At 42.1% G+C, this 1108284-nt stretch overlaps 18 protein-coding genes, 5 long non-coding RNA genes, 1 other non-coding gene and 15 pseudogenes across 92 annotated transcripts, besides 44 other annotated features; 18 read left to right on the plus strand and 21 right to left on the minus strand.

Annotated features, from left to right (window-relative positions):
* Nucleotides 4458-5657: an enhancer, noted in NCBI's record as "MED14-independent group 3 enhancer chrX:69330633-69331832 (GRCh37/hg19 assembly coordinates)". NCBI's record gives its function as "activates an origin of replication core promoter dependent on BRD2, BRD4, P300/CBP and CDK7 cofactors, and independent of MED14, by STARR-seq in HCT116 cells {active_cell/tissue: HCT116}" and the evidence as "EXISTENCE:reporter gene assay evidence [ECO:0000049][PMID:35650434]".
* On the minus strand, nucleotides 14028-15149 carry MTCYBP31 (MT-CYB pseudogene 31; annotated as a pseudogene).
* MTND6P31 (MT-ND6 pseudogene 31) lies at nucleotides 18090-18589 on the plus strand (annotated as a pseudogene).
* On the plus strand, nucleotides 19020-21046 carry MTND5P39 (MT-ND5 pseudogene 39; annotated as a pseudogene).
* MTND4P31 (MT-ND4 pseudogene 31) lies at nucleotides 21294-22771 on the minus strand (annotated as a pseudogene).
* IGBP1 (immunoglobulin binding protein 1) lies at nucleotides 27122-59999 on the plus strand. Of its 6 annotated transcripts, none has more exons than NM_001551.3 (7): nucleotides 27122-27215; nucleotides 27398-27810; nucleotides 28198-28491; nucleotides 40308-40503; nucleotides 42436-42515; nucleotides 43885-43997; nucleotides 59508-59999. In NM_001551.3, exons 2-7 carry the CDS (start codon nucleotides 27623-27625, stop codon nucleotides 59654-59656), a joined length of 1020 nt encoding a protein of 339 aa, NP_001542.1. In that variant the 5' UTR covers nucleotides 27122-27215; nucleotides 27398-27622; the 3' UTR covers nucleotides 59657-59999. The 6 variants fall into 6 exon arrangements, 4 of the variants coding, with proteins under 4 accessions (NP_001542.1, NP_001357121.1, NP_001357122.1 ...); NM_001370192.1 differs by having other exon boundaries at nucleotides 27573-27810; NM_001370193.1 differs by having other exon boundaries at nucleotides 27623-27810.
* Nucleotides 27541-28000: an enhancer, noted in NCBI's record as "active region_29728". NCBI's record gives its function as "activates an Ori minimal core promoter by ATAC-STARR-seq in GM12878 lymphoblastoid cells {active_cell/tissue: GM12878}" and the evidence as "EXISTENCE:reporter gene assay evidence [ECO:0000049][PMID:35858748]".
* LOC107985683 (uncharacterized) lies at nucleotides 47307-56037 on the minus strand. Its single transcript, XR_001755877.2, has 2 exons — nucleotides 49615-56037; nucleotides 47307-47545 (listed from the first exon to the last, which is right to left on the minus strand). It is a non-coding gene; the product is annotated as an uncharacterized LOC107985683 (long non-coding RNA).
* Nucleotides 70721-70780: an enhancer, noted in NCBI's record as "active region_29729". NCBI's record gives its function as "activates an Ori minimal core promoter by ATAC-STARR-seq in GM12878 lymphoblastoid cells {active_cell/tissue: GM12878}" and the evidence as "EXISTENCE:reporter gene assay evidence [ECO:0000049][PMID:35858748]".
* Nucleotides 70801-70850: an enhancer, noted in NCBI's record as "active region_29730". NCBI's record gives its function as "activates an Ori minimal core promoter by ATAC-STARR-seq in GM12878 lymphoblastoid cells {active_cell/tissue: GM12878}" and the evidence as "EXISTENCE:reporter gene assay evidence [ECO:0000049][PMID:35858748]".
* DGAT2L6 (diacylglycerol O-acyltransferase 2 like 6) lies at nucleotides 71158-99379 on the plus strand. Its single transcript, NM_198512.3, has 7 exons — nucleotides 71158-71342; nucleotides 92946-93056; nucleotides 93487-93557; nucleotides 93930-94134; nucleotides 95565-95739; nucleotides 97980-98191; nucleotides 98627-99379. Exons 1-7 carry the CDS (start codon nucleotides 71258-71260, stop codon nucleotides 98779-98781), a joined length of 1014 nt encoding a protein of 337 aa, NP_940914.1. The 5' UTR covers nucleotides 71158-71257; the 3' UTR covers nucleotides 98782-99379.
* On the minus strand, nucleotides 115681-115989 carry RN7SL581P (RNA, 7SL, cytoplasmic 581, pseudogene; annotated as a pseudogene).
* Nucleotides 128330-134334, plus strand: AWAT1 (acyl-CoA wax alcohol acyltransferase 1). The gene is made up of 7 exons (NM_001013579.3): nucleotides 128330-128446; nucleotides 129391-129498; nucleotides 129744-129814; nucleotides 130719-130923; nucleotides 131887-132058; nucleotides 133410-133609; nucleotides 133811-134334. The coding sequence occupies exons 1-7, from the start codon at nucleotides 128371-128373 to the stop codon at nucleotides 133963-133965; spliced, it is 987 nt and encodes a 328-aa protein (NP_001013597.1). The 5' UTR covers nucleotides 128330-128370; the 3' UTR covers nucleotides 133966-134334.
* Nucleotides 146717-146837, plus strand: RNA5SP507 (RNA, 5S ribosomal pseudogene 507; annotated as a pseudogene).
* Nucleotides 146862-148061: an enhancer, noted in NCBI's record as "CDK7 strongly-dependent group 2 enhancer chrX:69473037-69474236 (GRCh37/hg19 assembly coordinates)". NCBI's record gives its function as "activates an origin of replication core promoter dependent on BRD2, BRD4, P300/CBP, MED14 and CDK7 cofactors, with strong dependence on CDK7, by STARR-seq in HCT116 cells {active_cell/tissue: HCT116}" and the evidence as "EXISTENCE:reporter gene assay evidence [ECO:0000049][PMID:35650434]".
* Nucleotides 151841-153879, minus strand: P2RY4 (pyrimidinergic receptor P2Y4). The gene has a single exon (NM_002565.4). The coding sequence runs from the start codon at nucleotides 153297-153299 to the stop codon at nucleotides 152202-152204; it is 1098 nt and encodes a 365-aa protein (NP_002556.1). The 5' UTR covers nucleotides 153300-153879; the 3' UTR covers nucleotides 151841-152201.
* Nucleotides 156674-156968: an enhancer, noted in NCBI's record as "tiled region #5483; HepG2 Activating non-DNase unmatched - State 13:Ctcf". NCBI's record gives its function as "activates a minimal TATA promoter and a strong SV40 promoter by Sharpr-MPRA in HepG2 cells {active_cell/tissue: HepG2}" and the evidence as "EXISTENCE:reporter gene assay evidence [ECO:0000049][PMID:27701403]".
* ARR3 (arrestin 3) lies at nucleotides 162009-175558 on the plus strand. 2 transcript variants are annotated; one of them, NM_004312.3, is made up of 17 exons: nucleotides 162009-162047; nucleotides 163031-163068; nucleotides 163337-163367; nucleotides 163518-163578; nucleotides 163775-163819; nucleotides 169757-169956; nucleotides 170108-170167; nucleotides 170344-170411; nucleotides 171069-171204; nucleotides 171391-171475; nucleotides 171741-171813; nucleotides 172179-172316; nucleotides 173870-173953; nucleotides 174234-174257; nucleotides 174441-174493; nucleotides 174774-174783; nucleotides 175351-175515. In NM_004312.3, the coding sequence occupies exons 2-17, from the start codon at nucleotides 163061-163063 to the stop codon at nucleotides 175439-175441; spliced, it is 1167 nt and encodes a 388-aa protein (NP_004303.2). In that variant the 5' UTR covers nucleotides 162009-162047; nucleotides 163031-163060; the 3' UTR covers nucleotides 175442-175515. The 2 variants fall into 2 exon arrangements, with proteins under 2 accessions (NP_004303.2, XP_047298061.1); XM_047442105.1 differs by lacking the exon at nucleotides 162009-162047 and having other exon boundaries at nucleotides 163061-163068; nucleotides 163751-163819; nucleotides 175351-175558.
* On the plus strand, nucleotides 175847-178677 carry RAB41 (RAB41, member RAS oncogene family). 3 transcript variants are annotated; one of them, NM_001363807.1, is made up of 8 exons: nucleotides 175847-176016; nucleotides 176208-176266; nucleotides 176477-176530; nucleotides 176943-177048; nucleotides 177188-177299; nucleotides 177625-177718; nucleotides 177941-178004; nucleotides 178263-178677. In NM_001363807.1, the coding sequence occupies exons 1-8, from the start codon at nucleotides 175893-175895 to the stop codon at nucleotides 178316-178318; spliced, it is 669 nt and encodes a 222-aa protein (NP_001350736.1). In that variant the 5' UTR covers nucleotides 175847-175892; the 3' UTR covers nucleotides 178319-178677. The 3 variants fall into 3 exon arrangements, with proteins under 3 accessions (NP_001350736.1, NP_001027898.2, XP_011529250.1); NM_001032726.3 differs by having other exon boundaries at nucleotides 176211-176266; XM_011530948.4 differs by having other exon boundaries at nucleotides 177941-178677.
* PDZD11 (PDZ domain containing 11) lies at nucleotides 180270-183602 on the minus strand. 7 transcript variants are annotated; one of them, NM_001370174.1, is made up of 8 exons: nucleotides 183535-183602; nucleotides 183197-183268; nucleotides 182930-183029; nucleotides 182105-182188; nucleotides 181792-181848; nucleotides 181407-181505; nucleotides 180951-181011; nucleotides 180270-180791 (listed from the first exon to the last, which is right to left on the minus strand). In NM_001370174.1, the coding sequence occupies exons 3-8, from the start codon at nucleotides 183014-183016 to the stop codon at nucleotides 180757-180759; spliced, it is 423 nt and encodes a 140-aa protein (NP_001357103.1). In that variant the 5' UTR covers nucleotides 183017-183029; nucleotides 183197-183268; nucleotides 183535-183602; the 3' UTR covers nucleotides 180270-180756. The 7 variants fall into 7 exon arrangements, with proteins under 7 accessions (NP_001357103.1, NP_001357104.1, NP_001357106.1 ...); NM_001370175.1 differs by having other exon boundaries at nucleotides 183197-183296; NM_001370177.1 differs by having other exon boundaries at nucleotides 183197-183296; nucleotides 183504-183535.
* Nucleotides 183580-183759: a silencer, noted in NCBI's record as "silent region_20889". NCBI's record gives its function as "represses an Ori minimal core promoter by ATAC-STARR-seq in GM12878 lymphoblastoid cells {active_cell/tissue: GM12878}" and the evidence as "EXISTENCE:reporter gene assay evidence [ECO:0000049][PMID:35858748]".
* KIF4A (kinesin family member 4A) lies at nucleotides 183779-314561 on the plus strand. The gene is made up of 31 exons (NM_012310.5): nucleotides 183779-183825; nucleotides 184113-184253; nucleotides 184366-184480; nucleotides 190673-190863; nucleotides 192788-192877; nucleotides 195575-195741; nucleotides 195979-196073; nucleotides 223080-223196; nucleotides 223832-224007; nucleotides 227303-227364; nucleotides 235474-235606; nucleotides 237378-237436; nucleotides 237552-237657; nucleotides 246275-246331; nucleotides 247297-247482; nucleotides 267826-267929; nucleotides 268879-269023; nucleotides 269775-269885; nucleotides 280293-280376; nucleotides 280859-280972; nucleotides 289346-289501; nucleotides 289624-289724; nucleotides 296241-296370; nucleotides 297539-297709; nucleotides 298390-298497; nucleotides 299503-299580; nucleotides 299934-300029; nucleotides 300568-300750; nucleotides 311563-311679; nucleotides 313336-313458; nucleotides 313737-314561. Exons 2-31 carry the CDS (start codon nucleotides 184134-184136, stop codon nucleotides 313938-313940), a joined length of 3699 nt encoding a protein of 1232 aa, NP_036442.3. The 5' UTR covers nucleotides 183779-183825; nucleotides 184113-184133; the 3' UTR covers nucleotides 313941-314561.
* On the minus strand, nucleotides 255099-256049 carry TRAPPC2LP1 (TRAPPC2L pseudogene 1; annotated as a pseudogene).
* Nucleotides 289957-290050, plus strand: RNY4P23 (RNY4 pseudogene 23; annotated as a pseudogene).
* Nucleotides 296252-296474: a silencer, noted in NCBI's record as "fragment chrX:69622427-69622649 (GRCh37/hg19 assembly coordinates)". NCBI's record gives its function as "represses an EF-1alpha promoter that drives an FKBP-Casp9 reporter gene in an ReSE screen in K562 erythroleukemia cells {active_cell/tissue: K562}" and the evidence as "EXISTENCE:reporter gene assay evidence [ECO:0000049][PMID:32094911]".
* Nucleotides 315955-316943: an enhancer, noted in NCBI's record as "H3K27ac-H3K4me1 hESC enhancer chrX:69642130-69643118 (GRCh37/hg19 assembly coordinates)". NCBI's record gives its function as "activates a minimal SCP1, AML or CMV promoter by ChIP-STARR-seq in primed H9 embryonic stem cells {active_cell/tissue: H9 hESC(primed)}" and the evidence as "EXISTENCE:reporter gene assay evidence [ECO:0000049][PMID:30033119]".
* Nucleotides 316944-317932: an enhancer, noted in NCBI's record as "H3K27ac-H3K4me1 hESC enhancer chrX:69643119-69644107 (GRCh37/hg19 assembly coordinates)". NCBI's record gives its function as "activates a minimal SCP1, AML or CMV promoter by ChIP-STARR-seq in primed H9 embryonic stem cells {active_cell/tissue: H9 hESC(primed)}" and the evidence as "EXISTENCE:reporter gene assay evidence [ECO:0000049][PMID:30033119]".
* GDPD2 (glycerophosphodiester phosphodiesterase domain containing 2) lies at nucleotides 316989-327056 on the plus strand. 5 transcript variants are annotated; one of them, NM_001171192.2, is made up of 17 exons: nucleotides 316989-317057; nucleotides 318651-318764; nucleotides 319029-319132; nucleotides 319438-319531; nucleotides 319727-319786; nucleotides 320046-320144; nucleotides 320323-320416; nucleotides 320541-320686; nucleotides 320812-320894; nucleotides 320988-321138; nucleotides 323168-323389; nucleotides 323590-323738; nucleotides 324649-324801; nucleotides 325982-326129; nucleotides 326254-326336; nucleotides 326587-326615; nucleotides 326709-327056. In NM_001171192.2, the coding sequence occupies exons 2-17, from the start codon at nucleotides 318660-318662 to the stop codon at nucleotides 326759-326761; spliced, it is 1773 nt and encodes a 590-aa protein (NP_001164663.1). In that variant the 5' UTR covers nucleotides 316989-317057; nucleotides 318651-318659; the 3' UTR covers nucleotides 326762-327056. The 5 variants fall into 5 exon arrangements, with proteins under 5 accessions (NP_001164663.1, NP_060181.2, NP_001164664.1 ...); NM_017711.4 differs by lacking the exon at nucleotides 324649-324801; NM_001171193.2 differs by lacking the exons at nucleotides 318651-318764; nucleotides 324649-324801.
* LOC105373244 (uncharacterized) lies at nucleotides 321036-328968 on the minus strand. The gene is made up of 3 exons (NR_171576.1): nucleotides 328354-328968; nucleotides 327530-327923; nucleotides 321036-321587 (listed from the first exon to the last, which is right to left on the minus strand). It is a non-coding gene; the product is annotated as an uncharacterized LOC105373244 (long non-coding RNA).
* Nucleotides 327917-328026: an enhancer, noted in NCBI's record as "active region_29731". NCBI's record gives its function as "activates an Ori minimal core promoter by ATAC-STARR-seq in GM12878 lymphoblastoid cells {active_cell/tissue: GM12878}" and the evidence as "EXISTENCE:reporter gene assay evidence [ECO:0000049][PMID:35858748]".
* Nucleotides 328177-328426: a silencer, noted in NCBI's record as "silent region_20890". NCBI's record gives its function as "represses an Ori minimal core promoter by ATAC-STARR-seq in GM12878 lymphoblastoid cells {active_cell/tissue: GM12878}" and the evidence as "EXISTENCE:reporter gene assay evidence [ECO:0000049][PMID:35858748]".
* Nucleotides 328887-328986: an enhancer, noted in NCBI's record as "active region_29732". NCBI's record gives its function as "activates an Ori minimal core promoter by ATAC-STARR-seq in GM12878 lymphoblastoid cells {active_cell/tissue: GM12878}" and the evidence as "EXISTENCE:reporter gene assay evidence [ECO:0000049][PMID:35858748]".
* Nucleotides 329007-329086: an enhancer, noted in NCBI's record as "active region_29733". NCBI's record gives its function as "activates an Ori minimal core promoter by ATAC-STARR-seq in GM12878 lymphoblastoid cells {active_cell/tissue: GM12878}" and the evidence as "EXISTENCE:reporter gene assay evidence [ECO:0000049][PMID:35858748]".
* Nucleotides 329074-329574: an enhancer, noted in NCBI's record as "H3K4me1 hESC enhancer chrX:69655249-69655749 (GRCh37/hg19 assembly coordinates)". NCBI's record gives its function as "activates a minimal SCP1, AML or CMV promoter by ChIP-STARR-seq in primed H9 embryonic stem cells {active_cell/tissue: H9 hESC(primed)}" and the evidence as "EXISTENCE:reporter gene assay evidence [ECO:0000049][PMID:30033119]".
* Nucleotides 338028-338814: an enhancer, noted in NCBI's record as "H3K4me1 hESC enhancer chrX:69664203-69664989 (GRCh37/hg19 assembly coordinates)". NCBI's record gives its function as "activates a minimal SCP1, AML or CMV promoter by ChIP-STARR-seq in naive and primed H9 embryonic stem cells {active_cell/tissue: H9 hESC(naive and primed)}" and the evidence as "EXISTENCE:reporter gene assay evidence [ECO:0000049][PMID:30033119]".
* On the plus strand, nucleotides 338510-399165 carry DLG3 (discs large MAGUK scaffold protein 3). 18 transcript variants are annotated; one of them, XM_006724625.3, is made up of 20 exons: nucleotides 338510-339233; nucleotides 342588-342638; nucleotides 343034-343158; nucleotides 343365-343534; nucleotides 343844-343980; nucleotides 344314-344458; nucleotides 345542-345701; nucleotides 347312-347468; nucleotides 347889-347991; nucleotides 372825-372939; nucleotides 385782-385958; nucleotides 386196-386271; nucleotides 387051-387150; nucleotides 390855-390896; nucleotides 392195-392245; nucleotides 392851-392952; nucleotides 393552-393724; nucleotides 394146-394255; nucleotides 394573-394664; nucleotides 395838-399165. In XM_006724625.3, exons 1-20 carry the CDS (start codon nucleotides 338877-338879, stop codon nucleotides 395942-395944), a joined length of 2550 nt encoding a protein of 849 aa, XP_006724688.1. In that variant the 5' UTR covers nucleotides 338510-338876; the 3' UTR covers nucleotides 395945-399165. The 18 variants fall into 18 exon arrangements, with proteins under 18 accessions (XP_006724688.1, XP_006724689.1, XP_011529185.1 ...); XM_006724626.3 differs by lacking the exon at nucleotides 387051-387150 and adding an exon at nucleotides 389083-389128; XM_011530883.2 differs by lacking the exon at nucleotides 390855-390896.
* Nucleotides 344554-344697, plus strand: RNU4-81P (RNA, U4 small nuclear 81, pseudogene; annotated as a pseudogene).
* Nucleotides 346135-346224: a silencer, noted in NCBI's record as "silent region_20891". NCBI's record gives its function as "represses an Ori minimal core promoter by ATAC-STARR-seq in GM12878 lymphoblastoid cells {active_cell/tissue: GM12878}" and the evidence as "EXISTENCE:reporter gene assay evidence [ECO:0000049][PMID:35858748]".
* On the minus strand, nucleotides 346631-349669 carry DLG3-AS1 (DLG3 antisense RNA 1). Of its 2 annotated transcripts, none has more exons than NR_109801.1 (2): nucleotides 349620-349669; nucleotides 346631-346981 (listed from the first exon to the last, which is right to left on the minus strand). It is a non-coding gene; the product is annotated as a DLG3 antisense RNA 1 (long non-coding RNA). The 2 variants fall into 2 exon arrangements; NR_046586.1 differs by lacking the exon at nucleotides 349620-349669 and adding an exon at nucleotides 349419-349501.
* Nucleotides 348453-348879: a silencer, noted in NCBI's record as "fragment chrX:69674628-69675054 (GRCh37/hg19 assembly coordinates)". NCBI's record gives its function as "represses an EF-1alpha promoter that drives an FKBP-Casp9 reporter gene in an ReSE screen in K562 erythroleukemia cells {active_cell/tissue: K562}" and the evidence as "EXISTENCE:reporter gene assay evidence [ECO:0000049][PMID:32094911]".
* Nucleotides 348617-348846: a silencer, noted in NCBI's record as "silent region_20892". NCBI's record gives its function as "represses an Ori minimal core promoter by ATAC-STARR-seq in GM12878 lymphoblastoid cells {active_cell/tissue: GM12878}" and the evidence as "EXISTENCE:reporter gene assay evidence [ECO:0000049][PMID:35858748]".
* Nucleotides 369125-369244: a silencer, noted in NCBI's record as "silent region_20893". NCBI's record gives its function as "represses an Ori minimal core promoter by ATAC-STARR-seq in GM12878 lymphoblastoid cells {active_cell/tissue: GM12878}" and the evidence as "EXISTENCE:reporter gene assay evidence [ECO:0000049][PMID:35858748]".
* Nucleotides 370770-371668: an enhancer, noted in NCBI's record as "NANOG-H3K27ac hESC enhancer chrX:69696945-69697843 (GRCh37/hg19 assembly coordinates)". NCBI's record gives its function as "activates a minimal SCP1, AML or CMV promoter by ChIP-STARR-seq in primed H9 embryonic stem cells {active_cell/tissue: H9 hESC(primed)}" and the evidence as "EXISTENCE:reporter gene assay evidence [ECO:0000049][PMID:30033119]".
* Nucleotides 373727-374228: an enhancer, noted in NCBI's record as "NANOG hESC enhancer chrX:69699902-69700403 (GRCh37/hg19 assembly coordinates)". NCBI's record gives its function as "activates a minimal SCP1, AML or CMV promoter by ChIP-STARR-seq in naive H9 embryonic stem cells {active_cell/tissue: H9 hESC(naive)}" and the evidence as "EXISTENCE:reporter gene assay evidence [ECO:0000049][PMID:30033119]".
* Nucleotides 401971-402533: an enhancer, noted in NCBI's record as "NANOG hESC enhancer chrX:69728146-69728708 (GRCh37/hg19 assembly coordinates)". NCBI's record gives its function as "activates a minimal SCP1, AML or CMV promoter by ChIP-STARR-seq in naive H9 embryonic stem cells {active_cell/tissue: H9 hESC(naive)}" and the evidence as "EXISTENCE:reporter gene assay evidence [ECO:0000049][PMID:30033119]".
* On the minus strand, nucleotides 404902-802386 carry TEX11 (testis expressed 11). Of its 7 annotated transcripts, none has more exons than XM_017029649.1 (31): nucleotides 802329-802386; nucleotides 801428-801485; nucleotides 773663-773784; nucleotides 766898-766982; nucleotides 754532-754611; nucleotides 746923-747003; nucleotides 746709-746828; nucleotides 727188-727268; nucleotides 700380-700465; nucleotides 637840-637894; nucleotides 634376-634471; nucleotides 618937-619018; nucleotides 616293-616371; nucleotides 576349-576500; nucleotides 572479-572564; nucleotides 564052-564189; nucleotides 545125-545227; nucleotides 523286-523410; nucleotides 518514-518599; nucleotides 517625-517681; nucleotides 504178-504218; nucleotides 502766-502852; nucleotides 500634-500704; nucleotides 499076-499192; nucleotides 485426-485498; nucleotides 448326-448475; nucleotides 446981-447089; nucleotides 445801-445921; nucleotides 423510-423674; nucleotides 421796-421867; nucleotides 404902-404998 (listed from the first exon to the last, which is right to left on the minus strand). In XM_017029649.1, the coding sequence occupies exons 2-31, from the start codon at nucleotides 801462-801464 to the stop codon at nucleotides 404972-404974; spliced, it is 2784 nt and encodes a 927-aa protein (XP_016885138.1). In that variant the 5' UTR covers nucleotides 801465-801485; nucleotides 802329-802386; the 3' UTR covers nucleotides 404902-404971. The 7 variants fall into 7 exon arrangements, with proteins under 7 accessions (XP_016885138.1, XP_016885139.1, XP_016885140.1 ...); XM_011530994.2 differs by lacking the exon at nucleotides 404902-404998 and adding an exon at nucleotides 419384-419785; NM_001003811.2 differs by lacking the exons at nucleotides 404902-404998; nucleotides 421796-421867 and adding exons at nucleotides 422615-422862; nucleotides 791140-791261.
* Nucleotides 694832-695011, minus strand: LOC112268306 (small integral membrane protein 30-like; annotated as a pseudogene).
* SNORD3E (small nucleolar RNA, C/D box 3E) lies at nucleotides 739756-739970 on the minus strand. The gene has a single exon (NR_145758.1). It is a non-coding gene; the product is annotated as a small nucleolar RNA, C/D box 3E (small nucleolar RNA).
* On the plus strand, nucleotides 750817-751453 carry WASHC3P1 (WASHC3 pseudogene 1; annotated as a pseudogene).
* On the minus strand, nucleotides 819254-824771 carry SLC7A3 (solute carrier family 7 member 3). Of its 3 annotated transcripts, none has more exons than NM_001048164.3 (12): nucleotides 824652-824771; nucleotides 823303-823673; nucleotides 822519-822677; nucleotides 822131-822308; nucleotides 821820-821932; nucleotides 821473-821695; nucleotides 821159-821298; nucleotides 820957-821059; nucleotides 820550-820716; nucleotides 820202-820368; nucleotides 819745-819853; nucleotides 819254-819618 (listed from the first exon to the last, which is right to left on the minus strand). In NM_001048164.3, exons 2-12 carry the CDS (start codon nucleotides 823670-823672, stop codon nucleotides 819488-819490), a joined length of 1860 nt encoding a protein of 619 aa, NP_001041629.1. In that variant the 5' UTR covers nucleotide 823673; nucleotides 824652-824771; the 3' UTR covers nucleotides 819254-819487. The 3 variants fall into 3 exon arrangements, with proteins under 3 accessions (NP_001041629.1, NP_116192.4, XP_047298554.1); NM_032803.6 differs by having other exon boundaries at nucleotides 823303-823697; XM_047442598.1 differs by having other exon boundaries at nucleotides 823303-824771.
* Nucleotides 824014-824515: an enhancer, noted in NCBI's record as "H3K27ac-H3K4me1 hESC enhancer chrX:70150189-70150690 (GRCh37/hg19 assembly coordinates)". NCBI's record gives its function as "activates a minimal SCP1, AML or CMV promoter by ChIP-STARR-seq in naive H9 embryonic stem cells {active_cell/tissue: H9 hESC(naive)}" and the evidence as "EXISTENCE:reporter gene assay evidence [ECO:0000049][PMID:30033119]".
* Nucleotides 856611-857017, plus strand: RPS23P8 (ribosomal protein S23 pseudogene 8; annotated as a pseudogene).
* Nucleotides 910006-910645, minus strand: NUTF2P7 (nuclear transport factor 2 pseudogene 7; annotated as a pseudogene).
* Nucleotides 913951-914108, minus strand: RNU1-56P (RNA, U1 small nuclear 56, pseudogene; annotated as a pseudogene).
* SOCS5P4 (suppressor of cytokine signaling 5 pseudogene 4) lies at nucleotides 936689-939156 on the minus strand (annotated as a pseudogene).
* Nucleotides 947325-947374: an enhancer, noted in NCBI's record as "active region_29734". NCBI's record gives its function as "activates an Ori minimal core promoter by ATAC-STARR-seq in GM12878 lymphoblastoid cells {active_cell/tissue: GM12878}" and the evidence as "EXISTENCE:reporter gene assay evidence [ECO:0000049][PMID:35858748]".
* Nucleotides 947395-947454: an enhancer, noted in NCBI's record as "active region_29735". NCBI's record gives its function as "activates an Ori minimal core promoter by ATAC-STARR-seq in GM12878 lymphoblastoid cells {active_cell/tissue: GM12878}" and the evidence as "EXISTENCE:reporter gene assay evidence [ECO:0000049][PMID:35858748]".
* On the minus strand, nucleotides 952922-967101 carry SNX12 (sorting nexin 12). Of its 6 annotated transcripts, none has more exons than NM_001256185.2 (5): nucleotides 966952-967101; nucleotides 961817-961997; nucleotides 956529-956624; nucleotides 955518-955642; nucleotides 952922-954793 (listed from the first exon to the last, which is right to left on the minus strand). In NM_001256185.2, the coding sequence occupies exons 2-5, from the start codon at nucleotides 961979-961981 to the stop codon at nucleotides 954691-954693; spliced, it is 489 nt and encodes a 162-aa protein (NP_001243114.1). In that variant the 5' UTR covers nucleotides 961982-961997; nucleotides 966952-967101; the 3' UTR covers nucleotides 952922-954690. The 6 variants fall into 6 exon arrangements, with proteins under 6 accessions (NP_001243114.1, XP_047297994.1, NP_001243117.1 ...); XM_047442038.1 differs by lacking the exons at nucleotides 961817-961997; nucleotides 966952-967101 and adding exons at nucleotides 958260-958386; nucleotides 960681-960742; NM_001256188.2 differs by lacking the exon at nucleotides 966952-967101 and having other exon boundaries at nucleotides 961829-962009.
* Nucleotides 961972-962165: a silencer, noted in NCBI's record as "fragment chrX:70288147-70288340 (GRCh37/hg19 assembly coordinates)". NCBI's record gives its function as "represses an EF-1alpha promoter that drives an FKBP-Casp9 reporter gene in an ReSE screen in K562 erythroleukemia cells {active_cell/tissue: K562}" and the evidence as "EXISTENCE:reporter gene assay evidence [ECO:0000049][PMID:32094911]".
* Nucleotides 961972-962224: a biological region, named in NCBI's record as "ReSE screen-validated silencer GRCh37_chrX:70288147-70288340".
* Nucleotides 962005-962224: a silencer, noted in NCBI's record as "silent region_20894". NCBI's record gives its function as "represses an Ori minimal core promoter by ATAC-STARR-seq in GM12878 lymphoblastoid cells {active_cell/tissue: GM12878}" and the evidence as "EXISTENCE:reporter gene assay evidence [ECO:0000049][PMID:35858748]".
* On the plus strand, nucleotides 989526-997207 carry FOXO4 (forkhead box O4). 2 transcript variants are annotated; one of them, NM_001170931.2, is made up of 4 exons: nucleotides 989526-990374; nucleotides 990540-990656; nucleotides 994359-995415; nucleotides 995752-997207. In NM_001170931.2, exons 1-4 carry the CDS (start codon nucleotides 990204-990206, stop codon nucleotides 995757-995759), a joined length of 1353 nt encoding a protein of 450 aa, NP_001164402.1. In that variant the 5' UTR covers nucleotides 989526-990203; the 3' UTR covers nucleotides 995760-997207. The 2 variants fall into 2 exon arrangements, with proteins under 2 accessions (NP_001164402.1, NP_005929.2); NM_005938.4 differs by having other exon boundaries at nucleotides 989526-990656.
* Nucleotides 991994-992288: an enhancer, noted in NCBI's record as "tiled region #4327; K562 Activating DNase matched - State 5:Enh". NCBI's record gives its function as "activates a minimal TATA promoter and a strong SV40 promoter by Sharpr-MPRA in K562 cells {active_cell/tissue: K562}" and the evidence as "EXISTENCE:reporter gene assay evidence [ECO:0000049][PMID:27701403]".
* Nucleotides 994097-994707: an enhancer, noted in NCBI's record as "H3K4me1 hESC enhancer chrX:70320272-70320882 (GRCh37/hg19 assembly coordinates)". NCBI's record gives its function as "activates a minimal SCP1, AML or CMV promoter by ChIP-STARR-seq in primed H9 embryonic stem cells {active_cell/tissue: H9 hESC(primed)}" and the evidence as "EXISTENCE:reporter gene assay evidence [ECO:0000049][PMID:30033119]".
* Nucleotides 994994-995043: an enhancer, noted in NCBI's record as "active region_29736". NCBI's record gives its function as "activates an Ori minimal core promoter by ATAC-STARR-seq in GM12878 lymphoblastoid cells {active_cell/tissue: GM12878}" and the evidence as "EXISTENCE:reporter gene assay evidence [ECO:0000049][PMID:35858748]".
* Nucleotides 997564-1000415, minus strand: CXorf65 (chromosome X open reading frame 65). Of its 3 annotated transcripts, none has more exons than NR_033212.2 (6): nucleotides 1000207-1000415; nucleotides 1000034-1000101; nucleotides 999675-999812; nucleotides 998444-998512; nucleotides 997973-998079; nucleotides 997564-997787 (listed from the first exon to the last, which is right to left on the minus strand). NR_033212.2 is itself a non-coding variant. In NM_001025265.3 (6 exons), the coding sequence occupies exons 1-6, from the start codon at nucleotides 1000229-1000231 to the stop codon at nucleotides 997662-997664; spliced, it is 552 nt and encodes a 183-aa protein (NP_001020436.1). In that variant the 5' UTR covers nucleotides 1000232-1000415; the 3' UTR covers nucleotides 997564-997661. The 3 variants fall into 3 exon arrangements, 2 of the variants coding, with proteins under 2 accessions (NP_001020436.1, XP_005262301.1); NM_001025265.3 differs by having other exon boundaries at nucleotides 1000015-1000101; XM_005262244.5 differs by lacking the exon at nucleotides 998444-998512 and having other exon boundaries at nucleotides 1000015-1000101.
* Nucleotides 1001079-1005252, minus strand: IL2RG (interleukin 2 receptor subunit gamma). Of its 2 annotated transcripts, NM_000206.3 has the most exons (8): nucleotides 1005100-1005252; nucleotides 1004572-1004725; nucleotides 1004179-1004363; nucleotides 1003831-1003970; nucleotides 1002903-1003065; nucleotides 1002274-1002370; nucleotides 1001952-1002021; nucleotides 1001079-1001596 (listed from the first exon to the last, which is right to left on the minus strand). In NM_000206.3, the coding sequence occupies exons 1-8, from the start codon at nucleotides 1005212-1005214 to the stop codon at nucleotides 1001411-1001413; spliced, it is 1110 nt and encodes a 369-aa protein (NP_000197.1). In that variant the 5' UTR covers nucleotides 1005215-1005252; the 3' UTR covers nucleotides 1001079-1001410. The 2 variants fall into 2 exon arrangements, with proteins under 2 accessions (NP_000197.1, NP_001425799.1); NM_001438870.1 differs by lacking the exon at nucleotides 1002274-1002370.
* Nucleotides 1004713-1005912: an enhancer, noted in NCBI's record as "MED14-independent group 3 enhancer chrX:70330888-70332087 (GRCh37/hg19 assembly coordinates)". NCBI's record gives its function as "activates an origin of replication core promoter dependent on BRD2, BRD4, P300/CBP and CDK7 cofactors, and independent of MED14, by STARR-seq in HCT116 cells {active_cell/tissue: HCT116}" and the evidence as "EXISTENCE:reporter gene assay evidence [ECO:0000049][PMID:35650434]".
* Nucleotides 1005015-1005404: an enhancer, noted in NCBI's record as "active region_29737". NCBI's record gives its function as "activates an Ori minimal core promoter by ATAC-STARR-seq in GM12878 lymphoblastoid cells {active_cell/tissue: GM12878}" and the evidence as "EXISTENCE:reporter gene assay evidence [ECO:0000049][PMID:35858748]".
* MED12 (mediator complex subunit 12) lies at nucleotides 1012271-1036125 on the plus strand. 7 transcript variants are annotated; one of them, XM_047442703.1, is made up of 45 exons: nucleotides 1012271-1012528; nucleotides 1013048-1013152; nucleotides 1013361-1013552; nucleotides 1013689-1013845; nucleotides 1014646-1014827; nucleotides 1015002-1015112; nucleotides 1015237-1015491; nucleotides 1015875-1016021; nucleotides 1016183-1016282; nucleotides 1016413-1016549; nucleotides 1016770-1016901; nucleotides 1017269-1017395; nucleotides 1017834-1018063; nucleotides 1018439-1018519; nucleotides 1018651-1018821; nucleotides 1019026-1019170; nucleotides 1019338-1019388; nucleotides 1019711-1019829; nucleotides 1020016-1020159; nucleotides 1020644-1020807; nucleotides 1021011-1021142; nucleotides 1021568-1021795; nucleotides 1021971-1022115; nucleotides 1022273-1022393; nucleotides 1022789-1022890; nucleotides 1022991-1023104; nucleotides 1023355-1023530; nucleotides 1023710-1023889; nucleotides 1025225-1025296; nucleotides 1025748-1025881; nucleotides 1026052-1026213; nucleotides 1026520-1026631; nucleotides 1026798-1026887; nucleotides 1028032-1028141; nucleotides 1028388-1028523; nucleotides 1028767-1028928; nucleotides 1029956-1030330; nucleotides 1030554-1030704; nucleotides 1030862-1031067; nucleotides 1031233-1031310; nucleotides 1031401-1031455; nucleotides 1031531-1031618; nucleotides 1034310-1035045; nucleotides 1035558-1035639; nucleotides 1035850-1036125. In XM_047442703.1, exons 1-43 carry the CDS (start codon nucleotides 1012430-1012432, stop codon nucleotides 1034641-1034643), a joined length of 6312 nt encoding a protein of 2103 aa, XP_047298659.1. In that variant the 5' UTR covers nucleotides 1012271-1012429; the 3' UTR covers nucleotides 1034644-1035045; nucleotides 1035558-1035639; nucleotides 1035850-1036125. The 7 variants fall into 7 exon arrangements, with proteins under 7 accessions (XP_047298659.1, NP_005111.2, XP_047298660.1 ...); NM_005120.3 differs by having other exon boundaries at nucleotides 1030862-1031058; nucleotides 1031401-1031618; nucleotides 1034310-1034532; nucleotides 1034905-1035045; XM_047442704.1 differs by having other exon boundaries at nucleotides 1030862-1031058.
* Nucleotides 1016225-1017424: an enhancer, noted in NCBI's record as "BRD4-independent group 4 enhancer chrX:70342400-70343599 (GRCh37/hg19 assembly coordinates)". NCBI's record gives its function as "activates an origin of replication core promoter dependent on BRD2, P300/CBP, MED14 and CDK7 cofactors, and independent of BRD4, by STARR-seq in HCT116 cells {active_cell/tissue: HCT116}" and the evidence as "EXISTENCE:reporter gene assay evidence [ECO:0000049][PMID:35650434]".
* Nucleotides 1036221-1045995, minus strand: LOC124905197 (uncharacterized). The gene is made up of 4 exons (XR_007068262.1): nucleotides 1045106-1045995; nucleotides 1044859-1044981; nucleotides 1043958-1044050; nucleotides 1036221-1037302 (listed from the first exon to the last, which is right to left on the minus strand). It is a non-coding gene; the product is annotated as an uncharacterized LOC124905197 (long non-coding RNA).
* On the plus strand, nucleotides 1038516-1068982 carry NLGN3 (neuroligin 3). 10 transcript variants are annotated; one of them, NM_001438296.1, is made up of 9 exons: nucleotides 1038516-1038639; nucleotides 1041225-1041302; nucleotides 1041738-1041881; nucleotides 1042521-1042580; nucleotides 1047152-1047211; nucleotides 1048889-1049038; nucleotides 1057818-1058003; nucleotides 1060686-1061475; nucleotides 1062929-1064876. In NM_001438296.1, the coding sequence occupies exons 3-9, from the start codon at nucleotides 1041776-1041778 to the stop codon at nucleotides 1063770-1063772; spliced, it is 2196 nt and encodes a 731-aa protein (NP_001425225.1). In that variant the 5' UTR covers nucleotides 1038516-1038639; nucleotides 1041225-1041302; nucleotides 1041738-1041775; the 3' UTR covers nucleotides 1063773-1064876. The 10 variants fall into 10 exon arrangements, with proteins under 10 accessions (NP_001425225.1, XP_016885086.1, NP_851820.1 ...); XM_006724662.5 differs by lacking the exon at nucleotides 1038516-1038639 and adding an exon at nucleotides 1039842-1040222; XM_017029597.3 differs by lacking the exon at nucleotides 1062929-1064876 and adding an exon at nucleotides 1065329-1068982 and having other exon boundaries at nucleotides 1041225-1041881.
* Nucleotides 1039332-1039587: a silencer, noted in NCBI's record as "fragment chrX:70365507-70365762 (GRCh37/hg19 assembly coordinates)". NCBI's record gives its function as "represses an EF-1alpha promoter that drives an FKBP-Casp9 reporter gene in an ReSE screen in HepG2 liver carcinoma cells {active_cell/tissue: HepG2}" and the evidence as "EXISTENCE:reporter gene assay evidence [ECO:0000049][PMID:32094911]".
* Nucleotides 1041162-1041708: an enhancer, noted in NCBI's record as "H3K4me1 hESC enhancer chrX:70367337-70367883 (GRCh37/hg19 assembly coordinates)". NCBI's record gives its function as "activates a minimal SCP1, AML or CMV promoter by ChIP-STARR-seq in naive H9 embryonic stem cells {active_cell/tissue: H9 hESC(naive)}" and the evidence as "EXISTENCE:reporter gene assay evidence [ECO:0000049][PMID:30033119]".
* Nucleotides 1041709-1042255: an enhancer, noted in NCBI's record as "H3K4me1 hESC enhancer chrX:70367884-70368430 (GRCh37/hg19 assembly coordinates)". NCBI's record gives its function as "activates a minimal SCP1, AML or CMV promoter by ChIP-STARR-seq in naive H9 embryonic stem cells {active_cell/tissue: H9 hESC(naive)}" and the evidence as "EXISTENCE:reporter gene assay evidence [ECO:0000049][PMID:30033119]".
* Nucleotides 1046858-1047357: an enhancer, noted in NCBI's record as "H3K4me1 hESC enhancer chrX:70373033-70373532 (GRCh37/hg19 assembly coordinates)". NCBI's record gives its function as "activates a minimal SCP1, AML or CMV promoter by ChIP-STARR-seq in primed H9 embryonic stem cells {active_cell/tissue: H9 hESC(primed)}" and the evidence as "EXISTENCE:reporter gene assay evidence [ECO:0000049][PMID:30033119]".
* Nucleotides 1075608-1075657: an enhancer, noted in NCBI's record as "active region_29738". NCBI's record gives its function as "activates an Ori minimal core promoter by ATAC-STARR-seq in GM12878 lymphoblastoid cells {active_cell/tissue: GM12878}" and the evidence as "EXISTENCE:reporter gene assay evidence [ECO:0000049][PMID:35858748]".
* Nucleotides 1075714-1076008: an enhancer, noted in NCBI's record as "tiled region #11812; HepG2 Activating non-DNase unmatched - State 1:Tss, and K562 Activating DNase matched - State 1:Tss". NCBI's record gives its function as "activates a minimal TATA promoter and a strong SV40 promoter by Sharpr-MPRA in HepG2 and K562 cells {active_cell/tissue: HepG2 | K562}" and the evidence as "EXISTENCE:reporter gene assay evidence [ECO:0000049][PMID:27701403]".
* Nucleotides 1076058-1076147: an enhancer, noted in NCBI's record as "active region_29739". NCBI's record gives its function as "activates an Ori minimal core promoter by ATAC-STARR-seq in GM12878 lymphoblastoid cells {active_cell/tissue: GM12878}" and the evidence as "EXISTENCE:reporter gene assay evidence [ECO:0000049][PMID:35858748]".
* LOC107985688 (uncharacterized) lies at nucleotides 1077057-1091868 on the minus strand. Its single transcript, XR_001755878.2, has 2 exons — nucleotides 1091584-1091868; nucleotides 1077057-1077692 (listed from the first exon to the last, which is right to left on the minus strand). It is a non-coding gene; the product is annotated as an uncharacterized LOC107985688 (long non-coding RNA).
* Nucleotides 1089735-1089864: an enhancer, noted in NCBI's record as "active region_29740". NCBI's record gives its function as "activates an Ori minimal core promoter by ATAC-STARR-seq in GM12878 lymphoblastoid cells {active_cell/tissue: GM12878}" and the evidence as "EXISTENCE:reporter gene assay evidence [ECO:0000049][PMID:35858748]".
* Nucleotides 1092011-1092190: an enhancer, noted in NCBI's record as "active region_29741". NCBI's record gives its function as "activates an Ori minimal core promoter by ATAC-STARR-seq in GM12878 lymphoblastoid cells {active_cell/tissue: GM12878}" and the evidence as "EXISTENCE:reporter gene assay evidence [ECO:0000049][PMID:35858748]".

The raw sequence follows: 1108284 nt of genomic DNA on the forward strand, positions 1-1108284 counted from the left end.
GCTAGGCTCTCCTCCTGGATGTTTCTGTCAGTCATACCCTCCAGGTATCACGATAACAGCATTTGCTTCATTACATTGAATTCATGCGTTTGTTTGTCTCTGTCCTCACCTAGCTGTTAGAGCCTCAGGAGCAATGACTATGCATATTTATATCCCAGCAGTTAGCACAGTGCCTGGCACTCCAAAGGTCCTCAATAAATATTTAATTAACATAAATGCCTTTCTCTTACTTATCAAGTCTGCACTCTCCTGGCAGACTGTACATCCTCCATAATATGAGCCAGCCTACTGATTCAATCTTTCTTCCATTTACTTTCTAGCACATATGTGTTACATTTTCATTTCTTTTATTCTTCACTAGGTCTATAATTCACCCCTCTTCTGTAGTAGAGTGTGGTGGTTAAAAGCATGGGCTCTGGAATCAGATCTGGATCCAACAGAGTTGGGTTCAAATCTCAGCTGAATGTAACACTATTGGGCCAGTTACTTTAACCTCTATGAGCCACAATTTCCTCATCTGTAAAACAAGATGCTGTGGTTTGAATGTTCCTTCCAAAGCTCATGTTGAAATTTAATGGCCAATGTAACAGTATTGGAAGATGTGGCATTTAAGAGGTGAACAGATGAATGCTGTTTTCATGGGGGTGGGTTAGTCATTGAGGGAGTGGGCTCCTGAGAAAAGGATGAGTTCAGCCCAATTTCCTCTGTCTTCTGCACACACTCACCATGTGATGCTTTCCTACATGGGATGAGGCCCTTACCAGGTGCCAGCAGCATGCTCTTGGACTTCCCTGCTTCCAGAACAATGAGCCAAATAAATCTTTTCTTTATAAATTACCCATTGGTAGTATTCTGTTATAGCAGCAAAAAAAAAAAAAAAAAAAAAGGACCAAGAAACTGCGGTATAACAGCACCTATTTCTTATGGCACTTCACTTGTGAGGTTTTTTTTATTTTTCTATTTGTTTATTTATTTATTTATTTTTTTTTTTGAGATGGAGTCTGGCTCTTGTCACCCAGGCTGGAGTGCAATGGCGCAATCTTGGCTCACTGCAACCTCCACCTCCCAGGTTGGAGCGATTCTCCTGCCTGAGCCTCTCAAGTAGCTGGGATTACAGGCACCTGCCACCACGCCCGGCTAATTTTTTTTTGTATTTTCAGTAGAGACGGGGTTTCACCATGTTGGCCAGGCTGGTCTTGAACTCCTGACCTCAGGTGATCCGCTCACCTTGGCCTCCCAAAGTGCTGGGATTACAGGTGTGAGCCACCTCACCTGGCCACTTGTAAGGATTAATTAAGAAAATGCATGTGGAGGGAGTGAAAGATGGCTTCCCTCCACTCTTCCAGGTTCTGTAGGTGGCCTATGAATTAAATGGACATAAGACAGATTAACAGTAGAAGAAACATTAATTACATACATATGCACAGGAATCCCACAAACTATGAGACTTCAAGAAGGGTCAGATGATTGAAGCTTATCCTGAGCTATAGGAAGGAATAAGGGCTTGAGGTTTCTAGGGAGTGGTGGCAACACAAGTTAGGGGAGGGTAAGGGAAGGAAATGTTTGGTGAATAAATGTTGTTTTGTTAGGCAGACAAAAAGTCTCTCAGCTAATAAAAGTCATTCCAGAGCAGCCCTCAGAAAAATAGGTGATAGTCGGCCTGGGTGTGGTGTCAACCTCCAGTCTCCTGTGATCGTGGTTGAACCCTCCCTGGGTTTCATGACAATTAAGTTCCTTTTGGAGGAGCCAGCTTTAGGCAGATAAGGGGAGCTCAGAGACAGCCTCTGCCTGTATCCACTGTTCCCCAAGTGCCCTCAGTTCAAATAATCAGTATACCAAAGCAACATATTTTGAGGTGGCATTTCCTGAACTCCTCCATTTCCCCTGTCTGAAACTTCCCTGGAAGTTTCACACACTAACAGCTGAGTTAATGGCTGAGAGAAAAATTGAGTTAGTAGCTGAGTGGTAAGAGACCTGAGAACAGGTCAGTCCACCTAAACAGTTGTGTCTCATTTCAGGAGGTTTGTTGCAGGTGAGTTCCCATCAAAGTTAGGCCTCTAGATGATGCAAACAGGTATTTAATAAGAGACATTTCTATGGAAACAAAAGAAATACAAAGGTTAATGTTTGAAGCAGTCTATAAAGTAGTTTTTTCTTTTCTTTCTTCTTTTTTTTTTTTTTTTTTTTTGAGACAGGGTCTCACTCTGTCGCCCAGGCTGGAGTGCAGTGGTGAGATCTCAGCTCACTGCAACCTCCGCCTCCTGGGTTCAAGCGATTCTCATGCCTCAGCCTCCCAAGTAGCTGGGATTACAGGCGCCTGCCACCACACCTGGCTAATTTTTTTGTTTTTTTTGTTTTTATTTTTAGTAGAGATGGGGTTTCACCATTTTGGCCAGGCTGGTTTCGAACTCCTGACCTCAATTGACCTGCCCGCCTCCGCCTCCCAAAGTGCTAGGATTACAGGCATGAGCCACTGCACCCAGCCTCTATAAAGTAGTTTCTGAGTCTGGAGGGCAACCAGTTGAGAAGATTTCTAGATATTAAACTTCAAGCATTTTCAGTTGGAGTAGGGGCAGGCAGTGGCAATATGACCTATTTTCCTGGTTTGCAGTTGGCATCAAGTGTTACAGTGAACTTTCCGAGTAGTCCATACATCAACAGGCACAATGCTTATCCATGTGTAAGTTGTGGTGATTTCTCTGACATTTATATCAAGTCATACAGCTTCAGCTTTCAGGGCTTCAGGAAAGGGCAGTTTTAATTTCAGAAATTACAAGTCATCAGGGTAGGAGAAAAATTGGAAATATTAGTTTGCAGAGTCATAGCCAGACACTGGAGAAACTAGAAGAATTTAAAATGTAGTCTAGTTTACAGGTAAATAATAAATCCTCAAAAAGAATGAACTAAGATCTAATAATGGGTGCACTGTAATTTTCTTTTGAAACATAATTTTTCTCTCTACAGTCACCCCCATTTCTACCAAAGATAATCACAGTAAGACCAATTTATTTACAAAATAACTTATTTTCATAAAATTTGGCCTGATTATTTACATAAGTGCTTCAAGAATGGTGATTGAATTAGCCAGGCATGGTGGTACGTGCCTGTAGTCCCAGCTACTCAGGAGGCTGGGGTGGGAGAATCATTGAACCCGGGAGGCGGAGGTTGCAGTGAGCCAAGATCGCGCCACTGCACTCCAGCCTGGGTGACAGTGAGAACCTGTCTCAAAAAAAAAAAAAAAAAAAAAAAAAAACAGTAATTGATCTTACAGTCTCTTTTAAGTCTGGAACTTTTAATAAGGAATTACAGATTGGACTTTTGGAAGCCTCTTGAGGCTATAAAGCCAAACTGAAGACTCATCATCAAACTTTGCCTGTAATATTTGTAGATTTGTATGAATTCCTCTCTTCTCAAGGTCCCCAAAATATTTTGAGGTTCCTGGGCTTGCCAGGAAATAACCTACCTGTAAGGCAGCAAGATGAATTGTGTGTTCAAGATACCAGGCCAGTTTTTTTCCCCAAGGGCTTTATTGGTTCTATAAAGTCAACCTTAGTTCCCTAAAGTTATCTAGTCATATCAGAAAATATGACATTTCCATCAAGCCTTGATAATATAACCAGTGTCTCCAATTGTGTCCTATTACAAAGAAAACAGACTCTTATTGAACTTATGCAAATAATTATACTGCCATAAAAAATAAGAATATTCAAAAATAGTTTCCAAATTCTGGAAGGATCAGGTATGGAGAAAAAGGTAAATGTTGCAATTCTATTTACAAAAGTATAATTTGCCAAATTTTGTAAGTTATAGATAGCTTAAAAATGTTTAAGTTTCTTTAAATTCAGTAAACAAAATATAAAAAGAATCAGCAATTTTTTTTTTTCTTGAGACAGAGTCTTGCTCTGTCACCCGGCTAGAGTGCCGTGGCGCAATCTCAGCTCACTGCAACCTCCGCCTCCCCAGGTTCAAGTGGTTCTCCTGCCTCAACCTCCCCAGTAGCTGGAATTACAGGCACCCGCCACCACGCCCAGCTAATTTTTGTATTTTTAGTAGAGATGGGGTTTCACCATGCTGGCCAGGCTGGTCTCAAACTCCTGACTTCAGGTGATCCACCTGCCTCGGCCTCCCAAAGTGCTGGGATTACAGGCGTGAGCCACCACATCCAGCCAAGACTCAGCAATGTTTTAAACAAAAAGTCATTTTAAAAAATTTAATCTTTTTGTCAGTTCAGTTCCATGTAATTAATTCTCATTCTGCTTGATGTTAAGTTACTAGTTTCATGAGCCCATCAGTTTCTTCGTTACAGTTCTGGAAATTCTTACCCAGTCCAATGGTATGATCGTAAAGTTATCATAAACCTGTATCCCAGAGTACAGAGTACTGTATCATTCATTTAACAAGAGTCATAATTAAGACTTCAAAGGCAAATAAAGAATAGCCTTAGCTCTTATAATAGATAGGACTCTGTTTTCTTTTAAGTAGTCAAAGACCTGATAAAAGACAACATGAAGCACAGGAAATTATTTTGATAAGTAACAAAAATCTTTTCATTTAGGCAGATCACTCAAAAGGTAAAAACAAATCTTTCACTGTCTCTCATCACTACTATAAGAAAATCTTGTCATTTTAAAGGAGAAGACCAATTCTAGTTTTGCCATCAGTGTACTTTTGATATTAAGGCTCATTTTTAAAACGCTTATAACAAATTCATTAAATTTTAGTCAGTTTGACCACACAAGATTCTCCCTCACTTACTCTCTCTCTTCCCAATTTTACATCCATTAAATTTTTGTCCATCTTTTCTTCATTTGTTCTGAAACAATCTTTAAATAACCTCCCAACTGAACAAAATTATCTTTCTGTAGAAAGTAGAAAAGTTCGTCTTCAAAGCTTATCTTGGTTTAAAAATAAAATAATAGACACTAGGAATAATAGCTTCTTACTCTAAAGCCTCCTATCAACTATCAGTTCTTATACTTTAGCCCCGTTAGCTGCTTTGGCTTACCCGGGCATGTCTGGACAGGCCCAGGCAAGTCTTAGCTTATAGCTTACAGCCCTTCCTCATTTGGAAATGTTATTGCTTCCTTAAACCTTTCATAAGCAACTTCCTCTCCTTCTTTGTTCCCCCTTGCACTTACCTATTTAGGAAAGATTTAGGCTATCAGCAAATCGGGTATCAGTTTAAGACTGTGAGGTCCAGCTCCAGCCAATGGATGCAGGACACAGCAGTAAGGACAACCCAAATGTGTAAGGGATAAATATGTCTTCTTTTCCTTTGTTCAAGTGTGCTATCACCATTGTTCCATCTGTGAGAGGCACCCTTTCTGCAGAAAGTAAAAATGGCCTTGCTGAGAGAATTAAATTTATGTTCAAGTGCTATTTCTTTGCAGCACCAGGGAACAAGCATTTCTAACGCTTTCCCTCAACAACAAAAAAACACATTCACATACCGTAGATCATCTTTCTTTGTACATTTTGTATACAATGTTCTCTTATTTCTAGTAGTTTTGATTACATGTTAGGATTTTAAGTCTTAGTAACCGATATAGTTTGACCCTGTCCCCACCCAAATCTCATCTGGAACTGTAATCCCCATGGTGTCAGGGGAGGGACCTGTAATCCCCATGTGTCCAGGGAGGGAAGTGATTGGATTATGGGGGCAGTTTCCCCTATGCTGTTCTTGTGATAGTGAGTGAATTCTCACAAGATCTGATTTTTTTTGTTTTGTTTTGAGTCTTGCTCTGTCACCCAGGCTGGAGTGCAGTGGCTCAATCTAGGCTCACTGCAACCTCCACCTCCCAGGCTCAAGTGATTCTCCTGCTTCCAACTCCCAAGGTGCTGGGATTACAGGCACATACCACCATGCCTGGCTAATTTTTGTATTTTTTTAGTGTTGACAGGGTTTCGCCATGTTGGCCGGGCTGGTCTCGAACTCCTGGTCTCAAGTGATCTGCCCACCTTGGCCTCCCAAAGTGCTGGAATTACAGGCGTGAGCCACTGCATCCAGCCTCGAGATCTGATGGCTTTTAGAGTGGCAGTTTTTCCTGCACTCTCACTTCTTCCTTCTGCCACCTTATGAAGAAGGTGCCTCATTGTAAGTTTCCTGAGGACTCCCCGGCCATGTGGAATTGTTGAGTCAATTAAATCTCTTTCCTTTATAAATTGCCCAGCCTCAGGGAAGTTCTTTAGAGCAGTGTGAAAACAGACTAATACAGTAACCCTAATTCCTAGTGTAAACCTAGGAAGTAAGCAATGTTGAACTGTCATGTACTAGCACTTTATTAATACACATTTCATAATTTTTGCAAACATGTTTTCTGCTAGAACAATTTTTCATTGTGGAACAGGACATACTTACTAACAGATCCAAAATATATTTTGTACTTCTATAGAATTCAAGAAGCCGAAAGTAAATAAACTTATGTTCAGAAATTAATGTTTTAGTATTTTATCTTATTTGGAAATGATCTGGATGTTCAGTGAATAGCCACCATTCAATTTAACTTAGCAAAACTCTGTAGGTAGGAGTTACCAAAGAGATTTGGGAAACTTTTTAAGTAAACATATAATAAAACATAATTATTGTTTAAGTTTATTTATAAATTTTATTTACATCTTATTTAATTTACTCATTCTTAACAATCATGTTTGGATTACTCATGAAAATTTCATGAGACATTAGACAAAACTAGCCATCAACTCAAGTTATTTCACTATTAACTTTTTCTTTTTTTGTTTTTGAGACAGAGTCTCACTCTGTAGCCCAGGCTGGAGTGCAGTGGTGCAATCTTGGCTCACTGCAACCTCCACCTCCTGGGTTCAAGCAATTCTCCTGCCTCAGCCTCCCTGGTAGCTGGGATTACAGGTGTGCGCCACCACACTCAGCTAATTTTTGTATTTTAGTAGAGACGGGGTTTCACCATGTTGGCCAGGCTGATCTCAAACTCCTGACCTCAAGCAATCCACCAGCCTCAGCCTCCCAAAGTGCTGGGATTACAGGCATGAGCCACTGTGCCTGGGCACTATTAACTATTTTTACAGCATATGCATGTCAGGCAGTCATCACCAAAGCAAATTACATGGGTGTTTTTTTAATTTGTTTGTTGGTTTGTTTCTTGTTGACAGCTCAGAAGATGCAGCTGTTTTCATTAAACCAACAGTAACAAGCTAGTCTTATTTACCAAAGATTTACCCAAGTCACATAAACTTGAAAAATATTTGAGTTAGTTATCATATTTCTAGCAGTTTTAGTTTTTCATTTATATAAGCACTCATTTACCTCTAAGCCAATTTGGTTTTTGGTTTGTTTGAGACATGGTTTTGCTCTCTCAGCTAGGCTGGATGTACTGCAGTGGTGCGATCACAGCTCACTGCAGCCTCATCTGCCAAGCTCAAGCGACTCTCCCACCTCAGCCTCCCAAGCAGCTGGCACTTGCAGACACACACGACCATGCCCTGTTAATTTTTTTTTTAAGTAGACACAAGGTCTCACTATGTTGCACAGGCTGGTCTTGAATTCTAGAGCTCAAACAATCCTCACATCTCAGCCTCCCAAAAGAGTTGGGATTACAGGCATGGGCCACCATTCCCAACCAATGTCTACAGCCAATTTGAATAGAACTCCTTTAAGAGATTTTATACCATGGGCCTGGTGCGATGGCTCATGCCTGTAATCTCAGCACTTTGGGAGGTTGAGGTGGGCAGATCACTTGAGCTTAGGAGTTCAAGACCAGCCTGGCCAACATGGCGAAACCCAGTCTCTACTAAAAGTACAAAAATTAGCCAGGACTGGTGGCAGGCCCCTGTAACCCCAGCACCTTGGGAGACCAAGGCGGGTGGATCACCTGAGGTCAGGAGTTTGAGACCAGCCTGGCCAACATGGCAAAACCCTATCTCTACTAAAAATACAAAAGTTAGCCGAGCGTGGTGGCATGCACCTGTAATCCCAGCTACTCTGGAGGCTGGGGCAGGAGAATCGCTTGAACCTGGGAGGCGGAGGTTGCAGTGAGCCGAGGTCACACCACTGCACTCCAGCCTGGGTGATAGAGCAAGACTCCATCTCAAACAAAAAATTAAGAGATTTTTATATCATGTAGACATAACATGCAAACATGCTTGTATACACACATCCATAAGCATACATAGACATACAAACAAACACAAATAAAGATCTTATGGCATTTTACTTTAAAAGTTTTAGTCATGAGGCAGTAAAATATAGTAATATAAACTCACTGGTTTATCCCCTCATATATTTTTATGTAAATTGTGTTTCTGACCCCCAAAATTAGAACAAATTAAGGTTACCTGCTCACATGGCTGAAGCTTTTTTTTTTTTTTTTTTTTTTTTAAGATGGAGTTTCACTCTGTCACCCATGCTGGAGTGCAATGATGCAATCTCGGCTCACTGCAACCTCTGCCTCCTCGGTTCAAGGGATTCTTCTGCCTCAGCCTCCCAAGTAGCTGGGATTACAGGCACCCACCACCACGCCCAGCTAATTTTTGTAGTTTTTAGTAGAGATGGGGTTTCCCATGTTGGCCAGGTTGGTCTCCAACTCCTGACCTCAGATAATCCGCCCGCCTCAGCCTCCCAAAGTGCTGGGATTACAGACATGAGCCACAGCACCCAGCCAGCTAAAGCTTTTTACTGTTAATAGAAAAGACTTTTAAGATTTTTTTTCAGGCCAGGCACGGTGGTGCACACCTGTAATCCCAGCACTTTGGGAAACCGAGGCAGGTGGATCACCTGAGGTCAGGAGTTTGAGACCAGCCTAACATGGTGAAACCCTGTCTCTAACAAATACAAAACAAATAGCCAGGCGTGGTGGCACATGCCTGTAATCCGAGCTACCTGGGAGGCTGAGACAGGAGACTCGCTTGTACCTGGGAGGTGGAGGTTGCAGTGAGCCGAGATCGTGCCATTGCACTCCAGCCTGGGCAACAACTCCGTCTCAAAAAAAAAAAACAAAAACAAAAAAAAAAAGATTTTTCAGGTTTTTGTTGTTGTTGTTGTTTGTTTATTGCTGAGAATCATCTTCCTAAAGTTTGCATTTCAAAAGGGATAGTTCTTGGATAAGACAGAGTAGAAAATTACATCTCAAAGGCACAGAGAAAGAATGTAAGTTTTCACCAAGAAGGAGGGGGCATATTTGCCTATTAGAGGTCTAGTTTAGTTACTTTTTACAGTTTTCTTTCCTTTTCTTAAATGTAGAACTGTTCTGTTTCCAATGTTCTAATTTTTTAAAGTATCTGCAGACATCTTGAGATGAATAGGTGAAGTTTGGAGATTGATAATAAGGATAGGTGGGCTTTGAATTGCTTCTAGAGGCACATTCATGTTTTTGTAAGGACTCAATTTGTAAGACAAGGACAGTTGTTTTTAATTCCCCCCAAAATTAGGTTGCAGGCTGAATTATATCAAGGGGTTGACCAATCCATCTAATTACATTATCTATAATTTGCTCCTTTATATCAGGGAGATTTCCAACTAAGATGGAAATTAAAAGATTCCTCTGTTCTAGATTTACAGCTGTTCATCTTTGGAATGTTTTAATAATCTGTTTTCTTTCTTTCTGAGTATATAGTTCCATTTTAGCTCAAGAGAGAAGGCCAGAAAAAAAAAAGTTCCTCTTATGCTCTGGATATATATAAACCAATGTTCTAAACCAAAGGTATACCTAATAGATCACTCAAACCAAAACTAATAAGCCTCTTTTGGCTTTAACCATGGACATATGAGGCATCTCCAGAGAGGGAGCAAGAAGATGCAGCCCTTCCAAGACACAAAGCCACTCCCAAAGACAGCCAGAAGAAAACCTTAAGACGATGATCCTGAGAGCCGGCAACAGTAGGTACATTAGCCTCAAATGGGGCACAACCCACATTCCTGTCCAGCCATATTTTGGGGTGCTCCCAACCTTTTGGTTGGCTGCCTGTACATGCAAGCCTGATAACCCATGTGCCCCTAATAAGCAGAAAGTTAAACCAAGTTCTCAAGACACAAAAATGAGACAAACAGGAAAACAATAGCTGTTCACGAGAGAGAAAGGATCACTAACAAATGGGTACTCCAAAACCAAAAGTCATAATTCAAAGCAATTCTTACAAATGTTTCTCTCCTTAGCTAAAGGAATGTAATGAGGAAATGGAGCCAGATTTGAAGGAGGGGAGTTTTAAATTAGGACCATGAGATCCAAAAGATATTTTGAAGGGTGAGGGACAGGGAATTGGGGAAGTATAAGAGGGCAGAGAAGTAAAATTTACAATGAGTTAAAAGGATTTTAACTTTGTTCTAATCTGATTTCTGCTTTTTGATCTTGCTAAGGGTGTCTCTAAAGTTAGCTGTTATACCTCTTTATGTCCTTTTTTCAATTTGACCTTCTCATAGGTACCAATAAATAGTTGTTTAGAACAGCCCTCTGAAAATACATTTTTTTAATATAGCCAATTCATTTATCCTAAAAGTGACTCAACCAATAACTCTTTTCACAGAAACATGTAGAGTTAAACCAAAAGTTATTCTAACTCTCCAGATTTAGAATATGTGACCTGAGAGACCAAAATAGATTCCCTTTTATCAACTAAGATGTACCCTAAGGTTAAGAAAATAAAACTTACCTGTATTAGTCTGTTCTCGCATTGCTATAAAGAACTACCTGAGACTGGGTAATTTATAAAGACGTTTAATTGGCTCACGATTCTGCTGGCAGTACAGGAAACATGATGCTGGTATCAGTCTGGCTTCTGGTGAGGCCTCAGGAAACTTACTATCATGTCAGAAGGCAAAGGGGTAGCAGGCATGTCACATGGTGAAAGCAAGAGCAAGAAAGCGAGGGGGAGGTGCCACACACTTTTAAATGTTCAGATCTCACTTGCTATCATGAGGAAAATACCAAGGGGGATGATGTTAAACTATTCATGAGAAATTCACCCCCATAATCCAATCACCTCCCTCCAGTCCCCACCTCCAGCAATGGGGATTACATTTCTTTATTTTATTTATTTTTATTATTTTATTTTATTTATTTATTTATTTATTTTTTGAGATGGAGTGTTGCTCTGTTGCCCAGGCTGGAGTGCAGTGGCACAATCTCGGCTCACCGCAACCTCTGCCTCCGAGGTTCAAGCAATTCTCCTGCCTCAGTCTTCCAAGTGGCTGGGATTACAGGCACCTGCCAACACATCCGGCTAATTTTTGTATTTTTAGTAGAGACGGGGTCTCACCATGTTGGCCAGGCTGGTCTAGAACTCCTGACATCAAGTGATCCACCTGCCTCGGCCTCCCAAAGTGATGGGGTTACAGGCGTGAGCCACCACCCCCGGCTGGGATTACATTTCAATATTAGATTTGGGTGGGGACACACATCCAAACTATATCACCCACAGAATGTGGGATGCCTCCAGTCACAAACCTCCTGGTCTGTAACACTAGGCAAGTGATATTGGGATGGGAATTTCCAAGCACTAACCAAGCAATGAAGATTAAAACAACAAAAGCCCCTTATGGACTGGGACTGCTTATTGTGACAGACTCCCCTGAAAGCTGACATGGCCAGTCAAAGAAAATGCTGCTTGCCACTTCTTGTCTCAGGTTCCAACCTGTTTGACTGGCTGCCTGATGCAAGCCCATACTTGAGCCCCACTCCAGCAGATGGCAGATATCAGAGAGAGTGTTCTCTGGTCAGAAAGCCAAGCTCTCAGGACATAAAACAAGATGAAAGGAGAACCTCATCAGTTTATTTGTCTCTGGGACCCACACCAAAGTTTGTCTAAACTGACACCACTTTGGTGAGAACCTTAAACTCACCAATCTGTGAGGCCAGCTTGAACAACAGGTTTATAAGGGCCTGTGCCCATGTTCTGCCCTATGATTCTACTCCTCATGACACATGACATGAAAGACAAAATAAATGAAAAACAAAGACCATATCTGGGAAGAAAGGGATCAGAAAACAAGAATATTCATAATCCCCTCCCCCAAATACTAGAATCCATATGCAGGAACTACTTCAGTGGCCAGGCACAGTGGCACATATCTGTAATCCCAGCACTTTAAGAGGCTGAGGTGGGCAGATCACTTGATGCCAGGAGTTTGAGACCAGCCTGACCAACAAGGCAAAACCCCATCTCTATTAAAAATACAAAAATTGGCAGGATGTGGTGGTGCACACCTGTAATCTCAGCTACTGGGGAGGCTGAGGCATGAGAATTGCTTGAACCCAGGAGGCGGAGGTTGTAGTGAGTCAAGATCATGCCACTGCACTCCAGCCTAGGTGACAGAGGGAGACTCTTATCAAAAAAATAAAAAGAAAGAAAGAACTAGTTCCTACACATTTCTTCTGCTAATCCAAATTTAGAAAGGGTAAGACAAAGGGACTCTTAACACTCTTGCTTCAACCAGACTCTGAAGGAAGAGACCTGAAAACCTGCTGTGGTCAGAAATCTTACCTGTGGCTAGCATTTTCGTCAGGGGTCTCAGGATCCTATAGTTTCAGCATTTGTGGAGTGAGCTGGTCCCTGCCAGTGAGGCCCTGGGTTGGGTGCCAACTATAGGGGAGCAAAAATAGGCTTTCCTCCACCCTTCTAGGTTCCTTGGCTGGGCTATGAATTAAATGGATATAAGACAGATTAACTGGATTTTGAAAACCTATTTCATTACATACATATGTATGGGAATCCCACAAATTATGAGACTTGTAGAAGGGTCAGATTATTGTGTTATAGGACCAACAGGTTTGTATGCCCACTGTGCAGTAACATACCAATACACTGAAACAGAAGGGTTTGCAGCAGAGAAAGAGTCTAGTGATTGCATGGCACCAAGTGAGGAGATGGGAGGAGACCCTCAAATCAATCCTCTCAAGGAGTTCTGGGCTGGGGTTTCTAAGGGGATCATGGAGGGTGAGGGGGCTGGAAAATTGGGGCCATTGATTGCTTGGGGTAAGGGGGATGAAATAATCAGGATGTGTAAACTGCATTCTTTGGTGAGTCAGCTTCTTGTGGGGTTCTTCACCCCAGCTGATGTTAGTAGTTTCACTGGCATACAGGACCTGAAAGAATATCTCAAATGGAAAACTTAATACTTTATAATGTTCAAGTTGTGCACTGTATTATCATTATGTTCATCAAGCATGAGTGAATTAGCACCTTATGGTTATAAATGTTGACTCATAATATTCAATTTAATCCAGCTACAATTGACTTGGCTGGGTTCAGGCTCCCACCGTGCTGGATCATAGCATCCCCAAATTTTAAAAATACCAAATGCATGACAGTGCTCCCATGAGTGATCATGAGGTGATTAGTTATTGTTCCATTGAGATGTCTTATTTAAGGGGAACAAGCTGGCAATCTTAGTGTCCATGGCCCTGAAGAACCAGATGCCAGGTTTAATTTCAGTATAAGTCACACCTAAGTGTTATGGGCCTGGAGCAAGGAAGGTAGAACTTCCCGAGTGGGTTTCTAATTTCTCAAAGCTTGGTAGTTTAAGAAGGTGAATTGGAGGTGATAAGCGTGTTAACAAGGAATTATTTGACTTGGATGTGCTATGTACCATAAATGACTGAACGTCTTATGTAATATTAAGGATTTGCTGTACTGGACAATGGGCGTGTATGCAAATCTGTCCTTGTGGTATGTTCAATAAATGTATGATAGGTTATTATGGCATTATTGTTCTTGCTGGATATTCATGGAAGTAGGAATTTAATGTATGATAATACATCAATGTACAATGTATGATTAAGCATATATGATACTGGTACATTAATTCTTGGGGTCGAGCAGGAATGCACAATGTACATAGTTGTACTATTAATTTTTGTGGATTCTTCAATACTGACATAGCAGTTAAAATAAAATTACTGTACTCCCAAGTAGAGAAATCAGGGGATAGTTAAGGTACAACTTAAGCTTTGGGTGCTAGTGGTGAAGCAGGAAGCTTCCTCCTTGAAATTGTCCTGGGGAGGAGGGCCCTCCATTTTTGGTTTACAAGACCAAAGTAATTTAATTATACTACAAGGACTTCTTCATTTGGGTAACTTGTTTTCTATTAGACTAGTGAGTGACATGAAAACAAGGATGAGGGAAAAATATGCAATAGATGCTGCTTAGCCGATGATGATGAAGGGGTGTTGGACAGCTTGGCCTCTGATTCATGTAAGCTTAAGAAGGTCTGCTACTAAAACTCAGCATAAGCATTGACTTAATGGTTGAAATATCATGCTTCGCTGCTTGGATATGTGAAGTATTGGAAAAATAGTTAGGATACGAATGAAGAGGACAAAGGCCAGTACCCCTCTTACTTTGTTAGGGACAGAATGTAGAATTGTGTAGGCAAACAAAAAGTATCACTCTGGTTTATTGTAGGATGGTGTATTGAGGGTATTTGCCAGAGTCTAGTTGGTCAGGTGAGAATAAATAGGTCAGATGAGAATAAAGTAGTAATAGAAGAAAGGGGATCAGGCTTAAGATGTCTTTGTATAGTAGGGGTGAAATGGAATTTTGTTAGAATCTGATGAAACTCCTGACAGATTGTTAGATGCTGTCTTGTGGAGAAATAAAAGGTGGACAGCTACTAGGGCTACAATAACAAAGGGTAAGATGAAGTGAAGGCGAAGAATCGTGTGAGGGTGGCCTTGTCAACTGAAAAGCCCCGACAAATTCACTGCACAAGGTCAGTGCCAGTATATGGAATAACGGATACGAGGTTGTGATTTCTGTTGTACCTTAGAAGTTTATCTATCCTCATAGCAGGACATAACCTATAAATGCTGTACTATTATGGCAAATAATAAACTAATACCAATGTTTCAGGTTTCTAGGCAAGTATAAGACCCGTAATATAAGCCTCATCCTACATGTAAGAAGAAGAAGATGAAGAATATTGATGCTCCATTGGCATGTAGATATTGGATAAATCAGCCATAATTTACATCTCAACAGATGTGGGTGATGGAGGAGAATGCAGCTATTATATCTGGTATATAGTGTATGGCTAGGAACAGTCCTGTAATAATTTGTAGGGCCAGGCAGTCACCTAGAAGAGAGCCAAAATTTCATCATGCAGAAATGTTTGGTAGTGCTAATAGGTCAATAAATGAGTGATTAATAATTTTTATTAAGCAGTGGGTTTTTTGGATGTTGGTCACTAGAGTTCTTATAGTCGAAGTACTGTATTAGGGCTCTCTAGAGGGACAGAGCTAATGGAATATATATATATATATTTCATTATATATACTCCCTTTATATATATATATATATATTTATATGAGAGTTTATTAAGTATGAACTCACACGATCACAATGTCCCACAATAGGCTGTCTGCAGGCTGAGGAGCAAGGAGAGCCAGTCCAAGTTCCAAAACTGATGATCTTGGAGTCCAATGTTTGAGAGCAGGAAGCGTCCAGCATGGGAGAAAGATGTAGGCTGGGAGGCTAGGCCAGTCTCTCCTTTCACATTTTTCTGCCTGCTTGTATTCTAGATGCACTGGCAGCTGATTAGATGGTGCCCACCCAGATTAAGGGTGGGTCTGCTTTTCCCAGCCTGCGGACTCAAATGTTAATCTCCTTTGGTAGCACTCTCACAGGCACACCCAGGATCAATACTTTGTTTCCTTCAATCCAATCAAGTTGACGCTCACTATTAAGCATCACAAGTACAACGATGATTTTTCATGTCATTGGTCATGGCTAAATTCCATGTGAAAATTATGACATCGACTGTGTAGGAGTTAAAGAGGAGCTGGGCATGGTGGCTCAAGCCTGTAATCCCAGCACTTTGGGGGGCCAAGGCGGGTGGATCCTGAGATCAGGAGATCAAGACCAGCCTGGCCAACATGGCAAAACCCCATCTCTACTAAAAATACAAAAATTAGCCGGGGCGGGGGGGTGGTGGCGGATGCTTGTAATCCCAGCTACTCAGGAGGCTGAGGTCGGAAAATTGTTTGAACCTAGGAGGTGGAGGTTGCGGTGAGCCAAGATTGCACCATTGCACTCCAGCCTGGGCAACAAGGGTGAAACTCCATCTCAAAAAAAAAAAAAAAAAAAAAAAAGAACGGAAGAGCTCTCCCTCTCCCTCTCCCTCTCCGTCTCCCTCTCCCTCTCCCTTCCCCTCCCCCTCCCCCCTCCCGTCTCTGTCTCCCTTTGCACGGTCTCCCTCTGATGCCGAGCGGAGGCTGGATTGTACTGCCGCCATCTCGACTCACTGCAACCTCCCTGCCTGATTCTCCTGCCTCAGCCTGCAGAGTGCCTGGGATTGCAGGCAGGCGCCGCCACGCCTGACTGGTTTCCGTATTTTTTGGTGGAGACGGGGTTTCGCTGTGTTGGCCGGGCTGGTCTCCAGCTCTTGACTGCGAGTGATCTGCCAGCCTCGGCCTCCCGAGGTGCCGGGATTGCAGACGGAGTCTCGCTCACTCAGTGCTCAGTGTTGCCCAGGCTGGAGTGCAGTGGCCTGATCTCGGCTCGCTACAACCTCCACCTCCCAGCTGCCTGCCTTGGCCTCCCAAAGTGTCCAGATTGCAGCCTCTGCCTGGCCGCCACCCCGTCTAGGAAGTGAGGAGCGTCTCTGCCTGGCCGCCCATCATCTGGGATGTGAGGAGCCCCTCTGCCCGGCTGCCCAGTCTGGGAAGTGAGGAGCGCCTCTTCCCGGCCGTCATCCCATCTAGGAAGTGAGGAGCATCTCTGCCCGGCCGCCCATCGTCTGGGATGTGGGGAGCGCCTCTGCCCCGCCACCGTCTGAGATGTGAAGAGCGCCTCTGCCTGGCCGCGACCCCATCTGGGAACTGAGGAGTGTCTCTGCCCCGCTGCCACCCCGTCTGGGAGGTGAGGAGCGTCTCTGACCGGCTGCCCAGTCTGAGAAGTGAGGAGCCCCTCCGCCTGGCAGTCACCCCATCTGGGAAGTGAGGAGCGTCTCCGCCTGGCAGCCGCCCCGTCCGGGAAGTGGGGGGCAGCCCCCGCCCGGCCGCCACCCCGTCTGGGAGGTGGGGGGCGCCTCTGCCCGGCCGCCCCGTCTGGGAAGTGAGGAGCCCCTCTGCCCGGCCGCCACCCCGTCTGGGAGGTGTACCCAACAGCTCATTGAGAACGGGCCATGATGATGATGGCGGTTTTGTCGAATAGAAAAGGGGGAAATGTGGGGAAAAGAAAGAGAGATCAGATTGTTACTGTGTCTGTGTAGAAAGAAGTAGACATAGGAGACTCCATTTTGTTCTGTACTAAGAAAAATTCTTCTGCCTTGGGATGCTCTTAATCCATAACCTTACCCCCAACCCCGTGCTCTCTGAAACATGTGCTGTGTCCACTAAGGGTTAAATGGATTAAGGGCAGTGCAATATGTGCTTTGTTAAACAGATGCTAGAAGGTAGCATACTCGTTAAGAGTCATCACCACTCCCTAATCTCAAGTACCCAGGGACACAAACACTGCGGAAGGCGGCAGGGCCCTCTGCCTAGGAAAACCAGAGACCTTTGTTCACATGTTTATCTGCTGACCTTCCCTCCACTATTGTCCTATGACCCTGCCAAATCCCCCTCTCCAAGAAACACCCAAGAATGATCAATAAATACTAAAAAAATTAAAAAAAAAAAAGAACGGAAGAAAGAGGAGACAAACACGAAACGCTGCTTGCAGTTAAAGACAGGTTTACTTTAGATAAAACCTGAGAGGCGCTCCTGGCTGATTTTGGTCAGGAGCGCTTTCTCTTATGGACTAAGAGTATATATTGGTTTTAGGGTGAGGGGGCTTATCACAAGCTTGGAATGTTTCTGTGTGGAGAGAAGTTTCTGGCAGAGTTGGAATGTCTCTGGGAGGAGGCAAGACAAAGATGTCTTGGGGCAGACATCTTTCCTGCCAGAGGGGGCTTATCTCGAGGCTGGCATCTTCCTGGCTGGAGGGGTGTTTATCTCAGGGCTAGCATGTCTCTGGTCGAGCAGGAGTTTGGAATGTTTCTGGTTGGAGATGCTATTTGTGGTTTATGGTCATGCTGACCTTAGCCATTAGGCTGATGCCCTTTGGATTTAGGCGGTTTTTTACTAAGGTGAACTTTAGAATGAGGGGCTCATCCAAGATGGCAATGTTCCTGCTCTGTCAGACTGTATTTTTATTAAGTGCAATTTTTGTTGTGGGCTTTGTGGGTTCTTCTTCAAAGCCTTCACCTATTTATGGAGGTTTAGGGTTGATCATTAGTCGACGAGTAGGTTGTGGTATTGTGTTAAATTTTGGTGGTGCTTTTCTGGGGTTAATCTTTTTTTTAATTTACTTGGGGTGAATGATAGTGGTTTTGGAATGTACTACAGCAATGGCTACTGAGGAGTACTCTGAAGCTTGGGGCTCAAGTGTTGTTATGGGGTGCCCTGTTGTTAGGGTTATTGTTAGAATTATTTATGGTTATGTGAATAGTGCATTATGATGAGGTAGAAATTATTACTGATTATTAAAATATGGAAAATTGGGTGATTTTTAAGGGTGAGGAAGTAGGGCTTTGTGAAGATTCTGTAGGTATTGCTGCATTGTACAGTTATGGTAGTTGATTAATGGTGGTTTCCGGTTTATCTTTGTCAGCATTTTTATTGTGATTGAGATTACTTGGGGAAACAGGGTTATATGATTAAGAATAAGATTAGAAATATTGGGATAAGAAAGGAGAGAAAATAGAGTTTGGTTAGGCCTTTTTGGCTGGATACAGTGATCGAGGCTAGTTTTTAGAGCTGGGCTATATTTTTTGGTGTTGCTTTTTCTTTTCTTTTTTTTTTTTCTTTTGTTCTTCAGACGGAGTTTCACTCTTGTCGCCCAGGCTGGAGTGCAATGGTGTGATCTTGGCTCACCGCAACCTCTGCCTCAGCCTCCTGAGTAGCTGGGATTACAGACATGTGCCACCATGCTTGGCTAATTTTGTATTTTTAGTAGAGATGGGGTTTCTCCATGTTGGTCAGGCTAGTCTCGAACTCCCGACCTCAGGTGATCCACCTGCCTCGGCCTCCCAAAGTGTTGGGATTACAGGCGTGAGCCACCACACCTGACGAAGATTAAGTTCTATTGCTACTGAAAATCCTAGAATAGTTATGCCAAGGGCTGTAAGTTTTAGGAAGAGGGGCATAGTTATTTGGGGAATAGGTATAGGAGTAATATTGCTGGAGATGAAAAATCCAGCAAAAATACTACCAATTGCTAGGCATTTAATTTAGTTTATTAGAAGGGGGTTACTTTTTGTTTTTTGTTTGTTTGTTTGCTTTTGAGATGCAGTCTTGCTCTGTCACCCAGGCTGGAGTGCAGTGGCGCGATCTTGGTTCACTGCAACCACTGCCTCTTGGGTTCAAGCGATTTTGCTGTCTCAGCCTCCCAAGTAGCTGTGATTACAGGCGAGTGCCACCACGCCCAGCTGATTTTTTGTATTTTTAGTAGAGGTGGGCTTTCACCATGTTGGCCAGGCTGGTCTCGAACTCCTGGCCTCAAGTGATCTGCCCACGTCAGCCTCCCAGAGTGCTGAGATTACAGGTGTGAGCCACTGCGCCTGGCCTGAGTTATTTTTGTTGATGACAGCTAAGGTTGTAAAGCAAGGCTGTCCTAGCAGTGTGAAGAAAATAACTCGGGTACTGTATACAGCCTTTAGGGAGGTGGTGATGAGTGTAATTAAGAGGGCTCAGCCATTGGTATATGATGTGCTTGTGGTTTCAATGATGAGATCGTTGGAGTAGAAGCCTGTAAGGCATGGTATACCTGCGAGGCTGCCAATGATAAGTGAGGAGGAAGTGAAGATGTCTTGTTCATTATTTAGATTATGAATAATAGATCCAGAGCATATACACTATGGCTTTAAGAAAGTGTGAGTATAGATATGAAGAAATGCTAGGTGAAGTTGATTAATGCCAGTTGTAACTACTGAGACCTAGTTGACTCGAGGTAGAAAATGCTACAATTTTTTTGATATCATTTTGTGTTAGAGCTCAGATCGCTGTGAATAAAGTGGTGATGGCACCTAAGCATAGTGTAAGTGCCTGAATGATTATATTATTTTGTATTAAGGGGTAAAAGCAAATTAGTAGGCAGATACCTGCTACTACTATTATGCTAGAATGAAGGAGGGCAGAGATGGAAGTTGGGCCTTCCATGGCTGATGGAAGTCATGGATGAAGTCCAAATGGAACTGATTTGCCAGTTGCTGCTACTAGGAGCCCAATTAGTAGGAGGATATTGGGGTTGGGGTTAAGAATAAATATCTGTTGAAATTCTCATGTATTAGAGAATGATAGGAACCATGCTATTGCTAAGATGAAGCCAATGTCTCCAATGCGATTATGTAGAATTGCTTATAGGGCTGCTGTGTTAGCATCTGTTCAGCCACATCATCAGCTGATTAGTAGTAAAGATACGATACCTGCTCCCTCTCATCCAATGAAAAGTTGGTAGTGACTAGAATTAGTATGGTGATGAGAAATGTGAGTAAATATTTGAAGAATGATTGATATTAGGGCCTGAGTGTATATATAATATTTATTTATTTATTTATTTATTTATTTATTTTTATTTATTTTGAGATGGAGTCTCACTCTGTTGCCCAGGCTGGAGTGCAGTGGCATGATATTGACTCACTGCAACCTCCACCTCCTGGGTTCAAGTGATTCCCCTGCCTCAGCCTCCTGAGTAGCTGGGACTACAGGTACACACCACCACGCCTGGCTAATTTTTGTATTTTCAGCATGTTGGCCAGGCTGGTCTCAAACTCCTGACGTCAGGTGATCCACCCACCTCAGCTTCCCAAAGTGCTGGGATTATAGGCGTGAGCCACTGTGCCAAGCCATCATATTTAAATTCTATAACCAACCATGTGATGAAGAGTGCTACCGGTATAAATACTATTGAAAAATAATCTAGTTTAAAGCTAAGTGAGAGTTTTAGGGTTTGGGTGGTCTTTCAGTGTCATTTTGAGATGATGGTTTCCTGAAGTGGGTAAATAAATGTAGTAGTTGGAATGAGACTGGTAATGAAGTGCTCATGTGATGGAGGTTTTTATGTAGGTGAGGTAGGAGTTACTTTTGTAAATATTAGTTGAAGTAATAATAATTGGAAAAGTTAAGGTAAAGGAGGAGAATATATGTATTACTTTTATTTGGAGTTGCACCAATCTTTTTGGCTCCTAAGGCCAATGAATAGCTTCTATCCTTTAAAAGCTGAGCCTTATTGTTAGATATGGGGACATGAATTAGCAGTTCTTGCATGCTTTCTTGGTAAATAAGAAGTTGGAGGCTTCTATTATTAGACTCACAATCTAATGTTTTGGTTCAACTGTATTTACAATATATGAAGCCCAAAATCATTTTGGGGTTCAGTGACAGGAAGAGGAGAGGTAAAAGATGTATGGACATTAAGGTGTTTTCTCATGTAAAGGAAGGTTTAATGCTATTAACGTAATAGGTAAATATCCCTCATTGTGTTATAATTAATATATATATAGTGAATAGAGGGCTGTGATTAACATGTTAAGTCCTATTAACACATACTGAAGTTACATCAGGAGAATGAAGCTATAGTTACAAAAAATTCTCCAATTTGGTTGATGGTTGTGGGGAGAGGGAGATTAGTAAGACTAGCTAAAAGCCATCACACACCTATTAGGGGAGTGTTTGGAGACCTCAGTGCTGCTTGGCCCACTGGAGACCTCTGTGGCTGGCAATGCCCCTGGCTGGGCCTCACTCAGCCCTGGGCTTGCCACAGGAGGCACCCTGCTCACTCGGCCCAGTGGGCTGCACTTGGCTTGTGCTCCGGCCTGGATCCCCCACTCACTGTGGGATCCATGCTCAGCCCTCAGCTGGGCCAAGTGTGCCACGACCTGCTTCCACCTTGGGCTTAGGCGTCTGGATGAAGGGACTGTGGTGGTGCCTGAACAGGGATGCCAGTGACCTCGAAGCCGCAAAGGGGGTGTTGCAGCATGCTAACAGCTCTTTCAGTCCCACTGTCCACAGCCTGACAAAGGAGGGCATGTGGCGCTCAGCGGCTCCCTCTCCTGCTTGCTCAGCAAGCCAGAGGCGAGTGCTACAGTTACAGTTCTGTTCGCACACACCACTCAGGGGGTCCCAAGTTCTTCTCCCACATCCAAGAAGAATGAGGTTATGCTGACAGACAGTGGGTGAGCAAGGCAAACTGAGTGATGAAACAGCTCTCAGTGGAGAGGGGGACCCAAGTTGGGCAGCCCTTTTACCCAAAGTCAGGTAGGCTCCCCACAACCTGCAGGCGGGTAGTCCCAAAGTGTGAATGAGTCTGGGGCTTTTATGGACTCAGAATGGGGAAGTGTGTGCTGATTAGTTTGAGTGTGCAAAAAAAAGGCTAAAAAAAAGACACCACTCAAAGATGGGCACAACGGTGTAAAAAACTAATTAGGGAAGGGTAGGTATATGTAAAATAGGTGAAGGGTGGGGATCAATCAGAGGAAAGCACGCCAAACAGGAAGAGAGGTTCTCAATCCGGTCTGTGGATTTATTCGAGACTTGTAGCTTGGTTTTCAGACTTTAAACTGTCTTTGGTTTGAAGGTCAGGTTTCACAGGGGACCCGCCCCTGTCTGCCTAGGGATTTGTCTGCCTCCTGCTGCTATCATCAGGCTAATAGTATTGTTCAACTATGGATTCGTTCATAATTTGAGTTTGCAAGGCAAAACAGTATAGATGATGTGAGTCCATGGGCAATTATTAGGACAACTGCACCCATAAAACTTCAGGGTATTTGGATGAGGATGGCTACAGTAAAAAGTGCCATGTGGCTGCTTACAGAAGAATAGGCAATGAGATATAGAACAGTTAAGGGGAACTATAATCTTGTAACAGGGTCTACATGATTTTGAAGCAGTAGGCAGCAAACAACTATGAGGAATCAGGTCAGAGGGCAAGCTGACCTCATGAATTCAGCATGAAGCTGAATTTGCTGCGAGTTTGGTTTATTTTTTTTCTCTCCCTCCCTTCTTCCCTGATTAATTTTATGAAGTTTATAGGGATTGTTTCAATTGAAGCTTACACAGCATCCTGAACTACAGAAAGGAATAGGGGCTTGGGGCTTCCTGGGGGCTGGTGGCAACACAAGAGTTATGGGAGAGCAAGGGAAGGAAATGTGTGGTAACAGAGGTTGTCTTGTTATGCAGATAAAAAGTCTTTCAGGTAATAAAACTTCTCTCAAAGCAGCTCTCAGAAGAATAGGTGATTGTCTGGGTGTGGTGTCAGCCTCCGATCTCCTCTCCTGTGATCCAAGTTAATCTTCCCTGGTTGGTAAGATTCCTAGAGAGGGGATTCATGACAATTACATTCCTTTTGGAGGAGCCAGCTTTAGGCAGATAAGGGGAGCTCAGAGACAGCCTCTGCCTGTATCCACTGTTCCCCAAGTGCCCTTGGTTCAAATAATCAGCATACCAAAGTGGCATATTTTGGGATGGCATCTCCTGAACTCCTTCACATGTAAAGTACTTAGCATAGTCACTTGGCAGGATGTGAGCGCTCAGAGAAGGTTAGGTATTATTATGATACAAAGTTATTCATTTAACATTGAGTCTCTCCTACCTACTGGGTGGCAGGTTCTGTGCTAGAGTGAACAAAGATGAGTAAGACACTCTCCCTGGCCTTAAAGAGCTCTCAGTTTAGTGAGAGACAGGTGTGGATAAAGATAACCACAGTACAGTACTATCACAGGGGGATGAATCAAATGCTATAAGAGCTAAGAAGGAGGTAGCCTCGCCTACAGGGGAAAATCAGGAAGTGCTTCCCAGAGCAAGTGATCTTTGAGCCAAGTTATGAGTAATGAATAGAAATTTGCCAGGCACAGACAAGGAAGATGACATTCCAGGCAGAAGGTACCACCTATGTGAATGCATGAAGGCCTAAGAGAACATGATAGGTTTGGAGAACTAGGAGAGTTTGCTAAAGATTCAGCTTAGGATCCACGAAGGAACAAAATGAAAAGGATGTCAGCAGGCAGATTAGAAAGGATCTTAAAGTCATGTTATTGAGTTTGACCTTTAACAGAATGCCCCTCCGGGCCAAAGTTATTCTCTCCATTCCTCTAACACCTTGAACACACCTTTATCAAAATATTTATCAAATTAACATTTGATTATTTGTTTACCTGTCTCTTCCGTGGAACTATGGACCCCTTAAGAGCTTAAACCTCGGGTAGTGTTCGAATTCTCAATGCCTAGCATTCAGGTAGCACACAGCATGTATGGAAAGAGCAAAGGAAGGAATTTCTCCAAGGTCCCACAGCTATTCAGTAGCAGAGTTGGGCTAAAGGGATCCTCCCACCTCAGCCTCCCAAAGTGTTGGGATTACAGGCGGGAGCCACTGCACCTGGCCAGATTAATGCTTTTTATATTGTGTTACTTAGAGCCCTTGAGTCCCTCACCTGGAGTGCCACTCACTGAGCAGGTTGAGGAAGATGGGCCAGTGGCTGAGTTGGCAGGCTTCTTTGTATCCTCTTCAAATACATCAGTCCTTTTAGAAATTACAGGCTCTCTAAAACTTGTTTTGGAAAAAGAATTATGCTACTACAAAAAGTTTAAGTACCGTTATACTTTCATGATTGTTAAGTGCCCTAAACTAGGATTTTAAAAAGTCTCCCATGCACAACAGGAGTTTAATATGATAAAGTGTTTACACACAAAACACAGCAAACGACTCGTTTTTATTATTCCTTTTTTTCTTTCTTTTTTGTGAGACAGAGTCTCGCTCTGTCGCCCAGGCTGGAGTGCAGTGGTGTGATCTCGGCTCGCTGCAGCCTCTGCCTCCCGGCTCACTGCCTCAGCCTCCGGAGTAGCTGGGGTTACAGGCCCGCGCCACCATGCCCAGCTAATTTTTGTATGTTTAGTAGAGACAGGGTTTCACCATGTTGGCCAGGCTGGTCTTGAACTCCTGACCTCAGGTGAGCTGCCCACCTCGGCCTCCCAAAGTGCTGGGATCACAGGCATGAGCCACCACGCCCGGCCATTATTCCTTTTTTTCTAACCACTTTTTAATCTTGGTATTCTTTCAGAATAAGATGAAATGCAATGCTTAAAATGACAACTCTAATATATAACAGGCACTCTGAAAGTAATTGGCATCTCCCATAAAGACCGTCATTTTGGCTGGGCACACTGAATCACGTCTGTAATCCCAACACTTTGGGACGGTGAAGCGGGTGGATCACTTGACCTCAGGAGTTTGAGATCAGCCTGGGCAACATGGCGAAACCCCGCCTCTACAAAAAAATACAAAAATTAGCCAGGAGTGGTGACTTGCACCTGTAGTCCCAGCTAATTGGGGGGCTTGAGGGTAGAGGATCACTTGAGTCCAGGAGGCGGAGTTTGCAGTGAGCTAAGATCGTGCCAATGCATTCCAGCACTCCAGCCTGGGTGGCAGAGTGAGACCCTGTCTCAAAAAAAAAAAAAAAAAAAGACTAATTTTGAAAGCCATAAAAAATGACTTACAAAGTTTAAGACCAAATTAAGACTGTGCACATTTTTTTCCTCTTAAGTAACAGTAAAGACATGTTTTAATCCAAGCAAATGCAGAGAAGCAAATTATCTTTACTCTCACAATTACTACATTTCTAAGTCTCCTCCACAAGTACTATCTTTTTCTTTATATTCCCTGCCAAGCCTGACCCTGAAAGGTCAGTTTACTAGAGGTGCCAGATAAACCAAATAGGTAATTCGCCAAAGCCTCACTTCCTTCTTAGTTTATAAAGCAGGGGTTGCAAGGGAAGGTTTATTAGAATCACCTGGGAAGCTTTTTCAACCTACATGTGTGCCACAGCCTCCTCTCCCTCTTAGGAAGCACTGTTCTAGTTTGGGGCTTCAATCTGTCCCACATTAAAGGTCTTCATCTTTCTAAATCCTACCCAACTGAAGGTTAATGGAGTAGAAACAATTGAACGCAGAAGTCACTGACTTTGTCACAAACTGGCTGGACAAGTCCCTTAACCTTTCTGGTCTCAAGTTTTTCCTCCGATTTTGGGGGTTCCCTTTAAACTTTGACATTCTTCTATGTGACCGCATGTCATGTCTAAGAAGCCTTCTGAACTACTCCTAGCATGGGATGACTTGCCCTTTCTTGCTTTTCCAACAGCCTGTGCAATACAACATATCACCTATTTTATACTGTCCTATATTGCCCTCTAGTTGTTTTTTAATGAAGCTTTTTTTCTTCTCAACGATATGTAGTTTAAAATACTAGTTTAAAAGTTTATTTTCAGGGGTAGACAGTGTGCCTGCTACTTAAATCTCCTAGGACAATTCAGGCTGCGTCCTAAGGTAATCAGTATGTATTTATATTGCTTTGTTCAAAACAATGACGTCCCTTCTTTGAAGTCCTGAAATTATGTTTTCCATCAGTTCTGTCCAGTAGAAATATAATGGGAGCTACAAATATAGTTTTAAATTATCTGGCAGGCACATTTACAAAGTGAAAAGAAAGAAGTACAATTAATTCTAATAATATATTTAATCCAACATATCCAAAAGACTATCATTTCAACATGTAGTCCATGTAAAAAGTATTTACATTTTTCATTCTTTTTTTTTTAAATGTCTTTGAAATCTGGGGTGTTTTTTACACTTGCAGCACATCTCGATTCAAAATAGCCACTTTCAAGTGCTTAGTAACCACATGTAGCTAGTAACTACCTACTGAACAATGCTGTTCTGCATAAGTTGGCTGCTTTCCAAACTGATCACTTTTTTTTTTTATTCAGATAATGACTGATACTGAGTACTCAGGCTAGCCAGAGTGGTGCAAAGATGAGTCAAATTCATTCTGATAAGAGAGATTTGTAAGTCACTAGCAATTATACAGCGTGGTAGGTGCCATGATAGAGATGCATAGGAGAAACCCAGACTTGGCGGCTGAAGGGCACAGGGTGGAAGGCGGTAGAGAGACAAGGAAGGTTGCACAGAAATAACATTTGATGTAGGAACTAAGTGCACGAAGGGAAGCCGGCTGTGCGGTGACCGGAGTTGCAGGTTGCCAATCTTGCTGAGGGGGGCTCCACCGGACGCCGGCCTACGGGTCGTAGGCGTGTGTGGGGTGAAGGGGGAAGAGGACGGGAGAGGATTGGCTGGGAGGAACCCGGAGCTCCATCTGGTGGGTGGACGGAAACCGCAGGGGGGCGCTACTTGCACTTCGCGCTCAAGCGACCGGATCTTCAAACCGTGGGAGTGGTGCGGCGGCTAGAGTCCCTGGACTCCTCAACCTAGGGAGCTACTCGCGAGGTAAGGGGCGCGCCAGACTGGCTCCTAAAACGCACTCGCTCGTCCGCACTCCTCGCGCTCCGAATTCAGCCTCGCCTCACCCGGGCTTCAGAGCCCACAGAACTTCTCAGCCCCGTGTCGGCGACGAGGAGCTCATGGTAAAACAGCGCCTAGGGTTTTGCTTGTTTGTTTGCTTTTAACAGATGCCTACGACTTGTAACGGGCTGCCTGGTAAAATGAGTCTATGGAAACGGTTGCCAGGGCCGGCTAACAGCGGCTCCCGGAAGTCCTTTGATGCTTTGTTAACAGTGAAGCTACTGGACCAATGAGGTGCTTCTTCCGGTTTTGTCCGCGCTCGCCTAATTCTTCTTTATCAAGGTTGCCTTTGACCCCGGAAAAGAGATCTTCCGGGTTCCTCTCTCCCCAAGATGGCTGCTGAGGACGAGTTACAGCTGCCGCGGCTCCCCGAGCTGTTCGAAACTGGTAGACAGTTACTGGACGAAGTAGAAGTGGCGACTGAACCCGCCGGTTCCCGGATAGTCCAGGAGAAGGTGTTCAAGGGCTTGGACCTCCTTGAGAAGGCTGCCGAAATGTTATCGCAGCTCGACTTGTTCAGGTATGGGGGAAGATAGTAATAATGGCTGAGAACGAAGGTAATAATGGTTACCAAGGGTGGAGCCATTGCGCCTGAGTGGAGGGGACCTTTAGTGGTGAGAACGTTTCGTTCCTACTTACCACTGCGATCTTGTGTACATTGTTTACATTCCCCACCTCTCTTCCCAGATGGTTGATATCTTACGACTCTGCTTCCTAGCGTCTGCTGATTGCATAGGCATTGGGTGTGAGCCCTCAGCCACTTTCATTGAGTGAAACTGGCCGCTGTTCCCCGTGCCTCCTCCCTCTGGTCCACTCCCAGCCCAGCCTCCCACTCCGTCCCCCAGAAAGCAAGGGCCACAATTTGAATGCCTAGTCAGGCTTCACTGCCTCCTTTTTGCTCTTCCAGCCGAAATGAAGATTTGGAAGAGATTGCTTCCACCGACCTGAAGTACCTTTTGGTGCCAGCGTTTCAAGGAGCCCTCACCATGAAACAAGTCAACCCCAGCAAGCGTCTAGATCATTTGCAGCGGGCTCGAGAACACTTTATAAACTACTTAACTCAGTGCCATTGCTATCATGTGGCAGAGTTTGAGCTGCCCAAAACCATGAACAACTCTGCTGAAAATCACACTGCCAATTCCTCCATGGCTTATCCTAGTCTCGTTGCTATGGCATCTCAAAGACAGGCTAAAATACAGAGGTGGGTCAATAGCTATAATATGAGGCCTGCCCAATGGCGGTGCTTTTCAGGGGCATGCTTTCTTGGCGGGTGGTGGGGGGCCAGAATGGTATGTGTCACTTTCTTGGTTCTTATTGAGCATAGGCCCTAGGGAGAGCAAACTTTCCTGAGTTTTTCCAAGAAGCCTCTGCTTTTGTTGAGATGATTATACCTACTTATCAGACCCTTACTACCTTATGGTTGGCAACAGCAGCAATGTAGTTTAGCAGAGTGTCTCCCAACCTTTTCCACATCACATCATAGCAATGTTCATATGGTACAGTGGGGTAGATGTCTCTGAAAGGCAAAGCTAGGCCATTTTATGGTCCACTGATTGAGGAGCTCTGTTCAGACTACTGGAGTAGATGTGTAACATCCTGAACTGATCTTAGTCCTGGCACAGCTTCATTGTGTGACCTTGGAAAAGTTGCTTACTTTCTTAGGTTTTTTTTGTTGTTGTTGTTTGTTTTTTAAACAACATTTAATGGGTGGTCATGATGTCTAGGAACTATGCTAGGCACTGGGGATACAAACTGTATAGGTATTTGTGTGAGTATGAGTGGTCCCTGCCTTGGAGGAGCATACAATCTGGTGAGGAAAACGGGCATAGAAACAGAATATCAATATAAACTGATGTTGTGGAGGGATGCACAAGGTACTATGAGAGCAGACAGGAAGGGCACCTAACCAAAGGGAGCAGGAGAGAGGAGAAAGCTCCCTGGAAGAGGTGACTCCTGTGCTGAGTTCTTTAAGGGTAAATAGGAATATCCAGGGGAAGAGGAGAGGAGGGCATTAGCCGGCAGAGTATGTAAAGCCTTAGTAAAGCCACAGAGGCATTAAAGAAACAGTGGTGGGTGGAGATGTGTAGACCAAAAACAGCAGCTATGAGCAATTAGGTGATGGTAGAACACAAAGAGGGTGGTGGTAAGGGGGAAGGAATGATACTGAAGAATGTTGTAGGGTCCACATCAAGGAGAGCCTGGGATGTGAGGAACGTGAAGAGAAACTTGTTGCTGAGAACTTGGTAAGGTGTTTGAATCCCAGCTCGACGACTGTGATTAATCACTGTGATTTGTGGTAAGTTATTTAATCTTTCAGTACCTTAATTTCCCCAGCTGCAAAATTCAGATAATAATAGGTTCTTCCTCATAAAGTAGTTTATGAGGATTAAAAGAGAAATATATATAAAGCAGTTAGCCCAATGTTTGACACAGTAAACACTCAAAGTCAACTATTATTATTTGTGGCTAAGAGTATGGGTCATAGAGTCAGAGACCTGGGTTTGAGATCCAGCTTTACTTATAATCTGTTGGACTTTGGGGAAGTTATTTAACCTAACTGAGCCTCAGCTTTCCTCATATGTGAAATCTAAGTAATAATGGTACAGATGGTCCCCGATTTGCGATGGCTTGTCTTAGAATTTTTTAACTTTATATTGGTGCAGAAGCAATACACAGTCAGGGGAACATCAATAAATTACATGAGTTATTCAACACTTTATTATAAAATAGGCCTTGTGTTAGATGATTTTGCCCAACTGTAGGCTAATATAAGTGTTCTGAGCATGTTGAAGGTAAACTAGGCTAAGCTATGATGTTCAATAAGGTGTATTAAATGCGTTTTCAACTTACCATATTTTCCATTTATGATGGATTTATTGAGATGCAGCCCTATTGTAAGTTGAGATGCATGTGTACCTATCTCAGGGTTAATAAGCACAAATGGGAAAAATCACATAAAACAGCACAATATCTGGCATGTGGTGAGTATTCTGTAAATGTCAGCTGCTATTAGGTAGGACACGCCAAAGAGCTTACTCTGGTTGGTGACTGAGATCCACTGAAGAGTTCTGTTTCTTTTTTCTTTATTATTATTATTATTATTATTATTATTATACAGAGTTTCACCCTTGTCACCCAGGCTGGAGTGCAATGGTGTGATCTTGGCTCGCTGCAACCTCCACCTCCTGGGTTCAAGCAATTCTGCCTCAGCCTCTCAAGTAGCTGGGATTACAGGCACCTGCCACCACGCCCGGCTAGTTTTTGTATTTTTAGTAGAGATGGGGTTTTGCCGTGCTGGCCAGGCTGGTCTCGAACTCCTGATCTCAGGTGATCTACCCACCTCGGGCTCCCAAAGTGCTGGGATTACAGGTGTGAGCCGCTGTGCCCTGGCTGTTTCTTTTCAAATAGTAGCATGATCACATTTGCATTTTAGCTAGTACACTGTACCAGCAGTTAGGAAACAGTGAGGGAAAAGATTAGACCCAGTTAAGTCACAAAGGTGACTAGGGTTTACTATTGCAATGGTAGAGGGATGGGGGAGTACATTTAGGAGGGTTGAATCTACAGGAAACCTGGTGATCAATTGGTTGTGGGAGGTGAGATAGAAGGAAGCAGCAAGGAAAGATGTCCATGTTTCTGATTTAGGTGGATGGCTGTGAAATTTATTGAGAAGGGGAAAGAGGAAGAAGAGAAGATCGGGGAAGGGGAGAGTATGAATTTAGTATAGAAACATGTTGAGGTTAAGGTGCCTAGGAGATAAGTAGAGGTGTCTGTTAGTCTGAAGCTCAGAGGAGAGGCTTGGTCTAGAGAGCTGAAGATGATTCATTTATTCAGAAATATTTATTAATTGCTTCCTGTGGGGCTGTTCTAGGTGTTAGAGAACCAGATGAAGTCAGTGCTGCTATGGAGCTTTTATTCTGGTGGTAGAGACAAACAGTAAGCTAGTAAATAATGTAATTTCCGCTGGTAAGGACCATGAGGAATAATAAAGTTAGGGGATAGTGAGTGACTGAGGATATGGGCTAGACTGATACGAAATGGAATTTAACATCCTGTCCTTTGTAAGAAGTTGAGGGCGGCCTGTCAGCAGATAATAGGTAGTTTAAACAGTGAGTTTGGTATCCAAATAATTATACAAAAAAAAAAAAAAAAAAAAACTGCAAGAGAAAGATGAGGGAGTGGTCACATCTGGTTGGAGGGATGAAGAAAAGGTTTCAGAACATAATGGCATTTGACACCAGGCGCGGTGGCTTATGCCTGTAATCCCAACACTTCGGGAGGCTGAGGCAGGTGGATCCCTTGAGGTCAGGAGTTCAAGACCAGCCTGGTCAACATGGCAAAACGCCATCTCTGCAAAAAAAAAAAAAAAAATTATCCGGGGGTGGTGATGCACTCCTGTAATCCCAGGTACTCGGGAGGCTGAGGCAGCAGAATCGCCTGAGCCCGGGAGTCGGAGGCTGCAGTGAGCCGAGACTGCGCCATTGCACTCCAGCCTCAGTAATGGAATGAGACTGTGTCTCAAAAAAAAAGAACATAAATGGTATTTGAGATGAGTCTTAAAGGATGGTTAAAAATAGAAATTAGGCTGAGTGCGGTGGCTCATGCCTGTAATCCCAACTCTTTGGGAGGCCAAGGCGGGAGGATTACTTGAGCCCAGGAGTTCAAGACCAGCCTAGGCAACAAAGTAAGACTCTGTCTGTACCAAAAAATAAAAATAAAAAACTAGCCAGGTATGGTGGCACAGGCCTGTAGTCCCAGCTACTCCAGAGGCTGAGCTGAGCTGGGAGGATCACTTGTTGAGGCTGCAGTGAGCTGTGATCGCACCATTGTATTCCAGCCTAGGTGACAGAGCGAGACCCTGTCTCAAAAAAAAAAAAAAAAAAAAGATTTTTCTGAATGTAAAAGTCATAGTGCTCATTGTAGAAAGTTTGCAAAACAGAAGAATATTTTTTAAATAAAAAATAAGCCTCAATCCTAGCACTCATAGATGATCATTGTTAACTTTCTGATGTGTTTCCTTTCAGTTACATAGTTATTTAAGCTAATAAATTTGGAATGCTGTAACTATAGCTTTTTATCCTGTTTTTTTAACCTAACATTATACCATGAGCATTTCCTCGTGTCTTTTGAAACCATGATATTGAATGTTCCATGCTCTAGTTGTACCATAATTATTTAATCTGTTATTGTCAAATATTTAGACACTGGTTTTTTGCTATTCTGAGTAATGCCATAAACAAACATCTTTAAATGTATCTGTCACTGTTTCCTTAGGGTAGATTTCTAGAGCCGGTGACTGGGTCAAAGTGTTTGAATATTTTGAGGCTCTTGATATGTGGTAAAAGTGTTGCTTTCTACAATAACAGAGTTTCAGAATATGTTCCACTGCATTTGTCTTGGGTGTTAATACTTAGAAAATCCAATTGGGTGGCCGGGTGCGGTGGCTCACTTTGGGAGCCTGAGGCAGGTGGATCACCTGAGGTCAGGAGTTCGAGACCAGCCTGGCCAACATGGCGAAACCCCATCTCTACTAAAAATACAAAAATTAGCCAGGCATGGTGGCGGGTGCCTGTAATCTCAGGTACTTGGGAGGCTGAGGCAGGAGAATTGCTGGAACCCAGGAGGTGGAGGTTGCAGTGAGCCGAGATCGCACCATTGCACTCCAGCCTGGGCTGGCAACAGCGAGACTCCGTCTCAAAAAAAAAAAAAAAAAGAAAAGAAAAGAAAAAAGAAAATCCAATTGGGCAAACAGAAAGTATCTATTGTTTTGATTTGCATTTCTTTGGCCTGCCGCTTTGAACGTTTTTCTTAAATGCCTGACAGATATCAACACTTAACTTTATACTAATGTCTCCCACATTCGTATTACTAGCCCAGACCCCTCCTGACCTTCAGACCCATACTTGCAACACCCTTCCTTCATGGGTGTTTCACAGACATGTCATACCTTGAACCCTTGGCTTTTTAACCCCCAAATGTGCCTCCTCACCCATCTCAGTAAGTGTACCACCATTGACTTAGGTTTTTAAACCAGAAACCTAGGATTTAGCTTCAATTCCTCACTTTTTCTGAATTTTCACATCCAGTCCATCAGCAAAGGCCTTTCCATTCCAGCTACAAAAGGTATCTTCTATCCTTCTATTTCTCTCCATCTCCACTATCATACCTCAGTCTAGGCTACCAGCATTTCTCAGCTGAGATAGACAAATCAGCTCCAAGGCCTTGTGTGATCTGCTGCCTGCCTCTTTTCAGTCTCACCATGTATCATTCTCCCCTCGTTCACTAGACTTCAGCCACAATGACCGTCTTTCAGTTCTTTGAATAGACCCAGCTCTGTCCCTCTATAGAATGTCTGTGTGTGCAGTTCTCTTTGCATGGAATGCTCGTCATATGGCTAATTCTTCATCCTCTAGGTCTCAGCTTAAATGTCACTCCTCAGGCCTTTCCAGATCAGTCTCTTTAAGTAGTTAACAACTATTATTCTCTCTTTGCTTCATGTTTGTTTCCTTCTTGGCACTTGTGTGCAGTCATTTCATGTGTCTTTCTGAGTTTTGTCTCTCTCCCCTACTACAGTATATACTCTATGAGGGCACAAGCCATTTCTTGTTCACTATGTTATGCCTGCCATAGAGCTTGGCATATAGAAGTTCCTCAAGCAATGCTTATTATTGACAAGCAGGAGAAACAAGATGAACAAAAGCCCAAAGCCAGGGTATATTTAGGTATGTTCAAAGACTACATAATAGTCTGGTTTGGCAGAAGCTAAGAGGAGTATGGTTGCAGCTCTGCATGAAGAAGTGATGTGTATATAAAATACTGAAAAAGAAGAGAGGCAGAGGGAGAAATACAAGTTAGCATGTTATAATAGTACTTTAAATAGGAAGAAGTGATAAAAAATGAAGTTATAGCTATCAGAGATACTACTTTTGCAAGAATAGTTTACATGGTTAGAAAACAAATTACTCAGATCCTTATTTACTTTCCAGAAGTCCCCCAACCCATGCCTTTAGATACTGAGGCCATCTTACATAAAACAGCTGAATGGTATGTCCTCTGTCTCAAAACCTGTTTCTTCATGTATGTCCTCTATTTCCCATATTTGAGGAGTATGAGTCTGCTTGAGTAACAGCACCTCCATCCTTTTGAGAGAAATAGAGAAGTGGACGCTGGGTAAGTAATGAGTCTAGTTTTGGATTTACTGAATTTAGGTCCTAAAGTGACAACTGGATAGTCATTTCCATAGACACATTTACTTGAAATGTGCAAGTAAAATTTATGAGACTGTTTTGTGACTGATGTGAAAAATTTAGGAGGCCTGTGCTTTCGTTGGTGTAGATGAGTTTGCCAAGGAAAAACATGTAGACAGAAAAAAAGTCAAGGATAAAACTTTGGGGCAAGTTAAGGGAGAAGGAAGAGGAAGGAAAGAGCAATCAGAAACTCAGTAAGGTGGCTGGGTGCGGTCTCTCACACCTGTAATCCCAGCACTTTGGGAGACTGAGGTGGGTAGATCACAAGGTCAGGAGTTCAAGACCAGCCTGGCCAAGGTGGCGAAACCCCGTCTGTACTAAAAATACAAAAAAATTTAGCTGGGCCTGGTGGTAGGCACCTGTAATCCCAGCTACTCGGGAGGCTGTGGCAGGAGAATCGCTTGAACCCGGGAGGTGGAGGTTGCCATGAGCCAAGATTGCGCCACTGCACTCTAGCCTGGGCGACAGAGCAAGACCCTGTTGCAAAAAAAAAAAAGAAACTCAGTAAGGTACAGGTACTTAAAGGAGCCTGGAAAAGAGAAAACAAATGTTATGTCCTCCTTGAAGCCTTTCCCTAATTATCTTCCCTCCCAGATACCATGGCATTTAGTTCATGTTACTTATCACAGTATAACTATCTGTCAGTCTCTAGACTTGAAACTCCTCAAGGTCAGAGACCTTGACTGATTGTATCTCAGTATACTAATTATGTCGTTGTATATAATTGCATCCCCTTGGTGCTTAACCCAGTAATTGGATCATAGTGGGTACTTGGAGGTGTCTTTGGGAGAGACAGAGTGGTCATAAAAAAGATGGAAGCAAAATGCTGTAGCGGAAAAAGCCTAGACTTAGGATTCAGACCTGGGGTAACTAATCCAATTTCTACCACTTAATAGATGTGGCATCATTTAGCAACCCCCCACCAGCCTCAATTTCTTTATCAGCTAACAGTGTATTGCTGCTCACAAAGCACTCTGATGTGTGTTTTTCCATTTGATCCTTTTAACAACCCCATGAAATAGACATTCTTATCCCCATTTTAGAGATTAAAAAAAAGGGGGGGGGCTCTGAGAATTGAATTGCCCAAAGTTACATAGCTAGTAAGTGGCTAGGTTAGGATTTAAACCCAGGTCTTCAAATTCCCAGTTCTAGTATCATTCCCACTGTAGCACAGAAAAGAGAAGAGTAGGCCAGGTGTGGTGGCTCATTCCTGCAATCCCAGCACTTTGGGAGGACAAGGCGGGCAGATTGTTTGAGTCTAGAAGTTCGAGACCAGCCTGGGCAATATGGTGAAACCCTGTCTCTACAAGAAATACAAAAATTAGCTGGGTGGTGGTGCACACCTGTAGTCCCAGCCACTCAGGAGGCTGAGGTTGGAGGATGGCTTGAGTCTGAGAGGTTGAGGCTGCAGTGAGCTGTGATCACACCACTGTACTCAAGCCTGGGTGACAGAGTAGAGACCCTGTCTCAAAAATAAAGAGAAGAGTGATCATTTGAAAGGGTAGAAAAATGAGTTGAGGGAAAGTGTTTCTAAGACAGGGGAAAGGCACCAGTAGAGTGAAAAACTAGCTGCTAATGACCAGGAGGATGATCAATAAATAGAGTGAGGCCCGGAAGAATGTGTGGGGGGTACTAGATTGATAACAAAAGTGGAGTGGTAAAGACATTACCTTTGGTTGGGCACAGTGGCTTGTGCCTTTAATCGCAGCACTTTGGGAGGCTGAGGCAGGAGGGTCATTTGAGGCAGGAGTTCAAGATCAGCCTGGGCAACGTAGTGAGACCCCCGTCTCTACAAAAAAATTAAAAATTAGCTGGGCATGGTGATGTGTGCCTGTAGTCTTAGCTACTCGGGAGGCTGAGGTGAGAGGATCACTTGAGCCCAGGAGCTAGAGGCCAAAGTGAGCTGTCATCACACCACTGCACTCCAGCCTGCGCAACGAAGTGAGACCAAAACAAAAAAAACACAAAGATATTACCTTGGAAATGGCTTGGTAGAGACAGAATCAGCTCCTTAAAGACAACAGTAAAAGAGGAAGAGTGAAGTTATCGAGTTGTTTTTTTTTTTTTTTTTTTTTTGTGAGACAGAGTTTCACTCTTGTTGCCCAGGCTGGAGTGCCGTGGCGCGACCTCGGCTCACTGCAAGCTCCGCCTCCCGGGTTCAAGCCATTCTCCTGCCTCAGCCTCCGAGTAGCTGGGACTACAGGCGCCCACCACCAAACCCGGCTAATTTTTTGTACTTTCAGTAGAGGTGGGGTTTCACCGTGTTAGCCAGGATGGTCTCGATCTCCTGACCTTGTGATCCACCCACCTCAGCCTCCCAAAGTGCTGGGATTACAGGCGTGAGCCACTGCGCCCGGCCGAGATGGAGTTTTTCCTTGTTAGGCCGGTCTCGAACTCCCGACCTCAGGCAATCCGCCTGCCTCGGCCTCCCAAAGTGCTGGGATTACAGGCGTGAGCCACCATTCCCGGCCAGTTACAGAGATTTTATGGTGAAGAGGGAAATTGAATTCTACATTGGCTGGCCATCTGGTGAGTGTGATGGTGATAATAGTCTTCACAAAAGATGAACGAAAGGATGGCTGAGCAAGGGTGACCACTCAGCCAAAGTTTGACAATAGTGATTTGTAGTTGACCCATTTGATACAAGTTTCTAATTCCTTAACTCTCTTCAACAGCTTGGGAACAGAGAAAGGAAATGGAAGTTGCCCAGGGTCAGAAGGGTTACAAGGATAGGGGATTCTAGGGTAACAGGGAGTATTTCCATGTAATGGCCCACCATGGAGAATCCATAACAGTGATGAAGGTCTAAGACAGTAGTTTTCCATATGTTCCTTGGAGCCCTAAAATTTCACTGCAATGCCTGGGGGTTGGGGGGGCGGGTGTTGACAGCCCTCCTGATTTAACCAAGGTAAATTTTACTTGTTTATTAATTATGGGAGTTCCGTGGCATCTCTCATTAGAAGAAAAGGTTCTTTTACTAAAACAGTTTTAAAAACACTGGCCCAAATGAACAAGTGTTGAGTTAGAAGTTTAAAAGATGATGAGCAGGCTGGGCGCGGTGGCTCACGCCTGGAACGCACTTTGAGAGGCTAAGGCAGGCAGATCATCTGACGTCAGGAGTTCAAGACCAGCCTGGCCAACATGGCAAAACCCCATCTCTACTAAAAATACAAAAATTAGCTGGGTGTGGTGGTGCACACCTATAATCCCAGCTACTTGGGAGGCTGAGGCAGGAGAATCACTTGAACCCAGGAGGTGGAGGTTGCAGTGAGCTGAAATTGTGCGGCTGCACTCCAGCCTGGGTGACAGAACAAGACTCTATCTCAAAAACAAACAAACAAACAAAGATGATGAGCAAAGTCATAGAAGCTAGGAAGTAGAAGAAAAGGAAGGAGCAGAGTGCAGTAGTTAGGCCTTAAGCATGCAGAGAATGGGAAAAGAAACAAAAGAACCTTATTCAGAGGACTACTAGACTAACCCTGAATTTACCCTGAATTATATCACCCTAAGGTCCTCGTATGTTATTTTTTTCCCGTGACTTAGGTACATCCAGGAAAGAGGGTTGGGGATAGGAGTGAGATTGGAGTTAAACATTCTCAAGTAATATCTCTGATAGCATTCATGAACTAGGAATTGTAGTTCTTTGTAGTGTTTTACTCAAAAAGCTTCTTAGGATGATGATGTGTCAGTTATTCGTAACATTATAGTAAATGTCCACTTGTTAGGTAAAAGGAACAGAAGAGCCTAAACATTTTTATAATAGCCTTTTCAGAACAGTGGTTCTTGACTTTTTTTTTTTTTTTTTTTTTTTTTTTTGAGATGGAGTCTCACTCTGTTGCCAGGCTGGAATGCAGTGGCACGATCTCGGCTCACTGCAACCTCTCACTCCCTGGTTCAAGCGATTTTCCTGCCTCAGCCTCCTGAGTAGCTGGAATTACAGGCGCCTGCCACCACATCCAGCTAATTTTTGTATTTTTAGTAGAGATGGGGTTTCACCATGTTGGCCAGGGTGGTCTTGATCTCCTGACCTCATGATGCACCCACCTCAGCCTCCCAAAGTCCTGGGATTACAGGGCTGAGCCACTGTGCCCGGCCGGTTCTTGACTTTTCATGGGTCATGGACCCCTTGCCCCTTTGACAATTTGATAAAATCTATAAAAATTTCTCAGCCAAAAAAAAAAAGAAGAAAGAAAAAGAAAGCATACAGGTAGAGTTCTGTATAAAATTTGTGGGAGTTCAAGGACCACCCCCACCACACTGAACTCTCTGTGGACTTCAGCTTAAGACCCCCTGATTTGGGTGAAGACCTACTGAGGAACATCTGATTCTGGAGAGTCTAAAGTGGGATTTCAAGCAGAGATATTTCAAGATACGTCTCTTGGAAATCTTGATGTTTTTCCTTGACTTCTCTCTTTCCTTCAGGCTCTTACATCCAATAAATCAACAAATCCTATCTATTTTATATTTTAAATATACCCACATCCCACTATCTCCATCACTACCTTCCTATTTCAGGTCACCATCTCTCACTTGGATTGTGGCAGTATCCTCTTAGTTGCTTTCCCTGCTTATATCCTTGCCTCATAGCCCCCACAGCCCATACTCCACACAACAGCCAGAGTGGCCCATATTTTTAAAAGTGTTTTTATGTCACTCTATTCATGTCATGTATTCAAAAGCCTCCAGTGGCTTTCCCATTCAAAATACCATGATATTTGATATTTGGTTATTGTGACCTACCAGGTTCTACACATTATGGCCCTGGCTATGTCTGACCTCATTTTCTATCACTCTTTTTTATCTCAGCCATACTGGCCACCTTGTTATTTCTCAGCCATGTCAGGCCAGGCACGCTCCCACCTCACAGCCCTCGTATTTGCTTTTATTCCTTAGCATACTCTTCTAGATATTGGCTTAGTTATTTTCCTGAAGTCTTTGTTCACTGTCATCTCTTCAGAGAGTTCTCTTCTGACTACCTTGTATATAATAGCACCGCTACTTTTCCACCATCACTGTATGCATTTGACCTTACTTTTTGCTCTTTCATAGCACTTATCACGACCTAACTCATCTATTTCTTTTTGTCTACTCCCACTGGAATGAATGCTTCATGAGACCAAGGACTTTTATATGCTGCTGTGTCTCCAGCACTGAGAATGGTGCCTGTCACACAATAGGTACTCAGTAGACATTTGTCAGATGACATACTAGAATGCATCCTGAAAAAGAAAGGCAGCCAGGGTGGTTATGAGTCTTCAGATGATAAAAGGATGAGCCAGAAGAGCTGCGAAAGTTTTGCCCAGAAGAAAAAAAGAGTTGATCATTTTTTAGGCTGTTTCACAAGGCATTCCTGCATCAGTGGCAGGTAAATGACCCCTAAGATTCTATGATTTTTTTGAAGGTGTAGTTCCCAAAATGGAAGCATCACAGGAAGCACTGTGTTGCGATACTAAGCACCCACCCTAGTAAAGGCCAGTATAATCAAATGACTAAGGTACTCATCTTCCCTAAAGGACTTGCTGAGATCCGGTTACTTCTGTATTTTTCTGGCTTCAGAAGGTACTCCTCAGCCCCTGCTGGGCCCTAACTTGTCATCTGAGGGAACTGCCTGGTGGCTAATTCTGGGGTATAGAATCTATATCCCTGCCAAGGTGGAAATTGGTATGCTTACTACCCTATCATTTGCAAAGGTAAAATCTTATTGAGGCCTTCTTTTGAAGGAATACCTCTTCATTTGTAAGTTCATGGGTAATGCTTTTCTGTGGAACAGATACAAGCAGAAGAAGGAGTTGGAGCATAGGTTGTCTGCAATGAAATCTGCTGTGGAAAGTGGTCAAGCAGATGATGAGCGTGTTCGTGAATATTATCTTCTTCACCTTCAGAGGTGGATTGATATCAGCTTAGAAGAGATTGAGAGCATTGACCAGGAAATAAAGATCCTGAGAGAAAGAGACTCTTCAAGAGAGGTAAGCCTGGCCAGAGAAATCTACTGCCAGAGATTTGAGTATTCTACAGGAGATCAAATTAAGATCCTTTTAAGTCTCCATAAAATCACTGTTTTTATCAAGATGAGTATAGAAAGGCCGAAGGGTCACTAAGGTAGCTTTCTCTTTAATTTAATGTGTTCCCCAGTGCTTTTTAATCTGTAACACACTTGTAGTCATTTGTAATTTTGTGGTATACCATGGGGGACAGAAATGTCTCTGAAATAAAAATTGGTTTTGGTTGTGGAAAGCTGTGGCTGCTGAGGGAAGGCATAGGGAGTTAAACCTTTAAAATCTGTGCTAACTGGCCACCACGGTGGCTCATGCCTGTAATCCCAGCACTTTGGAATGCCGAGGCGGGTAGATCACTTGAGGCCCGGAGTTTGAGACCAGCCTGGCCAACATGGCGAAACCCCCTCTACTAAAAATAGCCGGGTGTGGTGGTGCGCGTCTGTGATCCCAGCTACTCGGGAGGCTGAGGCAGGAGAATTGCTTGAACCTGGGAGGCAGAGGTTGCAGTGAGCTGAGATCATGCCACTGCACTCCAGCCTGGGTGACAGAATGAGACTCCATCTCAAAAAAAAAAATTGTGCTGACTATAATGAAGGGGAAGAGAGGAAGAGGATGGGAATGGAGAAGAAAGGTAGAACTGGAGGAGAGGGAGAAAAGAGTAGGAAGAGTGAAATAAAAGACCAGGGGGATATGCTTAGGTTGGAGGAGGAATTAGAATTTAACCTTGCCACAATGATGCACTGTCACACCTTTAGATTACCCACGTAGGAGACACAGCAAGGGCATTTCCATGCACAGAATGTCCAGTAAACTGGTAAAGAAACCTGGTGTAACAGCTTTGGCTATCTTTGAACATCATAACCCTGTTTTGGAGCTGCTGCTTCAAAAGAATAGGCTCTGCTGCCACTTGTTCTTTGGTTCAGGACACAACATGAATTGGGTTGAATTTATCAGCAAGTCACAGGCATTTATTTAAGTCCTCAGAGAAACCTCTTCCTAATTTGATTTGTACTAATTAGCCCAGGAGCTCTTGCCTCAGGATAACATCAACCTAGTTCTTCATGTTAAGAGATCAAAGAATGAACAATTAATATTCTAAGGTTATAAGGCCCCTTGAGCATGTCTAGATGAGTGCTTTTCAAGCATTTTGAGGCTGGACTTTTCTGGGTCCTGCCCTGTCCCTTTCTTTGTGTGTGAGTTTTTTGTTTTTTCTTGTTCATTTGTTTGTTTGTTGTAATCGTTGTGTTGTTGTTGTTTTAATGTGCTTTCATGTGGTATTGGAATTGGTTCTGAAAGTGATCGAGCTAGAACTAAGTGAGCACCTTTTCTTTAACCATCCTTTGTTTCAGCATGCCCCTAGAAAGCCAAGGTTCCTTGAAACTTTTCTATATACGTCTATATGGAAACTACTAACCAATCCTTCTCCCTTTCCTTTGGGAACATTGACTTCTAAAGCACCGTAGAAGTTCTTGACAATTAAGTGCATAAGTACATTGGAAGAGGTTTTAGAAGGGTCGTAGTGATTCAACTTTTTAACTGAAGGCCAGGCTGAAGAAAGGGGCTTCAAGTTCAGCTCAAGGGATTTAGATGGAACATGGAAGAGGGCTTTGGAATCTCCTTCTTTGGACAGGGTATTTTAAAGCCGAGTAATTTTTTACTTCTAGTGACATGATTCCTGGGAGAACTTTCTCTTTCTTTCTTTTTTGCAAGGTACTCAGGCCCCCTCAGGAGAGCTAAGGAATCTCTACCGTTAGTGTTCTGCTGCTATATCTTAGAGACTGATAAATAGAAAGTGAGTGAATTTTGAATCCAGAGCTTTTCAAGCACCTGAAGACTTAAGAGCCCGTATGGTATGTTGGGTAAAATGGCAAATTCACCTCTCATAATTAATTTCCTTCTTAGGCATCAACTTCTAACTCATCTCGCCAGGAGAGGCCTCCAGTGAAACCCTTCATTCTCACTCGGAACATGGCTCAAGCCAAGTAGGTAGTACTAGAAAGTTTGCTTTGCAGCCCTCTGCTTTTATGGTTCAATGTGGCAATTCATTAGTGACCCACAGACTGAGTGGTGTTGAAAAGTCATGATCTTGGGTGGGCGAGGTGGCTCGTGCCTGTAATCCCAGCACTTTGGGAGGCTGAGGTGGGTGGATCACCTGAGGTCGGGAGTTCGAGACCAGCCTGACCAACATGGAGAAACCCTGTCTCTACTAAAAATACAAAATTAGCCGGACATGATGGCACATGCCTGTAATCCCGGCTACTGGGGAGGCTGAGGCAGGAGAATCACTTGAACCTGGGAGGGGGAGGTTGTGGTGAGCCGAGATCGCGCCATTGCACTCCAGCCTGGGCAACAAGAGCGAGACTCCGTCTCAAAAAAAAAAAAAAAAAGTCATGATCTCACTTACGGAAGTTGTTCTTTTATCTAAGGGATATTATCTTTCCTGAAACTTTCTCCATGTCTGTGTTCCTCAGACACTTCCTTCACAAACTCAAGCTTAAAAATAGGCACACATGGGCCAGGCGTGGTGGCTCACGCCTGTAATCCCAGCCCTTTGGGAGGTCGAGGCAGGTGGATCACCTGAGGTCAGGAGTTCGAGACCAGCCTGACCAACATGGCAAAACCCCGTCTCTACTAAAAGTAGGAAAATAAGCCAGGCGTATTGGCAGGCACCTGTAATCCCAGCTACTCGGGAGGCTGAGGCAGGAGAATTGCATGAACCCAGGAGGTGGAGGTTACAATGAGCTGAGATCACCCCACTACCCTCCAGCCTGGTCGACAGAGCAAGACTCCATCTCAAAAAAAAAAAAAAAAAGCACACATGTAAACAAGCAAATAAAACAAAAAAGGAAAATAATTGAATGGAGAATTGTATACTTTAAAGTTTTTTTTTATTATTACATTATTGGCACTCTTCCTGCCTTCAGCTACGATTCTCAAAAGGACATATTTGCCTCCCTATGATTTAATTCTGAGTTCTTGAGATATGTTTCCCTAGGGTGGCGGGAGTCTCCTTGTTTTCTGTACCTTTCAGAGTCACCAACTATAAATACCCATTCCACGGTGTCTTCACTGCTTTGTGGAGCATTGCCCTCTGGGATTGCTTAATGGGAGATGATCCTGGGCTATTTATCTTCTCATGAAAGCTCTTGACTTTAATGCCCCTTTCTGGATGCCCCTTTTTACATATCCTCCCATGAGTTTGTACAACTCCTCAGAAGTTGACTGGGTAGGGAACAAGGCTGAAACGGACACAGACTTTGTTGTTAGAGAGACTTTTTGTAGTACTGGGTTTTTTTTGTTATTTTTGTTTTTTTGTTTTTTTGTTTTCTAAATGCAGCGTAATTTTTGCAGAGTATTTGGAGCTGGTTATCCAAGTCTGCCAACTATGACGGTGAGTGACTGGTATGAGCAACATCGGAAATATGGAGCATTACCGGATCAGGGAATAGCCAAGGCAGCACCAGGTATGACGGGGTAGGAGGGAAATAGTTGTACCACTGGTCTTTTACTCCCTGGCAATTAAGTTCTTACCAAGTATAGTTGCCCTTTAGGAACAGAAATAGTGGGGACAAAGATTCTGAGTAATAGAAAGATTCTAGACAGTACTATGTTTATTATTAAATAGCAAATGGTTATGGGAGGATGGGGTCAGTGATAGCATAGTTTGTAAATCTCTCCAAATGTCATGACATAAAAACAGAGCAGCTGTGTAGAAAACTCAATCTATGGATAGCAGTTCCGCATCTGGTAATGGCAGAGTAGGTTGTATCAGGCCAGCCCCTCATACAGGATAACAATTACAAACTGAACAAAATATTTTAAAAACCAACTACCTGAAGGTACTGGCAAGTCACCAAAAGCAGGTGTAAGCTGAAGGGCAGTCAACACTTAGAAGGAGGAAATGATACTTGGAATTCATTGAGGGCAGGGACTTTGACTTACTGTACCTTTAGTGCCCAACTTGGTAATTGGATCATAGTGGGTACTTGGAATTGTCTTTGGAAGGGGAAGATGAAGAGGGTGGCCACCAAAAAGGTGGAAGCAATAGGGTATAACCGAAAAAGTATGGACAGACCTGGGTGAACAGTCCAACTCCTGTCACTTTTTTTTTTTTTTTTTGAGACGAAGTCTCGCTCTTGCCCTCCAGGCTGGAGTGCAATGGCGCGATCTTGGCTCACTGCAACCTATGCCTCCCGGGTTCAAGCAGTTCTCCTGCCTCAGCCTCCCGAGTAGCTGGGAATACAGGCGCCTGCCACCACGCCTGGCTAATTTTTGTATTTTTAGTAGAGATGGGGTTTCACCATGTTGGCCAGGCTGGTCTCGAACTCCTGACCTCAGGTGATCGGCCCACCTCGGCCTCCCAAAGTGCTGGGATTACAGGCGTGAACCACCGCGCCTGGCCCTCCTATCACTTAATAGATGGAATATCTTAGTCCCTCTGAGCTTCAGTTTCCTTATCTCATATATTATCCCATTTGATCCTTTTCAAAAAGGAAAAATAGAGACAGGGTCTCACTGTGTTTTCCAAGCTGGTCTCAAACTCCTGGGCTCAAGCAATCCTTCTGCCTCAGCCTCCCAAAGCATTGGGATTACAGGCATCAGCCACCGCGCTCAGCTTCATTTGATCCTCTTAACAACTTCATGAAGCAGACATTCTTATTCTCATTTCAAGATGAGAAAGTGCTCTGGGACAAATAGGTGAAAACAAAAAGAAAAAAAATAAAAATAAATAAGATGCGCTAGGCACAGTGGCTCACACCTGTAGTCCCAGCACTTTGGGAGGCCGAGGCAGGCGGATTGCTTGAGCTCAGGAATTCGAGACCAGCCTGAGCAATATGGCGAAACCCCGTCGCTACCAAAAATACAAAAACCAGCCGAGCGTAGTGGTATGCACCTGTAGTCCCATCTTCTCGGGAGGCTGAGGTGGTAGGATCATGTGAGCCTGGGAGGCAGAAGTTGTAGTGAGCCAAGATCACGCCACTGCACTCCAGCCTGGGTGACAGAGTGAGACCCTGTCTCAAATAAATAAATAAAATGAGGAAGTAGTCACTGGGAGCTGACTTAAAGTGGCCTGGCTAGGATTTAAAATCAGACCTTCAAATTCCCAGGTTCAGTTCTGTTTCTACTATAGCACCAAAAAGAGAAGAGTGGTAATTTGAAAGGATTAGCTTTTCACCTGTGGGCAGACTGCAGTTACTATGATGTAACTGCATGTAACTTGGATAGGAACTTGCAGTCTTACTGTTTGAGGAATGAGAGAACTGAGATCAGGGTGAATAGCAACTGAAAAATGAAGGAGGTTATCCCAGAAAAGAGAGAACCACAGAGAAGATGCCCTGATTCTGTATATAAACCCTACTGAAATCTCTGGCTGACTATGCATGCACAGAATGGACTCTTAAGCACCTCAACTAAGGCTAAAATAACTGAATGGAGAATTCAGCTGTTGCCCAATGCAAGGGAGATAGAATTTGGTATTTTGGTTTTAGACGAGTTAATTGCCTGCTAAAATGAAAAATCAGTACTCTTTAGAGGAATGAAACAGAATTCGGAATCTCTACAATATATCATTTGTCACGTTTAGAATTCAATCCTAAGCTATTAGACATGAAAAAAAACAAACAGGAAAATGTGACTCATAACTCAAAAGAAAAGGCAATCAATGGATACCAACCCCAAGATAACTCAGATGTTGGAATTAGCAGACAGGGACTTTAAAGCAGCTATTATTTTTATCCTCAAGGGCAGAGAGCAAAATATGTTTGTAATTAATGAAAAGATAAGAAATCTCAGCAGAGAAATAGAAACTATACACACAAATTCTGGAATGGAAAAATACAATATCTGAAAATGTAAAGTCACTGGATGAGCTTAATACCAGATTGTTGCTGACAGAAGAGCCTGTCGGTTAACTTGAAGATCAATAGAAATTATCCAATTTGAAAAAAAAGATTGGATAAAAGTAAGCAGTATCTCAGTGGCCTGCGGAATTATGTACAAAGGTCTCATGTATGCGCAATTGGAATGCCAGTACCAGAGGAGAAAGAAGGGAACAGAAAAACTTGAAGAAATGATGACTAAAGATTTCCCAAGATTCAGAAATGTCAGCAAACCCCAACAGTTTAAATACAAACAAAATCACACATAGGCACATTATAGTCAAACTGCAGAACACCAGAGAGAAAGAGGAAATTTTGAAATCATCCAAAGATAAAGTACACATTACACATAGGAGAACAAGGATATACATTATTGCTGAATTTCCATTAAAAACTGTGGGCGCCAGAGATGGTGGAACAGCTTCAAAGTGGTGGGGGGAGGAACCTGTCAACGTATAATTTTATACCCAGTGAAAAATATCCATAAAATGAAGATGAAATTAAGACATTTTCAGATAAATGAGAGCTAAAAGAATTCTTCACCAGAAAATTGGCATTAGAGAAATGCTGAAGGAAATTCCTCAGGCTGAGGGGAATGGTATCAGATAGAAATGTAAATACTCAAGTAGTGAAGAGCAGCAGAAATGGTAATTATGTGGGTAAATACAAAGGACTGTCTTCCTCAACCCAGTTTTTAAAAACTATACGTAGCTTCTCAAAGCAAAAATTACAATATTGACTTGTGAGGTTTATAATGTATTAGGTGTAATATATGTGACAGCCATCGCAAAAAGGACAGGGTAAATGGAACTATTTTGTTTGTGAGATTCTCCTGTTTTATGTGAACCGATACATGTCTATTGCTGTATAACAAATTACTCTAAAACTTAGCAATTTAAAATAATCAGCATTTATTGTATCATAGTTTCTGAGGGTGAGGAATTCAGAAGCAACTGGGTGGTCCTAGCTCAGAAACATTCATGAGGTTGCAGTCAAGCTGTCAGCTGGGGCTGCAGTCTTCTGGAAGCTTGGATGGGACTAGATAATTCACTGCCAAGCTCATCGATGTAGCTGAGGACAGGAGGCTCACATAGGGTTGCTCACAACAGCTTCCGCTCCCCAAAGTGAATGATCTGAGAATGACCAAAATCAAAAGGCTCAATATCTTTTATAACCTAATGTTGGAATATGACTTCTGCCCTATTCTATTAGTCATATAGACCAACCCTGATAGAGTATGAGAGGAGACTCCATAAAAGCATGAATACCAAGAGGCTGGGATTGTTGTGCACCATCCTTGAGGCCCCCCATCACATAATTTTTTTTTTTTTTTTTTTTGAGACGGAGTCTTGCTCTGTCGCCCAGGCTGGAGGGCAGTGGCGCGATCTCGGCTCACTGCAAGCTCCGCCTCCCGGGTTCACGCCATTCACGCCATTCTCCTGCCCCAGCCTCCTGAGTAGCTGGGACTACAGGCGCCCGCCATCACACCCGGCTAATTTTTTTTTTTTGTATTTTTAGTAGAGATGAGGTTTCATTGTGTTAGCCAGGATAGTCTCGATCTCCTGACCTTGTGATCCGCCCGCCTCGGCCTCCCAAAGTGCTGGGATTACAGGTGTGAGCCACTGCGCCTGGCCCCCATCACATAATTTTAACTCTTAAGTAGGCTGGGAAGTTAAAGATGAACATTGTATTTCCTAGAGCAGCCACTTAAAAAATAATTTATCAAGAGAATGAGAAAACAAGCCACAACCTGGGAGAAGATACTTGCAAAAGACTTATCTGATGAAGGACTTTGTATATTTTACCCAAAATATACAAAGAACTCTTAAAACCCAACAATAAGAAAAGGAGCAGTTTTAGGCCAGGTGTGGTGGCTCACACCGGTAATCCCAATACTTTGGGAGGCCAAAGTGGGAGGATCCCTTGAGCCGAGGAGTTCAAGATCAGCTTGAGCAACATGGTAAGACCCCTCTCCACAAAAAAAAAAAAAAAAAAAAAAGTTTTAAAAAACTAGCCAAGTGTGATGGTTCGTGCCTGTAGTCCCAGATACTCAGGAGGCTGAGGTGGGAGGATTGCTTGAGCCTGTGAGGTCGAGGCTGCAGTGAGCTATTATCGTGCCCCTGCACTCCAGCCTGCGTGATAGAGCAAGACCGTGTCTCAAAAAAAAAAGGGAGCAGCCTGATTAAGAAGTGGGCCAAAAACCTTAACAGATAACCTCACCAAAGAAAGTATACAGATGACAGATAAGCATGTGACAAGATACTCTACATCATGTCATTAGGGCAATGCAAATTAAACAACACTGAGATACCACTATACACCTGATAGAATGGCCAAATCCAGAGCACCTCAAATGTAAATAGAATAAACCTTCGAATTAGAAGTCAGGGATCGATTATCAGGTCTAGCTGCATGCTGTCTATAAAAGATACATTTTAAATACAAAGACACAGATTGGTTACAAATAAAAAGAAGAAAAGATATATAGGTGGCTCACGCCTGTAATCCCAACACTTTGGGAGGCCAAGGCAGGCGGATCATGAGGTCAGGAGTTCAAGACCAGCATGACCAACATGGTGAAACCCCATCTATACTAAAAATAGAAAAATTAGCCGGGTGTGGTGGCACACGCCTGTAATCCCAGCTACTCAGGAGGCTGAGGCAGGAGAATCGCTTGAACCCAGGAGGCTGAGGTTGCAGTGAGCCGAGACCACACCACTGCACTCCAGCCTGGGTGACAGAGTGAGACTCTGTCTCAAAAAAAAAAAAAAAAAAAAAGATATATAGGTTGAGCATCCTAAATCTGAAAATGAAAAACCTGAAATGCTCCAAAATCCGAAACTTCTTAAGGCTAATGTGATGCTTAAAGGAAATGCTCACTGAAGCATTTTGGATTTTCAGATTTGGGATGCTCAACCAGATATGATGCAGATATTCCAAAATAAAAAACAAATCTGAAATACTTCTGGTCCCATGCATTTCAGATAAGGGATACTCAACCTCTACCATGCTAACAGTAAGCATAAGAAAGCTGCAGTAGCTATAGTAATATCAGATAAAGTAGATTTCAAGACAAAAAGGTATTATCAGAGATTTTAAAAGGGCATTTCCTACTGATAAAGTGGCAATTTATCAGGGAGACATAGCAGTCATAAATGCATTTGTGCCTAATAATTTTCAAATTATTTACTTGAATACTTACAGGCTACTGTAGGGTTATTCATTGGCCCAATTTCAATATTGTTGTGTCTCAAGGAACAGAGAGGCCTGGAGCAGGGTTGGGACAGCCAGTCAGTGGAGCAGTCAGAACATAACACATTTACCCATTAAGTTCTCTGTCTTCTGTGGGCATGGTTTGTGGTGCCCCAGAACAATTACACTGGTAATACCAAAGACCACAGATCACCATAACAAATGAAATAATGAAAAAGTTTGAGAAACTGAGAATTACCAAAATGTGGCACAGTGACACAAAGTGAGCAAATGCTCTTAGAAAAAGGGCACCAATAGACTTGCTCGCTGCAGGGTTGCCACAAACCTTCAATTTGTTAAAAAAAAAAAAAAAAAAAAAAGTCTCTGCAAAGCACAATAGAGTGAAGCACAATAAAACGAGGTATGCCTTCACCTTCTTTTCAGATACCCATGGAACATTCACCAAGGTAGATCATATACTGGTCCATGAAATAAGTCTCAATAAATTTTCAAAAATTGAAATCACACTGAATATGTCCTCAGACCACAATGGAATTAAATTAGAAATCAATAATGTACCTAGAAAATTCTCAAATATTTGAAAATTAAACAGTACACTTCTAAATAACCTATAGGTCTAAGAAGAAATTAGAAAGAAAATTAGAAAATACTTCTAACTGGGAATAAGTTCAAGAGATCTGTTATACAGCATGGTGACTATCGTTAATGGCTGGGTGCGGTGGCTCACGCCTGTAATCCTAGCACTTTGGGAGGCCGAGGCGGGTGGATCACCTGAGGTTGGGAGTTCAAGACTAACCTGGCCAACATGGTGAAACCTCGTCTCTAATAAAAATAGAAAAATTAGCCGGGCGTGGTGGCGGGCGCCTGTAATCCCAGCTATTCGGGAGGCCGAGGCAGGAGAATCGGTTGAGTCTGGGAGGCAGAGGTTGCAGTGAGTCAAGATCACACCATTGCACTCCAGCCTGGGCAACAGAGCAAAACTCCATCTCAAAAAAAATGAAAATAAAATACAGAGTAGATGTTAAGTGTTCTTACTGCAAAAATAACAATGTGTAAGGTACTGCATCTTTTAATTAGCTAGATTTAGCTATCCCATAATATATACTTCAAAACATACTGTACACAATAAATATGTTTGCCCATTTAAAAATAAATAAAAGAGAATACTTTGAACAGAATTACAGTGAAAGTACAGCATCAGAATTTATGGGATACAACTCGAGCAATGCTGAGATGGAAATGTGTGTAACTTTCAACACTTATGTTAGAAAAAAGGAAGATAAAATCAATTACCTAAGGTTTTACCTTAACAAGGGTGGGGGTGGGGGCATAGGGAACAAAGAAAGCCCAAAGTAAATAGATGAAAGGAAATAAAGGCAGGGAAACTAGGGGTGGTCATGGTTCTGGTAGTAATGCACAAAAATTGGACACGTGTATACTCCCATGACCTGGCAGTTTCACTACTCGGTATATACCTAAGAGGAGTGAGACCATATGTCCACAAAAGACCTGTACAAGATTGAACATAGCAGCATTATTTGTAATAGTCCACACTGAATACACACCACTCAAATGCCCATAAATAATAGAATGAAGAATAAATTTTGGTATATTCACACAATGGAAAACTATGTAGCAATAAGGTTAAACTATAGTTTGTTTGCTATAAGTGACAAATATAGCTGAATCGTGTGAAAAAAGCCAGACGCAAAAGAGTATATACTGTATGATTCCATTCATACAAACTTCAACAAACAGGTGATACTTGTGTGTGCTGGTTGAAAGCTAGTAAGTGTTCACCCTTAGTTGGGGATCATGAATGGAACTGGACCTACAGGGTCTTCTGAGGAGTTAGAAATATTTTGTATCTTCATCTGGGTACTGATTACATGGATGTGTTCAATATGTGAGAGGTCACTGAGCTATACAAATGTTAGTATACTTTTCTACACGTATGTTGCACTTCAGTGAATGTGAAAAAACCCATGGACAATATTTATAATGAAAATAGGTGGCAGTGTATCCCCATGAACCTCACAATAAAAACAGGTAAGGGCAAATTACCCATAGCCACAAGATCCAGCAGTTATTGGCATCTGTGCAGGAGAAAACCAGAGTTGACAGGCCATCTGAAAAACTTGACAAACAGAATTCCAAAACAGTGTATTCCCTAGAAAGAATGGCAGTCCAATTTAAGAACTGCAGTTGAAACTGGGAGGGATGAGTATGAGGGTCCAATAGTCAGAAGGTCTGAAAGCGATAGAGTAGTCTAGTCCTTAGTGAACTCTTGAAGTTGATCCACCGGTCTCCCTTCCAGGACAGGGACTCACACTGAGGAGAAATTGCTGAGAGTAGAATTGAAATTAAGCAGGACAGGAATAGAAAAAGAAAGAAAAGGTCCAGATGAAATTAGGAGAGAGGACCAGAACCAGGAACTCCAATCAAGCAAGTAATCATATTTCTTTAATTCACATGAAAACAGCAGAAAGGGAGCCCTTATGAAGTTAGAAAAGCTACTCTGAACCATGCTTCTTTCTACAAGTTTAGGAAAACATTTCACGTAAAAATGAACAACAGATTGTGGTGATGGTTGCACAACTCTGAATATAAAACACTGAACTGTTGGCTCACACCTGTAATCCCAGCACTTTGGGAGGCGGATCACAAGGTCAGGAGTTTGAGACCAGCCTGGCCAAGATGGTGAAACCCCGTCTCTACTAAAAATACAAAAAAAAAAGAAAAATTAGCCGGGCATGGTGGTACGTGCCTGTAGTCCCAGCTACTTGGGAGGCTGAGGCAGGAGAATTGGCTTGAACCTGGGAGGCAGAGGTTGCAGTGAGTCGAGATCGTGCCACTGCACTCCAGCCTGGCAACAGAGTGAGACTTTGTCTCAAAAAATAAAAAAACAAAAAGAAACACTGAAATGTATACTTTTAAGTGGGTAGATTTTATGGATTGTGAAATACAGCACAAAGCTGAGAAAAAGGGAACAGAAAATTATCAAAGTCAAACCCTACACAAAGTTATTAGAAGAGAAAAACACTACAGAAAGACACGCTCAAAAAAACAGAACAAATCTGAAACATGGTATCCAAAAAAGAGTTGGAAGATATTCAGAAAATAACATAGGACATGGAAGGACAATATAAAGCAGGATTAGAAAAACTCAGAAATATGACAGCTTGGGGAACATGAATCATTTCAGAAATATAGGCTAAAGTAGAAGGAAACAAGAATGAGTGAACACAACAGAAAATGCCTTACTATGGTAAAAGGAAGGAAAATTTTAAAACGAAAAAAGATAAACAGGGTTTGAGGAAAAGTGACATATACTAAAGATAGTAAAGAAGACCTGGCATATAGATAATAGGATTATCTGAAGAAGAAAGCCAAAGCAAGGAAAAAGAATAAATGCTAAAAGTTAATATTAAGGAAAGTTTCTTGGGATTAAAAAAGTTGCGCGGGGGGAATCTCTTGGTGTTGGGTGTGACGCGACCCACAGGCAGCCACAGCAGTGCTGTGTTCCAAGGCACGGGTGCTCAGGGTGGCTGTGGAGCTTGGTCCTGGGTCCAGTGTCTTCTTGAACTGCTGCGGGACCTGTGACATGGGTGCAGGTTCAGTCTCAGGCACAGGTGGATGCTGCTCTCCCACCAAGGCAAGGACTATGACTCTGAGGCACTTCTCAGTAGCTCGGGCCCAGGGGCAGGGACGTAGCTGTGATTCCTAACCTGGGGGTCAGGGCATAGTACTGGCATGGCTCTGGGGAGGGAGGGGTGTTCCAGACGCTCAGACCCCAGGGAGCAGGGCACAGTGGCAATTCAGGCACCAGGAAAGAAGATGCTGTATAGTGGTGACTCTGGACCCTGGAAGCTCTATGAGGCCGGGTGCAGTGGCAACACAGCCCCAGGAATGGTAGGGCATAGCTGTGGCTTGGGCTCCAGGGGGTGGGATGCAGTGCAATGTTGGCTTTGCTCCCCAGGAAGGTGGGACACCTCAGTGGCTCAGACCCCGGAGGGCTGGTCCAGATCCAGGGAGGTGGGGGTGCTATTGCCGTTTGGCCCAGAGAGCAGTGTGTACAGATTAGCCAAGGCTGTGTTTCCCTGGGGGGTCCAGGGACCTGGTGCCATGCAGGCTAAGGCACCAGGGTCCCAGCTGCCCCCCTGGGCCAAAGCTCCAGTTCCCTGGGGCTGAGACACTGCACCAAAGAGGCACAACTGCTGCCCGGCACCAGGCCCAGCTTCTCCATGGGGCCTAAGCTCCTGGTCCTGGAGGGCTCGAGCGCCACGGTCACTTGATAGGAAAAATCACACCATGTTCCTGGGAAAGGACCCAGAATGACCAACAAGACATAGTCTAATAAAATTTCCGAACTTTAAAGAAAAAAAAGCCACAGACATCTCAGTAAAAATAGTAAGTGATTTATAAAGGAAAGCAACTTAGGTTACCCTCAGATTTTTTGAGATCTATACTTTATGCCAGAAGAAAGAAGAAAATGGAATAGCAGGTATTTAAGAAACTCAGAGGGAAAAAAATGTGAGCCAAGGAACATTATACCTGGTAAAACTGACTTTCAAGTATAAAGAGTACAGATATTTATCAACATGCAGGAATTCAAGAAATATTGTTCCACCATCCCATGAATTTGCTAGAGAATGAGCTTCAGACAGCCAAAGTGTTGAGAGACATTGAAATAAGGACAGGTAGCAAGCGTTAAATGTACAGTTACTTGTAGAATTAAGATGAAATGAGGATTAAAAGGGAGATAGAGTATGTAATGCCTATGTGCCCAGATAATGTAGATAACTTTTTAAAAATGGAGAAATGGGGAAATCATGCAAAATTTTAACAGTTCTCAGTAATTATATTGGTGGAGTGTCAAAGTTAGTGTTATTATTCCAAGACTATGTATAATGTGAGATAATATAAATGAGCAGTTATTAGATAATCTAATTCTATCATCCTCTGTCTTTGAGAACTAGGACTTTTAATGTGAAAGAATACAGATGTAATTCCAAAGAATTTAGATTTTTTTTAAACCCTGTAGTACTCCATATGAACTCATGAGAAATTTTATTTAAAACTAAACACACACACACACCCACCCCTGCTTTTGCTCTATTCACTGAAAAGGCTTAGAAACAAGGACCAGCCCAGTAGCAATGAGTATACCTAGTAACTCCAATTGTGATACAGAAATATTCTTCCCAATATTCTTTCTTTTAAGAAATCAGGGTGTCTTAGAGAAATAACTGACTACAATTCTGGGGCAGGAAATATACAAATAAGCTTGGAACATCTTGTCATAAAAGATAGGGAAGGAGCTTTCAAAGACTACTGGGGTCATATCGAGCCAATTTAAAGATGTTTCCACTGGCCAATTCGGTTTCACAGAGGATAATTGACAGTAGCAACAAGTCCATCCAACACCCAAATCTTGGTTTCTAATACCATCCTCTAATAAATGAACCAGGGCTCCTTGGAGAAATAGCTGATTCTAGGGCTGAGGCAGGGAATATACAAGATGAACCTGGAGCATCTCGTAGTCAGATGATAGTCAACGTATGATGGGGTTATATCCTGGTAAAGCCATTCTAAGTTGAAAATATTGTTAAGTTGATAATGCATTTGCTATACCCAACCTACCCAACATCACAGCTTAGCCTAACCTACCTTCGACCTGCTCAGAACACTTACGTTAGTCCACAGTTGGGCAAAATCATCTAACACAAAGCCTATTTTATACTAAAATATTGAATATCTCAAAATATGAGGTATGGCTTTTACTGTATGCATGTCACTTTCACACCATCATAAACTTGAAAAATCTTAACTCAGGGCTCTCTGTACTAGAAAACAAGAGCTCAAAAAACTGTTGGGGTGTTAAAGGAACACAAGAGCCAGCTGCACCCTCACAGCCCAAAACTGGGAGAACTTGGGCAGGAAAGTAAATTTAACAGTATTGGATTATCACACTAGGAATAAAATGAATACACACAAGTCCATTGTGATAGAAATAAGTGGTTGAATAAGTAAATAAATGAGGGAGAAGAGATAAATCTCCCCTACAGAAAAATTTCAATTAATTTTATGTAGATACTCCTGCTTCAAGGAGGTGTAGCATGACTGTGTACCCCGAAAGTGTGGGCTGTGCTTAGTGACTTGCTTCCAGAGACTGCAATGTGGAAGGAGACAGGAGAAGTAACTTTAGTTGGAAACCTACAAATACCACTTTGGTCAGGTCATCGAGGTTATTATCAGTGTGAAGTCAGGTTGATAGCATATATAGTATTGTCCTCCAAAACCCATAACCCTAGTCTAATTCTGTAAAAAATAGGCAACCCAAACTGAGGGACATTCTACAAAATACCTGACAAGTACTCTTCAAAACTGTCCAGGTCATCAGAATGAAGGAAAGTCTGAGAAAGAGTTACATCCTAGAGGAGACTAAAGAAACAGACAACAAAATGTACTGTGGTGACCTGGATAGGATCCTGGAACGGAAAAGGGACATTAGGTAAAACCTAAGGACATTTGAGTAATGTATGCACTTTAGTTGTTAATAATATATTAGTATTGGTTCATTAGTTGTATCACAGAAACTGTATTAATGTAAGAGGTTGATGATAAGAAACTGGGTGTGGTTATGTAGGAACTCAGTACTATTTTCTCAATTTTTCTGTAAATTGAAAACTTCTAAAATTAAGAAGTTGATTTAAATAGTTTTTTAAAACAATAATTGTGGGCCGGGCGCGGTGGCTCACGCCTGTAATTCCAGCACTTTGGGAGGCTTAGGTGGGTGGATCACTTGAGGTCAGAAGTTCAAGACCAGCCTGGCCAATGTGATAAAACCCCATCTCTACTAAAAATGCAAAAAGTAGCCAGGCGTGGTGGCACATGCCTGTAATGCCAGCCACTCGGGAGGATGAGACAGGAGAATCGCTTGAGCCCAGGAGGCGGAGGTTGCAGTGAGCCAAGATCACACCACTGCACTCCAGCCTGGGTGACAGAGCAAGACTCCTTTGTCTCAAAAATAATAATAATAGTTGCAACTGGCTGAAACTCACCAGATATGTTTAAATCTCTAAGTTCATAATTATATATATATATTTTTATTTTTTTAGAGGTGGGTCTCACACTCTGAGCCCAGGCCAGGCTCAAGCAATCCTCCTGCCTCAGCCTCTCGAGTGAGTAGGACTACAGCCATGCACTACCATGCCTGGCAGATTTTAAAAGTTTTTTTCTTTTTTATAATTTTTTGAGCCAATATAAGTGTCATAAATATTTTTTTTGTAGACACAGGGTCTCGCCATCTTGCCCAGGATGATCTCGAACTCCTGGGTTCAAGCAGTCCTCCCACCTCAGCCTCTCAAAGTGCTGTGATTACAGGTGTGAGCCATCGTGCCCAGCCCATAATTATATTATAAAACAAGACCAAATTATTCAACCTCAGAGGCTAATAAGGGAACCCAATATCTTGAGAAATGGTAAATAAAGGGAAAGAGTCAAGTATTTTATCTTTTCTACTAGGTAACCAAATAGTAGTTGATGAGGGGAAGGCTCTCTTTGTAAAAGTATTCCAGTTAATTTTAAAAAGTTAAAATTAAGGGTATCACCTTTTTGAAACCCCCCAATAAATGAATGGGTCTCGGCATTGAGCATCAACAGCTCCTAACATTACAACGAGACAGAGATATTTACATGCCTCCTGATGAAGGAATGCAGCACCACCTATAATTATAATTCATGCTGAAGGGATCAAACTTGAGTCAAATCAAGCCTCTGTATTCAGCTGCCAATCTGCAGAAAATAAAGGAGGACATGTTAGACTGCATCATGAGTATGCAATCAGCAAAATCCAGTCTTTGGGAAACAAACTCTACAGGTCATATGCCCCAACTTCTTCAACAGATAACTTGAAAGAAAGGGGTGGAGGGGGAACCCATAGATTTAAAAAGATATCAAAACATTTTTAAATAGGCAAGGCTAACCTCAAAAATACGATGCTAGGCCAGGCGCAGTGGCTCACACCTGTAATCCCAGCACTTTGGGAGGCCGAGGCAGGCAGATCACTTGAGGTCAGGAGTTCGAGACCAGCGTGGCCAATGTGGTGAAACCCCATGTCTACTAAAAATACAAAAATTAGCTGAGTGTGGTGGCAGGCACCTTTAATCCCAGCTACTCGGGAGACTGAGGCAGGAGAATTACTTGAACCCGGGAGGTGGAGGTTGCAGTGAGCCAAGATCGCACCACTGCTCTCCAGCCTGGGAGACAGAGCAAGACTGTCTCAACAACAACAACAAAAAAAGGTGATGATGCTAAGTGAAAGAAGTCAGCCGCAAAAGATCACAGATTACATGATTTTGATTTCATGTGTATGAAATGTCCAGAATAGGCACATCTATGGAGACAGAAAGTTGATTCATGGTTCTAGGAGCTGGGGGCAGGGAGGGAAGGAATGGGAATTAACTGTAAATGGGCACAAGGGATCTTTTGGGGTTATAGAATTTTTTAAATTGGATTGTGGTGATAGTTGCACAACTCTGTACTAAAAAATACATTGAGTAAAAAAATGAATGTACAAATGGACAATTACAGTGTCTAGTGGTATGCACTTGGGTGATAAAGCTGTGATGAACTCTAGGAAGTTATTACTATAAAAAGCAGTATAGAGGTTACTTTTGCAGGGGAGGAGAGTTGATTTGTATAATGTACACAGAGAGGCTTTTAGGGTGGATACAGGAGATCTGTTTCTTGACCTGAGTGGAGGCTATAAGGCCTCCTTACAAAAATTTGTTTTATATGTACTTGTGTGGTTTCCACCATGTTTTATTTTATAGTAAAGGGTTTAAAAGAAAAGAACGAGGCAAGGTGGCTCACGCCTGTAACCCCAGCACTTTGGGAGGGCCGAGACCAGCCTGGGCAACATAGGGGAAGACCTTGTCTCCACAAAAAATGTAAAAATTAGCCAAGTGTGGTGGTTCATGCCTGTGGTTCCAGCTACTCGGGAGGCTGAGGCAGGAGGATGACTTGAGCCCAGGAGTTCGAGGCTACAGTTAGCCATGATCACACCACTGTACTCCAGCCTAGGCAACAGAGAGAAACCCTATCTCAGAAAAAAAGACTCCTGAGCTGTTAGAAGAGATCAGATCCCCACACATTTCATTCATAGTAATGAGACTATTTCTCATGAGCAAAGTCAGAGTAGCCAGGAAAATGCTGCTTTACCTCACAAAGGAAAAAAAATGCAAAAGAGATGCAGCAGTTGGTTTAATTTCTTTTGGGTGTACACTGCATGATAAATGCCATTTGGACCTCAGAGCCTATTTCAAGCACTGCAAAATAATACGTAGGCATTCTTTTCTGGTAGGTCCAACTGCCCTGTGATTTTCAATTTTATGCACAAAAACTTATGTATGACTATAGTAAAGGAAATGGATGGAGGAGGAAACGTCAACTGCAATCCCACCCCCCTGGCAACTCACAAATCACAAATTCATAAATATTTTTTCTTTCCTGTTTTTGGATTGCAGGGGTTGTTTGATGGTGGTGGTAATGTTTTTGTTTAGGGGCTTGGGGGGGGTGGGTGTTGGCCATTTTTGCAAGAATTCTCTTCCAAAATAGAATTCATTCTGAGGGGCACCTTTTATGATTTTTGCCTTCTTGTGGAAACCACTTAGAGCATCCTTTCGTACTATTTTTTAACATGCGATATATTAGGTAATGCAAGTTCTCTCCCCGCTTCCGCCGGGCTCAGGGTAGGCAGCTGGCTGTATTCCTGTTCTCATTGCATGTGGTTGTGCTCAGAGTGGAACTGAGGCCCCTGACGTTACTTATTAACATTCCCTCAATTTCTCACCTCCCTTTCTAATTTTTCCACTTTAGAGGAATTCAGAAAAGCAGCTCAGCAACAGGAAGAACAAGAAGAAAAGGAGGAAGAGGATGATGAACAAACACTCCACAGAGCCCGGGAGTGGGATGACTGGAAGGACACCCATCCTAGGGGCTATGGGAACCGACAGAACATGGGCTGATCTTCCCACAACACCACAGGACTGCAGGGTGCACAACTCCCCTGCCAAGGAAAACCATGCAGTCCTCCCCTCCCTGGTCTCCTGCTTCAGCTCTGTACAACGAGGGCAAAGATGCTAAATCTTGCTTTGCATTCAGTAAAGTGTCAAGTGATTAAGTGTGTATTTGTACCCTAGATGATATGAACCAGCAGTCTTGTTTTGGCATCATCCTCATCATGTTGTATTCCAGCTTCTTAAGTGGAAGGAAAAGAGTGCTGAGAAATGGCTCTGTATAATCTATGGCTATCCGAATTCTCTGAAAAAATAATAAAAGTCCCCTCTATTATATGAGCCTGTACAGAAATATGGCTATCAGCTGCTTTTTTTTTGCCGGGGGAGTGGGGACATTTAGCTGTGGGTCTCTGGGCTTATGGGGAGATGCCCTTTGATGTGGGCAGTGAATTGGTCCAGCATCAGATCTGCCCAGGCATTCTCCTTCCTACTGGGCATATGATATGAAGCCATATAAGTAGCACCCTGCACCATGAAGCAATCCAGCACTCTACAAGGGGAGATCATAAAAACCAGAGCTTTCCCTGGTACACAGCACTATTCTCAGAAACTATAGCTGTAAGGTGAATGGACCGCAAAGGGATGTAGTCTACTTCCCAGTCCTATCTACCTCGTCCTAGCTTGGCCAGAAGAAATGAGAGATAGAGGAGGCACTCTTAAAAGTCATCCTTGTGTATGTATCTGAGGCCAGAGCCTTTACTCTCATGCGTTTACCATATATCCCTTAGGGTGAAGAGTAGCCTCAGGCCATAGCCTTTTTTTTTTTTTTTTTTTTTTTTTTGAGACGAGTGTCATTCTGTTGCTGGAATGCAATGGCGTGATCTCAGCTTACTACAACTTCCACCTCCCTGGTTCAAGCAATTATCCTGCCTCAGCCTCACAAGTAGCTGGGATTACAGGCGCCCGTCACCACACCCAGCTAATTTTTGTATTTTTAGTAGAGACGGGGTTTTACCATGTTGGTCAGGCTGGTCTCGAACTCCTGACCTCGTGAGCCACCCACCTCGGCCTCGAAAGTGCTGGGATTACAGGCGTGAGTCACCGCACCCAGCCATCCTAACTCTTCAATTGGCCCTTCTTGCCTATGCTGTGAGATACTTGGCACAATCCAAACTAATGGCCTGGGTAAATGTGCTGTGGTGGTCGTTTGGCTGCTTAGTGAGGTGCCTGCAGTCACGCAGATAATGGGTGTGGAGGAGGGGGACAGTACAGATGACACTGCAGGGTACCTACTTTCTGGGGAACAGAGAAGACAGTGTCCTCAGCTCTTGCGTTGGCATCCTATAAAAGCAGCCATGTGTTGAAACAAATGATATGCACAGAAAGCATACTTCTGTGGCTTTGTTACACGGGTTTTCTTTCAAGAGGAAGATGACTCAGCCCTCCCAGCTTCTGCAGTCTAGCTTAGGAGAGGTGTTTGAAAAGGAGACTCAGTTCCCTCTTGTTTATAGGGTGGTTAGTGGAGGGCTGTCAGGTGATGAGGGGGAGGTTGTGTTTCGTGGGAGATGACAGAAGACTACCAATAATCTATTTGTATACTGCTTAATGAGGAGTCATCTCACCCTCACAACATAAGCTCCTGAAACTGGGAGAGCACAGATTAAATCCCCCAAGGATTTGGAAAGCAACATTTTCCGCTCTCTTCCAGTGGCTGCCAGCCTGCCTCTAGCAATGGCCTATTTCCTGTTTTTGAAACTCCACCCTGAGTTTATTCCCAAATGGGCCAGGTTGGAGTTACCTCTTGGTCCAAGTCCGTTGAAGATTGGGCCTTCCAGGAGGCCCAGCTCAGTTAAACAGCTTCACACATCCTGATATCTAACAGGCAAACCAGACAAGGTGGGTTTGAATTCTGGCTTTAAAAATTGCAGGCTGACAGAAAGACAAACTTCGCATGTTCTCGCTTATTTGTGGGAACTAACAAAACAATTGGACTCATGGAGATAGATAGAGTAGAAGATTTACCAGAGACTGGGAAGGGTACTGGGGTGGGGATGGGGATGGTTAATGGATACAAAAAAATATAATGAATAAGACCCACTATTTGACAGCACAACAGGGCGACTATAGTCAATAATAATTTAATCGTACATTTAAAAATAAAAGTGTATAATTTGTAACAAAGGAGAAATGTTTAAGGGGATAGATACCCCATTTTTCATGATGTGATTGTTATGCATTGCATGCCTATATCAAAACATCTCAGGTACCCCATAAATATATACACCTATGCACCCCCAAAACTAAAAAATAAGAAAATCAAAAATTGCAGGCTGTGTGACGTGACCTTGGGCAATAAGACTCTGAGCTGCCTTTTCTTCGGTGTATGTAGATAAGCTGTCTCCTGGGGCTGTGAGGATTAAATGAATAATGGCACCTATTATCTGTAAACTCAGGCAACTGAAGAGTAAGTGCTTTCTGTTAGCTTAGTGACTGCAGTCTGTCCACTGAGAAGGGAAAGGAAATGGACAGATATTGGGCCCCTGGTATGTGCCAGGCACTTTCCCACACTATTAATACAATGACCCTGCGAAACTTGATTTCTTCAAGTTCACACTAGTAAGATGTTATGCTGCTGTCATTTTCCATGTGCTTCCCAATTGCTTGTGCTTTTAGCTGTGTCTTAAAGCTGCTTCAAAGAGGAGCAGCTTTAGAAATCCAAACTAAAACAACCATGTCTACATCAGTGGAGCTCTAGAAATTCCTTCTTAGCTGACTCACCAAAGCAAAGGTTATGCCAGCTCCCCCGCCACTGCCCCCTCAGCTGGGGGATAAGAAGACGGAGGTGGTGAGCAAGCTCATCTTCCTCCATTTTCCTCCCCAGTTCTGTCTGCCTGAAGGCCGGAGAAACCAAAAAAGCACCACCTTCTCTACTCCCACCAGAGGCGAGTTCTTTCAGGGTCCTAGAGTGAGCTGGGTTTGCTGGATTCCCGGAAGCAAAGACTCTTAAAGTTCTCAATGATAGTACTGCTTCATAGTTTGCAAAACACTTTCACATATGCTGCTTATTTCATTCTCACAACCTGTCAAGCAAGATCTGATATCTTCACACAGCTAAGAAGTAGAGCACGCAAACAGATCAGCTTAGCCAAAGTATTTGCTCTCTGCGGCCCTCACGTGGAGGCCAATTAGATTTGGAAGAGGAGAATGCTAGGCACTATTTCCTTTAATGCCGTTACACACTGATTTGTCCTTTCCACTCTTGTTCCTCTCAACACCCCTGTGAGAAAGGGCAAGGGGAGAAATGAGCTGACTTCAAACCCAAGAAGTTGGAGTTAGAGTCCTGAGTCAAAGTCTCAATTCTGGGGGCTCTGCCACTCCCAAGCTGGGTGGCCCCAGGCAAAGTCTTCTGTAAAACCGCCTCTCTGTGTCACCCAAACCCCAGAAAGTCCTCCTCCGCTGACCCTGCGCCTGCAGTTTGCTCATTAGCACAACAGGAGCATAGCCACCTGTCTCTGTTGGGCACGCTACAGCAATAGGGTATTGTTGTCACTGTCTCCTTGCAAAACAGCTGTCCCCAAAACCTGTGCATCATTTCCTCACAGATTCCTTTTAACCCACTCATCAAAGGTGCAAGTCAACAGGGCACGGTTCGTTTCTGTCCATCACAAGGAGGCGTGGGTTCTAGTCCCAGCTCTGTCACTGTCTTAGCCCCTCTGAGATGGCAGCCAATATCTGCCCTACTTACCTCACAGGCCAGGGTGGGGAGCAAATGAAATCATATAGGCAAAAGCACTTTGAACAGTTATAAGACACGACACAAGAGTGACGAGTAAGAGCAGCAGGCTGTTGGTAAGCTGGAGGGACGGAGGAGGGGATGCTTTTTTTTTTTAATTTTGGTAATAGAGAAGGGGTCTCCCTGTGTTGCCCAGGCTGGTGTCAAACTCCTGGGTTCAAGCGATCCTCCTGCCTCAGTCTCTCAAGTAGCTGAGATTACAGGTGTGAACCACCATACCCTGCTGATTTTTGTATTTTTTGTAGAGATGGGGTTTCACCATGTTGCCCAGGCTGGTCTCGAACTCTTGGGCTCAAGTGATCCTCCTGCTTGGCCTCCCAAAGTGCTGGGATTACAGGCATGAGCCACCGTGCCCGGCCTTTTTTTTTTTTTTAAATTCAGCAGTTCACGACTTAAACCCTTGCTCCTCCGATGCTTTCTCAATCAGTCTTCTAGATCTCACCACCAGCCAAGAGGTTTGTGACATGCTTTTCTTCATGTGCTGAAATGACCAGCAAAAAAAAAGAACTATGCACAGTGAAAACTGGGAACCAGTTTTTACATATCTGCCTGCCAGGCCACCTTTGACAAATGTATGTGAAAAGATGATGGGCAAAGTCTTAGATTTCAGTGTCTTGTTCCAACTGGCAACAAATCCCTCAAAGAGAGTAGAAGTGAGCAATGTCTTAGGCTGGCCTAGTCCAGTGTGGTAGCAGGAATAAAAATTATGGCTACTGTGTATTAAGCACCTACTATATACTAGGAGCTTTACATACAGTATTTCTAATCCTCACAACACCCAAGGGAGATACTATTATAGTCTCAGTCTGTCGATGAGGAAATTGAGGTTTAGAGAAGAGATTTCCCAAAGATCACTAAGCTCTAAGTGGTTGAGCTGGGCCTGGATTCCAGGTTGGCCTGAGGACATATGAAGGTAGGAAATACATCCTGGTGGTACACTGCTCTGGGGATAACCCCTTCCCTTTCTCTGTCCAAGTTTTGAGCAAAAATTCCTGCTGGCCCCTTCAGGGACAGTCTGAGACCTGCTCACTAGGGGCAAACCCCACTCAGAAATCTACCCCTCCTGGGGCCCTCGCATCACTCAACCCGCAGTGGAACATTTCTGCCCCCAATGCCAAGCCCACCTACTTTCCCTTTCCCTGTCCAGCCTTACTTAGCTGGTCTTTGTTCAAGTAAATCTTTTATTTTTATTTTTATTTTTTTTAGAGACAGAATCTTGCTCTCTTTCTTAGGCTGGAGTGCAATGGTGCAATCACAGCTCACTGTAACCGCGAACTCTGCTCTCTTTAACCTGAATGCCATCAACTCATTTTTAAAAATAGAGACAGCCTTACTATGTTGCGCAGGCTGGAGTGCAGTGGCTATTCACAGGCACAATCTTTGCACACTGCAGCCTTGAACTCCTGGGCTCAAGCGATCCTCCTGCTTCAGCCTACTGGTAGCTAGGATAATAGATACATGTCCACACCCAGCTATTTTTTCTATGTTTTACTTTGTAGAGATGGGGTCTTGCTATGTTGCCTAGGCTTCAGGTAAACCTTTTAAATATTTTCTCCCAGATGCTCATTCAGGGGTTCCTACATGTTTTCTAAGCCAGTCACAGCATCTCTTCATCTACCAGGCCTTTCAGGACAACTAAGACCAGACCCAGGCCATGCATGCATGGGGTTTGGGAGACAGGGGCTGGGAGGAAGGGTTTCTGCCTGAACTCTGAGGCGCTTCAACACTCAGGAACAGATACAGCCTCTGCTACCCTGGTGCCCTTGGCCCTGGCTCAGAGGTGTTAAGAGATTTGCAGAAATAAACAGCTTTATTTCATCTGTCTTCCCCTTTCCTTGTCTAACTTCTCCATTCCACCTCCGGCTTCCCTGTCCACAAATATACTGGCGGCTATCACTAGCCCTGGCTGTTTCACTGAGCTCCCAGACCTGTATCCTGCCATCTGCTATACAGCTACCCTTGATGAATAAACTGAACTCAAACTCCCCAGTCTTACAATGAACTCATCACATTCCCCACCCCTCTCTCTCCATCAGAGCTTCTTAATGTCCCCATCACCTACTTAGTGCTCATCCTCAGAAGCTCACCATTGTTTCTGGCTTTTCCTCCTGACAAAGCAAGCATTCAAATGTCTGCTGAATGAATTACTGAATGAATGAGTCCCATCATGAATCACACTTCATCAGGCAGATTCACAAGAATCCAGCCCCTTTCTTTTCATATTCAAACAACTTTACATAAAAGAAAACTTTGAATGCCTTCACCTTAAAGCAGCAATCATTTCTGTCTCAGGCTGATGGATCAGTTCCATCTATCACTGAAGAGACCAGTTTTTTTGGGGTTTTTTTTTTTTGTTTTTTTTTAATCAAGTGCATTCAATGTGGAGGTCTGCTTTATATTCTGCTTTTAAAACTTAGCATGTAATACTACAGTCTGCCTTATAATAATTTTAATAATGTTTAATGACTGCAGATTAGTCTATAATGTTGCTATATAATCGCTTACTTAGCCAGCCCCAGATTTTGAACATTTGGAATGATTCCAGGTTTTTACTGTTAGTTTCTTTATTCATTAACAAAGCAAATTACCTTATTTGCTTGTGTATGCAAAAAGAGGTCCCTAGAGGGGGAGGAGTATTGGGTTGTTAGAGGCCAGGAGTGGGAAGGACACTTTTCACTGAGCACGCATAGTTCCTTCTGAATTCTGAGTCATGTCAATATACCAGCTATTCAAAATGTACATGCCAAAAGCTTACTGTACACCAAGCATTGCGCCAGAAGCTGGCTGTAGAGTTGGGGTCTATACTCTCAACCCAACTCCTTGATATGTGCTCTCCCAAAAGTATGTATAATGTGCCTTGGAAACCCAGAGGAGAGAGCAGGGAATGACATTTTCACTGAATCTTGAAGGGTGGGTAGGAGCCAGTCAGGTTGATAGGATGCTGCTATGGGCAAAGGCTCAGAATAGGAAAGGACACTTCCGGTTTGGGGAACTAGGCTGTATCTGGTGTGGTGTGAAAGTGATGGGAAATGAGACTTTCAAGGAGGGTGGAAACCAGTGTTTCCCTTTCTAGGGCTCTGGGTCCAGGTCCTGGGGTCTGAATTGGATCCCAGAGGCAATGGAGCCTTTGGAGTGTTTGAAACAAGGCAGAGAGACAGTAAGAGCTGTGTTTGACAGCAGCCCCTCTAACTGCAGAATGGAGACCAAAGGAAGGGAGGCAAGCAGGCAACAACCTGCTGTAGTCCAGGAGACAGTGACAAGGGCCCAAACTAGGGGGACCGACTGTTCCAGTTTGCCCAAGATTATACCAGTTTTAGCCCTGGAAGTCCAGCATCCTGGGAAACTCCTCATCCCAGGCAAACTGGGAGGGTTGGCCACCCCTCCCCCAAGACCCTGAACCAGGACACTGGAGGCCGCTGTTCCCTGGGGCCTTGCCTGCCATGAGAAGTGATCCAGTCACTACTGCTTCCAGGGGATTTTAAACGTCCCCTGTTCTGCCCTACCCTCCATCTCCACAGGCCCCTCGTCCCACCACCACTCCTGGGTCTACTTTCACTGGATTCTAGACCTAGAATCCAGTGAAACATAAATCTCTTTACGTATCTAGGCCTCCAGATACGTAAAGAGATTTGTGAGGAAATCAGCTCCACTTATCGCTTTCCAGCCTTCTCTTCTTCTACTCCCCTCCACCAACCTGAGACTCCTATCAAACTAAACCACCCCGTGTGCCAAAGCAAACCTCTGGTCTTTTGTGTATGCTGGGCCACTGTAGGAAATGTCATCCTCCCCACTTCTCAACCTGTTAGAGCACATTGCAAATACTCCCTCCCCACAGCTGAATAGGAGCGCTAGTGAACAGCTCCTGGATGGCAGACACTGCACGAGAAGCTTTTCAAACACTGCCACTACATCTCACAGCAAAGAAATAGGATGCATCCTTTTTACCAGATGAAGAAACCAAGACTCAAAGAGAGGAAGTGTCTGGTCCAAGGTCACACAGCTGCTAGTGTTCGTCTCTGTCTCCTTTGGAATTCTCTGATGGCCCCAATCCTTGTATTGATGACATATGCACTTCTTTCATTCCCTGTCCGTGCCCCCTGCCCCATAACCCAACACACATGCAATTGTAAACCTAGAACAATACCAGACTTAGAGTAAGTAGGGCCTCAAGAAAAATTTGGTGAATGAAGGGATTAGGTACACTCCTTCTAGAATACCTAGCCTGGTGCTTGGCATTAAATAGGTTCTCCATTGTTGTTGTTTAAGACAGGGTCTTGCTCTGTCATCCAGGCTGGAGTGCAGTGGTACATTCTTGGCTCACTGCAGTCTCGACCTTCTGGGCTCTAGAGATTCTTCCACCTCAGCCTCCAAAGTGAGTAGCTGGGACTACAGGTCTGCACCACCATGCTCAGCTAATTTTTGTATTTTTAGTAGACACAGGGTTTCACCATGTTGGCCAGGCTGGTCTCAAACTCCTGGACTCAAGTGATGCGCCCACCTCAGCCTCCCAAAGTGCTGGGATTACAGGCGTGAGCCACCATGCCTGGGCCTAATGTTTTCAATTGAGCTGAAATTGTAATACCTAACCATATAAGGGTATGACAGAGGGAGAAGATCAGAAGAAAACAAATTATGGCAAAACCTCAGCTATCCAAAGCTGTCTGGAAATGAGTCATTCCAAAGGCTGAGGGTGAACCTTTGAATCAGAGCTACCCTTTCTGAATCAGAGCTTTGAATCAGAGCTACCCCTTCACTTCCACCACCCTTTCTGAGCTCTCTGGTCCCGGTCCCCTTGATCTGTTTCCTTCCACTTTTCTCCTTTCTTTGTTTTTCTGTTGCTCCTTTGAAGTTTCTTTGGGGTCCAGCTTATCACAGCCCCGTTTGATGAGCTCACGGCCGTCTCTTGGACTGCCCGTCCAGGCCTCTCTCGCCTGATCCATTTCTCCTCACTGCAGCAGGCCCTCTTCCACAGACCCCTCCCTCACCTCCCAGGGCAGGCAGGTGCTTCTCTCGTCTGTGCAACCCACAGCACCCCATGCAGGTGTCTGCTTTTACACCTACTTCCAACACTGGACTGTGAGTTTCTTGAGGGTGGGAATCACGTCAACCTTCAATGTCTACAAATGAAATTGGCAGGCCCTTTGTGCTCCTTGGCAACCCTTCCTTCTTTATTGCTTACTCTGAGGCTGCCAAGCTTCTGCTTGTTGGTTGATGAATTGTAACTGGGAAATCACGAGTGCTGGATGTTCAGGGTTTATCTGCTAGCCTAATTATCTTCTTCTTGCTCTTTCTTTGTTCACTGATGTTTATGTTATACTTGTCCATTTGGCTCAAGAGAGCTCCAGCTGGGCCAGCGTGCTCTGTCTTTGGGAGCAAAGGGTGGCCAATCTGGGTCAGTCTATCTTGCCTGAGGCATCAAGAGACCTGGTCTCCCTCACAGGTTCAACAGACATTTACTTGAGTGCCTGCTCTGCACCAGACCCTGACCCAGATGTTAGGGAGACAGAGGTAGAAAACTGTCTGGCCCTGTCTGCCTCTGGTTCCTGCATCACCTTGAGCCCTTTCCAGATCTCCTCCATTCACCCATCTGAAAGTGGAGGGGAGCGGAGACCTGATCTGTAAGGGGCGTTGGAGCTCTTGATACTGTGGATCTCGTCTGGCCTGGGCACTCTAAGCCCCTCCATATCTCTGCTTTCCCTGAGCAGAGCCAAGCCTGCCTCTCTTACCTCCCTCCCTCCTCCCGTGCAAATTCTGAGCAGATACGCTCTGATACATCTCACCTTCTATGTGGTCAAGCAGCCCCAAGAAGCAGCTGGAGAACCCCAGCTAGCCCAAGGGGAAGAAAAGAAAGAGGAGGAAGAGGAAGGTGTCGCATGTCAGATGACCATCTAGTGCACACGGGGGAGTGAAAGCACACCCTGACATACCAGAAAAGTTCCCCAAGCTCAGCTCTGAAGAGTCACATTGGTCAGTCTAATGCGGGAAGCCCAAAGCAGAGTGGGGGTGGGGAGATGACAGAGTTCCAACAATCTCCCTGGAAAAGGGACCAATGCCCCCTTGCACTTATAGAACCCTTGATACCATTTTTGTATCTCATTTTCCCAGCAACCCCTTCAGTTATGTTTAACAGATGTTTTTGACTACCTTCTATATTCAAGGCCTTCTGCTGGGAGTACTGGGCTTTTCCTGTAGGACACATTGCAACTTCAAGTGTACAGACATTTTATCTTAATTTTATTTTATTATTTATTTATTTACTTATTTTGTAGAGATGGCATCTCGTTATGTTACCCAGGCCGGTCTGGAGCTTCTGGGCTCAAGTAACCCTCCCGCTTCAGCCTCCCAAAGTGCCAGGATTACAGGCATGAGCCACCGCACCCAGCCTAACATTTTTGTGATTTTTTTTTTGTTTTAATGTCTGTCTCCTCCACTAGACTGTAGACTCAAAGAAGGCAAGAATCATGTCTGTCTTCTTCCCTACTGAATCCTCAGCACCTAAACACAGTGCCTGGCAAACAGCAGTCACTCAATAGATAGTGACAGAAAAAATATATCCAACATGGTGAAACTCTCTCACTACTAAAAATACAAAAACTAGCTGGACGTGGTGGCGCACGCCAGTAGTCCCAGCTACGCAGGAGGATGAGGCAGGAGAATCACTTGAACCCAGAAGGCAGAGGTTGCAGTGATCCGAGATCACGCCACTGCACTCCAGCCTGGGCGACACAGTGAGACTCTGTCTGGAAAAAAAAAAACAAACGAAACAAACAAACAGAAAAAAAACGGTCTGAGACCTGGGAACAGTCTTCAGTTTTCCAAAGGCTATTACACAGAAGCAAGCCTCAGCCTGAAACATATGTTACTTGTTCAATATGTGTTACTTGAACTCAGTGAGTAGTAATGACAGGAAACGGTGCCAGGCTGTGTGCTAAGCACTTTATATTCATTCACTTATCTAATCCTCAGAACTACTCTAAGAAGTAGGTACTATTATAGTCCCACTTTTACAGATGGAGAAACTGGGGCATAGAGGTTCACCACCTTGTAAGTGACAGAGCTGAGATGTGAACCCCAGCTATCTGGCTCTAAAGTCTATGCCCCTAACCTATATTACATTCTAGCAATGAATGCTCAAACTGAGCTCTAGAGAGATGTAACATTTTCCAAAGGTGTCACAGGAAGAGCATGGCAGAGCTGGGACTGGGAGCCAGGTCTTCCTTCTGTGCAATGTTTCTCCCGCTCTATGATAAGGTATCTGGCCACTGAGGCAGGTCCCTTGGGACTAGAGGCACAAAGAGGGATCTGAAGAGTCTATTAACAGATATCCGGTGCAGAAAAACAGCCCCAGTGGGCTAGGTGACTCAGCAGAAGACAAGAGGAGACAAAGGGTAACCACTAGGGCAGGAACAAGTGTGGCTGCCAAGTCCCTTTTCTTAAGCAGGGAAAGGTAGTGGGGTGCTTTTCGGAGGTCCTATTTGAGGCCCAAGATACTCTCTTCCTGCGCTGATTTATCAAGAGTGCCCCTCCCCCACAGCTAGAGCCGCCCCAGGGCCATTTCTGCTTCATTACAATTGGGCACACGTGGAGAAAGGATACTACTGGGGAGATCAATTATATTGCCTGATCTGCAACCTGATGTGTGGGTAGGAAGTTGGGGCGGGGCAGTGGAGGAAAAGTTTGGTCAAGCCTGACAAAACCCCAGCAGCTAATCTTACTCCACAGTAAGAGATTATAGCAAAGCATCTATAATCAACTCAGCTTAAGAAGTTTTGACCTTCTGGTTAGGCTTCTTGCCACAACAGAACAGCACCATAACCATGGCTTTCTTCTCCCGACTGAATCTCCAGGAGGGCCTCCAAACCTTCTTTGTTTTGCAATGGATCCCAGTCTATATATTTTTAGGTGAGTGAACCCCAAGGGCTGGAGAGCACATGGGGAACAAACCAAAAGAGTGGCCAATCTCCAGATGAGGAGGGTTCCAAAGAGATCATCTGGGTGATCTCCACCCTCTGGGAAGGATCTGGCTGGCACAAAGGCCAGGAGTGAGGCTGCAGCTGTTCTGGTTTAAAGATTACTCCAGGCCAGGCACGGTGGCTCAGGCCTATAATCCCAGCACTTTGGGAGGCCGAGGCAGGTGGATCACCTGAGGTCAGGAGTTTGAGACCAGCCTGGCCAACATTGTGAAATCTCGTCTCTACTGAAAAAAAAAAAAATACAAAAATTAGCCAGGCATGGTGGCATGCACTGGTAATCCCAGCTACTTGGGAGGCTGAGACAGGAGAATCACTTGAACCCGGGAGGTGGAGCTTGCAGTGAGCCAAGATCGTGCCACTGCACTCCAGCCTGGGTGACAGAGCAAGACTCCGTCTCAAGATGAAAAAAAAAAAAAAATCACTCCAGTCTTCTCAGGAGCTGTCCCCTATGAACTAGCTGAAAAGAGTCATATTCAGGGACAGGGCAGAAGTGGTGGTGGCTTACAGAGTTGGTGTTACTAGGTAGGTGTAGGGTGATTTTCTAGTCTATGGTTATGGTGAGACAATTCTGGAAAATCTGAGGGCTGCCTGAGTGACATCTCAGACAGAATTTTGAGAAAGAGCCAGTTGTTCTGTGGACTCACAGCACAGAAGTCAACAATGTTGGGCCTCTCCCACCCAAGGCTCTTCTGAGGCAGCTTTTTTTTGTTGTTGTTGAGATGAAGTTTCACTCTTGTCGCCCAGGCTGGAGTGCAAACGGCAAACGGGCTGACAGCTCCAAGATTTTCCCTGCCAGAAACCAGGGATTTGGGGGTGGTCAATTACAGGTGCAAGCTTGAAAACTGGATGAGGAGAAATAATGTCATCCTGAAGGATGAGACAGGTAGGAGACAGCTGGTTCCAACCCATGGGAGGCTATATGACCCTTAGAGCAGAGGCTCTCAACCAGGGTCCTATAGACCAAAAATTCAGGGTGGATGGGGGTTACTTTGAATTGGGATGAATAAAACTGCCTCTTTCTTTCCACTAACCTCTAACTGAAATGTAGTATTTCCTTCAATGATGAATGTAGGCAATAAACCACGAAGTGTTAGGAGTACCTGTGAGTGTCAGTAACAGACATCACAGAGATTTGCATTTCATATTATAGTTGTTGCAGGCATCTCGAAATTTCATTTATGTTCACGACTACTTCAAAATTCCAGTAGTTATTGGCACTGCTGTTAGATCTGGTTATTTAATGCATACATCAAGAAGCACATATGTTACTATATTATATTGTGGGTAATATTTTGATAACTGAATTTTAATATAATGGGTTTCCTTTGTAAATCTGCGTATTTTATTTTGTGCATTTAAACATATTATTCAGAGAAAGGGTCCATGGCTTCACCAGACTGCCAGAGGGGTCCACAGCCTTCTCAAAATGCAGACTTATTAAGCCTTATTAAAATCAAAACATGCTAAGCCCATTGATGGCTTGACTTTAGCTATATCGAGAGAAGAAAGTCATTTTGTTAGTAAACTTAGTTGTTTCTAGACTTTCATAGTTTCCTTTTGTTTTCCTTTGCATTTCCCCTAACTTCCTCAAAAAGACCCCTTTGATAAGTTCTGACCCTCAGCCAGGAAAGTGAGGAGCACAGGAATGTCCTAAGAGACTTGCTATTGGGGTGGCAGCAACCGTGTCAAATCCGGGTCCCAGAAAGAGTGGGCAGAGATGGGGCAGAGAGAGCAGGGGAAAGAGGTCAAGAGAGGATGAGCTATGTGAGCGGGTCCTTTTAGGTGTAGGGCCTGTCCCACCCAAGAATGCTCTTCTGAGGCAGCTTTTTTTTTTTTTTTTTTTTTTGAGATGGAGTTTCACTCTTGTCGCCCAGGCTGGAGTGCAATGGCAGGATCTTGGCTCACTGCTACCTCCGCCTCCCGAGTTCAAGCGATTCTCCTGCTTCAGCTTCCCGAGTAGCCGGGACTACAGGTGTGTGCCACCACGCACAGCTAATTTTTGTATTTTTAGTAGAGACGGGGTATCGCCATGTTAGCCAAGCTGTTCTCAAACTGCTGACCTCAGGTGATCCGCCGACCTAGGCCTCCCAAAGTGCTGGCTGGGATTACCGGCATGAGCCACCGCGCCGGGCCGAGGCAGTGTTTCTAATTAAAATGTACTCATTTTTCTGCCAGAAAATGATACTTTCTCATATATATTTTTCTCTATTTCATTTCCCCTCTCAAAGGACACTGTGTCCTGCTGGGTATAGGGTAGAGAGTGTATCAGACAACTGGATATGTGAGGGACCAAGAAGGTGAGGATTAGCCTCCAAGTAATGCCCCTTTACCCCCAAATCTCAACGGTTTCTAGTTGTCCCAGAAGAGCTGGAGGAGTGGAGTGGGGATGATACCTATGGGTCTTCAGTGGAAACACATAAGAATAAATGGGGCCAGGTGCGGTGGCTCACGCCTGTAATCCCAGCACTTTGGGAGGCCGAGGCGGGTGGATCACAAGATCAAGAGATCGAGACCATCTTGGCCAACATGATGAAACCCCATCTCTACTAAAAATAGAAAAATTAGCTGTGTGTGGTGGCGCGTGCCTGTAGTCCTAGCTACTCGGGAGGCTGAGGAAGGAGAATCACTTGAACCCGAGAGGCAGAGGTTGCAGTGAGCCAAGATTGCGCCACTGCACTCCAGCCTGGTGACAGAGCAAGACTCTGTCTCAAACAAAAAAAGTAAAAAATAAAAAATAAAAATAAAAATAAAGAATAAACGGGATTTTTTTTCACCTTCATTTTTAAAAGTTATTTTTATTGTGGTACAATACCTAGAACATAAAATTTACCGTTTTAACCATTTCTAAGTATGCTCTAAGTACATGTCATTAAGTACATTCACAATGCATGGCCACCATCCATCTCCAGAATTTTATCTTCCCAAACTGAAACTCTGTATCCATTACACAATAACTCCCTAATTCCCCCTCCCTCCAGCCCCTGGCAACCACCATTCTGCTTTCTGTCTCTATGAATTTGCCTATTCTAGGTACCTCATATAATTGGAATTATTATTCCAGTGTTTGTCCTTTCATGATTGGCTTATTTTACTTAGTATAATGGCTTTAAGGCTCACCATGTGGTATCATGGGTCAGAATTTATTTCCTTTGAAAGGCTGAGTTATACGGTGCCTTGTGTGGATATGCCACATATTGTTTTCCATTCATCTATTGATGGACATTTAGGTTGCCTTGACGTTTTGGCTATTGTGAGTAATGTTGCTATGAACATAGATGTACAAACATCTCTTTGAGACTCTGCTTTCAATGCTTTTGATATATACCCAGAAATGGAATTCCTGGATCACACAGTAATTCTGTTTTTATTTTTATTTTTTGGAATTGCCATCCTGTTTTCCTCAATGGCTGCACAATTTCACATTCCCACCAACAGTGCACAAGAGTTTCAATTTCTCCACATCCTCACCTATACTTCTTATTTTCTGTTTTTTAAATAATAGCCATCCCAATGGGTGTGAGATGATCTCATTGTGGTTTTGCTTTACATTTCCCTGATGATCAGTAATGTTGAGCATCTTTTCATGTGCCTGTTGGCCATTTGATTTGACTTCTTTTAGACTGATTAGCTTTACCATTCCATTTGTCTTTCTCTTCTAGTTTAGGTGCTATACATCTTGTTTCTGTTCTTTTAGTGATTATGCTAGAAATTACAACACAAATCCTGGGTCTTGAAGGTTACCAAGGTAGCTTCAGTGTCCAACAGGGCGTGATGCCCACAGAGGTGCCTAAGACATTCAAATATGTTCAATCCAACAGTTATAGATTAAATACTAATGATATGATCTTGGGCTGTCCTTGCTGTGAGATCCTTGCAGCCTCCTTACTATCTAGTAACAGAGATAAACCAATCATTCATTCAATCATTGTCCGCATTTTATGTGCCAGTGCTGGACATATACACAGATCACTATAATGTAAGACAGACTGTGGTGAGTGAAAGAGCCATGACAAAGTGATATTAGGGTATCGGAATAAGAAATTATTACATAAGTTGAACAGATCAGGGGAGACAGGAAAGGGAATCACCGTGGAATGGCAAACAGGACATGAGTTCTGGAGTTCATCAGACTTAGATGGCAATTAGCTATGTGACTCCAAGCAAGTACTGCAATCCCTCTAAGTCTCAGTATCCCCATCCTCTCAGTCTGGTCCATGGGAAATGCTCCTACAGAAATGTCTGCCTTCCTCCCTTCCTTCCTCCTCTTCTTTCTCGCCTATCTTTCCTTCCTCCTTTTCTTTCTCACCTTCTTTCCTTCCTTCCTTCTATCTTGCTCAGAGCCTCCCTCAGTGCTTCCCCTCCTTCCCAAATGATGTTCAGAATCATAGCTGATTACTGAGCATTACTGGAAGTAATGGGGAGGAAATAGAGAAAATGGAGGAAAGGCAGAGGGACAAGAAGGAAGGAGGAAGCAAGAAGAGAGGAACGAGAAAATGGCTTGGAGGAGATTTGGAACACAAATATTCATGTCCTTAAAATTAGGCTGTGGCTCTGACAGCCCCTCTGAGAGCCAGCTTTCATTCAGAGGATGGCTTTCCCTCATCTCTTCCGGGCTTGTATCACCATCCCCCTAAACTATCTCAATATCCTTTTTCCTGATCGTCTAACCTCTGATCTCCACCCTCTCCAATCTATTCCAGTGCTTACTTCTGGAGGTCTTTCAAAAGCATCTTTTTTTTTTTTTTTTTTTTTTTTTTTTGAGACGGAGTCTTACTCTGTTGCCCAGGCTGGAGTGCAGTGGGGCAATCTCGGCTCACTGCAACCTCTGCCTCCCGGGTTCAAGCAATTCACCTGCCTCAGCCTCCTGAGTAGCTGGGATTACAGGTGTGTGCCACCACACCCAGCTAATTTTTTGTTTGTTTGTTTTTGTTTTGAGGCAGAGTCTCGCTCTGTCGCCCAGGCTGGAGTGCAGTGGCGCGATCTCGGCTCACTGCAAGCTCCGCCTCCCGGGCTCACGCCATTCTCCTGCCTCAGCCTCCCGAGTAGCTGGGACTACAGGTGCCCGCCACGATGCCCGGCTAAGTTTTTTGTATTTTTTTAGTACAGATGGGGTTTCACCGTGTTAGCCAGGATGGTCTCGATCTCCTGACCTTGTGATCCGCCTGCCTCGGCCTCCCAAAGTGCTGGGATTACAGGCGTGAGCCACCGCGCCCGACCATTTCTTTTGTATTTTTAGTAGAGACAGGGTTTTGCCACGTTGGCCAGGCTGGTCTCGAACTCCTGACCTCAGGTGATCTGCCCTCCTCAGCCTCCCAAAGTGCTGGGATTACAGGCGTGAGCCACCGCCTCAAAAGCATATTTGATTACATCCCTCTCCTGCTCAAAAATAGTCAGTGGTTTCCCATTGCCTAAGTGATGATGTATAAAGGTATCAGACTGGGCATTCAAAGCCCTCCTCCATTCTCTGGTGTTAACCCCTTGCCAGCTCGTCCTCCTACTCTTCCCTACGTGATTGCCTTGCGTTCCAGGCAATCTATTCACTAAACAAACAGGAAATGTACTCTCCCACTCCTTCACCTCTGCTCCCACTACTCCCACTACTCCTGCCAGTGGAAAGATGGCATGATAGCTCTTCCTGGACTATCCAGGGACAGCGCCTCCTTTTAGATATTACTCAAGTCATATCTTCTCTGTAACATTTTCCAGACAACCCAAGACTATATCGCCTCTGAAAGTCTAGAGCATTTTGTAAGAATGGCTGGGTAGCAGCCATTATATCTTTGGTGCCCTCTACCCAATAAGCTCCATGAGAACAGGAGCCCTTTCTTATCATTATTATATTTCATGCAAGACCAAGCTTGACACTAACTTGAAGGTCTTCCAGATTTCTTCTTCCTCAGCAGAAATCTTTAAATTCACTCTTATTCTTTTTTCTCTCCCTTGGACATCCTTTTTGGGTGTGTGGGCCTGCCCTCTTTCTCTGGTTTCTGGTACTGTAAAAAATAGAACAGGTTGGGTGCAGTGGCTCATGCCTGTAATCCAAATATTTTTGGAGGCCGAGGTGGGAGGATCGCTCGAGCCTGGGAGTTTGAGACCAGCTTGGGCAACACAGTGAGACTCCATCTCTACAGAAAAAAAAAAAAATCAAAAAATTAGCCAGGCATGGTGGTGCATGCCTGTGGTCCTAGCTATTGTGCAGGCTGAAATGGGGGGCTCCTTTGAGCCTAAGAGGTAAAGGTTAGAGTGAGTTGTGATCACGCTATTGCACTCTAGCCTGGGTGACAGAGTGAGATCCTGTCTCAAAATAAATAAATAAAAATAGAACATAGTCTTCAGACCAGTTCTGTCACTTACTTGCTATGAGACCTTATGCAAGTGAGTCTCTGTTATTTTCTATGTGACCTTGAGCAAGTAAGTCATTCACCCTGTACCATAACAGAAACAGCATAGTACCTGCCTCTCAAGACTGTTCCAGAGATCTTTGAGGTGAGAAAATCCTCAATACATGTTAATTTTCTTCCTTTTAACTACCGAAATTGACTACTTGGAGCCCAACCACCACACCTGATAAGATACTACCAACCTTGTCAATCTTGCCACTTGATCAAGAGAGGAGTGACAACCACTCCTCTGAGGCAGACACCTTAGACACTGACTTTATTACATCTTCAGGAAGAATAATGATAACTAAAGCAGATACAGGCTTTTTCTTTTTCTTATTTTCTTTCTTTTTTTTTGGAGACAGAGTCTTGCTCTGTCTCCCAGGCTGAGGCTGGAGTGCAGTGGTATGATCATAACTCACTGCAGCCTCGAACTCCTGGGTTCAAGCGATCCTCTTGCCTCAGCTTCCCGAGTATCTGGGACTACAAGTGTGCACCACCATGCTTGGTTAATTTTTAAATTTTTTTGTAGAGACGAGGTCTCACTATGTTGCCTGGGTTGGTCTCGAACTCCTGGACTCCAGGGATCCTCCTGCCCTGGCCTCCCAAAATGCTGGCATTACAGGAGTGAGCCACCATGCCTGGCCTAGACTTTGATGCATTCCCAGCATTCCCACATACCCCATCACGGCATCTTTCATTAATCCCCTTCCATCACCCCAGCATCAACTCAGCTGCGTTGGGCTGAAAAATTCTACCTCCTTGGTGACTTTCAAATTGGTATGTGAAATAGTAGCCTATTTCAGGTTCCCATTGGCTTTCATCTGAATGCCAAAACTCTTAGCTGATCTCTTTGCCTATAGTTTCTCTTGCTCTCACAGTTATTCCAGATTATCTTCCTGAAACAGACACGATCATGCTACTCTTCTGCTCTCTGCTTACTAACCTTTACTGGCTATTCATTTCCTTCAGCATCAGGCCTAATCTCTCCAGTTTCCTTCCCAGCTTCATCTCCTGTACCACGGCTTCCTTAGGCTGCCTGTGTTTTTGCAGGTAATGATGTTACTCCCAGGCCTTGGACTCTCCCATCTCCTGGACTTTGTTCAGGCTCTTCTTTGTGCATGGAGGACCCTTCCTCTACCAATCCATCTGACAAAAATCCTACCTTTCCTCCAAAATTCAACTTTGAACCTTATCTTTCACAAGAAACCCAGAGCTTCTCCAAGACAGGAATTTTGTTTTCCACACGTATTAATGTGAGTTAATACACATGAGGTACTTAAAATAGTTATTGGCACATAATGAATGCTATCTACTTTTTTTCCTACAGCTTGGAGTAAAGATACATGATCTCTCTGATTCTTAGTTTCTTCATCTGTAAAACGAGATAATAAAATTATCCACCTATGAGGACTGCAAGAACATTAAATGAGATAATATACATTAAGTGCTGAACAGAGTGCTGTTTCACAACAAATGGTCAATACATGGTATCAAGGACCATGCTTGCATTATTTTCATCATTTCCATATTTACTCCTTTCACCCTCCCCTTTCCAGTTCCCAACCCTGTCCCCATGGCTTTTAACATAGAGATTTCATATGAGGTAGGCTCATCAATGTTTACTGAATTATTAAATTACCTGTCACTCCTACAAGTTCTTATATTTATAGTTTATTTGGATCCAACAAGTAATCACAAAGCCACAGAAATTCCTCTTTGACAAACTACTTTTGTTTTTTTTTTGTTTTGTTTTTTTGTTTTTTTTTTTTAAATTTCTGAAGGCATTGAGCCAACTGACTAGATTAGGCAAGCATTGCCAACATTCAGATTTAGGTCATTGCCCCGAAACATGAAACATAATGTTTTCACCCATAAGAATTATAGGTTTTCACCTTACACTGGAAATAACTCGTTGCCTATATCCTTACACACACATGCACACCTTATAACTTCAGATAGCCTTTCCTTGTTTGGAATACGGTTTCTCTTCCTATTAACTTTCACCTGCAACTTGGAGAATTGTGAAATTGAACTTCTTCCTTTACTATAATTCAATGTAATGAACATTTATCATAAGCTATCTCTCTGTGTTTGGCACTGTGCTAAAGGCCAAACTTACTGTCTGATAGGGAGAGAGACAGACATATGAGGTACTAATTACACCATCAAACAAAATGAACCAGAACCAGAAAGAAGCACGAGTAATGTCTTGGGAGTGTGCAGAAGAGGGAGTCCTCAATTCTGACCGGGAGATGAGCAAAGATATCACAAGGAAGTGTCATTTGAGCTAAACCATAAAGCCTGAGAGAATTTTGATAAGCAGAAAGTTGGAAAGAGAGTAATAAAAATAAGGGAACAGTATCATCAAAGGCACAGAAATGTGAATTACATGGTGAGTTGAGGGAATGGGAAGTAGACAAAGGTGGTCGGGCCCGTTTCCCATACTTTAGCCATTTGTGTCCCATCTTCTGGCTCTTTCCACAGCTGTGTACCACCTATGCTATTATTACTTAACATACTTTTCCTTCAAATTAAGTCATCTCTGTAGCCTAAATTAATGTATTTTAACAGGAAATTTTATATCGCTACCATGAATTTGCTTTTATTCTCTATGCATTAAAATAACTTTTTATCCATACACCACCTTGGATCATCTAATGTCCCTACAGGGCATGGGAACACTAGGCTACGAAACACTTTGAGAAATACTAGGCTGCAGCATAAGGAATGTGAGTACGGCTACTGAGAGATGAGGCTAGGAAGACACGTGGGGCTAGGCCAGTGAGGGCCTTGAATACCAAGCCAATGTGTTCAGACTTTATTCTGTCAGCAGTTGGAAAATATTGATGGTTTTGGAGGAAGCAAACAACATTATGTGATTGTGCTTTTTAAAAATTTCTGGCAGAGGTGTGGGAAATGGATTGGAGGGGAAGAAACCCATAGCTGAAGGGCAGACAAAAGGCTGCAGTCCAGACTAGAAAAAAATCAAGTCCTGGACCATAGCAGTAGCAATGGGGACAGAGGCAGGAAGACGGATAGGAGAAGTTTTTTGTTTGTTTGTTTGTTTGTTTGTTTGTTTGTTTGGAAAGGGAAAGAAGTCAAAGATGGCCTAAAAATATTGAACCTATGACATTTATCTTGAGGCCTGAAAGATGAATAGGAACTAGCCAGACACAGAGCTGAAGAGAGAGTTTTCCAGGCAAAGGGGACCGCAGGCAGAGAAGCCCTGAAGCTAGAGAGCACTTGAAGGAGCTGAAAAAAATAGCATGGTGGAATGCAAAGAACAAGGTGGTGGCCAGAGACTAGATCACCAAGATCTCCTAACCCTTCTAAGCCAGGGTTAGGAGACTGGACTTGATCCTAAGGGCCACAGGAAACCATATTTATTGTTGAATTGTTAAATTACCATATACTCCCACAGGTTCTTATATTTATAGTTAACTTAGATACAGTAAGTAATCATAAAGCCACAGATATGCCTCTTTGATAAACCAGCCATGTCCTTGGCTACATGCTATAGATTGATAGAGACAGACTTGCATTTAATGCACTGGCTGCATCATGGCTCAAATGGAAGCAGGCAGCCTATTTAGAAGACACTGGTAGTCATCCAGGTGAGAGATAATGGTGGCTTTGACCAAGTGGTAGCATGGAGGTGGGAAATAGAATAATTTGAAAGATATCTGGAAGGCAGAACTGGCAAGAATTGGTAAATGACTAAAGGGAAGTAACAGCTAGAGCTTAGTGGTTAAGGGTACAGTCTCTGGGGTAAGACAATCTTGGTTTTCAGCCCTGGCCACTCACCTGCTAGCTGTCTAATCTTGGAACAATGTAATCACTCTGAACCTCAGGTCCTCATCCACAAAATGATAATGATTACTGTTCTCATGGGGTCTTTATGAAGATTAAATAAACTATGCCATGTGAAACAGTTTTACATGATAAGTGTACAATAGATATTGGCTATTAATCTATGGGCTAAGTGAGCAAGTGAGAGGAATCAGAGATGATTTGAAGAAAGGACCCACTTAGGTCATATTGGTACCATTTTTAACTTAAGCTAGTAATCATTAGCAATTTGAGGCTGTACAGGTTTAACTTTTTTTAAAGTCAGGATCAGGGATAAAGAGTGACATTATGTAATGATAAATGGGCTGATTCACCAAGAAAACAACTATCCTAAATGTGCATGCATCAAATGATAGAACTGCAAAATATATGATGCAAAAACTGATGGTGCTGAAAAGAAAAATAGACAAATTAGCAATTATATTTGGAGACCTCCTTGACAACTACAATCAATCAAAACTCACCTAACATGAAATAAATAACCCATCACTATAATCTTAATTTTAGAAGGTTAGAAACCTTCCAAAAAGAGATTTTCAGACCCAGATGGTTTCAACAGCAAATTCTACAAACATTTTACAGAAAAAATATCACGAATTCTATGCAATCTCTGCAAGAAAGCTTAAGAGAAAGGAACATTTCCCAACTCATTTACGAGGCCACATCCTGATACCAAAATCAGACAAAGATAGTACAAAAAAGGAAAAGAAAACTACAGACTAAGATCCCTCATATATATAAATGAAAAAAGCAACAAAATATTAACAAATTGAATCCAGCAATACATTACAAAGAGTAATGCACCATGACCAAGTGGCCTTTATCCAGGAAGGCAAGTGTAAATATTTGAAAATAAATCAATGTAAACTACCATACTAACCATCTAAGCATGAAAAAACCCCATGTAATCATATCAATTGACAAACTTCAACATGTAATCATGATAAAATCTCTCAGCAAACTAGGAATAGAAGGGAACTTCCTCAACCTGATAAAGGGCATCTACAAAAAAAAAAAAAAAAAAACCCTACAGTTAACATCACACTTGATCATGAAAGATGAAATGCTTTCTCCCTAAGATTAGAAACAAAGCAAGGATGTCCACTCTCACCACTTGTATTCAACGGTATGCTAAAAGCCCTAGCAAATGCAATATGGCAAAAAGAAAAAAAGAAATAAATGCATACAGATCGGAAAAAAAGAGAAATAAAACTGTCCTTACTTGTAGATGACATGATAGTATGTATGGAAAATCCCAAGGACTCTACTTTAAATAAAACAAAAACCTCCAAGCACTAACAAATGAGATTAGCCAGTCACAGGATACAAGATCATGCATAAAAATTAATCACATTTCTATATACTAGCAGAGAAGAATTGAAAATAGAAATTTTAAAAAAAATACCATTTAAATACCTTCAAAAATAAAATGTTTGGGAATAAATCTAGTAAACCATACAGGATTCATAGGCTAAAAACTGTAAAATGCTGATGAATAAAATAAAAGATCTAAATAATTAGAGACATACCATGTTCACAGATTGGAAGATTCAACACAGTAAAGATGCCAATTCTCCCCAGATTGATCTATAAGTATAATGCAATTCAAGTAAAAATCACAGTCAGGCTATATTAGGTAATAGTTTCGCATAAATATTAAATTTCCCAAATTTGGTAATAGCATTGTGGGTGCTATAAGGGAAGAGAATATCGTTTTTCTTGCAAAATACACGCTAAAAACTATTTAGAAGCAAAAGGTTGTAATCTCTGTGATGTATTCTCAAATACAAACATATATGTATATACTTACATTTTTACATTTAAAGATAAATCAAACGTAAAATGTTGACAATGGGTAGATGTAGATGAAGATTAAACAAGACTTTATTAAAATAATCTTGTTTTTTCAAAATAAAAAGTTTAATTAAAAAACCTCCATCAAGAGTTTTTGTAGCAATAAACAAGCTGATTCAAAAATTTATATAGAAAAACAAAGAAACTACAAATAATTAAAACAATTTTGAGAACGAATAAAGTTAAAGGAATTATACCATCTGATTTTGAGACTTAGTATAAGACTAGAGCAATCAAGACAGTGATGTATTTGTGAAGGAATAGATATATTGATCCACAGAACAGAAAAGAGTCAAGAAATAAACACATGAATATGGTCAATTGATTTTTGACAAAGATGAAAAAGCAATTCCATGGAGGATGAATAAGTCTTTTCAAGGAACGGTGTAGGAAAATTTGATGTCCATATGTGGCAAAATGAATCTTGACCCAAACTTCAGGCTCTATAAAAATTAACTCAAGTATGACATCAACAAGATGGTGAATGGGAAGTCCATCACATCTCTCCAGAGCAACAAGAATCTGGCAGCCATCCATGGACCAAAGTACCTTTGTGGGAATTTTGGACCCAGGTAGGATGTTGCAAAACTCTAGTAGAGTCCAACACCAAGGAAGGCTGTTTTGAGAGGGCAGGCCCACACCCAGGCTTGTTGACTGTGGTGAAGGTTACAGACCTGGAAATAGCCTCATCCCCCTGTAAACTCAGCTACAATGCCATTTGGTCATGATTCTGCCACCAAAATCATCTTCCAAGGCATCCAGGAGGAGTCACAACCATCTGTGCCTCAAGTTACAGGACTGCCAATCTTGGTCCCAGCAGTATACCCTGAAGCAGCCTTATAACTCAGCTCTGGTCACACTCTGCTGTGGTATGGGAGCAATTATGCCTTCCCAGGGGCTTGCTGGGAGTCATGCCTGTCTGTGCCATAGGAAGCAAGCTTGCTAACCTTGGTATCACAGCAGATCCTGAAACAGCCCTGTAACTTGGGTCCAGCTCCATTCAACTGTACAGGGCAGTCCTGTCCACCCAGGAACCTGGCAGGAGGCACACCTGTCCATGCCCATGGAGGCAGGCCCGCAGGCCTCAGTCTTGGCTATAGACCTTGAGGCAGTTCTATGACTTGGTTCTAGCCCTTCTCAGCCACAGTCCCGGGCCTGTCCTGCCTGCCCAGGGACCCACCCAGTGACCTAGCAGAAGCCCCCCCATAAACCTGCTGAAATCACTCTATAAAGACTGATTTGCTCCTTCAAATGCACAGAAACCAGTGAAAGGCTATACAAATAACAAATAATCCAGCAAACATGACATCATGGAAGAAAACTAGTATAATTCCAGTAACAGCCCAAATAAATGGAGATCTATTAAAGGCTTGAAGAAGAATTCAAGATAATCATCCTGAAGTGCAGTGAGTTGTAAGAGAACACAGACAACTGAACAAAATCAGAAAAACAACACATAAATGAGATGAGAAGTTTAATAAAGAAATAAAAACCACAAAAAGGACCCAAACAGAAATCCTGGAGCTGATGTATACAATGACAGAACTGAAAACTAAAAGAAAGAGTTTCAATAGCAGACTTGATCATGCAGAAGAAAGAAATGGGTAACACAAAGATAGGTAATTTGAAATTAGCCAATTAGAGAAACAAAAAAAGAAAAAAAATGAAAATGAGTGAAGAAAGCATAAGGAACCTATGGGACACAATAAGCAAATGAATCTACTAATTATGGGTGTCCCATAATTTAGGAGAAGAAAAAGAGAGAGAAAGAAACAGAAAGATTATTTCAAGAAATAATGGTTGGAAACTTCACAAATCCTAGGAAAGAAATGGACATCAAGATTCATGAAGCTCAGAGGATCCCAAGCAAGATCAACTCAAAGAAGAATATCCTGAAGCACATTATAATCAAATTGTCAAAAGTCAAAGACAACAGAGAATATTGAAAGCATTAAGAGAAAAGAGTCTCACCACATACAAGGGAACCTCATCAGCAAACTTCTCAGCAGAAATCTTGCAGGCCAGGAGGGAGTGGGATGATACATTCAAAGTGCTAAAAGATGAAAAAACTGCCAATGAAGAATACTATAACCAGCAAAGTGGTCATTCATAAATGAAGGAACAATAAAGACATTCTCAAAGCCAGGCATGGTGGCTCATGTCTGTAATCCCAGCATGTTGGGAGGCTGAGGTGGGAGGATTGCTTGAGGCCAGTTTGAGACCAGCTGGGGCAACATAGTGAGACTCTGTCTCTACAAAAATAAAAATAATAAAATTACCCAGGCATGGTGATGTCCAGCTACTTGGACTTCCAGCTACTTGGGAAGCTAAGGCAAGAAGATCGCTTGAGCCCAGGAGTTCAAACTTCAGTGAGCTATGAGCATGCCACTGCACTTCAGCATAGGTGACAAAATGAGACCCCATCTCTAACAACAAGAAAAAAAGACATTTCCAGACAAATAAAAGATAAAGGATTTCATCACGACTAGACCTACCTTACAAGAAATGCTAAAGAAAGGTGTTTAAGTTGAAATGAAAGGATACTAAATAACAACATTAAAACATATAAAAATATGAAACTCACTGGTAAAGGTAAATATATCATCAAATCCAAAATACTCAGAATACTGCAATGGTAGTGTGTAAATCACTTTTAACTTTATATCTTTTTATATCATGTATCCATTAACAAATTATTGTAGCTGTAGTTATTTTTAGTACTTTCGTCACTTATGTTAGAGTTAAAAGTGGAAATCAAAAAGTATCTTGAGGCAAATGAAAATGGAAACACATCATACCAAAACTTATAGAATGCAGCAAAAACAGTTCTAAGGGGAAAGTTTATCATGATAAATACCTACATAAAGAAAAAAGGAATGTCACAAATCAATAACCTAACTTTACATCCCATGAAACTAGAAAAAAAAGAATAAAATAACCCTAAGATAAACAAAAGTAACAAACCCTTAGCTAAACTAACCAAGGAAAAAAGAGACACAATATCAAATAAATAAAATCAGAAATAAAAGAGAAGACATTACACCTGATGACACAGAAATATAAAGGTCATAAAAGACTACCATGAACAATCATATGCCAACAAATTGGATAACCTAGAAGAAATGCATATGTTTCTAGACACATACAACCTACCAAGAATAAATTATGAAGGAAGAAAATCTAAACAGATCAATGACAAATGAAATTTAATCGATAATCAAAAACCTCCTAACAAAGAAAAGCCCAGGACCAGACAGCTTCCTAGGTGGTCAGTAGTTCAAGACCAGCTCGGCCAACATGGTGAGTTTGAGACCAGCCTGGCCAACATGCTGAAAATACAAAAATTAGCCAGGCATGGTGGCGTGCTCCTGTAGTCCCAGCTACTCGGGAGGCTGAGGCACGAGAATTGCTTGAACCAGGGAGCAGTGAGCCGAGATCGCGCCATTGCACTCCAGCCTGGGCAACAGAGTGAAAGTGTGTGTCAAAAGAAAAAAAAAAAAAAGGATTAATGTCAATCCTTCTCCAACTCTTCCAGAAAACTGAAAAGGCAGGAGCACTTCCAAACTCCTTTTACAATGCAAGCACTACCCTGATACCAAAGCTAGGCAAGGATAGTCCCAGAAAAGAACATTACAGGCCCATATCCCTGATGAACATAGATGCAAAAAATCCTCAACAAAATACTAGCAAACCAAATTCAACAGCACATTAAAAGGAGCGTACACCACGATCAAGTGGGATTTATCCCTGGGATGCAGGGGTGGTTCAACATGCATATGTCAATAAATGTAATATACCACATTAAGAGAAGAAGAATAAAAATCATAAGATCATCTCAATAGGTGCAGAAAAAGCATTTGACAAAATTTAACATCTTTCCATGATAAAAACTCTCAGCAAATTAGACATAGAAGGAATGGATCTCAACATAATAAAGGCCATATATGAAAAGTCCACAGCTAACATCATACACAATGGTGAAAAGCTGAAAGCTTTTCCTCTAAGATTAGAAACAAGGCAAGGGTGCTCATTCTGCCATTTCTATTCAACACAGTACTGGATGTCCTACCAAGAGCAATTACACAAGAAAAAGAAATAAAAGGCATCTAAATTGGAAAGAAAAAAGTTAAATTGTCTCTGTTAGCAGATGACATAATCTTATATAGAAAACCCTAAAGCCTCCACCAAAAAATTGTTAGAACTAATAGATGAATTCAGTAAAGTGTCAGGATATAAAATGAACATACAAAAATCAGTTGCATTTCTATACACTGACAATAAACTATCCAAAAAAGAAATGAAGGAAAACAATTCAATTTACAATATCACTAAAAGGAATAAAATACTTAGGAATAAATTTAACCTAGGAGGTGAGAGATCTGTATACCAAAAACTGTAAGACATTGAAAAAAATCGAAGAAGCCACAAATAAGTTGAAAGATATCCTGTGTTCATGGACTGGAAAAATTAACATTATTAACATGTCTATACTACTCAAAGTGAGCTATAGATCCAATACAATCCCTATGAAAATTCCAATGACATTTTTAAAAGAAACATAAAAAAATCCTAAAATTTGTATGAGACAACAAAAGACCCTGAATAGCCAAAGTAATCTTGAGAAAGAAAAACAAAGCTAGAGGCATCACACTTCCTGATTTCAAACTATATTACAAAGCCATAGTAATCAAAACACTATGGTACTGACATAAAAACAGACACAGAAACCAATGAAATAAGATAGATAGCCCAGAAATAATCCCATGCATTTATAGTCAACTAATCTTTGAAATGGGTCCCAAGAATACACAATGGGAAAAGGATAGTTTCTTCAATAAATGGTGTTGAACTAGACATCCTCATGCAAAATAATGAAACTAGACTCTTACCTTATGACATACACAAACATTAACTCAAAATGGATTAAAGACTTAAATGTAAGACCTGAAATCACTAAACTCCTAAAAGAAAATATAGGGAAAAAGCTCCTTGACATTGGCCTTGACAATGATTTTTTGGATATGACAACAAAAGCACAGGCAACAAAAGCAAAAATAAACAAGCAGGAGTACCTCAAACTAAAAATCTTCTGCCTAGCCAAGGAAACAATCAACAAAATGAAAAGGCAACCCACAGAATGGAAGAAAATATTTGCAAACCATATCTCTTATAAGGGGTTAATCTCTAAAATATATAAAGAACTCATACCACTCAATAGAAAAAAATAAAATAACATAAACTTTTTAATAGGCAAAGGACTTGAATAGACATTTTTCCAAAGAAAACATACAAATAGCCAAAGGGTATATGAAAAGGGGCTCAACATTATTAGTCATCAGGGAGCTGCAAATCAAAACCACAGTGAGATATCACCTTACACCTGTTAGGATAGCTATTATCAAAAAGACAAATGGTAAGTTTTGGTGAGGATATAGATAAAAGGGAATCTTTGTACACTGTTGGTAGGTATGTAAATTGTTACAACCAGTATGGAAAATAGTGGGGAGTTTCCAACAGTAATGAAATTAGTGTCTTGAAGAAATATCTGCACCCCCATGTTCACTGCAGTATTATTAGTAATAGCCAAGACGTGGGATCGACCTAAGTGTCCACTGGCAGATGAATGAATAAAGAAAGTGTCACACACACACACACACACACACGAATATTATTCAGCCATAAAAAGGAGATCCTGCCATTTGCAATAACATGGATGAACCAGGAGGATACTATGCTAAGTGAAATAAGCTAGACACAGAAAGAAAAATACCATATGATCTCATTAGAGCTGGATGTGGTGTCACATGTTTGTAATCCTAGCTACTCAGGAGGCTGAGGTGGGAGCATCACTTCAGCTCAGGAATTTGAGACCAGCTTGGGCAGCACAGAGAGAACCTGTCTCTAAATATATATATTTGTAAATAAATGTAAATTAAATTCATAGAAGCAGAGAATAGAATGGTGGCTGCCAGGAGCTGGGGCAGAGGGAAAATAAGGAAAAATTTGTCAAAGGGCACAAAATTTCAGTTACAAAAAGAATAATTTCTGGGAATCTAAAGTATAGCAGCATTAATAATACTGTATTATATGCTTGAAATTTGCTGAGTGGATCTTAAGTATCCTCACCTCTAGCCACAAACACACACAAAGGGTAACTATGTATGGTGGTGAATGTATTGATTAATTTGATTGTTGTAATCATCACACAATGTATACCTGTCTCAAATCATCACATTGTGCACATTGAATATACACCATTTTTATTTGTAAATTATACCTCCATAAAACTGGTAAAAATGAACTTGAAGTGTATTGTAGATCTAAATGTAAAAAAAGAAAACTGTAAAATGTTTAGTAGAAAACACAGGGGAGGTCAGGGGCAGTGGCTCACACCTGTAATCCCAGCACTTTGGGAGGCTAAGGCAGGAGGACCACTTGAGACCTGGAGTTTGAAACTAGCCAGGGCAACATAGCAAGACCCTGTCTCTACAAAAAAATACAAAATAAATTGGCTGGGTGTGGTGGCATGCTCCTGTAGTCCCAGCCACTCTGGAGGCTGAAGTGGGGGGATCGCTTGAGCCCAGGAAGCGGAGGTTGCAGTGAGTTGAGCCGAGATCACGCCATGGAACGCCAGTCTGGGTGACAGAACCAGATCCTGTCTCAAAAAAAAAAAAAAAAGAAAGAAAAAAGAAAAAAAAAGAAAAAAGAAAGAAAGAAAAGAAAAGAAAATATAGGGGAAAAATCTTCATGACATGAGGTTAGACAAAGAGTTCTTTCAGTTTGACACCAAAAGCACAATCTATAAAAGAAAAAAAATTAATAAGTTGGGCTTCATCAATATTAAAAGCTTTTGCTGTAAAAAGGACCCTGTTAACAAGAATGAAAAGATAGACACAGATTAGGAGAAAATGTTTGCAAATCACATATCAGACAAAAAAACTTATATCCAAAATGCATAAAGAACTACCGAAAGTCAACAGTAAGAAAACAACCCAATTGAAAAATGGGCAAAAGATTTGAATGGACACTTCACCAAAGAGGATATACAGAAAGCAGACAAGCACATGAAAAGCTGTTACGCATCACTAGCTATTGGAGAAATGCAAGTTAAAATTATGATGAGCTACCAATGCGCATATATTAGTTTTTTTTTCTTCTTTTTTTTTCTTTTCTTTTCCCCCAGTGCACATATATTAGAATGGCTTGGCCATCTTCACTACAAACTAAATTAGGAGCCTACCTATGTGAACTTCCTCTTTGATAACCCTCTCCAAGACGCCTCACTTGAACGTGACAAGAGAAATTGGAACCATCTTCTGGTGTCAAGGCCATAATACCTAAGGGAGTGTCACACATACATAAATGCTTGTTCTTCATCATTCCTTCTTCAGATACCCTTGCTTTATGTCACGGAACTCTTTTTACATGAGACTTAGCTCTTCCACATTTGGCTTCTATTTCTCCTATATCTTTAAATTCCACTTTTGTTACCGTGCACGACACTGATGACACTCGGGCTGGGTCTGGAAGCCTTGCTCTGAAAAAAACGTTCCTCGTCTCCTGCCGGGTCATATCTGCAGTTCCAATAGGTTCCACAAGGGGGATGGTGTTACCCAGGTAAGGGCTCTTAGACCGCCTTTAGGACTGGTGGATGAATGAATCAGATAAAAGGCACACAACTAATCCGTCTATGCTTTTAAAATAACATCACATTTAAATAACACTATACATGCTGACTAAATAGTAATTATCAAGTTTACTACTGAAAAGAGAAAACATTTGCTTATTTCGTTTTCAATTGGTCTACAGATATTTGTTGAACACCTACTGTGTGCCAAGCTCTCTTCTAAATACTGGGGAAACAAACAAAATTTATTTGAAACAAAATATAAAAGAAATGATACACTTAGGCTAACTTTAATTAGTGATTATTCTTATTTAACTTTATCTGAATTTCCTTCTGAAGCTTAACTGGCAAATTTACTCTCCTCTTTGATGAAGGGCATAGATAGCAAGGCTTTTTCTCCATGGCAGGCTTCCCATAAAACTCCTCCCACCACGCTTTCCTGTCTAATTTGAATGCTTACAACAACTATCTCGACCAGTGCTTATGAGGGCAATTCAGCCTATTACAAAGGTTTCTTCTACTCCATAACATGACTTTTTAAAGCACTGTCCACTCAGCCTTTTTCCTGCTATTTTCATTTATGTCCAAAATGCAAGAGACAAAGAACTGGTAGGTAACTCCCGAGTTTCTTCTTCCCTGAAACTTTTATCTGCTATGACATGGTACCTGGTCAAAGAAGTCATTCCCTTAGCTAAGTCTTTTTTTATTCACCATATGTATACTTAGCCCCTCTTTCTCATGAATGCAGATTTTTTAAATGGAATTCATTCGCACTGCTGTAACATGTATCGTGTTTGCAGTTACAGCCTGCTATGGCCATTTGCTAACACAGACTTCCCCTTCTGAACCTTTGTGATACTTTTGAATGGAACAAAATGAACACAGTAAAGTGTTTTTTGTTGTTGTTGTTTTGTTTTTTGTTTTTTTGGTTTTTTAGAGATACTGTCTTGCTTTGTTGCCCAGGCTGGTCTCAAACTCCTAGGTTCAAGCTGTCCTCTCACTTTGGCCTCCCAAATTGCTAAGATTATAGGAGTGAGCCACCGCACCTGGCCTAGTAGGGCAGTTTTGTTGTTGTTGTTGTTGTTTGTTTTGTTTTGTTTTGTTTTTTCAAGACGGAGTCTTGCTCTGTTGCCCAGGCTGGAGTGCAATGGCACGATCTCAGCTCACTGCAACCTCCACCTCCTGGGTTCAAGCGATTCTCCTGCCTCCACCTCCCGAGTAGCACTCCAATCATGTGCCACCATGCCCGGCTAATTTTTTGTATCTTTAGTAGAGATGGGGTTTCACCGTGTTAGCCAGGATGGTCTCGATCTCCTGACCTCGTGATCTGCCTGCCTCGGCCTCCCAAAGTGGAGTGGTTTTTAATCCGTGTTTACTTTTCAGCATCAAACAGCCTGTACACTGCGGGTAACCTCCCTGCTGGAATATGCAGACTTATCAGTTCAGCACAGGAAAGAGGGTCAAGCTTTTAGAAAGAATTTCCAGAGGTCCCAGAATGGGGATTCAGCTACCAGCCCAATGTGCTCTTCTTCCCATTCACCAAGCCGTGCTGTCCTTTGACCTCAACTTCATGGTTCTGCTCTTTCTTCAATTGAGAGTTTGGCCATCAAGGAGACCCAGATCCAGGGGCTTCAGAGGCCTGCCTAGACCACAGCAGAGACAAATGGAGGGCGAGGGGTTGGGGAAGAGGGGAGAAGGAGAGAAGAGTCCCACATCAGCCTAGCCCTGCTCCTGTAGTGTAGAGCAGAGGCCGGGGTTATGAGAAGTATACTAAAACTTGAAGGGAACTGAAAGGCTTGAACCCTTTGTGTCTCCCCAGGAGCTATTCCCATTCTCCTTATACCCTACTTTCTGTTATTCAGTAAGTTCTGGCCCTTGGCTGTGCTCTCCTTAGCCTGGCTCACCTATGATTGGAACACCCACAGTCAAGGTAAGAGACAGGGGCACAATGGTGGTCCTGTTTGGGCCAAGAATGGAAGGACAGGGAGAGGGAGGTGGAGGGAGAGGGGGAGAACCAAGGGTAGGGGAGAGGGGAAGGAAGGGGAGGGAGAAGGGAGAGCAAAGCTCAGCAGGGACAGAGGTCTCTACCAGGTAGCTCAGGAAGAATTATGAGGTTGAGGTCTCTGGGCAGGTGCCCCCAGCTTCAGACTATTTTCCTGTCACCTTTCTGGTCGGCTCTAGAGGAGCAGGGGCTTCCTATGTCTTGGGGATTGGATTCAGGGACAGTACTTACAGTTCTGAGGTGTCAGAAGGAGGCCCCTCACGTGACCTGAGGACTGCAGGCAGAACTCTCCTCCTCTGGGAGAGGTAGAGGGACTGCAATGCCCTGTGTACTCTTCCCTTCCCTTCTGTACCCACAGGTGGCAGGCGTTCAGCTTGGGTACGAAACTGGACCCTATGGAAGTATTTCCGAAATTACTTCCCAGTAAAGGTGACCACTCTTCCTCGGGGTGCCCTCAGTCCCTGTTGCCCAGACCCTTGCTCCCTACTCAGCTCCATGTTTTCAGAGGCTTTGGTGGTCAGCAGCGAAGGTCAAGGCCCCGAGTCATAATGCAAAGCAAGGGCCCAAGATGGATGGGCAGGTGGGGAAACAGGTGGATGGCAGCCTTTCCTTCACTGGCAAACCCAGGTCAGCCTCTCTGACCATCGTGAGCCCTGGCAATCCTATGACAATGATGACAACCTAGTGAACAGGGATTTGGGGCTCCCAGAGGGAAACATAGGCTACCTGCTGGGATTTTAGTCCACACGTGGTTTCTTCCTTCTTTGTAGCCAATGCTCTGACTCAATTTCCCTCTAACAGCTGGTGAAGACTCATGATCTTTCTCCCAAACACAACTACATCATTGCCAATCACCCCCATGGCATTCTCTCTTTTGGTGTCTTCATCAACTTTGCCACTGAGGCCACTGGCATTGCTCGGATTTTCCCATCCATCACTCCCTTTGTAGGGACCTTAGAAAGGATATTTTGGATCCCAATTGTGCGAGAATATGTGATGTCAATGGGTGAGTATAAGAAATAATTAATTCTATTTTTTTACCTACTTCAAAGGTGCAACCCCAATAAGTCCTGACAATCACTACCTGCTTGAAGAGTACATGATAGAAAATAAGTCCAGGACACCCTGGGCCCGTAACAGGAGTATGTGGCTAAGCATTAGTTTCTGTCCAAGATCTAGGGAGCAGGGTTTGATTGGGCAGCAGGGGAAATTATAGGCATTCATAGGAGTCACCAGGACTTTTTTCAGAGGGAGAACCAGAAGGCTGGAATTCAGGACCAATGCCAAAGTGCAAATCGAGGATGAAAGCCAAGAATTAAACACAAATCCAGGGAAAAGCAGGTGTGAATGGGATAGCTCAGGCGAACTTCACCAGGCTCTCTCTAGGATGTCAGCTGGCCTCTTTGGGCCGGTCATTTGTACACCATGGTGTCTTAAAAACATTTTGAAGTCTATCATACTAGCTAAAACCCTCCTGGTCCATGACTTTTATCTCCCTGGAACCCCTTCACACTTGCATAAAATACTAAGGGATAAAGGATAGGAGTTCATCAGAGTATCCAGAACAACTTCCCCATGCTCAGCTTCAAGTCAGGGCACTGTGACAAATGTCTCTCTCTCTGGACAAATAGTCATCCTTCTGGACACCAGAAAACAACTGAAGCCAAACATCCAAAGGTAAGATACATTTCTGTGGAGGGGCCAGGTGGGACCACTAGAGTCCCAGAGGATGCTTCTACTCTGCTCTGAGGTTAGCATGGCCCTGGAGCAGGAATACTTCTCAATGGCTAGAGTCTGGAGGCAATTTCTGCCATCACAGTAGACAATAGAAGGTGAGCGCAGGGCAAAGATGGGAGACAGAAGTGAGAAAGGCTAGATGATTGTTGTTAAACAACAGGGTGTCATTCACATTCCATTATTCATCTACGTTTCAGTTTGGCTTGGTCAGGCTCAGGGGTCTGCCTACTCTCCAGAAACCCCAGCCATTGGCTTCCCTTTGGCAGGTTACTCTTAGGGAGGAAGCAGGTTGGTGGTGGCTAGTCTCGATTACCCCTGGAGGAGAGAACTCTGGAGGATCTCCAGTGTTGTCAGGCTGGGCAGAGTGGAAGATGGCTGTGCTTCATGGGTAGAGAGGGATGAGGTGGGCTTAGATACTATTGATCTGAAATGCAGTAGGCTATGGATGGTAGGAGGCAGAGGAGCTCAGTATAGACCCAACTGCAGAAGCACAGACCCCCAAGGCAAACAGCTGACCCTAAGGACCAATCTTAGGCTAGGGCAGTCATAACCCGGGACACGAAGGTCAGAGACAGAAAGGTGGAAACAGCAATAGTCAGAAAACAGAAGAACTGTCTCCAAAAGGAAGAGCCTGGGAAAACCCCTTACCCCATCCTCAGGAATGAAGTTTTTCTACCACTTGACTCTTTGGTTTCACAGGTGTGTGCCCTGTGAGTAGCTCAGCCTTGAAGTACTTGCTGACCCAGAAAGGCTCAGGCAATGCCGTGGTTATTGTGGTGGGTGGAGCTGCTGAAGCTCTCTTGTGCCGACCAGGAGCCTCCACTCTCTTCCTCAAGCAGCGTAAAGGTTTTGTGAAGATGGCACTGCAAACAGGGTGGGTTCCAAGGTTCTAGTGCTCTGTTGTCAGGGTGCCATAGGCCCTCTGTAGCCCTCTCCAGAATGGTGCCCTCCCTGGGCACCTGTTAGAGGGCCCCCATCTTCACTCTAATTCCTTCTGTCTACCCCCTCACATTGTGCCTTAGGGATGTTTGGGCCTCCAGATACATTTCAGTGGGCACTTTTCTTACTTGAAGTTGGAGAAAGAACAGCAGAAGAAAACCTTTTACTTTCTGCCCATTGGCCTGGTAGGCTGGAGGTCTGGGAAAGCGGGGCTTCACTCTATATCAACCTGTTAACTGAGAGGCCCTAAGAATCTACCAACTGCAAGGGAGGCACTAGCTTTGATACCGTGAGGATCAAAAAGATAAGACATGACCCCAAAGAGCATACAATCTGGTTTGAGAAATAGACCTTATTCATTCAGCAGTTACGGAACACCCACTGTATATCAGGCATAGTACTAGGCATTTAGGATATAAAAGTAAATAAGACCTGGTCCTTGCAAACTCACAGTCCAATATGGAAGAAGACAGACCCATGCACATATAATTACCAAATACCTGCAGAATCCAACCACTTACTACCTAGGCTACCACCCCTTGGTTTACTACCACCATCTCTCCCCTTGGTTGATTACAACACTTCTAACTGCTCTTCCTGTATCTATTCCCACCTCCCCCACCCCAAGAGTCTATTCCCAGCTTCAGCCAGGATGATCCTGTTAAACATGAGTCAGATCATGTCACTTCTCAAAATAATCCAATGGCTCCCATGTCACTCAGAGTAAAAGCCAAAGTCTTTATAGGGGCTTGCAAGACGCGGAATAATCTGGTCTATAGCTGCCTCTCTGTCCTCATCACTCACTTCTCTTCCCACTCTCTCACTCCATCATAGCTATACCGGCCTCTTTGCGGTCCCTCAAGCAGGCCACCCGCTCCTGCTTTAGAGTCTTTGCTTTAGCGGTTCCCTTGGAACACTATTCCTCCAAATGACTGCTTGGCTCATTCCTTTATCTCCTTCAAGTCTTTGCTCAAATGTCTCTTCTCAATACAGTTATCTGACCATCTTGCTCTATTTTTTGCCGGTTACACTTATCTTCTTATAGCTCATCCATTTTATTTATTTGTTTACCAACTATTTTCAATGTTTATTGTCTGTCTTCCTCCCAGAAAAAGTAAACTCCACGAACACAGAATTTTTAAAAATCCATTGTATTCACTGATGCATCTCCAGGGCCTAAAACAGTGCTGGCACATAGAAAGAGCTTAATATTTGTTAAATAAATGGAACACTACAATGGAAATGTGTACAAAGTGCCACGTGAGCACCAATTTATGGAAAGATCTTGACCCAGAATAGAGGTTTCATAGGTGGGTAACATCTGAACTGTGAATTGAAATATTGGTAGGAGTTGCCAGGCAGACCAAAAGGGAGAAAGAACTCAGGCATTCAGTGAGGACCTATGGCATGTCAAGTGCTATGCCAGGGCCTAGGGATTCAAAGATGAATATGACCCAGTTCTTGCCTTTGATTGGCTTGCTGTCTACTGGGGGAGTCAGGCAAGTAAGGAGATGACTATAATACACGGTTGGGGCAGCGTTAGTGTAGAAGAGAGGTAAGCACTAGATGAGGGGTACCTAATCCGCGTTGGGGGAAATGAAGTGGTCAAACAAAGTTGCTTTAAGGGGATGAGATTGGGACTGAGTGCAAAATTGAATGAGCCACATAAAGACAGAGGGAAGAAGGAAGATACTTCCGACAGAGGGAGCAGAATGTACAAAGACACAGAGATGAGAGAGTATGAGGCACACTTAATATGGCTAAGCAGATTGCAAGGAAAGAGTGGGGAAAGGGAAAGCTAGCCAAGGAGGGAAGGCTAGAGCAAAAAGGCCGTAAGGAAGCAGCATGGTGCAAACTGAGGAGCTCTGGAAGAGTTTGAGAGGAGTGGCATGTCCAGATATGCAGTTTACGAAGAACACTCTGCATGCTGGATGCAATGAAGACAGAGCTTTTGAGATTAGTTTCTCCCTATAACAGGACAAGGCAGAGCAGCAGCTCCCTTCAGAGTTCAGTTGGGAGAGTGAGGCATGGCAGGAATGGGACATGAAGATGGAGATGTTTGGGTGCTTGGGTTCTTGTCCTATAATGGGGAGGTTGGAGAGGTTTCCCACCTTGGAGAGGATTTTTCCGGGGATCTTCCTCAGAGAGCTCACACTCCTGCCCCTCTCTTTGCAGGGCATACCTTGTCCCTTCATATTCCTTTGGTGAGAACGAAGTTTTCAATCAGGAGACCTTCCCTGAGGGCACGTGGTTAAGGTTGTTCCAAAAAACCTTCCAGGACACATTCAAAAAAATCCTGGGACTAAATTTCTGTACCTTCCATGGCCGGGGCTTCACTCGCGGATCCTGGGGCTTCCTGCCTTTCAATCGGCCCATTACCACTGTTGGTGAGCTTTCCCTTATCTCCGGATGACCTGTTTCTTCATTCACTTCCCACCCACTTTAAATCATCCATCAAGTCCAGGGGGACCCAACTCACATCTGGGATGGGCAATGGGTGTGGTTAAGAGCAGGGTGGGTAGGACAACTAAACAGATAAGAGTTGTGGCCATTCATGGATGTGACATCAGCATCTGCTACAAGAGCATCACCATTCGCACACATTCTGTCACCACTCTCCTGAGCTTGCTTGCATTCTCTTGAGCATGGGTTTGATTAGATGATCAGAGAACAGGGGCCAGGATGAGACTGGAGCAAAGGGAAAGAAAGAAAGAAGGGGAGGAAAGCCAGATACTGAGTTTCAGTACATGGCTCCCAGTGAGGGATGAGTAGTTTGAGTTGAGGGGGGAACTCTGATGTTTGTCTCTTTTCTTTTTTCATAGTTGGGGAACCCCTTCCAATTCCCAGGATTAAGAGGCCAAACCAGAAGACAGTAGACAAGTATCACGCACTCTACATCAGTGCCCTGCGCAAGCTCTTTGACCAACACAAAGTTGAATATGGCCTCCCTGAGACCCAAGAGCTGACAATTACATAACAGGAGCCACATTCCCCATTGATCAACCCCCAAAGCCATGAGGGATCCAAGTAGAGCCACAGAAAAAGAAGAATTCCAGGAGAGGGAAAGATCGTAAGGATGAGAGAGGAGACCATCCAAGCCAGAAATTATTTAATAAATCAGAGTTCTAGCAATAGAGTCCTCTCCCAAGTGGCTGAGGCAGGCTTAGGGGAAAGAACCAGAGGGGCAGGGGAGGACTGGGGAGGGCTGGCTAGCCAGAGGAGTTGGCTGTATCACCCCTGGTTATTTTAGGGCAACAACCCAGTTGGGGAGTCTTATGAATCATTCCAGCCAACTCTCTGATCACAAAGAATACTGTGCCCCTTTCTCCTAAACCTTAGTTCACCATCACTACGTAGGTTTAGACTTAGAAGCTTTATTTGGAACAGGGATAGTTTGTTTCCTCTTGGTCCTTTCCTTACAACTTGGGAACTGCCACAAGGTAAACCAGGGACCTGAACTGTAGCTGCCTGGTCCAAGCAGACAGGATTCCGTCAGTTGTGATAGAGTTCTAGATTGGCAATGCAGTTACATTGTTTCTTCTTTGAAAATAAAGTTCTAGACATATAAAACAGGATACCACTATTTCCTGATTATTCTGTGGTTCGCTATTGGGCTTCCCTCAAACCTAAGATTTTCCCTTCTGGCCAGAAAGCTGCTCTATGGAGAGCCCTTTTCCTCTTCTTTATTTACCCTTCATACTTCCCCGGACAGAAAAGGTGGGGGAATGGAACCATAGCTGCTGCAAAGTGTAAGAGACAGGAGCAGAAACATGGGAACTGGCACAGGTACCCGCTGTGTAGCCCACCTCTCCTGATCCCACATAACCATCCTATGTCAGAAGGGAGGGAGCCACAAGACCATGCACCAACTGTAAGTTTGCTTGATGTCAAGTCCCTTCTATGTTCCAGGGACCATGACATTGCTTTCATAACCATTGTCTCTCAATACTAAACATAAGCCCAGTGAGATTGAGATTGTCATCACCTCCATTTCACAGTAGCTAAAGCTCCTAGAGGGTTAGTAGCTTGCCCAAAGCCACACAACTTTGGATAGAACTAGCATTCAAACCAGAGTTCTCTCCAATGCACCACTCTATGTCCCCATTCCTCATTTTCTGGAGACCCACTTTTCAGCTTCATTTTCCTAAATGAGGCCCCATGGCACTCCACCAAAATTAGTTCATAAGTGTGGGCAAAAATGGCATGGATTCTACTCACAGTGGTCCTATATTAGGCCTCAGGGAAAATAATTGATTAATTTAAAAAACCTTTCTATATCAATAGAATGGAATTGAGAACACAGAGGGTCAATTGATTTTCACCTAGGGTGCCAAGACAATTCAATGTGGGAAAGAATAGTCTTCAACAAACAATACTGAAACAACTGGACATCCACATGCAGAAAAATAAAGTTGGACCTTACCTCATATCATATACAAAAATTAACTCAAATGGATCAAAGACCTAAAGTGAAAGTCAAAACTATTAAACTCATGGAAGAAAACATAGGTGTAAAGCTTCATAATCTTGGATTAGGCAATGGCTTCTTATATATGACATCAAAAGCACAAACAACAAAATAAAAAATTGATAAGTTGGGCTCCATTATAATTAAACACTTTTGTGCTTCAAAGGACACCATTAAGAAAGTGAAAAGACAACCCACAGAATGGGAGAAAATACCTACAAATCATGTATCTCATAAGAGTCTAGGAGCCAGAATAGATAAATAATTCTTATAACTCAACAACTGAAAGGCAATTCAATTTTAAAAATAAGCAAAAGATTTAAATAGACATTTCTCCAAAGAAGCTATACAAATGAAAAAGTAAGGGTCAGGTGCAATGGCTAACGCCTGTAATCCCAGCACTTTGGGAGGCCCAGGAGGGAGGATTGCTCGAGCCCAAGAATTCGAGACCAGCCTGGGCAACATAGTGAGACCCCATCTCTATAAAAAATTTAAAAATTAGCCAGGTGTGGTGGTGCATGCCTGTGTTCCCAGCTACCAGGAGACTGAGGTGGGAGGATTGCTAGAGCCCAGGAGTTCAAGGCTGCAGTGAGCTACAATCGTCACGTCACTGCACTCAAGCATGGGTGACAGGGTGAGACCCTGTCTCTAATAAAAAAGAAAAAGTGCTCAAAATCATTAATCATTAGGAAAATGCAAATCAAAACCACCATGATACCATTTTACACCCACTAGGATGACTATAATAAAACAAGATAGACAATAATAAGTATTAGTTAGGATATGGAGAAACGGAATTCTTGGGCATTGCTGATGGTAAAATGGTAGAGCCACTTTGGAAAACAGTTTGACAGTTCTCAAAGAGTTAAGTGTAGAGTTACCATATGACCCAGCAATTCTACTTTTAGTTATATAACCCCCAAATTTAAAACATGGTCACACAAAAACTTGTACATAGATGATCACAGCAGAATTACTCCTAATAGCAAAACAGTGCAAACAATCCAAAGGTCTAGCAACTGATGAATGGATAAATGTATTGGGGTCTATCCATACAACGGAATACTATTTGGCAATAAAAAATGCAGTGATGATACATGCTACAAAACAGATGAACCTTGAAAACATTATGGTAAGTGAAAGAAGCCAGGTCATATATTGCATGATTCCATTTCTATGAAATTTCTATGAAATGTCCAGAATGAGCAAATATAGAGATAGAGAGAAAGAAAGAGAGAAGAGAAAGAGAAAATAAATTAGTTGTTACCAGGGATTGTGAAGGAAGAAAGGAAAGGAGAATGACATCTAATGGGTGGGGGTTTCTTTCGGGGGTGATGAAAATGTTCTGGAATTAGATAATGGTGGCGGTTGCACAACCTTGCAAATATGCTAAAACCACTAAATTGGACACTTTAAAATGGTGAATTTTATGGTATGTGAATTCTATCTCAGTGAAAGAGCAATGTTTAAGAAAACTTAGCCTTTTAGTTTAAGAGAAAAAAGTGTGAGCTATTTTAAAGTAAAAAAAATCACAATAAAAAATTTTAAATGCTTTCTATTTTAAAATGATTGTAGATTTACAGGTAGTTGCAAAATTAGAGTCCCTTGAACCCTTTATCCAACTTTCCACAATGGTGACATCATATGTAACTGTAGTACAATATCAAAACAGGAAATTGACACTGGTACAATACTGCTAAAACTTATTCAGTTTTCACTGTTTTTACACTCACATATGTGTGTTTGTGTGTGTGTGCATGTGTGTCTACGCAATTTGATCCCATAAATAGATTCATGTAACTCCCATGACCATCATGATATAGAACTGTTTTATTAGCACAGAGGAACTTCCTCATATTACCCCTGTATAACCACACGCCCCCACCTTTGTCCCTATCCCTGGCAATCACTGATCTACTTTCCATCTCTACAGCTTTGTCATTTCAAGGATTATACAAATGGAATCACAGTATGTAATATTCTGAGATTGTCTTTTTTCACTAAGCATAATGCCCTTAAAGATCTAAGTTATAATGTATCCATAGTTCATTCCTTTGTGTTGGCTTGGCAGTACTCTATGGTCTGCACATACCAGAGTTTGTTTAACCACTCACCCATTCAAAGACATCTGGATTGTTTCCAGTTGTTTGGCTATTACAAGTAAAGCTGCTGAAAACATCTAAAACTTACACCCTTCCCAATATATAAGAAAAGAAATGTCAAATCAATAAAATATCAAGAAGAGCTGTGATTTAAAATCAAAATACAATATTTTGAATTTTGATTCCATGAACACATAATAAGCCAGGCACAATTTTGGCAAAAATATTGTCTCTCTTATGAACATACAAAAGTAGGTGGAGTGAGATATCAAAGAAAGACATTTCATTCTGAGCAAAATGTATTTTCGGTGTAACAACTACAGTAAGAGAACTGGTTGCTGTAACCAGTCCCAGGATTGGGACAGAGGGTATCTGCAGGTTCCAGCACAAAAGCATTGAAGTTTCTGGCAAAGTTAACTGAAATCTTGAAAATGAAAGGTACTAATTGCAAACAAGTGTCTAATACCAATGGAACAAGACTTTTTTTTTTTATAATCTAATGCTGTCACAACTCCACACTACTGAGAAATACAAATCAAGGTCTGACTATAAAGCAGAGATGGTTGAATTGTTAGATTCTCAAAAGAATTCAGCCATAAAATGTGATTGAAATAGGAGAGCAAGGGATCATTGTAACAGTTGCTATAGAAATTACCTTGTTCCAAATATTTACCATGTGTCATTACACACCTCATTGACATCAAAAACTTTCCAGAGGTGGCAGGATTATATAATACACCTGTATTATAAAATACACCTGGAGGGTCCTGAGAGTAATAAAGAATCCCTGTGTTTACTTGAGGAATATTGAGCAGAAAAATATGACATCTTCATTCCAAACTTGGAGGACTTGTATTTCTTTTTTTTTTTTTTTTTTTTACTTGAGATTTAAAACACAGACCATATGATATGGTTTGGCTGTGTCTCCACCCAAATCTTTTCTTGAATTTTAGTTACCGTAACCCCCACGTGTTGTGGGAGAGACCCAGTGGGAGGTAATTTAATCATGGAGGCAATTACCCTCATGCTGTTCTCGTGATAGTGAGTGAGTTCTCACGAGATATAAGGGGCTTTTCCCCCTTTTTGCTAGGCAATTCTTTCTCCTGCCACCATGTGGAGAAGGATGTATTTGCTTCCCCTTCTGCCATACTTCTAAGTTTCCTGAGGCCTCCCAGCCATGCTGAACTGTAAGTCAATTAAACCTCTTTCCTTTATAAATTACCCAGTCTCACGTATGTCTTTATTAGCAGCATGAGAACGGACTAATACAGCAAATTGGCACCACAGAGAGTGGGGTGCTGCTGTAAAGATACCCAAAAATGTGGAAGTGATTTTGGAACTGGGTAATAGGCAGAGGTTGGAACAGTTTGGAGGTCTTAGAAGAAGACAGGAAAAGGTGGGAAAGTTTGGAACTTCCTAGAGACATAGAGAGCTCAGAAGACAGGAAGATGTGGGGAGGTTTGGAACTTCCTAGACACTTATTGAATAGCTTTGACCAAAATGCTGAGTGATATGGACAATGAAGTCCAGGCTGAGGTGGTCTCAGATGGAGATGAGGAACTTGTTGGGAGCTGTAGTAAAGGTGATTCTTGCTATGCTTTAGCAAAGAGACTGGTGGCATTTTGCCTCTGCCCCAGAGATCTGAGGAACTTTGAACTTGAGAGAGATGATTTGGGGTATCTGGCAGAAGAAATTTCTTTTTTTTTTTTTATTATTATTATACTTTAAGTTTTAGGGTACATGTCCACAACGTGCAGGTTTGTTACATATGTATACATGTGCCATGTTGGTGTGCTGCACCCATTAACTCATCATTTAGCATTAGGTGTATCTCCTACTGCTATCCCTCCCCACTCCCCCCACGTCACAACAGTCCCCAGAGTGTGATGTTCCCCTTCCTGTGTCCATGTGTTCTCATTGTTCAGTTCCCACCTATGAGTGAGAACATGCAGTGTTTGGTTTTTGTCCTTGTGATAGTTTGCTGAGAATGATGGTTTCCAGCTTCATCCATGTCCCTACAAAGGACATGAACTCATCATTTTTTATGGCTGCATAGTATTCCATGGTGTATATGTGCCACATTTCCTTAATCCAGTCTATCATTGTTGGACATTTGGGTTGGTTCCAAGTCTTTGCTATTGTGAATAGTGCCGCAATAAACATACGTGTGCATGTGTCTTTATAGCAGCATGATTTATAATCCTTTGGGTATATACCCAGTAATGGGATGGCTGGGTCAAATGGTATTTCTAGTTCTAGATCCCTGAGGAATTGCCACACTGACTTCCACAATGGTTGAACTAGTTTCCAGTCCCACCAACAGTGTAAAAGTGTTCCTATTTCTCCACATCCTCTCCAGCACCTGTTGTTTCCTGACTTTTTAATGATTGCCATTCTAACTGGTGTGAGATGTTATCTCATTGTGGTTTTGATTTGCATTTCTCTGATGGCCAGTGATGATCAGCATTTTTTCATGTGTCTTTTGGCTGCATAAATGTCTTCTTTTGAGAAATGTCTGTTCATATCCTTCGCCCACTTTTTGATGGGGTTGTTTGTTTTTTCTTGTAAATTTGTTTGAGCTCATTGTAGATTCTGGATATTAGCCCTTTGTCAGATGAGTAGGTTGCGAAAATTTTCTCCCATTCTGTAGGTTGCCTGTTCACTCTGATGGTGGTTTCTTTTGCTGTGCAGAAGCTCTTTAGTTTAATTAGATCCCATTTGTCAGTTTTGGCTTTTGTGGCCATTGCTTTTGGTGTTTTAGACATGAAGTCCTTGCCCATGCCTATGCCCTGAATTGTATTGCCTGGGTTTTCTTCTAGGGTTTTTATGGTTTTAGGTCTAACATGTAAGTCTTTAATCCATCTTGAATTAATTTTTGTATAAGGTGTAAGGAAGGGATCCAGTTTCAGCTTTCTCCACATGGCTAGCCAGTTTTCCCAGCACCATTTATTAAATAGGGAATCCTTTCCCCATTGCTTGTTTTTGTCAGGTTTGTCAAAGATCAGATAGTTGTAGATATGCGGCATTATTTCTGAGGGCTCTGTTCTGTTCCATTGGTCTATATCGGTTTTGGTACCAGTACCATGCTGTTTTGGTTACTGTAGCCTTGTAGTATAGTTTAAAGTCAGGTAGTGTGATGCCTCCAGCTTTGTTCTTTTGGCTTAGGATTGACTTGGCGATGCGGGCTCTTTTTTGGTTCCATATGAACTTTAAAGTAGTTTTTTCCAATTCTGTGAAGAAAGTCATTGGTAGCTTGATGGGGATGGCATTGAATCTGTAAGTTACCTTGGGCAGTATGGCCATTTTCACGATATTGATTCTTCCTACCCATGAGCATGGAATGTTCTTCCATTTGTTTGTATCCTCTTTTATTTCATTGAGCAGTGGTTTGTAGTTCTCCTTGAAGAGGTCCTTCACATCCCTTGTGAGATGGATTCCTGGGTATTTTATTCTCTTTGAATCCATTGTGAATGGGAGTTCACTCATGATTTGGCTCTCTGTTTGTCTGTTATTGGTGTATAAGAATGCTTGTGAATTTTGCACATTGATTTTGTATCCTGAGACTTTGCTGAAGTTGCTTATCAGCTTAAGGAGATTTGGGGCTGAGACAATGGGGTTTTCTAGATATACAATCATGTCATCTGCAAACAGGGACAATTTGACTTCCTCTTTTCCTAATTGAATGCCCTTTATTTCCTTCTCCTGCCTGATTGCCCTGGCCAGAACTTCCAACACTATGTTGAATAGGAGTGGTGAGAGAGGGCATCCCTGTCTTGTGCCAGTTTTCAAAGGGAATGCTTCCAGTTTTTGCCCATTCAGTATGATATTGGCTGTGGGTTTGTCATAGATAGCTCTTGTTATTTTGAGATACGTCCCATCAATACCTAATTTATTGAGAGTTTTTAGCATGAAGGGTTGTTGAATTTTGTCAAAGGCCTTTTCTGCATCTGTTGAGATAATCATGTGGTTTTTGTCTTTGGTTCTGTTTATATGCTGGATTACGTTCATTGATTTTCATATGTTGAAGCAGCCTTGCATCCCAAGGATGAAGCCCACTTGATCATGGTGGATAAGCTTTTTGATGTGTTGCTGGATTCAGTGTGCCAGTATTTTATTGAGGATTTTTGCATCAATGTTCATCAAGGATATTGGTCTAAAATTCTCTTTTTTTGTTGTGTCTCTGCCAGGCTTTGGTATCAGGATGATGCTGGCCTCACAAAATGAGTTAGGGAGGATTCCCTCTTTTTCTATTGATTGGAATAGTTTCAGAAGGAATGGTACCAGCTCCTCCTTGTACCTCTGGTAGAATTTGGCTGTGAATCCGTCTGGTCCTGAACTTTTTTTGGTTGTTAAGCTATTAATTATTGCCTCAATTTCAGATGTTGTTATTGGACTATTCAGAGATTCAACTTCTTCCTGGTTTAGTCTTGGGAGAGTGTATGTGTCGAGGAATTTATCCATTTCTTCTATATTTTCTAGTTTATTTGCGTAGAGGTGTTTATAGTATTCTCTGATGGTAGTTTGTATTTCTGTGGGATTGGTGGTGATATCCCCTTTTCCATTTTTTATTGCGTTTATTTGATTCTTCTCTCTTTTATTCATTAATCTTGCTAGCAGTCTATCAATTTTGTTGATCTTTTCAAAAAACCAGCTCCTGGATTCATTGATTTTTTGAAGGGTTTTTTTGTGTCTCTATTTCCTTCAGTTCTGCTCTGATTTTAGTTATTTCTTGCCTTCTGCTAGCTTTTGAATGTTTGCTCTTGCTTCTCTAGTTATTTTAATTGTAATGTTAGGGTGTCAATTTTAGATCTTTCCTGCTTTCTCTTGTGGGCATTTAGTGCTATAAATTTCCCTCTACACACTGTTTTGAATGTGTCCCATAGATTGTGGTATGTTGTGTCTTTGTTCTCATTGGTTTCAAAGAACATTGTTATTTCTGCCTTCATTTCATTATGTACCCAGCAGTCATTCAGGAGCAGGTTGTTCAGTTTCCATGTAGTTGAGCGGTTTTGAGTGAGTTTCTTAATCCTGAGTTCTAGTTTGATTGCACTGTGGTCTGAGAGACAGTTGGTTATAATTTCTGTTCTTTTACATTTGCTGAGGAGTGCTTTACTTCCAAGTATGTGGTCAATTTTGGAATAGGTGTGGTGTGGTGCTGAAAAGAATGTATATTCTGTTGATTTGTGGTGGAGAGTTCTATAGATGTCTATTAGGTCTGCTTGGTGCAGAGCTGATTTCAGTTCCTGGATATCCTTGTTAACCTTCTGTCTCGTTGATCTGTCTAATGTTGACAGTGGGGTGTTAAAGTCTCCCATTATTATTGTGTGGGAGTCTAAGTCTCTTTGTAGGTCACTCAGGACTTGCTTTATGAATCTGGGTGCTCCTGTATTGGGTGCATATATATTTAGGATAGTTAGCTCTTCTTGTTGAATTGATCCCTTTACCATTATGTAATGGCCTTCTTTGTCTCTTTTGATCTTTGTTGGTTTAAAGTCTGTTTGATCAGAGACTAGGATTGCAACCCCTGCCTTTTTTTGTTTTCCATTTTCTTGGTAGATCTTCCTCCATCCCTTTATTTTGAGCCTGTGTGTGTCTCTGCACGTGAGATGGGTTTCCTGAATACAGCACACTGATGGGTCTTGACTCTTTATCCAATTTGCCAGTCTGTGCCTTTTAATTGGAGCATTTAGCCCATTTAAATTTAAGGTTAATATTGTTATGTATGAATTTGATCCTGTCATTATGATGTTAGCTGGTTATTTTGCTCATTAGTTGATGCAGTTTCTTCCTAGCCTTGTCTTTGCAATTTGGTATGTTTTTGCAGTGGCTGGTCCCAGTTGTTCCTTTCCATGTTTAGTGCTTCCTTCAGGAGCTCTTTTAGGGCAGGCCTGGTGGTGACAAAATCTCTCAGCATTTGCTTGTCTGTGAAGTATTTTATTTCTCCTTCACTTATGAAGCTTAGTTTGGCTGGATATGAAATTCTGGGTTGAAAATTCTTTTCTTTAGGAATGTTGAATATTGGCCCCCACTCTCTTCTGGCTTGTAGACTTTCTGCCAAGAGATCAGCTGTTAGTCTGATGGGCTTCCTTTGTGGGTAACCTGATCTTTCTCTCTGGCTGCCCTTAACATTTTTTCCTTCATTTCAACTTTGGTGAATCTGACAATTATGTGTCTTGGAGTTGCTCTTCTCGAGGAGTATATTTGTGGCATTTTCTGTATTTCCTGAATTTGAATGTTGGCCTGCCTTGCTAGAATGGGGAAGTTCTCCTGCATAATATCCTGCAGAGTGTTTTCCAACTTGGTTCCATTCTCCCCATCACTTTCAGGTACACCAATTAGATGTAGATTTGGTCTTTTCACATAGTCCCATATTTCTTGGAGGCTTTGTTCATTTCCTTTTATTCTTTTTCCTCTAAACTTCTCTTCACGCTTCATTTCATTCATTTCATCTTCCATCGCTGATACCCTTTCTTCCAGTTGATCGCATCGGTTACTGAGGCTTGTGCATTCGTCATGTACTTCCCGTGCCGTGGTTTTCAGCTCCATCAGGTCCTTTAAAGACTTCTCTGCATTGGTTATTCTAGTTATCCATTTGTCTAATTTTTTTTCAAAGTTTTTAACTTCTTTGCCATTCGTTCGAACTTCCTCCTTTAGCTCGGAGTAGTTTGATCTTCTGAAGCCTTCCTCTCTCAACTCATCAAAGTCATTCTCCATCCAGCTTTGTTCCATTGCTGGTGAGGAACTGCGTTCCTTTGGAGGAGGAGAGGCGCTCTGATTTTTAGAGTTTCCAGTTTTTCTGCTCTGTTTTTTCCCCATCTTTGTGGTTTTATCTACCTTTGCTCTTTGATGATGGTGACTTACAGATGGGTTTTTGGTGTGGATGTCCTTTCTGTTTGTTAGTTTTCCTTCTAACAGTCAGGACCCTCAGCTGCAGGTCTGTTGGAGTTTACTGGAGGTCCACTCCAGACCCTGTTTGCCTGGGTATCAGCAGCGGTGGCTGCATAACAGCAGATATTGGTGAACCGCAAATGCTGCTGCCTGATCGTTCCTCTGGAAGTTTTGTCTCAGGAGTACCCGGCCGTGTGAGGTGTCAGTCTGCCCCTACTGGGGGGTGCCTCCCAGTTAGGCTACTCGGGAGTCAGCGACTCACTTGAGGAGGCAGTCTGCCCATTCTCAGATATCCAGCTGCGTGCTGGGAGAACCACTACTCTCTTCAAAGCTGTCAGACAGGGACATTTAAGTCTGCAGAGGTTATTGCGGTCTTTTGTTTGTCTGTGCCCTGCCCCCAGAGGTGGAGCCTACAGAGGCAGGCAGGCCTCCTTGAGCTGTGGTGGGCTCCACCCAGTTTGAGCTTCCTGGCCGTTTTGTTTACCTACTCAAGCCTGAGCAATGGTGGGCACCCCTCCCCCAGCCTCACTGCTGCCTTGCAGTTTGATCTCAGACTGCTGTGCTAGCAATGAGCGAGGCTCCGTGGGTGTAGGACCCTCTGAGCCATGTGTGGGATATAATCTCCTGGTGTGCCGTTTGTTAAGCCCGTTGGAAGAGCGCAGTATTAGGGTGGGAGTGACCCGATTTTCCAGGTGCCATCTGTCACCCCTTTCTTTGACTAGGAAAGGGAATTCCCTGACGCCTTGTGCTTCCCAGGTGAGGTGATGCCTCGCCCTGCTTCAGCTCATGCATGGTGCACTGCACCCACTGTCCTGCACCCACTGTCTGGCACTCCCCAGTGAGATGAACCCAGTACCTCAGTTGGAAATGCAGAAATCACCCGTCTTCTGTGTCGCTCATGCTGGGAGCTGTAGACTGGAGCTGTTCCTTTTCAGCCATCTTGGCTCCACCCGGCAGAAGAAATTTCTAAGTGGCAAAGTGTTCAAGAGGGAACAGAGCATAAAGGTTTGAAAAATTTGCAGGATGACAATGAGACTGAAAAGAAAAACCCATTTTCTGAGGAGATATTCAAGCCGGCTGCAGAAATTTGCATAAGTAACAGAGAGCCAAATATTAATCACCAAGACAATGGGAAAAATGTCTCCAGGGCATGTCAGAAACCTTAGCGGCAGCCCCTCCCATCATAGGCCTGGAGGCCTAGGAGGAAAAGGTGGTTTAGTGGGCTGGGCTCAGGGCCCCACTGCTGTGTGCAGTCTAAGAACTTGGTGCCTGGTGTCCCAGCTGCTCCAGTTATGGCTAAAAGGGGCCAAGGTACAGCTGAGGCTGTGCTTCAGAGGGTGCAAGCTCCAAGCTTTGGAAGCTTCCACGTGGTGTTGGGCCTGTGGGTACACAGAAGTCAAGAATCAAGGTTTGGGAACCTCCACCTAGATTGCAGAGGATGTACGAAAATGCCTGCATGTCCAGGCAGAAGTTTGCTGAAGGGACAGGGCCCTCATGGAGAACCTCAGCTAGGGCAGTGCAGAAGAGAAATGTGGGGTTGAAGCCCCAACACAGAATCCTCACTGGAGCATTGCCTAGTGGAGCTGTGAGAAGAGGGCCACCATCCTCCAGCCCACAGAATGGTAGATCCATCCACAGCTTGCACCATGTACCTGGAAAATCCACAGACATTCAATGCCAGCCTGTGAAAGAAGCCAGGAGGAGAGCTGTACCTTGCAAAGCCACAGGCGCAGGGCTCTCCAAGACCATGGGAGCCCACCTCCCAAGTCAGTGTGACCTGGATGTGAGACATGGAGTCAAAAGAGATCATTTTGGAACTTTAAGGTTTAATGACTGCCTAATAGGATTTAGGACTTGCATGGAGTTGGTAGCCCCTTTGTTTTGTCCAATTTCTCCCATTTGGAACAGGTATATTCACCCAATGCCTGTACCCCATTGTATCTAGGAAGTAACTAACTTGCTTTTGATTTTACAGGCTCATAGGCAGAAGAGACTTGCCTTGTCTCAGATGGGACTTTGGACTTAGACTTTTGAGTTAATGCTGGAATTAGTTAAGACTTTGTAACAGCCGGGTGCAGTGGCTCACCCCTGTAATCCCAGCACTTTGGGAGGCCAAGGCAGGTGGATCATCTGAGGTCAGGAGTTTGAGACCAGCCTGGCTAACATGCTGAAACCCCATGTCTACTAAAACCACAAAAATTAGCCAATTGTGGTAGCGGATGCCTGTAATCCCAGCTACTCAGGAGGCTGAGGCATGAGAATCACTTGAACTCGGGAGACAGAGGTTGCAGTGAGCCGAAATCACACCATTGCACTCCAGCCTGGGTGACAAGTGAGACTCTGTCTCAAAAAAAAAAAAAGACTTTGGGGGACTGTTGGAAGGGCATGGTTGTGTTTTGAAATGTGAGGACATGAGATTTGGGAGGGGCCAGGAGCAGAATGATGGTTTGGCTGTGTTCTTACCCAAATCTCATCTTGAATTATAATTCCCATAATCCCCATGTGTCGTGGAAGGGACGTAGTGAGAGGTTTTTGTTTTGTTTTGTTTTGTTTTGTTTTGTTTTTTTGAGACAGAGTCCTGCTCAGTCTCCCAGGTTGGAGTGCAGTGGTGCAATCTCGGCTCACTGCAACCTCTGCCTCCCGGGCTCAAGCCATTCTCCTGACTCAGCCTCCTGAGTAGCTGGGATTACAGGCACCCACCACCATGCCAGGCTAATTTTTGTATTTTTAGTAAAGACAGGGTTTCTCCATGTTGGCCAGGCTGGCCTTGAACTCCTGACCTCAGGTGATCCACCTGCCTAGGCCTCCCAAAGTGCTAGGATTACAGGCATGAACCACTGTCCCTGGCTGAGAGGTAATTTAATCATGGGGGTGGTTACCCTCACGCTGTTCTTGTGATAGTGAGTGAGTTCTCATGAGATCTGATGATTTTATAAGGGCTTTTCCCCTCTTCACTCATTATTCTCCTTCCTGCTGCCATGTCAAGAAGGATGTGTTTGCTTCCTCTTCCACCATGATTGTAAGTTTCCTGAGGCTTCCCAAGCCATGCTGAACTGTGAGTCAATTAAACCTCTTTCCTTTATAAACTACCCAGTCTCAGGTATGGCTTTATTAGCAGCATGAGAACAGACTAATAGACTAATACACTATATAATTCATTCTTTTAAAGTGTACAAATTCAGTAGTTTTTCATGTTCTTCACAATGGATGTCTATTTTAAGGCATCTGAGATAGTCCAGTCTCTGAGAAAAAATAATCCTCCAAGAGAAGCATTTCTTTTTTTTTAGGCTAGTCAATCCAAAAGAAGCATTTATGATGTAGCATTTCTATTGAGTGTTTGGTTTTACATAGTTAACACGAGTTTTTAAAATAATATATTTGGATTTTCTTTTCATTTATTTTCATGATCAATTTTGGCATTTTTACAGTGTGAGATGAGTCTTTAGGAACAAAATTACAATGTATTATTATATTGTGCCAATAGGATTTGAGTTTACCTTATGATAGCCTAATGTCTGAACTTGGCCCAGGAACAACTAAGCTATAAGTTATTTGCAAACAATATGGTTGTTTACTTTAAAAACTCAAGAGAAGAAGCTGAGAAATTGTTAGAATTCATAAGAGAGTTCAGCTAAATACAAGATAATATACACAAAAATAAACTTTTCCTATATACCAATAACAACCAGACTAGAAAACACAATGGGAGAAAGAGCTACAAACATTAATGAGATACATAAAGGAATGTGGGAATAAACAGAGATTTACCACGTTCCTGGATGAGACAATTCAATGTTGTGAAGCTATTATTTCCAAATTAAACTGAATGTTTAATGTACATAAAATACTAACAGGGTTTTGTCTGAAATGTAAGAAATTTATTCTAAAATTCATCTGAAAGAATAAACAGTTGAAATAACATATATATATATACATGTCTGTGTGTACACACACACACACACACACACACACACAGAATACAGGATAAAGGAAGCCTCACAAATAAACAAGGAAGAGGTGGATTGTTCAATAAATGGTGCTACAGGGGAAGTAAGCTATTATTTGGAGGAAAGAGTTAAAATGTCATGCCGTATACCTAAGTGTATTGTAATTAGATTAAAGAGTTTCATTTAAATCATCAAACCATAAAAATAACAGAATAAACTGAAGGGACTCTCAGAAGATGGGCTCAGGATTTAGAGTCCCTCTGCTTGCAGTTCCTTTGTGGTCTATTCCCTTAAGAGAAAACAGTGGGGCCCTCCTCAGAGCCTACAAATGTTTTTCCTTGGCCCTGGTGCTTTCTAGGCAGAAGCAAGACTCCAACCCAATGGCACAACACTACCTCATGTGCAGCAAAATCAGTGGTCAAGGTCCCTTAGCATTTGTTGAGCTGAAAAGAAATGAATGGGGCCTCTGCTCAGGCATCCCTCAGGTGCCTCAGGCCCAAGCTCACTTCTATTCTGTCGCTGCATAACAAGAAAGTACCAAGAGGGACAAGGGAGAGGTTGGATGTAATGTAGATAGGGGAACAATTCCTTGTTGAGGGAAGTAAACAGACCTTCAGACTCACTGCTGCTGCCAGGTCCACAACTGTCACAGGGAACTCACTCTTTTCAGGCCTCCACAACATAAACCACCACAGTCTCAAGGCACGATGTCTGAGGAAGAATTAAAAACATTGAGAGCCTACATGCTGGCTCCCAAGACCTGGTGGCGCTTTTTCTCAACAACCAGTTTTCCTGTTTTCCCCAGTAACTGGAAGAAAACAGAGCTTAGGGATGGCCTTGGACAGGGAACTGGTGAATCAGAAAACACAGCAGTCATGCTGATAGCTAGAGGAGGGCTCCACCCGCTTTACAAACCAACTGCCTGGAGGTGAGCCAGGTAACACAGCCCCAAAGCATCTGTGCAAACAAGTCCTCCCTGAAGACAAGCAGAGTCTGGGAGATGCCTCACTCTTTATCTCCGAGATCTGTCACACCATATGACATATACAGGTCATTATAGCACATGGTGTTTGTAGAGGATTAGCAGTTCAGCAAATGTGTCAACCTGACAAATCACTCAGTGCTTTCAAGTGATCACTACCCTGTTCTTTGGTTATTTTAACAAATGCTTATGGAGTTCCTACTATGTGGCAACCACTGTTCTATTAGGTTGGTGCAACCTAATAGAACTACTTTTGCACTAAGGCTGGGTGCAGTGGCTCATGCCTGTACCAGCGCTTTGGGAGGCCGAGGTGGGCAGATCACGAGGTCAGGAGTTCAAGACCAGCCTGGCCAATATGGTGAAAACCTGTCTCTACTAAAAATACAAAAATTAGCCAGGCATGGTGGCACATGCCTGTAGCCCCAGCTACTCGGGAGGCTGAGGCAGAAGAATCGCTTGAACCTGGGAGGCGGAGGTTGCAGTGAGCTGAGATCACACCACTGCACTCCAGCCTGGGTGACAGAGTGAGACTCTGTCTCAAAAAAAAAAAAAAAAAAAAAAAGGAAAAAAAAAAGAATTACTTTTGTGCCAACCTACCAGATGTTGGGATTGCAGCACTGAATAAAACAAAGACTCTGCCCTCAGAGAGTTTGTATTCTAGTTTAGGGAGGCAGACAATCAATCAAGTAAGCAAGCCACACCATTAGGTAGTGATAAGTACCGTGAAGAAAAATCAAGGGCTCAGTGGGAGTCCTATTTCAGCTGGGGTACTGACAGAGACCCTTCCTGGAAATGTGTTATTTGGATAGAGATCTGAATGAAGTGAGGCAACCAGCTGCCACTGGGGGAAGAACAGTCCAAGCAAAGGGATGAGTAAGGACAAAAATACTGAGAAGGAATCTACTTGGCATGTTTAGGGAACAGCAAGATGGCCTGGTAACTGGCTGAGGTGAAATGAACAGGGGGAGAATGGAAGATGAGGTGAGAGAGGTGACAGGGACTAGATCAAGTAGGACCTCAGGGATCAAGGTGTTGACTTTGGATATTTTTTCTAAGTGAGAGGAGGAATTGTTGGAGGAGTTAAAATGTTTTATTATGAAAGTTTCTAAACAGATACAAAAGTAGAGAGAATAGTATAATGAACCTCCATAAATTCATCACCTAGATTCAACAATTATCAAGATAATACCACTTCCTTCATCTATTTCAAATTTTCTATTTTTGCTGAAGTATTTTAAAGCAAATTTCACCCTTACATATGTCACATCTGAAAAATATGAATATTTTCTTACATAAAAATAAAGCCATTATCACAACTAACAAAATTAATTCTTTGGTATCATCTAATGCTCAGTCCATAGTCAAATTTCCCTCATTGCCTTAAAAATATTTTTTCCAGTTGGTTTATGATGTCCCATAAATTATTTTCATCTAAAGCAGTCCTTCATCTCCTGTCCCTCACTTTTTTCATACCACGGACTTATTTTTAAGAAAAGGGGTCTCATTATGTTGCCCAGGATGGAGTGCAGTGGTTATTAATAGGCACGATCCCACCACTGATCAGCACTGGAGTTGTGACCTGCTCTATTTCCAACCTGGCTCAGTTCACCCCTCCTTAAGCAATCTGGTGGTCCCCGCTGCTCCCGAGAGGTCACCATATCAATGCCAAACTTGTGCCAAACTTAGTGCAGATACCCCACTGGCATAGCACACTCCAGCCCAGAGCTCCTGGGCTCAAGCAATCTTCCTGCCTCAGCGTTCCAAGTAGCTGGGACTACAGGTACGTGTCTCCAAGCCCGGATCCACTGACTTCTTAAAGAAACTAGATTACTGTCCTGTAAAAAGTCCTGGATTCTGGATTTCTCTGTTTGCTTCCCTGTGGTATCTTTTAATTTGTTCCTTTATTCCATTTCCTGTAAACTGAAAGTTAGTCCAAGGCTTGTTTAGATTCAGGATTAACTTTAGAGGTAAGAATAAGTATAGGTAGGTCCTTTATATATATGAAGTATACTAATACTTCATAAGTATAGGTTGCCCCACTTTTAGTGATTCTAAGATTGATCAGAAGTGCAGGTGGTGACAGCGTGATCTTTTCATTGTGACATTCTATATCCACCTTTCACCTCATGGTTTTAGCAGCCAATGATCATCATTGACTGACACTATTATTTCATCAGAGGTTGTACAATAATGTTTTTCTATTTCTGTCATTCCCTCCACACTTATTAGCTGATATGATACAGTATATTCAGAGACATCTCACTTCCATCTCCACCCCCTCTAACCTGTCCTTTCCCTCTCCCTACAGATAACCATTTTTGTTAATTTGGGGTTTGTTTTCCTTGTAGAGTACTTTTTGCAATAAAAGCATTTCTGTATATATGTATTTGTACATATATATAAACATGTTTTATATATGTACAAATACATATTATATATAATATATAATAATGTATATAATATATAAAAATATATATATTTTGTTCCCCTCATCTAGCCCAAAAGGTAGTATTACTATATATGCTGCTCTGTATCTTGCTTTTTTCACTAAAATATATTCTGGAAATCACTCCACATCAGTGTCTAGAGATTGTCGTCATCATTGGAAGGGCTTTGAGCAGGGAATGGCAAAATCTGGCCTACAGTTTAGAAGCCTTCCTCTAGCTGTCTGGTAGAAAATAGAATGTAATGGGGCAAATGCCAAAGCAGGGAGGTCATTAAGAGGCTATTACAATGGTCTAGGGAGACCTGGTGATGAACCAGCGTGGATAATGCAAGTAAGGCCAACACCCCAGGGATGGAGGGGCCCGGGCCCCTAACAACTTCATTGAGCAGAACTGCCACAGTAACGCAGATACCTTGTGGTGACTGAGAGAAAGAAAGACATAGATCTTTAACTTATTTAAGCCATATTTTATTTTGGATCTCTGTTACATGCACTGAACCTACATCCCAACTAACAGAAATCATTCTAGTTCTAACATGTTCTTATTGTTACAACTGAGAGTCAAGAAAACTGGCTTCTTGTCTTGACTGGGTTGGTCATGCCACCTTGGGCGAAGAAGAGATGTGTGGGTATTCCAGGTAGAGGGAACAACATGGGAGAGCTTTCAGAGACTGTGAAATTTGGCCTTTATCTCATAAGCAATAGTACCTGAAAGTGACAAATGCAAAGGGAAATTTCAAAAGATTAAATGGGTAGTGAAGGGAAGAGAAACCAGGGACCAAGAGACCAGAATAGAAATCCAGCCCTACTCCTTGCTACTGCCCAATAGGCAGTCATTGATGACTCAAGATAACTTATGTCCTCAAAGACTTGCCATGGCTAACCCTACCACTACCTCTCTGACCCCACTTCCTACTCCTTTCTCTACTTGTTACTCACCACACTGGCCCACTTGCTGCCCCTTGAACAAGTTAAGCATGCTCCTGCCTCAAGGACTTTGTACCTGCTATTCTGTCTGTCTACGGTGACTTTTCCCCTAGAGCCACATGCCTTCCCTTGCCAACCTATCTAAAATTGCAACCCATTCCCCAGCCCCCTTACTCTGATTTTTTCATTTTGCAGAATGTAGCACAGCTTGGTATTATATTATATTATATTATATATATGTTTGCTGTTGTCTTCTCTCCCTAGAATGTAAGCATCGTGAGGACAGAGACTTTGTCTAGTTCACTTCTGTAACCCCAGCACTTAGAACACTGCATGAAACATAGCACACAATAAATATTTGTTGAACAAATGAATGAGATATAAAATGGATTTCACTTAAGTCCTTTTACTTGTACTTTTCTTCAAGGAATCTTAGCTAGAGAAAATGTGAGGTAGCAGTGGTTGGCAGAGGAGGGCTAGGATGGAAGGCTCGGCCCTGAGACTAAAAACATCAGGGAAGGAGCTTGAAGAGGAGCCAAGAGGCTTAGCCCAGCCCCATTTACAGACTGAGAATCACTCCGGTCAATATTTGTGGAAACTCTTTTCTGTAACTATCTAAACCTGCTGTTTTTGCAGCCCTTTCTCTTCCCTAAAGTTATGAATAAATTTTTAAGAAAAATAGACTTAAAATTTAGGAAGAAAATTCATAGGAAAATATCTTTAAAACCTCAGATGGGGAAGAATTGATTAAACAACACGCAAAAAGTATAAACCTCAAGGGAAAGGATTGATAAATTCAACCAAGTTAAAATTAAGAACTTGAAAAAAAATCTCTAAAAAAGGGAAAAGGGCTGGGCAAAGTAGCTCACGCCTTTAATGCCAACACTTTTGGAGGCTGAGGTGAGTGGATTGCTAGAGTCCAGGAATTTGAGACCAGCCTGGCCAACATGGTGAAACCCCATCTCCACAAAAAATACAAAAATTAGCTGGGCATTGTGGTGTGCATCTGTAGTCCCAGCTACTTGATAGGCTGAGGCACAAGAATTCCTTGAACTCAGGAGGTGGAGGTTGCAGTGAGCTGAAATCGCACCACTGCACTCTAGCCTGGGTGACAGAGTGAGACTCTCTCTCAAATAAATAAATAAATAAATAAATAAAAAGTGAAAAGACAATCTACCAACTAGGAAAAGGAGAATTCATTCAACAAATATTATTGAGCACCTACTATGTGCCAGGCATTGTCAACAGCCCTTCAGATACATCAGTGAACAGATCAAAGCATATTGTTTAGACTTAGGGAGATAATCACCAGAATTAATACCAAAATGAGTTAAAATTATTTTCCCTTAGGAAGTGGAGACAGGGTTAGATAACTGTTCCTTTTCATCATAAACCCTCTGTACTATTTTATTTTTTATCACTTGAATTTATTACTTTGTTAGAAATTTAAAAGAGAAAACATTGTAACAAAATAAAAGTTACTTTATAAATTTTCTTTAAATCCCTACTCTCAGAGGAGCATTTTATTTAAAACTATGCCTTTGTTCTCACTTATAAGTGGGAGCCATATGATGAGAACGCATGGACACAAACAGATACTGGGGCCTACTTGTGGGTGGAAGAAGGGAGGAGGGAGAGGATCAGAAAAAATAACGAATGGGTGCTAGGTTTAGTACCTGGGTGATGAAATAATCTGTACAACGAACCCCTGTGACATGAGTTTACCTATAAAACAAACCTGCACATGTACTCCGGAGCCTAAAATAAAAGCTTTTTTTAAAATAGCTATGTCTTGATTACCAGGCACCATTCTAAGTACTTTACACATATTAAATCAATTAATCATCATCATAACTTATGAATTAGGTACTCCACAGATGAGAACAAAGAAGCTCAAAGGGGTTAAGGAAACTGAGGCACAGAGAGGTTAAATTGTGCGAGATCTTTTACAGTTAGTAAAAAGTGGAGCTGGGATTTGAATCCACGTAGTCTGGCTCTGGAGGCTATGTCCTCCATACCCCACCACACATTGGTATGTTGACAGTTCCAGCACCTAACTGACAAAGGATTAATATGTGGAATATATCAAGAGCTCCTGCAAATCAATAAGAGGAAAACAACCAATAGAAAAATCAATAACAACATAGACAAGAATTTTCCAGAAGAAATATTGCTCATAAACATATGAACTGATACACCCAAACTCATTAGTAATTAAGGAAATGCACATTAAAACCACAGCAATGTAGCATCTCACACTAAACTGATTGGCAAAAATTTTAAAGTTAGTTAAAGCCAAGTGTTAGAGAAGATATGGAGCAATGTGAACTCTCACACTCTGGCAAAGGCATATACTGATACAATCACTTTGGAAAACAATCTAGTATGCTCTAGTACAATTGAATACACACAGACCATATGACCCAGCAGTTCCACTCTTAGTTATAGATCCTAGAGAAACTTTTGCACATGAGCACCAGAAGACATAAAATAGAATGTTCTAGAAGCAATGTACATAATAGCAAAAACCAATATAAATGTCCATCAATAAGAACATGGATGAATGAACTGTGGTACATCCATATTCATACAATGGAATACAAAAAGCAGAGCTGCGTATGTCAACAAAGATGAGTATCAAAATCATAGTGTTGAGTGAAAACAATCAAGTAACAGAAGAATACTGTGTGTGTGTGTGTGTGTGTGTGTGTGTGTGTGTGTGTAATGTTTCTATGTCAAAAGCAGACAAACCTAAATGTTTTATTGTTTAAGGAGACATACATATGTGATGGAACTGTAAATAAAATCAAGGGAATAATAGACAAACACATCAGTTACTCATGGTAGGGGAGGGCACGGGGGAATGAGAACAGGGACAGGCACACAGGGGCCTTAGAAACTACTGGTAGCATCTATTTCTTAAGTCAGATGCATATATGTATGTATGTGTGTCTTGTTTTTCTGAACCATTTCAAATTTAAAAACAACCATAACCGTGCTGTCCACATAAAACATGTATACATGTATACATGTACATATGCATATATGTACAGAGAGATAAATATGCACAATATTAATTGTTGAATTTGAGAGGTAGATGATATACAGTTGTTTATTATACTATTCTTTCAACCTTCCTGTATGTTTGAAGTTTTTTCTAAAAATAGTTGGAGAAACTAAATTTGAAGGCCTTTAGAAGGAACACGCCCTCTCTGGGTCAACATACTCCCCACCATTCCTTGTTACAACTCTCAGCCTGGTTCCCTCATCTCTATATCTCTGATCCCTAGAGACATTTGAGTTTGCAACCTCTGGCTCAGCTTGTAGGTCTTGACTCCTTCTAGGTCTCCCTGCCTCCTCTATGTAACAGGTCACAGCTTTGGGGCATAAAAGATGTTTTTCTCATTCCCAGAGGTTGAATAAACCATACACTAAGTTTAGTTTAGTTTTGAGAACATATTAAGGACAATAAAAGTTTATGTAATTCCCCACTACCCTGCAGTGAAGGGTATCCCTCTCTGCCCGCAGCCCCAGCAGCTACAGTAACTTTGGCAAGCATGCCATCTCTTAGAAGATAAAGACGAAGCCTTGGAAACATCAAGCCACACCAGCTACTTCTCCCAGAAGATAAGATGAAAAATTTTATGATTCTTTTTTTTTTTTTCAGATGGCGTTTCGCTCTTGTTGCCCAGGCTGGAGTGCAATGGCGTGATCTCAGCTCACTGCAACCTCCGCCTCCGGGTTCAAGTGATTCTCCTGCCTCAGCCTCCCGAGTAGCTGGAATTACAGGCGCCCACCACCATGTCCAGCTAATTTTTTGTATTTTTAGTAGAGATGGGGTTTCACCATGTTGGCCAGGCTGGTCTTGAACTCCTGACCTCAAGTAATCCACCTGCCTCGGCCTCCCAAAGTGCTAAGATTACAGGTGCGAGCCACCACGCCCAGCCCAGTTTTATGATCTTGATGTCCCTTGTAGTCTCTCTGACACCAAAGGTGAAAAGAGTGGGAAACTAAGATCTTCCAGAAACATCGAGGGGCCAATGGGGTTAACTACTTATGAAGGATATAATGTATGAGATGAATGGCTGTTACCCAGTGGGCACAGGCAGCCATTCCTGGACTTGAGAATGAATGAGAAAGAGTCCCTGGTGGGTGCCTAGGCCCCGGAGAGTTTGCAGCCAATAAACCATTGCCCTTCAGACTGATGGGTTCTCAGTCCCTCACAGTTCAGTCATGTTGGAGAAACGGAAGCAGCTTGCCAGATAGCATTTGCCTAGCCACATTCTGTGATATGAGAGATTCTTTGCACACCATGGTTTTCACTCCTGCAGCTATCACACTGCATTAAATCCTCGATCTTTGCTGCCCCTACCTTGGCTAGTTATACACACACACACACACACACACACACACACACACACACACACCCTACAGCATGAATTCATCCAATTGTTTTGCACAAAAACATGTTTAAAATGAAAAGGCAGAAAGCCAGAGGCAGGTAGGGTAACTTGGGTATAAGCTGAGGTTAGCCAGTGACACTGCATGACAGCTTGGCCCAGCATGTCAAAGCAGGTGTGACAATGGCAAGACTCCTGTCTGATTGTTCTAATCATCCAGACAGAGAGACCAAGATCACTTGCCCTTTTGATATCCACTAACCTTTGACCTAGGACTAGGCCTGGGTGGTTTCCACTGGCTTTGCCGCTTTTTGGAGTGGCCTTCCCTCTTGGTTTATTTTTGCCTTGACCTCCCTACTTGCTGACCTTCCAGATCTTAGAACATCAAGTTGTGTCTTGATACCTAGATCCTCATATGACCAAACATTGGCTTAGGAGAATGTTGACACCTCTTCATCCTCCGTGACCTATTTTAGCTATTTGCTGCCCACATCCTATTATGACAGAACTCACTTGAGAGTTTGAATCTGCTCTGATGAATGCTTACAGGCCAGGGACTGAAGATAAGGGAAAGAAGAATTCTATTACCAAAGCTGTAGCATCAAGAAGATACCTTCAGCTCTCAGAGAAGAAAGCGAAGACCAAGGCCAGATAACTAGCGGCTAACTTGTGATCCAGGGGCAAGACAGTACTTTACATGTGTAGTGCTCGAGAGGGAAATTCCAACTGGAAAAACCTGGATCAATAAAGGTAGGTAGGTAGGTAGGTAGATAGATAGATAGATACACAGATACATAGATACATAGATACATGGATACATAGATAGAAAAGAAGGACATTCATAAAACAATGAAAGTATGTCATTCGCCAAGGATTACGATTACTACAATTTCTTGATGTCACATTAAGAAAACAAAAACAAAAGGAAAGGATCATGTCCTTACTAACAACCAGTTCTCCACATTCCCAGGTTTTCTTTTAGCTATTACTTTTTTAAAAATATGTCATTCAGGAAGGGTGGCCAGGACCACCCAGATACCAAGAAAATCCCTGGATGCCCCAGACATTCTGGCCTAGGAAATTGTAAAACACTAATCATTAGTTCAGGTGAGCTGACTGAATTTTTCTCAAAAGGAAAACAAAACAATAGAAAAGCCTAGAAGCCAAGACACTGATGAAACAACAGATTTCTTACCTAGTTTGTCCTGGGTACAGGCTGACCTCAGTGATGGGACTTACAAGTCCCATTTTTCCAGGCTTCACCTCAGCCCTGGACTTAGCTTGCATTTATTTAAACATTTCCTCAATTTAACTGAGGTGAATCCAAACAACAGCCCTGCCAGGTCTAGTAGGATACTGTGGGCCTTCATGAAACCTGCTGTCTTGGACAATTTTGTGTTGCCATAACAGAATACTACAGACTGGGTAATTCACAAAGAAAATAAATTTATTTCTTCTAGTTCTGGGGTCTGAGATGTCCAAACTTAAGGGGCCTGCGTCTGGTGAGGGTCTTCTTACTGAGTCATTCCATGGTAGAAGGCAGAAGAGCAAGAGCGAGAGCAAGAAAGCGCCAAACTCGCTTTTATAATGAATCCCCTCTTGTGATAAAGAACCTACTCCCATGATAACTAGCCCCTTCCTGTGATAATGACATTAATTATCCCTTAAAGGCCCACCTCTTAACAGCATTGTATTTGGAATTAAGTTTCTAACACATGAACTTTGGGGGACACATTCAGACCATAGCTATGCTTCCTGAGTTGTTTGGAGAAGAAAATCAAGCCCTTTGTTCAGACATGGTCATCTCCTTGGAGAGAGAGGCTGATTCTGCTAACCTGGCTACCTGGTCCCTGGAACCTACCCAGGTTGATGGAAGCTTAAGAATGCATTTCACAGGCCGGGCGTGGTGGCTCATGCCTGTAATCCCAGCACTTTGGGAGGCCAAGACGGGTGGATCAGTTGAGGTCAGGAGTTCAAGACCAGCCTAGCCAACATGGTGCAACCCCGTCTCTACTAAAAATACAAAAATTAGCCAGGTGTGGCGGCACACACCTGTGATCCCAGCTACTCAGGAGGCTGAGTCAGGAGAATCACTTGAACCCAGGAGGCAGAGGTTGCAGTGAGCCGAGATCATGCCATTGCACTCCAGCCTGGGGCACAAGAGCGAGACTCTGTCTCAAAAAAAAAAAAAGAAAAAAGAATGCATTTCACTTTCTGTACCACTAACTCCTAGGAAGTGCTGGGGGAGAGGACACAGCATTGCCATTGAGAAGGCTCCAAGTATAGGAGGGTTTCTGATCAGTGACATTTCACCTACCATTAAAAGAGCTAAAGATCTGACCAGAGTGTGAAAGAGACATGTCTAAAAATAAGTGCTTCCTCCATAATAGGAGATTGGTTAAATGAATTATAGCATATCCATACAATGAAATGCTATGTATAATGTTACAGAAGAAGATTGACATGAAAAATGTCCACGATATACTTTTGGGTGAAAAAGCAGGTTACAAAATGGGACATAGAATATAATCCCATTTTGGTTAATATATATAGTAACTAACATGTATCGAGCTTTTAATATGATCATATATATGAGCAAGGCACTGATCAAAATGCTTCACATGAATTATTCTAACTTCTTGACAACTCTGTGATGTGGGTATTATAAGTATCTTTTTACTTATGAGGAAACGGAGGCACTAAGAGATTAAATCATCTGCCATAGTTCACTTAAGTGGCAGAGCTGAGACATAGACTTAGATATGTTGGACTCAAGAGCCCGAACTCTTAACAGGGACTCTATACCTATGCTTATATTTGTATAGACAAAAAGTCAAGAAAGATAGATACCAGGATGTTAACAGTTAACAGTGGTCATTTCTGGGTAGTGAGATTATGAATGACTTTTGTTCCCTTTATACTTTTCTGAGTGCTCTGAAAATTTTATGATTTACATGGATTATTTTCATAATCAGAAAAAAAAGGAAATAAATTTCCGTTTTGGAAAAAAGCAAGAAAGCCATTGTTTCCAACCTGGAGGTGCAAACCTCTGAGGAGTGGAGGAGTAACTTAATTATTACAAGGACTCCAGAAACCTCTACCTGACCCGAGCATTGTTTAGAATGAATAAATAATATGCTTACAGCACACTTTTCTTTCAAATGCATATAAATACTGTCATGATGTATATACATAGTGGCTTTAGTTTGTTACGTATTATCATGTGGAGATCCATGGCATTGTAAACGTTAAAGTACTAAGGCAATGGTTGGGATCTAGTGCTAAAAAGAAAAATATATATACAGGTCAACTCTCTTAGCTTGAAGGTCTTCTCAACAACTTACTTACTTTTTTTTCCAAGGGAGGCAGGAGGAAATAGAGGAGAAAAACTGAGAATTCACATATTATTAAAAGTTAACCCAGGAGGCTTGCTTCCTGGAGAAGACAATTTACAAGGATGAGAGAGTATGAAGAGGGAGTTGGTGTAGGCCCAGGATATTCTATTCTGGAAAGACAGAGTGCTAATCTCCCCCATATTATCAGGGGCGAGTTTCCAACCTCAACCACAGGATGTCAACACATCGATAGGGCAGTGGTGCCGTAAGACCTGAGTGCTAACATTTGCTCTAGAGCCAGGCTGGTTTCCAGTAAACAGGAAGACCTGGAGTGGGAGGGCAAAGTAGGCAGAACTTTTTCTTTTGCCAAAGTGCCTCAAAGGTGAGCGTCTGCCTTCCTTTCTCTCATTCTTTCTTCTCCCCTTTTGTAATGTGTTCCTTGTCTTGTTTCTGTATGGCCTCTCATCCCCCACTCAAGTCCCCGGGACATATGCCCCCATAGGACTCTAGTGATCTCATTACCCGTAAGAAATCATCCAATCATAGACCCCAAACTAAGATCCTCACTTACTGATCCTTCTCTTAACGCCGAGGCCCTAGGGCTTTCAGGCATTAGGAGCAGATATACTGACAAATAAGATATGGTCCCAATCTCTTTAGAAGCATGTAAACTTCAGGTGGAAAAAGCAAAAAACAAAACCAAAAACCACACACACACAACCACGTTTGCTTTAATGGGCATAAAGTTACAACAAGAGTTCAAGAGAGAAATGAGGGCTTTGCTTCCCCCCTCCCACGTTGGCCTGTATTTGAGACTCACCTAGGAATCACACTCCACACCCCAACCCTGCTCACAGAAGCTTGGAAGACTGGCTTACTCCAAAGAAAAACAGTCTTCACTAAGTCAGTGGCATGGGAAAAAAAGGAGGGGAGGAAGGGAGATTGTTCTATATTAAAAGAAAATTAAGATCTTGACAAAGGGATCAAATCTGAATCACTATAGTCTTTGAATCCAGCTATCAATCTGCAAGAAATACAGAGGAACATGCTGAAGCACCCTAAGTAAGTATGAGATAAGCAAAATCCAAACTGTGGGAAATTCTACAGGTCAAATGCTGTGGGTTCTTCAATAGCTAAAGCATAAGGAAAGGAAAGGGATGGAGGGGGAACCGACTTAAACTCTTCAAAAGCACCAAAGTCATGGAAGTCACGGAAAGACCGAGAAACTAACCCAATCTGAGTATGTGGTTAAAAAATAATAATAAAATAAAATAAAAACAGAGACACTGTCAAAGGAGGAGGAGACAAAGGAGAGATGATGATTAAATGCAATGTGAGATTCCAATGGGATCCTGGGACAGAAAATGGACATTTGTGGAAAAAAATTGATACAATACAAATAAAACCTGGTGTTTAGTAAATATAAATGCACCAATATTGGTTTCTTAGTTGTGATAAATATACCATTGTTTTATAAGATGTTAACATAAAGGGGAAGCTACACGAAGGGTGTAGGGAACTCTCTGTACTATCTTTGCAACTCTCTCATAAATCTAAAAGTATTCCAAATTAAAAAGTAAAAATGGCCAGGTATGATGGCTCATGCTTGTAATCCCAGCACTTTGGGATGCTGAGGTGGGAGGATTTCTTGAGCTCATGAGTTCAAGACCAGCCTGGGCAACATGGTGACACCCCATCTCTACAAAAAATAAAAAATTAGCCAGGCGTGATGGTGCGCACCTGTGGTCCCAACTACTCAGGAGGCTGAGGCTGGAGGATCACTTAAGCCTGGGAGATTGAGGCTGCAGTGAGCTGTGTTTGCGCCACTACACTCCAGCCTGGGTGGCAGAGTAAGATCCTGCCTCAAAAAAGAAAAAAAACCATAAAAAAGAGAGAGAGAAAACTTCAAGGACATATCAATATTTAAAATGGGGAAGACTAAACCATAGTCATTAGGGAAGTACACTTAGGTAAGAAAACCACAGAAATGCAAGGAAAAGATGACTCTAAATGTCAAAGATAATGGTTACTTTGGGAGGAGGAAGTGGATTGTGATTGAAATGGGGCACATGGAGAGCATCCTGGGGTGGAGAGAAAAGTTCATCTTCTTCATCAAGTGGTGGTTACAAGATGTTTGTCTTATAATAATTCATTAACCCATACATTTGTTTTAAGTGGCTCTCTGTATCTGGGTTCTATTTTATAATGACAGACAGAGAGCAAGAGACTGAGACATAAGACACATAACATCCAAATATAACCAGTGGACCTTGTTTGGATTCTGATTCAAATTGGCCAACTATAGAAAGACATTTGAATATGGACTGGATGTTAGATATTATTAAGGAATTATTAAATTTGTTAAGGGTAATATGGAAGAAAACATCTGTATTTTTTGTAGATGCATAGTGATGTATTTAGGGGTGAAATGACACACTATCTTAGAATTGCTTTAAAATACTCCAAGAAAAAAAAAAGGTGGGGAGATAAATGAAACAAGTATGGAAAAATATTAATAGTTGTTGAAGATGAACATGAAGATAAAAATTTGTTGCATCTTCTAGCTTTTTGTGTGTTTGGAAATTTTTATAATTAAAGTTAAAGGTGGGGCAGCCCCAAAGCAGGCTGCTTCAGGGCAACAAAAGCCAAATCCCAGGTGCTCCCCACATCACAAATCCCCAGAACTCCCTTCCCAGCAGTCATCTCCCAAAGGTCACAAATCCCTATAGTTTCTGAGTAGCCTGTGAGGGGGTTTCACCTTCTCTAGGTCCCTGTGTCACTCTGACTACATGGCAGTCATTCTCACCTTTCTCCATCTTGATGTCCTAATAATCCTAGGAAAGAGAGTCAAAGGGCAAATGAGCTGGACCAGACCTGACGGGGCAGTCCTTGTACTTCAGAGCCTGCCCCTGCGGTGGGTGGGGGGGCAGGGAAGGACAAGAGGGAAGAGGGCAGGTGCAAACTCCTCATAGTTATATGCATTCACTATTAAGTGAACTTCCAGAGGCTGGTGGCACCTTTGGTTGGAACACTGTTCTGAGATCTTTGCCTCCCTCAGGCTCCCGAGAATCATGGCTCATTCCAAGCAGCCTAGTCACTTCCAGAGTCTGATGCTTCTGCAGTGGCCTTTGAGCTACCTTGCCATCTGTGAGTATTGACCCAAGAGTGCATAGCAAGAAGCCAGAGTCAGAAGCCAGGGCCAGATCTAGGGTGACTTTTAGGGCCATGTGAAGTCTCATTTTGAGCCTTTCCATCATCTAAGATTGTACTAGAGAGTAAAACCAAGGAGTCTTGAGTTCCATGAGTGCCCTGGAGAAGAATGAGATAGAGCCCCAGGAGACAGTGAGAATATGTAGTGGGAGGGGGCGGGGGGTGGAACAGGGTCATGATGGATATGAGTAGATCTAGTTAATTTCAGCCACTTCCTAATCCTTACTATCTAGAGAGGAAAAGTGAGGCCCAGGGAATGCTCCCTTATGATCATGGGGAATAGGACAGAGGAAACATTAGCATCCCAGACTTAAAGAAGTATAGCCTGTGTCTGAACCATAGAGTTGTCTATTCTGGGAGTGGGGTGGTGGTAGCATGCGGGAAGACAGTGTCATTGGAAAGAATGGTGAATGGGCAAGAGGACAAGCATAGTGGATAGGAAATACTAGAAGGATGCAGATGCTGGATGGGCAGCGTGTAGGAAGATATAGATAGTATAGGGGTGAGGGAGAGTGGGCTAGTGGCTTAACGAGGGATGACGGATAGGGAGGGAGACAGGAGACAAGAGGAAAAAGATGGTGACCAAATGGGGGCAGGAGGAAAAAAAACTGGTGGGAAGTAGAGAGCAGGAGTACAGAGGTAGTGGCTGTACAGGGAAGCAGGTGGACAGGGATGACAGACAGGCAGAGAAATAGGGCTTCTGTATGGTAAATGATAGAGGAAAAGTTTGAAGGACAAGTAGACATGGATGATGAACAGGACCTGGATTGTGTTGAGGGCCAGGACCAGAGGCTTAGGTAATGTGGAGAGCTGGTGATGGGACTGGGCATGGTCAAGTTCTGCTGGCAGCACAAATTTGGTCTAACCTGGTCCCTCATCAGTTTGGATCTTGCAGCCATTGTTCGTCTACCTGCTGTTTACATCCTTGTGGCCGCTACCAGTGCTTTACTTTGCCTGGTTGTTCCTGGACTGGAAGACCCCAGAGCGAGGTAAGACTCACAGACCTAGAAAGAAGAATGTTCCATCATAACCTGCAGCCAGAGAGTCCCACTCGCCATACCACAGGCCCCTCATCCAAGTTCTCAGAGCCACAGGAGCTCGGCCAAACAGGACCATCCTAGGGTCTCCTCCTTTCCCACCTCTCTAGCAGAGCCATGCTAGGGAATCCCTGAGTCCGTGGAATGTATGGGATGGCACACACTGACATCATCCCCTACTTCTTCTTTTGCCTCAGGTGGCAGGCGTTCGGCCTGGGTAAGGAACTGGTGTGTCTGGACCCACATCAGGGACTATTTCCCCATTACGGTAAGTATCTCTTCCCCAGTGTCCTCAGAGTTCCCAAAATACTGGGTAGGCATTTATACCACATGACTAGAGTTGTCCATAAGGAAGATAAGTATCCCAGGGAAGTCTCAGTCTATGCTAGATATACTTCAAGATTCAACATTTCTACTGAGCACTCCATACTCAGCTAGGAAACTTTGGACACCCTTGGCATCACCTGCCAGCTGACACAGTCAGAAGGCAAGCACAGTTCAGATCAGTTTAATAAGCATGGATTGAAAATCTACTCTGAACCACGTTAGCAGTACAGAGAAATGAATAGGATGCAATTCTCTGCCATCGAGGAGCTCACATCTAATGGGGAGGACATTAGTATAAAGTATATTATTTGTTTGGCACAAGGTACAGAAGTAGTTCAGATGCGGGATAAGGAAAGGCTTCACAGACATGGTGATATCTTAGCAGGGTTTTCCAAGTTCCATACAAGTTATTTAGGCAGGCACTGGAAGGGGATTGGCAGGAAACAATGCCAGGAAGAGGTTCCAGAAATGTACTGTTATGCTGATCCTCAGGGCACTCTTTGGAGTATACAACAAACACCACCCCGACTTTTAGAGCCAAGCTTCCTGATCTTTTTCACAAAAGTGCTCATAGACAATGATAATTTGCACAAAGCACACTGACATAGATGGCTGAGGCTACTTCTAGCCACAGGCAGGAGATCTGGCAGTTCTAGCTGTCCCAGATCCTACCTTGTTGTCCAATGGCCACAGAGACCAATATCTCAGCCCTCCTGAAACCCATTCAGGAAATCTGTTGGAAAGCTCTGCTTTAGAGAGCACCCTGATCCCTGAAGTATCACCACCCTTGTTTCTGCCATGTAATCTCATTCCACCACCTCTGGCATTTCTCTCCATGGCTGCAGATCCTGAAGACAAAGGACCTATCACCTGAGCACAACTACCTCATGGGGGTTCACCCCCATGGCCTCCTGACCTTTGGCGCCTTCTGCAACTTCTGCACTGAGGCCACAGGCTTCTCGAAGACCTTCCCAGGCATCACTCCTCACTTGGCCACGCTGTCCTGGTTCTTCAAGATCCCCTTTGTTAGGGAGTACCTCATGGCCAAAGGTGCTTCTGACCATACTTACTGGAGCTTCTGGTCCATGTTTCTGCTTGGAAATGCACCCTTTTAAATTCCATCCCCTCCTCCCCCCACCCGCCCCCATGTCATTATGGCATAGTAGTCAAAAGCATATGTTCTAGAGCTAAGCTGCCTGGCATTGAACCCTCCTAGCTCTACCACTTGTGTGGTCTTGAGCAAACTAGCCTCAGTTTCCTCATCCATAAAGTGGTACAGATGAAAATAGTCTGACATCAGTTGTGGGATGATGACTAAAAGTGAGATGATGCAAGTAAAGAATTCGACACTGGCCAGGTGCAGTGACTCACGCCTGTAATCCCAGCACTTTGGGAGGCTGAGGTGGGTGGATCACCTGAGGTCAGGAGTTCGAGACCAGCCTAGCCAACATGGGAAAACCCCATCTCTACTTAAAATACGAAAATTAGCTGGGCATGGTGGTGGGCACCTGTAATCCCACCTACTCAGGAGGCTGAGGCAGGAGAATCGTTTGAACCCAGGAGGTGCAGGTTGCAGTGAGCCGAGATCACAGCATTGAACTCCAGCCTGGGTGACAGAGAGAAACTCTGTCTCAAAAAAAAAAAAAAAAAAAAAAAAAGAATTCGACACAATGCCTGCCACAGAGTATATCCTCAATAAATAATAGCTGTTGCTCTTAATGAAAAAAAAAAAAAAGGTACCATTATACATGGGATTCAGGAAGTCCTTCTGGTTATCCCACTGAAAACCTTCCTACCGGTTTTGGCTCAGTGCCTCCTGCAAAGTGAAGATATTGCCTCATTGTGAGCTATTCTGTTTGTCAACAGCCTTTTCTTCTCCACACTCTTTAGTCCCATCTCATTGCTCCTCTCCTCCTTGGAACTATGAGAACAAGCCAGTGAAGAGCAGAGAAGAGTGTTCCCTCTTAGCAATTTTCTCCTCTCCTGATCATTTTGCTCCTTGATTCTCTTTAGGTGTGTGCTCTGTGAGCCAGCCAGCCATCAACTATCTGCTGAGCCATGGCACTGGCAACCTCGTGGGCATTGTAGTGGGAGGTGTGGGTGAGGCCCTGCAAAGTGTGCCCAACACCACCACCCTCATCCTCCAGAAGCGCAAGGGGTTCGTGCGCACAGCCCTCCAGCATGGGTAGGTGTTCCCCACAGAGGGGCAGTGCATGGTGTTCTCTGAGCAGCATGACCCTGTCGGTGAGGCCAGGATGAATCAGATGTGAATTTTGCCCTCAAGGAACATACTACCAAGTAAGAAAAATGGGTCATCCAGTCCTTCTGAGCTAGCTCAACTAGTTTCTAAGAGGCCAAACCATAAACCCAGGTTCAATATCAAGGGGATTGGGCTAAGGCTGCCCTGGCATATAGATGATGCCCACATTATCTCTATCAATGCTGGTATCTACATCTGTCTGCTAATGGTAAGTGCATGGGGCAGTACAGTATAATGAGTGTGTGTGCAGGATTGGGAGTCAGGAGCCTGATTTAAAATCCTGGCTCCATGACTGTGCACTCTGGGACAGGTTCCTTAACCATTCTGAGCCTTGGTGTTTTTCATCTTAATGATGTGGCTAAGAACTGTACCTACTCCATAGGGTGACTGTGGGCTTTAAATGAATTTATCCCCACAAAACACTTACCATGTCCCTGGCACACTGTAAGAGATCAATAAATGTTAGTATTTGTGATTTAGGGGTCCAGAGCTGGAGCTGTAGAGTGCCCCATTGGGTCAGCAGGCCAGCTCTCTGGACACAGGGACAATTGTCGTATTGCAGACCTAGAGAAGAGGGCAGTATTTCTTCCAAGGACCTTGCCTGAAGGGCCTGTTCACCAGTTGGAAGAATCATGTAGGGAAGAGAGCTCTGAGCTGGGAGTCCTGGGTTCTAGTCCAGATCCTGCCACTCACTCACTGCCTGAGTGGCCATCCCTTTCTGAACCTGTACTTCTGCATCCCCCACTGTGCCCTCCACGGCCTTTGCTGTGAGGAACCAGTAAGGTAACATATGTCAAAGTGCTGAGAGATTGTTATTAGCAAGTCACAAAGATTTGTATAAGAGAGATTTACTTTTCTTTCCCTCACGGAATTTGAGCCTGACTGTCTACCCAGGGCACTGTTCAGGGTGGAATCTCATGGTCTGTGGAAGGGAAACAACTTTTCTCTGCTCTAATCCCATAACCCAAGGACAGAATACCTTATGCATCCCCTCTTGGGGATCTCTGCTCAACTTCTCTTGCTTCCCTGACGCTCCCCGCCCCCTGGCTATATCGTGCCCTTGTAATCCTGGCCCAGAGAGAGCAATCTCACTGGCCTTGAAAATTTCATGACAAGAGACATTAAATAGGGAAACCCTGTTTAGTGCAAGAAAAAATGCTTTATGTCACCAGGATTTCATCAAAATAGATGAGGGCCTGGCAAGCAAACAAATGTTCTTCCAGGGTGGGTCTCATCCTAGCTTGTGTTTAGAAAATAAATTGGAGTTTTCCTACAGGGCTCATCTGGTCCCCACCTTCACTTTTGGGGAAACTGAGGTGTATGATCAGGTGCTGTTCCATAAGGATAGCAGGATGTACAAGTTCCAGAGCTGCTTCCGCCGTATCTTTGGTTTCTACTGTTGTGTCTTCTATGGACAAAGCTTCTGTCAAGGCTCCACTGGGCTCCTGCCATACTCCAGGCCTATTGTCACTGTGGGTGAGTGCCACTCTCAGCCCCAGTGCCACCTCAGGTTTCTCAACCTCAACCTCAGCCTGGCCCCACCAAAGAAGAGGGCAGCAGAGGGGAAGGTGGGAGCTGATCTGGGATGCGAGAGTCAGGCCCAAGGTAGGAGAGGGAGGTTAAAGGAAGAGGAGGTCCTAACACTTTCCTCTTCTCTTTTCCGATCTCTCTTGGCAGTTGGGGAGCCTCTGCCACTGCCCCAAATTGAAAAGCCAAGCCAGGAGATGGTGGACAAATACCATGCACTTTATATGGATGCTCTGCACAAACTGTTCGACCAGCATAAGACCCACTATGGCTGCTCAGAGACCCAAAAGCTGTTTTTCCTGTGAATGAAGGTACTGCATGCCCAGGAGCACAGGAGTGCCTGCCTTGAAGAAGAGACTCATCTGCCACTAACCAAAGACAGGCAGGAGATGAGGGAGGTTATATGTGGTAGGGGAGGGCATGAGGAATTCCTTCTTTGCCTTCTTGCCACAGGGTCCTTACAGGAATTCTTTCTGAAGAGCTGCACACAGTCATTCCTCAAAGGAGGGCATCCTAGTGCCCCTCATGCTGGGGCCTGATGCCTGGTCATCATTTGAGTCCTCTGGGACACATTAGCAGTCACTGCATATTCCCCCAGCCCCTGGGCAACTATCTACTTTCTGTCTCTGTGGATTTGCCAATTCTGAACATTTTATATAAATGGAATAATACAATATGTGGTCTTTTGTGGCTGGCTTCTTAGCATAATATTTCCAAGGTCTATCCATGCTGTAGCACGTGTTAGTGTTCATTCCTCCTTATGGCTGGACAACACTCCAGTGTGTATAGGTATACCACATTTGTTTATCCATTCACCACTTGATGGACATTTGGGTCATTTCCACTTTTTAGCTATTATGAACAGTACTGCTATAAATACTCATGTATGTACAAGTTTTTGTGTGGTCATCTGCCATCCCCAGATATAAAGGCTTATCTTATGCCCACACCACTGACAAGCATGCCTTTAGGATAGATAAAAGGTACTCAGGATCATTTTTTAGTTGGCATGGGCATTTCCCATAAGTCACCTTGTCATAATGATCCTCTGACTTCATAGTCCCAGGGCACTTGCAACCATCCTCATAGCCTACTGTGGGGAATACACTTGATATCTATGTTTTAAAAGCCTTACTAAATTCTGTTTAAAAGTTTTTCTTGCCGGGCGCAGTGGCTCACGCCTGTAATCCCAACACTTTGGGAGGCCAAGGCAGGTGGATTGCCTGAGATCACGAGTTAAAGATCAGCCCGACCCCGTCTCTACTAAAAATACAAAAATCAGCCAGGCGTGGTGGCACACGCCTGTAGTCTCAGCTACTCGGGAGGCTGAGGCAGTAGAATTGCTTAAACCCAAGAGGTGGAGGTTGCAGTGAGCCAAGAGGGCACCACTACACTCCAGCCTGGGAGACAGAGTGAGACTCTATCTCAAAAAAAAAAATTAAATTAAATAAATAAATAAAAGTTTTTCTTAAAGTTGTATTCTGAGAATCTTAAAAGAGTAAATAAAAACACAGATATCTCTTCCTTCACGAGGCAGCCAATAAGAGACACTTAAAAACACAGCAAATGACCAAAAGTTAAAAGACCATTGAGACTACTAGCTTTTTTTTTCCTTTGCTTAACCTTTAAATATTGGGTCCCATCCTGTTCTCTCACATTCTACTGTTTCAGGTCTGAGACATCTATTTCTAACCCATATTTTCCTCATAAGCAAACAGTGCGATATATCCAATTTACTAATCTCCAACAAGCACCTCAACCTCAACATACCCAATACCAGTTGAGTCATCTTCCTTCTCCCAACTTCATAACTTATCACCAAGTTGTATCAATTTTGCCACCTTCATATTAATCCAACCTGTCCCCTTCTCCCCTTCTACAGTCACAATCTAGTCAAGGCCCTCAACATTCCAAGACTATATCCACTCCCTCTAGAAAAGTCCTCTTTAATCAACCCACCCATCATGCTATTTCCAGGGCAATCTTGCTAAAACTTATATCTGACTTTTCATTCCCCTGCTTAAATCCTTTACTGTTCCTACAATACCTCCACTCTGGGTACCAATAATGTTCCTTAGATGTTAATGAATATTGCACAGAAAAAAATAATTCTGTGGGGGTGCGGTGGCTCATGCCTATAATCCCAGCATTCTGGGAGGCCGAGGCGAGTGGATCACCTAAGGTCAGGAGTTCGAGACCAGCCTAGCCAAAATGGTGAAACCCCATCTCTATTAAAATTACAAAAATTATCCGGGTGTGGTGGCACATGCCTGTAGTCCCAGCTACTCAGTAGGCTGAGGCAGGATAATCACTTGAACCTGGGAGGCAGAGGTTGCAGTGAGCTGAGATCGTGCTCATCTCTTAAGCCTACATCAAATCTCACCTTCCCAGTGAAGCCTTCACCAGACCGAATGAGTTACTCCTTCCTTCATTCTTCCATAGCCTTTTGATAGGGATTGATTTGTGATAAGGCTGAAAAGTACAGAGCTGAATAATACAATAAATAACGTAGACTAGGCTTTCAAATGGTAAGGACTTAGTGAGCAAGTCAGGGAATTACATTTTCTTTACAAGTGTACATGAATCATTCACAACCATTATTTATGTATTTGAAAATAAAAATACTTTTAACTAAGATGTAAAAGGCAGAAATTCTACCTACTATAATCACAGGATACAACACAGCAAACTTAGAAATAAATAATTAAGATAGAATTAGAGTCCACAGCTGAATTGGAATAAAAAATATTCTCCTGACAACTGGCTCAGAAAATAAATTTAGAGACAATAATAGAATATGTTGGAAGGAACAAATGAAATGTAAATATCACACATAAAAATGTATGCAAATAGAAGATCATCCTGGAGCATCTTCAAGTGTCAGAAAGCAAAGAAGTGCTCAGAAAACAAAAGAATAATGGTGTGTCAAGGGGACACAGGAGCAACCTGAAAAAGCTCTCAATGGCCAAAGCTGAAACAATTTGAGCAATAAGACAAATAACATAAGTAACATAGTGTTGAATTATAATCTGAAGTATAAATTATGTATACATGATTCCATATTGATATAAATGAATGAGTAAACAAATAAATAGTGGCAAAGGGACAAATCTTCTTTACAGAAGAATTACAAATAATGTATGTAGATACTTCCCCTCAGGAGGTAGAACTTAATCCCCTCCCCACCCTCAAGTGTGGGCTAGATTTAGCAATTCAATTCCAAAGAACAGAGTGTGGGAAGTGAAAAGCATTACTTTTAATGGCAAAACTGCAATCACTTTTGCCCCAACCTAATAGTACTTTACAGCAGAGAAACCAGGCAAACACTACCTTAACCCAGCAATCAAGGTTAACATTGAAACCACCTTTGCAAAATTATGACTGAGACAGTGAAAGAGATCTAACTTAACCGACTCCATCTTGCTTCTAACCTCCAAGTTGTCCTTGTTCATTCCTGGGTGTAGGCTGAACTAACTTTGGGAGAAACTTAGTTTATAGTTTAAACAAAGATGGTAACAGTCCTTTCCCAAGGCAAACCTCCTTCTTGCGTGGGGACTAGATTGCCTTTGTAGGACTAACATTAGCCACAAGATTAGAAATTATGGTTTAGGAGTCATGCAGCTGGAGGCTACAAGATTCTGACCCTCTCTAAACTGCTCCTAACATCAGTGCTTGAGATATTTTGCAGAACCTGTACTTGATGGATCAGCTGGCACCACCCAGATCAATATACTGGCTCATCTGATCCTGTGGCTCCCACACAGGAACTGACTCAGTGCAAGAGGACAGTTTCGACTCCCTGTGATTTCATCTCTGACCAATCAGCATTCCTGGCTCATTGGCTTCCCTCCACCTACCAAGTTATCCTTAAAAACTCTGCTCCCCAGTCGGGTGCGGTGGCTCATGCCTGTAATCCCAACACTTTGGGAGGCTGAGGCGGGTGGATCATGAGGTCAGGAGTTCAAGACCAGCCTAGCAAATATGGTGAAACCCCGTCTCTACTAAAAATACAAAAATTAGCTAGGCGTGGTGGCAGGCGCCTGTAATCCCAGCTACTCCGGAGACTGAGGCAGGAGAATCACTTGAACCTGGGAGGCAGAGGTTGCAGTGAGCTGAGATAGCGCCACTGCACTCCAGCCTGGGTGACAGAGTGAGACTCCATCTCAAAACAAAAACAAAAACAAAACAAATGAAACTCTGCTCCCTGAATGCTTGGGGAGACTGATTTGAGTAATAATAAAACTCTGGCCTCCCGCACAGCTGGCTCTGTGTGAATTACTCTTTCTCTATTGCAATTCTCCTGTCTTGATGAATTCGCTCTGTCTAGGCAGCGGGCAAGGTGAGCCCCTTGGGCGGTTACAACATCACAAGTGATAAATCATGTTGATATCTTGTGAGAAGAAGGGTATTTCACTTCTGTGCTATTCTCCAGTCCCAAGAACCTAGTCTAATTATGACAAAAATATCAAAGAAGCCCAAATTGAGGAATATTTCACTAAATACCTGACTAGGACTTCAAAGTCATTAAAGTCATGAAAACAAGGAAAGACATATTGTTCACAGACCAAAGGAGACTAAGGAGACGTGATGATTAAATGCAACGTGCTATCCTGAATTGCATCTTGGAACAGAAAAAAACAGTATCAGTGGAAAAACTGGTGAAATTTGAATAAAGTCTGGAGTTTAATTAATAGTAATGTACCAATGTCAATGTCTCAGTTATGAAAAATGTGCCATGGTTATATAAGATGTTAACATTAGGGGAAATTGAATGAGAGGTATTTGGGAACTCTGTGCATCATCTTTGCAGTTTTTCTGTAAGTGTAAAATTAATCCAAAATAAATAATTTATTTTAAAAATGTGTGGGTTTCTGCCAGATTGGTACTGAAAGAAAACCTAATCGCTTTTAAATGTTTTTACTAATAAGAAAAGAAATTAATTATATTCCTACACGAAAAGCTTTAAAAGTTACAGGAGAGTTAACCAATTAATTAGAACATATATAAGATAAAACCCAGGGGTGTGTGTGGGTGTAATAAATCCTAGGCAGAGTCACCGAATTTGGCCAAAGTACTCTGTATTACTTGGCTTGGGCTGCTATGATAAAATACCACAGACTGGACGGCTTACACAACTAAAATTTATTTTCTCACAGTTCTGGAGGCTGGAAAAGTCCAAGATTAAGGTGCCAGCAAGTTTGGTTCCTGGTAAGGGCGCTTTTCCTGGCTCATAGATGGCCACCCTTCTTGCTTTTAGGTCTTCATATGGTCTTTCCTCGGTGAATGCACTTGGTGAGAGAGAGTGAGAGGGAGCTCTCTGGTGTCTCTTTCTGTAAGGACACTAATCCTATCAGATCAGAGCTCCATCTTTATGACCTAATTTAACCTCAATTACTTCCTTAAAGGCCTCATCTCCAAATACTGCCATACTTGGGGGTTAGGATATTAACATATGAATTATGGGGTGGAGAACACAAATACTCAGTACATAACATACTCCATGTTGTATAAGGGGGACATAAGAAGATCACTTTCATACCATAGGTAATATTCCAGCCAGGTGCAATGGCTCACACCTGTAATCCCAACACTTTGAGAGGCTGAGATGGGAGGATTGCTTGAGCCCAGGAGTTTGAGACCAGCCAGGGCAACATAATGAGACCTTATCTCTACAAAAATTAGCCCGACATAGTGGTGCACGCCTGTGGTCCCAGCTACTTGGGAGGATGAGGTGGGAGGATTGCTTGAGTTTGAGGCTGCAGTGAGCTGTGATCACGCCTCGGCACTCCAGCCTGAGAGACAGAGCGAGACCTTGCCTAAAAAAAATTAAATTATATCTCAATTCTAATCTTTATAGAATTGTTTGATGTACTAGTCTTAACAACACTAGAAATAACTTCTAGGAACTATATTTAATTTTTAATTAACTAATTCCATTTGGGCCATGAATTGTGCTCTTCCATTGACTTCATCTGAAAGTAAACATTTATTTAACATGGAAAATGTACAAAACAGTGAGCACAAGAACAATCATGCTGCTCACAATGCTGACACATTATGGTTCCTTCGCTGTAAGGTCAAATTTCTTAAAAATTGCTACCAAAAATTTTAAGTTGTAATAATATTTATTTTTAATAAAGTTTCAGATTTATTCTTATATACCAGAGATTCATGCTAAAATAGATAGTGATATTCAACTTCATCCTGAGCTTCAGTTGAATATTGACTTTAAAACTTGGTCATACAGGCTAGTATCAAAAAGTCAAAAAATAACAGATGCTGGCAAGGTTGCAGAGAAAAGGGAACACTTATACACTGTGGGAATGGAAATTAGTTCAGCCACTGTGGAAAACAGTTTGGAGATTTCTCAAAGGACTTAAAGCAGAACTACCATTTTACTCAGCAATCCCATTACTGGGTATATACTCACAGGAATAGAAATTATTCTACCAAAAAGACAAATGCATGTGTATATTCATCACAGCACTACTCACAATAGAAAAGACATGGAATTGACCTAGATGCCCTTCAATGGTGGATTGGATAAAGAAAATGTGGTACATATACACCATTGAGTATATGCAGCCATTAAAAAGAATAAAATCATATCCTTTGCAGCAACATGCATGGAGCTGGAAGCCATTATCCTAAGCGAATCAACATAGGAACAGAACAACAACTACTGCGTGTTCTTACTTCTAAGTGGGAGCTAAACATTAAGTACACATGGACACAAAGAAGGGAACAACAGACACCAGGGCCTACTTGAGAGTGGAGGGTGGGAGGAGGAGGGTGAGGATCAAAAAACTACCTATCAGGTACTATGCTTACTACCTGCTGATGAAATAATCTGTACACCGAACCCCAGTGACACATAATTTACCTATGTAACAACCTGCGCATGTACCCCTGAACTTAAAATAAAAATTAGAAGGAAAAAACTTGGCCATTCAGCATTTGGCCAAAATAAGTTTACAATGCCCCTTGTATTTGTGCATAAGAAAAGATCTGGAGGGATATACACCAAGGTATGAATAGTGACTCTCTAATCTTCTTTATGGTGGACTTTATTTAAGACACTGGTCGCAGTGGCTCATGCCTGTAATCCCAGCACTTTCGGAAGCCAAGGTGGGAGGACTGCTTGAGTCCAAAAGTTCAAGACCAGCCTGGGCGACAAAACGAGACCTCATCTCTACAGAAGAAAAATTAGCAAGGTGTGGTGGCAAGCCCCAATTGTCCTAGCTACTCGAGAGGCTGAGGTGGGAGGATCAACTGAGCCCGGGAGGTTGAGGCTGCAGTATGCCATGATCATGCCACTGTGCTCCAGCCTGGGTGACAGAGTGAGACACTGTCTCAAAAAAAAAAAAAAAAAGAAAGAAAAGCTACTATAAACATCTTTATATGGCCATATATTTGTCTTGGGTAAATACCTGGAAATATAATTCCTGCGTCACAGGATAGGTATATGTTTACTTATATAAGAAACTAACAGACTCTTTCCAAAAGTGTTTGTACCATTTTACACTCCCATCAACAATGTAGGAAATTTTTTGGATGTTTCACACTCTCACCAACATTTGGCATTATCAATTCTTTTAGTTTTAGCTGTTCTGGAGAGTGTGTAATAGTATCCCATGGTGGTTTTAATGTTCAGTTCTTTGATGACTAATAATGTTGATCATTTTTTTCACCATGCTTGGCCACTAATAAATATATCTTCTTTTTTGAAGTATCTGTTTATATCTTTTGCCTATTTTGTGGGGCTCTTTGTGTTCTCATTATTGAGTGTTAGCAGGAATTCTTTATACATCTTAGATACCAGTACTTTATCACTTTATCAGATAGATGTTTTGCAAATATTTTCTCCCAGTCAGTGGTTTGTCTATTTATGTGATAAATTTATGTGATAATGGTCTCTCTCTCTCTTTTTTTTTTGGAGATGGAGTCTCACTCTGTTGCTCAGGCTGGAAGTGCGGTGGCACGATCTTGGCTCACTGCAACCTCCACCCCTGGGTTCAAGCAATCCTGCCTCAGCCTCCTGAAGAGCTGGGACTACAGGATCCCACCACCACACACAGCTAAGTTTTGTATTTTTAGTAGAGACGGGGTTTTGCCATGTTGGCCAGACTGGTCTCAAACTCCTGCCCTCAAGTGATCCACCTGCCTCGGCCTCCCAAAGTGCTGGGATTACAGGCATGAGCCACCGCGCCCAGCCGGTAATGGTCTCTTTTGATGAGCAAAGTTTTGTTTGTGCTTTCATAGACTTTATTGTTTGGAATAGTGTTAGATTTACTGAAAATTGAGATAGTGCAGTTTCCCTATTGTTAACATCTCACACTAGTACGGTATAGTTGTTACAATTAATGAACCAACATTGATATGTTATTATTAACTACACTTTATTCATATTTCCTTAGTTTTTACCTAATGTCCTTTTACTGTTCCAGGATCCCATCCAGCATACCCTATTACATTAAGGTATTATATGTTTGGCTCCCCTTAGCTTTGATGGTTTTTCAGATTTTCCTTGTTTTTAATGACCTTGATGCTTTTGAGGCATGCTGGTCAAGTACATTGTAGGATGTCCTGCTATTGAAATTTGTCTGATGTTTTTTATCATGATGAGACTGAAGTTATGGGTTTCAGGGAAGAAGACCACAGAGGTAAAGTACCATTTTTCATTACCTTATAACTAAGACACATAGTATCAACAAGACTTATTACAGTTGTTGACCTTGATCACCTGGCTGAGGTAGTATTTGTCAAGTTTCTCCACTGTAAAGTTACTCTTTTTCCCCTTTTCCACTCTGTGAGAAGTCTCAATAGTTCACCCTTAAGGAGTGGGGAATTATGCTCCCTATCCTTGAGGATGAAGCAGCTGCATGAATTATTTGAAATTTTTCTGGTCGGCGCAGTGGCTCAAACCTGTAATCCCAGCACTTTGGGAGGCCAAGCCAGGCGGATCACCTGATTTCAGGAGTTTGAGATCAGCCTGGCCAACATGGTGAAACCCCGTGTTCTACTAAAAATACAAAAATTAGCCGGGTGTAGTGGCGGGTGCATGTAATCCCAGTTACTTGGGAGGCTGAGGCAGGAGAATTGCTTGAACCCGGGAGGCAGAGGTTGTCTTGAGCTGACATCGCGCCATTGCACTCCAGCCTGGGTGACAGAGCAAGACTCCATCTCAAAAAAAAAAAAAAAAAAAAAATCCTCATTGGAGATTTGTTTCTAGCAATTTTTACAAATTTTTGATAAAGCCTAATTTATCAAATTATTTCATATGGTTATTGTTTTCTGGGTTCTAATAAATCTTTGCATGCCCCACAGAGTTCTTGCTTGTCTGTATTTTAGGATCCTTGTGTAGTGATAATGCATTGTGTTTGTAATAATGTAAGGCAAGTTTTAATTTTTTTTTTGTTTTTTTTTTTGAGTTGGAGTCTCACTTCGTTGCCAGGCTGGAGTGTAGTGGCACGATCTCGGCTCACTGCAACCTCCGCCTCTCGGGTTCAAGCAATTCTCCTCCCTCAGCCTCCCGAGGGACTACAGGCACGTGCCACCATGCCCAGCTAATTTTTATATTCTTAGTAGAGACGGGGTTTTACCATGTTGGCCAGGATGGTCTCGATCTCTTGACCTCTGCCTGCCTCAGCCTCCCAAAATGCTGGGATTACAGGCGTGAGCCATCGTGCCCGGCCAAGTTTTAAAAATTTAATAAAAATCCATAGCTTTTCAGATGTGGGATTATTGCTCCTACATTTTTGGAATTTTATTCCTAATTCATTTTTAGACAGTTGTGCCAGACCTGATGTTTTGGCAATGCCTTAATAAATTAAAAATAAAAACCCAAATTTTGAAAAACAAAGATATTTTAAAATGCATAGAAGTTTTCCAAAACCATCTCTGGTGCACCAAAATTAACCAATATTTAAAGAATTGCTTTTGAATCAACTGTTGACAGTTCAGTTTTTCTGCTGTCTTCTCACCTGACAGGCTGGTCCTTTCCTACTTGGGGCTAGATCTTCCTTGATAACGTAGGGCCCTGACAGGTCTTCCTGGACACCTCAGATAATTCACTCATTCACTCACTTCATTCAGCAATACTTATTGACCACCTATTATGTTCTAGGCACTGGGGAAGACAGAGAAATAAGTCAGACGCCTACGTCCTTAAGAACTCGATCTATTGGATGACTGCTCAAATTCAGTTGATGGTTATTAATGCTGATTTACTATACATTAAGCATTCTCACATGCAGACTGTATAAAACTTTGCATGTGAAATGGAAGCGACAATGTCAGGCTACAATAGTATGTACACAATGAGTACAAGACAATTTGGAGGAATTTCAATTGTTGAATTCAAGATTTATTAGGTTCTTGGTTTTCCGAGAAGTTAAGTTTGTAAAAGATGTGATAAAGGATTGCATACTGTTAATCTTACTTTTGTTACAGAACTTTCTCAGAAAGGAGTTTAGTTGTATTACAGAAAGTTATCATGGGAAAATCAGTTTTTAAGTCAGAAGAAAAAAAACAAGCAGTATGTAACAGACCCTGCTAGTATCCTACCCAATACCTATTATTATCCCTGTCTTCTTTACTCAGAAAACTCCCTGTCCATTTGGGGCAGCAATATACTCAGCTTCCCATACACATAGCTGGGGGTGGCCACATGACCTAGCTCTAACTAGTGAGGTGTAAGCAGAAGTCTACTGGGTGGTGTTTCTGGAAAGGCTATTGTTTTCCTGATAAAGAAAAAGGGCTTAGTTTACGGGATTCTTTAGCCTCTTGCTATATACCTTTACTCCTTTCCTCCCATGTAGAACACAGACAATGTGCTTGGAAATTGAGCAGCCATTTTATAACCACAAAGATTAAAAACATACATTAAAGAGATGGTAAAGCAGGAAGCTGTAAGCATTTTCTTGAGCATCTGTACCTACCCTGTATTGCCGACATGGGGATTTTTTTGATAAAACAAACAAACACACACAAGAAACACATACCTTGTTGAGCCCTCACCATGGGTTTCTGTTACACACAGTCAAATGCATTCCTAATTGATGGACTACCTCAAAAGGGAAAGGTTTCCAGGGAAAGTATTTTACTTATTATTAGGAGAGGGGAAAACTTTTCCATCAAATTTGAAAAGCTGTGCGATTTCCTGGAAAATGTAGAAAAGCATTTTTTACATTTCTACATATGAAAAAAGAAAAGAACTTTTTTGGTCTGTATCTGCCCATGGTGGAGAGAAGAAATCTAGGAGTGCAGGAGACATAAGCTAACTCCTACCCTCTGACTAGGTGGTTTCCAGATAGTAGGTTTCCCTTACTAGAACGGTGGTCCTAAAATGTATCTTGGCATAGGAGGTCCTTGAGCTGTGCCTTGCAGGAAAAAAATGGTTCCTTGGTCCATAAGTCTGGTAGGTATTGTACATAGAACCCCCTCCTCTTAGAAATTCACAGTGGATATTATGATGTTAAGGGCTCCAGATAAATCCTGTAGTAAAGAAACCTGCTTAACAATATTAAACCCAGCCCCTTCAAAACTTAGTAGCACCTGGAAAATGTATTTGAGAAAATTTCATTAGAGAAATAAAGACAAAAACGTTTAAAAAAAATCAAACCAGCTTAAATCCTCAAAGAACCACAACAGCAGCTACCCTCTGGAAAGGGATCTAGCAATATTTAGAGTGGGTAAAAAAAATGTTTTATTCACACTGCAGATAGAGGGCTATTGATTTAGTGAAGGGAATGAGATTTACAAAGAGCAGTAAGTTAAACATCAGTGAGAAGTAACACAAATTGGGCAGGTGCCATCGGCGTGGTGATCCCTGAGAGGGTATCAGTTGATTCTTCTCTTAAGTTTTCCCAGTACATTTCTTTTCTTTCATTTTTTTGAGTTGGAGTCTTGCTCTGTCACCTAGGCTGGAGTGCAGTGACACGATCTTGGCTCACTGCAACCTCCACTTCCCAGGTTCAAGCGATTCTCCTGCCTCAGCCTCCCGAGTAGCTGGGATTACAGGCATGTACCACCATTCCCGGCTAATTTTTGTATTTTTAGTAGAGACAAGGTTTCACCATGTTGGCCAGGCTGGTCTCAAACTCCTGACCTCAGGTGATCCACTTGCCTCAGCCTCCCAAAGTGCTGGGATTACAGGCGTGAGTCACCGCGCCTGGCCCCAGTACATTTACTTCCTTCTTTCCATCAGTAGATCCAAAAACAGGACTAGGACCCCAAACTGTGGTACAAAATAAACAATAATAACCAATCTGCTTCAAGAAAGATTTCATCTTCCTCTCTCTCTGGAAGAGTTCTTACATTTTAATAATTTATACTTTGACCCAAGAAGGGATAATTTTTCTTCCCATCTTGTGACCCAAATACATAAGCTCTGGTAATCAAACCTATACCAAGGTACCCTCATAGACATACTCACTCTTTGGTTCCACTCAGATATTTCTGCTCTTCCTTTTGATGAGAAGCCACATCTCATCTCATATAGGAAATATCAGCTCTGTAGTTATGGCAAGTAACCCATTAAATGGGTTATTCTGAAAACTTTGGAAAGAGGTGTGGTCAACAGGAAACTTTGGAAAGAGGTGTGGTCACCAACTAATGCATGTAAAAAGTTCTTGATTACAAAAGCTATTTAAAATTGGCCTCTTTAGTCAATGCCACTGGCTATTATCTATTGTATGCATAAACCCAGTTTGGCAGAGAATCAAGTATTTTTTATTGAGTGTTTCTGAGAATCACATCCTCCTTGAATTCTCTTAGGCATTTGACACTGTTGATTGCTTTCTTAATCGTTCTCTTTTTTTATTCAAAGGTTTTTTGTTTTTTAAATAACTATCCTAAATCCCTGTTTCTGAAACTCTCTTCTCCCTCGATGCAATGCCAGAGTCCCAAACTGTTTCCTCCCAATCCATCACTATGGCCATCCCTCGGTGATCAGTTCTTAGCCCTCTGCTTCTCACACTCGAAGGTTTATTCTTTGTCATGATCTTAACTATCACATCTAAGCAGCAGATTCAAATATTGAGTTCTGGTTCCATGATCTATGGCCATACCACCATGAACGTGCCCGATCTCATCTGATTTCCGAAGCTAAGCAGGGTCGGGCCTGATTAGTACTTGAATGGGAGCTCTTATTCCACGTCCAGCTATGCTAAAGTTGAAAACCATTGAAAGGAAGTTCCTGCCCACAGGAATTGTAAGTGATGTTTCGTCATCCATTACTCCATTGACTCTTTGCAACAGCTTTGTCAAATGGGTATTCTTATCCCAATTTATCAACGAGGAAATTGAAGTTCAGAGAGATCAAGTAACTTGTCGAGATCATGCAGCTAGTGAGTATCAGATCAAGGATTCAAAGTCAAGTCCAGTTATCTGATGAAAATTGTTTGTTCTCTCTACTACTCCTTATCACTTCCTTTACCAAAAGCTGGCTTTCATCACATCAATGAAGGAGAGCAGACTCCTGAGTGAAGCATTTCACTTAACCAGCTGGGGATTGTTGGATGAAGGAATAGAAAACGTAAGCAAAGTGAAAGCTCAGAATGTGTCACCTTCCCCTCCTCCCTACATCCAGGTTAGCCTTACAGGCAGGCCAAGTAGTGAGTAGCCCACAGAGTGGAATGTGAAAGATGCTGGTTATGTCTACTTCCCCTCAAAACATCTTTCCAATGCCCTCCCACCACCATTGTTCCTAAAGTCCCCTTGGCCTTTAATTCCTTGGGGTTCCTGTGGCCTCTCAAAGTGGAAATATACCCAGAAGAAGAAACAAAAAACTGAATTACTAACGTATAATCATTCAGAAAATATTTATTAAGCACCAGAATCTGAAGAGGTACTTAAAGCTTCACCAGAATCTGAAGAGGTACTTAAAGCTGAGATAATTGTCTTCTTTTTACAGATGATGAAATTGTGGTTCAGAGAGTCTGAGTGACTCATCCAAGATGACACACCTGAGCCCCATTTTCTGAATCAGAGCTCAGACTTGGGTCTTCTGATTTTCTGTTCTATGCTCTTTCCTTTCTATCGCAGTAACTCAAGGGGTTTATAGGTGGGAACTCAAGACAAACATACATGAATAGTTAAATAACAATTCAAGATAACAGTAGAAGTAATGTTAAAAGACAATAAAAGTGCCCAATGACTGATAGAGACAATAATTACTCTAGGAGTGACCTGGAAGGTCACTGTGGGTAAGAGTCAGCAGAGAAGGCCTCAAACAGGAAGTAGGACTTAAGCCTGGCCTTGGAAACTGAATAGAAAAAGGGCAGCCCAAGAAGAAAGGGAGGGCATTCCAGTGTGGGGGACAGGAAGAATAAAGACGGAGGTGAGAAAATCCAAGTCTTGTTTGGAAAGAGAATGAAAAGACCAATTTAGCTAGAGAAGAGAGACTTTTACTGGGGAATAATGGAAAGTAAGATTCAAAGACCCTCTTGAACTTCTGACAAAAGGATTTTGACTTGTCTTGTGGACAATAGTGAACCATGAAAAAATTTTGAGTAAGACAGTGAAACTCTGAAAGCAGTGTGTGGGTAGACTAATCTGGCAATATGCATTGTAGAGGATGCCTTTCGATGGGAAGAGACTGGAGATAAGGAAGACTAGTTAGGAGCCTATGACAGTCAGGGATAAGGTGACAAAAGCCAGTATTAAAATGGTGGTGCTGAGACTAAAAGGAAGGCCAATTGTAATTGGCAAGATGAAGAAAGAAATGTCAGAACCTGTGAAATAGGGAGAGACAAGAGTTGAACTTGCCTGAGAGTTTTCAAGCCTAGCTGACTTGAAGAAAGAAGACGCCATGAACAGAAATTAGCAAGACAGGTAGAAAAACTGGTTCAGGGAGTTTTGCTTTTGACATCTTGGGGTGGAAGTAACAATGGAAGGTCCAAGTGAAACTGTCTAGTAGGCAATTGAAGATGTAGAGGTGGAGGTTGGGAGAAGGGAAGGCCTAGAATTGAGTTGGCTTGGTATAATGGTATATAATGGAGCCCTGGGAGTCAGGAGACCTGGGACTTTGCCTCTTCTCTGCCACTAACTTACTGAGTCACGGGCAAGCCACCTCTCTGGGCCTGTTTCCTTCACCGTAAAGTGAGGGGGTGCACAGACCCTATATGATCTCTGAGGTACTCTCAAGGACTATGAGTCACCTGCATGTATGTTTTCTCCATGGCAAAATCAATAGTCAGATGAACAAAGGGCATTAAATAATCCCCAAATGCTATGACTCTGTGACCGATCTCAGGAATGCTGTTTACTTAAGGAGCAAAAGAGAAGTCAGCAAAGGAGATAGAAAGTAATCAGAGAGATAAAAGCATGAGGAGAGAAATTCTAAAGCAAGAGGATAAAATAAGGAACTAAAATTAAAAGTATCACAATAAATAAGATAAATATTTACATCAAATAATGACAAAGGGATAGCATGTATATTAAGAATACATTTAGATATATAAGAATACCACTAGGGTGCCAATTAAAGAAAGATGCAAAGAGTAAACATATGGGAAAGAGTTCAATCACATGAGTAATCAAAGAAATGAAAAAAATATCAAAATAATGTTTAATCATCTAAAGAGATTTCTTCTAAAGTCCAATGCTAGCGCTGCAAGGGAACTGGAACAACTCATACGTCATTGTGGTGTTGAAAATTTTTGCAGTCCTTTTGGCAGTCACAATCCATAAAAACATTCATGCTCTTTGGTCTGGTAATCCCACTCCTGGGAATTTGTCCTAGAGACAGAATTACAAAGAAGAAAAAAAGCCATACACATTAAGATGTTCAAAGCACAGAAAAATTGAAATATATCTAAATATTCAATAATAGGGGAATAGTCAAATAAAATGTAATCTACTGACAGGTGTAATTTTATGAGGCAACTGAAATAATAGATATGAAAGACTATAGCAACCAGGGAGAATATTTACAATAAAAGGTTTCTAGGCCAGGCGTGGTAGCTCATGCCTGTAATCCCAGCACTTTGGGAGGCTGAGGTGGGCGGATCACTTGAGGTCAGAAGTTCGAGACCAGCCTGGCCAACATGATGCAACCCTGTCTCTACTAAACATACAAAAATTAGCCAGGCGTGGTGATGTGTGCCTATAATCCCAGCTACTTGGGAGGCTGAGGCAGGAGAATCACTTGAACCTGGGAAGTGAAGGTTGCAGTGAGCCGAGAATTGTGCCACTGCACTACAGCCTGGGCGACAGAGCAACTCCGTCTCAAAAAAAAAGAAAAAAGAAAAGACAAACGGCAGCAGGGTTAAGGTGTCAGTGATAATGCTTTGGTTTTTTTGTTGTTGTTGTTTGTTTTTAAGATGGGATAAAATGGGTGATGGAAGAGACTTGAAATAATGAAGAGAGGTAAACAAAGGAATAAGAAAGGGGACCACCTCTTATTCTGGAACTTCAGGGAAGAAAGGGAGAAAGACAGGGCAAATATAGAGTAGTTATCGTGAATGATAACTGGAAGTTGAAGCGTTAGAGCTTCTCAGTTTCGCAGGAGGCAAGGTAACTCTCTTAAGAGATCACAAGAAGGAGATGAATTTGGGGACTTGTGGAGGTGAAAAAGACAGGAAACAGCTGCTGTGGAATGTTCACTAGGAACACACCAGGCTAAGAGGAATGAGAGCTTAGGCAAAGTTCCAGGATGTGAAGTCTTAGTGGGTCAAGCCAGCCTTGTTCTCTGGCTTCATCTGCAATTTCCTCCAGTCCTAGAAGAAAGGAGATTGGCCTAAGGTGAAAGTCAAGGTGTTTAAAGCTAAAGTGCAAGGGAAGACAGCCCTAAAGTAACAGACCAGAAAGTTCATCTCGATTAAGCATATGGGAGTTAAATAGACTGAGGAAATGGAGGAGGCTGAGTCAGTTGGGATGGAAAGAGCAGCTTTACTGGGTGGGGACAGCAGGTTAGGGGAGGTGATGGGCAAAGAGGCCATGGTCATAGGAATAAAAGGAAGAGAGTGCAGATGAGGAACAGTGTACGCAACAGTGGCTGTGAGACTGGGAGAACTAGTAAGAAGAGGAGAAAAAAGCCGGTTCATTTACTCCTAATGGCAGGAGTCCTGCATAGCAAGAAGGTCCTGGATATCTAGGGAGAAAGTGGGAGCCTTTCAAAAAACAAAAAGGGAAATTCAGGGGAACTGAAGTCATTTTTTTTTCCTTCAGTCCAGCCCCAGCCCTACTCTACAGAGAGAGACGCTTAGAAGCCAATAAGAGTTAGTATCATTAGATAAGTAAGAGATCAGAGACAGGTTAGCAAGGGTGGGAAAAAAAGAAAGGCAAGGCTGGGGTCTGACTCAGGAGACCAACAGGCTGGAAGGTGATTTCAGAGGGAGAAGGCCTGTAAGTGTGAGCCCACCCTTCTCAAGAATGCCTGCCAAGAAATTCTTACTTCCCAAGGCTTAGGGGTTAGCTTCTCAATTTCCAATGCACCCCCCTCCCCTCTGCAACTTGATCCAATAAGCCTGTAAGTGCTAAGATGGCACTGGAAGAGAGAAGCAATGAATGGGTGGGAAACTTTAAAAAGAACCTTCCCAGTCCTAGTGCTCCACCCTGGCCTCAAAGTCCTGAAGCCTGATCTGAAAGAGCTGGTGACAGATTTATCATTTATTTGGGGCAGGACCTAGAGAAAGTGGAGAGATCAGTGAAACACTAGCTCTGGGCGTCAATTCTTGTCACCACCTTCCTCTGCACAAATCTGCTCTACTCCTCAATGCTAGAACTTACAGCCATAGACGTGAGAGCTCCACCCCCTCAGTCTGAGCCATCCACTTGTCCTTTTGTTAAGTACAGGAGAGCTGTCATATACATGTTCTCAGCAAACATCATAAAGAAGGTCCAGTCCCATTCCTGTCCCAAAGGCTGTTATCAGCTAAGGTCCCCACCCTATCACAGGACTTTAATTCATGCTGCACACCAGTTCAACAGTGTCAGGCCCCCAGCTACATGCGGGGACCCTGGCATGCAGGCTCCCTGGGATCACACCCTATTCCAGCATCTTGGTAAGCAAGACTATGCTGTCTTTGAGAGAGAACCAGGAAGTCAGTGTGGGTGCTACATATGGCACATCCTCGGCATCTGTGATATGGAAGTTGCCTCCACTTCCTGATTCTGGTTATCACCATCAGATACGTCAGGCCAATCCTGAGATGACTCTGCCTGATCCACCCCTTCAGCTGAATGCTCTGGTCTGGGTAGAGAAACACATGCTATAGGAGGCTGTGGGGGAAATGGGACAGGGAAAGAGGACTGGGGAAGATTTTCAGGAAGATTGTAGGACCAATGGCCCCAGGAAGGAACAGAAACAACGAGAAAGGAGTAGAAGATTGGCATTGGCTAAAAAGAGTCGGCAACTGAAGGGGTTATGAGAGATGAGGTCACCCATGATATCCCTGCCTCCCTGCAACCCTCAGGGTGAGGGCTTCTCTCCAGAGCCTGGAAAAGAGGAAGAAGCACCTTACCAGGTATCACTATTGGGTTCCCTCACCTCTGCCCTGCACTCATCCCCTTTTCTCTCACTTCCCGGCTTCCCGTGTTACAATCTATCTGCCCTAGGAGTAGAGCAGCTACTGTCCTGGGGGGTGGCCGCCCACCTGCAGCTGCTATCCTCAGGCAGGGACACTAGTGCCAGGGAAGAGGCAGCCGTGCGGGGCTGGGGCTTGCCACCACCACAGAGCTGACGGAGCTGACGTCGATATTTGTCCCCAGTGAGCAAGTAGAGCACAGGATCCAGGCAGCTGTTGGCACTGGCCAGGGGCCGAGTCACTTTATAGACCACGTTGACAATGTTCAGTACTCGGCAGTCAGCTTCCAACAGCCTGGCCAGGTAGTAAATGGTGCGGGTGATGTGGAAAGGCACGAAGCAGACAGCAAAGACAGTCAGCACCACAGCTATGGTGCGGAGAGAGCGGAGGCGAGAAGACGACTGTGCAGAGCCTGGCAAGGGCTGATACAGGCGACGAGCCATGAGTCCATAGCAAACAAGAGTGACCAGGCAGGGCACGCCAAAGAGCAGCCCCATGACCGCCGAGCTGAAGTGCACATAGTGGTCAAACTCTTCAGGCCGAGTGGTGTCATGGCACAGGACGGTGGTCCCTTTGTTGCTGGTTGTGACAAAGAACAGGTTGGGCACGAGGCAGCCGGCTACGACCAACCAAACTGCCAGGCAGAGAAGGCCTGCGAGGCGAGGGCGGCCCCAGCGTAGTGCCCGAAGTGGGTGGCAGATGCCCAGGTAGCGGTGCACGCTGATGCAGGTGAGGAAAAGGACACTGCAGTAGAGGTTCCAATAGAAAAGAAAGCGGACGAACTTGCAGATCTCAGTGCCAAAGGGCCAGTGGTTGTGGGCTGCATAATAGTAGATGAGGGTGGGCAGCGACAGCACATACAAGGTGTCTGACAATGCCAGGTGGAACATGTAGGTGGCCGTTGCATCCCAGGGTCGGAGGCGGAAGATGAAGAGCCATAGGGTTGGGGCGTTAAGGCCCAAGCCCAGCACAAAGACAACTGCATAGCTCACAGGCAGCAGGATGAACTTGAAATCCTCATCAAACCAACAGTCCAGCTCCACCTCACTGCTGCCAGGACCTGGGCTGAGGCCTAGGGATCTCAACAGGGAGGACTCTGTACTGGCCATGGCCCCCCTGGAGATGGGAAGGGGAGAAGTGAGGGTGGCAGGATTTCCCTGCCCACCCCCATCCCTGAGCTGGAGCAAAAAAAGTAGAGCAGGGAGAGCAGTGGTTGAAGCACTAGGGAGAGCTGACAGAAGCGCATCTGGGTGCACTCAGGCTAGCCTGGCCCCTACCCAAGCTCCCTTGGTCCAGCTTGGGAAGTGGTGGGCAGCAGGCAGTGCTGGGGCTCAGGCAGGCAGCCCGTGTATTTGGGTTGTACTCACTCTGCAGCTCACTCTGTCCCTAAGAGCCTGGCTGGCTGAAGAGGGTGGAGGCCTCCCAGCACTATCCAAAGTGGGAAGATACCCAGACCCAAAGTGTCTTCTGACTCGTCATCACAGCTATATCCCTGGAAGAGGAGTGTCTCTCCCCACAGTGCCTTCGCCTCTCCTAGTGCCCTGGTCACAGTGTCTCCAGATGACATTTACCTATGACACCTTCCCCACTGCCTGCCTACAGCCCAGGAGCCCCATTGCCACCCTTGCCCAAGAACGTTGGCACATCTCCTACCTGGTCCCCTTGAAGCTGAGCTCAGCTGACTCTGTCACCCTTCCCCTTGGCAGCCAGAGGGCATATCCAAGGAGGTGGAGTTGGAGGTGGGGCCTGTCCCTCCTCCCACCTGGGAGATTAAAAGAGTTAGAAAGGCCCTTTACGATGACCTAGTCCAACCCACTCATTGTACAGATTGGGAAACTGGGGCCCAGCGAGATTACTATTTAACAGCTTTGAAATGACTGCAGGAGGGAGAACACGAGGAAACATCCAAGTTTACTGATGAAGAGCCAGGTCCCTGGAGATAGATTACAGGGGGATCATACAAGCCTGTGTAAGTGAGCAGAAACATGGGAAACGAATTTTCACATGGGCAAGTGCAAGACAACACATTGAAAGATTTTAGAAAATCTAAACTACTGATATTTAATATAAATCTCATATGCATATAATTACAAAGAATGCTTATATAGCACTTACTATGTGACAGGCATTTTTCTAAGTGCTTTATACTTATTAATGACCCCATAGGCTCTCTATGAGCTAGATACTATTATTGTCTCTGCTTTGCTGATGAAAAAATGAAGGCACAGAAAGTTTAGGTGTCTTGCTAGTTAGTGGTAGAGTCAAGATTTGAACCAAGACAGGCCTGCCTTTGGATCAGGCTCTAGCATCCATAACTTAATTGCTATGCTTAAGTTGCCTCTCTAAGCCACTGGCTATGATCCAGGAAAGAATCAACAAATATTTATGGCAGACAGAGGCAGGCAGATCGCTGGAGCTCAGGAGTTCAAGACAAGCCTGGACAACGTGGCAAAACCCTGTCTCTACAAAAAATTAGTCGGGCGTGGTGGCATGCACCTGATGTCCCAGCTACATGGGGGGCTGAGGCAGGAGGAGTGCTTGAACCTGGGATGTTGAGGCTGCAGTGAGCTGTGATCGCGCCACTGCACTCCAATCTGGGTGACAAAGTGAGACCCTGTCTCAAATATAAATAATTTTTTTAAAACCACGAATATTTACTGAGAGCCTACTTTTGCCTGGTCCAGTTCTAGTTACTGGTAGTTCCTTAGGAGTGGACAAAATAGATAAAAACTCCCACCCTAATGGTGCTTACATACTACTGGGGGATAATAAAATTAATAAGTAAAATATGTAGATTGTGATCATCATTATGGAGAAAAATTAAAGAGGGAAGGAAAAGGGTAATAAAGAGGGAAGGAAAAGGGTAATAGAGAGGGTTGTTGTTTTAAATATTAGGAATGAAACCAGGCACAGTGGCTCACACCTGTAATCCCAGTGCTTTGGGAGTCGGAGATAGGAGGATCACTTGAGCCCAGCAGTTTGAGGTTGCAGTGAACTATGGTCAGACCTCTGCACTCCAGCCTGAATGACAAAGCAAGACCCTGTCTATAAGTAAATAAATAAATATTAAGGGTGACTTTTGAATAAAGGCCAGGTGTTGTGAGAAGGGGAAAAGTAAAAAATGAGGTCAGAGAGTTTGGCAGGGACCAGATCATGAAGGTCCTTGGAGGCCATTGTAAAGGACTCTTTGGTGAACGGGAAGGCACTTAGGGTTTAGAGAAGAGAGGTGTCATCTGACTTACATTTTAGAAGGCTCACTGGCCAGCTCTATATTGAGAATAGACTGCAGGGCTGGAGGTACAGGGGGAAGACCAGTCAAGAGGCTATTGCTGATAGAGATGATGGTAGCTTGGATCACAGTGGTGGAGATGATGAGAAGTGGTCAAATTCTGGATAGACTTTTTTAAGTAGGGACAGCAAGATTTACTGATGTGGGGTATAAGAGAAAGAAGAGTCAAAAATTACTCCAAAATGTCCGGCCTGAGCAACTGGAAGAATAGAGTTACTGTTGACAGAGACAGGAGTGGGTTTAGGGGAAAGATTGGGAGTTCACTTTTCAGCCTGTAAATTTTGAGATGCCTATTATACATGTAAGAGGGGATGGCCAGGAGACAGTTCATGCCTCCTTAAGGATACCAGCCAATACATTTCCCATACAGACTCTACCCCTTTCTATACAGTACCCCTCGTCTCTCTTGATCACTCCCAGAGACTTGGTCTGAATATAGTGGAGAAGGTGCAGAGAGCAAGCCTAGATGTTTGAGAGCCTGGTGTAGGGAATTGCCAGCAGCTCAGGATCTGGGGCTCCTGAAGCCAACTAAGCCTCCGTAAGTATATCTTAGGCACTAGAGGCAAACCCGGTCTGGAGGACTCTGAGGATGAGGTAAGCAGTGCCTTTGGGGAGGGGTGAGCAGGCTGGAGCAGAATCCACTCTGCATGGAGCTGAGAAGCAATGGGGACTCTGAACTTACTTGATCCTCAGGTCCTGAGAATGTCACCCAGCTGGATCCTGGGAGTGAGAGGAGGAGGCGGACTTCTAGAATCTAGAATCTAGATCTCTCGGAAAGCCCAGAAACCTGGATGGGGAAACTGAAGATCCTTGCCCTGTGGCAGAGTAAAGGGTGGAATAAAAGGTAGCAGTGGAGGACACAGTCATAACCTGAGTCCTGGACAGCTGACTACTGTGACATTACATAAGAGGCCCAAGTTTTTGAAGCCAGACGGGCTGGTGTTTAAATCCTTGCTCTTCCACTTATTAGTTATGTGAGCCTGGGCGCCTCTTTGTAACTTCCATTCTTCACCAGTGAAATGGGAATAATAATAATACCAATCTTTTAGGGTTTCCTGAATATTGAATTGGTTAACAGGTGTGGAGCACTTTGTGAACCATAAAATGCTGCAAGTTTAGAAGGTGTTTTTTGTTACTGCTTTGCTCCCAGGAATGAACCTGGCCTCTGCAGAGGTGGACAAGCGTGTTTTGAAGTTTGGTGTACACCCAAGGAGAAGCACTACACTAGAGAAGCCCCAGCCTGAGCCAGCTTCCTGCTCCTACTGCTTCAGGCTGGTTTACCTCTGCTACATTTCTCCTGACTTAGCTCTGCTACGTTTCTGCATGTCCCGACACAGCTGCAGCTGCTGCTGCTGCCACCACTGCCGCCCAGTGGCTATTTCAGGAAAAGACCTCTCCCAACCCTCCCCAACCGGCACACCTGCCTGGCTTTTACTGTCCTCACCCAGGGCCAAGAGGAACGGAATGCAGCAGATCAGCCTCACTCTCTTCTGTGAAACTCTTCTTTACTTTGGTTCCTGTGACTTTGCTTTACTCCGGTTCTCCTCTTCCTCTGGATGTTCCTTCTGGCCCCTTCCCTGGCTCTTTTTTCCCCTACTTCCCCAACATGTGAGCCTTCCCCCAAAGATCCTCTCCTCTCCTCTCTCCTCTCCTCTCCTCTCCTCTCTCTCCCTCTCCACCATCTCTCTCCCCCTACCCCCACCCTCTCTTCCCCTTCTCTCTTGGAACATCCACTCTCATGATTTCAACTATGACTCAGAGGTTATCAAAAATTGTAATGGCCAAGAGACTCCAGCATACAGATCTCTCTCTAATCAAAATGCATCTCTCCTTCTCTCACACTCTTATCACATTTGATTTCTACAGAGATGGCACATACCACAGGCAGCCTAGAATTATACTCATTTGTGTTTTTGGCCATCTCCTCCTGATCCTCCCACCCCCATACCAGAACCAGAGCTCCTTGAGAACATGTACCTCATTTTACCTCTGTCTTTCCCATAGCCTTCCAGGTAAAGTTATTATAACATATGTTCTAGATATTTCCTTTCAAATTATATTCTCTGCTGTCCCCCAAAAAATGCCTTCCAATTCAGAGTTAAGAAAACAAGTACCTTCCACATAGTACATGTTCAATAATAGTTGTTGAGTGAATGAATGACTTAATTATAATTTGTTGAACTGAATGGTTCCCACATCTATAATCTAAGCCCTATATATGTTGTTTGCTATAGGACACACACACTTGGGTATCTCATTGATGTCTGGAATTTAGTATGCAGGAAAAGTTTACTATTTTTTCCCTGACAGAGATAAATAAGATGTACAAATACCATTATTGCTGACACCCTTCCATTGCCCTACTCCTCCAGTTTGTTCCAGTCCTCTCCCTCCTGGCCCTTCACATCTAATATTCGTAATTGTCTTGATGACAGTTTCTTTGCAAGGTTTGCTGTTTCCTTGGGGCTTTAAGAAGGAAAGGGGGAAGAGGCATGATTTCTAATCTCTTTATCTGAGTTAGGAGGAAAGGAACGAAGGAAGGGAGAGAAGGAGGGAAGGAGGGAGGGAGGGGAGAAAGGAGGAATAAAGGTAGGAAGGGAGGGAGAGGGAAGAAAATGAGGGAGGGAAGGTAAGTGATATAGTGGAAAAAATGCAGGCTTGGAGTCAGACAGACCTAGGGTTGAACTCTGGCTCCATCGCCTGCCGGCTATGACTATGGATAAGTCTTTCTGAACCTCCATTTCCTCATATGTAGAATGAGGATGCTAGCACCTAGCTTGTTGTGAGAAGACAATGAAGCAATGCATGTAAGGAACCCAGCAGAGTGCCCTCATTGTCGTTATTGAGAATTAAAGTATACGTGTATTTGGAAGGTGTGAGGTCCACTCCAATTGGCTGAATTTTCTTTATGAAGTGAACAAATGGAATTACCTGCTGAGAGTAAGTGGAACACGAAAGTCACTCAATCTCAATGGAAAGGAGTAGTGATCTGAAGCCCTGGATGTCTAAACTTACTAATAAAATCATTGGGAAGTGACTGGCTTCACATAGTTGTACACAAGTTAACTTTGTCCATATGTATTCTCTGTAGTGTGCCCTTTTTGTCTTTCTACATGTCCAACTTTATCTCCAGCAAGGCTGTTAACAACCTTAGAGTGGAGACCAGGACTAGTTTGTTCAGCACCTAGGACAGCACAGGAAATCTGTTTCTGCGATTTAATCCATCTATCTCCGTTCCGTCCTCCCCCACTGAGCTAATGCCTCATCCACATCCCACTTGAATCTTTTGCTATGTTTTCAGTTGCAATAACAGAAAATCCCAACTTAGATGACTGTTTTTAAAAAAGGAAATATATTATCTTGCATATAAGTTCAGTAGTGGGTGGCTTTGGAGCTGATTAATTCAGCAGTTCAACAATGTCATTAAAAAATCCTGATTCTTTCCATCTTTCTGATTTGCAAACCTCAGCATGTTATTTAGCAACTTTCATGGTCACAAGGTGGCTATTGCCGGTCAGGCATTGTTTCCAGACATGGCAATATTCAATGGTAAAAGAGGAAGGCCTCTTCCTGTATGCTTATTTTTATCATTCAAGAAAACTTTCCCAGAATCTCTCCAGCATACCTCCTCTCACATCACAGTGGCCTGAATTTCACCATGCCTATAACTAGGCTGATCACTGGCAAGGGGGATAAAACGACCATGACTGGCATAGAGGAGCACAGACTCATGCGGAGGAGGATGAATTACCTTAAAAATGGGGATTCTTTCCACAAGGAGGAAGAGGGAGATGACTATTGAGTTGGTAAGCAATTCTGTCTGCTACAACCTTTTACTGAATAACCCACTCCTTCCTCATGCAGACATCTGATCATCATTTTCTAACTGGAAGGTCTGGTTGGGGATATCATCCGGGTGTACAGAATGAGGGTGGGTAAGGACCTAAAAATATTTCTTCCACCCATGTATTATAGGGGCCAGAAACTCCATTAGCTATGCATTCCTTTGCCTACTTACTGTTGCATCCTTGTAAAATGCAAGTATTCCAGGTCAAAGCAAAACTGGTGACAGTTCTCTTTGGGAAGCTACTAACTGGAAAGAGGCACAAAGAAATTTTCTGGGGGGATGGAAATGTTCTATATCTTAACCTGGGTGGTCGTTATATGCGCGTTTACGCAGGTGTATTAGTTTCCTATGGATGCTGTAATAAATTACCACAGACTTGGTGACTTAAAACAATGCACAGTTCTTCTCTTACAGTTCTGGAGGTCAGAAGTCCAAAATCAGTTTCAATGGACCAAAATCAAGGTTTCAGCAGGGCCATGCCTGAGCAGGAACAGCCATCTTGCAGCCATGAGAGACTTTAGGGGAGAATCGATTTCTTTGTCTTTTCCAGTTTCTAGAGCTGTATTCCTTGCATTCCTTAGCTCATGGCCCCTTCCTCCGTCTTCAAAGCCAGCAGCCTAACATCTTGCTTCAGGCCTCATATTTCCTCCTATCTCAGAGTCAAAACTCTCTCTGCCCCTCTCTCATAAAGAGACTGGTGATTACATTAGGGCCCACCTGGATAATCCAGAATGATCTCCCTATTTCAACATCCTTAATTTATTCACATCTGCAAAGTCTCTTTTTCATATAAGGTAATGTTCATCGGTTCCCAGGATTAAGACCTGACATCTTTGGGGGCATAATTCAGCTTGCCACAGTAGGTAAAAATTCATTGAGCTGCAGTTAAGATTTGTGAATTTTACCTCAGTCAAGAAATGCACAAACTTCTGGAAAAGAGTAATGATTTACATTCCATCATAATAATGAATTAAAGACCTAGCAGATCTACTCTTTTCCTACCGAGAGGCCCATGGATCTGAGTAGAAAGAGAAGATAAGCGGGATTGAGTACCTAAAAGGGAGGTAGGAGCCTCGAGTGTGGGTCTAAAGACAAAAACAGGCTGACCACTAGTCATTCTAGAGATCTGGGAAAGGTTTCCTGAATGATGAAAATAAGCATACAAGAAGAGAGGCCTTCCTTTCCTGCCATTGAATATTGCCATGTCTGGCATGAAAAGTAGATTCATTCTGACTTTTCGCCTTCCTCGCAGACACCAACCTTGGCATGTATACAAATCTTTCCTGTATGTCCAGCATCAGTTCCTATCCCACTGTGGTACCTGCAGAATCTGGGCTTCTTGCACTATCTGAAAGCCCCTGAGAAGGAGAGAGTTATAGTAACTAAACAACCAGGCCCTGAGATGCATATTGGCTAGGAATGGCAGGGGCTGACACTGTGAACTGTGCAAAGAGAATATGGGACAGCTGTCCAGGGCCCTCAGTGAGGGGCAGGAGTTAGGGAAGGCCCTGCCCAGCCCTCTGAGCCATAGCCATAGCCATCCTCTGAGGAATGGACACCCCATTGTGGGGGTTGGGGTTGAGGGCTGTGTCTATAGATAACTACTAATGTCCAGACTGCTGTAAGGGGAGGTGAAGGAGGTCAGAGTCCTGAAACCCCAGAGCTTATAGATTCTGTCTCTACATTTTCTATGCCCGTGAAGCCTGAGCCTAGGCCCTGTGGGAAGGACAGTCAAGAAAGGAAGATTACTTTGTTGTTGCTGTTGTGGGGGTCCTGGCAGCTGAAGAGACAGAAATATCTCTAATTCCATGAGCGGTCATACGAGGCAAGAGAAGCTGCTTAGAGCATGGACTTAGTTAGTTTCAGGGATTGGACAGAGTCAAGAGCTGGGGTGAGGAGGTTTACCCTCGGTAGGGGTGACACAGATGTCAACCGCCTATTCCCTCCACATGCATGTCCTGCCAGAAGAACCTGTCCCTGGGCTGGGAATCTTATATTACCTTCCTCTCCAATGAGAAGAGAAGTTCAAGGCTCACAGACATGTGCATACACAGCTCAATGCACTCAGATCCCCCTCCACCACTCCTGCCCCCACTACCTACAGGAGATTGACTCCTGCTGTGCACATAAGCTGGGATAATCAGGGTTTCTAAACATCAGCTTCAAAAGTCCAATGTCCCAAAGTGGTGGGGGGCTGGGGACGAGGTACTCTTTCCCATACCCTTGGCTTTTGTGTGGCCTGGAGCCGCTGATATAGAGATTGGAGTGGGACACGAGGTATTCCTTTCAAAAACACAAAGGCCTATACTTTGAGCCCTCCCATTTCAATCCCCCACCATGCTTCACCTTTAAGACCTCCAACTCCACTTTGATCCCAGTTCTCAGGTTCAAGGCCTCACAAGGCCAAAATCCTGAAGTTACCCTTCTCAAACTCCCTTGCCTTTAACATCATCAGAATCAACCTCCTACCCCCACTCTGTCCCAGCAGCAATAGCCTGCTAATCTTTTAGCCACTAATCTTTTAGGCACTAATCTGCTTTCCAAACTCTTGGCACCTGAACTATTTATAGCAGTGTTTTATGCCCCCCCACCAAGAACCCTATTCTTTTCCCATGACCCCCACCAATCAAAACACTCAGAGGACTGTGGGTATAAGAGGCTGGGGAGGCAGGCATAGCAACCAGAGCTGGAGACTGATGTGAACTTCATCTCTCTCCCCAGGTAATATTCCAAAGCCCTCTACTTCTAGCCCATACTAAGCCCTATATCCCTTGCTCTTAGCATCCCTCTTAATATATCAGGCAGCAGTTGAGGGACACCCTTCCTGACATAGCCTATAGACATTCAGGCCTAGAGACCCTCCAAAGACCTCTGGAAGCTCCCCTAAGCTCACCCCCTGGGCCAGGCTCAGTAAGCATCAAAGGAAAGCACTAGAGAGACATCTCCCTCTCTCTAAGGATTCCCATCCAAAGGCCTAGCCCCTGGGGACCTGGATGGGGATAAGGATGGGAAAATCTAGGAAAGGCAATGAGAGGGATGAGTTGGTTCAAGGAGGACTTTCAACCTCCATAGAGACTTCTGTCACCAAAAACTGAGAGCATGAAGGCACCAACCCCTTCTCTCTCACACTTTTCTCCCTTCTTTGTTGAGAGTCAAGGGCATCATGAGGTGAACTCAGGTTCAGGATCCATTGCAGGAGCAGAAGGAGACAGAATCCATTGATTTGTCCATTCATTCATTCATTCATTCATTCATTCATGTATCCAACAAACATGTCTTGGCACCTAGTGTGTGCCAGGGGATGTCTAGCCTCATACAGACCAAGAAACACATTTTTCTCACACTTTTCTGGATGGAAGCCTCTGTCCAGCCTCTTTCCAGAGAAGTTCCTTCTCTCTCAGGGTTCTCAAGAGTTCCCCAGCCATTCTAGGAAGTTTGGCCCTTTCTGGAGAATACATAGTATGGTTAGTCAATGATTTGTACAAAATAGGAAGGTTTTTTTCCCCTCTTGCCCAAGATGGGCAAGAATATGGCTGAAGAAGTACCCTTGGCAGAAGGGAGAATAGGAGGTACTTGATGTGGGTGAGGTGTCTGTCTAAGGAGGAAAGGTTACATCACACTAGGTGTATATGGATGGTATGCTGGAGTGGGGTGAGAAGAATAGAAATGAAATGATTGAGCCTTTCTTCTTTCCCTTTTCCCAGAAAAGGCTCAACATCAACTATATAGCCAACATGTCCAAGTAAGAATTCCTTCTAATCCTCTGAACCTGTGAATTGCTCCCTACCCCAATCCAAGTATTTCCCTTTGGGGTAGGGGGATTTCCAATTTCTCCCTAACTTGTGTCCTTGGATTCTACCCCAATTATCCCTACCTTTGCCCCATCCTATGCTCCTGGAGCCTCTTCTCCTAATCCTAAGAATATTTCTTTTTCTCCCCAATTCCCTTATTTCCTCTTCCCTGCACTTCCAATCCCCCTCTCCATCCTCTTTCTGGTTTTCTCCTCATAGGGTGTTTAAGAAGACCAGCTCCAATGGGAAGGTGAGAGAACCTGGCCCAGCTGGGCAAATGAGAGGGCAAAAGGGATAGGTGGGTACATCCTTCAAGGTCTCAGGGGTCTGGGTTGGGGGTTTCAGGGGAATCCATTCAAAAATGATTGTGAGAATAACATGGGAAGTTGTTCCACAACAGCTCTCCATCTACCTGGGGAAACGGGACTTCGTGGACCATGTGGACACGGTGGAACCCATTGGTCAGTGAGTCCAAAAAAGGGAAGCCTGGGGAAAGAGGAATGGAAACTAGGGAGTAAAAGAAAGTCCAGGAAAGACCGTGCAGAAAAGGAGGCAAATTAAAGGGAAGAATAGGAAGAACCATTTCAGGGATCATCCTCTGTTTCATAGTCTGAGAGTTTTTCCTGACCAAAGTGCTGTCTGTCCTTCTCTCCACAGACGGTGTTGTCCTGGTTGATCCTGAGTACTTAAAATGTCGAAAGTGTAAGTGGAAATCCTTGTTGGTCTTTGTATGTTTCAGACAGGTAACCCGATGAGTGGATTGCACCAGAGTACAACAAAACCAGAAAGTGGCAGGAACTGCGAATGCCTTCTCTGGTGGAGGCTGACAACTGGGAATTCCAGCCCAGTGTGGCCAAATTTTCTAATTGTTAATGAGGAGCTGTAAACGAAGCTCAAAATAAGACTTTTAGAGGCCCAAAGTGTGAAAAGATTATGGTGCCCCCTTACCCAAATAATATTCAAAGTAAATATCTAAAGCATAAATTAAATTTTATTTTTCAAAATTACACAAAACTTACACTTGTGCTGAAATTAAAATAGCTTCTTTCAGAATTTCAGATTTTCTCTATTATTACTGGTGGTGCCCCTGCTTGGCTATTGATCTGGATCTTAGACTGCCTATAGAATGATCCAGTAAGTCAGAAATCCATATTTTAAGGCAAATTTCCTGATTTTCAAATGTCAGCAACTCACTAAAAGACTTTAGAAGCCTGGATAGATTATAAACTTTTTTTTTTTTTCTGTTGGCTAGATGTGACTTTCAGGCTGTCATTTTGTAACCTCTGGTATACGTCTTTCCATCTCCTTTTTTTGTGTAGGGAAACTGGCTGACCTTTTATTCAAGAAAAAAAAATCCCAAACAAAGAAACAAAACAACAACCATAGGAAGTAACACTAAGAAACATTACTCTGGCAGCAGTATTACAGATCAAGATTATGCTGATTTTTTTTTTTTGCTGCTTTTTTTCCTTTTAATTCTCACTATGGATTAACCCCACTGTGATCCAACTAGACTGAAAATTGGGTTTGATTTGAAAAAGGCTCTGAATGGGTTGATGAATACTAGTTCAGATGTAACTGTTAGATATTGGAGAATAAAGTAGCCTAAATCTCTCAGATTAAGCAGTGTAAATAAGCAATCAAATCGGTTTTAAGTATCAGAGGAACTTTGGGATAGACTCATAAATTAACCAACTTATTTAAGGTTCCCAAGTATTCTATATTTCTAAAACCTAAATCATTTTTTCACATTTCTACAAAATCTTCACAAGCTATGGAAAGAAATCTTTAGTTAAAAATATATGTTGTTCCAGGAAGAGATGCATTTTTCCTTTTATTCTAATCTTCTTTTATGTCCCCTTAGTAGAGTTTTATATTACTTTTCATTTAAGTTGTGCATATTTCTTGTTTATTCTTAGTTTTTCAATATGGTTTGTTACCTCTGTGAAGATTGTCTTGTTTGCATCATATTTTCTAATGTGTTTTTCTATCAAGGTACATTTGTGGATGTAAAATATGCTTACCCTATACTGTGGAGTGATAAAGGCCAGTGATAGGGCAGTATATGTGGTGGTGTGAACGAATTGTTGTTTAACAAAAATCTATCTGGAATCTCTCTCTGTATTATTTCTTACAACTGCATGTGACTCTACAATGATCTCAAAATACAAAGTTTAACTTCAAAAAGGCAATGAGAGAAAAGTAAAAAATACCTAAGGTGGCCTTGTGTTCAATTATAGCAACAGACAAAGTTGAGAAGCACACATAACAGGTATTAACAGTAGTTATCTGTGGAACATGATATATTATGGTGGAGCTTTGATTTGTCTTTTTGTTTGTATTTTCTGATGTTCAGACAATTAACATATATTTTGTAGAATAAACACAACTATACATTAATAACTTTAAAATAGATACTGACTTTAAAAGAAAATAAAAACAAGCTATTTCCTAGCATGCAAAAAAAAGGACGATTCTAAACTGCTAGAGAGCCAATTAGAGCTTCAGTTGGGGGTAGGAGTTGCGTGATGCAGTTGATGTCTTAGTCTGCTGCCTTCCCAACACAGGAACAGAAAGCGATTCCAAGAACAAGTCATCTGATTAACGTCCTTACCTCAGGTGCTACTAGATCCCCTTCTGCCTCGCCCATCCTGACCTTTTTTTCTGTCTCATTCCTCATCTTTTTCATTTCTTCTCTCACCCTGCCTCCTACCAGCCACCTCTTTTCCTCTCCTTTTTACTTTCTGTCTTTTTCCTTTCCTTTGTGCCTTATTTTCCTTTCTTTCTCTCTCCTTTCTCTCACTATAATTGGCCATAATTGAGAACCAAGGTGAATCTATTTGCTGTATCTTTGAAAATTATTAGGTTTGTCTCCATTGTAGAAAAATTAGAAAACATAGATGAAGGAGAGACTGTGTAACCTTACCATCTTTAATCACTAATCTTTTGATCTTATTTATTCATATTTTCTGTGCAAACATATCTATATTTTCACTAAAAATGCTATACTAAAAATAATATTTTACATTTTTTAAACCTATGTCAATATACACAAATCTATAACTTTTTAAGTTGCCTAGTACTATATCATATGGGGATACCACAACGCCCTGTAATGCACATCCTTTTCATACTTGTTCAATTATTTCTTTCTAAGTGCCTAGAAGAGGAATTAATGGCCAAAAGGCATTCACACATTTTTAAAGCTTTCTATACCTATTGTCAAATTGCCCTCTAAAATGCTTATACCAATTAAATCTCACTCCTGCAGTGCATGAGTCTTCTCATATTGCCCCAGTCCTTATAAACACTGATATTATCAATACTTTCAGGCTTTGCTATATCTTTTGAATATAGGTTCATTTTTCTCATTCTCAATTTTAAAAGCAAATAATCTGGTGTTTGATGTTTTGAGTTCTTAAAAATACTAAAATAAGTTGCTTTCTACTCAAGTGCTGCTGTTGGTAGTTTTTATTTTTTCTTTGGGTCAGAGCCCCTGATAGAAATAAGGTTATCCATTCCTGTTCTACATCTTTCCTTGCCTCAACCTCTGTCACCCTGTACTTGGACAGGTATCCCTCTCTACTCCATTCTATATTCCATTAGCGCATTTCAGATGATTTCTATCCGCCTCTCACTTGATTTCTTTCAAATCTTAGATACCTGTTACAAAGTATGAGTTCAATTATAACTCTTCCATTTCTGTCAATATCATCATCATCACCATCATCATCCACATCTATAATTATTTTGAAGTTTCCGAAAGGATTCCTTTTTTTTTTTTTTTTTTTTTTTTTGAGATGGAGACTTGCTCTGTCGCCCAGGCTGGAGTGCAGTGGTGCGATGTCAGCTCACAGCAACCTCCACCTCCTGGGTTCAAGCGATTCTCCTGCCTCAGCCTCCTGAGTAGCTAGGATTACAGGTGCCCACCACCACGCCCGGTTAATTTTTGTGTTTTTAGTAAAGACAGGGTTTCACCATGTGGGCCAGGCTGGACTCGAACTCCTGACCTCAGCCTATCCACCCGCCTGGGCCTCCCAAAGTGCTGGGATTACAGGCGTGAGCCACTGTGCCCGGCCTCCAAAGGGATTTCGAATACATCAGCTCCTCACAACTGTCCTATGAGTTAAGTTGAGCACCTATGAGCCTGAGCTTTGGAGTCAGACAGGCCTGGGTTGAAATCCTGAACCATTGCTTAATAGCTCTGAGCTCACTTTCTTTGCCTCTAAAGTGGAGATAATAATACTTCAGAGGGTTGTTTTGAGGTCTAAATGGCATATGTAGGGTTACTAGAGCAGTCCTATTATTGACAGGTGTAATAACTGAGACCCAGAGAAATCAAGGGATTTGTGCAAGTCCTATTCAAGTCCAGGTATTCTGACCCTAAATATTATTGTTTCTCTTTTTCATGATAAAATATTTATCAAGGCATACAGAATTATATAATGAATACCCTGTACTCATCACCAAGCTTTAAAAAGAATTACAGAAACAAACTAAAGCCTCCTGTGTGTCCTTCCCTGATCCAGTTTGCCTCCCTCCCTCCCTACTTAACCCTTCTCCTCTTTCTCTCCTCCCTCCCCAGATAACGACTACCCTGAATTTGGTGTTTATTATTCTCTTGATGGCTCCATACTTCTACTCCATATTTATGTGTCTATGATCAACTTTGATATTGTCCTACATGCTTTTAAACTTTATATAACCGGTAACATACTGTACCTATCATTCTGCAGCTAGATTTTTTGTTCAGTAGCTTTTTTTTTTTTTTTTTTCTGAGACAGAGACTCACTCTGTCACCCCCACTGGAGGGCAGTGGTGCAATCTCAGCTCACTGCAACCTCCGCCTCCCGAGTTCAAGCGATTCTCCTGCCTCAGCCTCCTGAGTAGCTGGAATTACAGGTGTATGCCACCATGCCCAGCTAATTTTTGTATTTTAGTAGAGACGGGTTATCACCATGTTGGCCAGGCTGGTCTCGAACTCCTGTCCTCAAGCGATCTGTCCACCTAGGCCTCCCAAAGAGCTGGGATTACAGGCGTGAGCTACCACGCCCAGCCTTGTTCAATAGCTTTTGAGATTTAACCTTGTTGGCACAGGTCTTAGTCTGTTTGTGCTGCCACAGCAAAATACCTGAGACTAGGTAATTTATAAAGAACAGATATTTATTTTCTCACAATTCTGAAAGCTGGGAAGTCTAAGATCAAGGCTCTAGCAGGTTCTGTTGTCTGATGACGGCTGCTCTCTGCTTCCAAGATGGTGCCTTATTGCTGCATCCTCCAGAGGGGAGAAACATTGTGTCCTCACATGGTGGAAGGTGGAAGGGCAAAAGGTCTCCTTTATAAGGGTCTTAATCCCATTCATAAAGGAATTCATGAACAAAGAAGCCCCATGATCTAATCACCTCTTAATGGCCATCTTAATACCATCACAATGACCATCAAGTTTCAACTCCTGAGTTATGGAGAGGCCACATACAAACCATAGGGCATTCTTTGAAGTTCTAGCTCATTTATTTTAACCTTGGTTTAGTATTCCATTATGTGAATATACCACAAATTTTTTATCCATTCTCCTGTTGATAGATTTTTAGATTATCTCCAGTTTTATGTTCTGACAAACGTTGATGCGACGGCCATTATCATATGTATCTCTCCTGAACAAAAGCTCCTTTAAAGTCAACTTATTAGCTCATACTCTACGAGCAGATTTAATTTTACTGGATAATCCCAAATAGTCTTCCAAATTGGTTGCATTAATACTCCCACCAGCAGTATGTAAGAACTCCTTTTGCTCCACATCTTCATCAACACGTAGTGTTGTCACATTTAAAATTTTTTGACAATCTCATGGGTGTGAAATCTTATCTCGTTGTGGTTTTAATTTGCATTTATCTGATTACTCACGAGACTAAACATGTTTTCATATGTTATTGGCCATTCCTTCACACACTTTGCACACTTCTGCAAGGGCCTATTCACATTCTTTGCACAGTTTTATACTGGCATTATTGTTGATGTGTGGGAGTCCTTATATATTTTGGACTCTAAACTTCAGTGTGTTATATGTGTTGCAAAGATTTTCTCCCAGGCTTTCCATTTTTTTCTTTGTTTATAAAGACTTTGAATATAAAGAAGACTTTATAAAGACTTTTAACATAAATTTTACTGCAGTCAAATGTATTAAGAATCTTTTCATTTGTGCCCATAGCCTTCAATCTTTTTTTTTTTTTTTTTTTTTTTTTTTTGAGACAGAGTCTTGCTCTGTTGCCCAGGCTGGAGGGCAGTGACACGATCTCGGCTCACTGCAAGCTCTGCCTCCTGGGTTCACGCCATTCTCCTGCCTCAGCCTCCCAAGTAGCTGGGACTACAGGCGCCCACTACCACCAAGCCAGGCTAATACTTTGTATTTTTTTTTTAGTAGAGATGGGGTTTCACTGTGTTAGCCAGGGTGGTTTCTATCTCCTGACCTCGTGATCCACCCACCTCGGCCTCCCAAAGTGCTGGGATTACAGGCGTGAGCCACCGCGCCCAGCCAGCCTTCGATCATATTACATCACCTCTCTGTGTCTTCTTGACCCAGTTAAGATTCCCCTTCCCACTCAGGCCTGACAGACCACTCTCTTCCTCCTATGCCTGCAGTGTTTGTCATGTTGACATGTGCCTTTCGCTATGGCCGTGATGACTTGGAAGTGATTGGTCTGACGTTCCGAAAAGATCTGTATGTGCAGACCCTGCAAGTGGTCCCAGCTGAATCCAGCAGCCCTCAGGGGCCCCTCACAGTCCTACAGGAGCGACTACTGCACAAGCTAGGGGACAATGCCTACCCCTTTACCCTGCAGGTACTGACCCCAAGCCCTGGGCAGGCAAGGTCTCCAGGGAAGATTAAGAGAGGAAGCTCAAGAAGGACAACAAGGGAGAGGGTTCCCCATTTCTTTTGTATTTGTTTGTATTCTTTTCTACTTCTTTTCTGATCTCCTTTTTGTCCCCTAGATGGTGACCAACCTGCCCTGTTCTGTGACACTGCAGCCAGGTCCTGAAGATGCAGGAAAGGTGAGGACTGGGTTCTAAGAAAGAGGGATAGGTAGTGCCAGGGAAGAGGAACAGTGGGACAGTCAAGACTGGAGAAATGGACAGCTAAGGAAAGAGGTCAGGCATTTTCTTATAGGCCCATGAGGAAGGGAGGACAGCACTGGAAATGAGCTCTCTTTGCCCTTGTCCCTTTACAGCCCTGTGGGATTGACTTTGAAGTGAAGAGTTTCTGTGCTGAAAACCCAGAGGAGACAGTCTCCAAGAGGTATTCTTTGGTTGTCCCCAAAAATCCCTGCCTCCAGCCTCTGCCAGGAAACAGATCCTGCTCTCATGACAGAAATAGCCCCACTTCTAACCTCCACAGCCTCATCGCCACCAGTGACACCCGGTTCTGAGTCCCCTCTGACTTACCTTCTTTGATCTAGGGCAGGGGTCAGCAAACTTTTCTGTAATGGGCCAAAAAAAGAAATATTTGGCTTTTTGAGCCCTATAGTCTCCGTTGCAACTACTCAACTCTGCCGTTGTAGTGCAATCGCAGCCACAGATAGTATAGAAATGAATGAGTGTGGCTGTGTGTCCAATAGAACTTTACTTATGGACACTGAAATTTGAATTTCATGTAATGTCCACATGTCACAAAATAGCATTGTTCTTTGATTTATTTCAACCATTTACAAATGTAATATAACCATTCTCAGCTTGTGGGCCATAGGAAAACAGGCATCAGGCCAGATTTGGCCAGTGGGCCATAGTTTAATAACCTTTGGTCTACATGCTTACATTAAGGGACTAGAGGAGTTCTCTGAGGGAGGCCTTCCCCTGCTCCCATTCTTAAGCAACAATTGGACTATGGGGGTGGCATGGGAGAGGTCTGTGGGTCTGAAAGGAGGACGCTCTGGCTAATCTCTTGGTCTCTGCTCAGAGACTATGTGCGGCTGGTTGTCCGGAAAGTACAATTTGCACCACCGGAGGCAGGCCCTGGCCCCTCAGCCCAGACCATCCGCCGCTTCCTTCTGTCAGCTCAGCCCCTACAACTCCAGGCCTGGATGGACAGGGAGGTTTGTGACCCCCACTTTTTGCCTCCCACCCCAGAACCCCTCTGATGCCCTTTCTTCACTGATTTCCTACTTGGGCAGGCAGAGATGGGAGCCAGGGTGGCAATAGCGCTAAGGAAGCAGGGGTTCTAGGTCTCCATCTGCGTATTCGTCCTCCAGCCTTGACATGGGTCCCCGCTCCTGCTTTAGGTTCACTACCACGGAGAACCCATCTCTGTCAATGTTTCTATCAACAACTGCACCAACAAGGTCATCAAAAAAATCAAGATTTCAGGTGAGTTTCTTTTCCCATCCCTGTGCACCTGGTCCCAAAGCCACAGGTCTTTTCCCAAAATTCTATCTCACTTACCTGTCTGCATTCATCTAGGCTTTCCCTCTAACATGGGCTTGTCAAAATGCATATCTTGTTTTGTCAATGAGCATGTCTCACTGCATCATGTATAGTGTGCCTATGTATAAGGTCACATCTAAGGACACTGAGCTGGGGTCTCAAGGATGACTGACTGATTATAATCATGTGCTTTTCCTGGCTTGTTCAGTTGACCAGATCACAGATGTTGTCCTGTATTCACTAGACAAGTACACCAAGACTGTGTTCATTCAGGAATTCACGTGAGCTGGTGCTGGGGCTAGGACCAGAGAGCCAAGGGGTGGGGTGGTGGGAAGAGGTCCAGGAGGCAGTTGAGGGGGTAGAGTGGGGGAGAAGAGTGGTGGAAGATTCCAGGGAGGGATTCCCAGGAGAACTAGATGGAGGGGATGCAACTTACCCCCAGGAGTCCCATCACGATGCTGAGCGAGGGCAGGGGCATAAGGATTTCCCACCAGAACTAATTTCTCCCAGTCTTCAGTTAAACATGTTACCTCTCTTGGATACTCCAGTAGGTTCTTGTATAATCTTGTACAAGATACTCTTGGGAGTAAAAGTATGCTTAGTCAGCAAGCCCAGCCTAAATTCTTCTCTTGTTCTTCTTTTGTAGGGAGACTGTAGCTGCTAATTCCAGCTTCTCCCAGAGCTTTGCAGTAACCCCAATCCTGGCTGCCAGCTGCCAGAAACGGGGCCTGGCACTGGATGGCAAACTTAAGCATGAAGATACCAACCTGGCCTCTAGCACAATGTAAGCTCAAATATAACTCTCAGCCTCCATTTCCTACCCCTCAACCATTCCACATGCTACATTTACAGCTCTGAGGTTTCATGTTCAGTAAAGCCTACCTGTTTTTTAAAGTGTCTCTAGGGCAGTGTTCAGAGACTCCTCCAGGCCTAAAGGCCTGCAGCAAGCTCAATAATGCCTGTGGGACCAACGGCAGGCTTAGGTCAGCGGCAGAAAAAAAGGAAAACATGGAGAGGAAAACAATCCTTATGTTGTATAAGATTTCACAGTTCACAAAGGTCCGACATATGTACTATGCTATCTTTGTGAGAATCCCACTAAAGTAGCCTGGACAGGTGTTCTTATTCCCTTTTACACTTAAGGACCCTGAGGCTCAGAGAGAAGAAGGAACTCACTTAAAGTGGCATAGCTGATAAGTGGTAGATGTAGACAGGATTATATCACATGTCATCTGGCTCTGAATACTGTGATCTCTACAGAAGCTACTCTCTAGAAAAAATAAAGATGGAGTAGAAGACTAGGAGATGAGAAATGGAGGAAAAGGAGGACAAAAAAGGAAAATGATGCAACAGGAATTAATAGAATTCTAGGAAGTCATTCACTTGGTCCTGTGCCTTCGGAGGCCCTAGTGTTAGATGTGTCTTCCACCAAAAACCACCTGCCACCATCTGTCAAGTGTAATCCCTCCATCTCTCCATACGTCTTTTCAATCAAGTAGCTATAGACTGTTATTGCTAGAAATACCCTTAGAAATCATCCAAACTGCATTATTTTATATGTAAGAGATCAGCAGCCCAGAGCAATGAAGAGATTTTCTCAAGCTCATGCAGCTTTCGCTGTCTTATTTTTCAATCAGTGGGTTTTTTACTGAACCCCTATTACATGCTCTTTCCTATGCTAAGCAATGTGGAGAATATAAAGAAGTTTAAGACAGTCTCTGCCTTCAGTCAATTTATGGCCTAGATGAGGAACGAAGAGAGATGCAAATACAACCCAACAGTTAAATGTTAGTACACGTGGTTCAGAGTAAATCGCAACAAAGTTAAAAGAAGCCAGGAGAGCTGGTGAGGGCTTCCTGGAGGAGGTAGAATGAGCTAGATCTTGAAGAATGTGAAGGATCTGGATACCAACAGAGGAAAAAAAGGAGCACTGTAGACTAGGGACACAGCATGGGCAAAGGCTAGAAGGTGGGAATCCACATGGCATGTTCTGATCACGGAGAGAAGATGGGTCTGCTTAGGTTGTATCCCAGGAGTTAGGGGAGAAAAGGTTAGAGAGGCTAGATAGGGCAAGGTTGTTAGGGGTCTTGAAAGTCAGGCAGAGTAGTTGTTATATTCAAAAGGTAGGCTCTTGAGCAGAGAGTGACATGGTAAAAGTGAATGTCAGGAAGAGAAATGTGGTCTCAACGGGTAGGAAAGGTTAGAGCCTGGGAGATATTCTGGGATAAGACTAAACATAATAGGGTGTGGTGATAGGAATGCATGAGAAGAAACTGGGGACAGAATGAATTACTCTTCATGCCCCAAACACCCTAAAACGAATACTACAACCTCCAGTATTAGACCGGGAATGGACAAAGAGCTGCTGGGGATCCTGGTGTCCTACAAAGTCAGAGTCAACCTGATGGTGTCCTGTGGTGGGTAAGTGAGGGTTCTGGGTCTGTCTGGGCAGGGGCTGAAGAGTCAAGGGCTTTTCGCCTCTGTTTTTCTCCCAGTTAGATTGACCCAATCAAACCATTCCCCACCCTTTCTCCCAGACCAGGTTCCCAAACCTGTGAGCTCAGTGAGCAAGTCACTTTCCCTTCCAGAAACCCATTCTGTGGCTGGCTCATTAGGTCTTATGATCCCTCATCCCCTTGTGAAACTAGGTTGCCCCTTCTCTATTTCCCGCTGCTAATTTTGGGTGTCATTCTACCCACAGCATCCTAGGAGACCTGACAGCCAGGTGAGAGACTGTGGGGTGGGGGAACTTGGGCAAGAAGAGGAGGACAAGGGGATAAGGAGAGCAAAATAATGATTGATTCTGGAGGGTCTGAGGGCATCCAAAGACTGGAAAACTAAGGGAGGGAGGTTCAGGGATTGGGCTTGTAGAGAGAGGAGATGTAACTCCACCTTGGGATCCTTGCAGCGATGTTGGTGTGGAGCTACCCTTGGTCCTGATCCATCCGAAGCCATCTCATGGTGAGTGACCAGGTGGAACTCACAGGGACGGCTGTCCTGAGGGCTGGGGTCCAAACCATTCTGATCTCATGAATTGGAGACTAGCAGTTTGCCTGGGGATGGAATAGCAATAGGTAGGCTGGGTGTCTAGGTATTCAGGGGAAGTGTGTGTGTCGTGTGTGCTGGAGCAAAGGATTGGGAAGTTGGGGGGGGGGGAAGTAAAGATACTTCTTCAGGGAACCGAAGAGCCTCTAATCAGCTTCAGCTCCATTTTTTCCCTCCGTCTCCATGCTTGCTACAGAGGCCGCTAGGTAATGGAATACAAGATTGGGAAGCCCCATTCCCCTCTTCCCATTTCCACCCTCCATGTTATGACGATAGAAATGTGAAAATGCTTCCTTGGGGTGCTTTCAATACATGTGCAGTGGAAACATATGGCTTAGCTTCGTGTCACAGTTCGGTGCTTTTCATATGCCCTCCTTTCCCTTTCTGCATCCCCCCGCCCTCCACCTTCTGCTCTTGTTGGAATCATCCTTCCCCCTCATCCCCTTCCCATTTTTCTTTTTCCTTTTCCCCCACCCGCTCGCCCTTACTTCTTTCGTCTTTCATTCTTTGATACCTTCCCTCCTTCCCATCCCTCATCCTTATGTCCCTTTCAGTGCTCCTGGGGGACTTTTGTGCTGGGAAATTTGGGCGGGAATGAAAGGAAACAAGCCAGAGTGGCTGATGGAAAAGTGGGGACACCAAGAGGGGGCCGAGGAGCCTACCTGGGAAGCAGGGAGGGGATCACTTTTCTGGGATCAGGAAAAAAGAGTGGACACGGAGGACACCCAGAAAGGGGTTCCTAACCTTCCATTCTCTTCTGCTGCTTCTGCAAGCTCTGAGGACATAGTCATCGAGGAGTTTACGCGGAAAGGCGAGGAGGAGAGCCAGAAGGCTGTGGAGGCTGAGGGAGATGAGGGGAGCTGAGCACCTCGCTCTGGTGCCCGTCTGTGTGGGAGCCCCCACTGTAACACTCTAATAAATCAGTTTGTTCAGATGTGCCTAGCGATCTCTTGCCTATTTCCTCTTCCTGGAGGGTCACGGAACTACTGAGAACAATCTTCCCCACCTCCACCCCTTTGCTGTGATTACACTACACTTAGCCCGTGCTTTTCCCCATACGCTGACCCCAACTTCCCTCTGACACGGTCAGTGGCCATCCCTCTCTCCACCCCATGACCCCACTCGAGTGGTCATAGGATTGCGCTGAACACCAGGCGCAGTGCAAGCTGCCAGGAGGGGGCCGAGGGGGCGTGGCCATGCCCAGGCCTGGGTGTGAAGCCAATGGCCGTCAGCCGACGTCAGTAGAGCATGGCGTGAAGTCCGGCGGCTCAGGCTGAGCGTTGGAAGCCATTTTGGCTGCAACCTACCTGAAGCGATGTCTGCCTTTGGTCACGACGAGGCCTGGATGGAGGCCGGAGGCTTTGGTCTGGAGGCTGCCGAAAGAACGGAATACCAGTCTCTGTGCAAATCTAAACTCTTATTCCTGGGAGAGCAGAGCGGTGTGGGTCTGGGTTGGGCTTTGGGGACATGGAGGTGTAATTGGTATGAAATGGGGTGGGGCATTCTCTGGGGAACCGAGTTCCTCCTCGTTGGGAAAGATTGGAGTTGGAGGAGGAGGGAGGGCTCATAGAAACTTTGAGGGGAGAAAGGGCACTGAGGGCGACGATTGGCCTGCTTATCTCCCTCACAGTAGGGAAGACATCCATCATCAGCCGCTTCATGTACAACAGCTTCGGCTGCGCCTGCCAGGTAAGACCACCACCGAGTCATATGGTACATTTTTGCCACTCTTCTTGGCGGACTCACCTGGAGATTCTCCTCCTCAAAGTTATGTATTGTAAGCATTGGGAAGTGGAGCCAGGACAACTTCTTGAAGGGTCATTCTCCACTTTGGGTTCTAAGACTGCCTCATATTGGGAATAGAGGGAATGCTGGAGTGTATCTGATTTTCTTTTGCAGGCAACTGTTGGAATTGACTTCTTGTCTAAGACCATGTACTTGGAGGACCAAATAGTGAGTGTTAACTCTCATACCACTAACCCTACACTTCAACCCCTTAGGCCTATTCATCACAGTTGGGTAGCACCATCAAAAAAAACTGAAGCCTCTTCAAATTACCAAGCCCTATGATGTTTCTTGTTCTGTCTGCCTTCATCTAATCTCCAACTGTAACATAAAGTCCAAGAGACCTTGAATCCTTAAATCTGCTGTGCTGTAGGGTCTTCCTGAATCAAAACAGTATATTGAAATTGGTTGGACCTGTCCTAGGACTATAGGCCATTTGGTCTGAGGCTATAGCAGCCACTTCTCAGGGATCCAGTCTACCTGACCTTTTGTATTCTGCCTTTATTAGGTTTGAGCTTTTTAAAAAGGCTAGTTTCTTGTCTACCTTTCCCCCATCTTCTTCCTAAACATTTTTATGCAGGTTCAGCTGCAGCTATGGGACACAGCTGGCCAGGAGCGCTTTCACAGCCTAATTCCTAGCTACATTCGTGATTCAACTATTGCAGTGGTTGTCTATGACATTACAAGTGGGTGTTATGCAATGTTTTATTTGAAAAGGGGATTATAAAGGGATTGATAGGGAGATTGACAAAATTAGCAGAGAGGAAGTGTTCTCTCCAAATCTCTCCTAAATGTTTCAACGCTCTGGAACATATTCTCTTGCAGACATCAATTCTTTTAAGGAGACAGATAAGTGGGTAGAACACGTGCGAGCAGAAAGAGGTGACGATGTTGTCATCATGTTGTTGGGTAACAAGATTGATTTGGATAACAAAAGGTAAAGTATAACTACAACTTCTTCTGGCATACCTAAAATTCAGTCTCTATGGGGAGGGTCAACTGTCCTCTATTTACTTGGGGAGGAGTTACCTTAGTCCCCTCTGCCCCCTACCAGCACTGCAGGATGGGAAGGACAGGGGGGCGTCCCATCAGGGCACAAGGATATGTTGGGGGTATAGGAGAGAGTCCCCACCCTGTAGTCAGAAGGGTCATGGGTTTAAGGCTTCTAGGGTTCCTGGCCCTAGGTAAGCATCATTACACCTCAGAAGAGTCTATCCATATCCAATAACTCTGGCCCTTTTCATCATTTCTGATTCGTCCAGACAAGTCACTGCAGAACAGGGTGAAGAAAAATCCAGAAACCTCAATGTGATGTTTATTGAGACCAGTGCCAAAACCGGTTACAACGTGAAAAAGGTAATACTTGTTTCTTTCTATGATACTTTAATTGTGCTCTGTCTGTAGCTACTACTACTGTTTACTCTTTTGGATAAGCTTGGCTTATCTTTTGTGGGATAGGGGTCAAGGTTCATCTCCCCATCATGTATCTCAAAGGCCCTGAATTATCCTAGCCTCTGAACCTGACCTTTTTTTTTTCCCCTTTTTTTTTTTTTGGTCCCCATTCACACACACACACAGCTGTTCCGGCGTGTGGCTTCTGCCCTTCTTTCCACAAGGACTTCACCTCCACCAAAAGAGGGGAGTATCCTTTTTCCTAGCTTTGCTGGGGTAGGGAGTATACAAGTAGAGAAGGTAAGTTTCCTTGCTGAGTTGATGCCTGAGTGGTACCTAAGGGGAAAATGGGACTAACTTTAGCCCAAAGTAGTTCCTTCGTTTGCCTTTAGGTGAGAGGGATTGTAAGATCAGAATTCCTCTTCTACATCTCCTAGAAGCTGACCTTGGGTGTTAAGATTTGACTCCAGTCACCTCACTGTATTAGCTTCCTTGACACACACTTCAGCGGTTGAAATCGAACTGGAATCCTTCGAGGAGTCAGGCAACAGAAGCTATTGTTGACAGCTTAGGCTTTCTCTGCCTCATTTGATGGATTTCTTACATTTGGGCTTGCCATACCAGTTCTCCTCCCCACCTCGTTTTATGATACATGGCCACTTACTCTCTTCCAATTCCTAGGCTTGGGGTAAAAACAGAACCCCTGAAAGTGCTATCATTTTTTCCTGACCGCATCTCACAGCTACTGGGTGGAAGCTTCTTGCAGCACCTGGGAATTCTACCTTACCTTCTCCGACAGCTAAAAGACATCTGTAGAGAATACAGTTCTACAGCAGCTGACATACTTCAAAGGCCAATACAATTCATTCTCCACTGTTTGTTGTTGTTTACCTACACCCTCAATAAATGGTTCTTTAACCTAAGGCTGTTATTGCTTGTGCTTTCTCCACACTATACCTATATTTCCACAATGCAATTATCTCATGTTGGTGCCCTAACATAGAACCAATCCAAGTATTTCAAACAAGAACCAATTTAAGGCAGGAGGGTTTTTGCCTCTTAGGCCCATGGCACCTGGCTGGGACTTTTTACCATGTTTTTCATACTTCTTAGATACAATGTTTTAAGACCTGTTAACCACAGGAAGAGTCTTGGACCTCAACATTCAGCCAAGTCACCCAACATGCCTTTATGGAAGTAACCAAGCTACTATTTTCTTTCTTTCGTGGCCAATGCGGGGCATGGGGTCAGCAAATAGGAGGATAGAACAGGATTTCCCAGGAAGCATAGGGACAGCTACATTAATTCTACCTCCAGCTCTGCTCTCAAGGGATGTTGCCACCTAACAATAGCAGTGAGGCTCTAGAAGAGGTATGTCAGTAGAGCTAGGGTGGGATATATAGGAAGAACCAGACCTTCCTCATACAGTATAGTACTACTATTTAGAACAATGTTTCCTACATTTGAAGACTTATTTACTTATTTCCTTTGCTTCTTTAAAAATCCAGATTTCCAGATTCCACCTCAGACTAACAGAATCATTGTCCAGTAGAAGGGCCTATAAATACATATTTAAGCTCCCCAGGATTCTTTCAAGGCAAATTTTGGGACTTCATCATAGGGGTACATCACCCCACACCACACTAGAAAACTCTTTTTTTTCTTTGAGACAGTCTCACTCTGTCACCCAGCCTGGAGTGCAGCGGCGCCATCTTGGCTTACTGCAACCTCCACCTCCAGGGTTCAAATGATCCTCCTGCCTCAGCCTCCCGAGTAGCTGGGACTACAGGTAGTGTCCCACCACACCTGTCTCATTTTTGTATTTTTAGTAGAGATGGGGTTGCACCTTTTTGGCCAGGCTGCTCTCGAACTCCTGGCCTCAAGCTATCCATCTGCCTTGGCCTCCCAAAGTGGTGAGATTACAGGCATGAGCCACCGCGCCCAGCCTCACACTAGAAAACTTTCAATTCCAAATGGGTATTTTAAACATGCCAGTGGCGATGGCATAGGCATGACTAGGAATCTTGTAATGGTGGATTGGTAACTAAAGATCTAGGAACATGGCAGAATGTTATTTGGGGCTGGGGTGAAGAAAAGGGAGAAGTCAGCAGTTAGCACTACTCAACTTACAAGTTGGAAACTGTGAACCAATTTCTTACTGCTGCCTCAGAAAAGAAATGCATCTAAGCCCCTTCCTTAGTTTATGTTCCAGATCAAAGAATGTGGGAAAGGAGAAGAGAGAATTATATTACTACTGTCCCCTGCAGAGAAATGCTCAAAGCTCCTAGGGGAACGGGCAGTTTCTTTCAGTGCCCCTCACTCTATGCCATTTCTTAGTTATACTGTGGTTAAAGTTCCTTGGCCTTGCTAATGTTCTGGTCAGACATCACAGGTAGTTGCGAGGAAGGTATAGTATTGCTCTGTTCCTTCCAGTGGCTCCTCTCTTTGGAAGAGCTTTTTCTTCCCTCGATAGCATTTTACATCCAATCGGTAACATTCAAAAGTCACACCAATATTTCTTCAGCATTGTGTTTTACTTTTTGGGAGAGAGGCTAGGAGGAGGAAGGGGTGAAAACAGCGTCTCACTGGAGTCTCAAAAGTGTATGAATCTTCTGGTAGTGCAAGGATGGGATAAGATGGCCAGGGAAGTCAGATGGAAAATCCCCAAGATTCTTTTTGCTACTGATTTCTATAATTAAAATATGACATATGTAAGGGACTAGTGCATGATATTCAATAAATGTCAGTTGTCTTTCCTAACTAGGTTCCTCACAGGCTAGGTTATGCCTAGATATCATCATCCTCCTTTCAGGGAATGAAGCTCACCTAGAAAACTAGGGAACTAAAAGTGCAATATGGTTTGGGTAATGCAGTTGGTTAGCTGTCTCCCCATCCTCCCAACTCACTATTCCAGGGAGGGGCTGAAAACAGAAGTGGCTCCCCTGAAGTCTAGTTAGCATGTCATGACAGAGTCCACATGAAGGGCTGTGGGCTGCAACTTTCTAGTGCACAGTCCTCTCTTTTTGGCGATGATAATCTGAAGGAAAGAAGAAGAAAAGGAGGAACAGAGCAGGTTATCTTCACGCTTGAGCTCCTGATTCCCTATCCCCAACTTGTAGGGCCTCTAGTCATCAGTATTTAAAGAGTTCTTACTTAGGGCCCTGTCAGGAAAGTGAAAAAAGAAAGTGGCACTTACTGTAGGGAAAGAAGCGCACACGCATGCTGATTTCACGAGCTGTCTTCAGGATCTCAACAGCCTGGAAGGAACACAGCAGCTTGTACAAATGAAGAGATATGACCCAAGACAGAATCATAATAGGGGGAAAGGGATTTGCCACTCCAACCTGTGTGTCACTAATAGCTGCTTCCCTCCTGTACTTTCCCAGGAGAGGTGCTTACTTTCTCTCTCTCTTTTTGTTTGTTTGTTTGTTTGTTTTGAGACAGGGTCTTGCTGCGTTGCCTGGGCTGGTCTTAAATTCCTGGGCTCAAGTGATCCTCCCGCCTCAGCCTCCTAAGTAGCTGGGATTACAGGCGTGTACCACAGTGCCCAGCAAAATGCTTTCTTATTAAGTTACAGATTAGGCTACTCCTGTCCAATCTGTCCTATTTGAGATGGCTTCTTGCAGCACCACAGCCCAAGTACTGTGCTCACCTTGCTGTGCTCAATATCTTGGAAATCCACATCATTCACAGCTAGAACTTGGTCCCCTTCCTGCAGTCCTGCTCTATGTGCATCAGAGTCAGGAATCACCTGTTGGTAAAGAGAGAATACATGTGATTGGGATGCGATAATTTCAGAAGACTGTCAGTGAAATTCGGTGCTATTCAAATGTATGGTGCTATTGTTTTTCTGTGACAATGTATGCAGACAGATGGCCTGCCAAATGAAAAGTTTTAAGTGGGAAAGGGGGTGTCTCCATTATACCCCTTCTATGAATCCAGAGTCATCCTCTCAGCCCTTGGGACATTAGGGTTCTGCAATCTGTTAATTTAACAAAGGGAAGTAACGATCCATATTGCCTACTGGGCATAAATACCTTGGAGATGAAGATGCCTAGCTGGGAGGCCTTTCCTCCTCGGATGTTAAATCCCAACTGTAAGACAAGAGCACAGAATGGGGGCTCAATGGAGACCACAAACACAAGAACAACTAGTAGCATCATCGTACAATAGCTCAGCTTGTGTGTCCCTGAGAGGAAAGTCAGAAGTTGCAGAAGTGTTATCTCAGCTTTTCTGTCCACAAGAAGGAAAGTTTCCTCACATCTGCACCTGCTTTCCAATCCATCCCCCCAACACTGCCAATTTGTGGTATGGATGAATCTAGCCTGAAATAAGGTTTCATAAGTTCACCTGAGCTCCAGGAGGCTTCTTCAGTGTGATGGTTCGGGGCAGAAACTGGGTCAACTCATTGTTGTAGTCCGGGTGGTGTACCCTCTGCAAGACACAGCAACCCCAGAAATTTTACCAGTCTTACTTCACACCTACCTTCATCTGAAACACTAATGAATTACCCTGAAGTCAGGAAAAGGAAAGGTCATAGACTTAATTTAAGTAGAACAGATAACACAGACTAAATGAGTAGATGGATAGCACTGGGGCAGCCCAGTAGCTCCCCATTTCTTCACCTTTTTTTTTTTTTTTTGAGATGGAGTTTTGCTCTTGTTGCCCAGGCTGGAGTGCAATGGCTCAATCTCAGCTCACCGCAACCTCTGCCTCCCAGGTTCAAGCAATTCTCCCGCCTCAGCCTCCCTAGTAGCTGGGATTACAGGCATGTGCCACCACGCCCGGCTAATTTTGTATTTTTAGTAGAGACGCGGTTTCTCCATGTTGGTCAGGCTGGTCTCGAACTCCCAACCTCAGGTGATCCGCCTGTTTCGGCCTCCCAAAGTGCTGGGATTACAGGCATGAGCCACCGCGCTGAACCTCTTAACAGTATGGAAATGAAGGCTCCAAATTTCCAGAATTAACCGGTGTGAACAGACCCTAGCAGGAGGCTTCCATAAAGAAGTTCCCAATGGGTCCTGTTGCTCAGAATCCAGCTTCTGGGTCCTCTGGCTACAAGTGCTAAGATTCACTCTCCGTTTCGCCTTCTAACCCTGCTATCCTACCTTTCATGCATCATCTCATGCCCACGGGGAAAAAAATCTCCTACTCAGGAATACAGATGGTTCCCACCTCATGAGGAGGAATCCATGCTGGAGGATTCTCATAGGCAGGCAAGAAAACCACCGGGTAGTCATCATAAGGAATCCGGCTGTCCATCTCGGGCAAGGCCCTGGAAGAGTGAATCAGAACAGACAAAAAGTGGTTCAAAAGGGAGAGCAGCCCAGCAAGTTTCAGACAGCAGCTCCAACCCATTCCAAGGCAGTCAGTCTACAGGCCCAGCCCATATCTAGGTGTTAAGGTTGGAGGAGAGAAGGAAGACAGAAGAAAACTCTTAACTTAGCTAAACATCTTCTGGATGCCAAGCAACCTGTCAGGTACTCTAGAAAGAGGACCTCATTTTTCACAATCCTGCAAAACAGATGTTACCGTCTCAAACCTGGAGAAGAGGAAATCAGGGTCGAGTCTAAAAAGATCTACTTTCGAAGCCCAAGGGAGTGTTAACTATCCGCAGGGACTCGGGGCAAGGCACCGCCCCACATTTCCTAGATGTGATTAGTAATGGTAGGGTCCTTAGATCGACCCTTCCTTCACCTGACCAGCCACCTCCCACGTCCCCGCCCCACATTCTGCCTGAGACCCGCACTCTCAGCCGCATAAACGCCGCACCACCTCACCAGTGGGCAGTCCACAGCGACCTCAGACTCCGCTCACTGACAATTCAGTCTGGGAACCGGAAGCGGATGCTCCGCAGGGTCGAAAAGAGGCCGGGCCAGGGTGCAACGAGCTGACCCTCCCCTTCCCACCGCGCCGGCCTGCGCGCGCCGACGTGCGCGCTCCGCCCTCGGGCAGTCCGCACTGCAATTGGTTGGCGTCTCCGGGACGGATTTGAAACTTGGCGGTTAAAGCTCCGGCTGGGACAGGGCGGCGGGAGGCCCAGGGAGAACGGGGAAGGGACATTTAGTTTGGTGAGTTACGGGGGCACACCTTAGCTCAGAACCTGTTTTTACCCAGTACCCTAGGGCTTTGGTTCTTTGTCGCCGTCCCCGTTGGAGTTTTTTCTTTGCCTTTCAGAAGCCCGTGCACTCTCTTTAGAGTGCAGGGCTGACGGGCGGTCCAGCCCTGGCCAAGTCATGGAGCGTGAATCTCCCAAGTCAGTGTTCCCGCTGAGGAGGGTCGGAACCGGGGAGGACGCCCTCCCACCCCTGCTGACCTACTAACATTCATCAGCGAGCCTTCTTTTTCCCCCTCGCAGAGACGGTGCTGAGATAGGATCATGAAGGAAGAGGTGAAGGGAATTCCCGTAAGAGTGGCGCTGCGTTGTCGCCCTCTGGTCCCCAAAGAGATTAGCGAGGGCTGCCAGATGTGCCTTTCCTTCGTGCCCGGAGAGCCTCAGGTGCGTAGCAGAGTCCAGAGCCTGTGTCTGAACAGCTGGGGCCAAATGGTAACGAGGGGTGTGGTCTTGCCTTTCATTTTTAACCTTACGCCTTGTCCCGTGCCTTCTCTAGGTGGTGGTTGGTACAGATAAATCCTTCACCTACGATTTTGTATTTGATCCCTCTACTGAACAGGAAGAAGTCTTCAATACAGCAGTAGCGCCACTCATAAAAGGTGTATTTAAAGGTAAGGCGATTTGATTCCTCGAACGTAACATATATATTCCTTGAGCATATACTATGTGCCAAGCACTGTGCTTGGGCACTGCAAATACAGGAATCGATGAATCATGATTCCTGCCTTCAAGAAGCCCTTAGCCTAATAACATTTGTCAACGTCTCTGTACCCTTGAAGCTAGTTTTATTCTGTATTTGCTTTATGTGGTTCTGTTCATCTTTGACTTGTATATGTTTGTTTATCCTGGAACTTCATTAGATTATAAACTCTGTGGTGGTTGCTGATGGTGATAAGTGTGCCAACCTACTTGAGGCCCAGGCACTGCAAAGCTTGTTGAGGGATTCAGGTGATAAATAATATAGCTTCGAGGCCCTGAAGGAGTTCAAAGTCCAGGGGATAGGAATGGAGATAGATGACTACATAAATAATTTTGAATATATAAAAATTTTTAAATTTTTTGTACCTATCTTTTAGAAGAAAAATTTTTCAAGTTAAAAATATACAACAGAGTCAGTCCTATGGAAGTAGTAGCTCTGCTCTCATACAAAGTGGTATGAAAAACAAAAGGATGGCTCTAACTCTGCTTGGGGAATTTGGGGTGAATTTCACAGAGTGGGAAAACTTTGAGATGGGTCTTGAATAATGAGTATACTTCTTTTAGGTGGAGAAGGGGAGTGCCTAAAGCCTCTGAATACTATCACCAGTTAATAATCTTTACTGGGGAAGCTAAGTCTTTAATGCTGTTGAGGACCATAGCAGGGTTCTAAAGAAGGGAGCAGTGCCTGAGAGATGTCTAATTATTATTCTAATACAGTGGTTATTCAAGATTCAAAACAGAGGTTCGTTTAAAAGAAGTAGAATCATGGCATGCTAGTGCCTTAAAGTTGAAAGAGACATTTGTATATCATCTAGTTTGTTTTTCATCCAAAGAAAAATGCGTTCTAACAATATCTGTTAGGTGAACTGCCAGTGTCTAAAATTTTTTTGACAGGGAACTCACTGACTCACAGGTAGTCCAGTTGAGATTTGGGTTTTGGACAAGTCTAATTATGTTATAAAGATCTTTATAATGAGATGAAATTTGCTTCCTGGTAATTTCTACCCAGTGATGTTAGTTCATTCCTTTAGAAGCCTTCTTCTAGGCAACAGCTATTCACATATTTTTTCACGTTTTTTTGTTTAATGATATGGCTCAAGGAACACTGAAATTTTTGTTTCAAAATTTTAAGATATTAATGCAATAATTTCAAACGTATAGAATGTTGCAAGAACAGCATAAAAAACATTTTTTCCCTGAACCATTTGAGATGAATCATTGGCCTGATAACCCCCCATACTTTAGTGTATATTTCCTACAAAAAAGGACTTTCTTCTAAGTTACCACAATACAACCATCAAAACAATAAAATTTGCACTGCTACATTACTACCATCTATTCCTGAAACCCCATTCAAGTTTCACCAATTGTCCCAGTAAATATTTTATGGCAAAAAGATCTAGTTCAAAATCACGTTTTATTTAGTTTTGCTGTCTCTTTAGTCTCCATTCTAAAACAGTTCTTTAGTCTTTTTTTGACTTTTATGAGTTTGACACTTTGAAGATTACAGGCCAGTTATTTTGTAAACCTTTTCTCAATATTGTTTTGTCTGGCATTTACTTATGATTAGATTCAGGTTGTGTATCTTTTAGCAGGAATATCACAGAAGTGGTGCTGTTTTCTTCTCACTGAAGCCTATTGGGCAGCACATGATTTTGATTTATTCTATTACTACTGATGTTCATTTTGATCATTTGATTAAGGTGTTAATCTGCTGGGCTTCTCCACTATAATCTTTTTCCTTTTTACATACAGTATTTGGAAAACCGTTAAGTGTTTCTACCTAATTCTCTTCAATTATCCCCGCCTTTCCTTTAGCCATTCCTGAAACAATATGCTTTTCAGACCCTGCACTATCTGGTCAGATTCCTCAGGCTATACCTCCACAGCTTAGTAAGAGCACCACAGTTCTACTTTTACATTCTTAACTTGGGAAACTGATAGAATTAAATTATGTTCTTTAAAGGCAACATAAAGTAGAAAGTGATTCCAATATACATGTGTTTGCTTAACATTACCCTTGGTTGCAAAAACAAAGTCAATATTTTTTATAGTCAGCTCAACAGCACCCTCTTGTACTCTGAACTCCTGGTACCACAGAGCCCTAAGTATTTTGTAAAAACTACTAAAACCTCATTTCCCAAGTTATTGCTATCTGCACATATCTGTGGTATTGCAGAAAATTATGGAATGTTATTCTCTTGCCCCATAGTCATGCCAGCTGATACCAGCGGTCTATTACAGTGAAAATCTCAATTTAGCATCTTCTTATGATCCTTCATTTAGACCAACAAGTTTTTTCAAAACTTCAAAGTTTTCATTTAGATTAAAACGTTGTTTCAAAGTTTAAAGGGTTTTTTCCTTCAGACTGCAAAATTATCTTGGTAAATAGCAGATAACAGCTTTGACATAAATATGATGATCATTTAACAGAGAAAGCTTGCTTTGTGTTCCTTGACAACATGTCTGCCACACTAATAAGGAACAGACTTCCCTAAGGTCATTATTTTTTTCACCTTGAAGTAAATTTGCATTTGTAGTTCCTTTTAGGTGCCATGCTTATAGTTTTAGAAGCTACTACTGTACAATTAAGTAGCAAGTTATAATTATGCATCAGTTAACGACAGGGATACCTTCTGAGAAGTGCATTATTAGGCGGTTTTGTCATTGTATGAACATGGTGGAGTGCATGTATACAAACCTAGATAGTATAGCCTCCTATACACCTGAGCCTACTGCTCCTAGGCTACAAACCTGCAAAGCATGTTACTGTACTGAATACTGTAGGCGGTTGTAACATCATGGAAAATATTTGTGATCTAAGTATAGAAAAGGTGAGGTAAAAATACAGTATGAAAGGTAAAAACTGATACACCCGTATAGGGCAATTACCGTGAATGGAGCTTGCAGGACTGGAAGTTGCTCTGAGTGAGTCAGTGATGAGTGGTGAGTGAATGTAAGGGCCTAAAACATTATTGTATACTACTGTAGACTTTATAAACACTGGATACTTAGCTTACACTAAATTTATTAAACTTTGTGTCTTTCTTCAATCATAAATTAACCTTCGCTTATTATACGTTTTTTACTTTATAAACTTTAATTTTTTAAATCTTTTTGACTTTTTTGTAATAATACTTAGCTTAAAACACAAATACATTGCACAGCGGAATAAACATTTTCACTCTGCATCTTTATTCTGTAAGCTTTTTTCTTTTTAAAAAAATATATTTTTTTACTTTTTAAACTTTTTGTTAAAAACTAAGACACAAACATACACATTAGCCTAGGCCCACCCAGGGCCAGGATCTTCAATATCACTGTCTTCCACCTCCACGTCTTGTCCTACTGGAAAGTCTTCAGGGACAATAACATCCATAGAGCTGTCATCTCCTATGACAACAATACTTTCTTCTGGAATACCTCCTGAAGGACCTGCCTGAGGCTGTTTTACAGTTAACTTTATTTATCATAAGTAGAAGGAGTATACTCTTAAAAATGATAAAAAGTATGGTATAGTATACTAAACACATAAACTAGTAACAATCATTTATTATTATGAAGCGTTACATACTGTACATAGTTGGATGTGCTGTACTTTTATATGACTAGCAGTGAAGTAGGTTTCTTTACCCCAGCATCAACACAAACATGTAACATGTTGCACTGCAATATTATAATGGCTAAGTCAATAAGCAACAGGAATTTTTCACCATCGTGTATACATTCCACATGATTGAAATGCTATTATATGGCACACGACTGTAACAATTGAAGTTAAAGTAAGAATAACCTGTCTATTGTCTAATTGTTTCTTTATAAAATCTTGCTACAGTTGTTTATCTTCCTCTAGCTTCAATCCAAACTTTGAATTTACGGGATAAAACGAAAATGCCCGCTGGGCATGGTCGCTCAAGCCTGTAATCTCAGCACTTTGGGAGGCTGAGGTGGGCAGATCATTTGATGTCAGGAGTTCGAAACCAGCCTGGCCAATATGGCGAAACTCGTCTCTACCAAAAAATACAAAAAAATTAGCTGGGCATAGTGGCGCGTGCCTGTAGTCCTAGCTACCCTGGAGGCTCAGGTGGGAGGATCGCTTGGGCCTGGGAGGCGAAGCCGTGATAGCACACACTGTGCTGCAGCCTGGGTGACAGAGTGAGACCTTGTCTCAAAAAACCGGGGAGGGGGAGTGCTGAGTAACTAGTAATCTGGATTATCTGACAAGAGAAAATATAAAAACTAATCTACAAAATAAACATTTTTACCAGAACTAAGCCCAAACAGAAATATACTTTTTTTTGAAACCGAATCTCCCTCAGTGGCCCAGGCTGAAGTGCAGTGGTGCGATCTCGGTTCACTGTAACCTCCGCCTCCTGGGTTCAAGCAATTCTCCTGCCTCAGCCTCCCGAGTAGCTGGGACCACAGGCGCCCACCATCACACCCAGCTAATTTTTGTGTTTTTAGTACAGATAGGGTTTTGCCATGTTGGCCGGGCTGGTTTCAAACTCTGACCTCAAGCGATCTGCCCGCCTCGGCCTCCCAAAGTGCTCGATTGCAGGCGTGAGCCACCACGCCTGGCCAATAAACTCAAACAGAAATATATTTTATGGGTCTTTCTGCAAACAGTACTGATAACATAAGTGATAACGAAAAACACAGCCTCTGTTCAATAATGCCTTCTATTTAATAATTTAAAAAATACAAACGGGGGAAAAGAAAACACAAAAAATTTACCATCCTATGGCTTGGTGTGGTGGCTCACGCCTGTAATACCAGCACTTTGGGAGGCCAAGATGGGCGGATCACAAGGTCAGGAGATCAAGACCATCCTGGCTAACACGGTGAAACCCCGTCTCTACTAAAAATTCAAAAAATTAGCTGGGCGTGGTGGCACGCGTCTGTAATCCCAGCTACTCGGGAGACTGAGGCAGGAGAATCGCTTGAACCCGGGAGGTGGAGGTTGTAGTTAGCCGAGATCGCGCCACTGCACTCCAGCCTGGGCGGCAGAGCGAGACTCCATCTCAAAAAAAAAAAAAAATTTACCATCCTATTTCTCAGAGATAAACATCAAAATAATTAATAATTTATATACTTTTGATCTTTTCCTATCCATACACTCATATTTAACAATTATTTTTAAGCTGCTTTTTTCAGTTAACTATATTGTGAACATCTTTGAATAAATGATGCTTTTTTTTTTTTTTTTTTTTGAGACAGGGTCTGCTCTGTCACCTAGGCTGGAGTGCAGTGGCTTGATCAAGGCTCACTGTAACCTCTGCCTCCCAGGCTCAGGTGATTCTCCTGCCTCAGCCTCCAAAGTAGCTGGGATTATAGGCACCTGCCACCATGCCCTGTTAATTTTTGTATTTTTAGTAGAGACAGGGTTTCACCATGTTGCCCAGTCTAATGTTAAACTCCTGAGCTAAAGCAATCTGCCTGCCTCGGCTTCCCAAAGTGCTGGGATTACAGGTATGAGTCACGGAACCTGGCTCATTAATGGATGATTCTTTATCAATTCTCAATAAAAGCAAAGGCATATATCACATTGAATTATGCTTAAATGATGATATTTCTGTAAGCAGCCTGATAATATGGTTCAAATGCATTCTGAGAGTTCAGATATGAAGTAGATGCTTTCATTGACTGTAAAAAGCAATGTTGTTTCCTTTTCAGATAAATACTGTTAATCAAGAAAATACATGCCAGAATCCTTTCTTTTTCTTTAATTTAATTTCTGTAATTTAAAATTGCTTAAGGTAGGAAGACAGAATTTTCAAGCTCCAATGGCTTTTGACAGTGGCTTGGCCACCTTCATTTAGTCAGTCATATCTTTTAAGTGTTTGATTTCTTAGCTTCTAAGGGCTATCACTACGGGGACACATTTTAGGGTTGGGTTTTGTTTTGTTTTTGTTTGTTTTTTGCTTATTTTGAGTAGTGCAAGGTCATGGTACCCACAGAACTTTTCTTTGTGTCTGCCATTCTTAAGAGACTGTATTAAGAGAGCAATCTCAGTTTTATTACAAATAATTGCTGAAGGAAATGGAGTATATTGATTAGATGAAAATGTTTAAACACCACTATGCATGTGACGTCTATTTTGTCAGGATATAATGCAACGGTCCTGGCCTATGGGCAGACTGGCTCTGGAAAAACCTATTCAATGGGAGGTGCATATACTGCAGAGCAAGAGAATGAACCAACAGTTGGGGTTATTCCTAGGGTAATACAACTGCTCTTCAAAGAAATTGATAAAAAGAGTGACTTTGAATTTACTCTGAAAGTGTCTTACTTAGAGGTAAGCAATTTATGTTTAATTATTCTGAATTCGAAATTGTCTTTGGGTCGAAAAATAAATCCAAATCAGGTTTTTCCTGACATGACTCAAATTAGTAAGTTGCATTTTAATTAATTGATAGAGAAAACTTACTGACTCAGTTGGATCCGGCTCCCACCCAGTTCTTTCCTTGGTGTTAGAATAGTCTGTTTAATTTGATTGTTGGAGGAATTGACATTGCCATATAAAAGGTGATAGGAATTCTTTAATTCCAGTTTGGCCTCTGTTACTGATTACCTGTATAGTCTGCAGAAGAGTGTTTGATTTCCCTTTACTGTTTAAGACTTAAATGATAATGCTGTTGCCTCATGAAGAATGTTAAAAACCAGCTGAAATATTGAGCTGTATAAGCGGTGATAGAGTGTGTTTATTAAACAGATATTTACTGAGAACCTACCATGTGCCAGGCCCAATTCTAGGCACTTGGGTATATGAGGTACTTGGTATATATCAGTGAACAAAACAAAAATTCTAGCCCTTATGGGAGTTTGTGTTCTAGTGTATATTAGTATAGTTGTAGACTGGCCAATTGTATCTAACTTCATAACATCAAAAACACATCTTTAGGGAACTGATGGCTTCTGGGAAGCTAGCTACTTGATTCCATAGCAGTGATGTCTTATCCTTTAGGGGGTAATAATTAAACTTATATAATTTAAGCATGTGAACACTTAATCCTGAAGTTCAATCTCAGCATGCTAACAGGTAAAGAGATGTAGAACTGGAAGACAGGGGATTACATCATTAAGATTAGCCTTCTTGGCCAGGCCCGGTGGTTCACGCCTGTAATCCCAGCACTTTGGGAGGCCAGGGCGGGAGGATCACTTCAACCCAGGGGTCCGAGACCAGCCTGGGCAACATAGTGAGACCTTGTCTCTACAAAAACTTTAAAGATTAGCCAGGTGAGGTGGTGCATGCCTGCAGTCCCAGCTGCTCAGGAGGCTGAGGTAGGGTGGAAGGATTGCTTGAGCCCCAGAGTGAGACCTTAAAGGCAATTTTTAATTCTATTTATTTATTTCTTTTGAGAAAGAGTCCCACTCTCTCACAGGCTGGAGTGCAGTGGCAAAATCATAGCTCACTGCAGCCTCCAGCTCCTGCTCAAGCGATCCTCCCACCCCACCTCAGCCTTCCAAGCAGCTGGGACTACAAGCGTGTGCCACTTCGCCTGGCTAATTTTTAAATTTTTGTAGAGACAGGGTCTCACTATGTTGCCCAGGCTGGTGACAGACCCCTGGGCTCAAGTGATCCTCCCATTTTGGCTTCCCAAAGTGCTGGGATTATAGGCGTGAGTGACTGTGCTCAGCTAGATTAGCCTTCTTGAGTCTCTTGATTAACCTAGTTGTGGCCAACATAATTGAATATCAAAATAACTCCAGATCCTGGTATGTTAAATAATAGCAATAGCAGTAATAGCAAACACATGTAGTGCTTAGATGTGCTAAACACTGTTCTAAGTACTTAAAATTCTGTTTCATATTGAAATATTAGCTGCCACTTCTTCCTTTTCCATCCACCCCCATCTATGTACCTGTTATTCACATTTTAACAAAATGGGTGAATGTAATGCTATTATGATGCCATCAAAGAACTGAATTTGCGTGGTCATGTAACTTTTCATGTGTCTGCTGTTCCTAAGAGACTGTCTTAAGAGAGCAATCTCAATTTTGCTACAAGTGATATGTGAATTCATTCTTATAAAACATCAAGTGATTACCTATAGGGTTATGGTCCTTTTCTTAATTCTACAAGTAATACATGTTCATTATGAACAAATGTTTAAATATAGAAAGTCACAAATAATTTTAAAAATTACCTATGATCTCACCACCCAGAGATTACCACTGTTAACATCTTGTTTTTGCCACTTTATTTTCAACAATATCAGATTTACAATGAAGAAATTTTGGATCTTCTATGCCCATCTCGTGAGAAAGCTCAAATAAATATACGAGAGGATCCTAAGGAAGGCATAAAGGTGTGTTTGTCTCTCATTTGATGTTATTAAAAAAATTTGGCAATTATAATACTAAAGTTCACATCCCTTTTATCTGCCACTGTGGTTTTAAATGACTACTATCATCTCAGTCAGGTTTTCTGTGGTCCTAAGTCCCTTTGTTAATCTAAAATTTCTAGGTGGGAGCTCTTGTGGGGAAGCAAGGAAAGACGCATGTTCAGTTTTATCACCTTCCTGTTACCTAGAGGAATGCCAATATCAATTAAATATTATTTACAGAGTTCTAAGGCTGAGCAGTCCAGTATGTTAGCCACTAGCCACAAGTGGCTATTTAAATTTAAATGAATTAAAATTGAATAAAATTTTAAAAATTCATTTCCTCAGGCACACTAGCCACGTATGAAGTGCTCGATAGCTACATATGGCTAGTGGTAACCATGTTTGAGAGCACAGATAGATACAGAACATATCCATGTATTTTCTTCTGGGTCATTGTTAGCCAGCTACTAATGCATGGATATGATTGAACATATCTATATCCAATAGAAAATTCTGTTGGACAGCACTGTAATAGACATTTTGCTGGGCTTTGGGATGATATTTTTAAAATTGAAAAGTTAAACTATATATAATTTTTAAAACATGTAAGTATCATAGGAAGAAGAGATAGCTTATTTGAGAATCTTCTGTCAGATGGTATAGATGCAAGATGAGGAGCTAGAACTGAACAGAAAATGTGAGGCAAAATTGAGAGTTTCCTATGTGGGAGTGAGCCAAATCCAGAAGCCAGTGTTGAAAACAGGCAGAGCTTGAGTATTCAGGAGTGGGAAAATCAGAGGCTGGAGGTAGATGAGGCTAGGTAGTACTCTGGAAAACTTGGAATAATATCTTACTCCTGTTCTCCTTCCCTTCTTCTCTTGCACAAAGAAAAACAGAGAAAGTTGAAGATTTGGGGTACCAGTGAGGGACAGGTGCCTGTGCTCCTGATTTTTTTTTCTGGGTCATTAAGTTGTTAGCCAGCTACTAATGCAAAGTTTAAAGGATCAGCCCTGATAAGCTTGGAATATGCAAAGATGATTTGGATAGTGAGGATAAGAAACCTGGACAAAATACATGCTATTGTACTGAGCCAGCACTTGACCCTGTTTCAAGATCTTTTATATACCCCATGTTAAGGCAGGAATTAAGTCCTAAGAGTTGTTTGAGGTGAGATTTGCAATACAGAGAAGTATGAGTTCCTGACACAAATTGGTAAGGAAGAGTTTGTAAACACTCTTCAGATGGGATGGATAGGCTTTAAGTAAGTAGAGAAAATAAGGATATTCTTATGGTAAGGAATAGCTTTAGCAGGAAAGCAGAAAATATACACCTGAGGGTAATAAGACTACACAAGTCTGTCTGGATTAGAGGATTTGGGCTGGGAAGTAACAGGAGATATGTTAGGACCAGATTATGAAGCCGGGCTAAAGAGCTTAGTTTCTATCCCTGTGAACCATATAAACTATGTAAAACTTCTGAGTGAGGGATTACTGTGGCTACTTTTACCAAGTTTTTATCTTATGTGTGTATCTCTCCAACTCTGTTACAAGTGATATGTGAATTCATTCTTATAAGGAATTCACCCTAACCTGGAGGTCAGGGGAGTACTTTGAAATCTCTTTGTATCTTCGTTATCTAGCACAGGGCTTAGTAGGTTGGTGACATTTTAGGAAAACCAAACAGAAATGGATTGAAAAGGAGAAAGACTGGGATGAGAAAGACCAGTTGGGGAAACTGTTGCTTATTTTTTAGGTGTGAAGTAATATGGGCCTGAACTAGGCAAGTAGATGTGTAAAGGAAAAGGAAGTGATGGATTCAAAAGGAGAATGACTAGTAGTTGGTGATAGATATTATATGGAGGAGTGGGAGAAGTTGAAGGTGATGTGAGTTTTTGAGAATATGAGACAAGATTAATAGAAATGGAGAAGTATTATAGTAGAGAGAATTAGTGTTTGTGGGAGGAAGATGAATTTGGTTTATAATTGACTGATTTCAAAGTGTAAGTGGTAAGGTAGATCATTAGAAATAAAAGACTAGAAATTAGGGCCACAGAAGTAAGTTTGGGAGCTATGAAGTAATAAAATTATAGCATATTGGAGCTAGAAAAGACTTCATAAGCATCTAGTCCAATCACCTCAGAGGCTCCAAGAGATTCAACTTGTATAAGTTCTCCAAGGTAAATACAGTACTAAGCCTGGGGTCCTGTTTTCCTGGCTTCCTAATCCAGTGGAAACTGTACCATGCTATTTCCTCTAGTGAAAATGAGGTTAAAAATGAATCAGAGGTACAGAGAGGAGCATGGGGTCAGATAGGGGTGAAAGTAACAAAGAGAAATGCCATCGCTGTTTGTGTTGTACTTGCTCTCCTTGGGACCAGAATTAACTTCACTTGGGGTTTCTTGGAAGGCACGTAGCCATTGCTACCCTAAAATCTTGAGATCTTTTCTAGCTCCAGTATTAGCTGGCACGCTTGTTTCTGAAGTTCCTAAGGAAGATTGGAGACCTTAGTTTCCAGCTATCTTCACAGAGTTGCCAGTTAAAGCAGTTCTTATCACCATGACTGTTCTATTTGAGGTTCTACTAGACTATCAAGGCATTTTTTTAAACCACCAATCCCTATATTTCTGACCAAGCATTTGAAGTATAAATCATAAGGGAATTTTCTCTTTCTTGCAATTAGATTGTGGGACTCACTGAGAAGACTGTTTTGGTTGCCTTGGATACTGTTTCCTGTTTGGAACAGGGCAACAACTCTAGGACTGTGGCCTCCACGGCTATGAACTCCCAGTCGTCCCGATCTCATGCCATCTTTACAATCTCCTTAGAGCAAAGAAAGAAAAGTGACAAGTAAGTTACAATTTAAAGAGTCAAGATTTTTAGTATTAGTTCTATTAAGGTTAAACATTAGACTGCTTCTTCAATTGATTTGACAAATCATCAGACATCAGTATTGTGAGCACGAGTGACTAATGGAGCCATTTTGACTGACTTGAAAGAAAATGAGAGCTGACAGGTCAGCTTTGATATTCAGTTACTCTCAAGCTTGTGTACCATTCTCACTGTGTCTTCCTTTCATTATCACAGGAATAGCAGCTTTCGCTCCAAGCTGCATCTTGTAGACCTCGCTGGATCAGAAAGACAGAAGAAAACCAAGGCTGAAGGGGATCGTCTAAAAGAGGGTAAGAGAGTAATTAAGGTCACAGTTGTAGATTAAAAACTTCTAGTACTCTTGTTGGTATTGTTGGTGTTTTCGACTGGGATTTGAGATCACATTCTAACAGTAGCTACGATTCAGATTTGAGGCTGAGTTCAGAAATAGCGAAAAATTGTTTCTTTCCCTTGCTCTCATTCTCTAATTCAGGTATGAGATTTGGATCTGGCCTTTGGTTTGATTTCATCTGGTCCAGGCAAGTTTTAGTTTTAGTTTTGTTTTGTTTTGTTTTACCCCAACTATTTATAATTAAAATCAGTATCCTGATTCTGTCATTTTAAGTATTCACCATCCCTTCCAGATGTTGTCACATATAAACCTCAGCCCAATTTCCATGCCTTCATTCAAGTTGTTGAATTTGAAAAGTGATGAAATTCCTAAGGCTAGAAGAACCCTGTGATGTAGGCTATTAGAAACCTTCTTCTAACATTATAGTGACCTGGTAATCTGCATGCCTTGGTAATGATCTTGAAGTGATTATTAATCTCTCTAACAAAAATTAACATCCAGCTCTATATCTCAATTTTGTTCTTAAGGATATCATAAAATAGTTCATCAGATGCCTTGCTAAATCCAGATACACCATATCTACTGTATTTCTCATAGCTACCAGCTTAGTAACAATACAAAAAAGAAATAAGGGATTTTAGCCTAAAGTGCTTTTTCTTGGTGAATTCAAGGTTGGCTTCTAGTGCTTATTCTTCTGTTTTCTAGGTTCTTGCATGCTGTCCCTCTAATAATCCACTCTAGACTTATATCAAACCCACTGTTTGGTAATTTATGGAATTAACTTTTATCCCTGTTTTGAAAATTGAAATTGCATCTGCCCAGTCTTCTAGAATGTCTTTCTCTGTGATTCGTCAAAGATCATTGACATAGCTTCAGCAGTCTCGTTTGAAATTACTCTATGTTCCCTTAGCTATAATTCATCTGGTCCAAGATATTTGAACTCTTATTAAAGCAGTTGGGTTTACACTTACTACCTCTTTACTCATATTGGGCTTCATTTCTCTCTTGGGAACTGAGAAGGCAGAAGGAAAAATATTAATTGAGGAATTTTATTTCTGTCATTTATCATTATTATACTGTTGGCACTGAGTGCAGACCTGTTTCTTCCTCATTCAGCTTTTTGTTCTGAGTGTCATTCAAAGTACCCTTTTTGTTCTATGTTTGCACTTGAGATTTAGCTTTCCTAAGACTATTTTTAAAGGCTGTAATGCTTTCTTTATCTTCTTTTAGGTGTTCAGTTCCAAGTTGTTTTATTTAACAGCTTTATTGAGATATAATTTACGTACTATAACATTACCTATTTAAACTGTACATATCAGTGGATTTTAGTATATTCACAGAGTTGTACAATCATCATCATAATCTAATTTTAGAACATTTTATCATCCCAAGGAGAAGCCCCATATTCATTAGCAGTCACTCCCCATTCCCACCCCTTTCCCTGGCCCTAGGCAACCACTTAACTTACATTTCTTTTTTTTTATTTTTTTATTTTATTTTATTATTATTATTATTATACTTTAAGTTTTAGGGTACATGTGCACAATGTGCAGGTTAGTTACATATGTATACATGTGCCATGCTGGTGTGCTGCACCCATTAACTCGTCATTTAGCATTAGGTATATCTCCTAATGCTATCCCTCCCCCCTCCCCCCACCCCACAACAGTCCGCAGAGTGTGATGTTCCCCTTCCTGTGTCCATGTGTTCTCATTGTGCAATTCCCACCTATGAGTGAGAACATGTGGTGTTTGGTTTTTTGTCCTTGCGATAGTTTACTGAGAATGATGATTTCCAATTTCATCCATGTCCCTACAAAGGACATGAACTCATCATTTTTTATGGCTGCATAGTATTCCATGGTGTACATGTGCCACATTTTCTTAATCCAGTCTATCATTGTTGGACATTTGGGTTGGTTCCAAGTCTTTGCTATTGTGAATAGTGCTGCAATAAACATATGTGTGCATGTGTCTTTATAGCAGCATGATTTATAGTCCTTTGGGTATATACCCAGTAATGGGATGGCTGGGTCAAATGGTATTTCTAGTTTTCGATCCCTGAGGAATCGCCACACTGACTTCCACAATGGTTGAACTAGTTTACATTTCATATAAATGTAATCATACAATATATTGTCTTTTGTGACTGGCTTAGCCTAAGATTTTCAAGGTTCATCCATGTTGCATCATATATCAGTACTTCATTCCTTTTTTTTTTTTTTTTTTTTTTTGAGAGAGAGAGAGTCTCACTCTGTTGCCCAGGCTGGAGTGCAGTGGCATGATCTTGGCTCACTGCAACCTCCACCTTCCAGGTTCAGGCAGTTCTACTGCCTCAGCCTCCCATAGCTGGGGTTACAAGCATGTGCCACCATGCCTGGCTAATTTTTGTATTTTTTAGTAGAGATGGGGTTTCATTCACCATGTTGGCCAGGCTGGTCTTGAACTCCTGACCTCAAGTGATCCACCCACCTTGGCCTCCCAAAGTGCTGGGATTACAGGTGTGAGCCACCATACCCGGCCTCATTTCTTTCTATTGCTGAACAATATTCCATTGTATGGATATGCCACATTTTGGTTGTTCATTCATCAGTCATATCCAATTTTCTCTGTTATGAACTTCTGTGTGTAAATTTTCACGTGGACAAAGGTTTTCATTTATCTTGGGTATATACCTAGGAATGGAATTGCTAGGTCATATGGTAACTCTGTTTAACTTTTTTTTTAAAAGAATAAAAGATATAATTATATAATTAACATACCATAACACTCACCCTTTTAAAGTATACATTTCACTGATTTTTAGTATGTTCACAAGGAGTTGTATAACCATCACCGCAATAAATTTTAGAATATTTTCATCACCTCAAAAAGAAATCCATACCCATTAGCATTCACTCCTTATTTCCCCTCAATATATGTTCCTCACCTCTCATCCTAGGCAATAACCAATCCTCTGTCTCTGCAGATTTGCCTATTCTGGGCATTTCATATAAATGGAATTATACAATATGTGGTCTTTTGTGACTGGCTTCTTTCACATAGCATAATGTCAAAGTTCATCTATATTGTAGCATGTATCAGTACTGAATTCTGTTTTATTGCCAAACAATCTTCCATTGTATGGAAATACCATGTTTTTATTTATCCATTCATCCCTTGATGGACATTTGGGTTGTTTTCATTTTGGGTTATTATGAATAATGCTGCTATGAACATTTGTGTATGTTTTTCTGTAGACAAGTTTTCATTTCTCTTGAGTGTATACCTATGAGTGGAATTGCTGGATCATATGGTCACTCCATGTTTAACCTTTTGAAGAACTACCATCACACTGTTTTTCAAAGCAACGACATCATTTTTTGTTCTCACCAGCAATATATAAGGGTTCCAGTATCTCCACATTTTCACTTGTTACTTATTTATTTTTCAAACTCCTGGGTGCCATCAGATTTGCTTGTTATTATGCCTTTTTAATTATAGCTATCCTAGTGGGTACGAAGTGGTATCTCATTGTGGTTTTTATTTATATTTCACTGATGGCTAATGATGTTGAACATCATTTCATGTTATATAACTTTTGGAAGAATGTCCTTTCATATCACATTTAGGCTTTGACCCATTTTGAGTTAATTTTTGCATATGATGTGAAGAGTGGTCCAGTTTCTTTTGCATCTGTATATGAGTTATCCCAGCATCGTTTGTTGAAAAGACTATCCTTTCCCCCATTGAATTGTCTTGGCATACTTGTCAAGAAGCAACTGGTCTCTATTCCTTTGATCTATATGCCTTACGCCTTATGTCTTCATTACTGTAGCTTTGTGGTAAGTTTTGAAATTGGGAAGTGTGAGTCCTCCAACTTCGTTCTTGTTCAAGATTGTATTGGCTATTCTGGGCCCCTTTCATTTCCATATGAACATTAGGTTCAACTTGTCAATTTCTGCAAAAAAGCCAGCTGGGATTTTATAGAGATTTCGCTGAATCTGTAGACCCACTTGGGAAGTATTGCCATCTTAACAATATTAAGTCTTTCAATGTATGAACATCAGATGTCTTTCTTTTTCTTTTTCAAATTTTTTCAAATTTTTTATTTTTATCTTTATTTTATTTTATTTTTTGAGACAATCTCACTCTGTTGCCCAGGCTGGAGTGCAGTGGTGTGATCTCGGCTCACTGCAACCTCTGCTTCCCAGGTTCAAGCTATTCTCCTGCCTTAGCCTCCCAAGTAAGTAGCTGAGACTACAGACACATGCCAGCACACCTGGCTGATTTTTGTATTTTTAGTAGAGACGGGACTTCACCATGTTGGCCAGGCTGGTCTCAAACTCCTAACCTCAAGTGATCCACCCGCCTTGGCCTTCCAAAGTGCTGGGATTACAGGCATGAGCCACCGTGCCCGGCCTCTTTTTTTTTTTTTTAGAGACAAGATCTTGCTCTGTTTCCCAGGTTGGAAAGCAATGGCTGCAGCCTAAACCTCCCAGGCTCAAGCAATCTTCCTACCTCAGCCTCCCAAGTAGCTGGGACTATAGGCATGTACCACCACTCTTGGTTGATTTTTAATTTTTTTTTGTAGAGACGGGTCTCACTTTCTTGCCCAGGCTGGTCTTGAATGCCTGGCCTCAAGTGATCTTCCTGCCTTTACCTCCCAAAGTGCTGGTTTATAGGCATGAGCGACTGTGCTTGGAGTATCTTTCTTTTTATTTAATTCTTTTTTAATATTTTTTGATAATTTTTTTTTAATTTTCAGAGTATAAGTTTTACACTTCTTTTGTTAAATTTATTCCTAAGTATTTTATCCTTTCCAATGCTATTGTAAATGCAATTGTTTTCTTAATTTCATTTTCAATTTGTTTATTGAGTTTTGTAGATCTTGTATCTGCAAACTTGCAGAACTTATTAGTTCTAATAGCTTTTTAAATAGATGCTTTAGGATTTCTGTGTACAAGATCATGTCACCTGTGAATAGAGATACTTTTACTTCTTTCTTTCTAGTCTGGATGCCTTTACTTCTTTTTCTTGCCTGCTTGTCCTGACTAGAAGCGCCAGTATAATGGTGAATAAAAGTGGTGAGAATGAATGTTGTTATTTTGTTCCTGATCTTAAGGGAAAAGCATTCAGTCTTTGTTCTTCATAGGTGCCCTACCAGGTTGAGGAAGTTCCCTTGTACACCTAGTTTGTTAAGTGTTTTTATCATGAATGGGTATTTGTCAAATGCTTTTTTGTCATCTATTGATGTGATCACATGATCACATTATTTTTGTTCTTTAGTCTATTGATATGGTATACTGCATTAATTGATTTTTGAATGTTAAACCAACCTTGTATTCCTAGGATAAATCTCACTTGTTTTTGTTTGTTTAGTGACTTTCCTGGACTGATTCTGTAAACTGGATTCCCTGTAGTTTGCCATCACAGAAGTGTCTTCTCTGTTAATTTAGTGGTTACTTGATGACTGGTCTCAGTTACTTAAATGCCTTGAACCTATACATCTTCCACCATTTGCCAAGAGTTTTGTGTCTGTGTTTGGGCATATGCCTTCAACACTCAGGCACTTTTACAACTCTGCCTTAGCCTTCACTGCTTAAACAGAGTCTCAAAGTCAGCCAGAGATGCAAAATTTATGGCTTTTTAGGTCTTTCCTGAGCATGTAGACAGCCCTATACATTCAGACAACTTTCTAGACCTTCAGAAATATATCTGAACTTTTTAATCCCCACTCCCTCCCGTGGATACCTCATTTCCCAGACCTTTTAAGCTCTTAGCTAGGCTTTTGTTTAACCATGATTATTAAGTTTGGTGTTTATCTTTACCAGATGTTTTTCTGTGCATATGTGTATGTGTGCATATAGTAATATAGTTTTTATATACCTTTAAATATTTTGGCATTGCCTAATTTATTTATTTCCTTTTAACTATACAAGTAATACATGAATAGATTCTCATATAAAAATACAAACAATACAGATGAAGATAAAATCTACCTTGATTTACCACCCAGTCCTAATCCAGAGGTGAACACTTTCATCTGACTGGTGGGTATCATTCAAGATTTTTTCACGTACACATATATTTTTTATTGGTGTTGCTGTGTTTTTAAAGATAAATGTCATCATGCTACACATATTGTTTTTCAACTTGCTTTTATCTCTTCGTGATACAACTTAGATTTTTTGTTTTGTTTTGTTTTAAGAGATGGAGTCTTGCTCTGTCATCCAGGCTGGAGTACAGTGGCACGATCTCGGCTCACTGCAACCTCCGCCTCCTGGGTTCAAGTAATTCTCCTGCCTCAGCCTCCTAAGTAGGTGGGACTACAGGCACATGCTGCCATGCATGACTAATTTTTTGTATTTTAGTAGAGATGGGGTTTCACCTTGTTGCCCAGGCTGGTCTCGAACTCCTGAGCTCAAGCAATCTGCCTGCCTCGGCCTCCCAAAGTGCTAGGATTACAGGCGTGAGCCACCACGCCAGGCCTGAGATCTTTTTTGTATCCCGTGTATATAAGTCTACTTCATTTAAAAAACTGTTACATAGGATTCCACGGTATACAGTCTACCTTGTTTATTCCTATTTTGGTTGACATTTCAGTTTTCCAATTTCTGGCTATTGGAAATTGATGCCTCACTAGATAGCCTTGTACATGATAAACATGTGAGAGTATTCTCTGTTATGTACCTGAAAGAGGAATTGCTAGATTGAAGGGTATACACGTTTGAGTAAATACTATTAAATATTGCACACCAAAATGTCTGCCTCTTTATCCACTCTACCTACAAAATATGATGATGTTTCTCTATACTACTGACAATATTGGATATTATTGACCTTTTTAGTCTTGCCTCTCTTGAATATTGCATGTTATTGGCTATTTCTCTTTCCATTTCTATGAATTGCCTGTTCATACCATTTGCTTATTTTTTCTTCTTTCATGTTGTATTTTTCTTATTGATTTATAGGAGTTGTTTATATATTCTGGATATTAAGCCTTAGTTACATATATTGCATATGTTTTCCTCAGTCTCATTTTTTAACTTTATTGATCTTTTTCATTTGTGCCTTGTGTGTGTTTTTCTTCTTACATATTTTTTCTATTTTTGAATATGTAAAATTGGCTACTTAAGGAGCAATAGCTTTTTTTCTTTTTCAGCCTTATTGAGGTATAATAGACAAAAAAAATTGTAAATGTTTAAAGTAGACAGTGCGATACTTTGATATATGCATAAATTGTGAAATGATTACCACAGTCAAGCTAATTAGCATATCAATCACCTCATGTAGTTATATTTTTCAATATGTTATTTCTTGAAGTAAAATTTATATACAATTGGCCTGGCACAGTGACTCATGCCTGTAATCCCAACACTTGGGGAGGTCGAGAAGGGCAGATCACTTGAGGCCAGGAGTTTGAGACCAGTCTGGCCAACATGGCAAACCCTGTGTCTACTAACATTCCAAAAATTAGCCAAGCGTGGTGGCGCACGCCTGTAGTCCCAGCTACTCTGGTGGCTGAGGCACGAGATTTGCTTGAACCTGCAAGGTGGAGGTTGCAGTGAGCCAAGATCACGCCACTGCACTCCAGGCTGGGTGACAGAGTGAGACTCTTTCTCAAAAGCAAACAAAAAAAATTTATATACAGTAAAATGCGCATACCTTAAATGCTTAGTTTGTTGAGTTTTGCTAGTTATATACATTCATATATCTACCACCAAAAATATCATATAAAACAATTCCATCTTTCCAGAAACTTCCCTTGTGCCCCTTTCCAGTCAATCCATCCTTCCCCCATTCCACTTCCAGCAACCACTTTCTGACTTCTGTCACCATAGATTAATTTTGCATGTTCTTAGACTTCATTACAGTGGGATCTCAAAATGGTTGTGTGTGTGTGTGTGTGTGTGTGTGTGTGTGTGTGTGCCTGGATTCTTTTGCTCAACATAGTGTTTTTTGAGATTTGTTCATGTTCTTGCTTTGATTAGTGATTTTCCTTTGTATTGCTGAGTAGTATTCAATTCTATGATTATACCACTATTTGTTTTTCTATTCTCGTATTGTTGAGAATTTAGGTTATCTCAAATTTTTAGCTATTATGAATAAAGCTACCCTGAACATTTGTATACAGGTCTTTTTGTGAACATATGTTTCCATTTCACTTGGATAAATACCTAGGAATAGAAGAGGGCAAGCGTATGTTTAACTTTATGAGAAAGTGCCTAACAGTTCTCTAACATGGTTTGTATCATTTTACACCCCAGCAGTGTATGAGAGTTCCAGTTTTTTACGTTTTTTTGTATGCTCTGGTACAGTTGATATAACATGGAAATTATCTCTGAAGGTTTCTTGAAGATTTGATTTTCTATATCTTGAGCCAATTCTGGTCATTTATATTTTCTTAGAAAATTGTTCATTTTGGCCAGTCACAGAGGCTCACACCTATAATCTCAGCATTTTGGGAGGCCTAGGTAGGAGGATCGCTTGAGCCCGGGAGTTGGAGACCAGCCTGAGCAATATAGTAAGATCACTGTCTCTACAAAAAATAAAAAATTAGCCAGGCATGGTGGCACATGCCTGTAGTCCTGGCTACTCGGGGGACTGAGGTGGAGGATCGATTGAGCCCTGAAGACCAAGGCTGTAGTGAGCCAAGATCGCACCACAGCACTCCAGCCTGGGTGACAGAGTGAGACCCTGTCCTAAAAAAAAAAAAGAAGAAGAAGAAGAAAAAGAAAGAAAATTATTCATTTTTTCTGATTGCCGAATTTATTAATATAATATTGCAAATAGATTTACTTTATAGTTTTAATCTCCTCTTTATCTGTAGTTATGTCTCACTTTCATTTCAATTGTTTATATATCTTCTGTTTTTTCTATCACATTTGACAGATTAACTCTACCTTTTTCCAATTTTTACTATTACTCTATTACTGAGTTCTTCCTAAGTTGTTTTATTTTGTTTTATGTTCTTTTTATTGCTTCTTGAGTTGAAAGCTGAGTTTACTTCTTTTCTTCTCCTTTTTAAAAAAGCTTTTCAAGCATATACAGAAGAGGTCAGGATGGTATAATGAATGCCTCCCCCAATATACCTGTCATGAAGTTTCAGCAATGACTAATTTATGACCAGTCTTGTTTTGTCTATATAATACCCACTTTCTCCCTCTGATATTATTTGAAACAAATCACGGACATATTGTTTTATTTTTTTCAGTTTGTATCTGTAGAAATTAAGAACTCTTAAAATATAATCACCTAGGTCAGGTTCAGTGACTCATGCCTGTAATTTCAGCACTTTGGGAGGTCAAAGCAGGAAGATTGCTTGAGACCAGGAATTTGACAGCAGCCTGAGCAACATAGCGAGACCCCACCATCTCTACAAAAATAAAAAATAAAATAGCCAGGTGTGGTGGCATATACCTGTAGTCCTAGCTGAGGCAGGAGGATGGCTGGAGCCCAGGAGTTTGAGACTGTGGTGAGCTGTGATTGAGCCACTGCACTCCAGCCTAGGCCATAGAGTGGGACCGTCTCTAAAAAAAAAAAAAGAAAAAAAAATATATATATACACCTAAAAATTAAATTAACAATAATACTAATGCCTTAAAATTACATATCTAGTCAGTGTTCAAATTTTTAATTGTCTTATAGATTTTATTTATTTGGATCAGGATACAAACAAGGTCCACACATTGTTATTGCTCAATAGGCCTTTTAAATGTCTTTTTTTTTTTTTTTTTTTTTTAAGACGGAGTGTCACTCTGTTGCCCAGGCTGGAGTGCAGTGGCATGATCTTGGCTAACTGCAGCCTCTGCCTCCCAGATTCAAGTGATTTTCCTGCCTCAGCCTCCCAAGTAGCTGGGATTACAGGCACACGCCACCACGTCCAGCTAATTTTTGCATTTTTAGTAGAGATGGGGTTTCACCATGTTGGCCAGGCTGATCTTGAACTCCTGATCTCAGGTGATTTGACCACCTCAACCTCCCAAAGTGCTGGGATTACAGGCATGAGCCACTGCACCCAGCCAAGGCCTAAATGTCCTTTAATCTCTAGGTACCTCCTCCATCTTTCTTTACCCCTCAAGTCCCTGGAATTTGTTTATTGAAGAAATCAAGTTGTCTTGTAGAATTTCCCATAGTGTGAATTTTGCCAATTGCATGCCTATATAGTTTCACATGTTTCACTTTTATTCTCTATTTCCTATAAATTGGTAATTCGATCTAGAGGCTTAATCACATTCAAGATCAATTTTTTTCTTTTATTTGCACATACATAACTATGTCTCATTTATTTTCAGTTGTTCTTATCTAAAAAGATATATTTAAAGCTATACATCTCCTCTAACTACCACTTCAATCTAATCTTATAATTTTGAGAAATAGTACTCTTATTGTTCATGTCTAAATAGGATATTTACTCTTTCATTTTCTCTCAAACCTAAAAGTTATTTAGAAGGTGCTTCTGTCTTTCCTTTTATTGTCAATTTCTAATGTATTGCATTATGTTCAACAAATGTATGTGATTTGTGTTTTTTGAAATTTGGCCTATACTTATTTGGTCTTTATTAATATTCTGTTTATATTTTTAAAAAGTGTATTTTCTCTTGGGTGTATAGTTCTATATATACCTATTAGATGAGCTTGTTACTTGTATTATTCAGATCCTCATGTTCTTTTTTTTTACTTAATATGTTATTTTCTCACAGTATGACCAAGAATTTGTCCATTTCTCCTTGTATTTCTTAGTTTATACATTTTATACTTTGGAGCTATGTTGCCAACTGCATAAAATGTCATGACATACGTCTTCTTAGAGGATTATATCTATTTTGTCTAATTAGTATTTCTTCACCTACTTTCTCTTTGTTAGCCCTTACCTGGTATGTTTTCCATCCCTATCTTACAGAAACTTTGTAGCTTGACTTCATTAATTAATTTATCCATTCATTTATACCCAATCTGATGGTCTCTCTTTTTAATTTTTTTTTCTTTTATTAAACTGCTTAGGGATGATGTTCTCTTTTAACAGGTAGTTTTACCCTCTGTATTCGTGTGTGTGTTTGGACTTATTTCTGTCATATCACTGACTATTAGTCTATGGTCCTACTCCTGCTCCTGTACCACAACCAGATACCTTGACCATTGTCCCAGGGCTTCCTTCTGTTTTCCGAATCCACTACCTTCAAGTCTGTAGTACTCCTGCAGTTGCTGCCAACTTTTTATATCAGTTCTCTCCTGCATATTTTTTCTTATGTTGGTCTGATTCATCTGCTTTCAGTCTCTCAAGGATTTTGTGGTTTCTGATCCACCAGTGATGGATTCACAGGAAGTTGGTGGCTTTCCCACTTGGCAGCCTATTCAAAGACTTTTAGGGGCTCTAAAGGAATTTTACTCAATTGCATTAGAGGGTTTTACATACACATTCTGGGTTGCCCATCTTAGCTTCAGAGCTTCAATTTCCTCATTTGTAAAATAGGATTTGAATATATTCTCCAATAGAGTTGTGGGAATTAAGTGAACTCATATTCGTAAAACATTTAATGCAATTCTTAGTAAATAGTAGTCTCTTCATAATTACCAATTCCATCATCTGTGTTTTTACTTGCTCTGAGTGTGGCTAATGAGGAATATAGGGGCTCTACTGATATTTATATACAATCTCAGCTGAACTAAGATCCCTATGAGCTTGCTAAGGTGCTTGTCAACATTTGAGGTAGATTTCGAGGGTGGAAGAAACTTTTAGGGATATGGCTTATACCTGTGGAATTAACTTTTCTTTGGCTACCAAACTGCCATTGTCAAAGGCAAGTCCTCCACTGTTAGAGGGAATCATTTTCTACTTATCAAGAACTAAGAAAGTTGCTAAACCCTCTGGAATATTTTCAGAAGGTGGATATGGCCCGGCAGAATATTGTTACATGTTGCATTACTGTGGATTGGGGGAAAGGAGATGTACCCAAGTGTCAGATTTGACTCGTGAGGCAAAGAAGTTTATGACAGAATCATAGTTGAGTCCTACATCAAGTGGCAGATGCCAAGAGTTGAAGGGAAGCTAGTGAGAAAACAGGAGATAGGTATATAGGAAGCAGACAGCAGATGGAAAGATTTTGGACATGTCAGATTTGGAGTACATATTAGAAAAATCCAGGAAGAAATCAGAAAGTCAGGACAAGAGCTTAGAAGCAACATCTGGGCTAGAGATAAATATTTGGAATCCATGGGTAGGAGAGTTGTGCAGAGAAAGACTGGACAATCAAAGAGCCACTAGTAAATATTAAATAATATTAGTAAATACTAAATATGAGCGAGGGGCACTCATATTTAAGGGCCAAGGGTAAATGAGTCAATAAGAGAAGCTGAAGAGACACTGGAGGATCATAGTATCTAGATAACCAAGGGTTTTTATAAACAAAAAGGACTGTCACCTGTGTCATATGCTTCAGTGTGATTACTGAGAAGAGGTAAATAGATTTGTCCGTTGAGGTTTTGGGTGATCTTTGTCAGAGCAGTGTCGGTCGAGTGGTAAGGAATTAGGACAGGTTGTATCAAACTAAGGGGTGAATTTAGCCACCATTCTAAATGTGGTGTTTATCCTTTCCATTAATTTCTTTATTCTTATATCCTTTAATGATATGTAGTGACATTTTGCATGTTTCTAAACTTAATGTAAGGGGTTTCATGGTATATGTGTCTTCTGAAACTGATTTTTTCCCTCAACATTATGTTCTTGAGATCAATTCATCTTGATAATATAGCTCTGTTCTAACAGGTTTTGTTAACTAGAGGCTTGAGTTTTCTTGGTATCAAATTGTATCAGTAAGAAGAAAGTTACCTCTGCCAATATTTATTCCTTTATTTAATTCTCTTATGTTTCTTAGCAATGAGAAAAATGTCAGCAGATATACCCTGGACTAGTAAAGTTGCTTTCCTCAGGGGAATCTAGTTTCTGATTTAAATCAGAATGGTTTTAATGTTTTATTATTTGGAATGATAATTGCTATTGGTGTTGGTAAATGGTATTTAATTCTCTTAGTTCTAAAGTCTTTTTTAAGTGCAAATTGTCTGTTTCATTCAGCAACTCTATTCATTAAAGTCCTGTTCTAAGTGTTCTGCATGTTCTTTTTGGCTTCTGGGTCCCTTTAGGTGTATTGTTATTTTCCTTGGTCTGCTCTCTGGGACTGAAGTCTAATGCTGGAGTATCTGAAGTCATAGCAGCCCAGTGAGTGGGAAAAGCACAGTGGTTTCTGCCCATGAGCTAGCAGGCGTATTGCCAGTCAGCTTGTCAAACCCATGAGGAGGCATCAGGAGGAGGCCTCTCTGTACTCTTGTTTCCTTGTGCTTTCTTAGTCTCAAGGTAGAGAGGACCCAACCCATCTCATTGTTTTCTTAGCATTTTCAGATGGGGAAACCTGGCACACTCACATAAGCAGTATTGACTTTCCCCCTAGGAGTTCAGAGTGGTATGGGCGAAGCCTTTGCCACAGACCATGTTTCCATCCTTGCACTTTGGCTCTGCTACACCACACTCTTAGCCCAGGGCTTTTCTCTGTTCCAGAGATGAAAAATTCTACATCACCCCTTACTCTCAGGTCTCAGACCCATCCTGCAACCTACTTTTTTGGCTGGCCCCAGCACCTACTTGGCTTAAGAACAGTCAATGAATCAGGTTTGGGAATAGAGGCGATTTGGAATATTTTCAACTTACTATCTTCCCAAAATTCATGTACCTTTTAAAAATAGATGCTACCAAACTCCCATGAAGGAATGATGAGATTATTCATTTTCCTAAATTCTCTACTAAGTATTATTACCAATTTGATAAGTGAAAAATGGCATGTCACTTTCATTTCTGTAGTTATTAGTGAAGTTGAACATACTTTTATATTTATAGGCCATTTATATTCCTGATTAAATTACCTATTCAAAGTATTTCTCTTTAGTCAGTGTGAGTGCTGTACATTTTCTGTTAAGTTTATCCCTACTTTTTGTTGTGATTTTGAATATAAAACATATTTAGGCCACTGCCAGATAGATTATAAATAGATTACAGATGGATAATAGGTAGATTATTCAATTGAAGTATAATATACATATTACACATAAATATATATTACATATACATATTATGCATATATGTATATTGCATATACATATATGTGTATTACATACATATTATGTAATATAATGATATCAAGTCATCATTATACAGTTCAACGAATGTTCACAATATGAAATACATACATGTAAATAGCACCCAGGTGAAGAAACAATATTCTAAGCATCCCAGAAGTGTCACTTGTGCTCTCTTCTAGTCACTGTCTTCCCCAAAGAGTAACCACTGTCCAGACTTTTAGTCCTAGATTAGTTTTGTAGTATGGACTCCTTCATGTCTGACTTCTTTCACTCAATGTAAGATCTCCAGAGAAAATACAAGATGCCTAGATAAATTTGAATTTCAGATAAATGACATCATTTTGTATGGAATATACCTATATTAGAAATGATTCATCATCTATCTGAAATTCAGATTTAACTGGATGTTCTATATTTTTTTTCTTTTACCAAATCTGATAACCCTAACTCAACATTATGCTTGTGAGGTTCATCCATAGTATTGCATGTAGTTGTAGTTTGTTTATTTTTCATTACAATATAGTATTCCACTGATGAATGTACCACAATTTATCCTCTTTACTGTTGGATGGGCATTTGGGTAATTTCCAGTTTGGAGTTGCTTTGAATAATGCTATGAATATTCTTGTACAGGTATTTTGGTGAATATACGTACCTAAATTCCTTTAATCCTGAATCCTCCTGTAACTACTGTCCTATCTCCTTCCCTTTAGACTCAAGCTTCTCAAAAAAGCTTACACTGCTTAGCAATACATGTGATTAACTCTTAGTTTCACTTCTTTGGTGAGACATAGCATACATACAGAACATTGCATAAGTTATGTCATGTATCTAGTTTAATAAATGATTATAAAGTAAGCATCTATATAACTACCACTCAGGTTGAAAACAAAACACTTCCAGCACCCATGCATACCCCTCCGAGATCATGATCCCCTTCCTTCTCTCTCCAGGTATCCATTCTTCTGACTTTTGTGATGTCAATTCCCTTGCCTTTTTTTTTTTTTTTTTTTGAGACAGGGTCTCGCTCTGTTGCCCAGGCTGAGTGCAGTGGCACAATCACAGCTCACTACAGCCTCAACCTCCTGGACTCAAGCAATCCTCCCTCCTTAGCCTCCTGAGTAGCTGGGACCACAGGCACATGCCACAATTCCCAGCTAATTTTTAATTTTTTCTAGAGTTGGGATCTCCCTATGTTGCCCAGGTTGGTCTTTAATTCCTGGGCTCAAGCAGTCCTCCTGCCTTAGCCTCCCAAAGTGTTGGAATTACAGGCGTAAGCCACCACACCTGGCCCCCCTTGCTTGCTTGCTTTTCTTTTCTTTCTTTCTTTCTTTTTTTTTTTTTTGAGATGGAGTCTCACTCCATTGCCCAGGCTGGAGTGCAGTGGCGTGATGTTGGGTCACTGCAACCTCTGCCTCCTGGGTTCAAGTGATTCTCCTGCCTCAGCCTCCCAAGTAGCTGGGTTTACAGGCATGTGCCACCACACCCAGCTAATTTTTCTATTTTTAGTAGCGATGGGGTTTCACCATGTTGACCAGGCTGGTCTTGAACTCCTGACCTCAGGTGATCTGCCTGCCTCGGCCTCCCAAAGTGCAGGGATTACCGGCATACACCACCATGCCCGGCCTCCCCTTGCTTTCTTGATAGCAATGCCACCTGTGTATATATCTCTAAATAGCATAATATAGTTTTGTCTACTTTTAAGCTTTATGTAAGTGGAATTATACTGTTTATAATCTGTTGTGCCTTCATTCTTCCATTTAAAATGATATTTGAGAGATTCATCTACTACATTACATACAGCTGTAGTTCATTTCTTTTCATTTTTGTATAGTAATCTATCATTTGTCTGTACCACTATTCTTTCTACTTTTGATGGATATTCCATTTTTTTCCAGTTTTTGGCTATTGTCAACAACGCCCATATGAACCTTCTTGTTTGTGTATCCCAATGCATATGTATAAGAATTTTCTAGGATATGTACCTAGAAGTAGTATCACTGGGTTATAGAGTACATATATACCAAACTATCTTTCAAAGTTTGTTTCAATGTATGAGAGTCCTAATTGCTCTATATCCACTGTTTTGTGAGAATTTTAAATTTTTGCCAATATAGTAGATGTGGAGTGATACTTTATTATGGTTTTAAGTTTCATTTCCTCAATTACTAATGGGGTTGATCACCTTTTCATATGTTTATCGACCATGTGTATTTTCAGTTAAATGCCTGTTCACGTCTTGCTCATTTTTCTATTAAATGTCTTTTTCCTACTGATTAAAAGTAATTCTTAATATACTATAGATTCTAGTTATTGGTCAGTTATATTTATTGCAAATCTCCCCACCCTGTGTGTTTTGCACATATCTTCTCCCTCCTCTCTGGCTTGTGTTTTTACTTTCTTTTTAATTTTGTGTCTTAAGAAATCCTTTAGGCCGGGTGTGGTGGCTCGCGCCTGTAATCCCAGCACTTTGGGAGGGCGAAGCAGGCGGATCACAAGGTCAGGAGATGGAGACCCTCCTGGCCAACACGGTGAAACCCCGTCTCTACTAAAAATACAAAAATTAGTCTGGCGTGGTGGCGGGCGCCTGTAGTCCCAGCTACTCGGGAGGCTGAGGCAGGAGAATCACTTGAACCCGGGAGGCAGAGGTTGCATTGAGCCGGGATTGCACCACTGCATTCCAGCCTGGGCAACAGGGCGGGACTCCGTCTCAAAAAAAAGAAAGAAAGAAAGAAATCCTTTAGTACCTCAAGATCTTAACGATATTTTTTCTATATTATCTAATAAAGGCTTTACAGTTTTGCCTTTCACACTTAAGCCTTTAATCCACCTAGAACTGTTTTTTTTATACATGATATGATGCAGGGTCCAGTTTTGTTTTTCCATATAAATACCCATTTGTCCTAGTACTGCTTATTAAAAAGTCCGTTCTTTCCCTACTGATAAGCAGTGCCATTTCTTTCATATATTAAGTGCCCAAATATCCCTTAGTCTGTTTCTGAGTATTCTATTAAATCAAAATTAAATCTGAGTGTTTTTCCCTGTAGAAGTCTTATACATCTTTTGTACTATTCTTACGTAACTTGTATTTTGACAGTATTGCAAGTGATATTTTTAAAACTTTTTATTGAAGTATAATGTGGAAATAGAAAAGTAGACCTACCATAAATGTATAGCTTGCTGCATTTTCACTAACTGAACAAACCCATGTAACCAACATAAATAGAATCTTTAAAAATTATATTTTCTAACTTTGTTTTTTGTGTGTGGAAAATAAAATGTGTTCTTTAATATTGATTTTGTATCCTGCAACCTCATTCACTCTCTCAGCAGTCTGTCTTTACCCACCTTGCCAAAACCACTATGTAAGAGATATCCAGGGATATCTTAATTACCAGAACTAATTTTTTTTCAGTGCCCATCTTACCCAACCTCTCTGTGGCATTAACACTTGAAAATACTCTTTTTGAAACTCTTAATTTGGCTTGTAAAGCCTCACTGTCCTAGTTCTTTTCCTAGCTCAAACTGTTACTTTTCAATCACTTTTGCTTTTTCTTCTTGCTGATCCATTAATCTAATTGCACCCAGCATGATCTCCCCAATTAGGAATGAGTACCCATTACCTGCTGTTAGTTCTTCCTTAGCACCATGGTAGAGATGCACCCACTTCCAGTCTGTTCCTGCCACCTCTACAAAGTCCATGCCCTCACCTGCACATCTGAACTGTAGCCTTCTAACTTTTTGACTCCTAGAAGGCATTCTATTCTAAATACCATAGCTAGGTTAATCTTAAAATACCCTTTGATCAAAGGGATACATGTACCGCTATGTTTATTGCAGCATTATTCACAATAGCAAAAATTTGGAATCAACCTAAGTGTTCAACAGATGAATGGATAAAGAAAATGTGGCATATATACACAGTGGAATACTATTGGGCCATAAAAAAGAATGAAATCCTGTCATTTGCAGCAACATAGATGGATATGGAGGCCATTATGTTAAGTGAAATAAGCCAGGCACAAAAAGACAAATATTGCATATTCTCATTCATATGTGGGAGCTAAAAACAAGGGTATAATGGACATAGAGAGTAGAATGATAGTTACCAGAGGCCAAGAAGGGTGTGGGAGTGGAGGCCGAGGGGAAGAAGAGAGAGGTTGATTAATGGGTATAAACATACAGTTAGATGGAATAAGTTCTAATGTTTGATAGCAGAGTAGGGTGATGAGTGAACAGCATTGTACTATACATTTCAAAATAACTAGAAGGGAGGAATTGAAATGTTCCCAACACATAGAAATTATAAGTGCTCAAGGTGATGGATGCCCTAAATACCCTGACTTGATCATTACAATTTCTATGCATGTAACAAAATATCACCTATATCCATAAATATGTACAAATATTGTGTATCAATAAAAATACATAAATAAATGAATTACATATGTAGCTTTAAAAATACCACCTTTTACATGGCATCTCACGTAAATAGAACTTTGAAGTAGCTGCTTACAAGATGAAGTCTAAAAAACATAGCCAAATCTTCCAGACCCTTTATACCCTGGTCCCAAGCCTACCTCCTCGACCATCTTTCACAGCTTCCCTACCCACACTCCATGCCAGCTGTCAGGTCCCCACAACATGCCCAGCTAATTCTGGTCTTTGCACACTTTCATCACAGCCATCTCCTCTTCTCCCAGAATGTAGTGTGTGCCCCCCAACACACAATCAAACCATCTACAACATAGCCACGTTTTAAGACTCAACTTAAGTGTTGGGGTTTTCGACATTGCCTTTTTTAATCATGTTATCTTCTAATGTATTTTTTTCTCCTCTGAGATTTCTCTAGTACCACAGGACTACATTGTCATTTTCTGGTGCCTCTGTATTTCTAGCTTCATCTCCCACCATTTTCCCACAAACTACAAGGTTCCAGCCATAGCAGTCTACTCATTGTTTTTCCAAACAGTTCTGTTGTTTCAGATCTCTGTGCCATTACTCCTGTGTGTTTTCTGCTGGATTTTCTCCCCACTGCCTCAGAAACATGGTTCTGTCAAGTACTCCTGCTCCTCCTGTTTTAACTTCTCCCTCTCAACTGACTTTCTGCCCTCAGCATAGAAGCATACTAATATTTCCCCAACTTAAAATAAACAAAATATTTCATCCTCCTCTTACTACTGCTCTCCTCCCTTTTCCTTTCATTCTACATTTTTGTCACCCCTCCATCCTCCTCCCATTGAAACTATCCCTTTTGAAGTCAACTCATGACCTGAACAACTGAATCCATTAGGCTCTTTTCAGTCCTCCACTGACTTGGTAATTCTGCAGGTCTGACATCCTGCCCCTTCTTCTGGACAATCTCATTCCTCTTGACTCTGTGATGCTACCCTCTCCTGATTTTCCTCTCACTTTTCTGAAGACTCTTTCACAGGCTTCTCCTCTTCCACTCACCCCTATCTGAAACATAACCCAGGCTTTGTCCTGGGATATTTTCTTTCTCTTCCCACTGTTCATGCCCATCACCCTGTCACCCTCCCCCCCCAAAGTGGTTTCACCCACTTAGATGCTTATAATTCCTACCTGTATGCTGCCAATCCTAAACCTCTATCTCGAGCCCCTATCTCATAAGTCATATTTAAGTATGTAAATATAGTTGACTGTGGGGAGTCTTATGGATGTCCCACATGTATCTCCCATTCCACATGTCCAAAACTGAGCCCCTCATTCCTCCCTGTTGCTGTTTTTTTTAATTTATTTTATTTATTTATTTATTTTTGAGACAGAGTCTCACTCTGTCGCCCAGGCTGAAGTGCAGTGGCGCAATCTCGGCTCATTGCAAGCTCTGCCTCCCGGGTTCACACCATTCTCCTGCCTCAGCCTCCTGAGTACCTGGGACTACAGGCGCCCACCACCACGCCCGGCTAATTTTTTGTATTTTTAGTAGAGATGGGGTTTCACCGTGTTAGCCAGGATGATCTCGATCTCCTGACCTCGTGATCCACCCACCTCGGCCTCCCAAAGTGCTGGGATTACAGGCGTGAGCCACCGTGACTGGCTCCCTGTTGCTTTAAATGGGTCCCTCCATCACCGGCAGTGAATAATATCAATATCCACCCAGTCACCCAAGACAGAAACCAGGGCATTGTTCTATGCTCTTTTTTTTTTTTTTTTAATCTGGCTCCTTTCCCCAATCTCATTAGTCACTGAGACCTGTCAGTCCTAACTTTTCATCTTTTACTTCACTCTCTTTTCTCTAACCCTACTACCACTATCTTATGTCAGGCCCTCATCATTTTTTTGATTATAGCAAGAACTGGTCTCCCTGTCTTCAGTTAGGTACCCTTTCAAGCCATTAACCAATCAGCAGCCAGAGTATTCTTCCTAAACTGTTTCTCGCTGCTAAGAGCTCTTCCAGAGCTCCTCAGTTTGCACCATGCTGCCTCCTTAAGGCCTTTTTGCTCTAGCCATCCCTCCCTGGCTAGCTTTTCCTCTCCCCACTCTTTCCTTGCAATCTGCTTAGCCATACTGAGTGTGCCTCGTACTCTCTCATCTATGTGTCTTTCTGCATTCTGTTCTCTCTGCGAAATTGCCTTCCCTCTATCTTCATGTGGCTCATTCAAATTTGCGCTCAGTCCCAACTTCATCCCCTTAAAGAAACTTTGTTTGACCATCTCACTTCCCCCAAAGCGGATTAGGTACCCCTCATCTAGTGCTTACCTGTCTTCCACACTAACACTGCCCCAGCCGTGTATTACAGTCATTTCCTTAACTACCTGACTCCCCCAGTAGACAGCAAGCCAATCAAAGGCAAGAACTGGGTCATATTCCTCTTTGAATCCCTAGGCCCCAGCATAGCACCTGACATGCCATAGGTCCTCACTGAATGCCTGAGTTCTTTCTCCCTTTTGGTCTGCCTGGCAACTCCTACTAATATTTCAATTCACAATTCATATGTTACCCACCTATGAAACCTCTGCTCTTGGTCAAGATCTTTCCATAAATTCATGCTCACATAGTGGGTTTTCTCTAACATTTATTGATAAAAATTTTCAAAGTTACTTCAAGTTGAAAGATTTTACAATACCCCTATACCTATAGTAAAATTAACATTTTACTATATTTGCTTTATCACAAATCTGTCCATCTATCCATTTGTCAGTCTATATCCATTTTAAAAACACATTTTTAAGTAAATTGCACAAATTAATATACTTCCTCCTAACTACTTCAGCTTACATATCATTAACTGGCATTTAATATTTATTTATTTATTTATTTATTTATTTATTTATTTATTTGAGACCGAGTCTTGCTTTGTCGCCCAGGCTGGAGTGCAGTGGCGCAATCTTGACTCACTGCAACCTCCACCTACCGGGTTCAGGCGATTCTCCTGCCTCCCAAGTAGCTGGGACTTCAGATGTGCACCATCACGCCTGGCTAATTTTTGTATTTTTAGTAGAGACAGGGTCTCACCATGTTGACCAGGCTGGTTTTGAACTCCTGACCTCAGGTGATCTGCCTCGGCCTCCCAGAGTCCTGGGATTACAGGCATGAGCCACCATACCCGACCAATATTTATATTCTTAATATAAGATGTACAATGAAAAGCACAAATTTTAAGTGTGTATTAGCTGGGTTTTGACAAATGCATTTACCCAAAAGCCTGTAACCCAAAGCCTCATCAAGATAAAGTTACCTCTTTGTCATAGTGTTCTTTCTTTTCTTGTAATTATTTAATTATCTGTTTCCCCCATTAGACTTTGAGTTCCTTAAAAGCAGAGACCATTTCTTATTTTCCTGCTACCTGTGCCCCGCACTGTGCCTTAACACAATAGGTATTCTATAACTGTTGTCTGGCTAGAAGAATAAATATGTACTTTATTCCTGGAATATTAGTATGCGACTTTATACATTCTCTTCTCTCACCTTTCACATCCAGAAGTTAGCTTAGTCATGTCATGTTTATGCCTTAAGTACTTCTGACTTCTACATCCTTCATTCCTTTTCCACTGCTGCAGTTCTCAGAGATCTGTCATCTGAACCATTAAAATAACCTTCTAAATGGTTTCTTTCTTTTTTTCAAAGTTTTAAACTTTTTATTTGCACATTTTAAAAATTATGCATTCTAGTAAATAAAATCATTTGAAAAAAAAAAGAATGGTAAAGGGTTTTTTAAACACCAATTTTTTACTCCCAAGTCCACCTTCCAAATGAGTAACAAAGTAATACTTATATTTATTTTTCTTGAGACAGGGTCTCACTCTGTCGCCTAGGCTGGAGTGCAGTGGTGTGATCACGGCTCACTGCAGCCTCAACCTCCTGGGCTGAAGCCATCCTCGCACCTCAGCCTCCCGAGTAACTGGAACTGCGAGTGTATGCCACTGTCCCCAGCAAATTTTTGTATTTTCTGTAGAGACAGGGTTTTGCAGTGTTGCCCAGGCTGGTCGTGAACTCCTGGACAAAGTAATACTTATAAAATCCGAAGTTGGTCATGTTTCCATCCTCTTTAAAACCTTTTATTTGTTTCCCATTGTCTACAACAGATTTTAATCTGCCTTCTTTTAAAAGCATAGGAGCTTTTTAAAAAATAAAACCTTACAACAAATTCTAACATTTGAAATAGATTTAAAAACATTTTAAATTCATGTAAATTTATAAGTTCAAATGTATAACATTAAGTCAATATTAAAGCCATAAGAATATTATAGGTATGTTTATGAGCACAATTTCTTTGTTTTTTTCTTAAGACAAAATCTCACTGTCACCCAAGCTGGAGTGCAGTGGCACAATCTTGGCTCACTGCAGCCTTGACCTCCCAGGTTCAAGTGATTCTCCCACCCCAGCTTCCTGAGTAGCTGGGACTACAGGTGCACACCACCACGCCCAGCTAATTTTTGTATTTTAGGTAGAGGTAGGATTTTGCCACGTTGCCCACACTGGTCTAGAACTCCTGGGCTCAAGCAATCCACCCGCTTCGGCCCCCCAAAGTGCTGGCATTACAGACATGAGCCACCATGCCTGGCCATTATTATTCTTTTTTTTAATTTCAATAGTTTCAGGGTATAGGTGGTTTTTGGTTACATAGATAAGTTCTTTAGTGGTGATTTCTGAGATTGTAGTGTGCCCGTCACCTGAGGAGTGTATACTGTACCCAATATGTAGTCTTTTTTCCCTCACCCCCATCAAACCTCCCCCTGGCCTGAGTCCCCAAAGTCCATTATGTCATTCTTATGGCTCTGTGTCCTTGTAGATTATCCAAGTTTTTCTACTCCATTAATAATAACTTAAATATAGATAGCCCTTTACAAATCACATTTGATTTTTATCCCAGTCCCATTAGGTAAGATCGGTATTTTCCCTGTTTTATGGATAAAAGAAAGTTTCAGTGGCTAGTTCAATATTATACACATTGGTGAATGGCAGAGGCAGAATTTTAACTAAGATTCTCTCTCTCCTAATGAAGTGCCTTTCCTACTCTATCCCCTATCGCTGGTTGCCTCTATATGTTTTGTGATCCATTTCAGTAACAATCATTCCCTTTCTCTTTGACCAGGCAGACCATCTATCATACCATACTTCTGTTTTTCACCCTAATTTACTCAGCCATTCTACCTGCTTTAGGCCCATACATATTTTCTTCACACGTAGAGCAGGGTTTCCCAGCTGTGGCACCGTTAATATTTTGGATCAAATAATTGTTTACGGGGAAGGAGGCTGTCCTATGCATTGTAGGATGTTTTACAACATCTTTGGCCTTTACCCGATGAATGCCAGTGGCACACATACCCCACTCCTAAGTTGTGACAACCAGAATGTCTCCAGATATTGCCAAATGTCCCCTATGAAGCAGAATTGCCCCTAGTTGAGAACCACTGCATATAGATCTACATTTCTCTCCTACCTCATTTTTCTTTTTTCTTACAAATATGCTTTTATATTCCAGCTGTAAAACCCATTGTAATGTGCCTCCATGATAGCTGTGAAGTTATATTTCTCTTTTAAAGTTAAAATCTCTCCTTTATTATTTATTTGTTGCCATAGTGAACAAACACCCAAAGGTATTGAGTAGCATTTTTGACTCTCCTTACTTGATCTGTTCTCATTCTTACAGAGAAAACTACTTCATTTTTCTTCATAGCTGTCCTTAATCAGAACTTTTAAGTCTCTGCAAATATGTTCTTCCCCATCTTTGTGATATATATTCCATCTTTGGGAATCATTTATCATTTTAATGTCTTAACAGGAAATCAAATCCTGTTTTGTGGTGATTTATTTCAAGAGAAACATTCATGTCTCTTATCTCCTTTCTATTCTTGAGCCCCAACTCTCATTTGAAGAAGAAGAAAAAAAATGCCCACTTTATCCTTAAGTCTATGGTTCTTGCTTGGATCATTGCCATAGATTCTTCTCAGGGTTTGTCTGGAATTTTGTTTTGCTCCTATATGAAACTATAGATGGAAGTTTTGCTCAGCAGCTTTGAAAAACCTCAGCAGTCTCTCCTTTACATCTAGTTGAGATATGGGCCAATAAAATAGCACAATGTTTTGTTTGGCTAAAAAGAGAAGGAAAAGACAGGAATGGACTAACATAGGATTTAGTACAGGTATTAGCAGGCAGGTTTGATAAATCTCAGCAGGCTTTCCTTCATATCCTAGAGAGGATAAGCAGTACCCATTCCAGTTGGTAATAAGAGGAAAACAAAGGGATAATTGAGAAAATTATTTTTGTTTTAGATTAGGGAGATTTGAGCGTGGGTGTAGGCTGAAAAGAAGGAAATAGTGAAGGAAAAAAATAAGTGGAAGATCTAAGAGAGAGGGAGAAGCTAAAGGATCAGGGTCCCAGAGGAAATGGAAGGAATAGAAACAGAGGCAGAAGGCAGGACCTTGAAAACAAAGGCAGCTATTTCCTCTGAAACAAGGGGAAGGATGAAGGAATAAGTAATAGCAAAAGAATGAATGTGAGGTGAGGAGAGGGGAGGTTGGGGAGCCCTTGTGGATAACTTTCATCTCTATAAAGTATTTGGTGAAATCATCTACCAATAGAAAGTGAAGATAGGTTTATATTCTTAAAAATGATGAGTCTGTATAATAGCTGCCATGGTGAATTAGATTAGTTAGATTAGAAGGTTAGTAAAGTAGGAATGAGGAAGAAAAGATGATCAATTGACCAAGGGTTCAGCTAAGGTTAGGTAGCATGTTTATAGTGGATCTCATCTGTTTGGTTATGCTGTTTCTTCAGTATTGTAGCCTACAAATAAACATACACGCACACAGTTGGTTTAACCTATGGTTGAGAATTGACATGGTGAGAATGGTAGAAGATCATATGTCCAGTGAGTTCTTAGGAAAACGTAATTGAAATTTTCAACCATAGGGTTCAGAGTAAGAGTTGAAGGTCCAGAAGAGGCTGATCTACTGACAGTATTAGAAAGTGTCAGTAAATTGGTAGTCCAAAAAAAGGGTGAAGAACAGGATCCAAAGAAATGGAAGGATAGTAGGATGCAGTCAGGAATTTCGAGTTCAGGATCTCATAAATATAATTGTTTCATGTTCAAAAGATGGCTATATAAAAGGTAGAGTAGAGCTAACAATAATGATACCATTTGTGCTGCTATAACAAAATACCTTAGACTGGGTAATTTAGAAACAATATAAATTTATTTCTTACAGTTCTGGAGACTGAGAAGTCCAGGGTCATGGTGCCAGTAGAATCAATGACTGGTGAGGACAGACATCCTGGCAGCCTCACATGGCAGATGGGGAAAAGGGATAAACGGTGTGTCCCCACATGGCAGAAGGGGCAGAAGGGCAAAAGCAACTAGCTAATTCTCTCCAGTCCTCTTATCAGGCACCAATCCCATCCATGAAGGTAGACATTTCATGGCCTAATGATCTCCTAAACGTCCCACCTCCTAATACTATTGCATTGGGGGCTAAGTTTCAAACGTGAATTTTGGAGGAGACGCAAACATTTAAACTATAGCATGATTTATTTATCATTTAACTTTGCTTCATATATAGTATCTTAATTAATTCCCTACCACAACCCAATAAGGTAGGTAGATTTGCCTCATTTTATAAAGGAACTTAACCCAAGATCATATAACTAGTCAGTGACAGAGCCAGGATTGTAAGCTGTCTATTTTAACACCAACTATGCACTTAACCATTATACTATATAGCTTTTCCACAGTAAGCCTAATAATGGGAAGTTAATTGCTTCAGCAGAACTTCAGAGGTTATTACAGTGTTTAAGAAGTAAACCTCAGAATTAACCAAAGTGGAAAATAATCTTTATCTTTTTTAAAGCTACAGTAGGAAAGGTATTTCACTATGGTATAATGAAAAGAGCATAGGACTTGACTAAAATCTTGAGATAGAATCTCAGGCCTACCATTTACTAGCTGTTTGACCTTAGGCAGGTCATTTAACCTCTGAGCTTCTTTCTTTATCTGTAAAATGAGAATGATAATAAAAATAATGATGATGATATGGTAAAAAAAAACCTGTTCATCCAATTTCACAGCATTAATTTAAAGATTATCATAATGGATATAAAAAGTAAATAACTATACAGATGGTTGTCATGGTGATAGTTATTTATCTATCTGCTTTGTTTCCATGGGAAAGGGCAAGAAGTGCCAGTGGACTCAATCATACATATCCAACATTTGGACCTTTGTCCTTTACTTAAAGAGGCACTCCAAAAAGTGAACAAGATTAAGAAGTTTTCTCAAGATTGATGACTCGATATTTTTATGGGGTCTTTATTTCTTTTCTCTTTCTCAGAAGAAACATAGGTATATGTTGGATGCATTACCAAGCAATTTAAATTTCATTTCCTGCTATTAGGTATTAATATTAACCGAGGCCTCCTATGCTTGGGAAATGTAATCAGTGCTCTTGGAGATGACAAAAAGGGTGGCTTTGTGCCCTACAGAGATTCCAAGTTGACTCGACTGCTTCAAGGTAAGCCCAAAGTGCCTCCAAAAATAAGAGAGTAACTCAAAATGATAGTGCTGAGACAGCAAAGATGAAATAGGTAAAAAGCCAGCTATTTGGACTATGACATACACAGTTGTCTAATTGATAAATACGAGAGAGTGCTGTTGGCAAGCAGGTTTCTAAGATAATGGAAAAATATCTTCATATATGACATTGAGAGCCAAGAAATCTGTAGTGCACCAACTGTACTTTGTACTTTACACCTGAAAGTGAATTTGGTTACTGTTTCTTTAATTATTAGTGCGGCTAAGCAGAATTCCCTGGAGAGTTAAAATCCACCTAGAGGGGGCATCCTAAGAATGTTTAATTCCACTAGTGGCTCCTAACTTACTTAGGCCAGGCCCCAGTTGTTTTAACCTGATTAACTGCTGAAATCACAATCCCTTTTGAGAAAGGGGACACATGCAATAGGATTTAAATGTATATTACATCAGAAATCTTAGATATGTATACATTTCCTATTATTTCAATATAAAAAACACTAAGAACTTTTTCTTATAGCTCTGAATTTTAAGTCACCAACCCGAATGGACGGCTTTGCTTATATCCTACTTGTTTGATTTCATTTCCTTTCGTTATTCTTTATTGTTCTTTTTCAGATTCTCTAGGAGGTAATAGCCATACTCTTATGATAGCCTGTGTGAGTCCTGCTGACTCCAATCTAGAGGAAACATTAAATACCCTTCGCTATGCTGACAGAGCAAGAAAAATCAAGAACAAACCTATTGTTAATATTGATCCCCAGACAGCTGAACTTAATCATCTAAAGCAACAGGTATAAGGGACTTAAAGTTTGATGGGAAAAATTACAAGTATGTGAGTGGAATGATAGAGCTTCTGTTTTCAGTTTCTTCTTTATCAGAAGTTTAGAGATGTTGGTTAGGCATTATGTTTGTTCGGGGACCTCTTAAAATAACTCCTATTAACGTGTTTGCTGTCCATTTAAGATTGGGGGTAGCATTGGAAAGTTCACTGATGAAGAAGTGAGCAGTGAGAGATGAGATGAGAGGTGTAGACAGGGGCTAAATTCTGAAGTTCCTTATATGACTTGTTAAAGAATTTGGAATTCAACCTGAAAGCTATGAAGAGCCATTGAAGAGTTTTAAGTAGGAGGGTGATATGATAAAATGTGTGTTTTGGCGAGATCATTCTAGCAGGTATAGAGAAAATAGATTAGAAGTGGGCATGACTAGAAGAAGGAAAATAAATCACTGCACAAAACAAAGAGAGTTCTAGAGAGAAGAAACATAGGTAGCAAAGTACAGTTGATTCTCGAACAATAGGAGTTTGGTCCAACAAAACACAGATCAAAAATACAGTATTTGCAGGATGAGAAACCCATGTGTAGACTTTTTATACATGTGGATTCTGCAGGGCTGACCGCAGGACTGGACTATGCATCTACATTTTTGTATACGCACAGGGTCCTGGAACCAATCCCCTGCATATACATAGGAACAGCTGTATAGTGGCCAGGAGCACTGACACTGCAATTAGCCCACCCATGTTCAAATCTTAGCTCTATAACTCACTGGCTATGTACCTTGGGCAAGTTCTCTGTGCCTTGGTATCCCTATCTGTACAGTAGAAATAATAATAATACCTTCTTCTTAGGGTTTTTGTGAGGGTTAAATGAGTTAATACATGTAAAGCACTTAGAACAGTACTTGGCTTATAGCAAGTGTTGGAAGGGTCTGAGATAGGACAGAAGTATAGTGCATTTGAAGAACTCAAAGAATGCCAGTGTGGCTAGAGTGTAGAAAGCAAGGAAAGAGTACAGGCTTACCTTAGGGATGTTGCAGGCTTGGTTCCAGACCACCACAGTAAAGCAAATATCGCAATAAAGTGAGTCACACAATTTTTTTTGTTTTCCAGTGCATAGAAAGTTATATTTACACTATACTGTAGTATATTAAATGTGCAATACCATTATGTCTTAAAACAATGTACATACCTTAATTTAAAAATACTTTATTGCTAAAAAAAAATGTTGACACAGAGACATGAAATGAGCATATGATGTTGGAAAAATGGTGCCAATAGCCTTGCTTAATGCAGGGTTGCCACAGATCTTCAATTTGTAAAAAAAAAACCACAGTATCTGTGAGGTGCAGTAAAGTGAAGCACAATAAACTGAGATGTGCCTGTATTCCAGGATGAGGCTAGAGGGAAAGCAGAGGACTGATCCAGGACTCATGGACAATATTAAAAAGGATTTTAAGCCAGGTAGTAACTTGATAATTTACATTTTTAAACAATGGCCTGGCTGCTGTATAGAAATGGATTATAGTAGAGCAAGAGTAGATTCATGGAGACCATTTAAGAAGGTACTGCAGTAGTCTAAGCGAGAGATAATGATGGCTTGGACTTAGAGTGCTGGCAGTGGTGATAGAAAGAAGTAACCAATGAATTAGATAAAGGAATGACACCCAGATTTCTGGCATGTGGAACTGGATATTCACTGACCTGGGTTACACTGGAAAAGGACCAGGTTTGAGGATACCAGACAACTAAGTGGAAATATCAGGTAGATAGTTGAATATAAAAGTATAAAGTTCAGAAAGATCTGTGCTTGAGGTAAATTTGGAAGTCACCAGTTTCAGGTAATAGAAACCAGAGGCAGAGATGAGACATTCAGAAGAGAATATAAGGAGAATGTAAGTAAGAAAACTCCTACTGAGCTTTGGGGGACTTTACCATTTAAAGGACAAGTGGAGCAAAGATGAACCAAGAAAGAGACTTAGAAGATCAGTTAGAAGAATAGAAGGAAAAGCAGGAAAATGTGTCTTGTAAGCCAAATGCTACCAGTCAGTCAGTCAAGTAAAATGAAGACTGGAAAATGCTCACTGGATTTGGTGACATGCAGCTCGTTTGTAACTTGGGCAAGTTATTTCATTGGAACAATGTAGGCAGTCATATTGGAGTAAGTTGAGGAGCAACCGAGTGGCGAGCGAAAGGAAATGGAGGCAATTGGTGTATTATTCTCTCAAACTTTGTGAAAAAAGAGAAAAATAGGGCAAGAGAGATAGGAAGTGGGGTTGGGGAGGATGCTTTTGTTTTTAAGATGGGAGAGACTTGAACATATTTTAATCTGAATAGGAAGGATCTTATAGAAAGGGAGAAATTGAAAATATAGAAGAGAGAAGGGATAACAGTGTAAGATTCATAAGATGGCAAGAAGAGTGGGAATCCAAAGCACATGCAAGGAGACCAGTCTTGGGAGGCAGAACAGCTCCCCTTGTGTCATAGGAGGGAATGGGAGAGGATGCTTACACTTGCGCTCTGGTTTAAGATCCATCTCCATGAAGCCTCCCTTTGACTATTTAGGTTTTTGTTAATTTGCTTATTCTGTCTTGTATTATTTCCTACTATTTTAGACTTCAGGCTTATCTTTCTTAAGTAGATTGTAAACTTGAGAGTAGGGGTCATATTTTATTTTTATATGTCCGTACGTTGTCTAGCCCAGTGCTGAGACTGATTTTCAAAAATAGGTACTCAAGGCCAGGAGCAGTGGCTTACATGTGTAAGCCCCGCACTTTGGGAGGACGAGGTAGGTGGATCAATTGAGGTCAGCAATTCAAGACCAGGCTGGCCAACATGGTGAAACCCTGTCTCTACAAAAAATACAAAAATTAGCTGGGTGTGTTGGCGGGCGCCTGTAGTCCCAGCTACTTGGGAGGCTGAGGCAGGAGAATCACTTGAACCTGGGAGGCAGAAGTGCCACTGCACTCCACCCTGGGCGACAGAGCAAGACTCTGTCTCCAAAAAAAAAAAAAAGAAAAGAAAAGAAAAAAGAAAAATAGGTGCTCAGTAAAAACTCATTAAGATGTAGATAAAATGGACAACTCATCTTCTACTTAATAGTTGTTCATGTAATGCTGATTTTCCTGTTATCATTGGATCATCAACTATGTATGATGCCTTTGGTAGTATCTAAGGTATGCTATCTGCCTTAGATTTCATAGACATTTAGTAAAATTACTTTATTGCTAATTGTGGTAATTTTACTGCCAAGGGTTAAGTAGCATTTGGTTGGTGACTAGCTGATTATTTTTCTTTGCTTCTCCCAGGTACAACAGCTACAAGTCTTGTTGCTACAGGCCCATGGAGGTACCCTGCCTGGATCTATAACGTAAGAGTCATAGATTAATTTGAATTGTGTATTCTAATAGAGGCTATTTTTCCTAATAATAGTTTTTCCCTGGTTTCTGCTAGCACTTGGTGTCACGGTAAGGATCTTACCAATTTTGCTGACTATTTAGGACTTAGTTATGTTTGAAGCAGCCTAATGTAACAGAAAGAGCATGGGTTCTGGCCTCAGAAATTTATTAATTGGAATTCTATTGTGAGGAAGAGCTGTCTCTTCTTCTCCATTTGTTTATTTGACATTTAGTTATATTTGTATAGATTCATGGATATTTATTTTATTCTATGGTTTAACATCCAGTACTATTATTTGTTTTATTGCTCAAATTGTTCCTGCTTTGTCCATTAGGAGCTCCTTCAGGTTGGCTCTTCTCAAGTTTTTGATCATTTCTACAAGAGGTTCCAAACTCATCTTGTATTTTCCCTACCCCAGTTCTGGAATCAACCATGTCTCCAAGGAACCCTAGTTCCTTTCTTTTTTTGTTGATGGAAAATTGTGTTTAGAAGCCAAGATTTGGGTACTAGCGCCAGCTGTGTTTATTGTTACCAGAGTTTTACTGCTTCTAAGCACTCTGAGCAGGTAGAGCTCAGAAATATCTACCTGTGTAGTAACGTACACATACACTTTCATCTATATTTTTGTATATATCTATCTGCATATATATTACAAACCATGAGTTTATACTGACACCTCTGATACCATTCCAATGTGACAGGGTTCATTTTGGCTTTCCCCCTTTCCTTATTTGTAACTTCTTTCTCCAACAGTAAGAAACCCAGCTCTCATCTGCAATCTATTTATTTACTTGCTCAGTTCTACTATACACATAAAGTAGTTTCAGAATTGTTAGCCTATATCCCTGTGGGAAACACTTTCTATGAAATAGATTACAGCATTTATGTACAGTTCTTTTTATCTTTAGGCATAGAGTATCTAAGCAAGATAATGTTTCCCACAGTTACTGTTTGTATTCCCTTTTAGGCACTCTCCCCCTAAATCTTAGTTACTTTTGTTTGTTTATATTTTAGGTATGTGAAACATAATGGATCTAAGAGTCAGAGTTACACAAAAAGATATACTCAGAGCAGAGAAATGCAAATTAAAACCCCAATGAGATATCACCTCATGCCCATTAGGATGGCTACTGTTAAATAAATAAATAGATAAATAACTGAAAATAAAAGGTGTTGGCAAGGATGTGAAGATATAGAGAAATTGGAACCCTTGTACACTGTTGGTGAGATTGTAAAATGATGTAACTACTGTGGAAAACAGCATGGAGGTTCCTAAAAAAATTAAAACTAGACTTACCATATGATCCAGCAATCCCACTTCTGTTTATATATCCAAAATAATTAAAGCAAGGTCTCAAAGAGATGTCTTCACGACCATGTTCATAGTGGCACTATTCACTATAGTTAAGAGGTAGAATAACCCAAATGTCTATCAACGTATGACCTGATAAACAAAATGTGGTATATACATGCAACAGAATATCATTCAGCCTTAAAAAGGAAGGTAATCCTGTCACTTGCTACAACATGGGTGGACATTGAAGATATGCTAAGTGAACTAAGCCAGTCACAAAAAGACAAATACTGTATGATTCCACTTATGTGAGGTATCTAATGTAGTCAAATTCATAGAAACAAAGTAGAATGGTGGTTGCCGGGGACTGGGGGATAGGTGGGAAAGGGAAGTTGTTTAATGGGTATAGAATTTTAGTTTTGCAAAATGAAAACATTCTGGAGATCTGTTTCACAGCAAGCAATGTGAATATACTTAACACTAGTGAACAACACACTTAAAGGTGATTAAGATGGTAAGTTTTATGTTTATATGTTTCCCATGATTTTCCAATTTGTATTTGTATAAATTTATGGGATATAAGTACAATTTTATTATATGGATGTGTTGTGTAGTGGTGAAGTCTGGGCTTTTAGTATATCCATCACCTGAATAATGTACATTGTAACAACTTAGAAAGTTAAATACTGGATGTTCTCACTTACAAGTGGGAGCCAAATAATGTGTTCACATGGACCTAGAGTGTGGAACAATTGACATTGGCAACTAGGAAGCATAGGAAGTTTGAGGGGAGTGGGTGGTGAGAAACTACTTAATGCATACATGTACCACAATTTTTTTCAAAAAGGAAAAAGGATATACTCAGTGAGGTAAATGTCATTCCCTCTCCATCCCTGCAACTCTGTTCCCATTCCTATTTCCCACCCTTATTTCTACCTCTTTTCTACCATTATTCTCGCTACGCCTGTATTTAACCCATCTCTTTAGTTTCTGGTTTAGCCTTCTTGTATTTCTTTTGTACAAATGAACAGATACCTGTGTATTTTATTATATCACCTTTTTTTCTCATATGAATGGTTGGGTACTGTATGTAATGATTGTATACTCTTTGTAGCTTTGCTTTGTTCAGTATTTCCTGGAAATCATTTCTTACCAGTTCAGAGAAGTCTTCCGCATTCTTTTTTGCAGGTGCATAGTACTTTTATTGTGGACATGTGCCATACATATCAATTCACCCCCCTTCCTATGTATGCACATTTAAGTTGTTTCCAATGTTTTGCAATTAAAAACATGCTGCAGTGAATAACCTGTGTGTATATATTTTTGTATTGTCAGAGGTTTATCTTAAGGGTAAATTTCTAGAAGTGGGATTGCTGGGACAAAAGGTAAGTACATTTCTACCTTTATAAGGTATTGCCATATTTGCCTCCAGAAGAGATGTACCAGTTTGCATTCCTACCAGCAGTGTATGAGAAAGCCTGTTTCCCCACAGCCTCACTAATGGAATGTATTGTCATACTTTTTCAATTTTTGGCAGTCTGATAGGTGAGAAATGCTATCTCAGTGTTGTTTTACTTTGTATTTCTCGTATTATGGGTGAATTTGAGCATTTTTTCATATGTTTAAGGGCCACTTTTATCCCTTTTGCTGGTGAATTGTCCATGTCTTTTCTCATTTTTCTATTGGGTTTTTTGGTCCTTTGGCCTCTTTTTAAAAATAAATTGTGGTAAAATATACATAACATAAAATTTACCATTTTAATTATTTTAAGTGTACAATTCAATGGCTTTAAATTCATTCACAATGTTGTGCAGCCATCACCACCATCCACCTCCAAAATTTTTTTCATCTTGCAGAACTGAAACTCTATACCCACTAAACAATAACTCCTCATTTCCTCTCTCCTCAGTCCCTGGCAACCACTATTCTGCTTTCAGTATGAATTTGACTACTCTAGGTACCTCATATGAATGGAATCATACAGTATTTGTCTTTTCATGACTGACTTGTTTCATTTAGCATAATGTCTTCAAGGTTCATCCATGTTGTAGCATGTGTCACAATTTCCTTTGATTTTAAGATTGAATAATATTTCATTGTATTTTGTGTATCCATTCATCCATTGATGGACACTTGGACTGCTTCCATCTTTTGGCTATTGTGAATGATGCTGCTATAAGCATGGGTGTACAGCTAGGTGTGGTGGTGCATGCCGAAGTCCCAGCAACTCAGTAGGATGAGGCAGGAGGATTGCTTGAACCTAGGAGTTCAAGGCTGTAGTGTGCTAAAATAGCACCTGTGAATAGCCACTGCGCTTCAGCCTGTGCAACATAGTAATATTCCGTCTCTTTAAAAACAAACAAACAAAAAAACATGGGCCAGGCGTGGTGGCTCATGCCTGTAATCCTAGCACTTTGGGAAGCAAAGGTGGGCAGATTGCTTGAGCCCAGGAGTTTAAGACTAGCCTGGGCAACATGGCGAAACCCTGTCTCTACAAAAAATACAAAATTAGCTAGGTATGATGGTGTGCACCTGTAGTCCCAGCTACTTGGGAGGCTGAGTTGGGAGGATCACCTGAGCCCAGGGAAGTTGAGGCTACAGTGAGCTATGATCATACCACGCACTCTAGTCTAGGCAACAGAGTGAGACCCTGTCTCAAAACAAACAAACAAACAAAAAACACACACAAAACAAGCAACAACAACAAAAAAACTATGGATGTACAAATGTCTGATCATATCCCTGCTTTCAATTCATTTGGGTATATACCTAGAAGTAAATAGCTAGATCATATGGTAGTTCTGTTTTTAATTTTTAAATCAAACCACCATACTGTTTTCCATAGTGGCTGTACCATTTTACATCTCCACCAGCCATGCACAAAAGTTCCAGTTTTTCCACACCCTCACCAATGTATTTTTTTTATAATAGCAACCCTAAGTTTGGCCCTTATTTTTGACAATTCTTTATATATTCGTGATATTAGCCCTTTGTCTGTGGTGTGTGTTACAGATAATTTCTCTGAATTTATCAGTTGTCTTTTACTTTGTTTATGATTTTTTTGTCATATAAAATGTTATGATTTTTATGTAGTAAAGCTTATTAATTTTTTTATTGCCTCTGGATTTTTTCAGCAGCTTTATTGAGCTAAAATTTACGTACCATAAAATTCAGTCATTTTATGTGTACCATTCAATGATTTTTAGTAAATTTACAGAGTTGTACAACTATCACCACAATTCAGGTTTAGAACATGTCCATCACCCCAAAAAGTTTCCTCATGCCCATTTGCCATCACTCTCATTCCCACTCCCAGACCAAGGCAACCACTAATCTCTTTTCTGCCTTTATAGATTTGCCTATTATAGACATTTCGTATACATGGAATCATAGAGGATGTAGTCTTTTTTTGTCTGGCTTCTTTCACTTATGTTTTGTGGTTCATCCATGTTATAGCACGTGTTAGCACTTCCCTTTCTTGCGTAATAGTACTCCATTGTCTAGATAGGCCGTATTTGTCCATCCATTTACCAGTTGATGGAGGTTTGGGTTGTTTCCACTTTTTGGCTTTCATAAATACTGCTGCTGCAAACATTCACTTGCAAGTTTTTATATGGACATGGGTTTTCATGGGGTAAATGCCTGGGTATAGAATTGGTGGGTCATATGTTTAACTTTTTACGAAACTGCCAAACTGTTTTCCAAAGTGGCTATATCATTTACATTCTCCCCATGCCTCTGGATTCATAGTTAGAAAGCCTTTCTCCACACCAGGGTTAAAAGAGGAATTCAGCCGGGCGCGGTGGCTCATGCCTGTAACCCCAGCACTTTGGGAGGCCGAGGTGGGCGGATCACAAGGTCAGGAGATCAAGACAATCCTGCCTAACACGGTGAAACCTCGTCTCTACTAAAAATAGAAAAAATTAGCTGGGTGTGGTGGCGGGCATCTGTAGTCCCAGCTACTTGGGAGGCTGAGGCAGGAGAATGGCATGAACCTGGGAGGCGGAGCTTGCAGCGAGCCAAGACCACGCCACTGCACTCCAGCCTGGGTGACAGAGCGAGACTCCATCTCAAAAAAAAAAAAAAAAAGAAAAAGAGGAATTCACCCATGTTTTCTTCTAGTAATAATGTCGTTTTATGTTTTACATTTCATTTTGGCATTTGGTATTTATTCTTATGTATGATGTGAGCATACTTTCAATATTTTTGTTTTCAATTATTCATTTTTTTCTGATTATAAAAGTGACTAATTGCTTCTAGTAGAACATTTAGAGAAGTATAGAGAATAAAACTTAAAGTTGCTATAATTTCACCACCCAGAGATGACTACCTCTTTCTTCCTAATTTTCCCCCTTTAGATAATTTAGTCTGGGTTTCCTGATTACATTTTATTCTCACTATACTCATTTAGAAGCAATTGACCCATCTTCCTTTCCTTTCAGTTTAGCACAAAAAGTTCCAGACTTCTGATTGTCTAGAATGTGCTAAAGGAAATAGTTTCAGCTGCAAAAGTAATAGATTCTAAGAAACAGTTGATGAATCAAACAATTAAACTTAATTGTTCAATATTTTACAGAGAAATAAAGATGCTCCTTTTCACAAGAATGTATATTTATATTTTTAGAGACATTTTATAAGGCTTGTTAACAAAAAGTACATTTTACATATATGAATGTTTTCACTTTTTGTCCTTAGATTATTTTCTTTTGTTTTTTAACATGTCATTGAAGCTTTTGTATTTATTTTCTGTGAGTGTCGGTCAATTTGCACATGCTCAGTTTACTTGAATTCCTAGCCTTGGCAATTAAATAGCATGTGAAAACATTGGTTTTCTGTTATATTTTCTTTTTCAGTCTGATTTTTGCCTGGCCCTAGTCCTGTTTTTGCTTTACTTTTAAAGATTTTACCCATTACGTGGCTGTCCTATATCACGTGGTCCTATAATATATCTATAATCTTGCCAAGAACTCTTTTTTTTCCTTATTACTGTGAGAGCTTTTATATCCAGTATTCTCTGCATTCATATAGTACCTATCTCTGTAGTCAGCATGGTAGTTAAGAGCATGGACTCTGAAACTAGACTGCTGAGCTCAAATTTCAGCTTCACATTACCTACTAGCTGTGTGGCTATAGGTTATTTAACTTCTTTGTGCCTCAGTTTCCCTAGTTATAAAATGAGGATAACAGTAGAACTTACCTCATAGGGGCTATTGGGAGAACTTAAAAAATTTAATGTATGTAAAGTATTTAGAATAGAGCCTAGCCCATAATGCTATAGAAGAGTTAACTATTATTAATTATAGTGGTATTTAAATATTCAAGCATTTGCCTCAAATTACAATGAAGAACCTACTTCTATGTGCTAAATTTTCCTTGGAAAAATCAACAGTTAAACTTAAATATGATTTTCCCATTTAGAGAAATCCTGGAAATTTTTTAGGGAAATAAAAAACTATCGAGTTAAAAGTATCATTACTTTGAAGCTTGTCAGCTTACATGAATGACACATGGAAGTTTTCAGTTTAATAAAGAAATAACGAAATAACACTTAAATTTACTAATAGTTTTTTTTATAATCTGCATTTTAATTGAACATTCCTTCATAAGAGTCTTAGTAAATGCTCAACAGTGTAATATGAGACCTTATTGTGTGGCCTTCCTATTAACTTTTGATAAAGTGCCTTCTAAGATCTTCTATAAAAATTGATGGAGGTCTTAAGATGGGTGAGAGGGCATCTACTCTATTCCTGAAGTCCTTTTCTATCCTTTATTGAGATTGAGAACAGCTGTTCCCTGTCCTTTATTTTTCTCTTTTTCATAGCCTTGACAACTATTCATTTTTCCCCTCAGTCTTCTTCAGATCAAATCTTCATATTTCTTCTGATCTTTTTTTAACCAGTCCTGTTTTCCAGTCTTTTGAACATTTCATCCCAGTGGATTAAAACAAAAAACAGCCCTACTTCGTATTGGTCTGCTTTACTAGTCTGGAACTGATATCAAGTGATATGTATACATTCCAAAGTTTCTTACCTATATGTATTCCTTCAAGCTATTTCTGACCCTCCCTTTTCCTCGTATTTGAAATGGACACCATTGTTGTCATGACTCACTCTAAGTAATTTAAAATTAATAGACAAATGAACAAGAGGCTATGGGTCATAAGTTCCAAGCAAAGCAAGCATTTAGAAGGGAGCACTTATTTATAAAGAATTGTGAAATGTTTTCTGAGTGGCCGCTGGTCATCATTTCAACTTTTTGACTTCTCAAATGCTGTTTCCCTAAACTTTACAATAAATGGGAAATATATTTATGTTGATTAGGTTGAATTTTGACCCTGAGCAGTGTCACTTCTACCTCCCCCATACCTCTCCCTTCTCTACTTCCCTAATCTTTAATTAGGGATTGAGGGTGGGAAGAAAAGGGACAGAACATGTATTTTAGCTCCAGTTAGCTATAACTTCATACCTACAGGACACAAACAGAAAAGATCCTAGCCAAGAGCCAAGATAGAGGTTAGTCATTCCTGTTGCAACCGTATCTGGCTCTGAATTATTACCTTTCTCCAAACCACTGAAGTACTTCAGAGATGTGTTTATTGTACATCCAATATTCTACCTGACTAGGAGGATAGATTGGGTTGGACACACTTTTCCCAGACTTTTGTGGTATAATTTTGACCTAATCCCCCTACCTATCCAAAAGGCCTATGGGATATATTTTTATCCACCTTTGATATAGGTATTATCAATCAGATATTTTTCTAATATGTTATTTACTTTGTTTTAGTGTGGAACCATCAGAGAATCTACAATCCCTGATGGAGAAGAATCAGTCCCTGGTAGAGGAGAATGAAAAATTAAGTCGTGGTCTGAGCGAGGCAGCTGGTCAGACAGCCCAGATGTTGGAGAGGATCATTTTGGTAAGCCCCCAAGAATAAACTACTAGCAATCTGAACATTTACTAGCTTTAGTTTCCAGAATATTTAACATGTATCTCATTATGAGAGACAGGTTATATTGAAAGAAATGTATTTGTATTACCATATCCTCCAGGGAGCCCCTCTGGGGTAAATATGTGGGCTTATAATCAAACATACAGAAAAGTTAAAAGAATTGTACAGTGAACACCTATGTATCTACCACAAAGAATCTACATAAATCCCATTTTAAAATAGATTCATTTAAAAATACCAGAAAGTAAAGAACCAAGTACCTCTGTCACCTTAAATCCTGCCTAATCTTTATCCATAATACCAAGTAACCATTCCTTCTCCAAGATTTTAGTTATTTTCCATCTCTCTTCCCCTAATGTTGTCACATTTCATATCCCATACTAACAGCTGCCATGGTGAGATACAACAGCTTGGAAATTAATTTTAATTCATTTTCCATGTGATTGATTTCCAAATAGTGGATCACTATATAACTGATTACACGAGTTCTGACTCCTACTACCTGCTTGTCTGTCAGTAACCTCCTGGATCAGTGCATGCTGACTCTATCACTAAGGTTTTTCTACTAGTCTAAATACAACTCAATCTTTGATAGCACGACTGTTGCCAGAAGCAAAAATAAGTTTCCACCAAAATATAATTGAACCTCTGTAATGTATACACCTTCATGCATCAGTGTGCTCTCTAGTCAAGGAAAGATAAGCTGCTTAAAGATTTCTTTCAAGTGGGCTAAATCCTACGTCCATTGTATTGTCCATTACTAACGGAGGGTGAAAATGGGATATAGGGGATTTTTATATACAGTTTTCTGTCTCCAGTGCTGTATTTATGCTTTGAAGTAACTCTAGAAGCTGTGTTTCACATGTATGTGAATGAGGCTGTTGTAACAGAAACTACTTCTTATTCTATCCACATACTCATCCGACCTTTATAAGGTTGTTACAGTGTCTGCCTGATAGGCTTATTGTTTGATATCCTGTCAGAACTTCATAACAAGCACAACATTTTTGTCCTATATAAACGATTCTTTCCAGATCTGTTATAGTATCCAGCATGTTACAGATACTGTGATTGAAATAAAACTGAAAATATCAATCACCCTTCCCAAAACGTAAGCTGCCTTCTGCTGTTTCTTCTTTCTCTACCATCATTCTTGTGCCGTACCCTTTTTCTTGCTGTCTTTTGCTAAAACTAGCCTACCATATCAAATAGTATAACTTAAAAAAAAAATCTCAGCTCAAATTTAGTGTGAGGCCCTTTTATGTTTTAAATGCCCTTATGCTGGGGCTAGGGAACAGCGTAGTGTAGGAGGCAGTTTAAAGTAAGTGGGGTTTTTTGTTTGTTTGTTTTTTGTCTTTTTTTTGTTTGTTTTTTTTGTTTGTTTGTTTTGCAAACAGCAGGGACTAACATGCCAGGAAATATTGCTTTTTCCCCTCAGTTGCAAAGTTCTCTATGGAATTAAGGCTTCACACTCCACCCCATAGTCTGAGTTTCATGGCAAGCATAAAACCTAGCTGCTCGGATGCTATTTTTAGTAGCTCATGTTGACTGAAGGGCTAATTTCCATGACTCTTTTAAAAAACACATTTTTCACTGAATAACCAAAGCCCACTAAATCCTCTGTTACAGCAAAGGAGACAGCCTCTCTACCTAGCTTTTAATTCATAGGAGTAGGAGAGCATAATTATGTGAGGCTGTCAGGCACCGCCACTGATGATCTCCTGGGTCTTTGTTGCAGACAGAGCAAGCGAATGAAAAAATGAACGCCAAGCTAGAAGAGCTCAGGCAGCATGCGGCGTAAGTTGCCCACCAGATATTTGTTAGCAACCTATAGCATCTTAGTATATAATCGTGGAGCCTCTGGCCTTTGTCATATGAATAACCCTTGGGTTCTTTTTGTTTGAATTTTCAGCTGCAAACTGGATCTTCAAAAGCTAGTGGAGACTTTGGAAGACCAGGAATTGAAAGAAAATGTAGAGATAATTTGTAACCTGCAGCAATTGATTACCCAGTTATCGGTAAGCCAAGTAGGGGCAGTGTAAATAGGCATATCACTTTCATTTGTTTCTCTTGACACATACAAGCCTTTCTAGCTCTGTGCCTTTTGCTGAAACAACTAGATTGTGAGCCGCTTTTGGACAGAGGTCGTGGATCATTTGATATGATCTGAATATTGAGTTTGTTAAAACACTCATAGGTTACATATACAATGCACATTAGTATTTCAGTATTCTAATCAAATAACAGAAGCAACAACATAGCAGTGCAAAATTGCCTAGGTAGCAAGAGCAGCAGTCATTGATTTGCTGTCCTCACAGTGTAGGCTAACTTAAAAAGAGGACTTGTACCATACCCCAATTTTAAATAAGCTAAATTCTGACAGATAGCTTAAGGCAACCAGGGAATACCATAAGCCTCTTTTATAACCAATAATAAGTAAGTTTGAATGATTGTTCTACCATAAGTTCCCATTTTTGTTTATTTTTAGAACCATTATAGTAGTGGCAGGTGTGTTTTGGGGGTGGGGTGGTTATTTGTTGTTTTTCCCAGAAGAAAAATTTTCACAATCCCACTATCCCTAAAAATCTATTTTTGTTTTGGTGTTCCATCTCTTAGTCCTTAGGCATATATGCTTTTAAAAAAAACATTGAAATCGTACTATAACATACTATGTTAAGTGGTAATGGTTGGTTTTGTTCTGTCTACACTCTGTTGTTTATTATTCTGAAACAGTGATGTGTATGCAGATGCCTGGTGGTAATTCCTAGCTCTTGGGCAGAGATTTTAATTTTACCAGAACCATGAGACTGTAGTCCCTGGTCTTGCCCAGTGTTTTCTAGAGTTGTCAATAGTGTGTCACAAAATTATCCACACATAGATTTATTCTTGAAGAGAATATTAAAAAAATGCCATGCAATATTGTCAGGACTTGTTATGATGGCCAGCTCTAAGAAATTAAATGAGTAAACTCCCCAAAGACTATTAGGCAGTGTTTTAGAATAAGGAGTACTGTAAAGCTATCATGAGCAGTCCAAGATGACAGCTCATTTATCCAACAAACAGGGTACAGTAATTGAGAGCCTGGGCTCTAGAGCCACACAGACCCTGGTTTGAAGCCAGTTCTGCCACTTCCTAGCTATGTAATCTTACTAAGTGCTGTATTACTATCAAAAGGAAAGAATTTAAGTGATTCAAATAGGGGTTAAAAGCATTATTCATCTGGGCGCAGTAGCTCTTGCCTGTAATCCCAGCACTTTGGGAGGCCAAGGTGGGCGGATCACCTGAGGTCTGGAGTTCAAAACTAGCCTGGCCAAAATGGTGAAACCCTGTTTCTACTGAAAATACAAAAATTAGCCAGGTGTAGTGGCATGCACCTGTAGTCCCAGGTACTTGGGAGGCTGAGGCAGGAGAACTGCTTGAACCCAGGAGATGGAGGTTGCAGTGAGCCGAGATTGTGCCACTGCACTCCAGCCTGGATGACAGAGCGAGACTTCATCTCAAAAAAAAAAAAAAAAGAAGAAGAAGAAGCATTATTTAGCTGATGCACTCAGGGTACACTTGAACTCCAGGTAACTTCCCAAGTAAAGCAAGATTGGAGCTTTATAGAGTAAAGAGAAGAAAGGGTTGTATGTCCGTGTGGTTTAGCTCAGGTAACAGTTTTTAATGTTAATTGATGTGAAACTTTTGGTTGGAGATTGTTTCATTTTTTTATACCTCTTCCTCAGGAATATACTGATGCAATCCTATCCGGATAACTGTTATTATATTTTGAGAGTTGTTCTTACAAGCCTTGTAGTTTCTCAGTTGGTCAAGGTTCACAGGTGGGAGAGGTGGCAAAATAGGGATAACGGGGAAAGGAGGCGAGGGTTGAAGGCAAGGAAAATTGGGAATCCTCTCTCGTGTGCTTTCTTTTATATCAGCAATGTAAGCAAAGTGCAGTGGGATCATAAAACAAAGGATGATTAACTGTTAGTCCAGAAAATTCAGGAAGGCATCATAGAAGAAACTGGGTCCTAAAAATGAACAGGAGTTTGCCATGCAGACAAAAGGGAAGGGACAGGCCAACTCTGGGCACACTGCTTACGAGTTAGCCCTGCTCCACAAGGAAAAATTTAAGAGCTTTTATATAAAATAAATAAGGTTTTTTAAAAAGGGACTAGACTATATATAGAGGAAAAGATATAGATAAAAGCAAAGAGGTATGAAAGTTTAAAAAATGGTAAGAACTTCAATGTGGCTGAAGTATAGAGTACTTGTTAGACAACGGCTATCACAAGGTTAAATTTCACAATTATAATGCCACTCAAATGCAACTGAAACATCTGATACATGAAAACCTTGTGTGAGCTGCCTCAGAATTAAGATAATCTAGGCTGCAGAAGCCCACTGGGGCCAAAACTTACAAGCTCAGAAATAGTGACCCAGGGTACCCACCATTGTTCATGGCCATCACACCAATCTTAGAGGATTAATACCACCTCATTTCTGGGGCTTCGAGTCACATAGAAAAGATGAAGGAAACCCGTGGAACCAAATTAATAAAATAAAGCATCCTCAGTGAGAATCTGGCAATATGACTGGTGCCTGGTGTGCCTGTAGAGGGAGTTGCTAGTGGTGGCTGGCTCAGAGGAACTCCGTAGAATCGCTGTGTCTGCCACTTAAATGTACTTGGCACACACAGTAGGAGGGTGCTAAAGATTGCCACAAACTGATAAAGTTCCTGGCTTCCATCCACTGTCACAGTTAGGCAGAGTAAGCCCTTTTATCCAGGAGTCCTGCTGGACTCCTGAATCAGAGTTCTCCACATCTATTGTTCGGAGACCCTCCCAGCTATATATTTTTTTGGAAATACACAACAATGTATCCCATGGCTTTTATTAAGACTCACTACAGTGAAAGCAAAATGTTTCAAAAGTAAGTGCTTGTGCCCTTCATTCTGGATTAAAACTATTTTTATTTTAAGTGACTAGTGAACACCCCCTTTTCCATTATAAAGGCAACCATTGTTCCTAGATATTCTTCCTGGGGCTTTAAGCGCTAAACTGTACCATTTCTTCCTTTAAAATATAATTCAAGCAAACCTCCTTGTGCAGTTACCTGTGAGGAAATTCAAGCAGTCCTTTCAGTTCCTACAAAATCAAATGATCTTTTTTGTTTATATCCCCTCCTCCAAGACCAGTTCCATAAAAAGCATTTTGCATGCCCAGTAACGGTACCGCCTACAAACACAAACTTCATCTTGGAGGATATTGCTGGTTAATGTAGCACAGTGTACCCTTGTTCCCCTAACCATCACCTTTATGAAATCACGTTTTATTTTTAAGAGGTTCTTGGTTATAGTCTTAGAATCGGGGGAAAGAGGGCTGTGAGACTGAAATAAATCTTATTGTCATATATTTACATTTAGGATTATAGAGGCAGAATTCTGCCATGTTCATGCAGAACATGTCACCATAGCCCTAAGCTTAAACCTTAGTATTGTAAAATTTCACTGGGCCAAAAGCCAAAGATAAACCCAGAGTAACAACATATCTTCTTCAAGGATTAACCCATCTACTTTTGATCCTAACTCTGGAAGGTACTAGAGAAAGTCTCCAAAGGCCAGTGTTTTAGGCCCTAATAATCTAGGACAGGCCTCTGATTAGTCCTTATACTGAAAATTGAAACATGGGAGGGAGGAAAGGGTAACCATTATAGATTTTTTTTAATCCTTTTTAAGAATGATTTAGGGCCGGGCGCGGTGGCTCACGCCTGTAATCCCAGCACTTTGGGAGGCCGAGGCGGGCGGATCACGAGGTCAGGAGATCGAGACCATCCTGGCTAACAAGGTGAAACCCCGTCTCTACTAAAAATACAAAAAATTAGCCGGGCGTGGTAGCGGGCGCCTGTAGTCCCAGCTACTCGGGAGGCTGAGGCAGGAGAATGGCGTGAACCCGGGAGGCGGAGCTTGCAGTGAGCCGAGATCGCGCCACTGCACTCCAGCCTGGGCGACAGAGCGAGACTCCGTCTCAAAAAAAAAAAAAGAATGATTTAGTATGTCCTGCACTTGGAGAATCACCAGTACTACAAATCATCATGAGAAAGGATGTGGGAATACTGAAGCTTCCTTTAAATTCTCTTTGAGCCTCACTGGTTGGGAGTTTCTGAGCAGAATAAGGGAAATGCTTCATAAATAGCACTTATTAAGGATCTCTTCAGGCCAGGCGCAGTGGCTTACGCCTGTAATCCAAACTCTTTGAGAGACCGAGGCAGGTGGAACCCTGGAGCCCAAGAGCTTGAGATCAGCCTAGGCAACACAGTGAGACCTTGTCTCTACAAAAAAATAAAATAAAATGAGACCATCCTTCATGACATAGTGAGACCCTGTCTACAAAAAAGTTTTTTGTTTTTTTGTTTTTTTTAGTATTTATTGATCATTCTTGGGTGTTTCTCAGAGAGGGGGATGTGGCAGGGTCATAGGATAATAGTGGAGAGAAGGTTGGCAGATAAACACGTGAACAAAGGTCTCTGGCTTTCCTAGGCAGAGGTCCCTGCAGCCTTCTGCAGTGTTTGTGTCCCTGGGTACTTGAGATTAGGGAGTGATGATGACTCTTAACGAGCATGCTGCCTTCAAGCATCTGTTTAACAAAGCACATCTTGCACCGCCCTTAATCCATTTAACCCTGAGTTGACACAGCACATGTTTCAGAGAGCACGGGGTTGGGGGTAAGGTTATAGATTAACAGCATCCCAAGGCAGAAGAATTTTTCTTAGTACAGAACAAAATGGAGTCTCCTATGTCTACTTCTTTCTACACAGACACAGTAACAATCTGATCTCTCTTTCTTTTCCCCACATTTCCCCCTCTTCTTTTCGACAAAACTGCCATTGTCATCATGGCCCGTTCTCAATGGTCGCTGTCTCTTCAGAGCTGTTGGGTACACCTCCCAGACGGGGCGGCCGGGCAGAGGCGCTCCTCACTTCCCAGATGGGGCAGCTGGGCAGAGGTGCTCCTCACCTCCCAGATGGGGCGGCCGGGCAGAGGCACTCCTCACCTCCCAGACGGGGCGGCCGGGCAGAGACGCTCCTCACCTCCCAGACGGGGTGGCCGGGCAGAGGCGCTCCTCACCTCCCAGAGGGGGCGGCCGGGCAGAGGCGCTCCTCACCTCCCAGACGGGGCGGCCAGGCAGAGGCACTTCTCACATCCCAGACGATGGGCGGCCGGGCAGAGGCACTCCTCACTTCCCAGAGGGGGCGGCCGGGCAGAGGCGCTCCTCACTTCCTAGACGGGGTGGCGGCCGGGCAGAGGCACTCCTCACATCCCAGACAATGGGCGGCTGGGTAGAGGCGCTCCTCACCTCCCAGACAGGGTGGCCGGGCAGAGGTGCTCCTCACTTCCCAGATGGGGCGGCCGGGCAGAGGCGCTCCTCACCTCCCAGACAGGGTGGCCGGGCAGAGACACTCCCTACTTCCCAGATGGGGCGGCCGGGCAGAGGCGCTCCCCACTTCCCTGACGGGGCGGCCGGGCAGAGACGCTCCTCTCTTCCCAGACGGGGCGGCTGCCGGGCAGAGGCGCTCCTCACTACTCAGACCGGGCAGCCGGGCAGAGGCACTCCTCAGTTCCCAGACGGGGCGGCCGGGCAGAGATGCTCCTCACATCCCAGACGGGGTGGTGGCCGGGCAGAGGCGCTCCTCACTTCCCAGACGGGGTGGCGGCTGGGCAGAGGCACTCCTCACTTCCTAGTCGGGGTGGCGGCCGGGCAGAGACGCTCCTCACCTCCCAGACGGGGTGGCGGCCAGGCAGAGGCGCTCCTCAGTTCCCAGACGGGGCGGCCGGGCAGAGATGCTCCTCACATCCCAGACGGGGTGGTGGCTGGGCAGAGGCGCTCCTCACTTCCCAGACGGGGTGGCAGCCGGGCAGAGGCACTCCTCACTTCCTAGACGGGGTGGCGGCCGGGCAGAGACGCTCCTCACCTCCCAGACGGGGTGGCGGCCGGGCAGAGGCGCTCCTCAGTTCCCAGACGGGGCGGCCGGGCAGAGGCGCTCCTCACTTCCCAGACGGGGCAGCCGGGCAGAGGGGCTCCTCACATCCCAGACAATGGGCGGCCAGGCGGAGACGCTCCTCACTTCCTAGATGGGGTGGCGGCCGGGCAGAGGCTGTAATCTTAGCACTTTCAGAGGCCAAGGCAGGTGGCTGGGAGGTGGAGGTTGTAGCGAGCCGAGATCACGCCACTGCACTCCAGCCTGGGCAACATTGAGCATTGAGTGAGCGAGACTCCGTCTGCAATCCCAGCACCTCGGGAGGCCGAGGCGGGCAGATCACTCGAGGTCAAGAGCTGGAGACCAGCCTGGTCAACACGGCGAAACCCCGTCTCCACCAAAAATACAAAAACCAGTCAGGCTTGGCGGCGGGTGCCTGCATTCCCAGGCACTCGGCAGGCCGAGGCAGGAGAATCACGGGAGCCGGAGGCAGGGAGGTTGCAGCGAGCTGAGATCAGGGCAGTACAGTCCAGCCTCGGCAACAGAGGGAGACGGGAGAGGGAGAGGGAGAGGGAAAGGGAGAGAGGGGGAGGGGGAGGGGGAGAGGGAGAGGGAGCTGGGTGTGGTGGTGCACACTTGTAGTCCCAGCTAGTCAGGAGGCTGAGGTGGGAAGATCATTTGAGCCCAGGAGGTGGAGGTTGCAGTGAGCTGAGATGGCAGCACCGCATTCCAGCCTGAGTGAAAGAGCGAGACTCTGTCTCAAAAAAGAGCGAGGGGAGAGGGGTCTCTTCACTTCTCACATTAAAGGTACTAAAAGTTAAGTTTCAACAACTATGTAATGTTTCATAAGGGTGATATAGAGACTCCATGTACTAACCCTAAATTCTTAGCTGTTGAGCTAATAGCTTTTTCACCTATGACCTCCTTAAGTACATGACTTCCTGGAAATAATTCTTTTTTCCCAGGGCTTTGAAGAATCACTTACACAGAAGTGGTAATCCATATCTTACAATACCAAATAAAGCCTAAATTCCAGTGGTGAGAACAGAGCTTGCTAATATGATAGCCTATAAACAAATTAGTCCTATTAAGTAGTTTAGTTTTCCCTTCTAGGTGGCATTTGTTTGAATGCCCCAAAAAATAATTTGCCAAAGAATTAGTGCTTACCCTTTTCCTCCTAGTTACCTGGAGTAGCACCATATCATCTGTTCTTTTTTTCCCTTTTTTCTTTTTTTCTATTTTTAGATTTAGGGGGTACAAGTGCAGTTTTGTTACATAGATATATCGGGTAGTACCGAAGACTGGATTTTTACTGTAGCCGTCACCTAAATACTGTACTTCGTACCCAATAAGTAATTTCTCATCCCTCACCATCCCCCAACCCTTTCACTCTTCCAAGTCTCCAATGTCTGTTATTCCACTATGCCCATGTGTACACATTATTTAGTTCCCACTTATAAGTAAGGACATGCAGTATTTGACTTTCTGAGTTATTTCACTTAAGATAATGGCCTCTAGTTTCATTCAAGTTGCTGCAAGAGACATGATTCCATTCTTCTTATGGTTGAGTAGTGTTCCATGGTGTGACTATTACTATTCCAGTAGTAGTCCATGGTGTATCAATGGATGATCAGATAAAGAAAATGTGGTATGGTATACACACACCACATACACACTTAGATTGATTCCATATCTTTATGATCAGTTCTTATTTACATGAGGGACAGAGGCTGCAGTACCTTTATCTGACTTCAAGAGCACACTTTTCTGGGAGTACCCATCTAAGGCATTTATTTCTTTCTGTTTTTTGTTTTTGTTTTTGTTTTTGTTTTTTGATTTTTGTTTTTTCTTCAAGATGGAGTCTTGCTCTGTCTCCCAGGCTGGAGTGCAGTGGCACAATCTTGGCTCACTGCAACCTCCGCCCCCCAGGTTTAAGCAATTCTCCTGCCTCAGCCTCCAGAGTAGCTGTGATTACAGGTGCTCGCCACCACGCCCGGCTAATTTTTTTTGTATTTTTAGTAGAGACGGGGTTTCATCATGTTGGCCAGGCTGATCTCGAACTCCTGACCTCTTGACCTGCCTGCCTTGGCCTCCCAAAGCGCTGGGATTACAGGCATAAGCCACCGTGCCTGGCTAGGCATTTATTTCTTTATAGAGGAAGATCCTGCTACCTTGACTGACTATAAAAATAAAAAATAACCATTCTATTTACTTTTCTGATGCATTGCCATTATTTGATATGTCTGTTCGTAGAATGGTATGTCCCCATAAGAACTGGCTAGGCTTGTACATTAATAGAGGTATACTAAGCGGTAGATGCATAAAAAGAAAGGGTAGAGTCCATAAAATGGGTTAAACTTTGGCCTTTTGGAATGGCTAAATGTTTCACTCTGGCCCAAATGTCTCTGGCAGGGCAGGAGAAGTGCAAGAAATATGTCAGTTGCCACATGACCTTATTTTTTATAAGAGCTACACAATTGTCCTTTATGAAGAAGAAAGACTCTTGAGAGATGGGAAATGGAAACGTGACTATTGGGGTTTCTGTAACTATAAAATGGGTCCAATATCTTAAACAGTCTCTGTATACACTTAAAAAAAATTAAATAACCAATATAAAATCCACCAGTAAGCTTTACTTCAGACTCTTTCCCTAAACCAAAACATTTGTTACTGCAGGATGAAACTGTTGCTTGCATGGCTGCAGCCATTGATACTGCGGTGGAGCAAGAAGCCGTAAGTAATTGGCCCCTTTGTGTAGAACCAGGAGCTCTAACTGCCGTTTCCTATAATTTATCACTCAACTGAAAAAGAGAACCTGTGATTGTTACCATCCTCCATAGAATGCCTGTTAAATCCAGAAATCTTTAGTGTAAATCTCAGCTTCATAAAATCCCTACCTTGGATAGGCTCTACCACTAATAGTATAACTGGTAATGGGGGGCAGGACTTCTCAAGAATGTAATGTTCCATATTTGCAACCCAGCTGACTGATTTCTTGTTAGAGGCTAGTATTCTGCATCAACCGTCCAGCAAGTTAAAAATGAGGAGAGGAAAAAATGAGGAAATTATGGCAAAGTCAAAAAAGCATTAGAGGAGAAACAGAAGAGAATTTTTTCTATGGATGAGATATTAGGGGCTAAAAGAACCAAGGAAAATAATTTAAGTGTTCAGATCACAAGGATAGATAAAATGTGTTAGATGTTGACTAAAGGTTATAAAGACAAAATGAAAGGCTGGATGATGGATTGCTTGAGACAGGCTTTTCTCCCTAAAATGAATCTATGTCAGTAGTTTTCACATTCTGAAAGAAGGAAAATACTAGGTCAGGTACTAGAGGTCAGCTGTGTGAGAACAAATGAACCCTTTTCTCAATTTCCAGGACCTTCTCTCCTGTAAGAACCCCTTGGAATGAGGTAAAAGTAAGAAATGCCATCCAGATCAATAAAGGAAAGAGCAAAGAAAGTTAGTTGATACTAAAAGAGTCCATTAAAGTATATAAGAAATAAGGTGCTTGAGAGAGCAGGGAACTAGGCTAGCTATTTATTTCAGATACTTAAAACAAATGTATGCAGAGCCACTGTTGTAAAGGAACAGAGATATTGTTAATGGAGAAGTGCCTGTGAGACTTGATGAAATAGTGCCTAAGGAACTCCATTTGCTTGTTTCTCTTATAAATCATTATCCTGATTTTTTTCCAGCAAGTAGAAACCAGTCCAGAGACGAGCAGGTCTTCTGACGCTTTTACCACTCAGCATGCTCTCCGTCAAGCGCAGATGTCTAAGGAGCTGGTTGAGTTGAATAAAGCGCTTGCACTGAAAGAGGCCCTGGCTAGGAAGATGACTCAGAATGACAGCCAACTGCAGCCCATTCAGTACCAATACCAGGTAAACTATTTCCTAGGGCAGTATTTGTTCATGTCTACAGTCTCTTAAACTGAATGGGAAGAAAACAACAAGCATATAATTTTTGATGATGAAAAGACAACAAAATGTATATAGTATAATGGGAGTTGTACTGTTGGTTTAAAAAGAGGATACATTCAGGACAGGGAGCATGTAATTTTGTTCCATTTAATCTAATGCCTTACCTTATGCCACAGGTATTTAATAAATAGTTTGATAACATTATAATAAATGTGGTCCCTACTTATAGAGAAATTATATTCTAATAACTATGCTTGGATTCTGAGAAAAAACACATCTTTTGGTAAATAGTCTGGGTTATAGTATGAATTATGAAGACACTAGTGGATGTCACATGACTTGACAAATGGCTAAACTTTTTTCTGATGATAGTTCTAAGTGGCCTTTGCCAATTAATAGTCAGGTCTTTACTTAAAGGCAAATCCTTGGCTTTCAGGTTACCCACAAGAAATGGCCCTTGCTCCAGACTTATTTTCCCTTGCAGACCAGTGTTTCTCACTGTTTGTAATTACAGACAAAGGGATATTAGGATGGGTGGTAGGGGGAAGAATGGGTTGTTTTCCTGTCCAGCTATATCCTACTACTCCCAAGGTATTATGTGTTTATATTGAGGAACAGCTCTAGTATCCATGCTTTCTTATTCCCCCATGGCAACTGTTCATATGACATACTTTATTTCCAATCTACAACCATTAAAAACACTTTATTACTTTACACTGTACAGTTGTTCTCACATCTGAAATAAGACACAGGGGCAGGGAGAGCTTTTGGATTGGACTGCAGTTGTCCTAGCACCCTATCTATCCTGGGAAGTAGCCTTTTGAAGACAGAAGTGGGGAGGAGAGAACAGTGGACAAGAGAGGTGGACAGTTGGCCCAAGGATGCCCTTGGTCCCTTCCCTCCTGAGGGCCTTTTCCAGGGGATCCCCCAGGGCCCACGACTGCAGGACCTTCACCAGGAAACCAGGCTGAATGGGAAGAGGGTTCACAGTATTGGCGGGGGCTGGGAAGTGGGGCCAGGATGAGGAGGAAGGACAGCTTCTGGCTTTCTTCCCAGCTGCTGGGGGTTGGAGCTGTTTTTTGGCACTGTCTACAAGGTCTTCCTGGGGTTGGGAGGAGGAGGAACTGGGGGTTTAAGATTCTTTCCTTGTGGAGTTAGGATTCTTTCCATTTGAAGAGGGGCCATCTGGTCTATGGTGAGGTTCCCAAGGCATAAACAGTCAGGGTCTTCTGCCTCCTGCCTCCCCAGGACTTCCACCCCTGCCTGGCTGGCATCATCTAGACAGCCTTTTGTAAAACCAAGACAAGTGAGAGAGGTGAGCAGAGCTGGAACCAAGCCAGGAGCAGGGAAAGAAAAAAATGTATGCTTTCTCCAGGCCCTCCAATTTATCTTCCTCTTCCAAGAGGAGAGACTATAGGGTTGGTTTTTGTTGGTGGTGGTTCCCAATCTCAGAAGTCCAGATGAGGCTAGTGTTTTCTACCTGTTCTTGGTCTAGACAGCCCCAGTCCCTCCCCAGGCTACACTAATGGCTGGCCTAGATCAGTAGTTGGCAGATTCTCATGCATGTCAGAATCATCCGGAAGGCTCCTTAAAACCCCAGCTTGCAGGGCCCCATTCCATAAGCTCTAATTCAGTGGGTCTTGGGCGGGGCCAATAATTTGCACTTCTATCAAGTTCCCAGGTGATATTCCTGCTGCTGGAATGCAATACGAGAACCACTGGCCTAGAATGGTGCCCACAGTCACATCCTCAGCAACCTGGTGTCTCCTGGGCAGTACTAAGGAGCTGGGCCACAGCTGGCAAAGCCCAGCCTTAGGGGTACCAACATCACCTGGGAAGCTGCTGGGAATGGTCTTGGGGTGAGCGCCCGGTGCAGAGAAGTAAACTAAGGCACAGAGTTCAGCGGCAGAGCTGGGAGAGGAGCAGGATACCAGGGCCCAGTAGAGAACGGATGGGGCTGCAGGACCCTACAACAAGTACTCATGCTTTTTTTAAATTGCCAGCTCTCATACGTTTTCAGAGTAAAGACAAAAAAAGTGTTTCTGCTAATTAATTTTCACCACTTTTTCCCCCTAGGTTAGAGGTTGCTTCCAAAATAATAACTGAGTTGCCAATAGAGATTTTTTTCCCTTTTGTTATCATGGTCTTTTTTAACTTTTAAAAACTTAGTTTTTTGTAATGCCAGCACTTTGGGAGGCTGCAGTGGGCAGATCACTTGAGCCCAGGAGTTTGAGACCAGCCTGGGCAACATGGCGAAACCCTGGCTCCACAAAAAATACAAAAATTAGCCGGGCCTGGTGGTGTGAGCCTGTAGTCCCAGCTACTTGGGAGGCTGAGGTGGGAGGATCACCTGAGCACAGGGAGGTGGAGGCTGCAGTGAGCTGAGATCACACCACTGCAATCCAGCCTGAGTGACAGAGTGAGACCATCCCAACAAAAAAAACTTTGGCTGGGCATGGTGCTCACACCTGTAATCCTAGCACTTTGGGAGGCCAAGGCAGGTGGATCACTTGAGGCCAGAAGTTCGAGACCAGCCTGGTCAACATGGTGAAACCCTGTCTCTACTAAAAATACAAAAATTAGCTGCATGCCTTTAATCCCAGCTACTTGGGAGGCCGAGGCGGGAGAATCGCTTGAACCCGGGAGGTGGAGGTTGCAGTGAGTCGAGATTGCACCACTGCACTCTAGCCTGGGTGACAGAGTGAGACCCTGTCTCAAAAAAACAAACAAACAAAAAACTTAATTTTTATCTATGTCAAACAAATGCATATATATCATTTTTTAAAGTCAAATACTATAATACTTAGAAAAATCAAAGCAGTCCTCTATTCCTATTCTGACATTTACCTCCATATTTCTAGATAAGAATTGGCAGTATAATTATGTTACATTTTTTAGATAAATATCTATTGACCTCCCATGATGGAAGACAAGAACGTAGCTCTCTTATCCCACCACCTGTGCACACTGCCTCACCTTCTTCTTTCAAAATGGTTATATCACCCTTTTTGTTTAAATGAGTATTTAGTGTTTAAATTTTTCTGATTACATAAATATGTTTAAAATTGAGCCATATAGTATGATTGCATTTCCTTTCTTGTATAGCTCTTTGTATTTGCTAGAGATAATAATCTCATTTTTTCCATTTACTTAGTTTTCGATATACCTGTCAATAATTTTATCTCCAAACTTCTTGACAAAACTGTAAAACTCATCCCAGCACTTTGGGAGCCCGAGGCGGGCGGATCACGAGGTCAGGAGATAGAGACCATCCTGGCTAACACGGTGAAACCCCGTCTCTACTAAAAATACAAAAAATTAGCCGAGCATGGTGGCGGGCGCCTGTAGTCCCAGCTACTGGGGAGGCTGAGGCAGGAGAATGGCGTGAACCCAGGAGGCGGAGCTTGCAGTGAGCCGAGATCACGCCACTGCACTCCAGCCTGGGCGACAGAGCAAGACTCCATCTCAAAAACAAACAAACAAACAAAAAAACTATAAAACTCTTCATTGTGGTCAGACATACCAGATAATTTATCAATCCATTTCTTTCCTGAAAACAACCGTTCTGGAATCTTCTGTCCTGGTTTGCTTTCTCTAGGGCTGTTGCCCACTCACCAGTTTGGGACCATCATCCTGGGGATTTGCTTCACTTCTTTCTCATCTGTGTTGACATGGATTTCATGTCTTCCTCCTCTTTAGTATACCCCTTTGCTTTGGTGGAGTAAAACCCCAATAGCTTTCTGAGAATGTATACATGAAAGGGAAATACTTTAAAGCTTTGCATGTCTGAAAATTGCTTTTTAAAAATTCTTTTACTTGTTAGTTTGGCTGGGTTTACAATTCTATAGAAATGTTTTCTTCATTATTTTGAAGGCCTTGCTCCATTGTCTTCTGTTTCCAGTATTGCTGTTGAGAAGTCTATTATAATTTTGGATTATTTGTTATAGACCTATTTTTTTTTACTTTGGAAACTTTCAGGATCTTTTCATTGTCCCCAGGTGTTACTTAATTTCACAATGATGGACCTTGGTATGGTTTCCTGTTGTTTTTTTGTTGTTGTTGTTATTATTGTTGTTTTTATAGAGACAGGGTCTTGCTCTGTTACCCAGGCTGGAGTGCAGTGGTGCCATCACAGCTCACTGCAGCCTCAACTTCCTGGGCTCAGGTGGTCCTCCTGCCTCAGCATCCCAAGTTGCTGGGACTACAGGCATGTGCCACCATGCCTGGCTAATTTTTTATTTTTTGTAGAGATGGGGTCTCACTATGTTGCTGAGGCTGGTCTCAAATTCCTGGTCTGTAGTGATCCTCCCAGCCTCCCAGTCCTAAAGTGCTGGGATTACAGGTATGTACCACCACACCCAGCCTTCTTTTCTCGTTTATTGTGCTTGGTGCTCGACTGGTCCTTTCAATCTAGAAATTTGTACTCCTTTCTGGGCGGTTTTTTTCCTATCATTTCTTTGATAATGCTATCTCTACATTTTCTCTGTTTTCTCTTTCTTGCACTTCTCTTAGTCAGATATTGGACCTCTTAGATTTAGTTTCTGCTTTTCTGATCTCTTTCTTCCTATTTTCTATTTCTTTGTCTTTTTATTCCACTCTGAGAGATTTCCCTTCATTCTTAGTGAATTATTTCATTTGGCTATTAATTTCCAAGGTCTCCTTTTGATCCTGTAATTGTTCCTTCTTATAGCCTTTTATTCTTTTTGTGTGGATGCATAGCCCATCTCTAAGAATAGGAATTAAATTTTATCAAGGTTTTCTTCTTCTCCCTGCCTTGCCTTTGTTTCCTCCAGATTTCCTTTCTCTACTGTGTTTGTTTTGGTCTGTCTTTCAGGTAAGATACTTTCCTACAATTTCTAGTGAGCCATGGCTATCCATTCATATTTAAGAGGGAGGCACTAAAAGCCAATAGCAAGTTGTATGTGCATGGATTTCTCTTAGGCTAGTCAATTTCCAATAAAGAAATCTTTTATTCTTTTGCCTAGAGTTGTATGGGCCTAGTGGTGGTATGCCATCATTCTAGTAACCCAGACAAAATAAGGGAGTTGAAGTCTCTCCAATCATAGACAGACTTTTATTTAATCCCTGTCAGCAGTATGGTACTGCATCCCTGCTATTAGCTGTGTCCAACCTGTTAGGTTCGGCCTCTCCAGAAAGGAAGCCTCTGCTCTACTCTGTGGCTCTGTGGTACATATTGGCATGCTTCTTCTTGATGTTTGTCCTGTAGGAGTTATATTTTAGCTTTTTCCACTCTGGATGTCAGTTACTGCTTATCCAGCTGTTTTCTTCTTCCAAAAGTTTGTTGATATCTCTCAACTGCTTTCCTTGTCTCTTTTCATTCTCGTTGATTTATACCTCCTTTTTTGTTCATTTTCATGTGATTTCAGGAGGGAGTAAGTTAAATATGTAGCTCAATTGTCCATGTTAATAGGACATACAATGCAGCCTCTTTAAGGTCAAATGTATTTTGGCTTTTCCAGGATAAACAAAGGATTACTGGTAAGGCTGAGAAGTGATTCCTCCTTTCTTGTACTCTTGCCTAGAAACATGGGGATATGTGTTCCCCCACTGTATTTCTTTCTTTCTTTCTTTCTCTCTCTCTCTCTCTCTTTCTTTCTTTCTTTCTTTAACCGGAGAGGGGTATATTTATTTTCTCACATTTTAAAAAAAAAAAAAAAGCTGAACATAAGTAGTCTGGGGCACGTACAGCAGCAAAGGCCCAGGATCCTTCCTGCTTTCTGCTTCCTTGGCCTTAGGGTGTGAATCTTTTCCTCATGCTCTCAAGACAGCTGTCTGAGCACCAGCCATCACATCCACATTCCAGGCAGGAAGAAGGCAAAGGTGAAGGGTACTGCACATGTCAGCTGAGCTCCCTTTACAGGTTCTTTCCTGCAAGTCTCTCCCGACATCATCCACTTGCATGCTACAACTGCCCACCCTGGGTTGTGAGGGAGGGTAGGACATGGCTTTTGCCTGCCCGCTTGTCAGAATTGGGCAGAAGCACTGGGATTCTGTTAGTAGGGAGGAAGGAGAATAGATGCTGGGTTAACGATTTGCAGTCCCCGCCACAGCCAGGACTTAGGCAGGGGTGATTCCCACTAAAAGCCAAAGGTTTCATGCCTGGCTGCAGGGGAGAGGTGCTTGGGCTGGGGTCCTGCCTTGTCTTAACAAATACGAGGCTCTTGTTAAATATTTAACCCTGTGAGGGTGGCTTGTGGCCCACGTGCACCCGAATCAGCTGCCTGGCATGCCTCAGCCCACTCCAGGGCTTCCAATTCACCCTGGGGCAGGGGAGGCCTGGGGCACGCGGTTTTCACACACACACTCCTAGCTGATTTCTTTTTCTTCTGTAATTTATAAAATTAACACTGCACTTATTGGAAGACATGAAAATCCAAAGATGGGTAGAGAAAAAGTTCACCTCCCTGTGCCTTGCCCCTGACTAACCCACGTTAACAGTCTTACCTGCTCCCAGGGGATTCTGGGATCATGGAAGGTCCTTGAGAAACTCTCTAGTCCTAGACAAGTGCTGGGGGGTGGGAGGATAGGCTGGGGAGAGAAGGGGGCTCCTCAGCAGGCCGAGCCTTGGTTGCTCAACCCTGCTGGTACTGACTACACATGGAGCGAGGAATGTGCTGAGGGCTCAGCCACGTGGGTGGTCCTTGTGGCCTCTGCCACTGCCCTGGGTAGTCGTCACTCAGCCACGTCAACAAGCGACATTGGGGAGGCAGGCCTGGGCCGCCTGAACCGTCACCTCAGTCCTGGTTGACACCTCAGGCCTGGTCATTATCTGAACTTTGGCTGCAGGGCTTCTGGGCAGAAAGGGCAGATCCAACTGGCTCGTCCTAGCCATGTGCTCCCGGAGCAGCCTGCCCAGGGATCTGGAGAGCAGCAGCCAGATCCTAACCTACTCTGCACCAACAGGCAGGAAAGGGCACCTTGAGTCTGCCACTGTAGGGTTTCAGAAGCAGGCTGACCTGAGGCTTTCCAAATTTCACGAGGGCTCCTTCTAAGGCCTGGGCTGTGTCCAGATGTTGGACCACATGCAAAGAATGGAGGCCGAGTCCAGAAAGAGGAGGGCCCTCCCCCATGGGAATGTGCACGTTGGAAGGGCTCCCCATTTGCCCCTAGATCCTAGGCTGGATGTGGGCTCAGGAGGCTAACCCCTATGGACCAGCCCACCCGTTCAGCCAATGGGCAGCCACAGCAAGGGCAGAGGGAGCAGCAGAGGCAGCCCACGTGGTCACAGGTCCCGTGGGCTCCAGAGCTCTCAGCTCCAGGCACCCCTGCCTGCCCCGCTTCGAGCCTATTGGGGGCAGACTTCCTGCTGTGTCTGGTCACTAACCTCTGCCCACACCACTAAAGGACTGTAGCTGAATTCTCCTTAGTTAAATCCTCTGCTAACACAAAAGGAAAAAGCCAAATCTCATCTCACAAGAGCTTTATTTGAGGTGCAGCATGCATGGGGCCTTGCCCCAAATGCCATGGGCATCACATTCAGGAAGAGGCAGACATCCCCACAACAGTCACATGCTGAAGCTTCCGTCTGCAATGTCTGGTGGCAGAGTTCTCACTCAGCAGACCTGTATCATTATATACATCACCATGTTATCAAAGTCCCTGGACTGGATATTGTCCCCGGGTTACAGAAGGGGTTGCACATCACATCTATGTAGGAGTTGTGCAGCTTCCAGAACATCCTGTGAATTTCATTGTCTCGAAGAGCTGTGTTGGAGGAATTCACCACCATGACAAACTTCACCTTGGAGATGGTAGTGTAGCCCTGTCTGCATAGCTGGTTAGGGAATGCACTTGTAAGACAAGGACTGCTGGGACAGCAGGTAAAGAACCTGCCAGCTGAGGGCCCTCTGTGTGCCCTCAGTTTGGAGAAGCCTGGCAACCTTGAATCACAGGAAGTGCCCAGGCTGGGCTGGTCCTGCAGTGACCATACTGGGTGCATGCCTACATACTTCACTGGGATGACTGGTGTTTACTGGAGAAGCAAAGGGCAGGCAGCTAAGCTTTACCCAATTCTGGCTCCGGAAGCTGAGCCATTCAGACTCTGAGTCTCTGTGTGCACCTGGGATGCCTCACCCTCTTTGTGAATCAATGCCTGGTCCAGAAAGTTAACTGCAAAACCAGAGACTTCATGAATAAGGCGGACCTCCTCTGTAGAGGCCATGTTTTGTAAAATAGTGGCTACTGGTAAATGTCACCATGGACAAGCTACATTACTGCTCTTGGAACGTCTTTGAACTCCATGGTCTCAAGTGATTTGTCCAAAGGGACTGGTCGAGAGTCTCTAGTGACTTATGAGGCAAGACCTTGTAGTCCTCTGTGGGGTAGAGCAGGTCCAGATAGACCTCTCTCTGGTTGACCAAGGCCTTCCCCATTGAGGAGATCTTCTCATCCACCACATCCAGAGATGTGTGCACCATGTACTGGAAACTCAGCTCTTTCTCCGTGGGGGTGCTGCGGATGTAGAGAGGGTAATTCTCCTTGGTGATCACCGGGATGCATATCACCATCTTGGGAGGACCAGTGCTGGGTGCCCCGCCCATTGTATTCCTAACTCTACAAAGGGGTGCTAGTAAGGAGCTATAGCTATAGTAAGAGATCTAGTCTTTTTCCCCATGGCATCTAGTCCTTTTCCCCATGGTATCAAATATGCTTGATTAACTTAAGAAGAAATAAATTTTTTTTGAGACAGAGTCTTGCTCTGTCACCCAGGCTGGAGTGTAGTGGCGCAATCTCTGCACACTGCAACCTCCACCTCTTGAGTTCAAGCAATTCTCCTGCCTCAGCCTCCTGAGTAGCTGGGATTACAGGCCTGTGCCACCATGCCTGGCTAATTTTTGTATTTTTAGTAGAGACAGGGTTTCACCATGTTGGCCAGGCTGGTCTTGAACTCCTGACCTTAGGTTATCTGCCCGCCTCGGCCTCCCAAAGTGCTGGCATTACAGGCATGAGCCACTGCACAAGGCCTGAAATAAATTCTTAATATAATCAATATGTTTTAATCACATGTGAATCACCATCTTTTTTTTTCTCTAAGAAATAAAAGCAGTTTTTAATTCAATTATTTATTTATCTAGAGACAAAGTCTCACTCTCTCGCCCAGGCTGGAGTGCAGTGGCATGATCATAGCTCACTACAGCCTTGACTTCCTGGGTTCAAGGGATCCTCCCACCTCAGCCTCCTGAGTAGCATGGTATTTTTCCTATCACCTGTAAAGAATTGCCAAAGAAAAATAGGGGGAGGGATAGGTTCTGATTAATGAAGATTACCATGAGTTGTAGTAAACCAGGACTCAAATTTTTGAATAATTCCCCCTTGTGGAGTTGGTAAGACAATTAGGGACTAAATGTGGTGTATATAATGAATAGAAACTATTTTTCTTTTTTTTTTTAATTATACTGTAAGTTTTAGGGTACAGGTGCACAACATGCAGCTTTGTTACATATGTATACATGTGCCATGTTGGTGTGCTGCACCCATTAACTCGTCATTTAACATTAGGTATATCTCCTAATGCTATCCCTCCCCCGTCCCCTGACCCCACAACAGGCCCCGGTGTGTGATGTTCCCCTTCCTGTGTCCATGTGTTCTCATTGTTCAATTCCCACCTATGAGTGAGAATATGCAGTGTTTGGTTTTTTGTCCTTGCAATAGTTTGCTGAGAATGATGGTTTCCAGCTTCATCCATGTCCCTACAAAGGACATGAACTCATCATTTTTTATGGCTACATAGTCCATGCTGTATATGTGCCACATTTTCTTAATCCAGTCTATCATTGTTGGACATTTGGGTTGGTTCCAAGTCTTTGCTATTGTGAACAGTGCTGCAATAGACATACGTGTTCATGTGTCTTTATAGCAACATAATTTATAATCCTTTGGGTATATACCCAGTAATGGGATGGCTGGGTCAAATGGTATTTCTAGTTCTAGATCCCTGAGGAATCGCCACACTGACTTCCACAATGGTTGAACTAGTTTCCAGTCCCACCAACAGTGTAAAAGTGTCCCTATTTCTCCACATCCTCTCCAGTACCTATTGTTTCCTGACTTTAATGATCACCATTCTAACTGGTGTGAGATGGTATCTCATTGTGGTTTTGATTTGCATTTCTCTGATGGCCAGTGATGATGAGCATTTTCTCATGTGTCTTGTGGCTGCATAAATGTCTTCTTTTGAGAAATGTCTGTTCATATCCTTTGACCACTTGTTGATGGGGTTGTTTGTTTTTTTCTTGTAAATTTGTTTGAGTTCATTGTAGATTCTGGATATTAGCCCTTTGTCAGATGAGTAGGTTGCGAAAATTTTCTGCCATTCTGTAGGTTGCCTCTTCACTCTGATGGTAATTTCTTTTGCTGTGCAGAAGCTCCTTAGTTTAATTAGATCCCATTTGTCAATTTTGTCTTTTGTTGCCATTGCTTTTCGTGTTTTAGACATGAAGTCTTTGCCCATGCCTGTGTCCTGAATGGTATTGCCTAGGTTTTCTTCTAGGGTTTTTATGGTTTTAGGTCTAACATGTAAGTCTTTAATCCATCTTGAATTAATTTTTGTATAAGGTGTAAGGAAGGGATCCAGTTTCAGCTTTCTACATATGGCTAGCCAGTTTTCCCAGCACCATTTATTAAATAGGGAATCCTTTCCCCATTGCTTGTTTTTGTCAGGTTTGTCAAAGATCAGATAGTTGTAGATATGCGGCATTATTTCTGAGGGCTCTGTTCTGTTCCATTGATCTATATCTCTGTTTTGGTACCAGTACCATGCTGTTTTGGTTGCTGTAGCCTTGTAGTATAGTTTGAAATCAGGTAGCATGATACCTCCAACTTTGTTCTTTTGGCTGAGGATTGACTTGGCAATGCAGGCTCTTTTTTTGTTTCCATATGAACTTTAAAGTAGTTTTTTCCAATTCTATGAAGAAAGTCATTGGTAGCTTGATGGGGATGGCATTGAATCTATAAATAACCTTGGGCAGTATGGCCATTTTCACAATATTGATTCTTCCTACCCATGAGCATGGAATGTTCTTCCATTTGTTTGTATCCCCTTTTATTTCGTTGAGCAGTGGTTTGTAGTTCTCCTTGAAGAGGTCCTTCACATCCCTTGTAAGTTGGATTCCTAGGTATTTTATTCTCTTTGAAGCCATTGTGAATGGGAGTTCACTCATGATTTGGCTCTCTGTTTGTCTGTTATTGGTGTATAAGAATGCTTGTGATTTTTGCACATTGATTTTGTATCCTGAGACTTTGCTGAAGTTGCTTATCAGCTTAAGGAGATTATGTGCTGAGACGATGGAGTTTTCTAGATATACAATCATGTCATCTGCAAACAGGGACAATTTGACTTTCTCTTTTCCTAATTGAATACTCTTCATTTCCTTCTCCTGTCTGATTTCCCTGGCCAGAACTTCCAACACTATGTTGAATAGGAGTGGTGAGAGAGGGCATCCCTGTCTTGTGCCAGTTTTCAAAGGGAATGCTTCCAGTTTTTGCCCATTCAGTATGATATTGGCTGTGGGTTTGTCATAGATAGTTCTTATTATTTTGAGATACGTCCCATCAATACCTAATTTAATGAGAGTTTTTAGCATGAAGGGTTATTGAATTTTGTCAAAGGCCTTTTCTGCATCTACTGAGATAATCATGTGGTTTTTGTCATTGGTTCTGTTTATATGCTGGATTACGTTTATTGATTTTCGTATGTTGAACCAGCCTTGCATCCCAGGGATGAAGCCCACTTGATCATGGCGGATAAGCTTTTTGATGTGCTGCTGGATTCGGTTTGCCAGTATTTTATTGAGGATTTTTGCATCGATGTTCATCAGGGATATTGGTCTAAAATTCTCTTTTTTTGTTGTGTCTCTGTCAGGCTTTGGTATCAGGATGATGCTGGCCTCATAAAATGAGATAGGGAGGATTCCCTCTTTTTCTATTGATTGGAATAGTTTCAGAAGCAGCGGTACCAGCTCCTCCTTCTACCTCTGGTAGAATTCGGCTGTGAATCCATCTGGTCCTGGACTTTTTTTGGTTGGTAAGCTATTAATTATTGTCACAATTTCAGATCCTGTTACTGGTCTATTCAGAGATTCAACTTCTTCCTGGTTTAGTCTTGGGAGGGTGTATGTGTCGAGGAGTTTATCCATTTCTTCTAGATTTTCTAGTTTATTTGCATAGAGGTGTTTATAGTATTCTCTGATGGTAGTTTGTATTTCTGTGGGATCGGCGGTGATATCTCCTTTATCATTTTTTATTGCGTCCAGTCTATTTGATTCTTCTCTCTTTTCTTCTTTATTAGTCTTGCTAGCGGTCTATGAATTTTGTTGATCTTTTCAAAAAACCAGCTCCTGGATTCATTGATTTTTTTGAAGGGTTTTTTGTGTCTCTATTTCCTTCATTTCTGCTCTGATCTTAGTTATTTCTTACCTTCTGCTAGCTTTTGAATGTGTTTGCTCTTGCTTCTCTAGTTCTTTTAATTTTGATGTTGGGGTGCCAATTTTAGATCTTTCCTGCTTTCTCTTGTGGGCATTTAGTGCTATAAATTTCCCTCTACACACTGCTTTGAATGTGTCCCAGAAATTCTGGTATGTTGTGTCTTTGTTCTCATTGGTTTCAAAGAACATCTTTATTTCTGCCTTCATTTTGTTATGTACCCAGTAGTCAGTCATTCAGGAGCAGGTTGTTCAGTTTCCATGTAGTTGAGCAGTTTTGAGTTTCTTAATCCTGAGTTCTAATTTGATTGCACTGTGGTCTGAGAGACAGTTTGTTATAATTTCTGTTCTTTTACATTTGCTGAGGAGTGCTTTACTTCCAACTATGTGGTCAGTTTTGGAATAGGTGTGGTGTGGTGCTGAAAAGAATGTATATTCTGTTGATTTGGGATGGAGAGTTCTGTAGATGTCTATTAGGTCCGCTTGGTGCAGAGCTGAGTTCAATTCCTGGATATCCTTGTTAATTTTCTGTCTCATTGATCTGTCTAATGTTGACAGTGAGGTGTTAAAGTCTCCCATTATTATTGTGTGGGAGTCTAAGTCTCTTTGTAGGTCTCTAAGGACTTACTTTATGAATCTGGGTGCTCCTGTATTGGGTGCATATATATTTAGGATAGTTAGCTCTTCTTGTTGAATTGATCCCTTTACCATTATTTAATGGCCTTCCTTGTCTCTTTTGATCTTTGTTGGTTTAAAGTCTGTTTTATCCAAGACTAGGATTCCAACCCTTGCCTTTTTTTGTTTTCCATTTGCTTGGTAGATCTTCCTCCATCCCTTTATTTTGAGCCTATGTGTGTCTCTGCACGTGAGATGGGTTTCCTGAGTACAGCACACTGATGGGTCTTGACTCTTTATCCAGTTTGCCAGTCTGTGTCTTTTAATTGGAGCATTTAGCCCGTTAACATTTAAGGTTAATATTGTTATGTGTGAATTTGATCCTGTCATTATGATGTTAGCTGGTTATTTTGCTCGTTAGTTGATGCAGTTTCTTCCTAGCCTCGATGGTCTTTACAATTTGGTATGTTTTTGCAGTGGCTGGTCCCAGTTGTTCCTTTCCATGTTTAGTGCTTCCTTCAGGAGCTCTTTTAGGGCAGGCCTGGTGGTGACAAAATCTCTCAGCATTTGCTTGTCTGCGAAGGATTTTATTTCTTCTTCACTTATGAAGCTTAGTTTGACTGGATATGAAATTCTGGGTTGAAAATTCTTTTCTTTAAGAATGTTGAATATTGGCCCCCACTCTCTTCTGGCTTGTAGAATTTCTGCCAAGAGATCAGCTGTTAGTCTGATGGGCTTCCCTTTGTGGGTAACCCGACCTTTCTCTCTGGCTGCCCTTAACATTTTTTCCTTCATTTCAACTTTGGTGAATCTGACCATTATTTGTCTTGGAGTTGCTTTTCTCGAGGAGTATCTTTGTGGCGTTCTCTGTATTTCCTGAATCTGAATGCTGGCCTGCCTTGCTAGATTGGGGAAGTTCTCCTGGATAATATCCTACAGAGTGTTTTCCAACTTGGTTCCATTCTCCCCGTCACTTTCAGGTACACCAATCAGACATAGATTTGGTCTTTTCACATAGTCCCATATTTCTTGGAGGCTTTGTTCATTTCTTTTTATTCTTTTTTCTCTATACTTATCTTCTCGCTTCATTTCATTCATTTGATCTTCCATCACTCATACCTTTTCTTCAAGTTGATCACGTCGGCTACTGAGGCTTGTGCATTCGTCACGTAGTTCTCGTGCTGTGGTTTTCAGCTCCATCAGGTCCTTGAAGGACTTCTCTGCATTGGTTATTCTAGTTAGCCATTTGTCTAATCTTTTTTCAAGGTTTTTAACTTCTTTGTCATGGGTTCGAACTTCCTCCTTTAGCTCGGAGTAGTTTGATCGTCTGAAGCCTTCTCTCATCTTGTCAAAGTCATTCTCCGTCCAGCTTTGCTCCATTGCTGGTGAGGAGCTGCGTTCCTTTGGAGGAGGAGAGCTGCTCTGATTGTTAGAATTTTCAGTTTTTCTGCTCTGTTTTTTCCCCACCTTTGTGGTTTTTATCTACCTTTGGTCTTTGATGATGGTGACCTACAGATGGGGTTTTGGTGTGGATGTCTTTTCTGTTTGTTAGTTTTCCTTGTAACAGTCAAGACCCTTAGCTGCAGGTATGTTGGAGTTTGCTGGAGGTCCACTCCAGACCCTGTTTGCCTGGGTATCAGCAGCGGAGGCTGCAGATCAGGGGATATTGGTGGACACCAAATGTCGCTGCCTGATCGTTCCTCTGGAAATTTTGTCTCAGAGGAGCACCCGGCCGTGTGAGGTGTCAGTCTGCCCCTCCTGGGGGGTGCCTCCCAGTTAGGCTACTCAGGGGTCAGGGACCCACTTGAGGAGGCAGTCTTTTCGTTCTCAGATCTTCAGCTGTGTGCTGGGAGAACCACTAGTCTCTTCAAAGTTGTCAGACAGGGACATTTAAGTCTGCAGGGGTTTCTGCTGCCTTTTGTTTGGCTATGCCCTGCCCCCAGAGGTGGAGTCTACAGAGGCAGGCAGGTGTCCTTGAGCTGCGGTGGGCTCCACCCAGTTCGAGCTTCCCAGCCTCTTTGTTTACCTACTCAAGCCTAGGCAATGGTGGGCGCCCCTCCCACAGCCTCATTGCTGCCTTGCAGTTTGATCTCAGACTGCTGTGCTAGCAATAAGCGAAGCTCCATGGGTGTAGGACCCTCTGAGCCAGGTGTGGGATACAATCTTCTGGTGTGCCATTTGCTAAGACCTTTGGAAAAGCGCAGTATTAGGGTCGGAGTGACCCGATTTTCCAGGTGCCGTCTGTCACCCCTTTCCTTGGCTAGGAAGGGGAATTCTGTGACCCCTTCCGCTTCCTGGGTGAGGCGATGCCTCGCCCTGCTTCGGCTCACGCTTGGTGCGCTGCACACACTGTCCTGCACCCACTCTCTGACAATCCCCAGTGAGACGAACCTGGTACCTCAGTTGGAAATGCAGAAATCATTTGTCTTCTGCATTGCTCACGCTGGGAGCTGTAGACTGGAGCTGTTCCTATTCAGCCATCTTGGCTCCACCCCCTAGAAACTATTTTTCATCTATCAGATTGGTAACAGTTTTTAGGTGTAGCAATATCAAATGTTGACAAGGGTGCAAGCAAAGTACTCTCATACATAGCTGGTAAGAGTGGAATAGCCCCTTTGGATGACAATTTGGCAGTATCTATAAAAAAAGAAAATGTATATCCTCATGACTCTGTAATTCCCACTTCTTTCTACCCTAGTAAAACCTTGCACATGTGCACAGAAATCATGTAGCAGAATATTTCATTATGGAAAAAAAATGAGGCAGATCTGTATATGCTGATATAAATAAATCTCCATGACTAATTAAGTTAAAAATGGCAAGTTACAGAATAACATATATATATATAAAATTCTATGTTTAACACATTTTATTTGGTATAAACACACACGTGTGTGTGTGTATATACTATATACTTACATCAATTATATATTCTAGTAATGGATATTATGTGATATGTAATATATAATACATTTGTTTAATATATAATCATGCACCAAATAATGACATTTCAGTCAGTGACAGACCATGGATACAATGATAGTCCCATAAGATTGTAATACTGTATTTTTACTGTACCATTATGTTTAGATACAAAATACCATTATGTTATAATTGCCCACAGTATTCAGTACAGTCATATGATGTACAGTCACATGATATACAGTTTTATAGCCTAGGAGCAATAGGCTATACCATATAGCCTGGGTGTATAGTAGGCTATACTATATAGATTTGTATAAGTGCACACTATCATGTTCACACAATGATGAAATTGCTTAACAATGCGTTTCTCAGAATGTATTCCTGTTATTAAGTGACATATGACTGTAAATGTCTAGATATGTAATATTTGACTATGTAAATGTCTGCAAAAAATGGAAGGTATGCATCAAGCTGATAACAGTGCTTACTTCTGGAGGGGGACTGGAATTTTGGCAGGGTTGAGGCAGTCAAGGAGACTTGACCTTTACAAGTATTATCTATTTTTTTATATAAATATATTTATATGTTACTTCTATAAGTAAAAATATAGAATATATTTTTCTATAAGTATAGATAAATATAGAATATATGTAATATAGAATATATGATATACTATATATAGAATATATGTAATATAGAATATATCATATATATTCTGTATGTATAGAATATAGAATAAATGTAGAATATATCAAATAAAGAATATATGAATATACACATACATACATACACACCCATGTTATTAGTGGTTTTAAATATGCAGGGTAGTTTGGGCGTGGTGGCTCATGCCTATAATCCCAATACTTTGGGAGGCCAAGGGAGGTGGATCACTTAAGCTCAGGAGTTCGAGACCAGCCTGGCCAACATGGTGAAACCCTGTCTCTACTAAAAATACAAAAATTAGCCAAGTGTGGTGGCAGGTGCCTGTAATCTCAGCTACTTGGGAGACTGGGGCACAAGAATCTTTTGAACCTGGGAGACAGAGGTTGCAGTAAGCCGAGATCACACCACTGCACTCCAGCCTATGTGACAGAGCAAGACTCTGTCTCAAAAAAAAAAAAAAAAAAGCAAGGTAACTATAAAGATTGATTTTCATTGGTTATACTGAAGTGACTGAGTACATTGCTTGGAAAACAGCTCTAGGCTATTTAGAAAGCTTCTCTGATATAGCCCCACCTAATCTGCCTCTGCTTATTCGTGTCAGTCTAATACTGGTCTAGGGCGTGCATATAATCTTCTTGGCTGCCAACTACTCATCCAGTCAGTTTTCGCCAATCTTTTTTGGTTATGAGAATAGGATGGAATTTGGGTTTTCCACTGTCAAACTTCAGTTTCTAGACTTCGTTTTCTTTTTTTTTTTTTCCATTTAACCCTGAGTGGACACAGCACATGTTTCAGAGAGCACAGGGTTGGGGGTAAGGTCACAGATCAACAGGATAAGAATTTTTCTTAGTACAGAACAAAATGAAAAGTCTCCCATGTCTACCTCTTTCTACACAGACACGGCAACCATCCGATTTCTCAATCTTTTCCCCACCTTTCCCCCCGCTCTATTCCACAAAACCGCCATTGTCATCATGGCCCGTTCTCAGTGAGCTGTTGGGTATACCTCCCAGACGGGGTGGTGGCCGGGCAGAAGGGCTCCTCACTTCCCAGTAGGGGCGGCCGGGCAGAGGCGCCCCTTACCTCCCGGACGGGGCAGCTGGCCGGGCGGGGGGCTGACCCCCCCACCTCCCTCCCGGATGGGGCGGCTGGCCAGGTGGGGGGCTGACCCCCCTACCTCCCTCCCGGACGGGACGGCTGGCCGGGCGGGGCCTGACCCCCCCACCTCCCTCCCGGACGGGGCGGCTGCTGGGCGGAGACGCTCCTCACTTCCCAGACGGGGTGGCTGCCAGGTGGAGGGGCTCCTCACTTCTCAGATGGGGCGGCTGCCGGGCGGAGGGGCTCCTCACTTCTCAGATGGGGCGGCTGCCGGGTGGAGGGGCTCCTCACTTCTCAGACGGGGCGGTTGCCAGGCGGAGGGTCTCCTCACTTCTCAGACGGGGTGGCCGGGCAGAGACGCTCCTCACCTCCCAGACGGGGTCACGGCCGGGTAGAGGCGCTCCTCACATCCCAGATGGGGCGGCAGGGCAGAGGCGCTCCCCACATCTCAGACGATGGGCGGCCAGGCAGAGACGCTCCTCACTTCCTAGATGGGATGGCGGCCGGGAAGAGGCGCTCCTCACTTCCTAGATGGGATGGCGGCCGGCAGAGACGCTCCTCACTTTCCAGACTGGGCAGCCAGGCAGAGGGGCTCCTCACGTCCCAGACGATGGGCGGCCAGGCAGAGACGCTCCTCACTTCCCAGACGGGGTGGCGGCCGGGCAGAGGCTGCAATCTCGGCACTTTGGGAGGCCAAGGCAGGCGGCTGGGAGGTGGAGGTTGTAGCGAGCCGAGATCACGCCACTGCACTCCAGCCTGGGCACCATTGAGCACTGAGTGAACCAGACTCCGTCTGCAATCCCGGCACCTCGGGAGGCCGAGGCTGGCGGATCACTCACGGTTAGGAGCTGGAGGCCAGCCCAGCCAACACAGCGAAACCCCGTCTCCACCAAAAAAATACGAAAACCAGTCAGGCGTGGTGGCGCGCGCCTGCAATCGCAGGCACTAGGCAGGCTGAGGCAGGAGAATCAGGCAGGGAGGTTGCAGTGAGCCAAGATGGCAGCAGTACAGTCCAGCTTCGGCTCGGCATCAGAGGGAGACCGTGGAAAGAGAGGGAGAGGGAGACCGTGGGGAGAGGGAGACAGAGGGAGAGGGAGAGGGAGAGGGAAAGGGCTAGACTTCGTTTTCCAAATGCATGCAGAACTGCAGTTGTTATTGAGTAGATAAGTTTGAAAGTTCTGAATATAAGAATATTTGTGCAGCTCTTTACAGTTTACAAAATGTCTACCTTTTTATCTTATTTGATCTTCCCAACAACCCTGTGAGGTAGGTGTTATTATTAATTATTGACATAGATAGGGAAACCTTTGGGAGTCCCCAAGAGCTCCCCTAGATCAAATGATTCACTAGGAGGACTCACAGGACTCAGCATATAGTCATACTCACAGTTAAGATTTATGGGGCTGGGTGCCATGGCTCACGCCTATAATCCTAGCACTTTAAGGAGGCCAAGGTGGGAGGATCGCTTGAGCCCAGGAGTTTAAGACCAGCCTGGGCAACATGGCGAAACCCCATCACTACAAAAAAATACAAAAATTAGCCAAGTTGGTGGCAGACTCCTGTAGTCCTTGCTACTCAGGAGGCTAAGGTGGGAGGATCACTTGAGCCCGGGAGATAAAGGCTGCAGTGAACCATGATCATGCCTCTGTACTCCAGCCTAGGTAAGAGTGAGACTCTGTCTCAAAAGAAAGAAAGAGACAGACAGAGAAGGAGGGGGAGAACGGGGAGGGAGGGAAAGGAAAGGAAGAAGGAAGAAGGGAAGGAGGGAGGGAGGGAAAAGAAAAGAAAAAAAGAAAGAAAATAAGCAAATGAAGAGCCAGATGTGGTGGCACACACCTGTAATCCTAGCACTTTGGGAGGCAGAGGCAGGAGGATCACTTGAGCCCAGGAGTTCAAGACCAACCTGGGCAACATATATATATACATGTGTGTGTATGTATATATATATATATATATATATATATATATACGTATATATATACATATATACGTGTATATATATACGTATATATATACATATATACGTGTATATATATACGTATATATATACATATATACGTGTATATATATACGTATATATATACATATATACGTGTATATATATACGTATATATATACACATATACGTGTATATATATACGTATATATATACATATATACGTGTATATATATATATACGTATATATACACATATATATACATATATACACATATACGTATATATATATACACACACATGTACACACACACACACACACATACACACACACACACACACACAAACTCTTTTCTGAACAGAAACCAAAACTAAAAGATGAAGTGACTTTCCTTAAAGATACTTATATAGTAAGCGTGGCAGTCAAGATTAAAACCCAGACCCTCAGATTCCAAACATTTCCTACTACATAATTTTAATCTCCATCAAATCAAGAGTAAATGTTTTCAGCGTGCAGTTGAAGTGGTAAAAATTAATGCATAGTTCCTTGAGACATGGAATGCTGAAGTGATTTTTCTTCCTGTGCCATATAATGTCTTCTTTCTCTTTGACCTATAACCTTTCTAGGATAACATAAAAGAGCTAGAATTAGAAGTCATCAATCTGCAAAAGGAAAAGGAAGAATTGGTTCTTGAACTTCAGACAGCAAAGAAGGATGCCAACCAAGCCAAGTAAGAATAAAGTTAATAAATGTTATTTCAAGTCCCTACTATGTGTGAGGAGCTTTGCAAGAAATAGAGAAGTAGAAGTCCCATTTACTGCCCCTAAAGATTTAAACCTAATTATGAAGAGGAAACCTAAACACAAAAAATGGTTAAATAATTGCAATTTTAAATAGCGTCTCAAGTTGACAGTAAAAGAATGTCATAACACAGCACATGATTAGTAGCCAAATAAATTTCTTAGGCAGTAATTGTGTTAAGAGTTCAGAGGCGAGGAATATCAATTCAGGCTACCATGATCAAGGAAGGCTTTGTAAAAAGTTAGCATTTGAGCTGGCTTTTGAAAGATTATCACACTTACTAGATAACAGCAGTTTCTTTGTCCCTGCACTAATGGTAAATTAGCTTGTGAATGGAATTAATGTCCAGGCTAGTGATTTAAAAAATCAATCTAGCCATCTCTTACCAGTTAAGAATAAAACCAAAGCAGATAACCATAACATCCTACTCTCCTTCAGACCTCTGCCGTATGGGCTATCCTACCTTCTTTTTACTCAGTGACTCCGTTTTATCTCTCAGTTGAGTCTAAAGCTCATGTTTGTAAAAGTTATGCTGAATGTTTACTTTCTATCTCAGACTTGTATAATAATCATCAGAATTATTCTTCATAGCTAAAGTGAAGTGAAATGCCTTCAAAGAACCATTTTGATGCAAAAGGGGCGGCGTATATTGAGGCAGTTGCATTGCTGTGTACTAAAAGTTGTCTTACTCTTTGTATTAAGCTCCTATTATTGAGACAGGTTTGGTTGTTTGGGTGGTATTCTTTTTTTAAGATGGCTATGTGACTAGTCACCTATTTTATATATGTCAGTGTTGTAACTCTGGGAGTCTAGTATTATGTCTTTTGAAGTCAGGCTTTGCTGCTGGTAGTCCTCACTTCTACAGCATCTGTGTTTAGGTTGAGTGAGCGCCGCCGCAAACGTCTCCAGGAGCTGGAGGGTCAAATTGCTGATCTGAAGAAGAAACTGAATGAGCAGTCCAAACTTCTGAAACTAAAGGAATCCACAGAGCGTACTGTCTCCAAACTGAACCAGGAGATACGGGTAATAAATTCTCATCCTTGCATTTACCCCCATTGGAATTTACAAACATAGGTATTCCATTTAGAAATATACTAGAGGTGTTTTCAGGTGAGAAAATAGCAGGCAGAGCAATCATTTCAAGTGTGTGAATCTCCACAAATGTCCCTTTTGCAGAACATTGTGCTAGTGGTCATCTAGGATCTGCTTAATAAAACGTTGCTTTGACATTCAAAATTTAATGTTAGAGTCTCTGAAACCAAAGAACAAAGACATCTCCATACTTAGTGGGTTATATCCTGATCACCTTCCATGATCATGCAGCATAATTTTGTAAAGTAGTAATAAGATGACAGACACCTAGAGAAAATTCTCAGTTATTGAATGTTCAACTTGTGGCACCAACAAAGTGGTGGTTACAGGCTACTTGTACTGAAACCTTTAGAATACAATGGTTACTAGGTGGATTTGTCCTGGAGGCTTAGTAGATGTTTCCTTGAAATTTCATTTGTATACAGTGAATTTAGGGCTGGATTTAGCTTGTAGGTACATTTTTATTTAATTTCTTCTCAGTGTTCACTTGTATAGCCTGTACTTGGAAACCCTGTGCAAGCATAGCAAGGGGTATTGTAAGCCTAATCAGGGAATCTGTTGGGGACTGCTTTCCCAGCCTAGTTCTGGCTTTTCTCTCTTCTTAATGGTAAGTCTATCCATCCGCACCAGCCTAGAATAAACTGCAGATGACTAATACTTTTGCTGGTTTTTGTTTTTATAGATGATGAAAAACCAGCGGGTACAGTTAATGCGTCAAATGAAAGAAGATGCTGAGAAGTTTAGACAGTGGAAGCAGAAAAAAGACAAAGAAGTAATACAGTTAAAAGAACGAGTAAGTAACTAAAACTTCTTGAAGGCCTAGGTAATAAACCCTTCTCTGAGCTGACTAACAATTTTAATGCTTCTCTTCAAACACCTCGTGTCTCCAAAAGTGTGACATTCTCATGAATTTAACAACTTTATTAAATGTCTACTATGTCTATTATGTGCAAGGTACTATCTACTAGGCACTATTAGAAATAGAAAAATTAGTAGTATATAAGCTCTGCCCTTGAAGAATGTCTTACCTAAAGGAGATGGTAAGATATAAGCATGGATTTCTCAAATACAAGGAAGAAAGAGATTTGGGCTATAAGAATAAAATAAAAAGTAACTAAGAGAAAAGAAAGCAAATTTGCAGTTGGAGTGAAAAGATGATGGTTGAATAGGCCCTGAATAATAGGAAGGGTTATGATAGAGATAAGTACAAGCATTCCAGATAGATAGATCAAAGAAATAGAGATGACAACTTTGTAGACACATTCAAGGAATGGCAAGTGGTCCAACTGGGGTGAAGTATAGTAGTGGACCATTCCATTGGAAAGGCAAGTCGAAGCTGGATTATTAAAGATCCAAGAAGTTTGAACTCATTTTGTTAGTAGCATAAAGATTTTTAAGGGTTTTTAGAAAGTGATATCAACAAAATACTGCTTTAGAAAGATATATCTGGGAATAATGTATAGAGCAAACTGTAATATTGAGAAACAGAGGCCAGAACACAAGAAGATATTGTATAATCCAGAAGAATTATAAGGGCCTGAATATACATCTGACAACAGAGCCCCCAGAATATATGAAGCAAACACTGACAGAAATGGAGAGAGAAATAGACAAATCAACAGTAATAAATATTTGGAGACTTCAATCCACCTCTTTATTTTCTTTCTTTTTTAGATATGGGGTCTTGTTCTGTTGCCCAGGCTGGAGTACAGTGGTGCAATCATAGCTCACTGTAGCCTCAAACTGCTGGTCTCAAGCAATCCTCCCACCTCAGCCTCCTGAGTAGCTAGAACTACAGCTGTACACCATCACACCTGGCAAATTTTTTATTTTTTGTAGAGATGGAATCTCACTATGTTGCCCAGACTGGTCTCGAACTCCTGGGCTCAAGCAGTCCTCTCACCTCGGCCTGCTAAAGTGCTGGTATTACAGGCATGAGCCACTGAACCCAGCCCCTACTTTAATAATGGATAGAACAATAGGCACAAGATCAGCAAGGATATTGAAGACTTCAACAATATAATACCTAGCATTTTCATATCTACATTCATAAGAGATATTGGTCTATAAGTTTATGTAATATGCTAGATTACACACTATACCTAACAGAATCTATAGACTACGCCAACCAACAACAGCAGGATATACAGTCTTCCTAGGTGCACATGAAACATTCTCCAGGATAGACCATATGCTAGACCTTTTATGCCTCAATAAATTTAAAAGTATTGAAACAGGCCATGCATGGTGGCTCACTCCTGTAATCCCAACACTTTGGGAGGCCAAGGTGGGCAGATCACCTGATGTCAGGAGTTCAAGACCAGTCTGGCCAACATGATGAAACACCGTGTCTATTAAAAATACAAAAATTAGCCGGGCATGGTGGCACATCTGTGATCTCCAGTATTCAGGAGGCTGAGGCAGGAGAATTGCTTGAACTTGGGAGATGGAGGTTGCAGTGAGCTGAGATCGTGCCACTGCACTCCAGCCTGTGCAACAGAGCAAGACTCCGTCTCAAAGAAAAAGTATTGAAAATAATACAAAATCTGTTCTCTAACCACAATGGAATGAAATTAAAAATCAGTAACAAAAATAAATTTAGGAAATTCACAAATATGAAGAAATTAACATAATCCTAAATAAATAATGGGTCTAAAAGGAAGTCATAGGGAAATTAAAAAATACTTTGAGATTAATAAAAACAAAGATACAACATACCAAAACTTATGAGATACAGCTAAAACAGTGTTTGGAGGGAATTTTATAGTTGTAAATGCCTATATTAAAAAATGCAGAAAGGCTCCTGTAGCCCCAGCTACTTGGGAGGCTGAGGTGGAAGGATCACTTGACCCCAGGAGTTCAAGACCAGCCTGGGCAAAATTGTGAGACTGCATCTCAGTTTTTTTTAATTGAAGAAAGATCTTAAACCAATAACCTAGCCTTCTACTTTAAAACACTGAAAAAAAGAGAGCAAACTAAACCCAAAGCTAGTAGATGAAAGGAAACATTAAAAGATTAGAGTAGAAATAGGCTGGGCGCGGTGGCTCAAGCCTGAAATCCCAGCATTTTGGGAGGCCAAGGTGAGCAGATCACCTGAGGTCGGGAGTTCGAGACCAGCCTGAGTAACATGGAGAAACCCTCTCTCTACCAAAAATACAAAATTAGCTGGGCATGGTGGTGCATGCCTGTAGTCCCAGCTACTTGGGAGGCTGAGGCAGGAGAATCGCTTGAACCCGGGAGGTGGAGGTTGCAGTGAGCCGAGATCGCACCATTGCACTCCAGCCTGGGCAACAAAAGCGAAACTGTCTCAAAAAAAAAAAAGGATTAAAGTAGAAATTAATGAAATATGAAATAGAAAAAAACGGGGAAAATCATTGAAACCAAAAGTTGGTTTTTTGAAATGATCAACAAATACTGACAAACCTTCAGATAGCCTTAATAAGAAAAAAAAAGAGGCCAGGCGCGGTGGCTCACACCTGTAGTAATCCCAGCACTTTGGGAGGCTGAGGCAGGCAGATCACAAGGTCAGGAGATCGAGACCATCCTGGCTAACACGGTGAAACCCCATCTCTACTAAAAATACAAACAAAAAAAAATTAGCCAGGTGTAGTGGTGGGTGCCTGTAGTCCCAGCTACTCAGGAGTTTGAGGGAGGAGAATGGTGTGAACCCGGAAGGCGGAGCTTGCAGTGAGCAGAGATCGCACCACTGCACTCCAGCCTGGGCAACAGAGCGAGACTCCATCTCAAAAAAAAAAGAAAAGAAAAAAGAAAAAAAAGAAAGAAAATTTAAATTACTAAAGTTAGGAATGAAAGAGGGAATATCACTACTAGTCTTGCCGGAAGGAAAGGATTATAAGGAATTACTATTAACAACTGTATGCCAACAAATTAGATAGCCTAGATTAAGTAGACAAATGCCTGGAAAGACAAAAACTACCAAAACTGACTCAAGAAGAAATAGAAAATCTGTATAGACCCATGACAAGAAGTTAAATTAGTAGTTTAAAAACTTCCCACAAAGAAAATTCCAGGCACAGATGGCTTCACTGGTGAGTTCTATCAAACATTTTAAGAAAAAATACCCATTTCTTGGCCAGGTGCTGTGGCTCATGCCTGTAATCCCAGCACTTTTGGAGGCCGAGGCAGGCAGATCACCTGAGGTCAGGAATTCGAGACCAGCCTGGCCAACATGGTGAAACCCTGTCTCTACTAAAAGTACAAAAATTATTTGGGTGTGGTGACACACACTTGTAATCCCAGCTACTTGGGAGGCTGAGACACAAGAATTGCTTGAACCCAGGTGGCGAAGGTTGCAGTGAGCCAAGATCACACCGCTGCACTCCAGCCTGGGCGATAGAGTGAGATTCTGTCTCAGAAAAAAAAAAAAAAAAGACAGAAATACCCATTTCTCAGAAACTCTTCTGAAAACTAGAAGCAGTGGAAACACTTCCCAACTCATTCCATGAGGTTTGTGTTCCCTGATACCAAAACCAAAGACATCACAAGAAAAGAATACTACAGACCAATATATCTTAATATAGGCATGAAAATCCTCAACAAAATTCTAGCAAACTAAATCCATCAACATTTAAAAAGGATGATAGGCTGGGCGTGGTGACTCACACCTGTAATCTCAGCACTTTGGAAAGCCGAGATGGGCAGATCACTTGAGGTCAGAAGTTTTGAGACCAGCCTGGCCAACATGGCGAAACCCTGTCTCTACTGAAAATACAAAAAAAAATTAGCTGAGCATGGTGGCATGTGCCTGTAATCCCAGCTACTTGGGAGGCTGAGGCACGAGAATTGCTTGAACCCAAGAGGAAGAGGCTGCAGTGAGCCAAGACCGTGCCACTGCACTCCAGCCTGGGCAACAGAGTGAGACACTGTCTCAAAAAAAAAAAGGATGATACACTTATGACCAAGTGAAGTCCATCTGAAAAATGCAAAGTTTGTTTAATATATGGAAATCAATTTATGTTATATACTGTATCAGTAGGAAAAAGGACAAGAACCACATGATCATCTCAATAGACACAGAAAAAGCATTTGACAAAAATCTAACACTCATGATAAAAACACTCAAGAAACTAGGAATAGAAGAGAACTTCCTCAGCGTAATAAAGGGCGTGTATGAAAAACCCACAGCTAACATCATACTTAATGGTGAAAAAGAGCATACTTTTCCCCTAAGATCAAGAACAAGACAAGGATGTCCACTCTTGCCATATCTATTCAACATTGTCCTGGAGGTTCTAACCAGGAAGTTTAGGGAAGAAAAATATATAAATGGCATCTAAACTGGAAAAGGTGAAGCAAGACTATCTCTGTTTATAGATGACATGATCTTGTATATAGAAAATCCTAGAGAATCCACTAAAAGTCTATTAGAATTAATATATGAGTTCACCAAGGTTGCAGAATATAAGATCAATATAAGAAAATAAGTTGTGATCTGGCACAGTGGCTCAAGCCTGTAATCCTAGCACTTTGGGAGGCCAAGGCAGGCATATCACTTGAGGCCAGGAGTTCGAGACCAGCCTGGCCAACACGGTGAAACCCCGTCTCTACTAAAAATACAAACATTAGCCAGGCATGGTAGCACATGCCTGTAGTCCCAACTACTTGAGAGGCTGAGGCACGAGAATCATTTGAACCCAGGAGGCAGAGGTTTCAGTGAGCTGAGATCAGGCCACTGCACTTCAGCCTGGGCTACAGAGCAAGACTCTGTCTCAAAAACAAACAAACAAAAAAAACAAAAGGAAAAGAAAAGAAAATCAGTAGTATATTTATATACTAGCAATTAACAATTTGACAATGAGATTAATAAAACAATCCCACGGCTGGGTGTGGTGGCTCACGCCTGTAATCCCAGCACTTTGGGAGGCTGAGGTGGGCAGATCACAAGGTAAGGAGCTCGAGACCAGCCTGGCCAACATAGTGAAACTCCGTCTCTACTAAAAATACAAAAAATTAGCTGGGTGTGGTGACAGGCACCTGTAATCGCAGCTACTTAGGAGGCTGAGGCAGGAGAATCACTTGAACCCGGGAGGTGGAGGTTGCAGTGAGTCAAGATCATGCCACTGCACCACTCCAGCCCAGGCAACAGTGCAAGACTCTGTCTCAAGAGAAAAAAAGAAAGAAAACAATTCCATTAATAATAGGATCAATACAAATAAAATACTTAGGAATAAATTTAGCAAAAGAAGTGTAAGACTTGTATACTTGAAAACTACTGAACATCATTGAATTTAATTAAGGAAGACTTAAATAAATGGAAGGATATCCCATGTTCATGGGCAGGAAGACTTGATATTCTAAAGATGGAATACCCTTCAGATTGCCTTACAGATGCAACACAATCCCAGTGAAATTCCATCTGGTTTCTTCACAGAAACTCACAAACTGATTCTAAAATATATATGGAAATGCAAGGGACCTAGAATATTCAAAGCAATCAAGGAGAAGAACAAATTTGTAAATGTCACATTTACTGATTTAAAAACTTTCTACAAAGCTACACTAATCAAGACTGTGTGGTACTGTGTAAAGATAGACATATAGGTCAATGGAATAAGATTGAGAATCCAGAAATAAACTTACACACTTATGGCCAGTTGATTTTCAACAGTAATGCCAAGACAATTCAATGAGGAAAACAATTTTGTCTTTTCAACAAATAGTCCTAGAACAACCGGGTAGTCATATGCAAAATAATGAAGTTGAAACTTGTGGCCAGGCACAGTGGCTCACGCCTGTAGTCCCAGCACTGTGGGATGCCGAGGCGGGTGGATCACTTGAGGTCAGGAGTTCAAGACCACCTGGCCAACATGGTGAAACCCCGTCTCTACTAAAATTACAAAAAAATTAGCTGGGCATGGTCGTACATGCCTGTAATCCCAGCTACTCTGGAAGCTGAGGCAGGAGAATCACTTGAACCTGGGAGGCAGAGGTTGCAGTGAGCTGAGATCACGCCCCTGCACTCCAGCCTGGGCAACAGAGTGAGACTCTGTCTCAAAAAGAAACTTGCTCTCATACCATATACAAAAATTAAAGCAGATCAAAAACCTAAACGTACGAGCTAAAACTATAAATCTCTTAGAAGAAAACATAGGTGTTAATCTTTGTGACTTTGGATTAGACAATGATTTCTTAGATGTGACACCTAAAGTACAAACAGCTAACCAAAAAAGAGTTAAATTAGACAAAATTAAAAGCTTTTGCATTGTAAACAATACCATCAAGAAAGTGAATATGATCAGGCATGGTGGCTCATGCCTGTAATCTCAACACTTTGGGAGGCCAAGGTGGGAGGATTGCTTGAGCCCAGGAAATTGACCCCACCCTGGGCAACATAGCAAGACCCCATCTCTAACAAAAAAAAAAAAAAAGAAAGTTAATAGCCAGTCCATAGATTGGGAGGAAAATATTTGCAAATCATATAGCTGATAAGAGTCTTATATCCAAGATAGATAAAGAACTCTTACTGTCTGGGCACGGTGGCTCACACCTGTAATCCCAGCACTTTGGGAGGCCAAGGCGGGCGGATCACCTGAGGTCGGGAGTTCGAGACCAGCCTGACCAACACGGAGAAACCCCGTCTCCACTAAAAATGCAAAAAAAGTGGCCGGGTGTGGTGGCACATGCCTGTAATACCAGCTACTGGGGAGGCTGAGGTAGAAGAATCGCTTGAATCCGGGAGGTGGAGGTTGTGGTGAGCCGAGATCGTGCCATTGCACTCCAGCCTGGGCAATAGAGTGAGACTCCATCTCAAAAAAAAAAAAAAAAGAACTCTTACCAATCAACAATAAAAATATAACCCAGTTTTAAAATGGGCAAAGCAATAAGTACATGAAAAGGTGCTCAATGTCATTTGCCATCAGAGAAATACAAATCAAAACCACAATGAGATGCAATTTCACATCTACTAGGATGGCTATAAACAAAAAGACAGATAATAATAAGTCTTAGCAAGAATGTGGAGACACTGAAAGCCTCATACATTTTCAGTAGGATGGGAAAATGGTATAGCTGCTTTGGCAAACAGTTTAGCAGTTTATCAAAAGGCTAAATAAAAACGTAGAGGTACCATATGATCCAGCAATTCCACTCTTAGTTTTGTCTACCCAGGAGATACGAAAACATGTCATATATGCAAAACCTTGTACCCAGATGTTCATGCAGCAGTAGTCATAATAGCCAAAAAGTGGAAAAACCCAACATGTCCATCAACTGATGAATGGGTAAATAAAATGTGGTCTATCCATACAGTGGAGTATTATTCAGCCATACAAAGGAATGAAGTACTGATACATGCTACAACATGGATGAGGCTTGAAAGCATTTTGCTTAGTGAAAGAAGCCAATCACAAAAGACCATGTATGATAGGATTCCATTTATATGAAATATCCAGAGTAGGACATTAAAATCTGTAGAGACAAAAAGTAGATTAGTGGTTCTCTAGGGCTTTGGGGTGGGGTGATGGGGTTGTAGGGTGATCACTAAACAGTATATTTCTTTTTGTGGTAATGAAAATGTTCTAAAATTAAGTGTGGTGATGTTTACATCAACTGTGTGAATGTGCCAAAAGCCATTGAATCATGTACTTTAAATGAGTGAATTGTATGGTATGTGAATTATATCTCAATAAAACTGTTAAGAAAAACAAAAGAAGAAAGGAGACATCTCTATAAAGTGATGACAACTTTACATTCTACAGGAATATATATTCCACATTGACAAGGATCTTTGTTTTGCTCACTTCTGCATTTCCAATGGCTAGAACAGTGGCTGGCAAGTAGTGGGCACTCAATAATGTTTAGTGAATGATTTTAATCATAATTAATGCAAAATATACCTTTCAAAAAATGAAGGAAGTAGGGCAACAAAAAGTACCGCGGGCTTTTCAGTGACTGTAAAGTCAGAGGAAACAGCTAGTTTGAAGAGACAAAGTTGGTTTTAGGAGAATAATCTTTGGGATGGAGAGACCTAGAAAATATTGGATAATGTTGGCCTAGAGTTCAAGGGAGAAGTTGGGCTGGACTTTGCAATTAAGAGTTGTCTTTGTGAGGCCAAGGTGGGTGGATCACGAGGTCAGGAGTTCGAGACCAGCCTGACCAACATGCTGAAACCCCATCTCTACTAAAAATACAAAAAAAATTAGCCAGGCACGGTGGCACATGCCTGTAATCCCAGCTACTCAGGAGGCTGAGGCAGGAGAATCGCTTGAACCCGGGAGGTGGAGGTTGCAGTGAGCAGAGATCGAGCCACTGCACTACAGCCTGGGCGACAGAGGGAGACTCCGTCTCAAAAAAAGATTTGTCTGCATAGAGGTGAAAAATGAAACTTTGGGAGTAATGAGATAATGGAGACAGAGAATATATAGAAAAAGAAGGCTAAGAAGAGAATCTCTTTTTTTTTTTTTTTGGTCTCACCCTGTCATCCAGGCTGGAGTACAATGGCACCATCTTGGCTCACTGCAACATCTGCCTCCTGGGTTCAAGCCTCCTGAGTAGCTGGGACTACAGGCGCATGCCACCATGCCTGGCAATTTTTTTTTGTATTTTTAGTAGAGACAGAGTTTCGCCATGTTGGCCAGGCTGGTCTTGAACTCCTGACCTCAGATGATCCACCCACCCCAGCCTCTCAAAATGCTGGGATTACAGGCATGAGCTACCATGCCCAACTGAGAATCTATTTCATGTATAAGAAAATGAAAAGAAGACAATGAAATTTGTAAGGTAGAAAAATAATTAGGATGGTATGGGGAAGTTATTGGTAGTGCTAACGATGCTGGGAGAGAAGCCAAAGAAGATAGTGACTGTAAAAACACCACTGAATTTAAGAAGTAGGAAATTCCAGGACAACTGGTAGGAACTACTTACAAGGGGATTATGGAGTGACCAGTAATGACAATTGGAAGCACTAAACATAGACCTCTCTTTCAAAAAGTCTGGTACTAAGAAGACTGTTGACTTTTCTCTTTCCACTGGACTAGCTTAGTCCTCTGACTGTGTTTCTTTAATTATCTTGACTTTTCATTTCAACACACATCATATTTTATTATAATTGTATTGCATGTTGTTTGTATTCTCTGGTAATCTCTGTAGGAGTAGTAACCATGTCATGTTTATCTCTGTATCCTAGACACCTAGCCCAGTGCCTAGTGTTTAGTTGATGGCACAGTAAATATTATATTGTTGAATGAAATGAATTGTTCTAGTATGCTGGCAAAGACATGACAAAAATGGCTGACCATTCTATCCAGATTGGATTGGAACAAGTGAAGCCAGAAGGAGCTTAATGGATTATTAGAAGAGGGAAATGGCCAAGAAATCAAAGCAGTTAAATATTGTGTGCTCAGCTGAAGCAGGTGATACCCCATAGTATTTCTTGGTATTCTTTATCTTTAATCTCTGGGAAGAAAGAGCACATTCAGTAATAACCTGTTTTTATTTTTATTTTAGATTCAGTGGGTGCAGGAGCAGGTTTGTTACAAGGGTATATTGTATGATGCTGAGCTTTGGGCTTCTACTGATCCCATCACCCAGATAGTGAACATAGTACCCAATAGGAAGTTTTTCAGCTCTTGCCCCCCTTTCTCCATCCCTCCCTCCTTTTAGAGCCCCCAATGTCTATTGTTTCCATCTTTATGTCCGTGTGTACCCAGGTTAACCTTGTTTTTTTCAAAAATGAGAAACCTCTTTTTTTTTTAGCTGCAGGTTACTTTAATTTTATAGGTGGTTGGCTATGTGATAGACTTTCTCTTTTTTGCCAGCCACCTGGGTTTTGTAATGGATGGACAGGTAGGGTTGATGGGAAAAGAATACTGGTCTATTTTTCAGGAGACCTGAATCCCACCTCTGTCAATAACTACCTATGTGGAAAGGACTGTTCATTAGATGATCTTTAAGCTTCCTTCCAGGCCTCACATTCTAGGATATTATTTCTAGTAGTTGATTTATGACTGAGACTCAAGAATTTGGCCACAGAGCAATAAGCCAAAGGGAAAAACCACTTCCCCTCTACACACAAACATGGTTTCTAGAACTACGAGTTTTTGACTCATATGAGAAGATGAAGGCAGCTCACTGTATTGTAGTTAACCTTACAAATCAAGGATGTCTTGAGAGACACCTTATAGTATAAGGTTTTATTTTAGCTAGCTGAACAGCAATTAATATCTGACTTTTTTCTTGTCAGGACCGTAAGAGGCAATATGAGCTGCTGAAACTTGAAAGAAACTTCCAGAAACAATCCAATGTGCTCAGACGTAAAACGGAGGAGGTAAGAAAATTCAATCTGCTAGGTCAAGTGTATTGTCATCTTCAGGTTTAAATGCTTGCAAAGTAATATCCTTTAAACTAGCAAGCGTCCTGAGAAACCAGGGATGCCAATCTTCACAAGCAATTCCTAAATCTTGATCACTGTTTATATGCCACTGTGAGCAGATAAAAACTTGATGAAAAATGGTACTGTTCAAATAAGGATTTTTTCCTAACTGGACGTGAGCCTTTCCTGAAAAAACAAAGTGATATTGATATGTGACATTTCTAGACACTTTTAGTCTGCAGAACTTCCTTGAAGTGTGTTCCTCCCCTAGGCACCAAAGCAGTAGCTGTTCACCAGTGTTATGTCCATGGAAGTTTATAAACCTGGTTCCTATAGGAACTCAAACCCATAGAATTTTTATCTTTACTAATGTGCTAGAAATTGGATTTTTTTTTTTTACCATTCATTCAACATTACTATGTGCCAATTTTATTTAGGCAGCAGCTGCCAACAAGCGTCTCAAGGATGCTCTCCAGAAACAACGGGAGGTTGCAGATAAGCGGAAAGAGACTCAGAGCCGTGGAATGGAAGGCACTGCAGCTCGAGTGAAGGTATGAACAACTTGAACTGCCATTTCTCTTGTGGACACTGGGAACAGGAAAAAAGGAGAAATAGCTTTTTTTTTTTCCTTTTTTTAGAAGTAAACACTGCAAAATCTAAAGTTCTACTTGAAAGCCTTATTTCCTAAAGATAGCAATGTCTTTGAACTGTTGTTAAAGACCAGGAGTATAGAACTCTTTCTATCTTTGCCCCTATTGAGGTTCAGTTACTTTTTTAAACAGCTTCATTGAAGTAGAATTGACATATTATAAATTGTACATATTTAAAGTTCACAATTTGGCCGGGCATGGTGGCTCACACCTATAATCCCAGCACATTGGGAGGCCGAGGTGGGCAGATCACCTGCGGTCAGGAGTTTGAGACCAGCCTGACCAACATGGTGAAACCTCATCTCTACTAAAAATACAAAAATTAGCTGGTTGTGGTGACAGGTGCCTGTAATCCCAGCTACTTGGGAGGCTGAGGGAGGAGAATCGTTTGAACCTGGGAGGTGGACGTTGCAGTAAGCCAAGATCGCACCATTGCACTCCAAACTGGGTGACAGTGAAACTCTGTCTCAAAAAGAAAAAAAAGTATACAATTTGATGAGTTTGGACACGTGTATACACCCATGAAATCATCACCATAATCAAGATAATGACAGTGTGCTTCATTGCCTAAACTTTCTTTGTATCCCTCTGTAATCCCTTCTTCTTATCCCTCTGTAATCCCTTCTTCTCCTCCCTGGTCTACCCGTCTACTCCCCATTTCATATATATTTCTTTATATCCCCACAGTGGTTCCAGGCAACCATTAATCTGCTTTCTGTCACTATGGATTTGTTTTCATCTGGAATCATACATTATGTATTTTTTTTCTGGCTTTTATTCACAATTATTTTGAGATTCATCCATGTGGTTGCATATGTCATATACAACTTCTTTCCTTTTTATTGCTGAGTGGCATCCCATTCATTGTATGGCTATACCATAATTTGTTTTTATATCCATCTGTTGATGGATACTTGAGTGGTTTCCAGTTTTTGGCTCTTACAAATATTGCACTGAACATTTGTGCACAAGCCTGTGTGGATTTTTTTTAATTTCTTTTGAGTAGATAGCTAGGAGTAAAATGGCTTTCTTGTATGGTTGGTGTATGTTTTAACTGCTAAGTGGCTGCCAAACTGTTTTCCAAAGCAGTTGTACCATTTTACATTCCTACTAGCAATGTATAAGGGTTCTAGTTGCTACACATTCTTGCCAATAATTAGTATGGTCAGTCTTTTGAATTTTAGCTATTCTGTGTGGGTGGGTAGTGGAACCTCATTGTGGTTCTAATTTTCTTTTCTGTAATGACTAATGATGTTGGACATCCTTTCATGTGCTTATTTGCCATATGTATGTTTTCTTTTGTGAAATATGTGTTCAAATCTGTCCCCATTTTTAAATTGGGTTGTTTATCTTTTTCTTATTATTGAATTAAAATTCTTTATATATTCTAGATATATTTAACAGAGGACTTCTGTGTTTTACAAATATTTTCTCCCTGGCTGTGGCTTGCCCTTTTCAATTTGTAACAGTGTCTTTTGAAGAGCAAACATTTATTATGTTAATGCCATCCAATTTATTGATATTTTTTTCTTTATACTTAAACAGTTTTCATATCTTGCTTAAGAAATCTTGGCTGGGTGTAGTGGCTCATGCCTATAATCCCAGCACTTTGGGAGGCTGAGGCAGGAGGATTGCTTGAGGCCAGGAGTTCAAGACCAGCCTGGGGAGCAAAGTAAGATCCTGTCTCTACAAAACAAAATTTTAAAAAAATTAACCAGACATGGTGGTGCATGCCTGTAGTCCCAACTACCGGGGAGACTGAGGTGGGAAGATCGCTTGAGACTGGGAGGTCAAGGCTACAGCAAGCCATGATCGCACCACTGCACTCCAGCCTGGGTGACACAGCAAGATCCTGTCTCAAAAAAATTTAAAACAGAAATATTTGTCTGGCCAGGCTCAGTGGCTCATGCCTGTAATCCCAGCACTTTGGGAGGCCAAGGCGGGTGGATTACCTGAGGTCAGGAGTTCAAGACCATCCTGGCCAACATGGCAAAACCCCGTCTCTACTAAAAATACAAAAAATTAGTTGTGCACGGTGGTGTGCGCCTGTAGTCCCAGCTACTCGGGAGGCTGAAGTGGAAGAATCGCTTGAACCGGGGAGGCAGAGGTTGCAGTGAGCCGAGATCGTTCCACTGCACTCCACCTGGGTGATAGAGCGAGGCTTCGTCTCAAAAAAATATATATATTTGTCAAACCCATGGTCGCTAAGATTTCCCCCTAAGTTTTCTTCTAGAAGTTACATATTTTTAAGCTTTACATTTACGTCTTTGATTCATTTTGACTGGACACCTTTGTCAAAATTAAATATCCATACATCTATTTCAGATTGTTTCATTGATCTATATGTCTATTTTTATGCCAATACCAAAAAGTCTTGAATGCAGTTGCTTTTTAAGAAATCCTGAAATCAGTGTAAGTCCAAAGTTGTTGTTCTTTGTCAAAATTGTTTTGGGAAAACTGGGTCCTTTGCATTTCCATATACATTTTAGAATTATCTTGTTAATTTCTACAAAACAGCTTGCTGGGAGTTGGATTAAGATTGCATAGAATTTACAAATCAATTCAAGGAGAATCAACATGTTAAGAATATTTAGATACACGAATGCAGTATATCTCTTTATTTAGGTTTTTAATTTCTCTCAGCAACATTTTAGTTTTTAGTGTACAAGCGTTGTACATCTTTTGTCAAACATATCCCTGAGTATTTCATATTTTTATGATATTGAAAATGGCATTTTTATTTCCATTTCCAATTGTTTAGATATTCTTGTTGGTTCTCAAAGCTTTTTTGTAGAGTTCTTAAGATTTTCTACCTAGAAAATCATGTCATCTGCAAATATGGACAATTTTATTTCTTCTTTTCTGTTCTGTGCTTTTTTATTTTTTTAACCTTTGTCTTGCCTTATTGCACTTGCTAGAACCTCCAGTACAATATTGAATAGACTAGGTGAGAGGCTACAACCTTGCTTTGTTCCCAGTCTTGGGCAGAAAGCATTCAGTTTTTCACCGTAAAGTATGATAATAGCTATAGATTTTTTGGTATATGTCTTTTATCAGGTTGAAGAAGTTCCTTTTTTTAGCTTGCGAAGTTTTTATTACAAATTGATGTTGGGTTTTTTCAGGAGCTTTTTTTTCTGTTTCTGTTGAGATGATCTGACTGTTGGTTGATTGGTCAGTTTTTATTCTGTTATATGGCAAATGGCACTGATTTTTCCCTAATTTATTCTGTCAAGGCATAGCTGACATACAATAAAATAAACCCTTTTGTTGTATAGTTCTATGTGTTTTGACAACATGTACAGTTGTGTGACCACTACAACAATCAAGATACAGAATAGTTCTCTTATCCCCAGAAACTCCCCTATATCTCTTACAGCCAATTCCTCCCACAACCCTGGCCCTTGACAAACACTGATCTGTACTCTGTCATTATTGTTTTCCCTTTCCATCAGTGTCATAGAAATAGAAACATACAGTATGACTTCCTTCACTTAGCATAATTCGAGATTAATTTGTGTTGTTTGTGTATCTGTAGTTTGCGTGTTTTTGTTGTTGTTGTTGAGTAGTATTTCATTGTATGGATATACCACAGTTTGTTTATCCATTCACCTGTTGAAGGATATCTTAGGTTTTTCTTTTCCTTAGGTTTTGGCAATTACGAATAAAGCTGCTGTTAAAAACACATACACGTTTCTATGTAAACTAATTATTTCACTTGGGTAAATACCTAAGAGTGGGACTACTGGGTCATATGATAAGTATATGCTTAATTTGTAAGAAACTGCCAAATTGTTTATCCAGTTAGTTGTTTATTGCTGATATATAGAAATACAATTTATTTTTGTATATTAACTTTTATCTCATGCCTTTATTATTCTACTAGCTCTTTTATAGGTTTTTAGGATTTTCTATGTAGACTATCATGCTGTCTGTAAATACAATTTTATTTCTTCCTTTCTAATCTGTATGTCTATCATTTCTCCTACTTGCCCTATTGCATTGGTGAGAACCTTCAGGATGATGATGAATAGGAGTGGTGAGAATAGACATCCTTCTGTTCTTCCTGATCTTAGGGGGAAAGCATTCAGTCTTTCACCATTAAGTATATTAACTGTAGTTAATTTTTTTGAAATACTTTTTGTCTCTAGTTAGTTGATTTGGTGAATTATTTTGATTGATGTTCAAATATGGAACCAACCTTGCATTTCTTTTTTTTTTCTTTCCGACTTTTACTAGGTTCAAGGATTACATGTGCAGGTTTGTTTTTACATGGGTAAATGGCATGTTTCAGGGGTTTCGTATACAGATAATTTTGTCACACAGATAATCAGCATGATACCCAATAGGTAGTTTCTCAGTCCTCACCCTCCTCCCACCCTCCACCCTCAAGTAGGCCCTGGTGCCTATTGTTCCCTTCTTTCTGTCCATGTGTACTCAATGTTTAGCTCCCACTTAGAAGTGAGAACGTGTGGTATTTGATTTTCTGTTCCTGCATTAATTCTCTTAGGATAATAGCCTCCAGTTGCATTCATGTTACTACAAAGGATGTGATTTTGTTCTTTTTTTTATGGCTGTGTAATATTCCATTCCAACCTTGCATTTCTTGGATAAACTCCATTTAATTGTGATATATCATCCTTTTTATGTATTATTAAATTCAGTAATACATAAAAAAACTTGTTTAAATTTTTGTATCTGTGTTCATGAGGGATATTGGTGTGTAGTTTTTTGTAATACCTTGGTCTGGTTTTGATATCAAGGTAATACTGGCCTCAGAAAGAGCTGGGAAGTGTAGTCGTTTCTCTTCAAATGTCTGGAAGATTTTGTGCAGAATTAATATTGTTTCTTTCTTAAAAATTTGATAGAATTCATCAGGAAAGCCATCTGTGGCTGGAGAGATTTATGTTTCTTGCTTAGTTTTGCTTTTTGGGGAGAGGGATGTTAAATAAAGTTTTAAAAATAGATATAGGATTGTTCAAAGTTATATGTTTCTCCTTGAGTAAGCTTTGGTAGTTTGTGTGTTTCAGAGAACTTGTCTGTTTCATCTAAGTTGTCAAATGTATTGGCATAAAGTTGTTCATCATATTCCCTTATCGTTCTAATATCTGTAAAATCTCAGCCAGGTGCGATTGTTTATGCCTGTAATATTGGCACTTAGAGAAGCTGAGATGGGAGGATCACTTGAGCCCAGGAATTCGAGACCAGCCTGGGCAACATAGCAAGAACACATCTCTATTTTTTTTTTAAATCTGTAATGATGTCATCTATCTCATTCCTGTTTGTATGTTTTCTCCTTTTTCTCAATCAGTCCAACTAGAGGTTTATCAAAGAACCAACTCATTCTTATAATAGGTAAAATGGTAATTTTTATGTTATATATATTTTACCACAATAAAAAAATTCAAAACAACTCCCAATTCATTAATTTCCACTCTGATCTTATAATAATAATAATAATAATAATTATTATTATTATTATTTTGAGACGGAGTCTCGCTCTGTCACCCAGGCTGGAGTGCAGTGGCGTGATCTTGGCTCACTGCAAGCTCCGCCTCCTGGATCTTTTTTTTTTTTACTTCTGCATACTTTGGATTTATTTTGGTCTTCTTTTTTTACTTAAGGAAGAAGCTAAGGTCATTGATTTCTTTCTTTTCTAATATAGGCATTCAGTGCTATAAGTTTCCCCTTAAGTATTCCTTTAACAACATCCCACAAATTTTCATAATGTTATATTTTCACTTTCATTCAATTCAAAATACATTCTAATTTTCTTATTGATTTTTTTCTTTGACCCATGGGTTATTTAGAAGTGTTATGTAGTTTCCAAATGTTTGGGGATTTTTCCAAATGTCTTTTTGTTATTGATTTCCAATTTAATTCTAATATGGTCAGAGAACATACTTCATATGACTTGAATCCTTTTGAACTTATTGAGACTTATTTTATGGCCCAGAGTATGATCAATCTTAGTAAATGTTCTATGTGTACTTGAGAAGAATGGGTATTCTGCTGTTGTTGGATGGAGTATCTATAAATGTCAATCATGTCAATTTGATTGATTGTGCTGTTAACATCTATTGTGTCCTTGCTGATTTTCTGCATACTCGTCCTATCAATTATTGAGAAATAGGTATTGAAATCACCAACTATAATTATGGATTTTTTCCTTAGAGTTCTACATTTAGGATTAATTGATCCCTGTATTATTATGAAATGGACTTCTTTATTCTTGGTAATATTCTTTGTTCTTTGTTCTAATATCTACTTTGTATGATATTACTGTAGCCCCTCCAACTTTCTTTTTATTAATGTTAGTATGTTGTTTTTTTTTTTGTCATGGTGTATTTAATGTTAACGTATTTGTGCCTTCATTTTTAAGGTGTGTTTCTTTTCTTTTCTTTTCTCTTTCTTTCTTTCTTTCTTTCTTTCTTTCTTTCTTTCTTTCTTTCTTTCTTTCTTTCTTTCTTTCTTTCTTTTTTTTTTTTTTTTGACAAGATCTTGCTCTGTTGCCCAGGCTGAAGTGCAGTAGCACAGTCACAGCTCACTGTAGCCTTAACCTCTTGGGCTCAAATGATTCTACTACTTCATCCTCCCAAGTAGCTCAGATTACAGGCACATGCCACTACGCCTGGCTAATTTTTGTATTTTTTGTAGAGATGGGGTTTCAACATGTTGCTCAGGCTGGTCTCAAACTCCTGGGGTCAAGTGATCCACCTGCCTCAGCCTCCCAAAGTGTTGGGATTACAGGTGTGAGCTACCACACCCAGCCAAGGTGTGGTTCTTATAGGCAGCATATATTTGGGTCTAGCTTTTTTTTTTTTTCCATAGACAGGATCTCACTCTGTTACCCAGGCTGGAGTGCAGTGGCGTGACCATAGTTCACTGTAACCTCGGATACCTGGACTCAAGTGATTCTCCCATCTCAGTCTCCCGACTAGCTGAGACTACATTCATATACCACCATACCTGGCTAATTTTTCTACTTTTTGTAGAGACAGGGTCTCACTATGTTGCTCAGGCTGGTCTTGAACTATGGGCCTGAAGTGATCCTCCCAAAGTGCTGGGACTACAGGTGTGAGCCACTGTGCCCAGCCATGTCTAGCTTTTTTAATCCAATCTGAAAATCTCTACAACTTAATTGGGGTGTTTAGACCATTTACATTTAATGTGATTATTGATACAGGTAGGTTTGAGCTATCATCTTGCTATTTGTTTTCTATTGTGTCATCTGTTCTTCATTTTCTTTTTCCCTGCTTTTTCCTTTTTTGGATCAGTTGAACATTTTTATGATTTATATTATCTTTGTTTACTTGTACATGATTTTGTTTCATGTATTTTGGTGCTTTGTTATTAGGGACGTACACATTAAGGATTATATTCTATTGAACAATCGGCTCCTTTATCATGAATCCTTTTTATCCCTAGTTTTATTTTTTGATAGGAATTCTACTCCATCTGATTCTAATATAATCACTCTGGCTTTCTTTTGATTACTATTAGCATGGTATACCTTCATTAAAAGCAGAAATATTCTCAGGGATAGTTACTGTTTCAAAAAGTGAATTTTGGCTGGGCATGGTGGCTCACACCTGTAATCCCAGCACTTTGGGAGGCCAAGGTGGGTGGATCACTTGAGGCCAGCAGTTCAAGACCAGCCTGGCCAACATGGTGAAACCCCATCTGTACTAAAAATACAAAAATTAGCCAGGCGTGGTGGCGCGTGCTTGTAATCCCAGCTACTTGGGTGGCTGAGGCACAAGAATTGCTTGAACCTGGGAGGCAGAGGTTGCAGTGAGCCGAGATCACGCCACTGCACTCCAGCCTGGGCGACAGAGCGACACCCTGTCTAAATAAATAAATAAAAAGTGAATTTACTGAATTTTGTTTCCTTTTTTAAAAATCCCGTTCATCTACTTTAAAAATTAAAAATGGATATTTATTTATTAAATAGAATAGATCATAAAATATTCAATTTTTTATTATGTTAAGGGCAAAGGAAAAAAATGAAGAAAATAAAGAACAGGGCACATAGAAATACTAGGAATCTGGAGAAAGATTTTCTGGAGAAAGCCTCTTTCTTGTGACCTTTTGGCATGTTGCTGTTAAAGGCTCTTCGAGAGGTACTGACATTTTTGGTAAGTGTAGGTATGAATGGATATCACACTTGTAGTTACTTGGGCTCTGGTCCAAATGAAGTTAAGTCTGGAGCTGAATCTAGCCCATGAGCTAGTGATTCCTCATCCCTAACACAGACATCACTGATTTCTCTTCCAGAATTGGCTTGGAAACGAAATTGAGGTTATGGTCAGTACTGAGGAAGCCAAACGCCATCTGAATGACCTCCTTGAAGATAGAAAGATCCTGGCTCAAGATGTGGCTCAACTCAAAGAAAAAAAGGAATCTGGGGAGAATCCACCTCCTAAACTCCGGGTAAGTACGCTTATGAAAAAATGTTGCCAATAATCAGACTCTACATTCCCCAGAAATCCTCATAGCTTTGGAGGATTACTTTCCTTTTAGTATTTCACCCTTGTTCTCACTATTATTTACAGAGGCGTACATTCTCCCTTACTGAAGTGCGTGGTCAAGTTTCGGAGTCAGAAGATTCTATTACAAAGCAGATTGAAAGCCTAGAGACTGAAATGGAATTCAGGTAACAGGGACTATCTCTAAGCCATTATAAAAATTTATGCCTGGAATCAAAAATTGAACCTATTAATCTAGTGATTCAAAAGCCTTGTGATGGTGGAAAAACACGAGAAAATAACAATTTTTTTTAAACCAGACACTGTACTAGGTATCTTAGATACATTTTCTTATTCAATCCCTTTGATGCCTTATGAGGTAAGTATCATTCTTCTCATGTTAGAGATCTAAAATTAACTTGGTCATATGGAAGTGGGTTATCAGAACTTATTAACATTAGTGTCACTGAAGTTGGTATACAACCCCCTCGCTGCTAAATTTGACTGGCTTTTTAATAAATAACTGGTTAATTGGTTAATTTTTAAAAGGAAATTCAGCAATCTTAAGAAATTTGCCAAAGGTAATTAACTGGCTAACAAACAACAGAGCTGGGATTCAAAACACACTCTAATTCCAAAGCCCATGCTTTTTACAATACAGCACAATTTTTTCTCTTTATTTTTTTAACTGATAACTAGAGAGTCAGGCACCATAATTTTTGATGCAGTAGTGTCTCTAAGATGTAGAACCAATAACAGAATTTTAGAGGAACCAAAGAAATGATAATAGAAGAGCAACAACACAGAAGGTGAACTTTAGAGATCATCAAGAAAATAGTTCTAACATGGTAAGTAAAGTTGTCATGAGCATTAAATGAAATTAGTAAAGTGCATAACAGTACTTAGCATATTAGAAGTGCTCAATGGGCCAGGCGCAGTGGCTCATGCCTGTAATCCCAGCATTTTGGGAGGCTGAGGTGGGTGGATCGCCTGAGGCCAGGAGTTCAAGACCAGCCTGGCCAACATGGTGAAACCCTTTCTCTACTAAAAATACAAAAGAAATTAGGTGGGCATGGTGGCAGGCACCTGTAATCCCAGCTACTCGGGAGGCTGAGGCAGAAGAATCGCTTCAACCCGGGAGGCAGAAGTTGCAGTGAGCCGAGATTGCGCCATTGCACTCCAGCCTGGGCGATAGAGCAAGACTCCATCTCAAAAAAGTAAAAAAATGGCCAGGCACGGTAGCTCTCGCCTGTAATCCCAGCACTTTGGGAGGCCAAGGCAGGCAGATCACGAGGTCAGGAGATCGAGACCATCCTGGCTAACACAGTGAAACCCCATCTCTACTAAAAATACAAAAAATTAGCCAGGCGTGGTGGCACGCGCCTGTAGTCCCAGCTACTCGGGAGGCTGAGGCAGGAGAATCACTTGAACCCAGGAGGCGGAGGTTGCAGTGAGCCGAGATCGTGCCACTGCACTCCTGGGCGACAGAGTGAGATTCTGTCTCAAAAATGAAAGGCAGACAGACAGAAAGAAAGGAAAGGAAAGGAAAGGAAGGAAAAAGAAAGAGAAAAGAAAGAAAAGAAAAAGAAGGAATAGAAGTGCTCAGTGAAGGCCGCACTTTCTCAGGACCTCTTGAGACTGTGTTCCCTGTGCCGTGGTCACTCATATTGGCTCTAAAAAGTAAAAAGAAAAAGAAGTGGTCAATGAATGTTCTTCTGTCCCTCATCTCCTAGCTCTAGACCAGAAATTATGCTACACAGGCTCTTCTAATCATGATTATTTTAAGCAGTTTATGAAATCTAGAAGGAACAGAACCTTGACAGAGATTTTATCGTGTTTTAGGATAATAGAACCTTGGGATCATTTAATCTGGTTTTAGCAATACATACTAACTTTATCTTGGGATACATCTATAAATCACTCAACCTTTGAGTTCCTGCTTTGTGCTACACTGGATGCAGTTGGGATATACAGAAAAAATAGATGACATTGCCCTTGCTCTCAGGTGGAAATAGTATCATTACTCACACTGGTGTCCTGGAATCATTTGCTAAAATTTCAAGAATGTTGTAAACCGTTGTTAGTTTACAATTGATTATGGTGAGAATTTTTACACCACAGAAACTGACAAAAGTTACAAATCAGGGCTGGGGTTTTTGTTTGTTTGTTTGTTTTTGTTTTATGTTTGTTTGTTTTGAGACAAAGTCTCACTCTTGCCCAGGCTGGAGTACAATGGCGCGATCTTGGCTCACTGCAGCCTCTGCCTCCTGGGTTCAAGTGATTCTCATGTCTCAGCCTCCCAAGTAGCTGGAATTACAGGCACATGGCACCATGCCTGGCTAATTTTTGTATTTTTAGTAGAGACAGGGTTTCACCATGTTGGCCAGGGTGGTCTCGAACTCCTGGCCTCAAGCGATCGGCCTGCCTTGGCCTCCCAAAGTTCCAGGATTACAGGTGTGAGCCATTGTGCCCAGCCAAGGGCTGGCTTTTTAAGTGCTGGTTATTAAAAATTTACCTACATACCATATGCGTAAGTAAATGATTATGTAAATGTAGGGCTGGTGCCAAGTAGAAGGAATTAGAGGTGAGTTTAGTTAGGAGAATTTTTTTAGAACTGATGAGACTTAAACTACATTTTGGAATAGATAAGGGACACGAATTGTCAGAGAAGACAGGAAAGGGCCAATGATAGGTGACAACTCTGAAGTGTTGTGCCCCACCTCTTCCAGAAGCCTTCCCTGACTTTTTAATCCCTCACTAATCTTCCTTGTTCTCTAAACTCTTTCAGAACTTATGATACTCAATTATGACATACTGCTGACATGTTATCTTTATGTTTATTGTTTTATGTTTATTAATTTTGTCATTCTAAAGACAGACTGTAAGCTTGTTGAAGGAAAGGACTCTACATTAGACCAGGGTTTTCAAAGTGTGGGCCGCAGATTACTGGGGAGCTCATGAGCCAGTGATCAAAACTATTTTCATAATAATATTAAGGCATTATTTGCCTTTTTTGCTACATTGGAATTTGCACTGAAAATGCAAAAGCCATAGTGGGCTAAAGTGCTGACACCCTAGGCTGAATGAAAGCAGTGGCACCAACCTGAACTAGTAGTCATTGTATGCTTCACCACTATATACTCTCAGGTTTTAAAAAAACAAGCCAGTCTTAATTAAGAATGGTGTTGCGAAAGCAGTAAAAGTTGTTGATTTTACTAAATCTGGACCCTGGAGTTCATGTCTGTGTTACATCCTGTGTGACGAAACAGGAAGAACACAGAAAGCACTTCTACTGCATGCTGAATATGATGGTCGTCTCAAGAAAAGCACTGCGATTGTTTGAGGTGTGAGCTCAATAGGCCTCTTTTTTCATGGGACATCATTTTTACTTAAATGAACAACTGACAGACAAACTGTGGTTATTAAGACTTGGTTACTTGGCAGACATTTTCTCAAAAAGAATAGAGCGAGCCTGTTGCTTTAAGGAAAACAGCTGACAGTGTTTGTTACCTAAGACAAAATGTGAGCTTTCAAGCAAAATTTGGATTTGGAAAACTTGTATCTGCCACTGTGAACTTGACAGTTTTTCATAACTTTTCTGATAAGACCAGTAGTGATATTAACAAGTGTGATTTTAAAAATATATATTTTATAGAATGAAATGTGTTAACATTTGGAAGATCTGCATGACTCTGGAGTAATATTGTCCAAATGGCACTTTATAGAATGATGTATTCGTAAATGAGCCATTCAGATTGCAAGATAGACTGATGAATTTTAATATGAGAGAATATAAAAAAGTTTATGGAAATCATCATTCTCAGTAAACTATCGCAAGGACAAAAAACCAAACACCGCATGTTCTCACTCATAGGTGGGAACTGAACAATGAGAACACATGGACAGAGGAAGAGGAACATCACACTCTGGGGACTGTTGTGGGGTGGGGGGAGGGGGGAGGGATAGCATTAGGAGATATACCTAATGCTAAATGATGAGTTACTGGGTGCAGCACACCAGCATGGCACATGTATACATATGTAACCTGCACATTGTGCACATGTACCCTAAAACTTAAAGTATAATAATAATAAAATAAAAACAACAACAACAACAACAAAGTTTATTAATAAGTTTCAGATTCAACATTGCAACTAACTCTTTTTTTTTTTTATTATACTTTAAGTTTTAGGGTACATGTGCACATTGTGCAGGTTAGTTACATATGTATACATGTGCCGTGCTGGTGCGCTGCACCCACTAACTCATCATCTAGCATTAGGTATATCTCCCAATGCTATCCCTCCCCCCTTCCCCCACCCCACAACAGTCCCCAGAGTGTGATATTCCCCTTCCTGTGTCCATGTGATCTCATTGTTCAATTCCCACCTATGAGTGAGAATATGCGGTGTTTGGTTTTTTTGTTCTTGCGATAGTTTACTGAGAATGATGATTTCCAATTTCATCCATGTCCCTACAAAGGATGTGAACTCATCATTTTTTATGGCTGCATAGTATTCCATGGTGTATATGTGCCACATTTTCTTAATCCAGTCTATCATTGTTGGACATTTGGGTTGCAACTAACTCTTAAGGAGGTACCGCTTGTTGAGTTTTAGTGTAGTCTCAAAGAAGACTATTTGCAGTTATCTGAAAAGGCTATTAAAATACTCCTTTTCCCATCTGCATATTCATGTGAGGCCAGATTGTCTTCATTTACATCAACTAGAACAACATGTCACAAAAGATTGCATACAGAGGGAGACATAAGAATCCAGCTGTCTTCAACTAAGCCAGACATTACAGAGATTTGCAAAAGTGTAAAATAATTCCTTTTCTTACTATTTATTATCTCAGAAAATGCTACTTTTCAGAAAATATGTAATGTATAATAGGTTTATGTTTTTTTTTTGTTTTTGTTTTTTTGACAGAGTCTCACTCTGTCACCCAAGCTGGAGTGCAATGACGTGATCTCGGCTCACTGCAACCTCCACCTCTTGGGTTCAAGCAATTCTCCTGCCTCAGCCTCCCAAGTAGCTGGGATTACAGGCACCTGCCACCAGGCCCAGCTAATTTTTTGTATTTTTAGTAGATACGGGGTTTCACCATGTTGGCCAGGCTGGTCTCGCTCCTGACCTCAGGTGATCCACCTGCCTCAGCCTCCCAAAGTGCTGGGATTACGGGAGTGAGCCACCGCGCCCCGCCAATAGGTTTATGATTTTTTTTTTTTTTTTTTTGAGATGGAGTCTTGCTCTGTCGCCAGGCTGGAGTGCAGTGGCACAATCTCAGCTCGCTGCAACCTCCGACTTGCTGGTTCAAGCAATTCTCCTGTCTCAGCCTCCCAAGTAGCTGGAATTACAGGCACACGCCACCACCCCTAACTAATTTTTGTATTTTTAGTAGAGACAGGGTTTCACCATGTTGGCCAGGATGGTCTCGATCTCCTGACCTCATAATTTGCCTGCCTCGGCCTCCCAAAGTGCTGGGATTGCAGGCGTGAACTACCTCGCCCAGCCTAGGTTTATGATTTTTAAGTGAATTAATTTTTTTTTTTTTTGAGATGGAGTATTGCTCTGTCTCCCAGGCTGGAGTGCAATGGCACGATCTCGGCTCACTGCAACCCCCACCTCCCGGGTTCAAGTGATTTTCCTGCCTCAGCCTCCCAAGTAGCTGGGATTACAGGCACCCACCACCACGCCTGGCTAATTTTTGTATTTTTAGTAGAGCCGGGGTTTCACCAGGTTGGCCAGGCTGGTCTCGAACTCCTGACCTCAGGTGATCCACCCACCTCGGCCTCCCAAAGTGCTGGGATTACAGGTGTGAGCCACTGCGCCCAGCTAAAATTTTTTTCAGTTGTACTTTCTAATACTATAAATCTCTATAGGTATAACACATGTGAACAGAATGTCCTAGATGTCTTCAATAATTTTTAAGGGTGTAAAGGGGTCCTGAAACCCCAAAATTTGAGAACTACAGTCTTAGATTATTTTCATACCCATCTTCCTTATAGTACCAAACTTATCACTGCATATGAAGCACATGCTGGTATACTCTTTCTCACTAGACACAGAAGAAATTTGAGAAGAAAGCTATTAATTAAACTGAAATACTGTGTAGATTTTGGTCTAGGACATACTTGATCAGAAAGTACCCAGAAGCTATAACCAGGGTCAGAATATCTAGTCTTCTTAGAAACTTCTCGGTCTTGTGGCAGGCACATCAAGATAACCTCTCACAATGCCAGCCATGGGTATCATTTTGGTACTTGATTGTAGTAAAGAGCATATCTACCTGTTCTTTTGAGCTTTTTCCTTCAAGTCTCCAACCTGAATCTTATCCTTGCATGGGTGGACCATCATGTCACAGTCTGAGCTTATATGGCCTCAAGACAAAGTAACATATTATACTTAATCCACTACAACAAAAGCCTTACTGTGATAAGTCTTTCCAAGTCCCACTTTATGACCCATTTATTTCAACCAGTATTTAATGGAATAAAACCATTTAAATAGTCTCTTAGAGTCCCTTTGTTACAAGATTTGCGATACTATGTAAAATCCTAACCAGATGACTTAAACATTATTTAAATGATATTTAACTGATAGCTCCATCCATAAAATTATTTGAAGTTTCTCCTCAGAGCTCTTCCCCCTTCTTGATGTTCAGGCTACTTGCAATAAGGCTTACTGTTTCTTTCCCTGAAGGAGTGCTCAGATTGCTGACCTACAGCAGAAGCTGCTGGATGCAGAAAGTGAAGACAGACCAAAACAACGCTGGGAGAATATTGCCACCATTCTGGAAGCCAAGTGTGCCCTGAAATATTTGATTGGAGAGGTAAACATCACTCTAACCAGCAGTTAGGAGGCTGGCTGTGTAGGTTGAAATGGGATGTTAGCCTTGAAATATTGTCAAAGTGTTATTGCCACTTTTCATGGTAGAAACCCTAATAACACTAACATTAGAGAGTTTAGTAGATAAAGGTTGGTGTAAGCAAGTACAGGCCAGTCACTTACAAAAATATAATATGACTCACAAATTGATGCCCGTTGTGACTGGCCTATAGCAAGTGCTGAATGCGTGTTAGCTGTTGTTATTAGGAAAGACCAGAATGCCATAGTGGGTCACTGGCTAAACATCAACTGTTATACTGTACTACTTTTTAAAACCCCTATGAGATGTATATTCAAAAATTTAAGATCCAGTCTAGAAAAGGGAAAACCTAAGCATCTTTTGACATATAAAGATTCATTTTAGGGAAAAGCCATCTTTGCTGACCTTAAAATGATATGTCACCTTACGTTGTCACAAGAGGAATGAAAATTGATTGCCTCTGGTGATTGAAGCATTTTCACTCAAGATAAGCATACAAACTCCAAACCCACAAGTTTAAACAATGCTACCCTTTATACATTTTTGTGTTAGCTTAGCAGATTTGTTCTACTAAGGAAATCTTGATCAGTCTTGTGAACACTGGTACTTATGATGTTCACCATCTGGGCTAGTAGTGAATGTAAAACTAGGCCAGTGTAGGATATGTAGCCTGAAGAGCCAGATCTGCAGTCTCAGTCTACAAGTTCTAACATGTGAATATAGACATTCTGAAATGGGACATAATTGGCCATAAGGGTGTGTCCTGTGGATTTTGCTTAAAAATTAAGGAAGAACTTCTTAAATATCAGAATTTGTAATTGTCAGATACTATTCGGGTTAGCTTTATTCTTGCCTTGAGGCAGAGCAAGAAATAAAATGGCCTTAGCAGTGGCTTCTAGCCCCAAGATACATGTCTCAGCAGAAATGTGGACTCTTGGCCTGGGAATAGAACAATAGTATATTTACTATTCAATGTTGGAATCCATATGACATGAAAAAATAAGAATAGACTTGAACATGGAGGAATTTTTCTCAGACCCTTTCAAGAAAGCTGACATTATCCTGCCTGTTGAAAGGGGGAAAGAAAGGTGGTCATTCTTCAAATAAACTGATCTTCTTTTATTCCTTCCAGCTGGTCTCCTCCAAAATACAGGTCAGCAAACTTGAAAGCAGCCTGAAACAGAGCAAGACCAGCTGTGCTGACATGCAGAAGATGCTGTTTGAGGAACGAAATCATTTTGCCGAGATAGAGACAGAGTTACAAGCTGAGCTGGTCAGAATGGAGCAACAGCACCAAGAGAAGGTAAACTCTAGCAAGTCAAGAAGCTATACTGTGAAACTATCATTGCCTTGTATTGTTAGTTTTAAAAAAAAAGTGGGGATATGAAATTTCTTTCAAAAGTCCACGTGGCCTTTTCTAAATTTTGCAAATAAAAAGAAACCTGAAGCAGAGACGTGACTTGTCTAACTTTATACATACCAGTGACAATGGCTCTGGGTTTCCAACTTAAATATGAATATTAACAATATTAACATGCTGAGAAACAGGCCCAGCGTGGTGGCTCGTGCCTGTAATCCCAGCACTTTGGGAGGCCAAGGCAGGCAGATTGCTTGAGTCCAGGAGAGTGAAACCCCATCTCTACAAAAAATTACAGGAAATTAGCTGAGTGTGATGGTGTGCACCTGTGATCCCAGCCACTCATAAGGCTGAAGTGGGAGAATCGCTTGAACCCGTGAGGCAGAGGTTGCTGTGAGCCATGATCGTGCCATTGCACTGCAGCCTGGGCAACAGAAAGAAAAAAAAAAACTATGCTGAGAAACATCCATGCTGTACTTACTACTTCATGCCATGACAGCAAATGAGAACAGTTTACTTCTAAATCACAAGAGAGCAGTCACCTGGATCACTGCTTGAACTAAGTCAAAATTTCTTTTTCCCCTTGGTACCTTTGTTACCACCCATTGGATCGTGTCTTTCTCTAGGTGCTGTACCTTCTCAGCCAGCTGCAGCAAAGCCAAATGGCAGAGAAGCAGTTAGAGGAATCAGTCAGTGAAAAGGAACAGCAGCTGCTGAGCACACTGAAGTGTCAGGTATGATCACGAGAGGTCTCCAGAGATGAGTTTCACAGTACTAACTGAGAATCTTGTCTCATTTAGACCCTTGTACTTGCAGCAGAGAGTAATTAACTACTGGAAAAAGTATTTATAATGGTAGCCTCTACTGCTTTTAGGCCCTATTTGATCAGGTTAGGGGTGCTTAGAGTGTAGCCATATATAGGAATAACCTCATTTTGGGTACCAAAATGGCAGCACATACTCCATATCAGACTCTGAGGCCTTGTGGTTCTTGGCGTCAACCCTGAGCTCTAAAGAGTTGAGGAAGTGAAATCATCCAGTAGTTACTTAGAATCCTAGGGCCATTCAAATGGTATGAAGAGCTTGTTCTTCTGTGCTGAGACCTGACATATTTGTAAAATGCCTGGGGTCTGAATTTCTTCCAGAGGCTAGGAACACCACACCCTTTAGTGGCATGTTGTAGCACTATTTTAGTCTAACTTAGAATCTTTTTCCTGAACCACCAGTCTGTAGGGTTTCCTTGGCACCTTCCATCTAAGACATAAGCAAACTAGTTAAGGTTGTATGCATGAATCTGGGTGTCTTAGGTGCCAGGTAGTTCGGTCAGGCTTACTAAAGTAGCAAGTAAACTGCCTAGTCTATGTTGAGAAGGGTAAAGAGAAGCATCTATAGACTTCAAGAAAATAGAGCTAAGTTTCTGCGGGTTTCTTAATCAGCATCCGAATGTGAATAAGGGATATGAAGCTAAGGAATGGAAAAGAATAAGGAAGGCTTGTCGGGCAGAGTCCACGGTTCCTATGAATGTGGTCAGAGCTGCTGGGGAGCATTGGAATGGAAGTGGCATTCAGGGCACCTAGGAACTGGGAATCAGACATTTTTCTGGGTGCCAGTGCCTGCTGTGCAAAAACCATCTGCTGCCAGCAACTTGGCAGCAGTATGTTTTCATCTATGTGAGTTGTTTGGTAACCCACATGTAGTGCCCAAAATAACCCCATATATCACTGCACTATCTGGAAATAGGATGAAGAACTTGAGAAAATGCGAGAAGTGTGTGAGCAAAATCAGCAGCTTCTCCGAGAGAATGAAATCATCAAGCAGGTAATACAGTTTCCCACCCACTTGATAAGCCCTAAGAGACCCCGTTGCTACTGAGGCCAGCTCTTGGGACCAACCCCCATTGTGGTGACTTGGCTTTATTTCATGAGGTCTACATTTAGTTTCCATGTGACATATGCATTTCAAAGTGGAATAAACATAAGTTTTTAAATTTGCCATTTTCTGAATCTAATATTGTTGATATTGGAAAGTGGGAGTCAACGTACTCTACTATAATCCTGCATCACTTTACTATGGTTTAACGTTAAGCTAGCCTAGGTCTGGTATCTGTTTTAGCCATGAACACTCCCAGAAGCTGCCCTGCATTATATACTTTGTCTCTTCTTTTCAAATAGAAACTGACCCTCCTCCAGGTAGCCAGCAGACAGAAACATCTTCCTAAGGATACCCTTCTATCTCCAGACTCTTCTTTTGAATATGTCCCACCTAAGGTAAAATGATCAGTGCCTGTGATACCTTTGCACAGCTTAGGTTTGGGGTGAGTGTGCTAAAATTGCCCTTTATAAGAGGTTGACAGTTAAAATTCCCAAATTCTAGCATCTCACTTTTCTTTGGAGTCCCAGATAAAACTACAGTTCAATCCTAAGGAAAGTAGGCATTCTTACTCCTCAGAAGGCTGACTTTGGGCCATGGACAGGCATTACCTAACACAACTGAGGAGGAGGGACAGGAGAAAAGAGCAATAATGTTCAGCTGTCCATCCAAAGATACTTATCTCATCATATCATGAGTTTCCCTTTCCTCCCTCAGATTGGTCAGCCTCCAATTTCACTGCCTTCAAAGACTCTGCAAAGCCATAGGCTAAAGCAGAATTTCTTCTGATTGGTAAAGCCAAGTGGGGTGGATTTGAGAGAGTCTGAAATCTTTGCTCTGAGAATATAGCTGGCAACAGCTACTGGGAAGATATGATGCATATATAGTTTTTAGTTTTTATTAAATAACTAAACTACTCCAAACCTTTTTTCCTAGCCAAAACCTTCTCGTGTTAAAGAAAAGTTCCTGGAGCAAAGCATGGACATCGAGGATCTAAAATATTGTTCAGAGCATTCTGTGAATGAGCATGAGGATGGTGATGGTGATGATGATGAGGGGGATGACGAGGAATGGAAGCCAACAAAATTAGTTAAGGTGTCCAGGAAGAACATCCAAGGGGTAGGAGCCAGCTCTTCAACTTTTTTTTTGTTTTGTTGTTGTTGTTTTTGGAGACAGAGTCTCACTCTGTCGCCCAGGCTGGAGTACAGTGGTGCATTCTCGGCTCACTGCAACCTCTGCCTCCCAAGTTCAAGTAATTCTCGTGTCTCAGCCTCCTGAGTACCTGGGATCACAGGCGTGTGCCACCACACCCAGTTAATTTTGTATTTTTAGTACAGACAGGGTTTCACCATGTTGACCAGGCCAGTCTCAAACTCCTGGCCTCAAGCAATCTGCCTGCCTCAGTCTCCCAAAATGCTAGGATTACAGGTGTGAGCCACCGTGCCCGGCCTAGCTCTTCAACTTTGTCAGGGGTTCTAATTCTTAGTATTCATTCACTGCCACTGGGATAGTTTTCTGAATCTAGGAATGTGTTGGCCCCATACCCTTTAGCTATCATTTAGAGGCACTGACTCCACTAAAGGGGGGCTTGTTGGGCCATCTTTGTGTAGAACCTGGGGCTAGTATAGAGGGCTGCTTGAGTGCACAAGTTGGCTCTCTTCTTGTTTTCAGGTTCTTATCAATTTGAATAGGTAATGTTCCATACCATTTCATTGAAGCTGATCCCAAAATGATCATAACAATTCTTCATGTTTTTATAGCACTTTACAGTTTATAAACCATTCTCATATATATTACCACTTTTAATCACCACAAAAAATCCAGTGAAGGGCCAGGCGCAGTGGCTCACGCCTGTAATCCCTGCACTTTGGGAGGCCAAGGCGGGCAGATCACCTGAGGTCGGGAGTTCGAGACCAGCCTGACTAACAGGAAGAAACCTCGTCTCTACTAAAAATACAAAATTAGCTGGGCCTGATGGCGCATGCCTGTAGTCCCAGCTACTCAGGAGGCTGAGACAGGAGAATCGCTTGAACCTGGGAGGGTGGAGGTTGCAGTGAGCCGAGATCATGCCGTTGCACTCCAGCCTGGGCAACAAGAGTGAGATTCCATCTCAAAAAAAAAAAAAAATCCAGTGAGATATTTACTATTTGCATTTTCCAGATGGACCCCCGACCCACAGGAGGGAAATGACCTTGCCCAAGGTCGTAAAACTAAGTGATAGTCAGGACTTGAAACCAAATATTCTGACTCCAAGTCCAGTTTGTTTCCCCCACATCATGGTTATGTCAGTAAAAACCATAGACCAGAAGTTGAGTGGGTACTTTATCTTTGCCTAACAGAGTAATTTTACTCTCTAGGCTAAGGAACAAAAAGAATTACAGAAAAAGCTAATAATTAAGATCAAACACACTAAGTTAAGGCTACTTAGGAACAATCCGACTTAGGCATGCTTTATTTTCTTATACAATGATAGTCCTACTCAAACCTAGATGTTTTATGTTGAAACATTAACTTCCCAGGCATTACAGTTCAGCACCACTACCCCCAACTGTGCCCTGCAGCCACATTCCACTTAAAGAGAACAGTTCACAAGTTATCTTAGCTGGCTTCCTACATTATTTGATTTGATTAGCCTATAGCTCATCACCTGGGGAACTAAGCCTTATAAACCCACACCACCAGGATGAAGCAAGTCATAAGATATAGACAGCCATGGTGGTAAGTCATTTGGTCAGTCAGAATCATCAAGAATGCAACATATCATGTGCTCATAGTGAAACTAAGAGCTCATCCTTAGCTTCAGAGAGTTTATAATCTAATGGGAAAACAAGGTAAAGGAATAGAAGCCTACCATAGAACCTCAGCATATTCGTCTCAGGGAGATGGACCGGGGAGTTTTTGGTTTGTTTGTTGTGTTTTTTCTTTTGAGACAGAGTTTCACTCTTGTTGCCCAGGCTGGAGTGCAATGGCACGATCTTGGCTCACCACAACCTCCTCCTCCCGGGTTCAAGCGATTCTCCAGCCTCAGCCTCCTGAGTGGCTGGGATTACAGGTGCCCGCCACCATGCCCAGCTAATTTTGTATTTTTAGTAGAGATGGGGTTTCTCCATGTTGGTCAGGCTGGTCTCGAACTCCTGACCTCAGGTGATCTGCCCACCTCGACCTCCCAAAGTGCTGGGATTACAAGCATGAGCCACCGTGCAAGTTTTTAAGAGTGACTATAAAGCCAAACCAAGGAGGTGTAATTTAAGAAAATGCCATGAAAGAGGTGACTATTGCTGCGTTGTAAGACAGAAAGGGAAATACAGTCTTGGGAGCAACTGGGAGACATTTCTGGCACAATGAATAGCATATTCCTAAGACTTGAAGATGGTAGTGGAACAGAGAGTTGGGACACTTAGAGAAAATGGGGCAGAGCGTGTCTCTTTCTTTCATTTACTCAACAAACATTTATGGACGTTTTACTATAGTTGAAGTAGAGAGCATGAGCTGAATGTAGATTAAAAGGTCAGCTAAGTAATAGGAGGCAGAGTTGAGAAGTACACACAGAAAAATGGTAGAGGCCAGGCGTGGCTCATGCCTGTAATCCCAGCACTTCGGGAGGCCAAGGCAGGCGGATCACCTGAGGTCAGGAGTTTGAGACCAGCCTGGCCAACATGGCGAAACCCCATCTCTACTAAAAATACAAAAATCAGCCAGGCATGGTGACGCATGCCTGTAATCGCAGCTACTTGGGAGGCTGAGGCAGGAGAATCGCTTGAACCCAGGAGGTGGAGATGGCAGTAAGCTGAGATCACACCACTGTACTCTAGCCTGGGATACAGAGCAAGACTGTCTCAAAAAAAAAAAAAAAAAGAAAAGAAAAAAAATGGTAGAGGGCCTAAAGCCCTGGAAAGGAATTTCCAAATATGAGGTGAATACAGGTATACTTGTCCTCAAGGAAAGCTTCATATATTTATTAGAGCACTGTTGCTCTAAGCTTAAAAGGGCAACATAGAAGTATAGCAAATATTGCAGTAAATAATATTTACTATTAGTGATAAATCCTACGTCTAAAACAATGAGGAATTACTGTTTTCTAGGCTTTTCCCCTGATTTTATAATTTGGAAAGTGAATATAACTGGGCTTTAAAGGGAACAAGTTAGCATAAAATCTGGTTTCTCTAAAGTTACCTTTTGGCAGTCTGAAAGTACATGGATACTATGACTGCTCTTTGATCAGACTGCTTGCAGACATATTACCTGTAGAACTTGATGCTTCACAGAGGACCTTTATTATTACTGCTTCAACCCAGCTGAAGCTGGCTGGGACTATCACTAGATTACTGAAAAGGAGACTGAAGCAGGCACCAAAATGATGACTTGTCCAGAGTTAATGGCTTCCTCACTCAGCCACATTTCCTATATGTACTAAGGAGATGCTGGGGGGTAAGTCATGTGCTATCATAGAAAAAGTAGTAACCTAGAAGCCAGATAGACATGGGTCTTGAGTTTGCCACGGGTTCATTGAGTAACCTTGAGCAAGTCAGTCTCCCTGGGCCTCAGATTCCTTACCTATGCAATGCAGGGTCTAGAACAGCGGTCCCCAATCTTTTTGGTACCAGGGACCGGTTTCGTGGAAGACAGTTTTTCCACGGACTGGTTGTGGGGGTGGTTTGGGGATGAAACTGTTCCATCTCAGATATCAGGCATTAGTTAGAGTCTCATAAGGAGTGCGCAACATGTGCAGTTCACAACAGGATTCTTACTCCTATGAGATTCTAATGCTGCCACTGATCTGACAGGAGGCAGAACCCAGGCTGTAATGCTTGCTCGCCTGCAGCTCACCTCCTGCTGTGTGGCTCAGTTCCTAACAGGCCACTGACCAGTACTGGTCCCCAGCCTAGGGGTTGTGGACCCCCTGGTCTAGAACAGATTATGTATAAGGTTCCTTCTAGGACTAATATCCTGAGTCAAAGTAACAGTCAAAGTTGTGTAAATGGGTTTTAATAACAATGCTTTTATATGGTGTTATATGGTATCTGAAAAGTTAGGAGGAATATATGCAAAAGCACCTTGTGAAGGATACAGTATCATGCAGATATTGTTGTTAAAGCACTGTAAGCATTTTACAAATATTCTCATTTGTCACATTTGGCAGAAAAGAGGAAGCAGGTATTTTTGCCTCTACCTTACTGATGAAGGAATAGCCTGGGCACGGTGGCTCATACCTGTAATCCCAATACTTGGGGAAGCCAAGGTGGGAGGATCACTTGAGCCCAGAGTTCAAGGCTGCAGTGAACTATGATTGTGCCACTGCACTCCAGCCTCAGTGACCGAGCAAGACCCCATCTCTAAATTTAAAAATTAAAAAAAAAAAAAGAATGGAGATTAACTTGGATGAAGTGACTTGTCCAAGGTCATGCCAAGCATTAAATATAGGACTAGAGCCTGAGTCTCCTAATTCCTAGTCTGGTATTCTTTGTTTTTTGTTTTTGCCACAGCATCACTTACCAATCCTGGTATTTTTTTTTTTTGGACCAGATCTCATCCTTCTGAAGTATGAGGTACAGTGTAACACTGAGCTTGGTGCTAGAGGAATTATGGACTCTAAAGCAGTAGTTCTCAAGTCTAGCCACACATTGGAACACCCAAGGGAGCTTTTAAACATGGAGCCTAGGACTCCACCCCCAGATATTCTGATGTAATTAGTCTGAGGTAGGACATGGACTTTTTGAAAAGCTCCCCAGAGATTTCTTATGTGCAGCCAGAGTTGAGAACAACTGGCTTAGGGGAAACCCAGACTCTGCTTTCCACTCTCTACAAAGAATCCCTTGGCCGGGTGTGGTTGCTCATGCCTATCATCCCAGCACTTTGAGAGGCCGAGGTGGGAGGATTGCTTGACGCCAGGAGTTCAAGACCAGCCTTGGCAACATAGCAAGATCCCATCTCTACAAAAGAAAAAGAAAAAAAAAAAGAGTCCCCCTATTACTTCTCAACTACGGTGCTGGGACATGCTGGTGGGTTGCCAGCAGTTGTGATACACACACACACACACACACACACCACCCTGTATACATGTATTAAATACATTTGTAGTTATGCCTGTGATAGGGACACATTCTGTCTTTGACATTCTAATCTGCTTCTTGGTGTGAGAGAGAATAGGATGAAGTTACAGCTCATGTACCTGGCATTCACGCAACTACATCTGTCATGTATGTCATGACTGTGCTATAATACCACTACCAGGTATTTATCTAACCTCTTCTTGCTTGAAGACTTCTAGTAGGGGGAAGCTCACAGTCTTATAGGACAACCCATTGGATTCCACTAATTGTTAGAAAGTTACTTCTTGTTTAGCTGAAATGTGCTGTCCTATACATCATCCCAGTAGGTCTTGGCTGTGTAAGAGCCTAATCATTCTTTATGACAGCCCTTCAGATACTGCTTTCATGATATTATCCCTAGGATAAAATAGAGAAACATGGATGAGGTAACAGCATTTTTGAAGCATTTAGATGAATTTGTAAATGGCCAAAGGACCATACCCAGGCTGTAGCAATCAATGGATCACTGTCATCCTGGTGAAGTATCACCAGGACATGTCATAGAACTCCATCTTTCATCCTGTCTTAAAGCAGCAAAGATTTTTTGTTATGATAATGTCTAGCGTTGGCAAGGGTGACTAAGAAGGGCACTTCTGGCCGGGCGCCATGGCTCACACCTGTAATCCCGACACTTTGGGAGGCTGAAGTGGGCAGATTACTTGAGCCTAGTAGTTTGAGACCAGCCTGGGCAACGTGGTGAAACCCTGTCTCTACTAGAAATACAAAAGATTAGCCTGGCATGGTGACACACACCTGTAGTCCCAGCTACTCAGTGGGGGCTGAGGCCACAGGATCACTTGAGCCCTGGAGGTTGAGGCTGCAGTGAGCTCTGATCATGCCACTGCACTCCAGCCTGGGTGACAGAGTGAGACCCTGTCTTAAAAAAAAAAAAAGAAGGGCATTTCTGTATTGCTATTAGGAATATAAATTGGTATACCTTTCAGGAAGGCAACTTGAAAATACGTATCAGTAGCCTTTAAAATGTTTCTATCCTTTGACCCAGTAATTTTACACATACAAATTTATACTGAGGAAGTAGACATTGGTATGTAAATGTATTTATTCGTTTGACAAATTTTTTTCTGAGCACCTATGTGCCAGGCACTGTTTCTAGATGCTGAGAAGACATGAAACAAGGCAGGTGAGATTCTTTACCCTCATGAAACTGGTATTCTTGTGGGGAGAGACACATGGTAACCAGAAAAATAAAATAATTTTAGATAGTGATGAGTGAAAAAGAAAAGAAAATATAGTGAAGTCATAGAGAATGTGGGATGGGAAAAGAGCACTTTAGAAGAGTGCTTGGGGCCAGGCGCAGTGGCTCACGCCTATAATCCCAGCACTTTGGGAGGCCGAGGTGGGCGGATCACTTGATGTCAGGAGTTCAAAACCAGCCTGGCCAACACAGCAAAACCCCATCTCTACTAAAAATATAAAAATTAGCCGGGCGTGATGGCGCACGCCTGTAATCCCAACCACTCAGGAGGCTGAGGCACAAGAATTGCTTAAACCTGGCAGAGGTTGCAGTGAGCTGAGATCTCGCCACTGCACTCCAGCCTGGGAGACAGAGCAAGACTCCATCTCAAAAAAAAAAAAAAAAGAGTGCTTGGGTAGGCCGGGCACGGTGGCTCATGCCTGTAATCCCAACACTTTGGGAGGCTGAGGTGGGAGGACTGCTTGAGGTCAGGAGTTAAAGACCAGGCTGGGCAACGTAGCGAGACCCCATCTCACTAAAAACAAATTTTTTTTAAAGAAGAGTGCTTGTGGAGCTCTCTCTGAGAAGGAAATATCTAAGCTGAGGCCTAAACAGTGAAGAGCAAGTCAGGAAAAGCATCAGAAGAACATTTCAGGAAAAGGGAACAGAAAATGTAAGACCTCAGGGCAGGAATGAGCTTAGTATCTCAAGGAACAGCTAAAAAGGCCAGTGTGACTAGAATGTATCAAGCATAAGCTACAGTCAGGGGATGGGTAGTCAAGGGCCAGATCATGGAGGGCCTTGTCAGTCGTGGTACAGTTTAGATTATATTTCTATACAAGGATATCTACTGCAACATGATTTATAATAGTGAACAATTTCTTTCAAAACAATCTTAATATTTAACATTAGGGGACTGGTTAAATAAATCGACATTATCCCCATGAGGAAATATATACAACTATTAAAGTCAAGTTTTTTGATTTTCAAATTTTGTAAAGTGATATATATTATTCTGCTAATCAGAAAAAAAATGTTATTGTGGTTTCTACAGAGCAACTACAGAGCAAAGGTGATGGTTCTCATATGAAAAAAACTTAAAGGCTTGAATTTGACTATAAGCTCAGTATGAATCCACAAAGATGTGACAGGAAAAAAAAAGCAACTGATTTTAGGCCTCATGAACAGGACTACTGGGTCCATAACAAGGGAGGTGTTTATCACAGTCCACCTCACAGTGGCCACACCACATTTAGAAAGTTGTGCTCATTTCTAGATCTCACAATTGAAGAACTTTGACAAATTGGTGTATAGTCAAGGTGGTGAGGATACATGAGAACCATGTCATGTGGCAAATCATTGAGGGAACTAGGTACATTTAACTTTGAGAGGATTTGGACAGAAGGGGACTGGGGAGTAAAAATTACGTTCAGGGTTTGAACAGTTATTCTATAAAAGTGGGGTTAAACTGATTCCATGTCATTTTAGATGGCAGAATTGGGTCCTATGATTAGAAGTTATATAGAAACTATTATCACCTCAGGATAAATAGAGCTTCAGATAATTAGACCAGGGATGTTAAGAGGGGCTTCATACATCAAACCAGTCTTTAGGTGGTCGCTGAGGTCTCTTCTCACTCTGTTCCTTCATCCTGTGAGCTCAGCCACCTCTGTCTTTTCAAAGCCAAACTATCCCACTTTCTTCTACGATTTTTCTTATAGCATTGCTTCCTATAATTCTGATCACTCACCTCTTTTTTGTTTAACATCCTCTTTATAAAACATACACACTGACTTCCTGAATGTGTATACAAGAAAACATGCTTATTGATTAAACTGGTTTAATAAATGGAAAGCCCTTATAGCAGTGCCTGGCACACATTAATGTTAGCTATCACTACTGCAGCCTTGTTTATAAGAATGGAAAATGGCACTATCAGGAGAATGGGTAAATTGTGGCAACTTCATAGAGTGAAAATGAATGGAATTGAAGCTATATGTATCAACATATGTCATTTATACAAAGTTTAGAAACGTGTAAGACAATTTCTTGTTTGTTTTTGTTTTTTTACAAAAACTCTTATGTGTGGCTAGGTGCTGTTGCTCACGCCTGTAATCTCAGCACTTTGGGAGGCTGAGGCAAGAGGATTGCTTGAGGCCAGGAGTTCAAGACCAGCCTGGGCAACATGGCGAGACCCTGTCTCTACAAAACCAAAAAATTAGCCAGGCATGGTGGCATGTGCTTGTGGTCTCAGATACGCTGGAGGCTGAGGCAGGAGGATCACTAAGTCAAAGAGGTTGAGGCTGCAGTGAGCTATGATTGTGCCACTGCACTCCAGCCTGGGTGACAGAGCAAGACCCTGTCTCCAAAAAAAAAAAAAAAACTAATGTGGTAAGAGACATACATAGGAATGATAAACACCTAATTCAGGAGACTGTTTATCCCTGGAAAGGGGGAGGCAAATAGGATCAGGAAGGAGTGCATAGGAGACCTTGGTTATATCTGCATTTTACTATTAAGGGGGGTTAGTGGGGGCATGAGTGAGGTTTTTTATTGCTATTGTCTATGCTTTTGTACACATGAACAAAATTATGGTGCCCTAAAATAGGATGCATTATTTCTTTTTTTTTTTTTTTTTTTTTTTGAGACGGAGTTTCACTCTTGTCGCCCAGGCTGGAGTGCAATGGCATGATCTTGGCTCACTGCAACCTCCGCCTCCCGGGTTCAAGCGATTCTCCTGCCTCAGCCTCCTGAGTAGCTGGGATTACAGGCATGCGCTATGATGCCTGGCTAATTTTGTATTTTTAGTGGAGACGGGGTTTCACCATGTTGGTCAGGCTGGTCTTGAACTTCTGACCTCAGATGATCTGCCCGCCTCGGCCTCCCAAAGTGTTGGGATTACAGGCGTGAGCCACTGCGCCCAGCCAGGATGCATTATTTCAAATGGGATCCAGTTGAGCCAGGGTACAATGAAATAATTACTCCCCATCTTTTCTGAACTCCAAATTTCTACCTGACTGCATTTGCTTTGGGACAGCCATTTCAAGCTGTTGACTCACAGAGCTTGCTTACACCTCAAATCCCTAGGCCCTTTTCTGCACAGTCTTTTTTTTTTTTTTTTTTTTTTTTTGAGACGAGGTCTCACTCTGTCACCCAGGCTGGAGTGCAGTGGCGCGATCTCAGCTCACTGCAGCTTCCACCTCCCAGGCTCAAGTGATCCTCCCACCTCAGCCTCCTGAGGTTGACACCACGTCCAGCTAATTTTTTGTATTTTTGGTGGAGACAGGGTTTCAGCATGTTGCCCAGGCTAGTCTCAAACTCCTGAGCTCAAGCGATCCACCCGCCTTGACCTCCCAAAGTGCTGGGATTACTGGCATGAGCCACCGCACGGTCTACTTTTAAGCTAGATCACTCCCCATGTTGTATTTATATGGCTGAGTTGAGGGGAACCTAAATACCAAACTTACAAACTTACTTTCTACTTTTACCCCTTAAGTCCAGCCTGTCAAAATATTTTTGAATTGTGATTCTTTTATCTTACATATTACTAATCCTTCCAGCTTTCTGTCATTGTTAGAGCTGATAAATATGCCTACCTTGTAGACAAGTTATGAGATTCAAATGAGATTTTGTATTTATGTACATGAAAGTACTCTGAAAACTGTAAAGTGCTATCAAATGTAAATGATTTTATTTCATATCATCAGTGATTTATCAAAATGTGTTAAGGACAAAGCCCAGGCTAACACTGGACAAAATGCAGAAATGTGAGCTGGATGAAAGTACAGCTTGGTAATTCTAAAAATACTGAGCAACTACACTTAGTTTTTAAATGTACTTAACTATACTACCATCCAGCTCACAGTGCTTCACTTTACCCATAAAGTTGTCATAAGAGTCTTTGTCGGTTGCCTTGCATTATTATGCTATCCCTCTGATCTGTCCTTCAAGTATTCTGTCCAAAAGAAAATGGATTTTTCAGCCAGGCGCGGTGGCTCACGCCTGTAATCCCAGCACTTTGGGAGGCCAAGGTGGGCTGATCACCTGAGGTCAGGAGTTCGAGACCAGCCTGGGCAACATGGTGAAACCCCCGTCTCTACTAAAAATACAAAAATTAGCCAGGTGGCCAGGCACGGTGGCTCACACCTGTAATCCCAGCACTTTGATAGGCCGAGGCAGGTGGATCGCCTGAGGTCGGGAGTTCAAGACCAGCCTGGCCAGCATGGTGAAACCCTGTCTCTACTGAAAATACAAAAAGTAGCCGGGCATGGTGGCAGGCACCTGTAATCCCAGCTACTCAGGAGGCTGAGGCAGGAGAATCACTTGAACCTGGGAGGCGGAGGTTGCAGTGAGCGGAGATCGTGCCACTGCACTCCAGCCTGGGTGACATAATAAGACTCCATCTCAAAGAAAAAAAGAAAAGAAAAGGAAATGGATTTGTCTGGCAAGACTTGTTCTCTTTAAACCTATGACGGTTCTTGGTGATTATTGTTTTCACCAAAGAAGAGAGGACTAAGGAGATTGAAGCTTGGTAGATAATAGTACTTTCCATTTTTTTCTAGAAAAGCTTGCAAATGAAGGGAAGTCATTTTAAACTAGTCTTCTAACCCTTTCAGTAATGTGTCTTTCTGCAAACCTGTTTTGCAGTGTTCCTGCAAGGGCTGGTGTGGAAACAAGCAGTGTGGGTGCAGGAAGCAAAAGTCAGACTGTGGTGTGGACTGTTGCTGTGACCCCACAAAGTGTCGGAACCGCCAGCAAGGCAAGGTAGGATCAGGGCTGTTTCCTCTCCCCTTCCCTTCAGACCTTCCTCTAGTTTCCACCCTCTTTTTCTGCCTTCCATCCTGAAACCTGGAGTCTCCTGCACAGCTCTTCCAACCCTTCTCCTTCCCTCTGCACCCAGAAAAAGAGACAGTTCACTTCTCAATCCTTTTTCCTTGCTGCTTGCCTGTTCACATACCCCTTTCAGAAACCACAGCACTTCCCAGGAGATTCCCAGGTATAGAGCTCCCCACCCCCAGGCTTGGCTGTAAAGTTTCTGTACTGTTTTTGAGATGACAAAGACAAGAAAGCAGGCATTCACAGGCATATAGACATGCAGGATCAAATTAGTCCAGAGGTTTAACTGGAACTGTAAGAGCCACGTACTGAGGTAGCAGCTTCCAGGAAGTTAATCCTTTTGACATCTCGAGACATTCGTTACCTAGACTCTCTCCATGGCAACCAGCTAGCTATTCCATGGCTCTAGAAAAAGACCCACAGGAACCAGGCCTTTCTAATAGTCACTGTTGTAAACCAAGTTAACCTAAATGTCCTCTTAATATTGCTCCCAGGAATAGCAAACTCAGGAAAACCAAATGTTCCCTGGGAAGAGCAGCACCAAGCAGGTCAGATCCCTATACCTGCCTTACACCTACCTGTGCAATAGCAAAAATGCATTACTACAGCTCTATATGTGATATACAGTAATTCTAGCAAGCACAATCTAATGATGATTCATCATGCATTTCTTGAACATCCACATGTGAAGAGTTTCAACCTGCATCTTCTATTAAAAAGACCTCTGGCCGGGCACGGTGGCTCACGCCTGTAATCCTAGCACTTTGGGAGGCCGAGGCGGGCGGATCACGAGGTCAGGAGATCAAGACCATCCCGGCTAACACGGTGAAACCCCGTCTCTACTAAAAATACAAAAAAATTAGCCAGGCGTGGTAGTGGGTGCCTATAGTCCCAGCTACTCAGGAGGCTGAGGCAGGAGAATGGCGTGAACCCGGGAGGCGGAGCTTGCAGTGAGCTGAGATCGTGCCACTGCACTCCAGCCTCAGCGACAGAGCGAGACTCCATCTCAAAAAAAAAAAAAAAAGACTTCTAACATAGATAGGCAAGCTAGAAGTCAGGCTAAGAACTGTAGAAGTAGCAGAGACCTTAAGGATCCTCTATTCCTGTGGTTTTTCAGTTTGCGTTCAAGAGTCATGTAGTAGCTCCATGAAAGGGCCTCCAGGCAGAGGGGCATGGCCCCTTCCTCCCTCCTCCCATCTCTATCTGTCTCTCTCTCGGACTCAGTTTTCTTAACTGAAAGGAACACCCAGTATGGATGCTAAAAGAGATATTGCAAATTGTAGAGAGGGGGAGTTTAGTCAAACAAATGACCGAGGCTTGTCTTTGCTTTAAACCTGGCCTTGTGAGATGTCCCATGCAACTACCTAGTCTTTGCCTTCAGAGGCCACCTACAGGCATTGCTCCATTCCTTCAGGGACAGAGCGTGTCAAACACTATGACCTCCCCAAGCAGGGCCTCCCTAAGACTTGCTTCAGCTGACTAATCAGGCACTTAGAGCTGTTACCTCTTTGGTTGAATGGGAGCAGACTGATTTTGTAAACCTGGCAGCCAAATTTATAATATGCCTGTCTGCTTGATTTTCAGGATAGCTTGGGCACTGTTGAACGGACCCAGGATTCCGAAGGCTCCTTCAAACTGGAGGATCCTACCGAGGTGACCCCAGGATTGAGCTTCTTTAATCCCGTCTGTGCCACCCCCAATAGCAAGGTAGGTGGGCTAAAAGGCAGGCATTGGAAAACTGGATTAGCGTCCTTCTCTGCATTATCTATGAGAGACCAGTAGGAGAGAGGCAGGTGGAGTAAAGGTGTAATCAGCTTGCTGGGAACTAGGGATCGGGCATAGACTCTAGTCTGGTTTTTTCCATAGAATGATCTTAAAGAACACTTCATACTACTGGGAGTATGTCGAGCATCTATAGCAGCTCGGCTGGGCTGAGCTTCTGCCCCTTTCTAAAGTCTATTCATACCTGTCTCTGTCCCTCCTAGATCCTGAAAGAGATGTGCGATGTGGAGCAGGTGCTGTCAAAGAAGACTCCCCCAGCTCCCTCCCCTTTTGACCTCCCAGAGTTGAAACATGTAGCAACAGAATACCAAGAAAACAAGGCTCCAGGGAAGAAAAAGAAACGGGCTCTGGCCAGCAACACCAGCTTCTTCTCTGGCTGCTCCCCTATCGAAGAAGAGGCCCACTGAAGTTGGAGTCATCATCTCTACCCCCAGTCTGGCTTGGGAGATGCTTTCAGGTTGCAGCCAGAAGGGGTTTTTTAAATGACTTCTCTGGATTTCAGGTTTCTTGCTGTTGAAAAAAGGAACAAAGCGTTACTGAAAAGAAGGTAACCTTTGTTGGATGTGGGCCTTAGCCTCCAGGTCCAGACTACTACTCTATGTTCTCCAGAAGGGTGCTAAGTCACCTACTGAAGAGAGAACCAACTGACTTTCCTATTGACTCATCAGGAACCAGTCCTCAGTCTGGTCAAGTTGTTTCTTATTTGTGAGCAGTTCAGGCTATCTCCTGATGGGGATGAGGCCAAGGCTTTCTTATCTTTTGGTTGTCTCTGCTTAATGGAGGAGCCTGGCCTAGGATGGAGGCCTGGCTTAGATCTTTCATTCCACCTCAGGAATGAGGTTGTGATCTTTCCTGTCCTGACCCTCTCTGAATTATGTTTCAATAGTACTCTTGATTGTCTGCCATGTTGTTGAAGCAAATGAATTATTTTTAAATGTTAAGTAAGTAAATAAACCTTAGCCCGTCTACTGTTTGGGAAGATCCTTCTGTGCTAGAGGGAGAAATAAAATTTCAACCTGTGTTCCTCAGCCCCTGAGGAAGCTATTAAGGGGATTCATTACAAGTACCTGAGCCTCCCTGCCTTATTGTAGCTGCCCTCTTTCCCAGAGGGTATTGTGGAGTGTGATGTGTCTTTATGTTGCTCTGCTACCCTAGGAAATCAGAATCGCGTTAGCAAGGCCAGTGGCCTGACCTCCACTGTAGAACCTGCCTGGCTTCCAGATTTGGGAGGAAGAAACCGCATTTACTAACCATCTCCATGTTCTTGCTACAGTTTTATTTGTTCTTCATACACACACAAAAAGGTCAACATAGATAGATGTCCTTATTTTGCAGATGAGGAAACTGGGGTATAAAGAAGTAACTTACCCAAAGTCACAAAGCTAGTGAGCAATAGAGCTAGGACCTGAACGCAGAGCTACCATCCAAGCTTCACTCTAGCCAACTCTCTAGAGTGCCAGCAGCAGCCACTTCTAATGCCCTGCAGCCTAATTTCTTAGTGTAGGAGGGGCGTTGCACCACACTGCTGTCCAGTCCCAGGACAGAACAGCACTGGCTCCTTGCATTCTCCTTTGAAAGATGCTTACGCCTTACAGTCTATCAGTGTTCTCTATCTCTGCTTAAAGCTAAAAGGGGGCCAGCCCTGGAATGCCATACACAAGCTGCTGACTGGCCTTGTAGCCTTCTGAGGTAGATGCTCACAAGCCCTGCGCTTCATATCCATGCATTCTGAATCCCAAAACCCTTCTCCCCAAAAAAGCTCCCAAACCATCCCCAAACACTCAAAAGCCAAGACTCCTCTAGAATCCACCAGAGCCCAAGCAAAAGAAATTGAGCAACAATCTGCCTAGAATGAAGCCTGCCATGGACTAGGTGACCTGCTGGTCCTCCCTGGCCTCCTGCCAGCAAGCAGCCCTGCTTCTCTTTGCATTTTAATGCCGAGGGAGCAAGGGAGCCTCTGCCATTGCCAACTAGAGCCTCTGGATACAATGGGAAGCCTGAGTGGGAGGGGGGCCAGCTCTTGGCATAAGAGAGCCAGTCTTCCTTCTCACTGTTTGAAATCCAGTGTGTGTTGGGGGAGGGGTAAGCAGGCTTATCCCCAGAGAAAACATCCTTTCCCACCAACACTGCACTAATAGCCCCCAGACCTCGAGTCACCACATCAGGCGTAATGTAGAGGGAGAGGTCAACCAAGCCAGCCCCTGGCCCCCATCCCACCCAGACCCCTGTGCTTTAGCACTAAGCAAACTATAGTGTGCTAGCCAGCCCTTCCCTGCTGATGCTGATGCTATAGTAACAGCATCTTTTCTATGTGTTCATCTTCCAAAAGCCTGTGACCCCAATATACTCTACACTCCTCAAAAGATTCTTGGAAAGAGACTCATATGCCTTAGGGACAAGGCAGCAGAAATGACACAAGTCCTGAATGAGCATCTCCTGTCTGGGGTGATGAGGGAAGGTGGGAGAACTGCTAGTGTCACCCAGGATCCACAAGGCCCATGGGGACCTCTGGTCCAGAAACGGCAACTTGCTATCCAGAGTTCAGGAAGTAGCTTGCAGCTTCTGTTGCCCAGGCTGGAGCACAGTAGCACAATCTCAACTCACTGCAGCCTCGACGTCCTGGGCTCAAGCAATCCTCCCACATCAGCCTCCCAAGTAGCTGGGACAAATGACCAAGGCTTGTCTTTGCTTTAAACCTGGCCTTGTGAGATGTCCCATGCAACTACCTAGTCTTTGGTAGGTGCACACCATCATGCCTGGCTAATTTTTGTATTTTTTGTAGAGACAGGGTTTCACCATGTTGGCCAGGCTGGTCTTGAACTCCTGACCTCAGGTGATCCACCCGCCTCGGCCTCCCAAAGTGTTGGGGTTACAGGTGTAAGACACCGCGCCAGGCTGCAGCTTCTTATACATGCACCTTGCTGAATTAGAAGTAGGAGCTCAATAGGGGAGGGAGCCTAATGAATCAAGGCTGTATTTCCAGGGAGCTTGAGACTTGATGTTAGGCTTACACACACGCACACACACACACACACACACGCCTTTCCAGTGGGCTGGCTGGGCCTCTTCTCCTCACTGCCAAGTTGCAAAGTTGTGTGGTCACCTCCCCCCCCCACACACACCAGCTTCCCGCCAGCCTGTGCCCTCAGCCCTCGCCTCCCTGAGCCAGGACAAAGCCCCGGCAGTGACTGGGAGGGGAACAGGAGGAGGGACAGAGGGATGGGAAAGCCTGCACAAAGGAATTCCTCACCCCAAGCCCCCTGACCGCCAGCGAGTAAAGAAGCAGATTTGCTCTCCCTCCCGCTTCCTCCCTCCCATCTTCCCACCCGGGCTGTGCCCAGGCCACAGAGCAGCTGCAGGCCTTGGGAGAGGACCCACACAGCCTCCTGTAGGTGGCAACAGTGCCACCTGTTTGACTCATAGGGCTGAACCGAGGACTGAAAAAGGGAGGAGGCAGACCACTCGGAGAGGAGCTGGGAAGCAGTGCAGAGAGGAGAGCGGAGCGGAGCTGCCGCTGAGCAAAGGTGTGAGGGTTCGGGAAGGCTGGGGGGCTACAGGTGGGAGCTGTGGAGCAGAGACCAGCTCCATCCCACTGGGATTGGGCCGGGGGATTGAATGGCACCCCTGTCAGCAACCCTACTTGGGGTTTTCAGGCTGCTCAGACCCTGATCCCATCCTACAGGCAGCTCCTGAAGGGAGGGGACTCTGGAAGGCAGTGTCTGGGGTGCAGGGGTAGGACCCCAGGGGAGGCAAGAGCTTAGAGCAGGCTATCAAACCAGCTCCAAGATGGGCAGAGGCAAGGGCTTCCCTTTGGGTTGGCTTTTTACCGGGAAGGGTCTCGTAGAGGGGAGGGGTTTCCTTCCCCCAGCTCCAGCTCCTCACCCCTACCCTAACCCTCCTTTCCCAAGGCAGCATAAAGAGGGCAGTTCAGAAGCAGCCACACCTTCCTGCTTACCGGACCCACCCACTGTGCACCCCTCTAAGACTCCATAGCCTCGGGAGAGCTCTGAGGACAAGAGGTCCTGTCCCTCAGCCCGCACGCACACATGCTCACACACTTTGGGTGTATCCAGGGGCTCCTTTACATACTCAAAGTCACCTAAAATCATATTGTACCGACAGCCAGTTGTGCTGTCGCGTGCAAATGCTGACACAAATCACATACCGTCTCGCGTAGAATCAGTCACGTACCCAGCCAAGTCTGGGGATCAGCTCAGTCAGCCAAACCCAGAAGCATAAGGTACAGGGGTCCCCTGCCCCAAGACAACCACACCCCGCATACACACCTTTGCCCTGCGTTTGTTGTACTTTCACCAAAGCTAACTTAGAGGGTGGGGCTCCTAAAGGCGAGTCTGGGCTTCTGGTTGGGGTTGGGGGATGACTGGGCAGGAAAGGGCAGGACTTGAGGGGAGGCTCTGTATTTTGAAAATCCAAAGATTCCTTTAGAAGACTGGGAGTGACCCAGGCAACATGTTCACCTCAAGTCTTTCTCTTTTTGGCAGTGCCCTTTGTCCCCTGAGAGGTGGACACAGAGAATCTTTCAGGGATTTGTGATCTGAATAATCTCTATAACCATAGCAACTGGCCAACTAGCTGGGCCTTCCTTAGCCCCAGGTCAGAACTGTAACCTTTGCTTCAGGTTACTCCTGCTTCCTGGGCTGGAAAGCAATTCAACATGGGGTTGCCTCCAGCTTGGCCAAACCTGCTTTAACTTGCTGAACTGAGTTTGTCCCACCCTGGGCAGTTTCTCTTGAGTTCTTACCCCCAGGGCAAGCACTCCATCCCCAGAGGTGTGTGCTGTTAAATGGGGAGGAGCTGGAGAGAGTGGATATGAATCCTGCCCGAAAAGAGGCTGGACCTCTTGGGTGTCCCACTGACTCTCCAGGTAACAAGATTAAAGGGAAACGAAGGCTCTGGAGACTGTCTCCCATTGCCAGGCTTGCAGCTGGGGCTGCTCGCCTCATCCACTCTGGCACTCTGGGCCTGCCCCGTGACCTCCGTTGCTGAGCAGCGGCCCAGGCCTCTGCCTCTCCCCCGGGCTCCTCAGATACACTAGGAGGGAGACTGGGATCTGCCCTCTGCCAGGGTCCCTGATGGTCGAGTGTCCCTTCCCCCAGGCCTTCACCATGGCCGAGTCCCCCGGCTGCTGCTCCGTCTGGGCCCGCTGCCTCCACTGCCTGTATAGCTGCCACTGGAGGAAATGCCCCAGAGAGAGGATGCAAACCAGCAAGGTGGAGTAGGGATGGAGGGGGGAGGCTGGAAGTCAGAAGGCAGAGGCTCACTGGAGGGGATAAGGAGGCCAATTGTGCTCATAGACAGCTTGGGGGAAGGGGCTCTCTCTCCCAGGAAGAAAATCTCCCTCAAATATGGAAAGAGCTGCCCCCCGAGCAGAGCAGCCCAACACGGGGCAGGCAGCTCCCTTTAGCTGCCACCCGTTGGGGACTCTGAGTTTGAAGTAGGTATTGGTTGTGAGTTTCTCTCCTGCCCCTTTGCAGTGCGACTGTATCTGGTTTGGCCTGCTCTTCCTCACCTTCCTCCTTTCCCTGAGCTGGCTGTACATCGGGCTCGTCCTTCTCAATGACCTGCACAACTTCAATGAGTGTGTCATGGATTCCCCCTGCTTCCCCAGCATACCTGTCAACCTGCTCCCCACCCTGGGACCCGGGGGTGGCCCACTGTCAGTCATCCCCCAGCCCTGCCCAGCTGCTCAAACCCAGCTCTGCTGCTACCCAATCTCCTTAGAAAATCCCTCCACAAAATCTCCTCAATCCTTGGAGCCCCTGGCCACGAGGGGCTTTCTCCTCACTCCCTTCTAGTCTTCCTGGATCCACCCACCCCACCTCCCCTCAGGCCACTATTGACACCCCTTCCCCCACTTGGACACCTCCCTCTCCCCTCCCACAGATTCCTCTTCCGCCGCTGGGGACACTGGATGGACTGGTCCCTGGCATTCCTGCTGGTCATCTCTCTACTGGTCACATATGCATCCTTGCTATTGGTGGGTCCGGAGGCCGCTGGCCTAACCCCACCTCAGCCTTCCTTCCTGCTTAGTTTTAGCTCCCTATTCTCATCCTGGCCACTGAGGGAGGGGGCTAATTCTTGGGTAGGAGGGAAGTACCAGCCTGGGAAGCCCACCTCAGTAACCTTGCTCCCCTCTTGGCACCCCATAAGTCCCACTGCTCTCTTCCTCTAGGTCCTGGCCCTGCTCCTGCGGCTTTGTAGACAGCCCCTGCATCTGCACAGCCTCCACAAGGTACAGTAGGGATGGGAGTGCATGGGAGAGGGGGCCACTGGGCTCAGCACTTGGCTGGCTATTTGCTGAGGACCTCACTTTTATACCCCCGGGGGGTCAAGCCCAGGACCTGAAGCCCAGTAAGTGTTGAGTGAAAGGAGGAAAGCAGATGTGTCAGGGGAAGGGAAGGGTCGGGTCCCATCTCTATAGAGTGAAGGAGCAGCTCACCAACCATGAGCCCAAATTGACCAAGAGGCCTCATTCATCCCTGGCCCCCCAGGTGCTGCTGCTCCTCATTATGCTGCTTGTGGCGGCTGGCCTTGTGGGACTGGACATCCAATGGCAGCAGGAGTGGCATAGCTTGCGTGTGTCACTGCAGGTGAGTGGCCAACCTCCAGTGTCTAGACGGGAGCCTTGGCTTGCAGCCAACCCTAGAACATATCTCGCTCCTGTTCCCCCAAGACTGCAGGTAGCTCTGAACTCCAGCAGTCAGGCCCTAAGAGGAAAGCGGGGAGGGGCACTGGAGAAGAGCCCACCTCACCAGCTCTTGTCCACAGGCCACAGCCCCATTCCTTCATATTGGAGCAGCCGCTGGAATTGCCCTCCTGGCCTGGCCTGTGGCTGATACCTTCTACCGTATCCACCGAAGAGGTGCCAACGCTGCTGCCCCACTCACCCTTGCTGGCCACTCATGCTCTGCCACCTGCACTCTGCCTTCCATCCCCAGAGCTCTCCCCTTGCCCATTCTTGAAAGCCTGTCCCCCACTCCCCACAGGTCCCAAGATTCTGCTACTGCTCCTATTTTTTGGAGTTGTCCTGGTCATCTACTTGGCCCCCCTATGCATCTCCTCACCCTGCATCATGGAACCCAGAGACTTACCACCCAAGCCTGGGCTGGTGGGACACCGAGGGGCCCCCATGGTGAGTGTTGGACAGAATGCTGGGAGGGTGGGGAGGGTCTGCTCGTTTGCACCATAGCGACCAGGCCTGTGGGTTCCCAGTCTCCCACCCTTCCCTGCTACCTCATCACCTATTCCCTTTCCCAGCTGGCTCCCGAGAACACCCTGATGTCCTTGCGGAAGACAGCTGAATGCGGAGCTACTGTGTTTGAGACTGATGTGATGGTCAGGTGAGGGAAGCTGGGGCTTAGGGGATCTGGGGGGCTGAAGGACATGATGACCAGCCCCAGAGCTTGGCCCTCTGACACCCCTTGTGCCCTCAGCTCCGATGGGGTCCCCTTCCTCATGCATGATGAGCACCTCAGCAGGACCACGAATGTAGCCTCTGTATTCCCAACCCGAATCACAGCCCACAGCAGTGACTTCTCCTGGACTGAACTGAAGAGACTCAATGCTGGATCCTGGTTCCTAGAGGTGAGGACAGCCTCTGCAAAGAGGCAGCCATCTGCAGGGACACTCAGAGAGGGCAGAGTTCATTCTGTTGATAAGCATTTGCTCAGCCCTGTGCTAGGCAATAAGAACATAGTCTGTGCTCTCAAGTCACTTCCACCTAGTAGAGAGCCTAGGCAGCAGACGATTCAGGAAACCCAGAGCAATAAAAACATTTTCCTGCCTGGGAGAGAATCAGGAGTGGATTCATACAGGAGAGGATGAAAGTCTTCTTCTAAGATGCACAAAGCAGGGAACAGGAACTCCTTCAGAGGGAAGAGGACACGTAAAGCCCAGAAGTCTGAAAAAGGGTGTTTCCAGGAATAAAATGTGGCTGAATGTAACTGAGAGAGACAATTCATGGGAGTGGTAGGGAGCAGAGGCTTGGCCTTGAAGAGCTCCGAATGCCTGGCCCAGAAGTGTCAACTTCAATCCTGTAAGTGGTACAAAATATTTAAAAGGATATTGAATTTTTTCAGTTCCTCTTCCCCTGATTGTAAAAGTAATACATGTTCATTGTAAAAAGTAAAACATCAGAGAAATAAGAAATAACATAGAAATCAAAGTCTCCCATAATCCAGTCCCTCTGAAATATTCACTGTTAACAGTTGGATACACACACACACACACACACACACACACTCACACAGTCCCCGACTTATGAGGTTCCACTTAATGATTTTTTTACTTTATGATGATTTGAGATTGATATACATTCAGTAGAAACTATACTTAAGAGTACCCATACAACAATTGTTTTTCATTTTCAGTACAATATTCAATACATCACATGAGATATTCAATACTTCATTATAAAATAGGCTTTGTGTTAGATGATTTTTGCCTAACTGTAGGCTAATGTAAGTTCTGAGCACACTTAAGGCAGGCTAGGTTAAGCTAGGATATTCAGTAGGTTAGGTATATTAAATGCATTTTTGATTTTCAATCTTTTCAATTTAAAATGGGTTTATCAAGACACAACTCCATCATAAGTCAAGGTGCATCTGCATACACAAACTCTCTCTCTCTCTCTCTATTTTGCACAGACAGAATCATTACACAGACTCTTTTGCAATTTGCTTCTTTTCCATTTAACTCTTTACATCATATCAGATCAGAGTGATTAACAGCAAAGGATGTCTGGGTTTAAACCCTGGCTATACCACTTACTGGCTGTGTGACCCGAGGCAGGATTTCTTAGTCTCTCTGTGCCTCAATTTTCTCATTTGTACAATGGGAATAATAACAGTACCTACCTTGTAGGGTTATTGGGAGGATTAAATCAGTCAATGCACATAAAGTACTTAGAACACTGCCTGGCACATAGTAAGTACTTAATAAGTGTTAGATAGCTAGCTTTATCCATGTCAGCAATTAGGAAGTGAGGTCATTCATTGAGAATAAGGAGAGGAGAGTAGCAGAGGCTTGGAATAACACTAGGGGGAATGGGAGAGGGAGCAAATCAAGAGCAAGTAAAAGGATTGTTAAGCAGCGCTGAGAGCGAAAAATAAGGACTGCAGTGCCAACAGCCCACATTGTGTACTCTGCCCATGGCAGCGCTCAGCCCCCAGTTCTAGGGGTGGAGGAGGCAGACAATTGTAGAATTGAATCAGAGTCTGGGAGTTGTAGGGCAAGTGGGACAGAAAGGGAGCTGAGAGTGCTATGGAAAAGTAGTTCAAGCTGTGGATGGACCATGGGTAAGGGATGTAGGTGCAGCTAGAAAGGGGCTGATGAACTGGGAAGAAACCAAAGGGTCAAGATTGCAGAGGTCTCCTTGAGACCAAAGAGAAGGTGTAGTGGGAGAGAGAAAGTTAGGAAACTGGAAGGGTAGGAGGTTGAGGTCACAGAGTAAGATGGTAGACGGTCTGGAAGAAGGCCACAGTTTGGAAAAAGGCCCTGGCTCAGAGGTGGAAAGAAGCTGGACACCAAGTGGAAGATATGAGTGAAGATAGTGAGGATGGGGGCAAGGCCTGGAAGCCTCTTCTGGTCTTGAAATAATTGTTCTTTCTTATAGAGGCGACCCTTCTGGGGGGCCAAACCGCTGGCAGGCCCTGATCAGAAAGAGGCTGAGAGTCAGACGGTACCAGCATTAGAAGAGCTATTGGAGGAAGCTGCAGCCCTCAACCTTTCCATCATGTTCGACTTGCGCCGACCCCCACAGAACCACACATACTATGACACTTTTGTGATCCAGACATTGGAGACTGTGCTGAATGCAAGGGTGCCCCAAGCCATGGTGATGTTGCCAGGACCCCCTCTCCCCACCCTGCCTTCCCTAGGCCATGATGATGAGGATGATTTTGAGGCTGCCCCTACCCCCAGGGCCCTGCCCCAGCTCACATACCCCATTCTGTGGTCAAAACTGTTTGCCCCTGTCCCTGCCCTTGGAATCCCTAGGTCTTCCCCAGCTTCACACCCATCCTTCCTGAACCACAGGTCTTTTGGCTACCAGATGAAGATCGGGCTAATGTCCAACGACGGGCACCTGGAATGCGCCAGATATATGGACGTCAGGGAGGCAACAGAACGGAGAGGCCCCAGTTTCTTAACCTCCCCTATCAAGATCTGCCACTATTGGATATCAAGTGAGTGCTAGAGGAAAGGAACCAAGGGGATCACATGAGGCTTAATGGCAGGGAAGAACCAGTTCAGGGAGAGCAAAGCCTCTTGATTCATTCACTCACACAAAAAGTATTTACAGAACACTTGCCATGTATCAGGTAGTATTGCAGGCTTTGGGGAAACAACACAGATAAGACAGACAAGGTTCCTGCTTTTGTGGAATACATGTACTACTGAAGAAAACAGAATAAACCACTTAACAAAATACATGCATATTGAAAAGTGAAAAAGTGTTATGAAGACAAAACAGAGAGATGTAGAAGAGTGGTTAGGTTTGGGAGTGATGGGCTGGGGCAGGGAGGTGGGTGCACCCACATTAGGAAGGCTGGTTAAAGAGGTGATATCTAAGCTGAGACCTGAATGGTCACAGGGAGCTAACTATGAGCTGCAGAACAGGAACAGCAGTCTAATGAGCAAGGGGAAGGGGAAGCTAGAGAAGCAGGCAGGGGCCAAATTGGGTAGGACCTTGTAGGCCACGGGAAGGATTTTATTCCACAACAGACATCAGGGTAAGAGAGCGTGAATCAGGGAGAGTCCCAGATGTGAGCTGAGCCCCAGAAGCTGACCCAGCTGAACCATGACAGACTTCAAAGCATCTGGTTGCTAAAGCCTCTTATAAGGTCCTTGTGTTCAGATAGAAAAATGTGAACTGAATGATAGCCCAGTTATCATACATATTTCTTTTTTTAATTTGAATTTTAATTAAAAAAATTTTTTTTAGAGATAGAGTCTCACTCTGTCACCAAGCCTGTAGTGCAGTGGCCTGATCAGAGCTCACTGCAGCTTTGAACTCCTGGGCTCAAGTGATCCTGAGTAGCTAGGACTATAGGCACACACCACTATGCAAGGCTATTTTTTTTTTTTTTTTTTTAGAGACAGGTTCCTACTACCTGCCCAGGCTGGTCTCAAACTACTGGCCTCAAGCAATCTTCCTGCCTCGGCCTCCCAAAGTGCTGGGATTACAGGCCTGAGCCACTGCCCCCCTCAGCCTCCCGGTTATAAGCATGAGCTATCTCACCTAGCTATGTAAGTATTTATTTCCCCGAGTTATCACCAAAGAGGAAGACATGACATAGGGTTTGGTTCTCACCTTAGTCTTGTCCTGGTCAATATCAGCTGCTAATCAACTGCTGATCATGTTTCCAAAAGATGTGAATTGGTATTGAATACACTGATGATGGAATCGAGGCCCTGAAAGGTCTAGGTGCTGTAAAAAGATAGGCCAAATCTAGCAAGATGAAATGCACCAGGGATAGATGGAAAGACCTCTATTTGGGGCCCAAAAGAATTTCAGTTGCACAAAGACCAGAGAGGAGACACTGGCATCAACAGGAACATGTGTGAAAAAGACCAGGGCTTTCATTGAACAGTATACCTAGTGAGTCATCAGTGGGATGTAACATTGCCGAAGGCTAACCTGACTCTGGACTACCTGAATACAGGCATAGTGCCCAGAGGACAGGAGGAGATAGTTTTGCTCTATTCAAAGGTGACCCAAGCTGGCTGGGCATGGTGGCTCCCACCTGTAATCCCAGCACTTTGGGAGGCCAAGGCAGGAGGTTCACTTGAGCCTAGGAGTTCAAGACTAGCCTGGGCAACATAGCAAAACCCCGTCTCTATAAAATAAAATAAAATAAAAACCAGCTGAACATGGTGGTGCCCACCTATAGTCCCAGCTACACTGGAGGCTGAGCCTAGGAGGTCAAGCTGCAGTGAGCCAAGACTGCCACTGCACTCCAGAGCAAGATCCTGTCTCAAAAAAAAAAAGGCTGGTCCAAGCCCATCTGGGATATTATTTTCAGAGACGGGCCCCATATTTTCAAAGGAACATTGATAAATTGGAATATATCATATTAGAGAGGCTTGTACAGGGAAGGAAATGATAAGAGTAATGGCTGAAGGAGCTGGGGCTGTGGGGCCTAGAGAAGAGAAGGCTCAGGGAGACAGGGCCTCTGCTCAGGACCCAGGGGAGAGACACATTGTGTGGCCCCAGATAGCAAAGCTAGGACCCATGGGTGGAATCCACCAGAAGACAGAGTTCAGCTATGAAAGGAAAATCATTGTTGGTCAGGGGCTGCTATGGAAAGGCAGAGCTGATACCTCCTTGGCAGTGGCACTGTAGATTCAAGCACAGGCAGGGGGCTGCCTCCCATGTCCTGTGCACCATGATTCTGGACATTCCCTATTTTCTTTCCCACCTTCACAGGGCATTGCATAAGGATAATGTCTCGGTGAACCTATTTGTAGTGAACAAGCCCTGGCTCTTCTCTCTGCTTTGGTGTGCAGGGGTGGATTCGGTCACCACCAACGACTGCCAGCTGCTGCAGCAGATGCGTTACCCTATCTGGCTTATTGTAAGGGCTCTGGGACTGTCACCTCTCCTCTTCTCCCATCCCTGGTTTTCCTTAACCCTGTCCCTCTCTTCCTTACTTATTTCCCCTGACATTCTACCCTTGGGGCCTTTTCCTATTTTCACAGACCCCTCAAACCTACCTAATCATATGGGTCATTACCAATTGTGTTTCCACCATGCTGCTTTTGTGGACCTTCCTCCTCCAAAGGTGAGTGCTTTGTGCCTCAGCTTTCTGGGTCCTTACTTTCTCCAGGGCCCTGGTGATGAGGCTGCTTCAGACTCACATATGCTGCCCAAGGCTTGGGGTCTCTTTAGTTCCTTTGAGATTCTTAGGCCCTTCCTTATACTATCAAATTGGCTTGAATGTAGGAAAGGCAGTTGGGGGGAGCAGGTGTGGGGGCTGGAAGGGCCTGCTTGAAGCTAGCTGAACTCATAATGGGAAGCTTTTCTCCCCACAGAAGATTTGTTAAGAAGAGAGGGAAAACTGGTAAGAACTTTCTCCCCTCACCTCATGTTTCTCCTCCTGTAGCTTTCCCCTTGCTTAACTCCCTAGATGACCCACCCTCCCCCTCCTCCCCAGGCTTAGAAACAGCAGTGCTGCTGACAAGGATCAACAATTTCATGATGGAGTGAATGCCCTGCCCTGCTTCCCCACCCAAGCCAGTCTACATTGCCCAAACAGCAAGGGTTGGAGAGTGGCTTAAGTGGAATGCTTCAGGGGTGGTGGGTTGCAAGTGGGGGGAGCTTTGCCAACAGGAGGTTTTGAACCATGAGGGCCCTCTGCCCAGGTGATGGGCATTCCCTAAGCTGCTATGGAATCTGCTCCCTTTGGGGTTTTGACCTGAGATGTTTGGGAAGAGAGTGAGTAATGAGAAGTTTCTCCTCAAATGAAACTAGAACAGAGGAAGTAAAAGGGAGATTGCTCGGATAATGTCTCAGACTTGTGTGCACGTGTTCTTGCATAGAAGGCACAGGGTGTGTCGGGGTGGGATAGCTTGGAAGAGGGACTGAAGGAGATAACGAAATGGTCTTTTCCGGAGAACTGTAAGATGATAGAGACACCATCGCCACTCCACGATGTACTGTCTTCCTCGACCCTTGCAGCTTAGCTGTTTTCCTGCCTAGAGGCTAGGAGCTGAAGAGCCCGTCTAGCCGTGTAATTCTGTGCTTACAGGTGGCTTTTTGCTGTGCGCAGCCTTTTCTTCAAGGCAGGTTGGTTCCTGTATCTTGTCTTAATCTGTTACTCAACGAATGTAATCTCCATTTGGTCACAGCCTAATCTTTTCGGCCCAGGGGCTGGGGAAAGGAGGCACCTTCCATCTACGGTTGGATGGGACACGACCTTGAGGGGCCATCAGGGGGAGATGGGAGGAGGTGGGTTGGAGGTGGGAGGAGAATCACCTGCGGCAATGAAGGACTCGCGGGAGGCTCGCGGGAGGCCCGCAGGAGAGCAGCCACCTCGGGGGCGTCCGGAGGCCGGGCGCGCGGTGCAGGGTTGCACTGTAGCTCCACCTTGTGGCCGCCCCAAGAGGAGGGCCGCATCCGTCGTCGCCGTGACGTATTTGCTGAATGCCACCTGTTTTCCGTGCCGCTTGGGGACTCGTGTCCTTGACTCAGGACTCCGAGGGCAAGGTCCGATTTCCACAAGTTTTCGCTCCTCTGGGCTGCGCGCAGGGTCCAATTTCCGGCCCAGCCTTCCCTTGGAGGAGCAAGTTCCCCAATGTGTTTGCGGCTCGGGAGTCCCTGGGCTCCGCAGCTAAGGTGGCCAGTGCGGAGCTGACGGAGGATGAAGAGTCTAGTAGAAGAAGGGAGGGGCTAAGCCAAAAATGGGGACAAGAGGGGCTCTGTGGTGACCCCACAGTCTTCCGCCACACCCACATTCGACCTAGTTCGTATCTCCACACGGAGGGAAGTAGAACTAAGGAGTCGGCCAGGTAGGGAGGTCGGGTTCTCGGTTCCTCCTCTCTCGCCAGACTGGGACCTGGGGCAGCACTGGCATCCTCGGGACAAGACCCGCCCCCCACCCTCGGTTGCCGGGCAGCCGCGGGAACTACAATTCCCAGTGAGTCCCCGGCCATTTCCGGTATCTGGCTGGACGCAGGCGAGTTTGAATCCGTGTTCCCGCCCCCTTCTCCCGGGCCCACCCCTTTCCTTTCTGGCCGCCCCGCCCTCTCCGTGCGCATCCCTGCACACTCCGGCTCCGGAGGCCGGCCGCGCCCACGTACCTGACCTGCAGCTGGCGCGGTGGGCGGGGGTGCCAGCATGCGACGCACGGGGAGGCTGGAGGCGCGCGGAGAGCGAACGCCGCAATCCGGTCCTGGTCCTGGTCTTCCTGGGAGTCCACGCCGCTGTGTACCGGGCAGGTCTCTCCTACACTCTGCCTTTTCGAGCAGCATTTCCTTACTTTTCCTGGTTCCCGATCCATCCCCTCTCTTTCAGGCTGGCTACCAGCCTTAGCTCTAGGGCCCCCAGTCTGCCCGGTACTGCCGGGCTGTCACCTCTCAGCACGTACCTCCTCCCCCATCCCTACTTTTCTGTCCCTTCCCAATCGCCCAGTCTCTTCCTCCCCTCACCTCCCAACCTCACCCTGAAGACCTCCAGCAACTCCATCCCTGCAGCCCCAACCTCTCAGCTCTCACACTCTCAGCTGCGGCCCTCTAAACCCAGCGTCTGGCCCCCCAACCCAGCGCCAGCCTCTGACCCCTTTCTCCTAGCCCCTAGCCTTGGGTACGCAGCCTTGAGCCTGCCACCGGAAATCCTCACTCTCTTCCCAGGAGAACTGGACAGCTAAAGCGGTTTAACCTATAGGCCCTGGGCCCTGGGCTGGAGACTGACACTGACAAAAACTTAAGGGCGGAGGACCCGGGGGAGCTGCTCATTGGGGTTCGGATGTAGTTGCTCTTCGTTATTTTTAGCTGCTGACTCACAGCTCCTGGCATCCGGGTTTGGGGCTAGCAGGCTGGGCTAGGGGGCTATTAATAGAGCAGGAGCACAGCCCCGACCCAGTTCAGTTTGGAAACACAGAGAGCAAGAAGCGTCCCCTGCCACTATGCCCTGTGGAGATGTGGACTGAGCAGTGGCTGGGCCAGATGCTGTCTGGATGCTAGTTACCTCACCCTGGTATCTCTACCTTGGAACTCTTGAGGGAAACCCCACGAGGAGACTCCTGGGCACAGCTCTCCCCTAAGCTCGCCATGGCTTGGGGCTCTGCCACAATCAAGCTTCTGTTGTACTAGCCGAGAAGGCAGAGATGCGTCCCAAGTGGAAAGATTGTTTTGGTCATGGCCTTGGCCTGCCTGGACCCACTCCTGGGCCAGAATGCTAGGTTACTAGAAGGAAAAGCTATGGATTTCTGGTCCCCCACAGCCTTCATAAGGATGGAGTGCTTCAGCATGGTCCTAACACAGGGGGCACAGAGCTGGGGATCCCCAAACCAGACACAGAGCTCAGAAGCTGCCAGATTCTGTGCTTATCACACCCCCAACCCCGCCATTCTTTTTATTTCTTTCCATTTTGTTGAGCTCTGTCCCAACTCACAGGGATTTACAGACCTCATGATCTCTCCCTTGTCTGGAGAGAAACCGTATTCATGAAAGCCACTGCTTGTCCCCAATGAGGTATGAATGATCCTTTATATATTGTCATTCCCATTGACCTTTTTATTTTAATGGGCTAACGTAAGAGTTTCCTAATGTATACATTGGGAATCGTGAGGAAATCTTGATGGACTGATCAAAATTATTCCCACGCAAGCTCAATTTTCTAGAATTCCCATTGACTAAGGGTGCACACCCACAACAATGCTCCTCCCCTCCTTGCAAATCAGAAACTTCCACCTTCATCGACCCGAGTCTCCAGCCCCCAGATGAAACCACATTTGGGGCAAGAGTGATCGTTTCACCACGCACAATATGGAGGTCACTCAGTGAAGCTCTATTTTCAAGAATGAGCCCAGCTTATCAGACAGACAGCAGCAGACCGCGCGGTCCCAACCCCGTCTACTTGCTGAAGGAGCCGGAGTGGCGGTGGAAGGGGAGATAAATGGTCTCTCTGCTTGAAAATCCGTTCCTGAAGTCCTCCATCGCCTGGTTGCCTAGCAACCAGAGCTGCTTGCAGCGGTGTGGGGCGCTTTTGGTCCGTAGGGGGCGACTGTCTCCCTGGGGTCTCAGGCTGGAGCCCTAGCAGTTGGGAGGGAGGTTCCCTAGTTAAGTGTCACAGTGTCTCAGTGTGGCTGACCTCCTCCCAGCCTTGTCAACCCAGTCCGGTCTGAGCGGCAGGGAGCCTATGGAATGAGGAGAAGCCCACTATGAGTCTGAAGGGATTTTGCTCACAATCATTAAAAATGAAGAGAGAGAGGGTGGGAGGAAGGGAGGAAGGAACCTGTTAAAGGGGATAGGGCAAAAAAGGGGGTAAGGAAGGGGCCTGAGGAGGGTAGTTTGACCCTCTCCATTCAGTCGAGGCTTATCAATGCTTATTTTTCAATCAGAGCAGTTCAGAGGTTGAAAGGAGTCTAGCAATCTCTATTGACAAACTGTTAAGCATATAAAAGACTAGGCTCCTGGGTTACCAGCCTAGCCTAGATTTGGTCATTAAGGAAGATATTCATTCATTCATATGACCATAATTAACACTAACCCACTATGTACCACGTGGTGTGCTAAGTGTCCTACATTTAACCCTCACAAGAACACTGTGATTATTTCCTTTTCACAGATTACAATACCAAGTCTCAGAGAGGTTAAGTAATGTCCAGACTCACAAAAATAGTGACTGGATTGGGTCTGATTGAGCAATCACTGTGTGCCAAGTCTAGGAGTACAGAAAACAATACATTTCTTTTTTCTGTCTAATGAACGCCCAGTCACCCTTTGGGACAAAACTGAAAATATCATCTGCTTTGTGAAACTTTTCTTAAGTCCCCTTCCCCCCAACAAGCAGAACTGATAACTTGCTTTTCTGTACACCCTCCTGAAATACCACTTTTCACAGGTATGGTAATGATCTGCTTCCATATTTCCATTTCTTTCACTTTGAGCACCTTGGTGGCAGGGCCTGTGTTCATCTCCAATTGGACATCTAACAAACATCCCAAACTCAACATGTTCGTTTCTGAACAGCTGACCTTTTCCCCCAAAAATGACCCCTCCTAAAACTGTCCTCATCTCAGTTGATGGCAATTTCACATTTCCAGTTGTCCTGGCAAAAAATCCTTGGAACCACACCTTGTATCCAATCTGTCAGCAAATCCTGTCAGCTCTCCCTTCCAAATACACCCAGAATCCAACCACTTATCATCTCTGGTGCTACCACACTGGTCCAAGGCACAACCACCTCTCAGCTGGATCACTTCAGCAGCTGCCTGACTAGTCTCACTGCTTCCACCCTCGCCCCTGTGGCCTATTCTCTGCAAAGAAGCTATACCAATCCTGCTAAACCCAAGTCACGTCATGCCAGTTCTCTGCACGAAACCCTCCAATGGCACTCCATCTCTCTGAGAGGAAAGCCAAAATCTTTTCAGTGGTCTACAAGGTCCTACACAATCTAGTCCCTTATTCAATCTCTGATCTCGTCTCCTGGCGTTCTCCCCTCCCTTACTCTGTTAAAGCCACTTGATTCTCCTTGCTGTTCCTTGAGCAAGTCGGATGCACTCCTTACCAGGACCTTTGCACTCCTTACCAGGACCTTTGCACTGGCTTCCCCCTGCATGGCTCACTTCCTCACCTCCCTCAATTCTTTGCTGAAATGCCACGTTCTCAGTGAAGCCTACCCTGACCAACCTATTTAAGATTCCCTCTATTTTAATTTCCAGTTTACAGTAAATACAGGGTACAATAGTCCTCCTTTATCCATGGGGAATATGTTCCAAGACCCCCAGTGGATGCCTGAAACAGCAGATAGTACCAAACCCTATATATACTATATTATTCTGAAGTGATAACCAAGATGGCTACTAAGTGACTTATAGGTGGGTAGTGTATGCAGTGTGGATACACTGGACAAAGGGATGATTCACATCCTGGGCGGGATGGAGCAGGACAGCACAAGATTTCATTACATAACGGCATACTATTTAAAACTTATAAATTGTTTATTTCCGGAACTTTCCATTTAATATTTTCAGACTGCAGTTGACCATGGGTAACTGAAACTATGGCAAGTTAAAACCATGAATAAGAGGGAGAGTACTGTATAAAGGAACGAGATAAATGACACCATGAGGAAAAAGACAAATCCAAAACAATTGACTGGCACTCTTCAAAAACTCGATGTAGTTAATTTTTTAAAAAAGATGGAAGACTTCCAGTTATGGACCCAGTTAGAGTAGACACACTTCTCCCTATTCCTCACACTAAGTACAGCTAAAACTCTGGACATTATATATAAGACAAACATAAGAAGACTATGAAAGAAGAGGAAGGGGGCAGACTAACTAGGAACCCCAGTGACCTGAACTCGAGGTGATGAGTTCCCTGGGTTTTCTCGTTGTATCAAATATTCCAGATCAGGTACTGGAGAAGCCAGCAGCCTGGAAATGCCAATGGGCACAGACAAAAAAAATGCAAACACCAGTAACTGGCCTATTCTCTCTAGCCATAAGACCAGGAAATGGAATTTAGCCAGACAGAAAACTCTTAGACAATAACCACCACTGCAACCACACACCACAGAAAAAAAAAAAAAAAAAAAAAACTGCAGCTGCACCCAAGCCAGCAAAGGCCAAGTAGATAACCCAGATTTTCACTCTGGCCAGGCTCCCCCGTACTCTCTGGGGTAGTGTCAGAGAAGGCTGAGTAGAGAGCCTAAACTTCCATCCCTGAGGGGTAACAAGAACCCCTTCCTGTTGGGTGGTGTCAGTGTCAGAGAAGCCTGGTGGTGAGTCAGGACTTTTACCACAACATATCATTTGATGAGGCCATTAGCCTCCCTCTCCTCCCCTCCCAAAATCTCTCCACCTCCTGACTGTGGTGTTAGTGGAAGCCCACCTGGGGAACAGTAAAAAGGCACTTCTGCCCCTTCCAGCTAGAGAGGCATCAGTAGAGGCATAGTAGGGAGCTGGAATTTTTACCCCTGCACAGTAGAAAGGAGAAGCCTCCACCACACATACCAACCAAGACCAAGGAGGGAAATTGAACTTGAACCTCTACCCGGCAGTAACCAGGCAGTGGCCCTTTCCTCTGATGAAAATCGTGTCAGAAGAAGCCTACCAGAAACAAAAGATGTAAATGAAATCCAGAGTCTCATACTGTAATATCCAAAAATTCCCAGGATGCAATAAAAATCACTCTATATCTAAGCCCAGCACCTATAGTCCCAGTTATTCAGGAGGCTGAGTTGGGAGAATCACTTGAGCCCAGGAGTTCAAGGTCAGCTTGGGCAACATAGTGAGACCCTGTGTCCTTTTTTTTTTTTTTTTTTGAGACGGAGTCTTGCTCTGTCGCCCAGGCTGGAGTCAGTGGCGCAATATTGGCTCACCGCAACCTCCGCCTCCCGGGTTCAAGCGATTCTCCTGCCTCAGCCTGCTGAGTAGCTGGGACTACAGGCACCCGCCACCACGCCCAGGCAATTTTTGTATTTTTAGTAGAGACAGGTTTCACCATATTGACTAGGCTAGTCTCGAACTCCTGACCTTGTGATCCACCCGCCTCGGCCTCCCAAAGTGCTGGGATTACAGGTGTGAGCCACTGCGCCCAGCCGACCCTGTGTCTTAAAAAAAAAAAAAATTCACTCATTATACCAAGAACCAGGAGACCCTCAATTTGAATGAGAAAGAGAAAGATTTCAACTACCTGACAAAGATTCTAAAGTGGCCAACATTAAAAAAAATGCTTCTATGAGCAATCTATGAGCAATTACAAACAAGGTTAAAACGAATGTAAAAAATAGTAAGTCTTGGCAAAGAAATAAGAGATATAATGAAGAATCAAATAAAATTTTAGAACAAACTATAATAACCAAACTAAAAAACTCAGTAGATGAGCTCAAAAGGAGGATGGAGAGGACAGAGGAAAGAATCAGTGAACATAAAGATAGAACATTAGAAATTACCCAATCTGAACAACAATGAGAAAATAATAGACAAAAAATAAATGAACAGAGCTGGGCACAGTGGCTCACGCCTGTAATCCCAGCACTTTGGGAGGCTGAGGTGGGCAGATCACTTGAGCCCAGGAGTTCAAGACCAGCTTGGGCAACATGGCGAAACCCTGTCTCTATTAAAAATACAAAAATTAGCTGGATGTGGTGATGCACACCTGTAGTCCCAGCTACTCAGGGGGCTGAGGTGGGAGGATCACCTGAGCTTGGGAGATCGGGGCTGCAGTAAGCTGTGATTGTGCCACTACATTCTAGCTTGGGTGACAAAATGAAACAGAGTCTCAAAGAAAAAAAAATGAACAGAGCCTCAGGGATGCTTGGGACTATAACGAAGGACTTAACATTCACATAATTGGAGATGTGGAAGAAGAAGAGAAAGAGCATGGGGCTAAAAAAAATTACTCAAGAAATAATGGCTGAAAATTTGGCAAAAGACATAAATGAACAGGTTCAAGAGGTTGAACAAACCCCAAATAGGATAAACTCAAATTCACCCCAAGGCACATCATAATCAAACTTCTGAAAACTGAAGATGGGAAACTTGAAAGCAGCAAGAGAGAAACAACACCTTACCTACATAGGAAAAGGAATTCAAATGTGGCCAGGTACAGTGGCTAACACCTGTAATTCCAATACTTTGGGAGGCCAAGGTGGGAGGATAACCCAAGGCCAGGAGTTTGAGACCAGCCTGGGCAACATAATGAGACCTCGTCTCTACTAAAAATAAAAAAATTAACCAGGAGTGGTGTGCGCCTATAGTCCCACCTACTGAGGAGCCTGCTTGGGAGACTGAGGCAGGAGGATCACTTTGAGGCCAGGAGTTTCAAGGCTGCAGTGAACTATGGTCACACCACTGCACTCCAGCATGCTATATCTGGTGAAAATATCCTTCAGGAATGAGGGGGAAATCAAGACATTCTCAGACAAAGGAAAGCTAAGATAATTTGTTGCCAGCAGACAAAGAATGGCTAAAGGAAGTTATCAAAACTTACAGATGAATAATGGAACCATTTACATGTAATGAAACTTACATGTAAATGGTTCAGAAAAAGGGATAGATAGATAGATAGATAGATAGATAGATAGATAGAGCATTAACTGGGCATGGTGGCACACACCTGTGGTCCCAGCCACTTGTGAGGCTGAGGTGGGAGGATTGCTTGAGCCCGGGAGTTTGAGGTTGCAGTGAGCCATGATCACGCCACTGCACTCTAACCTGAGTGAGTGAGCAAGACCTACTCTTTAAAAAATATAGATAGATGGATAGATACATAGATACATAGACAGAGCAAATATAACAATCAAAACAAGTCAAATTGTCGACTTGATAAGGAAGGCATACAGTGGTGTCCATTGTACTACTCTTCCAATATTTTTGTATGTTTGTAAATTTTCATTTTTAAAACTGTTGGAGAGGATATGTGGAGGATAGATATATGATAAAGCAAGCATAGCAAAATGTTAATGAGAATCCTAGGCAGTGGGTAATTGGATGTTCACTGTAAAATTCTTTGAATTTTTCTGTATGTTTGAAAACTTTCATATTAAACTGTGGGGGCAAAAAACTTGAAAAAAAAATCACAACTTGGTATCCTCCCCTACCATTCCCAATCCATCTTACTGTGCTCTACTTTTTATTTTTTTCCATGGCACTTATCACCATATACACAGCAGGTGTATATGCTGAATAATGTTGTTTTCTTCAACATCATTTTGTTTTAACATTGATGAGGGGGAAAAAAAAACAACTAAAACGATTCCTGGCCAGAGCCACTGTCTGTGTGGAGTTTGCACACTCTCCCCATGTATGTGTGGGTTTTCTCGGGTATTCCAGGGTACTGCGCTTCCTCCCACATCCCAGTGCACGTTAGGTGAATTGGCGTGTCTAAATTGTCCCAGTGTGAGTGAGTGTGGGTGTGTATGTGAGCGCACCCTGTGATGGAATGGCATCCTGTCCAGGATTGGTTCCTGCCCTGTACCCTGAGCTGCTGTGATAGGCTGTGGCCACCCTTGACCCTGAACTGAAATAAGCAGATTGAAAAATGAATGAATGGATGGATGGATGGATGGATGGATGGATACAAAGTACTGTAAAATAAAAATTTGTCAAGTAGTTGATAATCATACAAATGCACAATAAACTATGAGGTAAGAAAGTGCTCATCGAGCTCACCATATTCGTGATTGTTTGCTTTTGAACTGCATGGTGGTAGGGAGGTGCTCCTTACAATTTTCGCTTTGCATACATTTATTCCTTGATTCAACCCACCACCACTTCCACTGCTGTCACTCACTGGTTCACCAAAGGTTAGGTAATTATTTACTTGTTTTCATTAATCTTTCTATATGTATGCATAGCTCATATTTATTTCAATGTTCAATATCAGAAGTGTTTTGGGTCTTTATTTGGAAGCTGGGTGATGTTTTGTGACCAGAAATATGCTGTAGGAACTTAGCTCTTGTTTATATTAATTAGCCTGTGGTAAAATTGGTTTTGTTATACGTTGTTTCACTTAGTCCCAGTTGCCAAGGACCTACCAATGATGTTAAATGAGGACCTACTGTACTACATAATTCACTTATTTATTGTGTTTATTTTTGTCTGTGTCCTCTCACTAGGAGGTAAGCTCCCCAAGGGCAGGGATTTGTTCTGTTTGTTCTGTTTTATTTTGTTTCCTGCTATATCCCCAAATCCTACAACAGTGTCTGGCACACAGCAAGTGTTCCACGCATATTTGTTGAATTAAGAATGAATCTCTGAGGGCCGGGCACAGTGGATCACACCTGCAATCCCAGCACTTTGGGAGGCCAAGGTGGGTGGATCACTTGACGTCGGGAGTTCGAGACCAGCCTGGCCAACGTGATGAAACCCCATCTCTACTAAGAAAATACAAAAATTAGCCGGGCGTGGTGGCAGGAGCCTGTAGTCCTAGCTACTAGGGAGACTGAGAGGCAGGAGAATCGTTTGAACCTGGGAAGCTGAGGTTGCAGTGAGCTGAGATCACGCCACTGCACTCCAGCCTGGGTGACAGAATGAGAATCCATCTCAAAAAAAAAAAAAAAAAAAAAAAAGAACCTCTGTATCCCTAATACCTAGGTCAAGGTCTTGCACAGAGCAGGTGCTCAATGAATATTTGCTGAATTGAACTGAGATGTAAATTCTGCAGGAGAACTTAGAATAGACCTGTCGTACTAGAGTGGTTCACAGCGTGGACTCTGGAGTCAAATAATCAGGATTTGCATCCTGATTCTGTCACTTCCAGCTGTGTTACCTAGCTGTGTTAACATCTTTGAGCCTCAATTTCTCATTGGTAAAATGAAGATAATAATAGCATCAGCTTGGTAGGATTTGGGTTTGCGTGTTATGCACTTAGGACTTTGTAAAGACCCAATAATTGGTAGCTAAAAACAAAACAAGAACTGCAAAAAAGATAGTCTTTCTTGTATGTCATCCTTCCTCCATTCCCCCGACAAGCTGAGCCAGGAGAGGGTAAGGAGATGTCCTTGGACAAGTATTCCTAAGCTCTATTCCAGACCCATAGAAGGGTTTCTCTCTCTTCAAATCCCTTCTTACCTTTTCACCTGTCCTGGACTTTCATCTTGATATCCTGAAGTTCCTTCCCCCATCATAACCATGCAGGGGTGGAGTGGAGGAGATAGGGGTTTGTGGGCCAGGGACAAGGACTTAGAGCTTTCTGTTAATCCCTGTTCTAGGGTTGAGTTCTTTACTGGTGATGGTAGAAGGTCAAGTGTGAGGTCACAGTAATTTCAGGGCCTAGAGACTGAGAGAACAATAGTCTTGTGTAGGAGGCATTGACAGGACAGCGGGCCTCATATGCTGCCTTCTTCTTTGGTCCCCTGTAAGAGAAAGCACCTCCCTCACCCTGCTCCAACGTCCTTTCTGTCCATCCTGCTACCTCGTCTTTACTTCTGGTGGCCCCAGCTCAGAGCAAGCCTGGGGACCCATTGAACATCTCCCTGCAACTCCCTCTTGGAAGTGGGGTGGGGTGGAGTGGGCAGAGGACAGGCTAAAACTGGCGATATAAGGGCACAAGATCGGGTGCCTGAGCTTTCTGGTGGCCCACGTCCTCTGCCCCCGCCCTTAGAGCCAACAGTTCCCTAGAGATTGGGGGAGCTGGGGCTGAGCCTGGGGGCGCCGCTGCCTCTGTTCCTTTAAGTAGCCGCTGTTTAGCATTCCTGCCGCCGCCGCTGCCGCTGCCGCTGCCTGCCTCTGCGCGCTGATTGGCTGGAATCAACTGAGAAGGGAGCCAGGGAGAGATGCTCTTGACTCCACTCAGATCCATCCTGGGGACCAGAGCAGAAGCGGTCCTCACAGCACCCATTCTCTGCTTGAGCTCCCGCTTCTTCTTTGCCGCTGGGCCTCGGCCCAGAAGCCACGACGGGCGACACGGAGCCGCCAGTGCTGGAGGGGGAGCCGTGGGTGCGGGGCAGCGTGGGGGCCGAGGCCCCGGGACGCCCGCCCGGCCCCAGGCCCCGCTCAGCCCGGGCGCCCCCACGGGTGCCCCCCCCTTCTTGGTCCGAGCAGTGTGAGTGTGCCAGGGAGCCCGGCGGCGGCGGCGGCGGTGGTGGCGGCGGTGGCGGCGGCGTGGAATCCGGCGTGGGCTGGGGGGTCCGAGCCGCGGGGGGCAGTGCCATGCACAAGCACCAGCACTGCTGTAAGTGCCCTGAGTGCTATGAGGTGACCCGCCTGGCCGCCCTGCGGCGCCTCGAGCCTCCGGGCTACGGCGACTGGCAAGTCCCCGACCCTTACGGGCCAGGTGGGGGCAACGGCGCCAGCGCGGGTTATGGGGGCTACAGCTCGCAGACCTTGCCCTCGCAGGCGGGGGCCACCCCCACCCCTCGCACCAAGGCCAAGCTCATCCCCACCGGCCGGGATGTGGGGCCGGTGCCTCCTAAGCCAGTCCCGGGCAAGAGCACCCCCAAACTCAACGGCAGCGGCCCCAGCTGGTGGCCAGAGTGCACCTGTACCAACCGGGACTGGTATGAGCAGGTATGGACCAGCGGAGGGGGGAGCGGTGGGGCAACCCAGGAGGGCTGGAGAGTGGGGGCCTAGAGGCCTGGGATGCAGTAGGGGTCGCTGGGGCTCCAAGCCTGTGGACCCCGAGCCCTAGCATTGCAGCTGGGCAAAGAGAGGCGGTGGGAAATGTGTGGTTCCCTGTGTGTGTCTGTTTGGGGGTCTCCATTAGAAGACTGGGAGGAGCCGTGTGTCAGGGGGTAAGGGCATGGCGGAGGGGCACATTTTCCTGTGTGGGGGAATTGGGTTTGTCTCAGTGTGGGGGTTTGGCAATGTCTCTGTGTCTGGCAGGGGGCGGGAGGTTCTGCGGGGGCTGTGTGTGGTGTGTGTCTCCACCGGAGGGGAGGGGAGGGGGCATGGTGCTCTGCGTAGGGGGGACATATGTGTGTGTATGTATGTTGGGGTGTGTGGAGGAAGGCAATGGAGCTGCCGTGAATCCGTGTGGAGGAGCCCATGTGCCCGGCTCGCTGAGCTTCATCCCTTGATGCCATGAGTCCCTCTCCGTCCCAGTCCCTTTGTGTGTGAATGTGCACATGGATGTGTGGAGATGTCACTCTGAATGTGGAGAGGTCTCTGTAGAGGAGGCTGCAGGGATGGCTGTGTTTGTGTGTGTGGCTACATGTATATGTGTGTGAGCATGTGGCTGCAAGAGTGTGCACGCGTGTGCCTGGTGTGTGTGTGTGAGTGTGTGTTTGTATGTGTTGTCTCTGGTGAGAGGCGCTTGACAGGCAAGGGAGGGGAGAGGAAGGAGGCGAGAGACATGTCCCAAGCAAGGCTGAGAGGCTGCTGAGAAGGACGGACTCTTTTGTCCAAGCAGCTCTGTAGTGTGTGTGCCGGGGTGGGGTGGCGGGGGGCGGGGGGAGATTTGAAGGAACTGAAGCAAGCCTCCTCGCTCTAGAGCAGGCATGGTGCCTGGAGCCGGCAAGGGGCAGCTGCCCTGGTGCAGAGACTGGCCCCAGTGGGGCATGTCCCCCTTGGGTACCTCCAGATGTGAGAGGGCTTAGCCCCCCAGCCCTGACTTGGCACAGCTTGGGAGCCCCTGGGTGCTGGGCACAACTCCGGCTTCCACTCCCAGCCTAAACTGCCAGCTTAGAAAATGGAAGGAGCATCTGTGGGAGAAGCAGCAAAATGGAGGCTGGGCTGGCAGAGCCAGGTCCCTGGCACGCAAGGCGGAGGGCCTGTCTGGTTATCCGGCTCTGCAGCTCCTAGGGTGGGGAGAGAGGAAGAGGAGGCTTTGCTGTCGAGGGCAGGTGATGACTTCCCCAAGCTGGTGACCGTTCTGGCTGCCTCTGTCCTCTGGGGATAGGATGTGCTCTCACTCAGAGGCAAAGGTGGGGACTTCCTGGGGAGAAGAGCCCTCAGTTCTGGCCTTCTGTCTGTCCACACTTACTGCTTTCCCACATCCCTTGCCTTGGCCTCTTGCCCTTTCCAGCGAGTCCCTCTCTCTCCTTTGCCCCCTCTCTGTCCTGGAGGCCTTTCTCTCGCAAACACCCTCTTATGCTTGTCCTGCCCGGCTGGGAGACAGGTGGCAATCCCAGGCTGGGCCAGTTGGCCAAGGTTTCTTTGCCAGGGCTGATCCCTGGATGGCTCCTGGCCCTGAGAACAAGGTCCTTGAGTAGGGGTGGGGGCTAGAGCGTGGACCACTGGGAACGGGAAGCCTCTGGGTACCACTGGGGCTGGGCTTGAGGCATGGCTTGTCACATGTGGGCACACATGGTACACCAAATGCACACAAGAGCCACATGGGTGTCCCTTTGCTTATGTGTCTGTTGCATGGTACTTAAGGCAGCTGTGTTGGTTTCGGGTCTCTAAGGAGCCTTCAGTTCTTCTTCCTGGGGTCACAGACCAGGGTAAGGCTGTAGCTGGAGTCCTCCCACCAACTCCCACAGCTGCAGAGCCAGCCCAGAAATGGTGGAGGCATGATGAGCTAGTCCTCTCTCCCTCTCCTCCTCTCTGCTTCTTGAAGCCAAAGCTGTGTGGGGTGGAGGTGGGACGGGGGAAGCACAGCAGGACATGTGGAGGAGCCCCCACCCTGGTTTCCAGCTCCCCACTTCTGAGGAGGAGGCTAGAGGTCAGGGAAGGGACAACATAGCCAGAGAAAGGTGGGGGAGGGGTGCCAGGGTACCTGGGGAGACAGGCAAGAGGGCTTCTCCATTCTTGGAGGTGAAAGTGGGAGCCAGCAGGCAGGTGCTGCTTGTATGTCCAGAATCACATTTTCACTTGACAAATAGATACACACATGTCCTGTCTGGGAGGCCATCTCTGTGGGTTGGCCAAATCACCCCTGTGTTTCTGACCCCTTCCCTTGCCTCTTCTTGCATGGCTACTACATATTGAAAACCATGGACTCTGCTGCCAATCAGCCTGTGGGTCACCAACTTCTCCCTCATGGGGAATCTTGTCTACCCTGCTCCAGTCCCACCCGTGGCTTTGTCTCTGACTCCTGACCAGATCCCACCCTCGCCCTTTCTGCTGGGAAAAACAAAGGGCTCAGAATCAAAAATCCTTTGGTAGAAAATGGATTAGGACTTTGACTCCTTCTGCCTATTTGAGGAATTGGGTTCCTGGAGTCCAAGAAAGAGGTATAGAGTGAAGACTCACGAGGTGCTCCAAAGTGGGGCAACTGTCCTTTTTCCCATGAGCTCTGCTGGGGTACGGGGATGAGTGACCAAAACATCAGTGGCCTTAAGAGCTTACTGTAATCAAAAGAACACCTGGATATCCTATTGCTCTGTCACTAATTCCCAGTGTGCCCTTAGGCACATCCCATGTCTTCTCTGGGCCTCCGTGTCACCTACTGTCACATAAAGGGGATAGGACAAGATGATGTCTGCTGTCCTTCCAGTTCGGACACAGTGGGAGTCTATGATCCCCCAGTCAGGGAGAACTGTGGTTCAGAAGGGGAAGGGTTATCTGTCTAGGCCACTGGGTATCCCCTATGGACACTGGGTGTGGCATGGTTTGCCTGCCATGCTCCATCTCTGCCATCCCCCTTAGGCCAGGCCTGCACCCCTCCTAGTGAACCCTGAGACACTGAAGCACAGCCTCTCGGTGAGTGCACCACTGGCTGGCTCAGTCTCAGACAATTGATCTGGGCTAAATGAGCAGCTTGGTTTGGGCTGATATGGTTGGAAGCAAAGCAGGGATTGGTGGGGTGAGTGAGGAGCGGCCTCTTCCAGGTCAGCCTGTCCTCATCTGTGGCCAAGAGGTGACCTGGGGTGCACTTGGGCTCTTCTACTCTGTGGGAGTAGGGGAGGAGGCAGGTTGACTAAGGGGCAGATGGCTGGAAGGGCAGGGGGCACTAAGGGAACTGCCTGTGTCTCCCCCTAGGTGAATGGCAGTGATGGCATGTTCAAATATGAGGAAATCGTACTTGAGAGGGTGAGTCTGCCAGTGGGGAAAAGCGGAAAGGGAAGGAGAGGGTTGGAGCCAGGATAAGGGAGACCCCTGAATCATGGTTTCAAGACCCATGGGGGGACCTGCATTTAGAGGATGGTGAAACAGCGGCCCTCAGAGGCTGCTTCACTGCATCAATCAATCAACCCACTAACAAATATTAATTGACCTTGCTCACTGAGGCCTGGGGAATTGGGGAGGGGATGGGTTTCCCAAAATGATCAGCAGAGGCTGGGTGTCTGACAAATGTGCCCAGCCTGCCATGGCCCCTTCTGAGGCCTGGAGAACTAGCTCTGGGATATAAGGGGAGATGAGGTACCCAGAACTCTCCTTTGTGCCCTCAGAGTGAACAGACTGTGCCTTTCCACCCACTTCTGCAGGGCAACTCTGGCCTGGGCTTCAGTATCGCAGGTGGCATCGACAATCCCCATGTCCCTGATGACCCTGGCATCTTTATTACCAAGATTATCCCTGGTGGAGCAGCTGCCATGGATGGGAGGCTGGGGTGAGATGGCCTGGAAGCAGGGTTGTGGGTGGCAGGGACAGGATCGAGATGAGGGGAGGAAAGCCTGCCTGGCAGGATGACCCTTCCATTAGATCTGAGGGCGGGGTGGGAGGGCAGAGGAGGGGAGGACAGAGAAGTGGGAGGAAGCAGGAGAGGGGGTGGAGGGGTAGGGGCACAGTGTCATGCCTCTCGGGCTTCCCCCACAGGGTGAATGACTGTGTGCTGCGGGTGAATGAGGTGGACGTGTCGGAGGTGGTACACAGCCGGGCGGTGGAGGCGCTGAAGGAGGCAGGCCCTGTGGTGCGATTGGTGGTGCGGAGGCGACAGCCTCCACCCGAGACCATCATGGAGGTCAACCTGCTCAAAGGGCCCAAAGGTGCGGCCCTCCAGGTTCCTGTGCTCCAGCCAGAGCCTTAGGCCCCAGATCCCATCTTGCCCCATAGGGAATTGGAAGGGAATGGCCTTACTCCTTGCCTGACTCCCCCTGTTCCAACTCACAGCCTACTTTTTTGACCTCAGGCCTCACCCTTACTCATCTCAGGATGGCAGCTTAGCGTTTGGATCCCCCGGGGGGAGCTCCTGTGGGGCCAGTGGGTTGGCTGGGGGAGGGGGTTTGGATTTGGGATCGACAACACTTTAACCTCTCCTTGTGGCCCTCTCCCACCTCCTGCTGGCTCCCGCTCAGGCCTGGGTTTCAGCATTGCTGGGGGTATTGGCAACCAGCACATCCCAGGAGACAACAGCATCTACATCACCAAGATCATTGAGGGGGGTGCTGCTCAGAAGGATGGACGCCTACAGATTGGGGACCGGCTGCTGGCGGTGAGACAGACTTCATGGGGATGCCCAAATGGTAGGGTAGGGAGGAGGAGCTCCAGTACCCCTTACTCCGCCTAAACCTCACTCAGGGATGAGGCATCATGGGGGAATTTCAAGAGTTATCATCTGTGTTGTGTTTGCCCAGATACAAAGGCCCTAATTCTTTCTGTGGCCAGGGTCTTGCCCTATCCCCTACCTCCTGCCTCTGCTCCTCACAGCACTATACTTGGGCCTTTGTTAGCATGCTGTTGAATTTCACTGAAAAGGCATCCCTCGAGTTCCCTGGAGAAGCCTCTCCTTCTTCCAAGTCCCAGCCTGAGGCCTCTCCTCTTCTAGGTGAACAACACCAATCTGCAGGATGTGAGGCACGAGGAAGCTGTGGCCTCACTGAAGAACACATCTGATATGGTGTATTTGAAGGTGGCCAAGCCAGGCAGCCTCCACCTCAACGACATGTACGCTCCCCCTGACTACGCCAGCAGTACGTACTCATCAGCCCCTGTCCCTGGTCTAAAGCTCTGTCCCCTGGTTTCTGGAGGGGAAGAAGTTCATACCCTTTGTTAAGAGAGGGCAAGCAGCTTTGCTCAGTGGTGGCACTGTAGCAGCCAATAAGGTTTATCTGAGGCGCCATTATTGCTAATTGAAAACTTTGCTCAGTACCCCATCGTGAAGACTTGCCATAGAGTCAGCATTGGCAATTTTTGACAATTTCTATGGAGAGTGAATTTTAAAAAGAGGAGAGAGAGAAGCCGCAGAGGATAGTGCACAGAACTGAGTCCAGATCCCAGTTCTGTCTTTGTTTTTTTGTTTGTTTGTTTGAGACGGAGTCTTGCTCTGTCGCCAGGCTGGAGTGCAGTGGCACGATGTCAGCTCACTGCGAACTCCACCTCCTGGGTTCAAGCAATTCTCCTGCCTCAGCCTCCCGAGTAGCTGGGATTACAGGTGCCTGCCACCATGCCTGGCTAATTTTTTGTATTTTTAGTAGAGACGGGGTTTCTCCATGTTGGCAAGGATGGTCTCGATCTCCTGACCTCGTGATCCACCCACCTCGGCCTCCCAAAGTGCTGGGATTACAGGCTTGAGCCACCGTGCCTGGCCCCCAGCTCTGTCCCTTAGAGCTGGGTGCCCTTAGACAAGTCCCTTTCACCTGTTTTTTGTTTCCTCTTTGGCAAAAGGGAGCTAATGATGTATGTGCTGCCTTCCTCATAGGACTGCTGCAAGGATCAAATGAGATCATGGATGAGAAAACCCTTGGAAAACTGTATTAGGCTATAGAGATGTGAGGGATTATTATTAGTCACACCTCTAGTCATGCCTTTCTTTGTAGACTGCCTTGACTTCAGCTCTTTCTAAGACTCACAGGAGTGAGCCAAGGATTTAGAAAGGGACTGCGGAGGAGGAACCCTGGGTGGCGGGTGGATGGAGTGGGGAGGTGCGGCCTGAGGAATCAGCATCCCTTGGTCTCTTTTGCATCTGAAGTGGGGTGTGGGGGAAAGTCCTTGAGGAGTTTGGGGTACCTCCCTGGACCAGTCTCTGAACTTTTCTCTCCCTTTCTTGATTCCAGCTTTTACTGCCTTGGCTGACAACCACATAAGCCATAATTCCAGCCTGGGTTATCTCGGGGCTGTGGAGAGCAAGGTCAGCTACCCTGCTCCTCCTCAGGTTCCCCCCACCCGCTACTCTCCTATTCCCAGGCACATGCTGGCTGAGGAGGACTTCACCAGGTAAGACCCCGCCCCCAACATCCCATTCAATCTACCCAGAAATTGGGGAGGGGAGGAATCCGTTTCTGGCCGGCCACAGGCTCCTTGTAGTATGGCAAAGAAGAGGATAAGGCCCTCATCACTCCCGGCTTTGGGGTCCGAGGCCCTCTCTCAGGCCTTGGGGACCTAGAGAGGGACAGAAGTGGCTGCAGGGACAAGCTCTACCATCAGGGGGAGTGCCGAGTGAGTGGCCCCGGTCCAAAAGTGCAGATAAAGAAAGGATGGGGTGGAGCGTTTAGGGGGCTGAGGAGGCGAGGGCAGCGGAGTTTCCTGCCCTGAGATAGTTGCAGCCCGCTCTGCTGCAACCATTTCAAATTAGAGAAGAAAGCAGTTCAGCCGGTGGGGCTGGCGGGACTCTGACCGGCCCGGTGGCCTCGCCGGCAACGGCCCCGCCCCGCTGGCGGCAGCGGCGGCGGCAGCGGCTGCGCGGGGCCTGGAACTGGTCGGGCCGGCTGGGGTTCCGGGGGACAGGTTTGCAGGGTGGGGCCCGAGAGGCTGGCGGGCAGGCAGCAGTGGAGCCGGAAGGGTAGGCAGCCAGGGGAGAGAGAGAGGAGCTATGGAGAGGGCCCGCAAGTTCTCGGGCTCCGGCTTGGCCATGGGCTTGGGCTCCGCCTCCGCTTCGGCCTGGAGGAGGGCTTCGCAGAGGTGGGCCTGGCCGCTCCGCTCCCTGCGGCCCGGAGGGGATGCCAGGTAGGAGTGGAGGGCTAGGAGCAAGAGCATCCGGGACTCAGGGAGGGAGTCTCGCCCCTGAGACTGGGAGCAAGAAAGGAAGAGTCTTGCGTGGGGCTTTGGGCTCCTCCGAGGAAAGATGCTTGTAACAAGTGAAGGCGGTGGGCCGGGAACGTGCCCTGGGAGTTGGGCGGATGACACTGTGACCTTTTACAGAGGGCTTCCTTAGATGTGGTTAGTTTTATTCGCATTTCTCATGTGCTTGTCTGCTCTCTTCAGTTTGGATTCTAAACTCCTTTTGGGGACCTGGGATCCCCCTAAGAACCCAGGCGCTGCAACCCCCTGGGGCTACATAGTGTTAGCTGCTGATTAAATATGTTGTTGGGGCAGCAGGTAGGAGGGGTCATAGTTGATGGGTGAGATTTTGAGACTGCAGAAGAGTGTCTGTGAAGTAAGTGTGCACATCCTGTGGATGATGAGTGCAGTCAACCCCAGGGTGACTCCACTGCCCCTAACTGCTTCCTCTTCTTGTGGTCCAGGGTCCATCACACGGGTTGGTAGGATAGGAGAATCTGGGAAGGAAGAGGACCAGTGAGTGGGCCTGAGATTTGGTCTCTGGAGTTCAGGGTAGGGATTTGTTCACCCGAGAGAGTAGGGGACTGTCCACTGGGAAGTTGACTGCAAGCCCTCGGGAAGAAGGGAGGGAAGAGGAACTGAAACTTGGCACCTGACAGAACAGCAGCCAAGCAGGTTTCAGGAGACAAAGGGAGGCTCAGGGTATCATACATAGGGAACCACGTCCTTACTCCCTACAGCAAGTATGGACCTTGTTCCAGGCTGGCCCTCAAAGGACAACAGTCCATATCTACCTAGTCCTGACTCCTCCACTCCTTTCCCACCAGAGAGCCTCGCAAGATCATCCTGCACAAAGGCTCCACAGGCCTGGGCTTCAACATCGTAGGAGGAGAGGATGGAGAAGGCATTTTTGTCTCCTTCATCCTGGCAGGAGGCCCAGCTGACCTGAGTGGGGAGCTGCGCAGGGGAGACCGGATCTTATCGGTGAGGAGACAAAGGAGAGGTGGGAGGATGGGAACTGTGCCAGTCTAAAATGGAGAGCGAGAGACCTTACTTCCTCCGAGGAATGCTTCTTGAGATGAAGGGAGGGCTAAGGACTGGAGAAAACTTCTCTTGTTTTTATAGACATCCTTAGTGACAGGGACCGGGACTAGACTTATCTTTGAAGAGGAAATGAATGCCTATTGGATCTTAACCCTGATTGGCATTTGACCTTTATGAAGATAATTGTTACACTAGAGATGTCGTATCCTTTAGGCCTTGTTTTAGGGGCAAGGTTGGAATATTGGGAAAGGCATCTAAACAGGCTTAGGGGTGGGGTACCCATCTCCCTCTCCTAACTGCTAATGCAGAGGACCCTCTTTCTTGCTTTTGGGGTGGCTCACAGCTTCTCTCTTTGGACAGGTGAATGGAGTGAATCTGAGGAATGCAACTCATGAGCAGGCTGCAGCTGCTCTGAAACGGGCCGGCCAGTCAGTCACCATTGTGGCCCAGTACAGACCTGAAGGTAGGAGAAGGGAAGGTGGGAAGAGATGATGTGGGGGAGTTAGACTTATATTATGTGTTGGCTTTTTGCCATCCTAGGTAACAAAGCCACTTGACCAGGTCCCTTCTACCTAGAGCAGTAACCTCTTCCTCTCTCCTTTTCCTGCTGGGTAGGGGTTGGTTTGGGCGGCTTGAAAGCATCAATTAAGGCTGTGCTCAGAGCCTGCTGATGTGGGCTGCAGTGCAGGAGAAGGCCAGTAGTGGGCAGCAGCCTACTGGAAGCAGCATCCAAAGATTAGGGCGACTGGAAAAAGGGGAGGGGGCGGAGGGCCCACAGGAGAAGACTGGGAACTGTGTGCCCTGGAAGAGGAGAGCAGCTCTTGGTTAGAAGGACCTCAGGTAGAAGAGATCCGACCTCTTAAGAGATCTTGGGCCAAACCTCTGTGACCCCCACTCCCCTCCCCTCATCAAGATGACCGTGAAAGACCCATAAACGCGCTGAAAAGGTGATACTATGCCCTTGGGATAGGCCAACTGGAGTCGACTCCCTCCCCTCCGGGGGGCCTTCTTTGTATTCTCAGTGAGCAGTCCTTGGCTGGGGCGAATGGGCGGGGCTGGTCATGCAAATAAAGGCGTTTGATTGGCTGGGGCCAACCGAGGCCCAGGTGCCGAGGTGAGCCGCGGGAAGGCGCGCCCTAGCCTGCGGGCCAGTGGAGTGGCCATTGGCCGGCTGAGGGCGGCCTCCAGCCGCATGCCCCGCCCCCTGACCCAGGAGGAGGGCGGCAGGCGCCCCTCCTTCCCCCCATCGCGCGCCTCAGGCGTCTCCTCCTCCTCCCTCCTTCCCCCTCCTCTCTCCTCCCCTCCTCCCGCGCGCCCCGCTTTGTGTCCGTGGTCTCCCGCGCGGGACGGAGGGACTGGCCGGAGCTGGCGCTTTCTCAGCACTAGATCTGGACTCCGACCCGGCGCCAGGTGAGGTGGGGCGGACGGGGGTCAGGCCCCCTCGCAGTCCCCCCTAACCTCTCTACGGCTCTGTTCTCAGCCTCTTTTCCAACACTGCGTGCCCCAATTCTGCCCTCTCCCTCGAATGCCTTCGTTGCGTGCCCCCAGGCTCCTTCTGAGACCCTCCTCAGGGCCCCTCGGAGCGCCGCGCGGGGCTCAGCGCCCCCTCACCCTACACTGGGCCCAGTCTGGCCTTCACCTCTTAGCCATCACCTCTCCCCCACAGCGAGCTGTGCCCCCTTCTCACCCCAGGGCCTCTGTCCTGCCTCAGCCCCCTTCCTGCTGGCTGCTGCGCCCCCAAGCAGCTCCCTAATCCCTTGCCCTAGAGGAATTTTCTAAATCTTCCCCTCCCCCGACACCCATTTCTCCACCCAACCTGTCCACCTCTGAGAACAGCCGCGACCGGCTTGGTATTCTGCCCCCTCCCTTTTGTTTGCAAGGGATTCGTACCATTCCCGACTTCTTTCGCCTCCTCCTCCCCTTTGTCCCCTAGGGCTGCAGCGCCTGGGCTCCTGGGACACCTAGGCCCTGTGGGCCGATTACTAAGGTGGAAGGGACCGACCTCTCCCTGGCAGGTGCTCTATTTCCGCGATGAGAGGGGGAGAGGCTGGGAGCCCCGTCGCCAAGCCGAAAGGGATGGAAAGCGCCTACCTTTGTCCTTTCCGTTCCCCTCCCCCCATGCTCCTTCAGTGCCTCAAGATCCTGAAGGGAAAGAAGAGAGAGCCTGCGACCTTTTCCACGAGGCTCTTCTGATCGAGGACAGAAGTGCAGGGAGGTAACTCACAGGAGAGAGAGCTTGTTGGTCTGAGGTAATGAGAAAGAGGGATGCAAATGGACACTTTGAGTCATTTCTCTCCTTGTTTGGTTTTCAGCTTACTGATCAGGAACGCACCTTAGGGATATTGTTTTTTTATGATTTATGTGTGTGCTGTTCGCTTTCCAGTACAGAGCTAACCGTCTGATTTTTATTAGCAACTAATATTTGTGCATTTCATGCCCACAACTTAGACAACACAGGTTCTGCAAAGGAAATGGTTTTTCTTGCGTATTTGTGTGTGTATGTTGTAGGAGAAATTGATGTTTCTTTCGGTTTTGCTCTCTGATGTTGGGCACATGGAAACAATACTGTGAATTGTGTGTGGTGGGGGTATGCTGGATACTAGTGACTACATATTTCTATGACTTGTTAGGGGAATGCAACTGGCTTGCATAAAAAGCTGCAGGTTGTCCAGGGTAAGGGGATTCCTGCAGTGTTTATTGCTCTCTGAGCATATTTCTGAGAGTTTATAATGTAGGTTGAGGTGCTGTTTTATGCTAGTTCTTTCTACTACTTGCCAAATAAGGCCTTTCTTCTCTTAGGATTTAGGTGAACCACTGTTGTTAAGGCTCTGCCACCCCAATCAATCTTACTTCCTCCTTTGGTTTGGTAAATCCAGCAAGTCCCCAACATGCAAAAGCTTTTTTTTTTTTCCCCTTTTGAAAACAGATCCCTGGAGACTGGTCCAGAGGGACTGTCAAGCATTCTGTGTTGGGCTCTAAATTTTCTTTGGTAAAGTGCTAGTTTTTAAAAATAAGGACTCCATGTTGATCAATTTATAAACAAGTGTGGTTCTTCAGAGGATTACATCACGGTGGGTATTTACAAAATGAATAATCCAAATACATGTATGTTGGTTGGCAAGAGACCTTGCATGTGATTGGCCAAGTAAGTGTTCATTACTTGAATTTTTTTTTCTTCACGTGAATGTGAGAGCTGGAAAGGATCAAGTGGTCCAATTCTTCATTGTGCATACTGAAACAATGACAAGAGAGCCAAGATATAACTTGTCTAAGAAGGGAAAGTTGCTGAAGGTCAGCATCAGAGGGTCAGCAAATCAGCTTAATCCTGAGGTCTACCAGTTGGGACAGACCATGCTTGTGAACACCTGAGGGACCTAACACCTAGTTAAAAGTGGAGGAGCAACAGGAAGGATACTGGGGAATTAACAGAGGACAGACTAGGAAGAGTGTAAGGGAAAGAAAGATGGATGTGGAGGGGAAGGTTAGAGTGATCTCCATGGTGGCCTCTGAGGCACCTTTGCCAAACCAGTGCAGCCTTTAGCATGAGAGATTTAAAAAATAGGTTTGACTAATAGAACAATCAGAGTAAGACAATTTGTCTCCTTTTTAAAATGGTGTTATTGAGAGGTAAGTCATTTACCATACAGTTTCCTCATTTAGATATATATTTCAGTGACTTTAGGTATAGTTGTGCCTCCATCACCACAGTACGTTTTAGGACTTTTTTTTTTTTTTTGAGACGGAGTCTTGCTCTGTCGCCCAGGCTGGAGTGCAGTGGCACGATCTCGGCTCACTGCAAGCTCTGCCTCCCAAGTTCAAGCGATTCTCCTGCCTCAGCCTCCCCAGTAGCTGGGACTACAGGTGCTCGCCACCACGCCCGGCTAATTTTTTGTATTTTTAGTAGAGACGGGGTTTCACCATGTTAGCCAGGATGGTCTCAATCTCCTGACCTTGTGATCCGCCCGCCTCGGCCTCCCAAAGTGCTGGGATTACAGGAGTGAGCCACTGTGCCCGGCCTAAAACTTTTTGTGTGTGTGTGTGAGACAGTGTCAGGCTCTGTTGCCCAGGCTGGAGTGCAGTAGCACGATCTCGGCTCACTGCAACCTCTGCCCCTCAAGCTCAAGCCATCCTCCCACCTCAGCCTCCTGAGTAGCTGGGACTATAGGTGTGCACCAATACACCTGGCTAATTTTTGTATTTTTTGTAGAGATGGGGTTTCACCATGTTGCCCAGGCTGGTCTTGAACTCCTGGGCTCAAGCATTCTTCCTGCCTTGGCCTCCCAAAGTGCTGGGATTACAGGTGTGAGCCACCATGCCCAGCCTAATTTTTGTATTTTTAGTAGAGATAGGGGTTTGCCATGTTGCCTAGGCTGGTCTTGAACTCCTGAGCTCAAGCAGTCCACCCACCTTGGCCTCTCAAAGTGCTGGGATCACCGCTCCCGGCCTAGAACATTTTCCTTACCCCTCTTCTTTTAATACATAAAAGGTGTGCAAGCATTAGAAAGATGATGGGTTTAGGACAATTGCTTCCTAATGTTCCTCCTCTGGATACTTAGAGGCTGGTGGCAACTTGAGAATGCTCTAACTGTGAGATTCTTTTTTTATTTGTTAATTTATTTGTAGAAACAGGGTCTCACTATATTGCCCAGGCTGGCCTCGAACTCCTGGCCCAAGTGATCCTCCCACCTCGACCTCCCAAAGCACTGGGATTACAGGCGTGAGCCATAATGCCCAGCCAAGATTCTTTCAAATACCTGGTTTGCTTAATGTGGGTTTAACCCATAATGAAGTATAGGAACTGTGTCTTTCTATTTGAACTTTGTATTGTGCCCAGCATGGGTGCTTTACAGGTGTTTTTATGATGAGGCTTTGGAAAATATTAAAATAGAAATAGAAATGCTAAATGATAAGATACCACAGTAAGAGATACTATTTAGTGGTTTCACTCCTGATTGCTCTAAACGGTTATGGACACAGCAATCCTACCTATTAGCTAAAAATAGCATGATGTTCTTGGACATGTATAATACTGCTTAAAATTCAATTGAAAATTTAAACAACTGGCTCTTGGCAAAGGCTCTCTTAAAATCTATTCTAAAATGAAAAATATTTTTCTGTGACTTGTGGAATTGTCCCACCAAGGGAAGGATGGGTTATGTGTTAGAACATTTTGAGATCTCCTACATTTTCCCCGTAGTGACTTTATATCAGCCTCTGTTTATAAACTGATCTAGTATTTTTCTTGAAAGCCCTTTTGTTTTTAGAGTAGAAACTGATCTCAAAAACAGGAGGTGAGCCAGAAATTGGTCATTAAGGTAGCTTAACTGGGAAATGATCCTTTATGACCAGTCTTTTCGGGAATGTAAATCCAGGCAGGCTGGGGGTACAAGGAGTGAGAGAGAATGAGAGTATTTCTGTAAGTTATTTTAAGGTGCTGAATAAGCATACTTTTACCATGGAAACACCTTTGGGTAAGGCCTGGAAGAGTTAGAAATCAGTGGTGTTAATAACTTGAAAGCATAAAAGGGATATTTTCCCCATAACATTTAAGTAACCATTCTATCTCCCCCTTTTTGAGAATGAAGGATGTAAATGTAACTGCTATCCTATCAGCATTGAAAGCACAAAGGTGAGAGTATACCAAGGCAGGGAGTCAAAGTTCTGAAATTCCCGTTGTCATCCTAAAAGAAGGCAAGGTAAGGAAGAAAGAAAATGATTTCCTATCAGCAGCATTTGTACACTGTGAACAATTTGAAGGCAGCTAGTATTACATTTATCTTTGTGTCCCCAGCGTCTAGTATGGAGCCTGGCAAATAGTTTGTTGAATTATTATCTCTGTTTCAGATAACTTTTATAAGCATTAATCTTCAGAATATCCCTGTGGATTAGGTGGCATTATCCCCATTTTACAAATGAGGAAAGTGAGGGTCAGAGTGGTTGAGTGACTTGCTCAGGGTCACACAAGTCTGTAAGGGACAGAATAAAAGTTTGAGTACAGATTTCTGGAGAACTTCTTTGAGTCCAGGGCTTTTGTCACCAGGCCACAACTATCTCCCTACCCAGAGACATCTGGCTACAGCAGAAGATATCACTCTGAGACTCTTCAAGTGCCAGAAGCTGTCAACAAATGCAGTATAAATGAACTCCCAGGCCGGGCGCGGTGGCTCACACCTGTAATCCCAACACTTTTGGAGGCCAAGGTGGGTGGATCACGAGGTCAAGAGATCGAGACCATCCTGGCCAACATGGTGAAATTCCATCTCTACTAAAAATACAAAAATTAGCTGGGTGTGGTGGCATGCGCCTGTAGTCCCAGCTACTCAGGAGGCTGAGGCAGGAGAATCGCTTGAACCCGGGAGGTGGAGGTTGCAGTGAGCTGAGATCGTGCCACTACACTCCAGCCTGGTGTCAGAGCTGAGACTCTGTCTCAAAAAAAAAAAAAAAAAAAAAAAAACTCCCAAATCTCAGCTTTTTAGTCTTGATGACCATAAACAGGAAGAAGTAACTTGAGGGTAGATGGCCTGCTGGGAAGCCTGAGGGAGATCCCTTCTCAGGCAGAAGGAAAGTGGATTTAGGAAGACTACCAGGGAATGATACTGTTGGGGGAACCCCAGGAGGAGCCAAAAGATGGGAGTTGGTTTGCCTGACTTAATAGTAAACGTGTGCAGGCTTAAGGATATTAATGGAATAAGCAAGCATTCATTTTTTAATTCTTCAAGTGAAATGGAGTTGTATTTGTCATTCATTTTTTATGACCTTACGATTCATTCATTTAAGAGTATACTTAAGCGGTTTTTAGAATGTTCACAGAGTTGTGCAGCCATCACCACAATTGATTTTAGAATTTTAATCACCCCTGTACGCTTTAGCTGTCACCCTTCATCTCCCCATCCCCCTCATGTCTAAGCAACCACTAATCTATTATACTTTTTGTCTCTATGGATTTGCCCAATCTGGACATTGCATATAACTAGATTCATATAATATGTGACTGGCTTCTCTCACTTAGCATAATATTGTCAAGGTTCATCTGTGTTGTACATGTATCAATACTTCATTCCTTTTTATAGCTGAATATATATCATTATATGGATATACCACGTATTGTTTATCGGTTGATGGACATTTGGGTTGTTTTCACTTTTTTGCTATTATGAATAATGCTCTGTGAACATCTGTGTGCAAGTTTTTGCATGGACATGTTTATATTTCTCTTGAGTATACATACCTGTGAGTGGAACTGCTGGATCATTTGACAACTCTGACCTTTGGTGGAATGGCCAGGCTGCTTTCCACATTTAGGCTGCAACATTTTACATTCCCACCAGTAGTATGTAAGGGTTCCAATTTCTCCACATCATCCCCAACACTTGTTATTGTAAGTCCTTTTGATTCTAGCCATCCTGGTAGGTGTGAAGTGGTATCTAATTGCGGTTTTGATTTGAATTTTCCCCCATGGCTAATGTTGCACATTTTTCATGTGCTTATTGTTTGCTATTCACTTTTGTTTTGCTTCGTCCCCTGATTTGATTCTCTTGATTCTCTCTCTGTTTCCAAATTGACTTGAGACCAGAGCAAGCCAACTATGTTATTAGGCAACTAGAAAGAACCAGGAAGATAACTACTTCTCACTGCTTTGTGTGCTCGGGGGGTTTAAGGCTTTGGGCGTAGATAATTTTAGCTTAGGAATGCTGATCTGATAAAAATGATAGGGCCCCCCCTTTTTTTTTTTTTTGAGACAGAGTCTCACTCTGTCACCCAGGCTGGAGTGCAATGGCACAATCTCAGCTCACTGCAACCTCCGCCTCCCAGGTTCAAGGGATTCTCCTCCCAAGTAGCTGGGATTACAGTCACCCACCATCATGCCCGGCTAATTTTTGTATTTTTGTAGAGACGAGGTTTCACCATGTTGGCCAGGCTGGTCTTGAACTCCTGACCTCAGGTGATCCGCCCGCCTCGGCCTCCCAAAGTGCTGGAATTATAGGCATGAGCCACCATGCCCAGCCAAGGGCCTACCTTTTTAACAAAAAATTGCTGATTGAGATATAATTCACATGCTACAATGCACTCATTGAAAGGGTACAACAATTTTTAGAATTTTTAGAGTTGTGCAACTATCATCACAATCAATTTTAGAACATATCACCCCAAAAAGAAGCCCTGACCCCATTAGCAATCACTCCTCATCCCCCCCCCACCGCCCCCCCAGCCCTAGGCAACTACCAGTCTACTTTCTGTTTTCATAAAGTTGCCTCTTCTGGCCAGTTCATATAAATGAAATCATGCAGTATGTGGCCTTTTGTGTTTGGCTTTTTTCACTTAGCATAATGTTTTCAAGATTCATGTGTGTTATAGCATGTATCAGTACTTAATTCCTTTTTCTTTCTTTCTTTTTTTTTTTTTTTTTTTTTTTTGAGACAGAGCCTCACTCTGTTACCCAGGCTGGAGTGCAGTGGCATGATCTCGGCTCACTGCAACTTCTGCCTCCCAGGTTCAAGCGATTCTCCTGCCTCAGCCTCCTGAGTAGCTGGGACTACAGATGTGCACCACCATGCCCAGCTATTTTTTGTATTTTTGGTAGCAATGGGGTTTCGCCATGTTAGCCAGGCTGGTCTCAAACTCCTGACCTCAGGTGATCCACCCACCTCGGCCTCCCAGCCTCCCAAAGTGCTAGGATTACAGGCGCGAGCCACCATACCCGGCCACTTGATTACTTTTTATGGCTGAACAATATTTCATCCTATGGTTATGCCACATTTTGTCTATCCATTCTTGAGTTGATGGACATTTGGGTTGTTTCCACCTTTTGACTATTGTGAACACTGCTGCTATGAACATTAATATACAAGTTTTTGTATGAACATGTTTTCAGTTCTCTTAGGTGATATATGCTTAGGAGTAGAATTGCTAGGTCATAGGTAACTTAGTGTTTAGCATTTTTGAGGAACTGTCTGGCTTTTTTTAAAAGTAGCTACACCCTTTTAGGCCCAGCCCTGTTCTATATACTTAGAAAAGAAAAAAAGATTACGTTTTCTTTTCAATTTTGCCCCCTGGAGCTGAACTTCATATGTGTGTGTTTGTTTTGGGCTTTTCTTTATTCTATGTAACCCAAGGACATGGTGCTAGATTTAGTAAAGCACTCTGAATTTAGCTGGTCAGGTGCTTTCTCGTCTTTGTTAGATGGTTTGAGGCAAAATCCTAGGAGCTTTGGTGTCTGTAAAACATCAGTTTTTCCTGATAGGGTAGAATGATTAGAATAACAGTAATGAGAATGAGTTATTTCTTTTTATTTTATTTTATTTTATTTTTTTGAGACGGAGTTTCACTCTTGTTGCCCAGTCTGGAGTGCAGTGGCGCAATCTCAGCTCACTGCAACCTCTGCCTCCTGGGTTCAAGTGATTGTCCTGACTCAGCCTTCCAAGTAGTTGGGATTACAGGCATGTGCCACCATGCCCAGCAAATTTTTTATATCTAGTAGAGATGAGGGTTCATCATGTTGGCCAGGCTGGTCTCGAACTCCTGTCCTCAGGTGATCCACCTGCCTCGGCCTCCCAAAGTGCTGGGATTACAGGCTTGAGCCACTGTGCCAAGCCTGAGAATGAGTTATTTCTTACTTAACTGTAGCTTTTTAGGATTTCTTTTTGGTTTAATATGTTGCTTGTTGAAATCTTGACTCTGATATTGACACTGTTCCTTTGTTTAAAGCTTTAGTCTTATATTGCACAATAGGGTAATTGTTTTTTGTAAAATATATCGGTTTTGCTCCTTTTATGTGAGAATGTATATATGTATGAAATCTATATATATATAAAATCTTGGCAGAGGAGCCAAGGCCCTGGGTTCTGACTTAGAGTAGCTGAATGATCTTAGACTAGTCAACCTTCCTCTTAGGGACTCAATTTTTTGATCTATAAAATGAGGAGACTGTGCAAAATGGTCACTAGTGTGTACCTCAAATTCTGTGTCAGATAAGTGGTAGTGAGTTGTGAATTCAATTTACAATTTCCTATTTGTACCTGGACTCTTTTATTGTTTAAATTAGGGATGGGGTCTTGCTATGTTGCCCAGGCTGGTCTTGAACTCTTGGACTCAAGTGATCCACCCACCTTGGCCTCCCAAAGTGCTGGGATTACAGGAGTGAGCCACTGCACTCAGCCCCTTTTTTAATTTTAATTTTAATTTTATTTTTTTGTATAGAGACAAGATCTTACTATGTTGCCCAGGCTGGTCTTGAACTCCTGGGCTCAAGGAGTCCTTCCACCTCAGCTTCCCAAAGTGCTAAGGTTACAGGTACTGCACCCAGCATAGACTTTTATTTCCTTCCTTCCTTTTTTCTTTTTCCTTTCCTTTCCTTTCCTTTCCTTTCCTTTCCTTTCTCTTTCCTTTCCTTTCTCTTTCCTTTCCTTTCCTTTCTCTTTCCTTTCTCTTTTCTTTTGTCTCACTTTGTCACCCAGGCTGGAGTGCAATGGTGTGATCATGGCTCACTGTAGCCTCAATTTCCTGAGCTCCAGTGATCCTCCCACCTCAGCCTGCCAGGTAGCTGGGACTACAGGTGCATGCTACCACACTGCTAATTTTTGTATTTTTTGTAGAGACTGGGTTTTGCCATGTTGCTCAGGCTGGTCTTGAACTCCTGAGCTCAAGTGATTCCCTCGCCTCCGCCTCCAGCAGTGCTGGGATTACAGGCTTTGAGCCACTACCCCCGGCCAAGACTCACAGTCTTGAGCTAGTAACAGTCTTGCTTATGAGGGTCTTGTCTTCCCCTCTTGAAATGGACTTTTGTTTATTTTTTGCTGAATTTAGGTATCTTTAAAAAAGCAGGCCGGGTGTGGTGGCTCATGCCTGTAATTCCAGCACTTTGGGAGGCCCAGAAGGGTGAATCACTTGAGCCCAGGAATTCGAGACCGGCCTGGCCAAAATGGTGAAACCCCATCTCTACTAAAAATACAAAAATTAGCCAGGCGTGGTGGTACACCCCTGTAATCTCAGCTACTCAGGAGGTTGAGGCAGGAGAATCTCTTGAATCTGGGAGGCGGAGGTTGCAGTGGGCTGAGATGGCACCACTGTGCTAAAAAAGCAAAGGCCCTAGAGATTTTATGATTTTTCTACTTGATGAAATTAAGTGATAAAAAATTTGAGTAGAAAATTAACATATTTTGTATAAATATGTACATTAGGGGCCTAAGTAGACGTCCTTTGGATTTTCAAAAAGGAGAGAATTTTGCAAATTTTGGGTTAAATTCCAGGGTAGATTAAGAGTTGTTTTGTAAATATTCAGAAAAAGAAGTGGTGAGCACTAGGAACTGGTATTGGTTCACCAAGGACAAAAAAGTCTTGTCAGCCTGATCAAATTTTCTTGATGGACAGGGTTACTGGGCTGTAGATTAGGGAAATACGGTAGATGCACTATATCTAGATTTCTGCAAGGCATTCACAAAACTTCTTTGGTCTACTTTTGGATAAGATGGCTGGGTGATAATGGTGATAATATGTTTAACTGGACTTGTCTGGAACTGGTTGAATGAATAGTCCCAGAGGAAAATGATTAATGAAGCCAGGAGCAGTGTGGAGAGAAGTTTCTAGTGCATGTGTGTCCTGGCTTTGTCCTTGAGCCTGTCCTGTTCAGTCTACTTTCCCATTCTCTTCAAATTATATTTTTCTCCTGCATTTAAAAGTATATTACATTTAGATTTGTGGAAAATTGGAAAATACAGAAAAATACAAAGTAAAGTAAATTCAAATCATCTGTAAAACTATATCCAGAGATAACCACTGTTGTATGTGTATATTTCTGTGTATTTCCCTCTAAACTTTTATATATTTATATTACATATATCATATAATATGTTTGTATCTATCTGTTTTAAGAAGGAGATTATTGGCTTTAAGCAGTTTTATGTTCTTCCCATTAACTTATGTCATGAACATTTTCCTCGATCACCATATATTTTTTGAAAAAAATGGTTTTTAATAGTTAAATAATATTTCATCATGTGTGTGCCATAATTCGTATAACCATTCCCCTGTTGGTGAACATTTAGATTATTTCCAATGTTTTGATATTACACAAAACATTCTGATTGATACCCTTGTATACGGTTTTTGTGAATCTCTGATTATGTTCCGAAAAGATTTTTTTAAGGTGGAATTAATTGGATCAAAGGGTATGAACATACTTAAGGTTTTTGATGTATTTGGCCAATTAGCTTCCATTTCCACTGACAGTATAAGAATGTCTATTTCAAGATCCTCACTAATGTGGAGTATTATTTTTTAAGACAATTTCTGTAAATTTGATAGGTTAAAAATGTTATTCTTTAATTTGTATTTTAATTTGTATTTCTTTTGTTAATAATAGGGTTGAACATTTGTGTGCAAGTGTTTCTTGGTCATTTGTGTGTGTGTGTGTGTGTGTGTGTGTGTGTGTGTGTGTGTGTGTGTGGATTGCCTGTTCATACCCTTTCCCCATTTCCCTATTGGGGTGGGTTCATCAATTCTTATTGATATATAAAAGCCTTAATATGGTTAGAATATTAATTCTTTGTCATATATATTGCAAAGACTACTCCCAGTTTATAGTTTGCTTTCTTTTTTTTTTTTTTTGTGATTGAGTCTTGCTCTGTTGCCCAGGCTGGAGTGCAGTGGTGCGATCTCAGCTCACTGCAACCTTCGCTTCCCAGGTTCAAGCGATTCTCCTGCCTCAGCCTCCTGAGTAGCTGGGACTACAGGTGTGCGCCACCACACTCGGCTGATTTTTGTATTTTTTAGTAGAGAGGGGGTTTCACCATGTTGGCCAGGCTGGCCTCGAACTCCTGGCCTCAAGTGATCTGTCCACTTCAGCCTCCCAAAGTGCTGGGATTACAGGTGTGAGGCACTGCGCCCAGCCTGTTTTTTAAATTTTATCTTGATGTACAGATGTTTCATATGTTTTTATGTGGTCAAATCTATTAATGTTTTGTATATTTTGCCTGTGCCCAGAGGTTTAGAAGGGCCTTGCCTACCCGAGGGCAAATAAATACTGTCCGAGTTTTATTCTAGTTATTTAATATTTTTGTTTTTGTATTTGTTATTTTTTTAGAGACAGGGTCTGGCTTTGTCACCCAGGCTGGAGTGCAGTGGCATGATCATAGATCACTGGAACCTTAAACTCCTAGGCTCATGTGATCCTCCTGCCTCAGCTTCCCAAGTAGCTAAGGACCACAGGCACATGCTACCAAGCATGGCTAATTTTTGTGGTTTTTTTGTAGAGATGGGGTCTCACTGTGTTGCCCAGGCTGCTCTCTCAAATTCCTGGCCTCAAGTGATTTTCCTGCCTTGGCATCTCAAAGCACTGGGATTACAGCCAAGAGCCACTGTGCCTGGCCTGTTTTTGTGTTTAAAACCTTAACTTGCCTGGAGTTGATTTGTGATGTAAAGTAGGGTACTAACTTAATTTCTTCCAAATGTTAATGAATTACCTCAGTACCATTTGTTAGATAATCCATCATTTCTCTGCATTTTTGAAGTACCACCTTTATTATAAATAAAATTCTTTTATACACACACACACACGATTTGGACTTTAATATTTTACTTTTGGATTATCAGTTACTGAAAAATGACCATAGGTGTTTTGACAACTTAGATGAGAAGAGTATTTCTCCAGGTCCCATTTTCTGAGTTTCTTCCACAGAAACTTGACCTAAAGGAGATTCAGTTGAGTTTGTGATCCTGTGGGTGTGACAACTGTGAAGAACATTTGAATCGAGACTCTCCATTGACCTGGTAAAACATAGAAATTGGTTACATTAACTCAAGTTGTCAAACTTCATCATAAAATGTGTGTGTTTTAGTTACTGTGTTATAGTATCTCTGTTAAGTGGAAAAGATTCTTCTTATCAAGTGTACCCACCACCTGGAGAACAGGGAAAAGGTACAAATCTGTCTTTATTCTCATGTTTTTTGGATGAGGTATTTTGTTTTGGTGGTCTTTATGTATACTTTGGCTTATGGGTTGCAAGAGCCAAAGACTCTGTTAATCTTTCATTTGAATATGCTATATGAAATTGCTTTAAGATATAGAGAAGGCCCTATTGAGGCTTTTACCCTGAGCTGCTGGGTGATCCGGAATAGGTGAGAAGGCAAGATCCTGTGAATACTTTTTCTTAGTTTGATGTGAGATCAAGGCATTTTTCATTCCAGTCATTTTAGACCAGGTAGATTTTTTTTTGTTTGTTTGTTTCATTTTTGTTTATGAGATGGAGTCTCACTCTGTCGCCCAGGCTGGAGTGCAGCGGCGCGATCTCGGCTCACTGCAACCTCTGCCTCCTGAGTTCAAGCGATTCTTGTGCTTCAGCCTCCTGAGTAGCTGGGATTACAGGTGCCCGCCACCATGCCCAACTAATTTTTGTATTTCTAGTAGAGATGGGTTTTCACCATGTTGGCCAGACTGGTCTCAAACTCCTGACCTCCGGTGATCCGCCCGCTTCGGCCTCCCAAAGTGCTGGGATTACAGGAGTGAGCCACGCGGCACCTGGCCTAGTATAGCATTTTCACTCAGTAGCTCTTCTTGCATCCTCACTAAGCTCTTTGGGGGACAAAAACATCCAGTCAATAGGGATAAACTGGAAATTTTTATGGCATGCTGATCCGGCATGTTTTGTTTTCTGTTTTCTTCTCAGTATCCTTCAGGATGGTATCCAGAACCCTGGCTATGTGTGTGTATGGCCGAGGAAGCATACACAGTGACAGTGCAGGGACCAGAATAAGGACACCCAGCTTTCTGGGTTAGTCATAGTTCCAAAATTATTCTAAAAGTAGAACTGAAATTATTTTTCCTCAAGCAATATTTGCCCATTGAAGCCTATTTGCCATATTTCTGCCCTCTCACATAGCCTTGAGAAATATTTTTGGTAATTTATGTTTATTGATTTGGTATTGTTTTTACCCAAAGAGTTTAGAATTATTTGCAGATTTGAAGATTTCCCTCTCTAAATTATATTTAAAAATTAAATCAGACTAGTTCTAACTTTGATTCCGTATGGACCTCATTGATTTGGTCATAAAATCATAATGATGTCATAATTAGAAGGGATCTTAGAAATTATCTAGTTTTAGAGGTGTTAGACAACACCTCTAAACAATGGACCCATCATTAGAAACTAACCCAAGTAATAGGCTTCATTATTATTATTTTCAGACAAGGTGTTACTCTGACACCCAGGCTGGAGTGCAGTGGTGTGATCATAGCTCCCTGTAGCCTTGAACCCCTGGGCTCAAGCGATCCTCCTGCTTCAGCCTCCTGAGTAGTTGGGACTACAGGCGTACACCACCACGCCTGACTAATTCTCTTATTTTTTTTGCAAAGACAGGGTCTCAATATGTTGTGCAGGTTGGCCTCAAAATCCTGGCCTCAAGCAATCCTCACACCTTGGCCTCCCAAAATGTTATGATTACAAGTGTGAGCCACTGCATCTGGCCCCATAACTATTTTATAAAGACAAGTTTGTGATTCCTAGAAATGTTCTGATATTTGGCAATTCATATACTTACTCCATACTAACAAGTATCTTCTTAATGGGCTTATTTTACTTTCACCTCCATCCATTTCTTTCTTTTTTTTTTTTTTAAGATGGTGTCTCACTCTGTCACCCAGGATGGAGTGCAGTGGTGTAGTCTCGGCTCACTGCAACCTCCCCCTCCCAGGTTCAAGTGATTCTCATGTCTCAGCCTCCTGAGTAGCTGGCATTACAGGAGCCCACCACTATGCCTGGCTAATTTTTTGTATTTTTTTTTAGTAGAGATGGGGTTTCACCATGTTGGCCAGGCTGGTCTCGAACTCCTGACCTCAAGCAATCCACCTGGCTCAGCCTCCCAAAGTGCTGGGATTACAGGCGTGAGCCACCGCGCCAGCCCATCCATTTCTTTTTAAAATATGAACCATAGTGTGAAGGTTTATACTCCAAAGGCAAATATAGGAACCTAAACCACAATTCATACTCCTCAAATTCTGTGACTCTCTCTGAGGCTGTAACTTCACTTCCACCAGAGTTCTGTTATTTTTCACAATTGGTGACTTATTTCTTTGAGCCTCAGGGCAGCTCAGCAATGGCAAATGAGGGCTGTATGAGTTTGAGATTTGAATGTCTGCACTTCCATAAGATGGAAAGAACTTTTTGGGCAGCAGTTGATTTATTTTGAGGTTATAGGCAACTAAAACACGAGCCATTATTCAGCCATGTCTTCCCTACTCAATATTTGTGTGGGAACTCAAGGTCAAGAAGATACAGTTCTCTATTTCACTTTATTTTTATTTGCATCTTCTGATTCTTTCTACCTATCATAATCTGTGTGTTTGAAGTCTGTCATCCAGTTGCTTCCCCAGTGTCATCGTCATTTCTAATTTTTTTTTTTTGAGATGGAGTCTTGCTCTGTTGCCCAGGCTGGAGTGCAGTGGTGTGATCTCAGCTCACTGCAACCTCTCTGCCTCCTGGGTTCAAGCGATTCTCGTGCCTCAGCCTCCTGAGTAGCAGAGATTATAGGTGTGCACCACCACGCCTGGCTAATTTTTGTATTTTTAGTAGAGACAGGGTTTCACCATGTTGGCCAGGCTGGTCTCAAACTCCTCATCTCCAGTGGTCCGCCCACCTCGGCCTCCCAAATTGCTGGAATTATAGGAGTGAGCCACTGCACCCAGCGTCATTTCTAAATTTGATAGGCAGGATGTTATTTTGTAGCTTTTCCCTTTTATATCTTCATTCGAGTCATTGGTAGTCTGTACTATATGCAGAATAAATATCGTCTGTTGCTACCACTTGTTTCCTGTCTCTACAATATTTTCCTGCCTATAATCAAATAGAACCAAATAAACAATACAGGTTGAGAAACTGAGCACCTCTCAGCTTTCCAAATTAATAAAAAATGTCATCTTTAATTTTTGACAATTTTCCTGTCATTAGGCAGGTAGATGGATTTGGAAGCAGAGGCTTAGAGGAGAGACGGACTTGGAAGCCTGGGTGTGTGTCCAGTTCGCAATAGGGAACTTGTAGTTTCAGTCCCCTTTGATGCCTTATTGGGCTGTTAACTATGTCTTGAAACCTCTGACATGTTAGTGTTTTGCAGAAGTGGTTCGTGGTTTTGTTGGTCAGTTTTTAGCATGTTTGGGTGGGTGAAAGGAGAAAGTTTGTATTCCTTTTTTTTTTTACATTTGTTCCTGAGGAGCCAAAATTTGAGAATCACAGAGTCCAGGTTTGTCCTGTCAGACCTCTATATCCAGTTGGCACATTCAATAAATGTTGACTCAACAGGGGTGCAGATCGCCACACTAAACCTTGAGAAGGAAGCAAAAACCACATCAAGGAGCTTATATTTTAGTAAATGACATCACCACTAATTCTGAGCACTAGATTTTAAAAGGGTGAGGTAGTGGAGGGTTAGGAAACTATGTTGGATGAAGAATGGTTAAGGAAATAACAACATTTAGCCTGGAGAAGACATAACTTTTTTTTTTTTTTTTGAGACGGAGTCTCCCTCTGTTGCACAGGCTGGAGTGCAGTGGTGCGATCTCGGCTCACTGCAAGCTCCGCCTCCTGGGTTCACACCGTTCTCCTGCCTCAGCCTCCTGAGAAGCTGGGACTACAGGCGCCCGCCACCACGCCCGGCTAATTTTTTGTATTTTCAGTAGAGACGGGGTTTCACTGTGTTAGCCAGGATGATCTCAATCTCCTGACCTCGTGATCCGCCCATCTCGGCTAAGACATAACTTTTTGAGGACATTCTTGAGATCATTCTTCATTATGGCTGATATTATCCCACCTTTTCCATGTCTCCAAGGAAAAAACTCAGATTCTTTGCCTTTGATCCTTTCTCACTCTACATCCAATCAGATGTCAAATTTTCTCCCTTCAAGCCCCAATATATTTCTTTTTTGTCTTTCTCCACTTTTGAAGGATCCAACATATTTCTTGATTCCTGTCTCTTCTTTCTGTCTTCATTGCCCTTATACTATGTCAGGCCTTTATAATTATTGTCTGTAGTAGTAGAGCAGCTTCCCGGTCTCTGTTATCTCTCTCTCTCTGTCCTCCAATTCTGTCTTACACTCCCAGAATAATTTTCCCTCAAACCTAGTTCTAATTGTGTTACTTTCCTGTTTAAACACTTAAACGCAGTTCCCATTGCCTAGTAAGAGAAGTGCTATCTCAAGCACTTATAATCTGGCCTGCAACCTACCATTACTTCCCCTTCCCCTGTTTGCACTCTGCCATCTACTCCCATTTTATTCAGTAGTCTTGTTCCAGTCTTTTCCAACTCTTTGACCTTCTTTAAACTATTCCTTCACACTGTTTTGAAGGAAAGAACCCATCATGTTTTATGCTGTTTTAGACATGAAAATTAGGACCAGCTGGCAGAAGGGATGGCGCTAAACCAAAAAATTTTCTCGGCTGGGTGCAGTGGCTCACGCCTATAATCCCAACACTTTGGGAGGCCGAGGTGGGTGGATCACTTGAGGCCAGGAGTTTGAGACTAGCCTGGCCAACATGGTGAAACCCCGTCTCTACTAAAAATACAAAAAAATTAGTTGGATGTGGTGGCGGGCACCTGTAATCCCAGCTACTCCGGATGCTGAGGCACAAGAATTCCTTGAACCTGGGAGGCGGAGCTTGCAGTGAGCCGAGATCACACCACTGCACTCCAGCCTGGGTGACAGAACGAGACTCCTGTCTCAGAAAAGAAAAAGAAAAAAAAAGAATTAGAGAGCTTCCCAGTATTGGACATGTTTGAGCAGAGGCTGAAGGGCTAGCTGGTTTGGATGCTGTAAGAGCAGGGGCTTCTTATACTAGGGGCTGTGGAGAATACACAAACATAGAAAGCATGTGCTTCGTCTGTCAAGAAACTTAAATGTAGATATAAGACACTTCACTTATTCTCTCCACAGTAGCCAAAGTGACACACATATCTGATCATGTCCTTCCGTTCCTTAAAATCATTCAATGGCTTCTTTCCATTGAGAAAGAATTTATCTTAGGATAAAAGCAAATAACCTGTCCGGGCGCAGTGGCTCACACCTGCAATCCCAGCACTTTGGGAGGCCGAGGTGGGCAGATCACCTGAGGTCAAGAGTTCAAGACCAGCTTGGCCAACATGGTGAAACCCTGTCTCTACTAAAAATACAAATATTAGCTGGGAGTGGTGGCAGGCGCCTGTAATCCCAGCTACTCAGGAGGCTGAGGCAGGAGAATCGCTTGAACCTAGGAGGTGGAGGTTGCAGTGAGCTGAGATCATGCCATTGCACTCCAGCCTGGGTGACAAGAGCGAAACTCCGTCTCAAAAAAAAAAAAAAAAAAAAAGCAAATAACCTTACCATAGTTTACAAGGCCTTGTATGATCTGACCCCTGCTTACCTCTTAGTCTGATCTCCTGCCAGTATCCCCTTGCTTTCCTGTGTTCCATACATTTTGTACCCTTACATAATGCTGTTCCTTCTGTCTGGAATGCTTTCTTCACCAGCGCCCTTTCCCTGGACTCAGCTTAAATGTCACTTCCTCAGGGAAACCTTTGTTGAACTCCACCCCCTTCCCACAGGTAGGTTAAGTCACCCTATTAGTCTCTCTCTTAGCATTTTCTTCATCACAGTTATCACAATTGTAATTAAATAATTGTTTGTTTTGTAATTGTAATTTCTAGGGACCATTTTGATTACCATTATATTCTCAGCAGCTAGCACAATGCCTGATACACAGTAGACATTCAGTAATTTTTTTTTATTTTTTTTTATTTTTAGAGACAGCATCTCACTCTGTCACCTAGGCTGGAGTCCAGAGGTGTGATCATAGCTCACTGCAGCCTCAAACTCCTGACCTCAAGTGATCCTTCTACCTCAGCCTCTCGAGTAGCTAGGACTATAGGTGTGCACCACCATGCCCAGTTAATTTTTGAATTTTTTGTAGAATTGGGGTCTCATTATATTGCCCAGGCTGGTCTTGAACTCCTGGTTTCAAGCAATACTTCTACCTCGGCCTCCCAAAGCATTGGGATTACAGGTGTGAGTCACTGTGCCCAAACTTAGAAAATATTTGAATAAATAAATGAATGAATAAAACTTCTTGGAATGAGGTAGGAAAGATGGTGAAGGATGTAAAGGTTGTTCAGTGTCAGGCAGGGGAGAAATGTTTCAGGAGCAGGGAATAACAGGTAGAACTGAACAAGCTGTATTCAAGGGGTCCAGGCAAGCTAGCTCAAAAGAAGACCTGTGTAATTCAGATGTGGGATAGATAGGCTGGCTGTGATGGGAGGATGGTTGTAGCAGTCCTTGAAAGTTTGGCTGACATAGTAAAAGTAAAATTCTTTAGTGCTCATTGAGTCGTTATAGATACTTGGACAGGGGGGCTACAAATTCAAGCTTTAGGAAAGCTTTTCAAATAAGAATCTAATCTGGATTGAGTTTGTAAAGCCTTGGGGCAGAAGACCAGTTAGGGAGGTACAGCAGTGGCCCAGAGAAGAGATAATAAAATAGTCAAGGGAAAATTAAGACACGAAATCAACAGTACGGCAATGACAATTAAAAGTATAAAGAAATAGATTGAGGAAGCAATTAGGAAGAAACATCAGCAAAATTTGAGGAAACACTGGTTGTATGCAGGGAAAAGGGGGTGTCGTTTACAGTAATGGGGGTTTGGCATGAGGAAAAAAAAGGCTTGGTTTTCAAGTTGGGGGCAGATTTAATGTAGTCAAATTAGGTAGATACTTATAGAGGTAGATATAGTGTCATGTAGGTGGAACAGCGTCTTAACTCATGGTTAAACAGGGCCAGGGAAAGAGGGAGAGAAAGACCTGTGGACTAAGGCCTAACCTGGAGAACCAGCAACTCCACTCACCAAGAGGACACCTTTTCTATTATAATGCAGACAACATTTTAGCTCCTCTTTGTCCATTCCAGAATAAAATCTTTACTTTTGCATAACCAAAAGGCTCATTAAACTGTTTTTCTCCAAACAAAAGATCAATTTGTCCTCAAAGGTAAATTCTGCCTCCACTTCAGAAACAGAAAAAGTGCTGGAAGAGTGGAATAGTAGTTTATCCTTAGTCAGAAAGGTTTCAGGATGTTGGGGTTCAATTTGGTAGTGCTAATCAAAAATTTTAATTTGCATATAATTTGACCCTGCAGTTTCACTTCTAGGAATCTATGCAACAGAAATGCTCAAACAAATATACAGTGCAGGCCGGGCATGGTGGCTCATGCCTGTAATCCTAGCACTTTGGGAGGCTGAGGCAGGTGGATTCCTTGAGGTCAGGAGTTCGAGACCAGCCTGGCAACATAGTGAGACCCCCATCTCTACAAAAAATAAAATATAAAAAACAAAAAAAAACCCACAAATACACAATGCAGCATTGATTGTAATATTAAGAATTGTAAACAACTTAAATGTGTATCAATTGAAATATGACTGAATAAATTATGGTCTGTCCATAGTATGGAATCCTATGCAGCTATTAAAATGAAGTCTGTGTACTGACATGGATGATTTTTTGTTTGTTTGTTTGTTTGAGACAGAGTCTTGCTCTGTCACCCAGGCTGGAGTGCAGTGGCGCGATCTCGGCTCACTGCAACCCTCGCCTCCCAGGTTCAAGCGATTCTCCTGCCTCAGCCTCACTAGTAGCTGGGACTACAGGCGTGTGGCCACCACACCTGGCTGATTTTTGTAGAGACGGGGTTTCACCATGTTGGCCACACTGGTCTTGAACTCCTGACCTCAGATGAGTCACCATGCCTGGCCAACATGGATGAGTTTTCATGATGTATCAGAAAATGAAAAAAGCTTGCGTGTGAATTGTGAGTACATGTATATAAGCCATATATGCATGGAAGTAAGTCTGGAAGGACACATACTAAAAATACCAACAGTGGTATCTTCTGGGGAGTGGGATGGAGAAGTGATACAGAATTTTTAAAAAGTGTAAACTCAGCAGCTTTCTTTGCAGGCACATAAGACTGTGGCATCTTTAGGGCTTTCCTTTCCTGAAGGATTTGCAATTGTATTACCAAGTTTTATTTTTGAGAGCTTATCCACTCTCTGGCCCCACCTTTCTTTTCAGAGACACTGCAGGATCCAATTCTGTAAGTTAAGACCAGCAGCTCCAAACTTTATCAGAATCACACTGATGCTTGTTAAAATGCAGATTCCTGGGCCCCTGCTCAGTAGATTCTGATTCTGTGTATCTGGGATGGGGTGCCAAATCCTGATCTTTTAGAGGCACCCCAACTTGTCAGTGACTGGGGCAAAACCCTTCTTCGGTACTGACTTCTGATTGTGCCCCCTCCCACTTGTTTCTCTGTGATTAGCAACTGGGAAAAAGGAAAGAGGGCGATGACTGGATATCTTTGTGGGTCACAAACAGTTGGGTTCATCTGAATGGGAAAAAACAAAGCAGTTTAGTAGACTTGAGATTTTAGTGTTGCTTCTTTGAAGTGGGCCCTCTGGGTTAGAGGCTGGTCAGGTGGGCTTCCTAGGCGGTGACTTTGGCCTAGGAGATGTCCTCCAGCATTGGCTGCGATGGCTGTGTTAGTGACAAATCAGAGGGAAGGAGGGAGCTTGGCGAGTCCTGAAGTCTTAGAATTGAGATGCTTTTTAAGGGAAGCTTTTGTCCTGGGAAAATGATACCTCTAATATTTAAGATGAGGTAGTATCTAAGTCTATTCTAAACAGTTTTTTGTTAGAATGATTTTTCTTTGTTGTAAAAAGTTGTTAATCAGCCGCCTATTGTGGGTTGTTAACATCTCAAAAGGGTGTTTAAAAATAATAAACCCCAATTGCTCCCAACAATTAACCTTGGGAACAAAAGTAAATGTGAATGCTTCTTAACCACCTTTCTAAGCCCTCAGTGAAGCTGGCAGCCATCAGTTAAATAAACCATTAAGTTTATTAGTTTAAGAATAGAAGTGTCAACTTGGACACAGTTTTCTAATTTGCTCCTCATTTACCCAACAATCATTTATTCAAAGGCTGCTCTGCCTAGTAGACTTTAGATAAATCTACAAATAAAAGCCAGAGACTGATGGGCAGCTGGAACTCTAAGGGAATCATCCAAATGGAAAAAAAAGTGAATAAAACACAATTTAATAAACTTGAAATTTTAGCAGCACATGTAAAAACAAAAAGCGTATGCCTTAGAGCAATAGCTTTGTTCTCTTTCTGTAGTCTATTTTAAGTGGGCCCTCTGGCCCAGAATTATCAGCCTTGGATTAGGAGCTTTGAGGAAATGGTGGTTTCGTGGTTGTTTTTTAAAGGATTTTTAAAGAAATGTAGTTACTAAGCAACTGCCATGACCTGCTGCTAAGTTGGAGTTCAGCGGGCAAGTCGATTCCAAAGAAGGGAATATATAAACAAGTTTCAAGAAGGGGAAAACATGGCTTAAAGATAGATTGGGTGTACTTTTTTGTTCACAGTTCAATGCATAGTTCTTTCTCTCTTTGACTTATCTTCCCCTAAGAAAGGGCTGCCTGGTCAGAAATCTTTGTCTCACACGGTTCTGCCCATAGCCGGTGAGCTCAGAGGAGGGCCAGAAAGGAACAAATGAGAAACAATCCCCACCCAGTGTAGAGGGCCAAGCCCTGGGGTGGGGCCAGCACCCAGGCGGTCTCCAGAGGTAGACTGGCCTGCTGTTATGCTCTAGGACAGTCCAGGGCTTAGGTTGGGGCACCTCATTGATATTGATGGCTTGCCGTGTAACCCTCAGAACAGGAACATTGTCCAGCTGTTGTCTCTCTACCCTCCGCCACCCCACCCCCCGCAACGTTTAATGGGTGAGTCAGTGACTTAACTGCTTCCTCCAGGATTTCAGGAACAGGAGTAGGTAATGAGGACAAATCACCATAACACCGGCGTGTGATGAATGAAAGAGCACACGAATTTAACCCGTTGGTTAAACTGATATCACAGTGAACAAAAGAAACTTTGTTGAGAGGAGGTTATTTGCCTCACTCCATTCCTTCCCCTTTAGGCTTTAGCAATTCCCCTTACACCCAGTTGAAGGTCAGTCTGGTTGCTTTGCAGAGGGAAGGGGAGTGTCAGGTGCTGGAACAGGTGTTTTGTTTTCTCCTGTAGAGTCATACGGACTAGGTGGGGATGCTTCTTGCCAGCCCTCTATGGTGCACGAAATTGCTTTTGTGGAATTTTTTCCCCTGGAAGTGTGTTTGTTTTTTAAAGCAGTTTCCCAACCTTCAACCCCTAGTATAAATTTTGACTCGCTTCAAAGTCAGCTTGTCATAGTGAAGTGTGCCTGTTTTCTAGCATTTCCACGGCCTGTGGCCTTAGATATACCCCATTTTATGCGGCAATTATAGGCCTGGAAAATGTGTAATTGTGTGTTTGGTAAGTGTGAATATTGTATTTTAAATGTCCTAGGAGAATGTCACAGCAAAGCAGCCCTATAAAAAGCCTTTTATAATAATTGTACAGCTAGAGTTAATTTTCTTGTATCAGGTTTTCTTAAATTCGGCATAAACCTGTATTACATTTCCAGAGTGATAAGGCTGTTTCCAGCTGTTGTGATGGTCTCAATGGGCTATAAGGTTAGGGATGGACTTATGACCTCACTGACTGGATGATTTTGGAGGTGAGAGGTGTCAGCCGACTTCTCGGTTTGGGAGAATTTATGTTTTAATGTATGCTACTGAAGCCAAAGAGGCTATTGGTTAAAAGGGAAATAACTCAGGAGAGCTTTAATTCTCCTCATATGGTTGTTACGGTTGTGAGGTTTGTTTGTTTTTACCTCTGTACTGGGTTCCAATATCACCCCCCTTCACCCCAGCCAAAAAGTCATCCTGAAAAAATTGTCTTCTTGCCTAACAATGATATAATTGACCTCAGGTCCTTTCCAGCCCCTCCGCTCTGCGTCTCAGGGCCATCTGTTCTCTGCAATCCGCTTTTTGGGAAAGTCTCCTTTCCCATCTGCTCTCCTTGGGCCTTAGTGTCAGCTCTAAAGATTTATAAAGGTTGCACTGGAACCTCTTTCCAGTTGTTATTTTTATAAAGGATCAGTGACATTTTGAGGCAGATAAGAGCTTTGTGCATTTGACCTGCCCAAATGCTACTCCCTTTTCAGGTGCATTCTTTCCTTCTGTTAGTCTGGGGTTGAAGGGAAGTCTGTCTTTCTGTGCTTAGGAGGAGGGACTTTGCTTATCAAAGCAAAGACTGAGTGGGCTGGCTCTGGCTGCTTTTAAGCCAAGGGGCCTTCTGGCTTTTTGGCTGCTGGCATGCAAGCTCAGAGGCGCTCCTTGAGTTCATTCTTTTCCCATCTTTTCCCTTGTTTCCGTGACAGAATACAGTCGCTTTGAATCGAAGATACATGACTTACGAGAACAAATGATGAACAGCAGCATGAGCTCTGGGTCTGGGTCCCTCCGAACAAGTGAAAAGAGGTCCTTGTATGTCAGGTAAGTTGCCCTTCAGAGCACTAGCCCTTGTGCTGGACGAGGAGAGCTCCATGCCAACCCAGCCCTTCTTATTTAACTAGTGGGCTAGGGAGTATGTACTCCCAGTTCTAAAATAACGCTTCTCACTGTATGCTTAGGTTGTGTATTTTATGGTCAGTGTCTCCTCCCTTTTGTGAGCTGGCTTCTTCCTTTTAGCTCATGAATGACTCAGTATGGGAAAATTTCAGTTTGCTCTAATTGTAAAAGACTGTTGGGTGATTGTTGCTAGTCAGCATTCAAATATCAGTCAAATGTTCAAAGTACTTTGCTTGCAATCTGTGCTTTGAGGGGAAACTTGCCACCCCCCCATCCCCTTCCATGTATGCATAATAGACATCAGGATTTGTATCTGAGCATAGCAACTATCGCAGTGTTCTGGTACAGGATCTCTTTTAAGAGACCAAAGAACTGACAGGTTGCTGCATTCTGGATGTTTTATTGTGATTCCATTCCCCCCTCACCACCCGCTGCACTGGTCTGCTGTATCTATGAATCATGGGATGTATAGTGTATGTGCCCTAGGAAGAGGGAGGGGGTGGAGGGAACAGATAGGTAGCATGGAGTATATTGCTGCTGAAAGCTATTCCAAGATATTTCCAAGGTTGAGCTTCTCTGACCCTTGAGGCATAGCTTAATACTTTGTCAGGTCAAAGTACAAATCTCCTGGGGAGTTGGAGTGCCAAGTGAATACTGTGGACTCCTCATAGAATTAGGGATAGCTTCCTTCTTCCTGCTTTGGCTTCTTGGCAAAACTCCAAAATCTGGTGCCAAGTACATTGTATCCTCCAAGGTTAAAGCCCTTAGAGAAAGGTGGTGGGGATTACTCTCCTGAGCCAGAAGTTGCTACAGTATTGTGTTTAATGCTTAGGTGTGGGGTCATATCAAACTCTTGGGCTGAACTTTTTCTAGTGGCCTCTGATACCTGGCTGGGAAGTTGCACTTGCTAGTTGCTTGGCAACGTGACAACTGCTCTGTCCTTGGGGTGTGAGAGGACAATAGTGAAGGGATGTCAACGCTAATTGCAGTTTTTCTCATGGTGCTTGCTTTTCTTTTTCCCCAGTTGGTGGTCCCTGACTCTACCGCAGGGAGTGGAGCTAAAGGAGCCCATCTCTGAGCCTGAAGCCCACTAGAACCCTTCACAATCTTTCCTAATGTGAACCCTCAACTCCACCCCTTGTGTGTTGAAAGCATGTGCTATGCTTACCTCCCGCTGTGAAGGGAGAATGGTAGGAAGGCGGGACTAGTCACTGGTCATTTTTCCAATTCCCCGGAAAGGAAAGTTTTGTTTTCTGTCACTAAAGCCCTTGCTCCCAGTCTGCAGCCTGGATACTGGGGTGCTGATGGGTGAAATCAGAAATGCACTGTCGACCCCCCAAAATAGGTAATGGTTATATGACTTGGTCAGGATTGTTCCGTTCCGTGCTTCCAGCCCCCGCAGATGTGGCACTCCAGTGTGCGTGGGAAGCTGCTCTTTAGGCAAGACAGTTTCTTTGGAGAGCTTTATTTTTAGATTTCCCCTCTCCGCCTATCCTGTGTTAGAGTTCTCTCTGCCTGGGCAGGGGGAGTGGGACATTGGCTCCCGATATGGAGCACTCTTCCCTGGCTCAGGCAAGGGAATTAAAGGGATACACTTAGCTTAACTCTGGGGCGAGGGTGGAGACCATGACTGTGTCTAGTGAATCAGTTTATATAATCTGCCCGTAACCTTCTCTAGATAAATTATCTGTATCCTCTGAGGAAAGTAGATGTGGTTAGGAAAATAGTAACCATTTGTGATCACTAGATTTAATCAGGGGCACTTAATGTCTTATGGCTAAAGCATTGAGCTGAGGCCCTTTGCTAAGCTAACCCCTTTATCAGAACCTGGCTTACTCTCTTCCCTTTTGTTCCTGATTTTGGCCCTTCACTCTACACTTGGTTCCTTTTCTTCAGCATGTAAACATATTTAAGCTTCTTCCATTCTTAAAAAGAAGAAAATATCCCTTGATACCAATAGTCCCTTAAACTATTGTCTTGTATCCCTTTGCTTACTGCATTTGCCAAATTATTGGCCAGAAAACACTAGCTCCTCAAGATATTACTAAGTATTGTGTGAAAAATCAGTGGTTTAGTAAGTTGGGCAAATGCAGGCTTAAACAGAGGAAAATGGGGCTCTTTCCTGTGATTAATCTCCAGGAAGGACTGTACTAGGCAGTGTTTCCCCAAAAGATAGAGCGTGGGAGCCTTATTTGAGAAACCTATGTCAACATCCAGGTTGGGAAATGTTGGAGTACTTGCTGCTGCTTCAAATCACTTCTCTTTCACTAGCCCGAAAGGAAGCGTGCATCTGCTTTTCAGTGTGGTAGTGTGGCTCTGAACAGCTCTGGAAAGCTCCAGGGGAGCAGAAACCTGACTCTCTGTCAGGGATCAGTGGGTGACTTCTTAGTCTTCAAATTTAGTGACTGGTTCACTGGTTCTCTGACATTGTTCTGACCTCTTCACCACATTTGTTTCCATGAATTACCTGCTTTCTTCTTTAAAGGCTCTCTTTCTACCCTGCTTACCATTCCTTAATACCTTTCATTAGCTCTGCCCCCCTAAATGGCAATGTCATTTATTTTCACAGCTTCAAATCCTGCCGTATAAATGACATTCCTGATCTCTTTACTGAACTACAGACCTGCATATCTACTACTTGCTGGACATGTGCATAAATAAAACTGCCCTCTCAGCGCCTCAAACAAGCGGCATGTACTTTCCTTATCTAAGTTAATTGCCTCACCCTATCATGTGGAAAAGGGATTAGATTTGTTCTGTCACCCAAGGCAGATCTCTGCTCAACATAAGGAAGGAAGAGCTAATGATTAAAACTGTCTGAAAATGGAATGGACTGCTTCCGGATATAGTAAATTCGATCTTTAGTCACTCAAGGTGTTACAGAAGAGGCTGGGCAACCATTTGCCTGGGTATTGCAGAGGGGGTTGAAACTAAAGCAATAATCTGAACATGATCTGCTCAAAAGCTTTCACTAGTTCCTCAGTGTCTTCAAGATAAAGGGGAACAAACATTTAGGGAACACATTGTTCATCAAGACCTTTGTTATTCTCTTTAAATGGCTTTTAATATCCCTTTAATAATCCTACAGAGTAGATATTATGATTCCCATTTTGCAGATGAGAAAACTGAGACTCCAGTTAGATAGCTAAGAAGTTCAAAAACTGGAACTTGAACTTGGTTGCTCTGACTATAAAGTGTGGTTCTTTCAGTGTTTCCCCAACTTCCTCATAGGAATCAGCTGGAATGCTAGTAAAAATACAGATTCCCAGGCTCCTTTTCTAGTGCTTTGGATTCATCAGGTTTGGGAAAATACATGTGTGGTGTTTTTTTTTTTTTTTTTTTTTTTGACGGAGTCTCGCTCTGTCGCCCAGGCTGGAGTGGAGTGCAGTGGCGCGATATAGGCTCACTACAAGCTCCGCCTCCTGGGTTCACGCCATTCTGCCTCAGCCTCCCGAGTAGCTGGGACTACAGGCGCCTGCCACCACACCCGGCTGATTTTTTGTATTTTTAGTAGAGACAGGGTTTCATCGTGTTAGCCAGGATGGTCTTGATCTCCTGACCTCGTGATCCGCCCACCTCAGCCTCCCAAAGTGCTAGGATTACAGGCATGAGTCACCGCGCCCTGCCCAGGAAAATATATGTTTTTAACAAGCAATCAAGGCTGGGTGTGGCAGCTCACACCAGTAATCCCAGCACTTTGGGAGGCCAAGATAGGAGGATTGCTTGAGCCCAGGAGTTCGAGACCAGTCTGCACAACATAGTGAGCCCCACTCTTAAAAAGTAAAAAGTTTTTAATTAGCCAGGTGTGGTGGCATGTGTCTGTAGTCCCAGCTACTCAGGGGGCTAAGGCAGGAGGATCACTTGAGCCCAGGAGGTTGAGACTTCAGTAAGCTATGATCATGACACTGTATTCCGTCCTGGGTAACAGAGCAAGACCTTGTCTCTATAAAAAATTATAAAAAATAAACATCACACTTACTTTAGCTCCTACTATGTAGAAAGCAGTAAAACACAAGGCTAAGAATTTGGGCACAGTTGCAGGGTATATTCAAGGAAGCAGCGGGTATGGTCCCTGCCCTCTGGCAGTTCGCCATCTACCCAGAAAAGATTTAAGCGGCAGGTGGTTAAAGTGAGGGAACCCTTTTTCAGTTTGGGTGTCACCTCTGATTATTTTGCTGTCGCTTTCCCTATGACATGATTATTTTGCTTTCCTTCCCCTCCCCTGAGTATCTATCTCCCTTTGGTGTACATGTGTTTGCAAAGCTATTTTGAAGTAAATAACACTCTCTTAGAGCTGCAACAGAGGCTCTAACAGGTGAAACCCTAGGGAGCTGCAGCTGTACTAACCACAGGGGACGTGGGGTTTGTAGAGCAGGGAGCAGGAGGAAGAAGGAACGAGAGCAGTATTTGGAGAATGAAATTTGATTTTAAAGTCATCAGTGACTTATTTGGAAGGACCTTCCTCACACTTCACTATGCTAGAATTATCTCTTAAGTAGATGACCGGGATAAGCACAGCACCTCAGTCTGCCCAGCCTAGGGCTTTTGCTCTGCTGGAGGATTTGCCTTGCCCACTGGAAGAGTCCACAGAAATAAACCTCTCTTGAACTTCTTGCTTAGGGTTGGGATGGGTAGGTGTTTAACTCAGACCATTCTGATGTGAAGGCAGTACAAAGACACTGAGTAAGTTAGAGTTCCAGGGATGACCTTGTTCTATACTTGTATTTAATTTAATTTAATTTAATTTAATTTATTGAATGAGTAAAGCAAAGACCCTTGTGCTCCAAAGGTTGCCAAGAGGCTCAAGAGTACAGTTGTAGAAATAGCTTTTGAAAGTCCGTTCGGGCTAGCCTGGCTGCATTCTTTGCAGCCATAGGATGGCATTCAGGTAGTTTGGGAGTCCTGGCCTCCTGACTGGCCATCTGCCATCTCAGTCGTCTTAGGAAGGAAATCATGTTAGAGCATCTGTAGTCTTGATTCAAGAAACAATGTCAGACATATTGGCTTGTTCATTAAAGAAGGCTGGAGAATGCTCATTCCTGTCAACAAGCAGACATTAATTGTGCAACTACTCTGCTTTGCCCAGGGTGGTGCTTGGTGGAGCCTGACTTGGTCTTGCTTGTTAATGAGTTTCAATAGTGTATTAAGATGCCAATGGGGAAATATTGGCAGGCTTCACTAGCTGATAGAATTTGGGGGTGGGGATAATATGTATTTTAAAAAGCAACAATAATGTATGTAAGTGTTCAGGGCTACCAGAGGGTGGGGCAGAGCTTCCTGCATCAGTGATTTCTAGAACTACCTATTCCCAAACACTAGTCCTGGGCTTGCACTCATAATCCCTCAGCTCATCCTATCATCTGCAAGTGCTGTGAGCCCCAAACAGTCGCTCATTGCGGGCTAATTGGTCCTTGAATGCCTCTCCAACATCATAATTGCCATAAGGCCTGACACTTTGAGACAGACAAAGGAGGAAGGTGCTCTTAACCTGCTCTCCATGCACCTTTCTTCAAGATACACCAGGGAGGCCCGATCACTCCTTTTGTGTTGACCCACACTGTGCCTGTCTGAGTGCTCGGGTTTGTGCTGTTAGGCTGCTCTTCAGAGGCTGCTGGAAATTTAATTCTTACTAAGGTCAAGGGCTGATGAGTGACTGTTGCTTTATAACTTTCTGTGCATGCTTTATACAGACTGGGCAAGGGATGGGCTGCTTAGTTGTCAAATAATGTGTGCCCTTTATCCAGTACTTTCTGGCCAAAGGAATAAAGTGATATCTTAGGCCCCAGTTACTATGGGAGGGAACACTCTCAGGGTTAGAAACTAGGGAGTAACTGGGAGGGTCTTCTGTGGACACTCCATCCCCTGTAGCTAGGTCTCACCCACCATTCACAAGGATTCAGAATCCCACATGAAGCATAAGACATGGTCTCAGTTTTCAAAGGGCTTCCACTTTGGCGGTGTAATATGAAACATTAAAAAAACCTTGCAAGAATTAAATAGCAATAAGTAGAAAATATAAAGAAAGGTTGCTGCCAAATGTGGTAGCAAATACAGTATGGATTTAGAAGAATGAAATTTGGAGTGGGCAGGATCACAAAGCTGGGAGAGACTTAGGCTGGGCCTCAGAGGAGTTGCTGAGCTGGGTGAGGGGACTGACGGAGCATCTCAGGCTATAGACAGATGGCTCGAGCCACAGGTAGAGAGGTGGGCACAATACTAGGTTATTTTAGCAGAAGCAACCCCTTGCCTTTGAGGCTATAGCGCTAAAATGCTCATTTGCTTTGCATCGAGAAACCTGCTTGACCAGTTTCCTTCTTAGTTACCATTTGCTTTGCGTTCCGGTTCATTAAGACATCACGGTGGCTGTGCCAAGTGCTTATAATTTCTCTGGATCTTTCCAACCCAAATCTCACAATTTAGGATCTCAACTGCAAGGACTTTTGCCTGATAATCTGTTTACTTTGAGCTGGTTATATTCTTGCTTTTCCATCCAGCAGAGAGGACCCAGCTGAAAGGAAGACTGGACAAAGTCCTCTAGAGCACGTACATTATCCCTGTGGGTGGGTGCATGCATCCCTTCGAGGATATTTTTAAAGGTCACCTCTTAAACAACATTGTCTTTCAAGACCTTTGGGAACACTTTCTCCTTAGGGAGACAAGCAGCAGCCTTGAGAGCTAGAGTGCTGAAGATGAGCTCAAGAACTCAAACCTGCACATCCCCTGGAAGTTGCATCTGCTCTTCATGGTGGTATGACAGCTCTGGAAAGCTGTTTTGTAGCCTACCATCACTTTGTTTTTACATGTCACATTTTCCCTGGGCTACACTCTTTCCCTTGCTCTTAAAGAATGTAATATTTTTCTGGCCTGGCGTTGATGTTTGAAAAGTTCCAGGAATACCCAGGCTCTGGCTCTCCCTGGCTTCGTAGAGATATGTGGCCATAACTAAGAAGTAACATATTCAGGGGCAGATCATCTTTCTTGTACATCAAGCACTGTGACTTCAGGCTGGGGATGGTAATATATTTCCATGAATTTTATTCTCTCATGGCACAGTGTTTTCCTCTGATGTGACCAGTCCCTAACTTGGAGGCCTCAATGAAATTATTTTTATCTTAAGTACAGAAGGAATATGAGTTTTTGAGACTTCCTTCTACTCTCCCAACACATTATCTTGTCAGATAAGCTGAAACACACACAGATATGCATGCATGTGCGCATGTGCACACACACAAGCACACACATAATGAGACCAGGGTGGCAGTTGGTTAATTGCGGCCTTTCTTTAGGTATTAAGAGACAAATACCTTTTGCTTTTTTTTTTTTTTTTTTTCATGCTCACTCTAATTTTGAGTCAGGTTGAAATGGTTGGTTGCTATGTCATGTGGGCCTTGCATGTGTAGGACTTCCGTCCTGGGACAGTGGTTCAGCCTGATTTGAAAGGGGAGTATCTGCCTTGACTTTCTCTAGTGCCTGCCCTAAGGATAAAAGGAGGAAGAGGAGAATATATCAGTGTTGTGGAAAAAGGTATTCCTTCTTCCTCTCATCAAACCTACCATGAGCCATTTATTTGTGAGAGGTGCCAGTCCCTGTCACTTCATTAGGATTCCAGGGTGTTCCTAAGACAGACTGTCACTGCTAGATGGCCACAGTTTAGCTGCTTCTTAAAGATCTTAGGAAAGCAGTCAATATTTTTAAAAAAATTATTAAGGTCTAATTTACATACTTTTTTTGGTTACACGAAATATATCTCATGGGAGAAGTTGTTTGACTTTAGTACGCTGGCCTACTCTCTTTTACTGGTTTTATTTCCACATGAAAGTTTAGCCGGATAATGGGATAAGAAAGCTGAGGTAATGAAGTTGGTCCCATAAAGCCTACTAAATGAATGTCAAACTCCTTAGCTGGACAGTGCAGGCTGTCCACAGTCAGGCCCCAACCTGCCATTCTCTGAGGCCCAGCCAGACTTGGATGCACGGCTGATCCCTGAAAATAACCCTGTGCTTCTTGCCTCCAGACCTTTGCTTACACTGTTCTCTTTAGCTGGAAGGACCTCTCCCCAGCTCTACCTTTTGAAATCCTAAATCTTCATTGAGAACCAATTCAAAAAGCAGTATCTCCTTGTAGCTTCCCCAAACTAGATGTGATCTGTACTCCCTGTGAATCCTTCTAGGCCTTGGTTTGTCCTCCTTTTGGGCTTCTTGCTACAACATCCTTAGTATACTACACCCTCTGTCACCTAGTAAGCTCCACAAGACAATAAACTTTGTTCTTGTATCTCCCATGTATCTAACACATACTCCGTATAAAGAAGACTAAGTAGTTTTTCTTTGAGACAGAGTTTTGCTCTTGTCGCCCAGGCTGGAGTGCAATGGCGCGATCTCGGTTTACCGCAACCTCTGCCTCCTGGGTTCAAGCGATTCTCCTGCCTCAGCCTCCCGAGTAGCTGGGATTACAGGCATGCACCACCATACCCAGCTAATTTGTATTTTTTAGTAGAGACAGGGTTTCTCCATGTTGATCAGGCTGGTCTCGAACTCCCAACCTCAGGTGATCCGCCCGCCTCAGCCTCCCAAAGTGCTAAGATTACAGGTGTGAACCACCGCACCCAACCAGACTAAGTATTTAAATAGTGGAAGAATGGTATTTTTCCACATGTAGCTGAGTGAAGAATTAGCTTTTTTTTCTTTTTCTGAGATGGAGTCTCGCTCTGTCACCAGGCTGGAGTGCAGTGGTGTGATCTCGGCTCACTGCACCCTCTGCCTCCTGGGTTCAAGCGATTCTCCTGCCTCAGCCTCCCGAGTAACTGGGACTACAGGCATGCACCACCACGCCCAGCTAATTTTTGTATTTGTAACAGAGATGGGGTTTCACCATGTTGACCAGGATGGTCTCCATCTCCTGACCTTGTGATCCGCCCGCCTCAGTCTCCCAAAGTGCTGGGATTACAGATGTGAGCCACTGCACCCGGCCGATAATTAGCTTTTTTTGAAAAAGCACATGTGACTGTGACTTAGGCCTTATGAAATTTTCTGAGATAGAAGAGCCCTGGTCTGAGAGTCACCCAGTGTGCAGTTCTAGATGAGGCTGTGTGCATATCTGGGCCTGGCTTTCATTGTCTTTGAGGAAATTTTCTAGCTTAGTCAAACAAAATTTAAGCAGGAAAAAGAGGCAAAGTAGATTTAGAGAAAATCCACATCATGGGTTTGGAAAACAAATAAAAGTTATGACAAAGGAAGGGATTGTTGAGGGAATTGGGAATGATTAGCCTGGTAGAGAAGATCTAGGAAAGACTCAGACTCATTAAATACTAGAGCTGGAAAGAAACTTAGAGAGTATCTAAGGGATTTCCTTTATCAGATAGAAAGTTGGACAAAATGACCTCTGAGGCTTTAGCGGTCTGCAAAATTCTTTTTCTATTTGCAGTTCTGATTGATAGAAAAGGAAATTCTTGTTCAATTTTTTTGCATTCTCAACTGTGAATAATAGTCTAGTTCAGAATCTCAAACCTCAGATACTACATTTCTATGTCTTTTACAAAACCATAGCTTAAAAAAGCATTGTCCATCCTGTTCATATTTCTTGTCCATTCAGTATTCATAAATTCATCAAACAAAATCCAGATAGACTTGGGTACCATTTTTTATTGGGAAATTAGAGTTAGACAACTTCCTTTTTTGCCTTGTTTGCCAGGGAACTTAGAACCAAACGTGTTCCTCATCTGAAGTAAATGACTCAAACCAGTGCTTGATATATCTGCTTCCCCACTTTTTTTTTAATTGGCTTAATGTTTTTTGAAAATTGTGAAAGGAACACATGCTGTGGTTAAAAACATAAGCCCGAATAGTACAATTCCCAATGTGCAGAGTTAACTACTGGCAAAATCTTTTTGACTTTGATCTGTGTTTATATTGTTTTTACTTAGCTTGTGCTGTATGTGTTTTAATTTTTTTTTGTTGTTTTATTTTGTTTTGTTTTGTTTTCGAGATGGAGTCTCAGTCTGTCACCCAGGCTGGAGTACAATGGCACAATCTTGGCTCATTGCAACCTCTGCCGCCTGGGCTCAAGCGATTCTCCTGCCTCAGCCTCCCAAGTGGCTGGGATTACAGGCGCCCACCACCCCGCCCAGATAATTTTTATATTTTTAGTAGAGACGGGGTTTTGCTATGTTGGCCAGGCAGGTCTCGAACTCCTGACCTCAAATGATCTGCCCGCCTCGGCCTCCCAAAGTGCTGGGATTACAGGCGTGAGCCACCCCACCCAGCCGGAAGTAAACTGTTACATCAATTTTAGTTGAAGCTCAGATATTTAAAAAATTACAAACAGTTGGATTCCCGGCATCTAGAAAACATGTTTACGTCAACTCTACTTTATACACTTCAGCTTGTTACTGCTGTTGCCAAAGGTCAAGCATGGTTCTGGGAAGTGCTAAAATGTATCTTGTGTTTTAAACTTACAACCAGTAAACTCCGCCCTCTAATCTTCTACAAATTCATCCTAACTCCCCTAATTCATTTTATTTTATTTATTTATTATTTATTTTTTAGACAGAGTCTCGCTCTGTCACCCAGGCTGGAGTGCAGTGGCGCAATCTCGGCTCACTGCAACCTCTGCCTCCCAGGTTGAAGCAATTCTCCTGCCTCAGCCTCCCGAGTAGCTGAAATTACAGGTGCCCGCTACCATGCCCGGCCAATTTTTGTATTTTTAGCAGAGACGGGGTTTTGCCATGTTGGCCAGGCTGGTCTCGAACTCCTGACCTCAAGTGATCTGCCTGCCTCAGCCTCCCAAATTGTTAGGATTACAGACGTGAGCCACCGCGCCCGGCCTCCTAAATTCATTTTAACATCTTCCTTCCTTCTCTCACCAAACTAATTTGTGCTTAATTCAAGTTCTGTTCTTTTCCTTACTATATTTGTTCTAATCTTTGAAACCCATAATGACATCCAGTGTTTCTCATTGTCACTGAGAATGAGGTTGCTTCATGATGCTCTTCTTAGTAGGAGTGGCTGACAGAATGTCTTCCTTGCTTTAGGAAATGCAGGACTCAGGCAGTGAGAATGCATTCAGTTTTGATTCTGTCACACATAGCCCGGAATGCACCTCTCGGACAGCACCTCCTTGTCTGCTGCCTCTGCCATTCTCCTTACTGCTTTGAGTGTGTAAATTGAGGGGAAAAAAGGGCTTTTTGTTAGAGTTTGGGTATTTTCATTTTCAAATCATCTGACGCTGATTTTTAAGAACTCTGTTTCAAGAGCTGTAAGCAGTAGGTGAGTATTTCACTCTTCATGGTTTTACTACATCCTATCTCATTTGGGCTTGCATATGGTAAGATAGTGTGTTTTACTTGCAGCTTCCAACTGAGCCAAAGGCCACAGTATTGCAGGTAGAAGTCAAAGTCTTGGAACTAGATTTTGGGCTGTGTGTGCAAAGGTGTGAAAACACCTTATTAACAGAGAATATGAAGAAGACAGCCTAGATTGCAGGTAGAAAAATACAAACTTCTCACTGAAATCACCCATTTGTGGTGACTCCATATGAAGACAGGTTCCACTGGATGTGAAAAGTAGAAACTTTTTTTTTGGCTTTTTTTTTTTGAGACAGAGTCTTGCTCTGTCGCTTAGGCTGGGGTGCAGTGTCGTAATCTTGGCTCACTGTAACCTCCACCTCTCAAGTTCAAGTGATTCTCCTGCCTCAGCCTCCCGAGTAGCTGGGACTGCAGGCATGCAACATCACACCCAGCTAATTTTTGTAGTTTTAGTAGAGATGGGGTTTCACCATATTGGCCAGGCTGCTCTTGAACTCCTGACCTCAGGTGATCCACCCGCCTCAGCCTCCCAAAGTGCTGGGATTACAGGCGTGAGCCTCTGCGCCCGACCTCCTAAGGCTCTTTTGATGTGTCACTCCTCTCAGATTTCCAGGGGCCACTAGATCTTGTCTATTCAAGGGCTTCCAAAATTTGCTTCAGACCTTTATTTCCAATACCATTTCCTAGGACTTCTAGCATCAGCCAAGCTGGTGTCCTTTTCCATAAGCCTGGATTGTATAGCTCCCTCCCCACCTTCTCCCACCTTCCCTTTTATTTCTTTACTCTGCATCATTTATAGCATGTCACAACAGCATGTCTTGTCAGAAGACCTGGGTTTTGTCCCAGGTTGGTTAGATGTATGACCTAGGTCAAACTATTTTTTCCTCCCTGAACCTCTGTTTCCCCATATGTAAGAGAAAGAGACCGCACTAGGTGACTTCTATGGTCCCATTGGTCTTTTCAACCCTACCATTCTGTGCTTTTTCTTTGGCTGCCCGAGGACATAGGGCCCTTTCTTTAGTGCTTCAGGAGTGTTTACCAGTCATTGTTTGGGATTGTAGTTAACATTTTTTGTCCTCTCTTTAGCTACTTTTTGAAGATATGTTTGTGAACTGAGAAAGCGCCCTGCTAGAGCTAGTTTCCTAGGATGTGGGTGAGGGAGAGGGCTATTGAGCGAGTTCTACTTTGGACTTTTATCTTGCATCCAGAAGCCAAGAGGAGATGGGGTTTGTAAAATATTTTCTCTTATGCTTCTTATTGGGAGAATGAGATGTTTCTTTGAAAGCGGGTGCATATTTACCACTTTGGCTCAGAAAGAAGGATGTGGTCTCCTGGAGACATCCTTCTAGTATACTGTGAGGCTGCTATGTCTGTGCTGTTTGGGTTGGCCTTCCATCTTTTCAAGGTGCCAGTGTCTTGGCATTTAGGGTTGGATGATCACTTCATCTTTCACTGTGCCTTTCAGGGCCCTGTTTGATTATGATCGGACTCGGGACAGCTGCCTGCCAAGCCAGGGGCTCAGCTTCTCTTATGGTGACATTCTGCATGTCATTAATGCCTCTGATGATGAGTGGTGGCAGGCAAGGCTGGTGACCCCACACGGAGAAAGTGAGCAGATCGGTGTGATCCCCAGTAAGAAGAGGTGAGTCGTCATGATCATGAGCAAGGCCTTTCCTGCCCTCTTGCTGGTATTTCTTTCTTGTTTTCCTATTAGAAGTTGCTTGAGAGCAACGTTTGTGCCTTGATTCCTTTTTGGTAGAGTCGGTACTCAACATGGTTTTTACTCAGTGAGCCAAAAAAATGGCTGCTGTGCCTGCTGCAACCCACTGCTGAGACCATTTACTGGCAGTAACAGGACTTCTTTCTGATTCCAAAACAGGGTGGAAAAGAAAGAAAGAGCTCGATTGAAAACTGTGAAGTTCCATGCCAGGACGGGGATGATTGAGTCTAACAGGGTAAGTGGGGATCCCCAAGGAAATCAGCCAGTAGGTAAAGAGGGTTGAGAAGCCTGGAGTTTAGTCTGATGTGTAGGAGAACTGGGGAACACAAAAGAAAATCTCTTTTTCAGGGGGCTGGCTCTGTCCTATCAGAACATTGACTGCTTTTCAGAAAGCAGAGAGGGAGCTCTTAAAGTTCACAGCCAGTCTGTGCTCCTTTCCCCTGGGTACCGGCTCTTGAAGATGTGTTAGAGTTGGACTGTCTGGAAGGCTGACTTGCTTGGGGAAAATGAAACCACTCGTGGGTGTCTCCCTGGCTATAGATCCTGTCAGAGCATCCGGCCAAGAAGCCCAGCTCCAGAGCTCCCACCTCCCTTCAGACCACCTGAGGCAGGCGGGTTCTCCATTCACCCCTTTTTTTCTATGAGCTTCACAGGCCAAAGAACTTCTGGAGCAGTAGAGGGAAGAGAGACGTGGAGTAGATGTGTATATCAGTGGTACCTTAGGGCATGTGTCCAGGAGGCTACAGTGACCTTTGTTCTTTAGGAAGTACCAGTGAGTGTTATGAGTGTCTGGATTATGTAGAAACTTCTAACATCCCTACAACATTTTCTTGTAAACATAATTTTCCTCTTACATCAACTTTCATTTAATCTCATAGACTCCATTTGTGAGAGATGGTCTTTTATTTAGCTCACCGTTGTCTCCATTTTAGTTTTTCTTGCATGCTTTAAAATCCATTGTTCTGTTTTTTTTTTTCTTCTGTCCTTCCCCTCCATCTTCATGTTCTTTCACAGTCGATCAAAACGAAACGTAAAAAGAGTTTCCGCCTCTCTCGAAAGTTTCCATTTTACAAGAGCAAAGAAAACATGGCCCAGGAGAGCAGCATACAGGAACGTAAGTAGCAGCAGAGTCCAGAGAGCAGGCCATCTGCAGCCCCATCCTCTCATCCTCAGTTGCCCTTCCCTCGAGAGAAGCCTGGGCAGGGCCACGTGTGGCCTCGTGCCTGCCTGTGTGCGTGTGCACCTGCTTATCTACAGAGTCAGGGCAGAAACTGGTCTGCCTAAGGAGATGTTGGGTTTTATTTGTCCTGCTCCTCAGTTAGAATGAATGTTGGAGGCACTGAGGTGGGACTGGTCCCAGGGTCAGCCTCCAGGAAGTGCCTGGCACTAGCAGTGGAAGTGCCAGACAGAGCTCTGCTGTGGTGGTGAGGAACGGTTTTTTAGCTAGACTGTCAGGGTCAGGAAAATGGTTTTTCAAGAGAACAAGGTCTAGGGACTCAGTGTTGCTCTCCTGGTTTCTTCCTCTTGTGTTTTCTTTCCCTTAACTTCACTCATGTATGTCAAGAGAAGAGCCTTTTCTTCCCAGGATCCCTGGAGTTGGGGCTACTTCTGGAATCCCATGCACGTGCATAAGCATACAGGATATCCACACAACTCTCAGCAGACTCGCTGTCATCCTAGAGTGCCTACAGAGCCAGTTTTCCCAGGAGAATCCTTCCTGCTTAAATGAGTTGACATGGAAGGAGTGTTGCTCCACATTGTTCAAATAAAGATCTATTGAGAAACACAAAGTTGGTTCGGTAGGAAGAGCAGTCACACTGAGCTAAATTCAACGGAAGAAGAAATTTAATCCTGATAAATCTTCTTGCTCTACCGTGTGCCTCAGCAATTAACTGCTCCAACCTTAACCTTAAACACCAGGTCTGGCTTGAAAAATGTCTTCTCACTTGTCTCATCATGAACAGTAAACATCTCTCATTTACCAGTGACTCCTCTGTCTTACATGGAGGGATCTTGGGGTCTTGGTCTATTGGGGCTGGCAGGAGACTGACTGGTTCTGATAGGAAATGTCCTTCTGTCAGGCCAGCTTGGTCCACAGTCATGGTATGTGTAAGTCATTGCTATCTGGGGTGGTACCTGGTGGACAGAAGGGTGCCCTCATCTAGATGGCAGCCACGGCTCATCATCCTGGAGTAGTTCAATGAGAAGCCATAGACGGGGTGGCTCTGCTCATGAGCAGTTAGGAGACAGTCTGAGTCAGAGGCCTGAGGTGATGTCACCATAGTTTCATCAGATGAGTCCCAGAGTCCCTCCATGCCAAGCCCAGCCTGGGGAGGTGTTCATTGCTCAGTGGTCCCGCCTGGTGGGCGAGGGGGTATCTACTGGATGACAGAGTTGAAGGTGCCTAGTGCTTCTCCAGAAGCTGAGCTCATCCCCCAAGATCTGTCCAGCTCAGGGCAGCTTTGGAGGCCACACTCTACACCATGCGAAACTTTTCCTGAAGGGTTTGAACAGAGTGAATCAGTATTGGGCAAAGGCTTCTTGAGGTGATGGCAATTCTATCTGCCTACCTGGCACACGCGGACATTTGCTCTTTCACGCACTGCAGAGGGAAATGGTGATTTCAGGGGCAAACAGAGACCTGGGCTCCACAACCAAAATTTAGTCAAAGCAGGTGCTCTAAGCCTTGGAGTGTCACCTGTCCTGTCCCATTGGCCTACAGCTGTAGACACCTCAGAAAGCTAGTCTACTCCAAGGCCCTCTGGCAATGAATTGGGCAGCATGAAGTCTTGATGTCTTATCTGCCCTGGGATGTTCTTTCTGTGGCAAAGTTCCTGGCCTCACTATAGTGCTAGGTCTTCATGGTGTTTCATAATTCTGTCACTAGTGCTCACCTACCTCTGTATTCTTCCTCCCCCCTTGTCTTTTTCTCTATTTTTTCTCTTCTCCCCAAATCTCTCCCTCTCTTCCATTCCCTCCCATCCCTTCCCCTTCCCCCCTCTTCTCCCCGTCGTCCTCTCTCCGCCCTTGCTGTCTGTGAAATCAGGACTTCCCGGGGTTAAGTGACGATTATTATGGAGCAAAGAACCTGAGTAAGTCCAACTTACACACCGTTCACTGTACTTGTGGCATGAATGGAGATAGTGGGGGTGGGGCTATTGGGGACATGGGTGAGGGTGAAGGGTGAGGGGAGGGCAGTGTTTGTGAGCACTCTGACATCACAGCAGGAAGAAGTGCATGTGGCTCCATATGTTACATGTTTGCTATGGATCCCTAGTACCCAAATAAGTCCATATCATTCATGCCTTTGTTTACCTTTTGCTACTCAAAGTGGGAGGGCGTGAGCATGGCATCCCACCTTAGAAGTGAAGTAAGCTTGAAATGTTTCTCCAAGGTAACCACTCAGCTAATCTCTAGCCTATTGTCGAAGGGAGGGGTGCCTGCTGGTTGGATTCTTCTCCCAGTGATACCACGCTAAAGAATTGGGTGTAGGAATTGCAGCTGTTAACAGTCCTCTAACTAGGGGCAAGGGTACTGTGACCCCTTTTTCCCAACCTGCATCTGAGATGTCCCAGCAGATCCCGGGCCTCAGCAAACAGCCACTGTTTGGCTTCCCACAGAGCACCTGTAAGGGGTTGAGCTGGTCTGCTAGGGGCCTCAGCATCATTTATGGACCATATATAGTTAGTGCTTTATCTCAGGAAAACTCCAACCTCATTTTCCTTTCTGGAAAAGAATCCTGGAGTGGAAAATGAAAAAGACCTAGATGATGAGGCCTTAGTGGCCATCCTGCTGCGTGCAAGGGTGCACAGACACCAAATGGGTTCTATCAGCATATACTCTCCTTCAATAAATAATACAGACCAAAGGCAAAGGAGTTGCCCATGGGGATTGTTCAGGAACTAGCCATGTGTGGCAACTCAGCCAGTCCTTTCTGGGTGGGGGGGCCACAGCATATCATGGTCTGGAACAGTGTGGTCTTGGCTGAAATGAGCAGCATCTCTCTCCATAGTTTGGTGTGTCCATGTCTCATCTTCATTCGCGTGTCATCTTGGATGGGCGGGCTTTGTTTGTGCCTCCTACGAGCGCTGCTCCTCCGCCTGAGCTTTCTTTTCCCTCACCACTAAGAGATGGGCAGATCCCAGCTGTGTGAGACAGGAGGGCTGCCTTGTCCTCAAGGTGTTTTTGTTGGTTTTGTTGTCTGTGTTTTGACATATGTGTCTGGTGGTGGATGGAGATGCTTCCCCTCTCACCACTGAAGCCAGGCTCTCCTGCTTTGGAGTGGTGGCAGGAAGGCTGGGGAGCCCACCGAATGGTCAGAGCAGCGCTCCCTGGTGTCTGCTTAACCCATCCAGCGTTTGGCCTCTTAGTTGTGGAGTGCCACATGGTTCTGTACTTCAGGGGCTCTGTTGGGCGGGGGACACCCATGAGCAGACTGGTCCCTGGACTTCTCTTTGCTCCTGTCACTGTCTTTTCTTTCCTGTTGTTAGCCTTGGGAGATGCATTTTGAAATACGATTTGGAAACCATCCAGGTCAATTTGATTCAGATGAAGAGGATGCTGCTGAAGGAAGTATGGCTTGTAGTACATAGGGAGGGACTTGGCAGACCAAGAGGGCTCTGGGGACAAGTACGAGAGGGCCAGGGGCTCAGGATTGGAGCTGTGCCTCCCAGTTGGTAGCCTGGATGTGGCAGGCCTCTGGTGGCCTGACTCAGTTGGCAGCTCAGTGTCTCGCTCCTGGAGCATTTGAGTTTTGTGCTGCATGTGACCTCTCAGTGGTGTGTTCTGAATTGGAGTCTCTTTCTTGTTGGCTTGCAGAGGGAGTGACATCCAACACCAGTGACAGCGAAAGCAGTTCCAGTAAGTGTGTGTCATTCCTTCCATGTCGTGTAGCTCCACTGTGTATCCCAGCCATCCTCATTCCAGTGTTGCACAGCTGCCATTGCTGCTCAGAGGCTGGTGCTTCTTTTAGCCATGTACACTTTGAGATCCTAGAAATGCTGTGGCCAGTTCATTCTCCTTATGGGTTGGGGTTCACCCCATGGATTAAAGGAGAGTATAAGCCCTATAGTGCTGGCCGGGACCTGACTTAAAAGCATCCCTGGCACTGGGAAGGGTAAACTGCCAAAGAGTAAATCCCTGCCATGGGTACTGTGGGCCATAGGTGCTGCCAGGTTTATAGATTTGCTCAGAGACCAAAAGAAAAATGGCTCCTCTAGGACACTGCCCTAAATCTGCCTTTCCAGGTCATTAGGACCTCTTTGCCTTTGGGGCCAGTTAAAGGATGAGGTAATTGCCAAGTTCTCCTTGGGAGATCCTGTGACCAGACCAGAGAAACCGTAATTCAAACCTCATGAACTTTGGGAGCACTGGTTTTTCAGGAGCTATGGTGGCTAGAAGCCTTGTAAAATCTGCCCAGGAATATTAGGCTCAGAAGAAGCCTTTTAGCAAGCATTGTGTGCCTTGATGCAAATATCACTGTTTTCCCTGGGACTGCCATCAGCCACTTTGGGACCTCCAGGCACCCAGCACCGAGTGGCTTGACGACTGTTTTAGGAAAACCTCAACATTGCTAGGCTCGACATGGGGCTCCACCAGGAAGAGACAGCAGGTTCAGCATTGCTCTTAAAGGGCACTGGGGACCTTAGCAGAGCCATGTGCCACTTTTCTGGATGCTGCTTCCAATGCAGGAGGTGGGTTGGTAGACCTTTAAAAGGGCAAAGTTAGGCTGCTTGGGGACCTGGGTGTGTGCCCTGACTCCCCTGCATGTTGATGAAGGGGACTCGGGCAAGCATCTCAACCAGTCAAAGTGTCCCTGTCATTCTTACCAGAGCAAGGGGGCTACTGCACACAGCTGACTTGTTACCTACAAGAAGAGTTCCTCACAAATTGGGGTGGTTTGGGGTGGAGGCTTCATGGCTTCTGGGCCTTGGCCCTTTGCCCAGTGATATTTCACTGAACAAGAGAACTGCTGACTCCTGTCTCAGAGCCAGTGAAGGGTTTCATGTGCTTTCTCACCAGCAGAAAACAGAAAGGATCACAGGTGGTGGCAAGGACCACCTGATAAGGCTGTGTCCTGGCAGGGGAGGGGTACGGGGAGTACTGTACAGAAGGAGGCAGATCATATGGTGCTAACCTATCTCTCTTTTTTGTTGCAGAAGGACAAGAGGATGCTATTTTGTCATATGAGCCAGTGACACGGCAAGAAAGTAAGCCTCCTCTGAGAGCCTTGTCTTCGTGCTGGTCTCCTGGTCGTGGGGCTCAATACAGTGGGTGGCTGTGGCAGCAGAGGGAGGGACCTGGAGGAGGAGGAAGGCTTGACTCATGGCACATCCAGCCCCTGGGCTCCTTCTTCTCTATGCTTCTTCCTAGTGTCATAGGGAAGGGGGTGCATCCAGTGTGCACTTCTCTCTGTGCCTTTGCCTGCTGCCAGGACACCTTCCAAAGGAGGGGGCAAATTTACAAGGAAAGTCTATTTCAGTAGATGTAGCCACTGCTAAAAGAGAGGTCCAGGTTCTTCCCTTCAGTGGCTGCTCTGCAAAAACCTTGCTCAGTTACTGGTGTCAGTGCAGAGATTTTTTCTGACTCTGTTAGAAGGGGAGCAGCTTCCGGTTTCAGACTTGCCTTGAACTTAGATATTCTCAAATTAAAGGCTCTTTGATGTCTTTCTGTTTAAAAGCCAGACAATGTCTGAGGATGCTTTACCCTGTCTGAGTCTCTGCTCCAGAGCCTCTGTGTTCTAGCCAGACTCAGGGGTAGGACAGGCTGTCTGGTGGGGGCCTCTGTTCACTGTCTCGATGCTCTCCCTCTCTAGTTCACTATGCAAGGCCTGTGATCATCCTGGGCCCAATGAAGGACCGAGTCAATGATGACCTGATCTCCGAATTTCCACATAAATTTGGATCCTGTGTGCCACGTAAGAGTCCAGGAAGGCCCAGAGGAGTGAGGCTTGGTGCCCTGGGAATTGTTGCTCTAATGTTTTATGGAAAAGGTCTGGGATCAGATTCTAGGGCTATTTGGGGACAGGGTACATTTGACACGCTGGAAAACAGTAGGTGGCAATATATTCCCCAAAAGCTGATGGGGTTGGAGAGATTAAGCCATCAGGCTTGGCTGCTCACTCTTGAGGGGAAGTTTCAGTGGTGATGGTTGAGAATGATTGGACAAATACGGAGGCCCAGCCAAAGTGGTGTTGATGTGACTCCATTAACAGTTTGTTAGGTTCACTGTCTCCTCTACCAAGTTTGGCACCCTCTGCCATGCTTTAGCTCAGGAAACCCCACCTTTCTAGTCCAGTTTAAGCTAAAGCAAATAGCCCCCTGTGTGAGACCTGGAGATTGGAAGAGAAGTAGGCCAGACAAACCGCTTCCCAACTGCTTGTTTTCTCCCACTTACTTGAAAAAAAAAATGGAGTGGCCCAGTGACCCACCCAGATGAGAATGGACCAGTCAGTATTTTTTGGTTTGGGGCGGATCACTGCCCCTGGGCCACAAAGCATTTCCTTTCTTCCTTCAGATACTACCCGGCCTCGACGTGATAATGAGGTGGATGGACAAGACTACCACTTTGTGGTGTCCCGAGAACAAATGGAGAAAGATATTCAGGACAACAAGTTCATCGAGGCGGGCCAATTTAATGATAACCTCTATGGGACCAGCATCCAGTCAGTGCGGGCAGTTGCAGAGAGGGTAAGTGTACAGGAGATGGCCTCAAAGGGGAGGCCAATGCTTATGCCAAGGTTCCACTTGGATCCTTATCCTTCCAACACAGGAGCTGCCCAACAGTGCTGCTGACCAAAGCCATAGCACATCTGCATACTCCCAGCGCCTTGACGAAGCTATCTGTCTCCTTCATACAACTCACCCCAGAGCATTACCCAACAGGGAATAGGGGGCCCTGGACAGATGTGGCCTTTTCTGGGTAATAGGAGCAAAAAGTAGGGCCTGTCTACTTCAGAGATCGAATTTCTTAGGCCACTTTGGGTGGCCCTCGTGCCCCTCCCCTCACCCCCACCCCCGGCCAAGGTGGATGTTTAGAATGTCACTGGATTTCTGCTTGGGACTTGGTGAATAGGGAGTGGCTGGGCTGTTACAATCTCTGCTTTTTCAGGGCAAGCACTGCATCTTAGATGTTTCCGGCAATGCTATCAAGAGACTGCAGCAAGCACAACTTTACCCCATTGCCATTTTCATCAAGCCCAAGTCCATTGAAGCCCTTATGTAAGTGTTGAACTGAGAACTCAGACACACCAAGCTAAGATCGGGTCTGGAAGGGAAATGGAGAAGAAAGTGATTTGCTGGGCAGAAACTTGAAAGAAACTCTGTGCCCCAGCTCTGGTCACTGGGCGCTCCTGTTTTGAGGGCTTGTGCATATGTTCATGGTTGGACTTTTGAACGCAGGTTTGAGGAGTTAGCTACGGGCCACTGCTGCTCTGAGAGGGCAGCTTAGCAGATTTTTAGGGATCCTGGAATAATCCTTTATGGTTAATCAGAACATAAGATCTGGTTCAGAACTATTTTTCTTCTGTCTTTGGCAGGGAAATGAACCGAAGGCAGACATATGAACAAGCAAATAAGATCTATGACAAAGCCATGAAACTGGAGCAGGAATTTGGAGAGTACTTTACAGGTAAGACTCCTGCTGCCCTGCGGGGGGTTCTGGGGAACTAGCCAGGTACCTGTTTCTATAAGTGTCTCAAAGAGGTGTAGACAGAATGTAGAAACCTTGCACGGAGTTTCCAGTTGCTTTTAAGTTTTTGAGCACAAACCTTTCCAAAGCACACAAGTTCCCCGTGTCCAGCCATAGCAGTTCAGCCAGTTTATAGCATAAACCACTCACCAAATGCTTCCTTGAATTGTTGGTTTGTTCATTTTGTCTTGTCCTTACTAGATTGTAGGCTCCCTGTATTACTCTGTCTCCCTCCGTTTCAGCTCCACTCCCCCTCCCCCAGTACTTTGCTTTGCATGTTTAGGTGCTGAATAAACGTTTGTTGATGATGATGATTCCTCGGTGTGCTGTTCAAGTTGTCTGTTGGGGTGTCTGTCTGTCTGTCTGTGTGTGTGTGTGTGTGTGTGTGTGTGTAAGGTCAGTTCCTGAAACATTGGGAAGGTTTCTATGTAATACGTTCTTCACCTTTTGAAGTACAGTGACATATATATACATAAATATATGCAAGGCAGTGCCGAATCCATTCTAGCTGGTGGTGACACTAGGTTAACTGTGTAAAGAATTCATAAATGTCCTCACACACCTTGGGTCTTCAGAGCTCCCTTTACCATCAGCATCCATGTCCTTGTTTGCTGGGCTGACCTCTGACATACAGCAGATGTGATGGGCCCAGGAGCGCTGCCTCTTGCCAGAAATTGTGGCTTTCAGTTCTTTCTGTGGAGAACTGCGATTTTCCAAATCTTTTAGTAAGGCTGCTTTAGAATAACAAGCTGCTGGCCTTATGGCACCCAAGAACAACATGAACTGCAAGGTCTGGCACATAGTGGGTGCTCAATAAACATCTTTTGAATAAACACATTTTTCTGGTCATTACTACTTAGTCTCACTGTCTCAGTGAGTTGACTTCAAGCCCTGGACTTGGGGTACCTTGTTGGTTGCCCTTACTGCCCTGAACACACAGGCAGCCAGCCAGTGAACCCAAGCCCAAACCCATACTCCTGGGAACATGTCCTTCATGTGAGGGGTGAGGGGGTGGAGGGGGGACTTGTAGGATTGTTGGGAGAGGCAGGATTGCTGGGTTTGGGGGATGTGCTATGGACCACAGTAATAATTTTGTTTTCCTCTTCACTTTAGCCATTGTACAGGGTGACTCACTGGAAGAGATTTATAACAAAATCAAACAAATCATTGAGGACCAGTCTGGGCACTACATTTGGGTCCCATCCCCTGAAAAACTCTGAAGAATCCCCTCCAACCATTCTCTTGTGAACAGAAGAAATCAAGTCCCTCTTCCCTCCTCCCTCTTCATTCCTGTCCCCATGGGGAGAACAAATGCTACTGTTCTTGTCCCCTTTTTTAGATATGTCAAAAAAAATTAAGTTTTCTAGTCCTGTTCTTTTTTTTTTTTTAAGTTTTTGTTTGTTTCAGTTTATTTTTTGGGATGATGCCATCTCATTCATCATGTGACTGTGCCCATTCCTGCATGGACCTTTCCCAAGCGCTAGCACAGGTGCAAAATCCATCAGAGCCATTGTTTTCATAAAAACCAAGCAGAAGTGAAGAGAAAAGAGGAGGACTGATGGAAAGACAGACTCTGGACAGCTGCACGGCTTGTGAAGTGAGCTAAATGCACCACATGATGAGATGCTCCTGGGCATTTCTCCCTATCTGTACTGCTGTCTTGCAGCTCTGAACGGTGCAACGTAATGGCGACAGAAAGTATCTTATTTATATATAGATATATATATGTAATTTATATAAAATATATAGAAATTATTATATATATATATTATACACTCTCATATAATATATATATATTCACACACATTTGGGTTAGAAAATCTATGGAGACTTCATCAATGGTACTATGTTATTAGAGAAATGCTTTAATTTTCATATTCCAATCAGATGGCATCTTCTATCCCAGCTGGTTGGGAAGGGATTGAAGATGGTAGCAAGTGCTGCACTAAGGGCACTCGCATTTGGTCATTCTCTTGAGAGCTAGGAGGGGTCAGCCTGAGGCCGGAGAGGAAGGGCTTTTGCCTGGGGTGAGAGGGTGAGAGACTTGACCTGAAAGCAGCTGCTGCCCCTGAGGTGCAGCCAGAGTCCTGTGTGCGGACAGAGAGAATGGCTAATGATGCTCCGCGTGGAATTGCCTATTGTTTTATGCCACCTGATGTGTCTGCATGAGAGGTTTCCTTTTTGTTCCTTTTTAAGCTGCTGTTAAACCAAAACCATGTTGTGCTACTGTGTCAGCCTTTTCATTATTGCAAATTTTACTTTTACTATTTAAGTGAATGCATAGAATCCAATTTGCCAAGGTTCTAAAGGCTTATGAGGTCCTGAAGGAGCCAGGCCTTGTGATGGAGTAGGTGACACAGGCCTGGTTGTCCTGTCAGCAGAAGGGAAAGCAGGGGCTGGGCTGAGAGGAGGACACGGAGGGCTCTGCTGAGGTTCCTTCCTGGGTTCCACCAACAGGGACAGGGAGTCACTTGCCTTCCAGTTCTGTGCTGGGATGGCGGGACAGCACTTGGCTTGCTTGGCCAGCTGCGTCATGAGTTTGATTTGGTTTTTTTTTTTTTGCAGCTGCTTCATATGCTCTGCTCCAGCCCCTCCCCAACAGCTGGTAGCTTATGGTTTCTTCAAGAGGAAAGTAGACTTTATGCTGTACATTTGAGCTGTAGAGCTAAGATTCGCTTACTGGTGAGCTGTGAAACCTTGTTGCTTTTTCCCAGAGTCTGATGGCAGTGACTGTGATCAAGGGAATCTTCACCGCCACAAGTGCAGGCAGCAGGTGTGGTTCAGGTCCCCCCCCACCCCACTGTGCTCCTTTGAAGCCAACGTGCCTCCCTCGCCTCCATACTGGAGGGACGACGCAGGGGAGAACAGAGAAGTGCTTGGCCCTAGGATTGAGGCACTTGTTTCCTAGCCCGCTGGGTTAGGGCTGGTGCAAGCGAGGCAATGTTGAGGATGCTTTAAGCACTACCAGCCGAATCCGGGAACTCTGTTAACAGTTGTCCAACCAGCAGAATGAGGCTAACTGTATAAAGCATGGGACCCAGGATGAGGATAAGGAAAGGACAGCGGCTTTCCCTGGGCAGTACAATGGCTTGAAGGCAAAAAGGGATAAAGTGACAGCCGACTGTGACTCTGGTGAGGAGGGGTGAGCAGGGAGGTTGATTCTCTGATGTTAACTAAGTGGCAAAGTCTCAACCGTGCTCAGCCCTCCCCCTCCCAGGGAAGAGAAACAAAGATTCAAAGTAAGCATGATACTAGTGGGTTTACCAGTGTTTCTTCCAAGGAGACATATATTTTTTAATAAACGATAGTTGCAATGAACTGTGGCTCAGAGACCTTCTTAAAGTAGTTGAGAAGGGAGGGCGTGGGCAAAGCAGTGGGAAGAACATCCCAAACTTTTGGGGGCCAGAGGGCTCTCTCCTTAGTGATGATCAGCTAGCCGAGCTGGGCCGTCCTGGGGATCGGTACAGCTCCCTGGGGTGGTGACAGGCCCTTTGTGAAAGTTGTGTGCTTGGTCTTCCACCCCAGCCCCAGACACTGCTTCAAATAGCACCAACCAGATGGGAGTCCACATCTGTGGTGGCAAAATGCTGACATTTTCCCAAGAGGTACACAAGGTGGGAGAGGCCTGCTGTAGCAGAGGTGTGTGTTAGAGAAAGCAGGGGCCTGATTTAGTAGCAGAGAACTGGGTGAGAAAAATGGCCAGAGAAAGTGACCTGCCAGCTACCAGTGTTTCCGAAAATGAGGGTGGGATGGGCCCATTTGCAGAGCAGGACAGCAGTCATCCCCATAGCCCTCTGAGGAGGGGAGGGATGCTTAGAGCAGGCAGTTCTGGCAGTTCTGACGTGGCAGGTGCCATTGCAACTTGTGCGGAGGAGTCTTAGGAAGTGCTGTCATAATTCATAAGGTCAAGAGCAACATCTGGATGAATGAGCCACCTGAAATGTGTGTGGGCTGAGCCACAGGAAGGGTGAGTCCTCTTGCTTGTGGTGCTTTATGGTGTGCAGGTTGCTTGCTTTCCCACATTCTCTCATTTGCTTGAAGGCAGCCTAACAAAAGGGAGTCCCCAAAGAGCTCCATGAGAGCTTAAGAAAATTCATCTCCTGAGGACAAAGAGAACAAAGATCTGTCCTGTGGTCACACTGTTGAGGCTCTGTCTTCACAGCTGATGTTCTCCTAGTGGAGGTACAGCTGAAGAACATTCAGCCCCAGCACGAGAAGATACAGAGCAACTTGGAAACCCCAAAGGGAGACACACCCTTAACACTGCCGTGCTGTGCTGTGCCGTGTCCTGAAGGAGGAGAGAGCCCTATCTCCTCCTGGTTTTGTTGCTGACATTGCAGCTGATCATGCCTTGACTCCTTCATCTCTAACAGAGGAAGAACTGTATTATCAAACCTTATGGTCTACCCATGAATAAATAAAATATTTGTTCAAGCACAAATGACCAGCTTTGTCTTAAGTCGAAAGTGCTTCTAGAAATCAGCTAATGAAAACAAAATCCTTACCTGCAGCAAGTGTGGAAGTCGAGTAGCTCAAGGGCGGAGCTAAGAAAGATGCAGAAGCAAGTGGGAGTTGAGCCGCAGGTTTGGGAGGAGCCTAGAGGGGAGGGGAAGTATCCTAAGCAGGCCAAGGCCAAGCAAAAAAGTGGGACTGAGAAGGGGTGCCAGCTCAAGCAGAAAAGCCAGCACTAAAGGCCAGTGGAGCCCTTTCTTCAGGGATAATCCTTGCTTAATACCAACCACTGCAATTAGGTGAGAAAGTGTTGAGAGAGCTGGTAATTTTCTCAAGGCAAGCTGACGAATTAGCACTGAAGTCAAAAGCGATCCTGGATGCCCGACAACCTCAACCTGGGCCTTGGAAGTGTTCATTCAGTCTCAGCATTCCCGAGTTTTGTATTTCATCCCTGTTCCCACCTAAGATTTCATGGCCTTGATTCCACTAGTCCTTTTATCCATCTCCAGCCATTTCCTTGGCACCTCTAGGACATTTTATCATCATTGCAAATAACACTCTGAAGCTCAGATTTGTTTCCTCAAAAGGTTCTTCCCCTGTCACTTCCAAGAAATAGTATTGGCTCCTGCATACCTCGGTTCCTCCCCAGTGAACAGGGTGTCGATACCTCATTGCTTTGCCAGAAAATAGCAAAGCTTCTTTAACAAGCCCCAGCTAGATTTTATCTGCAGAGCTGTTCCCATTGTGCACAATGTGATGCCCACTGGCTTCTTCCATGTTAGACCGAATGAACTACCCGTGTGGCCTTCCCTCCACCACCACTGGTAGTCTAAGCACACGTACCTAACACTTTGAAGAACTGGAAAGCGGGTGGTTTGAGAATGGGCTTCAGACCTGCGTTCTCCCAGTGAAGAGCATGTGTGAGAGGATACTCTGTTGTCTGGCCTTCCTGTCTGCCTATGGCCAGTCCTGCCCAGGCTGACAGAATCATCTGCCTCACATGCCCTACCCTTCCCATGGGTCCTGCCACCCACAGGGAGAAGTTGAAGTCCCAGCTCCTTAGCATAGCCCTTCCACCATCAGGCCCCAGGCTTTCTCTCCTGTCTCTTCTGCTGTGCCCCCTTCTGTTCTACGCATTTGAGTTCCCTGAATGCACCACAGCCCTGGGTCTTGGCTCATCCTTTTTCTGTATGCCCATAAATGCCCTTGCTGCTGCCCCATCTTGCTTAACCTGGAAGACTGTTTGAGAGACCGAGGGTAGGGGAGAGAGACAGAGAGACAGGGTCTCATCTGTCACCCAGGCTGGAGTGCAGTGGTGTGATCATAGCTCACTGCAGCCTCTCTACCTCCCAGGCTCAAGTGATTCTCCCATCTCAGCCTCACGAGTAGCTGGGACCCCAGGCGTGTGCCACCAGGCCCAGCTAATTTTTGCATTTTCTGTAGAAACGGAGTTTCACCATGTTGCCCAGGCTCGTCTCCAACTCCTGGGCGCAAGCAATCCCCCTACTGTCTCACCTTCCCAAAGTGCTGGCATTACAGGCGTGAGCCACTGCGCCTGGCCTCCTCTTAATATCTCGAGACTCAATTCAAGAATTCCCCTCTCAGTGCTCACTTTCCTGAACCACCACCTCTTCTTCCCTTTCACCCTGTAGGTAGAATTGACCTTCCCACCCTGAGTGCTGTCTTATACCCTGTAAGGACTTTGGTCATCACTATAGCAGCTCATATTTATTTCCTGCTTGCTATGTGCTGTACGCATACTAATTCACCTGTTGCTCAAAACAGCCCTAGAAGGCAGGTACTCTTTACTCTTTTTTTTCTTTTCTTTTTTTTTTTTTTTTTTTTTTTTTGAGATGGAGTCTCTGTTGCTCAGTCTGGACTACAGTGGCACTATCTCAGTTCGCTGCAACATCCGCCTCCCGGGTCCCAGCGATTCTTCTGACTCAGCCTCCTAAGTAGCTGGGATTACAGGCGCGTGCCACCACGCCTGGCTAATTTTTGTATTTTTAGTAGAGATGGAGTCTCTCCATGTTGGCCAGGCTGGTCTTGAACTCCTGGGCTCAAGTGATCCACCTGCCTCGGCCTCCCAAAGTGCTGGGGTTACAGGTGTGAGCCACCACGCCTGGCCCAGTTACTCTTATTATCCATGTTTTCCAGATGGGGAAACCAAGGCACACAGCTAATAAGTAGCAGAGCTATGAGCCCAAAACAGGCTGTCTGGCTGTAGCAGCTGTGCTCTTCAGCACACCAGGCCCAGGCTGCATCTCACTTTGCTCTGCTTAGAACATTTTCTTGCCCCATCTCTTTGCATCTGTCTTCCTCTCCTAGACTCCTCGTTGAGAGCAGAGACTATGTCCTGTTCACCTTTATACCCCCCGCACTTAGTACAGTATCTGGCACATAGTAGATGCTTGGTAAAAGAAAAGAGCTGCACTGGTCTTTGGCTCAAGCTTGGAGGGAAGTGATTTGACCAGGTCCAAACCTGTGGCGAGTGTGAATTATTTTGGTTTGTTTTATGGAGAGCTTCTTTTCTGAAGCCACTGCCGCTTCCTCTGGGATTTCACTCCATCATTATGACTCCTCTTTTTCATCTTCTTCATCCATTTCTGATCCTTTATTGCTCCTTCCCCTTCTTTTCACTCTACTGTCTTCTCACCCAGGGTTGAACCTTTTACCCGCTCTGCTCTCCTTTACTACCATCACTCGTTTATGCAACACAAGTTGATCAAGCATCTAGAAGCCCTCAAAGACCAGCCATTACCTTCCAAGCATGAAATTCCAAGACCCTAGACGGGAAAATGCCTTGCTCTCCCCGATGACTTCACTTCTCTCCCATCCTGCCCCACCCCTTCCATGGGCTCCTCCCACCTACAGCTCGGTTCCCTCTGCTCTCTTCCCCCACCCCTAAGTGCTGCCATTGCTCTAGTCACCCAGGTTTAAGCCCTGATCTCCCCACTCTGGTCATCATATCCGATCTCCTACCAAAATGTGTGGATTATTTGCAATGTCTTTTCAATCCAGTCCTTTGTTGTCATTATCACTGCCCCTACCCTTGTAGTGACAAGAGCTACTTCTTGGTGAGCACCTGCTGATAAGCATTGTGCGTGGTGCTGGAAAGACAATGGCAAATAAAGCCTGTTTTCAAGGGGCCCATCATCTAGTTGGGGGCGGGGGACAGCAAAGCAGGAAATGACTAAATACATAAGTACACATTTGAGTGAATGCCATGAAGGAAGTACATAGGATACAATGATAGAGGCTAATACTTAGAAAAGGTGCCCAGGGACAACTTCTCTGAGGAGATGAAATTCAGGTTGAAACCTGTGAGATAAGCAGGACCAGCCTGGTAGGGGAGGGGACGTGGGTGTTGGGGAGGGAAGTATTTCACACTCCACTGGCCCTAATCTGCTTGTCCAGCATTATCTCCTGATACTTCTCTACAAACCAATCTAGACTCTGAGTTTTTACCCATGAGCAAGACCTCTGTCTGGAGTGTTTTCAGTCCCCATCTCTTATTTAATGAAACCCTTCAAGCTCCAGCTCAAATGTCACCTTCCATGATCATGTCACTGATCATGGCAGAGGAGCTTCCCCTTCCCTCCTTTTGAACCGCTCTAGCAGTTGGTACTGAACACACTCTGTTCTTGCATGGTAGCAATTTGTCAATAATACACTCTCCAACCAGTCAAAAAGCTTCTAGAACGCTGGGGTTGTATCTAGTGTATCTTTCTATCCCTCACAGCACATGCCTTGAACATGATTGATACTCGATAAATGATTTGTGAATGAACTTCCCCTTTCTGAGCCTCACTATCTTACTCTAAAACATGAGGAAGTTAGACAAAGAATCTCCAAAGCCTCTCCCAGCTCCCACACTTAATGATCATGATAAAGTAGTAGAATTCTAAAGGGCATGTGCTATGCCGAATCCCTCACAAAAAGCCAGTTCACACTTTTTGTGAATTTGCAGTTAAAAAAACCAAATGGTGACACAGATGACATAAAAGGCTTAAACAGAGCTGTCAAAGAACATGGCGCTTGAGCACATTCGGTTTATACACAATCAGACACTACAGACGGACAGGCTTGGTGCCTGCTGTGAAGAAGCAAAGAACACCTGGGACATGCATGGACTGGGACCAGGGGAAATGGCTTTTTCCTAGCTGGGCAGAAGGGTCTCATTCCAGGACAGCAGGACAAAATAGACAACTTTGTGATAGAATCACTTCTTTCAGTCGGGCAAAGAAATGGTGCTAGGGAAATATGGGAATGGAGGTGCCAAAAGTACCACAAGATGGAACCCCTCCTAAGTAGAGTTGAAGTGCCCCCAGTGGCTCCTGCTGAGAGGCATTTGAGATGGGTGGGAGGGTGGTGTGGGGGCTGGGCACATGGGAGCATAGTCATAGGTGGGAGACATAACTAGGAGGTGTGGAAACTGCCCCTGTGCGCTGCAGAGTGGAGTAACCAGGTTTGTCTTTTAGTTGGAGCAATTGCTGGCTTTGTGGCTGTTAGAATCAGTGGAAGCTTTTCAACTATCATCTTTTCTTGAGGAAATAAAAAGGCTCGCAAACTAGGTTTGCAAACTGCCACCCTCTTCTGGCTTATCAGAGAGGTTGGGAGAAATGCAAAAAAAAGGATAAAAAAATAAGGAGGTAAAAGTAAACAGATCCTGCTGTTAAGTAGAGGAATGTCAAAGGAGGAAATGACAGACACATGCTTCAGGGTCTACTAGAGTTCACGTCACTAAGGGGTGAATTGGGTCATTCTACAGAAGAAATAATAAGAAGCAATAGAGGAGGTAAAGGGGAATAAAAACCAGAGTCAAGAATATGAGTAGAAGACAAAAAAAAAAGAGAGAGAGAAAACCCCTGCATGACTAGAGCTGCCCTATAATAATAGGCCGGAAGCCTTTCCAGGAGGCAGTAAATAGAGATCTGGAGAATGAGAGAATGAAGAGAGAAATGTCAAGATTTAGCGGTGGCAGGTGACCCTGCCAGACAGCAAGAGCAGAATAATGACAGTAAACATTAGAAAGCGCCTGTTCTGTGTCAGGTATTACTCGAAGAGCTTTGTGTGTATTTACTCACTTTCTCTTTACAAGTCTGTGAGGGTAGTTGTGGACATCTTATAGATGAGGAAACTGAGGTCTGCAGACATTTAATAACTTGCCCAAGGTCATATAACTCCCAAGTGGGAGAGCAAGGGTTTGAACCCAGACAATTTGGTTCCAGTGTGGGTGCCTGTACTCTGCTGACTTGCCTAGTTCTGCTGCTACTTTCCACCTTGTACTTCTTTGTTGTCTAGCTTCTGCTCTCTCACTACCCCACTGAAATTGTGCCTAAAAGTCAATATGACTTCCAAGTCACCAGATCTTTTTTTTTTTTTTTTTTGAGACAGTTTCTCACTCCATAACCCAGGCTGGAGTGCAGTGGCACGATCTTGGTTCACTGCAACCTCCACCTCCCGGGTTCAAGCGATTCTCCTGCCTCAGCCTCCCGAGTAGCTGGGATTACAGGCACCTGCCACTATGTTGGCCAGGCTGGTCTCGAACTCCTGACCTCAGGTGATCCACCTGCCTCAGCCTCCCAAAGTGTTGGGATTACAGGTGTGAAGCACTGCGCCCAGTCCCAAGTCACCAGATCTTATGCCTTCACAGACCTCATACCTACCATGCCGGGCTAACTTTTGTACTTTTAGTAGAGACGGTTTCACTGCAGTTGCCGCAATTCAATTCTTCATTACTTCCATTCATTCAACCAACACACAATTCAGCCTTTCTGTTATATTTGGCACTGTCAATTATTCTCTCCATGTGTCAGACCCTGTGGATACAATAGTGAGCAAAACAGATATGGCCTCTGCCCTTACAGAGTTTACTGTCTTGGAGCTAGTCTGATATTAAATAAATAATCACACAAACTGATAAGTGCTGTTAATGAAAATTGTGGACCTTTATAAAAGGGTGACATAGGGCCAGGCACAGTGGCTTATGCCTGTAATCCCAGCACTTTGGGAGGCCAAGGCGGGTGGATCACAAGGTCAGAAGTTCGAGACCAAATTGGCCAACATAGTGAAACCACATCTCTACTAAAAATACAAAAATTAGCCAGATGTGGTGGCAAATGCCTGTAGTCCCAGCTACTCGGGAGGCTGAGGCAGGAGAATCACCTGAACCTGGGAGGCAGAGGTTGCAGTGAGCCGAGACCGCACCATTGCACTCCAACCTGGGTGACAGACTGAGACTCCATCTCAAAAAAAAAAAAAAAAAAAAAAAAGAAAACAAAAGAAAAGAAGAAAGAAAAGAAAAGAAAAAAGGGCAACATAGGGAGATTATAGTGGCCTCCAAGTTAGTCTTCCTTCCTCTACCTTCTCCCTTCTCCAATCCGATTTACCCAGTGTTGCCCAGGTTAATACTCCTGGGGTCCATTTCTGACCCTGCCACTCCTAAGCTCAAACTCCTTCAGTGGTTTACACAATAAAGTCTAAACTCCTTAGGTAGATATTCCAGACCCTCCATAGTCTGCTTCCAACCTGCCTTTTTAACCTCTTCCCACTATTCCCCTTTAAGGACTCCATGCTGCAAATACACTGAACCCACTGCCCCTCACACAAAGCTATGCACCTTTGCCATGCTTTTCCTTTTGCCTGGAATACCTCTCCTTTCCTTCCTTATGTCCAAATCCTATACATCTTTAAAACCCAGTTCAACCTTCTCCACAAAGCATTTTCTTCTTCTTATTATTATTATTTAGAGATGGAGTGGCTGGAGTGCAGTGTCGCGATCTTGGCTCACTGCAAACTCCACCTCCTGAGTTCAAGCGATTCTGATGCCTCAGCCTCCCGAATAGCTGGGATTGTGGGTGCACACCACCACACCCGGCTAATTTTTGTATTTTTAGTAGCGACGGGGTTTCACCATGATGGCCAGGCTGGTCTTGAACTCCTGGCCTCAAGTGGTCCTCCTGCCTCAGCCTCCCAAAGTGCTGGGATTACAGGCATGAGCAGTGACTGGGTGCCCTGCCTGCAAAGCATTTCCTTATTCCCTCCTTTGGAATCTCAGTACTTTCCCCCCACTTTCATAGCACCCACCCTCTATCTTTAATATTGTAATCATTCTAATACAATAAATGGAAGCCTAACCCCTTCCCCTATCAGACTATAAGCTCATTGAGGATCTAAACCACAGTTATTCACTGGATGAATGGACAGATGAATGAATGAATGAATGAATGAAGTTGGTGACTTCCTGATTGATGATATGGAGGGAGCTGTAAATATGCAGACATAACATGACTATCGCCTTTGATCATGTATTTTCATTGCCATTTAACAAAGAGCTGTGGGAAACCCATCAAGTCAAACAAATGCTGCCCATCTCCACCTTCCTCCACCTCTTATTCTAGCAGTTGTCCCTCTTGTAGGGATGAGTGGCTACACCAAAGGGGACATGGAAATGATCTTCAAGGACTATAAAGTTGTGGGCAGAAAATTCAAGGACTTGGGGGACCAGGTGGTTTTGTTTTCCTCTTACACAAGAAAATTGGTACTTTGGAATAAAAAAGAATATATAGGCTGGGCATGATGGCTCACGCCTGTAATCCCAGCACTTTTGGAGGCCAAGATGGGTGGATCACCTGAGGTCGGGAGTTCAAGACCAGCCTGGCCAACATGGAGAAACCCCGTCTCTACTAAAAATACAGAATTAGCCAGGCGTGGTGGGGGGTGCCTGTAATCCCAGCTACTCAGGAGGCTGATGCAGGAGAATTGCTTGAACCTGGGAGGCGGAGGTTGCAGTGAGCAGAGATTGTGCCATTGCACTCCAGCCTGGGCAACAAGAGTGAAACTCCATCTCAAAAAAAAAAGGATATATATATAATACATAATATATGTAATGTATATTATATATAATAATGAAATGAAATATATATATAATAATGAAATATATATATAATGAAATGGCTGCCTTTTGAGATGGAATTTTAAAAATTTATTTATTTATTTATTTTTGACATGGGATTGTCCTATGTTGCCCCAGCTGGAGTGCAGTGGCTATTCACAGGCAGGATCATAGTTCACTGCAGCCTCAAACTCCTGGCCTCAAGCAATCCTCCCACCTCAGCCTCTGGAGTAGCTGGGATATGGGCACAGTGGGGTGATCCCCTAGAGATGGAATTTTAGAATAGGATTTGTTTTGTCTGGATCATGGTTTAAAATACTGGATTGCTGGGCTCTTGGCTAAGGACAGAGTTCTCTATGATAACTGGGAAAAATGTGTTTACCGAGAGCCGTGTTGATCTGATAAAGAGAACTTTAAATTGAAAACGGAAGGGAAAGGAAAAAAGTGTCCTGATAATATTATAAAATCAATTGCTCTGGAATGATATCAGATATGACAGCAAGAACAGTACTGGGGGAGGTGCCCATTAAGGCACAGAAGAATATATCTTGGAAAAGAGTCATAAATAGAACTTACAGCTTCAGCTGTCTTGGTATAAATACACAGCACATGCATTAGTTTGAACCGTATGAAATTGCCATTATCCAACTGTTTTTGACTACAAAAATGGTGACCTCATATGGTTCAACTTAATATTATACAGTGAACTTGAATTTTTAACTCATGGTGATAAATACTAGCTAAGAGGTATCACTAAGATTTGGGGGAATGAAACTTACAACTGGAATTTGGCATTTGAAGAAGCCTAAGAAGGCGTCCTTTAGAATGGGAGATGACGTTGTGCTATATGCATAGAAATCCACAAAGGTGGGGATATAGCCCTCTACAGAGTTTTGGTGAAGTTAAAAGGAGAAAGGGCCGGGTGCGGTGGCTCATGCCTGTAATCCCAGCACTTTGGGAGGCTGAGGCGGGTGGATCACGAGGTCAAGAGATCAAGACCATCTTGGCCAACATGGTGAAACCCCGTCTCTACTAAAAATACAAAAATTAGCCAGGCGTGGTGGCGGGTGCCTGTAGTCCCAGCTACTTGGGAGGCTGAGGCAGGAGAATGGCTTGAACCCAGGAGGTGGAGGTTGCAGTGAGCTGAGATCATGCCACTACACTCCAGCCTGGTGTCAGAGCCGAGACTCCATCTAAAAAAAAAAAAAAATGGAGAAAGAAAGAGGGGAGTTATATAGTGTAACATACCACTGCCCTGCAAAATGGAGGAAATGGGTGACATACTCCTGATGCACATCACAAAAATGGCACAGGGCAAGATACAGCAGCAATGAGGGACTTTGCTCAGAGTTGCTGTAAGTTTCCTTTTCTTAAAAGCAGGACATTTGGCCAGGCACGGTGGCTCACACCTGTAATCCCAGCACTTTGGGAGGCTGAGGCAGTTGGATCACCTGAGGTCAGGAGTTCGAGACTAGCTTGGCCTACATGGTGAAACCTCATCACTACTAAAAATACAAATATTAGCTGGGCGTGGTGGGACGCGCCTGTAATCCCAGCTACTCGGGAGGCTGAGGCAGGAGAATCACTTGAACCTGGGAAGCAGAGGTTGCAGTGAGCTGAGATAGTGCCATTGCACTCCAGCCTGGGCAACAAGAGTGAAACTCGGTCACACACACACACACACACACACACACACACAGAAAGAAGGACATTTAGAAATTCTTTTTTTTAAAATTATACTTTAAGTTTTAGGGTACATGTGCACAATGTGCAGGTTTGTTACATATGTATACATGTGCCATGTTGGTGCGCTGCACCCATTAACTCGTCATTTACATTAGGTATTTCTCCTAATGCTATCCCTCCTCCACCCCCCCCCACCCCACAACAGGCCCCGGTGTGTGATGTTCCCCACACTGTGTCCGAGTCTTCTCATTGTTCAGTTCCCACCTATGAGTGAGAACATGTGGTGTTTCGTTTTCTGTCCTTGCGATAGTTTGCTGAGAATGATGGTTTCTAGCTTCATCCATGTCCCTACAAAGGACATGAACTCATCCTTTTTTATGGCTGCATAGTATTCCATGGTGTATATGTGCCACATTTTCTTAATCCAGTCTATCACTGATGGACATTTGGGTTGGTTCCAAGTCTTTCCTATTGTGAATAGTGCTGCAGTAAACATATGTGTGCATGCATCTTTATAGTAGCATGATTTATAATCCTTTGGGTATACACCCAGTAATGGGATTGCTGGTTCAAATGGTATTTCTAGTTCTAGATCCTTGAGGAATCACCACACTGACTTCCACAATGGTTGAACTAGTTTACAGTCCCACCAGCAGTGTAAAAGTGTTCCTATTTCTCCACATCCTCTCCAGCACCTGTTGTTTCATTACTTTTTAATGATTGCCATTCTAACTGGAGTGAGATAGTATCTCATTGTGGTTTTCATTTGCATTTCTTTGATGACCAGTGATGATGAGCATTTTTTCATGTGTCTGTTGGCTGCATAAATGTCTTCCTTTGAGAAGTGTCTGTTCATATCCTTTGCCCACTTGTTGATGGAGTTGTTTGATTTTTTCTTGTAAATTTGTTTGAGTTCATTGTAGATTCTGTATATTAGCCCTTTGTCAGAAGAGTAGGTTGCGAAAATTTTCTCCCATTTTGTAGGTTGCCTGTTCACTCTGATGGTAGTTTCTTTTGCTGTGCAGAAGCTCTTTAGTTTAATTAGATCCCATTTGTCAATTTTGGCTTTTGTTGCCATTGCTTTTGGTGTTTTAGTCATGAAGTCTTTGCCCATGCCTATGTCCTGAATGGTATTGCCTAGGTTTTCTTCTAGGGTTTTTATGGTTTTAGGTCTAACATTTAAGTCTTTAATCCACCTTGAATTAATTTTATATAAGGTGTAAGGAAGGGATCCAGTTTCAGCTTTCTACATATGGCTAGCCAGTTTTCCCAGCACCATTTATTAAATAGAGAATCCTTTCCCCATTTCTTGTTTTTGTCAGGTTTGTGAAAGATCAGATGGTTGTAGATGTGTGGTGTTATTTCTGAGGTCTCTGTTCTATTCCATTGGTCTATAACTCTGTTTTGGTACCAGTACTATGCTGTTTTGGTTACCGTAGCCTTGTAGTATAGTTTGAAGTCAGGTAGCGTGATGCCTCAAGCTTTGTTCTTTTTGCTTAGGATTGTCTTAGCAATGCGGGCTCTTTTTTGGTTCCATATGAACTTTAAAGTAGTTTTTTCCAATTCTGTGAAGAAAGTCATTGGTAGCTTGATGGGGATGGCATTGAATCTATAAATTACCTTGGGCAGTATGGCCATTTTCATGATATTGATTCTTCCTACCCATGAGCATGGAATGTTCTTCCATTTGTTTGTATCCTCTTTTATTTCATTGAGCAGTGGTTTGTAGTTCTCCTTGAAGAGTTCCTTCACATCCCTTGTAAGTTGGATTCCTAGGTATTTTATTCTCTTTGTAGTAATTGTGAATGGGAGTTCACTCACGATTTGGCTCTCTGTTTGTCTGTTATTGGTGTATAGGAATGCTTGTGATTTTTGCACATTGATTTTGTATCCTGAGACTTTGCTGAAGTTGCTTATCAGCTTAAGGAGATTTGGGGCTAAGATGATGGGGTTTTCTAAATATACAATCACGTCATCTGCAAACAGGGACAATTTGGCTTCCTCTTTTCCTAATTGAATACCCTTTATTTCTTTCTCTTCCCTGATTGCCCTGGCCAGAACTTCCAACCCTATGTTGAATAGGACTGGTGAGAGAGGGCATCTTTGTCTGGTGCAGGTTTTCAAAGGGAATGCTTCCAGTGTTTGCCCATTCAGTATGATATTGGCTATGGGTTTGTCATAAATAGCTCTTATTATTTTGAGATACGTTCCATCAATACCTAGTTTATTGAGAGTTTTTAGCATGAAGGGCTGTTGAATTTTGTCAAAGGCCTTTTCTGCATCTATTGAGATAATCATGTAATTTTTGCCTTTGCTTCCATTTGTGTGATGGATTACATTTATTGATTTGTGTATGTTGAACCAGCCTTGTATCCCAGGGTTGAAGCCAACTTGATCTTGGTGGATAAGCTTTTTGATGTGCTGCTGGATTAGGTTTGCCAGTATTTTATTGAGGATTTTTGCATCAATGTTCACCAGGGATATTGGTCTAAAATTCTCTTTTTTTGTTGTGTCTCTGCCAGGCTTTGGTATCAGGATGATGCTGGACTCATAAAATGAGTTACGGAGGATTCCTTCTTTTTCTATTGATTGGAATAGTTTCAGAAAGAATGGCACCAGCTCCTTTTTGTACCTCTCATAGAATTCGGCTGTGAATCCTTCTGGTCCTGTACATTTTTGGTTGGTAGGCTATTAATAATTGCCTCAATTTCAGAGCCTGTTATTGGTCTATTCAGAGATTCAACTTCTTCCTGGTGTAGTCTTGGGAAGGTGTATGTGTCCAGGAATTTGTCCATTTCTTCTAGATTTTCTAGTTTATTTGCGTAGAGGTGTTTATAGTATTCTCTGATGGTAGTTTGTATTTCTGTGGGATCGGTGGTGATATCCCCTTTATCATTTTTTATTGCATCTATTTGATTCTTCTCTCTTTTCTTCTTTATTGGTCTTGGTAGTGGTCTATCAATTTTGTTGATCTTTAAAAAAAAACACAGCTGCTGGACTTATTGATTTTTTGAAGGGTTTTTGTGTCTCTATCTCCTTCAGTTTTGCTCTGATCTTAGTTATTTCTTGCCTTCTGCTAGCTTTTGAATGTGTTTGCTCTTGCTTCTCTAGTTCTTTTAATTGTGATGTTAGGGTGTCAATTTTAGATCTTTCCTGCTTTCTCTTGTGGGCAATTAGTGCTACAAGTTTGCCTCTACACACTGCTTTAAATGTGTCCCAGAGATTCTGGTATGTTGTGTCTTTGTTCTCACTGGTTTCAAGGAACATCTTTATTTCTGCCTTCATTTCATTATGTGCCCAGTAGTCATTCAGGAGCAGGTTGTTCAGTTTCCATGTAGTTGTGTAGTTTTGAGTGAGTTTCTTAATCCTGCGTTCTAATTTGATTGCACTGTGGTCTGAGAGACAGTTTGTTATAATTTCTGTTCTTTTACATTTGCTGAGGAGTGCTTTACTTCCAACTATGTGGTCAATTTTGGAATAAGTGAGATGTGGTGCTGATAAGAATGTATATTCTGTTGATTTGGGGTGGAGAGTTCTGTAGATGTCTATTAGGTCCACTTGGTGCAGAGGTGAGTTCAAGTCCTGGATATCCTTGTTAACCTGTCTCATTGATCTGTCTAATATTTACAGTGGGGTGTTAAACTCTCCCATTATTATTGTGTGGGAGTCTAAGTCTCTTTGTAGATCTCTAAGGACTTGCTTTATGAATCTGGGTGCTCCTGTATTGGGTGCATATATATTTAAGATAGCTCTTCTTGTTGAATTGATCCCTTTACCATTATGTAATGGCCTTGTCTATTTTGATCTTTGTTGGTTTAAAGTCTGTTTTATCAGAGACTAGGATTATAACCCCTGCTCTTTTTTGTTTTCCATTTTCTTGGTAGATCTTCCTCCATCCTTTTATTTTGTGCCTATGTGTGTCTCTGCGTGTGAGATGGGTCTCCTGAATATAGCACACTGATGGGTCTTGAGTCTTTATCCAATTTGCTAGTCTGTGTCTTTTAATTGGGGCATTTAGCCCATTTACATTTAAAGTTAATATTGTTATGTGTGAATTTGATCCCATCATTATGATATTAGCTGGTTATTTTGCCCATTAATTGATGCAGTTTCTTCCTAGCATCGATGGTCTTTACAATTTGGCATGTTTTTGCAGTGGCTGGTACGGGTTGTTCCTTTCCATGTTTAGTGCTTCCTTCAGGAGCTCTTGTAAGGGAGGCCTGCTGGTGACAAAATCTCTCAGCATTTGTTTGTGTGTAAAGGATTTCATTTCTCTTTCACTTATGAAGCTTAGTTTGGCTGGATATGAAATTCTGGGTTGAAAATTCTTTTCTTCAAGAATGTTGAATATTGGCCCCCACTCTCTTCTGGCTTGTAGAGTTTCTGCTGAGAGATCAGCTGTTAGTCCAATGGGCTTCCCTTTGTGGGTCACCTAACCTTTCTCTCTGGCTGCCCTTAACATTGTTTCCTTCATTTCAACCTTGGTGAATCTGACAATTATATGTCTTGGGGTTGCTCTTCTAGAGGAGTATCTTAGTGGTGTTCTCGGAATTTCCCCTGAATTTGAATTCTGGCCTGCCTTATTAGGTTTGGGAAGTTTTCCTGGATAATATCCTGCAGAGTGTTTTCCAACTTGGTTCCATTCTCCCCATCACTTTCAGGTACACCAATCAAACGTAGATTTGGTTTTTTCACATAGTCCCATATTTCTTGGAGGATTTGTCTGTTTCTTTTTACTCTTTTTTCTCTAAACTTCTCTTCTCACTGCATTTCATTAATTTGATCTTCAATCACTGATACCCTTTCTTCCACTTGATCAAATTGGCTACTGAAGCTTGTGCATGCGTCACGTAGTTCTCATGCCATGGTTTTAAGCTCCATCAGGTCATTTAAGGTCTTCTCTACACTGTTTATTCTAGTTAGCCATTTGTCTAATCTTGTTTCAAGGTTTTTAGCTTCCTTGCAATGGGTTCGAACATCCTCCTTTAGCTTGGAGAAGTTTGTTGTTACCGACCTTCCGAAGCCTAGTTCTGTGAACTCATCAAAGTCATTCTCTGTCCAGCTTTGTTCTGTTGCTGGCGAGGAGCTGTGACCCTTTGGAGGAGAAGAGGTGCTCTGGTTTTTAGAATTTTCAGCTTTTCTACTCTGGTTTCTCCCCATCTTTGTGGTTTCATCTACCTTTGGTCTTTGATGATGGTGACCTACAGATGGGGTTTTGGTGTGGATGTCCTTTTTGTTGATGTTGATGCTATTTCTTTCTGTTAGTTAGTTTTCCTTCTACCAGTCAGGTCCCTCAGCTGCAGGTCTGTTGGAGTTTGCTGGAGGTCCACTCCAGACCCTGTTTGCCTGGGTAACAGCCGTGGAGGCTGCAGAACAGCAAATATTGCAGAACAGCAAATATTGCTGCCTGATTCTTCCTCTGGAAGCTTCGTCTCAGAGGGGCACTCTGCTGTATGATGTGTCAATTGGCCCCCACTGGGAGATGTCTCCCAGTTAGGCTACATGGGGCTCAGGGACCCACTTGAGAAGGCAGTCTGTCTGTTCTCAGAGCTCAAACACTGTGCTTGGAGAACCACTGCTCTCTTCAGAGATGTCAGAGAGTTTAAGTCTGCAGAAGTTTCTTCTGCCTTTTGTTCAGCTATGCCCTGCCCCCAGAGGTGGAGTCTACAGAGGCAGGCAGGCCTCATTGAGCTGTGGTGGGCTCCACCGAGTTCGAGCTTCCTGGCCACTTTGTTTACCTACTGAAGCCTCTGCAATGGTGGATGACCCTCCCCCAGCCAGGCTGCCACCTTGCAGTTTGATCTTGGACTGCTGTGCTAGCAGTGAGCAAAGCTCCGCGGGCATGGGACCTGCCGAGCCAGGCACGGGATATAATCTCCTGGTGTGCCGTTTGCTAAGACCGTTGGAAAAGTGCAGTATTTGGGTGGGAGTGTCCCGATTTTCCAGTACAGTCTGTCACGGCTTCCCTTGGCTAGGAAAGGGAAATCCCCTGACCCCTTGTGCTTCCTGGGTGAGGTGATGTCCCGCCCTGCTTCAGCAGCTCACCCTCGGTGGGCTGCACCCACTGTCCAACCAGTCCCAATGAGATGAACCAGGTACTTCAGTTGGAAATGCAGAAATCACCAGTCTTCTGAGTTGATCATGCTGGGAGCTGTAGACCAGAGCTGTTCCTATTTGGCCATCTTGGAATGGGCCTTTTTTTTTTTCTTTTTGAAACAAAGTCTCACTCTGTCTCACAGGCTGGAGTGCAGTGGCATGATCTCAGTTCATTGCAACTTCCGTATCCCATGTTCACACGATTCTCCTGCCTCAGCCTCCCATAGCTGATATTACAGGCGCCCTCTACCATGCCCGGCTAATTTTTGTATTTTTAGTAGAGATGGGGTTTCACTATGTTGGCCAGGCTCATCTCGAACTCCTGACCTCAGGTGATCTGCCCTCCCTGGCCTCTCAAAGTGTTGGGATTACAGGTGTGAGCCACCTCGCCTGGCCTAGAAATTCTTTACTTGTCTTGCTGACGATATTACCCCTCAGAACGTAAAGAAATCAACAAGAGGGACTGTTTGCTGTTTATTACCGAATTCTGACCAATTAATGAAGAACTGATGGGTGAAGTGGAAACTTGTGGAACCATATGATGTCAGTTTGTGAGAGCATAAGGCTAGACATAGTAAGGTATTTTGCCTAAGAATTTAAGAGGGCAGACTTCAAAGTTCAGAGAAAAGAAAGGTAGCATGAGGGAAAAGAGTGAGGACAGGTCTGATACATATGACTTAAAATTTTTTTTTTTTTGAGACAGAGTCTCACTTTGTCACCCAGGCTGGAGTGCAGTGGTATAATCTCAGCTCACGGCAACCTCTGCCTCCCAAGGTCAAGTGATCCTCCCACCTCAGCCTTTTGAGTAGCTGGGACTACAGACACTCATCACAACACCTGGCTAAGTTTTGTATTTTGTTGTAGAGACTGGGTTTCACCATGTTGCCCAGGCTGGTCTTGAACTCCTGGGCTCAAGCAATTCACCTGCCTCAGTCTCCTAAAATGCTGGGATAATAGGTATGAACCATTGTGCCTGGCCAGATGTGACTTTAAATCATGGCTATGCCATTTACCAGCTGTGTTACCTTGGTTAAGTTACTTAAACTCTCTGAGCTTCACTTTCTCACAGGAATCACTAAGGAGAAAGGGAAGAGAGAGAGTGAAAGAAGGAGGGAATGAAATGGAATCACCTACTTCACAGGGTTGTTATCTAATTAAATGAGATAGCACATGTGTAAGTGCTTAGCTCTTAGTGGGTATGCATTAATTGTTAGTTTTCCTGCACTTTCTACCTGGCTGCCTTCCCAAAAGGGTTGAAAGGCTCTTAAAAACTAAATTCTGACCATATATGTGTGAATTATTTTAAGGAACACGTAAAAGGAGGGGTATTTAAAGAAAATGATGCAAATACACAGAGAGTTCTTTGTTTTGAGATGGAGTTTTGCTCCTGTTGCCCAGGCTGGAGTGCAATGGCGCAATCTCAGCCCACCACAACCTCCGCCTCCTGGGTTCAAGCGATTCTCCTGCCTCAGCCTCCTGAGTAGCTGGGATTAAAGGCATGTGCCACCATGCCTGGCCAATTTTGTATTTTTTTTTTTTTTTAGTAGAGACAGGGTTTCTCCATGTTGGTCAGGCTGGTCTTGAACTCCCGACCTCAGGTGATCTGCCCACCTTGGCCTCCCCAAGTGCTGGGATTACAGGCATGAGCCACCGCGCCTGGCCGACAGAGGGTTCTTTGATGGTGAGACATTAAAAAGGTAGAAAGAAGAGCATCTGACCAAGGAAGAATATAAGATGGTAAGATGGAACTGCCCAAGTCATGTCAGGAAGGCCTGGCCCAAAATGAGCTAATGCTAGGAGTTAAAAAAACAGAGGCCATTTACAGCTTAGTTTGCATCAAAAAACAAATCAAGGAAGCCTTCAAGTCCATTTGGGGCACGTAGTATGTTTTAGTTATGATTAGTTTTTTAAATTAAAAAAGTAATATAAGCACATGTAAAAAAAATGCCAATAGTACCACAGGGTATAAAATGAAAAATAAAATGTTGCAATGCTTACCAGACAACAAAGATAAATATGACCCTGTAATTCCTACTTTGCTTTGGTCTTCTCTGCCATCCAAACTCTGAACATTAGATTGGAAAGGGTCAAGCAGACATTGGCAAGAGGCAACTGGGGATCATGGTAAGTAAGAAAGCACCAAGGTGCTTTAAATAAGTCTCTTGACCTGGACAAATTGTATGTCAGGATGTTGAGAGAACCTGTAGTGAGATCGCTAAACTGGTGTTTGTAACCTTTGGGGAATCATGGGGAATGAGAGATGCCCCAAAGCCTAGAGAAGGATTATGCTTTTCTTTTTTTGAGATGAAGTCTTGCTCTGTTGCCCAGGCTGGAGTGCAGTGGCGCGATCTCGGCTCACTGCAAGCTATGCCTCCCGGGTTCACACCATTCTCCTGCCTCAGCCTCCCGAGTAGCTGGGACTACAGGCACCCACCACCACACCTGGCTAATTTTTTTGTATTTTTAGTAGAGACGGGGTTTCACTGTGTTAGCCAGGATGGTCTTGATCTCCTGACCTCGTGATCTGCCCGCCTCGGCCTCCCAAAGTGCTGGGATTACAGGGGTGAGCCACTGCACCTGGCCCCCCTCTTTTTTTTTTTTTTTTTGGAAGAAGATAGATTTCACAAGCTTTAGACAAGAAGGTTTCATCTTAATCCCAAGCAAGTTTCTGGAATACGTTATTGGAAGGAATGGTTTGCATGAGAGTCTTTAGAGGGGAGCTAGTGATCACAAAGAGTTTATAAACCCTTTACCTAAGAATAGCTTAAGACAGAGTAAGCTCATTTTCTTTTCTGAAATGAGCTTAGTAAATCAATATAAATGGGTAAAGCTTCGAAAATAGGTAAAGTGTAGCTGGGTTCCAGCAAGGCATTGACAAAAATCACTCATGACATTCTTGTGAAAAGGCTGGAAAAGTGTAGATAGTACAATTATTGAGCAGGCAAATGATCATCCCAAAGTCTGCTATTAACGGATCAATGTTTAAGCTATTTATATACTAGTTTATTACCTATTGCCCCCACTAGAATGTAAGCTCTTTGAAGGAGAGACTTGGTCCTCTATTTTGTTCACCACTTTATCTCTTGTACCATGAAGTGTCCAGTCCATTAGCAGGAAGTGTTCAGGAAATATTTGTTGTGTGAATGAAATAACCCAGAAGTAAGACTGCAAAGCACTTCACCAAGCTCTGTCTCAGCCCTCTCCTGTTCAGTGTTTTATCGTATACTTGGTTAAAGCCACTAGCTGGCATGCTGATCAAATGTGCAGATGATGTCAACTGGAGAGGGATAAGTAACATACTTAAAGACAGACTCTGCATCCAAAAAGATTAGCTGGCAAGAGCAATTTATTAGTGATACAATCAATTAGATGGTTTTTTTGTTGTTGTTGTTGTTTGTTTTTTTGAGATGGAGTTTCGCTCGTTGCCCAGGCTTGAGTGCAATGGCACGATCTCGGCTCACTGTAACCTCCGCCTCCCAGGTTCAAGCGATTCTCCTGCCTCAGCCTCCCGAGTAGCTGGGATTATAGGCATGCGCCACCACGTCCGGCTAATTTTTGTATTTTTAGTAGAGACGGGGTTTCTCCATGTTGGTCAGGCTGGTCTCAAACTCCGACCTCAGGGGATCCGCCTGCCTCGGCCTCCCAAAGAGCTGGAATTACAGGCATGAGCCACCACACCCAGCCAATTAGATGTTTTAAAAACTGGAAGTAGGCCGGACATGGCGGCTCATGCCTGCAATCCTAACATTTTGGGAAGCTGAAGCAGGAAGATCACTTGAGCTCAGGAGTTTGAGACCAGTCTGGACAACATAGTGAGACCTCATCTCTACTAAAAATAATAATAAAAAAAATTAGCTAATCATGGTGGTGCATGCCTGTGGTCCCCACTACTCGGGAGGCTGAGGCAGGAGGATCGCTTGAGCCTGGGAGTTTGAAGCTGCAGTGAGCTATGATTGAGCCACTGCACTGTGGCCTGGGTGACAGAGCAAAATGCTGTTTCAAAAACAAACACAAAAACCTGGAAGTACAAGCAGAGACATTAATTAATGGCCGTATGTGTAGAAAAAAAGACTTAGAAGTTTTCATTCTTCTTTCAACAAATATTTATTGGAAGTACCAGGCAGGCCAGGTACAGTGGCTCACACCTGTAATCCCAGCACACTGGGAGGCAGAGGCGGGCAGATCATTTGAGCTCAGGAGTTCGAGAGCAGCCTGGGCAACATGGTGAAATCCCATCTCTACAAAAAAATAGAAAAATTAGCCGAGTGTGGTGGCACTCCTCTGTAGTCCCAGCTACTTGGAAGACTGAGATGGGAGGATCATTTGAGCCCAGGAGGCGGAAGTTGCAGTGAGCTGAGATCGCACCACTGCCCTCCAGCCTGGGCAACAGAGCAGGACCCTATCTCAAAAAAAAAAAAAAGCATGCCAGGCACTGTGCTAGACCCTGGGATTATACAATGGTGAGGAAAACACAACATCTTCTCTCATGGAGCTTAAAGACTATTGAGGGAAATGGACATTAATCAAATTATTCCACAAACAAATGTATTTATTTTAAGCTGTGAAGAATAAAACAATGCTGAGAGCATAGAATAAGAGAACCTGGCCTAGTTAGGGAAAGTTTTTCCAGGGAACTGACACATGAGCCGACTTCTCAAAGATAAGTAGGAGCAAACTAAGGTGAAGGCAGGGAAGAGCAAACAGTGAGCCCGGTGAGTCAACAACATGAAGGGCCTGCTTCGATGCCATGTGGTTTCTTTCCCTTCTCCTCGGCGCGGCGGGGGTCAGGGTCAGGGCCTGGTGGCAGGTTCAGCTAGAGACTCAGCTTGCTTGCTCTCTAGACTGGCGGCTCCCTTGATAAGTTGGCCAGAGTGTTCACTGGGGCTTGGGCCAAAGGGGCAGCCTCTTGGTCAGGTTGGTGAGGTTAGGGCTGGGGAGACAACCAAAATGAGTAGGAGATTGGGATCATACAGAGAGAATGAGCCAATAAGTGAATATCGGAGGTTAATCAGCCAGGCTTCTCAATGTTGAAAGAGTTACAAATAGGGAAAGGGGAGAAAGCTAGAATAAATCCACTGGTGTTGGATTGAAAATGGAGCTATCATCAGCCAGGTGCGGTGGCTCATGCTTATAATCCCAGCATTTTGGGAGGCCGAGGTGGGTGGATCTCCTGAGGTCAGGAGTTCGAGACTAGCCTGGCCAACATGGCGAAATCTCGTCTCTACTAAAAATACAAAAATTAGCCAGGCGTGGTGGCACATGCCTGTAGTCTCAGCTACTTGGGAGGTTGAGGCAGGAGAATCGCTTGAACCCGGGAGGCAGAGGTTGCAGTGTGCCGAGATAGTGCCATTGCACTCCAGCCTGGGCGACACAGCAAGACTCCGTCTAAAAAAAAAAAAAAAAGAAAGAAAAGAAAATGGAGCTATCAGTATGAACTCATGATTTTCTATGTGTGCACGTATACATATACATTCATCTATACGTATGTACACATACACACATTTATTTCCCAGCTCTGTCCACTGAGAGGACCTAGAAATAATGTCACCCTCGTAACAATGAGTACACCTCTAGGACCCAGATCTTGGACACTACCACTCTGTTATAAGGCATCATGGCTCCTTGGAGAAATGACTGATTCCGGGTCTGGCACAGGGAAAGTACAAGATAAGCTCTGGTGCATCTTATTGTGCCACAAAATAAGGAAGTGCTGAAAGAATGATGGGGACATGTCAAATGGGGGTAGGACCCAGCTTTGGGCAGCAAAATAAATAATGATAATGGCTTATAACCCATTTAATAAAACAGGAATCCATTAGTCTGTACTAAAATGTATTTTAAAAACATGAATAAATAGGGGAGAAGAAAAACCTCTACCTTACCAATGCCAACTAATAAATGAAGAAGGAATGATGGAAGCAGAAAAATCAACATTTAGCAACCATCACAGTACAAATGTTCAGGCAAGAATCACCAATGGATGCTAAAACTAGTGGTGAAAGTTTAATGAGGAATGTGGTATTTACTTAGTCTCAAACTATCTTCCACCAAGTACCTCATAATTAATTATTAACCACTAAGTACAAAATATTTAGCTACTGACTTTACATTGGAGAGACCTGGCAGACATCTTCTTAACTTCAGTAACAGGGCAAATTGACATTGTGTGCTTGCTGGTATGATGCACTGAGAACACATCATTTTTTTGTGGTATGCCTACCCAAAATGCATAAACTGAAGCTAATCATTAGGAAACATCAGAATCACCTAAATTGAGGTGCATGGTACAAAGTAATTAGCCTGTACTCTTCAAAAATGTCAAGGTCATAAAAGATAAGGAAAGATTGAGGAATCATTTCAGTTTGTAGGAGATGGTAGAAGCATGACAACTAAATACAACTTATAATCCTGAACTTAGGAAGGACTTTACTAAGTTAATCAATCAGTGAAATTTGAATGCGGTCTGTGGATTAGATGGTAGAATTGAATCATTGTTAATTTCCTAATTTTGATGGTTGTACTGTGGTTATGTAAGAGAGTATCCCTGTTTTTATGAAATACTCACTGAAGCATTAAGGGGAAATGGGGCAGGATGTCTGCAAATTAATCTCAACTGGTTCAGAAAGAAACTGAGAGAGTGACAGGAAGGCAATGTGGTAAAAAATAAATAGAGAAGCTGGATAAAGGGTGTATGTCAATTCTTTGTGCTTGGTTGCAACTTAAGTCTGAAACTATGTCAAAATCAAAAGTTTAAAAATGTTAATACAAATCAACTGGAGGAAAAAGGTAGTGTAATCTTATGGTACACTAATGCCAGTCTACCCAGAAAGAGGCTGCTCAACTGTATTGGTCAGGCCTCACTGGAACATGGGGCTTGGCTTTTGGAAGGTGAGGTGACCAGATCACATGAGGAACAACTAAGGGGTCTGAGGATGTTTACCTCGAAGGAGAAAAAGCCTGGAGGACAAAGATAGGCCTGGCTTCTGTCTTCAGAGGCATCTCCAAGGGGCATCTGTGACACAGGAAGCAGATTTGTTACAGGGAGACAGACTTCTGTTTAGTATGAGGTAGGACATTTTACCAATTAGCAAAATAGGTGGGTTCAGCTATCTCAGGAATTCCCTGTCATGGGATAAGTTCCTTTTTTTGTTTTTCGAGATGGAGTCTTGCTCTGTCACCTAGGCTGGCGTACAGTGGCTCAATCTCAGCTCACTGCAACCTCTGTCTCCTGGGTTCAAACGATTCTCCTGCCTCAGCCTCCCGAGTAGCTGGGACTACAGGCACGCGCCACCATGCCTGGCTATTTTTTTTTTTTTTGTATTTTTAGTAGAGATGGAGTTTTGCCATGTTGGCCAGGCTGGTCTTGAACTCCTGGCCTCAAGTGATCTGCCCACCTCAGCCTCCCAAAGTGCTGGGATTACAGGCACAAGCCACTACGCCTGGCCTGGAATAAGTTCTGTTAGAAACTGGGCAACAGATTCTCAAGGATGTTAGAGAGAGATTTCATGAATCAGATAAATGCTGGCCCTGGTGACCACTAAGGTCCTTCCAAATAAGAGTCTGGGATTCTTTGATATCTTCAGGGATTAGGAATTTGAGCACTTTGGGAATAAAATGCAATCTGTGTTGAACTGGGATGAACATTCTCTTTTGTTCAGATGGGGCATAAACCATCTTGCTCTCACATGGTCTATTTCAATATCATCCTTAGCACTTTGGAAAATTCATTTGTCCCCCAGAAATGAGCTGGTCACCAAGGTAAATTCAGCATGCTTTTATTTTAGAAAGTTTATTCAACAACATGAAAACAGGGTCTGAGCAAACAGAAACAAAAGCTCAAGAGAAACTCTGGCAAAAATTTAAACAGTCAGCATCTCGGGACAATGTATCTTCTTCATGTGGCCATGAGCTTGCCTAATCTGACTTGCTCCAGTAGCCATGTTCATGAAAAACTGGGCCCTTGTTGTTACTCAATGCTTCCACAAGCTGACTATACAGCATATTCATCTGGGAAAGAGAACAACAAATAGATTTCTTGAGGGGAAAAAGAAATGTGGGAAAGCTTCCCAGACCCACGGTGATGGCATGAAAGTCTAACCGTTACCTTCGGAGATCTGAAGCATCTCAGATTTGGGGAGAAAATACAGTCCTCTCTTGAGGAAAAGGAATCCCCTATTATAAGGGAGAAGATACTTAACTATAAAATATCCTTTGCTCTTATTTGGTAACAAGGCTTTTTCTCTACCAAACCTCTCCTGGTTAGCCAATGGCCCAGAACTCTGCAACTGAGAATAGTTCCTGGAGAAAATGCCTTTTTCAACAGTTATTGCTTTGAGCAGAGGCCAGTCCTTTCCCACATGCACTGGCACTGACAGTGATGCATCTTTCCAGAGCTCACTCTTGGCATTCCTCTTAATTAGATTCCATTTGCTATCCTTAAATTTCCCCCTGTTCTCTGTCCTTCTTGGTTTTTGCTCTAAGGAATTACTGTTTATGGTCTCCTGATTCTTGAAGTTATGTGGAACCATTGAGAGGAACAATGAGCAAGATCCTTTCCTAGCCAAGGAGGATGGGGTTGAGTCCTTGTGGAGAGCCCAGCCATAACCTCTTGCCCCCTAGGTCATGTCATCTGCCCTAGCCCTCTCCCTCCTTACCTGAGTTTCATAGCTTTCCTTGAAGGAGGTAAGGTGGTTAAGGAAACGCAAGGCCAGGCCACACCACTTTTCAGCAGATGCATACTTGCTCCTGCTAAACATAAGTACTCCGGTATTCCAGGACTTGACCATCAGCCAGAGAATCTCCATTTCTGGGTAGTCTTTCTATAATCCAAGAACAGAAATTTTGCAGTTATTACTGTCACAGTTCATTGTGGCACTACCTGTATCCATGCTATGTCCCTTTATTACTAAACAAACAATAGGAGCTCTGCTGATGTTTAGGAAGGTCTGTGCTCCTGGAGAGTGCAGGAGGAGAGCACTTTGAAGGTTTGTCAGCTGTAGAATGTTCCATAGCAAGATCTCATGAAGAGACGTAAACCGAGGTCCTCTCTGACTGAAGGAAAGAATTAGAAAGATTCCTAATCTTCCTGAGGCACGAGAAAAACTTGCATACTGTTTGGGGCTTCCCTTGATTCTGTCTTCAGTCAATTACCTCCCTAATACCTACCTCTACTTTTCGGATAAGGTTGTCAAGAAGCAGTTTTATTGAATTTCTTAATTTCTGTCACCAGAATTAGTCCATATTTGGAGTAGAAATTATATTCATCTTCAGAGTTAACGATATCTACCTAGCTATGAACACAGCACACATTTCTAAGATGGTCCCTTAGCCTTATCAGTGGTCTTTAACATGACTAATCACAAGATTATATTTGCTTCTTCACAATACTTTGCAATAGTGAAAAGTATTAGTCTAAGAAGCTACTTTCTTGGTTCTTGCATAGGAGATGGAACACAAAGAAAGCATTCATGTTAAAGCCCCAGAAGGGAGAAATGTGATAGGAGACACATTAGGCAGCAGCTTTTTGAGAGTGTCAAGAATGCTGTCTCAGCTGTCATCCTTTCATTCATTTGGATCCAAAAAGAAATTACTATACATAAAACACTGTGATAATGAGGGCACTAAGAGGGAAAAGACAAAACTTTTATCCTAAAGGTTGTGCAATGCTTTTGGGGACACAAGGCATCCACATGTAAAGACGACTTCACAAGGTATGTGATTAAGAGACACAAACATTAGGTGCTCTCATTCAGTTAAAGAAATGAGCACTAGGATATTCCAGTCAGAGGCGGTCTAGTCTCTGCTTGAAACACTACTCCTCATCCTTGTCCACTTCATAGACTTATACTTTTTCTTCAAATTCACAAGAACAGTTAGTTGTCTGTTCCCACAGTGAGCTTTCCATTCCTCTAATATAACTTATGTTATATTGTTTTGAAATGCTATGTATTTATCTCCTCCAGACTATTGAGTTCCTTGAGGTACAGGGAATTTTTCCTGTGCATTTTTGTATCTTCAGAGTCCAGCACTGTGCCTGGCACATAAGAGGCACAACAGATGTTTGCTGAATGAATGAATGAACAAATGAATCAATATCCAGTCAGATGCCACCTCCTCAGTGAGGATTTCCCTGGCTCTCCACAATTTCTTGCTCAAACCTCTTTGCCCCTCTGCTACTTTGTTCACAGCACCATAATAGTACTTTGAACACTGTACTGCCTGTCTCCCCCACTAGGCAGGGAGCCCCTTGAAGGTAAAATGACATTTGCCTTTGCTTGGCACAGTGTCTGATACAGGGTATGAGTGTTGTGATTTTAATGTTGTGAATGAAAAAAATGACTTAAACAAACAAACAAACATGATCTTAGGGTAGATGAGTAGGATCTACATATACAGAGATTATATGAAATGTGCAGAATAGGCAAAGCCATAGAGACAGAAAGGAGATTTGTGGTTGCCAGGGGCTGGGGAAGGGAGGTATGGGGAAGGACTGCTAATGGGTATAGAGTTTCTTTTGGGGATGATGAAAATGTTCTAGAATTAGATAATGGTGATGGTTGCACAATCTTTTGAATATACTATAACTCACTGAACTGTATACCTTAATGTGAGTTTTATGATATATGAACTAAATCTCAATTAAAAAGAAAAATATAGATATTCAGAGAAAGAGAAGGGCATTCCATGTGGGTAGAACAGAATAAATGAAGACTTGGATTGTACTTGAGAACAAGCATGTCTTAGGAAGACCAAGAGTTCTTTGGCCTAAGCAGACGATTTATGTAGAGGAGTTAACGGGAAATAAGACTGGAAATGTAGGATGGAGCTTCCTAAGCCTTTCCTCAATGTTCTTCCTCAGAACACTAGTGTCATGAGAAATGTTAACAGATGGTCTATGAAAATAGAGTTCTTTAGTCAAATACATTTTGGAAATGCCGCATTCTATATATCACCCTTTTGGAGCATTATAATGCACACTAGTTCACTGAAAGTTTAGGGAAGTTTTACAGTAAAGAAACCATGGAACTTTGTCTAATCCAGGGTATGTGGAACGTTTGCTAACATCTTGTGGGCTGGAGTGTTAAGGGTTTTTGCATTACAGGCTTCAGATTTTGAAATTTATCCTGCTGGCAACGGGAAGGCACTGAAACTTTTTGAGAAGGAGAGTGATATGATGAAAGTGTAGTTTTAATAAGATAGAAATGCCAGTGGTGTTTAGAACAGACCTCCGTGTGGGAAAACACAGACAGGGAGACGTGTTTAAAGGGAGTTATGGCCTGGCGCAGTGGCTCACACCTGTAATCCCAGCACTTTGGGAGGCCAAGGCGGGCAGATCACCTGAGGTCGGGAGTTCGAGACCAGCCTGACCAACATGGAGAAACCCCGTCTCTACTAAAAATACAAAATAGCTGGGTGTGATGGCACATGCCTGTAATCCCAGCTACTCGGGAGGCTGAGGCAGGAGAATCGCTTGAACCCAGGAGGCGGAGGTTGTGGTGAGCCAAGATTGTGCCATTGCACTCCAGCCTGGGCAACAAGAGTGAAACTCCAAACTCCGTCTCAAAAAATAAAATAAAGGCCCGGCGTGGTGGCTTGTGCCTGTAATCCCAGCACTTTGGGAGGCCGAGGCAGGCAGATCACGAGGTCAGGAGATCAAGAACATCTTGGCTAACATGGTGAAATCCTGTCTCTACTAAAAATACAAAACATTAGCCGGGCGTGGTGGCAGGCACCTGTAGTCCCAGCTACTCGGAAGGCTGAGGCAGGAGAATGGCGTGAACCTGGGAGGCGGAGCTTGAAGTGAGCCAAGATCGCACCACTGCACTCCAGCCTGGGCGACAGGGCGAGATTCTGTCTCAAAAAAATAAATAAATAAAAATAAAATAAAATAAAATAAAAGGAGTTGTGTGATCTAAGAATGAAGTGATGAGGGTCAGAACTAAAATAGTGACAATTTAGATGGACGGATGTAAGAATCATTTAAAGGAAGAATCAATAGAATTTGGTAACTGATTTGATATGGGGAATGACAGGTCAAGTGAAAATGGCTCTAAGGTATGTAGTTTGAATGGCTGAAAGAATGCTGGCATCACTGAAAGAAAAAATTGAAGGACATGTTTCTGGGGATAAGGGACAACAATAAGTTCTATTTTAAACAAGTTGGCTTGAGGTAACTCTGGAGATAAGCAGGCTGTTGCAGATATGGATTGGAACTCAGGTAATAGTTAAAGTGTATTAATTCACTTAAAGGACAGAGTACAGAATACAGAGTAGCAAAGAGTAGAGAATATTGGAAATGTTCATAGTTGGGTGGTAAGAGGGAAAAGAACGCAGAGGAGTGGCGAGAAAATAAAGGACAAAGGAAAACAGAATTTCAATAAGGAGGCAGTGGTCAATAACGAAGGCCAGGGAAAAGAGACCATCATATTTGCCTAGACGGTGGTAATTTGTGGTCTTGTAAAGTGTGGCTGACAGTGCAGAATGTGAGGGAAAGAGTGGCTCAAGATGAGGACAGATAGGTTAGTAGGATCTTGTATACCACATTCAAGATTTTGGTCTTTATTTTAAGAGCAATGGGAAACTACTAAAGAGGATTTCAAAAGGTCATGCATACTCAAAAATGTAAAAGATTGGCTGGGCATGGTGGATCACACCTGTAATCCCAGGACTTTGGGAGGCCGAGGTGGGCGGATCACGAGGTCAAGAGATCGAGACCATCCTGGCCAACATGGTGAAACCTCATCTCTACTAAAAATACAAAAATTAGCTGGGCGTGGTGGCGGGTGCCTGTAGTCCCAGCTACTGGGGAGGCTGAGGCAGGGGAATCGCTTGAACCTGGGAGGCAGAGGTTGCAGTGAGCCGAGATTGCACCACTGCACTCCAGCCTGGTGACAGAGCGAGACTCCATCTCAAAAAAAAAAAAAAAAAAAAAAAAAAGTAAAAGATCACCTTGGTTGCTGGGCAAAGAAAGGAAGGAAGAAAGCAAGAGTAGATGTGAGGCCAGTTAAAAGGTTCCTGAGATCACTAAACTAGCTAAGATAAAAGGTGTGTAACTTGAACTAGGTTACTGATGGTGAAAGATAGGAGGAAGTAGATGAATTTGAGAGATATTTGGGAGGTCAAATTGATTGATAGTACTTGGTGATAGATTAGAAGTGGGAGTGAGGGAGGTGCTGAGGATGACTCCTAGATGTCTGGCTTGGGCAACCAGAAGAATGATGGTGTCATCCAATGAGTTAGGGAACACTCGAGTTTTATTTTAATTTGCATTAGTTGCCCTCATGCCCAGCATTGCTTATGAAAATCATTAATCCTCAATAAAGAAATGCATCCACACAGCTACTGACCTGAAAGCCACATGGACTTGCCTACGTGTAATACAAATCAATGTCAGCAAACTGAGGTGTTTGCTCTGATGGTTTTTGGGGCCACATATTTTAAACCAGTTTTCTCTGTCCTCAACATCTTAATACATATGGCAGCCACGTAGATCTCTAACTGAATCGTAGGTATTCTGGAGCACAAATGCCTGTCCTTTTAGGCTCTCCATAGATTCCCAAAGTAAATAGTATGTGCATCAGCTTTATTAAGATACAATTAAATAAAATACCATAGTTTATCTAAAGTGTACAATACGGTGGTTTTTAGTATATTCACAGTATTCACAGAGTTCTGCCACCATCATCACAATCAATTATGGAATATTTTCATTCCTCCAAAAGGAAAGCCCATGCCCATTGGCTCCATATTCCCCCTGCCCCCAGCCAATATCCTTCCATTTCCTCTCAACCTGCCCCCCTACCCCACTAAGCCCTGGGCAACCACTACTCTCATTTCTGTCTCTTATAGATTGGCCTTTTCTGGACATTTAAGATAAATGGGGCCAGGCAGTATGTGGGCCCTTGTGACTGACATCTTTCACTTACCATGTTTTCAAGGTTTATCCATGTTATAGCACGTGTTAGTACTTCATTCCTTTCAATGGACAAATAGTATTCCATTGAATGGAAATACCACATTTTGTTTACCCATTCATTGGCTAACAGACATTCAGGCTGTTTCCATTTTGGGCTATATGAATAACTTTGCTATGAACATTTGCTATGAGTCTTTGGACACATGTTTTCATTTCTCTTGGGTATACACCTACCAGTGGAATTTCTGGGTCACAGGGTAACTATGTTTAACCTTCTGGGAAGCTGCCAGACTTTTTCAAAGCTAGAACAATATGAACAATAAAATAAAGTAATATTGTATTATAACCCAAAGTATAAAATACATATCTGCCTGGGTGTGGTGGCTCATGCCTATAATCCCAGCACTTTGGAAGGCCAAGGAGGGTGAGTTGCTTGAGCTCAGAAGGTTGAGACCAGCCTAGGAGACATGGTGAAACCGCATCTCTACCAAACATACAAAAAATTAGCTGGGTGTAGTGGCATGTGCCTGTAGTCTCAGCTACTTGGGAGGCTGAGGTGGGAGGATCTCTTGAGCCCAGGAGGTCAAGGCTACAGTGAACCATCATCATGCCATTGCACTCCAGCCTGGGTGACGGAGTGAAACTCCATTTCAAAAAAAAACCCACAAAACTTATGGGTTTTTTTTTTTTTCATAGAGACAGAGTGTCACTTTATTGCCCAGGCTGGTCCCAAACTTCTGGCTTCAAGTGAACCTCCCACCTCGGCCTCCCAAAGTGCTGGGATTACATGCATGAGCCACTCCACCAGGCCTAAAATGTTTTGTGGTATCTTGTGCTATTTATTAATTCATGTAACCAAAACTATTTGTTTCTTATACAGCTTCTGAGTGGGTCCTCTCCATTCCATGATTTAAAAAAATGCTTTCCTCTGTTTTTTCCTAATGCTTTTATAGCTTTGATTTTATGTTTAGCTCTTTAATCTATCTGGATTTTCTTTATTTCTTCCTTTTGGACTTTATTTTTGTGCATGGTATAAGGCAAAAAAATAATACTATCACTTATATAGTACTTACTATGTGCTGCTATAAGTACTTTATATATATTAAGTTATTTAATACTAATAATACTGTAAGGTAGGCACTTTTTTTAGCTTTTATTTATTTATTTATTTTTCATAGAGACAAGATCTCGCTATGTTGGCCAGGCTGGTCTTGAACTTCTGGCCTCAAGCGATACTCCTGCCTTTGCCTCCCAAAGTGCTGAGATTATTATTATATTTATTTTACAGATGAGGATACAGAGGTATACATAATTAATTAATAAGACCAAAGTCATACAGCTAATAAATGGTGTAGCCAGAATTTATTTGAACTGGTTATGTGGCTCCAAAGTCTGTTCTCTTAACCACTATGCTATAACGCCCCTCAGTTTAAAAATAAGGACGTAACTTTGCTTTTTAAATTGTCCCAATACCATTTTACCAATTGTTCCCTCAGTGATGTGATATACCTTTTCCATTGCATACAAAATTCTCATAGATATGTGGATCTCCTTCTGGGCTCAGTCCTGTTCTATTAATCTCTTTGTAGATTTTTGCACTAATGCCATACTTTTAAAATTAATATCATTTTATAGTTTTAAAAGTATTTGATAAGGCAAGTCCTTCCTTGTTCTTTTACAAAAAATGTTTTGGTTCATTTTCTTTTAGGGAAGAATTTTAGAATCATCAAGTTTCATTAAAAATCCTATTGAGATTTTAATTTTGACTGAATTTATTGCATTGAATTTAGGGAAACTGACTTTATACTGTTAGGGCTTTCCTGTCCAAGAACATGGTATATATTTCCATTTGTTTGAGACTTATGCATTCTTGAAAGCAGAATGGAACCATCTGTAGGCAGAGAGTAAAAATGATGGACAGGCAGTAAAATGCCTCAGGAAGTAGAAGGGGATTGAACTGACAGTGCAAGGTTGAGAAAATTTCTTTTGAAAAAAGAGGAAAGGTGAGTAGGTAGGTACAGTGGTAGAATGTTATGGTTGAGACATGGGCCAATGAGGGATCTCATATGTGATGCCCTTGATCTTCTCAACTGAAATGATATGATGAGATCATCTAATGGGGAATGAGGTAGGTCTAAGTTTTTACGAGATTAGAAAAGGTTTGAAGCAGCCACTTTACTTGAGTTTGCCAAAAAGTTGACAAGAATAAAAGAATTTCTGAGCAGCAATGAGAACCCACTGAAAGCTTAACAGAATGAATCTGTACTGGGCCAGATCTAGATGGTTCTGTAACTTTCTTTAGTGCTTCTGCTGCTCAAGATCAGGAGCAGAAGAACTGATGGTGGCAAGGTACCAGGTTTGGAAAAAAATGAAACAGCAGGAATAATCAAAAGAAGAGAGAAAGAGAGAAGGAAGGGGAGGAAAGAAGGGAGGGAAGAAGGAAGGAAGCAAATAAAGAAATAAAGAAAAGAGAAAGAAAGAAAGGAAAAGAAAGAGAAAAAGAAAAAAAAGGTAGTTAGACTGGACTATAATAGAGTGGGAAAAGACGAGTGATTTGAAGTTCAAGTGAGAACAGAGAATAGATATGGGGAAGTAAGGGAGATTAGACTCAATAGAAAAGTGTTGCGTTAGTTACCAATCTTGAAGATGGAGCAGTGCCACAGTGGGTGGCTTATATGGGAGGTAGACAGTGGCTAAAAAGTGAAAAACGGAAACTGTGAGGTACAAGAATTGCTAACATGGATGCCAAAGTCACTTAGGATAATAAATAACAATGAAGTTACCAAGGAAGGAAAAGGTGGGTCCAGGACATGACAACATTGGTGATGAAGAGATATAGGTTTTAAGTGAAGAGAAGCCGTAGGAAGGTGGTATATAAATAGTACAAAGTGCCACCATGGAGCAAAGATCCAGGTAATTTAGTCCCTTCTGCTGAGAAAAAGGGAGTTGGAAAAGATGAGACCTCCATAAAAATTCGTAGTGAGGGACACGTTTTCTTCAGGGAAGATTCTGCTTTGTTCTAAGAAGAAGGGAGAGAAGGAGGTGAAGGTTGATGATAAAGAGAATATTGACTATTGCCTGGGAAAAACTCTGTCTTGTTTTGGGGGTTGAATGAGGTTATGGATAGATAGCCTTAAGGGTCTAGGTAAGGATTTGGGAAATACAGAGTTGTTAAAAGATTTGAGGGAAAGGGAGTGATAGAGCAAAAGTTGTGTTTTACGGAGATATATTTGATAGGGATGAACAGGAAAAAATGGAGAAGAGAAGAAAGAGCCAGAGACCAATTAGGAAACTACAAAGCTGTAGGAGAGACACAATATCAAAGTCTGACTCAAAGATGGCTTTGTATGAACCTCAATTCCAGTCTCAGGGAGACGTGAGGCTTGGAAGGAGGAAGATTTAGATGAAAGAAGGCTGGGTGCAGGGGCTCACACCTGTAATCCCAGCACTTTGAGAGGACATGGCAGGAGGATTGCTTGAGCCCAGGAATTTGAGACCAGCCTGGGCAACATAGTAAGACCTCCTCTCAATTAAAAAAATTTTATTAAAAAATAGATGAAAGAAAACCCAAGGACCATTGTCCTATGAAGAAATAACACGGCTGCAATTTTTAGCTTTGCCATTATATAGTGGTATGACCTTGTGTCAGATATTTAACCTTTCAATGCCTCAATTTGCAAAATAATGAGCTTAAATTAGGTAACTGCAAAGATCATTAGTTTCCAGTTCTAAATTTTCTCAGTCATTGAATGAAGCTTTACCTTATATTTCCTTTAGATCCCAATTGCCTAATCTATGAACTTATATAAGATTGGCAGAAGTAGGAACTGAGATGAAATTGAACAAGTAGAAGGCCAAACAAGAGACAAAAGATACTGATAAATGACCTTCTCAAACTTTAATGTGCATACAAGACACTTGGAAATATATATATATATATATATTTTTTTTTTTTTTAAGATGGAGTCTCACTCTGTTGCCCAAGCTGGAGTGCAGTGGTGTGATCTTGGCTCATTGCAATCTCCGCCTCCTAGGTTCAAGCAATTCTTCGGCCTCAGCCTCCCAAGTAGCTGGGATTACAGGCGCCTACCACCACGCCCGGCTAACTTTTGTAATTTTAGTAGAGACAGGGTTTCACCATGATGGCCAGGCTGGTTTTGAACTCTGACCTCAAGTAATCCATCCGCCTCGGCCTCCCAAAGTGCTAGGATTACAGGCATGAGCCACCGTGCCCGGCCGGAAGTATAGTTAAAACGCAGACTGATTCAGTAGGTCTGGGGCCTAAGATTCCATGCTTCTAACAAGCTCCTAGGGGATGCTGATCACGCTTTGGGAAGCAAACTCTTAGAGAATGTAGCTCAGTAGTTTGAATCACCTTAGCTTCCCTTGTAAAAGGAAAGAGTCTGTGTTCTTCTGGGCTTCTTGGTTACAAAACGCCTTTGTGACTCTGTGACTCTGACATCAGCTGTGAGGATTAGGTTTGTCCCTTCTCTTTAAGTGTAGGTTTCCCCCCCACCATTATTTAAGTCTTTGTATATTCTTAAAAATGAACCAAGAAATTTCCACTTCCATGAGATGGAATAAATGTACTTATCCCTATTCTTCCTGCTAAATAAAACTAACTCTTGAACATTATACATAAAACAAACATAAGAAACCTCTGAAAGGTGTAGAGAAAGGGAAGACCTTGGAGCCAAGGATTGACACAGTGATAAGTTCTCTGGGTTTTCTTTTTGCTTCATATACCCCAAACTTGGTGCTAGAGATGCCAACAGACATAGACCCAAAAAGAAAAAGAAAGAAAAAAGCCCCAAGAAAAGTCTGCTGTCTCTAGCCAAGGGACCAGTAGTAAAAAGGAGTCCTCTACCTTGAGTATCAATGATGGAGGTCAAGTTAGAAACTTAGGCTTGTTTCTACTTCTACCTGGAAGTAACAAGGCTGGGCCCACTCCCTTGCTAAAGCAGGTCAGAGAAACCAAGTTAAAACAGAAGGTTTAAATGAGATCCAGAGTCTCAGAACAAAATATGAAATTGTCCAGGTTTAACAAATTTACTCATTATACCAATAATCAGGAAGATCTCAAATAACGAAAAAAGACAATGAATTGATGCCAACACTGAGATGACAGAAATGTTACGATACCTGACAAAGATTCTTTTCTATGACTTAAAAAATGGGGTAAAATACATATAGCACAAAATTTAACCATCTTAATCATTTTAAGTGAACAGTTTAGTGGCGTTAAGTACATTCACATTGTTGTGCTATCATCACTACCATCCATCTCCAGAACCAGTTTCATCTTGCAAAGCTAAAGATCTGTACCCATTATGTAATAACCCCAGTCCTTGGTGACTACCACTTTACTTTCTTTTTTTTTCAATTGTTTATTAAATAATTTTTTTTATTATGGAGATAATTAAATGACATGTTTGTTGTCTGAAAGAGATAGACACTTTTGCTTGTTTATGGAGATATAAAATGTAAATGCCTTACTATTTTATTCCCTTCCATAAACACTGAGTTTGAGTAATTTTGCTGGATTCTTCAAACACTGAGTATTTTCTCATGTAAAACTGAGTGAACAACCCTGACTGGGAAATAGAAGCTCAAGCCCAGTGACTCCAAGCTAAGGTCAATCTTGAGCCTGCAAGAAGAGGCCATTAAACACCCAGTCAGCTCTTCCTGGGGAGCCTCCCCTGCAGGTGTCCATCTCTATGAATTTGACCACTCTGGGTACTTCATATAAATAGAAGGATACAATATTTGTCCTTTTGTAACAAACAATGACTTGATGAATCTCTAGAGAATTATGCTAAGTGAAAAGAACCAATCTTGGCCAGGTGTGGTGGCTCATGCCTATAATCCCAGCACTTTGGGAGGCCAAGGAGGGAGGATCGCTTAGTCCAGGAGTTTGAGACCATCTCTACAAAAAAATTAAAAAATTAGCTGGGCTTGGTGGTGCATGCCTGTGGTCCCAGCTACTCGGGGAGTTGAGGTGGGAGGATCGCTTAAGCCTGGGGGGCTGAGGCTGAGCTATGATCAGCTTCACTGCACTCTAGCCTGGGTGACAGAGCAAGACCCTGTCTCAAAAAAAGCCAATCTCAAAAAGTTATGTACTGTATGATTCCAAATCTCAAAAGCTATATACTGTTTGATCACATTTATATGACATGCTTGAAATGACAAAATTATAGAAATTGGTAATAGATTTGCGGTTGTCAGGGTTTAAGGAGGAGCTGAGAGTGGGAGAGAAGAGTGTGAGGGCTATACAAAGGAAACATGAGGAATACTTGTGGTGACAGAAATGCAATGCTCTATGTCTTGATTGTGATAATGCCAACATCTTGATTGTGATGTTGTACTATAGTTTTGTTATCGTTGGGGGAAACTGGGTAAAGAGTACATGAGCACTTTGGGAGGCCAAGGCGAGCAGATCACTTGAGGCCAGAAGTTCGAGACCAGCCTGTCCTACATGGTGAAAACCCATCTCTACCGAAAATACAAAAAAATTTAGCCAGGCATGGTGGCATTTGCCTGTAGTCCCAGCTACTTGGGAGGCTGAGGCATGAGAATCGCTTGAACCTGGGAGGCGGAGGTTGCAGTAAGCCGAGATGGCGCCACTGCACTCCAGCCTGGGTGACAGAGCGAGACTCTGTCTCAAAAACAAACAAACAATAAAAAGAGTACACGAGATCTCTCTGTGTTATTTCTTACAAATGCGTGTAAATCTACAATTATTTCAAAATAAAATTTTGATTTAAAAAAACTTGAACAATCGACTTCTTCTTAAAAATTATCTAGAATATGAACCTACATAGGTTGATAGGTTTGTCTGCTTAAGCCTGGGAGTCATCTCCCTGCTTTTTCATTACCACTAGCTTCTAAATATCAACTTGAGCTTCTCCTTTAAACTAAAATTTCCTAGCAAAAACTGGTAAAGAAGCCACGCACCTCCAGTGGAAACAGCCCTGTAGTTGATGTGCAACGGACTGAATGTTTGTGTCCCTTCAAAATTAGTATGTTAAAATCCTAACCTCCAAGGTGATGATATTAGGAGGTGGGGCTGTTGGGAGGTGATAAGGTCATAAGAGGAGTGCTCTCATGAATAGGATTAGTGCCCTTATAAAAGAGACCCTAGAGAGATCCTTTACCCCTTCTGCCATGTGAGCTTACAGTCAGAAAGGACCGTCTATGGGGAAGCAGACCCTCACTGGACACTGAATCTGCCAGTGTCTTGATTTTGGACTTTCTATCCTCCCAAACTGTGAGAAATAAATTTCTGTTATTTATGATCCACCCACTCTATGGTATTTTTGTTATAGCAGCCCGAATTGACTAAGACAGGAGCTCAGAAGACCTGCATTCTAGTCCTGACTCTCACTCATTAGTCATGAATGACCTTAGGTAAATTGGTTACTTGACTTTTTGAATCTTAAAATTCCCTCATTGATAAATTAGGGATAACAATAGCAGCATTGTCTACTTCTATAATTGCTGTTGGAGGTTGTACGAGAGAGTGGACGTAAGAGTACTCTGCTCAGTCTAAAGCATAATATTGTGAGGCATGAGGTTTTATATTTGTATGATAGCCATTTTGCCAGTGTGTGGAGGCACTTGATAAAGGTTATCTGCTCAGTGAATAATGAATGAGTGACTGGTCATTAAAAAAGTCAGTCAAACAAAGGCAGAATTTTGTCCCAAGCATTTGAAACAAAGGAGATGCACGGCACATTCAATCAAATAGGATAAAGCAACATATATAATATAAAGAGCCAAGAGGGTTATTAAATTAATCACTGCAGGCTGGGCGCGGTGGCTCACGCCTGTAATCCCAGCACTTTGGGAGGCCGAGGTGGGCGGATCACAAGGTCAGGAGATCAAGACCATCCTGGCTAATACGGTGAAACCCCGTCTCTACTAAAAATGCAAAAAAATTAGCCGGGTGTGGTGGCGGGTGCCTGTAGTCCCAGCTACTCAAGAGGCTGAGGCAGGAGAATGGCGTGAACCTGGGAGGTGGAGCTTGCAGTGAGCCGAGATCGCGCCACTGCACTCCAGCCTGGGCGACACAGCGAGACTCCGTCTCAAAAAAATAAATAAATAAAAAATAAATAAATAAAAATTAAAAAATTAAAAAATAAATTAATCACTGCATTAAAAAGCTAACTATCCAGTCATGTTTCAGGGGATGAGCAATAAATGGATGGGAAACTCATGAGAAAAGTAGAAAAACATTAAGCTCTCTAACAGGTAACCCAAGAGCCAGAGAATTGGAACTGCAATATATTGGACAGAATGAAAGTGGCAAAAACAAAATGCACAGAGAAATTTTGGCCTTATAGAGAGACTATGGAAATTGATCAACTTGGAGTTATAGTACAATCTAATTTCAGTTTGTATTGGTCACTATGGCAAACACACCTGAAAGGTCCAGATGAGGCTCATGGCTTAGAAATAGAATTTCCTATTCATCCGAGAAGACAGTAAAATAAATAATCCAAATGTCCAATGTTGAAGTTTTTATTTTTAAACTTAAATTCACACAGGCCATAATTACACATCTCCAGGAGAATTCTAGGCTTTGGTAAGTCAATGCTAGTTTGTATCAGATTGTCACCCTGCTATAATGTTCCACCATCTGTTGTGATTTGCAGATAGTCATGTCTCACTTCACAATGGGGACACAAGCTGAGAAATGTATCATTAGGTGATTTCGTCATTGTGTGAATATCATAGAGTGTCCTTACACAAACTTATATGGTATAGCCTCCTACACACCTAGGCGATATGGTAAAGCCCATTGCTCCTAGGCTACAAACCCATACAGCATGTGACTCTACTGACTACTGTAGGCAACTGTAACCCAGAGGTAAGTATTTGTGTATCTAAACATAGAAATGGTAGAGGAAAAATGTGGTATGAAAGATAAAAAATGGTACTCCTGTATAGGGCACTAACCATGAATAGAGCTTGCAGGACTACAAGTTGCTCTGGGTGAGTCAGTGAGTGAGTGGTGAGTGAACATGAAGGTGTAGGACATTCTTGTACATTACTGCAGACTTTATAAACACTGTATACCTAAGCTGCACTCAGTTTATTAAAGGGTATTTTTCTTTCTTAATAATAAATTAACTTTGGCCAGGTGTGGTGGCTCACACCTGTATTCTCAGCACTTTGGGAGACCAAGGTGGGCAGATTACTTGAGCAAATTACTTGAACCTGAGTTTGAGACCAGCCTGGGCAACATGGTGAAACCCTGTCTCTACTAAAAATACAAACAAATTAGCTGGGTGTGGTGGTGCGCACGTGTGGTCCCAGCTACTCAGGAGGCTGAGGTGGGAGGATTGATTGTACCTGGGAGGTCAAAGCTGTAGTGAGCTGAGATCATGCCACTGCACTCCAGCCTGGGTGACAGAGACTTTGTCTCAAAAAATATATAAATATAAATTGACCTTGTCTTACTGCAACTTTTTTCCTTTATAAACTGTAATCCCAGCACTTCGGGAGGTCGAGGCGGATGGATCACTTGAGGTCAGGAGTTTGAGACCAGCCTGACCAACATGGTGAAACCCTGTCTCTCCTAAAAATACAAAATTAGCCAGATGTGGTGGCACACGCCTGTAATCCCAGCTACTTGGGAGGCTGAGGCAGGAGAATCACTTGAGCCTGGGAGGCAGAGGTTGCAGTGAGCCGAGATTGTGCCTTCGCACTCCAGCGTCAGTGACAGCGAGACTCCATCTCAAAAAAAAAAAAAAAAAAAAAACCCAAAAAAACAAACAAAAAAACCCAAAAAAAACCTTTTTAATTAAAAAAAAAATTTTTTTTTTGGCCAGTCATGCTGGCTCACTCCTGTAATCCCAGCACTTTGGGAGGCTGAAGTGGGACAATCACTTGAGGTCAGGAGCTTGAGGCCAGCCTGGCCAATGTGGTGAAACCTCGTCTCCAGTAAAAATACAAAAATTAGCCGGGTGTGGTGGCATGCACCTATAGTCTCAGCTATTTGGGAGGCTGAAGCAGGAAAACTGCTTGAACCCGGGAGGCAGATGTTGCAGTGAGCCGAGATTGCGCCATGGCACTCCAGCCTGGGTGACAGAGCAAGACTCTGTCTCAAAAAAACAAAAACAAAACAAAAAACCCCAACTTTTTGACTCTTTTGTAATAACATTTAGCTTAAAACACAAACACATTATACAGTTGTACAAAAATATTTTCTTTATCTCCTTATTGTATAAGTGTTTTCCTATTTTTAATTTTTTAAAAAACTTTTAAAACTTTTTGATAAAAACTAAGACACAAACACATATTTTAACCTAGGCCTACCCAGGGCCAGGATCATCAATATCACTGTCTCCCACCTCCACATCTTGTCCTGCTGGAAAGGCTTCTTGGGCAAAACATACATGGAGCTGTCATTTCCTAGGATGATAATGCCATTTTCTGGAATATCTCCTGAAGGACTTGCCTGAAGCTGCCTTACAGTTTTAACTTTCTTTTATAAATAAAAGGAATATACTTTAAAATAATGATAAAAGTATAGTAAATACATGAAACAGTAACATAGTAATTTGTTATATCATTAACAAGAATTATGGACTGTATCTAATTGTATGTGCTGTACTTTTATATGACTGGCAGTTCAGTAAGTTTTCTTAACACTGGCATCACCACAAACATGTGAGTAATGTGTTGCCTTACGATGGCTATGATGTCACTAGGTGACAGGAATTTTTCAGCTCCATTATAATCTTACAGGACCACCATTATATATTATGAAATGTCATTATGTGGCACATGACTATATTTATATATTAAGAAGTAGTTGAGTCAAGAGCAGTCAGGATCCTCAGATATTAACATGGACTCAAATAATGACTTTCTGTGTAACTTTAAGCAAGGCATGTAGTGTTCTTAATGTTTTATAGCTCTCTTATAATAACAATACTGCCTTACATGTGTACAAGCTGTTAAAGTTTACAAAACATACATTATTTTCATTGATCCTTACAACCCCAGTGTGGGAGAGTCAGATCAGGTATTATTCCCACTTTACAAATGTGAAAACTGAAGTCAAACAGCAGAGGAGTGATATTAATATGCAACAGCAAACAAACAAAACATCATTTAGACCCTACCTCACACTATAACAAAATTTAAAATGAATCATAGAGCTACATGTCAGAGATAAAAGTATAAAACTTCTACAGAAACACGTAGGAAAAAATCTTTGTAAACGTGGGTTGGGCAAAGATTTCTCAGCATGACCAAAACACTACCCACAAAAGAAAAAATTGATAGATTGGACTTCATCAAAATTAAAAACTTTGGCTCTTCAAATGATACCCTTAAGAAAATGAAAAAACAAGCCAGAGACTAGGAGAAAATACTTACAAATCACATATCTGGTAAAGGACTTGTATCCAGAATATATAAAGAACTCTTATAACTCAATAAAAAATTCCATTTTAAAAATGGGAAAATAATTGAATAGACATTTATCCAAACACAATACACGAACAGTCAATAAGTACATGAAAAAATGATCATCACCATTAGCCATCAAGGAAATATAAATCAAAACCACAATGGCTATAACAAAAAAAAGAAAAGATGAACAATAGCAAGTGTTGAGAATGTAGAGAAGCTGGAATCCTCATACACCGCTAGTGAAAATGTAAAATGGTATGGCCACTTTGGCAAACAGACTGCAGCTCCTCCAAAAGTTAAACATAGATTTACCTGATGACCCAACAATTCCATTCCTAGGTATATATTCAAGAGAATTAAACACATATGCTCACAAAAACACTTGCACATGAATATTTATAGTAGCATTATTCATGATAGCCAAAAAGTGGAAACAACTCAAATATCTATGAACTGATGAACAGATAAACAAAGTGTGTTATATCCATTCCCTAGAATATTATTCAGCAAAAAAAAAAAAAAAAAAAAAAAAAGGAATGGAATACTGATAATGCTACAACATGGACGAACCTCAAAAACGTTATGCTCAATGAAATAAGCCAGACACAAGAGGCCACGTATTATATAATTTCATTTATATGATGTGTCCAGAAAGAGAAAATCTACAGAGACAGAAAGCGGATCTGTGGTTGCCTGGAGCTGAAGGTGGGAGCAAGAATTGTCTGCAAATGGGCAAGGGGAAAATTTCTAGGGTAATGGAAATGTTCTAAAACTGGATTGTGGGAGGAAGGACGGAGCAAGATGGCTGATTAGAAGCCTCCACCAATCATCCTCTCTGCAGGAACACCAAATTTAATAACTATCTACACAAAAATTAAGAATAAAAAATCAGACAAATGGGATCTAATTAAACTAAAGAGCTCCTGCACAGCAAAAGAAACTACCATCAGAGTGAACAGGCAACCTACAGAATGGGAGAAAATTTTTGCAACCTACTCATCTGACAAAGGGCTAATATCCAGAATCTACAATGAACTCAAACAAATTTACAAGAAAAAAACAAACAACCCCATTAAAAAGTGGGCAAAGGATATGAACAGACACTTCTCAAAAGAAGACATTTATGCAGCCAAAATACACATGAAAAAATGCTCATCATCACTGGCCATCAGAGAAATGCAAATCAAAACCACAATAAGATACCATCTCACACCAGTTAGAATGGCGATCATTAAAAAGTCAGGAAACAACAGGTGCTGGAGAAGATGTGGAGAAACAGGAACACTTTTACACTGTTGGTGGGACTGTAAACTAGTTCAACCATTGTGGAAGTCAGTGTGGCAATTCCTCAGGGATCTGGAACTAGAAATACCATTTGACCCAGCAATCCCATTACTGGGTATATACCCAAAGGGCTATAAATCATGCTGCTATAAAGACACATGCACACGTATGTTTATTGCAGCGCTGTTCACAATAGCAAAGACTTGGAACCAACCCAAATGTCCAGCAATGATAGACTGGATTAAGAAAATTGGCACACATACACCATGGAATACTATGCAGCCATAAAAAATGATGAGTTCATGTCCTTTGTAGGGACATGGATGAAGCTGGAAACCATCATTCTCAGCAAACTATCGCAAGGACAAAAAACCAAACACCACATGTTCTCACTCATAGGTGGGAATTGAACAATGAGAACACATGGACATAGGAAGGGGAACATCACACACCGGGGCCTGTTGTGGGGTGGGGGGAGTGGGGAGGGATAGCATTAGGAGATATACCTAATGCTAAATGATGAGTTAATGGGTGCAGCACACCAACATGGCACATGTATACATATGTAACAAACCTGCACATTGTGCACATGTACCCTAAAACTTAAAGTATAATAATAATAAAATTTAAAAAATAATAATAAAAAATCAGGTGAGTGATCACAGCACCTGGTTTTAACTTCGTATCACCGAAAGAGCCACTGAAGAGTGTAGGAAGGACAATCTTGAACTGCCAATGCCACCCCTCTCCTATGCCCCAACAGTGGCTGCATGGCATGGCGAATCTGTGTGCTTGTGGAAGGGAGAGCACAGTGATTGTGGGATCTTGCTTGGAACTCAGTGCTGCCCTGTCACAGCAGAAAGTAACACTGGGCAGAACTCAACTGATGCTCATGGAGGGAGTATTTAGACCAGCCCTAGCTAGAGAGCAATTGTCCATCCCAGTAGTTGGAACTTGAGTTCCAACAAGCCTTGCCACTGAGAGCTAAAGTGCTCTGGGGTTCTAAATAAATTTGAGAGGCAGTCTAGGCCACAAGGACTGCAACTCCTGGGCAAATCTTTGTGCTGTGCTGGGCTTGGAGCCAGTGCATCTGGGGGACATGCGACCTAGTGAGACACCAGCCAGGGCAGCCAAGGGAGTGATTGCACGACCCCTCCCTCAACCCCAGGCAGTGCAGTTTGCAGCTCCAAAACAGACCCCTTCCTTCCACTAGAGGAGAGGAGAGGGAAGCTTAAGGGGGACTTTGTCTTGCATCTTGGATACCAGCTCAGCCACAGTAGGACAGGGCACTTGGCATAGTCATGAAGGTCCCATTCCAGGACCTAGTTCCCAGATAACATTTTGAGACACACCTCGGGCTAAAAGGTACCCACTGCCTTGAAGGGAAGGACCCAGTCTCGGCAGGATTCATCACCTGCTGACTAAATAGCACTTTGGCCCTCAGTGATCAGCAGCAGTAGCCAGGTAGTACATACTGTGGGCCTTAGGTGAGACTCTGAGACATGCTGGCTTCAGTTGTGACCCAGTACATTCCCAGCTGTGGTGGCTATGAGGAGAGACTCCTTCTGCTTGAGAAAAGCAGAGGGAAGAGTAAAGAGGATTTTGTATTGCAGCTTAGATATCAACTCAGCCACAGTGGGTTAGAGCACCAAGTGGGCTCCTAGGGTCCCCGGTTCCAGGCCTTGGCTCTTGGATGGCATTTCTGTACCTGTCCTGGGCCAGAGAGGAGCCCACTTCTCTGAAGTATGAGTCCCAGGCCTGGCAGCATTCACCACAAGCTGATTGCAGAGCCCTTGGGCCTTAAGTGAACACTGGCAGTAGCCCAGCAGAACTCCCCACACCACCTGATGGTGGTGGCCACGGGGAGAGACTCTTCTGCGTGTGGAAAGAGGAAAGAGTGGGAAGGACTTTGTCTTGTGGTTTGGATACCAGCTAAGCTGCAGTAGAATAGAGCACTAGGTAGATTTCTAGGGTTTCTGACTCCAGGCCCTGGCTCCTGCATGTCATCTCTGGGGCCAGGGGGAAGTTGCTGCCCTGAAGGGAAGGACAGCCTGGCTGGCTTCATCACCTGCTGACTGTAGAGCCCTAAGGCATTGAGCAAACATAGGTGGTAGCCAGGTAGTGGTTACAGTGGGCCTTGGGTGAGACCCAGTGCTGTGCTGGCTTCAGGTCTGACCAGCACAGTCCCAGTGGCAGTGGCCACAAGGGTGCTTGTATCACCCCTCCTCCAGCCCCAGGCAGCTCAACATAGTGGAACAGAATAGCAAACCCAGAAATAAATCCATACATCTACAGTGAACTCATTTTTGACAAAGGTGCCAAGAACATACTTTGGGGAAAGAAGAGTCTCTTCAATAAATGGTGCTGGGAAAACTGGATATCCATATGCAGAAGGAGGAAAGTTGAGATCCCTATGTCTTGCCTTATACAAAGATCAAATCAAAATGGATTAAAGACTTAAATCGAACACCTCAAACTATGAAACTACTACAAGAAAATATTGGGAAAGCTCTCCAGGATATTGGAGTAGGCAAAGATTCCTTGAGCAATATCCTACAAGTATGGGCAACCAAATCAAAAATGGACAAATGGGATCACATCAAGCTAAAAAGCTTCTGCACAGCAAAGGAAACAATCAACAAAGTGAAGAGACAACCTGCAGAATGAGAGAAAATATTTACATACTACCCCTCTGATAAGGGATTAATAACCAGAATATATACAGAGCTCAAACAACTCTATAGGAAAAAAAATCTAATAATCGAGTTTTAAAATAAGGAAAATATCTGAATAGACATTTCTCAAAAGAAGACAAACAAATGGCAAACAGGCATATGAAAAGGTACTTACTATCACTGATCATCAGAGAACTGCAAATCAAAACTACAGTGAGATATCATCTCACCCCAGTTAAAATGGCTTATATCCAAATGACAGGCAATAATAGGAAGTGCTGGTGAGGATGTGGAGAAAAGGGAACCCTTGCACACTGTTGGTGGGAAAGTAAATTAGTACAACCACTATGGAGAACAGTTCGGAGGTTCCTCAAAATACGAAAAATTGAGTTACCGTATGATCCAGCAATCCCACTACTGGATATATACCCAAAAGAAAGGAAATCAGTATATCAAAGAGGTATCTGCACTCCTATGTTTGTTGCAGCACTGTTTACAATAGCTAAGATTTGCAAGCAACCTAAGTGTCCATCAACAGATGAATGGATAAAGAAAATGTGGTACCTATACACAATGGAGTACTATTCAGCCATAAAAAAAATAAGATCCAGTCACTTGCAACAACATGGATGGAACTGGAGGTCAGTATGTTGAGTGAAATAAGCCCAGCACACACACAAAAAACAAACTTCACATGTTCTCACTTATTTGTGAAAGCTAAAAATTAAAATAATTGAACTGCTGGGGAGAGAAAGAGTAGAGTGATGGTTACCAGAGGAGGGGTGGGGGAAATGTGGAAATGGTTAATAGGTACAAAAAATAGAATGAATAAGATCTGTACTTAATAGCACAACAGGGTGATTATAATCAACAATAATTTAATTGTACATTTTAAAAAACTAAAAGTATAATTGAATTGCTTGTAACACAAAGGATAAATGCTTGAGGTGATGGATACCCCATTTATCCTGATATGATTATTATGCATTATATGCCTGTACCAAAAAATCTCATGTACCCCATAAGTATGGGTACATGTACACCGCTATGTACCCACAAAAATTAAAAATAAAACATTTTTAAAACTAAAAAACACTGGATTGTAGTGATAGTTGCACAACTCTATAAATTTACTGAATTGTGCACAAGCCATGGGTGAATTTTATGATATGTGAATTATACCTCAAGAAACCTAATTTTAAAACAACTGAATAAACCTGCACAGAAAAGAAAAAGAAATCAGCAGAGGAGGGACTAGAATACAGGTCTTCAATGTTCCTTCTACTCTTCTGAGAAAGGATGCTTCTGAGAAAGGATGGGAATAGCAATAACTTTTTTCAAAAGGTTCATATCATCACAGAGAAAGTAATCATCCCACCATGATTTGAAAATATAAAATAATTCAAAATGCCTGGTGGTACTGCTACTTGGACCTAATCCATAATACACTTGTGTTAGAAAATGTCTACTTTCAACTATTTATATTTCAGAAACCCAGGAAAATTCTGTAGTGTGTAACTACAAAATTGTAATATGAATTTATCCTAAAACTCATATCAGAAAGCATTATTGTATATAATTTATAGTACACAAGACAGTTCAGTTCTTTAAAATTAACTGAAAGTTTAATATCACTATTTGACTTACAGTGCGGCTAATGTGGCTCAGAGCATCTTCAAAATAGCCCCAAACTTCTTCCAGGGGACAGAGCTCTACATTCGACGCCCCATCTGGCACTGAGAGGTTAACCAAGTTGTGCATACATTTGCTGAAAATCAAAAAGAGAAAACTCATCCCATAAGGAAAGAAATCATTGGCTTCATGGCTAAGATAAGTAAAACCTGGATCTCATCCCAGACTAACAGCTTCAAAACACTTCTGTTCTTCCCTCGGTTTTATCTGGCCTCCAACCTCAGAAGACAGATTTTTGAAGCTGTAAAACAGGTTGACCAATCCTTTCTTTTTTCATGCCTATGGTTGTCTTTCATTCTTTTTTTAGTTTCCTGCACGAAGGAGTTGTGGCTGTCTATTATATTTTATGAGCTGGTTCAATTTACAGGCATTTTAAAGCATCTCGGTACTTCCTCAAATGGGCAAGGGAACTGGGGTTTAAAGTGGAATGATTCCACAAGAACTGTCTTTCGTGCCTTAACACAGGAAGACTGTAATGATGTTTTCCAGACAAAAAAAGTCACACAACATCTATTTTTCCCCATGTCTGGACACAGAAAACAAAAAAGTCTCCAATAGATAATATTTTATACAGCACTTATCGGTGCTTAAAGTGCTTAGAAAAATAATGAGGCAAACATAGCAAGATGTTAACATTTGTTAAATCTGGGTGCTGCGTGCCTGTAATCCCAGCTACTCATGAAGCTGAGGTGGAGAATCATTTGAGCCCAGGAGTTTGAATCCAGCCTGGGCAACATCACGAGACCCCATCTCTAAAAATAAAACAAATAAATCTGGGTGGTGGATACGTTGGTGTTTGTTATATTAACCCCTGTGCTTTTCTGTACATTTGGAATATTATTTAGTGATGAAACAAAGAAAGAAAGGTACTTAGCAGTTTTATTATATACACAGATTCACACAAAGAAGCAACTTTTCCCCTTTTTTTTCTCCTTTGGGAAAACCAAGCTCCTTGACTTTGCTAAATAATTATTGGTCTGTAATACAACTCTCAGTATGGAGCTGTTCACAAGAATGCCCCCAGATCATCCCCATATCATCTTTAAAGTTGAGTCAATTAAGAACGATTGGTTACTTTTGAGGCATTGACTATAGTTCTTTTGGCTAGCAAAAAGGCTGGATTGTATTTACTAACCTGTATTGTGATATATCAATTGGTTCTTCCTTTTTGTAGAGCAATAAAGCCTTTTTCAAGGCCTTGAGAGCAATCAAAGGATAGTGTGCAGGCTTTTCCATTGCTATTACTAGAGTAAGAAAAGGAAAAAGGTTGTGAACATGATAATGTCACCCATCACAGTTTTCATCCCAGGCTACCACTTGCTTTCTCTAATGAAACTGGGCTGAAACAGATGAACAAAAATAAACAACAATGAATTTTATAAATGATAAATCTACAGTCGCTTTTGGAAATAGCTTCTACTTTCTGGGCAGAGTAGCATGGTGGGATTACCAGGTAACATCCTTTTTTCAGCAAACATCAACAGAAAACCTACTGTTTGTATGACCTTGCACACAGTCATACAGGTGAAGCAATAATCTTATGAATGACAGTCAAGGAAGGGCACACTAAGAAGGAAACAGAAAGCAGATCAGTAAAAGGGCACTAATTGAAACAGGTTTGTACTAAAATGTCCTATTTTTATCTGATACTAAAAATAGGAAACACTTGACAAGGGAGTATCAGAGGTAACTAACCCTAAGACTTCCAGATGCATTTAACAGATTTTTAGAATTGGAGTTCCATTATACAAGGAGCAGTGGTTGCTGTCACATGTCCATAAAGTATATATCATCTGCTCCATGGCTCTAGGAATTCTGTCTTGGCAAGACCAAGGAAAGGCAAATGTGACTCTTGTGCACTTGGAGCTACCTAATATTTTTATTAACCACACACATGCTCCTGAAGAGGGTGAGAGATAAAAAGGGAAGATAATTAGGCTGTTTCCTGCAGTGTACTCCCAAAAAGGCTCTATGCCCCCAAACCCACGTAAAGTTTGGCCTGAAATTTGAGAGTGGCAATTGTGTTAAAAAATATTACCAGTATTTCTCTGTACATTTCAACAAACAGCTAAGATTGCATCACTTTTGATTGTTGAAGCACTCAGTTATTTCTAGCTAGCCCAGAAAAACTTTCTAAAGTTTGAGCTCCCCCTGTTGTGTAGTTACATAATTAAATTCCACACAGAAAAAATTTGAGCACCTATTAGGAGCAATGAACTTCGCTAGGGTTTGTAAGTACAAATTAAGTAATTATTGTTTATGACCCTAAAGAGATTATAATCTCATAGAGTGAAGAAGATAAATGCACAAATGATCATAATACAAAATAGTCTAAGAATGGCATTAGAGAAGGAGAAACAAAGTGCTATGAGAAAAAATTATTTCCTACCTGGAGGTAAGAAAGAAGAGTAAAGAGAAGAAAAAAAGTCATACGATCTAAATGGGCACCAGCCTTACAAAAGCATAAATATAGCTCTTACTTGCAATTGTTTCAAAAGTTTTAGTTTCTAAATGAGGCAACTCCCACACTGATTCCAGGAAGCTTTCCAGTAATGGATCATTCAATTTGGCTCTAACTTCAAACTCGTACAGCAGAAGCAATTTCTCACATGAATCATTTGAGAAGGTCCCTAAGAAAGAGGCAAAAATGCAACATTCTTTGTGATTATATTATATTATTCTCTTTGGTTGTAATTTCACTAACTGGAGAGGTTTTCCTTCTAAGAAATATTAATTTTACTTACAATTTGAAGGTCATCTTCACTGCTGTAGACAGATTCTAAATTTTATTTTTGTTTTTTATTTGATTCTAACATTTTAAAATCTCTAAGCTAACCGCTACTTCCAACATTCTGTAGCGCATTCACTAGAACTACCTATATTTTCTCAAACAATTGCCACGATGCTTCTAAACAGCCTGAGAAAACCCTGCTGCTATTATTGATTCTAAATCAAATCCAGTGTTTACTTGCTTCTTGTGAACTTTCAACTGGGCTGGTGCTCACTCTAATGGCCGAGTTAACCAGAAGATACAGTGCTGTATAAACCAACAGTGACTTTATTTTAAGCAGAATAGAGGAGAGTTTCCAAACTGTTTCATTAGTCGACAGAATTTCTTGGGCATCAGCATAGAAAGAATTTCATGTCAGGTGTCATACACTAAACTATGTGAGACACTTTTCATTCATCCTTCTTGGTAGATTGAACATTGAAAAATGTTTTGAGGTATGACATATATACAACAAACTGAAAGAAGTGCTCTAACCTTAAACAGCTTGATGAGTTTTTACATGTGTTTAAACCCGTGTAATAACTACCTAGATTGTGATAACAAACACTTCCAACAATACAGAAGGTTCCTTTGTGCTCCTTTCCAGTCAATACCATCCAACCAAGGTAGCAACTATCTTTGCTTTTCTGCGTTTATGTTTTGCATCTATTTTCATGAGGAATCTTGGTCTGCAGTTTCTTATATTGTCTTTGTCTACTACTGGTATCAGGATAATAGTCTCATAAGATGAACTGGGAATTGGGCCCTCCTTTCAGGATGAGTTTGTATAGAGTTGGTATTACATCTTCTTTAAATGTTAGGTAGAATTCTTCAATGCAGTTTTCTTTGTTGGAAGATTTTAAACTATGAATTTAATTAATAGGCATAGGAGTATATATTTCTTCTTGAGGGAGCTTTGGTAGTTTGTGACTTTCAAGAAATTTGTACATTTCACCTAAAATTCTAAATTCATGGACATAAAAGTGTTCATAATATTCCCTTATTACCTTTTAAAATGTCTGTAGGATCTCTAGTGAGGTCTCCACATTTATGCCTGATATTGTTAATTTGTGCTTGATCTGCCTGGCTAGAGGTTTATCATTTGTATTGGTCTTTTCAAAAGAAAAAAAAACTTTTGGTTTCATTGACTTTATCTACTGTTTTCTGTCTTAAATTTTATTGATCTGTGCTCTTATTTTTATTACTTTTCTTTTGCTTGATTGGGTTTAATTTGCTCATTTTTTCTAGTTTCTTAAGGTGGAGACTTAGATTACTTGAGACCTTTCTTTTTTTTTCTAATAGGAGCATTTAATGCTATACACTTTTGTCTAGATACTGCTCTAGTTGTAGCCTACACATTTTTATATGTTGTGTCTTCATCTTCATTCAATTAAAAAAAATTCCTAATTTCCCCTGTCACTTCCTCTTTAGCCTACTGGATTATTTTAAAGTATGTTGTTTAATTTCCAAATATTGGAAGGTTTTACAGATAACTTTGTATTATAGATATATAATTCTCTTGTGGTCAGAGAAAATACTTGGATATTTCAATAATTTTATGATTTCAATACTTTTAAATTTTTTGAAGTTTGTTTCGTGGTTCAGAATATGGCTTACAATGATGAATGTTCCTTGTGAATTTGAAAAAACTGTATTCTGCTGTTGTTGGGTAGAGTGTTCTAAATGTCAATTAGGTCAAGTTGGCTGATAGTGTTGCTCATGTCTTCTACATCTTTATTGAGTATTTGTTGACCTATTCTATTGATTACTAAGAAAGGAATATTCAAGTTTCCAAGTAGTTATGGATTTGTCTATTCCTCATTTTAGTTCTAGCAGTTTTTGCTTCAAGTGTTTTGAAGCTCTGCAAAATAAATCCATTTACAATAGCATCAAAAGGAATAAAAACATCAATCTTATTCACAAGATGATATAATCTTGTGAATAAAATTCCTAGGGAATCCAGTAAAATGCCATTATAACTAATCAGCAAGTTCATCAAGATCAATATACAACAATCAAGTATTTATTTATTTATTTATTAGAGACAAGGTCTCACTATGTTGCCCAGGCTGGTCTCAAACTCCTGAGCTCAAGTGATACTCCAGTCTTGGCCTCCCAAAGTGAGCCACCATACCTGGCCAATTCTATTTTTATATAGCAGCAATGAGTAAGCTGAAAATAAAATTGAAACAATTCCCTTTATAACAGCATCAAAAAGAAGAAAATACTTAGAAATAAAGAACAAGGACCAGGCACAGTGGCTCACAACTGTAATTCCAGCACTTTGGGAGGCCAAGGCAGGTGGATCACTTGAGGCCAGGAGTTTGAGACCAGTCTGGCCAACATGGCAGAATCCCATCTCTATAAAAAAAAAAAAAAATTAGCCGGGTGTGGGGGCGCATGTGTGTAATTCCAGCTACTCAGGAGGCTGAGGCATGAGAATCACTTGAACCCGGGAGGCAGAGGTTGTAGTGAGCTGACATCGCACCACTGCACTCCAGTCTGAGTAACAGAGTGAGACTCTGTCTCAAAAAAAAAAAAAGAAAAAGAAAGAATTAGTGTGTACGTTTATAGTTTTTAGTGTATAAGTTATGTAACTTAGTTTCCATTTTGTTATGTAACTTATAAACAAAAACTATAAAACATCATTGAAATAAACAAGATGTAACAAAATGGAAACATATCCCATGTTCATGGATTTGATGATTTATCATTAAGATGATAACACTCCCCAAAATTATCTATAGATTCAACACAATCCCTATCAGCATCCCAGCTCAGTTATTTTTTTCAGAAACTGACAGTTGATCTTGAAACTCGTATGGAAATTCAAGGGACCCAGAATAACCAAAACAATCTTGAAAACCAAGAATAAAGTTGTAGGACTAACACTTCCTGATTTCAAAGCTTACTAGAAAGCAATGGAGGCTGGGCGCAGTGGCTCATGCCTATAGTCCCAGCACTTTGGGAGGCTGAGGTGGGCAGATCACTTGAGGTCAGGAGTTCGAGACCAGCCTGGCTAACTCGGTGAAACCCTGTCTCTACTAAAAATACAAAAATTAGCCAGATGTGGTGGTGGCCACCTGTAGTCCCAGCTACTTGGGAGGCTGAGAGGAGAATTGCTTGAACCAAGGAGGCAGAGGTTGCAGTAAGCCGAGATGGCACCATTGCACTCCAGCCTGGGCAACAGAGCAAGACTCAGTCTCAACAAAAAAGAAAGGAAAAGAAAAAGAAAATAGAAAGCAATGGTAATCAAGACAGCATGGTACTGACATAAGGATATATATATATATATGGAACAGAATTGACAACCCAGAAATAAAACAATGTGTCTGTGGTCAACTGATTTTCCAAAAGGGGCAAAGACCATCCAATGAGGGAAAGGATAGTCTTTTAATCAAATAGTTCTGGGACAACTGGATAGCCACATGATAAAGAATGAAGTTAGACCCTCACCTCATAGCATATACAAGAATTAACTCGAAATAGATCAAATATTTAAAGATAAGAGCTAAACTATAAAACTCATGGAAGAAAACAGAGGGGTAAACCTTCATAACTTTTGATTTGGCAATGGATTCTTAGATATGATATCAAAAGCATAAGCAATGAAAGAAAAATAGATAAACTGGACCTCCTCAAAGTTAACGAATTTTGTATTTCAAAGGACATGATCAAGAAAGAGAAAAGACAATTGACAGAGTGGGGCAAAATCAAGGCATATATCTGATCAAAGACATGTATCTAGAATACATAAATAACTCTTGCTATTCAATAATAAAAGGCAGCCTAATGAAAAATTGGGAAAGGGTGTGAATAGATACTCTCCAAAGAAGATATACAATGGCCAATAACCATCTGAAAAGATGCTCAACACCATTGGTCATCAGGAAAATTAGTCATCAGGAAATCAAAACCATAATAAGATATCACTATACATTCACTAGGATGGCTAGAATAAAAAAGGCAGGTAATACAAGTGTTGAGAAGGAGGTGGAGAAACTGGAAGCCTCATACATTGCTGGTGGAAATGTAAAATGATGCAGCTGCTTTGAAAAACACTCTGGCAGTTCCTCAAATGATTAAACATAGGGTTACCATATGACCCAGCAATTCCACTCCTAGGTATACACACACAAAAAAGTGAAAATAGGTCCACACAAAAACTTGTGCACAAGAGTTTACAGCAGCATTATTCATAATAGCTAAAAGATAGAAATGATCCAAATGTCCATCAACTGATGAATGGATGAATAAAACATGGTATGCCCAGGCAATGGAATATTATTTGACCATAAAAAGTAATGAAGTACTGACATGCCACAACATGAATGAACTTCAAAAATATGCTAAGTGAAATAAGGCAGTCACAAAAGTCCATGTATTATATAATTTTATTTAAATGAAGTGTTCAGAATATGCAAAGCTATAGAAACAGAAAGTAGATTAGTGGTTGTTCAGGGCTTGTGGGAGAAATGCAAGGGAAACTAAAGGGTACGTTGCTTTCCTTTTGAGGTAATAAAATGTTCCAAAATTGATTGTCAGTGGTGGTTGCACATATCTGTGAATATACTAAAGTGTATTGAATTGTACACTTTGATGGGTGAACTGCATGGCATGTGAGTTATATCTCAATACAATTGTTTGAAAAATTGAATTTATATTGTGTATTCTTTTGGGACCAACTTCTTTTACTCATAATGTCTGTCATATTCATAAATATTTTTGTATGCTATCAGACGTTCATTCTTTTTATTGCTTTGTAGTATTCCATTGTATGAACATACCACAATTTATTTAATCTATCATTCTGCTGATGAACAGTAATGTTGTTTCAAATTTTTAGTTCTATGAATAGAGCTGTCTTGAACATTCTTGTACATACTGTGGTGAAGAGATGTACTCATTTCACCTGAGTATATATCTAAAAGTGAGATTTGACGGTCACTGCTGGGATAGAAACATGTTTGGTTTTAGCAGATACTGCCAAACAGTTTTCCAAAGTGGTTGTACCAATTACATTTCCACTAGTTGTGTGCCAGAACTCCAGTTGCTTCCCACCCTCATTAACACTTGATTTTTTTTTTAGTCATTTCAGTGAGGGTGCAGCGGCTTCTCAATGTGCATTTTCTTGATGAGTAATGATGCTGAGCATCTTTTCCTTTGCTTGTTGACCATTTATACATTTTTTTTGGGTGAAATTTCCATTCAATTCTTTTTTTTTTTTGAGATGGATTTTCACTCTTGTTGCCCAGGCTGGAGTGCAAAGGCGTGATTTCAGCTGACCGTGACCTCCGCTTCCCGGGTTCAAGCGATTCTCCTGCCTCAGCCTACTGAGTAGCTGGGATTACAGGTATGTGCCACCACGCCCGCTTAATTTTGTATTTTTAGTAGAGATGGGGTTTCTCCATGTTGGTCAGGCTGGTCTCGAACTCCCAACCTCAGGTGATCCACCCACCTCAGCCTCCCAAAGTGCTGGGATTACAGGAACGAGCCACTGTGCCCAGCCATTCAATTCTTTTGTCCATTTTTTTATTGGGTTATTTATCTTTTCTTGTTGAATTGTAAGAATTCTTTATATATTCTGGAAGTTGTCAAGCTTATGTATTGGCATATCTTCTTCCTATCTGTGGCTTGTCTTTTTCTTTTCTCAACGGTATCTTTTGACAGACCAAAGTTCTCACTTGTAATGAAGTCCACTTTATCAATATTTTCTTTTATAGTTGGTAAACTTTTGTCTCCACAAAGTCATGAAGATATTCTCCTATGATTTTTCATTTATTTTATTTCATTATCTTTTGAGACAAGGTCTCACTTTGTCACCCAGGCTAGAGTGTAGTGGTGCAATCATAGCTCACTGTAACCTCAAATTCCTGGGCTCAAGTGATCTTCTTGCCTCAGCCTCCCAAGTAGCTGTGACCACTGTGACCACAGGTGCATGCCACCACACCGGTTTTTTTTTTTTTTTTTTTTTTTTTTTTTTTTTTTGGTAAACATAGGGTCTCGCCATGTTGCCTAGGCCATACTTGAACTCCTGGGCTCAACCAATCCTCCCACCTTGGCCTTTCAAAGTGCTAGGATTATAGTACTGTAAGCCACCACACACAGCCCCAGCTGGGATTTTGATTGGGATTGCTTTGAATCTATAGATCAATTTGGGAAAACTGATATATCCTAACAATATTGAGTTTTCTAACACATGAACATGGCATATATCTGCATTTATTTAGACCTTTAAAAATTTCTTTCAGCCATGTTTCAAGGTTTTGTGGCTTTCAGTGCAGAGGTCTTATACATCTTTCATTATAGATTACTAGGCATTTGATGGATTTTGATGCTATCAAAAATTGTATTTTAAAGGTCACTTTCCAATAATTTCTTGCTAGTATACAGAAATATAATTAATTATTTATATATAAACCTGTATCCAACAACCATATCAATTTACTTTTTTTTTTTTTTTTTTTGACAGAGTCTCGTTCTGTCGCCCAGGCTGGAGTGTGGTGGCGTGATCTCAGCTCACTGCAACCCTCACTTCCTGGGTTCAAGCAATTCTTCTACCTCAGCCTCCCGAGTAGCTGGGACTACAGGCACGTGCCACCATGCCCAGCTGATTTTTGTATTTTTAGTAGAGACGGGGTTTCACCATATTGGCCAGGCTGGTCTCGAACTCCTGACTTCATGATCCACCTGCCTTGGCCTCCCAAAGTGCTGAGATTACAGGTGTGAGCCACCGTGCCCAGCCCAAATTTACTTATTTTTAAAACTTTATTCCAAATCACAGATAAAGAAAACCATATTATATGCATGTCTATTTGCATATACATAATACATACTATATATACACACACATACATACAGTTGTTATAATGTTTGTTTTGAAAATGTGAATTTGTTCCAACATGATTGATATATTAGGTAACAATTAATGTAAATTATGTAAATTAAGTACTTGCTTATGTGCAATTTAGTCTATGTGAAATAGTAAGTGAATGCAGAAAGCAGCATCTGGCTGAACCAAGCTGTATAGGAATATGCATAACACACACATGTGCACAACTCAAACTTCTATCCACTACCTCAGTTCACTGAATGTGTTATGGGCCACACTCATCCACATCTGTTGCTACAACTTTCCATCAGATTTCAGACAACCTCCTCCCACCACTTCACAGTATCTCACAAGCTGCAGTCCTTCTGATATTCACTTCCATAAGCAAATGCCAGGTCTTTTTTAAGGTAAATAGCCATATTTATTGTAGTATTCATGTATTTTTAGTCATTTAACATATATAAAACCATGCTGTCATTTTATTAGGCTCTTATCTTTTTTTTAATATGTCACAGACCAAATTTTTTAGTGTTATACCCCAACCCCATTTTTTCCCGTAAGCCCTGTGGTCTTTATTACACAATTTTGGATACTGTAATAATTTTTAGGCATGCATATGCCATGTAACAGCAAAACTGACTAAATATGTAAAGTATTTTCATTATTGCTAATCCATATCCACGTGAAAAAAGTTACCAACTAGAATACAGTATTGTGCATAGTTCTTTTTGTCTTTAGCCTTGCATCTAATCAAAACAGAGTTTTTCAAAGTTACTTAAATCGGCTTCTTTCTTCCTCACCCCCTTCCATGTGGCTATGTAGTTCATTCGTAATAGAGTCAGATTCATTTGTCACAGTCTGAATTCCATCTGGGATTCCCTCCACATCCTGATTGATTTATTTTAAAATTGTATCCGGTAAAATCTACTCTTTGTGGCATATAGTTCTATTGGTTGTGAAAAATGCATAGAATTGTGTGTCCACTATCACTGCTCCTTATAGAACATTCATTACCCTAAAGATTCTCTCATGTTACCCCTTTATAGGGAACTCCTACTCCAATGTCCAACCTCTGGCAATCACTGATGTGTTTTCTTTTCCTATGGTTTTACCTTTTCCAGGATATCATATAAATGGAATCATAGCCTTTTGGATCTGTCTTTTTTCACTTGGCAAATGCATTTAACATTCATTTACTTCTGAGTAGTATTCCATTATAGAGATGTACAGTTTGTTTATCTATTTCAGGTTACATTTGTTGTTGGAATTATGTTGTAAGCTCCTGGAAATGGTAGATTGGCTGGGTCTCTGCAGTGTTTTCAAAGTCATGGTTTAGAAATTGCTCCATTATTCTGAGTTCTTCGGATAGGCGAAATGCCCTTCTAATGCATACACAGGGCAGGGGTTATTAACCCCACTTTCCAGATGAGAAGATTATGGCTGAGAAACTAAATGCTGTTCCTACCCATAGAAACAGCAAATTAATGGAGAGCCAGGACCCTAATCCCACATGTTCTGATTCACAATCCACTACTGGAAAACATGTAAAGGAGAAGAATGGCTATGACTAGAAGGTTGGAAAATAGAACCTATTTCTGAAATAGTTGATCTGAAGAAGACAGAGCTTAACAAATGCTTTGGAAACCGTCTTAAAGCATATAAAGGGTTTACAACTGAAGTTAAAAAAGAACATATTGTCTTTAAGAGGCAGCATGGAGAGAGTGATCAATTAGACCTAAGATGTGAAATGGGTTACTAGGAGGCCTGGAATTATTCCAGTATAATATTGAATGGAAGTGGTGATAGTGTATATCCATGTTTCATTCCCTGACATCAGTGAGAAAGTGTTCATATTTTACCATTAAATACAAAATAAGGAGTAGTTTGTTTTCAAGTAATGTTTATCAGATTGAGGAAGTGACTTTCTATTCCTAGTTCGTTGAGTGTTCTCGTCATGAATGGGTATGGAATTTTTTTCAAATGCTTTTTCTGCATCTATTGAGATTATTATATTTTCCTCTTTTATTTTGTTAATGTGCACTCATTTTTGAATGTTGAATTCCTGGGATAAGCAATATTGGTCATGATGCAGTATCCTTTTTATATATTGCTGGATTCAATTTTCTAAAATGTATTTAGGATCTTTGCATCTATCATTTAAGATACTGGCCTGATGCCGGGTGTGGTGGTCCACGCCTGTAATCCCAGCACTTTGGGAGGCCGAGGCGGGCGGATCACCTGAGGTCAGGAGTTCAAGACCAGCCTTGCCAACATGGTGAAACCCCATCTCTACTAAAAATACAAAAATTAGCTGGGCGTGGTGGTGCATGCCTGTAGTCCCAGCTACTTGGGAGGCTGAGGCTGGAGAATCGCTGGAACCTGGGAGGCAAATATTGCAGTAAGCTGAGATCGTGCCACTGCGCTCCAGCCTGGGCGACAGAGTGAGACTTCATCTCAAAAAAACAAAAACAAAAACAAACAAACAAAAAAGACACTGACACTGACTTGTATTTTTCTTTTTAGTTTTTGGAATCAGAGTATGCTGGCCTCATAAAATCCATGTATTACTTTTTTCTCTATTTTCCATAAGAGATATTTGTATGAGATTGATATTATTTCTTTCTTTTTATTTTATTTTATTATTATAATACTTTAAGTTTTAGGGTACATGTGCACAATGTGCAGGTTAGTTACATATGTATACATGTGCCATGATGGTGTGCTGCACCCATTAACTCGTCATTTAGCATTAGGTATATCTCCTAAAGCTATCCCTCGCCCCTCCCCCCACCCCACAACAGTCCCCAGAGTGTGATGTTCCCCTTCCTGTGTCCATGTATTCTCATCGTTCAATTCCCACCTATTAGGGAGAACATACAGTGTTTGGTTTTTTGTTCTTGCAATAGTTTACTGAGAATGATGATTTCCAATTTCATCCATGTCCCTACAAAGGACATGAACTCATCATTTTTTATGGCTGCATAGTATTCCATGGTGTATATGTGCCACATTTTCTTAATCCAGTCTATCATTGTTGGACATTTGGGTTGGTTCCAGGTCTTTCCTATTGTGAATAGTGCCACAATAAACATACGTGTGCATGTGTCTTTATAGCAGCATGATTTATAGTCCTTTGGGTATATACCCAGTAATGGGATTGCTGGGTCAAATGGTATTTCTAGTTCTAGATCCCTGAGGAATTGCCACACTGACTTCCACAATGGTTGAACTAGTTTACAGTCCCACCAACAGTGTAAAAGTGTTCCTATTTCTCCACATCCTCTCCAGCACCTGTTGTTTCCTGACTTTTTAATGATTGCCATTCTAACTGGTGTGAGATGGTATCTCATTGTGGTTTTGATTTGCATTTCTCTGATGGCCAGTGATGGTGAGCATTTTTTCAATGTGTTTATTGGCTGCATAAATGTCTTCTTTTGAGAAGTGTCTGTTCATGTCCTTCACCCACTTTTTGATGGGGTTTTTTTTTTTCTTGTAAATTTGTTTGAGTTCTTTGTAGATTCTGGATATTAGCCCTTTGTCAGATGAGTAGGTTGTGAAAATTTTCTCCCATTTTGTAGGTTGCCTGTTCACTCTGATGGTAGTTTCTTTTGCTGTGCAGAAGCTCTTTAGTTTAATTAGATCCCATTTGTCAATTTTGGCTTTGGTTGCCATTGCTTTTGGTGTTTTAGACATGAAGTCCTTGCCCATGCCTATGTCCTGAATGGTAATGCCTAGGTTTTCCTCTAGAGTTTTTACGGTTTTAGGTCTAACGTTTAAGTCTTTAATCCATCGTGAATTGATTTTTGTATAAGGGGTAAGGAAGGGATCCAGTTTCAGCTTTCTACATATGGCTAGCCAGTTTTCCCAGCACCATTTATTAAATAGGGAATCCTTTCCCCATTGCTTGTTTTTCTCAGGTTTGTCAAAGATCAGATAGTTGTAGATATGCGGCTTTATTTCTGAGGGCTCTGTTCTGTTCCATTGATCTATATCTCTGTTTTGGTACCAGTACCATGCTGTTTTGGTTACTGTAGCCTTGTAGTATAGTTTGAAGTCAGGTAGCTTGATGCCTCCAACTTTGTTCTTTTGGCTTAGGATTGACTTGGAGATGCAGGCTCTTTTTTGGTTCCATATGAACTTTAAAGTAGTTTTTTCCAATTCTGTGAAGAAAGTCATTGGTAGCTTGATGGGGATGGCATTGAATCTATAAATTACCTTGGGCAGTATGGCCATTTTCACGATATTGATTCCTCCTACCCATGAGCATGGAATGTTCTTCCATTTGTTTGTATCCTCTTTTATTTCCTTGAGCAGTGGTTTGTAGTTCTCCTTGAAGAGGTCCTTCACATCCCTTGTAAGTTGGATTCTTAGGTATTTTATTCTCTTTGAAGCAATTGTGAATGGGAGTTCACTCATGATTTGGCTCTCTGTTTGTCTGTTATTGGTGTATAAGAATGCTTGTGATTTTTGTACATTGATTTTGTATCCTGAGACTTTGCTGAAGTTGCTTATCAGCTTAAGGAGATTTTGGGCTGAGACAATGGGGTTTTCTAGATATACAATCATGTCATCTGCAAACAGGGACAATTTGACTTCCTCTTTTCCTAATTGAATACCCTTTATTTCCTTCTCCTGCCTGATTGCCCTGGCCAGAACTTCCAACACTATGTTGAATAGGAGTGGTGAGAGAGGGCATCCCTCTCTTGTGCCAGTTTTCAAAGGGAATGCTTCCGTTTTTGCCCATTCAGTATGATATTGGCTGTGGGTTTGTCATAGATAGCTCTTATTATTTTGAAATACATCCCATCAATACCTAATTTATTGAGAATTTTTAGCATGAAGGGTTGTTGAATTTTGTCAATGGCCTTTTCTGCATCTATTGAGATAATCATGTGGTTTTTGTCTTTGGTTCTGTTTATATGCTGGATTACATTTATTGATTTGCATATATTGAACCAGCCTTGCATCCTAGGGATGAAGCCCACTTGATCATGGTGGATAAGCTTTTTGATGTGCTACTGGATTCGGATTGCCAGTATTTTATTGAGGATTTTTGCATCAATGTTCTTCAAGGATATTGGTCTAAAATTCTCTTTTTTGGTTGTGTCTCTGCCCGGCTTTGGTATCAGAATGATGCTGGCCTCATAAAGTGAGTTAGGGAGGATTCCCTCTTTTTCTACTGATTGGAATAGTTTCAGAAGGAATGGTACCGGTTCCTCCTTGTACCTCTGGTAGAATTCGGCTGTGAATCCATCTGGTCCTGGGCTCTTTTTGGTTGGTAAGCTATTGATTATTGCCACAATTTCAGAGCCTGTTATTGGTCTATTCAGTGATTCAACTTCTTCCTGGTTTAGTCTTGGGAGGGTGTATGTGTCGAGGAATTTATCCATTTCTTCTAGATTTTCTAGTTTATTTGCGTAGAGGTGTTTGTAGTATTCTCTGATGGTAGTTTGTATTTCTGTGGGATCGGTGGTGATATCCCCTTTATCATTTTTTATTGCATCTATTTGATTCTTCTCTCTTTTCTTCCTTATTAGTCTTGCTAGAGGTCTATCAATTTTGTTGATGCTTTCAGAAAACCAGCTCCTGGATTCATGAATTTTTTGAAGGGGTTTTTGCGTCTCTATTTCCTTCAGTTCTGCTCTGATTTTAGTTATTTCTTGCCTTCTGCTAGCTTTTGAATGTGTTTGCTCTTGCTTTTCTAGTTCTTTTAATTGTGATGTTAGGGTGTCAATTTTAGATCTTTCCTGCTTTCTCTTGTGGGCATTTAGTGCTATAAATTTCCCTCTACATACTGTTTTGAATGCATCCCAGAGATTCTGGTATGTTGTGTCTTTGTTCTCGTTGGTTTCAAAGAACATCTTTATTTCTGCCTTCGTTTTGTTATGTACCCAGTAGTCATTCAGGAGCAGGTTGTTCAGTTTCCGTGTAGTTGAGCAGTTTTGAGTGAGTTTCTTAATCCTGAGTTCTAGTTTGATTGCACTGTGATCTGAGAGACAGTTTGTTATAATGTTTGTTCTTTTACATTTGCTGAGGAGAGCTTTACTTCCAAGTATGTGGTCAATTTTGGAATAGGTGTGGTGTGGTGCAGAAAAAAATGTATATTCTGTTGATTTGGGGTGAAGAGTTCTGTAGATGTCTATTAGGTCCACTTGGTGCAGAGCTGAGTTCAATTCCTGGGTATCCTTGTTAACTTTCTGTCTCGTTGAACTGTCTAATATTTACAGAGGGGTGTTAAAGTCTCCCATTATTATTGTGTGGGAGTCTAAGTCTCTTTGTAGGTCACTCAGGAGTTGCTTTATGAATCAGAGTGCTCCTGTATTGGGTGCATATATATTTAGGATAGTTAGCTCTTCTTGTTGAATTGATCCCTTTACCATTATGTAATGGCCTTCTTTGTCTCTTTTGATCTTTGTTGGTTTAAAGTCTGTTTGATCAGAGAATAGGATCGCAACCCCTGCCTTTGTTTGTTTTCCATTTGCTTGGTAGATCTTCCTCCATCCTTTTATTTTGAGCCTATGTGTGTCTCTGCATGTGAGATGGGTTTCCTGAATACAGCACATTGATGGGTCTTGACTCTTTATCCAATTTGCCAGTCTGTGTCTTTTAATTGGAGCATTTAGTCCATTTACAATTAAAGTTAATATTGTTATGTGTGAATTTGATCCTGTCATTATGATGTTAGCTGGTTATTTTGCTCGTTAGTTGATGCAGTTTCTTCCTAGTCTCGATGGTCTTTACATTTTGGCATGATTTTGCCGTGGCTGGTCCCAGTTGTTCCTTTCCATGTTTAGTGCTTCCTTCGGGAGCTCTTTTAGGGCAGGCCTGGTGGTGACAAAATCTCTCAGCATTTGCTTGTCTGTAAAGTATTTTATTTCTCCTTCACTTATGAAGCTTAGTTTGGCTGGACATGAAATTCTGCATTGAAAATTCTTTTCTTTAAGAATGTTGAATATTGGCCCCCACTCTCTTCTGGCTTTTAGAGTTTCTGCCGAGAGATCAGCTGTTAGTCTGATGGGCTTCCCTTTGTGGGTAACCCGACCTTTCTCTCTGGCTGCCCTTAACATTTTTTCCTTCATTTCAACTTTGGTGAATCTGACAATTATGTGTCTTGGAGTTGCTCTTCTCGAGGAGTATCTTTGTGGCGTTCTCTGTATTTCCTGAATCTGAATGTTGGCCTGCCTTGTTAGATTGGGGAAGTTCTCCTGGATAATATCCTACAGAGTGTTTTCCAACTTGGTTCCATTCTCCCCGTCACCTTCAGGTACACCAATCAGATGCAGATTTGGTCTTTTCACATAGTCCCATATTTCTTGGAGGCTTTGTTCATTTCTTTTTATTCTTTCTTCTCTAAACTTCCCTTCTTGCTTCATTTCATTCATTTCATCTTCCATCACTGACACCCTTTCTTCCAGTTGATCGCATCGGCTCCTGAGGCTTCTGCATTCTTCACGTAGTTCTTGAGCCTTGGCTTTCAGCTCCATCAGCTCCTTTAAGCACTTCTCTGTATTGGTTATTCTAGTTATATATTCGTCTAAATTTTTTTCAAAGTTTTCAACTTCTTTGCCTTTGGTTTGAATTTCCTCCTGTAGCTCAGAGTAGTTTGATTGTCTGAAGCCTTCTTCTCTCACCTCGTCAAAGTCCTTCTCCGTCCAGCTTTGTTCCGTTGCTGGTAAGGAGCTGCGTTCCTTTGGAGGAGGAGAGACGCTCTGATTTTTAGAGTTTCCAGTTTTTCTGCTCTGTTTTTTCCCCATCTTTGTGGTTTTATCTACTTTTGGTCTTTGATGATGGTGATGTACAGATGGGTTTTTAGTGTGGATGTCCTTTCTGTTTGTTAGCTTTCCTTCTAACAGACAGGACCCTCAGCTGCAGGTCTGTTGGAGTTTGCTAGAGGTCCACTCCAGACCCTGTTTGCCTGGGTACCAGCAGCGGTGGCTGCAGAACAGCGGATTTTCGTGAACCGCAAATGCTGCTGTCTGATCGTTCCGCTGGAAGTTTTGTCTCAGAGGAGTACCCAGCTGTGTGAGGTGTCAGTCTGCCCCTACTGGGGGGTGCCTCCCAGTTAGGCTGCTCGGGGGTCGGTGTCAGGGACCCACTTGAGGAGGCAGTCTGCTGATTCTCAGATCTCCAGCTGTGTGCTGGGAGAACCACTGCTCTCTTCAAAGCTGTCAGACAGGGACATTTAAGTCTGCAGAGGTTATTGCTGTCTTTGTTTGTCTGTGCCCTGCCCCCAGAGGTGGAGCCTACAGAGGCAGGCAGGCTTCCTCGAGCTGTGGTGGGCTCCACCCAGTTCAAGCTTCCAGGCTGCTTTGTTTACCTAAGCAAGCCTGGGCAATGGCAGGCACCCCTCCCCCGGCCTCGCTGCCGCCTTGCAGTTTGATCTCAGACTGCTGTGCTATCAATCAGTGAGACTCTGTGGGCATAGGACCCTACGAGCCAGGTGCGGGATATAATCTCCTGGTGCGCCATTTTTTAAGCCCGTCAGAAAAGCGCAGTATTGGGGTGGGAGTGACCCGATTTTCCAGGTGCCGTCTGTCACCCCTTTCTTTGACTAGGAAAGGGAACTCCCTGAAACCTTGCACTTCCCAAGTGACGCAATGCCTCGCCCTGCTTCAGCTCACTCACGGTGCGCTGCACCCACTGTCCTGCGCCCACTGTCTGGCACTCCCTAATGAGATGAACCCGGTACCTCAGATGGAAATGCAGAAATCACCCGTCTTCTGCGTCGCTCACGCTGGGAGCTGTAGACCAGAGCTGTTCCTATTTGGCCATCTTGGCTCCAACCCAAAATCTATTATTTCTTTCTTATATATTTGGAATAATGTACTGGTAAAGCCATTTCCTTTGTGAGAAGGTATTTAAGGTTGCATTTCTTTAGTAGGTTTAGGACTATTTAAAATAGTCTAAATAGGACTACTCAGATTATTTTTGGGGGCACAATTTTGTACTTGATCTTAGCCAAAAAGCTGAGAAGTAATGGGGGGCGGGAAAGTAATTTTGGTAGCTGTACTTTTCAAGGAATTTGTCCATTTTGTCCAAACTGTCAAATTTATTGGCATAAAGTTGTTCACAATATCCTTTTTATTGTGATTTTAATGTCTGAGGGATTTGTAGTGATGCCCACTTTTGAATTACTGATATTGGTAATTTGTGTTCTTTCTTGATCCATCTTGCAAGACTTTTAGCAATTGTATTAATCTTTCCAAACAAGCAACCTATAGCTTTGTTGATTTTCTGTGTTGTTGTTGTTGTTGTTGTTGTTTTGAGACAGAGTCTTTCTCTGTCGCCCAGGCTGGATTGTAGTGGCGTGATCTTGGCTCACTGCAACCTCTACCTTCCAAGCTCAGGCGATTCTCATGCCTCAGCCTCCCCAGTAGCTGTGATTACAGGCATGTGCCACCATGCCTGGCTAATTTTTGTATTTTTAGTAGAGACGGGGCTTCACCATGTTGGCCAGGCTGGTCTCAAACTCCTGACCTCAGGTGATCTGCCCGCCTTGGCCTCCCAAAGTGCTGGGATTACAGGCATGAGCCACTGTGCCCAGCCTGATTTTCTGTGTTATATGTTATTTTTCATTTCTTTGTTTTCTGCTCTTATCTTTGTTACATTCTTCCTTCTACTATCTTTAATTTGCTGTTCTTTCCCTAGACTCAAGTTGGAAGCTTAGATCATCAATTTTCAACCCTTAATCTTTTCTAATATATGCATTTAAAGCTATGTCTTTTCCTTTATTTTAGTTGTATCCAACAAGTTTTGATGTCATATTTCATTTTTGTTAAGTTCAATCTATTCCATCGTTTTCATTTTGATTTTTTCTTTGACTGATGGGTTATTTAGAAATGTTTCTTTTAGATTTCCAACAGTGGGGGTTTCCTAATCATCTTTCTGTTGTTGCTTTCTCATTTAATTGTACTTTGTTTGGATAACATACCTTGTATGATTTCAATCCTTTGAAACTTGTTGAGACTTGCTTTTTGGCCCAGCATATGATCTATTTTGGTATATGTTACAAGTACACTTGAAAAGAATATGTATTGTGATATATATATATAATCAGTTAGTGGTGGACTGAAGTTTAAAGCTTGGGAAGTCTTGTGAAAATAAGTAATGAATGTGTAGGTGAGGTATAGTACACAACTTATTCTGATCAGGAGACATTGTGCTAAGATAACTGTACAAGAAAATGTCTAAAACAGCAAAAGCAATGAAAACAAAAGCCAAAATTGACAAATGGGATCTAATTAAACTAAAGATCTTCTGCACAGCAAAAGAAACTACCATCTAACAGGCAACCTACAGAATGGGAGATAATTTTTGCAATCTACTCATCTGACAAAGGGCTAATATCCAGAATCTACAAAGAACTCAAACAAATTTACAAGAAAAAAAAAAACAACCCCATCAAAAAGTGGGCAAAGGATATGAACAGACACTTCTCAAAAGAAGACATTTATGCAGCCAAAAAACACATGAAAAAATGCTCACCATCACTGGCCATCAGAGAAATGCAAATCAAAACCACAATGAGATACCATCTCACACCAGTTAGAATGGCGATTATTAAAATGTCAGGAAACAACAGGTGCTGGAGAGGACGTGGAGAAATAGGAACACTTTTACACTGTTGGTGGGACTGTAAACTAGTTCAACTATTGTGGAAGTCAGTGTGGCGATTCCTCAGGGATCTAGAACTAGAAATACCATTTGACCCAGCCATCCCATTACTGAGTATATACCCAAAAGATTTTAAATCATGCTGCTATAAAGACACATGCACACGTATGTTTATTGCGGCACTATTCACAATAGCAAAGACTTGGAACCAAGCCAAATGTCCAACAATGATAGACTGGATTAAGTAAATGTGGCACATGTACACCATGGAATACTATGCAGCCATAAAAAATGATGAGTTCATGTCCTTTGTAGGGACATGGATGAAGCTGGAGACCATCATTCTCAGCAAACTATCGCAAGGACAAAAAACCAAGCACCGCATGTTCTCACTCATAGATGGGAATTGAACAATGAGAACACATGGACACAGGAAGGGGAACATCACACACCAGGGCCTGCTGTGGGGTGGGGGGAGGGGGGAGGGATGACATTAGGAGATATACCTAATGTTAAATGATGAGTTGATGGGTGCAGCACACCAACATGGCACATGTATACATATGTAACTAACCTGCACGTTGTGCATCTGTACCCTAAAACTTAAAGTATAATAAATAAATAAATAAATAAAATTTCCAGATTCACATTTGTCCTTTCTAAAAGCAAACCATAATAAGATATATATTGGGAACAGGGAGATTGGACTGACATTCCTAATTAGATCAGGCACTTGGGAGAAGGAATAGTATATATCACCATAAGTATCTGGGAACCATAACAAACCTGTCTCCTCAACCTGGAACCCCTACTATATTTCTTCAGTGACTCCATAGCCCTGTATCAAAGTCTCTACTCACTGCCATTAAGGCTTTGGATTGCATCATTAGGGTAAGCTTATGCTGACTATGAGGCATGATTTAAATGGAATGCTGCCAAAAGTGAAGACTTTTAGGATCCATTTTTATCAGAGATACTTGGGTATCTCCAGCTAATTGTCTAATTTCCTTCCAGGAAAAATCCTAAACTCAGGTTCTCCTATTTCTGTGGCCTAAGTTCTGGCTCAAAATGTACACTAGAAAATCTACTCAAGTTTTGCCATTCTGTTTAATGTGCCTGAGGATCAGCTCCAATTGCCTTTTCTTTTGGCTGATCTCAAAACTTTCATCTCTGAGAATTTCTTACCCATGAGAACTAATCTCTGAGACAAAAGTAATGCATGACTGATTGCTGTATTAAGCCAATGAAGGAACCAAGCAAAGACTGCCTGCAAAGGAATAAGCATTCAATCCTAGTTTTGGTGTGTACAATGGAAAAGACAAAAAATATTTCTATTTCTAGCATACACCTTGTTAAATGGCAGCTTTTATCTACTGTATTTGGATAAATTAGAATGACCTTTCCAGTTATGGGTTGAGGAGACCCTAATATATAAATATGTAATATATAATACATAAAAACATAGATAATCCTCTGCTCTGCCAGCTGAACTGCATTTATGCTGGCAGAACATCCATGCTGGGCTTTGTTCTAAAGTTCTCAGGAGGTTTGCCTTGTTTGTCATAACCACTAATACTTTCGATGATGACACTTGATGAATACTTTATACCAAAGTCAAAATTATAGCACTGGAGATAAGCGAAATTCTTCCTTGCAATGACCTACAAAAACTAAAGCCTTTTCTCTATCTTCCTGTTTTTGTGATAAATGTTTAACTCATGTTATAAAATAAATAGTTTTAAGAAACCAAATCACCAAGATTACTTCTAGCCCTAACATTTGATGATTTGCTATATATAGAGACTCTGACTCCAAGGATGCTCTTAGCAACATCCAAAAATGATAATCTTCAAGGGAGACCCAAAAGAGGAAATTTCTTTTCACAGCCAGAAAGAGAGATTCAGAAGCTGTGAGCTTCCTCAAGTAAGAAAGGTTTGAGTATCTTCTCACTATAAGCAAAGTCATCTTTGGTACAAACCCAACTTCCCCTTAAATTTCCTTTTTCACCCCTGGAAACCTGCCCTTCTCTGCTCTAAATCCCAAGTTCAATCTCCATTAAGTACTTTTTTCTAAATGTTCCTCTCCCAGAGTATACGCTGATAATGACTAAATTGTGAGCTCTCCCAAGGATCTTTGCAGAGGGTTCTCTAAGATCAAAACACTCTAAGACTAAAATAAATGACTCTCTAATGATATAATTTCTGGTGTTATAGCAGAATTTCATTTAATAAATATTTATTGAGCCCTATTATATGCCAGGCAAAACTTTAGGAGGTATGGATAAAGAATGAACAAGACAGACAACTTTTCTGCCTGCATGGAACTTGGATTCTATTTAGGGAGACAAACAATAAGCAACATAGAATATGTCAAGTAGTCAACACACAGGTTAAGGGGTTAAATAGTATTGAAAGTTGCTATTTTTGAAAGGGTGTGGTCTCTGAGGGGGTAAAACTTGAGCAAGTTGGGGAGCAAGGCATATGAATATCTAGGACAAGAGTGTCCAATGCAAAGGAAAGGGCAAATACAAAGGCCCAGAAGCAGGGAAGTACAAGGTGTTATCGAGACATAGTAGGGCTAGAGTACATGGAGCTATGAGGCAGAGTGGCAGGAGAGGTGGCGAGGAAGGTATCTAAGGACCGGATTATCTATGGCCTTGTAGATTATGGTAAGGACTTGGGATTTTATTTTAAATCCATTTAAATGGGAAGTGCAAGGAGACTGACATGAACTGACTTATGTTAAAATACTCTGGCTGCTGTGTGGCTATTGAATTTATTAGGAGGGCAAGAAGTGCAGCAGAGAGGACACTTGGGAAGCTATTGCAGTGGTCCAAGTGAGACATGAGATAGCTTGGAACTAGGTGATACTAGTGGCCTAATTTGTTATTGAGAATGGGCACATCACAAATCACACTACTTTCAGCCTACTGTGGTTTGAATGTGTCCCCTCCAAAATTCAGATGTTGAAACTTAATGGCCAATGTGATAGGATAAGAGGTGGAACCTTTAATAGCTTATTAGACCCAGAGGGCTCCTCCCTCATGAACAGGGTTACAGATAGCCCTTATGGCCCTTAAAAAAGAGGCTTCCACACAGCACTAACTTTTCTTGCCCTTCCACTTTCCTCCCTGTGAAGACACAGTGTTTCTCCCCTCTGGAGGATGCAGCAACAAGGTATCATCTTGCAATCAGAAAGCAGCCCTCACCAGAAAACTGAACCTTCTGGATCCTTGACCGTAGACTTCCCAGCCTCCAGAAATGTGAGAAAAAAAAATTTTTCTCTTTTGTAAGTTACCCGGTCTGCATGAGGTGTTTTGTTACAGCAGCAGAAACAGACTAAGACATGGACTCATCTCCCACTATATAACCCCTGAATAAGAGATAATCCCCAAACTAACAATGTTCTCCTGTATTACTCCTGGCTTCTGTTCACTTGATTCCTACCATTAAAATTCTATTTATTCTTGAAGAGTAAGTTCAAATATCACCTTTTGGAATAGATCATTTCTTCCTCTGTGGTCCCATATATTCTGTATCCCTATTAGTATAGTTATTTCATTTTGCCTTATATATGTATAATTGATTATGTTTCTGACCTTTCTTTGCTGTAAATTTGTTAGGGACAGAGACAGTAATACATTTCCTTATTTCCACAATACATAGTAGTCCTTAGGAATTTAATAAATACTTTGCAGAATAAATGTGGTGAGCTGCTTTCCTTAGGTCACTAATATAATGGCATGTCAGGGTTAATCCTTTTGTAAAAGCCAATTCCCATAGCACTAAAATTTTAATCACTGTTTATACAGCTCTTAATTAACTCTGATTTGGAGTAGATTTTTAAAAGGATGGCGTTTTCCAATTTTCCCTCAAGAATTTATGATTCACTGGCTTTGTACTTTCCCTCAATTTATCTATTTGCAGTTGGTAGCTTAATGATTTATTTACATTACTGACATACTGGGCTCATTATTTTAAGCATTAGTTCATTGGAAATACAAAATCTCAAGAAACAAACCTTTAACAAGTCAGAATAATTTTTCTAAATGTATCTTTCATTTTAATTATTAAAGTACTATGTATTCATTGAAAAATTCAAATGCAGAAACAAAAAACAAAATAAAAAGTGAAAGTCCCTTAAACACACTAATACTTGTTCCAAGAGCTATCAAGTGTTAAGTTTGGTGTGTATCCTTCCAAGGCTTTATAGATGAAATATGCATTCATAAATATATATACATATACACACATTTTATAAGAATATATATATGTGTGCATATTCTGAAGACCTATTATGTGCTAGGCGCACAATACAAAGGTAAGCAAAATCAGACACAGTATCTGTCCTTGTGGAGCTTATAGTCTAGGGTATTTGTGTACACATACACACATATGTTTTAAAAATAAAAATAGAATCAGAAAAAGTCAGCAAAAGTACAACACTCCAAGGGGAGGAGCACACCCTGAAGTGCAAATCCTTTATCTACAATAACAAGAAAAGAGTTTAGAGGCTGGTAAAGGGAACTCGTCTGGCCTTAGTTTGGTTTTGAGAAGCAGAGAATAAAGAGTGAGCAACAGGTCAGTGAAGCAGTGGGGAGGAAAGAGTCTTTGTTATGAGAAGCCCATAGCTGCCTATATCCACTGGCTGAGAAGATGTAGAGCCTACAAGAACTCACATACACAACAACCTTAGAACTTAAGTAAAAATTTCTATTATCCTTGATCAGGTCCTGAGCTCCTCTCCACATGTATCATCTGCAAGTAGAAGGTCTAAAGAGACCTCATTGCAATTAAAGATGTTATCAAGCAAAGCAAAACAAAACAAACAACTCCAGCACAGTTTATACACAAAGATACTACATGAAAATGGGATGGAAGAAACAGAAAAAAAAAATGGCAGATGGAGAATTCTTACCAGAGAAATGTTGCCATATGCAGATTAAAATTGTGACTAAACATATCAGCATAAATTCAGTAATATTAATTAAGTAGTCATCTCTATAAAACAAGAATATAAAACAGAAATGCTAGAACTCAGGGAAGAGTTGGTACACAACAAAAGGAAATGGAATATGAGCTATTTCAGAGACAAAGAAGGTAAAAAAATAAAGCCACCACAGGAATAAAAGTAAAACTGGAAGCAGCAAAAGGAAGTGGAAGCAGCAAAGGGAAAAAAGATACCGCTGAATAAACAGTAAGAGACAGAAAACAGGAAAAACCAAGCAACCAAAATGAAATGCAAATTGAAATTGGTTGTAACATCTTCTCGGTTTCCTCATCAGTTAATGAATTAAATAAAATCCTTGATGTGTTCATTTAATATTCCTAAGAGAGTCATGATTATATCTTTTTTTTTTTTTGAGACAGTCTCACTCTGTCACCAGGTTGGAGTGCAGTGGCAGGATCTCTGCTCACCGCAACCTCCGCCTCCTGGGTTCAAGTGATTCTCCTGCTTCAGCCTACCAAGTAGCTGGGATTACAGGTACCCACCACCACGCCAAGCTAATTTTTGTATTTTTAGTAGAGATGGGGTTTCACCAAGTTGGCCAAGCTGGTCTCGAACTCCTGACCTCAGGTGATCTGCCTGCCTTGGCCTCCCAAAGTGCTGGGATTACAGGTGTGAGCCACCACACCCAGCCAAGGTTATATCTTAAAAGTACTGACTGAGATGCCCAATGGATACACTTGACAGGGCCAGGTAAATTGTGTTACTGGAGAAATGTAACTCCTAGATTGTTTACATTAATCTTTTCTTGGCTTCCAGGTTGAATCCAAAGTGGCAGCAGAAATTTGTTGAATCTCTGCTTCTTTCTTTTTTCTTTTCTATTGAGTTTATGTTTTGTTTTAGTTTCTGGTTTGTGTATAGTCAGTAAGTTATATTCTTCCTTGGTAGCAGCAATGACTGGGAATGTGATTATATGGTTTGACCATTTGGTGGTCTTTGTAATTGGACTAACGGATTATCTAGTCACTTATCTAGTCACTGATGGGTGGGAAATAACAGAGAATTTGTCTTTTTTGTTGTTCTATTTGTTCATTTTGAACTTAAATTAATCAGTAATTTCACACCCGCAGGGAAGGTGAACACTGTAATATCTGGACTGGCATATTTCTGTGTTTACTCTTAACTTATAGCTGAAATTGTAGATCAGAATTCATAAGATCGCTTTATCTATGTCTATGTGTCTACAACTGAAAAAGGCTTTGACCTCACATTGTGTGAGTGTAAAATATTTTCCTATCTCTGGGGAGTATTAATAAGTTATATCATAAAGTTTCCTAAATTAAAGGAGCTCTGTTCTAATTGGTTTATAGACATAAATAAGAACTTACATACATATTTTTTTAACTCCAAGAAAAAAAGAAGTTGAACTTCTTTTTTTTTTTTTTTTTTTTTTTGAGACAGAGTTTTGCTCTTGTTGTCCAGACTGGAGTGCAATTGCACGATCTTGGCTCACTGCAACCTCTGCCTCCCGGGTTCGAGCAATTCTCCTGCCTCAGCCTTCCAAGTAGCTGGGATTACAGGCGCCCACCACCACACCCAGCTAATTTTTCGTATTTTTAGTAGAGACAGGGTTTCGCCATGTTGGCCAGACTGGTCTCGAACTCCTGACCTCAGGTGATCCACCCGCCTTGGCCTCCCAAAGTGCTGGTTACTGCGCCCAGCCAGAAGTTGAACTTTTAATACTAAAATGTGCTAAACTAAAAATATTTTCACAAAAAATTCTGCTAGCTCAAACATTTTGAGAATCCAGAATTAAGGTATATCTTTGGCAAATGAGATTTGTTTAATAATTCTTGTTTAAATCAAGAAACTGGGCCGGGCGCGGTGGCTCACACCTGTAATCCCAGCACTTTGGGAGGCGGAGGTGGGTGGATCACGAGGTCAGGAGATCGAGACCATCCTGGCTAACACGGTGAAACCCCATCTCTACTAAAAATACAAAAAAAAAAAAATTAGCTGGGTGTGGTGGCGGGCGCCTGTAGTCCCAGCTACTCGGGAGGCTGAGGCAGGAGAATGGTGGGTGAACCCAGGAGGCGGAGCTTACAGTAAGCCGAGATCGCACCACTGCACTCCAGCCTGGGCGACAGAGCAAGACTCCGTCTCAAAAACAAAAAAACAAAAAAAACAAAAAAAAAAAAAAACAAAAAAGAAACTGAAGAGACAATCCACAGAATGGGAAAAAGTATTTGCAAACTACCCCTCTGACAAGAGATTAATAAGCAGATATATATACAGAGCTCAAACAACTCTATAGGAAAAAATCTAGTAATCTAATTTTTAAAATGAGCAAAGGATCTGAATAGACATTTCTCAAAAGAAGACACATGAATGGCAAACAGGCAACTGAAAAGTTGCTCCGCATCATTGATCATCAGAGAAATGCAAACCAAAACTACAGTGAGATATTATCTCATCCCAGTTAAAATGGCTTATATCCAAAAGATAGGCAAAAACAAATGCTGGCGATGACATGGAAAAAAGGGAACCCTTGTACACTGCTGGTGGGAACATAAATTAGTACAACCACTGTGGAGAAGAGTCACCAATCCCACTCCTAGGTATACACTCAAAAGAAAGGAAATCAGCATATTGAAGAGATATCTGCACTCCCATATGTATTGCAGCACTATTCACAATAGCCAAGATTTGGAAGCAACCTAACTGCCCATCAGCAGATGAATGGATAGAGAAAATGTGGTACATATACACAATGGAGCACTATTCAGCCATTAAAAAGAATGAGATCTAGTCATTTGCAACAATATGAATGGGACTGGAGGTCATTATGTTAAGTGAAATAAGCCAGGCATAGAAAGACAAACCTTGCATGTTCTCACTTATTTGTGGAAGCTAAAAATTAAGCCAACTGAACTCATGCAAATAGAGAGTAGAATGATGGTTACCAGAAGCTGGGAAAGATAGTAGGGGAGAATGTGAGGATGGGTAATGGGTAAAAAATATAGAAAGAATGAATAGACCTAGTGTTTGCTAGCCTAACAGGGTGACCACAGTCAGTATTAATTGTACATTCTAAAATAACTAAAAGAGTATAATTGGATTGTTTGTAACACAAAGGATAAATGTTTGATGTGATGGCTACTTCATGTACCCTAATGTGATTATCACGCATGGCATGCCTGTATCAAAATATCTCATGTAACAATAAATGGATACACTTATAATGTACCTACAAAAATTAAAAATAAAACATTAAAAATAATTTTTATTTAAAAGAGTTATGTCATTTTTGGTGATTTATTTATGTAATGTATAAAACAAGCATACATTTTATTTTACTTCGGTCTGTTTTTCCTAAATGTATACAGATTTACTAATCAAATAAGATAATGTTACTTATATGTAATATTTAAGATTATGAAAGATGTAAATTTGTGTTCAACTGAAATTGAATCCCTGTTCTGACAAACTTTTATTTCAGCAGTAATTACATTCTGTGGTATGTTAGATTTAAGATAATCTAATTAACTTAAACACTGGTTTGATATTAAATTGAGTTCATTAATGGATAATCATTGGATACCTACATAAATTTTAATTAATATAGACTGCTTATTGATTACTAAGCACAGTTTTTTGTTTTTGTTTTTGTTTTGTTTTGTTTTTTTGAGACAGGGTCTCACTCTGTCACCCAGGCTGGAGTGCGGTGGCACAATCATGGCTCACTGCAGCCACAGCCTTCCAGGCTCAGGCAATCCTCCTGCCACAGCCTCCCGAGTAGCTGGGAGTATAAGCATGTGCCACTATTCCTGGTTAATTCTTTAAAAAATTATTTATAGAGACAGGGTCTTCCTATGTTGCCCAGGCTGGTCTTGAACTCCTGAGCTCAAGCAATCTCCCTACCTTGGCCTCACTAAGCAGTTTTAAGTTTATATACTGTTGCTTTTTTTTTTTTTTTTTTTTTTAAGATGGAGTCTCGCTCTGTCACCCAGGCTGGAGTGCAGTGGCGTGATCTCGGCTCACTGCAACCTCCGCCTGCTGGGTTCAAGTAATTCTCCTAGCACAGCCTCCCAAGTAGCTGGGACTATAGGCATGTACCACCACACCCGGCTAATTTTTTGTATTTTTAGTAGAGATGGGGTTTCACCATGTTGGTCAGGCTAGTCTTGATCCCCTGACCTCGTGATCCACCCACCTCGGCCTCCCAAAGTGTTGGGATTACAGGCATAAGCCACCGCGCCTGGTCCTATATACTGTTGCTTCTTATTTTTATATGCTATAAAGAGGCAATATCTTTGGGTCATGTTAATGGTTGTGTTCATTTTCCTCTTTAAAAGGGATGGGTGTGTACATTGAAAGTGCTACATGTGTTCGTGAGCTCTGTTAATCTGCTATAATGTTTGTGAGAGATAGTTCTCAATTGCACCCCTCAAATTTTCTCTTTGAAATAGATATTATTTTGGTTAAAAGTTAAAATTAAAACAAGTGGTTGAGATTATATTATGAGCAATAGTGACAAATGGGTATATGCTTCTGTTTTAAAGGGAAAAGTAGTTTGTTTCTAAGACAGTAGTTCTCAAACTTTCTGTTCTCAGGACCTCTTCGTACTCTGAAATATTACTAAGGACTTCCAAAGAGGTTTTCCGCATGTATGTTGTAACTATCAATACTTACCATATTATAAATTAAAACAGAAAAAATTAAATATATTTATTGATTGAATTGATTTGAGATGAATCTGTTGCATGTTGATGTCAATTTTAATAAAAATAATTTTATTTTAAAAATAAGAAGATTGCTTCACATTTTTGCAAAGTTCCCTAATGCCCAACTTAATAGAAATAATTAGACTCTACTATCTGCTTCTGCATTCAATCTATTACAATATCACACATCATACTGCCCCTGAAAAACTACACATCTTAGTATTATAATAAAAATAGTTTTGACCTAGCAGATGCTCTGAAAGATGGTCAGTTTGTTCCAGAACATCAAAGAGCATAATGAAGGACAAACTGGGAAAGTTAAATTTTTTTGCCCTGGTTTAAACCTAGGTCTGAAATAAAGCTATGCAATGTGTTAAAATTGTAGCAACCTTATCTAAATTTTGATGGGCTTGCTTCCTTAATTTATTGATTAATGCCTTCACCACAATGCAAAAGTTATTCTTCATCTTCTGTGTAATCTGCCTAGATAGCAGACTCTGTGTTTTACAAGAATAATTCTCTGAGCTTTATGTTGTCTTTTTCTTTATTTTTGATTATTTAGTGGCAAACTAACAAAGAACAAAGGTTCCTCACTTGTCAAAGAGCTAAAGTTCTTTAGAATTGTGTTACCTCCTATGTTAGAATTGTGTTACCTCCTATGTACATTTATTTATTTATTTATTTATTTATTTATTTATTTATTTATGTGATGGAATCTCACTCTGTCTCCCAGGCTGGAGTGCAGTGGCACAATCTTGGCTCACTGCAATCTCCACCTCCCAGGTTCAAGCAATTCTCCTACCTCAGCCTCCCGAGTAGCTGGGATTACAGGCGTGCACCACCACACCGAGCTAATTTTTGTATTTTTAGTAGATACGGGGTTTCACCATGTTGGCCAGGCTGGTCTTGAACTCCTGACTTCAGGTGATCCACCCACCTCGGCCTTCCAAAGCCCTATGTTTATTTTTAAATGTTTGATTGTCACTTTGTTTAAATAGGTAACCAAGTATTGTTTATTGGGCACTCATGATCCTATTTATTTATTTTTATTTTTAATTTATATAAATTTAAAGGACAGAAGTTCAGTTTTGTTACATGGATATATTAAGTAGTAGTGAAGTCTGGGTATTTACTGTAACCATCACCCAAATAATGTACATTGTACCTATTAAGTAATTTCTCATCCTTTAACCCCCTCCCACCATCTCACCCTTCCTAGTCTCCAGTGTCCATTATTCCACACTCTATGTCCATGTGCATACTTTATTTAGCTCCCACTTATGAGTGAGAACATGCAGTATTTGACGTTCTGGTTCTGAGTTGTTTCACTTAAGATAATGGCCTCCAGTTTCATCCACGTTACTGCAAATGACCTGATTTCATTCTATTTTTATGGCTGAGTACTATTTAATTGTGTGTATCTTCATTCCACATTTTCTTTGTCCAATCTTCCATTGATGGATACGTAGGTTGACTCCATATCATTGCAACTGTGAATAGTGCTGCAATAAATATATGGGTGCTGGTATCTTTTTAATATATAATTTCTTTTCCTTTGGGTAGATACCTAGTAATGGCATTGCTGGATTGAAAAGTCATCAGAAAAATGCAAATTAAAACCACAATGACATATCATCTTACACCAGTCAGGATGTCCATTATTAAAATGTCAAAAAATAACGATGTTGGCAAGGATGCAGAGAAAAGGAAATGCTTTACACTGCTGGTGGGAATGTAAATCAGTAGAGCTTCCATGGACAACAGTGTGAAGATTTCTCAAAGAACTAAAAACAGAACTACCAGATCCTATTTTAATCAAGGCCCAATTTGCCTCTAACAACTCTTGATTTTACCTTCCAAAAATTGAATCACAAATAGAGATTACTATGAACTACTGTACATCAAAAAATTAGATAACTTAGATAAAATGACAAATTCCTGGCCGGGCGCGGTGGCTCACGCCTGTAATCCCAGCACTTTGGGAGGCCGAGGCGGGTGGATCATGAGGTCAGGAGATCGAGACCATCCTGGCTAACAAGGTGAAACCCCGTCTCTACTAAAAATACAAAAAAAAAATTAGCCGGGCGCGGTGGCGGGCGCCTGTAGTCCCAGCTACTCGGGAGGCTGAGGCAGGAGAATGGCGTGAACCCGGGAAGCGGAACTTGCAGTGAGCCGAGATTACGCCACTGCAGTCCGCAGTCTGGCCTGGGCGACAGAGCGAGACTCCGTCTCAAAAAAAAAAAAAAAAATGACAAATTACTAAAAGCACACAAATTACTAAATTGACTTTAGAAGAAATAGAAAATCTCAACAGACCTATAACAAGTAAAGAGATTAAATAAGTAATTTAAAACCTCCCAATAAACAGAAGTCTAGGACCAGATGGCTTCACTGGTGAATTCTTCCAAACATTTAAAGAAGAATAAACAGCAGTTCTCTCAAACTCTTCCAAATAATGGAAGAGGAGGGAATACTTCCTAACTTCTTCTATGAAGCCAGCATTACCCTGATACTAAAGCCAAATGTAGACATCACAAGAAAAGAAAATTACAAACCAATATTCTTTATGGATATCAATTAAAAAAACCCCATGAAAATACTAGCAAACCAAATCTTACAGCATATTAAAGGATTATACAATCTGATTAGGTGTGATTTATCCCAAGAACGCAAGTTCAACATAAGTAAATCAATTAATGTAATATACCACATCAATAGAAAAAAGGAAAAAAGGTCATATTCATTGATGCAGAAAAATCATGTGATGAAATCCAAAATATTTTCAAGATAAACTAGGAATGGAAGGGAATAGCCTCAATCTGATAAAGGGCATTAAAAAAAATTCCACAGTTAACATTATACTCAAAGGTGGAAGCTTAGCCCTAAGATCAGGAACAAGACAAGGATGCCCTCTCTCACTACCGCTATTCAACATTGTACAGGAAGTTTGCTATTCAACATTGTACGGGAAGTTTTAGCCAGATAAATTAGGCAACAAAGAGAAACAAAAGGCATCCAAAGTAAAAAGAAAGAAGTGTAACTCTCACTGTTCACAGATGACATGACCCTACGTATAGAAAATCCCAAAGAAACCACAAGAAAGCTACAAATTCGGCAAAGTTGCAGGTACAAGATGAACATGCAAAGATCAATTGTGTTTCTATACATCAGCAATGAACAATCTAAAGAGGAAATTAAGAAAACAATTCATTTACAATAGTATTCAAAAGAATGAATTTAGCCAAGAAGGTGGAAGATCTGTACAATGATTACTATAACACACTGATGAAAGACATTAAAGAAGACCTAAATAAATGAAAAGACAGCCTACATTTATGGATTGGAAGACTTAATATTGTTAAGATGTCAACATTTCAAAACTTATATCACGCTAAGCGATCCCTATCAAAATTCCACCAGCCTCTTTTTACAGAAATGAAAAAGTCAATTCTCAAATTTATATGGAATTGTAAGGTGCCCCAATAGTTCAAAATGAATCTTGAAAAATAACAAAGTTGGAGGGCCAACACTTCTCTGTTTCAAAGCTTATTAGAAAGCTACAGTAATAAAACAGTGTGGTACTACCATACAGATAGACATATAGACCAATAGAATAGAACTGAGAGTTAAGAAATAAACCCATACATCTATGGCTGACTGATTTTCAACAAGGGTGTCAAGACCATTATATGGGACAAAGAATAGTCTCTTCAGGCCGGGTGTGGTGGCTTACACCTGTAATCCCAGCACTTTGGGAGGCCGAGGTGGGTGGATCACCTGAGGTCAGGAGTTCGAGACCAGCCTGACCAACATGGTGAAACCCTACCTCTACTAAAAATACAAAATTAGCCAGGCATGGTGGTGCATGCCTGTAATCCCAGCTACTTGGGAGGCTGAGGCAGAAGAATCACTTGAACCAGGGAGGAGGAGGTTGTAGTGAGCCAAGGTTGTGCCATTGCACTCCAGCCTGGGCAACAAGCAAAACTCCGTCTCAAAACAAACAAACAAACAAAAAATAATAGTCTCTTCAACAAATGGCATGGTGGCAACTGGATTTCCACAGGCAAAAGAATGAAGTTGGATGCCTACTACACCATTGAATATAAAAATGAACTCAAAATGGATCAATTACCCAAACATATAAGCTAAAACCATAAAACTCTTAGAAGAATTTATAGGAATAAATCTTCATGACTTTGGATTTGGCAATGGATTCTTTGACATGACACTGAAAGCACAAGCAACAAAAGAAAAGGTAGATAAATTGGACTTCATCAAAGTTAAAAACTTTTTTACATCAAAGGACATTATCAAGAAAGTGAAAAGAAAACATGCAGGAGAAAATATTTGCAAATCATATACCTGATAAGGGTTTAATATACAGAATATATAAAGAAATCCTAAAACGCAACACCAAAAAACAACCCAATTTTAAATATGGGCAAAGAACTTGAATAGACAAGTCCTTTCCCTCCCTCAAAGATGAAATACAAATAACCAATAAGCACATGAAAAGATGCTCAACATCTTTAGTCATCAGAGAAATACTAATCAAAACCATGAGATACTATTTAACCTACTAGAATAGCTATAATAATAAAAAATGGAAAACAACAAGTGTTGGCAAGGAGGTGGAGAAATTAAGATACATTTCCTGGTGGGAATGTAAAATGGCGAGAATGGACTAATACAGTAAATTGGTGCCAGTAGAGTGAGGTACTGCTATAAAGAGACCCAAAAATGTGGAAGTGACTTTGGAACTGGGTGACAGGTAAGAGGTTGGAACACTTTGGAGGGTTTAGAAGACAGGAAGATCTGGGAAAGTTTGGAACTTCCTAGAGACTTGTTGAATGGTTTTGGCCAAAATGCTTATAGTGATATGAACAGTGAAGCCCAGGCTGACATAATCTCACATGGAGATGAGGAACTTCTTGGGAACTGGAGCAAAGGTCACTCTTGCTATGCTTTAGCAAAGAGACTGGTGGCATTTTGCCTCTGCCCTAGAGACCTCTGGAACTATGAACTTGAGAGAGACGATCTGAAATTGGAACTTATGTTTAAAAGGGAAGCAGAGCATAAAAGTTTGGAAAATTTTCAGCCTGACAATGCAACTGAAGAGAGAAACCCATTTTCTGGGGAGAAATTCAAGCTGGCTGCAGATATTTGCATAAGTAATGAGGAGCCCAATGTTAATCACAAAGACAATAGGGAAAATGTCTCCAGGGCACGTCAGAGACCTTCAAGGCAGCTCCTCCCATCACAGGTCTGGAGGCCTAGGAGGGAAAAATGGTTTCCTGGGCCAGGCCCAGGGCTTCTCTGCTTTGTGTACTCTTGGAACTGTGACTTCTAGCCACATCCTAGCCATGGCTAAAAGGGGCCAACATACAGCTCAGGCCATTGCTTCAAAGGGTGCAAGCCCCAAGCCTTGGTGGCTTTCATGTGGTGTTGTGCCTGTGGGTGCACAGAAGTCAAGAATTGAGGTTTGGGAACTTCTACCTAGATTTCAGAGGATGTATGGAAACAAATGGGTGTCCGTGGAGAAGTTTGCTGCAGGGGTGGAGTCCTCATGGAGAACCTCTGCTAGGGTAGTGAGGAAGGGAAATGTGGGGTTGGAGCCCCCACACAGAGTCCCCACTGGGGCACTGCCTGGTGGAGCTGTAAGAAGAGGGCCACCATCCTCCAGACCCCAGAATGGTAGATCCACTGACAGCTTGCACTGTGCACCCAGAAAAGCCACAGACACTCAATGCCAGCCCGTGAAAGCAACCAAGAGGGAGGCTGTACCCTGCAAAGCCACAGGGGCAGAGCTGCCCAAGACGATGGGAACCCACCTCTTGCATCAGCATGACCTGTATGTGAGACATGGAGTCAAAGGAGATCATTTTGGAGCTTTAAGATTTGATGCCCTGCTGGATTTCAGATTTGCTTGGGGCCTGTAGCCCCTTTGTTTTGGCCAATTTCTCCCATTTGGAATGGGTGTATTTACCCAATATCTGTACCCCCATTTTATCTAGGAAGTAACTAACTTGGTTTTGCTGTTATAGGCTTACAGGTGGAAGGGACTTGCCTTGTCTCAGATGAGACTTTGAACATGGACTTATGAGTTAATGCTGGAATGAATTAAGACTTTGGGGGACTGTTGGGAAGGCATGATTGGTTTTGAAATGTGAAAGGCACATGAGATTTGGGAGGGTCCGGGGTGGAACCATATGGTTAGGCTTTGTGTCTCCACCCAAATCTCTTCTTGAATTGTAATCCCCATAATTCCCATGTATTAAGGGAGAGATTGGGTGGAGGTGATTGAATCACAAGGGCAATTTCCCTCTTGCCCTTCTCGTGATAGTGAGTTCTCATGAGATCTGATGGTTTTATAAGGGACTCTTCCCCTTCACTCGGCACTTCTCCTTCCCATCACCTTGTGAAGAAGGTGCCTTGCTTCCCCTTCGCCTTCTGCCATGATTCTAAGTTTCCTAAGGCCTCCCCAGCCATGCTGAACTGTGAGTCAATTAAACCTCTTTCCTTTATAAATTACCCAGTCTCAGGCAGTTCTTTACAGCAGTATGAAAATGGACTAATACACCATATGATGGAATAGAATTCAGCCTTAAAATGGAAGGGAATTTTGACACATGCTATGACATGGACGAATCTTGAATACATTATGCTAAGTGAAATAAGCCAGTTACAAAAAGACAAATATTGTATGATTCACTTAAAGGAAATATCTAGGGTTGGGCATGGTGGTTCACACCTGTAATCACAGCACTTAAGGAGGTCAAGGTGGGAGGATAGCTTGAGCGCAGGGTTCAAGGCTGCAGTGAGCTATGATTGTGCCACTGCACTCCATCCTAAGCAACAGACCAAAACCCCAACTCAAAAAAAAAAAAAAAGAAAGAAATATCTAGAATAGGCAAATTCATAGAGGCAGTAAGCATATGAGAGGTTACCAGGGGCTGGAGAAAGGGGGAATGGGGAAATTATTCTTTAATGGATACAGAGTTTCTGTTTGGGATGATGAAAAAATTTAAAAATAGATAGTGGTAATGGTTGTACAACTGTACACTTAAAAATGGTCAAAATAGCATATTTTATGTTATATATATTTTACCACAAAACTTTCATGAAATAATGTACTGTTTTCCAATAGGGAATTTTACTTTCCTTCATTCTGATATTAGTCACCTTAATTAACTACAGCCATTAAATCTCTATAATGTATAGACAGTTAAAAAAACTCTGAAGATTGCCTGAAGTCTATATATAAACTATATAGATACATATATATATGTATATAGTCTAGCTGTGTGTATAAAAATATACTTAGACTATATATATGTATATATAGAGAGGCATTTATCTCTATCTCACTATATCTCTCTATCTACTCTATCTATAGCCTAGTTGTATTCCTAAAAAAGAAGAAATTCATTTTTTTTGGTGGACAGTTAGCATTCTGACATACTTTTTTATTTTTTATTTTTTTGGAAACAGTGTCTTGCTGTGCTGCCCAGGCTGGAGTGCAGTGGACAATCTAGGCTTACTGCAAACTCCGCCTGCGGGGTTCAAGCGATTCTCGTGTCTCAGGCTCCCAAGTAGCTGGGATTACGGGCACATGCCACCATATTTGGCTGGTTTTTGTATTTTCAGTAGAGATGGGGTTTCGTCATGTTGGCAGGGTGGTCTCGAATTCCTGGCCTCATGTGATCCACCCACCTCGGCCTCCCAAAGTACTGGGATTACAGGCGTGAGCCACTGCATACTTGCTTAAAGAAAAGTCACGGAGGCAATGAATTTGCTCTGAGCACTGCTTTAGCACTTTAAATTCTACTATGAGTTATTTTCATTACCATTAGAGCCTAGGTATACTGTAGTTTGGGTTTTTAAAAAATGTCCAGGTGGTAGGGTATTTCAAAAGAATGATTCCAATGTTAATCTCTAGTTTTTGCATTGTGATCAGACGATGTTGTCTGTTTTATTTACATGTCTTAGAATTTATTCAGGTCTTCCTTGACATCAATTTTGTAAAACTTCAAAAGGCACACGAAAAGATGATATGTTTTCTGTTCTCAGGATACACAGTATATTTTCAGGCTACAGAGTTTTACTCCCATTAAATCTTCTATAATAAGTATTTTATTTGGGTTTTCTCTATCTTTACTTTTTGTTGTTTTTATTCATTTAAGTGACTGTCATAGACTACGAGAAGTAAATTAAATTTCATATGTTTATGTTCTTCCTTATAATTCCTATAATTTGATACTCAAACTGCCAAAGACATAACACATAAGCAAAAACAAAGTGACAGACCAATAATTTCTAAATGTTGGAAAACAGAATTCATCAATATATTAAAATAATAACATACTATGACCAAATAGGGTTTATTCCAGGAATGAAATGATGACTTAATTTTATAAAATCTATTATTATAACTCAATATATTAATAGTTCAAAAGAGAAAAATATGACTATCTCCATAAAGTCTGAAAAAGCATGTAATTCAATTGAATATCCATTGATTTTAACAAATTCTGAAACAGGGACAGAAAAACACATTGTAAAAACTTCAGTCTAAACCTAAAAGCCAATACCATATTTAATCAGGAAATAGAATCAAGATATTATATAACTTCCAAAGGCTTACTACTGTTTAGATTATTTTATTTATTTATTTATTTGTGTATTTATGTATTTATTTATTTATTTTGAGACAGAGTTTCGCTCTTGTTGCCCAGGCTGGAGTGCAATGGCGTGATCTTGGCTCACTGCAACCCCTGCCTCCTGGGTTCAAGAGATTCAAGGATGCCTCAGCCTCCTGAGTAGCTGGGATTACAGGCATGTGCCACCATGCCTGGCTAACTTTGTATTTTTGGTAGAGACGGGCTTTCTCCGTGTTGGTCAGGCTGGCCTCAAACTCCTAATCTCAGGTGATCTGTCCGCCTCGGCCTCCCAAAGTGCTGGGATTACAGGCGTGAGCCACTGCATGCAGCCTATTTAGATAATTTTATAACAAAATATTAGCAGTATCTGTTATCTTGATTGTGAAGACTAGCCTACATTTAGTCAAAGTTAAAGCTTGATTAAATTAGACATTAAATCTAGTGATCTAAGATTGATAATATTATGTTAAACAATAATAAAATATTTAATGCTATACTTTCATATAAAGCAAAGTAAAAAATATTCTTAATCTAAGTAGTGTGTTACAGAGTCAATACTGATATAGAGTGGGGAAAAAATCAGCTCTTAAAGAATCATCTGGGCTGGGAGTGGTGGCTCACACCTGTAATCCCAGTACTTTGGGAGGCCGAGGTGGGCAAATCACTTGAGGTCAGGAGTTCGAGACCAGCCTGGCCAACATGGTGAAACCCTATATCTACCAAAAAATAGAAAAGTTTAGCCAGGCGTTGTAGTGCATGCCTGTATTCCCAGCTACTCAGGAGGCTGAGGTGGGAAAATTGCTTGAACCCAGAAGGCAGAGGTTGCAGTGAGCCAAGATCACATCACCGCGCTCCAGCCTGGGTGACACAGTGAGACCCTGACTCGAAAAAACAAACAAAACAACAGAAAAAAAAAACATTTGACTGGTTATCAAGTACTGCAGTGGCACAAATTTCTGGTGACAAAAGACTTGTTTATTCGATTCTAAGCTCCTTTCAAACTGTGTTACCAAACTTCCAGTTCCTACTGTACCTGTTTGTTTCAGGAAATTATGGATGTCATTGCATGTCTGGATCTCCTCAAGTGCACGACTCAGGAACATGGTCTGTTTGGCAACAGTGCAACAAGTTAATTAGTCCCAACAAAAAAGAACTTTAAGCAAATTAATATAATCTCATATCATTTTCATTAAAAACAGGTAAAAATAAATTAATAGAAAAATGATAGTTTAAACTGAACATTTTGGAGTTTATATAGAAATATTAGCCTCTATTTGCACATTTCCTTACTGTTTCAGAAAAATGAGGATTAAATAGAAAATCTTGAGCATTATCAATTTCTTTAACAATCTAGAACAGAAGAGAAACACTTCTAGAATGGTTGTGTGAGGAGCTCCATGGATCCTCTCCTCAGCAAAACAATCATCATAACTAGTGAAAATTAGAAAACATAATCATGTAAAGGCTCAGGAAATTGCCCTGAGGGTATACAGAAAATGAAGAAACATTTATTCCAGGAAATCTACTAAGTCTTAGTAAGAACAGTAAGAGCCTGTGACATTTAAGCTATGATTCACTCACCATCCGCCAGCTCAGTGTGATGTAAGCACTACTTTAGGTGGGTGTGGCCAAGAAGATAGGACTCTCTCTACCTCCAGTTTCTGGGCTAGGGATTCTCTGAAGGGCCAGAATGCTGGCACTTCTCATCCCCCCAGATCTCTATTGTAGAAGCTCTATTATAAACAAGCATAGCTCAGAGGCCTAGAACTCTCTTTCTCTACCCAGCCTCTATTTGTAAGGCAAAAGCTCTATCCCAGGCATTGCAAGCTCAGGATCCTGGGTCTCAATCTCATCTCATCTCAGCTCTCTCATCTCAGCTCTCATCTCAGCTGCTTATAGGATAGAGTGTCCATGCTGGGAGCAGCAAGCCAAGACTATCAGGGACTACAACTCTTGTCCAGTCTTCCACTCATACAATTGGATTGTCACTCTGACAGAAGTGGGCCACTGTCCCTGCCCCTAGCTCCAAAACAGTGGTTCAGTTTCTGCCCAGTAGGAGAGGCAGATCTATAGCACTCCCTAAAGGAAATGACTTTAATTGGAACAGAGCGTGGGGAAGTTCAAGTCTAAGGACACTGTAAAAAATCATGGAGATTTTGGTAGTGAGCAATTAAGAGGAGATTGATAGCTCAATGATATTAAGAAGAAAATAATAGACCAACTAGAAGTTTATAGAGAGAAGTATGTGAAGAGACAGCTAAGAAGATTTCTATTCCTTCAAAGGGGTCTTCTTTTAATTGGAACAGGCTGTGGGGCAATTTATGCACAAGAGCATTTTAACACACACACACACACACACACACACACACACACACACACGCACACGCACACACACAGTAATCACCTAGCAATTAGTCAAGACTAACAGCTGGATGTGCTACCAATAGAAGAAGGTCATCTAGAAGCTTAAGAGGTCAGATCAGGAAAAGAGTAATAAAGAACTCTCCTAAAATCACTGTCATCCTTTACCAGAGGGAGGTATAAGCAGTCTTTGCACAGGCAAAGACTGTGCCTTCCAAAGAGTGACATCAGAGTCTATGTACCATGGGGAAAATAGACTTCACTATTTCCCTATAGCTAATTCACTAAACAAATAAAGAAGCAAACATTAACATCCACAAACCCCATGGGGAGATCAGTACCCAAAGATACTACAACATATTATCTAAAACGTCCAGTTTTCAACAGAAAATTACAAGATATGCAAAGAGACAGGAAAGTGTGACTTCTACATAGGAAAAAAGCAGGTAACAGGAACTGATTTTGAAAAAGCCCAGATGTTAAACTTAATAGACACAGAATTCAAAGCAGCTATTTTAAATATATTCAAATACTAAATGAAACCACACTTAAAGAAAGAAGGTATGATAAAAATGTTCATCAAAAATGAATCTCAATAAAAGGATAAAAATTATAAAAATCAGATGGAAATTCTGGAGTTGAAAACTACAATAAATGAAATTTTAAAACTCACTAGAGGGTATCAACATTAGGTTTGACTTAGCAGAGGAAGCAATCAGCAAACATGAAGATAGATTAGCAGAGATTACAAAATATGAGAGCAGAATGAAAAAGAAAAAAAATAAACCAAGCCTCAGTAAAACATGGGACACCATTAGGCACACCAATATACCCATAATGGGATTACCAAAAGAAAAGGAGCGAAAAAGAGAAAAAATATTTTAAACAAATGGCTGAAAATTCCCTAATTTTGATGAAAAACAATAATCTACACACTCAAGAAGCCCAAAAAACTCTAGGTGGGATCAAGAAACACAAAGATATCCAACCAAGATACATTACAAAATGGTAAAAGACAAAGAAAAATTTGAAACTAGCAAAGAGAAACATGACTCGCCACATGTACGGGTGATTAAGATTAATAGCTGATTTCTCATTAAAAACAATAAAGGCCAGAAGGCAGTGGGACAACATATCCAAAGTGATCAAAGAAAAATAAAAGTCTACTAATAATCTAATACCTAGCAAAACTATTATTCAGAGAAGGTGAAATAAAGATGTCCCTGGATAAATAAGAGCTGAGAGAATTCGTTGCTAAGAGACAATCTTTCAGGCTGAAAAGCAAGTAATGCCAGGCAGTAATTTGAATCCAGATGAAAAAACAAAGAGCACTGGTAGCATTAATTATATAATTATAAAAGATAGTATTAATATAAATGTATATTTCTTCTTCTCTTGTTTTAAAAAAACAATATATATACACATATATGTGAATATATATTTGTATTGTTGGGCCTCTGATATATAGAAATGAAATATATTTGACAATAACAGCACAAGAGGCAGGTGGGAAGAAAGTTGTTTTGGAGTAAGAAAATGAGACTGATATGGTTTGGCTGTGTCCCCACACAAATCTCACCTTGAATTGTAGTTCCCATAATCCCCATGTGTGGTGCGAGGGACCCAGTGGGAGGTAATTGAATCATGGGGGCAGTTTCCCCCATGCTATTCTCGTGATAGTAAATTCTCACAAGATCTGATGGTTCTGTAAGTGGCTTCCCACTTCACTCGGCTTTCATTCTCTTTCCTGCTACCCTGTGAAGAGGTGCCTTCCATCATGATTCTAAGTTTCCTGAGGCCTCCCCATCCATGTGGAACTATGAGTCAATTAAACCGCTTTCCTTTATGAATTACCCAGTCTCAGGTATTTCTTCATAGTGTGTGAGAGAACAGACTAATCCAGAGACCATATAGTAACTCTAATCTACAGGAAAAAATGAGGAAAAGCATAAAAGGTAAGTAAGATGCTTAATATAAGAAACCATAATATATACTTTCTTCTCTAAGTTTCTTTATTTTTGAGACAGAGTTTCGCTCTTGTTGCCCGGGCTGGAGTGCAATGGCGCGATCTTGGCTCACTGCAACCTCTGCCTGCCGGATTCAAGTGATTCTCCTGCCTTAGCCTCCTGAGTAGCTGGGATTATAGGCACCTGCCACCATGCCCAGCTAATTTTGTGTGTATTTTTAGTAGAGATGGGGTTTCACCATGTTGGCCAGGCTGATTTTGAACTCCTGACCTCAAGTGATCTGCCCACCTCGGCCTCCCAAAGTGCTAGGTTTACAGGTGTGAGCTACCACACCCGGCTTCTTCTCTGAGTTTCTTTAAAATACTTAAAATTCTATAAAGTGATACTATAAGATGTATTGTTGTGTTTGGAGCATATATAGATGTAATGTGTATAACAAAATAGCATAAAAAAAGAGGAGAGAACAGAGTTAATAGGAATAGCATTTCTATATCTCACTGAAATTGGGTTTATAATCTGATGTAGATTCTGATAAATTAAGATCTATATTGTAAGCCCCAGAGTGACCACTAAGAAAATAACTCAAATATTGTGTAAAAATCATTAAAAGAACAAAAATGTTATATTAGAAAACATTCACTTAATGCAAAAGAAAAGAGTAAAGGAGAAAATCAGGAATAAAAAATACATGAGATATATAGAAACCAAAAAGTAAAGTGGCATAAGTAAATTCAACCATAAAAATAGTAACATTAAATGTGAGTGCATTAAACAACCCAATAAAAGACAAAGATTATCATATTGAAACAAAGATGACCCAACTACATTCTGTCTACAAGAGACACATATTAGGTTCAGAGACAAATAAATAGGTTGATTGTGAAAGGATGGAAAAAGTTATGTTATGGAAACATTGACCATAAGAATGTTAGGGTGACACTACTAAAATAAGACAAAAATAGACTCTAAAACAAAAAAAAAATTACTAGGAACAAAGAGGAAAATTTTATAATGTTAAAAGGGCCAATCCATTGGAAATGTATAGCAATTATAAACATATATGACCTAACAACAGAGCCCCAAAAATATAAAGCAAAACTGGGTAGAATTGAAGAAAGAAATAGATACTTCAACTTTTATTAGTTGGAGACTTCAATAGCCCACTTTAAGTAATGAATAGAATAAGTAGGCAGAAAACCATCAAGGATATAGAACACTTGAACAACACTATCAACCTACTAGACCTAATAGCCATAAAACATTTCACTAACCCAAGTAGAATGTACATTCTTCTCAAGCACATATGCATGGCACTTTCTCTAGGATAGCTGACATGCTAGGCCATAACACAAACTTCAAATAAATTTAAAATAATTGAAGTCACAAAGTATGTACTCTGACCACAGTGGAATAAAATTTAAAATCAGCAAGAGAAAACAATTTGGGAAATTCACAAATATGTGAAAATTAAACAACAGATTCCTAAATAATAAATGGGTCAAACAGGAAAACATAATTAAGATTAGAAAATATTTTGAGATGAATGAAAAAAATACAACATACCAAAATGTATGGGATGCAGTTTAATGCAGTTCTTGAAGGGAAATTTATAGCTGCAAAAGTTGATATTAAAAAAAAGAAATATCTCAAATCAGTAACTCCAAGTTTTACCTTAAGAAGCTGTAAAAACAAAGCAAATTGAACTGTAAGCAAGCAGAAGGAAGATTTGAGTGGGAATTAATGAAATAGAGACTAGAAATGCAATAGAAAAAATGAAACCAAAAGTTGTTCTCGAAAAGAACAACAAATTGATATACTTTTGTCTATACTGACCAAGAACAAAAAGAGAGAAGACACAAATAACTAAAATTAGGAGTAAAAGAGGAGGTATCACTACTGACCTTACAAAAATAAAGAGGACTATAAGGGAATACTATGAACAACTGTAAACCAACAAATTCTATAACTTAGATGTAATGGATAAATTTCTAGAAAGATAAACTACTAAAACTGACTCAAGAGGAAATACAAAATCTGAAGAGACTACAAAAAGTAGTGAAAAATTTATAATCTGAAAACCACAAAACATTGTTGAAAGAAGTGAAAAACCTAAATAAATGGAAAGATATTCCATGTTCATGAATCAGAGGCTTTAATATTCTCCCTAAACTGATTTACAGTTTCAATGCAACCCCTATCAAAATCACAGCTGGCTTTTTTGCAGAAATCAACAAGTTGGTCCTAATGGAAATTCCAGGGACCTAGAATAGCCAGAACAATCTTTAAAAAGAAGAACAATGAGGGGGGACTAACACCTCCCTATTTCAAAATGTACTACATAAAGCTATAATTATCAAGGCAATGTGGTATTGCCCTGAGGATAGACATAGATGTCAATGGAATAGAATTGAGAATAAACCTTCTCATTTGTGGTCAAGTGATTTTCAACAATGGCACGAAGATAATTCAAGGGGAAAAAACAGTCTTCAACAAATAGTACTAGGACAAATGGATATTCAAATGCAAAACAATAAAGTTGGACCCCTATCTCACACCATACACAAAAATTAACTCAAAATGGATCACAGATCTACATGTAAGAGCTGAAAATATAAAAAACCTTACAAGAAAACATTGAGGTAAACCTTCATGACTTTGGATTAGAAAATGGTCTTAGATATGATAACAAAATAAATAAAATGGATATCATCAAAATTAAAAATGTATTTCAAAGGGCACTAGCAAGAAATGGAAAAGACAAACCACAGAACAGGAGAAAATAATTGCAAATCATGTATTTGATAAGAGTATAGTATAAAGAATATATAAAGAATTATTACAACTCAGTGGTAAAAAGACAAATAGGCTAATTTAAAATGAGCATGAAGCACTTTGGAAGGCCGAGGTGGGGGGATCAGTTGAGATAAGGAGTTTGAGACCAACCTGGCCAACATGGCAAAACCCTGTCTCTACAAAAATACAAAAATTAGCTGGGCACAGTGGTGTGTGGCTGTAGTCCCAGCTACTTGGGAGGCTGAGGCAGGAGAATCACTTGAACCTGGGAGGCAGAGATTGCAGTGAGCTGAGATCGTGCCACTGCACTCCAGCTTGGGTGACAGAACAAGACTCCATCTCTAAATAAATAGATAAATGCAAAAAGATTTCAATAGATATTTTCCAAAGAAGATATACAAATGGCCAATAAACACACGAAAAGATTCTCAACATCATTAGTCATAATGGAAATGCACATCAAAACCACAATGAGGTATCAATTTATATTCACTAGGACGGCTATAATTAAAAAGATATAATAACAAGTGGTGGCAAGGAGGTGGAGAAATTGGAATCCTCATTCAGTCCTGGTTGGAATGTAAAATGGTGCAGGTGCTTTGAAAAACTCCAGCATTCCTCAAATGATGAAACATAGAGTTACTGTATGACCCAGCAATACCAATCCTAGGTATATTTCATATTGAAAGAAATGAAAACAGATTTCCATGCAAAAATTTGTACATAAATTGTTCATCACGGCATTATTCACAAGAGCTGAAAATTGGAAACAACCCAAATGTCCATCAATGGATGAATGGATTTTAAAAATGTGATATATTTATACAATGGAATATAATTCAGCCATAAAAAGAAATGAAACACTGATACATGCTACAACACAAAGAACCTTGAAAATGTTATTCAGGCATTTATACAAGGAGCCAGTCAGAAAAGACTACACATCAAAAAACATTTGACTTTCGTGTAAAATATGATGATGATGACATTTATACGAAATATCTGGAATAGGCAAGCCTATATAGACAGAAAGTACATGGTTGCTTAGTGCTGGTGGCAGGCAATGAGAAGTGATTGCTAAGTGGGTAAGGGGTTTCTTTTTAGGGTGATAAAAATGTTCTAAAATTAGATTGTATCAACAGTTGCACAATTCTAAGAATATTCTAAAAACCAATAAATTGTATACCTAAGTGGGTGAATTATAAGGTATGTGAATTATGCCTCAATAAGTCTGTTAAAATATAATCAAGGATAGGGATCAGGACACTTTTTGTACAAAAGGCCAGACAGTAAATATTTTAGGCTTTCCTAGCCATATACAAATAAAAGAAAAGAAATAAAGAAAATAAAGAAATAAATAAATAAAATAAAGAAATATTTTTCTTTATTTTCTTTATTTTCAACTACAACCCCCCAGGGGCCTGATTTGGCCAGCTGGCAGTAGTTTACCCACTCCTGCTCTAGGAAGAAGGTGTGGTTCCTTGACAAATTACAATTAGAATATGTTTTTTACCTATCCCTCAATTTCTCCTAACTCATACTCAGAAGGGTAGAGGCAATGTTGATAAAACTATGCAGTCCATCTATATTCCTTCATCAGCTACTTATTTGGAAATATTCCCACTTATGAGGGTTTAGAGAACAGGGAGCAGATGTATACAACAGAAATCAACAAGTATTCTTTTTTTTTTATTATTATACTTTAAGTTTTAGGGTACATGTGCACATTGTGCAGGTTAGTTACATATGTATACATGTGCCATGCTGGTGCGCTGCACCCACTAACTCGTCATCTAGCATTAGGTATACCTCTCAATGCTATCCCTCCCCCTCCCCCCACCCCACAACAGTCCCCAGAGTGTGATGTTCCCCTTCCTGTGTCCATGTGATCTCATTGTTCAATACCCACCTATGAGTGAGAATATGCGGTGTTTGGTTTTCTGTTCTTGCGATAGTTTACTGAGAATGATGATTTCCAATTTCATCCATGTCCCTACAAAGGACATGAACTCATCATTTTTTATGGCTGCATAGTATTCCATGGTGTATATGTGCCACATTTTCTTAATCCAGTCTATCATTGTTGGACATTTGGGTTGGTTCCTAGCCTTTGCTATTGTGAATAATGCCTCAATAAACATACGTGTGCATGTGTATTTATAGCAGCATGATTTATAGTCCTTTGGGTATATACCCAGTAATGGGATTGCTGGGTCAAATGGTATTTCTAGTTCTAGATCCCTGAGGAATTGCCACACTGACTTCCACAATGGTTGAACTAGTTTACAGTCCAACCAACAGTGTAAAAGTGTTCCTATTTCTCCACATCCTCTCCAGCACCTGTTGTTTCCTGACTTTTTAACGATTGCCATTCTAACTGGTGTGAGATGGTATGTCATTGTGGTTTTGATTTGCATTTCTCTGATGGCCAGTGATGATGAACATTTTTTCGTGTGTTTTTTGGCTGCATAAATGTCTTCGTATTGGATATATATGCACCCAATACAGGAGCACCCAGATTCATAAAGCAAGTCCTGAGTGACCTACAAAGAGACTTAGACTCCCACACATTAATAATGGGAGACTTTAACTTCCCACCATCAACATTAGACAGATCAATGAGACAGAATGTCAATAAGGATACCCAGGAATTGAACTCAGCTTTGCACCAAGAGGACCTAATAGACATCTACAGAACTCTCCACCCCAAATCAACAGAATATACATTCTTTTCAGCACCACACCACACCTATTCCAAAATTGACCACATACTTGGAAGTAAAGCTCTCCTCAGCAAATGTAAAAGAACACAAATTATAACAAACTATCTCTCAGACCACAGTGCAATCAAACTAGAACTCAGGATTAAGAATCTCACTCAAAACCGCTCAACTACATGGAAACTGAACAACCTGCTCCTGAATGACTACTAGGTACATAACGAAATGAAGGCAGAAATAAAGATGTTCTTTGAAACCAACGAGAACAAAGACACAACATACCAGAATCTCTGGGACGCATTCAAAGCAGTGTGTAGAGGGAAATTTATAGCACTAAATGCCCACAAGAGAAAGCAGGAAAGATCCAAAATTGACACCCTAACATCACAATTAAAAGAACTAGAAAAGCAAGAGCAAACACATTCAAAAGCTAGCAGAAGGCAAGAAATAACTAAAATCAGAGCAGAACTGAAGGAAATAGAGACACAAAAAACCCTTCAAAAAATTAATGAATCCAGGAGCTGGTTTTTTGAAAGGATCAACAAAATTGATAGACCACTAGCAAGACTAATAAAGAAAAAAAGAGAGAAGAATCAAATAGATGCAATAAAAAATGATAAAGGGGATATCACCACCGATCCCACAGAAATACAAACTACCATCAGAGAATACTACAAACACCTCTACGCAAATAAACTAGAAAATCTAGAAGAAATGGATAAATTCCTTGACACATACACTCTCCCAAGACTAAACCAGGAAGAAGTTGAATCTCTGAATAGACCAATAACAGGATCTGAAATTGTGGCAATAATCAATAGCTTACCAACCAAAAAGAGTCCAGGACCAGATGGATTCACAGCCGAATTCTACCAGAGGTACAAGGAGGAACTGGTACCATACCTTCTGAAACTATTCCAATCAATAGAAAAAGAGGGAATCCTCCCTAACTCATTTTATGAGGCCAGCATCATTCTTTTTTTTTTTTTTTTTTTTTATTGATCATTCTTGGGTGTTTCTCGCAGAGGGGGATTTGGCAGGGTCATAGGACAATAGTGGAGGGAAGGTCAGCAGATAAACAAGTGAACAAAGGTCTCTGGTTTTCCTAGGCAGAGGACCCTGCGGCCTTCTGCAGTGTTTGTGTCCCTGGGTACTTAAGATTAGGGAGTGGTGATGACTCTTAACGAGCATGCTGCCTTCAAGCATCTGTTTAACAAAGCACATCTTGCACCGCCCTTAATCCATTTAACCCTGAGTGGACACAGCACATGTTTCAGAGAGCACAGGGTTGGGGATAAGGTCACAGATCAACAGGATCCCAAGGCAGAAGAATTTCTCTTAGTACAGAACAAAATGAAAAGTCTCCCATGTCCACTTCTATCCACACAGACCCGGCAACCATCCGATTTCTCAATTTTTTCCCCACCCTTCCCGCCTTTCTATTCCACAAAACCGCCATTGTCATCATGGCCCATCCCCAATGAGCCGCTGGGCACACCTCCCAGATGGGGTCCTGGCCGGGCAGAGGGGCTCCTCACTTCCCAGTAGGGGCGGCCGGGCAGAAGCGCCCCTCACCTCCTGGATAGGGCGGCTGGCCGGGCGGGGGGCTGACCCCCCCACCTCCCTCCCGGATGGGGCGGCTGGAGGCCAGCATCATTCTGATACCAAAGCCGGGCAGAGACACAACCAAAAAAGAGAATTTTAGACCAATATCCTTGATGAACATTGATGCAAAAATCCTCAATATAATACTGGCAAACCAAATCCAGCAGCACATCAAAAAGCTTATCCACCATGATCAAGTGGGCTTCATCCCTGGGATGCAAGGCTGGTTCAATATACGCAAATCAATAAATGTAATCCAGCATATAAACAGAGCCAAAGACAAAAACCACATGATTATCTCAATAGATGCAGAAAAGGCCTTTGACAAAATTCAACAACCCTTCATGCTAAAAACTCTCAATAAATTAGGTATTGATGGGATGTATTTCAAAATAATAAGAGCTATCTATGACAAACCCACAGCCAATATCATACTGAATGGGCAAACACTGGAAGCATTCCCTTTGAAAACTGGCACAAGACAGGGATGCCCTCTCTCACCACTCCTATTCAACATAGTGTTGGAAGTTCTGGCCACGGCAATTAGGCAGGAGAAGGAAATAAAGGGTATCCAATTAGGAAAAGAGGAAGTCAAATTGTCCCTGTTTGCAGATGACATGATTGTATATCTAGAAAACCCCATTGTCTCAGCCCAAAATCTCCTTAAGCTGATAAGCAACTTCAGCAAAGTCTCAGGATACAAAATCAATGTACAAAAATCAGAAGCATTCTTATACACCAATAACAGACAAACAGAGAGCCAAATCATGAGAGAACTCCCATTCACAATTGCTTCAAAGAGAATAAAATACCTAGGAATCCAACTTACAAGGGATATGAAGGACCTCTTCAAGGAGAACTACAAACCACTGCTCAAGGAAATAAAAGAGGATACAAACAAATGGAAGAACATTCCATGCTCATGGGTAGGAAGAATCAATATCGTGAAAATGGCCATACTGCCCAAGGTAATTTATAGATTCAATGCCATCCCCATCAAGCTACCAATGACTTTCTTCACAGAATTGGAAAAAACTACTTTAAAGTTCATATGGAACCAAAAAGGAGCCCGCATCGCCAAGTCAATCCTAAGCCAAAAGAACAAAGCTGGAGGCATCACACTACCTGACTTCAAACTATACTACAAGGCTACAGTAACCAAAACAGCATGGTACTGGTACCAAAACAGAGATATAGATCAATGGAACAGAACAGAGCCCTCAGAAATAACGCCGCATATCTACAACTCTCTGATCTTTGACAAACCTGAGAAAAACAAGCAATGGGGAAAGGATTCCCTATTTAATAAACGGTGCTGGGAAAACTGGCTAGCCATATGTAGAAAGCTGAAACTGGATCCCTTCCTTACACCTTATACAAAAATCAATTCAAGATGGATTAAAGACTTAAACATTCGACCTAAAACCATAAAAACCCTAAAGGAAACCTAGGCATTACCATTCAGGACATAGGCATGGGCAAGGACTTCATGTCTAAAACACCAAAAGCAGTGGCAACCAAAGCCAAAATTGACAAATGGGATCTAATTAAACTAAAGAGCTTCTGCACAGCAAAAGAAACTACCATCAGAGTGAACAGGCAACCTACAACATGGGAGAAAATTTTCGCAACCTACTCATCTGACAAAGGGCTAATATCCAGAATCTACAAGGAACTCCAACAAATTTACAAGAAAAAAACAAACAACCCCATCAAAAAGTGGGCGAAGGACATGAACAAGTATTCTTTAGAGAGACAGAGTACCACTGTCCGATTCATAGGGACCACACTTAGATGATAAAAGGCAGAAGTGCATCTTCAATTATGTATATAGACATCCTTTCAAAAGCAAAGAAGATTATAGAAAGGTTACTAGTTTAGAGAGTTCTGAGAAAACACAGAGGTGTACATGAGAAAGAACACAGAATAAAAAAGAACGGTAGTTAGAAACAAACAAAATAATGATTGTACTTAAGAGTTTGTGAAATTTCCCCCACATCAATTTGATCTCTATTCACTAAGATAAAAAATTAAACAAACTCAGGATTACCAACCAAAAAGGAAAAACTTTTAGAAATTTAAAAGCACTATATAAAAATAAGATGTTATTATTATTTTTTAGTAAAGCAAAAGTCCCTATTGAGAATTAAATTACATTTACCTTTGCCTGTTAAGTAGAATTTTTGTTTGTTTATTTTGCTCTGGGGAAGGTAGAGTCTTTTCTCATCTTCTTTTAAAATAAAAAGACTCTTAAAAGAGGGCCCCCTTTACTCCTCAGAGGCAAGGACTTTGGCTTCTTTATCTCTGTATCCCCAGTACCTAGAAAAGTGTCTGGTGCTCAAATGTTTTTTGAGTTGAACTCAACAATGGAAGGGAAAAGAAGCGAAATAGTTGGCATAGCTCTGGTGAGAGTTTGTTTCAGATCCAAAGAACAATATGAAATAAGAGATTAACAGGAGGAAGAGAATAAACAGCAAAGGGTTTATATTACTTGGAGAGGAGGGAAGGTGACAAGTATGGGAGATTAGGAAGTTTTCTTTGTCCAGGTACGAGAAACCAAGCAGAGAGATCTAGATCTTAAAAATCATACAAAAATGCTATTGGTCTGATTTGGAGACAATTTTCTTAGATTGAAAGAAGAAAGGTAAACAGCTAAAAGCAAACCAATAATCTGGTGTATGGGAGACGGTGATATTGATAGCTCCTAAAAGGGGTAACATTTAAGAATCTGATAGGGGAATTCAGGCAAAGGTAAGGAATTCTGTCTTGTAGAAATTAAGTTAATGAGATATTTAAGGATGTGGGAAAAAGAAAGCAAATGCAATTGAGAGAAGAAAAACCAGATAAGTAATAATTTCAGATGGCTATCAAAGCTATGGAAACAGATGAGTTCTTCCTTAGAAGATGTGGTAAGAAACAAAAGTGGAGTCCAAACGCGTATATAATCACAGGCAGACAATGAAGATAAAAGATATTTAAAAACATTTTTGGAAAGAGTGGTCCATAGGAAGGGGAATTTTAAAAGAAGAGATATCTAATCTTCTTAAAAGAAGAGGCCACACCAAAAGTAACCTTTGCTTAGGAAGGAATTAGCCATTACAAACTTTTGAAATCAAGACGATGCTGGAGTGGAGAAAAGGATTCTCTAAAGAGAATCAAAAAGAACTGCATCAGGGAAGGCAAACATATCAAATAGCACACTGAACTCTTGTCTTTTCTTTGAAGGTTGCACATTACCTGTTCAAAAGCTGTTGAAGCTTTTCTCCCTTGCTCTAGATCAACTGCAACTGCCATAAGTAAACATGTTTTCCGTGCAATCAGAATTACTTGATCAGAAGGACAAAACTGGGACATCTGATAAGAAGTAACCAGAACATCAATGAATAGTGAGAATTCTGCCAGGTGAACACAAACAATCAGAATGAAAATCAGCAACTTCCTGTTTGAATGAGAAAATTCAGCTGGAAAAGCACATGTCACCATAGAAATGATATAAACTATAATACTGATTTATGCTTTTAATTTTATATTACTTTCCATTGTTTTTAGTACCTTCCTAGAGATAAAAAGCTTCATTTCTTCACAGTATTCCTATCTTTTCCAGTGACAAGTAGTATCATTCGCCCTTGTATTTCTATCTAGTGATTTACTTCTTGGTTTATGTTGTAATTTGTAAGTGATTTTTCCCCTGGCAAATAAGATTTCCACCTTTGTATTGAATAGAGCCAAAATTAGTTCATATATTGTCATGGTTGAAAGAGGCATTGTCAAATCTTGACAGGCATTAGTCATGACCTCATCATTAACATTGTATAGTTTTAGGAAAAACTCCCAGCTACTACAATAAAACTCTAGGCCATTTGGATTCTTACACGCCAATCCTACAAGTCCCATCACAAATGCCAAAACTAAAACCAATTTATTTCACTTAATTAAAATGGCAGTTATGCCTAAACTTGCAAAGACTATTTCTTAATCTCCCCAAACATTCAGTGATCATAATCATCATTGTTATTAAATTAATAGCATTTTAAGACAACCAATCTCTTTAGGTCTCTGATTACTCTTATGTGAGATGAAGGAGTTGTGCTAGATAGTCTTTATAGTTCTTTCTAGCTCTAAAACTCTTAACATTTAATTGATCTCAACATATCATACTGTGTATTCCTGAATGTGTATGAAGGATATTCTTTAGTCCTTCTCCTTTTATCTTCCTGTCAATACTTGGTCCTCTTTCTGGCATTTAACCTCTACCTTGGAGGCCAACGACTATTTAAAAATGCTTATAATTAAATAACAAACTCACAAATCGCTACACTCAGGACCTGCTATAGGAAAGTTATAAAGGAGGCCTAAGCTTCTTATCTCTTTTTTCAGCCCCTGCTATCCCCAGATACTTATTCTATGTTCTTGTAGACTTATTCCCATAACTCTTCATAATGTGTTGGTAATTAACAACTACTTAGAGTATTCCCCTCCTAAAGATATTTACATTTTAATATAGGACTTTGGGAGGCTGAGATCCCTTCAAAGGCAAAGAAATAAGTCTTAAATGGTAGAACTTTAGGCTCCCTGATGAATGTTTCTGATATTTTGGTATAGAAAGATATGCCCCACATTCTTATGTTATACCCTAAAAGGAACAAATTCTTCTTAGGTCATTCCTGCTTACATATATATTAAAAGTTCCTAGATCAAGAGACAATCCTAGTCTATATTTAGCCCTTTACTATAGCCATAGTGGTTATAGCCTTGTTGTGGTCCATACATGAGATACTTATTAAAAGAAACTTACCTTATAAGAAAGTATAAAAAACTCTCTCATCATCACTGGATCTTTGTCACATTGCACAGCCAAGTTCCAAGCTGGAAATTAACATGAAATAACATAATAATATGAAATTATGAAAATCTACCATTTAGTCTGTACCATTACAATTTCTGATACTTACACCTTTGATATTAACATACTAGTAAGGGGTTTCTCAAGGTTTAAACAATTAACTTTAGGTTTTAAAGAAAAATTTTCCAGGTAAATTTAGAGACCCTCGTCAATTCCAATCTTCAACACTAGACCAATGACCAAGGGAGGTACTGCTGAATTTTTTAAAATTGGGGACATGCAATAAGAATTCTTAGCTGAGGCCAGGCTTGGTGGCTCATTCCTATAATCCCAGAACTTTGGGAGACCAAGGCAGGAGGATTGCTGGAGGCCAGGAGTTCAGGACCAGCCTGGGCAACAGAGAGAGACTCCGTCTATACAAAAAAATTAAAAAACAAACCAAAACAAAACAAAACTAGCCAGGTGTGGTGGCACACAACTATAGTCCCAGAAGACTGACACCAGGAATTTGAGGTTACAGTGAGCTATGATGCCACCACTGCACTCCAGTCTGGCAGCAAAACTCCGTCTCAAAAAAAAAAAAAATTCTTAATTGACACTAATCTATCTAAAAATGAAGATCAACATGGATAGAGCTCACTAACTCGCAGTGGTGAAAGTAAGTTAAAATTCACCTAAGAACAAGGTACACTGTAATCAAGAGTTGAGAAAAATTACTGGAGAGATTCATATCTTCCAAAGAGCAGTAGAAGCCCTCATCAGGCATCAGTCAGCATCATCTTCCCCTTGGAAAATCCAAATTAAAATGCAGTAAAGTAAAAACATTCCTTTTCAAACCTTCAAAAGATTAAAGTCACCAAACTTGTCTATATTTTAAATGTTTGTTATTTTTCATTATTTGCATCAGTTTCTTAGAAGTCAGATTGCAGTATTCATTCCCTTTCTCCCAGGATTAAAGCCCTATTAAACCTCATAACACAGGGAGAGGTTCATGTAGAATCAGTCCACTTTGTGGCACTGCTGCTTAATTGCTCATGCTTACTTATCACTGTAGTAACTGCCTCCGCAAGTTTTAAAATCATTTTTATTGAAATAGAGCCATTATAAAGTATATTACACAACTCATAATTGTACAGCTTGATGAATTTTCACAAAGTGGACATATCCATGCGTCTGGCACCCACATTAAGAAAGATCTTGAACATTACCAGAAACCCTGAAGCTCCTACAACTTTCAAGTCCAACTCCTTTTCCAGGGTAACCATTATCCTGACTTATAACACCATATATTAGTTTTGCCCATTTAAAAAATTATAAATAAAATGAACAACACAATATGTATTCTTCAATATCTAGCTTCTTTTGCTCAACATTATGTTTGTGAGATTCATCCATATTGTTGTATATAGTTCATTTTTGGTCAATCACACTCAGAAATAAATTAAGTATTCTAGGCCAGGCACGGTGGCTTACGCCTGTAATCCTAGCACTTTGGGAGGCCGAGGCAGGTGGATCACGAGGTCAGGAGATCGAGACCATCCTGGCTAACACGGTGAAACCCCATCTCTACTAAAAATACAAAAAATTAGCCGGGCGTGGTGGCGGGTGCCTGTAGTCCCAGCTACTAGGGAGGCTGAGGCAGGAGAATGGTGTGAACCCGGGAGGCGGAGCTGGCAGTGAGCTGAGATCAAGCCACTGCACTCCAGCCTGGGCGACAGAGCGAGACTCCATCTCAAAAAAAAAAAAAAAAAAATTAAGTATTCTAAACCAAGTTTAGGAGCACAACCTTGAGGACCTGTAGTTACAGTTCATTAGTTTCATCTTAGACCCATTTCTATAGAAAAGGGACACAACTAATGTCCATTGAGTATCTACTATGAAAAAAGTATATATGCTGTTTCATTTAAAACCCTTAATAACTGCATGAAGTATATATAACTATTTCCATTTTATAAGTAATAAAACAGATTAAGCAAGTTATCTCTGTACCCACAGCTACAAATGAAAGATCCAGAATTTGAAATCACATCTGTCTAATTCCACCACCCCACAATGTTTCCCAGAGCCACAGAATTTCCTCTTACCTGTTTTTCGAAACCACTGAGCTTCATTAGCTCTTGACTCCAAACTTAAGGCTTCTTCACCAAAAGGCTGAGAAAGTTTCACAAAGGCTGCATCAAACAGGAAAATTTGATACTGATGGTCTTATTTTATACTCTAGCAAAATTGTTTAATCCTGCTTTAAGAACAGTCTCACAGGAGTTTGAATTTAGAAAGTTCTTTTTTGTGTATGTGTGTAGGGGTGCATACCAAAAGTAATTAAAATGACAGAAAGCATTACCAAGTTCCAAGAAGTTGTTAACTCAAACTCTGGGGAACAAACATGTCTTTGGAGAGATTTATAATTTTAATTAGTGCAATCATTCACCACCTGAGGTAGAAAGATATGATTTACATGTGAGGAAATAAAAAATAGAAACAATCGTTTAAAAGACTGAACTGGAGATTGAAAATTAGAAGGGTATCAATATGCTGGCATAATATTTACTGAGCCAGCAAGCTCAGGACAGAACCAGAATGTGCTATCACTATCAGAAGGCATTCTCTTTCTGAGAAATAAGAATGCCAACCAGCAAAGTTTTTCTCTTTTGAAAAGAAGTGGTCTGGTTTCTAAACCACTTTGCTATGTTTAACACCCTGCTGACAGGTATTTGAGGTATAAAATTGAACTACTGCACTGAGCAGGATAGAATTTCTAAGATATGAACTTTTTGGTGTGTTTTGGACATAAGGAAAGAGGTACATGGACAGTAAAAATGGGAGATCTGTTAAAAGGGATGCCATGTAAAAAAGCATGTAGTTAGAAAAAAAATGTGATACAACTAGGAGATTAGCTTGAATAAAGTGGACAGGGAAAAATTATTAGTAGATAAGGGAGATGGCACAGACTTGGGTGGACAGCTTCAAAATAAGAGAATATGCAACCTGAATTTGATTCAGAGGGTATGAAAAAAACAGCAGGGTTCAGAGTATTTTTATTTGTCTTGATCTTTTTTCACCTGTTCAATTCTTAGGTTAGGATCAAGTGGCTACTAGAAAAGAAAGGTAGAGGGACAGGGAGGGAGAGAAGGGAGGAAGGGAGAGAAGGAAAGGAAAGGAGGGAGGGAAGGGGGAAGGAGAGAAAGAAGGAAGGAAGGAAGGAAGAGAGGGAGGGAGGGAGGGAGGGACGGGAGGGAGGGAGGGAAGGAAATGTCCTTAAAACAAATAGGAATTAAAACAGAACTGAAATCACATTTGGAGATGAATGCTAATGATGACACACTTTTCTCTGCTTGTGAATGAAGAAACCAAAATAGATTCCTGTGGCAAAGATTAATAAGGAGCATGAAGCTTAACTCAAACATAAGGTTAAAGTTGCTGTGCTTAGTGTACTTGGAGAATTCAACAGAGAATAGAGGCAAGATGAAGGACTGAATATAACCAGGGAGATATTTACCTCTATTCAGGCAAGTCAAAAGTCGATCCATTTCTTTCTTCCTAAAAATAAAGAAAAGGATATTTTCCAACTGCTCCAAATCTTTACTATAAAACATAACTAAAAAGGGACACTATTTGTGCCTGAGAATTGAACTAAGAAAATGCAAAATTGTGAAGTTTTTTGCTCAGGACTCCAATCTACCATTTCAACAATCTTCTTCCCCACTGTAGGATACAGTTACTCATTCCCAGTGCCCTCATATTTTTTCTCTCTTCTACTTCTTCATAAACTCTCAGCAAAGGATTTCAATGACAAGGTTTTATATTGTAGGGTCATAACACTTGAGAGCAGCTGGTGATCTCTGTGATTTATAAGCTTTTTTGAAGGGGGGAACTAGAACCCTTATTTCAAATAAAGTTGTATAAAAGTCTAATATACAAGAAAAGATAAAAGATAAAAGTTGAGCTGCTGTGGTTGAACGAGGAGTGGGTGGAGGCTTGGAGTTTCACCTTCCTGGAAGTCCCTGATGCAGTGCCACAAAATTTCCACGGTTCTAAGGAATGCAGCTTAAAAAATAACTTATCTTGTACAGACACATCATTTTACAGATGAAGAAAAGAGTAGACCCAGGTTTCCTGACCCCTCTGTCAAGCTTCTTTAAGCATATAAAATTTAAAAGAGAACTTCCGGTTTCTAGTTATGCATGTAAGGAGCTTGGAAGTTGCCAGTTTCTCCTAACAAGTAAAACGCTGAACACACTGAAAAATTAGTAACTCTTCTTGGACCTATAAGAGACGAGAGGAAAAAGGGAAAACCACTGCCACAAAAATTGGAGAGAAGGGCGAAGATAGGGAGTCATAGCTTACTAGAGCAGAGATTCAAAAGTGGAAACTACCATGGGAACCAATGCTGGAGTAGGAAAACCTGAAGCGTAACTGACAAACCACTGGAGGCTCAGTGTGGACAAGTCTGAATTAAAAGACTCAGGAGGACCCAGTCATAAGGAGGCCTCCACAGTTTTGTGAGTTTTGCCTCCAGGAGCTTGGTTAGCTACTCAGTGAATATTGGAGCAAAATCTCTTTATGCATCTTGCAGGGGGCAGAGGAAACAAAACACTTTAAAACATGCCAGAGCACCCTGTTCTTAACAAGTCTTGCCCTCAAGAGAAACTGCTTAACCACAGCCTGACCTTCTGGGGTATATCAGAGCCTAACTGATCTCGGAGAAGGGAAATACTCAAATTCAGTCCACTCTAGCCATCCTGTCCCACTTAATGGGGGAGAAAAAAACCTGAGAAGCACTTGTGAAGTTCACAGTCCAGAGGTATAGGCTTGCTAAAAGACCAATCATAGGACTAAACAATGCTTCCCAGCCAGGTGCAGTGGCTCATGCCTGTAATCCCAGCATTTTTGATGCCAAGGCGGGAGGATTGCTTGAATCCAGGAGTTTGAGACTAGTCTGGGCAACACAGTGAGACCACATTTCTACAGAAATTTAAAAATCAGCCAGCTGTGGTTGCACATGCCTGCAGTTCCAGCTACTCTGGAGACTGAGGTGTGAGGATCACTTGGGCCTGGGTGGGGGTCAAGGCTATAGTGAGCCATGATCATGCCACTGCATTCCAGCCTGGGTGACAGAACGAGACACCATCTCAATAATAATAATAATAATAATAATGCTTCCCCTCTCCCCACAATTCACCACCACATTACTAAAGGCCTATTTATTAGGAAACTAATAGTTCCTTTTACCTGGTACATCATGCCCAGCTTTTAAGAAAAAATTAGAAGGCATACTAAAAGGCAGAAAATACAATTTGAAGACACAGAGCAAGCACTAGAACTAGACATAGCAGGAACGTTGGAATTATCAGACTGGGAATTTAAGACAACTATGATAATTGATCACGATTATGATAATTATTCTAAGGGCTCTAATGGATAAAGTGGACAGCATGCAAGGGCAGATCAGCAAAGTAATCAGAGAGATGGAAATCCTAAGAACCAAAAAGGAATGCTAGTGATCAAAAACACTGTAACAGAAATGAGAAAACCTTTGATGGGCTTATTAGTAGATTGAACAAAGCTGAGGAAAAAAAAAATCTCTGCCCTTGAGGGTATATAAACAGAAACCTCCCAAACTGAAAAGCAAAGAGAACAAAGACTGAAAAAAATAGAACAGAATATCCAAGGACTGTGAGACAACTACAAAAGGTGTAACATATGTGTAATGGGAATACCAGAAGGAGAAGAATAGGTAATGCAACAGAAAAAATACTTCAAATAATATGACTGAGAAGTTCCCCAAATTAATGTCATATATATCAAATCACAGATTCAGGAAGCTCAGAACATCAAACAGGACAAATGACAAAAAAAGACATCTAGGCATTTTATTTTCAAACTACAGGAAATAAAATATACAGACAAAATTCTGAAAAAAAGCCTGAGGAAAAAATACCTTACCTAAAGAGGAACAAAGATAAGAATTACATTCTACTTCTGCTCAGAAACCACACAAAAAAGAAGAGACTGAAGCAAATTATTTAAATGTTGAGAGAAAATCCCACTAACCCAGAATTTTGTACCTTGTGAAATTATACTTCAAAAGTGAAGGAAAATAAAGACTCTCAGACACAGGGGTGGAGCAAGATTATGGAACAGAAGGCCCACCCATCATCCTCCCCCACCGTAGGAACACCAAATTTAACCACTGTCTACATACAAAAAATGACTCTCATAAGAACCAAAAATCAGGTGAGCACTCACAGTATCTGGTTCCAACTTCATATTGTTGAAAGAGGAACTGAAGAGGGTAGGAAAGACAGTCTTTAATCACCAATGCCACCCCTTCCCTATCCCCCAGCAGCTGCCTGGTGCAGAGAAATCTGCGCACTTGAGAAAGAGAGAGAGAGTGCAGAGATTATCAGACTTTGCACTGAACTCAGTGCTGCCCTGTCACAGCAGGAAGGAAAACTGGGCTAAACACAGCCAACTCCCGCTAACAGAGGGAACATTTGGACCAGCTGTAGCAAGTGGGGAATCTCCCATCCCAGTCGTTGGAATCTGAATTCCAGCAAGCCTCGTCATCATGGGCTAAAGTGCTCTGGGGCTCTAAATAAACTTGAAAGACAGTCTAGGCCACAAGGACTGCAAGTCTTAGTGCTGAGCTGGGCTCAGAACCAATGGACTTGGGGGCACGCAACTTACTGAGCCACCAGCTGGGGTAGCTAAGGGGGTGCTTGTTCCACCCCTCCCCAACCCTGGGTAGCATAGCTTGTGGCTCCAAAGGAGACCTCTTCCTTCCGCTTGAAGAGAAGAGAGGGAAGAGAGGGAAGACTTTGTCTTGCATCTTGGATATCAGATCATCCACAGTAGGATAGGGCACTGGGCAGAGGCATGAGACCCCCATTCCAGGCTCTAGCTCCTGGATGACATTTTGATGCACACCCTGGGCCAGAAGAGAACCCATTGCCTTGAAGGGAAGGACCCAGTCCCGGAAGGATCCATCACCTGTTGACTGAAGAGCCCTTGGGCCATGAATAATCAGCAGTGATCCCAAGTAGTACACTGTAGGCCTTGGGTGAAACTCTGAGATGTGCTGGCTTCAGGTGAGATCCACCACATTCCCAGCTATGGCAGCTATGGTGAGAGACTCCTTCTGCTTGAGAAAAGCAGAGGGAAAAGTAAAGAGGACTTTGTCTTATGCCTTAGGTACCAGCTCAGCCACAGTAGGGTAGAGCATCAAGCGGGATCTCAGGATCCCCAATTCTAGGCCTTGGCTCTTGAGTGGTATTTCTGGACCTGCCTTGGGCCAGAGGGGAGCCCACTGCCCTGAAAGGTGAAATAAGGCCTGGCAGCATTTACCACAAGGTGACTGAAAAGTCCTCAGGCTTTAAGTGAACATCAGCGGTAGGCTGGCAGTACTCCCCATGGGCCTGTGGAAGTGGGAGGGAAGAGTGGGAAGGACTGTGTCTCATGGTTTGACAGCCAGCTCAGCCACAGTAGAAGAGAACATCTGAGCTACACTTCTAAGGTTTTTGACTGCCGTCCCTGGCTCCTGGACAGCTTCTCTGGACTCACCTGGGGCCTGGGGGAACTTGCTGCCCTGAAGAGGACACAGGACTAGCTGGTTTCACCACTTGCTGATTGCAGAGCCCTAAGGCCTTGAACCAACAACACAGGTGGTAGTCAGGTAGTGCTTACAGTGGGCCTTGGGTGAGAACCAGGGCTGTGTTGGCTTCAAGTCTGACCCAGTGCAGTTCTAGTGGTAATGGCCATAGGGGTGCTTGTATCAACATACCCCCAATGCCAGACAGTTCAGGAGAGAGTGAGAGAGAGAGACAGAGAAAGAGCGAGAGAGAGAGAGAGACTCCGTTTGTTTGGGGGAAAGTAAGGGAAGAGAACAAGAGTTTCTGCTTGGTAATCTAGAGAATTCTTCCGGACCTTATTCAAGACCACCAAGGTAGTACCTCTATGAGTCTCCAAGAACTATAGCATTACTGGGCTTGTGGTGTCCCCTAATGCAGATACAGCTTAGATCACAGCACCCAAGTACTTTTAAATATCACGAAAGCCCTCCCAAGAAGGACAGGTACAAATAAGCCCAGAATGCAAAGACTACAATAATACTAATTATTCAGTGCCCAGATACTGATGAACACCCAGAAGCATCAAGACCACCCAGGAAAACATGATGTCACCAAATGAACTAAATAAGACACCAGGGACCAGTTCTGGAGAAACAGAGGTATGTGACCATTCAGAAAGAGAATTCAAAATAGCTGTTTTGAGGAAATTCAAATTCAAAATAACAGAGAAGAAATTCAGAACTCTATCACATAAATTTAACAAAGAAATTAAAATAATTAAGAATCAAGCAGAAATTCTGGAGTTGAAAAATGCAATTGAAGAATATATCAGAGTTTCTAAATAGTAGAACTGATCAGGCAGAAGAAATAACTAGTTAGCTCAAAGACACACTATTTGAAAACACACGGTGAGAGGAAAAAAGAAAAAAGAATTTAAAAATGATGCACAGCTACAAGATCTAGAAGACAGTTTTAAAAGAGCAAATGTAAGAGTTAATGGCCTTGAAGAAGAGGCAGAGAAAGTGACATGGGTAGAAAGTTTCTTAAAGGGATAATAATAGAAAACTAGAGAAATCTAGAGAAAGATATCAATATCCAAGTACAAGAAAGTTACAGAACACCAAGTAGATTTAACCCAAAGAAGACTACCTCAAGACATTTAATTATCAAACTCTCAAAGGTTCAGGATAAAGAAAGAATCCTAAAAGCAACAGAAAAGAAACAACATACAATGGCGTTGCAATATGCTTGGCAGCAAACTTTTCCATGGAAACCTTACAACTGGGAGACAATGGCATGACGTATTCAAAGTGTTGAAGGAAAAAACTTTTACCCTAGAATAGTATTATCTGGCAAAAATATCCTTTAAACATGTAGGAGAAATAAAGGCTTTCCCAGACAAACAAAAGCTGAGGGATTTCGTCAACACCAGACCTGTCCTAAAAGAAATGTTAAAGGGAGTACTTTAATCAGAAATGAAAGGATGTTAATGAGCAAGAAAAAAGCATCTGAAGGTACAAAACTCACTAGTAATATATAAATACACAGAAAAAAACACAATATTATAGCACTGTAAGTACAGTGTATAAACTACCCTTAAATAGAAAAACTAAAAGTAAAAGATGAACCAACCAAAAATAATAAATATAACAACTTTTCAAGACATAGACAGTATAAGATATAAATAGAAACAACAAAAAGTTAAAAAGTGAGGGGAAGAAGTTAAGCTGTAGAATTTGTATTATTTTTCTTTTGCTTGTTAGTAGTTAATTTGTTTATGCAAGCAGTGTTAAGTCATCAGATTAAAATAATGGGTTAAAAGATATTATTTGCAAGCCTCATGATAACCTCAAATAAAAAACATAAAACAGATACACACACAAAAAAACAAAGAAGTTAAATCATACCACCAGAGAAAAATCACCTTCACTAAAAGGAAGACAGGACAGAAGGAAAGAAGGAAGAGATAGTCAGTACATCAAAGAGATATGTGCACTCCCATGTTTGTTGCAGCACTATTCACAATAGCCAAGATTCAGAAGCAACCCAAGTGTCCGTCAACAGATGAATGGATAAAGGAAATGTGGTACATATACACAATGGAGGACTATTCGGCCATAGAAAATAATTGAGATCCTGTCATTTTCAACAACTGGGATGGAACTGGAGGTCATTATGTTAAATGAAATAAGCCAGGCACAGAAAGACAAACTTCACATGTTCTCACTTATTTGTGGGAGCCAAAAATTAAAACAATTTAACTCATGGAGATAGAGAGTAGAACGATGGTTACCAGAGGCTGGGAAGGGTTGCGGGGGGTAGAAGGAAGTGAGGATGGTTAATGGGTACAAAGAAATAGTTAGGAAGAATGTATAAGAGCTAGTATTTTCTAGCACAACTAGGTGACTATAGTAAAAAGTAATTTAATTATACATTTAAAAACAACTAAAAGTGTATAATCAATAAATGTTTGAGGTGATGGATACCCCATGTACCCTGAAGTGATTATTACACATTGTATGCTTGTATCAAAATATCACATGTAGCCCATAAATATATACATCTACTATGTACCCAGAAAAAATTAACAATTAAATTAAAAGAAAGAAAACCTCTCAGACAAAGAAAGTTGAAGGAATTTGTTGCCAGTAGATTTCCTTGTAAGAAATGTTAAAAGAAGTTATTTAGAGAGAAGGAAAATGATATAGGTCAGAAACTCAGATCTACATAAAGATAGGAAAAGCATCAAAAGAAGAATAAGTGAAGGTTTTATATATATATATCATTATATATACATATATATCATTATATATTATATATAATACATATACACATATATGTATATACACATATATAATACATATATACACATATACAATACATATATATACATTATATATATATAATGAGATACTACTCAGCCATAAAAGGAATGAAACCATGTCTTTTGCAGAAGCATGGATAGAACTGGAGGCCATTATCTTAAGTGAAATAACTCAGAAGCAGAAAGTCAAATGCCACATCTCAAGTATAAGTGGGAGCTAAATAATGTGTATACATGGACACAGAAAGGGATAAAATAGACATTGGAGACTTGGAAGGATGGGAAGGATGGTGGAGGAAAATAATCCTGAAAGCTGAAATACCCATGATGAAGCCTTGGGTGATATTGGAAAAACACTCTAATTGGGAGGGCAGTGCCCAGAAAAACTCCATAATAAAATGGAAGTGGTTTATACATACATGATCATGCTACCTGTGAATGCAAGGAGGAGGTACTCATGAGCAGAGTCTCATTTCCCCTAGGACTGACTTTGGAAATGCATGAGGAGCTGCTGGATTCTATTGTCATTGGGACAGTGCCCTATAAACAGTTCTCAACTGATTGACAAAGAGCTGCTTAATTTATGCATGGCAGTTCCAAGGTGAACAAACAATATTCTGTTTGGAAGGCTACCATCAGATCAAAGAAGGTAAAAACAAATCATCTTAGCAGGCAGAACTGCATGCTGTTTTCCTAGCAGTGAAGGAAGAATTGAACAGTGGTAAAAGCCCCTGTGTTTGGGTTTTGACTGACTCATTGGCAGTGGCCAATGACCTGGCCATGTAGTCTTACAGAAGGGAAATGGAAAACTGGTCCATTAACAGGATGTTTGTATGGTGTATGACTCTATGGAAAATCACTATGGAAATCTGAGAGGTGCATTAATGTAGGACATGTTGATATCCATCAGAAGAATCCCCTTCCAGGTTTGGAAGGTGATGAGAATCAACAAGTGGATATCTCTGTGTGCTCCCTTGAGGCGGCCCCCTGGGTCCACGAAATTAGTGGGCATCTGGGGACTCAGCAAAAAGAAATGAGTTGAACCTAGACATATTCCTCTTGTAACCTCTGAAGTTGAACCTGGACATATTCCTCTTGTACCCTCTGAAGCACAAAATGCCAATAACTGTTCTGTTTTCCAACAAAAGAGACAGAGACTTAAGATGGCTATGTGGCAGATTCCTCACGGGGAAGGCCTTGAACACAGCTAGCAAGTCAGACTGATGCTGATAGCCCCAGGGTATGAGTTTCGACAGGAATAGACACTAACTCTGGATTGGCCTTTGCTTACGCAGTGGTAGATGCAAATGCTCAGAGTGTAATAAAAGAACTGGAACAGAATATACTGCACCAATTTGGGCTGCTGAGTCACATTTTCTCAGACCAAGAAACACACTTTACAACCCATAATGTCCAACAACGGGCAGAGATATATCCTCCTTGGAATAATAGTTAGAAAGGGAAGCCGGAACAAGCAATTGAAACATTGGTTGTCTAAAATGGGGGCAGACATAGGGATGAAGGACTGGCTTACATGCCTTCACAAGCTCACACTCAATATGGGGGGTGGGGCTAAGGAAGTGTCCCCACTAGATAGACTCCTCTGTTTTTCTGCTGAGTCTGAGGAAGAGGAGTTGGGGAAGGATGCTAGTATGACTGCAATTCTTCCCAAGGGTGTAGGACACTGGCATGATGACAATATTTTTTTCTTTCTTTCTTTCCTCCTCATATCACCTCAACTTTATGTTTCCTACCTGATGAAACATGAGCAAGACCATGGCTGCAACTACAAGTGTTGGAAACAGGGCAGATTCCTAAGCAAGAAACCTAACTATATTTTTAAATCTTTATGTCAGAATTCCTAAGGGCCTCTTGGGGGCAGGGTGTGTCTTTACCCTATCTAGCAAAATTGGGGTTAAGAGTAAATGCAGTTGTATTGCTTAATGGTCAAGATAGTCCACTAGTTCTGTATCTATATAACCCTACCTTATATAAATGGGAGTGGACTGAGGGGGAGGCATTTGCTAGATTAGTAGTGTTGCCTGTAATCTGGACCAGCACCTAATGTTCTTTCAAATGTGGAAAAGTTTGGTTATAAATAGAAAAAAGGAGGAATAGTAGATGAGAGTAAGAAATGAACAAATGAGTTATGTAGTAAGGGAAATCCAATATTACATCAGTACCTCAAAAGAGTCTCAAAGCAAAAGATGATATTGTCTCTTAGTTCAATTATACCAGATGCCTGAAAAGGTGAAGCCATATATTGTGGAGACCACTCCTGCTTTTGGAATCTGACCAAACAGAAGCCTGGAAACCTCAGTAGCCTTGCCCTGGGACCTGGGAGACAATTTCATGATATAATGATGGACTGGACAAATTATTAATGACTGAATGGGACTCCAGTAATGTGCCAGTATCTTTTTTTTTTTTTTTGAGACGGAGTCTCACTCTGTTGCCCAGAGTGCAGTGGCACAATCTCGGCTCACTGCAAGCTCTGCCTCCCGGGTTCATGCCATTCTCCTGCCTCAGCCTCCCGAGTAGCTGGGACTACAGCCTCCCGAGTAGCTGGGCACCTGCCACCACGCCCAGCTAATTTTTTGTATTTTTAGTAGAGATGGGGTTTCACTGTGTCAGCCAGGATGGTCTCAATCTCCTGACCTTGTGATCCGCCCGCCTCGGCCTCCCAAAGTGCTGGGATTACAGTTGTGAGCCACAATGCCCGGCCATGTGCCAGTGTCTTTTAACCGTTATGATCCTTTTGTTATATTTGGGATCTGTGGTCAAACGCCAGGGATCTTTATACTGTGGTATTATACTGTGGTATAATTAGAAGTGTATTTGGTCTGAGGTTGCTGGCAAGGGTCCTAAAATCCTTGGGAGAAAAGAATGGGCCAAAGACCTTAGCAGAAACCTTACCAAAGAAGATATACGATGACAAATACACACATAAAAAGACGCTCCAAATCATACATCATCAGAAAAATACAAAATAAAACAATGAGTTACCACTGCATACCTATCAGAATGGTCAAAATCTCAAACACTGACAACACCAAATGCTGGTGAGGGCACACAGCAACAGGGACTCTTATTCATTGCTGGCAGGAAGGAATGCAAAAGGGTACAGCCACTTTGGAAGACAGTCTACCGGTTTCTCACAAACCAAACATACATAGTCTTACCATATGACCCAGCAATCATGCTCCTCGGTATTAATATTTACCAAAGGAGCTAAAAAGTTACCTGCACATGAATGTTTACAGAAACTTTATTCACAATTGCCAAAACTTGGAAGAAATCAAGATGCCCTTCAGTAGGTGAATGGATAAATAAAATGTGATACGTTCATACAATACAATATCATTCAGTGCTATCAAGACACAAAAATACATGGAGGAACCTTAAATGCATATTACTAAGTGAAAGAAGCGAATGTGAAAAGGCTACATATTGTATGATTCCAACTGTATGACATTCTGGAAAAGACAAAACTATGGAGACAGTAAGGGGTTGATGAAGGAGGAATGAATAGGTGGAGCACAGAGAATTTTTAGGGCAGTGAAAATACTCTGTATGATATTGTAATGATACATACATGCCATTATACCTTTGTCCAAACCCATAGAATGTACAACATCAAGAGTGAACCCTAATATAAATTATGGACTTCAAATGATTATGATATGTCAATTTAGCTTCATCAATTGTAATAACTGTAGCACTCTGGCGGGGAATGGAGGAGGCTATGCATGTGGTGGGGAGAGGGGATGTATGGGAATCTCTGTGCCTTCCTGTTAGCTTTTCTGTGAACCTAAAATTTAACTAAAAAAATAAAATATTAGGGTCGGGCACGGTGGCTCACACCTGTAATCCCAGAACTTTGGGAGGCTGAGGTGGGAGGATCACGAGGTCAGGAGTTTGAGACTAGCCTGGCCAACATAGTGAAACCCCGTCTCTACTAAACATACAAAAATTAGCCGGGTGTGGTGGCGGATGCCTGTAGTCCCAGCTACTCAGGAGGCTGAGGCAGAAGAATCACTTGAAACCAGAAGGTGGAGTTTGCAGTGAGCCGAGATCACACCACTGCACTCCAGCCTGGGCGAAAGAGTGAAACTCGGTCTCAAAAAAAAAAAAAAAAAAAAAAAAAAAAAAAATATATATATATATATATATATATATAAATAAAAATAAAATATTAAACTTAAAAAATAAAATGAAATAAAAACTTAAAGCAAACAAAGGAATGAATACGAAAGTATTGGCAAACTCAACTAAGGAAGTTTACAGGAAGAAGGGTAGAACATACTATAAGACTGGCCTTATCAGTAGAGGTTTAACATATAAAGACTGTGGTCAGGAAAAGCAGCAGATTTTTCAGGGATAAATCTTAGAAGTCTGGTTTATATAAAGTAACTTCTTACAGTAAATTTATTAATTTGAATTTCAGCCAAGCTAAAGTTGATTTCTTCACTGCTTAATTCGGTGACTTCATATCAAATAATCTAGGAAGGGTCCATTAATAAAAATATACAGTACAAATAAGAATGAAGACATGCAAAGGAATGTATAATCTATTTAAGAGAAAAACTGCTTTTAAAAGATTTAGCATATGAGTTGTTAGTACTTAGGTAGATACTGCTCATTTATAACCACAGGAATTTTGGAACAGAAAAGGCCTATAAAAATTATCCAGTCCAGTTTTTAAAATTTTACAGATGAGGAAAATAAAGCTTAGAGAAGTTAAAGAAGTTGCCATTGCCTACAGTAAACCAAAAGTTATTGAAATAGCTGAACCTACAATTCAATTCTCTTGAGCCCTCTCATTGAATTAGGCACTTAAAATATTTTTTACAAGTTAGTCTAATCTATTTGTTAAATCAGGTTCTAACCTCTACCTGAAAACATTGCTAGAGGATGTTCTCTGTCACTGCATTTACTTGAAAACAATGAAGGTATATTTTAAAAAGTGTTTGTAATTTCTCATTAATTCAAACAGGATTCCCTCCCTTACCCCATTTCCCAATTGGTTTTAATGTGTGTGGTTTGACTGTATGCCACAATTATGAGAAATATGAAGCATCTTTAAGTCCAGTGCTGGAGATATTATAAATAACTAATATTCAGTCATTTAAATAAATCGAATGGCAATTATGTGTCAGATACTGCCCTAGGTTTCAGTGATACAAAGATAAATACAAATATAGTCCTAGCCCTAAAGGTACTCTTACAATCTAGTAGTTATCATGGTTTAGTCCTTTTTTAAAAAAGCTTCTTATTGGTGAAAACTTCAAAGATGTCCAAATGTTAACAGACAAGCATAATGAATCCTCATGTACCTATCACACAGCTTCAATAATTATTAACTCATCATCAATCTTATCTCCTTGATACCTCCACCCACTTCTTCCTCTCCCATATTATTTTGAAGCAAATTCCAGACATCACATTATTTCATCCATACATATTTCAAGATGTGTCTGTAAGAGATAAGCAATCTTTTAAAAAACCAACCACACTACAATTATCATGTCTAAAAGTTAATAATTTCTTAGTATCAGCAAATATTTGGTCATTATTCAAAATTCCAATTGCTTCATCTTTTGTTTGGTTTGTTTGAATTCCCTTCTAATGGATTTATGAAGCCTATAAAGAAAAGGCAAAACTTATAATATGCAATTGGGTAAAATTTGCATTATGAAAATGACAGTTATAAGTCATCTGTCCTATGTTACCTCAGTCAAAGATATATCCAAAAGAATTTATTTGAAAAAATACATTGCCTCCAGCTGCAAAAGTGAAGTAGAGGGAACTATTACAGAGTTCTTGTCTAAGCAGAGAATGCAGAGATGGGTGATATTTCTCTGAAAGTTATCCCTAATCAACACCCCGAGTAGAGTTTTCTTTCAAATAATCAGGAGGTAGTGAGATTTGTGAACGAAAAATTGGTGACCAAAGTCTTCAACGAATTGTTAAGTTTTAATATCTTATTCCAAAGATATTGTGCACAGAAATATATTTGAATACTCTCAGCAGACCTGATACAGAATCATAACCAACAAGCCATCCAGGTTATATGTTCTGTGGGAAAGTAAGAGATATGTCTATATTTGAGTCATCTGTTAAGAAAGGGGGAACAGATGCAATATCATAATTCTATCATAGATAACATTATTGAGGGCTTATTAAGTTCCTGACACTTCTAAATGTTTCACATGTATTAACTTATACTCTCGTTTCTCTGCAGATCACATAAGTCTTTTGCCTTTTAGATGTTTTAACTCATTGAGTCATCACAGCAACCCAATGGTGTAGGTATTATTATTCTTCCCACTTTACAGTTGGGGAAACTGAAGCCCAGAGACATTAAGAAACTTGCTGAAGGTTACACATCTGGTAAGCAGCAGAGCCAGGATATGAACCCAGGAAGACTGGCCCCAAAACCTGTATTGATCTTACCCACTACACTAAGTATCTCTGAATATATGATTTATATTGTAAGTTACTATAATTTGTCTAATGGGGAATACATCATTTTTGTTGAAATAACTCACTTATCTTCAGATTCCGGCATTTCAGCAATTTTTGGAAGAAGAAAACGAAGCAAACACCTGTATGACAAAGTAATATGGAAAGTGATTCTTAGGTTAGGAAGAAACATGTGTGAATGAATACATACCAAGTTACTAACCTTGATTACTCTGGGAGGGAGAAGTGAGAAAAGAGAGGGTAAAGGGGAGATTAATCTTATTTAATTTATATATATTTTATTGTTTTAACAGTTGCAATGAAAACATACCAATTTTATAATTTTGAAAGAGGAATTTAATAAAAGAGTTTTAAAACAAAAGCGTTGCTTATAACAAATTCTTAAATGGTTCCACAGTTTATACCATTGCTCAAAAACACCTGCTAGAACATCAGGTATGGTAAATCAGTCTTTATCTTTCTCTTTCTGTAGAGGAACTAGAACTGGCCTTTGGGTCTCAAACTGGGATCACTATTCTTTGAAGGGATCTGGCAGCATAATGACAAACTGACAAAATAAGGTAGTTGGTAAAGTTTTAAAACCTAAAAAGCTTTAAAAAATACTATCTCTCCTGAATGATTTTTAAATATTTACCTTACTGAAGGGATGCAAGTATCTCAAGACTCCTCTGACTCTTTTATTTATGTGACTCCATTTCCCTTTGGAAATGTGGCCTCAAGTGTAATTGACCAACAGGAGAACCACTCTAGAATCCTGCTGGTTTCTTATTTCTCACTGTGGCATTTTCTCAGTCATACCATTAAGTATTTATCAAGTCCCAACCTCACCCTCCTCTGCTTCGCTATTTTATGTAAGTTTCCTTGATCTCAATAGCACTATTTTGGCAGTTTATTGACTAAGAGCAAGATAAGCAGAGGAAATACTTTCTCTTCCACAGGATGTAGGTTACTTACTTTACAGCTGTAAGAACTTGTTCCTGGTCTTCTGAATGTTGAGCTAAATATTCCAAAGCTTTTTCTGCCACAATTTGTTGTCCATTCTAAAAAGAACAAATATAATACGTTAAATTACATCTCAAAGTGATACTGCAAAATATTATCTATATTCCTGTTCATTAAAGATAAGACAAATATCTAAACATGTTCATTTTGTATTCTCAAAAACGCTACTGCAAGATGGTAGAATGAAGATGCAACTCACTGACAAAAACAGGACACATTTGCATTAGCCCCGGAAACCGAATCCTCCCTATTCACAAACACTCAAAGCCTTGCCAATACTACCCTTAGTCCACTAGGACTAATCTTATTGTGCTCTTTATCCCCCACTTATTAGCAGTAAACAAAAGAACCCCAGATTGTCAGGTCACCCTCATTTCCAGCACTCTATTCCCAAAAGTCTCCATATATCCCCTCTTCTGTCCTCTTTTTCTATCTCTCCCCGACTCCTCCAACCCTTCCACTATGCTCTCTGAAATTCAGTCCACTTTCAGCAAAATCTCCTCTACCAGCAACCTCTTCCCTAAAAGTTTCCTCCATATTCTTGCTCTAATGGAAATCTAGGTTTCTGCCAAGGATGCTGCTTCCACTGAAGCCCTCTTAAGTGGTAGCTGTTTTTGCTCTCACTAGCTTACCCATAGGCCTGGAGATGGAGTAGGTGTCTTTCTTGCTCTTCATTGCCATTTTAAAATTATTCTCCCATTCTATTCCCTAAAATCCTCAACTTTGAATTTCCTATAACCAGACTATATCACCCACTACCCTTCATTGTTGCTGTGGCCTACTAGCTCCCAGGTCATTTCTTCTCATTTGTTGGTGACTTACTTATTGCTCAGTTATATTTTCCAAAAACTGCTCCTGTCTTAATTTTTGGCATTTTCTTTTTCTTTTTCTTTTTTTTTTTTTTAAGATGGATTCTTGCTCTTGTCACCCAGGCTGAAGCAACCTCTGCTTCCTGGGTTCAAGCGATTCTCCTGCCTCAGCCTCCTGAGTAGCTGGGATTACAGGCACCCGCCACTACGCCTGGCTAATTTTTGTAGTTTTTTTAGAGATGGGGTTTCACCATGTTGGCCAGGCTGGTCTCGAACTCCTGACCTCAGGTGATCCACCCGCCTGGGCCTCCCAAAGTGCTGGGATTACAAGCGTGAGCCACTGCGCGCGGCATATTTTCCGCATTTTCAATATATAGGTAGAGGATCCTCCCAATATTCTAGTTTCCTGGTTTCTGAAATTTTACTCTAACAATTACCTTAGCCATTTACTCCCACAGTCATTCACTAGACTCTGTCATTACTAACAATTGCAATCATTTCACACTCTCAGTCAGGGCTAGGAGTAGGGTGGGACAGGTGAGGTGAGTGAAGCACCTAGGGTGAAAAATTTAAGGAGGCTCTCAGTGTTGTACAAGTACCAAGCCTTTACTTGTACCACCCAGAGAATAAGTTCCTCCTTAAGTTTTGTGCCCTAGGTGTCTCCCTCCCTCCCCCTAGTTCTCCACCCCAGCTCTTACTTTCACACATTCTACTTTCTGTCTACCGCCTCTTACCTTTCCAACTTGATACCTCTATTACCCTGACTCCAGCAATCCTTCAACTGCAGTAAGACCCCCAACCCACTGATGTTACCAGTTTTTCACTGTCCCTCATCCCCTTGATGTTCTACCGCATACCCAGTTTAAATTCCATGGAGACTAATTATAACCACTCCCTTGTTCCTTGATTTTCCTGCCCTTCTTTTGCTTTATTGTATTCATCTGGCAAAACCTCAACTCTGATTAAGTCCAACTTTCTACTGATTTTGGTGCTTACATCCACTCATCAGCTGAATGTGGCCAGAAAAAAATACATACAACTACTTGTTTTATTTTAAAACTTCATGAAATGGCCTTAGTGCTACTGGCAAGCATATTGCACTTCCGTAGTCATTCACTTTCTTACTTTTCTGAATGAATAGTTAATACCTTATCCCTTCTTCTCAACTCCCTAATACCTCCTCTCCTGAGCTCATAATTTGACACTGAGAATGGTTGAAGAGAAAAGAGGAACTAGCAAAGGAGAAAGAAAGAGTGACTCATGAGGTAGGATAAAAATAAGGATAATGTGGTGTCCTGGAAGCCAACTGTGTTTCAAGGAGGAAAGAGTGATCAACTGCATTGAATGTTGCTGATAGGTCAAATACAATGAGGACTGAGAATTAACCACTGCAATTTACGATAAAGAGGTCATTGGTGACCTTGACAAAAGCAGTTTTGTTAGAGTGGTGGGGCAAAAGCCTGATTGGAGTAAGCTCAAGAGAGAATTGGAGACAGTAAATATAGGCAAATCTTTAGAGGAGTTTAACTACAAAGGGAAGAAGAGAAATTGGGGAGTAGTTGGTGAGAGAAGGAAGGTCAAGAGGTTTTCTTACTTTTTGTTTGTTTGATATGGGATAAATGAGCATGTTCATATGCTGATGGGAATAAACCAGTAAGAGAATAAAATGTTGACAAAGTGAGTGAGAAAAAGGCAAGAGGTGATAGAAACAAGTGTGTAAGTTTAGAGACTGGCTTTAGGAAGGAACATGATAGCTAATCTATGGTGGCAGTTGAGAAGGCAGACTATGTGGTGTGATTCCTGGTGTGTGAGTAGAGGTAGTAGGAATCTGTGGAAGTTCTCTTCCTGACTGCTTCAGTTTTCAGAACCTAGAATATCCACATTTTCTCTTGGGAGGTGGGGGAATGAATTTTGTAAAGGGATTTAAAGATAAGGTAGCTTATTTTAAAAGAAAAGAAAGCAATGTTTTGCCTGCTTAATACCCCACTCTCACTACCCTTGTCTAGACTCTCATTATTTTAAAACTGGATTATTATCACAGTCTCCCATTCTGTCCTACATATAATTTCTCCCCATTCATTTCCCCATGCACAACCCAAATTATTTTCCTAAAGCACTACTTTTACATAAATTACCATCAATATTTTCTTATTGTTTAGAGAATAAAATGTATATATAATCTTGTCACAGCTATTTCTTCTACTTTATCTCATACTCCTCCCCTATAGCATCAACATAATAATAAAAGTCATGGCTGGTGCAGTGGCTCATGCCTGTAATCCCAGCACTTTGGGAGGCTGAGGTAGACAGATCACTTAAGGCCAAGAGCTCCAGACCAGCTTGGCCAACATGGTGAAACCCCGCCTCTACTAAAAATACAAAAATTAGTCAGGTGTGGCTGGCGCACACCTGTAATCCCAGCTACATGGGAGGCTGAGGCACAAGAATCACTTGAACCTGAGAGGCAGAGGTTACAGTGAGCTGAGATTACGCCACTGCACTCCAGCCTGGGTGACAGAGTGAGACTTTGTCAAAAAAAAAAAAAAAGCCACTATTACATCAGGCAAAACATCTGGAATGGTGGAAACATAAGCCCTCCATCACTTTAACCAAACACTGTGTCTCTCAAGCCAATCACATTCCTTTCTCCATGTCTTGTTTATACCATCTCTTCCTTTAAAAAAACATTCTTACTTATGTAAATGCTACTCTTTCCAAAGCCCAACTTAAGGTTTCCTTCCGCTGTAGAGACTTCCCAAATCGATTCTGGTTCTCAGTGCTCTCTTCCTACTCTGAATTTTGGTAATTTTTAACATATATATTAGCTATTTGGTCTTTATTCTATATACTTACATAGAACTCTATATTCTGTAGACTTACTTTCCTAATGCATGGCTTGTCTGTTCAAATTGACTTGTGAGGTCCTGAAGGAACATATTTCTAGCATCTAGCCCAATATCTTGCCCAAAGTAGTTGCTAAATACAGTTTGAATGATATGTATTTTGATGTTAGTGAGAAGGGTAATAGAACTCCTGAAGGAAGAAAAGTATTTGGCAGATGCAGATATGGAATGTATTTGTGCAGAATGGGGAAGAAGATGAAAGAGAGGAAACCCAAAAGCAATTATCTTTTTAAAGGAAGGTTTATAAATGTACATTTGATGTAGAAAGCCAAAGAGAGCTACTGGAAGAAATATGGAACTGTAGTTCTGATCAGGAAGATGGTTTTCCTATTTAAAGTAGTTTTAAAAAGAAGATAAACTTAATAGTTTATAAAGCACATTTTCAGCCATCTTAATCGATTTTCATAACAATCCTGGAGGTAGGCATTATCTTTATTTTGCAAAGGATGAAATTAAGATTTGAAGAAGTTAAGCACAGATTAAATGGCAGAGCCAGTATTCAAACCTAGTCTAAGAGCTCCACAGATGCTACTATGCTTTTCCTAATTCAATATATTAATAAAACCAGAATTCTGTAGTAACAAACAGGGGTACAATTATTTATTACTTCTAAACTAATACTATTTTGTGGTTATGAACTCAAAGGATCTCCAGAAATTTAAACCATTTTGTTCAAATTGATGAGAAAGATAAGTTTCTATATAGATAGCTATTTATTGACATGGTATGGCATTTTGAATTTGGAGTTTCTTTTAAAAAATTAATGTTTTGCTACGTTTATTTTTATGTTGTTTTGAGCACAACTCTGTTACCTCACTGTTTCATTTACTTTAGTCTGCATTATAGTGAAATGAGAAGAAATAAAGCAGTTCTGCAACCAAGTTTGGCATGAAAATATGAGGCAAAACAAACAGTAAAGGTCTCTTCTGTGTCTAACTGATAATGATTCTATTAATTGTCTTTCAAAAAGGAAAAGGGATAAAAATCTAGTAGATGAATACATATGAATTACCTCTAGAGCAAACTGGGCAGCTAAACTTAGAAGCATGGTAGGTGAACCTCTCTCTGCAACTAGATCATTATCTTCTGACTCTTCATCTGTTAATATATTCTCTAAAGTAATTATTGCCTGCAAAGCTGAAAAACAAGAAAAAAATTCAAAAATGATATACTCTAATCAAAGAAATTACATATCTATGGTTAATTATGCCACAATGAATTTGGAACTTATTTTAAGAACATTTTTAAAATGTTAGTATTCATAAAGTAATGTGAGTTGCTAAGCTTTCAAGGAGGATTTGAACACCAGAAAAATGCCCAACTGAGCAACTGCACATGCACTTCTGTGAATTTATCTTACGGATATATTTGCAAAAGTAAACAAATACACATAAGGATGTTCATCCAGCATTGTTTATAAGAGTAAAATATGGGCCAGGCGCGGTGGCTCACGCCTGTAATCCCAGCACTTTGGGAGGCCGAGGAGGGTGGATCGCGAGGTCAGGAGATCGAGACCATCCTGGCTAACACGGTGAAACCCCGTCTCTACTAAAAATACAAAAAATTAGCCAGGTGCAGTTGCGGGCGTCTGTAGTCCCAGCTACTCGGGAGGCTGAGGCAGGAGAATGGCGTTAACCCGGGAGGCGGAGCTTGCAGTGAGCCGAGATCGGGCCACTGCACTCTAGCCTGGGTGACAGAGCGAAACTCTGTCTCAGAAAAAAAAAAAAAAAAAGAGTAAAATATGAAATCAGCCTAAATTCCATCATAATTAATGGGCAAAACACACTTTGGTACATCCATAATTTGAAATATAATACAGAATAAAATAAAAAATTGAGTAGCTGTGTGTTATATTCCATTATATTCTTAAAGGTGGAATATGACAAGTTAAATATGTGTACTATAGACTTCAAGCAACAAATAAATATTTGTTCAAACTAATAAGCAAAAAGGGAGATAAATGTAATCATAAAAATTCAATTAATCCAAAATAAAGCAGAAAAAAGGAAAAAGAGCAAATGGGACAAACAGAAGATAATTAATAAGATGCTAAATTTAAATCTATGTGTATCAATATCTATGTTAAATATAAATGACCAAATGACCAATTAAAAGGCAGAGATAGTAAGACTGAAAACAAAACAAAACACATCTTTTAAATATATGCCACCTACAAGAAATACACTTTAAATATAAAAGCAAAATTGATTGAAAGAAGAGGATGGGATAATATACACTAAAGTGAAGGTAATCAAAAGAAAGCTGGAGTGGCTATATTAATATCAGATAAAGTGAATTTCAGAGCAAAGAATATTATTGGCAATAAAAGGTTATTTCAAGACAATAATCAGTTTATCATGAGGACATAACTCTGAATGCTTATGCACCCAATAAAATTTCAAAATATAAGAAGCAAAAGCTGGTAGAACTGCAAGAAGAAATGAACAAATCCACAATTATAGTTAAAGATTTCAATATCCTCTCTCAATAACTGATAGAATAGAAAATCAGCAAGGATTCAGTACACTTAACACTAAATCAACTTGATGTGGCTAACATTTATAACACATTCAACCCAACACCAGCAAAATGTATATTCCTCTCAAGTGCACATGAAATATTTACCAAGAAAAACAATATTCTAGGCCCTAGAACAAGTCTCAATATATTTAAAAGGATTAAAGTCATACAAAGTATGATCTTTGACTACAATGAAATGAAATTAAAAATCAACAAAAGAATGTTCTCTGGAAAATCTGCAAATATTTGGAAAATAAGTAACACATCTAAATAATCCACAAGTTTAAAAAGGAATCCAAAGTTAAATTGGAAAGTATTTGGAACCAAATTAAAATGAAAACATCCTCTGCCAACCCTGATTCCACGCTGATTTTAGCCCAGTGAACTGATTTGGGACTGCGGCCTCCTGAACTGTAAGATAATGGATTGTGTTGTTGTAAGCTATTAACTTTGTGGTAATTTATTGGCAGCCTTTACAACAGCAGCAACAGGAAACTAATATGATATCCAAATGGTCCCTCCTTTGAGAGTATTATAAATATCTCGAAAAGATCTCTGTTTTCCTTAATCCTCACCCTCGCATAAGTTTCAAAGCCTAACGTCATGGTGTCATCTATAAAGTTGTTAGTTCACTGTAAAAGAACTGTTGAAATATAGACCATCATGTCACTTCCTCCGAATCAGAAGACTGTGTGTTGTGGAAATACTGTATGCAACAGGGAAGGCTATGTTTCCAAAGAGAAGTAAAGCCTTCCCCTTTGCATATGGTAAAGCTCAAGTAATTGTTGATACAAGGACAAATAAATGCATGGAGGAATGCAGGGGGAAAAACAGCCATTGAAAATCAACAAGTAACTCAACCGTTTCTGTTTAATATTAGATGAGTTTCAGTGTTAAAACTCATTGTAAGACATAATATTAACAAATGGGAAAATCAATGCTTGGCTTCTAAATTAGCCTTTGTTTTCATTTGGGTCTAATAAAAATGCTAAAGGAAAACCTGAAAAAAAAAAAAAATGAAAACATGACATATCAAAATTTGTGTATCGTCACTAAACAGTAATTAGATGATAATTTGTAGCATTAACTGTCCAGATAGACCAGAATAAAGGTCTTAAATCAATGACCTCAGTGTTCACCTTTAGAAATAAGAAGAAGTAGAGCAAATGGAACTCAAAGAAAGCAGAAGAATGGATATGATAAAGATCAGAACGTAAATAAATTAAATAGAAATCAGATAAAAACAATAGAGGCCAAGGTAGGAGGATCGTTTGAGCCCAGGAGTTTGAGACCAGCCTGGGCAACATGGTGAGACCCTATCTCTACAAAAAAGTTTTAAAATGAGCTAGGTGTAGTGGCATGCACCTGTGGTCCCAGCTACTCGGGAGGATGAGGCAGGAGGATAAACTGAGCCTGGGAGGCCAAGGCTGTAGTGAGCTGTGTTCGTTTTTTTGAGACTCTATCAAAAACAAAAACAAAAACAAAACTGATAGAGAAAAATTAGTAAAACCAAAAGCTGGGTTCTTTGAGAAGATCAATAAAATTGACCTTCTACACTGATTGATCCTTTAGTTACACTGACCAGGAAGAAAAATAGAGAAGACATAAATTACAAATATCAGAAATAAGAAAGGTTACAGGTGTTAAAAGGATAATATGGGGGATATTATGAACAACTTTAGGCCCATAATTTCAACAACTTAGATGAAACAAATTTTTGAAAGACACAAACCACCAAAGCTAAATCAATAAATAATAGATAACTTGAATAGCCCTATATCTATTAAAGACATTTAATTTATAATTAAAAACCTTTGCATAAAGAAAACTCCAGTCCCAGATGGCTTCACTGGTGAAATCTACCAAAAACATTTGAGGAAGAAATAATATCATTTCAACACAAACTCTTCCAGAAAACTGAAAAGGAGAATATACTTCCCAATTCACCCTATGAAGTCAGTATTACTCTGATAGCAAAACCAAAAACATTACAGGAATATAAAACTACAAACCAATTTCATTCATGAACATAGATACACATATTCTAAACAAACCATTAGCAAATCAAATTATATAAAAAGGAGTATACATCATGATCAAGTGGGGCTTGTTCCAGAAATACAGCATTGGTTTAACATTTGAAAATCAATTAATGTAACTGACTATATTAACAATTTTTTAAAAATTGACCATTTCAACAGATGCAGAAAACCATACAACCAAATTCAACATCCATTCCTTACCCCTCCCACCACCAAATGGAACTCCCTCAACCTGATAAAGGATATCTGTGAAAAACCTACAGCTAACATACTTACTGGTGGAAGACTGAATGCTTTCCCCCTAAAATCAGGAAAAAGATAAGGATGTCCACTCTCATCAGTTTTACTCAAATTTTACTGGAGAATCTAACAAGAGCAACAAAGCAAGAAAAAAATAAATTGCACCCAGATTGAAAAAGAAGTGAAATTATCTTTACCCACAGGCAACATGATTGTCTATTTAGAAAATCTGATGGGGCTGGTGCAGTAGCTCATGCCTGTAATCCCAGCACTTTGGGAGGCCAAGGTGGGAGGATTCCTTGAGGCCAGGAGTTCGAGACCAGCCTGGCCAACGTGGTGAAACCCCATTTCTACTAAAAATACAAAAATTAGCCAGGCGTGGTGGTGCATGCCTGTAATCCCAGTTTCTTGGGAGGCTGAGGCACGAGAATCGTTTGAACCCAGGAGGTGGAGGTTGCAGTGAGCCGAGATCATGCCACCGCACTCCAGCCTAGGTGACAGAACAGGTCTCGAAACAGAACAGGTCTCATAAACAAACAAACAAAACAAAACAAAAATAAAATAAAATCTGATGGAATCTACAGGGAAGGTACTGTACTGCAACTAATAAGTGAGTTTACCAAAGTTGTGGGATATAAGATCAATATACAAGAAATCATTTGTATTTCTACATATCAACAATAAGCAATCGGAAACCAAATTTTTTTAAAATGCCATTTAAAATAGCATAAAATATAGTGTACTTAGGGATAAATCTGACAAAAGATGCAGAAGACAGGTACAATGAAAAGTAGAAAACATTGCTGAGAGAAATTAAAGACCTAAATAAATGGAGGTATGTAAGTTGTTCGTGGTTTGGAAGACTCAGCAACGTTGTTAAGATGTCAGTTATCCCCAAGCTGATCTATAGATTCAATGTAATACGAATCAAAATTCATTTATGCAAAACTTAAAATAATGATTCTAAAATTCATATGGATATACAAAGGCCTTGGAATAGCCAAAACAATTAGAAAGAGAACAAAGTTGGGGTTCAAATTTATTACATAGCTACACTAATAAAGACAGCATGGGAATAGTGTAAGGATGGATTTGTTAAAGTTGACTTCAAATTTATTACATAGCTACACTGATAAAGACAGTATGGGAATAGCGTAAGGATGGATGAATAGAAGAATGGAATGGAATAGAGTCCAGAAAGAGATCCACACATATATGACAACTAATTTCTGATAAAGGCACAAAGGCAATTCAACAGAGAAAGAATAGTTTGTTAAACAAATGATGCTGGAACAATTGGATAGTCATGTGCAAAAAAAAAAAAAAATTTTCAATCCATACCTTGAACCAAATACAAAAATTAACTAAAAATTGTTCATAGACATAAATGTAAACCTAAAACTGTAAAATTTCTTGAAGAAAACATGAGACCTTTTCTGTCACCTTGCAGTAGGCAAAGATTTCTCAACTACAATGCCAAAAGCACAATCCATAAAAGAAGAAAAATAAATAGGACTATGTCGAAATTTAAAACTTCTGTTCATGAAAGACGGTGTTAATAAAAAGAAAAAATTTGCAAAATACATGTCTGATAAAGAGCTTGTGTCCACTGAACATCAACAAGATGGTGGAATAGGACTTTCCAGCGCTCATTCCCCACAAGAACATCAATTTGAACAACTATCCACACATGGAAATACCTCCACAAGAGCTAGGAAAACTAGGTGAGAGATTGCAGCACCTGGCTGTGGCACAGAAATAGAAAAGATGCATTGAAGAGTGTAGGAACAACAGCTTTTTAATACCCATGTCACCCCTCCCCCAACCCCAGGCCATAGAGCATGAAGACAGATATCCTCCACTTAGGGGAAGAAGAGGAAAGTGAGTACTGGAATTTACCTCAGACCACAACAATGGGCTGGCGGCAGTAAAACTCATCACTGGGCAGGCCCCCATGGCCCCAGACTCCAGGTCATATCCTGCAGACCCAGGCTCCAGACCTGCCCGAAGGACTTGATCTCTAGGACTGCCACATCACCAGGCCAACCCCAGCGGATTCAGGCTCCAGACTGGCCCCAGTGCTGGACCAGACCCATTAGCCCCAGGCTTTGGGCCTGTCCCAGTGCCATAGCAGTCCTAACAGACTCAGGCTTTAGATGCAGTCTCTATCCTTAGGACGAGGCTGACATCAGTAGTTCCAGGCACCAGATTGCTGCCAGTATGAAGCTGGATCCCCCGTAGCCCCAGGCTTCAGGTCTGCCTCAGCACTAGGCCAGCCCCACAGCCCTAGTCATCAGGTCAGCACCCATGGACCCAGCCTCTAGGCTGCTCCTTGTAGATATAGGATCCAGGCCTACTCAGTGCCAGGCCAGCCCCTGCAGCCCCAGGATCCAGGCATACCCCAGGTTTTCAGACCACCTCAGAGCTAGGTCAGCCCACACAGCCCCAGGCTACAGGCCTGCCCCAATACCAGATCTGTACCCCTGGCCATAGGTACGAGGCTAGCACTCATGAACACAGCCTTCACACCTGCTTATGTCACTCCACACTCCAGTGGAGCCACGGTCCAAGTCTGCTCCAGCAGACCAAGGGTCCAAGCCAATTTAGACCCTAGGGATGGGCTGGCCCCCATGGATCAAAGCCTCAGCACTTCCCCTATGCAGCCAGGTTCCAGGACAGCTCCTGCAGCTCCAGGACCCAGGTCAGACCTCACAGACCTAGCCTCCAGGCTAGCATACACACATCCATCCCCCAGGCTGGCCCCCACAGACCCAGGCCCCAGGCAGGTCCCCACAGCCCCACACACTAGGCCAGCCAGTGTGTCTCCAAATAGCAATTTAGTACCAACAATCCCAGGCTTCAAGGCAGTCCTTGTGGCCCGAGGCTCCACATCTGCCCCAACTCCAGGCCAGCTCCAGGCTCTAGGACTGTCTCAGTGGCCCCAAGCTCCAGTAGACCCAGGGTCCAGGCCTGCTGCAGTAGGCCAAGGGTCTAGTACCACCCCAGTAGACCCAGGTGCCAGGCTAGCCCCCATGGACTGAGGCTCTAAAACCACCCCTACAAACCAAGGTTCCAGGCCAGCACCCACTGACCTAGGACTGAGGCCTGCCCTAGTCCTCAGGCTTGAGGCCCACCCCAGTGCCAGGCCAACCCCTACAGACTCAGGCTCCAGGCCTATCCCAGGGGACCCAGGCACAAGGCCCATTCCCACCTGGCTGGCTCTTGCAGATTCAGACTCACCACTTTAGTGTTTGGTCAGCCAATGGGGGCCTAAACTTCAGGCCAGCCCCATTGGATACAGGCTCCAAGCCCAATCCTTCAGACCCAATCAAGAAGTCCACCTCAGTGGATATAGGCTCCAGATCCAACCCCATGGACCTAGGCATCCAGGCCCACCCAGCTGCTAATCCAGGAACAAGGCCAGGCTGCCAAAGGACTCCAGGAGTCAGCACACATGTGAACCATGCAAAACAGCCTACCCATAGTTCCTTGATAGGCCAATAAAGTGCCTTCCCAGACTAAAGAGCTGCTGCACAGCAGAAGAAACCATCATCAGAATGAACAAATAAATTATAGAATGGGAGAAAATTTTTACAATCTATCCATCTGACAAAGGCCTAATACCCAGCATCTACAAGGAACCTAAGCAAATTAAAAAAAAAGAAAACCCACTAAAAAGTGGGCAAAGGACATGAACAGACACTTCTCAAAAGAAGACATACACATGGCCAACAAATGTATGAAAAATAGCTCAACATCACTGATCATTAGGGAAATGCAAATCAAAACCACAATGAGATACCATCTCATGCCAGTCAGAATGACTATTATTAAAAAGTCAAAAAACAACAGATGCTGGCAAGGTTGTGTGTGGAGAAAAAGGAATGCTTTTACACTTTTACACTGTTGGTGGGAATGTAAATTAGTAGTTCAACCATTGTGGAAGACAGTATGGTGATTTCTCGAAGACCTACAGGCAGAAATACTATATGACCTGGCAATCCCATTACTGGGTATATACCCAAAGGAATATAAATCATTCTGTTATAAAAATAATGCACACGTATGTTCATTGTAGCACTATTCACAATAGCAAAGACATATAATCAACGTATGCCCATCAATGATAGACTGAATAAAGAAAATGTGGTACATATACACCATGGAATACTATGCAGCCATACAAAGGAACAAGACCACGTCCTTTGCAGGGACATAGATGGAGCTGGAAGCCATTATCCTCAGCAAACTAATGCAGGAACAGAAAACCAAATACTGCATGTTCTCACTTATAAGTGGAAGCTGAATGATGAGAACACATGGACACATGGGGGTTAGCAACACATACTGGGGCTTGCTGGAGGGTGGGGGCTGGGAGGAGGGATATCATAAGGAAGAACAGTTAGTGGATGCTGGACTTAACACCTAGGTGATGGGATGATTTATGCAGCAAACCACCATGGCACACGTTTACCTATGTAACAAACTTGCACATCCTGCACATGTCCCCCTGAACTTACAAGCTGGAAATAAAAAAAAAATAACATTAAAAAAAGATCTTCCTCAATAAAAAAAAAAGCTTAGGGACTTATGGGACAACAACAAAAGGGCAAATATCTGAATTATAGGAGTTCAATAAGGAGAAAAGAGATATGAAGGTCTGGAAAACACATTTCAATCAATAGCAACAGAAAACTTTCCGAACCTGGGGAAAGATAAATATACAGGTACAGGAGGGTCATCAGTCTCCAATAAGATACAATCCAAACAAGACAACACCAAGACATATTATAATCAAACTGTCAAAAATCAACATAAAAGAGAGGATCCTGAAAGTAACAATAGAAAAGCAGCATATCACATATAAAGGAGTTCCAATAAAGCTAGCAGTGCTCTTCACAGCAGAAATATAGGCCACGAAAGAGTGGGAAGATATATTCAAAGTGCCGAAGAGAAAAAACCCTGCCAATTAATACTTTACCCAGTAAAGCTATCCTTCAGAAATGAAGGAGAGATAAAGACTTTACCAGACAAACAAAAGCTGAGGGAGTTCATTGCCACCCAGACTTGTCTTACTAGAAACTAACAGTTAGTTTTTTTGAAAAGATAAACAAAATCACCAGGTATGGTGGCTCACACCTGTAATCCCAGCACTTTGGGAGGCTGAGGTGGGCAGATCACTTGAGGTCAGAATTTTGAGACCAGCCTGGCCAATGTAGTGAAACTCCATCTCTACTAAAAATGCAAAAAATTATCTGGGCATGGTGGCATGTGCCTGTAGTCCCAGCTACTTAGGAGGCTGAAGCAGAAGAACTGCTTGAACCCGGGAGGTGGAGGTTGCAGTGAGCCAAGATGGCGCCACTGCATTCCAGCCTGGGAGACAGAGCAACTGTCTCAAAAAAAAAAAAAAAAAAGATGAACAAAATTGACAAACTTTTATTTAGACTAAGAAAAAAAGATAAGGCTCAAATAAATAAAACAAGAAATGAAAGAGAAGACATTGGAGGAGCCAAGATGGCCGAATAGGAACAGCTCCAGTCTACAGCTCCCAGCATGAACCACGCAGAAGACGGGTGATTTCTGCATTTCCATCTGAGGTACCCGGTTCATCTGACTAGGGAGTGCCAGACAGTGGGCGCAGGTCAGTGGGTGCGCCCACCGTGCGCTAGCCGAAGCAGGGCGAGGCATTGCCTCACTCGGCGGGGGGAAGCGCAAGGGGTCAGGGAGTTCCCTTTCCTAATCAAAGAAAGGGGTGACGGACGGCACCTGGAAAATCGGGTCACTCCCACCTGAATACTGCGCTTTTCTCACGGGCTTAAAAAACAGCGCACCACGAGATTATATCCCGCACCTGGCTCGGAGGGTCCTACCCCACGGAGTCTCGCTGATTGCTAGCACAGCAGTCTGAGATCAAACTGCAAGGCGGCAGTGAGGCTGGGGGAGGGGCGCCCACCATTGCCCAGGCTTGCTTAGGTAAACAAAGCAGCCGGGAAGCTCGAACTGAGTGGAGCCCACCACAGCTCAAGGAGGCCTGCGTGCCTCTGTAGGCTCCACCTCTGGGGGCAGGGCACAGACAAACAAAAAGACAGCAGTAACCTCTGCAGACTTAACTGTCCCTGTCTGACAGCTTTGAAGAGAGCAGGGGTTCTCCCAGTACGCAGCTGGAGATCTGAGAACGGGCAGACTGCCTCCTCAAGTGGCTCCCTGACCCCTGACCCCCAAGCAGCCTAACTGGGAGGCACCCTCCAGCAGGGGCAGACTGACACCTCACACTGCAGGGTACTCCAGCAGACCTGCAGCTGAGGGTCCTGTCTGTTAGAAGGAAAACTAACAAACAGAAAGGACATCCACACTAAAAACCCATCTGTACATCACCATCATCAAAGACCAAAAGTAGATAAAACCACAAAGATGGGGAAAAAACAGAACAGAAAAACTGGAAACTCTAAAAATCAGAGCGCCTCTCCTCCTCCAAAGGAATGCAGCCCCTCACCAGCAACAGAACAAAGCTGGACGGAGAAGGACTTTGACGAGCTGAGAGAAGAAGACTTCAGACGATCAAATTAATCTGAGCTACGGGAGGACATTCAAACCAAAGGCAAAGAAGTTGAAAACTTTGAAAAAAATTTAGAAGAATGTATAACTAGAATAACCAATACAGAGAAGTGCTTAAAGGAGCTGATGGAGCTGAAAACCAAGGCTCGAGAACTACCTGAAGAATGCAGAAGCCTCAGGAGCCGATGCGATCAACTGGAAGAAAGGGTATCAGCAATGGAAGATGAAATGAATGAAATGAAGCGAGAAGGAAAGTTTAGAGAAAAAAGAATAAAAAGAAATGAGCAAAGCCTCCAAGAAATATGGGACTATGTGAAAAGACCAAATCTATGTCTGATTGGTGTACCTGAAAGTGATGGGGAGAATGGAACCAAGTTGGAAAACACTCTGCAGGATATTATCCAGGAGAATTTCCCCAATCTAGCAAGGCAGGCCAACGTTCAGATTCAGGAAATACAGAGAACGCCACAAAGATACTCCTCGAGAAGAGCAACTCCAAGACACATAATTGTCAGATTCACCAAAGTTGAAATGAAGGAAAAAATGTTAAGTGCAGCCAGAGAGAAACGTCAGGTTACCCTCAAAGGGAAGCCCATCAGACTAACAGCGGATCTCTCGGCAGAAACCCTACAAGCCAGAAGAGAGTGGGGACCAATATTCAACATTCTTAAAGAAAAGAATTTTCAACCCAGAATTTCATATCCAGCCAAACTAAGCTTCATAAGTGAAGGAGAAATAAAATACTTTACAGACAAGCAAATGCTGAGAGATTTTGTCACCACCAGGCCTGCCCTAAAAGAGCTCCTGAAGGAAGCACTGAACATGGAAAGGAACAACGGGTACCAGCTGCTGCAAAATCATGCCAAAATGTAAAGACCATCGAGACTAGGAAGAAACTGCATCAACTAACGGGCAAAAGAACCAGCTAACATCATAATGACAGGATCAAATTCACACATAACACTATTAACCTTAAATGTAAATGGACTAAATGCTCCAATTAAAAGACACAGACTGGCAAATTGGATAGAGTCAAGACCCATCAGTGTGCTGTATTCAGGAGACCCATCTCACTTGCAGAGACACACATAGGCTCAAAATAAAAGGATGGAGGAAGATCTACCAAGCAAATGGAAAACAAACAAAGGCAGGGGTTGCAATCCTATTCTCTGATCAAACAGACTTTAAACCAACAAAGATCAAAAGAGACAAAGAAGGCCATTACATAATGGTAAAGGGATCAATTCAACAAGAACAGCTAACTATCCTAAATATATATGCACCCAATACAGGAGCACCCAGATTCATAAAGCAAGTCCTGAGTGACCTACAAAGAGACTTAGATTCCCACACATTAATAATGGGAGGCTTTAACACCCCACTGTCAATATTAGACAGATCAACGAGACAGAAAGTCAACAAGGATACCCAGGAATTGAACTCAGCTCTGCACCAAGAGGACCTAATAGACGTCTACAGAACTCTCCACCCCAAATCAACAGAATATACGTTTTTTTCAGCACCACACCACACCTATTGCAAAACTGACCACATACTTGGAAGTAAAGCTCTCCTCAGCAAATGTAAAAGAACACAAATTATAACAAACTATCTCTCAGTCCACAGTGCAATCAAACTAGAACTCAGGATTAAGAATCTCACTCAAAACCACTCAACTACATGGAAACTGAACAACCTGCTCCTCAATGACTGCTGGGTACATAACGAAATGAAGACAGAAATAAAGATGTTCTTTGAAACCAACGAGAACAAAGACACAACATACCAGAATCTCTGGGACACATTCAAAGCAGTGTGTAGAGGGAAATTTATAGCACTAAATGCCCACAAGAGAAAGCAGGAAAGATCCAAAATTGACACCCTAACATCACAGTTAAAAGAACTAGAAAAGCAAGAGCAAACACATGCAAAAGCTAACAGAAGGCAAGAAATAACTAAGATCAGAGCAGAACTGAAGGAAATAGAGACACAAAAAAGCCTTCAAAATATTAATGAATCCAGGAGCTGGTTTTTTGAAAGGATCAACAAAATTGATAGACCGCTAGCAAGACTAATAAAGAAAAAAAGAGAGAAGAATCAAATAGACACAATAAAAAATGATAAAGGGGATATCACCACCGATCCCACAGAAATACAAACTACCATCAGAGAATACTAAAAACACCTCTATGCAAATAAACTAGAAAATCTAGAAGAAATGGATAAACTCCTCAACACATACACTCTTCCAAGACTAAACCAGGAAGAAGTTGAATCTCTGAATAGATCAATAACAGGATCTGATATTGTGGCAATAATCAATAGCTTACCAACCAAAAAGAATCCAGGACCAGATGGATTCACAGCCGAATTCTACCAGAGGTACAAGGAGGAACCGGTACCATTCCTTCTGAAACTATTCCAATCAATAGAAAAAGAGGGAATCCTCCCTAACTCATTTTATGAGATCAGCATCATTCTGATACCAAAGCCGGGCAGAGACACAACCAAAAAAGAGAATTTTAGACCAATATCCTTGATGAACATTGATGCAAAAATCCTCAATAAAATACTGGCAAACCGAATCCAGCAGCACATCAAAAAGCTTATCCACCATGATCAAGTGGGCTTCATCCTTGGGATGCAAGGCTGGTTCAATATACGCAAATCAATAAATGTAATCCAGCATATAAACAGAGCCAAAGACAAAAACCACATGATTATCTCAATAGATGCAGAAAAGGCCTTTGACAAAATTCAACAACCCTTCATGCTAAAAACTCTCAATAAATTAGGTATTGATGGGACATATTTCAAAATAATAAGAGCTATCTATGACAAACCCACAGCCAATATCATACTGAATGGGCAAAAACTGGAAGCATTCCCTTTGAAAACTGGCACAAGACAGGGATGCCCTCTCTCACCACTCCTATTCAACATAGTGTTGGAAGTTCTGGCCACGGTAATTAGGCAGGAGAAGGAAATAAAGGGTATTCAATTAGGAAAAGAGGAAGTCAAATTGTCCCTGTTTGCAGATGACATGATTGTATATCTAGAAAACCCCATTGTCTCAGCCCAAAATCTCCTTAAGCTGATAAGCAACTTCAGCAAAGTCTCAGGATACAAAATCAATGTGCAAAAATCACAAGCATTCCTATACACCAACAACAGACAAACAGAGAGCCAAATCATGAGTGAACTCCCATTCACAATTGCTTCAAAGAGAATAAAATACCTAGGAATCCAACTTACAAGGGATATGAAGGACCTCTTCAAGGAGAACTACAAACCGCTGCTCAAGGAAATAAAAGAGCATACAAACAAATGGAAGAACATTCCATGCTCATGGGTAGGAAGAATCAATATCGTGAAAATGGCCATACTGCCCAAGGTAATTTACAGATTCAATGCCATCCCCATCAAGCTACCAATGACTTTCTTCACAGAATTGGAAAAAACTACTTTAAAGTTCATATGGAACCAAAAAAGAGCCCGCATCGCCAAGTCAATCCTAAGCCAAAAGAACAAAGCTGGAGGCATCACACTACCTGACTTCAAACTATACTACAAGGCTACAGTAACCAAAACAGCATGGTACTGGTACCAAAACAGAGATATAGATCAATGGAACAGAACAGAGCCCTCAGAAATAACGCTGCATATCTACAACTCTCTGATCTTTGACAAACCTGAGAAAAACAAGCAATGGGGAAAGGATTCCCTATTTAATAAATGGTGCTGGGAAAACTGGCTAGCCATATGTAGAAAGCTGAAACTGGATCCCTTCCTTACACCTTATACAAAAATCAATTCACGATGGATTAAAGACTTAAACATTCGACCTAAAACCATAAAAACCCTAGAAGAAATCCTAGGCATTACCATTCAGGACGTAGGCATGGGCAAGGACTTCATGTCTAAAACACCAAAAGCAATGGCAACAAAAGACAAAATTGACAAATGGGATCTAATTAAACTAAAGAGCTTCTGCACAGCAAAAGAAACTACCATCAGAGTGAACAGGCAACCTACAAAATGGGAGAAAATTTTCGCAACCTACTCATATGACAAAGGGCTAATATCCAGAATCTACAATGAACTCAAACAAATTTACAAGAAAAAAAAAAACAACCCCATCAAAAAGTGGGCAAAGGACATGAATAGACACTTCTCAAAAGAAGACATTTATGCAGCCAAAAAACACATGAAAAAATGCTCACCATCACTGGCCATCAGAGAAATGCAAATCAAAACCACAATGAGATACCATCTCACACCAGTTAGAATGGCAATCATTAAAAAGTCAGGAAACAACAGGTGCTGGAGAGGATGTGGAGAAATAGGAATGCTTTTACACTGTTGGTGGGACTGTAAACTAGTTCAACCATTGTGGAAGTCAGTGTGGCGATTCCTCAGGGATCTAGAACTAGAAATACCATTTGACCCAGCCATCCCATTACTGGGTATATACCCAAAGGACTATAAATCATGCTGCTATAAAGACACATGCACACGTACGTTTATTGCGGCATTATTCACAATAGCAAAGGCTTGGAACCAACCCAAATGTCCAACAATGATAGATTGGATTAAGAAAATGTGGCACATATACACCATGGAATACTATGCAGCCATAAAAAATGATGAGTTCATGTCCTTTGTAGGGACATGGATGAAATTGGAAATCATCATTCTCAGTAAACTATCGCAAGAACAAAAAACCAAACACCGCATATTCTCACTCATAGGTGGGAATTGAACAATGAGATCACATGGACACAGGAAGGGGAACATCACACTCTGGGGACTGTTGTGGGGTGGGGGGAGGGGGGAGGGATAGCATTGGGAGATATACCTAATGCTAGATGAGGAGTTAGTGGGTGCAGCACACCAGCATGGCACATGTATACATATGTAACTAACCTGCACAATGTGCACATGTACCCTAAAACTTAAAGTATAATAAAAAAAATTAAAAAAAGATAAATAAAATAAAAAAAGAAAGAGAAGACAGTACAGCTGGTACCAGAGAAATATAAAAAATCATGCGACTACTATGAACAATTATGTACCAAGAAATTGGATAATCTAGAAGAAAGATAAAGTCCTAGACATATAAAACCGAGATGGAATCATAATGAAATAGAAAATGTGAACAAATAATGAATAAGGAGATTAAATGAATAACAAAAAATCTTCCATCTAAGAAAAGCTCAGGATCTGATGGTGTCACTGCTCCTACCAAACGTTTAAAGAACTAATACCAATCCTTCTCAAATTCTTCCAAAAAATGGAAATCATTTCACAAAATTCAACATCATTCCATGATTTAAAAAAAAAAACACAATAAAGGCCATATATGACCAATGGACAAATAACACCATACTCAATGGTGAATAGTTAGGAGCGTTTCCTCTAAAATAAGGAAGAAGACATGGATGCCCACTCTCACTACTTCTATTCAACATACTACTGGAAGTCCTAGTCAGAGTAATTAGGCATGAGAAATATCTAAGTTGGAAAGGAAGAAGTTAAATTGTCTGCTTGTAAATAACATGATCTTATATATAGAAAACCTTACAGAGGCAATGAAAAAAAATTTAGAACCAATAAGTGAATTCAATTAAGTAGCAAGATACAAAATCAATATACACAAAGTAGTAGCATTTCTACATACTAACAACAAACTACCTGAAAAAATATTAAAAACATGATTCCATTTACAATAGCTACAAAAATATTTAGGAGCAAATTTAATGTTGAAGTGAAAGACATGTACACTAAAAACTATAAAACACTGATGAAAGAAAGTGAAGAAAACACAAAGAAATGGAAAGATATCCCAGGTTCACGGATTGGAAAAATATTGTTAAATGTCCATACTACCCAAGGCAATCTACAGATGCAATGCAATCCCTATTAAAATTCCAGTGACATTTTTTCCCAGAAATAAAAAAAAAAATACTGACGTTTCCACGGAAGCAAAAAGACCCTGACTAGCTATCGCAATCTTGAGCAAAAATAAGAAAGCTGAAGTCACCATACTATGTGAAGTCAAAATAAACTACAAAGCTATACTAATCAAAACAGCATGGTATTGGCAGAAAAACAGATACATAGGCCAATGGAAGGAAATAGAGAGCCCAGAAATAAATCCACACATTTACAGTCAATTGGTTTTCAATAAAGGTGTCAAGAACACACAATGAGAAAAGGACAGTTTCTTCAACCAATAGTGTTGGTAAAACTGGATACCCACATGCAGAAGAATAAAATTTGACCCTTTTCTCACAATATATAAAAAAGCTATTCAAAATAGATTAAAGATTTAAACGTAAGACATGAAACTGTAGAACTACTAAAAGAAAACATAGAGGAAAAGTTCCACGACATTGCTAAACACAAAAATAGACACATGGGATTACATCAAACTAAAAAGCTTCCACACAGCAAAAGAAACCATCAACAGAGTGAAGACACAATGTATGGAATGGGAGAATATATTTACAAACCAGGCATTTGAGAAGGGGTTAACATCCAAAATATATAAGAAATTCAAACAATTCAATAGGAAGGAAACAAATAACCTGATTTTAAAATGGGCAAATGACCTGACAAGACACTTCTCAAAAGGAGATGAGCAAGTGGTCCACAAGTATATGAAAAAATGTCTAACATCACTACTCATCAGAGAAACGCAAATTAAAACCACGATGATAACATCACCCCACATCTGCTAGAATGGCTATTATAAAAAAGACAAAGGAGAGCAAGTGCTGACAAGGATGCGGAGAATAGGGAACTCTTGCATATTGTAGGTGGGAATGTAAATTAGTATAGCCATCATGGAAAGCAGTATGGAGGTTCCTCAAAAAAATTAAAGTAGAACTACCATATGATCCAGCAGTCCCACTACGTAGTAGAATATAAAAAAGAAGTGAAATCAATATGTCAAAGAGATATCTGCACTCCCATATTCATTGCAGCATTATTCACAATAGCCATGGTATGGAATCAACTTAACTGTTTATCGGTGGATAAGTGGATAAAGAAAATCTGGTGTATATATAGACAATGGAATACTATTCAGCCTCAATAAAAGGAGGAAATCCTGTCATTTATGAAAAAAAGGTATGAACCTCGAAGACATTATATTAAGTGAAATAAGCCAGGCACACAAAAATAAATACCACATGATCTCATATGTGAAATCTAAAGAAGTTGACCTCATAGAAGCAGAATAGAATGTTCATAGAAGCAAAGTAGAATGGTGGTTACCAGGGACTAAGGAGTCGGGGAGATTAGGGAGATGGTGAAAGAATACAGAATTTCCGTTGAGCAGAAGGAACAAGTTCAAGAGATCTATTGTACAACATGGTGACTATAGATTATAACAATGTATTCTATTCTTAAAAATCACTGAGAGTTTAAGTGTTCTCACCACAAAAAAAATGCTAAGTATGTGAGGTAGGGTTGGGTGTGATGGCTCATGCCTGTAATCCTAGCACTTTGGGAGGCTGAAGCAGGAGGATTGCTTGAGCCCAGGAGTTTGAGGCCAGCCTGGGCAACATAGTGAGACTCCATCTATACAAAAAATAATAAAAAAGATGAGGTGGAGGATCTCTTGAGCCTGGGAGGTCAAGGCTGCAATGAGCCGTGATCATTCCACTGCACTTCCACTTGGGTGACAGAGTAAGACCTTGCTTCAAAAAAATAAAAAATAAAAAAAGGATGTGAGGTAATGTATATGTTAATTAGCTTGATTTAGCCATTCCACAATGTATACATATCTTTAAAACACCATGTTGTTGCTGGAGAGGATGTGGAGAAACAGGAACACTTTTACACTGTTGGTGGGACTGTAAACTAGTTCAACCATTGTGGAAGTCAGTGTGGCGATTCCTCAGGGATCTAGAACTAGAAACACCATTTGACCCAGCCATCCCATTACTGGGTATATACTCAAAGAAGTATAAATCATGCTGCTATAAAGACACATGCACACGTATGTTTATTGCAGCACTATTCACGATAGCAAAGACTTGGAACCAACCCAAATGTCCATCAATGATAGACTGGATTAAGAAAATGTGGCACATATACACCATGGAATATTATGCAGCCATAAAAAATGATGAATTCATGTCCTTTGTAGGGACATGGATGAAGCTGGAAACCATCATTCTCAGCAAACTATAGTAAGGACAAAAAACCAAACACCGCATATTCTCACTCATAGGTGGGAATTGAACAATGAGAACACTTGGACACAGGAAGGGGAACATCACACCCCAGGGCCTGTTGTGGGATGGGGGACTGGGGAGGGATAGCATTAGGAGATATACCTAATGTAAATGACGAGTTAATGGGTGCAGCACACCAACATGGCACATGTATACATATGTAACAAACCTGCATGTTGTGCACATGTACCCTGAAACTTAAAGTATAATAATAAAATAAATAAATAAATAAAACCCACCATGTTGTTCATGATCAATATATATATAATTTTTATTTGCCAATTAAAAAAATAAGTTTTTAAAAAAGACAACTTGTATCCAGAATATATAAAGAACTGTCAAAAATCAGTAATAATAAAACAAAGTACCCTATCTTAAACTGGGAAAAAGATTTGTACAAACAACCCAAAAACATACATGGTTTAATAAAATATTAAACATTAGGGAAATGCTAATGCCACAGTAAAACACTACTACCCACTATCAGAATAGCTAAATTTTTGTTCTTTTTTATTGTTTTAACTTTAAGTTCTAGGATACATGTGCAGAAAGTGCAGTTTTATTACGTAGGCATACGTGTGTCATGGTGGTTTGATGCACCTATCAACCCATCACCTAGGTTTTAAGCCTCACATGCATTAGCTATTTGTCCTGATGTTCTCCCTCCCCTCCCCGCCCCCAACAGGCCCCAGTGTGTGTTGTTCCCCTTCCTGTGTCCATGTGTTCTCATTGTTCATCTCCCTCTTATGAGTGAGAACATGTGGTGTTTGGTTTTCGGTTCCTGCATTAGTTTGCTGAGGTTGATGGCTTCCAGCTTCATCCATGTGCCTGCAAAAGACATGATCTTATTCCTTTTTATGGCTGCATAGTATTCCACGGTGTATATGTACCACATTTTCTTTATCCAGTCTGCCATTGATGGGCATTTGGGTTGGTTCCATGTCTTTGCTATTGTGAATAGTGCTGCAATGAACACACGTGTGCATGTATCTTTATAATAGAATGGTTTATATTCCTTTGAGTATATACCCAGTAATGGGATTGCTGGGTCAAATAGTATTTCCGGTTCTAGATCCTTGAAGAATCACCATGCTGTCTTCCGCTATGATTGAACTAATTTACATTCCCACCAACAGTGTAAAAGCATTCCTATTTCTCTACAGCCTCACCAGCATCTGTTGTTTCTTGACTTTTTAATAATCTCCCAGAATGGCTAAATTTTTTTAAGTGGACAATTTCAAGTGCTGATGAGGATGTAGATCAGCTAGAACTCTTAAACATAGCTGGTTCACAGGTGAAATTGTATAGTCGCTTTAGAAAACAGTTTTGCAGTTTCTAATAAAGTTAAACATGTATTTACCATATAAGTCCACAGTCCCACTCCTAGATATTTACCCTACAGAAGTAAAATATTATCATCGAATTAACTGGGCATGGTGGTGCACACCTGTAGTCCCAGCTATTCAGGAGGCTGAGGCAGGAGAATCGCTTGAACCTGGGAGGTGGAGATTGCAGTGAGCTGAGATCATGCCACTGCACTCCAGCCTGGGTGACAGAGCAAGACCCCATCTCAAAAAAACAATATTATTATCACAGAAAATATGTAAAGAGATGTTTTACAGCACCTTTATTCACAATTGTCAAAACTGAAAACTTTGAACTTGTCTCAGAGGTGAAAAAAAACCCTGAAAACCATTCAAATATCCTTCAACTGGTGAATGCATTTTTCCATACTGTGGTATTTCCATACTATGGAATGCCACATAGCAATAAAAAAGAACAAACTGTGGATAAACACAATATGGGTGAGTTTCAAATGCATTAAGTTAAGTGAAAGAAGCTCAAAAAGATTCATACTATATGATTTCATTTATATGACATTCTGGAAAAGACAAAACTATAGAGATAGAAGAGATTACTGATTTCCAGGGCTGAAAGTGGTGAGAAGGAGTAACAGTAAAGGGCCCTGAGGTATTTTTTTTCTACATTGTGGTGGTAGTTATATGACTGTATGCACTTCAAAACTCAGAATTTTTAACATATATAAACCTCATAGGACCATACACTAGCAAGAGTAAATTTATTATATGTATCTTCAATATACGTGACTTAAAAAATGGTCACAGACAACTGGAGAAGAAATAAAAGGGTTGATCTGATGTTGTATTTAAAAAGTAAAATAATTTTTAAAAAATAATGTTAAAACAAAAGATTTAACAGGAAAATTACTAATATTTTTGCCATTTTTACTGGCAAAAAAGCTTCAAGTTATTTTACCCTTAAACACAGTATATCAAGTAAAACAAATGCCTAAAAGTCTCTAATGAAAACTTTGATGATGAACATGACAGCAATATTAACCTCTAATTTACTATTCCTTAATTATTATACAGGTATACTTTACTATTCTGGAACATTTCTTTTTTAATGTAAAATAAATGATCTTTTTTCTTAAGGAGTGAATAACAGAGTCCTTTGTACGTAGTAGGTGTCCAAAAACAGTTGCTTAATTGGATTCGTATACATTTTGTTTGGATCCATTAATTTAAGTTTCTTAACTTCTGCCAAACAAATGGCAACCAGTCTGGAGCTCAGACTCCTTCAGGATTAATTCAGCTACCTGAGGGCTGAAGGCATTAATATCTGAGCAAAGGCATATCTATAACCAATTCAACATATATGTGCCCATGCAGACACACCAGCTAGGAAACTATGCTTAACTTAATGGAAAGGCCTCAACATTAATGGGATGAGGGTCATGTGTGAAATTCCAAGACTGTCTACTCTGTGGAGAGAAACTCCATCTCAAGGCCAAATCTCTCACCAATCACCTCCCAAATAAGTGAAAACAATCAAAAGGTACCCCAACTTTCATTTTTTGAAGACAATTCTTAACTGATATGGGTTTTTAGTATAATCTCACCCACACACAGCTTTTTAAATTTAATTTTTGAATAGGTTGGTTTAAATAAAAGTATAAAAAAGTACATAGTGATAAGACTTTCCCCTAATTCTTGTCCCGCGTTTGCCCAGTTCCTATTCCCTCAATAGGTAACCACTGTTCTTTTACTTTTATATAACCTTCCACGGTTTCTTTTTGCATTGTTGTATCACCTTTACATAGGAAAGACAGAACATATATTCAATTCTATTGTCTTAAAAACAATGTTTTTTTCCCACTGTGGTTGAAGAGGATTATTTATTCTTTGTGTTAATAGTCAAATATAAGTGACAAATAAAATTTATACCTCTTTCAGAGTTGCCCTCTATGACTGCAATCTTGAATATATAAAATTGAGTGAAAACGTTCCTAGGGTCATGTCGTTCAGCTTCTGCCACTGCCTCTTTGGCCTGGAAAGAAAAACACTGGGTCATTTTAATAAAATCTACAAGGAAGGACTTACCATATTTTACTAATATCATTAAGGTAGTCAAAATGGCTGAGGGATACTCACAATGAAAATATATGAATCTAAGAAAAATATTTGCAGAAGTGCTCTTCTAGAATGCTAATGCAACAGTGAGTTATACTTCTGGAAATAGAGTAAGTTAGATATGTCAGACCAACCCTCCTGCTGAAAACAACCAAAAATATTGGATGATATATTAATTTTTTTCCAGAAAGAACAAAAGAGCAACTGACAAATAGCAAAAGAATTACCAAGGCAAAATCTAAGGAAAACTGAGGTCTCAGAGAGGTAAACAGAAAAGTAAAGTCGCTTTTATCTGGTAAGCATTTGCAAATGTAAGCAAATGTTAACTTCAGTTTTGAGGGACATCACTAGGTCAGGGGAAAAGACATCAAGTTCCAAGGGATCACACTCCTAGACTAGGGACAAGCCAAAAGTAAACCCACTCCTACCCACATCCCTGGAAAACTGCAAATAAAGTTACCTTAGTACTGAATAGAAGGCAGCACAATGGGGTGGAGGGAAACAATCCATGAGGTGTAATACTAGGAGACTCATGTATTCACTGACCCAAACTACATTATACAGGAAGCTAAAAGACCTAAAGCTGAGAATTTAGTTTAGATAGCTCCCAAGCATCTACAGAAGCAAATGTAAATCTTCTCTGGGGGAAAGCACCTTATGTCAGCCTTCGAAATATTTCCATAAATAATTTTTCAAGAACCATGAGTTGTACACGTTACAAAAATAACAAAGCACACTCGGAAACAAGGTACCATAAACAGCAGAAACGAGATAGCAGAAGCAGACCCTCAAGATGCAGATACTAGAATTATGAAAAACTGGTTATAAAACACCTATGTTTTCAAAGTCTAAAGAAATACAATGTATGTTCAAAATATATGTATGTGGGTTGATACACAGTGGTACAAATTAATACAGTTATAGTGGTTGTTTCTAGATGGTATCCATTCTGTCTCATTATTACCTGTGCCATACCAGTTATTAAATACTTTGCATATCAGTGAAGTTAGTAGGAAACAGAGACCATAAAATGTGACCTTGGGGATCTGAAACAAAGAAGCTTTTTGAAATGAAAAACCCAATTACCCAAATTAAAACATAATAGACAGGTTTAATAGCAGATTAGAAACAGGTGAAGAGAAAATTAGTGGGCTGAAAGAATAAAATAGCCAAAATGCAGCACAGAGCGATTACAAACATGGAAGACAGTTAAGAAAGGATTCTATACTTTCTAGGATAGCCACTAAAAGATTAGAAGCAGTAAATAATTTTCACACTAGTAGAAGGGGAAGACTGCAATGAAAAAAAAAATGAAAATAGTATTTTTAACAACTGGTGCTGGAACAACTAGACATCCACATGTAAAAAAGTAGAGCTAGACACAGACCATAAACCTCTCACAAAAATTAACTGAAAATGGATTATAACCTAAATATAAAAACCCAAACTATAAAACTTTTAGAAGATAACATAGGAGAAATTTTAGGTGAACTTTGGCAATGACTTTTTAGACACAACACCAAAACCATATCTATAAAAGAAAAAACTGGTAAGTTAAACTTCATTAAAATTAAAAACTGCTCTGTGAAAGACAGCATTAAGAGAATAATGATAAAAGCCACATATTGGGAAAAAATATTTGCCAAACACATATGTAATGAAGGACTGGTATTCAACATGTATGAAGAATTCTTCAAATTCAACAATAAGAAAATAAACAACCCAAGTATAAAATGGGCAAAAGACCTGAAGAAACACTTCACTAAATAAAATATGCAGATGGCAAATAAGTATATGAAAAGATGCTTAACATCTTATGTCATTAGGGTTTTGCAAATTAAAACAGCAATGAGATATCACTATGCATCTATTAGAATAACTAAAATTCAAAACACTTTAACGACATATAATGCTGGCAAGGATGTGGTGCAACAGGAACTCTCATTCATCACTGGTGGGAATGAAAAATGGTATAGCCAACTTGGAAGACAGTTTGGCAGTTTCCTACAAAACTAAACATACTCTTGCCATACAATCCAGCAGTTGCACCTTTGGTATTTATTCAAATGTGTCAAAACTTATGTCTACACAAAAATCTACATAAAGATATTTATAGTAGCTTTATTCATAACTGCCAAAATTTGGAAGCAACTAAGATGTTCTTCCATAGGTGAGTGTATAAACTAATATATCCAGATAGTGAAATATTATTCAGCACTAAAAAAAATTAACTACCAACCCATAAAAGGACATGAAGGAATCTTAAATGCATATTGCTAAGTGAAAGAAACCTATTTGAAAAGGCTACATACTGCACGATTCCAATTATGTGACATTCTGAAAAGGCAAAACTATGGAGACAGTAAAAAGATCAGTGGTTGACACTAGTTCAGTGAGAGGGAGGAAGGGATGAATAGTTGAACCACAGGGGGTTGAACTATTCTGTATGGTATTATAATGGTAGACACTTTTTTATACATTCATCAAACCACATATGATGTACAACACAAAGACTAAATCCTAATGTAAACTACGGACTTTAGTTAAAAATAACATATCAATATTGGCTTATTAACTGTAACATATATAGCACACTAATGCGAGATGTTAATGACAGGGGAAACAGTATGTGAAGAACCGTGAGGGGGTATATGAAAACTCTCTATATTTCCTACTCAATTTTTCTGTAAACCTAAAACTGCTGTAACAAGTAAAGTCTATTATTTAGAAACATTGATCCCGAAGAAGGCAAGTGAGGAGAGAAAAAGAAACAGGATAGAAATGACAAATAGAAGCCGGGCACGGTGGCTCATGCCTGTAATCCCAACACTTTGGGAGGCTCAGGCAGGCAGATCCCCTGAGAACAGGAGTTTGAGACCAGCCTGGCCAGCATGGTGAAACCCCATCTCTACTAAAAATATAAAAATTAGCTGGATGTGGTGGCACACATCTGTGATCCCAGCTACTTGGGAGGCTGAGGCATGAGAATCACTTGAACATGGGAGGCGGAGTTTGCAGTGAGCAGAGATTGTACTACTGCACTCCAGCCTGGGCATAAAGTGAGACTCTGTCTCAAAAAAAAAAAAAAAAAAAAAAAGAAATGACAAATAGAAAGCATAAAGTAAGTTACAGATTTAAACTCAGATATACCAATATTGTATTAAATGTATAAACACGAAATGCCCTAGTTAAAAAACAAAAATGGTCAGACTGGATTAAAAATATGTAACTACATGTTTTTTAGAAGTGGCACACCTAAAATATAAATGTATTAAAAGTTCAAAGTAAAGGGATTAGAGAAGATCTATCTGGAAAATATTAACCAAAGTGTGGATATATTAATATCAGACAAAAATGACTTTAAGGCAGAAAATAATACTAGATATAAAGAAGATCACTGCATAACAATAAAACTTCAACAAACAAATATATTACAGTACTAATTTTGTATGTATAAGTAGTATGGCCTAAAATATATAAAGCAAAAATGATAAAATTAAATGAAGAAATAGATCAATTCAAACCATAAAGGGATATTCCAGCACCTCATCTCAGTAAGTGATAGAGTAAGTACACAAAATATGAGTTTTGATACAGAAGATTCAAATAAAATGAACAAACTTAATCTAAATTTATACATGTGTGTATATAGGTGGTCTCCGTCTTATGATTTTTTGACTTTACCACGGGTTTATCAGGATGTAACCACATCGTAAGTCTGGGAGCTCCTTACAACTTATGACAGGGTTATGGTTTCTACTAAATGTATATTGCCTTTACATCATTATAAAATCAAAATACCATTAAGTTAAACCATCATAAGTTGTAGATGCCTGCCATTTTGCCAGCATTAACTGCATTTTCACCTTACGATATTTTCAACTTATGATCAATTTATTGGGATATAACTCCATCGTAAGTCAAGGAACATCTGTACATATATGTACATACACAGTGCCTAAAAACTGCAGAAAACACATTTTTTTCAAGCACACACAGAATATTTACAAAAAGTGACCATTTACCTAACCATTAAGCAAATCTAGTCTAGGAAGAATCCTCTACTAAAGTCTTCAGAGAGAGCATAGCTTTATCGACACCTTGATTTTGGACTTCCAGCCTCCAGAACTATAAGTGTATACATTTCTGTTGTTTTAAGCCACACAGTTTGTAGTGCTTTGTTATAGCATCCCTAGGAAACTAATACCGTATCTATACAACAACAACACAAAAAAACCCTAAAGCAAACATCATATTTAATGGCAATTTATGGTAGCTTTCCCTTTTAAATCCAAAACACCACTTTAATTCAACATAGTGGTTGAATTATTAGACAAAATAAGACAAGAAATATATAAAGCATATTGAAAAAGAAGAAACACAATTGTCAATTTGTATAATTGAATATGTAGACAACCCAGAAGAATTTATAAGCAAATTATTACAATTATTAAGAGACTTTAGCAAAGGTAGCTGTGTATATATATATATATATATGCCATATGAGGCTGGGCATGGCTGATCATGCCTGTGATCCCAGCACTTTGGGAGGCTGAGGTGAGAGGATCATCTGAGTCCAGGAGTTTGAGACCAGCTTGGGCAACATAGTAAGACCCCCGTCTCAACAAAAAAATTTTTTTAAATTAGCCAGGCATGGTGGTGCATGCCTGTGGTCCCAGCTACTCAGGAGGTTAAGGTAGGAGGATTACTTGAGCCCAGGAAGTTGAGGATGCTGTGAGCTGTGTTTACACCACTGCACTCCAGCCTAGGTGACAAAGTGAGGCCCTGTCGGTAGGTAGGTAGGAAGAAAAAAAAACTATACAAAATGATTCTGGAAATATGTGGTAGAGGTAACATTTCTCTGAATTCTCATGAAAAACAACTGAGCATGCAGATGGCAAAACCAAAAACCACAGACAGCGTTTATAACAAAACTGAGTGACAAAATATCCCGAGGCATTAAGAAACACAAGTGGGTGGAGAAAAAGCAACAACAGCTACAAGACCTGCATTATGTCAGCATCTGTACAGGATGAAGAAAAAAAAGGAAGTAATAGGGAAGCGTCTAATGGACTATATAGAAAAGGAGGACCCCAAAATTGGCTTGTAGAAATCAACTGAATAGCATGATGGGGAAACTGGAGAACAGCAGTTGAAATTGGGAGATAATTTGCTTTCTCCATTATTGAGTGAGTGCAAGGACCTCATATCAAAGATGTACTAAAGAAGCGATAGTAGTCTAGGCCCTATGAACCCTTAAAGCTTACCCACTAGAGCTCCCCTCTGAGAGGCTCCACACTAAGGAGAAACTGCTGAGAGTACAATAAAAAACTGAACAGGACAGTGACAACAAAGATGAAAGAAAAAGTATAGATCAGTGTTGTCCAATAGAGTTCTGTGATGATGGAAATATTCTATATTTGTGCTATTCAATAGAGTAGTCATTAGCCACACATGGCTATTTAGCACTTGAAATGTGGCTACTGCAATTGAAGAAATAAATTTTTATAACTTTATTTAATTTTAATTAATTTAAACTTAAACGTACATAGCCACACATGCCTCATTGCTATCATATTGGACAGTGTGGGTGTACACCAAAAGACAGAGAGAAGCAGAGCCAGGAAATCTCAGAATAAAAGCTGCCTTATTTTTAAACACTAACAAACCAAACCAAACCAAAAACAAAAAAGGGAGCTCTGTGAAGTAGTAACACTTTCTAAATGTCTACCTTTTTATAAGTTAAGGAAAACTAATTTCACATCAAAATGAGAAACAGTAAAGCTTTAAGGTAAATACCCTAAAAAGTTGTAAAAAATTAAAAAAAAAAAAGCAGCAGCAGCATCAGCAGCAGCAAAGTATCCCCACAGAAAATGAAAGCATGTCAGAAAAATGTGCTCAAAAAACAGGTCAAAATCATAACCGACTATTTAAAAATGAGCTAAACACATTTAAAAATAAATCATGCTGCTATAAAGACACATGCACACGTATGTTTATTTTGGCACTATTCACAATAGCAAAGACTTGGAACAAACCCAAATGTCCAACAATGATAGACTGGATTAAGAAAATGTGGCACATATACACCATGGAATACTATGCAGCCATAAAAAAGGATGAGTTCATGTCCTTTGTAGGTACATGGATGAAATTGGAAATCATCATTCTCAGTAAACTATCGCAAGGACAAAAAACCAAACACCGCATGTTCTCACTCATAGATGGGAATTGAACAATGAGAACACATGGACACAGGAAGGGGAACATCACACTCTGGGGACTGTTGTGGGGTGGGGGGAGGGGGGAGGGATAGCATTAGGAGATATACCTAATGCTAAATGACGAGTTAATGGGTGCAGCACACCAGCATGGCACATGTATACATATGTAACTAACCTGCACATTGTGCACATGTACCCTAAAACTTAAAGTATAATAATAAAAATTTAAAAAATGATACAAGATATGAAAGATCAACCTAAATAAGAATTAGCGGTGGGGCGTCGTGACTCACATCTGCAATCTCAGCACTTTGGGAGGCTGAGAAGGGCGGATCACCTGAGGTCAGGAGTTCCGCCTGGCCAGCCTGGCCAACATGGTGAAACCTCATCTCTACAAAAATACAAAAATTAGCCGGGCACGATGGCGGGTGCCTGTAATCCCAGCTACTCGGGAGGCTGAGGGAGGAGAATTGCTTGAACCTGGGAGGCGGAGGTTGCAGTGAGCCGAGATAGCACAACTGCTCTCCAGCCTGGGCGACAGAGCGAGACTCAGTCTCAAAAAAACAAACAAACAAACAAAAAAACCCATAGTAATAATTAGAAAAACTCAGAAATGAGGTGGTAGAGCTAAGGAAAATATTAGAAGTAAAAGAAGTCATTTCAGAAATGAAGACTAACAAGAAGAAAGTCAAAAGTAAATAAATACAGCCAATAATGCCAAAAGAGACTAAAAGTCAAAAACAAGAAAAAATTTGAAGTTAAGAAGGAATGAAGATAATGTATATTTTACCACAGTAAAAGATAAACACTGAAAAATGAAGATACCCAAAGTGATCTACAGATTCAATGTAATCCCTATGACAATTCCAAGGGCATTTTTTTTTCATAAATAAAAAAACCCATCCTAAAATTCATATGAAGTTTCAAGGGATCCTGATTTCAAGACTTAGCTATGAAGATATAGTAATCAAAACAGTATAGTACTGAGATAAGGACTGACATATAGACCAATGGCATATAATAGAGAGCCCAGAAATGAACCCTCACATATATGGTGAAATGGTTTTTGACAAGGGTTCCCAAACTATTCAATGGGAAAAGGACAGTCTTTTCAACAAATGGTGCTGGGAAACCAGGATATCCACATGCAAAAGAAAGAAGCTGGATCTTTACCTTATATCACACATAAAAATTAACTCAACATGGATTAAAGGTGTAAACATAAGAGCTAAAACTATACAAGTCTTAGAAGAAAACACATGCGAAAATCTTCATGACATCGGATTTGCAAATGACTTCTTGGATATGACACCCAAAGCACAGTCAACAAAAGAAAAATCAGATAAATGGGCCTCATCAAAAATTTTTTAAAATCTACTGTTCTTCAAAAGACACTAAGAAAAAGACAACCCACAGAATGGGAAAACATATTTGCTAATCATATTTTGGTAAGGGGTTAATATCTGAAATATATAAATAATTCCTACAATTCAACCACTATAAAATACAAATCCCAATTAAAAATGGGTAAAGGACTTCAACAGATGTTTCTCCAAAGAAGATACACAAATGGCCAATAAGCACATGAAAATATGTTCAACATCACTGGTCATTAGGGAAATGCAAATCAAAAACACAATAAGAGAACACTTCAAACCCATTAGGATGGCTTTTATCAAAAAACTTAAAAACAGTGAGTGTTGACCAGGATGTGGAGAAATTGGAACACTTGTGCATTACTGGTGGGAATGTAAAATGGTACAACCATTGTGGAAAAAAGTAGGATGATTGTTCAAAATGTTAAATACAGAATTACCACATGATCCAATGATTATATTATTAGGTAAATACTCAAAAAAACTGAAAGCAGGAACTCAAAAAGATACTTGTAATATCTATGTTCATAGAAGTATTTATTCATAATAGCCAAAATGTCAAAGCAACCCAAGTGTCCAATGAATAGATGAAAGGATAAACAAAATGTGGTACAGTCATGTGTCACTTAACAACAGGGGTACATTCTGAGAAATGTGCCATTAGGCAATTTCATCTTTGTGTGAACACCATAGTGTACTTACACAAACTTAGATGGTATAGCCTACTATACATGACTATATGGTATAGCCCATTGCTCCTAGGCTACAAATCTCTACAGCATGTGACTGTACTGAATACTGTAGGCAATTTTAATGGTAAGTATTTATATATCTAAACATATCTAAACCTAGAAAAAATACAGTAAATATAGGGTATAAAACATAAAAAATGGTACACTTGTATAGGGTACTTACATAAATGGAGCTTGTAGGACTGGAAGTTGCTCTGGGTAGTCAGTGAGTGCTGAGTGAATGTGAAGGCCTAGGATATTACTGTATACTACTGTAGACTTTATAAACAGTGTATACTTAGGCTACACTCAATTTATAAAAGGATATTTTTCTTTCTTCAATAATGGAGTTTACTGTAACTTTTTAACTTTATAAACTTTTTAATATTTAAAAAACTTTTTAAGTATTTTGTAATAACACCGAGCTTAAAATACAAACATTGTACAGTTGTACAAAAATTTCCTTTTTATATCCTTATTCTACAAGATTTTTGATTTTTAACACTTTAAAATCTTTTTTGACTTTTCAAACTTTTTGTTAAAAACTAAGACATGAGCAAACACATTAGCCTAGACCTACACAGGCTCGGGATCATCAGTATCACTGTCTTCCACCTCCACATCTTGTCCCACTGGAAAGTCCTCAGGGGCAATAACATGCATGGAGCTGTCACTTACTATGATAATGCCTTCTTCTGGAATACTTCCTGAAGGACCTGTCTGAGGCTGTTTTACAGTTAATTTTGTTTTATAATTTTGTTTTATATACTCTAAAATAGCAATAAAAGGCTGGGCGAGGTGGCTCACGCCTGTAATCCCAACACTTTGGGAGGTCAAGGTGGGTGGATCACCTGAGGTCAGGAGTTCAAGACCAGCCTGGCCAACTTGGTGAAATCCCGTCTCTATTAAAAATACAAAAATTAGGGATGGAACCAAGATGGCCGAATAGAAACAGCTCCAGTCTACAGCTCCCAGTGTGAGCGACACAGAAGACAAATGATTTCTGCATTTCCAACTGAGGTACTGGGTGCATCTCACTGAGGATTGTTGGACAGTGGGTGCAGGACAGTGGGTGCAGCACACCGAGCGTGAGCTGAAGCAGGGCGAGGCATTGCCTCACCCGGGAAGTGCAAGGGGGTCAGGGAATTCCCTTTCCTAGCCAAGGAAAGGGGTGACAGACGGCACTTGGAAAATCAGGTCACTCCCACCATAATACTGCACTTTTCCAAGGGTCTTAGCAAACGGCACACCAGGAGACTGTATCCCACGCCTGGCTCAGAGGGTCCTACGCCCACAGAGCCTCGCTCATTGCTAGCACAGCAGTCTGAGATCAAACTGCAAGGCGGCAGCAAAGCTGGGGGAGGGGCGCCCGCCATTGCCCAGGCTTGAGTAGGTAAACAAAGCAGCCCGGAAGCTCGAACTGGGTGGAGCCCACCGCAGCTCAAGGAGGCCTGCCTGCCTCTGTAGACTCCACCTCTGGGGGCAGGGCATAGCCAAACAAAAGGCAGCAGAAACCTCTGCAGACTTAACTGTCCCTGTCTGACAGCTTGGAAGAGAGTAGTGGTTCTCCTAGCATGCAGCTGGAGATCTGAGAATAGACAGACTGCCTCCTGAAGTGGGTCCCTGACCCCCAAGTAGCCTAACTGGGAGGCACCCCCCAGTAGGGGCAGACTGACACCTCACACAGCCGGGTACTCCTCTGAGACAAAACTTCCAGAGGAATGATCAGGCAGCAACATTTGCCTGATATCCACTGTTCTGCAGCCTCCGCTCTGATACCCAGGCAAACAGGGTCTGGAGTGGACCTCCAGCAAACTCCAGCAGACCTGCAGCTGAGGGTCCTGTCTGTTAGAAGGAAAACTAACAAACAGAAAGGACATCCACACCAAAACCTCATCTGTACATTACCATCATCAAAGACCAAAGGTAGATAAAACCACAAAGATGGGGAAAAAACAGAGCAGAAAAACTGAAAATTCTAAAAATCAGATTGCCTCTCCTCCTCCAAAGGAATGCAGCTCCTCATCAGCAACGGAACAAAGCTGGATAGAGAATGACTTTGACGAGTTGAGAGAAGGCTTCAGACGATCAAACTACTCCGAGCTAAAGGAGGACATTCAAACCCATGGCAAATAAGTAAAAAACCTTGAAAAAAGATTAGACAAATGGCTAACTAGAATAACCAATGCAGAGAAGTCCTTCAAGGACCTGATGGAGCTGAAAACCATGGTACGAGAACTACGTGGAGAATGCACAAGCCTCAGTAGCCGATTCGATCAACTGGAAGAAAGGGTATCAGCGATGGAAGATCAAATGAATGAAATGAAGCGAGAAGAGAAGTTTAGAGAAAAAAGAATAAAAAGAAATGAAAAAAGCCTCCAAGAAATATGGGACTATGTGAAAAGACCAAATCTATGTCTGATTGGTGTACCTGAAAGTGACGGGGAGAATGCAACCAAATTGGAAAACACTCTGCAGGATATTATCCAGGAGAACTTCCCCAATCTAGCAAGGCAGGCCAACATTCAGATTCAGGAAATACAGAGAATGCCACAAAGATACTCCTCGAGAAGAGCAACTCCAAGACACATAATTGTCAGATTCACCAAAGTTGAAATGAAGGAAAAAATGTTAAGTGCAGCCAGAGAGAAAGGTCGGGTTACCCACAAAGGGAAGCCCATCAGACTAACAGCTGATCTCTCGGCAGAAACTCTACAAGCCAGAAGAGATTCTCTAAAATTCTAAAATTGAGTGAAAGAAGCCAGATTTAAAAAAAAGGTAAAGTACATACCGTGTAATTCCATTTATATGAAACTCTAGGAAAGATAAATCTAACCTATAGTGATAGAAAGCATACCAGTCATTGCCTGGGGCTGGGAGTGGAGGTGAGGATTGACTGGGAAGGAACACAAGGAAATCTCTCAGGATAATGGAAGTCTTCTATATCTAGACCATGGTAGTGGGTAAATTTGGGGTATAAAGTTGTCAAAATTATTGAACTATACCTAAAATGAATGCATTTTTGTATGTAAATTATATTTTTATAAATTCATTTTAAAATAAATTAGTAATGACTTGCAAGGGTTCCTTTAGTTTTCAAATTCAGTGATTAATGAGCCTAGTCCCCCACAAAATCCTCTTTGACTATAATACATTTTATCAGGTTATACTGATATTTCAGAAAAATGTGGGCAGAAGATACCTCAAAGTTCTCTTAGTCAAAAAATTCTTCTGATGCTTGAATCTCCTCTATAACATTTATACCAAGTCATTCAGTCTTTACTTAAATATATTCAAGAAGACAGAATTCACTCTATTTTAAGAAAATCCATTTCATTGTTTTGGTAGGTCAAATAATTAAGAAAGGGTTTCCTTATGATAATCCAAAATCTCACTCCTTGTAGGTCTCACCCATGGAAACACTCATGAAATAAATTTAATTTCTTTACTCCCTGACAGCCATTCAAATATTGGAAGAAAGCTATCGTGTTTCTCGTAAATCTTCCATTTCCCAAGTTTAACATCCACACTTCCTTTATTCTTCAAATTAGATGATTTTTAGTGCTCTCACCATCCTCAGTGCCTTCCTCTTGGCACACTTGGGTTTGTCAATATCCTCCTTTATAAGTGGTGCCCCTCAATCCAATACAATACAGATGCTCCTCAACTAATGATGGGGTTACATCCTGATAAACCCATGGTAAACTGAAAATATCCTAAATAGAAAGTGCATTTTCAACCTATGACGGATTTATCCAGACATAACCCCATGGTAACTTGAGGAGCTTATTGAATGAGTATTGCTTTCATACTATCATAAGATTGATAAATCCTAAATCGAACCCTTGTAAGTCAAGGGCTGTCTATACAGTTGTTCCCTCGTATCTTTAGAGGATTGGTTCCAGGACACCCTCGGATATCACAATCTGCAGATGCTCAAGTTCCTTATAGTAGTTGCATATAACCTACACACATCCTTTTGTATACTTTAAATAATCTCTAGATTACTTACACCTAATGCAACGTAAATGTTCTGTAAATAGTAGTTACACTGTATTGTTTTATATTTGCATTATTTTCTATGTTGTATTGCTATTTTCTAAATTGCTTTTTTCTGAATATTTTCAGTCTGCGTTTGATTGAATCTGTACTTCAGATATATTCTAACCAGAGCAGAATAGAGGGTGATTGCCACTTTTTCTCCTTCTATACATTAAATCTCTATTGATTCAACCTAATTTGAGTAAACTTTCTTAGTATTTTTGGCTTATGCAGTGCTTATAGTCAATAAAATGTACCAAGTGACTCACATATGCTGCTTTTAGAGCCATATTTTATCTACTTTGTTCTTGTACAATTGGTTTTGGGATCCAATTATAGGATGTTTTGTTGTTTCCTGTTTGTCTTCGTCTTGCTAGAATAGGCTCATCATTTCAACCTATTAAGGTCCCTTCAGATCTGACTCTATCTTCTAACAAATCAGTTACCCTTTTCAGCTTCACATCATATGTACATTCAATCAATATTCACAAACGTCCTCATCTATATATTCCTATTCTAAGTTCATATGGTACATACCACACAATGATGTGTGATTGAACAGCCTTTTATTATTTTCTAATTATTTTATATATGTAAATATTGTTTCTGCATTAATATTTTAGGCTCACTTACAGAATAGATCATGTCTTCTACTTATTCTATAGTGCTTGGCACAGATTAGGCATTTAATATTTGTTGAGTTGGAATCTCAGTCAGGGTATTTTTACAGTATAGCTGTATCAAATGAGTCACAGCTGACCTTCATCTTATGTTTCTTTAGTGGTTTTTTTTTTTTGCATCCATATAGATGCATTTGTGGGAAAGGTACATCTACCTAAGAATTACAAAAAAAAAAAAAAAAACCCTCAGAATCAGTCAAGCACAAGCTGATGAAGTACAGAGGCCACAGTGCCATCTAGTGAATATCACTAGTTTATGTCTGCTGGTCCCAAGCTCATTTTTCGAACTTTATATGGTAAAGAGAAACAATATATAACCAGCACATGAGACATAACTGTCTTCACTTTAGGTCACATAAATATTCTATGAATAGTCTCATCTTTGTGTCTGTTGTAAGTCTTACAGCCATTCTGTGGTTTGAGAGTGTGGTTCAGTTTTATCAAACTATAGTAGTGCTAATGACATTCATGTACCTAAACTGCAGTTGCAAGCTGAGGATGGGACTTCTGTACTGAGTTAAAGAGTACCCAATTGTGCATTCCCATTAACTTACACAGACTATCACCAAAACAAGTCATTATCCATCTGTCAACTAACATTAAGGTTTTATTATGGTTTGCAGCAAAATCCCATTATATCAAGGTGTGATAAACTGCTTCTGTATTTAGAACCCAAGCTCATTTCCTTCATCCTTAATCCATTCAAACCTATGACTTGCACAAACCAAATATTTTTAAATCCTCAAAAATAATATAGCAAAATCAGGATACCAGGCTTAAGGCACTACAAACACCTCAAAGGCAGAGTTGATATCTATGAAACAACATTGTTTAATATTGTCTCATGCAAAGTACTGAAGATATCTGAATGGATAATAGCAATTAAAAAATTTTTATTTATACAATTTAGAAAACAAACCAAAGAAATGATCTATAATTGGCATTGTTATCTCAAAAAGAGGTTGCCAAGTGTGCGAGCTAATGAATCTGTAACCTAATCTACTAAAAAGTTCAAGGGAGTCTATTTCTCAACTCCATTGGCCTGCCCAAATTAACTTCTGACCTATGATTCAATATTTCATTTTAAATCAAAATAAAATGCGTTCTCACCCTCAAAAGAGAAAAGAGCTGAGCTGGAGAAAGTTATAGTGGGATGATTTTTAATAATATAATCTCATTCAGTTCTGATAATCAAAGAGCACTCACAGATCTTAATCACTATTAATTTCCAAATTATGCATAGTAGCAAGGACAGAAATAGCATGAGGAAATGGAATTCCTATATCAGAAGAAGTTGATTGACAGGTATTTATTGAGTCTTTATAACTATTTTTAATGTAATGAGCATCTACTATGCATTAGGCACTATGCTGGGTACAAGGGCAAATAAAGATAAGATATGGTCTCTGTCCTCAAGGAGGTGACTGACAGTCCAATAGATGACTAAGGCAGGTATAGAAATAACTAAAATATAATGAGAAAACAAGTATCTAGGGATAAACAGAACTGTTACAAAGTCTTGGAGGAAAGGCAAGACAAGGAAATTTCCTCAGGAAGCTAAGAATGTCATTAAGAGTTAGGCTTTGAAAAAGGGAATTTTAAGCTAGGCTTTGAAAAGGGAATTTTAGGGATGCAGGAAAGAGGTAATTTGCAATGAAGAAGCATGAAAAAAGATACTGAGGTAGAAAACATAGATCATGGCTAGGAAGCAGCAAGTACTCCAGTTGAGGACAAACATAGTATACAAGGAAATAAAACAGAAACAGTTTCCATGAAAGTAGGTTGTTATAAAGCCAGAAAGCCCCTTGGATTATGTCTCCTGGCATGAGTCTACTTCCCTTTGACTTTCTGCTATGTTTTGATCTAGCACAAAAGCCCTCACCAGAAGCCAAGCAAATGCCAGCACCATGGCCCTTGAACTTCCCAGCCTGCAGAATCATGAGCTTAAATAAACCTATTTTCTTTATTAATTACTCAGTCTTAGGTATTCTGTTATACCAACACGAAACAGACTAAGACACCACTACTTCCCTGATCACATCTCCTAATTCTCCTAATGTTCCCTCAGCTCCAGCCACAAAGGTCTCTTTGCCATTCTTTAAATACCCTAGGGCCTTTGCAGTTGTTATTCCCTCCATCTGGAATGCTCTTTTTCCTCAGGTCTCTACTTAAAAACAATCTTCTCAGTGAGGACTTCCCTGACCACCCTATCTAAAAGTTCAACCATTCATCCGCCTCTGAAACATTTAATATCACCCTTTCCTGCTTAGTTTTCTCCTTAGCACTTATCAATATTTAATATACCAGGAGTCAACAAACTATAGCCTTTGGGCAAAATCTGGCTCACCATATTTTTTGTACAGTTCATAAGTTAGAACAATTTTACATTTTAAGTGCCTGAAATAAATCAAAAGAATCATATTTTATGACACACAAAAATTACATGAAATTCAAATTTCAGTATTCCAAAACATAGTTTTATTGGAACACAGCCACACCAATTTGATTACATACTGTCTATGGCTATTTTCAAGGCACAACAACAGAGTTGATTAGTTTCAGCACAGACTGTATGGCCTGCAAAACCTAAAATATTTACTGTGGTTCTTTACAGAAAGTTTGTTGACCCCTATAATATAACATAATACTTATTTATCTTTTTATTGTTTGCCTCTCCTAGTGGAAAATAATGGGGACAGCAGTATTTGTCCATGTGGATAAAGGTTTTTATATATTTTGTTCATTACTATATCCCCAATGCCTAGAACAGTACTTAACACATAGGAGACAATAAATAAATATTTTTGAATGAATGAACACTAAAAAATTGGATTAGAAAGTTTGGCAACAAAAAGAAGGACACAGAACTGAAGTTTGAGGAGGATTACAAAGTTGAAGGAAGGTTTTTGGATAAAGAAGACTTCAAGGTAATTATAGTGACAGGAGAAAGAAACAGTAGGCCGGGCGCGGTGGCTCACGCCTGTAATCCCAGCACTTTGGGAGGCCGAGGCGGGCAGATCATGAGGTCAGGAGTTCGAGACCAGCCTGGCCAAAAAGGTGAAACCCTGTCTCTACTAAAAATATAAAAAATTACCCAGGCGTGGTGGCCCATGCCTGTAATCCCAGCTACTCAGGAGGCTGAGACAGGAGAATTGCTTGAGCTCAGGAGGCGGAGGTTGCAGTGAGCTGAGATAGCACCATTGCACTCCAGCCTGGGCAACAAGAGTGAGACTCTGTCTCAAAAAAAAAAAATAAAAAAGAAACAGTAGAGAATGATTAAACAGCTAGGGTTGAGATCTGTAGAGTAAGGTCCCCAGACAAAGTTACTTCTTTCTCGTAGGTAAGAGAAAAGAAAGGATGGGTGAAGAGGTGAGAAATTGATGAAGTTCATGTCAGTGGCTACAAGCTCAGCAAATCACACGATAAGATCTTTTGCTACAACAAAGGAGAAAGCATGGGTGCTTAAGGACAGAAAAAAAATGTTTTGGAATTATCACTGTGGGGAATGTGATAAAAACTCAACAAGAGTCAGTATTATTGACTACCTAGCTGAAAAACCATGAAATTTTAGCAAACCCAATAAACATGGTTTCATAAATTTTCCCAACAATGCTCAAGCAACTCAAAGGAAGGAGTGAAGAAAGACAATGAAAGCTAACAAAGGTTAGACACTGGCGAGGTGGGATTATTAAAATATGATGGATTGTGTATTTTTTTCACCTTTCTGTCTGTCCTAGTGCATAAGAGGATATTCATTGTATATGGAGGGTATCCAATCAATGTCTGCTAAATTCAAGACAAGGATGAAATGGAGAAATATACTAACAGTAACCAACAAAGTTACCTTGAATATATTCAAAATATCCTTTGGTTTCACCACTAATCTGGCCATAAATGATACAGTTACATATTGAGTACGCACCATTAAAATACACCTGGTTTACTGTTCTCCTATTCTTCCTAACCTCACTATTAATACCATTTGAATTTCCAATTATAAAGTCAGTGCTATACTAGGCTCTAGGACCAAACTTGACATTAGAAGAGATGTAAGTAGCATTGCTTAAGTCTCAGAAAACTGTATCTAGTCAACTTGTATTCCTCTTCTGGTCATTGCTTCCCAGTTTGGCTCCCTATGCAGGGGATCTGCTCTTAAAAACAGCCTCATATCCTGGCCCCTTTAGTTGTGGAGATCTACTTTGCTCTTTCTAGTATGTCTGCACACACTCCTATTCCTCAAAGATTTGTGTACTGTCTCAGAGTCCAAATATCTGTGATTGAAACCCTGTTCCCTGCTGTTATGTTTATGTGATGCCAACCACCTGTGTGCCTGACTTACGGACTATTTCCAACATTTAGATTTCTCTCATTGCCATGCTCTGCTTATCTGCCCATTAGGATACCATGATGTCAGCTGCTTGAGTGAGTTGAAGGCAACTATACTTTGTTCATCTCTGTAACCTCAGAGCCTAGCATAATGTCTGGTACTGTGTTCTTTCTTTCTTTCCTGACTGGCTGATTAGATATCCTCCCTTGGCCTGCAAATGCATCCATTCCCCAACTAGCATGTCTACATCCAGATATAGGTCCTTCCCAAGCTGCCTAGCTCACTGTGTCATAAATCATGGAAGTTATAAAGGCTCTGTGATTGCCTTCTTTATTAGTCTTTAAGTAAACAGTAGGCAACTACCTTTCTGAAATAGTGCTGTCCTGTGCAGAATTAGGTAACAAAATCTACATGATCATCTTCCTTTTAGATCTTAAACTGTAGGTAACTATTTTCTGAAACAGTTAAATGCTAGCCTGTACAACATTATGATGAATTAAGTAACATTTCAAGTTCTCTTCCAGGGCTGTGACTTTATAACATATAAACTAAATAGCAAATATTTTCTTGAAAGAAAATCTAAAGTATTTAAGTCAGATAAACAACTCTTCAAAAATAAACCTTCAAAGAAAACATCTGGAATCATTACCCTTAATCACCTAGGTGAACAAAGGTTAGACCTGTCATTAAAACTTGAAAGGCAACAAAAACCTTCATATTTCATTTGGGTTCACACTTGTCCTTCTAGTTCTTTGTCCTTCTAAGAGCCAATACCCCTCATTACGTGCATACCATATGATAACCAAAGGAAGAAATGTCCTAATTGCTTTGGAAAGTATTTCCGTTCTATCTTTAAACAAGCTTTTATCTTCTTTACCTTCTAGAATTTTGTCCTGATAAGAAATCAGTTAAAGAACATTTTCTAGGGTGGTTGGAAAGGCAAGAGATAACAACCTAGAAAGTGAAAGAATGGCCACTTCATTCAAGTATTTGGTCTCAATGAATGCTTGACAAAAGTGTGTACTTCAAAATTTAGCTTGCTGCAAAGGACAATATTACAGATGGTTAGTAGCAGATAACTTTGTTCAGGAGTTCCAATGATATATTACCTTTCAGAATAGGTGTGAAAAATAAAGGGTAAGTAATAGAATTAATGGTATTCCAAATTCTCTCTTTCTTTGGGAAGTTTCACTCTATGTTTACAGTGTGCAAATCAAGAAAATGTCAATTTGACCTTGTTCTATATGAGGGAACTCTCAGACATCCTAAACTAACAGCCAGGAAGTCACAGCATGGCATCTATCTCTCTGCCACTGCACATAAGAACATTTGCTACCTCTGAAAATAGATAAATCAAAGGACCTTATCAAGTTGTTGCAAATTCAGGTAACAGCAAGCCATGTTCCTCTGCAGCTTGGTGAAGTCCAGATCCATTTCATCAGTTGAATAAAACCTCAGAGAATAATAGTACCATTGTAGGGCATCAGTGTAATTTTGTACCTAAAGTTTAAAAAGAAACAACAAAATCACAGCGATGTCGCTACCCTATCTTTCCCAAGTCACCTCTAGAAACAAATAAAAGATGCTGTTGGTTTCTTTTTTAGGCAATCAAAACACAATATCCTTTATATAGGGTTCTAAGTGCATTTTATTATCAGTCTTGGTCAACATAAGTTTTAGATAAGGTGGCAATCAGTATTCTTTCTTTTTCCTACACATTAGAAATTTCACACATAGGATGAAGAGTCTAAGAGTGTAGTAAACCACCCCAGAAAACTTAAAATCTATTTTAAAAGTTATTAAAACAACAACGACAAAAATTTTAAAAGAGAACACCCATAATTCACCATGCTAATGCAGCTATTTTCATTTATCTATGTTCAATTTTAACTGTATTCTTTTGTATATTTACCTAGTTGTAATCGTAGCTTATATAGAATTTCATGTTCTATTCTTTCCATTTAATTTTGTTTTGTACATATTAATCTATGTTGCTATGTAGTCTTCACAGTAATCAATTTTAGGAGATACATAACATTTAATCAAGTATATAATGATTTTCTTAATGTTAGCTATTTAGTGAATTTGCAGGGTTTTTACTATTGTAATTGATGCTGCTGTATTTGTATATAAAAATACATTTTTCTCTTGAGTAAATTTAAAATTTTCAATGGTAAGAAGCTAGCTAGGGAAAATCTGATAGGAATAACCTGGATAATTATTTCTTAATCTAAGAAAACTGAGACTGCTTATAAACCAAGGTAAGGTAAATGATTCCCTTGTACCCTATCAAGAAGCTTCATATTTTTCAATTAAGAATAGGAGCCATTAGGACCTTCAAGGAATAAAACACCCTCTTCAACTAGAAACAATTATGCTAAATAGGTAAAACACTGCCTTTGACTATTACATTAGTCATAGTAGATTAGAAATATGTCATATTAGAAATAGTCAATTAGAAATAAGATTACATTCCTCTCCAGTGTTGGAAGTGGATGTTTTAAGAAAATTATTCAGCAAGACTGGAAAATGAGAGGAAAGAAAAAGAATCAATAGAAGAATGGGAATTCTGAAGTAGTTCTTCACCTATTCAGTAAAAAAATAAATAAAGGCCTTCTAAAAGAGAATACGAATATCATTCTATCTTGTGGTACCTAACCATAAGACCTAGGTTTCTACATGCTCCTATAAGGGATTCTCTTTCCTTCTCTTGGGTCTAATTCTTTGTTTCTCAGATTTTGTTCCCTTTTTTCTCTTCACATCTTTCTCCTACAAAACCTACCATAACATTTTTTGGAAAACAGTTTTATTGAGGTACAATTGACATATGAAACACTATGAATATTTAAACTGTACAATTGTTTTGATATATATATATATATATATATATATATATACACACACACATAGCTAAAACCATCAACACAGTCAACGGAGTGAACACATCCATCACAACCATTTTTTCTTTGTAATCCCTCAATCCAGTTCATTCTGGTCTCTCATACCCCAAGCAGTTATGGATGTGCTTTCTATAACTTTCTATAACTATTAATTTTTATTTTATAGGCTTTTATACAATGGAATCATCTAATATGTATTAATACTTTTTTGCCTGGCCCCTTTCGCTCAGCAAAACAGTTTCTAGATTTATCCCCATTATTGCATCTATCAATAGTTCATTCCTTTTCATTGCTGAGTAGTATTTCATTGAAGGACATACCAGTTTGTTTATCCACTCACTTGTTGATGGACATTTGGCTGTTTCCAGTTTTTAACTATTATAAATAAAGCTGCTATCAGCTTTTACATGCAAGTTTTTGTATGGATAAATAATTCCTTTTCTCTTGAGTACATACATAGGATTGAAATGGCTGGATCACATGATAGGGGCAAGTTTAACATTTTAGAAAACTGCCAAACTATTTTCCAAACCGTCTGTACTATCTTATATTTCCACCATGAAGTTCCAGTTCCTCAACATCTTCGTCAGCATTTGGTATGGTTAATCTTTTCCATTTTGGCTATTCTAAGAATTATGTATTGGTATCTCCTTGGGGTTTTCGTTTGCATTTCCCTAATGACTCATAAGTCATCTTTTTTGGGTGCTTATTTTCATGCATATATCCCTTTTTGGTGAAATGTCTGTTCATATCCTTTGCTAATTTTTGAATTGTTTTTCTTTGTACATTGAGTTTAGAGAGTTCTTTCTATGTTTTAGCTACTAGCCCATTATTGTATACATGGTCTGAAAATTTTTCTCCCAGTCTCTAGCTTTTTTCATCTATTCAACAGGATCTCTTTTTTTTAAAGTATAATTTTCACTTTATTTTCTTCAGAGGATAGCTTTTTTTTCAGTCCTTAAGGACTCAGCTCCATATGTAGGCTTTGGTGGAGGTTGGTGGGCAGCACCCACAGGTCTAAATCAGGGTTGGGGTGTTTGGTCCTTACCGGCTTCACGAGATTGATTCTGGACTACCTTGCTGTGAATGGTGCAACTCATGCAGTAATGTAGCTTCACAAACAGCTTGGGAAGCACATAGACATCAAAGACACTGGCTTCAGCTATGTCCCTGATAGCTGTGGCCTCTACTATGTTTTGTTGTTTTCTTTGTTTTTAGCTTTTGAGACAGGATCTTGCTCTGTGACCCAGGCTGGAGTGAAGTGGCATGATCACAGCTCACTGCAGCCTTAAACTCCTGGGCTCAAAGGATCCTTCTGCTTCAGCCTCCTGAGTAGCTGGGACTACAGGTGCATGCTACCACACCAGGCTAAATTTTTTATTTTTGTATAGATGGTGCTCCTTTATATTGCCCAGGCTGGTTGGTCCCAAACTCCTAGGCTCGAGCAATCCTCCCGCCTCAGCCTCTCAAAGCACTGGGATTACAGGCAGGAGCCACCACACTTGGCTTTCTACCATATTTTGAATGATAAACTTCTTAACATCCTTGTCTTTAGTCACATATCAAGTGCAGTTCATGCAGGGAATAGGCTGCACATGACCTGGCCTAGATCCTGAAGATTTTCTCCTATGTATTTTTATTGCACATTTTACATCTAATTTTATAATCTATTTAATTTTTGTATAAAATGTGAAGTTAAGGTCAAGGGTTTTTTTTTTTCTATGGATGTCCAATTTCTCCAGCACCATTAGTTGAAAACACCATCTTTTTCCATTGAATTACTTTTGTGCTTTCTCAAAAATCAGTTGAGCATATTTGTGTGGGATTATTTTTTGGTTTTCCATTCTGTTCCATTGATCTATGGATCTATGTCTCTAATGATACCACACAGTCTAGATTACTGTAGCTATATAAAAAGTGTTGAAATTGAATAGGGTAATTCTTTCTGTTCTATTCTCTCTCAGGTTGTTTTGGCTATTTTCTTTTTATAATTTTTATTTTAGGTTTAGGGGTACAGGTGAAGGTTTGTTACATAGGTAAACACATGTCACAGGGGTTTGTTGTACATATTATTGCATCACCCAGATATTAAGCCTAGTACCCAATAGTTATCTTTTCTGCTCCTCTCCCTTCTCTCATCCTCCACCCTCAAGTAGACACCAGTGTCTGTTGTTTCCTTCTTTGTGTTCATAAGTTCTTATCATTTAACTCCCACTTATAAGTGAAAACATGCATTATTTGGCTTTCTGATCCTGTGTTAGTTTTCTCAGGACGATAGCTTCCAGCTCCATCAATGTTCCCGCAAAAGACATGATCTTTTCTTTTTTATGGCTGCATAATATTCTATGGTGTATATGTACCACATTTTCTTTATTCAGTCTGTCATTGATGGGCATTTAGGTTGAGTCCATGTCTTTCCTATTGTGAATAGTGCTGCAATGAACATTTGCATGTATGTGTCTTTATGATAGAATGATTTTTATTCCTCTGGGTATATATCCAGTAATGGGATTGCTGGGCCAAATGGTATTCTGCTTTTAGTTCTTTCAGAAATAGCCATACTGCTTTCCACAGTGGTTGAACTAATTTACACTCCCACCAACAGTATATAAGTGTTCCTTTTTCTCTACAACCTTGCCAGCATCTATTATTTTTTGACTTTTTAATAATGTATCTTGGCTATTTTCATTCCATTGTTTTATATATAAATTTTAGAACAATCTTGTCTCTCTATATTTTTCTGATGCTTTTGTTTATAACCAATTTGTATCTTTATGTTTAAAGTACATTTCTTTTAAGCAGTACATAAACTTGGGTCTTGCTCTTTTATCCAGTTTGACAATCTCTGCCTTTTCACTGGGGTCTTGAGGTCATTTTCACTTAATGTGATTTTTTTTTCATATGCTTAGATGTAAATCTATCATCTTGCTATTTGTCTTCTATTTGTGCCATCTTTTTTGATCCGTCTTTCCTTTTTCTGCCTTATTTTAGATTATTTGAATATTTTTATGATTTGATTTTATCTCATTTTTAAAAAAAACTCTTTGTTTTGCTATTTTAATGGTTGTTTTAGGGTACATAGTATACATGTTTAACTTATCATAGTCTATCTTCAAGTGATGTTATACCACCTCACTTATGGTATACTTCCATTTCTCTCTTCTTGGCCTATATGTTCTTGTCATGCATCTTACTTTTACAGGTTATAAACTGCAGAATACAATGTTATTATTTTTGTTTAAGCAATAAACTATCTTTTAAAGAGATTGTAATAATACGAAAAAAATCTTATCAATTACTCATATAATTACCATTTCTGGTATTCTTTATTCATTTGTATAGATTCATATTTCCATCTGGTGTAAGTTTCCTTCTGCTCAGAGGACTTCCTTGTAATGTAGATCTTTGAGTGATTAGTTATTTCAGCTTTTAAATGTCTGGAAGACTATTTTGCTTTCATTTTTTAAAAACATATTTTTATTATGGTAAAAAACACATAGCATAAAATTGACTACTCTGCAACCAATCTCCAGAACTTTTTCATCTAGTAAAACTGAAACTCTATACTCATTAAACAACTCCACATTTTCCCCTCCTCCTAGCCCCTGGAAACCACCTTTCTTTCTTTTCTTTTTCTTTTTCTTTTCTTTTCCTCTCTCTCTCTCTCTTCTTTCTCTTCTCGTTTCTCTTCTCTTCTCTTCCCCTCTTCCTTTCTGTTTCTTTTCTTTTCTTTTTCTCAGAGTCTCGCTCTGTTGCCCAGGCTGGAGTGCAGTGGCACAAACTTGGCTCATTGCAACATCTGCCTCCTGGGTTCAAGTGATTCTCCTGCCTCAGCCTCCTGAGTAGCTGGAACTACATGCGTGCACCACCACACTTGGCTAATTTTTGTATTTTTAGTAGAGACGGGGTTTCACCATGTTGGCCAGGCTGGTCTCGAACTCCTGACCTTAAGTGATCCACCCGCCTTGGCCTCCCAAAGTGCTAGGATTGCAGGTGTGAGCCACCGCATCCGGCCCATTCTACTTTCATTCTCCACGGATTTGACTACTCTAGGTACCTCATGTAAGTGGAACCACACAGTATTGTTTTTTGTGACAGGCTTATGTCACTTAGCATAATGTCCTCAAGGCTCATCCATGTTATAGCATGTATCAGAAGTCCTTGCTTTTTAAGGCTAAGTAATATTTCATTGTTTGAGTATACCCCATTTTATTTATCCACTCATTTGTTGATGGAACTTGGGTTGCTTCCACCTTTTGGCTGCTATAAACATGGGTGTGCAAATATCTTGCTTTTAATTCTTTTGGATATACAAGCAAAAGTGAAAATGCTGCATCATATGTTAATAACATTTTTAATTGTTTGAAGAGCTGCCATACTGTTTTCCATAGTGGCTACACTATTTTACATTTGTACCAACTACTTTCATTTTAAACAATACTTGTGCTGGATACAGAAATTTTGGCTGACAGGTTTTAATTTTCTTTCATTATTTTAAAGATGCTGCTCCACTGAGTTCTTGCTTGCATTACTTCCAACAAGAAATCTGACGTTCTCTTTAATTTATTCCTCTGTATATAAGGTGTCACTTTTATCTGGCTGCTTTTAGGACATTCTCTTTATCACTGGTTTTGAGAATTTTGATTACGTGCGTTGGTGTCGTTTTGTGTTTCTTGTGTTTGGGGTTTGTTAAGATTTTTCTATCTATCTGTGCATTTAGAGTTTTCATTAAGTTTTGAAAGTTTTATTTCTTCAAATATTTATTATCTCCATCCTCATTTGGGAATCCCAGTTACCCGTATATTAAGCTACCTAAAATTGTCCCTAACCTCACTGAACTCTTTTAATTTTTTTAAGGGTTTTTTCCCTGTGTATTTCATTTTCAATAGCTTCTTTGCTATAACTTCAAATTCATCAGTCTTTTCTTCTACAATGTCTAATATGATGTTAATACTGTCCAATGTGCTTCTCATCCTAAACAGAGTTTTCATCTTTATAAGTTTGATTTGGGTCTTTACGTATCTTCCATGCCTCCACTTAACTTTTTGAATGCATGAAATACAATTATAAGAGATGTCCTCTGTTAATGCTAACTTCTATGTCAGTTCTGGGTCAGTATCGATTGATTGCTTATTCTCCTCATTATAGGTTGCATTTTCATGCCTCTTCACATGCTCAGTAATTTTTTTGCTGGATGCCAGACATTGTAAACTTTATCCTGTTGGGTGCTGTACAGTTTTATATTCCTATAAATATTCTTGAACTCTGCTCTGGGAAGCAATTAAGTTCCTTGGGATCAATTTGATCCTTTCACACCATAGGTTTATAATTTTTAAGGTAGTTCTGGAGCAGGACTTAGTGTAGGACTAATTATTCCCCTCTTCTGAGACAAGACCCTTCTGAGTTTTCTTCCCAATGCCCCATGAATTAGAGGTTTTCCAGACTGGGTGATAAGAACAGGCCTTATTCTCAACCCCATGTGAGTGCTAGGCACTGTTCCCGCTAATATTTTTAGATGGTTATTCTCCTAGCTTCAGGTAATTTTGCTTCATGTATGTCCTGATCAGAACTCTGTTAAACATTGGAAGAGGACCCTCATCTCACTGAAGCTCTTTTAAGTCTTTTATTCAGTGTGTTTAATTTTGAATAGCTTCTTTGCTCTGACTTCAAGTTTATCAATCTTTTCTTTTACAATGCCTAATCTACGCTATGTGGTCCTCTTCAGTACTTTGTCTTATAAATTCTGGCTGCCTTGGTCTCCTCAGACTCAGCTGCATCTCAAATCAGGACGCTTGCCAGGCTCTGCTTCAGATCCCCTTCTTGTGCTATACCCTGGAAACTCAAAGCAGTAAGCTGCACAATTGTAATGCTCACTTTCTTTCTTTCTTTTCTTTCCTTTTTTTTTTTTTTTTTTTTTTGAGATGGAGTCTTGCTCTGTCGCCAGGCTGGAGTGCAGTGGCGCGATCTCGGCTCACTGCAACCTCTGCCTCCCGGGTTCAAGCGATTCCCCTGCCTCAGCCTCCTGAGTAGCGGACACTACAGGCGTGTGCTACCATGCCCAGCTAATTTTTTGTATTTTAGTAGAGATGGGCTTTCACCATGTTAGCCAGGATGTTCTCGATCTCCTGACCTTGTGATCTGCCCACCTCAGCCTCCCAAATTGCTGGGATTACAGGCGTGAGCCACCACGCCCGGCCAATGCTCGCTTTATTTCTTATCTCCCAGGGACCATTCTCCTTCATTGCCTGATGTTCAGGGTCATAAAAGCCTTTTTTTTTCTTTTCGTCTATTTTGTCTTGTCCTTTGTGGAGAGGGGCTTGTTGTTCAAGAAGGGACATAAAACAGTCCCTGTTACTACATATTAATTGCAAGTGGAAGCAAACACAACTTTTTTTTTAATGGTACGTCCCATCTGATTTATATACACAGGGACACAAATGTATAATACACAAAGATTAGAAGGAAATATACCAAAATTATAAATGATTGTTCTTTGCTTTAAAAAAACTTATCTTTAGGTTTACAGGAAACCTGAGTTGTCTTGTAAAGGTTTTTTTTTCCATTTTTTATTACACCATTAAGTTTTTAAAGGGAATAAAACTCTTTCTCAGCCCTCATGTTAAAAAAATTACATTCTTATATCTTAATATCAGCGATGACATTTCCCTACACTGTAAGCTCTCAATGGAGAGGAATCATGTCTTATTATTTTTAATAAACTCTTGCACAATGCTCATTAACACTCTATATTGTGAATATTTAATAAATATATGGTATCTAAACAGACAGAGATTATTGAAGTATTTGATGCTCTTTTATTTTTATAGTGAATGCACTATTTTTTGTTGCAGTGGAGAAATAAAGAATGAAAAAGAGATTATTCTCAAACCTCAAAACTACTGGCAGCTTGTCTCCACAGAATGTTGTGTAACCAGTTCATTGATTCTGCTGTCAGTTGTCTTCCTGTTTGGTGAGCTGAAAAAAAAAAAAAGCTCTGAAAATAAGAATCTCGGTCTATTGTCTCCCTCTCCCTCTCCCTCTCCCTCTCCCTCTCCCCACGGTCTCCCTCTCCCTCTCTCCACGGTCTCCCTCTGATGCCGAGCTGAAGCTGGACGGTACTGCTGCCTGATTCTCCTGCCTCAGCCTGCCGACTGCCTGCGATTGCAGGCGCGCGCCGCCACGCCTGACTGGTTTTCGTATTTTTTTGGTGGAGACGAGGTTTCGCTGTGTTGGCTGGGCTGGTCTCCAGCTCCTAACCGCGAGTGATCCGCCAGCCTCGGCATCCTGAGGTGCCGGGATTGCAGACGGAGTCTCATTCACTCCGTGCTCAATGGTGCCCAGGCTGGAGTGCAGTGGCGTGATCTCGGCTCGCTACAACCTTCACCTCCCAGCCGCCTGCCTTGGCCTCCCAAAGTGCCGAGATTGCAGCCTCTGCCCGGCCACCACCCCGTCTGGGAAGTGAGGAGCGTCTCTGCCCGGCCGCCCATCGTCTGGGATGTGAGGAGCCCCTCTGCCTGGCTGCGCAGTCTGGAAAGTGAGGAGCGTCTCTGCCCGGCCGCCATCCCATCTAGGAAGTGAGGAGCGCCTCTTCCCGGCCGCCATCCCATCTGGGAAGTGAGGAGCGTCTCTGCCCGGCCGCCCCGTCTGAGAAGTGAGGAGACCCTCTGCCTGGCAACCGCCCCGTCTGAGAAGTGAGGAGCCCCTCCGCCCGGCAGCCGCGCTGTCTGAGAAGTGAGAAGCCCCTCCGCCCAGCAGCCACCCCGTCTGGGAAGTGAGGAGCGTCTCTGCCCGGCAGCCACCTCGTCAGGCAGGGAGGTGGGGGGGTCAGCCCCCCGCCCGGCCAGCCGCCCGTCCGGGAGGGAGGTGGGGGGGTCAGCCCCCCGCCCGGCCAGCCGCCCCGTCCGGGAGGGAGGTGGGAGGGGTCAGCCCCCCGCCCGGCCAGCCGCCCCGTCCGGGAGGTGAGGGGCGCCTCTGCCCGGCCGCCCCTACTGGGAAGTGAGGAGCCCCTCTGCCCGGCCAGCCGCCCCGTCCGGGAGGGAGGTGGGGGGGGTCAGCCCCCCGCCCGGCCAGCCGCCCCGTCCGGGAGGTGAGGGGCGCCTCTGCCCGGCCGCCCCTACTGGGAACTGAGGAGCCCCTCTGCCCGGCCACCACCCCGTCTGGGAGGTGTACCCAACAGCTCATTGAGAACGGGCCATGATGACAGTGGCGGTTTTGTGGAATAGAAAGGGGGGAAAGGTGGGGAAAAGATTGAGAAATCGGATGGTTGCCGTGTCTGTGTAGAAAGAGGTAGACGTGGGAGACTTTTCATTTTGTTCTGTACTAAGAAAAATTCTTCTGCCTTGGGATCCTGTTGATCTGTGACCTTACCCCCAACCCTGTGCTATCTGAAACATGTGCTGTATCCACTCAGGGTTGAATGGATTAAGGGCGGTGCAAGATGTGCTTTGTTAAACAGATGCTTGAAGGCAGCATGCTCCTTAAGAGTCATCACCACTCCCTAATCTCAAGTACCCAGGGACACAAACACTGCGGAAGGCCGCAGGGTCCTCTGCCTAGGAAAACCAGAGACCTTTGTTCACTTGTTTATCTGCTGACCTTCCCTCCACTATTGTCCTGTGACCCTGCCAAATCCCCCTCTGCGAGAAACACCCAAGAATGATCAATTAAAAAAAAAAAAAAAAAGAATCTCGGTCTATTACATTAAGTAAAGAGAGCTAACTATACTCAGAACCTATAATCTTTAAGTAATGGCTACACACAAAAAAATTCAGACAGGTTTTCATCATCAATTTTAGGTTTACTACCATAATTGATAATATAATGCAATCAGAGTTTGCTAGAATCACAGTAATTCTCCCATCAATCTGTGATAGTTTTCCAGCCTACTCTCTTTTTAACTGATTTTCCACATTCCAAATTAGATCATCATCTGGTGCCTTAATAAGGTTATTGTGAATGAGCAGACAGCAATGCCAGAAATCATTAATAAGAAGTGCTTATACTATTATGTGCTAAATAGATCAGATCAAGTTCACAAGAAAGGCCAATTATGCCTTAAAGCCTTTGTAAAATACTTTAAGACCATGCTTACACATAAACTTTATTACTTTAAATCTTAACTTGCGTTGATTGTTTCTGGTCTAGACATTTACAGAGTTCAAATACATTAGCACATTAAGGTAAAGTCTAAACTATAATAGAATTCTGCACCTCCTCTTCTGCCCTTTGGCATAAACTATCAATTTCCACAAAAGTCTTGACTAGAACATTAGGAATCTCTGACCCTCTAGCCCAGTCAGCAAATGTAGTTTGTTCCATGACTTACTTAAAAATACTCACATGAGAGTAAACAGCTACTAAATGTATCTACTTGAAATATTATAATACTTTGAGAGTGTAAGTGTAACTTAGATGTCATAATAGAACAGTCTAAGTGGAATTTTAGGAAAATGAGTAATTCTGTGTAATCAAGTTTTCTGGTCAACTGGCAGTTTACTTTCTTTAAATAAAAATCACTTCTGAATTTAAAAAGTCTGAATATTTTCATGAAAGTTCTTAAATTTTCTAAAAAGTAAACAAACTTCCTAGTTTTCTTAAGCATAATTCAACTTTTTCTTGACCACTTGAGGTCAACATTAACAACTATTTTATTTTATTGTACTATTAATATATCACAGTGATGCCTTTGGGAGTTGTTATACAGTACAGATTGTTGTATTAAAAATTTGAATCTGTTTTATAAAATTGGTAGAGTTTTTTTTCCTCCCTATGGTCAGGCTATCTGTATACTTCCCTTTAAACCTTTTCTCTATTTGCAAAGTGCTACCATCAAAATGTTAAGAGTAGGAAAACCGGATAACCAAGTTTATCAAAACTGGGTCTAAAAATAATTGGTAAATGCCTGGAGGGAGGGTGTTATCAGTAAAATATGGCTCTTAGAGATCATCTACTCAGATGACTTCCTTTAAAAAATTAATGACTTTGTTTTTATAGAAACATGAATTGTGCTTATAAAAATTCAAACAATATGGTAGAGTATTTAGAAGAAAGCAACACGTCACCTAAAATGCCACCATTCAGAATAAACCCCAGAGTTAACATTTAGTGACTATCACTCCAATTATATCTCTACATGCACTTAGTTGGAAGGACGAAGTGGTGAAGAGAATTTTCTAAGAAAGGGATCTTACTATCTGTGTTCTTCAGGGTACAGAAGTTCTGCAGGGAGGCAGAGGATTAGGGGAATGCTGAGCAGATTTGGCTCTACATCTCTGCTTTAACCAGAAAAACTCTAATCTATTTCATTCAGGGTGGGGTTCATATAAGATTGCATCACAAAAGGATGCTGCTGCTGAAAAGAAGTTAGAAACCAGGAGTTTAGTTCACAATCATCATTTTATAGTTGAAAAAAAAATCAAGGTCCTTTGACTTGTTCAAAGGTACACAGCTAAATTGAGATCAAACTAGAGATATTAAATTAGGCTTGTAACCTCACAATATTCCACCACATGTGAGCTTTAAGCTCAGAAGTTTGTCTGTTTTCAATGATGGTTTCTTATTTTTGCTTAGTTTCTCATTCCACTTGCCCAATTTGTGGGATGTGGACAGGTGAGGTGTTACTGTTAAAAGACCATTAGGGAGGAAGAAAAAAAGGAAGTGGAAGAAATCCATTGACTTGAGGATTTTGCTATTACTCTGACATCTAAGAATTATACACAAATTAATACGTTTCTAAAACACTTGCGAAAATCCTACTGACCTAAAAAGATTTCTTCAATCTTCTCCTTGGCAAGAAGTTCTTCCTTCCTTTGTAAAAGCATGTCAGTATGGAGTATCAGAACTTTTCCAATATTTTCCGATGACTTAAAACGTTCATGAATAATCGTCAGGAAATGAAACCCAACAGATTCTCTGTACAATGAGACACAATTTTAAGCAATGCGAACAGAAAAACTGGTTATTGATCAATGGGACTAAAATGTATTTCAGTGTGAGCAAAATAAGCCAGATAAAAGCATATCTGAACTCAGGTAATGTTATTAAATGTCTAAATAAGCTTAATTTGTCAATATTACATGATTTAATTTAATTTCAGTTTATTAAGCCATAAACATTTTCTATTAACACCTATAGTCAGATAATCATTTCTCTCCTAATATCTAATTTATGTTTTTCCCAGAACTGATTGCAAGCTTTAAAAATTGGTTACCGAGATCCAGTGAAGTTACATGAAAAGACATGAGAAATTTACTAGTTCCTCGGCCAAAACCTCTTTCTAAAAACTTGTTTATGTTTGATTACACAAATAATACACTAGTATCTTCTATTTAAAAATGTAAACAGTTCACGGGTTGGAAGACTAAATATTGTTAATGTGTTGATATTCCCAAAGTGATCTACAGATTTGCAGATATTTATCCCTATTAAAATCCCAGGCCAGGTGTGGTGGTTCACGCCTGTAATCCCAGCACTTTGAGAGGCTGAGGTGGGCAGACTGCTTGAGCCTAGGAGTTTGAGACTAGCTTGGGCAAGATGGCAAAAGCCTGTCTCTACAAAAAATTGGCAGCTGTGATGGCGCATGCTTGTAGTCTCAGCTACTAGCAAGGCTGAAGTGGGAGGACTGCCTGACCCTGGGAGGTCAAGGCTGCAGTGGGCTGTGATCGGGCTACTGCACTCCAGCCTGGGCGACAGACTGAGGCCCTGTCTGAAAAAAACCCCAAAATCCCAATGATGTGTTTTGCAGAAATGGAAAAAATCCATCCTAAAATTAATATGGACTTTGCTCAAGGGACCCCAAAAGCCCTAAACAAACTTGAAAACAAAGAGCAAAATTAGAGGATTTGTACTTTCTGATTTCAAAACTTATTACAAAGCCATAGTAATGAAAATGTGTGGAACTGGCATAAAGATAGACATATAGACCAATGGAATGGAATAGAGAACGCAGAAATAAATCTTGTTATATATCATCAAATTATTTGTGACAAAGGTGCCAGGACCATTTAATGGTGATAGGACAGTCCTTTCAGCAAATGGTGATAGGACAGTCCTTTCAGCAAATGGTGCTAGGAAAACGGGATTTCCACATGCAAATGAATGAAATTGGATTCTTATCTCATATCATATACAAAAATTAATTCAAAATGGATCAAAGACCCAAATGGAAGAGCTAAAAAACTGTTTCCATGGGACCAAGTGATCCTATATACGGAAGACTCTAAAGACTCCACCAAAGAACTCTAAGAACTAATAAATTACTTCAGTAAAGTTGCAGGTTACAAAATCAACATACAAAACCCAGAAGCGTTTCTTTGTGCCAACAATAAAATATCCAAAAAGGAAATCAAGAAAACAATCCTATTTACAATAGCATCAAAAATATATAAAATAGTTGGGCACAGTGGCTCATGCCTGTAATTCCAGCACTTTGAGAGGCTGAGGAGGGTGGATCACTTGAGGTCAGGAGTTCGAGACCAGACTGGCCAACATGGTGAAACCCTGTCTCTGCTAAAAATGCAAAAATTAACTGGGCATGGTGGTGCATGCCTGTAATCTCAGCTACTCAGGAGGCTGAGGCAGGAGAATCACTTGAACCCAGGAGGTGGAGGTTGCAGTGAGCCGAGATCTCCAGCCTGGGTGACAGAGTGAGTGAGACTCCATCTCAAATATATATGAATAAAAGTAACCAAGTAGGTGAAACATCTGTACACTGAAAACTAAAAAACATTGATGAAATTGAAGAAAACAAAAATAAAATAGATATCCTGTGTTCATTGATTGAAAGAATTAGTATTATTAAAATGTCCACACTACTCAAAGTGATCTACAAATGCAAGGAAATCCCTATCTTAAGTCCAATGGCATTTTTCACAGAAATAGAAAAGCTAATATTAAAATTTGTATGGAACCACAAAAGACTCTGTGCCAAAGCAACCTTAAAAACAAAAACAAAATTGGAGGCATCACGCTTTCTGATTTCAAATTATACTACAAAGCTATAGTAATCAAAGCAGTATGGTACTGGCATAAAAACAGACACATAGACCAATGGAACAGAATCGAGAGCCCAGAAAAAAACCCCAAAAAACCAAGTATATATAGCCAACTAGTATTTGACAAAGGTGCCCAAAATACACAATGGAAAAAGCACAGTCTCTTTTGTGCTTGGGCTGGGTGCAGTGGCTCACTCCTGTAATCCCAGCACTTCAGAAGGCCGAGGTTGGTGGATCGCTTGAGGCCAGGAGTTTGAGACCAGCCTGGCCAATGTGGCAAAACCCCATCTCTACTAAAAATACAAAAATTAGCTGGATGTGGTGGCACATGCCTGTAATTCCAGCTATGCGGGGAGGGCTGAGGCACAAGAATCACTTGAACCCAGGAGACACAGGTTGCAGTGAGCCAAGATCATGCCACCACACTCTAGCTTGGGTGTTGGAGTGAGACTCTGTCTCAAAAAAAAATGTGTTTGGACAACTGGACATCCACCTGCAAAAGAATAAATTGAACACATCCTACAGCACACACACAAATCAACAGAAAGTGCATTAAAAACTTAAATGTAATACTTGAAACTGTAGAACTCCTAAAAGAAAAAAATAGGGAAGAAGCTCTTTGAAATTGGCCTTGGTAAGGATTTTTTTGTATAGAACACCAAAAGCAAAGGCAAAAAAAATTTTTAAAGCAAAAACAAACAAATGGGACTATGTCAAACTAAAAAGCTTCTGCACTGCAAAGAAAACTTCAATAAAATGAAAAGTCAAACTAATTTACATTCCCATCAACAGTGTAAGTGTTCCTATTTCTCCATAGCCTCGCCAGCATCTGTTGTTTTTTGACTTTTTAATAATTGCCATTCTGACTGGTGTGAGATGGTATCTAATTGTGGTTTTGATTTGCATTTCTCTAATGATCAGTAATGCTGAGCTTTTTTCCATATGTTTGTTGGCCACATAAATGTCTTCTTTTCAGAAGTGTCTGTTCATATTCATTGCCCACTTTTTGACAAGGTTTTTTTTTTCTTGTAAATTTAAATTCTTTGTAAATTCTGGATATTAGACCTTTGTCAGATGGGTAGATTGCAAAAATTTTTTCTCATTCTGTAGGTTGCCTGCTCACTCTGATGATAGTTTCTTTTGCTGTGCAGAAGCTCTTCAGTTTAATTATACCCCATTTGTCAATTTCAGCTTTTGTTCAACCATTGTGGAAGACAGTGTGGTGATTCTTCAAGGATCTAAAATCAGAAATACCATTTGACCCAGCAATCCCATTACTGGGTATATACCCAAGGAATATAAATCATTCTATTATAAAGATATATGCACACGTATGTTTATTGCAGCACTATTCACAACAGCAAAGACATGGAACCAACCCAAATGCCCATCAATGATAGACTGGATAAAGAAAATGTGGTACATATACACCATGGAATACTACGCAGCCATAAAAATGAATGAGATCATGTCTTTTGCAGGGACATGGATTAAGCTGCAAGCCATCATCTCAGCAAACTAACACAGGAACAGAAAACCAAACACCACATGTTCTCACTCATAAGTGGGAGTTGAACAATGAGAACATATGGAGACAGGGAAAGGAACAACACACTCTGGAGCCTGTCGGGAGGTGAGGGTGAGGGGAAGGAGAGCATCAAGACAAATAGCTAATGCATGTGGGGCTTAAAACCTAGGTGACAGGTTGATAGGTGCAGCAAACCACCATGGCACACATATACCTATGTAACAAACCTGCACGTTCTGCACATGTATCCAGAACTTAAAGTAAAAAAAAAAAAAAAATACAGAATGCCCCAGTAAAATTAGAATTTCAGATAAACAAAAATTATTTTTTTAGTATTAGTGTGTCCAGTGCAATAGCTGGGATGTGCTTATTCTAAAATACTAGACATTGTTTATCTGAAATTTCAAATTAACCGAGTCTTGTATTTTATCTGGCAACTCTATTCATGAAACACCAGTTGCAAGAGATCTCGCCTTAATAAAAAGAGACCCATAGTTTTAAAAAAAGAAGTACCTTATTTATACATAGGTAGACATCCATTTGCAAGGGTTATGATTAGATCGGTTTACTTTGAATCAATAAGTATTTCCTTAACTCTCTGCTACACAAATTTCAAATATATACCAAAGTGGAGAAAATAATGTAATGAACCTACACATCATTATTATCAGGCTGTAACAACATCAAAGCCAATTTTATTTAACCCATCTTTCCACCTCATTCACACACAGAGACACACACACAGACACACACACACACTCATGCTTTTGAAGTAAATTCAAGACATCCTATTAATCCACTTCCAAGTATTTTAATTATCTATCTCTTAAAGATAGAAACTATTTTTTGTAAAAATCATAAACATAATACTATCATTACAGTTTAAAACTTAACAAGATATCCTCAATATTCTTAAGTATTTAATTACTGTTCACATTTATGTAACTGTCTCATACATTATTGATTTTAAGTGTTTGACTCAGGATCTGAATAAGATTCATACATTTCAATTGATTAAAATATCTAAGTCTTTTTAATCTAAAAAAAAAAAGCCAACAAATACCTTGATTTTGGACTTCTGGCCTCCAAAATTGTGAGAGAATAAATTTCTGTTGTTTTAAGTCATCCCATCTGTGGTAATTTGTTACAATACTCAGAAAACTAGTATATACAATAACCAAAATCTTAAAAATAACTCAACAGATGAGCTTACAGCAGAATGGAGAGGACAAAGGAAAGAATAAGTGAATTTGAAATAAAGTAGAGTTATGTGCAGTGGTTGGTGCCTGTAATCCCAGCTATTTGGCAGGCTGAAGTGGGAGGACTGCTTGAGTCCATGTGTTTGAGGCTGCAGTGAGCTATGATTATACCACTGCACTCCAGCCTGGGCAACAGAGTGAGACCTTGTTTCAAAGAAAAGAAAGAAAGGAAAGAAAGGAAGAAAAAGAAAGAAAAGGAAGGAAGGAAGGAAGGAGAAGGAAAAATAAAAAAGTAGAAATTACCTCATCTGAACAACAGAGAGAAAACAGACTGAAAAAAAAACTGCATGGAGCCTCAGCGACGTGTAAGACAACAAAAAATGTACATTATGTCATCAGAACCCTGGAAGAGGAGAAGAAAGGTAGGGCAGAACAAATAAATATTCAAAGAAATAATGTCTCAAATATTTGGGAAAAAACATAAACCTAGAGATTCAAAGAGCGGTGCAAACTCCAAACATGATAAATCCAAAGAAATTCCATCCTAAGACATGTCATAGTCAAATTCCATCCTAAGACAAAGAAAAAAATCTTGAATGCACAGAAAGAGAAATGATACCTTACCTACAGGAGCCATTTCACTGCTAGGAATTTACCCACTTGATTTGAAAACTTAGATCTACTCAAAAATCTTCCCGTGAATGTTTACAGCAACTTTATTGATAATCACCAAACACAGGAAGCAACCAAGATGTCCTCCAATAGGTAAATAGATAAACAAAGAGATGAGCTATCAGTCACAAAAAAGACATAGAGGAACCTGAAATTCATATTGCTAAGTGGAAGAAGCCAATCTAAAAAGACTACATACTGAATGATTCCAATTATGTGACATTGCAGAAATGGCACAAAAGCAAAAAGAAGAGCCAGTAAGAAAAATAGAGAGTGAAAAGATGTGGTTGCCAGCATCTCAGGAAGATGAAGAGATGAGGCACAGAGGATTTTTAGGATGGTGAAAATACTACGTGTGATACTATAATAGCAGATACGTGTCATTATGCATGTCAAAATCCACAGGACTTTACCACACAACAAGTCAATCTCAATGCATACAAATTATATATATAGTTATATATAACTAGGTATTATATATATTATATATAATTTGATATTTTATATATATATATATAATTTGGGAGGTTGGGGGAATCCTCAGATATAATAGAGACTGTGACAAGAGACTCTAACAAATGTGTGGAACAACTTCACTAAAGGAAATAGGAGGACTAGATACTGACCTAAGTAACTCTGGAAATAAGTAGAGTCTGTAAGAATAAAGGCAAAAAGAACTGCACATAAGCACTGTACTCTAGTTGACAAAGTTGTTTCTCATGAGGGTACAGGTGAACAATTCTGATACTGCTTTACATGTATACTAAAATTGAACAATTAAAAAATTAAGTAAATGAATGATGGATGGTAAGAGCCAGGTTTCCCACTGTTGGATTGGGAACAGATAAGCAAGGGTAATCTGCAAGCAAGGCTAGAATGATCTAAGTGCTAATGAATTAGAATAGGAAACATCAGTAATAACTTACGTTTAACTTAATATAGATACAGATGTTTACATACCAAAATATTTATATATATATGTCTATATACTCAGATTAGTATACACACATATATTTTCTTTGCTCCGTCAACTAATAAGGCCTAGAAGAAATGACACCCCAGTAGCAACAAGCACAACTAACATTCAGATCTTGGTTACTAATATACTTTGCCAGTGAGAGGAACTAGACCTCCTAGGAGAAATGGTTGATTCCAGGATTGGGGCAAGAAATGTGCAAGATGAACCTAGAACATTCTGTGTTGTCAGAAAGAAAGGAATTGCTTATAAAAAACAAAACCACCCACACTGATTGGGGTATGTCAAAAGGGTGCAGGAGTCAATTAAAAGAGCTCCCAATGGCCAAAGCTAAAACAATCTGAACAACAAAAATGTAGTATTGAATTATAACCTAAAGAATAAAATACATATTCCCAAGTCCGTATTGATATAAAAATGGTTGAACAAATTAACGAATTAGGGAGAAGAGACAAATTTCCCATGTAGAAGAATTCAAAATAATTTATCTAGATAAGTATGCCTTTAAGCAGGGGAGCATAACTCCACAACTGCAAAGAATATAGTATGTAAAAAGGAAAAATGGATAACTTCAAGGTGTAAACACTTGATGAATACTCAGCCAACTAATCAAGGCTAATATCAACATACATAAATCATATTGACAGTATATACCCTTGATAACGATGTAATGAAAATGGTACTTTATCTGAGTGATCTTCCTCCCCAAACCCATAACCCCAGTCTAATCATGAGAAAAATATCAGAAAAAATCTAATACATAGGTATCCTACAAAATACTTGATGGGTAGTCTCAAGACTGTCAAAATCATCAAAAAGAAAAATATATCTAAGAAACTACTATGGCCAAATGAAGTCCAAGGAGATATGACAACTAAATGTAATGTGATATCACAGGTAAGATTCTGGAATAGAAAAAGGATATTAGGTAACAACAAAGGAAATTGGAATTAACCATTGATTTTAGGTTAATAATAATGATGTATCAATATTGGTCCATTACTTATGACAAAGGTACTATATAAGATGGCAATACTAGGGGAAACTGTGTAGAGTGTATATGGCAACTCTTTGTACTATCTTCCCAATTTTTCTGTAAAACTAAAAGTAAACTAAAATATAAAGCAGAGGTTAGGTATAATGGTTCACGCCTGTAATTTCCGTGCCTTGGGAGGCCAAGACAGGAGGATCAGTTGAGGCCAGAAGTTCGGGACGAGCCTGGGCAACATAGTAAGACACCCTGTCTCTACAAAAAAATTAAAAAGAAAAAGAAAATTAGCTGAGTGTGGTGGTGTGTGCCTAGGGTCCTGGCTACTCAGGAGGCTGAGGCAGGAAGATCACTTGAGTCCAGGAGTCTGAGGTTACAGTGAGCTACAATTGCACTCCAGCCTGGGTGCTAAGAGTGAGGCCCTGTCTCTAATAAATAAATATTTTTAAAAAGGTTTTAAAAGTGTATATAGATCAGAAAATAAAAATTTAAGTGGCAAGCTTAAGCTGTAACACATCAATAATTACAAATAATGTAAATGGTCTAAATATGCCAATTAAAAGAAAGAAATTGGCAGCATAGACTAAAAAAAAATACACCAAGAAAACAATCAGCAAAATCAAAAGGCAACTTACAGAATGGAAGAAAATATTTGCAAACCATATATCCAATAAGAGGCTAATATCTAAAATTGTAAGGAACTCATTTAACTCAAGGGGAAAAAAATCAAACAACCTGATTTAAAAATCTGCAAAGAACTTGTACAGACATTTTCCCAAAGAAAACATACAAATAGCCAAAAGATATTAAAAAGATGCTCAAAATCACCAACCATCAGGGAGATGCAAATGAAAACTACCTGTTAGGATGGCTATTGTGAAAAAGTCAAAAGATAAGTGTTGGTGAGGATGTGAAGAAATTGGAACTCTTGTGCACTGCTGGTGGGAATGTAAAATGGTACAGCCACTATGGAAAATAATATGGCAGTTTCTCAAAAAAAATTAAAAATAGAACTACCATATGACACAGCAATATCACTTCTGGGTACATATCCAAAATAATTGAAAGCAGGGTCTCGAACAGATATTTGTGCACTCATATTCATAGCATTATTCACATGTGCTAAAATGTGGAAGTAACCCAAGTGTCCATTGACAGATGAATGGATAAGTAAAATGTGATGTATATACATACAATGGAATATTATTCAGCCTTCAAATGAAAGAAGCCTGTGATGTGCAACAAAGTGAATAAACGCGGAGGACACTATGCTAAGTGAAATATGTCAGACACGGAAAAACAAATACTACATGATCTCACTAATATGTGAAGGCTAAAAAAAAGTTTAAACTCATAGTAATAGATAATAGAATGGTGGTTACCAGAGTTTCATTGGGTGGGGGAATGGGGGAGATGCTGGTCAAAGGATATACACTTTAAGTTAAAAATTGATTAAGTTCTGGAGACTTAATGTACAGCATGGCGACTATAGTTAATAATAATGTATTATATACTTGAAATTTGCTAAGAACAGATCTCAAGTATCCTCTCTATAAAAAAAGGTAACCATGAAGTGGATATGTTAATTAGCTTGGTTGTGGTAATCATTTCACAATATGTAGGTATATCAAAACATCACATTAAATATACACAATTTTTAATTGTCAATTATATCTCAAAAAGGTAGGGGAAAGTCCCAAACATGTCCTAACTGTAGAGTGTGTACAAGAAACTTACTTCAAAAAAACTGATATAGGAGGGTTGAAAATAAAAGTTTGGAAAAAAATATACCATGAAACCATTAATCAAAAGTAGGAGTGGCTATATTTTTTATTTTTATTGTGGTATAGTTAATATACAATAAACACTGCACATGTTTAATGTATACAATTTGATGAGTTTGACATATGTGCACACTCAAGATATCACCACAATCAATGTAATAAATATATCCGTCACCTCCAAAAGCTCCCTTGGGTCTCTGTGCTTTTTTTCTTTTGTTTTTTGGTGTAAGAATTCTTAACATGATATCTACCCTCTTAACACAATTTTGAGTGCACAATACTTTATTGTTAGCTGCAGGCACTACATTGTACAGATCTCTAGAACTTTTTCATATCGTGTAACTGAAACTTTATACGTATTGAGCAACAATACCCCCTCTCCCCCACCTCCCAGCCCCTAGTAACCACCATTCTATTCTGTTTCTATTAGTTTTACTATTTTAGATACCTCACAGAAGTGGAATCACACAGTATTTGTCTTGTGACTAGCTTATTTCACTTAACAAAATGTCCTCAAGGTTCATCCATGCTGTCACAAATAGTGGGATTTCCTTCTTTTTAAGGTTGAATAACATTCCATCATATATATGTATCTGTATACGTTTGCGTGTGTGTATATATATATGTATATATATATATATCACATTTTGCTTACCCATTCATCCACTAATAGACACTTGGGTTGCCTTCCACATTTTAGTGAATATGAATAATGCTGTAATCAACATGGGAGTGAAGATATCTCTTTCAGATCCTACTTTCAGTTCTTTGGGGTATATACCCAAAAGTAGAATTCCTGGATCATATGGTAGTTCTATCTTTAATTTTTTGAGAAACTGCCATACTGTTTTCCACAGGGGTTCTACCATTTTACATTCCCACCAGCACTGTACAAAAATTCCAACTTCTGGCAGGGTGCAGTGGCACACGCCTGTAATCCCAGCACTTTGGGAGGCCGAGGTGGATTACCTGAGGTCAGGAGTTCAAGACCAGCCTGAATAACATGGTGAAACCCCGTATCTACTAAATACAAAAAAATTAGCTGGGCATGGTGGTGCACGCCTGTAATCCCAGCTACTTGGGAGGCTGAGGCAGGAGAATCACTTGAACCCAGGAGAAGGAGATTGCAGTGAGCAGAGATTGCACCATTGCACTCCAGCCTGGGCAACAAGAGCAAAACTCCATCTCAAAAAAAAAAATTCCAACTTTTCTACATCCTTGCCAACACTTGTTATCTTTTCTTAAAAAAAGTATCTATCCTAATAGGTGTGAGGTGATATCTCATGTGGTTTTGATTTGTATTTCCTTGATGATTAGTGGTTAATGGTTTAAAAAATGTGGTATATATTTATATACAATGGAATATTATTCATCCTTAAAAAGAAAGAAATTCCCTCATTTACAAAAACATGGATGAACTTGTAGGGATGTTATGTTAAGTTAAATAAGCCAGACACAGAACAACAAATACTGCATGATTTCACTTATATGTGGTCTCTCAAAAAGTCAGACTCATTGAAACAAGGTAGAATGGTGGTCACCAAGGGCAGTAGTGGCAGGGCTGGGGTGAGGGGTGGGTAGGAAGATTTTAGTTAAAGGGTACAAACTTGCAGTTATGCAAGATGAATAGGTTCTGGTGACCTAATGTACAGCATGGTGACTATAGTTAACAATAATATATTATGTACTGAAATTTGCTAAGAGAGTGGATCTTAAGTATTCTTACCACACAAAGAAGTAACTATGTGAGGTGATGGATATGTTAATTAGCCTCATTGTGGTAATCATTTCACAATGTATGCATATATCAAAATATATTGTTCACCTTGACTGTATACAATTTTTCAATTATACTTCAATAAAGTTGAAAAAGGATCTTGTTTACAAAATATTGAAAGGAAGTTTTCCTGTATAACAAACCTGCACATGTACTTCTGAACCTAAAATAAAAGTTAAAAAAAACCCCAAATATTGAAAGGAGCTTCATTTTTCTTTTCTTTTCTTTTTTGTGAGATGGAGTCTCACTCTGTTGCCAGGCTGGAGTGCAGTGGTGCGATCTTGGCTCACTGCAACCTCCACCTCCCGGGTTCAAGTGATTCTCCTGCCTCAGCCTCCTGAGTAGCTGGGACTACTGGCGCACACCACCATGCCCAGCTAATTTTTGTATTTTTAGTACAGACGAGGTTTCACCACGTTGGCCAGGATGGTCTCAACCTCTTGACCTCGTGATCTGCCCACGTTGGCCTCCCAAAGTGCTGCTATTACAAGCGTGAGCCACCGTGCCTGGCCTGAAAGGAGTTTCTAACTCAATACTTAAAACAAAACAAAACAAAACAAACAAACAAAACAGGGCAAAAGATTTTAACAGGCATTTCACAAAAAGGGATACACACATGAAAAGCAAATGAAAAAAATGCTCAACATTATTAGTCATTATAAAAGTGCAAATTAAAGCCACAATGAGACATCATACCTATTTAAAAGGCTGACTATACCAAATGTGGGTCAGGATGTGGAGAAACTGAAACTCTCAAACACTGCTGGTAGGAATGTTAAATGAATGTTGTAACTACTTTGGAAAAGCTTGGCAATTTCTTGAAAATTTAAATACATAGCACTGTATTAGTCTATTTTGTGTTGCTGTAACAGAATACCTAAGACTGTGTAATTTATAAAGAAAAGTTTATTTAGCTCACAGTTTTAGTATGATAGCGTGGCCCTGACTTCTAATGAGGGCTTTTGTGCTACATCATAACTTGGTGGAGAAAGTTCAAAGGGGAAGCGGATAGGAGCAAAGAGGCAAAACCCAAGTGATATCCTGGCTTTATAACAACCCACTCTCCTCAGAACTGATTCATCCCTGTAAGGACTCATCCAGCCTCTTGAAACGAGAACTCACTCACTACTGCAAGAACAGCCCCAAGTTATTCATGACCTCCATGACCCAAACACCTCCCAAGTCCTAACACTGCCACATTGGAGAACAAATTTAAACATGAATTTTGCTGGGGACAAACCATATCCAAACCATAGCACTACCTACCATCCAAACCAGACTTTTCACTTCTATGTATTTACCAAAAGAAATGAAAGCAAATGTCCATACAAAGAGACACACGTGAATGCTCACAGCAGCTTTATTTGTAATGTCCTAAAACTGAAAACAATCAAAATGTCTATGAACAGCTGAATAGATAAACAAATTGTAGGCTATCCATACAACAGACTACTACTCAGCAATAAAAAAGTATAAACTATACAGATATATGCAACAACATAGGTGGACCTCAGGGAATCATACTGAGTTAAAGAAGCCAGACTAAAAAGTATACTCAATTTCATTTATATAAAAATCTAGAAAATACAAATGAAGCTATAGTGACATTCAGTGATCAATGGCTGTCTGATGAAGGAGAGGTAGGGAGAGATTACAAAAGACCACAAGGAACCTTTTGGGGGTGGTAAATATGTTTATTATCCTGATTGCGATAATGGGTTCATAAGTATGTATGTGTAATCAAAGCTTATTGTACACTTATTCCAAATATATGCATTTAACTGTAGGTTGATTACACCTTCATAAAGCTGTTTTAAAAAACAACAATATAACATAAAATTGGGCATTTCTTTGCATAATTGCTAGAGGTGGGTGGGAAGGCCAGCTAGAATTATCATTATAAATTTAGTGTCAACTTGCATAGAGAACCCTGGAGATTGCTCTAAAGAGGTTTACATCTCTAAGGAATATACTATTCATTTCCAGGTTTTACTGGAATCTCAGCTCCTTGGAGTTAGTTTCATAGAAAACAAAGAGTATGTTTGCCAAATATAGCAAATTGTGAGAATTCACTATGTATTAGAAATATGGGGTACATAATTGATTCTTTAAAAGAATAAGAACTGTAAATTGTTATAACGCAAATACAGACACCACTGACCTTCTAGTTTAATAATAATGATCATTTTTCCATTTCAGGGTATGAAAACTGTGCACATATAAAGTCACTTTTTCATTGATTCTTAGTTTCAGGATCTACCTGAAAAACCTTAACCCTGGTTGCAACCATTTGCTTTGCAGTTGCAAAACCCACTCCAATATCTATCTGGTTGATCTGCCACTATGGAGTCCCCTAAAACTTTAGCTTTGCCATATTCATATGTATCCTTGAAAGTGCTCACGTATATATGTGTGTGTACGTGTGTGTGTGTCCATACTACTTATGGTTGCTGGACTTTAGCTCACAAACTAGCAGCTGAATAAGAATCTTGCAATCACAGAATTTAGAGCTAGAAGGAACCTTAAAGTTCATTTATTCTGACTTCCTCCACACTGCCTCCTACCCCATCATTTACAAAAGGAACTAAGGCCTCATATTAGTTTTCTATTGCTGTTGTAAAACATTGCCACAAACTTAGTGATTTAAAACAAAACTCACCAGGTGGATGGCTCATGTCTGTAATTCTAACAATTTGGGAGGCCAAGACAGGAGGATCGCTTGAGCCCAGGAGCTCAAGACCAGCCTGGGCAACACAGTGAGACCCTGTCTCTACAAAAAAAATTAAAAAATAGCTAGGTATGGTGGTGTGCGCCTGTAGTCCCAGCTACTCAGAAGGCTGAGGTGGAAGGGTCACCTGAGCCCAGGAAGTCAAGGCTGCAGTGAGCAGAGATCACGCCACTGCACTCCAGCCTAGGTGCCAGAGCAAGACTCTATCTCAAAAACAAACGAACAAACAAACAAACAACAAAAAAACCCCAAAATACTCACTTATTATTTCCCAATTTTGTAGCTCAGAAATCCATTCAGGCTTAGGCTCACACAAGGCCAAAGGCAAGATACTGGCCATCCTGGGCTCTTATATGGAGGCTTTGGGGGAGAATACATTTCTAGGCTCATTCAGGCTATTGACGAAATTCAGTTCTGTGAGATTCTAGGGCTGAGGTCCCATTTCCTTGCTGGCTGTTGGCTGGGATTTGTGTCAGCTCCTAGAGGCCACTTGTATTCCTTGGCTTATGGTTCATTCTCTCTTCAGAGCCAGTAATGGTGTGCTAAATACTTCTTGTGCTTTGAATCTATCTGACTACTTTTTCTGTATTCCTCTTCTGCTTTTAAGAGCTTGTGTGGTTATACTGGGGCTACCTAGATAATCCAGGATGATCTCCCTATTTTAAATTCAACTGGTTAGTGACTTTAATTACATATTCAGAATCAATTTTGCCATGTAAGGTAACATACTCACAGCCCCAGAGATTAGGGCATGGAAGCCCCTTTGGGGACATTATTCTGCTTGTCACTGGCCCTGAGAAGCTAAATGACTTGTCTGAGGTCGCATGGTCATTTAGTTAGTAGCAAGGACTCGTTCCAATATACCACATGTCACCTCTTGCTAACATATACTCACTGCTCATGCTAAATGGTGTTTTAGCAATCATCACTTTAATGCCTGTAAATGGGCTCAGTGTTAGTAAAACTGTCTTGCAATTTACTCTTAGACATAGCTCACAAGTGCTGATAAAACTGCTAAAGAAGCTAAATGCAGCATGATCTTGTCCAGGAATACTAACCTTATGTAAAATGATGGATTTGAATTCTATTCCACAGACATACAGCTCAACTTGGAATGAAATATTATGTTTATTGTATTAGTTCTAATACTTTTCCAGAAATGATAACAGCTAAAGTGTTGAATGCTTATCATATGCCAGGAATTTTACATTCCTTATTTAATCTTCAGAAAACCCCAACAGGTAAGTACTATTCATGAATAGTAAACTGAAGCATATATAGTTTAAATAATTTGCATAAGGTTAAGCATCTGCAAAGTGGAGGAACAAGAACTTGAAAACATGTAATCTGACGCCAAAGTCCACATTTTAAAATTATTCTATACTGGATGAATAGTTAATTTTTATTTATTTATTTCTGAAGAAGCTTGTTTAGATTTACATTTTATTTTTATTTTTTATTATTATAAGTAAATAATATGTACATTTTTATAAGTACATAGTATGTACACACTTATGGGGTACATACAATAGTTTGACACAAGCATACAGTGTGTAATGATCAATTCAGGGTAATTGGGATACCCACCACCTCAAGCATTTATCATTTCTTTTTGTTGTGAATGTCCCAATTTCACTTTTAGTTGTTTTGAAATATACAATAAATTATTACTAACTATAGTCACCCTATTGTGCTACTGAATGCTAGATTTTATTCCATCTATCTAACCTTCAGTTTAAAACAGCAGATTGAGTACAGTTATTTACCTCAAAAAAATAGAATGAATGTAAGAATAAATCTATAGTAGAGCCAGAGAGCAGGAAAATATATTGTCTTTGGTAAGAAACTTTAAAGAATTTCTATAATTAAAAGCAATCAGACTGATGGAAAAATCAAGAGGTGAGAATCCTGAAACCCAACAGAAGCCAAAAAGGAGGCCATTGAAGAAATAGATAGGTTCCCCCCAGCAAAAAAAAAAAACACCCTAGGAAACTCCACAAAATTAGAAATTAATTAGTAGGGGACAGGAAAAATTTGTGATGATCCTAGAGGAACTGCAGAAACTATTCCAATTCTCTGTTGTGCATGCAAGGAGTAGAGGCCATTGATGTTTGACCCCAGGCTCTGCTGTCAAACCTTCTAAATGATTTAAGGGATCAGTTATGGGAACCTCCCAGCTTGAGCATAAGGGACAGGAAGACTGTAGATATGAGAAAAGGAGTAAAGAGGAAAATCAATCAGCACAGTAGTGAAAATCCTTATATGGCAAGAGAACTAATTTCCTACTTTGCATATCAAGATGGAGGTGGGGGCTAGTGTCTCTAGCCCACTGTAATAACTAGTCTCTAAAGATGTACTCCCAATAAATTATGCTTCCTAGTATTCATGCCCTTGTAGTCCTCTCCCCTTGAATCTAGACTGGCTCTGTGACTTGCTTTTAACAATGCATGACTTCTAATAAGACATAAGCCTTGCAGTATCTGCCTGGTCTCTTGGAACTTTGGATGAAGCTAATCATCAGTAAGAAGTCCAACTACCCTGAGGATGTAACACTGGGAGGAATTCTAACCTAGACACATGAAGAAAGAGACAGAGATGTCTGGGTAGCATCCAGTGACTTCCAGCCTAGACAACAGACACATGAGTGAAGAAAACATAGAGTGTTCAGCCCATCCAAGCCTTTAGAATCTAAAATTTAGATGACTCTAACACCAGCCACTATCTGACTGCAACCATGTAAGACTCCAGGCAATAACCACCTAAGTTGAGCCCAATCAACCCACAGCACCATGAGATAATAATAAACTAGTGATTCAAACTGCTAAATCTTAGGGTGGTTTGCTACACAACAATAGATAACCCAAAGACCCAACGAAATCCCACCTGTCTACATGACAGAGTGGAGACACCCGCGGCTAGCCGGAACACTCATGTGGGAAGTTATTCCAAAGGATGTCAAAGGATCAAACCACAAACTATTGGTAGCAGATCTTTTCTTTTAAAAATATGAAGAGAATCAAGATCATCTGAAGAAACTAGACATTTGAAGAAAATGAACAACCTTAAAGAGAAGCACCAAAATGAACAAAGTGACCCATGAGGAAAGAAAGTAAATGTAGAAAACAAACGATAAAAGCCTTTAAACTGTTTGTCACCATGCACTGGATCTGTTTATGGTCATCATCATCATCATCATCATCATCATTTTCTAATAGATTGTTGCTTGAGATACCTTTTATCATCTTGGTTTACAAAAGGCCTTTCTAGGCATGACACAAAATCCACAAGTCATAAAAAAAGAAGGCTGACAATTTAATTTCATCAAAACTTTGTTAACTTTTACCTTTGAAATAACTATAGATCCACAGGAAATTGCAAAAAAAAAATGTATAAGGAAATCCCATGTACCCTCACCCAGTTTCCTCCTATAGTTAAATCTTATATAACTATAGAACAATATCAAAGCAGGAAACAGCATTGGTACGATGTGTGAACAGGCATACTTCATTTTATTGCACTTCTCTTTATTGTACTTTACAGTTACTAGTTTTTTGTTTGTTTGTTTGTTTGTTTTTGAAACAGGGTCTCACTCTGTCACCCAGGCTGGAGTGAAGTGCTGTGATCATAGCTCACTGCCGTCTTGATCTCCTGGCTCAAGCCTCCTGAGTAGTCTCAGCCTCCCGAGTAGTTAGAACTATAAGCACGTGCCACCAGATACTGTTCTGTTTGTTTGTTTTACAAATTGAAGATGTGTGGCAACCCTGAATCAAGCAAGTCAAGTCTACAGGTACCATTTTTCCAACAGCATGCACTCTATTTGTGTCTCTCTGTCACATTTAAGTAATTCTCGCAATATTTCAATTTTTTTCATTATTATTATAACTGTAACCAGTGATCTTTGATGTCAACATTGTAATTGTTTTGGGGTACCATAAACTAAGCCCAAATGTGTGTGTTCTAACTGCTTCATTGACTAATTATTCCCCATCTCTCTCCCTTTCCTTGGGCACCCCTATTCCCTGAGACACAGCAATACTGAAACTAGGCCAATTAATAACCCTACAATGGCCTCTAAGTGTTCAAGTACAAGGAATATTCACATATCTCTCATTTTAAATCAAAAGCCAGTGATGATTAAGCTTGGTGAGGAAGGCATGTTGAAAGCCAAGCTAGGCCGAAAGCTAGGCCTCTTGTGCCAAACAGCCAAATTGCGACTGCAAACAAAAAGTTCTTGAAGGCAATTAAAAGTACTACTCCAGTGAACACAAAAATGATAAAAAAGCAAAACAGCCTTATTGCTAATATGGACAAAGTTTTAGTGGTCTGGATAGAAGATCAACCCCAGCCACAGCACGTTCTTGAGCCAAAGCCTAATCCAGAGCAACGTCCTAACTCTCTTCATTCTATGAAGGCCTAGAGAGGTGAGGAAGCTTCAGAAGCAAAATTTGAAGCTACCAGAGGTTCGTTCTTGTGGTTTAAGGAAAGAAGCTGTCTCCGTAACATAAAAGCACAATGCAAAGCAGCAAGTTCTGATGAAGAAGCTGCGGCAAGTTATCCAGAAGATCTAAGATCACTGATGAAGGTGGCTACACTAAATAATAAATTTTCAACATAGATGAAACATTCTTACATTGGAAGAAGATGCCATCTAGAACTTTATAGCTAGAGAGAAGTCAATACCTGGCTTCAAAGCTTGAAAGGTCAGGCTCACTCTCTTGTTAGAGACTAATGCAGCTGGTGGCTTTAAGTTGAAACCAATGCTTATTTACCATTCCAAAAATCCCAGGGCCCTTAAGAATTATGCTAAATCTTCTCTGCCTGTGCTCTATAAATGGAACAACAAAGCCTGGATGATAGCACATCTGTTAACAGCATGGCTCACTGAATAGTTTAAACCCTCTGTTGAGAACCATTGCTCAGAAGAAAAGATTACTGCTCGTTGACAATGCATCTGGTCACCCAAGAGTTCTAAGGGAGATGCAGAGGGAGATTAATGTTGTTTTCATGCCTGCTAATACAACATCCATGGATCAAGGAGTAATTTAGACTTTCAAGTCTTGTTATTTAAGAAATACATTTTGCAAGGCTATAGCTGCATAGATAGTTATTCCTCTCATGGATCTGGACAAAGTACATTGAAAACATTCTGGAAAGTATTCACCATTCTAGATGCCATTAGAAACACTTGTGATTGATGGAAGAAGGTCAAAATATCAACATTTAACAGGAGTTTGGAAGAAGTTGACTCCAGTCGTCAAGGATGACTTGGAGGGGTTCAAGACTTCAGTGGAGGAAGTAACTGCAGATGTGGCGGAAATAGCAAGAGAAATAGAATTAGAACTGGGGCCTGAAGATATGATTGAATTGCTGTAATCTCATGATAAGACTTGAATGGATGAGAAGTTGCTTCTTATGGATGAATAAAGAAAGTGGTTTCTTGAGATAGAATCTACTTCTGGTGAAGATGCCGTGTACATTGTTGAAAGACAACACAGGATTTAGTATATTATAATATTTAGTTGATAAAGCAGTGGCAGGGTTTGAGGGAATTGACTCCAATTTTGCAAGAAGTTCTACTGTGGGTGAAATGCTAACAAACAGCACAACATGCTGCACAGAAATATTTGATTAAAGGAAGAGTCAATCAATGTGGTAAACTTCACTGTTGACTTATTTTAAGCAATTGCCATAGCCACCCCAACTTCAGCAACCATCATCCTGATCAGTCCGCAGCCAACAACATCAAGACAAGACCCTTCATTAGCACAAAGATTACAACTCACTGAAGGCTCAGATTATTATTTTTTTTTAGCAATAACGTATTTTAAAATTAAAGTATGCACATTTGGTTTTTAAGACATTATGCTATTGCATACTTAATAGACTACAGTATATAGTAACCTAACTTTTACATGCACTGAGAAATAAAAAAAATTGTGTGACTCACTTTATTGCAATACTTGCTTTATTGCAGTGTTCTGGAACCAAATGCATATCTCTGAGATGTTTGCCTGCATATAGTTCTATGTCATTTTGTCACACATGAAGATTCATGCAACTACCATGGCAAACAAGAACTGTCTTATCACCACAAAGATATCCCTCATGCTACCCTGTTACAGTCACATCTACTTCTCTCCTTCTCCCCACCATCCCTAATTCCTGGCAACCATTAATCTGTCGTCCATCTCTATAATTTTGTTGTTTCAAGAATGTTACATAGATTCCTGTAATGTCACCTTTTGAGATTGGCCTTTTTTTTCACTCAACATCCTCACCAAATTTTAAGACCTCTGTAGGGTAAAAGACAGAAAGGGGAAGATATTTGCAATACATATAACAGACAAGGTTTATTGTCCACTACGTATGAAGGGCTCCCCAAATCATAGTAGTAGCAAACTTTATATAGTGGCAAACTTTATATAGTGCTTATTATGCATCAGGCACAATTCTAACACTTTGCAGATATTAATACATTTAGTCCTCACAGCAACCTTATGAAGTAGGTACTTTGATATCTCTATTTTTAAAATGAGGAAACTGAGGCACAAAGAAGTTAAAAACTTACCTAAAGTCATACAGCTGGCTAATGGTGGAACAAGGATTCAGATCTAAGCAGCATACTCATGACCACTACACAATATTGCCTCTCAACAAATAATAATCAAAAAAGTTAATAATTAGTGAATACCTATCATAGTTTATAACTTCTACATATTTTATGTACATAATCTCTTGTAATCTGACAACAACCCTAGAAAGTGTTATAATATCATATCTCATGTTACATATAAGAAAACTGCAGATGAGGAAAGTGAGGCACAAGCAACCTGCCAGCTAGTAAAGAGAATTGCTAGGATTTGAAACCAGGCCTACTGATCCTAGAGCTAGTGCCCTCTCCCTATCAGTATACTACTTCCGTTATATATTAGGAGCTTGAACTTTCTCAATTACACCTTCTTTTTAGCCCTCTGGATACCTCCCTCCATATAGGATACTTTTCCTCTGCCTTGGACATGCACAATCTCCCCTATACTGGTGTTAGTGGGGTTGGATTTTCCCATTTGTCCCTCTACCATTTTTATCCTTTCTTTCCAATTTACTGCCAAAATATTCCAAACAGATAGGTGATCTACTACAGCTATCTCTAATTCCTAACATCTCATTTATCTCTCGCATTTCTCCTGTCTGTTCTACATTTGCTTTAGATAGGCCATATGTATCGCACTGCAATTAAGAGTACAGGTTCTGAAACTTGCCAGCCTGGGTTTGGATCCTTGCTCCACTACTTACTAGCTCTGTGACCTTGGTCAAGTTTCTTAACTTCCCTGGTATGGTTTGGACATGTGTCCTCACCCAAATCTCACGTTCGATTGTAGTCTCCAGTGTTGGAGGTCGGGCCTAGTGGGAGGTGATTGAATCATGGAGGTGGATCCTTCATGAATGGTTTAGCACCATCCCTTTGGTGCTATTCTCATGATGGAGTTCTCACGAGATCTGGTCATTTCAAAGTGTGTGGTATCTCTCTCTCTCTCTCTCTCTCCCTCTCTGTCTCTGTCTCTCTCTCTCTCTCTCTCTCCTGTTCTGCCATGTAAGATGCCTGCTTTTGCTTTGCCTTCTGCCATGAGTAAAAGTTCCCTGAGGTCTCCCCAGAAACGGATGCTGCCACACTTCCTGTACAGTCTGTGGAACCGTGAGCCAATTAAGCCTCTTTTCTTTATAAATTACCCAGCCTCAAGTATTTCTTTATAGCAGTGCGAGAATGGACTAATATACTCCCCATCTGTATAATGTGGAAGATGCTAATAGTACCTACCTCACAGTGTATTTGTGAAAGGTTAAATAATATATTAAATTAAAAGCCCTTAGAATAGTGTCTGGTACAAAGTAAGAATTCAGTGAATGATAGCTATTATAAAGATGTTTGAAGTTACTACTGAGTCCAGTACTCGAAATCATTATTCTTTTTCTCAATCTTCATTCTTTACTGTTCAAGTACATTGTATACATACATTCTATACTATTTATACCAGCTCCTCCAGGACACTGCATCATCTTGAGTCTGTTGCCATCTATCTATCCTCTTCTGTCTCCCTGTTCCCCACCTCCTATACCCAGTTACATATCTTCTTTATTCTTCCATCATAATGTCTTTCACTTCCATCACTTCTTTCCATTTCCTATTCTGGAATCTGAGAGAAACATTCCTTACTTTTATCGTTTATGACAAGTGCTAATTTGTATGACTTATGGCTTTACTAGGAAATGTTTAAAAAAAAAAGATAGGTCCTTTAGACATGAAGTCCTTGCCCATGCCTATGTCCTGAATGGTATTGCCTAGGTTTTCTTCTAGGGTTTTTATGGTTTTAGGTCTAACATTTAAGTCTTTAATACATCTTGAATTAATTTTAGTATAAGGTGTAAGGAAGGGATCCAGTTTCAGCTTTCTACATATGGCTAGCCAGTTTTCCCAGCACCATTTATTAAATAGGGAATCCTTTCTCCATTGCTTGTTTTTGTCAGGTTTGTCAAAGATCAGATGGCTGTAGATGTGTGGTATTATTTCTGAGGCCTCTGTTCTGTTCCATTGGTCTATATCTCTGTTTTGGTACCAGTACCATGCTGTTTTGGTTACTATAGCCTTGTAGTATAGTTTGAAGTCAGGTAGCGTGATGCCTCCAGCTTTGTTCTTTTGGCTTAGGATTGTCTTGGCAATGCAGGCCCTTTTTTGGTTCCATATGAACTTTAAAGTAGTTTTTTCCAATTCTGTGAAGAAAGTCACTGGTAGCTTGATGGGGATGGCATTGAATCTATAAATTACCTTGGGCAGTATGGCTATTTTCACAATATTGATTCTTCCTATGCAAAAGCAATGGCAACAAAAGCCAAAAGTGACAAATGGGATCTAATTAAACTAAAGAGCTTCTGCACAGCAAAAGAAACTACCATCAGAGTGAACAGGCAACCTACAGAATGGGAGAAAATATTTGCAATCTACTCATCTGACAAAGGGCTAATATCCAGAATCTACAAAGAACTCAAACAAATTTACAAGAAAAAAACAAACAACCCCATCAAAAAGTGGGCAAAGGATATGAGCAGACACTTCTCAAAAGAAGACATTTATGCAGCCAAAAGACACATGAAAAATGCTCATCATCACTGGCCATCAGAGAAATACAAATCAAAACCACAATGAGATACCATCTCACACCAGTTAGAATGGCATCATTAAAAAGTCAGGAAACAACAGGTGCTGGTGAGGATGTGAAAAAATAGGAACACTTTTACACTGCTGGTGGGACTCTAAACTAGTTCAACCATTGTGGAAGACAGTGTGGTGATTCCTCAAGGATCTAGAACTAGAAATACCATTTGACCCAGCCATCCCATTACCGGGTATATACCCAAAGGATTATAAATCATGCTGCTATAAAGACACATGCACACATATGTTTATTGCGGCACTATTCACAATAGGAAAGACTTGGAACCAACCCAAATGTCCATCAATGATAGACTGGATTAAGAAAATGTGGCACATATACACCATGGAATACTATGCAGCCATAAAAAAGGATGGGTTCATGTCCTTTGTAGGGACAAAGATGAAGCTGGAAACCATCATTCTCAGCAAACTATTGCAAGGTCAAAAAATCAAACACTGCATATTCTCACTCATAGGTGGGAATTGAACAATGAGAACACTTGGACACAGGAAGGGGAACATCACACACTGGGGCCTGTTGTGGGGTGGGAGGAGGGGGAGGGATAGCATTAGGAGATATACCTAATGTAAATGACGAGTTAATGGGTGCAGCACACCATCATGGCGCATGTATACATATGTAACAAACCTGCACTTTGTGCATATGTACCCTAGAACTTAAAGTATATATAAAAAAAGATAGGTCCTAAGGATAGTGTGCAGCTGGCAAGTCAGTCAAAACTGTATTAATTCTAATGCCAAATAGGTAGGCAAGAAGTAGAATAGTTTTGTCTTCATAAATTATCCTCTAACCCCCCCTTTTATGGTATAAAAATATTCTGTGATTGTATTTGTTTCATAATTTTGAGCTTATCTTCCCCATTAAGTAGTGATATCCTTGAGACCACCAGGGACATGCATATTATTTTATCTCTGCATCTTCAATGCCTAGCAACAAAATGACTGGTACATTGTAGGAACTCAAACGTGAAAGAATGAATTTCCACTGCTATCAACCTAGTTTCAGGCTCTTATTACTTCATATTTGAGCTACTTACAACAACTCAATTAATCTCCCTATCTCTCAAATTCTTGCATATTATTGCTATTAGCATGTCACTATCCTATTTGGAAACCTTCAGTGGGTCCCCATTTGCCTATATCATATAGTCCTTTAACCCAGTATCAAGGAATTTAATAAATGACTCCAATTTACTTCTCTAACTTTATATTTCATTATACTCCTTATATAAAACTTATGCTAAATCCTCTCGGATTCATTAGTCATCATATTCTAAATAGACCATGTTGTCCCCATATCTACTTATGCTATAGTCCCTACCACAGGTGTCCTAACTCTTCCTTTCCACTATTCTAAATCCTACCCTACCATCAAAGGCCAGCTCAAACCTCACCTTCAAATAAGACTTTCGGATGTTCCTAGTCCATGATGGTCTAGGCTTCTTCTGAATTCCTATACCAATTTGTCACTTATCCCCATTTTCCATGTGCTGTCTTATATTATTATCTTTACATATACTCTCTTTCCAGTAAGACTTGTAAATTCTTTGCAAGTGGTGCCTATGTTTTCCACATGGTACCCTTTGCATAAACGATACTAAATACTTTATTGGACTAAATTATTGTCCCCACACCTGCCTTGTGCTCACTCTGATCTTCCTGCTAGTAATTCCTACTCCTTCACCTATGCAAATCTTATCCATTTCTAAGACCCCACCTCCTCCATCAAGCATTCCCTGACTAATAGAGCTAACAGTGATCTTTCACTCTCTCTGAATTCATATACTGTTTTTGCCTATACCATACATTTCTCATATTCTGAATTTTATTGTTACTCAACTGATCAAGCATATATATGCTTAATTTATTATAGTAGGCTATAAATTCACTAGGGAAATGTGTGTTTGTTATATTTCTTGTATCTACAACCAGACCCTAGACAACATGTTGCACTAGGCACAATTTTTGTTGATAAAATGAATGTCAGTGCACACAATGAGGTAAGGAAAATTGAACTCTTTCTCCAGGAGCAACCAACCTTTAAAAACCTAGGAAACACCCTTCTTGACATTAGCCTTGGCAAATAATTTTTGGTTAAGTCCCCAAAAGCAATTGCAACAAAACCAAAAATTGACAAGTGAGACTTAATTACACTAAAGAGCTTCTGCACAGCATAAAAAAAATCTATCAAAAGAATATTAAAATATTCACAAACTATGGATCTAACAAAGGTATAATATCCCAGAATCTATAAGGAACTTTAAAAAAATCAACAAGCTTGTCAGAAAGGTGATTTTTTAAAAAAATCAACAAGCAAAAAACAAATAGCCTCATTAAAAAATGGGCAAAGGACATGAACAGACGCTTCTCAAAAGAAGATATACAAGCTGCCAACAAACATGTGAAAAAATGCTCATCAGCACTAATCACAAGAAAAATGCAAATCAAAACCACAATGAGATACTATCTCACACCAGTCAGAATGGCTATTATTAAAAAGTCAGAAAACAACAGATGCTGGAGAGGCTGCAAGAAAAGGGAACATTTATACACTATTAATGGAAATGTAAATTAGTTCAGCCACTGTGGAAAGCAGTTTGGAGATTCCTCAGAGAACTTAAAACAGAGCTACCATTAGACCCAGCAATCCCATTACTGGGTATATACCCAAAGGAAAACAGATTATACAAAAAAAACCTCACATGCACTCATATGTTCATCACTGTGCTATTCACAATAGCAAAGACAAGGAATCAACATAGGTGTCCCTCAATGGTGGATTGGATAAAGAAGATGTGGTACATATATACCATGGAATACTATGCAGTCATAAAAAGAATGAAGTCATGTTCTTTGCAGCAACATGGATGTAACTGGAGGCCATAATCCTAAGCAAATTAAAACAGGAACAGAAAACCAAATACCACATGTTCTCACTTATAAATGGGAGCTAAACATTGAGCACACATGGACATAAACATGGGAATAATAGACAACGGACTAGTAGAGGGGGGAGAGGTGAAGGGCATGTGGGTTGAAAAACTACCTATTGGGTACTATGCTCACTACTAGGGTACAATATACCCATGTAACTAGGCTGCATATGTGTCCCTTGTATCTAAAATAAAAGTTGAAATAATTAAAAAAAAAAAAAACTCCTTTTCCCATCTCAAGAACCCTAAAACCAATCCCTCTAGGGAAAAAACCTACAAACTTATCTATTTCAACAAAACTTATCTATACTGAAGATTCAGGAACTGAGTGTGTATTCTGTACCACCTTCACTTCCTACAGACTGGAACTATGATTCCTGAAAATAAACTCATAATGTAATGTTCATTACAACAAAAAATACGAATGTCCTACAAAATACATTACAGGGATATTCAACCTGAAGCAGGAGAAGAGAAAGATCTAGGGTGATACCAATCACCAATACTGAGCTCAGATAGTGGCTGTTACATGGGAATATCTGAATAAACATGATTAATTAAAATCTCAAGGGTCAGTTGATGTTTGCTTTTATTTCTCAGTGGCTGATAACCTTTTAGATCTATCCCAGAAAGGAATTATTATTGAGTATGAGGTCTTCAATATTGTACCTATCTCTTTTTCTATATTATCAGGATATTCTCACTCAGCTAGCATGCCATTTCTGCAACTCACCTCAAGTACGTATTATTACATTATCATAAGAATGTATTTCATTTAAACATATAATTGTAAAATTCTGCTACATTCTTAAGTATAATTTTATCATATCTTAGAGCCAAACATTTTTTGGAGGTAAATCATTTTATTTGTATAGTGTAAGTTTATGGAAAAATAATACCATATCAAATTTTCTCTGAACAGAACTTTTCAGGAACTCATTTAATGTGTAGAATCTAGATAGCTCTGAAATATTTTATTATAACATTCAACAGTGTGTTCAAAAACTATTATATTAATAAACAATATCAGGCTTTATGCAACAGGAAAGCTGGGAATAAAATGGTTAAGATGCAAGGCTTTCTGGTCTTTCTTTTTACTTGATGAGCCTGAACAAATTGCTTCCCTGTATCTCTTATGTGACTTCCAAGGATTCTGATCTTGACTTCACAAGCCTGCTGCTGCTCTCCTCTCTTCTTCATTTTAGTTTGGCAATGTCAATCTGATCTCCCACATTCTTGTTCTGTATTTTTATTTGGTGCATTGACTTTCCTAGATCACTATCTCTAGGTTTCTGATTCTGTCTTGGTAGTCTAACTGCAATTCAAGATCCCTTTGTTTATTTGATTTAGTATTCTTGTCACTGGAATAAACAGTAACTGATTAAGCTTACCTAATCAGCATCAAAAAAAAAGGGGGGCCTGACGCCTTTCACCAATAACAACATAAATGACAAATGTTAACATTGTAACTAGGAAAAATTATGCACCAATACGCATAAGGAATTAAAGGAAAGAAAAAACTAAAAGCAGATTGTTAGGATAATAATATTAGATGTGATCTTTTTTGTTTTAAATTTTTCATTACAGTCATAGCATGTTTGTAGAATTTTTTAAATAGATACAAAATTCTAAAAGAGGATTAAAGTCCAAGGTTAGGAGTAAAAGTAACTTAGTTGCCATAAAAGTGTTCAGGACCCCTGGATCAAATAAATTTACATCTAGGACTAAGATAATTTGTAGATGAGACTTATACATTAAAGAAGTCTTTCAGGAATTACGGATAAATGGAGGGGTGATGAAGACTGGGGACAGGAAAAGTTCTCATTTTTTTTTTTTTTTAGGAGGCAGTGGATTCCCAAACCATACTACTCTGAGAATGAGCCACAGACCAACAGCATTGACATCACCTGCGAGCTTCTAAGAAATGCAGATCAGGTCCCATTCCAGACCCACCAAATCAGAATCTGCATCTTAACATGATCTTCAGCTGATCTAGCCAATCATATACACATTAAAGTTTGAGAAGCACTAACATAAAGCAACAAGGATTCACTGAGAAAGATATAGCAAATTAATTTTTTTTATACTTTAAGTTTTAGGGTACATGTGCACATTGTGCAGGTTTGTTACATATGTATACATGTGCCATGTTGGTGTGCCGCACCCATTAACTCGTCATTTAACATTAGGTATATCTCCTAATGCTATCCCTCCCCACTCCCCCCACCCCACAACAGGCCCCAGTGTGTGATGTTCCTCTTCCTGTGTCCATGTGTTCTCATTGTTCAATTCCCACCTAAGAGTGAGAACATGTGGTGTTTGGTTTTTTGTCCTTGCGATAGTTTGCTGAGAATGATGGTTTCCAGCTTCATCCATGTCCCTACAAGGGACATGAACTCATCCTTTTTTATGCCTGCATAGTATTCCATGGTGTATATGTGCCACATTTTCTTAATCCAGTCTATCATTGATGGACATTTGGGTTGGTTCCAAGTCTTTGCTATTGTGAATAGTGCCGCAATAAACATACGTGTACATGTGTCTTTAGAGCAGCATGATTTATAATCCTTTAGGTATATACCCAGTAATGGGATGGCTGGGTCAAATGGTATTTCTAGTTCTAGATCCCTGAGGAATCGCCACACTGACTTCCACAATGGTTGAACTAGTTTACAGTCCCACCAACAGTGTAAAAGTGTTCCTATTTCTCCACATCCTCTCCAGCACCTGTTGTTTCCTGACTTTTTAATGATCGCCATTCTAACTGGTGTGAGATGGTATCTCATTGTGGTTTTGATTTGCATTTCTCTGATGGCCAGTGATGATGAGCATTTTTTCACGTGTCTTTTGGCTGCACAAATGTCTTCTTTTGAGAAGTGTCCATTCATATCCTTTGCCAACTTGTTGATGGGGTTCTTTGTTTTTTTCTTGTAAATTTGTTTGAGTTCTTTGTAGATTCTGGATATTAGCCCTTTGTCAGATGAGTAGATTGCAAAAATTTTCTCCCATTTTGTAGGTTGCCTGTTCACTCTGATGGTAGTTTCTTTTGCTGTGCAGAAGCTCTTTAGTTTAATTAGATCCCATTTGTCACTTTTGGCTTTTGTTGCCATTGCTTTTGCTGTTTTAGACATGAAGTCCTTGCCCATGCCTATGTCCTGAATGGTATTGCCTAGGTTTTCTTCTAGGGTTTTTATGGTTTTAGGTCTAACATTCAAATCTTTAAACCATCTTGAATTAATTTTAGTATAAGGTGTAAGGAAGGGATCCAATTTCAGCTTTCTACATATGGCTAGCCAGTTTTCCCAGCACCATTTATTAAATTGGGAATCCTTTCCCCATTTCTTGTTTTTGTCAGGTTTGTCAAAGATCAGATAGTTGTAGATATGTGGCATTATTTCTGAGGGCTCTGTTCTTTTCCATTGGTCTGTATCTCTGTTTTGGTACCAGTACTATGCTGTTTTGGTTACTGTAGCCTTGTAGTATAGTTTGAAGTCAGGAAGAGTGATGCCTCCAGTTTTGTTCTTTTGGCTGAGGATTCACTTGGCAATGTGGGCTCTTTTTTGGTTCCATATGAACTTTAAAGTAGCTTTTTCCAATTCTGTGAAGAAAGTCACTGGTAGCTTGATGGGGATTGCATTGAATCTATAAATTACCTTGGGCAGTATGGCCATTTTCATGATATTGATTCTTCCTACCCATGAGCATGGAATGTTCTTCCATTTGTTTTTATCCTCTTTTATTTCATTGAGCAGTGGTTTGTAGTTCTCCTTGAAGAGGTCCTTCATATCCCTTGAAAGTTGGATTCCTAGGTATTTTATTCTCTTTGAAGCAACTGTGAATGGGAGTTCACTCATGATTTGGCTCTCTGTTTGTCTGTTATTGGTGTATAAGAATGCCTGTGATTTTTGCACATTGATTTTGTATCCTGAGACTTTGCTGAAGTTGCTTATCAGCTTAAGGAGATTTTGGGCTGAGATGATGGGGTTTTCTAGATATACAATCATGTCATCTGCAAACAGGGACAATTTGACTTCCTCTTTTCCTAATTGAATACCCTTTATTTCCTTCTCCTGCCTGATTGCCCTGGCCAGAACTTCCAACACTATGTTGAATAGGAGTGGTGAGAGAGGGCATCCCTGTCTTGTGCCGGTTTTCAAAGGGAATGCTTCCAGTGTTTGCCCATTCAGTATGATATAGGCTGTGGGTTTGTCATAGATAGCTCTTATTATTTTGAGATACATCCCATCAATACCTAATTTATTGAGAGTTTTTAGCATGAAGAGTTGTTGAATTTTGTCAAAGGCCTTTTCTGCATCTATTGAGATAATCATGTGGTTTTTGTCATTGGTTCTGTTTATATGCTGGATTACGTTTATTGATTTGCATATGTTGAACCAGCCTCGCATCCCAGGGATGAAGCCCACTTGATCATGGTGGAGAAGCTTTTTGATGTGCTGCTGGATTCGGTTTGCCAGTATTTTATTGAGGATTTTTGCATCGATGTTCATCAGGAATATTGGTCTAAAATTCTCTTTTTTTGTTGTGCCTCTACCAGGCTTTGGTATCAGGATGATGCTGGCCTCATAAAGTGAGTTACGGAGGATTCCCTCTTTTTCTATTGATTGGAATAGTTTCAGAAGGAATGGTACCAGCTCCTCCTTGTACCTTTGGTAGAATTCGGCTGTGAATCCATCTGGTCCTGGACTTTTTTTGGTTGGTAAGCTATTGATTATTGCCTCAATGGCAGAGCCTGTTATTGGTCTATTCAGAGATTCAACTTCTTCCTGGTTTAGTCTTGGGAGAGTGTAAGTGTCAAGGAATTTATCCATTTCTTCTAGATTTTCTAGTTTGTTTGTGTAGAGGTGTTTGTAGTATTCTCTGATGGTAGTTTGTATTTCTGTGGGATCGGTGGTGATATCCCCTTTATCATTTTTTATTGCGTCTATTTGATTCTTCTCTCTTTTCTTCTTTATTAGTCTTGCTAGCGGTCTATCAATTTTGTTGATCTTTTCAAAAAACCAGCTCCTGGATTCATTGAGTTTTTGAAGGCTTTTTTGTGTCTCTATTTCCTTCAGTTCTGCTCTGATCTTAGTTATTTCTTGCCTTCTGTTAGCTTTTGCATGTGTTTGCTCTTGCTTCTCTAGTTCTTTTAATTGTAATGTTAGGGTGTCAATTTTAGATCTTTCCTGCTTTCTCTTGTGGGCATTTAGTGCTATAAATTTCCCTCTACACACTGCTTTGAATGTGTCCCAGAGATTCTGGTATGTTGTGTCTTTGTTCTCATTGGTTTCAAAGAACATCTTTATTTCTGTCTTTATTTTGTTATGTACCCAGTAGTCATTCAGGAGCAGGTTGTTCAGTTTCTGTGTAGTTGAGCGGTTTTGAGTGAGTTTCTTAATCCTGAGTTCTAGTTTCATTGCACTGTGGTCTGAGAGACAGTTTGTTATAATTTCTGTTCTTTTACATTTGCTGAGGAGTGCTTTACTTCCAAGTATGTGGTCAATTTTGGAATAGGTGTGGTGTGGTGCTGAAAAGAATGTATATTCTGTTGATTTGGGATGGAGAGTTCTGTAGATGTCTATTAGGTCTGCTTGGTGCAGAGCTGAGTTCAGTTCCTGGATATCCTTGTTAACTTTCTGTCGTGTTGATCTGTCTAATGTTGACAGTGGGGTGTTAAAGTCTCCCATTATTATTGTGTGGGAGTCTAAGTCTCTTTGTAGGTCTCCAAGGACTTGCTTTATGAATCTGGGTGCTCCTGTATTGGGTGCATATATATTTAGGATAGTTAGCTCTTCTTTTTGTATTGATCCCTTTACCATTATGTAATGGCCTTCTTTGTCTCTTTTGATCTTTGTTGGTTTAAAGTCTGTATTATCAGAGACTAGGATTGCAACCCCTGCCTTTGTTTGTTTTCCATTTGCTTGGTAGATCTTCCTCTATCCCTTTATTTTGAGCCTATGTGTGTCTCTGCACGTGAGATGGGTTTCCTGAATACAGCACACTGATGGGTCTTGACTCTTTATCCAATTTGCCAGTCTGTGTCTTTTAATTGGAGCATTTAGTCCATTTACATTTAAGGTTAATATTGTTATATGTGAATTTGACCCTGTCATTGTGATGTTAGCTGGTTATTTTGCTCGTTAGTTGAGGCAGTTTCTTCCTAGCCTTGATGGTCTTTACAATTTGGCATGTTTTTGCAGTGGCTTGTACCGGTTGTTCCTTTCTATGTTTAGTGCTTCCTTCAGGAGCTCTTTTAGGGCAGGCCTGGTGGTGACAAAATCTCTCAGCATTTGCTTATCTGTAAAGGATTTTATTTCTCCTTCACTTATGAAGCTTAGTTTGGCTGGACATGAAATTCTGGGTTGAAAATTCTTTTCTTTAAGAATGTTGAATATTGGCCCCCACACTCTTCTGGCTTGTAGAGTTTCTGCTGAGAGATCAGCTGTTAGTCTGATGGGCTTCCCTTTGTGGGCAACCCGACCTTTCTCTCTGGCTTCACTTAACATTTTTTCCTTCATTTCAACTTTGGTGAATCTGACAATTATGTGTCTTGGAGTTGCTCTTCTCGAGGTGTATCTTTGTGGCGTTCTCTGTATTTCCTGAATCTGAATGCTGGCCTGCCTTGCTAGATTGGGGAAGTTCTCCTGGATAATATCCTGCAGTGTTTTCCAACTTGGTTCCATTCTCCCCGTCACTTTCAGGTACACCAATCAGACGTAGATTTGGTCTTTTCATATAGTCCCATATTTCTTGGAGGCTTTTTTCATTTCTTTGTATTCTTTTTTCTCTAAACTTCTCTTCTCACTTCATTTCATTCATTTGATCTTCCACTACTGATACCCTTTCTTCCAGTTGATAGCATCGGCTACTGAGGCTTGTGCATTTGTCACGCAGTTCTCGTGCCATGGTTTTCAGCTCCATCAGGTCCTTTAAGGACTTCTCTGCATTGGTTATTCTAGTTAGCCATTTGTCTAATCTTTTTTCAAGGTTTTTATCTTCTTTGTCTTCGGTTTGAACTTCCTCCTTTAACTTGGAGTAGTTTGATCGTCTGAAGCCTTCTTCTCTCCACTTGTCAAAGTCATTCTCTGTCCAGCTTTGTTCCATTGCTGGTGAGGAGCTGCACTCCTTTGGAAGAGAAGAGGTGCTCTGATTTTTAGAGTTTCCAGTTTTTCTGCTCTGTTTTTTCCCCATCTTTGTGGTTTTATCTACCTTTGGTCTTTGATGATGGTGACAAACAGATGGGGTTTTGGTGTGGATGTCCTTTCTGTTTGTTAGTTTTCCTTCTAACAGTCAGGACCCTCAGCTGCAGGTGCATTGGAGTTTGCCAGAGGTCCACTCCAGACCCTGTTTGCCTGGGTATCAGAGCGGAGGCTGCAGAACAGCGGATATTGGTGAACAGCAAATGTTGCTGCCTGATCGTTCCTCTGGAAGTTTTGTCTCAGAGGAGTACCCGGCCGTGTGAGGTGTCAGTCTGCCCCTCCTGGGGGGTGCCTCCCAGTTAGGCTACTCGGGGGTCAGGGACCCACTTCAGGAGGCAGTCTGTCCATTCTCAGATCTCAAGCTGCGTGCTGGGAGAACCACTACTGTCTTCAAAGCTGTCAGACAGGGACAGTTAAGTCTGCAGAAGTTTTTGCTGCCTTTTGTTTGGCTATGCCCTGCCCCCAGAGGTGGAGTCTACAGAGGCAGGCAGGCCTCCTTGAGCTGCAGTGGGCTCCACCCAGTTCGAGCTTCCCAGCCTCTTTGTTTACCTACTCAAGCCTCGGCAATGGTGGGCGCCCCTCCCCCAGCCTCGCTGCTGCCTTGCAGTTTGATCTCAGACTGCTGTGCTAGCAATGAGCGAGGCTCTGTGGGCGTAGGACCCTCCAAACCATTCGCGGGATATAATCTCCTGGTGTGCCATTTGCTAATACCATTGGAAAAGCGCAGTATTATGGTGGGAGTGACCAAATTTTCCAGGTGCCATCCATCACCCCTAGGAAAGGGAATTCCCTGACCCCTTGTACTTTCCGGGTGAGGCCATGCCTCGCCCTGCTTCAGCTCAGGCTCAGTGCACTGCACCCACTGTCCTGCACCCACTATCCAACACTCCCCAGTGAGATGCACCCGGTACCTCAGTTGGAAATGCAGAAATCATTCGTCTTCTGCGTCGCTCACGCTGGGAGCTGTAGACTGGAGCTGTTCCTATTCAGCCATCTTGGCTCCACCTCCAATTAATCTTATCTTTTGCAAGTTTACTTAAATGTTAATGTCAGAGAGTAAATAGATATAATCTAACAAATTCAGAAAAATGATTCAATAACAGTATCAAGCCATTCACCTGCTTTTCTAGAATCCAAAGCCTATGCTCTTCCCTTAAATAGTACTGGATATTACTAGGATCTAATAAGTATATAACCTGGAATTGTCTGCTCTCTGTCTCCTAATGAAGCTTGACTGTAAAAGGTGAAATTTCAAAAAAAAAAAAAGATCGCTTAAGAGACATAGTATTTCCATCCATTCTATATATTCAAAATTTTATCCTTGCATCAAGATGGATCATCAGAAAACTAGGTCTGAACTACATTAGCTTAGTCCATTACAGAACTTCATTCACTTTCTTTTCTTTTTTTTTTTTTTGAGATGGAGTCTTGCTCTGTCGCCCAGGCTGGAGTGCAATGGCGCGATCTTGGCTCACTGCAACCTCCGTCTCCTGGGTTCAAGCAATTCTCATGCCTCAGCCTCCTGAGTAGCTGGGATTAGAGGCATGTGCCACCACAGCCCGCTCATTTTTGTGTTTTCAGTAGAGACAGGGGTTTGCCATGTTGACCAGGCTGGTCTTGAACTCCTGACCTCAGGCAATCCATCTTCCTCAGCTTCTCAAAGTGTTGAAATTACAGGCGTAAGCCACCACGCCTGGCCACTTCATTCACTTTCTAACAGTTAATGTTCTGCATGCTTAGCTTTCATTGCTTAAAAAAAAAAACTTTACTGTGTAAAATATACTTATGCTCTTGCTATAAAATTACTAAAAGCATTGTCCATTATATAATGCAACTTCCTACACTGTCTACAGAAGCCAAATATGTAACATAAATGAGTGAAGCAGACTGTAAAAAAATCCACTGCCAGATATGTAATTAAACTTTATCATTAACCGAACGATGGTATAAGCACATTAACAAATAGTATGAACAGGTAGGAAAAGAGCAGCTATATTTTAAATTTGAAATCTAAAAATATAAATAATTTATCAAATTTTCCTTTGAAATTGATTACTTTGTTGACTTGTAAATAGAAAGCTAAAATCCTTTCTTCTACACCAATATGTCAGTGTCCACATGGGCTGATAGGGAAAAGTAGATACTTAAGTGGAAATTCGGGTACCGTATCAAGAGGAAAGTGGAATGAATAAAATGATGGATGGCCAAAAGCAGCAAATGTCTACTACATACTGATATTCCAAAGTTGTCTAATTAGGATTCAGTACCACACTACAGTGCAGTTCAATTTCTTCAATTTGTAGTTCTTTACTGACATTAGTAAAATTAATTGAAAAAGACAAAATAGGCAATATTTTTAATTGCCACAATGTTGGAAATCAGAAAACTTCCTTTTTGGAATTCACTCTTTAAACCTGCAATTGTGAATACGTAGTTTAAGTAATCACTTCCATCTCTGGACACCAATTTCAGCACAGAAAAGTAAGCCGGATTATTCCTTGCCAAAAGCATTTCCCCAAAAAATGACTTCACTAAGAACATGTGAATTAAATTTTACATTTGTGTAACTACTTATGAGCACTTTCGCGAGAAAGATTCAGAGTGTTTATATGGATTATCATATTCACCAAAAAGGTCAGTCACTGAACTGAGTCAGGGATTTTCCCTTGGATGACATGAACAAGTTGAATTCTTTCAACAGTTCAAAAAATATATCTTCAGCACCTGACATAAATGCTGCACTACATCCCGAAACTCCCCTTCAGAACTGAAGTATTTATTCCCCAGTTGCTCTTTAGGAATTCGCTAGGCTGAAAAAAGCTACCACACCCAAGGTCATTCTCCTTTCCCAGGGTAACTGGCATACAGAGACTAGTCAACATTGGGCTATAAGGACCGGCCCTCTGACCTTAGCTGAGGACAATTTGGAGGGACCATCCCAGCTTCAGAGCTCCCAATAAGTAAGGCTGAGGCCTTCTGACTATATCTAGGCCAACTTCTCCCATTAGTCCAGCTGCATCCCCTTCCCTTCACAGGTGTTGATCCTGAAAGAACCCTTTAATAAATTATCTTCACGTTAACCTCCATCTCAAAATTTGCTTCCAGGGCAACCCAACCTGTGACAACACCACATACAACTAAGCCCCCTAATCTACAAGAAGCAGAAGCAACTACTGTATTGTGCATCCAATTCATCCAAAAAAAGCAATAATCTCGGTTGAGGCCACAGAATAATATCTGGTATACATATATTGTTATTATATACACGTTTCATTTTTTATCTTTTTAGGACAGTGTTTCCTGGTGAATTATACAATTAATACACTGAAGTTTTTTATCTTTAAAAACACTGCCACTTTGGATTTAAGTTTCATATCAAGTCTTGTGTTAACCATTGCAGAAATATCTTCTGTAGTCATACTTAAGTTATTTTGACCAGTCTACATTAAACTTAAGACACAGGCACTATGTTCAAAAGTTCTATCATATCAAAATTCTCATTGACACCACAAATAAATATGCTTCACTGGGCATTATTATTTATGTCTATGCAACAGAAAACACCAAAAACAATGGCAACAAAAGCCAAAATTGACAAATGGGATCCAGTTAAACTAAAGAGCTTCTGCACAGCAAAAGAAACTACCATCAGAGTGAACAGGCAACCTACAGAATGGGAGAAAATTTTTGCAATCTACTCATCTGACAAAGAGCTAATATCCAGAATCTACAAAGAACTCAAACAAATTTACAAGAAAAAACAAACAACCCCATCAAAAAGTGGGCAAAGGATATGAACAGACACTTCTCAAAAGAAGACATTTATGCAGCCAAAAGATACGTGAAAAAATGCTCATCATCACTGGCCATCAGAGAAATGCAAATCAAAACCACAATGAGATACCATCTCACACCAGTTAGAATGGCGATCATTAAAAAGTCAGGAAACAACAGGTGCTGGAGAGGATGTGGAGAAATAGGAACACTTTTACACTGTTGGTGGGACTGTAAACTAGTTCAACCATTGTGGAAGACAGTGTGGCAATTCCTCAAGGGTCTAGAACTAGAAATACCATTTGACCCAGCCATCCCATTACTGGGTATATACCCAAAGGATTATAAATCATGCTGCTATAAAGACACATGCACACGTATGTTCATTGTGGCACTATTCACAATAGGAAAGACTTGGAACCAACCCAAATGTCCAACAATGATAGACTGGATTAAGAAAATGTGGCATATATACACCATGGAATATTATGCAGCCATAAAAAGGATGAGTCCCTGTCCTATGTAGGGACATGGATGAAGCTGGAAACCATCATTCTCAGCAAACTATCGCAAGGACAAAAAACCAAACACTGCATGTTCTCACTCATAGGTGGGAATTGAACAATGAGAACACTTGGACACAGGAAGGGGAACATCACACACCGGGGCCTTTCATGGGGTGGGAGAAGGGGGTAGGGATAGCATTAGGAGATATACCTAATGTAAATGAGGAGTTAATGGGTGCAGCACACCAACATGGCACATGTATACATAAGTAACAAACCTGCATGTTGTGCACATGTACCCTAGAACTTAAAGTATAATAAAAAAAGAAGGTACTAAAAAAAAAAGAATATGTTGTGTGACTCAGTAGACACTTTTTTGTAAAGTTGTCATCTGTAAGAGAGCTAATGCCTGGGCAATCTTTTCCCTTAATATATAACTACATAACTGCATTTTACAACAGGATTGCTTATTTTATTCACTTTCCAAAATAAACCCAGTTGAAATTTCAGTCCTTTTCTTGAATTATTTTTCATTACACAGATTTTCTATGTATATATTATATACATATATATAATATATATATATATATGAAAACCATATTTTTATGTGAAATTTCCTGAATGTTTAATGTTGGCAACTAATTCAACTATATGCAACACATCTCTCGCCACACCCAGCCCATAGTCCACCACTTTGTAAACTTTTTCTAGTGATTAATTGATTTGGAATGTAGTATTGAATGTATTCCTTCTACTACAGTAATAAAAAGTGTGAGCTCTGCAAACATATTTAAATTCCAGCTCTGCTCCTTCCTAGCTATGCAATTGTGGGCAAATTACTTTTTCTATCTAACCCTCATTTTTCTCACCTGCAAAATGGGGTTAATCAAATTACGTTAGAGGTACTTCATAATTTATAATGTAAGGAATTTAGAATAGTGCCTAGTAAAAAGCAAGTATCAGTAAATGTTAGCTTTTGTTATTTAATAATGAAAATTGTATAAAATATCACATTGCCCCTTCTCCCTGGCTGCAAGAAAGCTTACCATTAAATTGAATGCTCTACCACAGCAACTATATTAGCCATTGTGTTTGGTGTGTTTGCTTCCTCCTTTTCAGGGTTTTGATTGTCTATTTCAATTTTCAGAGCTTTATTATACACTTGAATATAAGAAGTTTCAAATTCTTTTTGGAAGAAGGAAGGATAAAAGCAACCAAAACTTTAAAAAATAAAAATTAAGTTCCATGAAATTTTTGTGAACAACATGAAGGAAATTAGGTCATCTAGCTCTATAATTAGGTGGATTTATAACAGGTTCAATGATTGTACACTAAAAAGTATCAATTAATGGATTGCTGTTAACCTGGAGATTAATCTATGCTGCCACGAAGGTTCTGGCCTCAGTTTTGCTGTTTGTCAAATTATCTGGAGTTAGAAAACTATGGCCTGCAGTCCAGCTGCTCTGCTTGTTTTTATGAATAAAGTTTTACTGGAATAAAAGCCACACACATTTGTTTATGATTAGTCTACGGCTACTTTTGCACCACGACGGCAGAGTTGACTAGTTGTGACAGAGACTGTGTGGCCCACAAGCCCAAAATGTATACTTATATCTTAACCTGTAAGAAAAGTTTGCAGACCCCTGAATTAGATGAAGACAGGTGGCAATACCAAATTTGAAGATGACACAAACTGGGAGGAATAGTTAATACACTGCATGATAGAAGTGAAATTCACAAAGATCAGAAGAACTGAAAAAATAGGCTGTAACAATCAGGCTGAAATTTAATAGTTTATAAAGTATGGTTAATGGGTTCTTAACCATAAAAGTGGAGGATATGAGGCATATAGTTTCATAAGTCCAGGAAATTAACCATATGATGTAGCTGCCAGAAAAGAACTATTTTAAATGTTGTCTGCATTAAAAGAAATACAGGGTCTAAAACAGTGCTGCCCAATAGAACTTCCCTGTGACAATGGAAATTTTTTTAATCTGTAATGTCCAATAAGGCAGCCATTAGCTACATGCAGCTATTTGGATTTGATACATGGCTAGTGTGAAGGAGGGACTAAATTTTTAAAATTATTTTTGAGAGAGTCCTGCTCTGTTGCCCATGCTGGAATGCAGTGGCACTATCATAGTTCACTGTAACCTTGAACTGCTGGGCTCAAGTGATCCTCCCGCCTCAGCCTCCCGAGTAGCTATGACTACAGGCACATGCCACCATACCAGCCAATTTTTTAAAAAATATTTTGTAGAGATGGGGTCTTGCTATATTGCCAAGGTTGGTCTCAAGCTCCTGGGCTCAAGGGATCCTCCCGCCTCAGCCTCTCCAAGTGCTGGGATTCTAGGTGTGAGCCACTGGTGCCTAGCCAAAAACTGTCAGTCTTTAGAGAAAGGGAAATCAATTCTGTACCTTTCATGATCCATCAGCAGTTTAGCAATGTTCAGACAGAAGTCTAAGGGCATGTCAAGATGTAGTATTTCCATGACAGCTAACAAGATGAAAAAATGAAATAATTATCAGTTTAATTTTTGAGGAAGCTTAGTTATTTTCAATAATTTTCCTCTATTCAAAATCTACTTACTAAATGTTTGCCATATACCATGTTTTGCCTAAAAATTTATCAAAATCTTCTTTTAAAGTATTAACATCCAGTGCTGGAGAGTGTCATGACACAAGCACTCTTGCACAGATAGCAAAGTAATCTGGTGCAATCCTTTCAAAAAGCAACTTGGCAATACTATACGCTAAGAACACTGGGGTAGAGAGCTTGGTATCTGAAGTCAGACAGATCTAAATTTGAAACCACTTGCTACTTGTATGGCCATAGGCAAGTTATGCTCTCTATACCTTAGTTTTGTCACCTGTAAAATGGAGAATATACCACCAATTTCTCAGGGTTGTTGAGAGGATTACCTGAGATAATGTATGGAAATTATATAGCAAAGAACCTAGCACTTAGTAAGCATTTAATAAATGGCAGCTGCTATTATTATTCCCTTTAAGAAATTGTGCTTCTGAAAAGTCACCTGGAATAAATATGGGGAAAGTTTATGAACAAAAATATTAAAAGCAGTGTAGATTATAATAATAATAGAAAAGAAGTATACACTGTATGTCTATTACAGGGTAGCAATAAACTATTGTGCAACCATTAAAACTGTTGAGTATGAAATAAAGTGGAAAAAATGAATATACACTAATATGAAAAATGTATAAGATTAGTAAGTGAAAAATTAGAAAGCAAACTTTTATGTACTATATAGTTACAATTCTGTAATAAAAGCAAAATAAACTAAGAGAAAAAATACTGAAAATAAGTGATCAAATTTCTAAAAGTGATTGTGTTTAGATTCTATTTATTTGACAAATATTTAATGAGCATATTATCTGTACCAGGCATTGTGCTTTGTGCTGAGAACCTAGCAGTGGATAAAACATAACAAATATTCCTGCTGTCAAGGAGCTTCTAGTGGATGGTAGGACCATGAGAATTTTTAGTATTTTCCAAAAATGTCTTAAATTATTATGTGCTATCCTTTCACAATGAAAAATGTTTATTTTTAAATTTCAATCTTTCTACTACAAAAAATATCAGTGCAATAATGCCAGCAGTTAGGCTGACCATTTTAAGAGTAAAGTATTTTCACCAGCAAAGCAACAAACAGAATATAAAAATGCAAGTTTCATATATTCTTTCAATGCAAAATCTAGTATTTTTAAATATAAAAAACTTGGATTTGGGTTAGCCTCCTAATCTGTAATCAAACTATGACTGACATTGCAACTTCGGGAGTATCTAGATTGAGTTAAGTAAAAGCAATCTGTGAATAAAGAACAATTTCATTTTAAACTCTGCTTCTTACCTACATTTGGATAAACACTGTCATAAGGAATTATCATCCCAAACTAATGTACTTCAACTTGGTGACTCCAATCATCTCTCTGGTCTTCCTATGTTGTCTTAGTTGGAGTAAGTGTATTATTTTAGTTGGTTAGTTGGTTTGTTTATTCCCCCAATGCAAAAAAGTAGAGTTGTCTTCCTGGTTTCTAACATTTTTCAATCTGTGTATGCTGAGGTGATACTGTTGCCTAGAGATGCAGAATCCCCAATACATTTGAGCTTCTGAGGTCTCTTAAGTGATTGGCTAAAATTCTAGAGGCCGCCGAAAGATTCAGTAGTACTAAATTTAGGGCTACTGCCAAATTGAATTTTAGTTCTAACTATAACAAATTGTTATTATTTATTGGATAATCAGTAACTATACTAACATATAATTTTGTATAGTACAAATAATGCAGCTCTTAAAGATTACTGAAAAGCATGTACAACATTAAAAGAATTAGAGTAAATAATTTTTATGACTAAACAAAACTGAAATGTTAAGGGCTAGTGTGCATAGTTTTGCTTCATGTAATGCATCTATATAGTAGTAATAACAGTAATAATAATAACTACAGTAATAGGTAACATATATTGCACACTATGCACCAGGTATGGTGTTAAATGCTTTATACACATTTTCTCACAAGATTCTCAAAACAACATGATGAGGTAGATAATAATAATATCTCTTTTGCTAAATGAAGAAACAAAGCAAAGTTAAGTGACTTGCCCAATGACCAACTTTTGTGCAGTGTACATTCTGGTCCTTGGAGAATTATGAAAAATAAATAGCAATGTTTATAAACAAGTAATTATAAAAATCACAGCATTACAAAGGCTTTTCCCATTAATAGGTAATCTTTCTTTCTTCATGGTGGTAGACAACTTCAGAAGGGTTGGGTAGCTACAGTTCTCTGCTGGACTAAAAGAAAACTGATTGCTTTTATTCAGCTTTTTTTAAAAAAAAAAACACCTTTTAAATTTGCTACTATTTTTTCTTCTTTCTCTCTTTCTTCCTGGGTGACAATATTTTCCCTTTCCTGGGTGATCATTTTCCTTCTCAGCCACCATCAAATTACACCTATTGTTAGTATACTACAAAAGATCTTATATTTAACAAATTGTAGTGATGTTTCAAAATGGTGTGCTCTTCACATACAGAGATCATACCTTCAAGGAGTTCTTCATTAGATGTTTCGCCTTTCAAGAGGATTTTCATTTTTAAGAAAAGCCCAGGAGAACTTAAATGTTCCTATTTTAAACAAAGAAATCACAATGATATTAAAATTGTGGAATGTAAAAGACAATTTTCAAGTAATTGCCTGCTTTATTCAACCACCTTGGGATAACTCATAATCAAAGGAAATCGAAATTACAGAAGACCATATCATAACATTTGTTCTATCCCTGAGGATATTTCCCAATATTTTTTCAATCTAAATGAAATAATATATGGAAAAGAACATGTAAATATTTCCAATGAGTGACAAACATTTAATGACAAGATTAATACTTAAACTGTACAAATCTCAGGCCATATTCTTTGTAAGCAAAACCACAAACCGGCTAGTTTTATTTTCTTTTGAGATTTATTGACTAAGGTCCTTTGCAAACAATGGCGGAATAAAATAGAAAATGTATTGTCTTTTCCATAAGATATGCCTGTCGTGTTTACCATTAATAACAACGTTATTTCTAAATCATTGTTAGTTGGCCCTAAGCCATCTGTGATCTTCCCGGTTCCACTTTCGCCTGACAGGGTACATCTTTAAACAACTTTCTAAGACTAAAAGTACAGTCTAGGCCCACAGAACAGAACTTTTCTCTCTACAAAGCCAATTAACCCCTACATGAACACCGTACTGATTAGCTCCATACTCTGCACATAATTACAGGTATTCATATGTGAGATGTCTTAAAAATAGAAAGTTGGAGAAAGTAAGCACTGGTATTAAAAGGGCTTGCAAATATAGATGACACTAGTACAAAGAATAAACTGAAGTTGCCAATTTTGATTTATTGCATTACCATCTTTCCTGTAGGTTTGTTGAAGTATGTGTTGGATTCAATTCCCTTTTATCTTCAGAGACATAGAGGTCTTCCAGATCTTGGCAACATCTGTTTTCCTTGAGTCTGCTATTCTCACACAAATTTAACATTCTGGTTTTTTTCTACCAAACAATTCCAGATATGATTTTCACTGATTTCATTACCAAACAACCCCAGATAATGGACATTTTACTTCTGTTATCATCATGTCTTCACTTCTGTAAACATTTGCACCGTATATTGTCCATCCTTATTGTCTCTTAAAACTACACTTCCAGAAGTCATGAAGATTGCCTGCTAAATCCATCAGCTTTCTCCCTACTATCAAAATCCTTGTCTTCTCTGTAACTTTTCCCACTGTTATTTCTCATTCTTCATAGCTTTGTTTGTTTGTTTATTTATTTATTCATGATGGAGTCTCACTCTATCGCCCAGGCTGGAGTGTAGTGGCACAATCTCGGCTCACTGCAACCTCCGTCTCCCAGGTTCAAGCAATTCTCCTGCCTCAGCCTCCCGAGTAGCTGGGATTACAGGTACACTCTACCACATCTGGCTCATTTTTGTATTTTTAGTAGAGACGAGGTTTCACCATGTTGGCCAGACTGTTCTCGAACTCCTGACCTCAAGTGATCCACCTGCCTCAGCCTCCCAAAGTGCAGGGATTACAGGCATGAGCCACCAGGCCTGGCTGCTTTTTTTTTTTCATTATTTGAGACAGAGTCTCACTCTGTCTCCCAGGCTGGAGTGCAGTGGTACAAACACGGCTCACTGCAGCCTCCACTTCCTGGGCTCAAGCAATCCTCCTGTCTCAGCCTCCCAATGTGCTGGGATTATAGGCATGAACTACCATGCCTGGCTCCCTTCCTTAGATTTTTGTTTGCTGATTTTTTTCTTTTCACCAGTTACTGAGAAACAGGCTCCAGGTACAACAAACATACAAGATAAGTATTGTGAATCTTGTTTTGCAGGGCCAGATAAAGTTAAGTAACTTACCCATGGTCACACAACTGGTAAGTAGTAGAGCTGAAATTTGAATTCAGATCTCTCTGACTCTAAAGGACATAATCTTTCCATTACAATATGCTGCCTCCCTTGAAGCTCTGTCTATCATGGCAGGCATTACTACACTATCTGGATATTTTGCAAGCTCTAAAGATAATGTACTCATTTCTAGTGTGAAGTGTATCATACACATACACACATACACACACATGAGTATATAAACATATGTATATGCAATGTATATGTATAGTTTACAGAATAATAATAAAACAAACACCGGTGTCCTCACTACCAAGGTTAAGAAACAGATTATTGCCACATAAAAAGCCTCAAATGTATCCTTACCCATAGGCATCCTCCTCACCTCACAGAGGTAAACACCATCCTGAATTTTGTGCAGTAATTCCCTTGCTTTTCTTTATATATACACAATATACAGTTGCTATGGACCGAATGTTTGTGTCTTTCTAAAATTCATATATTGAATATCTAATCCCCAATGTGATGGTATTTTGAGGTGGGGGCTTTGGGAGGTAATTTGGTCATGAGGGCTGAGCCCTCATGAATGGGATAAGTGCCCTTATAAGAAAAGACATGAGAGAGATGAGAGATGATCTCTCTCTCTCTCTCTTTCTCTGCCAAATGAAGATATAGAAAGAAGGTGGCCATCTTCAAACCAAGACAAAGGCCCCCACCAGGAACCAAAAAGGCTGGTATTTTGATCTTGGACATCTCAGTCCCTAGAAGTGTGAGACATAAAGTTCTGTTGCTTAAGCCACCCAGTTTATAGTATTTAGTTATAACAGCTCAAGCTAGCCAACACAATTATTTAGTTTTGCCTACATTTGAACTTCACTTAAACAGAATCATAATGTATCTAAGTTCTTCTGTGATTCCTTTCATTCAAATCATGTTTTTTCAGATTCAACCATGTAGATATGTGAAACTTATTTGTTTTCATTACTATACAGCATGGCTGTCAAAGGGTGGTCCCTGAATCAGCACCATCTGGGAACTTGTAAGAAATGCAAGCCATGGGTTGGAGCCAAGATGGCTGAATAGGAACAGCTCCAGTCTACAGCTCCCAGTGTGAGCAACACAGAAGACAGGTGATTTCTGCATTTCCAACTGAGGTACTGGGTGCATCTCACTGGGGAGTGTTGGATAGTGGGTGCAGGACAGTGGGTGCAGTGCACTGAGCCTGAGCCGAAGCAGGGCGAGGCATCGCCTCACCAGGGAAGCACAAGGGGTCAGGGAATTCCCTTTCCTAGTCAAAGAAAGGAGTGACAGATGGCACCTGGAAAATCAGGTCACTCCCACCATAATACTGCGCACTTCCAACGGTCTTAGCAAACAAAACACCAGGAAATTAAATCCCACCCCTGGCTTGGAGGGTCCTACGCCCACAGAGCCTCGCTCATTGCTAGCACAGCAGTCTGAGATCAAACTGCAAGGCAGCAGCGAGGCTGGGGGAGGGGCGCCCACCATTGCCGAGGCCTGAGTAGGTAAACAAAGAGGCTGGGAAGCTCGAACTGGGTGGAGCCCACTGCAGCTCAAGGAGGCCTGCCTGCCTCTGTAGACTCCACCTCTGGGGGCAGGGCATAGCCAAACAAAAGGCAGCAAAAACTTCTGCAGACTTAACTGTCCCTGTCTGACAGCTTTGAAGACAGTAGTGGTTCTCCCAGCACGCAGCTTGAGATCTGAGAATGGACAGACTGCCTCCTGAAGTGGGTCCCTGACCCCCGAGTAGCCTAACTGGGAGGCACCCCCCAGGAGGGGCAGACTGACACCTCACACGGCCGGGTACTCCTCTGAGACAAAACTTCCAGAGGAACGATCAGGCAGCAACATTTGCTGTTCACCAATATCCGCTGTTCTGCAGCCTCCGCTCTGATACCCAGGCAAACAGGGTCTGGAGTGGACCTCTGGCAAACTCCAATGCACCTGCAGCTGAGGGTCCTGACTGTTAGAAGGAAAACTAACAAACAGAAAGGACATGCACACCAAAACCCCATCTGTTTGTCACCATCATCAAAGACCAAAGGTAGATAAAACCACAAAGATGGGGAAAAAACAGAGCAGAAAAACTGGAAATTCTAAAAATCAGAGCACCTCTCCTCTTCCAAAGGAGCGCAGCTCCTTACCAGCAACAGAACAAAGCTGGATGGAGAATGACTTTGACGAGTTGAGAGAAGGCTTCAGACGATTAAACTACGCCAAGCTAAAGGAGGAAGTTCGAACCCACGGCAAAGAAGTTAAAAACCTTGAAAAAAAATTAGACGAATGGCTAACTAGAATAACCAATACAGAGAAGTCCTTAAAGGACCTGATGGAGCTGAAAACCACAGCACAAGAACTACGTGATGAATGCACAAGCTTCAGTAGCGGATTCGATCAACTGGAAAAAAGGGTATCAGTGATGGAAGATCAAATGAATGAAATGAAGCGAGAAGAGAAGTTTAGAGAAAAAAGAATAAAAAGAAATGAAAAAAGCCTCCAAGAAATATGGGACTATGTGAAAAGACCAAATCTGCGTCTGATTGGTGTACCTGAAAGTGACAGGGAGAATGGAACCAAGTTGCAAAACACTCTGCAGGATACTATCCAGGAGAACTTCCCCAATCTAGCAAGGCAGGCCAGCATTCAGATTCAGGAAATACAGAGAACGCCACAAAGATATGCCTCGAGAAGAGCAACTCCAAGACACATAATTGTCAGATTCACCAAAGTTGAAATGAAGGAAAAAATGTTACGGGCAGCCAGACAGAAAGGTCGGGTTACCCACAAGGGGAAGTCCATCAGACTAACAGCTGATCTCTCGGCAGAAACTCTACAAGCCAGAAGAGAGTGGGGGCCAATATTCAACATTCTTAAAGAAAAGAATTTTCAACCCAAATTTCACGTCCAGCCAAACTAAGCTTCATAAGTGAAGGAGAAATAAAATCCTTTACAGATAAGCAAATGCTGAGAGATTCTGTCACCACCAGGCCTGCCCTAAAAGAGCTCCTGAAAGAAGCACTAAACATGGAAAGGAACAACCGGTACAAGACACTGCAAAAACATGCCAAATTGTAAAGACCATCAAGGCTGAACTGCATCAACTAACGGGCAAAATAACCAGCTAACATCACAATGACAGGATCAAATTCACGCATAACAACATTAACCTTACATGTTAATGCGCTAAATGCTCCAATTAAAAGACACAGACTGGCAAATTGGATAAAGAGTCAAGACCCATCAGTGTGCTGTATTCAGGAAACCCATCTCACGTGCAGAGACACACATAGGCTCAAAATAAAGGGATGGAGGAAGATCTACCAAGCAAATGGAAAACAAACAAAGGCAGGGGTTGCAATCTTACTCTCTGATAATACAGACTTTAAACCAACAAAGATCAAAAGAGACAAAGAAGGCCATTACATAATGGTAAAAGGATCAGTTCAACAAGAAGAGCTAACTATCCTAAATATATATGCACCCAATACAGAAGCACCCAGATTCATAAAGCAAGTCCTTAGAGACCTACAAAGAGACGTAGACTCCCACACAATAATAATGGGAGACTTTAACACCCCACTGTCAACATTAGACAGATCAACACGACAGAAAGTTAACAAGGATATCCAGGAACTGAACTCAGCTCTGCACCAAGCGGACCTAATAGACATCTACAGAACTCTCCAACCCAAATCAACAGAATATACATTCTTTTCTGCACCACACCACACCTATTCCAAAATTGACCACATACTTGGAAGTAAAGCACTCCTCAGCAAATGTAAAACAACAGAAATTATAACAAACAGTCTCTCAGACCACAGTGCAATCAAACTAGAACTCAGGATTAAGAAACTCACTCAAAACCGCTCAACTACATGGAAACTGAACAACCTGCTCCTGAATGACTACTGGGTACATAACAAAATAAAGACAGAAATAAAGACGTTCTCTGAAACCAATGAGAACAAAGACGCAACATACCAGAATCTCTGGGACACATTCAAAGCAGTGTGTAGAGGGAAATTTATAGCACTAAATGCCCACAAGAGAAAGCAGGAAAGATCCAAAATTGACACCCTAGCATCACAATTAAAAGAATTACAGAAGCAAGAGCAAACACATGCAAAAGCTAACAGAAGGCAAGAAATAACTAAGATCAGAGCAGAACTGAAGGAAATAGAGACACAAAAAAGCCTTCAAAAACTCAATGAATCCAGGAGCTGGTTTTTTGAAAAGATCAACAAAATTGATAGACCGCTAGCAAGACTAATAAAGAAGAAAAGAGAGAAGAATCAAATAGACGCAATAAAAAATGATAAAGGGGATATCACCACTGATCCCACAGAAATACAAACTACCATCAGAGAATACTATAAACACCTCCACGCAAATAAACTAGAAAATCTAGAAGAAATGGATAAATTCCTCGATACATACACCCTCCCAAGACTAAACCAGGAAGAAGTTGAACCTCTGAATAGACCAATAACAGGCTCTAAAATTGAGGCAATAATCAATAGCTTACCAACCAAAAAAAGTCCAGGACCAGATGGATTCACAGCCGAATTCTACCAGAGGTACAAGGAGGAGCTGGTACCATTCCTTCTGAAACTATTCCAATCATAGAAAAAGAGAGAATCCTCCCTAACTCATTTTATGAGGCCAGCATCATCCTGATACCAAAGCCGGGCAGAGACACAACCAAAAAAGAGAATTTTAGACCAATATCCCTGATGAACATTGATGCAAAAAACCTCAATAAAATACTGGCAAATTGAATTCAGCAGCACATCAAAAAGCTTATCCACCATGATCAAGTGGACTTCATCCCTGGGATGCGAGGCTGGTTCAACATGTGCAAATCAATAAATGTAATCCAGCATATAAACAGAACCAATGACAAAAACCACATGATTATCTCAATAGATGCAGAAAAGGCCTTTGACAAAATTCAACAACCCTTCATGCTAAAAACTCTGAATAAATTAGGTATTGATGGGATGTATCTCAAAATAATAAGAGCTATCTATGACAAACCCACAGCCTATATCATACTGAATGGGCAAAAACTGGAAGCATTCCCTTTGAAAACTGGCACAAGACAGGGATGCCCTCTCTCACCACTCCTATTCAACATAGTGTTGGAAGTTCTGGCCGGGGCAATCAGGCAGAAGGAAATAAAGGGTATTCAATTAGGAAAAGAGGAAGTCAAATTGTCCCTGTTTGCAGATGACATGATTGTATATCTAGAAAACCCCATCGTCTCAGCCCAAAATCTCCTTAAGCTGATAAGCAACTTCAGCAAAGTCTCAGGACACAAAGTCAATGAGCAAAAATCACAAGCATTCTTATACACCAAAAACAGTCAAACAGAGAGCCAAATCATGAGTGAACTCCCATTCACAGTTGCTTCAAAGAGAATAAAATACCTAGGAATCCAACTTACAAAAGACATGAAGGACCTCTTCAAGAAGAAGTACAAACCACTGCTCAATGAAATAAAAGAGGATACAAACAAATGGAAGAACATTCCATGCTCATGGGTAGGAAGAATCAATATCATGAAAATGGCCATACTGCTCAAGGTAATTTATAGATTCAATGCCATCCCCATCAAGCTACCAATGACTTTCTTCACAGAATTGGAAAAAACTACTTTAAAGTTCCTATGGAACCAAAATAGGGCCTGCATTGCTAAGACAATCCTAAGCCAAAAGAACAAAGCTGGAAGCATCACGCTACCTGACTTCAAACTATACTACAAGGCTACAGTAACCAAAACAGCATAGTACTGGTACCAAAACAGAGATACAGACAAATGGAACAGAACAGAGCCCTCAGAAATAATGCCACACATCTACAACTATCTGACCTTTGACAAATCTGACAAAAACAAGCAATGGGGAAAGGATTCCCAATTTAATAAATGGTGCTGGGAAAACTGGCTAGCCATATGTAGAAAGCTGAAACTGGATCCCTTCCTTACACTTTATACTAAAATTAATTGAAGATGGATTAAAGACTTAAATGTTAGACCTAAAACCATAAAAACCCTAGAAGAAAACTTAGGCAATACCATTCAGGACATAGGCATGGGCAAGGACTTCATGTCTAAAACACCAAAAGCAATGGCAACAAAAGACAAAATTGACAAATGGGATCTAATTAAACTAAAGAGCTTCTGCACAGCAAAAGAAACTATCATGAGGGTGAACAGGCGACCTACAAAATGGGAGAAAATTTTTGCAATCTACTCATCTGACAAAGGGCTAATATCCAGAATCTACAATGAACTGAAACAAATTTACAGGAAGAAAACAAACAACCCCATCAACAAGTTGGTGAAGGATATGAACAGACACTTCTCAAAAGAAGACATTTATACAGCCAAAAAAAACACATGAAAAAATGCTCATCATCATTGGCCATCAGAGAAATGCAAATCAAAACCACAGTGAGATACCATCTCACACCAGTTAGAATGGCATCATTAAAAAGTCAGGAAACAACAGGTGCTGGTGAGGATGTGAAAAAATAGGAACACTTTTACACTACTGGTCGGACTGTAAACTAGTTCAACCATTGTGGAAGTCAGTGTGGCGATTCCTCAGGGATCTAGAACTAGAAATACCATTTGACCCAGCCATCCCATTACTGGGTATATACCCAAAGGACTATAAATCATGCTGCTATAAAGACATACGCACACGTATGTTTATTGCGGCACTATTCACAATAGCAAAGACTTGGAACCAACCCAAATGTCCAACAGTGATAGACTGGATTAAGAAAAAGTGGCACATACACACCATGGAATACTATGCAGCCATAAAAAATGATGAGTTCATGTCCCTTGTGGGGACATGGATGAAGCTGGAAACCATCATTCTCAGCAAACTATCGCAAGGACAAAAAACCAAACACCGCATGTTCTCACTCATAGGTGGGAATTGAACAATGAGAACACATGGACACAGGAAGGGGAACATCACAACCAGGGCCTGTTGTGGGTTGGGGGGAGTGGGGAGGGATAGCATTAGGAGATATACCTAATGTTAAATGACGAGTTAATGGGTGTAGCACACCAACATGGCACAAGTATACATATGTAACATACCTGCACGTCGTGCACATGTACCCTAAAACTTAAAGTATAATTTAAAAAAAAAGAAAAAAAAAGAAATTCAAGCCCCATCCAAAACCTACTAAATGAGAAACTCTGGGAGTATTGCCTAGCAAATTGTATGTGCATGTGTGGGGGAAAATGTGTAAAATAATTATTATTGATTTGCATTATGGAAAGTTTCCAATTCAACATAAATTCTATTATCTGTTTAGTAAGGTAACAAATGAGCAAACTGTGTTTAACAGACACTCTAGGTAATACTTACACAAGCTAAATATTAAGAACAACTGTTGTATAGTACTCTGTTTTATGAATAATTCACACTTTATTTGCACATTCTACTTTGGATATTTAAGCTGTTTCCAACGCAATTGCTATTATGAACAATCCTGGAATCAGCATTCTGTATACCTCTCCTTGTATACAAATGCTAGCGCTTCACTACCTAGGAGTGAAGTTGCTGGGTGGTCCAGTATGATCAAATTTTATTTTATCAAGTAACTTCAAACTGTTTTTTAACGTGGTTGTACAATTCTCAAAAAACTAGGAATGAAGGGAGCTTCCTCAACCTGACAAAGGGCATCTATACTAAACCCACAGCTAACACCATACTTAATGGCAAAATACTGAAAGCTCTCTAAGATTAGGGAAAGATACTGCTCTTGCCAATTCTATTTAACATAGTAATGAATGTTCTTGCTAGAAAAATTAGAAAAGAAAAAGAGACAAAAGGCACGCAGATTGGAAAGCAAGAAGTAAAACTATCTTTATTTACAAAAAATATGATTTTTTTTTTTTGAGACGGAGTTTTGCTCTTGTTGTCCAGGCTGGAGTGCAATGGCACAATCTTGGCTCACTGCAACCTCTCCCTTCTGGATTCAAGTGATTCTCCTGCCTCAGCTTCCCAAATAGCTGGGATTACAGGCATGCACCACCATGTCTGGTTAATTTTGTATTTTTAGTAGAGATGGGGTTTCACCATGTTGGCCGGGTTGGTCTCGAACTCCTGACCTCAAGTGATCCACCCACCTCAGCCTCCCAAAGTACTGGGATTACAGGTGTGAGCCACAGCGTCCGGCCAGAAAATATGATCTTGTATACAGAAAATCCTAAGTAATCCATTAAAAAACTATTAAAGCTAAAAGAACAAGTACAGGAAGATTGTAGGATATAATATCAGTATTTTTTCAATTAATGGCATTTCTATATACTAGCAATGAACAATCCAAAAGTCAAGAAAATAATTCCATTTATAAAAGCATAAAGAAGCAATAAATTTAACAAAAGAAGGACAAAACTTATTTATTGAAAACTACAAAACAATGAATAAATGTTCCTGGATTTGAAAACTTAATATTGTTAAGATAGCAATAATTCCCAAATTGATCTGCAGATTCAACAAATTCCCTACCAAATTCCCAGCTGTCTTCTTTGCAGAAATCAACAAGCTGATTCCAAAATATGAAAATGCAAGAGATTCAGAAGAGCCAAAACAATTCTGAAATAAAAACAAGTCGGAGGGCCATACCAGTGGATGTAAAGTGGTTTCTCATTGTGCTTCTAATTTGCATTCCCTGATAACTAATGATATTGAGTATCTTTTTGTGTACTTATTGGCCACTGGTACGTATTATTTGGAGAATGTCTATTGAGCTCCTTTGCCTCCTTAGCCCATTTTCAATTGGGTTGTTTGTCTTCTTATTGAATAGTAAGAGTTCTTTTTTATATTATGGTTAATAGACAACAGATATATGATTTGCAAATATGTTCTCCCATTCTGTTGGGAGGATCCTATGGATTGTGTCTTCATTTTCTTGATGATTTCCTTTGAAGCAAAAAAATTAATTTTAATGAGACTTAATTTTACCTAATTGTTCTTTTTTGCTTGTGCTTTTGGTGTAGTATCTAAGCACCTATGCCTTTTATATTTATTTCATTGCACTAATACATTTTCAAAGGTAATTTTGTGAAACAACATAGGCATACCAAATTTTAATTTCTCCTTTAAAAATTTACTATCAGATTCAGTTCCAGCAGATATGAAGCAAGACAACTAAGCCTATACCTTCTACTAATTACAACTAAGAACTCTGAACAAGATATAAAAAGCAACAACCTGAGGACTCTTAAAAGTAAACAAAAACAAAGATTGTAGTGAGGCAACAAAACTTGGAGAAGTGAACCATATGGAGGTGGTAAGTTTCCTGAGTTTTTTTCTTTTATCTAATGGCATAGGAAGTTTGTCTTCTAGCTAAGCTCTGAGTGAGGCAAAAAAAAAAAAAAAGTTTGTGTAGATAAGTTTTTTGGTTTGGATAATTTTTTAATGGGCTCTGCCTTCATGTAGATACAGAGTTCAAATTTACATTACTCATGTGGTCCAAAAACCTCCAATCTGAGAAAGTAAAATAAAAGTAACCAAAAGAGTGGTAACTCTTTTACATCTGGCTGATGCCAATAAAAAGTTTCTCTGCAGGGCCATGCTCTCAATCCAGGTTGAATAGGATTCTAAAAACTTAACACTCACTGAACATAAATTAACATATCCATAATTACAAAACAAAGAAGGAAATATTTCATACTAAGCAAGAGTCAGGAGTTCACATGAACAGCGGGATCAAATCGTTTCCAAATAACTTGCCTGTTTCCCATAATAAAGCTCAATAAGATTTATAGTATTACAAAAATATCCAGCAGCCAACGATGTAAAATAGTTGGCACCCAGTGAAAGACAGAGCAGGCAAAAACAATCAATAATGGGGAGATAATAGATGGAAACTAATCTAGAAGTGACATAGATATTAGAATTATCAAAGAAAGACATTAAAAGAGTAAGTATAACTGTATTTCGTATGCTCAAAAATTTAACTAGAGACTTGGAAGATATAAAAATAAACCAAATCAAACTTTTAGAGATAAAAACTACAAAGTCTGAAATGAAAAATATATGGGATGAGATTAACAGATGATTAGACATTGCAGAAGAAAGATTAATGAACTTAAAAGTAATAGCAATACAAAACAGTCCAAAATGAAACAAAAATAACAAATTATGTTTTAAGTGAAAAGAGTATAAGCAAACTATGGCACAACTTCAGGCAGCCTAATACATGGTTAATTAGAGTACTTGGGGGAAAGCAGAAAAAAAATTTGAAGAAATACTGGAACTTTTCAAACATAATGAAAATTATGCTCCTAGACATCCAAAAAATCACAAAGAGCCCCAAGCACGAGAAACGTAAATAAAATTACTTAAAAGCATAACATCAAGTTGCTCAAAACCAATGATAAAAAATCCAAAACTTATTCAGAAAAGAAGACACGCTATATAAAAAAGAACAAACATAAGAATGGCACCATATTTCTCAACAGAAACAACAGAATGAGAATACAGTGGAATGAAATATTTAAAATACCCCCCCCCCAAAAAAAGCTGTCTGGTTTAAATTCTATACCTGGAAAAAATATCATTCAAAAAACAAAGGTGAACCTAACACTCATAATGATGTCTATTATTAAAAAATAGAAGATAACAAGTGCTGCTGAAGACGTGAAGAAATTGCAACCCTTGTGCACTATAGATGGGAATTTAAAATGATACAGTTGCTAAGAAAAATAGTATGGCTGATATGCAGAAAACAGAAACTGGACCCCTTCCTTACACTTTATACAAAAATTAACTCAAAATGGATTAAAGACTTAAATGTAAAACCAAAACAATAAAAACCCTAGAAGAAAACTTAGGCAATACCATTCAGGACATAGGCATAGGCAAAGACTTCATGTCTAAAACACCAAAAGCAATTCCAACAAAAGCCAAAATTGACAAATGGGATCTAATTAAACTAAAGAGCTTCTGCAGGGCAAAAGAAATTATCTTCAGAGTGAACAGGCAATCTACAGAATGGGAGAAAATTTTTACAATCTACCCATCTAACAAAAGTTTAATATCCAGAATCTACAAGGAACTTAAACAAATTTATAAGAAAAAAACAAACAACCCCATCAAAAAGTGGGCAAAGGATATAAACAGACACTTCTCAAAAGAAGACATTTATGCGGCCAACAAACATGAAAAAAAGCTCATCATCACTGGTCATTAAAGAAATGCAAATCAAAACCACAATGAGATAACATCTCACGACAGTTAAAATGACAATTATTAAAAAGTCAGGAAACAACAGATGCTGGTAAGGTTGTGGAGAAATAGGAACGCTCTTACACTTTTGGTGGTAGTGTAAATTAGTTCAACCATTGTAAAAGACAGTGTGGTGATTCCTCAAGGATCTAGAACCAGAAATACCATTTGTCCCAGCAATCCCATTACTGGGTATATACCCGAAGGATTATAAGTCATTCTGCTGTAAAGACACAGGTACACGTATATTTATTGCAGCACTATTTACAATAGCAAGGACTTGGAACCAACCCAAATACCCATCAATGATAGACTGGATAAAGAAAATGTGGCACATATACAGCATGGAATACTATGCAGCCATAAAAAAGAATGAGTTCATGTCCTTTGCAGGGACATGGATGAAGCTGGAAACCATCATTCTCAGCAAACTAACACAGGAACAGAAAACCAAACACCACATGTTCTCACTCATAAGTGGGAGTAGAACAATGAGAACACATGGACACAGGGAGGGGAACATCCACACACTAGGGCCTGTTAGGGGGTGGGAGGCACGGGGAGGGAGAGGATTAGGACAAATACCTAATGCAGGCAAGGGCTTAAAACCTAGGTGACGGGTTGATAGGTGCAGCAAACCACCATGGCACATGTATACCTATGTAACAAACCTGCACATTCTGCACATGTATCCTAGAACTTAAAGTAAAATTTAAAAAAAGAAAATATTCCTGTCTATAAATATTTCTACATTAATTTTTTAATTTTAATGTTGAACAAGTTTTTCAGCATTAAATAACCCCATCCACATAACATAAATTTCAGGAAAATATAGTTCAAGTAAATGCTCTGTTTGACAAATTTAACATTCTGGTTGATCGAGCTATTCATTTTCATGCTTCCACTCTGTTGAAAAAAACCTTTCTAAAGTGTATCAGTATATTTAATTGCCTTATTAAGTAAAACACATTGATCCTAATTGAATCTCTCTTATTTTATTTCATTTCTTTTTTTTTTTTTTTTTGAGACGGAGACTTGCTCTGTCACCAGGCTGGAATGCAGTGGTGCGATCTCGGCTCACTGCAACCTCTGCCTCCTGGGTTCAAGCGATTCTCCTGCCTCAGCCTCCCGAGTAGCTGGGACTGCAGGCACATGCCACCACACCTGGCTAACTTTTGTATTTTTAGTAAAGATGGGGTTTCACCATGTTGACCAGGATGGTTTCGATCTCTTGACCTTGTGATCTGCCTGCCTCAGCCTCCCAAAGTGCTGGGATTACAGGCATGAGCCACCGCACCCAGCCTGAATCTATTTTTAAAGGGTCACCAGCCTTTCAGTGTTCCTTGTCCAGGAGTGTAGATATATACACATTTTGTTTTGTTTGTTTTAGAGATGGGGTCTTGCTATTATGTTGCCCAGGCTGAAGTGCAGTGACTATTCATAGATGCAATCATAGTGCACTGCAGCCTTGAACTCCTGGCCTCAAGCAAATCTCCCACATTGGCCTCCTGAGCAACTGGAAATACAGGCATGTGTCACCACGCCCGCTTTGTATTCATGTTTTTAGGTATGTGTGAACATGAGCTGAAAGTCAACCACTGGAGTTGTTTTTAAAATTAAATCCCATTATTCTGCGTATTTTATCATTTACTTCTTCATCCTAAAAACTCACAGTAGAGACATCCCTTTCTGTTTCACAGAAAAGAAAATTTTCTCAAAAATCTCTGGTGTTCAAAGAAGTATATTTGTTTTAGTCTGTTCATGCTGCTATAACAAAATACCATAAACTAGATACTTTACAAACAACAGATATTGATTTCTCACAGTTCTGAAGGCTGGGAACTCCAACATCAAGGTGCTCGCAGATTCGGTGTCTGGTGAGGGCCTGCTTACTCAAAGACAGTGCCTTCTCATGTCCTCACATGATAAAAGGGGTGAACAAACTCCTGTGGACCTCTTTTATAAGGGCAGTAATACCATTCAAGAGGGGTTTGCCCAATGACTTTATCATCTCCCAAAGTCCCCACCTTTTTTATTTTTACGTCCATTCTACACCAAAAAGTCCCCACCTCTTAATATCATCACTTTGGGGGTTAAGATTTCAACATAGGAATTTGCGGGGACACAAACATTCAGATTATAGCAATATTTTATTTTTCCTTTCTGTGCTATAGAAGAGATTATAACAATCTGTGAGAGTAAATGCTGAAGCAAATGTCTAAACTGGATTTCAAAATGTGATCAAGACTTCAAAAAATACATTAAGTTAGTATTCAAAAATACAAGCCCCATACCTTGTTTGCTAGGTTTACAGCATTGAGAGCCTTATCATAATATTTGGTGTCATCCCAATCCAAATAATTCGTGGCTAATAGCCGTAGAACTTTAGCCTGTAAGAAAAAAAAAAAGAAAAAAAGCACATATCTGATGGTTAAACTTCAATACAACAGCTGACTAGCACTCCCACAGTGACAGGCATCTTCTCAAACATAAGTCATCTTTATGAAATAGCATTTCCTTAAGCGACCACAGTCTTGGAATATGTCTCATCATTATGCTACCCATATAAAATATTGTCTAAGAATGTTACAGTAATGGCTATATTCCTGGCTTATTTACATTTAATATAATTATGTTAATATAATTATTTTCTTAACAGTATTTAACGTATTTTATCATCCCCCCTTTTAAAATAAGGAAACTGAGGCAGAGCAATATTTCATTTAATCAGCTTACCACCACATTATTATCGTGGAACAACTCTAAGAATTTATAAGCTCCCCCAAATGACTTTTATGGAGTAAATATGGCATTTCTGAGAAATACTGTAGCTATTTCATAACAGTGAAAGTGTCAAATCATCCAAAAGACGTAACAAAATGAACGAATCTCACAATGTATGTTTTAAAAAAGCCAGACATAAAACAGGACAACTGTATGATTCCATTTATACAAAGCTCAAAAACAGTCAAAAATAATCTAGAGTAGTAAAAGTCAGAATGGTGTTTTTTTGTTCTTGGAAGTAGAGGTGGGTATTAACTAGAATGGGGCCAAGGGAACTTTTGGGGGTGTTGGGAAGTTTTTGTATCTTGATCTGTATGGTGTAATATACAAGACTACTATATATTAAAACTCATCAAGCTGTACACTTGAGACTTGTGAAGTTTACTGTATATAAATTACACCTCAAATAAATGACTGCTGGCATGAAATAAAAAATTACTGCATAGTATTACCTCACTAAACTTACAATATGGAATATGAATATTCCATTTTAATCAAGCTTGTATCCTATCTTCCATCCTTATTTCCTTCTTAGACATCTCCCATCTAGATCCCTTGCCTGGAGTCATTTTCTTCCTCCCTTTTAACTGTGTGGACCCCAAAAAGGCCTGTCTCCTACCAAAAGGCTCCTACAACTACTCTAGCTAATCTTGATAATCTCCTTTTCTATATGCCCTTCTGCATACTTCAGGTCAGTACCACAAAGTTTATCATTATCTTCCCAAATTGTTTCACTTCTAGTAGTGTTTTTTAAATTCTATTTTTCTTCATTGAAGTATAAAAGACTTACAGAAAAGTATAAAAATCTCAAGAGCTCTATGCTCTTATGAATTCTAGGCTCTACGAATTTTCCCAAAGTAAACACATGTATGTTAACAACAAAAAAGTTAAGAAACAGAACATTAACAGCAACAAGCCCACTCATGCTTCTTTTCAGACCCTGTTTCAAATAGGGGTAACCAATTCCCTGATGTCCAACACCATATATTCATTTTGACTGTTCTTGGCATTTACATTTATGGAATCATACAGTAAGTACTACTTTGTATCTTGCTTCATTTGTTCAATATTATAGGTGAGAACATCCATATCGTTGCAATTATTATAGTTAATTGAGTCTCACTGTTATATAATAAGTGACAATGTCACTATATATAAATATAAATATTATATATTTATATATAAATAATTTATTTAATTGTGGTAAAATACACATAACATAAAATTGACCATCTTAAACTTTTTTTAAAATCTTAGGCCAGGTGCAGTGGCTCATGCCTGTAATCCTAGAACCTTGGGAGGCCAAGGTGGGAGGATCACTTGAGGCCAGGTGTTTGAGACCAGCCCAGGCAACAAAGTGAGACCCCCGTCTCTATAAAAAATTAAAAATTGGCCAGATGTGGTGGAGTGTACCTGTAGTCCCAGCTACTCAGTAGGTTAAGAAGGGAGGACTGCTTGAGCCCAGGAGTTTGAAGGTTACAGTGAGCTGATCACACCACTGCCCTCCAGCCTGGGTGACAAGACCCTGTCTCAAAAAAAAATTTTTTTTGGAGATGGAGTCTTACTATGTTGCCCAGATGGAATGCAGTGGCTATTCACAGGCATGATCACAGCTCATTGCAGCCTCAAACTCCTGGTTTCATGCAATCCTCCTGGCTTAGCCTCCTGAGTAGCTGGGACTACAGGTACACACCACTGCACCCGGCTCCATGACCATCTTAAACATTTTTAAGTGTACAGTTCAGTAGTATTAAGTATATTCACACTCTTGTGCAATCATTACCAGCATCCATCTCGAGAACTCTCTTACCTTGCAAAACTGAAACTCTATACCCACTAAACAATAGTTCCCAATTCTCCCCTCTCCCTACCCCCTAAAACCACCATTTTACTTTCTGTCTCTATGAATTTGACTACTCTACATACCTCACATAAGTGGAACCATACATTATCTGTCTTTTTGTGACTGGCTTGTTTCACTCAGCGTAGTCTCCTCACAGTTAACCCATGTTGTAGCATGTGTCAGATTTCTTTCTTTATTAAGCCAGGATAATATTTCATTGTAGTCACTTGTACTAGTTTTATCCTTTAATCATAAGTTCCTTAAGGGCAGAAGCTACATTTTATGCTTCTCTTTTATTCCCCATATATTACAGTGGTAAATACATTAAAAAGGTATCCAGTTACATTTTGATTAATATGCTGTAATAGTAAGAATCAAATGGATATTCAAAAGATTCCATTTTGCTATAGAATGTAGTAATTTTACATCACATTTATTTACACAATCACATTTTGCTTGATTACATATTAAGATTAATTTCCATATCCAAGCACGTTCTGTCTGGGCAGTTGGGGAAAAATCTGCAACTTCAAAATATGCAATAAGAAAAGTTAAAACTAGGCCAGGCACGGTAGCTCACTCCTGTAATCCCAGCACTTTGAGAGGCCAAGGTGGGCAAATCACCTGAGGTCAGGAGTTCCAGACCAGCCTGGCCAACATGGCAGAACCCCGTCTCTGCTAAAAACACAAAAATTATCCAGGTGTGGTGGCTCATGCCTGTAGTCCTAGCTACTTGGGAGGCTGAGGCACCAGAATCGCTTGAACCTGGGAGGCAGAGGTTGCAGTGATCCCACCACTGCATTCCAGCCTGGGCAACAGAGCGAGACTCTATCTCAAAACACACACACACACACACACACACACACACACACACACACACAGAAAAGAAAGTTAAAATTTACATACCCAAACATTGTTCAAAGCACTCTACATATATTAATTCATGGGTACATGCCTATGAGTTAGATTATATTATTATATAAATATACAAAAACAAATACACTGAGATGTTAAATGTTGTGCCCAATAGCTAATCTACTCATAAATGGGGAGTACGCTATTATAATTTTATAACAATAAAATAAAGCAGGTTATTCAACCTATTTCTACAATATTTAACATGATCCTTACCAGCATTTCTGGCCCAGTAGATTTCTTATCCATCTTCCCAATATCATAGCTTTGGCTATCATTAAAAAGGAAAAAAAATATATATATATATATAAACATATATCCATTTCAAATTATATATAATTTTCAAGATTATATATTACTAAGAAGACATGGTATAAGCATACTTTATTCCAACTTTTCTGTTTTGCACTACAACAGATTATTATCCATATGATATAATGATATAAAGCAATACTTTCTAACTGTAGAAAACAATTTCCTTAGGAGATACCCAATAAATCAACACTACAATTATATTGATGCCTTTTTCCATTTGGCTATATATATAGCATTGAATATATATAATATATACTGCACTAAATAGGTATAATTTAATATACTGCCTTAAATATATATAACTTAATATGCTACATTAAATATATATAATTTACTGCATTAAATTATTATAATACATACTGCATTAAAATACTTTACAAGTGTATACAAGCTCTTAGTTGGCCATTTAAAGTTGAAGGAATATAAATATATATTTATTTATTAATGATTTACTTAGTTATTTTCGAGATGGAGTCTCATTCTGTCACCCAGGCTGGAGTGCAGTGGCACGATCTTGACTCATTGCAACCTCCATCTCCCAAGTTCAAGCGATTCTCCTGCCTCAGCCTCCCAAGTAGCTAGGATTATAGGAACTCATCACCATGCGTGGCTAATTTTTTTTTTTTTTTGTATTTTTAGTAGAGATAGGGTTTCACCATGTTGGCCAGGTTGGTCTCGAACTCCGGAGCTCAAGTGATCCACCAGCCTCAGCCTCCCAAAGTGTTGGGCCCGACCCCGAATAAGTATAAATATATATTTAAAATAAAACAAATACAGTTGTTTTCACAGAAACAAACGCTTTAGCAATATTCATTAAGTCTCACACCACCCTTCTGAAGCACTATTAGCTCCATTTTGCGGCTGACTAAACCAATATAGAAATAAAATTATTTCTGATATTTCCTAGATTGGTATCGAAAATGAGGGTGAGGGGTTGGGGAGCAGAGAAATTTGATTTTCAGTTCTCTGCTTTAATTATCAAACCATATTATCTATGGGACATTCCAGTAACCACAAATAATATATTAATACTAGTTTCAAGGTTTCAAAACCTAATACCTACAAAGCAAATCAAAGATTATTCACCATAAAATTAGTATTCCAAGGGAGTATGTCAATAAAATGTTGGTGAACTGAACTAACTTGAAGACAATACTTTGAAATATTCCTTAAAAAAAAAAAAACTCTAGGCCAATGACAGTGGCTCACACCTGTAATTCCAGCACTTTGGGATCCTGAGGCGGTTGGATCACTTGAGGTCAGGAGTTTGAGACAAGCTTGGCCAACATGGTGAAACCCCGTCTCTACTAATAATACAAAAATTAGCCGGAGTGATGGCACATGCCTGTAATCTCAGCTACTTGGGAGACTGAGGCATGATTATCGCTTAAACCTAGGAGGTGGAGGTCGCAGTGAGCCAATACTGTGCCACTGCACTCCAGCCTGGGCGACAGAGTGAAACTGTGTCTCGAAATAAATAAATAAATATAAATAAACATAAACTATAAATGACCCAGAACTACCAAACTGAGTTTTCAGATTGCTAACAAAGATATAATGCTGGCTTAGTCATTGTAAGCCCTATTTCATAGAGGTCTCCTTTAGTACATTAACCTTATACTTCCACTTTTTTAAATAACCAGTGAGGGGTGGAACTTCTGCAATGGTGATATAAGGAGCTCTTTAGACACTCTCCCCAGCGAAACAACCACTCATCTGGAAAATTCATTAAAACAACCACTTAGTCTCTGAAAATTGAAATTGTCCTAAGGGCACACAGAAAATGGAAAACATTTATTCATGAAAATAAACTAAATCTCAGTATAACCAGTGAGAGTCTATGGCATTTGAACTATAAACTGCTCCCATCTATACTGGCTCCATGTGATGGAAGCTGCTCCAGATGGGTGCAGCCAAGAAGATAGGAATTCCCTCTCCCGCCAGCTCCTAAAATCCTAGGCTATGGTTTCACCTGCAGAGAAGCAGGCTGCCAGACTATCTTGCCATTCTCAGGCCTGTGTCATGGAAGTGTTCTGGGCAAGTACGATGGAGAGGACTGGCTTTTCTTTGCCCACTCAGCTCTCACTCTTAGGGTAAGGATTCTACCCCAAATGTGACAGGTCAAGAATACTGAGATCCTGATCATCTTTACTCCAGCTGGCTCATCAGGCAGAGGTTTCATGTCAAAAGGGCACACTAAGAAGACCAAGGGCTACCATACCGCCAGAATTTACTAATTTACTAATATGGTAGGGGTGCCATTTCAAGAGAAGCATGCCATGAGCCCAGCTCTAGTCGTGTGGCACAGAGGTTCTGACCAGAAAGAAAGAACAGAAGCAAAGAGGAAGAACTCTGCATCTCTTCCTGAGGGGAATGATGTATTTAAAACAGAGCATGGAGAAGATCATGTCTAAGGACACTGCTGAAAACAATGGAGATCTTGATAGTGAGCAATTAAGAGGGAGCTGGTAGCTCCATGATAATGGTAGCAATAAGGGAAACAGCAGACCAACCAGAAGGTTACCAGAGAATCAGGGAAACAGCCAAGAAGAAAACCTCTGGGGTCACACTTATCTCTAGGGGTCCAGAAGACTGTGCCCATGTGCCATTCTGCACCCACTCACGCACAATCAGAGAAAGTGTTGGGGCAAACTGAAAAGCATTACCCAAGGCATAAACAGATCTATCAGCAAAGTACCTTGAGCCTCATTGGCTCAAGGGGCTTAAGCAGATCGTCTGACCAAACACCAACTGAAAGGTAAGCTAAGATCCAGGGAACCCAGCTTAAAAATCAAATCGACCTCATACTGAGGGATCTGGGAGACTGTGCACATGCTCAAGACTGCTTTCTTGGGTATGAGCAGATAAAGAATCTACAAGCTATTAGTCCCCGACTGAATTAGTCTCTCCCAGAACTATAAAAGCAGTCTCTAAACAAACATACATCCAGGAAAGGATGAAAAAATCTAACTGGCTAAGTGAGCTTCAGCACAACCTTTAGCCAGTAAGTGAACTATGTGGATGCAGGGGTGACTCCATAAGAAGTCATGAAAAGATAAAAACAAGGGGAAAAATTCTGAGCAGGAATATTAGAGGCCACACAGTGTGTGGAAAATAAATTCCACCAAATTAGTCCAGCCAAGTGACTGAACAAATAAATGACTAAACAAACAATAAAAACAATAAGCCCCAGAAAGAGGAGAAACTGTATCTAGACTTGCTACAATATATTTTCCAAAATGTCTAGTGTTTAACAAAACATTGTAAGACATACAATTAAAAAGTGTGACCTACACAGAAGAAAAAAAGCAAAAGAAACTTCCTTTGAGGAGGCCCCAATGTTGCACTTAATAGAAAAAGACTTCAAAGCAACTTTTATAATTACGTCCAAAGAATTTTTTAAAATCGTGTTTAAAAATTAAAGGAAGGTCTGATAACAATGACTCATCATATGGAGAATATGAGTGTATCAGTTAAGAGATAGAAATTATTATTTTTTTATATATTTTTTATTATACTTTAAGTTCTAGGGTACATGTGCACAACCTGCAGGTTTGTTACAAATGTATACATGTGCCATGTTGGTGTGCTGCACCCACTAACTCGTTATTTACATTAGGTATATCTCCTAATGCTTATTATTTTTTAAAAAAGAAACAAATGGAAATTCTGGAGTTGAAAAGTACAATAACTGAAATGAAAAATTCAGCAGATTGGAGCAGGCAAAAGAAACAATAAACTAACCTGAAGAGCAATAGAAACGATACAAATCTGAGGAACAAACAGAAAAAAAAATGAAGAAAAATGAACATGGGCTCAGAAAAATGTAAGACACCATTAAGCACACCAACATATACATAATGGGAGTACCAGAAGAAAAGAAAGAAAAGGACAAATAAATATTCAAAGAAATGATGGTCTTAAAACTCTCCAAATTTGATGAAAAACAATAATCGACACATCCAAGAAGCTCAATGAAATTCAACAGGATAAGCATTAAAAAAGCTACATCCAGACACATGATGAGCGAAAATTATTGAACATCAAAGATGAAGAGAAAATCTTGAAAACAGTAAGAGAAAAATGACTCATCACATAAAGGGGAGTAACAATAAGATTAACAGCTGACACCCCTCAGAGTTCATGGAGTAAAGAAGGCAAAAAGGATGTATTCAAACATCTGTGAAATTTGTTGCCATTGCTTTTGGTGTTTTAGACATGAAGTCCTTGCCCATGCCTATGTCCTGAATGGTAATGCCTAGGTTTTCTTTAGGGTTTTTATGGTTTTAGGTCTAACATTTAAGTCTTTAATCCATCTTGAATTGATTTTTGTATAAGGTGTAAGGAAGGGATCCAGTTTCAGCTTTCTACATATGGCTAGCCAGTTTTCCCAGCACCATTTATTAAATAGGTAATCCTTTCCCCATTGCTTGTTTTTCTCAGGTTTGTCAAAGATCAGATAGTTGTAGATATGCGGCGTTATTTCTGAGGGCTCTGTTCTGTTCCATTGATCTATATCTCTGTTTTGGTACCAGTACCATGCTGTTTTGGTTACTGTAGCCTTGTAGTATAGTTTGAAGTCAGGTAGTGTGATGCCTCCAGCTTTGTTCTTTTGGCTTAGGATTGACTTGGCAATGCGGGCTCTTTTTTGGTTCCATATGAACTTTAAAGTAGTTTTTTCCAAATCTGTGAAGAAAGGCATTGGTAGCTTGATGGGGATGGCATTGAATCTGTAAATTACCTTGGGCAGTATGGCCATTTTCACGATATCGATTCTTCCTACCCATGAGCATGGAATGTTCTTCCATTTGTTTGTATCCTCTTTTATTTCATTGAGCAGTGGTTTGTAGTTCTCCTTGAAGAGGTCCTTCACATCCCTTGTAAGTTGGATTCCTAGGTATTTTATTCTCTTTGAAGCAATTTTCAATGGGAGTTCACTCATGATTTGGCTCTCTGTTTGTCTGTTGTTGGTGTATAAGAATGCTTGTGATTTTTGTACATTGATTTTGTATCCTGAGACTTTGCTGAAGTTGCTTATCAGCTTAAGGAGATTTTGGGCTGAGACGATGGGGTTTTCTAGATATACAATCATGTCGTCTGCAAACAGGGAAAATTTGACTTCCTCTTTTCCTAATTGAACACCTTTTATTTCCTTCTCCTGCCTAATTGCCCTGGCCAGAACTTCCAACACCATGTTGAATAGGAGTGGTGAGAGAGGGCATCCCTGTCTTGTGCCAGTTTTCAAAGGGAATGCTTCCAGTGTTTGCCCATTCAGTATGATATTGGCTGTGGGTTTGTCATAGATAGCTCTTATTATTTTGAAATACGTCCCATCAATACCTAATTTATTGAGAGTTTTTAGCATGAAGGGTTGTTGAATTTTGTCAAAGGCTTTTTCTGCATCTATTGAGATAATCATGTGGTTTTTGTCTTTGGCTCTGTTTATATGCTGGATTACATTTATTGATTTGCGTATATTGAACCAGCCTTGCATCCCAGGGATGAAGCCCACTTGATCATGGTGGATAAGCTTTTTGATGTGCTGCTGGATTTGTTTTGCCAGTATTTTATCGAGGATTTTTGCATCAATGTTCATCAAGGATATGGGTCTAAAATTCTCTTTTTTTGTTGTGTCTCTGCCTGGCTTTGGTATCAAATGGGATCTAATTAAACTAAAGAGCTTCTGCACAGCAAAAGAAACTACCATCAGAGTGAACAGGCAACCTACAAAATGGGAGAAAATTTTCGCAACCTACTCATATGACAAAGGGCTAATATCCAGAATCTACAAAGAACTCAAGCAAATTTACAAGAAAAAAACAAACAACCCCATCAAAAAGTGGGCGAAGGACATGAACAGACACTTCTCAAAAGAAGACATTTATGCAGCCAAAAGATACGTGAAAAAATGCTCATCATCACTGGCCATCAGAGAAATGCAAATCAAAACCACAATGAGATACCATCTCACACCAGTTAGAATGGCAATCATTAAAAAGTCAGGAAACAACAGGTGCTGGAGAGGATGTGGAGAAATAGGAACGCTTCTACACTGTTGGTGGGACTGTAAACTAGTTCAACCATTGTGGAAGTCAGTGTGGTGATTCCTCAGGGATCTAGAACTGGAAATACCATTTGACCCAGCCATCCCATTACTGGGTATATAGCCAAAGGACTATAAATCATGCTGCTATAAAGACACGCATACGTATGTTTATTGCGGCATTATTCACAATAGCAAAGACTTGGAACCAACCCAAATGTCCAACAATGATAGACTGGTTTAAGAAAATGTGGCACATATACACCATGGAATACTATGCAGCCATAAAAAATGATGAGTTCATGTCCTTTGTAGGGACATGGATGAAATTGGAAATCATCATTCTCAGTAAACTATCGCAAGAACAAAAAACCAAACACCGCATATTCTCACTCATAGGTGGGAATTGAACAATGAGATCACATGGACACAGGAAGGGGAATATCACACTCTGGGCACTGCTGTGGGGTGGGGGTAGGGGGGAGGGATAGCATTGGGAGATATACCTAATGCTAGATGACGAGTTAGTGGGTGCAGCGCACCAGCATGGCACATGTATACATATGTAACTAACCTGCACAATGTGCACATGTATCCTAAAACTTAAAGTATAATAAAAAAAAAAAAATATATATATATATATATATATATATATATATAAAAGTCAGGACACAACAGGTGCTGGAGAGGATGTGGAGAAATAGGAACACTTTTATACTGTTGGTGGGACTGTAAACTAGTTCAACCATTGTGGAAGACAGTGTGGCGATACCTCAAGGATCTAGAACTAGAAATACCATTTGACCTAGCCCTCCCATTACTGGGTATATACCCAAAGGATTATAAACCATGCTGCTATAAAAAGACACATGCACACGTATGTTTATTGCGGCACTATTCACAATAGCAAAGATATGGAACCAACCCAAATGTCCAACAATGATAGACTGGATTAAGAAAATGTGGCACATATACACCATGGAATACTATGCAACCATAAAAAACGATGAGTTCATGTCCTTTGTAGGGACATGGATGAAGCTGGAAACCATCATTCTCAGCAAACTATCGCAAGGACAAAAAACCAAACACCACATGTTCTCACTCATAGGTGGGAATTGAACAATGAGAACACATGGACACAGGAAGGGGAGCATCACACACCAGGGCCTGTTGTGGGGTGGGGGGAGGGGGGAGGGATAGCATTAGGAGATATACCTAATGTTAAATGACGAGTTACTGTGTGCAGCACACCAACATGGCACATGTATACATATGTAACTAACCTGCATGCTGTGCACTTGTACCCTAAAACTTAAAGTATAATAAACAAAAAAAAGAAAAAAAAATCTGTGAAATTAGAATCTTATATCTAGAAAAGCTATCTTTCAAAATTAAGAGTAAATAAATACATTCCCAGGTAAGCAAAAAGTGAGAGAATTTCTTGTTAGCCAATCTGTCTTATAAGAAATACAAAAGGAGGTTCTTCATGCTGAAAGCAAGTGACACTAGAGAATAATTTGAATTCATATGAAAAAATAAACAGGGCTAGTAATTATGGAGGTAATTATAAAAGAAAGTATGATTATATATGTCTTCTACTTTCCTTTCTTAATTTATTTAAAAAGCAACTGTGTAAAAAAATTCTTAAGGTGTATTACTGGGGCATAACATTTGTAATATATTCGATAACGATTAACACAAAAGAGCAGATTGGGTGGGAAAGAAATTCAGGAAATTACACCAGATGGTAGTTCAAATCTAAAAGAAGAAATGAAGTGAACCAAAAGTTATAAGAAGGTTGAAAATTTAAAAACACAATAAATATGTTTGTGTTCTGTTTTATGTCTCATCTTCTTTAAAATACATAAGATTTTGCAAAGCAATAATTATAACCATGCATACTTGAGTTTTTAAACATATATAGACATAGTAAGTATAATAATAATCACCAAAAAAGAAAAGAGAATAAAGCTATGAAGTAGTAAAGCTTTTATCACCTGAAGTCAGGAGTTGGAGACCAGCTTGGCCAGCATGGAGAAACCCCTTCTCTACCAAAAATACAAAAATTAGCCGGGCGTGGTGGCACAGGCCTGTAATCCCAGCTGTTCGGGAGGCTGAGGCAAGAGAATTGCTTGAACCCGGGGGGCGGAGATTGCAGTGAGCCGAGATGGCACCACTGCATCCCAGCCTGGGTGACAGAGCGATACTCTGTCTCAAAAAAAAAAAAAAAAAAAAAGAAAAGAAAAAGACAAGAAAACGTAATCCAAAAAATGTTACAAAAATTAAAATAGTATACTATAAAATATTCACCTAAGATCAGCAATTCCAGAGGTGGAACAAGATGATGGAATAGAAGGCTCCACCAATCGTCCCTCCTGCTGCAAAGACACCAATTTAACAACTATCTACACAAAAAAATCACCTTCCTAAGAACCAGAAATCAGGTGGAAACTCACAGTACCTGGTTTTAACTTCATATTGCTAAAAGAGGCACTAAAGAGGTAGAAAAACAGTCTTGAATCGCAGAAGCCACCCTTTTCCCGTCCCCTGGCAGTGGCGGTGGTGCAAAGAGCATTGCTGTATGCTGGGGGAAGGAGAGCACAACAATTATGAGGCATTGAACTCACTGCTGCTCCATTATAGCAGAAAGAAAAGCAGGACCAATCTCAGCTGACGCCTGCCCGTGGAGGGGGTGTTTAAACCAGCCCGAGTCAGAATGGAATTGCTGATCCTAGCAGTCAGACCTTGAGATCCCACAAGCCCCGCCACCGTGGGCTAAAGTACTGTGGGTCGGTAAATGAACTTTAAAGGCAGCCTAGGCCACAAAGACTGCAACTCCTAAGAGAGTCCTAGTGCTGAACTAAGCCCAGAGTCACCGGAATTTGGGTGGGGGGGGTGGGCGGCGAGGGGGGCGGGGAGGGCGTGCAAACTACTGAGACACCAGCCAGGGTGGCTAGAGAGTGCTGATATCACCTCTCTCCTAACCCCAGGCTGCACAGCTCAACAAGACTCCAAAAGAGACCCCTTCCTTCCATTTAAGGAGAGAAAATCGAAGAGTGGGGAGAACTTTGTCTTGCATCTTGGATACCAGCTCAGCTACAGTAGGATAGGGCCTGGGTCAGGGTTGTGAGGCCCCCTTTCAGATCCTAGCTCCTGAACATTTTTCTAAACAAATCCTGGGCCAGCAGGGAACCCACTACCTTGAAGGGAAGGACCCAGTTCTGGCATCATTCATCACCTGCTAACAAAGAGTCCTTGGGCCCTGAATAACCAACAGTGACACCCAGGTACTACATCAAGGGCATTAAGTGAGCCTCAGACTGGCTGGCTTCAGGTGAGACTCAGTGCATTACTAGCTGTGGTGGATATGAGGCGAAACTCCTTTTGCTTGAGAAAAACAGGGGGAAAAATAAAGGGGACTGTGTCTTGCACTTCGAATACCAGCTCAACCACAGCAGGATAGGACAAGGGTTAGGGTTGTGAGGCCTCCTCTCCAGGTCCTAGCTCCCGGACATTTCTGCACAAACCCTGGGCCAGAAGAGAACCCTCTCTTGAAGGAAAGGACCTAGTTCTAGAATCATTCATCATCTGCTAACCAAAGAGCCCTTGGGCCCTGAATAACCAGCAGTGATAGTCAGGTCCTACGTCGAGGACTTCGGGTGAGACCCTGAGACTTGCTGACTTCAGGTGAGACTCAGCACATTCCCAGCTGTGGTGGCTTCAGGGAGAGGCCCTTCTGCTTCAGAAAAATAGAGGGAAACGTAAAGGGGACTGTGTCTTGCATCTTAGGTACCAGCTCAGCCACAGGGAAGTAGAGCACCAAGCAAGCTCTTAGGGTCCCCAATTCCAGGATTGGCTCTTGAATGGCATTTCTGGACCGTGAGTGAGAAGGGAGCCGGGTGCTGTGAAGGGTGAGTCCCAGACCAGGCAGCATTCACCAAAAGCTGACTGAAGAGCCCTTGGGCCTTAAGGAAACAGTGGTCAGCAGTAGTCAGGCAGTACTCCTTGTGGCCTGGGATGGCAGTTGCCACAAGGTGAGGTTCCTCTGCCTTTGGAAAGGGGGAGGGAAGAGTGGGAGGGATTGCATCTTGTGGTTTAACTGACAGCTCAGTCACAGTAAAATATAATAGAGCACTGGGTAAATATCTAAGGTTTCTGACTCTAGTCCCTGGCTCCCAAATGGCACTTCTGTACTCTTCTGTGGTGTGGGGGAACTCACTGCCCTGAAGGGAAGAACACAGGCCTGGCTGGCTTTGCTACCTACTGACTATAGAGCCCCACAGTCTTGAGCAAACATAGGTGGTAGGTAGAGAGTGGTTACAGCAAACCTTGGGTGAGACCCAGTGCTGTGCTGGCTTCAAGTATGACCCAGCACAGTCAAAGTGGTAGTGCTTGTGTCACTAAACCCCAAGTTTCAGGTAGCTCAGGAGAGAGAGAGAGAGAGAAAGAGAGAAAGAGAGAAAGAGAGAGAGAGAGAGAGACTCTGTTTAGGAGAAAGTAAGGGAAGAAAACAAGAGCCTCTGCTTGGTAATCCAGAGAATTCTCCCAGATTTTGCCCAAGACCATCAAGGTAGTACCTCTATATGTCTACAAGAACCAGAGCATTAGTGGGCTTGGGATGCCCCCTAAAACAGATATAGCTCAGATCACAACACTCAAGTCCTTCTGAACATGGGGAAAGCCTTCCCAAGAAGGGTGGATACAAACAAGCCAAGACTGTGAAGTCTAAAATAAATACCTAACACTAAAATGCCCAGACACTGAAGAACATCTACAAGTATCAAGACAATCCGGGAATACATGGCCACATCAAGTAAAATGCACCAGAAACCAATCCTGGAGAAACAGAGACATGTGACCTTTCAGACAGGGAATTGAAAATAGCTGTTTTGAGGAAACTCGAAGAAATTCAAGATAACACAGAGAAGGGATTCAGAATCCTATCAGATAAACTTAACAAGTTTTTGTTAAGTTTTAACAGACAAATTTATTTGAAATTAAAAGAATAAAGCAGAAATTCTGGAGCTGTGCAGAAATTCTGGAGTTGTAAACTGCAATTGGCATAATGAACAAGACTGCATCAGAATCTTTAAATAGCAGAATTGATCAAGTAGAAGAAAGAATTAGTGAGCTTGAAGACGGGCTATTTGAAAATATACGGTCAGAGGAGACAAAAGAGAAAAGAATAAAAAACAATGAAGCAGACCTACAAGATCTAGAAAATAGCCTCAAAAGGGCAAATCTAAGTATCATTGGCCTTAAAGAAGAAGCAGAGAAAGAGATAAGATTAGAAAGTTTATTCAAAGTGGGGAGGCTTCCAAGATGGCTGAGTAAAAACAGCTCCAGTCTGCAGCTCCCAGCAAGATTGATGCAGAAGATGAGTGATTTCTGCATTTCCAACTGAGGTACCTGGTTTATCTCATTGAGACTGGTTGGACAGTGGATGCAGCCCACGGAGGGCGAACCAAAGCAGGGCAGTGCATCGCCTCAACCGGGAAGCACAAGGGGTCTGGGGACTTTCCTTTCCTAGCCAAGGGAAGCCATGACAGTCTGTACCTGGAGGAATGGTATACTCCTGCCCAAATACTGTGCTTTTCCTACAGTCTTCACAACCGGCAGACCAGGAAGTTCCCTCCCGTGCTTGGCTCGGCGGGTCCCATGCCCAAGGAGCCTTGCTCACTGCTAGCGCAGCATCTAAGATCAACCTGCGGCTCAGCAGCTTGGCGGGGGGAGGGGTGTTGCCATTGCTGAGGCTTGAGTAGGCGGTTTTGTGCTCACCGTGAAAACAAAGAGGCCAGGAAGCTCGAACTGGGCGGAGCCCACTGCAGCTCAGCAAGGCCTACTGCCTTGCTGTAGATTCCACCTTTGTGGGCAGGGCATAGCAGAACAAAAGGCAGCAGATAGCTTTGGCAGACCTAAACGTCCCTGTCTGACAGCTCTGAAGAGAGCAGTGGTTCTCCCAGCATGGTGTTCAGGTTCAGAGAACGGGCAGACTGCCTCCTCAAGTGGGTCCCAGATCCCTGTGTAGCCTGACTGGGAGACACCTCCCAGTAGGGGCTAACAGACACCTCATACAGGTGGGTGCCCCTCTGGGACAAAGCTTCCAGAGGAAGGATCAAGCAGCAATATTTGCTATTCTGCAGCCTCCACTGGTGATCCCAGGCAAACAGGGTCTGGAGTGGACCTCCAGCAAACTCCAACAGACCTGCAGCTGAGGGGCTCGACTGTTAGAAGGAAAACTAACAGAAAGGAATAGCACCAACATCAACAAAAAGGACATCTACGCCAAAACCCCATCTGTAGGTCACCAACATCAAAGACCAAAGGTAGATAAAACCACAAAGATGGGGAGAAACCAGAGCAGAAAAGCTGAAAATTCCAAAAACCAGAGTGCCTCTTCTCCTCCAAAGGATTGGAGCTTCTCACCAGCAAAGGAACAAAACTGGATGGAGAAAGAGTTTGACAAGTTGACAGAAGTAGGCTTCAGAAGGTTGGTAATAACAAATTTCTCCAAGCTAAAGGAGCATGTTCTAACCCATCGCAAGGAAGCTAAAAGCCTTGAAAAAAGGTTAGACAACTGGCTAACCAGAATAAACAGTGTAGAGAAGACCTTAAATTAGCTGATGGAGCTGAAAACCACAGCACGAAAACTTCATTACACATGCACAAGCTTTGATAGCTGATTCAATCAAGTGGAAGGAACGATAACAGTGATTGAAGATCAAATTAATGAAATAAAGTGAGAAAACAAAGTTAGAGAGAAAAGAGTGAAAAGAAACGGACAAATTCTCCAAGAAATATGGGACTATGTGAAAAGACCAAATCTACGTTTGACTGGTGTTCCTGAAACTGACGGGGAGAATGGATCCAAGTTAGAAAACACTCTTCAGGATATTATCCAGGAGACCTTCCCCAACCTAGCAAGGCAGGTCAACATTCAAATTCAGGAAATACAGAGAATACCACAAAGATACTCGTTGAGAAGAGCAACCCCAAGACACACAATTGTCAGATTCACCAAGGTTGAAATGAAGGAAAAAAACATTAAGGGCAGCCAGAAAGAAAGGTCAGGTTACCCACAAAGGGAAGCCCATCAGACTAATAGCGGATCTCTCAGCACAAACCCTACAAGCCAGAAGACAGTGACAGCCAATATTAAACATTTTTAAAGAGAAGAATTTTCAACCCAGAATTTCATATCCAGCCAAACTAAGCTTCATAAGTGAAGGAGAAATAAAATCTTTTACAGACAAGTAAATGCTGAGACATTTTGTCACCACCAGGCCTGTCTTATAAGAGCTCCTGAAGGAAGCACTAAACATGGAAAGGAACAACCGGTACCAGCCACTGCAAAAACATGCCAAATTGTAAAGACCGTCTATGCTAGGAAAAAACTGCATCAATTAACAGGCAAAATAACCAGCTAACATCATAATGACAGGATCAAATTCACTCATAACAATATGAACCTTAAATGTAAATGAGCTGAATACCCCAATTAAAAGACACAGACTGGCAAATTGGATAAAGAGTCAAGACCCATCATTGTGCTGTATTCAGGAGACCCATCTCACGTGCTGAGACAAACATAGGCTCAAAATAAAGGGATGGAGGAAGATTTACCAAGCAAATGGAAAGCAGAAAAAAAAGCAGGGGTTGCAATCCTAGTCTCTGATAAAACACACTTCAAACCAACAAAGATCAAAAGAGACAAATAAGGCCATTACATAATGGTAAAAGGATCAGTTCAACAAGAAGAGCTAACTATCCTAAATATATATGCACCCAATACAGCAGCACCCAGATTCATAAAGCAAGTCCTTAGAGACCTACAAAGAGACTTAGACTCCCACACAATAATAATGGGAGACTTTAACAACCCACTGTCAATATTAGACAGATCAACATGACAGAAAGTTAACAAGGATATTCGGGACTTGAACTCAGCTCTGGACCAAACAGGCCTAATGGACATCTACAGAACTCTCCACCCCAAATCAACAGAATATACATTCTTCTCAGCACCACATCGCACTTATTCTAAAATTGACCACATCATTGGAAGTACAACACTCTTCAGCAAACACAAAAGAAAAGAAATCACAACAGTCTCTCAGACCACAGTGCAATCAAATTAGAACTCAGGATGAAGAAACTCACTCAAAACACACAACTACATGGAAACTGAACAACCTGCTCCTGAATGACTACTGGGTAAATAACAAAATGAAGGCAGAAATAAAGATGTTCTTTGAAACCAATAAGACAAAGACACAATACACCAGAATCTCTGGGACACATTTAAAGCAGTGTGAAGAGGGAAATTTATAGCACTAAATGCCCACAAGAAAAAGCAAGAAAGATCTAAAATTGACACCCTAACATCACAATTGAAAGAACTAGAGAAGCAAGTGCAAACAAATTCAAAAGCTAGCAGAAGGCAAGAAATAACTAAGATCAGAGCAGAACTGAAGGAAACAGAGACACAAAAAACCCTTCAAAAAATCAATGAATCCAGGAGCTGGTTTCTTGAAAATCAACAAAATAGATAGACTGCTAGCAAGACTAATAAAGAAGAAAAGAAAGAAGAATCAAATAGACACAATAAAAAATGATAAAGGGGACATCACCACTGATCCCACAGAAATACAAACTACCATCAGAGAATACTATAAACACCTCTACACAAATATACTAGAAAATCTAGAAGAAATGATAAATTCCTGGACACATAAACCCTCCCAAGACTAAACCAGGAAGAAGTTGAATTTCTGAATAGACCAATAACAGGTTCCAAAATTGAGGCAATAATTAATATAGCCTACCAACCAAAAAAAGTCCAGGACCAGACGGACTCACAGCCAAATTCTATCAGAGGTACAAAGAGGAGCTGGTACCATTCCCTCTGAAACTATTCCAATCAATAGAAAAAGAGGGACTCCTCCCTAACTCATTTTATGAGGCCAACATCATACTGACACCAAAGCCTGGCAGGGACACAACAAAAAAACAGAATTTTAGACCAATAGCCCTGCTGAACATCGATGCGAAAATCCTCAATAAAATACTGGCAAACCAAATCCAGCAGCACATCAAAAAGCTTATCAATCAGGACCAAGTCAGCTTCACCCCTGGGATGCAAGGCTGGTTCATGCAAATCAATAAATGTAATCCATCACATAAACAGAACCAACAACAAAAACCATATGATTATCTCAATAAATGCAGAAAAGGCCTTTGACAAAATTCAACAGCCCTTCATGCTAAAAATTCTCAATAAACTAGGTATTGATGGAACATATCTCAAAATAATAAGAGCTATTTATGACGAACCCACAGCCAATATCATATTGAATGGGCAAAAACTGGAAGCATTCCCTTTGAAAACCGGCACAAGACAAGGATGCCCTCTCTCACCACTCCTATTCAACATAATGTTGGAAGTTCTGGCCAGGACAATCAGGCAAGAGAAAGAAATAAAGAGTATTCAATTAGGAAAAGAGGAAGTCAAATTGTCGCTGTTTGCAGATGACATGATTGTATATTTAGAAAACCCCATCCTCTCAGCCCTAAATCTCCTTAAACTGATAAACAACTTCAGCCAAGTCTCAGGATATAAAATCAATGTGCAAAAATCACAAGCATTCTTATACACCAAGTACAGACAAACAGAGAGCCAAATCATGAGTGAACTCCCATTCACAATTACTACAAAGAGAATAAAATACCTAAGAATCCAACTAACAAGGGATGTGAAGGACCTCTTCAAGGAGAACTACAAACCACTGCTCAAGGAAATAAAAGAGGACACAAACAAATGGAAGAACATTCCATGCTCATGGATAGGAATAATCAATATCATGAAAATAGCCATACTGCCAAGGTAATTTATAGATTCAATGCCATCCCCATCAAGCTACCAATGACTTTCTTCACAGAATTGGAAAAAACTACTTTAAAGTTTATATGGAACCAAAAAAGAGCCCACATTACCAAGACAATCCTAAGCAAAAAGAACAAAGCTGCAGGCATCATGCTACCTGACTTCAAACTATATTACAAGGCCACAATAACCAAAACAGCATGATACTGGTACCAAAACAGAGATATAGACCAATGGAACAGAACAGAGGCTTCAGACACCACACATCTACAACCATCTGATCTTTGACAAACCTGACAAAAACAAGCAATGGGGAAAGGATTCCCTATTTAATAATTGGTGCTGGGAAAACTGGCTAGCCATATGTAGAAAGCTGAAACTGGATCCCTTCCTTATAGCTTATAGAAAAATTAACTCAAGATGGATTAAAGACTTAAACGTAAGACCTAAAACCATAAAAACCCTAGAAGAAAACCTAGGCAATACCATTCAGGACATAGGCATGCGCAAAGACTTCATGACTAAAACACCAAAAGCAATGGCAACAAAAGCAAAAATTGACAAATGGGATCTAATTGAACTAAAGAGCTTCTGCACGGCAGAAGATACTATCATCAGAGTGAACAGGCAGCCTACAGAATGGGAGAAAATTTTTGCAATCTACCCATCTGACAAAGGGCTAATGTCCAGAATCTACAAAGAACTTAAACAAATTTACAAGAAAAACAGCAACAACCCCATGAAAAAGTAGGCAAAGGATATGAACAGACACTTCTCAAAAGAAAACATTTATGCAGCGAACAGACATATGAAAACATGCTCATCATCACTGGCCATCAGAGAAATGCAAATCGAAACCACAATGAGATGCCATCTCACACCAGTTAGAATGGTGATCACTAAAAGGTCAGGAAACAACAGATGCTGGAGAGGATATGGAGAAATAGGAACGCTTTTACACTGTTACTAGGAGTGTAAACTAGTTCAACCATTGTGGAAGACAGTGTGGCGATTCCTCAAGGATCTAGAACTAGAAATACCATTTGACCCAGCCATCCCATTAGTGGGTATATACCCAAAGGATTATAAATCACGCTACTATAAAGACACATGCACACATATGTTTATTGTGGCACCATTTACAATAGCAAAGACTTGGAACCAACCCAAATGTCCATCAATGATAGACTGGATTAAGAAAATGTGGCACATATACACCATGGAACACTATGCAGCCATAAAAAAGGATGAGTTCATGTCCTTTGTAGGGACATGGATGAAGCTGGATACCATCATTCTCAGCAAACTATCACAAGGACAGAAAACCAAACACCGCATGTTCTCACTCATAAGTGGGAGTTGATCAATGAGAACACATGGACACAGGGTGGGGAACATCACACAATAGCATTAAGAGAAATACCTAATGTAAATGACTAGTTGATGGGTGCAGCAAACCAACATGGCATATGTATACCTATGTAACAAACCTGCATGTTGTTCACATGTACCCTTAGAACTTAAAGCATAATAAAAAAAGAAAGAAAGTTTATTCAAAGGGATAATAATAGAGAACTTCCCAAACCTAGAAGGAGATATCAATATCCAAATACAAAGCAGTTATAGAACACCAGATTTAACCCAAAGAACGCTACCTCAAGTATTTAAAAATCAAACTCCTAAAGCCCAATGATAAAGAAAGGATCTTAAAAGCAGTAAGAGAAAAGAAAAAAACAACATACAATGGAGCTCCAATACATCAAGCAGACTTTTCAATGGAAACCTTACAGGCCAGGAGACAGTAGCATGATGTATTTAAACTGTTGAAGGAAAAGAACTTTTATCCTAAAATAGTATATCCAGCAAAAATATCCTTTAAACATGAAGGAGAAATGAAAACTTTCCCAGACAAACAAAAGCTGAGGAATTTCATGAACACCAGACCTGTCCTGCAAGAAATGCTGAAGAGAGTACTTCAATCAGAAAGAAAAGGATGTTCGTGAGCAGTAAGTAATCACTTGAAGATACAAAACTCACTGGTAATATAAGTACACAGAAAAACACAGAATATTATGACACTGTAACTGTGGTGTGCAAACTACTTTTATCTTAAGTAGAAAGACTAAATAACGAACCAATCAAAAATAATAACTACAACAACTTTTCAAGACACAGACAGTACAATAAGATATAAACAGGAAAAAAACGTTTAAAAGCAGGGGGTCGAAGCTCCTAAAGCAGGAACCGGGCTGCACAGCAGGAGATGAGTGGCGGGGCAAGTGAGCATTCCTGCCTGAGCTCCACCTTCTGGCAGATCAGCAGCAGCATTAGATTATCATAGGAGCACGAACCCTATTGTGAACTGCGCATGCAAGGGATCTAGGCTGCACACTCCTTATAAGGATCTAATACTTAATGATCTGAGATGAAAGAGTTTCATCCAGAAACCATTCCCCACCCCCGATCCCCCACCGCCGCTCCATGGAAAAACTGTCTTCCACGAAACTGGTCCCTGGTGCCAAAAAGGTTGGGGACTGCTGCCTTAAAGAATTAAAATGAGGGCCAGGCATGATGGCTCATGCCTGTAATCCCAGCACTTTGGGAGGCTGAGGGGGCAGATCACTTGAGCTCAGGAGTCCGAGACCAGCCTGAGCAACATGGAAAAATCCCATCTCTACAAAAAATACAAAAATTAGCCAAGTGTGGTGGTGTGTGCCTGTACTCCCAGCAACTCAGGAGGCTGAGGTGGGAGGATGGCTTGAGCCTGGGAGGCACAGGTTGCAGTGAGCCAAGATCGTACCACTGCACTCCAGCCTGGAAGACAGAGCCAGACCTTGTCTCAAAACAAAAAACAAAGCAAAACAAAAATCTAAAATTAGAACTACCATTCGATCCAGCAATCCCACTACTGGGTATATACCCAAAGGAAAATAAATCATACGAAAAAACACATACACATTTTTATAGCAGCACAATTCACAATAGCAAAAAATATGGAGCCAACCTAAATGACCATCAACCAATGAGTGGATAAAGAAAATGTATATACACCATAGAATACTACCCAGCCATAAAACAGAACAAAATAATGGCCTTTGCAGCAACTTGGATGGACTTGGAGGCCATTATTCTAAGTGAAGTGACTCAGGAATGGAAAACCAAGTCTCGTATCTTCTCACTTATAAGTGGGAGTTAAACTATGAGGATGCAAAAACATAAGAATGATATGATGGACTTTGGGGACTCAGATGGAGGAAGATGGAAGGGGGCTTAGGGATAAAAAATTACATATTGGGTACAGTGTACACTGCTTAGGTGTCGGGTATGCCAAAATCTCAGAAAAAACACTAAAGAACTTGCTCATGTAACCAAAAACTACCTGTTCGAAAAAAAAAACTATTGAAATAAAATAAAAAATTAAAAAAAATAGTTATAGTGGTGGGTGGCAGAAATATCTCATGCCAATGGACACCAAAAAAGAGCAGGAGTGCTGATATTTATATCACACAAAATAGGTGTCAAGACAAAAACTATAAGAAGAGACAAAGAAGGTCACTATATAACGATAAAGGGAACAATTCCACAAGAGGATATAACAATTTTAAATATATATGCACCCAACACTGGAGCACCCAGATATATAAAGCAAATATTATCAGAGATAAAGAGAAACATAGACTTCATACAATAATAGCTGTAGATGTCAACACCCCACTTTCGGCATTGGACAGATCTTCCAGACAGAAAATCAAAAAGAAGCATCAGACTTAATTTGCACTATAGAACATATGGATCTAATGGATATTTACAGAACATTTCATCCAACAGCTGCAGAATACACATTCTTTTCCTCAGCACATGGATCATTCTCAAAGACAGACCAAATGTTAGGTCACAAAACAAGTTGTAAACACGCAAAAATTCAAAATAATACCAAGCATCTCTGACCACAATGGAATAAAATTAGAAACCAACAACAACAAGAATTTTGGAAACTATACAAATACATGAAAATTAAACAATATGCTCCTGAGTGACCGTGGGTCAATGAAGAAATTAAGAAGAAAGCTGAAAATTTTCTGGAAACAAATAATGGAAACATCACATACCAAAATGTATGGAATACAGCAAAAGAAATGCTAAGAGGGAAGTTTATAGCTATAACTCCCTACATCAAAAAAGAAGAAAATTTTCAAATAAACAACCTAACAATACACCTTTAAGGACTAGAAAAGCAAGAACAAACCAAACCCAAAATTAGCAGAAGAAAAGAAATAATACAGGTCAGAGCAGAAATAAATAAAATTGAAATAAAGAAAATAACACATAAGTTCAATGAAACAAAAATGCGGTTTTTTGAAAAGTTAAACAAAATTGACAAAACTTTAGCCAGACTATCTAAGAAAAAAATACAGAAGATACAAATATTAAAATCACAGATCAAAGAGGAGACACAACTGATACCACAAAAATTCAAAGGATAATTAGTGGCCACTATGAACAGCTATATGCCAATTAATTGAAAAATTTAAAGAAATGAAAAAATTTCTAGAAGCAAACAACCTACCAAGTTTGAAGCATAAAGAAATCCAAAACCTGAACACACCAACAACAAGTAATGAGATCAAAGCTATAATAAAAAGTCTCCCAGTAAAGAAAAGCTGGGGACCCAATGACTTTACTGCTGAATTCTATAAAATATTTAAAGAACTAATACTAATCCTACTCAAACTGTTCTGAAAAATAGAGGAGGAGGGAATATATCCAAACTCATTCTACGAGGCCAGTATTACCCTGATACCAACCAGATAAAGATGCATCAAAAAAAGAAAACTACAGGCCAATATATCTGATGAATATTGATGCAAAAATCCTCGACAAAATATTAGCAAATCAAATTCAGCAATATATGGCCGAGTGCGGTGGCTCACACCTGTAATCCCAGCAGTTTGGGAGGCCGAGGCAGGCGAATCACTTAAGGCCAGGAGTTCGAGACTAGCCTGGCCAACATGGTGAAACCCCATCTCTACTAAAACCACAGAAATTAGCTGGGCGTGGTGGCACAAGCCTGTAATCCCAGCTACTCGGGTGGCTGAGGCACGAGAATCACTTGAACTCAGGAAGCAGAGGTTGCAGTGAATGGAGATCATGCCACTGCACTCCAGCACTCCAGCCTGGGTGACAGAGCAAGACTTTGTCTCAAAACAACAACAACAACAAGCCCAATATATTAAAAAGATCATCATGACCAAGTGTGATCCACCCTTGGGATGCAAACATCGTTCAACATATACAAATCAATCAATGTGATACATCATATCAACAGAATGAAGGATAAAAACCATATGATCATTTCAATTGATGCTGAAAAAGCATTTGAGAAAATCCAACATCCCTTCATGATATAAACCCTCAAAAAAACTGGGGATACAAGGAACATAACTTAACATAATAAAAGCCATATATAACAGACCCACAGCTAGTATCATAAGGAATGGGGAAGAACTGAAAGCCTTTCCTCTAAGATCTGGAACACAACAAGGATGCCCACTGTCATCACTATTATTCAACATACTACTGGAAGTCTTAGCTAAAGCAATCAGAAAAGAAGAAATGACGAACATCCACTTTGGAAAAAAAGAAGTCAAATTATCTTTGCTTGCAGAAGATATAATGTCACATTTGGAAAAACCTAAAGACTACACCAAAAACTATTAAAACTGATTTAAAAGTTCAGTAAAGTTGCAGGATACAAAATCAACATATAAAAATCAGTAGCATTTCTATAAGCCAAGAGTGAACAATGTGAAAAAGATATAAAAGAAGTAATCCTATTTACAATAGCCACAAATAAAATTAAACATCTATGAATTAACCAAAGAAGTGAAAGATCCCTATAATGACAACTATAAAACACTGATGAAATAAATTGAAGAGGACCGGGCATGGTGTCTCACACCTGTAATCCCAGCACTTTGGGAGGCTGAGGAAGGCAGATCACTTGAAGTCAGGAGTTCCAGAACAACCTGGCCAACATGGTGAAACCCTGGCTCTACTAAAAATATAAAACTTAGCTGGGCATGGTGGTGCGTGCCTGTAATCTCAGCTACTTGGGAGGCTGTGGCAGAAGAATCACTTGAACCCAGGTGGTAGAAGTTGCAGTGAGCTGAGATTGCGCCACTACACTCCAGCCTGGGTGACAGAGCAAGACTCTGTCTCAAAAAAAGAAAAAAAAAAGAAAGAAGCTCCATCTCAGAAAAAGAAAGAAAGAAAGAAATTAAAGAGGACACCAAAAAGTGGAAAGATATTACATGTTAATGAATTGGAAGAACCAATACTGTTAACATGTCCATACTACCCAAAGCAATCTACAGATTTGCTGCAATCCCTATCAAAATACCAATGACATTCTTCATAGAAATAGAAAAAAAAAATCCTGAAATGTATATGGAACCACAAAACACCCAGAATAGTCAAAGCTATCCTAAGCGAAAAGAACAAATCTGGAGGAATCACACTACCTGACTACCAATTATACTAAAGAGCTATAGTAACCAAAATAGCATGGTACTGGCATGAAAACAGACACATAGACCAATGGAACAGAATAGAGATCCCAGAAACAAATCCACACACCTAACAGTGAACTCATTTTGAGTGTCAAGCACATACACTGGAGAAAAGAAAGAGTCTTGAAGAAATGGTGCTGGGGAATCCAATATGCAGAAGAATGAAACTAGACCCCTATCTCTCATCATATACAAAAATCAAATAAAAATAGATTAAAGACTTAAATCTAACTCCTCAAACTATGAAACTACTACAAGAAAACATTGGAGAAAATCTCTATAACATCAGTCTGGGCAAAGATTTCTTAAGTAATACCCCACAAGCACTGACACAAAAGCAAAAATGGACAACTGGGATCACATCAAGTTTAAAATCTTCTGCACAGCAAAGGAAGCAATAAACAAAATGAAGAGACGACCCACAGAACTGAAGAAAATGTGTGCAAATTACCCATCTAATAAGGGGTTAATGAGCAGAATATATAAGAAGCTTAAATAACTCTACAGGGGAAAATCTGATGATCCAATCAAAAAATGAGGAAACGATTTAGACATTTCTCACAGAAGACACACAAATGGCAGGCAGACACATGAAAGATGCTCAACGTCATTGATCATCAGAACAATGCAAATCAAAACTACAATGAGATATCATCTCCACTCAGTTAAAATGGCTTATATCCAAAAGACAGGCAATAACAAATGCTGGTGAGGGTGTGGAGAAAAGGGGTGGAGAAAAGGGAACCCTTGCACAATGTTGGCAGGGATGTAAATTAGTACAACCACTATGGAGAACAGTTTGGAGTTTCCTCAAAAAACTAAAAATTGAGCTACCATATGATCCAGCAACCCCACTGCTGGTTATATACCCAGAAGAAAGGAAATCAGTATATTGAAGAGATATCTGCACTCCTATGTTTGTTGCAGCACTGTTCACAATAGCCAAGATTTGGAAACAACCTAAGTATCCACGGATAGATGAATGGATAAAGAAATGTGGTACATTTATACAGTGGAGTCTTATTTAGCCATAAAAAAGAGTGAGATTCTGTCATTTGCAACAACATAAATGAATCTGGAGATCATTATGTTAAGTGAAATAAGCCAGGCACGGAAAGACAAACATCACATGTTCTCACTTATTTGTGGGACCTAAAAATCAAAGCAATTGAACACATGGACACAGAGAGTAGAAGGATGGTTACCAGAGGCTGGAAAGGGTTTGGGGGTGGTTTGGTGAGGGGAGGTGAGGATGATTAATGGTTATAAAAAATAGTTTAAAAGAAGGAATAAAACCTACTATTTGATAGCGCAACAGGGAGAGTATAGTCAAGAAGAACTCAACTGAACATTTTAAAATAACTAAAATAGTATAATTGGATTGTTTGTAACACAAAGGATAAATGCTCGAAGGCATAGATAGCCCATTTTCCATGATGTGATTATTTCACATTGCATGCCTGTATTGAAGCATCTCATGTATCCCATAAATATGTATACCTAATATGTACCCACAAAAATTAAAAATAAATAAAATATCTAGCCAAAATAATTAATAATAATAGATGGAACAACTAGACAGAACATCAAAAAGTATATATAAGACTTGAAGAACACTATAAATCTACTAGACCTAATAGACATCGGTAGCGCACTTGAATTAGTCCATTTTCACACTGCCATAAAGAACTGTCTAAGACAGGGTAATTTATAAAGAAAAGAGGTTTAATTGACTCACAGTTCCACATGACTGGGGAGGCCTCGGGAAACATACAGTCATGGCAGAAATAGAAGCAGGTACATGTTACATGGCAGCAGGCAAGAGAGAGAGGGCAAAGGGGGAAGAGCCCCTGATAAAACCATCAGATCTCATGAGAACTCACTATCATGAGAACAGCATGGAGGAAACCAGCCCCATGATCCAATCACCTCCCACCAGGTCTCTCTCTTGACATGTGGGGATTACAATTCGAGATGAGAGTTGGGTGGAGACACAGAGCCAAACCATATCAACAATCCACCCAATAATAGCAGACTATAAATTCTTAATTGCACATAGAACATTCTTCAGAATAGAACATATCCTAGGCCATAAAAGGCCATAGTAGATTTAACAGTTCCTTGTCTACATTGAATTAAATTAGAAATCAAGAACAAAAAAGAAATGAGGAAATTACCAAGTGTGAAAATCTAACAACACACGTCTACATAACCAAATGGGTCAAAGAATAAATTACAAGGGGAATTAGAAAATACCTTGAGATGAACAAAAAGGAAAATGCACACACCAAAACTTAGGAGGTACAACTAAAGCAACAGTTAAAGGAAAATGTATAGCTATAAACATCAGTAATTTTTAAAAGATCTCAAATCAATATGCTAACCTTTCACCTTAGGAAAAGGGAAAAGGAAGAGCAAACTAAGCATAAATCAAGCACAGAGGGGGGAAATTATAGATTACAATGGAAATAAATGAAATTGATCACTAAAAAACAATAGAGAAAAATCAACAAACTCAAAAGTTTATGCTTTCAATATATCAAAAAATGGACACCTTTAGCAACACTGACCAAGAAAAGAAGAGAGAAGGCTCAAATTACTACAATCAAGAATAAAAGAAAGGACATCACTACTGACCTTTAGAGAAAAACTATTCCTAAAAGACTAGAGATCTATTGTTCCAACTATGTGCCCTCAAACAAGTCTCAAGCTCCCTAAATTTAGATTTCCTTATCTGTACAAAGATGAGTTAATCTAAATCAGTCATTTTCAAACATTTTCTAAGAAGGTGAATCATTTTTTCAAACAAAATCTTACAAGGACATATATAAAAAACTGATTAAAGCCTAACTTCTCTATTTGAAGCAACATGAGAATCTGAGAATTGTGGAAAAGACTCTTCTTTCTCTTAAAGGAGGTCCTGAGGCTCTTCTGGTAGAATATAAGGACACCACAGAACATAATCTCTAAATTACTAAATAGGTGATCTGTAAGATTTCTTCCAGCTCTAAAGAGTTATCTATATTAAATTATTTTCCGTATTGAAAATGCTATTATACAATTCATTATGTTTCCACTAGATGGTGCTAATACCTACCTTTCCATTAAAAATAAGCCTTGTATAGGCTGATTTTTAGTTAATAATTTTATCACCGTATATGTAAACCCTTAGCTTTTCAAAGAACTACTATATTTCTTCTGTTATCCTCATTCCATGCCTGTGACACACATAATATTGCACCTATTTTTCAGGTGAGGATATTGTGGTACATAGTAGTTAACTGAGTGATTCAAGGTCACAGTTTATCATTAACAAATTTTCTGCCAGCTCTGAGACCTTCCCTTAGATCACATTGCCTAATAATGTCAGATTCTCAGGGCCTCAGGCTGAGAAGAGAAGGGAAAATAAAGGAATGAACATTAAGTACATTAAAACTGGTACAAACGTCCTTTGGCCTTGTGGGATGGAACATCAATATTTGTGCACGTAAATACATTTATAATTTCTTTGTTATTTCCTTTATTTCTCAATATAAGACCTCTGGTGATATATATTCCTACCTAAATATAGTAAAGGCAAAACAATAATAAATAAACATATCCCCTATTTAAATACTATCCTTAGGGTAAATATAATAGTTCTTTTAAATGCAGTATAGAAATTACATAATCTGGGAGAGGGGAGGGATAGCATTGGGAGATATACCTAATGCTAGATGATGAGTTAGTGGGTGCAGCGCACCAGCATGGCACATGTATACATATGTAACTAACCTGCACAATGTGCACATGTACCCTAAAACTTAAAGTATAATAATAAAAGAAAAAAAAGACAAATATTTAAGTTCATGGATATATATCCCAATTACATTGATTTGATGTTTTACAAAGTATATAAATATATTAAATTATCACATGTTCCCTGAAAAGATGTATACCTGTTATGTACAAATACAAATTTAAAATAAAAAAAAAGAAATTACGTAATCTAGGTTTACCAAACCTAAGCACTATGAATTTAGAAAGCAACAGTATATTTTTTGCTGGGTTTTTCTTTTAACTCAAAGAGGTATACAATAAGTTTTATACAGGCAGAAAAGAGACACACTTCCCTCCAAACTCAGAGATATTCCGTCAAGAAAAAAAACTATTCCTGACCAATAGAAAGCAACTCACATTACTTACCAACAGAGACAGGTTTCAGATTAGTATATAGATAATTTTAAATGGTGCTGGAAAAGGATCTCAAAAATTTACTCCTCCCCTAACATACTGCCTACACAATCGTTTACTAACATCCCCAAAATCTAGCAGCAATAAATTTACGTGTTTGTTTAAAAAAAGATAATATAAACTGTAACCATAAAAGAAGGATGCTGAAAAAACTATGATCTGGTTGTATCCCTATTGGGAGAAAAGCAGCACAGAGCTCCCTTTCTCTGCATTGAGAAATACTCTCATTTTTGTTAACCTACAAAGAACTCTCTTCTTCAAGAATTTATAAGCATAAGGACCTAGTCTCTAACCTATAAGTCAAAGAAGTAATGTCATTAAATCTCATTTATTATGGTCAATGTTATATTATTTTTTACAGAACATCTTCAGGGTTTTATCCAACTCTCTTGGATGTTGTCCAATTCAAATGTCTTCTGTTATTTTACCAATTTATCTCATTGTCTCTAATATAACAGGAGATCACCAATTACAAATTTTCCTGTGTATACTCTTTGGCTTTACTTCATTCCATTAATCTTTTTTAAATGCAATCTATTTTGAAAAAAACTTAAAAAAAACTCCTTAAATCTTCCAAATCCATTTCAATGATTCTGTTTTTGAGTATGGAATAGATGCTCACTTTACAATCCATAATACATATTTTTGTGATGCTTAAGATTTTATGACAACCACAAATAACTTTTTTAATAAGCAAAGAAGTTTTAAACTATATTTTTACTGTATCTATGTCTGGAACTCTTCCATTTTGACTGTTCCCTACATTTAATTTACCATAACTAGAAAATAGGAGGTCTTAGGCCCACCACTATGGACCCAGACTTCAAGCCTGCCCCAGCGCCAAGTTAGCTCCTATTGCCCAAAGCTCCAGGCTTGCCTCATGAACCCAGCCTCCAGGCGTGTCCCAGTTATGGACCCACCCCCATAGCCCCAGGCTCTAGGCTTATCCCAACAGGAGACTGACCACATTAGCCTCAGTGCTAGATCAGTCCTCATGGCACGAAGCTTTATGCTGGCCTCTTACCCAAGTTCATGGCCTGCCTCAGTGCCAGGATGGACCACACAAACCCAGATTCCAGGCTGGCCATGCAGACACAGGCACTAGGTCAGCATACCTGAGAACTCCAGCAGAAAATTTGCCCATGGTCTTCATGAGATGACCCACCCAGAATCACTAGACAGGCAGACTGGTAAAGGGCTTTCCCTGCTGAAGCAAGTCTGTAAATATTGAAAAAGTGTGCCTATTTGTTTAAATGTGCAGATACCAACTCAAGGCCACAAAGATAAAAAATAATCAAGGCCAGGTGTGGTGGCTCATACCTATAATCCCAGCACTTTGGGAGGCTGTGGTGGGAGGATCACTTTAGTTCAGGAATTCAAGACCAGCCTGGGCAACTTAGGGAGGCCCCATCTATACAAAAATTTAAAAATTAGTCAGGCATGGTGACGCACACCTGTGGTCCCAGCAGATATGGGAGGCTGAGGTGGGAAGATTCTTTGGGCCTAGGAGGTTGAGGCTGCAGTGAGTCGTGATCACAACACTGCACTGCAGCCTGGTGACAGAGTGAGACCTTGTTTAAAAAAATTCTTTTTAAATAATAATCAAGGAAACGACACCACCAAAGGAATAAATTAAAGCACCAGTCACCAATTCTAAAGAAATGAGTATCTATAAACTGCCTGAAAAAGAATTCAAAATAATCACCTTAAAGGAGCTCAGTTAATTACAAGCGAACACAGACAACTAAACAAAACCAGAAAATATATAAGCAAAATAAGAAGAGGTTCAAAAACAAGAAACATAAAAAAGAATGAAACAGAAATTTTGGAGCAGGACAATACAATGATGAAACTAAAAACGGCCATACAGAGAGCTTCAACAGAAGACTCTCTGAAGCAGAATAATCAGCAAACTCAAAGACAGGCCATTTGAAATTACCCAATCAGAGGGACAAAAAAAGAATGAAAAAGAGTGAAGAAAGCCTATGGAATTTATGGGACTCCATAAAGGAAAACAAACAAGCAACAACAACAACAAAAAAAACACTATAGGAATCCCAGGAGGATTCATAAAAAGGATATAGAAAGAGAAAGGGTCAGACAGCTTAGTTAAATAAGGGAATGACAGAAAACTTCCGCAATCTGGACAACAAAGAGAACATCCAGACCATGAAGCCCAAAGAAAGCCAAATAAATTTAATGTAAAGAGATCTTCACTAAGACATAATATAACCAAATTAATAAAAGTCAAAAAAAAAGGGAGAATCATGAAAGTAATAAGAGAAAAGTGACTTATATAAAAGGCAATCTCCATAAGACTATCCATAAGACTATCACCAGATTTCTCGGCAGAAACCTTGCAGGCCAAAAGGGGTTGGGAATGATACATTCTACATGCTGAAAGAAAAAAAACTGCCTAGAAGAATATTGTAATATAGTCAGTAAAGCTATGTTTCAAAAATAAAGAAGAAATTATTTCCCAGACAAACAAAAAGCTGTGGGAGTTCATCACCACTGTCCCACAAAAAATGATGAAGAGAGTTCCTCAAGTTATTAATAAAAGAAAAGGATGCTAACAAACAATATGAAAACATATAAATGTATAAAACTCACCATAAAGGTAAGAATATACTCAAACTCACAATATTCTAATATTGTAATGGTGGTACATAAATCACTTTTAACTATACTATGAAAGTTAAAAGATAAGGAGCTTCAAGATGGCTAACTAAAGGCATCTCATACTCACCTCCTCCACTAATAAGAACCAAAATAGTACATAATAATACTTCAATAGATCATCCAAGAGAGAACACTGAAATTCAACAGAGAAGTTACAGGAAAAACCTAAAGCAAAAAAGGAGACGGAGGTGAGGCAGCTTGCTTGGCCAAGATTGGCTGCGAGCTGAGAGAGAGACTCCCCAATGCAGAGAAAGAGTGAGAGACCCCAAATGGACCACATCCCCATTGTGGACTCTTGCAATCCTAGCCACAGGAACGCCCCTAGACCCTTGTAGGCCCTGAAAATAACATAGAGAGCTGCCTAGAAACCACACAACAGCACTGTTCCAGACAGGGAACTTGGCTGGGTCCCACACTCCTAAATCAGGAGCAGATACAGCAAGATATCATTTTGAAAGCCCAGCCCACAACAGACTGCGCACTGTCCTGGGGCCCAGCAGCACCAGGGCTCGGGTGGGAGTGAAGCACAAACTACAAAGAATAAATGTACCTCAATGTGATAAAGGCCATATTTGACAAACCCACAGCTAACATCATAAAAAAAAAAAAAAAACTGGAAGCTTTTCTTCCAACAACTGGAACAAAACAAGAACGTCCACTATCACCACTCCTATTCAAAATAGTACTGGAAGTTGTAGCCAGAGCAATCAGGCAAAAGAAAAAAATAAAAGGCATCCGAACTGGAAAAGAGGAAGTCCTTGCTGATGATATGATCTTATGTCTAGAAAAACCTCAAGACTCCATAAAAAACTCCTAGATCTAATAAATAACTTTGGTAAACTTGCAGAATACAAAATCAACATACAAAAATCAGCAGCATTTCTATACAACATTAATGAACTAGCTGAGAAAGAAATCAAGAAAAATACCCCATTTAAAACAGCTACAAAAAATGCCTAGTAATAAATTTAATCAAGGAGGTGAAAGTTCTCTACAAGTAGAACTAAAAAGCACTGGTGAAAGAGTTTAAAGGAAACATTTAAAAAAAAGATATCCCATGTTCATGGGTCAGAAGAGTGTATATTATTAAAGTGACCAAACTGTCCAAAGTAATCAGATTTAATGCAATCCCTATCAAAATACCAATGTCATTTTTCACAGAATTAGAAAAAATAATCCTAAAAAAGAACTTGAATAGCCAAAGCAATCCTGAGCAAAAACAACAACAACAACAACAAACAAAGCTGGCAGCATCATATTACCTGACTCAAAATATATTACAAACCTGTATTAACCAAAACAACATGATATTGGTATAAAAACAACACATAGACCAATGGAACAAAACAGATAATCCAGAAATAACTCCACATATTTACAGCCAACTAATTTTTGACAAAGCAATCAAGAACATAAATTGGTCTCTTCAATAAATGGTGCTAGGAAAATTAGATATCCATATGCAGGAGAAAAAAATTGAACCCCTGTCTCTCACCATATACAAAAATCAACCCAAGATAGATTAAAGACTTAAATGTAAGACCTAAAACTATAAAACTACTAGAAGAAAACATAGGGAAAATGCTTCAGGACATTGGTCTAGGCAAAGATGATATGGCTACAACCTCAAAAAGACAACAAAAACACGAATAGACAAATGGTACCATATTAAATTAAAAGGCTTCTACACAGCAAAAGAAACAATAACAAATTAAAGAGACAACCTGTTGAATAGGACAAAAATATTTGCAAACTATTCATTCTACAAGGGACTAATATCTGGAATATACAACATATTCAAACACCTCAACAATTAAAAAAAATCTCATTAAAAAGTGAGGTAAAGGACATGAACAGACATTATTCAAAAGAAGACATACAAGGCTGGGTGCGGTGGCTCACTCCTGTAATCGAGGAGTTTGAGACCAGCCTGCCCAGCACGGTGAAACCCCATCTCTACTAAAAATACAAAAATTAGCTGGGTGTGGTGATGCACGCCTGTGATCCCAGCTACTCAGGAGGCTGAGGCAGGAGAATCGCCTGAACCCAGGAGGTGAAGGTTGCAGTGAGCCGAGATCACGCCACTGCACTGCAACCTGGGTGACAGAGCGAGACTCCGTCTCAAAAAAAAAAAGGCATACAAATGGCCAAACAAGTATATGAACAAATTTTCAATATCACTAATCATGAGGGAAATGCAAATCAAAACCACAATGCAATATCATCTTACCCCACCCAGTCAGAATGCCTATTATTAAAAAGACAAAAGTTAATGGATGGTGGCAAGGATGCAGAGAAAAGGGAATTCTTATGCACTGTTGATGAGAATGTAAATTAGTACAAGCACTATGGAGAAGAGCGTGGAGATTTCTCAGAAAAAAAAAAAACAAACTTATAATAGAACTATATATGATATAGCAATCCCACTACTGGGTATTTATCTGAAGGAAAGGAAATTAGTATATCAAAGGGATACTTAAACTTGCATGTTTGTTGCAGCACTATTCACAATAGAAAAAATATGTAATCAACCTAAGTGTCCATCAACAGATGAATGGATGAAGAAAATGTGGTACATATACACAACAGAGTACTATTCAGCCATAAAAAGAATAAGATCCATGCCTGTAATCCCAGCACTTTGGGGGGCCGAGGTGGGTGGATTGTTTGAGTCCAGGAGTTCGAGACCAACCTGGGCAACATTGTGAAACCCTGTCTCTACTAAAAATAGAAAAATTTAGCCAGGCGTGGTGGTGCACGCCTGTGGTCCCAGCTACTCGGGAGGCTGAGATGGGAGAATCATCTGAGCCCGGAAAGTTGAGGCCACAGTGAGCCAAGACTGCATCACTGTACTCCAGCCTGGGCAACCAGCGTGAGACCCTGTCTTGGAAAAAAAAAAAAAAAGAAGAAGAATGAGATACAGTCATTTGCAATAACATGGATGGAACTGGAGGTCATTATGTTAAGTGAAGCCAGGCATAGAAAGACAAATATCATATGTTCTCACTCAGAAGTGGGAGCTAAAAATGTGGATCTCATGGAGGTAGAAAATAGAATGATAATACCAGAATCTAGGAAAGGTGTGTGGGTGGGAGAGGGGAGAAAAGGGGAGGTTGGTTAATGGTTACAAATATATAGTTGGAAGGAATAAGTTCTAATGTTCAATAGCAGAGTCAGGCAACAATTTCAGATAGCTAGAAGAGAAGACTTGAAATGTTTCCAACATATAGAAATGATAAATACTCAAGGTGATGGATACCCCAAATACCCCGACTTTATCATTACACATTCTACATACGTAACAAACAGTTACATGGACCCCATACATATGTAAAGTGTTATATTCTTTTATTTATTTATTATTATTATTATTTTTTTTTTTGTAGAGAGGAGGTTTTGCCATGTTGCCCAGGCTGGTCTTGAACTCCTGGGCTGAGGCATTCTACCTACCTCAGTCTCCCAAAGTGCTGGGATTACAGCCAGGAGCCACCATGCCCAGCTTATGTTCAATTTGTTTAAAATTCAAAGAAAAAAGTATTTAAAGTAACTACAGTTACATTAACTTGTTCATTAATACAAAATATGATGTAAACTGTGACATCAAAAAACAAAATGTAGAGGGGAAGGAATAAAATGTGGAGCTTTTTATGTGATCATAATTAAGTTTTTATCAGCTTAAAATAAACTGGTGGCCAGGCGCAGTGGCTCACGCCTGTAATCCCAGCACTTTGGGAGGCCGAGGCAGGCAGATCACCTGAGGTCAGGAGTTCGAGACCAGCCTGACCAACATGGAGAAACCCCCGTCTCTACTAAAAATACAAAATTAGCTGGGCGTGGTGGCGCAAGCCTGTAATCCCAGCTACTCGGGAGGCTGAGGCAGGAGAATTACTTGAACCCAGGAGGCAGACGTTGCGGTGAGCCGATATCACATCATTGCACTCCAGCCTGGGCACCAAGAGCAAAACTCCATCTCAAAAAATAACAGCAATTATAAATAATAAATAAATAAATAAACTGGTATAAGATGTCTTACATAACTGTCATGGCAACCACAGGCAAAATATTATAGCTGATACACACAAAATAAAGAAGAAGGGATCAAACCATACCACTATAAAAAAAAAATCAAGTCACAAAGGAAGACAGCAAGAAGGGAAGAGCAAAGAAACTATAAAACATTCAGGAAACAACTAATAAAATGACAATAGTTAAGTCCTTACTTATCAATAATTAATTTAACTGTAATGGATTAATTTCTCCAACCAAAAGACACAAACTGGCTGAATGGATAAAACAACAAATCTATTTCCTTCCTACAAGATACTCACTTTAGCTTTAAGGACACACATAGGCTGAAAGTGAAGGGATGGAAAAAATACATTCCATGCAAATAGCAACCAAAAGAGAGCAGGGTTGGGTATACTTATATCAGAAAAAAATAGAATTTATGTCAAAAACTGTCACCAGAGACAAAGAAGGGCATTATATAATGATAAAGGAGTCAATTCATCAAGAGGATATAACAGTTGTAAATATATATCTACTTAACATCACCTAAAATATAAACCAAGTATCAACATGACTGAAGGGAGAAATAAACAGCAATACAACAATAGTAGGAGACTTCAGTACCCCACTTTGAAAACAGAATAGATCTATGAAAAAGAAAATCAGTAAGTACTAATGGTCTGAATGTTTGTGTTCCCCCACAATTCCTATGTTGAAATCCTAACCACAAAGATGATAGTATTAGAAAGTGGGGCTTTAAAACAAACAAACAACAACAACAACAACAAAAAACAGGGCCTCACTCTGTTACCCAAGCTGGAGTACACTGACACTATCATAGCTCACTGTAGCCTCAACCTCCCAGATGCAAGCAACCCTCCCATCTCAGCCTCCCAAGGAGCTGGAACTACAGATGCAGGCTACCACACCAGGCTATGTTTTGTTTGTTTGTTTGTTTGTTTTTGTTTTTTGTTTGTTTGTTTGTTTTTCTGGTAGAGACAAGGTCTTGCTACGATGCCTAGGCTGGTCTCAAACTCCTGGGCTCAAGCGATCCTTGAGCTTTTAAAATTTTGAAATTTAAAAAAAACTAAAATCATATCAAGTATCCTTTCTGACCAAAATGGTATGAAACTAGAAATCAATAACAGGAAGAATTTTGGAAAAATCACAAATACATGGAAATTAAACACCATGCTCATGAACAATCAGCAGGTCAATGAATAACTTAAAAGGGAAATTTAAAAGCATCTAGAGGTGGCTCATGCCTGCAATCTCATCATTTCAGGAGGCCCAGGCAGGAAGCTTTCTTGAGATTAGTCTAGGCAACATGGCAAGAACCTGTCACTACAAACATATATATATGTATGTACACATTTTAAAAATTAAAAAAAAATTTTAAGTACCTTCAGACAAATGAAAATAAAAACAATCCATACCAAAACTAATAGGAAGCTGGGCATGGTGGCTCACGCCTGTAATCCCAGCACTTTGGGAGGCCGAGGTGGGTGGATCATGAGGTCAGGAGTTCTAGACCAGCCTGGCCAAGATGGTGAAACCCCGTCCCTATTAAAAATACAAAAATTAGCCAAGAGTGGTCGTGGGTGCCTGTAATCCCAGCTACTCGGGAGGCTGAGGGAGGAGAATTGCTTGAACCCAGTAGGTGAAGGTTGCAGTGAGCTGAGATCATGCCACTGCACTCCAGCCTTGGCAACAGAGTGAGACCCCGTCTCAAAAAAAAAAAAAAAAAAGAAAGTTTACAGCAATAAATGCCTACATCAAAAAAGAAATATCTCAAATAAACAACGTTGCTCCTCGAGGAACTAGAATAAGAACAAAGCCCAAAGTTAACAGGCAGAAAAAAAATAAAGATCAGAGCAGAAATGAATAAAATAGAGGCCAAAAAAATACAATAGATCAACGAAACTAAAAGTTGGTTTTCTAAAAGGATAAAATTGTCAAGCATTTAGCAAAACCAAGATATAGAGAGTAATCAAATAAAATCAGAAATGAGAGAGGAGATGTTACAACTGATATCAAGAATAAAGAATCATAAGAGACTGCTATGAACAATTACAATTATACATCAACAAACTAGATAACCTAGAAGAAATGGATAAATTCCTAGATATATACAACATATCAAGATTGAATCAGAAAATCTGAACAAATAATGATTAAAAATTAAATCCAGTAATAAAATGTCTTCATTCAAAGAAAAGCCAAGGACCTGATGGGTTCACTGCTGAATTTCTAAAATATTTTTTAAAAAACTAATTATAAAACATATATTAAAAACATTTGGCCAGGCACAGTGGCTCATGCCTGTAATCCCAGCACCTTGGGAGGCCGAGGTGTGCAGATTGCCTGAGGTCAGGAGTTTGAGACCAGCAACCAGCCTGGCCAACATGATGAAAGCTTGTCTCTACTAAAAATACAAAAACTAGCCAGGCATGGCTACACATGCCTGTAATCCCAGCTACTTGGGAGGCTGAGACAGGAGAATCGCTTGAACCTGGGAGGCAAAGGTTGCAGTAAGCCAAGATCCTTCCACTGCACTCCAGCCTGGGTGACAGAGCAAGACTCCATCACGCACACACAAAAAAAAGACAAGACAAGAAAAACATTTATAAAATAAGGAATGCCAGGTTTTCCATTCAAAGATGGCCAAATAGGAAGAGCTCTGCTCTGCAGCGCCCAGCGTGATCGACGCAGAAGATGGGTGATTTCTGCATTTCCAGCTGAGGTACATGGTTCATCTCATTGGGACTGGTTGGACAGTGGGTGTAGCCCATGGAGGGTGAACCAAAGCAGGGTGGAGCGTTGACTCATGGGGGAAGCACAGGGGGTCTGAGGACTTCCCTTTCCTAGCCAAGGGAAGCTGTGACAGTCTGTACCTGGAGGAACAGTACACTCCTGCCCAAATACTGTGCCTTTCCCACAGTCTTCACAACCGGCAGACCAGGAAATTCCCTCTCGTGCCTGGCTTGGAGGGTCCCCGCCCATGGAGCCTTGCTCACTGCTAGCGCATCAGTTTGAGTTCTAACTGCAAGGCTGCAGCCTGGCTGGGGGAGGGGCATCTGCCATTGCTGAGGCTTGAGTAGGTAAACAAAGCGGCTGGGAAGCTCAAGCTGGTCGGAGCCCACCGCAGCTCAGCAAGGCCCACTGCCTCTATAGACTCCACCTCTGTGGACAGGGCAGAGCTGAACAAAAGGCAGCAGAAACTTCTGCACACTTAAAAGTCCCTGTCTGACAGCTCTGAAGAGAGCAGTGGTTCTCCCAGCACAGTGTTTGAGCTCGGAGAATGGACAGACTGCCTCCTCAAGTGGGTCCCTGACCCCCGTGTAGCCTAAATGTGAGACACCTCCCAGTAAGGGCCAACAGACACCTCATATAGGCAGATGCCCCTCTGGGATGAAGCTTCCAGAGAAAGGATCAGGCAGCAATATTTGCTATTCTGCAGCCTCCGCTGGTGATACCCAGGCAAACAGGGTCTGGAGTGGACCTCCAGCAAACTCCAACAGACCTGCAGCTGAGGGACCTCACTGGTAGAAGGAAAACTAACAAACAGAAAGAAATAGCATCAACATCAACAAAAAGGACATCTACACCAAAACTCCATCTGTAGGTCACCAACATCAAATACCAAAGGTAGATGAAAACCACAAAGATGGGGAGAAACCAGAGCAGAAAAACTGAAAATTCTAAAAACCAGAGAGCCTCTTCTCCTCCAAAGGATCACAGCTCCTCACCGGCAATGGAACAAAGCTGGATGGAGAATGACTTTCATGAGTTCACAGAATTAGGCTTCAGAAGGTCAGTAATAACAAACTTCTCCAAGCTAAGAAGCATGTTCCAATCCATCTCAAGGAAGCTAAAAATCTTGAAAAAAGGTTAGTCGGATGGCTAACTAGAACAAACAGTGTAGAGAAGACCTTAAATGACCTAATGGAGCTGAAAACCATAGCACGAAAACTTCGTGACACATGTACAGGCTTCAGTAGCTGATTCGATCAAGTGGAAGAGAGGGTACCACTGATTGAAGATCAAATTAATGAAATAAAGTGAGAAGACAAGTTTAGAGAAAAAAGAGTAAAAAGAAATGAACAAAATCTCCAAGAAATATGGGACCATGTGAAAAGACCAAATCTACGTTTGATTGGTGTCCCTGAAACTGAGGTGGAGAATGGAACCAAGCTGGATAACACTCTTCAGGATATTATCCAGGAGAACTTCCCCAACCTAGCAAGGTAGGTGAACATTCAAATTCAGGGAAATACAGAGAACACCACAAAGATACCCCTCAAGAAGAGCAACCACAAGACACATAATTGTCAGATTCACCAAGGTTGAAATGAAGGAAAAAATTTTAAGGGCAGCCAGAAAGAAAGGTTGGGTTACCCACAAAGGGAAGCCCATCAGACTAACAGCTGATCTCTTGGCACAAACCCTATAAGCCCGAAGAGAATGGCGGCCAATATTCAACATTCTTAAAGAAAAGAATTTTCAACCCAGAATTTCATATCCAGCCAAACTAAGCTTCATAAGTGAAGGAGAAATAAAATCCTTTACAGACAAGCAAATGCTAAGACATTTTGTCACCACCAAGCTTGCCTTACAAGAGCTCCTGAAGGAAGCACTAAACATGGAAAGGAACAACTGGTACCAGCCACTGCAAAAACATGCCAAATTGTAAAGACCATCGATGTTAGGAAGAAACTGCATCAATTAACGGGCAAACTAACCAGCTAACATCATAGTGACGGGATTAAATTCACACATAACAATATTAACCTTAAATGTAAATGGGCTAAATGCCCCAATTAAAAGACACAGACTGGCAAATTGGATAAAGAGTCAAGACCCATCAGTGTGCTGTGTTCAGGAGACCCATCTTACGTGCAGAGACACACATAAGCTCAAAATTTAAAAATAGAGGAAGATCTACCAAGCAAATGGAAAGCAAAAAAAAAAAAAAAAAAAAACAGGGGTTGCAATCCTAGTCTCTGATAAAACACACTTTAAACCAGTAAAGATCAAAAAAGACAAAGAAGGCCATTACATAATGGTAAAAGGATCAATAAAACAAGAAGAGCTAACTATCTTAAATATATATGCACCCAATACAGGAGCATCCATATTCACAAAACAATCCTTAGAGACCTACAAAGAGACTTAGACTCCCACACAATAATAATGGGAGACTTTAACACCCCACTGTCAATATTAGACAGATCAACAAGACAGATGGTTAACAAGGATATCCAGGACTTTGAACTCAGCTCTGGACCAATTGGACCTAATAGACACCTACAGAACTCTCCACCCCAAATCAACAGAATATACATTCTTCTCAGCACCACATCGCACTTATTCTAAAATTGACCACATAATTGGAAGTAAAGCACTCCTCAGCAAATGTAAAAGAACAGAAATCACAAGAAACTGTCTCTCAGACCACAGTGCAATCAAATTAGAACTCAGGATTAAGAAACTCACTCAAAACACACAACTACATGGGAACTGAACAACCTGCTCCTCAATGACTACTGGGTAAATAACAAAATGAAGGCAGAATTAAAGATGTTTTTTGAAGCCAATGAGAACAAAGACACAACATACCAGAATCTCTGGGGCACATTTAAAGCAGTGTGTAGAGGGAAATTTATACCACTAAACGCCCACAAGAGAAAGCAGGAAAGATCTAAAATCGACATCCTAACATCACAATTAAAAGAACTAGAGAAGCAAGAGCAAACAAATTCAAAGTTAGCAGAAGGCAAGAAATAACTAAGATCAGAGCAGAACTGAAGGAGAGACACAAAAATCCCTTCAAAACATCAATGAATCCAAGAGCTGGATTTTTGAAAAGATCAACAAAATTGATAGACCGCTAGCAAGACTAACAAAGAAGAAAAGAAAGAAGAATCAAATAGACGCTATAAAAAATGACAAAGGGGATATCACCACTGATCCCACAGAAATACAAACTGCCATCAGAGAATACTATAAACACATCTATGCAAATAAACAAGAAAATCTCGAGGGAATGGATAAATTCCTGGACACTTACATCCTCCCAAGACTAAACCAGGAAGAAGTTGAATCTCCGAATAGGTGAATAACAGGTTCTGAAATTGAGGCAATAATTGATAGCCTACCAACCAAAAAAAAGTCCAGGACCAGATGGACTCACAGCCGAATTCTACCAGAGGTACAAAGAGGAGCTGGTCCATTCCTTCTGAAACTATTCCAATCAATAGAAAAAGAGGGAAACCTCCCTATCTCATTTTATGAGGTCAGCATCATCCTGATACAAAAGCCTGGCAGAGACACAACAAAAAAAAAGAGAATTTTAGACCAATATCCCTGACGAACATTGATGCAAAAATCCTCAATAAAATATTGGCAAACCGAATCCAGCAGCACATCAAAAAGCTTATCCACTACGATCAAGTCAGCTTCATCTCTGGGATGCAAGGCTGGTTGAACGTATGCAAATCAATAAATGTAATCCATCACATAAAGAGAACCAATGACAAAAACCACATGATTATCGCAATAGATGCAGAAAAGGCCTTCAACAAAATTCAACAGCTCTTCATGCTAAAAACTCTCAATAAACTAGGTATTGATGGAACGTATCTCAAAAAAATAAGAGCTATTTCTGACAAAACCCACAGCCAATATCATACTGAATGGGCAACAACTGAAAGCATTTCCTTTGAAAACCGGCACAAGACAAAGATGCCCTCTCTCACCACTCCTATTCAACATAATGTTGGAAGTTCTGGCTAGGGCAATTAGGCAGGAGAAAGAAATAAAGGGTATTCAATTAGGAAAAGAGGAAGTCAAATTGTCTCTGTTTGCAGGTGACATGATTGTATATTTAGAAAACCCCATCATCTCTGCCCAAAATCTCTTTAAGCTGATAAGCAACTTCAGCAAAGTCTCAGGATACAAAATCAATGTACAAAAATCACAAGCATTCTTATACACCAAGTACAAACAGAGAGCCAAATCATGAGTGAACTCCCATTCACAATTGCTGCAAAGAGAATAAAATACCTAGGAATCCAACTTACAAGGGATGTGAAGGACCTCTTCAAGGAGAACTACAAACCACTGCTCCACGAAATAAAAGAGGATACAAAGAAATGGAAGAACATTCCATGCTCATGGGTAGGAAGAATCAATACCGTGAAAATGGCCATACTGCCCAAGGTAATTTATAGATTCAATGCCATCCCCATTAAGCTACCAATGACTTTCTTCACAGAATTGGAAAAAACTACTTTAAAGTTTATATGGAAACAGAAAAGAGCCCACATTGCCAAGACAATCCTAAGCAAAAAGAACAAAGCTGGAGGCATCACACTACCTGACTTCAAACTATACTACAAGTCTACAGTAACCAAAACAGCATGACACTGGTACTAAAGCAGATATATAGACCAATGGAACAGAACAGAGGCCTCAGAAATAATACCACACATGTACAACCATCTGATCTTTGACAAACCTGACAAAAACAAGAAATGGGAAAGGATTCCCTATTTAATAAATAGTGCTGGGAAAACTGGCTAGCCATATGTGGAAAGCTGAAACTGGATCCCTTCCATACAGCTTATACAAAAATTAATTCAAGATGGATTAAATGTTAGACCTGAAACCATAAAAAACCTAGAAGAAAATCTAGGCAATACCATTCAGGGCATAGGCACTGGCAAAGACTTCATGACTAAAACACCAAAAGCTATGGCAACAAAAGCCAAAATTGACAAATGGGATCTAATTAAACTAAAGAGCTTCTGCACAGCAAAAGAAACCACCATCAGAGTGAAGAGGCAACCTACAAAATGGGAGAAAATTTTCACAACCTACTCATCTGACAAAGGGCTAATACGCAGAATCTACAATGTACTCAAACAAATTTACAAGAAAAAATCAAACAGCCCCATCAAAAAGTGGGTGAAGGATATGAACAGACACTTCTCAAAAGAAAACATTTATGCAGCCAACAGACACATGAAAAAATGCTCATCATCACTGGCCATCAGAGAAATGCAAATCAAAACCACAATGAGATACCATCTCACACCCGTTAGAATAGAGATCATTAAAAAGTCAGGAAACAACAGGTGCTGGTAAGGTTGTGGAAAAATAGGAACGCTTTTACACTGTTGGTGGGAGTGTAAATTACTTCAACCATTGTGGAAGACAGTGTGGCGATTCCTCAAGGATCTAGAACTAGAAATAGCATTTGACCCAGCGATCCCATTACTGGGTATATACCCAAAGGATTATAAATCATGCTACTATAAAGATACGTGCACACATATGTTTATTGTGGCACTATTCACAATAGTAAAGACTTGGAACCAACCCAAATGTCCATCAATGATAGACTGGATTAAGAAAATATGGCACATATACAGCATGGAATACTATGCAGCCATAAAAAAGGATGAGTTCATGTCCTTTGTAGGGACATGGATGAAGCTGGAAACCATCATTCTGAGCAAACTATCACAAGGACAGAAAACCAAACACCACATGTTCTCACTCATAGGTGGGAATTGAACCATGAGAACACTTGGACACAGGGTGGGGAACATCACACACCAGGGCCTGTCAGGAGGTGGTGGGCTTGGGGGAGGGATAGCATTAGGAGAAATACCTAATGTAAATGATGAGTTGATGGGTGCAGCAAACCAACATGGCACATGTATACCTATGTAGCAAACTTGCACATTGTGCATGCACATGTACCGTAGAACTTGAAGTATAATAAAATAAATAGATAAATAAATAATAGAATGAATGGCAATCCTTCCCAAACTCTTCCAAAAAATCAGAAGGGGGAATGCTTCCAAACTTTATTAACAAGATTAGCGTTACCCTGATACCAAATCCAGACAAGGACATTCCAAGAAAAGAAAATTACAGACCAATAACCTTGATGAACATAGATGCAAATATCCTCAACAAAATACTAGCAACTGAATTCAACAACACATTAAAAGGATCATTCACTATGATCAGGTGGGATTTATTCCTGAGATGGAATAGTTCAAAATATGCAAAACGTAAATGTGGTATGTCACATTAACAGAGTAAAGGACAAAAAACATATGATCCTCTGATTTGATGTGGAAAAAGCATCTGACTGTCCCGGTGTGGTGACTCACACCTATAATCCCAGCACCGTGGGAGGCCAAAGCGGGCGGATTGCCTGAGGTCAGGAGTTCGAAACCAGCCTGACCAACTTGGAGAAACCCCATCTCTACTAAAAATACAAAATTAGCCAGGCATGGTGGCTCATGCCTGTAATTCCAGCCACTCGGGAGGCTGAGGCAGGAGAATCACTTGAACCTGGGAGAAGGAGGTTGCAGTGAGCCAAGATTGTGCCATTGCACTCCAGCCTGGGCAACAAAAGCAAAACTCCATCCCAAATAAATAAATAAAGCATCTGACAAAATTCAACATTTTTTCATTATAAAACTCTCACCAAATTAGATATAAAAAGAACGTATCTTAACACAATAAAGTCCATATATAAGAAACCCACAGCTAACATTATACTCAACAGTAAAAAACTGAAACCTTTACTCTAAGATCTAGAACAAGACAAGGAATCCCCCTCTTGCCACTTTTTTTCTTTTTTTTAGATGGAGTCTAGCTTTGTCACCAGGTTGGAGTGCAGTGGCACAATCTCAACTCATTGCAACCTCCACCTCCCAGGTTCAAATGATTCTTCTGCCTCAGACTCCCAAGTATCTGGGATTATAGGCACATGCTGCCACACCCAGCTAATTTTTGTACTTTTACTAGAGACGGGGTTTCACCATGTTGGCCAGGATGGTCTCAATCTCCTGACCTCGTGATCCGCCCACCTCGGCCTTCCAAAGTGCTGGGATTACAGATATGAGCCACTGCACCCGGCCCCCTCTTGCCATTTCGATCCAACATAATATTGGAAGTCCTCACCAGAGCAATTAAGCAAAAGAAAGAAAGTAAAAGACATCCAAACAAGAAAGGAAGAAGTGAAATTGTATCAGATGCTGACAACATGATTTTATATTAGAAAATCCTGAATACTCCACCAAAAAACTGTTAAGAATGAATAAAAAAATACAGTAAAGTTGCAAAATGCAAATTGTACATGCAAAAATCAATAGTGTTTCTAGGCACGATCAATGAACTATCCAAAAATGAAATAAAGAGAACAATCTAACTTATAATAGCTACAAAAAAATCCAATACCTAGAAATAAATTTAACCAAGGAAGTGAAAGGCATGTATACTGAAAACTATAAACTGAAAAAAAAAACTGAAAACACAAATGGAAAGATACCCCATGTTCATGGATTGAAAGAATTCATATTGTTACAATATCCATACTACCAAAAGTGATATGCAGATTCAATGCAATCCCTATAAAAATTCCAATATCAATTTTCATAGAAATGGGAAAACGACACTAAAATGTGTATGGATCCACAAAAAACACCAATTAGCAAATGCTACAATGAGCAAAAAGAATACAGCTGGATGGTTCACACAACCTAATTTCAAACTATATTACAAAGCTATAGTAATTAAAACAACATGGTAGTGGCATAAAAATAGACGTGTCAACCAATGGAACAGAATAGAGAGCCCAGAAATGAACCCACACATGTGTGGTCAATTGGTTTTCAACAAAGGTGCCAAGAATATGCAATGAAAAAAGGATAGTCTCTTCAACAAATGATGTTGGGAAAGCTGGATATCCACACACAGAAGAATGAAATTTAAACCTTCTCTCCCACCACGTACAAAAATCAACTTAAAATGGATTAAAGACCTAAATGTAATTCTTCCAAAATACAAAAAAAACCAATACTTCCAAACTCTTTTAACAGGGTCAGCATTACCCTGATACTAAAGCCAGACAAAGACATTCCAAGAAAATAAAACTACAATAACCCTGATGATCAGAAAATGTAAATCTCTTGGGAAACACACACACACACACACACACACACACACACACACACACACACAGGGGAAAAACTACATGGCCTGGTCTGGGCAATGTTTTCTTGGATTTGACCACAAAAGCACAGGAAACAAAGGCAAAAAGAGACAAGTGGGGTTATATCAAGCTAAAAAGCTTTTGCACAGCAATGAAAGCAATTAACAGTGCAAAGAGTCAACCTACAGATTGGGAGAAAGTATTTCTAATCCATATATCCAGTAAGGGTTTTGATTATATATATATATATATATATATATATATATATATATAGAGAGAGAGAGAGAGAGAGAGAGAGAGAGAGAGAGAGAGAGCAAGAAAACAAATAATCCAAATAAATAATGGGCAAAAAGCCAGGCATGGTGGCACACATCTATAATCCTAGCTACTCCAGAGGCTGATGCAGGAGGATTGCTTGAGCACAGGAGTACGAGACCAGCACAAGACCACTTTGGGAAATACAACACGACCCTGTCTCAAAAAAAAAAAAGTTGGCAAGAAAAGTGAATACACATTTCTCAAAAGAACACATACAAATGGCCAACAGATATATGAAAAAATGCTCAAAATCGCTACACATTAGGGAAGCTCAAATTAAAACCACAGTGAGGGCAGGTGTGGTGGCTCACGCCTGTAATCCCAAACTTTGGGAGGCCAAGGCAAGCAAATCACCTGAGCTTAGGAGTTTGAGACCAGCCTGGCCAACATGGCAAAACCCTGTCTCTACTAAAAATACAAAAATTAGCTAGGCATGGTGGCAGGCGCCTGTGATCCCAGCTACTCGGGAAGCTGAAGCACGATAATCACTTGAACCCTGGAGGCGGAGGTTGAAGTGAGCCGAGAGCAAGACTCTGTCTCAAACAAACAAACAAACAAAAAACCCACAATGAGATATCACCTCATACCTGTCAGAATGATTATGGGGAGACGAAAGATAACAAGAGTTGGCAAGGATGTGAAAAAAGGAAACCCTTGTACATTGTCAATGAGAATGTAAATTAGTACAAACATTATGGAAAACTGTATAGAAGTTCCTCAACAAACTAAAAATAAAATTACTATATGATGCAGCTTTTGGGTATTTACCCCAAATATTTGAAGTCAGTTTGTCAAAGAGACGTCTACACTTCTGGGTTCACTGCAACGCTACTCACAATAGCCAAGTTACACAATCCACCTAAGTGTCCCTCAACAAATAAATGGATTAAAAAATGTAGCATTATATACACAATGGAATACTATTCAGCCTTTAAAAGAATGGAAAAACTGTGATTTGTGACAACATGGATGAACCAGGAAGATATTATGCTAAGTGAAATAAGTCCAGCACGGAGAGTCAAATACCACATGTTTTAAATTGTACCTGGAATCTAAAACAACTGAACTCGTACAAGCACAGAGTAGAATGGTGGTTACAGAGACAGAGCTGTGGAGAGAATGTAGAGATGATGATTAAAAAGTACAAACTTGGATAAGGAACAAGATGGTTCAAGACACAGCTGGGAAGCACCTCTCTCACCAAGAGAAACCAAATATCAAGTAAACCATCACACTTCAAACACATCTTTTGAGAGAAAACACTGAAAGTCAACAGAGAGGCAACACAGACACTGACTTGGAAGAGGCACAGGAAACTGGGAACTCCGCATGGAGTCACCAAGCACCAGGACCAGCTCTCAGCCTTCAACAGGTCCTAAGGAAGGGGTAAATGAAGGAATTATGAGTCAACACACTCCCACCACGGACCTCTGGGATCCTAGCTACAAGAGATTCCACAAACTCCATAGACATTTAAATTGGCAGGGTAAAATGCCAGGAGAGTAGACAGAGGCAGAGCTCAAGCCTGCGCAGAGCCCAGAAGGTTCTGCATGCAAGGCAGCTGCAGTAAAACACGACCCTGATGACTGCTGGGCCAAGAGAGAGGATAGAGCAGAGATGGCTTTCCTGCAGTACTGGAGTGCATCTGATCTGCATGCCCCTCTGTCGGCAACACCTCCCAAGGCTCCTGCCTGGATTCTCCTACAAGAGCAAGCACACAGCATAGCCTCCACTGCCCTGCCTGAGTGCTTTGCCAGTGGCTTGGGTGCACTTCAGCCCCGCTAGGACAGCTAGTGTTCAACTATGAGGGGCCAGAGTACAAAGCTGCAGGCCCAGTCCCAATCCTGCATCGTTTGAGCACACAGGTCAGAAGTTTCAAGAATGGCAAGTTGGATAAAAAACAAGACCCAATCATTTGCTGTCTTTTTTTTATTATTATACTTTAAGTTTTAGGGTACATGTGCACAACATGCAGGTTTGTTACATATGTATACCGTGGCACATATACACCATGGAATACTATGCAGCCATAAAAATGATGAGTTCATGTCCTTTGTAGGGACATGGATGAAGCTGGAAACCATCATCTGCTATCTTTAAGAGATGCATCTCACATGTAATGACACCTACAGGCTCAAAGTAAAGTGATGGAGAAAGATCTATCATAAAAACAGAAAAAAAAGCAGGGGTCACTATTCTTATATCAGATAAAACAGACTTTAAACCAACAATAGTCAAAAAGGACAAAGGACATTACATAACAATAAAGGATTCAATTCAACAAGAAGACTTAATTATCCTAAATATATATACACCCAACATTAGAGAACGCTGATTCATAAAACAAGTACTTCTAGACCTATGAATAGCCTCAGTCACACAATAATAAGGGGAACTTCAAGAACCCACTGACAGCGTTAGACAGATCATCAAGGCAGAAAACTTATGAGGAAATTCTGCACTTAAATTCAACACTTGAACAATTGGACCTAATAGATTTCTACAAAATATGTCACTCAGCAACCATGGAACACACATTCTTCTCATCTGCATGCAGAACATACTCTAAGATTGACCACATGTTCGGGCATAAAGCACATCTCAATGAATTCAAACAAACTGAAATCATACCAAGCATACACTCAGACCACAGTGCAATAAAAATAGAAATGAATACCAAAGAAGATCCCTTAAAACCACACAATTACCTGGAAATTAAGCACAACTTGTTACTGAGTGATTTCAGGTAAACAATAAAATTAAGGCAGAAATAAAAAATACTTTGAAATTAATTAAGATACACGACATGCCAAAATCTCTGGGATGGGCCATGCAGTGGCTCACGCCTGTAATCCCAGCACTTTGGGAGGCCGAGGCGGGTGGATCACTTGAGGTCAGGAGTTGAAGACCAGCCTGACCAACATGAAGAAACTCCGTCTCTACCAAAAATGCAAAATTAGCCGGGCATGGTGGCACATGCCTGTAATTCCAGCTACTCGAGAGGCTGAGGCAGGAGAATCACTTGAACCCAGGAGGCAGAGGTTGTGGTGAGCCGAGATTGCGCCATTGCACTCCAGCACGGGCAACAAGAGCAAAACTCCGTCTCAAAAAAAAAAAAAAAATTAGCCAGGCATGGTACACGCCTGTAGTTCCAGCTATGCAGGAGGCTGAGGCAGGAGAATCGCTTTAACCCAGGAGGCAGAGGTTGCAGTGAGCCAAGATGGTCCCACTGCACTCCAGCCTGAGCTACAGGGCAAGGCTCTGTCTCAAAAAAAAAAAAAAAAAAAAAAAAAAAAATATATATATATATATATATATATATATATATATATATATATACACACACAAATATATATCTGGGATGCAGCAAAAGCAGTGTTAAGAGGAAAGTTTATAGCATGAAATGCCTGTATCAAGAAGTTAGAAAGATCTAAAATTAACAATGTAACATCACAACTAGAGGAATTAGAAAAACAAAAACAAACTAACCTCAAAGCTAACAAAAGAAAAAAAAATGACTAAAACCATAGCAAAACTGAATAAAATTGAGATGTAAAACTGTATACAAAAGATCAACGAAACCAAAACTTGGTTTTATTTGAAAGAATAAACAAGATTCACAGACTGGTAGCTAAATTAACAAAGAAAATAGAGAAAGAAGATCAACAACGACAAAAACAACAATGACAACAAAGCCCTGGACCTAGAATTTACATCCAAATTCTACCAGGCATGCAAAGAAGAGCTGGTACCAATCCTACTGAAAATATTCCAAAATATCAAAGAGGAGAGACTCCTCCGTAATTCATTCTACGATGCATCATCCTGATGGTGGCATCATCCTGATACCTAAATCTGGCAGGAACAACAAAAAACAAAACTTCCAGCCAATATCACTGATGAACATCAATGCAAAAATCCTCAACAAAATACTAGCAAACTGAATCCAGCAACACATTAAAAAGTTAATTCACCACGATCAAGTAGGCTTTATTCCTGGGATACAAGATTGGTTCAATATATTCAAATCAATGAATGTGACTGACCACATAAACAGAATTAAAAACAAAAACCACATGATCATCTCTAATAGTCACAGAAAATGCATTCAATAAAATCCAACACCCATTCATGATAAAAAACCCCCAATACACTAGGCATCAAAGGAACATATCTCAAAATAATAAGAGCCATCTATGACAAACCCACGGCCAACATCATAATGAACAGGCCAAAACTAGGAACATTTCCCTTGAGAACTGGAACAAACAAGGACGCCCACACTCACCACTTCTATTCAACATAGTACTGTGGTGTAGTTTGAATGTCCCTGCCCAAATCTCATGTTGACTTGTAATCTCCAGTGTTGGAGATAGGGCCTGCTGGAAGATGTTTGGATCATGGGGGCATATCTCTCATGAATGGCTTAGCCCATCCCCTTGGTGATGAGTGAATGAGTTCTCACGAAATCTGGTTTTGTAGAAGTGGGTGGCACTTTCCCTCCCACCCTCACTCTCTTTCTTCTGCTTTTGCCGGGTGAAATGTCTGCTCCCGCTTCACCTTCTGCCATGAGAAAAAGCTTTCTGAGGCCTTACCAGAAGCAGATGACAGCACTATGTTTCCTGTACAGCCTACAGAACCATGAACCAATTAAACCTTTTTTCTTATAAATTAAAACAGTCTCAAGTATTTATAGCAAACAAGAATGGCCTAATACGTACTATATATCCTAGCCAGACCGATCAGGCAAGAGAAAGAAATTAAAAGCATCCAAATAGGAAAAGAAGAAGTCAAACTATCTCCCTTCACTGACATTATGATTCTATAACTAGAAAGCACTAAAGCCTCCAAAAAAAAAAAAGGCTCTTAGAACTAATAAATGACTTCAGTAAAATTTCAGGATACAAAATAAATGTAGAGGGAGATAGAGCAAGATGGCCAAATGGAAGTCTCCACTGATCATTCTCCCTGCAGGAGCACCAAACTTGACAACTATCTGCACAAAAAAAGCAATTTTGTAGGAACCAAAAATCAGGTGAGTGGTCACAGTGCCTGGTCTTAACTTCATATAACTGAAAGAGGCACTGAAGAGGGTAGGAAAGACAGTCTTGAATTGCCCACACCATCCCTTCCCCATTCACAGCCACATAATGGGAAGAATCTGTGCGTTTGGGGGATAGAGAGTGCAATGATTGTGAGACTCTGCATCGCAACTCAGTGCCGCCCTTTCACAGCAGAAAACACTAGGCACAAATCAGTTGACGTCAATGGAGAGCACATTTAGACCAGCCCTAGTCAGAGGGCAATCATCCATTCCAGTAATTGGAACTTGAGTTGTAGCAAGCCTCATTGCTGTCGGCTAAAGTGCATTGGGGTCCTAAATAAACCTGAAAGGCAGTCTAGGCCACAAGGCAAGTCCTTGTGGGTATGGAGTCAGTAAACTTAGGGGGCATGTGAGACACCAGCCTGGGTGGCCAAGGGAGTGCCTACCCTGCCCCTCCCCCAAGCCCAGGCAGCACAGGTTGCAGCTCCAAGAGACCCCCTTCCTTCTGCTTGAGGAGAGGAAAGGGAAGAGTAAACAGGGCTTGGTCTTGCAATTTGGATAACAACTCTGCTATGGTAGGATAGGACACCAGGAAGAGTCATGAGACACCCATTCCAAGCCCTAGCTACTGGATAACATTTCTAGACACAACCAGGGCCAGAAGGGGATCTGCTGCCTTGAAAGGAAAGACCAGGTCCTGAAAGGATTCATCACCCACTGGCTAGAAAGCCAACACATTTTGAACAATCAGCAGCGATAGCCAAGTAGTGCATACCATAGATGGGCCTTGGGTGAGAATCTGAGATGTGCTGGCTTCAGGTGTGAGCCAACACATTCCCAGCTATGGTGGCTATGGGGAGAGTCTCCTTCTGCTTGACAAAAAAAAGGGGAAGATGAAAGGGGACTTTATCTTGCAGCTTAGGTACCAGGTCAGCCACAGTGGGGTAGAGCACCAAGCAGTCTCTTGGGTCCCCAATTCCAGACCTTGACTCTTGGATGGCATTTCTGGACCTACCCTGGGCCAGAGAGAAGTGCACTGCCTTGCAAGATGAGTCCCAGACCCGGCACCATTCATCACAAGCTGACTGAAGAGCCCTTGGGCCTTCAGTGAACATCAGTGGAGCCTGGCAGTACTCCCCACGGGCCTGTGACAGTGGTGGCCATAGGAAGATACTCCTCTGCTTGTGGAAAGAGGAGGGAAGAGTAGAAAAAAACTTTTTCTTGTGGCTTGGGTGCCAGATCAGCCACAGTAAAAAGGAGCACCAGGTAGCTCCCTAAGGATTCTGACTCCAGGCCCTTGTTCCTGGCCAGCATCTTTGCACCCACCAGGAGCCAGGGGGAACTTGCTGCCCTGAATTGAAGGACACAAGCCTGGCAAGCTTCATCGCCTCACCTGCTATTAGAGCCCTCGTTCATTAAGCAAACATAGGTGGTAGCCAGGTAGCAGATTACAGCAGGCCTTGGGTGAGACCCAGTACTACGCTGGCTTCAGGTCAGACACAGCAGTCCCAGGGGTAGTGGCCACAGGGGTGCTTGTATCACTCCTCCCCTAGCTCCAGACAGTTCAATACAGAAAAACAGACTCCATTTGTTAGAGAGAAAGCAAGGGAAGAGAACAAAGAGTCTCTGCTTGGTAATCCAGAGAATTTTTCTGGACCCCATCCAACACCACCAAGGTGAGACCTCTAAAAGTCTGCAAGACTCACAGTGTTACTGGGCTTGGGGTGCCTTCTAAGGCAGATACGGCTGCTGTGACCAAAAACATAGCACACAACATGCAAATCCCTTCAAATATTAGAAAGTCTTCCCAAAAATGATGGATACAAATAAGCCCAGACTGCAAAGACTACAGTAAATACCTAACTCTTCACTGTCCAGACACCAACAAATATCCACAAGCCTCAAGACCATCCAGGAAAACATGCCCTTACCAAATGAACTAAATAAGGCACCAGGGACCAATCCCAGAGTGACAGAGATATGTGACCTTTCAGGCAGAGAATTCAAATTAGCCCTTTTGAGGAAACAAAAAAATTCAGGATAACACAGAGAAGGAATTCAGAATCCTATCAGATATATCTAACAAAGTGATTGAAATAATTACAAAGAATCAAGCAGAAATTCTGGAATAGAAAAATGCAATTGATATACTGATATCAGAGTATCTTAATAGTGCAACTGAACAAGTAGATGAAATAAGTAGTGACCTTGAAGACAGGCTATTAAAAATACAAGTCAGGGGAGACAAAAGAAAAAAGAATGAAGTATTCCTACAAGATCTAGAATATAGCCTCATAAAGGGCAAATATAAGAATCACTGACCTTAAAGAGGAGGTAGAGAAAGATATAGTGGTAGATAGTTTATTCAAAGGGATAATAACAGAGAACTTCCCAAACCTAGAGAGATATCAATATTCAAGTAACAGATTATAGAACACCAGGTGGATTTAAGCCAAAGAAGACTACCTTGTGGCATCAGTCTTGGAAAATAATTTATGACTAAGTCCTCACCAAAAGCAATTGCAACAAAACCAAAACTTGACAAGTGGGACCTAATTAAACTAAAGAACTGCTGCACAGCAAAAGAAACTATCAACAGAGTAAACAGACAACCTACAGAATGGGAGTAAATACTTGCAAGCTATGCATCCAACAAAGGTCTAATACCCAGAATCTTTAAGGAATTTAAATAATTCAACAAGCAAAATATAACCCCATTAAAAAGTGGGGGTTAAAAAGACATGAACAGACAATTCTCAAAAGAAGACATACAAGTGGTCAACAAACATATGAAAAAATGCTCAGCATCACTAGTCATCAGAGAAATGCAAATCAAAACCACAATGAGATACCATCTCACACCAGTCGAAGTGGTTTTTATTAAAAAGTCAAAGAATAACAGGTGTTAGCTGGGCTGCAGAGAAAAGGGAATTCTTTTACACTGTTGGTGGGGATGTAAATTAGTTCAGCCACTGTGGAAAGCAGTTTGGAGATTTCTCAAAGAACTTAAAACAGAACTACTATTTGATTCCACAATTTCATTACTGGGGATACAGCCAAAAGAAAACAAATTGTTGTACCAAAAAGACACATGCACCTGTATGTTCATTGCAGCACTATTCACAATAGTAAAGACATGGAACCAACCTTGCTGCCCATCAATGGCAGAATGCATAAGGTAAATGTGGTACATATACACCATGAAATACTATGTAGCCATTTAAAAAGAATGAAATCATGTCCTATGCAGCAACACGGATGCAGCTGGAGGCCTTAAGTTAACAAACACAGAAACATAAAATAATGTTAAGGTGACTGAATCAGTAATCAAAAATCTCACAACCAAGGAAAACACAGGGCCAAATGCCTTCACTGGTGAATTCTACTAAATATTTAAGAAAAACTTAACGCCAATCCTTCTCAAACTCTTCCCTAAAAATGAAGAGGAAAGAACCTATCCACACTCATTCTATGAGGCCAGCATTACCCTAATATCAAAGCCAGACAAGGACATGACAAAAAAACTATCCCTGATGAACACAGATGAAAAAATCCTTAACAAAATACTAGCAAACCAAATACAGCACGATCAACTAGGATTTATTCCTCAGATATGAGGGTGGGGGTGGTTCAGCATATAAAAATCAATAAATGTGATACACCATTTGAACAGAATAAAGGATAAAAATCATATAGTCATCTTGATAGATGCAGAAAAATCTTCTGTTACAAAATTCATCCTTTCAAGATTAAAAAAAAATTTCAAAAAATTAGGAATAGAAGGAATGTACCTCATCATAATAAAAATCATGCAACAAGTCCACAGTTAACATCATACTAGATGGTAAAAAGGTTAAAACATTTCCTCTAACATAGGAAAAAAGCAAAGCAAAGATGCCCACTCTCACCACTTCTATTCAACATTGTACTAGAAGTCTTAGCCAGAGCAATTAGGCAAGATGAGGGGGGGGGAAAGGCATTCAAATTTGAAAGGAAGAAGTAAAATTGTTTGCAGATGACATAATCTTATATTAGAAAACCTTAAAATGCTACCAAAAAACTGTCAGAACTAATAAATTCAATAAAGTTGCAAATCACAAAATCAACATAAAAATCAGTAGCTTTTATATGCAAACAATGAACTATACCCAAAAATTAAGAAAACAATCCCATTTATAATAGTGTCAAAAAATAAAATACTTATGAGTAAATTTAACCAAGGAGGTGAAAGACTTGCACACTGAAAACTATAAAACACTGAAGAAAGAAATTGAAGAAAACACAAATAAAGGGACAGATATCCTGTGTTCATAGATTGGAAGACTTAATATTTTTAAATGTCCATACTACCTAAAGCATTCTACAGATTCAGTCTTATCCCTGTCAACATGACAATGGCATTTTCACAGAAGCAGAAAAAATAATCCTCAAATTTATATGGAATCACAAAAGACCTAAATAGCCAAAGCAATCTTGAGCAAAAAGAACAAAGCTGGAGCCATCACATTTCCTGATTTCAAAATACACTAGACATCTAATAGTCATTAAAACAGCATGGTATGGACATTTTAAAAAGACATACAGACCAATGGAATAGAATAGAATATCTAGAACAAAATCCACATATTTATGGGCAACTGATGATCAACAAAGTTGCCAAGAACATACAATGGGGAAAAGAGAGTTTCTCCAATAAATGGTGTTGGAAAAACCTGGATATCCACATACAGAAGAATAAAATTGGAACCTTATCTCCCACCTTATGCAAAAAATCAATTAAAAATGGATTACAGACTTAAATGTAAGACCAGAAACTGTAAAATTACTAGAAGAAAACTGGGGGAAAGCTTATTGATATTGTATGGGAAATTATTTTTTAGATATGACCCCCAAAGTACAGACAACAAAAACAAAAATAGACAAATGGAATTACATCTAACTAAATACCATGTACAACTGCAAAGGAAACAATTAACAGAGTGAAGAGACAGCCTGTGGAATTGCAGAATATTATGAGACCTCAAAAAACTTTTGGAAAAATGGAATTAAAAGATTAAAATATAAATTTTATTTATCAACATAAGCTCCATCAAGTTTAAGATACCTTTGTGATACTAGCCATTTAGTCCATCCATAAAGAACTGAGGAATTTAGCTATGTCAATGCAATCTTTTTCACATTTCACATTAACTGAGGAAAAATGGGTGCCTTTTACAGATTTTTTAAGATTAGGAAACAAAAAGAAGTCAGAAGGAGCCAAATCATGTCTGTAAGGTGGATGCCTAATGTTTTTCCATTGAAATTCACAAGATTACTTTTGTTTGATGACAGGAATGAGCAGGAACATTGTTGTGGTGAAGGACACTGGTGAAGCTTTTCAGGCATTTTCCTGCTAAAATTTTGGCTTTCTGAAAAAACTCTCATAATAAGCAGACATTATCATTCTTTGGCCCTCCAGAAAAATCACCAGGCAAAATGCCTTGAGCATCCCAAAAAACTGTTGCTATGATCTTTACTCTTGACAGAGCTGCTTTTGCTTTGACTAGACCACTTCCACTTCTTGGTAGCCACTGCTTTTATTGTAATTTCTCTTTGGGATCATACTGGTAAAGCCATGTTCATCTCTTGTTACAATTCTTTGAAGAAATGCTTCAGGATTTTGATCCCACTTGTTTAAAATTTCCAATGAAAGCTCTGCTCTTATCTGCCGCTGATCTGGGCACAATGGTTTTGGCACCCATTGAGTTTGCTCCACTTCAATTTTTTCAGTCAGATTTGTATAAGCAGAACAAATTGAGATGTCTATGGTGTTGGCTATTATTTGTACTATTAATCATCACTCCTCTTCAATTAGAGCACAAACGATTAATTTTTTCCTCACAAATTGTTGTGTACAGCCTGCTGCTGCAGGTTTCATCTTCAACATCATTTCGTCCCTTCTTTTTTTTTTAACAACATAATGAGTTTATATTTAATATAGTACTTCTCCCCATGGGGATGTTACTCAATTAATTAATATAAAGTTTTTTAACATTAAATATCTTCTCCATTTCAATGTAAATATAAAGTGTTTTTTTAAAGCAAACCAAGTACCACATGTTCTCACTTGTAAGTGGGAGCTAAATGATGCGAACTCATGAACACAAAGAAGAGAACAATAGATACTGAGGTCTACTTGAGGGTGGAGGGTGGGAGGAGGGAGAGGAGTAAAAAATATAACTATTGGGTACTGGGCTTAATACCTGGGTGATGAAATAATCTGTACAACAAACTCCCATGACATGAGTTTACCTATGTAACAAACTTTCACATGTACCCCAAACCTAAAATAAAAGTTTAAAATGATAAATATAAAAATAAAGGATTTTTTTACATTAACTCTTTTCTCCACTTCAATGTTAGATACACTGAATGCATTTTTCTAAATGTTTTTTCTCCAGAGATAAAAGCATCTATGTTTGGCTATTTGATATTTAAATACAATATTAACTTGGGCAATAACAAAAGTCTAATGAAAATATGGAGAAAAGACTCCTCAATGATTCAGGAGGCAGTGATTATAACTGAACAGTGGTGATTTCTTAGGATTCTGGGCAAGAACTTCCTTCTTCCTATTTCATGTGCTTTTTTTTTTTTTTTTTTTTTTTGAGACAAGATCTCACTCTGTCACCAAGGCTGTACTGCAGTGGTGTGATGATGACTCACTGCAGCCTCGACCTCCTGGGTTCAAGTGATCCTCCCACCTCAGCCTTTCAAGTAGCTGGGACTACAGGCGCATGCCACCATGCCCAGCTTAGATAATTAGAAAACTATGAAATATTACTTATGTAAATGTCAACCATCTTACTTCTTGAACCCCCTTTCTAAGCAGCAAATACAAATTATAGGCTTAATTTTTCAGTGCATTATTTATTGTAAGGAAAACATTTTTTCTTATACATAGCAATTTGCTCTCATTTTATGGAAAACAACTAAGAATGTGGAACTCCCCTATTTACTGTTTCTTGGAAATTTTCAAACACCAAAGCTCAAGTTTAGCCTCACTAGTCCAAAGGTTTTCAGGGCAAAGTTTGATTTGGGATGCCCTTCAAAGTCATATCTGTCCATTTCTCTTTTGTGCACATACCCCCAAGCAAGCACAAATGCCTGTAATGCTGAGAACCACACCCAACATGACAGCAATTGCATTTCTGGCTTCTACTGCTTCAACAACAGGCAGCAACAAAAGCAGTAAAATGAGGACTAAGAGCCATTGTGTTGAAACAGAAGTCATGATGGTGGAATTTTGATGGCTGAATCTTGATGGCTGAAGTTTCCAAAGAAATAGTATATATATAATTCTACCTGACTGGAAATGTTCCCTTCCTGGAGCTCTGGATGCTGAGGCTAAGGGGTTCCACATGACACTGCCTTCCAGGAAGCAGCCATTACAGGAATCTCATTCCTTCTTCAAAGGAGTTATCCATTTGAAAATTTCTGATTTCTTTGGGGCATTGTCTCCATGAATGCTCTCTTTTTCCTTTCTTTCCTTTCTTTTCTTTCTTTTCCTTCTTTTCTTTTATTTTCTTTCTTTCTTTCTTTCTTTCTTTCTTTCTTTCTTTCTTTCTTTCTTTCTTTCTTTCTTCTCTCTTTCTTAAAAGGAGATCTAGTGTACAGCTTGGTAACTATAGTTCATAATACTGCATTGTACACTTGAAATTTGCTGAGAGTAGATATTAAATATTCTCACCACACACACAAAAAAAAGGCAACTCAGACAATTGGACCTCAGAGTAATCTAACAGTTGCTAAGGGAAGTTGTACTCTAGAGAAGTATTCCAGCTCATAAAGGAAAAGTAAAATGACACAATTAGAATACTATTATTTTACAAACACTGATGAAATAAAGAATCCAGGCAATGATCACTGATGGCTGCTAATATCGCAAAAAACAAAACAACTAACATACAAGACCCCTGATGGACATACACCACACCACCTGTGAAATACTTCTGCCAAAAAATCTGGTAAGAGCCTTTAGAATCTTAATTACTAATTTGTAGGAAATACAGAGAACACAGAAAAAATAAACATGTTAAGGAACAGGGGCACAAACAGCAAAATTCAAAATGCAGGAAGCTACCTGACTTCTTTAACAAATACATTGCAAGGAAAAAAAGGAAGAAACCTAGGATTAAAGTAGACATAAGAGACACCTTAATCAATCACAGTATATAGGCCTTGACAAATCAATTGTATAAGATTTTATGAGACAATCAGTGAAATTTGAACAATGTGTGTTTGATGATTACTAATAAAATTCTGTTATAATGACATGTGAGAAAAAAATGGTAACTATGTGAGGTGATGGATATGATAATCAACTTGATCGTAGTAATCATTTCACAGTGTATATATATATATCAAAACATCACATTGTACACTATTAAATACATACAATTTTAATTTGTCAATTATACCTCAACGAAGCTTGAGGGGAAAAGAAAGTAGTAGGAGGTCTTCTTACTTCAAAAGGAAAATAGTGAGCTTCTCAAGTGTTTATCAGCCACAGAGATGTCTGATATTGCTGTAGGTCAGCAGTGCCAAGGAATACAGTTAAATGACTTAGAAATAAAACTACTAGAGATAAATGAAAAATCACCCAGAATTAAGAATATGACTAAGGTTTGGAAAGTAGAGCATTTTTCTCCCAGGGAAAAAAATCTGCGAAGTCTTTCTGGTTAATAAATGTAACCCTAAAGCCTTTTGAGTTGAACTTATTTGTGTTAATATGCAATTCTTCTTTGTAGAATACAAATTTGTTACAATGAAATTTCTGTATACCTTTTCTGAAAAGCCAAGTTCAGCATAATATATGTCCTAATCATTAGATAGGACTTTAAGAGCTAAACACAATTTAAATTCCACCAGAACAATGGAGGCCACTAACAAGTTGTCTAGATTGTGAGGGAAATTTCTCTATCAACAATCTCTTCTCATCTACTTAGCCCTGCCTTCTGCCAGGAGCAGACATAGGAGCTCAGTACTGCAAGACTTACGAAAGAGGAGGAGAAGGAGGAAAAAATGGTATTTTATTAAACAAACAAACAAAAAAACTCTTAAATATATTATTTCCAAACCTTGCATTCGGATTTCAAAAATCTGAAATTTTGTATTTTATAAAGGTCTAAGAGAATTTGTCATTTAATACATTGAGGCAAATACGTTGACAATCCACAGTAAAGCGAGCTGAAGGAATTTTAATTTCATTCATAATTACAGCAGCTTTCTCTTAACCTGTGGTATCTCTAAGGGAACACGATCAAAAGAGTGTGGCAGAAAGCAAGGAGAGCAGCAGCTATTTATGAACTTTTCTTAGCAAAAGAAAAGGCAGGAGGGTGATAAAAACTCAGAAAGGTCCTGCACTGAGATGTTAACAAAAATCAAGGGAAATAAATGAGCTTTTTAAACAATACCCACTACCACTCTTTACGTTTAGTATTGCTCTAGGCTTCAATTTCAAAAAAATTCGAATATACTACAGCATTTTTATATATTATCATTTGTGAAAAATGAGGTTTTTACTTTTAGACTGAATGGGTACTTCCAAATTATATATAACCTCTAGTCTAAGATATTCACTGTTCTCAAAAGAGTTAAGCCTGTAGAATGTGTACTCATTTTCCATGACCTCCTTCTGGTATAAAATTTACAGAAAACGGTGCTTAATTAGCAGCTATTCATCTCTGCTTGCATCACCAACTGCTGCCAACAGTTTTTTTAACATGTGGATATAAAGCATGAAGAAATTATTCCAAAGGGTCAGGCGCAGTGGCTCACACCTGTAATTCCAGCAGTTTGGGAAGCTGACGTGGGAGGATAACTTTAGGCCAGAGTTTGAGACCACCGTGGTTTATATAGCGAGGCTCCGCCTCTACAAAAAAACAATGTTTTTTTTTTTTAATTGTTCCAAAGATTTAAAGATGTAGATGTTTGTTTTTATGACATTTTATTTGGGAACTTAGTAAGTAATCCATGCTTGATCCGACTGTGATACATTTTAGAATAAACTAGTGGAATGGCCACAAGAGAGTCCATCTCTAATAAATAGCAAACATCACGTAGAGATAGTAGCAGCAGTTTCCGTTTGTTAAGCAGTTTCTGTTTTCCAGGCATGTTACTGAATACTCTATAATACATGCATTATCATATGTAAACCCCACAACAATTCTAAATAAAGTATCACAATATTTAACAATTTAACACTAAGGTCTTAGATGACAACAAATTCTGACAGTCAGTCTACTGTTAGAAAAACTATTCACTGTGCTACAATTCCTACAGTTAATAATACTGATAATTATTTTTGCCTCTTTTTAGACATTAAAATATGATAATTCCTTTTAAAACATTTGTGAATATTTCACCAGGTTATTTTTATATTCCCAAAAGATGTGCAAGAAAAAATGAAGCAGAAAGATTAAAATCATATGTAATTACTAGGGCTAAAATTAAAGTTTTTCTTCTTTTCTTCAATATTATTCTAGTGATGTGAACACAAAAGACTCATACTGGTGCTATATAAATTTGTTATTTATTTAGATTTTTATGAAAATATCATTGTGGGTCAGATTATATTCCTACAAATATAGCCGCTAAGATATTCTAGTTTATAATATGGATGTCTCATCAACATATTTTCTTTCCATGAGATTCTTTAGAAAATGATAACAGATAAGAAGTCAAAAACCAATGGCGTATGTGCAAATAACCTACAAGTCATGCCATGTCAGGCCTCAACCTACTGTTATGACCAGTTCCTAGAGAACATTTATTTTTATGACTCCTAACTCACCCTCATTCTTGGCATAAACTCCAAGCTCACATCTAGTCTTAAGCTTCCAGAAGCCATCCATGGCACCAGCATCCTTTTTTTTTTTTTTTTTTTTTTTGGATCTCCCTATTCCTGCCTTCTTGGCATACTGGTCTTTTGATACATTGATGCCATAAACTTTGTGAGTGTTCTACTCCCAAATACTGTCAAATACTGGAATAGAACTCCAGCCTGTTCTATTAGGAATAGTTCTTTATATAGAGTTTGATCAATCTTTGGGCTTTAAAAAGTCTCTTATATAAGTCATTTGCATCAACATTTTGCTAGTGATAGATATGTCTGAGTATTATAATCTCAGTGCCCAGATTTGTATTTATTTTGTTAAATGACAAACATCATATTCACAAAAGTTAGACTATAGTTAATCATAGGAGTATCCCCAAATAACTAGAACTAATCCTGCACTCAGAAAGGGTAAACATTTAGTGAATTGATTTGATATATTTTACTCCATGATCCATTTTTTTTTCTTTTTTTTTTTTTTGAGACGGAGTCTCTCTGTCGCTCAGGCTGGAGTGCAGCGGTGCGATATCGGCTCACTGCAAGCTGCATCTCCCTGGTTCAAGCGATTCTCCTGCCTCAGCCTCCCGAGTAGCTGGGATTACAGGCCTGTGCCACCACACCCGCCTAATTTTTGTATTTTTAGTAGAGATGGGGTTTTGCCATGTTGGCCAGGCTGGTCTTGAACTCCTGACCTCAGGTGATCTGCCCACCTTGGCCTCCCAAAGTGCTGGGATTACAGGTGTGAGCCACCATGCCCAGCCTCCTCCATAATCTCCTGATATTCAAAGCACTGCACCTTATGTGACATCTCCACAAAAATACATTTTTCACATATATTCATTTAACTAACAATTATTGAGTATCTACTGTGTGTCAGAATCTGTGCTGGGCCTAGGTTTTCAGTGAAAGAAAGGGTTCTTGCACATTTCCTATATTTTTGTATAATTTTCTTGATATTTCCAGATAAAGCACAACACTCCAAATCTTAGTATAGTACTCAGCATACAGCGTTAAATATATACTTACTTGACTGATATTAAAATGCCAAAATTCATCTAAGACTAATAATTTTAGCCAATACTACTCCCAATCACACCTCCACCTTATACTCTGGTGTTGCCAGACAACAATAAGTATCAAAGCAACAACAACAAAATTTTCTATACTCTTGATAGAGATATAAAGGAGGAATGAAGAGAGAGGAGTAAGCTCTTATATTAAGAAGAGAACACTGGTCAGGCGTGGTGGCTCACGCCTGTAATCCCAGCACGTTGAGAGACCGAGGCAGGTGGATTGCCTGAGCTCAAGAGTTTGAGAACAGCCTGGGCAACATGGCGAAACCCCTTCTCTACCAAAGATATTAAAAATTAGCCACGCATGCTGGCACATGCCTGTGGTCCCAGCTACTTGGAAGGCTGAGGTCAGAGGATCGCTTGAGCCCAGAAGGCAGAGGTTGCAGTGAGCAGAGATCATGCCATTGCACTCCAGCCTAGGTGACAGAGAGAGATACGAAAAAAAAAAGAAGAAAAAAAGAAAGAAAGGAAAAAAGAAAGAAAGAATGAAGGAAGGAAGGAAGAACACATTTTTCTATGAACTGACAATGTGTAAGAATAATAAACAATACATGTTAAAAGAGTAAATAAATATAGCATGTTGGCTTCTGAAGTCAGAGAAGGTTTAAACTGCCAAAGTACTCTACAGTAAATATTAACTGACATCTATGATAATATTCCCGAGTTTACATTCAGTTTTTTGTTTATGTTACCTAAGCCAGAAAGAACTTTCTTCATATTTATTATTCTTCTGGGTTTCTACTCCAAAGTTGTAACAGAGATGATGAAGACTTGAAGTCTGCAATATAAAAAAAATGCATTAGATTCATGATTTCCTTAAATCCCAACACACTTTGGGAGGCCGAGGTGGCAGTGAGCCATGACGGTGCCACATCACTCCAGCCTAGGAGACAGAGCAAAACTCCGTCTCAAAAAACAAACAAACAAAAACATACTTAATGTGTCCTATACATCAAAATAAGCTTCCTTATCAAAACTTCTCAATTTGTATAAAGAAGAACTGCAAAACATTCAGGTTGGAGAATTAGTTATGTATGAAAAAGTATTACAATAAATTACTAATAGAAGTTAAAAGATGCTTTGTAACAGGAAATGAGAAACCCAATCATTGCCCAGCCAAAGGGCAGGCTAAAACCCTGCTTTTGGTTGCCAGATCCAGTTAAAGGCACTAGAGCAGGGAGTATATTCAAAGACAAAAAATCACTATTGACGAGGAGTGAGGTTGGGAAATGAATGATTTTTTTTTTTCAAAATTGAGACAATTCTAAAAATTCTGAAGTTCTAAAATGTGTCCAAAGCACTATCTAGTCAAAAGACGTATTTAGAAATAGTTTCATGGACACTCTTTAGCATCAACAATCATTTTCTTTACATAAATTAGCATTGAGATGAAAGTAGGAACAAGTATATGAATGTTGCCTTAGGAATCAGCATCTCAGTCCCTGCATTAATGCCATGTTTTACATAATTTTCATCTCTCAAAATACTGGGAAATGGCATAGGAGAAATTTTGATGCTAATAATTTATCCAAATATCCCCTCAGCATTTATAGAAACCACCTATCTAGAGAATTTGATTATACCCATATAAAAAGTCTTTTATAAGTTTTACCCGAGTAAGACTACAGAAGCAGATCCTCAACTAAGAATCCAAGATCTGAAGCAAGTTATTCATAAGTAATGTATAAAGACCTGTCTTGCTTCAAAAAAGTTTCCCTTTGAATTACAGTACATTCACATAGCAGAAGTTCAATATGCATGTCTGAGCACATTAGACCTACTATATATTTGAATCTAAAATAAAGAATAGGCCAGGCACGGTGGCTCACACCTGTAATCCGAGCGCTTTGAGAGACCAAGACAGGTGGATCACTTGAGGCCAGGAGTTCAAGATCAGCCTGGCCAACATGGCGAAACCCCGTCTCCACTAAAAATACAAAAATTAGCCAGGCGTGGTGGCAGGTGCCTGTAATCCGGGCTACTCAGGAGGCTGAGGCAGGACAATCTCTTGAACCCAGGAGGCGGAGGTTGCAGTAAGCCGAGATCGTGCCACTGCACTCACTCCAGCCTGGATGACAGAGTGAGACTCTGTCTCAAAAAAAAAAAAAAAAAAAAAAAAAAAAAAAAAAAAGAATGAATGAATAAGACCAAGTATTTGATAGCACTACAGAGTGACTATGGTCAATAATAATTTAATTATAAATTTTAAGCTGGGCACCGTGGCTCAAGCCTGAAATCCCAGCACTTTGGGAGGCCAAGGTGGGTGGGTCACTTGAGGTCAGGAGTTTGAGACCAGCCTGGCCAACATGGTGAAACTCTGTCTCTACTAAAAATAGAAAAATTAGTTGGGCGTGGTGGTGGGCACCTGTAATCCCAGCTACTTGGGTGGCTGAGGCAGGAGAATCGCTTGAACCCGGAAGGCAGAGGTTGCAGTGAGCTGAGATCATGCCACCGCACTCCAGCCTGGGCAACAGAGAGAGATTCCATCTCAAAATAATAATAATTATTATTATTATATAAATAATATACATTTAAAAATAACTAACATAGTTCAGTTGGATTGTTTGTAACACAAAGGATAAATGCCTGAAGGGATGAATACTCCATTTTCCATGACGTGATTATTATCAATTGCATGCTTACATCAAAACCTTAATGTACCCCATAAATAGATACATCTATCATATACCCACAAAAGTAAAAATTTTATATTTAAAAAAAGTAAAAGAAAATAAAATTGCAACACATTTCTCAGTAGTCAAATCAGAAGCTAGATGAGAATCTAACTGATGTTTTCAAAATACTCAGGAAAAATTATTTCCAAGTCCAAATTTTATATCCAGTGAAAGCATAAATTATGATGGTACAATAAAAATATGTTTAGACATGCAAACTCTTCAAACAATTTTCATTTCATGCAACCTTTCTCAAGAAGCTACTGGAGGATATGCCCCACAAAATTTAGGGAGTAAAATCAGAAAAAGAAAGACACAGGATTCAAGAAACAGGGTTACAATCTATGAGGGAGTTGAAAGGAATTCCCAAGTCAATGGAGGAGGAAAATCTCAAAACGATAACTGAACAGGATGCTTACACAACAATCTGTACAGATAAGAGAAGATCAGAAACTATGACAGTTATTTCTTTAAGCAAGTGAAAGTGATAAAATAACTAATACATTCTAACATACTAAAAAGAAGTTTACATAATTAGGGAAGAAACAATACCAAGTACATGAAATACTAAGTAGTCAGGAAAACCAATATAATTAACTCCAGGGAAAAACAAACTTTTGTGCAAGAAAAGAAAAGAAAAGTAATCATGGTACTTTATATGATTCAACTATGATAGTATTCATATAAACACTGGAGTGTAAACACTAAATATTAATCTAACCAAAGTTATGGTAAACTATATAGAGATGATGGAGTGACAGGAAGTGAGCATATGTGTTGGGGGTAGAGGGAAAAAGAAAAGAAACTAAATTCACCTTCTAAAGTGGGAAGTCAATATATAATATCTAAAAGTAAAAAAATCAAGCAGCACAGCAGTATAAGAACACTATGTAGATACATGGAGGTAAATACAAAAAGAGCCAACTAAAATAACTGAAAGTAGCTGTTACGTGAGATAAAAATAAGTCCAAAAGTCAGGATGGGTACTGGTGATCTTGGTTTTTCGGGGTTAGTTTTGTTTTGTTTTTTGAGATAGAGTCACTCCGTCGCCCAGGCTGGAGTGCAGTGGTGCGTTCTCGGCTCACTGCAACCTCTGCCTCCGAGGTTCAACCCATTCTCGTGCCTCAGCCACCCGAATAGCCAAAATTACAGGCACCCGCCACCAAGCCTGGCTAATTTTTCATAGGTACTGGTGATTTTGTAAAAAGACCTGTAAACTTATTTTACTCTTTAAACTATGTATAGATACACACTGATAAAAAAGAATTACATGCAACAAGTAGGCATTAAAAAGTAATATGAACAGACACTTCTCAAAAGAAGACATTTATGCGACCAACAAACACATGAAAAAATGCTCATCATCACTGGCCATCAGAGAAATGCAAATCAAAACCACAATGAGATACCATCTCACGACAGTTAAAATGGTGATCATTAAAAAGTCAGGAAACAACAGATGCTGGAGAGGATGTGGAGAAATAGGAACGCTTTTCCACTGTTGGTGGGGGTGTAAATTAGTTCAACCATTGTGGAAGACAGTGTGGTGATTCCTCAAAGATCTAGAACCAGAAATACTATTTGACCCAGCAATCCCATTACTGGGTATATAGCCAAAAGATTATAAATCATTCTATCATAAAGACACATACACACGTATGTTTATTTCAACACTGTTCACAATAGCAAAGACTTGGAACCAACCCAAATGCCCATCAATGATAGACTGGATAAAGAAAATGTGGCACATATACACCATGGAATACTATGCAGCCATAAAAAAGAATGAGTTCATGTTCTTTGCAGGGACATGGATGAAGCTGAAAACCATCATTCTCAGCAACCTGACACAGGAACAGAAAACCAAACACCGCATGTTCTCACTCATAAGTGGGAGCTGAACAATGAGAACACATGGACACAGGGAGGGGAACATCATACACTGGGGCCTGTTGAGGGGTGAGGAGGTATGGGAGGGATAGCATTAGGAGAAATACCTAATGTAGATGACGGGTTAATGGATGCAGCAAACCACCATGGCACGTGTACATCTATGTAACAAACCTGCACATTCTGCACATTTATCCCAGAACTTAAAGTATTAAAAAAAAAAAGTAAACCCCATACTTTAAAAAATAACAGTGACAACCTGAGCTAAAAATCAACATTGGTATTTGTTAGAATGAATAATAAATGTTCTAATGGCTACATAAAGAGCCTCAAAACATGGACAAATCTAACCAAGCTTTCCATATACCGTAGATATTTAGTTTAAAAGTATATGACTCACTTAAAATTTACAGAACATGTCGTTACAAATATTCCAATGAGTCATTTTTTAAAATTTTTTTATTATACTTTAAGTTCTAGGGTACATGTGCACAACGTGCATGTTTGCTACATATGCATACATGTGCCATGTTGGTGTGCTGCACCCATTAACTCATCATTTACATTAGGTATATCTCCTAATGCGATCCCTCCCCCCTGCCCCCACCCCACAACAGGCCCCAGCGTCTGATGTTCCCCTTCCTGTGTCCAAGTGTTCTCATTGTTCAATTCTCACCTATGAGTGAGAACATGCAGTGTTTGGTTTTTTGTCTTTGTGACAGTTTGCTGAGAATGATGGTTTCCAGCTTCACCCATGTCCCTGCAAAGGACATGAACTCATCCTTTTCTATGGCTGCATAGTATTTCATGGTGTATATGTGCCATATTTTCTTAATCCAGACTATCACTGATGGACATTTGGGTTGGTTCCAAGTCTTTGCTATTGTGAATAGTGCCGCAATAAACATATGTCAGCATGTGTCTTTATAGCAGCATGATTTATAATCTTTTGGGTATATACCCAGTAATGGGATGGCTGGGTCAAATGGTATTTCTAGTTCAAGATCCCTGAGGAATCGCCACACTGTCTTCCACAATGGTTGAACTAGTTTACAGTCCCACCAACAGTGTAAAAGTGTTCCTATTTCTCCACATCCTCTCCAGCACCTGTTGTTTCCTGACTTTTTAATGATCGCCATTCTAACTGGTGTGAGATGGTATCTCATTGTGGTTTTGATTTGCATTTCTCTGATGGCCAGTGATGATGAGCATTTTTTCATGTGTCTGTTGGCTGCATAAATGTCTTCTTTTGAGAAGTGTCTGTTCATATCCTTTGCCCACTTGTTGATGGGGTTGTTTGTTTATTTCTTGTAAATTTGTTTGAGTTCTTTGTAGATTCTGGGTATTTGCCCTTTGTCAGATAAGTAGATTGCAAAAATTTTCTCCCATTCTGTACGCTGCCTGTTCACTCTGATGGTAGTTTATTTTGCTGTGCAGAAGCTCTTTAGTTTAATTAGATCCCATTTGTCAGTTTTGGCTTTTGTTGCCATTGTTTTTGGCGTTTTAGACATGAAGTCCTTGCCCATGCCTATGTCCTGAATGGTATTGCCTAGGTTTTCTTCTAGGCAATACCATTCTAGGTTTTCATGGTTTTAGGACTAATATTTAAGTCTTTAATCCATCTTGAATTAATTTTTTTTTTTTTGAGACGGAGTCTCACTCTGTCACCCAGGCTAGATTACAGTGGCGCACGATCTCCGCTCACTGCAAGCTCCGCCTCTTGGGTTCACATCATTCTCCTGCCTCAGCCTTCTGAGTAGCTGGGACTACAGGCGCACCCACCACCAGGCCGGCTAATTTTTTGTATTTTCAGTAGACACGGGGTTTCACCGTGTTAGCCAGGATGGTCTCGATCTCCTGACCTCGTGATCTGCCCGTCTCGGCCTCCCAAAGTGCTGGGATTACAGGCATGAGCCACCGCGCCTGGCCCTTGAATTAATTTTTGCATACGGTGTAAGGAAGGGATCCAGTTTCAGCTTTCTACATATGGCTGGCCAGTTTTCCCAGCACCATTTATTAAATAGGGAACCGAAGGAGATAGAGACACAAAAAACCCTTCAAAAAATTAATGAATCCAGGAGCTGGTTTTTTGAAAAGATCAACAAAATTGATAGATCGCTAGCAAGGCTAATAAAGAAGAAAAGAGAGAAGAATCAAATAGATGCAATAAAAAATGATAAAGGGGATATCACCACCGATCCCACAGAAATACAAACTACCATCAGAGAATACTATAAATACCTCTACGCAAATAAACTAGAAAATCTAGAAGAAATGGATAAATTCCTCAACATATACACTCTCCCAAAACTACACCAGGAAGAAGTTGAATCTCTGAATAGACCAATAACAGGCTCTAAAATTGAGGCAATAATTAATAGCCTACCAACCAAAAAAAGTCCAGGACCAGACGGAGTCACAGCTGAATTCTACCAGAGGTACAAGGAGGAGCTGGTACCATTCCTTCTGAAACCATTTCAATCAATAGAAAAAGAAGGAATCCTCCCTAACTCATTTCATGAGGCCAGCATCATCCTGATACCAAAGCCTGGCAGAGACACAACAAAAAAAAGAGAATTTTAGACCAATAACCCTGAGGAACATCAATGCAAAAATCCTCAATAAAATACTGGCAAACCAAATCCAGCAGCACATCCAAAAGCTTATCTATCATGATCAAGTGGGCTTCATCCCTGGGATGCAAGGCTGGTTCAACATACGCAAATCAATGAATGTAATCCAGCATATAAACAGAACCAAAGACAAAAACCACATGATTATCTCAATAGATGCAGAAAAGGCCTTTGACAAAATTCAACAGCCCTTCATGCTAAAAACTCTCAATAAATTAGGTATTGATGGGATGTATCTTGAAATAATAAGAGCTATTTATGACAAACCCACAGCCAATATCATACTGAATGGGCAAACACTGGAAGCATTCCCTTTGAAAACTGGCACAAGAGAGGGATGCCCTCTCTCACCACTCCTATTCAACATAGTGTTGGAAGTTCTGGCCAGGGCAATCAGGCAGGAGAAAGAAATAAAGGGTATCCAATTAGGAAAAGAGGAAGTCAAATTGTCCCTGTTTGCAGATGACATGATTGTATATCTAGAAAACCCCATCGTCTCAGCCCAAAATCTCCTTAAGCTGATAAGCAACTTCAGTAAAGTCTCAGGATACAAAATCAATGTGCAAAAATCACAAGCATTCTTATACACCAATAACAGACAAACAGAGAGCCAAATCATGAGTGAACTCCCATTCACAATTCCTTCAAAGAGAATAAAATACCTAAGAATCCAACTTACAAGGGATGTGAAGGACCTCTACAAGGAGAACTACAAATCACTGCTCAGTGAAACATAAGAGGACACAAACAAATGGAAGAACACATTCCATGCTCATGGATAGGAATAATCAATATCATGAAAATGGTCATACTGCCCAAGGTAATTTATAGATTCAATGCCATCCCCATCAAGCTACCAATGACTTTCTTCACAGAATTGGAAAAAACTACTTTAAAGTTCATATGGAACCAAAAAAGAGCCCGCATTGCCAAGTCAGTCCTCAGCCAAAAGAACAAAGTTGAAAGCATCACACCACCTGACTTCAAACTATACTACAAGGCTACAGTAACCAAAACAGCATGGTACTGGTACCAAAACAGAGATACAGACCAATGGAACAGAACAGAGCCCTCAGAAATAATACCACACATCTACAACCATCCGATCTTTGACAAACCTGACAAAAACCAGTGAGTCATTTTTAAGGCTCAAATGATTTTGAGTTTGGAATGAAACTAGATAACCTTAAGTGATTAGGCTCTCCCAGATACGTAAAGCAGTGGGCAGAAAGGTCTACAGAAAGCAAATATATGCCTACTAGCCCATAATAGGCAGAAAACTGAGTTTTACATCAAAAGGAGTAATTCATTTATGTGCCAAGAGATTCAATGTTACTACAGAGAGAAATGTACAGAATATTTACACGTTATCTTTCAAATATTTGGCTACAAAATGGTAAATTTAGGCAAAAGAGAATAAAAGAATTGTAATAGAGTAAGCAACCTAGACCTCATTTAGAAGCTTTGTGTCCCACAGAGCAGCAATGAAATCTAGCTGAATCTTGAACGAATTACTTCAAAGAGTTTCAGACATCAATTGGCCATTTCCTTTGCATAAATAAAAGCTTCACAATGAAGTAAAACTCTATACATAAGATAACTTCTAGAAGAAACTAAAGATAGAAATAAAAGATAACAAAGCAAGCCAAAGCATACAAACTACTCAAAATAAAATTCTGATTAACAGGAGAAAGAGGTAAAGAATTAAGTAAACAAGCTGCTCCCAGAGAATTTTATTATAAAAAATACATACATAGGAACACATACCCTCTGCACTATGGCTCAGGGCTTCCCTAAATTGAGGACTAGGAATTTTTACACTGAAGTGATCTTTGAGACCATGTTGTCATACACTCTCACTTTACAGATGAGAATACTGATTTTCAAAGCAGTGAAATGTCTCACAACTAGCGATACTAATGAGTAGCTCCTCCTACAAGGCTGTACACAGATCATGAGCATTGTCTTGAGTAATTAATTACAAGAGTCTCAAATATCAAAGAAAGAATCCCTATGTTCCACTTATAAAAGTAAGTATATGCAAACATTTTTTAAAATAAATGTTCAAAATATAAGAATTTTCTAACTCTCACTAAATCAGGAAGTTCCATTAAATAAAACATTACTGTGTCCTAGTTATTCCAGTTAATACATTTATTACTATAAACTTATAGAAGCTGGACACTAAACCATTACAGTAGTTCCCCCCATCCATGGTTTTCCCTCCTGCCATGGCTTCGGTTACCCAAGGAAAGAAGGGTGAGTATAATAAAATAAGGTATTTTAAAAGAGAGAGAGATCACATTCACATAAATTTTATTATAGGATATTGTTATAATTATTCTATTTTATTAGTAGTATTCATTTCTTACAGTGTCAATTTATAAATTAAAATTTATCAGAGGTATGTATATATACGAAAAAACATAGTATATATAGGATTTGGTACTATCCGCAGTTTCAGGTATCCACTGGACATCTTGGAACATGTCCCCCACGGATAAGGGGGGACTACTGCATTGCTATCCATTTCATCGCTTGATTTCACGCTTCTGTCAAACTTCTACAAGTGCTGTGTGGCATATATTTACTTTAAAATAGAAGTTAATTAGATTTGACTTGCTTAAGAGTATGTTTTTTGGTTTTGATTTTTTAGGACTTCACAAAATCATCTTAAAAGTATTAAGGACATCTTTTTAAAATTTTATTTAATTTTTTTAACTTTTTATTTCCATAGGTTATTGGAGAACAGGTGGTGTTTGTTTACATGAGTAAGTTCTTTGGTGGTGATTTGTGAGATTTTGGTGTACCCATCAACCGAGTAGTATAAACTGCACCCAGTTTGTAGTCTTTTATCCCTCATCCCCTTCCCACCCTTTCCCCCTGAGTCCCCAAAGTCCACTGTGTCATTCTTATGCCTTTGCATCCTCACATCTTAGCTCCCACTTATGAGTGAGAACATACGATGTTTGGTTTTCCATTCCTGAGTTACTTCGCTTAGAATAATAGTCTCCAATAGGATTAGAGGCATACTGATGTCATCACCCATTACTCCATGACTGGCATCCATTTTTTATGTACTTTCTCTTCCTATAGCAGTGGCCACTTGAATAACAGGTATTTTTAAAATTTATTTTTATAGTTCTATAATTTTCCAGGGGGACAGAGATTCTGAGGACTGAGTGGTCTCCCCGATAAGATTCTATGCAATCAGTCTAGTATAAGAAAGTATTATCTTGCCTGTAATCCCAGCATTTTGGGAGGCTGAGGCAGGCAGATCACTTGAGGTCAGGAGTTTGAGACCAGCCTGGCCAACATGGTAAAACCCCCAGCCCTACTAAAAATACAAAAATTAGCCAGGCACAATGGGTCATGTCTGTAATCCCAGCTACTCAGGAGGCTGAGGCAGGACAATCGCTTGAACCTGGGAGGCGGCAGTTGCAGTGAGCCAAGATCGTGCCACTGCACTCCAGCCTGGGTGACAGAGTGAGTGAGACTCTGTCTCAAAAAAAAAAAAAAAGTATTATTCTTCCATCCAGGAGATGAGCATGTAGATTCAGAGCCCAAATAGGGTGAGAGAACATAGACATGAAATAATGGTAAGGTAAAGGGAGTCAGAGTAGAAGGAAGAGGGTAAGCACCCAGGGAAAGAAACCCAAAATGAAGAATCAGAGAATGAGCATGGAGAAGAGGGCATCCTCACAGTGAATAGAGTGGCAGAGAATATGGAAGACTGGTAACATACAGGGGTACTGATTAAATACATAAATACATTAAGGATAATTGAAGCCAAGTTTTTTGTTGTTGGAGAAGAGAATTAGAAACATGAAAAGGGAGAAAATTAGGATGAATATTTTGTTGTTGGATTGAAACAGACGATATCATGGTTTTCAGTATATTAGAGATGATAGAAGATAGATAGATAATAAATAATATAGATAAATGTAATGGAAATGTATGAGTGTATATAATATAGATATATATACATACACACACACATATTTATATACACATACACATACACACACACACACATATATATATACACACACACACACACACACACACACACACACATATGCTCTTTCCACTGTGAGGGTCTGAGAGAGCAGTGACATCCCAAAAGCAATAAGGATGCGTAATGCCCAGATCTTGGCTTCTAAATAAGATTTTCTACTAAAATAAATAAGGTCTCCTGAGATACATAGTTAATTTCATGGCTTGATCAAGAAAGCACACACGTGCCTGTAGTCCCAGAAGGCTGAGGTGGGAAGATTGCTTGAGCCCGGGAAATCGAGGCTGCAGTGAGCTAAAAATACAAAAATTAGCCGGGCGTGGTGGGACACGCCTGTAATGGCAGCTACTCAGGAGGCTGAGGCAGGAGAACCCCTTGAACCCAGGTGGCAGTAGTTGCAGTGAGCCAAGATCATGCCGCTGCACTCCAGCCTGGGTGACTCAGCCTAGGTGACAGAGAGAGTGAGATCACATCACTGCACTCCAGCCTGGGTGACAGAGTGAGACCCTGTCTCAAAAAAGGAAAGAGGAAAAAGGAAAAGAAAGGAAAGGAAAAGGAAGGAAAGGAATGAAAAAGAAAGGAAAAAAAAGGAAAGGAAAGGAATACAAAATAAGCCTGTAATATTTTATTGTGCCCGAAAGGAATGACGTGCTCAAAAGTAATGGCAACACGTAAAAAACACATAGAAGTCAAGTAACACCAGCAAGATGGCAGACTAAGAGCTCCCAGCCCTAGTGTCTCCACAAAAGCAATGATTTAACAACTATATACAGGCAAAAACAGCTCTCAGAGAGCTCCAGAGCCTGTAATCCCAGCACTTTGGAAGGCCGAGGTGGGCGGATCACTTAAACCCAGGAGATCAAGTCCAGCCAGGGCAACATGGCGAAACCCCATCTCTATAAAAAATACAAAAATTATCCAGGCGTGGTGACGCGCGCCTGGAATCCCAGCTACACAGGAGGGAGGTGGGGCTGGCTGAGGTGGGAGGATCACTTGAGCCCAGGAGGTCCAGGCTGCAGTGAGCCGCTTTTGCACCACTGCACTCCAGTCTGGGTGACAAGGTGAGACCCTGTCTTGAAAAAAAGAAAAAGAAGAAGAAGAAGCTGAAGCAACCCACTGGAACACAAAATCTGAGGATAACCACATAGAAAACAGTAGGAAGAACAGAACAGTTTTATTTTGCCTGCATCACCCCATGCCCTAGGCCAGGGTAGCTCAATACTTAGAGGTATTCCTTCAGCTATGAGTTCCAAAGTGAAGGAAAAGGAGAACAGGAAAATTCCAGAAGCCTTCCACTGAGGACTATTTCAGCCTTCAGAGTGGAGGACCCCCACAGTCTTTGCCAAAGTGGACCTCAGCTGCTGGAGCCACCCAAAGCCCACAACCAATGCACCTGGAGCCTGTGATACTGCTCCCCCAAGGTGATCTCAAGCATCCCCCTTTGAGCTGGTGGCACCACGCACTCCCTAGCCCTAGAACCACCACATATCCCTGGGATTAGCATTCTTGCATGCATCCAGAACCAGCACCACCACACACCTCACCAATCTAGCACACCTGCACACACCCACAGGTGAAGGTTTTTCCCTACCAAAACCAGTCCACAATGTCTGCAAGAGGTGATTACTTCTAAAGTCTTAGAAACATGCAGCCTAACAACACTGAACCAAGAAGAAATAGAAACAATAGACCAATAACAAATAAAGAGATTGAATCAATAATTTTAAAATGCCCCAGAAAAAAAAATCCCAGTACTAAATGGCTTCTCTGGTGTATTCTACCAAACATTCAAAGAAGAATTAATATCAATCCTTCTCAAACTCTTCCAAAAAATAAAAGAAGAGGGAATATTTCCAAATTCATTTTATGAAATCAGCATTACTCTGATACCAAAGCAAGACAAGGACACCAGAAGAAAACTGCAGGCCAATTTCCCTGATGAACACAGATGCAAAAATCCTCGATAAAATACTAAGAAACTGAATCCAACAAGGATATTAAAAGGATCATACACCACAATCCAGTGAGATTTATCCCTGGAATGCAAGCATGGTTCAACACGTGAAAATCAATGTGATATATACTATATTAACAAAATGAAAGATTAAAACCACATGATTATCTCAATAGATGCAGAAAAAGCATTTGACAAAATTCAACATCCATTAAACTGAACACTCTCAACAAAATAGGTATACGAGGAACATAACTCAATACAAAGGGCCATAAATGAAAAGCCCACAGCTAACATCATAATTGATGGGAAAAACTGAAAGCTTTTCCTCCACGATCTAGTACAAGGCAAGGAAGCCCATCCCTCAACACTTCTATTCAACATAGTACTAGAAGTCCCAGCAACAGCAATTAGGAAAGAAAAAGAAAAAAGCACCCAAATGAGAAGGAAGGGTAAAATCATCTGTGCTTGCCAATGACATGATCATATATTTCGAGAATCCTAAAAACTCAACCAAAAAAAAGTTAGAACTAATAAACAAATTAAAGTAACATGATACAAAATCAACATACAAGTATCAGTGACGTTTCTATACACTAAAAACAAACTATCCAAGAAGAAAATTAAGAAAACAATCCACTTACAATAACAACAAAAAACAAAATACTTAGCAATAAACTTAAAGAGGTGAAAGACTTCTACATTGAAAATTGTAAAGCATCAATGAAGGAAATTAAAGGGCACATAGATAAATGGAAATACATCCCACATTCACAGATTGGAATAATTAATATTGTTAAAATGTCCATACTACCTAAAATGATCTACAGATTCAATGTAATACTATCAAAATCTGAATGGCATTCTTTACAGATAGGAAAAACAATCCTAAAATTCATATAAAATCATAAAAGAATCCAAATAGCCAAAGAAATCTTGCGCAAGAAGTACAAACCCAGGAGCATCATGCTTCCTCATTTCAAAATTTATTACAAAGCTATAGTAATCAAAACAGTATGGTACTAGAATAAGAACAAACATATACACTAATGGAATAGAATAGAAGAGCCAGAAATAAATCCACACATTCACAGGCAACTGATCTTCAACATGAGTGCCAAGAACACACAATGAAGAAAAGACAGTCTCTTCAGTCAGTGTTGATGGATATCAACATGCAAAATAATGAAATTGGACCCTTATATCACACTGTATACAAAAATCAACTCAGAATAAGTTAAAGACTTTGTATTAGGCTGTTCTCGCATTGCTATAAAGAAATACTTGAGACTAAGTAATTTATAAAGAAAAGAGGTTTATTAATTGGCTCATGGTTCTGCAGGCTGTACAAGAATGGCACCAACAGCTTCTCAGCTTCTGATGAGGGCCTCAGGAAGCTTATAATCATGGCCAGCTTCTGGTGAGAGCCTCAGGAAGGCAAAGGGGAGTAAACATGTCCCATGGCAAGAACGGGAGCAAGACAGTGAGGAGGGAGGTGCCACACACTTTTCTAAACAACAAGATCTCGTGTGAACTCTGAGTGAGAACTCACTTACTATTGTGAGGAATAGCACCAAGCTATTCATAAGGGATCCTCCCCCATGATCCAATCACCTCCCACCAGGCCCCACCTCCAACATTGGAGATTACGCTTCAACATGAGATTCTGAGGGACAAATATCCAAGCCATATCAGACTTAATACCTGAAACCGTAAAACTTTTAGAAGAAAACAAGGGAAAAGCTTCTTGACATTCATCCTGGCAATGAGTTTTTGTATATGACTCTAATAGCACAGGCACCAAAAACAAAAATAGACAAGTGGGATTGCATCAAACTAAAATGCTTCTGCACAGCAAAGAAACCCCATCAACAGAGTGAAAAAGCATCCTACAAAATGAGACAAAATATTTGCAAACCATATATCTGATGAGGAATTAATGTGCAAGATATGTAAGGAACTCATACAACTCAATAGCAAAACAAAAAACAAAACAAAACAAAACAAAAACCAGATAGCTCAATTTAAAAATGGGCAAATGATCTGAATAGACCATTTCTTCAAAGAAAATATACAAATGGCCAACAGGTGTATGAAAAAGTGTTGAACATTACTAATTGATATGGTTTGGCTCTGTGTCCCCACCCAAATCTCTTGTTGAATTGTAACCCCCAGTGTTGGGGGAGAGGCCTGGTGGGAGGTGATTGGATCATAGGGGTGGATTTCCCTTTTGCTGTTGTCATGATAATGAGTTCTCATGAGATTTAGTTGTTTGAAAGTGTGTAGCACTTCCCCCTTCACTCTCTCTTCCTTCTGCTCCAGCCATGTAGGATGCGCCAGCTTCCCCTTCACCATCTGCCATGATTGTAAGTTTCCAGAGCCCCTGCCACCCCAAGCCTTGCTTCCTGTACAGCCTGTAGAACCGTGAGCCAATTAAACCTCTTTTCTTTATAAATTACCCAGTCTCTGGTAGTTCTTTATAGCAATGTGAGAACGAACTAATACACTAATCATCAGAAAAATTCAAATCAACACCACGATGGGACATCACCTCACACCTGTTTGTATGACTATTATCAAAAAGTCAAAAGATAATGTGTCATTGAGGAATGGAGAAAAGGGAGCCCTTGTACACTGTTGGCAATGTAAATCTGTACAATCATTATGCAAAATAGTAGGAAGGTTAATAAAAAATAATAAAACTACTATATGATATAGCCATTTCACTTCTAGGTACAGTCATCTTTCAGTATCTGCTGGGGATTTGTTCCAGGACCCTCTGTGGATACCAAAATCCACAGATACTCAAGTCCCTTATATAAAATGGCATAGTATTTGCATATAACCTACAAACATCCTCCTATATACTTTACATCATCTCTAGATTACTTATAATATCTAATACAATGAATATGCTATGTAAATAGTTGTTATACTGTATTATTTAGGGAATAATATAAATAATACAGTATAACAACTGTATTAGGTAGGAATAGGAAAGTAGTAGGAAAAAAGTATCTACATGTTTGGTACAGATGCAACCATCCTTTTTTCCCAAGTATTTTCAATCCCCAGTTGGTTAAATACATGGATGTGGAACCCAGGGTCACAGAGGGCTAACTGTATGTATGCAAAGGAACTAAAATCAGGATTTTGAGATATCTGCACTCACATATTCATTGCAGCATTATTCACAATACCCAAGATATGGAAACAACCTAATACCTGTTGATGGATAAATGGATAAAGAAAATATGGTATGTATATACACACACACAGGATATACATATGCATGTATATACAAAATGTGGTATGTATATATACACACACACACAGGATATTGTATATACGTATATATATGTATGTATCTATATACACACACACACACCCATATCGGCCTTAGTCAGTTTGTGTCACTATAAAGGAATACCTGAGGAAGAGTAACTTTTTTTCACATTTTCTGTCACTCCTAGGGTAATTTATTTTAAAACGAGGTTTATTTGATTAACGGTTTTGCAGGCTGTACAAGGTGGTGCCAGTATCTGCTTCTGATGAGGGCTTCAGGCTGCTTCCACTCATGGTAGAAGGCAAAGAGAAGCTAGCCTGCGCAGAAATCACATGGCTAGAGAGTGGAAGCAAGACAGAGAGCAGAGGGAGATGACAGGCTCTTTTAAATAACCAGCTCTAGCAGGAACTAATAGAGAGAACTCACTCATTACCATGAGGACTGCACCAAGCCATTCATGAGAGATCTGCCTTCATCACCTTCATGATGCAAACACCTCCCACTAAGCCCCACCTCCAACATTAGGGATGAAATTTCAACATGAGATTTGGTTGGGGGGTGGGGGGCGGGTGGCGTCAAACATTGAACCCATACCACAGCCTTAAAAGAAAAGGAAATTGTCTCATTTGAAACTATATGGATAAATCTGGATGACATTATGCTAAATGAAATAAGCCAGGCACAGAAAAGCAAATACTACATGATCTCACTTATATGTAAAATGAAAAGAGTCAAACTTACAAAAGCAGAGAATAAAATGGTGGCTGCCAGGGGCTCAGGGGAAGGGGAAATAGGGCGATGTTAGATAAAGCATACAAAGTTTCAGTTATATAAGATGAATAAGTTCTGGAGATCTAATGCACAGCATGGTGACTATAGTTAATAACATTGTGTTGTGTATTGTATAGGTGATTTTTTTCTAAGAGACTATATCTTAAGTGTTCTCACCACAAAAAAAAAGGTAACTATGTGAGGTGATGAATATGTTCATTACCTTTATCACAGTGATCATTCCAAAATATGTATGTATATCAAAACATCAAGTTGTTCACCTTAAATACATAATAATTTTTATTTGTCAATTCTACCAAAATAAATATTTCAAAAAAAAGACAAGTTCAGGCCGGAAACTGAAAGGACACAAATAGATCACCAGGCTAGTAAACCACCCTGCCATTCCAAAAAAGACATACAAATCAGCTTAAAGGGCCTCTTAATGGCCAAATGTAGAAAGAGTTAACCATCAAAATAGTGTTTTAGACCGGGTGCAGTGGCTCACTCCTGTAATCCCAGCACTTTGGGAGGGCAAGGAAGGCAGATCACTTGAAATCAGGAGTTCGAGACCAGCCTGGCCAACATGATAAAACCCTGTCTCTACTAAAAAAAAAATACAAAGATTAGCCAGGCATAGTGGTGCATGCCCGCATGCCTGTAGTCCCGGCTACTTGGGAGGCTGAGGCAGGAGAATCACTTAAATCTGAAAGATGGAGGTTACAGTGAGCCGAGATCATGCCACTGCACTCCAGCCTGGGCGACATAGTGAGATTCCATCTCAAAAAATAAAAATAATAAATAAATAAATAGTGTTTTAGTTTTGGGTAAGATAAAGTAAGTATGCACCACCCTTTATCTCCCACTGAATGTAACTATAAACCTCGACAGAATGCACTTAGCTATTTGAGGACTCTGAGAAAATAATAGCAGAAGGCAAATAAAGGAAGAACACCAGAATTCAAGTTAACACCAAACTGGTGGTAAGTTTACCATTCTTTTCCTCTAATATCCCCTGGCCTAAACTTAATGCAGCCAGAAACTCAGAAGCGAATGCTGTGGTACAGACTGAGGGTGCTTCTCTACTTCTGGCTTGAATTGCTCAGAGAAAGTGCAAATATTCAATTTTGGTTTTTATTTCATCTTTCTTCCATTCTCTTGTGCTCAGGCCCTAGGCAATCCCATGGTGGCAACAGCAGTGGTAGCCAGGGGAAACCAAAATACTCAAAACTTTGAGAGAGGAAAACCTTACTGTCCATTCACTGCAGCAGTAGTTCCCACAGGATGGGGCAAACTCCCACTGCTTTTTTTCCTCTGCCTGTGTCTTCCTACTGCTTGGCCCCAGTCACAGTGCAACTGCAGATTATGGATAGCTATTGGTTAGAGGACTGAAAAGGACAGCTCAGAGAACCAGAAACTACCAAGAAGATCATAGAGAGAGAGAGAGAGGAGCTCAGAAAAGCAACAAAATAAAGTTGATTAAGTTCAAGGCTTATCCTACAACCTTAATAACCAGGAATCTCAACCTAATTTACATAACAAAAACTTTGATAACTGAGCTAACAGATAAACCTCTGCCAAGTACCAGGACTGATCAATGAGTGTTGCATACGCAAGACAAACCTGAAGCACACTGCAAAATTGAAACAACATTGAAACCATAACCCACAAAAAATGAGTTTAAAATTTGCCTGAATCTACCAGATTGATTACCTGCTATAATAAAAATATCGACACTCTCCCAGAATTTAGACAAGACCCAGAAGCCAAAAATGTAATATAGAAAATGTATAGGGGTTGGGTGTGTTGGCTCATGCTTGTAATCCCAGCACTTTAGGAGGCGGAGGCGGGCAGATCACTTGAGGTCAATTCTGAGACCAGCCTGGCCAACATGGCGAAACCCTGTCTCTACTAAAAATACAAAAATTAGCTGGGCATGGTGGTGTACGCTTGTAATCCCAGCTACTAGGGAGGCTGAGGCAGGAAAAGCGCTTGAACCCGGGAAATGGAGGTTGCAGTGAGCTGAGATCATGCCACCGCACTCCAGCCTGGGCCACAGAGGGAGACTCAGTCTCAAAAAACAAATATATATACACATATATTTATATATATGTATATATATATATTGTTCAATAAAAAACTACTCGGTATATGACAATGCTTGAAAATCTCAACATACATAAGAAAAGACAATCATAGAAAGATGATATGAATGTTAAAACTATCTGATAAGGGCTTTAAATCAGATGTTTTAAAACTGTTTGAACAAATAATTATAAACACTCATGAAATAAATAGAAAAATATAGTCTCAGTAAAGAAATGAGTCAGCAAATTACAACCTGTGGGCCAATATGGATGGTGAGATTTTAAAAGTTTTTACATTCTTAAAGGATCTTTTTTAAGTTTAGAGCAGCATACAAGAATTGACGAAATGTTTTTCCAGTAAAATCACTTTGGCCGGGTGTGGTGGCTCACGCCTATAATCCCAGCACTTTGGGAGGCCAAGGTGGGTGGATCACCTGAGGTCAGGAGTTCAAGACCAGCCTGGCCAACATGGTGAAACCACATCTCTACTAAAAATACAAAAAATTAGCTGGACGTAGTGGCAGGAGCCTGTAATCCCAGCTACTTTGGGAGACTGAGGTGAGAGAATGGCTTGAACCCGGGAGACAGAGGTTGCAGTGAGCTGAGATCGCGCCACTGCACTCCAGCCTGGGTGCAAAAGAGTGAGACTCAGTCTCAGATAAAATAAATAAATAAATAATCACCTTATAAGAGATGTTGGCCTGGCGCAGTGGCTCACGCCTGTAATTCCAGCACTTTGGGAGGCCACGGTGGGTGGCTCACCTGAGGTCAGGAGTTCGAGATCAGCCTGACCAACATAATGAAACCCCCCCAACGTCTCTACTAAAAATACAAAAAAGTAGCTGGGCATGGTGGCTCATGCCTGTAATCCCAGCTACTTGGGAGGCTAAGGCAGGAGGATCGTTTGAACCCGGGAGGCGAAGGTTGCAGTGAGCCAAGACTGTGCCATTGCACTCCAGCCTGGGCAACAAGAGCGAAACTCCTTGTCAAAAAAAAAAAAAAAGCTAAAATAAGGGTGGGGCAAGATCATGGAATAAAAGCCTGCATTGTTTGTACCCTCCACTGGAACACCAAATTTTAACAACTGTCTGCACACAGAAAAGCACAATCACAAGAACCAAAACCAGGTGAACACTCACAGTACCCGGTTTTAACTACATATTGTGGAAAGAGGCATTGAAGAGGGCAGGATAAACAGTCTTCAATCTCCAAGGCCACCCCTCCCCGCTTCCCTGGCAGCAGCTATGCAGTGCAGAGAGAGAATCTGTGCACATTGCAGAGGAAGAGCACAGCAGCTGGGGAACTTTACATTGAACTCAGTGCTGCACAGTCACAGTAGAGAAAAAAGTCATGCTGGGTTCAGCCAGCGCTTGTGCACAGAGGGAGTGTTTGGACCAGCCTTAGCCACAGGAGAATTACCCTCATCCCAGTGGTGGGAACTTGAGTTTCTTGGCAAGCCTCGTCACTGTGGGCTGAAGTGCTCTGGGGTCCTACATAAACTTGAGTGGCAGTCTAGGGCACAAGGACTGCAATTCCTAGGCAACTCCTAGTGTAAGGCTGGGCTTAGAGCCAGTGAACTTGCCACGTGACCTAGGGAGACAACAGCTGGCACAGCAAAGGGAGGGCTTGCACCATCCCTTCCCCAACCCCAGGCAATAAAGCTCGTAGCAATGAAAGTGACTCCTTCCTTCTGCCTAAGTAGAGGGAAGGGAAGAGTAAAGAGGACTTTGTCTAGCATCTTGGATACCAGCTCAGCCACAGTAGGACAGGGCACTGGGCAGAGTAGTGAGGCCCCCATTCCAGGACCTAGCTCTCAAACCACATTTCTAGACACATCCTGGGCCAAAAGGGAACCCACTGCCTTGAAGGAAAGGATCCAGTCCTGGCAGGATTAATCACCTGCTGACTAAAGAACCCTTGGTATAACCCTGGAATAACCATTAACGACCCAGGGAGTACACCATGGGCCTTGGGCTCTGAGAAGTGCTGGCTTCAGGGGACACCCAGCACATTCCCAGCTGTGGTGGCTCCAGTGAAAGACTCCTTTTGTTTGAGAAAAGCCCAGGAAAAGTAAAGAGGACTTTGTACTGCACTCTAGGTACCAGCTTGGCTCTTGGGGTCCCCAAATCCAGGTGTAGCCTCTTGGACAGTATTTCTCGTCCTGGGCCACAGGAGAGCCCACTGCCCTGAAGGGTGAGTCCCAGGCCTGGCAGCATTCACCACAAGCTGATGGAAGAGACCTTGGGTTTTATGTGAACATCAGTGGTGGCCTAGCAGAACACCCCATGGACCACTGATGGTGGCGGCCACAGGGAGAGACTCCTCTGCCTGTGGAAAGGGAGGGAAGAGTGGGAAGGGCTTTGTATTGTGATTTGAGTGCCAGCTTAACTGCAGTAGAATAAAACAGGTAAATTGCTCAAGTTTCTGACTCCAATCCCTGGCTCCCAGAGAGCATCTTTGGACACACCTGGGTTGTGGGGGAACTCACCATCCTAAAGGGAAGGGCCTTCCTTGGGCAAGGTCCAGTGCTGTGCTGGCTTCAAGTCTGACACAGCACAGGCCCAGTGCTTGCATCACCACACCCCCAGCTCAACACAGAGACAGTGACTCCATATGTTTCAGAGAAAGTAAGGGTAAAGAACAAGAGTTTCTGCCTGGTAATCCAGAGAATTCTTTCAGATGTTATCCAAGGTCATCAAGGAGTACCCTTTATGGGTCTACAAGAAACACAGCATTATTAGGCTTGGGGTCCAAGTCTCTTTGAATAACTGGAAGGCCTTCCCAAGAAGGACTGGCATGAGCAAGCCTAGATTGAGAAGACTACAATAAATACCTAACTCTTCAATGCCCAGACACCGATGAATATCTACAAGCATCAACACCATCCAGGAAAACATGACTTCACCAAATGAATTAAATATGGCACCAGGGACCAGTTCTGCAGAAACAGAGATATGTGACTTTTCGGACAGAAAATTCAAAATAGCTATTTTGAAGAAACTGCAAGAAATTTGAAATAACACAAAGAAGGAATTCAGAATTCTATCAGATAAATTTAACAAAGAGACTGAAATAATTTAAAAGAATCAAGCAGAAATGCTGGAGTTGAAAATGCAATTGACATGCTTAAGAATGCATCAGTCTCTTAGCAGCAGAATTGATCAAGCAGAAGAAAACTAGTGAGCTTCAAGACAGGCTATTTGAAAATACACAATCAGAGGAGACAAAAGAAAAAAAATAAAAAAGCATGAAGCATACCTACATGATCTAGAAAATAGCCTCAAAAGGGTAAATCTAAGATCCATTGGCCTTAAAGAGGAGGTAGGGAAAGAGCTATGGGTAAGAAGTTTATTCGAAGAGATAATATCAGAGAATATCCCAAACCTGGAGAAAGATATCAACATTCAAGTATAAGAAGGTTATAGAACACTAAGCAGATTTAACCCAAAGAAGAACACCTCAAGGCATTTAATAATCAAACTCCCAAAGGTCAAGGATAAAGAAAGAATCCCAAAAACAGTAAAAGAGAAGAAAAAAAATCACATACAATCGAACTTCAATACATCTGGCAGCCAACTTATCAGCAGAAACTTTACAGGCCAGGAAAGAGAGGCATGACATATTTAAAGTGCTGAAGGAGAAAAAAAAATGTTTACCCTAGGATAGTATATCCAGCAGAAAGTATCCTTCAAACATGAGGGAGAAATAAAGACTTTCCCAGACAAACAAAAGCTGAGGGATTTCATGAACACCAGACCTGTCCTACAAGAAATGCTAAAGGGAGTTGTTCAATCTGAAAGAAAAGGATGTTAATGAGCAAGAAGAAATCACCTGAAGGTACAAAACTCATGGGTAATAGTAAGCACAAGGCTGGACAGCTGGAAACAGTGGCTCATGCCTGTAATCCCAGCACTTTGGGAGGCCGAGGCAGGTGGATCGCCTGAGGTCAGGAGTTCGAGACCAGCCTGACCAATATGGTGAAACCCCGTCTCTACTAAAAATACAAAAATTATCCGGGTGTGGTGGCATGCACCTGTAGTTCCAGCTACTTGGGAGGCTGAGGCAGGAGAATTACTTGAACCCAGGAGGCGGATGTTGCAGTGAGCCAAGATCATGCCACTGCACTCCAGCCTGGGTGACAGAGCAACATTCCGTCTCAAAAAAAAAAAAAAAAAAAAACAGTAAGCACACAGAAAAAGACAGAATGGTATCACACTGAAATTGTGGGGTGTAAACTTCTCTTGACTTAAGTAGAAAGAATAAATGATGAACCAAACAGAAATAATAACCACAACAACTTTTCAAAACATGGACAGTACCATAAGACATAAAGAAAAACAAAAAAAGTTAATCAGGGGAACAAAGTTAAAGTGTAGAGTTTTTATTAGTTTGTGTGTGTGTGTGTGTGTATGTGTGTGTTTGGCTCTTTGTTAATACAATCAGTGTTACACTGTCATCAATTTAAAATAATGGATTATAAGATAGCATTTGCAAGGCTCACGGTAACCTGAAACTGAAAAACAACGAAAATAAAAAAATAAAAAGGAAGAAATTAAATCATACCACCAGTGAAAATCGCCTTCACTAAAAGGAAGACAGGAAAGAAAGAAATATAATAGAATAAAAAATAGAAAACCAAAAACAATCAGAAAACAAATAACAAAGTGGCAGGAGTAAGTCTTTACTTATCAGTAATAACACTGAATGTAAATAGACTAAACTCTCCAATCAAAGGACATAGAGTGGCTGAATGGATTAAAAAAAAACAAGACCCAATGATCTCTTGCCTATAAGAAACACATTTCCCCTATGAAGATACACACAGATTGAAAATAAACGGATGGAAAAAGATATTCCATGACAACGGAAACCACGAAAGAGCAGGAGTACCTATACTTATATCAGACAAAATGGATTTCAAGACAAAAACTTTAAGGAGAGAGAAAAAAAGGTCACTATATAAGGATAAAGGGGAAAATTCAGCAAGAGGCTATAACAATTTTACATACACATGCACCCAACACTGGAGCACTCAGATATATAAAGCAATTATTAGAGGGAAAGAGAGAGATAGACCCCTGGTCAATGATTTTTTTGGATATGACCCCCACAGGTGACAAAAGCAAAAATAGGCAAATGAGATTGCACCAAACCAAAATGCTCTGCACAGCAAAGGAAACAATCAACAGAGTGAAGAGACAACCTACAGAATAGGAGAAAATATCCACAAATCACACGTCTGATAAAGAGTTAATCTCCAAAATATACAAGGAACTCAAACACTGCAATAGCAAATAAACAAATAACCCAATGAAAAAATGGGCAAAAGACCTGAATAGATATTTATCTAAGGAAGACATACAAATCAGCAACAGGTATGTGAAAAAATGCTCAACATCACTAACCATCAGGGAAATGCAAATTAAAATCACAATGAGATATCACCTCACATCTGTTAGAATGTCTATTATCAAAAAGACAAAAGATAAGTGTTGGCAAGGGCATGGAGAAAAGGAAACTTTGTACACTGCTGGTGGGAATGTAAATTAGTATACCCATTACAGAAAACAGTATAGAGGTTGCTCAAAAAATTAAAAATGTAACTACCATATGATCCAGCAATCTCACTTCTGGATATATACCCAAGGGAAATAAAATAAGTATCTTTAAGAGATATCTGCAATCCCTTGTTCACTGCAGCATTATTTACAATAGCCAAGCTATGGAATCAACCTAAGGGTCCAACAAGAGATGAATGGGTAAAGAAAATGTGGTATTTATATACAATAGAATACTATTCAGCCATAAAAAAGAAGGAAATCCTGTCATTTGTGATAACACAGATGAACCTGGAGGACATTAAGCTAAGTGAAATAAGCCAGCCGCAGAAAGACAAATACTGCATGATCTCACTTATATGTGGATTCTGAAAAAGCTGAGTTCATAGAAGTAGAGAGTAGAAAGGTGGTTGCCAGGGGGTTGGGGAATGGATGAGGAGATATTGGTCAAAGGGTACAAAGTGTCCAAGCACAGTGGCTCCCGTCTATAATCCCAGTACTTTGGGTGGCTGGGGCAAGAGGACTGCCTGAGCCCAGGAGTTCAAGATCAGCCTGCATAACATAGTGAAACCCCCATCTCTACAAAAAAATAAAACAACTAGCCAGCCTTGGTGGCACGCACCTGTAGTCCCAGCTACTCGAGAGGCTGAGGTGGGAGGATCACTTTAGCCGAGGAGGTTGAGGCTGCAGTGAGCCAGGATCATGCCACTGCACTCCAGCCTGGCGACAGAGCAATACTCTATCTCTTCAAATAAAAGGGGAGGGGTTACAAAGTTTCATTTAGGCCGTATGAATAAGTTCTGGGGCTGTACTGTACAGCACAGTGACTACAGTTAATATTATAATAATGTATTGTATACTTGAAAATTGCTAAGAAAGTAGATCTTAAATATTTCTCCACAAAAAAAACCTGTGTGAGTTGATGAATATATAAATTGGCTTGATTGTGGTGATCTTTTCACAATGTATATCAAAATATTATGTTATATACCATAAATATATACAAATTTTGTCAATTATACCCCCAATAAAGCTAGAAAAATGGAGGAAAAAAGAATAAAGATGGTGAAAGTAGAATGAGAAATTTGATTTGCCATAGTTTCAGTGTATCACTCACGAAATGATACAGGTTTACAGTGAAAAAACCTGAAAGACACGATCTTAATCAAGAGATCAAAGCTAGCACCACCAATAATAGTATAAATCAATCCTGTATACCACCCAATAGGAAGCCATGAGTAGAACATAGAATTTCTTCTGTGGTTTTCTGGCCTCAAATTCACAACCTGTTCTAATCATGAGGAAACTTTGGCTAAACCCACATTAAATCACATGCTACAAAATGACTGATCTGTAATCTTCAAAACTGCCAAGATCATGAATAACAAGGCAAGAATGAGGAGGTGTTCCAGATTTCCAGATTGAAGGAGACTGAAGACTATGTATAATTCTAGATTGAAACCATTTTCTATATAGAACATTATTGGAAAATTTGAATGACGTTTCCAAGCAAAGGATATACAGGAGTTCTTTGTACTATTCTTATAACTTTTCTATAAATATGAAATTGTTTTAAAAGTTTTTAAAGCCTAGAAGAATGTCTGATGTGACATATAACAGGCAACATATAAATGTTTACTGAATTAAGCTCTACATTATGACACCCAATTTGGGGAAAAAATAAGACCAATCTCACAAATAGGTACGATGTATGCAATACTGGGAACATTCTCCCTAATATCCAATTATATCTCCATTATTAATCCCTCTGTGATAGTAAAGACTGAAGTAGGCATAGGCGCTGAAATAGGAGAGAAAGAATGGAAAGGGAAGATAAAATGAAAAAGCAAAAAACTATGTATTTAGGAATTTTCATGAGATCCAGTCCAGGATGCAGGCTTTATCCTATCAAATCTCTCACATCTCCAAATCCCAGTATAGAAAAATACTATGGCAGTAAGATGATTAACTGCTATCAACCTTGTCAGCAGACAAACTCATTTTTTTCTTTCTTTTGTTGTATAGCATGAATATGGAGCAAATGTTATCAAAATGATTTGACAATAAAAGACAAAGCAAAGAAAATTTTAAGAAATATTCCATATCAGCCAGGTGTGGTGGCTCACGCCTGTAATCCCAGTACTTTGGGAGGCTGAGGTGGGTGGATCACTTGAGGCCAGGAGCTCCAGAGCAGCCTGCCCAACATAGCAAAACCCTGTCTGTACTAAAAATACAAAAAGTAGCCAGGTGTGGTGGCGCAGGCCTGTAATCCCAGCTACTCAGGAGGCTGAGGCACAAGAATCACTTGAACCCGGGAGGTGGAGGTTGCAGTGAGCTGAGATCACATCACTGCACTCCAGCCTGGGTGACAGAGTGAGACTCCATCTCAGAAAAAAAAAAAAGAAAAGAAAAGAAAAGAAAAGAAAAGAAAAAAAAGAAATATTCCATATAGCTTTTTCAAATGCCCTTTCTGGTAAAGAACAAAGGAAGCAAAATATTTCAAAGATCAGCTACTTATGTGGAACTGATCTCAAATAGAATCTCCAAAAGGTTGCATGAAGTAGTAATGATTCTTCCTGGAACTTGATATAGCATATTTTCAAACTCTTGGAGAATGCAGACTTCACTCACCATCTGGGGGAGCCTCATCAACATATCTTTACATTGCAGTACACACATAGATGCTCTTTGAAAATCCCCTTGAGCAACTGCCTGAAAAAGATAAAGAATGTCAATAATTGGTTAAAATGACAAGGTTATTTGTCTCTAAGTCAATTTTAGCATATTTTAACTAGTGTTTAAAAGTCTTATTTTGTTTTCTAATATTTTTAGCAATACTAGTTGTTCAAGCTAAACAGATAGCTTGCTCAAAATACAGAAGAATAAGTGGTAATCTTTGGTGACACAGAGTTGATACTGAATGAGCAGGAGTCATTTACTTTTTTCTGGAAATGCAAAAACTGGTTGTACTGCCTTATGTTATTATACTATGACATAATGCCAGGTCTACTAGATGCTTCTGCAACTTGAATAGCTCTTCTATTCACTTCTACATTAGAGGAATTAAGCTAAACAGCAGTCTTTGTCTTAAAGCAAGATCACAATAACCTCATAGTCTGAACTGCTATGTATATCCACTACAAAAAGCAGCTTATCAATTAGCCAGACATGGTGGCACACACCTATGGTCCCAGCTACTTTAGAGGCTGAGGCGGGAAAATTGCTCAAGTCCAGTAGTTCGAAGCTGCAGTAAGCTAAGAAGATACCTCTCTACTCCTGCCACAGATGACAGAGCAAAACCCCATCTCTTAAAAAAAAAAAAAATTTTAAGAAAAAAGAAAAGCAGCTTCGTACAATCTCATCATGAAGCCAAAAGAGCCGCTCTGCCATTTATCATGTGTAACTTTGAGCCTTAAGCTCTCACAGATTGTTTCCTCATCCATAAAGTGAGGAGACTGTACTAGACTATCTGCAGGGTTCCTTTCAGTTCTACCATTCTATGTCTGAACACCCCCAAATGAATGTAAACATCAATCACACATACTTTAGCACTTGTAGAAGAGGCTTGTTTCAGCCATTGAAGAACTTAGTTGGCCAGGAGCAGTGGCTCACGCCTATAATCCCAGCACCTAGGGAGGCCAAGGTGGGTGGATCACCTGAGGTCAGCAGTCTGAGACCAGCTTGACCAACATGGTGAAATCCCGTCTCTACCAAAAAACAAACAAACAAAACAAAACAAAACAAAACAAAACAACCCAAACACAAATTAGCTGGGTGTGGTGGTGGGCACCTGCAATCCAGCTACTCGGGAGGCGGAGGTTGCAGCGAGCTGAGATCGAGCCATTGCACTCCAGCCTGGGAGACAGAGCGAGACTCTGTCACAAAAAAAAAAAAAAGGCTGACACAGCATTTTTTAAGAAAAACATGGATACATACAAGGAAATAATAAAGTACTACACTTGCTATTTTCTTTCTTCTCTTCTTTACGTGGTGTCAAATATTATTGTGCTTTGAATAATAAAAGAATTGAGTAGACAGAAGAAAATATAAACAACGTAAGACACCAGCTTCTCTCTAGTTTTCTCTTCTAACTGCTGAATAGTAAGCCTGACATCTTGCTGAGTAGATACTCTCTTATAAGGCTTTAATACTAGATATTATTAAAGGGGAAAATAAATTGCTAACACAAGTGCCTCAATAAGCCAAATCTCTATATAGAGATTAGAAAATAATATTCCTGTCTACACTATATTCTATGAATACTTGCTGATTAAATCATTATTCAAGGTGGAGAAAATCTTACTATAAAAGAGAAATGCTGAGTGACAACACCATATCAGAGGATAGATGTTGCTGTCTGTTCTTATAACATATAAAACAATATGAGACTTTAATGTTCAAACAACCCATAAAGTGTCTATCATTACTCAGATTTTATCTTAGAGAAATCAAAGCTCTAATAATTCAGGCTACTTTTGAAAATTTATTCATCTTCTTATGACTAGAAACAAATATTTCAAGCCCAAAAGATAAAGATTTAAAGTAAAAGAAGTCTTAAAGAAGAGGCAGCACAATACAGTGCTGTAGTAACCTTTTGTGAGCATCAGACTCACCAGTGGAGCTTTCTGAAAATCACATGCCCAGCTCTCACAACTTGGGGAGACTGTGATTCATTAGATCTGGAGTGATGTCCTGCGTATACTGATGTAGTGAAAAGAATATGAGCTTTGCATTCCCAGTTTTTCCACTTCTTGGCTCAGTGAACTTAGGTAAGTCACAATCTCTTTGAGGCTCTATTTTGTTAACTATAAAATAGGGACAGTAATGTCTACAATATAGGATTGATTTTTATGAGGATCAAATGGGATCACAGATGTGAAAGCATTTCATAAACTGTAAGTCAGTATTCAAAAATGTGTACATTTGGGGCAATCAAAACTACCATCAGGGCTGGGCCCAGTGGCTCACCCCTGTAATCCCAGCACTTTGGGAGGCCAAGGTAGACTGATCACCTGAGGCCAGGAGTTCGAGACCAGCCTGTCCAACATGGCAAAACCCTGTCTCTACTAAAAATACAAAAAGTAGCTAGCTAGGCATGGTGGTGCGTGCCTGTAATCTCAGCTACTTGGGAGGCTGAGGCAGGAGAATCGCTTGAACCCGGGAAGCAGAGGCTGCAGTGAGCCGAGATGGCGCAATATTGCCTGGGCAATAGAGTGAGACTCTGTCTCAAAAAAAAAAAAAAAAAAGACAATATATTAAAATGGCAATACTCCCCGAGTTGATCTATAAATTTAATCCAATTCCATTAAAATTCCAGTTGGCCTTTTTTGCAGAAATTAACATGCTGATCTTAAAATTCAAATGGAAATTTAAGAAACCCAGGGCTAGGTGAAACATTCTGAGACATGACACCAAAAGCATGATCCATAAAAGAAAAAGAAATCAATCAACTGGACTTCATCAAAACTGTATTCTGTGACCCTATTAAAAAGGACAAAAAGACAAGCTACAACAAGACAATATTCGCGAATATTTATCTGACAAGGGAATCACATCTAGAATATATAAATAATCCTGTAAATTCAACAGTAAACTATCAAACAATCCAAATAGAAAATAGACAAGAAAAATGACAGATATTTTGCCTAAAGGGAGATACAGATGGCAAATAAGTAAATGAAAGGATGTTCAACATCATTAGCCATTAGAGAAATGCAAATTAAAACCACAATGAGATATCACTATATACCTATTAGGATAGCTACAATAAAAAAATTGGTCACAATACCAAATGCTGTCAAGGATGCAAAGAAATGGGATCTCTCATACATTACTGGTAAGAATCTAAATGGTGGCCGGGTGCAGTGGCTCACACCTGTAATCCCAGTACTTTGGGAGGCCTAGGTGGGTGGATCACCTGAGGTCAGCAGTTTGAGACAAGCCTGGCCAAGATGGCAAAGCCCCATTTCTACTAAAAATACAAAAATTAGCCAGGCATGGTGGCACGCACCTGTAGTCTCAGCCACTCGGGAGGCTGAGGCAGGAGAATCACTTGAGCCTGGGAGGCGGAGGTTGCAGTGAGCTGAGATCATGCCACAGCACTCCACCCTGGGTGACAGAGTGAGACTCTGTCTCAAAAGAAAACAAGAAAACAAAACAAAACACAGAATGTAAAATGGCATGGCCACTCTAGAAAACAGTTGGCAGTTTCTAAAAAAAAAATAAAACTAAATATACCCTTTATGTCCACACAAAAACCTGTATGGAAATGTTCATGCCAACTTATTTACAATAGCCAAAAATTGGAAACAACCCAAATTCTTTCAATGGTGAATGGCTAAACAAATTGGTACATCCATAGCATAGAATTCTACATAGCAATAAAAAGAGAACAGGGCTTGGCACGTTGACTCATGCCTGTAATCCCAGCACTTTGATAGGCAGAGGTGGGTGGATCACTTGAGGCCAGGAGTTTGAAACCAGCCTGGCCAACTTGGTGAAACGCCATCTATACTAAAAAATACAAAAAAATTAGCCAGGCAAGGTGGCACATGCCTGTAATCTCACGCTACTTGGGAGGCTGAGGCAGGAGAATCACTTGAACTCAGGAGGCAGTAGTTGCAGTGAGCCGAGATCACGCCATTGCACTCCAGCCTAGGCAACAGAGTGAGACTCTCTGTCTCAAAAACAAACAAACAAACAAAAAGAACAAACTATTAACACATAAAAAGACAAGGACGGATCGCAAAAAAAAAAATGCTGAGTGAAAACAACCAATATGAAATGGTTACATAGTGTAATATTACATTTATATAATGTTCTTAAAATGACAAAATTATAGAGATGGAGACTAGGTTTTGGTTGCCTGAGGTTTTGGATGATGGGAAAGGGGTATCCCTATAAAGGGGTTATGTAAAGAATCTGTGTGGTAATGAAACTGTTCTGTATCTTGATTGTGGTGGTGGTAGTGAACATGAATCTTCACCTACACATGTGCTGAAATTGTATAGAGCTCTATAAACACATGCAAACACACACAAGTGAGTTCATGTAAAACTGGTGAAATCTAAATAAGGTCTGTGGATTGTATCAATGTCTATTTCCTGGTTTTATATTGCACTATATGTATGCAAGATTTTGCTACTGGCAAAAAGCTGGGTGAAGGGTACACAGATCTCTCTTTACTATTTTTGTAGTTTCCTGCAAATCTATGCTTATTTCAAAATTTTAAAAAATTTTTAGAAACACATTTGTTGGCCAGGCACGGTAGCTCACACCTGCAATCCCAGTGCTTTGGGAGGCCGAGGTGGGTGGATCACCTGAGGTCAGGAGTTCAAGACCAGCCTGGTCAACACGGTGAAACACCATCTGTACTAAAAATACAAAATTTAGCCTAGCATGGTGGCGGCTGTCTGTAGTCCCAGCTAGCTACTCGGGAGGCTGAGGCAGGATAATCGCTTGAACCCAGGAGGTGGAGGTTGCAGTGAGCCAAGATGGCACTACTGCCCTCCAGCCTGGGCAACGGAGCAAGACTTGGTCTCAGAACAAATAAAATAAAATAAAATCACATTTGTTTAATACCACCACCAATTTCATCAGAAAAGACTAAGTATTAGAGGGGGAGGAGCCAAGATGGCCGAATAGGAACAGCTCCAGTCTACAGCTCCCAGTGTGAGCGACGCAGAAGATGGGTGATTTCTGCATTTCCAACTGAGGTACCGGGTTCATCTCACTGGGGAGTGCCAGACAGTAGGTGCAGGACAGTGGGTGCAGCAAACTGTGCGCAAGCCAAAGCAGGGCGAGGCATCGCCTCACCAGGGAAGCACAAGGGGTCAGGGAATTCCCTTTCCTAGTCAAAGAAAGCAGTGACAGATGGCACCTGGAAAATCGGGTCACTCCCACCCTAATACTGCGCTTTTCCAACGGGCTTAAAAAATGGCACACCAGGAGATTATATCCCGCACATGGCTCAGAGGGTCCTACACCCATGGAGTCTCGCTCATTGCTAGCACAGCAGTCCGAGATCAAACTGCAAGGTGGCAGCGAGGCTCGGGGAGGGGCACCCACCATTGCTGAGTTAGTTGTTTGATTAGGTAAACAAAGCAGCCGGGAAGCTCGAACTGGGTGGAGCCCACCACAGCTCAAGGAGGCCTGCCTGCCTCTGTAGGCTCCACCTCTGGGAGCAGGGCACAGACAAACAAAAAGACAGCAGTAACCTATGCAGACTTAAATGTCCCTCTCTGACAGCTTTGAAGAGAGTAGTGGTTCTCCCAGCACGCAGCTTGAGATCTGGGAACGGGCAGACTGCCTCCTCAAGTGGGTCCCTGACCCCCAAGTAGCCTAACTGGGAGGCACCCCCAGGAGGGGCGGACTGACACCTCACACGGCCGGGTACCCCTCTGAGACAAAACTTCCAGAGGAGCGATCAGGCAGCAGCATCTGCAGTTCACCAATATCTGCTGTTCTGCAGCCACCACTGCTGATACCCAGGCAAACAGGGTCTGGAGTGGACCTCTAGCAAACTCCAACAGACCTGCAGCTGAGGGCCCTGTCTGTTAGAAGGAAAACTAACAAACAGAAAGGACATCCACATCAAAAACTCATCTGTAGGTCACCATCATCAAAGAACAAAGGTAGATAAAACCACAAAGATGGGAAAAAAACAGAGCAGAAAAACTGGAAACTCTAAAAGTCAGAGCGCCTCTCCTCCTCCAAAGGAATGCAGCTCCTCACCAGCAATGGAACAAAGCTGGACGAAGAATGACTTTGACGAGCTGAGAGAAGAAGGCTTCAGGCAATCAAACTACTCTGAGCTACAGGAGGAAATTCGAACCAATAGCAAAGAAGTTAAAAGCTTTGAAAAAAAATTAGGCGAACGGATACTAGAATAACCAATGCAGAGAAGTCCTTCAAGGACCTGATGGAGCTGAAAACCAAGGCACGAGAGCTACGTGATGAACGCAGAAGCCTCAGTAGCCGATGCGATCAACTGGAAGAAAGGGTATCAGTGATGGAAGATGAAATGAAGCGAGAAGAGAAGTTTAGAGAAAAAAGAATAAAAAGAAATGAACAAAGCCTCCAAGAAATATGGGACTATTGAAAAGACCAAATCTACGTCTGATTGGTGTAGCTGAAAGTGATGGGGAGAATGGAACCAAGTTGGAAAACACTCTGCAGGATATTATCCAGGAGAAATTCCCCAATCTACCAAGGCAGGCCAACATTCAAATTCAGGAAATACAGAGAACACCACAAAGATACTCCTCGAGAAGAGCAAGTCCAAGACACATAATTGTCAGATTCACCAAAGTTGAAATGAAGGAAAAAACGTTAAGGGCAGCCAGAGAGAAAGGTCGGGTTACCCACAAAGGGAAGCCCATCAGACTAACAGCTGATCTCTCTGCAGAAACTCTACAAGCCAGAAGAGAGTGGGGACCAATATTCAACATTCTTAAAGGGAAGAATTTTCAACCCACAATCTCATATCCAGCCAAACTAACCTTCATAAGTGAAGGAGAAATAAAATACTTTACAGACAAGCAAATGCTGAGAGATTTTGTCACCACCAGGCCTGCCCTAAAAGAGCTCCTGAAGGAAGCGCTAAACATGGAAAGGAACAACTGGTACCAGCCACTGCAAAAACATACCAAATTGTAAACGCCATCAAGGCTAGGAAAAAACTGCATCAACTATCGAGCAAAATGACCAGCTAACATCATAATGACAGGATCAAATTCACACATAACAATATTAACCTTAAATGTAAATGGGCTAAATGCTCCAATTAAAAGACACAGACTGGCAAATTGGATAAAGAGTCAAGACCCATCAGTGTGCTGTATTCAGGAAAGCCATCTCATGTGCAGAGACACACATAGGCTCAAAATAAAGGGATGGAGGAAGATCTACCAAGCAAATGGAAAACAAACAAAGGCAGGGGTTGCAATCCTAGTCTCTGCTAAAACAGACTTTAAACCAACAAAGATCAAAAGAGACAAAGAAGGCCATTACATAATGGTAAAGGGATCAATTCAACAAGAAGAACTAACTATCCTAAATATATATGCACCCAATACAGGAGCACCCAGATTCATAAAGCAAGTCCTGAGTGACCTACAAAGAGACTTAGACTCCCACACAATAATAATGGGAGACTTTAACACCCCACTGTCAACATTAGACAGATCAATAAGACAGAAAGTTAACAAGGATACCCAGGAATTGAACTCAGCTTTGCACCAAGCGGACCTAATAGACATCTACAGAACTCTCCACCCCAAATCAACAGAATATACATTCTTTTCAGCACCACACCACACCTATTCCAAAATTGACCACATAGTTGGAAGTAAAGCACTCCTCAGCAAATGTAAAAGAACAGAAATTATAACAAACTGTCTCTCAGACCACAGTGCAATCAAACTAGAACTCAGGATTAAGAAACTGACTCAAAACCGCTCAACTACATGGAAACTGAACAACCTGCTCCTGAATGACTACTCGGTACATAATGAAATGAAGGCAGAAATAAAGATGTTCTTTGAAACCAACGAGAACAAAGACACAACATACCAGAATCTCTGGGACACATTCAAAGCAGTGTGTAGAGGGAAACTTATAGCACTAAATGCCCACAAGAGGAAGCAGAAAAGATCCAAAATTGACACCCTAACATCACAATTAAAAGAACTAGAAAAGCAAGAGCAAACACATTCAAAAGCTAGCAGAAGGCAAGAAATAACTAAAATCAGAGCAGAACTGAAGGAAATAGAGACACAAAAAACCCTTCAAAAAATTAATGAATCCAGGAGCTGGTTTTTTGAAAAGATCAACGAAATTGATAGACCGCTAGCAAGACTAATAAAGAAGAAAAGAGAGAAGAATCAATTAGACGCAATAAAAAATGATAAAGGGGATATCACCACCGATCCCACAGAAATACAAACTACCATCAGAGAATACTACAAACACCTCTACGCAAATAAACTAGAAAATCTAGAAGAAATGGATAAACTCCTCGACACATACACCCTCCCAAGACTAAACCAGGAAGAAGTTGAATCTCTGAATAGACCAATAACAGGCTCTGAAATTGTGGCAATAATCAACAGCTTACCAACCAAAAAAAGTCCAGGACCAGATGGATTCACAGCCGAATTCTACCAGAGGTACAAGGAGGAGCTGGTACCATTCCTTCTGAAACTATTCCAATCAATAGAAAAAGAGGGAATCCTCCCTAACTCATTTTATGAGGCCAGCATCATCCTGATACCAAAGCCTGGCAGAGACACAACAAAAAAAGAGAATTTTAGACCAATATCCTTGATGAACATTGATGCAAAAATCCTCAGTAAAATACTCACAAACCGAATTCAGCAGCACATCAAAAAGCTTATCCACCATGATTAAGTGGGCTTCATCCCTGGGATGCAAGGCTGATTCAACATACGCAAATCAATAAATGTAATCCAGCATATAAACAGAACCAAAGACAAAAACCACATGATTATCTCAATAGATGCAGAAAAGGCCTTTGACAAAATTCAACAACACTTCATGCTAAAAACTCTCAATAAATTAGGTATTCATGGGACATATCTCCAAATAATAAGAGCTATCTATGACAAACCCACAGCCAATATCATACTGAATGGGCAAACACTGGAAGCATTCCCTTTGAAAACTGACACAAGACAGGGATGCCCTCTCTCACCACTCCTATTCAACATAGTGTTGGAAGTGCTGGCCAAGGCAATTAGGCAGGAGAAGGAAATAAAGGGTATTCAATTAGGAAAAGAGGAAGTCAAATTGTCCCTGTTTGTAGATGACATGATTGTACATCTAGAAAACCCCATCATCTCAGCCCAAAATCTCCTCAAGCTGATAAACAACTTCAGCAAAGTCTCCGGACACAAAATCAATGTACAAAAATCACAAGCATTCTTATACACCAATAACAGACAACAGAGCCAAATCATGAGTGAACTCCCATTCACAATTGCTTCAAAGAGAATAAAATACCTAGGAATCCAACTTACAAGGGATGTGAAGGACCTCTTCAAGGAGAACTACAAACCACTGCTCAGTGAAATAAAAGAGGATACAAACAAATGGAAGAACATTCCATGCTCATGGGTAGAAAGAATCAATATCGTGAAAATGGCCATACTGCCCAAGGTAATTTATAGTTTCAATGCCATCCCCATCAAGCTACCAACAACTTTCTTCACAGAATTGGAAAAAACTACTTTAAAGTTCATACGGAACCAAAAAGAGCCCACATTGCCAAGACAATCCTAAGCCAGAAGAACAAAGCTGGAGGCATCATGCTACCTGACTTCAAACTATACTACAAGGCTACAGTAACCAAAACAGCATGGTACTGGTACCAAAACAGAACAGAGCCCTCAGAAATAATGCCGCATATCTACAACTATCTGATCTTTGACAAACCTGACAAAAACAAGCAATGGGGAAAGGATTCCCTATTTAATAAATGGTGCTGGGAAAACTGGCTAGCCATATGTAGAAAGCTGAAGCTGGATCCCTTCCTTACACCTTATACAAAAATTAATTCAAGATGGATTAAAGACTTAAACATTAGACCTAAAACCATAAAACCCCTAGAAGAAAACCTAGGCAATACCATTCAGGACATAGGCATGGGCAAGGACTTCATGTCTAAAACACCAAAAGCAATGGCAACAAAAGCCAAAATTGACAAATGGGATCCAATTAAACTAAAGAGCTTCTGCACAGCAAAAGGAACTACCATCAGAGTGAACAGGCAACCTACAAAATGGGAGAAAATTTTTGCAATCTACTCATCTGACAAAGGGCTAATATCCAGAATCTACAATGAACTCAAACAAATTTACAAGAAAAAAACTAACAATACCATCAACAAGTGGGCGAAGGATATGAAGAGGAGACACTTCTCAAAAGAAGACATTTATGCAGCCAAAAAACACATGAAAAAATGCTCATCATCACTGGCCATCAGAGAAATGCAAATCAAAACCACAATGAGATACCATCTCACACCAGTTAGAATGGCATCATTAAAAAGTCAGGAAACAACAGGTGCTGGAGAGGATGTGGAGAAATAGGAATGCTTTTACACTGTTGGTGGGACTGTAAACTAGTTCAACCATTGTGGAAGTCAGTGTGGCGATTCCTCAGGGATCTAGAACTAGAAATACCATTTGACCCAGCCATCCCATTACTGGGTATATACCCAAAGGATTATAAATCATGCTGCTATAAAGACACATGCACACGTATGTTTATAGCGGCACTATTCACAATAGCAAAGACTTGGAAGCAACCTAAATGTCCAATAACGATAGACTGGATTAAGAAAATGTGGCACATATACACCATGGAATACTATGCAGCCATAAAAAAGGATGAGTTCATGTCCTTTGTAGGGACATGGATGAAACTGGAAGCCATCATTCTCAGCAAACTATCGCAAGGACAAAAAACCAAACACCGCATGTTCTCACTCATAGTTGGGAATTGAACAATGAGAACCCATGGACACAGGAAGGGGAACATCACACACCGGAGACTGTTGTGGGGTGGGGGGAGGGGGGAGGGATAGCATTAGGGGATATACCTAATGCTAAATGACGAGTTAATGGGTGCAGCACACCAACATGGCACATGTACACATATGTAACAAACCTGCACGTTGTGCACATGTACCCTAAAACTTAAAGTACAATAATAATAAAATAAAAAAAAAGACTTTGTATTTAGGCAGTGGCTCATACCTGTAGTCCCAGCACTTTGGGAGGCCAAGGCAGGTGGATAACTTGAGGCCAGGAGCTCGAGACCGGCCTGGCCAACATGGGGAAACCCCCATCTCTACTAGAAATACCAAAACAAAACAAAACAAAAAAGCCAGCAGTGGTGGTGTGCGCCTGTAATCCCAGCTACCTCCCAGGCTGAGGCATGAGAACCGCTTGAACCCGGGAGGCAGAGGCTGCAGTGAGCTGAGACTGTGCCACTGCACTCCAACCTGTGTGGCAGAATGAGACTGCCTCAAAAAAAAAAAAGACTAAGTATTTAGAAGCTACCAAGCTCATGGTAGAAGTACACATTTTCTAAAATTTCAGTTTTTACCTAAAAGCTCAAACTTTTTCACTGGCAAAAAATACTGTCAATTGTTTTCCCAGAAGTCACATGCTAACCTAAGTGTCCATCAACAGATGAATGGATGAAGAATGCAAAATGGTACATATACACAATAGAGTCCTATTCACTTGGTTCATTTTATTTTATCTTTTACTTTTGAGAGGGAATCTCACTGTCACCCAGGCTGAAGTGCAGTGGCATCATCTCTGCTCACTGCAACCTCTGTCTCCCGAATTCAAGCGATTCTCCTGCCTCAGTCTCCCAAGGAGCTGAAATTACAGGCACCTGACACCATGCCCAGCCCACGTTTATATTTTTAGTAGAGACGGGGTTTTACCATTTTGGCCAGGCTGGTCTTGAACTCCTGACCTCAGGCGATCCGCCCGCCTCGGCCTCCCAAAGTGATGGGATTACAGGCAGGGGCCACTGCGCCTGGCCCACTTCATTCATTTTTATGAAAACATCTGCTAAATAGCCAAGTTTATGTGTCAGTCATTCTTGAAATTAAAAATAGTTAATCCAGGCAGGGCACACTGGGTCACGCCCGTAATCCCAGCACTTTGGGAGGCTGAAGTGGGCAGATCACCTGAGGTCAGGAGTTCGAGACCCGCCTGGCCAACATGGCAAAATTCCATCTCTACTAAAAATACAAAAATTAGCCAGGCATGGTGATGCGCACCTGTAGTCCCAGCTACTCGGGAGGCTGAGGCAGGAGAATCGCTTGAACCCAGGAGGTGGAGTTTGCAGTGAGCCAAGATTGTGCCATTGCATTCCAGCCTGGGTGACAGAGCAAGACTCCATCACACACGCACACACAAAATAGTTAATTCGGCTCACAAATTAAACAATCACTTAAGAGCCTCTCCTCCAGATAACCATCACACTTCGATATGCAACAAAAGTGCTATATGAGTGTTTCCCTTTTCATCACACATATTAAAATGATATGTGTTCAAGGGCCCAAGATTTAATAAAATTAATCATCTTTACTCGCTTATCAAGGATGGTTTTGTGTAAAACTGGCATCCTTTTTATTTATTTATTTTTTAAATGAAAACCACTCAGATTGCATCCTTTCCTTCCCAGTCTCCCAAAGGAAGAAAAGAACGATCATCAATGGCAAATGGCAGTTGCAGCAAAGCAACATCAAGAGCCGGCTTTACACTTAGGAGATAATGCTGCACCTCTTCTTTGTGGTTTTCAGTGCTATACACGTTCAGAGAAACTTCTCTAGTAACAAACTATAGAAATGATCCCTGAAAGTATAGTCTTAAGACTGGCATTCTTCTTAAAGTAAGAGTATAGCAGTGATGAATAAAAAGATGACTAGTCTGTATGCTAGTGCCACTATCCTGATTCATGTTGAAGTGCCAGCAATCTTACCCATCATTGCTTTGCATCACCAGAGCAAATGCTAAAACAGCAAAAAATAGGCAAATAATGTTTTAGAATTATTATAAAATAGTTTTGACCTCCCAGAACCTCCCACCATAACTTCTTCCATTGCCTCGCCACCCATTCAGTCCTTAAACCCTTACAGTCTATTTTCTACTATTATCTTATGATATAGTTGGAATATTTGTCCCTTCCAAATCTCATGTTGAAATGTGATGCCCCAGGTCAGGCATGGTCGCTCACGCCTGTAATCCCAGCAGTTTGGGAGGCCAAGGTGGGTGGATTGCTTGAGGCGAGGAGTTCAAGGCCAGCCTGGCCAACATGGCGAAACCCTGTCTCTACTAAAAATACAAAAATTAGCCGGGCGTGGTGGCATGTGACTGTAATCCCAGCTACTCTGGAGGCTGAGGCATGAGAATAGCTTGAACCCAGGAGGCAGAGATTTCAGTGAGCTGAGATCACGCCACTGCACTACAACCTAGGCAACAGAGCAAGACTCTGTCTCAAAAAAAAAGGAAGAAAGAAAGAGATGTGATGCCCCAATTTTGGAGGTAAGGCCCAGTGGGAGGTGTTTAGGACATGGAGTCAGATCTCTCATGAATGACTTGGCTCTCTCCCCACAGTAACAGTGAGTTCTTGCTCTAGTAGTTCCTCTAAGATGGCATTGTTCGAAAGAGTCTGGTATCACCCTCCCCTGTATCTCTTTTTCCCTCTCTTGTCATGTGACATGCCTGCTCCCCTTCGACTTTTGGCATGATTGGAAGCTTACTGAAGTCCCTGGCCAGAAGCAGATGCTGGCATATGCTTCTTGTACAGTGTGCAGAACCGTGAGCAAGAATAAATCTTTTCTTTATAAATTACCCAGCCTCAAGTATGCCATTATAGCAATACAAAACGAACTAAGACACCTTACTACTGAAACTGCTTTCTATGGTCACTATCATCTTCCTAAACGTCAGGTCCAATGGCGTTTATTCCGACCTCATTTTCTTTTATTTCTCTGAAGCACTGGCCACTGTTGATCATCCTTTTCTCCAAACTCTCTTCTCGTGAATGACCCACACTGTTCTAGTCCTCTTTCATCTCTGGTATTCCTTCTTTTTCGTTTGCTCTGCTTTTTGAAATTTTAATGTAATTAAATTTAATTTTTTAAAGACAGGGATTCACTCTATCACCCAGGCTGGAGTGCCGTGGTGTAATCATGGCTCACTGCAGCCTCAATCTGTGATCCTCCTGTTTCAGCCTCCCATGAAGCTGAGACCACAGGCATGTGCCACCATGCCTGGCTAATTTTTTTTCTTTTCTCACAGAGATAGGGTCTAGCTATGTTGCCCATGCTGGTCTTGAACTCCTGACCTCAAATGATCCTCCCACCTTGGCCTCCCAAAGTGCTGGGATTACAGGTGTGAGCCACCATGCCTAGCAGTGTTTGCTCTACTTTCGACTGCACTCTCCCACCTCCCAACAACATGTAAATGTTTGTGGAATGAACAGGCTTTATTATCCTCCCTTTCCTGCCTCCAAAGATTCAATGGTTCAAGTCCTTCTCACTGAGCATAAATGATTGCTTCCTTTATATGTCTCCTGTATCTGTCCCTTCTTTCCCATTCTCATTGGTACTACTATAGTACAGGCTTTCACCAGTTCATGCTTACACTATGCCTTGATTCTGTTCACTTTTCAATCAATTCTAAACACGATTACAGGTTACTCTTCACTAGGTGCCACCAAACCTCTTCCTAAACACTTTCAATCACCCCAGTACCTTTAGGAAAATATCAAAAGTATTTTTTCAAAGAGGTATATTTGGGCTTTCTCAACCTGGCCCTACTTATTTCTCCAGACTTAGCACTCATTGTGCCCTTGCAAAATACTTTCCTTCAGATAAACTGATCACACTGTTCCTTAAACGTGGCATGCACATTTCTGCCTATATGACTTTGCTCTGCCTGGAATATTCTGTGCCCTCTTCCCCACTTTCCTAAGTCTGTTTCTTCCTTCAAAGTTCAAATCATGCTCTAAATCCTGTGTGTCTTCTACAACCCAGTCCACAATAATCTCCCCACTTTTCTACACTCTTGTAGCACTTGCCTGTACTGGTGTTTTTCAGTCTTTCACATTTTACATACTACTGATCACTCTTTTGATAGGATGGGGGGTGCAAAAAGATCAGAAAGGAATAATAGGGGGAGAGCAGATTCATTTGTACCACACACATTTACATAATATATATTATATGCTACGTACTATGCTAGAAGCTGACAATGCAGATTAATTTTTTTACATTACTACTTTTTTAACTACTAGGAAAGATGGTGAACCAAAGTCCTTGATATAATAGAGAAAGCTGGCTTTCACTTGGCTTGTATCTCCAGGATAGCCTCCATCATAGTCTTTATAGGTAAGCTCATAGCCCCTTCCTCAGTGTGACCCTGTCAGCTTCTACAAGTGGTCCTACTTTAAATAGGGGAGGGAGCAGAAGCAAAACATACGACCCTTGCATCTGCAGATGATGCACACTGCAGAAAGAGGCATTGCCAGTAACCAAGGGAAATGGGGAATTAGGAGAAACACCAAGATCTATAGTTATTTTTACAATTCTAAAAGATTACAGAAGGGTAATCTGGCACTTGCATACACAGAAAAGTATCCTTCACCTTGCAAGTGGATATAGGGATTGAGGAAAAATAAAATGTTAACAATTGTTAGGAAGGTCATGTGACCACTTTAGACAAAGTCTGTGTCCCACCTAACCTAAGTCATTCATTTGGCACTTAATATTTTTCTTTTTCCAGTTTTAGAAAATGTATTCATGACCTATCTCTCAAACTAGCTTATAATTTTCTTAAGGAAAATGACCATATATTACATCTCCACTCACACATAGCACTGAACACTGCATGTAGATCACTTATCTGTACAACTATTATAGTACCCAATTTTTTCTATCTTGCATATGCATCCTTTATCTCACCAATTAAACTATAATCCTTGAGGATAGGATATGTGATTATTTGCATTATTCCACAAAACCTAGCATAGTAGTCTGTTCATAGAAGATATTCCTTGTCTGTTGAATAACTTAATAAATAATAAAGCAATTATCTAACTGGTTAAATGGTAGGTGCCTAGAGAAAGATAAGGCCTCTCAGGAGCTTTATTAGGACAGAGAAAACTCATTATCAAACACCGCTATTAACCGCCATTTTAAAGATGTCTTCTCCCAAGCAAATATCAACAAAACTCATAAACTCTAATGGTGCGAATGTCTTAGAAATGAAAAATTAACTTAGAGCAAAAGGAATTAGCCTTCACCACAACTTCTGAAGATGTCATCACTTATCAAAGTCAAGAATTATATAGTTCTCATTACTGATTATAACAACTAACACTTTTAACCAGCTATATAAAGATGCCATTTAGATATCAACATCCACCACACTGAACAAATGCTACAAGACTTTCTGAAATCATAGGATCTTGGTGTTAAAAGGGACTTAAGGGTCATAGTAGTCAAATTTCCTACCAAATGAAGGAATTCCTTCTGCAATGTATAATTCTTAGGATATTCACACCTTTGCTTACAAATTTCCAGTGAAAACAGATTTAAAATCTTGCAGGAAAGCTATTCCATTATAGGATTACTATCACTGATAAAAGGCTACTCCTTATATTAAGCCAAAATCTGTCTTCCTATAATTTCTACCCATTGTTCTTCATTCCATCCTGTGGAGTTTAATTCCTTTTTAATACAATAGTCCTTAAAATATTCAAAGAGAGCTATCATTCCTACTGTCTTCTTTTTCTGAGACAAACATCACTATATTCTCCAAATATTTTTCATATATTTTGTACACCAACCCAGTGATTTTAAAATGTGATGCCTAGAAGTTATCACAATATTCAAAATGTGAATTAACTACCTAGATGAGGACACTATGTATCTATTAACATAGCCTAGGACTGTGCTAGCTTTTTTTGCAGTTACGTCACATCACTGATTTAAGTTTGAGCTTGTGGACAATTAAAACACATAGGTCTGGCCAGTCGCAGTGGTTCATGCCTGTAATTCCAGCACTTTGGGAGGGCAAGGTGGGAGAATCACTTGAGCCCAGGAGTTCAAGAACAGCCTAGACAACATAGTAAAACCCTCCCTCTACAAAAAAAAAAAAAAAATGTTTATTTAATTAGCCAGGCACAGTGGCATACACCCATAGTCTTACCTACTCGGGAGGTTGAGGGAGGAGGATCCCTTGAGCCCAGGAGGTTGAGGCTGCAGTGAGCTATGATTGGGCCACATTACTCCAGCCTGGGCAACAAAGCAAGATCCTGTCTCTAAAACAACAACAAAAATACCACACATAGGTCTGGCCAGGCATGGTGGCTCACGCCTGTAATCCCAGCACTTTGAGAGGCCAAGGTGAGAGGACTGCTTGAGGCCAGGAGTTTGATACCAGCCTGGGCAACATAGCAAAACCTTGTCTCTACAAAAAAAAGATAAAAATAAATAAATGAGAGAAAATTAAACAAAACCTAAATAAATGAAAAGACATCCCATGTTCATGGATCAGAACACAATATTCTTATGATAACAATATCCCCCAAATTGTTGTATAAATTCAATGCTATCCCTATCAAAATTCCAGCTGGCTTCTGTACACCAATTGAAAAGCTGATCCTAACATTCATATGGAAATGTAAGGGACCCAGAAAAGTCCAAACACTCTTTAAAAAGAACAAAACTGGAGGACTTGCAATTCCCAATTTTGAAACTTACTACATAGCTACAGTAATCAAGACAAGTGTGGTACCAGCATAAGGCTAGATATACAGATAAATGGAATAGAATCAAGAGTCCAGAAGTAAACCCTCCCACTTATGATAAATTGATTTTTGACAAAGGTGCTAAGGTCATTCAATATGGGGAAAGAATAGTCTTCTCAACAAATGGTACTGGGACAATTGAATAGCCACATGCAAAAGAATGAAGTTAGACCACTACTTCACATTATACCTGAAAATTTACGTAAAATGGACCACAGATCTAAGTGTAAGTGCTAAAACTATAAAACCTTTAGATGTAGAGAAGGTGGAGCCCTCATATACTACTGGGGGAAGTGTAATAAAATAGTTCAGCCACTATGGAAAACATTCTGGCAGTTTCTCAAAAGGTTAAACACAGACTTAGAGTTACCATGCTACCCAACAATTCCACCCTTAGTTATATACCAAAGAAAATTAAAAACATACACACACACACACACACACACACACACACACACAGAGTAAATGAATGTTCACATTAGAATTATTCACAATAGACAAAAATTGGAAACCACTCAAATGTTCATCAATAGATGAATGGATAAACAAAACATGGCATATTCATACAGTGAAACATGCAACAACACTGATGAACCCTGAAAACAATTATGCTAAATGAAAGAAGCTAATCACAAAAGACCACTTATTGCATGATTATATTAATATGAAATGTCCAAAATAGGCATATCTATAGAAACAGAAAATAAATTCACGGTTGCTAGAGCTAGGGTCAGAAGCAATGAGGAATGACTGCTAATGCTGATGGGGATGTCTTTTTGGGGTGACAAACATGTTTTAAACTTAGCTTGTGGTGAATATTGCACAATTCTGTGAATATACTAAATTACTGAATTACACAGTGTAAATGGGTGAATTTTATGGTATATGAATTATATCTCAGTAAATATGTCAAAAAATAAAAAAGGGGACTTTTCTTTTTCATTGTTGTTTTGTTTGTTTGTTTTTTGAGACACAGTCTAGCTCTGTCACCCAGGCTGGAGTGCAGTGGCACAATCATAGCTCACTGTCACCTGGGTTCAAGGAATCCTTCTGCCTCAGACTCCCTAGTAGCTGGAACTACAGGTGCACACCACCAAGCCTGGCTAATTTTTCACTTTTATTTTTTGGTAGAGATGGGGGTCTTACTATGCTGCCCAGGTTGGTCACCAATTCCTGGGCTCAAGCAATCTTTCCGCTTCAGGCTCCCAAAGTGCTGGGATTACAGGCACGAGCCACCATGCCCAGCTGGGGATTTTTCATTTCCAGAATTGCGTAATAACAGAAAGCAAACTCATCATAGCTCAAATGCACACCTAAGTGTATGATGGCAAAAGGAGGAAACCCACAAGATAAACAGAGGTAAAGTATAACTTTAAACAGTGTATGATCTCAGCAGACTTTTAGAAAGCATCAATAGACAACTCAGAACAACTGCAAATGAGAAGGCTCTTTTCAGGCAAATATTTTAGGCAGACTGTGAATGTAAGAGAGAGTCACAGAGACAGGTGTTTCAAGTAGGGATTGCTGCCATAAATAAATGACAGATGTTACATGCAGGGGGTGAAAATGATGTTTAGCTGTATATCAGTCTTCTCACCCTTAGCCACCCCATAGATTCCAATCAGCATTAGTAACATCACCTTCAGATATAACAGAGATAAAAAGGTCAAATTAATATCCTATAAAAGGCCAGTGACATCTGACTTTCTTCCAATAGGCTATATATCATCACTTTTACTTTTACATATGGAAAATGCCCCACTGGAAGACCCTGGTGCCCACGATACCTACTGACTCTGCTTGGTAAGAAAGCACTCTGAAGTGGTCACTCTCAACAGTAATCTTCTCCATGGTCAAGTCAGCCTCAGGGGAGCTCCTTTGAATTAATTTGACGTATAATTGCTCCAGACTCTGGAAAATAAACCCACAGTACAATGTAACAATGAGAATAACCACAGATGTTACTACTAATAATTGCCTCAGCTAAAAGTCAATGGTAACTTACGGCCACAGCAGCTTGAAAACATTCATCAGCGATTAGAAAATTTCCAGCATCCAACCATTCTTTTCCTATTCTCATATTCATCTAGAAGAGAGAAATTAGAAAATAATTTTTAAAAATTCATACCTCCCCCAAATTGGTGGGGGAATATTGGAGAAAATATTGAATCCTCTGTCCATATTCAGTCTTATAACTCACAGAAAACAAAAAGCAACAGTTAGCATTTGTTAGAGTTCTGTGTTCTACTTTGAACTCCACAATTTAAAAGAAATGGTCATAAAGACAAAAATAATAGCAAAAATTAATAGACTTAAAAACACATCTTCTGAGGAAATATTAAAAGAAAACGTTGAAGTAACTTAGATAGGAAGAGAAAGTTCTGAAAACTTAATGCTTCACATACTTGAAGAAAGGCATATGATAAGCATTAGACTACTGGGGTTCTAGTTTTTAATTCCATCTGCAATAAAATTTGGATTAATCCAACAAATGTTTATTAAGTACCTTTATATTCCAGTCTCACTGAAGGAGCTCACAGTATTGTAACTGGTAGATATCCCAACATGCACAAAAATGCAAAATGTGGAAACAGCCCTGGATGCGAACAGTAGGAACATCAGGCAATAGGCCTCCCCAAGAAAGGTATCTTCCTCCCTCCTCTCCAGAAAGGAACAGAGAGTACAATTACTTTGGCTGGACAGAAACAGAGTTCTAGGTGGCTGACAACACAGGTTAATGAAAAACATCCAGTCCTACCTCTTCATCAGTCACTGGATTCAGGTTATAGTACACAGTGTGACACAATATTCATAGAAGATCATCACAGAATTTCAAATCAAATATGAGCAAGAATTACCAAACAATTGAGGGAAACCAATGCCATGAAAGGACATCACACTCAACAAACAGAATAACTGAGAAAATAGAATTGAGAGAGCTAGCAGATGGAAACATACAGAGATACCAAATTATAATCCACAGAGTTAAATAATAGTCACAATCAATAACATGCCTTTTCAGTTTTCATTATTAGGGATCAACAAAGCCCAAAATGCAAATGTTAGAGGTGACAGAAGGTGGAAGGTTAAAGGGAAAGAGAGATAGAAAGAATGGAAATATCCTCACAAAGTAGCAAGTAAAGAGATAAACTCCAAATTTGATTTTAAAAAAAAAAGAAAGAAAAGTTTAAATATATGACTTAGGGCTGAGCATGGTGTGGCTCACGCCTGTAATCCTAGCAGTTTGTGAGGCTGAGGTGAAAGGATGACTTCAGGCCAGGAATTCAAGACCGGCCTGAGCAACATAACATAGCAAGACCCTGTCTCTACAAAAAATTTAAAAATTCATTGGGCATGGTGGTGCACACCTGTGGTCTCAGCTATTAGGGAGGCTGAGGCAGGAAGATTGCTTGAGCCTGGGAGGTGAAGGCTGCAGTGAGCCATGATCATGCCACTGCACTCCAGCCTGGGCAACAGGCAAGACCCTGTTTCAAAAAAAAAAAAAAGCATATGTTATTTTAGGCCAGGCGCCGTGGCTCATGCCTGTAATCCCAGCATTTTGGGAGGCCGAGGTGGACGAATTTCTTAAGCTCAGGAGTTCGAGACCAGCCTGGGCAATACGGTGAGACCCCCATCTCTGCTAAAAATACAAAAAATTAGCTGGGCATGGTGGTGCACACCTGTGGTCCCAGCTACTTGGGAGGCTGAGATGAGAGGATTGCTTGAGCCCGGGGTGCCAAGGTTGCAGTGAGCCAAGATCGCGCCATTGCACTCTAGCCTGGGTGACAGAGCAAGACCCTGTCTCAATAAAAAGTATACTTTTGAAATATATACAAAAAATTATATGTGTGTATATAAAAATATATATAATTAAGTTTTAAAAGACAGCCAACAGATAAATTTAAAATAGTATAATATAACTAACAAAAATTGAGAGGGGATGGGGAGGTAACATGATATAATATGAGATAAATCCTCATCCATCATAATAGCAAATAAATAGATCATAAATAAAGCTGATAAATCAATAATTAGTTATTGGCCAGACATGGTGGCTCACGCCTGTAACCCTAGCACTTTGGGAGGCCGAGGCGGGTGGAAAGCCTGAGCTCAGTAGTTTGAGACCAGCCTGGGCAATATGGCAAAACCCCATCTCTACTAAAAATACAAAAAATTAGCTGGGCGTGGTGGTGCATGCCTGTAGCCCCAGCTCCTCAGGAGACTGAGGCACAAGAATCACTTGAGCCCAGAAGGTGGAGGTTGTAGTGAGCTGAGATCATGCCACTGCACTCCAGCTTGGGCGATAGAGTGAGACTCTGTCTCAAAAAAAAAAAAAAGAATTAGTTATTGTTACAAGCAGAATTATGTCCCTTCAAAGTCCTACACTGTAGCCCTAACCTCCAACACCTCAGAATGTAACTGTATTTGCAGATAGGGGCTTTAAGAAGTGATTGCATTAAAATGAGGCCATTAGGGCGGGCCCTAATCTCATCTGACTGGTATCTTTATAACCAGAGGAAATTTGGACACACAAATGGGCACGAAAAATGAGCACACACAGAGGAAAGGCCATGTGAGAGGACACAGCAAGAAGGCGAACATCTGCAAGCCAAGGAAAGAGTACTCAGAAGAAATCAAACTTGCTGACACCTTAATCTTGAACTTCTAGCCTCCAAAACTGTGGGAAAATAAATATCTGTTGTTTAAGCCAACCAACCTGTGATATTGTGTTATGGCAGCCCTAGCAAACCAATACAGTGATACAAGCATATGACTAAGATACATAGAGGGAACCATGAGAGTGAAAACAGAAATGGTTATAGTAATAGCCTTAAAAGTGGCAAAGACATAGGCACAAGGCAATTCATTGCAGCATCCAAATGTCCATCAAGGGAGGCTGGTTGAACATAATAAGGTACATACAGCAATTGAAATACAGCTATTAAAAATAAGGAATATCTCTATATATTTCTATGGAGTAATCCCTAGGATATAATGTTAAACGAGGGGGAAAAAATCAGGTGAAGAAGAGTATATATGGACTGTTACCATTTATCTAAGAAAATGGCGGAATGAGGGGAGATATGAGTATATATTTGTCTGCTTATAAACACATATTTTATATAAATTTTGTACATATATTTTAAAATATTTTATATTTTGAAATATAAAAATACATTATATAATCTCTTACATGAAATGGTGTAATATTTGCATATAACCTATACACATCTTCCCATGTACTATAAATCATCTCTAGATGATTTAATACAATATAAATGCTATGTGAATAGTTGTTATACTGTATTTTTATTTGTATTATTTTTTATTGTATTGTTATCTTTTTAAGACTTTTTTGGTAATATTTTCAATCCATGATTGGTTGAATCCAAGGATTCAGAAACATACTGCCTATAAATTATTCTGACAAAAATCAAACCTGTATCAGAACAAGCTTCTAGATCTAATTATCAGTTTACAGAAAATAAGGGTTAAAGGAAACGATGGACTATTAAGTGACACCATGAAGAAGCACCAGAACCCAGAATTTAGAAAACTCTATAGGACAACCTCATTTCTTCAACAAATAAATCCGTTCAACAGATTTTTTTTTTAAAAAAAAGAGAAGAAAACATGTAGTTTCATTAAAACAGACATATTAACAAAATACAAAGTATGGATTATCTTTGGTCCTGATTTTAAGAAACCAATTGGAGAGGGGGTGGGAGGACTAGATATTTGATTTGGGGAAATCTTTGTTAGGTTTTATCAGGTGTGGTAAAGTGAACTGGGTTTGTTGAATATAAAAATACATTGTCTTGGGGGACGTGGGGAAGCACTGGGACACGATTACAGGGTTGGGCAGGCCCCATCTGGGAGGAGTTCATGGGTGAGTCCTGGGTCTCCTGCCTCCTGAGGAGATGGATAAAGATGGGCTTCCTCTCATGGGAGTCAGGCGTAGACTTGATCAAGGTGCCAGCTATTCAGCAGAAAAGAATGGTGGCTTTTCTAAACCAAAATGTGGTACACACTGTATAGTGCCTCAATCGCTCTTCTACATTTAGTGAGGAGAAACTGGCAAACCTTTATCTTGGTATCCAGCAAATTGAAACAATTCTCAATACTGTAGATGCAAAGTTGTCATCTATACCAGGCCTAGATGATGTCACATTTGAAGTATCTCCTTCAAGTGCCACTAGTGTCACAAATGGATCACATTCTGAAGTCACCTCAGAGTAATCACAGCAGGACAGTACATTAAGACTCTGGACCACAGGAAAGTTAAGTATCAGCAGGAAATATCTTAACTGTAGCTAAAGATTCAAGATATGTCATATATCTCAAAATGGTTCAAGTGAGTGTACCAGTGATGGCAATAAGAAAAATGATATCAGAAGGACTAGACCCAGATCTTCTTGAGAGGTCAGGTGCTCCAGTGCCTGATGGCAAAAGTGAAAATCCTGCAGAACAAAGTTCAGATAGCGAATCTTCTTTTAGTGACTAAGCTTAATTTTGATAAGAATTACATGTGCATGTGTATTGCAAAATTGTGGAACCAACCCAAATGCCCATCAATCAACAAGTGGATAAAAAAACTGTGGTATATATATATAACTGAATACTATGCAGCCATAAAAAGGAAAGAATTAACAGAATTTGCAGTGACCTGGATGAGATTGGAGACTATTATTCTAAGTGAAGTAACTCAGGAATGGAAAATCAAACATCGTATGTTCTCACTGACATGTGGGAGCTAAGCTACGAGGATGCAAAGACATAAAAATGATACAATGGACTTTGGGGATTTGGAGGGAAGAGTGGGAGGGGGGCAAGGGATAAAAGACTACAAATACGATGCCTTGTATACTGCTTGGGTGATGGGTGCACCAAAATCTCACAAATCACCACTAAAGAACTTACTCATGGCCGGATGCAGTGGCTCACACCTGTAATCCCAGCACTTTGGGAGGCCAAGGTAGGTAGATCACGAGGTCAGGAGTTCAAGACCAGCCTGGCCAAGATGGTAAAACTCCGTCTCTACTAAAAATACAAAAATTAGCCGGGTGCAGTGGCCTGTAATCCCAGCTTCTCAGGAGGCTGAGGCAGGAGAATTGCTTGAACCCAGGTGGCAGAGGTTGCAGTGAGCCAAGATCATGCCACTGCACTCCAGCCTGGGCGACAGAGTGAGACTCCATCTCAAGAAAAAAAAAAAAAGAAGAAGAAGAACTTACATAACCAAATACTACCTGTACCCCAATAATTTATGGAAAAAATAGAAAATAAATAAATAAATAAATGTGTAGGGGTACATTTACATTCTATAAGAGATTGAACTCTCTTAGTCATAAAAACATCAAATGGCCACATATACACCACCAAGCATCCTCTATGTTTAAAAAAATTAAGCATTTACAAGCTGAAAAAAAATACATTGTCTTTTAGAAACACACACTGAAATATTTATGGGCAAAATTATACATGTTGAATTTGCTTGAAAATAATCCAGTGGGTTGGCCAGGCGCGGTGGCTCATGCCTGTAATCCCAGAACTTTGGGAAGCCAAGGTGGGCGGATCACCTGAGCTCAGGAGTTCGTGACCAGCCTGGCCAACATGGTGAAACCCCATCTCTACTAAAAATACAAAAATTAGCTGGGTGTGGTGGTGGGCGCCTGTAATTCCAGCTACTCGGGAGGCTGAGGCAGGAGAATCACTTGAACCCAGGACGCAGGGGTTACAGTGAGCTGAGATCGTGCCACTGCACTCCAGCCTGAGTGACAGAGCGAGACTCTATCTCAAAAAAATAAAAAATAATAAAAATAATCCAGTGGGGCCAGGAGTTTGCTATTTGAGGAGATATAGAAGAAACAAGAGTGGCCATGAGTTGATGATTACTCTAACTGAGTGATGGGTAAATGGAGGGAATCATTGTACTGTCTTACCTTTTTTATATATGTTTGAGCTTTTTTACATAATAAAATATTTTAAAACACTGGGAAAAATATTTTTCCACTAAAAAAATGTATTTGCCTCTAAGGAGCAAGAGAACAGATAGGGCTGGGTGTGGTGGCTCACTCCTGTAATCCCAGCACTTTGGGAGGCCGGGGCGGGTGGATCACTTGAGGTCAGGAGTTCAAGACCAGCCTGGCCAACATGGTGAAACCCTGTCTCTACTTAAAAAAAAAAAAAAAATTAGCTGGGCATGGTGGCAAACACCTGTAATCCCAGTTACTCGGGAAGCTGAGGCAGGAGAACTGCTTGAACCTGAGAGGTGGAGGCTGCAGTGAGCCGAGAACACACCACTGCACTCCAGCCTGGGCAACAGAGTGAGATCCTGTCCAAAAAAAAAAAAAAAAAAAAAGAGAGAACAGATAGATGGAGCAGAAAATCACTTTTTATTACTTTAATTACTTTTCTGAACAATTTAATTTTACATAAACATACATTTGTATTTTGGGGGGTGGAAATAAATGTTTAAAAAATTAATCTTTTAGGCCAGGCGCAGTGGCTCATGCCTGTAATCCCAGCACTTTGGGAGGCCAAGGTGAGCAGATCACCTGAGATCAGGAGTTCAAGACCAGCCTGACCAACATGGTGAAACCCTGTCTCTACTAAAAATACAAAAATTAGCTAGGTGTGGTGGCGCATGCCTGTAATCCCAGCTACTCAGGAGGCTGAGGCAGGAGAATTGCTTGAACCCAGGAGATGGAGGTTGCAGCGAGCCCAGATCACACCACTGCATTCCAGCCAGGGTGACTCCCTCTCAAAATAAAAATTATAAGGAAAAAATCTTTTAAATAACAGAAATGCAAGAGGAAGACTTCCACTTTCAGCCATGATGGAATAGCTCAATTCAAACTGACTGTCCCACTCTAAACAACCCTAAAAGCTGGACAAAATATAACTGTGTGAAGGCATTGGAGTGGCTACAATCTTTGAAAGAAGGAAAACACACAAGGTGAACCCTGCATTCAACTCAGTTTTATCATATTATATATGATACAGGATTTATCAGACTGTTGTCATAGCATTTTACATGGACAAATTCTACCACTATGTATTTACACATATATTTTATAGTTTACAAAGCATTTTTCACAAAAACTCTAATTTTAACTCTATAACACTCTAAGGTAGATATTACTATTTTCATCTTACAAAAGAGAAAACTAAGTAATCTTCCAATGTCACATAGCTAGTAAGCGGCAGACCTAACCTAGGTCTTGAGACTTCAAATCCTGTACCCTTTTCCTTATTTACTTAGTGCTTCAAATTTTTCATTTGAAAAACTCATTTAGAACTAAGTATTACCATTCCCTTAGATGAAGAAACAGTTACTCTATCAAGTTAGAGATGAGAAAAGTAAAAAATAAATCATCAACCCAGAATTATAAGTTCAGTATTTGGTTCACTGAACCACCGTAATTACTACAGTATTCTGAGAACTTTAGCGTAGTAAATATACCATTATAAAAGGAACACTGAAAAGGAACACCATCAAAAAAGGATAGCACTAAAAGATTCAACCCCCTTCCAGTTTCACACTAACTTTACCATTTTCATAGAAGTAACAACCATCTCATTTCATCTCCACTTTCTCCTAAATTAAGACTTACCATAATCAGTCGTTGAATACTTTGTTCTGAGGCAAATGAGGCTTCACACATACTCAGCAACTTGCAAGCAACATAATGTACTGCAAAACAGTAATTAGACAATGATAAACACAAAACATTCATTCTCCTTTTATATACACCAAAGAGAAAAGACAATTGAAGGAAGCCAGTTTTGTTGTTATTAAAAATAAAAATTGTAAAGGCCTTTTTTTTTTTTTTTTTTGAGACGGAGTCTCGCTCTGTCGCCCAGGCTGGAGTGCAGTGGCGGGATCTCGGCTCACTGCAAGCTCCGCCTCCCGGGTTCACGCCATTCTCCTGCCTCAGCCTCCCAAGTAGCTGGGACTACAGGCGCCCGCCACTACGCCCGGCTAATTTTTTGTATTTTTAGTAGAGACGGGGTTTCACCGTTTTAGCCGGGATGGTCTCGATCTCCTGACCTCGTGATCCGCCCGCCTCGGCCTCCCAAAGTGCTGGGATTACAGGCGTGAGCCACTGCGCCCGGCCTGTAAAGGACTTTTTAAAAAATCAATTTTCAAAAGTAAATGACCTAAAACTTATTAAATGAATCATTTACTGAATGTTTCAGTAAGAGATTTATTTATTTATTTATTTATTTATTTATTTTTGAGATGGAGTCTCACTCTGTCGCCCAGGATGGAGTGCAGTGACGCATGATCTTGGCTCACTACAGCCTCCACCTCCCAGGTTCCAGTGATTCCCCTGCCTCAGCCTCCCGAGTAGCTGGGATTACAGGCATGCGCCACCACGCCCAGCTAATTTTTGTATTTTTAGTAGAGACGGGGACTCACCACGTTGACCAGGCTGGTCTTGAACTCCTGACCTCAGGTGATCCACCAGCCTCGGCTTCCCAAAGTGCTGGGATTACAGGTGTGAGCCACCACAACCGGCCCAGAGAGATATTTAATACTTAAATTTTAATTTCTTAAGGTCTTAAGTCCCAAAGACTCACTAAAAATACCTGATTCCACATGATGCTCTTGTGTATACCATGTTAACAGAAAAATAATTGTAAATTCAATTGATCTAAAGCTGTTCAACATCTGACAAAATCTCTGGACATCAGAATAGTTTTCGATTTCTCTCCTAAAATGTGAAACTTTCTAAATATATATATATTTTTTTCTGTAGAGAGGGGGTCTCGCTCTGTCACTCACCCAAGCTAGAATACAGTGGCATGATCATAGCTCACTGCAGCCTCAAATTCCTGGGCTCAAGCAATCCTCCCAACCTCAGCCTCCCAAAGTGCTGGGATTATAGGTGTGAGCCACCACACCTGGCCTAAACATATTCTTTTCTGTAGATGTCATAACAGTTCTTAAAGTATAATTTAGAAGATACAGACTACTTCATTATATAACTCATTTTCCCTGAAAATAGGGAAGTTTGAATAATTATAACCTCTTTATTTCTCTAGTTTATTTCAGCATAAAACATATTCAAGTTTTAAAAAACAGCTTCACAAATAAATGAACTAGTCACCTTTATGTTAGATGTCAGCAGCCATTCTACCTATGCTAACACCACTTCTAATTAATAGTCCTTTGAAAAAGAGATTTGTCTAGCGGAAATTACAGGGTAATTGAAATGGTCAGATTTTTATTGCCCATCATAAAGTGTAAAATTTATTCATCACTTAACAAAATTAATTCATTCTAAAAAACACTTTTGGTAAAATAATTACTAATCATATATTTATACTGACTTGAATTTCCAGTTCTGAAAATTTTTGAAAATGTTTCTTTTTGGCTGGGCATGGTGGCTCACACCTGTAACCCCAACACTTTAAGAGGCTGAGGTGGGTAAATCACCTGAGCTCAGGAGTTCAAGACCAGCCTGACCAACATGGTGTAACCACATCTCTAGTAAAAATACAAAAAAAAAAAAAAAATTAGCTGGGAGTGGTGGTGCATACCTGTAATCCCAGCTACTAGAGAGACTGAGGCAGGAAAGTCTCTTCAACCTGGGAGGCGGAAGTTGCAGTGAGTTGAGATCATGCCATTGCATTCCAGCCTGGGCAATAAGAACACAACTCCAACTCAAAAAAAAAAAAAAAGAAGAGGGGAAGTTCGGACTGGGCAGAACTCAACACAGTGCGACAAAGCGGCTGTGGCCAGACTGCCTCTCTAGATTCCTCCTCACTGGGCAGGGCATCTCTGAAAGAAAGGTAGCAGCCCCAGTCATGGGCTTATAGATACAACTCCCATCACCCTGGGAGAGAGCACCTGGGGGAAGGGGCGTCTGTGGGCACAGCTTCAGTGAACTTAAACTTTCCTGCCTGCCGGCTCTGAAGAGAGCAGCTGATCCTAACAAGGAGGATCCTCCCAGCACAGCACTCAAGCTCTGACAAGGGACAGACTCTGCCTCCTCAAGTGGGTCCCTGACCCCCGTGCCTCCTGACTGGGAGAGACCTCCCAACAGGGGTCGAGAAAAACCTCATACAGAAAAGCTCCAGCTGGCATTAGGCTGGTGCCCCGCTGGGACAAAGTTTCCAGAGGAAGGAGCAGGCAGCAATCTTTGCTGTTCTGCAGCCTCCACTAGTGATAACCAGGTGAACAGGGTCTGGAGTGGACCTCCAGCAAACTGCAGCAGACCTGCAGAAGAGGGGCCTGACTCTTAGAAGAAAAACTAACAAATGGAAAGCAACAACATCAACATCAACAAAAAGGACCCCCACACAAAAACCCCATCCAAAGATCATCAGCCTCAAAGATCAAAAAGGTAGATAAATCCACGAAGATGAGGAAAAACCAGTGCAAAAATGCTGAAAATTCCAAAAACCAGAATGCCTCTTCCCCTCAAAATGATCGCAACTCCTCTCCAGCAAGGGCACAAAACTGCACAGAGAATGAGTTTGACAAATTGACAGAAGTAGGCTCCAGAAGGTGGGTATAACAAATTCCTCTGAGCTAAAGGAGCATGTTCTACCCAATGCAAGGAAGCTAAGAACCTTGATAAAAGGTTACAGGAACTGCTAACTAGAATAACCAGTTTAGAGAGGAGCATAAATTAACTGATGAGCTGAAAAACAGCAGGAGAACTTCGTGAAGCATACACACGTATCAACAGCCAAATCAATCAAGCGAAGAAAGGATGTCAGAGATTGAAGACCGTTGAAGACCAACTTACTGAAATAAGGCGTGAAGACAAGATGAGAGAAAAAAGAGTGAAAAGGAACAAACAAAGCCTCCAAGAAATATGGGACTATGTGAAAAGACCAAACGTATGATTGATTGGTGTACCTGAAAGTGACAGGGAGAATGGAACCCAGCTGAAAAACACAATTCAGGATATTATCCAGGAGAACTTCCCCAACCTGGCAAGGCAAGCCAACATTCAACTTCAGGAAATATGGAGAACACCACTAAGATACTCCTCAAGAAGAGCAACCCCAAGACACATAATCATCAGATTCTCCAAGGTTGAAATGAAAGAAAACATATTAAGGGCAGCCAGAGAGAAAGGTCAGGTTACCCACAAAGGGAAGCCCATCAGAATAACAGTGGATCTCTCTGCAGAAATCCTACAAGCCAGAAGACAGTGGGGGCCAATATTCAACATTTTTAAAGAAAAGAATTTTCAGCGGGGTGCAGTGGCTCACACCTGTAATCCCAGCACTTTGGGAGGCCGAGGTGGGCGGATCACAAGGTCAGGAGTTCGAGACCAGCCTGGCGAATACAGTGAAACCCTTTCTATACTAAAAATACAAAAAAAAAAATTAGCTGGGCATGGTGGCACACACCTGTAGTCTCAGCTACTCGGGAGGCTGAGGCAGAAGAATCACTCAAACCCGGGAGGCAGGGGTTGCAGTGAGCCGAGATCATGCCACTGCACTCCAGCCTGGGTGACAGAGCGAGATGCCATCTCAAAAAAAAAAAAAAAAAAGAAAAGAAAAGAATTTTCAACCCAGAATTTCATATCCAGCCAAAATAAGCTTCACGAGCAAAAGAGATTTCCAAACAAGCAAATGCTGTTGGATTTTGTGACCACCAGGCCTGCCTTACAAGAGCTCCTGAAGGAAGCACTAAATATGGAAAGAAAAAACCGGTAACAGCCGCGGCAAAAACATACCAAAATATAAAGACCAATGGCACTATGAAGAAACTGCATCAATTAACGAGCAAAATAACCAGCTAGCATCATGATGACAGGATGAAATTCACACATAACAATATTAACCTTAAATGTAAATGGGCTAAATGCTCCAATTAAAAGACACAGACCGGCAAATTGGATAACGAGTCAAGACCCATCAGTGTGCTGTATTCAGGAGAACCATCTCACACACAGAGACACACATAGGCTCAAAATAAACGGATGGAGGAAGATCTACCAAGCAAATGGAAAACAAAAAAAGCAGGGGTTGCAATCCTAGTCTGATAAAACACACTTTAAACCAACAAAGATCAAAAGAGACAAAGAAGGGCATTACATAATGGTAAAGGGATCAATTCAACAAGAAGAGCTAACTATCCTAAATATATATGCACCCAATACAGGGGCACCCAGATTCATAAAGCAAGTTCTTAGAGACCTACAAAGAGACTTAAACTCCCACACAATAATAGCGGGAGATTTTAACACCCCACTGTCAATATTAGACAGATCAACGAGACAGAAAATTAACAAGGATATTCAGGACTTGAACTCAGCTCTGGAGAAAGCAGACCTAATAGACATCTACAGAACTCTCCACCTCAAATCAACAGAATATACATTCTTCTCAGCACCATATAGCACTTATTCTAAAATCGACCACATAATTGGAAGTAAAACACTCCTCAGCAAATGCAAAAGAACGGAAATCAAAACAGTCTCTCAGAACACAGTGCAATCAAATTAGAACTCAGGATTAAGAAACTCACTCAAAACCGCACAACTACATGGAAATTGAACAACCTGTTCCTGAATGACTACTGGGTAAATAACGAAATTAAGGCAGAAATAGTGAAGTTCTTTGAAACCAATGAGAACAAAGAGACAACATACCAGAATCTCTGGGACACAGCTAAAGCAGTGTTAAGTGGGAAATTTACAGCACTAAATGCCCACATCGGAAAGCTGGAAAGATCTGAAATCAACACCCGAACATCACAATTAAAAGAACTAGAGAAGCAAGAGCAAACAAATTCAAAAGCCACCAGAAGACAAGAAATAACTAAGATCAGAGCAGAACTGAAGGAGATAGAGACACAAAAAACCCTTCAAAAAAATCAATGAATCCAGGAGCTGATTTTCTGAAAAGATTAAGCAAATAGATACACCGCTAACCAGATTAATAAAGTAGAAAAGAGAGAAGAATCAATTAGACAGTAAAAATGATAAAGGGGCTATCACCACTGATCCCACAGAAATACAGACTACCATCAGAGAATACTATAAACACCTATACACAAATAAACTAGAAAATCTAGAAGAAATGGATAAATTCCTGGATGCATACACTCTCCCAAGACAAAACCAGAAGATGTCGAATCCCTGAATAGACCACTAACAAGTTCTGAAATTGAGACAGTAATTAATAGCCTACCAACCAAAAAAAAAAAAAAATCCCAGGACCAGACAGATTCACAGCTGAATCCTACCAGAGGTACAAAGAGGGGCTGGTACCATTCCTTCTGAAACTATTCCAATCAATAGAAAAAAAGGGACTCCTCCCTAACTGATTTTATGAGGCCAGCATCATCCTGATACCAAAACCTGGCAGAGACACAACAGAAAAGAAAATTTCAGGCCAATATCCCTGATGAACATCAATGCGAAAATCCTCAATAAAATACTGGCAAATCGAATCCAGCAGCACATCAAAAAGCTTATCTACCACGATCAAGTCAGCTTCATCCCTGGGATGCAAGGCTGGTTCAACATAGGCAAATCAGTAAACGTAATCCGTCGCATAAACAGAACCAATGACAAAAACCACATGATTATCTCAATAGATGCAGAAAAGGCCTTCAATAAAATTCAAAACCATTTCATGCTAAAAACTCTCATATCTCAAAATAATAAGAGCTATTTATGACAAACCCATAGCCAATATCATACTGAATGGGCAAAAGCTGGAAGCTTTCCTGTGGAAAACTGGCACAAGACAAGGATGCCCTCTCTCACTACTCCCATTCAACACAGTATTGAAAGTTCTGGCCAGGGCAATCAGGCAAGAGAAAGAAATAAAGCGTATTCAATTAGGAAGAGTGGAAGTCAAATTGTCTGTGTTTGCAGATGACATAATTGTATATTTAGACAATACCATCATCCCAGCCCAAAAACTCCTTAAGCTGATAAGCAACTTCAGCAAAGTCTCAGGATACAAAATCAATATGTAAAAATCACAAGCATTCCCATACACCAATAATAGACAAGCAGACAGCCAAATCATGAGTGAACTCCCATTCACAACTGCTACACAGAGAATAAAATACCTAGGAATGCAACTTACAAGGAATGTGAAGGATCTCTTCAAGGAGAACTACAAACCACTGCTCAAGGAAATAAGAGAGGACACAAACAAATGGAAAAAAATTCCATGCTCATGGATAGGAAAGATTAATATCATGAAAATGGCCATACTGCCCAAAGTAATTTATAGATTCAATGCTATTCCCATCAAGCTACCACTGACTTTCTTCACAGAACTAGAAAAAACTACTTTAAATTTCATATGGAACCAAAAAAGAGCCCGTGTAGCCAAGACAATCCTAAGCAAAAAGAACAAAACTGGAGGCATCACACTACCTGACTTCAAACTATACTACAAGGCTACAGTAACCAAAACAGCATGATACTGGTACCAAAACAAATATATATACACCAATGGAACAGAACAGAGGCTTCAGAAATAACACCACCCATCTACAACCATTCGATCTTCAACAAACTTGACAAAAAAAAAGCAATGGGGGAAGGATTCCCTATTTAATAAATGTGTTGGGAAAACTGGCTAGCCATATGCAGAAAACAGAAACTGGATTCTTTCCTTACACCTTATAAAAAAATTAACTCAACATGGATTAAAGACTTAAACATAAGACCTAAAACCATAAAAACCCTAGAAGAAAATGTAGGCAATACCATTCAAGACATGGGCATGGGCAAAGACTTCATGACTAAAACACCAAAAGCAATTGCAGCAAAAGCCAAAATTGAAAAATGGGATCTAATTAAACTAAAGAGCTTCTGCACAGGAAAAGAAACTATCGTCAGGGTGAACAGGCAACCTACAGAATGGGAGAAAATTTTTGCCATCTATCCGTCTGACAAAGGTCTAATATCCAGAATCTACAAGGAACTTAAACAAATTTACAAGAAAAAAACAAACAACCCCATCAAAAAGTAGGCGAAGGATATGAACAGCCACTTCTCAAAAGAAGACATTTTTGAGGCCAAAAAAACATATTAAAAAAGCTCATCATCACTGGTCATTAGAGAAATGCAAATGAAAACCACAATGAGGTACCATCTCACTCCAGTTAGAATGCTGATCATTAAAAAGTCAGAAACAAGAGATGCTGGTGAGGATGCGGAGAAATAGGAACGCTTTTACACTGTTGGTGGGAGTGTAAATTAGTTCAACCATTGTAGAAGACAATGTGGCGATTCCTCTGGTTTCTAGAACCAGAAATACCATTTTGACCCAGCAATCCCATTACTGAGTATACACCCAAAGGATTATAAATCATTCTTCTATAAAGACACAGGCACACGCATGTTTATTGCAGCACTATTTACAATAGCAAAGACTTGGAACCAACCCAAATGCTCATCAATGATAGACTGGATAAAGAAAATGTGGCACATATACACCATGGAATACTATGCAGACATACAAAAGAATGAGTGCATGTCCTTTGCGGGGACATGGATGAAACTGGAAACCATCACTGTCAGCAAACTAACACAGGAACAGAAAACCAAACACTAAATGTTCTCACTCATAAGTGGGAGTTGAACAATGAGAACACATGGACAAGGGAGGGGAACATCACATACCCGGGCCTGTCAGCGGGTGGGGGCAAAGGGAGGGAGAGCATTAGGACGCATACCTAATGCATGCGGGGCTTAAAACCTAGATGACAGGTTGATAGGTGCAGCAAATCACCATGGCACATGTATACCTATGTAACAAGCCTGCGTGTTCTGCACACATATCCCAGAACTTAAAGTAAAATAAAATAAAATAAAATAAAATAAAATAAAATAAAATAAAATAAAATAAAATAAAATAAAATAAAATAAAATAAAACAAAATAAAATAAAGAAAAGAAAAAGAAAATGTTTCCTTTCTTTATTCCAAAGTTCCAAAGTTTGCTAATCCTTCAGTATTTTCAAAGACTCTGATCTCTCAATTATTGCCCCTTTCTAAAAGTATCTTGAGTACCTCCCTCTCAACTTATTCCTTCTTCTCTACCTTCAAACGTACCCATCTCCTTACCTTGAAAAAAAAAATCAACTAACCCCACTATGCTTCAAGCTTGCATCCCATTTCTCCTCTTCCTTTGATTGACAAGCTTCTTGAATTGAAAAGTCTGTCTACTAGCTCTACTGTCTTGCTACCCACTCATCTCCTTAAATGTCCACAATCTGTTTTGCATCCTTACCACTTTACTAAAACTGCACTCCCAAAGATCACCTTCCTTAACTTCATAGCAACATTTCAAAATGGCCATAACCTTTTTGAAAAATATTACTCCCTTGGAGTTTCAGACCAGCCTAAGCAACATGGCAAAACCTGTATCTACAAAAAATACAAAAATTAGTAAGGTGTGATGCCACATGCCTTGTAGTCCCAGCTACTCGGGAAGCTGAGGTAGGAGGTTGACCTGAGCCCAGGAGGCAGGGGTTGCAGTGAGTCAATATTGCACCACTGCACTCCAACCTGGGTGACAGAGCCAGATCCTGTCTCAAAAAAAAAAAAATTACCCTCTTGGCCTGAAATATCCTGGTCCTTGTGTGGGAAATATCTTAGTCTAAGAACTTTGTCTGCTCCAATCCTGACATTCATAATCCAGCTGTTTATAGTTATCACCAATAAGTCTTCAAGCCAAAGGCAGCTGAGGCTGAAACAGAATGCTACTTCCATATAAAGATGTTTTCTTTGTTGCTGTTGCTCCATCTTGTCTTCTCACCAGCCTGTTCTTGACCTCTCTATATTATAAACATCTTGGTTACATAATTGGTGACTGATACCTTTGAACATCCGCTTTACTCTGCTCTACCCACAGCCTGAAATTGAATTGACTTTAGATAAACACGGGGTTATACCCTCTGACATTTATAAATTTTTAAATTATTGTTTATCTAGCTTTAAACTATTCCTTCCGAAATCCTCAAGCATAATTTAAGATTGGTATCTTTGTTCTGGTATCTTACCTTTTCCCTTTCATTTACTATGTACCATAACATGGTACGAGAACCCTATACGGAGAATGCACTCAATAAATGACTAATAAATATCCTGTAGAATTTTTTTTTGTTTTTATGAGAGGGAGTCTTGCTCTGTTGCCCAGGCTGGAGTGCAGTGGCGCAATCTCGGCTCGCTGCAAGCTCTGCCTCCTGGGTTCACGCCATTCTCCTGCCTCGGCCTCCTGAGCAGCTGGGACCACAGGAGCCCACCACCACGCATGGCTAATTTTTCATATTTTTAGTAGAGACGGAGTTTCACTGTGTTAGTCAGGATGGTCTCAATCTCCTGACCTCGTGATCCACCTGCTTCAGCCTCCCAAAGTGCTGGGATTACAGGCGTGAGCCACTGTGCCTGGCCAATCTCCTGTAGAATTTTTTGACTGTTCCTTTTGGTCATCTATCCCTATTCTTTTTATTTTAACTTTGAAGCTGGTAGATTCAGAGTTAAAATCTCACTACTTTGTTCTTCTCTCAATACCACTGATTCTTAAATTTTGGTGTGCATGAGAATTCCTGAGACATTTTTTCAAATTATAGACATGCCCAGGTTTCATCCTGAACCTAAATGAATCAAAACCACCAATGGAAGGGCCTGGGCATCTGTATTTTTCACAGGCTTCACAGGTGATTCTGATTTTTTGGGGGGAGGGGGAGGGACGGAGTTTCACTCTTGTCGCCCAGGATGGAGTGCAATGGTGCGATCTCAGCTCACTGCAACCTCCACCTCCAGGGTTCAAGCGATTCTCCTGCTTCAGCCTCCCAAGTAGCTGGGATTACAAGCACACACCACCATGCCCGACTAATTTTTGTATTTTTAATAGAGACGGGGTTTCACTACGTTGGCCAGGCTGGTCTTGAACTCCTGATCTCAGGTGATCCACTCACCTAGGCCTCCCAAAGTGCTGGGATTATAGGCGTGAGCCACCGCTACCAGCCTGATTCTGATTTATACCAATATTTAAGAACCACTGCTCTTTATTTTTTTCCTCAAAGAACTCAACTACTCTTCTGTCTTCAACTACCACCTCTGTGTAAATCATTGCCAAATCTGTAGGCTCAGTCCTGACCTTTCTCATAAGCTCTAGTCTCACATCTCCAACCTTATTGTCATCTCAAATGCAACAGGTCTAAAACTAAAACTTACAAGTCATTCATCTACTTCTGACTTTCCTGTTCATTGTTCCATAATTCCTCCAAATAATAAAGAATTATAGCTTATAAATCTTCATGACTTATTTCATCACATCCAGGCACACTAAATTTGTTTTTAAGGAAACAAAATATATTCCAATAAACATATTTTTGAAACAAAATTATTTTAATTTGGAGGCCTCCTGCGCTGATAATCTATTCTCCACTGTATCAAAAAAAGTATGATACACATAACAAGCACCCAAATATCTGATTAAGAACTGCTACGTGAAATGAGACAGTACATGGGACTCTCTTCTTTACTGTCTCTTGTCCCCTCTCTTATCCTTCCCTTTTCTTCTCTTATCTCTTGCTTTTCCCTCTTCTTCTCTCCCCTCTTGCCTTTCTCCTCTTCTTGCTTCCCCCTTTTTTCTCCACTTTCCCCACCCATTTAGTATTTTTCCTCTTACAGCACCCCCCCTTTTTTTTAACAGTCTCTTTTCTCTTCCCTAGCTCTCTCATCTCCCTGGCCCTAACCCCATCAACACTGTGTGGTTCTGCCCTCACCCCTTGCCGTCCCTTAAAAAAAAAAAAGAAAAAGAAAAAAAGAAATGAGACAGTACATGGGAAGAGGCTGTGACACCCACTTCATCTACCATATCCCTATCTGATAAGCAGTAAACAGCTAAAGCAATACTTCCTCATATGCAGAATGGTAGGAGTTAAGAATTAACGCACTTTAATATCACACGGTTCACCTGTGTACTAAGTTTCTTCCACTGATAAATTCCTAGCTCTTACCTCCCCATAACTACAGGATCTGAGGCTCCTGGGAGCAATGATATCAATTTATCTAAGAGTTAAAGAGCTAGAACTGTTCTCTAAACATGCTAATAGAGTGGACTCATGAGCAAGTATATTCTTGATTATATTAAGCACAATTACCCTATATCTACACGGAAGTTGTATACAGTTTTGTTCATATTCACAAAGATAAATAGTTAGTAGTAAATTATATTTGTTGCATACAGACAAAAGTCATTTGTCTTTACAATGTCAAGCAGTCCAGAGGTTCACCCTTTGGTATGTTACTTCAATGTATCCTTTATAATTGGCAATATACTTCCCATAAATGCATTTGCTGTCACTATGCCTGTTGAAAATCACTAACTGTCAGCACACTAGACTTTGCCCATTTAGCTAAAGCACTAGAACATTGCCAGACAGTGGACCACATTCAAAGCATCCAAGAAGATGAGTTTAGTTTGAGATTTTTGGTTTTTTTGTTCTTGTTGTTTGCTCTCACAGGTAGAAATCATTTCTATAGTTTCTCAGTAACTCATTCCAATGTTTATCAATCCATCTCCTGAGGAAACTATTCTTTACACTTTTTAAAATCTGAATATGTCATATGGCAACACTTATTCTATTATTAATAGAGGGGAAACTACTATTTGATGGTCCTTCAGAACCCTGAAGATTTTGATCATCTCCATGAGAAATAATCCATGTCCTTTAACATTTCTTTAAGTTCTCACTGTCCCACCTTTTAATCATCTTTGTTGTTCACCTCCTGACTATTTCTTGCAGTGATATCTTTAAACGTTTGTTAATAAGGAGCTAACCTCTGAAAAAAAAATCATAAAACTGAGGGAGGCCATTTGCTTGAGAAACCATTGTTCCTGGGTTGTTTTGTTTGTCTTTTAACAAATCTCTATCTAAGAATGGGTCAAAACATTATTTAAACTGCAGGAATACTACCCAATATATAGTAAGAACACGCCTCATAATACATGTCACAATATGTATACATACATCTAATTTTCTGCTCTTCATTTACAAGCCAACCTCCTCCTATGGTAAGTGCCCAGTTCCATAGGTTTACTGCCATTTCTTCAATCTGGTCAAAGAGAAACATTTCCTTAGTTAGTTAAAATACTGGCCACCTCCAACGGTATTTTCATTCTTGAATGTTGTATGCTTATGTAACTATTGTGGGTCATTTCCAGGCCCTCCATAATCTAGTCGCATTCTACCTCTCCCCGCAAAAACTTACCCACTGTTAGAGTAATTATCTATTTCCTGAACACAACTTGTTCATTCCTATCAATGTGTCTTTATTCATACTATTGATATACCTTCACCTGATATACCTCCTCCCTTTGTTTTTATGTAACTCAAATCCATTTCAGTCTCACCAACAACATAAATGAAGCTTTCAGCAACCATTACAGTCTACGTTGTTCTTTCTTCTTTGAATTCATATATTCATTAAGTTGTATACAATTTGGCAATTAATTATATTACTTTGTATCATTTATTCTTTGTTTTATTTCTTTTCTTTAACCCAATTTATGCACAGCAGTGGTACAAAATGTATGTTAGTTTTAAGTCTTTTCTTCCATGCCACTTTTCTCACTTACCATTTCACATTTTTCTGATGAGCTTCAGTTTAAACAGATGATTTATTTAACATGTGATATAGTTTGGATATTTTTCCCCTGAGAATCTCATATCAAAATTTGATCCCCAATGTTGGATGTGGGGCTGATGGGAGGTACTTGGGTCACGGGGATGGATCCCTCATTGTCTTGGTGCTGTCCTCACAGTAATGAGTGAGTTCTCAGTCTATTAGTTACTGCAAGATCTGATTCTTAAAAAAGAGCCTGGTACCTCCTCCTTTCTCTTTCCTCCTCTCTCATCATGTGATGCCTGCTCCCTTTCCCCTTCCAACATGATTGGAAACTTCCAGAGGCCCTCACTGGAAGCAGATGCCAGTGCCATGCTTCTTATATGATCTGCAGAACCATGAGCCAAATAAACTTCTTTTCCTTATCAATTACCCAGCCTCAGGTATTTCCTTTATAGCAATGCAAACAGCCTAATGCAGCATGGTTGTCATTTCACTTATTATTCTGGGGCTAATTATCATGTCCATCTCCATCACATAGTATCCTCAATGCCACAGTTGATCAAATGATGACTTCCTTTTTTTTTTTTTTTTTTTTTTTGGAGACAGAGTCTCATTTTGTTGCCCAAGCTGGAGTGCAATGGCGTGATCTCGGCTCACTGCAACCACCACCTCCCGGGTTCAAGTGATTCTCCCACCTCAGCCTCCCAAGTAGCTGGGATTACAGGCACCCACCATAATGCCTGGCTAATTTTTGTATTTTTACTTGAGATGGGGTTTCACCATGTAGGCCAGACTGGTCTCGAACTCCTGACCTCAGGTGATCCGCCCGCCTCAACCTCCCAAAGTGCTGGGATTACAGGCATGAGCCACCACACCCGGCTGACTTTCATACTAAGTATTATTTCATTTGTATCACTAAAAACACATGGAGTTAATAACTGCACTCCAAATTACCCAGAAGAACAAATGATTTGACATATTATGATGGGAAATGAGCATCCAGACTAAATAGCTTAAAGAAGCTACTTGTTTGGCATTTTGGAAAGCAATTTGGCAACATATAAAAATGTTCGCCTGGGTGCGGTGGCTCACACCTGTAATCCCAGCACTTTGGGAGGCCGAGGCGGTCGGATTGCCTGAGGTCAGGTGTTCGAGACCAGCCTGGCCAACATGGTCAAACCCTGTCTCTACTAAAATATACAAAAATTAGTCGTGCGTGGTGGCAGGTGCCTGTAATCCCAGCTACTCGGGAGGCTGAGGCATGAGAATCACTTGACCCCAGGAGGCGGAGGTTGCAGTGAGCCAAGATCATGCCACTGTACTCCAGCCTGGGCGAGACAGAGCGAGACTCTGTCTCAATAAAAATAAATAAATGAGTAAATAAATAAATAAACAAATAAAGTTCATATCTTTTGTCCCAATAGTTGCACTTTTGAGACTTTATCCTAAGAAATAGATGAAAATGTGTGGGGGGATAATCTTTGCACTTAATAGTGTTCTTCATATCATTATTTATAATAGTGAAAAATGAGGAACAATATGAGAAACAATATAAATATCCAATAATAAAGAAATAGGTGAATTATGATAACCTTCCTTGATGGAATAGTATTCATCCATTTAAAATAGTGGTCATGGCCAGACATGGTGGCTCACGCCTGTAATCCCAGCACTCTGGGAGGCCGAGGCAGGTGGATCACTTGAGGTCAAGAGTTCGAGACCAGCCTGGCCAACTTGGTGAAACCCCGTCTCTACTAAAAATACAAAAAAAAAAAAAAAAATAGCCAGGTGTGGTGGTGCACACCTGTAGTCTCAGCTACTCGGGAGGCTGAGGCAGAAGAATCACTTAAACCTGAGAGGTGGAGGTTGCAGTGAGCCGAGATCGTGCCACTGCACTCCAGCCTGGGCGACAGAGCGAGACTCTGCCTCAAAAAAATAAAAATAAAAACAAAAATAAAATAAAATAGTGGTCATGAAAACTATGTTTTTAACACGGGAAAATATTTATTACATGTCTAGTGAAAAAGGAAAGAAGGAAAGATACAAAACTGTATGTACAGAAAGTTGTACATATGCAAATCTTACCCCAAAGAAGAACTTCAATAAAATATTGGATTCTAGTTAATGATATGCACACTAAAACATTTAGGGGGGAAGTGTACTGTTGTCAGCAACTCATTTTAAAATGCACCCAAAAAATAAGATGCGCTAATGGACAAATGTATATGTGATGAAGCGAATATGGTAAAATGTTTACAACTGTAGAATGTAAGTGGCTGTTACATAGGTGTCCAGTGTAATATTCTTTCAACTTTTCTGTTTGAAAATGTTTATTTTAAAATGTTGGGAAAACAGAGCAAATTGCCTTTTATGATGCCAGAAATATTACATGTACAGTATAATTATAGCTAAATAACATTTAAACTGTAAAACTATTAAAGAAAATACATTAAAATAATAGTAGTTATATTGAAGTGGTGTGTTTGCATGTGATTTTGTATCCATTTTTTTAAACTTTCTGTGAAGTTATGTTACTTTATGATTTTAAATAAATTCTTGTATTTTCTCATATTGTGTTAGAAAGGATAAGATAAACTATGACTGTAAATACTTCATAATCAGAAAACATATTTATTCAACACATATATATTAAGCACCTAAGATGTGGCAGGTTTTGTCTTAGGTTTACATAAATGTATAATGATAAGCATGGTAAATACATGCTGCAAACAGAAGTAAATAATATGAAGATTAGACTTTCCAGAAAGAAAATAAATTCAAGGCATTTCCAAAACCAAGCAGATCTTCTTCAAAAATAAGACCAAACTCTTATGGCTCATGCCTGTAATTCTAACACTGGGAGGCCAAAGAGGGCAGATTGCTTGAGCTCAGGATTTCAAGACTAGCCTGTGCAACATGGAGAAACCCCATCTCTATGAAAAATACAAAAAATTAGCTGGGTATGGTGGCACATGCCTGCAGTCCCAGCTACTCGGAGGGCTGAGGGGGATCACTTGAGCCTAGGAGGTCGAGGATGCAGTGAGCTGAGATCATGCAACTGCACTCCAAACCAAGACACTGTCTCAAAAAACAAACAAACAAACAAACAAACCCAAACTCTTGGAATCTTATAATTTGTTTTCACTAACAGCTAAGTACAGTAAGAGGTTATGATCTAAAAAGAGATTTACCACCGGGCACAGTGGCTCACACCTGTAATCCCAGCACTTTGGGAGGCCGAGGTGGGTGGATCTCTTGAGGCCAGGAGTTCGAAACCAGCCTGGCCAACATGGCAAAAACACATCTCTACTAAAAACACAAAAATTAGCCAGGTGTGGTGGCGCCTGCCTGTAATCCCAGCTACTTGGGTGGCTGAGGCACGAGAACTGCTTCAAACCAGGAGGCAGAGGTTGCAGTGAACTGAGATCCTGACACTGCACTCCAGCCTGGGCAACAGAGTGTGATTGTCTTAAAAAAAAAAAACAAAAACAAAAACAAAAACTGAGATACCACCTCACAGTCACTAGGATGACTACTATCAATAAAAAAACAGAACAACAAGTATTGGTGATAATGTGAAGAAACTGGTACCCTTGTTCACTACTAATAGAAATGTAAAATGGTATAGTTGCTATGGAAAACAGTATGGTGGTTCCTCAAAAAATTAAAAACAGAATTGCCATATGATACAGCAATTCCAATTCTGGGTATATATCCAAAAGAATTAAATGCAGGGACTTGAACAGAAATTTCCATACCAATGCTCATAGCAACATTATTCACAATAGGCAAAAGGTAGATGCAACCCAAGTGTCCATCAACAAATGAATGGATAAACAAAATGTGGTACACACATACAATGGATTATTCAGTCTTAAAAAGGAAGGAAATTCTGACACATGCTGCAACATGAATGAACCTTGAAGACATTATACTAAGAGAAATAAACCAGCCACAAAAAGACAATTATTACATGATTCCACTTACATGAGGTACTGAGAGTAGTCAAATTTATAGAGAGAGAAAGTAGAATGGTGGTTGACAAGCTGATCCCAAAATTCGTAAGAATTTTAGAGGGCAAGGGGGAGTTGTTTAATGGATATAGAGTTTCAGTTTTGCAAGACGAAAAGGGTTCTAGATAATAGCTGCACAATGTGAACATACTTAACACAAGGGAACTATACACCTAAAGATAGTTAAGATGGTAAATTTTGTGTTATGTGTATTTTACCGCAATAAAAAACACAATGAGATAACACTTCATACCCACTAGAATGACTATAATCAAAAAGACAAATAATGACAAATGTCAGCAAGGAGGTGGAAAAACTGGATCCCTCTATCCCTCTTTTTTTTTTTTTTTTTTTTTTGAGACGGAGTCTCGCTCTGTCACCCAGGCTGGAGTGCAGTGGTGCAATCTCGGCTCACTGCAAGCTCCGCCTTCTGGGTTCACGCCATTCTCCTGCCTCAGCCTCCCAAGTAGCTGGGACTACAGGCGCCTGCCACCACGCCCGGCTAATTTTTGTATTTTTAGTAGAGACAGGGTTTCACTGTGTTAGCCAGGATGGTCTCGATCTCCTGACCTTGTGATCTGCCCGCCTCGGCGTCCCAAAGTGCTGGGATTACAGGCGTGAGTCACCGTGCCCAGCCAACTGGATCCCTCTTATATTGCTAGTGGGAATGTAAAATGGTGCGGCCACTTTGGAAAACAATCTGGCAGCAGCAAACCAACATGGCACATGTATACATATGTAACAAACCTGCCCGTTGTGCACATGTACCCTAGAACTTAAAATTTAAAAAAAGTAAAAAAAAAAAAAAGTTTAGAGTTAACACATGGCCCAGCAATTTCATTCTTAGGTACAAACCTAAGAAAAATGAAAACATAAAAATCTGTACATGAGTATTTATAGCAGCATTATTCATAATAGCCAAAAGGTGGAAGCAATTTCATTCTTAGGTACAAACCTAAGAAAAATGAAAACATAAAAATCTGTACATGAGTATTTATAGCAGCATTATTCATAATAGCCAAAAGGTGGAAGCAATGAAAACGTTCATGAATAGATGAATGGACAAACAAAATATGGTATATCCATACAATGGGATATTATTCAGTCATAAAAATGTATGAAGTACAAATACATGCAACAATATGGATGAACTTTGAAAACATCTTGCTAAGTGAAAACAGTCAGTAAACCACACATTGTATGATTCTATTTATATAAAATGTCCTCATTAGGCAAAACCATAGAGACCAAAAGTAGATTAGTGGTTGCCTAGGGCTGAGGGTGAGGGAGGGAAGAGGATGGGAGGAAATGGAGAGTGTTTGTGAACGGGTGTGCGGTTTCTTTTTGAGGTGATGAAAATATTCTAAAATTAACTAACTGTGGTGATAGGTGCACAACAACTCTGTGAAATACTAAAAACTATTGAATTGTATACTTGAAATGGGTGAATTGCATGGTATGTAAATTATATCTAAATAAAGGTATTTATATATACATAAACACATATATACATATATAGATACTTATATATATAAAGAGGAAGAGAGATTTACAGTAAACTTTCCTCTCACCTTTCCATACAAGTAGTCACCAAAATGGAAGTATTTGCCCAAGGTAAATATTCTCAAAAGTGTTTCAAGCCTCAAGACAGCTTCCATATTAAGTAAGTAACAGACCTTCATTTAAACATTAGAAAATTACCCCCAAAAAAAGCACTTCTGAAGGCTTATAGTCAACTGAGTTCTCCACTACTGGGTGGCTCCACTACTTTGTTGCAAAGGGAAGGAAAAGAGAACTAGTATGTGCCCAGGACCTTATATATGTTATTTTGTTTACTATTCATAACAACACTTGGAGGTGGGTATTACTATTATCATTTAACAGGTGAGAAAACTGAAGCCTGGGGAGGTTAATAAATATTAATAATAAATAACATTGCTAATAAATAAATAAATAATAAATATTAAACGAGCACATATGTTCCCATTGGTTTCTAAAATTTTTCCCCCTAAATTAGGTGTGAACATCCAAAAATAGATTTTTATATGTTTAGCAATGGTTAAGCATGAAGACTACTTTTTTACCTATATAATACATTGGTTAAAATGAAGAATCATCGAAACTTATCATAAACAGAATTATTTTTATACTAACCTGAATGTCTGTTATTTCAGCCATAGACTCCCTGTTGATATTTGCTATGTCGCTGAAGAGTCTATCAATTGCCTCTGGTATGTTAGGTGAATTATCATTTGTAACCAGGTTTTCAACAACTTCTGAAATGACAATGGATGATAAATGTGCTGTGAACTATTACCATTGGCTAAATGTAGCAAATCATTTTTAAATCTATGTCTAAATCATTGGCCAAATGAATACAGCATGAAGGAACTTGATCCTTAGAGTAAAACCAAACTGGAGATTTAAAGTTTCTTTAAGCTAGAGTATAATTTTCAAATAAAATTTGCATTCTTTGGGAGTCACTTGTTTATAACTTAATCATTACTCATTCTCAGAAAGTAAAATGCATTGACTTCACAAATAGTAATGTTATTAGGTAATATTAAAAGTACAAAACAGGCCAAGCATGGTGGCACACGTCTTTAGCCCTAGCTAGTCCAAAGGCTGAGGTAGGAGGATCACTTGAGTCCAGGAGTTCAAGGCTACAGTGAGCTACGATCCTGCCACTGTACTCCATGCAGCATGGGCTACAGAGTGAGACCCTTTCTCTAAAACAAACAAACAAAAACCCTGCAAAACTGAACTTAACAGTGTCTTCAAAACCAGAAAATGTAGAAATTCTGAAAGAAGTTCTGAATATGTGCCCTGTAAAACTGAAAAACTTACTAATATTTTCAAGCATTAGACAGACATAGCTAACTGCTGGCTCTGAAGTCTTGAACTTACTTTGCAAGAAAAAAATGACATGCTCAATTAGCAACATTAACCAGATATTGAATCTGCACAAATGATGTCACCATTTTCTAAATGGTCTGAGCTCCAGACTCCAAATAGCTGAATCTTACCAGGCCATGGAATTCCTTCAAACCCAAGCATTAGCTGGGCAGGATGCTCCACGCCTGTAGTACCAACTACTCAGGAGGCTGTGGCAGGAGGATCCCTTGAGCCCAGGAGTTTGAAACAGGCTGGGCAACATAGCAAGACATCATCCAAAAAAAAAAAAAAAAAAAAAAAAACTAAAACTAAAACTAGACCGGGCCCAGTGGCTCATGCTTGTAATCCCAGCACATTGGGAGGCGGAGGCAGGCAGATCACTTCAGGCCAGGAATTCAAGACCAGCTTGCTCAGCATGGCAAAACCCCATCCCTATTAAAAATACAAAAATTAGCTAGGCGTGGTGTGCCCGCCTGTAATCCCAGCTACTGGGGTGGCTGAGGCATAAGAATTGCTTGAGCCTGGGAGGTTGAGGTTGTACTTAGCTCAGATCATGCCACTGAATTCCAGCCTGGGCAACAGAGCAAGACTGTGTCTCAAAAAAAAAAAAAAAACTAAAACTAAACAATAAGCATGATGTAGAATCACAATTGATGCCCTTCATATTATCAAAATTGAGGTTTTTTTCAAACTCGTGACAGAAATGTCCATAAGCTACATATTTCTAATTTCTTGCAACATTCTTGAGCCTCAAATTAGCAAAAATGTTAATATTCATAACAGTACTATAAAAGCACCTTCTAAAAGATTTTTAAGCTGCTAAAATAAACAGAACTTTTACCTTGCTACAGTAAAAAATAAATCAGCTACAAAAATTTCAGTTAAACAAATGCTTGAGGTGATGGATATCCTATTTACCCTGATGTGATTATTACACATTCTATGTCTGTATCAAAATATCTCATGTATCCTATAAATATATACACCTACTATGTACGTATAAAAATAAAAATTAAAAATTAAAATTCTAGCTAAACATAAGACTATAGATTCCAATAAAGACGTCACAAAGCAAATTAAAAAGTATTTAAAATTCACACATTTTAAATACTTTAGGTGAAAAACTATATATGAAAAGAAAAATACAAAAATTAGCCAGGCACGGTGGCACATACCTGCAGTCCCAGCTACTCCAGAAGGTGAGACAGGAGAATCTCTTGAACCCAGGAGGCAGAGGTTGCAGTGAGCTGAGATCGGCCACTGCACTCCAGCCTGGGCAACAGAACAAGACTCCATCTCAAAAAAAAAAAAAAAAAGAAAAAGAAAAAAGAAAAAAGAAACCCTCTATCTTTCTTTTTCCCATAAGTTGTTTAATGGAAAGACTGATGTTAAATATCTTGACTCCTCTAAGATTAGGTAAGTATTGGGCTGAGGGGCATATATTTATATAGCCCTTACTCAAAATATTGGTAACAGAATCAGGGAGATTTTAAAATTGATGTTTTTAAAAATACAAATATTGTTTAAAGAACAGATTTTTAAAAATATTTTTGAGAAGAAAACAAAACCCCAATATAAACTTTCGTTTGTTTGTTTTGTTTTGTTTTTAAGACAGAGTCTTACTCTGTCACCTAGGCTGAAGTACAGTGGGGGATCTTGGCTCACTGCAATCTCCGCCTCCCAGGTTCAAGCAATTCTCCTGCCTCAGCCTGCTGAGTAGCTGGGACTACAAGCACATGCCACCAATATACGTTTTAAAAAAAACATCCTGGCCAGCCGTGGTGGCTCATGCCTGTAATCCTAACAGTTTGGGAGGCTGAGGCAGGTAGATTGCTTGAGCTCAGGAGTTTGAGACCAGCCTGGGGAACACAGTGAGACTTCATCTCCATAAAAAACTTAAAAATTATCTGGGTGTGGTGGCTCACACCTGTAGTTCCAGCTACTCGGTGGCTGAGGTGAGAGGATCACTCCAGCCCAGGAGGTGGAAGCTGCAGTTAAGCTATGATCATGCCACGGCACTCCAGCTGGGTGACAGAGCAAGACCTTGTCTCTCAAAAAAAAAAAAATCCTAAGATGTTATTGTAGAATACCAATAATAGTTTCTGGTTACATAGTTTATGAGACTATGAAGACATATATTTTGATTTGTGAATGTTCTCTTAAGTGGTTAATGTTTTATTAACTCATTTTTGTCTAAATAATTCTGGTCCTTTCAAAACATATTTTCAGTGTTATTCAGCTGAGCAATTTCACCGACACCAGCTGAGGCAATGACAGCATTGCAGTCCTTTAAGGATAAAATGCAGTCAGCAAAGCTGGGTAAGTGATAGAGATCACATAGCTGAAAGGTTGAGAGTTACACTATAAAGAAGAGATTTGCATCTGGGAGAAGCTCAGAAAATAAATTCTATTTTTTGTTTTTGTTTTTGTTTTTGTTTTGAGACAGGGTCTTGCTATGTTGCCCAGCCTGGCCTGAAACTCTTGGGCTTAAGTGATCCTCCCATCCAAGTAGCTGGCATTACAGGTGTGTGCCACTGCATCCGATGAAAAGAACTTCTATAAATGCAGTCTACAGCTGGGCAAAGTGTCTCGCGCTTGTAATTCCAGCAATTTGGGAGGCCAAGGCAAGGGGATTGCTTGAGCCCAGGAGTTCGAGACTACCCTGGGCAATATAGACAGACCCCATCTTTACAAATAAATAAATAAAATTAGCCAGGCATGGTAGCCCACACCTGTGGTCCCAGCTACTCGGGTGGTTGAGGTGGGAGGATCGCTTGAGCCTAGGAGGTTGAAACTACAGTGAGTTGTGATCACGCCATTGCACTCCAGCCTAAGCGGCAGAGACTGTCTCAAATACAAAATGCAGTCTACTCCTGAGATGAGAAGACAGCAAACTGTATTAAGGTTTTGTCAAGCAAGATTGTACGTTTTGAAAAAAATTATTAAATTATCTTCCTGGCTACAAAAAGAAACTATGATTTACAACAGATTTTAGTCCATTTAATTTAAATGAGATGCATTCTAGTTAAAACTGGGGGTTCACTCGATTGAGGCAGCCACGTTAATCTGTATCAATTAATTCTGATTAAGTAGATAACATTCTAGGTACCGTATAATAGAAAATAAACATTTTCCCTGTCCTTGAGGAAGGGAGCTTCTGTTACAACATGCAAAAATCTATCAACTGTCCTGCCAAGTCTTTCCCTGTGACCTCCATCAGCTCAACCAGTCATTCAAAAGCCAAAGCAGCTCAAAGACCTGCCAAAATCAATTCAAGATTTTACTCCAAGTCACAATAATTATATGCAACTTCTTTAGTGAGAAAAGAACCAGAAATGACAATAAAATTAACATTTGCATATTGCTTTCCAGTCTCGAAGCTTTTTCATATGCATTCTCATTTAATCTTCAATCTATTCTGTAAGGAAGATATTTTTATTTCATAAGATGTGGAAACTAAGTTTTAACAAAATGAAGTGACTTTTTAAAAATCAGGCCTTTTTGCTGGATAAAGTGACTTCTTGATGGTGATAAAATAGAAAGTAGTAAGCTAGGACTTGAATTCAGGCTTTCTGATTTGAAATCCTGTACTTTCCACTATACTGGTTCTATCAGGAAGGATCTGGAACAAGTGATAAGCTAGGACACTCAGACAACTGAAAAACAGCAGAAAGGAAAGAAATGAGCCAAAAGCATTCAGAGCACTACACTATAGCTCTGATTGTGGGCTAAAGAAAACTATTCAAACTGCAGAGGTTGGTTTGAATGAGGACAGCCAAAATATCCAAAACAGTGTCAAAAGGGTCTGGCAAAATCAGGCAAACAGGTTTAGTCATAGACTAAAATTACATTGTAAATCGTAATTTCTATCCACGGTCACAAAGATAATAATTTTTCCTATATAATGTTCCAGGAAGTCCCAAATGACAAATTGGATATGGTACAAGAGAATCCAAGCAGCAAGTCATAAAGCAGAAGTCAGATGGAACTGTATGTACCATAGTTCCAACAGATCTATTCACAGCAGTGTATTGTAGTTCTGAGCAGTGTCCTGATCCTGGAGAGTTAACTAGGGATGGATGCAGGGCAGGCTAACCTCATGAAAATCATGACAAGCAGAAATGATACACCTCCACAGATGAAAAGCTCCAGCTCTCTGCTTCCTGGTGGGGAGGGAAAAGAGTTGATCTGTGCCTCTAGTGCCCCAACTTCTCCAGGGCTGCCAAAAGAACTTGCATATATCTCTCTAGTTTTGAGGCTCAGATGGGTCCGGCAAACTCTAGCTGCTCAGGGGAGAATGGGAGACAGTGGCTTGAGCTGGTACATGCCATAGCTCTCCACTCTGGCTCAGCCCAGAACAAGCAGACAAAAACTATAGCTTCCAGCTTCTCTCTGGGGAGAGAAAGAGGTGGTAGAGGCCCCCAGAATCTCTGCCAAGCCTAATTGGGGGGGCCCTTCTCCTGTACAAGACAAGCCCATGAAGAATGAGAGAGGTGCCTTAACACAGGCACCAACAGTGGGTCAAGGAAAATGAAAAACCAGGCAAAGATGTTCCAAACAAAGGAACAAGATAATCTCCATAAACCAACCCTAATAAATAGAGTTATATAATTTACCTGACAGAGAATTAAAACAACTCTCATGAAGATGCTCACTGAGGTCAAGAGAGCAATGCATGAACAAAGTGAGAATTTCAACAGAGATAGAAAATATTTTAAAGTACCAAAAATTTCTCCAAGAAGATATACAAATGGCCAACAGGTATATGGAAAAAATCTCAACATCACTAATCATCAGGGAAATGCAAACTAAAATTTAAAATTACAATGATATATCACCTCACATCCATTAAGATAACCACTATCAAAAAATAGAAAATAAGGCCAGGCGCAGTGGCTTATGCCTGTAATCCCAGCACATTGGGAGGCCGAGGCAGGTGGATCACTTGAGGTCAGGAGTTCGAGACCAGCCTGAGCAACATGGTGAAACCCCGTCTCTACCAAAAATACAAAAATTAGCTGGGCACGGTGGCACCACCTGTAGTGCCAGGTACTTGGGAGGCTGAAGCAGGAGAATTGCTCAAACCTGTAAGACAGAGGTTGCAGTGAGCCAAGATCGAGCCACTACACTCCATCCTGGGTAAGAGTGAGACACTGCCACAAAAAAAAAAAAAAAAGAAAAAGAAAGAAAGAAAGAAAGAAAGAAAAAATAAGAAGTATTGGTGAGGATGTAGAGAAATTGGAACTCTTGTACACTGTTGGTAGGATGGTAAAATGGTGCAGCTGCTATGGAACACAGTATGAAGGTTCTTCAAAAAATTAAAAATACAACTCGCATATGATACAGCAATTACACTTCTGGGTATTTATCCACATGAATTGAAATCAGGGTCTTGAAGAGATATTAGCACTCCCATGTTCACTGTAGCACTATTCACAATAGCCAAGATGTGGAAATGATGCAAATGTCCACCAGCAAATGAATGGATAAAGAAAATGTGGTATATACATACAATAAAATGCCATTTAGTCTTCAAAAAGAAGGAAATTCCATAATATGTGACAATATGGATGAACCTTGAGGACATTATACTAAGTGAAATAAGCTAGTCACAAGACAAATACTGCATGGTTCCACTTACATGAAATACCTAAAATAGTCAAATTCATAGAACCAAAGAGTAGAATGGTGGTTTCCAAGGGCTGGGGGAAAGGGGTAATAGGGAGTTACTAAGCAACGGGCATAATGTTTCAGTCAAGCAAGATGAATAAGCAATACAGATCTGCTATACAATACTATACTTACAGTCAATAATGTATACTTAAAGTTTTGCTGACAGCAAATCTCATATTAAACGTTCTTACCACAATAAAAAAAGAAATGATACAACTCCAAAGCTAAACAGGTGCATAGAATATGCCCCTAGTATGTTAAAGCTCAAATCTGATGGCCAGTATAACTTAATCCAAACCAACAGCTTCCCTACTCTACAATGGTACTATTCTTTCTTCCTTTGAATAGAACAGGCTCAGAGAATAGAGCAAACCTAAACCTACAAACTGGGCTCATCGGAAGATAAAGCAATGTTAAGTTTTGGAAGGCAATTGGCTGGGGGTGGAGGGAGGCAAGAGCTGACAATATCATGCTAATCACAAAGGAATTTCCAACTTGATTCTGGTGAGGAAACCTATCTAGTCACATTCAAAACACTAAACTTTAGAGACTAAAGGATAGCTGTGAATGCGCTGGTTCACACCTGAAGCCAACACATCTCAGAGTCTCGCCCAAGGCCCACAGCAGCAAGGCCCACAGTGGGTATGTACTCCCTGGTTATCATTGATGGTTATTCAGGGCCCAAGGGCTCTTTAGTTAGCAGGTGATGAATCCTACCAGGTCTGTATCCTTCCCTTCAAGGCAGTGCATTCACAGCTGTGGTGGCTACAGGGAGAGACCCCTTCTGCTTAAGAAAAGCAGATGGAGGAGTAAGTCTTGAGCTTAGGTGCCACCTTGGCCACAGTAGGGAAAAACACCAAGCAGGCTCTTGGGGTCCAGGATTCCAGTCCTTGGCTCTTGGACACCGTCTCTGGACCTAACCTGGGTCAGAGAAGAGCCCACTATCCTGAATGATGAGTCCCAGGCCTGGAAGATTCACCAGAAGCTGACTGAAGAGCCCTTGGGCCTTAAGTAAACATCGGCAGTAGCCTGGCATTACTCCCCATGGGCCTGTAGTGGTGGGCATAGGGATAGACTCCTTTGCCTGGGGAAAAAGGAGGGAAGAGTGGGAAGGACTTTGTCTGGGGGTTTCAACACCAGCTCAACCACAGTAGATTAGTGCACCAGGTAGATGTCTAAGGTTTCCATCTCCAGGTCCCGGCTCCCAGACAGCATCTCTGGACCCACCCAGGGCCTGGGAGAACTCCATACCCTTAAGAGAAAGACAAAAGGCTGGCTGGCTTCACCACCTGCTGGTTGTAGAGCTCTAGGGCCTTGAGTGAACAAAGGTGGTAGCAGCGGGCCTTGGTTACAAAGGTGGTTACAGCAGGCCTTGGGGGAGACCCAGTACTGTGCTGGCTTCAGGTTTGACCCAGTACAGTCTTGGCAGTGGTGGCCATGGGGATGCTTCTGTCACCCCTCCCCCAGATCCAGGCTTCCAGAACAGAGAGGGAGACTCTGGGAGAAAGTAAGAGAAAAGCCTCTGCTGGGTAATCTAGAGAATGCTTCTGGATCTTATGGAAGGCCACCAAGGTGGTATCTCTACGAGTCTGCAAGAAACAAAGCATTACTGTACTTGGGGTGCCCCCTAAAGCAGATACAGCTTAGATCACAACACCAAAGTCTTTTCATATATCTGGAAAGCCTTCCAAAGAAGGACAGGTACAAATAAGCCCAGACAGTAAAGATTGCAATAAAGACCTAACTCTTCAATGCCCAGACACCAAAGAACATCTACTAGCATCAACACCATCCAGGAAAACATGACCTCACCAAATGAACTAAATAAGGCACTAGGGACCAACCTGGAGAAACAAGAGACATGTGACCTTTCAGAGAGATAATTCAAAATAGCTGTGTTGAGGAAACTCAAAGAAATTCAATATAACACAGAGAAGGAATTTAGAATTCTATCAGCTAAATTTAGCAAAGAGATTGAAATACTTTAAATTAATCAAACAGAAATTCTGAACTAAAAATGCAACTAGCATACTGAAGAAAGCATCAGAGTCCTTTAATAGCAAAATTGATCAAGCAAAAGAAAGATTTAGTGAGCTTGAAGACAGGCTGTTTGAAAATACATAGTCAGAGGAGACAAAAGAAAAAAGAATAAAAAACAATGAAGCACACCTGCAGGATCTAGAAAATAGCCACAAAAGAGCAAAGCTAATAGTTATTGGCCTTAAAGATGAGGAAGAGAAAGACATAGGGATAGAAAGTTTATTCAAAGGGATAACAGAGAACTTCCCAAACTTAGAGAAAGATATCAATATCCAAGTACAAAAAGGTTATAGAACACCAAGTAGATTTAACCCAAGAAAACCACCTTAAGGCATGTAACAATAATCAAACCCCCAAAGCTCAAGGATAAAGAAAAGATCCTAAAAGCAGCAAGAGAAAAGAAACAAATCACATGAAATGGAGCTCCAATATGTCTGGCAGCAGACTTTTCAGTGGAAACCTTATAGGCCAGGAGAGACTGGCATGACATATTTAAAGTGCTGTGGGAAAAAAACTTTTACCCTAGAATAGTATATCCAGTGAAAATATCCTTCAAATGTGAAGGAGAAAGACTTTCCCAGACAAACAAAAGCTGAGGGATTTCATCAACACCAGACCTGCCTTACAAGAAATGCTAAAGAGAGGATTTTGATCCTCTCTTATAATAATAATGAGCAATAAAAAATCATCTGGGCCAGGCACAGTGGCTCATCCCTGTAATCCCAGCACTTTGGGAGGCCGAGGTGGGTGGATCACCTGAGCTCAGGAGTTTGAGACGAGCCTGGCCAACATGGTGAAACCCCATCTCTACTAAAAAGAACAAAAATTAGCCAGGAGTGGTGGCAGACATCTGTAATCCCAGCTATTTGGGAGGGTGAGGCAGGAGAATCGCTTGAACCCAGGAGGCGGTGGTTGCAGTGAGCCGAGTCTGCACCATTGCACTCCAGCCTGGGAGACAAGAGTGAGACTCCATCTCAAAAAAAAAAATTATCTTGAGGTACAAACCTCACTGGTAATAGTAAGTACAAAAAAAAAGTAACACTGTTATAACACAATTATTATAACACTGTAACTGTGGTGTGTAAACTACTCTAAGTAGAATGAATAAACAATGAACCAATGAAAAATAACAACTACAACTTTTCCAGAAATAGTACAATAAGATATAAATAAAAACAACAAAAAAGTTAAAAAGCAGGAGGATGAAGTTAAGGCATAAGGTTTTTATTAGTTTTCTTTTTCCCTGTTTGTTTATGCAGAGTGCTAAGTTGTTATCAAGTTAAAATAATGGGTTATAAGATAGTATTTGCAAGACTCGTGGTAACTACAAACCTAAAAATATACAATGAACACACAAAAAATAAAAAGCAAGAAACTAAATCATATCACTAGAGAAAATCACCTTCACTGAAGGAAGACAGGAAGGAAAGAAGGAAGAGAAGACCACAAAACAACCAGAAAATAAATAACAAAATGGCATGAGTAAGTTCTTATCAATAATAACATTTAATGTAAATGGATTAACCTCTCAAATCAAAAGACATAGAGTGGCTAAATTGAGAAAACAAAACCCATTGATCCCTTGCCTACAAGAAACACACTTCACATATAAAGACACACACAGACTGAAAATAAAGGGATGGAAAGATATTCCATGCCAATGGAAACCAAAAAAGAGCAGGAGTACCGATACTTATGTCAGAAAAAACAGATTTCATGAAAAAAACTAAAAAGAGACAAAGGTCATTATATACTGATAAAGAGGTTAATTCAGGATTCCATTCCAAGATGGTCAAATAGGAACAGCTCTGGTCTGCAGCTCCCAACGTGATCGACACAGAAGACGGGTGATTTCTGCATTTCCAACTGAGGTACCTGGTTCATCTCATTGGGACTGGTTGGACAGTGTGTGCAGCCCACGGAGGGTGAGCCAAAGCAGGGCAGGGCATCACCTCACCAAAAAGGGCAAGGGGTCACCCAAAAAGGGCAAGGGATTTCCCTTTCCTAGCCAAGGGAAGCCATGACAGACGGTACCTGGAAAAACGGGACACTCCTGCCCAACTACTCTGCTTTTCCAACGGTCTTAGCAAACAGCACACCAGGAGATTGTGTTCCATGCCTGGCTTGGCAGGTCCCACGACAACAAAGCCTTGATCACTGCTAGGGCAGCAGTTTGAGATCAAACTGCAAGGCAGCAGCCTAGCAGGGGGAGGGGGGTCTGCCATTGCTGAGGCTTGAGTAGGTAAACAAAGCAGCTGGGGAAACTAAAACTCAGCAGAGCCCACCGCAGCTCAGCAAGGCTGGCTGCCTCTGTAGACTCCACCTCTGGGGGCAGGGCAGAGCTGAACAAAAGGCAGCAGAAACTTCTGCACACTTAAACGTCCCTGTCTGACAGCTCTGAAGAGAGCAGTGGTTCTCCCAGCACAGTGTTTGAGCTCAGAGAATGGACAGACTGCCTCCTCAAGTGGGTCCCTGACCCCCGTGTAGCCTAAATGGGAGATGCCTCCCAGTAGGGGCCGACTGACATCTCATACAGGCGGGTGCCCCTCTGGGATGAAGCTTCCAGGGGAAGGATAAGGCAGCAATATTTGCTGTTCTGCAATACTTGCTGTTCTGCAGCCTCTGCTACTGATACCCAGGCAAACAGGGTCTGGAGTGGACCTCCAGCAAACTCCAACAGACCTGCAGCTGAGGGACCTGACTGGTAGAAGGAAAACTAGCAAACAGAAAGGAATAGCATCAACATCAACAAAAAGGACATCTACACCAAAACCCCATTTGTAGGTCACCAACATCAAAGACCAAAGGTAGATAAAACCACAAAGATGGGGAGAAACCAGAGCAGACAAGCTGAAAATTCTAAAAACCAGAGTGCCTCTCCTCCTCCAAAGGATCGCAGCTCCTCACCAACAATGGAACAAAGCTGGATGGAGAATGACTTTGACGAGCTGACAGAAGTAGACTTCAAAAGGTCAGTAATAACAAACTTCTCCAAGCTAAAGGAGGATGTTCAAACCCATCGCAAGGAAGCTAAAAACCTTGAAAAAAAGATTAGATGAATGGCTAACTAGAATAAACTGTGTAGAGAAGACCTTAAGTGACCTGATGGAGCTGAAAACATGGCACGAGAACTACGTGATGCATGCACAAGCTTCAATAGCCGATCCGATCAAGTAGAAGAAAGGGTATCAGTGATTGAAGATCAAATTAATGAAATAAAGCAAGAAAAAAAGGTTAGAGAAAAAAGAGTGAAAAGGAATGAACAAAGCCTCCAAGAAATATGGGACTATGTGAAAAGATCCAACTTACGATTGATTGGTGTACCTGAAAGTGATGGGGAGAAAGGAACCAAGTTGGAAAACACACTTCAGGATATTACCCAGGAGAACTTCCCCAACCTAGCAAGGCAGCCCAACATTCAAATTCAGAAAATATGGAAAACACTACTAAGATAGTCCTTGAGAAGAGCAACATCAAGACACACAATCGTCAGATTCTCCAAGGTTGAAACGAAGGAAAACATGTTAAGGGCAGCCAGAGAGAAAGATCAGGTTACCCACAAAGGGAAGCCCATCAGAATAACAGTGGATCTCTCTACAGAAACCCTACAAGCCAGAAGAGAGTGGGGGCCAATATTCAACATTCTTAAAGAAAATAATTTTCAACCCAGAATTTCATATCCAGCCAAAATAAGCTTCATAAGCAAAAATAAATAAATAAATAAAAATAAATAAAATCCTTTCCAGACAAGCAAATGCTGAGGGATTTTGTCACCACCGGGCCTGCCTTACAAGAGCTCCTGAAGGAAGCACTAAATATGGAAAGGAAAAACTGGTACCAGCCACTGCAAAAACACACCAAAATATAAAGACCAACAACACTATGAAGAAACTGCATTAACTAATGAGCAAAATAACCAGATAGCATCATGTTGACAGGATCAAATTCACACATAACAATGTTAACCTTAAATGTAAATGGGCTAAATGCCCCAATTAAAAGACACAGACTAGCCAGGCGCAGTGGCTCACGCCTGTAATCCCAGCACTTTGGGAGGCTGAGGCGGGTGGATCAAGAGGTCAGGAGTTCAAGACCAGCTGGGCCAACATAGTGAAACCCTGTCTCTACTAAAAATACAAAAAATTGCTGGGCGTGGTGGCACACGTCTGTAATCCCAGCTACTTGGGAGGCTGAGGCAATAGAATCCCTTGAACCTGGGAGGCGGAGGTTGCAGTGAGATGAGATCGACCCACTGCACTCCAGCCTGGGAGACAAAGCAAGACTTAGTCTCAAAAAAAAAAAAAGACACATACTGGCAAATTGGATAAAGAGTCAAGACCCATCACTGTGCTGTATTCAGGAGATCAATCTCACGTGCAAAGACACACAGAAGCTCAAAATAAAGGGATGGAGGGTTATTTACCAAGCAAATGGAAAGCAAAAAAAAAGCAGGGGTTGCAATCCTAGTCTCTGATAAAACACACTTTAAACCAACAAAGATCAAAAAAGATGAGGGCATTACATAATGGTAAAAAGATCAATACAACAAGAAGAGCTAACTATCCTAAATATATATGCACCCAATACAGGAGCACCCAGATTCATAAAGGAAGTTGTTAGAGACCTACAAAGAGACTTAGACTCCCACACAATAATAGTGGGAGACTTCAACACCCCACTGTCAATATTAGACAGATCAACGAGACAGAAAATTAACAAGGATATTCAGGACTTGAACTCAACTCTAGACCAAGTGGAGCTAATAGACATCTACAGAACACTCCACCCCAAATCAACAGAATATACATTCTTCTCGGCACCACATAGCACTTATTCTAAAATTGACCACATAATTGGAAGTAAAATACTCCTCAGCAAATGCAAAAGAACGGAAATCATAACAAAAGAAAGGAAATCATAACAAACAGTCTCTCAGAACACAGTGCAATCAAATTAGAACTCAGGGTTAAGAAACTCACTCAAAACCACACAACTATATGGAAATTGAACAACCTGCTCCTGAATGACTACTGGGTAATAACGAAATTAAGGCAGAAATAATGAAGTTGTTTGAAACCAATGAGAGCAAAGAGACAACATACCAGGGTTGTTGTGCTGGGACACAGCTAAAGCAGTGTTAAGTGGGAAATTTATAGTACTAAGTGCCCACATCGGAAAGCTGGATAGATCTGAAATTGACACCCAAACATCACAATTAAAAGAACTAGAGAAGCAAGAGCAAACAAATTCAAAAGCCACCAGAAGACAAGAAATAACTAAGATCAGAGCAGAACTGAAGGAGATAGAGACACAAAAAACCCTTCAAAAAATCATTGAGTCCAGGAGCTGGTTTTTTGAAAAGATTAACAGAATAGATAGACCACTAGCTAGACTAATAAAGAAGAAAAGAGAGAAGAATCAAATAGATAATAAAAAATTATAAAGAGGCTATCACCACTGGTCCCACAGAAATACAAATTACCATCAGAGAATACAATAAACATCTCTACACAAATAAACTAGAAAATCTAGAAGAAATGGATGAATTCCTGCACACATACACCTCCCAAGACTAAATCAGGAAGAAGTCAAATCCCTGAATAGACCAATAACAAGTTCTGAAATTGAGGCAGTAATTAATAGCCTAGCAACCAAAAAAATCCCAGGACCAGACAGATTCACAGCTGAATTCTACCAGAGGTACAAAGAGGAGCTGGTACCATTCCTTCCGAAACTATTCCAAACAATAGAAAAAGAGAGACTACTCCCTAACTCATTTTATGAGGCCAGCATCATCCTGATACCAAAACCTGGCAGAGACACACACACGAAAAAAGAAAATTTCAGGCCAATATCACTGATGAACACTGATGCAAAAATCCTTAATAAAATATTGGTAAACCAGGCCAGGCGCAGTGGCTCACACCTGTAATCCCAGCACTTTGGGAGGCCAAGGCAAGCAGATCATGAGGTCAAGAGATCGAGACCATCCTGGCCAACCTGGTGAAGCCCCGTCTCTACTAAGAATACAAAAATCAGCTAGGCGTGGTGGCGCATGCCTGTAGTCCCAGCTACTCGGGAGGCTGAGGCAGGAGAATCACTTGAACCCGGGAGGAAGAGGTTGCAGTGAGCCAAGATTGCGCCACTGCCCTCTAGCCTGGCGACAGAGCGAGACTCCGTCTAAAAAAAAAAAAAAATACTGGCAAACCAAATCCAGCAGCACATCAAAAAGGCTTATCCACCACGATCAAGTCGGCTTCATCCCGGGGATGCAAGGCTGGTTCAACATACGCAAATCGATAAACATAATCCATCACATAAACAGAACCAATGACAGAAAGCACATGATTATCTCAATAGATGCAGAAAAAGCCTTTAATAAAATTCAACAGCCCTTCATGCTAAAAACTCTCAATAAACTAGGTATTGATGGAACATATCTCAAAATAATAAGAGCTATTTATGACAACCCACAGTCAATATCATACTGAATGGGTAAAAGCTGGAAGCATTCCCTTTGAAAACTGGCACAAGACAAGGATGCCCTTTCTCACCACTCCTATTCAACATAGTGTTGGAAGTTCTGGCCAGGTCAATGAGGCAAGAAAAAGAAATTAGTGGTATTCAAATAGGAAGAGAGGAAGCCAAATTATCTCTGTTTGCAGATGACATGATTGTATATTTAGACAACCCCATCATCTCAGCCCAAATACTCCTTAAGGTGATAAGCAACTTCAGCATATAAAATCAATGTGCAAAAATCACAAGCATTCCTATATACCAATAATAGACAAGCAGAGAACCAAATCATGAGTGAAATCCCATTCACAATTGCTACAAAAAGAATAAAATATCTAGGAATACAACTTACAAGGAATGTGAAGGATCTCTTCAAGGAGAACTACAAACCACTGCTCAAGGAAATAAGCGGGGACACAAACAAATGGAAAAAAATTCCATGCTCATGGATAAGAAGAATAAATATCATGAAAATGGGCATACTGACCTAAGTAATTTATAGATTCAATGCTATTCCTACTAAGCTATCATTGACTTTCTTTGCAGAATTAGAAAAACTACTTTAAATTTCATATGGAACCAAAAAAGAGCCTGTATAGCCAAGACAATCCTAAGCAAAAAGAACAAAGCTGGAGGCATCACGCTGTCTTACCTCAAATTATACTAATAGGCTACAATAACCAAAACAGCATGGTACTGGTACCAAAACAGATATATAGACCAATGGAACAGAACAGAAGCTTCAGAAATAACACCACACATCTACAACCATCTGATCTTCAACAAACTTGACAAAAGCAAGCAATGGGGAAAGGATTCCCTATTTAATAAATGGTGCCAGGAAAACTGGCTAGCCATACGCAGAAAACAGAAACCGGATCCCTTCCCTACACCTTATACAAAAATTAACTCAAGATGGATTAAAGACTTAAATGTAAAACCTAAAACCATAAAAGCCCTAGAAGAAAACCTACACAATACCACTCAGGACATGGGCATGGGCAAAGACTTCATGACTAAAACACCAAAGCAATGGCAAGAAAAGCCAAAATTGACAAATTGAATCTAATTAAACTAAAGAGTTTCTGCACAGCCAAAGAAACTACCATCAGAGTGAACAGGCAACCTACAGAATTGGGAGAAAATTTTTGCAATCTATCCATCCGACAAAGGTCTAATATCCAGAATCTACAAGGACCTTAAACAAATTTACAAGAAAAAAACAACCCCATCAAAAAGTGGGCAAAGGATATAAACAGACACTTCTCAAAAGAAGACATTTATGCGGCCAGCAAACATATGAAAAAAAGTTAATCATCACTGGTCATTAGAGAAATGCAAATGAAAACCACAATGAGATACCATCTCACACCAGCTAGAATGGCGATTATTAAAAAGTCAGGAAACAACAGATGCTGGAGAGGATGCAGAGAAATAGGTACACTTTTACACTGTTGGTGGGAGTGTAAATTAGTTCAACCATTGTGGAAGACAATGTGGCAATTCCTCAAGGATCTAGAACCAGAAATACCATTTGACCCAGCAATCCCATTAGTGATTATACACCCAAAGGGTTATAAATCATGCTGCTATAAAGCCACAGGCACATGTATGTTTACTGCAGCACTATTTACAATAGCGAAGACTTGGAACCAACCCAAACGCCCATCAATGATAGAATGGATAAAGAAAATGTAGCACATCTACACCATGGAATACTATGCAGTCATAAAAAAAGAATGAGTTCATGTCCTTTGCAGGGACATGGATGAAGCTGGAAACCATCATTCTCAGCAAACTAACACAGGAACAGAAAACCAAACACCACATGTTCTCACTCATAAGTAGGAGTTAAGCATGAGAACACATGGACACAGGGAGGGGAACATCACACACCAGGGCCCATCAGGTGGTGGGGGCCAAAGGGAGGGAGAGCCTTAGGACAAATACTTGAGGTCAGGAGTTCAAGACCAGCCTGGCCAACGTGGTGAAACCCCATCTCTACTAAAAATACAAAAAAAAATAGCCAGATGTGGTGGCGTGCACCTGCAGTCCCAGCTACTCAGGAGGCTGAGGCAAGAGGATCGCTTGAACCCAAGAAGCAGAGGTTGTAGTGAGCCGAGATCACGACACTGCACTCTAGCCTGGGCAACAGAGTAAGACTCCGTCTCAAAAATAGATATATATTATATATAACATATATATTTTTATATATATGTTATATATAATATATGTTATATATTATATATATATAACATATATATATGTTTTATATATATATACAGAGAGTAACTCTTGGTGATAGTGTTGCTATCCTTGTGGGCAATATGAATGAAACAGACAAGAGTTGGCTTGGCACAGTGGCTCATGCCTGTAATCCCAACACTTTGGGAGGCCGAGGCAGGCAGATCACGAGGTCAGGAGTTCGAAAGCAGCCTGGCCAATATGGTAAAACCCCGTCTCTACTAAAAATACAAAAATTAGCTGGGCGTAGTGGCATGCACCTGTAGTCCCAGCTACTTGGGAGGCTGAGGCAGAAGAATCGCTTGAACACAGGAGGCGGAGGTTGCAGTGAGCCGAGATCATGCCACTGCACTCCAGCCTGGACAACAGAGACAGACTCCATCTAAGGAAAGAAAGAAAGAAAAAAGGAAGGAAGGAAGGAAGGAAGGAAGGAAGGAAGGAAGGAAGGAAGGAAGGAAGGAAAACAAAGAAAGAAAAAGAAAGAAAGAAAGAAAGAAAGAAAGAAAGAAAGAAAGAAAGAAAGAAAGAAAGAAAAGAGACAAGAGTTATTTTATTCAATCATTCAATAAAACTTTAATGATAACCAAGTACTTTGTTAAGCACCAAAGATATGACATGAACAAGACACAGTCTCATACATGCATCAATGAACCAACTTTTTAAAGTTCTAAATCACCTTAAAATTCCAGTAATACACTCTAATTTTATAATTGATTAAAATAAAGCATGGAGAAGTTAACTAACTTGGCCAAGATCAAAGCTATTAGCAACTCAGCCCTGAACAGAATCCAAGGAAACTGCACCCTTTCTGCTTTGGCTGATGTCTACGTGTCTCCTTGTAAAATTTAGTTCAACAAACATTTCTTGAATGCCTGGTGTCTTGCTAGGAATATAAAGATGAGTGAAGCAGTCTATGCCATCATGAGGATTGCACTACCAAAGGTAATTACATTCTAAAAATTATAGTAGTAATCAGTCATGAGATCAAAGTAGGATGAAGGGAAAAAATTAAAAATAAATAAAAATTTAAAAATTATAATATAATGTAATAAGTGCTGTGAGTGGAAGACGCTACAGCAATGTAAAAGGATTGCATAAATGCCCATTTGAGGGATGGAATATAGGAATAGCAGGATAAGCTTCACTGAAGTGTTACTTGAGGTGGGGCTGAAGGATGAGTTAGAGATTTCCAGGCAGATACTGAGGGAAAGGAACACGCCAGAGGGCAAAGCACAGAGGTGTGAAAAAGCACAATGAATTCAAACAAGCATAAGCAGTTATGTATGGCTGGAGAAAACACCATTAGAAAGGTATACAGGGGCCAGAACTTGGAAGACACTGTATGGCATACTAAGAAAGTTCAATTCTGTGGGTCACTCAATGTCTTTATTTTATAAACTGTATTTTTTTTTTTTTTTTGAGATGGAGTCTCACTCTGTCGGCCAGGCTGGAGTGCAGTGGCGCAATCTCAGCTCACTGCAAGCTCCGCCTCCCGGGTTCACGCCATTCTCCTGCCTCAGCCTCCCGAGTAGCTGGGACTACAGGTGCCCGCCAGCACACTCAGCTAATTTTTTGTATTTTTAGTAGAGACGGGGTTTCACAGTGTTAGCCAGGATGGTCTCGATCTCCTGACCTCATGATCCACCAGCCTCGGCCTCCCAAAGTGCTGGGATTACAGGCGTGAGCCACGGCACCCGGCCATAAACTGTACTATTCCCCCTAATAGGTGCATACCAGGTGGCATCAGTGATTATCTCACTGATTATCTGTAAGATTTCTGTACAGGCTGTAAAATAAGTATGCTCATGATTCTAAACTATGTGGCCCTGTCTTGGGATATTTCCTAATAACTCTGTCATTCTTAATCTGAGGATCCCATTGTTGTATTTAAAGGAAAAGATAGTTCAGGGAAGATTACAAATAAAGTCCTTTGAGATTCAATGAAAGCCAATTATCTTGACTGAGTTTTACTACTAAACTTTTTAGTCTAGATCTGCACTCTCTAATATGGTAGCAATATATGGCTACTGAGCACTTAAAATGTGGCTAGTTCAAATTGGGATGTGCTTTAATTGTAAAATACACATGGGTTTCAAAGACTTAGTTTAAAATAAGAAAGTAAAATATCTCAGCAATTTTGTATACTGATTATATGCTGGAACAAAAATGTATGAATATGCTGGGCTATAGCATTAAAATTATTATTATATTAAAAATTAATTTCACCTATTTATTTTTACTTTTTAAACGTGATTACTAGAAAATTTTAAGTTACATTTCTAACTCACATTATATTTCTACTGGACAGGGCTGGTATTGAGTATACATTGGAACTATATTCTGAAGACTTGATGAAACAAATTAGCTAATGTCTACCTCCCTAACAATCATCATAAATATAATAGAAAAAGAAAATATAGAGGCTGGGCACCGTGGCTCACACCTGTAATCCCAGCACCTCCTGTAATCTGGAGGCCGAGGCAAGCAGATCACTTGAGCTCAGGAGTTCAAGACCAGCCTGGGCAACATGGCAAAATCCAGTCTTTACAAAACATACAAATATTAGCCAGGCGTGGTGGTGCATACCTATACGTTCATGCCACTGCACTCCAGCCTGGGTGACAAAGAGAGGTCCTGTATTAAAAAAAAAAAAAAAAAAAAAAAAAGGACCAGGTGTGGTGGCTCATGCCTGTAATCTCAGCATTTTGGGAGGCTGAGGCAGGCAGCTCACCTGAGGTCAGGAGTTTCACCATGTTGGCCAGAACAGCCTGGCCAACATGGTGAAACCCGGTCTCTACTAAAAATATTTTTTTAAAAATAGCCAGGAGTGGTGGTGCACGCCTGTAATCCCAGCTACTTGGGAGGCTGAGGCACGAGAATCACTTAAACTTGGGAGGCAGAGGTTGCAATGAGCCGAGATGGTGCAACTGCACTCCAGCCTGGGCAACAGAGTGAGGCTCTGTCTCAAAACAAACAAAAAATTAATTAATTAATTAGTTAAAATAAAAATACAAAAATTAGCCAAGTGTGATGGTGGGTGCCTGTAATCCCAGCTACTTGGGAGGCTGAGGCAGGAGAATCGCTTGAACCCGGGAGGCGGAGGTTGCAGGGTCACAGTGAACAGAGATCGTGCCACTGCGCTCCAGCCTGGGCTACAGAGGGAGACTCTATCTCAAAAAAAAAAAAAAAAAAAGAAGAAGAAGAAGAAAATTGAAAATTTTCTTGAAACAAATGATAATGGAAACACAGCATACCAAAACGTATGGGATACAGAGTGAAGTTTATCACTATGAGTGCCTACATCAAAAAAGAGGAAAAACTCCGAACAACCTAATGATGCATCTTAAACAACTAGAAAAGCAAAAGCAAACCAAACCCAAAGTTAGTTGAAGAAAAGAAATAATAAAGACCAGAATAGAAATAAACGAAATTAAAATGAAAATATATATATATAAAAGATCAGTGAAGCCCAGTAGTGGTGACTCATGCCTATAATCCCAGCAGTTTGGGAGGCTGAGGTGGGTGGATCACTTGAGGCCAGGAGTTCGAGAGCAGCCTGGCCATCACAGCAAAACCCTGTCTCTACTAAAAATACAGAAATTAGCCTGGCATGCCTGCAGTCATAGCTACTCAGGAGGCTGAAGCACAAGAATTGCTTGCGCCTGGGAGGTGGAGGTTGCAGTGAGCTGAGATTATGCCACTGCACTCCAGCCTGGGCAATGGAGTGAGACTCTGCCTCAAAAAAAGAAAGAAAGAAAAATCTAGAAAAAAGGCCAGTAGGCAGGCAGATCGCTTGAGCTCAGGAGCTCAGGAGACCAGCCTGGGAAACATGGTGAAACCCTGTCTCTACCAAAAATACAAAAATTAGTCAGGAATGGTGGCGCATGCCTATATTCCCTCAGGAAACTGAGGCGGGAGGATCGCTTGAACCTAGGAGGATAGCGCCACTGCACTACAGCCTGGCAATAGAGTGAGACCTTGTCTAAATAAATAAATAAATACTTAAAAAAGACTGAGGGATTTGGGGGGCAAAAAGTTCAAAATGAATAACTAGCGTGGTATGAAAGAAAGAAAAAGCAAATTCAGTCTTAGCTATATTATTATCTAAAGAGAAAAATCATCAGTCCTAAATCTAAAGAGAAAGATTACAGGCGTGCATCACTTAAGGACAGGGATACATTCCAGAAATGTGTAATTTGGTGATTTTTGTCATTGTCCCAACATCATAGAGCAGTGGTCCTCAACCTTCTTGGCACCAGGGACCAGTTTTGTAGAAGACAATTTTTCCACGGATGGTGGGGGGATGGTTTCGGGATGAAACTGTTCTACCTCAGATCAACAGGCATTAGTTAGATTTTCATAAGGAGCATGCAACCTAGATCCCTCGTGTGGGCAGTTCAGGCTCCTGTGAGAATCTAATGCCACTGGCCACTGATCTGACAGGAGGCGGAGCTCAGGCGGTAATGCTTGCTGGCCCAGGGCTCATCTCCTGCTGTGCAGCCAGGTTCCTAACAGGCCAGAGACAGGTAATGGTCCGTGGCCCAGGGGTTGAGGACCCCGTCATAGAGTGTACTTACACAAGATGGTATAGCCTACTACACATCTAGGCTATATGGTATAGCCTATTGCTTCTAGGCTACAAACCTATAACTCATGTTACTGTAGTGAATACTGCAGGCAACTGTAACACAATGATAAGTATTTGTGTATTTAAACATATCTAAACCTAGAAAAGGTAAGTAAAAATATAAAAGATTAAAAATGACTGGGTACGGTGGCTCACAGCTGTAATCCTAGCACTTCGGGACACCGAGGAAGGAGGATCGCTTGAGCCCAGGAGTTCGAAACCAACCTGGGCAACATAGGGAGATCCCGTCTCCACAGAAAAATTAAAAATTATCTGGGCATGGTGGTGCATGCCTGTGATTCCCGGCTACTCAAGATGTTGAGGTGGGAGGATTACTTGGGCCCAGGAGGTAGAAGCTGTGGTGAGCCACGATCACACCACTGCACACCAGCCTGGGTGAGAGAGTGAGACCCTACCTCAAATAACATAATAATAAATTTTTATAAGATAAAAAAAGGTACACCTGTATAGGGCACTTACCATGAGTGGAGCTTGCAGACCTGGAAGTTGCTCTGGGTGAGTCAGTGAGTGAGTGGTGAATATATGTGAAGGTCTAGGACATTACTGTACACTACTGTAGACTTTATAAACTCTGCACACTTAGGCTACACTCAGTTTATAAAAGAATATGTTTCTTTCTCCAATAATAAATTTACCTTAGCTTACTGTAACTTTTTTACTTTATAAGCTTTGTTTGTTTGTTTGTTTGAGATGGGGTCTCACTCTGTCACTGGGGCTGCAATGCAGTGGTGCGATCTCGGCTCACTGCAACCTCTGCCTCCCAGGCTCAAGCAATCCTCCCACCTCAACCTATGGAGTAGCTGGGACCACAGAGTAGCTGGAACCACAGGCACGTGCCACCATGCCATGATAATTTTTTGTATTTTTGGTAGAGACAGGGTTTCACCATGATACCCAGGCCAGTCTCGAACTCCTGAGCTCAAGTGATCTGCCCGCCTCAACCTCCCAAAGTACAAACTTTTTAATTATTTTTAACTTTTTAACGCTTTTGTAGTAACACTTAGCTTAAAGCACAAACATTATACAGCTGTACAAAAATATTTTCTTTCTTTATATCCCTATTCTATAAGCTTTTTTCTGTTAACATTATTAATTTTACTTTTTAAACTTTTTGTTAAAAACTAAGACACAAACACATACATTATTAGCCTAGGCCTACACAGGCTCAGGATCATCACTATCACTGTCTTCCACCTCCACGTTTTGTCCCACTGGAAGTTCTTCAGGGGCAATAAAATGCATGGACCTGTCACCTACTGCGATAATAGTGCCTTCTGGAATACCTCCTGAAGGAACTGCCTGAGGCCATTTTACAGTTAACTTTATTTTTTATAAATAGAAGGAGTACACTCTAAGATGATGATAAAAAAATAGTATAAGATAGCATAGTATGGTATAGTGAATACATAAACCAGTAGCATAGTCATTTATTATCACCATCAAGTATTATGTACTGTACATAAATGTACGTGCTATAGTTTTAAACAACTGGCAGCACAGTAGATTTGTTTACACCAGCATCACCACAAACACATGAATAAAGCATTGCTCTACAACTTTATAACAGCTCTGACATCACTAGGGGATAGGAACTTTTCAGCTCCATTAAAATCTTCTGGGACCACTGTTGTATATGCTGTCCTTTATTGACTGAAATGTCATTATGCAGCACATGACTGTATTTTATGCTGATCATATCAAACATAGAGAATTGTGTTCTATTCTGGGTACCACACTTTAAGAAATAACACGAAAAGGATAGAGCATGTTTAAAGGATAGCACACAAAATGATAAGGGGACTAGAAACCAGGTAATATCAGGAATGTTTGAACAAACTGAGAATGCTCAATCTGAAGACACTTTCCGGGGTACAAGATAAGTTATCTTCAAATAGTTGAAGATGACATGCAGAAAAGGAGTTACATTTATTTAGCCCCAGTGGGTGTAATTATCTAGACAAATTTCTATTCCTTCCTGGTCTTGAATTTTTTTTTTAAGACAGGATCTCACTCTGTCACCCAAGCTGGAGCAATCAAGGCTCACTGCAGGCTCCACCTCCTAGGCTCAAGCGATCCTCCCACCTCTGGCTCCTGAGACTACTACAGGCATGCAACACCACATCCAGCTTTTTTTTTTTTTTTTTTTTTTTTGGTGAAGACAGGGTCTCTGTTGCCCAGGCTGGTCTCAAACTCATGGGCTCAAGTATTCCTCCCGCCTCAGCCTCCCAAAGTGCTGCGATTACAGGCGTGAGCCACCAGGCCTGGCCTTGGTCTTGAAAATTTATTGAGATTGGTGATACAAAAAAGACTGGTGTTATGTCAATTCTCCCTAAGAAGGAATGAACTATAGCCATTGCTAAAAGCCATTGGATAGGCTTTTATGCTCCATTTTTATAAAACTTGACTAAAAAGTTTATGTGTGCATAAGAGAAAACTCAAACAGCCAGTAAATCTATGAAAGTACACCAACTTCACTAGTTATCAGGAAAATATAAGTCAAAACAACACCCATGTAAGATGATAACATTTGGGAAAATGAAACTGCCTGAAGAGTATATGGGAACTCTCTGCACTATCTCTGCAACTTTTCTGTAAATCTAAAATTATTCCAAAGTAAAATGGTAAATAAAAATGACAACAGTCTTCAAAATTGTAAAATTTTAAAAGTCTGACAATATCAAATATTAGTAAGGATATGGGGAAAAGGGAGTTTGAATTAAGACCATTTTGGACAGCAATTTGGCAATATCTATAAAGTTAAAGATGCTCATAGCTTTTGACTCAGCAGTTACACTCCCAAATGTAAACTCTAGAACTGCACTGTCCAATATGGTAGCCACTAGCCACATGTGACTATTGAGCACTTGAAATGTGGCTGATCCAAAATGAGATGTGCTTTAAGTATAAAATACATGCCAGACTTCAAAGACTTTGTACCAAAAAATGTAGAATGTAAAATAACTTATTAATAATTTGTATATTGATTATGTTATAATAACATTTTTGATACACTGAGTTAAAAAAATTAGATCATTAAAATTATTTTCATCTGTTTAAACATTTTTAATATGACTACTAGAAAATATAAAATTTTTTGTTTTTGCACCATGTCAGTTGGACGGCACTGCCCTAGAGCCTCACCTACCAGTAGCTCAAGAAATAAATCAAGGCCGGGTGCAGTGGCTCAAGGCCAGGAGCAGTGGCTCTCACCTGTAATCCTAGCACTTTGGGAGGCCGAGGCGGGCAGATTGCCTGAGCTCAGGAGTTCCAGACCAGCCTGGGCAACACAGCGAAACCCCATCTCTACTAAACTACAAAAAATTAGCCAGGCGTGGCGGCATGCACCTGTAGCCCCAGCTACGCGGGAGGCTGAGTCGGAAGAATTGCTTGAACCCGGGAGGCGTGGAAGTTGCAGTGAGCCGAGATCGTGCCACTACACTCCAGCCTGGACGACAGAGTGAGACTCTGTCTCAAAAGAAAAAAAAAATCAGTCAATGTATTGAGGTAGTGAGTCATACCCAGCATTTCTTTTCAGTCAGACCTTTGCTGAATACCCAGCATTTTTTTAATGAGAAAAATAGAATAGAAAATATCATAGTGTACTGCATGTAATGAGGATAAAATTTTGTTTTATTAAACTTTTGACACAGTATGTATGTACTGGGATGTAATCAAAACATTTTCTTGCCATGAGTGGTAGTCAAAGATGTTTTTGAAAGTTTCTGTTAAACTCTCAGAAACACAGTGTTCGTTGTAGCATTGTTGTTTTTAACAGCAAATATTTGAAACCATTTTTATGTCCAACAAAGGAGACTGAATGAATAAATTGTGGTACATTTAGGTTCAATGAAATACTACTCATCAGCAGTGGAAATAAATGAACTAAAAGTATTCATATGGGTAAATATTAAAAACACAGCCTGGCACAGTGACTCACGCCTGTAATCCTAAGACTTTGGGAGGCTGAGGCAGGCAGATCACCTGAGGTCAGGAGTTTGAGACCAGCCTGGCCAACATGGTGAAACCCCGTTTCTACTAAAAATACAAAAAATTAGCCGGGCATGGTGGCACGTGCCTGTAATCCCAGCTACTCGAGAGGCTGAGGCAGGAGAATCGCTTGAACCTGGAAGGCAGAGGTTGCAGTGAGCCGAGGTCACACCATTGCACTCCAGCTTGGGCAACAAGAGCAAAACTCTGTCTCAAAAAAAAAAAAAAAAAAAAAAAAAAAAAAAAAAAAAATATATATATATATATATATATATATATATATATATATATATATCACAATGCTGAGCAAAAAAAGGAAAAAAGAAGACAAGCTGCAGGAAAAAGAAATATAAAATAACTATTTATATAAAATTTAAAAAGAAAAATGGTACATGTAATCTTTTAGTTCTTTGAAATATCTGAAGCATATGGCAAGCTTAAGATTTGACAAAACTCAGTGGTAGGTACACAGATGTTCATTATATTATTTTCTATACTTTTCTGTGTGATTCAAATATTTATGTAAATACAAAGTCTCAAATATTATCAACTTAAGAGTCATAATCCCTATTCCATCTTTATACCTTTAAGATATTTTATCCTAATTTAAAACTTAAAGTAGATAGTAGCAGGCTTTATTGTTATTGTTTTAAAATAACAAATATTGGCCTGGCATGGTGGCTCACACCTGTAATCCCAGCACTTTGGGAGGCCGAGGCAGGTGTATCAACTGAAGTCAGGAGTTCGAGACCAGCTTGACCGACATGGTGAAACCCTGTCTCTACTAAATGCAAAAAATTAGCCAGGCATGGTGGCGCGGGCCTGTAGTCCCAGCTACTTGGGAGGCTGAGGCAGAAGAATCGCTTGAACTCAGGAGGCAGAGGTTGCAGTGAGCCAAGATGGCACCACTGCACTCCAGCCTGGGCAACAAGAGCAAAACTGTCTCAACAAACAAACAAACAAAACAAGCAAACAAAAAAAAGTATTAACAAAATGTTGACCTAAACTTTTTAAAATCATAGATTTGTAGCCACATTTCTTACCACATATTTCATTATTATATGAATGTGAAGGTACCACAGGTCTCATTATTCCCCAAAAACAAAGATAGTACCACAAACTCTCCTATATCTAGCACAGTTGAGGAATCTGGTGTTCTGGTCAGTCAAATTGCTTTTGTTTATTGAGAGTTCCCATAAATAGCAAACATGGATTACCAATTTTCAAAAGAATTAAGACACAATAAAATGTACTTAAGTCTAAAACTACACAGGATATAATTTATTTTTCACGGATGATTATGGAAAGGAACTCCAAGATCTTGCAGTAATTTTTTAAACTTATTTTTATTGCAATAGATTTATCTTCCAGATTAAACGTTTTATTTTGCATGCCATAAAAATCCTGAAAAAAAAACAAGTTATGAATTGTGAATTCTGTCTCCCTACACTAGTTCATAAAAAGGTTCCCAATGTGTTAAAAATAGACATTGTTTCTGGTACATAAATGAGAAAACCTGGTGCTATGGACACTGCAGAAAGACAAAACTCAGAAACAAAATATTTAGATTTTTTTTTTTTTTTTTGAGACGGAGTCTCACTCTGTCGCCCAGGCTGGAGCGCAGTGGCGCAGTCTCTGCTCACTGCAAACTCTGCCTCCCAGGTTCAAGCGATTCTCTTGCCTCAGCCTCCTGAGTAGCTGGGATTACCACGCCCAACTAATTTTTGTATGTTTAGTAGAGACGCGGTTTCACCATGTTGGTCAGGCTGGTCTCGAGCCCCTGACCTCGTGATCCGCCCGCCTCGGCCTCCCAAAGTGCTGAGATTACAGGCGTGAGCCACCGCGCCCAGCAATATTTAGATCTTAAAGCAGCAGTTTGACACTATTTTGTACTACCACGTAGAGCTACGTACCTTTAAAGTCCATGGAAAAAAAATCATCATTGTCCATTTTTAAATCTCTGGCTCAAGCCTGTGAAATAATAACATATTTTAATACTCTGTTTTATCCTCTAGTTTCTCAACAAATTTCTTTCCAGTGAAATGTTTCCCGTTACTTGTTATCCAAAGGGAGAAAAAAAGGCTGAGTAAAGTTAAAAGCCCATGAAAGGGCTTTTGTGAGGGGCAGGGCCAGGCTGCCAAGTTACATAAAAGGGACCTTTTCTTACCATAAGTCTGCCTGGCAACGGGGGAAATGGAGCTGAGTGGTACCCTGTTATTGGTCTGGCTGGGTCTCGCTGCTTCTTCCTAATTGGCTCAAAATCCGCTTCCGCTACCAACCGCACATTCAAAGCATCCAATCACTCACGGTCCTTTTTCCCGCTCTGTGAGAACGCTAGCACCTTCAGTATCCTGCCCCCAACGGTCATGAACAGTCCTGCTTCAACGTAATTTAGGTCCTTCAGCATCTAAACAACAATAACTACTATCTCCGGTTTTCAGTGGCCCACCACAACTCCCCATACTCCTCCATCCTCATCAAAAAACATTACATTGCCCCCAACGGTCATCAACAGTCCCGCTTCAACGTAATTTAGGTCCTTTAGCATCTAAACTACAGTAACTACTATCTCCGGTTTTCAGTGGCCCACCACCGCTCCCCATACTCCTCAATCCTCGTCCAAAAACATTACATTTGCCCATCTTCGTTCGCCTTGAGAGCGACGAGCAGTTCTGTAGTACAAAGTCACTGCCTTAGGGCCGCTCTAAAAAGTTTTGGCCTAATGGCTATAATATATTCTTGCTAGTTATAAACTACCCAACTAACTTGTGCTTGAAGCCTATTCTACCCCTTCCTGCCCACTAAACCACTCACCTCAGCCGCAGCCACCAATGCCGCCCTGCTCTCTCCACAACCTCCGTCCACAGCGCACGAGGACGTTCAGAAAACTCCGCCCCCTAGCGACGCTAGCGGTGTCACGCTAGGCCACTAAAGCCACTCCCACTTGGCCTTTACGCTGTGTCACGGAGCCTAAGCCTTGCGACCCAGTCTAGACCTTAGATCCTGGGGATGCAGTTCAGAGAGTCAGTCACTTGGTGAGTTCAGGGTGAGAATAACTGAGAGTAAGCAAATATGATGTAATTCTGAAAGCATAAGACAATGAATTGAGGGAAAAGTGCAGATGGCCAGGATTACCAAAAGGAGAGCAGGACTTCACACACACAAAAAAAAGAACAGAAAAAGAAATAAAGCAAGTAGACATTGTTGATCACTGGTTATGCAAGAGTGGCAAAGGTCAGAAATAGCAGAAATATTAGAAGCTGAGGAGACTAGTCGAGGCCAGCCTGATCAACAAGCCAGACTGCACCTGAACCAAAAAAAAAAAAAAAAAATCCAGGTGTGGTGGCACACGCCTGTAGTTCCAGCTACTTGGGAGGCTGAGGTGGAAGGATCATTTGAGCCTGAGAGTTTAGGTCCAATAAGCCATGATCCCACCACTGCACTCCAGCCTGGGAGACAGCGAGATCATGTCTCTTAAAAATAAAAAATAAGTCGGGGGCAGTGGCTCACGCCTGTAATCCCAACACTTTGGGAGGCCAAGGCAGGCGGATCACCTGAGATCGGGTGCTCCAGACCAGCCTGACAAACATGGAGAAACCCCGTCTCTACTAAAAACACAAAATTAGCTGGGCGTGGTGGTGCATGCCTATAATGCCAGCTACTTGGGAGGTTGAGGCAGGAGGGAGAATCGCTTGAACCCGGGAGGCAGAGGTTGTGGTGAGCCGAGACATTGCACTCCAGCCTGGGCAACAAGAGCAAAACTCCGTCTCAAAAAATAAATAAATAAATAGGCCGAGCACGGTGGCTCACGCCTGTAATCCCAACACTTTCGGAGGCCGAGGCGGGTAGATCACCTGAGGTCGGGAGTTGGAGACCGGCCTGACCGACATGGCAAAACCCCGTCTCTACTAAAAAAAAAAATACAAAATTGGCTGGATGTGCTGGCGCATGCCTGTAACCAGCTACTCGGGAGGCTGAGGCAGGAGAATCGCTTGAACCCGGGAGGCAGAGGTTGCGGTGAGCCGAGATCGCGCCATTGCACTCCAGCCTGGGCAACAAGAGCGAAACTCCGTCTCAAAAAATAAATAAATAAACAGGCCCAGCGCGGTGGCTCACGCCTGTAATCCCAGCACTTTGGGAGGCTGACGCAGGCGGATCACCTGAGGTCGGGAGTTGGAGACCGGCCTGCCCAACATGAAGAAACTCCGTCTCTACTAAAAAATTACAAAATTAGCCAGGCGTGGTGACACATGTCTGTAACCAGCTACTCGGGAGGCTGAGGCAGGAGAATCTCTTGAACCTGGGAGGCGGAGGTTGCGGTGAGCCAAGATGGCACCATTGCACTTCAGCCTGGGCAACAAGAGCGAAACTCCGTCTCAAAAAAAATGAAAATAAAATAAATAAAAATAAAAAATAAAAATAAAAAAAGCCTTTTAGTTCCAAGACGTTTCTGTTGCCCTGCCTTTGTCCAATCATTAGGAAACTAGGAGACTCCCCTGCAGTCTCACAGCAAGCTCGCATGTCCCACCCATCTCCAAACCAAATGGCTTGAGGGGTGGAATATGTAAGTAAAAATTTGATTCCAGCTAAATCTAAGCATGATGCTAATCTCCACTCAGAGATAACAGTGTGAAAACATGATGCCTCCAGATTTGTAGACAAACACAGAATCAAAACATTAATAAGCCTCCCACTTCTTCCTATATACCCCTCTTTTAAGCCTTGTGCACCTCAGGCCAGATATGGAGCTGGCTAACAGGATAAAGAAGAGAGATTGTGGCTCCAGTTTCTGGGAACATTAACAGAGTTCCTTCCTGATCCTGAAAGTCTCAGAATCAGTCATTAGATCTCGTGGACAAGATGAGGTTACTAAAAGTAATTTATTTTCCCTCTTCAAAATTGTATCTAGATTGCATAGTACAATGAAGAAAAATGGGAAAACAGAAAGTACTGCTATTAATTCCTCTTCTTTTGCATCCTGCAGTTTGGTATGTCTTTATTTCATAACCCTCGATTGCCATATTAGGGAAAGAATTCTGGTGAAAAGGAGCAGTGGAGTATGCCACAGTTGACTGACTCTCCATGCACCATATACTGTGTGGCCTTGAGCCAGCTTTAAGAATCTTAGCATCTAAATTGGGCATGGTGATTCACACCTGTAATCCCAACACTTTGGGAAGCTGAGGCAGAAGGAATCCTTGAGCCCAGGAGTTCAAGACCAGCCTGGGCAACATAGTGAGACCTTGTCTCCATACAAAAAAAGATAATAATAATAATTAAAATTTAAAAAGAGGCTTAGTGCAGTGGCTCACACCTGTAATCCCAGCACTTTGGGAGGCCAGGGTGGGAGGATCACTTCAGCCCAGGAGTTTGAGACCAGCCTGGGCAAAACAATGAGACCACATCTCTAATTTTATTTATTTATTTATTTTTTGAAATGGAGTCTCGCTCTGTCACCCAGGCTGGAGTGCAATGGTGCGATCTCAGCTCACTGCAACCTCTGCCTCCTGGGTTCAAGAGATTATCCTGCCTCAGCCTCCTAAGTAGCTGGGATTACAGGCACCCGCCACAAAGCCCAGACAATTATGGTATTTTTAGTAGAGATGGGGTTTCACCATGTTAGTCAGGCTGGTTTCGAACTCCTGACCTCAGGTGATCCATCCGCCTCAGCCTCCCAAAGTGCTGGGATTACAGGTGTGAGCCACCGTGCCCAGCCTCTATTTAAAAAAATACGTATATATTAAAACAATCTTAGCACCTCAATTTCCTCATATGTACAATGGGAATAAAAGTAATTCTAGGCTTCTGGTTCAATAGAATAATGCACATAAAGCATCTAGAACAATGGGTGGCTGGCATATAGTAGTAGTCACTTAACAAATGTTAGTTCCCATTATCATTTCCCATTTCCTGGTTGACAAACTTCCTACTTCCATTATCCCACCTAAACCCCTGGTTCCACCATAGCTTCTTTGTTCATGGATGAACAGATGAACAAGTAAGGTGATAATTAGAACTCAGCTCTCAAGACTACAAGCAGCCCTTTCACATGCATCTTAGAGTTCTTAATGATTAATAACGTCTGCGGTAGAATGGATATTATACTATTCAGCATTATATAAGGCATATAGGAATCACATGATTCTATTGATGAATACCAGTTGTAAATATGACTCCAAAGTTAGGGCTACTGAGCTGACGCCAGTGCACTGAAAGGGCCAGTGAATAAAGGAAAATGTACGGAAAGGGTGAAAACCCTGATAATACATGGATATCTTCAAATTTTTTTTTGTTTGTTTTTATCCAGATGGCCTTCCTAGATGTTACAAGTAAATGAAAATTAAAAGAAACAGAAGAAAAAAGTAAAAGAGAGAGAAAAGGAGAGCAGATAAAAGAAGCAGGTACATATTGAGGTGGATAAGCAAGAGTGAGCAGTAAAATGCCATTAAGTAGCACTCAACATGCTGTGGATTATCTTCCTTTACCCTCCTAACATAAGCTATAAGTTTTCTGTCCTACCCTTTAACAAAATGTTACAGAAATGGTGAAATACATGGTACATAAGATGGTTGAACAGCTTGGACTCTAATGAGAGCCTATTAAAACTCTCATCAATAGAGTGGATTAAAAGACAGTTAGCAACCAAGAACACAAATTAGTTAATAAAGTAGCATTACGCCCTGTTAAAAGAAGAGAAAGACTTCCAGAATAAACATGCAATTACAGTCAGGAAAATTCTAAAAACAAAATCATTAATGGAGGGAGGAAGAGGAGCTTGTTCTTCCAGATATTAAAACTATTGCAAATAAAATTGTGTGGTAATAGTGCAGACAGATAAATGAACAGAATAGAGTCCAGAAACAGACCCAAATATACATAGAAATTATTGAAATCAGTGGGGCAAAGAATTATTCAAGAAAAAGTGTTGAAATGACTTTAGAGCCATTTGTTAAAAAAAAAAACTAGATCCTTACCTCTCATTTCATATACCAAAATAAATTCTACATTAATCAAAAATTAAATCCAATCATAAAATTTCTATTAAAAATAGGTGTGAATATCTTATAGCTTTATTAATATACTAAGACGTAGTAGTTTTTTTTTTTTAATTTTACCTAGTTGGCAAGATCTAAATATGATCTGGAAACCCAAATCAAAAAGGGAAAACAGTAAGTTTTACTGCATAAAAAATAACTCTTCTGAGTGGCACTATAAGCAAGGTTGAAAGACAAACCACAGACTAAAAAAAGATTTTTTCAACATATGTAACAGATAAAGACTTAACATCTCTAACATAAAAAGAGCTCTTCAAATTAAAAAGAAAAAGACAAATACTCTAGTAAATAAAAGCTCATAGGACATGATCAGACAAATTACACAGGAAGAGTACAACCAACAAACACATAAAAAGATACTCGGTTGGGCAAGAAGGCGCATGCCTGTAATCCCAGCACTTTGGCAGGCCGAGGTGGGAGGATTGCTTGAGTCCAGGAGCTTGAGACCAGCCTGGGGAATGTTGTGAGACTTCGTCTCTATGCAAAATTAGCCAGGCCTGGTGATGCACACTTGTAGTCCCAACTACTCTGGAGTTTGAGGTGAGAGGATTGCTTGAGCCCAGGAGGTGGAGGTTGCAGTGAGCAGAGAACACACCATTGCACTCCAGCCTGGGCGACAGAGTGACCCCTGGCTCAAATATTAATTAATTAATTAATTAAAAAATTTAAAAAAATAAAATAAAAAAGATACTCAACCTCACTAGTAATCGTAGAAATTCAAATTAAAGCAAGGTAAAATTTTCATCTATCTGATTGGCAAAAGTTAAAAAGATTAAGAAAACCTTAAATTTGTCAAAATATACAAAACAGGCACTCTTGGGCACTGTAAGTAGGAATACAAATTAAATTAATGCAACTTTCTGGAAGAAAGGCAGTTTGGCAATATATATCAAAATCTTAAATGTGTGTACCCTGTCACCCAACAATTACCCTTTTAGGATTTTTCCAAAAGAAGAAATTGGAAAAATTTGCAAAGACAGATTAACGGAAACATTCACTGAAGCATTGTAAACCACATAAATGTTCACCAGCAGACTACTGGTGAAGTTATACAACTACGTTAGTTGTATATGGAACATATATTATGGTTTGGAATACATATACAACCTTTAAAAACTGTTGTGATGGGCCGGGCACAGTGGCTCATGCCTGTAATCCCAGCACTTTGGGAGGCCGAGGCAGGTGAATCACCTGGGGTCAGGAGCTCCAGACCAGCCTGGCCAACATGGTGAAACCCTGTCTCTACTAAAAATAAAAAAATTAGCTGGGCATGGTGGTGGGTCCCTGTATTCCCAGCTACGAGGGAGGCTAAGGCAGGAGAATCGCTTGAACCTGAGAGGTGGAGGTTGCAGGGAGCCAAGATCGTGACACGCACTCCAGCCTGGGCGACAAAGAGAGACTCCATCTCAAAAAAAAAAAAAAAAGAAAGAAAGAGGAAGAAAAAGTAAAACTGTTGTGATGGTTCAAATCTGGGTGCCCCCTCAAAAAAAAAAAAAAAAAAGAATGGTTGCAGAAACAACCGGGCTTAATGCCTCACATCTATAACCCCAGCACTTTGGGAGACGGAGATAAGAGGGCCACTTGAGACCAGTCAACACTTTTTAATTCAGTGTTGACTAGCCTGGACAACAATTTATAACAATTTCATAGTTATAAAACTAGGGACATGTCTACATTCTACTGTTGAGATTTTAGAAGAAAAATGTTTTCAGAAAAGGTACGTATTTATGTAAAATCGAATGCATATTTAAACAAAAATGTCTGGAAGAGTATTTACCAAAATGTCAACAATGTTTATCTCTGAGTGGTGAGATTTGGGAGAATTTTACTTTATTTATATTTTTCAGTTTTTTGTTTTGTTTTGTTTTGTTTTGTTTTGCAAAGTCTTGCTCTGTTGCCCAGGTTGGAGTGCAATGGCACAATCTCGGCTCACTGCAACCTCCGCCTCCCAGGTTCAAGCGATTTTCCTGCCTCAGCTCCCCGAGTAGCTGGGACTACCGGCGCACGCCACCACGCCCAGCTAACTTTTTAAAAATTATTTTTAGTAGAGACGGGGTTTCACCATGTTGGCCAGGATGGTCTCAATCTCTTGACCTTGTGATCTGCCTGTCTCAGCCTCCCAAAGTGCTGGGATTACAGGCGTGAGCCACTGCGCCCAGCTGATTTTTGTTTTGTTTTGTTTTGTTTTGTTTTGTTTTTGAGACAGGGTCTCACTCTGTTGCCCAGGCTGTTGTGCAGTGGCACAATCTCAGCTCACTGCAACCTCCACCTCTCTGGTTCAAGTGATTCTCCTGCCTCAGCCTCGCAAGTAGCTAGGACTACAGGCATGCACCACCACACCCAGCTCATTTTTGTATTTTTGGTAGAGACGGAGTTTCACCATGTTGGCCAGGCTGGTCTTGAACTCTTGACCTCAGGGGATCCACCTGCCTTGGCCTCCCAAAGTGCTGGGATTACAGACATGAGCTACAGCACCCAGCCCCATTTTTCAGTGTTTTTAAATTTTCTACAATAAACACATATTTTTATCATTAGGGAGAAAAAGAGACACTATTTTCATTTTTTAAAACCCACAGGAAAATGAAGGAGTTCTTATCTGATGGGCATGCATTTTCTCAATAAAGTATGAGGCAAAGTCAACAGCAGAGAGTAGGAGGGAGAGATCTGAAGAATGTGAATAAGGTAAGTGAGTGGTTTTAGAGAGTTGGAGAATTAAGAGTAAAGGGGGATTTTTAGCTATGTTGAAGACCTAGTTGATTAAGCTTGACTATCATTAACCTGCCCATTGTGTGATTGCCTCCACCAATCCTGAACTATACAGGTTAAAGTATAAAGAAGATGAATGTGTGGATTCCTCCAGGAGGTGGGTGGAGGGGAACTATGGAGTATTGTGTAGGCAGTTGAAGGTATTTGCAAGAGTCATAATAATAAATTCAGGAATTTAAGTGAAAAAGGGAGCAAGCAAAGTTTGGAGGAGGCTGGGTGCAGTGGCTCATGCCTATAATCTCAATACTTTGGGAGGCCGAGGTGGGAGGATCACTTGAGCCCAGGAGTTCCAGACCAGCCTAGGCAACAGGTTTGTCTCATAAAAAGAAATTAGCCGGACATGGTGGCCAGTGCCTGTAGTCCCAACTACTTGGAAGGCTGAGGTGGAAGCATCTCTTGAGCCCAGGAGGTCGAGGCTGCAGTGAGCTGTGATCATGCCGCTGCACTCCAGCCTGGGTGACAGAGTGAGATCATGTCTCAAAAAAAAAACAACAACAACAACAAGGATTGGAGGAGTGATGAAAAGAGAGAAAGTGTGTGTGGTAGGAGGGGCAGTGAATTGGAGGCTTCATGAAGCCAGAGAATTGTAGTGGGGTTACTTGAGCCAGTGAGCTAGAAAAGCTTGGGAAGTTTTAGAAAGAAAACTTAATGTGGGGGTTTTTGGCTTATTTTTAATTGAAAAATAATAATTGTATATATTTATAGGATATAATGTGATGTTTCAATACACGTATATGTTGTGCAATGATCAAATCAGGGTAATTAGCATATCTGTCACCTCAAATATTTATCATTTCTTCACAGTAAGAACATTTAAAATCCTCTTTTAGCTATTTTGGAATATACATTAGTTGTTTGTTTGTTTGTTTGTTTGAGACAGGGTCTCACTCTATTGCCTAGGCTGGAGTGCAGTGGCACAATTACAGCTCACTGCAGCCTCCACCTCCCAGGCTCGGGTGATCCTCCTGCCTCAGGCTCCCAAGTAGCTGTGATCACAGAGGTGCACCACCGCACTCGACTAATTTTTTTTTTTCTAGAGACAGGGTCTCACTATGTTGCCCAGGTGGTCTCAAACTCCTGGGCTCAAACGACTCTCCCCACTTCACCTCCCAAAGTGCTGGAATTACAGGCATGAGCCACTGCACCTGGCCCACAATACATTATAATTGATGACAGTCATCTTGCTGTGCAATAGAACACCGTAACTTATTCCTGCTATCTAGCTATAACTTTGTACCCATTGGGCAATATCTCCCCTTTTACCATCCACCTCCCCACTCCCTCCAGCCTCTGGTAACCACCATTCTACCCTCTACTTCTACGAGTTTGACTTATTTAGATTCCACATATAGGTGAAATAATATGGTATTTGTCTTTCTGTGTCAGGTTTATTTCACCTCACTTAACATAATGTCATCTAGGTTCATCCATGTTGTAACGAATGACAGAATTTTCTCAAACTCCTGACCTCAATGATCCACCCACCTCGGTCTCCCAAAGTGCTGGGATTACAGATGTGAGCCACTGCACCCAGCCACAAATGACAGAATTTTATATATATATACTATATACATTTATAAATATATATAGTATATATATATTATAATATATAGTATATATATTATAATATATAATATATATATTATAATATATAATATATAATATATATATTATAATATATAATATATAATATATGTAGTGTATATATATTATATATACTATATATTATATATATTATATATTATATATTATATATATTATATATAATACATATTATATATAATATATATAATATATATAATAATATAATATATTATATATTATATATTATATAATATTATGTATATAATATATATTATATATTATATAATATATGTATTATATAATATATATTATATATATTATATATTATATAATATATGTATTATATAATATATATTATATATATTATATATTATATTATATTATATATATATATTTCATATATATATATATATATATTTTTGAGATGGAGTCTCACTCTGTTGCCCAGGCTGGAGTGCAGTGGCACAGTCTCAGCTCACTGCAACCTCTGCCTCCCAGGTTCAAGCGATTCTCCTGCCTCAGCCTCCCAAGTAGCTGGGATTACAGGCGCCTGCCACCACGCCCGGCTAATTTTTTGTATTTTCAGTAGAGACAGGGTTTCACCATGTTGGTCAAGCGGTCTTGAACTCCTGACCTCATGATCCGCCCACCATGGCCTCCCAAAGTGCTGGGATTACAGGCATGAGCCACCACGCCTGGCTGTATACCACATTTTTTAATCCATTCATCCCTTGATGGATACATAGATTGTTTCCATATCTTGGCTGTTGTGCATAATGCTGCAATGAACAAGGGAGTGCAAACATCTCTTCGGCATACCGATTTCAATTCCTTTGGGAATATCCCCAGTTGTGGAATTACTGGATTATATGGTAATTCTATTCTTAGTTTTTTGAGGAACTTTCATACTGTTTTCCAAAATAGCCATACTAATTTACAATACCACCAACAGTTTATAAGCGTTCTCTTTTCTCTACTTCCTCGCCAGTATTTATCTTTCACCTTTTTAATAATAGACAATCTAACAGGAGTGACATAAAATATCTCCTTGTGCTTTTAATTTGCATTTCTCTGATGATTAGAGATGTTGAATTGCTTCTTGGCCTTTTGGCTAAGATCATGGGTATGTTATCTCTTTTGTTTGTTTTGTTTTGTTTTGTTTTGTTTTGTTTTGTTCTGGGGTTTTTGTTGTTGTTGTTTGAGGCAGGTTCTCACTCTGTCACCCAGGCTGGAGTGCAGTGGCGCAATCATAGCTCACTGCAGCCTCGGCCTCCTGGTCTCAAGCAGTCTTCCCACCTCAGCCTCCCAAGTAACTGGGACCACAGGCATGTACCACCACGCCCAGCTAATTTTTTTTTCTTTTTTTTTGGTGGAGACAGAGTCTCCCTATGTTGCTCAGGCTGGTCTGGGCTGAAGAGATCCTCTGGCCTCGCACTCCCAACCTGCTGGGATTACAGATGTGGGCCATCACACTCAGCCTGTATGACTTCTTTTGAGAAATATGCTTTGCCCACTTTTAATAGAGTTGTTTGTTTTCTTATTATTAAGCAGTTGGAGCTCCTTGTATATTTTAGATATTAGCCCCTTACCCAATGTATAATTTGCAAATATTTTTTCCAGTTCATGGGTTGTCTCCACTCTAGTGCAGTTTTTTTAGTTTGAGGCAATCCCATTTGCTTTTCTTTTTTTTTTTTTTTTTTGAGACGGAGTCTGCTCTGTCGCCCAGGCTGCATGCAGTGGTGCGATCTCGGCTCACTGCAGCCTCCACCTCCCAGGTTCAAGCGATTCTCCTGCCTCAGCCTCCTGAGAAGCTGGGATTACAGGCATGCCCCACCATGCCAGGCTAGTTTTTTTTTTGTATTTTTAATAGAGACGGGGTTTCACCATATTGGTCAGGCTGGTCTCGAACTCCTGACCTCTTGATCTGCCAGCCTCAGCCTCCCAAAGTTCTGGGATTACAGGTATGAGCCACCGTGCCTGGCCCCCATTTGCTTTTGTTGTCTGTGCTTTTGAGGTCATATCAAAAAAATCTCTGCCCAGACTAATGTCATGGAACTTTTCCTCTGTTTTCTTCTGGTAGTTTTAATTTTGCTTCTTTTCTTTTCTTTTCTTCTCTTTTCTTTTCTTTTTTTTTTTTTTTAAGACAGAGTCTCGCTCTGTCATCCAGACCGGAGTGCAGCAGCGCAATCTTGGCTCACTGCAACCTCTGCATCCTGGGTTCAAGTGATTCTCATGCCTCAGCCTCTCAAGTAGCTGGGATTAGAGGTGTGCGCCACCATGCCTGGCTAATTTTTGTATTTTTAGTAGCAATGGGGTTTCACCATGTTGGCCAGGCTGGTCTCAAACTCCTGACCTCAGGTAATCTGTCTGCCTCAGCCTCCCAAAGTGCTGAAATTACAGGCATGAGCCACTGGGCCCAGACAAATTTTATAATTTTAAGCCTTACATTTAAGTCTTTAATCCATTTTGAGTTGATTCTTATATAACGGATGAGATAACGGTCCATTTTTACTCTTCTGTATGTAGATATCCAGTTTTCTCAACTCAATTTATTAAAGAGACTGCCCTTTCCCCTTTTTGTGTTCTTGGTACCTGTTGCAAATTAATTCACCATAGATTTGTGGGTTTATTTCTGGGCTCTCTATCTAATTCCACTGGTCAATGCATCTGTTTTTATCCTAATATCATGCTGCTTGATTACTGCTATAGTTTGGATGCCTTTCTCTTCCAAATCCCTTTTTTTTTTTTTTTTTTGAGACAAAGTCTTGCTCTGTCGCCCAGGCTGGGGTGCAATGGTGCGATCTCAGCTTACTGCAACCTCTGTCTCCTGGGTTCAAGCGATTTTCTTGCCTCAGCCTCCTGAGTAGCTGGAATTACAGATGTGTGTCACCACACCCGCTAATTTTGTATTTTTAGCAGAGATGGGGTTTCACCATGTTGGCCAGGCTGGTCTTGAACTTCTGACCTCAGGTGATCCTCTTGCCTCAGCCTCCCAAAATGCTGGGATTACAGGCTTGAGCCACCACGCTCAGCCTCTCCTCCAAATCTAATGTTGAAATTTGATCCCCGGTGTTGGAGATGGGGCCTAATGGGAGGTGTCTGGGTAATGAGGGCAGATCCCTCATGAATAGATTATTGCCCTCCTTCCGGAATGTGGGGGAAATGAGTTCTTTATTACTTCCCAGGATAGCTGGTTGCTAAAAACAACTTAGCATCTCCCCTCACTCCTCTTGCTTCCTTTCACCATGTGATCTCTGCACGTGTAGGCTCCCCTTCTGCCAAGAGTGGAAGCAGCCCGAGGTTCCTACCAGATGCCAAATCTTGAACTTTTCCAAGCAAGATAATTACTATAGCTTTGTAATATATTTTGAAATGCAGTAGAGTGATGCCTCCAGCTTTGTTCTTTTTGGTAAAAAGATTACTTTGGCTACTCAGGATCTTTTGTGCAGAATTTAATGTTTCAATTAGTAATTTCAGAGGCCCGCGTTCTTGCAAGATCTAGGCTATGAGTACATAACAAGGTAGCAGAGGTGGAAGGAATTATATGATCAAATCACAGAACCACTGCCTCCTTCACCTATCTTAACACTCATCCAAACACTTATTGCCATTCAATTGCAGGCCCTCGAATTAATGGTCCTCAAGAGTCTCACTGGAAGGCCGGGTGAGGTGGCTCACGCCTGTAATCCCAGCATTTTGGGAGGCTAAGGCGGGCAAATCACTTGAGGTCAGGAGTTCGAGACCAGCCTGGCCAACATGGCAAAACCCCGTCTCTACTAAAAATACAAAAATTAGCCTGGCAAGGTGGCACACACCTGTAATCCCAGCTACTCAGGAGGCTGAGGCAGGAGAATCACTTGAGCCTGGAAGGCGGAGGTTGCAGTGAGCTGAGATTGCACCACTGCACTCCAACCTGAGCGACAGATCGAGACTCCAGTCAAAAAAAAAAAAAAAAAAAAAAGAGTCTCACTGGAACCTACCTTTTCTGCCTTATTTTTCCACTTCATCCCTTCAAAATCCTAGGCTCCAGGCAAGATGAATTATAAGCTTTCCCATCTTTTTGCCTTTGTACACAAGATTCCATCCTCCTGGATGCTGTCACTCCAATTCACTAAATTACACATTTTACCTATTCTTTAAGCTTTAGCTTAAAAGCCTTGACCTCTGTGAAGCCTTCCCAGAACTACTTGCAAGAACTCCGTCATGTGAATTCTCATGATACTTCATGCATACCTCTCTTAAGGCATTTATTATTTCCTATTTTGTGTCTTTGTACTTATTTGATTCAATGTGATCTCTCTCTTCTTGTGGAGATTAAGATTAGACCATGCCTAAAGCAATTTTCAATTCCATCTTCAAGCATGGTACCCAACTGTATGAATGTTTCCAAAGTGTGGTATGTGTGATTATTTTACACAGCCAAACATTTTTTAATAGTGAGATATTTCTTTAAATGTATATTAGAAAAATATTAAATACTTTTTTTTACTTATGATCATGGTAAAATGTTTTCCTTTTAAAATAAGTATATTTAAGCTTTAAAATATGGTTTTTTTTTAATACTCAGTACAGGAACTACACAGGTAGAGAAAAATTCATGAAGGTTATACTCAGATATCTGAAACACTGCACTGAATGGAAACTGACTAGAGAACCAAATCACAGAACCACTTCCTCCTTCACATGAGAGTTATCTAAACAGCAGTACCAGGATGTATCAGTGCTCCCTATTGACAATCTTCTTTAAGTATATAAATGCAAGAATCACCCACCTTAAAAAAAAAAAAAACTCTCCTTCAATTCCCTCCAGCTACTGCCTGAAATGCTAACCTATAGCCCCTTGTGTCCACTTCCTCACCCTCTATTCACTCAACCCACTGCAGCACAGCTTCCACCCCCAGCACCTGACATTTGAAATGAGCAACTATCTCCTAACCGACAAAAACCAGTGAACCCTGTTCTGTCCTTATCTTATTTAACTCGGCTCTCTAGGCAGCATTTGGCATTGTGGACTTGGGGCATTGCCTATTCATTGTTCCTGAAAAGTTCTTTCCTCCGTAGACTTCCACACACTCTCCTGTCTTTTCAGTCATCCCTTCTTCAACTCCTTTATTGAATCCCCCTCCTTTGTCTATCCCTTAAATGTTAGAGTTTCCCTAATCTTTTACTATTAAGATCATCATAAAAGGAATGAAAATAGTAATGTTTGCACACAGTAAAAAAAAAAAAAGGAAAAAAGGAAAAAGTACAGAAGAGAAACCGGAGGTTAACAGTTTCTTATATATATATATTTTTCCAGAAAAAAAAAATGATGTGTAAGTACATTCTCTTTTGTTCTTTCACAAATATTCTGCACCTTGTGACTTGAGTTTTGTTTTCATTTTTACTTAACAGAGTATCTTGAAGGTCTTTTGTATCACCTATTGGCACATACAATTCTCTTATTCTCTTAATGGCTGCTTAAGTATTCCCCAAATTAATGTATTGGAACTAATTTAACTAGTTTCTTGCTGATGCACATTAGCTAGCTTCCAAGTTTTATGCTGTTATTAGCAATGCCACAGTAAACACCCTTATACACATGTAAATTTTTAAAATGTTTATACATATGTAAATTTTTAAAATTCCTATAATTTTTTAAATTCCTATAAAAGTAAACATCCTTCCCAGCTACTGGAGAGGCTGAGGTGGGAAGATCTCTTGGATCTCAGGAGTTCCAGGCTGCATTGAGCTGTGATTGCACCACTGCACTCCAGCCTGGGTAACAGAATGAGACCCGGTCTCAAAAAAAAAAGAAAAAGAAAAGTAAACATCCTTGTACGTATGTAAATTTTTTCTATACATATGTAAATTTTAAAATTCAGGTGGTGGGGTGGAATTGTCAGACGAAAAGGAACGTGTTTTTAATTCTTATCATCAAATTGCCCTCCACAAAACTTAACAAGAATGTACAGCACCATCATGCATGAGACTGCCTGTTTACCCTCACTTTTGCCTCACTTTCTTTATTGCCTCACTTTTGCCTAGTCATCTAAATTTGTTTGTCAGTCTGTAAGGTAAGAACTAACACCTCATGTTTGTTTTCATTCGTACTTCTTTAATAGTGAAGTTGAGCATGCCTCTTCTATTTGTTGGTGTTTTATATTCTTTTCTGAAAACTATTTACATCCTTTGCTAATTTTTCTATCAGGTTGTTCACTTCTTTCCTATTGATCTGTAAGAGCTGTTTGTGTATAAAGGAAATTATACAATTTGTGCCGCAAAATATATTTTTTCTTTTGATTTAGTTTATTTTGCCCGAAGGTCATCTTTGGCCCCACACAGATTCTATCACATTATATTTGTCCTCTGAGTTGTTGACTCCTAAATCTATAACTTTAGCCCAGACCTCTATCCTAGCTCCAAATTTCAACTGCAGGACTGTATATCTTCATCTATATATGAAGCTAAAAGCACATGTATGTTTATAAACTCATCATACCTGGAACTGAATTATTATTTTCCAAATATTCTTTTCCTCTTATGCTCCCTTATATTAGTTAATGGTTTGATCATTCACCTAGAAACTTTACCTGGATGTCACTCACTTCTTTTTTACCCCCTGCATTCAACTGATCAAAATTCTGAAATATTTTGCCCAAATGACTGCAGTCAGTTACTACTAGCAATGTTGCATAGTGGTTAGAGTATAAGCTGCAGAGTCAAACAAAACTGGGCTTCTTTCCTGGCTCTGACCTTTCTACATTATGTGACCTAAAGCGTATTTCTCACCTAAAGCCTGTTTCTTCATCTGCAAAAAATAACTATCTTAACATCTATTTCACAGGGTTATTGAAAAGACTTAATGAGATTGTATGCAGAGTAATGGAATATAATAAATGCTCAATAAATGGTAGCTATTATCTTCCTGCTCTAGCTTGTCCCACTCACTTCCAAGCCATCTTCCTTGCTGCTGCCAGACTCACACTCACAAATCCAACCATCCCCCTGCTTAGAGTTGTCCAGTGACTCCCCACCTTTTTTTTTTTCTTTTTTGAAACAGAGTCTCACTCTGTCACCCAGGCAGAAGTACAGTGGCACTATCACAGCTCACTACAGACTCAACTTCCCAGGCTCAAGGGATCCCTTCCACCTCAGCCTCCTGAGTAGCTGGGACTATAGATGTGCACCACCACGTCCAGCTAATTTTTTCTATTTTTTTGTAGAAACAGGGTCTCACTATATTGCCCAGGTTGGCCTGCAACTCCTGAGCTCAAGCGATCCGGCCACCTCAGCCTCCCAGTGTTGGGATTACAGGCGTGAGCCACCGCACCTGGCCTTCCCACTTCTTTTTCTCTGCACACACACTTATAACATCTAAATTCCTTAGTATACAAGGCCATGTATACAGCCTTTTATCTTTTACCACAGCTGCATATGTGCTACCCTCCAGCTACATTAAACTGTATGCCACACCCCAAACACAATTTGAATGTTTTTTCATACTTCCGTGGTTTCTTGCACACTGTACACTGACAGCCAAGCCCTTCCCTCAGTCCACTTCTTAAGCATCTACTGCAGACTCAGTTCAAGCATGTCCTTCTTTGTGCTTCCACAGCACTCTGCACTGCCCTGGTACAAATCACACTGTTTTGTAGTCATATTTACCTGCTTGTCTCCTCCACAAGATTGTGAGTTCCTTAAGGGTGGGGATTATGTTTTATTCACATTTGTATCCCCAGCACCCACCACAGGACCTAACGTTTTATAGGAGCTTCACCTATGTTTGTTGAATAAATGGATGAATGAATAGTTCTCGTTCTGAGCAGAGCTCTGACCTCTATTTTCCTACTACTTCTGCAGCAAACAGTATCCATATATTAATATATGTGGTCCCTTACCAAACCCCCTGACTATCCACCCCTCCTCCCAGCAGTGCCAAACACCGCAGCCAAAATTTCTGATGCTCAGGCAGTTACAGGAGTGTGGGACTGGTCCAACTAGAAGAGGTGGAACAGAAGCCAATAGTTTCAGTGTAGGCCCTAACCAATGTCAGTGTTGCTATCAGAGTCCACCCCAAATCCCAGAGACAAGTGTTGCTGTCTACTTATCCAGAACCTAACCTTAAGTGTAATGAGGGGAAAACATATCTCAAGACCATTCCTTTAAGTGTGACTGGACTGGATGGCTACCTACTTACACCACCCTCCTCAAACCCTGATTCAACAAGAAGCACCCACAGGCACAGCAGATGCTTTTGTGGTAACTGAAGAAAACACAAAGGACACTTCTCTGAGGCTCTTCACTCTTAAAAGTCAGGCTCTACATCTTTAGCAAGCAAAAAACAGGACACAGTTTATTTTTCTACTTTCTTTTAATATCATTTTTTAAAGTTGGTAAGCAGCTAGACATCATTTAGAAGCAGACGGGTTAAAATAGACAAGAAATAGCAAAGACACATCCTTCACATCGTACAGAACTGTATTAGTATCCACCACCACCATCACAGGGGAGGGCTAGCTGTCACTGGGGTCAGGAGTACTCTCCATTATTGTGCAGGGGACCAGACAGCATTTAGGTGTGACGATGTCAAACTGAGTGGACATAGAGAGTGCCGGGATCAAGGTCTACAGTTTTGGCTCTAGACTTGCGTGAGGGTTGGTTACTCTTAATCTCTTCCAGGCTGTGCTGGATCCCATAGCCGAAGTAGATAGCAAAGCCTAGTGGGGAAAGGTAGCTGTGAGGTGGGGGTGTAAAGGCTTCATAGGTTTCCTACTTGAGACCAAGAGGGAAAGGAGCTGGGCTAGGACACCAAAGAAGCCTACTCTTCCCAAGTGGATACCTACCAATCAGCATCCAGACCCCAAATCGGGCCCAGGTACCAGCTGTCATCTGCATCATAAGGTAAATATTCACAAAGATGCTCATTAGTGGGAGGAGAGGCAAAGCAGGCACCTGAAAACAAAGTAAAATCTTCTTTGTACATACCACAGGTTGACCTAGAAAGAGATCCCTATCCTATGCAGGCCAGAAAAGGGTGAGTCCAACTCTTACTTGTCCTCTGCATTTCAGTAGCTGCTCATTTAGCATACCTCATGAGACTCCAAGAATATGCAGTTTGGGTAAATGGAACTGGAAAGGAACTAAAGAGGGTCAGAGAAGAAGTCTTTGGCCTAGGTACCTCCTATATCTTCCCTTTCATGTTCAATTAAAGAATATCTATGAACTTTATTAGACCTCAAGATATCTGGAGCCTATTCTCCCAAGATGGGCTGGCAAGGAAAAAAGACAGAGTTCATTTACCTTAAAGTGAAGGGGAGTGGAACTCTGTGGCTGTCTCCAGATGACCACAATGATCCCAATAATGAGCAGCAGGAGCAGCACAACCACTGCAGTCCACAGCAGGTCTCCAGAAAGCAATGGAACTGACCACTGGGCCAGCACCAGGCAAAGAGCAGTCAGCAGGACAGCTTCAAAGGTCAAGTTGAGAGACATCAAAACCAACTCTTAAGACCAACATGCTAAGACATTAGAAACCCTGTTCCAAGGAGAGTCGCTCTCTCTCTAGTTCTTCCTCAGCCACCAAATGCCACACACTTCGACCCAATCACGCTGATCTCAGAGCCACCCCAGAAAAATTCCACTGCTCACCAAGCAATGAGGAACAAACATAGACAATTTGGCCAGAGAGTGGAGTGGGGATGGAGTTGAGTGGGAAAAATAGTCCCCATAGGGTCAACTTCTCTGATTCAGTAGTTATTGCCTCCTCCTGCAACTCCACTTCTTCCCCAGTCTTTGTCTCCTGATCAGGTTGATACCTGAGGCAAAAGTAAGATGGCAGTATTAAGAACAACCTTTACTCACTTTATCATCTTCTCCCAGGCAGCTTAACCTTCCTCATCACCATTAAGGGAAGTTCTTTTTGGCAGGGTGAGATACCCAGATTCCTCAAAGAAAGTTGGAATAATGAAGGCGAAGGAGGAAAGAGGAGCAGATCTCCATCATTCCTCATCCAAGAATAAAAATCCAAATCACAGTATGCAGAGGAAGAGTCTCACCTGAGGATGAGAACACAAATCGACACCAGGGAGTAAGCAAGCAGGGTCCCAATTGACATGAGGTCCACAAGATCAGTGAGTTTGAAGAGGAATGCCATGAATGCTAAAATTAATAGGCAGGAAACAAGAAATGAGAGAAGGGAGTGGCAAAGTTAAAGAAGTTGGCGAAACAACTAAGGGAAGGGGAAAGAGGGTCTGTTACCTGCAATAATGCCAGAGACCACGGTGGCTATGATTGGGGTGCGTGTGCCGGTGTGGATCCGAGCAAGTACACGGAACAGGAGGCCATCCTCTGCCATCGCGTAGATCACCCGAGGCATGGGGAACATGGAGCCCAGGAGGCTGGAGAGGAGAATGCCCAGGGTGGCATGAGTTGACTGGGATCTCTCTTCCCAAGACTGTATGTTTAAAGAGTCTCCACTTTCCCCTCACAGCCCTTTTAAGGGGTATTCTCTGGTACTGAATGCTATAACCTGAGACTCTGACAGCAGAAGAAAACAAACATTTGATACTGACCTGGTAGAAAGAGCACAGAGGGAGCCAACAGCCACAACATAGCGGGCAGGAGCCCATCCAATGTAGAGAAATGCCTCAGGCAAAGGGCTCTCAGGCTGAAGCTGGTAGTAAGGCATCATCAGGGTGAGTGCAGAAGAGACAGCAAAATACGCCAAAAAGCAGACAGACAGTGAGATCACAATGCCCATCGGGATGGAACGCTGGGGATTCTGGGCTTCTTCTCCTGAAGGAAGGGCGTAAGGTTCTAAATTAGGGAAGCAGGCCCACTCCTCTACCACCCCCAGTCTGCATACAGCCTGGGCACACACTGTGCCCAAGCCCCAAACAGAATGGAATGACTGTGTTACCAGTGGTAGCAATACAGTCGAAACCAACAAATGCATAGAAACAGGTCGCTGCTCCACGGAGAATTCCCTCGAAGCCGAAAGGCACAAATCCTCCAGAGCCCAGAGGACCCAAGCTAGAGTGGAAGAAGGGTTGGAGAAGGTAAGGGTGTGTTCAGCCAACTCTGTATCTTTTCTCTAATGCCAAACCAGTTAGCTAGGTCTTCAAAGCCCAGCCTCCCATTTTTTCCCATCCCCATCCAGAATCCTTCAGCAGATCCCCTTCTTCCCCTTCATTTTCCCAGCTCTGCAGCTCCTAAGAGTGACCATCTAACCTATAGGTGTCATTGAGTTCAGCCATGGCCAATTCGTAGTCCTCTTCTGTGAGCTTCCAGTTGTGCACGTCCCCCTTAACGAAGCCAGAGATCATGACGAACCCAAGAACCAAAAGGTTCACGCCTGTGAACACTTTGGTAACCAGGGCCGACTCACTAGCCCCGAGAGCCAACAATCCTGTGGGAGAAATGCATTCAGGACTCCCAGAAAGTCTTCAGTCCAAGCTTTGTTTCCCTGCCTCTAGGTTCCTTCCCAGCTTTTCTTCTTCCCCACCATTATCACCTCCCTTAAGCCTTTCTCAGGCCCATCCCCCATCCTTATCCCTGGCCCCAAGGACTAGCCCCTCCTGGCCCAACCCCCACCATTATACCCTGCTCTTTGCCTCACCAGTGAGCAGCAACACGAGGCCCAAAGCAAAGAAATCTGGATATTCTGCAAGGACATGGGGCACGTGCAGTGCAATGGACCCCTGCAGAGTCTTAGAGATGTGGTTCCCAATCAGGTTGTCAAAAGCAGAGCTCCAGGCCCGGGCCACACTGGCTGTACCTGGTGTAGCAGAGAGAGAAACATGTGGCCAAGTTCCCTTCTTCCCAGACCCCAGGCTCACACAAGTCCCTGCCTTTTTCACCTATTCTTACTTTTGTTTTGTTTTGAGACCAAGTCTCACTCTGTCACCCAGGATGGAGTGCAGTGGCACAATCTCCTCTCCCTGCAACCTCTGCCTCCTAGGTTCAAGAGATTCTCCTGCCTCAACCTCCTGAGTAGTTGGGACTACAGGTGTAAGCCACCCTGCGCGGCTAACTTTTGTATTTTTAGTAGAGACAGGGTTTCACCAGGTTGGCCAGGCTGGTCTTGAACTCCTGACCTCAGGTGATCTGTCTGCCTCGGCTTCCCAAAGTGTTGGGATTATAGGCGTGAGCCACTGCACCTGGCCTATTATTACTTTTTAAGAACCAAAACCATTCACTTAATTAAGGAAACCAGGACGGAGATGGATAGAATGAGCAATTTCTCCACACCTTCAACACCCCCCCCCAGACCCCCAGCAAACCCGCACATTTAGGGAGATTGAGGTCCTGTGAATAATATAAAGAATACTTCCACCCAGATTTCCTGACCAAAAACCCCTTTGCTGGCTGTGCAGTTCCCTCCCTCCCCCACCATATCTCACCAATGACATAGGAGAGGATGAGGTTCCAGCCAGTGGTGAAGGCCCAGAGTTCACCCACAGTGACATAGCTGTAGAGATATGCCGAACCAGAACGGGGAACCCGGGCACCAAACTCCGCATAGCACAGCCCAGCCAACACAGAAGACAGGGCAGCCACCAAAAAGCAGATCACAATGGATGGCCCTGCTTTATCTTTGGCCACCTCGCCAGCTAGGACATACACGCCTGCACCCAATGTGCTGCCCACACCCAGGGCCACTAAATCCAGGGTGCTTAGGCATCTGGCAAGGCGAGTCTCAGCCATGCCTGACTCCAGTGTACGTCTGCGTACCAGCTTTTGACCAAATCTGCGAAATGCTTGCCACGGCATCCTAGCAGGAATTGAAGAAGATGATCTGGTGAAAAACAAGACAAAAACCCCTCGACAGGGCTCATTATCCCTAAACTCTGAAAGCGAATTACAAGACCCCCTCCACCAAGCAAAGGAGCTATTGGGAAATGAGGACGGGGATATGGAAGGGACAAAGGCAAGTCACTTTACCTCTAACCTCAGTTTCTTCATAAACAAGTAGGAATTACAATACCTTACAAGGTTTTTGGAAGGGCTAATTTCAGAAATGGCACGTGAAAGCCCCCTGAAGTAGAGTGGCTGGCGCCTAGTAAGTGCTCAATCAATATTAGGTCTCTTTCTCTTGCCAGAAACTGATAGGGTTTATCCTAATCTCAACCCAGGAATCTTGAAACCTAATGTGTCAGTTCCTTGGCCTGTGGCTATTTGGGAATTAAACAGAGCTCCACCCAGGGGCTTCCCCCGGGGCTTCAAACAGACACAGCCCCCAGACCCCCCAGAGGGAGAGGGGACCAACCTCGCTGCAGATTAAAAGTGAGCACCGACTCAATTCCATCCCTCCTCACCAAGCCCACACTGCTCAACTAGCGCAGCTGTCGCCCAGGGGAGTAAGCAAATGTTCCCCTACTTCCTCCCAAGCCCTGCTAGGCTGACCTGCAAGCATCAACAGCGAGGCGGGGCTTCGACATCTAAAGATTTGGAGATGCGCCCCCAGAGGGGCCCCAGGGCAGCCCGAGATTGCTCGCACTCTCCTCTCAGCAGAGAGGAAGGGTTCCACCCGATGCCCCCCGACTCAGGTCCCAGATTTTCCTGCCCCCATCTAGAAATGGTTTGGAGCTGGGGTGGAGACGGGAGCCCTAACTCCCGGGGCGGGGGTCTCGCCAGCAACAGGTCACGGCCCCGTTGATGCAACTGCATGCCATGGTTGCCAGAGAATCCTAGGTACGCCCGGACCCTCGCCGTCCCCCCTCCGACACACGTGTGGGTCCCCAACGCTTACCAGAGAGCTGTTGCAAACCTAGGGAGCACAGAGTCTTGGACTGGGCTCGGTGAGGCGGAGTTAAGCCGAGTTGGGTTGGAGCTGCCGAGTTCGGCCGCTCAGGCTTCAAAGCTGCGGCTTGGGGTCGTTGCGCGCCAAGCGCCCCTTATATACACCAGGAGGCGGAGCCGGTAACGTCATGGGATCCCACCCCCAATCCTCCTCGCTACACACAATACACACACACACACACACACACACACACACACACACACACAACACACACACTTCTTGGCTTTGCAAAAGGATTGCGTGGGGCCTGAGACTGCGTCCCATCCTCACTAGCAAGCCTGGCGTGCCGGGGAGCGAGAAAAGGGGGAGGGCAGTCTTTTCCCATTTGTCTCGCTGGTCGTCAGAACAGGACAATAAGAGGCTTCCTGGCCAAAGAACCCATGAGATTTTCCACCTCTGTGCCCTGTTAGGACCAGTGATTCTGGGCAGGAATGGGGAAGGTAGGTGGGGTGTGATGGGGGGGAGTTGGGTGCGTGTGTGTGTGTGTGTGTGTGTGTGTGTGTGTGTGTGTGTCAGGAGTGAAGCGGAACACAGCAGGGGAGTCTCCACCTCACTCTCAGTCTTTCTTCCTTAGCTTTCTTGTCTACACATCTGACCCTGACCCTTCAGCTCTCACGCTCAGCTGTGGGTGTTTCTAATGCAGGCAGCAGGAGAATGGAAGATGATTTCAAGCCACCTGTATACAGATAATTAATCCAGTCTAAATTGATTTATAGGCCCCAATCTCTCTATAATGTGTCTCCAGCTGCCTATAAATATTAAACTATTAAATGTGAAATTCTGACAATACCAACATCTTGGAGGAGGAAGCTTGTTTAGTTCCATTTTATTGATGTGTAAGCTGAGGCTCAGAGGCATGACTTGTTTGACACCACACCATAATTATTGTTGACCACCTTTGATAAAACCTGGCCTGTTGGACTTCAATGCCTGCCTCCCGTAGGCACCATATCTTATTCAAATGAACAAGAAGAGGGATGTGGCCACAAGGAAAGACAAACAGGGAGAGGCATCAGCAGCAGGGTAGGTCCGTTTAGGCTAGGAGATACTAGGAAACAGAAAAGGACCCGAAGAATCTACGAATGATCACATTGGGTCAGATCCATAATCCATCTGACCCAATCAATTCTTACTCATAAGAAAGCACCAAAGGTTGTGAAAGTGTGGTCCCTGCTCCACCAAGACATCTTGGGGACTAAGGATGGACTCAAATATCCTTGCTTCTTTTAATGATCCATGATGAATATATTACCCATGAATCTAAAATCTAAATCCGTTCTGAAAGAATTGGTATTTTCAACCAGCTGCAGCTCCATTTGGCATTCATTAAGTATTTATTGAGCATTTATTGAGCACTATGTGTAGTAGCTGGTACAGCAATGAAGAGACTATGAAGGAAACATAAAATAAAATCCTTGCCCTCCTAGTCCTAATCTAACTAGGGAAAGAAAACACACACTATACAACTGAAACCTTATTACATAGACGTTAGGAGTGCTGTGTTTGGAATTGCACCTAGGTTAAACTCACAGCTCAGCCACTGTGGATTACCTAACATCCCTGAGCCTCAGTTTCTGGACATAATATACATATTTCACAAGGTTGTTGTGATGCTTAGATGAGATTATGAAGTCAAGTCTTCCTGCCTGGCACATGGAAAGTACTCAAGAAAAACTTGATACATATTTGGAACGATATATTAGTGTATATGATCTGGTTGCTTAGATTAGGTGATTGATTGGATTATGAGATTGATTATTTATCACAGAGATAAAATCCAAATGCCATGAAATCCAGTCTTTTAAAGAGTACAATTCAATAGGATTTAGTATACAGTCACAGAGTTGTGTATCCATCACTACAATCAGTTTTAGAACATTTCATCATTCCAAAAAGAAACCCTGTACCCATTCCCAGACACTCCCCATTTTCTCCCAATCCCCTCACCGTATCCCTAGGCAACCACAAATCAATTTTTTTGCCTCTGTAAATTTGCCTAGATGTTGGTCAAAGGATGTAGAGTTTCAGTTATGCAAGATGACTAAGTTCTGGGGATCTAACGTGCAGCATGGTCATTATAGTTATAACACTGTATTATGCTTGATACAGTTAATAGTATTGTATATTCATGTATATACTTGAAATTTGCTGAGAATAGAGCATAAATGTTCTTATCACATCAAAAAATAGTAATTATGTGAGGTGAGGGATATGTTAATTAGCCTCATTATGATAATCATTTCACTATATTATACATATATAAAAACATCATGTTGTACACTTTTAAAAATATACAATTTTTATTTACAACTATACTTCAATAAAGCCAAAAATAAAATGAATAAATAAAATGTAATTCAGTTGAGGGAAAAAAAGAAAGAAAACCACCATTTTGCACTCACCAAAGTAATAACTGATTCAGGCAAGGATAATCAATAGATGATCCTGGGTGTTGGGAAGCAAAATATTCACATGACCTCAAAATACCACCCAACAGATTATAGTTTAATTATAAAGGGAAAGGTCCTGTATTAGGGTTTTTTGTTTTGTGTTTTTTGTTTGTTTTGTTTTGTTTTTGAGACAGAGTCTCACTCTATCGCCCAGGCTGGTGCAGTGGTGCGATCTTGGCTCACTGCAATCTCTGCCTCCCAGGTTCAAGCGATCCGCCTGCCTCAGCCTCCCGAGCAGCTGGGACTACAGGCATGCGCCACCATGCCCAGCTAATTTTTGTACTTTTAGTAGAGACAGAGTTTCACCATGTTGGCCAGGCTGGCTTCGAACTCCTGACCTTAAGTGATCTGCCCTCCTCAGCCTCCCAAAGTGCTGAGATTACAGGTGTGAGCCACTGCACTGGCCAGTTGGTAACTTTAATTACCTCTGCAAAAGCCCATTTTCCATACAGTGAAACATATTCACTGCTCTAACAAGCACCAAGGGAAAAAGTCACGGGGGCCAATATTCTTCCTACAACAGTAACTTTATAATGGAGAAATCTGGTGGAAAACACCTTAGCTAAGTGATCAAGTTTAGCACCACAAATAATGGGGCAAACTGACATTATATGCCAGCAGATGTGATGCAATGAGAAGTACATATCATCCATGACATATTTTTGCCAAAAACGTTTAACCCTGAAACTAGTTGTGAGGATGTAACCAGAAAAATCCAGATTGTAAGACATTCTATATGACAAAAGACAACTAGCTAGAGTTCTGCAAATGTCTTGAAAGATTTTTTGCCAGGCACGGTGGCTCACACTTGTAATCCCAGCACTTTGGGAGGCTAAGGCGTGTGGATCACCTGAGGTCAGGAGTTCGAGACCAGCCTGACCAACATGGAGAAACCCCATCTCTACTAAAAATACAAAAATTAGCCGGGTGTGATGACGCTTGCCTGTAATCCCAGCTACTCGGGAGGCTGAGGCAGGAGAATCGCTTGAACCTGGGAGGCGGAGGTTGCAGGTGAGCCGAGATCATGCCATTGCACTCCAGCCTGGGCAACAACAGCAAAACTCTGTCTCAAAAAAACCAGAAAAGAAAAAGAAAGATTTTTTTTTTTTAGGTAGGGGGACTGTTCTAAAGGAACTAAAGGAGACTGAGAGTCATGACACTATGAAGTGCATGGTCCCCAGCTGGAACTTGGATTGGAATTCTAAAAAAACATCTATAAAGGAGATGATTGGGACTATAGCAGAAATTTGAATGTGGCCTGTATATTAGCTAATGATACTGTATCAATATTAATTTCTTGTGCATGATAACAATATTGAGGTTATGTAGGAAAGAATGTCCTTGTTCTTAGGAGATATGTGCTAAATATTTAGGGATGAAGTGTAATAAACTTGAAAATGGCTCGGCAAAAATAATGTGTGTGTGCATGTGTGTGGAGAGAGACAGAGCAAATGTGACAAATGTTGAAAAGTGGTGAATCTAGGTGAACAATATGGGTATTGCTTATACTACTCAAATTATCCATATATTTGATTTTCTTTTAATTAAAAGTTGAGGCCAGGCACGGTGGCTTATGCCTGTAATTCCAGCACTTTGGAAGGCCAAGGTGGGTGGATCTCTTGAGCTCAGGAGTTTGAGACCAGCCTGGGCAACATGGCGAAACCCTGTCCCTACTAAAAATACAAAAATTAGCCAGGCATGGTGGTGCGTGCCTGCAGTCCCAGCTACTCGGTAGGCTGAAATGAGAGAATCACTTGAGCCTGGGAGGTCAAGGCTGCAGTAAACTGAGATCACTCCACTGCACTCCATCAACAAAGCAAGACCCTGTCTCAAAAAAGAAAAAGAAATTAAAAGTTTAGAAATGACCACACTTTCCTAGATGATATCCCATTTTTTCTACATAACTCTTAATATATTTTGAATTTCCTTTGATATACAAAATGTGAAATATATATACATATGTAACTTGAATTTTTGCCAAAATACAAATCAGTCAGTCTAACACAATTCATTACTCATTCTTCGACTTTGATGATATGTACTTTATCATGTATTAAATTCTTAAATATACTAGCATATATTTCTAGATTTTCTATTTTTCCATTTGTGACTGAATTTATGCTAGCATGTTAAATTTATTTATTTATTTATTTATTTTAGTCCCAGTTCCAGTTTTAGCACATTAAAATTAGCTTTTAATTTAAAAATTACAGAAGCAGGCCAGATGCTGCAGCTCACACCTCTAATCCCAGCAGTTTGGGAGGCTGAGGCAGGAGGATCACTTGAGGCCAGGAGCTCAAGACCAGCCTGAGCAACATAGCTAAATCCTACCTCTACAAAAAAATAGCTGGGAATGGTGGTTTGTGCCTGTAGCCGTAGCTACTGGGGAGGCTGAGGCAGGAGGATCTTTTGAGCCCAGGAGTATGAGGCTGCAGTAAGCTATGATTGCACCACTGTTCTCCAGCCTGGGCAACAGAGCAAGACACTGTCTCAAAAAAAAAAAATTACAAGAGCAAAACATGTTCATGTGACAGAGTGAGAGAATATAAAATAAAAAGTAAAAATCTCCTCCCACCCAATGTGATATCCCTACTGTTTTTTGTTTGTTTGTTTGTTTTGTTTTGTTTGTTTTTGAGACGGAGTCTCGCTCTGTCACCCAGGCTGGAGTGCAGTGGCGTCATCTCGGCTCACTGCAACCTCCGCCTCCCGGGTTCAAGCAATTCTCTGCCTCAGCCTCCCGAGTAGCTGGGGTTACAGGCGCCCACTACCATGCCCAGCTAATTTTTGTATTTTTAGTAGAGACGGGGTTTTGCCATCTTGGCCAGGCTGGTCTTGAACTCCCGACCTCGTGATCCACCTGCCTCAGCCTCCCAAAGTGCTGGGATTACAGGCATGAGCCACTGCATCCAGCTGATATCCCTACTGTTAACAGTTTATTTTTCTTTCTTCCAGATTCTGTACCTATACAAGAAAATACATGGAATACAAAGACATATATCCTTTTAAAAATACAAATATGACATTGCATACATATTCTTTTGCCCTTTATTCTTTTTTTTTCTTAAAAGTATATTTTGGACTGCTTACCAGATCAGCAGTCATGGATCCACCTCACTCTTTTGTTTGTTTGTTTTGAGACAGAATCTCGCTCTGTTGCCCAGGCTGGAGTGTAGTGGCGCAAGATCTTGGCTCACTGCAATCTCCACCTCCCGGGTTCAAGCGATTCTCCTGCCTCAGCCTCCTGAGTAGCTGAGATTACAGGTGTCTGCCACCACTCCCGGCTAATTTTTGTATTTTTAGTAGAGATGGGGTTTCACCACATTGGCCAGGCTGGTCTTGAATTCCTGATCTCAAGTGATCCACCTGCCTCAGCCTCCCAAAGTGTTAAGATTACAGGCGTGAGCCATCGCAACCGGCCCACTTCACTCTTAAATGGCTGTCTAAGTGTTCTGCAGTATGGTTGGTCCTTCATTTATTTAACCAGTCCCCTATTTATGCACGTTCATGTGGTTTCCAGTTTCTTCTCCCAACACAACATTGTAAATAATAGATGCTTTACTATGTTTTAATATTTGTTAAGCAAGACTTAACTTTTATAAAGTACTCCAAGCAGTTTATCTTTCAAAGTAAAACAGTTATTTTATAGTCAGTTCTGCTATAACGATTGTTTTTATTCCAAGGCAATTGATATATTAGGCAACAATTAGAGCAGAATGTGAATTTTGCCTTTGCTTATGTGCAATGTGCAATTTCATCATCAGGAAATAGGCAAATGCGGAAAACTGTGTCCAGTTAAACCAAGCCACGCAGTTATGCACATAGTGAGCACATGCATGCACTGCAAACATCTAACAGCTACATCAGTTCATCATGTGTTATGAGCCACATCCATCCATATCTGGGGCTATAACTTTTGGGCTTGGTGGTTTTTTTTTTTGTTGTTTTTTTTTTGTCTGAGACAAGGTCTCACTCTGTCACCCAGGCTGGAGTGCAATGGCATGATCACGGCTCACCACAGCCGCTACCCCCCGGGCTCAGGTGATCCTGATCCTCCCAACTCAGCCTCCCAAGTAGCTGGGATTACAGGCGTGCACTACCATGCGTGGCTAATTTTTGTGTTTTTAGTAGAGATGGGGTTTCGCCATGTTGTCTAGGCTGGTCTGGACCTCCTGAGCTCAAGGAATCTGCCCACCTCAGCCTCCCAAAGTGCTGAGATTACAGGCATGAGCCATGGCACCTGGCCTAATATTCTTACATTTAGTTTTTCTATCCAGAAACAAAAGATGTCTCTTTATTTAAGTTATTTTACATTTATCAGTTAAGTTTTGTAGTTTTTCTTAGGTCATATCTCTCATTGAGTTTATTTTAAAAATATTACATATATATATTTCTTAGTGTCAGGCCTAGGATCTCTTTTATTATATTTTCTAATTGGTTATTTATGACATACAAGATTGCTACTGGATTTTGTATATTTTTCTTTTTTTTATTATTATTATACTTTAAGTTTTAGGGTACATGTGCACAATGTGCCGCTTAGTTACATATGTATACATGTGCCATGCTGGGGTGCTGCACCCATTAACTCGTCATTTAACATTAGGTATATCTCCTAATCCTATCCCTCCCCCCTCCCCCCACCCCACAACAGTCCCCAGAGTGTGATGTTCCCCTTCCTGTGTCCATGTGTTCTCATTGTTCAATTCCCACCTATGAGTGAGAACATGTGGTGTTTGGTTTTTTGTCCTTGCGATAGTTTGCTGAGAATGATGATTTCCAATTTCATCCATGTCCCTACAAAGGACATGAACTCATCATTTTTTATGGCTGCGTAGTATTCCATGGTGTATATGTGCCACATTTTCTTAATCCAATCTATCATTGTTGGACATTTGGGTTGGTTCCAAGTCTTTGCTATTGTGAATAGTGCCACAATAAACATACATGTGCATGTGTCTTTATAGCAGCCTGATTTATAGTCCTTTGGGTATATACCCAGTAATGGGATGGCTGGGTCAAATGGTATTTCTAGTTCTAGATCCCTGAGGAATCGCCACACTGACTTCCACAATGGTTGAACTAGTTTACAGTCCCACCAACAGTGTAAAAGTATTCCTATTTCTCCACATCCTCTCCAGCACCTGTTGTTTCCTGACTTTTTAATGATTGCCATTCTAACTGGTGTGAGATGGTATCTCATTGTGGTTTTGATTTGCATTTCTCTGATGGCCAGTGATGATGAGCATTTTTTCACGTGTCTTTTGGCTGCATCAGTGTCTTCTTTTGAGAAGTGTTTGTCATATCCTTTGCCCACTTTTTGATGGGGTTGTTTTTTTTTTCTTGTAAATTTGTTTGAGTTCATTGTAGATTCTGGATATTAGCCCTTTGTCAGATGAGTAGGTTGCAAAAATTTTCTCCCATTTTGTAGGTTGCCTGTTCACTCTGATGGTAGTTTCTTTTGCTGTGCAGAAGCTCTTTAGTTTAATTAGATCCCATTTGTCAATTTTGGCTTTGGTTGCCATTGCTTTTGGTGTTTTAGACATGAAGTCCTTGCCCATGCCTATGTCCTGAATGGTAATGCCTAGGTTTTCCTCTAGAGTTTTTACGGTTTTAGGTCTAACGTTTAAGTCTTTAATCCATCTTGAATTAATTTTTGTATAAGGTGTAAGGAAGGGATCCAGTTTCAGCTTTCTACATATGGCTAGCCAGATTTCCCAGCACCATTTATTAAATAGGGAATCCTTTCCCCATTGCTTGTTTTTCTCAGGTTTGTCAAAGATCAGATAGTTGTAGATATGTGGCGTTATTTCTGAGGGCTCTGTTCTGTTCCATTGATCTATATCTCTGTTTTGGTACCAGTACCATGCTGTTTTGGTTACTGTAGCTTTGTAGTATAGTTTGAAGTCAGGTAGCGTGATGCCTCCAGCTTTGTTCTTTTGGCTTAGGGTTGACTTGGCGATGCGGGCTCTTTTTTGGTTCCAAATGAACTTTAAAGTAGTTTTTTCCAATTCTGTGAAGAAAGTCATTGGTAGCTTGATGGGGATGGCATTGAATCTATAAATTACCTTGGGCAGTATGGCCATTTTCACGATATTGATTCTTCCTACCCATGAGCATGGAATGTTCTTCCATTTGTTTGTATCCTCTTTTATTTCGTTGAGCAGTGGTTTGTAGTTCTCCTTGAAGAGGTCCTTCACATCCCTTGTAAGTTGGATTCCTAGGTATTTTATTCTCTTTGAAGCAATTGTGAATGGGAGTTCACTCATGATTTGGCTCTCTGTTTGTCTGTTATTGGTGTATAAGAATGCTTGTGATTTTTGTACATTGATTTTGTGTCCTGAGACTTTGCTGAAGTTGCTTATCAGCTTAAGGAGATTTTGGGCTGAGACAATGGGGTTTTCTAGATATACAATCATGTCATCTGCAAACAGAGACAATTTGACTTCCTCTTTTCCTAATTGAATACCCTTTATTTCCTTCTCCTGCCTAATTGCCCTGGCCAGAACTTCCAACACTATGTTGAATAGGAGTGGTGAGAGAGGGCATCCCTGTCTTGTGCCAGTTTTCAAAGGGAATGCTTCCAGTTTTTGCCCATTCAGTATGATATTGGCTGTGGGTTTGTCATAAATAGCTCCTATTATTTTGAGATACGTCCTATCAATACCTAATTTATTGAGAGTTTTTAGCATGAAGTGTTGTTGAATTTTGTCAAAGGCCTTTTCTGCATCTATTGAGATAATCATGTGGTTTTTGTCTTTGGCTGTTTATATGCTGGATTACATTTACTGATTTGCATATATGGAACCAGCCTTGCATCCCAGGGATGAAGCCCACTTCATCATGGTGGATAGGCTTTTTGATGTGCTGCTGGATTTGGTTTGCCAGTATTTTATTGAGGATTTTTGCATCAATGTTCATCAAGGATATTGGTCTAAAATTCTCTTTTTTGGTTGTGTCTCTGCCCAGCTTTGGTATCAGGATGATGCTGGCCTCATAAAATGAGTTAGGGAGGATTCCCTCTTTTTCTATTGATTGGAATAGTTTCAGAAGGAATGCTACCAGTTCCTCCTTGTACCTCTGGTAGAATTCGGCTGTGAATCCATCTGGTCCTGGATTCTTTTTGGTTGGTAAGCTATTGATTATTGCCACAATTTCAGATCCTGTTATTGATCTATTCAGAGATTCAACTTCTTCCTGGTTTAGTCTTGGAAGAGTGTATGTGTCGAGGAATTTATCCATTTCTTCTAGATTTTCTAGTTTATTTGCGTAGAGGTGTTTGTAGTATTCTCTGATGGTAGTTTGTATTTCTGTGGGATCAGTGGTAATATCTCCTTTATCATTTTTTATTGCATCTATTTGATTCTTCTCTCTTTTTTTCTTTATTAGTCTTGCTAGTGGTCTATCAATTTTGTTGATCCTTTCAAAAAACGAGCTCCCGGATTCATTAATTTTTTGAAGGGTTTTTTACGTCTCTATTTCCTTCAGTTCTGCTCTGATTTTAGTTATTTCTTGCCTTCTGCTAGCTTTTGAATGTGTTTGCTCTTGCTTTTCTAGTTCTTTTAATTGTGATGTTAGGGTGTCAATTTTGGATCTTTCCTGCTTTCTCTTGTGGGCATTTAGTGCTATAAATTTCCCTCTACACACTGCTTTGAATGTGTCCCAGAGATTCTGGTATGTTGTGTCTTTGTTCTCTTTGATTTCAAAGAACATCTTTATTTCTGTCTTTATTTTGTTATGTACCCAGTAGTCATTCAGGAGCAGGTTGTTCAGTTTCCGTGTAGTTGAGCAGTTTTGAGTGAGTTTCTTAATCCTGAGTTCTAGTTTGATTGCACTGTGATCTGAGAGACAGTTTGTTATAATTTCTGTTCTTTTACATTTGCTGAGGAGTGCTTTACTTCCAACTATGTGGTCAATTTTGGAATAGGTGTGGTGTGGTGCTGAAAAGAATGTGTATTCTGTTAATTTGGGGTGGAGAGTTCTGTAGATGTCTATTAGGTCCGCTTGGTGCAGAGCTGAGTTCAATTCCTGGGTATCCTTGTTAACTTTCTGTCTCATTGATCTGTCTAATGTTGACAGTGTGGTGTTAAAGTCTCCCATTATTATTGTGTGGGAGTCTAAGTCTCTTTGTAGGTCACTCAGGACTTGCTTTATGAATCTGGGTGCTCCTGTATTGGGTGCATATATATTTAGGATAGTTAGCTCTTCTTGTTGAATTGATCCCTTTACCATTATGTAATGGCCTTCTGTGTCTCTTTTGATCTTTGTTGGTTTAAAGTCTGTTTTAGCAGAGACTAGGATTGCAACCCCTGCCTTTGTTTGTTTTCCATTTGCTTGGTAGATCTTCCTCCATCCTTTTATTTTGAGCCTATGTGTGTCTCTGCATGTGAGATGGGTCTCCTGAATACAGCACACTGATGGGTCTTGACTCTTTATCCAATTTGCCAGTCTGTGTCTTTTAATTGGAGCATTTAGTCCATTTACACTTAAAGTTAATATTGTTATGTGTGAATTTGGTCCTGTCATTATGATGTTAGCTGGTTATTTTGCTCGTTAGTTGATGCAGTTTCTTCCTAGTCTCGATGGTCTTTACATTTTGGCATGATTTTGCAGTGGCTGGTACCGGTTGTTCCTTTCCATGTTTAGTGCTTCCTTCAGGAGCTCTTTTAGGGCAGGCCTGGTGGTGACAAAATCTCTCAGCATTTGCTTTCTGTAAGTATTTTATTTCTCCTTCACTTATGAAGCTTAGTTTGGCTGGATATGAAATTCTGGGTTGAAAATTCTTTTCTTTAAGAATGTTGAATATTGGCCCCCACTCTCTTCTGGCTTGTAGAGTTTCTGCTGAGAGATCCACTGTTAGTCTGATGGGCTTCCTTTTGTGGGTAACCCGACCTTTCTGTCTGGCTGCCCTTAACATATTTTCCTTCATTTCAACTTTGGTGAATCTGACAATTATGTGTCTTGGAGTTGCTCTTCTCGAGGAGTATCTTTGTGGTGTTCTCTGTATTTCTTGAACGTGAATGTTGGCCTGCCTTGCTAGATTGGGGAAGTTCTCCTGGATAATATCCTGCAGAGTGTTTTCCAACTTGGTTCCATTCTCCCCATCACTTTCAGGTACACCAATCAGATGTAGATTTGGTCTTTTCACATAGTCCCATATTTCTTGGAGGCTTTGTTCATTTCTTTTTATTCTTTTTTCTCTAAACTTCCCTTCTCGCTTCATTTCATTCATTTCGTCTTCCATCACTGATACCCTTTCTTCCAGTTGATCGCATCGGCTCCTGAGGCTTCTGCATTCTTCATGTAGTTCTTGAGCCTTGGTTTTCAGCTCCATCAGCTCCTTTAAGCACTTCTCTGTATTGGTTATTCTAGTTATACATTCGTCTAAATTTTTTTCAAAGTTTTCAACTTCTTTGCCTTTGGTTTGAATTTCCTCCTGTAGCTCAGAGTAGTTTGATCGTCTGAAGCCTTCTTCTCTCACCTCGTCAAAGTCATTCTCCGTCCAGCTTTGTTCCGTTGCTGGTAAGGAACTGCATTCCTTTGGAGGAGGAGAGGCACTCTGCTTTTTAGAGTTTCCAGTTTTTCTGCTCTGTTTTTTCCCCATCTTTGTGGTTTTATCTACTTTTGGTCTTTGATGATGGTAATGTACAGATGAGTTTTTGGTGTGGATGTCCTTTCTGTTTGTTAGTTTTCCTTCTAACAGACAGGACCCTCAGCTGCAGGTCTGTTGGAGTTTGGTAGAGGTCCACTCCAGACCCTGTTTGCCTGGGTATCAGCAGCGGTGGCTGCAGAACTGCTGATTTTCATCAACCGCGAATGCTGCTGTCTGATCGTTCCTCTGCAAGTTTTGTCTCAGAGGAGTACCTGGCCTTGTGAGGTGTCAGTCTGCCCCTGCTGGGGCTTGCCTCCCACTTAGGCTGCTCAGGGGTCAGGGGTCAGGGACCCACTTGAGGAGGCAGTCTGGCCATTCTCAGATCTCCAGCTGTGTGCTGGGAGAACCACTGCTCTCTTCAAAGCTGTCAGACAGGGACATTTAAGTCTGCAGAGGTTACTGCTGTCTTTTTGTTGGTCTGTGCCCTGCCCCCAGAGGTGGAGCCTACAGGGGCAGGCAGGCCCCCTTGAGCTGTGGTGGGCTCACCCAGTTCGAGCTTCCTGGCTGCTTTGTTTACCTAAGCGAGCCTGGGCAATGGCGGGCGCCCCTCCCCCAGCCTCGCTGCCATCTTACAGTTTGATCTCAGACTGCTGTGCTAGCAATCAGCAAGACTCCGTGGGCGTAGGACCCTCCAGCCAGGTGCGAGATATAATTTCCTGGTGGGCCGTTTCCTAAGCCCATCGGAAAAGCTCCGTATTCGGGTGGGAGTGACCCGATTTTCCAGGTGCCGTCTGTCACCCCTTTCCTTGACCAGGAAAGGGAACTACCTGACCCCTTGCACTTCCCGAGTGAGGCAATGCCTCGCCCTGCTTCGGCTCGCACACAGTGTGCTGCACCCACTGTCCTGCACCCACTGTCTGGCACTCCCTAGTGAGATGAACCTGGTACCTCAGATGGAAATGCAGGAATCACCCATCTTCTGCGTCGCTCATGCTGGGAGCTGTAGACCAGAGTTGTTCCTATTTGGCCATCCTGGCTCCTCCCCTGGATTTTGTATATTTTTCTTATTTGGAGAACACTTAGGCATACAACTGCATCATCTGCAAGTATTTTTGTCTCTTCTTTTCTAATAATGATTCCTCTTATTTCTGTTTCAAATCTTATTGCGCTAGCCAGAACACCCAATACAATATTAAATAATAATGACAATAACGGACATCCTTATTTTATTTTCAATTTAAAAGGGAGTAAGAGTGACTGTTGGTTTGGAAGTCTCCTTACCACATGAAGAAAATGTTTATTTCTATTTTTTTAAATTATTTTATTAGAAATGGGTGTTTGCAACACTATTCCACATAAGATGTTTTCTTTCATTTTCAATTCTCTCTCTTTTGTTTGGTATTACGGTAGCCACAGCTGAACCTTTCTAACCTCTAGGCTTTTGCCCATGCTTTTTCTTTTACCCAAAATGTCCTTTCCTTTCTGTTCTAAAAAATGCCAACTCATGTTTCAAGACTGTATTACACTGGTCCAGGCAAGGTGGCTCACGCTTGTAATCCCAGCACTTTGGGAGGCTGAGGCAGGTGGATTGCCTGTGCTCAGGATTTCGAGGCCAGCTTGGGCAACATGGTGAAACCCTGTCTCTACTAAAATACAAAACATTAGCCATGCATGGTGGCGCATGCCTGTAGTCCCAGCTACTCGGGAGGCTGAGGTGGGAGAATTGCTTCAACTGGGGAGGCAGAGGTTGCAGTGAGCCGAGATGGCATTGCTGCACGCCAGCTTGGAAGACAGAGTGAGACTCTGTCTTTAAAAAAAAAAAAAAGAAAGAACTATATGGGCTTACTATGGTTTGGAAGTTTGTCCTCCAAGCCTCATGTTGAAATTTGATCCCCAATATTGGAGATGGGGCCTACTGGGAGGTATTTGGATCATGGGGGCAAATCCCTCATAAATAAATTAATGCCCCTCCCTTGGGGGTGAGTGAGTTCTAGTTCTGTTAGTTCCTACAAGAGCTGGTTGTTAAAAACAGGCTGGCACGTGCCAGCTCCCCTTCACCTTCTGCCATGAGTGGAAGCAGCTGAGGCCCTCATCAGATGCCCAGTCTTGAACTTTTCCAGGCATCAGAATTGTAAGCCAAATAAACCTCTTTTCTTTATAAATTAGCCTCAGGCAGTTCTTTACAGCAACACTAAATGGACTAAGACAAGGCTCATATAACTGGTAAGTGTAAGGAAAAATGTCACTTTAGGAACAAGGTTGAAACACTGTCATCAAGACTCCCTTCTTCCAGGTCCTATTCCTCTTTGCTTATCACAGCTTGTGATATAGATGTGGTATATCCTTACAGCTTGTGATCCAAAAGAAAGACTCACTAGACCCCAGTGACTTTGTCCATATATCACATTTCATATGATGACCCTGGCTGGCCCTGCATGAGACCTGTGGCCACCCCAAAGTTATGGGATGCTATGAATAGTCAAGTCGAGGTCATGTGCCCACCTCTGCACTTAGGAGTGGAGTGTAAGGAACTCTTATGCACAGTCCCAATAGAATTGTATATGACAGAGAGGGGCAGATCTCCACAGGTCAGAGGAGATAGATGTCTGCTGTTATAGAGTGAACCACTTTTTTCTCTTTCTGCCTCTTCACTACCCCTCTCTAGAGAAAAAAAAAGTTGACTAACCTGACTAATGAATTTGAGAGAAGGTACTGGGTAATGTGTGGCTCAGCTTTTCCTGGTTCCCACTTTTGAAGCCATCCTGTCTGCAAAGAGGGTGCATTCTGATTTGCTCTCTGTGAGGGTGGCCTAGCTTACCCACCTAAGTCAGTCAGTCTCTCTAATTCAGGGCAGAGGGTGTTTAAAAGGCCTGCTTGGCCAGAGATCTAAAGCCATGTCCACCAACAATTTCATCAGTAAGAATGCTAACATTTTGATCTCCATTTACTTGTCGCTTATGACTTATATCTCAATTGGTTCAAAACTAAGAAGGAGAAAAGGGGGGATTATATACGGACGTAATCCTTAACATGAAAACCTTAACATCCTGCTTCCCTCAAACCTGTGAAATTGGCACATTACCTATCTGACATGAAGAAAAAATAAAATAAACAAAAACATTAATATCCACTACAAAGTCCCATCTCAAATATCACTTCTGTGAAGGCATACCTGACTCCTCTCACTTCCAAGGTAGTTTGTTCATTTCTTGTTCCTCTGTTTATATGGCTAATACAGCACTTCTTAGATTAAAGAATAATTGTGTTAATATATTTTCCCCCACTAGGCAGCCTTCTCAAATGTAGAGATCATTTTATTACTCTTCCAATCCCAGCATCTGGTATCTTACTAAGTGCTTGTCTTTATGTGGGGAAAAAGGATATTTTCTTTCCTTTTTAATTACGTTTGACATAAAGCCTTCTCAAAAAGTTTTTAGAAGTTTAATTAGATTTCATTCACTTATTTCTCATCTATCTGCCTACTTATTAGCCTTTTAATAAACTCTTAATATTAGGAATGCTAACCCTCTAATGAAAACCATGTTGTCCTTCACCTAGATTATGTCTCCTTAATTACAGATTCTACAAGTTTGCCTCATGGAAGGGAGCCAATATGATCTGAGCACCTGCAGATAAGAGAAAAGGCACTTGAGGAGGAGTGGTTGAGTTAGATGAACCAGCTGCTTCTGAAGAAGGGGCAGACGTATGTACGTTTTAAAGCTGAGAGCTGTGAAGGAAGAAAGAGCCCCTAAAAGACAGGAATAAGAAGACACAAACATACTGTGTAGGAAATGGAGGTCATTCTAAAGCTATCTGGAAACAGTCACCATGGTGACTGTGCTCACGTAGTGAGACATAATAATACCATAGTAGGGTGAACCTGGCAGACCATTGCAATACAAGTTTCCTGCTTTGACATCTTATGTAGTCTGGTCCCATAGAAAGAGAAAAACAGCAGTCTAAAGTACAATATATGGATGCTTTAATTTCAACATCTTCTCAGGATGGGAATTTGCAATTAGATGTCAAAGGAGGAGTGTCTTACTTCATTTGCATTGCTATAAACGAATACCTGAGGCTGGGTAATTTATAAAGAAAAAAAGATTTATTTGGCTTATGGTTCTGCAAGCTGCAAGAAGCGTAACATCAGCATCTGTTTCTGGTGAGGGCCTCAGGGTGCTTTTACTCATGGTGGAAGGCAAAGGGAAGCAGGCATCACATGGCAAGAGAGGAAGGAAGAGACAGCGGAAGGAGGTGCCGCTCTTTCAACAATCAGCTACTTTTGATGGTCAATGTTAGGTGTCAACTTGACTGCACTGAGGGATTGCCCAGATGGCTGGTGAAGCATTGTTTTGGGGTGTGTCTGTGAGGGTGTTTCCAGAGAAGATTGGCATGTGAGTCAGCTGACTAGGAGAGGAAGACCCACCCTCAATGTAGGCAGGCACCATCCAGTCAGCCGCTGGTGGGTCATAAACAAAGCAAGTGGAAGAAGGGAGATATTCAGCTTGCTTAGTTTCCTCTTTTTCTCTCCCTTTGAGAGCAGGATGCTTTTATTCCTCCTGCCCTTGCACATCAGACTCTAGGATTTCAGCCTTTGGACTCTAGGACTTACACCAGTACCTCCTGAGGGCTGTCAGGCCTTTGGCCTCAGACTCGGGGCTGTACTGCTGGCTTCCCAGGTTTTGAGGCATTCAGATTTGGACTAAGCCACACTGCTGGCTTTTCTCATTACCCAGCTTGCTGATGGCCTGTAGTGGAACTTCACCTTTGCAATCGTGTGAGCCAATTCTTTCTAATAAACTTATATATATAAACTAACAGATAAGCTTTATATATATATATATATATATATGCATACACACATATATACATATATACATATACATATACATATATATATATATATATATATATATATATATATATATATCCTTTTGGTTCTATCCCTCTGGATAACTCTGACTAATACAGATTTTGGTACCAAGAGTAGAGTGTTGCTATAACGATACCTAAAAATATGGAAGTGACTTTGGAATTGGGTAATGGGCAGAGATTGGAAGAGTTTGGAGGGCTCAGAGGAAGACAAGAAGATGAAGAAAATTTGGTACATCTTAGAGACTGGTTAAGTGGTTGTGACCAAAATGCTGATAGTGATATGGGCAGTGAAGGCAAGCAAACGAGGTCCCAGATGGAAATGAGAAACTTATTGGGAACTGGAGCAAAGGTCACCATGTTAAGCTTCAGCAAAGAATTTGACTGCATGTGTCCATGCCTTAGGACTTTCTGGAAGGCTAAACTTAAGAGTGATGACCTAGGGTATCTGGTGGAAGAAAAAAAAATTTTTTTTGAGCCAGCATATTGCTCTGTTGTCCAGGCTGAAGTACAGTGGCAGGATCATACCTTACTGTAGCCTCAAACTCCTGGGCTCAAGCAATTCTCCTGCCTCAGCCTCCTAAGTAGCTTGGGACTACAGGCACATACCACTATGCCCAGCCATTTTTTTTTCCATTTTTTGTAGAGACAGGGTCTTGCCATGTTTCCAGGCTGGTCTGGAACTCCTGGGCTTAAGCAATCATCCCGCCTTGGCGAAATGAGATCTCAGCTCACTGCAACCTGCAACCCAGTGTTGGGATTACAGGCATGAGCCACTGTGCCCAGACTGGTGGAAGAAATTTCTAAGCAGCAATGTGTTCAAGAAGTGGCATGGCTGCATCTAACAGCCTGAGATCAGATATGGGAGCAAAATTTAAGTTGGAACTTGTAATTAAAAGAGAAGCAGGGGCCAGGCATGGTGGCTCACACTTGTAATTCCAGCACTTTGGGGAGGTGAGGTGGGAGGATCACTTGAGCCCAGGAGTTTGAGACCAGCCTAGGCAACATAGTGAGGCCTTATCTCTACAAAAAATTTTAAAAGTATGGTAGCGGGCACCTTTAATCCCAGCTACTCAGAAGGATAAGGCTGAAGGATCGATTGAGCCTGGGTGGTGGAGGCTGCAGTGAACCATGATCACACCACTGCACACCAACCTGGGCAACAGGGTGAGACCCTGTCTCAAAACATTTGTTTAAATTATTAATAAAAGAGAAGCAGGGCATTAGAATTTGGAAAATTCACTAAAATGAGGCCAGTAGGGTGGGCTGTAATCCAATCTGACTGGTGTCCTTATAAGAGGAAATTTAAACATACAAAGAAACACCAGAGACACATACACACAGAGAATAGACCATGTGAGGACACAGCAAGAAGGAGACCATTTGCAAGCCAAGAAGAAAGGCCTCAGGAGAAACCAACCTTCTGATACCTTGATCTTGGACTTCTAGTCTCCAGAACTGTGAAGAAATTAATTTCTGTTGTTTAAGCCACTCCGTCTGTGCTATTTTGTTATGGCAGCCCTAGCAAACTAAAATACTTGCCATTGAACATTTTTCAAAATCTACTGTGTTATCCTTTTGTGGTATCCTAAAATAACTATTCCTTATTATTATAAATTTATGTTGTTCTCACATTTTCGCTATGATAAGCAATGCTTCAATGAATGGGAAATTGGATATTCTTAGACATATTTTTCATCAAATAAGAATAGCTAGATTAACTCCCTTTCTACACTCTAGAGAAATTTCTGACTGCTCTCAAGATCAACCCTAGTGATATACTAACAAATTCTCATTTTGGTTCCATTATTTCTATTCTTTACATAGAGACCAACTTTCTGGTAATCTAAAACAGATAATAACATGATCAAGTAAATTCATTTTCTTTTCCTTTTCTGTTTTTTGTTTTGTTTTGTTTTTCTGAGACAGGGTCTCGCTCTGTTGCCCAGGCTGAAGTGTGGTGGTGTGATCACAGCTCACTGCAGCCGGCTCAAGCAATCCTCCCACATCAGCCTCCCAAGTGTCTGGGAATACAAGCACACAATACCATGCCCAGCTTTTTTTTTTTTTTTTTTTTTTTTTTTTTACTTTTTATAGAGACAGGGTCTCACCATGTTATGCAGGCTGGTCTGGAGCTCCTGGGCTCAAGTGATCCTCCCTCCCACCTAGGCAACCCAAAGTGCTGGGATTACAGGTGTGGGTCACTGCACCCGGCCACAAAAAGAATTACTGAGCTTCTGTTACATGTCAGGCACTGTGCTAAGAAGTGAAAAGTCAAGTTCCTTATCTTCAATGAGTTCATAGTCTAGTATGGAAGATGAGCATGTAAGCAGATAATTACAATGCATTGTAATAAGGGCTATTAGATCTCAAAAGAAAGAACAACCTACAGAATGGCCGAAAAAAAAAAAGCCATCCAGGAAAAATTCACAGAAGAGAAGATGAAACCTATCAAATAATCTACAGGCTAGAACACTGATTCCAAACCAAGAAGGTGAAATTTAATGGCAATAAATATTTAAGAAGCCATATATTCAGTTTTAAAACTTGACCACACAGGGATAAGATGGAATGAACTGACTTAAAATGATATGAAGAAAAACTGGAGGTATTCATTGATAACAAGTTGTAAATGTGCCAACAATTTCAATGTGCTAATTTTCTACTGCTGTGTAACAAACTGCCACAAATTTAGCAGTTTAAAATTATCCCAGCACAGATTAGCTAGGTCCTCTGCTCGGGGTCCCACCAGGCTGAAATCAAGATGTAGGCCAGGGTTGGAGTCTGAGCTGGAGCTTGGGATGCTCTTCCAAGTTCATGTGGTTGTTGACAGAATTTAGTTTCTTCTGGTTGTAGGACTGAGACCCTCAGCTCCTAAAGGCTGTAGCAGTTCCCCACCAAATGGCCCACTCTACAGGTAGTTTATATCATAGCAATTTGCACCTTCAAGGTTAGCAGGAGAATTTCACTCACTCCATTCTGCTGAGATAGAGTTGTTGTTGTTGTTGCTGTTGTTGTTATTGTTGTTTTTGACACAGGGTCTCACTGTGTCACCCAGGCTAGAGTGCAGTGATGAGATCTCAGCTCACTGCAACCTCTGCTTCCCAGACTCAAGTGATTCTCCAGCCTCAGCCTCCCTAGTAGCTGAGACTGCAGGCATGAGCCGCCATGCCTGGCTAATTTTTTTGTATTTTTTGTAGAAACAGGGTTTCGCCATGTTGCCCAGGCTGCTCTCGAACTCCTGAGCTCAAAGCAATCCGCCCACCTCTGCCTCCCAAAGTGCTGGGATTACAGGCATAAGCCACTGCACCTAGCCTGAGATAGAGTTTTATATAACTTAATGCAATCATCAGAGTGACATCCCATCACCTTTGCCATATTCTATGGATTAGAAGCAAGTCACAAGTTCTGTCTGCACTCAAGAGAAGGAGATTATACAAGGTGTGACTCATTGGGGGTCACCTTAGGGTATGTCTGCCACAGTAAAACAGGTACTAAATATGATAAGGTACAAAAAGTATCATATTTTTCATTCAAACAGCATTTACAATCTACAATGGGCCAGGAAGTATGTTAGGCACTGGAGATACAGAAAAGAAAACATCATCCCTGTCCTTGAGGACAAATGGGTAGCTATCCGGAAATAAGTAACTTGGATCCATAGACACATCTTACACCAAAATACACCAAAATAAAAAATTAAAATATAAAAATGAAGCTGATGGCCGGCTGCGGTGGCTCACACCTGTAATCCTAGCACTTTGGGAGGCCGAGTCAGGTGGATTGCTTGAGTTCAGGAGTTAGAGACCAGCCTGGCAAACACACTGAAATCCCACCTCTACAAAAAATACAAAACTGAGCCAGGCATGGTGGTGCATGCCTGTAGCCTCAGCTACTCAGGAGGCTGAGGTGGGAGGATCACTTACACCCAGGAGGTGGAGGTTGCAGTGAGCCATGATCATGCCACTGCACTCCAGCCTGGGTGGCAGAGCCAGGCCCTGTCTCAAAAAAGAAAATAATAATAAAAATGAAGCTGACACTGGGCACACTGCCTATGGGTTAGCCCTGCTCTACAAGGAGCAGCACAAAAAGCAAAAAAATGAAACCATTCCCAATACATACAAATGAAAAAATACTCGAGGTGATGGACACATCAAATACCCTGACTTGATCATTGCACACTCTATGCGCATAACAAAATATTACATGTACCCCATAAATATGTACAAATATTATGTATTAATTTAAAAATGTTTTAAATGAAACCACAACTAACCATAATTGCACTAGTAGGTATCATGGAAGATTGTAGTTAATTATCTCAAACAGGGAGGAGAGATACCCTTCTAAGCATAAACCAAACCTAGAAATCATAGAAGAAAGGATTGACGGATTTGACCATATAAAAATAAAAGAAATTCTAAATGGCAAAAGCTATGACAGCAAGATTAAAAAAAAACAAAGGACATGCTGAGTGAAACAATTTGCAATTCATGTGGCAAAAGGCTAATTTCCCTAATATACAAAGAACTCCTACAAATCAATAAGAAAAAAACCATCATCCCAATTTTAAAATGAACAAAAGACAGAAATAGCAAACAGTAAAATAAATGCATGGCCCATAAGCTCATGAAAACATCCTTAACTTCACTCATAATAGGAAAAATACAAAGTAATACTATATTTAAAAACCATTTTTCAGCCGGGTATGGTGGTTCACATATGTAATCCCAGCATTTTGGGAGGCTGAGGCAGGAGGATCACTTGAGGCCAGGAGTTCAAGACCAGCCTGTGCAACATAGTGAGACCCATCTTTCCAAAAAAATAAAAAATTAGCTGGGTGTGGTAGCACGTGCCTGTAGTCCCAGCTACTTGCAAGTGTGAAATGGGAAGATTGATTGAGCTCATGAGGTGGAGTTTGCAGTGAGCCAAGATCACACCACTGCACTCCAGCCTTGGTGATGGAGTGAGATCCTATCTCAAAAAAAAAAAAAAAAAAAAAAAAACCCACCATTTTTCAATATAACAAACTGATGGCCAGAGTATGAGGAAATAGATACTCCCTTATATTACTGGTGAAACCATCAATAGAGGGCAATTTGGCAACATCTATTAAAGTTATTTATATTCATACAATTTGACCCAACAAAAGAAATTTGTCTTACAGATATACTAGCAATATATAAAGGGTTATTAATAGCAGCATTGTTTTTAATGGCAAAGTATTTCAAATGACCTAAATGTCAACCAGTATGGAACTAGTTAAATAAAGTATGGTTCTTTCAGTGTAATACAGTGGAGTTATTTTTAAAATGGGGGAGATTCCACTTCCAAATGTCAGTGTGAGGAGCTCCACAGATCCACTCCCCTGTGAAACTCCCTAGTTGGTAAAAATTACTTACTTACACACACACACACACACACTTAAACTCTCTGGAAATTGCCCTAAGGGCATAGAGCAAATGAAGAAATATTTATGCAAGAAAACCTACTAAATCACAGTAAGAAGAAGAGTCTGGGATACTTGAGCAATGACCCACACACTACCCGACCCCAGTTCAGCATGATGGAAACTCCACTCCACTCCAGGCAGATATAACCAAGAAGACAGGACATCCTCTCCTGCTTGATCCCGGTCAAAGGCTATAATATCTCCCCAGGAAAGGCAGACCTCCAGCATTTCTCAACCACCCCAGCTCCAGCAGGAGAAGCTAAATTCCTGGCAATTCAGGCCAAGAGGGCTGCCCTCCTCCACCCACCCCCCACTCATAGGTCAGAGGCTCTACTCAGGTGCAGCAGGACAAAAATACTGCAGCCCTGATGGCCCTTGTCCCAGCTGCCTTAAAGGGCAGAGGTTCTACACTGGCAAGCCAATAAGACTACAGGCTACTGGCCTTTCCCAATGCTCTGCTAATTAAACACAGGTGACATTCCAAGAAGAACAAGCCAGTGTCCCCACCCCATTTCCAGAGTAGAGGCTCAGAGATGTAGCCTGTAGGGGAAGAAGCAATGCTCAAGAACTATTTTTATTTTTCATTTTCTTTGAAATGGAGTTTTCTTCTTGTTGCCCAAGCTGGAGTGCAATGGCGCCATCTTGGCTCACTGCAACCTCTGCCTCCCGGGTTCAAGCAATTCTCCTGCCTCAGCCTCCCGAGTAGCTGGGGTTACAGGTGCCCGCTGCCACGCCCAGCTGATTTTTATATTTTTAGTAGTAGAGATGGGGTTTCACCATGTTGGCCAGACTGGTCTTGAACTCCTAACCTCAGGTGATCCACCCGCCTCTGCCTCCCAAAGTGCTAGGATTACAGGTGTGAAGCACTGCACTCGGCCAAGAACTATTTTTGAAAACCACAACTGGCCTCATGCAGTGGCTTATGCCTGTAATCCCAGCACTTTGGGTGACCAAGGTGGGCGGATCACAAGGTCAGGAGTTCAAGACCAGCCTGGCCAACAAGTTCAACCCCATCTCTACTAAAAATACAAAAATTAGCCCGGTGTGGTGGCGGGCACCTGTAATCCCAGCTACTAGCGGGGCTGAGGCAGGAGAATTGCTTGAACCTGGGAGGCAGAGGTTGCAGTGAGCCGAGATCATGCCCCTGCACACAGCCTGGGTGACAGAGAAAGACTGTCTCAGGAAAAAAAAAAAAAAAAAAAAAAAAAAAAGCAAAAAGCACAACTAACATACTTTAATGGTCAAAAGTTTGTTGGCCGGGCATGGTGGCTGATGCCTGTAATCCCAGCACTTTGGGAGGCTGAGGTGGGTGGATCACGAGGTCAAGAGTTCAAGACCAACTTGGCCAAGATGGTGAAACCCCGTCTCTACTAACAATACAAAAATTAGCCGTGCACGGTGACAGGCACCTGTAATCCCAGCTACTCGGGAGGCTGAGGCAGGAGAATCACTTAAACCTGGGGTGGGGGCGGTGGCGGAGGTTGCAGTGAGCTGAGATTACGCCACTGCACTCCAGCCTGGGAGGCAGAGTGAGAATCCGTCTCAAAAAAACAAAAAAAAAGTTAAATGTTCTTCTCCTAAGATCAAGAACAAGACAAGAATGTCCACTCATGCCACTTCTATTCCTCATTGTACTAGAAGTTCTAACCAGGGCAATTAGGCAAGATAACTAAATATTTGGTTGGTGCAAAAGTAATTGCGGTTTTGCCATTACTTTTAGTAAAAGGCACCTTGATTGAAAAGGAAGAAGTAAACTATCTCTATTTGCAGATGACATGATCTTGCATATAGAAAATCCCAAAAAATCCACTAAGAACCAATAAAACTAATAAACAGGTTCATCCAGGTTGTGAGGTACAAAATCAATATACAAAAATCAATTGTATTTCTATACAGAATCAATAAACAAACTAAAAATGAAATAAAAAATAATTCCATTCATAACAGCATCAAAAAGAATTAAATGCTTTGGAATAAATTTATCAAAAGAAATGTAAAACTTACTCTGAAAACTACAAAGCATTGTTAAAAGAAATTGAAGACCTAAATAAATGGAAAAATATGACATGTTCATGGATCAGAAGACTTGATATTGTTAAGATGGCAATACTCCCTAAATTGATCTACAGACTTAGAGCAACAGCCATCGAAATTCCAATTGGCTTCTTTGCAGAAACTGGTAAAGTGATCCTAAAATTTGTTTGGAAATTTGAGAGCCCCAGAATAGTCAAAACAGTTTTGAAAAATATGAACAAAGTTGGAGGACTCACACTTCCCAATTTCAAAACTTACTACAAAGCTACAGTAATCTATACAATGTGATACTACCATAAGGACAGACAGATCAACGGAATACAGTTCAGAGTCCAGAAATAAACGCTCTCATTTAGAGTCAATTGGTTTTTGACAAGGGTGCCAAGACAATGCAATAGGAGAAAGAGTAACCTTTTAAACAAATGGTGGTGGGACAATTAGATCTCCACATAAAAAAGAATGAAGCTGGACCCCCTTACCTCACACTGTATACAAAAACTAACTGAAAATGGATCAAAGACCTAAATATAAGCACCAGAAGTATAAAACTTTTATAAGCAAACATAGGTATAAATCTTCATGACCTTGGATTTGGCAATGGATTCTTAGATATGACACCAAAACCACAAGCAACAGAATTTAAACAATAGATAAACTGGACATCATGAAAATTTAAAACTTTTTTATTTTTATTTTTGAGATGGAGTCTCACTCTGTTGCCCAAACTGGAGTGCAGTGGCACAATCTTGGCTCACTGCAACCTCTGCCTCCTGGGTTCAAGTGATTGTCCTGCCTCAGCCTCCCAAATAGCTAGGACTACAGGTATGCGCCACCACCCCCGGCTAGTTTTTTTTTGTATTTTTAGTAGAGACAGAGTTTCACCATGTTGGTCAGGCTGGTCTCCAACTCCTGACCTCAAATGATCCGCCCGCCTCGGCCTCCCAAAGTGCTGGGATTACAGGCGTGAGCCACCGTGCCCGGCCGAAAATTAAAAACTTTTGTTCTTCAAAGAATATCATCAAGAAAAGACAACCCATGGAATAGGAGAAAATATTTGCAAATGATATATCTGATCAGAGATGTGTCTCTAGAATATATTTAATATATATAGAATATATTTAAAACTAGATATCTAGAATATATATATAGAGAGAATGCATTTTTTTACTATTATCAAAAAAAAAAAACAGAAAATAACAAGTGTTGGAAAAGATGTGAAGAAATGGGAACCCTTGTGCATTGCTGCTGGGAATATAAAATTGTGCAACCACTGTGGAAAATAAAATGGCAATTCCTCAAATAATTAAGCACAGAATTACCATATTATCCAGCAATCTCACTTCTGTGTATATACCCAAAATAAGTGAAAGCTGGGACTTGAACAGATATTTGTACACCCATGTTCATATCAGCAAATCAAAAGGTGGAAGCAACTCAAGTGCTCATTGACAGATAAATAGATAAATTAAATGTAGTATATTCATACAATGGAATATTACTCAGCCCTTAAAAGGAAGGAAATATGGACACATGCTACAACTCGAAGATAAAACTAGATAAAAGTCGAAGACATTATGCTAAAGGAAATAAACCAGTAACAAAAGGACAAATATCATATGATTCCTCTTATATGAGGTTCCTAAGAGTAGTCAAATACATAGAGACAGAAAGTAGAATGGTAGTTGCCAGGAGCTGCGGAGAGGAGGGAATGGAAAGTTAGTATTTTTAATGGATACAAAGTTTCAGTTGGGAAGATGAAAAAGTTCTGGAAATGGATGGTGATGATGGTTGCACAACAATGGAATGTACTTAACGCCATAGAACTGTATATTTAAAAATGGTTTAAATGGTAAATTTTATATTGTGTATACTTTACCACAATAAAAATAAGATGATGCAATTTTAAAATAGGCAAAGCATCTAAATAGACATTTCTTCAAAGAAGATATGCAAATAACCAACAAGAACAGGAAAAGATGGTCAATATCACTAGTCAACAGAAAAATCCAAATCAGAGCCACAGTGAGATACCACTTCACACTCACTAGGACTGCTACGATCAAAAAGACAGATAATAAAAAGTATTGATGAAGATTTCGTTAATTGAAACCCTCATACACTACTGGTGGGAATGTAAAATAGTACAGCCTCTGCAGAAAACAGTTTGGCAGTTCCTCGAAAGGTTAAACATAGGACTACCATATGACCCAGCAATTCTACTCCTAGGTATATACTCAAGAAAAATAAAAACAGATGTTCACAAAAAATTTGTACACCAATATTGATAGCAACATTATTAATAATAGCCCAAAATAGAAACCACTCAAATGTTCATCAGTTGATGAATGGATAAATAAAATGTGGTATGTCCATACAATCAAATATTATTCAATATAAAGTAATAAAATACTAATACATGTCACAACATGAACTTTAAAAACTATATGCTAAGTGAAAGAAGTCAGTCACAAAAAACCACATACTCTACAATTGCATTTATATGAAATGTCCATAATAGTCAAATATATAGAGACAGGAAGTAGATCAATGGCTGCCAGGGGCTGAGAGGTTTGGGAGGAAATGAGGAATGATTGCTCATGGGTATAGGTTTCTTTTTGAGGTGATAAAAATGTTCTAAAATTGATTGGTGTGCCAGGTGTAGTGGCAAGGGGCCTGCAGTCCCAACTACTCAGGAGGCTGAGGTGGGAGGATTGCTTGAACCCAAGAGCTGGAGGCCAGCCTGGCCAACATAGAGGGATCCTGTCTCCAGAAAAAGAAAATAAAATAAAATTAGGTGTTGTGATGGTTGCACAACTCTGTGAATATACTAAAACCTAGTAAATTGTACTCTTAAGTAGGTGAATTGCATGGTATATGAATTATAGCACAATCAAGCTGTGTTTTTTGTTGTTGTTGTTTGTTTGTTTTGTTTGTTTTTGTTTGTTTGTTTGTTTGAGACAGAGTCTTGCTCTGTCTCCCAGGCTGGAGTGCAGTGGCATGATCTCGGCGTACTGCAACCTCTGCCTCCCAAGTTCAAGCGATTTTTCCCGCTCAGCTTCCCAAGTAGCTGGGATTACAGGTGCACGCAACCATGCCCGGCTAATTTTTGTATTTTTTTTTAGTAGAGACGGGGTTTCACCATGTTAGCCAGGCTAGTCTCGAGCTCCTGACCTCAGGTGATCCGCCCCCATCAGCCTCCCAAAGTGTTGGGATTACAGGCATGAGCCATCGCACTGGGCCAAGCTGTGTTTTTTTAAAGATATGGGTGAAATTATTTTAAACGAGGGAGCTCTTTAGGTTTAGAGATACATATATCCAATCGATAGAAAGACATAGATATAGATATATAGATCTCCAATACATATTGTTAAGTGAAAAGAGATGTAAGGCAGCATGTAAGAAATGTACCATTTCTAAGCCAGGCGCTGTGGCTCACTCCTGTAATCCCAGCATTTTGGGAGGCTGAGGCGGGTGGATCACCTGAGGTCAGGAGTTCGAGACCAACCTGGCTAACATGACAAAACCCCGTCTCTACTAAAAATACAAAAATTAGCCAGGCATGGTGGCAGGAGCCTGTAATCCCAGCTACTTGGGAGGCTGAGGCAGGAGAATCGCTTGAACCTGGGAGGCGGAGGTTGCAGTAACCTGAGATCACGCCATTGCAATCCAGCCTGGGCAACAAGAGTGAAACTCCATCTCAAAAAAAAAAAAAAAAAAAAAAATTCCATTTCTCTAAAAAGGAGGAAAAATTCTATATACATGCACAATTGCTTATATATGAATAGTTTATCTCTACAGCTTTTCTCAACAAGTGTTCAAAGAACAAAGCCCTAAAGAAAATTATTTTTGTGGCTATTTTCTAATTCCTCCAAGAACTGCACATAACTAATGCCATTCTAGATGCATAGGAGATAAGTTTATTCATTACACACAATGGATGCCAGAGGGCATCAGGCCTGGGCTGCAAAAGAATACCAAAGTAACTGAAAATCCTGGTTGCCACTGGAATAAGGATGGGAAGGAATTTTTTTTCCTAGTATGCCCTTTCACACCTTATGAATTTTGACCCAAAAAACAAATATTAATTTTAAAAATTTTAATTGAAGTTTATCTATGAAAAAGGAACAAAATAGATTTAACTAAAGGTGGATATAGAATTAATGAAGTCTCAGAGGCCGGGCGCGGTGGCTCACGCCTGTAATCCCAGCACTTTGGGAGGCCGAGGCGGGCGGATCACGAGGTCAGGAGATCGAGACCATCCTGGCTAACACGGTGAAACCCCATCTCTACTAAAAATACAAAAAATTTCCAGGCTTGGTGGCACGTGCCTGTAGTCCCAGCTACTTGGAAGGCTGAGGCAGGAGGAGAATCGTTTGAACCCGGGAGGTGGAGGTTGCAGTGAGCTGAGATCGCGCCACTGCACTCCAGCCTGGGCGACAGAGCGAGACTCCGTCTCAAAAAAAAAAAAAAAAAAGAATTAATGAAGTCTCATTTCTTCTCACAAGACTGTGGCTACTAAAGCATGTTTACTGGCTGCGGCTGAGAATCTAGTGGAGATGGAAAAGTTGAAGATAAAAGAAAGAAGAAAAAATAATATCGACCTAGCCATGTGCCTGTAGAGATGGGAAGATATAGTACTCCAAGCACACACAAATGTAACTAAATGGTGTGGTAGGGGAGCTGGTATTTGGCTTTAATTTTCAGGACATCTTCAGAGTGGGAGGATAGAGAAGGCAGCCTAAGAGAGGTGAAGGAAGTTTGAAAGAGCATCTATGGGGAATGGGAGCAAAAGGTGCCTAGTTATAGTAAAAGGTCTGCTAGGTCATTGTGGTTCCACTGTATTTCAAAGGCGGCAGAGGGTCATGCATTTCACTTGAGGCTTCACATCTGAGTAGAGCCACTGCAAACTACAGTGCAAGTTCAAGTTAAGGCAACTAAGATGGGACGTTTTTGGGAAACCTTGTAACATGGGGACTGGCTAAAGAAGTTAGAACTATTGAACTTGAATAAAATGAATCTAAAACGAGGCATGTGAGAAAAAGGCCACAGATAATAGCCAAATATGTGATGGTTTGCCATATAAAACAAGACAGAATTAGGAGATCATCTAGCTCTAAAATTCTGTGATTTCTCTTCCCAAACAGACAATAAACAATCACTGGTTGTTGAATGAATGTATATAAGTACTGAAAACAGACTGGAGAGATGGGAAGGGTCATAATGCAGTGGATTAAGGAGTGAATGGAAAAGAAGGAAAAAAAAGAGCAAATGCAGACTACTCTTCTGAGAAGCTAGGCTATAAAGGAAAAGAGAAAATGAAATTTAGCTAAACAGAAATGCAGAATTCAGGAAGAGAAGAATGATAATATCTAATAGCATATTTCATTGATTCAAAGATGCACATTTCTTCATGTTTTTAAAATTTCTGAAATTGGGACGCATCTTACAATTAATGGAATCTCACGTTTGCTGTCGGCTAGCAGCAGTTGTGATGTAGTTGTCATTGCCTGACACCTTCTGGTAAGATCAAAAAAGCACCAGCGTCAAAACTTGCATAATAGATGTCAGCAACTTAGAAGAAAACAATAATAGGACACAATTTTTTCCCCCGGAAATCCTCAGTGTTCTTAATGACAAAGAGAATAATATTTTATGGAAAACTCAGAACATGTTGACTGAGTCAAACAGTAATTCGAAGTCAGATCTCCAAATGTAAAAATATTTTAGAAATACTTTAACCAGTTTTATTTATTTCCTTTCAATGTTCCTTGCAACATATGCAGGATAGTGATATATGATAAAAATCCATTTCTAAATAAGTCTTTTAAAAAAAAGAGAGAGACAGTGTTTTGCCATGTTGCCTAGGCTGGTCTCAAATTCCTGGGACCAAGCAACCCATTCGCTTCAACCTCCCAAAGTGCTGGGATTACAGGCATGAGCCACCGTGCCCAGCTCCTAAACAAGTCTTAAACAGAACCTACAATAATTATAAAATATAAATTCTAGATGCTAAAATTGTCTTGTGTTATAATTTATTTATTTACTTAGAGACTGCATCTCTCTCTGTCATGCAGGCTGGAGGGCAGCTGGCACAAGCATAGCTCACTGCTGCCTTGAACTCCTGGCCTCAAGAGAATCTCCTGCCTCAGCCTCCCAAAGTGCTGGGAACACCGTGCCCAGCCTTGTGTTATAATTTAGTTGGCAGTATTTTGTTCTTTATTAACGGTGCATAAAATATGGGTGCATCTTATAGTCAATGATTTTCAGATTAGATGAAATAAAATAATACTACATCTTGAACAATATCTATCAAAGTACCATATTAGTAGGTGCAAAAATGCTCATTTATTAGGCATTAACATATTCATTCAACAAATATTCACAGAGCATTTACTACATACCAGGTACTGGATGCTGAACATAAAATGGTCAATAATGCATAGTTCTATAGTTCTCATTCTTATGAGCTTAATCACTAGGTAGGACAGTGGCTCCCAAATTGGTCCCTCAGAATTAGTTCCTCAAGATACTTCCAGAAAAAATAGTTCTATGGTCAGATTAATCTGAGAAATGTCACATACTAAGTTCACTTCTTCACAATGTAATTATCACATTAAAGGCTTTTTAAAAATCCTGTGGTAAAGGAGGTTGCTTAATTTGGTTTCACCCTACATATTCCAAACTTATTAATGATGTAAACCCAGATTCAGAATTGTGATACATAATATAAAAAGAGCTCCTACAAATCTATGGGAAAAAGACAAACAATATACGCAAAGGACATCAATAGGCAACCAACGGAAAAAAAATTGGTTAATGACCAATATATCTGAAAAAAACGCTCAACTTCACTCACAATTAAGAAATACAAATTAAAACAATGAGTGAGCCAATTTTTCCTCATCATATTGGCAAAGATGAAAAAAGATTAATGATAATGTGTTGTGAAGATGTAGGGAAGAAATTTCCACTTTTTGCTGTTTTGAGTGTGTGAAGGGGATCAATGTTTTAAGAGAATGATTTGGCAATATCTACCAATTTTACTTCTATGAATTTATCTTATAGAAATACTTGCACAGGTGCCCAAAGATTTACGTACAAAAGATGTCCACTATAACATTGCTTGAATAGTGAAAAACTGGAAAGAACCCAAATGTCCATCACCTGGGCATTTAATAAACTATATTACATCCACACAAAGGTCTACTATAAAGCCATTATAAAGATAAGAGAGTTCTAAATGAAGATGTCTGATTGAAGATGTCTGATTAAAGATATGTGCTTATCTCCCTCCCTTTTGACATCCCATTAAAATGGTAATAAAAGAATAAGCCCTTAAGAGTGAAGAAAATGGGCTTAACAAATTTTTGGAAGATTGGAAGTGTGTCAACTGATGAAACAGAATGGAACAAGCCAACGTGCCTGGCAGAATCCCAGAGAGGTTCCTGTTTCAGAGCTAGGAAGTGCTCAAGGTCAAAATAAGAAGGGAGTCCGAAAACTAGGGGGTGAACTGAAAACCTGTGAAAGAAGTGCCCCCCAGCCCTAAAGGCCAACCCTTTTGGAGGTGCTTATCATGCAAAAGGAATCGTGCTGGAAAAAGTAGGAGTTGAAGCCAAACAGCCAAATTCTGCCATTAGGAAGTGTGTAAGGGTCCAGCTGATCAAGAATGGCAAGAAAATCACAGCCTTTGTACCCAACGACGGTTGCTTAAACTTTATTGAGGAAAATGATGAAGTTCTGGTTGCTGGATTTGGTCGCAAAGGTCATGCTGTTGGTGATATTCCTGGAGTCCGCTTTAAGGTTGTCAAAGTAGCCAATGTTTCTCTTTTGGCCCTATACAAAGGCAAGAAGGAAAGACCAAGATCATAAATATTAATGGTGAAAACCCTGTAGTAATAAATTTTCATATGCCAAAAAAAAAAAAAAAAGAAGTGCCCCCATTGGCTCCTTATGATCCCCCCACCCATCATCCCCATATTTAGCATAGTTAGCCCAATCTTTATCTCCTAGCCAAAAAAAAAGGAGGGAAGGGAAGGGAAGGGAAGGGAGAAAAGAAAAGGAAAGAAGAGAAAAGAAAGAAAAGAAAAGGAAAGAAAGGAAAGGAAAGGAAACTGGAGGACTCAACAGAAATAGAATAAGCTGCCTAAAGAAAACTAAGGATCATGTAGGTGCTAGTGCCACAGAGCAAAATAAAATTCTTCCTAATTTGGCATTTGAGGGCCTCCAGCCTAAAGGCAGCTTCCCTAACCTAAGTCTAAAAGAGAAAGTCATATGTAGAAAGCTGAAACTGGATCCCTTCCTTACACCTTATACAAAAATTAATTCAAGATGGATCAAAGACTTACATGTTAGACCTAAAACCATAAAAACCCTAGAAGAAAACCTAGGCATTACCATTCAGGACATAGGCATGGGCAAGGACTTCATGTCTAAAACACCAAAAGCAATGGCAACAAAAGCCAAAATTGACAAATGGGATCTAACTAAACTAAAGAGCTTCTGCACAGCAAAAGAAACTACCATCAGAGTGAACAGGCAACCTACAAAATGGGAGAAAATTTTCACAACCTACTCATCTGACAAAGGGCTAATATCCAGAATCTACAATGAACTCAAACAAATTTACAAGAAAAAAACAAACAACCCCATCAAAAAGTGGGCAAAGGATATGAACAGACATTTCTCAAAAGAAGACATTTATGCAGCCAAAAGACACGTGAAAAAATGCTCATCATCACTGGCCATCAGGGAAATGCAAATCAAAACCACAATGAGATACCATCTCACACCAGTTAGAATGGCAATCATTAAAAAGTCAGGAAACAACAGGTGCTGGAGAGGATGTGGAGAAATAGGAACACTTTTACGCTGTTGGTGGGACTGTAAACTAGTTCAACCATTGTGGAAGTCAGTATGGCGATTCCTCAGGGATCTAGAACTAGAAATACCATTTGACCCAGCCATCCCATTACTGGGTGTATACCCAAAGGACTATAAATCATGCTGCTATAAAGACACATGCACATGTATGTTTATTGTGGCACTATTCACAATAGCAAAGACTTGGAACAAACCCAAATGCCCAACAATGATAGACTGGATTAAGAAAATGTGGCACATATACACCATGGAATACTACACAGCCATAAAAAAGGATGAGTTCATGTCCTTTGTAGGGACATGGATGAAATTGGAAATCATCATTCTCAGTAAACTATCACAAGGACAAAAAACCAAACACCGCATGTTCTCACTCATAGATGGGAATTGAACAATGAGAACACATGGACACAGGAAGGGGAACATCACACTCTGGGGACTGTTGTGGGGTGGGGGGAGGGGGGAGGGATAGCATTAGGAGATATACCTAATGCTAAATGACGAGTTAATGGGTGCAGCACACCAACACGGCACATGTATACATATGTAACTAACCTGCACATTGTGCACATGTACCCTAAAACTTAAAGTATAATAATAATAAAAAATAAATAAAAAATAAAAAAATAAAAGAGAAAGTCGCTAGTCACAAGTCCTGACCAGTTACACAGATGTCTTAGTTAGACTCCCTATCCAGGGGAAAACCCCAGTGAGAAAATGGATCTGCATATATAAAGTAGAGAAACCTGTATCAACTACCTATTGCTTCATTTTTAAATATGAAGAAACAAAGACTACCAGAAATATGAAGAAAAATAGCATATAAAAAGAAACGCCAAGATAAACAAGCAGAATTTACCTGGAGGGAACAGAGATACTTCAGAGTAGATTGCAAGGATCTAATAAGATCAAAGGAGGGGAAAAAGTCCACACCTAGACACTATATCACTTTACACTATCAGGAATAAAAAGAAAATTGTAACTGCTTCCAGAAAGGAAAAGTAGGTCACTCATAAAGAAATAAAAAGCAGATTTCTCATTAACAACACCGGATGTGAGACCACTTTAAAATTCTGAGGGAAAATTACTCTGAAGTTAGAATTAAAAACCTATCCAAAGCCGGGCACGGTGGCTCACGCCTGTAATCCCAGCACTTTGGGAGGCCGAGGCAGGTGGATCACAAGGTCAAGAGATCAAGACCATCCTGGCCAACATGGTGAAACCCCATCTCTACTAAAAATACAAAAATTAGCTGGGCGTGGTGGTGCACGCCTGTAGTCCCAGCTACTCGGGAGGCTGAGGCAGGAGAATCACTTGAACCTGGGAGGCAGACATTGCAGTGAGCCAAGATCGCGCCATTGCACTCCAGCCTGGCGACAGAGCGAGACTCCATCTCAAAAAAATTAATAAAAAATAAAAAAAAAACAGCCAAATCATCATAAGCATGTACTCTAACAAAACCTGGGTAAATGCAAGAAAGGAAAAAACATGGGAAGCAAGAAATAGTGGATAACTCGTAAATCCAATGAGAGAAAAGTTCTAAGGTTAAAAATTATAAAGTAGGTCTGAAAAGCAATCAGTCCAATTTAGAATAAGAAACCAGTGCTACAGATCTGAACAGACATTTCTCAAAAGAAGACATACAAATGGCCAATAGGTATATGAAAAAATCCTCAACATCACTACTCATCAGGGAAATGCAAATCAAAGCCACAGTGAGATATCATCTCAGCTAGAATGACTATCACTAAAAAGACAAAAAATATCAAATGCTGGTGAAAATACAAAGAAAAGATAACTCTTACACGCTGTCAGTGGGAATGCTAACTAGTATAGCCATTATGGAAAACAGTATGGAAGTTTCTCAAAAAACCAAAAATAAAACTACCATACAACCCAGCAATCCCACTACTGGGTATCAAAAGGAAAGGAAATCACACATATCAAAGGCATATGTGCACCCCCATATTTATTGCAGCACTATTCACAATGACCAAGATATGGAATCAACTTATGTCCATCAACAGATGAATGGCAGATGAATGGATAAATAAAATGTGGTATATATACACAGTGGAATACTATCTATCCCTAAAAAATAATGAAATCCTGTCATTTGCAGCAACATGGATGGAACTGGAGGAATACATTATATTGAGTGATTTAAGTCAGGCACAGAAAGACAAATATCACAGGTTCTCATTCATATTTGGGAGCTGGAAAAATTGATGTCATGGTGATAAAGAGTAGAATGATAGTTACCAGAGACTGGGAAGTGTATGGGAAGGGAATGAAGAGAGACTAGTTAGTGGGTACAAACACCATTAGAAGGAGTAAGTGCTAGTGTTCCATAGCATAGTAGGGTGACTATGGTTAATAATATATTGTATATTTCAAAATAGCTAGAAGAGAAGATTTGAAATGTTCCCAACACAAAGAAATGACAAATGTTCAGGGCGACAAATGTCCTGAATATCCTGATTTGATCATTATGCATTGTATGCATGTGTCAAAATATCAAATGTACCCCCAAAATATGTACAAATATTATGTATCAATTAAAAAAGAAACCAGTGCTATAGAAAGAATGTCTTCAAGAAGAATGAAATAGGCCAGGTGCAGTGGCTCATGCCTGTAATCCCAGCACTTTGGGAGGTTGAGGTAGGAGGATCACTTGAGCTCAGGAGTTCAAGACCAGCCTAGGCAATATAGTGAGACCCCCTTTCGATTAAGAAAAAAGAAGAAGAAGAATGAAATAGATTCCAACCAATGAGTAGACTGAGTAAGAAGCTGGAAAATATTAATGATGTGAAGAAGTCAGCTGGGCATGGTAGCTCATGCCTGTAATCTCAGTACTTTGGGAGGCCGAGGTGAGAGGATCACTTGAGCCAGGAGTTCAAGACAAGTCTGGGCAACATAGTGAGACTCTGTCTCTACCAAAAAAAAAAAGAAAAGAAAGAAAGAAATTAGCTGAGTGCTGTGGCATGTGCCTGTAGTCCCAGCTAATCAGGAGGCCAAGGTGGGGGGATCACTTGAGCCCGACAGGTGGAGGCTGTAGTGAGCCATGATCGTGCAACTGCACTCCAGCCTGGGTGACAGAGTGAGACTCTGTATCAGAAAAAAAAAAAGAAGAAGAAGAAGTCATGTCTCTTTTCTCAAAAAGAAAATACAAAAGGCAATTAGAAACTCCAGGAAAAACAAATAAATAAAAACTATACCAGAAAATAATGACAGAAATATGAAACAAAATTTCCATTCCTGATAATATGGTGGATTAGGATCTGCACCAACCCTCTCACAGAAAATCACTTAAGAGATTGGATAAAGCATAAAATAACTTATTTAAAAATATCAAAGGACTGATAAGATGATAAAGAATTATCAAGATAAAAGGGAATTCATACCCTGTTACATACAGACGTGTGGTATACTGAAGCTGCTTTTGGCATGAGAGTATCTACAAAACTTGGCAACCTTCAGCTAAATTACCCATAGACCCTTAGGTCCATCCAAGGTGGGAAGACTAAAAGGAGGTCCTCTTTCTGTACCCTTGGGTCTTAGTTGGATTCAGAAAGGGCTACAACCTTAAGTAAGGGTAGATTAGAACGTTATCCCACCCCACCTTACTCCCCAGTCCAAAGGGACTGAAGGAAAAGTTGCCTTTGCTCTGAACAGAGTAGAGGGGATAAATAAGTCCCTGAGAAATTGAACAATAAGCTGGTCCTTGCACAAGTTTACAGTTAAAACATACACCACTGGTGGTCTAAAAATCTTAAATTAGTTTACACAGTCAGAGACTAGCACTGCCCATAAGTACCTAGCAGAAGCAAACACAACTTTCTGAAAAAATGCTCCTTTACCCTATGACTCAAAAAATTCCGACAAATAATTTTCCAAGAAAAATGAGCAGCTCACTGTCAAAAATTACTAAAACTCTCTCTCTCACCAGAAAGTTTAAATTATTTTTAAAAATACTGGCCAGGCATGGTGGCTCACGTCTGTAATCCCAACACTTTAGGAGGCCAAGGCAGGAGGATTGCTTGAGCCCAAGAGTTCAAGACTAGCCTGGGCAACATGGTGAAACCACATCTCTACCAAAAAATACAAAAATTAGCAGAGTGTGGTAGCCCACACCTGTAGTTCCAGCTATCTGGAAGGCTGAGGTGAAAGGATCACTTGAGCCCAGGAGGCAGAGGTTGCAGTGAGCCAAAATTGCACCGTGTCAAAAAAAAAAAAAAAAAAAAACCTAAAATGCCAATTTTTGGTAAGGATGTGGAGCAACCTGAACTCTCATAATTACTAGCAGGAGTGTAAATTGATAGAACCACTTTGGAAACCTACTTGGCAGTATCTAATAAGGCCAAACATACAAGTACCCTGTGACCCAGAAATTCCACTCCAAGGCAAACACTAAACAGCGATGAGTGCATATATCCATCACGAGATATGCACAAGAATATTCTGCTTTATTCACAATAGCCAAACATTAAAAAGTACCCAAATGTCCATCAATAGAATTAATGGTGGCATATCCATAAGAAGAAATACTAGCATTAAAAAGGAACAAACTATTGATATAGGCAACAACATGAATGAATCTCTAAAACATTATTCTGAGCAAAAGAACCCAGACACAGAAAAGTACATACTGTTCAATTCCACTTGTATGCATTCTAGAACAGGCAAATCTATAGTAACAGGAAGCAGATAAATGGTTGCCTCGGACCATGGTTGGGGAGGATTGACTGAGAAGGGGCACAAGTGAACTTTCTGGAATGCTAGAAATATTCTCTCTTGTTGGTGATGATGATTACACAGGAGTATTGATTTGTCAAAACTCATAAAACTGTACATGTAATATAGGTACATTTTATTGTCAATAAATAACACTTCAAAAGTTGATTTAAATGGATTTTAGAATGTGTAAAATTGAGAAATATAATAATTGCAATGAAAACTTAATGGGCAGGAGAAGCTGGGTGAGGTGGCTTGTGCCTGTAATCACAGCTACTCGGGAGGCTGAGGCGGAAAGATCACTTGAGGCCAGGAGTTCGAGACATGTCTAAGCAACATAACCAGATGCCATCTCTAAAAATAAATAAATAAAGATTAGCCAGGCTTGGTGGCACAAACCTGTAGTCCCAGCTACTTAGGAGGCTGAGGCAGGAGGATTGCTTGAGCCCAGGAATTCAAGGCTGCAGTGAGCTATGATAATGCCAACTGCACTCCAGCCTGTGTGACACAGCAAGAGCCTGTCTCTAAAATAATAATTTTTAAAAATGGACAAAAGGATTCTTGGGAGTTGGTGGAGATGGCATAGTTTTTAAAAATAAATGTCGGAAAGAAAAGAATATCCCTCAACCCTCCCTGCCATAAAGACAGAGAAAATGGGATAGCAAAACCAAAACTCCCCAAAGAGCCAAAGTTACTCACTGGGAAGCCTAGAGGGACAATTTGAGGACAACAGCTGAAACTGGAAGAGGCTACGCATATTCCAGTAGCAGGTAAGACCTAAAGAGGTTGGAACAATTTGGGTGTGACCGCCCAATAGGTTCTTCTTGCCTGCTGCCCAAATAGAGCCGATTTATCAAAGTAAGTGAATTACAATAGAGAAGGAGCTTAATTCACGTAGAGCTGGCTGAACTGAAGACCAGAGTTTTATTATTACTCACGTCAATCTCCCAGAGAATTTGGGAGCTAGGGCTTTTCAAAGGTAGTTTGGGGGAAGGGGTGGGGGTGGCTAGGCAATGGGTGCTTGCTACTGATTGGTTGGGTGTGCAATCATAGGGGTATGGTTTTCCTGATCTCTGAGTCGCTTCTGGGTGGGGCCGTAAGAGTGGCTGACGAGAGTCCAGGTGGCGCCATCGATATCAGACATGCAAAAAACCTGAAAAGAGACCTCAAAAGACCAATCTTAGGTTCTACAATAGTGATATTATCTGCAGGAGTAATTGGGGAAGATGCATATCGTGTGACCTCCAAAATAAGGGCTGGAAATCATTTATGTTTGCACCTTGGTAGAATTCAGGCTCCTTTATCCTCTCAGCCTGGTGGTCTCTCATTAGCTTTACAAAGGTGGTTGAGTTTTGGGGAAGGGCTATTATCATTTAAACTATAAGCTAAATGTCTCCCAAAGTTAGTTTGGCCTAAGCCCAGGAATAATTAAGGGCAGCTTTAAGGCCAAAGGCAAGATGGGGTTAGCCAGCTCAGATCTCCTTCACTGCCATAATTTTCTCAGTGTTAGAATTTTTGCAAAGGCAGTTTCACGGGTCTGGAACAGTGTGAGCCCCATGCACTCTCAAAACTAACCAGCTAAAGCTCCATTCCAGGACAAATCCCCACATTGAAAAGAAACTGCTGGGAATAGAATCCAAACATAGCAGCACAGCAAAAGAAGGTTCAGATGAAAGTGGAGGAGTAAAACAGCGCCAAGATATCTGAGAAAGAAAGTTGCTACATTTTAAAAAACTACACAAAAGCAACAGAAGAGGGAGCTAAAAGCCATGAAATTAGAAAATCTATTCTGAACCCAGCCTTCTACAAGAAAAAAAAACTCCTATAGAAATGGTCAACAGAAAGGGTCAAGGTTGCATTTATTATAAGAATAAAGAGAATAAGGAGAATAACAGCCTTTGACAATGAAAGCATGGCAGAAATACATGACTACAAAACATAAAAACTATAATCTACTATTTCAAAACAAGTAAAAAGACGTTAAAAATGATACAAGATATGAAATAACAAAATAAATCAGAACTAGAAAAACTCAAAAAATGAGTAATAGGACTAAATAAATAATTGAAAATAAAAGAAAACAATCAGAAATGAATTCTAAACTAGAAGGATCTCAAGAGCAAATAAACACAAAACATAATGCCTTAAGAGAAACAGAAGATGAAAAGAAATAAATTTTTAAAACAAAAAGAATAGAAAAAAAGAGATAAAAGGATTTGAGAGAAAGTGATACATTTAAAAGACAGTTAAAGAAAATCCAACATACATAGAAGAAAACCAAAGCAAGGGAAAATAATAAATAATAAAGACTATAAGAAAGTTTTCCTGAAACAACTTTATTTTAAATTTTTTTAAATTGTTTTGATCAGCTCTATGTCACAATGAAACAATTTTTAACAAAGACTTGAAACTATATATATATGTATATATATATATATATATATATATTTTTTTTTTTTTTTTTTGAGACAGAGTCTTGCTCTGTTGCCCAGGCTGGGGTGCGATGGCATGATCTTGGCTCACTGCAACCTCCGCCTCCCAGCTTCACACAATTCTCCTGTCTCAGCCTCCTGAGTAGCTGGGATTACAGGCACCCGCCACCATGCCTGGCTAATTTTTTATATTTTTAGTAGAGACGGGATTTCACCATGTTGGCCAGGCTGGTCTTGAACTCCTCACCTCAGGTGATCCACCTGCCTCGGCAACCCAAAGTGCTGGGATTACAGGCGTGAGCCACTGCACCCAGCCTAAAACAATATATTAAAAAGACAGTTCGTGTGCCTGAGAAAATCATCCCAAAATGACCAACATTGAAATATATTCTAGTAAAATTAATGGACTTTAAAGAAAAAAAAATGCATCCAGGCAAAGAGAACAATGGAAAGAAAATAAGCCAGTCATCAGATACATTAACAGCAATGCTTTATGCCATAAGAAAATAAGGTAGCATATTCAAGTACATTTCAGGAAAGAAAATGTGAGTCAATTATTAAAAAGTCAAAGAAATAACAGATGCTGGTGAGGTCGCAGAGAAAAGGGAATGCTTATATACTGCTGGTAGGGATGTAAATTAGTTCAGCCATTGTGGAAAGTAGTGTGGTGATTTCTCAAAGAACTTAAAACAAAATTACCATTCGACTCAGCAATCCCATTATTAGGTATATACACAAAAGAATATAAATAGTTCTACCATAAAGACACATACAGACATATGTTCATCACAGCACTATTCACAATAGCAAAGACATGGAATCAAACTAAATCCTCATCAATGGTAGACTAGATAAAGAAAATGTGGTACATATACACCATGGGATATTGCACAGCCATAAAAAGGAACAAGACTATGTCCTTTACAGGAACATGGATGGAGCTGGAGGCTATTAGCCTTAGCAAACTAACGCAGGAACAGAAAACCAAATACCACATTTCTTACTTATAAGTGGGAGCTAAATGATGAGAACACATGGACACATAGAGGGGAACAACAAATGCGCTATCTGGGGCCTACTAGAGGGTAGAGGGTGAGAGGAAGGAGAGGAGCAGAAAAAATAACTATTGGGTATTAGGCTTAGTATCTGGCTGATGAAATAATCTATATACAAACCCCTATGGCACGAGTTTACCTATATAACAAACCTGCACATTTACCCTGGAACCTAAAATAAAAGTTGGAAAAAAAAATGTGAGCCAAAGACTTTTCTATCCAGCCAAATTGACTGTTATGGGCTAAATTGTGTCCTTCACCCCAAATGCATATGTTGATTCCCTAACTCCCAATACCTCAGAATGAGACTGTATTTGGATATTGGGCCTTTAAAAGAGGTGATTTTTTTTTTTTTGAGACAGAGTCTAGCTCTGTCACCCAGGCTAGAGTGCAGTGGTGCGATCAGCCTCCCAAGTACCTGAGACTACAGGTGTGCACCACCACACCTGGCTAATTTTTGTACTTTTTAGTAGAGATGGGGTTTTGCCATGTTGCCTAGGCTGGTCTTGAACTCCTGGCCTCAAGTGATCCACCTATCTCAGCCTCCCAAAGTGCTGGGATTACAGGTGTGAGCCACTGCACCGGCCCAAAAGAGGTGATTAAAATGAAGCTGCTAGGTGGGCACTAATCCAAACTCACTAGTGTCTTTATAAGAAGAGGAGGCCAGGCAGGGTGGCTCACACTTGTAATCCCAGCACTTTGGGAGGCTGAGGCCAGAGGATCATTCGAGCCCAGGAGTTTGAGACCAGGCTAGGCAACATAGGGAGACACTGTCTCTACAAAAATTTTTTAAAAAGTTAGCCAGGCATGGTGGCACAGGTCTGTAGTCCCAGTTCCTTGAGAAGCTGAGGTGGGAGAATCGCTTGAGTCTGGAAGGTCAAGGCTACAGTGACGCATTTTGATCATGCCACTGCACTCTAGCCTGGGTGACTCAGCAAGGCCCTGTCTCAAAAAATAAAATAAAATAAAAATAAATATAGAAAGAAGAAATGTAGACTCACAAAGACACCAGGGAAAAGACCATGTGGGGACACAGCAAGAGGCAGCCATCTGCAAGCCAAGGGGAGAAGCCTCTGAGAAACCAAACCTTCCAAATACCCCAATTTTGGACTTCTAGCCTCCAGAACTGTGAGAAAATACATTTCTGTTTTTGTCATTCAATCTGTAATTTTGTCATGTCAACCTTAGCAAATTAATACACTGGCTTTCCAGGATAGAGGCTACAAACTATTAACAATCCACAATCACATAGGAAATGTTGCTCCTGTGAACCCTTCCTGAGGAATCTATTATGGAACAAAGTCCAGAAAGGCAAAATAACTAGAAATACAATGACATAAGGACTGTTGGTGAACATTAAATAAACTTAATAAACACACAAGGATACTTGTAGAAGTAAGATTCAGTGAAGGTTCTCAGAGTACAGTATGTAATCACTAAAGATGGGAAAAGAGTGAAGAGATGATATGCAAAAAACATTTCAAATTGTTTTCATAATCATATTGGTGGTGGTAGTACTAATATTACTATGCTGAGACAGTTGTGTGTATTACAGGGGATAAAGCAAATGAGTAGTTATGTGATATTTGAATGTATTATCCTGTATGTCCTTGGGAACCAAGATTCTCAAGTGTGAAAGGAGATTCAAATGTAAGATAGTTAAGGAAAACCCCATAGACCTGAATTTGAATTAAAATTATCATTGCGCTGGCCTGGTGCTATGACTCATGCCTGTAATCCCAACACTTTGGGAGGCTGAGGCGAGTGGATCACTTCAGGTCAGGAGTTTAAGACCAGCCTGGTCAACATGGTGAAACCCTGTCCCTACTAAAATTACAAAAATTAGCCGGGCGTGGTGGCGCACACCTATAATCCCAGCTACTGACAGGAGAATCACTTGAACCCGGGAGGCAGAGGTTGTGGTGAGCCGAGATCGCACCATTGCACTCCAGCCTGGGCAACAAGAGCAAACCTCTGTCTCAAAATAAATAAATAAAATAAAATAAAATAATCACTGTGAATTCATGAGGCATTTTCTTCTTTAAAAAGTTTAGAAACAATGACCAGCCCAGTAGCTATGAGCATTGCTACCATCAAGACTGTAGCCTTGAAATACCATTCTTCACTAAAAAGAAACCAGGGCTTTTTGGAGAATGGCTGATTCCAGGTCTGGGACAGGGAATTTACAAGATAAGCCCAAAATACCAACTATATTGGTGGTATAAATCCACAAGTTCATAATGATTCTGTTTTTTTAAATTACTGAAAATTTTAGAATGATAGAAAACCAACTCAATATTTTTGAAAATGTTAAAGGGAAAAATCAAGCATTTATCTTGCTTTTCCTTAAAAACTATACTATTGGGCAACCAAATAATAGACGAGAGGATGTTTCTCTTTAATGATTAATAACGGAATTAGAATATCACTGTTTTACAGCCGAGCACAGGGGCTCACGCCTGCAATCCCAGCACTTTGGGAGGCCAAGGCGAGTGGATCATCTGAGGTCAGGAGTTCAAGACGGGCCTGGCCAACATGGTGAAACCCCATCTCTACTAAAAATACAAAAATTAGCTGGGGGTGGTGGCACACGCCTGTAATCCCAGCACTTTGGGAGGCCAAGGTGGGTGGATCACCTGAGGTCAGAAGTTGGAGAGCAGGCTGGCCAACTTGGTGAAGCACCGTCTCCACTAAAAACACAAAAATTAGCTGGGTGTGGTGGCACACACCTGTAATCCCAGTTACTTGGGAGGCTGAGGCAGGAGAATTGCTTGAACCTGGGAATCAGAGGTTGCAGTGAGCCGCGATCGTGCCACTGCACTCCAGCCTGGGTGACAGAGTGAGACTCCACCTCAAAAAAAAAAAAAATCCAAAATACATATATTTTTGAGGCAGAGAAGTATGGTGGGCAATAAAAAAGACTTTCAAGCATAAAATATATCCTATTAGGACAAAATTCTGTGGGAGAAGTGGAATGGAATCATAGTTTTTTGTTGTTGTTGTTTTAGAGGTAGGATTTTGCTATGTTGCCCAGGCTGGACTAGGCGTGTGAGCTTATGCAATCTTCCCACCTCAGTTTCCTGAGTAGCTAGGACTATAGGCATGTGCGCCACTGTGCCCAGTTGGAAGTAATAGTTAAAAGAAAAAAACTGAATATTGCAAAATACTATTAAAGAATGTTTGCTTGTGTACTTTAAAATGGATGATAATATGTATGTGATAATATGGCTATAAAATGCAAAGAAAATTTTGACGCAGAAGAAGAAACAAACAGAAAAAAAACTACAATCATAGTAAATTTAAGACAGCTGTTTCAGTAACTAACAGAACAAGCAGAAAACAATAAGCATAAATTTAAACAAAAGTTCAAATATGAATAAAAGAAGAAAATCACAAGAGAACATATGTAGTATGATTCCATTTATATACAGTTCAAAATCAGGCAAAACTAAACTATATTATTTAGGGATACATTCTCAGATGGCAAAATTATTATTTTTTATTTGAGGGAATAGTTATCACGAAATTCATGACTGTGGTTACCTGGCAGAGGCGGTGGGGAGTAGAAAGAGATGGGTAGAATCAGGGAGGGACACTTGACAATTTCTTTTTTCATTTAAACTGTTACATTTATACAGCCTCCTGTATTTATTGTTTTCCATACACAATCGCCAAGGGAAAATGGCCGTATAGCACTCCCCTGAGTTGGGGTAGTGAGAAATCCAGACCCTGAGATAGAATCTTCTCCAGCTTGGAAAGACAGAATCTTGATAAGCATGTATAACAAGAAGAAAATATGAAGCAGACTAAAATGTGGTATGATTTTGGATGGAGTGTAAGAAGAGAGTTCATCTGACCTTGACTCTAGGAATATTCTTCAAGTAGCACAGAAATCATGACATTGTGCCACTAGAAAAGAAAGTGTAATCCTAAAACCCTTCCTGTCTCTGCAGTGAAAAACATTTATATAGTTGTAATACTGCAAATATTGCTTATTGCTTTACAACTTTTAGCATCAACCTATAAACAATGCATGGAAAAATTAATTACCGTTACCCAACAGATTGTAACTGTTCTTAACCTTGACAAGGTAGAAGTTAAGATATACCTAATGTGGAGGTGGGAGAGAAGTTGGGAGAAAAGGTATGGGGAATTCATAACTTCCTCTTACATAATGGGAAGTCAACAAATACAATCAGAGTTGACAGAATAAGAAATACAATTTTATTTTATTTTATTTTATTTTATTTTATTTTTTTTATTTTTGAGACGGGGTACTCAACCACCATGCCAGGCTTAAAGTTTTATTTTTTAATGTTACAAAGTTAATCTATAGAAACACTAAAAGTAATATAACTATGAAAATTGGAGTAGAGGCTGGGCACGGTGGCTCACGCCTGTAATCCCGGCACTTTGGGAGGCTGAGGCAGGCAGATAACCTGAGGTCAGGGAATCAAGACCAGCCTGGCCAACATGGTGAAATCCCGTCTCTACTAAAAATACAAAAATTAGCTGGGTGTGGTGGCAGGTGCCTGTAATCCCAGGTACTTGGGAGCTGAGGCAGGAGAATCACTTGAACCCAGGAGGCAGAGGTTGCAAGTAAGCGGAGATCGCACCATTGCACTCCAGCCTGGGCAACAAGGTGAAACTCCATCTTTAAAAAAAAAAAAAAAAAAAAAATTGAAGTAGGGAGTGGAGACAGGGATTAGTATAAGAGAGCTAGATCTACCAGTTTTATTTTTAGTTTTTGAAGAAACCTCCATACCGTTTTCCATAATGCCTGTACTAATTTACATTCCCATAAACAGTATACAAGAGTTTCCTGTTCTCTGCATCTTCGCCAGCATTTGCTTTTTTTTTTTTTTTTTTTTGTCTTTTTGATGATAGCCATTCCAACTGGGATGAGATGATATCTCATTGTGGTTGTGATGTGCATTTCCCTGATTAGTACAGATGTTAAGCATTTTTTCATATACTTCTTGGCCATTTGTGTCTTCTTTTGAGATGTCTCTATTCAGATTTTTTGCCTTTTTTTTTTTTTTTTTTTTTTTTGGAACAGTGTCTTGCTCTGTCATCCCAGCTGGAGTGTGCAGTGGTGCAGTCATAGCTCATGGCAGCCTGGTACTCCTTAGCTCAAATGATTCTCCTGCCTGAGCCTCTCAGGTAGCTAGGACTACAGGCATGCACCACCATGCTTGGCTAATTTTTTTATTTTTATTTTTGTAGAGACAGGGTCTTGTTATGTTGCCCAGGCTGGTCTCAAACTCCTGGCCTCAAGCAGTCTTGCTGCCCTGGCCTCCCTGTCCTAAGTTCTGGGATTACAGGTGTAAACCACTGTGCTGGGACCTATTTTTTTTGTTTGTTTTTTTGAGACGGAGTTTCGCTTTTGTTGCCCAGGCTGGAGTGCAATGGCATGGTCTCGGCTCACTGCAACCTCCACCTGCTGGGTTCAAGTGATTCTCTTGCCTCAGCCTCCTGAGTAGCTGGGATTACAGGCATCTGCGACCATGCCCGGCTAATTTTTGTATTTTTAGTAGAGACGGGGTTTCACCATGTTGGTCAGGCTGGTCTCGAACTCCTGACCTTAAGTGATCCACCCGTCTCAGTCTCTCAAAACACTAGGATCATCAGCGTGAGCCACCACGCCCAGCATCACATAATACTTTTATAATTAATGAAAACAACCACTAAAGAAAATTAAAAAAAAAAAACTGTGATAATCTCATAATTGTCAAGGGTCATAAATGTCTCATACATGTCAAGAATCCTTTAGTTTATAAAAGGAGGCATTCTCGTTGACCTAATTAAAATTGAGCAATGACTAACACTAGGTTTTGGTAAATTGTAAGAATAAGTTTCCCAAACTGAATTTTAGATTGTTTTTGCATTACTGCTCAAAATCCATAGTTTTGAATAGCTAGCACGCTATTGTTATCAATAAAAATTCATATATCTTCACACATGGATTTCTGATCAGGCAGTTACCTTCTTTTTAGCCATTTTCCCCCTTCTGCTTTGCTACTTTGAGGGGAAGACTTCACAGATGCAACGTCTTGTCTTTCACCATTTAACCTATATGCCAGTGGTTCTCAGAAGTGTAGTGTCTGAACCAGCATATGCAAATTCTCAGACCCCATCCAAACCTACTGAATCAGAATCTCTAGGGATGGGGCCCAGCAATCCGTGTTTTAATAAACTCTCTATACAGAGTTGCTAGATAAAATACAGGACACTCACTGAGTTTGAATTTCAGATGAACAGTGAATAAATTTTTAGTATAAAAGTTTGCAATATTTGAGACACACATTCAACTTCAAATTTAACTGGGAATGCTAGTTTTTGTTTGTTTTTTGTTTGCTTTTCTCAGTCTGGGAACCTGAGCTTTGAGAAATTCTGATCCACACTGAAGTTTGAGAACGACTTGGGTAGAGGCAAGACAAAGGCATTGGATTTAGACAGACCTGACTCCACCACTTTTTGAAAACTATGGATGGAATTCCACAAATATGACTATGACTGGCATTTCCCTACGACAAAGGAGACCGTGGCAGAGAAGCAGAGATGAGAATGGAGAGCCAACCAACCTCAGGGCCTAGAGTTCAGTTTGGTAGCAGAAAGGGCCTGGATTTCACCAGAAAATTCAAACACACTCTAAGTGACTACCATTCTACTGCCCATAGGATGCTATTTTCACACCAAGCACAACGTTGGACGATATGGTTGAAAGGGTGGGGGTAGGGGTGGGGTTTGCAAGGGAAGGGAAAACAGAAATCTCCTGTAGAGAGGGAAGAGTATAAAGGGCACAGAAAAAGGGCAATGACTTAGAACTGGTCAAGGTCAATTTGTGTTCACATCAGGCTGTCTACCATTGACTTTGTAGCGAGAAAAGACTGGGGAAGAGTCACTCTCTTTGAAATGAAGAACTTCCTGGGCAGTACTGGCTTTGTCCTGTGAGCCTCTAAAGCAGTGGTTTTCATTCCGGAGTGATTTTAACTTCCAGCAATGTCCGAAGACATTTTTAGTCGTCAAAGCATTCCGGGAAGAGGAGCATGCTACTGACATCTAGTGGGTAGAGGCCAGATACTGCTACATCGTACAAAGCACAGGACAGCACCCTCACACACACCAAAGAATTAGCCAGCAGCAAATGTCAAGTTTCAAAGCTGAGAAACTCTGTTCTAAAGCAGATTGGGGCCACGTGTGGTGGCTCACCCCTGTAATCCCAGCACTTTTGGAGGCCAAGGCGGGCGGATCACCTGAGGTCAGGAGTTCGAGATCAGCCTGGCCAACATGGTGAAACCCTGTCTCTACTAAAAATACAAAAATTAGCCGGGTGTGGTGGTGCATGCCTGTAGTCCCAGCTACTTGGGAGGCTGAGGCAAGAGAATCGCTTGAACCCAGGAGGCAGAGGTTGCAGTCAGCCAAGATCGCACCATTGCACTCCAGCCTGGGGAAAAAAAAAAAGAAAAAAGAAAGAGACAGAGAGAGAGAGAGGGAGAGAGAGAGGAAAGAAAGAAAGAGAGAGAGAAAGAGGAAAGAGAGAAAGAGAGCGAGAAAGAAAGAAAAAGAAAGAAAGAAAGAAAAGAGAAAGAAAGAAAGAAAAGAGAAAGAAAGAAAGCCAGCCAGTTGGTGCAGAGGAAGAGCTACCCTCTTCCTGCAGTCTCACCCCTTAACCCAAACCACTGACTCTCCTCTAGAACAGGCTATTTTATGCATGCACATTCCCATGAGTCTCAAAAAGGGAGGTCGTGAACTTGGGCACTCTCTAAGCCTTAGTATCTTAACCTGTAAAATATGGATAAAAATATTTACAATCATAGAATTGTTGCAAGAATTAGATGAGGTAATTTAACAGTTTAGATTCAAACATTTATTGAGTAGCTACACTATATGCCAGGTATTGAGAGTACAATCTTTGCTATTAAGGTTTTAAGTCTAATGAGTTTTAAGGCACATTTTCAAAGGCTAATTTCTTTCACACACACCCCTCACCCATGCCCTCCCCCTTCATTATTAGAGAGGGGCCTAATACTCTTTCTTCCTCGCCAGAGAACTGAAAGGAAGATCAGAATGAATACCTATTATGAAGAACAGCTACATGTATTCCCATTACCAGCTTGTACTATTTTGATGATGCTTCTCATGCATTCCAAACATTGCACTGAAGCCAATGTATTGTCTTTAGTAATCAAAAGAAGTTCAGTTAGCTGTTTAGGGTTGGTATCTGCTGTCTTCTCAAAATTGACTATTACCTATGAACATGGTCAGGAAATAAAAAGCAAGCTCATCCTTTCTCTGACCTCGACTTACATGGCTCATAAAATTCTGCTCTGGGAAGGCTTCAAGAAGCAAGGGAAGCTTCTTAGATTACTAGAATATTTAGGTGCTCTTCCAACATTCCCACTTGCTCATGAAATGGAATGAGAGAAAGAGGGGGAAAAGAGGACTCAACAGTGATATTCAGGTTTTAGGACTGAGCAACTAAGTGATAGAGTGCCTTTTACTGAGATTGGAAAGTCTTAGGGAGAAGTAAGTTTGGAAGGGAAATCAGGAGTTCTATTTTGGACATTAAAAAAAAAAAAATCTCCTGGCCGGGCGCGGTGGCTCACACCTGTAATCCCAGTACTTTGAAAGGCCAAGGTGGGTGGATCACCTAAGGTCAGGAGCCCGAGACCTACCTGACTAACATGGTGAAACCCCGTCTCTACTAAAAATACAAAAATTAGCCGGGCGTGGTAGCATATGCCTGTGATCCCAGCTACCCCAGAGGCTCAGGCAGGAGAATTGCTTGAACCTGGGAGGCAGAGGTTGCAGTGAGCCAAGATCATGCCATTGCACTCCAGCCTAGGCAACAAGAGGGAAACTCCGTTTAAAAAAAAAAATCTCCTGGCCAGACGTGGTGGCATGCTTTTATGCTTTTAATCTCACCACTTTAGGAGGCCAAGGTGGGAAGATTGCTTGAGCCCAGGAGTTCAAGACCAGCATGGCAACAAAGTGAGACACCATTTTTACAAAAAATCAAAACATTAGCCAGGCACGGTCCATACACCTGTGGTCCCAACTACATGGTGAGCTGAGGCAGGAGGATTGCTTGAGCCCAGGAGGCTGCAATGAGCTGTGATGGCACCACTGCACTGCAGTCTGGGCGACAGAACCAGACCCTGTCTCAATGAACATAAATTAATTAAAATTAAAATTAAAAAACAAAAAAACTCTTCCTCTTATGTCTCTAATCTCTCCTTCTGTCAGCCTGTACAAATGGTGAAGTCTCTTGTTTCTTAAAACAAATGAAGCCTTTCCCAAACCTTATAATCCCTCTAACTATCACCCTCTTTCCTTTCCTTTATATCCAAACTTCTTTAAAGGATCATCTTAGCTGAGTGTAGTGGCCGATGCCTGTAATCCCAGAATTTTAGGAGGCCGAGGCAGTAGGATCACCTGAGGCCAGGAGTTCGAGACCAGCCTGGGCAACATGGTGAAACCCCATCTCTACCCAAAATACAAAAATTATCCAGGCATGGTGGTGCACGCCTGTAGTCCCAGGTACTCGGGAGGCTGAGGCAGGAGAATCTCTTGAACCCGGAAGGCAGAGGTTGCAGTGAACCAAGATTGCGCCACTGCACTCCAGCCTGGGCGACAGAGCGAGACTCCATCTCAACAAAAACAACAACAACAACAACAAAAAGAAAATTAACAACAAAAACAGATCATCTATTTCTCATTATATCTACTTCCTCGCTTCTGAGTCTGTACTTGACTCCTGGTTTCTGCCCCTACCATATTATTGGAACTACCCTCACTACCCTCACCACAAATAATGCCATAATTGACAAATCTAACAATTACTTTTCAGTCCTAATCTCACAGGGCCTCTCAGTAGCCTTGGAAATAGCTAATCACATCCTCTTTGAAAATTTCTCCTCTCTTGGCTTCTCTGGTATCACTCTTTCCTGCTTCTCTTTCTCCTCTATGACTTTTCCTTCTGACATTCTTCCTGGTTCCTCTCTATTTGCTGCTTAAATATTGAACTTGCAGGGCTTCTTTTCAGCTCTTTTCTTACTTTATAGTTTCTTTCAAAGATAATCTTATCTTCCAGATCCCATTTAGATGATTTTGGCTGTCATCTATAAACTGTCAACTCCCAAATTGCTGTCTTCAGACTTTTATTCTGTTTGGAACTACAGGCTCATATTTTGTTTTTGTTTGTTTGTTTGTGTTTGTTTTTGTTTTTGAGATAGAGTCTCACTGTGTCACCCAGGATGGATTGCAGTGGCATAATCTTGACTTACCACAACCTCCACTTCCTGGGTTCAAGTGATCCTCCCACCTCAGCCTCCTGAGTAGCTGGGGCTACAGGTGCATACCATAATGCCAGGCTAATTCTTGCTTTTTTGTAGAGACGGGTTTTCGCCATGTTGCCCAAGCTGGTCTCAAACTCCTGCAGGCTCATATTTTGAATTGCCTACTAGATGGGTCCATCTAGATGTTCCTAGGTGTCTCAAACTGAACACACTCAAAATTAAAATCTAAACAAGGCAATTTAGGGAAGAAATTCAAGTCGCCAAAAACATGTGAAAAGCTACTCAACCTCACCTTATAGTCAAGGAAATGCAAATTAAGGCAATGCATGCAATATTTCTGACAAAGACTGGGCAAAATTCATGAGAATAATGGCATCCGGTGTTAGTGAAGATTCAGGGACACAGGCACTCTTGTACACTGCTGGCAGAAGTATGACTTGCTGTATCCTTTTAGGAAAGTAATCTAAAAATATCTATTAAAACATAAAATACATATATGTTCCTCTTACGCCAAGGAAATCCCCACACAAGTCCATTAAGGTGCTTGTATGAGGATGCTCGTCAGATCGTTGTTTGTGATAACAGGAAGTTGGAGGTAATCTGATTGCCCATCACTGGATAAATGAATAGGGAAAATGTGGCAGATATATATCTTAGAGTACTACGCAGCAGTTAGAAGGAATGCATTAGATATATACCTAGCAACAGGAATGGCTTTTACAACAGAATGCTGAGTGAAAAAGGAAACATTGACATGTCTAACACAATACAATTTATGTAAATTAAAATACACACATAGGCCAGGTGCCAGTGGCTCATGCCTGTAATCCCAGCATGTTGGGAGGCTGAGGCGAGCAGACCATTCGAGGTAGGAGTTCGAGAGCAGCATGGCCAACATGGTGAAACCCCGTCTCTACCGAAAAAATAAATAAATAAATAAAAATAAAAATTAGCTGGGCGTGGTGGCACACACCTGTAATCCCAGCTACTTGGGAGGCTGAGGCAGGGGAATCACTTAAACCTGGGAGGCAGAGGCTGAAGTGAACTAAGATCATGCCACTGCACTCCAGCCTGGGTGACAGAGCGAGACTCTATCTCAAAAAAAAAAAATTAAAAAAAAATACACACATAAAATAACAAATTGTACTTTTAAGAATACATTCAGGCTTGGTGCAGTGGCTCATGCCTGTAATCCCAGCACTTTAGGAAGCCAAGGCAGGCAGCTCACTTGAACCCAGGTGTTCAAGAACAGCCTGGGCAACATGGCAAAACCCCAGCTCTATTTTAAAAATTCAAAAATGAGCCGGATGTGGTGGCACATGCCTGTAGTTCCAGCTACTTGGGAGGCTGAGGTGGGAGAATCACCTGAGCCTGGAAGGTTGAGGCTGCAGTGAGCCATGATCACTCCACTGCACTCCAGCTTGGGTGACAGATGAGACCCTGTCTCCAAAAAAAAAAAACACACAAAAAAACAAAAGTATACATTCAAACAAAAGGATATACATTAAAGAATGGTTGTCTATGAGGTGGAGAGGGCACGGGGATGGGGAATGAGAATGAAAGATAATATATACATATTTTTTCTACTCCTAATAAGTCTTATAAAAGAGAATATATAAGGGAGGAACCTAACATGGATCAATAATGATAATATGCTATAAACTGAGGAATATGATTAACTCAACCTGCATCGCTGAGGAACTCCCCAAATTAATAAAATTCTCTTTGACCCTATGGTTTGTTTCCATTTTTTTGCCGTCAATAATAATGCCACAGTAAATATCCTCTACATGGATATCTTTGTATTGGTGATTATATTTCTGTAGAATATATTTTTAACTTGTGGTATCTCCACATATGGGATAGTACGCAGAATGAGTTACAAAGAAATCCATGCCAAGACGCATCATAATTAAACATAAGGAAACAGGCCAGGCACAGTGGCTCATGCCTGTAATCCCAGCACTTTGGGAGGTGGAGGCAAGTGGATCACCTGAGGTCAGGGGTTCGAGAGCAGCCTGACCAACATGGTGAAACCCCGTCTCTACGAAAATTACAAAAATTAGCCGGGCATGGTGGCACACACCTGTAATCCCAGCTACTTGGGAGGCTGAGGCAGGAAAATCGCTTGAACCCGGGAGATGGAGGTTGCAGTGAGCCGAGATCACGCCACTGCACTCCAGCCTGGGTGACAACAGCGAAACTCCGTCTCAAGAAAGAAAGAGAGGAAGGAAGGAAGGAAGGAGGGAAGGAAGGAAGGAAGGAAGGAAGGAAGGAAGGAAGGAAGGAAGGAAGGAAGGAAGGATCTTGAAGTCAGGTAAAGAGAAAAGATGCATCACTTACAGCAGAACACCAATTGCAATGAGAGCAGATTTCGCAAATGAACCCATATGGGCCAGAATAAAGTGGCACAACATTTGTTTTAGAGCAGAAAGAAGAGAATTGTCAGATTAGGGCAGAAAGTATACAAGATAAGGCTGGAACATCTCGTAGTGCCAGAAAGTAAGGAAGTGCTCAAAAGAAAAAAAAAGACAATGATAGGATGTAAAAGGGACACAGGAGGCAACTAAAAGAGCTTCTAATGTCCAAAGTTAGAACAATATGAACAATAAAATATAGTATTGTATTATAACCTAAAGTATAAAATACATATCTGCCTGAGCGTGGTGGCTCATACCTGTAATCCCAGCACTTTGGGAGGCCAAAGCAGGTGGATCACTTGAGCTCAGGAGTTCAAGACCAGCTTGGGAAACATGGTGAAACCCCATCTCTACAAAAATTACAAAAATTAGCTGGGTGCAGGGGCGTCCGCCTGTAGTCCCAGCTACTTGGGAAGCTGAGGTGGGAGAATCACTTGAACCCGGAGGCAGAAGTGAGCTGTGATCACACCACTGCACTCCAGCCTTGGCAACAAAACAAAACCCTGTCTCAAACAAACAAACAAACAAACAAACAAACAAACAAACCCAAACATAACCCATGAGTTCATACTGTTGTAAACAAATGACTTGATCAGATGGATTGCTGGATGGCTGAATGGATAGATAGATAGTGTCTTAGTCCATTTTCTGCTACTATAACAGTATAACATAGACTGGGTAGTTTAATAAGAACAGACATTTATTTGGCTCATGATTCTGGAGGCTGGGATTCTGGAGGCTGTTGGCGCCATTTGGTAAGGGTCATCTTATGATGAAAGGGCAAACGAACATGTGAGACAGAGAGGAAGGGGTATGAACTTATCAGAAGGGGTATGAACTTATCAGGAGCCCACTCCTGAGATAACAGCATTAATTTTTTCAGGAGGGCAAAGCCTTCATGGTCTAATTACCTCTTAAAGACCTCACTTCTTTAACTACATTTCCAATGCATGAACTTTTGGGGACACATTCAAACTATAACCGATAGATAGATGATAGATAGATAGATGATAGATAGATAGATAGATAGATAGATAGATAGATAGATAGATAGATAGATATAGATAGATAGAGATACATTTCCCATGTACAATTCTAAATAGTTTACATAGGTACTCTGCCCTCAAGGAGGTGGAGCATAGCTCTATTCCTTCAGTTTGAATGCACATAGTGACTTCTAAGAGTATAGTATGGCCGGGCGTGGTGGCTCATGCCTGTAATCCCAGCACTCTGGGAGGCCAAGGGAGGTGGATCACCTGAGGTCAGGAGTTTGAGACCAGCCTGACCAACATGGAGAAACCCGGTCTCTACTAAAAATACAAAATTAGCTGGGCATGGTGGCACATGCCTGTAATCCCAGCTACTTGGGAGGCTGAGGCAGGAGAATCGCTTGAACCTAGGAAGCAGAGGTTGCAGTGAGCCAAGATCGTGCCATTGCACTCTAGCCTGGGCAACAAGAGCGAAACTCCATCTCAAAAGTATAGTATGGAAAAGGAGAAAAAGAATAACTTTACTATGGAGAAACCTGACAAAGACTACTTCAGTCAGGTGATCAAGATCAACATCGATAGTATGTATCTGTGATATGATGTGATTAAAATGACACTTCTGTGCTCTTCCTCCCTAAAATCCATAACCTCAGTTTAATCATGAGACAAGTGTATTAGTTCGATCTCACACTGCTATGAAGAAATACCTGAGACTGGGTAATTTATAAAGGAAAGGGGCTTAATTGACTCAGAGTTCCACATGGCTGGGAAGGCCTCAGGAAACTTACAATCATGGTTGAAGGCAAAGGAGAAGCAAGCACCTTCTGCACAGGGTGGCAGGACGGAGTGAGTGCAAGGAGGGGAAATGCCAGATGCTTATAAAACCATCAGATCTCATGAGACTCACTATCACAAGAACAGCATGGGGGAAACCGCCCCCATGATCCAATTACCTCCACCTGCTCCCACCATTGACACATGGGGATTATGGGGATTACAATTCAAGGTGAGATTTGGATGGGGAGCCATCCAAACCATATCAGAGCCAAACCATATCAACAGACATCAGACAAATTTGAATATTTTATAAAACAACTGACAAGTACTTCTCAAACTATCAAGGTCATCAAAAACAATAAACACCTGAGAAACTGTCATAGCCAAGGGGAGCCTAAGGAGACATGACGACTAAATGTAATGCAGTGTTCCAGATGATATTCTGGAGCAGATAAAGGACATTACGTGGCCCTGCATGGTGGTTCATGCCTGTAATCCCAGCACTTTGGGAGGCCAAGGTGGGAGGATCACTTGAGGCCAGGAGTTCCAGTCCAGCCTGGGCAGCATAGGTAGACCACATCTCTTCTAGAAATTTTTAAAAAATTATCCTGGCATGGTGGCATGTACCTGAAGCCTCAGCTACTCAGGAGACTAGGGCAAGAGGATCACTTGGGCCCAGGAGTTCAAGGCTGCAGTGAGCTATGATCATACCACTGCACTCCAGCCTAGGCAATAGAGGAAGACCTTGCTGCTAAACATAATTTTTTAAAGTACATTAGGTAAAAACTAAGGAACTCTGAATAAAGTATGGACTTTAATAATGATGTATTAATATTGCTTCATTAATTGTAACAAATGTACTATATTAATATAAGTGGTTAATAATAGGAGAAACTGGATGCAGGGTATATGGAAACTCTCTGTACGATCTTTGCAATGTTTTTATAAATCTAAAACTGTTCTAATAAAGACATACCTTCAGATAAAGGAAAATTAAGTGAATTTGTTGTTAACAAACCTACCCTTAAAGAATGGCTAAAAGGCTGGACAAGGTGGCTCACGCTTGTAATCCCAGCACTTTGAGAGGCCGAGGCAGGTGGATCGCCTGAGATCAGGAGTTTGAGACCAGCCTGGCCAACATGGTGAAACCCCGTCTCTACTAAAAATAAAAAATTTAGCCAGATGTGATAGTGTGTGCCTATAATCCCAGCTACTTGGGAGGCTGAGGCAGGAGAATCGTTTGAACCCAGGAGGTGGAGGTTGCAGTGAGCTGAGATCATGCCACTGCACTCCAGCCTGGGTGACAGAGCTAGACTCTGTCTCAAAAAAAAAAAAAAAAAAGGTCAAGAGCAAGCCAGTAGTGTGAGACAGTAATCTTTGATTGAAGTGTACTGCTCCTTGCGGAGCACGGCTACCTCATAGGCAGCGCACCAGGGTTGGCAAGGTCTGGGTTCTTGGCAACTGTATTTATACTCAGACCCACTTTCAGTTACATGCAAATTAAGGGGTGGGTGAATGCAAATTACTGAGTGGGTTATTTAGAATTTTCTAGGAAAGAGGCGATAACTTCCAGGTTATTGCTATGGAAAGGGTGGTAACTTCCGGGTTGTTGCCATGACATTTGTAAACTGTCATGGCCTGGTGCGAGTGCCTTATATCAATAAGCAATGAAAGCAGCTAGGGGGGTGGGCACGGTGGTTCATGCCTGTAATCCCAGCATTTTGGGAGGCCAAGGCAAGTGGATCACGAGGTCAAGAGTTCGAGACCAACCTGGCCAACATGGTGAAACCCCATCTCTCCTAAGAATACAAAAATTAGCTGGGCGTGGTGGCGCATGCCTGTAATCCCAGCTACTCGGGAGGCTGAGGCAGGAGAATGACTTGAACCCGGGAGGCAGAGGTTGCAGTGAGCCAAGATCACACTACTGCCCTCCAGCCCGGGCAACAGAGCAAGACTCTGTCTTGGAAAAAAAAAAAAAAAGCAGCTAGGGATCACTTTTGTTGCCATCTGCTGTTTCCTGCGGGTTTCTTCACTTTATCCTGTCTGGACCATATCCTGTTTTGGTCAGCAGGGTTGTGACCAGAAAACAAGTACTGCCAGTCTCCCACCTCAGTATAGTTATGAATTTTTAGAGAGCCCGTAGAGGGAACTTTCTGATGGTCCCCAAACATTCCATGTTCTTTCATCTCTCTCTGCCTTTCCTCATGCTGTTCTCTCTAATGTCTGCCTAGTACATTTCTCCTTATGCTTCAATACTCAACTATCTCTTCCATGAAGGTTTTTTTTTTGAGACGGAGTTTCTCTCTTGTTGCCCAGGCTGGAGTGCAATGGCACGATCTCGGCTCACTGCAACCTCTGCCTCCCAGGTTCAAGCAATTCTCCTGCCTCAGTCTTCTAAGTAGCTGGGATTACAGGCATGTGCCACCACACCTGGCTAATTTTGTATTTTTAGTAGAGACAGGGTTTCACCATGTTGGCCAGGCTGGTCTCAAATTCCTGACCTCAGGTGATTCACCCCCTTCAGCCTCTCAAAGTGCTGGGATTACAGGCATGAGCCACCATGCTCGGCCGAGGATTTTTTTCTAACACTGTTAGCCTCCCATACTGTGTTCCCATAGCACCTCTATTCTTGTTCTTATGCTTTGCAATATGGCAATTATTTGTTCATATGTTTGTTTCCCCCACAGAATTATAAACTCTTCCTGTACAGGGGCTAAATCTTACACAACTTCTTATCCCAAAGTCTCACAAAATACCTGGCATAAGTAAGTACTCATAAATTCTAAGTTGAATGAAAAGATCAAAGTTTGGAATCTAGAGCCAAGGAGCACATTCCCTAAAGGCAGATCTGTTTTTCATGTTATTAATGCTTCCTTTCTTCTTTTAGATATCACCTCTGGTCACCTGGAAAAGAACACAAAGGCCAAAGTCATAAAGGTTTCAGGAATAGGAACAGAGCAGATTAGAATGGTCTGGTTTATTTCATTTAGCGTAATGTCCTCAAAGTTTATTCACGTAGCATATGTCAGAATTTCCTTCCTTTCTAAGGCTGAATAATATTCCATTGTGTACCACATTTCATTTATCCATTCGTCCATTGATGGACATTTGGGTTGCTTCTACCTTTCGGCTATTCTGAATGATGCTGCTGTGAACGTGGTTGTACAGATACCTGTTCAAGTCCCTGCGCTAATTCTTACAGGCATATACTCAGAAGTGAAATTGCTGTTTGTCATCTTAATCATATTTTATATTTTGTTTCTCAACTTGCATTTTCCCCAAATGTGTTACTTTAAATAGAAAAAAAGTTACTAACAAGGAAAGATTTAAAATGCTACACACATTTAAGAACCATTAATTAATACATTTCTTTCTGGTCTATTGGCCACAGAATTCAAGTTAGTTCTGAATCTGATCATCTTTGGATGAACCGACAAAATTGAGTTTCTGGACCTACAAAACAACAGATCAGGCCCTGGTCTAGGAAATACCACAGAGATACTGTGGCATCTTTAAGGCTCAGTCTAACGCAGCCTGGTGGCACCTAATTTCTCTGTAAGTTGCAATGTTGGTGACTGCAACTTTAGGAATAGTGAATACCAAATTTAGAAATAAGTGGTTCCCAATCCCCTTTCCATTTATTACATTCCTGAATGAATTTCAGAGTTGGAAGACACATTAGAAGTCAATAAGAATAATCCTTTTATAAAACATTCTACCTGAAATGAATGGGCCTTCTGAAAGTGCTTTTAGTCTGTAGATGTTTGACCTCTAAAGACATTATTCAGGGTGTGGGTCACTTAAGAAATATAATTACAAGGTTAGTGTTGTTTGTATAGAGTAGTATTTCAGGAGATTATCTCAAACACTATATAATACCATTTATACTGGGAAAGCTATCTTCTCTGTTCTATGGAGTGGGAACCTTCACCATAAGCTTGTATCTCAGGCTGACTACAGAGCTCATTTCCTCTTTTTTATGAATTTTATTTAAAACATCCTTTGTTCTTTATTTAAAGTTATTTGGCTTTATTTTTTAATTTTTAATCTTGAGGGTGCATAGTAGGTGTATATATTTATGGGGTGAGTGAGATATTTTCCTATAGGCATATAATACATAATAATCATACCATTGTAAATGGAATATCCATCACCACAAACATTTATCCTGCTTTGTGTTACAAACAATCCAATTATACTCTTTTAGTTACTTTTAAATGTATGATAAGTTATTGTGACTGTAGTCACTCTGTTGTGCTATCAAATACTAGATCTTATTTATTCTATCCAACCGTATTTTTTTACCAATTAATCGTTCCCACTGCCCCCACCACTACCCTCCCAAGCCTCTGATAACTATCCTTCTACTCTCTATCTCCAGGGTCAATTGTTTTCATTTTCTGCCCCCTCAAATAAGTGAAAACACATCAAGTTTGTCTTTCTGTGCCTGGCTTATTTCACTTAACATAATGTCCTCCAATTCCATCCATATTGTTGCAAATGACAGGATCTCATTCTTTTTTATGGCTGAACAGTACTCCATTGTGTATATGTAGCACTTTCTTTATCCACTCATCTGTTGATGGACACTTAGGTTGCTTCAAAATCTTGGCTATTGTGAATAATGATGCAACAAACATAGGAGTGCAGCTATCTCTTCGGTATACTGATTTCCTTTCTTTGGCGTATATATCCAGCAGTCAGATTGTTGGATCATATGGTAGCTAGCTCTATTTTTAGTTTTTTGAGGAACATCCAAACTGTCCTCTATAGTGGCTGTACTAATTGACATTCCCACCAACAGTGTACAAGGGTTCCTTTTTCTCCATATCCTTGCTAGAATTTATTATTGTCTGTCTTTCGGGTAAAAGACATTTTAACTGGGGTAAGATGATATCTCATTGTAGTTTTGATTTGTACTTCTCTGATGATTGACGTTGAACATCTTTTCATATACCTGTTTGCCATTTGTATGTCTTCTTTTGAGAAATGTCTATTCAGATCTTTTGCCCATTTTAAATCGGATTATTAGATTTTTTTCTATAGAGTTATTTGAGCTTCTTATATATTCTGATTATTAACTCCTCGTCAGACAGATAGTTTGCAAATATTTTCTCCCATTCCGTGGGTTCTCTCCTCACTTTGTTGATTGTGTCCTTTGCTGTACAGAAGTTTTTAACTTGATGTGATCCCATTAGTCCATTTTTGCTTTGGTTGACTGTGCTTGTGGGGTATTCTTCAAGAAATCTTTGCCCAGCCCAACGTCCTGGAGAGTTCCTATATTAGTTATTTTTCACACTGCTGATAAAGACATACCTGAGACTGGGTAATTTATAAAGAAAAAGAGGTTTAATGGACTCACAGTTCCACGTGGCTGGGGAGGCCTCACAATCATGGCAGAAGGTGAAAGACATGTCTTACATAGTGGCAGAAAAGAGAGAATGAGAACCAAGTGAAAGGGGTTTTCCCTTATAAAACCATCAGATCTCATGAGACTTATTCACTGCCACAAGAACAGTATGGGGGAAACCGCCCCATAATTCAATTATCTCCCACTGGGTCCCTCCCACAACACGTGGGAATTATGGGAGCTACAATTCAAGATGAGATTTGGGTGGAGACACAGCCAAACCATATAAATCCCCAATATTTTCTTTTAGTAATTTCATAGTTTGAGGTCTTAGGTTTATGTCTTTAATCCATTTTGATTTGGTTTTTGTATATGGCAAGATAAAGGGATCTAGTTTCATTCTTCTGCATATGGATAGCCAGTTTTCTCAGCAGTATTTATTAAAGAGACTGTCCTTTCCCCTTTGTATGTTCTGGACACTTTTGTTGAAGATTAGTTTACTATAGTTGTATGGATTTGTTTCTGGGTTCTCTATTCTGTTCCATTGGTCTATGTCTGTTTTTATGCCAGTACCATGCTGTTTTGGTTACTATAGCTCTGTAGTATAATTTTTTTTCTTTTTCTTTCTTTTTTTGAGATGAAGTCTCCCTCTGTTGCCCAGGCTGGAGTGCAGTGGTGCAATCTCAACTCACTGCAACCTCCACCTCCTGGGTTCAAGTTATTTTCCTGCCTCAGACTCCCCAGTAGCTGGGATTACAGGTGCCCACCACCACACCTGGCTAATTTTTGTATTTTCAGTAGAGATGGGTTTCATCACATTGGCCATGCTGATCTCGAACTCCTGACCTCAGGTGATCCTCCTGCCTTGGCCTCCTAAAGTGCTGGGATTACAGGCATGAGCCACTGTGCCTGGCCTGTAGTATAATTTGAAGTCAGGTAATGTGATTCCTCCAGTTTTGTTCTTTTTGCTTAGGATAGCTTTGGCTATTCAGGGTCTTTTGTGGTTCCACATAAATTTTAGGATTGTTTTTTCTATTTCTGCGAAGAATGTCATTGGTATTTTGATAAGGATTACATTGAATCTTCAGATTGCTTTTCGTAGTATGACCATTTTAACAATATTGATTCTTTCAGTCCATGAACATGGAATATCTTTCTATATTTTGTATCCTGTTAAATTTATTTCACCAATGTTTTGTAGTTTTTATTGTAGAGATCTTTCACTTCCTTTTATAAGTTAATTCCTATTTAATTTTATGTGCAGCTATTGTAAATGGGGTTACCTTCTTGATTTCTTTTTCAGATTATTCACTGCTGGCATGTAGAAATGCTACTGATTTTTGTATGTTGATTTTATATCCTGTAACTTTATGAATTTGTTATCAGTTCTAATAGTTTTTTGGTGAAGTCTTTAGGTTTTTTCCAAATATAAGATCATATCATTTACAAACAAGTATAATTTGATTTCTTTTCCAATTTGGATACCTTTTATTTCTTTCTCTTGTCTGATTGCTCTAGCTAGGACTTCCAGTACTATGTTGAATAACAGTGTTTACAGTAGTCATCCTTGTTGTGTTCCAGATCTTAGAGTAAAGGCCTTGAGGTTTTCCTCATTCAGTATGATACTAGCTGTGGTCTGTCATATATGGCTTGTGTTGTGTTGAGGTATGTTTCTTCTATACCCAGTTTCTTGAGGATTTTTATCATGAAGGGATGTTGAATTTTATTAAATGTTTTTTCAGCATCAGTTGAAATGATCATATGGTTTCTGTCCTTTGTTCTATTGGTATGACATATCTCATTGATTGATTTGCATACATTAAACCATCCTTGCATCCAGAGATAAATCCCACTTGGCCATGATGAATGATCTTTTAATGTGTTGTTGAATTCGATTTGCTAGTCTTTTTTTGTCTTTTTTTTTTTTTTAGTAGAGACAGGGTCTCACTATGTTGCCCAGTCTGGTCTCAAACTCCTGGCTTCAAGTAATCCTCCCACATTGGCCTCCCAAAGCACTGGGATTGACAGGCATGAGCCATTGCATCTGACTGGTTTGTTAGTATTTTCTTGAGGATTTTTTTTTTTTGAGATAAGATCTCACCCTGTTGCCCAGGCTGGAGTGCAGTGGCACGATCTCAACTCACTGCAACCTCTGCCTCCCAGGTTCAAGCAATTCTCATGGCTCAGCCTCCTGAGTAGCTGGGTTTACAGACGTGCAGCAACACGCCCAGCTAATTTTTGTATTTTTAGTAGAGATGGGGTTTCACCGTGTTGGCCGCGCTGGTCTCAAACTCCTGGCCTCATGTGATCCACCCGCCTCATCCTCCCAAAGTGCTGGGATTACAGGCGTGAGCCACCATGCCTGGCCTTCTTGAGAATTTTTACGTTAACGTTCATCAGGGATACTGGCCTGTAGTTTTCTTTTTCTGAAGTGTCTTTGTCTGGTTTTGGTATCAGGGTAATACTGGCCTTGTAGAGTGTGTTTGAAAATATTCCCTCCTCCTCTGTTATTCAGAATAGTTTGAATAGGATTGGTATTAGTTCTTCTTAAAATGTTTGGTAAAATTCAGCAGTGAAGCCATTGGGCCCCAGGATTATCTTTGCTGGGAGACTTAGTATTATAGCTTCGATCTCATTACTTGTTATTGGTGTGTTCAAGTTTTGGATTTCTTCATGGTTCAATCTTGGGAAGGTGTATATGTCTAGGAATTTATTCATTTCTTCAAGGTTTTCTAACTTATTGGCATATAGTTGCTCATAGTGGCCTCTAATGATCCTTTGAATTTCTGCAGTATCAGTTGTAAAGTCTCCCTTTTCATCTGTGATTTTATTTATTTGGATAATCTCTCTTCTGTTCTTAGTCTGACTAAAGGTTTGTCAATATTGTTTATCTTTTCCAAAAAATACACAACTTTTCATTTCATCAATCTTTTGTATTGTTTTATTTGTTTCAATTTCACTTATTTCTGCTCTGATCATTACTATCTATTTTCTTCTACTAATTTTGGGGTTGTTTTTTCTTGTTTTTCTAGTTTTTCTAGTTCTGTCTCATGCATCATTAGGTTCTATTCTTCAAATAAACCACCTAATGATGCATGTTAAAGAACTAGAAAAGTTCATTTAGGTTGTTTATCTCTTCAACTAGAACTAGGTTGAAGTTTTTTCTAGGTTGGTGCAAAAGTAATTGCGGTTTTTGCCATTGAAAGTGAAAACCATTACTTTTTGCCATTATGTTCAATGGCAAAAACCGCGATTACTTTTGCATCAACCTAATACTTTTTTGACGTAGGTGCTTATAGCTATAAACTTCCCTCTTAGTACTGCTTTCACTGCGTCCCATAGGTTTGGGTATGTTGTGCTTCCATTATCATTTGTTTCAAGAAATTTTTCAGTTTTCTTCTCATTTTTTTTATTGGCCTACTTGTCATTTAAGTGCATGGTGTTTAATTTCCATGTGTTTGTATAGTTTCCAAAATTCCTCTTGTTATTGATTTCTAGTTTTATTCCACTGTGGTCAGAGAATGTACTTGACATAATTTTTTTTTAATGTTTTAAGACTTGTTTTGTGGCCTAACATATAGTCTATCCTTGAGGATGATCCATTTGCTGATGAGAAGATGTGTATTCTGCAGCCATTGGATGAAATGTTCTGTAAATATCTTTTAGATCAGTTTGCAGATCTTAATCTATAGTGCAGATTAAGTCCAATGTTTCTTTGTTGGTTTTCTGTCCAGATGATCTGTCCAATGCTAAAAGTGAGGTGTTGAAGTCTACAGCTATTATTGTATTAGGTTCTGTCTCTTTCTTTAGCTCTAATAATATTCCTTTTGTATATCAGGGTGCTCTGGTGTTGGATGCATATGTATTTAAAATTGTTATATCCTCTTGCTGAATTTATCATTATATAATGACCTTCTTTGTCTCTTTATATATAATGACCTTCTTTGTCTCTTTATATATATTTATATTTATATTATATAATGACCTTCTTTGTCTCTTTATAGTTTTTGTCTTGAAATCTATTTTGTCTGACAGAAGTACAGCTACTCCTTCTCCTTTTTTATTTCCATTGGCATGGAATATCTTTTTCCATCCCTTTATTTTCAGTCTATGTGTGTCTTTATAGGGGAAGTGTGCTTCTTGTAGGCAACAGATCATTGGGTCTTGCTTTTTTTTTATCCATTCAGCCACTCTGTGTCTTTTGATTGGAGAGTTGAGTCCATTTACATTCAATGTTATTATTAAACTGATGACAACTTAACACTAATTGCATGAACAAACAAGGTAACTAACAAACAAGCAAAGAGAAAACTAATAAAAACTCTACACTTTAACCTCATCCTCCAGCCTTATAACTTTTTGTTGTTTCTATTTATATTTTATTGTACTGTTTATGTCTTGAAAAGTTGTCATAGTTATTATTTTTGATCGGTTCATCTTTTAGTCTTTCTACTCAAGATATGAGTATTTATGCATTGCAATTACAATGTTATAATATTTTGTGTTTTTCTGTGTACTTACTGTTACCCGTGAGTTTTGTATTATACCTTCAGATGATTTCTTATTCCTCATTAGTATCCTTTTCTTTCAGACTGAAGAACTCCCTTTAGCATTTCTTGTAAGATAAGTCTGGTTTTGATGAAATCCCTCAGCTTTTGTTTGTCTGGAAAAGTCTTTATTTCTCCTTCATGTTTGAAGGATATTTTTGCCAGATGTACTATTTTAGGGTAAAAGTTTTTTCCTTCAGCACTTTAAATATGTCACGCCACTCTCTCCTGGCCTGTAAGGTTTCCACTGAAAAGTCTGCTGCTGGATATATTGGAGCTCCATTGTATGTTTTTTTTTCTTTCTTTTCTCTTGCTGCTTTTGGTATCTTTTATTTTTATTTTATTATTATTATTTTTTGAGGCAGAGGCTCCCTCTGTCACCCAGACAGAGGGAGTGCAGTGGCACAGTCTCAGCTCACTGCAACCTCCACCTCCCAGGTTCTAGCAATTCTCATGCTTCAGCCTCCTGAATAGCTGGGACTGCAGGGGGAGGGCACCATGCCTGGCTAATATTTTTTTTAATTTTTAGTAGAGACAGGGTTTCACCATGTTAGCCAGGCTGGTCTCGAACTCCTGGCCTCAAGTGACCCACCCACCTTGGCCTCCCAGAGTGTTGGGATTACAGGCATGAGCCACTGTGCCCAGCCTGGATCCTTTCTTATTCTTGACCTTCGGAAGTTTGATTATTAAATCATAGTCTTATTTCAGTTCAATCTACTTGCTGTTCTATAACTCTCTTGAATTCAAGTATTGATAACTTTCTCTAGGTTTGGGAAGTTCTCTGTTATTGTCCCTTTAAATAAACTTTCCACCCCTATCTCTCTCTCCCATCTCTTTATGGCCAATAACTCTTAGACTTGCCCTTTTGAGGCTATTTTCTAGATCTTGTAAGAGTGCTTCATTCTTTTTTATTATTTTTTCTTTGGTCTCCTCTGACTGTGGGTTTTTTTTTCCAAGGTCTTGCTCTTTCACCCAGGCTGTCGTGCAGTGGCACAATCATAGCTCATTGCAGCCTTGAACTCCTAGATTCAAGTGATCCTCCTGCCTCAGCCTCCTGAGTAGCTAAGACTACAGGCACACATGCCACCATACCCAGCTAATTAAAAAAAAATTTTTTATAGAAATGATGCCTTGTTATGTTGCCCAGGCTGGTCTTAAACTCCTGGGCTCAAGTGATCCTCCTGCTTCAGCCTCCCGAAGTGCTGGGATTACAGACATAAGCTACTATGCCTGGCCATGTATTTTCAAATGGCCTGTCTTCAAGCTCATTAATTCTTTCTTCTGCTTGATCAATTCTGCAATTAAGAAACTCTGATTCATTCTTCAGTGTGTCAATTACATTTTTTAACACCAGAATTTCTGCTTGATACTTTTTAATTATTTAAATCTCTGTGTTAAATTTATCTGATAGGATTCTGAATTCCTTATCTGTGTTATCTTGAATTTTCTTGAGTTTCTTCAAAACAGCTATTTCAAATTCTCTGTCCGAAAGATCACATATCTCTGTCTCTCCAGGCTTGGTCCTTGGTGCCTTATTTAGTTCATTTGGGAAGATCATGTTTTCCTAAATGGTCTTCGTGCTTGTGCATGTTCGTCAGTGTCTAAGTATTGAAATGTTAGGTGTTTAGTAGTCTTTGTAGTCTGGGCTTGTTCATACCCGTCCTTCTTGGGAAACTTTCCAGGTATTCGAAGGGACTTTGGGTGTTGTGATCTAAGTTTTTGGTCACTGTAGTCACATCTACGTTAGGGGGCACCCCAAGCTCAGTAACACTGTGGCTCTTGCAGACTCATTGAGGTACTGCCTTGGTGGTCTTGGATCAGATCCGAAAGAATTCTCTGGATTACCAGACAGAAACTTTTTTTCTCTGCCCTTACTTTTACCCAAACAAACAGAGTCTCTCTCTCTCTCTCTCTTCTCTCTCTCTCTCTCTCTCTCTCTCTGTCTCTGTGCCGAGATGCCTGCAGCTGAGGGAGGGCAGAAATGCTTTTTTAAGTTACCACCCAGTTCTAAAGTTGCACTTTGATTAACTTGGTTATTTCCTATGTTTTCATTAGCAACACAGTTGTAAACCACTTCTCCACATAGTTAATCTCATCTCTTAAATGACAGTTATTATTAAAATTTCAATGAGTAATTCTTTTTCTGAGTTCTTAGTTTCCTATATACTTATTACAGCATTAATCATGTTACCTGACAATACCTACTCACTAATCAATTCCCAGTGAGAATTGTTAGACACTTATATCCAGTAGCAAGAAAGAAAAAAATTAAAATCCTTAAGACAAATAGTTAGGGATATGCTTTCAAATCTGGGATGTACAGTAATTGAAAGTGTGAGCCTCCTTGGCAACTCCCAGAGGACATACATTAACAGTAATCAATCCACTGTGTGGCTTGTTACATAAGTACTATAGAAGCCTTGGGAACATTTGGAATCTGACAGAAGCCTTATGGAAGTGGTTCCATGGGGGTTGGCTATTTGCATATTTTCCTCCTATTACAGATAAGGGAAAAAAGACTGAAAGAATATATACCAAAATGTTAATATTGATTATTCCTGGGGAGTAGGGCTGCCAGTTTTCTTTTATTTTTTATCTGTATTATCTAAAATTTCTAAAATAAATATAACTATTATAAGAAAATTCCAAATAATAAAAGTCCAAAAAGATGGTTTGTTTTAACAGTAAGTAAGCTGAGTTGCATTTTCTACCATCTGTTTCAGTCAGGGAAATGAATAACATCTTCTAGGGCAAAGTAACAGGGTAAATGGAGACCCAGAGAAAGACTGATTGTTCTCTATGATAAGCATTCTCTAGAACATAAAAGGAAGTAATGAACAGGACTCCAAGCTTTGTTCTTTTGTGTCTCACTCCCTCTCGATTCTTCTCTGGCTTTGTTCCACACTCTGAACATCCTAAATCAACTTACAAGTGGTGGTCACCAAAAGAATCTACAAGGAAGATTGTCTCTCTAGACTCTGATTCCATCAAATATCCCCTTTCTCTTCTATTTTCCACATTTTCTTATATACCTACAGACAGGCTTAACGTTTCCCCATTCTAAAACAAAGTTAAAACACTATTTCTCCCCTATCTCGTTACAAACTACCATCCTTTCTACCTCCTTCCTTTCATAGCCAGATTTCTGGAACAATTAATCTACAACCACTGTCCTTTCGCCCTGTCCATTTGTTCAATTTGCTGCAGTCTGCCTTCTGCCGTGACTCCAACAAACTTTAAAGGAAAGCTTCCTAGTTGCTGAACTTATTGGCCCATATTTATACAGCCTAAGGCGATTGGTTGCTCTTATTTCCCAGAAGTTCTTCTTGGCCTCTGGGAAGAAAGGAGTGAAATGGGAAGAAATGACACTACTGTCTCTTCATTTTTTTTTCTTACCTTTCCCTTTCAGACTTCCCTCTTCTGTTCAACACTTATTCATTGGGATTCCCTAGGGTTATGTCCTAGTCTCTTATCTTCTTACACCACCTGGAACAAAGTTTATCTACTTACACAGCTTCAACTATCATCTATACAATGACAGATTGCAAAATTTTTTTTACAGTTAAATCTAAGTTGCTTTATTCTTTTTTTTTTTTATATATATACTTTAAGTTTTAGGGTACATGTGCACAATGTGCAGGTTAGTTACATATGTATACATGTGCCATGCTGGTGTGCTGCACCCATTAACTCGTCATTTAACATTAGGTATATCTCCTAATGCTATCCCTCCCCTCTCCCCCGACCCCACAACAGTCCCCAGAGTGTGATGTTCCCCTTCCTGTGTCCATGTGTTCTCATTGTTCAATTCCCATCTATGAGTGAGAACATGCAGTGTTTGGTTTTTTGTCCTTGCGATAGTTTACTGAGAATGATGATTTCCAATTTCATCCATGGAAATTTTTAATAATAGCCTCGAACTCTTGCTTAAGCTCTAGATTTGTATTTCCAAATTACAATTAAGCATCTTTACCTACAGGTTACAAAGAGGTACCCTAAGCTCCACTAGTCTAAAATCAGACTTACCTTCTCTACTGCCACAATTTACTAAATTCTTGAATTACATTCTCATTCACAATCGCAAGCCATGTTCCTAAGCTAGAAGCTTTTGCTTTTGCCTTAATTATCCCTTCTCCCTAACGCTGCACATCTAATCAATCAGCATACAGTCCTGTTGATTTTAACTCATAAATATCATTCTGTCAAGCCTAGCCTTTCCCCCATACTGCCTCGATCTTGGTTCAGACTCTCATAATGTCCAGCTTGGACTATTACGTCTGCTAAGTAGTCCTGCCACCAATCTCTCTCCATTCTACACCTGTTCAACTTCCACACTACTTTCGAAATGATCTTTACAAAACAAAACTCACTCTTTTGACTCCTCGGTGCCTACAGGATAAAACACAACTCCTTGGTCTAGCATGTTAGGATTCAGTCCAGGTTGTTAGCCTCACGCTCTACTCCACCCCCAAACTCCTGCATGCTAAGCTTCTCACCATTCCACAAACACAGCAGGCCCTATAATGTCTCCATGTCTTCACACATTGTATCCTGTCCTCTTAGAATGTCCTTTTCTTTCTTCCTCACCTGACAATGTCCTACTCATCCTTTAGTATGTGTCTTCTTGGGAAAGACAAACTAGCTATTATTTATCAAGGAGTTTTGCTAAACAATTTATGTTCATTAGCTTATTTTAATCCTCAATCAATTCTATAACTACTATTATCATTTTACAGATGAAAAAGCTGAGATTTAAAGGGGCTAAATAGCATTGTCATCTAGTAAATGGTGGGATTTAAATATAGGTCTTCAAAACCTGAACTTTTAACCACTATGCTACAGGCAATGTGTATTAAACATAGTTGATTGTTCTGTTCTCTGTGTTCCCATAGCACTCTGTTCACCACTCTGCAATGGCAGTTACCACACTAGAATGTAATATTTCTGTTTACACAATATCATCCCCCACTAGATGTAAGATACATGGTGATAGAAATAAAATATTGCAGCCGGGCATGGTGGTGTGTGCCTGTAGTCCCAGCTACTCGGGAGGCTGAGGTGGGAGGACTGCTTGAGCCTAGGAGTTCGAGTCTGTAGTGAGCTATGATGGTGCCCCTGCACTCCAGCCTGGGCAATAAGAGTGAGATTGGTCTCAAAAGAAAGAAAGAGAGGAAGGAAGGAAGGAAGGAAGGAAGGGAGGGAGGGAGGGAGGGAGGGAGGGAGGGAGGGAAGAAAGAAAGAAAGAAAAGAAGGAAGGAAAGAAGGAAGGAAGAAAGAAAGAAAAGAAGGAAGGAAAGAAGGAAGGAAGGAAAAGAAAGAAGAAAGGAAGAAAGAAAGAAAGAAAGAAAAGAAAGACTTAACCAATCTTTGTATCTCAGTGTGTTTAGCACATTATAAGTGCTCAATAAATGTTCACTATATAAATGAATTTTGAAACTTCTCTTTGGCAGTAAGTAGCCTTTTGTTTGTTGCCTTGCTTTTTCTTCTTCTGACTGTGTCTGACATGGTTGGGCTGTGTCCTCATCCAAATCTCATCTTGAATTGTAGTTCCCATAATCCCCATATGTCCTGGGAGAGACCAGGTGGAGATAATTGAATCGGGGGGACGGTTTCCCCCATCCTGTTCTCATGATGGTGAGTGAGTTCTCATGAGATCTGATGGTTTTATAAGGGGCTTTTTCCCACCTTTGCTCTGAACTTCTGCTTGCTGCTACCATGTGAAGAAGGACTTGTTTGCTTCCCCCTCCACTATGATTGTAAGTTTCCTGAGGCCTCCCCAGCCATGCTGAACTGTGAGTCCATTAAACTTTTTTCCTTTATAAATTACCTAGTCTCAGGTATGTCTTTATAAGCAGCATGAGAACGGACTAAGACAGTGTCCTTTCATTATTCATTCAACTATGAGCAGTAAATGCTGGCAATTTTTTAAAATTGTGTTTCAGGCTTTGTTATTATTTATATTGCCTTACTACTTACATAGTAACTTTACTATCTTACATTATTAATATACAGGTTTTTAAGTAATATTACTTAAGTGTGTGTACAAAATTTCTTTTTTTAAGAATGAGTTCATGTCCTTTGCAGGGACATGGATGAAGCTGGAAACCATCATTCTCAGCAAACTAACACAGGAACAGAAAACCAAACACCACATGTTCTCACTCATAAATGGGAGTTGAACAATGAGAACACGTGGACACAGAGAGAGAAACATCACACACCAGGGCCTGTCGGGGGTTAAGGGGCAGGGGGATGGAGAGCATTAAGACAAATACCCAATGCATGTGGGGCTTAAAACCTAGATGATGGGTTGATAGGTGCAGCAAACCACCATGGCACATGTATACCTATGTAAAAAACCTGCACATTCTGCACATGTATCCCAGAACTTAGAGTAAAAAAATTTCTTTTTTTTAATATTTTAACTTTTATTTTAGGTTTGAGGTAGATGTACATATTTGCTATATAGGTAACCTCGTGACTCAAGGGTTTGTCGTACAGATTATTTCATTACCTAGGTAGTAAGCATAGTACCCAAGAGTTGTATTTTTTTTCTAAACCTCTCCATCCTCTCATCCTCCTCCCTCAAGTAGGCCCCAGTGTCTGTTGTTTCCCGCTATGTGTCCATGTGTTCTCATTGTTTAGCTCCTACATATAAGTGAGAACATGCAGTGTTTGGTTTTCTGTTCCTGCCTTAGTTTGCAAAGGATAATGGCCTTCAGCTCCATCCATGTTCCTGCAAAGGACATGATCTTGTTCTTTTTATGGCTGTGTAGTGCTCCATGGTGTATATGTACCACATTTTCTTTGCTTTTTTTTTTTTTTTTTTTGAGATGAAGTCTTACTCTGTTGCCCAGGCTGGAGTGCAATGGCGTGATCTTGGTTCACCGCAAACTCTGCCTCCCAGGTTCCAGTGATTCTCCTGCCTCAGCCTCCTGAGTAGCTGGGATTACAGGCATCTGCCACCATGCCCGGCTAATTTTGTATTTCAGTAGAGACAGGGTTTCACCATGTTGATCAGGCTGGTCTCAAAGTCCTGACCTCAGGTTTATCCAACTGCCTCCACCTCCCAAAGTGCTGGGATTACAGGTGTGAGCCACCGTGCCTGGCCACCACATTTTCTTTATCAAGTCTACCATTGCTGGACATTTAGGTTGATTCCATGTCTTTGCTGTTGTGAATACTGCTGCAGTGAACATACGCATGCATGTGCCTTTATTGTTTTGGGTTATACCCAGTAGTGGGATTGCTGGGTCAAATGGTACTTCAGTTTTTAGTTCTTTGAGGAATTGCCACACTGTCTTCCACAATTTACACTCCCATCAGCAGCGTATAAGCATTGCCTTTTCTCCACGACCTTGCCTAATGCTAGCAATTTTGATAGTGTTTCATAAAAATCTCCTTTCATATACTAAGTGAATTCATATGAAGTGATCAACAGAGGAATTGATCAATAAGCTTCCCTCTAAAATGTACTTCTTGAATTAACTTTCTCTCATAGCAGCCTATTCTACTGACATCTTCTCTTTAACCTATTAGTGTTCTCAAGTCTTTGCCCATCTTAAAAAAAAAATCGCATTCCTTCAACTATGCTAGCTACAGTCTGCTTTCCCTATTACTCTTTCCCTTTGCCAAACTTCTTCAAAGGTTAGTCTGCATTTCCACACCTCCCATTTGCTTTTTTGAAATTTAGAAATACTTTAAGCAAACAAAAAAGGGTAGAGAATAATAAAATAAAAACCCATGTACCTAAAACTCAGTTTATTAAAAACTGACATTTTGGCTGGGCGCGGTGGCTTACGCCTGTAATCGCAGCACTTTGGCAGGCCAAGGCGGGTGGATCACCTGAGGTCGGGAGTTTGAGACCAGCCTGACCAACATGCAGAAACCCCGTCTCTATTTAAAATACAAAATCAGCCAGGTGTGGTGGCGCATGCCTGTAATCCCAGCTACTCAGGAGGCTGAGGCAGGAGAATTGCTTGAACCTGGGAGGCAGAGGTTGCGGTGAGTCAAGATCGCGCCGTTGCACTCCAGCCTGGGCAACAATAGCGAAACTCCATCTCAAAACAAAACAAAATAAAACAAAACACGCCTGACATTTTGTCAAATTTCTTTCCTATTTTTTAAAGAAGTAAAACATTATTGATAGAGTAAGCATTATGTGTACCTATCCCATCCCCATCCCTCTTCCTCTTTCCCCAGAGGTGGTCACTATTCAGACTTTGGTATTTCTCATTTCCATGTATGTAATAACTAGTTGACCTCCGCAGCATTTGATCCTATTCATCTTTTTCTACCTTAGAACTTTCACCTCCCTTAGCTTTGACGCCACTATCTCCTTAGTGCTCTGAATCTCTCTCGACCAACAGTCTATACACTACACGAGATGTGAGTAATGACTCCCATTGAACCATTCTTAACTGAACCCATACCTTCAGTATTGGCCATGTGATTTGCTTTGGACAACAGGATATCTACAAATGTGATGCAAACAGAGGCTTGAAAAGCACTTGTACATTGAGGCTTGCCCTCTTGAAATGCTGCCACCGTATGAACAGGTTCAAACCTTCTGGAGAGACCACTGTGGGCACTGTGGCCAATAGCCTGCCAACTGCCAGATGTGTGAGTGAGGTCATCTTAGGTCATCCAGCCCCCACCAACTTGACAGCTGACTGCCACAGCATGAGTGAGCCTAGGCAAGACCAACAGAAGAAATGCCCAGCTGAGTCTAGTCTCAGAATTTAATTATCTACAGAATTTTGAGCAAATAAAATAAATGAAGCCAGTGCAGTGGCTCACGCCTGTAATCCCAGCACTTTGGGAGGCCAAGGTGGGAGGATCGCTTGAGCTCAGGAGTTCAAGACCAGCCTGGGCAACATAGCAAGACTTCGTCTCTACAAAAAAAATAAAAAATAAAAAATTAGCTGGGCATGGTGGCGCACGTCTGTGGTCTCAGCTACTCGAGAGGCTGAGGTGGGAGGATTGCTTGAGCCCAGGAGGTCAAGGCTGCAGTGAGCAGTGATCATGCCACTGCACTCCAGCCTGGGTGACAGAACAAGACCCTGTCTCTAAAACATACATACATAAAATGTTGTTTTAAGTGACTAAGTTTTGGCGTGGTTTAGTTGTATATCCATAATATCATATTATACATATTATATCACAACTTGTTTTTTTTGCTTCTTCATATTGAGATCTTTCCATGTTTACACCTATAGCTGTAGTTCATTCATTTTAAACTAACTTGAACAAAGAGTCCTTTCATATGAATATACCATAATTTATTTATTCATTCACTTACTAATGGACATTTGTGTTTCCAGTTTCTCACTACTACAAGCAATATTGCAATGCACGCTCTTATATGGGTACTTTTTGTACAAGGAATGGAATTACTTAGTCAAAAGGTAGATATCTTCAACTTTGCTATATAGTAATGAGCCACATAACTATATTTCGGTCAATGACAGACCACATATACAATGATGGTCCCATAAAATTATATTACCTTTATTTTAATGTACCTTTTTTATGTTTAGATATAAATGTACCTAAACATAGTTACACAGATACTTACCATGTGCTACAATTGTCTACAGTATTCAATGTAGTAACATGCTGTAAAGGTTTGTAGCCTAGGAGCAATAGACTATGTCATATAGCCTAGATGTGTAGTAAGCTATACCACCTAGGTTTGTGTAAATACACTATGATGTTTGCAAAAGGAAGAAATTGTCTAACGATGCATTTCTCAGAAGATATCCCCATCACTAACCAACACCTAACTGTATATGCCCAACTGCTTTCCAAGAAGGTTGTACATGTCTTCAATCCCTTATCTACAATTTTGAAATCTGAAAATAAACCAAAAGTATTTTTCATGATTTTGGCTTTTTTCACTTTGCTTATGGCGTTTTGGTATTTTTTACTACTTACAATTTTTTCAAGGTTATCAATAATTTTCTTTATGGTTGTGCTTGCCTTACTCTTCCAGCCACTATAAACTGGTTTCTGAACCATACCATTCCAATTATACTGCTCAAGAAGGTCACCAATTGTGCTTAAAAGCCAAATTTCATGAGCGTTTTCAAGTATAATGAAATAACTAGTTGACCTCTGCAGCATTTGATCCTATTCATCTTTTTCTACCTTAGAACTTTCACCTCCCTTAGCTTTGACACCACTATCTCCTTAGTGCTCTGAATCTCTCTCTCAACCAACAGTCTACACACTATTAATGGGATACAGCACTGTGCAGTGGGATTCAGAATTTTCATTAAAATTACCGACAATTCATGTGCTCTCACGTCCAACTGGGTGATGTGCTATGTGTGGTAGGTGTGATATATCATGAAAAACTTACTGTGCAAAAATATTGAGTGTTTCAATTAAGGATTTATTAAGGTAAAAATATATTAATGAGTAATTTCCAAATGAATTCGATACAACAGTGATGTGACATTAATGCCAATGAACTCAGGGAAAAAAGAACTTAGGAGATAAATTATGTATCTGCTACCCCCTACACTAATTGTTACGTGTTCATATCTTTGTTTCTCTCTAAGTGCCTATGTGTCACTTAGACTAGCATATAGTTAGCTGCTGATTGATGTGTATCTTCTCCAAAAGGTAAATTTAGTCACAACATTCTCAATCCAAGCACAAAATAAAGGTCAGATACTGCAAAGAAAAATACCTTATTGTGCAATATTTTACAAACAGCATAGTAATACTTGTTTTAGGCAAGAATCATCAATGAATGCTAGAACTAGTGGGTGAAAGTTTGATGAGAAACAAGATATTCTCAAAATATCTTCCTCAAAGATATTTATTAGTTGCAAAGGGAAGAATAGTACCTTGAGAATGTAGAAAACTGGCAGATCTTTTTAACCAACTGGTGATCAACATTAATATCACCAGTAATGGCACAAATAAATATCATGTGCCTCCTGATATTATGCACTGAGAAGGACACAAATTACTTCTGTACTATTCCTACTGAAAATGCTTAACTTGAATTAAATTGCATGGAAACATCAGACAAACCCAAAATGAGGGACATTCTAAAAAAACTGACCTATGTTCTTCAAAAATATTAATGCCATGAATGACAAAGAAAGGCTAAGGAATATGTTCCAGATTAAAGGAAACTAAAGTTGGTGGTTTCCCAAAATGTTAAATATAGAATTACCATATGACCCAGCAATTCCACTCCTAGGTATATGCCCAAGAGATTCAAAACAAATATTCAAACAAAACCTTGAAAACATATGTTCATAGAAGCACTATTCACAGTAGTGAAAAGGTAAAAACAACCCAAACGTCCATCAGTGGATAACTGGAAAAACAAAATGTAGTGTATCCACACAATGGAATATTTTTCAGCCAGAAAATGGTTGAAGTAATGATACATGCCAAAATGTGGATAAACCTTGAAAATATCATGCTAAGTCAAAGAAGTCAGACACAAAAACCACATATTGGATGATTTCATTTACATGAAATGTCCAGAATAAACAAATCCACAAAGACAGAAAGCACATTGGTGGTTGCCAGGGGCTTGGGAGAAAGCAGGACAAATTACATGTATTTTTTTTTTTTTCTGAGAGAGGGTCTTGCTCTGTCACCCAGGCTGGAGTACAGTGGTGTGACCATGGCTCACTGCAGCCTTGAACTCCCGGGGTCAATCGATCCTCCCATCTCAGCCTCCCAAGTAGTTGGGACTACAGGCATGCACCACCACACCTGGCTAATTTTTGTATTTTTTGTTTTGTTTTTATTTAACTTGTATTTTAAGTTCAGGGTACATGTGCAGGTTTGTTATATAGATAAACTTGTGTCATGGGGGTTTGTTGTACAGGTTATTTTATCACCCAGGTATTAAGCCTAGTACCCATTAGTTATTTTTCCTGATCCTCTCTCTCCTCCCACCCTCCAATAGGCTTCAGTGTGTGTGGTTTTTTTGTTTGTTTGTTTGTTTTTGTTTGTTTTTTGTTTTTGAGATGGAGTCTCGATCTGTCGCCCAGGCTGGAGTGCAGTGGCGCAATCTCGGCTCACTGCAAGCTCCACCTCCCAGGTTCACACTATTTTCCTGCCTCAGACTCCCCAGTAGCTAGCTGGGACTACAGGCACCCGCCACCACGCCCGGCTAATTTTTTTTGTATTTTTAGTAGAGACGGGGTTTCACCATGTTAGCCAGGATGGTCTCGATCTCCTGACCTCCTGATCCACCCGCCTCGGCCTCTCAAAGTGCTGGGATTACAGGCGTGAGCCACCGCACCCAGCCCAGTGTGTGTTGTTTCCCTCTATGAGTCCATGTGTTCTCATCATTCAGCTCCCACTTATAAGTGAGAACATGCGGTATTTGGCTTTCTGTTCCTGCATTAGTTTGCTAAGAATAATGGTCTACAGCTCCATCCATGCTCCTACAAAGGACATGATCTCATTCTTTTTTGTGGCTGTATAGTATTCCATGGTGTATACATACCACATTTTCCTTATCCAGTCTACCATTGATGGGCATTTAGGTTGATTTCATGTCTTTGCTATTGTGATTTGGTCACAATGAACATACATGTGTATGCCTTTAAAACAGAATGGTTTATATTCCTTTGGGTATATACCCAATAAAGAGATTGCTGGGTCTAATGGTATTTCTGTTTTTAGGTCTTTGAGGAATTGCCACACAATCTTCCACAATGATTGAACTAATTTACACTCCCACCAGCAGTATGTAAGTGTTCCTTTTTCTCCACAACCTTGCCAGCAGCTGTTATTTTTTGACTTTTTAATAGTAGCCTGATGTGAGATGGTATCTCATTGTGGTTTTGACTTGCATTTCTGTAATGATCAGTGATGTTGAGCTTTTTTCATATTTTTGTTGGCCACATGTATGTTTTCTTTTGAAACATGTCTGTTTATGACCTTTGTGGGGTTTTGCCATTTTGCCCACCAACCCAAGTCCCACCTCCTCAGTATGCTTTTCAAAAAAAGTATTGTAACCTTGAAAGTACAATGTATCTCAAACTATGGATCACTCCCAAAGTACCTAGCATAGCTCTGGGCATAAAGAACCCAAGTAAGTGCTTTCCCAAACTGATGCATACATAAATTAACAAGAACAAAATTCAGATTATTTAATGAACATAATCTCAATCTCCTTCACTGGCTCCTCATTCTCTGCTCATCCCTTAAACACTATTGTGAAAATGGGGCTTATATTAATACCTACTTCATGTAAGGTTGTTGTGAGAATTGAATGAGTAAGTACATATAAAACATTTAGTATAGTGCCTGCTACATAGTAGGTGCTCAGTAAATGTTAGAAATTATTATATCGCTGTCACTTTTCCCCAAACTTTTGTTATTGCCTGTAGTCTCATTCTTGGTTAATGGTCTCACCATTGACCTAGGCTCCTAAACCTATTTTCATGCCATTTAATGGCTTCAATCCCTTCTTAACTCCTCTCACACTCCCCATATTCACTTAGTCACCAAAGGCCTATTGATCCTTCTTTAAGGATCTGGGCTGGGCACAGTGGCTCACGCCTGTAATCCCAGCACTTTGGGAGGCTGAGGTGGGTGGCTCACCTCTGGTCAGGAGTTTGAGACCAGCCTGGCCAAAATGGTGAAACCCTGTCTCTACTAAAAATAAAAAAAAAATTAGCTGGGCATGGTGGCACGTGCCTGTAATCCCAGCTACTCGGGAGGCTGAGGCAGGAGAATCACTTGAACCCAGAAGGCAGAGGTTGCAGTGAGCCGAGATCACACCATTGCACTCCAGCCTGGGCGATAGAGCAAGAATCCATAAAACAAAACAAAACAAAACAAAACCTCTCTGAATATATCACCTGCTCTCTTTTGTTCAGGCCCTCATTTCTCCCTTGAGAATACCAATGTCCTTCTAGTCTCCCTACCTCTGGCCTTTCCCCTGCCCAGTCTTCTTTATACTGTAACCATCCATCTAAAACACAGTTTACTCTCCCCTTTAAAGCTCCTCAACTGCTACCAGTTATTCACATAGTTTGGCATGCAAGGCTCTTCTGTGCTCTGACCACTGCCTACCTATCCAACTTTACCTTCTATCCAATTCTTTATTCTATACCTATAGTTCAATTATACCAGTCTATTTTCAGTTATAAGAATGGGCCATGCTGTTTCACCCCAGCATACCTGGGTAGTTTAAATTCTTCTTCCTGAAATATCCTTCCTAACTTTGTGCATTTTGTAAATACTTATTCATTCCCTGTTTCCATTTAATTACCTTCTCTGTGAAGATGTCTCAAATCTCACTCTCCATTGTTATACTTTATCACATTTTATGTTTGTTTCCCCTACTACTAGATTGCTCTTATTCCTGAAAAGCAAAAGCCATGTCTTATTCATATATTTATTCTCAATGTTTTGCATAGTATCTAGTACATAGTGTGTTGGGAGGAGATGGTTAGTTAATGACTAAATAAGCCGCCTCTCTGGCCTTATTTCCTACTATCCTACTGGTTCCATGGATACACATAGCACTTTCTAGCCTCTCTCCTTTGCTGCTGCCAATCTCTGTGCCTACAGTGTTTTCCACTACTTCATCTCAACCTACTGAAAACCTATTTTCCATGGGGCAGGTGATTCTTATCTCTTGTTGCTACCTTTTCTGATCACCATGGCTAAAAATGATCTCTTTCTTAGCCCGGTCTCTATTACATGGTGAGATCTTAGGATCAACAAGATCCAAAGATCAATAAGATTTTAGGATAGATAAGATCTAAAGATCAATAATATCCACTCTCTGCCCTCAAGAACTCACTGTCTACCATGGGGGTCCTTAAGCTAGGACAGTGGTTCTTGAAGCCTAGTGAATAAAAGAATTACCTGGTGGGATTGTTCAAGATATTTGAGGCCTACCCTCAAAAGATTCTGATTTAGTAACTCAGGTTGCTTTATAAACAAGCATTCCTAGTGATTCTAATGCAGGTGAATAGTCTGTGCATGTCCTTTGGGAGGTTCATGAACCTGATGAACAACTGTGTAAATATATACGTACATGTGTATTTTTCTAGACAGATTCCACAGTTTATAGTACATCATCTATGACCTCTAAAATAGTTTAAAAGTCACTGATCAAATGGGAAATAGATATGTTAACTGACAGGTTACAAAACAATCCAGCTAAGTGATAGAAGAGAAATATGAATAAAGTGCTGTGGGAATATAGATCAGAAAGCAACTAAGTGTCCCAGAGACAGCTAAGAAAAGCTTCATGTGAGGGTAACATTTTATTTATTTATTATTTATTTGTTTTTAGAGGCAGGATCTCACTCTGTTGCCCAGGCTGGAGTATAGTAGCACAATCATATCACATGAAATCATATCATATGAAATCATATGATTTCATATTGTGAAATCATAGTTCACTGCAGCCTCCAAGTCCTGGGCTCAAGAGGTCCTCTACCTCAGCCTCCCAAATAGCTGTGACTACAGGTGTGCACCACCACAGCCCGCTAATTTTTTTTTTCAGAGATGAAAGTCTCACTACCTTGCCAAGCTGGTCTTAAACCCCTGGCCTCAAGTGATCCTCCTGCCTCAGCCTCCTGTGTAGCTGAGATTATAGGTGTGTTACCAAACCCAGCTTAGGTTAACATTTTAGCAGGATTTTCTAAAGTGAGTATACATTTGCCAAGTGCAGTAGAATGCTGGTAATTCTAGGCATAGGGAACAGGATATGTAAAGACACAGAGATACAAAAAAGAAGTTTTACTTTCAATATGTCTAGAATATTTTGAAAGGAGATACATGTGAATAATGAGACTAGAGACACAGGTAGGGCTTTGTATGCCAAGTTAAATAGTTGCTTTGCTTTGTTTTGTTTTGTTTTGTTTTTCAGAGATAGGCTGGAGTGCAGTGGTGCTCGTAGCTCACTGGAATCTCCAACTCCTAGGCTCAAGTGATCCTCCTGTCTCAGCTTCCCAAGGCACTAAAACTAGAGTGTGCAGTATTTTTTTTTATTTATTTAGTACAGATAGCGTCTCATTCTGTCACCCAGGCTGCTCTCAAACCCCTGGCCTCAACTAATCCTCCTACTTCAGCTTTCCAAAGTGCTGGGATTACAAACATGAGCCACCACGCCTGGCCTGTTAAAGAGTTTTATTCTGTAAATAACAGAGAAACAAGAGTAGTTTTTAAATTAAGGTAAATTAAGGTAAAATTCACCATTTTAACCACTTTATATTTTTTATTTATTTATTTATTTTAGAGACAGGGTCTTGTTCTGTTGCCAAGACTGGAGTACAGTGGCACAATCATAGCTCACTGCAGCCTCACACTCCTGGTCTCAAGTGATCTTACTGCCTCAGCCTCTCAAGTTGCTGGGATCACAAACCCAAGCTACTGTGCCCAGCTAAGTTTTGTATTTTTACTAGAGACGGCGTTTCACCATGTTGGCCAGGCTGGTCTCAAACTCCTGACATCAAGTGATCCACCAGCCTTGGCCTCCCAAAGTGCTGGGAGTATGGTCGTGAGCCACTGCACCTGGCCAGGAGATCTATTGTACATCATGATGACTATAGTGGCTCCCAGGCATTGGGAGAAAAGGAATGAATAGGTGGAGCACAGAGGATTTTTAGGGCAGTGAAACTATTCTGTATGATACTGTAATGGTAGATACATGTCACTAAACATTTGTTGAAACCCATAGAATATATAATACCAAGAGTGAACCCTAATGTAAACTATAGACCTTGGGTAGTAATGATGGTTCATTGATAGTGACAAATATACCACTCTGGTGTGGGATGTTGATAGTAAAAGAGATTGTGCGTGTGTGGACAGGAAGTATACGGGAACTCTCTATACCTTTTGCTCAATTTTGCTGTGAACTAAAACTTCTCTAAAAAATAAAGTGTATGGCCAGAAGCGGTGGCTCATGCTTGTAATCCCAGCACTTTGGGAGGCCAAGGTGGGTGGATCATGAGGTCAGGAGTTCGAGACCAGCCTGGCCAACATGGTAAAACCCCGTCTCTACTAAATACAAAAATTAGCCAGGCGTGGTGGTGCGCGTCTGTAGTCCCAGCTACGCTGGAGGCTGAGGCAGGAGAATCACTTGAACCTGGGAGTTGGAGGTTGCAGTGAGCCAAGATCGCACCATTGCACTCCAGCCTGGGCAACAGAGCAAGACCCTGTCTCAAAAAATTAAAATAAATAAAACAATGTAAAACAATAACAACAAAAAATCCTGTATCTTTAAACTTTATCCCCTATGACTCCTTTTTTAGGCCTCCTGCCCTTTTAGGGCAAATTCTCCTGCCTCAGCCTCCCAAGTAGCTTTTTTAGGCCTCACAAAACTTGGTCCATAAAAACCAGTCCATCCCTTTCCTTGCTATCTAGACTGAGAGGCCTAACTCCTCCTCCTTAACTTTGATAAGCCGTCTGAAAAGCCTCTTTAGTACCTCTTCTTTAGTCTCCCTGTGACACTTCAACTCCCGGCAGCCTGCTTTACTCTACCCAGACAAATAACCTAATGACTTATGTCCAAAAGGTGATCTGAACTGATTAAGGAGGAAACTCTTTTTTCTTAGAGATTGTGTCTCACTATGTTGCCCAGGCTGGTCTCAAACTACTGGTCTGAAGTGATTCTCCCACCTCAGCCTCCTGAGTAGCTGGGACTACAGGTGCGTGCCGCCATGCCCAGCTATCTTTTATACTTTACCATCTTCTCTGTTTTCAACTAGCATGGCCTATCCACCTAACCTGTCCATCGTTTTACTATTTTCCAAAAAATTCAAGATTTGAGTCAAACAGAAACATTAAAAATACTAATGGTAAATACTAAGAATGCTAATGTTGGCTGGGCGCGGTGGCTCATGCCTGTAATCCCAGCACTTTGGGAGGCCGAGGCAGGCAGATCACCTGAGGTCAGGAGTTTGAGACCAGCCTGACCAACATGGATAAACCCCATCTCTACTAAAAATACAAAATTAGCTGGGCGTGGTGGCGCATGCCTGTAATCCCAGCTACTCGGGAGGCTGAGGCAGGAGAATTACTTGAACCCAGGAGGCGGAGGTTGCAGTGAGCCAAGATTGTGCCATTGCATTCCAGCCTGGGCAACAAAAGTGAAACTCCATCTAAAAAATAATAATAATAAAAAGAATGCTCATGTTAAAAGTACTATTCTGGAAGGAAAGTATATTAGTCAGAGTTCTCCTGACTATTATATTATATATATATCCTGAAAGTATATTAGTCAGAGAACCAATAGGATACATATAGATAGATATATGAGAGGGAATTTATTAGGGGAATTGGCACACATGATTATAGAGGCTGAGAAATCCCACAACAGGCCATCTGCAAGCTGGAGACCCCAGGATGCTGATAGCATGGTTCAGTCCAAGTCTGAAGGCCTCAGAACCAGGGAAGCCAATGGCGTGTAACTCTCAGTCGGAGGCCAGAGGCCTGAGAACCGAAGGTTAGGCAGGGAGCACTGGTGTAAGTTCTGGAGTCCAAAGACCGGGGAGACCAGAGTTCTGTTGCCCAAAGCAGGAGACAAATGTATCCCAGCTCCAGCAGATAAATCAACACATTTGCCTTTTTCTCATTTTTTGTTCTCTACAGGTCCCTAACAGATTGAATGATGCCTGCCCACACTAAGGGCAAATCTTCCCCACCTAGTCCACTCAGACTCACACAATCATCTCTTCTGGAAACCCTCACAGACACACTCCAAAATAATGCTTTACCAGGATTCTAGGTATTCCTTAATCCAGTCAAGTTGACATCTAAAATTAACCATCAGAGAAAATATATAGAAGTTCTAATTTCTTACAAACTCAGGAAACAAAAGGGAACTACTTTCCTTCAAATGAGTCTAATTTGCATTCATTATAGCCTGATGTCCAAGAGGCTCTGACCCTTAAACTTCTGTAAGCTGCTCTGACAATAAATAAGTAATTGCATACCTATCTGTGAAGAATAATCCTTCACATGATTCAACTTCCTTCTCATTAACTCTGCTTTCCACTGCCTAATAATAGTGACTATTTACTGAGCTCTAAGTATGTGCCAGGCATCGTGTTGAGTGCTTTATTTTTTTAATTTAATTCTTACAGTAAGTATCAATCCACTTGATAGATGAAGAAACTGAAGTTTGGAGAAAGTAAGTAATATTTCCATGATCAGGCAGCTAGTACACAGAAGAGCCAGGATTCATTCTTTCAACTATTAAATATTAAAGAAATCTTTTTTTGTTGTTAATAAAATTTTTGTGGTTTTATTGTATCGTCTGAACAAATCAATGTCTGGGCGGTGAGGCAGCTGCTTTCTCCTTCCCTTCTTTGGGTTACTAGAGCAACTTCTCCATAGATTTAAAAAAAAAAAAAACAAAGGACAACCTTTTGCATTACTTAAGTCTTTCCAAGGCATGCGCTGGTACAACACAAACTTCTCCCGTCAGAAGCAACTAGTCTAGTGTCCAAACATCATGCACAACACCTCGGTGGCAGCAGCGCACTGCGCCACCCGCCACAGCCTTGCTCATTTGTGCATGATATTTGGAGCATCTGGAGGAGTGGGAATAGTATTGGGAAGAGGAGGGAGGAGGAAACAGTATGAGTGCCTGGCTGAGAGGAGGTCAACCGAAGTTGTGCAGGGCAAGCCTGAACATGTCATTGGTGAAAGCATCGTTGATGTTCTTTAATAGGAACATCTGGTGGAAACCCATGATGAGGTCTTCATCCGCCTTAAGCTGACCCACAGCCATGCTGATGATGCAGCTATCTGGCATGGGCTAATGGTCCTGCACCGTGATGCTGTGCTGGATTTTCTGGAACGGAAGGCTAGACAAGTTCTCCACAATGGCAGCTTTCCCTTGGAACTGTTGTCCTTCTCACGTAAGGCATGACGCATCAATGTAAATTGCGCCTAATTGGGTTCTATCGTTATCAAATAACTGGTAGTAATGTTGAATGAAGCTGGATCCAACCTGCTTCCAAATTGGCTTGTCTTCCATTCTGGAGCATCACCCAGCCTCGCGGAGACCCGAGGGGCTGGCATGATGGCGGCAATGGAGGCGGCCAATAAACCTTTAAAATATGATTGGCATCTCTATATAGCCAATATTTCCTTAGAAAAGGGAAATTCATCATAATTAAATTTATATTTATTTAGCTAGTTAGTTATTGCTGAGACAAGGTCTCACTATGTTGCCCAGGCTGATCTCAAACTCCTAGGCTCAAGTGATCCTCCCACCTCAGCCTTCCAAATTGCTGGGATTATAGGCGCAAGCCACCATGCCCAGCCTATAATTAAACTTCTATCCATTTTTAGTATTTTTAGTTTTTTGGGGGTCTTTTTGGGTTTTTTGTTTGTTTTTGAGACAGACAGATATTCATAGATATTTTCACTCTACTGCCCCGGCTAGAGTGCAGTGGTGCCATCATAGCTCACTGCAACCTGAAATTCCTGGGCTCAAGAAATCCTCTAGCCTCAGCCTTCCAAGTAGCTGGGATTACATTAGTGCACCATCATTTCCAGCTAATTTAAAAAGTTTTTTTTAGAAACAGGGTCTCATTATGTTGTCCAGGCTGGTCTCGAACTTCTGACCTCAAGCAATCCTCTCACCTCGGCCTCCCAGAGCGCTAGGATTACAGGCGTGAGTCACCATGCCTGGGCTTCTATTCATTTTAACTTGAAAGCATACTTCCTTTCTATTTAACCTTGCCTTCACAGATATTTTTATTATAGTTCATTGTAAGCTTCTTCATTTTTGAACTCAAGCCAGGTCCCCACACAGGCTTAGTTCTCCTAGTTCTCTCGGTTTTTATAATTAATGACTACCACTCTACTGACTGTGTCCATAACCCCCGGGGCCTCCTCTCTGTTTTGCTGCTTGTAACCCAGGCCTTAACTTGTCCTCTAGGGTCTAAGATTCATATCTATATTTTTCCACATTCCCCTTTTTTATTATTTTTCTTTCTTGTTCTTTTCTACAGAGCCAGAGGACTACTCACCTGGCTAAACCAGAATGACACAGATTGCCTCATAAACTGGAATTCTGACAGCCCAAGAGCACAATATCCCAGGTCACAAATGACAGGACTGTACAAGCAATAGATTTTTTGTGATTTTTTTTTCTGATGGCTGCTAGAATGAAAAATAAAGAAATATTACATCTCTAAGAGTAACCATTAAATTCCTCCATATTACTTCAGAGTAGAAATCAATTTAATAAGTCCCCAGCATGGTGATAAATAATTTTTCTGCTGTTGTCAACCAATATCAAATATACAGTACTAGTATAGAAGCAGCTATAAGGCTCCTTTCCAGCTGATCAACTCCTCTCCTCCACTCCATTGCCAGCAATTATGCACCTCAGTATCCAATTATTCCAATGTTCTTTTATCCTGTAACAAATGGTAGCCAGAACTCAATATGTGCCAGATTATCATCCGGCAATTAATATTCTTAGGGTTTCTTAACTGGAGCTCTACATCTCTGATTCACTCTCATTGTTGCTTTACATTTTCTCTTCTATGCTTCTAGCTATGTATCTTATTTATACAAAGATAAAATTATATCAAATATAGCTAGGGTAATTAAGATGGAACCCTCACACTAAAGCAGATCCTGAGTAGTCCTATATATATTGTGGGTTGCAAATAGTCCTGGAAAAGAATATAAAAAGGTCATTCCAAAAAGTCAATGCATGTTTTTAGAGATGAGTTCTCACTCTGTCACCCAGCGTGGAGTGCAGTGGTGCAATCACAGCTTACTGCAGCCTCAAATTCCTGGGCTCAAGTCATCCTACTGCCTCTGTCTCCTGAGTAACTGGGACTACAGGCACACACCACCATGCCCAGCATCAATACATTTTTTTAAGCTCCAATTTTCTAATTACAAATAGATCAAAAATTCATCACAGTATACTGGATACAGCCCAAGGAAAAATCTGTTTGATACTAAACTGCATTCTTACCAAAATTATGATCTATAGTCAACTTTAATTCTATTGGTGGCATTAATAATTTATCACACATACCAATTTCACATTTGTCATAGTCACAGTATTCCAAAGCTGTCAAATTACTTCCCAGCTACCAATATCAGTTCCCAAATTTCACTGAGATCTAAACAAAACAATTTCAAAAAGTTTCCTTAGTTTACTGTCTAGAGAAATATATATATAATTAATATTATATTATATATATAATATAATATATATTATATATATAATATACTATATATTTTATATATATATATATTTTTTTTTTTTTTTTGAGATGGAGTCTCACTCTGTCGCCCAGGCTGGAGTGCAGTGGTGCGATCTCGGCTCACTGCAAGCTCCGCCACCCAGGTTCATGCCATTCTTCTGCCTCAGCCTCCCAAGTAGCTGTGAGCACAGGTACCCGCCACCATGCCCGGCTAATTTTTTGTATTTTTAGTTGAGACGGGGTTTCACCATGTTAGCCAGGATGGTCTCGATCTCTTGACCTCGTGATCTGCCCACCTTGGCCTCCCAAAGTGCTGGGATTACAGGAGTGAGCCACTGCACCTGGCCAGGAATAATATTTTTAACAATAATGACTCTAGTTATGTTCTGGATTCCAACTAATCACATAGATTCCAATATTATCTTTTTCTTATACAACTAATTGCACCCTATGCTTGAGCCAAAACTAGCCACCATTCCCTAAAACCTTCCAGCTTTTGGTCATGCCCATCCATTCAGCCTCTATCTCATCTTCTTACCTGAACTCTGGTCATCCCAAACCATGAACTGTGCTGCTATTTCCTCCCTGGCAAAGCTCTTCATTTGAGGCTCTTCTTTTCTTTCTTTCTTTCTTTCCTTTCTTTCCTTTCTTTTCTTTCTTCCTTTTTCTTTCTTTCTTTTCTTTCTGACAGTGTTCCTGCTCTATGTTGCCCAGGCTGGCCTCGAACTCCTGGGGCTTGAGTGGTCCTCCCACTTCAGCCTCCCAAGTAGCTGGAATTACAGGTGCACAAACCATGCCCAGCTGAGGCTGTTCATTTTCCTTTGCTCATATCTCCCCATAAGTCAAGATCAGGTTATCATCTTCTTGTATCTTCTTCACTGGATCCCCAAGGTATTATTTTACCATCTTACCTCAATAACCTCTTTCTTCAAAGTTCATAATACTCAATTTTATGACCCTCTCAATGTTAAATGTCAATCTCCAAGTCTCCCCCCAACATTCACTGAGGACTTCAGTACCAACTGTTTTCCTTTTCTCTTCTCATCCTGAAAGTCTTCATTATCCCCCTTGATGATATAACACCCAAACCTCATGGATCCTTGACATAACCTATTCTAACTTCTTCATCTCCATTCCCTTTCAATAATCCATTTCTTTTTTTTTTTTTTTAGGGGAAAGCACAAACTCAGTCTCCCACTACCACACATTATGCAGTCGAGTTTCCTGTATTTGGGGAAATCACAGGGGCCAACACACCCAGAGTGCAATGGATGGGCCTCACCCTGAGAAAACCACCTTTGTGATCATGGTATCTCCCCTGCCAGGTATCAATTATTTGTTGCTGGAGTGACACTTGGAATGGCTCTACTTCCAAAACCAAACACAGAGGGTCCACTCTCAGAACTACTTGTTGTTCTACTTCTCTTAAACCTTATACTCCCTGAATTTACCCTTAAACTGCCTCAAGGCCTTTAATTCATTAACCCTCTTGCCTATTTTCCAAAGCCATCATGTACTTTTGGGTTTTTTGGTTTTTTTTGGCGGGGGGTCTCAAATTCCTTTATTTAAAAAAAATTTATTTCCACAGGTTTTTGGGGAACAGGTGGTGTTTAGTTACATGAGTAAGTTCTTTAGTAGTGATTTATGAGATTTTGGTGTACTCATCACCCGAGCAGTATACACTGCACCATATTTGTAGTCTTTTATCCCTCACCCCCTTCCCACCCTTTCCCCCTGAGTCCCTAAAGTCCATTGCCATCATGTACTTTTGGACTGCATTTCCTTGTCTACTTAGGAAAGAGTCCATGGACAGTGAGACTTCAATAACAGTAACCAACACTCCCTATTCTCCTATCCCCTTGATTTTCCACCATCCCTATTATGTCAATTCTCACCCACAAATCAACCAAACTATTTATATTCTCCATTCCTGCTTACAAAGTACTGCTGAGTAAAATTATATACTCCTGGTCACCAGCTTCCCTTCCATCCTCCACTCCTAACAGAATGTTCTTTTTTTAAAGTTGGCAAATAAAAAGTATATATATTTATGGTATACAATATGATGTTTTGAAATATGTACACATTGTGGAATGGCTAAATTGAGCTAATAAGTAACATATGCATTACATCACATACTTTTTTGTAGTAAGAACACTTAAGAATGATCTTTTAAAACATAAATTAGTGGCCGGGTGCAGTGGCTCACGCCTGTAATCCCAGCACTTTGGGAGGCCAAGGCAGGCAGATCACGAGGTCAAGAGATCGAGACCATCCTGGCCAACATGGTGAAACCCCATCTCTACTAAAAATACAAAAATTAGCTGGGCGTGGTGGCATGCGCCTGTAATCCCAGCTACTCAGGAGGCTGAGGCAGGAGAATCACTTGAACCCGGGAGGCAGAGCTTGCAGTGAGCCAAGATCGGGCCACTGCACTCCAACCTGGTGACAGAGTGAGACTCCGTCTCAAAAAAAAAAAAAACAAAAAAAACCATAAATTAGGCCGGACTTCTGGAATGGCAGAGGAACTCAGCAAATCCTCTCTTCCTTAAAACAATGATAAAACTGGATTAAGAAGCAATTAAGAAAACCTGTGGAACCTTTGGCTAAGAACAGTGGGAGACTACGGGGCTGCTTCCATCTCCCCCACTCCCACTAGGTCCCCTGGAGCTGATTTTACAACGAAAGTCAAGGCAAGCCATAAAAAAATAACAATTTAGATGCTGGAGGGGAATTACTTCATAAAGAACGAGCACCAAAAAAGTCCTATGCCCAGGGGTGTTTAAAACAATAGCAAACTCAATTTCATACAGACACGGGAAGCCAAAATCGCAGTTACCTGAAGTTACAATATTGGTTGGAGCAAGCAACAGAATAGCAGATCTGCCAGAAGTTTACAGAGAGATCCAGAAAACGGGACAGTAATAGTGGGACTTGATAAGCACCTTCAAGGCCCTGGTTGTCTAGGAGGCTGTGTGCATGTGCAAGGCTACACTGAAGTTCAAGGTACCAGAGAGGGGCCTAGTTATTTACATTTCCTTGGCTGAATGTGAGGCCTTGCACAGGCACAGGCACAGGACATGAGAAGGCCTATCAGGAAGTAAAAGTCATGGAGGACATGTAAACTCTCCAAACTTTGAATGTGTTTCCCAACCCACACACAACTTCGTCAGCAAAGGGCAGAAGACATATTGGCCCAAGGTGTTTAAGGACAACCTCCAGCAAATTATTGGCTGACCACTAAGTTATCCTGACCCAGATATGATACCTAGGAAGCCATGCTTAGAAATGAAAAAAATATATATTATTTTATTTTATTTTATTTTTTGAGACAGAGTCTCGCTCTGTTGGCCAGGCTGGAGTGCAGTGGCACAATCTTGGCTCACTGCAACCTCCGTCTCCTGGACTCAAGCAATTCTTCTGCCTCAGCCTCCCAAGTAGTTGGGATTACAGGCATGTGCCACCAAGCCCGGCTAATTTTTGTATTTTTAGTAGAGACGGGGGTTTCACCATGTTGGCCAGGCTGGTCTCCAACTCCTGACCTCAGGTAATCCGCCCACCTCGGCCTCCCAAAGTGCTGGGATTACAGGTGTGAGCCACGGTGCCCGGCCAATTTTTTTTTTAACTGAGCAAAAGTCTGGGTACGGTGGCTAATGCTTGTAATTCCAGCACTTTGGAAGGCTGAGGCAGGAGGATCGCACGAGGCCAGAAGTTCAAGACCAGTCCGGGCAACATAGGGAGACCCCGTCTCCACAAAAAATAAAAATAAAAATTAGCTGGACATGGTGGCATGTGCCTGTGGTCCCAGCTACTTGGGAGGCTGAGGCGGTAGGATCACTTGAGCCCAGGAGATCGAGGCTGCAGTGAGCTGTGATCATACCACTGCACTCCAGCCTGGGCAACAGAATGAGACCCTGTCTCAGAAGGACAGGAGGGGAGGAGGGGAAAAGAGGAAAGGAGAAGAGGACAAGAGAGGAGAAAGAAAATACAACAGAGGGGTGGAGGGGGATGGGGCAAAAAAAAAAAGAGAAAAAAAGGAAAGCTTCAACAATCATTAGGGAGTGGGGATCAGAACGCTGAGCTTAACATTTTGAGGAACTGCCAGACTTTTCCAAAGTAGCTACACTCATTAGGATGTCTATCATAAAAATGAGAGACAATAAGTAAGTGTTGGCAAGGGTGCGGAGAAAACTGAAACCCTCATACTCTGCTGGTGGAAACGTAAAATGGTACAACCAATGTAAAAAGCCTGTGCTTTGGAAAACAATGTACCAGTGCCTCAAAAGGCTAAACATTAGAGTTACTCTATGACCCAAAAAGTGGAAACAACCCAAAATGTCCATCAACTGATGAATGGATAAACAAAGTGTTATATATCCATACAATGGAATATTATTCACCCGTAAAAAGAAGTGAAGTACTGATACATGCTATAACGTGGATGAACCTTGAAAACACTATGCTAAGTGAAAGAAACCAGACACAAAAGACCACATATTATATTATTCCATTTATATGAGATGTCCAGAGTATGCAAATTCATAGAGACAGTAAGTAGATTAATGGCTGCCAGGGGCTGAGGGCAGGGGGAAATGGAAAGTGCGTGCTAATGGGTATAGGGTTTCTTTTTGGTGTGAGGGAAATGTTTTGGAATTAGATAGTGGTGATAGTTGAAACACCTTGTGAATATATTAAAAACCACTGTGTTATACACTCTAAAATGATGAATTTTATGGCATGTGAATTATATTTCAAATTTTAAAAACACCTAGTGCTGAGTGAAAGCAAAAGGCTATATAGCACATGATTTCATTTACATAAAATATCTAGAAAAGGCAAATCTACAGACAGCATATTAGTGATTGCCTGGGGCTACAGATAGGAAGCAGGATTGACTGCAAAAGTGTATAGGGGATCTTTTAGTTTGATGGAAATGTTTTAAAACTGGATTGTGGACATAGTTGCACAACTCTATAAATTTACTAAAAAGTTTTGAATTGTATATTTAAAATAGGTGAATTTTATGCTATGTAAATTAAACTTTAATAAAGCTGTTTAAAAAAAAAGAGAGAGAGAATATAAATCAACTAGGACTCCTTGGAGAAATAGCAAGTCTGAGGCAGGAACTATATAAGCCTTGTGCCAGGAATCAAGCAAGCTATGGAACACTAATGAGTCATGTCAGGAACATACAGGAGGCAACGCATTGGCAAAAGATGGTAAAAATTGAGTATTAACAAGAATAATGAATGCAGTCAATTAAAACCCATTGAATACATTTTTTAATTTTTAATTTTTATGGATACATAAATAGATATACATATTTATTATAGGGTACATGTGATAGACATTTTTTAAAGGGTGGTTAATAAAGACAGGGAAATAACAAACATATACAACTCATTGGATATCATTGAAAGTAAGTAGAGCACCAACTCTTTACTCTGAAAATTGGTAATTAAGGAAAGAATTAATCATGTCTCCTGCCTTCCCTGTAGGAGTAACACAATAGTCCTAGTTGATGAGGGAAAGTTTACTTTCAGAAGAATTCCAACTAGTTAATGTGGAAAACAAAATTAAGGAATCACTATTTTGAAACTACTAGTGAAATGATTAATTCCACCAATGGTCATAACAGATTAAACTATTAAATGAAAAGTTGATGGGAAACATAATGAAGGAGTCAGGCAGGGAGTGGTTGCTCACGCCTATAATCCCAATACTTTGGGAGGCTGAGGTGGAAGGATCACTTAAGCCCAAGAGTTTAAGACCAGCCTGGGCAACATATAGAGATCCTGTCTCCACACACACAAAAATAAATAAACAAACAAATAAATAAATAAATAAAATTTAAAAATTAGCCAGGGCTGGGCGCAGTGGCTCACACCTATAATCCCAGCACTTTGGGAGGCTGAGGCGGGCAGACCACTTGAGGCTAAAAGATCAAGACCAGCCTGGCCAACATGGTGAAACCTCATCTCTACTAAAAGTAAAAAATAAATTAAAAAAAATAGCAGGGTATGGTGGCACACACCTGTAATCCCAGCTACTCAGGTGGCTGAGGCAGGAGACTCACTTGAACCTGGGAGGCGGAAGTTGGCACTGCACTCCAGCCTGGGTGACAGAGTGAGACTTTGTCTCAAAATAATAATAATAATAATTAGCCAGGCAGGGTGGTGCATGCTTGCAGTTCTAGCTATTCAGGAGGCTAAGACAGGAGGATCACTTGAGCCAGGAGATCAAGACTGCAGTGAGCTATGATCACGCCACTGCACTTTAGCCTGGTGACAGAGCAAGACTACATCTCTAAAAATAATAATAATAAGTTAAATAAAATAATGAAGGAATCCAGATGTTACTCATTTATTAAAAATGGAATGGATGTGTGCCTCCAGATGTGATTCAAAGTGAAATACACAGTTACCCCTGTTAAATATTATTGACCAAATGAAGAAAGTTGAATCTGAATATCATCAAGCTTCTAAAGCTAACTTCCATTATAGAAAAATGTGGGATATAAAGGAATAAAGTAAATGACAGCATAAAAAAGAAAACAAACATATCTAAAATGAGGGATATTCTACAGGACCACTGATTCACTTTCTGCAACAAGCCAATGGCTTGACAAAGAAAATGTGAGGCATAGACTGCTCTCAATTAAGAGAGACTGGCTGGGCGTGGTGGCTCATGCCTGTAATAGCAGCACTTTGGGAGGCTGAGGCAGGAGGATCTCTTGAAGCCAGGAGTTCAAGACCAGTCCTGGCAACATAGTGAGACCTTCCCATTTCTACAAAAAAAAAAAAAAAAAATTAAAAAAACAATTAGCTAGGCATCATGATGTGCACCTGTAGTTCCAGTTACTTGGGAGGCTGAGGCAGGAGGATCCCTTGAGCCCAGGAGTTCAAGGTATCAGTGAGCTACGATCATGCTATTGCACTCCAGCCTGGATGACAGAGAGAGACCTTGTCTAAAAGAGAGAGAGAAAGAGAAAGAAACTTAAGGCCGGGCATGGTAGTTCATGCCTATAATACCAACACTTTGGGAGGCCAAGGCAGGAGAATCATTTGAGCCCAGGAATCCAAGGCCAGCCTGGGCAACAGAGTGAGACCTTGTCTCTACCAAAAAAAAAAAAAAAAAAAAAAAAGTAATTAACCAGGAGCCGTGGCATGTACCTGTAGTCCTAGCTACTTGGGAGGCTGAGTCAGGATAATCACTTGAGACCAGGAGTTCAAGGCTGCAGTGAGCTATGATTATGCCACTGCACTCCAGCCTGGGCAACAAAGTAAGACCCTATCTCAAAGGGAAAAAAAATAAATGGAAATAGCTTAAATCTGTAGTGAAATTAAACATTAAGAATCAATGCCAGCCGGGTGAGGTGGCTCACGCCTGTAATCCCAACACTTTGGGAGGCCGAGGCAGGCAGATCTCCTGAGGTCAGGAGTTTGAGACCATCCTGGCTAACATGGTGAAACCCCGTCTCTACTAAAAAGACCAAAAAGTAGCCAGGTGTGGTGGCAGGCACCTGTAGTCCCAGCTACTCGGGAGGCTGAGGCAGGAGAATGGCATGAACCTGGGAGGCAGAGCTTGCAGTGAGCTGAGATCACACCACTGCACTCCAGCCTAGGCAACAGAGCGACATTCAGCCTCAAAAAAAGAAAAAAAAAATTAGCCGGGCGTGGTGGTGAGCGCCTGTAATCCCAGCTACTAGGGAGGCTAAAGCAGGAGAATTGCTTGAATTCGGGAGGCAGAGGTTGCAGTGAGCTGAGATCGTGCCATTGCACTCCAGGCTGGGCAACAAAGCGAGACTCTGTCTCAAAAAAAAAAAAAAAAAAAAAAAAAAAAAAAGAACCAATGCCGTCAAATTCTAAAAGTCCTTGAAATTACTCTGCAGATCCCTTCACATCACCATAAGTATCCATCTACCTCTTCTTCCTCTAATTAAGATTGCTTTTCTCTCAAGTACTGGTACTCAAGTTAAACTTTAAAAACTGTTTTCTTTCATTTCATAACTAATATTACAAAAATATTTTATATTTGTTATTGCTATGTGTAATATTTTATTGACCCTGTGGATTAAGCAAGTTTTTATCTGCTATTCTGGAAACATAACCACTACTTATAAATGGTTTCTCTGACAAAATTGTCCAAAGCTTCAAATCACTAATTTAAATACTTAAATTTTTAAAAATACACAAAAAAATATGCACAAAGAAAAATTCACAAAAGAAACATTTATTCTACTCATCATGTACAAATGGTTATTTTAGGATACCAAAAAGACCTAGTTGGTAAGGGAAAATTATTTACAGAAGAATTTCAGTTAATAGTTGTAGAAGAAGCTGGGCGAGGTGGCTCACACCTCTAATACCAGCACTTTGGGAGGCTGAAGCAGGAGGGTCGCTTGAGCCCAGGAGTTCCAAGTTACAATGAGCCATGATCGTGCCACTGCACTCCAGCTTGGATGACGGAGCAAGACCCTGACTCAAAAAAAAAATAGTGTAGAAGGAATGACAGAACTAGGAAAATCACCATTTGGAATACCCTTATGAAACTAATAATTCAGATAATGATCATCAGTGGATGCTAAGACAATGAGGATGCCTTTCTAACAATGAGGGTAGATGAGAAAGGCAATAAGGACTTTTAAAATAGAAAGATTAAGCTGTCCACAATCTGTACACACTGCTCAGCCATAGTATCACTAAAAGTGGACCAACCAGACATTGGGGTAGCATGTATGAGGGCTTGGATTCAAGAGAAAGAGAGCATGGCATATACCGATCATTGAAAATGGAATTTAGAATTGCTGAGGTACAGAGTGTGAGATGAGGAGTGGTGATAAATGAAGCTGATGCAGGAGCCAGATGTAGGGCCTTGTAAGTCACTTAAAGAATTTTGAATTTTCTCTTAAGGGGACTGGGAAGTCACTGAAGGGTTTTTGTTTTAGAATATATTCTCTGGCTATAGTGTGGGACATGATTTGAGGGTAAAATAAGAGTGGGGGCAAGTAGATGAATTAGGAGACAGTTGCAATAAAGTTTGAGATGACAGTGACCTGGACCAGGGTAGTGGCATTAGGAAAAAAGGTGAAGTATATGGATCCAGTGAATATTTAGCAAATAAACCTGAAAGGATTTGGTGGTAAAATAGAGAGAGGATGGTGTGAAGGTTTTAGACTTGGGGAACTGGGTTGATAGTGCCATTCACTGACATAAGAAACACAAGAGGAGGAGTGGGCTTAGGCTGAGAGGGTGGGGAAGGAAGTAGCTTAGTATGGGAAATAGTGAATTTGCGATGACTATGGAGCATGAAAATAGGCAGATGGCTACCCGGGGTCTGAAGCTCAGAAAAGAGGTCTGGATTGAACATACATTTGTGTGAAGTCAGTGTATAATAAGCAGCTGAAGCCAAGAGAATGGATAAGATGAGCCTAGTCAAAAACAGCAAAGCGGGCAGGCACAGTAGCTCATGCCTGTAATCCCAGCACTTTGGGAGGCCAAGGCAGGCAGATCACTTGAGGTCAGAAGTTTGAGACTAGACTGGCCAATGTGGTGAAACCCCATCTCTACTAAAAATACAAAAATTAGCCAGGTATGGTGGCACGCGCCTGTAATTCCAGCTACTCAGGAGGCTGAGGCACGAGAATCACGCCACTGCACTCCAGCCTGGGTGACAGAGCGAGACCCTGTCTCAAAAAAAAAAAAAAGCAAAGTATAACATGTGACCCTGGAGCCCCATATCTTTTACCTCAAGTAACTTCACACCAGTGGCAGAAGAGAAACCAGATCACAGTGAATTGAAGAGTGGGAGGTGAGGAAAAATAAGGTGAATGAAGGGGAAGAAAGAGAGATGACAGGAACTGAAAGAGGATATGAATTTGTATAGCACCCATTTATGCTGTCCAATTAACCCTTTGCTATATATACTGTCTTATATTATAATATGAATATATGGTATCATCCCCTTCAAAAAATGCCTCACATGCATGTCTAGTCTTCCCAGTAAAATGAAAGCTCCTCATGGAGCTTTTTTAAAATGTCTTTAGGCTGGGCACAGTGGCTCACGCCTTCAGTCCCAGCACTTTAGGAGGCCGAGGCAGGTGGATTGCTTGAGTCCAGGAATTCGAGAGCAGCGTGAGCAACGTGGTAAAATCCCATCTCTATAAAAAATAGAAAAAAATCAGGCAGGTATGGTGGTGCTCACCTGTGGTCCCAGCTATTCGGGAGGCTGAGGTGGGAGGATCACTTGAGCCTGGGAAGTGGAGGTTGCAGTGAGCCAAGATTGTGCCACAGCACTCCAGCCTGGGTGACAGAGTGAGACCCTGTCTCAACAAAAAGAAAAAAAGAAAAAAAAAGTCTTTGAATCCTGTATCCCCCACTGTACATACAGAAGTCAGAGAGCTGTTTGAGATCAGGAGGCTTAGTTGCTGACTATACAAGAACAACCTCCTAGGTAGGCAATATCTTTGTACAAGGTAGTTACTCCAGTGAGGCAGGCAGACAAATTCAGCAGACCAGTCTATATATTAAAAGGTTGATTTGTGAGCACATTTTTTTTTAAAAAGGGAAAAAATGTTTTTTAAAAAAAACAGAAAACAAACAAAAATAAATAAAACAAACGGAGTTTATATCCACAAAGGATATATTAACATCAGATTATATAAGCCTGATAAACTATCTTTCTTGACTCAAGATATTTTTATAAAAAGCCTGACTAACCAGAATTGGGGACAAGAAGTTTAGTGAGAAGAAACTTACTCTTAGCTGTAATGTTTAAATATTTTTATAAGGAGAATGTACTCACATGTTACCTATGTAATTAAACAACAACCGGAAAAAAAAAACCGAAAAGGCTAAAGAAATAAAATGTTATTCTTCCCCTTTCCAGGCTCCTTGCAGATAACCAGGCTTTACCCTTCTATTCATAGATCACTATTTCAGATGGCCAATTTATAAGGCAGTTGAGTAAGTTAGGATTTCTTTACATTATTACATTTCATTCTCTTTTTCCTGAGGCCATATACTCTGGTCTTTGATGGAAACCTAAAAAACATTCCAGTCTCATTAAAAGAAAACCTAGCTCTCTCAGGGTAGATTAATTCTGCAGATGTATGCCTTCAGATAGCTGTTTTTATCCATTTTGTTTCATTTTACTTCATTTTCAGACAGTGACCTTTTCCCATCCTTACTTGCAAATTCTGAGAGCCCCTTTCTATAAGGCACCTTTCCTCCTTTTTAAATAATGTGCAGGAGCACTTGTTGACAGATAGAGCATTAAAAGAAACGGACACATTAATAGGTTTTATCAGTAAGATTTTAGAAGTCTGAACTAGATAACCTCTGTTCCTTACATTTGATGAAGATTCTGATTAAGGTAGAATAGCCTTGGCTGCCTCAAACATTTCTCTTTGCCTCTGGCACCAAGGAGGACACAGACCAAGCCACACCAGGACGATCTCCACTCAAGAATAGCACGTTTGGACTGTGTGAAAGGTCCCCATTTTACAATAAACAAGCTTCCCTATAACTTTGAAACACTAATCCCAGGAAAACACTAGAAATTGGTTCAAGGTAGTATTGTGACAGGTCTGTTGGGTCAGATCCTATATACAACAGCAGGTGAAAGTAGATGAACAGTAGCAATCCCTTATTTGATGGATTGATTTCAACATAGGAAAGGTGTCTAGTCAGGCTGCAAATATTTGAGCTCCGCTCTGCCTTTTTTGATATTTTAAGATAGTCATTTGTATGAAGACACTTAGTGGCATACTAATCAAATTTGCAGATGATAAACTGGAAAAGAAGCTAGTACAACTGGATGACATTCAGGAGTCAAAAGAAGTTTGACAAGCAGGAATGATAAGCTAAATTTCTTAGGCTGAAAAGACAGAGATCAAATTAAAGCCTCATACTAGGTCCTAAAACATAAGCATTTAAGTACCAAATGGATAAATATAGTTGAGTTTTTAGTCTTAGTGATTTCAACTAACTATAGGCTCAACATAATTCAACAGAGTGATCAATGTGGCTGTCAAAAAAAAAAAAAACAAGAAAAGAAAAGAAAAAAAAGCTAACAATTTTGGCCTGCATGAGTAGTAGCATAGGGTCTAGAACAAAGAAAATCACTAACCCACTCTTCTGTACTGATCAGAACATGTACCTGAAATAGTACATTTCATTCTAGATGCCAATCTTTAAAGAGAGATATTCATGAGCTGAAGTATGAACAGAACAGAATAACCAGAATGATGAGGAGATCTTCAAACTCTGCCATGAGAGTAATGGCAGTAAAGGAACTGCAGATGTTTAGCACAGAGAAGACAAGACTTAGTAGAGGAAACCAATGGCCACTGTTTTCAAATATAAAGGGTTGCCCAATAATGAAGGAGACTGTCTCTCGAGCAATTTCCTCAAATAATGAAGTATTCAAGCACAGATCTAAACTCACTTGGTGGAGATATTGGAAGGGATTCAAAAGCCTGGGATAAATCCTAGGTCTCTCAGCTAAAGGAGCCCCAAAGTGATGACACCTCAGTAGCAATAAGTATACCCCAGCACAGAGATCCTGGTTGCTAAATATCATTCCCCACTTAAGGGAGCCAGGCTTCCTTGGAGAAATAGCTGATTCCAAGGTTAGGGCCAGGAAAATACATGATAAGCCTGAAATATTCCTGTTGTCCCAGAAAGTAAGAAAGTGCCAAAGAATGATGGAGGCATGTCAATGGACACAGAAACCAGCTTGAAGAAGCTCCCACTGACCAAATCTGGGCCAATTAGAGCATCAAAATAAACAGTAAAACGTTATAACTCATGTAATAAGTAAGAATCCATGAGTCCATACTGATAATCAATTAATTAATCAATACATAGGGTAAAAGGAAAGCTCTTCTTTACAATTGAATGCCAGCAAATAAGTGTAGAACTAATGATGTATTTAGAAAATCACCATTTTTGAAATATAATAGTAATAACTGATTCAGGCAATAATCAATGAATGTTAAAATCTATTGGCTGAGACTTTGATATGGAATAGGACATTTTATACAGTCTCAAAGTGTCCCCCCACAAATTGCATATTTATTACAAAGGTAAAAATGGTAACTTTAGAGTGGAGAAACCTGGCAGACCCTACTTTAACCAAGTAGTCAAAGTTAATATCACCAATAATGGGGCAAAGTGATATCATGTACCTCCTGTTGCCAATGCACTGAGAACACATCACTTCTGTGATATTCCTACAAAAAGAAGCATAATCTGAATCTAATCATGAGGAAACATTAGACAAACCCAAACTAAGGAACATTATACAAAATATCTGGCCTGTACTCTTCAAAAGTGTCAATGTCAGGAAAGACAAAGAAAAGCTGAGAAACTACTCCAAATTAAAGGCAATTAAAGTGACATGACAACTAAATTCAATGTATAATCCTGGACTGTATTCTGGACTGGGGAAAAATGCTATAAAGGAAATTATTAGGACAAGAGGTAAAAGCTGAATGTGGACAGCAGTGGTATTACATCAATGTTAATTTTCCTGATTTTGATCATTATGCTGTGGTTTTGTAAGAGGATGTCCCTGTTCTCAGGAAAGATATGCTGAAGTATTTAGGAGTATAGGGGCCTTATGTCTCCAGGTTATTCTGATTCAGAGAAAAAATAGATAAAGATAGAGATAGAATGATAAAGCAAATGTGGCAACATGTTAAAAATATATGAATCTGGGTTAAGGGTAAGTGGAAGTTCTTTGTAATATTACTGTAACTTTTCTTTAAGTTTGAAATAATTTTGAAGTTTTTAAAAGCTTTGAATGATTAAAAAAGACAGAAAACTATACTAAATGTTCTCTAAAGTTCTAACAAGGCCATCAGCAAGAGATAAATTCTAAAACTAAGGCTTTTAGCAAAGGAGACAATAATATTAAATAATTTTTAAGACTTAGAAAAGCTACTAACAGATTAAAAATAGGCTTTCTGTAATAGAAATAACATGGTATTTTGTGTCACATAGACCAGGATTCAAATCCTTGCTCTATCATTTATTATTTGTATGATCTTGAACCAAGTCATTTAGCTTTTCTCAGCCTTAATCTCTTTATGTTGTAAAGGCAATACTACCTACTTCTCTAGTTACACACATATATATTTCCCTAACATACAAAAAACTTTTACAAATCATTGCATATCAACATGAAAAAGATGAACACCCCAATAGACAAATGCACAAAGAACAGTCAATTCATGATAAATTATATACAAATAGTCAATAAATACAGTATGTGCAAACCTCACCAGTAATAAAAGAAATGCCAATAAAACTGAAATATAGGTTTGGCACGGTGGCTCAGGCCTGTAATTCCAGCATTTTGGGAGGCCGAGATGGGCAGATCACCTAAGGTCAGGAGTTTGAGACCAGCCTGGCCAACATGGCAAAACCCCATCTCTACTAAAAATATAAAAATTAGCTGGGCGTGGTGGCCTGCACCTGTAATCCCAGCTACTCAGTAGGCTGAGGCAGGAGAATCACTTGAACACAGGAGGCAGAGATTGCAGTGAGCCAAGATCGCACCACTGCACTCCAGCCTGGGCCACCACAGAGTGAGACTCCATCAAAAAAAAAAAAAGCCCACAAAAAAACTGATATATAATTTTTCACCTATTAGGATTGGCACAGAATAAAAAGACATAAAACCCAGTGTTGATGAGAGTATAAGAAAACAGACCAAGCACAGTGGCTCACACCTGTAATCCCAGCACTTTGGGAGGCCAAGGCAGGTGGATCACCTGAGGTCAGGAGTTCGAGGCCAGCCTGGCCAACATGGTGAAACCCCGTCTCTACTAAAAATACAAAAAATTACCTGGGCGTGGTGGCAGGCGCCTGTAATCCCAGCTACTCTGGAGGCTGAGGCAGCAGAATCGCTTGAAGTGGGGAGGCGGGGGTTGCAGTGAGCTGAGATCATGCCATTGCACTCCAGCGTGGGGGACAAGTGCAAAACTCCATCTCAAAAAAAAAAAAGGAAGGAAGGAAGGAAGGAAGAAAGAAAGAAAGGAAGGAAGGAAAGAAAAGAAAAGAAAATGTAGTATTGGTGGTAAGGTAAACTGATACAACCTTTCTAGAAGGCATTTGATAATATTCAGCAAAATCCATCCAGGAACTTCTACATTGAAAACTACATAACATTGCTAAGAGGAATTTTACAAGACTGAAATAAATAGGCTGGGCATGGTGGCTCATGCCTGTAATCCCAGCACTTTGGGAGGTCGAGGCAGGCAGATCACTTGAGCCCAGGAGTTCAAGACCAGCCTGGGCAACACAGTGAAACCCCATCTCTACCAAAAAAACTTGTTCAGGCATGGTGGCACACACCTGTGGTCCCAGCTACTTGGGAGGCTGAAGTGGGAGGATCGCTTGAGCCCGGGTGGTTGAGGCTGCAGTGAGCCATAGTTATGCCACTGCACTCCAGCCTGGGTGACAGAGTGAAACTCCATCTTTAAAAAACAAATAAAAACCTGAAATAAATAGATATACCATGATCATGAGTTAGAAGACACAATATTGTTAAGATGTAAATCCTCCCAGAATTCTTCTATAGATTCAATACAAGAGCAGTCATAATACTACCAGGTTTTTTAAAGAGAAATGGACAAACTGATTCTAAAATGTATATGGAAATGGAAAGGATCTAAAATATCCAAAACGATCTTGAAAAACAACAGCAAAGTTGGAAGACCTATATTCCTGACATTAAGACTTACTATAAAACTACAGTACTTAATAGATAAATAGATCAATGGCACAAAATACAGAGCCCAGAAATAAACTTGCACATATAAAGTCATTGATTTTTGATCAAGCAATGTTGAATTGGGGAAAGGAAAGTCTTTTCAACAAATGGTGCTAGAATAACTGGATATTCATTTGGGAAAAATAAACCTCAACCCCAACCCCACATCACACCCAAAAACCAACTGAAGATGGATCATGACACTAAACATATAATATAAATGCTAAAACTCTAAAGCTTCTAGAAGAAAATCCAGAAGAGAATCTTTGGGACTTAGGGATAAACAAAGATCTTTTAGAACACAGAAAGCTATAGTCATAAAAGAAAAAAAAATGATAAATTAGAATTCACTGAATTTTAAAATCTTCTCATGAAAAACTACTATTAAGAAAATGAATAGGCAAGCACAGACTAAGAGAAAATACTTGAAAAACATATATCTGACAAAGGACTTGTAAGCAGAATATATAAAGAACTCTTACAAATCAATCATTTAAAAATGGATTTAATCCAACTTTAAAATGGACAAAAGATTTGAATAGATATTTAGCAAAGATATTTGAATGGTCAATAAGCACATGAAAAAGTGCTTGACATCATTAATACTCAGGGAAATGCATATTAAAACTACAATGAGCCAGGCACAGTGGCTCACACCTGTAATCTGAGCATTTTGGGAGGCCGAGGCAGGTGGATCACTTGAGCCCAAGAGTTCCAGACCAGCCTGGGCAACATGGTGAAGCCCTGCCTCTACAAAAAACAAAGCAAAAATTAGCTGGGTGTGGTGGCATGGCCTGTAGTCCCAGCTATTTGTACTACTGCACTCCAGCCTGGGATCCTATCTTTGGAAAAAAAAAAAAAAAAAACTACAATGAGATACTACTACACACCCACCAGAATGGCTAAAATGTTAAAAGACTGACCATACCAAGTGTTCGAGAGAATGAAAAACTACTAGAATTCTCATATATTGCTAGTGGGAATAAAAAATGGTACAACCTGTTTAGAGAATTACTTAGAAGTTTCTTATAAATTTAAATACACATCTATCCTATAGTCTAGCAATTCCACTTCTAGGTATTTACAAAAAAAAAAAAAAAAAGGAAGCATATGTTTATAAAAAGACTTGTACCAGAATGTTTACTTCAGCTTTATTCATAGTAGCCAAAAACTGTAAATAATCCAAATGTCCATCAATAATAGAATGGATACGCTGGTTACGGCGGCTCATGCCTGTAATCCCAGCACTTTGGGAGGCCAAGGCAGGACCTAAGGTCAGGAGTTTGAGACCAGCCTGGCCAACATGGTGAAACCCCATCTCTACTAAAAAGTACAAAATTAGCTGGGTGTGGTAGCACATACCTGTAGTCCCAGCTACTCAGGAGGCTGAGACAGGAGAATCGTTTGAATCTGGGAGGTGGAGGCTACAGTGAGCCGAGATCATGCCACTGCACTCCAGCCTGGGCAAGACACAGCAAGACTCTGTCTCAAAAAAAAAAAAAAAAAAAAAAAAAAAAGAACAGAATGGATAAACTAGCATAGTCATACAATAGAATGCTACTCAGCACTGAAAAGGAACAAACTTGATACACACAATAACATGGATAAATCTCAAAAACATTATGCTGAGCAAGGCCAGGTACAGTGGCTCATGCCTGTAATCCCAGCACTTTGGGAGGCCAAGGCAGGTGGATCATTTGAAGCCAGGAGTTCAAGACCAGCCTGACCAACATGGCAAAATCCCATCTCTACTAAAAATACAAAAATTAGCTGAGCATGGTGGCACATCCCTTTAATCCCAACTACTTGGGAGGCTGAGGCACAAGAATTGCTTGAACCTGGGAAGCAGAGGTTGCAGTGAGCTGAGATCGTGCCACTGCATTCCAGCCTGGGTGATGTAATGAGAGTCTGTCTCGAAAATAAATAAAATAAAATAATATTACATTCTCACAATGAAATGCTATACAGCCTTTTTTTATTTTTTAAGAAATGGGATCTCACTACGTTGTCCAGGCTATTCACAGACATGACCATAGGGCACTACAGCCTTGAACTCCTGGACTCAAGCGATCTTTCCACCTCAGCCTCCCAAAGAGCTGAGACTACAGGCACCATACCACTGTGCCCACCTTACAAAGCCACTTAAAACAATAGTGTAATCTATATTCATTGACATAGAAAAATGTCCAAAACGTACTGTTGAGTGAAAAAAAGGATTAAAAACAGCATGAAATAAAGAAAAATAAGTTAAACAAGATATTTTTCACCTATCATGTTGATAAGGATGAAAAAATGATTGATAAATGATAAAGATTGAAAAACGACCTAATTCTGGCAAGTATATGGGGAAAACACATTTTTATATACTGTTAGTGGAGTGTAAATTGGTAGATTCTATAGGGCTATATGACTATACTACTAAAATTGTAAATATGTTTATCATTTCACACAGCAATCCATTTCTAAAAATTTATCCCACAGTAATACTCACAGAGACACACAAAGATTTATGTACAAAGAGTATTGTTTTACATATAATCTATGCACAAAAAAGAATGCAGTAGTATTTGCAACAGTCAAACATTAGAACAATGCCTGTACAGTGAATCTGGCAAAATGAAATAATGGTCCATGTATACAATGGAACACCATGCACCTGTTAAAATCAATGAGTTGGCCGGCGAGGTGGCTCACACCTGTAATCCCAGCACTTTGGGAGGCTGAAGCGGGCAGATCACCTGAGGTCGGGAGTTCGAGACCAGGCTGGTCAACATGGTGAAACCCCATCTCTACTAAAAATACAAAAAATTAGCTGGGTGTGGCGGCAGGCACCTGTAATCCCAGCTACTTGGGAGACTGAGGAGGAAGAATCGCTTGAAACTGGGAGGCGGAGGTTGCAGTGAGCTGAGATCATGCTACTGCACTCCAGCCTGGGCTACAGAGCAAGACTCCATCTCAAAATAAGTAAAATAAAATAAAATAAAATAAAATGAGTTGGTGCTATGTGTAGTGAAACAATAAAAATGTCAAAAATAAAGTTTGGGCCGGGCACAGCGGCTCAGGCCTGTAATCCCAGCACTTTGGGAGGCTGATAGGGGGGGATCACCTGAGGTCAGGGGCTCGAGACCAGCCTGGCCAACATGGTGAAACCCCGTCTCTACTAAAAATACAAAAATTAGCCGGGCATGGTGGCACACACCTGTAGTCCCAGCTACACGGGAGGCTAAGGCAGAAGAATCGCTTAAACCCAGGAGGCGGAGGTTGCAGTGAGCCAAGATTGTGCCACTACCCTCCAGCCTGGATGACAGAGCGAGACTCTGTCAAAAAAAAAAAAAAAGTTGTGGACAGAGAATGAGATATTGGAATTGTATATTTTCAGATATAGAGTAATTCTGGGAAATGACAAAATCCAGAATGAGGCTAATAAATTTTCTTGCAGAAGTAGAGTGGAGAAGAGCACTAGAAATGGTCAAGGAGCTGTGAAGGTAGAGTGTTGCTTGGCCAGTTCATCCACAGGAGCATTGTGATGGGCTGGGAGGTAGAGAGCAGATGCTCAAGTCTCCATAGAATATCAGGAAATATTCAAGAAGGCAATAAATGACTACATCGAGAAGGAATAAAAGGTAATATTGCAAAAGGCATGAGCCTTAAAAGAGAGGCCTTTAATGTGAGGGTTGAAAGCAAAGGTCTAGAAGCAGTGATGAAGAGTAGGAATGATGATGACTTCTGGGAAACAAAAATTACAATGATTAATAACTCTCCAGTATCAGTGAGGTATAAGAAAACAGGCATTCATGTATGCTTGGTAAGAAGGTACATTAGAAAAAACTTTCTGGATAAAAATTTGGCAGTATTTATCAATTTTTTTAATGTTTGTGTCATTTGATTCAGCAGTTTCAAATCCACAAATCTATCCTACAAATATATTCACATGTACCCAAACATACATGTATTAGCATTTCACTGTGGCATTGTTTGTAAAACTGGAAACAACCTAAATATTCATCAGTAGGGATATTTGTTCAATCAGTTATGTGAGGCTTTCACTCAAGAACCATAGCAATACAGAGGGCACACCCTGGGAGAGAAGCCGGGTTTCAGTTAAAGCAAGCAAGTGGAGAGAGAATTCAGTGAGGAAATTTAGGGTACAGTAGAGTCTGTCTACAATGGTACCAGTTTTCCAGAAAACATAGTACAAATAATTGGCAAGAGAGGCAATAGTGGGTGGATGATGGAGGGTAAGGAAAAGTGTAGAAGAACAGAAGGAAGCCCAAAGGGGTTCAAGACAGAGTGAACAAAAAGGCAGATGATCAAAAAGGCTTGCAGTATTAATTGGTTTTCAGTTAACTGGACTCTTCAGTCTAAAATGCCCTTCCCGGCCCTTGAAAATCCAGGAAACTCCTACTCATTCTTTAAATCTCAGACCAAAAACTATCTTTTCTATGAAGCCTTCCCTGATGGCCTATGGTCGAATTATGAACAAGTGCAATCCTATTATAGGATTTATTACTTCTGATTAGGAGTATTTAATGTGAAGCTTATGGATAGGCATCAGGGAGCATGTCCAGGTTTAAAATTTATGCAAAATTCTGTGTACATTTGTGCATTTTTCTAGCGGGGAAAGTCCAAAGACTTTTTTTTTTCTTTGCAATTTCACGCTGGTAATTTTTCTTTTTTAAAAGGTAAGCCACTAATAATTTAAGAAAAATATTTAAACCAAAAGTTGCATATTAATATTATACACAAATTGAAACACAAGTGACTTTTAGCACAGTGTATACATGCTTACATAAACTCAAATAGTTACACATTTAAAATAATTTCCATTTAACATATGAAAGTTCTGAAATACATAAAAGCATTAATACTTTCTATAAATCTACAGTTAGAACATCAATTTGCTACAAGCATATAAAAATATCAAGTGCTTTCTTGGAGTTTCCAGTTTCGTCCCTAAAACACAATCTTGGTCATAACAATCTAATTGCATATAAAACTTTAAAAGCAGGCTTGGGCCAAGTGCGGTGGCTCACGCCTGTAATCCCAGCACTTTGGGAGGCAGAGGCGAGCAGATCACCTAAGGTCAGGAGTTCGAGACCAACCTGGCCGACATGGTAAAACCCCGTCTCTACTAAAAATACAAAAATTAGCCAGGCATGGTGGCGCCCACCTGTAATCTCAGCTACTCCAAAGGCCGAGGCAGGAGAATCGCTTAAAACCAGGAGGCAGAGGTTGCAGTGAGCCGAGATCACACCACTGCACTACCAGCCAGGGTGATAGATCGAGACTCCGTCTCAAAAAAAAAAAAAAAGGTTTGAATGAAGTTCTCAAACACTTTGATATATGTTCTTCAGGGACTTCAATTATAAGCAACAGAAATTATAAGTGACTTCAATCCCCATCTTGCTTTAAAATGGACAAGTCTTTGGTTAAAGTTCTATATTTGTGGCATTTATTTTCAATTAAGATGGTCCCCAAACCAATAAGTGGTACTGATATATTAATAGTTCACAAGACTTGATTTAATCTGCTTCTGATGTGTGGAAGGTTACAGATACTCATTTACTGTAATATGTCATTGATAGTTTTGATCTTTCACCCATAAGCAGAGAAATCAATAGATTTATTATTTCTGCCAGTTTTTTGTTATAATCTAAACTGTACAATGATTTTCAGTAACTACAGATACTGCTCCACAGTATATGTGATTATGATTGATAAGATGCAGAGCATTAAACTTAGAGTTAGCTTATTCTGATAAGTCAATATGAGACTGTACAGTAATTCTACATTAGCTATAGTAGGTTGTTAGATAATGCTTATTTTAAAAAACCCCAAACCATTCCATTTACAAAAGAAATTGTTGCAAATGTATAAAACAGTAGATATACAAGGAGAACACCAAACATACTTTATTAGCACAAAAAAGCAGCCATAACAAGGCACAGCAAGCAGAAACACGCATTAGCAGTCAAAGAGTTAGTGTGGCATACAAATAAAGCTTTTTTTTTTTGTAGCCTTGGCAATTGCCATAGGGATGTAAAATAATGTTCTGTAGCAGCAGGTAAGGAAACTATGGAGCACTCACCAGTGGTACAGAACACATTAACAAAAAGACACAAGAATGGATTCAGCCACTTTAGTGCAAAATGTCTAGGACAGAACTGTACATTCAGTTCAGTTACTAAGAAGCAAACACTAGAACTTGATGTAACTTCCAAAAGAGCTCACTCAAGTAGTATTACATTCACAGTAGTATTCAAGTAGTATTACACTCAAGTAGTATTCTAAGTGACAAAGAGGTGTTAAGTAGTTATTTACAGATATAATGGTTGTACAGTACCTTTCAAATCTGCAATTTATGTTTCAGATTTTCCATTGAGAGTAAATTACACTGAAATTCTGTAAATTATACTTAAGCAATTTAGCTATGAGTGTTTACAAAAAAGAGATAAATACTGCCATCCAAATTAGTAATTACAGTTTAACAATAATCTAACATCAGCAACCATTGTAGTTACTATTATCTGATTTGTTTGGGCATCTTCTAGTCGCATTTTCTTCATGATTCACAAAATCATTATGGGCACAGGAGAAGATCCAACTTTTATGAAACAACAATTAGACTGCACATCAACTTTTTTTTTTTTTTGACACCAAGTTTCGCTCTTGTTGCCCTGGCTGGAGTGCAATGGTGCAATCTCGGCTCACTGCAACCTCCGCCTCCCAGGTTCAAGTGATTCTCCTGTCTCAGCCACCCGAGTAGCTGGGATTACAGGCGCCCACCACCACGCACGGCTAATTTTTTGTATTTTTAGTAAAGACGAGGTTTCACCATGTTGGCCAGGCTGGTCTCAAACTCCTGACCTCAGGTGATCTGCCCGCTTTGGCCTCCCAAAGTTCTGGGATTACAGGCATGAGCCACCGCACCCGGTCACATCAACTTTTTAAAAAATCATATGCAAGACTATATTGCAGCAGCTGTTTTAAGTTAAAGTGCTCACTTAAAAACTAATACCTGGCTGGGTGCAGTGGCTCACGCCTGTAATCCCAGCACTTTAGGAGGCTGAGGCAGGCGGATCACGAGGTCAGGAGGTCAAGACTATCCTGGCTAACACGGTGAAACCACGTCTCTACTAAAAATACAAAAAATTAGCCAGGCATGGTGGCGAGCGCCTGTAGTCCCAGGTACTCGGGAGGCTGAGGCAGGAGAATCGCTTGAACCTGGGAGGCAGAGGTTGCAGTGAGCTGAGATCGTGCCACCGCACTCCAGTCTGGGCAACAGAGCAAGACTCCATCTAAAAAACAAACAAACAAACAAAAAAACAAAAAAATATAATACCTAGGGCCTTTAAATAAAATTCTGCTACTAATTTTATAAGTCCAAACTCTTAAGAATGACTATTTAGAAAACCTGGTTTACTTAACAGTATCTTTTGCAGAAGAGAAAGAGTCTGACTATAAACTACATCAACATTTAGGTGAAATGCACTATGCCCTTGTGGCCAGAAAATTACATTTTTTTTTCTAAAAGAAAAGCATTATTTTATTTGTATTGGACTTCTAAAGCTTGATTTATAGTAATTATAAACATCACTACTTTTGGAAGGTTATAGAAAAACTCTTAGAAAAAATAATTTCAAACATTAGTCACACTGTTGAAATACTCATCTGATATTAATAATTTGTTCTTCAGTAAGAAATAGAATTCTTCACAGCAAATGCCCCAGAGTTGCCTCACTCAATTACTACAGCCATTAAAAACCAAACTGTTCGCTAAATAGGCAAACTTGTTTTGTAGTCTTACTCAACACCTGTAGTTTGTTTTTGTTTTTGTTTTGACAGAGTCTCGCTCTGTCTCCCAGACTGGAGTGCAGTGGAGCAATCTTGGCTCACTGCAACCTCCGCCTCCCAGGTTCCAGCAATTCTCCCACTCAGCCTCCCCAGTAGCTGGGATTACAGGCGCCCGCCACCACACCCAGATAATTTTTTGTATTTTCAGTAGAGATGGGGTTTCACCACGTTGCCCAGGCTGGTCTCGAACTCCTAAGCTCAAGTGACCTGCCTGCCTCAGCCTCCCAAAGTGCTGGGATTACAGGTGTGAGCCACTGTGCCCGGCCTGAACACCTGTAGTTCTATCCTCTGTTGTTCCACTAGGCACCACGTTTATCTGGATAAGTAACAGAAGGTTGCATCTGACAGATACTAACACTAAGCTTACATACTGTATGAAAAAACCTAGCACCGTTATGTGTGCTTGCTATAGGTATACATCTGATGCACATGAAAGCAGATGAGATTCACACCCTTTGGGGACAGGAGAGTTTACTTTGCCTTGACTGGTTCTCGTTCTCACTAGTGAACCCTAAATTTTTGTTTATAAAGATACTCTTTTCAAAAATCTTGTAACATTGATGGTAAAGGGAGCCCATTAATTCCATCATATGTAGTACACCTGCAGATTACTGTACAACAGATATACTACAGCTAAAAGGGAAAGTCCTATCTAGTAATATAGTAAGCAACAGTTCAAAAAACATGCAATAACTGGGATCTTTATAATGTTCTTTTCTATTAAACTTTAAGTGCTGGGATACATGTGCAGAACACGCAGGTTTGTTACATAGGTATACATGTGCCATGGTGGTTTGCTGCACTCATCAACCCATCATCTACATTAGGTATTTCTCCTAATGCTATCCCTCCCTAGCTCCCCACCCCCCGACAGGCCCCAGTGTGTGATGTTCCCCTTACAGCCCCCACGCCGTGTCCATGTGTTCTCATTGTTCAACTCCCACTTATGAGTGAGAACATGCGGTGGTTGGTTTTCTGTTCCTGTGTTAAGTTTGCTGAGAATGATGGTTTCCAGCTTCATCCATGTCCCTGCAAAGGACATTAACTCATCCTTTTTTTATGGCTGCTATAATGTTCTTAAAGTCCTGTTACAGTGGAGGAGTGACATAAACAGGGGTCATGGGCATCAAAACCAAAGTTGTGATTACTGCTCAATTCAGGCCTGCAAGGATCTGTTGTAGCCCCAGAAGTTCATAGAGAAGAGGCAGTCCCTTTGCCCAGCATCCCTGAGCAAAAATGTGTCTTCACATTTCCCTTCTAGAAGGGCTTCTGATTCATAACGGTCCATCACTCTCCAATAACAAGGATTCCCTGTAGTCTGAAGCAGTATCTGTAATCAGCCTGTGTGTGGACTTCCCAAGCTCCCTGTCTGCTAACATGGGCATGTACCTCATGCTGCTTCTGCCCTCCATGGCTGCAAACACAGGGTGGCTGTATACTCTTTCAGGTCACAATTAGCATGTGGAACTGCAGAACTGTCCCCACTTATTTCAGTCGTTCCAGGAGCTAACTTTGGTCCCAGTTTATTTAATGGATTAACCTGTGCAGTCGCTTCAAACATATGCATTTGTGCATCGGGAGGGGGATCAACCCCTTCTTCAATACTAAGCAGTCTTCTCTCTCTAAACTATCTTCATCTTCTGTAGAAACCAAATATGGGGCTGGGTGAGGTGGCTCACGCCTGTAATCCCAGCACTTTGGGAGGCCGAGGTGTGCCGATCACCCGAGGTCAGGAGTTCCAGACCAACCTGGCCAACATGGCGAAAATCTGTCTCTATTAAAATACACAAAAATTAGCTGGGCGTGGTGGCAGGCATCTGTAATCCCAGCTACTCAGGAGGCTGAGGCAGGAGAATCACTTGAACCCAGGAGGCAGAGGTTGCAGTGAGCCAAGGTTGTAGTGAGCCAAGATTACACCACTGCACTCCAGCCTGGGCAATGGATTGAGACTCCGTCTCAGAAAAAAAGAAAAAAAAAACCCAAAGATGGATCAAATGCATCAAAAAATGTTGAATGTGGGCTCACAGGAGCTGTATGCTGTTTAATCAAATGCCATTTGGGGGCTAAATCTGAGCCAGCAGGAAAAGGGCATTTCTCCAGCATTCATTCAGAAAAATAGATTTTTCTTTTATTGGAAAAGAGAGGCTTTGACTGCTTGTTATAAGTTCTCATGGGAAAACACAAGCCCACAGTATCCTGCAACCTGTCTCAGAGAGCGACTTCCCTACAGTTCTTCTGGAAACATTGTCCATGTCCTGTACAGAGCTTAGCACCTCTCTCTCCTTTGAAGTCCACTTTGAGTTCTACCAAACTTTTTATCAGTATCCAATGAATCCTGGGTCACTGTAACAGAAATGTTTCTCTTCCCACCCCATGGAGCATGTCAAAAGTAGGAATCTCTTCGTGCAAGTCTTGTTCCTGGGGTAACACAAAAATCATTATCCTTTTTGATACTTATTTCAACAATTTGAGGGATTTCAGTGGCACAATGTTGGTTTCTCTTTGAAGAATTCTTTGAAGGGCCTGGCATGCCAGGTGTAAGGCAACATTTTCTCTTAAGGGATTACTTTGTTGCCGAGCAGCTGAGTCTCCTATATTGATGTTTTTTCTTTTTGACAAATATCTGTCGGAGTTCATATCCAGATTTTCACTACGGCTTCCTCCCTCATGACTGAAGACATTCTGTTACCTGTATTTGAAGTTATTCCACATTTTTTCCCACTTTATCCACTGATTATAAAAATCATTCAGGGCATGTGGGGCAGCCTCATCCAAGGCACCTGCAGCAAGGCAGGACGGACAGAGGCCGCAGTCACCGACAGGGTAAGTCCAACTGCCTTCTGGTGCCACCTGTCCCCTCCGACTGCCCAGCAAGTGCAGCCTGGCTTCCTCCTGACAGAGCTCAGGGAACCCAGCTCTGCTGCCTGCTTCCGCCAGGCCCCCACCCATTCCCCAGCCATTTCCCCCTCTTCACCCATTTCCCCTCCCCCCACAATCCCCCATTCCCAAGTCCACAAGTTTTGTTTTTTTGTTTTTGTTGTTGTTTGAGACAGGGTGTTGCTCTGTTGCCTAGGCTGAAGTGCACTGCAACCTCGACCTCCTGGGCTCAAGCGATCCTCCTACATCAGCCACTTGAGTAGCAGGAACCACAGGCACATGCCGCCATGCCCAGCTAATCTTTTTATTTTTTGTGGAGATGAGGTCTCTCACTATGTTGCCCAGGCTGAAGTCCACCATTTTTAATGAACTGCTGGAACACTTATTGTGGTGTAATTTGCTCATCAAACATTTACTGAGCATTTACTATACATCAGGCACTGCAAATATAGGGATGAAACAAAAATGTCCCTACACTCAAATAAGTTTACAGGCCGGGCGCAGTGGCTCAGGCCAATAATCCCAGCATTTTGGGAGGCCCAAGCAGGAGAATCACTTGAGACCAGGAGTTCAAGACCAGCCTGGGCAGCATAGTGAGACCTCGTCTCTCCAAAAAAAAGAAAAAATAAATGTTAATAGCTGCAGTGAGGTTGAGGCTGCAGTAAGCCGTGGTTGTGCCACTGCACTCCAGCCTGGGTGACAGCAAGACCCTGTCTCAAAAAAAACAAAAGTTTACAGATGAGAAAGAAAGAGAAGTAAACACAGGATTACAAAATAATATAAAACATAAAAGAAGCCTAAATAAAAGGAGAGACATATCATTACTGAAAACTTTAATAAACAGAGGGATATATTATGTTCCTGGTTGGGACAATTTAATAATGTAAAGATATCCACTCTCCCCAAATTAAGCTGAAATTTCAACATAATCTCAACTAAAATCTCAACAACATTTTTTTGGAGAATGTATTGGCTGATTCTAAAAATCCTTGTAGAAGGAAAAGTGAACTAGTTAGGCAAGAAATGTCTGAAAACAACAGGGAAGACTTTATCAGGTATCAAAACTATGATAAAGCCATAGCAGTAATATAAAAAGTGTGATTTTGGCATAAGAACAAACATCAGTGAAACAAAATAGATGGTCCAGAAACAGATTTGTGTGTATAAGGGAATTGGGTATATAATAAAGGTGTCATTTCAAGTCGTTGGAGAAAGTAAATCATATAGTGATGATTACCTATTTGTTAGGTTGGTGCAAAATAAATTTGCCATTTTTAATGGCAAAAACTGCAATAACTTTGCACGAACCTAATATTTGAAAAAGAATTAAGTTATAGCAATATCTCATACCATTCACAAAAGTAACTTCTAAACAGTTTAAAGAATTAAAACCAGCCAGTTGTGGTGGTTCATACTTGTAATCCTAAGACTTCAGGAGGCTGAGGTGAGAGGATCACTAGAGCCCAGGAGTTCAAGACCAGTCTGGACAACATGGCAAAACCCCATCTCTTCAAAAAATACAAAAAACTTAGCCGGGCATGGTGGCCTGCGCCTGTAGTCCCAGCTACTCAGGAGGCTGAGGTGGGAGGATCACCTGAGCCCAGAAGGTTGAGGCTGCGGTGAGCCATGATCGTGCCACTGCACTCTAGCCTGGACAACAAAGTGAGACTCTGTCTCAAAAAAATAATAATAAATAAATAATAACAATAATAATAATATATAGGCCAGGTGTGGTGGCTCACACCTGTAATTGCAACACTTTGGGAGGCCAAGGCGAGCGGATCACCTGAGGTCAGGAGTTCGAGACCAGCCTGGCCAACATGGTGAAACCCTGTCTCTACTAAAAATACAAAAATTAGCTGGATATGGTGGCGGGCACCTGTAATCCCAGCTACTCGGAAGGCTGAGGCAGGAGAATCACTTGAACCTGGGAGTGGGAGGTTGCGGTGAGCCAAGATTACACCACTACATTCCAGCCTGGGTGACAGAGCAAGACTCCGTCTCAAAAAAACAAAATAAATAATAATAATAAAAAACAGGCCAGGCACAGTGGCTCATGCCTGTAATTGCAGCATTTTGGGAGGCCGAGGCAGGCGAATCACCTGAGGTCAGGAGTTCAAGACCAGCCTGGCCAACATGGTGAAACTCCATCTCTACTAAAAATACAAAAATTAGCTGGGCATGGTACTGCACACCTGTAATCCCAGCTACTCGGGAAGCTGAGGCAGGAGAATCGCTTGTACTGGGAGGCAGAGGTTGCAGTGAGCCAAGATCACACCACTGCACTCCAGCCTAGGCGACAAGTGAGACTCCGTCTCAAAAATAATAATAATAATAAATAAAAATAAATAAAAGAAGCCAGTCTTAAAAGGTTATATACTGTATGATTACATGACAGGTTTGAAAAGGCAAAACTATAGTGACAAAAAACAGGCAGTGATTACTGGGAAGTAGAGGGGAGGAGTAGGCTATAAAGGAGAACTGGGAATTTTTTGAGGTGATGAAACTATTCTATATCTTCATTGTATTGGTTGCTACATGACTTTTTTTTTTTTTTTTAGACAGAGTTTCGCTCTTGTTGCCCAGGCTGGAGTGCAATGGCGCGATCTCGGCTCACCGCAACCTCTGCCTCCTGGGTTCAAGCGATTCTCCTGCCTCAGCCTCCTGAGTAGCTGGGATTACAGGCATGCGCCACCACGCCTGGCTAATTTTGTATTTTTAGTAGAGACTGGGTTTCTCCACGTTGGTCAGGCTGCTCTCCAACTCCCGACCTCAGGTGATCCACCCGCCTCGACCTCCCAAAGAGCTGGGATTACAGGCGTGAGCCACCATACCTGGCCAGTTGTTACATGACTTTATGCATTTGTCAGCACCTGCAGAAATGTATACTCAAGATGAATTTTACTGTATGTAAGTTTACCTTAATTAAGAAATGAAAAAGTGTATAATTCCAGCACACATCCATGCATCCATGCGTGCATGAGCATACACACACATTTAGAAATGTATGAGAACAAAGGAACACACAAGGACATTTTCAGAGGTGATGGACATGTTCATTATCTCAATTGTGGTAATAGATACATGGGTGTGTACATATGTCCAAATTCATCAAATTATATACTTTAAGGATGTGCAGTTTAGTGTACATCAATTATACCTCAATAAAGCTGTAAGAAAAAGGGGGGAAGAAACACATGAGAAGAAAATATAAATGAATATGTTTAAAACCTTGGAGCAAGAACAGCCATCTTAAGACTAAAAAAGCAAAAGCTGGGCCAGGTGTAGTGGTTCATGCCTATAATCCCAGCACTTTGGGGGCCGAGGTGGGCGGATCGCTTGAAGTCAGGAGTTAGAGACCACCCTGCGCATCATAGTGAGACCCCATCTCTACAAAAAAAATTTTTTTTTAATTAGCCAGGTGTAGTGGTATGTGCCCATGGTCCCAGCTACTGGGGAGGCTGAGGTGGGAGGATTTCTTGAGCCCAGGAGTTCAAGGCTGCAGTGAGCTATGATTGCACCACTACACTACAACCTGGGTGACAAAGTGAGACTTGTCTCTACAAAAAAACAACAAAAAAGTAAAAGCCATAAAGGAAAGGAATAATATATCTGACTACATCAAAATTTAAAGTTAATAAACATGAAAAAATACTTAAATTCACTAATAATCATAAAACTGTGAATAAAGAGGAGATATTTTTTGCCTGACAGACTAACAAAAGTTTAAGAGATTGATATCAAGTGTTGGCAGGAGTGTAAGGAAACAGGTACTCTCATATACTGTTTTAGTTTTCTTTTTTTGAATATCATTTCTGACACAAAAAAAGGACTCATGTACCATTGTTAGAAGCATTTGGCCTTTTCGAAGAGCAATTTTGCAGTAATAAAATGTAAAATGTACATACTCTTCAATCCAGTAACCCTGTAATTCTACTCTTCAGTACCTACCTTAGAGAAACATTGTCCATAAAAAAGAGTTAATGGCAAATGACAACCCCAAACTGGAATCTACCTCAATCAGTGCTTCTCAAACTATCTGTGGTGACCAGGTGCAGTGGCTCACTCCTGTAATCCCAGCACTTTGGGAGGCCAAGGTGGGAGGACTGCTTGAGGCCAGGAATTCGAGACCAGCCTGGGCAACACAGCAACATCCCATCTTCAGTAAAAAACAAAAATGAAAACTATCTGTGGCAAAAGACCAGGGGTTTGGGGTCTTTTTGTTTGTTTTTTTGTTTGAGACAGGATCTTGCTCTTTTGCCCAGGCTAGAGTGCAGTGGTGTGATGATAGCTCACTGCAGCCTTGACCTCCCAAGCTCAAATAATCCTCCTGCCTCAGCTTCCTGAGTAGCTGGGACTACAGGCACATGCCACCATGCCCAGCTAATTTTTTTTTTTTTTTTTGAGACGGAGTCTTGCTCTGTCACCCAGGCTGGAGTGCAGTGGCGCAATCTCAGTTCACTGCAAGCTCCGCCTTCCAGGTTCACACCATTCTCCTGCCTCAGCCTGAGTAGCCGGGACTACAGGCGCCCACCACCACGCCTGGCTAATTTTTTGTATTTTTAGTAGAGATGGGGTTTCACTGTGTTAGCCAGGATGGTCTCGATCTCCTGACCTCGTGATCCACCCACCTCGGCCTCCGAAAGTGCTGGGATTACAGGCGTGAGCCACCGCGCCCGGCCGTGCCCAGCTAATTTTTAAAATTTTTTGTAGAGATGAGATCTCACTTTGTTGCCCAGGCTGGTCTCAAGTGATCCTCCTGCCTGGGCCTCCCAAAGTGCTGTGATTACAGGCGTGAGCCACCACGCCTGACCCAGCTTGGTTTTTTTTTGTTGTTGTTGTTGTTGTTATTTTTTTGGTAAATTTCCAATCCATCACAGACTGATACCTTTGTAGAGAAAAAACAAATTACTAGAAAAGTGATCATTCACTTAGATGCCATGGCCACATGAAATTGCTATAAAAGGTTTTAAATGCCTATCCTCAGTTCCTATACTAATCTCCTTGTGTACAGGTGACAGTTCACAACTGGCACCAGTCTGTGGAATACAGTTTGAGTAGCACTGATATAAATATCCATCAGAAGGGAAGTGAGAACTACTATATGACCCAGCAATTCCACTTCTGGATATATACCCAAAAGAATTGAAGGCAGAAATGTAAACAGATATTTGTATACCTATATTCATAGTAGCATTGTTCACAATAGACAAAAGGTGGAAACAACCCAGGTGTCCTTGACAGACGAATGGACACACAAAACGTGGTATGTATGTCTGTATATATACACACTTTGGAATATTACTCAACCTACAACATGAATGAACCTTGAACACATTATGCTAAGTGAAATAAGCCAGTCACGGCCTGGCACAGTGGCTCATACCTGTAATCCCAGAATTTGGGGAGGCCAAGGCGGGCAGATCATTTGTGGTCAGAAGTTCAAAACCAGCCTGGCCAACATGGTGAAACTCCATCTCTACTAAAAATACAAAAATCAGCCAGGTGTGGTGGCGCGCATCTCTAGTCCCAGCTACTCTGGAGGCTGAGGTGGGAGAATTGCTTGAGCCCAGGAGGCGGAGGTTGCAGTGAGTAGAAATCACACCACTGCACTCCAGCCTGGGCGACACAGACTCCGTCTCAAAAAAAAGAAATAAGCCAGTCATGAAAATACAAATACTATATGGTTCCACTTATATAAGGTTACCTATAATAGTCAAATTCATAGAAACAGAAAATAGAATGGTGGTTGCTAGGGTTGGGGGTGGGGACAATGGGGAGTTATTGTTTTGAGTTTCAGTTTGGAAGATGAAAAAATTCTGGAAATGGATGGTGGTAATGGTTGTATAACAATGTAAATGTACTTAATGCCACTGAAATGTTTCCTTAAATATGGTTAAAATGGTAAATTTTGTTACATGTACATTTACAATAATATATGTGTGATATACTCAACCAAAACATCCCAATAGATCAAATGTAGAGGCAGATATGAGACTCCAGATGTCCACTATTATTAAGCCAGACATTAATGAGACTTGTAAAAAAAACAAAACAATTTTACTCTTCTCAATAACATTTCTTGCTTTGGAAAAGTTATTTTGCTTTTCTTTTCTTTTTTGAGACAGAGTCTCGCTCTTGTCACCCAGGCTGGAGTGCAATGGCGCGACTCCTGCAACCTCCACCTCCCGGGTTCAAGCAATTCTCCCGCCTCAGCCTCCCGAGTAGCTGGGATTACAGGTGTGTGCCACCACATCGGGCTAATTTTTGTATTTTTAGTAGAGACGGGGTTTCACCATGTTGGCCAGGCTGTTCTCAAACTCCTAACCTCAGGTGATCTGCCTGACTCAGCCTCCCAAAGTGCTGAGATTACAGGCGTGAGCCACCGCACCCAACCAGTTTTAATTTCATTGAATAGAGAGAGCCATAAACCTACATAAACAAATTCTGTTAGGAATGTCAAGGGGTCCTGCAATCAAGAAGTTTGGGAACCACTGCCCTAGAGAAACTGTCATGTTCAGGAATGCTCATAGCAGTACCATTTGTAAAAGCAAAATATTGAAAAAATCTAGTAGTCTATCAATAAGGAAATGGTTAAATAAACTGTTTTATAGCCATACAATGGCATAATACATCACTTTTTTAAAAAAGAAGTAAATCTGCCCGGGTGCGGTTGTTCACACCTGTAATCCCAGCACTTTGGAAGGCCAAGGCGGTTGGATCACTTGAGGTCAGGAGTTTGAGACCAGCCTGGCCAACATGGGGAAACCCCATCTCTACTAAAAAATAAAATAAAATAAAAAGTAAACCTAGATGTACCAAAATAAAAATGTTTCCAAAACACTGAATGAAAAAACTTGTGGGGTATGTACAGTAGGGTATAATTTTTGTTAAAATAAAAACACAACACAACGTATTTTCTACGATAACTAGAAAAAAAGACCTGGAAGGCTGCCAGGATACACACCAAACTGTTAACAGCAGTTACTCTGGGGAAGAGGGAAAGAGGACAAGGATTGTGCGTAATGGCCAAAGTGTTAGCCCCATATATGTATAGTGTTTTGATTTTTTTTTTTTTTACAAGGAGAATGTACTGGTGTAATTAATTAGAAAAATAAATAAAAGCAAGGAGGTCAAGCCCACTGACATTGAGGAAGAAGGGATTTTCTGAGTAGGGGCTGTAAGGGCTAATGTACTTACTGCAGTGGTCTTAGAGCTGATGAGTCTAGGAAGGAACCACAAGGGGTGAAATCAGGCAACAGAGGCGGCAGCTGGCTGAAATGGTGGAGGCCACCTAGATGGCGGAACTTTCTGGGTCACACACTTCCTGCTCCCTTCCTGAGACTTAATACAAAAAAGGCCTTCACAGCAGCAGAGTGCAGCCTCTCCCGCTTCTGCCGCGAATCGGGCCACAATGCTTGCAATAAAGAACTTCATCCTGAGGCCCGCAAAGTATTGTCCCATTCCCTGGTCCCTGATCCCCACTCCCCAGGCCCAGGCCCATGACTTCAACGGCCCCATCTCAGGAAGAGCCCCAGGCTGGCGTTTGTGGAACGAAACCGGCAGCCTAAGGCAGGACCTTCCTAACGGCTGGACAAGCGGACTACGGCTTCATTCACCACGGCACAACCAGAGACATTCTGAGACGCCAGAAGCGTGACCGGGGTAGAGGATACCTAGGTTGCAGGAAAGCGCAGTTACCAAATCGGGCCTCTGGAGCTCCCAGGAAACCCGCTGACAGCTCCAGGGGCGCGGGGCAGGCCTCGCTTTCGAAAGCAGCGCCACAGCGTTCCTATTGGTCTTCCATTCCAGCCAACCAGCAGGTTTCCCTGTGATCCACCCCTCAACTAAGAGGCCAATCAGAAGAGGGTATGTGCTTCCCATTGTGTACGACAGGTATGTGCTTCCCATTGCGTACGACCAATTAAAGCTTATTTCTGATTGACACTTGGACAGCCAACCAGAAGGCCTGGTAATCCGACCTCTTATTATGGTCACCATCATGATCTTGGTCCCCATCCTTGTTCCATCCCTGCCAGGAATCAAACGTATGGATCTGGGAGAAATAACTAGACAAGGGGTCCAAGCTGGAGGGATGGTGGCTCAAGAGACAAAGTAATATTTCCCCGAGTATCAAAGCAGGTTGCCCATGAGGTCAGAAGAGCATGTAGTTGAGCTGTCAGTGCTGCTCTGGGCTTGACCTCAAGTAGTGACAATCTGAAAAAGGTACTGGTTGTGAGAGCGCCTCAGATAATGTTGCTTTGTCACTAGGCTAATCGCTTCATCTTCCCCCAGAGTCAGATGGGAAGAAACTTACAAACACTCAGGGCCTTTAATTAAGTGTGATGGTTTATTTATGGTGAAGAGTGGTCAGTATCCTCAATTAGCAGCAATAGATACTGCCTCTAGAACGACCAAAAGTAAATGTGTGGGGAAACTAAAACCTGACAGTGGTATCATTACAACTAAATGTACCAGAAAATGCAAATTAAAACCATGAAATATGATTTTCACCAAATAGTTTGGATAATTATCAATTATTTAAATTTTTACCACTTTTGGCAAGGAAATTTTTGTGAACAGAATTTCCCCACTTTGGGTGGGGAAACATTCTCATTTGCTGTCACTGGAAGCCTAAACTGCATTCTTTAAGAAAGCAATTTAGCTTTAGCTATCAAAACGTAAAATGAGGCCAGGCGCAGTGGCTCATGCCTGTAATCCCAACACTTTGGGAGGCTGAGGCAGGAGAATCGTTTGAAGCCAGGAGTTCGAGACCAACTTGGGCAACAAAGTGAGACCACCCCCCTCCCCCATCTCTACACACACACACACACACACACACACACACACACACACACAGTAAAAGACACACACACAGTAAAAGGCACACACCTTTTGACCCAGCAATTCCTTCTCTCAAAATCTATCCTACAGAAATACTTACACACTGGAGCAAGGTTATATGTAGCATTATTTATAATAGTGAATGATTGGAGACAAATTTGCATCAATAGGTGAATCATTAAATTGTGATACAACCATACCATGAAATGTTATGCAGTCATTTTTTAAATGAGGTAAATTTCCATGTATTAATGCAAGAGGAGGTCCAGAATACAATGCAAAGTGAAAAAAGTTGCAAAACAGTACATATAATATCCCATTTCATTTAAAAAAAACCTATATACAAATGTGTGGGTATTCATATATGTATATATGTGTATATTAATATATAAACACAAACAGAACAACATCTGGGAAGACACACACCAAATTAAGTTATTCTTGGAGAATGGGAGTGGTGAGAGGGACTAAGGAAAAATCTTTCACTTTTTACTTTACACATTTATGTTTTGCTTGAATTTTGTTGGCTAACATTAATAATTTTTGAATTTTTATCACAATAAAACATTTTAACAAAATAGGCACTTTTGTAATCAGATCAATAGAGTTATAATGTATGTGTTTTAAATAAAAATAGCTCCATGGGGGCTGGGCGTAGTGGCTCACACCTGTAATCAATCCCAGCACTTTGGGAGGTCGAGGTGGGCAGATCATACGGTCAGGAGTTTGAGACCAGCCTGGCCAATATGGTGAAACCCCGCTTCTACTAAAAATACAAAAATTAGCCGGGCGTGGTGGCATGCCCCTGTAGTCCCAGCTACTCTGGAGGCTGAGGCAGGAGAATCGCTTGAACCTGGGAGGCACAGGTTGCAGTGAGCCAAGATCACACCACTGCACTCTGGCCTGAGCGACAGAGCAAGATTCCCTCTCAAAAAATAAATAAATAACGCCATGGGGTGACTACTTCATTTTAAAATTTTAGCTAGAAGACTTAGGATACAATTAGAACAACTGTAAACCAAATCAACTCTGAGTTTCAATGGGGGTATACTCATGACTTGATATAACAGGATGTGGGCAAACAAAATCTAATCAGGATAATCGTTCATTTCTGAAAGAGAAAACTACACTACAGCAAACTCCATCATATAAAGGAAAAATTGTGCTTTCACTTTTTTGGTGGCATCACCTCCAATGTTTACTCAACTCCTTGGCAAGGGTGGGAAATCATAAAAAGCTAGAGATTTAAGATACCTCAGAGATCATTTGGTCAAAATCCCTCATTTAGTCGAAATCCCTCATTGTATAGTTCAGAAAACAGGCCTAAAATGGTGAAGCAATTCAACTAAGGTCCTATAGCTAGCTATATAGCCAATTTTAGAAGTCAGGTTTCTATTCCAGGTCTGGTACTCTTTCTGTTTCTTTTCAGATCTTCCTGAGTCTTCAGTATGATGAAATTATGAAATATTTTTAAATTTTATGATTAGACATCCCTATATTTAAATGTTACAACAAAAATGCCTAACAAAATTAAAATGTACATGCCTCCATTAGTACAGATGATGAAAAGTTCACTGTATCTAGACAAAAAATATTATTGGTATAACATTCTCTTGAAAAGTAATACATAAATCAGGCCAGGTACAGTGGCTTACGCCTGTAATCCCAGCACTTTGGGAGGCCGAGGCAGGCAGATCACTTGAGCTCAGGAGTTCGAAACCAGCCTGGCCAACGTGGTGAAACCCCGTCTCTACTAAAAATACAAAAATTAGCCGGGTATGGTGGTGCCACGCTTGTAGTCCCAGCTACTCGGGAAGCTGAGGCAGGAGGATCGCTTGAACCTGGGAGGCAGAGATTGCAGTGAGCTGAGATCACGCCACTGCACTCCAGCCTGGACAACACTGTGAGACTCCATCTCAAAAAATATATATATACATATTTTTTTTCTGTGAATCTGAATGTATTTTACTGTTTACCTAAGAACTACTGTTTTATCCCAATTTCTAACTGTTCTTCAACTGGCACTGCCTCTTAACCCTTTATCTTTAGTTTCTTTATATCAAGCAGTTGATGACCTATATAAAAACACTTAAAACCACCACAGGAAACACCTATTTAAAGGAAGCCTGCAGTGATTTAAAGAATTCTTTTTTGATGTTGACAATTATCCCTGGTTTGTCTGTTTTATAAGGAATGAGTTCTCTGTTTTTAAATGCATAGACAGACAGGGTATGGACAGAAGAAATAAAATAGGCAACAACTGGTTTTTGTACAAACAAGGTAAAAAAAGAAGATAAGAATGAGGGGTGGTGGGTGGTCAGGAAGGGAGTGGCAGAGAACCACATGCTAAATTAGTCACTAAGACTTTATATTTCAAAAGTAAACTCAAATACTAAGATATATAAATGGAATAACAACTACCTAACCTTCAGGCTGTAATTAAAGTGTTGTCCAATTTAAGACTCTACAACTTGAGGACATGTGAGGGCCTTGGAGAGATTTCAGAATAATAAAAAGATAAAAGGGTTAAAAATGAGCCAAGTAAGGAAAAATTAGAACTTATTATATCTAAGAAGAGAATACTAAGGGTGACTCAACAGTTTTCAAGGATATGAAGAAATATCCATTTCAGTGAGCAGCTGTTCTACATTTCCACAAAAGAAAGTAATTTTACTTAAATTATTACAGCATATATTTCAACATAGAAGTAGGAATATCTTCAACATAGAAGTATCTCATGTAGGATAACTATCAACTCCAGAGAAGCCTGAATGTTATCCACCTCTCCCACCTTTACTGGCTTAATTCCTTGTCTCAAAGAATGGGTCAAAGGGTAGATAAGGCATCTTTGGAATGTGAAGATTTAGACTTCTTTTGGGTCTAGCTATGTTCAAAATTTTTCGTTAGCCTCTGTCCCCCAGGTTCCAGCATAAGGTTAAGCCCTTTCTGCACTATAGATAAAGGGGATTAATTAGTGGTAAACATGCAAATACCCATGTAAATTAGAATTCCTTATCAAAGAAAAGTATGCTTCTCCTCAGTGTTAATGGGTAAGAGGGTTTGGATTTAGGATTCTTGCCTGGCCCAGTTAATGTGCCAAAATGGCCAATTTGACATCCAAGGGAGATTTACCTGGCCTGATATTTTTAAAAAAGAAAAAGACTGGACAACTAACCAGATGTGCCTGAATCTCTTACTCTGTCTCTAGCATTTTCCTGCCTTGTATAGACATCTCTTCATTTTGTTTTGAGGCTGGAGTGCAGTGGTACAATCATGGCTCACTGCATGGCTCACTCCACAACCTCCTGGGCTCAAGCAATCCTCCGGCTTCAGCCTCCCAAGTAGCTGGGACTATCATGTGCCACCATACCTGGCCAGATTTTTAATTTTTTTTTTTTTTTTTTTTTGTAGAGATGAGATCTCACTCGGTTGCCCAGGCTAGTCTCCAACTCCTGGGCTCAAGCAATCCTCCCAAAGTGCTGGGATTACAGGCATAAGCCACCACGCCCAGCTAAACATCTCTTCAACTGAACTCTTAAGGTCTACGAAAAAAGAGAATGTAATATCATATTTTACTTGTACCACAACCACTCCACCCTATCCCCAGCCCTGCTGTTAGCATAGGACCAGACACACAGAAGACTATTAGCACTTGTTAAATGAGTTGTCATCTGTCCAAATTTTTGTTAACACTTTATTTTATAGCTGCTTTTCTATTTATTCTGCAGTTCATTCTCTAACACTGCTGCCTATGAAGGTTGCATCTCTCTTTACCCTTCCTTTCCTTTATTTCACAGAAATACCCATTCTTCCCTATCCCCTCAGATATTTTTAGTCATCTCATTCATGAACTACCAAAAACCTCAACTTCCTCACAGCCCCCACTCTTCTACTTAGAACCAAATACTGCTAAGTAACATTAATTTCCTTTTTTTTTTTCTTTTGAAATTTTTTGTAGAGACAGTGTCTCACTCTGTTGCCCAGGCTAGTCTCAACCTCCTGGGCTCAAGCAATCCTCCTGCCTCAGCCTCCCAAAATGCTGGGATTACAGGCATGAGCCAACCACATTCAGCCTTAATTTGCTAATGTTTTGAACACATCACTTTCTGTACCTTCTTTCCATGTTGAGCTACATCAAAACTAGCTTTGATTTTCTAAATGACAAGACTGCTACCTCCCCTCATTCCAACCCTTGCCAAAACCCACTCTGTGTAGGGAAACCATTTCAGAGCTCACTGGTCAGATGAATATCCACCCACCAAAAGTTCTGAGAGTTCACCCACCTTTCTGCCTGTGTCAAATTTATTTGGGAAAAAAAACAGTGTCAGTTGAGATAAAAAGCCTATAGAAGAAATGTTTGTTGGTGTTGTGTGGGTGTGTCAGAGGATGAACACATGCATGTGTGTTTATGTACATGTATTACATATGCAGACACACACATACACACATACACACACACATATATAATAAATATATTCTGCCCAAATTAGCACAAACCCACAAGCTTAAAAACCAAATCTGCTAAATCTGACTCAAACAACAGGTACTGAGCCTACAGCTACTTCCTGCAAGCAGATGCATTACCTCTGTGACAAAGTCAGTTGTGAGTTGCAAAAAGGATAGGTAAATATCATTAAGATAAGTTAAGATTCTGCTTTCTAAAAAAATTTAAATGCAAAACATTACCTCAGGACACTGGCCACACTGTATGATTTCTGCATAATACCCAGCATATCCTAGACACTAAAGAATACTAAATTTACAACTTAAGCAGGAAAACAGAGGCTTGCTTCACAGTGGTTTAATATGAACAGAGTTGAATATGACATTGTCTGACAGAAGAATGAACAGTTTGCTGAATAAAAGCCCCGAGTCAGGATATATATACACAGCAGAAATGGGGCCTCAGACTCTCAGCACTTGTGCACAATGAAAGAGGAAATCGTTTTTAAAAAATGTCTATAACAGAGGATACAAATCAAAAAGGCAGCAACAACAACATTGGCGAGGTGGGAAAGGGAGCAGAGCCTCTCATTAGGGGCTGCTTAGCCCCTGGCGCAGGCTCAGCAGCTGGAGAGCTGTCTCAGGGAACTTCAACATTTAGATGGGTTCCAAATCCTATGTCAAAATACAATCCTAATCTCTCTGATCAGGGTCAGTCAGAATCAGCAATCCTTTTCCACAGTGCCCTGCATAGAAAACTCCAATCTTTCCATGATAGGGAGTCTAAGCAAAGAGCCCCCACCTCTCACCTGGCACCAAAGTTAACTTACTCTCACCCCACCACTTGGGACAGACGTTGGGCCCCAGCAAACAAACCACCCCCTCCAAGACAGAAACCAGGATAGTTGCCAGCCTCAAGAAGCTGCTTCAAATGTTAAGATTTAGGAAATCCATACCAAGCTGCTATCCATAGTTCAACTTCTGGGGAAAATGCTGGAGTTGCATGAGAAACAAGTGCAGGCAGTTCAATAACCCTGTGACCACGCTGGGGAGGGCAGCAAAAACTCTTGCCCCTGAGCCCCATTCAACAACTCAAAGTGCTTAGGAGAAGTCAGAGACTGTGTGGTTGGTTTGTGTGCTTCTGCCCTGTGGCAGCACTAAATGGGATGGGGGAAAGGAGAATGGAAGGAAGACAGTGTTGATGCCCTTCCCTACCGCGGGTAAGAGCCTAGAAGATAATCCACTCCCACCCTTCAGGGAGTTACCTGGCAGTGGTGAGTTGCCCCCACCCCTCAAGCCACCAAACCTGCAAAGCTAACCCATAAAGTAGCAAGGGCTTAGGGAGGGAGAACTGCTGGCCCATACTGACTCACCAGCTGATGAGCAAAAATAGGCAGCTAGAGTGGGAGCCACAAAGGGAGAGGGGCTAGGCAATAGGAGCTCCCCTACTGCCCTATGGCTTTCTTCTGACTCTGAAGCAGCCATAATGATGGGCCCAGAAAACCCACACACCCTGCTCCATACAACAGACTGCTTGGACTCTAGGAGGATTACTGCCATGGAAAGCAACAAGGGAGAGAGAAAGCAACAAAAGAAACTGTTAAGAAAACTGGGAGCAGGCCTGAAGAAAACAAGGAAAGCTTCTGAGTCTCTACCACCTTTCCAAAAAGGAAAAAATACATGCAGTTAGGAAAGGCAGGGTTTTTCCCTGCTCAGTGTTCTTGGTTAAACCTAAGAGTAAGAAAAATCCCCTGAACTTGCAGCATCAGTATGTATCCAAGTGCCTCACCAGCACAAGCGCCCCCCTCCCCCCAGGTTAGCCTTCTGGCATGGGTAAATGCCCAAGAAATTGCCTTCCAGTCTAATCCCCCCACCCACCCACCCCAACCCCAAGCAAAGGGCATCTGCCTGTGGGTTCCCACCTCTCCTCAGAGAAGAGGATCCTAGCAGAGTGCCCACATGGTGTAGTCAGGTACCAGGGAGCACAATGCCAGACAGTCTATCAGGCCAGGAGATGGGCAGCCAACTTCAGATCAAAGACAGAGAGAGGCTTAGTGTAAAAACCAATGTCATTTCAGCAGGAAAGTAGAGGGCAGGTGGTGAGAGGGGCTCCTACTGGCGCACCTTCCCCGGGACGTAGTTCCTGTCAATTGCCTCCTCTTGCAGGAACATGTGTAGGCAGCGTTCATTCTGAGCCAGTGGGTGCCCAGCAATTCTATAAAGAAACCAGGATGGTTATCAGTAGTATTCAGAATCAGAGAGAATTAGCAGAGGGATGGGGATGTGGACAGGGGAAGAAGGGCAAGGTCAGCCCTGAGGTTCAAGCCAGTAGAGGACAGCAGTAGGGTACCACCTCAACCCTAATATTGTAAAGGGGACGGGGGATAGAGGGGCAAGACAGGGAAATCCCTAGATATAACCAACATGCAGTGCTTTCTCAGGCCCTGACACACAGGATCAGAATCCTACTCAAAGGAATGGAGTTTTACTGTCCAGTCAGCCCACCACACAATTGGCACCACATCATGGTACCCATTATAAAAGGTGAGCTGGGTGCGGTGGCTCACGCCTGTAATCCCAACACTTTGGGAGGCCAAGGCAGGTGGATCACTTAAGGTCAGGAGTTCGAGACCAGTCTGGCCAACATGGTGAAACCCCATCGCTACTAAAAACATGAAAATTAGCTGGGCATGGTGGCCGGCGCCTGTAATCCCTGTTACTCAGGAGGCTGAGGCAGGAGAATCACTTGAACCCAGGAGACGGAGGTTGCAGTGAGCCGAGATCACACCATTGCACTCCAGCCTAGGTGACAGAGTGAGACTCTGTCTCAAATAAATAAATAAGTAAATAAAAATAAAATAAAAGGTGAGGTAAACAAAACATATAGAAAGACTACGATGGCAAAAGTAGCAAGTGGAGCCCCCAGGAACTTGGCTTACTTGTTAATAAACTGCTCGAGGCCCTGCCTCCTTTCTTCGATGAAAGACTCCTCAAAGATCCCTTCATCTCCTCGGAAAGGGAGCTGCCGCTTCAAGGCTTTCCCAGGCAGTGGTGGTACTACAATCTGCAGGCACACACAAAATTCCAGCCACATGGGAGAGAGACAGAGTGGGAATGAGATGGTAAAGCACCGTGTACCTCATTTCTTATTAGGCATAGGGTCCATCCTGTCCCACAGCCAGCAACTTGCAAGAACTAAGACCATAAGAACAGTCAGGATGGCTCAGGTCAAAAATTAATCCGTTTCTGTGGGAAGACAGGTTTACCACCTCAAAAGAAGGAAATAAACTCCAAATAATCCTCACTTTCCTTAACAAGCCACTACCATTCAAGAATTTAGCTAGGATTTTCCTGACACTAGACTTTCCATTTTTAGCACCTACAGGAATTAAGTTGTACAACTTTACTAGCGACTAAGTGAAGTAATACTTTAAAAAAAAAACTTGTCCTGAACTTACCACTTTCTTTTTTTTTTTTTTTTTTTTTTGAGACAGAGTCTTGCTCTGTCATCCAGGCTGGAGTGCAGTGGCACGATCTCAGCTAACTGCAACCTCTGCCTCCCAGGTTCAAGCAATTCCCATGCCTCAGCCTCCCAAGTAGCTGGGATTACAGGCATCCACCACCACACCTGGCTGATTCTTGTATTTTTAGTACAGGCGGGGTTTCACCATGTTGGCCAGGCTGGTCTTGAACTCCTGACATCAGGTGATCCGCCCGCCTCAGCCTCCCAAAGTGCTGGGATTACAGGCGTGAGCCACTGTGCCCAGCCAGAACTTACCACTTTCAAGTTTCAAAAGGTATCCCCCCGATCTAAAATACTGAGATTTGATGGATAAGAATGTGTTCACCCTCTTCATTCCCTTCAAGACTTTATAGACTGTGGTTGTATGCCCACTCAGCCTATGCAGAGCTCCTCCTCCAAAGATGCCACACAGAGAACAAAGCCATACCTTGCTATCTCTCTCCAGCTCATTTTTCAGCCACTCAAAGTCACTGTAGCGCCGCCGTACGCAGGACTCCTTTAGCTTGAAGATAGGTAGGTTTGTCTACATGGAAGGAAAAATTAAAGAAGAAAGATGGTAATGTTCAGCCTGTGGTAGCCACCTGTCTGAGTAACTTGGACAGGTCCCAATGAAGAAATAGCTCCTATGGATCATGCTCCTATAACCCCTTCAAATCACCACCAGGTAAAAACCAACCCTTACCACATCCAACCTTATCATAGCTGATGATCAGAAGTCCCTTGCTGCTTTGAATTTATCCTACAAGTAGACTTGCAGTAGTATGTAAATATGTACATATAAGAGTTTTCACCAGGCTTGGTGGCTCACGCCTGTAATCCCAGCACTTTTGGAGGCCAAGGCAGGCAGATCACTTGAGGTCAAGAGTTCAAGACCAGCCTGGCCAACATGGTGAAACCCTGTCTCTACTAAAAATACAAAAATTAGCCAGGTGTGGCGGCACACACTTGTAATCTCAGCAACTTGTGAGGCTGAGGCAAAAGGATCACTTGAATCCAGGAGGCGGAGGTTGCAGTGAGCCAAGATCACACCACTGCACTCCATCCTGAGAGACAGAGTGAGATTCTGTCTCAAAAAAAAAAAAAAGAGTTTCACTGCATTTTATTATTTATAATAATAATAAATGTCTATGAATAGACAATAGGTTACAATGAATTATGGTATACCTGTATAGTAGAATATTAAATAACTATGAAAAGAATGTGAAAGCCAGGTGCAGTGGCTCACACCTATAATCCCAGCACTTTGGGATGCCGAGGCAAGGGATCACCTGAGCCCAGGAGTTTGAGAGCAGCCTGGGCAACCATAGCAAGATTCCATCTCTACAAAAAGTAAAAAAGCCAGGTGTAGTGGCAGTGCTCGCTTGTGGTCCCAGCTACTCAGGAGGATCACCTGAGCCCAGGAGGTCAAGGCTATGGTGAACTGTGATTATGCTACTGTAATCTGGCACAGAGACTCTGTCTCTCGAAATAAAAATGAAAGATCTCTATGTGCCAGTATGGAAAGATATTAAGTAGTAAAATCAAGGTATAGAACAGTATATATATATAGCTTGCCTCTATTTGTGTTTTAAAAAGGGATGTATATGTATATATTTATACTGATTAATAAAGTATTTATGAAAATATACTGGTAATGGTGATTGACTTTCGAGAGTAAGAGAAGACAACTGGAATGGGTGGAATAGTCACATTTTTCATTGTACAATTTGAATTTATCATGTGTACATATTACATTTTCCTTTAAAAAGTGAATTTAAATTCCCTGTAAAGAGATAAACACATCCAAGGTATGCCTACCTCTGCTCTTCCTGTCCAAATCCTCTCCATTCTACCAGTGCTCACTCAACTCTCACTTCAAACAAAAAAATTTTCTGACAACAACAACTGGATTTATTGGTTTTCCTCCTCTCTGAACTCTTCTGACAGTTATACTTTAGCATTGCCTGATACACTATTGTTTTATGCATCATGTTTGCCTTGTCTAACTAACTAATCTCATTAAGATCAGAAACTATGACTACTTCTGCATCTTCTAAAATGCAGAATATGCAAGTTACTCAATAAATGCTCAATTGATTAATAGAGACTCTATGTGTCTGTTTATCCTCTCCTCATCTAGAAAATGCATAAGAAATCACCATTACAAAAGTTGGCTTACCATAGCTTGCTCCCTGATATAAATCAGCTCATTCCCACATTTTAAACACTGAGAAGATTCCCAAGGCTCTAGTGGCAACACGAATCCCCTGACAGAAAACCCTGATCTTCACTCCTGTCTACAAGTTCTAAATAGAAATGGCCAACCACATGTATTAATACTGACCATATTTACTGCCAGTCAATTCAGGTGAGAGGATGAATAAAATAAACTAGTTATCTCCTTTCTCCACAACTGCCTCTTGGCAGGAAAAGAGCAACTCGAAACTCCATTAGAGCTTCACACAGAACCCACTACATCATGCTTTGTACTCCTTGACACTGGAAATTGTCTTTTCAGGATCCAGTTCTCAAATAGGCCATCAAAAGCCAAATAACTGGCCAATTGTACATTAAACTCCATCCAGGATCGTCAAGGTCCAAGGAATGTCAATAGGTTGAAATGGAGTGAGATTCATATAAAGTAAGATTACTAAACCATTATTTATTTAAAAGAATAAATAAGGGCTGGATGCGGTGGCTCACGCCTGTAATCCCAGCACTTTGGGAGGCGAGGCAGGCAGATCACTTGAGGTCAGGAGTTCGAGACCAGCCTGGCCAACATGGTGAAACCCTGTCTCTACTAAAAACACAAAAATTAGCCAGGTGCTTGTAATCCCAACTACTCAGGAAGGTGAGGCAGGAGAATCGCTTGAACCCAGGAGGCGGAGGCTGCAGTGAGCCGAGATCATGCCACTGCCCTCCAGCCTGGGTGACAGAGCAAGACTTTGTCTCAAAAAAAAAAAAAAAAAAAGAATAAACAAGGCCAGGCGTGGTGGCTCACACCTGTAATCCCAGCACTTTGGGAGACTGAGGTGGATGGATCACTTGAGGTCAGGAGTTCGAGACCAGCCTGGCCAACATGGCGAAACCCCATCTCTACTAAAAATACAAAAATTAGGCCGGGCATGGTGGCTAACACCTATAATCCCAGCACTTTGGGAGGCCGAGGCAAGCGGATCACTTGAGGTCAGGAGTTCGAGACCAGCCTGGCCAACATGGCGAAACCTGTCTCTACTAAAAATACAAAAATTAGCCAGGCGTGGTGGTACATGCCTGTAATCCCAGCTACTTGGGAGGCTGAGGCAGAAGAATCACTTGAACCCGGGAGGCAGAGGTTGCAGTGAGCCGAGATCATGCCACTGCACTCCAGCCTGGGCTACAAGAGCAAAACTCTATCTCAAAAAAAAAAAAAAAAATTAGCCAGGTGTGGTGGCACCATGCCTTATGCCTGTAGTCCCAGCTACTCCAGAGGCTGAGGCAGGAGAATCGCCTGAACCTGGGAGGCATAGGTTGCAGTGAGCTGAGATCATGCCACTGCACTCCAGCCTGGGTGACAGAGCGAGACTCTGTCTCGAAAAAAAAAAAAATTGTGGAAGGGACCGATTAAAAGTTTAGTGAGTAGAAAAATTTTGCATGCTAAAGTTTTGCTACTAAGTGTTGTCAAGGAGACAGAAGTGTAGCAGAAAGAATATGGAGTCAGACATATTTGTGTTCAAATTCCAGCCCTGTCAGTTATAGTTACGTGTACTTGGGCAAGTTACTTAAACTGCATTCCTCCTCAGTTTCCCATGTGTAAAACGAAGTTCTGTAAGGATTAACACAAATTAAAACCTAGTTCAGTGCCTGGTACACAGTAGGCACTAGATGAACAGTCCCTGTTGCTATTAGAATACCTGGAGTAGGGCCAGGCGTGGTGGCTCACGCCTCTAATCCCAGCCCTTTGGGAGGCCGAGGCAGGAGGATCACTTGCGGTCAGCAGTTCAAGACCAGCCTGGCCAACATGGCGAAACCCCGTCTCTATTAAAAATACAAAAATTAGCCAGGCATGGTGGCATGTGCCTGTAATCCCAGCTACTCGGGAGGATGAGGCAGGAGAATTGCTTGAACCCAGGAGGCGGAGGTTGCAGCGAGCCGAGATTGCACCATTGCACGGCAGCCTGGGCAATAGAACGAGACTCCATCTCTTAAAAAAAAAAAAAAAAAAAAAAGAATACCCTGAGTAAAGAGCGATTTCATTCAGAATCCCTAAGACTCTTGGGTAATGCATTGAATGTCTCCAAAACCCCACAGCAGACAGCCCTTATGCTGTACTAGTCATGCCCAAGCTCCCTCAGGTAACTAAGTTCTCCAGCACTGACAATTTCCTGCTTTTATCATATTCTGAAGGACCTAAATTCCATTCTCCCCCAAAGACATGATTTCACATAGTTCTTATATAGACAAGTGTTTCTCATGTTTTGCTATTCACTTTTCTTTCTTCAGTTTGGACTTTGCCAAACTTGGAATCTGGAAATCATAATTTCTCAATAAGATTTCAAAGCCCAAGTAGGAGACCACAATTTCTCATTCAATTCACTCCTTCAACAATGAAAGCACATACACTCTTTTAGTTCTTCAATGCTGTTTGAGCAGGATGCTGTCCACAGAGAATATTCTGGCCTTTTAGTCTGAGAAGAAAACATAAGGAAAACTAGAAAATGATTCTCAAACTGTTTTGCCTATAACCACTTCAAGTGGGCAAAAGATCCTGCAAACCAAGTACTCTATCTGCACATTCCATCCTTGCATTATGGGCTAAGCACTAGAGAGTAAAGTCCTCTATCATGCATGCTGGAAGAAGCCACTCCTGGGCAATTCTGAAATGTCATGTATTAAAGTAACTACAGACCAGGGTCAGAATCCAAAAGGGTAATCTAGGACAGAAAGGGCAAAAAGCCATTCATATACAAAGTACCTAAACGAGAGTCAATAAATACTGAAATAAACATTCTGGATACTTCAAATCTAAAGGATCCACATAGAATGAAAGCAGTGACTGACAAGGCACCAATCCCAGGGCCAGGCCAGGTTTCAAGGCGAGACAGCACGTAGTATCTGCGAAAACTTAAGCATAAAACATTTCTCTCCTTCAGATGCTGATCCGACACAAGTTAGGAAAGCGCTCGGTCTCAAGGAGACTCCCTTTCTTATTTCTGCTCCCACAAGCCTACTGTCTGCCTTTTCTGGAATCTACCTTCCCTTTAATTCAAGGCTTTGCTTTACTCCATTATCCCAGGGAGACCTCATTAGAAAGCAGCCGGCCTTCCTGCCCTCCCTCTTCAGACTTCTCACAACCTAGTTTAGTTATGGAGCTCAGCGATATATCGCCTTGGCTTTCCATCCCCCAGCCCTCTTCCATCCTCCCTCCCTTCCTTCAGTCGCTACAGCCGTGATTCCTATCTCCTTGAATTCCTCACTCTAATCTTTTTCCATCCACCCCACCCTATCCAGCCATGCTTCACTTCCTCATGGGTAGCTTTCCTGCATCCCCGTCCGATGTCTCCCTCAGGAGTTTTCTGCATCCTCCGGCCACAACTGAATCGGCAGACCTCGTTCCAAGCCTATTATACCCCTAACCCCCAAATGACCCCTAAGGCGTCTTCCCCGCCGTTAGTTGCCCCCGCGGTAGCCTCCCTCCCCCCTCCCGCTCGCGCCGCCCGGTCCTCCCTCAGCTGTCTCCCTCACCCCGTGACTCACCCGCATGCGAACCTCATAGGTGGTGAAGCGCGCGCGTCCCACGCCCACCGTCTGAGGATTAAAGATGTCGATCTCCAGGAAGTTACTTGGCGGCCCGTAAGCGTCGGTCAGGTCCTGCGGCTTCGAGTTAAGGCGCCGGGTATCAGCTACTGCCGTGTCCGACATCTTTCCGAAGGAGAGCCTGGGACCGGGGAAAGGGGGTGGGGGACAGAGGCCTGAGGCAGGAGCGCGCACGGCCCCTCCCGCTTGCAAAATAACTAGCCAACCCACAGGCGGCGGCGGCGCGCACGCGCGCCCACGCACGCACGCGCACGCCGCACGGGCCTGGGCCCCGGGCTCTGAATAGCGGCCGTGCTGACTGCTGCGCGCCCTGTAGAGTGGAGGCCATATTCAGGCTTCCGGGTGATGTTTGTGGCCACCCGGGAACCTGCATCCCCAATACGCAGTACCCAATACCCTGCCTAGCAGCACAGGCTGGCTCCGCCAATCGCGGCTCCTCAACCCAAGAAATTGTCTCGTACCGTGTATCAATCAACAGTGGGCACTGCCCCGTGAGCCAGGCTCCTACAGTGATAGGCCGAAGCCCAGTGACCTGAATAAGTCCTGGTTTTCCGCGAAAATAGAAGGGTGGTCTATGGAGGGTGGGGTTCCAACAATAGTACTGAGAACCTATAACGTAGCCGTCCCACCTGTGCCACTGATGGTTTCAGTTCACGCCACACACAATGGCGCACTCAGCACTACGTATGGCGCCAGGAAAGCAGCAAGCAACTAGGATGGGGTAAAGAAAGACATTTCTCTCTTACTTTTCAGGAAAATTGGGCATATCTTACTCCTTGTTGCCACACTCCAGGTGTACTCAATCTTACATTTATCAGCAAATTGAGGGTACTTATTTCATACCTTCTATTTCTACTCCGCAGAACTCCATACTTGGCACTGCTCTGAGGTTGCTTGCAACCCATAATGGAGATAGAATAAATGTTTACATGAGAATATCTATAGAAATATTAATATTTATATGACTAATTTACATATGCTCCACATTAAAGGGTAGACTGGGTGATGATTTCAGGTCATCCTTTCTCCACCTTTCCCCTGCCCTCCTCTACTCAAAAAATATTTCCCATATCACTGATGCCTGAAATTCTTTCAACAGAGTATGAGGCCCTACAATTTCACAATTGCTGTTTAATTCAATTTAACCAATATCCACTAAGCAAATACGTGCCAAGCACCATGCTAAACACTAAAATCCTGGAGTTAAATAAGAGTCCCTGCCCTCAAGGAGTTAACATTCTAGCAAGGGAGACAAGTAAACAAAACTAATATAATGCGACAAATACAAAATAAGTAAATGTTCAAAGCAGCACATAGGAAATGTATAACTGGAAAAATTAGGGGAGGTTCCCCTGGAGGAGGAAACATCTGAGTTTAACAGACATGAAAAGACATAAAGGACAAATAGGAGTGGAAATAGGGAAAGGTAATTTCTGGAATAAGAAACAGCATATGCAGGCCGGGCGCGGTGGCTCACACCTGTAATCCCAGCACTTTGGGAGGCCGAGGCAGGCAGATCACTTGAGGTCAAGAGTTCGAGATCAGCCTGGCCAACATGGTGAAACCCTGTCTCTATTAAAAATACAAAAATTAGCTGGGCATGGTGGCACACGCCTGTAATCCCAGCTACTCAGGAGGCTGAGGCAGGAGAATCGCTTGAACCCGGGAGGCAGAGGTTGCAGTGAGCTGAGATCATGCCACTGCACTCCATCCTGGGCAACAGAGCAAGACTCCATCAAAAAAAGAAAGAAAGAAAAGGAAAAGAAAAGAGAGAGAGAGAGAGAGCGAAAGAAAGAAAGAATACACAAAGTCCTTGCGATAAGAAACAGTGGAGCATTTTTAGGCATTTATCGCCAATTCAGACTGTGTGATGGAAGTGTTTAGAAAGGTAGACTGGCTAGGGATGGGCAGACAAAGGATGATCCGCTTATATTAAGTAAAGGATCTCTGACTTCATGATAGGTGATACAAAGCTTTCTGGTAGGTGATAGGGAGTCCCTGAAGGATCCTAAGCAGGAAAAATACATGATCAGATTTATGTTTTAGAAGAATTGTTTTGTAGACAACATGGAAGGTATATTTAAGTTGAATTATGAAGGTATTGACAATAAGACTCCGAATCAAGTGGTGATGGTGACAATGGAGAGGAGGGAAGAGATAGGAAAGAGATTGAAGAAATAAAATAGATACGACTTGTACGTGATTAGATATGGTGGTAGTATAGTGTAGGGCTTAAATGTGTGACCCATGAACTTAGGCTGCCTGGGTTTAAATCCTTGCTTTCTAGCTGTATAACCATGAGCAAATTATACAAACAGTTTTCCTCATCTGTAAAAAATGAGTTCAGTTTAGATAAATATGGGGTGTCTGTAGAACATCCAGGTGGAGATGTCCAGCGAGTAGCTGGAAATACTGGCCTGGAGCTCGAGGGCGAGGTCAGGGTTAGAGAGATAGAGATATGAGAGTCATCAGCATACCATGTAGAAAGAAAAACATGAAGAGGCAAGGACAGAAGATTTGAAAGTTGGTGAGGGCATGCAGTTTTGGTAGGAATGTGAATCGGTACAATCTTTCTGGGAAATAGATTGGCAGTATGTATTTTTTTTTTAAACTTTGACTTGAAGAAACTTGTAATACTGGTTGTCTCTGGAGAGCAGAACTGGAGAAAAGAAGTCACAGACGGCAGGGAGGGTTGTTTTTCATTAACTGTGTTTAAGTATAATGCCTTTGTATTTTTTATTTTTAATGTTATTTACCAAAATCTTTAACTCAAAAGTTTTACTTCCAATAATTTATCCTCAGAAAATAATCAGATAATCACATAAAGATACCAGTGTAAGGTTCTTGTTTTTAAGAGCAAATAATTGTTCATTTTCTGCAATATTTGTGTAGTCTTTTTTTCTAATTTGTGAATTTGCTTATATAACAAGTATTATAAAGGGGTAGTGGATTTTATATTTTACAAGGCTTTTTATCTTAGTCACTTCCATCATAAATTTCACTATCTTGTGTAAATGGCCTAATTTACAGTTCCCCTATCTATCCATTTAAAATAATTTCTTATGCTTGTTGATACAGAATGATGTCCATGAAAAAGTGAAAAAAGCTGGCAAAAAATATTGTAGTATGATATCACTTGTATTAATGTATATTTTATATATAATAATTAATATAAATAATTATAATTATAAATAATATAATGTAATATATAAATAATATAAACATATAATTATATATAATTAAATATAAATAATTATATATTTATATAATTATTATAGTTTATATTATATATAATTATTATATTTATATATTAATTTATATATATATTTATATTTATATATATTATATATAAATATATAATATTTATATATTATATATATAAATATATAATATTTATATATATTATATATAAATATATAATATTTATATATTTATATTTATATATCTATATCATTATATATAATTATTTATATATAAATATATTTATATATAAATATATAATATATAGATATATAAATATATATATAAATATATATTTATATATATAAATAATTATTTATATATAATTTTTAAAGTCTGGAAAGACATGCACCAAAATGTAGCAGCGGTTACCTCTGTGTGGTGGGGTTTCAGTTGGATTTTATATTTTTATAATTTTCTAAAGGATCTGATTTTTTAACAATAAACTTACATTTATTTTTTAACCAGAAAATGTAAAACTATTTCCATTTGGGAAAACCATTAAAGGGCAGGCACAGAAAAGAACAGCTTGTGGGCCGGGCACGGTGGCTCACGCCTGTAATCCCAGTACTTTGGGAGGCCAAGGCGGGCTGATTGCCTGAGTGCAGGAGTTTGCGACCAGCCTGGGCAACACGGTGAAAACCTGTCTCTACTAAAATACGAAAAATTAGACGGGCGAGGTGGCATGTGCCTGTAGTCCCAGCTACTTGGGAGGCCGAGGCAGGAGAATTGCTTGAACCCGGGAGGCGGAGGTTGCAGTGATCCGAGATCGAGCCACTGCACTCCAGCCAGGGCAACAGAGCAAGACTCCATCTTGGGGAAAAAAAAAAAAAAAAGCTCGTGAAGGAGATCAGGAAGGAGTGGTCAGAGAGGTAGGAAGAGAGCCAGAAGACAATAATGATCTGAAGACAACGAATAAAAATGTTTCTCAAAGGAGCAAATAGGTGGTTAATAGTGTTTAATATAGTAGAAAGGTCAAATAAGATAAGCCCTGAGAAATGTCCACTAGATTAAATAATTACTTAAATGAGAACAGTTTCAGTAGAGTCCTGGGAGTAGAATCCAGATCATAGTGAATTGAGAATTGAATCAGAGGTAAAGAAGTGGAAACATTTAGTAGAGAATCTTTTGAGAAACTTGCCTAAGAAAGAAATGTTGTAGCTAGAGAGCCATGCATAGTCAAAGAAGGATTTGTTTTTTAGGATAGGAGAGATTTAAATATGTTTAGCAGCTAGAGGGACCAATTCCATAGAAAGTTAAATATATAGGTGAGTGACAAGATAAGGCTTAAAATCAAATGGCCCTAGGAGAATTGTGCAAGTTAAATTCACAATGAGGTGTAAATAAATGATAAATGATCTTTGAGGGAAAATTTTGATAGGGTGAAAAGAAGAGGACAGTAGAGGGTACTGGGCTAATTAAGTCCTTTGCATTAATAAGGCAATAACAGCTAGCTGGCTTCCATACACACACACACACACACACACACACACAGAGCACCCTTTTTATTTTTCATGGCAGGCACAGAAGTTCAGAGTTACTAAGTGATGTTGGGTGAAACACAGTTATCCTCTGTACCTCAGTTATCACACATACACACACACACACACACACACACACACACACACACACAAAGAGTAGCTGAGTCAAATCTCTTGACAAACAGGTGACATCAGAACTTGATGTGCACTTTCCTCTCTATTGCGTTTCCTTGACCACAGTGATTCTTGGCCAAAAGGAGTCAAGAATGGGGGCGGTGAGAAATGGAGATTTAGGACCTTTAAATTGTATGGAATCTCATTAGTTCATCATCCTGCCCACAGGCAATACTGTACCTTAATCAAACAGACACCTATTCATCTTCCTGCCCGTACATTTTTCTCAAAGGACATTTCACAATCTCCGACTCGATGTTATGCAACCATACTGAAAAGAACTTCTTTCGATTCTCTCTTCAGGCTGTCCCAAGGAAATGGCAATCAAAAGCCCCTGTAATTTGGGGTGTTTGTGTTCCTGGGAGCAGGAAGCTGGAACTGCAAGGAGGGAGTAAGAGGGGAGGGTCTGGTTGTAAAAACAGGTAGTAGACTGGTGAAAACAAGAGTAGAGCTCATATCCATACAATCTGTATTCCAGGGGATCTGGATTCAGAGCTTAACTGCCTTTCTATGGAGCACCCCATTCCTTTCCACACACACCCATCCAGCTGCCTATTACCATTAGTGATTTGTTCCCTTCTTGACGTTCATTTCACCTGAGGCCTCCCTGGGGATAGTCTACTTTAAACTAAATCCCTTCTGAAAGTTGTCAGTTGTCTCCCTATGTTGATGAAGTGCCCTTTTAACACTCAACCTGCCTACTTAAGTTGGTGATTGTATTTATTTCACAAAAGTATCTCTAAGTCGCCTAGGGGTGAGGGCAATCTGGGAAAAAGTGGCAGCAGCATAAGTGTGTGAGTGTCTATGCATGTTAATGGGGTTGCTAAAGACCTAACCCATCAGCTGACAAGAGTCTGACCTCCAGCTTCCATAGAGGTGTTCATTAATTACATACTTAGTTATCTAGAAACAAGAAGACCTGGAAAGACAATAATGTTGAATTAGCCAGCCTTCTTCCCTTAATAAAAGCTAACATTTATTGAACACTTACTATGTGCCAGGTACTATTTTAAGTGCTTTATATATTTTAACTCAGTTAATCCTCAAAACAATCCTATGACATAGGTGCTATTTTTATATCTGTAGTGTACTGATGAGGCATAGATGGATTAAGCAACTTGCCCAAAATAGTGATAAAATCAGGATTTGAACCCAGTCTGGTTTTTGAGCTCAGGCTTTTAACATGCCTCTCAGAGGAGAATATTTTAGCCCTGTATGTCACCATAAAGAGGAGGGGGGGGAAATATTTTAAAAAGGAAGAAAAAGAACAAAAAAAATGTGATTATGGTGGGAGGGAAATAGAATGACTCTAACAAATGCTGATATAAGCTGCAAATTCCTGCCTAGATGTTGTTCTTCATCTGTTTGGTCTTTAGTCTGACGCTTCATGTGTTGAATTGTATCTTAACTATGAGAACTTCAAGCCTGTTTAATTTCTGCCCATCCTTCAAAGCCCAGTGCAGGTCCCACCTCCTCCATAAAGCCTCCATATCCACCCAGTCTACAGTAACCTGTACTTTAAAAATTGTGTTTACACTTATTGTCTGTAGTGTTCATTTGGCTCTGGCTCACATTCTTAGTTAGCCTCCTGTGCATATATGTCTCATCTTACCAACCACATTGTAAACTCCCTAAGGGAGGGTCTAAGACATATTTTTCTTGCATCTTGCATCCCTATAATTTCTAGCATGGTGTTTTGTAAATAACAGGCACTCAGTAAATATTCATTGGTTGAGTGGTTAAAAAAGATAAGAGACCGCATCTTGGTTAACCTCCACATCATTTAGTGAAGAACTGTGCACTCAATGTGTACTCAATAAACATTAATAATATTACAATCTCATTCAAAAAGCCTTTATGGAGTTTCTACAGTGTGCAGAGAATGGTGCTGTGGGAGTATGAATGAAATAAAAGACACAGCTTCTACCTTTGAAGAGCTTGGCTTGGTTCTCTTCTTCTTAAAGTCTTCTCTTACTACTTCAGTGCATGTTATCACCTTTCTCTGAATTTCTGCTGCATTCAAAGTCAAGACCAGTTATCACTCAATTGGTTTGTCTCCCTCGGTTCAATTGTGAGCCCCTTGAAGGAAATGGACAGCACTGTGCTGGGAACATAATAGAATCACAGAATTGAAAGGGACTTTACAGCTTTCCCTGTCATCAAACTTCCTACCCAATGCAAGAATCCCTTTTACAACACCCCTAATGGAGCTCTTATTTAACTCTATGCTTCCAGTATCAGGAATTAACTGAAATAGGAAACACAGCAGGAAAAGCGTGTTCAGAGGCAAGATAATGAGTTAGATTTTGACTACTTGCAATTTAGTGTCATTGTTAGACAATCAGGCAGAGAAAAACAGCTGAAATTCAAGTCTCAACCTCAGGAGAGAGGTCAAGGCTGAAGAGAGAGATTTGAGAGTCTTGGACACAGAAGTGGTAGTTGAAACTCTAAGATCAAGTAAGACTGCGAAGGACAAGAGAAGAAAAGAGCCAAGAACAAAGTCTCTGAGAATTCCCCTACTTGGAAAGTGACAGGAAAAATCAACAAGGTGGGAGAAGACCTGGAAGGCAAAGGAAAAATTTTAAGGAGAGGCTGGTCACCAGAGTTAATGGAGGATGATGCAATGAAGTTAAAGAGGATGAGACTGAGAAAAAGTTATTTTATCTGGTGATTAAGAAGCCAGACTTGCCAGGCGCGGTGGCTCACACCTGTAATCCCAGCACTTTGGGAGGCCGAGGCGGGTGGATCACCTGAGGTCAGGAGTTCAAGACCAGCCTGACCAACATGGAGAAACCCTGTCTTTACTAAAAATAATAATAAAAAAAAATAGCGAGGTGTGGTGGCGGGCGCCTATAATCCCAGCTACTCAGGCGGCTGAGGCAGGAGAATCGCTTGAATCCGGGGAGCAGAGGTTGCAATGAGCCGAGATCACACCACTTCACTCCAGCCTGGGCAAAAGAGCGAAACTCCGTCTCAAAAAAAGAGGAAAAGAAAAGAAACCGGACTTTTGATGACCTATGACCTAGAAGAGAGCAGTTTCAGTGAAGTAGAGTCTATTTTTGCTTGCTCGTTACCCCTAACACCTAGCAGAGCACCTGGATTGATACATACTTGTTGAGTAAATGAATGAATGGATTGGTGAACTGTAGGTCCTGCCACAAATATAAATAAGGTGGTGGAAAAAGGGGAAAAAGTGGACAAGTTGGCCTTTTTCTCTGAAGCAAGAGGAGAATATGGGTGATGATATACAGAAATATTAAGGTGAAAAAGAAAGAAGTTGAAGTCTATGATTTTACCCCTAAAATATGAAGTAAGTTCATCTGAGAATCTCTTACAGTTTCCATTCTCAGTATGATGGAGTAAATTCTCAATAGATAACATCTGTAAACTCTGGACAAAATACACACACACACACAGATACACACACGCAAGCGCACGCACACACACACATACACACAACTTGAAGGCTCCAGAGAGTGAACAAAAGCAGGCAGATTTCAGAAGGCAATTGGAACTTGGAATAAGAGATCAGCATGGGGTGAGTTTCCCATGTTTTATGGCCTCAGCCTGAGGTCAGGCTGCAATCACTGGCCACATCACTGAAAGTCCATCAGGAAATTCTTATCTTTCTAGCCTGAAGAACCAGAGGACAAAGCCTGGGACAACCACAGTCTCTGGAAAGTGAGGAGATAGCTAAGAAAGGAGAGATTCTGAGAAAAGGAGCCCTAAATTACCTGTATAAATTCTTCCCCAAGGCATATTCTGAACTATGCATGCATAGGGCAGTTTCCATCTAAAACTAAAAGAATGGAACTAAGATTTGAGCTGCCACTAACCACAGGCAAGGCAAAGTACAGTTTGAATCTAAACAAGTTAATTGCCTGCTAAAAGAAACACATCTACCCTCTCGGAGAATATAACAGAATCCAGAATCTCCACAACATAACATACACAATGTCCAGGAACCCCACTAAAATTACTCAATACGGTTATCCATATCCATGGGTTCTGCATCTGTGGATTCAACCAACTGCAGATCAAAAATATTCAAAAAACAGGCCAGGCGCAGGGGCTCACGCCTGTAACCCCAGCACTCTGGGAGGCCGAGGTGGGCAGATCACTTGAGGTCAGAAGTTTGAGACCAGCCTGGGCAATATGAAGAAACCCCATCTCCACCAAAAAATACAAAAATTAGCCAGGCATGGTGGCACATGCCTGTAGTCCCCAGCTACTTGGAAGGCTGAGGCAGGAGAATTGCTTGAACCCAGGAGGCAGAGGTTGCAGTGAGCTGAGATCATGCCACTGCACTCCAGCCTGGGTGACAGAGTGAGACTCTGTCTCAAAAAAAAAAATTCAAAAAACAACAACAAAAATTGCAATACACCAACAAAAACATACTAAAAATAAAAAATAAAGTATAAAAACTATATAGCATTTACATTGTGTTGGGTATTAATAAGTAATCTAAAGATGATTTAAAATATATGAGAGGAGTCTGGGGTGGCTCATGCCTGTAATACCAGCACTTTGGGAGGCCGAGGCAGGCGGATCACCTGAGGTCAGGAGTGTGAGACCAGCCTGACCAACATGGAGAAACCCCATCTCTATCTATCTATCTATCTATCTATCTATCTATCTATCTATCTATCTATCTCTCTATCTATCTACATATATATAATTAGCCGGGTGTGGTGGCACATGCCTGTAATCCCAGCTACTTGGGAGGCTGAGGCAGGAGAATCACTTGAACCTGGGAGGCAGAGGTTGCAGTGAGCCGAGATCATGCCACTGCACTCCAGCCTGGGCGATAGAGTGAGACTCCATCTCAATCAATCAATAAATAAAATAAAATATATGAGAGGATATGTATAGATTATATGCAAAAACTACACCATTTTATATAATGGACTTGAGCATCCTCAGATTTTGGTATCCATAAGAGAGTTCCTGGAATCAATCCCCCATGGATACCAAGGGACAACTGTATGCGAAGAATTAGGAAAATGTGACCCATTCTAAAGGAAAAAGACAATTAATGGAGGCTAACTCAAAGATGAGATTGCTTAATGAGGAGAGAAAAATACCCTGGTAACAAATGAAAAAATTGAAAACCTCAGCAGAGAAAAAGAAAGTATAGGAAAGAACTAAATGAGAATTCCAGAACTAAAAAATACAGTATCTGAAATGAAAATTTAAGTGTATGGAATTAATTGCAGAATGAAATATAACAGAGGAGTCAGTGAACTTGAAGATATCATAATCAAAAGTATTCAATCTCAAGAAGAGAGAGGATTTTTTAAAAATGAACAGAGTCTCAGACAATATCCGAGGTCTAAAATATGTGTGAAGGAGGCTGGCCGTGGTGGCTCATGCCTGTAATCCCAGCACTTTGGGAGGCTGAGGTGGGCGTATCACCTGAGGTCAGGAGTTCGAGACCAGCCTGACCAACAAGGAGAAACCCCGTCTCTACAAAAAATACAAAATTAGCCGGGCATGGTGGTGCATGTCTGTAATCCCAGTTACTCAGGAGGCTGAGGCAGGAGAATCACTTGAACCCAGGAGGCGGAGGTTGCGGTGAGCCAAGATTGCACTCCAGCCTGCTGGGCAACAAGAGCAAAACTCCATCTCAAAAAAAAAAAAAAAAAAAAAAAAAAAAAAAAAAAAAAAAAACTGCTGAGAGCCAAAAAATAAACAAAATCTTGAAAGCAGCCAGAGAAGAACAACACTGCATACAATGATTCAAATTACCATGGACTTCTCCTCAGGAACTATGGAGACTAGACGGCAGTGGGAAAACATCTTTAAATTGGCGGGAAGAAAATGACTGTCAGTCTAGTATACTATATTCTGTAAAAATATCCTTTAAGAATGAAGGCAAAATAATGGCATCTTCAGATAAAAGAGAGTCTCTCACATACTTATAAGACCTTATACTTGCTATTCCCTCTGTCTAGAACACATAGTCTCCTCCCCAGTCCCCTCTGTATCTTTAGCTTGCTAACTCCTACTCATCCTTCACATCTAAGCTTACATGCCACTTTCTCAAGGAAGCCTTCCTGATCCCCCAAGTTCAAATTAGATCTCTTCTTTTATACGTGTATAGCCCCCCATATTTCCCCATCTTAGCACTTATCGTGCTATATGTAATTGCTTGTTTGATTGCTTGTGAACTCCACTAAACTATGTGCTCCATGAGGGGAAGCACTTGGGTTTTTTCTTGCTGGTTTTGTTTTTGTTTTTGTTTTTGTTTTAGATGGAGTCTCGCTCTGTAGCCCAGGCTGGAGTGCAGTGGCACGATCTTGGCTCACTGCAACCTTTGCCTCCTGAGTTCAAGCAATCCTCCCACCTCAGCCTCTAGAGTAGCTGGGACTATAGGCGCACACCACCATGCCCGGCTAACTTTTGTATTTTTGGTAGACATGGTGTTTCTCCATGTTGTCCAGGCTTGTCTTGAACTCCTGGACTCAAGCAATCCACCTGCCTCGACCTCCCAAAGTGCTGGGATTACAGGCATAAGCCACTGCGCCCGGCCTGGTTTTTCTTATTTGTGTATTTACAGTCTCTGGCACACAATAGATGCTCAATCAATATTTATTGAATAAAGGAAAGAATGTCTGATTCCAAAGTATTTTTTTTCTTTCTACTACACCAGGATTCCACAATAGAGAGGGAGGTCCTGACACTACTATAAAATTCACTACTCTTGGCCAGGTGTGGTGGTTTAGCCTGTAATCCCAGCACTTTGGGAGGCTGAGGTGGGAGGATCGCTTGAGCTCAGGAGTTCAAGACTAGCCTGGTCAATATAGTGAGACCCCACTCTCATTTTTAAAAATTTAAAACGGGCCGGGCGCAGTGGCTCATGCCTGTAATCTCAGCACTTTGAGAGGCCGAGGTGGGCAGATCATTTGAGGTCAGGAGTTCGAGACCAGCCTGACCAACATGGTGAAACCCTGTCTCTACTAAAAATACAAAAAAAAAAATTAGCCGTGTGTGGTAGCGCATGCCTATAGTCCCAGCTACTCGGGAGATTGAGGCAGAAGAATCACTTGAACCCGGGAGGTGGAGGTTGCAGTGAGCTGAAACCACACCTCTGCACTCCAGCCTGGGCAACAGGGTGAGACTCCGTCTCAAAAAAAAAAAAATTAAAAACAAAAAATAAATAAAATTCACTACTCTTAAACTTTATGGAGAAATCTACCATTCACTGAAAACCTGCTGCTTTCATTGAACTATCATTTTCCAGTGATTACATAGGCAATTGCTGTTTTGGGACAATCTATATGTGCTTAACATAGATCCCTGGTAATGCTTGTACAAATCCTCATTTTAATACCACTTCAAGATAAATGGGCTGGGTGTGGTGGCTCACCACCTGTAAACCCAGCACTCTGGGAGGCCAAGGTAGGAGGATCTCTTGAGGCCAGAAGTTCGAGACCAGCCTGAGCAACAGAGCGAGACCCCATCTCTATTTTTTCAAAAAAGAAGAAAGATAAATGGCTAAAAATTCAGAAATGATTAACCGATGGTACATCCAACTATAGAATATTATACATGCATGAAAGTTATATTTATGAACCTGTGTAATCATTTGAATACATGCTTATATGTTGAGGAAAAAACAAGAATACAAAATTGTATATACAATGTGATTACAATTTTTAAAAATCCATGTAGGAAAAAATAATACTGGAAAGAAATATACCAAAATATTACCTGTGGTTTTCATTGGGTGATAAGACTACAAGTACTTTGTAAATTTTTTTCTGTATTTTACCATTTTTCTTTAATAAACATGTATTGCTCCTATAGTGGGAGAGGGTTTTTTTTGTTTTTTGTTTTTTGTTTTTTTGAGACGGAGTCTCACTCTGTCACCCAGGCTGGAGTGCAGTGGCGCGATCTCAGCTCACTGCAAGCTCCGCCTCCCAGGTTCACGCCATTCTCCTGCCTTAGCCTCCCGAGTAGCTGGGACTACAGGCACCTGCCACCACGCCCGGCTAACTTTTTTGTATTTTCAGTAGAGATGGGGTTTCACCATGTTTGCCAGGATGGTCTCAATCTCCTGACCTTGTGATCCACCCGCCTCGGCCTCCCAAAGTGCTGGGATTACAGGCGTAAGCCACCGTGCCGGACCGAGGGTCTTTCTTTTTTAAAAGTTGAAGATAGAAAGTCTCAGGGTAGGAAGAAGTCTCTGAGTACACCAAAGCACAAGCACAAGTAAAGCAGGATGGTGTTTAAGCCTCCTTTCTCTTAACTTGTATCTTAATGGCCTGATACCATTTATAGATTAACTGAGTGCATGACCTTGTTGAAGGATGCTAAAAGACTGACCCCAGAAAAAGAAGAAAGGGGATCAGCAGTGGAAACTGCCAGAGGCAGAAGGAGAAAGAGACTAAGCAAAGAGATCAGAGAAAGTAAACATAAAAGAAGAGGAAATGGGAGGGGGAGGGAAAGACCAGAGGATAGGTATACTTATATACATCAGGGCCCATATGAAAAAGAGGAGCTAGTAATGGATTTTTATAACAGGCATAGCTAGCATGTTTTTCATGTTATTTTACTATTGTCTGTATTAAGAGTGTATGTATTTGTGCCTTTGAGCCTCTCGCTATTCCTCCTTTCAGCCCACATGTGCTGTCATATCTGCCTGATACTGCCAGGGAAGATCAACTGGACTCTAGACCTGGACATTCTGGAGCCTGCTCTAGGAGCAAATTGCATAACCACATGCCTATCTATGTGAGCTATAGATTTAGCGGGCTATATGGGGCAGTCAGGAACCTTCTGGGTGATAAAGGAGATCTCCATGGGGATTCAGAGAGCCCCACAGGCATTTATGGAAAACAAGAAAGTAGATCAGTTCTGAGTCTAAACCCCATTTATGACACATAACCCGACTAACTGAACAATGCTGGCTCTTAGCCAAGACCATTTTTGTAAGATGTTTATACTCTTCTGTTGATTTTGTGTAATACTTCTGTCATCCTTGAAGCTTTTAGTGGGCTAGTGGGATGATTGATGGGGGATTTTAGTTTATTAAATGTCAAGTGAGGGTGTTGGAATTAGAAATTAATTTCTACATGATTTGGTTTGAGTATAGTTATTTCCCAGAAAGACAGACATTTTAGCAACCTTGTCCTTTCTATATGATAATGAATCTCTTAACCCATCTTGAGGCCAGGAACAAGGAGACTTAACCTTAAAAGAAAGGCATGTAATAGGGCCAAGACAAGATCTCAGCATCATCACTTGACCTTTAGAGAGTGGACACGATTGTCTTGGAGCTTCTGATTATGTAACTTGTAATGTAAAAAAAATTGTGGCTTTAATGACCATTTGCTAGATTATTGCATCATCCAATTTGATAGCCACTAGCCACAAGTGACCAAATTTAAGTTAAAAATTAAATCTCAGTTGCACTGTCCATATTTCAATAGCCACATATGAAAAAAAAGTGGCTATTTTCTTTTTTGTTTTTTGTTTGTTTGTTTGTTTGTTTGAGACAGAGTCTTACTCTGTCGCCCAGGCTGGAGTGCAGCGGCACGATCTCGGCTCACTGCAACCTCCGCTTCCCAGGTTCAAGCGATTCTCCTGCCTCAGCCTCCCAAGGAGCTGAGACTACAGGCATGTGCCACCGTGCCCAGTTAATTTTTTGTATTTTTAGTAGAGACAGGGTTTCACCGCGTTAGCCAGAATAGTCTTGATCTCCTGACCTCGTGATCCACCCACCTTGGCCTCCCAAAGTGCTAGGATTACAGGTGTGGGCCACCACGCCCGGCCCAAAAAGTGGCTACTTTCTAGACAGTGTAGATATAGAACATTTCCACCATTGCAGAAAGTTCAACTTAACAGCACTGTGAATCTAGACTCACAGGATGGTGATCTAGGGACCAGTCATCTCTGCACTGTATGCAGAGATGCAAAGTGACTTATTTTGTCTTACTTCAGGTTGTCTCTTTGCACCAGTGTGCTCTGAGTGACACCAGGGAAATTGATGCAGTTTAGCAGACTTATTAGCATTCTTGCTCTTGCCACAATGTTTTTTTAAAGATAAGAATTCTTTTTTTTTTTTGCTGGCGGTGGGGGGACGTGGAGTCTCCCTTTGTCACCCAGGCTGGAGTGCAGTGGCGTGCAATCTCGGCTCACTGCAACCTCCGAGTTCAAGTGATTCTAGCACCTCAGCATCCCAAGTAGCTGGGACTACAAGTGCGCACCACCATGCCCGGCTAATTTTTTATATTTTTATTTATGTTTTTTTTTTTTTAAGATGGAGTCTTGCTCTGTCACTTAAGCTGAAGTGCAGTGGCACAATCACGGCTCACTGCAACCTCTGTCTCCCAGGTTCAAGTGATTCCCCTGCCTCAGTCTCCCAAGTAGCTGGGACTACAGGGGTGCACCACCATGCCCAGCTAATTTTTATATTTTTAGTAGAGATGGGGTTTCACCATGTTGGACAGACTGGTCTCGAACTCCTGACCTCAGGCAATCTGCCCACCTCAGCCTCCCAGAGTTCTGGGATTACAGGCGTGAGCCAGCGAGCCCAGCCAATTTTCGTATTTTTAGTAGAGATGGGGTTTCACCATGTTGCCCAGGTTGATCTTGAACTCCTTAGCTCAAGTAATCCGCCCGCCTCAGCCTCCCAAAGTGCTGAGACTACAGGTGTGAGCCACTGCACCCAGCCAAAGATGGGAATTCTTTAGGGAATGGCTAAATGAAATGTGTCCTATTCACTAAATTGAATACGATACAGCAGTTAAAGGGAATGAACTAGATGTTTCAATAAGGATAGACCTCAAAAACATTTTTGTGTGAAAAAAGCAAGTTGCCGCCAGACACGGTGACTCACACCTGTAATCCCAGCACTTTGGGAGGCTGAGGAGGGCGGATCACGAGGTCAGGAGATCGAGACCATCCTGGCTAACACAGTGAAACCCGGTCTCTACTAAAAATAAAAAATAAAAAATAAAAAATTAGCTGGGCGTGGTGGCACATGCCTGTAGTTCCAGCTACTTGGGAGGCTGAGGCAGGAGAATGGCGTGAACCCGGGAGGCGGAGTTTGCAGTGAGCCTAGATCGTGCCACTGCACTCCAGCCTGCGGCGACAGAGCGAGACTCCGTCTCAAAAAGAAAAAGAAAAAGAAAAAAGCAAGTTGCCAAATGTAATCATCTATACAAAGAAAAAAACCCCACAAAACAAAACTATGTATTTCCCATGCAAGAGTTTTTTTGTTTGTTTGTTTTTTAAGAGACAGGATCTTGGCCCAGCGTGGTGGCTCACACCTGCAATCCCAGCAGTTTGGGAGGCCGAGGCAGGTGGATCACTTGAGGCCAGGAGTTCGAGACCAGCCTGGCTAACATGGTGAAACCCCATCTCTACTTAAAAAATACAAAAATTAGCCAAGTGTGGTGGCACGCACCTGTAATCCCAGCTACTTGGGAGGCTGAGGCACGAGAATTGCTTGAACCTGGGAGGCGGAGGATCCCTTGAGCTCAGGTGCTCAAGGTTGCAGTGAGCTATGATGGTACCACTGTACTCCAGCCTGGGTGACAGAGTGAGAATCTGTCTCAAAAAAAAAAAAGAGAGAGAGAGAAAGAGAGAGTCTCACTCTGTCACCCAGGCTGGAGTGCAGTGGTACAGCGATACCATCATAGCTCACTGAAGCCTTGGGCACCTGAACTCAAGGGATCCTCCTGCCTCAGCCTCCCAAGTGGCTGGCACAGGTGTATGACCCTGCACCCGGCTAATTTTTAATTTTTTTTGTAGAGACAGGGTCTTGAGATGTTGCACAGGCTGTTCTCATTCTCAAACTCCTATCCTCAAGGGATCCTCCTGCCTCAGCTGCCTAAAGTGCTGGGATTACAGGTGTGAGCCACCATGCCGGCCATTTTTTTTTAAAGGATGGGAAGAATGCATATCAAACTCATGGCAGTGGTTACTTCAAGGACGGGGGAAAGGTGTGTAGGATAAGGGTCCAAAGGTACTTTTAGCTTTTTCTTTAATGTTCTAAATTTTTAAAGGAAAATATGTATTACATGTGTAATTATAATTATTAAAACAGGACATAAATGTATATATATATAAAATATGAATATAAATATGTAAAATATGGTGGTGAAAAAATAAGGGAAGTACACAAAACCCTTTAATAGTTGTGTTAGGATGATAGGATTGAGGCTAATTATTTTCTTTTTCTCTATTTTAAAAAAGTTTTTTTTGTCGTATGGCTGTAATGTTTATACACTAAAAATCTTAAAATAGGTCCAGGCACAGTGGCTCATGACTATAATCCCAACACTTTGGGAGGCTGAGGTGGGAGGATCACTTGAGCCTGGGAGTTTAAGACCAGCCTGGGCAACATAGTGAGACTCCCTCTCTAAAAGAAATAAATTCTTAAAATAAAGTGAAGCTGGCTTTGTGTTGCTGACAAAGTTTTATTATTGCATATTAGGTATAGTTCTTAAGAGGCAATAGGCTCTGCTACATAATTAGTGCCAGAAATAACAGCTTGGTATCATTCATGTAAAAAATTTTAATTGTTCTTAGTGACAGTCTCCAAAATTCAATTGGTCAATATAATACCCCATTCTGCAGCTAATTCATACTGTAAGGCACACTGGGACCCTATAATACCAAAAACCCAAGGTTCCATTGGAGTATTTTGAGACTCTCTTCTTATGCCCATGCCACCTGACTGGTAATGGGCTTTGAAAATTGTTCATATCGAAAATCCCTCCTCTGTGGTACAGAACTCAGATCCAAAAGCTGCTTCCTAAGAAAAATCTGACTTCACCTGCACCCTGCCTCCATGAGGATATGAGGTAAAGCTCTATGCAGACAACAACTCCGGCCAGGCTTCTCAACTTTCGAGCCAGAATGGTAACCCTGTCACCCATCCACCTGTTTATCTGGCTTCCAGAACATATGGATCCTGCCTCAGTCAACAACAGAGCATACCAATACTTCTGATCTTCATCAGAGAATAAATGTACTCTGCCTCTGAGTTCGTGTCAAAAGCCTGGCTATGAGAAGAGATATTTATGGATTATATTGTAAGGGAGATTCTATCCATCCACTCACTCCTTTACATGGCATTTTAAGTTGTGTCCTCAGATCAAGCTGGAGCCCCAGAAGGTTACAGGCCTGACCCATCTGAGCTCAGCCCTGCAGAAGGGCCTCAATGTTACGTCCTTGGCTTTTAGCCAGGGTAGTTACAAGAAAGTAATGTGAAAATCTCTTCTGTGTGTATTATAAAACCGTTACTGAGGACATTGTCCCTTATGTTAATCCCACATAAGAAATTTCTTATGGAATTTAGTGCCAGCAATAGACCATTATGTAGCTGTTAAAAATTACAATTATGGAAAACTAAATGTGAAAACCGGTTTATGATGTGTTCATTGAAAAAAGCAGAACACAAAATGGTATACAGACTCTAATTGCAACCATGTAAAATTATATGTGTCTGTGGATAAGGACTAAAAGCTGATAGGCAATGATGAAAGTTGTATGAGGGCAATGGGATTATAAGTGTTTTGTTTTTTCAAAAAATTTTGTTTGCTATAATCTTGTCTTTTCAATTTGGGGGAGGAAGAATTTAGTAACAGGAAAATCTCTGTCTCTCTTGAGGAATTGCTATGCTTCTTTCTTTCTGATAACAAAAATTGTGTAATTGATTGTGTTTCCCCCTTTCTCCACCCACTGACTACCCAAAAAGGTGAATTTGGTATTCAGTCATCACACCTGAGCTTCCTCTTCCTTTAGAGAAAGGAAGAGGAAGACCAGGCGCGGTGGCTCAAGCCTATAATCCCAGCACTTTGGGAGGCCAAGGTGGGCAGATCACGAGGTCAGGAGTTCGAGACTTAGCCTGGCCAACATGGTAAAACCCCATCTCTACTAAAAATACAAAAAAATTAGCCAGGCATGTTGGTGCACACCTGTAATCCCAGCTACTTAGGAGGCTGAGGCAGGAGAATCGCTTGAACCTGGGAGGCAGAGGTTGCAGTGAGCCGAACTCACGCCACTGCACTCCAGAGCTTGGGCAACACAGCGAGACTCCGTCTAAAAAAAAAAAAAAAAAGAGAAAGGAAGAAATAATTTTCTATTTCTATAATCTTACGACGTTTGTATTCTTCTGGTAAGGTGCTTCAAATCCTTCGTAGAAAGAGGCAAAATATGCCTGGCGCAGTGGCTCACGCCTGTAATCCCAGCACTTTGGGAGGCCGAGGCGGGTGGATCACGAGGTCAGGAGATCTAGACCATCCTGGCTAACACGGTGAAACCCCATCTCTACTAAAAATACAAAAAAAAAAGCCGGGCATGGTGACTGGCACCTGTAGTCCCAGCTACTCAGGAGGCTGAGGCAGGAGAATGGCATGAACCTGGGAGGCGGAGCTTGCAGTGAGCCGAGATCATGCCACTGCACTCCAGCCTGGGCAACAGAGCGAGACTCTGTCTCAACAAAAAAAAAGAGGCAAAATATAAAGCATTTCTCTCAGTTTAAAAGGTACACATGGTCATAGTAAATTGGAAAAATATAAGAAAGGAAAACAGATAACCACTGTTAACACTTTTTGGCATTTCTACCTATCTTTTCTCAATGTACCTTACTAAACAAAATTATGAACATATAGTATATAAAGTATCATATCCTGGTCTTTCCAGGTAACTTAAAATATAAGCATGTTGACCAGGCGTGGTGGCTCATGCCTGTAATCCCAGCACTTTGGGAGGCTGAGGCAGGTGGATCGCTTCAGGTTGGGAGTTTGAGACCAGCCTGGCCAACATGGCGAAAACCCATCTCTACCAAAAATACAAAAATTAGCCAGGTGTGGTGGTGCAAGCCTGTAATCCCAGCTATTCAGGAGGCTGAGGTACGAGAATCATTTGAACCTGTGAGGCACAGGTTGCAGTGAGCCAAGATCGTGCCACTACACTCCAGCCTGGTAACAGAATGAGACCTGTCTCAAAAAAAAAATATATATATATATAGAGAGAGAGACATAGACATATATATATATGGACATATATATATATATATATGGATATATATATATATATATGCATGTTTTTGTGTATTGAAAACTCTCTGGCAAATATCTCTGGAAAAAAAAATCTTTGGTAAATAACTCTGGTAAATATCATGCCAGTAGGACTGTTTTATTTTTTTTCAGGCTGAAGTGCAGTGATGTGATCTTGGCTCACTGCAACCTCCACCTCCCAGGTTCAAGCAATTCTCGTGTCTCAGCCACCCGCATAGCTGGGACTACAGGCATGCACGATCACGCCTGGCTAATGTTTTCTGTTTTTAGTAGAGACGGGGTTTCACCATGTTGGCCAGGCTGGTCTTGAACTCCTGGCCTCAAGTGATCCACCCACCTCGGCCTCCCGAAGTGTTAGGATTACAGGCATGAGGCATGAGCCACTGTACCCGGCTTTTTTTTTTTTTTTTTTTTTGAGACAAGGTTTTACTCTGTTGCCCAGGCTGGAGTGCAGTGGCACAAACATGGCTCACTGCAGCCTCAACCTCCTGGGCTCAAGCCATTCTGCCACCTCAGCCTCCGAAGTAGCTGGGACCACAGGTGCTCACCATCATGCCCAGCTAATTAAAAAGATTTTTTTTTTAGTAGAAATGGAGGTCTCACCATGTTGCCCAGGCTGAGGACTTTCAAAGGTTGGAACCATAGAGCTCTACAGGAAGAGTTAAAGAGGAAGCTCTAAGGTTCCTCGAAACCTGAGAGATTGACTGGACACGGTGGCTGAAGCCTATAAGCCCAGCACTTTGGGAGGCCAAGGCGGGCAGATCACGAGGTCAGGAGTTCAAGACCAGCCTGGTCAACATGATGAAACCCCGTCTCTACTAAAAATACAAAAATTAGTCGGGCGTGTTGGCACGTGCCTGTAATCCCAGCTACTCAGGAGGCTGAGGCAGGAGAATTGCTTGAACCCGGGAGGCGGAGGTTGCAGTGAGCTGAGATCCCACCACTGAATTTCAGCCTGGGCAACAGAGCGAGACTCCGTCTCAAAAACAAAAACAAACAAACAAATAAAAAACCTGAGGAATGAAGCATTGTGGATGTTATTTATGCAGGAGGCTAGGACCAAATTCATGTGGGTGTGAAGTGTAAGCTCAGGGCGACCTAAAATATAAAGGGCAACCTGGGGTCTCGAACCCAGATTGGAGATCACAGAAAATAGGATTTTAGAGCTAGAAGAGACTTTAGAGATCTTCTCATATATCACTCTCATTTTACAAATGAGTAAACCAAAGCCAGAAGAGTGAAACTGACTTGTTTAGGCTCTGGAGTCAGACTGCCTGCATTTGTGCCTCTACTCTACCACTTAGTAATTCTGGACCTTAAGCATGTCTCCTTATCCTAAGTCTCATTTTCCTCTGTGAAATGAAAACAGTACTACCATTGAGTTTATACATTTGTTGTGAGACTAAATGAGATAATCCACATAAAGCACTTAGCATGGTACCTAACACATAATAAAAACCCAATAAATGTTACTTATCAATATTAGTGTAATTAGTATCAATTTTTCAACTAGTTAGTGACAAAACTATGACAAGGACTCAGATCTCCTGACTCAATCTAGTGTTCTTTTCACTGCACCAGAGTTATGTCTATGGTCCAAAAAAGTGGTGCCAACTCAAGTCTATGTGGGGCTGGGCACGGTGGTGGCTCATGCCCATAATCCCAGCACTTTGGGAGGGGCCAAGGCTAGTGGATCACTTGAGGTCAGGGGTTCGAGACCAGCCTGGCCAACATGGTGAAACCCCATCTCTACTAAAAATACACAGAGTTTGCAGTGAGCCGAGATCGCGCCACTGCACTCCAGCTTGGTGACAGAGAGAGACTCCGCCTCAAAAAAAAAAAAATACAAAAATTAGCTGGGCGTGGCAGCGGGTGCCTGTAATCCCAGCTACTCAGAAGGCTGAGGCAGCAGAATTGCTTGAACCTGGGAGGTGGAGGTTGCAGCGAGCCAAGATCACACCATTGTACTCCAGCCTGAGCGACAGAGGAAGACTCCACCTCAAAAAAAAAAAAAAAAAAAAAAAAAAAAAAAGCTATTTGGGGCTAAAATCTGAGTACTTCACTCTAGGGTGCACTTTACGAGCAAGTACCAACCCTGATGTCTGGAAAATAGTAGACCCTTAAGAAATGTTCATTGGCCAGGTACGGTGGTTCACACCTGTAATCCCAGAACTGGGAGGCTGAGACGGACAGATCACTTGAGCTCAGGAGTTTGAGACTAGCATGGGCAAAATGGTGAAACCCCATCTCTATAAAATATACAAAAATTAGCCAGGAATGGTGGCACACATCTGCAGTCCCAGCTACTCAGGAGGCTGAGGCAGGAGAATCACTTGAACCCGGGAGGCAGAGGTTGCAGTGAGCCAAGATCGCACCAGTGCACTCCAGCCTGGACAACAGACTCTGTCTCAGAAAAAAAAAGTCATTAACTGAAAAGATATTTATTTATTTATTTAAGACAGGGTCTCATCCCAGGCTGGAGTGCAGTGGCACCATGATGGCTCACTGTAGCATCGATCTCCCAGGCTCAAGCAATTCTCCCATGTCAGCCTCCCGAGTAGCTGGGATTACAGGCATGAGCCACCATGCCCAGCTAATTTTTTATTTTTTGTAGTGATGGGGTCTCACTATGTTGCCTAGGTTGTGAAAAGATTTTTTAAAACAATAACAGACAGAGTTGGGAGGGTGGCTTCTAAAACAAGGACCAGGTTGGGCATGGTGGCTCACACCTGTAATCCCAGCACTTTTGGAGGCCAAGGTGGGTGGAGCTCAGTAGTTCCAGACCAGCCTGGGCAAAATGACAAAACCCTTTCTCTACCAAAAAATACAAAAAATTAGCCAGGCGTCGTGGTGCACACCTGTGTTCCCAGCCAGTTGGGAGGCTGAGATGGGAGGATCGATTGAACCTGGGAGGTGGAGGTTGCAGTGAGCCAAGATCGCGCCACTGCACTCCAGCCTGGCAATAGAGTGAGACCCTGTCTAAAAAAAAAAAAAAAAAAAAAAAAAAAGACAAGGACTAGAAATCTTTCACAGAAACACATAAGAAAAGACTTAGGGAAGAGAAAAAGCAAATATATGGACGTTCTATATACGTTTGTGAAGATCAGGGACGAATAGAGGTGGTACCTTCTGAGCGTCCTTGAATTTTTTTCATTGTTATTTGTGTTCATCTTTCCATGTGTTTATTAGCAAAAATCCTATAAAAACGCTACATGTGAATTGTGTGTTTCTTCAGAGCTGGGTAGAGTAAGAAGTGGGGAAATGTCAAACTCAATTCAAATTCATAGAGCCAGTTTGGCAAAAGACCTGTGGTAGGGGCGTGGCACCCAAGTAGAAGAGTGGGCGGTGGCAGTGAAAGTCAAGAGAGCCAAACCCCTATGACCTTGAAGAGGAAAAAAAACAAATTGTGAATGGGGGGACATTTGAGAAAATAAACTCTGGGGTTTCAAACTGGGAGAAAAGCCTGTGTCTTCTAAATCCTGCCATTATCTGTTTGTAGCTTACAGCTACGGTGGTTTCTGGGAGCCTCCTATTAATCTTGTTTCCTGCCCAATGTCTTTTTATTTTCCAAGACCATCTTGCTAATTCTGTCTCTTGACTAATGTTATTTTGCAACATTTTCACAGCTGAACAACCCTGACCTCTCTATCTGCATGCTTTAAAGTCATGATGGTGTTTTTACCATCCCACCAATCCTTTAGCTCGTCCTCCTAAATTATCTGGTCCTATGACGTGTGGTCATTTTTATCTGTCCAGGATTTCAAGGTGTACTCTCAACAGTAAAGGCTCCACAAACATCCGTTGATTGATAGTAGAGTTTATAATCTAGTTGGGGAGACAATATGCCCTCATGAAATGAAAAGCCATGTAAGCAGAAGCACAAAGTTAAAGAATACAAGCCGGGCGCAGTGGCTCACGCCTGTAATCCCAGCACTTTGGGAGGCCGAGGCGGGTGGATCACTGAGGTCAGGAGTTCAAGACCAGCCTGGCCAACATGGTGAAACTCCGTCTCTACTAAAAATACAAAAATCAGCCAGGTGTGGTGGCGCTCGCCTGTAATCCCAGCTACCAGGGAGGCTGAAGCAGGAGAATTGCTTGAACCCAAGAAGTGGAAGGTGCAGTGAGCCGATATCGCACCACTGCACTCCAGCCTGGGCGACAAAGCAAGACTCTGTCTCAAAAAAAAAATAAATAAAAAATAAAAATACAAACTGAGTTCATAGAGGTTCAGGAGATGCAAATTGGAGAAGTGGCCTGTCAGGTTGGACTAGTCAGGAAAAGTTTCCAAGGGCAGGTTAGTTTTGAGCTTTGAATTGTAAATTTAAGGAGGTGATGGACATGAGTTGGTGGAGAGGTGGACCTTTTCAAACAAATGCACAAAGAGAGACAATGCAAGATTTAACTCAGGCCAGGACAGGTGCCTGCCCCACCCTGCCATTTCCCTGTCTCAGTAACTCTGCATGATCTGCCATCATAGCTGTTTCAGTTAGAAGAGATCTCCTTGTGACCTAGTGCCACAAGGCTCTCTCCTCTACCAAATTCACCACTCATGCAGCACTTATCAGGCACCCTTAGCTGGGGTGAAGGAAAAAGGGGCATGTGCAGGGAATGTTTGCAGGCATCGTGAGCAACTATGTCTCATCTCTCTAGTCTGGACCTCAGATGGGAATATATGGCCTTTTGTATACACCTAGGTAACAGGTGGAGGACAAATGCATGTTGGAGCAGAAGAAGGCAGGAATATGGAGAACCAATATGGCTATTTTACCATGATCAGGCTAATATCACTTTGGAGGCCCAATGTGCTGCCACCGCTGAAAAATCCTGGGTTGCATGGATATCCTTCTGCACAGGAGGAAGGCCGCATCATCACAGAACACAATAGAAACACTGCAAGTGGCAGACAAGCCAAATTACAGTCCCTGCCCCTCAGAGGTTGCTGTCTAACAGTTGGAACAGGGCCAGGCAAAAAATGCATAGGACATGTTTATTTAAAAGTTGTTAAATGTCCAAATGCTATTTGTGATACTTCATTTAATAAATGATATTTGCCGAGCACTGTGGCTCACACCTGTAATCCCAACACTTTGGGAGGCCAAGGCGGGTGGATCACCAGAGGCCAGGAGTTCAAGACCAGCCTGACCAACATGGTGAAAACCCATCTCTACTAAAAATACAAATATTAGCTGGGAATGGTGGCAGGCACCTGTAATCCCAGCTACTCGGGAGGCTGAGGCAGGAGAATCGTCTGAACCTGGGAGGTGGAGGTTGCAGTGAGCCGAGATTGTGCCATTGCACTCCAGCCTGGGTGACAGAGCGAGACCCTGTCTAAAAAAAAAATAAATAAGAGCTCACAGTTTACTGGGAGAGACAGATAAGTAAACAAATAATTACAATACAATATAGTTTGTGCTATATAACATAAGACTGCACAAAGTGCTTAGGAATGCAGAAAAAAAAGGAGAACTAATCACACCTAAGGGAGACAGGGAAGGCTGAATAGGAGTTTTCCAAAATAAGAGACGTGGAGAGGAATGACAAGAGGGATGATATCCCAGGATGCAGAGAGAAAGGTATAAAAGGGCATGGTATTTCCAGGAAATAGTGTGAAACTCTGCTTGTAACTTAGTGTGCAGGAAAGGTGTGAAGTGGCCTGAATCTGAGGAGCCTGGCATGCCTTGCGAGGGAATTTGAACTTTATCACACAGGCAATGGGGAAAATCAGAGGAAGATTTAACCAGGGAAATTACATGATCAAAAAAACAAAATTTATAGCCAGGTGCGGTGGCTCATGCCTGTAATCCCAGCACTTTCAGAGGCCAAGGCAGGTGGATCACTTGAAGTCAGGAGTTCCAGACCAGCCTGAGCAACACGGTGAAACCCCGTCTCTACAGAAAATACAAAAATTAGCTGGGCGTGGTGGCACATGCCTGTAGTCCCAGCTACTCCCGAGGCTGAGATGGGAGGATTGCTTGAGTGCAGCAGGTCAAGGCTGCAGTGAGCCAAGATCACACCACTGCATTCCAGTCTGAGTGACAGAGCAAGACCCTGTCTCAAAAAAGAAGGAAAGAAGGAAGGAAGGAAGGAAGGAAGGAAGGAAGGAAGGAAGGAAGGAAGGAAGGAGAAAGAAAGAAAGAAAGAAAGAAAGAAAAAGAAAGAAAGAAAGAAAGAAAGAAAGAAAGAAAGAAAGAAGGAAGGAGAAAGAAAGAAGGAAGGAAGGAAGGAAAGAAAGAAAGAAGGAAGGAAAGAAAGAAAGAAATTATACGATCGCATGTAAGTTATATAATCCCAGTTCTGCCTCGTTGGGCAAGTCAATCTCTGAGCATTGTTAGTGTCTTCATCTATAAAATGCGGATAATAGTGGTACCTACCTCATGGGGTTGAATTGAGGAGTAAATGATTGAGGAGTAAATGAACTAATGTTCGTAAAGCAATTTGCACAGAGACTGGCACATAATAAGGGCTCCATAAATTTTAGCCATAATTACCAGACATGTTTCTTAGAACGGTAACCTTGCTGGCAGCTCTGAATATAAACTGTAGTGAGGTAAAGACTGATGGAAGGAGATCCAATTAAGATGATACTGCACCTTTTTTTTTTTTTGACAGGGTGTTATTCTGTCACCCAGGCTGGAGCACAGTGGCATGATCTTGGCTCACTGCAACCTCCACCTCTTGGGTTCAAGCGACTCTCCCACCTCAGCCTCCCAAGTAGCTGGGACTACAGGTGCGTGCCCCACACCAGGCTAATTTTTCTATTTTTAGCAGAGATGGGTTTCACCATGTTGGCCAGGCTGGTCTCAAACTCCTGACCTCAAGTGATCCGCCTGCCTCGACCTCCCAAAGTGCTGATATTACAGGCGTCAGCCACTGCACCCGGCTGATCCTACAATTTAAATGCAGTTATAAATAGGTCTTGAACTGGGATTTGGATGTAGAAAGTTACGGAGATGAAGAAGTAATGGGTAATTACCTCTAAGCTGCTGCTTGGAGCTTGGGAGACTGGGTAGATCAGGACTACCATAAGTCAAATTCAGAGATAAGGGTAGCCAGAGGATAGGGGTGCGGGTGCAGGAACAGATAATGAGTTTGGACCTGTTGAATGAGAAGTGAAGCCGTTGGAGATGTGAACCTGGAGAATATCGGTGTTGAAGGGAAAGCCAGAAGAGCCAGTGGAGGAAACTGATTGGTAAGTGAGACCTCACTGTCAGTGGGAACTGCATATGGGGGGATGAAGGCGGGTGGAGGGAGGAGGAAGGGGGTGAGGAGGAACACCACCGTGGGCTAACCATTTGTTTATGTTACACAAGCCCCCCACCCAACTCTCCAACGTGCATACATCCTATTTTCTAGTCAGTTCCTTGCTTCTTGCTTCTTGGTCTCCTGCATCTTTAAGAGAATAATTTTTTCCCTTTTGCCGTCTCCTAAATGAAGGAGGGAAAGGGCTAGCACCTCTCAATCTGGTCACCTACACGACTCTGAATCACAAGGGAGACAATGGAAAGGGGGAAAGGGCGAAAAACGATTCTTAAGAAAAGAAAGAGTCCGCGACGACTTCTAATAATTAAAGTTCCACCTCGTTATATCCTGCCACGCCGCTCTCCTGCCGCCGTATCGGGCTCCTGGCCGCGAAGCAGGACGGGAGATGTAGTCCTCAAGAGTGACCAGGGTGGCACGACTGCAGAACTCGGTTTCCCGACTGGCTTTCGAGGCGCGTGCGCAGATGGCTGCCCCGGCGAGTGGTAAACAGAGACGTCAGGAGGGGGCTGCTGCTTGGAGCAAAACAAAAGGGAAACCCGGGGGGCGGGGGGTGGGGGGGGTTGATAGGGGAATCGGTGCGGGAATAAGGGAGGCCGCAGCCGCGGGGACCCGGACCCTAGTAAGAGTGGCGAGAAGGGAAGAGGCGGGGGAAGGGGGAGTCAGGGGAGGGGCAAGTGACGCGGGGGAGCGGGGCGTGGGGGAGGGCAGCAATCCGGGTGGAGGAAATTTGGGAGGAGTGTCCGGGGGGCAGCAACTTAAAAGGGGGAGGGAACTGCGGCTAAGGAGACGTTCGGTGATGGGAGCGCAATATATGAGGGGATACAGTGCCTCAGGTTTAAAAGAGCAGGAAGCTGAGTGAGAGGTTGCAGAAAAAGTGTCTTCGCTCGGCAGAGGTTACAGGTGGCATCTCAGAAAGAGCTTTGAGGCTACAGGCTGTAGTCGGGAAGGGGATCGGAGAACTGTGTGAAGGGACAGCTTAGGGACTAGCGTCCTGGGACTAGGGGGAAGTTCGCGACTTTCTGAAGACTGGCAGGAATGTGCCTCCTGGCCCTCGATGCTTCCCCCCTGAGGGGAGGCATCGTGAGGGACTGTGGCAGGCTTCACTGAACGCTGAGCCGGGGAGGTCCAACTCCACGTATGGATCCGGGGAATGAGAATTCAGCCACAGAGGCTGCCGCGATCATAGACCTAGATCCCGACTTCGAACCCCAGAGCCGTCCCCGCTCCTGCACCTGGCCCCTTCCCCGACCAGAGATCGCTAACCAGCCGTCCGAGCCGCCCGAGGTGGAGCCAGATCTGGGGGAAAAGGTACACACGGAGGGGCGCTCAGAGCCGATCCTGTTGCCCTCTCGGCTCCCAGAGCCGGCCGGGGGCCCCCAGCCCGGAATCCTGGGGGCTGTAACAGGTCCTCGGAAGGGAGGCTCCCGCCGGAATGCCTGGGGAAATCAGTCATATGCAGAACTCATCAGCCAGGCCATTGAAAGCGCCCCGGAGAAGCGACTGACACTTGCCCAGATCTACGAGTGGATGGTCCGTACTGTACCCTACTTCAAGGACAAGGGTGACAGCAACAGCTCAGCAGGATGGAAGGTAATTATGACCCTCTTACCTTCTTCCCAACACCATCTACCCCCTGGACCCCCTAGCCTCCCTTACTTCTACTCTGGGGCCCCTTTTACTACCTCCCACCCCCACCCCCTTTGGGAAGCCCAGAGATCCACCTTCAATCTCCAGTTAGACAAACATTTACTTAGTACATAGTATATGCCACACTCGGTGCTTGATGCTGAAGGATCACAGATGAATAAGACACTGTCCCTGCCCTGGAGAAAATTGAATTCTCTGCTCACTGCTCAATATTCGCAGCACTTTGGCTTGGGCTGCCCCAAACACTTATTCCCACAGAGAAGTCTTTATCCTATGTACAGCAGGAACTGTGTGGATTCCCCACATGAACCTACCCTTCCCTCCTCCCCCACCTCCCACCCCAACACCTTTTCTCCCATTCCTGTGGGATTACTTGGATTCCCTGCTTGCCTCCCAGTACCTCAGTGTAGTGGTACTGTTCTAGCACTGCTCTACCCAGGAGGAGGGAGTGCAGTGGCAAAGGGTAAAAACAATAATATTCATGGGGAAAGGTAGCTGATCTCATGCACTAAGAAGAAAAAGGGCTGTGAGCTGCCACTTGGCTCAGCTTACCCTGTGCTGCCAAGAAACTCTCCCTTGTAAGGGGCTATCCAAGTTTTGGGGGGAAGTCATCCTTTACTGTTAAGGAATATTAGTCATGAAGAAGGAGGTAGGGCTCTGACTTTAGAGCACAAAGTTGGGAGTTCTCTTGGCCTTCTGTGAAGAAACTGTGAGAGAATATCTCAAAGGATACTCTGAAAAACTTGTCCTGAGAAAATATGGGGCTGTAATCACAAAATTGGGGAGCCTCAAGCCCTATTGCTGGCTTGTACCTCTCTAGGTGGTGAGGTCAGCATATAACCAAGTACAGAAGGTTGGATGAGCAGAGGAACTTCCCCTAGGTATAGGAGACTGAGGGATCAGATCTGTGCTATCCCTAGGGGCTGGGCAGAACAGAAGATAGGACAGCTGACTGAGACCCTTGGCACTATTTCTGGGTAGACTGCCACGCCACAGTCTCAGCTCATAAAAAGCTCCCCTCCTTGGACCCAGCCTACACAGCTGTTTTTCTTTTCCCTTAGGTTCATTTTCCAGGGTAGAGGAAATAACAAGTTGTTAGTTATATTGTGGGAGTATAGTCCGTCCTTATAATCTACACTTCTGTGGGGCTTTAGAGTTTACAAAGTAGTTTTTAAAGTTTTTATTTTATTAATCTTTACAGCAATTCTGAGATTCCACATTTTACACATTAGGAAACTAGGTACCAAAAGGTTAGGAAATTCACCTAATAACAGCAGGGTGAGGACTTGAACTCAGGTCTAACTATAAATCATATTCTCTAAAAAGAGCCTGGCTTGCTCTAATTGGAATGAGGGCAAAGTCAAATCAGGCTGAGCCTGGGACTTCAAGGCCCCCCCACCCCTCTCTGAGGGGAAGTCTCATGCCTGAACTGGCCTCCCTGATGATATGCCAAGGTTACTCCCACCCCACCAGGGGGCGGCACTCACTTAGAACAAGAAAGTTTAGATTAGGTGGCTTAGGGAGCAATTAGCAGTCACCCCCACCACCCTGCCCTCCAACATGTAAGAGTTATGGGCTTTTGGGAAACTGACCTCTCCAATTAAGAGTCTGTGTACCACTTGCTAGTTCCAAGGCCTAAAGAAGAGGAGACAAACGGGCCTTGTGGCTATTAAGTAGTAGGGAAAGGAATGGATCTTCTCAAGTAGATCCAGAATTAGAGGATAAAAAGAGGAGAAATCATAGTGCCAGGTCATGGTCATTGTGGTCCTTAGTTACTATGAGGTGAGGCCGGATGGACAAGTGCCACTCCTTGAAGGAACATCAGCACAGTTGAAATGCCATTACCTCAGGGTCCCAGGAACACAAGGAGTTCTTTGGCTAAAGAACCCTGGAACAAGAAGCATCATTCCCCAGGCAAAGGTGCTCCTTATCTTAAGAGCACCAGTCAGAGAAACAAGTAGTTTCTGACCGTCCCATGTACTCAGCCTCCTAGTTGCTCTAAGCACTTCTGGGCTCCTCCTGAATTTCTAAACTAAAGACCTCCAAGTGGGAGGTCAAATGCCCCCAAGGTTGAAGAGTTTATGCACAAATTCCTGAGAAATGGGGGAAAGGCACTGGGAAGGAGGTAGGGAAAAGAAGGCAGGTTTCGGGAAGGGGGGTGGCCAGGGGAGGGCCAAACCCCTTGTGTAACTAGCCTGCCCCGCGGCAATCAGTAAATATAAGCTGCACTGGGGGCTGAAGAAGCTGCCAATCTCAGCTCCCTGGGCCACTGGAAAGCATCGTTTCCCTAGTAGAATGTCACCAGTGAGGGAGGAAGGGAAAACATACAGCTTCCAATACCCAAGGCACTGAAGAGCTGGCAGAGCCTCAAGGGGAGCCTCACCATTGTCAACCCAGGGGCAACCCACCAATCAGGTACAAATATTGATTATGTACTGTGAGCTTGAGTAGGTATAGAATATGTGCTGTGAGCTTGGTGCTCTGGGAGGGCTTTGATGGGGGATGTGGGACTGGAGGACATTACACTTGGCACTTACACTCGATGAGACGAATTACATGAAACCATAAGCCACACAATATAAATTGGGTGAAATTGTGTGGCGCAGATTTTAAAAATACTATACTAGAAATTTGGCTGCCAAAGTCAAGCAGCCGCTTTATAAAAGAGGTGGAACTGAAGCTTGGTCTTGACGGAACTAGTAAAACTTAGAGAGGGGAGATCCCTCCTCGGAAAAGAGGGGAGGGGAAGATTGCACCTCACGCATTTGAGGCACAGCAGGAAGCCTGAACCTGAACTGAATGTAGTTGAGGATGTGTGTTGTGGATTGGAAGAAATAAGGCTGGGATTCAGGGAGGGGGGAAAAAGGAATCTTTAAATTCTATAGAGAGCTGGGTGGCCCAAATGCTCTGTGGGGAATGGAGCACCTGCTGTGCTGAGATTCCAGCCCTTCAGCCTATTCAGAGAACTGGCTCTGGGCAGGGCGGGTCCATCCTGGGCTGGTGCTGTACCACTGTCCCGTAAACTCTACCCAAACCTGCACTCAAGGAAAGGGGTGCAATGCTCTTTCCCACCTGAACCTAGTTCTTGCTGGGCAAGGAGCACGTCTCCCCAGTGCCCACCAGCCCCAGGTACCGCTCCCCCCACCCCCCGCAAAACACACACGAAGCCCTGGGAAGAGCAGAGTACCAGGAGCTTTTCCAGGGTGGGCATCCCCCGTGCTCTCTGCAGTGGATTATTACACGTTATCTCCCACCCGCTGTACAGAGAAGTCTGGAGCAGAGGCTGAGCAGCTTGTCTGGGAGCGGGAAATGTGTGTGGTCTCCCCTCACACCCCACCCCCACCCCTACTTCTACCAGTTTTCCCCCCTGGATTCAACTTTCTTTGAGTCTCCAGGAATACCCCTGCTGTGTTCCAGCACCCTTTTATCTTTTATCTTTTTCTCTTTTTTTGTAAATTATTTAAAGTTTTTCTTAAACTTTAATGACCTGGGAAATGAAGCCCCGAAATGAACCCTGCTGCGGTGGTGGCACCAAATCCTAAACCCTAGATCATCAGGGTCCAGCATCCTCTTAGACTTGACCGCTGGCCACTGACCTCCCCTACAGTACCTCACGCCCCTTTCCTGCCATCTCTGCCCCTCCAGAACTCGATCCGCCACAACCTGTCCCTGCACAGCAAGTTCATCAAGGTTCACAACGAGGCCACCGGCAAAAGCTCTTGGTGGATGCTGAACCCTGAGGGAGGCAAGAGCGGCAAAGCCCCCCGCCGCCGGGCCGCCTCCATGGATAGCAGCAGCAAGCTGCTCCGGGGCCGCAGTAAAGCCCCCAAGAAGAAACCATCTGTGCTGCCAGCTCCACCCGAAGGTGCCACTCCAACGAGCCCTGTCGGCCACTTTGCCAAGTGGTCAGGCAGCCCTTGCTCTCGAAACCGTGAAGAAGCCGATATGTGGACCACCTTCCGTCCACGAAGCAGTTCAAATGCCAGCAGTGTCAGCACCCGGCTGTCCCCCTTGAGGCCAGAGTCTGAGGTGCTGGCGGAGGAAATACCAGCTTCAGTCAGCAGTTATGCAGGGGGTGTCCCTCCCACCCTCAATGAAGGTCTAGAGCTGTTAGATGGGCTCAATCTCACCTCTTCCCATTCCCTGCTATCTCGGAGTGGTCTCTCTGGCTTCTCTTTGCAGCATCCTGGGGTTACCGGCCCCTTACACACCTACAGCAGCTCCCTTTTCAGCCCAGCAGAGGGGCCCCTGTCAGCAGGAGAAGGGTGCTTCTCCAGCTCCCAGGCTCTGGAGGCCCTGCTCACCTCTGATACGCCACCACCCCCTGCTGACGTCCTCATGACCCAGGTAGATCCCATTCTGTCCCAGGCTCCGACTCTTCTGTTGCTGGGGGGGCTTCCTTCCTCCAGTAAGCTGGCCACGGGCGTCGGCCTGTGTCCCAAGCCCCTAGAGGCTCCAGGCCCCAGCAGTCTGGTTCCCACCCTTTCTATGATAGCACCACCTCCAGTCATGGCAAGTGCCCCCATCCCCAAGGCTCTGGGGACTCCTGTGCTCACACCCCCTACTGAAGCTGCAAGCCAAGACAGAATGCCTCAGGATCTAGATCTTGATATGTATATGGAGAACCTGGAGTGTGACATGGATAACATCATCAGTGACCTCATGGATGAGGGCGAGGGACTGGACTTCAACTTTGAGCCAGGTACAGTACCCCCTAATCACCACAGCACCTCATAGCCTATTACCACTCCTAGGTGCCCAGCTAGTCCCATGATCTGGGCGAAGGGGAGATTTAGGACAAGTGGTAGCCAGAGCTCCTGGGGAACTGGAGGGAAGATGTCATATTACAGTAGCATAGTTTCCGGATGGGACCTCCAGGCCCCTTAGCTGTGCCCAGCCCTGCAAGGTAGCACAGAAAAGGTATGTGTATGGAAGCGGGTTAGGTGCCACCATCTTCTTTGGTGGGAATCTGGATGATAGAATGTTGGCAAGCCCCAGGTAAGCCTCTTACCTTGTTCTCTGTTTCTTCTTCCCACAGATCCCTGAGTCATGCCTGGAAGCTTTGTCCCCTGCTTCAGATGTGGAGCCAGGCGTGTTCATATCTACTCTTTACCCTTGAGCCCTCCCCAGGAATTTGGGACCCTGCTTTAGAGCTAGGGTGGGGTCTGGTCACACACAGGTGTTGAAGAAATTATAAAGATAAAGCTGCCCCATCTGGGGACGATATGGGGAGGGAGATGGGAGGGGAAAGGGGAGAGGGTTTTTCTCACTGTGCCAATTAGGGGGTAAGGCCCCCTCTCAGGAGCCATCATCGGCTTTCCCCATTCCTACCCACTTAGGCTTTGTAGCAAGATGAGCAATGCTGTTGGAAATGTGAAGTCACCAGTGGCCTTACCCCTGCCTTTGGGAGCAGGATTTTTTTGTAGAGAGTCTTATCTGAGCTGAGCCAGGCTAGCTGGAGCCTGGGATTTCTATGCAGTGGCCCCTTAGGCCAGTGATGTGCGGTGGGTGGGCTGTTTAGGGGATCTGGAAGGGCCAAGGTCTGAGCACTGGAGTGGCTCGCCAGGCCAAATCACCCTTAGAAGGCTGCAGATAACAGAAAGGCTTTTTATAAACTTTTAAAGAAATATAAACACAAATATAGAGATTTTTTAACCATGGCAGGGTGCTAGTGGTGGGCAGAATGCTTTTTTTTCTTTCTGAAGGCTTTGTGATAGTGACATGATACAAACACTACAGACAATAAATATTAGGAGACACAGGGAAGTGGGGAGAGGTGGGGAGTAATAGTAAACACAGGGAAGAGCTCCCCTACGGACCAGGTATAGAGAAAGGTCTATGCAGAAATAGGTTAGAGTTTCCCTAACAAAAAAGCTAACCCAGGTCCCCTCATTCCTTCAACTTGTGCCTGGGAGTGTGTGGTGTTAGGGTGCAGCCACACTCTTCTATGACCCAGCATGGGTTAGTGCTATGGTGGGAGAGTACATTGAAGGCCTGGAATTAGCTTGGGGCCAGGGAAGGGACTGGGAGGGGAGAGAAGAGAAGGAGGGAAGGATTTAGGATGGTAAAGTTAGGTACAGAGACCTCCCTGTTCAAGGCCCCTGACAGCTGTCCCTGCCCTTCTTCCCCTTCCCTGACTGCAGGGGTTATGTGGAAGTGTGTGTGGCAGCAGGCAGCGGGGAGGGGAGGAACAGGGAAGGGGGAGCTGGGGAGCTTGGCTGAGGGTCTGGGAAATGAGCAGGGATGGGGGGGGATGTGGATCAGGTTTACTAGCACCTGCCAGGGAGGCCATCTGGGGCTCCTTCTCCACCCCAGCCCCCAAAGCAGCCCTTCCCCCAGTGCCCTTTGCATCGTCCCCTCCCCCACCCCTGCTGTGGGTTCCCATCATTTCCTGTGTCAGCGCCTGGCCTACCCAGATTGTATCATGTGCTAGATTGGAGTGGGGAAGTGTGTCAAATCAATAAATGAATAAATTCAATAAATGCCTATAACCAGCTCTGGTTTCTGCTGCCTTGCTTCTCCCCTTGGATAAGGGGGAGGGAGGGGAAAAGGCAAAGGGCGGGAGGAAGAAACTGCCCAAAGGCAGAGACATGGAGGAGGGTGGGGGAATTTCACCCCGGGGAGGTGGTGGAGTGTGGGGGTGGAGGGACACCTAACCCCTGCAGGAGTAGGCGGGCTGTGAGATAGGCCTCCCAAGGGGAGGTAGTCTGGTTTGAGAAGACCCCACCCCCTACTCCGTTCCTCAAAGGCTCATTGTACTAGACTTCACAGCCTTCCTCACCCCCACCCATGTGCTTGCCCCAGCCCTCTCCTGCCGCTCCCATCCACCCTCAGAGCCTCCTAGGTGCCTGGGGCGTATGTACTCAAGCCTTAGTGCAGATATTGGGAGAAGGAGTCTTTCTAGAAAAAGAAATCTCACGTTAAATTCCAGTAATTTCACACCTAGTATTACTTCTTTTGCTTGGTGGTTTTATTGAGTTGGCGACCTTTATTCTTCCTGAAGTCTGGTCTGTTCCTAAAGGTCGGAGACTTGCGAGTGGACTTCTTTTTGTCTGATCGTCCTGATTGCTTGGACTAGAAAAAGAAAGTAAGTAAACAAAGAGGCCCCTGCAGGGAAGGTTTCTACAACCCAGGGCCAAAGGAAGGAAAAAAGAAATTGGAGGCAGGAAATTCATCTCAGAGGGCTGGGGTGTAGGAACATTCAGTCGGCTGGTAGGGAGAGGGGGGTGCTGGGGCAGATCACATTTGGCAAGTCTTACCGGGACACTCGCAGGGGGTTCAATTATAACGACCTTCTTGGCTTCTTTCATTTTAAGCATCTGAATTCGTCTCCTCTCCAGGGCATCACATTGTATGCGCAGTGCAACTAAGAACAAGGAAAAGGCACCTGCACCTCTGAGAACTAGAGACCTTACCCTTCCTGATGCTCCCATTCATTGTTCAAACCATCAGCTGGAGCCCCACTTGGCCTAAGATGGAAATGATGGAATGGTGACAGGGAGATATACGGAGAAGATGGCCAAGAAATGGGGGAAGTGGGGAGTAACGCATGCACATTCCACCTGGTGTGAGCTAAACGTCCCTCCTAAAGTGGACCTGGACCCTGCCCGCCTTTTCCTAGGCTCCTATCATCTGACCTACCATATCACGCTAGTCCCACCCTACATTCTCCATCACACAGCTATATACTGTACCCTTCATGTTCTTCCCTCCCCCATCTCACTTCTTACCAAGCAGCCAAGGCTCCGGATTCTTGAGGAGAGGCACAAAAGCTCTGTAAGCATTCTCCAGCCTGGTTCCTGTGAACATAGCCATGTGCTATCTCCAGCCCCTGTCATCCAGTCTCCACCCTTCAGAAGTCCAAGATTCCAGGACCTAACACTAAAGACTACCCGCCAGATGCGGTGGCTCACGCCTGTAATCCCAGCATTTTGGGAGGCCAAGGTGGGCGGATCACTTGAGGTCAGGAGTTCCAGACTAGCCTGGCCAATTCGAGACTAGCCTGGCCAATTTGGTGAAACCCCATCTCTACCAAAAATACAAACAAACAAAAAAAATTAGCTGGGCATGGTGGTGGGCGCCTGTAATCCCAGCTACTCCGGAGGCTGAGGCAGGAGAATCACTTGAACCCAGGAGGCAGAGGTTGCAGTGAGCCAAGATCATGCCACTGTTTCAGCCTGGGTGACAGAGCAAGACTCCATCACAAAAAATAAAATAAATAAATAAATAAAAATAAAGACTACCTTGCCGGGCACAGTGGCTCACGCCTGTAATCCCAGCACTTTGGGAGGCTGAGGTGGGTGGATCACCTGAGGTCAGGAGTTCAAGACCAGCTTGGCCAACATGGTGAAACCCCATCTGCACTAAAAAATTAGTTGGGCCTGGTGGCGGGTGCCTGTAGTCCCAGCTACTCAGGAGGCTAAGACAGGAGAATCGCTTGAACCTGGGAGGCAGAGGTTGCAGTGAGCTGAGATCGCGCCATTGCACTCCAGCCTGGACAACTGGACAACAAGAGCGAAACTCTGTCCCAAAAAAAAAAAAAAAAAAACCTACCTTGAGCTGGTGGATATTTCTTCCCCTTAGGTATGGACCTAGGGGAGAGTATGTGTGAGGTAACCTATTATTATAGAGGCAGTACCCTTCCTTAGGCTGACTAGAGATGGTCAATTTGGATCTGGTTGAGGGTGTTCTGTTGTTTGAGGGTGTTCTGTTTTTTGTTTTAATTTGGTTTTGGTTGTTTTTGGTTTTGGTTTTGGTTTTGGAGGCAGGCTCTTGTTATGTTGCCCAGGCTGGTCTCAAACTCCTGCCCTCTATCGATTCTCCCGCCTTGGCCTCTCAAAGTGCTGAGATTACAAGCATGAGCCACTATGCCCAGCCTTGGATGCCTTGTTTTAAAGATAAGGTTCATAATCTATCTTGAAGGCCTTATTCTATTTCTGGGGAACACTCCTGAGCCTCTACCTGGTGGCCCACGTTCCACCTTACAAACGTAGTAGGTGCTTCGAGCTGTAAGGTATTTGCTGGCATACTCTGCATGATTGGGCTTCATCAGGAAAAGCATCTTCATTTTCCCCGTTTGTTCACACAAATCGATGGTGTCTGGAGGGAGATCACAGGGTAATTGGGGCAGCTAAGGAAAGAGAGTGGGAGCAAAAGGGGCCAGTGATCCTATACAAAATGGGTTGGAGGAAGCTCTAAGGATATGAGGAACTCCCTTCTTGCCAGGAGGAGGGCTTGGGGGTTAGAGATGACCCAACTCCTTCTGACCTTTGGCCATTAGTCCCCTCCCTAAGCTCCTCACTTGTTTTAGGCAACTTTACTTTACTGCGGATGTAATACAGCAACACGACGACAGCACAGTTGGTATTGACCAGAAACTGCTGATTATCTGAGAAGAGATAGGATGGGACACATGGGCCCATTTCTGTGATCTCCACTGCCCTCAGATCCCTCCACCCCCATCCACAGACTCTAGTTCTGTGCTGCCCCTCACCTCCATGTTTGATGAAGATGAACATGCCCTCAAGATCGCCTCACTCTTCACAAAGTGCCCTGATGAGTCATGCAGAAGGAGGGTGTTCTAGAGGCCTTGTGTGGGGCAAATAGGCCTATAGGGTTGGTGGACTAGAGAGGCAGATGGATTTCATAGGCTGAGGATGCCCAGGCTGGACAGGCAGGAGAGAGCTGTTGATAGTTGTGGATAACCAGTATCCCCAGGGGTGGGGCCTGAGACTGCAGTTAAGGGATTATGAGGTCAGAAGTGGCAGGTGTGGCCAAAAAGTGGAGTAAGGGTAAGGAGAGAAAAACTTGGGTGGGGTATGTTAAAGATTAGTTGGAAAGGGGGGACAACATGGTAAGTCTAACTTTTTTTATTTTTTTTATTTTTTTAGATGGAGTCTCCCTCTGTCGCCCAGGCTGGAGTGCAGTGGCACAATCTTGGCTCACTGCATCCTCTACCTCCTGGGTTCAAGCGATTCTCCTGCCTCAGCCTCCCAAGTAGCTGGAATTACAGGAGCACACCATCACGCCTGGCTAATTTTTGTATTTTTAGTAGAGACGGGGTTTCACCATGTTGGCCAGGCTGGTCTCGATCTCCTGACCTCGTGATCCACCCGCTTTGGCCTCCCAAAGTGCTGGGATTACAGGCGTGAGCCACCACGCCCAGCCCATTGTAAGTCTAACTCTAAACTAAACCCTGGAATGAGTGCAGGGCACCTGGAAAAAAGTCAGTTTCCAGAACAGTACTCTTTCTAGCAAATTGGTAATACTCCTGCCTCCACAGCATGAATGTACTACTCCTTTTTCTTCCCCTCCCACCCTCATTGCATCCCAGGCTTCCCCTGCTCCCCACCCCCATGACAGACATTTTTGATGATTATCAACAGAAACTTTATTTCTCATCGGTTCAGGAACAATCGGAGGGTAGATGGAAAGAGGAAGGGAGGGAAAGAGGGAGGGAGGAAGAATCCTGCGAAAAGGAAGGGCCAGACTGAGGGAGAAGAAAAACATGTTCGGGGCAAAAGGGTAATTCTCAAGTGGGGAATGCCAAATGAAGGGGTGCTTACATGGGGGCACAAAATTCCAAATCAGCCACAGTGGGGTGAGGTGAGTATGAGACGCAGGTGGGTTGAATGAAGGAAAGTTAGTACCACTTAGGGCTACAGGACCCTGGGGTTCTTCTGTCAGAGGATTGGGGTTCAGGTTTCAGGCTTTAGGGTGTAACATGGGGGGGCCCAGTAGGGGCTATGCTGGTTGCATGGGGAGGCCCCAGGCCCCTCCCCAAGGGCCCCTCCTTTTGGGGGAATCTCACTGACGAGGCAGAGTCGTTCACTGTAGTCTGGCTGCAGACTCTCAGCCAGTCCCTTAGACACACCACTCCAGGCCTAAAGACAGATATGTCCAGGTCAGGGGTCAATTAGGGGCAGGAAGTAAAAGACCGAGCTCTGTGCCAAAGGAGTACTCATGATGTCTGCAACCACTGTAATTGATTACAGAAGGGATACACAGGCTCCTGGGCCCCCAATACCAGTTGCCATCTGCCTCATTCAATCTATAATCTGCACTTCTGTGTGTGTCTCTCTCTGTATAGTCCATGCCCCATTTGGTCGGCCACATCCTGACAGTTAGTGCAGGGCCTCCTTCCCTCTCCTCTCTGCCCCCACCCCCACACTCTGTCTGTCTTGCTGGCAGGCAGTTGGCAGTTGATAGACTGCAGCATGCTTATGACAGCGTTCTCACCGAAAAGTTCCCGTGGTATTCAGTAACAAGATCCTCTAGGTTCTTCAGGGTGGGAATTCGGGGCATCGTCCTGACAGGGGAGAAAGAGGGAGCAGGAGCACATAGGTTAAAGCTTTTTTATCACCCTTCTCCCAGTTGTCCCATATGAAATAAAGTGATTCTGTGTTCTCTGTGCCTGTGGCTTCCTTCCATCACCAAACCCTCTTGGGTAATCTCTCATTACTTACTGTCTCATCCTTTACTCCTAAAGACCCTGCAAAACCCTCCTCTGCTATTGTCAGCTACCGTTCCCCTCATTTTTCTGGGCTTCTCCAAATCTCACCGTTCCAGCCAGAAATACACACAGAGAAGGCTGATAATCAATCCCATGGAGCCAACAGAGATAACCACGGCTTCCAATGCAAACAGGAAAGGATTCTCTATAGAAAAAAGAAAAGCAAAGTGGACCTTATATTTGTTGTGCCCCTACTACATGCCAGGCACTGGTGCCAGGCACCGCGCTAAAGACATACTCTCTGTTTAATCCTCACAACAGCTCCTGTGAGGCAGGAACAATTACCTCCATCTTACATCTTAGGAAACAGAATCCAAGAGTTTAGGGATGTGGCCAAGGCCAAAGAGGTAGTATGTGGCACAGCCTAGATCCAGCTGGTTCCAAAGCCATCTTCACCTTGCAGGCTCTCTAGGAATGCTTCAGGGAAATCCTATACATTCTATAGCCCCCTTGAGTACCCCTCAGCCTCCTTCTCAATCCACTCCCCTACTCTAACAACACGCTAACCCAACCCTACACAGAAAAACCTTGATTTCTAGAGGTTGGGGTTAGACAGTGTGGAGAGATGGGGCACCAAGTTTAGGGGCTTTAGTGACAGGGAAGTGGAGCAAAAGACAGTGGTGTTAGAAAGGCTGGGGTGTTGGGCTCATGGATTGGGTCATGTGGGCCCATTTTACCTTTTGAAGTATTGCTCCCCCAGTGGATTGGGTGGCTCCATTCACTCCAATGCTGAGCACTTCCACAGAGTGGGTTAAAGCGGCTCCGAACACGAAACGTGTAGCGTTTCTGCCCATCCACACTAGGCAAGGAGAACTTATGTCTATAATCCACTGATTGTTCCTTGAGGAGAAAGAGGATGAGGGAAAGTGGGTGTCTATGAGAGAAGGGAGAATTAAAACATACTCCTGAACACCCACCAGTGTCATCTCTGCTACTGCCCAGTTTCTCTCTCATCTCTTGACTACTCAAGCCACACTGCTCCCTTCACTGACTTGAATCTAATGCCTCCCCTCTGGATCCCCTTAATGGCTTCCTTTTGTTTACTTGTCTATCTGGTATCAGGAAGAGTATGGGTAGGGAATCCCTAATGAAAACTCACTGGTGTCAGGAATGGTGGCTCACGCCTGTAATCCCAGCACTTTGGGAGGCCGAGGTGGGCAGATCACCTGAGGTCAGGAGTTCAAGACCAGCCTGACCAACATGGCAAAACCCTGTCTTTACTAAAAATACAAAAATTAGCCAGGCATGGTTGTGCATGCTCCCAGCTACTTGGGAGGCTGAAGCAGGAGAATCACTTGAACCAGGGAGACAGAGGTCGCAGTGAGCCCAAGATCGCCCCACTGCACTCAAGCCTGGGCAACAGAGTGAGGCTCTGTCTCAAAAAAAAAAAAAAAAGAAAGAAAGAAAGAAAAGAAAAGAAAAAAAGAAAACTCACTGGAGAAAATAGGGGGGAAAGGAGTTGGAGGAGGGAGGGTAGGGGGTGAGCAGAGAAGCTGGGAGGCAGAGAACAGGAGCTTGATATTAGGTCCTTCTATCTGTCTGGTTGAATCCTTTAGCCCTACTTTCTTGGCCTTAGCTGCTACATTCACGTCCCTAGTCACTCACAGTCCAGCTGTGGTCCCAGTCAGTCCGGTACTGCACCAAGTGCTCCAAACAGTGGTTCAAGAATCTGTTGTTCCAGTTCAGTTCTAGCTGGGATTCACTCAGTTTGTGAAGTGTTAGGTTCTCTGGAGCCCAGGGGATCACTGGAGATATGTGTGCATATGTGGTCATTCCCCTGGCCTAGACAAGTCAGGATCCTGAAGGTAGTGCCCCTAATACCTCCTCCCTTCCCATCATGATCCCCTACCTCCTCTTTTCTGCCCATGTACCCTTATGATAAAAGAACACTACTCTGTAGACTCCAATGTCCCACAGTATCCCTGGTCTCTTGACCCTTTCTTTCCAAATTACCCAGATTCTGCAGTTTTAGCATCTGTGTGGCCTGTCTCCTGGGTTCCCGTGGGTCCTGGAGCTGAACAACAAATGTTTGGTAGAGGTGGATCTCCTTTTTTTGCAACTGACAGCCAGAAGTGATTTCTTCAGAGAATAGATAGTGGCTGCACTTCTGGACTTTATCATTATCCGAGTTCTTGTACCTAGAGGAGAAAGGTTGGAAGGAAGAGGAACAGTGGGGCCAATCTGGGTACTGCAGATATCCAGAGCCTAGCCTCATCTCCCCTCAACCGACTTATGACTTACCCCAGGAGAAAACAGTGGGGTACCTGGGAGACTTGCTACCCTCTCTCTTGGTCTCTGATCCAACCCACCTCTTCTTCATCCCCTCCCCCTCGTCCCTTCTCATACCAATAATGCAGAGTGAGGTTGGTAGGCTGGGGCTCAGAGCTGCTGTTCCAAGTGCAATTCATGTACTCGACATTGAACACAAAACACTGAACCTCTGGGAGGGGCAGAGTGGAAACACTGAGGGAGTCAGTGGGCATAGTGGTCAGGAAGAAATCTAGATTGGGGAGAAAATGAAGGCAGGGAGGGAAAGAGAAATGATGGTCAGAAGGAGGAGGCCAAGCACGGTGGCTCATGTCTGTAATCCTGGTGCTTTGAAAGGCTGAGGCAGGAGGATCACTAGAGGCCAGGAGTTTGAGACCAGCCTAGGCAACATAGTGAGACCCTGCCTCAAAAGAAAGAAAGAAACAAACAAACAAGAAAGAAAGAAGAAGTAGCGTGAGGCAGGGAACCCTCCCCCTTGCCCTTCCCACTCCACTTTTCAATTCTGCCCACATGATTGTAATGGCCAGTGGCAGGCACCAGATCTCTGTACGGCCCCTTCCCACAGCCACCCTTCTCACCAGCCCCCTCCAGTCCCAGATTTCCCACCAGCTGTGGTGTCTTCATTCCCATTGGGCGTCAGAATTGTCGTGTTCAGCCCCACTCCCAGCAGGGGCAGCTGCAGGAATAAGAGGGATGTGAATGGTAATGATGGCTTCAACATGGCGCTTGCTCTTCATTCCCTGGGTGTAGTCTGTCTGTGTCAGGAACCTGGGTCCCTCACCCACTACCCCTCCCCACCCACACGTTTCCTCTGTCATAGCTTCCGGTGGAAAGAACCTTATAAACCAGGGCTTTACAGAGGGTGTGGCAAATATGTGCTGTGTGACACGGGCTAAGTCCTCTAGGAGATTAGGTGCTGCTGTAAGGTGGTAAACAGAAACTAAAGCTGGATATACAATAGTGTCACAGACTCAAAAATCCTCAGCCCACCTAGATCCTGGGAAGGATCTGTTCACTACCACTAGCACCATTCTCAACCACCTTCTCCTCTAAATCATTACCTTCTATAATGGAAGTTCTGAACCCCCACCCCCGACATCACCGTTCTATGCCATGCCTCTTCCTTGACTTGGTCACCCTTAAATCTCTGTCAAAGCTCTACTGTTTTGGGAGGATGGAAAATACCGTCTTGGCTCCTGTGGGCACATATACAGCTGTCTTTCCTCTGATCTAATCCAAACCAGAATACCCACCCTTAGCTGCTGCCTGAGCTGGGTCCCTGTTGAGACTGGCGAGGAAGTGTGACTTATAATACAAAAATATTCTAGAAATGGAGGAACAACAATACTAGCTTCAAGCTTCCCATCTTCCCCCAACTCTGCTTCTCTTCCTGCCTTCCCCACCTCAGTCAATGGTATCGTCACCCTCTCAGTCACCCAGACTTGAAACCTCAGAATCAGCTTCAATTTCTCCCCCTCTCTCACCCAGAGAATATAACCCACTCTGCTTCTGTGGTGTTTCTCCCAACGGTTTCCTCCTTTCCATTACCACAGCCACTCTGCTAAATCAGTCTTTCATTAGCTCTAGTCATGATTCTATCTAGACTCCATCAACTGGCCTCCCTTTCTAAAGGCCCTCTGCTCTCTAATCCATTCTTCATCCTGTTGCCAGTTTTACCTTCCCCGAAAACACAGAGGTGATTGGAGAAGCCACTTACAGAAACTATTTATTCAGCAAACATTTATTACGTTTTTAATATGTGCCAGGCACTGTGCTTATGTTCTGGAAATAGACCAACAAGACATCCTCATATTTCTAGACACTCACAGAAAAGTGGGGAAGACATAAACAAGTAATACAACATAGTGTAACAAGTCCTATAGCATAAATGTAGAGATACTACAAAGTATGTGAGCACAGAAGAGGAAGTAACTAAATTTACCAAGATGGAGAGGGGGATAGTTTAGTGAAGGCTGTGCTGAAGAGGTGCTATTTCAGTGGCATCTTAAAGAATGAGTGTAATTTTACCAGACAGAAAGTGGTGTAGGATATTAAGCAAAGAAAAACAGCACTTGCCTGGGAGTCTCAGGAAAACTGGACTATATGGCCCAGCTTAGTATTTAGTATGTATCTTTAGTATGTATTAGTTTGCTAGGGCTGCCATAAGTTATCCCCAAACTGAGTGGCTTAAACCAACAGAAATTTATTCTCTCGGCTGGGTGCAGTGACTCACGCCTGCAATCCCAGCACTTTGGGAGGCCAAGGCAGGTGGATTGCTTGAGGAGTTCGAGACCAGCCTGGCCAACCTGGTGAAACCCCGTCTCTACTAAAAATACAAAAATTAGCCAGACATGGTGGCAACACCTGTAATCCCAGCTACTCGGGAGGCTGAAACATGAGAATCGCTTGAATCTAGGAGGCAGAGGTTGCAGTGAGCCAAAATTGCGCCACTGCACTCTAGCCTGTGCAACAGAGTGAGACTCCATCTCAAATAAATAAATAAATAAATAAATAAAAATTTTTTAAAAAGGAAAAAAAGGCATTTATTTTCTCACAGTTCTGGAGCCCAGAAGTCCGAAATCAGTGTGGCCAGGGTTGGTCCCTTCTGGAGGCGCTGAGGAAGAAGTTGTTCCATGCCTCTCTTCTAGCTTCTGGTGGCTGCCGTCGATCCTTGGTGCTCCTTGGCTTGTAGACACATCATTCCAATCTCTGCCTCCATCTTTGCATTACCTCTTCTTCTTCTCTGCATCTCCTTTATCCTTCTCTTCTCTTACAGGGACACCTGTCATTGGATTTATGGCCCACCCTAATCCAGGGTGTTCTCTCCTAGGAGCTTTGCCTTAATTACAGCTGCTAAAAGCCTTTTGTCAAAGAAGGTGACATCCACAGGTTCCAAGTGAACATATCTTTTTGGAGGCCACATTCAACCCACTACAGAGGGCATTCTCCAATTTAAAAGTCTTCAAAAGCTACTCATGGCCTTCAGAATAAAGCCCAAGCTCCAATGATCAATTCCAGCCACACTGGATATGTCATACGCATTTCCTTTCTCTGGAATTAGCCTCTTCCTAACTTTCTGTAGGCTAAAATCCTTCAGAAGGCAAAACCCCATCTCTACAAAAATACAAAAATTAGCCACGTTTGGTAGCACTCACCTGTAGTCCCAGCTACTCAGGTGGCTGAGGCACAAGAATCACTTGAACCCAGGAGGCAGAGGTTGCAGTGAACTGAGATCGCACACTGCACTCCAGCCAGAGTGACAGAGCAAGACTCTGCCTAAAAAATAAAATAAATAAAATAAATAAATCCTTCAGGGCTACATGCCTATTAGAATAGCCAAAATGGGCTGGGCAAGGTGGCTCACACCTTGCCTGAAATCCCAGCACTTTGGGAGGCTGAGGCGAGTGGGTTGCTTGAGCCCAGGAGTTGGAGACCAGCCTGGGCAACACAGCAAGATCCCATCTCTTGTTTAAAAAAAAAAAAAAAAAAAAAAGAGGCCGGGCATGGTGGCTCATGCCTGTAATCCCAGCACTTTGGAAGGCCAAGGTGAGTGGATCATTTGAGGTCAGGAGTTCAAGACCAGCCTGGCCTACATGGTGAAACCCCGTCTCTACTAAAAAATACAAAAATTAGCCAGGCAATAGTGGCGCATTCCTGTAATCCCAGCTACTTGAGAGGCTAAGGCAGGAGAACTGCTTGAGCCTGGGAGGCGGAGGTTGCAGTGAGCTGAGATTGCACCACTGCACTCCAGTCTGGGTGACAGAGTGAGACCCTGTCTCAAAAAAAAAAAAAAAAATTGCCCAAATCCGGAACACGGACTACACCAAATGCTGGCAAGGATGTGGAGCAACAGGAACAACTCTCACTTGTTGCTGGGGGAAATGCAAAAATGGTACGGTACAGCCACTGGGGAAGACGGTTTGGCAGTTTCCTATAAAACTAAACATACTCTTTCAGCAATCATGTTCCTTGGTATTAACAAAGGAGTGGAGGCCGGGCGCGGTGGCTCACGCCTGTAATCCCAGCACTTTGGGAGGCTGAGACGGGCGGATCACGAGGTCAGGAGATCGAGACCATCCTGGCTAACACGGTGAAACCCCGTCTCTACTAAAAATACAAAAATTAGCCGGGCATGGTGGCGCGTGCCTGTAGTCCCAGCTACACAGGAGGCTGAGGCAGGAGAATGGCGTGAACCCGGGAGGTGGAGCTTGCAGTGAGTCGAGATCGCGCCACTGCACTCCAGCCTGGGCGACAGAGCGAAACTTCGTCTCAAAAAAAAAAAAAAAAAAAAAAAAAACAAAGGAGTGGAAGACTTGTGTTCACATAAAAACCTGCAGACGGATGTTTATAGCAGTTTCATTCATAATTGCCCAAACTTGGAAGCAACGAAGGTGTCTTTCAGTAGGTTTATGGATAAACTGTGGTACATCCTGAAAGTGAAATATTATTCGGTGCAAAAAGAAATGAGCTATTAAGGCCGTGAAGAGACATGGGAGAAAACTTAAATACATATGACTAAGTGAAAGAAGCCATGCAGAAAAGGCCACCTACTATAGGATTCCAACTATATGACATTCTGGAAAGGGCGAAACTATGGAGACAGTAAAAAGATCAACGGTTGCCAGGGGTTGTCGGAGAGGGAAGGATGAATAGGTGGAGCAGAAAAAGTTTTTAGGTCAGTGAAAATATTCTGTAAGATACTACAATGGTGGACACATGTTATTCTTTGTCCAAACTCACAGACTGTATAAAATAACATCAAGAGTGAACTTTAACGTAAACCATGAACTTTGGGTAATGATGTTCAAGGTAGGTCCATCAACTCTAACGAATATACCATTCTGGTGGGTTTGTTGTTGTTGTTGTTGTTGTTGTTGTTGTTTTGTTTTGTTTTGTTTTGTTTTGAGACAGAGTTTCACTCTGTTGCCCAGGCTGAAGTGCAGTGGGGTCATCATGGCTTACTGCAGCGTCCACCTCCTGAGATCGAGTGATTCTCTCCCCTCGGCCTCCAGAGTAGCTGGGACTACAGGCGCCCGCCCCTAAACCCTGCTAATGTTTTATTTTGCTTTTGGAGAGATAGAGGTTCTACCATGTTGCCCAGGCTGGTCTAGAACTCCTGGGCTCAAGCAATCCACCCATCTCGGCCTCCCAAAGTGGTGGGATTACAGGCATGAGCCACCATGCCTGGCCCACTCTGGTGGGGGATGTCAATGGGGGAGTTTATCTATGTGTGAGGGCAGACAGTATATGGGAATTCTCCATACCTTCCTCTCAATTTTGCTGTGAATCTAAAACTGCTCTAAAAAATTCTTTTATGCTGGGTGCTGTGGCTCATGCCTGTAATCCCAGCACTTTCAGAGGCTGAGGTGGGTGGATCGCTAGAGACCAGGAGTTTAAGTCCAGCCTGGGCAACATAGCAAAACCCTGTCTCCACCAAAAAAAAAAAAAAAAAAAAAAAGCAAAAATTAACCGGGTGTGGTGGCCAGCGCCTGTGATCCTAGATACTTGGGAGGCTGAGGTGGGAGGTTTGCTTGAGCCCAGGAGGTAGAGGTTGCAGTGAAGTGAGATTGCACCACTGCAGTCTAGCCTGGGCCACTGAGTGAGACCTTGTCAAAAAAAAAAAAAAAAGAAAAAAAAAGAAAGAAAAGAAAAATTATCTTTTTAAAAATATCCTTCAGGTTGGTGGCTCACGCCTGTAATCCCAACACTTTGAGAGGTGGAGGCAGGTGGATCACCTGAGGTCGGGAGTTCGAGACCAGCCTGACCAACATAGAGAAACCCCGTCTCTACTAAAAATACAACAACAAAAAAATATTTAGCTGGGCATGGTGGTGCATGCCTGTAATCCCAGCTACTCGGGAGGCTGAGGCAGGAGAATCGCTTGAACCAGGGAGGCAGAGGTTGCAGTAAGCCGAGATTGCGCCATTGCACTCCAGCCTGGGCAACAAGAGCGAAACTCAGTCTCAAAATAAATAAATAAATAAATAAATAAATAAATAAATAAATAAAATATCGTTCAGGCTGAGCGTGGTGGCTCACGCCTGTAATCCCAGCACTTTGGGAGGCCGAGGTGGGCGGATCACTTGAGGTCACGAGTTTGACACCAGCCTGGCCAACATGGAGAAACCCCGTCTCTACTAAAAATACAGAAATTAGCTAGGCATGATGGCGCAAGCCTGTAATCCCAGCTACTGGGGAGGCTGAGGCAAGAGAATCACTTGAACCTGGGAGGCGGAGGTTGCAGTGAACCGAGATCACGCCACTGCACTCCAGCCTGGGCAACAAGAGTGAGACTCCGTCTCAAAACAATAAATAAAATAAAAAATAAAATAAAATAAAAATATCCTTCAGAGTTAGTTCAAATGTTACCTCAGCCTCCTGAGCAGCTGGCATTACAGGCGCCTGCCACCACACAAGCTAATTTTTGTATTTTTAGTAGAGATGGGATTTCACCACGTTGGCCAGGCTGGTCTTGAACTCCTGACCTCAGGTGATTCCCTGCCTTGGCCTCCCAAAGTGCTGGGATTACGGACGTGAGCCACCACTCCCCGCCTTGAATTACTTCTTCTTTCCATTGTGATTCAATAGCATTTTGTTATTTTTGTTACTGGTGTTATTTTTGTTTATTGTTATTTGTTACTTTTGTTACAGCACACTGGCTGTCTTTTCTCTAAAAGGCAATACAAGGCCGGCACAGTGGCGCACGCCTGTAGTCCAGGCTACTGGGAGGCTGAGGCGGGAGGATCGCTGGAGTCCAGAAGGTTGATGCTGCAGTGAGCCGTGATAGCGCCACTGCACTCCAGCCTAGGCGACAGAGGGAGAACCTGCCTCAAAATAAACAAATAGCAATACGACAATAGGATATTGGCTCTGGAATTCAGAATCTTAGTGCCAGCTCTGTTACTCAGTAGCTGTATAATATTGGATAAGTGAATTTTCACACTTTGAAAACCAGCTTCCTCCATCCGCAAAATCGAGCCAATAATAATCCCTAACTCATGAGGCTGTGAGCAGATTAAAGGAGATAGTGTCTGAAAAGCATCTGACACAATAGGTGCCTCTTTAGCTAGACCAAGGGTTCTTAACCTGGAGTTCATGGACCCTTAGGGGATACATGGATGAACTTCAGGGGATCTAAGAATCTAAAGCAACATTTTGCATGTCAATATATGCATATTATTATTATTATTATTATTATTTCTGGGAAGAAGGTCCATAGCTTTCATCAGCACCTTTAAGGGTTTGTGAATCAAAAACGTTAGTATGCGGTACCCTTGGGCAGAAAAACAAACAAGAAAAGGTTAGACAACTCGATGGTAGACCTTGAGGGATTAGAGCCAGCCTTTCAGGGTTTAATAGGTTCTTTCTCATGCATACATAGTTTCTAATGTTCACAATAGCCCCTTGAAGGAGGTGTTAGCGCACCTATTTTTCAGATGCCGGAACTAAGAAACGAACTGATCTGTAATAGACGGAGTTCCTAACCAATGCAAATATTATTGAAGACTTTTCTAGGCCAAAACCGAGCTAGGCTATGGGAACCGAAGTCCAGTCAGAACTCAGCACCACAGAGGCCTCCTTCTTCCCTGGTTTGCATCCCCAGCTCATTCTGCGCCTCCGGAACGTTTCATAGATTTTTGCTGAGTGAAATCGACTTGCTGCCGCCACCGCCGAAAAACTCCCGGGGCACAGAGCTCCGCCCCCACCGGGCCAGGCCCCACCTCCTCTGCAGTCGGTATTGTCCGATGGTTCCCGGCGTACCTCGGCTTCCCTCGGTAGTTTCCGGCAATGGTCGAGAGTTTCTAACGTGCCCCCTTGTTGTCTCTCGGCCGCCGTCCTCTCAACCACCGCCCCCCTTTTCGGCTCCCTCTCCCCCTTCCCGTTCCCCCAGTCAGCCTGGCCCTGCTGGTGCCTCCGGCGCTACGGGCTGGGCAAGATGGCGGCCTTCGGGATCTTGAGCTACGAACACCGGCCCCTGAAGCGGCCGCGGCTGGGGCCTCCCGATGTTTACCCTCAGGACCCCAAACAGAAGGAGGTGCGTTCGAAAATCGGGGCTCTGGAGGGGCCGGGGGCACGCGGTCAGCCTAGGAGGAGGCACTGACGGCTGGGAATGGGGGGCGGGGCGGTTCGGTGAGAGCAAAAGTCCCGAAAGGGGGAAGAGTAAAGTGGGCTGGCGTGGGAGGGCAGGACGGGGGGCGGTGGGGGGTTCCAAGGTATGAATAGGGGGTGGTGTAGGGGCCGCACCAGAGGCGCCCTCCTCCACACACACCTCAGAAAGTTGTCTGAGACAGCTTGGTGGGGTACGGCTGCTCGGCTGTTCGCAAGAGAAGAGTGATGTTTGAGGGCGCGCTGGGTGGCTGGGAATCCTAGTGACCATGGGAGTGAGGGTGGGGTCCAAGTGAACGTAAGGGCCCAGCTTTAAGTAACGATCTGTTCTACACGGAACCCTCCTCCTGCCCTTTCACCTTGTTCCTTCTTTTCTCCTGCCCTACTCTCCCACCCCTTCCCCCTTCCCCTAAGGAAAAAACAACTAAACGCCGCTTTCCTGCCTCAGGATGAACTGACGGCCTTGAATGTAAAACAAGGTTTCAATAACCAGCCTGCTGTCTCTGGGGATGAGCATGGCAGTGCCAAGAACGTCAGCTTCAATCCTGCCAAGGTGAGACAACTCTGCCAGGCTGAAGGAAAAGGCTGGAAGAATCTAAGAAGGAGCAAAGGCCCTGGGTTGGGAAGACTTATAGGGACAACCTAAGTGGCTGAGTTTGCCTTCATGACCTAATACTATCTCATTGGCATTTGCCCAGCAAAAGGCAGGACCACCTGTCTGCCCCTTCTTCCCACCCTGAGGTACACTTTTCTTCCCTCAGATCAGTTCCAACTTCAGCAGCATTATTGCAGAGAAATTACGTTGTAATACCCTTCCTGACACTGGTCGCAGGAAGCCCCAAGTGAACCAGAAGGATAACTTCTGGCTGGTGACTGCACGATCCCAGAGTGCCATTAACACTTGGTTCACTGACTTGGCTGGCACCAAGCCACTCACGCAACTAGCCAAAAAGGTAAGGTACTGTTTCCTGTCCTTCAGGCCAAGGAGGGAGCATGGGGTACCAAGTACCCTCCTATTCCCATATTAAGCTACATGGGTGTCAGCTCATGGGGATAATAGAGACCTCACTATTTGCAATGTCCATCCAGGTCCCCATTTTCAGTAAGAAGGAAGAGGTGTTTGGGTACTTAGCCAAATACACAGTGCCTGTGATGCGGGCTGCCTGGCTCATTAAGATGACCTGTGCCTACTATGCAGCAATCTCTGAGACCAAGGTTAAGAAGAGACATGTTGACCCTTTCATGGGTGAGTAACTCCTAACACCAGGTGTACTGCTGATGGCTTCAAGGAGTGATAGAGACACCCTTGGAACCATCCTCCTTCTTAATCTAGATTCCTTGTTTCTGCTTGTTTCTTGCATTTGTTTGATCAGTAAACACTGAGAAATTTGAGTGTCTACTGTGCGCATATACTGGGCTACAAAGATGTCCGGTGCATAATCTCTGCCCCTAGGATACTAGTAGTCTAACAGGGCTGCTAAGGTATATGTACAAATAACATAATTAAATATAGAAAGTGGTGAATGTCAAGCTAGGAGCAGAAGGTTCTTTGAGTGGACAAAAGATTACTTTCTTATGGGGGTACCCGGAAAGGCTTTAGGAAGGTGGGATTTGACTAGAGACTAAAAGGATGAACTGAATTTACAAATATGGTGATTAGGGGTGGGGGTAAGGTATTCTAAGTAGAAGGATTTTTTTTTTTTTGAGACAGAGCAAGACTCTGTCACCCAGGCTAGAGTGCAGTGGCAGGATCTTGGCTTACTGCAACCTCCACCTCCCGGGTTAAAGTGATTCTCCTGTCTCAGCCTCCCGAGTAGCTGGGATTACAGGCGCCCACCACTGCGCCCGGCTAATTTTTGTATTTTTCTAGAGACGGGGTTTCACCATCTTGGCCAGGCTGGTCTCGAACTCCTGACCTCGTGATCCACCTGCCTCAGCCTCCCAAAGTGCTGGGATTACAGGCATGAGCCACCGCACCCAGCCAGTAGAAGGATATTCTAAGCAGAAGGATAGTATCAAATAGCCCTTTTTCCCTCTTTCCTCCAGAATGGACTCAGATCATCACCAAGTACTTATGGGAGCAGTTACAGAAGATGGCTGAATACTACCGGCCAGGGCCTGCAGGAAGTGGGGGCTGTGGTTCCACGATAGGGCCCTTGCCCCATGATGTAGAGGTGGCAATCCGGCAGTGGGATTACACCGAGAAGCTGGCCATGTTCATGTTTCAGGTAGAGAGTAGGGCATGCTGTGTGGGGCATTGGGTTGAGCTTGAACTTGTACTCTGCCAGTAGAGAACAGAATCTGCCTGCCACCTTGCCCCAGTTGTGGTTCTCTTCATCTTTTCATTTACTTTATCTGCTTCATCTCTAATAGTCCCCTCTTCCCTCCCCTGGTACCCATAGGATGGAATGCTGGACAGACATGAGTTCCTGACCTGGGTGCTTGAGTGTTTTGAGAAGATCCGCCCTGGAGAGGATGAATTGCTTAAACTGCTGCTGCCTCTGCTTCTCCGAGTAAGGCTTGGAATTTTGGTACTGGTGGGGCAGGGGGAGTCTAAGAAGAATTTGAGGAAGAATAAAATGTTAGAGCAGGGTCCCCTGGAGAGAACTAGGGGCTCTGATGGTCGTGTCTTCACAGTACTCTGGGGAATTTGTTCAGTCTGCATACCTGTCCCGCCGGCTTGCCTACTTCTGTACACGGAGACTGGCCCTGCAGCTGGATGGTGTGAGCAGTCACTCATCTCATGTTATATCTGCTCAGTCAACAAGCACGCTACCCACCACCCCTGCTCCTCAGCCCCCAACTAGCAGCACACCCTCGACTCCCTTTAGTGACCTGCTTATGTGCCCTCAGCACCGGCCCCTGGTTTTTGGCCTCAGCTGTATCCTACAGGTAGGTACTAGGCGGGCCCAAGGAAGCATTGAGAGATAGCCTGAGAAGAATCAGGTGCCCATCCCAGAGAATAGGGGTAATTCCAAATTGGATGTGGGAGTAGGTGCTGAGTACTTGCTTGGAGGTTGTTGTTTCTTGGTAATGGGGTGTTAGTCCCCTTTGGGGGTTTTCACCAGCCTCTCTCTCCCTTCCAAGGCTAAATAGTGGGCCCAAAGCCTTTTAGGAAAGTGAGTGAAGGGAGGGGATCGGGGTGGAGTGATGCCTGTCTTGGGGACCCAGTCAGAATAACTTTGGATCTGGAATCTACGGGTTGGGTCTTAGAATGGGATTCCAGAGGGGTAACCATGGTGAATGAGTTGGACTTAGCTGTTTCTATCTGGTAGACCATCCTCCTGTGCTGTCCTAGTGCCTTGGTTTGGCACTACTCACTGACTGATAGCAGAATTAAGACCGGCTCACCACTTGACCACTTGCCTATTGCCCCGTCCAACCTGCCCATGCCAGAGGGTAACAGTGCCTTCACTCAGCAGGTATGTCTGACCACTAGCCTGGTACTCTCAGATTGGGCTATGAGGCTAAATTACTCTTTCAGAAGTAGTGATTTGGAGTCTAGTACTATTCTTCTAGCCTGGGGCTCTGGCCTTTTATATGCCTTGGTACATCCTTGTAGCCTTCCTTTTTAACATTGCAGGTCCGTGCAAAGTTGCGGGAGATCGAGCAGCAGATCAAGGAGCGGGGACAGGCAGTTGAAGTTCGCTGGTCTTTCGATAAATGCCAGGAAGCTACTGCAGGTATGTGTCAGAGAACAGATAATAGGAAATATGTTTGAGGAAAGGATGGGGATAGTAAGGACATGTAGATCTAAGAGCCAGAATGCACCGGGCCTCTGGTTCAGTCCCCTTTACCACTTTTCCTCCTTAGGCTTCACCATTGGACGGGTACTTCATACTTTGGAAGTGCTGGACAGCCATAGTTTTGAACGCTCTGACTTCAGCAACTCTCTTGACTCCCTTTGTAACCGAATCTTTGGATTGGGACCTAGCAAGGATGGGCATGAGGTAAGCGAAAAGGGGAATAGAAGGAGCAAAAAACATTGCAAGAGCAATAATATGTCTGAGAGGGAAGTCATGGTGAGGCATTGAAAGCAGAGCATATCTGCAGAAATGATCTTACTGGGCCCAGGATGTTTTATGATAGAGCCCAGTCTTTAGGAAATTGGAACTCATTTCTTTGTCCCCACCCCTACCTTACTCCTCCTTCTCTTCCTTTGTTCTCCAGATCTCCTCAGATGATGATGCTGTGGTGTCATTGCTATGTGAATGGGCTGTCAGCTGCAAGCGTTCTGGTCGGCATCGTGCTATGGTGGTAGCCAAGCTCCTGGAGAAGAGACAGGCGGAGATTGAGGCTGAGGTTAGAGGGCAGAGATAAGAGAACAAGATTGGCCAATGGGAAGGAATTTACTGCGGTTGGAGACCGAGAGATGGAGGTGGTGGAGGGACCAGAGTTGAAGGTGTGAGAACAGAGTAAAGAAGCAAAAGAGAACCTAAAGGCAAAGTTACGGACGTGAGGCGAAAGTAGAGAAGAGTGGATTGTAGTAAGAGTTAGAGATAACATCAAGGCTTCAGTTGGGAGGTGGTAAAGAACATGGAGGTCAGCAGGGGAATGAAAGTGAAAAGCATGGGGTAGAGGTCAAGCAGGTGGTAGTTTAAGGCCTACACATTGAGGAGTGAAGAAGCAGGTAAAAGTCAGTTCTACAATTTGTTCTGTCATCTTGCAGCGTTGTGGAGAATCAGAAGCCGCAGATGAGAAGGGTTCCATCGCCTCTGGCTCCCTTTCTGCTCCCAGTGCTCCCATTTTCCAGGATGTCCTCCTGCAGTTTCTGGATACACAGGCTCCCATGCTGAGTACGGACCCCTACCACTCTCTAGTTACCTCTGCCTAGACTCAGTTACCCACCACTGTCATCAGAAAGCATAATTAACAGCCCTCTGGTCTATATTTCTCTCTTGGGCTCTATGCAGAATGACTTTTAGATGTAGTTCTAGTGATCCTCTTTAACTGGTCATCTTACAGTTAAACAGAGTAGAGAAATACAGAGAAGGATAAAAACAAGAGCTTGTGATTGAAGCATTTTCACTGCATAAATCGCAACAAAGATGTTACATTCCTTTCTGAGATGATGTGTGGGACAGCATGTGGGGTAACCAACCACACTTTGTCCCTCAACAATTTCTGGGATTTCTATTTGATCACTCTTATTATTGCCTTAGGTGTGTCCCTCTCTCTTTTGGCCCACCTTTTTGTGTTCTCCTAACTTATGTTTCCTCATTCCCTTCCTCCAGCGGACCCTCGAAGTGAGAGTGAGCGGGTGGAATTCTTTAACTTAGTACTGCTGTTCTGTGAACTGATTCGACATGATGTTTTCTCCCACAACATGTATACTTGCACTCTCATCTCCCGAGGGGACCTTGCCTTTGGAGCCCCTGGTCCCCGGCCTCCCTCTCCCTTTGATGATCCTGCCGATGACCCAGAGCACAAGGAGGCTGAAGGCAGCAGCAGCAGCAAGCTGGAAGTGAGTGGGCTTTTCCTTGCACTAGATCGTTTCTTCTGACATTTCCATCTTCATGGCTCCCAGGGGCCTCTAAGAGCCTCTTTTGCCTGGGGGAGGGGGGTAGTATTTTTCTTAGCACTTGGTGATTGACCAAGCACTCTCACATCAATTGTTTCATTGGTTCCTCCCATCAGCCTTGTGAGGTACTCTTATCCCCATTTTCAAACTGAAGAAAACAGAGGCCTATACTGGTTAAGTGATTGGATGAGGCTTGACTCCAGATCCTGTGCTTTCCCCAATCTGGTCTTCTCTCTCCACTTCCCCAATGAAGTTTTACAGATGGTGGGAGCCACTCCCTAGGGCTAAAGCAACTTCGCTTATGTTCTATGCCCTCAGGATCCAGGGCTCTCAGAATCTATGGACATTGACCCTAGTTCCAGTGTTCTCTTTGAGGACATGGAGAAGCCTGATTTCTCAGTAAGTTCAATCCTGAGCGTGGCAGAATCTGGATCCTTGGATCTTCCCATTATGCCTGCTTTTGGCATGTTTTTTTGCCCCCTCATCCACTTTCCTTCTTCTCATGTTCTGCTTTCTCACCTTTCTCTCAGTTGTTCTCCCCTACTATGCCCTGTGAGGGGAAGGGCAGTCCATCCCCTGAGAAGCCAGATGTCGAGAAGGAGGTGAAGCCCCCACCCAAGGAGAAGATTGAAGGGACCCTTGGGGTTCTTTACGACCAGCCACGACACGTGCAGTACGCCACCCATTTTCCCATCCCCCAGGTACTATTCCCCAGCACCTTGTGATGATCTGTTTTGAACCCAGATTGCTGTCAAAGGAATTTGCTGAGGGGTTGGAGCTGTTCTGAGGATGTGGGTTGGGAAAGGGAAGGGCTTTAGCATGTGGATGCTGAGGGGTGTGGAGCATGCTTTCAAGAGGAGGGAAGGAGATCGGTGCTGGAGTCTGATGGTGCTGCTGGGATGCAGGAGGAGTCATGCAGCCATGAGTGCAACCAGCGGTTGGTCGTACTGTTTGGGGTGGGAAAGCAGCGAGATGATGCCCGCCATGCCATCAAGAAAATCACCAAGGATATCTTGAAGGTTCTGAACCGCAAAGGGACAGCAGAAACTGGTGGGTTTGAGGCTCCTTAAACAGATCTCCCCCAAAGAATGCCCTAGTCAGTCTTCCCTTCCCCAGTATAGGGAACTCCCCAGTCATGTCCCAATGTCCTGTCTCTTGGAGTCTCCTGAGAGCTCTAGTCCTTTTGAAACTTCCCCCCTCATTCCCCCCCTCTACAGACCAGCTTGCTCCTATTGTGCCTCTGAATCCTGGAGACCTGACATTCTTAGGTACCTCACAGTAAGCCCCATACTGCCCTCCCTCCCTCTCCCTTCCCTCCCTGAACCTAGCACCTCCCTGTACATATTCCTTTAAGGTCCACATAGTCTGTGGTCCTCTAAACCTTTGCTTCACTGTCCCCTTCCCTTCATTCCTCCCCCATCCCTTCCTTGACCCTCCCTTCCCTGTTTCCCTCTTCCTTCCTTCCCTCCCTCCCTCCTTCCATCTCTCCCTCCCTCCCTCCCATAGCCTTCTCTCCATACCCCACTCCCCACCCCTAGTCAACTAGTTATCTTCCCTGTCTTGACTGGTCCCTTTCAACTGTCCCCTCAGGTGGGGAGGATGGGCAGAAGCGGCGACGCAACCGGCCTGAAGCCTTCCCCACTGCTGAAGATATCTTTGCTAAGTTCCAGCACCTTTCACATTATGACCAACACCAGGTCACGGCTCAGGTGTGGGCCTAAGCCCAGCCCCTTTCCCACATTCTGGCCTCCTGTTCTGTTTTCCTTTTCTTCCCTATCTTCTCCCTGCTAGGCAGGCTAAGCCTCCTGGTCTCATCCCCTTCCAGTGTCATCCTTTCCTCCTTCCCTGGTTCTTTCCTCTCTCCACTCCCATCTCACTCCCACTGCCCTTATCAGGTCTCCCGGAATGTTCTGGAGCAGATCACGAGCTTTGCCCTTGGCATGTCATACCACTTGCCTCTGGTGCAGCATGTGCAGTTCATCTTCGACCTCATGGAATATTCACTCAGCATCAGTGGCCTCATCGACTTTGCCATTCAGGTGGGGAAGTTGGGGAGATGAGGGTGGAGGCAGGAGTTCATGCCATATAGCGGCTACGGAGGGTCATAAGGACAGGCGTAGAGGCTCCAGCCAGTTTCCCAAGCTATTTGAAGGGGCAGAAAGACTAGCATGGGGGGAGTGGAACATGAGCTAAGACTGCAGGAATAGAGACTTAAGTGCTCCCTGGGGAGGCCAAGAGGCAGATTAGAGCATTGGGCACAGACCATCCTCCCACTGTGGAGTTCATAGAACTGTATCCTGGACACTGGTTAGAGGTGTTGTTGATAGAATAAACTATCAACAATAAACTATCAATAGAGGTGTTGTTGATAGACTGTGGCATAGGGTAACGAGCCCTTCTATCCTGTGGTGGCTCCAGCAGGAAGGGGCTCAGGCCCAGCCTTGCCAGCGTCCCCACAGGAAGGTGGTTTCTATGTAACACAAGGGGCCTCTTTGCATTTCTCACCCCCGTTTACTCTGCTAGCTGCTGAATGAACTGAGTGTAGTTGAGGCTGAGCTGCTTCTCAAATCCTCGGATCTGGTGGGCAGCTACACTACTAGCCTGTGCCTGTGCATCGTGGCTGTCCTGCGGCACTATCATGCCTGCCTCATCCTCAACCAGGACCAGATGGCACAGGTCTTTGAGGGGTAAGCAGAGCTTCGGAATAACTGAAACAAAGCTCTGGCGAATGCCGGTGGAAGTGGCCTGGGAAGAGCATGCACTTCCTCACACTCTGGGGAAGCACCTGCTGCTCAGGTGGGAAAAGAATGGTATTTCCCAGAGGCTTGAATCTGTTTGGAGGAGCCCGCATACCATCTGCTGACCCTCCCAACCTTGCTTCTTCATGCAGGCTGTGTGGCGTCGTGAAGCATGGGATGAACCGGTCCGATGGCTCCTCTGCAGAGCGCTGTATCCTTGCTTATCTCTATGATCTGTACACCTCCTGTAGCCATTTAAAGAACAAATTTGGGGAGCTCTTCAGGTAAGAGAGGTGGAAGGTAAGGGGTAGCGAGTGGGACCTACTCCCTTCTTCCCATGACCACCCAACTCAGGAGGAGAGGATGGCCCGGGACCCTGCTGCCTGTCTAGGGTCATTTGTGGACTGTGTCCTCCACATACTGTTGTGTTACCAAGAGTGGGCCCTCTTCCTCAGCAGGCTTGCTCCCCGCCTATATCTGTGGGGCCCACCCTCTTCCCCCTTTTCCTCACTGCCTTCAGAGGCCCCAGTTCCTTATTCCCATGTGGTTCCTTTCCTGCCCAGTCTGTTTTGTCCCATCTCCCTTTTCTTGTCTCAAGATCCTTCATCCCTCACTTTCTCCTTTTTTTCTTTTCTCCCCTTTCCTGACCATCCCTCGACCTCAGCAGGCCTTCTTCAACACTACTATCTCCTTTCCTCCATCCCTGCAGCGACTTTTGCTCAAAGGTGAAGAACACCATCTACTGCAACGTGGAGCCATCGGAATCAAATATGCGCTGGGCACCTGAGTTCATGATCGACACTCTAGAGAACCCTGCAGCTCACACCTTCACCTACACGGGGCTAGGCAAGAGTCTTAGTGAGAACCCTGCTAACCGCTACAGCTTTGTCTGCAATGCCCTTATGCACGTCTGTGTGGGGCACCATGATCCCGATAGGTATGGGGTGTACTGAGTGAGGAAGGGCACCATGCCCCCATCTGAGATAGGGAGGGCTGAGGTACCCGGGAGGTACTACAACCTTGATTATTTAGTGGGGCAGAGATGAGAAGTTAATGGGTCTGAGGTTTTGTGGAGCAAGGTTTTTCCTGAGGGCATTTGTACTTTTCCCTAGGGTGAATGACATCGCAATCCTGTGTGCAGAGCTGACCGGCTATTGCAAGTCACTGAGTGCAGAATGGCTAGGAGTGCTTAAGGCCTTGTGCTGCTCCTCTAACAATGGCACTTGTGGTTTCAACGATCTCCTCTGCAATGTTGATGTGAGACTTGGGGTGGGGTTTTGCTAGTGGGGCAGTGACCAGGGCAGGGGGCTGGTTGTGATCCTCTGACCAGGGACAGAGTTCCGTAGAGTGGAGGCACACCGCTTTGAGTGGGCCTCCACACTGAGTCATGGTGTCTGTCTGTTTTTTCCTCCAGGTCAGTGACCTATCTTTTCATGACTCGCTGGCTACTTTTGTTGCCATCCTCATCGCTCGGCAGTGTTTGCTCCTGGAAGATCTGATTCGCTGTGCTGCCATCCCTTCACTCCTTAATGCTGGTGAACTACCAATCTGTAACCCCTAGCATTTCTAGACCTCAAATTTCAATACACACTGGACGGCCATCCTCTCATTGTTCACTGTGGGAGACCTTGCTGCGGCTCCCTGGCCTTCCTCAGAAGGCCAGTCCTTTGGTATGCTGAAGGCTAGAAGAAACCTGTTTTTTAGCCCTGGATTTGCAGCCCTGACCTTTCCAATTTCTGACCCTTCAACTGCGTAACAGTTCTCTGCTCTACCTCGCTTTCAATATTATCTTGCTTTTTCTCCTTTCACTTTACCTCATCTTCTCTCCCATGCCCCTGCCATACACTTGCATGCATGCAGGCACGCACACACATAAACCCACATACAGTTTAACTTCATCCCTTCCAGATCTGTTTTGTCTTCCTTTTAGCTTGTAGTGAACAGGACTCTGAGCCAGGGGCCCGGCTTACCTGCCGCATCCTCCTTCACCTTTTCAAGACACCGCAGCTCAATCCTTGCCAGTCTGATGGAAGTAAGTGACCCTGATCTGAACCAGCCAACAGTAGAAAGTGTGGTTCCCCTGCCTCCGTGGATTCTACTTTTGCTTCCCCTGACTTCATCGCCTTCCCCAGACAAGCCTACAGTAGGAATCCGCTCCTCCTGCGACCGCCACCTGCTGGCTGCCTCCCAGAACCGCATCGTGGATGGAGCCGTGTTTGCTGTTCTCAAGGCTGTGTTTGTACTTGGTACGGGGGTAGGAAGGGAGTGGTGCCAGAAGTGTGTATAGGGTGGAGTGCCAGCTAAACTACAAGGGACAGTCTTTCTCCCTTCTGAAGGTGGTCTCTCTGACCTTTGGGGAGGAGGGGAGGGAGAGAAGTATATTTCTGTCCCATAGGGCAGGATTTGGGGTGTTTCTACCTCTGTGGGCCCAGGGTGGGTCTCCACACGTGTTCCAATCTCACTCTGCCCTCCCTATCTCCCACCCGTGAACCACAGGGGATGCGGAACTGAAAGGTTCAGGCTTCACTGTGACAGGAGGAACAGAAGAACTTCCAGAGGAGGAGGGAGGAGGTGGCAGTGGTGGTCGGAGGCAGGGTGGCCGCAACATCTCTGTGGAGACAGCCAGTCTGGATGTCTATGCCAAGTACGTGCTGCGCAGCATCTGCCAACAGGTCAGTTTCACCTTCCTCCCACACCTCCTAAATGCCTCTGTGTAATATAGTTCTGTTTCCAGCCCATGATCACACCAGCTCCCTACTATACATTGTGTTCCTTAACAACTCCAGCCCATCCCCCATATTCCTAACCCCCTCACTGGTTGTTCCCAGTCCCTGATTGTCAGCTTCCTCAGGAATGGGTAGGAGAACGTTGCCTTAAGTCTCTGTGTGAGGACAGCAATGACCTGCAAGACCCAGTGTTGAGTAGTGCCCAGGCGCAGCGCCTCATGCAGCTCATTTGCTATCCACATCGACTGCTGGACAATGAGGATGGGGAAAACCCCCAGCGGCAGCGCATAAAGCGCATTCTCCAGGTAGGCCAAGGCCGTGGGGGCTGTGGAGGAAGCAGTGGGCCCAATCTGGGGAGAAACAATAGGAACCTTGAGAAAAGGAGAGGGGCAGTTAAGTAGAGAGGAAGACAAACAAGGATATAGGGGAGGGGAGAGGTAGCGAGAGAAACAGCTCCAGCATGGGCTGAGGAGTAAGTCCAGTAGGGTCTAGACTCCAGTGTAAGAGTATTAGGTGAGGGCATAGCTATCTGGAGTGAATCTAGCTTATCAATGGGAAGCATAGCATCTGGGAGGCCTAGGTGTGGGCCGTGTATATTTGGCATTTTGGCCATGGCTCAGGAACTGAATAGTAATAGCTACTACTTGCTGAGCATGTGCTTTGTGCCAGGTACTGTGCTAGGCACTCTGCACACATTTCCTCATTTAATCTTTATGACCCTATGAAGTAGGTGAGCCTCCCTGTTTGACCGATGAGGAAACTGAGGCTTGAAGAGGTTAAGTAACTTGTCTAACGTCACATAGCCCATAAGTTTAGAGTCAATATGTGAACCCAGACATGTCTGTGCACTTTCCTCTTCACATTGCTTCACACCTTCAGATGACCAGAGAGTGGAAAAATAAAGCCGTTGAGGAAAAGCTAAAGGAATAAGGTCTCTTCAGCCCAGAAGAGATAGTGTTGAAGAGAGATTAGCTAACAGTAGCCTTCTGGTCTCTACAGGACTTTGAGAGATTGTCTTATAAAGGTTCTGTCAGGGACTTTGAGCAGCTGGTCTAAAACAAGAGAAGCAGGCTTCAACTTTAACATCAAGGGTTTCAAGGTTAAGCATTAAGCAGAACTTCCTGATACGAAGGGATGGGAAAGATGTGAAATCTTTCCTGAACTATTTTAAAAATTGGAAAGATTTTCAACTAGTTTGGACTATTTAAATGTAGTCTTTTTTTTTTTTTTTTTTTTGAGACGGAGTCTCGCTCTTGTCGCTCAGGCTGGAGTACAGTGGTGCGATCTCGGCTCACTGCAACCTCTGCCTCCCAAGTTCAAACAATTCTCCTGCCTCAGCCTCCTGAGTAACTGGGATTACAGGTCGCCCATCACCACGCCCAGCTAATTTTTGTATTTTTAGTAGAGATGGGGTTTTGCCATGTTGGCCAGGCTGGTCTTGAACTCCTGACCTCAGGTGATCCGCCTGTCTCAGCCTCCCTAAATGTAGTCTTTCTTAAAGATGGGGACATAGAGGTCCCTTTCAGACCTCCAGGAGTCTGTGATTCAATGTTGCAGGAGATCAGGAATTGGCCTCAGATTGTTGGGTAGCTGGGGGTAACACGATGATGACTAGCCTGGGTGTGGGGCCTCTATCACAGAACTTGGACCAGTGGACCATGCGCCAGTCTTCCTTGGAGCTGCAGCTCATGATCAAGCAGACCCCTAACAATGTGAGTAGTGCCTGGACCCTCCCTTTCCTGTGCTCACGTTCAGCTCCATGTGTCAGGGAGGCGGTCCACCACAGAAGAACCTAGATCCTACCCTTGGGCTCTTGAGCTGAGAGATAAGAGGGGATGGGAAAATGGTGAACAAGTGGAGCTGATGATAAGGGAAATGGGTTGAGAGTGTTGGAGCTCTGAGCTGTGGGGAAGCTTGGTGGTGGTGGTGGAGCCTGTTTCTCTGGCCATAGATGTAAGGAGGTATGTAAAGGAGAAGACAGTGAGGAATTGGAGAAATATGGAGGTACTAGAGGGCATGATTCCCAACAGAGTTGCGTTCCTATCTCCCCATCAATCTCCGCCAGTGTTGTCCTTCTCCGTCATCTCCGATCTCTCCTACCATCTGCTTTCCTTCACCCTTAGCTACCTATTTTAGCACTTCTGTGCCTTTCATCCTCCCCAGGAGATGAACTCCCTCTTGGAGAACATCGCCAAGGCCACAATCGAGGTTTTCCAACAGTCAGCAGAGACAGGGTCATCTTCTGGAAGTACTGCAAGCAACATGCCCAGCAGCAGCAAGACCAAGCCTGTGCTCAGGTCGGATAGAAACATGTTAGGACCCATCCCCTTAGGAGTTTATCTGCTGGTAGCGTGAGTGATATCAGATGCGTGGAGATGCCAGCATGTCCATCAGGGAAAGGAGAGGATAGATTGTTCCAGCCTTGCCTGGCTCCCCTGTGACCCTGTGTCCTCTGTCTGTTCTCCAGCTCTCTAGAGCGCTCTGGTGTATGGCTGGTGGCCCCCCTCATTGCTAAACTGCCCACCTCAGTCCAGGGACATGTGTTAAAGGCTGCTGGGGAAGAATTGGAGAAGGGTCAGCACCTGGGTTCCTCTTCACGCAAAGAACGTGATCGACAAAAGCAGAAGAGGTAAAGGGGCTTAGGGAGTGGACCAAGATTGAGGGGTAGAAAGGAGAAGAGGCAGGCCCGGGGAAGAATAAAATGGGCCAAGGAGAAGCATCATAGGAAAGTGGAAAATCAGAGGATAAGAGTGGGCATGGCTGAGCAAGAGGCTAGATCTTAAGAGAGTAGTCTGGAGAATGAGGTTGGAAGTTGACTCCCAACCCACAGTCTCCCTTTTCTCCTCTCCTCTTCTCTCCTCTTCTCTTCTCTTCTCTTCTCTTCTCTTCTCTTCTCTTCTCTTCTCTTCTCTTCTCTTCTTTCTCTTGTCTCTAGCATGTCCCTATTGAGCCAGCAGCCCTTCTTATCGCTGGTGCTAACATGTCTGAAAGGGCAGGATGAACAACGCGAGGGACTCCTTACCTCCCTCTACAGCCAGGTGCACCAGGTACAGATCTCTGGGCCATGGAGGTGGGCAGGAGGTCAGGGAAGGATGCACCTAAGGGGTTACTCTGTACTTGGAAACTTCAGTACTTTCTGATAAACATATTGGCTGCTGTGGGATGGAAACACGAAGATCCCTGAGCTGCATATTTTATTTGTTTCTATTCTAGATTGTGAATAATTGGCGAGATGACCAGTACTTAGATGATTGCAAACCAAAGCAGCTTATGCATGAGGCACTCAAACTGCGGCTCAACCTGGTGAGAAGGCCAGCTGGGGAGAAGAAGGAAGAGGGTAGGGCTGGAAATGCGGAGTGCAAAAGCCTCAGGTTGGGGAGAATGGGGGTAAGGATAGAGGCCCCAGGTTATTCTGAGTCTTGAAGGGTTTTTTTTTTTTTTGGAGTCAGAGTCTCACTCTGTCACCCAAGCTGGAGTGCAGTGGCGCCATCTCAGCTCACTGCAACCTCCACCTCCTGGGTTCAAGTGATTCTCGTGCCTCAACCTCCTGAGTAGCTGGGATTACAGGTGTGTACCACCACACCTGGCTAATTTTTGTATTTTTCATAGAGATGGGGTTTGACCATGCTGGTCAGGCTGGTCTTGAACTCCTTACCTCAAATGATCCGTCTGTCTCGGCCTCCCAAAGTGCTGGGATTACAGGCATGAGCCACCGTGCCCAGCCTGAGTCTTGAAGTATTAACCTTGTTCTCTGAAAGTATGCAGGGACTGAAAGTGGTTAAGGGGGCTGGATCACTGTGGTCATGGTCCAATAGGTTATGTACCCTGGATCCTTGCAGGGCCTCTGCCTCAGTATCCTAGATTCTGACTGGGCCCTAGAAGCACTGGAAACCCACTGTGGAATGTTGAATGGAATCCTGGAAATCATTCTGTCCAATTCCCATCACTTTCTAAGTATGGAAACAGAGGCCTAGAGACGTCAAGAATTCCGTCATTGTCTTGAGATCATGTAGCAAATCATAGGCTCAACTCAAGCATGGCCGGGCGCGGTGGCTCACGCCTGTAATCCCAGCACTTTGGGAGGCCGAGGTGGGCGGATCACGAGGTCAGGAGATCGAGACCATCCTGGTTAACACGATGAAACCCCGTCTCTACTAAAAATACAAAAAAAATTAGCTGGGCGTGGTGGCAGGCGCCTGTAGTCCCAGCTACTCGGGAGGCTGAGGCAGGAGAATGGCGTGAACCCGGGAGGCGGAGTTTGCAGTAAGCCGAGGTCGCGCCACTGCACTCTAGCCTGGGTGACAGAGCGAGACTCCGTCTCAAAAAAAAAAAAAAAAAAAAACTCAAGCATGAACTCAGGCGTCCCAACTCAGATTGGAACTAAGCTTTCCTGAAACTCTGGCCTTTGTCCCTGAGCCATCTGACTGACTTGTTGTGGCCCTGGCAGGTGGGGGGCATGTTTGACACGGTGCAGCGCAGCACCCAGCAGACCACGGAGTGGGCCATGCTCCTCCTGGAGATCATCATCAGCGGCACTGTCGACATGCAGTCCAACAAGTAAAGCATCCCCACCCGCTCCCTGCAGTTTCATACCCAAGAAGCTCCCCCTACTCCCATGCCAGGTGCACCCACTGAGATTGGTGTGGCTGTTACTGTGGACTCCGTGGCCCTGGGCTCCCCATACAGTTTTGGTGCCCTTGGGATGACATATTAAGCACCTCTCCCTGCTTGTGTCCTCTGCTGAGGCCTTTTTCTATCTTCACCTCTTTCTTCTTTGGTTTTCTCTCTGGCTTCCTGTCTCAGTGAGCTCTTCACTACTGTGTTGGACATGCTGAGCGTGCTCATCAATGGGACATTGGCTGCAGACATGTCTAGCATCTCGCAAGGTAGCATGGAGGAAAACAAGCGTGCATACATGAACCTGGCGAAGAAGTTGCAGGTAAGCAGAGGAAGCGGGGGCAAGGTTTGCGGTTACTGGAATCTGCTGTCCAGCCTCAGGAACTTGCTTCTGGCTGGAGCCCTCTACCTTTCCTTCTCACGTCTGCCTTTTCTTTGTTACTCATGCCGTGAGCATTTACTGAGTGGGGGTCTTCTCTGTGCCAGGTTCTGTGCTGTCCCCTGAGACTTCCCATCCCTGTTTTCTGTATCTCTGAACTCTTGTCCCATCTTCCTGTGCCTGCAGAAGGAGTTGGGGGAGCGCCAGTCAGACAGTCTGGAAAAGGTTCGCCAGCTGCTGCCACTGCCCAAGCAGACCCGAGATGTCATCACGTGTGAGCCACAGGGCTCCCTTATCGATACCAAGGGCAACAAGATTGCTGGCTTCGATTCCATCTTCAAGAAGGAGGCATGTTCCATTGTCTGCCCGTGTCCCTTGCCTTTTTTCCCCTTTGGGCAAGAACTTTGCCTGCATCAGCTTTGTAGCTCCAACAGACTCATCAGATTCAGGAGCCCATCAGTCTCTGCCGGTGAACACCATCTCTGGGGTTTTGAGCAAATCACTTAACTTTCCTTACATTTCATCTCCATCTTTGAAGTCCCACCCTCTTTCCTTCACCCTGCCCTCACCTTTTAACATACCACCCATTTTTCAATACCCTACCCTCCTCTTTCCTCTGCTCCACCTGCCCCATGTCCTACCCCACCCATCTATCTGGCCGACAGCCTGTATCTCTTTTATTTCTGTGTTTCCCTACACCCACCCATCTCTGCACACTTTTATCTTTTCCCTCTCTGTCAGTTGCGGTATTTGTTGAGTAACCATAATTATTGTGTATAGTTTAAAACCCAAAGTCTAACTCCTTCATATATACATTCTCTTCATCTGTCTTCCTAGTCCATCTGTCTCTTTTCCTCCGTCTCTGTCTCTCTCCCTGTCTGACTCGTTTGCCTTTCTTTGTCTCTCCACCTTTTTGTCTCTCTCTTCCTGTTTCTTTCTCTCTCTGACTCTTTCTCGGCCTGCCTAAAGGCAGAGTCTCTCCCTGCCTTCCTCTCTCTCTTTCTCTGCCTTCCTTTTTCTGTCTTCCTCTGAATGTCAATCCCTCTCCCTCCCCGCTCCCTCTCTGGCTTTCTCCCCAACCCCTTTCTCTCCCGATCTTCTCTCCCCACACGCCCCCCGCCCCGTTAGTTCATCTCCTCTCCTGGTCTGGGCTGGCTTCATCTTGTGCCTCCACACCTCTCCCTGTGCCCCACCCTTCACTCTCTCCCCGCATAACTCTCTTCCGCATGTATATGTGTATCCATGTCTGTCTGTCTGCTTCTTACCATCTCTCCTGAATCTGCCTATGACTTTCTTTCTACCCATTCCTACAAATGCTTGCAGTCTTCTGTTTTCTAAGTCCCAACAGCTTATTGTTTTTCATTTTCTGGAGCAGGGTCTACAGGTTTCCACCAAACAGAAGATCTCGCCCTGGGATCTTTTTGAGGGGTTGAAGCCGTCAGCACCACTCTCTTGGGGCTGGTTTGGAACAGTCCGAGTGGACCGGCGAGTGGCTCGAGGAGAGGAGCAGCAGCGGTTGCTGCTCTACCACACACACCTGAGGCCCCGGCCCCGCGCCTATTACCTGGAGCCACTGCCACTGCCCCCAGAAGATGAGGAGCCGCCTGCTCCTACCCTGCTAGAGCCTGAGAAAAAGGCTCCAGAGCCCCCCAAAACTGACAAACCGGGGGCTGCTCCACCCAGTACTGAGGAACGCAAGAAGAAGTCCACCAAGGGCAAGAAACGCAGCCAGCCAGCTACCAAGACAGAGGTGAGCGCCTCCCCCGTGACAGTTCTCCCACAGCCTCTCACTTCATGACGCTCCGGTTTCTGGTTTGTGGGAGGGGTGGGGGCGCATAAGGAAGGGGTGCCATTAGAATCATAATAAAAATTAACCATATACGAATTCAGCTCCTCTTTACCTCATTCTCCCCCAGCTCCCCGACCCCATTCAGCTACAACCCACTCACCCTCTTCCTCTGCCACTCACACAGGACTATGGAATGGGCCCGGGTCGGAGCGGCCCTTATGGTGTGACAGTGCCTCCGGACCTCCTGCACCACCCAAACCCTGGTTCTATAACACACCTTAACTACAGGCAAGGCTCCATAGGCCTGTACACCCAGAACCAGCCACTACCTGCAGGTGAGTGCCAGCCACTAGGAATGCTGGAGGGACCTACCTGTACACTCCCCCTGCCCAAAGGATGATGCCATTCCCCTGAGGAGCTATGGATGTCAAGGACACTGAGCAAGAGACAGAGGGATGAGGAGCCTAGAGGTCAGCCCACTCTCCTTTTCAGGTGGCCCTCGTGTGGACCCATACCGTCCTGTGCGCTTACCAATGCAGAAGCTGCCCACCCGACCAACTTACCCTGGAGTGCTGCCCACAACCATGACTGGCGTCATGGGTTTAGAACCCTCCTCTTATAAGACCTCTGTGTACCGGCAGCAGCAACCTGCGGTGCCCCAAGGACAGCGCCTTCGCCAACAGCTCCAGGCAAAGATAGTGAGAGGGGCAGTAGGGAGGGCTGTCAGGGAGAGGGGCTTTTGAGGGTCACAGGACGGAGGAGACACTTGGGATCTTCACAAGGACACTCAGGGTGGGAGACACAAGAGATGAGATGGCAGCAAGCATTTCCTGAGTTTGAGTTGTTCTCTTTTCTCCCTTTAGCAGAGTCAGGGCATGTTGGGACAGTCATCTGTCCATCAGATGACTCCCAGCTCTTCCTACGGTTTGCAGACTTCCCAGGTAAGAGCCTGGGATTGTGAGACTAGGGGGATGAGGCAAGCTGCTCTGCATACTCTCGGCCCTGATTCCCTCTCTCCTTCTTCCCTCCAGGGCTATACTCCTTATGTTTCTCATGTGGGATTGCAGCAACACACAGGCCCTGCAGGTACCATGGTGCCCCCCAGCTACTCCAGCCAGCCTTACCAGAGCACCCACCCTTCTACCAATCCTACTCTTGTAGATCCTACCCGCCACCTGCAACAGCGGCCCAGTGGCTATGTGCACCAGCAGGCCCCCACCTATGGACATGGACTGACCTCCACTCAAAGGTACCCAAAGTAGTGGTGAGCTAGGAAGAGATGCAGAGGTATAAGGGAGCATTTGACTTGGGAAAGCCTGTGCCTGAAAGTGGTGGGACTGGTCAGAACTTTCGGAGACATCAAGAATACTTATCTGGCCACATAGCCCATAACCACAGAAGTCTCGAGCTGGAAGGGACCCTGGAGACCAATAGTTTCATGACTACTTCCTTAACAGTTCTTTGAGGCCCAGAGAGGGGAAATTGTTTATCTGACTCAAGGAAAAATCTGGGCTGGGTGTGGTAGCTCACACTGGTAGTCCCAGCACTTGGGGGCCCAAGGTGGGAGAATCAGTTGATTCCAGGAATTCGAGGCCAGCCTGGGCAACATAGGGAGATCCCATCTCTACAAAAAAAATACATATTTTTTTGAAACAGAGTCGCACTCCATTTGCCCAGGCTGGAGTGTCGTGGCATGATCATGGCTCACTGCAGCCTCGACCTCTGAGGCTCAGGTGATCCTCCTACCTCAGCCTCCCAAGTAGCTAGAACTACAGGCACACACCACCACGCCCAGCTAATTTTTTGGATTTTTAGTTGAGATGGGGTTTCGCCATGTTGCCCAGGCTGGTCTTGAACTGAGCCACCACACCTGGCCAAAAAAAAATTTTTTTTTAATTAGACAGGCGTGTTGGTGCATGCCTGTAGTCCCAGCTACTCAGGAGGCTGAGGTGGGAAGATTGCTTGAGCTTGGGAGTTTGAGGCTGCAGTGAGCTGTAATCGCACAATGAGCCGAGATTGTGCCACAGCACTCCAGTGGTGACAGAGTGAGACCCTGTCTCAAAAAAAAAAGAAGAAAGAAAAGAAAAAGAAAAAAATATCTGGAGTTCATAGATGAACTACATGATAAGGAGTCGTAAAGCCAGTACCGGCTTTGAATACCAGGTTAAATACCAGGATGGACAAATGAATGAATCCTCCCACCATGGTTAACGTTAGTCAAGCCTTAGTTGAGGCCTTGTAACCATGTATAGAGACTCTGAAGCTTAGGATTAAGAACACTGGGGAGTGGGCTAACTGCCCATTGTGTGGCCAGCACTATACCAGGACTGGGTGAGGTGAAGAAAGATAGCAAAAAAAACCCCCACGATACATAGTTCCTCACTACAAAGAATCTTTACTATAGCTGGGGAGATGAGACTTATAGAAGAATATTGAGAGAACACTCTGAGCAAAGATATAATCAGGTATGCAGTTGTATGCTATGAGGTAAAATGTGGATTGAGAAAAAGTACGTGGTAATATCTGTGGGCCTGACTCATCAGAGAATGTTTCATGAAGGAGGTCAGACTTGAGTTGGCCTCTGAAGAATAGCTGTGATTGGGATTTGTGGAGAAGAGGAAAAGAAAGGGCATTCCAGGTAGAGGATGTAACGTGAACAAAGACATGGGGACCAGAATGAGGATGGTGCCTGGGGAGAAGGGCCTGGATGGAGTGTAAAATCTGTGCTGGGGAAGTCACTGGGGCTAGGCTAGGAGGGGGCAGGCTGAGAGATGGCCTTGAATGCTCAGCCGAAGAATTGAGACGCAGTCCCAGAAAGGGCTCTTTTGATCAGAAGAGTGATAGGAGGAGTTGGGTATGTTGCAAGGTTCCTTGGAATGAATGGATAGGATGTGTACTGGAAGGTGCAAGAAGAAGACTTCAGGCCAGGCACGGTGGCTCATGCCTGTAATCCCAGTACTTTGGGAGGCCCAGGCAGGCAGATCACCTAAGATCAGGAGTTCGAGACCAGCCTGGTCAACATGGTGAAATCCCGTCTCTACTAAAAATACAAAAATTATCTGGGTGTGGTGGCATGTGCCTGTAATCCCAGCTACTTGGGGGGCTGAGGCAAGAGAATCACTTGAACCTGAGAGGTGGAGGTTGCAGTGAGCCGAGATCGCATCATTGCACTCCAGCCTGGGCAACAGAGTGAGACTCTGTCTCAAAAAAAAAAGAAGACTTGAGACGGGGAGCCTGGCCAGTAGACTCTTGAAGTGATATACACATGTGGTAGAACAACTTGAAATGTTATTTGGGAACAACAACAGCAACAGCAAAAAACCTCAATGAGTGTTTATAGAATGCCTATCTTGTGCTAAGACTATTTTTTTCTTTTCTTTTCTTTCTTTTTTTTTTTTTTTTTGAGATGGAGTCTCGCTCTGTCATCCAGGCTGGAGTGCAGTGGTGCAATCTTGGCTCACTGCAACTTCCACCTCCCAGGTTCAAGCAATTCTCCTGCCTCAGCCTCCTGAGTAGCTGGGATTACAGGCATCCACTACCACGCTCAGCTATTTTTTTTTGTATTTTTGCTAGAGATGGGGTTTCACCATGTTGCCAGGCTGGTCTAGAACTCCTGACCTCAAGTGATCCACCCACCTTAGCCTCCCAAAGTGCTGGGATTACAGGTGTGAGCCACCGCACCCAGCCCTATTTTTCATTTTTGTAACAGAAAAATAGCTAATGCAGAATTGAAAAATTCCTAACCATTAAGGTTATGAGACACTAAAATAGAGTATCATCTTATGCAACTTATTCCCCAGACTGGAAGTCTGGTTAGTGACACGAGGAATGAATGAAATAACCTGCTAACGTTTCTTTCAGGTCAGGGACCCAAGGTTTATACTGACCCCCTCTCCTCACCTCCCTCATGCCTTGACCTCTGACCCTCTTATCTTTGGAGGTTTTCACACCAGACACTGCAGCAGACACCCATGATAAGTACCATGACTCCAATGAGTGCCCAGGGCGTCCAGGCAGGCGTCCGTTCAACAGCCATCCTACCTGAGCAGCAGCAGCAGCAGCAACAGCAGCAACAGCAACAGCAGCAGCAGCAGCAACAGCAACAGCAGCAGCAGCAGCAGCAGTACCACATCCGGCAGCAGCAGCAGCAGCAGATCCTGCGGGTAAGGCACTGGGATTTCATCTGGGACCTGGGAGCCCAGGGAGGAAGAGAGGCACAAGTTCTTCCCACACAGTTACCGAGACTAAACAAGGCAGTGTACCAAAACACCTAGCAGAGCGGCTGGCCTCTAGTGGTGCTGGAGAAGTTTTCTACCCTCCCCCTTTTTGTTTTCTGGGGATCATAGTGGGAGAGAGTTGGACATTGTCTGCTGGGTACCCTAGATTTGGTTTCTTTCTGTGCAGCTGTCTAAAAAGGGAAGGCAGTAGACCCCGAGCTCCCACCCTGCTTCCTCATCCCCTGCCCTCAGCCCTTTAGTTCTGAGGCTTAGCTTCCTCCCTCTGCTCCTTCTGAAGTATCTTTTGTGTTCTTATAGCAGCAGCAGCAACAGCAACAGCAGCAGCAGCAGCAGCAGCAACAGCAACAGCAGCAGCAGCAACAGCAACAACAGCAACACCAGCAGCAACAGCAGCAACAGGCGGCTCCTCCCCAACCCCAGCCCCAGTCCCAGCCCCAGGTAGCTGCTGGACTACAGCCCCAGGCTCAGGGACAGCTGCCCAGGTTGGGCACGCAGCCAGTGAACTGGGTTGGGGACAGTATGGAATAGGGTAGAGGTGGGAGGCAGGGCATGGCACCCTAAAAATGGATTGGGAGGCCAGGCGCAGTGGCTCACGCCTGTAATCCCAGCACTTTGGGAGGCCAAGGCAGGTGGATCACTTGAGGTCAGGAGTTCAAGACCAGCCTGGCCAAGATGGTGAAACCCCGTCTCTACTAAAAATACAAAAAATAATAATAATAAATAAGCCGGGCATGGTGGCAGGTGCCTGTTATCTCAGCTACTCAAGAGGCTGAGGCAGAGAATTGCTTGAACTTGGGAGGCAGAGGTTGCAGTGAGCCAAGATCATGCCACTGCACTCCAGCCTGGGGGACAGAGCGAGACTCCATCTCAAAAAAAAAAACGGATTGGGAAAGGAGGTTGAAGAAGGAGAAAAGTTCGACTTCAGTCTTCCACTTCCTATTTCCACCCAGTTCCAGCGCCAGGGGCTTCAGCAGACCCAGCAGCAGCAACAGACAGCAGCTTTGGTCCGGCAACTTCAACAACAGCTCTCTAGTAAGCCTGCCTGCCTTCCCAAGGAGAACCCCATGGAATAAATTTAGGGGGCGGGGTGGGCCAAAGTAGCTGAAACGATAGCTTCAGGCCCAGGTTATGAGAGGAGGCATTCCATTCCATCCCCTTCCCTCGATACCTGAACAGCTTTCCTCGTGCATACCCACACCCCTGCCTGGTCTTCCATCCCTGATAATCTCTGGTTTTTCACAGATACCCAGCCACAGCCCAGTACCAACATATTTGGACGCTACTGAGCCACCTGGAGGAACTGCTTGTGCACTGGATGTGGCCCCACCCTTTCCTCTTAATTCCCAATCCCATTCCTGGGCTAGCACCAGTAGTGGTTGGGGCCCTCCCCTCAGGCTCCATTTTTAATAAGTTTTTAGTATTTTTGTTAATGTGAGGCATTGAGCTGTTGGGTTTTGTATATTATTTATATAGAGACCCCAGAGCTGTTGCACCCAATACACAGAGCTTCTTTGCAAAGGGAGTGTGCGAGTTCTGCATGTCTGGGAAGGGTGGTCTCTTGGGAGAATGCAGGGGGTTGGACCAACAAGTCAGAGTCTTCATTCTATTCTGATCATCTCCCCTGTTTACCTTACACTCTAAAATTTCTTTTTTTCTTTTTTTTTGAGACGGAGTCTTGCTCTGTCGCCCAGGCTGGAGTGCAGTGGCGCGATCTCGGCTCACTGCAACCTCTGCCTCCCGGGTTCCAGCGATTCTCCTCCCTCAGCCTCCCGAGCAGCTGGGATTACAGTTATGTGCCATCACGCCCGGCTAATTTTTGTGTTTTTTTTGGTAGAGACAGGGTTCCACCATGTTGGCCAGGCTTGTCTCGAACTCCTGACCTCATGATCTACCTGCCTCAGCCTCCCAAAGTGCTGGGACTACAAGCGTGAGCCACCGCGCCCGGCCTAAATTTCTTAATTCTAATTGGATTGCTACCCTCTCTTCCTCTTCTTCAACATGGCAACACATTAAGGTATAGGCCCTTAGTCTCTTTTTATTTATTTTTGAGATGGAGTTTTGCTCTTGTCGCCCAGGCTAGAGTTCAGTGGCACAGTCTCAGCTCACTGCAACCTCCACCTCCTGGGTTCAAGTGATTATCCTGCCTCAGAGCCTCTCGAGTAGCTGGGATTACAGGCATATGCCACCAGGCCTGGCTAATTTTTGTATTTTTAGTAGAGACGGGGTTTCACCATGTTGGCCAGGCTGGTCTCGAACTCCTGACCGCAGGTGATCTGCCCGCCTTGGCCTCCCAAAGTGCTGGGATTACAGGCATGAGCCACCACACCCGTCCCCTTAGTCTTTTAAGAAGGGGCAATGAACATTCTCAACTAAATGTTGGAGCTTCTTTACAGCTTTCCTCCATGGGGGATATACCGCTGGGATTGAGGAGGGGCCATTAGGCCAGGGGAAACATCAATAGAACCTGATTCTTCTTCCACAACACCCCAGATGTTGGGCCTCAAACAAGCTGGGGAGGGTGGAGATGACAGACACTGCCTACCCTTCTTGTCATCTTGTGTGGTCCCCATCATGCACCAAGTGGCATACCTTTCATAGGACAGAGAACTTCCCTGAGAGTCACATTCCTGGATGAAAAATTGCCCTCCATTGGCATGTGCCATCATAGAATAGGTCGTGGAAGGACCGTTTGGTTCTAGGAGGAAGAGAGACCAGTAAAAATAAGCACCCTTTCTCTCTCTGCCCTACTGCCAGAACTGCCTGTTCTCACGTGACCCACCTTGGCAGTTACCCAGGATGACTTGCTCGCTCCCATTTTACAGTAGAGAAAACTCAAAACTGTTGCCCCAGAGTCACATTTGGAGCTGCGGCAGGGCCATTCTCGCCCTCTTGCTTTCCAGTTTGAGTTCTAGATCCAAGGCTGTCCAGGAGAGCCAACTGGTTTACTACAATGGAGTCTTGGAGTCTTCTGCCCTGCCTAGCTAGGGCTGGAAGAGGATCAGCCTCAGCCTTGTGAGTGGGTGGTACAGGATGATTTGACAACTTAAGGATAACATGCAAGCCATAGTTGCACCCTATTACTGGGAAGTGTCTAGTGTGCTGGCAAAACCAGGAGCACCAATCAGTACCCAAGTTATAAAAAATAAAATAGCCCTCTTTGAGGCCCACGAAGCCCTTGCTTATATGGGACTTACCAAGTTTAAGAGTTGCGTGCACAAGGAATGGAACTCCCCAACAGTGTAAAGGCAAACATGACTGAAGCTTTCTTCTCACTTATTCTATCCTGACATAAACATTCTGAGGAGCCACAGGAGTACAGGCTTGGCTGGGATGAGGGACATTCAGAGGGGCTTGGGGGTTGCTAAACAAATGGCAGGTGCGCCACATACAAAAACACAAGACACAAAGACACTGAACCTGGAGGGGAGAGACTGAAATGGTCAGACAACTGGCATGCTGACAGTCTGACATGCCCCAGCAGAAGCAGCAGAAGGGAACAGCATTGACCTTTGGGAGAGTGACAGGATGAGAGCAGAGTGGCCCCACTGGTTGCTGCTTGGGTAGTGCTGGCGCTGAGAAATAAGGGATGCTGATTGAGGTGGAGGTGTGTTTTTGTGTAGTATGACTGAGGGTTCCTGCAGGCAGTGCCTCAGTTTCTCCCTTTGGGACAAAGTCTCAAGCTTTGCGGGTAAAGTTTGGGCTAGCTGCCCTGGAAGATCACCTGTCTGATAGCTTGCAATCTGAGGTGTGTGTGCGCGCCCGCGTGAGAGAGAGGGAGCGGAACGTGCCTGAGCATGGGGGGAATTGGGCCATGCCCCAGGACTTGAGCCATCTCTGGCACAAAAGGAGTTAATGGCAGGGACCGCGCCCCCCCGTGTCCGGGAACGCGCAGCGCGCCCCCTCGGTGCGCGGGCACAGCAGCCAGGCTGCCGGAGAGCTGATCTCGGGGATTCGGGTGCGGAGCCCTTGGCCTGGAGGCGATATGGGTGGTCCGTGGCCCGGTTCAGTCGCTTGCAGCAGCCCGGGGAACAGGTGAGGCCGCCTGCCCCGGTCTCTCATCCTCTAGCTGCCCATACCTTGCCCCCATCCTAACCCCTCCCAATCCCAGGCTCCTCCACTCCCCAGCCAGTGGCCCCCATCCCTCTCAACCCCATGTTCTCCATCGGTACCCCTGACCCCCGATCCTCCCCCGCTTCTGTTCTCCCTTCTACCTCCTCCCTAAATCCCGCATCCCTAACATCCTCCCGCCCATGGTCCCTCTATTTCCACAGCCCATCCCGCATGCTCATCAAAATACCCCTATTGAGGGCCCCCAGCCCCATCCCGGGATTGCACATTGCCAGTCCCCCCTCCCCTGCAGTGCAGCCCCATCCCCCTTCCATCATAGCATCTCATAGCCAGGCTCCCTCCCCCACTATCTGCAGCCCCCCCACCCAATGGAGGCCTTTATCCTATCCTCCCCCATTCCAGTGCAACTCCATCCCCCAATCCATTCCAAGCCCTCGTAGCCCCCAATACTGCAGTTCTCAATATTGGTCCATTCCTGCACAATGCCCCGCGCCCAGCACCGCTGCAGCCCCAAAAGTACCCCGAGATGCCATTCTCATCCCCGGCATTGCTGCCTCCCCTTGTCTTCTCCCAAATTGCAAGTTGGACCAGGATGGAGATCTTGGCCTTGGGGATTCACAGTGGGTCCTAGGGTACAGAGGGCGTTTGGGGGTCGGTCCGATTGTCTAGGTGTTCACGGGGGAGGGGCTGCAGGGAATTGACTCAAAGGAGAATTTGGCATTTGGCGCCGAAGGGTTACTGGAGAGGAGGGCATCCCGAAAGGGTTAATGGAATTTGTGGGTTGGGGGCAGCACCGAGGGGGTTAATGTGGGGGGGTTGCTGGTGGGGAAGCTGTGTGAATGAGCGGTCTGTGCCCTGGAGTTGCCATGGAGACGGTGAATGGGGGGATTGTGTGAACTCAGCTGCGGACTATGCCCCCCCCAATACACACACCCACCCACTCCCTCCTGCCCCACCTCCCTACTCCTACCCCTTCCTTCCCCTTCCCCTCCTCCCCACACCCGGGTGCATTCTGGGCAGTGTCTGGGATCTTACCCCCCATACTTTGCTCCCCATTTCCTCATTTCCTCTGAGCCCCCACCCCTTTAGCCACTTTACCCGCCCTCCCTCCTCTTCCTTTTTCTTCTCTCTCTCTCTCTCTCTCTCTCTCTCTCACACACACACACACACAGACACACACACACACACACACACACACACACACACACACACACACACACATTCTCATTCCCCTCTCGTGGTGGCTGATTGCCGGGCGTTCCCAATCTCCCTCCCCCACCCCTTCAGCCAGTTCTTAAAGGAGCAGGCCTGCAATCTGGGAAGGCGGGAGAAATGGAGGAAAACTAAATGTGCATGTGGCGTGGGTGTGCGTGTGTGTGCGTGTGTGTGCGGGAGCATGCGGGAGTATCTGTGTGTGCCTGTGTCTATGTGTTGACTGTGTAACTGTGTCAGAAGGCCTATGTGTCTGAGTGTGTTGCTATTTCTGTTTCTGTCTCCACCTATGTGTCACCATTATGCTGCATGTGTCTGGATATTTACCTATGCGGGTATGTGTGATTATATTTCAGTAAGTCTCTATGTGTGTCTCTGAATGTATCATTCTGTGAGGCTCTGGCTGTGTGAGGTGCTCTGTCTCAGAATGTGGGACTATATGAGGGGATCTCTGTGGGTTTGGAATATATGTCTCTGTGAGTGAATATCGCAGTGTCTGTGATCCTGGCTTGGTCTCTCTCATTCCCTCTTTGAGTCTTTGTGAGTTTATTTCTATGAGTCTCTGAATATGTGTTCCCCATGCTCCGTTGTTTATTTTATAATACACCGGAAGAGCATCCACAATGCCTAGGGTGCTAGGCAGAACTCTTTCTGCCTCACTTCTGGAATTCGGTGTGAATTAAGAGAGAGCCAACCGAAAGGACCAAGGCTTAAGGATTTGGGAGCAGTGAGGGCTGAGGAGAAATGTACAGGAGGGGCGCAGGAGGGTCCGAGGAGGACTCCCGTGAATGGCTGTCCCGCCCTCTGCCCTGCCTGAGGGTGAGGGAGTCTCTCTGTGGGACTCTGCCGATTTGCTGCTTTCTGTTCTTGTGTCTTAGTGTCCCGGAGTGAGGTTGACAATCCCACCCTGTCCTGAAGTGGAGGTCCCTGTGTGGGCTTACCAGGTCCCAAGGGCTACACAGCTCTGTTCAAGCAGCATGCCCAGGGACCTGAGCTCCATTTTTGTTTCTCCCCACCCCCTGGCTGTCACATGCTATTCTGGCTCCAGCCGACCCTGATGAACCCCTTTGGCTGTAGAATTGAAGTTGGGCACCGGGAACTTGCAGTGGCAACAACTGTCACTGTCAAACCCCTTGGATTTTCCAGCCATGGCCAGGCACATAGAATGGTTCTGATTGGCAGTGGATCATCTGTGGGATCACAGTCCCTGGGCCCCTGGGCATGTGAAACCTCTCCTACCTATAAGAGAATAGCCCAAGCCCAGCAGGGCCCCCAAAGACCAACTCTGTTGCCCTCCCAGACCATCTTGGATGACGCATACTTCCCTCTTTCCACAGGCCTGTCTGGCCCTGAGGGAGTCCCCTTTCTGAAGCTGTGGTGCTTGGACGACCTGCTCTCTACATTGCTGGGCACCTGTAGGTGTCCCTCGAGAGCTCAGTTTTGAGGTTCAAGTCAGTGTGGCCATGAAGGGGCTGCCTATTGGGCTGATGCTGTGACCCTGGAGTCTGCCTCTCCTGCCAGTCCCCCTGCCCGGAACATGTGGCTGCGGCTTGGCCCGCCCTCGCTGTCCCTGAGCCCCAAGCCCACGGTTGGCAGGAGCCTGTGCCTCACCCTGTGGTTCCTCAGTTTGGCGCTGAGGGCCAGTACCCAGGCCCCAGCACCCACAGTCAACACTCACTTTGGGAAGCTAAGGGGTGCCCGAGTACCACTGCCCAGTGAGATCCTGGGGCCTGTGGACCAATACCTGGGGGTGCCCTACGCAGCTCCCCCGATCGGCGAGAAACGTTTCCTGCCCCCTGAACCACCCCCATCCTGGTCGGGCATCCGGAACGCCACACACTTTCCCCCAGTGTGCCCCCAGAACATCCACACAGCTGTGCCCGAAGTCATGCTGCCGGTCTGGTTCACTGCCAACTTGGATATCGTCGCTACTTACATCCAGGAGCCCAACGAAGACTGTCTCTACCTGAACGTCTATGTGCCGACGGAGGATGGTGAGTGCTGCGGCCAGGCACTGTGCCCTCCCTGCCTCCCGCCTGCCCTGCTGTGTTTGTGGCTTGCATGTGGTTGTGTGCCCTGCAGCATGCATCTGTCTGTCTGTGAAAATGCTTCTAACCATCACTCTGCTTGGCCTCCCACCCCCCTCCCTGTTCTTCCCTCTCCCAGCATTGTCCGAGCTCCCATGTGTGAGTGACACTGTTGCCAGGAGGGGCCTGGCCCGGCCTGAGAGCTCTGACGGGTCTCGGTCCAGTGCTGGATGGGGGTCCCCTGGGGGAGTATGGGTCACGGCTGGCAGCTACCCGCGGGAGGATGCTGGCTCCACCAGGCCCCCCTGTTGCCATTCCACCTGCTTCGAAAGGTGGTAGGTGTGTGTGGCCAAGGGCACTGGGTGTGTGGGGGGTGGGGCAGCAAGCCTGGTGGGTGATGCTTAGGTGCCTCCTCTTTCACTAGCTGATGCCTCCTCCCGCGGGGGTCACACTAAGGTAAGTGACAGAAACAAGGAGATGGTGGGACAGGCTCTCTGCCATGTGCCGCCTGCAGAGCAGCTCAGCTCTTGGGGCCTGGGGGGTGGGGGGTGCATGCCCCTGGGCAGAGGCCTCCTGTTATTTTTTAGTTTTTTATTCATTTTACAGTAAAGCGGATTTCCAAGGAATGCGCCCGAAAGCCCAACAAGAAAATTTGTAGGAAAGGAGGTAGGTAGCGAGCCGGCGGGGAGGGAGAGAGAGAGAGAGGGAGGGCTGCCTGCCCACCTGCCCTTGCCCCCAGGACCCAGCCTTCCTCCAAGTAGCCCAGGCTCAGGGGGCAGTAAGCAGGCATAAGCGCCACCTCATCTGAGGGCCCTGGCTGCCTTGCAGGGAGGATTTGGTGGCCTAAGGCAGGCTCAGAGCAGAAGCAGCAACCCTATTTCTTCCAATCTTCCCAGCCCCAAATTCCACCCTAAAGTGTGTGCCAAAGGCAGAGCCAGTGGCTCTCTCGGTGACACCTCAGGAGAAACTCTAGGAAGCCAAGATGGAGCCAGAGGCTCCACCCTTTTCCTAGTGGGTGGAGCCAGAAGACCATCCCTTCTGTGTTCTTTCTCCTGGATTGAAAGTCTAGACTCAATTTTCCCACCCTGAAGCTTAGACCAAACGTGTACACAGGTTTAGTAACTCCTGCCATACACACCTCTGTCTCCCACCCCACTACCTCTGGCCAGAGTGTAGCTGATAGACCCAGGCTGCTCTGGTGGCAGAACTTGGGGGTCTCTGGGAACTATGGACTTTAAAGGAGGCAAAAGATCCTGAATTTTAAATTTACCCTCATGCTGAGAGGAGTTTCTCCCCCTGTATAATAATTCTTCCTGTTGGAATATCACTTCATGTTTTCTGTAAAGTGCCTTGGCATTTACCTTAGAGAATCCTCCCTGTATCTCTGGAAGCGTCTAAGGCAGGAATCAGTATCCCAATTTTACAGATGAGGAAACAGGCCCAGGGGAGTGACTTGCTGCTGCTCAAGGCCCCTGTCGCTGGTCTGTGGCAGAGCTGGGACCAAAACCTGGGTCTCTTGACCTTCAGGGCGTGTTCTTTCCACTGTAGCACACAGAAGCAACTCCCATCTGCTCATTCCCATCTCCCCAACTCAAAAAAAATGGTGAGATGTGGCTGGGCTGGGGAGAATTGGAACAGTAACAGCCTAAGGAACAGGTGGAAAAATCACAGCTTGATCCCTACAACCCTCTGGCAAGCTGGGAGTTTGTTTTCCTTTGATGTCCTAGGGCAGAGTTTCTCAGAATGGGGTTGCCAGGATTTCTGGGATGGGGTGCTCCTTACTGAATAAGAATTTCTGGGGGCAGAGCCTGGAAATCTATATGTTGAACATGAGCCCTGAGCGCTTCTAATGCACACCCGAGCATGGAATGAGACCCGCTGCTGTAGGGATAGTATTTCACCACAGCCCCATACCCCACCCAGGACCTCACACACCATAGGCAATTGATGTTTTTTGTGTAATTCAGAAGCATCATGGTGCTGCAGAAAGAGTACAGGTCTGGGAAGCACAAGGCCTGAGTCCCAGCTCTGCTGCCAACTCACAGTGAGACCTTAGGCAAGTCTTGTCCTTCAAGAACCTCTGTTTCCACATCTGAGGTTGGTAGGGTACAGTTCTGGCCTTAGCATTCCATTAGCCTGTAAATGAATTCAGGAGGAAGGTCTCTTAAACCTGCAGGAGAGGCCGGGCGTGGTGGCTCACGCCTGTAATCCCAGCACTTTGGGAGGCCGAGGCAGGTGGATCACGAGGTCAGGAGATCGAGACCATCCTGGCTAATACGGCAAAACCCCGTCTCTACTAAAAAATACAAAAAATTAGCTGGGCGTGGTGGCGGGTGCCTGTAGTTCCGGCTACTCGGGAGGTTGAGGCAGGAGAATGGCATGAACCCAGGAGGCAGAGCTTGCAGTGAGCCGAGATCGTGCCACTGCACTCCAGCCTGGGCGACAGAGCGAGACTCCATCTCAAAAAAAAAAAAAAAAAAAAAGAAAGAAAAGAAAAGAAAAAAACCTGAAGGAGAGATGGCATTCACATTAACCATTTCTTAGGAAGAATGATCGCCCAGTAAGAGCCTTGGGCTGTCCAGTCCAGCCCTGAGAGTGTGGCCAGAGAGCAGACTGGAAGCCCCGGCTCAAACATGCACATTTACCAATCGTGATTGTTGACTGTGGGCAAGGCCATGTGCTAGGTGTTGTTGGGATGTGGAGGGATGTGAGGTAGAGGAAAGATTTAGAAATGACTAAAGGCCTAATCACTGCTCTGAAGAAGCTCTTAGCCTTGTATTAAAACTCAGCTGGTTTGGCCGGGCGCGGTGGCTTATGCCTATAATTGCAGCACTTTGAGAGGCCAAGACGGGTGGGTCACTTGAGTTCAGGAATTCGAGACCAGCCTGGCCAATATGGTGAAACCCCATCCCTACTAAAAATACAGGTGCATGGTGGCACACACCTGTAGTCCCAGCTACTTGGGAGGCTGGGGCAGGAGAATCGCTTGAACCCAGGAGGTGGAGGTTGCAGTGAGCCGAGGTGGTGCCATCGCACTCCAGCCTGGGCAACAAGGCTGAAACTCCATCTAAAAAAAGAAAAAAAAAAAACTCAGCTGGTTTCCCTAAGTCCCATGGGCCAATCAGGAAGTGGGTTCCAGACAGTGCAAGGGAAGGCATTTGGTCATTTCACTGTTCAAATTAGTTCCCTACCCAGGACCTGGTGGCCATTTGGAAGAGTGACAAATCCCGCCTCTTGAGGGAGACCCATCCTCGGAGGTCGTTAGGGTTGTGGTGTGCAGAGGTCTGGGGACCAGCCTGGCTGGGATCCCTCAGCGGCGCAGGGTCTGGGAATGGTGGTCGGCAGTCAGGCTGGCCTGGGTGAGAGGCATGGCGGCTAGGAGCTGCTCAGGAAGTGCCAGGCTGAAGGAGCAAAGGCATCTGTGTGAAGGAGGCTGAGACAATGCAGCAACCCAGGAACACTTTCAGAGGGATTCACAAGGGACTTATCTTCTAAGTCAGGGATGATGGGAAATGAAGGGTTTCCTGGGGAAGACCTGCCCCATCTCCCCAACACCCCACCCCATCAAGTTGGAAGGAATTCGTGTCTGGGGATGAGCAATTCCTTCCCGTTTGGTAGGCTGTCCGCAGTGTGAGGGATGATGCCCATGTCCCATTAAGGTTTCTGAGGACAGCACTGGCAGGTGTTGAGCTAATGTGTTAAGACGGTAGGTGCCACCGGAAGTTCAGGGAGCCAGAGGCAATTTCTCCCCTAGAGCTGTGCTCTTGTCCTGGTTGAAAAGCCATTTTGTAGGATGAGGGCAGTTCCTGTTTTGATGAATGGCTGTAAGGAAATCTAGTCATCAGAGTCCAGACCGGCTGGGAAAGAGGGCTCTTTACTCCCTCCAGGCTGAGGGTATCTGATGTCATAGATGCCTGGGTTGGCAGCACAGCCCCCTCTGTTTCCACACACTGACCAGCATCCAGACAGCCGGTCCTCTCCCTCCACAGCCATCGCCAGGATGCACTTCTAGCCTCCTTAGAACAGGAAGGAGAATCTGTGCCAGCTTAGCCCCAGATCCTAAATGTCTCCCTTCTCACCTCTAGTCTCTTCTTTTTTCTCTTCCCCTCCTTGCCCCTTCTCTCCCCCTACATGCCCCACTGCTTTTCTCATCTATTTCTTCCCTTCCTTCCCCTTTCCCCCACCCCAGAAAGGTGGCATGATGCAGTGGAAAGACCATGGGCTTTGGAGTCAAGCAGACCTGGGTGTGAATCGCACCTCTAGCACTTCCTAGCTGTGTGATCTTGAGCAAGTCACTTTACCCCTCTGAACCTCAGTTTCCCCATCAGTGAAACAATAATAAGGATAGGACCTATCTCACTGGGGTGTAAGGATCAAACAATATGGCAGAAGCAGAGTGTCTGGCACATGGTGAATATTCAGTACATGGTTGGAGCTGTGACCATTATTCCTATCTCTTTGTTTCTCTTCTATTTTTTTTCTCTCTCTCTCACCATCCCTCTCTCCTCTTCCCCTTTCTTCTGTCCCTCTCTCCCTCTCTGGCTCTCTCTACATCTCAGAGCAATGCTTGCTGCTCTCAACACTGGTTCCTGTGGGCAGGAACCCCATTTGCCATTAACCAGAGCAGGGGCTCCAACAAGGAAGACCAGAGGGAAAGCTTCATCTCCCATTTTCTCCTGTGGGAATCAGGGTCAGCTGAGGCCCAGCTTGAGCCTGCCCACTGGGCCCCAGGAGCTCAGGCCTGGGGTCCCTCTACACGTCTCTGCCCTAAGTACCTCGTATCCACAACCTCCACACTTGCTGGCAGTGTCACCCCTCACCCTTGGTACCTGACCCTGCTCTCCAGCTCGACCTGCCTGTGTACACACAAGCAGCCCCTTCCACCCAGAATGAATCCTTCCCCTGAGAGGGTCTCTGGCTCTGTGCCCTGGCCCACTTGCTGCTACCTCCTTCCTCACTGGAAAGGTAGTTGGTTGAGATGGGCTGTTGGGGACAAGGAGGCGGGGCAAGGCGGTGCAGAGAGGCCAGCACAGCAGGGGCCTGCAACACCATCATCCTGATGAAGGTCTGGGCCTCAGCCCACCCATTCCCTCAGTTCTTGCCATCCCTCCTGCCTGTCCTGGGCCCAGGCCCGGAGCTGGCTTGCTGGGCCACACTGCAGTCATGCTGTTTTTGAATTCTCTCTCTGTTTTGTTCTCTGTTCTGTGCTGTTGTGTCTCCCCGTGTCTGGTCCCCAGGATCCGGCGCTAAGAAACAGGGCGAGGACTTAGCGGATAATGACGGGGATGAAGATGAAGGTATTTGGGGGCTGCAGGGCGCGGCGGCTGGTGCATGGCACAGAGCCCCTCCCCTTCTCGATGGGGAGAAGCCCCGTCTGTCTGTCTGTCTGTCCGTTGGTGTGTTTCTGTTCCTGTACAAGGCCGTTGGGCTGTTCATCTGTCTTTGGCCCTGTTGGCCACTGGGAGTTCCGGGGTGATGGACATGGCTGGCAGGAGCAGGGGACCACAAGCAGAGCCATGGGGAGGACATCCTCCTTGCCTGGGTCTCCCGCCCCTTCCCCATCTTCTGTGGTTCAGAGGCACCTGCCCCTACTGAGCAGCAGGGAGAGTGGAGAGAAAGCAGGACCACTGAGGGCGGGGAGAGGACAAAGACAACGGAACGGCAAGGAGATTACCTGTGTTTCAGTGAAGAGACCCCTGTGTCTCACAGGGAGCCTGGCTTCTGGGAGAGGGGCCCCGCAGGATGGTGAACTGGGAAGTGAGGCAGTGACAACCAAAGGGGCTGGAAAAGCAGCACCAGAACCTCCCCAGCCTTCTAGAAAAGAGAGAGATGGTCTCGGGGCTAGGGGCTGCAGTAGGTACAAGACAAGGCCAGAAAGACTGGGCTAAAATGCCAGGCTGAGGCCAGGACACCACAGCCATCAATAGATGGCATAAGATCCTTGGGCAATGATCGGACCAGCCTTCCTCCTTGGAGAAACAAGTTCTGTTTGCTCCGCAGCAGAGAGCATTCCCTTCCTCCTCCATGCCCTGGCCCTGCCCCTCTGCCCCGAAGGGGCCAGGCAGCTCAGGGGGGCCCAGTGGTGATGGGTAGGGCTGTGCTGGCATGGCAGAGAGTATTGGTCCAGTTCACGGACTGACAGGCTACAGGCAGAGGTGATCAGGCCTGGAGCCTTCTCTTGACTGCCCCAGCCCTGATGCCGTGCCGCCTGGGCTCGGGAGCAGCCGCTTGATGGTCCCTTGTTGAATGGCCTCTGGGGAGGCTCCATCTTCATCTTGGTGCTGACTGGGAGCAGGCTCTGTCATTCTTAGTTCTTCCCCATCCCCAATGCTTCTGGTTAAGTCTGCCCAGGGAGAATGGGGAAATGGGCACATGGCTAAGAAACCATGTCAACAAGGTTCCCCCCACCCTATCTCTGCCATTCACTCCCCTTTCCCACATCCTTCCTTGTTCTCTCCCTGTGCCACCCCTTATTCCCACACCTCTTGTCTCTGTCTGCACTGGGGGGCCAGCTGCTGCCAATGGCCGTTTTTCCATGTAACTGGTCTAGTCTTGGGGGTTTCAGGGCTCCCCAGCTCCTGCTCTCTAAAGCCATGTCAGGTCCCAGGACTCCTGGGTGCCCAGGGCAGCGACTCACTTGATGTGGCTAAAGGACCAGCCCTTCCTCTTTCTGCTGCCCCCCGCCCCCAGGGCCCAGCCATGGCCCACTGAGGCCTGGCTGTATCACATGCCTGGCTGCCTTCAGCTGGGAGGCACTTGAAACCAGAGCCTTTAAAAATATCACTGAAGCCCCACTGTCTCGGGCTGATGCTTGAGCTCCAGGTTGAGCAACCCCATGAGTCCTGCCCTCAGGGATGGCGGTGGTGTCCTGGCACCTGGGATAGCTTTGCTGCCCGCACCCACCCCCTGGGCTGGCAGGGGTGGGGGAGCAAGGGCATCCCACCCAGCCTGTGTCTCACCCCTTCTCCTTGCAGACATCCGGGACAGTGGTGCTAAACCCGTCATGGTCTACATCCACGGAGGCTCTTACATGGAAGGGACAGGCAACATGATTGATGGCAGCATCCTCGCCAGTTATGGCAATGTCATCGTCATCACCCTCAACTATCGGGTTGGAGTGCTAGGTATGGTTCCCTGCCTGGTGCCTGGAAGGAAGACTGGCTTCGCAAGGGGGGAGGAAAGAATGCTGGAGAATTTAAAAACAGATAGCCTTGCTTCTCTAGCTGGTGCTAATAACCACAGTCAAAATGGTGTTATCCTCTGGCCCCTACCCAAATGCTAGGGGCTTCCCCATATCCCCAGGCCCTTTCTTGGAAGGTTTAGATGCCACCAGAAATTCAATTCAAACTTCACACCTTCTCTCAGGTCCCAAGCCAGGTCTCTGCTTCCAGACTTTGACTTGGCTGAGTTTTGTAGGATGCTTCAATTTTCCACTGTCCTGTCTTCACCTCTACCCACCCGCCCCACATCTCTAAACACCCCACACATGCACAGATATTCCTTCCAGTCCACTCCATGGCCACACACCTATTTACCTTCATGTGTTTACACATCCACCCCGCCATGCACCTGCAGGAAGACGGTGATTTCTCACTCACCCCCATAAAGTACACACACCTAGCCCCACATTCACATCTCCAGGCCCCTCACATGTAAACACATTCTCCTAGCACTCCAGGTAACTCCATTCACATGGTCTCTCCAGAACACATATCCACATACCCACACGGTCTGTGTACTCCACGTCTGCACCCCGCAGATGGCTCTCACCCTCCGCATGTACACACACACATGCTCATATACTTCTCCCCATGTCTCTGTAGCCACATCTACACCGATACCCACGATGCATACACACCCACACTCACACTTTACCCCCATATTTACAGCCCACACAAAAACCTACACCCTGCACATCCATGTCCACACCAAACTCCACACATATACACCTTAAATGTACATAAATATTCCTTCCACCCACCCCCCACAAATACCTACACACGCCCGTATCCCCCTGCACACCCTACTTCCACATCCACTTTACACATCCACCTACCACACACACCTGTCCCTCACTATCTCCTCAGAAACACAAACAAATATTCCCCTTCCCTACACACATATACTCTTACCTGTTTGTCCACACTGTCCCACCCCACACATACACAGATACTACACACACACCATATCCACATCTATATACATCCCACACACTGCCCTTATGTCATTCCCCTACACATACATTCCCCCACACACACATCCACATATGCATGCACGCGTATACATGCGCACACTCTTCCATATACAGCCTGTATATGTACACCCAGCACACACCCATGCACTTCTCCCCTCACCCCACCCCACAAATATATACACATCCGTGTACATGGGGCTGCATCTGTATCCATACATGCACACACACCTCTACCCAGGCCCAACCGCATCCCCCAAGTCTCCCCACACTTCCTTACCCCGTATATGCACACGTACACACTCTTTGTACTCTAAGCATGTCCCCTGCACACTCCCACCCATCACACACATACTCCCATGCATATGCACTCATTGCCGAAATGCCTCCTCATATGCACCCATACACCTCCCCACCCCCGCATTCTCTGCTGTGCACAAGCTTGTGTCAGTCATTTAGGCTGCCCTTGAACCCTGTACCTTCCTTGGTGACCACCCATGCCTATCTATGGCCAAGGTCTTGAGGTAAACGAGTGCCTCAGAGAGGGTGACTAAGCACACAGGGCCCTGCTCATGCTCCCCCAAGCCCCGCATCCCTGTAGTGGCATGAAGAAGCCAACTTCTTCCTGGAGGAAGAGTTTCAGCGGGAGTGTAGGCTCTTGGTCAGGTCTGTAGGCATATGGGTGCTAAACCAGCAGTTAGGCGTGGCTTATTCCATGGCTAACTAGGGGACACGACCATATTTGATTTTATTTTCATTTAATTTTTGAGACAGGGTCTCACTCTTGCCCAGGCCAGTTTTGAACTCCTGAGCTCAAGTGATCATCCTCCCACCTCAAGGGCCTTATTTTAATTTGCTTATTTATTTATTTATTTATTTATTTATTTATTTATTATTTTTATTTTGTTTTTGAGGCAGAGTCTCACTCTGTCGCCCAGGCTGGAGTGCAATGGCACCATCTTGGCTCACTGCAACCTCCGCCTCCCGGGTTCAACTGATTCTCCTGCCTCAGCCTCCTGAGTAGCTGGGATTACAGGCACCTGCTACCATGCCAGGCTAATTTTTGTATTTTTAGTAGAGACAGGGTTTCACCATGTTGGCCAGGCTGGTCTCGAACTCCTGACCTTAGGTGATCTGCCTGCCTCAGCCTCCCAAAGTGCTGGGATTACAGGCATGAGCCACCACGCCTGGCCCTTAATTTTCTCTTGACTATATTGCTTTGTCAGTTCCAATCTCAGAGGCTCCGGGGCTGCATTTCACTTCTGGGTGCAGTTGTATGCCCAGAACGGCAATCTTCTCTTGGTTTACAATTAATACTATGTGAGATAGGAAGATACTCTTTTGGGGTTCAAACTGCAGAAATGATGCTCCTTTAAAAAAGCAAAGTCGGTGTCCCCTTCATTGGCGCCCGGGAGACTGAATATGGAGCATGCAGGCCATTCACGCTGGCCTCCCCACGGTCTGGTAGGCTTGGGATGTTGGGATGTCATGGTTCTGCTCCTGCCCCTCTGTCTTTCTGCATCACCTCAGACACCATGGTGAGGCTCTTGTAAGCTGTTCTGTCCTGTTGAATCTCATGGTACCATGAAGGTGGCTGGAAACCCACACACTAGGGCTGCACACTTTCTTTTTTTAATTAATTAATTAATTAATTAATTAATTTTTGAGACAGAGTCTCACTCTGTCACCCAGGCTGGAGTGCAGTGGTGCAATCATGGCTCATCGCAGCCTCGACCTCCCAGGCTCAAGTGATCCTCCCACCTCAGCCTCCCGAGCAGCTGGGATTATGGATTACAGGTGTGCACCACCACACCCAGCTAATTTTTGTATTTTTAGTAGAGACAAGGTCTCACTATGTTGGCCAGGCTGGTCTGGAACTCCTGATCTCAAGTGATCCACTTGCCTTGGCCTCCCAAAGTGCTGGGATTACAGGCGTGAGCCACCGCGCCCGGCTGGGCTGCACAGTTTCTAGAGAGGAATGAACGCGCAAATGTGATCACAAACAGATATGCAGACACATGTACACGGTAGTTCAAAGCCAAAAGTAATTTTGCTACTTTCTTTTCTTAGAGTGACAGAAAACACTCAGCTCAGCTGCTTAAAAAAATATAAACACAATGCTCCATTCTATAAGGTTTATTGGAAAATACAAAGAATACTAAAAATATGCTTCAGAGCAGCTAGGAATGAAGAAAGAGAGCATGGAAAAGAGGGAGAGAAAGAGGAGAAAGCAAGGAAGAGAAGAAAATGAGAGGATAATAGAGAGTCAGGGAGAGGAAGCAGAGAGGAGACAGAAGGAGAGACTTAGGATCTGGGGAGAGACTCGGCATTTCACGTAGGATGTGAAGTCTCCACAGTGTCAGTTGGGAACTGTGGGCCGCACAGAAGGCTGTCGCTGGTGAGCATTCCGTATGATATCCTGATTTGCTGATTACTTCACAATCCTTCAGCTGCTCTAATCCTTAAGCTTCTACACCAGAAGTTCTTAACCTTTTGGGGCATCTTGGACCCTTTTGAGATTCTGATGAAAGCTATGGACTCTCCCCTGGAACAATGCACACATGCGTGTGTGCACACACATGCATGTGCGCACACACACACTTAATTTTACAGGGCCGGGTGTGGTGGCTCACGCCTGTAATCCCAGCACTTTGGAAGGATGAGGTGGGTGGATCACCTGAGGTCAGGAGTTCAAGACCAGCCTGGGCAACTAAACCCTGTCTCTACTAAAAATACAAAAGTGAGCTGGGCATGGTGGCATGCGCCCGTAGTCCCAGCTACTCAAGAGGCTGAGGCAGGAGAATTGCTTGAACCTGGGAGGCGGAAGTTGCAATGAGCCAAGATCGTGCCACTGCACTCTAGCCTGGGCAACAGAGTGAGACTCCATCTCAAAAAAAAAAGAAAAGGAAAAAGAAAAAGAAAAGAAAAGAAAGAAAGAAAAAACAATTTTACAGATCCCCCTTAAGTTCATCCATGAAAGTCAGGTTAAGAACTCGCACTTGACAGCCCCGTCATTTGGATAACCAGAACAGCACATCTAGGGGGCAGGAACATTCTTCTTTGGGCTTAAGCAGTTGATGATCAAATATCACCGAAAACTCAGAAGGAGTCCTACACTGAGATTTGCTCAGAAGTTCCTCACCACTTCCTGCACACCCTTCAGTTCCTGTTCTGGAACACAAATATAATCAATAAGCCCGTATTGGATGCCGGGTACATATAAGATGTTTGTTTTTGTCTCTTGACACCAGATGTAGAACATGGGTTTGTCCCTGATGCTTGGGAATTTTCTTTTCTTTTTTTTTTTTAATTGAGACAGAGTCTTGCTCTGTCACCCAGGCTGGAGTGCAGTGGCACAATCTCAGCTCACTGCCAACCTCTGCCGCCGGGTTCAAGCGATTCTCGTGCCTCAGCCTCTGGAGTATCTGGGATTACAGGCGCGCACCACCACGCCCAGCTATTTTTTTTTTTTTTTTTTTTTTTTAGTAGAGGCGGGGGTTTCGCCATGTTGGCCAGGCTGGTCTCGAACTCCCGATCTCAGGTGATCCGCCCTCCTCAGCCTTCCAAAGTGCTGGGATTACAGGTGTGAGCCACTGCACCCGGCGGGGAATTTTCCTGTGTAGTGGGGCCTTTGTTGTTTTGTTGCCCAAAGCATCCCAGAACAGGTGGTTTGTTTTGGACCCCAGTCACAGGCATTCATTCACTCTCCTTCCCATCAGCTTTCCTGAGCACTGAACCCATCAGGCGGTTCACTCTAAGGTGCTTATCTTTTTTCTTTCTTTCTTTTTTTTTTTTTTTCTTTTTGAGACAGAGTCTCGCTCTGTCGCTCAGGCTGGAGTGCAATGGCATGATCTCGGCTCACTACAACCTCCGCCTCCCCGGTTAAAGCAATTCTCCTGCCTCAGCCTCCCAAGTAGCTGGGATTACAGGCGCCTGCCACCACACCCGGCATATTTTTGTATTTTTAGTAGAGACGGGGTTTCACCATGTTGGCCAGGCTGGTCTTGAACTCCTGACCTCAGGTGATCCACCTGCCTCGGCCTCCCAAAGTGCTGGGATTACAGGCATGAGCCATCACGCCCAGCCTCTAAGGTGCTTTTCTAGATATCTTGGGTGATTCATGAATGTTGAGAATGTCACAGGCTAATCCATGGATCCTCTCCAAGGCAGAGGGGTAGCTATTATTTGAGAAGGCCCCACTGGGCTTGAAGCCAACAAAGAAAGGGACTCCAGCAGGATATAGGATGTGGAAATCCCTGAGGCTGAGGAAGCAGGCACTTGCCAAGTTTTACTCCAGGTTCCAGAATTGAATCCTACATGCTTGCTCAGGTACCCTCCAGGCAAACCGAAAACCCAGTAAACATCAAGCCTTGAGTGACACAAATATCTGGTTTTGTTACAATCTGCCAGATTCCCCATCTTCTGTTGACGAGCAGTTTACCATGAACTGCAGTATAAACTTGGGCCCAGGGAGACTGGCTCCGATTTATTCTGACAGTTTATGGAGTTTAGTATTTCAGCCTTCATTCTCACATGGTTTCTGTGGATGGTTGAGTTACTGGGGAACTAGCAGTGAGTGACCTCTCCCAGAATGCCAGATATTGTGTGCTTGTGGTTGGTCAGGTTTGCTGTCATCTTCCTGAGCCTGTTGGAGATAGCATTTCTTTTTTCTTTTCTTTTCTTTCTTTTTTTTTTTTTTTTGAGATGGAGTTTCACTCTTGTTGCCCAGGCTGCAGTGCAATGGCGCTATCTCGGCTCACCGCAACCTCCGCCTCCCAGGTTCAAGTGATTCTCCTGCCTCAGCCTCCCTAGTAGCTGGGATTACAGTCACATGCCACCAAGCCCGGCTAATTTTGTATTTTTAGTAGAGATGGGGTTTCTCCATGTTGGCCAGGCTGGTCTCGAACTCCAGACCTCAGGTGATCTGCCCGCCTTGGCCTCCCAAAGTGCTGGGATTACAGGCATGAGCCACCACGCCTGGCCTGGAGATAGCATTTCAAGCAGGACTCTTCATGGAGTAGGGATCATTGACATGGCATCATCCACATGCTTCAGGGCCCCTTAACCAGAGACTCATAGGATCTGAGAGAGCAGAGAGTGATGGTCAAATCCTCCATCCAATCACCTGAGGTCAGGAGTTCAAGACCAGCCTGGCCAACATGGCGAAACCCCATCTCTATTAAAAATATAAAAATTAGCCAGGCATGGTGGCAGGCACCTGTAATCCCAGCTACTCGCAAGGCTGAGACAGAAGAATCACTTGAACCTGGGAGGCGGAGGTTGCAGCGAGCCGAGATCATGCCATTGCATTCCAGCCTGGGCGACAAGAGTGAAACTCCTTCTAAAAAAAAATAAATAAATAATAAATAAATCCTCCATCCAGCCCTTTCAGGCCTTTGTTCCTAACCCAGGAAATTGGTACATTGGAGAAATCTGCTCTACTACATCCAAATGCAGGCTTTGCCTGCTGATTAGGCCAGGCATGTTTGACACATTTCAGTAAATGATGCCTTGGCAAAGGCTGAAGCCAAGACCACTATTGCCTAAATGAAAGAAAAGGAAAAGAGAATACAGGGGAAGGAGAGAGGAGGGAGGACTAAAAGAAGGACAGTGATTTCTGCCAGAGGGTCCCAAGGCTTGGGCAGCTGGGTTGGATCATGGTCAACAGAGTTGGGGTTTTGAGGGATTTTTTTTTTTTGGTTGCTTTTTTAGAGATGGAGTCTCATTCTGTCCCCCAGGCTGGAGTGCAGTGGGGTAATAACAGCTCACTGCAGCCTTCACACCTAGGCTCAAGTGATCCTCCAGCCCCAGCCTCCTGAGTGGCTGGGACCACAGGCATGCACCACCACAACTGGCTAATTTGTTTTGTTTTAAAAACAAAAAGGGACAGGGTCTTGCTACACTGGCCAGGTTGGTCTCAAACTTCTGACCTCAAGTGATCCTCCCACCTCAGCCTCCTAAAGTGCTGGGATTACAGGTGTGAGCCACCATGCCTGGCCAAGTTTTTAAGACTCAAAGGAGCAGCTTCAATTTCTGAATGGGCCACGCAAAGGAAAAGCTGATTTCCTTGTCTGGAAGAGCAAGGGTTCCTTCTTCATCCTCATGCAGGCTTTCTCTAATTCATTCTCATTTCCTCCTCTGGAACCTGGGGCTAAAGAGGACTTGTGACTAGGGCCCGGGAGAAATAACTAAGTACTTTACATACTTAATTGTACCAGAGGTAAATTAATAACACACTTGAAGAGGATGAGATGAGCTCTTTTGCAGAAGCTAGGTACAGAAGGACTTGAGAAAGACAGTGGTGAGGTCTTGTGACTGTTTGAGTCTATTTGAATTCAGCCTCTGCCTATGGACTGCAAGGACGCCAGAGAACTCCCCATGAGCTCTGGGAGTCTTCTCCAACATGGCCTCTCACAAAGTTGATTCCAGGTGCTGTGAATGAGCTTTTAACTGGGGAGTAAAAAATACTGATCCAAGTGTGGGTTTCCAATGTGTAGGAGCTTCACAATTACCCACCTCCAAAGACTTCTTCCAAAAGCCTAGGGCAGGAGAAGACAGAGCCTTCCAAGGGACCCAAGGATTCAGGGAAGAGAGATGAAATAAGGCCGCAGGCTCAGTCTAAAATGGAAGCAGAGTAGGGGGGAATATAGGACATCTCTGTGGGATAGCCAGCAGGTGGGCAGGAAGGTAGTCTCCATGGCAACAAGTCTCCACAGCAGCAAATCCCAGCAGGTGGGTGGGAAGGTAGTCTCCATGGTGACATGTCTCCTCAGCAGCAAATTCCAGTGGGGGGGCGGGAAGACCTGTTTCTGTGGTAACGCACTGCGCTACTTCCCCATTTCTCCACCAGATGAAAAAGATGGTCTGACCCAGTGGTTTCTCAACTTTGGCAGGTATCAGCATCACCTGGAGAGCTTGTTAAAAACACAGATTGCTGGGCCCCACCCCAGAGTTTCTGATTCCTTAGGCCTCCAAGGGAGGGAAATGAGGACCTGCCCTGAAAATGAGGGGAAGGGGGCCATCAAGGCCCCGGAAGGAAGTGGAGAGGGACTGATTTGAACAGGAAGGGCAAGGAGAGCTTAGGGATTGTTGCCTCTTGGGATCATCTACACTTCCTTTGGAGAGAGAAGAAAGGGGAAAGAGAAGTAACTATAGAGCTGCAATGTGCCCAGCATGTTATAGATGCTTATGTTCATTTTATCCTTGTTACAACCCTGTGAGGTATTTTTATCCCCATTTTACAGAAGAGGACACTATGGCCCAGAGATTTTAAATTAAGTGCCCAAGGCTACATGACTAAGATGTGATAGAGCCAGGATTCAAATCAAGGACCGTCTGACTCCAGGGTTTCCATTCTATCTTGCCAGATGTTAGGGTAAGGTCCCCAATAGTACATCAGGGCAGAGAATGCTGAGTTCTGGACATTTGCAGTTTCTGCAGTTTGTCTCCCACCTGGAGGCATGCACTTCAAATGGTCTGCAGACCCCTCCTTCCAAGCTGGATAACAGGTGGGAGGCAGGGAGCTGACCCCTCCTCTGTTGACGATGCTGGACATTGCAGAAAGGAGCACTGCTTTAAGTTAACTATGTGGGAAGAACTACACTGCGTGCTCATTCTCTATTCCCACCTCCCCTGTTGACCCTGCCTGCCGTCATCACCCAAATCCTCCATCCCTCTGCCTTCATTGTCTTCATGCCCTTTGTTGAATCCAGGTTTCCTGAGTACTGGAGATCAGGCTGCCAAGGGCAACTATGGGCTCCTTGACCAGATCCAGGCCCTCCGCTGGGTGAGCGAGAATATTGCCTTCTTCGGGGGAGACCCCCGCCGGATCACTGTCTTTGGCTCGGGCATTGGTGCATCCTGCGTCAGCCTCCTCACGTTGTCACATCACTCAGAGGGTGAGTAACTCGTGGGGCAAAACATGAACTAGCCAAGTGCCGGCTGTCCCAGCATGCCCCATCCATGCCCCAGGGCATCCAAGGGAATCGGCCAGCTCTCTTCTACCAGCTTGGTATCCCTTTGGCAAGAAGTGGAAGAGAAATGTTTCTCTGGGAGAAGTACTTCTCCCAAAGCTGGAGAGGGAAGGAAGAGAATCCCATTTATGTCCTGGGAAAGCAAGATTCTCCTTCTGATGTGGGAGTCTTATTTTGGGGAGTGGGAATAGAACAATTGTCCCCTCAGAGGACAATAGTTTGACAGGGGTTGGGGAGGATCTTTCAGTATGGGAAGGACATGTTACTTCACAGTAGAGATATAGGGTGGAAATTGGTTTCTAGGTCTAAGAAACATCCATTCTCTGCCTTTCTCTCTGAAGAACAAGTCTGTACAAGAGGGGAAACATCCTAGAGGGGGAAGTGGGTCTGAAATGAGAGTCACTAACCCACGAGGTGGGCTTCTTCCATAGGACGATGGTCTATTATCAGACTCCAGACCTCTCCCCGACTGTGCAAGCTGCCGGGGAGATTCTCATTTTTGGCCTCTCTCCTTGTGGTGGGTCCCTTTGCCAGTGACCCTTCCAAGAGAGCAGAATAGGTCCTTTTTGCTCGGCAGGAAATGTTTTCTCCACCTCTGGACTACTGGGAACATTCTATCTCTGAGAGGCAAAGCTGAGCTTCTCATGAAGAAAAGATCTTCCTGAAATAGGTGCCCTTTTCTGAAGTAAGGAAATCTGTGAGCGAGGATGCTTTTTTTCTTTTTTAATTGAACACTAACCCCCTGAGTTAGGGACATTCTCACAGGAAGACTTTCCATCTCTTGAAGAAGTTCTGTCTCTCTGAGAGAGAAGAACCACCTTCTTTGACCTAGAAATTCTGTCTTTGCCCCTCCAGGGACTACCCTGGTGAGGGAAGACTTAGGTGGGATCTGCCTCTCTAAAGAGAGAGACTGTGTTCCTAGGTGACCATAGTGGGAACAGGAATCTTCCCTTTTTCCCCAAAGGAGGGCGAAATGACGGGCTGCAAGGGTGCCTTGGCCTGAAAAGACGTTCTGTGCCTCCTCTGACTGGGGACTCCTCCCCTAGGAGAAGAAAGCCTTTCCTGGAGTGGTGCTATGCTTTGTCTCATAGGGGGCCTGTGTCTCTGGAGGTTTGACTTTTTTTTTTTCTTTGAGACAAGATCTCGCTCTGTTCCCCAGGCTCTGTCCCCCAGTGCAGTGGTGTGATCACAGCTCACTGCAACCTGTTCCTCCCAGGCTCAAGTGATCCTCCTGCCTCAGCCCCCAGAGTAGCTGGGGACTACAGGTGCATGCTACCATGCCCGGCTAATTTTGGGGATAAATTTTTTTTTGTAGAGACAGGTTTTCGCCATGTTGCCCAGGCTGGTCTCAAACTCCTGAGCTCAAGCGATCTGCCTACCTCGGCCTCCCAAAGTGCTGGGATTACAGGCGTGAGCCACTGTGCCTGGCCGAGGTTTGACTTCTTTAAAGATCTGTTCTCTCTGTTTTTCTGTAATTGATGCATGGAGAATAATCTTTGGGAAAATGAGGCTGTCTTTTAAGTAGTAATCTATCATTTCTTTCCCTCTCTTTCCACTCATGCAAACTGGCTTTCTCTTAAAGGAATGGAATTATGTGCCTGAGGGACAAATTCTCCCTTGGGAATGTTGGGGCCAGGGAGAGAATGATATCCTTTTTTTTTTTCTAGAGGGGAAAATTATTTTCTTTTTGAGTTTGGGGGACTGGCTCCCTCTCTGCTAGGGGAAAATCTGAATTTGAAGTATCGGTAGCTTCAGATAAAAGGAAAGTCTCTGCCAGGCGCGGTGGCTCACGCCTGTAACCCCAGTACTTTGGGAGGCCAAGGCGGGTGGATCACCTGAAGTCGGAAGTTCAAGACCAGCCTGACCAACATGGTGAAACCCCGTCTCTACTAAAAATACAAAATTAGCCGGGCGTGGTGGCGGGTGCCTGTAATCCCAGCTACTCGGGAGGCTGAGGCAAGAGAAACGCTTGAACCTGGGAGGCAGAGGTTGCAGTTAGCCGAGATCCCACCATTGCACTCCAGCCTGGGCAACAAGAGCAAAACTCCATCTCCAAAAAAAAAAAAAAACAAAGTATCAGTGGAGACCACAGACGGGGAGCACAGGTTCCCTGGAGACTTTCAGACCCGAAGGCCTTTGCCCTTGGGCTCCTTCCCCAAGCCCTCAGAATGTGGGGCTCTTGCCTGCCTGCATTTCTCATCTCTCATGAAAAAGACTCCTTTGTGGTGCAAGTGCCAGCTCCCTGGTGGTGCGCTGGCACGGAGCTGGGCCCAGCTGGGCAGGAAGCAAGAGGGGAAGACAAGGAGAGATAAAGAGAGGCGGCATAAGGGGGCTGATGTCTGGGATTCAAGGGGTTAATTCTTCCTGACATTGCCTTAACCCCTAAGTTACCAGCCATCGCACCAGGACAGGGAAGGGATGGTGGAAGCCATCAAGGAAGGGGTTCAGCAACCCCTCCTTTGGCCCTACATCATCCCCTGCCAAAAGAGTTGTTCCCCCTTCCTAGCCCATTTAAACCATGGGGCAGCCTCAGTGACAAAGGAATGAAGAGATTTATGGCTATGTGTGACACGACAGATCTGACCTGGTGCTACCTGTCTTCTGTAGGACTTTTCCAGAGAGCCATCATCCAAAGTGGCTCTGCTCTGTCCAGCTGGGCTGTGAACTACCAACCAGTGAAGTACACCAGCCTGCTGGCAGACAAAGTGGGCTGTAATGTGCTGGACACCGTGGATATGGTGGACTGTCTTCGGCAAAAGAGTGCCAAGGAGCTGGTAGAGCAGGACATCCAGCCAGCCCGCTACCACGTGGCCTTTGGCCCTGTGATTGATGGTGATGTCATTCCTGATGACCCTGAGATCCTCATGGAGCAGGGCGAGTTCCTCAACTATGACATCATGCTAGGTGTCAACCAGGGCGAGGGTCTCAAGTTTGTGGAAGGGGTGGTGGACCCTGAGGATGGTGTCTCTGGCACTGACTTTGACTATTCCGTCTCCAATTTTGTGGACAATCTGTATGGCTATCCTGAGGGTAAGGACACCCTGCGAGAGACCATCAAGTTCATGTATACAGACTGGGCAGACCGTGACAACCCTGAGACCCGCCGTAAAACACTGGTGGCACTCTTCACTGACCACCAGTGGGTGGAGCCCTCAGTGGTGACAGCCGATCTGCATGCCCGCTACGGCTCGCCTACCTACTTCTACGCCTTCTATCATCACTGCCAGAGCCTCATGAAGCCTGCTTGGTCAGATGCAGCTCATGGGGATGAAGTACCCTATGTTTTTGGGGTTCCTATGGTAGGCCCCACTGACCTTTTCCCCTGCAACTTCTCCAAGAATGATGTTATGCTCAGTGCTGTCGTCATGACCTATTGGACCAACTTTGCCAAGACTGGGTAAGGAGAAAATAGGGTTTTTTTCCTCTTTGAGACCCCAGCATGCCCTCCCCTCTGCTCCTCTAGCTAAACCTCTTCCATCATATCCCTTCCTAAGATATTCCCAAAATCTTGCTTGGTACCCCTTCACTCATCTTCCTATCTCCCCTTCCTGAGTCTTTCATGCCATTTTTCCTTCCTTCAAAAATGTTGTTGAGGCTTAGAACTCAGTTAGCATCGGGACTAGGAAGGAATGAGGGTTACTGGAAGAACTATGGGATTTAGCCAGGCCCAGTGGCTCACGGCTGTAATCCCAGCACTTTGGGAGGCAAAGGCAGGCAGATCACTTGAGCCCAGGAGTTCAAGACCAGCCACGGCAACATAGAAAGACCCTGTCTCTAAAAGAAAAAGCATTAGCCAGGCATGGTAGTGCATGCCTGTAGTCCCAGGTATTTGGGAGGCTGAGGTGGGAGGATCGCTTGAGCCCCGGAGGGTGAGGCTACACTGAGCTGTGATCACGCCACTGTACTCTAGCCTGGGTGACAGAGCGAAACCTTATCTTAAACACACACACACACACACATATACACACACACACTATGGGATTCAAGGTTAGCTGGTCACAGGCTATGTGAAATAGGAATGCAGTGCTTCAGAAAGAGCCTTCAGGGCCAGGCGCGGAGGCTTATGCCTGTAATCCCAGCACTTTGGGAGGCCAAGGCAGGTGGATTGCCTGAGCTCAGGAGTTCGAAACCAGCCTGGCCAACATGGTGAAACACCGTCTCTACTATAATACAAAAAATTTGCCAGGCGTGGTGGCGGGTGCCTGTAGTCCCGGCTACCTAGGCAGGAGAATTGCTTGAACCCAGGAGGCAGAGGTTGCAGTGAGCCGAGGTTGCCCCACCGCACTCCAGCCTGTGCGACAGAGCGAGACTCTGTCTCAAAAAAAAAAAAAGAAAAAAAAAGAGAGAAAGAAAGAGAGAGAGAGAAAGAAAAAGGGAAGAAAGAAAGAAAGAGAGAGAAAGAAAGAAAGAGAAAAAAAAAAGAAAGAAAGAAAGAAAGAAAGAAAGAAAGAAAGAAAGAAAGAAAGAGAAAGAAAAGAAAGAGAAAGAAAGAAAGAAAGAAAAAGAGACTTCGGGTTCAGCAACTTCTGCTTGCTTAATAAAAGAAAGAGGCTTTATTAGGGGGCTCCTGGCAAAATTGGGCAGCTGAAAAGATTGATAAATGCTCAGTAGCATGTGCAAAGAAAAAGCATCTATAGCCTTAATCTTAAAGGATGAGCGCCGGGAAGGAGGATATAGGAGTTCAAGCCCTGGGGAAGAAGCAGGTGTGGGCAGAGCAGGGGACCCTGAAAAAGATGGAAATGGTGGGAAGTTCTAAACTGGGAAAGAGGTTTGGCTGTCAGAGGAAAAATGCTGGGCCTTTTCCTCATCCAGATAGAGTGGTGACCCCAGATTTCCATGTGGTATTTCAGGGATCCCAACAAGCCGGTCCCCCAGGACACCAAGTTCATTCACACCAAGGCCAACCGCTTTGAGGAAGTGGCCTGGTCCAAATACAATCCCCGAGACCAGCTCTACCTTCACATCGGGCTGAAACCAAGGGTCCGAGATCATTACCGGGCCACTAAGGTGGCCTTTTGGAAACATCTGGTGCCCCACCTATACAACCTGCATGACATGTTCCACTATACGTCCACCACCACCAAAGTGCCGCCTCCGGATACCACCCACAGCTCCCACATCACCCGCAGGCCCAATGGCAAGACCTGGAGCACCAAGCGGCCAGCCATCTCACCTGCCTACAGCAACGAGAATGCCCAGGGGTCCTGGAACGGGGACCAGGATGCAGGGCCACTCCTGGTGGAGAACCCTCGTGACTACTCCACTGAATTAAGTGTCACCATCGCCGTGGGGGCCTCCCTCCTGTTCCTTAACGTTCTGGCCTTCGCTGCCCTCTACTACCGTAAGGACAAACGGCGCCAGGAGCCCCTGCGGCAGCCTAGCCCTCAGCGGGGAGCCGGGGCCCCGGAGTTGGGAGCTGCTCCAGAGGAGGAGCTGGCAGCATTACAACTGGGCCCCACCCACCACGAGTGTGAGGCCGGTCCCCCCCATGACACGCTGCGCCTCACTGCATTGCCCGACTACACCCTGACCCTGCGGCGCTCCCCGGATGACATCCCACTCATGACCCCCAACACCATCACTATGATCCCCAACTCCCTGGTAGGGCTGCAGACATTGCACCCCTATAACACCTTTGCCGCAGGGTTCAACAGTACCGGGCTGCCCCACTCACACTCCACTACCCGGGTATAGCTCCAACTCAGAGCACAGCCAATCTCCAGGCTCCCTCCCTCCCAGATCCAGGAACACATGCACACACACACACACACACACGCAGACACACACACACACACACATATATGTATACGCACGCACCCACACCCTACAGCAGATCCACCTGCACAAACATAGACAGATGTGGACATGCACCCGCATGTACAAAAACACAAATACGGAAGTAAACCTGAACAAACCCTTTAAATGGGGACGCAGATGAGTCCTCGGTAAACCGAGGACCCATGAAACAGCAGCTGAAGCCAGCTCCCTGAATCTGACCACAGACACTCCTGGGGGGCCTGAAAGCAACAGCTGGACACCCCCTTGGTGCTCGCCTTCGGCCTCTCTTGGAACTGCACCACCGACCAACTCCAGACTTGGGAGCTTTAAAGAGCAGGATAGCTCTTCCTCCCCAGGACTTGGTCTTTTTTCTGGGTCTTGTTTTGTTGATTTTTCTTTTTTAATTTTGGAACAAATGCTTTTCCAACCCATGAGTGCTAAGAGCCTCTGGAAGGGAGGGCTTCAGGCCCGAAGGTCTCTCTGGCTCTAGGACCCCCAGTGCTCACACAATCAGACCAAGGAACAAGACCCCCAGGAAGGAAACAGATTTAAGCAAGACCATGGGGTGGAAGGAGAAAGGGGCTAGCACTGGATGGAGCTGGAGGGTCGTAGGGGAGAGATCTCCAACTCTCTCTGTGTCCGTGTGGAGGGCTGCAGAGCCTGCAGGGTGACCTGCTTCCCCAAAGGCCAACAGCATTGGCCTGGCCAGACCAGGTGACCTTAGATTTGGTGAACAACGTACTATGGAAGCCACATCACTATTGGGCCCCCAGGTCTGATCTGGGTTTTGCCTCTGCCCTTGGGGAAATGCTATCAGAAATTCGCCCCATTTTCTTTACAGTCTTTTGTGTCTGTCATTTCTCTTTCAAAAAGGCGGTGTTTTTTGTTGTTGTTGGTTTTTTTTTTTTTTTAAAGAAAAGTTCTTAAAACACTAACGGAAACCCATGGAGTTTGTCCTTTGTAAAAATTTTAAACACAGTGTCTTGATATAAAAATAAAAAATCCAGTTAGCACTCCCAACCTGCCTCCCTTGCACAGGCCTTGCCCCAACAGACCTCCGAACAGGGTGCCTCTGCGGGCTGGGAATCAGGCAATCAGGCAGCCTCCCCCTGCCTCCTGTATCTTTAAGCTGAGTCTGGGCTGCACTGTGCGGGGTTGGGGGTTGGGGGTTGGGGGTTGGGGGTTGGGGGCCCCTGCATGAAGGCCTCTCCAATCTTAATCAGGTTGCTCTTCCCATCCCCCTGCCCCCAGCGCGCTGGGTTCCTGCAGCTGAAGCCTCCTCTCAGCACTTCAGGCCTCCTAATGAAATGGCAAAAATACTTCCTTCCTTCTCTGCACCGCTGCGGCCTCCTCCTCCTCTTACTTCTCCTCCTCCTCCTCTGCTGCAACCACCCTGCCCTCACCTTGGACTGGGGGCTGGGAGGAGGTTTGACCTCTAACGTGCTGAAATTCTTTCTCCTATCTGAATCCAGTGCAGCGTCAGACGTGGACTCCCTGGCCTTGAGTGACTGACAGAGCAGAGGCCCTCTCCTTCCCCAGGGATACTTGTTTGCTGCTCTGTGAATTAGAACTGGAGAAGTCCTTGGGGCCCTGGGAGCGATTTTTCTACAGGATTGTGATCAGTGACTCCCTATCAACCCTGGGGCATGGATTCAGTGGGGCCTCACAGGGTTAGCATTATGGGATTTCATATTATTCTCAGTGACTTGAAAGACTGAACTGGGAGTGTGCTCGGCAAGTATGATAGTTGGGTGGGGTTGCTGATACCTCAGAAAGCAGGAATAGAATTCTTCAAATGACCCTGATAAAATGAGGGAGATGAACCATCACAAGGAGGACCATGTTCAGAGAGGACGAACACAGGTAGTGTGTACAAAGACCAAAACCTAGAACTAATACACTAATATGGTACACTGGAGATGGGCAGTGATTGACTTGACACAAGTATAGTTAAAAAGAAGAAGAACTGGGGAGATGGTGTAAGGGTACATCACAAGTGAGTCCATGGTGTAAAACTGGTTTTTCCCCCTCCTTTCCTCACACCCTTCTTTCCTTTCTTTTTTCCAAAACTAATGTGGATCCTGCATATAGTAACAAAAACACAGCATGGAGGATCTGAGAAGTCATCCAAGTGTGAGTTTTAGAACCAGAAGTCACCCGAGAGTCATCTAGTCCAACCCATTTATTTTATAGTTGAGGAAATGGGCCCAGAAAAGCCCGTCACAGTTAGTATTAGAAACAGACCTAGAATGCCACCCAGCACTACACGACCCTTGCCATAGTCCCACTCAACTCGTTCCACTCTACCTGCCATTGGTCATACCTTTCAAAGCATGATGGGTCTACCCTTGGCCAACACATTTTTAGCAAAAGTGGAAAGCTAGAGAGGGTCTGGAGAAGAGCATAAATAATGCCACGGGACTAGGTGCTGTGTGTGTGTGCATGCGTGTGTGTGTGTGTGTGTGTGTGTGTGTGAGATCTAGAAAGGAAAAAGCTGATGAGGTAACATTCAATGGTTGTAGGGCACCTACCATGTGAAAAGTGTGCTATACCCATCTTCAAAATTTAACTCCTAAATAAGGACAGAGCTGATGACCTGTTCTCCGTTTCTTTTGAGAATGATAGAGGGGAAAATGAGATCAAGTGAAATACAAGGAATAACTTTGCTATGAATAGGAAATGATCACAAGCACCTAGTGAGTTCTCAATCGCAGTTGCCAAATTGAGTGAATGGCTACTAAGGGAAGCACTGGTATTTCTCATCTTCCTGAAAGCAGAGAGCTAGATTATATGACTTTTTTTTTTTTTTTAACAGAGATGGGGTTTCACCATGTTGCCCAGGCTGGTCTCAAACTCCTGGGCTCAAGCAATCCTCCCACCTCGGCCTCCCAATTGACCTTTTGAGGTCAATTCAGAGTCTTTGTTCTTATGTTCCATCCTTTGATTGCTCCATTTGAGATATTACGTGGCCTCCTATTTGAGACCATACCTGGCCTCCTGTTCTTTAGTGGGGAGTGTACCTCCAAGTTAGGAGTGCTCTCTATTTTGGGAAGATTTAGACACTGCCTCTCCTCTAAGAACTCAAGGCGCCATAGCAAAACCAGCTCCAATCCTATTAGGGACCCATCAGTGAGAGATTACAATTGGTCTTCACACCTTTGAAAGGTCTAGGTGGAAGAGGTGACCTCCAAGACAGGCATGATTTCAATCTAATTGACAGTCAATTCTGTGCCCCTGTAGCCTCAGGTTCTCAGCCCTGTTGCTGATGGCCAGCCCTGGGTCCAGCTAAAATGCCCAGCTCCTTGTTTGAAGTGAAGCTGAGGATATACTTGGATTTATTTAACATTGCAAAAAGCATTAGTGCCTAGATTCGGTCAGTCCACATCCCTAGATTTATCTGGTTTCTATTTTAGTCCTTTAAGGAGTTGGACACAGCTATCATATGATCTGAATTTGTAGTGTGTGTGAAGGGTCAGAGGTTGGTCACTGTGGAAATCTCCATAGCTTGAAGTATGGTTATCAGGACTGTAGGCTTGGCCTTGTGCTAGTTTACATACTGTGGGGGATAGAAGACACCTATTTTGGGTTGTGTACTGTCAGGAAGACAAAACGGAACCACAATCCAATGAATGAAATGCATGTGCTTCAATTGTATGGTAAAGGTTAAATGGATTGGAGAAACTGTAAGAAAGGCTATGATGGGATTGGGGTGGGTGGGTAGAGTAGTGGGCATTCCAAATTGGAGGGAAACCTCAGCCAAATCATGGAGATGAGAAGGTCTAGGTGTGCTTGAGGGGATGGGCCAAAATGGTGGGAAATTAGCTTGGTAAGGCAGCTCATGAAGATCTTCACAACAGAAGAGTTTGGCAATTATTGATTGAGCAACTGGACACCCTGACTGAACTCTTTTGCCAATAGTTTTATGGTGGAAAAACAAAACCTCCTCAGCTCCTCTTTCACTCCTTCTCTTCTGCAAGGAAAACGATTTTCAGACTAGAAAGGACAAGGTGAACACCAGAGAGAAACTCCTGAAGGCAGTCTAGTTCAAGAGAGCCGTAAGCTGCCTTGAGTAACTGCATCTCATTGTCTGAGTCAGTAGCATCCCAGGGCACTTAAGGACTTGCAGCTCAAATTGCAGGACAACTGGTGGTGGCCCTGAAAACCCCATGAAGAAGGGAAGAGATACGTGCTGCAGCCTAGAGATGGGTAAACATGGCCCCACTTTGACAGATGGGAAAAGGTAAACTCCACAAATTATAGATCAATACATTTGATATTGATTGAGGGCAAGATTCTAGGACAAATGATTAAAAGGATGGTTGGTGAGCACTTACAAAAGGAAGCGACGATCACTCAGTCCCCACATGGATTCAGGAAAAACAAATCATGCCCCACTGGGTTCATTTCCCTTGACAGAGTGACTGGACAGGTAGAGGAGGGAAAAGTTATCACCCACAGCGTATCTAGAGTTCAACCAAACATTCTCTCAATGCTTTTGGGAAAACATGTATACATGTGGGGTGGGTAAAGGTAAACCTAGGCGAATTCTTAACTGGTTGAATGACTACATACAAAATAGTTCTGTTTTAATGTCACTAGATCAAATTTGCGAATTACACAAAGTTGGTAAAGTCCCTTATTTGAACTTCAAAATGTGGCAGTACAAATGTAAGATGTGAGAGATGTGGCTTAGAGGCATTTTAGAGTGAATGAAAGCTCATGAGTTGAAAGTGTGGTTTGGTTGCTGTAAAAAGTATTGTGACCTTGGGCCATATTACTAAGAGTACAACTTTCAGAACAAAGGAGGTGATCATCTTGTGCTACTTTGCACTGATCAGACCACATCTGATGCCCAGTGTTCAGTTATGAGCACCAGACTTCAAGGGAGATGTTAACAAAAGTATATCCAGAGAAGAGTGAGAAGACTGAAGAATCCCAGGAGAAATTTGTCTACTGTCAGTGAGTAATTACTGGGCTCACAGTAGATTTGTTCTGCGTGACTTCAGGGCTCCAAGATCTAATGGATGGAAATTATAGGAAAGCAGATTTGGGTTCAACATGAGGAAGATGCTCCTTTTCCTTCCTTTTTTATGATGAAAAATTATAATAAAAGTTTCAGCTCCTGATTCCAGCCTCTTGAAGTCCTTTAAAATGTATTACCAACAGTTTCAAAAACAGAAGAAAAATGTCCTAATCCCAACATCTAAACATAAGCATTTTGCTATGTTTGGGAAGAACTTTCTAGTATTAGTAGTACTCTCTGCAATTAAAATGGACTGCCCCTAAAAGTAGGCAGTTCTCCATCACCAGAAATATTCAAGCAGGGACTCCATGTGGATGATGCAGACAATGAAAGCATCTGATAAAAGACTGAACCAGATGACCTTTAGGGTTACTGAGATTCTATCATACTTGAGCTGGAAGGTCTCATGGTAGAGTATTCAAGAAAATATTTCTAGAGCCTACGTGCAAGGTGAATTAGAGGAGGAAAGACTGGAAGCAGAGATAATAACTAGTTCAGAGGTACCTACTCTGAGGGCTAAAACTATTTTCGCCTCCAACCACCCCCCCAACTTGAATTTCAAAATTATAGTGTCAGAAGTAGCTTTAGGCTAGGTGCGGTGGCTCACACCTATAATCTCGGCACTTTGGAAGGCCGAGGTGGGAGGATCTTGAGCCCAGGTGTTTGAGACCAGCATAGGCAACATAGGAACACTCTGTCTCTAAAAAAAAAAAAAACAAAAAAATTAACCAGGCGTGGTGGTACATGCCTGTGGTCCCAGCTATTCAGGAGGCTGAGGTGGGAGAATCACTTGAACCCAGGAGGTCGGGACTGCAGTGAGCTGTGATCGAGCCACTGCACTCCAGCCTGGGTGACATAGAGAGACCTTGACTCAAAAAAAAAAAAAAAAAAAAAGAGGAAAAAGAAAAAGCAGCCTTAATGGTTACCTAGTTCCCCTCCCTTATGATCTGGTGCTTGATTCCCTTCTGCAATCTCTTTGCCAAGTAGTTATTTTGCCTCTGCTTAAATATTAAATACTTCCATTGATAGGAAATTCTTGTCCTCCCCAAAAAGACTAGTGCATATTATAGCATCTCAAACCATTATGAAGTTCTACCTTATGTTGATTCAAAATCAGCTTTCCCACGGTACCCACCCATTGCTCCTGATTGCACGCTGTTACAAAGCAAAACAAGGTGAATCCCCCTTCTATATGAGGACTCTTCCAATACTTGTATTGTTTTCTCTTTTTAAATTTTTTTTATTTTTTTAAAATTATTATTATTTTTAGATGGAGTTTTGCTCTGTCACCCAAGCTGGAGTGCAGTGGTGTGATCTCGGCTCACTGCAAGCTCCGCCTACTGGGTTCAGGCAATTCTCCTGCCTCAGCCTCCCGAGTAGCTGGGACTACAGGCACACACCACCACACGCGGCTAATGTTTGTATTTTTAGTAGAGACGGGGTTTTGTCATGTCGGCCAGGATGGTCTTGATCTCTTGACCTTGTGATCCACCCACCTCGGCCTTCCAAAGTGCTGGGATTACAGGCGTGTGCCATCACACCCAGCCAAAATTTTTTAAAAATATTTTTCTAGAGAAGGGGTCTCACTATGTTGCCCAGGCTGGTCTCCAACTCCTGGGCTCTTGTGATCCTCCCACCTTGGCCTCCTGAAGTGCTGGAACTACAGGCGTGAATCACCTTGCCCTACCCCAATAGTTTGAACCTGTATTTGAAAACTGGATCCTGAACCACCATCATCACCCTGTTGATCCCCACTCCAGGTTAAAGAGCTCCAGTCATTCATACACAATGATTTTCAAGTCTTCCCACACTCCTGGTCTCTTGCTTTTTGTACACGCTCCAGGCTGCTAACATCCCTGTTCATATATGGTAATCCAAGGCTAAAGACAGTCATCCAGTGTGGTCTAATGAGCAGAGAGGAAAGCAGAACTGTAATCTCCCCCATTCCAGACCCTAACATATTAGCATTCGGGGCAGCTAGTGTCAAAAATAATGAGGTTACAATCACCCCAAACACTTAAAACCTTTTCACACATGTCTCTCTTACCTTGCACTTAAGCATTTGGTTTTAAAAACTTAATTATGAAACTTTACATTTCATCTTCCTGGTTCATTATGGACTCTTGGGATCTTTCTGAAGCCAGCTTCATGTCATTTGCAAATTTGATCAGCACGTCATCAATGTCCTCATCCAAGTCATTAATTAAATTATTGGCTAGGCAAAGGACCTCCCTCCAGGCTGACAAAGATCCATTAGTCACCAGCTGTGAATACACCCAACTGTCCTGTCTTCACCCCACATTTTTCCTTCTTATCTACAAGGACATCTCACGCCAGGGCATTCTTCAACAAAACAAGACTGCATTCTGAAATTCTTTTTGGAAACAGGGAGTGGGGAGGAGAAGGGAGTGGGAACGAAAGGAGAGGAGTTTGACCTTTAGATCTTCTCCTCCCTTCTCCCCAGCCCCCAGGATGAGCCCTGTGGCTTCAGTCTCCAAGAAGGAATTTTCCAACCAACAGCTCAGATGTAGAAAGTTGAAATAACTGGACTATAGGGTCAGAAAACCTGCATTCAGATCCATCTCTGCCTCTTCCTAGCTGGATGACCTTGGTTGAAGGGTTTAACATCTCCGAGTCTGTTTGCTCATCTGTAAAATAGGGACAGGACGATTACACCTACCTCACAGAGTTGTTGTAAGGATTAAATGAGAAGATGTATGTGAATGTGCTTCGGAAACTGTAAGCATTATACAAATGTCAGATATTATTATTATGACTGAGTGCCTACTGTGTTCCTCAGTATAGGCTATAAAAAGATAAATACGACATAGTCTTTGCCTTCAGGGAGCTCACAGTTCTGTAGCAGAGATATGTTCACAAATAGCCGTGGTATAAAGTATAACAGGGCAAAATGGCCCAAGTTATTACAGTAATTCAGAAGAGGGAGCAGGCCCTTCAGACTGGGGGGAACCAAAAGAGAGGCTTCAAAGAGTTTGATCTGTACCCTGACAAATGGGATGGATCTGACAGATGGACACGGCTGAGAGAGGACAGCATTCCAGGTGGAGGAGTCTAGGGATGGGTATTTATGGAACGCGTCTGCGGTGCTGGAAGCAGGCCTGTTTGATTGTAAGAAGTAATGAGGCTGGTCAGCCACATCACAACTTTTTTAGACACGGTCATTTTCAGCATGCCCAGGGTAGAGCATTCAGTCCTTCAGAAGGAGGACTAGAATTTAAGCAGAGCCTCTGAGGTCTCATGTCTGTTGTTCAACTGACCTCCTTGGAGAAAAACAACTCTTCTGGAGGGTGGTGGCATCCAGAAAGGTTCTAGGAAAATCACCTTTTTCCTTTTCTGAAGCTGAAAAATAGGTCTCTGGGAAGAACAGGGACTAATGCCACATTTAAATCCTAAAAATCGGCCAGGCGCGGTGGCTCACACCTGTAATCCCAGCACTTTGGGAGGCCAAGGCGGGTGGATCACCTGAGGTCAGGAGTTCTAGACCAGCCTGGCCAACGTGGTGAAACCCTGTCTCTACTAAAAATACAAAAATTAGCTGGGTGTGGTGGCGGGCACCTGTAATCCTAGCTACTCAGGAGGCTGAGGCAGGAGAATCGCTTGAACCCAGAGGCAGAGGTTGCAGTGAGCCAAGATCACGCCATTGCACTCCAGCCTGGGCCACAAGAGTGAAACTCCTTCTCAAAAAATAATAATAATAAATCCTAAAAATCTTCAGCTGGAAGTGGCTCTGGCTTAAGAATTCAAGAGTTTTCATTGAAGGAGGGTCATCTGCCATATCTGAAAGGCTTCATATTCTTCAATTTCATGTGGGGAGTGGGGAGGGAGAGGAAAATAGTTCAAGGGCTCTCAAGGTCCATTTCCTGATGGTTTCTTCGGACCTATGGTTATGATTTGGTGCCACCTGGTGTCCGAGACAGAATATAGCGCCCTTGTGTAGAAGCCGCCTTCCCCCTCCTTCCTAAATCAAGAGCATTGAACTGCTTCCCAGCATCTAGGGATGGGGCTATCTTCCTTCCAGTAGGATAGAACCAGCCATTCAGAGGCACTCTGGGGTCTGTGTAAATGGAAAAGAAGAGGAGGAAAGGGAAAGTCCTGAACCAGGCCTCATAGCCATCCTTTCCTATGTTACCAAAGTTTATATTTTTCCCTAGAGTACCCCTGGGGTAAATAGAGTATCTTCCCCCAGAGTACTTTCCCCAGAATACTACAGGACTGGGTTTGCCATGTCCCTCTCTCTCTACCCCCACACATTCTCTTATGATGACTTGAGTATCCACAAAAGATTATTACAACACCTCTCTCTCAGACGTGACCAAGAGAAATTGTCATGATTGTCTAGGGTGGCCAAGGGAGGAGCAGTAAATGAGTCTTGTTCCCCCTGAGCTCAAGTTTAAATGTTGTTTCTTCCTGAGTGGGCTATACTATTCTAGAACGACTGAGCTAGAATAGCTCCTCCATAAGAAACCTGTTTATTGAAACTACACTTAGAATTCCTACAGCCCCTCTTAAAGGTTAGGGGAGGGAGAAACGGTGCCTCAGATAACAGAACAGATGGTGGCCCCCTTTTCCCTCAAGCCCCATTCCTAAATAGATTCAAAAGGATCAATAAAACTGACACTGAGGCTGGGTGCGGTGGCTCACACCTGTAATCCCAGCACTTTGGGAGGCCGAGGTGGGCGGATCACTTGAGGTCAGGAATTTTTGAGACCAGCCTGGCCAACGTGGTGAAAACCCGTCTCTACAAAAAATACAAAAATTAGCTAGGTATGGTGGCGGGTGCCTGTAATCCCAGCTACTCTGGAGGGTAAGGCAGGAGAATCACTTCAACCTGGGAGGCGGAGGTTGCAGTGAACCGAGACCGCGCCACTGCACTCCAGCCTGGGCGACAGCCTGAGACTCTGTCTCAACAACAACAACAACAAACAAACAAACAAAAACTGGAGTGGTCTGATGATAACTTATAAAGGAGTATTAGTAGAGCATAGTTTGAGGGGATGGCTTGAACTGGGATGGCCAGAGCTGAGCAAGGACAAGACTGAGCTAATGAAAAGGTTAATCCTTCTGCTACTACTTCCATTCCTAGGTACCCTTAAAGTCTGAGTTTCTGTTGTGCCCACTCAGGCTCTTCTGGGTGCTGGAGAATCCTGGACCAGCTCTCAGTTTGGATTGTCAATTGCAGGTGAGGGGCATGAAAATGGCAGAAGTGCAAAAGAAAGAAACCATCAGCTAGATTTGAATGCTTCGATTCATGGATCACTACTTTTATTTGCCTCAGTTCTTCCCTGGTCCCTATATTACAGGGCTGCCAGAGTGCATGCCCTCTAACTGTACCGGCTAAGAAGTAAACAAATTCCTTTTTATCTTTTAGTTAAGACAAGGCTGCAATTTTTGAAAAGTAACATTTGCTAGGACACTAATGAATAAGAAAGTAACCAAAAGAGGTAACAAGAGAACACACAAACAAATGGGCTTACAGTGTTCACATTTCTTATCTTGTATCAACTAAAGTTTAACCATAGTTGGCCGGGCCTGATGGCTCACACCTGTAATCCCAGGACTTACGGAGGCCGAGATGGGCAGATCACCTAAGGTCAGGAGTTTGAGACTAGCCTGGCCAACATGGTGAAACCCTGCCTCTACTAAATAAAAATAAAATAAACCCCATCTCTACTAAAATACAAAAATTAGCTGGGCATGGTGGCACACTCCTGTAACCCCAGCTACTCGGGAGGCTGAGGCTGGAGAATAGCTTGAACCCGGGAGGTGGAAGTTGCACTGAGCTGAACCACTGCACTCCAGCCTGGATGACAGAGCGAAATTCCATCTCAAAATAAATAAATAAATAAATAAATAAATAAATAAATAAATAAATAAAGCTTAACCACAGAGGAGGCCAGGCGCAGTGACTCACGCCTGTAATCCAAGCACTTTGGGAAGCTGAGGCAGGTGGATCACCTGAGGTCAGGAGTTCGAGACCAGCTGGGCCAACATGGTGAAACCCCATCTCCACTAAAAGTACAAAAAATTAGCCAGATGTGGTGGCAGGTACCTGTAATCCCAGCTACTTCGAAGGCTGAGGCAGCAGAATCACTTGAACCCGGGAGGCGGAGGTTGCAAGGAGCCGAGATCGTGCCATTGCACTCCAGCCTGGGCAACAAGAGTGAAAACTCCATCTCAAAAAAAAAAAAAAAAATCATAGAGGAAGTTATCTGGTACAATGTATAGGGCACCTAAGCAAATCCTTTTTTGCCAGGGTAACCTTTCCCAACTCATGAGAGGTCAGAGGTTAGACAAAGCTGCGTAGACCCGAACCTGAAGGTTGGTGCAAAAGTAATGGCGGTTTTTGCAATTACCTTTAACGGCAAAAACCGCCATTACTTTTGCACCAGCCTAACAGATCTAGTGAGTTTCACAGTCCCTGGTGGAATCGGTTTCCCATACTGCTCTCAGTGCAGAGACCCTAGTGGGTGCCTTCTGTCCTGGCACGTGCTGCTTTCCGGTTCTGCGGTTACCCTGGCCCTTGGGTTTCCCCCACCCTCCTCCCATCCTTTTCAGGCTCCCGGAAAGAGAAGACCCCCAGTGAAACTCCACCCCTTCACATAGTTTTGATGACTTAGGACATGTGTTCGGACAAATACAAAAAAATGTGCTTACGATTCTAATTAGAAAAAGACACTTAGAATTGAGACTGCTTCTGAAAATCTGATCCTGTGCTGGCAGTTCCTGTTGTTCTCAGCTAGTATTTCGTTTTAGTCCCCTAAAGTGGCCATGTGACCTTGATAGCAAACGCCATCTTTCTGCGGAGCCCGCCTGAGCTGCGGCAAGCTGCTCTGACGGCTCGCTAGCAATCTGCCTTTTCCGATTTCAAAATCTTTAGACCGCCCACCAAAACCCTTTTTCCGGTCGGAGAGGCCCGGCAGGCTCTCAGGTCATTTGCGGAGCAAACGTGATTGACACGATCTGCGTCTAATGAATGTTCGTCTGCTTCCCAGCTCGGATTACTAGTTCCGCTCCCTTTCCCAGTTTGTTTTTGATGACTCATCCCTCAAATTCTTCACACACTCGCCTGATTCCCGCCCCTCCCGTCCTCTCTCTCCTCGCTCCCACTCGACGCCCACCCCCCACCTCCGCCGCCTCGCCCTAGGGAAGTGGATTTGGTGAATCCTATCGAGGATCGTTTTTTTACAGTGTATTTTGAACATATAGAAGCAAAAAGCACAATTTCCGTACAGGAAAGAGGAGGTTCATTTCCTTATAAGGAGCTTAACCCCTCACTGTTCTTTGAGCTTTTTCTCGTCCACAAGATCGGGGTGGGAGCAGGGGCAGGAGAAACGACAGCGGGGCTTTTGCCACTCAATTTCCAGTTCAATTCCAGAACCCCCGCAGCTCTGAGTCCCTAGCAAAGGTCAGCTGCCTTGCCCCAACAGCCGGCCCCACTGAGGGAGGAGTCCGGGGGAGTACAGTCAGGGTTGAAAGTTTACAAACATTTCTCTGGGTCTCGGGCATCTGCAGTGGGCACCTGCGGTGGGCACGTATGACAGTTTTGCCGGGGGCTGCAAATGCAAAATTGCAGCCCTAAAGAGGAAACAGACCTTCAGTCGTTAATAGGAGGAGGGGGAAAGGAAGGGGGAGTAAGAAAAGTAGGGAGCTGAGACTGAACTAACAAGCTCTTCTGGACCCAGACCCCTGAAATAGGCGAATGAATGGACTTCCACCTGCACAAGAAATCCTAGCTTTCCTGGATAGGGTCAAATGAAGCCAATAGAACATCCATAGTGAGAAGTTGGCAAGAGACTGGCTAAATTTGCCCCCTTTGGGCTGCTTCTTGTAGTCTCATTTGCTCTTTGATGCTCACACAACCATCACCACTTCTCTGCTGTGTCTCTTTATCCCACAGCTAAAGCATGTGATTGAAAACTTGCAGTTTGACCTAAGTTTAACACTGCCTTGTATAGGGCTTTGTGAATAATGGGTGCAGGATCAATTCCCCGGAGCCTGAGTATCATACCAAAGGCTAGAGACTCAGGGGCCTCCCAGTCTGCAAAGTGCTCTCAGACTCAGGCACATATTCTGAGGGAGCTTTTGCATTTTGGTCTTGGATCTCCAGGAGAGGACAGGAGTTTGCCGATTGGGAAAACAAAGAAGGTGCTAAGAAATAGGTGACCACCTTATTTTTTTATTCCCTCCTAAGCAGCCCCGCTGCTCTCCCTTTGGAGGCCCCTTGGCTAAGTCTCATCCAAAGTTCATTTGCATTGTCCAGCTTGCCCCTCTGGCCTCAGAGAGGAATGTAGCCAATGAACAGGAAAGAGGAGGCATGCTTTCTGTCCCTGCTGGGGTGGAGAGTAAGTGGAGACACGAATCCTACCCCCTCCCCAGTTTCTGCTTCCAGCGCCTCTCCTTCATCTTCATCACAAAACATTTCTGAGGCATTTCTCTGTCCAAGACTCTGTCCACATTACTTTACACGTAGTCGTTGCCTTGACAATCAGAGACAACAAGGGTTGAGTGACACTAAAAATGCAGAAAGCGGCCAGGCACGGTGGCTCATGCCTGTAATCCCAGCACTTTAGGAGGCCGAGGCAGACGGATCACTTGAGGTCAGGAGTTCCAGACCAGCCTGGTCAACATGGTGAAACCCTGTCTCTACTAAAATCACAAAAATTAGCTGGGCATGATGGTTCATACCTGTAATGCCAGCTACTCAGGAGGCTGAGGCAGGAGAATCGCTTGGACCTGGGAGGCGGAGGTTGCAGTGAGCCAAGATCGTGCCGCTGCACTCAGTGAGACCCTGTCTTAAAAAAATAAAATAAAAAAAGAAAATGCAGAAAGCACATACATGCAGGGTGGGGAGAAGTAGGTTCATGTGTAAAATGTGTAATCCACAAATGTTCACACCAGCCACACATCTGGGGTCAGTGCAATTTCAGGGGGAAGGAATCAGGATAAATGCATGTAACTGAGATGAAAAGTGGGAGTGGGCAATCGTGAGAGTTTTTTGTTTATCTAGGCAGATTGGGACCAGGAAAGCTATTGGCTCTCAACTGCAAAGGATTCCTAGAGGACATGGGATTGCAGAAATAGCTGAGTGACAGAACCAAATGGAGATAAGGTATTTGCCTCCCGAGGTGGGAGTGGGATTAGCAAATGGAATCGACTTTGATCAGGAAATGGAATAACCAGTGATTGTTATTTCTTTTCCTCCTCCCCTCTCAACACACGTTTGTTGAGTGCCAATTCTGTCGTAGATACTGGAAACATAAAAACAATAACGATAGAAAATAGTTCTTGGATATTTACTTAGGTGCCAGGTATATATTAAGCATGTTATCTTCTTTAAATCTCACAGTGACCTTCTGATGTAGGTATCATTATCATGCCCATTTTGCAGATGAGCCAGCTGTGGTTCAAAGAGATGAAGTGACTTACCCCAACACCACACAACTAGCTGTAAGTGAAAGAAGTGGGATTTGAATCTAGGAAATTAAAGTCTAGAGCCTGTGCATTTAATCAGTATGCTCTACCTTATCTTTTAGAAGGACAGTGATAGAAGTTGGATTCCTTTGGTGACAGGGGATGCTAGAACAGGGAGGGTCAGGACTTTGAGAGCAGACAGATGGTCCAGGGTAAAGCAGAAGATCCCAGAAGTAGAAGCAGAGCCTCAGCCAGCTATTTAGACAGGCAGGTAGAGCAAGCATCTGGGTAACCAGGATGCAGCAGAAGCCAGGAGGAAGCCCAGACAGGCAGGTGGTTGGCAGCCAGAGTGTCTGGCAGCCAGTGACAGAGGCCCTGCCATGGGGCCTGGGCTTCCAGGGAAGGATGCCAGGTGTCAAAAGGTCTGGCAAGAGCTAGACAAGCACTATCCCTGTGAAGATGAAGGTGCCAGATAGGGCACTAAGGTAGGACGCAGGAGCTGGGGGCACCAGAACAGGTGCTTCAGGAAGGGGCTTCTGTACAACAAAGCAGGAAACAGTCTACGAGAGCAGGGACCAACTTCACTTATTCACCCTTCCATCTACTCTTTCAACAGCATTTTTTGAGCTCTTGCCATGTTCCAAGTACCATGCTAGGCTCTGAGGTAACACACAGTCCGGTAGGGGAGCCAGACCTGTTTTACAGGTATCTCCAATACTGTGTGATAAGTTCTATATTAGAGGCACAGACAAACTGTGTGGGGATGGGGGTAGGGAATACTAACTTATCCTGACAGAGTTCGCAAATAATTTTTTCTTTTTAGATGGAGTCTCACTCTGTTGCCCAGGCTGGAGTGCAGTGTTGCGATCTCGGCTCACTGCAACCTTTGCCACCCAGGTTCAAGCGATTCTCCTTCCTCAGCCTCCCAAGTAGCTGGGATTACAGGCATGGGCCACCATGCCCAGCTAATTTTTGTATTTTTAGTAGAGACGAGGTTTCTCCATGTTGGCCAGGCTGGTCTTGAACTCCTGGCCTCAAGTGATCCGCCCACCTCAGCCTCCCAAAGTGCTGGGATTACAGCCATGAGCCACTGGGCCTGGCCCACAAAGAATATTAACTCTGAGCTGGGTCTTTAAAGAAGAAGAGAAATTTTGGCCGGGCGCGGTGGCTCACACCTGTAATCCCAGCACTTTGGGAGGCCGAGGTGGGTGGATCACGAGGTCAGGAGATCATCATGAGGTCAGGAGATCAAGACCATCCTGGCTAACACAGTGAAACCCTGTCTCTACTAAAAATACAAAAAAATTAGCCGGGCGAGGTGGCAGGCGCCTGTAGTCCCAGCTACTCGGGAGGCAGAGGCAGGAGAATGGCGTGAACCCGGGAGGTGGAGCTTGCAGTGAGCCGAGATCGTACCACTGCACTGCAGCCTGGGTGACAGAGCAAGACTCCGTCTCAAAAAAAAAAAAAAAGAAGAAGTAGAGAAATTTTCCAGGCTCAGAGTGGTGAGGAGGATTTCAGGCAGAGGGAATAAAGTTTTTAAAGAGTAAGGCACATTTGGGGGACAGTAAGCAATTCATACAGGACAATGGGTACATGGTAGGGAGGGGTGGGGAACATGAATCTGAAGAAGACCTAAGGCCAAATTATAAAGGCTTTTCTGAGAGCTGCTGAAGATCTTGGATACTCTCCCATAGGTAAAGGGGAGCCAACTGTGGTCTTTATGTCAGCAAGTACCTGTATTGCACTGGGGTGTTTTAGAAAGACCACAGGGGACAGTATCTGGTTGCACTGGAGGCAGGCAGATAACTCAAGATGTTCTTGCAACTGTGCAGGCAAAAAAAAAAAAAATGATACGAGCGGCCGGGCGCGGTGGCTCATGCCTGTAATCCCAGCACTTTGGGAGGCCGAGGCAGGCAGATCACAAGGTCAAGAGATCGAAACCATCCTGGCCAACATGGTGAAACCCCATCTCTACTAAAAATACAAAAACTAGCTGGGCATGGTGGCACATGCCTGTAATCCCAGCTACTCAGGAGGCTGAGGCAGGAGAATCACTTGAACCCAGGAGGCGGAGGTTGCAGTGAGCCGAGATTGCGCCACTGCACTCCAGCCTGGCAATAGAGCAAGACTCCGTCTCGAAAAAAAAAAAAAATGATAAGAGCTTGAACTAAGATAGTGACAGAGAGGATTAGTTCGGGAAAACATTTCTGAAGGAGAATTGACAAGACTAAGTGATTGATGTGGTCAGTGAGGGGGGAAAAAGGAGTCAGAAACAACTCAAAAAAATTTTTGCTTGAGAAACTGGGCCTGTGGTGACATCATTCATATAGGGACTGGGAATCTAGGATGGGGAGCAGGTTTTATGGAGGGAGATAAGTGATTCAGTTTGGCATATGTTGAGTTGGAGGTACCCAGTGATGTGCTCGAAGACATTTAACTACTGGTTCTAGATGGTGGGAAAAGGCTTGATGAACCAATTTCTGTGGTAAATACTCCCACCCCTAATTTCAAGCCACCCCTAATGTGACATCAATCACTCGAAAAATTCCTAAAATTTTAACAATTGGTCTCAGAGACCCATGGAAAGAACTATACCAGATACTCTGAGAGCACAGGCTTCTGATGGCATTGCTTAAATAACTTTGAGACTGTACCACTGGACTAAGTCGAGATTTCCAGAACTCCAGTGGAGAAGCCAATGGGATCACAAAACTGCTAACCCAATATCTTAACAGAACAAGAATTAATTACATAGGACTGAATAAACTGATGAAAGATTATTATGGTTTTTATTTAGAATATTGCTGCTGGATTTAAGAAAGCCCTTTTTTCTTTTCAGTTATCTATACTCATAACAACTAGTAGATTATACTTTTATTTATTTATTTATTTGAGACAGAGTCTCGCTCTGTCGCCCAGGCTGGAGTGCAGTGGCACAATCTCAGCTCACTGCAAGCTCCGCCTCCCGGGTTTACGCCATTCTCCTGCCTCAGCCTTCTGAGTAGCTGGGACTACAGGCACCCACCACCACGCCCGGCTAATTTTTTTGTATTTTTAGTAGAGACGGGGTCTCACCGTGTTAGCCAGGATGGTGTCGATCTCCTGACCTCGTGATCTGCCCACCTCGGCCTCCCAAAGTGCTGGGATTACAGTCATGAGCCACTGCGCCTGGCCTATTTATTTATTTATTTATTTATTTATTTATTTATTTATTTTTGAGATGGAATCACACTCTGTTGCCCAGGCTGGAGTGCAGTGGCGCGATCTTGGCTCACTGCAACCTCCGCCTCCCAGATTCAAGTGATTCTCCTGCCTCAGCCTCCCTAGTAGCTGGGATCACAGGCAGTACCACCACACCTGGCTAACTTTTGTATTTTTTAGTAGAGACAGGGTTTTGCCATGTTGGCCAGACTGGTCTCGAACTCCTGACCTCAGGTAATCCACTCACCTCAGCCTCCCAAACTGCTGCGATTACAGGCATAAGCCACCGTGCCCGACTTTTATAAACAGAAATGAGATATTTATCTTCTCTCTCTGACTGATTCCTGTGGAATTTGGGAACTCTTATTGAGTATTCTTATTTTCATAGCAATATAATTATCTGCATAAATCCAATAAGAATCTGTCCTCCTTCTAACAGGACATAACTGAAAACATTGGTTCTATAACCAAGACTCTGACTGGAATGTCATATTCGAGAATAGTATGCATAGAATGAGATATAACCAAACAGTTTTAAGGAGCTAAGGTTGACTTTATGGACCAAAAGATTACAAAGCCCTCATGAGAAAAATGACCTGGTACCTGGCTTATAGGGATCCCAGCCTTATTCTTGTTTACAAAAGAAGCCTGGTCTCATTAGATTCAGTGTTATTTCCCGGGCACGGTGGCTCATGCCTGTAATCCCAGCACTTTGGGAGGCCGAGGCGGTGGATCATTTCCCCAGGTAAGATACAAGGTCACTTCATGGCAGGCAGGCTCAGGAATCTTAGGATATTTATGGGACCTTGAGAAGAGAGGAATTCACCCAAATTTATAAGTACTGCAGGTGAAATCTGGTCACAAGTTCTTGGCTTGGCTTCCTAGCCTCCAGAAGGCTTTTAAAAATCTAATATGAGACTCCAGGCCAGGCACCGTGGCTCATTCCTATGATCCCAGCACTGTGAGAGGTCAAGGTGAATGGATTGCTTGAGCCCAGGAGTTTGAGACCAGCCTGGGCAACATGACAAAACCTCATCTCTACTAAAAATATAAAAAATTAGCCAGGGATGGTGGCATGCACCTGTAGTCCCAGCTACTAGGGAGGCTGAAGTGGGAGGATCATCTGAGTCCGGGAGGTCGAGGCTGCAGTGAGCCTAGATTGCGCCACTACACTGTAGCTAGGGCAACAAAGTGAGACCCTATCTCAAATAAAAAGAAAAGAAAAGAAAAAACTAGTATGAGTTTCCTTATTAAAAGTTACAGCAAAGCAGACTGAAAAAGGCCTATGTGGCCACATACCATTCTTGCCGCTCTTATGTAAACAATAACACCAAATTATTTTATTCATTTATTTATTATTTATTCATTTATTTATTTTTGAGACAGGGTCTCACTCTGTCACCCAGGCTGCAGTGCAGTGGCGTGATCTCGGCTCATTGCCACCTCTGCTTCCCAGGTTCAAGCGATTCTCCTGCCTCAGCCTCCCAAGTAGTTGGGATTACAGGCATGTGCCACCACACCTGGCTAACTTTTGTATTTTTTAGTAGAAACAGGGTTCAGCATGTTGGCTGAGCTGGTCTCAAACTCCTGACCTCAAGTGATCCACCTGCCTCCGCCTCCCAAAGTGCTGGGGTTACACGCATGAGCCACCATGCCCAGACAATAACACCAAATCTAATGAAACCAGACTTGGTTTGTAAACAAGAATAACCTTACTGGCCGGGTGTGGTGGCTGGCTCACGCCTATAATGCCAGCACTTTGGGAGGCCAAGGCAGGTGGATCACCTGACGTCAGGAGTTCGAGACCAGCCTGACCAACACGGAGAAACCCCGTCTCTACTAAAAATACAAAATTAGCTGGGCGTGGTGGTGCATGCCTGTAATCCCAGCTACTTGGTAGGCTGAGGCAGGAGAATCGCTTGAACCTGGGAGGTGGAGGTTGCAGTGAGCTGAGATCATGCCATTGCACTCCAGCCTGGGCAATAAGAGTGAAACTCCCTCTCAAAAACAAAAACAAAAAAGAATAACCTTACTTTGATTATCTTTTTTGTTTGTTTGTTTGTTTTGTTTGTTTTTGTTTTTGTTTTTGAGATGGAGTCTCGCTCTGTCACCCAGGCTGGAGTGCAGTGGCGCCATCTTGGCTCACTGCAAGCTCCGCCTCCCAGGTTCACGCCATTCTCCTGCCTCAGCCTCCCAAATAGCTGGGACTACAGGCGCCCGCCACCATGCCCAGCTAATTTGTGTGTGTGTGTGTATTTTTTAGTAGAGATGGGGTTTCACCATGTTAGCCAGGATGGTCTCGATCTCCTGACCTCGTGATCCACCCGCCTCGGCCTCCCAAAGTGCTGGGATTACAGGTGTGAGCCACCGCACCTGGCCTGTTTTTGTTTTTAATTGAGACAGAGTCTCCCTCTGTCACCCAGGCTGGAATACAGTGGCATGATCTCGGCTCACTGCAACCTCTGTCTCCCGGATTCAAGCGATTCTCCTGCCTCAGCCTCCTGGATAGCTGAGATTACAGGCACATGCCACTATGCCAAGCTAATTTTTGTATTTTTAGTCGAGACGGGGTTTCACCATGTTAGCCAGGCTGGTCTCGAACTCCTGACCTCAGGTGATTCCCCTGCCTCGGCTTCTCAAAGTGCTGGGATTATAGGCGTGAGCCACACCATGCCCGGCCTTGTTTGTTTGTTTTTAATCCCCCCTTCTGCACACTGATTTTGATTGCCATTGATCAAAAAGGGGGGGTGACTGTAGAAAGAAATTTTATGTTTCAATAGAAAACTTTAGCACATCCTTGTGGGTTACTAGACTCTAGTCCTGTTCATTGTCTTTGAAATATTTTTCACCACTTGGCAATCTGCATTTTACGTTCTACTTTGTTATCTACCTGTAAATTGGACTAGATTCTGCTGTCTTGTGCATTTTGTTAGTCCTCAACAAGTTCACAATTCTTCCAGTTTCCTTCAATATCTAGCTACAACTCTCTAAATTGGTCTTTCCAATTTTTTTCCCACCCCCCTGACTTGGTGACACTGGGAACTAAAACCTGACTGCCTAGATCCTTATTGGGACTCTAGGTTGTCTTGTAGTTGACTTTCTTTCTCCCCAGGATCTAAAGAAGCCCTACAAGCTAAAGCAAGACACCTTGATAATAAACCTTCAAAGGAGTCGTCACCAAAGCAGATCATGTATGAACAACCTTCGTGCCTGCTGCTGTGTGGGCCACTCAGGAAGTTCAGTGGAACTTCCATGCTCTTCCATGCTTTGCTCCAGGAAATAACCACCCAAACTGCAAACCAGAAAATCCCTTGGCTTGCCACTGCTGTCCTCACTCCACCATCTAAAGATGCTTCAAGCCCAGTGTATAGAAATCTTCTCAACTGGTTGCCCTCTGGACTCATGAATTTATAGTCTGCTCCAACCATCAGTCTTTTTTTTTTCTTTTGTTTTCACAGAAACCACCCTCATTAAATACCTGATTGCAAATATCCTCTACTACCAAGTCTTAACACATGGTTCAGCTGGTCCTTAATGAACAAAAGGCTACTGAATGAGAAATGACTTAAACTGTTCACAGGAAAGAAGAATGTCACTTCCTGCCTTGAACAAAAGGAGGGAATGACAAAGAATCTCTCACTGACCAAACTTTATTTAGGCTCCTCTGAGCTCTCTTTTTGACTAGACCTCTACTTTGGCCCTTGTCCTGTCTTTGTCCTGCTCAGTCAAGTCTTAGCAGGGAATCCTGCTAAGTTATCCCCCTACCATTGATATCTGATCAAGTTCTTCATTGCCCCACTTTTTGTTTTGTTTTGGTTGGATTGTTTGTTTGTTTGTTTGTTTGTTTTGAGACAGAGTCTCGCTCTGTCGCCCAGACTGGAAAGCGGTGGCGCGATTTTGGCTCACTGCAACCTCTGCCTCCTGGGTTCAAGCGATTCTCATGCCTCAGCCCCCAAAGTAGCTGGGATTACAGGTGCCCGTCACTACGCCTGGCTAATTGTTGTACTTTTATTTTATTTTATTATTTTATTTATTTTTTGAGACAGAGTCTTGCTCTGTCGCCCAGGCTAGAGTACAGTGGCGTGATCTCGGCTCACTGCAACCTCCACCTCCCAGGTTCAAGCGATTCTCCTGCCTCAGCCTCCTGAGTAGCTGAGACTACAGGTTCCCACCACCAAGCCCGGCTAATTTTTGTACTTTTAGTGGAGATGGGGTTTCACTGTATTGGCCAGGCTGGTCTCGAACTCCTGACCTTGTGATCCGCCCGCTTCAGCTTCCCAAAGTGCTGGGATTGCAGGCATGAGCCACGGCACCTGGCCTTATTTTTTATTTTATTTTATTTTATTTTATTTTATTTTATTTTATTTTATTTGTGGTGACAGAGTCTCACTCTGTCGCCCAGGCTGGAGTGCAGTGGCACGATTTCAGCTCACTGCAACCTCTGTCTCCCGGGTGCAAGCGATTCTCCTGCCTCAGCCTCCCAAGTAGCTGTGATTACAGGCAACTGCCACCACACCCAGCTACTATTTTTGTACTTTTAGTAGAGACGGGGTTTTGCCATGTTGCCCACACAGGTCTCAAACTCCTGACCTCGTGATCCACCTGCCTCGGCCTCCCAAAGCTCTGGGATTACAGGCATGAGCCACCACGCCCGGCCATTCCCCTACTTTTGATCTCTAAATCCTTGGCCCTACTCTTGATGTCTCCTCTCAGTAATTGTCCATCCACTGACCCCTTACCCCACTCCTCGGCTATAAATAAATCCCCATGTGTCCTTACTGTATTTGTACTGTATTTGGAGTTGAACTCCATCTTTCTCCCCTATTGGAATAGAATAGTCTTTTCTCTCTTTCTTTCTTTCTCTTTCTTTCTTTCTTTCTTTTCTTTTCTAGAGACAGGTTCTCACTCTGTCACCAAGCTAGAGTGCAGTGATGTGATCATAGCTCACTGCAGCCTTGAGCTCCTGGGCCCAAGTGATCCTCCTGCCTCAGCCTCCCAAGTAGCTAGGACCACACCAGGCTAATTTTCTATTTTTTAATTTTTATCTATTTATTTCATTATTTATTTATTTATTTAGAGATGGAGTCTCACCCTGTCACCCAGTCTGGAGTCCAGTGGCATGATCTTAGCTCACTGCAACCTCCGCCTGCTGGGTTCAAGCAATTCTCCTGCCTCAGTCTCCTGAGTAGCTGGGACTACAGCCGCGCTCCACCATGCCCGGCTAGTTTTTTGTATTATTAGTAGAGATGGGGTTTCGCCATGCCAGCCAGGCTGGTCTCAAACTCCTGACCTTGTGATCCACCTGCCTCGGCCTCCCAAAGTGCTGGGATTACCAGGTGTGAGCCACTGCGCCCAGCCTATTTTTAAATTTTTATTTATTTTTCTTAATTTTTAAAGTATTTTGTAGAGATGAGGACTTGCTGTGTTGCCCACCCTACTACTCGGGAGGCTGAGGCAGAAGAATTGCTTGAACTTGGGAGGCGGAGGTTGCAGTGAGCCAAAATCGCACCACTGTACTCCAGCATGGGTGACAGAGTGAGACTCCATCTCAAAAAATAAAATAAAGTAAAATAAAAAATAACAATTGGCTGCCAGTACAAGCTGACTTCAGCACATCAGTAGAGGTGCCTGAGGAACATCCAAGAGATGTTTGGAAGACCACTGGAAACACAGATCTAGAGCCAGCAAGTTTGGGGCTGCTCTGCCTTTGTCCTCATCCTTGCCCTGCCCCAGCTGTTCCTGCCCATGATGAGCTGATGAGTCCAGCTGATGAGCCTGCCCATGCACCTGTACTCTTAGGCTATGCTCCCCTCAGCCTTGCCTTAGAGTCCAGCAGGTCAGGATGAGGAATCTGTCCCCTGCATACCAACTGGATTGGTAATTTAACCTTTTTTGCAGTTAAATGCAAGAGTATCTTGCTAGACTCTCCCAGGACACAGTTTAGCTTAGTTCTCACCTGAATATTCTGGCAATATTTCCCAAACTTTAGTTATTCAAGTATCACATTCACGATTTTTGCTCTATTTGCATGACTACTTGTACTATTATTTACTTAACATTTTTCTTTAAATTGCCTTTAAATCAACTCCTTCCCTCTTTTTGTAATATTGCCTTTTCCGAAGCAACAATAATCTAACTCATCCTAAATAAAAAAAAAAATCCATGAGGAATATGTCACACTAGAGACCAACATTCTTTCTCTCAAGAAATTCAACAGTCATCTTGTGACAGATTTGTTTCTTTTTTTTTTCTTTCTTTTTTTTTGAGACAGAGTCTCACCCTGTCGCCCAGGCTGGAGTGCAGTGGCGCGATCTCAGCTCACTGCAAGCTCTGCCTCCCAGGTTCACACCATTCTCCTGCCTCAGCCTCCCTAGTAGCTGGGACCACAGGCGCCCACCACCACGCCTGGCTAATTTTTTGTATTTTTTAGTAGAGATGGGGTTTCACCATGTTAGCAAGGATGGTCTCAATCTCCTGACCTCATGATCCACCCACCTCGGCCTCCCAAAGTGCTGGGATTACAGGCGTGAGCCACCATGCCTGGAGTTTTTTTTCCTTTTTTGAGATGGAGTCTCGCTCTGTCGCCCAGGCTGGAGTGCAGTGGCGCGATCTTGGCTCACTTCAACCTCTGCCTCCCAGATTCAAGCAATGCTCCTGCTTCCGCCTCCCACTTAGCTGGGATTACAGGCATGTGCCACCATGCTGGCTAATTTTGTATTTTTAGTAGAAACAGGGTTTCATCGTGTTGGTCAGGCTGGTCTCGAACTCCTGTCCTCAAGTGATCCACCCGCCCTGGCCTCCCAAAGTGCTGGGATTACAGGCGCAAGCCACCGCGCCCAGCCTTATTTTCTTTTTTTTTTTCTTTTTTTGCTTTTCTTTTTTTGAGACAGAGTCTTGTTCTGTGGCCAAGCTGGAGTGCTGGAGTGCGGTGGCATGACCTCAGCTCACTGCAACCTCCACCTCCCAGGTCCAAGGGATTCTCCTGCCTCAGCCTCCGGAGTAGCTGGGACTACAGGCCCATGACACCACGCCCAGCTAATTTTTGTATTTTTAGTAGAGACGGGGTTTCACCATGTTGGCCAGGATGGTCTCCATCTCCTGACCTTGTGATCCTCCCGCCTTGGCGTCCCAAAGTGCTGAGATTACAGGCGTGAGCCACCACGCCTGGCCCATTTTCTTTTTTTTTTTTTTTTTTTTTTTGAGATAGGGTCTCGTCCTGTCACCCCTGCTGCAGTGTAGTGGCGCAATCTAGGCTCACAGCAGCCTTGACCTCCCAGACTCAGATGATCCTCCCACCTCAGCCTCCCTAGTAGCTGGGACTACAGGTGCATGCCACCATCCCTGGCTAATTTTTTATATTTTTAGTAGAGATGGGTTTTTGTCATGTTGCCCAGGCTGGTCTCAAATTCCTGGGCTCAAGCAATCCACTCACCTTGGCCTCCCACAGTGCTGGGATCATAGGCATGAGTCACGGTGCCCAGCCTGGAATCTCATATTAGATTTGTTTGTTTGTTTGTTTTTGTTTTTTTTTGTTTGTTTGTTTTTTGAGACAGAGTCTCACTCTGTCGCCAGGCTGGAGTGCAATGGAATGATCTCGGCTCACTGCAGCCTCCTCCTCCCAGGTTCAAGAAATTCTCCTGCCTCAGCCTCCTGAGTAGCTGGGACTACAGGCATGCGCCGCCACACCCGGCTAATTTTTGTATTTTTAGTAGAGACAGGGTTTCACCATGTTGGCCAGGATGGTCTTGATCTCCTGACCTCGTGATCTACCCACCTCAGCCTCCCAAAGTGCTGGGATTACAGGCGTGAGCCACCGCGCCTGGCCTCATATTAGATTTTTAAAAGCCTTCTGGAGGCTAGGAAGCCAAGCCAAGAACTTGTGACCAGATTTCACCTGTGGTATCTATAAATCTGGGTGAATTCCTCTCTTCTCAAAGTCCCATAAATATCTTAAGGTTTCTGCCAAGAAGTGACCTTGTGACTTACCTGGGCAAGTAATCCGCCTGCCTCAGCCTCCCAAAGTGCTGGGATTACAGGCATGAGCCACTGCACCCACCCAGGCAATAATACTGACTCTAATGAGACTAGGCTTGTTTTGTAAACAATAATAAGGCTGGGATCCCTGTAAGCCAGGTACCAGGCCAGTTTTCTCATGAGGGCTTTGTTAGCATTTGGTACCTAAAGTCAACCTTAGCTCCTTAAAACTGTTTGGTCATATCTCATTCTCTGTCTCAAAAAAAAAAAAGAAAAAAAGAAAAAAAAAGAACAGGATGTGGTCATCACCCCCAAGGTCTCATAGTGTAGTAAGAGACAGACATCGAGATCCAGGAGCACAAGAAGGGAACATAATTTCTATCAGAAGAAGGGGTTGGGAATCTGAGAAATCTTCACAGAGAAGATGACGTTGGGATTTGAAAGATGAGTAGAAGTTATCCCAGTGAAGAGTGGGGAGGGCACTCCAGGTAGAGGGACACATGAGGAAAGGCATTCAGATGTAAATGTCTGTGACATGGTTGGGGATGACTAACAGTTCAGTGCAGCTAAACTGCAGGCTGCTAGGGGCTAGACTGTGAAGGGACTCCTTTAGCCATGTTCAGGAGTTTGGACTTTATTCTGTAATCTAGATAATGGGAGCCTTCAGAGGTTTTTTTAAGCCGGATTGATCACATGTCCGGAATTGGAAGGGTAAAACTGCAAGTGGGGAGACCATTTGAGACACTTTCATAATTGTCTGAGCAGGAGGGGATGAGGGCCTGTTCTAAGCCAATGAAAAGATACTGGGGGAGAGTGAAGTAGAAGTAGAAATAGAGAAGTAAGGGAGGTGATCTGATTTGGGAAATAAATATAATGACTTGATTTTTAGATCGATTATAGTGAAGCTATTAAGCTCTCAGGCTGTGGAATCAGGAAGAATCTTGACTACGTGACACCCCAGTTATGTGACCTTAGACATTATTTAACATCTCTGGGCTGGGTGCTGTGGCTCATGCCTGTACTCCCAGCATTCTGGGAGGCCGAGGTGGGTGGATCATTTGAGCCCAGGAGTTCGAGACCAGCTATAGGCAACATGGTGAAACCCTGTCTCTACAAACAATAGAAAAATTAGCCATGCATGGTGGCAGGCACCTGTAGTCCCAGCTACTCAGAAGGCTAAGATGGGTGGATCACTTGAGTCCAGGAGATGGAGGTTGCAGTGAGCCAAGCTTACGCCACTGCATTCCAGCCTGGGCAACAGAGCAAGACTCTGTTTCAAAAAAAGAAAAAATCTCTGACCCTCAGCTTCCTCATCGACAAAGTGGGGATAATAAAATACCTACCTTGTAGGATTGTTATAGGATGTAAAGGAGATAACATATGTGATATGCTTAGTACAGGACCCAAAATTAAGTACTGAGTGTTAGCTATTATCATTAGTATTATTAATTTTACTGCAAGCTAAATTTAATAATTTAAATAATACTATTTAATTTAATACTATTTAAATTTAAATAATGCTATTATCATTAGTATTATTAATTTTACTGCAAGCTAAATTTCAGTGACTGGTGGAAATGTCCAATAGACAGTTGGAAATGTGAATTGAGGTGCGAAAGGAAGGTATGAACCAGAGATTTCTGATCTACCTTGTAGAGATAACAGTTGCTATGGGAGTGTGGCTAAGTCTCCCTGGAGGGCAGAGAACGAAATTTTTTTTTTTTTGAGACAGAGTTTTGCTCTTGTTGCCCAGGCTGGAGTGCAATGGTACGATCTCAGCTCACAGCAACCTCCACCTCCCCGGTTCAAGTGGTTCTCCTGCCTCAGCCTCCCAAGTAGCTGGAATTGCAGGCATGCGCCACCACGCCCGGCTAATTTTGTATTTTTAGTGGAGATGGGGTTTCTCCATGTTGGTCAGGCTGATCTTAAACTCCCGACCTCAGGTGCTCCGCTCGCCTCGGCCTCCCAAACTGCTAGGATTACAGGCGTGAGCCACGGCGCCCAGCCAGAGAACGGAATTTTACAGAATGTTCACATTTAGAGATGGTAGGAGAAAGGTCATAGAAAAGTAGTGGCTTGAGAGGGAGGGGTCCTTACCTTGGAGAGGATCTTTAAATTGCTAATCAGTGGCTTCATTTAAGTCCTCAGTCTCTGACACTTCTGCAGCATTGGATGCAAGTGACCTCTTAAAGCCTCCTTTCAGAATCTCTCTTCAGTTTCCATGGTGTTCTGTACACTTCGATCTTCTGTGATTATGCATAGATGTCACAGCTGAGAGCCTTATAGAGCTTACTTACTCCAGCCCCCTCATTTTACAAATGAGGAGACTAAAGAGCCAGAAAATGGAAGTAGCTTGTTCAAGGCTCACAGGCAGTTGTTCCTTCCTTGTCTTCCCCCCACCAGCTTTTCTCACTTCCCATGGTTCTTCGCTCTTTGCTCTCATATACTCATTTCCTCTTTCGATAAACTCATCTGTCTGCATAGCTTCTAGTGTTGCTTTCAGGCTTTTGGTTGCCAAATCCGAAATCTCTCCCACCCTTGCCTGCTTCAGAGCTGCTATCCCACCCTTTGTACAGTCAGCTAGGTGTTCCACTAACACCTCACACCCAGCATGTCTGCACATCATCTTTCCCCATACTACTAGCTTCCCTCTTTGACTCCACTATCCTATTCATGGCACCTCCATTTTCCTAGTTAGTTAATCCTTTACCAAGTCTGGTCAGTTAGTCCTACATAAAGCCCCATGCAGTACAGTCGTTAAGCATATTCCAGCTGTAGGAAACCTTAAAGGTACTTATTTCTCCAGCTTCGCCTTTTTCTTTTTCTTTTCTTTTTCTTTCTTTTTTTTTTTTTTTTTCTGAGACGGAATTTTACTCTCGTTGTCCAGGCTGGAGTGCAATGGCGCGATCTCGACTCACTGCAACCTCTGCCTCCCGGGTTCAAGCAATTCTTCTGCCTCAGCCTCCTGAGTAGCTGGGACTACAGGCGCGTGCCACCAGGCCCGGCTAATTTTTGTGTTTTTAGTAGAGATGGGGGTGTGCCATGTTGGCCAGGCTGGTCTTAAACTCCTGACCTCAGGTGATCCGCATACCTCGGCCTCTCAAAGTGCTGGGATTAAAGGCGTGAGCCACCACGCCCAGCCAGCTTCGCCTTTTTCAAAAGAAAAAATTGAGTCTGTGGGAGGCAAGGCAATACAGCCTGTGAATGGAAGTCAAGACTAGAACCCAGGGGCCAGGCGCAGTGGCTTACGCCTGTAATCCCAACACTTTGGGAGGCCGAGGCGGGCAGATCATCTGACGTCAGGAGTTCGAGACCAGCCTGGCCAACATGGCAAAACCCCGTCTCTACTAAAAATACAAAAATTAGCCGGGCGTGGTGGTGGGGGCCTGTAGTCCCAGCTACTTAGGAGGCAGAGGCAGGAGAATTGCTTGAACCCGGAATGTGGAGGTTGCAGTGAGCGGAGGTCACGCCACTGCACTCCAGCCTGGGCGATAGAGTGAGACTCTGTCTCAAAAAAAAAAAAAAAAAGACTAGAACTCAGGGATATTGGAAACCCCATCCAATGTACTTTGTACCACACAACATTGCCTCTTGCAATCTTATTATATTCGTCACTTCCTTTTCATCACTATTGCCACCTCCCTAGATTAAACCTTCATAATCTCATGCCTAGATTGTTGACACAGCCTCCTACCTACCTTTGCAGCCTCTAGCCTACTTAGTCCCCAGTGCACCCCGTCACGTTAATCACCCTAAAGCACTGTTTCTACCTTGTCATTCTCACTGAAAAGCTTTTAGTGGTTCCTCACTGCCTACCAAATAAAAAATAAAATTCAAATTTCCAAGCCAGGCACTAAAACTCCTCCAAAATCTGGTGCCAGCCCACCTTTCCATGCCTCATTACCCACACTACCCTTTTATACCCTATGGCCCAGCCATATCCAATATCCTGTGTTCCTTGAACAGCTTATGCACTTTCATGCCCTGTTGCCTTTTTACACAATGTCCTCTCAACTTCAAGCATTCTTCCTTTGATTTTTTCCTGATCCAATGTCTACTACTCCCTTCCAAGGCCCAACTCAAACGTCCTAGTCCATGAAATCATTTCAGATTCCCCTAGTCAGAATTAATCTCTGTGAAAACATGTGTGACAAGACTTGCTGTCATAGGTGTTCAGTAAACATGACTTCCCATCCCCCTTCCCCTTTTTACCTGTGTTCCCACAACATATTGCTAATACCTCTGTTTAACACTGATTTCACTTACCTTGTAGTAGAGCTACTTATTTAAACAACCAATGAGACTCATCTCATTCATTTTGCATCCTCCACAGCCCCTAACAGAGTTCCTGGTACACAGTAGGTACCAGGAACTTAACAAATATTTATTGAAATGAAACCTGTGGTGCCAAGTTTCGTTAGTAATTCAGCAGTACCCACTCCTGTTTCCAAACATGAAGTGATATGTTGAGAGAAGAGAATCTGGGAAACCTTGTTGGAAAATCGCCAACAATTTGCTTCAGAGCAGCCTCAGTAACTTTCAACCTGACAGTTCGCTTGAGGATGATGAGGTATGAGGTAGGAAGGGTGACAACTCAGATAAGTTTCTTGTCCACGCATTCTTTTTTTTTTTTTTTTTTTTTGAGACGGAGTTTCTCTCTTGTTGCCCAGGCTAGAGTGCAATGGTGCAATCTCAGCTCACCACAACCTCCACCTCTGGTTCAAGCGATTCTCCTGCCTCAGCCTCCCGAGTAGCTAAAATTACAGGCATGTGCCACCATGCCCAGATAATTTTGTATTTTTAGTAGAGATGGGGTTTCTCCATGTTGGTCAGGCTGGTCTCAAACTCTCAACCTCAGGTGATCCACCCTCCTTGGCCTCCCAAAGTGCTGGGATTACAAGTGTGAGCCACCAAGCCTGGCCTGTCCATGCTTTATTTATTTATTTATTTATTTATTTATTTATTTATTTTATTTTTATTATTATTTTATTTTTTTGAGACAGAGTCTCACTCTGTTGTCCAGGCTGGAGTTCAGTGGCATGATCTTGGCTCACTGCAACCTCCATTTCCCATGCTCAGGCAATTCTCCTGCCTCAGCCTCCCAAGTAGCTGGGATTACAGGCATGTGCCACCAGGCCTGTCTAATTTTTGTGTTTTTAGTAGAGATAGGGTTTCACCTTGTTAGCCAAGCTGGTCTCGAACTCCTGACCTCAGGTAATCTGCCCGCCTCGGCCTCCCAAAGTGCTGGGATTACAGGCGTGAGCCACCAAGCATGGCCTGTCCATGCATTCTTTAAAATCAGCTGAGGTCCAGCCAAGCACGGTGGCTCACGCCTATAATATCAGCACTTTGGGAGGCCAAAGCGGGCGGAACATGATGTCAGGAGATCGAGACCATCCTGGCCAACATAATGAAACCCCATCTGTACTAAAAATACAAAAATTAGCTGGGCGTGGTGGTGTGCACCTGTAGTCCCAGCTACTAGGGAGGCTGAGGCAGAAGAATCGCTTGAACCTGGGAAGCGGAGGTTGCAGTGAGCTGAGATTGTGCCACTGCACTCCAGCCTGGCGACAGAGTAAGACTCCATCTCAAAATAAATAGGTAAATAAAATAAAATAAAATCAGCCTTAGGTCAATGTAGGCCCATCATCCCAAGCCAGTGGGTTACAAGTAGCTGGAGAGAGCAGTGACTGGTGCTAAAGAGGTGAGGAAGTGGAAGCAGAAGCTCTTTGGAGCCATTTGGAAAAAGAGGCTACCACGATCCAGAAGTTAATCTTTCCCTGAAAAGGAATTCTTGACCTTGGAAGAGTGGGTAACCATGATGGATGATGCAGGCCAAATAGGTTGGCATGTGTGACACACCTTTATGGTCTCTCCAGGCCATACTGGACACAGCTTTTATAATAGCTAAGGCTGCTGTGCAGATCATTCCAATTCTGGAAGTGCTGCCTGAAATGTGGCCAAGATAAAAAGATGACTGGATTCTCATGCTGACAGCTGAAGGACAGCTTGAAGGCCTCAAGTCATTTATTTGTTGATCACTTTCATTCATTTATTCATTCATTCATTCAATCATCATCAAACATATTCTAAACACCTACTATGTGCCAGGCACATAGGTGCTAATACAGAGATGAATGGTTCCCTGTCCTAAAAAGTATTTTGTCTAGGCCAGGTGCGGGAGCTCATTCCTGTAATCCCAGCACTTTGGGAGGCTGAGGTGGATGGATCACTTGAGGTCAGGAGTTTGAGACCAGCCTGGCCAACATGTTGAAACCCTGTCTCTACTAAAAATACAAAAATTAGCCAGGTTTGCTGGCACATGCCTGTAATCCCAGCTACTGGGGACGCTGAGGCAGGAGAACTGCTTGAGCCCGGGAGGTGGAGGTTGCAGTGAGCCAAGATTGCGCCACTGCACTCCAGCCTGAGTGACAGAGCCAGACCCTGTCAAAAGAAAGAAAGAAAGAAAAAAAGAAGGGAAGGGAAGGGAGGGGAGGGGAGGGGAGGGGAGAGAAGGGAGAAAAGCCGGGTGCGGTTGCTCATGCCTGTAATCCAGCACTTTGGGAGGCCGAGGCGGGTGGATCATGAGGTCAGGAGATCGAGACCATCCTGGCTGACACGGTGAAACCCCGTCTCTACTAAAAACACAAAAAATTAGCTGGATTTGGTGGTGGGCGCCTGTAGTCCCAGCTACTCGGGAGGCTGAGGCAGGAGAATGGTGTGAACCTGGGAGGCGGAGCTTGCAGTGAGCTGAGATCGCGCCACTGCACTCCAGCCTGGGCGACAGAGCGAGACTCCGTCTCAAAAAAAAAAAAAAAAAAGAAAAAAGAAAAGAAAAGAGAAAAGAAAGAAAGAAAGAAAGAAAAGAAAAGTAAACAGAGAAAGGAACTCTGAGTAACAACATTTAAGGGGCACAATAAGAAGAAAGCATGGAGCAGTCACAGATACAAGAGAGAGACCAGTAGAGAAAATTATAACAAAAATCAAAGGAGAGCTGGAGGCAGCACTCCTGTAGTCCCTGTAGTCTCAGCTACTTGTGAGGCTGAGGCAGGAGGATCGCTTGAGCCCAGGAATTCAAGACTGCAGTGAGCTATGCTGGTGCCTGTGAAAAGCCACTACACTCCAGCCTGGACAAAACCTCATCTCAAAAAAAAAAAAAAAAAAAAAAAAAAGGTGAAAGGATTGGGAGGCCGAGGCGGGTGGATCACCTGAGGTCAGGAGTTCGAGACCAGCCTGGCCAACATGGTGAAACCCCTTCTCTACTAAAAATACAAAGAAAAAAAAAATAGCCAGGTGTGGTGGTAGACGCCTGTAATCCCAGCTACTTGGGAGGCTGAGGCAGGAGAATCACTTGAACGTTGGAGGTGGAGGTTACAGTGAGCCAAGATCACGCCATTGCACTCCACTCCAGCCTGGGCAACAAGAGCAAAACTCCGTCTCAAAAAAAAAAAAAAATCAAAGGAGACTATGCAGCCACTAAAAACCATGTTTTAGAGGCATACTGAATGACATTACAAAATGGTCATCAAAAAAGTGAAAAAAGCAGGATGCAAAACAATATATCTCAGTCGGGCACGGTGGCTCGTGCCTATATTCCCAGCACTTTGGGAGGCTGAGGCAGGTGGATCACCTGAGATCAGGAGTTTGAGACCAGCCTGGCCAACATAGTGAAATCCCGTCTCTACTAAAAATACAAAAATTAGCCGGGTATGTTGGTGTGCGCCTGTAATCCCAGCTACTCGGGGGGCTGAGGTAGGAGAATCGCTTGAGCCCGGGAGGCGGAGGTTGCAGTGAGCGGAGATGGCGCCACTGCACTCCAGCCTGGGCGACAAAGCAAGACTCTGTCTCAAAATAATAATAATAATAATAATAATAATAATAATGTCTCATATGATGACAATTTTATTTAAAAAGCATATGTATATATTTCTTATTGAAAAATGAATTTAAGGGGCTGGGCACAGTGGCTCACTCCTGTAATCCCCAGCACTTTGGGAGGTCAGGGTAGAAGGATTACTTGAGCCCAGGAATTTGAGACAAGCCTGGGCAACAAGGTGAGGCTCTATCTCTACAAAAAATTTAAAAATTACCTGGGTATGGTGGTGCATGCCTGTGGTCTCAGGTACTCAGGAGGCTGAGATAGGAGGATCACTTAAGCCAAGGAGGTTGAGGCTGTAGTGAGCTGTGATCATGCCACTGCACTCCAGGGGACAGAGCGAGACTCTGTCTCAAAAAAAAAAAGAAAAAAAAGAAAAATGACTTTAAGGTTTCACATCTGTTAGCAATGATTTTTGTTTTTTGGGGATTTTTTTTTGAGATGAAGTCTTGGTCTGTCTCCCAGGCTGGAGTGCAGTGGCGCGATCTCAGCTCACTACAACCTCTGCCTCCCGGGTTCGAGCGATTGTTTTTCTTTCTTTCTTTCTTTCTTTCTTTTTTTTTTTGAGACGGAATCTTGCTCTGTTGCCCAGGCTGGAGTGCAGTGGCGCGATCTTGACTCACTGAAAGTTCCGCCTCCCAGGTTCACGCCATTCTTCTGCCTCAACCTCCCGAGTAGCTGGGACTACAGGCACCCGCTACCACGCCCAGCTAATTTGTGTGTGTGTGTGTGTGTGTGTGTGTGTGTGTGTGTGTGTGTGTGTGTGTGTGTTTAGTAGAGATGGGATTTCACCGTGTTAGCCAGGATGGTCTCGATCTCCTGACCTCATGATCTGCCCGCCTTGGCCTCCCAAAGTGCTGGGATTACAGACGTGAACCAGTGCGCCCGGCTGCTCAAGTGATTCTTGTGGCTCAGCCTCCAGAGTAGCTGGGATTACATGCATGCACCACCATGCCCAGCTAATTTCTGTATTTTTAGTGGAGACAGGGTTTCATCATGTTGGCCAGGCTGGTCTCAAACTCCTGGCCTCAAGTGATCCGCCCGCCTCAGCTTCCCAAAGTGCAGGGATTACAGGCTTGAGCCACCGTGCCTGGTGACTATTTTTATTTTCACCCTTATGATTTTCTTTTTTCTTTTTCTTTTTTTTTCTTTTTTTTTAAGACAGAGTCTCACTCTGTTGCCCAGGCTGGGGTGCAGTGGCAGAATCTTGGCTCACTGCAACCTCCACCTCCTGGGTTCAAGCGATTCTCCTGCCTCAGCCTCCAGTGTAGCTAGAATTACAGGTGCGTGCCACCACGCCCAGCTAATTTTTGTATTTTTAGTAGAGACCGGGGTTTCACCATGCTGGCCAGGCTGGTCTCAAACCCCTGACCTCAGGTGATCTGCCTGCCTCAGCCTCCCAAAGTGCTGGGATTACAAGCATGAGCCACCATGCCCGGCTGATTTTCCTTTTTTAATTTTCAATTTCTTATTTTATTATAAACCATTATTTCTTCTTTATTTTCTTTATGTTTTAATTTTCATTTTTAAGTGCAGGGGTACATGTGCAGGTTGTTACATAAGTAAACTTGTGTTATGGGGGTTTGCTGTACACATTAAACCTAGTACCCAATCGTTATTGCTCCTGATCCTTTCCCTCCTCCCACTCTCTGCCCTCTAATAGGCCGCAGTATGTGTTTTTCCCCTCTCTGTGTCCATGTGATTTTCTTTGTACTTCTCAGTTTTTCTGTAAAGAACAGGCATTACAGCCAGGCACAGTGGCTCACGCCTGTAATCCTAGCACTTTGGGAGACCGAGGCAGGTGGATTGCTTGAGCTCAGGAGTTCAAGACCAGCCTGGGCAACACAGTGAAACCCTGTCTCTACCAAAACACAAAAAATTAGTCGGGCGTGGTGGCGTGTGCCTGTAGTCCCAGCTACTTGGGAGGCTGAGGCAGGAGAATTGCTAGAACCCAGGAGGCTGAGGTTGCAGTGAGCTGAGATCACACCACTGCACTCTAGCCTGGATGACAGGGCGAGACTCTGTCTCTGAAAAAAAGAAAAAAAAAAGGAGAAAAATAAAAGGATGAATTGTTTGATGAAGGTGGGAGCGGTCAACTGTATCAAACACCTCAGAGAGGTGCAGTGATGCTAGTCCTGAAGGGTGTCCATTGGATTTAGCAACAAGGTGACCTTGGCAAAAACTATTTAAATGAAATGGGGAGTGGTGGAGGAAGCCAGGTTGGAGGGGAATTGAAGAGTAAATAGGAAATGAAGAAGTGTAGACAGCAAATACAGAGGTGTCGTTGAGGCCAGGTGCAGTGGCTTATGCCTGTAATCCCAGAATTTTGGAAGGCCAAGATGGGAAGATCATCTGAGGTCAGGAGTTCAAGACAAGCCTGGTCAACACGGCAAAACCCCATCTCTACTAAAAAATAAAAATAAAAATAAAAAATTAGCCAGGCGGGCCAGGCACAGTGGCTCACACCTGTAATCCTAGCACTTTGGGAGGCCGAGGCGGACGGATCACGAGGTCAGGAGATCGAGACCATCCTGGCTAACACAGTGAAACCCCGTCTCTACTAAAATACAAAAAAAAAAAAAAATAAAAAATAGCCAAGCGTGGTGGCGGGAGCCTGTAGTCCCAGCTACTTGGGAGGCTGAGGCAGGAGGATGGCGTGAACCTGGGAGGCAGAGCTTGCAGTGAGCTGAGATCATGCCACTGCACTCCAGCCTGGGCAACAGAGCGAGACTCCGTCTCAAAAAAAAAAAATTAGCCAGGCGTGGTGGCGTGGGCCTGTAGGCCCAGCTACTTGGGAGGCTGAGGCAGGAGAATCACTTGAACCCGAGAGGCAGAGGTTGCGATGAATCAAGATTGCGCCACTGCACTCCAGCCACAACCAAGCGAGACTCCATCTAAAAAAAAAAAAAAGTGTCTCTCAAAATATGTGGTTAAGAAGGAAAAGAGAGAGGGCAGAAACCCAGTTTAAGATATCTTCCAGTTTGGGGGCCAGGCACTGTGGCTCCCGCCTGTAATCCCAGCACTTTGGGAGGCCGAGGCAGGTGGATCACTTGAGGTCGGGAGTTCAAGACCAGCTTGGCCAACATGGCGAAACCCCGTCTCTACTAAAAATACAAACAAATTAGCCAGGCATGATGGTGCACACCTGTAATCCCAGCTACTCAGGAGGCTGAGGCACGAGAATCGCTTGAGCCTGGGAGGCAAAGGCTGCAGTGAGCCAAGATCGCGCTACTGCACTCCAGCCTCGGCAACAGAGTGAGACTCCGTCTCAAAAAAACAAAAAAGATATCTTCCAGTTTGGGAATCCCACACTATGTATGGTAGTTTTGAACATGCTGAAGGTTAGGTTATGAAGGTCATCTGACATCCAGATTTTCAATGTAAGGGGTATATACAGCACAATGCGGAATTGGAAGTGGTAGCCAGCTCAGGGTATCAACATCAGAAATTCCTCTTCAGGCTCAGAGATAAACTTATTATAATTATTATTATTATTATTATTACAGGCACCTGCCACCATGCCTGGCTAATTTTTGTATTTTTAGTAGAGACGAGGTTTCACCATGTTGGCCTGGCTGGTCTCGAAATCCTGACCTCAGATTATCCATCCACCCACCTCGGCCTCCCAAAGTGCTGGGATTACAGGCGTAAACCACCGTGCCCTGCCAATAAACTTATCATTATTAAAACTGAGCAAAACGGCTGGTTGTGGTGGTCACCCCTGTAATCCCAGCACTTTGGGAAGCCGAGGTGGGTGGATCACGAGGTCAGGAGTTCAAGCCAGCCTGGCCAATATGGTGAAACCCCGTGTCTACTAAAAATACAAAAATTACCTGGGTGTGGTGACACGTGCCTGTAATCCTAGCTACTCGGGAGGCTGAGGCAGGAGAATCGCTTGAACCCGGGAGGTGGAGGTTGCAGTGAGTCGATATCATGCCACTGCACTGCAACAGAGCAAGACTCCGTCACACACACACACACACACACACACACACACACACACACACACGCACACACACAAAAGCCTCCTCCCCGCCCCCAATCCCGCCTCCAAGGCTTGTGATGAGTATGAACTAGTTATGGAAGTTCGTATGACTCATATAACAACAATAAGGCAATAAGGGCTTTTTTTTTTTTTTTTTTGAGACGGAGTCTCTGTCTGTCGCCCAGACTGGAGTGCAATGGTGCAATCTCGGCTCACTGCAACCTCTGCCTCTCAGGTTCAAGTGATTGTCCTGCCTCAGCCTCCCAAGTAGCTGGGACTACAGGTGCCTGCCACCATGCCTGGCTAATTTTTATATTTTTAGTAGAGACAGGGTTCACCATATTGGCCAGGCTCGTCTCAAACTCCTGACCTTGTGATCCGCCCACCTCGGCCTCCCAAAGTGCTGGGATTACAGGTGTGAGCCACCGTGCCCAGCCAATAAGGGCTCCTTTATCAATATGTGTAGCTCATTTACATAGACAATATTGTTTCTCTAGGAATAAGCCAAACCCCAGTGCGTTCTATGGCTCGACCCAGCCCCAACACTGTGAAGTGGAATGTCAGCAGTGAGAAAAAGCTGTTTACGTTCATTGGAAAGCACTAGCTCAGATTCAGAAATCAGTAACTGCTTGACATTCTACAAAGTGCCCTCATGCTGGCAGATGCAATGCCACTGAACACCCATTTCCTAGGAGACAGTGAAGTAGCTCAATTATCCTTGTCTTTTGTAGGAAGAAAACAACCAAAATGGAGGCGTCTTCAGAGAGCCTTCAGAGGCATCTTCAAAGCCCTTACTTTATATCTGAAGCAGGGGATCCCAAAATTGTGGAATCCTTATTCTGGATGTGTCTGCTTCTGGAATAAGCAGAGGGAGGAGGATCCTACGGGGATCCAGCTAGAAGAGCTTTTCACCCGAGGCGGTCCAGGGTGGCAAAGCCATAGAGGAAAACCGTAGTTGTCTATCAAAGGGAAAGGCAAAGATGAAAATAAAAGGGAGACTGGGCATGGTGGCTCATGCCTGTCATCCCCGCACTTTGGGAAGCCGAGGTGAGATGATTGCTTGAGTCCAGGGATTTGAGACCAGCCTGGGCAACATGGCAAGACCCCCTCTCTACAAAAATAAAAATAAAAAATTAGCTGGACATAGTGGCATGCACTTGTGGTCCCAGCTACTCAGAAGGCTAAGGTGGGAGGATCGCTTGAGCCTAGGAGGTCAAGGCTGCAGTGAGCTGTATTCAGGCCACTGCACTCCAGCCGGGGTGACAGAGTGAGATGCCCTCTCCAAAAAAAAAAAAAAAGAAGAAGATGCCCTCTCCAAAAAAAAAAAAAAAAAAAAAGAAAGAAAGAAAGAAAAAAGAAAAAGAAAAAAAGAAAGAAAAGGAAAGAAAGAAAAGAAAAAAAAGAAAAAGTGGCTCCTGCCTGTAATCCCCAACATTTTGGGAGGCCAAGGTAGGTGGATGGCTTTGGCTCAGAAGTTTGAGACCAGCCTGGCCAACATGGTGAAACCCCATCTCTACTGAAAATACAAAAATCATCTGAGTGTGGTGGCACCCACCTGTAGCCCCAGCTACTCAGGAGGCTGAGATGGGAGTGCCGCTGAGATTGGAGTGCCACTGCACTCCAGCCTGGATGACAGAGCAAGACCCTGTCTCAAAAAGACAAAGAAAAAAAGAAATAGGAAGATAAAATATTTGGCCGGAACACTTGGGAGCAAGATTGTTCTGTTCAGGTGCAAGGCACAAATTAAGACCAGGCACACTGGCTCATGCCTGTAATCCCAGCAATTTGGGAAGCAGAGGTGGGAGGCTCACTTGAGCCAAGGAGTTTGAAACCAGCCTGGCCAGTTTGGGCGACATAGCGAGACCTCATCTTCAAACAAACAAACAAACAAACAAACAAACAAAAAACAGATTGAGGAGAATAGGTTAGTTAGAAGATGAATGTAAGGTCCTGAGTCAGGCACCAGAGGGGAGAAAAAAGATGGATGTAAAGAATGAAGGGCGGGGCGCGGTGGCTCACACCTGTAATCCCAACACTTTGGGAAGTTGAGGTGGGCAGATCACCTGAGCTCAGGAGTTCAAGAGCAGCCTGGCCAACATGGTGAAACCTCGTCTCTACAAAAATTAGCTGGGTGTGATGGTGGATGCCTGTAATCCCAGCTACTGTGGAGGCTGAGGCAGGAGAATCACTTGAACCTGGGAGGCGGAGGTTGCAGTGAGCCGTGATCATGCCATTGCACTCCAGCCTGGGTGACAGAGGGAGACTCCATCTCAAAACAAAAAAAAAGAATGAAAATGGGCCGGGCTCAGTGGCTCACGCCTGTAATCTCACCACTTTGGGAGGCCAAGGCAGGAGGATCACTTGAGCCCAAGGAGTCAAGGCTGCAGTGAGCCATGATTGCTGCACCACTGTACTCCAGCCTGGGTGACAAAATGAGACCCTGTCTCAAAAACAAAAACAAAAAAGAACGAAGATGTATTAGAGCTCCAGTTGTTTTTTTGGTTTTTTTGGCGGGGGGGGGGTTTTGGTTTTTGGTTTTTTTTGAGACGGAGTCTTGCTCTGTTGCCAGGCTGGAGTGCAGTGGTGTGATGTCGGCTCACTGCAACCTCTGCCTCCCGGGTTCAAGCGATTCTCCTGCCTCAGCCTCCTGAGTAGCTGGGACTACAGGCACCCGCCACCACGCCCAGCTAATTTTTGTATCTTTAGTAGAGACAGGGTTTCACCATATTGGCCAGGATGGTCTCGATCTCTTGACTTTGTAATCCGCCCGTCTTGGCCTCCCAAAGTGCTGGGATTACAGGCGTGAGCCACTGCGCCCGGTTTCAACTTTGCTTTTGTTCTCCACTCCAAACTGTCCTTAGAGCAAATGGCATACGTCTAACTCTCAAGTGAATTGGGGCACTATCTGGTACAATTCTTCAGAAACCTCCTTGGAAAAATACTGATAACTCCCTCTAGTTGGCTTCTTCAAAGAATATGAATTCCTGGGGCATAGATCCATTCATATAATCATGTGGCCTTTTGAAAAGGATTTGTAAAAAATAATACCAATTATGAATACAGGACCAATTCCATGTTTCCCTTGCACCTCTCGCTGGGAACAGTTTGCATGATCTTCCACAGCCTGAGCTGGCATGGGGATTTGGGAAATGTTCTGCAGCTTCTCAGGGTTAGCCATCTCCTTAAGCCTATGGACCCATTTGGGAAGAGTTTTTGCCTGTGTGTCATAAACAATATTTATATTGGAAGCTGTCCCTTTGATTTCTGAGTCATACAGCAATGCTGTCTCATTGATCAAAGCCATACAAAATGCCACATTTTGTTAGGTAATGAGGCCCAGGGATGGGCTGGATGATGGACTCCACATGTGAGGCTGTGCTGCTGCCTGCCATCCCAGAAAGCCTCAAGATTGCCGTTGCTGAGGCAGCTGCCACAACTCCCTGAAGTAATGAGCAGAGCTCTCACCAGGCTGCCAATTCTGTTTATGAGGCCTAAAGCTCTGAACTATGACAATGTCGGTGGTAAGATGCGCTTTTAAATAATGTGATCGGTTTGCTCCATCAACTCTCTTAGTCTTCGGTGGAACAGGAATGAGGAAAGCCCTTGTTTGGGCTGATGTTTGAGCCATGCTGGAGACAGCAGGCTTGTGTTTAGGGTCTCTTACCTTGTATGTCTCAAGATTTAATGAAGATTTCCTTGAGTGAATCTCAAGACATAAGCAGACTGATTTTTTTTTTTTTTTTTTTAGACAGAGTCTCTCTCTGTCACCCAGGCTGGAGTGCAATGGCGCGATCTCGGCTCATCACAACCTCTGCCTCCTGGGTTCAAGCGATTCTCCTGCCTCAGCCTCCCAAGTAGCTGGGATTACAGGCATGTACCACCACGCCTGGCTAATTTTGTATTTTTAGTAGAGACGAGGTTTCTCCATGTTGGTCAGGCTGGTCTCGAACTCCCAACCTCAGATGATCTGCTGGCTTCAGCCTCCCACAGTGCTGGAATTACAGGCGTGAGCCACTGCGCCTGGACGTAAAGTTTTTAAATATTCCCCCAAAACATTCATTGTAATGAGAAAGACTGGGTGGAGCACCTGTTATCTCAGCACTTTGGGAGTCCAAGGTGGATAGATCACTCGAGTTCAGGAGTTCGAGATCAGCCTGGTCAACATGGCGAGACCCCATCTCTACCAAAAATTTGAAAATTAGCCGGTGTGGCAGCACGCACCTGTAGTCCCAGCTACTCGGGAGACTGAGATGGGACCATCCCTTGAGCCCGAAAGGTAGAGGCTGAAGTGAGCTGTGATGGCGCCACTGCACTCCAGCCTGGGTGACAGACCAAGACCCTGTCTCAAAAAATCAAGAAGAAAGTTTGCTTAGGATTCCAGGTAGCAGCTGAATTCACCTGCATCACAGGAGCAAATGGATTTACATTGTTCGCTGTAGTAATTTTCCCTTTGTCCTCCCTCTCTTTTTTTTTTTTTTTTTTTTGAGACAGAGTCTCACTCTGTTGCCCAGGCTGGAGTGCAGTGGCATGATCTCGGCTCACTGCAAGCTCCGCCTCCCGGGTTCACGCCATTCTCCTGCTTCAGCCTCCCGGGTAGCTGGGACTACAGGCGCCCGCCACCAAACCTGGCTAATTTTTTGTATTTTTAGTAGAGACGGGGTTTCACTGTGTTAGCCAGGATGGTATTGATCTCCTGACCTCATGATCCACCTTGGCCTCCCAAAGTGCTGGGATTACAGGCGTGAGCCAAGGTGCCCAGCCTGCTCTCCCTCTTTTCCCTCCCTTCTCTTTCCTTGCCTTTCTTCTCTCTAGCAGCCGCACTCCATCCAGAAGATGGGCTCAAGTAACAGTAAATAGGCAGCAGACAGGTCAATTCTAGCAACAATATATTTTATACAGCTACGGAGTATCCAAATAGACTTCCTATAGTTTAGAACTATAAGCACCACAAAGAAATCCTGCCAGAACTCCAAGGAACAATGAGTACACACTAATATTAACCTGTAGTTTCCCTTCCTAGGAACTCCGCTATATATAGGAGCTCTCTCTTCTGGTCAAACAGGTCTGCCTACCGTTCCCCAAACACAGCTCACAGCTTCCTGTCACCTGAAATGTTTGTCCCTCCATCTCCTTTATGACCCACGTCCAACTCTGCCTTTCTGTTAAACCTACCCTTTTCTTCTGCGTCTGAACTTCTGGCATCTCATATCTGCATATGGCATTTAGGAGAAACTCCCTTGTAGTTACTCAGGTGAGTGTCTCTATCTGTCCTGTTAGCTTAGAATCTTCTGGAGTCAGGGACCACCTCTAACTCAGATTATCAGTGGGACCTTGTAGAGTTCATCAGCTGTGATATAGTGGCCAAGTGAACAAGTTCTGGAACCAGACTGCCTGGGTTCAAATCCAGCTTTGTTATTTACCAGTAGCCGGCTAACCTCAATTATGTCACTTAACCTCTGTGTGCCTTAATTCCCCTGTAACATGAGAATATTAATAGTGCCTACTTTGTAGGGTTATTTTGAAGATCAAACAAAGTAATACAAAACAATTTGAACATTGCCTTTAATGCATTAAGTACACGGGAAACGGTAGTCCTCTCTATCCATTACAACTTGTACTCTCAGCGGGAAGAATGGTGTTCAGCCTGTCCCCCACCCACCATGATGTCCAGCTCAGTTTTGCCTTTTACCAAGTTTACCAGGCACAACTAAAGGATTCCCTATCTGGCTTTAAATGTCCTCCATACTCTAAGCCTCTTAACTGACTGACAGTTTCCTCCACAGCCCCTCAACACAGTCCTGCCTCCTTACTGGCTCCCAGATATGCCTTGCTCGTTCCTACTCTGTGCCTTCACTCACACTGTTCCTCCTCCCTGGAATGCTAACCCGGTCCTTCCCCTTCCAGCTCCTACCTGTCTTTTACTTCTCCACTCAAACCTCACTTCCTCTAGGAAGCCTTCCCTGATTACTTCAGTTTATTCTCATCATTCCCTTCTCTGGACTCTCTCAGGAATCAAAGTTAGTGAATACGCACTGATATTTTTCACAACAATTTATTGGGTCTTGGTCCCCTCTCCTCCAGAAGTTCGGCAGGGCATGATAGCTCACACCTGTAATCCCAGTGCTTTGGGAGGCTGAGGCGGGCAGATCACTTGAGGTCAGGAGTTCGAGACCAGCCTGGCCAACGTGGTGAAACCCCATCTCTACTAAAAATACAAAAATTAGCTAGGCGCCTGTAATCCCAGCTACTCGTGAGGCTGAGGCAGAAGAATCGCTTGAACCCGGGAGGCGGAGGTTGCAGTGAGCCAAGATTGCGCCACTGCACTCTAGCCTGGGTGACAGAGTGAGACTGAGTCTCAAAAAAAAGAAGTTGATAAATCTCTTATGAACAGTTGGGATGTTTTCACCTCCTTTGCCACCTGCACCCAGCACGTAGCCCTATGCTGGGTTCCTAGTAGGTGTCCAATACTCATGGATTGATGTATCCATATGCCCAGGTTTGGCTAAGGGAAGCTGAGGCCCTGGCTCCCTTTCTAGCAGTGAGCTCAAGCTGGAGTGAAGAACAGAAGGCAGGGGGCCAGTTTCTCTGCTAACTTCCCTTGTTTCTCCACTGCCATTCAGGCCACAGAACACAGCAGGGTCTTCAGGTAAGCCGTCAGTGGTGCAGACCTTGAAACTAGACTGATCCCTCAGTTAATGGTTGACAGTCTCTGTTTACCTTAATGATTGCCAAGATTCATTACTGAACATGATACACTTTGCAGTTCAACTGCCTTGGCCTTGAGGGTAGAAAGCAATTTCTGAGGTTTTAGGGTTCTGGGATAGGATTAGAAATACTTGGGTCCATCCCCAGCCACTCAGGATGTGGACAATAAGCAAGTGGCCGGAGGGCACCCTGGTACTGCCATATGGGTGGGAAGCACTGCCAGCTCCCACCT

This window comes from Homo sapiens, chromosome X, assembly GCF_000001405.40.
Source record: "Homo sapiens chromosome X, GRCh38.p14 Primary Assembly".
NCBI classification, from domain to species: Eukaryota; Metazoa; Chordata; class Mammalia; order Primates; family Hominidae; genus Homo; species Homo sapiens.

What these genes read in the sequence shown, in the direction of transcription:
- DGAT2L6 (NM_198512.3), top strand. Translation starts at nt 71,258, where the DNA reads ATGGCTTTCTTCTCCCGACTGAATCTCCAGGAGGGCCTCCAAACCTTC. An exon ending in AGAATATGTGATGTCAATGG is followed by an intron (nt 94,135 to 95,564) that starts GTGAGTATAAGA and finishes TTGGTTTCACAG; the next exon opens with GTGTGTGCCCTGTGAGTAGC. An exon ending in AAGATGGCACTGCAAACAGG is followed by an intron (nt 95,740 to 97,979) that starts GTGGGTTCCAAG and finishes CTCTCTTTGCAG; the next exon opens with GGCATACCTTGTCCCTTCAT.
- NLGN3 (NM_181303.2), top strand. Translation starts at nt 1,041,425, where the DNA reads ATGTGGCTGCGGCTTGGCCCGCCCTCGCTGTCCCTGAGCCCCAAGCCC. An exon ending in GAAAATTTGTAGGAAAGGAG is followed by an intron (nt 1,042,581 to 1,047,151) that starts GTAGGTAGCGAG and finishes TCTGGTCCCCAG; the next exon opens with GATCCGGCGCTAAGAAACAG. An exon ending in GTTGTCACATCACTCAGAGG is followed by an intron (nt 1,058,004 to 1,060,685) that starts GTGAGTAACTCG and finishes TGTCTTCTGTAG; the next exon opens with GACTTTTCCAGAGAGCCATC.
- FOXO4 (NM_005938.4), top strand. Translation starts at nt 990,204, where the DNA reads ATGGATCCGGGGAATGAGAATTCAGCCACAGAGGCTGCCGCGATCATA. An exon ending in ACAGCTCAGCAGGATGGAAG is followed by an intron (nt 990,657 to 994,358) that starts GTAATTATGACC and finishes CTGCCCCTCCAG; the next exon opens with AACTCGATCCGCCACAACCT.
- DLG3 (XM_006724625.3), top strand. Translation starts at nt 338,877, where the DNA reads ATGCACAAGCACCAGCACTGCTGTAAGTGCCCTGAGTGCTATGAGGTG. An exon ending in GCCATGGATGGGAGGCTGGG is followed by an intron (nt 343,159 to 343,364) that starts GTGAGATGGCCT and finishes CTTCCCCCACAG; the next exon opens with GGTGAATGACTGTGTGCTGC. An exon ending in GTGATCCCCAGTAAGAAGAG is followed by an intron (nt 385,959 to 386,195) that starts GTGAGTCGTCAT and finishes ATTCCAAAACAG; the next exon opens with GGTGGAAAAGAAAGAAAGAG.
- KIF4A (NM_012310.5), top strand. Translation starts at nt 184,134, where the DNA reads ATGAAGGAAGAGGTGAAGGGAATTCCCGTAAGAGTGGCGCTGCGTTGT. An exon ending in TTAATCATCTAAAGCAACAG is followed by an intron (nt 224,008 to 227,302) that starts GTATAAGGGACT and finishes TGCTTCTCCCAG; the next exon opens with GTACAACAGCTACAAGTCTT. An exon ending in TCAGACGTAAAACGGAGGAG is followed by an intron (nt 280,377 to 280,858) that starts GTAAGAAAATTC and finishes AATTTTATTTAG; the next exon opens with GCAGCAGCTGCCAACAAGCG.
- RAB41 (XM_011530948.4), top strand. Translation starts at nt 175,893, where the DNA reads ATGTCTGCCTTTGGTCACGACGAGGCCTGGATGGAGGCCGGAGGCTTT. An exon ending in ATTCCTGGGAGAGCAGAGCG is followed by an intron (nt 176,017 to 176,207) that starts GTGTGGGTCTGG and finishes TCTCCCTCACAG; the next exon opens with TAGGGAAGACATCCATCATC. An exon ending in GCTTCGGCTGCGCCTGCCAG is followed by an intron (nt 176,267 to 176,476) that starts GTAAGACCACCA and finishes TTTCTTTTGCAG; the next exon opens with GCAACTGTTGGAATTGACTT.
- IL2RG (NM_000206.3), bottom strand. Translation starts at nt 1,005,214, where the DNA reads ATGTTGAAGCCATCATTACCATTCACATCCCTCTTATTCCTGCAGCTG. An exon ending in GAATGAAGACACCACAGCTG is followed by an intron (nt 1,004,726 to 1,005,099) that starts GTGGGAAATCTG and finishes TCCCCAATCTAG; the next exon opens with ATTTCTTCCTGACCACTATG. An exon ending in ACTGGGACCACAGCTGGACT is followed by an intron (nt 1,003,066 to 1,003,830) that starts GTGAGTGACTAG and finishes TTTCTCCTCAAG; the next exon opens with GAACAATCAGTGGATTATAG.
- TEX11 (NM_001003811.2), bottom strand. Translation starts at nt 791,221, where the DNA reads ATGATCTCGGCTCACTGCAACCTCCGCCTCCTGTGTTCAAGCGATTCT. An exon ending in TTTCTTACCAAGCAGAGTCA is followed by an intron (nt 727,269 to 746,708) that starts GTAGGTATCGTG and finishes TATCTTTTTCAG; the next exon opens with GCAGTTGCTCAAGGGGATTT. An exon ending in CTGCTGATGGATCATGAAAG is followed by an intron (nt 576,501 to 616,292) that starts GTACAGAATTGA and finishes CTCATTGTACAG; the next exon opens with AGAATCTGTTGGGTTTCATT.
- P2RY4 (NM_002565.4), bottom strand. Translation starts at nt 153,299, where the DNA reads ATGGCCAGTACAGAGTCCTCCCTGTTGAGATCCCTAGGCCTCAGCCCA.
- PDZD11 (XM_017029568.3), bottom strand. Translation starts at nt 183,112, where the DNA reads ATGGGTTGGAGCTGCTGTCTGAAACTTGCTGGGCTGCTCTCCCTTTTG. An exon ending in TAGGCATCTTCATCTCCAAG is followed by an intron (nt 181,506 to 181,791) that starts GTATTTATGCCC and finishes CTTTACCAACAG; the next exon opens with GTGATTCCTGACTCTGATGC. An exon ending in TGTGCGCTTCTTTCCCTACA is followed by an intron (nt 180,792 to 180,950) that starts GTAAGTGCCACT and finishes TCTTTCCTTCAG; the next exon opens with ATTATCATCGCCAAAAAGAG.
- CXorf65 (NM_001025265.3), bottom strand. Translation starts at nt 1,000,231, where the DNA reads ATGTTCATCTTCATCAAACATGGAG. An exon ending in TCCGGAGCCTTGGCTGCTTG is followed by an intron (nt 998,080 to 998,443) that starts GTAAGAAGTGAG and finishes CCTTGTTCTTAG; the next exon opens with TTGCACTGCGCATACAATGT. An exon ending in AACCCCCTGCGAGTGTCCCG is followed by an intron (nt 997,788 to 997,972) that starts GTAAGACTTGCC and finishes TTCTTTTTCTAG; the next exon opens with TCCAAGCAATCAGGACGATC.
- ARR3 (XM_047442105.1), top strand. An exon ending in GTACTTAAAATGTCGAAAGT is followed by an intron (nt 163,820 to 169,756) that starts GTAAGTGGAAAT and finishes CTATGCCTGCAG; the next exon opens with TGTTTGTCATGTTGACATGT. An exon ending in AACCTGGCCTCTAGCACAAT is followed by an intron (nt 172,317 to 173,869) that starts GTAAGCTCAAAT and finishes TACAACCTCCAG; the next exon opens with TATTAGACCGGGAATGGACA.
- IGBP1 (NM_001551.3), top strand. Translation starts at nt 27,623, where the DNA reads ATGGCTGCTGAGGACGAGTTACAGCTGCCGCGGCTCCCCGAGCTGTTC. An exon ending in CGGAACATGGCTCAAGCCAA is followed by an intron (nt 42,516 to 43,884) that starts GTAGGTAGTACT and finishes TAATTTTTGCAG; the next exon opens with AGTATTTGGAGCTGGTTATC. An exon ending in AATAGCCAAGGCAGCACCAG is followed by an intron (nt 43,998 to 59,507) that starts GTATGACGGGGT and finishes TTTCCACTTTAG; the next exon opens with AGGAATTCAGAAAAGCAGCT.
- MED12 (NM_005120.3), top strand. Translation starts at nt 1,012,430, where the DNA reads ATGGCGGCCTTCGGGATCTTGAGCTACGAACACCGGCCCCTGAAGCGG. An exon ending in TCCTTGCCAGTCTGATGGAA is followed by an intron (nt 1,022,891 to 1,022,990) that starts GTAAGTGACCCT and finishes CGCCTTCCCCAG; the next exon opens with ACAAGCCTACAGTAGGAATC. An exon ending in TCAAGCAGACCCCTAACAAT is followed by an intron (nt 1,025,297 to 1,025,747) that starts GTGAGTAGTGCC and finishes CATCCTCCCCAG; the next exon opens with GAGATGAACTCCCTCTTGGA.
- AWAT1 (NM_001013579.3), top strand. Translation starts at nt 128,371, where the DNA reads ATGGCTCATTCCAAGCAGCCTAGTCACTTCCAGAGTCTGATGCTTCTG. An exon ending in CTGGAAGACCCCAGAGCGAG is followed by an intron (nt 129,499 to 129,743) that starts GTAAGACTCACA and finishes CTTTTGCCTCAG; the next exon opens with GTGGCAGGCGTTCGGCCTGG. An exon ending in GGAGTACCTCATGGCCAAAG is followed by an intron (nt 130,924 to 131,886) that starts GTGCTTCTGACC and finishes GATTCTCTTTAG; the next exon opens with GTGTGTGCTCTGTGAGCCAG.
- GDPD2 (NM_001171192.2), top strand. Translation starts at nt 318,660, where the DNA reads ATGGCCGAGTCCCCCGGCTGCTGCTCCGTCTGGGCCCGCTGCCTCCAC. An exon ending in GACACCGAGGGGCCCCCATG is followed by an intron (nt 320,687 to 320,811) that starts GTGAGTGTTGGA and finishes TCCCTTTCCCAG; the next exon opens with CTGGCTCCCGAGAACACCCT. An exon ending in TAAGAAGAGAGGGAAAACTG is followed by an intron (nt 326,616 to 326,708) that starts GTAAGAACTTTC and finishes CCTCCTCCCCAG; the next exon opens with GCTTAGAAACAGCAGTGCTG.
- SLC7A3 (NM_001048164.3), bottom strand. Translation starts at nt 823,672, where the DNA reads ATGCCGTGGCAAGCATTTCGCAGATTTGGTCAAAAGCTGGTACGCAGA. An exon ending in CATCCTCTCCTATGTCATTG is followed by an intron (nt 822,678 to 823,302) that starts GTGAGATATGGT and finishes CTGCTACACCAG; the next exon opens with GTACAGCCAGTGTGGCCCGG. An exon ending in CGACTGTATTGCTACCACTG is followed by an intron (nt 821,696 to 821,819) that starts GTAACACAGTCA and finishes CCCTTCCTTCAG; the next exon opens with GAGAAGAAGCCCAGAATCCC.
- SNX12 (NM_001256185.2), bottom strand. Translation starts at nt 961,981, where the DNA reads ATGTCGGACACGGCAGTAGCTGATACCCGGCGCCTTAACTCGAAGCCG. An exon ending in CCTATGAGGTTCGCATGCGG is followed by an intron (nt 956,625 to 961,816) that starts GTGAGTCACGGG and finishes CCTTCCATGTAG; the next exon opens with ACAAACCTACCTATCTTCAA. An exon ending in AGCTGGAGAGAGATAGCAAG is followed by an intron (nt 955,643 to 956,528) that starts GTATGGCTTTGT and finishes GTGTGCCTGCAG; the next exon opens with ATTGTAGTACCACCACTGCC.